The sequence below is a fragment of the Hesperophylax consimilis genome, chromosome 14 (assembly GCF_061612785.1).
Source record: "Hesperophylax consimilis isolate HC1 chromosome 14, BYU_Hcon_1.0, whole genome shotgun sequence".
In the NCBI taxonomy this organism is placed as follows: Eukaryota; Metazoa; Arthropoda; class Insecta; order Trichoptera; family Limnephilidae; genus Hesperophylax; species Hesperophylax consimilis.
The window spans coordinates 20,037,400-21,073,173 of NC_142849.1; the positions used below are offsets into that span (position 1 = coordinate 20,037,400).

At 33.8% G+C, this 1,035,774-nt stretch overlaps 14 protein-coding genes and 2 long non-coding RNA genes across 23 annotated transcripts; 7 read left to right on the forward strand and 9 right to left on the reverse strand.

The window, feature by feature from the left end:
- The first annotated feature begins 2,016 nt into the window (after positions 1-2,016).
- LOC149418028 (trypsin 3A1-like) lies at positions 2,017-18,901 on the forward strand. The gene is made up of 7 exons (XM_089639285.1): positions 2,017-3,038; positions 10,754-10,919; positions 11,544-11,749; positions 11,859-11,947; positions 13,449-13,565; positions 14,384-14,441; positions 18,132-18,901. Exons 1-7 carry the CDS (start codon positions 2,309-2,311, stop codon positions 18,239-18,241), a joined length of 1,476 nt encoding a protein of 491 aa, XP_089495411.1. The 5' UTR covers positions 2,017-2,308; the 3' UTR covers positions 18,242-18,901.
- A 33,485-nt stretch (positions 18,902-52,386) lies between these two features.
- Positions 52,387-64,138, forward strand: LOC149418029 (trypsin-1-like). Its single transcript, XM_089639881.1, has 7 exons — positions 52,387-52,419; positions 52,686-52,830; positions 57,891-58,053; positions 59,054-59,262; positions 59,894-60,054; positions 61,260-61,350; positions 64,017-64,138. Exons 1-7 carry the CDS (start codon positions 52,387-52,389, stop codon positions 64,136-64,138), a joined length of 924 nt encoding a protein of 307 aa, XP_089496007.1.
- Positions 64,139-80,333: 16,195 nt separating this feature from the next.
- On the forward strand, positions 80,334-103,929 carry LOC149418030 (trypsin-1-like). The gene is made up of 8 exons (XM_089639287.1): positions 80,334-80,471; positions 81,175-81,464; positions 90,023-90,158; positions 95,266-95,428; positions 99,355-99,560; positions 101,006-101,211; positions 103,097-103,154; positions 103,419-103,929. Exons 2-8 carry the CDS (start codon positions 81,402-81,404, stop codon positions 103,538-103,540), a joined length of 954 nt encoding a protein of 317 aa, XP_089495413.1. The 5' UTR covers positions 80,334-80,471; positions 81,175-81,401; the 3' UTR covers positions 103,541-103,929.
- Positions 103,930-121,373: 17,444 nt separating this feature from the next.
- LOC149418031 (acyl-CoA Delta-9 desaturase-like) lies at positions 121,374-126,998 on the reverse strand. Its single transcript, XM_089639882.1, has 5 exons — positions 126,891-126,998; positions 125,528-125,733; positions 124,016-124,201; positions 123,173-123,368; positions 121,374-121,448 (listed from the first exon to the last, which is right to left on the reverse strand). The coding sequence occupies exons 1-5, from the start codon at positions 126,912-126,914 to the stop codon at positions 121,374-121,376; spliced, it is 687 nt and encodes a 228-aa protein (XP_089496008.1). The 5' UTR covers positions 126,915-126,998.
- A 6,698-nt stretch (positions 126,999-133,696) lies between these two features.
- LOC149418032 (uncharacterized) lies at positions 133,697-154,889 on the reverse strand. 2 transcript variants are annotated; one of them, XM_089639621.1, is made up of 6 exons: positions 153,779-154,889; positions 144,181-144,493; positions 142,658-142,786; positions 142,275-142,403; positions 138,415-138,548; positions 133,697-136,976 (listed from the first exon to the last, which is right to left on the reverse strand). In XM_089639621.1, exons 1-6 carry the CDS (start codon positions 154,661-154,663, stop codon positions 136,830-136,832), a joined length of 1,737 nt encoding a protein of 578 aa, XP_089495747.1. In that variant the 5' UTR covers positions 154,664-154,889; the 3' UTR covers positions 133,697-136,829. The 2 variants fall into 2 exon arrangements, with proteins under 2 accessions (XP_089495747.1, XP_089495748.1); XM_089639622.1 differs by lacking the exon at positions 142,658-142,786.
- An 11,273-nt stretch (positions 154,890-166,162) lies between these two features.
- On the reverse strand, positions 166,163-381,783 carry LOC149418033 (soluble guanylate cyclase 89Da-like). Its single transcript, XM_089639623.1, has 16 exons — positions 381,560-381,783; positions 232,851-232,928; positions 217,928-218,049; positions 203,335-203,528; positions 203,099-203,232; positions 196,974-197,111; positions 196,251-196,355; positions 187,812-187,923; positions 185,080-185,191; positions 184,663-184,770; positions 184,381-184,549; positions 175,755-175,907; positions 172,132-172,285; positions 168,742-168,851; positions 167,433-167,519; positions 166,163-166,293 (listed from the first exon to the last, which is right to left on the reverse strand). The coding sequence occupies exons 1-16, from the start codon at positions 381,599-381,601 to the stop codon at positions 166,186-166,188; spliced, it is 1,926 nt and encodes a 641-aa protein (XP_089495749.1). The 5' UTR covers positions 381,602-381,783; the 3' UTR covers positions 166,163-166,185.
- Positions 270,225-284,131, forward strand: LOC149418034 (cytochrome P450 6j1-like). The gene is made up of 9 exons (XM_089639288.1): positions 270,225-270,441; positions 270,888-271,017; positions 271,186-271,398; positions 272,530-272,711; positions 272,789-272,925; positions 273,197-273,291; positions 273,956-274,082; positions 274,800-275,057; positions 283,626-284,131. The coding sequence occupies exons 1-9, from the start codon at positions 270,254-270,256 to the stop codon at positions 283,793-283,795; spliced, it is 1,500 nt and encodes a 499-aa protein (XP_089495414.1). The 5' UTR covers positions 270,225-270,253; the 3' UTR covers positions 283,796-284,131.
- Positions 381,784-401,465: 19,682 nt separating the features above from the next.
- On the forward strand, positions 401,466-547,285 carry LOC149418035 (uncharacterized). The gene is made up of 3 exons (XR_016303122.1): positions 401,466-401,664; positions 464,210-464,261; positions 546,704-547,285. It is a non-coding gene; the product is annotated as an uncharacterized LOC149418035 (long non-coding RNA).
- A 7-nt stretch (positions 547,286-547,292) lies between these two features.
- LOC149418036 (E3 ubiquitin-protein ligase RNF19A-like) lies at positions 547,293-672,345 on the forward strand. Its single transcript, XM_089639291.1, has 11 exons — positions 547,293-547,932; positions 566,762-566,892; positions 577,547-577,727; positions 579,024-579,138; positions 590,519-590,715; positions 592,869-593,010; positions 593,156-593,390; positions 668,771-668,954; positions 669,447-669,591; positions 670,088-670,220; positions 670,325-672,345. Exons 1-11 carry the CDS (start codon positions 547,785-547,787, stop codon positions 671,225-671,227), a joined length of 2,514 nt encoding a protein of 837 aa, XP_089495417.1. The 5' UTR covers positions 547,293-547,784; the 3' UTR covers positions 671,228-672,345.
- On the reverse strand, positions 597,086-618,559 carry LOC149418037 (uncharacterized). 2 transcript variants are annotated; one of them, XM_089639290.1, is made up of 7 exons: positions 618,429-618,559; positions 603,935-604,542; positions 603,240-603,390; positions 601,911-602,114; positions 600,954-601,140; positions 600,201-600,396; positions 597,086-599,881 (listed from the first exon to the last, which is right to left on the reverse strand). In XM_089639290.1, exons 2-7 carry the CDS (start codon positions 604,159-604,161, stop codon positions 599,551-599,553), a joined length of 1,296 nt encoding a protein of 431 aa, XP_089495416.1. In that variant the 5' UTR covers positions 604,162-604,542; positions 618,429-618,559; the 3' UTR covers positions 597,086-599,550. The 2 variants fall into 2 exon arrangements, with proteins under 2 accessions (XP_089495416.1, XP_089495415.1); XM_089639289.1 differs by having other exon boundaries at positions 603,935-604,284; positions 618,429-618,553.
- Positions 672,346-675,947: 3,602 nt separating the features above from the next.
- Positions 675,948-704,454, forward strand: Tsp26A (Tetraspanin 26A). 4 transcript variants are annotated; one of them, XM_089639294.1, is made up of 9 exons: positions 675,948-676,198; positions 679,547-679,667; positions 680,493-680,566; positions 689,080-689,154; positions 689,253-689,351; positions 691,944-692,117; positions 692,625-692,735; positions 697,536-697,652; positions 700,654-704,454. In XM_089639294.1, exons 1-9 carry the CDS (start codon positions 676,076-676,078, stop codon positions 700,720-700,722), a joined length of 963 nt encoding a protein of 320 aa, XP_089495420.1. In that variant the 5' UTR covers positions 675,948-676,075; the 3' UTR covers positions 700,723-704,454. The 4 variants fall into 4 exon arrangements, with proteins under 4 accessions (XP_089495420.1, XP_089495421.1, XP_089495419.1 ...); XM_089639295.1 differs by lacking the exon at positions 697,536-697,652 and having other exon boundaries at positions 700,654-704,453; XM_089639293.1 differs by lacking the exon at positions 692,625-692,735 and having other exon boundaries at positions 700,654-704,452.
- A 5,437-nt stretch (positions 704,455-709,891) lies between these two features.
- LOC149418039 (transmembrane protein 135-like) lies at positions 709,892-774,700 on the reverse strand. 2 transcript variants are annotated; one of them, XM_089639624.1, is made up of 9 exons: positions 774,071-774,700; positions 738,732-738,862; positions 732,524-732,650; positions 730,987-731,138; positions 723,481-723,604; positions 712,940-713,092; positions 711,749-711,889; positions 711,171-711,337; positions 709,892-710,133 (listed from the first exon to the last, which is right to left on the reverse strand). In XM_089639624.1, exons 1-9 carry the CDS (start codon positions 774,227-774,229, stop codon positions 710,082-710,084), a joined length of 1,206 nt encoding a protein of 401 aa, XP_089495750.1. In that variant the 5' UTR covers positions 774,230-774,700; the 3' UTR covers positions 709,892-710,081. The 2 variants fall into 2 exon arrangements, with proteins under 2 accessions (XP_089495750.1, XP_089495751.1); XM_089639625.1 differs by lacking the exon at positions 712,940-713,092.
- A 1,860-nt stretch (positions 774,701-776,560) lies between these two features.
- Positions 776,561-795,788, reverse strand: Hsc70-2 (Heat shock protein 70 cognate 2). Its single transcript, XM_089639626.1, has 7 exons — positions 795,376-795,788; positions 780,234-780,473; positions 779,344-780,086; positions 779,081-779,249; positions 778,891-778,992; positions 778,291-778,518; positions 776,561-777,643 (listed from the first exon to the last, which is right to left on the reverse strand). The coding sequence occupies exons 1-7, from the start codon at positions 795,550-795,552 to the stop codon at positions 777,407-777,409; spliced, it is 1,896 nt and encodes a 631-aa protein (XP_089495752.1). The 5' UTR covers positions 795,553-795,788; the 3' UTR covers positions 776,561-777,406.
- A 3,329-nt stretch (positions 795,789-799,117) lies between these two features.
- On the reverse strand, positions 799,118-799,577 carry LOC149418041 (small lysine-rich protein 1). Its single transcript, XM_089639296.1, has one exon. It carries the CDS (start codon positions 799,455-799,457, stop codon positions 799,209-799,211), a length of 249 nt encoding a protein of 82 aa, XP_089495422.1. The 5' UTR covers positions 799,458-799,577; the 3' UTR covers positions 799,118-799,208.
- A 1,937-nt stretch (positions 799,578-801,514) lies between these two features.
- LOC149418042 (putative 2-oxoadipate dehydrogenase complex component E1 homolog) lies at positions 801,515-831,355 on the reverse strand. The gene is made up of 20 exons (XM_089639627.1): positions 831,059-831,355; positions 823,411-823,534; positions 821,888-822,056; positions 821,006-821,225; positions 820,340-820,501; positions 815,693-815,766; positions 814,913-815,026; positions 813,914-814,027; positions 813,149-813,256; positions 810,447-810,604; positions 808,976-809,111; positions 808,751-808,882; positions 808,520-808,622; positions 807,858-808,015; positions 806,723-806,879; positions 805,463-805,665; positions 804,846-804,966; positions 804,208-804,396; positions 803,571-803,656; positions 801,515-802,959 (listed from the first exon to the last, which is right to left on the reverse strand). Exons 1-20 carry the CDS (start codon positions 831,240-831,242, stop codon positions 802,852-802,854), a joined length of 2,820 nt encoding a protein of 939 aa, XP_089495753.1. The 5' UTR covers positions 831,243-831,355; the 3' UTR covers positions 801,515-802,851.
- Positions 831,356-833,632: 2,277 nt separating this feature from the next.
- On the reverse strand, positions 833,633-835,173 carry LOC149418043 (uncharacterized). 2 transcript variants are annotated; one of them, XR_016303124.1, is made up of 4 exons: positions 834,498-835,173; positions 834,311-834,398; positions 834,137-834,234; positions 833,633-833,788 (listed from the first exon to the last, which is right to left on the reverse strand). It is a non-coding gene; the product is annotated as an uncharacterized LOC149418043 (long non-coding RNA). The 2 variants fall into 2 exon arrangements; XR_016303123.1 differs by having other exon boundaries at positions 833,633-834,234.
- Between the last annotated feature and the right edge of the window lie 200,601 nt (positions 835,174-1,035,774).

Genomic DNA, 1,035,774 nt, shown 5'->3' on the forward strand with positions numbered 1-1,035,774 from the left:
ACGTATATCATTATGCTCTGAACTTTGCAAAATTATTAATAAATTTGCACTCGCAGGTGACCCAAAAAACTTAATAATATAATAACCCTTCTCAATATACTTTCGCTTTTATCTCCCTGTTCAACGTGTTTTATAAGACAAGAGACCGGGCATAACAGGTAATATTTGGCCCGTGAGAAAGGGCCCATTAGCGGAAACGGAACCACCATTTATAAATTATCCACGAACAATAAAAAATATTATAATACGTGATTCAGCTAGCTAAAATTTTTCAGACAGGTAAACGAAACAGCTGTTAAAATATTGGAAAGGAAATGACAGTCGAAAGACTATTGTGAATATTTTATTTATTCAGAGACAACAAGCGTTTCGAGGATTTTGTTGTATTCGTTGGAAAAGAAGACTTTGAAGGTTGTTCAACTAAATTTAAATTTATACTATAAGCTTTGACACTAAATTTTCCTTAATTGTTCGCATTTTTGTTAGTAATGTGTGATTCTATGCTATGTTTACATGCGTATTAACTGGCGTATAAACTGGCGTCCCTAGGGGGGTAAAATCGACTCTTGCGTAACAAGTATGGCAGGATGGGACGACGCTCTTGCATATGACGACGGTTCATTTGGCCAGCTTCGTGGCGAGTCTTTCCGCCCGGGAGCCAAAACTCTGTGCGGTATATTTGCATCTATTCTCACTAAAATTGACAATGGATCTGTTCTAAACGATGATGAATTTTTAATGTATTATATAATTCTTTGTGTTATTTTAATAATAATAAAATAATTCTTTGCGATCAAAATTTGATGACTTGTTTGCTTTAGTTTTCACTTCCTTCAGTAAAAATCAATTTCGATGTTTCAAATCTGCCAGAAGCCCATTTTTCTTATGAACGCAAGAGACCTGAGGAAAATAATTTCCCTGAGGGCGTATGTCATTTTTGGGGATAATCTTTGGAGGTTCTGGAAAATAAGGAGAGGAAGTTCTAGGATGGAAAATTATGAGGGGTAGGTAGGAATCCGGGGGTCAGTGTGTCCAGGAGTGACGGACGTACGCACCCATTCCTTTTATAAATATTTTTTGTGAGTATTTGACACTATCGCCCTTACTAATAAACGTGTTAAAAAATTTTATAACTGATACTCAATCATTTATGTATGGTAAACCATTGTTTATCGGTTGTGTAAAATTGAATGAAAATTTCTTATTAAGGTCCTAAATATTTATTCTACTGGCTCTAGTCGGTTGGGAGCAGTTGGGACTCTATAATATATAGAGCTAAAAGCCCTGGTGACCGAAGTCTGTTTAACGCATGTTTAAATATAAATAAATAAGTTAAAAGTCCCATTGACAAAAGTTGGTAGTTAACGCATGTTTAAAAAAACACACAGCTAAAAGCCACGGAGACAAAAGTTGGTTTTGCGCATGTTTAAATATAAATAAATACAGTTAACTAAAAGCCTCGGTGACAAAAGTTGGTTTAGCGCATGTTTAAATATAAAGAAATACAGCTAAAAGTCCCATTGACAAACGTTTGTTTAACGCATGTTTAAAAAAAAATTAATACAGCTAAAAGCCACGGTGACAAAAGTTGGTTTTGCGCATGTTTAAATATAAATAAATACAGCTAACTAAAAGCCACGGTGACAAAAGTTGGTTTGGCACATGTTTAAATATCAATAAAAACAGCTAAAAGCCCTGGTGACAAAAGTTGGTTTAACGTATGTAATGCAATTGTGTAAATTTGTGCAATAAAATACGTGAATTGAAAAATGGAACGAACATTCATCACTTCTCAAAAATAATTACATTATTTATATAACCGAAAACCTCGTGCATTCATTGTGTTCAAGTTTCTCTTTCTCTCAAACTGTGGGCCCGCGGGGTGCGCGAGAACGGGACGGAAGCTACAGATGCGGTCTCGTTGCATCAGCCCCCCCCGCTCGAGATCGTCCTCTGCTTTATCTGTTGTCACATATAAAAAAGCTTTTCTTTATTGCGCCAACACTATTCAACCACTTGTCGATTGTCGTCGGCTGCGTCGTGTGTTGCCAAGCGATTCAGTTGACAGTCATCACAAGTGACGGGAAAAGCTTAGTACCAAAGTCGAAATAACTACCCCAAATTGAATAATATAGAAAAGGTGCAGCAAATAAAATTTTGTAAGATAATTGTGGGAATATTTTAAAGGAATCCAATTTTAAATAAGAAGTCCAGGAAACTATAAAGATTCGGAAGAATTCATCACGTTACCAAATATAATTTAAATTAGTTCGTTTTGACAGTGGAAGGATTTACAACAGTTTCCAGTATGGGACAACTTAAATCTGGCCGTGGAAATGCAATTCGAAAAATGTCAAATGTTGACCAACCTTACAAAGTTGAGGGTTTTGACGATATTTTCTATGCAAATAGTCAAAATTCGTACGATTCTGATAAAACCCCCATCAAACGTGCTAAAAATATTGTGAGTGGTGTCGAAATCGGTATCTTCTATAAGGTAGAATCAAAAAGTTTAAGCGAAAAATTAAGTGAGCAAAATTGTGTTGCTATCGAAAGTGATATCTTAAAAATAGTAAGTACTGATGATCCATCTTATCCAAGGATTGAAGACCATTCAGGAACAGCTGCAGAAAAGAACACACAGAGAGTCTGTGATGAAATATTTGGAAACCTTAAAGAAGACCAGACACACTTCAAAGCAAACCGGAACACACCAGCATGCAACGCTGGAAATAAATATCATGGTAGAATGCCAAGGTCACAAACCCAGCGTGAGCTAACAAACGCTCCAAATGTTTACCAAAACAAACATGACTCACACCGCTCCAACGAAAGCGAAAATGAAGTCAAAAGCAACGGAGAGAGAAGTAACAGGAAAAACGGTACCTCGTATTTGAACGACTTCTTTTGGGGAAGGTCAAACTTAAGCACGTTTTTAATGATTTGTGTTTGTCTGGTGTCCAGTTTGAGGGTTGTTTCCGCAGCACCCTCGTTCTTCGATGAATATGGAAGGTCACACCTCAGCCCTCTCAATTGTGGTGAGTTATAATTTGAATAGTATGAATTTAATTTTGCTGTTCTAGAGGAAAAACTGATATCTTTATAAGGTTTTCTTATTTAAATGGCAAAATATTAAAAAACCATAATTTAAAAAGCTGTCGATGTGGAAGGGGGTATATTTTTACTCCATCGATTGATATATATATAAACATGAGTTATTTAATTTCTTAAAGAAAGTTAAAAAAAAATCCTTAGTCCTGGTTTTGGATTAACGAAAATTAATTGATAATATAAATAAGCTTTTAGTTATGCTAAAACACTACGGAACGTCTCTCCAAGGGGAAGGCCGAAGGTCGCAAATGTCATTGAAGATAAACCAGAGTTATATCCTCTATCTCAGCTGTGTTTCTATATCCTGGCATTTGGCAATTTTAATAGCAAGGATGAGTTCAAGTTCACCAAGGTGACATTTTTAATGCCATGCTAAAAGTGTGTCAATATCCAACGGCAAATAATACAATATTTATCTAATTTTTAAATGTCAATGTCACATGGCTGCCAAAAACTATAATAACACCTTTATAATTGCGATGAGAAATGACAAGGCGATTTGCCGTTTTTAATACGTTTAGATAACATTTCAATGTTAGTTTTACAAATATTAGCGCAACTCATTATCAATGAAGAAAATTTCATGGTCGTTTTCATATTGCCTATTATTGGTAGCTAACGGATTTCTGAGAAACTGGCAACATTTTCAAAGTATTTCTTTAATGATTCATGCACACATTGATTTGTGCCATCATTTCATGGTTATTGAGTTCAACTTATTTTGAAAGACGTGACTTGCCATTGAAAGGTTTCCGTAACACTAAGAAATATTCATAATTTATAATTTGTACCTATGTGTTTACTAGTAAGCTAATTATTTTTTTTTAAATCTTATCTTACATTGATTAGGTACATATTTTTAAATCCAGCTATTTGAATTTTGTTTTTGTTTTCGTGAACAAAGGAGTGCAAATCTTGGAGCTGAAATCGGCAGATAGACTCGTTGTCGATGATAATGCATTCTATCACTGTGCACACACAGTGGCAATCACGCGTACACACGCGTACATATTCCTATTTCTCTGAAACTGGATGACATTACAGTTAAAATATGAAATAAATTATTTGTCAGTCAATCCAGTTGATAGGGAAGGAATGGTTCAACCCTCAATGAAACCAATTTTTTGTTTTTAAAAATTTAAAAAGACATTTTAAAAGTTCAAAGCAGTTTAGAAGCCAGTCTCTTGAAAGTAAGGTAAAATAAGTAATCTCCAGTCAAACTAAAAAACAATAATAAAATCATTTAAATTGTCTACTAGCCGGTTCAAGAGATGGCGCAACTAGGTTGAAAATTGATGTATTAAGGTAAAAACTTTTTTTTACTGGTTATTTTTATAATAGTGCTTTGATTTAATACGTATAATTATTCTTCGCTGGTTATATGTATACATCACGCATCTTTAAAATGTAATATTACGATATTAGTGCAAATAAGGCAGTAATTGGTTTAACCGACTTGCAAATAAATATGGTGCACTCTGATATTTTGGAGAAATTAAGATATTTAAAAGGGAGATGATTTCAATCCGGAAAATATAACCTTATATACCTTTGTTCTTTATTATAATCTTGTCTTATATAAATTTACATATTCCATATTCTTCCTGTTTAGGACTTTTGAATTTTACTGCATTACATAATTATTCTCATTTAAAAATCCAACAAACCTCCCAAAAACAAAGCTCTCCAAAAAACATGCTTTTTTAGAGAGCTTTTAAACTTTGAAATCTCCATTTCCATAAAATTAGCAAAATATTAACTTTTTAATTAAAGTCGTTAAGTAACTTTCTTTACTTAAAATCTTTTCTTCAAGATAAAAATAAATAATTGGAAATTAAAATTTATGTCACATATTGTTTGGTTGTCCTTCTCTAAACAAATAGTCTAATCTAATCTCTTCCATCATGCTTTATCTAAAATTACCTACCCACCATTCATCATCAGATCTCATCTCTTCTAAGTCTGAATTCAACTCCAATCTTTCATATTATAAGGATGAAATTTGCCCATTAAAATATATTATTAATACATAAATAAAACTAAAACACATTTGCAGGTTGAAAACCAGAAACATAAAAATTCCTTCCTGAAATCTTACCCTTTAAATATATTTTTATTTTTAAGATATTCTAACAATGTTTAGTGTTATTTAGACAATATCGTCTCAACATCCATAACATGGTCTCACTACTTTTGCAAAACATCCTTAAAAGGCGAAGCTTAATGATAAATCACTATTTTGATTCATCTTTATAACGAATTGGTGTACATTGTGAATACCGAAAATATGCTTTAAATAAATTAAAGGTTTTCCTATCGTTTCGCTTGAGTAGAATACAATTAAAAAATAAATAACTCGATAAAAAATATAAATGTAAGCTACTTAAAAAATGTATTTTCAAATAAACGCGTAATGGAAACAACTTTTAAAAATACAGTATTATAGCTAAGATTATCTGTGACAGTTTCACTTGATTTACTTATTTGTTTTCTTATACAATTATTTACAAAATAAATAAAAAAACACTTTTATGCTTGAAATCGAACGTTTCTAGACTTTGTTTTTCAAGCGATTTTAATTCCCATTACCTACAATATAAGGTTTACCAAGAATATACAAATTCTTGGCTTGTAGCTTCCTCTTGAAGTTTATATTAAACAAGGTCGGCAAGAAACTTTTTTTTTTCGTATTATTCACTCTGATAAAGCCAAATCCACACCAACAACGTAATTAAGAATATTATAGATTTTCTCGGCCAAAAATATTAAGCATGATTAATTTTTTCCTGCTTTTTCAGCCAACGTCTTGCATCTGCTCTGATTATGGGCACAGTAACGCTGTCCAAAACGTTGGACAAAGAAACAGGAAGCGCAGGAAAGCATAATAACGCAAAAAATAATTAGATAACACTCAAATTGTTATTTTCTTAGTTTAAGAAATCGAAGGCACCATTAAAACACATTTATTAGAAAAAAACCAATCGATAATAATGAAGTAAGTGTCCTTTATGGATATTATTTCTACCTTGAAAATCACATTCTGCAATAAAAATGCATGTAATGAAAAACATAAATAAACACTTCATCAAAGTAAATACTAAATGCTGTCACCGTTATTATTTGAATACATAGCTATTAGCTAGTATTTAGGTGCATTCGTTAACCTTGTAATACATCCCGATAGTTATGAACTCGATTCGTGAGTGATTTAAATCCGCCGAACAAAACTTAGCCTATATTGCCATTGTTTCAGTACTTGCTGTCTTGAATAAGAACGTAGTACGCCAGTCGCTAGTACAATGCGGGTTTAACCTTCAGGGCGCGTGAGGGTCACCGATACCCATCGTTCGGCGGTCGGGTAATTGCATAACTAACACTCATTAGGCACACGTTATTTCGTTTGATATGGATAATCAATCACTTCAAGAGTAGGTAGGTACTTGGTTTTTTATGCATACCATAATAATGTTACTGTAGAAGCTCGAAATTTGTAAATCCTTTGCTGAAATGGAGAAGTTTACAAATATTTTTTAATCCGCCTATACCTAACCAAATCTAAGGTCAATGTTAATATAGGAACTAATCTGTTTAAGAGACGGGTAGAAAATGGAGAAATAATCATTTTAGTGTATGCCTGCAGTGGATTTATGATGAAACTCCAGGAATACACTTTACTGTGTTTCAGGCTGAAGAGAAAGCTATTCTAGGAGAATAAAATTAAATTCATCGGGTACAGTAACAAAAATTTAAATATGTTATGATAGTCAAGTAGTCTTAAGTAAGGTATGAACATCCAACAGACAGTGAAATAATAACCCTCATATGAGTAGCCACGAGGTTAAGATATCGAGGGTAATGCGCAGGCTGATGGGCTAGTAAGGATGATAGTACAAATTGCAGGACATGAACAAGATGTAGTGGTGGGCAGTCTGTCACACCAAGTTATCTGTGAGAAGAATTGGAAAAACGCTAAGGCAGCTGATTGGACAATTAAAGGGACACTCTCACATCAGGAGATACATGCAGTTTTTGGGAGTGGAAAGCACCAATTGCGGTAGGAATCTTGAAGAGGACAAGAACACAGATTCTCCTTTGGCACAAATGCACCACTTTGATAGAAAGACTGCTTTGAATCTTGGCGAGTCACGTTGAGGAACCAGAAAAGATTTGCAAACATCCAATGACAATTCTCGTAAACTTTATTAGAGGGATTAGACTACTAATCTGTTAACGGAAACTTGTGAAATACCAAAATGTGCGTAACACTCAAGAATGCTTAAGAATGACATTTATGCAGACTGTCTACATATTATAAACAAATCATTTGTGATTCTTTTTATGCGGTTACTGTTACCAAGTTCGTCTGACTATTTACATAACATTTCAATGCCAACACGTTTAAGTAGGTTATTAGGGCTCAAGATAAAATAAATTAATAAGTTGAATCCGAAAATATTATAATCATTAGAATCCATAATATTTTTTTTTGGCATTTATAACTTAAAGAAATTTAATATTAATTCTGATTTCCAAAGAACAAGCATTTATTTATTGCTCATTATACCTTGTAACTGTAATGTTGACACACCGCCTCACATCCTAAAATATGATGCAAGGATACCTAATTTTATATAAGTTCCCGGTAATTCTGTCTTAAACTCGCATCCCTCAAATTAAGCATGTCTTTTTAAATGAAAGGAAGGCAAGGAAGTTTTGGGAAGGTAATGGGAATGAGGGTTGTGTAGGATTCTATGGATCAGCTTGTCCAGGGGTGATGGACATATGGACATATCCCTCCCAATGTGGTACAATGCGATGGGTCGAGAGACGAGGAGAAGTTAAATGGTCTCCCAAAACCAGCCTCTCTGGTGGGCAGGAGCATCCTGAACATACCTCACCCGCTGAACCCGGGCAGTCACCAAAACCTAGCAAACCACTTGGGGTGTCCTGTGGCAGAGGTGTCGGTTATCCAATAAATGGTTACCGGGGCGGCGGTACACAAAACCTGCCTCCCAAATTGAGATTTACACGCATGATACATGATGCTATCATTCTCAAAGAAAATAATTGAATATCTTATTATAATACATACGCCGAGAACACGAATTTCATTACTCCCTTCTCTCTCCACATGTCACACTAATAAGTTACTTTGTAGGTTAATATGGCTTTTTAATGAATTAAATGATTTTATAACGGACTTCCACTTTTGTAATGACACTCCTTTTTGTAATGACATGTTTTACCTTATGACTCGCATCTTCAGACTAGTACAATCTTTATATTCTGGGTGTCCGGGGGTAAAGTCCGGGAAAAACTACACTAAAACTCCTGTAGGTGATGGTAGAAGTAAAAAAGATAAATATCATTTTTTCGAAATGACAATATAACGAGGAGTTAATATTATGATTAGTGCACGACCGAATAATCTCCACGGTAGATTTCCCAGTTATTTTTAAATCTATTATTTTATATATATATTTCCTATTAACGCGTGTTAAATGATCCAATTAAATACTTTGCAGATTGATTTGATTTGTAAATACTTAAAAAGTAGCAGATATTTTTAAAAGCACCGAAAGGACTAACAGAGAAGTATTTCACAATTTTTTTTTAAAATAGTTAGTAGTTAACATTTTGTTTCCTATAGAATGATTGTAATTTTAGTTATCATATTGTTAGTATGTTTACACTGTATAATTGTTTTTGCTGTGGTAAAAAAGTTTTGTTCTGTATTTAAATGTAATCGTACAGTAAAATACATATTTCCAAAATCTCACAAAAGTCCCAACTTTTCCCAACCGTCTGGAGCCAGTGAAACTATGGCATCCTAAATTGGGGTATGTTGTGGGACTGAGGGGAGTTACTGGGGAGGGGATGGAGATGGGGAAGACGAAGGTGGGGAAGTACCTAGCTATTCAGTAATAAAATTTACTTTTGCAGGCCGGGATTTGAACCCGCAACCTCCAGCTTGCTAGTCAAGAGCCTTACTCCTCGACCACGGAGGCCGTCGAAATCATTGCCTTTCAAAACAAACATCGTTATTTTAGAGACGATCGGAACTTAGTATTTACTACTACTTATGAAAGTTCACGATATCTGTCAGAAATTTTAACAAAAGAAATCCATATTTCAAACACAGAATTATTAATTAATAAAATTATTTTGGTATCAACTTTATCGAGTGTCTGAAAAGTTCCCTCAGTCAGTTACAATTTTGAAAATCAAAGCAAATTCCAGTTCTAGAGGTCATTGAACCAGAGTTGAACATAACACAGAGACACACACCACCAAAATTATTATTTTAAATAGTTGCACAGTTAAATTTATCCACTTCATATTAATTTAAATTGTTCCGCTTGGTAACAAAATATGCCGAAATTAAATAAGGGATCGTCTGTTTAGTAGTTCATAAACAATTCCTCAGCGTTTCTGTGACAAAGTATGTATCAGCAGTAACACACGTAATGAAAATCAAATAATATTATGCTAAGGTATTCATTTTTTGGGAACATGGTTATATGATGGTTAATGTCATAAAAAAGCTACCTGTATGACTCGTAACTAAGAAGTGTTCTGCTAAGGTAGAAGAGGTATTATAAAATTATTATGTACTTAAGTTTGCACTTCACAATGCATTACAGATAAGGACGCCATTATGTGTCGTAAATTAAATATGAACTAATTTAGCTAAGTGCTTGTGATGTCATCATTGTTTCTGCCCAAGACATGATTTTGCGAACTGAATTTCTTTTTTCATTTTTCAGTTTTTTTTTCAGTTTTTTCAGTTTAGTGTTAGTGTAGGTAGTTCATAATAACATTATGTTAGTAAATTTAATTAAAATTAATTAGTAAGTTTCCATTTTAATGCTTTCATGAAAACGGAAAAAGAGCAGACCCTTGAAAAGTCAAAATATCTCACTTTTCTTGTCATCATAAGAAATTTAAAGAAAATAAATAAATTATATATGGCATTAACAGAAATCGCTGGTCTGAATTCTTGAGACAATCAGATAAAGTTTTGAAAAAGATGCTCTAATTCAAAACAAATCCGACTTCATTGAACCAGAGCTAAAATTACTCACAGACAGACTCACAACCGAAACGATTATGTTTGATGATGATAAACTTTCTTTCTTTTGACCGGTCGGTGGCCGAGTTGACATCGCGCTTGGGTCCCACTCAGACGTAGTGTGTTTAATTCCTCGGCTGGCTAAGTCCTCCATCACAACTCAAGCAACATTTTCAGCTTACTGTGGTGGTAGTAGGAGATTTTCAAATATTGTCAGGTTATTCGTAACCCGGGAATGTTTGTCTTTCGTTTTAAAAAAAAAATTTTTTCGATGTCATTATTAATTTAAAGAAACAAAAAATATGTAAAAAAATCGGTTCATGGAGTTTAATAAAGAAATGTGTGACTTAACAAATATGGGCAAGGAATTTAGTTCAATCAAAATCACTTGTTGATTTACACAATTGTGACATAATTTATTTTGGATAGCAAATTGTTGTCAAAATTATCATACTAGTGAAAATAATTGCAATCATCCAGTTTTGTGTTAAATGTGTTGGGTGGGAATATCGTGGGTTTTCTCGTCACTTTAGAGAAGCGAGAGCCTTATTAGTTTATTGTTTTTTTCAGGCTGCACCGGGAGCGGGTCCAAGCGCGCCCGCGTCGTGGGCGGCTCCGAGCTGGAGGAGGGTTCAGCGCCCTGGCTGGCGGCCATCACCAAGGGGGGCCGAGCTCACTGTGGGGCCACGTTGGTCACTGTCAACCATCTGCTGTCAGCCGCGCACTGCATTGACGGGTCCGTATACTACTATTATACGTCCTATCTTTACTCGACTTCAATCCGTAACTACTGGTGCACAGCCATCTCCGATCAATAGTCCTCGAATTTCTACCTGTCGTCCGCCTCTTTAATATAGATCAATGCTACATAAAACGTAACAAACAAGCAAGATGACCGCACCAACCTGACAAACTACCATCCCTTAGCGATCACATCAGTTCTATTGAAGGTGATGAAACGTGTGACCAACGACAAAATGCTCAAATACCTCCAAAATTATTAAGGACAGAACCGAGGACTTGTCAACAAACTGCCGTATAATGTCTTATGGACTTCCCGCATACTTATGTACGTGGATTGTCGACATTTTGACGGAGAAGTCCATTAAAAGTGCTGACTGTTTCACTTCTTCCTTAAATCCAAAAATGCAGGCGTCCCACAGGGATCGGTTCAATGCCCAAGTTTGTTTTTTTTTGTGCAGACACGACCCTTTGTTGCGTGCAACAATAGATTGTTTACCAGGTACACTCTTTCCTTTCCTCAAAAAGACCTCATACAACATCCCCAAAGATGGTAACATAACATACAAATCATGTCAACTAGCTCAAAGTAAATTCATTATATGTTTTGCTTGTTCAGGGTTCACTTGAGCGATCTCCGTGGCTGGTTGGGAGTGCACGCCCTCTCCGACGCGCAGGGAAGTGGGAAAGGGAGGAAGTTTCGCTCTGCCTACCCACACCCGCAGTTCCAATTGAATGGATTCCACAACGACATAGCCATCCTGGAGTTCCAGTATTCCGTGCAGTTCACCACAACTATCAAACCTGCCTGTATTCCTGCGAGAGGTACAAACATACTATATACATCAATTGTAAATTTCTGTGGAGTTGCAATACAATTAAGAAAGTTAGTACCTATATTTTTCAATTTATGATATTGTTTTTATACTTTAAGCTGATGAAGAGTACGCCAGCCGCACCGCTGTCGTGGCTGGATGGGGCAAGACTGGCGAACACGACCCTCCTTCAGATATCCCCCGACAGGTGGGTATCGACGTTAACTCTTGATATGCCAAGATGCCAAACAAAACATCTGTAACCAAGTGGGTCTTCCGACGACCCCATGATTTTTCTGTCTCATGTGCTTTTAAACATTTTTGAATACGTAAAATACTAAAATGGTGTGTCAAGTATTTAAGCTAATATAAGGAGGATATTAATTTTGGGTACTACCTACTCCCCCACTTGGCTGCGGGATAGTTAACGTGCTAGATACTCTCTGTATCACCCTGGTCAAAGAACATCATTCAGAATCGAAACGTTGCTGAAAATACCTTTAGTCGTTTTTGGTGACCAGATCTGAAGAGCGAGGTATATCCCAACCTTCCTCTTCTTATCTCCTTCCCTTTCCCACTCGCTTCAACCTCACAATGTACCCAGACTGGTATTTTCCGAAAAGTCCGGAGAGACTTTGATTATATAGCAATATTCACATATATAATGAGAGGCGTATAGGAATTTCAAAGAAATGATTGCAATGTCATGATTATTATCTCTTCATATGAAGCGGTTACTTTGTGATGTGACATTATTGTTTAATGATTATTATCGATTGTTAATGACGGTCACTGCCACTCACGGGAAACCGCAAGATTATTCAATGTCATAATTTTGTGTGTAATATTTTGAATGTCAAATTGGTGAAGGTTGATAGATGTATTTGTGGTATAATGAAGAACCTCGCTACACCCGCAGAGGTAAGTGAACGCAGTTCACCGGTTCGGGGTTGTAGAGTTTGTCACCTTCGACCTTATCCGCGTTACAATACATTATACATATATTTGGTATTAATTAGTTTTACATCTACCAAACTCGGACCATTAGTTATGGGCGTTTTACACGAAGATTTTTTTTATACCGATCCTCATATGGAAACTATATTGGGACCCATATGAAAAAAACTTTACTTTACACGAGCATTTTTTTCATACTTACTATTTTAAATAGATAGTTGCCATTAGAGAAATAATCATATTTTGAGACGGTACTATTTCATCGAAAAAATGGCAACACATTGAACATAAGCGTAGATCACATGGAAGCATCCGTCATTTGCGTTTAATAATAATAATATTTAGCTGAATTTATAGCGCCATTCTCGTGAAACATCACGTCAAGGGCCTTAGCTCTTGACAAAAATATCTGCGGAGTTCGCTATACCGAGCAATACACGTCCACAATCAGAAATAAATACATGTTTTTTAAAGATAAATAACGAAATAAATGTGTAATTGTTTCATGTAATATTGTTATGAACAACAATTAAAGACGACAGATGTCAAATGATATCAGCCATCTTAAACTGAAATTAAAATTCATCCTTCTTTCTTCCCGAATCCATATGAAAAGATGACCCATATGTAAGCAAAACGCCCATTAGTAAGCAGTTGTACAATAGCTGGTCTATGTATATCACAACAAGTAAGAAAAGTACAAACGATGCTATGAAAACCACAGAATTAAATGAATTTACCTCCTTGTTTAGGCCCTGGTGCAAGTGTGGGCCAAGTCCAAGTGTAAGAGTGCAGGCTACCCGGCCAAGAAAGTATCCGGGGATGTGCTGTGCGCCGGACTGCCTAAGGGAGGAGTAGACGCTTGTCAGGTATGGAAAACAACCCCCTAAAATAATCAACTCAATAAACGCCACCAAACAAGATTTTACAGACATCGACATTATGATTATGTGGTAAAGAGTTTCTATGATAATACACATGGAATAAAGTAAAAAAGTAAAAAAAATTGAGGATAAAAAAATTAAGCAAACATAACCTAGCAAAAACTCACCTCACCTAACCCATTTCACTATCGTGTTTTGTTTTGTCACTGTTCTGTTTTATTTGGATACCGAGATAGGTTTCAAATAAAATAGTCATAAACACAAAATGTTTTTATATACACGGTGTCCGGAAACTCGTAATAAAAGAGGGAAACTGGTGAATCCATATCACTTTCAGAGTCAATTTTTTGGTAGGTATAACATTTTTAATTTGAGCTCTCATTTTTGAGTAAATTGAGTTGTTGCTGGAATTTTTTGGGTCAAGTTAAAAAAAACGGTGACCAAATGGTTTTATTTGCAAAAAAAAGGAAAAAAAATTGTTGTTCAGATCGGAAAAAATAAGTTCATAAGGAATCCTTAGTAATGTAGGTTCACAAGTTTTCCGCTTTAAATTCGAGTTTCTGGACAACGTGCATAACTATTACAGGACGATTGACTTGTGATATGCGAGCGAAATGAAATTACTATAAAAGAGTGTGACCCATTGTTCAATGTCTCTTCTACATAATCTGTTACTCGACATAATACGTTGCATTAATTACAGTTTATTAACTATTCCAATCGGCATTATAATGAATGTTAGACATCAAACGGACATTGCAAACTGTGGACAACGAACTTATCTTTTCTTATGTGTTTTCCAGGGTGATAGCGGAGGACCACTAGTTATGGAGGGAGCCAACGGAGCAACAGAGATTATAGGTAGGTACTATCCTGAATACATGGAAACATATCTTATAATTGCTAGTATAACATTCAAGATCTAATTCAGTTTGTTTTTTTACTGAACGGAACATTGCTGTAGCCATAATCCTTGGTAGGTTTATTTATTTAATATCAACGGTGAAATATACCATAAACAATGATAACATGTCACAGTTAAAATCGTAGAAATATTTTTAAAAAAGAATTACAAATATATGTGGCATTTGAATGTGAAATGACATTAGAGAGTAAGTAGGGGAGACCTAGGAGAGTTGTGACAGAGGAGAGTTGTGACAATGACGATTTCTCCCCACCTATAATAGTTAGCGAAATGGCAACAACGCTCGTTTGTCGCTCTAGAGAAGCGCTACTTCACTCAGTACACGCCGGTGGCGCACGAGAAGCGGTCGCGTAGTTACGACGTCTGCGTATAAAAAAAAGCGAAAAGTAAGTTTTTATTCAAAATTTTGATTGTATTTATAGCATGTCTTATTACATGTGCGTTGTTGTGTTATCTTTTCTTAAGTTGTATGGTTATTTAAGTCTCAAAGCGTTACATTGATATTTTGTGTTTGCATCGTGTTTAGAAAATATGAATCATTATTCGGACCAAGTCGGAATTTTGAGCACCTAGGAGAGTTGTGACAGCATGTCACAACTCTCCTATTTGACTTTATTTTTCTGCTGGGTTATTTCGACACTTTTTAATTAATTCGCGATGTCTGTATATGTGTTTGTGCATACTTTTTTGTTACAGAATGCCTAATAACTACACACGAAAGACTGATAGTGTCGAAATATACGAACTTGCCTTTGAAGAGGTTACGTTAAGAGGTAAAAGTCTAAGAGATGCCGCGTCCTCTTACAATCTAAACTACATGTCTTTATCAAGATATATTAAGAAGAAAGTTGATTATCAAGCAAACCCAGTTGGCGAGGCTCCATCTATGGGTTATACCAGTCCGACGATATTTACACAAGAGGAGGAGAATATATTAAGCAACTATTTGCTAACATGTGCAATTTATGACATCCCATCTATAAAAAAGTCTGCATTTGATGTAGCAATCACTGCAAGGAATATCAGTGCTGGTTTTGCTGCAACTGGAACATGGCCGGTTAACACAAACATATTTGGAGAAGCCGATTTCCTGCCAAGTCAAGTCACTGATCGTCCCAACCCAGAACTAGAGCAATCCATTTCAGAAATTTTGGACAATCCAGCAGAAAGAACCATAACTCCAAATCTCAACACTGGCACAGATGATAACGTTGAAGCAAGATCCATTACTCCAGGTGCATCTATAGATCAGACCATGCCATCTAGCAATTCATCAGTTGTTAACAATAATGCCAATGAACCTGTTGCCTCCACGTCTATAGCCCATACCCTAGTTCTGAATAATAATGCCATTGAACCTATTACATCCACGTCTACAGTCTATGGCACAATTGTGAACAATAATGCTCATGAATCTGTTGCCTCCACTTCTTCAGCACATAGCCCAGTCCTGAACAATGATGCTAATGAACCTGTTGCCTCCGCGTTTACAGTCCATAGTCCTCTTGCCACTGTTTCTAATGTGTTCTCGCCAGAATTAGTTAGGCCGTTGCCAAAAGCTCCGCAACGAAAAAACTGCCAACCAAACAGACGCAAAGTCAAATCTGCTGTGCTACTGACACACCTAATAAGGATGAAATAGCTGCTATAGAAGCCAAAAGGAAGTCGAAGAATGTGAAAAAGCGTGTCTTAAGCGACGATAAGGAGAATCCTAAAAAAGCCATGAAGACTAATAAGAAGAAGAGAACAGGTGATGACGAAAGAATGCCGAAGAAAATAATTGTGTTTGCTTGGTTTGCCTTGAAGCCTATGCAAACAGCAGATCGAATGAGGAGTGGGTGCAATGCCTAGAATGCAAAGGCTGGTCACACGTAGATTGTACTGGAGGCGAGCTGCAATACATTTGCCATAATTGTCTATCAGTTTAAATTAAGATTTTTGACTGTTTATAATATGATTGATCTCAAAGCCATGCCATAATTACTTATAAGATATAATTACTTGTTATGGGAATGCCATGTGTTGTTTTTGTTGGTACTGAATGTACTAAAATATGATTACATTACTTTTTGCAAAAAAAAAACATTTTTTATTTATTTATAATATGTGTAATGGTATTTTTTATAACTTAAATAGTCTAAATACAAAGCTGTCACAACTTACCTCGGTACCTGTCACAACTTACCTCGGTGATAGGGGAGTTGTGACAGAGGGAGTAGTTTTTCTTTTTGTTGATTTTCTCGGAAACTGTAATACTTTTATTAATTTTGATAATTGTTTTGGAAAGGGAAGGGATGGTGCTACATTAATTCACAAAGGTCATAACTGTGGAACGTTTATTGAGCGAGATATATCCCTTAAATTGAATATTGTCACAACTCTCCTAGGTCTCCCCTAAACAAGAGATACAAGTACATAAGTTTCTATAGTGCAAATAAGGTAGAATTAGATTTAATTAATATTGATTGAAAAGATTTGATAGCATAGCCCTCTTGTACCTACCTTGCGTGCAGTTAAATAGATCTTTTAATGTCAGATATTTTTAAGCAATTTTCAGCAAAATAAGCCCGGAAAGTAATTTACAGGTATTTTAAAGAGACAAAAGAGTTAAAAATAATTTTTAGGAAACCGAGGCATGAAATAAACAAAAGAAGTTTTTCGAATTGAACGCTGCAACGTACCCATTATCTTTGTTTATGAATCTTTATTTAGATGTACGCAAATTTTTTCATACATCTAGTAGAAAATATAAAAAATACAAAAAATAACAATTACATTTTAAGAGAAAAAGATAAATACACAAAATTATATTATATAAGATATCTAGGTGACTAAAATAATATTGGTGAGTATGTTCAATAATCAAAAATAATTTTTTACATATAAAGCACATGTCCTACGAAAAGTGCTAAGGCTTGGGGCTTTCTTTATGACATTTGGTAGGTTATTATAAAGTTTTTGCCCTTTATAAAACGCGCTGTTTTGTGTGCATGAAAGTTTAGTTTTGGGAAGCCTAAAATCTCTGCGTCTTCTCGTAGGATAATTGTGAACATTTTCATGGTACATAACATTTCTTTGCAGATAATTTGGGAGCATATTATTTTGAAGCTTATACATTATTGTTAACGTATTTAACGTAGTTAACGTAGTATGTTGTTTGGTTGTCATCATATTTAAATTTTGTAACATAATTTTAACTCTAGTAAAAATGTTGCATTTTAAAATCATCTTCATCCCCCTATTTTTTGGAGTTTATTATTTTGGGCTTCGTTACATAAGAATAAATATCTTTGGGTATTTGCGGGGTCAGAGGGGACTGCGAGCGGGTGTTCTAAACTCTATCGGTATGCACGAATACATTAAAATATGTCTGAAATGTAAAATACCAAAAAGAGGCATTTTTGTAAGACGCGGCGATATTATTTTTTATAAAATGTTGTAAAAATATTATGCCATTAAAAGTTTTCATAACAACTTTCTGATCAAACCGCAAGGACTATCAATCAATGCAAAATGAATGCGTTTGGTATGTAGGTTGCTTACTCTAGATCTAGATCAATGGCTTAATCTGAAGCCATTGATTACCTCATTGTTTGCATGAATTTATAAACCTTATTTATTTGTAGGGGTAGTATCCTGGGGCCGAGGGTGCGCCAGGCCAAACCTGCCCGGCATCTACACCAGAGTGGCCAGCTACCTGCCCTTCCTTCACAGTATTCTGGCTTCCTCCTGTTGACGCCACGAGGAGAAGGAGAAGAAGACACATCTTCACAGACAACCATCCTTACTAGACTATGTCGGTCTACTTTTAGGGACAGATGATTACCAGTATTACTGATTATGATAATACTAATCATTTCGTGCAATATCCGAGTTTGTGAAGGAAATGGAGACGTCCGAGGTCTGGTTGAAAATATTGTAATTCAAATTTCCTCATTTAGTCGAATGAGAATTGGACAGTGACAGACGCACCTTTTTGAAGTTCATGTTATAGACTTCTTTACTTAATTTACTGTCTATATTCTAAATGTGGGAACTATAAATCACATATTTTTTTGATTGTTCCTCTCTAAACAAACACCACGTATTCGATCAAGCCCCATTTAAAATTCCTCCATTCAACATCTCTCCAATCTAAACTCAACTCAAATCTTCAATATTATAATAATGAATTATGCCTATTTAAATATTATTAATATACCGGGGGTAAAGTGATCTAACTTTGAGGGGGGGTGATTCTACGTGATAGTTTGAGTAAAAAGGATAAAAAATTTTTTTCAAAAATCCAAGTTTTCCAAGGTAGTTTTTACTTTAAGAAGTTAATTTTTTTTTGTATGTGAAAATAAATATTCTTCCATGGAAAAATATTTTTGTTTGGGGAAAAAACATTGGAATTTAGAATTTTTTTTTTCTTTTTTACTTTTATCATGTAGAATCACCTCCAGAAGTTAGCGCACTTTACCCCCAGAAACCCTGTATAAATTCGCTTTCTCAATAATTTGAAATGGAGGCCTAGAACACCCTGGAAGGGAGAAAGCTAGATACATCAAAAAAGGTTACACTTACATTCTGATAGATCAGATGGTTTACATTTTTCCGTGTGAAGTAAATGTTTTGTAATGTGTCATTACAATTTTTGTTTAAGGCGATGCCATACGTAGTAATGCAAAATCATGTGTTTTTGGTTTGAAAATTTAGTGGACTAGAAATGTTTCAGATGCGTAATAGATATGGCCTAGAAATGTTTCAGATAAAATTAAATACTGCGAGTAGAATACATCTTGATCTTTGAAATGATCAAGTATTTTTTATATAATCCTTTTTATAAGCCCAGAAAAAAATAATGTATAAGGCCTATGAAAACTGCTTTAAAGTTCAAAATCTCCTACTTGCGAACCCATTTTCGGTTATGATTTTATTGTATAATGTGGCAAATTAAGTTATTTATAAAATTATCGGAAAAAAATTAAATATTTATGCCTGAAAATCCACAAAATAAAATAAAAGGCACTTTTTGGCCATGTTTTTTTCTTGCATAAATCAAAACAGGCGGATGGTGTTAAGCGGGAATTTAAACCTTATCGCCATCTACGTAAGGGTTGTTATTGATAGCGGCTCAATTTAAAATATTACACGACGTAGTGCATCACCTTGAAAATTACTCAGAAAGTACGGTGGTAAAGCTGGTTGCGAACGATGGTCAACAACACGTTATAAAAGTGGTAGTAACTGAGAACGTAATTGTTTTTATTTGTATTTCTTTTATCTAATTAGAGAATGGGGAAGTTACCAACTTGTTAAAAAAATATTTATTTTGCAATAAGCATCTTGTGTAATAAGTTATGGTATTTTTTGTACAGTAATATTATAATTATGTGTTTTGTCATAAATTTTCAAACCAAAAACACATAATTATATTGTTTTTGTACAATAATAATATAATTATGTGATTTGTCATTAAATTTTCAAACCAAAAACACATAATTATATTATTTTATTATTTATATTTTTATATTTATTTTTTTATTATTAATATAATTATGTGATTTGTCATTAAATTTTCAAACCAAAAACACATAATTATATTATTTTTGTACAATAATAATATAATTATGTGTTTTGTCATTAAATTTTCAAACAAAAAACACATAATTATATTATTTTTGTACAATAATAATATAATTATGTGTTTTGTACAATAATAATATAATTATGTGTTTTGTACAATAATAATATAATTATGTGTTTTGTCATTAAATTTTGATGTTTTATGTTTATACGTTTGCCAATATGTTTGCCAGTAGACTTTGCATAGAGCAAAGTACTAGTCACTTAGTAAATAGGTAGATTTAGTTAATATTATAATATGTAATTATGTAGTAAAGGAAATAAATTATGCTTTGTAGGAAACTTAAGACGTATTATTATTTTTTAACACTCCGAAAAATGTATGAGAATGAGTTTGTTTCCTATTTTCAATGAAAATGTATTATATTTATTTGAGTTGGCAGTAAAAATTGATTTGCTTTATCTCCAAAAATGGAGACGCTATGAGCTTTCAAAGTGAGCATTGTTTAAATGACCGCTCAAAATCCCAGTGACGTCACGAGACACAATTCTCTTTTCAAATACCAGTCGTTTTATGTACCATGACGTCACACGCATTCTCCTAGTTATCAACATTTTGACGGATTAGATTTCCGGTACTATTCGGTATATTCAAAAAATTCTAAAAGTTCTGTTCTCTGTGTGCTCTTATTAATTATGATACATTTGTAAACAACGTGAAATTTCTTGTAGGACACACACCCTTATTGAATATTGCGTGGCTAAGAAGTTGAGAATGTTAAATATGGTTTCCAGCTCGTCTAGTAAAATTTAACCACTCTTAATATGTTTGTAACGAATGCTGAGAAACTGTGGGGATCATTTGTTTTTACTACCCTAACCAACTGAGGTGATTATAATTTTATATTATTATTATTATTTAATGGATAAAGAAAAATTGAGAAAGAAATTTCTTCAAATGTTTTTTCGTGTACATATCTATAAGCTAATCCTTTTGTGCTGTATATATATTTTTTTGTATTGAACAATAAAGGTTTTTGTCATTTAATTTTGAATTTCGTTCGTCCGCCTGATAAGACAAGCATTTTTTTTTTCATTTTATCAATTTTTCTGAAAGATAAAAATCAACAGCATTTAGGTAGAACGTTATTTTAATTGTTTTTAATTTTTAAGGTTTTTTTTACCTTGGATCTAAACAGGAGGGCCTGAGGAAAATAATTTCCCCCAAAGCCTATGTGATCTTTGGTGACACTGTATGGAGGGTTTTTTCATTGAATTAAATTTTGAGAAGGAAAATGGTATGAGAGGTGATGGGCTTTTGAATACATGAGATGGTCGAGATAGTCAGTCCGACTGGGGTCGTTCTGTTTACAGTTTTATTAGATTCTTACGCGCCGGTTTAGGGTTCGTAACAATATGCCGACATTAAAACTTTTGAATTTAAAGCAGCTTTGACAATATCTACGCCGTTGTAATAAGTAAAAATTTTGATCAAATTTTATAAATTTCTCAGAATTATGATGTGCAAAAATTTCTCGTATTTTCATAAGGATAATGCTAAATCGGAAGATTCTAAAAAAATATTTTTTTTGATTACTACACGACTAAATGAAAACATGGGTTCGGTTAGTTTTTCATTTATTCATGGGTTCACGATTTCTAAAATTTCCCAACACCAAAAACTGAATTGTTGGAACGTTTCATTTTTTATTAATGAATTTTTGTTACATACATACATTTATTTATAGAACGAAACAAATTAAGAGAAAGAAACAAAACAAACATAGTATAATAACTACCACAACACGGGCATTAGCCTAGTATAGTAGTTAAAAAAATGTCTAAAAATATAACATGTAAACATTTATTAAATAATAAAAAAATAAAAAATAGTATGAAGAGGAAGAAATTAACAATAAAATAAATAAATATAGTTAGCAAATAAAAAGAAAATGTTGATGAACCAAAAAATCCCACATAGGCAACGCTAGTGTGTGGGTATACCTATCCTATAACTTTGAATTGTTTACATTATTATAATATTATATGTACAAACATATTATGCATCTGGGTTTTAGTTTTCATTGATAAACTAATTCTTATGAGACAAGGTTTTTATGCATAGTACAAAGGATAACTAATTATTGTAAACAATCATTATTAAAATGCAATACGCATATAAATTGAAAAACCTCCCGTGAAAATATAAATGTCGCCGACGGGAATTTAACCAAAACCTCGTGGTTTCTGGAGGCTTTTGATTGAATACGCAGCCTTCTGATTGCCAGTCAGCTGCTTCGTTCTGGTTTTAATTCAATACACATCATACATTATATTTCTATAAATCTTATAGAATTACAATACAAAAAACCAGTACCTAATATTAATGATTAAGAATTTTGAATTAAAACATAATAATATACAAGTTTCGCAAAAGTAACGAACTACCTGGATTAATGAAATTTTATGTACCTACCTACGAATTCTGTTAGAAATATATTAATTTTACAAATATTGAAGTTTTTTTCGATATAAGATACTGCGACTAAAAAAACTAAGTTTATTAATATATTATATGTATTTTTTTCCTTCTTTTCATCTTATTCCTTTTTAATTCAATAGTTTATTATGTTTTTTTATAATCAAATATAAACACACGGTCACACTTCATGTTTACTACGTTATATTATAATGAATTGGCTGGAATTAGCTTAGTAGGTGCCTAATTTGTAGAAGCATTAATGTAATAATATTGTTCTCTCAAAATATAATCTTTGTGGTATTTTGAAAAACTATTAACCTCAACACAGGCTTGTCTTGGTGAGGTTAAAAATTCTGACGCAAACAATGATACCATACATTGTATCATTGTTTCTTTATAAAGAAACAATACAAAATTTCAGAATATATGCAGGGGTAATAATACAATACATTAAAGGTTTGAGTAGTAAAAATACAGGTAGCTTTATTCGTATTAAATTGGTAAGCAGGTTGACTAAGTCGTGTTTCTACTGTTAATACATAGATGGCACTAAACACAGAGTGAAAATATTGTAAATTTCTTACTATAACATTGTATTACAAGAATGTTATATTATTTCATTATGATAATTAAAAAAAGTTTCATTATTTTCATACTGTCCTAGAAGTTATTCAAATAACTACAAATTATTCATATCTAATTATTCTAACCTGAAATCAATGTACATACCCATGTTTCCCTGGGCGATCCGTTTCCTAGACTATATTTCACAATAAAAAAATAAAAATAAAGGAGATACAGTATCAAAAATCCAAGCTAAGCAGGAAGGCGTCTAGCTCATTGTGATATACATTTATTAAGAAATACAAATAAAGTAGACAGAGTCCCACAAATTCAAGCTACGCAGGAGGGCGTCCAGCTAATTACGATATATACAGGTTTTCCAATAAGAGGTGTTATTTTGAATAGCCCGCTATTTCGGTATATGTTACTTTTGAAGCTATCATTTTTTAACATTTGACAAGTAATTAAGAAATTACGCCATTAATAAAAATGGAACGATACACGCTTCAACAACGCATTGAAATTATTAAAATTTACTTGAGTGAATCAAATGCAAATCATCTTGAATGATGAGACCCATTTCCACCTCGGTGGCTTCGTCAACAAGTAAAATTGTCGCAACTGGGGCTCGGAAAACCCAAAAGTTATTGTTGAAAAGCCTCTCTATCCTCAACGTGTGACTGTTTGGTGCGGTTTATGGTCCGGCAGAGTCATTGGACCTTACTTTAACGAAAATGAGGCTGGATCAACAGTTACGGTGAATGGATTGCGCTATCGAGAGATGATTAATGATTTTTTATGGCCAAAATTGGATGGTATTGATCTGGACAACGTTTACTTTCAACAAGACGGCGCTACGTGCCACACAAGCAACGAAACCATTGATCTTTTACGATTGAATATCAAAATAACACCTCTTATTGGAAAATCCTGTATATTTATAAAAAAAATAGAAATAAAGTACATACAATCCCACAAATTTAAGCAACCCAGGAGGGCGTCCAGCTCATTGCCATGTATATTTATTTACATTCTTTCATTATCTGTACCGAAGAATCTAATCTTTTTTTTTAAATTAGTTCCACACAGGAGACCCCGAGGAAACAAATCCCTCAGGACCTATGTCATCTTTGGGGATGCTGTTTAGAGGGTCTTTTTTATGGAGAGGTTGGTAGAAATCTTGGGATCAATGTATCCAGTAGTGACAGACGTGTGAATCAGACCAGCTGGAGAGGTCCAAAGGTCTCCTTCAACCAGTCTCTCCCTATCTGACCCGCATAGTAGGCGAACGCATCCGCCACCAAGACCTAGACAAACCTCACCTCATGAACCTGGACACCCCTGCTAAGTCACTAAACGTAGCGAACCATTTGAGGTGACCATGGCAGAGGTCATCCAATAAATGGTTCCCGAGGCAGCGGTACCCATACCCGCCCCCCAAATTTGATAAGGTTTCTATTAATCACTATGATTACGTTAAAATGTATGAGTGATTTTTTATTCAAGGAATAGAAAACGACTCATTTCTGTACAAAAAAGCAATAGCATTGTATTATGTGTGCCGGATTATACGAAACTTTTTAGAAAGCGTAAATTATATAATCAAATTTGAGAATGCCGAAATCTTGTACAGTGCCCTTGGCTTTGGCCAGCTAATTTCTTGTCCGGGAGAACGTCTAAAACTGTATTAATAATATTATGGAAATTAATAATAACGTTCAACAACATATAATATTGGTTTCACTATTTGGTTCTACCCGGCTTTCAACACTCTTGTTACCCTAATTACAAATGAATTATTGAATTAGTCAAGGCGGTATAAAATGGTGACCGGATAAATCATCACAATGATAATTCATCACATCTTTAAAAAGTCATATAAATTCATGGAAAGTGATGAAACAAAAACTTTATTAACTGAGTTAAGTAGATTAGGTTAGGTTAGGTTAGGTTAGATTAAAAAAAAATCATCGTTTCTAATGACTTTATATCACTTTTAAAAGTGTGTTGAATTGTCACTGTGTTGAGTTATCGTAGAACCGTATAAAATATATAAATATACTATAGGTAGGTATTTGTTCCATCATCGTCACCATCACGTTCTTTCCCCATCACTTGGCGTGATTCTAGTTATATTTTTAGCTTGATTGTGATGTCCTGTCTTCCTCTGACTGTTTTGCATATTTTTTTTTTAAATATTTTTTATATTTTTATTGTTTACAGATTAAGTATCCTGTAACAAAAGTTTGAGATTTATTAATTATTTTGTTAAACTTTATTGATTTACCCTAGGGTAAAGGTAATGTAAAAAAGAGTTTGCTGCATACACTGAGTTAGGGGTCCCCTCATTTAGCCCCTTATGAAAGCAAAAAACATACAGGATTAAATCACAAACGTAAAGAATGTTTCTGTAATATGATTTGCGGATCGTGTCCTTAGGGTAAAGATGGAACTGCATCATAGACATATGAATATTAGTAGACCTGCCCTAAGTGATTAAAAGCGTATTATCCCCACTCCCCATACCGGTTCCATTGGAGCCGGCTGGGCTCGCGTATGGCCTCAAGTGAAATTTGAAAACGTGACGTCATCATTCTTGTGCGAACTATGGTCGAGGCATCATCGGTTCATTTTACGAAATAACACGGCAAAATGTTGACTTGTGATATGAAAACTTGTAAAAATAGATGTGAAAAAGAGAATAAACCCAATTGTCGTATTACATTCCATAAGTAAGCATTATTTTAAGCTTATTCACACCGTATTATATGGATCAGTTTTAGAAACATATACTATCACATCACAATGTAGCGATTCTCAAGTGTGCTCATCGTTGTGTACTGGGGTAAGTAAATTATGAAACATTTGTAAAAGTGTCTTAACTAAATACTCTGAAACTAACTACGACTCTGCAAACAGAAGAAATTTACTTTGCCGAATTTGGACTTCGCAAATTAGTTCATAACGTGGCGAGTAATTTGCGCTCCCATGTAAAAATGTCTATTCATTCAAAAGCAGATTTTACTTTTAAGAACTAAATGGTGATATTATAATGCGAGATGCCTATTTACTGTCAGATTGATTTATTGACGAATCACAGTCAGCTTAACCCCCTTCGTTCTTCAACAGTTGATTTTACCCCTCGCCATTATCTTCTCGTCTATTAATTCCTATGTCTGTGAACTGCATGAACCGTGTTGTCGTAAACAACCGTCATTTTGTGCGAACTGCGAAAAGACAGTAGAGAATGTAAACTACTTACACCTGAATAAAGCAATTACAATTTGCACAAAACATACAGCAGGAAGATAATGTCTGAGCAAGCTTTAAATGGAATACATGATTTTAGCAATATGTCATAAGTTTTTGATTACATTGCAAACATGTTGATGGTAAGGCTGTATACAAAAATAGTAATTGATGAACGCCTTAGATGGGACCTACATATCAAAGTTATCACGAAAAAACTTACAAAACTTATATATTTCTTTAAAAATCTAAGAAATGTGGTAAATAAAAATGACATGAATAATATTACCATTCGTTATTTCGGCTACTAATATTACCATTCGTTATTTCGGCTACTGGCATTATACCTAGCTCTCTCATTAAAAATTTAGGCGTATTAGATCTATCAAAAAATTTATATATAAAGATGCAAAAGTCGGTCATTTTGAATACATGTAGGATAACGAAAGATTTTTTAAATATTTATGTTGAGGGATCAGTAGGATTTATAGGCCCTGTTAGAAGTACTACCGAGCCGAACCCTCTGATATGAAAATATCAGGAGACGGTGAATTTTTTTTTCCCATTTGATCTCTGGTGAGTTGACGTGTTGTTGTTCTTGTATTGTTTTGTATTTATTTTGCTTATATAATGCACTTACATAATGTTGATTGACTAGATGATCATTTGTGGAAAAGTGAGTGGAAGGGTTAAGTTTTTCCTTTGGGGAAGATTTAACCCGGACAACTAAATCGGAAGTTTAAAAATAAATCTATTACGCTACGCTGGAATTGTCGGATGGGGATTTGCTGTATCTAAGTACCTATATACATAACCTGAACACAATTGAAAAAGGAATCATAAAGACCACACTGAAAGTACCCATTAGAACGCCTTCGATTGAAATTTTCAATAGTTTTGATGTACTAAATGTACGACGAATATATGCTAAAAATATATAATTGAAACTATTCAAAAATACCGCGTATTCATCAAACAAAGTGAAATCATAATGGCATTAAAAATATTCTAGGTCATAAAACTACATTCGGATAAAGAAATTATATTTATTTTGCGACAAAACTCCACAACATCCTTCCCCCGATATAAAACGAATAGAAAATTTAAATGATTACAAATCAAGAATAAAAATCTCGCTGAAAGAGATTTATGAAAAAACTCATAAAAACTAATAAAACAGAAATGAATAATTTTAGTTCGCCTCAGCACAGGTCACCCTAGTGAGGAGGACTAAGAAATACAATTTACTATACATATATTTAATATCATATTTTGTATGTACAAAATTTAAATAGTCGCTATATTAAGTAAAAATTATATTAATCTTCACAATGTTTCAATCCAAGGTAACAAATTTTGTGCATAATGCGTATTTTAAGGAACCAAATGTTCCAGTTATGCGTTGTGTATGAATTATTATTTTTCTTCAAACTAACTAGCAAAGTGTATGTAATATTTTATGATCTCCAAGTCAAGTCAAGTAACCATTTTTTTTTCCATATTACGAAAGGAACGCTTCCATCTTAGATGGTTTGGGACTTAGACGGGACAGACGAAGAATAAAGTGTCAAACGGAAAAAAATGAGGATTGCTAGAATCGATTCAAATTTTTGGCAATCCAGTAAAAAACGGGATTGTAGGCCGTATATATCTAAGATGGAAGCGTTCCTTTCATAATAATCACACCTTGGCCTTTGCTTAATTTTCTGCTGGGCCTCTGTGCTAGATGCATGGAGGTTATAAAACGCATTATGTAAATTTGTATGTAAATCACAAGCACTTGACTGAGAATTGACGACGAAGTTCATTGTCACTGTCTGGGAGGATAATTTACATTCTTAATATTATAAAACCTCACACAAATAGTCGTGAGTTCATAATCCTTAATCTTTAGGATAATGATATGTTTAATATAGATAAGACGTTCAATTAAAAAGTGTTTCAAAATAATATATATAGGTTTGATATATTTTGGTATTAAATTTAACAGCTATTTGGATTATTTGTCTACGATCATATTTAGTAAATACATGAAAAGTTAATATATTAGAATAGATGCTATCTGTAATATAGGGTTTTAATAAGAACTTTGAATTGATGTATCTATTTATAAGAAGTATAGTGTATGTGGTGGTCGGGTGGTGTGTTTGATTTTTATACAAATTTACAGTTTTATTCCGAGATTAATGAAATTTTGTCTAATTTCTGACTACTCTGTATTAAAGGCTTGGAATCGTTGGGGACTTCAGCCATCGGAAAATTAAATTTAATGACGAATATATTTGGAATCCAACAAGAAATAAACGATTTTGTAATGTATTATTTCTGTTTTGAAACAATTAACAATGAACTACCAAATTATTTCATCAAATGAATTTATACTAGAAACAATTTAAACAGAACGAATCTGTCAAAAATGTAAAATAAGTCTGATAAACAGAATTTTTTAATATTTTGATGTCTGATAACAAGTTATTTGAAGAAATTACACAGACATAAATTTCACGGTTCCATGATAACTCAACACAGTGACAATTCAACACACTTTTAAAAAGTGATATGAAGTCATTAGAAACGATGAATTTTTTTTTAACTTAACCTACATAACCCAGTTAATCAAGTTTTTGTTTCATCACTTTCCATGACTTTATATAACTTTTTAAAGATGCGATGAATTATTACTGTGACGATTTATCCGGTTACCAAATTTCACATACCCTACCAAAATTACATAAGGACTAAATTAAACATGGAGAATATCACACTATACATTGGTGCAATTTAAATGTGCAATTCACTCCATTTGTAATTTAATCCATATGCAATTCCTCCCGCGTGTAATTACAATGGATGTAATTTAAATACGTGTAATTGTCTGCACGTGTGATTACATTTATGTAAAATTCCTCTCGCGTGTATTAAATATGTGTGATTTTTCCACGTGCAATTTCATTCATGTGCAATTCGGCCCGTGTGTAATTTCAAAAAGTGAAATATTGGTAGGTATGTGAAATTTATACCTGTGTAATTTTGTTCGGACACCCTGAAAAAGAATTCGTATAATATGGCTGAATGTGGGAAAAATGAATGCATTTGTACAATTATTTATGATTACATACTGTTAAACAAATACAATAGATGAAGAAAATGTAAAATAATATGTGTAATAATTAGAATAAAATGACTTGTTTAACACCACTTTATTGTGTATATTTTCAGTATACGAAACCAACCGGTTTCGGTTCACCTGGACCTTCATCAGGGTTATATAAAAACATATTGAAAAAGAATGTTGATTTATAACTCTGAAGAAAGTTCAGGGTGAACCGAAAACGGTTGGTTTTATATATTGAAAACATTTACAATAAAGTGGTGTTAAAGACAAAGTAATTTTATTCTAACTATTATAATTATGTATATACCCACAAAGTGTTTGCTACATGTAAAAATTTAATAATATGTTTATCTGTGTCTATTTGTATGATCTGTAATGTTTGAAGCAAAGCAATAAATATTTATTTAATTACGTGTTGACCGGTTAGTAACTGAGTAGACAAATGTGTCAAATGTGTTCAATTCCTATGATATGCAAATCCTCCATTATTGTACAAGCATAGTTAATAAATAGGTATGAAAGGTAGTTCTCGTCCTCTTTTGCCTGTGACAATTCCCCGATTAAATACCACAAGATACCAACCAAAGTGTTCTCACTTCATACCCACATTGGCATACATCCAAAGGTATCACAACTATCTTATAATAATGGAGTTTTAAAGATATTGTCAGATTATTCGTTACCAGGGAATGTCTCTTCTCTTAAAAAATGTAGAAAAGGTAATAATTGTTGAAGGGTTTTATAACCAACACCCCTGCCATAGGTCACCCCAAGTGGTTCGTTACGTTTGATGAAGCAGGGGTGACCGGGTTCATGTGGTGAGGTTTGTCTAGGTCGGGTCTGCTCGAGAGAGACTGGTTGAGGGAGACCTTTTGACCACTCCAGCTGGTCTCTCTCGACCCATCGTCTTGCACCGCACCGGGAAGGATGGATTCATACGTCTGTCACTGCTAGACATATTGACCCCCAGATTCCTAACCATCTCTCAAAAGACAATTCGCACAGCATCCCCGAAGATGACATAGACCCTGAGGAATTTTTTTTCTCTGTCTCTTATATGGGGTTAATGTAAAAAAACATTATTTGAATTCCGTTAAACTTCTACCTGACCCTGCCAACCGGAACAGCTTATCTATTTGTCCTGTCCTTTAGTTATAGAAGTGTTTTTCATACATAACTTTCTTTTATAATATAATATTAGGTGCACACATCCGCTTTGCTACTCGCAACTTTAATTCATCCACTATACGAACCAGAGATCGACAAATAATTCATTGTCACCAAATGATTGTCGGTTGACCTATTTTCAATATCTAGATCCAATATTTCAACAAGTAACAAGAATAAATTTTTCCATGTCACTTTTCTATTTTAGAAAAAAATAGTTCTTGAAGCAATAGCCTTAACATTTTGATGAGTGAACATAATTTATTGCTAGTTCATAAAAAAAAACTTTCAACAGGCTTTGACTTTTCCAACTTACTCTACAACTTCCCAATACCTTCCTAACTACTACTCCAGTCTCGTAATGTTTTCCCAATTGCAGAACGTTTTAGTTCTACTGGCTACGGAAAACTAAACGATGGATTGAGGTGCAATTACTACATATTTTATATATTTTTTAATGTGAATGCAGCGCAAGAGTGTTCTGAGCCAATTGGGTTAGGAATATTGAGACTGAAGGGATAGGGAAGGAGATGAGAAAGAGGAATATTGGGTAGTACCTACTTAGCTAATCAGATCTTTCACTAAACACGGCTAAAGCTGTTTAAAGCAATGTTTTGATTCTGATTTGTGGTTTTTCATTAGTGCTATATTCATAGCATCTACTACTCACGGTTTCACCTTAACCAAACTAACTAGGTTTTGAACCTGTAATTTATGGAGATAAAACTATAAAGTTTACCACTTTGCTACCCACTGTCACGAATACCTACTGTCCCTTTACATCGTCTAATGCTATGAATTATGAGTATGATGTGAATTTTATTGGAATGCAGTCCCCAAAATGTGAAATTGTATATTTGTCTTACGAAATAATACTGCTTGGGCCAAAACTATACAATACACTTCAGTGTTCGGATAGAGTGGGGTCACAATTGGGAAATAAGAAGAAGGGGGACTGACCACTTTCATTGGCAATGGGACTGGAAGAAAGGTCTCGCCTCTTACCTCAGTCAGTTCAGTCCGCTCAGTCAGCTGCGGGCCTTCGAACTTGAAGAAAGTGAAACGGCATCTAGTGAAAGTAATCGATACGTCGGAGGTATTGACTCGCAGCTAATAGAGATAACTCATCAGTCAACACATACCAAGAACAGAACTGTTGCAACAAGTAAATCTAAACCAATAAGACGTAAATAAGTTAAAACAATAAGTATCAAAGAAGACACAATAAACAAACAAACAAAAAGAAGACACAAAACTATTGACTAATACAATACCTACTGAAGAAAGAACGAATTCAAAAAATACTGGCCATACTTCAGGAGATAAAACTGAACAGGACAACTGTTTGTAAAAGCGTGTTAAAGATAACGTACCCTTCAATAGCCAAATCATCGAATAGTGATTATATTAGATCAAAGAACAATATTTTCGTATGACCTCAATACGTGAACTTATAAAACGTGACAATTGCTGTGCCATTGAAATTTTTGGTTCAAGAATTTTAGTTAAATTTATATAAAAGTAGATCAAGTCTTTGATGGTTTATATCGAAGGAGATTCGGTGAATTTGTATGACTAGTTTGTGTGCGTGAGAAGTGAAAAATAGTGAGAATTAGGGTGATCAATATGAAGCAGTGGATTTTGTATTTTCTTTCAATTACAGTTTTGGCTAACTGTGTGAATTCTCTGGTGAGTAGTTTCTGTTTTTGTTTTTACTGTTGTTTCAATGGTTCAATTAATATCACATTTTCTCAAGAATTGGCGACTCTTATTATTATCGTTCCAAGTAACAATAATAATAATACTTCGCTAGTAAATACTCTTTTCAAAATGCTCTTATTAGGGAGTGGTATTTTTTCTAAATTGAAAATTATTCATCAACTTTGACTAAATAAAGTACAGGTATCTGCTCACTTTTGTTGTTTAATATTTAAAATAATAAATGTTTTAGTATATTTTTTTTTCATTAAAATATAGATAATTATATCTCCCGTGCTGAGGATTTCATTTACGTATTATTAAAATTTGGTGGCATTAATAATATGAAGTAATTATAAATACACTATATAGAATTTTTTCTTTAGTGCAGTTTAGCGGTTTCGGTATATTTTCTATTTCTGATCTCCCTATGTTTTGCATCCAGCTTTTTATTTGAAATTTTAATGTTATAATAATGTTATAATAATTTTGAGAGATTCATACCAAAGTATAGGAAGCTTTTTTTGTCCAAATTTTGTATTTGTGGTTGCTTGTTGGCTATGTTTTTGACCCTGAAATCTAGTGTTTATAATATACGTGTTGGTTGTTATTTCTTGTATTTGGTATGTAAAGAGTATTGTTTTAGAATAGAGTTGTATAATTGACATGATGATGATATTTGAAGATTTCGGTATATATAGGTGTCCGGGGGTAAAGTCCGCTAACTTAGGGAGGTGATTGTACATAATGATAGAAGTAAAAAAGATAAATACGTTAGAGCGCTTTACCCCCGGTTACCCTGTATATTATATATTTACAACCTTCAAACTAATATCGAGATAACTTAGGTAGTTGTTTTATTTTTAATCACTAGTTTTTGTCATCACTTTTTACTACTTTATATTACTCTCAAGAGCTTGTTGATTTATCACTTTCCTGATTTTTTATGTGTCATTTATTACGGTATGTGATTCCACAAATATGAATAATTTCTGCTTCTCCACACAAGCATTGCTTAAGAGGGATTCTTAGGGCGGGTTGTTTCGGAGAATTTGAACAATTCATCAAATTTCAACGTTCTTTTTCAAGTTCTGTGAAAGATTTTTTTAAGTTCTGTTTTTATTTCAGGTCTGTCAAGTAACTAGCATATGATGATATAATAACAGAACTTGAATAGGACGTTCACGGAGCCCGAAAATGAACGTTGAATTGTTCAAATTTTCCGAAACAACACGTCCTTAGAATTGAATTATGAATGTAATGAATTTCAATAATATATATTTTTACCCGCTTTTTTGTTGTTCAAATACGTTACAAATTTGCTAGCATTTTTGTTATATGCCAAAATTATTCAACAATATTACCAAGGAAACAATTATTATTATAAAAATATATGAGAACATTTTTGTTTATAGCAATATTTACATACTTCCAATGAATAAATATAGAGAATATATGCAAAATATTTGTCTATATACAATATTAAAAAAAAAAAACTAAGCAAACATAATTGCATGTTTATTGTGTTCATAGATGAACATGAATATATCATTGATAGACCTTGTTACTTGGATATGTGTTGTTTACATACGAGTATATAAACTTCCAACAAATATAACAAATACTTACTGACGGACGCAACCATTATTTATTTTATTATCTACACAACCTACTGACATCGTAAGCAAACTTTTTTTCTTCACATTTGTGTTTATAGCTTCTATCCAATGTCAAGAAAACTTGAATACTTTTTAATTTTTGCTATAACTTTCGAACAAACAAATACGCGTTACCTATATTATAGACATATTAACAGTTTTATAGTTTCTCCTACCAAAAACGGATTAATCGTAAGATCGAATGCTGACAAAAGAGAAACATCTCAACGAAGAGGAAAAACACGGTACTGTAAGAACGGCACCCACGAAAAAATACCATATATAAAATAATTTGCATATTTATGCTAATAAAGCTGCTAATAGCTTGGTATTTTCTCTTCTTGATTTGTGCGAGACTTTTTGATCTTTGATACTTAAATCGAGGCAATATGTTTATCACGTATGTCCATAGATTGGGGATAGTATAACATATAACATTTTAAAACTATTCTGAGAAAAAAAATTGTCTTCTGCCTTGGCATATATTGGGGTCACTATCAAGGTTGGTGTTCGTTCAAATGAACAAAGATTATTGCAGACTTTGCGTGAAATATGTGTGAGAAGATATGAAATTACTGGTATGAAAAATACATGTATGAATATGAGTCCCAATTTTCGAAGCCAAAAACAGTAAAAACGCGCTATTTTTCGAGATATTCGCACTTTTACGAAATTTAGCTAAAATCTACACCATTAGTCAGTTTTTTACTGCCACGATCACAAATGTTCATATTTTACAATTCTATTTTCTGTCACGCAATCCTGAATAATGCTGCTATTGATCACAGTCTAAAAATTAAGTAAATATGCTTTAAATTTGTAAAAATTAATTTTTGCCAAAGTCATAAATTTAAAAAAAATATCTAATTTTCACCCTTTTTTCCTGTGAGAAAAATTTACTCCACTGACCTGGCATGTTATTGCAAAATAGCTCAATTTCAAGCAACCTTTCAATTCTGAATAGTGGTCTTACACCTGAGTGATACTGAGAGTATGTTCCACTCTGGAACGTGCCGCAAGTTTACTATATATTATTTTTAATTAATAAATTGTGAAATAACACAAATGTCGCCACTGATTTTTTAATACTATTTGGATAATTTATATAGCGCCGTTTTCGTGAAAAATCACCTCAAGGGTACTTTACCAATTTATTTCTTAAATAGTTAATACTAGAACTACTGACTTAAAACTGGTGACTTACGACTAAGGCCTATAACTACTATATTAATGACATCCAATTGATTCTAGCCCATTTACCATGCGCTCAGTCTCCTATACACTTATCTGACATCGTATTACGCCATCCCATTTGAATTTCATAATAATAACAAATTATTTTACTGAAAATTTAAGGCTCGATTTACCAGAATTTTGACAGAAACACGACCACATCACATTTATTGAGTTCTCCTTATCAAAGACAATACAAATGAACATTATTTAAAAAAGTAATAAAGTGTGTCAGAACGTTTTTAGTTTTTTGATATTTAAACATAAAATGTGTTTCAAAACTAGTTTAGTTAATTACTGTTAATTTACAAAGCAGTTTTTGATGTTTTATTTATGAAAAACAAACATTTTTAAATGAGCACCATTCACTTCTTTACACTCATTTAGTCTGTAACTAAAATGTTCAATCAATCGCTCGAGTATTGATTTTGGAAATGCATTGATTTTGTTGATTCTTTGCTTTAAAATATTCAAGTTTGGTGGTAATGGGTCGAAAACATTACTTTTTAAGTAGTCCCATAAGAAAAAGTCAGCAGGCGTTAAATCTGGACTCCTCGGCGGCTAGATGATGTCTTCTCGGCGAATAATTACTCTTTCAGGGTTTAAATCATGAAGAGATGGTGAGTCATTTGTGGGAAGTGGCTCTATTTTGCTGGAAAATGTGTTGCGGTTACAACCAACTGATTTTGCATTTCTGGAGTAAATAATGTCCGGAAAGAAACCCCTTATTATCAACCTAGCTCTTACCTTGTCATGTTCCAGTCCTCCAACTATCTCTATGCAAAATAATATTAGTTTGGATTAGGTGCACCATTTTAAATATAATTTCAATTTAAAATGTCATACTCCTGTGTTCTTCGACAATATAAAACTATCTTTCGTGTGTTGACCCCTTGCATTTTTGCTTCTGTAACTTTACGAATCTGTATCATAAAATAATGGAGATAGCTCTGAAAGGTAAGAGTACTCTATACTCCCTACTAATAATTGAAAGAGCGTAGCAAAATCCTGTTTTAACTCGGACTATTCGATCGTTTTGCATTTCGTCTTTCTGTAAATTTTCGTATTATGTTCCGATTCCGGTTAAAGATGGTGGCCGTTTTTAATCTGTTGTGTCTATCACGATAAAAAAATCATATTTCTGCTTAACATAATTCACTATTCTGTGGAAAAAAAATGTTTTTTAGAATTGTACCATCTTACCAATAATATAATACAATTCACAAAAAAATCATTTTACAAAAAAAAATTAAGTTGACTGCTTTACATTTCATTTTTTTGTAAATTTGATAATTTTGAAGAATTTTATAATGATGGCGATCGATCGAGGAATCAGTGTGTTTGTTAATTAAGTAGGTATGCATTTAAGTACCTTATTAAAATATCTTATGACTTCAGAGAAAATATTGTGTTTCGTGTCGCTGAAATGTTTTAACTCTTTTTCCGATCCAACCAATAAGGAGGCTAGGATTCAAATTTTACTGGTTTGAATCTTTGCAGTGTTGCTTTGGGGTGAATCGAACCGCCTGCGCCGTAGCGAAAACGTCAGCTAATGACAGTTGACAAAAATACAGTACCGAAAACGACTGATGAAAACAACTGATGAGTCAATTTTATTTTTAGCCGGAGTTATAATTAGTTCAATCTTATACGAGTGCCTGTGAATTTCTCCACCATACGAGCGCTACCAAAAGAACCATATCATCGAACATCATAACCAACTCTTCCGTAAGTCACATTTGCGAATACCTATCTTTTTGGTTCTGCGAACGGAGCGTTAATTTACATAGGCATATACCTGCATAGATTATAACCATTATAATCTAACCCATGCGTCGATAGTCTACGCGATTATCGTACAATTGGTGTTGATTTATTAAATAAGAAGAAAATAAAAAGATACTTTTTTGAACGCCTGGTTTAATGCTCACAGAACTATTCCATAGTTTAAATTGTAAGAAATAATAAAACTCAATGTGAGAGATCTAACCCTGTGCCGTAAAGTTCGTCTTTGGCTATTAGCGCACGCGGAGATTGCCGAGTTCCATACAAGTCAGGCAGTGGCCACTCTCCAATAATTACGATCTCTTCTTATAATAAGTTAAGCAGTATTACAGCTGTCCGAGGGGTCGCGGGAATGCAAGTGTTCGCATTAAGCAAGCAGTACACCGACCACGAGAAAGTTTCGATAACCCATACCAGTTTTGGATGCACTTTCACTCAATTACGCATAAAACTTACAACAAGTTTATCACCACTCCGACACTTATGTAATCAATAGCGTTATAAGAATCCTAATGAATCATTTAAAAATATGATGTAATTAAATATTTGTTAATTTCTAATGGTTCGTGTTGTAAGTTTTCAATGGGAGTGCAGTTATAGAAATTGAAGTTCAGCAAGTTTTCGTAGAAATCTGATCAAAGTTTTCTTTTTTTTTTTTTAAAAAGAAAGACAAACATTCCCGGGTTACGAATAACCTGACAATATTTGAAAATCTCCTACTACCACCACAGAAAGCTGAAAATGTTGCTTGTGTTGTGTTGGAGGACTTAGCCGGCCGAGGAATTGAACACACTACGCCTGAGTGGGACCCGAGCGCGATGTCAACTCGGCCACCGACCGGTTACATACATACATACGTTTACAGACACATTTATTGTGTTATTCAAAATCAATATATATTATAAAAGTAAAGGTACCATGTGGGTGTCGCTAAAAGTCAGAAAATAGTCCCAGTACGATCAAGGGAGTTATATAGTGTGGTAGACCTCTATCCCCCATCCATGAAGATGGTTCCCGTTTTTACCCGAAGGGGGTGCTTTTGAAGATATAAAGGCTGAATGTTTCGCCCTCTAGAAATTTCTATAACAGTCCAGAACATTCGAGAATATTCAAGAGCATTCCACAACATTTCAGAACATCTCTGAACATTCTGTAATATTGTGGAATAGTCTGGAATGTTCGGGAGCATCACAGATCATAATGAACTAACAACGGGATTACAGGCTGTTTCCTGATAAACTTTTAGTAAATTTGTAATCGTGACAATACATTGGTATCTCTAAATAGTATGAAACAAAGTGACGGTCCGCGTTTGTCTGTGTGTGCGCTTAGTTCTTCTAAGCTATGCAACAGAGTTTGATAGGGTTTTCACTATCATTTAGATAATTTCTTCCGGAAGGTTTATATATGTGTGGATATTATATTTATTAAAAGTAGAGAAAAGTAACAACGAGTGTTACAAGTTGCAACAGCTTTTAAAGACTGTCTTTGGTACATTAGATAAAATAAAAGACACAAGTGCAAAAACGAGCGGTCAGTTTGATTAATTCTCCTACTACAGACGGACTACAATCTTTAGAGCACGCGCGTCGCGTGGGAATGCTGTTCTTGTTTTTCCGGTATTTCGATGGAAGATTGATCCCTTCGGCATCGGTGAATGGTCGGCAAACACGCCAAACGCGGGCCGACATTTCTATAAGGTTTCACATTTGAAAAATTATTTGATTGCCTCTGTATTTTCTTCCTCCTACAATAAGGGTATCTTCAAGACCCATATTCACTACTTCATCTCCTCTAAAAATACGCTTCACATGGCATTCCCAAAGATGACCTCTGTGGAGTTTTGTTTTATTTTTTTTTTAAATATTTTTGCTAGAGCAATCTCGATGAGTTACAAAACTCATTGTGGGACGGAAGGAACTTACTATACATAGGTGGGAGTTAATAGGTACAATTTAACTTTGGTATTTTTTATCAAAATTAAAACTTTCACATCAGTACAAAAATAGAAACAAAAACAAAATTATAAATTTCATATACAAAATTAGAAAAAGGGAGGTTAAGTAGAACAAACAAGAAAAAACAAAAAAGGAAACAGACATGGATATACACATAAGTACAAAGCCAAGGTAGGAATTTACAAAAATACTTACCCACTAATCCATTTGTAAAGATAGATTATGCTCGATTACAAATACAAAGAATAGGAAAAGAGAGAGATAGAAACAAGACAAAATACAACACGACAAGCATTACATATTTTTAATTTTTGTATGTTTAAAAAAATATTCTTTTAAAGCATAACTTTCAATTTTTTGTATATGCTGGCTGTTTTTTGAAGTGAAACTTCGAAATGAAATCGTTTTTTGAATTGAAAACCGACTCATGACCGTCACAAAAAACCGTGATCATTTCGCTATAGGAACCTAGCTAATATTATATACCTAGTTTAGGGCACTCTCCAAACTCAGCTTCGCGGTCTAGAGGCAGAGCGCCCGACTATCGTCGTGCAGAACCGAGGTTCGATCCCCGCTTTAACTATTTTTTTTTTCTTTTTGTGATTTTTTTAATTCGAGGAAAAGTGATAAAATGCTCTTGTGCTGCGACTTTGTCAGGCATACATATAAGAAGATATCTACATGATTTGTAATAATGTAGTAAAAAATTACATAAATTTGTTAATTTAACCGAGAGTCTCCCGAAATGTCTAAATCCATTTAGTGAGACTCTAGACCGGCAGGTGTTCACTCGAGTAATTGGCTAGAAACGTAACAAGAAAGTAACGGTCGGTACCTATATGATATTTTGGTCGAAATATAGCTTACAAATCGAGCCGGTAGAGTCGCTCGGTATTTTGATTAATTATTTTTATTTTGAATCATTAAAATTACTAATCAAGGCCGATAACGCGACTAATTACCCTCGCAGACGTGCGTGACAAGTTTTTTTAGTAAAAAACACAGCCGTAAGTGAGTTTTTCAAAATTTAGAAATGTTTTTCAAATTCAGACTCCATACGGGTATGAGACTGTTAAAACACGATAGATCTTTTCCAAAACGGACAAATATTTTGAAAAACATATTTATAATAAAATATTAGGAATCTAGTTAAACGTTCATTTGTTAACAACACGCCTATAAATAAATTTATTATTTTTAAAACTATAATGTACAGCATTCTAAAGAATAATAATATGAAATGAAAAGAGAGAGAGAAGAATACTAAAAGTTTCACTTCCGTCGTGCGTAGGCTTGCCACACACTGTATTTTTTTTATCCATATCGTTATACAAGGGCTTTTGAATACAAATTAATCTTTTGAACACCGTTTTTTTGTGTTAGGCTTGATTGTAATTGTTTAATAAATTACAAATTTGAAACAAAGATCATCTGTCAACAATTTTTCAATAAATTTAAGACCTTTTCACTTTTATAAGACAGGCTGTACAACTAAATTTAATTGTTCGAGAAAGAATTACAATATTTGAAAATGTTTAATCAATTCCATTTGGAATAATGAAAAATTTAAATTAATTTGGGAACATAAACGTGACCACAACGTGCCCACGTTACAATTATGTATCTCTATATATTTCTTCAGCGAAGCAGCTACTTAATTATTTACAATGGGAATGTAAAATACATAGATTTTTTCCAAATTTTAACCTCTTATTTCTATTATTGATATTTACAAATTAATAAGGAACACTTTGCAGGTAGGTCTACCTTCCACCTTTCATGTTTACGAGTATATAAATTTGTAATTTTCAAAAATAACATATGTATTCAAAATACCTCAAAAAGGAGTGAATCGTATTAATTTTTTTATTAATTGAAGTTTTCTGCAAATAGAACAAGCAACCAGATAAGAAAAACAAACAAACGTTTCAGGAACCCTTTCAGCGTTTGACCGCGTTTTTGTCTTTCAAACCATGAAAAGTCATTTTACGCTTTAACTTTTTTATGAGCGATTGTGATAAAAAGTTTAAAGAAATTCGATCATGTTCAAGAACGTATTTAAATTACGAGAAAGTTTCATTGGACTGGGAATTGGTCGTATAACCTTTTTATTTTACAAAAATAAAGCTGCAAGGTTGAAATCGTACTTTCGAAAAGGTGGCGAAATGATTCGCGAAATTTCTGGTTTTTAAATCTTCAGAACATTTCGTTTTTATATTATGTTCAGAATGAAAGGAGTCGGGTGCATCAAAGCCGTGTGAGTAAGTTCTCAGCTGCATTTAATATTTAATCGTTGAAGACAATATTATAAAAATGATTCGGTCGCATCTAGGAATTGAACCCAGGACTCTAACCTTGCCGGGACTTTGCTTTTCCAATCCTAACCCCTTTGGTAATATTTAACTGTATCATATTTCGACTAAAAATTGTCTTTTGATTTGAGGCTACAAACTTAAGGAGTTGGTCATTTTTTTAAAGGTGGTCAAAATTCAAAAGCAGTCATAATTTTTTATAGGGGACAAAAGGTTAATTCATCACTTCTTGGTACCTCGCCTTGAAAGGTATTTCCAAGTTGTTACTGGTAAATCCGCATTAACGAGAATGACTATCACTGATTAAACATTTAACTTTCTACACATTCCACATTCGTCCTGATGATGAAAGCTGCAAGAATGTCCGAAACGATGATTTTAGAAGGAGGAGATGGTGAGACGCAAAACGAAGCAACTTACATACGTCACACCATGTTGTTCGCTACTTTTTTGACTTAACATTGGTGTTCGGGTTTAGGGAGTGAGGTTTGTCTAGTCTTAGCTGCGGATGCTTTTGCCCACCTACTGCGTGGTGGGTCGGATCGGGAGAGATTGTTTGAGTGGGACTTTTAACCTCTCCATCGCCTTGCACCGCAGTAGGAAGGACTAAATCATACGTCCGTCACTCCTACACCCGTTGAGCCCCAGTTATCCTCCACAGGACTTCCTTACCTTCCTTTCCCTAAAAGAACATGGGAACTGAGGGATTTTTTCCTCAGGGCCTCCTGTATGGAGCTATTGTAAAAAAAACTCAAAATCAACAATATTTTCAATATGTTAACCGCGTTAGCATTCCTAGTTCGGAGAATATTATACGACTGATGGAAAGGGGCACGTGTAGGCGATGAATTTTGCGAAATATCAACCTGGCTATTAAGCTCTATTCACAAAACATGATATAAGTCTTATCGATATTATGCCGTGTTGCAATTCTTTCTTCTTTAGCTATCATTACGGCTAGCGTTACAGTGTCCATCATCAGGGCAGATGTGCAGATTTCGTGAAGTGTATGTATGTACGTAGTGGTGATACTATATTATCATCATAAGGTCGGTATTTCAGTACAGTAATTAGTTTTATTTTTTATTGGTGTAGGCATCAAGTAACGGACACCAAGAATTTTTAAGCTTAGCCCCATCGTTTTCATTAATATTAATGGGGTTTTGGTAAATTCTATTGTTTTCGTAGTGACCGGCTCGGCAGTTGCCGATTTGTCCGGATGGTCGAGTTTACACTCTCGAAATTTTTCTAAGATCATTTTAGAGATGGTCCCTTCTGTCGGTCTTCATAAACATTGTCTGAGTACATTATCTACCTTTCTCAAGATGTTTTTGAATGTTGGTCTTATACCATGGCATACAGAGTGTTCATACATCCATACATCCACAAAAATACTAATATCGCTTGTTCGTTCGTTAGTTATTCTTGGGTGAATTATTCCTGCTTGAAATTTTACATATTCAATGAACTCAAATTCTTATCTTTAAAGTCTTTTCTTTAATTTTTTGCTAGATATCATAATTTTTAAAGTTTACTAACGGTGTTAATTCGAAAGGTAAATTTCTGATCGTCAATTTGTCAACAAAATTAAATTACAAAGCACATTGACAAATAATATATAATCTAAAGAAAATATTTTAGATACATTTTCGGCTTCATATATATCCCACAATTTAAAATATCCCATGATTTTTAATGTGTCTGCACCAGTTATTATTTATAAAGCCATTCCTTAAATTTGTGAAGTTACGATGTCATCACATGTCACACTAATGCTGTTCGACTATCATGTAGGATTCCTAACTATATATTAATTATGATGATCTGATATTACTGAAGAGAAAGTCAAGCCAGCAACGTGGAAAGGAAGAAGCGTGAATCACAGCAGTCATTATGTGCAATGATATACATTACATGATGTCCGGAAACTTGTGTTACAAGCGGAAAACTGGCGATTTTTCATCAAATCGGTCGCTAAGGGGTAACCTACTTTAAAATTATTATTTTTCAATGTGAGTACTGCACATTAGTCCCAACTGCTCCTTAAAGTCTGGAGCCAGTGAAACTATGACATTCTCATTGGGGATAGTTGTGAGGCTGAAGGTGGGAAGGAACCTAGCTAGACAGATCTGGTCATCAAAGACCCGTTTCATGTAACGTTTCGATTCTGAATAGTGGTATTTCAAACAGGCTGATATCACTATATATGCCCATTGCCCACACCGGGGTTTGAATCTGCGACTTCTGCGAAAGAATTGTAACCACTCAACTTTGGAGGCCGTGTTATCAGCTGATTATTGTCTTAAAATGCGTCGTATGGCTTTAGCCATTGACCACATCTGAATAGCCATGTATTTTCCCACCTTCATTTCCACCATACCCTTCCCCTCCCCTCTGCCTTAAGACTCTGAACATATCTCAATAATTGGAGATGCCATAATCTCACAGGCTCCAGATGGTTGGGAGCAGTTCGAATTCTTGTGCAGTATTCACATTAAAACAATCGAAATGCTCAGATCGTAAAAATATGTGTTTTTGGCTTATCTACGTGACGCAGATTCACTGATTTCCCGGTTCTACAACTAATTTCCCGACACCGTGTATATGTCACAGATGACAGGTGTAAAACATGTTACATTTTTACATTGATTTGTTTTGAACGATCAATCACACTCATTTAAAAGTAAATGTAATGTTTCTGTAAATGTCTAATTGAGTAAGTAAGTAAATTACGGAAGTATTTACTCCTACTGATCTACATTAAATAGTTTTTAAATTTATTTTACATATTTTATTCCATTATTTGAACCATTTTCATGTATTTGCTGAGATCTCTTCGAAATAATAGTATAATCTAAGACAGGGGTCTCCAAACTACGGCCCGCGGGCCGTATCCGGCCCGCCAGTGTCTTCCATCCGGCCCGCGACATCTTATGACCAGTGTCATCAAGGACCCGCGACAGCTAATGGCTAAGACCTTGCTCAGAAGGGGCGAAAACTCCGCGAATTTTTTCGTGCGAATAAATAAATATGCTCGTTGGCGAGGTACTTGGCACCAATACATTGCGTCCACAAGCATCGCGCGAATATATCGAGAGGATTTTTTTGAAAAATCTTTATTTGATTCGCAATGATAACAAGGTCTGAGAAACGAATATCAAAAATTATCTTCAAAGCTACGTTATCTAAAGCTATATTTTCATCCCTGAAAATTCTATTGTCTACCCCCCCCCCTCCTTAGGACAGAAAATATGGGTGTCTAGAAATTAAAACGGTTTTGGCCCTCTGAACTCACTGGAGTAGTCAATGTGGCCCTCCGGCTGAAATGTTTGGAGACCCCTGATCTAAGGCATTTGGTTAAAATGAAAATGTCCTGAAACCAATTATCAAATATTCTGGTTACGTATTACCAACAATAGTTTTTAAATGGTTTTCTCCACTATATTTTAATGACACCTTAAAAAGGCTTTTATCCAACCTTTACCTGATCTATTATTGACGAAGATATTTGAACGCGGGCTCCCTTTCAGAAAACACTGAACACTATTCAATGTGTCATAATTTTTATGAAGAAAACCTTTTCTGGACAAATCGCATATCCAGTCTTGTCGTAATCGCATATCTAGCCTCCCTCTACCAATGGAGAATGAATCGGTGTTGGTTCAAAGGTAGGTTTTGTAATGGGGTTCTTCAATTTAAATTATACAGTAGCTTTAGGCATTCCATATATCTTCCCAGCAGCACGTAGTGCTACTCCACCCCTTATTTTTTATAAGGCTTCTGGCTTCATTGGTATGATGTAATTGGCATGTCTTTAACTCAATAATTGCCCCTCGGCCCAGTAACTGTTACTTGTTGTCTAATTCACTTCAAATCTCAGAGAAGCTGTGTATACGTATTATTCATATATTGTAAAAATGAACAAAAATATTTTTTTTCCTAATAATCATAGCACTTGACCGGGGGTGGGGGCATAACTATAGTTTGTATCTTTTGGAGTGACAGTTATTAGCCACTCACTTATTACCACTCATTTTAACCTAAAAACGAACAAAAACAATAACAACAGCACTGATAACAAATCATTTACATTTTTTAATTTTAAGGAATCACATATTTCCGAATACTTTATGTGTATATCAAAAATACTTTCCTTAATAAAAAGATAAGAAATGATACCAAACTTAGCATACTTTTCGAGATGACGCTATTAAATACACAAGCAAGTGAGAGACTAGCATCATGTTACATTTTTTTGAAGGATATTATGAGATCGTAAATCTTATTTTCTGGTGTCAAACTTGAAAAGGCCGATTACTGTTTCAGTGCTAATAGCTTATCACTCATCCTACTAACATGATAAAATCTGTCTGAAATTGACCTTAAAGTGAGCTTTGTAAAATTTAGAACACAGGTCGTTAAGGTCGCATACTTTCAAATTTAGAACACAGGTCGCTAAGGTCACATACATTTAAATGACTTCTTATGTCATGTTGTATAATAGACGTTAACGTTATACCAGAGTTCAGCACGCGTTTTCTCTGTTTAGTGAATGCAGGCAAACATTATGAATGAAATAGTAAGTTAAATGGTGCATACATTTTTGTTCTACTACTAGTGGTTTTAATACTAAAACATAACCACGTCATGCAAGATGTAACACTAGAATATGCTCGTAGCAGTTGATTTTTTAAGTGCTCTAAACGTGATGTTAGAAAATAACAACTACACGCATAAAAATATGAACATTAATAAAATTAGATATGGTTTGAAATTTTCGCGGCCAAAAGTATTATAGTGATTTATTTTTGAGGCATTATGCCGTGTTGCCCTACCCCCTTCTTTAGCCAACGTTTCGGACAACATTACAGTGTCCATCATCAGTTAAATATCCACCCTCATTTTCTTTTGGCGACAAATCAATTACAACTGCAACGCGTTGCAGTAGACTATACAAAAAAAATATTTTTTCGAAATTTACTGTTTTTTTTCAATGGAAGAATTTTTTTCCATACATCTTGTATTCATTCTTTTTAACCTGAAAACTAACTTGAAACTGTGATATTTTATGAATTATTATTTTTTTACTTGTAATATTGTGTAGAATAATCTCCCGAAGTTAGTGCACTTACCCCCGGACATCTTGTATTATCGCTTCTACGAAAATCAATTCTGCGTACAACTGTGCACAAAAAAACGTTCCGCATTTTTGCATGGTAGATTATATTTTACAGAACATTACAAAGTTTTTAATTTGCATGTCAGAGAGGTAAATTTTAACTGTTCACGAAGGAACTGTAAAGTAGATTTATTGTATAAACCGTAACGCTGCGGCCGTACGAATCACTGATCTGCGCCCGTTTAGTAAATTAGTGTAAATGTTCCTTTCCCATTCTTGCTCGGTTGGTAAGGTTGATAGGCACTAGGCAAGGAACCAAGTGAACCGTTTAACTAAAATCTCTAAGCATTTGATAATATAACGGAATGTAATACTTTCTTCGAGTTGATAGCCAGTTTAGTTTCCTCTTTTGCAGACCTTGACACGTTTTCTAATCGGCGCGGCGCGTGTCTTTAGATCTGATGCTATATCAATGGCGACTTCACAAATATTTAAAAATAATTAAACCTTTCTATCGTAATAAATTATTGGGTATGCGGTGTTATATTTCCTCTTTCTTTAGCCATCGTTTCTGACAGCATTACAGTGTATATCATCAGGGCAGATGAGTAGATTGTAGTAAAGTGTGTGTGTTTATGTATTTAGAAGTGATAACAGGGCCGGTATTTCACTATATTAAATAGTTAAACTAATGTAATTTTCGGAGATTAGTTTTGGTGTAACCGTCAAGTCAGCCCGTCGCGTCGTCCTACGGGTCGGTAAGCAAGTCGACATGCGAATGCGCAGAAAATTAGTTTCGCTTTAGTAAGGTAACGGCGTGCAGCACAGTTCAGTGTGGAATTTTCTCGCTGAATCTTACAGAATTAGGTTTATGTCGATTGCTTACCGACCCGTGGGACGATGGGCTAAAACTAGCATTTATTATTAGAACAATTTTCATGATTTTAAAATTATTATTAACAAGTTAACTGTGTATTTATCATTTTCGCGTGGATCGAACGATGTATACAGGAATATCATTAAATGGAGGACAATAGCAGAAACTTAACCGTTTTAACTTTAAACTATTATTTCTTTTAAATATGTAAATATTGCACATTCTTTCAGTGCGACCGACCCGCTTTCACAAAATAAATGAAAAGCTTAGAACATTTGATAAAATAATTAGTGAATCGCGCTGTAGTTAAGTTTTATTTCATCTTAAATTAATAAAATTGACTTGTTACCTTTCATTTCTAGTGACTTTTCTTATGACGGGCTATAACACCCTGTATTATAAAGAAGTTGAGTCCATTTTTTAAAATTGTTTTTTATCAATGTTCGCATTCAAACTTAAATACAAGTATTTTTTTTTTAAAGTTTGTTTTCATAGTTAAATTAATTCTCAAAGTTTGAATTTTATTAAACCCACCAAAACGAGCGGAATCCGAGCGGTAAGAGGCGGGGTGTGGATGTGACGTCATTCAAACTGTGAGAACCACGTCGCTTAAACATTTTGTATGGAAAAAAAAATAATTTTTGTATAAGGAATTCCAGTAATTTTTTTTACCAATGTTAACCGTCTATTAGAATTGATGTTATTAAAAAAAAGGAAATTGATTAAGATTTAATAGTTAAATTAATATTTTAAGTTAGATTATTTGCTTCTCCCGCCCGGTACGGTATTGCCGTCGCTATTTGTTGACTTGCCCCGCGCCAATTCAGGACCGCCGCGCAGAAAAATAAAGACCAAAAGTAAAATAACGGTTTACAGCCCAGTTCACTGTGAGACTTTTCTGCGCGGAGGCCTGAAGTGTATCACATGTATAATAATAAAAACTTATAAGCGATGCAATAAACAACATATTATTATAAAGCACTATACGAATACGTATCTTTAGAAATCCATTTCATATAATAATAACAACAAATACCTACATATATTTGACAATAGATGGGAGCTATTTTTTCACATAGATCCTATTGACAAAGGGGTTTCTCCGGGAATGCAGCTGGTTTTCAGCAGTGCCGTATTATATGGTAAACAAAAGATGAAATATTTATAAGCCATCACCACATTATAATATATATTATAATGAGTAGAGAATAATTATCATGTCATGCGAAATCAATAAATATACCTGGTAAATGTCAGATGGGTAGAATACGCAATGATTATATTTATTTTATTCTGTAAAAATGTATTATATTTATCGTAACGTACAAATGAACAAAATTGATAATTTGATAAACTTACTTGGAAGCTTTAACTCCACGACCGGCTGTGATTTGACCCAAATAAACGTTTGGCCTATACACCTCTCTCATCTAAACCGACCATCTCTCATGTAATAGAAAAAGATGCACCATAGACATTGCGGTGACGCGTTCTACGTACAGCCACGATACAATACATGTGACGTCAGAATTCTTTCGACCAATCGTGGAGCGTATTCAGTTTATTGCTATTTATTGCTTTTTCAAGAACGTTTAACTAATTCTAAGAATAATACTATAGAAATATATTTATATATTTAGAATCGATATTTTTTGATCTACATGAACATATTTTTTTTAAGTCAAAATATTTTTCACTCAACTTCCTTATTGTTGATTTATTTTATCTGGAAAATTAACTTTTGAAAGAGATAACGGCTTAAATACAAATAATAAATTGAAGGAAATAATCCTGTTTCCTGTTTGAAAGAACCTAGGTTAATTTTAATTTATTAAAGTCGATTTTAATTTATTAAAATTAACCTAGTATAATAATTTTGTTTTGCTTATGTAATAACTTCATAAGAAAAACCTCTAAATGTAATATTTAATCACTGAAGAAATATTAACGACTCCCAAATGAAATTCTGACTGAATCTTTTTTCTGTATTTTCTGTTTCACATCTTTCGTTTGAGAGTCTTCAATGATTCATAATACTTTGATTACATATAAATTTATTGCGAGATAACTGTGTTTCACGTGTGAATATTTTAAGAGCCAAAAATCAAAGATCAGCAATACGGTAAAACCTTACCTAATTCTAAGCACTGGCAAAGGATAATAACAATTGTATGCTAACTTTTTTGACAAACAGTTTTACACTAAATACTACCAGTAGATTTCGCGATTCTTTTTTCGAAACTCGGATATAAAATCGGAAGAAAAAAAAATTATCTTTGGTATTATATACTATTTTCTACCTTTAGTATATAATACTAAAGGTAATATTAAACAAAAGATAAAAAAAATAATATTCTCTTAGTATAATATACTATTTTCAATACATCTGTTTAAATTTTTCTTTTTTTTTCGGTAATTAAAGAAAGCAAAATTTGAACGTGGAAATTAACCGATTTCCCGACACCCAAAAGAATCTCATTTTGACAATGCAGTCAAATTGACTCTTTGTGGCAATCACGCACACACACACCGACATATACGAATTTCTCTGAAATCGGATAACATTACAGTCGATCCTAACCGATCGGCACTTGGCGAGGTTGGCAGTTCCTGTGTAGGAAAGTTCAATCCTCAGACAAAACTAATTTCGATTTATTTTTAAATTGAAGGAAAAACATTGTTTTTTACAGGTCGATTTTTTGTGAAGATAAGATTTTGTGAAGATTTCATCAAGACTTAGTTGTGTTACAATCGCTCCAGTCCAAAATAACCCCCATTAAACATGAAATTTCATCTCTCGTGCACAATTTCTAACATCATATTTCATAATAGGCACCATTCTAACAATGATGACTTAAGACCCCGCGTACCAAATTTCTACTGACATAATAAATATACGAGTATATCATATGTTTCTAAGCTCTTAAAAAATCCGCAAATAAAAAAAAGAAAATATCTCCAGACTAAAAATAAATGCCGCCAATCGGAATTGAACACGTGCCTTCTGATGTCCGGTGCTCTGAAACCACTGAGCTATGTCGGCTTATTTCCAACACGCCAAATGATTCAATTTTCATGATTATGTACTTATACCTCAATCAACAACTACTGCTTATTATATTTTTCCACCTGTAAACAACTAACTTTATTTTGTAGGAAAGGCTTTGTTAGTGCTAAATTTCTCACTAAATTTATTTTTTACTCACTCACATTTACTCACATTTTTTCTCACATTTATTTTTACTCGGGAGATATTTTCAATTTGTATTGATATTTCATGCGACTAATTATTGATTATTATAATTTGTTATCCTTTATGCTATGCATAAAACCTTGTCTTATAAACATTAGTTTATCATTAAAAAATAAAAATCGTATATTATTTAATTTTTTCGCAACACACGTTTTTACGTCGCTTTATTTTTTAAAAAATTATTACGATACTTCAATCTTTTCAGTAATCTTCTTCTTCTTTTTGAACTCTTATAATGGTAGATGTTTTCGTTAGACGAATGGCACGCGGCAAAATGCGCAACTGAGCGACTTTAGTGACTTTCTCTCTCCTTGCCTCGCCTCTAGTTGCTGGCACTGGTTGAGCGAGAGTGTCACGGTTCAGGTCTTATGATCAGCGGCTGCACGTGACTTTGAACTTGTGCCAGTTGCGTAAGTTTGGTTTCTAAACAAGGTTGGAGAGGTTCTTGCCGGAACATAGTGTAACATTTCATTTCTTTTACTATACGATCGAGACTTTACAAATGTATCACCTTTGCAGTGTGTAAGTTGTAAGTTATGCTGTAAACCATTAAGCTTCGTTCTACGATCTATATTGAACATTTTAAATATCTGTATGTCAACCATTGAGTTACGTAAATAGAGTCTGTATTCTTTGCAAAATCAGTGTAAAATATTGCTCCGTGCGGGAACTAGGAAGCGAGGTTTGGAGGCTTTCGACGTCGTACGAATCTTTCCGACCAGGAACGAACTTGCTAAAGCCCGGAGGATCTGGGTTATTGGCGTGCTAATTTCAGTTTTCCAGTTCGACTTGTACAATATCTCAGCATGCATGTCGGCATTTTGAAGTCATTAACCCTGTAACCGACTGAAGCCCGTGGTAGGTATCTCACTGCGGACAATTAACCGATTTTTGTGGTCCATAATTTTGAACGCCAATGTTAGCTCTATCTATATACCTCAATGGCGTTATTACATTTGAAAAAAATCAATTTTTCAGTAATGAACATAAGGTTTTCAAATAAATTGAAATCTACCCAGATAAAAGGATTTTCCGTCACTCACAAGAAATGTGAAATTAACATAAATATACACGAATTCAAATCAAGATTGAAACCACGTTTATGGCGTGGTCGAGGAGTAAGTCTCTCGATTACGAATTGCGCAAATAATTTGTATTTATTTTATTAATGCTGTTTCATAAATTTTTTGTAAACATAAAAAATAATATGAGAGTTGAAGATATTCTCGGTAAAATATCACCATTCTGATTTTAAACTTTATTTGAAATGCATTTGGCCGTGCTTGTTAACCAGGTCTGAATAGCTAGGTAGGTACTTCCCCATTTTTCTCATTCCATCTCTTCTCCCCCCCACTAGCCACAGCCGCATAACATACCCCTATTAGGGATGCCATAGTCTCACTTGCTCCAGGCAGTTCAGACCAGTTGAGATTCTAGTCAGTATAGTATATACTGTTTGTACAATATTTAAAATAAATTCCGAAATAAAAACGCAACATTTTTCTATACGGAAAGATGTCTTGTATGGAATCTGTACGATCATGTATCACAGGGCTTGCAGATACTTTAATAGTACACAACTGCTGACCCTGTACACATCGCAAGTGCGCCCCGGTGATGAATTTGGCAGCCACCTCTGGTCTGGAGCCCCAAAATACCTAAAAAAATAACTCTTAACTTACTTAACTCTGTTCAGAAACGGGCGGTCCGTTTGATAGATTCCCTTGTTTTAACAAAAGGATTGTAATCTTTATAGCACAAGAGACAGATAGATATGCTGTCCTTGTTCTACGATGCTCCGAGGAACTAGCATAATTGATCCCTTCGGCGCCGGTGCCTGGTCATGAAATACGCCAAATGCGCCCCCAACATACTCGTACGTACATGGTTGAAATTTCACACATGGGAACGGGTCGCTTCTACGACTTGGTCGACTGGAACGATTTGTTGGATAAACATGGATCTCTTCAAGTCTTTTCTCTCCTAAAAAAGACCCACCACACACAGTATCCTCGAAAATGACATAGGCCCTAAGGGAACCTTTTTTCCCCAGGCCCCCTGTGTCGATTTAATGTAAAAAATATAAGTTGATTTATTTATTTGATAATATACTAAAATAATTTTAATATTTGTTTTTTGCAGACCAGCAATGCCATCGACTCCGCAGTCCCGGGCAGCAACAGGACAGAAAGGTTCCTGTTCGACACCCTGTTCGGGCTGGAGGTACCGTCCTTTACCGAGGAGGACGAAGATGATACTGGTACCAGAGTGAAGAACTGCACCTGTGGTGAGTGATACATTTTTTGGAAGAGTATTAAAAAATCCAATATAAAGTTCACTGGGATTTTACTGCGAAAAAATACAAGGAAAAACTTTAACTTAACCAATAATTCCTAAGCATGTGTACATTTACTGCCTTAACTAATCCATCTATTTAAAACCAATGAAAATAGTTACAGAAAATAAATATATTAAATAAGTGAATTTCAATAATTGATAGTTCAATTCAATTCTGTTCAATTCCCTCCATTATTGCAAGAGCAATATTTTCCTTTTAAAATGATTTGAACTAGGAGAAATTCAAGATTTTTTTCGGATTTTTCACCCATACATATACGTTTTTTTTTTAAACACAAAGAACGCTTTTATGAGCATAATATCACAATAATACTCCACCATGCAAGATGGGAATATAGTAGATTGGGAATTAAAAAACACAATAAATAAATTAAATAAATCGAAGCAGAGCCAGCAGGCCCCGAGGAAAATAATTTCTGTCAAGGCCTGTGTCATCCTTGAGGATGCTGTGTGGAGGGTATTTTTAAGGAGATGAAGTTCTAGGATGGAAAAGGGTGTGAGAGTTGGGTAGGAATCTGAGATTAAGTGTGTCCAGACGTGACAGACGATACAATGCGATGGGTCGAGAGAGTCCGGCTGGAAGGGTCTCCAAGCCTCTCCTGATATGGTCCGTCACCAGGACCTGGTCAAACCTCACCCCACAAACCACTCGGGGTGATCTTTGTAAGAGGTGTTGATTATCCAATGAGTGGATCTCGGGCAGCAGTATCCATAAGAGCCACTCTTTAAAAAATGAGACCGAGAAATCCTCATATTAAGGTGTTCAGACTTTTTACCTCAATTTGCATTTTGATCTGTTGGGAAGTAAGAGCTTCATAGATGCACGCACAGATGGCAGTGCATAGAGCTTGCGTGGAATTCCACAGGATGGAGCCACTGGCCAGTAGTCGCCAGGGCTAGTGGGTATGATCTCAGAGAAACTCAATGTTTCAGATTACAATTAGCAAGCTTCTAGTTAGGTCGACTACCTAGTCGCCATTATAATACGTGGAGTATTAATAAATCCCTGATTAATCTAAAAGAACCATTTAATTATAAACTCCTTCCAAGACGAGTTGGAGACCTGTTTGTACGAACACAACAAATAGAAACAATAGAAATTTGTGATTCTGCTGCATGCATTATTTGAAGTACCTTGCTACTTAATAATTAACTGTCAAAAGAGCTGTGGACAGAGTTATCAACAATATCAAATATATTATGCAGTTTGCAGTTTACACGAGCTCCCATGCAATAAGTAATAGATGTATCTGAATGCATTAACCACTTACCACACGATGACAGTAGCCAGTGGCAATGATTACACTTGCATAATTAGTGAAATTGAATTGTCTAACAGTCTCGTGCTGAACTGAATACATCATCGCAACTATTTTCACTTTCAACGAGTTTACCAAGTGCGATTTATGCAACCACTTTATGTTACCACAGATTGCACGTTTTCCGACTTTTCCAATAAACGGTTTATCGGAAATTTAACACTGAATTACTAGTTAACAAGTTAAGTTTTAAAAACGTATGCATGGTGGTAATTTATTGATATTCCCAATCTTCCATTTAGTTTAAAGCGAACAATATACACAAAAACTGTTTTCAATAAGAGAACGCAAGAAAAAAAGGAAAGATAGGATAGAAACTACGATGATGATTTCACCACTAAATGGCGGTATATAAAAGTTGACCCATTATACATAAAACATACTTCACAGAATACCAAAGTCAAAATTATTAGATTATAATTCCTCGGCTCACTAAGAAAGAAGAAAAAGAGCACAGTTATGGCTATCCTACGAAAAGTTCCAACGAGTTTAGGGTTCCGAAGACAAATTTATCGGGAACACAGAACAATATTTTTTACAAAGGTTTTAAATTGTTCAATGAACTCCGTTAAAAGTTGAAAAAGCTAATGTCTTAATGTTGTGAAGTTAAAATTTTAGTGCGTGGAGTGAGTGTATTATAATTGTAGTTTTCGAATAAATATACACTAGATATAAAGTGTTAAAAAATTATAGCTAAACAAAATAAACAAAAAAATATTACATTCACATTCGCCAAATGAGAGTAATTTTATTTTAAATTTAAAACAAAATTAACTGAATTTTTTTTTCTATAGTAAATTATGTACATAATTATTTAGTGGAACAGTAATCATGTAGTTAAATTTGCTAATAAAATTATGTAGAACCCATGCAAAAGGATAGTGTTATGCTAACCTAATTATTGAGGTATGTTATTATAGCCTTCTTTACCTATATTCTGTGCAGTTGAACACATTTGCAATTTCTGCGAAAGTATTGCCTACAACATGCAATATAGGTACAAGCGAGTATCTAAATAACTATATCATGATATTATTGTTGCAATTGAAAAGAAAAGTCAAGTCGAAAACAAGTCTTCTATCTGACAGTTTTAATGATTTAATTCTTTCATTAAGTGGTTGTAATTGATGGTTTCTATTGGTAGACCGAGTTTATAGTTAATATATAATATGTACATATTATTTTGATAAGTATGCTAAACAAAAGTTAACTTTATGATTTAAACAATTTTTATTCTTTTACTTCTCCTCTTTTTTTCTGTCTTTTTTTTTACATAATATATATGATAATTCGTCCAAATTTTGACTGTCCTAATACGGGCATTCCTCCTAGTTGGACATTGAAAACATTTTACAAATGTACAATATGTATGTCTTGTACAAAATAAAAAAATATCTTAGAAATGTATGCTGAATTTTCTCAATGGAATCGACTCGATATTCGACTTGACTTCGAACTAAAGAATTATATAAGATTTTTATTTTTATTTAGTAGTTCACAAATATTATCAATTTAAAATATTTAACAAATATATTTATTATTATAACTAATTGTTTCTCACAACTAATTATTACTAAAATATGAGTTAAATAAAATATAATCTATTAGAGCCTACCTGTATAGTAATGTATCTATGGTGCCTGCATATTTTCTAAATAACTTAACTGGAAAAAAACTTTACATTAATCAAAACATGCATTTTTGTAAAATGTTTAATTATGGTTAAAGCATTAATGGGGAACTTGCATCTTTATTTTAGAAATTTTCTCGTGAATTTTATTGGCACAAAACAATAAATATATAATCACAATATCTGATGTTCACTAGTCTTGAAAGATATTCAGATTTTTGAGCATCTCTTGTAATTGAGGTTTAAGTGACCACATAAGATCAATGATCACATAATAGAAGTTGAAGAAATTGCTTTATGATGATTTTAGAGTGCGGGTCTGCCAACGATTTGATTCCTTTGGAGAACCCGCTCGAGGAAGCGTGTTCTAATAGTACAGGTATATATTTCTGCTTACTAACTTTTCCTTAGACCTATTTGTATAGCAATTAATCACACTTGTCACTTAGCATACATTTTTTACTACTCTATACTTAATATTATATTAAAAATGTCTAGGAAGACCCTACGTATCGGTGACTGAGCTTAAAACTGCAATTACTTGAATTTTAAGACGTTAGAATAGATATCATGTTTTATTTCTTGTCACGCATAATGAAACCCTAAATCTAGTTATTTACTAAATAACGCTTTCTTGAAAATGGAAAAAGCTAGGACCCTTGAAAAATCACAAAATATGTCTTTTCTTGTCTTGACCGTAAAAAATTTAAACAATATAATCATGAAAAATAATTTTTAGGTTAAAAAGAATTGTATGATATGTAGGTAATTTATCGCTCGTCTTCTTTGATACATCATTTCCAATTTTGAAAATTAAAATTAAAATCATTTTCTGTTTAAACACTATATTATAGCAATAGCAAGGCAGGTACTTTATTACTTGGACAATCAGTTCCAATTTTGAAATTGACAATTAAATCCCAAGTAATATTATAAATACGAAAGATCACGACAACCGACCGACGTGATTTTTTGCAAAGGGATAGTTGAAAGAACTGGGAAGTGACACACTACTTTTCATCCAGAAAAAAAATTTCATTCCCTCGAGAAAAATTTTTCTACTTTCATTCTCCCTAATAACATGCGAGCGAAGCCGCGAGTAAAAGCTAGCACAAAATAAATCTTTGTACTGTCATTATTCCTAATACCACGAGAGCGAAGCCGCGGGTAAAAGCTAGCACAAAATAAGTCTTTGTACTGTCATTCTCCCTAACACCACGCGAACAATGCCGCGGGTAAAAGCTAGCACAGAATAAATCTTTGTACTGTCATTCTCCCTAACACCACGCGAGCAAAGCCGCGGGTAAAAGCTAGCACAAAATAAGTCTTTGTACTGTCATTCTCCCTAACACCACGCGAGCAATGCTGCGGGTAAAAGCTAGCACAGAATAAATCTTTGTACTGTCATTCTCCCTAACACCACGCGAGCAAAGCCGCGGGTAAAAGCTAGCACAAAATAAATCTGAATTCATTGAACTATAGATAGATCCACATATGAAATTAGTGTGTTAGGTAGACTTAAATGAATGTAATAAATACTGTTCCTTTTTCATTAAATTTCCATCAACTTGATTTAATAAAAATCAAAATGTGCACTTAATGGGATAACTATGATAGAACACGGCTTAAATCTATTCGGGTTTGTTACAATTTTAAATTCAGTCATCTGTTATTGCATTATATTATTAAATCTAGGATTAAGAATTAGCTTTTGCTATATAATAATTTATTTAATATTATATCCTTGACTATATCTACGCATCTTCTAATGCAATTAATTTATATATTAAACAAGAAAAAACTTACAAATTTATGATCATTGAAAGCACAATAGTGTCTTTAACTAGAAATTTTCGTCCGTTCAATGATAATTTGATATTTGAGTCGAGCACATTATTATTAGTATTGTAGCATTTGCCATAATCATTAGAACATTGTATTATTGTATTATTGTAAATAGCTACTAAAATGTATCTATAAATAATGCACCATGGAGATGATATTCTTCTTTATCCCAAAAACTAACACGTGAAATTTCAGAATGCGGAGTATCTAACCAGGAGAACAGAATTGTGGGAGGGTTGCCGACCGGACCTAACCGTTACCCCTGGGTGGCGAGATTAGTGTACGATGGTCAGTTCCACTGTGGAGCGTCCCTCATCACGTCCAACTACGTTGTGACGGCTGCCCATTGTGTTAGAAGGTACGTTTGATTGATAAATTTCATCACAAAAATAAGCAGACTAATATATCATTAATAAATCTATCCAGAATGTAGTAAACCTTTGAAGACAGAGTACATTCCAGATCTTCCTAGAGTTTTTATTGGCAAGAATCCATCACAACAAAGTGATGGAGGGTCAAAATAAATACTACTGACACCTGTCGGATATCTGTAAACTCTATGATATATATACACTAGAGTCATCTATGTCTCGCAGTTTATACTATCACGGTACGTATTAGAAAAACAAGTTGCGACAAAGATTTGAAGATCGAGAACACTGAGACATAGACCAACTGATGTGTATTCAATGTAAATATTCATCCCATGAACCTTTAAATGAATGATGTACATAAATATTTTTCATATATCTCAGAGTTAGTATCTTAAGTTAGATCACAGAAGCGTGTGCTCTAACTAGTCCTCATTTGCTTCCAGTCCTATGGTCTCCAAATCCTGTTTCAATCTACTTCCACCTAGTAAATCCTCTTTTTTATTAGTCTACATCCGGGCAGCTTCCACAGGTGCACCCACTTTTGATGTTAATATTATTCAATGTAAATCTTAATGTCGATAATACCATCGTCAACAAAACAAATCACTCATTAATTCGAAGAACACACGCAAATATTCATGTTGTGGATGGTTCTTCACAATAAATACTGTCATCATTTAGACTAAAAACTTTTACAATCGGGTTTTACAACTCTTACAACTTGTTTTGTAGGATGGCCTGGAGGCTAACGTCTTCTTTATTATGCTCTCAAAATTTCTCTCCATCTCGAAACTTCACGGTTCCCCGTACCCTTATACCCACTATGGAGGGGTAACCCTGTATACTACCAACATCTGTAGGATAAGTCTATAACCCATAATACCTTTCTACCTACACTAGAGTCTCGAAATATCACAAATTACATGTAAATATTGACGTCGAATTGTCTTATCTAAAATATATCGTCCAAATCATTGATTCCAGGTTAAAGAGGTCCAAGATCCGCGTAATCCTAGGCGACCACGACCAGTTTGTGACCAGCGAGAGCAAAGCCATCATGCGCGCCGTGTCAGTCATCATCCGTCATCGGAACTTTGATGCAGAGTCCTACAACCACGACATTGCGTTGTTGAGACTCCGAAAGCCGGTGGAGTTCTCCAAAATCATCAAGCCAGTCTGCCTACCGAAAGTTGGTAAGATATTCATACGTTTTTTGTATTCTTCTTCGTAACTAACGAACTAACAAACTATCATGCCATTTTAAGCAGCGTTAGGCAGAGAGGAAGGACCGCCAAACCATTCGATCTTGGCACATACTGCTTGCTTCAGTCACATTCATGTCACAAAGTCTCTTACATACCCTTTTGTTGTTTGACATGACTCCTGACATGATCCGACTCAAGTATCTGTTTAACTTGATCGTGTGATATCTTCCTTGGGCGTTTTCGATTTCTTCTACCATTAAATTTCACATCATATAATCTCTTTACACTCCTTTCATCGTTTATCCGCTCTATAATAATTCCAAACCATCTAAGCGTCCTTTTATTCAATCGTACTCATTACGTTAACATCAAAACCTTCAATCGATCCTTTTTTCTTACTTCTACGACTCTTCTAAAAATATTTATTTCGACAGCTTCGGCACTAGATCGCTCTCTCTCGTTAATCATTCAGATTTAGTGACGGTATGTAAGGGTGAGAAGATGTACACTAATTTTAACTGTAATAATTATGTTTTAATGGAAATTAAACAATTTCATGTAGCAATGTGCTTTTATATCAAAAATATAACTGTAAACATCCCTAATGCATTGTTTCCAGGATTGGACCCCGCTGGTAGAGAAGGAGTCGTAGTGGGATGGGGTAGAACCGCCGAGGGAGGGTCGTTACCCGCTATAGTGCAGGAGGTCAACGTGCCTATCCTCACCCTGGGCCAGTGCAGGGCTATGAAGTACAGAGCTTCTAGGATCACCTCCAACATGGTAATTAAAACACTAATATAATTTTATATTTATATTTTTACTGGTTTATACCGTGTAAAAAACCCAATCATTATTAATAGTTGTTTGATCCGGTACTTGACAGCGTACCCAAAACTAAACGCCGAAAACTAAATGAATTTAACTAATTATTACACTGAAATACCAGCCCTGAACACTCAATTTGGGAGGCGGGTTTGGGAACCTTCTATTGATAACACCTATGCCATAGGTTACCCCAAAGATATATAAAGAGATATGCTATGTTGGCCGCCGGACCGTAGGCGGAGTACTACCTAATTAGGGTACTTTGAATGCTATCGGGACGTGTACGCACAGAAATCTGTTCTATGTATTAGTGCGGATACCTTAGCGTAAGCGAAGGTGTGCAGTAGTATTGGTGAACAAAACCGGCGACACTCGGCAAAACAATTCCACTCAGTACGAACTGCTCATAGCACATCTCGTTCTTCTAATATCTTTGGGTTACCCCGATTGGCAGGGGTTCCCTGGTTCATCGGGTAAGGTATTTTCAGGATGCGCCTGCCCACCAGTTGCGTAGCGTGCCAGATCGGGAGAGGCTGGTTTGGGGAGACCCCTTGACCTCTCCAACTGGTCTCTCGACCCATTGCCTCGCACCGCAGTGGAAGGGATATATCTATATTTCCGTCACTCCCGGACACATTCCTACCCAACTTTCATACCTTTTACCTTCCCAGAACGTTCCCTCCTTCATTTCCTTAAAAAAGACCCTCCACATCTCAAAAGATGAACTAGGCCCAGAGGGAAGTTATTTTCCTCAGGGCCTCTGTGTGGGGTTAACCACAATGCACATATCTGCTCTAATGATGATGCGTTAACGCTTTTCCAAACGTTAGCTAAAGAAGGAGGAAGCGTAATACGCAAAGATATTAGAAGAACGAGATATGCTATGTCGGCCGCCGGACCGTAGCCGGAGTACTACCTAATTAGGGTACTTTGAACGGTATCGGGACGTGTACGCACAGCAATCTGTTCTATGTATTAGTGCGGATACCTTAGCGAAGCGTGCAGTAGTATTGGTGAACAAAATCGGCGACACTCGGCAAAACAATTCCACTCAGTACGAACTGCGCATAGCACATCTCGTTCTTCTAATATCTTTGGTAATACGGCATAATGACCCGAAATATTAGATGTCCAATTAATTTTGCTGTATTATTCTGCAGTTATGTGCTGGGAAAGGCAAGACGGATTCCTGTCAGGGAGATAGCGGAGGACCGTTGCTTCTGCAAAATGGGGACCGATTTGAAATAGTTGGTAAGGAAATAAGAGTACAACATATTTACAATACTCCGTCCGTTTGATAGAAAAGACCCTTTTCATAGAAGACTTAATTCAATTCAATTAGTTTATTCCTTTAAAAACATTACAAAATTATAATTAGTATTACATAATAAGTAAACGGTGTATAAACTATACCAGCATCAATAGAGCTTGCCTTTTAAAGGCAGCTTCACCGATGCTAAATATGTCGATATCCGAATTAATTCTGTTCAACAGCAAGACTGCTCTCCCCACCGGCATGACCATTGGCAAGTTGGTCCTGCAGGCCGGGAGATAAAACAGTCTATGCTGTCGGTGACGGAGATAACCATCAGGAACATAGAGACTAATACTCTCCATGATAGTCGGATTTACTAACCATCCACGAATCAGTTGGAAGAAGTGTGATACAATATGCACATCTCTTCTGACCCGTAGATGGTTCATACCGAGCATGCCCAAGAGAAAGTCAGTAGGATAGAGCCACGGGTAGTAGCCATACTCCCTCAGGTAGAGGAATCTCAGAAATTTCTTCTGCACTCTCTCCAACATAAGGGAATACTTCACCTGATGTGGGCTCCAAACCACCGACCCACTCTCAAGCCTACTCCTAACCAACGCAATGTATAGCACTTGGAGAACCCGGGTGTCTCTAAAATTCATCGCAGTGCGTAGGACGAAGCCCAGCATTTTCAGTGAAGCACTACACGTCATTTCGATATGAGTATGAAATGTCAGCCTACTATCAAACATGATGCCAAGATCTTTCATAGTGGAGACACGTTTTAAACTTCGGGCATTCATGGTATACCGGTAAAACCAAGTATGACGTGCCCTTGTGAAAGAAAGAATGAAACATTTAGAAACATTGAATTCGATCCGATTCCGTTTACTCCAGTCAACAATTCTATTAATGTCCGATTGGAGTCGAATGCAGTCTTCTAAAGTTTTAATTTCCAAGAATAGTTTTAGGTCATCAGCAAAAAGAAGTGACCTGGAATGCAGAATATTTTCTGTAATATTGTTAATAAAAATTAGAAAGAGGAGCGGTCCTAAATTAGAGCCCTGTGGAACGCCTGAGAGTACAAGGAATAATTTTGACATGAATATTCCATGAGATACAAATTGCTTTCTTCCAGTAAAATAGCTTGCAAAGAATATGAGAAACCGTAAAGAAAAACCTATAGTTGACAATTTATTCAATAATATGTCATGGTTTACGGTATCAAATGCCTTCGAGAAATCATTATATGAGCAATCTACTTGGTAGCCCTTATCTAAAGATTTGGAAACATAATCTGTGAGTACCAGTAGGTTAGTATCTGTTGATCGACCTTTTCTAAACCCATGCTGTTCCGATATTAAGAAAGGCTCTACTTGAAACAGCACATGTTTATGAATTATCGATTCGAATAACTTAGCCGGGGCGGAAAGTATTGCCACTGGCCTGAAATTTTCGACAGATGTCTTTGATCCACTTTTGAAAATGGGACAAATTTTTGAGAATTTCCAGGAATCAGGAAATACACCAGTATCTAAAGATAGGTTGAATATAAAACTTAGTGGCATTTTTAAAAATTCAACACATCCTTTTAAAAAAAATACTGGAAGAAAGTCTGGCCCAAGTGAATGTGTATGCTTCATGTTATTAATTGAGGATTTAACATCTGATTCGTCTATATGACTTATATCAATGTTTTGGGCTCCCTTCACATTCATCTTGGAAGCAGAAATGGGATTTAGTAATGGAGGCTCATTACTGTACACTGATTGGAAATGAGTTGCAAATGCATTGGCTACATCCGCTCCTCTAACTTCCCGATCACCATGCATCATGATGTCTGTTATACCACCATCTTTGCGCAGTGATTTTACGTAGTCCCAAAATGCCTTGGGATCATGCTTGATATCACTCTCTATTGAGTCGACATACGTTCGGAATGCTATATGAACATTTATTCTAACAACTGCTCTGAGGTTACTGAACATTTCATACTCATTTTGGTCACCAGTAGCTTTCCATTTTTTATGGTGAGCATGTTTTATCTCAATGCTCCTGATGGTATCTCTAGTGAACCACTTCGGATATCTACGTCCACCTCTGTTGGGAGGTTTCCTAGGGAAGCAAGCCTCAAATACATTATAAATACATGAATAAAAATGGTGTAGCGCCTCATTAACGGTATCGAATTTAGAAAGTTCATGCCAATCCAATTGGCTGTTAAAGTTTGACAAAATCACCCCTACCAAAAATCCATCCCCGCAAAGTTAAATTTGAATGAATGAAGTAGGTCGCAAACGGATTGCAATCTTAAGAAGAGGACTCTGTATTTCCACCCTTTACAGTATGGGTCTCATCAATAACCAAGTTCACTCAATTTTCTCCTTAAAAATACAATACTCACAGCATCCCCGAAGATGATATAGTGTGGAGTTAATGTAAAAAAAACTTAATAAAACTGAGGGAAACCTTTGGTCTTTCCTCGAAGGTTTTCTTTGGGAATTCTGTGTGGAGAAAGATGCGGCTTGTTATTGGATTAAATGAGCGTGGAAATTGTCCCCATAAATTTAGGCAAAATGAAACCTTATTTAAATACACTATTTTAATAGAAAGACAGGTAATTTGGTAAAAATTTATTGTTTTAATTAATAATTTTCAGGAATCGTGTCCTGGGGAGTAGGATGTGGCAGGCCAGGCTACCCTGGAGTCTATACCAGGGTGCCCAGATACCTCTCCTGGCTGAGGGGAAACCTGAAGGACACCTGCCTATGCTCACCCTGATCGATCTCTATTAGGAATTAATCTAATTGTCATTAATAAAAAAATAAATAAAAAAGTGTTTTAAACTCAGCGGTACGAGCTTGTCTAACGAATACAGTTATCTAAGTAAACTTACTCACACAAATAACTAAATAATATTGGCGCAGACGGTGGATACTTTTAAAACACTTTTTTTATATTAATAATATTTACACTAATGGCCTGACTGCATAGTTGAGAATGTCGATCTATGTCATTAAATTAATGTTACACAGGCCGATGCCTTGATAGCTCGCAACAAAAGTCACATTGCTTGGTGCAAAACACACAAGGGCGAAAATAACTACAAAGTTCATTAAACTTAGGATTTGTATAAATACTCAGACGTAGAAATTATATAGATATCTTTAAACATATATGACTTATGTTTATAAGTTACAGTCTATAGTCATCTCGAATAAAGTACCTACATGAACGGGGTTCGATGACACAACTTCGAGTAGGTAATAAACGAAATTCTTTGTTTTTTTGTGTATGCGTATACACGTATGACACAAAACCGCGAACCAAACCACGAATTGTAGGAAATGAACAAAGCAACCGCAACCGCGATTACTTCGTTTCTTTCCCGTAGTTAGTTCGTACGTAAATACGCGTTTTGGTTCGTACGTGTATATGCAGCCTTATGCAACTCTGTGTATATGTATATTCTATAGTTGTTGTCATTTGTTTTACTCTAGGTAATGATTAATATTAAGAATTCTCACTTTATTTATTGCAGACCGTATGTTAGTAACTACGTGTATCAAATGATGGGCCACGAATAATACTTTGACCTGTTTTAAAAGGACCAGTGTCAATGTGTTTCGATATATTTTGTATGCGATTTCAAAATTAGGTTGTCTTCAGAATATTAAAGGAACCTTTCAATTTAGATGAAGGATTTTTCGATTTTCGAGAGTCAACGTGACACTAGAAAATCACTTTTCTTGAAATTAAAACTTGGTAAAAAGAGCAAATTCTACACAGACCTTGTAATTTGAAAAATTGACACTGGCCCCTTTCGAATCGAGTCATGGAAGTATCGAAAAATTCAATGATTACAATCAAGCAACTTGAGATGAACATCTCGAAAATTGAAATGATATAAAAAATTTACCAAAAATTTTGAGGATCAAATTGTTTGTCATAACTCATAACCAGAGATGTGCAAAATGGGTACCCAAAACCATTTGAAATGCAAAATGGAAATGGGTCAAAACTTTTCCATTTGAAAATGCATAATGCAAAATGGTTTTTAGAAAAGCATTTCAAATGTAAAATGCAAAATACCTATTTTCAAAATGCATTGAAAATACAAAATGGTTTCTCAGGTCAAACAAGTAAAATAAATATACAAGTTTCAAACAATTTTGTCATTTAATAATGTACATCAATGTAGAACAAACATATTACATGACACTACAGATTATGAAACCACAAAAAATTTGCGCAGGACTATTGTTGCCAACGTAAAAACATAGAAACTGCTATCTAACATTTAATATTACAGCGTCATGGCCCCATGTTCAGTATTTGATTCAGTATTTTTGTAATGGTATCACTCAATTGCCAGGGCTCCTACCAGGGAGCAACTTGACAAATGTAAATTATCTCTCATAGCGAGGTTGAGGACCGACTGATATTTGGGGCTTATGAAAAAAAAATGAGTGGAGATAGTAGGAAGAATGTTGCAAAAAGGCATTTAAAATGGAAAATGCATTGAGAAAAGCATTTAAAATGCAAAATGCAAAATGGTTTTTAGAAAAGCATTTAAAATGCAAAATGGAAAATACCCATTTTGCATTTTGCATTACCATTTGAAATGGATTTATTTGAAATAAAGCACATCTCTGCTCATAACACATGAAAAATTTAAAAATCATTTACACAGACTAAAAAACTGACAGCATGTGGAGTTCTTCATGTTTCCTGATGAAATATTCCGTTCTTTTCATCACGGCATGCTACAATATAAGTATGATAGTATCAATATCAGTATAATATTTGCTTTTGACAGATACTTTGTTACGCACTCTTCCAATTCCTTCGTTATAGGCCCGCAGTCCCATTTTTAACAGAAAACAAATAATTTGACCAGATTTTGAATAAATTAGCAGTATTTCATATCGGTAAGTTTTCTCCGTGTATCATTTTATTCTCGGGACCTCTCGCTATCCGGGTATCTACTCTAACCCATGAGCTATTTTGCCAACCTTCAGATCTGTGATGTTTCTCCATTACACGGTGTTACAGAAGTTCAGAACGTTGTATCTAGTTTTATCCGCTAGATGTCACCTTGTGGCATTTTTAAGTTCAATCACGTTTAGTGCCGCCACCGTAGAATATCTGTTAGGGTACAACAAGTAATTCTAAACATTAAAATTACTTATAGATTTGTACTTCTTCTTTTAAATATTTATCAACAAAATTGTTTTTAATAAATTTTCGTTACATAAAAATAAGATAAGTAGGTATACCAAGCAGAACATAATCATACTTTTAATTTAATCACAAAAAAATATTTACGAGTTTTTCAAATCCAACAGAGCAATTGAGCTGAAATTAGAGGCGCTACCGCGTACTAATAATTTCTCGTCAAAACTTGTTCCACTATTAGAACGCGATAAGCGGTTCGCGTAGACCGGATTCAGTTTTAGTTAGAGCCTTGGGAGAGTTGGAGGTCAGTTGGAGGTAAACAAACGGAACCTATTTTTTCACTCTATGTCTCATCTAAATGAACAGAGCTAAAGTTTTGTTTTGACTCAATTAATTTGTTGTCATTTTCTAATTTTCACAAATTATTGAACATTTAATGAACTTTTTAACGAAGTTAGTAAGTTTGTACAAGAACATGAGATCATTTTTATTTTTATCAGCTTTGTTATATTTAAATTTCTTAAATGTGTTAAAAATGTTTGTCCTATTTATTGAACTATTTATTTTACTTTCCTAATTAGTTATAATAAATAATTATTTATAATGTTTGTTATGATGTGTTTTCAACTAGTTTTTCTACTAGACGACCGTTTTTACAAAGAACATAACACAACAACAAAAAATAGAGTGATATTTATATTTAATATAAATTAAATTATCTGCAATGTGTGATGCCACTAAAAGTTGATAGAATGAATTGTCATCGACAAAGAGTTTCTGCTCGATCCGATGCCGGAAAGTGTGTTAATTTCCACTTTTGAAGATTTGCATTCATTCATTCACGGAAACAATAGTAAAATAAATATTTAAAATTATGAAATTTAAGGATATTCTTATAAGGTGAAATTACATTTGCGAGCCGAGCCTCAAATTATTGGAAAGGAACGAAGCAATAGCAAATAGAGCGAAATGCCGATTGCGGTTTCTTCGATCCTTTCCCATAATTCGAGGCTCGGCTCGCATTTCGGCTTGTACATGTATACGCAGAATTAGGCAGTTTAAAAACTTGGTTCTGTAAAGTTGATTCTACAAAATGTTCATTTTCATGTATATTTATGGAAAATATTCTTTTTTTTAATTTGGTATTTCTTTATTTTTTATTTCATTTTTTTATTTATAATATTATGTACCTAAATTACAAGTAATTTAAAACAAACACCAATTTGTTTTACTCCCATTTAATCCCAAATAGGTCTGCTATACACCACATCTAAATAAAAGCATTTTCTGATGCGCAGTTTCTTTTAAACATTTTAAGGCGATGCACTATGTCGTGTAATATTTTAAATTGAGCCGCTATCAATAACAACCCTTACGTAGATGGCGATAAGGTTTAAATTCCCGCTATTTTGTCTATTTTGATTTATGCAAGAAAAAAACAAATGGCCAAAAAGTGCCTTTTATTTTATTTTGTGGATTTTCAGGCTTAAATATTTAATTTTTTTCCGATCATTTTATAAATAACTTAATTTTCCACACTATACAATAAAATCATAACCGAAAATGGGTTCGCAAGTAGGAGATTTTGAACTTTAAATCAGTTTTCATAGGCCTTATACATTATTTTTTTCTGGGCTTATAAAAAGGATTATATAAAAAATACTCGATCATTTCAAAGATCAAGATGTATTCTACTCGCAGTATTTAATTAAAGCATCTGAAACATTTCTAGGCGACAAAATTTTTAAACCAAAAACACATGATTTTTCATTACTACGTATGGCGGTACCTATTTCATTTAGGTTACAAAATAAGTAAGTACCAAGTATTGGAAAAATGTTACACAGTCGTTTAAAACACTCGTGATAGTATTTACACGTGAACAGAATACTGTTGAAGTAATGTATTTATGTGTGTAGGTATGTAAATTGAATAGCAACATTCTTCAGGGACGAATAGATTGAACAAAACAAAAGGTACGAACCTAACTGTTTTTCTCAGCGAGAATAATATTTTCAGGATATTTCACATAAACGTAACAGAGAGCATTTTTCATAGATACAAAATGTTTATTAAAATTTAAATAACTTAAAAATGTATGTTTTTTTTTTAAAATTATAACAGAATCGAAAACGATAATATCGGTGTGTAACTCGGGTTTAATGATATTTTGAATTTGGAATTGTTTCGGTATTCAAAATTGAAATTGATTGAGGGAACAGTTATATAAGCGATAAAGTAGGTACGACAATTGTTTTATTTTAATTAAAATAATGTATCGATATTTGAAATATGTATTTATTTTGTTTTATGTTCGTCAGAGATGTCGTTATTATTCATGTTTACTGATTGTGTTCATTCGAAAGGTACAATTCTGATCGTTTTTGAAAGGCAAAAATCCAAAAAATATTTTTTTTATGAATAATTTTGTCTTCACAAATCTGCGCCAATAATTTTATAAAACAGAAAAGCTTGATTCAATAGGAAATTCTTATGAATTTACCTTGAAACAAGATTTCAACTGTTTTGTTACCAATTTTTAGGTAACCTTTTGATGCCAATTTTTAAAAGGAATTAACTCGAATTTTAGTCACACATTATTTGTACAAAGTGAACCGGGCTTTTTGTGGACTTCTTAAAAAAAGGCCTGTTTTATACCCAATATAAAGTGGTGCGAAGTTAGTTATGAGGAAGGGCTAACCTCTGGTAGAATATTTTTTTTTTAATATATTTCATGTTCTTGGAGGAAAACAGACCACATAAATAAACGAAAAAAAAACTTTGTAATTTCAATGCTTGTTTTTACAAAGTAGCTTACATTCCAACATTTTGAATACGTAGGTTGGTTAATTATGGGTCCTTCGACCTTTAAAGTATAAAATAAAAATAAATAAACAAGGGATATAAAAACGGCAATAGCTAAGAGACGCTACGTCTTAAATTTTGGCATAAACCAGTTTCCTCGACTATTTTTGCAATAAATTTGAAACAAAATCTCTGAATATATCCAGGTAAATAAATTATCCCGATCGAATTACCATACCATTAGTTAAACTCTAATCTTATATCCAAGCTTATAATTTGCATATCGTTAACGGCTGGTTAAAATTAATCTTCCGTTAAATCAAACCATTTGATAAAGAGTCATTAAGTTGAATCATAACCGAATTAAAGGTTGAGCGGCTATTTATTTAATATACCGGTTTATCGGAGGGGCGATCTGAAAGTTGCGCAGGTGTTTGATGTGCAGGTGACATTAAAAGGAAGACCACACGTCGAAATGAAGACGTTTATGGTTTGAGAGACACGTTTTTGCTGGTTCTTTTTGGACGACCCTCGTAAAAAAAAGCGGAGCGTATGCAACACCATACCGTGACAATAGATATTATATATAATATCCAGGGATGTTGAATCGATGGTCAAAACATTAATAAATAAATTAAATTCTTTAGTTTCACGAGCTTATGTATATACTTATAAAGCGTTATAGCAAAATACAAGAGGGCTGCTGACAGAAATGGGTGAACGCAAGCTGGTAAATCAATTTTTTTATTTATTTATTTCCTAACGGATCAAGTCCAATTAAGAGGAAGCTAAAAGCCGAAAATGTGTTTATTCTTGGTATACCTTATATCGTAGGTAATAGGCATTAAAATCGCTTGACAAACGGAGTCTAGAAACGTTTGATTTCAAGCAAAAAACTGGTTTTTACTTATTTTGTAAATAATTTTATAAGAAAGGAAAAAAGTTAATCAAGTGAAATTGTCACAGATAATCTTAGCTATAAAACGGAATTTTTCAAAGTTGTTTCCTTTATGCGTTCATACATTTCTATTGAAAAAATATTTTTTTAGTAGTTTGCATTTATATTTTTTACCGAGTAATTTATTTTTTTTATTTGTATTCTACTCAAGCGAAGCGATAGGAAAACCTTCAATTTAACTAAAAAAGATTAACTTTAAAGATTAATCAAAATAGTGATTTGGCATTAAGCTTCGCCTTAACACATTACATATTACACGAAGTTAAAACAAGGAGAAATGTTACAATAAAAGATGCTATGACAAAAATAGGACACAAAAACAATAGAGATAATGTCAAGTCAAGACAAGATCAAGGTTTTGATGGAGTTCATGACTTAAGAATTATATAATGTGTCTCTATATGTACTATAAGTATTCTTATCCTAATATGATACTGTGAAATGAAATCAGGCCAGGGGTTCTATAACGATGAAATTGATAACATAACAATTCCGAGGATTTTATGTCGATATCCCGAGCACGGTTGCGCTGTCGCTACCCAAACCGATATTGACCCGAAATTTGAAATCATTATACGATGGCAACACAACGAATTAAGTATCTGTCTACGAATTAACATTACTAAACGTCAAGAGGCTAAGTAAAAATTGAAAATACAAATAAATTAACAATTTAGAATTGAAATGTTAACTTTAATGTAAATTGGCAGTCCTAATAATACATAACAACTTCCGTTTATCCAAGCAGGAACGGAATCATTCGATCGCGTCTTAGATAAATTAAATCAGTCTCGTGAATCTGAATACGATTTCTTTCAATTCTAAGAGCTTCGTTAGTTCATCTACCTTCATTAATAAGCCCGTTATTTTGAATAAAGAACGACATTATTCAAAAAAGTTGTGCATATTGACAGCTCATCTTATACCTTGGAGACCGCGCTAAAAGCAGCGGTTTTTGTCTACCGACTGTCGGAATAATATACTGATCGCTCTGATATAGAGCTTTATCGATCGACCGTGCTAAATGGCCTCCTGTCTAATACGAGGTTGTTATTATTATAATTTTTTAAAATCCCCTACTACCATTACAGTAAGCGGAGAATGTCGCTTATTTCGTGATGGAGATATTATCCAGCCGTAGAAATGAACTCACGACGCCTGGGTGGGAACCAGACGCAATGAAAACTCTGCCATTAACCGGTCGGTTCTGATCCCTATGCGTGATAGTGAGAATAATTCACGAGATGCTTTAATTTCAATAAAGCGCGGAAGATGTGCCGCAGTATGTAAATGGGCATTTTCGCATAATTTTATTATAGCAAAGGTAGTGCGTTTTTACCATGTCAAACAAAGTATGATTTTGAAATTAATTTTAGGAGACTAAAATAGCTTTCATAATATATTTTTTGAAAATATTACGTAGATTTGGACAAGCATTGAAAAAAACTTTTTTTCTATTTCTGGTACAGAATCTGGTAGTTCCATTACATGACCATAGGGTAAAGGAGGGCAAAGTGGAAGGGGCGGGCAAAGTGGAAAGTTCATATAAAACAAAAAATAGCGACTTCCCCCCCCGCTACGCTCACTTACCGCAAGTCACGTGTTGCCCTTATGCCCCTTCAGATATTTAGTATAGCTACGCGACCCAGCGCGGTGCACGTCTATGTTGAGTGATTTGTGCAGATTCCTTACGAAAACATTCAAACTTCAACGGTTGATTTTTCATTGAAAGGTAAGGATTTAGTTACATGCTATTTATTATTATATTGCATATAAGTATAATTCAACGTTATTTTAATACGTCTGTAATATTTTGATACGATTTTTCGAAATATTAATTTTTTTGTTCCTTTCACACCATTTGGGCAAAGTGGAAAGTTGTATGTGAGGGCAAAATGGAAACCTTTCCACTTTGCCCGCGCTCGTGATTTCTTAGAGACATCCAGTTTTACTCTAACGTAACCATTCAATTTTATTTTTTTATTTTCAGATGGTTAATAAATATATCAAGCGAAGCAATCAGGGTTCATGGAGCAAAGAAAACATGAGAAGAGCCATGGAAGAATCGAAGACTACTTCCCTATCTGCTGCATCTAAAAAATATGGCATACCTCTTGGGACGCTGCATCGGCATTTGAAAAGTGGAATATGTACTAAAAAATTAAGAAGATTTCGTACTGTATTTTCCGAAGCTCTAGAAAAGCTAATTTGTGAACATGCCAAAGAACTGGATAGTTGTTTCTATGGGCTAACAAAGGAATCCTTGCAAACTTTAGCCTACCAACTAGCTGTTAAAAATGACGTGGAACATCCATTTCAAAATGAGAAAGCTGGTCGAGCATGGGTTACAGGGTTCATGAAGAGGCATCCTGAACTAGCATACAGAACCCCGGAACCAACATCTATTGCACGTTGTGCAGCTTTTAACCAGTTCCAAGTGAATCATTTTTACGATAATCTGTGGACAATGTTGGCACAATATGATTTCATCAACCGCCCTGACGATATTTACAATATGGACGAAACTGGCGTCAAGACAACTTCTGAAAGACCTCCTCGAATAATATCAATAAAGGGTAAAAAACAGGTAGGAGTCATATCTTCCGCTGAAAAAGGCCAGTTGACTACACTTGTGTGTTGTTGCAGTGCTACAGGAAGATTCATCCCACCATGTTTTATTTTTGGAAAAAGAAAAAGGATGAACGAGCGGTTATTGGATAATGCTCCTAATGGTGCACAGGCATGGTGTTCGGATTCCGGCTGGATCGTCAATGATATATTCAATAAGTGGCTGCAAGTTTTTATTGAAAAGTCAAAACCTTCAAAAGAAAAACCCGTTTTACTTACCATGGATAATCATTCCACCCACCAAAATCTGGAAGGATTAAATATGGCTCGCGAAAAGGGCGTTATAATTGTAACCATACCTCCACACACTAGCCATAAACTCCAACCTCTAGATGTTTCAGTCTACAAACCATTCAAAGTTGCCTTTAAAAGAGCTGTGGACACTTTCCAAAAAAACCACCCTGGAAGACGTATAAACCAATTCGACGTCGCAAAACTTGTTCGATTTGCCTTCGAAAAAAGTGCAACAATAGAAAATGCAGCAGCTGGTTTTAAAAAGTGTGGCATTTTCCCATATGACAGGAATCTTTTCACTGATTTAGATTTCGCTCCTTCTACGGTTCACTACATAGCGGAAAACACTGAGCTGACCACGAACAATGCCACATTGGTTGAAACCGTGACAACATCTACAGTTTCAACGTCTGTAGAACTGGAAAATCAACAGCTCACCGAAACAACTTTGCTGAATTTAGAAACCAACGATGGAATAAGTTTTCAAAATTTATCTTTGGACTTAAACATCACTAGCCCTACGAGTCCAAGCAGAAAAACGTGCGATATACCCCCAGATGAAATAATTGCTGTTTCTCCGAGAGACTTAATTCCAATACCAAAATTTTCTAGACCAGTTAATGAAAAACGTGTCAAACGGCCATGTCAAAAGTCAGAAATTCTAACCAGTTCGCCCTACAAAAATCAATTGGAAGAAAAAATAGCCAACAGGACGAAAATTATCAAGGAAAGAGAGCAGAAATTAGAAATATCAAAGAAAATAAAAATTGAGAAAATGGAAAAGAAAAAGAAAAATTTTAAAAACAAAAAAATTAACAAGAAAGACGAAGAAAAGATTTCTCGAAGAGAACCAGTCAAAGTGAAAATTAATTTTCAACCTCAGCCCGGCACATCGAAACAACAAAATTTGACACTTTGCATGTTTTGCCAAGAAATTTACATTGAGCCTCCAACTGAAGAATGGATTCAATGTAATGTCTGTCAAGAATGGGCACATGAACTGTGTGTCGATATTGACAATGATGGAAAATTTACCTGCTTTAATTGCCAATCCCATTAGAGGAATTATTCTATCGCATTCTACATTTTATTGTTCTATATTATAAGTTTCCACTTTGCCCTTTCCACGTTTCCACTTTGCCCTGCTATGCGGGCAAAGTGGAAAAAAGTGAGGTTTTAAAAACTGGGTCTCCATTACTAAAACTGTTCGTTTTTATTATTATTTTGTTTCAATTACCAAAAATATGTAAGTTCCTTATTTTAATAAAATTTTAAAAACTTTAAAAAACTTACATTTTCTTAATTAATCTGTAAGCTAAAGTTAAGTTTTCCACTTTGCCCCCCCTTCCCCTATATGTTTTTACACGGTTTTTGAAATTATTTTTTGTTAATAACAGAACTAACCCAGCAACAATCTTTTGCATTTTCAAGTGATAAATTGAAGATGTCCACTGAAGTATACAAATTATTACCCTCCATGAAATTCTGGACAATGGAGAGTACGTATTATGGTAGAAAGTCCTCGATTTTTTGCAATGAAAAAAAACCTACTTGTAGTTACGTGGTATAAATGTAAAAGTAACGGAATCGAAAGTATAAAAATGTGTAAGTATAAACTTTGGCGAAAATATCCAAATGTTGAAAACCTTAGATATTATAATATGAAAAGTATCGTTTTCTTCGGCATAAAAGGATAGAATTAACTAAAACCTGGAATCAGAAGACGGCTATTTTTATGGCTGAGGAACTTGAGGGAATTGGAATGTAATATTATGGCAAGAAAAGGAATATAAAGGAATAACGATTTCAATTCCGTCTAGACACACCTCTCACGATGGCATAACCATATTTTACAATATACACACCATATCCAACATTAGCATAGACAACACTCATTTCAAATATGCAAATGCCGTCCATGCAACCTTCTCCTCCAAAGGAAAAAAATACTCAATTTTAACAGCATACCGCTCCCCTTCTTTATCCCCAATTTTGTTTACACAAGAAATCAAAACTTTTATCAACAATAACAGCTCTAATCAATTCGATTTTGCATTTTTTATGGGTGATATTAACATAAATATACAAAACGCTGTATTAAATCCGACCGCAAACGAATATCTAAATGTTCTATACTCCACAGGATACCTATCATATATAAACAACACTACCAGACCTAATCATCCAAACGATACATGTCTTGACCATATATTTCTAAAAACACACAAAAATTTCCAACATAAATCCGCTACATTAAAAATCGACATAACTGACCACTATCCCACCTTTTACGGCCATCATACACCAAATTTATCCATCTCTGTTGAACCGAAAAACAAAGCAATGATTAAAATCAACTATTCAACTTTAAATAACTTACTGAACGAAGAATCGTGGATCGCTGTCCTATCTAATGACAACCCAAATTTGGCTTTAAATACCTTCTATGAAATACTTCAAAATTATATTAAAAAAAGTCAAGAAACAATAGCACCGCCAAAAAGTAAGCACAAACACATAAAACCGTGGATTACGCGCGGACTAATAATCTCAATACAACACAGAAACCAACTTTTTAAGATCTATAAAAATCACGAAAAATATTGCACATCCAAAAACGAAGCACAGAACCACACCAAACGGAACGAATACATTTTATTTAGAAACTACCTAAACTCAATCATAAAAAAACAAAAACAACAATACTACTCTACACAACTACATAATGCTCATAACGACTCCAAAAAAACATGGCACGTCATAAACGAAATCTCAAACAGGAACCAAAAAGTTCATAAAATTCCTCAAAAAATCATTACTGACAATAACACAACCATCGAAGACGCTGAGAGCATTGCAAACAATTTCAATCACTTCTTTACAAACATCGCCTCAACCCTCATAGATGATAATCCCAGTCTTAGCATTCACTCGAATCAAATTCCTCCCGGCCTTTCAGATTCTAATGTCACTACATATGAACTATCTACATTCAACGAAATAACAGAACTTGAAATCTCAAAACAAATTGACAACCTTAAAGAGAAGTCTGCAAATGGCCCAGATAACATTAGCAATACCACAATTAAATCAATTAAAAAGCATATAATCATTCCAATACATCATATTTTCAACAACTGCATCAGGCATAGCATTTACCCCAATGACTTCAAACTCTCTCACATCATTCCAATACATAAATCCGGATCTCAATTCAAAACAGACAACTACAGACCTATAACTTTAACTTCTCAATTATCCAAAATCTTCGAAAAGTGTTTAAAACGACAAATTATGAACTTTCTAGAATCTAATGATATCCTCTCAGCTAATCAATACGGCTTTAGAACCAAACTGTGCACCGATGACGCTATCTTTAGCTTAACCAAAAGCATATACTCTAACCTTGACTCTAACACTAAAACGCTAACCATTTTCTTGGATTTAAAGAAAGCGTTTGACACAGTCAACCACAGAATTTTATTAAAAAAAATCTCTAAAGTCGGTATTAAAAACAAAAGTTTCATGTTATTAAAAAGCTATATATTGAATCGCCAACAACGCACAAAAATAGGAACAAGCTTAAGTACCTATGACTTGACAAAACATGGTATTCCTCAAGGAACTGTCTTAGGGCCACTACTCTTTCTAATCTACATCAATGACCTATGCAATATTGCAATACCAGGTAAAATTCTCTCTTTTGCCGATGATACTGCAATAACAGTACAAGGTAAAACGTGGGAAGAAACAACCAGTAAAGCCAACAAATGTATTGCAACAGTCAAAGATTGGCTTGATAGAAATCTCCTCAGTCTAAATTTGAATAAAACTATCTTTATTCCCTTTTACAATTCCCAAAAGTCATCCCCTAAAAATAATCTTAATCTGAAGTTCCACAACCCTAATTGTAACTTTGCGACATGCTTAAATTGCGAAGACGTGAAATTCGGACAATATATCAAGTATTTAGGAGTTACTATAGACTGCCAACTCAAATGGACTTACCATATAGAAAAGACGGTCAATAAACTGAGATACCTAAGTTACATTTTCAAACGAATGAGCAACATTGTCAATATAAGAACCATGAAACTTGTTTATGACGCGTTAGTGCTTTCATCTATTTCCTATGGAATAATTGCCTGGGGAGGAACTTACAATAATCACGTAAAACCCTTAGAAATCGCTCAGAAATCCATCATTAAAATAATGTACCAAAGGACCAAGACATATCCCACCAACCAGTTATTTCAAGAAACAGAAATCATGGAACTAAGACGGATCTATTGTATTCAATGTCTCAAATTTATATTTACGCGTCCTATCAATTTCACCAAAAACACAAATCGCTCGAGCCAGAGACATACCACATGCGTGTTCACAGTCCCTCACTGCAAAACTAGGCTGGGCCAAAGGCACATCAACTATATTGCCCCAAAATTGTTCAATTCTTTACCCAATTCCATCAACATGTCTCAAAACCTGAACTTATATAAGAAAAATGTTAAAAGTTGGATAAGAAATAATTTCGAAGCGAGTAACTTTTTTCTATAATTTAAGCCATCTGTTTCTAAATAACTAAACTACCACATGTCTTTCTGTAAATTAAAGATTAATTTCTTTAAATCAAAGAAATATATACATGCATCTATGTTTTATGTGTGTGTGTGGGTGTGTGTGTGTGTGCGTGAGTGTGTGTGCGTGTGTCTGTGTGTGCGTGTTTCTGTGTGTGCGTGTGTCTGTTTGTGCGTGTATCTGTGTGTGTATGTGTGTGTGTGTGTGTGTGTGTGTGTGTGTGTGTGTGTATATGTTTGTAAATTTAAAAAAAAAAAAAAAAGAAAAAATAGAAACTTCTCTAAAAAAAAAAAAAAACCAATCACATTGATCTCTATAGATACATTTAACAAGTTTAAAAAAACTATATTTTAAACACCACTGTTTTATCCTTACACTATAATACCCACGCTCAGGCTTCGCCTTTGTGGGATTTTTTTGTTACTCTTTCATTCTATATTACTATGTATGTACCTGAATTGTATATGTATCAAAAATTTTGTTAATAAAAAAAAAAAAAAAAAAAAAAAAAACGGCTCAGTGCCAATCACTCCCATGGGCGGAGTAATCATATGTAATTTTAATCGATACAAAAGTTTCATTCAGCGAAAAAGTTAATTTTCATTACCACACCTAAGATTATGGAGAATGTTATTTCAATCTGAACATGGTGTAGGTATGATTTTGGTACGTGCTCGGCCGGCAGGTACCTGCTTGCAACAGATCCTGCAGGACCTACAAGACTAACAACTGTGCAATGCCTATCCTGCAGGATCATAGCGTAACAGCCTACGCATTGGCTATATAACTATATATCCTACAGCAGCGTTTCATTAGGAAGTACCTGCCCATGAGGGCGGATAGAGGGAACTATAGAAGAACGATTTGACAAGAACCAACCTACTTTGCTTTTCCAGGATATATTGTAATTTCGTCCTTGCGCGTCTTGGCCTCCCCTGGCCGACCGCTGCCACGCGAGAGAGCGGTGACTCCGAGCACTTGACCGCGAAACGACTTCTGCTCACTCTTCAGGCCCGGCGCGGGTCTTTCGCGGACTTATGTATGGCCAACAACAAACTGTCCAACAGTCACGCTCTGCAGCAAGACCTAAAATACCATCAACACCAAATCGAACATTCATTAAAGTCGGACAGTTAATTTAAATATTTTGGTATGTTAAGAGAAATGCATCAAGGAGTGATATGCATGTACATTTTTATTTATTTATGTAATTTGTACATTTATTTATAACAATTACAGGTAATATAGCCTAAGACGTTATAATTGTACCATTTATGCAGTGTATATGTAATGCCAAAAATCTCGCATATGCGCTATAGGACACAAAAAATAAATCTATTTTTTTATCTACTGCATTCAAAAAGCACGTAGCTCTCCCCACAGGTGAGTTCATTAATAAATTAGTGCGGCTTGCTCTACTATATAGAATATTGTGATGACGTTCTCGAGAGTGAGACTCTGGTACAAAAAAAATTAATTGGGCCAGTATCTCATTATTAGATAAGTGACCGTTTATTAGTTGAAAAAAATATTTAAGCAAAGCAATACCTCAACGTGTCTCTAGGGAGTGGTAATTGGTCATGCCTAATATACAAATCGATGGGTAAAGCCAAGGGTAACGTCCATAGGGCCGCGAGGATAAAAACCTTAAAAAAAAATTATGGACTCTTTCAATGCGTAAAGTGTATGTTAATTCATGTGGAGCCCAGATGATCGAGTTTAATTCAAGTACACTTAGGACTAGTGTGTTATATAATAACGTCAGTGTTTTTGTGTTACGAAACGGATATGAGTTTCTAATTACGAAGCCAAGAAGCCTGTATGCTCTGCTTATTTAATCATCGATGTGTTGGTGAAAAGTTAGTTTGCTGTCGTAAATAACTCCTAGATCTTTGATTTGGTTTAGGTGTTGGAGAATAATTTCATTGATTGTATATTCAAATACATGCGGTTTCTTTGATCTTGTATACGAGACGATATTGCACTTGTCATGTACATCTGACAAGTCAAAGATTGTCTGCTTTGTTGAAAATTGGATTGGTTTAAGGACTGTTTAGAAAAAAATGTTGTCCCGATACTACGTATCAAACTTTGTTACACACATTTAACGATCAAGTTTATGAACCAGATTTGTCGATTTTTTACGAAAAGATGTTTGGTTGAGGTTTTTATTTGTACAATCCGTTGTCCAGAGTTGACATTTTAGCTTGTAAAATTCAATGAAAAGTGAAAGCTTTTCTTTGTCTTCTTAAATATCCGTAGCTATAACCACCTTTAACCTATCATAGTTGCGAAACCTTCTTTAGAAACTTGAAATGCAGTATGTTCAGTAATTATTATGAGAGATCACAATAACCCTTATCTGTAAAGTAGGCATCCATGTGTAGTCGGGTTTTGGAAGGGGTCGAAGGACACGAAGGTCGAAAGGCTTGATTTATCTGTTTACGTCTTCTGGGTTCGTTGGATCCGAGCGCCACATCTTCAGGATGGCTGCGCGGCCCTGAACTTGCGATCACCAGAGAGAGGGGGCAAACAGGTAACAGGTATGTGTTCACGTTCAGGGGGGGACAAAGAGGTCTAGCTCCCCGCCCCACCCTCAGCAGTGCGGCACATTCCTCCCGCCGCGGCCAGCCGAGACATTCGCAACCAACCGACACGGTACCGCGCGCGCCGACAACAATAAGCTGGTGCGAAAGTGCAACGGGACTCGCGCCAGGATACGACTTCCCGACTGTCAGTAATTTTTCCCTTCTCTCTGAACGACTCGATTGTTGTTTTTTTGGAATCTGAGCTGGAATCTCGAACGTGCAGAATTCCAATTCTTTTCTCCTTCCCTTCTCATGATTATCTTATCTATCCCGAACATGAAGATTCCAATAATTTTTGACCATATTTCTTTCCTCTCCCAAGCGTATAGATTGTCAACAATGGTTTCCCTGGTCCCTTTTATCGATTGCTATTTGCTTGAAATCGTCACTATACCAAATATGTAGATTATCAAATGTTTTCTCGATAGTAATTTGTTCAATAGCTTTATTTTGGCGGATTTTAACATTTATTTATTGGACTTTCATTTTATTTCTATCACCCTTTTCTGAACATCCTGTTTGTCTTTTGTTTCTCAATCATTTGAATTGTCCATTGTTTCCTACTTCCCCATTTAAACAATTCGATTATGGCTGTCATATTCCTTTTCCTGATTCTTTGATTTCAATTCGCAGGATATATATCTAACTTAGTAACTCGAATGTTAATAATCAATTGCTTTCTTTGTTCTTTTTTGTGGAAAACCCGATCTTTGTTTGTTCTCATTTGTCCTATTCTTAAGAAAAATTGATTGTTTTTTGTTTGCTTTTTAACATCTATTTAACGTGTAGTTTTCATTTTTCTAAATGAGAGTGATATAATTAATTGTTGGTGACTTTTTCTTTTACAGTACACCTACTCGGAATTCTACGCGAATTTCCAAGAATACAGCAATTCATTGCACTCATAGAAAAAGGTGTTAATTTGTGAAAAAAGTGTAGCTACTGATTCGTAGTTGTTATGAACAAACTGTGATAAAAAAGTGTGAAAATAACGAGAAATAGAACACTGTGACAACGGGTGATATCTGTGGATGAAGCTGTTTATTTGTTGATTGTAAACAAAAAATCGATCACGATGATTAGAAGAAGAACTGTTTGGTTCGTGCTGACAGCCGTGCTCCTGCCAGCCTGTTTTGTGGTAAATCATCATTTTTAATGCAATCAACTAATTATTTATTTGACGGTCTCCGTGGTTGAGTGGTTAAGATTCTAGGCTGCGAATCCGGAGGTCGCGAGTTTAGTGGGATAATTTTATTTGATTAATTTATGTTATTTCACAAATTATTGATAAAAAAATATTTGTAGCACGTTCCAGAGTGGTGGATACTTTCAGTATTGCCGAGTATGATGAAAGACCACCATTTAAAATCGAAACATTGCTTTAAATGGTTTCAGTCTTGTTCGGGTATATGGTTTATATTATCTTTATATTGTCTCATTTCATACCCCAATTGGGCATACCATTGTTTTACTGGCTCCAGATGGTTGGGAGTAGTTCGGTCTCTTGTGCGGTACTCGCATATTATTTTTATTTATTATCTTGATTTCAGATGACTAAAAGTATTGAAGAGATTGATTTTTGGGGTACTATACCGTGTTGTACTTTCTTCTCCTTAAGCCGACCTTTCAGACAGCATTGCAGTGTTAAGTGTTCACATCTAGGCAGTTTGAAAGAAAGCTAAAATAAGTTGGGTTTCTTTTTTCACTTCAGAAAGATGCTAATTTAAGTGTATGTTTATGCGCAACAAGTAAAGGCGCATTTTACTTTGGACTAGTCATTATGACTTTGAAAGGGTCAACCTTACAATGATTCGTCAATGTCAAACAAACCACATCAAAACAAGAGTGCGGTAATGACCTGTATGCAAAAATGAAGTTTTACAGAGCTTTTTCAACGTGTTCGAATAATAATAAATATTGATAATTTCTTTTTTCAGCATTGCTTTACTTTGTTTGTTTTTTTTTGGCATTTGATCTGTCTGTAAATGTATTGGTTACGTTCCTGTTTGGTTCCAGAAGGTGGCTGTGGTTATACATATACTTTTAGACCTTTTTACCCCTCTATCTTGGTTCCTACTGTTGTAGGGAGCTGTCAAATCGGAATAATCAATATTATAGTACCCACGTACCAGGCGGTGAAAAATGTTTGGACAAATTGTGTAATAATTCTTTATTTTAATAGTTTCAAAAAATATTTTTTCACAGAGACGTAACATTTGATTTTTGTATCTAAACTTATCTTACCTGTGCAGGCTTTGCAAAATATTCTTTCCGCCCGGCCGCCAAAACTCTGTGCGGTATATTTGCTTATTCTCACTGAAATTGGCAATGATGACGAATTCTTTATTTGATATATATTTTTTACTTTGTGTATATTTTAACTAGCTAACGTGTACCCGGTGTTGCTCTACTTTTTCTACTTTCTATACATATAATATGCACATATAATATATATAAACCTTCCGGAAGAAATTCTCTACATGATAGTGAAAAACATACCAAAACCCGTTGCGTAATTTAGATAGATTAAACGCACAAACAGACAGATACGGATCGCGACTTTGTTTAATACTGCTTAGAGATAATAATAAAAAAGTATCATTAAAAATATAAAGACTTGTTTACTTTCATTTTAACTTCCTTCATTTAAAATTAATTTCGATGTTCTACATCTGCCAGGCGTTCCGTCACGACTATTTTTTCAAAGATATCGATTTGTGGCATAAAAGTTTAATTAAAATGCAATTGGAGGAAATAAATATAAAATTATATTTATTTACTTCTTTGTTTAATTATATTATATGCATACAGATCCTAGAGTAATGGAGCCACATGCGGGTAATAAATAATAAATATGCATTATTAATATGAAGTTACATCTGAGTATTATTTTCTAAAGAGAAATGCGAAATGAACACGGACGTTCCCCGAGCATAGAATAAATGGTGACAAATGTCCCGTTACTCGCTGTTTGCAAGTCATATGCAACTATAATTGATACGGTGTAGTTTCCACATACTTGGCAAATCACGGTAATGTGTTAAAACAAATTTATTTCTTTTGCTACCCGGCTTCGGCCCAATATTTGAATGCTTTGAGGGGAACGGCTGCGAAGCTATTTTCATAGGAAACTTAAATTTGGATTTAAGGTCAAAATACTCTAACAAACTGATGAATAATTTTTTTTAATCCAAAGGTATGGCAAATATCTAGTACGTTTATATGATATTTTGTGTTTTAATTAATAAAATATATGATATTAAATAATTAGAATTTTCATGACTTTAAACAATTATTTGCGAGTTAAAGATAATTATTAAAAATATAATGCGTTTATTACACGAATATTATGTTATATACAATTTAAAAACAAAACATTTTGATGAGTATATTTGAATCACAAAGACCGAATTACGTTGGAACGCAAATATGTTGCATGTAAATTAAAATTTATAACAAAAAACTCCCAGTTCACTATGTTTTAAAGTTTAAAATTTTCATTATATTCGAATAGAAAGCAGGGAAAGATTAATTTTTTTATGATTATATGTAAAGTCATGCAAAATTGAATTCTTAAATGGTTAATATATTAAAATAAAAAAAATTAAATAGCATATTATACGTACAATACATTAAGGAAGACCTATTAAAAAATTCACCGTTCCAGTATTAAAAACACACGTAATGAAGTAGGCGCAAAATTCTGTTATAGAAATATATAACGCGCAAACGGTTTGCACAAACGTTAATTTGCGCAAACTAAATTTGCATAAGTAAGCATGTACGTTAGGACAAAAACTGTATAATGTTTGCACAAATAGTTTGCGCATTCAAGACGCTTCGTGTAGCTGAATCTTAAGAATACTTTCACCAATCAAAACTGAGCAAACGTGTGTGCGTTTTTAGATCCTTTTTATTTTTTGAATTTTTGAATTATTCGTTTCAAAATAAACTGTAATCCAGTGAAAATCGAGCTCAAAATGAAGCGTTTATGAAAGTTAAATAATTGTGCTTTGAGCTTTTTTTAATAGGTTATATTTGTCGGAAACGCCCCAGAAAAGCACAGCACGACCAAGTTCACAACAATAGCGTATAATGTGCAAATAAACGTCAGTTGATTTGTCGGTTCGTGACATCGCCTTGCGTTCAGGCATTCCTTGCAACACACGTGCATACATTTATTTACACCGACGCAATAATATGGGAATGTTAATGTCTTGTAACTTGTAACTGTTGTGTTGAACTGTCATTGTCATTGTAATGTAAAGATAACTGTGTTTCGTATGTAAGAGATCTTCCTTTTGAAATATAAATGCGTAGGAACGCAATGACATTCCTACGCAATTTTACAAGACAATAGAGAATGTAGGTAAGTTTTATTTTATTCATATTAAAATGAAAGCAGAACGTTTGACGGATGAATAGTTATGGAAATAAACACAGATATGATTTGAGATTTCAAGATAATGAACACTGTAAAGCTGTCCGAAAACTAAGAAGGAAGTAGCGCAACACGGCAGAATATCTACTCAAAAAATAAATCACTACAAGAAGTTAAGAGGAAACTACAAGCCAAAAATGTGTATATTCTTGGTATACCTTATATCGTAGGTAATAGGCATTAAAATCACTTGACAAACGGAGTCTAGTAACGTTCGATTTCAAGCAAAAAGCTGGTTTTTATTTATTTTGTAAATAATTTTATAAGAAAGCAAAAAAGTTCATCAAGTGAAACTGTCATAGATAATCTTAGCTATAATACTGTATTTTTAAAAAGTTGATTCCTTTATGCGTCCATACATTTGAATTGAATAAATATTTTTATTTTTTACATTTATATTTTTTATTGAGTAATTTATTTTTTATTTATTATTTATTTTCTACTCAAGCGAAGCGATAGGAAAACCTTCAATTTATCTAAAGCCTATATTTTGGTAATCATAATGTACACTAATTCGGTATAAAGATTATAAAAAAAGTGATTTAGTATTAAGCTTCGCCTTAAGTATGTAAGACTTGCATACCTTTTAGTTTCTATGGTAAATCTATTTGTTGCCTCAAGTAACATGAACCTCAACATTATAATTGAATAAACCGTACAGAACATACTGTGAAAAATCAATGGAAAAGCTACAGGTCCTATTTAAAATATTAAATGTTTGTCTTCATATGAAAAAAAGAAAGATATGAATATAGGATTATAAAAAATATAAAAATTGTTTCTTTAAAATAATGACCTACGTTCATTTGCCGTACTCATCTAAAATCGCAAAAGTGGTAAAAAATAACAAAATATTGTAAGCAATAAAATTAATGGCCTCAAATAGCCATACAAATAAAAAATTAAATTAAATAACAAATAATAATTTGTTATCCTTTTTACTATGCATAAAAAACCTTGTCTACTAAATATTAGTTTATCAATAAAAATCTATATAAATAAAAATGTTAATTTTCGTTTGTTCAAAATCTTAAATCACCGAAAGTTCTTGTCAGATTGCTTTGAAATTTTGTAATATAAAGATGTCACCTGTTTTTCTTGTATGTTCTACTTATCCTCCCTTTTTCTATTTTTGTACTGTTTCGTATATAAAACTTATAATTTTGATATCAAAATACCAATGTAAAATTGGTATTACTCCCACCTATGTCTTGTAAGTTCTTCCTGTCCTACAATGAGTTTTGTAACTCATCGGGATTACAAAAGAAGAAATAGAATAAAAAAATAATAATAACCTTCATATATTATCCATCAGCGATTAAAACACCATCACGTGACAAAATATAGCTGCCTTTTAAAATAAGGTTTTAAGCGATAAAAAGTAGTTTAGAGAATTTTATATCAAAGTTTATTAAACTCTATTTTTAAACAACTTTTTCAAACGTTGTTAACCTTTGGGAAGTTTTTATGCAAAATCCTGGCAAATTCTTTCAGCTTGTGTTTTTTTTATAGATAACCAGTTTATATGTTTTTGAACATCTTGTTCCGATTCTTCTTAGAATATCATATTTTTCCTATAAACTCTTCATTTAAAAAAAAAAACAACATTTAGCTGTTTCTATGAGCCAAAATAATGTGGTGCGATAGGTACTATATTGTATTTATATATACGGGCGCTCCCACCTCAGGCGACACATGTAGCTGTTTGGAGTTAAACGCACAAATAACCCATCATGTCAAAAGTCCAAAAATGTTTATGCGTTACCTGTATATGAGGGAATACACATACTATCCATTCCTGTATCCATCCTTGTTCTTAACAGGAATGCTCGATTTCAATACATTAGAAGCCCGCAGAAAAATATTATTAGGCAAACACTTTTTAAGTTAATCTCTGGTACAATACACAATCCGCTTATGTTGAAAGAGGTTAACTTTTATTTCCCTAACAATTATACTCGAGGGAGATCCCATGCACTTGTATATGCTCCGAAAGCGAGGACTTCTGCCTATCAGAACGCGCCAATAAACAGAGCGACTCAAATGCTTAACGATTCTGCATTAGCCATCGATATTTTCAATGTCACCTACAGACAATTCAGTAACTATCTTTTAACACATGTCACAAAATAGTAAAACTGCCTCTGTAAACTTTTTAATTTGTAATCTTCTTCATGATATATTGGTGTATAACCGTTTTATGGAGAACATGAAAAAATAAATAAATATTTTTTTACTGTCATTGTGGAACAACCATTTCAGTCATCTGTGCAGCAAAATAAAATACCCTGGACGGATCTATTCGAGAAAAATCTGAAGCCACGGGATGAGGGGAAAGATGTCTGAAAAATTCCTTCACTTACTAATTTTTTTAATGACATATCCTATTCCCTGTTCTTTAAAATATCCAAAATAATTCACAAGCCGTTATAATTGCAATAACAATATTTAAACAAATTAAAGAAGTTCATTTTGTACCACTTTGCATACAAATCATTTTAAAAGTTTGTCATACAAGCAATCAAAAGGCTGTCAGGCAATTTCCTCTCACCCTAGATTTAGAATCAATTTCATTAATTCAAAATCATACTACTGCACATATAATAAAAAAAGGAATAAAAACTAGCCTAAAAACCGATTTTCATGTGTCACAAATATGGCGTGAATAAAAGACGTAAAACATTATAATTATTGATGTATATTTTATTCGAAAGAAATATACATTTAAAGTCATCATTTTTGATGACTTTTGCCCGGTGATTGGAATAATAATAATGGTTGAAATTATTTGGATATCGCCGTTTTTCTGAGAAAGTCAAGGGCGCTTAACAACTTATTTTTGCATTTTATTTATTTCTATCACTTCGACTTATAACTTATTACTTGTGGCTTATAACTAAGTTTGTATTTTTGAGGAAAAATGTTAAAAAAAATGTTTTCGACACGAAGTTAGCTAAGTTCAGACGTTTCAGTTTTAGCTGATCAACTTTTATTGAACGAAAAAAATTAAACAAAATCTCGTCCAGACATGTTAATTAAAATCGAATCGATATTGTTAATAAATGTTAATAATATGACATTAGTTAGGTTTTGAAAGAAACAACGTGCTTGGCTAGGCTTACAAAACGAAAGAATTAATTACATATCATAGACAAGTTAAGTTTTTTATAAGTACCTAAATACATGGTATTTTGAACATATTATAATAATCAAGATGGCATAAACTGAAATTATTGGTGCGTGCGTCTTGATAATTTCTGACATTTTTTGGAAGGAACTTGCAAATATGTGTTGAAAAAGCACAAACAACCTCTTGAGTTAGAAAATGAATTCTAAGAAGAATTGAATTAGGTTTATCTATTATTATTTTGAAAGAGAAGGTTATCGACATCATTTACGAATTTCGGAAGAACAATTGATAAGTGGCCGAGTTCCGCTGCATTTTTTTAAATAAATAAGTTTTTATTTCAAATTATTTAATATTGAAAAGAACGAAAAGTCGTTTATATGTATAAAAAATAGGTTACTTTGTTCATAGTTTGGATAATTTAAATAATTTATGCTCATTATTTCACTTCAAAACTTAACTCAGAAATTATAAACAAGAAAAAAATATACGTCTATCTGCCAATTTTTAACTTTGGTTGCGAAAAAGTGTAACTTTAATGGATCTTTTAACATGATCCCCGATATAAATAGTTGTTTTTTGTAGTAATTAAGTTAAAACCATGTGTGTTTTTTTATCTAAAATATGATTCATCTATGAAATCATAATTCCTTTTTGTTGTTTTAATTTTTTTATGTCTACCGGAGTCAATTCCTGCAACAGCCATTTCAAAAATAATATCATATTATGCACTGTTATGAGCATTTTCATTATGAAATATTTCTTGTTTAATATAATTATATCATGTCATCCGACCATTTTAGACATTTTTTCGTGAATATGCCATGATCCCAATAGATACGTTTACTTTAGCCAAGGGAAGCAGGGAACTATGAGTCTCGTCCCACGAGTCGGTAAAGTATCGACAAAAACCGAGTACGGTACTTCCTGTATATCAGCGGTACCAGGTTTCAGTGGGCGCTTGATATTTATTCTCGACACCGCCGACACCACATAACGAACTTTTAATTACCCTTTTTACCAATAACATTTATTTTAGTTTAAAATGATTTTAAAATATACTAAAGAATATATTATTTAGGCACGTTGGTTACTTGGTGACTTGATTCACAATCATTTGTTTTTGTTTAGGCGCCAATCTCATATCAAATTAGACGACAATTTGACGATGGTAAGATGATGAAATTCAGTGTAAGGCGGTAAATGTGAAAAAGAAATCTGCAATACCGACAGTTTTCTAAGCTACAAGTTATCTGACGTGTGCCAAGATCATGCAACATACATGCGCAACATTTCTTGCATCTTTATAGCTCTCGGTTTTTGTCGATTCTTTACCGACCCGTGGGACGACTGCCTTAAAATCGCAGCGAGCTAAAACATGTATTCAACACGTGTCGATTCAGTGTGAAACTCGAACAGTGGCTGAGTTGGCATCGCGTTTGGGTCCCACCCAGGCATGATGAGTTCCGTCACGACATAAGCACCATTTTCCGGTTATTGTGGCGGTAGTAGGAGATTTTTAAATCTTGTCAGGTTATTCGTAATCCGGGAATGTTTGAAAAATTAATTAAAATTTACGACTCATACTTGAACATCAAAAGTAGACGGGTTTTCAACTTTAGTTGTTCAACTAAAAGTTGGATCAACTTTTGTTGAAAGAGGGTTGACACTTGTCAATAAGCTATCAAGTGTCATTCAATAAAGAGTTGATAAACTAAATCTGAAACGTCTGAACGAGTCATCTATTTTATTAGTATTCATTTTTTAAAATCCATGTTGCGTTTTCCGGAGACCCGAAAAATGAAAACTTTGAAATGCACTTTAACTATTAAAATTATCTTTAACAATAAAAAATATTCTGTTATTTAAGTAGAACGTCATTAGCGGTAATAATTAAATAAAAAATGTACTAAAGTTTCTTATTGCGAATTTAGCATTAATATCGTAAAAATGGCGAAATTCGTACTTTCAAAATTACGAATTTCGCGTTATCGCAAATGCGAACTTTTCAGCTCCATATTTATGAAGGATTGTTTTTAATCAGGAGCCTTGAGCAGTGTCATATTTAAAAAAAAACTTATGGGTACCTATTAAACACCAACAAAAAAATTCTATGTATGAATTCCAGGCGCAAGAACTACCAGATCGACTTCCGGAGAATTTCGACAAAGGGGCAGAGAGTAGGGGGCTTCTGAAGACAATCGGAGGCTTCTGGGGCAACAGACCTCCAGCTCACGACTCCCCTCCAGCGGCCTGCAGTTGCGGTAAGATACCAAACCACCCATTCATATCTAGCCAATGAAAATGACAGACACTCGTAGTGACAACCGGAAAACTGGTGAACATCAACAGACAACCCAAAATAACTTATTCGTCGATCGGTGAATTTCAATTTTTTTTAAACTTTTTTTTGGCAACTAAAGGGTAAAAAACACTTTTGGGGCCAAATCTAAGCTTCAAAGCGTTGAAGTTTTAACCTTAAATTAAAAGACACTAAAGGACGGGTTGTTTCAGAGAATTTGAACGATTCTTCAGTTCAAGTTATTTTTAACGTTCTGTGGAAGATCTTTTCGAGTTCTGTTATTATTTCAGTTCTCTCAAGTAACTGGCTTATAATGATATAATAAAAGAACTTGAATAGGACTTTCACAGAACCAGAAATTTGATGAATCGTTCAAATTCTTTGAAACAACCCATTCTAGGCAATTGATATTAACCAACTAGCTACCGAGTTTTTGAAATTTGACCAAAAAAATTCCGGACCCAATTTACTAGAATTATTCTCGAGATTTTTACGGTCAAAAGTACTATCGCGATTTATTTTTGGACTATTTTGATGATCGAAAATATAAAGCTATATGCCACTGTTATTATATGAATTAAAATGTGACCACGCCGATTGTAACGCCACTTACATCGGACAAACGGGGAGGGCATTCTCAACTAGATTCAAAGAACATATACGATGTTATAATAATAAAAACACATCCTCAAAATTCGCAGAACATCTCTTGGTAAATAATCATACCCCACTTAACAACAAGGGTCCTAAACCATTGCATATAGAAAAAAAGGGCATTAGATTAAATTTACTTGAACAATTAGAAATCAATAAACGAACGAATGACCCAAATTTAACACTAATTAATAAAGGACGGAAAATAATTTACTCACCACTTCTCAGTATTTTCACAAAACCCAAGCAGTATAATGCACCCAAATAATTCATGGCAATAAAGTCATTAGTAAATAATTAAGAATTCATTACCATTTACTGAGGGGAAAACATAGATTGGTTTAACCAACAATATATCATGTCATCGGTTTAAACAGTAATAAATCAATGTATGCACCTTCAAAATTTACATTTGAAATAGTATAAATACGTCGTCTCAATGTGGACTAACCACAGTTTGAAAATGGCCTTGTAAGCCGAAACAGCTGTCACAATAATAAAAAAACTAAAACACTAGCAGAACTTAATAATAATATTATCAAATTTAATCTAAATTAAATTTATAAAAAAAAAATATATATATATATTATAAGTAATAATTAGTCGCCTGAAATATCAATACAAATTGAAAATATCTGCCGAGTAATCTTCCCAAGTATCTTCCCGCTGGCGGAATTTATTTTTACTATTATATATTTTCAATTTGTATTGATATTTCAGGCGACTAATTATTTACGACATAATAAGGTAAAAATCAATCACGATATTACCAAGGTAATATAATTTTTCTGATTTACTGCCAAATTCATATATTTTCCCGACCTAAAGTTATAATATTTAGTTTAGAACATTTTTTTCTAACCTAAACATTATGACTTTATTTTATTTCTTCGAGTTGAAATTTGATTGCGAAACTTCACTGGGCGTATGCTACATAAACAATCGCGGTGTGGCCAGGGTAAAATAACAAAATCTGTTCAATTAAAACGTTGCTTGAAATGTCTTCAGCGATGTTTTTTTGACCAGATCTTAATAGCCAGATACTTACTCCAAGCTTCCACTTCTCCATCTCACATTAATTTTCATTCAGCTTCACGTTTTGACCATTTGGAATTCTTTAGCGACATCTGATCTTAGTAGTAGTCGACCTTCATTCAAGGAAAGACACAAACAAAATCATCTAAAAGGGTATTTTCAATGTTTTTCTTACTCCCCAGAAAAAGAAGAAAAAAATTACAATTGAATTTTAATTTTATTATCTTGACGAATAAATTTTCTAAAACGGTTTAAAATGTGCCATTTTCGATTTGCTGCCAAAACGATATGTTCGTTTTTATACGTGAATTAGACGGCGCCAGCGTTGACGTCATGCCTGGCGACATTGGTGACAGCCGTCTTATCAGACATTGGCATTTTCTATGTCATAATGACGTTGTAGCCAGTTGGAACCATTTCTTGAAATCAATAATTATCAATGAAAATATTGCAATTAAATATTTTTAATACGATCACCTTAATCACCTATTCGTTTATGAAAATTGATCGTCGATATATATTTATTGTTCTTTCAAGTCATTATTAAATTTAGTCATTGATTCAAGCAGACTCGACCCAATTCTAAAAAGAGCAATAAAAACTTTCGCAAGAAAGTTACGTCATAAATTGAAAAACATGTAGACCATTCGTGCAAAATTAACCGTACTAAACACTGGACCATGTTATGCATAAGCCATCTAACCCACAAATTTTGCAAGCTGAGATTTGCATTTGAATGTTTGCGCAGTTTAAATAAAATTGTGTCGTTAAAAATGGTGGAGAAAAAATAATTAACAATCATTATTTATTTGCCAACAAGGTTACATTTAAAATGACGCTGTTTCAATGTTTCAGTTGTTTGTTGAATGTTTAAGCGAAGTTATTTTTCTCTTTTTGTTCAAAATCGAACATACTGAATCAATCCAAAATGGAGTTTGTCTATAGTATTTTTTGTACAAATTAATTTCAATGTGAACAATGCTAAAGGCTGTCAACCCATAAGGATGATCTTAGCTGTACTCCAGTCTTATGAGGAACGACTTTCAATACTTTAGTTTACGACCCTGGATAAAAGAAGATAATTTGCTGACTTAATATGTCTACACAAAATTATTCATGACGAGCTTGAAACAACTCATTGTCGGAGCAATATTCTTGTTAATGTTCCTAATAGACGTAATCTAAGGAGTCAGAATATATTTCATCTAGAATTATTTAAGAACAATATTGCATATTTCAATCCAATGTCTCGAATGTGTCGTCTGTACAATTCTATTGAATGTAACTACATAGATATACCTATATGCAAATAGTCTCACTTATTTTAAAAAGCAAATTAGCAATAAATTGTGAATGTTTGTTTGTTTTTTTATTTACTCTATTGTTTCCTATTTTTTTTTGCTTTTGTTTTTTGGATCATATATTGAACTGTATGTTTTGTTTTTGATATCTCTTTTTTTGCCTTTGTTCACGTTTTGCTGTTTTTATTTTTTGTTAATGCATAGTGTATAATGACACTTAAAGTGTGCATGATGTGAACATTTTTAAGTGGACTGTTGACATCTACGCTTTTTGCAGCGCTTATCAATTGACTTTTTCATGTTAATAGTCTTTAAATGTTCCTAAACAATAAATAAATAAAAATCTTAATTTTGAAGTTTTGGGTCGGGTATCTTCCAAACATGAAAATATTACTATTGATGAAGTAGAATTCATCGAAAAGTAAAATTTTAAAAATTGTGGGTTGGATGGTTTTTGCATAACACGTTAGCGATTTAGCTCGAATAAAGACAAATTAGGCCAAGTTCTTTGTGATGTTTTATTGGCACACTTTGAGGATATAAAGTTGTTTATTGAATTCAAACAATAGTAAAGGCTCCGCAGTAAGCTTTCAAAAAGAAGAAGAAGATGGTTTGACGGTTAGATGCGTCAATATGAATGTTAGAGGGAGCACGCTAATATTTAACAAACGATAATATAGTGAAAATGTTTAGTAAAACACAACTCGTTTAAAATAGAGCGAAAGTCTCTCGACAAATGCCTAAGTTGCATTTAAAAATAAACTGTGATTTTTTCATACCTATATGTTAAATCACAGAACAATTGACCGGTCGGTGGCTGAGTTGACATCGCGTTTGGGTCCCATCCAGGCGTAGTGTGTTCAATTCCTCGGCGGGATAAGTCCTCCATCACAACACAAGCAACAGTTTTCTTCTCACTGTGGTGGTAGTAGGAGATTATAAAACACTGTCAGGTTATTCGTAACTTCTTTACGTATTTTTTTATTGAGGGAATTTTATATAATTACCGTTTCGGCTTTACAAAATACATTTTTAAAGAGCTTTAAAATTGTAAGTGTTATATAGAAATATGTTTTATATCGGTAGAAATTCGGAATGCGGCGACTTAATTTGTTGATGCCAATACGTTTTTTGTGTAAATACAGTACGTTCATAAGATTTTCGGAATAATACAGTGACACCAGTGTTTTTTAATGTTATAATAAATAAAAAAACCTTTATAAATACATAGTACGAATAAAGTTGCATTTAAATGTACATAATATAAGAAAGGAGAGAAAAGAGAGTAAAGAAAAATAAGAGAAAGATCATCATTCATGTTCTTCTTTATTATATGGGTAGATACTTTGTCAAAGATCACCATTCAGAATCGAACAGTTGCTCGAAATGACTAGCCGTGTATGGTAACCATATCTAAATAGCCAAATACTTCCTTAACTTCCTGTTTTCCATCTTCTTCCCTTGTCCAACTATCTTCAGCCTTATAACATACCCCTATTGGGGATGCCAAAATCCCACTGACTCTAGACCTAGACGATCGGAAACAGTTGGACTTCTCAGAATCGAGTGACATACTAAAAAAAAATTGGCAAACCACAACAATGTTTTAAAAAACATTATAATATTTTGGGTGTCTTTTTATACCAGACTTTCTCCTTCGATGCCCCAAATAAAGTTTTCAAAAATGACACACTCGTTCGAGGAGAAAACTTACTGATATAAAATATTGTCAATTTATTGTTAATCTCTTCAGATTATTCGTATTCTTATTGAAAACGGGACTACAGGCCCCTAATTGATGAATTGATAGATTTCCTAGTAAAATATCAGTAAAACGTCGGAAAACGTGTTCATAAAAATACTAATATTTACGCACTTCATCGTTACATAATAACAGGATAAGCACAGCTATATGAACACGTGTTTCGATATATTTTGGAAGTACTGATAGTTTATTGGTAAATTTGTAAATGTCACCTTTTAACAGGATTTTAATAAATCAGCAGTCCTATTTTTGTCTGTGTTGGTTTGCCAGTATTTGTTGTACCTTAAATTGAATGAAAGTATATATATTTCCAGTGTGCGGGGAGAGAAATGATCCCGGTCGCGTGGTGGGCGGGCAGACTACCGCCCCTCAGGAGTTCCCCTGGATGGCGCGCCTCTCCTATTTCAAGAAGTTCTACTGCGGGGGAACCCTCATCAGTGATCGTTATGTCCTCACGGCTGCGCATTGCGTCAAAGGGTAAGGCTTTCTGCTCCTTAAATAGGTTCATACCCATCCCCTTAACATATCTTTGAGACGTACTCGCCATACAGCACAAACTGAGAAAATAAATTTAATTTTTTTTACAAATGTCGATTAAATGGTACAATTTATTTTTTAAGGTTTCTATTTTTCAAAACCTGCCACAATCTGACGGGGTAAACATGACGTCATAGGTACTCTGTTTTGTTGGTAAACAGTAAAGTCAATCCAACTCGGGTCGGCATGAAAACAAAAAACCCAATTTAAACATTTCGCTGTCCTAGTTCTTGTATGTTCAATAGACCTTTTTTTTAAAAACTGAGTTATGAATGACAATATGTATATTAGCCTATAGCGCATTAATGAAGTTCAAAAAACCATATTTTTTGGTTTTTAAGTGACATTTTAAGCATTTTTCGAGTGCCTATATCCACTCACGGAATAATGTTTCAGTTCTTATTTGTTCAATATCCTGGATATTGAACATTCAAATACTCAAAGTTATGAATATAATATTTTTTAAATAGTTCATAGATATTTGTTCAACATCTCGCAGAAGGTTGAGGTCTTGAATGTTCAATCTCCACTGTCAACCAATCAGGAGCCGGCAGGTAAAATGTGCGGCCATGTTGATTTTTAGTTGTTTTCTAACAACGAAATTGTTCCACTAAAAACACGTTTAATTGCAAATATATACTGTTATTGAACTAAAAAATGACTTCACCGACTCCAGAATCAATAAACCTTAGAACAGTAGCTCAAATAGAAAGGTAAGTCTTAAAATTATGTCATTTATAGGCTTTTTCACCATATTTTACATGTACTTCTTGAATTTGCTAGGCAAATATACAGAATGCTTCGTTTATTATTTATTATTTATTTATTCAATTATTTATTTACAAACTTAGGACTTTTACCTAAAATGAGTATTAATAAATTATATTAGTGCATTAAAACTTATTTTTATTCAAGAAATACAACAAAAGAGCCAGGAAACGGAAATGTGCAAAAAGTCGACTGTCCTCATAATCTGATTGAAAGACATCTACGACACATATTTTGTCCGTTATCACTGCTGAGATCGCTGATGAAAACGAAGTCCAAATATTTCAATTTTGAATTCATTCAATTAAAAGTTTCTCATTTTTTGTTTTTTTTAGTCACATAAAAAACAGTAAACATATTCTTATGTAGAAACTACAATAAAACCAACTAGGCAAACGACTAACAACAATAAATGTAATGTTAAATAGCGCACACCCATAACCCAAATCGCGGGATATTATAATCTTAGGATTTCAACAGCTAAAAGTATTTAAAAAAATAATATTTTACTCACAATAATCAACATAACTTTAAAAATTACGTTTATCAAATTTAGGTAACGAAACAGTAAAAAAAAACCAAATTGAACTTCAATAATTTTACGCATCACTGGGGATTTTTTTATGGAATACCGCACACCGTCTCAACTGCTCCCAACCATCTGGAGCCAGTGAGACTATGGCATCCTCAATTGAGCTATATTCGTATATTTTGAGGCTGAAGGTAGTGTGGAGGGGAAGGAGATGGAGAAGAGAATGAGAGGAAGGAGGATGAAGAAGAAGAGAGATGGTATATGAGTATCTATTCAGATCTGATCACCAAACACGGCTAAAGCCATTTCATTCTTATGGTGGTCTTTACACCATATCTTTCTTTCTGGAACATGCCGGAAATAGACTATATGTTATTTTAAATGAAGAATTGAAAATAACATAAATGAATCAAATAAAATTTACTTGCGCACGCCGGGATTTGAATCTTAGACCTCCGGATTTCTAGTCAAGAGTACCCCTAGACCACGGAGGCCGTAATACGTACGATGTAAGAATATTTCACATCACGCATGCACCGACAACCGATCAACCGATAGTAGTATATTAGCGGTAGGTACCTTTGTACTTGTACATTGTTTTTAAACTTCCAAAATATTTGATGATTTATATAGAGCAGTTTTTGTGAAAAATCAACTCAAGGACTCTGTTTGTATATTTTAAAGTAATACTTTAAGTCAACTACTAACTAAGATAAAAGTAAAGTATTTGAAATCTGAAAATCAACCGTATATATACAATTTACCACTAATTGGCTAATTGAACAAAAAATACCTCAAACTTATGGGAGCCGAATTGTTCAATCTCCAGACGATATGTTCAATATCCAAAATAATCATTCATCATTTTCAAGCCATGTTCAACGTCCACCTTTAAAGTCATAATATGGGCATATTATAGCTTCAATCTTCGAAAAATTATCTTTAATAATTCCCTGTTACGCTTATGTATTAAACTAAATGACCAAAATCGAGAATTTTTTAGAATTTGCCTGTAAAAACAAAAAAAAAAGTCTCCTGTAAAATTTGCTAAATGGTCTATTGAACATACAAGAACTAAGGCAGCGATTTAGCAAGATTTCTAAAAAACGCCTTTTGAAATAATTTGTATGCTGCGGTAGTGATCCGTGTGCGAGTATACGCATCGCAACTTTTCACAAAATTGTTCGCGGTAGAGGTAGCTGTTTAAGTGCTGTCAGATACCACTGACCAATCACAGGGCGTTTGAGTGTCTCACGGTTTTAATAATTTGTAAATGACGATTTATTAATTCTACGTATGTAGATATACGTGTCAAATCAGCGATTGTTGATCTATATGAATACATGTTTGTAGGCCATAATATATTTCACTCAAGTTCCTTATTAACTGTGCCCTTCACATGTATTTGTATGATATATTCTTACTCTCATAGGTTGAGTCGTTTTTCAGAATTTGAACAATTCATCAAATTTCAAAGTTAATATTCAAGTTCTGTGAGAGTAAAAAAGGCAAATTTTGTGTTTACCCTTTTTACATCATACAAGAATCTCACTGGCCAAAAATTTAATGAATTGTGCAAATTCTGTAAAACAACCCGTTCTAACATCAACATGTTTTTGAATTCACTGTGATTGATTTTGAAGTATCACGTCATTAAGTCAGTACCATCGAACGTCAGCTTGCATATGGCGGCGAATGTTGTTGATACACATTATTCCTGCTGATTTGTTTGTTTCAAATAGTGCAGTTTACTTAGCGACAGAACTGAATGCGTAATTTAGCGGTCGCGAGCCTAGGCGTGTACTCTAGTCTGCCTTGGTAAGTACTCAATGTACCTACCACAAATTAGACATTACAAGGAAACATGTCATGGGTACCCACTGTGAAATATGTAATATGTTTCATAAGTATAACTAATATACTGTTTAGTTTCTATAACATAGATAGATATCCTAACCTGACCTCACAAATCAAAACCCAATCATGTAGGGTAGACCACTATCTACTCTTATTGGATTATATTATATTTAGCAGACACGCGACGAGCCAGTTGCATCAAGTCTCGGATCTGTTTATGGTTTGATCCTCGTCTGTCTGATCTGTTGCTGACGTCTGTTTCCGTTCTTCTCGTTCATTTTTGTGTTTACCCTTTTTACATCGTACAAGAATCTCACTCAGATGATAGATCTAAGGCATCTACAGATATTTGGGTTATGTTGTGAGACGATTGCTATTTGAATTATTGAGGTAATGCAGAAGGTTGTGTTAACATCCCATTGGATAGCGAAACGGTTCCCCCGACCTTATACTGTACTCTACGGGGAATTTTTGTATCTGACACCATAAAGCCACTAACCGAGTTTCGATGCTGAATGCTGGTCTGAAATTTCAATCTAAAATAATAATGTGTTTAAAAGTGATAAATGAATTTTATCACTTTTAAACACATTATTATTTTAGATTGCCTTTAAGGACTGTTTAACCTGTGAACTCCGGGTCTATAGTCAAAACTCTTGCCGATCTCTCAAATTGCACGTTACTTAAAAAAATTCTTGCTCTTTTCTAGATTTATGTGGTTCATGATCCGCGTGACGTTTGGCGAGCACGACCGCTGCAACGAAACAGAGCTGCACGAGGCTCGCTACGTCATCCGCGCCATCGTTCACGACTTCAGCTTCAGCAACTTCGACAACGACATCGCCCTGCTGAGGCTCAACGAGAGGGTGCCCATCAGCGAGAACATACACCCGGTGTGTCTTCCTACCCAACAAGGTTAAACAGATAATAAAACTCCCTCACTGAATTGTATCCACGGAGGGTGTCAAGAAAAGCAATGTCACCATAAAATAGTTGTACTCATATTCGTATAACACTGAGGGTATATATGAAGGCGCTGCAAAATAACCTGCAATATCTTAAGCCTCTCACCATTTCTTAAAACCCATTTAAGTGGAAGGAGAGAGGCTCCTCCAGCTCTTACTCCAATGAAAACGTGAGTGGCAATCAGCTGATGTAAGAGATGCCCATTTCGTACACAACCCCACTAAGAGAGCCTCAGTTCTCCTTATCCCGTAAATTTGATCCTCTGTCTATAGGAGAACGTGCTCTCACTGCCGTTGTGCCCGCATGCTGCACATCTGGGCCTTAAAGCATCAGCGATGTGTAAATGCGGCGCGGTGCAGAACACCGAACACATGGTCAACTAATGCCGACTACATTAATTCCCTGGTGGGATTGATGGGGTCTACAGGGTAACTCCAGAGGTCCTACACTGGCTCGCATACCTAGATGTTCCCCCCTAACCCCAACTAACAGAAGAAGATAGTTGTATGAAAGGAATTAATGGTTTTGGTCTAAAAGCTTGGAAAATGATAATACGGCAGATTTAACAATATTGAAGGTGTGTCTAAAATAAACGAAAAATTAAGTAAAGACATAAAATAATGTAAACGGAATGGTAATTACCCATTCCCATGATATTTAAGAGACTGCATGCGAAAGTACTCCATAAATTTGCTATGAATAGTAAAACTTTCTAGCAATCGGGTAGTATGGAGTATGTTTAAAAAAGAGGGGTGAGGTCAAATTCATGAGGACAAAAGGGTAGGTAACAAGGATAATAAGACTGGTATGGAAATTGTAAAATAACTCAATGGTGTATTAGTCACTAATAAAATAAATTGACTCATAAAAGAAGTAAGATTAGCAATTCACAACAAAGTTCTGATAGAAACCCCTGAAATTTCATTAAAATCCCTGAGCGACGTCGTTTACTGTTTGTATGAACAACTGACAACAAACAACATTAAACTAACTGTCACATTTAAATTGTATTTCATAGTAAGGTTCTGCATAGCGGAGGACCAATACGGAAAAAAAATATTGTTATAGTTCGAGCTACGTAGCACAGATGGATCTAGTTATATTAATTCATAGAGTTTATAGAGTTCTACAAAATATGCCTCTAGTGTATAGGTTAACCATGGAGGGCCATGTTTGGATCCGAAATAGCCTGGCAGTTAGGTTTACATAAAGAGAGATTTTGAAAGCATAAGAGATAAGATCGGCAGGCAGGCCGTCCTACACAATCTTTCCCGATTATAAAGTTTGTAGTCTAAATAAAAACAAATTGTTTTATTGTAAAGAAGGTATTATTTGTTTACAATAAACTATTCACAGTAATAACAGATGCAATAAAACACTTTTTACCTTTCCAGATAGGCTGTACGTTGGCACCATGGGCACCGTGACCGGCTGGGGCACCTTAAAGGAGGACGGCAAGCCCTCGTGCGTGCTGCAGGAGGTGGAGTTGCCCGTCATCAGCAATGAGGCCTGCCGCAACACCAAATACAACGCCAAGATGATCTCCGACAACATGATGTGCGCCGGATACCCGGAGACGGGGATCAAGGATTCCTGCCAGGTAAAACTAATTCAATGACTGAGCAAACTGACCCTTACGGCAATTTTTATTTTTTTTTATTTATTTATTGAATTTTTTTTACATACGTGGATAGTTACATAAAATATTGAAAACTGTATAAAAAATATTGTAATAAATGTACGTAATTAAAAAAAAAATCCCACGAAGGACTGAGTGTATGTATTATAAGTATGTTTATCTTATTTCCATGGTTTAAGTGGAAATACAATATCAAATTTAAATTTAAGTTATTTTAAACGATTACTGTATAGATGCAATACAAGAAACTAGAGCATGAAATATGTAAGAGTTTTAAAATAATTTAAAAAATAAGGTAAATACTAGTTTTTAAGGAAGACATCTTACAAAGTGAATTAGCAGACAAAGCATTTCAAACAATAAAATATATCCGCTGTTTTGTATGTATGTGAAATAATAAAAAAAAATCTGTCTATGGATATAAATTTTACAAGATAGCTTTGCTAAAACTTATAAGAAAAAAATATCTAGTGTTTTTTAGCCAAGATTTGATGTAGTTTTTAAAAGATTGAAGGTTTACACACGTGGCCCTTTTAAAGGTTGTACATAAAGAATTATACATTTTTGGAGCAATAAAACTAATATGCCTTTGGGCCAACCTGGTTTTGCAGTGAGGCACAGCATATTCACAAGCGCCATGTCAGCAGCTAGATAGATCAAATCATCAATAAGTGTTTAGGACACCTAAAAACGGTAAAAATATATAATTATTTACTGTATTGAGTAGTTGGCTCATTGCTGAAGATTGTGAAGCCCACTGCAATTTCCTTGATATACCAGGCTCAACTACTCTTCACGGTCATCTAGGTTCGATTTCTCTGTTTGGCGGTCAGCTAAAGTATCTTAGAATACGTTTTAGGCAGACAGATGATCGCCTATTTTGGATGCCTTGCACTTCCAGAATGAATAGACTGGTACCGATAGCCTAATGATAGATAATGCTGGACCAACAGAAGTTGTAAGCCCCTCTTCCCCTGAGATACGCAATAAACTCATGTTGTGTATTCACTGAACAATATTGTCAAACCACGAGAAATCACGAGACCCGCGTCTGCTTCGCCACCAATTATTGATGAATCCTCGAAAGTCAAAACTATAATGTTTTCATATTAGCTTTCAAACAAACAGATGCCGTAGCTGTCTTTTTTTATCCTTTTCGTTGTTTTGTTCCTTATTAGCTTTCAAACAAACAGATGCCGTAGCTGTCATTTTTTATCCTTTTCGTTGTTTTGTTCCTTATAAAACACACGCATTGTTACAAATTCTGACACAAGTTAGTCACAACTAGGCAAGTAAGGCAGTTCTGCAACAACACCTCACGACTAGTCGCGGGAGACAATTTCGGTAAAGTGTGGCTGTATCGAATATGGCGGTGGTTGCCAAGAGTTTTGAATCAATTATCGGATACTTGTGTATCCATGTGGAAGAAGGGATTTACATTGAAATATCATTTAGTGCCATTTATTGGAAAAAGAGCGGCCATACATTGAATGAACAATTTCCGGCTTCAGATTGATGAGAGCTTCCTGGAATCAGCAACACTACAGATTCTTGAAAGAGGCCTATTTTAAAACTGGAAGCTGCGCCGGACTGATTGTGAAGAAGCATTTACTTCTACATCATACACACACAAATTCGTTTATAGCTGAATGTCAACGTTACAAAAAATAAATCGCGTCATGATAAAATCTTCTGTAACTAGTTTGATATCAATGCTTTCACAATATTTTTAAACATCGTTGCTATTCAATTAGGTTGTGTTGATTTAGAAAAGGATCTTGACGGGATTTTTGTGGTTTCTTAAAGTAGCACACTTTATTTAAAAATAATGTCCTATTTATTTTAGGGAGACAGTGGTGGACCCTTCGCAGCGGAGAGAGAAGATCACAAATACGAAATAATTGGTTAGTATACTATTCTTAACCGTATAGTCAAGATATTTATGTGTCGAGGTGCATTTTGTAACAACACTAATCGAGTGCGCTAATTAAATGATGAAGACGTCAAAGCGTTTATATCACTCTCAAGAATTTCCAACAATTATATCCAGGTTCATGCGTATTTTCTGCTTCAAAAGACGCACACCACGTTGACATGACAATGTGGAGTTAGTATAAAAATAAATTTACAAAGAGTTTTAACAAAAGTATATTTTTTGTAATTTTCAGGTGTGGTGTCTTGGGGAAATGGCTGTGCGCGAAAGGGGTACCCAGGAGTGTATTCCAGAATCACGAGATACCTTCCCTGGATCAAGGAGAATACTCAAGACAGCTGCTTCTGTAACGAATAATACGGATTCTGGAACACTCAACTTTATAGTCTAAATCTATACATCATGATGTTAATCATAAAATATTTTTATAATGAACTTAATTGAAATGAAAGGGAACAGGAAACGGGTGAATAAACTATATTACTTAATTTACATAAAAAAGACGTTGAACCTTTGTAGAGTTTGACTGACTTAAAATAGAAACAATATATTTTTATGCCAGAGTTTGTATTCCCGTAGAACGATACATACTTTTTGAAATGGAACTTTTTCTCGCAAGGATGTTTATGAAAATTACAAAAAACCATTTCCCGAAAGAAAACAAGGAACAAAAGGACGGTACAAGTTTATAATATTTAATTTATTATTTGGATCAAATTTCAATAAAATGCGTATGCAAAAAATGACTAAGCTGTTTCAATTTTATTCACTTTCAGAAATGTCACTTAAGAGCTTCCGAATATCACAGAAGTGAACTAAATCTTGACTTTGACAAAATTAATTGTCTGCCTCCAATATAGTAATGTAATATATGGAGAACTAATTATTAGCATTGCTCTAACAAGAACGGGGGCGCAGTCTGTAAAAGCATATCTGAAGAAAAAGTTTTTCAGTTTCGTATTTTCTCAAAACGCCATCTGTGAGATGAAAGGTAAACAGCTTTCTTCGAAAGCTTTAAAGCTTTGATTTTTGGGGAATATTTTATTTAAATTCACTGTTTCCAGGGTACTTATCAAAATATCTGCAAATACTTTTAATGTTGTCAAATTTGACTATAGTGAAAATTTAACAATGGTAACTTTGATACTGGAAAAAATTAGCATTGATGGACCTAATATTTGAACAGTTAAAAACAGTTATCCAGCCTGCAGGTTGAAGATTTTCCTAGTGATATCCAAACTCCCTCATAGTACCTATACTAGAAGAAGAACATAGGACGATGCCAATATTTTACTAGTTAATATTCTTACGATGGTTACTTTTTCCATGGTCATATACAACAGCATTATTATAGATATTTACATACATTTTATAACTCCAAAAGCTAGGAACTTGGCTGGTATTAGTTTAGAGTGATGATTGTCAATATAAAATAAGATTTTCTATGGCGTTGATACCAGAGACAAAATTAATGTTATGTTCCTGTATTTTAGCGTAATCAGGAAAATAATAAAATGAATTTGGATACGGTGTTTGTAGATTTAAAAATAAATGTATTTTTGATATAGAATATACACAAGTAAAAGTAGATTGTGTATAGATTTGTTTTGCCTGTTACTTAATTAAATTGATTTCGTCGAATATTATTTTGATCATACTTTAATATAAGTAAATCAAAGGATGATGGAACTAACCGGTCTGTGAGTTTTTGGTCCAGTCCAAAGCCGCAGATCTCGTTAAGGCTCCGCTGGTAATCTCCAGGAACCTGTTCTCGAGTTATTGACCTTAAATACATTATTCTTTTATTTCTATTTCGAAATACAAACATATTATATTACGCGAATCTCGAATTTAACACATTCCCGACAAGCTGTTTAGAAAAAAAAACGTATTCGGTTGTAAAAGCAACTAACAGTATTTTATTTCACCAAAATTGGAGAGTTCTCAGAGTTAAGAGGTTGACGAAAAGGCTTACCAAATGGAGTAAAAAGTTACATCATAAAAAATACACTTTTAACCCAAAAACAAGTGAATATTCATCATAATTTGACACCCTATTTTAAACTAAAACGTTACCTGAATGCTTAAGTTTACTTTAGTCAAATAACTAATAATTAACTGATACCAAAAATGATACCGTTTTCTCACAAGTAGTAAATGTTTGTAGTAGTAAAGTAAGTAAGTGTTTGTAGTAGTTTGTAGTAGTAAAATTTGCACCCGAACTTATCCTGAAATGTTATCTATGTTATGACCATTTTGTTACTTTAATCAAATATCTGTTTCCTCGAAAAAAAAGTTAAGTTACCTAAGTTTGCCTACATTTTATTCTTTAATTGATTTGATTACATTAAATTGCACAAATTGGGTTAGTATGAACATTTACTAAATTTCGATTCAGTTTACATTCAAGCATCACTTTATCAGTTATAAATACTTCTTTATTTGCGATGCGGATTTCCTATTTAATACATTCGCTTTTTGGTACCCATTTTAGGGAGACAAATTTTTGAAAACAATATATTTGTTGCCTTACGAAAACAAACGGTTACAATTCTTACATTGTCTTGAAACATGCACCTTGCGCATGTAAACTGAAATTAAAACTATTTCGATATTCATTTGATCACCGACTGGAAATTGATGTATTACCGGATGAAAATTGATAACTAGCATGGCCCTTTCCACGGCTCTTTGAATGAGGGCCATTATCGTCACAACGTTCTTGCCGAGTGTCCATTCAATAATAATAATAATAATAATACTTGGATGACTTGTATTGCGCCGTTTTTGTGCAAAAACACCTCAAGTGACAAACAATATTCTTAGACACTCTACGTAAGTTAAAATTTAATTATTTTCTTCCAGACGTGCCGCAGAACGCACATAAGGAGCATTGATGGGAAGGCCCGAATAAACAATTGATTTCATACACTTGGTTTTGCTCTTTTGATTGCTGATTTTTTTTTATATTTGCTAGTTGTGGCCCAACTGGAGGCAACTGGAAAAATAATACGTACATTTGCAGTTTCTTTGGTTATCTAATTTAAAAAAAAGTTGATCCAAAACTTCGACACGATAATATAATAAGGATCAAAAAATCAAGGAATTGTAATAATTAATTTAATATTTTCTGTAACGCGTTCACAATATACTGACCATATAATTAAAATAAAAAGAAAGGAAGATTATTAAATTTTAAGTATTCTACAAATGCAATCAATATTTGAAACCGTTCTAAAAGTGTTTTCATCACGAATGTCAAATTTTATTAATGACTTGTCGATTAACATCGCGCATGTAAACGCCAGGAGGTGATATATCTACACTGGGTGTTTTGCTTCTGCATATATTATTATAACGTATACCAAAAGGGATCAATACCCTCCGGTCCTCTGACCTCTGTGGACGGGAAATCAGATGCAAATATGCTAAACCTTCCTGGTAAAGTTACATCACGTATGGCGGTAAGGATTCATTGAGAAAAAAATAACATAAATCTCGAATTGAGTCAGGCGATTTCGAGTAGCCAAAACGGCTATTAACCTTATTTTATTGATTATTTGAGTAATATTTTTGAGTGATGATTGAAATACATTATAAAATCTGGAAAAAAGTAATATTAAAATTTAGTGGCAAAAATGTATACCGACGTTTCTTATTTTTTGAAAAAACTCATTTTCAATTATGAAGTGTTCATCCAACGAGCAAAACTGTGAATGACATAATGTTTAATATTAGAAAATCACATACAAAGGTTTAACTAAAACTTATTGTTCAATTCCGTGAAAGAAAAATGCTAACAATAGAGATTTAAAAAAACTGACCTTATAAACAAAACTCATGTAAAAGAGTTAATGATCTCCACGAAAATTTTCAATTTCGGTAAGATTTCGCATAATTTATTTTTTATGAAGTTGTTCTTCAAATCTGTGTTGAATTAGGGAACTTTCAAAATAGTGGTTAAGACCAATAATTAATATAAGATTTGCGGACAAATTGCAGAAAATATCAATGATCCGCAAATAAAAATAAAAAAATTATGTATATAACAGAATGATGATCTGTTACCAAGAAACTTATTTTAGAAACCTCGAAAAGTTCTGCACAGATGAAAAAATTGTGATTACTTACCATCAACCTTTTCTGTATGTTACGGAAATGAGACACCATGAAAACATGAGACACTTGTGATTACTTACCATGAACCTTTTCTGTATGTTACGGAAATGAGACACCATGCATTGACTTCGAGAAAAAAAGATATTTGTTTCTACTTATCTAAGTATCTTGCATAGGCTAAGGGGTTCTTCCGACGAATTGATAAAAATCTAAGCTCTATTACACAAAAACTGAAGAAAACTACAATATCTCGGCTACATCATTAGAAGCGCAATGTACAGGTTCACTTAACTCATAATTCAGTACATTATTATTGGAATCCGATGGCCAGGACTCATGATTTTGAGACTTGACACTTAAGTGACAGGTATTAAAGAAGTTCAAGGGATTTGTTTCAGGATGCAGTCTGCAAGCTGAAAATTGTTTTACTGAAAGTCAATCAATGGGAGAGGGTACAGCGAAAAGAAGAAAACATATGAACACGAGTTTGAAGTGCTTGGAAATAGTTCGAAAAATAAATGAAATTTAAAAAAAAAAAATATGATATGTATTTATAAATATACTGTTGTATGTGGCAGGAGTATATATATTACATTATTGTTTGTGGCAGGGTGAAATTTCACGTATCAATATTACACTCAGAAATACATAGGTATGAATGGAATAACACATTGGCACAATTACGCTTTAACCGTATTACCAATTAGATTCTTACACACCCGTTCAATGTTGGTAAAGCCGGCCTCGAACCTGGTTTAAGTCCGTTTTAACCAAACAAACGCCATGGTAATAATTTTTTTTCTCTGTTCTAACTTTAGGCAACGTATATTAATTACACCACGTTTTTTAGTAAGACTGGGAGTGATTACGGTTACTTAAATTACTCAAGTCAGAAAATGTTTTTAATAGGTTTACATTGTACAGTGTTTAAAGTGTTTGCTAAATATATTCTAAACTAAGGTTAGGTTCGGTTTTTCTGCGTGGGTAATTCCGTAGGTGTAAAACACACAATATGAAATTTCGTCCATGTGTAATTTCGTCCGTGTGTAATGCTGACAGTTATAATTACAAGTATGTGAAATTCACGAATGAATATTCCGGGTAAATTCCTTATTTTCCAAATTATTTATGAAGGGCTTCCTAGTATGCTTTTTGACGTCGTATCAGCAATTTATTGTCAATTTAGGGACGTTCGTATTTTTTAAAATATATATTAAACCATATAGTTGAAGAACCTTATAATATTTTCATCATTAGTTGGGACACCGCCCCGAAATATGCAATTCATTTTAAATTGGCAATCAATAAAAATGCACTTGTATTTTTATTTGCACCAAAAGTCATTGCGAAGGGCAAACCAGTTTTTGGGCAGGACCAGGGACCTGATCATTCCTTCAGTATCCCAACTTCAGTATTCCCTGATCCTTCTAAGAGGAGCCATGGACCGCAGCATCATGAAGAAAGCACTCATCGTCCTTGCAGCACTGCAGATTGTCAATGCAAGTCACATTTATTTATTTTGTATACAACGGATATCTTTTTGATTTATGTACTGTTTTATTTGAAAAAAATATCAATATTCAGATCTTCCTATCTTTGAATAGTGTTATGCATAATACAGTGTTTTTTTAAATTATTTTGAGTTTTTACTCGCGTTAATTTTTTGGTGAACTGTTGTTTGTATTTTATTTCTTTAGGGTGGTAAAAAAGTATTTAAATTTTATTTATAATATATTCATTTAGATTTACACACAGTACAATATGATACAAGATATAATTAAAATATTTTGTGATTATTGATTATTGTACCTTATCAGGTCGAAATTATTGGTTCCTAACTAGGCCCGTTCCAAGGAACCAAAAAATATGTGAAAGTAAGTGTGTGATTTGTCTATGTCTATAATATATATCATTAATTTTTTAATTTGTGATGTTTAATCGTTAAAATCTTATGATAGAGTCGAACTTGAGCTGTTGTGTATGTTTCAATTGTGTATGAGCAATAATTAGAATAATGGAAGATATATAGTGTGTGATTAGTCTATGTCTATTTATTACGTGACGTTTTTTAACATTTTTTCAGATTCTCCTCTGCCCAGTCCAATCAACCATTTAGGTAGTATTGGGCCTATGTATGAAATATTACAAGTTTTTATGTTTAATTCAGGGGGGATTTTGTTGTACAATTTAGGTCCCAAGTATGTGTGTGTCTTTTGATACTTTGCCGTATTGCTCGTTGGGATCATAAGGTCATTTCTGGTGTGGCTTCTTGTGATGTGTTTATGGTCAATTTTATTAATATTGTCTAGATTTTTATGTACATGGATAATAACCTTTTTTATATAGTTTTGACGAACATCAAGTACATTAAATTGTTTAAAGAGCTCATCGCTAGAGAACCTATATGGTTTGCGCATTATGACTTTAATTATTGATTTCTGGGCCTTCATAAGCGGATCTAGAATTGATCTTGCTGATGCTCCCCAGCCAATGCATCTATACATTAAGAGGGGGTAAATAATTTCTTTTTTAATTTGCATCAATATTTGTTAGTTTAGGTAAAGATTTTTTGTTCTTTGAATACTAACTAAGCGAAGCGGGAAATTGATATTATTTATTTGTATCCAAATTTTTCCTTTGAATGAAAAACAAATTTAAGTCAATTTGGTCAAATTAGCTGAATGGCACTTTTTCGGCAAATAAATTTTCTCCTGGGTTCAATTCCTAAATGTGAAAGAATCTTTTTCTGTCTTTGATGTTTCATGTCTTTCGTTTGAGAGTCGTTATAATAGTGTCTTCAATGATTAATAATTAAATTACTGTGTTTTTCTCGCATAATCAAGAATTAACGTTGTTTTTCCAGGGAGATCCAATACACACCCCTCATGTAGTGAATGTGAAGCCGCGCAATGTTGATCCCGTCACCGCTACCAACAACGGGGAAAGCGGAATTAACACTCCGCAGCACGCTCTTATCATCCTGGTGGCTGGACCCTGCAGTAAATATATCACACCTTCGTTCATTATTATTATTATTTTATAACTCAACTAGTAGACCTACCACCACGGCCTCTTATAATAATGTGATCAAGGGCCAAGGCTCTCGACTAGCAATCCGGCGGTCGCGGGTTCAAATCAAATCCCGGCGTGCGTAAGCATATTTTATTGAAAAATAATCAACATTTTCTATTAACTTTCAACTACTTTAATTATTTTAAAATAACCGGCGGTGCCACAAAATAAGTTAGCTGTTTTTGAAGAGAAATATTTTATTTATTTTTGGAATAACTTAATGAGTAAAACCTCAAATTGTAATATTTAATTATTAAATAACATATTAGCGATTCGTAAACGAAAATCTGAAACAGAAAAAGTTACGGTCACATCTAAGACTCGAACCTAGGACCCTTGCCTTGGTAGAGCGGTGCCCCGGCAAGGCAAGGGTCCTGGGTTTGAGTCCTAGATGTGACCATATCTTTTTCTGTTTCAGATTTTCGTTTAGGAATTGCTAATATTGTTTTCAATAATTAAAAATAAATATTTTATTTCGCAATAATTAATTAAAAATAATAATTATATATGGTGTCCGGGATAAAGTGGGCTAACTTCGGGGAGTGATTCGACATGATTTTAGAAGTATAAAAATATTCGGGTAAGTTTTTAGATTTTCACGGCCAAAAGCATTTTTGTTGTTTGTTGTTTTTGGGGTGTTATGCCGTGTTGCGCTAACTCCTTCTTTAGCCGACGTTTCGGACATCGTTGCAGTGTCCATCATCAGGGCAGATCCGGTAGATCCGAAGATGTCCTGATGATGGACACTGATGTTAGCGCAACACGGCATAACACCCCAAAAACAAACAACAAAAATAAAAAAATATTAATCTTTTTCGAAATTCCAATGTTTTGTGGTAGTTTTAAGATTAAAAAAATTGAATTGTTTGAATGGGAAAATAAATATTCTTCAAGAAAAATATTTTTGAGTGGGAAAATAAACATAGGAATTTCGAATTAAGTTATTTATTTTTTTACTTCTACCATCATGTAGAATTAATTACCTTCTAAAGTTATCGCATTTTATCCCCGGACATAGTATAATTGCCGCACTTTCCAGAGTGATCTTTCCCTACCACGATACCGTCAGCCTCACAACATACCCTAATTAGGTATACCATAGTCTCACTGGTTCCAGACGGTTGGAAACAGTTGGGACTTTTTTGCGGTACTCGCAAATAATTTTTTAAAAAAACACACACACAGTTCTTGCTTCGTTCTCATTCACAAATGCTCTTCTATAATGACTCCTGGCATGGTAAAAAAAGTATTTAATTTATAAAATACATGGTATTTGATTGAGATTTACAAGATATTAATACTTTGAATCGCCGTACTAGGCAACAGCCTGTTTCATGGTGACCAATACATTAAAGTAGTTATTTTCAGAGATGTGCAAAATGGGTACCCAAAACCATTTGAAATGCAAAATGGAAATGGGTCAAAACTTTTCCATTTGAAAATGCAAAATGCAAAATGGTTTTTAGAAAAGCATTTCAAATGCAAAATGCAAAATACCTATTTTCAAAATGTATTGAAAATGCAAAATGGTTTCTCAGGTTAAACAATTAAAATAATTATAGATTTTTTTTAACAATTTTGTCATTTAATAATGGACATCAATGTAGAACAAACATATTACATGATGGTAAATCCAAAAACACCACGACTACAGATTATGAAACCACAGAAAATTTGCGCGGGACTAATGTCGCCAACGTAAAAACATAGAAATTGCTATCTAATATATTATGCATAATATTACAGCGTCATGGCTCCATGTTCAGTATTTTTTGTAATGGTATCACTCAATTGCCAGGGCTCCTACCAGGGAGCAACTTGACAAATGTAAATTATCTCTCATAGCGAGGTTGAGGACCGACTAATATTTGGGGCTTATGAAAAAAAAATAAGTGGAGATAGTAGGAAGAATGTTGCAAAAAAGCATTTTAAATGGAAAACGCATTGAGAAAAGCATTTAAAATGCAAAGTGCAAAATGGTTTTTAGAAAAGCATTTAAAATGCAAAATGGAAAATTCCCATTTTGCATTTTGCATTTCCATTTGAAATGGATTTATTTGAAATAAAGCACATCTCTGGTTATTTTGTATAAAGTGTAAACAAATTAAAGATTTTGGACCTTATTAATAAACGTGTTTTAAACCAAACACAACCGATAGCCAACCATTAATGTAGAACAATGGTTGTTTCTCAGCTGCACAAAATCTACAACACGACCATTAGTAAGGGGGTTAAATATTGATTTCTTATTCCATTCACTTTCTTGTCATTATGTTTACCACCTTCCTTTCTCTGACCACCCCCTTAAATGATCAGAGTGGGATGTAGCCTTTAAAATTTAACCGTGCAATTGGAAGCCGCGCTTATAACAAAATATTTTTTCATGTTTATTTTCTGATCAAAATTAATTAATTAAATTTTGACCGTGCAATTGGAAGCCGCGCTTATAACAAAATATTTTTTCATGTTTATTTTCTGATCAAAATTTAATTTGCCTTGGTTTATTGAATATTTATTTTTTCATTAAGAATATGATCATACTTATAAATCCAAACGAAACATGAAACAGAACTGGTAATCGAACCCAGGATCTCTGTCTTACCAGGACAACTACGTTAACCACTCGGCCATTGGGACCTATTTTTTTACGTCATTATTATTGATCTCATATTTTAAATTCAGAATTAACAATTTTATCGTCAACAAATTTTTCCCATATTTTAGACTGCTATTCAAAAAGATTTGAATGATTACAAAGTTCTAAAGAATTTATTTGTAACCTAGATAGTGTCTCGGGAAAACTTATCCGATTTTCTATTTATATAACACACATTTAAAAAGTTATATAAAGTCATGAAAAGTGATAAAACAAAAACTAGGTTAAATTGGTCACATAAAATAAGTTGTTCCGATAAAAAATGAATATTTATTTATTATTTTTCGAAATAACTTTTTATTGAGTAAAACCTCAAATTGTAATATTTAAATATTGAAGACAATATTAGTGATTTTTAAACGAAAATCTGAAACAGAAAAATCAGAAAAGGAAACGGTCACATCTGGGACTCGAACCCAGGACCCTTGTCTTTCCGGGACAATGCTCTACCAACTGCGCTAATGGGACCCTATCCTCCTCGGTCACTTTTAACTGTATCATACTTCGAATAAGAACTACCAACATTGTCTTCATTTTTTCACCGCACATTTTTATTGGCAACTATCTTTATGTATGATCGCAAGATTCAACCCGAACTAAATGCAATCCTAGACAGCGTCTTTTTAGATAAACCTATCTTATTGTTTTTATTTTAATGTGCGACATCTATTGACTTTTCTGCAAGTCTAGAAATGAATTATTATTTTTGGGAATAACTTCGGTAGGGTAGGGTTCGATAGGGTCCCATTAGCGCAGTTGGTAGAGCATTGTCCCGGAAAGACAAGGGTCCTGGGTTCGAGTCCCAGATGTGACCGTTTCCTTTTCTGATTTTTCTGTTTCAGATTTTCGTTTAAAAATCACTTATATTGTCTTCAATATTTGAATATTTATTTATTCATTTGTGACTCATTCGGCAGCCAATAAAAATATGAAAGGCTAATGAATATACATAGTACTACCAAACACAATTTTTTAGTTTTTTTTAGTAGAAGTGTAATAAAATAATAATAAATGGATAAGGTGATTTTTTTCTTTTTAGAGCCAGAGCTGACAGGAGAAGCGAAGAGTGACGGTTTCGCCGCCACGCCTTTAGGTGTTCTGCCCGTCAACCTGGAGCAACTCATATTAAGGAATCAACTCATCAAGGCCCTTAATTATCAACACCCTCAAGACGATTCTGTACTGATTGCCGAGAAGGGGCTCGATCTTTTGAATGGAGGCATGTTAAGCAGTGGCACTCTGGGGTCTGCCTTCGGCGGAGGAGTCACTTCAGAATCTGGAAGCAACTTGTTTCAGAGTGGCTTAATTTCAGGTGGCCTGATGGGAAATGGCATTTTAGGAAACATCGTGAACACTGGAACAGGATCTGCATCAGGATCTGCATCTGGATCTCTATCAGGATCTGTATCAGGTTCTGGAACTGGCATATTGCCTTTGGGTTTTCTTAGTGGTCTGAACCTGGCTAACCTTGGAGCTGGCACTTTGCTAGGTATGTTAAACTTGACCCCTGGTTCAATGAACACAAATCTACTTACCAATATTCTTACTAATTTAGCACCACATAACCTTCTGAATGGACTAAATTTAAACATGTTGAACAAACCTACCTTGACGACTATTTTGAACAATCTCGGACTGGGGAATGGAATACCAATACAGTCTAGTAACACAGGAGGATTGGCAGGCCTTCTGGGTAGCATGGGAATTGGAGGAGGAATTCCAGCAGGACCCGTAGGTGGGCTCGCGGGGGTTCTGGCAAACCTTGGCCTAACAAACACCATTGGAAACACGCCAGTCTTTGGCGTTACCACCTCTGGACTTTTGGGTCTCTTAAATACTATTATTGGTAAAGATACAGTGGCAAGAATGTCTGGACCAACAGACAACTTCAGGAGGTATTACGTTCGGAATGTTGACCAGGAAGCAGAAATAAATGAGATGCCATGGCTTGTGACTATACTTGCGGATGGGATCCCAGTTGCTGATGGAGTCCTCATTTCTGATCAGCACGTATTAACAGCAGCTGACCCACTATTTAAGTAAGTTCTCTTCAGTAACAACTAAATAACACATTATATTATTTCAAAGTTCGTTGGTAAAAATGTAATGCTTTTTTAGGGTTGAGTCTGGTAACTTAGTAATCTTACGGCAAGAGGATCGGTGTTCTGACAAATCCAACGCTCTCAATATGACTGTGAAAGAGATCATCAGAAACCCTTTGTTTGACCTCAGCACCAAAACTCATGATCTGGCTCTTCTCAAACTGTCCAACCGAGTGCTTGTATCTCCCCAACTTCTGCCAATTTGTCTACCGGCATTATGTAAGTAACTATATTCATTTATACACTTTTCAAAAATTAGCTAATACTACGGTAATTCATTACGTTTTTAAAAATTAAAATTAAATGTAGGATATTTGTAATTTATAACTTGCTTCCCATAGACATTCGAAATGATAGACTTGCCCTGACGTAAAATCTGGGTATCATTTCAACGAGCTGGAGGCAAAGCACGTTAGCACATTTTTGACACGAAGGGGATTTGAGAGTGATTTGAATAAACTACGACTAAGTTGACCGCCGATGAGCGCACATTCAAATAACCAGACTGTTCGAAGAATAATAATGTTCACTAAAGTAAGGCAGCGGTTTGCAGCGCAGTCTACTGTGGGACTTTTCTGTGTGATTAATTTTAACCGAACCGCCTGGCGTAGTGACGCCAAAAACGAGTGAGGATGATAAAGTATAACACCTTTGTAAAAGTATCTAACTAAATAGTGTAACAAAATATTCAATATTGGAAGAAGCTTGAACGTTTGCTACCCGATATGGAATTTTTTTTAGTTAAGTATTTTACGCGGGCAGCAATTTGCGCGCTATCGTAAAAAGGACTTATTAATTCGTAAGCAGATTTTAGTTTCGCGGACTAATTATTGATTTTTACCATGCGAGTTGCATATATACTGTCAGATTCATCTATTAACAAATCATGGAAAGGGAAACGGTCAAAAAAACCTTGCCACCCCTCTCCGTGCAGCTTTGTTTGTTCCCCTTTCCTTGATTGGCTTGTCTATTAATTTAAATGTCTGTGTTGCGCCCTCTAAATATACTATTTTAAATTATCAAAGATGGTCGATTACAATAAACACGTTCTAGGTTACTAGTTTTAGGTTTTTTCAACACTATTCAATTTGCAGATCTACCGTAGAATTGTTTCTGGTAAAACTATTTACCTGCTACAGCAGGGAACTAAGTATGTATTTTATCTTGTTTTTAAAAAAATGGAAAAGATTATTAAACAAAACCCTAGTACTTCTAGGCTGACAATTCCATAACGCTTGATTCTCCGATAGTTGATCCCCAAGAAATTTGAACCCCTGGGCATTTGATCCCCCGGATAGTTGATCCCTTTGCTAGATGATCCCCCGGATACTTATTATTTCCCGAAAATTATTATTTCTGCTGTACTTCTTTCTGAATGTCGTATTTTGTTATCTAGCGGTATATCCTCTTTGCATACTCCTTCGGGGACACGGCATTACTGTCAGAAAAATATTTGTTCAACGGATTCCAGTCAAAACGCCTGCAGCAATATTATAAGTACATATATTGACTTTTGTCATACAGCCGTATATCTTCTCTGCATACCATTATCAGGGAGGAACTGTGTACAAGATTGATAATCCTTTGGGGGTAGTATTCTGGGGATCAAATGTCTGGGGTATCAACACTATCAACTGTCAAGGGGATCAAGAGTAAGGTCACCACAGCTGAGAACTACGAAAACCTTTCAAAATTGCAGATACTCCCTACATAACGTACGAGGCCACAGTGGCTTCTCACGACGCAGGACCATCGGACGCCGGACCATCCTGCAAGCCAAGACAAGTCGTCCTCCCCCTGCAGCCTTCCGAGTCCTGCGCCAAATCTATCAAGCCAGCCACTCTGATCACGGAAGACAAGACTTGCATGGGAGTCCAGGGGGCTAAAGAAGTCATGTGCGGGGTAAGATGATCTCTTAATTTAAATTTTTCATGCTAATTTATAGCAATGGCAACGAAGAATTTTGTTGCAGCCAGTAAGACTAACGCTGTAAACACTCAAAAGGTTAACCACTTTGGCGCCCTGAAAAATAGGTATAAAAATAACTTTTGTCGCAGTTATTAAAAGTATAAAAATATTTTTATTTTACACATATACATAGTAGTTTTATGAATAATTTAGAATAATAAAAAAAAAATAATAAAAATAACGGAGATATGAGCCATCAAGTAGGACTCTCTTTTAAAACTCTTGCTGATGATGTACTTATTTTTCTCTGTCAGGCATCGTATGAAAAATAAAAATAAAAATAATTTCTTAATTAGAAAGGTAATAGCTGAAGTGTAGTGCAGGTAATTAAAAGAAATGTAAAAAAGACGGTTTTTGAGTTTAAAAAATTTATAACTAATGAACCTGGCATGTAATCAAAAAAAATCCTACGCAACATCATAGATATTATAAAGAATGTGTGTTGTAAATTTCAACAATTATCGGTTAAGTAGATCTTGAAATATCTTGTACACCAGTTTGAATGAAGTAGTTTCGAATAAAAAGTAAAATAGAAAAAAAACAGTACGGCGCACGTTGTTTCGAAAAGGTGTTTTTGCGGACATAGTCTGTTCATGAGAAAACGGTTTTGCTATTATTTCATAATCCTTATAGATAAATGTAGCATCAAGGACAACGGAACTCGGTTCCTGAAATTAAGGTTAAAGTACTGAAAAAAAATCAGAAACATGGAAATTTTGTTACTTTAATGATGTGTATTATTTATAAAAAACATATATTTCTAAGGTTTTTCATCCTTTTTTATGAAAGTTTGAGATTATTGTCGTACTAAAAAAGCATTTTTCTGAAATTAAGGATAAAATACTGAAAAATTCTCAAACTCTGAAACAATGTAAATTTAATTATTTTTATATATTTTTTTTTAGCAATTATGTTCTGGATGGAGTAGCGTAGGTAAAAATGGATGCATAAAAATAAGGCATAGATACTAAATTGAACGGAAGCATCTCTCTCGGAAACAAAGCTGACTCTACAAAAAATATATTTTTTATTAAACAATTTTTAATGCACTCTCGGGAAAATGATATTATTATATTTGTAGAATTTAATGGAAGAAAAATTGAAGCAAAAAATATATTTTTTAGGTATGAAAGTACCTTTTGTACAAATATAAAAAAAATACAAAACTGCAAGGACTTTTTTAATTATAAATGAAGTATAGTAATGTTAGAGATTTAAGATATTCCTTCTGACAACGGAAGGTTAAAGGGAGAGAAAGGAATATGTCATTAGAATGAGGGAGGACAAACACCTGCAAGTCGTTCCACAGTACATGCAGCAAATTTCAACTGTGTTTGAATGTTGGGCAAGTGTTCGGCGAGTCTTCAACTGCACACGGATTCTGAAATTATCATTAAGCTGGTTCTTTACTTTCTATTGAAATACCCTAGAACAAACACACACATAATTAGAACATTAATATATATATTTTTAAGAATTAGAAACTTTCTGTCGATAAAAAATCTATATTTAATTTACTATGCCTTAGTTCAATCCACTTTACAATACGCTATTATTAGTTGGGGATCCGCGTATAAATGTAACCTTCTTCCAATTGAAATTATACAAAGAATAAAAAAAATCCTTTGACTACCCAACAGAACGCCTGTTTGAAGAATTTCAAGTACCTAAATTTAAAGACCTATATATTAAAAACGCATTAATCCAAATTATAAAAGAAAAAGATAAATATCAATTTTTAAATGAAAACAGAACGCGACTTAGACATGTTTTTCTATGCCCAAAACTAAATACGTCTTTTGCACAACATCATTATACTTACCAGGGAAGAACTTTTTTCAATCGTCTACCAGAAGAAATCAGAAGCATTAATGATAAAACCCGAATACTGCTCTCTGTCAAGAGACACTTTAAAATTATTCTGAAAAAAACTACTGTCACTTAATTAATCTCACAAATATCCTTAGTTTTCCATAACTTCCTTTCTTTTTAAAAATTTAATAAATTAATATATTATCCTTCACTTCATCAAAAAAAATACTACAGCAAACATACATTTGTGTACAATTAATTATATAAGTACTAACTAACAACAACATTTATGTACACTCCCCTTCTATACACAAGCAAATGCTTTCAATGGAAGAGTAGTAAAAAGACCCAAGATGTAAAATGAATTATGTACCATGTAAACATATTATTAAAAATAAAAAATAATTACAAAAAAAAAATATGAAGCTTGCCAGATGGGAATCTCCTAGACGGTTTCCCGGTTTTTGCACAGCAAGGGTCTTGCGATTCTAGTTCCGAAGTGACTACAAGACAGATTTCTCTGGATTGTAAAAAAACCGTTTCAATTTTAATTTCAAACCTTTAATAAATGCTACGCATTAGACATACCTTAATAAAGCTATTAATATTATTTTTGTACCATTATCCCTGCCAATGTCACGAGTCATTGCAAAAAATATTTGAAACAATGCAATTAACTTACTTATTTATACAACAGGCCGCCCCTGGAACCGCGGTCCAGCGCCGCGCTGGAGACGGAACCTTCGAGTTGATCGGCATCATGACCCACTCCAGAGTCTGCGGGACATCCACCAGCACCCTGTTCGTCAGGGTCCACGACCATCTGCCCTGGATCCTCGAAAATATCAAGGACTCCGGAATGTGCATGAAGATCTGATCTGAAGACAAAATTTCTTAATTATTATTAACATTATAAAATAAGAAAAAGTTATACTTGGAACACAGTCCCTGAATTTATTGACTCGTTATTGAAACCTTTTTTTTATAGAGTTTCGAATCATTATTGTCGTTTTCATTGCATCATTTTGAAGTTGTAATGCATCGTGTAGATATATTGCATTATCGGCCATGATGACATGGCCGATAAGGCTTTCCTTCGGTTACTGCCACAAAACAGTGAAAAATTTTTTTTTTACAATTTATGTGCTTTCTGTGCCTTCTTAGGTATCAATTATTTGTGTACGTTTTATAAAAATGTGTTAAAAGCTCAAATAAAAATACTGAAATAATTTTGTTTAATTTATTATGATGATAATATGTACTTACAAGTATGAAGTATATTTTTATCTAATTTTTTTTTAAAGAAAGCAAACATTCCTGTTCACGCATAACCTGACAATATTTTAAAATCTCCCACTAAGCGGAAAATGTTGCTTGTGTTGTGATGGAGGTCTTAGTCAGCCGAGGAATTGAATGCACGACGCTGGGAGGGACCCAGTGGTTCCAACTCAGCCACTGATCGGTTGATATCTTAAGACCACCTTTCATGTGGTTCGAATGAGCTATGTTTAGGGCAAATCTGGACAACAAGGTATTTCCCAAATTCCTAATCCCATCACAAATACAATATCGTGAGAACTTCATTCAGTAAGTTTTTGGTAAAAATAGTGAAAATGTTAACTTCCCTTAGGCCTCCGTATTCAAGGGTGTAAGGTAATCGACAACGAATCCGGAGGTCGCGGTTTCGAATCCTGCCATGGGAGAGTAAATTTTACACTTGATTCATATAAAATAATAAATAATCCAGCGGCACGATCCACAGTGGAAGATTCTCTGAGGATGGATTGTTTCATAGAATATTAACAAATCATTAAATTTGTACGTTCATTTGCGAGTTCTGTGAATGTGCTATTCAAGTTTTGTTATTATATTATCATAGGCCAGCTACTTGACAGGACTGAAATAATAACAGAGCTTGGAAAAAACTTTCACAGAATTTGAAAATAAGCTTTTAAAAATTGAAGAATGTTCAAATTCTCTGAAACAACCCGTCCTTAGTAACGCTCCGGTGAAAGATCACCATTCAAAATCGAAAAAATGACTTTAGCCTTGTTTGGTGACCAGATCTGAATATCCAGTTACTTCCCCGCCTTGCTCTTCCCTTCTCCTTCCATTCCCCACTACATTCAGCCTCACAATATATTCAAATAAGGGTTGACATAGTCTCATTCAGACGGTTAGAAGCAGTTGGGATTCTTGAGCGGTAATCACATAAAAGTTGAAAATAAAAAAAATATTTAACATGAAATATTTTTTAATAAAAATAAAAACGAAAACTTAATGCAACAAAACTTTGTTAAACCATAAATTACAAATAAATAACAAATATGACAAAAAGAGTGATGAAAAAAGTCTTGAAGCTTAAAGTTAATCATATGCCGTCAAAACAACCTGATTCCAGTTTATTGAACTGGAATCAGGTTCAATAACTGGAATAATATAAAATTCATCGAAGATTATTTTATTGTGATGCATTCTTCATCAGTGAGTTAATAAAGTGAGTTCCATCCCCTGTTCTGGCCGCTCGAGAATATACCTGTGAAAAGAAAAACCATTTTAGTTATTTAACCCGATAGATGCTGACAGAATCGTTTATTGACGATTCAGATTTTGATGGCGTGCCCCGTGCGCGACAGTCGCAATTAAGATCCACGACTTCATTACGACTGTCGCACATGAAGCAAGCCATCAAAATCTCATATATGATTGAGATTTATATGACGTGCCCCATGCGCGACAGTCGCAATTAAGATCCACGACTTTAAGGATCTTATTTACGACTGTCGCACATGAAGCAAGCCATCAAAATCTCATATATGATTGAGATTTATATGACGTGCCCAATGCGCGACAGTCGCAATTAAGATCCACGACTTTAAGGATCTTATTTACGACTGTCGCACATGAAGCAAGCCATCAAAATCTCATATATGATTGAGATTTATATGACGTGCCCCATGCGCGACAGTCGCAATTAAGATCCACGACTTTAAGGATCTTATTTACGACTGTCGCACATGAAGCAAGCCATCAAAATCTCATATATGATTGAGATTTATATGACGTGCCCCATACGCGACAGTCGCAATTAAGATCCACGACTTTAAGGACTTATTTACGACTGTCGCGCATGGGGCACGCCATCAAAATCTCATATAAGATTGAGATTTTGATAGCATGCCATGCGCAACTGTCGCAATGATCCACGACTTAAAAGATCTTATTTGCTACATTCGAACCAAATCTTCAAGGTTTTTTTTTGATAAATAAATTAATAGAACTGCACTAAAATCTTCTTCCTTTCTTAAATCCTGTGGTTAAATGGCGGCTTAATATAAGTTGGCATTTTTATATGAAGATTTCTTTTTTTTATTTTATTGTCGTATCTTGCGATAGTGGCAAATAAGATCCACGACTTGAAAGTCAGTTTTTTTTTGACAAATATATTAATAGAACTATAGAACTGCACTAAAATCTTCTGCCTTTCATAAATCATGTGATAAAATGGCGGCTTAATTGAAGTTTGTATTTTTATATGAATATTTTTGTTTTTATATTTCTGTCGTATCTTGTAGTGTGAAATGAAAAAATTTAAAACACAGAAAAAATCTATGGCAAAATTGGACGGCGTCCGTAGTTGGGGGTTTATCGCCCTAGTGAAAGGCCATAATTCTTAATTGATACATTGCTTCAAATTGCTTTAGCCGTGTTTGGTAGTCAGATTTGAATAGCCGCTTCTCCACCTTCATCTTCCCCGTTTCCTTACCCTACCCACTACCTTCAGCCTCACAACAAACCTCAATTGAGGATGTCATAGTCTCACTGGGTCCAGTTAGCAAGGAGCAGTCGGAATTCTTATGCATTTTACACATTAAAACGTAAAAAAACTGGCTCCTCAGATCAGATGAAGTAATTTATAAAACTTTGTATTTTAATGGGAATATATTATTACTTCTAATTTTTGAATTGGAGCGTTTGGAACTTTGCATCTATGCTATGGTATGTTGTGAAACTAAGAGGAGTGAGGATGGGGATGAGATGGAGACGAGCAAGGTTAGGTTAGGTTAGGTTAGTCTGATCTGATCGCAACTGCCTCCTCACTACCTGAACCTCACAATATACCCCAATTGGGGATGCCGTAGTCTCACTAGCTCCAGCTGGGAATTCCCAAAATTTTGCGGTGTTATTGTCCCTTTTGCAGCCGGATAGTTCGGTGATCGTATACAAATAGAATTAAGTATTTATAAATTGAATATGAACCATGTCTTGGCTAGCCTCCTTGAGGTCGTACGCCCAGCCCTGCCTCCGAAACCACCTGATGATGGAGCTGGAGAAGTTAAAGGGGATGCCCAGCTCGGCAGCCTTGTAATCCCATGGGAAGCTGTGATGGTAGTTATGCCAGCCTTCGCCCCATGCGATGAATGACACAAATGTGGATTCCACCGGTCTGATGTTCCTGAAATAACACAGAATAATCACAGAATTTGAACAATTCATCAAATTTAAAAGTTAATTCTGCGAAAGTTCTATTCTATTCCTGCAAAAAAATAAATACACTTAAGTACGTACTTTATCGCTTCACTGGATTATTGAAACAATCTCCTACCTCCAGTATAATATTTTAACAGAAAATATTTATAATTGTCATTTTAGAAAATTAAAAACTGATGAGGCAAGAATTCAAAAGAAAAAAATATTCACGAAAAACATTGGTTACTAAAGAATAAATATTTTTTATGAATACTTTTTCTCGATCATTGTGCAGCAATATTAATGTATCCTTAACATATTCTTTAATATACATAAGATAGTTGCCAATAAATAATGTGTGGTGAAAAAAATGAAGACATTTTTGGTAGTTCTTATTCGAAGTATGATACAGTTAAAAGTGACCGAGGGGGATAGGGTCCCATTAGCTCAGTGGTAGAGCGGTGCCCGGCAAGACAAGGGTCCTGAGTCCTAGATGTGACTGATTTTCGTTTAGAAATCGCTAATATTGTCTTCAATAATTAATTCACAATCTTTCAGCTTCACAAATCCTACTTGTGAATTCTTACAAGTCTGCGCTGGTTCAACCATAAAATACAAGTATTTTGAACTTACTTGTCATAAGCTTTATACCCATAGAAATGAGCCACACTATTGACAGACCAGGTCAAGTTCAGGATGACCACGGTTCTTGCGACGAAAGACACCATCAGCGAGGCCCAGAGGGTCTCGTTCCACAGGATCACAGGAACAATCGTAGGCAGGACTAATGAGAAGATAACATACAGTGTCTTGTAGTACCTGGGAAAAAATATATTAAATTAATTATAATAACTTTTGAAGGTGTATAATGAAGAAGTAGGTATACTAATATATCAAGTTCATATATATCTAAACGAAACATGAAATAGAACAAGACACAGAAAATAAAAACAAGAGATTGACAAATATGACGGAAAATAATCAAGACTCAATAATTAGTGGTTAAGTAAGTTGTCTCGGTAAGATAAAAATCCTGGGTTCGATTCCCATTTGCGACCGTTATTTTTTTTCTGTGTCTTGTTCTGTTTCGTTTAGATTTGTTAGAGTATCTTCTTCTTGATTAAATATATATTTCATTATGAGAGTTGAGATATTGACGGTTTTAGAGTCACGTCTATTACAATTATTTTGTCTCACTAGCTATATCACCGATTATGGAATTTGTATAGGGCTTTCCAGATGGAAAATTAGAAAGTACAGTAATAAATAATTCTAAATTTATTTTTCTCTCTTAGTACAAATGACAGTAAAATCATACTATTAATTGACTCAGTTTTCTGCCTAATAATTGTGTATTTATTCAAAAGTTATCGATTATCAGCAGCTTGCGGCTATTTGAAGAAACTTGGCAGATGCGCGCGTATTTCACTTGGAAATATTTTCACGATATCAGGCGTCCAGAAGCGGAAAGTTCTGGCATTTTGAGTTAATATTTTATCAAAATTTAAATGATTTTGATTTCCACGTTAGGGTGATAAACAAAAATAGGTATATTAAAACTTCTTCACATGTTTGTGTACATATCTTAAAGGAAAATATGTTACTTTAAAACAACCTGTTCCTCCTGTTCAGGGTTGATCAAAGCAAAACGAACTCTAAGCAGAATTCTTGCCTGAACAGACTATGCAATAATTACAATAGCGTATTATCCAAGGTTGATATTTTCAGTTGCGAACTTACCAAATACAAGAAGTCCATAAAATAATATTTCTCTGATGGTTTGTGAATAATGTTTATGTCTCTATTGTTTATATCTCTATTATGATTTGATCTACAACCTCTCTCCATGGCTATAAATGCATTGTTTTTTAAATTCTTCGTTTTATATAATCTTTTGTTTTGTATAAATTTATTTAATTCATATTCCTTTCTCTCAAATTTAATTTATTTATTCCATATTATGCTTTCTCGGTAGAAGTAAAGTCACTAGGAGGAAATCCATAATCGGTTTTATTTTAGCTATATAATACTTATGTAAAAACTGATTAAATGTAAACTTTCGATTTCCAGAAAATTAATAAATAAATAAATAAACATGGAGAAACCCTCTTACACAATCAATAGATGAATGTAAAAAAGTGTTACTTCTTCTGGAGCATGATCAGCGGATCTGCCTCGAGGTCTGACATGTCGATGGTCCTGCCGACCTCCTTCACCAGCGGATGCTTCCTACTCATGAGCCAGCCGATGTGAGAGAAGAAGAAGCCGCGGTTGGCGTTGTGAGGGTCGGCGTCCGTGTCCGAGTAGCGGTGATGCTGGCGGTGGTCGCGCACCCACACCCACAGGCAGTTCTAACCACAGAACAGCAAATACAGAATAAAGTGGTGATAATCCAGTACCTGTACTTATGCACAGGCAATTCTAACCATAAAACAGCAAATACAGAATAACGTGGTGATAGTCCAGTACCCGTACCTACCCACAGGCAGTTCTAACCATACAACAGCAAATACAGAATAAAGTGGTGATAGTCCAGTACCCATACCTACCCCCTAGGCAGTTCTAACAACAAAACAGCAAAAGCAAAAAAAGTGGTGATAGTCTGGTACCCGTACCTGTCTATAGGTAGTTCTACCCACAAAGAGATTATACCAATTCAAACACAGAACAAAGTAGTGATGGTCAAGTACCCTTACATACCCACAGGCAGTTCTAACCACAAAACAGCAAATACAGAACAAAGCGTTGATAGTCCGGTACCCATACCTATCCACAGGCAGTTCTCCAAAATGCATTACTAACAATGAGTTTATTTTCCTTTTACCTTAACTCACAGGAGGCCTTGTGGAGGGTCTTTTTGAGGAGAGGAAGGTGTGAACATGGGTCTTGAAAAAGCAGGTATTGTAAGAGGGAGGAAATAGAGACCGGCAAATTCTTCCACAACCGAGGGGCTGACCTCAAGAACGAGTCGTAGACACGACCCGTTCTCATGTAGTAGATGTCAACCGTATATAAATGTTGGGCGCGCGTTTGGCGTGTTTCCCGACTATACACAGGCACCGAAGCGATCAATGACACTAGTTCCTGGGAAAATCTTCCCTTGAAATACCGATAGAATAAGTATGGCATTCCACCTGACGACTGCGCCATAAATATTGCAATCCAATCATTAAGACAGGGGAATCTATCAAACAGACTGCGCGTTTCTGAACAGAGTCAAGAGTTTTTCAAATATTATTTAAGAGCTCCAGACCAGAGATGACTGGAAAATTCAACAGTGGGGCGATTTGTACAGGGTCAGCAATTGTGTACTATATATTGTCTATTAATGGTAATACTTACCTATTGCCCAACTTGTGGTAGGTACCTGCATACAGAAATATTATTTTCGGTGGTAAAACGCAACAATTATGCTTTTAATTTGGTTCTCCAATAAGTACGCGCCATGAATATGTGGACAGTTAATTTCTAGAAATATTAGAACTTCACAATTATGCGTATTTTAAACAATTAAGCATACCTGACCAGCCATCGTGAAACAAGTGAGCAGGGCGATACTTAAGGGACGTTTGACTTTATAACTACGATGAGTCCAAAGGCGATGGGCACCGAGTGTGACTCCCTCCGATGCAAATGCGACCACTAAAACCGCTGCAAATAATATAATTTCACTGATTAGCAGTTATCGACTGTTGAGCAAGTTGCTGGTTCACATGTCGAAAGAATGGTTGTACATACATTTATTATACTAGTAGATACACATTCATTCAACTTCAAAATTAACCTGTTGTATTTAGTCAAATATGGTTAGCTGCTACCGACGAGAAGCATGCTCATATTGCTCATCTATAAAGGATACGTTATCATATTATCATACAACATGCATATATTGCAACGAAAATGACAAAAGCTGAGTTCCGCTTGCAATTGCATTGGCAGGCCAGACCAAATGCAAATTACATAAAAACCAAAAAATGCTACACACTGTACACACGTAGGTACTTACAACAAAGTTTTTAGGACTCCAATCTGTGGGAGGGGTGGAGAGTGTATATTGGACATGGTCTATATCAGAGTTTCCTAAAGTGGTCTATATGGACTCCCCAGGGGTCGATATCGGCTTGCTGGGAGTCCATGTCAGCGAGAAAAAAATTTGGGGGTCAACGAGATTCAAATGGGGGTACACATTACACATGAGCGGACCCCCATTTACATCAAGTCATCAACATTCAGGAGTTCCGTAAATGACACAATAGACCTAACAAAAATAAGACAGTTTACGTAATGGACTAATAATAGACTGAGAAATTACTTATTGGATATTTGTAATTTTATATTTGGTAAAATATTTTATTGAGGTATATAAATAGTCTATGTTTCTTTTCTTGACAAAATTAACATATTGAAGCAAAACATTGCACATTGGAATTTTCCAAGTTCCCCAACATGTTTTTCAAAAACGTCCAGGGTAATAACGTTTGGTCTACGTTCAACATTTAAATGTACTTCACAGAGACAACTAAGTTTGAGGACATTTTGACTATGGAAATGGAACGTTGAAGAAACGTATATCATATGACAAGACGAAACTGATCGGAATAAGCACTAACAAATAACTGAAGGGGCAGTTCTAGCTACAGAAAGAATTTCCCGTTGCTTGTCCTGCTTCATTTTCATTTGGTGTAATACCTCACAAGGGCGCCCCTGTCTGCACAATGTCAAGACAGAGGAACTGTACCGCCACCCGGTTGTTGGGCAGGCAAGGAAAGGGAATCTTCTTACGATAAAAAGAAATGATTATCACATGGGACGTTAATAGGTTTGGGAAAATTCAATATTCGGTAGGCAGGGGGTCTACGAGAAAAAAACCAAGTGGTCTACGGGGCAAAAAAGTTTGGGAATCTCTGTTCTAGACATACCCATTTAACAGGGGTCTGACAAACTGCATGCCTAGGCGTCTGCAGCTCTTCAGATATCCAATTTAATTTAACTACAATTTCCAATTTTTCTCTCAATCGGCCTTATGAGATGGGGCTGACGAAAGAACTTTGACTTGAACAACATCAATCTTATCAACTCAGCTGTAGAGCTAAATTTAGGTCATCAGCTTCAAAAAATTAACTTCTTACCTCCCTTTTCAGATATTATAAATCTTTCTTTTATATAGAACAATCCACAGAATAAAGAACACAAGATATGAAATGCGGGCATGTTACGTGGACGTACATTTCAAATACAGATCAATCGTGTTTCATCATCAATCATCAATATGAAATTTTCATTTCGATCAAATTTAATAGCGATAAACGATGTCAGACAGTGTTAGAGAGACTTAATTGGCTAGAATGATAATGTATCTACGATTTTTTCCAATCAAATCTACATATAAGCCAATTCTAGTGAATACATTATCTATTCACTCGATTTACCCACTATTGAAAGAATAAAATAACTACTTACTCCAAACTGTGGTTAACAATTTCGCTTCCGTAAAACTTAAATATAATCCGTAAAAACCAGCTAAATGTAGAACCAAAAATCCAATTGCATTCGTCCAGACAATCTTTCTTTTGAAGCTCAAATCCGTTCCGTATTTCGCCACATAGTCGAGATTAAATTTCTTTTCATCTTGTGATCTAGACGCAGCATCTGCGTTATTGTTGTTTTGATCAATTACCACCTTTGAAGCTTTCATTTCGGAGATGAAATCTCTGACAGGAAATGTGGTCTTATCACCATTGTATTTGGGTGCTTGTTCTTTATCCTTAACTCCATCAAAATCGTCATTATTGAACAGAATCATTTTCACTATCTTTACACTACACCTCCCAAATTTGTTAAACGGACAATTGTTTATTGTACTGCTTCGAAAGAAAACATATGATAGAGCTGAAGCAACTTCTGATTTGAGACTGATGATATTTCTGAGCTATAAGCTTTTATATGCCCAGTTAAATATTATTTGGATCATTCTTTAAAGTAAAAATCGTGAAAAACAGTGCCCTTGTTACATGTTCTAGTCTAGCTGCAGTTAGAACATTTGTACTTGTTTCCATTGTCTTTGTGCCACTTATGAAAATAGTCCCGATTGTCTTTTGCTATTATTGGACCCATATTTTAGAGTCATCTATTGTAATATTGCAGCATACGGAAAACAATAAAATTGAAAAACAATGAAATAATCAATGCGCTTGCATTTATCAGATTAATATTCCTGCTCTGCACTATCGGCGATATATTTGATGCACCTTTCTCGGGGCGAGAGAGGTGAATACTACATTTTCAGTCTCGCATAATTTGGGAGGTGAGTATGGGTACAGCCGTCCCGTGAACCATTCATTGGATAACCAACATTTCTACCATAAGTCACCCCAAGGTTCCGTGGGGGGAGGTCTATCCAGGTCTTGGTGGCGGAAGCGTCTGTCCACCAACTGCGTGGCGAGCCAGATGAGGAAGACTGACCCCCAGATTCCCACCAACCCATCATTCCTGATCTGCTGTTGCTAAGATTATTATTGGGTTTCGTACGTCGAAGAGATGCTCACGCTCCGGCTCCTCCTGGGTAGTCTCAATGAGTGTAGAAGAGCCTACTCTACACTCATCTTCCTACTGCTTCGAGCAGGAATTATAAACGAAAGCATCCGCGATCACCCTCAGAGAGAGAAATGAAGAGCATAATAGTTTTACAAATATCATAAGCGTGGGCGCCGCATCCTTATGTGTGATCAAATACTCGTACCTTAGAATCTAGAATAGAGACAATGCCTCAAACTTCTGTCATTTCTCATACATTCTAATGGCAGAATGCTGCACTAGCGCCTTCTTGGTTTTCTTTCATACATTTTAATGGATAGTATGTGAAATATTTCTTTTATTTTACGTTCATAAATACATACGAAACTGCTTTTTTAAAATACATAATTTGAATTATGTGGCACTCATGCGTACACCCGCGTGCATAAACGCATTTTTCTGAATTGGATGACACTACATTTAATAAATATAAATTTACAGTAGTTAATGTACGAAATACATGTCGGTACTATCCTGTTAGAATTTAGCTTAAGTGTTAGGATTGTAAATTCCGGTCCCTGGGGAGGAAGGTTCAATCCTCAGTCAAACCAAAAAAATATTTTTAAATATATGTATTAATAAAATTTTAATATTTATATTATAGTAAAAAAAAAGTTTTTACGGGTTGATTTTTTGTATATTTTTTTAATAAATATTGATCAAAATACAAATTAAAAAGCGCAATACACCACCACCAAGTACTATATAAATTCAATTTATTATTTGCCGCCATTGTCACCAAGGAACATGCTACACAGGTGACTAGTGCCTCTAGCTGCCAGCTTTTGGTAATTACTGCCAATATTTTACTGTAGTTTACGAACTTTTGGTAATTACTGCCAATATTTTACTGGAATTTAGAATTTTTTTGTCTATGCACAGGCCGCCTTGATTCTTCAGTCTCCACGACTGTGTTTTAATTTTTTTTAAATTGATCTCTGACTAAAGTAAATGAGGGTTTTTTATGGATGAGTCAAAAAATTACTAGTAGTAAAGCCGCAGAAGTGGCTGATAAATAAATTTAAAAAATGACGGAGCAGATACAGGGAGGTATTTGATACATGATACAGATACATGTACCAAAAAATAGTAATTTTATGAATTAGGAAATATCAGATTTAGGAAACTAGATTAAAAGAATTTGGCATTCTCAGACTTTAAAAATATGACCATTCGTTATTTCGGCTACTGGCATTATACCTTGCTCTCTCATTAAAAATTTAGTCGTATTAGATCTATCAAAGATTCTATATATAAAAATGCAAAAATCAGTCATTTTAAATACATGTAGGATTACGATTTTTTTAAATATTTATATTGAGGGATCAGTAGGATTTATAGGTCCAGTTAGAAGTTCTACCGAGCCGAACCCTCTGATATGAAAATATCTGGAGTCTGGAGTTTGTATTTATTATGCTTATATAATGCACTAATGTGGATTGACTAGATGATCATTTGTGGAAAAGTGTGTGGAAGGGTTTAGTTTTTCCTGTGGGGAAGATTTAAGACGGACATTAAGTCTTTATATCAATATTTTAATGCCTGACATTTGGCGAATCTTTCCCGGGATTTTTGATAAAAAAAAAACAGAGACGGTTTAAATACTTGTTAATAGCCCATTTCTTTGTAACCCGGTCTCTTTGATAAAGATCACCAGGGTTGTCATTAGATATTCAGCTATGTCTCCTGGTATGCTATGCCTTTCCAGGTATCTTTTTTTTATTTTTTATTATTATTTATTGAGTTAGTTTATACATTTGAATATAAACTAATATAAACAAGATCATATTTCATTTTGTAATTTTACATATTTTTACAATAAATCTAACATTTCTTTTTAAATACATTCATTCTTCCTTCATTCTTCAGACTTTCAGGCATTTCATCATACATTTTTAGTCCTTTGTACATTAGGCAGTTCTGTGATTTTGTTTTTTTCATATGTGGCAATCTAATCCTATTTACATTTCTGGTTTCGTAATTATGAACATCTCTATTAAAAACAATTTCATCCTTAAAATATTTTGGCATTTGGTTGTTCATGATTTTATGTACAAAAATTAACACATTAAACAATAGTCTCTTTTTTATAGAAATCCAATGTAGCTGTTCTCTCATTAATTTGATCTATGCTTGCGTATTTTCCTTTTCCTAGTATACATCTCATAGCTCTATTCTGTATAACATCTAGCTTGTTCAAGTTTCCTTCATTGGCCAAATACAACAAAGTAGAGCAATAATCTAAATGTGGAGCAACTATAGTTTTATAAATCAGCTCTGTAGTGTTTCCATTTAGTTTATTTCTTAATCTTCTAAGAAAATTGACTTTTTTAGATACCTTCTTTAGCACATATTCAAAATTTGCTGCGAAAGTTAGTTTTGAATCTAGTATCACACCCAGGTACTTAATTTCATTTACTTTTTCAATTTTTTCGCCATTAATTGTCAATTTTAACTCTGTGTTATGCGTTTTGTTGCCTATTTCCATATATTTTGTTTTGTTGACATTCAGTTTGTTGACACTCTTCACATGAAATATAGATTAATGTGTCGTCTGCAAATAATCTAATTTTGCAATGTTTTATGGTTTTAATTATATAATTAATGTAAATAATGAATAGAATTGGACCTAATACCGACCCTTGTGGAACACCGAGGTTGTTTTCTATCGGTTCTGATTCTGAGCTTTCCACTTTTGTTACCTGTTTTCTTTCATGGAGATATTCTTTGAAAAGATTTAGAGCTACTTCAGAAAGACCTATATCTTCTAATTTTTCCAAAAGTTTTTTCCTTTCTATCGATTCAAATGCTCTTTTAAAATCTAAGAATGTTGCAATGGTGATTTTTTTATTATCTGTTTCTTTCTTCCATGTATTAATCACAATGTTTATTGCAGCTTAACAAGAGTTATTATTACGGAATCCTGATTGTTCGTCACATAATATATGATGTTTTTCCAAATACTCAACGAGTTGTTTCTTTATTACAATTTCTAGTACCTGTTCGTATTTTGGTAACATATTTATAGGTCTAAATTCTTCACATTTTCTGGTATTAACAACTTTCGGAATCGGGAATCGGAATCTGATTCTAGTTCCCATCAGTGCACCATTGGTGAATTGGCGTATCTAGATCATCTCACATTTCCTACATCTATTAGTGTTTTTACTCCCAACAGATATATGTGTCTCCTGGCAGTGTCCCATTAGTAGACATGTAGCTGTTACGTCACCGCTCCTAGAGTCATCATATCATAACCAGACCGCACCAGTAAAAAAGCTGAATTAACAATCAGACTTACGAAACTTCAATTGAAATATCGGGACCGCGATATTTATTATATAGTTACCCACTGACCCGCATCTCGACCATTCTACCGCAGTCATTGCCGTCTACGTCGGGTATCATCATCGGTCCAGAGCCATCTCCCAACGGCACAATTATACAGACTCACAATAAACGCTGTGACAACAACAACACCATATTTTATTGTCTCACTACCAGATCCCCATAGACATACCAGTTTCCTCACTGTGCACCCTCCATATTGAGTAGTTCCAAGTATGAATGCTACAAATTCTTTTGCGTATCACAGTTATGTTGTTTGGGCAGCGTTCGTCCATTACTTGACTGCCTATATAGATTTAATGGTATCATTTAAAAAAAATATAACCAGAACATAATATCAGGACCATGTGGTGATCCCAGGGCTGTGCACATGCACTAAAATAAAATCATGTGTAATTTTATCATATTTTATTACATGAAAATTATTTAAAATACAAATTCATCTTACAAAGCAGAATGCGATTATACAATAGAAATCACAGATTTATTAAAACTCTTTCAATTGTTTACAATATTTGTGAAAATTATTATTTTAATTCGACCGCAGGTCGGGAAATAAACTCAAGTCCAATGAACAAGCCATTTATAACTTCAAGATACATTACAATTTTAAATATATTATATGTATCATCATTGTAATATGCATAATATCATTTGTAATGTTCAATTTATATGTGCCAGCCAATGCAATGTCATCTTGCAATTTTATCATGTAATACACGGGATTCCCGGTCTATAATGTTTAATTGATAATTAAAGTAGGTATTTAATATTATTCTGGTCAATGGGCATTGTAAGAGAAAGGATTAAAAAAATTCAGTACTACAGTAGACAGGATGGAATTAAGTATTATTAAAAGTTAATTGATACAAATAACAATCATAATTTTAAAAAAAACTAAGAAAAAAAGGTAAATTATTAATTTTAGGAAATTAAAAAAAAAGCTAAATTATCTGTAGATGAAATATCCAGCAAAACGCTAATTTCAAATTTTTAATTGTGTATGTATATAAAAAATGGAAATCAATAAAATAAAAAAATATTGCAAATTTTAATTATAGGGAAATTAAGAAACAAGTTCTGTTCTAATATACATACATACTTTTATATCGCTTATTTGAAAAATTATTTTTGAATAACTTATTGCAATTGAATTTTTAATATACATCTTGCATATTCATCTGTCAGTATTCACAATTGGAAAAGATATTATTACACACAATACATATTATTAATAATAAAGTAGAAGCAAAATTTTGAATTTCGTCCCAATTCCTAAAAGGGTTTATAATTCAAATTTGTACTTCATAATTGATTTCAATATCATTTTACATCAGATGCAAAAGTTTATTGTAATATATCTACATAATTATTATTGGGTAAATAAGAATAACGATTAACATTAATTTCAATATATATACATACATACACCACATTGACAATTTTGTGGGTTTTTAGATTGTTAATTTTTTTCAATATACTTCTACAGAAAATATAAAAATCTTAATAATAAAAAATGTTAATCAAGAAAATTGCAGTTAAAAGTAAATAAATAAAGTTATGTGAATTACTAACCATAATAAACCATATCATGCACTTTTCTTACAAAAGTGTGATAGCTTCACAAAAATAGTAAATACCACACAGTGATTTATTACAAAACATAAGAATAAAAATGCAGAATTCTGTTTTTTTTTTTTTTTTTTTTCGCTCTAATTTGCATCATCACATTATAGAAACGATGCCACAAATTTTTTCCACCTGAAAAATTATTTCGAAAAAATTGTGTTAATTTAACACTTTGTGTCCCGGCCTATTGTTGAGATAGCTTTCCATAATTTGGTACCGGACTAAAAGTGTTAAAATAATAACCACGAAATGCCACATTTTCGTAGCAAAATCCGATAAGTTTTTTATGAACAGACTAGAAACTTAAGTAGTATTAAAACACGCTGAAATATCAATTGCTTTTTAAGATGATGTGAAGACCACAGTATTAAATTAATATCAGAAATTCGCTTGGTTACTCTCTGCCTCTTAACCAGACTAATTTAACACACTGAACTCAAGTGAAGAATTCCACTGCTACGAATTGAGCAACGGTAACTCAATTTTCTCAAATAATCCATAAATGTTCATTTTTTTTAAAGTATTTTGTTATCTGCTACATACTCTGCAGACTCAAAAATCTCCAAAACATTGGCACCTTTGAGGGTTGCGTTTTATATTCTATCCTTTTTGGGTTACAAAATCCATAAAACTAAAAAGTTAACGTCACGACAAAAACAAGTCTTCTGAAGGGCCATGCAGCAAAAATCCAAAGGACCAGGTTTTAAGCTATTAATAGTAATTAGAAATTTACAAATAGACAGAAATAAAAGACCATAAAAAAATAACATTTTAAGGTAATTTATTTTAAAAAAAATGGCAAAAAGAAACTAGAATAGAAAGTTATAGTAGACATACATAACATAAGTTGTGCGTGTGAGTTAAGACTCATTTTAGCTGAAAACTGAGTTAGAATGGATCAATTCGGGCAGGGGCATATTTTTACGTGAAACCTTATGGACACATGCTGAGTGGTGGATTGATTCACACAATACCATAAGATATTCCATAGAGGCGTTCAACACATAAAGAAAATAAGGCGTATCACGCAAACACACGAGTGCCGGACAATATCCCGAAAGCAAATTTCTCAAAAACTAAAATGTCAAAGACGAAATTGGTAAAAGTCATCTCAAATTGGGTGGCAAATTGGTGAGGTTATTTTAATTGTACAGTAAAGTTGTGAAGGTCATTTGCTACTTGGTCGTTCGTGTAAATGTAAAAAACCTTGAGTGAGTGAGTGAGAAATACCGAATGACCGGATTTTGGATAAGGAGAAGTTGGCTTTTGAGATCATGAAAAATCACATGAAATAATAATAAGAATGCACGCCTAAAAAGCTGCGCATCACTTGAATAACTGCAGGTGCATTTTGTTGGGTAGAAATGAGGGGAAAAACTGGGATGTTAGGGGCACAAGTCGATCAGGCAAGCGGATCATTATCAGATGAGCGAGTCCATTTCACATGCGCAGGTCGTTGTTTTGGAGAAGTGAATGGATGGACTGGGAGAATGGGGCATGAGTCAACCAGGCAAGCGATCAACATCAGATGAGCGAGTTCACTTCATATGTGCAGGTCTTTATTTTGAAGAAGTGAAGGGATGGACAGGCGAGACTGGGGCAAAAGTCATTCAGGCAAATGCCCAACATCAGATAAGGTTAGCGCGTTCACTTCAGATGTGCATGTCCTTATTTCGAAGAAGTGAAGGAATGAACTGGGAACTTAGGGACACAAGTCATCCAGGCAAGCAATCAACATCAGATGATGGCAGTCCACTTCAGATGTGCAGGTCCTCGTTTTGAAGAAGTGAATGAATGAACTAGGGAGTTGGGGCACAGGTCAACCAGCCAGGCAGGTAGAATGTCCACTTCACATGTGTAGGTCTTGGTTGTGACTGGTGGCGGACTTGGTTGGGGATCAGTAGACGATGTGGGGCTGATGCGAAGGCGGTGCGGAGCTGACGGCCTCCTCCAGGGTGGAGTCCAGCTTTCGGTAGGCGGGCCCTCCCCCAGGGCATCTTCTGCGCCCCTCGCCACGTCGCCCCTCGAGGAGTAGTCCCAACACCTGCAAAATAAGATACCATTTTTACATAAATATACTCTTAATTAACGAGAGCATGTATAAGACAATGTGTGTGTGTGCGGAAACAGAGTTGTGTGCGGAAGACAATGCGATGGATAGTTAGTTACATAGTTGTACAGTTAGACTGTCTTAAATCATTTTAAAAGGTATGAAAAAATATAACTTCTTATTTGGGAAACTTTGTAATTATGTACATGTACCCAAAATAAGAAAAATTTCCAGCCTCATCAACATAAAGTAACTAGAAACAAAAATTCTCTTGCTGAAAAAAAATTTTACGGTTTACATGTCAAGGCCATCTATTGGACGGCGATAGAATTTTTTTCTACAGTTACTTTATGTTGTTCAATGATGGAGCACTCATTGAATGAGTAAAACCCGCAGTACAGACGCTAGCCCACGAAAAAGATACAATTAGGTACCGTCTAAAATTATCTCCATAAATCCATTAAGCTGCATAACTTAATATTTCCAGTATCCAGAATAAGTTTTTTTTCCGCAAATGGCCGAGACAGAAAACTTTTTCGCATTAATGATTCAATTATACAACCACACAATTCACTATTATCATTTACAGCGTAAGAACACGTTGGCGAAGTTTTGCGTATTCATTTTTATTTATTTAAATGATGATTAAAAAGTAAATCGCAGGTTAATAATATTCAATAAGAATTCGAATTCAGTATTCAAGCTCAAAGCAAACTGTCAAAGCAGGGCGCGCATACAATCCAATGGATAAGTAATAGAGTATACGATTCTGTGCATTATACATATTAGCATTAAAGATGGTTTTTGTACGTTGGATGCTGTCATTAATATCGTATAGTGTTGACGAAGATATTGGCTTGCGGGTCTCAGTGCGCATGCGCGGAAAGATCGTACGTTTTAGGATTTTGAATAAGGTTAACAGATCACTTCCACACCACAATATTATTGCTTGTATACGTGTGTTTTACGCGTATCACAATATTTGAGAATGTATGTGTATTTAAACTCGCCCGCGCTGTTTGTATCGTGTCGTTTGTACATTAGTTTAAGTAGAAACGGGACGATAATATGCACGATGTCTTACAATAATAATATTTGAATGATTTTTTACAGCGCTGTTTTTGTAAATAAAATCACATTGACGTCGCTGTAGAAATATTAAAAAATTTAAATTGCAGTATTGCTGTTTATGGCTCCAAATCTTTTTACTCTAAAATGCAAGGGATGTGGAGCATCCACAGCATGTATGGACGGACCGCGCCTGGTATACACGTTAAAAAGCTCAATACATTTTTTTTTTTTTTACATACCTTAAACATTACATATTTGGGACAGTCGCTTATCTGAGACAAAATTGTTGGGCCTGATGTGTCCCAATTAAGCAGACGCGACTGTACTAGCAATTCAAAGCTATAAAAGTTAGGGGACTTACCTTATTTTTATTGTGGAATAAGATGTATCCCACTATCAGAATGCTGGAGGCAAACAGGAAGTAGGGGAAGAAGTGGGAGTCCTCAGAACCCACAAACTCTCCCTCGGATGTGTAGCCCTGCCCACCAATATGCTCTGGAAAAATTTATACTGTCGTTGATACAATGAATATCGTTAATATTGTACATCATTTGATTGAGTGAGTGATTCAATGGGTATTTATTACTATTACTACATACTCTATTGTAAAATAAATATCATTATACTGAATAACTTTAACGGACAGACTATTATTTTTTATAGGTCCCAGATGGGAACCTTGTGGTACTCCTAGTTTTGCAAAAAAAATAATGCAGGGTTAAAAAATTTATTAAAATGTTATGACATCAATGTATTATAAAGTCATATTACAAAAACACCCACAAAAATAAAAGTTTTAAAGAAGATTAGTACATATTTTAATGATTGTATACATAATGAGTCAGACATGAAGAAAGTTAAAACAAGTTAGAACTTCTTATGGATAGAGAAAGTTGAAAAAATGTACACAAGTGCTAATTTGTGTGAATAGAATTAAGTGCACAGAATGCCACTGGAACAACCAAACCAACGTAAGAATATAAATTAAATAGTTTTATCGTTTATATCGAAGATATATCTTATAATTATAATTTTTAAAATTTTTAGAGAATAAATAATGAGTAGTTGTATTTTAATGAGCCTATGAAATTGTAAATATATTTAAACCAGAAAAAAAAATACTTTTTCAATATATTATTAATAGTTATTTTAGAATCCAAATAAAACATGAGAGCATTTTTAAGTTTCCACCAGTATTAGATTACTAGTAGACGAAATTTTTTTTCATTTCAGAAATTCTGTAACTAACTACCGTAATGTTTACTTCTCACTGCCCAGAATACTAACGGAGGGTTATAATGTGGATTCTTCAGTGAAAATTTCAAATTTCAAATGGCAGTGAAGTTGTATGTAAAAAGGAATTAAAAAACTGTACAATAGTAATATGTATAGTTATTTATAATTTTAAAAACTATTGCCAAGTAAAAGCGACTAAAAGGGTGTAAAAAAATGTTGTCACAGAATCGAACTAATGTAAAATGTGATATTTTTCAATGTTGGTGAAAATTTACACAAAAAAATGTATATTTTCAAATAATGGATTTCCATTTAAGAAACCACCAAATTAATCTTACACATCTAAAATTACATACGAAATCAGACGTTTTTTCTTCTTTGAATATAGAAATGGGATATAGTAAAAACACCTTTCCTTTTGATCTAAATAATTAATCAAAATATATACAGGTTCTACAGTTGTATTTAACTGACTAAATAAAGTAAATTAATAAATTTGCATGTTAAAAATGGTTCCATGATAACTCAACACACCTTTAAAAAGTGATAAAAAGTCATAAAAAGCTATGAAAAAAAAACTCCATAATATAAACCTAACCTATGTAACCTATTTTATTTCCATCACTTTTCATGACTTTTCTATCACTTTTCAATGATGTGTTGAATTGTCACTTTGATGAGTTATCCGGTCATCGTTAAAAATAATTTTAAAATATTCCGTAATTTTTTTTTTTTTTTTTTTGTAATAGATAATTATGAAAAAGACAATCATAATTGTGTGACATGGCAAGAACATAACGTTGGCAAAAATACTCCTGAATTTATACATAATAAATGATTTAGAAAACGATATGAACTTGTGAATTATGAATGAATATCTACACAAATATAAATTCATGTACATCCAACAAATTGAGGTTTAAGAAACAATAACTCGTTTGTGAACTTTCATAGCATTATGGTTGTACATGAAAGTTTTAAATCTTTCTTTTTGTTAATCAATGATAAATCCATAGTATATATATTTTTATATTTTATAATATATTTTTTTAAATTTAAGTTGGCAACCCTAATGTTTAATATTTGTCATCGGTAGTCACTGAAGTTATAAAAAATTAATCGCTAAAGTGTCAGCTACACTACTCGCTTCGACGCTTCGACGAAGTCCTCGACGAAGTTAGCCGAAGTTCGAAGTGCGTGCCCACACTCGTGCAACTTGGCGAGTAACTCAGTCCAGTCCTTTGACTCGGGCGCATTTACCGACAACAATCGGAAGTCGGGCGAAGCGAAGCGAAGTTGCCCGAAGCGAAGTGAAGGTCGTGCCCACACTATCGTATTCGGTCAACTTCGATCAACTTCGCGAGTAGTGTAGCTGGGCTTTAACAGGCGTCTTCTTTAGCGAGAGCATCGATGAGAATCCAGAAACATCAACACTTCATCGCTCTCAATAATTGAACATTATCAGAAACAGTAAGGACCCGTTCCCACTTCCTTTTTCAAATCGGAGGCGGGTCCCGTTTTAAAATTGGATGCCCTATGGCCCTGTTCACACCTCCGTTTTAAAATCGGATGCCCTATGGCCCTGTTCACACCTCCGTTTTAAAATCGGATGCCCTATGGCCCTGTTCACACCTCCGTTTTAAAAACAGATCCGTTTTAAAATCGTATCCTACTCTACGAAAAAAAAAAAATTTCGATTCAACCAAAACATTTTATTTGCTCATTCTTCAGTAGACGATCGTGCACAATAATGATGAAGCTCTTGTTGTCATGTGGTATTTATTAAAAAGAAGGAAATAAGTGAAAAGAAAATTTTGGGTTCACCAAGAAAGATTTTCTGTAGGAAGTTTCCAAGTGTTAATTGGTGAGTTGAGAAGTGATGAACTAAAGTTCTTTGATTATTTTAGAATGTCTATTACTTCCTTTAACCATCTACTGGAATGAGTTTCAGAGAGCTAACATATCGAAATACAAAATTGATAGAGTGCATTTGTCGCGAAGAAAAGCTGTCGATATTTTTAAAGCAAGAAAACAATAACAACTCAAATATTTTTTATTATGTGTTTATTAGACTAATACGCTCTTCCGTGCATTGTGCATCTCATTTAAACTTTAAAAAATAAAAAATATATTTTCAAACAAGTTGATAATTTACCAACATTTTTTCTTGGTTTTTCTTCTAATTTCTCAAAATCCAACATGAATAAACAGCAAACTTCTCGCCAAGCCGATAATTTTAATGAATTATTTTTATACTCTTCTGTCGTTTTATCCCACAGCACAACTCTTTCTTCGACCAATAGGATTAAATTTTCGGGATTTATTTCCTTATCCATTATTATAGTTTTAATTTATTTACTTAACAACAAAATAACCAAATACAACCATGCAGCGTGCCTGCTTCCTTGCGACTGTGAGCGGGCGTGGGGGGGTCGGGGTGTGGCGGGGACTCTGCCGGAATGACTAGGCGGCAAGTGTGAACAGCTCCATACAAAACTATGAGCGAGCGAGTTCCAACACGATTTTAAAACGGACGCGCTGCGCTGGCGATCCATCCGACAAAAAATGCCGGATCCGTTTTAAAATCGTGTCGGACAAGTGTGAACAGCTTCATACACCCACGTGTATGAAGCTGTGTACCGAAGTGGGAATGGGCCCTAATCCGACGTATTATTGCTAAAATTGAGCCAAATAGCTTTAAAATTTGATCAAAAGGGTCAAAGTATGCCAGCACAGTCACGGAGGCCATTTAGCAGAAATAAAATTTCATAATTAATATCAACACATATACTTTATAAATCCATGCTGATGGGCCACCCTCTACCATATTATAATATACATCCATAATCCATAAGATAATGAGCCCTTATCCATGTCAGGTAGACCCATACACCAGTGGGCGGAGAATGATCTACTCTACAAAGTGGCATTACTCTAAAGAGGTGTGAACTACGGTGATTAGCATAAACATGGTGGTAAGAGAACCGATTGTGGGGTTTTCCACCGGGGCTGCTCCTCCCGCTGCTCCCACCGCCGACTCCGCTCCTTCCCCCTCTTCTCCTCTCTCCACATCCCCATTTCCCTTCGGGGGTAGGTAGGGCTCGGAATCGTCACCTTCAAAGGAGAAAAAATCATATATGATCCATCCATATAGGGGCATCCAAAAACAACAGGGAGACAAAATTATCTTGTACCGTTAGCTGCATATTTTAATATTCCGGCCACAGATTTGTAGTTTTCGCCGCTGTCGGCCAAGTGAGGAACTACGCCAGCAGCTCCCGTCTAGGTTGGCAAGGAAAGGTCTACAAAGTCGCATTACTCTAAAGAGGTAACTATGGTGATTAGCATAAACATGGTGGTAAGAGAACCGATTGTGGGGTTGTCCACCGGGGATGCCTCTCCTGCTCCTCTCACCGCCGACTCCGCACCTTCCCTCTCCTCTTCTCTCTCCACTTGCCCATTTCCCTTCACGGGTACGTCGGGGCCGAAATCGTCACCTTCAAAGGAGAAAAAAATCATATTTGATAGGGGCATCCAGAAACAACAAGGATACAAAATTATCATATACCGTCAGCTACATATTTTAATATTCCCACCACAGACTTTTAGTTTTCGCCTCTGTCGGCCAAGCGAAGAACTACTCCAGTGGCAAGGAAAGGACCGATTTGATCTTCTCGTCTCCCACAAGGAGCAGGCATTTCTAATGGCCGGATTCGAATAGAAATACCTAATATAACCTTGATGGATATTGTTATTGTGGTTGTTTAATATGCGTGCAGAGTGAATATGTTAAATGTAATCAAACAGATTATTACGGTGATTAATAATTATTAATACGGTGGTTTTATTAAGCCAAATTTGAAAAAAAATTGTCACTACGGGGTTACTATAATTTTTTTTATTGTTTTATAAAATGCGTCGAAAGATGAAACTTAAATTTTTTTTTTTGTCTCATGATGGAGTGTTGCACACGTTAATCCAGATGATAGACACTGTAACGCTGTCTGAAACTTAAGCCAAAGAAGGAGGAAGCGCATCATGGCATAAAATCAGTAATAAAAATTAGAATTTTTATTTTTGAATTTCATTGACTTTACAAAACACATGTGTTGTGTGATAGCATCAGAGATGTGCAAAATGGGTACCCAAAACCATTTGAAATGCAAAATGGAAATGGGTCAAAATTTTTCCATTTGAAAATGCAAAATGCAAAATGGTTTTTAGAAAAGCATTTCAAATGCAAAATGCAAAATACCTATTTTAAAAATGCATTGAAAATGCAAAATGGTTTCTCAGTTCAAACAATTTTGTCATTTAATAATGGACATCAATGTAGAACAAACATAATACATGTTGGTAAATCCAAAAACACCACGACTACAGATTATGAAACCACAAAAAATTTGCGCGGGACTAATGTTGACATGTTGCCAACGTAAAAACATAGAAACTGCTATTTAATATTACAGCGTCATGGCCCCATGTTCAGTATTTGAATCAGTATTTTTTGTAATGGTATCACTCAATTGCCAGGGCTTGTACCAGGGAGCAACTTGACAAATGTAAATTATCTCTCATAGCGAGGTTGAGGACCGACTGATATTTGGGGCTTATGAAAAAAAGATGAGTGGAGATAGTAGGAAGAATGTTGCAAAAAAGCATTTAAAATGGAAAATGCATTGAGAAAAGCATTTAAAATGCAAAATGGTTTTTAGAAAAGCATTTAAAATGCAAAATGGAAAATACCCATTTTGCATTTTGCATTTCCATTTGAAATGGATTTATTTTAAATAAAGCACATCTCTGGATAGCATGTGTCATATCACAAATCTCTGTTTTCCGGCAAATGTCCAAGTCAAATCAATGTGTTAAGGTGAAAATAGTAACTTACGAATATCATTATCAGGGTTAGCTCTGTCATCCATGGGTGACTCCACATCTTCTTCTTCACTATTATTAGTCTCCACTTTAACTTTGTTCAGGGGTGAGGAAGGCGTCTTTTCAGCCAAAGCCTCCTTCTCGGGAATGGATATCTTTTCAGGAGTTATTTTATTATAATTCTCCTTCATCGGAGGGATTGTTTTTTCGAGGACGCTTTCCTTTACAGCGGGAATTATATTTTCAGGAGAAAGAGTCTTTTTCAGTGATGTTTCTTTTTCGGGAATAACTTCCTTTTCAAGAGTCTTCAGAGGAACCGTAACAACCTAGAAAATAGAAAATTTAGAAAAACAATCAAGTTGTGCATGAAAATATTTAGTGTTGTGGTACTAGGCAAATAGAATTCAGAAAACATTGGACGCCAACTCTTAAATTGTAATTTTAAAACCTTGATCATTTCCAGAAAACAATACATATTAAGAAATCTTTATGAAATATGAAACAGAAAATAAAAAGGTGACGGTCGCAACTGGGAATTGAACCCAGATCCTTTGACCTACCGGGACAACACTCTCCCAATAATCGAGCTACTGAGATCGAGTTATATTCGATATTTTTTAACGATCCCACATTTAAAGAAATACTAGTAATATCTCCAATTTATTAATTCCCATATTCTTAAGGCGTCTATCTTTTACTGGAAAAACGGGGGATCTGTGTTCGATCCCCAATTGCGACCGTTAGTTACTTTTTTGTTGTCTGTTTCATATTTCATAAATTGTTTTTTCTCAATATTCTTCTTCAATGGTTAAATATTACATTGAAGTTATAAGATTCAAAAGTTATTACAATTAATTGAATATTAAAACCTCGACTAACACAGATATGAAGAATGTTTAATAATTATGTTTATCAGTAGCGTGCATTGCATTAAGGTAGGTTGTATACTTTGTACTAGCTCGGGTAAGAGTTGAACATTGAATATTATTTTAAAATGGCCATTATATTATTATCATCTTCCGTTTATTGATGTGGCCAACTGAATAAATGAGCGTACTAGAATAATATTAATTTACAGATCAACTACTAGTTACTACTCGGCTTTACCTGAGATTTGACACTCTTTTTTTTTTAAATACGTGGCTCACTAACGATATGGCGTATTTATGTCAGTTAAATAGAATTTCAGCATGGCTCAACAACAACTTAGCATATTGACCTATTTATGTCAGTTAAATGGATATTAAAGTGTGGCTCAATATCAACATTGCGCATCGTCCTATTTATGTAAGTCAAATGGATACAGTCGAACTTGGTTATAACAATCACGGCAATAGTGAGTTCAGGTCTATAATGCATAATTACAAAACAATACTTTAGTTCAGGCTTATCTTCATATAATTGTTGGCTGTTAAAACAAGGTCGATTCAGTGATATATCGCAGGTTATACCGTGCAAATAAGTTTTTCATCACAATTTTTTTAATACATTAATGACAAAAAAATTATTTTTATTTTTTACATTAGCGCCACACAGGATGTCCTGGGGAAAAAAAATTTCCTCAGGGCCTATGTCATCTTTGGGGATGCTGTGTGGAGGGATTTTTAAGGGAAAGGAAGGAAAGAAAGTTATGGGAAGAAAAAAGGTATCAAAAGGGTGAGTAGGAATCTGGGGGTCATTGTGTCCAGGATTGGCGGACGCATGAATTTATCCCTCCCACTGCGGTGCAAGACAATGGGTAGAGAGAGAGTGCGGCTGGAAAGGTCAAAAGGTCTCCCTCTATCCAAACCGCCACACAGTAGGTGGGAAGACGCGTCCGCCGCCAATACCAAGACAAACCTCACCCCGTGAACTCGGGCACCCATGATAAGTCACCAAACGTAGCGAACGACTTAGGGTGTCCTATGACAGGGATGTTGGTTATCCAATAAACGGTTTCTGGGGCGGCAGTACCAACAGCGGCCACCCAAATTGAAAATGGCATAATGTGGCGGTTAGTTGCCCGGCACACAACGGTGGTTGGCAGGAGTTTCCTATCCCGTTAGGGAAGAATTCATAGGAGGTTGACAGTGAAATTCAAGATTTATTTTTATTACGGTTCTTCAAATTTAGTTCCATTTAGGACCGTAAATGAACCTAAACCATTCTTAGCAAGGAATTTCAAGAATTATCTCAAACATTTTTATTTTTCACTTCAGCCAAGTGGGCCGTATGAAATTGACATGCGGGCCGCAAGAATTGGGCCACGGCTTGTGCAACACTGGTTTGTGACAAGAAAAATTTTACAGCTGAAAACTTTAACAATCCTGTAAGCTAGTTATTTATGACAAGTGAGATTTTACAAGCGATACGATACGCACAAGCTAGTGAAAATAAGATAGACAGTTTTGTGATATTTTTCTTGGAAGCCTTGAACCAGGTGATGATAGTTATAATGCGTTGATTGTTTTGAGGAGGAAATTGAGAAGCATGAATGCGAAGCAATCATTGATTATAAATTTTGTTGATATGTAAGAGGGTATTTTTCTAATATATTATTTCATTTGCGAATATATTGATAATAGAGACAGTTAGGTAGGTGCATACGACTTTTAAAAAACCTATTTGAGATGTAACGAGTAACGGCTATAAGGAGCAAATTTAGTCATGTGGCTCGCCAACAACCCAGCATATCGTCCTATTTATGTCAGTTAAATGGATATTTAAATGTGGGTCGCCAACAACCCAGCATATCGTCCTATTTATGTCAGTTAAATGGATATTTAAATGTGGGTCGCCAACAACCCAGCATATCGTCCTATTTATGTCAGTTAAATGGATATTTAAATATGGCTCACCAACAACATAGCATATTGTCCTATTTATGTCAGTTAAATGGATATTTAAGTGTGGCTCCCCAACAACCCAGCATATCGTCCTACTTATGTCAGTTAAATGGATATTTAAATATGGCTCACCAACAATATAGCATATCATCCTATTTATGTCAGTTAAATGGATATTTAAATGTGGCTTACCAACAAAACAGAATATCATCCTATTTATGTCAGTTAAATGGATATTTAAGTGTGGCTCACCAACAACATGCCGTATTGTCCTATTTATGTCAGTTAAATGAATATTTAAGTGTGGCTCGCCAACAATCCAGTATATCGTCCTATTTATGTCAATTAAGTGGATATTTAAATGTGGCTTACCAACAAAACAGCAATTCATCTTATTTAAGTCAGTTAAATGGATATTTAAGGCTGATTTTAGTGTCACGCCGACCGCACGCGCACCGTCGGCGCTGATGGTCGAGATAAATGAACTTCTAGGAAGCGTTTTTGAATGACGCGTAGCTATCAGCGCGCAAGGTGGTCAGCGCTGATGGCTACGCGGCCGTACGCGTCGCGCGTCGGCGCCGCGTAGCTGTCGGCGCTGACGATCGCACGAGCGCCTCTGCTTTCAGCGAGCGTTCTAGTGTCGAGCGGAGCAGACGTCATCGCGTGTACAGTCATGGCGAATTGCGAAGTGGATACAGGTCGAGTTATCGATGAGGTTCGCCATATAACAAGACAAAGTCTCCAGCAACGGCTTTCTGCTCAATCAATGGATGAACATGGAGTCTTCGTCGTCGCCGGTTTTTATTGTTTTGGGATAGGTAGTACAAAGCAGTAATAACTAATACACTCCGCATTTTGGTCTTCGACTGTACAGTAAGGCGGTCAGTACGATACTGAAACGAGCCACGCTGAGCCTCAGCGCTGACGAACTACGCGCTGATCTATGAGCGCTGACGGTGAGCGTGACACTAAAATCAGCCTAAGTGTGACAACATGGCGTATTGTCCTATTTATGTCAGCTACATGGATAGTTCGTGGCTCAATTATTGGCTTGTGAATGGAAATGACTCATTGGGATGATAATAGTTACGTTAGCTAAGTTACTAATGTCCAGAAAAGAAAATTTTGATTGCACAGAAGGTTGATGACATTAATCTTTTTTTACATCAACTTCGAAATTTTTACAAAACATCAGACTGGATGGTTGTTATATTGCTGATTATCAAACAGGGAGCTTACTCTGTATCTTTCGAAACTTTCCTGCCGTCGGTTTAGCCACGTCACAAACCCTTCTCTTACGGTGTTTAATAATTCCTCGTATTTCGGTGCTGTACACTCGGTAAATATTTATATATTGTAATGTAATATTTATTACTTAATGCATACATAATTGTATTGCGGAGGAATACCTAAAATTGAAACTCTTTGTTTAGATTATTTAGAAAGATATTTTATTAATTAGAGACGATGTTTACTCAATTGACAGCACCGGCAAGGAAAGGTTAAACCCCGAACTTATTGGTTTGTTAACCCGAAAGATACAGAGTAGGCCCCCAGTTGTCAGAAAAGTTGAATACATTCGCTTGGTCTGAGTTAAATTTAACAAAATTTATTGCCAGTATGCAATAATAATATTAGTATTTATTAAGTACGATCCTTCATAAGATATAAAATATGAATAACAAACAAGGGTGCCATGTCATTTTTTTTGACTTACACAAATATCTGAAAAAATACAAAATCAGATTGACGATAATTTATTATGCTATGTATAAATGGGAAATACATAAATCTAACTAAAAAAAAAATCTGTTTGCTTGTTATATTGTCACACTAAAACCATCCAAATGTTAAGTTCGCTTTTTTTATTTTCACAATGAGCTTTGAAATATCCACTTGTGTGTCAAAAAATTAGGCAAGATGCCATGTTGTTTGGCCAGTATTATTAAACCCTCAGGCCTCTGGCATATTCTGTCAAAAGTTCGGAGTATTTCCGCTTTGCAATAAAATCCAAATAAATGAAATATTCTGAAGGTATCCGAAAACTAAAAACTGTTTTTAAAACGTGTCAAAATAAGTTTTCAAATTTTATCATTAGAAATAAACATATAATTTTTGTAACATAAAAATTTTCAACGCAAACATTAAAAAATTTTAATTGGCATTACTGATAATGAAAAAATACAGGTTTTATTAGACAAATGTATTATAAACATTAGCGTAACCTCACTTTTTAGTCGTTTCATATAAAAAATTATTAATAATAAATTTACAAAGTTTCATAAATTTTTCTCAAAATGTGGTCGGAAAAAATGATTTCATAGAGGTGTACATTTTAATTCTTCTGTAGTTAACTTCTAGATTTGAATATAAAGCGTGGTGTTTTCTCTTTCTTACACTGTTTAGATCATATTTCTGACCACGACTGTAAGGAGAGACAACAATTTTCTGTGAGACCATGTGATCTAATGCCAAAAGAGAACAAATTAGCATGAGGGATTTAATTTGTTAAAAAATAACAAAGAATTGAAAGATTTTTGCTAGCGTAAGAATACATTTTTTTACATTGATATTAGAAATATAATATCAAACATTATTTTACATATTAAAACACCTGACATCTAAAGGCTAAAGTATCCAAGGTCAGATAAGTAAATTTGGATAATTAAATAATCATGGATATTAATTAATATCTATATAATCCATGAGAACTTCACAAAAAGACGTGACCTTGATGAATAATAAGTTCTTTTAAGATGAAATTTGTAAGAATTTCCGAGATCAATTTATTAACACACAGTATTTATAATGACAAAATTAGTTAATGAAAAAATATAAACGCTATTACTTTGGCAACGCGAATACGCATATTAAATTGTTGACTGAGCGGAGCTCTTCACTCGACTACTTTGCATTTCATCGGTCTGTAATTTTGTTTGTTACATTCCGATTTCGGTTCAAGATGGCGGCCTTGGTGGAAATTACCTTTCACCCCGCTAGAGTTCGCATGATCATGATTCCTACTACGAGCTGTCAAATCGGAATGATCAATAATACGGTACCTACCGGCCTTAATAAAGTTTGAAAAAAGAATTGACATTGAGATGGTGACTTTTCTTCGGATAAATAATTTTATACCAAATAAAAAAATGTTACATAAAATATTTTTGATTGAATATAATAAAAAAAAACTGACTAGTTCAATTCCTAGATGCAAATGATTCTTTTTATGTTTCACATTATTTGTTTGAGAGTTGTTAATATTATCTTCTATGATTAAATATTACAATTTGCAGATTTAATCAATAAGTTATTCCACTGTAAAAATATTTACGGTTTAAAAATACGCGAGTAGGTTAAGTACCTATTTACAAATCTTATGATTTCAGAGGAAATTTGGGTTTTTGATTTATTGGCCTCATGTTCGTCCTTAACCTTTCCCTTACTATGCTAAAAAAATCCACGGGTTCCGGTGCTGTGTAGTCAATACACATATCAAAATAAGCCATTTAATATTGGAAAAATATGAATATTCATAGCTAATCGCTTATGTTTATTATATTTTATATCAAAAGTGATAATAATTGCAATTTAATTGCTGAAAACATGAAAAAACCATTGGCAGATGCTAAAAAAACGTGCGAGGGGTCCACATCTAACGACGGTCCGCGACCAACTGGCTGGAGGCTAGCAGTGCCAGCACACACACAGCTATGCGGTCATAGGTATCGATGGTCTAAAAAAAAATACAACTGCGGACGTGTGGATTTCTCATGTTCCCGCATATCGAACTAAAGCGGGACATCAATGGCGTGTCATTTCCTCGCACACTCTTCGCGTAGCATTGTCACACGGTTGATTGTATTGGTGTATTTGTTTCCGATTTTTAACAAAAATCTCTGATTTTTAATTGAATTTGAAAACAATGTAAAATTTTATTTTTTAATTCAGTGCATAAATGTATAACGGAGGAATACCTAAAATCTGAACCCAGAATTTATTATATTTATAGAGTTATTAGAAGCAATGCATAGGAAATACACACAACAGATAAGGAAAGGTTAGGTTAGGTTAGGTTAGAAAACAATGTAAAATTTTATTTTTTAATTCAGTGCATAAATGTATAACGGAGGAATACCTAAAATCTGAACCCAGAATTTATTATATTTATAGAGTTATTAGAAGCAATGCGTAGTAAATACACACAACAGATAAGGAAAGGTTAAGCACACTATTAAGAAATCTTTTCTCTCGATATAACTAGCTTTTCTGGGGAAACTACTTATGGTAGATTATATACTATTTTTAGAAATAATTAAACACATTATCTGGTAAGACGATTAATTCACAAAAACATATTTTTGCAAAAAAACAAGTAAGTTATTACAAAAACAGAATCAGCTGGCGCACGACCGAGAAGTTAAGTAAGAGGAAATTAGAAACATACTTTTTTTGGACGCAAGGTCTACTGTTGATAGAACTGCTAGTTGTATTATGAAATTATTCTAATTTCAGAACAAAGTATTTTAATAGCATTGAGGTATACGTATAGATAGAGCTAGGTTTGGCGTTCGAAGTATGAGCCACGCATATCGGATCATTGTCCGATGTAAGATGTCACGGGCAATTGTCGGTTACATGGCACAGGACTCCGGCGATAACTTCAAAATACCGACATGCACAATGATAAACTGTACAAGTCGTACTGGAAAATATAGGGAAAGCAACGGTATAACCTTTAATCGGTAAGTAGGGTTTTACCGTAATCAGTAGTCATAATCATTGTAAATTGACTTATTAATGTTAAAAACTCGTGGAGCATTTGCGTCCGTTGTTGAGTTCGTTCGCGTTCAGAAGGATTCGGGCGAGAATGACAGCCGCCGCACTTCCCTTCCTACTTCCCCCACGGGAACAATATTTCACACTAATATTGCTAGGAATGTAGATAGATACTAATCTATTGTAATAAATTATAATAAGCACATTGGTTCATTCAATGTGTAATATTGTTGATTTTAATTAGATGTGTTAAGACAAACATCTATGGTTATCGTTTACTCTGAGACATAATAATATGACACAATGGTCAATGGTGCCTAAGTTTGTATTAACATATTACAAACCCTGTCTATTTACAGATATGTAGATAGATGTCACGTCAACACTTTTCTACTAGAAAGTTTCACACGCAAAGAAACTTGTAACTTTCCCTCTTTCCACTCTGTGTAATTGATCAGTAGTTAATACATGCTCTGGAGATGGAGTAGTGACATAGAACAAAGTAATTGCTTTTTGCCAAAATACAAATGCGTTTTTTTTTTGTTTTGTCTATGAAATATTAAATGCTCAAATTGTTTAATGTGTGGAAAAAAACTGAAAACTGCCTGGAAGAGTGAAAACTCCAGGCAGCTTTTTGATAACAAAATGTAGGAATTTGAAACAGAACAAATAAATATAAATATTTAAATAGCACCTCGTTTCAACTTAATTACTACAAGAAACAACTATTTACTTCGGAGAAGATGGAAAAATGTGCAATTAAGTTTAATTTCTTTTTTCAATCAAAGTTCAAAATAATTTGACATATTTTGCCACCATTTTTCATCTAATTAATTAGGTGTTGCGTTTGACGAAAGGTTCCGCTTCAATCTAAATAGACAAAAAATATTTAAACAACCGAAACTAGGAACCTAATAACCTATTTTGTGCATGTTTTTCCATCTCCACCGAAGTAGAGAGTTGTTTCTTGTACATAGTAGGTAATTAAGTTGAAACAAAGTGTTTTTTGCATATAAGAAAATGTAAAAAAAACAGGGCCTAAATCACCTTGATTAAATCAGAGATTAAGATAAATATACAGAACATAGGGACAACGTAATACGCACATTTTATTTTCAAAACACACTACTTGAAAATCAACTTTGAAATTTGATGAAACAACCCGTCCTTATTTTTAGTTAAGATAATGATGAGAGTATTTCTAACTAACTAACCATTACGCCATTTCCGCAGGGGTACGCAGAGAACGGACTGCCAAACAACTCGGTCTTGGCACACACTTCTTGCCTCATTCACATTCATACATACTCTTCTATTATTACGACTCTTGACATGGCCCGACTCAAGTATCTGACTCACTTGATCGTACCATATCTTCCTAGGGCGTCCCGACTTATGCTATCATTTGCATTTGCGTCATATATTCTCCTATTTCAGTTTCCGTAAATGGAAAATAATGCATTTTAACAGGGGCTTTGTTAAAGAGACTGATAATTTGACATCTTTTCTTCGTGCCATGTTTTGACGTAATATTATAAAAATATTTTTTTTAGGTTAGTTTCGTTATTTTTTTTTTTAATTAAACTCAAACAAAGAACCCATCTTTGGGTTTAATAAAATAAAAAAAACTCACCTCAAAACTTTAACATCAATAACAATGGTCGCCAGGAGTACAATCGATTTGAATTTTAACAAAATAACTATTACAAATGCATTATTATCTATTTTCAGAAACTGAAATATTTACATTTCCTTATCGCCTAACTACTAAAGAGTGTTTCTTTAAATATAATGTGCATATTAAGCGGGTTCAAGATAAATAAATAAAAATACTTTGTGTACACATTACATCCTAATGAAGGAAATTTTGTTCATAAAATGTTAATTTATCAATATATCAATAAATTGCTTTGAGACCGTGTTCATGTTGAAAGTGTTATGTATTTATCTTATAAAACGGAGCAACCAAGTAATTTTACCTTTATTAAAGAGATATAGATTATTTACCTTTGTTTCCAGGGGCCTCTGAGGAAGGCCACCACCAATTATTGGCGTGCTGTTTGTTTTATCGGGAGCAGAAAAACCTACATTCGTTTTGTATGCATTCTTATCAAGTTCCTTGCTGCTTGTCAGAGAGAAGTCATCACTGCCCCTGTTGGCCTCACCTTCTGGTAAGACAGTTTCCGGCTGTTTGAAGGTTATCGGCAACTTTGAAGCAACCGGAATTATCTGCTGATCTACTGCAGACGGCAGGCCCTGCTTCAAAGACTGCTTGACAATGTCATTCATCTGCTTAAATTTCATTGTGGCATCGTCTTGGTCACTCAGCTTCAACGTAGCCCAAAATATAATCTTACAGAATGAATTCAATTTGCTATCGAAATCTATGCAAGCGTGCGTACACAGGTGTTGTTCAGATATCGACGCTGCAAATACTTTGACGTATCGTTTAGTTTCTTCGTATTCTGACTGGCCAATGTTGGAGTGATCTTGCTTACAGAAATCATCTGCTATCTCCACAGTGTCGAAGTGAGAAGTTATATTTTGAATGTCTTCTTTGGTTTGCGGTAAGTGGCTTTGAAATTTGGCTTGATCAGTTACCAACCTATCACAGATTTTTAGATTCACGTCGTAATATGTCATACATAAGTATGATATGACATTTGACCGTGTTAAATTCTTTGTTAAATCTGGTACAGGGACGTTGCACTGGCCAAGAAAATCAGTCTTATTTGGGTCTATCAACACGGTTTTGCAATTTTTTGTAACAAAGGCTTTCTGGAAAATTTCCAAAACTGTGGGTTGTTGCTCATTCGTCATAGGAAGTTGTAGTGAGGGAATTACGCATTGTGATACAATGACCACGGCAAATAGAAGTGCTTGAAGAGACATTTCTAAGAATGTAGGCCGACACTAGTGATCGAAGGACGGAATATAAATACCTGATGTAAGGATGTTGTTTCTTTATAATATTTGTTTAATTTAATTAAAATCAATCATATTATAAGATAAGTTCATTCCATACAATGTTTTTACTGACACAATAGTTGAATACGTATTAAAACTCGTTCGCTTTAGAAACTGACAGGTACGTTCGGTACGTTGAGGAAACCACATGCCACAGATACCAACAAAGCAACCATAAATAAACCAATCAAGCAACTGAAAACAACAGTGTTTGTGGTTGCCAGTGTTTTCATTTATTTTTTCAACGTAGGAACTTAGTTACGAATTAAAACTGTAGCATTACAGATTGTTTCTATATTTATCATCTTTATTGATTGATCGTATAGATTGTATGTATGAAAAATGCCTCTGCCTACTTACCTTTTCTAATTACATGTTCGATCCCCTATCTCGTAAAATACCCCAAAAAGCCGTTATAATAATAATAACAAAAATAAAATAGTTCATTTTATACAAATTTGCATACAAATAACTTCAAAAGTTTTTAATACAAGATGGCTGTCAGACAATTTCCCCTCAAATCGTAATCGCATTTATGCTCTCTAGGCTTTTTACATTCTTGACTTTATTACATTCGTCACAGCAAATAAGTTATATTATTAATAATACGTCCAACTCCTGTGAAACAGTAGCAATATCAACAGCCGCTAAACGTGCTAGTGTATGATATTCACTTTCACATCCCTTTAAAGGTGGAAACACATTATTAAAACCCGACGCGACCCGATAAAACGCGATGCGTGTTGAGTCGAATCAAATGTATTGTTTTCTATAGACCAGAATCACACTATGAACATCCGACGCGACGCCATGCGCGCACACGCCACCCGATCCAGACGTGCCAGGTCGGTGTGTTGCCCATGGTGGGGGTAAGCACGCCACCCGACGCGGCCTGCGCAGTATGCTAAGGGGGGGCATTTAACTAAGCTTTGGCCATGAAACTCATTTGAAACCGCCACGCCCACCTCAAAATTCTTATAGAAAAGAATAATATGGCTAAAAGCTCAGATCTCATTGGTGAGAACAGAAGGATTGGTTTGATCTCTCGCTCTCTACCATAATGACTCGTGTAACAGAAAGAGATGCCGGAATTATGCCGTTTGACAGTTTTCAAATCATTCAAACAAAATGACAGTGGTTTATTTATACACGCGGGTTGTCATTTGCTGCCGAAATACTATCATTTCCGTCGAAAATATTGCGTGTTAAAGTTGTTCGTGATAAAAATACAATATAAGCCAGTATAGTGTTAGCGAGTTATAAACATATTATATTCAACCTACCTACGTAAGTTCAAGTTTAAAGTGAATTAACAGTTTTAGGTTATTCGTTCGGTTTTTTGAACAATGCTTGATACTTGACATGTGTCTTCCTCCACAACGTATAAATGTTATTTATTATATCGATAAACTTATTCATGTTATTGATTAGTGTTATCCTGTATTATCTTATTGTTTTGGTGAAATTAAAATTTTTTAAACATATGTAACCATGAGTTCATGAGGCTGAAAAATGTCGGAATTTTTCGTCGTACTGTCGGACAATCATGTTTTGGAAATTTTCTTCAGTGTTTTTGCAAATTTCTTGTCATTTTGGGTGTCTTCTTCTCAGATTAACAAGTTTCATCTTAAGGAAATGCACTGTAAAAGTTTATTTTCTTAGTCAGATGAACCTTGCCCTTGGAAAGCATTTCGACATTTTTCTGCTTCAAGGACATTTTTATTTTTATAATAGTTTTTTTGGGCTAGTGAGTGAATAGAGTAGGCTGAGAGCAATAATGTTGTCTATGGTCGCATCTTTTTTTAAATGGCCTTGAGTTTCCTCTACCTTGTCTACTGCTCTGCTCCGCACGGTAGGTACTGCTTGTATATCTGTGGTTAAGTACTGTATAATTCTGTTGGATACAAAAAGCCGGAAGATATCGATCTAGAGAGTGGTATATTTATGGCAGTATGTTTCTAGACAACACTCGACGTCACGCGTCAGTCATTCGAGAACTGTCACAGAGCATAATATATACGGAATTTATGCCAATTTAATGTTATTTTTGCATTTATTTAGCGAAATAAACGACGAACAATTAATTGAGTTGGTAACACGATATCCTGTTCAATATGACATGAGTTTAGCTATATACAAGGATCATACTGTGAGAAATAATGCATGGGAAGAAAGTAACCCGAAAATACATATGAAATCTTTCATTATCTTGAAGTAAGTCTGGATACAGAGTATGATATTCACCACACATACTTCTCTTTTGATTTATTTCATGAACCCAGTAACGCCTAGTTATTCTCTTTTTCTTGAGTCGTTTAAGTATCATATATGTACCCATAATTTGCATCAAATCTTCTTCAAAGTCTTCATCTGACTCGTTATTTATTAAATCCATAGTACAAAACCATTCACTTCCACTGCTGTTAGCTAACTGTATTCAGAAATTGCTAGTATGTCGTGGCGTCGCGTGTTGGTAATGTGCACGGTGCATATCGGGTGTCGAGACGTGGCGTCGCGTCGCGTTTTAAAAATGTGTTTCCTCCTTTAATGTCGGCAAATTGAATTTATCTAGTACTTGCAGGGCCGACCCTATGTATGCAGGCGCAATTGGAGCAGCCCGCTCGAAGCAGTCCGCCGAATTGTTAAGGCGCCAAAACGTTGATAATACCTAATACCTAACACACCGCTCTTGATTTACTTTTCAGAAAAATGGCGCTTCAGAAAAATGCAAATCGTCCGAATGTTATTGATTACAGTGATCCTACCCAGGCGTCTGCTGGTTTTGATAACAGGCGTCGAATTTTTTAAAAGGACAAACTTTTTTATTAAAAGTTTTTAAACTAAGAAATTCCAAGTTCTAACATTTTCTCATCTGTATGTATGCTTAGAGATGGCAAAATTTAGCATTAATTTTCAGATTTTTTAGCATTAACAATTGGAAATTTAGCGTTTTATAGCATTTTGAGGCATAATTTAGCGTTTTGTAGCAAAATAGAAAAAAATGTATTTCGTGAATGTTTTTAGCGCATATTTTAAGTATTTTTGGTAAAATATATGTTTAACCTTCATTTGCAAGTATTTCCATGTGAAAGATTATAAATAATTATTTTTAATATTAAATTAATAAGGAAGGAAACTCTAAGTACGGGTCGAACACAAACACAACAAATGCAGATTGCGATTAACATCAATAGGCGTAATTTATTTCGCACAAATTGTGTAATGTCAAAATGCTATTTTAGCCTACAGTACAAAAATATTAAATATTTACACATAAAATAGTAAAAAAATTATAAAAAATCGTAGGAAAGGCTTCCAAAAATTAAATAAAGTAGGCATAATACTTTTCCCTGCACATTCACATGAAACTACCTTCCTTATGCATTTTTCTCAATTATTCTTTAGTTGTACAGGACTAAATATTACTGTAACAGCTTCTCCAATTTGTATGGTTCTTTGACTTACGAAATACGCTATATTCTCGGAAAGCGTTTAAATTCAGCGTATAGTATAAATTAAAAATATTAAATATTTACACATAAAATAGTAACAAAATTGTAAAAAGAGGTAGGACAAGCTTCCAAAATGAAATAAAGTAGGCATATTTGAAATACAGGTAAATACATGCAACAATGGATGTGGCACTTTACTGATTGAATGATAGCATTGCGCACGTTTCAATAGTGGGCTCCTTCATTCTCGTACGCCTGTCAGTCAATACCCGGTATTTTCGGGAAATTCGCGCCTATTTCGCTAAATAGAATAATTTAGCTGAAATACGGCCAAAATCACGTTTTTCGCGTTAATTCGCGAAATAGAAATCACTGGAAACACTTTCAAATGCCTTGATACGCAAAGAAAACTTATAAATGCCCTATTTTCGAACCATAAATATTTTTTTCGCGTTTTTAGTTAAAACGAAATTTTGCCATCTCTATGTATGCTGTTTGAAAACTTCACGCTTCTTTTTTAAAATAACAGAGGGCACCACTTCCGTCTATAACAATCAAATAAGTTAAGGCTTTGAGATATTAATATTATCAAACATACAGGATGTCCGGGGGTAAAAGATAAATAACTTTTTCAAAATTCCAGTGTTTACATTTTTCCATATAAGAATATTTATTTTCCCATACAAACAATTCAACTTTTTTAGCTAAGACTACCTTAAAACTTTGGAATTTCGGAAAAAGGTTACAAATCTTTTTTACTTGTACTATCATGTGGAATCAACTCCTCGAAGTTAACGCACCTTACCCGCGGATACAATGTATATCTCTAAATAGTATAAAATAATGTGACCTTTTGTGCTTAGTTCTCCTAAATTATGGAGCAGGTTTTCACTATCGTTTAGAGACTTTTCCCCGAATGGTTTATGTATATAATACATGCATATTATCTTTAAAGAAAGTATAGAAAAGTCGACATTTTGTATCAAGTCAAGAAAATATTTTTTCGGTCGCTTGCATTGCTAACGCTGGCTAAACCTTAGAAGATACAACAAAATAATGCACTACCACAGACATAGGAATTAATAGACGAGAAGATAATGGCGAGGGGTAAAATCAACTGTTGAAGAACGAAGGGAGTGAAGCTGACTGTGATTCGTCAATAAATCAATCTGACAGTAAATAGGCATCTCGCATTATAATATCACCATTTACTTCTTAAAAGTAAAATCTGCTTTTGAATGAATAGACATTTTTACATGGGAGCGCAAATTACTCGCCACGTTATGAACAAATTTGCGAAGTCCAAATTCGGCAAAAAAATTCGGTTCTACTTTCAGAGTCGAATATTTCGTTTAAGTATTTAGTTAAGACACTTTTATAAATGTTCATAATTTACTTCCCAGCAACCAACCAGCTTTGTGTTTCGCGTCCAGACGTTTCTCGATGTGATAGTAACAACTGATTCATATTATACGATGTGAATATGCTTAAAATAAAGTAAAATAATGCTTATATACGGAATGTAATACGACAATTGGGTTTATTCTCTTTTTCACATCTATTTTTACAAGTTTTCATAGTACAAGTCAACATTTTGCCGTGTTATTTCGTAAAATGAACCGATGATGCCTCGACCATAGTTCGCACAAGAATGATGACGTCACGTTTTCAAATTTCACTTGAGGCCATACGCGAGCACAGCCGGTTCCAATGGAACCGGTATGGGGAGTGGGGATAATACGCTTTTAATCACTTAGGGCAGGTCTACTAATATTCATATGTCTATGTGCACTACGGAATTGTATATATTTAAAAGGCCTACAGAAAAATTTACTTTGGTATATATCTATCTCCTAAGGATAACGCACAGTAATCATTTTTATCTTTTACATATTATATTATGTGTTATTTGCGACGCTATTTTGACCAATCAAATATTAATTCTTTCCAATAAATATGTTAATTATGTTAATCATTTGATGTATAAAAATTGCCATTTACAACAAATAATTGATTTTGATTTTTAAAGATTTTTTATTGTTTCTCTTCTATAGAAGCTGGCTCTTGTGTTTAGAAGAGTGGTGAGCATCAAGATGAAGAATATTTAGTGTTCGTAATTATGATTTAAGCATTAAAGGAAATATGATTATTAAAAAAAAAAATACAAATTAACAAAAATTAAAATTTAGGTAGATACTTTCATAATTTTGGTATGTTTACATTGAACTTCTCTCTCTCAATTTATATCAATATCTTAGAAGATATCGCAATTTGAAAAATCACTTGCAACAAAACTATTTGCCGTACGCACAAAAGCCGCCGCGGCGAGTAGGTACCTATCTTTGTCGCGATAACAAGTACATCGGAACTCTCCGTGTTGGGTTGTTTATTAACAATATTATTTGGTTTTCAAGGATGAAACAAAAGTAGTTCTTTTAGTATTGTTCTCTTATGAATATTGCGAGTATTAGTTCTTTTGTTATTTGTCCTTTATTTTCCCGATCATAGTTTTGTATTTAAATTATGTCTCGAGAACGTAGTACTTTGAATATAGGTCGTAGTAAAAGGAATGCACAAATGCGTTTGGTACGTCTTAGTGACGAACACGAAGAAGAAAAGGAAATCCGGCTGTCAAATAGCAGAAAAAGTACTTCTTCGCGAAGAGATACATGATCGATAAGCATAGATCTCAAAGAGTCAGAGAATCTTCCGTACAAAGAAATAATCGATTACCAGCAAAAACTCACCTATGGTTAGATGTACAATTTTGTTCTCAGGTGACTTTCGTTAAATCTTACCTGTTGTGACGAGAGGTACAAGTGTTGATGAAATTAATACTCCATTAAAAAGATCTTTTGCGCCCTTGAGGTGATTTTCTCACGAAAACGGCGCCATACAAATAATCCAATCATTATTATTTCCTTTGACCATATTTAAATAAATTGGAACTTAAAACCAACATGAGTGTCTCATTGTCTACACATGAAAACAGGCTTTTTGCAGAGATGTTGCTCAAAATTGGGAATTGGTAGCTACCACAAAACAATGGAAGAATTAATCTCGACAGTTAAAACCTTTGCAGTTGTTCCGTCACATACTAAAGAACAAGTAGAGAAGGTAAATAACTCGATTCTCTCGAAGATTGATGCACCGACGTAAGCATGCTACTCTGTAGACACTACTCGAAATTCAAGGGGCTGTTCATTTTCTTAAGGAATTTCTCAATTCCTCGCAGCCCTCTGGACTCCTCCCAAAAATATTTGTGTTGAAAGTAAGGTGTTCTATTATTTTACTCCAACAAGTCAAAAGGCTCAAACATTCAATGTTGCAGGTTTAGATTTGAGCGTTGAGTGTTTTTTTACATGGAAAATCATATGTAGCCCTTTCGTTTGAAACTTCCAAGCAAAATTTGTTTGTGCTGTTTAATGAAAGAACAGCTGTAAACACTGTACATAAAGACATTCGGCAGCTTCTGGCAGTATAGTCTGATTATAGATAAAAATTGACATTTAAAAAACGTATGTTTACAATAAAATATTAATAAAAAATAAAGCTGATTACGTACAGTATAATTATTTTTTTTAATTATTGCTAAACGCACTTTTTGGAACTATAAACTGTTAATGTCAAAGCACTAAAATGGATCGGATAGTACATGTGTCGCTAGGACTCTTACGATGCTACATTAGTGTATTGCACCCGTGCGAAGCCGGGGCGGGTCGCTAGTAACATATAAAATACGGATTTTTCTTTAGGCCTTAAAACTTTTCTAAAATTATATAAATATAATTTATTCATTGAGTGTATACGTAGACAATTTGAAGATGAAATGTTGTTAAAACGGTAAACAACATTAATGACTGTCCTGAATTGTTAAAAATAATTGATTTGAAAATACCTTCACGGCACACACGTCGGTGCAATCTTTTTGATGAGAAACACTGTAAAATTAATTCTAATCAAAATGTTTGCCCTATAAGACTGTTCAACACTTAACAACTTTCTCTCTGATGTAGATATCTTCAATTGTAACAAAATAAACATTATATCTGTATTAAGAATGTATAAAAAATCCCAATTCATATCCCAACTAAACCAAACTACATCAGATGTAATGTTATATTATGTAATGACTTATATTATAGAGTATCTCATGTTTTAATTAAATATGTAATGTAATGGAATAAACATGTTAATAGTTATAAATATACTGTTTAATTGTTAAAACGTAATATGTTAGTAAAAAGAGGAAATCTGTAAACGGTTTCTCAATTGTAAATGGCATATGTATAATGCTAATTAGTTGATTTCGCTAACATAATATAAATAAATAATTTATTATTAAATATTTTAATGCAAGACAAATGAAACACTTTAATCAAATTATTACCAATAAATAATGCAATTGAAAACATTTATTATTTTTCTCCAAATATAACATCACAATACATATAATAATTTGCATACAAAAATACGACATTGAAAATAAAACTAATTTGATATATTTTATACAATTTATATCTATAGGTATTATAAGGTACTGTATATTTTTTTACATTCATTTTTAAAAATTTGGCCTTAAAATTCTTTTTAGGTTCTATGTGAATTACTGTATGAGATTGCAGGTCGTTTCAGAACCGAGTTATTGAATATGGCAACAAGTCGTAAGAGAATTAGGTACCACAATATATTGCAGGTAACTCCAAAACCCAGTTATTAAACATAGGAACAAGTCATAAGTGAATTACCACAAGACATTGCAGATCGTTCCAGAACCGAGTTATTGAACATATGAACGAGTCGTTAGTGAATTAGGTACTACAAGAGATTGCAGGTCGTTCCAGAACCGAGTTAAATAAACCTAGGAACGAGTCTTAAGTGCATTACCACAGGAGATTGCAGGTCGTTCCAGGGCCTCGATTCTCGAAGAAGTCATTCCACTCGAACCACGAATGGTTCGACCCACTCGTTGTTTGAGTGGAATGACTTTAGACGCTAGGCCTATGTAATTATGTACCTTCGACGATACTCATGAATAAGAATGTCGACCAATGTATGTACTTTCGACGGCGATTGCGAGCGACCTGGATTGGAGAATCGATACCCACAACGGAGTTATGGAATATTAGAAAGGATTAATGACCACCATCCATTGAAAACTAATAATAAATAGAATACCTACGTATTACACCATTAAAGCAACGCAATTACGCAACCAATTCTTTCATTTAAACTCGTGATAAACGAATAATACATATTAATAATGTCAATATTCATTTATAAATATTTTAGAGACTTAACTATTTGATTTCATGATAACATCGACAAAAAATAATACGCAATTAATAGAACGGTTAACACAATTTTAATCCTAGTTAAAAAATAATATGAATCAGAAAAAAGGTAATTATAGGAAAAAAAACTTTAGTGTTCAGTAATCCATCACGTTTCACGCAGGGTTAGGCAGAGAGGACGGCCGCCAAACAACTCGATCTTGGCACATACTCATTGCTTCATTCAAATTTACACATACCCTTCTGTTAACATGTTGACAGGGCTGACTGAAGTATTTGGTTTACTTAATCATGCCATATCATCGTGATGTAGTGAAAAACTTTCAATGGTAAAATTAGAAGTGAAGCATCAATTTAATTAATTAATCAATCGAAAAATTGTGTCAATATGCATAATACAGGGTTTTCCTATAAGAGGTGTTATTTTGAATAGCCCGCTATTTCGGTAGATATTACTTTTGAAACTGTCATTTTTTGACATTTAACAAGTAAAAACTACGCCATTAATGAAAATGGAACGATACACGCTTCAACAACGCATTCAAATTATTAAAATTCACTTGAGTGAATCAAATGCAAATCATCTTGAGTGATGAGGCCCATTTCCACCTCGGTGGCTTCGTCAACAAGCAAAATTGTCGCATCTGGCGATCGGAAAACCCAAGAGTTATTGTTGAAAAGCCTCTCTATCCTCAACGTATGATTGTTTGGTGCGGTTTATGGTCCGGCGGAGTCATTGAACCTTACTTTTTCGTAAATGAGGCTGGAGCAACAGTTACGGTGAATGGATTGCGCTATCGAGAGATGATTAATGATTTTTTATGGCCGGAATTGGATGGTATTGATCTGGACAACGTTTGCTTTCAACAAGACGGCGCTACGTGCCACACAAGCAACGAAACCATTGATCTTTTACGATTGAATATCAAAATAACACCTCTTATTGGTAAATCCTGTATCTTTTTCGCAATAACTGAATACCAATTCTTAAGTACCTACCTACTTACGCAACATTGAAAATTGACACAAATGTTAAGCCCCTAGCACACGTATTGGGCCAACGTTGGCGCCAAAATCCTTAGATGAGTGCACGAAAAACTGACAATAATCGGGTTGGCCAGCCAACGTTGGTCCAACCAGGTCCTGGTACGCATTGGCGCAATGCGTTGGCCCAACGTGTGCTGCAGCATTACAGAATTTTTAAGCCCGCAAGTACCTACTTAAAAGTTTTTAACATTTTTATACATTAGATTGCACATACACTATCATAACTATTTATTTAAAAAAATGAGTTATTTTAGTTTGAATTAAACTATGCATCGACCAAAAACGTTGGTTTGTATATCGATGATTCTAACACACACAGCTTAACATGGCTTAAACTTTTCAAGAGGCCACATTAAGAACTAACAAACCATTTTCTTTTATCAAAGTTTTTACTGCAGCTACTGCAAATTTAATCGTGTCAAGCTGTGTGTGATGACCAAAGATATTAGAAGAACGTGATGACGATTTCTTTTCATTTCTTCTACCAGAAAGGATGCCTGAATAGGAAAGCTAAAGTTCATATCCAAAAAAGTTACACAAACAAAATGTGATGCTGATTCACCAACCACTAGTTTCAGGACACCATGTATATTATGTAATTATCTTTGTTTAGAATAGTAACATCATAAAAAATAACATGTTAGTGTTATCATCATAATATATCATGCAGAATTTTAACACCACCATAATATTATTGGGTATATTATGTAATAGAATAGTATCACAATCATAACATTTAATATAATAAAGTTTTCATATTGTATCACCCACGTAAAGAAATTTATCAACATCATTATATTTCATGTAAAAGAATGATTTCATCACCATAATTTTATAGAATAGTATCATCATCTGTCTTAAAAATAATGTCTCTTTTCCTGGAAACCGAGGTGACAGGAATGGGAGTATAATATAAAATATTATAATACAATATTACAATACATGTATTATAAGACAAATCAAAATACATATATTATAATACAATATTATAGTACAATATTTTAATGCATAAATTATAATTTCATAATACATAATTATATTATTATACAATATTATTATACATATATTATAATGCAATATTATAGTACATATATTATAATACAATATCATAATACTTATATTATATTACAATATTATAATACAATATTATAATACATGTATTATAATACAATATTTTAATACAATATCATAATACATATATTACAGGGTGGGGCAAAATAATTACCCGATGTTCTTTTGCTGTAATTTTTTTTAATAACTTTGGTACTGCTTGTTATTCCGCGTTCTTGCGCAGTAAACCGATGCATGTCTTATTGGTTTGTATTCTGCGTTTGTTTACTCCACAAATTTTAAAACCGAATTGACATTTGGCGCCATTTGCAAAAGTTATAGCGTTTTCTAATAGAGTGATTACTTTTGCTTCACCTGTATAATATAATATCATAATACATATTTTATAATAATTCACTATATTATAATACAATATTATAATAAATATATTATTATGCAATATTATAATACATATATTGAAATACAATTTTAAAATACATGTGTTGTAATACAGTATTGTAATATATCATAATTTAATATTATAATTTTATCAGTATATTTATTTTTTATCTGAAGCTGACCACGGATAAAGGGTAATTTATTTTTAATCTTTTACAGTCAAAACATCCTGTAAACTCTTCAGAAGCTCGTTGTCCACATTATTGTCGTCATTTTTACCATCCAGCCAAAAGGTTTCCATCTCTCCTTTGCCCTGAAATAAAATAAATATTGAAAGCAATTAATAATCAGATATTATTCACAAAACAATAGAGATTTTACAAACAAGTTTTTGCAGAACAAAAGTCTTATGAAACAAAAAGCTATGAAACAAGTGGATTGTCATTCAATTTAAAATCAATTTTCAATATTTTCAGCTGAGTGCATTGCAATAATAGAATCTCTCAAATATATAATCAAAAATAATTTTGAACATTCCCTCGTTCTCTCTGACTCTCTCAGTTCCCTCCAAAAACTTAAATCCAGTCCTCTTCTTCATCCTGATGATCATTTTGTATGCCTTATTCGAGTGATGATAGCATCCATTCAAAGCTCTGGTAAATCTGTAACTCTGATTTGGATTCCTGGACATGTTGGTATCATGGGTAATGATATTGCGGATGCCTTGGCAAAACAAGGAGCGTCCAACCCTGTTGTTACCCTCGTAAACCACATTCCCTTATCTGACATTTTTTCCATCATCAAAGAAAGATCCCGCAATGTTTGGTCAGAGTATTGGCACATTGCTAGTCAATCCAAGGGAGCCTGCTATGCCTCAATACAAAGGACTATACCATCAAAACCGTGGTTTCAGCAATTCCCTCATTTTTCCAAAAAAGAAATTTCTTCACTCATTCGAATGAGGATCGGTCATTGTTCCGTTCCTTCCCATCTTTTTAAAATTCACGTCCTTGACTCCCCAGATTGTACATTCTGTGGTCTAGAAGTGGGAACTTTAGATCACATATTTTTTGGTTGTCCCTCTCTAAACAAATATCCTCTCTTCTATCAAGCCTTAACTAAAATTGCCTCCCCTCCATTCAACATTTCATCTCTTTTAAGTCTGAACTCGAACTTTCATTATAATTTTGAAATTTGCCTATTTAAATAAAATTAATATTTAAATTCACCTTTCAATACACCTTTCTCAATAATTTTAAATGATGGCCAAGAACACCCTTGAAGGGTGAAAGCCAGAAATAATGGAAAAAAAAAAAAGAAAAAAAAAGTGGATTACTGAGAGACTGGATTTTACGCAGGTGTTGGGCAAGAAAAGCATACCAAGAGATTCTTTATCGAGTCCATGGTAAGCGGTAAAACGTAAAGATTTCTGGAATAATAACAATGTTTTACCTTTACAGTAGTAAGGCCTCTTGAACTGACTATAAATTGAGACGGAAGTAAATCGGCAGTCGCGCGTGATATGTGCACTCGCCCCACCTGAAAAAAACATAAGTCAGATTAATTTGTCTTTTTCACAAAACATTAGACATAGGTGGCAATTTATTTATTATTCATGGTCTCCATAAAACGGTTATACACCGATATTACATTAATGAAATAATAAAAATATATAAATAAAAAAAAAAACTAATCTATTTATCTATCTATATAAATTAAAATGTAATTGTTAGTTTGTTCAAAATCTAAAATCTCCGAAAGTCCACCACCACAACATTGCATTCGAATACGCTTTTGTTTTTATATACCTATATTATACAGATTAAAACCGTTTTTTTTTTCAAAACAGCGCCATTTGTTTGACGTAAAAACAACACGCGCTATTGTTTCTCTATATCTGCACAGACACACTGAGCCACAGCAACACATGGTGGGGTACAGCTAGTTAAAAAATAAAATTAAAACATTTATTAAAAATTAAAACTAAAAATAATAAAAAGGTAATTTAAAAACTTCCTTATTTGACGTGTTGTTTTTGCATTTATTATGCTTATATAATGCACTTGCATAATGTGGATGTTAATAGATGATCATTTGTGGAAAAGTGTGTGGAAGGGTTTAGTTTTTCCTGTGGGGAAGATTCACCCGGAATGTAGATATATAATTATGAAAATTAAATGTTCCTATATATCATATTTATAAATTATTACTCTGTTATAAATTATAATCATATTTTGTATAAATAAATTTCAATAAAATAAGTTAACTATAGAGAATTACGAAATAAATTAATATAATAAAATTAAGAATGACAAATGCAAAAAAGAAAAAAACAAAGAAAAAACAAGTAGAGCAATGACAAATCGCAGAAGTATGTATATTGCAGATTTAAAAACACTAAAAATAACAATATCAAATGAACACGCTAGAGGTGACATTATTGTGTTATGTTAGTTGGCACAGCAAAAAAATAGGAGATAGAGCAAAGCAAAAGTATAAAAACGTCATGTGGCAGTTTTATTATTTTGTGACATGCGTCAAAAGATAACTGTTAAGTGTCGTTATCGATCGTTGACGCAGTTCGTGAATCGTTCTGTTGATTGGCGAGTTCTGATACGCAGAAGTCCTCGCTTTCGGAGCATAAAAAAGTATGCATGGGATCTCCCACGAGTATACTAATGTCTTATTGGGCACATATAAGTTAAGTTAGTTTTATAAACATCATATCGACTTTATAACATGATATTTTATGTGTATTTACTTCTCCACTGGATTGCATCCGACTGGCTGTGTTGATGGTGTCTCCAAAGAAGCAGTAACGAGGTACTTTCAAGCCGACCACTCCTGCTACAGCGGGACCACTGTGAACTCCTACAATAGTTAAGAAAAACTGTAGTAAAGCACTCTATAGTATGTTCATTCACAGGACAACCAACGTCGTTGTGAAAAAATGGCCATCACACAAAGAGCATTGCCAAATTCAAATATTATTAACGTTTCAAGCCTCGGAATGAAATTACTAGCCACAAACATCGTATTCCATTATAGCCTCTTAGGGACAGATCTGCCCCCGGGCGTCCATACATTTTTTTTTTCTATAATGCGGAAATATGTGATTTGTTCGCCGTTAGAAAGAGAAATCTGATAATATTATTACTCCAGCGTCTGGACGGTGTAGGCCCTGTGATTGGTCAAATTCAAATTGTGTTTAAATAAGACTTTAAAGATTAAGACACCATTTCATACTGAAATAGAATCGCCACATGTAATACGATATTTCTTAAAAAATATCGTTTCTGCTTATACAATTTTTGGATAATATCGAAGAAAATATGTCTTAGAAAGTTCATAATCCATTGGATTAATTACATTACAGTGAAAATTATCCACAATTACGTGATTACGTTTGACGTTTGACGAAAAAAGCATGCGTTAATTCAATATGGCCGATACCCGAATACGCATCGCGGCTAGGTGGCCGACAGAGCGCCCCTCTGGCGGTGAAGAAACGAATCAAATGACTGGCGCGTATATTTAAATATGCAAAATTACTTGAACATCAAGTGTTTAATAATAAGATTTCTTCTGGAAGTTTAGTTCTACTTTGCAATGGCATTTTTCATTATTATTTATAATTTTTTTTTTTGCTTATTAATTACATCTGATTTTATATTGACATGTTTTCTAATTTCTAAAATTTCTAAATTATTTATTTGCGATGCTTTAATCCTGCGTGAAGTATTTTAAGACCTGAATTTTTATCGAAAGTGTGATTCAAAAGATGATTTGCAAACTCATATTCACTATTTCCATTTAGAACCCTGAGATGTTTTTTAGTTCTGACTTCAAAGTTTCTATTGGTTCTACCTTTGTAAAATAAATTACAATCCAGCCCAATTGAGTTTATAAACTCCTGATTTTTTTGTTTGATTTTCGCAATCTATATTATTAAGAATATATTTATTCATTCTGTTATTAGTGTAAAACGCCGGTTGAATAGTACCAGGAATGTTTATATACATATATAATTTTAGAAGTGTCGTTATCCACAAACAGAATTCTACGCCATTGTTTATTTATATCTTAAGAACTAGGGTAAAAATACCGTTTGAAGATAATATGTTTAATTATTTTATTTAGTATTTCAACTATCAATTTATTAGAATAACCGTTATTAAATGTTATTTGTCTTATGAATATATTGTTTTATGGTTATATGCAAAAAAAAATTTCAGGTCTTAAAATACTTCACACAGGATATAAAGCATCACAAATAAATAATTTCGAAATTTTAGAAATAAGAGAACATGTTTATAAAAGTAGATGTAATTAACAAGAATTTTTTTTTATAAACTCTCTTTTAAATATTTTCCCACTTAACTGGTCTTTCATATTGTAATTCCTAATTCTTATAAACCCAGCCTACTCTTACCCCTCCCCCCTCTTTCCACTTCTTTTTTCCAATTGTAATCTATATTTAATTTTTGACTTCGGTGTATACTTCGTTCATGAAACATGTATTGGTTGTATATAATAAAGTGAAGTTAAAAAAGTTATTTGTTTTTTAATAAAATAAAGTTTAATCGGATAACATTATTTTATCTATTTCCATTGTATATCAATGCATACGTACATAATAAAATGTAAACATTATATTTATTTATTAATTGGACAATTTGCATGGCGCCGCTTTTGTGAGATATCACCTCAGGGGCGCTATATTGTAATAATCTACCTTTATATATAGATTTTTACTCTCCTGATGAAGGTGTATATATAATCTAACTTTAAACTTTATTAGATACAGTAACAGTTTTAGGAAAAGAATTACCACCAGTTGGAGTAAAATTCACACCTTTTAATTAAACCGACTGCTAATCACATTGCACAATTACCCTCCTTTTATCCATAAACACGGGTACAATTAATCAATATGTAATAATGTATTATTTCAGTCAACTTTGTTGTAACTATCTTTAATTGTTGTGACAAACTATACGATATTGATTCAACTTATAGACATTGACGGTTGTAACACATATTTAAGCACTGCAAGTCTCCTATGAGCAAATTATATTAGGTACCATAACAGTTAATATCAGTTGTAGACATGTAGTCAATAATAGTGTTTCATTTGAAATAATCCATCACAAATACGTAAAATTTCATTTATTCAAACAACTGTCATTCTTATTATGCCTAAATTGAGCATGTTATTATTCATTAACTCCTTCCTGTTCCGTGTTTTAACAATATATACTCACCCTCTCTCTGTGAATGACCTAATATCTATCTATTAAATGTAACTGTTGTTAATATCACTTAAACTGGGCGCAGCCCAAGCAAGTGCCGCCCGCAGGGCCTAGCAGCAAAAACCCGCGGAGCGGGTTTTTAACTGCTAGTAATAGATTATTATCTAAGTTTGTCTTAAATATGTATTCTTCTTTCCATATATAAAATTGTTAAAGTATATGAAATTGACGGGATTTTTCCGTTGACAGTTGAAAGTTTTAAAGTATTGTTTTATTTAACATAGGTTTAATTCTAATTCCCTAAATAAACAAAATGTTTTACAAAATTCCGAATTCTCTCAAAACAATCGATATTTGAGTCAAAATGTTTCGGTAAGTTTTTTGTTAACATTTTCATGGATAATATTATTATTATTACATTTCAATGTTTATTTCAAATAAAAAAACTTAATGATACTTTAAGTTGTTTCTTTAATTGTATTATTTATTGTTACAATTACAGTTCTTTAAAAATAAGAAATATATACCTAAGCAGATATAAAAAAATCTCGGATACATTTCAAATTCTATGGGTAACTCAACCTTCGTTTGGGGCTTCATTCTTTTCAAACATATTTTAAATCATGAAGGTTTAAATTGATCAGAAGAATATGATTTTAAATTGAAAAGGCAGCCAAATTCTTAAATCAAGTGGAACCTTTCTGGGCACGTAGAAAAACTGACAGAGATGGCTGTTGCAATTACAATGTCATGTAAAAATGTCCAAGGTCAACATATAATAAGAGATGGTTGAGAACTGCCAACTAGTTGGGAACATCCAAACTGAAAGCATTTGAGGCAGGCTTAACTCCAAAGCAGATGATAAGAAACTTTAGAAGTAATAAGTTAGTCGTACTTACCGATCTTTACTCGAACTTGTAGAGTCTGCGGCCTTTGAAGCGCGCTGGCCCCCTTGAGCATGGCGAGGGCTGCGTCGGCCACATGCTGCGCGTGTCTAGAGGAGGCGTCGGGTGCACCACTTACCGCCATGTACACCTGGCCTACCGTCTCCACCTGGAGAAGTGGAAGAAGAAAGATATAAACGGTGCGGTAATAAATGATACGGTACCCACCAGGGATAACAATGGCGGGTGAACCTGATCAGATGGATTGTGTGGTAGAGGGATGGGTGACAGGCCGGCGCATGCGCATATGCATTTAGGTTATAATGATTGCTTTCGAAAAAGATTCGTGATACGGTCTCTCCTTAGGTTGGGTAAGGTCCCTCCGTGTAGTATGCATTCGCTCCACAATGAACATTTTTTTATTTTTTATTTTTTTTTTATTTATTCACATTTAAACCCGCTAAACTACTTATGTAGTTTGTCAGCAGGGACATAGAGACAACATTTATACATTCATAAGATACAATTTGAACGGTACATAATTACATAAATTGGTTACATTGCAGAAAAGTTTAAATAGCGGCATAAAAGCCTTATATAATAAGCAAGTAAAAATAAATGTATGAACAAATTTTAATGTTTTTAATGTTTGAAGTTTGCCAATTTATTTATTTACTCACCCCCCCCCCCCCCTCTGAAATTTAAACAATATAAATCAAATATACCTACTCCTACATACATGTCCGGAGCAAAAAAAAAACTACACATATTTCAAAATTTATCGACAACCATCTCAATAGAATGTATAAGTAATCGAAATATTCATCACCATTCCAATATAGCTTTCTGGAATATATCAATAACTAGTTTCATTCTGGAATTTTATTCTGGCCAGTAAAAGGCGCAAAGTTTCTAAGAAGAAAAATTCTTATCTGTTCGCTTTAGTATTATCTTACAAGGAATCTGTTGAAATAAACGAGTTATCCGAACAGATTTGCGAAATACAAATGATCTCATGTTTCAGAATAACGAGAAAATCCTTTTCAAGGTTCTCGGTTTTGCCCTTGTCGAATTGTAAATCACGTGTCACTCGCAGTAGACGAAATTGATCAGAATTACAAATAGCCGGTCATTACACACATCAATTTTATATCCTGTCTCCAAAATGGACGCATTACGCAGTTCAATTAATCAGGGATCAGGGAATGAAAAAGAACACCTTATCATCAGATGAATATGAAGGACATGCTGCAGGACTGGTCACTATTTATACCCGTATTGATGTGTAAAATTGTTAAAATCTGGTTACATCTTAAGTTAAGTGAACAGAATTATAATGTCCACTAATGTAGCATAACTGTTAAGATAAGATATTATGTATTGTTGTATTATATATTTAAAATTATTATTGTTATGCGTATTCATATTATATGGCCTGTATTTATGTAGTTAAAAAGCGAAATATTTATCTTTATTGAACTATGTAAAATAAATAAATAAAAAAATTAAAATATTTAGTTTATCATCAATCATCATACATATTAATTCGGTTGTGCTTCTGTCACTCTGAATGACTGTAATCTGGTTCGGAATTCGTTTTGAATTTGAGAGACGAGGAAAAAATTGGAACTGATTGTGTTAAGGTTTCAGACAAGCGATAAAGTACCTACCTATATCATAACATTTTAACAGAAAATTATTTAAGTGTCATTTTTTAAAAAATTTTTAATTTGAAATTTTTAAATTTGAAATTAGAACTGATGTTTTAAGAATTTAGAATATCCCTTGATTTTTCAAACATTGTGCTAGTAATTGAGAAATGTGCCTTGTATTACGTATTTTCAATTTGGGAAGCGGGTTTGGGTACCACCGTCCCGGGAACCATTTATTGGATATCCAACACCTCTGCCATCGATCAGCCCAAGTGGTTCGCAACGTTTGGTGATTTAGCAGGGGTGCCCGGGATCATCGGTGAGGTGTATTCAGGATGCGCCTACCCACCAGCTGCATGGCATGGCAGATCGGAAGAGGCTGCTTTGGCTGTCTCTCGATTCATCGCCTTGACTCGCATTATAAATATATTCATATGTCCGACACTCTTGGACACATTTATCCCTAGGTTCCTATCCAACCCTCATACCCTTTACTTCCTCTCCTTCCTTTACTTAAATAAGACCCTCCACACAACATCCCAAAAGATGACATAGGTGGGGTAAATGTAAAGAAAAAATATGGTTTCACGAATTTTTATTGATTCTCATTCTCATACAAATAACTTATAAAATAATAGCTGCCGTAAGTGAAGTATTTCGCGAAAAATGGAAGAAGTGAAGAAAAGATGACAAATATTAAATGATATTTTATTAAAAACTGATTAATAAAACAACGCTATTTTGTGCAAAAGAGTTAATTTATACAATAGCACTAATGGGTTTTCGCGGAACTGTATCTTTGCTAAGGCAGATTGAATTTAATATTTATTATTAGAACACATATATTATGTGTAATGTAACTGGGAATTTTCGCGATAATAACACAAGACATTTAATAATTTTTATGCTTTTCCAATCCGACTTATTTTAAGATTACCATGAGTCGGAATTTTTTTCAATGCAAAAATTCTGGGACTAACTACCATAATATTTATTTTATTTTATTTTATTGATACATGATTTAGAGTAGGGTCGTTTTTTTGTGATATTTCACACTCCATACTAGGGATGACCCTTTGTTATGGCGTGTGAATTTTACAGTTTGCGGACATATAATCTATACATTACTATAATATAAAAAATAAAAATGATGTATAGCTAGTTTGGGTTACAAGAAGAGGATGGAGAAGTTAGAGAATTATAAGAAGATGAAAAATGTGAGAAATTATTAGTATATCACATCACAGATCACACTAATTAATTATGTACATATTGTACCGCTAAGTTAGGAAATAAGTATATATTTTGTTTTGACTGAAAGGTGATTAAATTGATAGAGTGTAAAATGAATGGGTATTGTAGTTGTAATGTATTCCGTCTGTAAGGATCCATTTCGTAATTTGTTTTGAATGGGGTTGACGGTTTTGTACGTTTTTATATGTACTCCTTATTGCCCAGAATACTAATGAAGGGTAATAATGTGGATTCTTCGGCGGACATCTTTAATTTATCACTCAAAAATATAATTGATTACGCCCAATCAACAACCAAATGATTGTTGATGGGGCGGTTCAGTTATGTACAAAAACTGTACCTACATGAAAAAAAAACTGTAAACATGTAATATAATTGTTTGTAATTTTATAAACTATTCCCACGTAAAACCCGTGGAATATACCTAGTCCCGTTATGGAACCAACGGATTTCTTATCAGAAATGTTTAACGATTTTTTTCAATGTAGGTTTATTTCCAAAAATATATTTCGTAAGCCACAAAATTAATCGTTTAATTTGAAATCTATTTCGAAATCTGACCTTTTTTAATGTGAAATCGCACAAGAGTCCCAATCGTCTTGAGCCAGTGAGACAATGGCATCCCCAATTGAGGTATGTCGTGAAGCTGAAGATAGTGGGGAGGGGAAGGAGACGGGGAAGAGGAAAGTGGGGAAGGGCCGTGTACAGTAAAAATAAATAGGAGACAGTAACCTTATAAACGTTGTAATGGTCCAGTAACTGGTCGAAGCAAGAGAACACGGCGTTGATGATGGATACTGTATCCATGACCTGCTGCCTGGTTCTGGTGCTCGTGGCTCGCAGCTCCTCCAATGCACAGAACATCACGGACACCTCGTCAAAGGACTGCAAATGGTCAAAGGGTTAGTTGAGAAAGTTCGGTAATATTGTTAGTTTATGGCACTAGAGTTAGTTAGCTAGTTTACAATACACATGAATCCACAAAAATATACAAAATATAACAAAAATATACAAAGCTTTAAATGAAATATTTTACAATAAAGGATATTTTAGGGTTCTTGCTTAAAATGCCTTTTGAAATCTTCAAGGCCAATGTTGAAAATGTCAAGAGACCTAGAGGTATCATTTGGCAGCACCATACCTCTTGTCATGCTATGCTGGGCCATAACGTCCGTTCTTCCGTGTGAAACACAGAGCAAGTCGTGGCGTCGACCCTAACGTAGTTGTTCGGTACAAACAGTTTATAGCATTTCAAGAGGTATGGGCTGTCAATGTAAAATAGTTAATGATTTTAAAAGCTGTTACTTGAAGGGTCCCATTTCTCCTAGATTGGAGACTTTCGTAGTGCGTTTCGGAGAGAAAATCTATGTGATGCATAAATCGTGGGTATTCAACATGCATTCTCATATATAGATATCTTAGACTTTTTTTTTGAATCTGTTCTAATAATTCTATGTATTTTTGCTGGTATGGGGCCCAGACAGCAGAAGCGTATTCTAATTTAGATCGTATAACGCAGTTGAACATCGATATCATTGCTTCGGGCTTGGAGAATTGTTTGCTTATTATTATCACAAATCCAAGAAGTTTATAACAAGATGATACTAATCCCAGTATATGATCTGAAAAAGTATGTTTGGGATCAAATGTAACCCTGAGGTCCCTTATGGATTTTACTGATGACAATATTTCATCATTTAGTTTATATTCTTAGGGTTTTTGGAACGCGTGACACATTTTTTTACATTAAAGGAGAGTTTTTCTAAGGTTTCAAGAGAACCTTAATAACTTTTTCAAATGGTGTTCTAGTAATAAACTGCAACTAAATATTAAAAAATGCCAAGTTATGCGGTTCCACAAAATCAAACACCCAATAATGTATAATTATTCATTGTGTAATGTTGACATAATCTCTGTAATCGAAATACTTGACCTAGGCATAGTGTTTGATCAGAAACTCTGCTTTGTATCTCACATAACTTCTATCGCTAACAGGGCTATGAAAATGTTAGGTTTTATAGTAAGCATTTTAAAAATATCAACACATTAAAAATTCTGTTCACATCTCTCGTTAGAAGTATTCTAGAATACAACTCTACAATTTGGTCACCTGTCTTTAATAATCACATTAATACCATTGAAAGAGTCCAACGCAAATTTTTGAGGTGTATTAATTTTAGGCTTGGAATTCCTTTAGAAACAATAGATTTTGATTTCTTATTATATTCATTGAAATTGCTTAAGTTAAGTGATAGAAGAAAAATTTTTGATGTTATATTTTAATACAAAATTATAAATTATCAGTGTTGATTCAATTTCATGTACCTACCATAAGATCAAGGTCCTCTAGTATGTATTATTGTGACAATTATACCACAATCTAAGGATATAACTCAGTTGTAAATAGATTACACATACTTGGGAACTTTTATGCTAAAATCGCAGATACTTTTAATATTCCCCTTGTAAAGTATAAAGCTGCACTAATAACACATTTTAATGCCACTTATTTTAATGAGGTCACTACATAAAAGGCTATTTTCATTGCTTCTTTCTTTACTGTTATTATATTTGTAATTTTTTTTTATTTTTTTTGTTTATTTAGAAAAAAAAAGTTAATATTCACAAGAGATAAAAATATATTACATTTCATATCAGACATCACTTTTTTTTACCCAATTTGTAGAGAAATATTCTCGGGTCAAACTGGGGAGTTAGTCTATGTGCTTATATATATATACAGATAATAATATGTATAGTTACAAAAATGGAAAAAGAATATTTTCAAAAATACTGTAAAATACTACAAAATATTGTACAATAAAAAAATTACATATAATTATAGAAACAGAATATCAACAAAAATCAACGAAAAATCAACAAAAATATAAGCAACAGAATGTATCTGAAAATCATCGATAAAAGTAAGTCAATCTTCTCTGTAAAAATACAACGAAAGTTTTTTTTTAAATTAAAAATAATTTTTCTCACTTTTTATTGTATCCGGTAAATCGTTAAATAACTTTGGGCCTATATATTCATGATGGTGTTGTGCAGCTGTCGTGTTGCTTCTAGGTACATACATGTTCCCAGTTGTTCTAGGTCTTATACTTCGCGTTGAGCACCTTTCAGAATCTTTGAAAACTTTTAGAATAACATTTCTTTGAAATAGTTTTGAAATCGATAGGACCTTAAATTTTTCAATAAGTTCGTTGGTTTGAAAAATTCTTGGTTTTTTAATAATAACTTTGATTATAATTTTTTGTGTTGTTACTATCGAATACAGATTATTCTTATAGATACCTCTCCGTGCGATTATTCCGTACTGCAACACTCACTGTACAAGAGCAAAGTAAACCATTTTAATATTTGAAAGATTTAGGATATTTCTTAATTGTATAAAAATGTAAGTAAGTTTTCTAATTCTTTTTACACAGTTTTCGATATGTTTCTTAAATTTCATGTTACTTTCTATAGTGATCCCTAGATATTTGACATCTGGGGTTTTCTTCAAGATTTTAAAATTATTATCGTTACATTCTCCTCCTTTACACGAACGACTGTGCACTTTCACGCTAATATTGGAATCTGTGACAGGATCATTAAGATAAAAAGGTATAGGTATATGATGTTTTTCCTACATTAAGACTAAGTAAGTTATCATCAAACCATTCCTTTAATATGTTAATGTCAGCATTCGCAGCTATATTCACTTCTGTCCATGTTATTCCTTCGATTATGATGACTGTGTCATCCGCATATGAGATGACACTTCCATTAATGTTTTAACAAAATTTAATTTTTAATTTTTCTCATCAAAATATAATACTTGTGATGGACCAAGGTCCTTCCCGAGGTAGATGATATAAACCATCATAGTAGAGCATGATGGTTTATATCATAAAACACGCAACACGCACAAACACATATATCATTATAAATGCCGATTTACATTCTCCTTTGATATTTTTCTTTTAGTGTTATAATTATATTTTAATTTTTAATCTTTATTTTTTATTTTAAATTTATCTTTATTTTAATGTTGTTTTTCTTTTATTTTCTTTTAATTGTATAAATTCTTAAATTATAAAATGGGGGCCTCAGCACGGGTAAACAACCCAGTGAGGCCAACATTACTAAATTGAAATATGAAATATTGTAAAAAAAATGTATCAACAATAAAAAAAAAAAAAGAGCCATCTATCGGAACAGACACATATGAATTACAGGGAACTGCATGCAAAGGTGGAAGGTTTCCTTTTGGGTTGCGACGAAAGGGTTGGATTGCCCAATCATGATGATCAGAGAAAAGGGGGGTGCGACTTTCTGACAGGACAAAGGAAATTACAGTTAGGGGGCGTGTTTAGGCTTTGATTTATATAGCATCGACCTTGGAAATATTCCCACAAAATGAATAGGTGAACGAACGTAGCTAGATTCAAGGTTGAATCACTTGACATTTTAGGGGTTCAAAACCTTTTTTTGAAGGCGTAGCATCACTCGGACGAAGCGAGATTTGGTGGCAACAGGTCTGTTACTCGAGGTTAAAAGAAGTAAAAGGTTGTCGATTTCTGGTACTCGAAAGTGTTGATTTTGGAAAAAAATTCGAACATGGTTTTGCATCATTTAGACAGTAATAACCGTTATCGAAAGTACTAAATTTTATACGTGGCTTATGGAAGACGAAAACACATTAAAATTAATAGTTAAACGATTAGCTGAGGAATTATGACCAAGTACATACGGGTTTGTTATGAAGGGAACTTGAAACCTCTGATTAATGTGAGGTGAGAGGAGAGACAAAGACAAAAGATAGGCGTGTGGGGGTATCGCCGGAGTTAACACCCAAAATTACAGAGAGGGGTCGTGAAAATCCAGTGATAATTCTTGGAATAAAACTGGCCAAAGAAATAAACAGGTTATCAAATCGAAGCGAACTTGGGCGAGGGACAAAAATAGCTGACATAACGTGTACTGGGGCATATCAACTAGAACGAGTACCGAAAAGGCCTTAGGAGGTTGGAATAATCGGTGAGAGGTGAGATAGTTATACTAAACCACGGAAAAGAAAGGTGAATAAATGTGAAATGTAAGAGACGACCTTACGCAAAGGATTTATCATACGGAGGAATGGGAATGTTTGTCAGAAGTGATCGATTCGGAAGGTAAAGGGAGGGACGGACGTGTACACCATTCAATTCGACAAAAGGCGAGTTGCGAGTTCTATTTTCACACGGAAGAAAGAAGACTGAAGGTAGGCTGTAGGGAATATCCACGAAAACGGGAAGTTAAGAGGAAAATTTTGACTAGTTACGCGTAAGAGGATGTCTTAGCGCACTAAAGGAATCAGAACACACATCACGGACCAAATAGGAACGCGAAAAAATTTAAATTAGAAAAACAGGTCAATTCTGACGGATTAGAAGGCACCTACCAGATGAGGCGAACTTAAGAATTTCACCAGTACGGGCCTGTGTTGTGAAACAGCAAATGCCCGTTTTTTCTGAGAAACGCAGAAGTGAAGACCTGATAAGTTTTAAGTGGCACAGGGGATAGTGGGCAAGAAAGATAGGGCCGTAACGCTTCGATAAAGGTGGGATTGCAATGACAAGCGTAGTTAATTACTGTTATAAAACATCATGCGCGGGCACAAATCGGGATAGTTCGTCACAAGTCGCCGAGGACCTTTAAGGAAGTATACGCGCCGCGCTACGAGGAATTATCACTTTGGTAATTTATTCTGGACTTCTGAAATTTTCTGGTCAAAACATACAGTTCAATTCAGTGTTTGAAGAAATTAGACTCAGTGTCATAGACGTAATTATAAATTCGGGTTGAAAAGTTTAATTGGTTTAAATTCAGTAATTAAAATTAATAAACGTTAAAAATTCCTTCTAGAATAAAATAGAACGCAAGGGTTAAAATCTCTCGTTGGGGCTTCGATGAGACCTCGGACTAAAGTCAAATTATAACTGAAAATCTATATACCTAAGTATCTTGCTACCGCGTGTTGGGCTCGATCGAAGCCGCGTTACAACAAAAAAATTTCAATAACTACTAGGTTAGGGAGGGAGGACCGAAGTACATTCGTTACGGCAAATAACGAGGGTAACACAATCAAAATTAGGGAAATAAGAAAGGGGGATATCTCAGGTGAAGAAAAATATTAGGTATAAATTTAGGGTAAATCTAGTGGTATTCGCGAACACCCCGCCAAAATGGCAACGGTTGTGTGAAACCCAACCTGGATGTTGTTATTTAGCGGATAGGGGCTTGGTAAGTTTTTATTTCCAATTCAATTCAACCAAATTCCCAGATGGACTTGGAACGCGCGATGCTGATATTTGCCGACTGACAGTTACTACTAATCCACTTTAATATGTACATAAAACCAACATGTCAATTTTCAGGATTCCCCGACAGTATCAATATAATTACCCTCAAGCCTTACCCCATTCCCAAATTTACCCCTCGACTAAACTTCATAGTTGGGTAATGTCTGATAGTGTCGCTGCAAATCCGTTTCTCACAAACACGGACTAGACAGAAGGATTTTTTTTCTCACGCTATCACGTGAGAGGGGTTGCCAACGTGGGCGGATCGGACCAACGGAGCGCTGAGGGGGCTACTCCCTCTGACGGGGCCGTGTTGAAAAAGGGGCGCGAAAGTGGAATGGAAATAGTGATGCCAATTGGTAATGAACGGGAACATAGTCAGCAGTTGGGGCGTATAGTCTGAAGGCACTTTGGACATCTGTGAAAATCCACGTGGGAGGGCGACGGCGTGAGATACGTGGGAATAAGTCCGCAGCGCTATCACATTATCCAATGGTGTCGACCGGGAAGCTGATGTAAGCCAACTGGAACGCTCCCTTGGCGGAATTACAGCAGCTTCTTTGAGGTGAACTGTAGGTCTGACGGCACGTGGGAGATTGAGCTTCATCAGGCAAAATCTACACGACACACTTTTCGCGTTAGTATCATGATATGTGATGCAATTACCTTCCCCATCTAGACTCAGTAAAGTAGTTCGTCCGGAGGAAAGGGCGTTGGAGCGATTTCGGAAATGGCGTGATGACTTAATTCGCTTTCTCTTGGACGTGAACGGATCCGATAGGTCAGGGTACCTTTATGAAATGGGTTGCCAGCTATGGGGTATAGTCTAGCCACGTCGGAGTCAGCGTTTGATTTCTGATCACCATCCACCGTTCTCGTATTTGGTCAGCGGAGGAGCCAACGTAATTTGCAAAAAAAAATATATTTCGATCATATAGTTTACCCTTCCTCCCCCCCCCCTCTCGTCCTGTCCCCTGTCGAGTAGCAAAATTAATATATGTTAAAAATAGATGGAGGCGACCCCAGAGCTGAGATACCGAAAGCCGGCGCCCTATGCATGTCAATACTGTACTATACTAATTTGTACAATAACGAAACTATTTCATGTTCTCGGATTTACTAAGGGTCAGGAAGGAAAAGTTGCGAGCGATTACCACTGTATTAGAGTTAGGCGTACTGCAGGGGACAGAAGTAGGCTAAAACACGTGGTCTTATAAGAAAGTTTAAAAAAAATTTCAATGATAAGGGGATCATTCACTCTAATTTAAGCGGACCAGGATTACCACAAATATATGCATTAATAGCCCGTTCATATCTCATATGAATTTCAAAACCAAAAAAAGGGGCATTATTGCGAATTAAATCTTAAGATCTTTGCCGTATGTTCCATACGGGGGTCGAAAGGCTTAGCTAGGGTTTCCTTTTAAGGTAGTCCTTTTAAAGGGCGCCACCAACAGCCTAGGAAAATCGAAGGACAACGACCAGGATGTTACAACATTTTGCAGATCAGACAGGAGAAATAATCATTATTTTACCGTAGGTATAAATGTAGAAGGACGGAAACATTACATACTGCACTATGTGTATGTAAAAAAAAAAAAACTTTGTATGTAAATGGCACTTGTGCCGTAAATTCTAAATAAATAAGTTTATTCTGATCTGCCCATGAAGATATTGCGTCTAAATCAAGTTGTAATTAATTATTACATTTTATAATCAACTGCATGCTTAATACACAAAATATATAGATAAAATACAAAATGAGACAGCATAACTTTTATGTCACCGTGTCAGGCTGGGATATCTCCCAAAAGACGGTTGTTTGCTGTCTGTGAAGAATATCTCCAGAAATTAATTAAAAACATTTTTTTAAATGGTTGACAAAAAAAGATTGTGGTTGGAGTGTCGAGGGGTTATTAAAACTGATTTGAGAAATAGAAATGAAAAAGTAATTGGGAAAATTTGGTTAGTAATTAGTTTGTTTATAAGCTAAACTTATTTCGCATTGTTTTCATATTAACGAATGCATCTACACAAACTTTCAACACAATGAGACGATAAATAAGTTATACTATTTAATTTCAGTTTGGCGTCGTAGGTGTGACATTAATAACAATTTTCAGACAATTTTCCCACAGGTATAAAGTTCAAAAGTGAGGTAATTATGTTTTGAAAGTGGTGAACGAATAAATTTATATCACAATTTAAATATCGTTTTCTCAAATCAGATTCTATTTACAACTAAACTGATTTCTAAAACAGTATAATGGAACAAAATGTTTAGTGCAAATACGAATATTTTTATCGGTTTGTGTTTATCAATTTTATAGCAGAATCCACTTTTTTATTAACTGTTCATAGACGTTCTCGATAACGTTGAGGCATTTTATTTACAATTAATGATAAACTTTGAAAAAAACTTTCATCACTGCATGGGAATAACAGCATGACCTTACCTGACCTTGCTAGATTACCTGCCGTTGACCGAGTTCTATTCAGCCGATTCCCAGCCATGATGTGAAGAATCTCTGGAGAATTATGTTGAGGAACTAACTACACACCCAGCAACAATTCTGGTGAACTTAATTGGGTACGGGCAGGGCTTTTGCGGAAGGAAAAAGTCAAATCACGGGAGATTGCAAAATAGTATTTATTTATGGGAGCTTTGCAGATTTGATCTTTATCAATAATGTTAATGATAGCTTTAATAATAATGACCTGAACAAAATGGATGAACATTTATAGAAGGAAAGAAACTCAGATATACACAAAATTGTTGAGTTAGACTATATGCACTGAGAAGAGCTTGGCTGAGGTCATTATATCTGGACCGTCTAATATTTGAATTACTATGAAAAATAATTAATTATTTTGTCTGATCTTTTATGCAGCTGTTCGTTTTACTTTTTTATCTATTTTCTTTGAGGTTCTTAAAGATTCGTACTCAGGTTAGATGATATTGAGAAATTCGAAGGTAGAAGCGATAATGTATAGGGTTCTATTATACAATAAATTTTACCAACCTCACAGGTACTCAAAGAAGACTGCCCTTTTCTGAGGCGGTCAGCTACACTCCTTGGTATCATGGAGTACAGCAAATCGTCTCCTCTTCTCTTCCACCGATCCAGCAGCTGCAGTGATCTCTCAAGCTCATCAGAACGTTGTTCTGCTCTTTCACACATTAGTTCCAACCTAAAATACATTAAGTAATCATTTTATCAAACACCTTTCCAAGACAAAAAGGTATTTCGAATATGATAATTTTGCACTTTATTGAATGGAAAGACGTCTTGAATTTCACTTGCCTAGAACAATGTTGCCATCCAGCCAATACCAACTCTCTCGATAATCCATGTGAGTTCAAATCATTTAAAAATAGTCCAGTTGTGGGCAGCTCATCCAAATTGTTGATTCTGTGAAAAATGATATTAAAATAACGCTGAAATGCCAATATCCAACACAAAATATCACAACAATATAACATCACCACCAAAAAAGCAACCATCATGGGAACATAAATTAATTTGGGTCTTAAAGTTGAGATAAGAGTTGTTTTTAATGATCACTAAAATTTTAGTAAAGAAGCAAGTATTTCATATCAGATCTCTAGAAGAATTCTAGTTCCTGCTGCACAGTAACTTATATTATGGGCGGGAAAGTAAACAAAAAATAAAAGTATTTTTTACCACCAACCTTATATAAAAAAATATAACATAACTTACAGAGGACTGCATAGGAAGACGAGGGCGTGAATTTCTTTGATGAACAGCATCTGTCCTTTTAGCAAGATGCTGCGGGCTCCTTGACTTCCTCGACGATCAAGCAGTCCAGTACCTTTGGGCAAACAATTCAAAGACATCAAAATAATGATCGCAATCCTTTCCAAAGAACCAATTTAAACTTTTCTCAACCTCTTGTGCGAATGTGTTGACAATATAGCATCCAATGTAGTGGCAAGATACCACACATTTTTAGCGATAGACCCCAGAACTTTTTTGGTTTTCACTTGATTCAAACTTTATGCTCTCTTGTTTTTGTTGTTGTTGTTTACACAGGTACCTACTAATTGTTTTATTCTTACATATTGTTGTACACCGTTATTTAACGATTGGAATTTATTATTTGTTGGTTCTTTGTATTCTTAATGCTAACCCTTTGATGTGTATATCTATCTATATAGTTTTAACATTACCTCTAACTAAACTTTTTAACTTGTCTCTAAAAATTGGTACCTTTCCACAAAAATGGAAAACCAGTTTTCTATTTCCAATCTTTAAGAAAGGAAATAGATCAGACATCTCTAACTATAGACCTATATGTATCCAATCGTCAATCCCTAAACTATTTGAATCTGCTCTGCTTTCTAAACTCTCGCCTGAGATTAACAAAGTTATTTCACATCGTCAACATGGTTTTATGGCAAAAAGATCTACTTTTACAAACTTGATGATCTATCAGGAATACCTATTTAATACAATGCAAAAGCGTCTTCAAACAGACGTAGTGTATACTGACTTTAGTAAGGCATTCGACAAAGTCTCACATAAAATTCTCATACATAAACTTAGTGCCCTTGGAATAACAGGGAATATTTTGAGATGGTTTGAGAGTTATCTGCATAAAAGAAAAATATGTGTTAAACTCAACTCACACTACTCACACCAGTTCGAAGTCTTTACCGGCGTCCCACAGGGGTCTCATTTAGGACCAGTACTATTTTTATTGTTTATCAATGATATAACTACGGTTTTTGATGGAGTCATGATTCTCTTATTTGCAGATGATCTCAAAATTTATAAAACCATTACAAATATTCATGACTGTTACGTACTACAATTTAATCTTGTGAGGCTACAAGAGTGGTGCACCCACAATGAACTATTTCTCAATATTGATAAATGTCAAACGATAACTTTTGCCCGAATCAAAAATCCCATTACGCATCAATATAGCATCAACAACATTTTCCTAAAAAGAGTTGAGAATATTAAGGATCTTGGTATTATTTTTGACAGGCAACTAACATTTGTTCCTCATATAAACGAAATAACCAACAAGGCCATGAAATGTTTGGGTTTTATATTAAGGACAGCGGAAGATTTTAAATTAATAAATTCCTTCAAACTGCTATTCACTGGTTTAGTTAGTAGTAATCTAGAGTATAACTCAACAATCTGGTCTCCATTTTATAAGATTCACCAATTAAAAATTGAAAGAGTGCAACATAAATTTCTGCGATTTATTAATTATAAATTAGGAATTCCAAACGAATATCTTAATTACACTTTCCTCATGAACTTACTAAATTTAACCGATTTATCATTGAGACGCACAGTGTGCGACTTAGTATCTCTTTTCAAAATTTCGAATGGCAGACTGGACGCCATTGATTTGACGAGTCTTATATCGCTCCGTGTACCTACGCGCGACACTCGACAGACTGCTCTATATAATGTTCCCATATCTGCTAACAATTATTTTCAAAACTCACCTATTCAAAGACTTCACATACTCGGTAATAAGTATAGCTCAATTGATGTTTATCATCACCAATCAGTATACAAACTAAAATACAGTATACTAGAATGTTTGTAACAGATTCATAATTTTTTTTCAAACGCATATTTTATTGTTTCATTAACTAAGCTTTGTTTTGTAAAATTCCCAATCGGGCAAAATAAAGGTTGATGATTACAAAGATGGTTTACAACAAACTGTAGTGTTTATCTTTATAATAATAATAACAAACTTACTTGTCTTGTGTGTATTACCTACTTACATTATTGTACTCTTGTAACTACACTATATTTATATAAACTTATCGAACTCATTGTCCAAATTCCAATAACACCGTAACTATATACTTGAATTGTATCTACTTAACTACCTACCTATATCTGTTATATTTTTCTCAAGTTTATGTATTAGTTTAACCTATGTTCTGTAAAATATTCAACCGACGTACTTTGTACAATAAACTTTGCTTGCTTATGTTTATAAAATAATAACACCATAACAATAACCCTACACATTGTTATGTAAGTTCATACTCAATTTATTATGCTATGTAATTAAAATATTGTATAATGCTACTGAACAACAAAACCCATAACATGTATATGTAAAAGCCTTCTAGGCGTTAATAAAATGAAATAAAATAAAATAAAAATAAAATAAATCAAAATGTAAATGTTCGTTTGTTCAAAATCTTCATTTTCGAGCTTTTATTCGATTGCTTTAATACCGTGTGTTTTAATATACCTATATTATATAGATATCAACTGTGACAGGTAAAAACACGTTATTTTAAAAAACAGCGCTATCTGTTGGACTGCAACACAGTAAAGAAACAACAACAGAAAGCAACCCTCCCTATTGTTTCTATATCTGCACATACAGAATGAGCCACAGCAACGCGTGCCGGGGTACAGCTAGTTCTTAATAAAATACTCACTTGGCCTAAAATCGCGAACATTCGGGGGAGCTGGTGAAGGTTCAACGGTGGAAAGGGTTAAAGTACTTCGGACGAGCTCCAACTCGAAGAGCACTGACTGCAAATAGCGAACCTAAAAGAAAACATATTTAGAGATTACCGTCGATCCATCAATGAAGGCAAAAATTGATTAATTGAATTGTATCAGTAGCGATGTTACTAGAATATGCGGGAACGTTTGCCCGTGCAAAATGCATTGTAGCTAGTGTTCAATTTTGCAGGCTACCGACATCTGTAGTCTAGAAATTTGAAGTTACTACGTTTAACCAAAATGGTGTGAGTCCTTGCTTAGAAAATATTGTCAATTTGGTCGGTATAGCAGGTTTCATTTTTACTGCTAGACATCACGATGACAAGTGGTTTATTTACATGTGGTGGTTTTTGAAGTCTTTAAAAAGGCTCGCATTATGTGTTTTTTCGTTCCTTTCTCAACAATAACTCGATAATAAACAAGCTCATAAGTCAGAGCGATCGTAGCAGTGTTATTCGCACAGTTCTTTATAAATATTATACCTGTTTCAATAGTTTGAAATAAATGTAAAGTTGTGTCAAGAAAACCAGTTTTTATTCAAAAAGGATCATCCCCAATTTTTATCATTTGATCCTTCAACCGGATTACGATCAGGAGATTGTATGTAAAAAAAAACAAAGAACCAGCAGCCAAAAGGATACAAAATTGATTGAAACTGGAAATCATTAAGGAAAGTGGACCACATCGCAAATCTGAGATAAGTATTCAGTGCTTTCCTTCCTATCATCCATTTTATGTTTATTCAGGTCTCATGTAATTTAAACGAGATTAATCTTAAATAGAGTCAATATTATAAATAAAATCACTACCCACTTGAAAATAAGAATATAATATTATTGAATAGTATTCTCAAATAGTATTGTCAAGGTTGTCGTGGTATTCTTTCAAACGGGTGTTTGCTAAAATAAAATAATTGTCAACCGATATTAACAAAATATAATTAAAAATGGAAAATATGAAGTCATTAATAAACAAACGCGGCGTAATCAAAGGAAAACTAACCCGATTCGCGGATTCCTTAAATGCATTGTCGGTAAATGAAATTAAATTAAGATATGAGCGGGTGAAATCATTGTTAGATGAATTCGAAGCAGTTCAACAGAAAATTGAAATGTTACCGGATTCAGACGAAATTGAAAATTATAGTCAACGAGAAGCTTTCGAAAACCAATATTTCTCAGTTTTGGCAACGGCCAAAGGTGCGATCGAATCCGTCGATCAAAGTAAGGTGGAAATTAAACTACCCAACCTCCAATTACGGGAATTTCATGGCGATCAGAAAAATTGGGTTAATTTCGTCGAAACCTTCAAGACTTTAGTCCATAACAATAGTACTTTAAGCAACGTACAAAAATTCTTTTATTTGCAATCAACTTTAAAGGGAAACGCATTAAAGATAATTGCTAATCTAGAAATTTCTGAATTAAATTACATTTCCGCCTGGGAATTATTAAATGAACGTTATGCAAATTTAAGAACTACCGTTCATAAACACATCCAAGCTCTATTTTCATTAAAAGACATGAAACAAGAAGAGCCTGTAGCATTGAGGTATCTAATTGATGAAACAAACGTTAGTTTAAAGGCATTACAAAATATCGGGGTCAAGGTAGATCAATGGGATCCATTGGTTATTTATATAATATCAAATAAATTAGACGCAGCTACCCGAAAAAATTGGGAACAATATACATTACAAGACGAATTACCTACGTCAAAGGAATTCTTAAAATGTTTATCTGCTAGAGCCCAAGTATTGGAACTGATGAACGCTTCTGAGAAAAAATTTTCTAGCTTACATAAAACACAACTAGGCAACAATAATTGCAAAAAAGATTCATCAGTATTTTTAGCGGTAAAGGCTAACAACTGCATTTATTGTAACGAGAAAGGTCACCATATTTATTATTGTAAAAAATTTCTAAAATTAAAATTACATGAGAGGATTGATGCTACGAAATCAATCCAAGCTTGTTTTAAATGTTTAAAGGTGGGTCACCAGGCACAGAGTTGCAAGGCAACCTTTTCTTGCAGGCGTTGTGGCAAAGATAATCACAACACCTTGCTACACAATGAGGTACCTCTGCGGGAGGCCTCCAATATGGATGCTGATAACGAGGTTTCAGTATCGAATTTTTCTGCATCGGATAAAGCAGAAAAAATAATATTATTGTCAACTGCCAACATAGGAGTTGTGGGTAGTAACAATAAAATTTTTAAAGCCCGCATTCTGATTGATTCAGGGGCCCAGTCAAATTTTATGAGAGCAGAATTTGCTAATAAATTAAATTTACCATGTGAATTGATAAACAAACCCGTTTCTGGGATCCATAATAACATCACTCACATAAAAAAGAGAATTTCAGTGGAGATGAATTCGCTTCATACTGATTATAAAAGTGAAATATCATGTCTGATTTTACAGGAGATTACAACAAATTTACCACAAGTGACAATGGCGAAAAAAGACTTCAAGTTACCACGAGGATTGGAGCTAGCTGACCCGAACTTCAATATAGCTGCACCCATCGACATCCTGTTGGGCGCGGAGAACTTTTGGGAAATCCTAACCAACGATAGATTGAAACTCGAATCGGGACCAACACTTCAACGTACGCAACTGGGATGGATCATATCAGGACCAATCCACATGTACCCAAAGCAAAGGCCTGTATCAGATTGTTGTAATTTATCTATAAATAAAATAAGTCATCAAATAGAAAAATTTTGGAAATTGGAGGAGATTAATCCCACTAAGATTCTAAATCATGAAGAAAAGGCTTGTGAAGCCAGTTTTGCTAGTACTCATACTAGACAAGACGACGGTAGATACGTAGTAAGTTTACCGCGTCGAACATGCATTGATCAGCTGGGAAGTTCATTGCTCACTGCTGAAAAAAGATTTAAAAATTTAGAAAGAAAATTTGTGTCAAATCCCGAATTGAAGACACAATATATACAATTCATGCGTGAATATGAGGAATTAGGTCATATGGAGGTGTGTGACCAGTCAAAGGGGGATCGTGAATCCTATTTTTTACCTCATCACGCTGTAATAAAAGAATCAAGCACTACTACTAAAGTGAGGGTCGTTTTTGACGGCTCCGCCAAAACTTCAAATGGAATCTCTCTCAATGACGCCTTGATGACAGGACCTGTTATACAAAAGGACTTATACACCCAACTATTGCATTTCAGGAAACATCAAGTAGTACTGACGGCTGACATCGAGAAGATGTACCGCCAGATTAACGTGTGTGAAGCGGACCGTGACCTGCAGAAGATAGTGTGGCGCGAGTCGCCGCAGGAGGTGCTCAAGCATTACCGTCTGAAGACAGTCACATATGGTCTGGGGCCTTCCTCTTTCTTAGCCACTAGAAGTCTACGGCAAATTGGTATGGATAACAATATAAATTTTCCTAGAGCTAGTCAGGTCATAGAAAATGACTTCTATATGGATGACTTGTTAACCGGAGGAGATGACATGGAATCCTGTAGAGAGTTAAAAGAGCAATTAATCAACATCCTTTTGTCTGCGGGGATGACCTTGAGGAAATGGAGGTCCAATGTCTTGGAGTTGTCAGCCGAGTCGGGCCAAGCTAAGATCGCCGAATCAGGCAATTCTGAAAAAATTATTACTGACAATCCAAAGACTGAGAAAATATTAGGATTAATATGGAATAATGAATCTGATTATTTTTCTTATGTAATAATGAAACCATCAAGTCGAACCGAGAGTAAAAGACAGATATTATCTTGCATCGCATCAACCTTCGATCCATTAGGTCTTCTAGGACCGATTATAGTTGTAGCCAAATTGATAATGCAGAAGTTATGGCAGTCTAAAGCAGCGTGGGATGATCCATTGCCTAATGAAATATTAGCACCCTGGAGGTCCTACCTTCAAGAATTAATTCAACTAAATGTGTTGAAAATACCAAGAAAAATTATTTGCAGGCAATCTACATATCTACAACTACACGGTTTTTGCGACTCATCTGAGAAAGCTTACGGAGCCTGCGTTTACATGGTGTCAGTGGACCATGTCGGTAAGCGGCATTCACATTTAATAACGTCCAAATCAAGAGTGGCGCCATTGAAGTGTATTTCCCTGCCCAAGTTGGAGCTTTGTAGTGCTGTGCTACTGGCGAAATTAATTAAAAATGTAAAACAAGCGCTAAATATAGTGGAGATCGACACACATTATTGGTGTGACTCCATGATAACGTTGTGCTGGCTGAAAGGTCAACCTACGAGATGGGCTACTTTCGTTGCAAACCGAGTAGCTGAAATACAAGAACTTAGTGATCCAGATCTATGGAGACATGTATCATCAGCCGACAATGCAGCAGATATACTTTCAAGAGGAACCACTACAGATAAATTGATAAATTCTGCAATATGGTGGAATGGACCAAGTTGGTTGACCGAGGGAGTCAACGCTTGGCCTATATCAAATATTTCGTGTTCAAACCCTCCGGAACTCAAAGGCAAAAATATTCTATTATCCACAGATATTCAAGAATGGGAGATATTTGAAAAATTCTCATCATTTATTAAATTGAAAAGAGTTACTGCGTATGTATTGCGATTTGTCAATAACTGCAGAAGTGTTAAGGGTAAAATTTCAGACAATTTAAGTGTGGCTGAATTGGAATCAGGCTTGAAATGTCTATTGAGATCAGCTCAAATACACGCCTTTCAAAAGGAATTGAAAGAATTAAAAAACCATGGCATCGTCAACAAGAAAAGTAATTTAAAATCTCTTAATCCCTTCTTACATGATGGTCTAATATATGTAGGCGGTAGGTTGAATTTGGCTACACATTTATCTTACCAACAAAAACACCCAATTATCTTGCCGGCTAAACATAAGCTAACTGAATTGATAATACGTCACTACCATTATGTAAACCTACACGCAGGACCTCAAGCTTTGTTAGCTGAAATACGATTAAAATTTTGGCCCATCTTTGGTAAAAATACTATTAAAAGGATATTACATAAATGTATTGTATGTTTTAGATGTCGTCCCCGAACCGGTCATCAAATCATGGGAAATTTGCCACCCGAAAGAATTACGCCGAGTCGTCCTTTCGCTATCACCGGAATAGATTACGCCGGACCAATTCTAATTAAAAGTGGGACGCTGAGGAAGGCTTCCCTCGTAAAATCGTATTTATGTATCTTTATTTGCTTCTCAACCAAGGCTGTTCACTTGGAATTAGTTTCGGATTTATCTAGCAATGCTTTTTTGAACAGTTTAAAAAGGTTTATATCCCGTAGGGGACAACCTGAAAAGATCTTTTCCGACAATGCTAGTAATTTTAAAGGAGCTAGCAGCAAGCTCAAAGAGCTGTACACCAGCTTGAGGGAAAACAACGACAATATTCAAAATTATTTAGTGAACAGAGGTATTGAGTGGAAGTTCATAACCCCTCGAGCCCCTAATCAGGGAGGTTTGTGGGAAGCAGCAGTAAAATCAGCAAAGTTCCATTTGTATAGAATCACTAACAATTCTTCATTAACATTTGAACTCTTGTTTACCTTAATTTGTCAGATTGAGGCCTGTTTGAACTCCCGTCCATTAACTTCCTTATCCGACGACATCCATGATTACCAACCTCTTACCCCAAACCATTTCCTTATAGGCACTGAATCCTGTATCATTCCTGAGAGAGACGTCCGGGCGATACCGGACAACAGACTAACTCAATATCAGAGGATCAGTTCGCTAATTCAATCTTTTTGGTCTAGATGGAAGCAAGATTACCTGATGGAACTACAAAAGAGGACTAAATGGCAGACCAGCACTCAACGGGCACTGCAAAAAGACGATCTGGTGATTTTAAAGGAAGATCATTTACCTCCACCTTTATAGAAAATGGCCCGAATTCTGCATACACACCCTGGAGCGGATGGAGTAATACGAGTTGTTACCCTAAAAACACCTCAAGGAGTCTTTGTGAGGCCCATCACAAAGATATGTCTGATGCCCCTGGATTCAGACACTAAACCTGTAATTGACGTCCCGGACCTTACCAAGGATTGATTATGTACATTACACTATGATGCTTATCTTCTCGACTCCACCTTGGATGGATCAAGCAGAAGACCTGAGAAGAAAGAAGAAAAAAAAAAGGAACAATAATTGTGTTGTGTTCAGTGTGAACTATATTATTTGTGTTATTGAACTATTTAAATATGTAAAAATTAGTATGCAGACGTGTGTAATTTAGTCATTTTTGAATTTTTTTGGTTATTTAATAGGATTAATAATTTTCTAGTTATTTTTAGTTAATTAATAGAGTAATTCAACAGCATTTATACAGTTAAATTTATAAGTTTACCAGTAGGGCATAAAAAAAAGGGGGTTTTATTTTGTTAATTTCTGCTATTTTGAATTATTTTGTTAGTATTTTTGTGGTATATTTAGATTAAGAATTTTTAGTTTATTCTGTTTGTTTTATAGTTTATTTTTAAATAGATTATCATTCAAAAATTTAGTGCAATTTTTGAATCCCGCCCCCTGGCAATATGTTCAATTTTGCAGGCTACCGACATCTGTAGTCTAGAAATTTGAAGTTACTACGTTTAACCAAAATGGTGTGAGTCCTTGCTTAGAAAATATTGTCAATTTGGTCGGTATAGCAGGTTTCATTTTTACTGCTAGACATCACGATGACAAGTGGTTTATTTACATGTGGTGGTTTTTGAAGTCTTTAAAAAGGCTCGCATTATGTGTTTTTTCGTTCCTTTCTCAACAATAACTCGATAATAAACAAGCTCATAAGTCAGAGCGATCGTAGCAGTGTTATTCGCACAGTTCTTTATAAATATTATACCTGTTTCAATAGTTTGAAATAAATGTAAAGTTGTGTCAAGAAAACCAGTTTTTATTCAAAAAGGATCATCCCCAATTTTTATCAGCTAGAACTCTCTATATACGATGCTAGCACTCGGCCTACCTACACGCCTAAAGATTCTCGTACTTCCCGAGACGTACTTGGTCAGTCATCAATTAGCAGTTTCAACGAACTGTACTCGCGTCAGAACAGAAATCTTCTAGTGAGGCGGGTTACTTTCATATTTGTAATATTGATCATGTTATTGCAATAAACGCCCGGGTTGCCGGCAATAAAAAAAAAAAAAAAAACAGTGACCAACCTGCGGGCCTTGCGAACGCTACTGAGCTGTCTACTGAGCGGTCACTTGGCTGACGTCCCCCGCGTCGTACCCCGCCGTTACTCCACGGCCCCGCTACAGGCTACGGACCTATTTACCACACCCGGATTTAAATGGACATTATAGGAGAGACTACGGATTACCATGGACTCTTCGGGATTACATCAGCGCCCTGGCCCCCGATATCATCCCTGGCCTGCGTTCCTCACGCGCCTAGCCCCTGCGACACCTTCGCCGGTCTATGCCTCGGCTCCGCGACATCATTTCCGGCCTGGTTCTCCCGCAGAATTGCCGACCAGGTCCATCATACCTTCGGATACCCTGTTTCACACTGGAGTACCCGGAATTGCCGCGTCATCCTTAGTGCTGAATACATCCACAAGTCCGGTCTCCACCAACTAGTGTATCGACTACTGACTTTAACGCCTCGACCACACGACCGCCGTCATCGCCGCTTACACCTGGTATCATCGTCATCGGTCCGGAATCATCTCACAACTGCGCTACTGACTCACCTCAAATAAACACTGTGACCTCACAACCACATATCTTTCATTGTCTCACTACCAAATCCCCAAACACCTGTGACTTCCAATCAAAATCGTGAATTATTTATTTTGATTGGTCTACGAGTGTCAAGAAGTATTGTCATCCAATTTCTGTAACAAAGGGTTTTAAAATATCTTCCAATACAGTCGTGTCTTTGAGAGTTGCAAAACTGTAGTTGATAGAATGAACTTTGAAAGATGTAAATCGGTTGTTGGGTTGAAAATTTTATACTGTTTTCATGGTCACTTGCCATTTTACGGTTGATGTTCGAAGGAGTTCTCATCGATTTCAAAATAAATAAAAACATTGGTTATTAGGGCTGAATAGAAATGGCCATATCCCAAGTTGTTTCGGGAGTAATGAATAAGAAGTCAGCATTCAAGATTCTGATTGCGATCCAAGAGTACGCTACAATACAATGTAAAGATTTAAAAAAATACCATTTCTAGTAGTTTAATGCCAGATTACTGGCGCCCCTCGAAAGTTTGCCTTTAAAGACATTTCACAACCGGTTCCCAGAAATCCCGTGGAAACCCGTTTAGTAAAAGTACTGTCTACGAATATTAAATGGAATGAATGCGATATATTTGAAGGGTATGGTAAATTTTCTGAAACTACATTATGTGATAACTTACAGTTTCAAAAGTGAATGGTACTCCTTTAGGGCGTCTTACTCGGAAAAGATCGGTAACTTTTGAGCCAAGGAAGGCCTTCCTCCCGCCACCCCACGCTTCAACTACCTGAAATAATAAAACATCTATTTATTAAATATTCTGCATGATTCGTGACTTTGCAGACATTCTTTTAAAATTGCACGCAAAATCATAACAAACGAGAATTATAAACAGAGCAGAGATAAAAATGAGTAGGAGTCGGAATATGGTCATGGTATAAGGGTGGGTTTGCGGGGTTCAAACCCTCCTACCATCGTCATCGGCATTGAGTTGAAAAAATAATTATAGTACTAGTAGATTACATTCTTGGAAAATTCCCCCCCCCCCTAGGATCGAATCCCCACCCCTTAAGGACAAACCACGCTCCATTTGAATTTGAATACTGGAGCTACGCTCTTGGCAAGTATTAACACGAAACAAATGTGAGAAGTATGCCTTTCATGGATTAAGACACCTTTATAACTTTCTTCCTCTTTTTTATGATCAGACCAGTTTCGCTTCATAACAGGCCTCTCTCTTCAGACTGATGATCAAAATTCAAGGGGTGATGATAACAAACGATAACGGTGATGATAACAAACTTTGAATGATAAAATATTTCTAAATTAGTCTTGATATAAAGAGTTTCGATACTGTGTTCGCCATAAAGCGTATGCCCTTCAAGACTAATGAATGTCGGCTTACCTTTTCTCCTGCTGAGAGGACCTCCATGTTCTTGTCCAGGAGAACTCCAAATGGGAAGAGATGAAGGAGCAGTTGAGAAGGTACTTTTGGGAGACCAGCGTCTTCACCACGGGTCTCTCGCTCTCCAGAAGTTCGTACCTTGGATGAATTAAATATATATATATAGAGTATCATTGGAAATTCCTTGAGCACACTGAGATGTCCGTAACAATGAGGTCGTCTCCTATAGCGAAATTCATATTTTTTTTATATATATGTCATATTAATTTTCACGTGTTGAGGACATAACTTTTTGAATTTTTGGAAAATACCGAATAATACGAAAGATATGAGATAAGTCGTCAAAATTTTGATATTTGCGGCCGGCTGAAAAGCTAGTGACATCACGGTAAATGCGCGGTGATACTGCAGCACTGCAATTCGAATTATGAATTGTATTGAATCTTGTCTCTTATGACGTCATGTTTCACCGAAGTTCATTTTGAAAATTCACAACTGTCATTTTCGGAGATATAGTAATTTTACTGTCTCTAACTCTTTTTATATATAATACACTAGTAGACCCCGCAATGTTTCGCTAATGCTAATATCTTTCTCGTACGATTCAGAATCGAATCGTCGCTTAAAATGGCTTTATCATGGCCTCATTGATACTATTGGGGGACCAGATTTTAATAGCCCTGTACCTACTTCTCAACCTTTTTCTTCCTCATCTCCTTACATTCCTCACTCCATTCAGCTTCACAATATACCCCAATTAGGTATGCCATAGTCTCACCGGCTCCGAGGTGGTTGGGACTTTTGTGCGGTTTTCACAAAAACGGTCTTCAAAAAAATTACTGTACCCTCACTTGTACACGGTGACCGGATAAATCATCACAATGATAATTCATCACATCTTTAAAAAGTTATATAAAGTCATGGAAAGTGATGAAATATTTTTTTTTTCTTTATTCATAAAATTATATTTGGATACAGGTTTTTTACATGCTTTTCGACTACCACACTAGACACACGTCCGTATTATGTATTATTTATTAACTGGGTTAAGTAGGTTAGGTTAGGTTAGGTTAAAAAAAAAATTTTTTCATCGTTTCTAATGAAATCACTTTTTAAAAGTGTGTTGAATTGTCACTGTGTTGAGTTATCATGGAACCCTTGTACACTTGTTAATATTATCTTTCCCCAACAATGCAGCTAATCACATTGGCAAAGCGACAGACACATTTAAAAATAAATTTCCGGAAACCCTCTGGAAGGTAGACATCCCTCCATTTGAAAAAAAACACTATTATTTGCAAATTAAGAATTTACAACTTTTCGTTGTACCTATTTACATCACATGTTTTAATACGCGTCTAACTAAAGTGGGGTAAAAATTTGGTTTGACTAAGGATTGTACCTTCCTTCTCAGGGATTGGATTCAACCGCGCTAATAACCTCGCCTAATCTCGGTTGGGTTGGACCGACATTTATTTCGTAAATTAACTGCTGTAATGTCATCCGATTTCAGAGAGGTTCGTATTATGTCCGCGTGTGTGTACATGATTGCCACAAAAAGTTATAGAATGTATTGTCATTGAAAACGAACCTTGCTGAGTATCGGCTTGATTGAAAATCGGGTAGTGGTTTAATTTTTCCTTTTCATTATTTGCATTCATTCATTCCCCAAAACAAAAATTAAATTCAAATAAACGTATTTACAAAGTAATTCTATTTTGTTTGTTCTTTTCGAAAATAATTTATAAATTGAATACTGATATTATATTTACAAACATTTTGGTTTAAAATTGAATCTGGCTTCGGCGTGTTTATTCAAATACAACGAGACAGCCCCATTTCAGAGATAATTTATACACGGTATTCGGAAACTCGTAGAACAACCGGGAAACTAGCGGAAATCTACGTCACATGGAGAACCCAACTTACGTACCGTTTTACTTTTTCCCATTTTTTTCAGCAAATAAAAAGGTTAAAAATTTTCTTGATATTAACCACCTAGCGACTGATTTTTTAAAATTTTAACAAGAAGCATCCAATCCTATTGTTTCCCTAGTAAACCACAATCCCCTATCTGACATTTTTCCATCCCCAAAGATAAATCCCGCAATGTTTGGTAAGAGTATTGGCACATTGCTAGTCAATCCAAGGGAGCCTGCTTTCCCTCGATACAAAGGACTATCCCTTCAAGACCAGTGTTTCAAAAATTCCCCCAATTCTCAAAAAAAAAAACATTTCCTTACTTATTCGAATGAGGATTGGGTATTGCTACGTTCCTCTCACCTTTTTAAAATTCACGTGCTTGACTCCCCAGATTGTACCTTCTGTGGTCTAGAAGCAGGAATTTTAGATCACAATTTTTTTGGTTGTTCCAACTCTAAACAAATATCCTCTCTTCTATCAAGCCTTATCGAAAAATTACTCCCCTCCGTTCAACATCTCATTTCTCAAGTCCGAATTCGAATCCAATCTTCAATTCAAAAACGTTAAGCCACAAAATATAATGCAAATGTGATGTGGATTCACTAGTTTCCCGCTTGTACTCCGAGTTTCCGAATACCATTTACAGTCATTGGAAAATATACAATGGAATACATTATAAACCTTTTATCGTTCCAGTCTAGTAATGGATTCATTTGAATTAATTACGTTATCGGAATGGATAAGCGATATACCTCAATTACTTTGGATTCACCGATTGATTAACCGATTTGGTTTGTACATTTGCTTACATAGCCCACCTTAAATGATTAATGATTCAAAGTATTAAAATAATCTTACGTAATAATAAATCCAAGTTTATTTTATCACTTCTTTGCATTGACTAAATACCATCAATGTTTCTTTGTAAATTTTTTCAACATGTTTACAGTGTGAATAGTGAATAAGAGTCCCAACTGCACGAAATCAGTGAGACTATTACATCCCCAATAATTGGTATGTGGCTGAAGAGATTAGGGATTGGAAGGAGATGCGGTAGAGGAAGGTTGGGAATGTACCTACCTGACTATTTTAATCTGGTCACCAAATATGACTAAGACCATGTAAAGAAGCCAACGTTTCGTTTCTGAAAGCTGTTCTTTCACGGAGGATACTGAGAGTTTATAAGTTCAATCGAATTAGTTTGTATTTTTTCACAATTATTTTTTTTATGTGAATACCGCATAAGAATCTCAACTTCTCCCACCGCCTGAAGCCTGTGAGATTATGGAAATTCCAATTGGGGTATGTTGTAAAGCTGTAGGTAGTGAGGAGGGGAAGGAGATGTGAAAGAGGAAGGTGGGAAAGTACCTGGCTATTCAGAGCTAGTCACAAAACTCGGCCAAAGTCATTTCAAGCAACGTTTCAATTGTGAACACACCCAAAATAATACACTCAAAAAGTGTAAAATACTTTCAGTTCTTCAGGAAAGTGTGGTATTGTTATTTAAATTTATTATTTGTGAAATAACACAAATCAAACAATAAAATTTACTTGCGCACGCCGAGATTTGAACCAGCAACCTCCAGATTGCTGGTCGAGAGTCGAGAACCTTATCCCCTTACCACGAAGGCAATATAATTAAAAGTAGTATACCTATAGTATATTTGCGGCAATGGTATATTTAGAGATAGTGGTATCATTATACATGTTTGGGGTATATTTTTAGCAAACGAGCATTTAAAAACAAAAACTGTGGTGAAAAACGCCATTTAGAATTACAACGTTGTTTGCAATAGCTTTAGCCGTGTTTGGTGACTAGATTTGAACAGCCAGGTACTTCTCAACCATCCTCTCCCCATCTTCTTCCCCTCCCCACTACATTCACCCTCACAACATATCAATCGGGAATGACGGAATCTGGCTCCAAACGGTAAATAAAATAAAAACCCCCAACCTCTGAACGGATGTTGTCATGTATACCAAAAATTATCACTGCTCCTAAAAGTGTAAAAAATTGTTTTTTTTTAAATCCTTTGTAATTGTGGGTTAGCTCAGTTCCAGTCCATATAATGGGGGCTTAGGGGGCTATAAGGGGATGTAAGTGGCCTAATTACAAAAACTGGTGTTTTGAGTTAAGCCCGGTTTCTGTAATGCCTTCTATAATCATATGTATTAGTGATACTAAGCTCTATTTTGTTCATACAGGCGTTTAAGGCCCCTTAGTAAGCGTTCAAAGATGGTTTGAAAGGGAGATATGTAAATACGAATGGTAGAGAGAGCGCGCTTATAAAAAAAACAATAATAATTAAGCGAAAATGGTGAAAATATTTAATATAACACGACTCGTTTGAAATAGATCAAAAATCTCTCGACAAATTTTTTAGTTGCATTTAAAGATACACTGTAGATTTTTTCATGCCTATAACATCAAACAACAGAACAAAATGCGTTTTTAATAATTTTCGGAGCTTTCAAGCGATTTTTTGATATCGACGGAATTTCACATAATTACCATTTCGGCATAAAAATGTATACATACCATCTTAAAAATAACATATATTCTTTTTTAAACTTAAAAACTAAGAAAAAAAGTCAACGTGAAACTTGTTATAAATTGGTAAAAATTGGGTATTCGGGGGCTTATACAGTTGGGCATATCAGTTGGGCGGTTATACAGTCGGGCATATGAGCATTTCAATCCTTATTTGCGTTTATATCAAAACTATGTTTTTTCTAGATAAGCCCCCGTGATCCTTAACTCCCGATAATATATTATGCAAAACTAATTATCAGTTCAAAACATTCTAAAACAGAATAATGGAGGGAAGCGCTTTGCTTTTAATTAACTTTGGCAATTTCAGTATACCCATACTTGTCATGTAAATTGTTGGTCAAATTTGGCTTAATTTTGATGTGTTGGCATGTTTAAAACATTAACATACTTCTCCTCTCCGCGCTAAGCGAAACAGGGCACGCGTTATTACAACTGGATTTGTGCTCACATGACATATTTAAATGTCTTTTAAAACTTGTTTTTTTTTAAAGTTTGAACTGGATTGAATCTTCCTACCCAGGAACTGGAGTCGCTAACGCTAACAACCTCGCCAAATGTCGATCGGGTAGGTCCGGTATTTATTTTGTAAATGAACTGCTGTAATGCTATCCGATTTCAGTGAGATGCGTGTATGTCCGCGTGTGTACGTGATTGCCACCAAAAGTTGATATAATTCATTGTCATTGATAACGAGTCTATCTGCTGAATTACAACTCGATAAGATTTCGGGATGGGGTTAATTCCCGCTTCCAAGTTTTGTATTCATTTAACCCAAAAAAGTTATTTTCACAAATTACAACTCAATTTTTTATATTAAACCTTTAAATAACAGAAGATAATGGTTCTTGTATCTATAAAAATGCACAGATTTTTCCGTAAAGAATTTACAGGTTTACTTTGACAGCACACAATGTAATTTTCATGGTAAGTTATGGGGAAAAATGTCACATCGTTTTACTGCCTTCGGGAGACGAAAGAGCTGTCACGCCTGTCTAGCAGAACTTTTATTTAATTTTTTTTGGCTTTTATTTAATACACTACATTTTAACATGATTTGTAATAAGTTTGAATACGAGAAAAACAAATACTAACTGAAAATAGAAAGACAGAAGATAAAATATACAAAAAACAAAAATAGAAGATATAACAAATATCTAATACTGAAACTCTCTTTACAATTTAGTAGTTAATTCAATTAAAAGAATTTTTAATAAGAAACAGTTAAATAACATACAAATATCTGCAGGTATTAGAATTACTTTAAAATACCTACATCGAACACTTTCTAGGCAAAATTTACTTTAACAACTTTCCATTAATACTAAAAAATATATCGAAATTATTAATTAGATCCAGCTTAGGTTAAAATAAGATCGAAAAATTAAGGCTAACTACTGCTAGTCCTCTATGGATAATATATTCTTATGTTTTCCACGAATTTTTCGTTACTTATTTTACATATTTAATTTATTATTCAATATAAACTTTGATTTCCCGAACATAAATTTATACTCGTATAATGGCAGATGAACTATTATTTCATTTGCTTACATTTCCACTACACTTTTGAAGAAGTTATTATAACACGCGATGATGCCTAAATCATCCCAGCTGATATAATAATGACGTAGGCAGTGTATGTACTTACATATTCTCTGTTGTCAAAATCAAGTCTGTACGTGACTAGCACGTGCTTCGTCTCTGCTGTCGGGAGTTGTTCATCCACCACGTGGATTCCCAAGTCAATCTCATACAGGGTCTTTGCTATTTCTATCAATTGGCCTGGAACATACAAATAAGTTAATTGCCAGAAGCTATGAGTAGAAAACATTTCCAGTAAGTAAACCTTATGATTCATTGTGCCTATTCTTCACCATCCATTACCTTTAAAGTAGCTAGAGAAGCCCTGTCTGGCGCTCCGATAAACCAGCACGGCCCCATCATCGTCCACCTTGGTCAGGTACATAGAGGGGCTCTTCATTCGAGGGTAGGTGAACCTCATGCGCAGGTGGATGTTGTCCACTGACTGCAGGAAGTCGCAGAAATAGCGCCCTGTGGCCTTGATCATCTCATCGTATCTGAAACATATTAGGACTTATCAAAACTATCCATAGAGAGTATAAACTTTTTGAGAGTCGCAACATATCAGGTGTCCCCAAAAGCCAGATGCCCAATCATGTAAATTATTATACTAAAGAAATTGGTAATGGGGGGGGGGAGGTGGGAAGAGTAAGATTGGTGGTTCACATCGGTCATTAAACAAGGATAGAGAGTATCCACCACCCTCAAAACGAGGTGCGTATATTAATTACACTTAATATTAAAAATACAAATTAAACCTGTATAAATAAAGTGGGATTATTTTGATGCGTAGCGTTTGATGTGGCAACACTGACGATTTTCCGTAAAATGGGGAAGCAGGCCAACATCTGATATGCCTTCAGTGCAAGTTTGAACTTGCTAGAGTCCCTTGGTGGTCTATGGAGATTGTTTACGTGAACCGGTTTTTTCTAATAAGTTCCGAAAAATTGGTGTCAACAATTTCGATTTCTACGGTAGAGAAAGTTTTTCGGAACTTACTAGAAAAAACCGATTCACGTAAACAATCGCCATAGACCACCAAGGGACTATAGCAAGTTCAAACTTGCACTGAAGGCGTATCAGATGTTGGCCTGCCTCCTCTTCTCTACGCTATCAAATTTTGTTTCAGACATTCAGACTTGGCACAGTTCAACAAAAACTTTTGCAAAACTATTTGATTATTACAGCATACGAGTAGAGTATATATAATTTGAGATAATTCCTTTGTCGATAACTAATCGGCGGTTTTCAATAGGTAAATCCTATTATTTCTATTAAGGAACATTTGAGAAATACGATCAAACAAAAAACATGTTTTCTTCTGTTTTTACAGTTACATGAATATTCTGAAGCTACATAACTCACGGAGATAGTTGCAGTCATATAATACAGAAAAAAACCAGAAGTGCCTTCACTACAAATTTGAATGGAAACAAATCTGTCACTGAATTAATAATTTTTGGTTCTAGACCATTTAGCACGTGGTTTGTCTCTCTTACACTAACCTGAAATTGTATATCGCCATCTCATTTTTATTTCGTAATGATGGTGAAACACAGTTTTTTATGGAAATATAAGCCCAAAATTGGCAAATATTTGGATCACGAAACACGCTCACGAGGCACGTCTTGTGCATTCTTTACTCTTTGATTGCGGTAATTTAGAGATTACGAACAAAAAGCTTTGGGAAAGAACCCAGCGTTCTAGAGTCCTTGTTGCTTCAGCACACAGATTATCGGTGGAGTAGTTAAAATAATATTTGGTTTAGCGGTCCCTGATAGTTTATTGTGCACTTGGGAGCGGATTTAGTGCTTTTTTGTTTAATTTGTTTAAAGGGAGATAACAGTACAGCTATTTCAAAATCTAGTCTCTGGATAAAGTTAATTAAAGGTTATTGTAAAAGTGAAGTTGAAGTATCACCAAGGTAAATCAAAATAAAATATTTATTTTCCGTAATATAATGTGATTTATTTAATACTTATTTAAATTAAAAAAAGTTGCGAGCTGCTTTGCTAGTATTCTGGGAAAAGAGGAATACATATGGTAGTTAGTCCCAGAAATTCAGCACTGAAATAAATCCTGACTTCTAGTATTACGTTGTGGAATCCGAAAGCTTATCAATTCTAGCAATACCGGACTATCAACTAAATCATTTAGAACTTTATATAGAAATACCAAGTCAGTGAAAATTCTTCTGTCTGACAATTTGAGCGTATTGTGGTTTAACATAATTGCTGGAATACCCATTTTAAAATTTATAAAATGTAAGAATTTATTTTGAATTCTTACAACAGCTTGTACTTGTATATTATAATGTGGGTTCCAGACAGGAGAATTGTACTCAAGTTGACTTATTACATAGGCTAAATATAACAATTTAATACACTTTAAATTGTTAAAATTTCTTGTTGTAAAGTGATGCCTAAGTCTTTGATTTGTCTTTATGTCTCAAGAGCATTGTTATCAATGTTATAATAAAAAATCACTGGATTTTTTATTCGATAAAATCTAACTATTTAACATTTTGAGAAATTTAAGTAAAGCCTATTTTCATTACACCAAATTAATAATTTGTTGATATTGATTTGAAGAATGTTGCAATGGTAAATATTTAGAATAGTTCTCTAAACTATGAGGTCATCAGCAAAAAGTAAGATAGATACATCATGAAATATTTTTCTACGATCATTTATTAACAAGATAAATAAGATTGGGCCAAGGTGTGAACCCTGTGGAACTCCACTTGTTGCATTAATTTTTTCCGACAGGGAGGATTTTATTCTAACAATTTGTTGTCTTCCAGTAAGATAGCTTTCAAACCAGGCTAATATATTGCCACGTATACCAAGCTTTCCTAATTTCCAAATGAAAATTTTATGAGAAACTGTATCAAAGGCTTATAAATATAAACCTATAACTGTATCAATGGCTTATAAAATATAAACCTTCTGAATAAATTCTCTAAATAATAGTGAAAACCCTGTCAAACTCCATTGCATAGTTTAGAAAAACTAAGCGCACAAACAGACAGACGCGGACAGTGACTCTGTTCTATACTATTTTGAGATATCGTAATGTATTGTCGCGATTACGAATTTACTAAAAGTTTATCAGGAAATGGTCTGTAATCCCGTTTTTTAGTTCATTTTGATGTCCCGGCATGTTCCCAAACGTTCCAGACTATTCCCGAACATTCCACAACATTCCAGAATGTTCCGGGATGTTCTGGAATGTTGTGGAAAGCTCTCGAATACTCTCGAATGTTCTGGACTGTTCTAGAAATTTCTAGACGGCGAAACTTTCAGCCCTTTTATCTTCAAATTATAACACACTATATAACTCCCTTGATCGTACCGGGACTCGTTTCTGAGTTCTAGCGGCACGCACTTTGTACACTTACTTTTGCAATATATATATATATTGATTACAATGAATCGTCATGCTTTAATAACTGATTTCGACAAGAATTCAGTTATTTAATCATATATTGATTTATTAAAATAGAAAATAAAACATTTTTTAACTTATTTCCACTTTTTTATTTTACCACTACCGGTTTCATCCTATTATGGACATCTTCAGGCTGGCAATTGAAATTCTTTTGTTACAGAATTTATACAAAATTATTTACACAATGTCAAGGTAGGTACATATTATTGGGTTATTAAATTACAATGGTTCTTTAAGGTTAATATGTCATAAATAAGAAATAATAATATAACAATGGTCAATATAGCAGAATAATCGATAATTTAGGAAATAAAATAATGAATTTTCCTGTATACCACGCAGGACAATCCGGAAGAGAAGAATAAAATAAAATTTAAAAAAAAGTGGAAATAAGTTAAAAAATGTTTTATTTTCTATTTTAATAATATATAATTCCACCAAGTATAACAGTATAATAAATAAAGTCATATATTGATTTATTTTAGTTGATAATCCGTCATAAAAAAAAACACGGAGAACAAAAATACTACATGTAAATGGTCCCTCAACAAGACAAATTCTTTTTTTTTTTACAAAGGACTCCAAATTGATTTTCAGAAACTCTTAAATTATTTCCATTTGCCATCAATATAATATCGTATTTCCCATCAAAATTTCGTCTTTAAAAATCCAATTTCCTTCCACAAATCTTCATCTGTTGTACCTATCAATCGATGAGTTCTTTTCATAAACATATTTGAGGGAGATTTTTGCATCACACCCAACAAATATATTTTCGTATTCAGTCAAGGTGAATAATACTTTTTGTCGTTATACGGAATGGCGTTAACATTATGAAAAGCTTGCTGTACACACAGAGGAAATTAAAAAAAAATATATTTATTCTAATTTAAGGAATAAAAAGACCATGTAATAAAGCACATAAATTATAGGTTATTCAAAACAAGGTACATAATTAAAAAGATGTTTAACATTAACTATACAACATAAACGAGAGGTTGGAGAAAATGGCCGTCATGGACGCCTGGCAAACGCGAAACATAAATTGATTTTTATTGAAAGAAGTGAAAGTGAAAGTAAACAAGTCTTTTTTAAATTTTAAAATAATAATTTTTTTATTAAAAAATCTAACTATTCGTATTACAAATTAAAAATATATAAATTTGTTTTAGACCACTTTAAACTCTACTCTATAGTTTTAATACTCTCCTGACGAAGGAAGGGTGCTTCCGAAACCGGTAGAGTGAAATTAAAATTAAAGTGGTCTAAAACAAATTTATATATTTTTATTGTAAAAATTCATCATTTGGAATAGATCCATGGCCTATTTTAGTAAGAATAGCAGAAAATATAATGCACAGAGTTTTGGCGGCCGGGCAAAAAGAGCTGACGAGCCACAAGGATGGCCGAATGAAGAGTCGTTCTGTGCAAGACCGTCGTCTCGTCTTGCCACGCTTGCTACGCTAGAGTCGGATTAACGCCCCTAGGCGCGCCAAAAGGTATTTCACATTAAATTTTGAAATTTTTTAAGACCTTATTATAAATTTTTTGAGAACTTATTATTTACATCACGTTGATAAAAGAGAAAAGGTGTAAATCATATTATTGTATTTTCCAGGAATGTAATCATGGGAGGGGTTACCCCCCTTAACCCACACACCTTGTATTTTTCCTTGCAAACGACAAATACCTCTCCACTGAGCTCTATAATTCACTTCCTTCAGCAATAGAGAAAACAGATATGCAAATTTATAAAAAAAAAATTAAAATAAAAACTGGCTAAAATATATTAAATAAAATGTCTAAGGAGCTGAAACAAACTAACAGTATTCAAATAAAACTCCGCCTCAGCACAGGAACCTCTTCGTCAAAGTTCGTTATAACTGTTTACTTTTATATATTTTTTTTACATTAGCGTCCAACTTGAGGCATTGATGAAAACTGTTATTACGCAATAAATATTTTTTGTTTTTTTTTTATAGCATATATTTTCCCATTCTCTTTTATCTCTTTAATTCACACCTTAAAAACGTCACATGAACTTGTGTGACTACTTTAATATTTCCCACCAATGGCAACACTGGCTCGCGGGGTGATCCTTCGATCACCACAATTACAGTCGATCATGACGAAGCAAAAAGCATTCCTGGCTTAGCGTTCGCCCCTACTGGTCACACTTACTATTTGCCACCGTTTCCCGCGTATTTTATTTTGTAAAAATAGTTCACACAAATAAAATAGAAATCATCGTATAACTACTCGAGTTTTAATCAACATCTCCCCATATCTACTGAACTCGGATTTAAATAGTATTTGAACAAAATATTTTCCGCCGCAACACAAGAACTCCTAGTGAGGAGGTCTAAGAAAAACAATGAATTATAATATGTATATCCATTATCCTTAAATTTGTAATCAGGTAATAAATTTTTGAAAAATGCGAGAAATCAGCATTTTTCTCAATTTCGCTTGTACCCCTTCAACCCTTAACTTAATCAGCTGTATAAATAATACGGAATTTTACGAGTTTTTTATAGTGTGTGTAAACCAACATTATATTGTATATTTGTGGAATATTTCCCAACGCTTTTTGGAAAATTTATAGTCTCGGACGTGTCTAGTCTAGACGTTCAATGAAACTGTTTGTTTCTCATAGTCATAGTCACTTACAAGTGTGCAAACAACCTTAATGATGGTATTATAACCGGCCTTATAACATTATAAGGATTCAATTGTTATTCTTGGAAATCTAATTAATTGCCCGAGACTAATTTGTTTTGCATACTCTTTTATTTAACCTTACTATATTGATGTTCTGATCTAGGTATGCTATACGTCATCCATAATTTTGCGTAGAAATTTTTTAGTGCGATCCTCATGAGAGTTGAATACCGTAAATTAGTACATTATATACATTTTACGGAATGCGAAACCACGAAATTTTGACGAATATTTTAATTGAAATTTTAATGTTAATTTTAATTGAAATTTTAATTTTAATTTTAATTTTAATTTTAATTTTAATTTTAATTTTAATTTTAATTTTAATTTTAATTTTAATTTTAATTTTAATTTTAATTTTAATTTTAATTTTAATTTTAATTTTAATTTTAATTTTAATTTTAATTTTAATTTTAATTTTAATTTTAATTTTAATTTTAATTTTAATTTTAATTTTAATTTTAATTTTAATTTTAATTTTAATTTTAATTTTAATTTTAATTTTAATTTTAATTTTAATTTTAATTTTAATTTTAATTTTAATTTTAATTTTAATTTTAATTTTAATTTTAATTTTAATTTCAAATTTAATTTTAATTTTAATTTCAATTTTAATTTTCATTTTAATTTTAATTTTTAATTTTTATTATTTTTTATTTTAACTTTTCTTTTTATTTTAACTTTTCTTTTATTTTAATTTTCCACACTGACTTATGATTTTTAAAAGTTTCTATTGAAGCCAAATATGTAGGTACTTTAATTCATTAAACATGTAATTAAATATTTTATTAAACTTTTCAGAATTTAATGATTTGAATGCTTTTACGAATGAAAAAAAAACCCATGAAAGATTTGTATGCGAGTGTGGATACCAGATATATATTTTTCATTACTTAAATGAAGTCAAACAAATGCAATATTTTAGTATTTCTTAGATGAATTTTTCTCTCGTGGTAAATTAATTTACATCGCTCAAGTCAAAAATAATAATATTCAATTATCAGAATCGTCAGAAAAATATAAAGTTAAATTCATTTAACTATTAAAAACTGTTAAATTCTTTTCTATAAAAAAAATGTATCTATTACTTCAAATTTTTTCAATAGTAATTATTAATGATCTTATTAAAAGAAAACACTTTACTATATTGAAGTAAATAGAAGAAACCATGGATTATTTATCGACAATTCAAAGGTATTTGATGCAATTGTTCATAGTAAATTACTGGAAATTCTAGAAGAAATTTTGAAGTTCGGGAAACATAATGCATTAATTTTTATTGATTCAAAATGATAATATCCTTAGTTTTTTTTTAAATACAGGGTATCCCGAGGTAAAGCGCACTAACTTCGGGGGTGATTCTAGATGATTTTAGAAGTAGAAAAATCAATGTTTTAAAATAGTTTTTAGGTTAAAAAGTTGAGTTGTTTGTATGGGAAAATAAATAAACTTTTGTGGAAAAATATTTTAGAATGACAAAAAGAGTTATTTATTTTTTCTACTTCTACCATCATGTAGAATCACCTCCTGAAGTTAGTGCACTTTTTTTTATTTTTTTATTTTTTATTATCAATATAAAGTTTTTTTACAGGTTTTTTTTTTCGAAGTCTGTCTCACTAGGATAAACCTGTGTCGAGACAGACGTATTTGATACATGAATTAATGTTTACATATTTTTTGATACATAAAATATTTCATTACATTAAATGACATTGTGAAAAAGATACAAAATAATAAATAATAATAATAAATGATAAATTTGTTAATCAGCATCTAGTTGGAGTACATACTTATGTAGGGATTTTTATAAAATTTTTGATCATGGATCTGTCTTGGCTGATGATCCAAGACTTGATGTCTGTTTTATATTTCAAAAAAAATTCGTTCAGTCTAATGGCTAGTGGGAGAGCATTATATAGCCTTGTTGCAAAATATCTAAAATTTCTCTGGCCAAAAGTTGTTTTAGCGAAAGGGATTTGTAAGAAATTATGTCCTTTGGTTCTAGTATCACGAGCAGTTTGGATATTGTCAAAAGTAGTTTTGTGTTTGAAGAGGTATGTTAGTATGTTTTTAGCATAAAGTTGCCTAATGTCCATAACACAGATTTTCCTAAAGATTTCATCCGAACTGCTTGTGATTGGTAGTTTGAGGATAATCTTTATTATGAGTTTCTGAGCTTTAGATATTGGATCAATGGCGGCAGCGTTTGCTCCTCCCCATGCTATGATACCATATTCTATTAAAGATTCACAAAGTGCATAGTAGATTGTTTTGAGCTGGCTTAGGTTGAGAAAGTTGCGAGTTTGTCTAAAAAAGTAAATGAATTTTCTAAGTTTGTTTGCTGTAGTGGTTATATGTTGTTTCCACTTTAAATTGCTGTCAAAAATAATACCTAAGTATTTAATTTTAGTTACCTGTTCTAAATAAGGGCAATCACATATTATCGTATTTGTCAGGTTGCAAGCACATATTTTAATTTGATTTTCTGGGTATCTTGAGGAAGGATTAATACTAAATTCAATGTATTTAGTTTTGGTCACATTCATTGTTAGTGTATTATTGTTTAACCATCTTTTAACCACAGTTATGCCCCTGTTAGTTTTTATGTATACATCATTCCAATTGCTTGATTTGAAGAGGAGAATCGTATCATCAGCGAAACTTACAATTTTGGCATATATTTGAAGATTACATAATTCATTTATGTATATTAAGAACAGGGTAGGACCTAAAACACTTCCTTGAGGCACGCCGTAGCTAATTGGTAATTGATTGCTATTGCAGTTGTTGATTTTCACTTTACCCCCAGATACCCAGTATAAAGTACATAGATATAATTTACATAAATAATATGTTGATAAACTGCTATCTTGTAGTTTTTATGTCGTAATATTACTTACAGAGCGTCCCAAATAACAAAAATAAACACGTGATTAATCGACTGCACACGAAATAAGTACTAAACTGACACAGCGGGTTTTGAGAGTCTTGAGTTTGAGAAATTTTGAGTTGAGAAATTATAAAAATAATGTTTTTAAAAATATATTTCACCAGAACCACTTATGGTGACCTATGGCAGAGTTGTTGGTTATACGATAAATGGTTCCCGGTGCGGCGGTACCCGAACCTGCCTTCCAAATTTGTTAATTGTAATTGATTCCTATGACGTGCGAAGTGTGACGTATATCCAATTTATATGATAGGCTATTTATAACATCGCCTTATAGTGAAACCTTCGTGCAATAATCGTTTAACTGTATTTGGCAAAGCATTTAATGGGCAACATCATATTTATTATCGTCTGTTTGCCATTTTTAAATATGCTCGTTGATGTACGTTTTTATTCTAGTCACGCGATTTGCGTTTACTAGTTTTACTACTACGACTAATGAAATATTTGATCACGTAACACGGTATTTTCTATTGTGAAATGTTAGAATAAAGAGAAAAATCATTGAAACTTTGAAACTGGACGCTCGATAACCCGGCAGGCTAATTTGTGTGCTTTTGGGAACAACTCGTACGGCCTCATCGAAATCGTTTTGTCTCCCTTACTTTCATGGTGAGAAATATGATCTAAACGTTGTTAGAAAGAAAAAAACACCATGCTTTATATTCAAAGCTATAAATCAACCACAGAAGTATTAAAATGTACACCTCTATGACACCAAAGATTCTGAACGAAATTTGAAAAAAATTATGAAACTAAATTTCTTACTATTTATTTTTAAACGTCAAAAATATGAGATGAAACAATAACGCTAATATATTTGTCTAAAAAAATTATATGTTTGTATTTAATTTTAGTTACAAAAAAAGAAGGTGACCCATTTTTTATTTATTTTTTATGTTGGCATTCAAAATTTGAATATTTAGAAAATTAAATATTTATTTGTAATAACAAAATTCGAAACGTATTTTATCTCCTTCCAAATTCAGTTTTCGAGTTTTCCATTGGTTTGGATTTTATTAAATTTAAATTTGGACCAACATTAAAAAACATCAAGTTTGACACATCTGGTAAAGAATACGTTAGTTGCATTACTTAAACATGTGTATTTATTTTTTAATTCAGTGGAATCAACGTGAGAATAGTTGTTAAGTTAATAGTAAGATGCAAAAACAGTCGAATTTATCAAGTGATAAAAGGAATATGTGATAGTTAGTTCTAGAATTTCTGTAGTGAAAAAAAATCCCTACTTTTTATGGAATTGGTGTAAAGTCATAAATAAAACGTAAAATAATTGAATTTTTTTTTTTAAACGGCGAAAGTGCCAGCTACTTCGTGGCGGTGATTAATTTTATTTGGCTATAACATCTAGTAATGTGTTAGGAAAATGTACCATTTAAAAAAAAACCGAACACGAGTCCCAACTCCCAACTGCTCCAACCGTCCAGAGCTAGAGACATCCCCAATGGGGTATATAGCATCCCCAATTGAGGTATGTTGTGCGGCGGAAGGTAGTGGGGAGGAGAAAAAGAAGGGGAAGAGGAAGATGGGAGAGTACCAAGCTATTCAGATCTGGTCACCAAACACGGCTAAAGCTATTTCAAGCCATGTTTCCATTCTGAATGGTGGTCTTACACCAGGGCGATACTGAAAGTATCTTCCACTGTGAAACGTGCTACAAGTATACTATAAATTAGTTTGAATAATATCAAATAAAATATGCCTTTGCGCGCTGAGATTTAAGCCCGCGACCTCCTGATTACTAGTCGAGAGCCTTACCCCTACCACGGAGGCCGTTCAACGTATGAAATATTACAGGAAATTTATAAAAAAAAACTCATAAGTACATAATTTTTGGTTGTTGTTGGAATGTATCAAATAATAAATGAGTTACGAAAAGTTGGTACATAAATGAAAACAATCAAAACAAAAAAATGTACAATGTACGAGAATTTTATAATAACACAAATGAAAACATTCTCGTCTAAAAATGAGAATTCCCTTGAACCTAGTTTTACGAATTCAGTACAATTTAACTTTAAAATTCAATATCACAGGGTTTTTCTGACTGGCGACAAAATACTCATAAATATTTGATTTCAACAGATTCCGTAACATTCCTGGCGGGTAGGCAAAACACAGAACTCCGCACGTATCGTTACTTTATTCATGTATATTAAAAATGTATGGTTAGCATTGCTTAGAATTTTTTTTTCTTTTTATACTGGGAAATAGCGTCCGGAGATAACACATTAATTTTTTATTCATTCAGAAATTTTGTTACACCTTGACCTTTATCGGCCTTTTTATTAGCTCAAAAGAAAGTATCAGGCCTGTATAAAACTACTTTAAAGTTCAAAATCTCCTACTTAACCCTTTTTCAGTTGTTGTTCTATTGATATATAGCAAATTAAGTTGTTTAAAAAATTGTCGTAAACATTTAAATGTTTGTGCCTGAACTTTCGCAAATTCTCATGGAAATAAAACACTATTTTTCGTGATGTTTCTTTCTTGAATGAATCAAAACAGTTGGCTGGGAACCATGTCACCATTTACATAGGGAGTGTTATTGCTAGCGGCCCGATTCCAAATGTTACACAACGTTGTGTGCCGCTTTAATTGAAATCGGCCATTACTGCAAAATTTCTCCTTAAATCCGAGGGAGACCCAAAAAGCATAGAGCACGCCTAATTACGGAGGCAGTTTAAATCCCAAAATAACTCCATTTATATAGGGTGCAGCAAAACAGACATCGAGGTTTTGAAGGGCTATTAAAAAAACGGCGCATCTTGCAGAAATGGGATTAATTTTATTTTATTTGGTACATCATGCCGTTTTATGCATTAAGTTCTGAAGATGACATCAGAAAGATGATGGTCCCCAGCAGCGATATGATTACGATTTTGGATGTCTTCGGCCCCATTTTGGTAAATCTCGATGGGTATAGCGGCGATTTCCTCCCGAATTTGATCCTCGAGTTCTTCCAAGGTGTGAGGCCGATGTTTAAAAATATTCTCCTTTAGGTTTTAGTCACCCTTGAGAGATGAGGCGCGCAGATAACATCTGTCGCAGTTTCATCATTGAAACTCGAGCAGTATGGGTCGTAGCACCGTCCTGTTGAAACCAGATATCACCCAGATCTGTTTCCTCTGTTAGTTTTTCCAAGTAAGGTTTTCCGATTCGAACTTTTCATTCATTTTTATTCACATTTATTTTTAGAAGTTCTGTAAATATTTTTTTACTCATTTTTATCCCCGAGTTATCGAAAAACATGTTATTTATTGAAAACCCAATTTTACTTTGTGATAAACAAAATAGAAATTGTCTAAGCTTTGCATCGAAAACAGCTGTTTTGCGCAACGTGCGGATTTCGCTGTTACAACGTGTGGTCTGTTTCTATGATGTTGTTAGCTAACCATCACACCGTTTCTCCGCAGAGGTAGGCAGAGAGGACTCTCCGGCAAATAACTCGGTCTTGGCACACAATCATTGTCTCACTGTCTCATACATTATTCTGACTCTTCACATGGCCCGACTTAAGTATCTGATTCACTTGATCGTGCCATGTCTTCCTCGGGCGTCCCCGACATCTACAATTCGAATTTTCGTCATTATATATCTCTACCTATTGCAAAAATGTATTTAAGTAATCAAATTTTAAGTAATGAATTATGGAATAAGTATAAACCTTCACAACCTGTTATATAATTAATTTATTTTAACATTGTTTTTTTCCTCTTTATATCATTTTTTTTAATGATGAACTAACTTTTATAAGACAAGGTTTTATGCATAGCATAAAGGATAATAAATAATTATAAGCAATAATTAGTCATCCGAAATACTAATACAAATTGAAAATATCTCCCGAGTAAAAATAAATGCCGCCAACGGTAATTGAACCCGTGCCTTCTGATGTCCGGTCAGGTTCTCTGTATCCACTGAGCTATGTCGGCTTATTTCCAGCCCGCCAAATGATTCAATATGTACTAGTACCTCAATCAACAATTACTGCTTATTATATATTTTTTCCACCTGTAAACAATTAACTTTATTTTCGTAGGAAAGGCTTTGTTAGTGCTAAATTTCTCACTAGATGGCGTCTTGACATATGATATCTTCATTTATTGGTGAAATATTTTGACTTTCAAATATTTTTATTTATCATTTCTTTACATTGTATCTTTTTTTTAAGTTAGAATTTTTAACTTCACTAGGACAAGCCTTTATTGAGGTACCACTAAAAAAATATAAATTCCTCAATAAAAAATATAAATGTAAACTACTAAAAAAAATATTATTTCAATAGAAATGTATGAACGCAAAAAAAATACAATATTTATTTATTTATTTATTTATTGGATGATTTTTATAGCGCCGCTTTTGCGAAATATCACCTCAGGGGCGCTGTACAGTTAATGCAGATATTACAAAAAAAATAATATAAATATTACAAATTGAAATTAAGTTAAATAAAATGAAGTACAGAAACAGGTGACACGGAGATGGAGAGTCTGCTGCAAGAATCCTAGGTGGTGAGGAAACTGGACCGGCTGCTGCAGCGAGAGAGTCCACCGCGTCCACCAACAGTGCCAGCACGAGGTTCGTCATCCTTCCAGGTATGTGTCTGCTGCTAATAGAGCGCTGACACAATGTCCTCTCATGGATTCCAGACCTTGGCAGCACCGCTGTGACATTCGACGAAGGTAGAGGATGGAGACTCTGCAGCAAGAATCCCAGGTGGTGAGGAAACTGGACCAGCTACTGCAGCGAAAGAGTGCACCGCGCCACCAACAGTGCCAGCACGAGGTTCGTCATCCGTCCAGGTATGTGTCTGCTGCTAATTAAGCGCTGACACAGTATCCTCACATAGATAACAAACCTTGTGACGCTCGGAAAGTCCATCTCCTTGTACACTTGTTTCTGGTGATTATGTTAGTGGTGCATTGTTCCGAAATAAAAGGCGGCGGACGGAATAATAAATCACCTTGGGCACTTGTTAGGGCTTTCACTGTTTCCAAGAATAACATTGAAAACATCTGGCGTACAACAGTTACCGATTCTCGTCCCAAGTTCAACTTCAACTTCAGCGAATTTAGAATGTTTTTAGCACAATTTTCGATTATTCATTTTTGAAACACTGCACTCTAGTCACATTACTATTAAGTTCTGATTACTAATTGGTAAGTTAATTTAAAATGTTGATTCACTGATTTTTTAAATAACTTCAAAGGGATGTTGCCTCGTTTCCCTTGAAAATACTAAAAAAACACAAAGCGGTTGGAGACGGCATGACGCGTCCAGCTGCCACAAAGGGCGCTACTCAACTCCTATAGCTAAAGTTATAAGTGTGACAGTTTCACTTGATTAACTTTTTTGCTTTCATATAAAATTATTACCAAAACAAATAAAAACCAGTTTTGTGCTTGAAATCAAACGTTTCTAGACTTCATTTGTCAAGCGATTTTAATGCCTATTACCTACAATAAAAGGTATACCAAGAATAAACACATTTTTGGCTTGTAGCTTCCTCTTAAGTTATTGTTTTATTTGTACGTTGCGTGTGCCGAAGCACTATCACTCTATGAATATTGTCGATTATTTGTGATAATATATAAATTAGTTTATATTTATTTCAAATAATTGTAAATTTATATGTTTTATGTGTAAACGCATTGGCTAGGGACATTTTAACTCATTTTCAATAAATATTTTCGCAAAGCATGTTTTATAAATGTCTTATTTGTCTCTCGAAAAAATAAATAAATAAATTACCCAATATTTGTGAAATATCTGACGAAACACCTGCCGAAGAAAGCCATGAAGATGTCTGGTGATGATGCAGTTATCTTGGCCAGGGCGTTTGCCAGTTGGGGCATCAACTCGTCAGGGTATTGCTGAAAGAAACATATGCAATGTTATTGATCTTTGTATTCTCAAGTGACTTAGCCTAAATAAATGCTATCAGTAGGTATCGTACTGATTATCAAAGTCGAAACGTTGCTTGAATTGGCTTCAGCCGTTTTTTGTTGACCAGATCTGAATAAGCAGGCTTTTCACCACCTCCCCTCTTCCATTTCTTTTTCCTTTCTGCTTTCTTCAGCCTCACAACACAGCCCAATTAGGAACATGAGTGAAAAATATTACATATAGCTTAAAAAATATTTGCATTTTCATATAGATAAACAATCGTCGATTCTGAATAGGTAAGTTTTGTAATATACCTTCAATTATATGTAGATTTATTAAATTGTATTAAAAAATACTGAAAGTATGGGAGCTTTAAAAATGACCTGTGATTGGTCGGCGGGTTCGGGCAGAACAGACGGCTTCCGTCGCAATCTAGTGTGGGAATGGCCTTATTTTTCAACTGACAAAATTTTTATGTATTATGTCTCTCCCGATTGCGACTGTTTTCTAAAAAAATACAAAAACGAATAAATAAAAAAGAATGAATGAAATTCCTTAAACGTTCCACTGGATCCAAATATCTGGACGTTTGTAGCAACTGTCAAATAATATAGTCTATCAAAATCCACTCTGTAACGAACTAACCGTTTTTTGACGTTTAAACATCTTATCTTTCATAGAGAATGAGGTACAAAGTATTAAATACGAATTAGATAATTTGTCACCTCGAAATTTCGCAGTCACATAACTACCTAATATCGTACATTATCAAAGTAGCTAATCGTTCCAAGACGGGGTTTTAGGATTAATTTAGAACGGTCTTATTCAGATTAAATTAGAGCAACCCGCCTTGGGTAGTAAGTGGTAAGTACGTTTCGGAGGTACCGTATACATATTCCTACTAACTATGGTGCTCGCCAGCCTTGGCGACCATTCACATGCCCAAAGGCTGCATATTATGTGATATCAGAGCTTCGGATCAACTGTGTAGAAGTCTACTCTATGGTTACGATCAAAAAGGTGGTGACACTCGCGAGATCCTTAGCGCCTTCAACTAAATAACTGGAGAACTGAAAGCTTGCACTCAAAGTCTCCATTTTATACAACACATCATGTGGGTATTTTTATTTTGTGTAATCCATAATAATAGTTTTCTGAGGGCTTGCATTTATAACACCTGCAAACTTACCTAAATTAAGGTATTATGGCAGCGAGGGGTCGCCAGTATGGTAGCGATGTGTGGAGTGTAATTTACGGTACCGTAAATCAGTGTTCAAGGAATTTGGATGATTGAAAGATAAAGGTCGGCGATCTTTGTTGAATTTATTTGCAAGAATGAATTTAAAAGTTATGCGAACGCGGAGACGGTGGTAGTGGAGAGTGGTGGTCTGGTCGAAAGTTGAAACTAGAATGACGGAGAGTTGTCTTCCCGTTCGCGCCTAGCTCTTCCGGGGCTTCAGGCGGCGGAGTAATTATACAAGTGTTATCATATGTGGGATGAGTTAAAGTAGTCCCACAGTATTTTCACACAGTTTTCAAATCGTCACTACTGTAAAAGTTACACCTTATGATTTTTAAATCTTTGATACTGACAGTAATTCGTGGTGGATTTCATTGTGATGATTTAAAACTTTTATCCACTTTTTTAAATTTATGACCGTTACTGGTTTTTACTTATCATGACTATCTTCAGACAGATAGTAATACAGGGTTTTCCAATAAGAGGTGTTATTTTGATATTCAATCGTAAAAGATCAATGGTTTCGTTGTTTGTGAGGCACCTAGCGCCGTTTTGTTGAAAGTAAACGTTGTCCAGATCAATACCATCCAATTCCGGTCATAAAAAATCATTAATAATCTCTCGATAGCGCAATCCATTCACCGTAACTGTTGCTCAAGCCTCATTTTCGAAAAAGTAAGGTCCAATGACTCCGCCAGACCATAAACCGCACCAAACAGTCACACGTTGAGAAAAGAGAGGCTTTTCAACAGTAACTCTTGAGTTTTCCGAGCCCCAGATGCGACAATTTTGCTTGTTGACGAAGCCACCGAGGTGGAAATGGGCCTCATCACTCAAGATGATTTTTTGATGGAATTCTAATAATTAATAATAGTGAATTTTAATAATTTCAATACGTTGTTAAAGCGTGTATCGTTCCATTTGTATTAATGTCGTAGTTTCTACTTGTCAAATGTTAAAAATGACAGCTTCAAATGAAACATCTACCGAAATAGCGGGCTATTCAAAATAACACCTCTTATTAGAAAAACCTGTATTATTGTTAACAATTTTTGAGGTATCAGGGTATCTAGCACGATAGATTGATAAAACCCTATATCAATACGATATTCACGAAGAACAGTTAAAATGGACAACCTTTTTTAAAATTGAAGTAAGTTATGCAAAATAACTGATTGTTAATGTTAATTGAGGAGAACTAACTAAGCTCTTAGATTTGAAATAAATCTTAAACGCGATCCACAGACTTGAATTCATCTAAGATGCGATCAATTGATTCCGTTCCAACTAGGAGAAACAAAAACAAAACAAAAGTTTTTATTTATGACTAAAGACCTCATGAAATAATTAACTTTCTTTTAAGTATCAAAAAGTACATGCGGACTGCCAATGCATACTATGGCTAGTATTTTAATTCGACACTGTCAATTTATTAGTTTTTTTTTAAGTTTTTCTTAGCCGTCCGACGTTTAGGAATGTCTATTCATAGACAGTTACGCCAGAGTTGCCAGCGTAAATCGATTTCTTGTGTATTACATTATCAATATCAGTCTGGCTATTAACAGCGCGACCGTGCTCAGGAAATTGGTATTAAATCATCGGTAGTTAGTTTCATTGTGCTTGATCCCCAGTGGGGGTAATAACCTACAAAATGAACAGTCAGAATATAGTAATACTGATTCAATTAATTTTATAATTTATTAAAAATCCTGTCAAATTATTCAATTTACTGTTAAAAACGGGACTTCAGGCCTTCATCTAATGAATTGACAAAGAGAGGACGGCAGAACACTTGTTCATACAAATATTGATATTGTCGCATTCTGTATGATATTTATTAATAAAAAAACCCGTGTTCTCGATATATTCTGAATGACTAAAACATTTTATTAGGAAAGTAGCATGCTATCACCTTTTCAACTCTCCGTGTACAACTAACCATCGTTTAAAATTGTACCAGTCTGAAAATGACCGTGATAGGCTGACACCGGTAACACTCATAAATTTAAAAAAAAAAATTATAGAAGATGTCATTTGTTTTAAAAAATGACGATACATACTACCTTATTGTTACAAAATTACATTTTAAAAGTCGCCAAAAATAAAATTGCTCCAGGCGCCATTTTTTCATCTTTTTAGAACGATTTCCCCTCTTTTTACGTAACTCAAATCTTCATTATTCGAAAAGCAATTTCCCCACTGATTTCTGGAATTTGAGACACTTGAGTTGGCATCACATAACGCCCGTAAAAAACGTAATGTAAACTAAAATAACAAACATCTGGGTTGATGTGACGTAGGTTTAACACTTCAACTCTCTGCATGCTCCTTGGGGACATAAAAACCACGATAATATGAATATTTTTGAAGGTAAACATTACCTTTTTGGCTTAGACTGGTTTCTGAGAAAATATTTATTCACGAGAAATCGAAATTTTAATGATAATGATGCCGTTGGGAAATATTTTCCGGAAAATATCTCATTTTCTGGGATACAATAATAAAACATAATATATTGCTTACAATTTTGGTCTAACGGTTTCGTGACAATTTGATAGCTTTAATGATACAATAGAAAGGGCTACCCTTAAAAATTTAGGGTGAGAAATTAGTTTGGGTTTGCGGTCGGGTGGAGTTCTATGAACAATGAATTATTATTGTTAAGTACATAGTGTGGAGCTTTGAATAAACAAAAAAAACTGTTTTACGTTGTCTGTGATGTTCGTGAGTTAGTTATTCCTGTGTGAAATCTGGTTGAACGAACTCAAATTTGCTTTGAATTCAGACGAGCGATAAATTATGAATTGTATTTATAATATTCCGTGATAGTTCTGCGCTAGACATCAAACATACTAATTTAGGTTGTTTGTGCGTTAGACGGTTAGTCCTGTGTGAGCGTGAAATCCGGTTTAATGAACTTAATTTTTTTTGAATTTGAGTGTCTTTTTCAAAATTAGAACTGATTGGGTGTAGAATAATTCATAAAGCGACAAATTAGGAGACAAATATATTTATGATTATACAGGTGTCCAAAACGATGATTCTGTCAAGCGTAAGTCCAGAGGTAGAACACCCCTAGAGGCATACAAATCACCCCCATATAATGTTCCGCGATGTTTTGTGATCTTCAAATTATGATTTTTTTCTTCGTATTTTCTTGTGAAACCTTGACTTATAAGATATTATTAATCACAGATACATGAATTATTGAGATTCACTGATTCTTTTTAATAATTAGGTGAACAATATGCTTTAATAATAATAATAATACTTGGATGACTTGTATAGCGCCGTTTTTGTGCAAAATCACCTCAAGGGCGCTGTACAAACTTATAATACATTTCTACAGTGATCTATGTTATTACTTAACTATTTATGGAGAAAATATACAGTACAATACTTAACTGGTAGGTCACTTGAGATTAACACTTAATTAACATTATCTAATTGTTTATTGGCGAAATTTAGATACAGGATTTAGGACTTAATTGAAAAATTGAATATAACTGGACTTTCTCTTAGGAATAGTATATTTAATCTAAGGGTACGACAGTTTAAAAATTTAAGTTTTTAGTTTAGACCTGAATTCTGTTGGACTTGTTATGGATCTTAGTTCCGGAGGGAGTTTATTCCAAGCCTTCGGCCCAGATACTCCGAAAGCGCGATCACCAAACTTAGTATTTGGCTAGCGCATAGGTTCTATCAGTCTGCCTACAGCTGCTGATGTTGCTGATCTAAGCGTTGACTGCCTCAGACCAGTGTTTTCCGGGACGCATAGTTCAGAGATGTAGGGTGGGGCCATTTCATTGATGGATTTAAACACCATCCAGCACAGTTTGTATTGGATTCTTTCAGGGCACTTGAGCCAGTGAAGGTTACGAAGGTGTTCTGAAATGTGCGAATATTTTGAAACCCCGGTTATGAGCCGTTCTGCTGCATTAAACACTGATTGAAGTTTGTCAATTTGATATTTTGGAAGGCTGGCATAAATGCCGTTGCAGTAATCGAGACGTGAGACTACGTAAGAGTTGATAAGTAGTTTTGTTGCTTCTGAAGGAAGGTTTCTTCGCAGACTTGAGTTGTCTTAGGTGAAAAAAACCGGTGCTTACAGTCCTATTGAAATTCAAAACATTTACCATTTTCGATGCCGAATTAAAAAAAAATCCGCCAGGACCTTTTTAAAAGCTTGCTGATTTCATAATCTGCTTCCTCTGTTAATTCATTTGAGCTATCTCAACGGCGTCAAACATAAAATGTACTAAATAATTATAAGCAATAATTAGTCCTCTGAAATACTAATACAAATTGAAAATATCTCCCGAGTAAAAATAAATTGTATAAGTATTTCCATTTATAAATTGTATTAGTGTAAAATTTATAAATGGTTTATTTATAATAATTTTTTAATAAAATTCTTTAATAATATTTTTATAATATTGTTTATATAATAATTGATAAATAATTATTTGCTATCCTTAATGCTATGCATAAAACCTTGTCTTATAATAATTAGTTTTTCATTAAAAAATAATAATATTTGACAAATCAAAAATATTTCACCAATAAATGAAGATATCATATGTCTCGACGCCATCTAGTGAAAAATTTAGCACTAACAAAGCCTTTCCTACAAAAATAAAGTTGGTTGTTTACAGGTGGAAAAAATATAATAATCAGTAATTGTTGATTGAGGTACTAGTACATGTTGAATTATTTAGCGGGTTGGAAATAAGCCGACATAGCTCAGTGGTGATATTTTCTCTAGAGATATTTTCAATTTGTATTAGTATTTCAGAGGACTAATTATTGTTTATAATTATTTATTATCCTTTATGCCATGCATAAAACCTTGTCGTATAATCATTAGTTTATCATTAAAAAATAGTGAAATATACTGTTTTTCTTCTTCTTTAACATCCTAGATACGTTATTAATTCTTGCCTTCAAAATTTATTTAAATTTCACGTTTCCTAAATCTGTCAATAACATGGCAATGAAATATTTTTATTGTACCTGCGTTGTTCGTATATACACGGTGTCCGGAAACTCGTAGTACAAGCGGGAAACTGGAGAATCTACACCACATTGAGAACCCAAAAAAACATAAAGTTTTTTGTTTTGAGCATTTTCACAAAACCAAAAAAAAATATTTTTCGGCTATTTTAGGGTTAAAGTTTTTTCTGGTGTTTAGGGTTGAACAACAGATGTTTTAACCCTGCAGAGCAGAAATATTTTATGATTACACCGGGTTAAATGAAGGGTGATTTCAAAATAATGCTTCAAATCCGAGTTTCTTCATTTGTTTTACTTTCAAATAGTTTTAATTAGTTGGGTACTTTGATCTTCAGTAATAATTTATAAGAATTTGATTAAAAAAAAAAAAATCAACTTCTAACTCGATTTACTCGATAACGAAAGCTCAAATCAAAAAAATATATACTACAAAATCGACTCCAAATGTGATGTAGATTCACCAGTTTCCCGCTTGTACTACGAGTTTCCGGACACCCTGTATATAGTAGAGAAAAGACGAGCAACAGACAGACGCGGATAGTGACTTTGTTTTATACTATTTAGAGATATCAATGTATTGTCACGATTACGAATTTATTAAAAGTTTACCAGGAAACGGCATGTTATTCCGTTTTTAGTTCATTATGATCTGGGATATTCCAAAATGTTCAGGAACGTTCCAAACTATTCGCGAACATTCCACAACATTCCAGAATGTTCATTATGATCTGGGATATTCCGGAATGTTCAGGAACGTTTCAAACTATTTCTGAATATTCCACAACATCCCATAATGTTCCGGGATGTTCCCGAACGTTCCAGACTATTCCCGAACATTCCAGAATTTTCCAGGATGTTGTGGAATGTTGTGGAATGCTTTCGAATGCTCTCGAATGTTCTGGACTGTTCTAGAAATTTAACTGAACGATTATTTATGTTATACTTATTGATTAATTATGGTAAGTAATATTGTTGTTTTCTTTTTTTTGTTTGAAAATTTTTTGTTTGAAAATTTTTTGTTCACAAAATAATTTTATAACTTTTTTAATTTTGTTAGACAGAACTCTAGAATGGAAAGTGGGTCAAATCTCAGATCCGGAAAAAATGGAAGAAAATACTTGGAATTTCACTGTCGCAACAAGTTGGTCAAGAAATTGTAAAAAGGACTAGTAATTAGTAAGCGGGTTTTATTTTCGATGACTGCATACTGCCAGATTCATTTATTGACTAATCACAGAAAGGGTTACTTTAAATTATTATTAATTGTTTTAATTTTAATTATTTAAATGTCCATGGAAAAGAGTATTTCTCAACTCTACACTTCACCATCTCCTTCTCCTATCCTTTCTCAACACCCTACCACGTCACTACCTGGGATGCAGTAGTCAGTTTAAAAAAAAACATTACTCTTGTGTATTTCTAAAGGGAGCTATCAAGAACAACTACAAACGAATTAAAATGAAAGTATTCGTTTTGTTTGTTTAAAAAGCAACATTTCATCTTTCTCTTCCGTACAAAATATAAAGGTATCTGTTTTATCAACACATTCTCATAAATTCTCGTATGAATTTTCACAGGGTTCGTATATTTATTTATCGGTGAAAACCAGCGAAACAATATCACACAGTTCTGAGGGTAAACTTGGCGCGTGCTCCCATCGTTTTGTATGTGAATACGCCCTTATCTCTAGGCCATATCACATCACAAGGGTTAACCCGTTCTTCCGGATCGAGAGGGGAAAACTCGCTGGTAGGTAATATACTTTTAAGACTGCTAATATAAAAGCTATTTACGACAGACAAAACATGAATATCTTATATTCTGGAATTGAAGTAAAAAAACATCTCACCCATGTTTTAGTCAAATTACGTACTTATGTAGTTGCTCTCTTCATCTTCGTCTTCTATTAATATTTCTATTTTTTTATGATTTGCCAGAAATGTTGTTGTTTGATCATAAAAATGTTGAGTTTTATTTACATGCTTATCTGAATTGCACTGTGTACTTCTCTTTTGTGGAATTACTATTGTGTGACACTCATCATTTAGATCGCTGAATACTACAAACATAACCTTGAAAGGGAAATTTAAAAAAAAAACTGCCCTTTATGCGATGACATTTTTTTTCTTCTCGACAGATAAGAAAATAATAATATAAAAAAATAATATACTTCTACGCGCATCAAAGCATTTTTATATAACTCCTTAAAATTGTTAACAGTATGATTGACTCACCTACTTTGTTGTCACTCATCCCTTTCAATATCCCTTCCCGTATACTCAGAAATAATGATTTGTTTTTCCTCAATCAACACTCCAAAGACTTGACTGGTCCGTTAGTAAATAAATAAATATCGCTGGACATACAATCCCATACAGATCTGTCACACCTGACAGATGATGTGTTATAAGTGCGGGCGTGGCGACGAAGGTACACCATGATCTGCTAGCCAGGCGAGGTTACAGATCATTTTATAGAGCGCCGTGACCACGCGGCTGCCATTTGTCAAGGTGACAGATTCCATACAAATAAATGATATTCCGCGGCAGTTCCTCAAATGATCTGAACCGCACTCCGAGGAAGATAAAATAGCGTAGAATGACGCCTCAACATATAATCTGCGTAGGATACTGCCAAACAAGCCTTTATGCATATAGTGTAATCTGTCTTAGGCTTTCAAAACCAAAATCACTAGTTTTTGGTTTGAAAATTTGATTGCTTAGAAATATTACAGATGCTTTAATTAAATACTGCGAGTAAAAAACATCTTGACCTTTGAAATAATCAAGTATTTTTTTATAATTATTTTTTATAAGCTCGGACAAAAACAGAGTTTCAGGCCTATGAAAACTGCTTTAAGGAGCAAAATCTCCAACCTACGAACCCCTTTATAAGCGTAATTTCTCTTTTACAAAAATTTTAGATAGGAGAAAAATACGAAAATTGACAACATGGCATCAGTGCGTAATCGCACCAAAAAAATTAATAAAAAGACACTGCTTTAGAATTTAAACTTTTTAAATATTTTGTTTAGGAAAAGCTCAAAAGTGAACTCGTGTTTTTTCTTCAAACATTTTGAGAAGCACGGATTCTTTCAAAGGAGGAAAATTGTATTTTTCAGCTCAATAAGCACACTGGGAAATATAATTTGAAGTGAACGTAAAATTTCCTGTAACTATCTTATTTCAGATTTAAAAATAATGACTGTTTGGATTATGTCAAAAGGTTGGGTTAAGTTTTTTTTTGCTCAAAAAAACTTTGAATGATACTGATTAAAAGTTTAAAAAAGCTTTGTATCAAAATTAAGTAGGAACTTGCCCCTATAAAGAAGCATTTTCATAGAATTTGGTAGATATGCGTTTCCGAAAAAATGTTTTTCTTCTTTTTTATCTGCTTTTTACAACAAGCTCTTTGTTTTCCAGGGGCGTGCCTACAAATTAGTCGCTTGTCACGTGCACACGCCAAAGGCGTACAGTTACAGCGCAGAACAGTGACAAACTCAGACTAAATAGGTACATAATTTGTAATGTTCGGTAATATGGAGCTACTTTTGAATCGAGGGGTGACTTAGATCATCGTAGATATCTGCATAATAATTCTCGCTACAACTCGGAAATTACTAGTTTCTATAAAATATTTTTTTCGGGTAACGTGAGTACAATGACGCTCCGAAAATAAGTGTCAAATTAGTTAGTTTCAAGTTGTAATGTCGATGTTTAAGATGTTTTTTTAGATATTTTCGGACAGAGAAAAATGTATATTAATTTTATACATTTTTTAATGATTATAATAGTTTCAATTAATTTATATTGTAAATAAAATTGCATACATCGATATTATAACTATACAACTACTTGCTTATTCGAACTCAAATCGTTGTAATAAGCTTATAAAAATGGTAAATAGAAGGCAGCCTACTCCTAAAGATGACATTAATCATATGTTTTTTTTTTACCATGTTATATTTTCTTAGATATGTTTCGATAGTTTAAACATGTGCTAAAATTTTCCGACACAAATATTTTGAAAATTGATAAAAGTCACCCTATTTTACGGCAACCTTTTGATGAAACGTGTAGGGCCATAGAAGAGATTGGCTGATAGAATTGTATTATGGGCGTGTCTGTGTGCCAGAATTAAGCTCAATTTTTACTTACTTAATTCAACATTTTGAATTATTTCTTGAGCAAATATATAAAATATATAGGTCTTATATAACTGACAACATTACTTTTCAATAAAATTGAAATAGATTTCAATTCTAGAGATTTTTTGTTTTGTCGGGTGGCCATACACGGACTTCGCAGTAAAATACAATATTTCGCAGTAAAATATAATAATTTAGTAACAGTAGACTTATAATGTTTTTTAATGATAAACTTATGTTTATAAGAGAAAGTTTTTATGTATAGCACAAAGGATAATAAATTATTATAAGCAATAATTAGTCGACTGTAATATCAATACAAATTGAAAATATCTCCTGAGTAAAAATAAATACCGCCGACGGGAATTGAACCCGCGCCTTCTGATGTCTTCTTCTTACTGAGAGATTATTCTACCTTAGCGGAAATTCGCGGAAAACACCGCATTGTATGTACTGAAGATATTAGCTATCATTTTAGGATATATGGAAAGGAATGAGAGGAAATTCTGGGAAGGAAAAAGGTATGAGAATCTAAGGTTAAAGTGTCCAGGAGTGACGGAGGTATGAATCCATGGTCTCCCTCGACCAGTCTCTCCCGATTTGGCCCGCCACGCAGTAAGTGGGCAAACGCATCCTACGCCAAGACCTAGACAAACCTCACCTCATGAACTGGAGCATCCACTGCTAAGTTACCAAACGTAGCGGAATACTTTGGGTGACCTAGCAGGGGAATTGGTTATCCAAAAATGATTTCTGGGCGGCGGTACCCGTACCCGCCTCCCACCCGTTGTACTACAGCAATGCCATTAAAATTATGAATTGTTTTGAATTTTTTATTTTTGAAAAATAAACAAGGCCATCTTTCTCACTGAAATAGTGTTTTTTTGTAGTTAGAACCTCGCTTTTTTCCTTTTGCCGCGACCCCCCGAGTAAGGATTCGCGACCCACGAAAAACACTGCTCTAGCTCATATTGAATGTGAAAATATTGAAGAATTACCTAAACCTACCACATATGAAAATAAAAATAAATTCACACACAAAATTACAAAATGGATTAAAGAACAAAAAAGACAATATTACCAAAATTTCATAGCATAAAATAAAAATAAAACCTACACGTAACACACAAAACCAATATAAACACACATCACTCACAAACACACAAGATTATTTTCAATGTACTATTTTTTTTTTTATTTTATTTTTTTTTATTTTTTTTTTTTTTTATTATTTAACATTATAAATGATAACAATATGCAGACTTATAAATAATTTGTTCATTATTATTCTATTTCTCCATAAGTTGAGCTCCAGGAGCTCGTGTTTATGGGAGGAGTCTTTACATTTAGTTCTAATGATTTAACAATAATCAAAAACTTTTGAAATAAATACAAACATAATATTAACATAGGTACACAAATTAGAAAATTGTTTTTTTAACACTCCCGTACCGGACGGGGGGAACACACATACACTAACGAGAGTTTTATGCTATATCTAAGTTGTTTTTTACACCACATACTCTATAATTTAGGTATTCCTAAAAAAACTATTTGGTTATCGATCTGCATTTAAAAAAAATATATTGTATTTCTAGTTTCTTAGATATTAAATAGTTTGTACAAAATTCCGGCAAAATTCCTGTCCCCTGCCCCGCACCTCAGCTTCGTAGCATCGGCTAAAATTCCCCCGTCCCCATCCCCACTCTCCGCTCTCCACCGAGAACGATCCAGCGAGCGTAAAAGACGAGCGTATTGGACCGTAAAAGTTGCATTTTATGGAAAGGGCTAACTCCCGGTCGCGTACACTGCACTTCTGGGACTTCCTTTTGCGATGCTAAAATGCTCGCTCGCTGGACTAAGATCGACCTGTCTGGCGTACATCCGGTAAATTTCTCATGTTTAGAAACATTTTTAAAATTAGGTCTGTCTTTGTTTCTCACATGGAAAATAAATCGGTCAGAAAGAGACACATATTTTGTTAACATTTTTAAGTCATTTGAAGGAACTTGAATAAAAACTAAGTACTATATGGTTAAAAAGTCTATCGCAAACTTCTGTTAAATTGTATATTGGGTTTTAGTTGCTAATTCTCTAAATTTTCGTGTTAAATAATTCTCTGTAAAAGCGGACTAGTTTCGCCCTGCTATGGGCATCTTCAGACTGGTAAGCAGTACATTTACACTTATGAAATGGTGTTTATAAATTAATATCTATTTCAGGGTTGTAAAATATTTATTCTGTACTTACAATATTAGAATTTACGTAATCAGTCGGCATGTATTTATTGCAGTTTATTACGGCATATTTACCAATGTTTTAAATTAGATCAGAAAATTCTATCGTTTCAATTAATTTGTGTGAAAACCGCACAAGAGCCGTCCTAGCCAGTGGAATTATGGCATCCCCAATTGGGGTATTTTGTGAGGCTGAAGTTAGTTGGGATAGGGAGGGGGAGGATATGGGAAAGACAAAGGTTGAAGTACATGCATATGCAAATCTAATAACCATAAAGACTTAAGTCATTTAAAGCAACTTTTGGATTCTACATGGTGGTCTTTTACTAGGGCAATACTGAAAGCATCTACCGCCCTGCAACTTGATATTATATATTTTTTCTTTCATAAATATTACAGCATCCGTTGTTGAGGGGTAAGGCTCTAGACTAGTAAACCGGAGGTCGCGGGTTCAAATCCCGGTGTGCGTAAGTAAAATTTAATAGATTACTTTGTGATATTTCACAATTTACTGACCAGAATTCATTTCGAATGTTGCTTGAAATGACTTTGACCTTGTTTGGTGACCAGATCTGAATAGCCAGGTATTTCCCCACCTCCCTCTTTCCCATCTCCTTACCCTCCCCACTACTTTTAGCCTTACAACATAACAGTAGCGGCTCGTGACTTTTGGGTCTACTAATAATTGAAATATTATCACTTAAGTACACCTAAAATTTAGAAGTTTTATTACTCCAACATACCCCATTTGGGAATGTCATAGTCTCACTGGTTCCAGATGATTAGGAGCAGTTGGGACTGTTGTGGTGTTTTCACATAGAAAAATCAAAAACAGGAATATCTGGGGTTACAGTAAAAAATAATTTACTTCACGTTTAAGTTTTAAAAATACCTTATTTTTCACTATTTCCCAAAAATTCGTTTTATCTCGAACCCCTCGACATACAAACGAACCCATTATTTATGGTAAGGCAAACACTACGATTTAACCCTAAATGTAAATATACTATATAAAATAATAAATTAGGAATTATAATCTTCACTTACATCTAAATATTCACATAATGTTCGAAATAACATCCGCACCTAGTTAAGTAGTGCTAGGTTTTTAAAACTTAAAAAATATATATTTATAAATATATCCATCATTTACGGACCACCCTGTGCAACAAACTAGCTACGCTGTAATCGCCAATCGCCAGTCGAGATTCAGAATCGAGGAGTTATGCTCGTTATCGGCCCGCCTTCCCTGTTTTGTATGGAAAAAGGCGCAATATTATCTAAATTCATTAGAATATTAACTACGACTTTATTTATGAAATTATTTTGATAATGACTTCTGAAACACTTTGAATATACTCCCCCCTAATTATTACTAATACAAATTATACAATATTATGCCATTAACATCCTTTAATAAGCAAAACAAATTGGGGTCCCTAGTGACCCCCCTTCGGATCTTATGTGATTTTTTTTTCTCCGGGACGAAAAGGTTAAAGATAATTAAAATAATTCATCTTTTTACAGATTAAGTAAGCGTGAGGAAATTAAGGGTACAATATATCAAGAAAAATTTAGAAAAGTAGTTTTTTTTAAAGACAATCAAATTAATATATATTTTTTACAGATTGAGTAAGTGTAAGAAAATTAGGGGTACAATATATCATTATCCAATTTTAGGGACTTAATTAACTTTTTGAATTGTTCATAATTCACAGTTTCGGTATTATTATTATGTATTTTTGATTTTAAATGTATAATTTTTCTCATTAAATGTATTATGTAATTTATATTTCATATTATAAAATGAAGGCCTCAGCACGGGCAAGCCACCCAGTGAGGCCTACATTACTGGAAAACTTGAATTGTAAAAAATATTGTACCTAATAAAAATAAATAAAATAAATAAATCTCGTGTGACGTTACGAGACGCCATTGCACACGTTTTACAAGAGTTCACTTTGCAATTCATAACTTCGTCAATTTTGGAGATATCTAAAAACTGCTTTTACTGTCATCAATAACTCGTGAAATATAATATATAAACATAAAATAGGAGACAACTTAATTCCAATTGTTTTATAAATATACATTTTTGATTTATTTGTATGGTTAAGTGAATTTTTTTAGTTAATGGTGTAATGGAATTACCTGATGTGTATTGAAGACGGTGTGTCTGCAGCCCACTTCGTCCAGCGCCATTTTCCATATTTCCTCGCCGTACTCGAGCTGGAAAAATAAATAAATAATAAATTACCTGCGTTAAAATTGAACAAATCAGATTAAGACCATTTACGAAATAACTTAAATCTATTTACATACTACAAAAAAATATACAATGCAGTAAAGGTTTTTTAATGAGAATACCGCACAAGAGTCCAACTGCTCCCAACAGTCTGGAGCTAGTAAGACTATAGCTGAAAGTAGTAGGGAGGAGAAGGAGATGGGGAAGAGGAAGGCTGGGAAGTATCTGGCTATTTATTGATCTGGTCGCCAAATACGGCCAAAGCCATTTTAAGCAACATTTCAATTCTGAATGGTGGTCTATCATCAAGGCGATACTGAAAGTATCTGTCACCCTATATTGTTATTGTTAATCATGCTATTTTTTTCAAAATACCTTATCTAAGAACTACCCCAAAAATGTGTACCACTATCTCTAAATCTATTTAGAAATTGAAAAGTTGTTTCTTTGTCTCAAAATTTTGATTTTCAATCAAGATTTTCGTTATTAAATATTTAATCTTCATTTTCGGTTAATCTTCCGGTTGAGTTAAAATTAATAGATGTGGGTAAATGAGATGAAACATCACAGGGGTAATTTATTATAATTAGTTAAATATACAAACGCAGAGATAAATTAATATACAGGCAAACTGTTTTAAAGAGGACATGCTTGAATGAATTTGTACACACCAATAGAATGCCCAAACAAACTCGGTGCATATATAACATATTTAGTTTTTATATAAAAATATATAAATTACAAACAATACAAAACAAAATGAACCTTTGTATATCCAACTGGGAAGGATTCCTGTTTCAGGAGAGCAAAATTGTGTATTTAGTGTATAATATTCTTACAATGGAATGGCGATGCTGTCAAAACAAATTTTAAGAACATTGTTGATTGCATTCGAAGTGACAGGATGGTTTCTTTATCCTTGAAAGAATCGCAAAGATGTAATTCATTACCAGGGTCAATTTGTATAACATTAGTAATTGCATTCAGAACAGATGAATGGTTTCTTTCGGGACATCACAAGTCTGAGATTCTTTCCAGGGAATTTTGGAGAACATTTACAATTGTATAGTTAGAATTTACACATTTATAAATCAGTATAAGACATATAAATCCTAATAATACTACTTATAATATCTTATAATACAACTTTTCCACTGCGACAACTATAACACTATGTATCACTCACCACTAGCGCGATTTCACCGTATTGTCAATAGAAAAAAACTTCGTGATAAAAAATATTGCTTTTTTATTGAAAATGGCTCCAAATTATTCGTATTCCTGTTAAAACGGGGTTTTAGGCCACGAACGAATGAATTTTACATTTGTAAAATTTATTTGTCATGATGTCCGAAAACGTGTTCGTAAAAGTCATAACATTTTTGCATTTCGTCCAGATATATTATTAAGACCAAATATGAGGAAGCAGCTTACAATCCCGCTTTTAACAGGATGACTTATAATTTCTATACATCAGCATTACTCGTTTTACACAGACCTTTTCGATATGTTTAAACTCTTTCCGCCCTACATCAAAACAAACATTATTATCAGTTATGAATATAACTGATATGTTTCTGTATAAAGTTTGTAAAATGTTAAGTGCTGCTTTGGGGAGACCCTTTGACCTTTCCAACTGGTCTTTCTTGGGAGGGATAGATTCGTACGTCCGTAACCCTGGACATACTGATTCCTATCCACCCATCATGCCTTTTTCTTTACCAGAACTTTCTCTCCTTCCTTTCCTTAAAAAAACCATCCACACAGCATCCCCAAAGATGACAAATTATTTTCCTTAGGGCCTCCTTAATGTAAAAAAGTGCACATATATGTACGAACTGTTTATTGTACATATATGTACGAACTGGTACGTTATTTCTGTATAATGCTTGTATTTTCAAAATTCAAAAAAATATTTATTGCACAAAAAGAGTACAAAGGGTATAGCTTGTAGTTTACATCCTATTTCTTCCAGCTAACCCATTATTTTCGACATTATATTTGTAAATGCCCTACGGGCGTTCAATACATGGATAATAATTGTATTTAAAATAACTATTTTTAGTACTTTTAGAAATAACCCGTTTAAATTCTGGATATATTTACACATCATTATGTCCATATTAATATGGTAAAGTTTTTTTTCGTACTCATAGCTTTTTGGGTTAACTGTAAAAATTGGACGAACAAATAAGCTATATCCTTTGCACTAACGTATTTTTTTTATCCTTTCAGTAGACCACTCAACGAGTAAGTGTCTCTTTAAAATGATTTACCTGTACTTTGCTAGACACGTGTTCTTAATATTCACAAGACATAATATATTATGTTCAAAGGAATTTCGGAAATCGATGCTTATTCATGACAACCAATTAAAATCATTCATACATTTTGATAACATTTAATACCTTAACATTAATTATACATAATATCATTAAGACATATTATTCATTTCATATTTTTATATCGGTACATTTTTCTGTTAAATGTGAACTTTCATGGCAAAATTTCTGTCGAAATAAGCTTTTTTGCTTTCTCTTTTCCTACCTATATTATTTATCATACAAAAATATTATAAAGAAAACAAGTCTAATTACGATGTCTAACAGGAGAATTTCAGACCTGATTACACAGTCATTAACAACATAATTGACAGTATTGCCATCGCAGCTACTATTAAATTCCATGTACCGACTAGGAACACAAGACAAAATGCAACATTTTTCTGCAATACATACTGTTTCGTCACGATGTTTGGTCACAGGTGGGTTCCTTCGGCTATCCAGCCAACCACAGATACAGGGTTCAAACCATTGGATACGCGCTCGATTGTACTACGTCAAGATTTGCAATGAGTCATTGAGCGACTTCTGCCTCCTCAACACGTGCGAATACAATACACCCTTAACTGTGTTCTACTTAACATATCGAAAAGTTCCAAGCTCAGTAACGACTGATTATTACGTCAGCCGTAACCGCCGTTAAAACGTAATAAATTGCAACAAGTGATCGCCGCTTGTGTGTGCATTGTTTAGTGTTTTAAAGCGAATTGTAATTTTATATTACTGTTATAAGTTTTATCAGTTTTGCATTACTTCATGCTTTAAAAAAAATTTGTATAATTTTCGATAGCTATATATTATAATATTATATTCTGTACTTCCATATAAAAGCCCAGCTGAACGTAAAATCAAATAAAATAAAATAAAAAAAAAAACAAATTAAAAACAGCCACTTTTAATAAACTTAATTTATACTCGTAACTAAGTCTAAAATACATAAACATTATAGTTTTTTATACATTTATTTTTGAAACCTATTATACACTATACAGTCAACAGTCAGTTACATAGTTTTGAGGTACCCGATACCGTTGTGTGAAATTTATTAAAAATAAATTGAAATAAAGTTTTACTATATTTGTACCTCCTATTTAAACCTATTATGATAGATGTCGGTGTTATTTAAATGATGAATTAATATTAAATTTGACGAGCACATTCACCAAAGAACAACTAAATCCCATAAGATTCATCAGAACATGTAAAGCTTTTGAAAGTCGCTTTCACTCACGAGAAACTTGGAAATGTTGATTTATTCAATTATCAGAGGTCGTCTGGAACGTCTCTCCAATATGAACCCATATAAGGTATCCATGTGTTAAATATACAGAATATAGTTTTTAGTAATAGCACAGTAAATTCACAAGTAAATTTTAGAAATATAATATTAAAATTAATAAAAAGGCTTCTTTGTCATCCATCCTTTGATGTTTCAATAACAGACTGGTCCATAATACTGCAGTTGAAAAGATCACCCGCACAGATCTCCATTACTTTTTTTTTCTTTATTCCTACTCGAGCGATTTTTGGCAATATATGACAAGTTTGCAAAAACGCTTTGAGCGATCGCTCGCCATAATGTGCCAAATCATTAGAACCTAAAAATATGAGAAAAACTGTGAAATCTAGATTGATTTGTCGGCTTAAAATCGCAGTAAGTAGGTTCATATTATGTTTCCATATGAATATTGTGAGGAATGGTATTAATTAAATAATATATATGACACCAATCGCTCGAGTAGATAAGATAATAAGTTATGGTACATAGTTTTTTACATGCCTTTCAACTACAATACCGGGCACATGCTCGTATTACGGCAGTCAAAATATGTTTATGTAACTATTTATAATGTAATACATGTTAATTGTAAATACCCTATTTTATTAAACACAATGTATTGGTATAATGAGGAGATCTATAATAGGTCTATGAGTCAAGCAAACTGCACAAGTATAAACCAACCTAATAATTTAATTAAGTATTTTCCCTGAATTAAAATTAAAAAAACTTAACTTGTTGTAAGAATGTAAATATAGTAGCAGATTAGGAAAGATCATTTTTATAATTAGAATTAAGTAGGAAAAAAATAATAATTCAGCAAATTAACTTGACTTAACTGATACTGGTTTAAATATACGTAAGATAAAAGGTGGGGCAAGAATATTGTCATAATGCGAATGTTCCATAATTTTTGCAAATGGCGTCAAATGTCATTGTGTTTTGACGTTTATGTTGTAGACAGATAGATTATTAGTTGACAATAAGCAATGAAGCATTCTGGGAAGGAAAACGGTATGAGGGGTGGGTAAGATTCTAAGAATCGGTACATGCAGGAGTGACGGACAAATTTATTTATCAACGGACATCGTCCGAATTACAAAATAATAACACGAATACAGTAAAATGAAAAATACAGGAGTAGACAAAGATACATGAAAGCAAAGACATAAGGCAGGTATAATATAAGAAAATAAAGTGACAAGTCGAATCAAGCCGTGGGTCAGGACCACGGGACACTTATAATATTCCGTCACTTGTTTAGCGACCGGCAAAAATCATTCAGAATTATCCCAAAAAAGTTAAGGTTTTGACTTGAGTTGACCAGTCTACACATTCTGGGCAATGGTGAATGATATCCATAATTTGTCGAATGATAGTTGAGGAAGAGCTGTTCATTATTTCTGAGTCTTTGCGAGGGGATATTGAAGGGAATGAGTTGCAGTAGAGTAGGTGAATCAATAATACCATTTATAATTTTGAAGAAGCAAATGAGGTCATTTCTTTCCCGACGGACTTCCAAGGGAGAGAGGTTTAGACAGAGGCGGATTTGCAGTCTTGGCCGCCCTAGGCCCCAGACCATGTAGCCGCCCCTTTCTCAGTACCCATCATATTGACCAGGAGTATCCAAACTTTTATATCGTATATGCCTGACATGTTAGCTGCGTTGTCATAAGATTGCCCTCGGCAGTTTGAAATATCGATTTCCAATTCAATTAAAGTTGAGGTTACAATATTTGTTATTTGTTGTGATTTATGGCCTGTGTTTGGAATGAACATGAGGAAACGTTCTACAGGTGATCCATTAGGCAGGACATATCTGATTACAAAAGTGAGCTGGTCTACGTGAGATATATCCGGCGTCGAGTCGATAATCAGAGAAAAATATTTCGCTGTTAATATTTCCATTACAATTGTCTTCAAAACTTTGTTTCCCATAAGCCGAATGAATTCTTCGCATATTGTTGAAGAGAGATAACTCGTATATCCTGAGCCTGGATTCCCACAGCGTGTAATGTGTTTGGCTAAGAACGGATCGAACTAAGCGATAAGTTCTAATGACATCATATAATTTCCATTGTGAAATGAACCAAATTTCTCGTCGTGTCCTCTGAAAAACAAACCACGTGATGCAAGCGCTTTTACACATGCAACTACTCGTTTCAAAATGTTTCTCCAGTAAAATATTTCTTCATCTAATTGTATTGTTAATGCGTGGTCAATGTGACCTGATGTGTTGCTTCGTTCTTTCATAAGCAGTACAGATAATTTGTGAGTAGGCGAATTCTCATGGGTCGATACTCGGTAATTGGAATTTTTCCAATCATTAAAACCTTCCTTTCTATCAAACTGACTCTCCCCGCCATTAAAAAGAAGACAAGGTCCACAAAAAACATGTCCAGTACTTTCGGAATAAATTAGCCACTTTCGCGGAACTTTTTCGCCATTTAGAAGCTGACGTTCGAATAAATATTCTGACAACTGTCGCACCTTATCTTTGTAAATTCGCAAACTCTTTGAAAAATCATTTTGAATGTTTTGATTAGCTCCGTTCTTACAAATGTAATCACGCGTGAACTCGTCAATTGTCCATTTGGCTGGATCGTCGCTGATTTCGCACAGTTCCTGGTCCGGATAAAGCTGCACTCCTGGTACTAGTGGAACATCTTTGGCTTCTTCCTGTAATCCACTTGCCACATCGATAAAAATATCTGCACTTGAAGACACTAAAGAAACATCAGTTGATATAACACCGCTACCACTTGGAACGTCGCATGTTGGATCAATGACATATGGTTTTCCAAAGAAATCGTCTAATTTCCGCGTTTTTTTAATTACATCCTGTTGTTTATTATCTTTTTCTTTAGCTCGCTTGCGATACTCAGCCCCACTTAACCTTTTCTTTCCATCCATATCTAATTATGCGAAATAACACTTTTTACGTGAAGTATCGTCCACGTCCTGTAAAATATTTTGATTTTTGTTAATATTGCAGTACATACACGTCGCGTCGCGAATACCTTTAAGAAATTAGAAAAACGCTCGTCAACTCGCTGCAATTGCTGTACGCACACTGGCATACTGACAACTGCCGGCACTGACTGCTGTCGCCTGTCGCGAACGGGTGCGTATTCCCAATCCCTACGCGGGTTTGTTCCTCTGGAACGATTTCGGTCGAAAAATGGACAACGGACCACTTTCATTTTTCTGCGATTGATTTCGGTCCAAAAATGGACCACATTTCCTACCATTCGTAAAACATTTATTGTAATTATTTTAAAAAATTTCTTGGCCAGCCGTTTATTTTAACACGGAGCTATTGAAAATTGTCACAAATCCGAACTCCGTAGGCTACTTTAGAACAATGCTAAAAAGAAATAAAAATCCTTTGCCTCTTAATCCTATTCCTACGTTCCTCCACTCCCCCCCTTATTATTGTATTATTTTATAATTTCTGATTTATTTATTTATTATAGCTTTTGTAAGGTTATATAGGTCCATTCCAAATTGGAAAGTATGGCGAGCGATATGCTGAAATACGCCATCCCACGCATATTATAGCTATGTGTGTGAACACGCTATTATGAATAACAATACCTAACGCGGTTTACTAGCACACTAGCGCAACTGAATCACGGTAGGGATTGGAAATACGCGAGCGGGCGAGCGACGGAGCATGATAGGTGTGTTGAGGGCGGCTGCGGGGCGCGCTGTGTGCTGTGTGTGAACACGCTCTTGCATATCGCTATTTCGTACGTACAATATTTAGGAAGTAATTTCTTGTTATCATCTGTGACTTTTTTGTCACGATTGGCCGCCCCTAATATCTGGCCGCCCTAGGCCCGGGCCTACATAGGCCTAAGGGCAAATCCGCCTCTGGGTTTAGAGTTAGTTCAATTTCATCATATGAGTATTTGCCCTTTTCTAATACTAGCCTCCTAGCAATCCCTCTTAAGAACCGATGTTAAACAGATTCAATACGTCGAATGTGGACAACATAAAAAGGAGACCAGATAACACAAGCATATTCAAGATGGGGGCGAACCAAGGAGCAGTAAAGAGTTCTAAGAGTATTTACGTTTTAAGTCCGAAGTGATTCTAGTGATGAAACCAAGTAGTTTGAGGGATTTATTAAATCCCTCTCGCTATATAAAGAGATACCAGTTGGAGATATCAAAGGGTCTCTACAAACCAGCCTCTCCCGATCCGGCACACCACGCAGGTGGTGGGAAAGCGTATCCTGATCACACCTCACCCACTGAACCGGGCATCCCTGCTAAATCACCACTGCTAAATGTAGCCACTTGGGGTGACCTAGGGCAGAAGTGTTGGTTATCCAATACATGGTTCCCGGGGCCATACCCAAACTTGCCTCCCAAATTCTGTAATAATATCCTCCCAAATAATATAATAGTGCTAAAATAATGATTTATTCTAAACATAAAAGAAAATATTTGAGGTAAATATATTGCGGATTAAATATTGGCCTGTTAATATTGTTCTCCTTTCCTCTCTTTGATCCTCTAGAAAAGGATCTTCGAATTAAAGTAATCTTGAACAGCCAATATATTGTAGAAGCTTTTTGTCCATAACGATTGTTCCGAAATGAGAGGATAAACTTTTAGATTGGACTGCTTTGTGGAATTGATTAAATAACTTTTCCGGCCAGAAAACCAGTCCACGACTTACACAAGATACCACGAATGTTTATATTAATTCTATATTATGTTCACTGAGGTGCCATCATTTTCAAAACTAACTACAATTTTAGTAAATGGAAATAACAAAATCTGTGTGGCTGATACGATTCATTCTATTGGTTTAAGGAGATAACTGTCTTAGTTGGTCGATAGGGTTAGTCAAAATAAGCTCTAACTAAAAAAGTTTATTCAACCTTTGGAGCTTGCTGTAGGAGAGATATCAATGGGAGATACAATTAAGGAGATTAGTGTCTTAGTTGGTCGATAGGGTTAGTCAAAATAAGCTCTAAGAAAATGAGTTTATTCAACCTAGCTTGCCGTACTTTTCAAATTACCAAATTATTTAATTATTTTGTTATTTGTCACTTTCTGGCCATAATCAGTATGTTTTTTGAAGTTCTTTGTAAATAATAAAATAAAATAGATCCCAGGAACTCGTAATAAATTGTACAATTATATTATTAAAATAATTTTAATTTAATATTTACATTAGTGTTCTTAACATTATGGATATTAATATAGAGCATAGAACACCTAGAAATGCCTAAAAAGACCATTGCGAAGCGTATATAAATGTAGTACAGCTTTACCAAACAATCTGTGCAGGCGGAGGAACTAGCAGACAAAGGAACCAAGTTTTTTTGCACTGCTACCCCAATTTCTACAGTATTGACGCTCCCGACCGCAGTATCTCAATTGCTGCGTATTATGTAGAAGTATTGATTTCATCTGTAATTTTAAAAATACTACTTCCTAATTGGTAGAATGCTAAGCATCCATTCAATTTCCATCCGATAAATTCCCGATTTCAATCATTAATAAAATAACCCTAAGAGGTTTTACTTTATTTTCCACATTTACTACTATGACTATCTCTAAAAATATTATCACCGAAGATCATTTCAATGTAAAAAATCAAAATAACGAAATTCGTCAATTAAATAATGTAACGTCATAAAACGTTAAATTGTACATTGTTGATATACACTTATATTTTTAATATTCTTAACTCCTTAAATTATTAATAAGGATATTTATATAAATAATGTTCATCTCGATACTCAGCATCTCTTTTAAACACAAGCGTCTGCTTCCATAAAGGAGAAACATCAAAAGAATTCAAAAAAAATTTTGAAAACTAATTTTTATATATCATTATTGTTAGCAAATATTATTATACATTGTAAACTGTTTAATTATTACATAATAAAAAATAAAAATAAATAAATAAATAAATAAAAGCAGATAGAAGTATGTTATGAGCCTGTCTCTGTATTGTGTACTCTAAGTAAGTTCAATTTGTCTTTACGAAAATTTTTCGAAAATCGAATTCCTTTTTTGGTAGATAACAAATAATATCGTTTGCTTGTATGGGTCCCAGGATTCAATAGGTCTTATGCAAATTGGAGACATCCGTTTTCTTTCATCTGTGTATAGATCACACTTCTAGAAATAATCTATTCAGTGATCTACGTCAATATTGCCTGAAGAATGAAGCCTTAAACGGCACCCTCAGCGACGATTGGGAGACGTTGGAGCCTTATTACGAAATATCCATCACCAATCCTTCCACGAAAGGGATGAAGAAAAAAGAAAAAGAAATTGGAATGAAAAAAAAAAAACTAAACAATTGACAGACATCGCACCTCGGTGAACGAGCAATGTATTTTTTTAAATCAGTATCATCAAAGATTGGTGAAATTTTCGCCTTTCGCGCACAAAAAGCACTTTAGCTAAGTACCTTGTTTAGCTTTTGTAGAGCTCTGTTTTGTACGCCTACGCTTATAAACCGAAACACTGTAACTTTATGTCCACTTATGTTTAGAGCTTTAACGCCATTGAGATTATATTTCACAAAAATGATGCCATGAAAGTAAATGCAGTGCTGTAGGTAGCTTTTATCACTCTTTAATTTTACACTTTAATGCTTCCACTCCCCACCCTCCAATATTCACGCTGGTTTAGTGATATCTACATACTTAGTACATAGTTAGTACAAAATGAGTACATAGTTGATTGATTTGCTTAAAATATGTCTTTTTTTTCATTCCACTATCTATTCCCGACACCTTAAGCATAGATGAAAATCTCAATTCTAATTCCGCTGTTTGCTCTAACGCCGCATTCGCTTCTCTGTTTTTCAACAAACCGCAAATACAACCACGTGGATTGTTAACCCCACGAGCATTTTAAGATCATATGACATTTACATTTAATTCAAGTATTTTTATCTTTTTCTATCATGCGGACATATGTATTTTTTCGATATTAGAAAGAGAAATATTTTTTCTTCTCAGTTTGTAACAAATACAGGGTTTCAGGGGGTAAAGTGCGATAATTTCAGGGGCGTGACATGATTTTAGAAGTCAAAAAGATAAATAACTTCCTTTCTAAATTCTGCTGTTTTAAGGTAGTTTTTAGGTAAAAAAAAATTAAATTCTTTTTACGGGAAAATAAATATTCTTCCATGGAAAAATATTTTTGTATGGGAAAATCAACATTGGAATATCGAAAGAAGTTATTTACCTTTCTTACTTCTACAGCAGTCGAAAGGGCAGCATTTGAAGTGTAAATCAATTGTGATTTAAATAGTATTTTCGGGCCTTTCCATCAATGTTCAAGTATTTATCAACTAACCTGCTGTTGGGAGCGGTTTAGTGCATTGTATGGACCAAAAAAAAGGAATTTGATTGCAGCAATTATATATCCGATAAACCCATATTCGATGAATTACTGAGAAAGAAGGTTATTGAAAAATTAGGAAAACGCAGTTACAAAAATGAAAGGAAGACAGATCTAATGCGATTGTGTAATATTACTCAATTTACAAACAGTTTTTATATATTTTTTAAAATTTAACAGATATCACTCACCGCCCCAGGTCCTTATTTGTTAAATTGCCCTAAGGAAAAATAGTATGCAAAACTCTGAAGATGGCCGTGAGAGGCTGAAACTAGTCCGGTTAAAAGTGGAACAAAGTCATAAATTGTTTTCTGAAGGAGACACGGTGGTGTCTGAAATTAGTCATCTTCGCTTTAAGATTAAGGGCAGTGCAACCGTGTAAAAGTTGTTTTACTGTCTTGAAGATGACATAGTTGCAACCGAAACTAATTAGACTTTGGAAATAGGGGCAGAATAACACTCACCAGTGTGATATTTAATACCAAACGTGTTTGATACACGGAAAATGAATATTTGTGCCAAAAGCCATAAAGTAATAATTATATGGTGTATCCATATGTAAATAAACATTTTTTTTTTTTACAAAAATGTTTTCGCATTAAATTATAAATGTCAAAAGAACAATATTATACATTATGTAAAAAACTATAAAACAACATCAGAGAACATGTAAAGAATGCCTCTGAAATTGAATGAAAAAATTTAGTACATTTTATCAAAGAGTTTTTTTTTGTTGATTTTATGCCTTCTGATTTAAGCTAGTAGTCATTAATGTAATCATTGTCAAACCTCAATTTTACAATAATTATTCACAAAAAGAAAATTTTGTGTGTTTTTTTACCAAATCATAACGGAAATCAAAATATTTGAATCAAATATATTTTGTGCCACAATTATCTTACTCATTATTTTATTTAGAAAATGTTCGTATTGCCTAAATATTTGTTTAGAATGTTTTTTTTAAGAATAAAGGCTGTACGGTTGTCTCCATTAATGTACTAAATTCTGTCTTTAAATAATTGGATTCAATGTAAAACTAAAACATGGCTAGAATTTTCTTTAACATTAGAATAAATACCCAAATAAAAATTATCATTAATTAAAAAAAAAAATAATTTATCGAAATTTCACTTTGGGAGATTCTTCCCTTTTCAGAATTAAGAATTTCATGACAGAATGGAGATATTTCAAATATTCCTAATGGGGACGATTTTCCCTTGTAAAATTCCTTTGAAGAAAAGGTATCATAATTAAAAACGTGACGATTTTAACCTGCTAACCTACTTATTTAAATAAATGCTACTTCGAGATAAGATGTGAATTTGGTACGTAGTACGATACTTGTTATAGTATAAAGATCGATCAATTAAATTTTCAGGCTTGCAAAAATATTAATTTGATACAGTAGCTTGCGGGCTGAATAAGGGCAGATGCATCGACTTCAAAGTTTATACTGCTTCAGTTATTTACCTATATAATTTGATTAATAAAATACTAGCTGAAGCACTGTTAAAATGTATTCAATATAACACTTTAACCTGATTTATTTATAACTATCTCAGGGATCGCTAGTTCAGGCCATCTCTCAAGGAACCATCAAAATGAAAACACTTTACAGTTATACCAATATACCATTTATTTGGCAACAAAGTTATTCATATTATTACGAAATTATCTTAAAACTATTGCGTGGAAAAATTGTATGTTGGAAGTTACTGGCTCATTACGTTGCGTTGCGTGGAAAAATTGTATGTTGGAAGTTACTAGTTCATTACGTTTTTTAAAGGTAGTACGTATGTAAATGTTTTAAGGTTGTGAACCGATGTGAAATGTTTGGGTTTCTTCTCTCGTATCATCGCATGGTTAATCCTGCAAAGTTTAGAGTCAATCTGCATTCTGCCTCGCAGCTATGTGTGGGTGATCCCCAGATCGTCTCCGACTCCCACAACTGAAGTCCACGGCTCTCTGAACTGAAGTGATGGGTCCCCGCAACTGAAGTGCCCGTCTCCCGCTCTGTTTCCTTCTTCCCCTTCAGTTTCATCTCCCACCCTCTTATTTCCCCCTCGTCCGTAGTTAATTATTCCTTTTATGGGCACGATTTTTGCGTTAGCGCTTATCCCCTCTTATCCATCGTCGATCACCATATAAGGTGATTCTATATATTGCACTTGAACAAGACATGTTTTACACTAGATGTGGTGGTGAGTCCTCTATGATTTTTAGTCATGGGAATGCTTGATTAATGGAGGATATGGGCAAGTCATAACACTACCCAGGTTTTATTCTGCTTCAAAGGGTGGGAAAAGAGGTTAGGGGAGGTTTCCGAAATGTCATGTACATAGTGACCTTCCTCTAGTTTTGAAAGAATGAAAATTTGATCAATCTTGTAAAAAAACTATAGATTTGAATTTAAAACAAACCATAGATACTTTTCTTTATATATTGCTGTATATACATTTATTGAGGTGTTGTAGTTTTACTAAAATGTACAGATGTGTACAAATAATATTATAAAGTAATACTGTCATTTTGACTATCCTTAAACGAGAAATTTTTAGTCAAACAGTCAAAGTTTATGTATTTTGTAAATTTTCTTACTTCATTAAAAAAATTAAAATATAAATGTGGATTTTTTTAATGAAGAAGCAACTTCCAGAAAATACTGATGTAAAGAGAAAAACTGAGGTTCTCAGGGGGTTAGTATAATGGTGCTGGAAAATGTTTGAGTACCTTTTATTTACCGAGTATTTTTCCTCACAAAACTAGGAAAAAACCTAAATGTAAGAACTAGAATAATCATTTTTATTTTCTTGTTTACATAGATGTCATAAAATTGCCGGCAGTATAATTTACTAGGCTTTGGTCATTAAAGAGAAATTAATTATTTACAAACGAAATTTTAGGTCGGGTTTCAATAAGAATTGGTTTTTAGAACATTGCGCAATAATTCAGAAAATCTCTAATAGTAAAAAATTGTAAAACATATAATTTATTTTTTTAAACTTTATTATGTATCTATTGCCTGAATATCAGTAAAATACACAAACTTAAAAATAAGCTCAAGCTGTATACAAAAAGAGGGAAATTTTTTATTTATAGCTATTTTAATCAAAGCTGTCGGTAATCATCAGCTGAAAAACATGACTGAGATTCTATAAAAAAAAGGCGAAAGCAAAATTTTAATACCTTTTCAAAATCGCCGGAAACAAATGGCGGTTATAATTTTCCCGCATTTTCCGCGGTTTTGTCTTCACCGCCATTGATACTATTTGAGTTTCCATTTACGGTTTTAATTTGTCGCTCGCGAACCAATTATTCACGTTCACTTTTCTTTTGTGATAATTTGGTAAAACTGCTAAAAATATATAGGTGTGAGTTTACTTTTGTATAAAGTTTCTTTGGTCTCACAAGTTTTTATCGTGATGAAAATTATTTTGGTAATAGTTATTTTCGTGATGAAGACCACATCTCTGATATTCGCAAGGAAAGTATTTTCTTGAATAAAATTATTTTGTTTATGAAAATTATTTTTTTACATGTGAATGTTACTTTCGCGATGAATGTTAATGAATTAGTTTTCATATTCGGAATTTTAAATACCTTATTATAAATCTTAATCAATTTCATGTTTCTTAATACCAGTTATTGAATTGTTGATGAAAGTTATTTTTCTGTGAATATTTCTTTACATGTGAATGTTACTTTCGCGATGAAAGTTAATGAATTTATTTTCAAATTCGGAATTTTAAATATTTGAAATTGATTTTTATTCACCTATACCTTACGTTATAAATCTTAAACAATTTCGTGTTCCAAGTTATTGGATTGTTGATGAAAGTTATTTTTCCCAGTTTCCCAGTAATGTTTCCCATACTTTAAATAGTAAAAACCTTTTTCCTTTTAATTTTTAGTGAGTTGTATTGTATTTTTTTACAAGACAAAATAATAAGTCTGAGGACCTAGATTGTTTGCGAAGGAATAACTGGAGTAAGAAATAAATAAAGCTCAGGTTTGTCGAGGTTCACATTCCTTCTGGACCAAGGGCAGGATCCTAATTGGGATAAATGTCTCAAGCGGGGAAAGTTTGCGTAGATCTAAATTAAGGCTGCACGTTCAACTAAGATTTGTGCGACAGACAAAATAATCTGTTAATAAATAAATATAAATATTTTATTTTCATACCGCGATAGAGCCGGTACCTCTTACCAAGTGCATTTTTTTAATTGGTTTAACTTCCATCATTAAAGTACAAATTTTCAATTCCTCCAACTTCCATCATTACAGGTAAAAAATTTTTAATTCCTCCAACTTCCATCATTACAAGTGCAATTTTTTGATTCCTCCAATTTCCATCATTTTTTTTTTTTATCAATATAAAGTTTTTTTACAGGTTTTTTTTTTCGATGTCTGTCTCACTAGGATAAACCTGTGTCGAGAGAGACGTATTTGATAAATGAATTAATGTTTACATATTTTTTGATACATAAAATATTTCATTACATTAAATGACATTGTGAAAAAGATACAAAATAATAAATAATAATAATAAATGATAAATTTGTTAATCAGCATCTGGTTGGAGTACATACTTATGTAGGGATTTTTATAAAATTTTTGATCATGGATCTGTCTTGGCTGATGATCCAAGACTTGATGTCTGTTTTATATGTCAAAAAAAATTCGTTCAGTCTAATGGCTAGTGGGAGAGCATTATATAGCCTTGTTGCAAAATATCTAAAATTTCTCTGGCCAAAAGTTGTTTTAGCGAAAGGGATTTGTAAGAAATTATGTCCTTTGGTTCTAGTATCACGAGCAGTTTGGATATTGTCAAAAGTAGTTTTGTGTGTGAAGAGGTATGTTAGTATGTTTTTGGCATAAAGTTGCCTAATGTCCACAACACAGATTTTCCTAAAGATATCATCCGAACTGCTTGTGATTGGTAGTTTGAGGATAATCTTTATTATAAGTTTCTGAGCTTTAGATATTGGATCAATGGCGGCAGCGTTTGCTCCTCCCCATGCTATGATACCATATTCTATTAAAGATTGACAAAGTGCATAGTAGATTGTTTTGAGCTGGCTTAGGTTGAGAAAGTTGCGAGTTTGTCTAAAAAAGTAAATGAATTTTCTAAGTTTGTTTGCTGTAGTGGTTATATGTTGTTTCCACTTTAAATTGCTGTCAAAAATAATACCTAAGTATTTAATTTTAGTTACCTGTTCTAAATAAAGGCATCATTACAAGTAAAATATTTTAATTCCTCCAACTTCCATCATTACAAGTACAAATTTTTAATTCCTCCAACTTCCATCATTACAAGTACAAATTTTTTATTCCTAGAACTTCCATCATTACAAGTACAAATTTTTTATTCCTCCAACATCCATCTTCACCAGTGCATTTTTTTGTGTAATGATGGAGTACTCATCTAGCAAGGGATTTAAAGTGGGGAACCCTCCGAATTTTTCACTCGGCCACCAATGGGTGATTTCATTGAAATAAACTTTTAAATCGTATAATTTACTGGTATATAGTTAATTCACTTTAAGATCCGGAGTTTTAATTAAATACTTCGGCACGTTAAAGATTACGAGTTACCTTATTATCGTGAGATGATTACAATGAATATCTTGTCTGTTCTGTATGAAGCTCTTAGTTATTCAACTCGAACTGAGCTGCCGGCCTGAATATCGGCTAAGGAGTGGTGTGTTCTTAACGCAAAATTAACCCTTAACTGATTTCGTCATCATATATTTTTGAACCACTCTGTTCTGTATAATATAAACAATGTCAGCGGAGCAGTGTAATATTTCCCTTCGTCAAGTAACGAGGAAAAGCTTTCGCGTTTTAAGAGTTTTTGCAAAAATGAGATGACATTGTTTTTTAATATTGCTGCCAACATGTTACCCATCTCCTTCAGAGTTCAAGACGGGAGAAAATCTTGTGAGAGTATCTTGCGTCAAAATAAAACATGGGTGTCTATCAAAATATCCAGGAATTATTCATTTTTTAATATTCTCAAGAGTTTACATAGGTAAAATGCGAGATTTAAGTGGTGAAAGTATAAAATACTTATTACATAAATGAACGCCAAAAATTATCTGCCTAAACTAAACAATATTTTATTTGTATTTAATAGTATATGCAAAAACAGTATATTTAAAAACTTTTGTAAAACAAATTATTAATTATTGAAGACAATCAATCCTGGGTTCGAGTCCTAGATGTGACCGAATCCTTTTCTGATTTTTCTGTTTCAGATTTTCGTTTAGAAATCGCTAATATTGTCTTCAATAATTAAATATTACAATTTGAGGTTTTACTCAATAAAGTTATTCCAAAAAATAAATAACAAATTATTATTAGCATTCGCTTAGCATTAGCAGTCGCCTGAAATTTCAATAGAAATTGAAAAAAACTCCCGAGTAAAAATAAATGCCGCCAACGGGAATTGAACCCGCACCTTCTGATGTCCGGTCAGGTGCTCTGGACCACTGAGCTACGTCGGCTTATTCCCAACCCGCCAAATAATTCAATATGTACAAGTACTTCAATCGAAAATTACTGCTTATTATATTTTCAACAACCAAATTTATTTATGTAGGAAAGGCTTTGTTAGCGCTGAATTTCCCACTAGATTGCGTCGAGATTAAAGTATATCTACACTTGTTGGTGAAATATTTCGACCAGTTTTTTCTTTTTTAATTATTTTTATGCGTGACAGCTATTTCATCTTTTAATTTCATTGTTTTGCAAAACACGGCAGATTTTTCTAAGAAAACTGTATATTTTGAAAAACACAGTAGCACTTGTTCGTAAATACAATGTTTTTTTAAATTTTAATTGAATTATTAGATTGTTGTTTATAAATATTAAAAAAAAACTAGAATAAAATTGAGTTCTACAAATTAAACTGTTATAAGACAACATAATAAATTGTACACTAACACAGCCAAGACTGTACGTGATAAGAGAAGCATAGACCATGGGGTAAACACATCTTTTTCCCGATAGCCTGAAAACGGAGATTCGAATAAGTAAATTAAATAAGTTAAATAACTTACAATTCAATTCATCAGCAAGATATCAACAAACTATCAAAATTCCAAAACTTAATACAAAGCACACACAAAATACCTATCTCTATCTAGGTATAACATATTTTAACATCCTTCCATTATATCTAAAAAATATTGAAGATATTCAGGAATTTAAAATTAAATTAAAAAATTACCTAAAACTACTATAAAAGTCCATATCTTACTCTTATTATTATTTCCTTCAAATCTTGAAACTGTATTATTGATAAATCTTGCCTATTTCTTACTTATCCCTTTGATTTTGCAAATATATTATTTACTTACTTACATGATTCCATATAATTGAGCTAGGATTCACTCACCAAACATAAGAGCCTCGTCTCTTATAGTGAGGAAAAGCTATTTTTATTTACCTTGATAACACTGTATAATATGTATAATTGTATATTTATTGTAAAAAACATACAAATATTAAATAAAAATAAAAAATATATATATATAAAAAAAAAAAAAATTAAAGAAAAAAAACTGTTCGAACTTAAGATAAGTGAACAGAATTTAATGTAAAGTGATTGTTATGATAAAATGTTGTACATCATTGCTATACTGTGTAAAATTATTATTCTTATGTGTGATTTAAGTGGTAAGTTAGAAAGGGAAATATTAATTTTACTTTAACTATAAATAGCAACAAAAAAAAACTTGATAACAAATTAACTAAGTCAATACTATGAGTGGCGAAAAAACTAAATAAGTATATACGTGTTAAGGCGAAGCTTCATGCTAAATCATTATTTTGATTAATCTTTACAACAAATTGGTGTACATTATGAATACCAAAAAATATGCTTTAGATAAATTGAAGGTTTTCCTATCGTTTTGTTTGAGTAGAATATAAATAAAAAAATAAATTACTAAATAAAAAATATAAATGTAAACTACTAAAAAATATATTTTTTCAATAGTAATGTATGAACGCGTAAAGGAAACAACTTAAAAAATACAGTATTATAGCTAAGATTATCTATGTCAGTTTCACTTGATTAACTTTTTTGCTTTCTTATAAAATTATATACAAAATAAATAAAAAACAGTTTTGTGCTTGAAATCGAATGTTTCTAGACACCGTTTGTCAAGCGATTTTAATGCCTATTACCTACAATATAAGGTATACGAAGAATTTAAACATTTTTGGCTTGCAGCTTCCTCTTAAGAGAGACAACATGCATTTTTTTAAAGTAATAGTCTTGCATAATTCTTACTACGTACAAAAATTGCAGTCCCTTTGGCGTCGTGGAACCTGAGAAAATGACTTTCAAAGTTCGAACACAAAACTTGCATTTATGCCCGTATGGTTGACGATTTGTCCATAAATGCTACTTTATGCAGATTTTGTCGTTGATTCCACTTCAGACCAAAATTCTTGGTAAGATTTTAAAATTTTAGTCGATTTGGCGCCATAGAGCCCAAGAAAACGGTTTAAAAAATCGCCTTGCATTTATACCCGTAATAATGATTTATTATTTAAAATTATAATTTTTGTTACATGTAGCTCGTGGAATCGAGGTAGTCGTTAGCCTCGGTTAGCAACGTCGAACAGTACGAGCACCATACTACCAACGGATGACCGACTTCCATTCTCCCTTTTCAAAATTAGTGCCAGTGAAAAAATGTTAAAATAAATCGTTTAATAAAATAACAGTTTTTTTAATAAAAATATACCAATAAGTTTAGAGGAATGTCGACGATTATATTATATCTATACAAGTGAGGAAGGTAATGCGAGCTGCAATATCTATTTTATGTAAGCTTATTGTATCAGAATTTTGAAATAAACATAGATTAATGTTGGTGTAAGTTTCTGACATCCTTTACAATATGAATTTATGTACAATATTAGAATTTATAACGCTTTAAAGATTTCGTCCTTCCAGGAATAAACGTAAATATTAAACTCAACGCATATTGTTCTATGTTTGTTTCTGTAACGTAATACAATATAATTTCCAAACAATAATCTGTTTAAGTTAAAAACAATCAAAGCGCTGTGTAAGTTGGCGAAGTGGACGAAGCGCTGAGTTTGAGTTGAGTTGAGTTCAGTTGAGTTGGGTTGCAGAAGTTTCTCAGGGCCATCCCCTAGATTGTTGGTCACAGCGAGGTTTGTAATTAACAGTAATTAATAACGTTGATTAGCGACATTCTTAACAAATTGTTTCCTACCCCGAAGCAAAGTGGCCTTTTTTAATTACTACGCAAGTGATCATTTACAGTTATTATGCCAATTTTCTAAAAAAATAGAGATTACGTAGCTAATTCTTAAGTTTATTTATGGTTTAATTCCTAAATTTAAAAGTAGGATATTAATTTATTAATTCGTCAAGAGTTTAAGTTTGTAATATAAAAATTAATGTATCCCAGCTCCATGGCTCATTATTGAAAATACGGTGTGAGGCTGTAACAGAACTCTGATACCACAGAAACAGTCTGCATTTCTCTACACCGTATAAATTTAAATATTCTGTTAATCGGCTAAAAATAAATATGTAAAACTAAGCTATTCATTTTGTTTTTTTTTCTTCTCGGTTGTCTTATACAGCAAAATTTCATATTTTTTACAAATGTCATATTAATTAGAGCATGCTGACGACAGCACTTGTTGAATGTTCGGTCGTTTTAGCCGTCAAAATGTTAATATTTGTGGCCAGACGAAAAGCTTGTGACGTCACGGTACACGCAGGGCGGTACTGCACACTGCCATTCGAATCATGAATTGTACTGGATCGTGTCTCGTGTGATGCCACGAAACGCCATTTTTGCATACGTTTTACTCAAGTTAACTTTGATTGCTCATAACTTCATTTTTTGCAATATAAAACAACTAATTTTAATGTCGTTATTAACATCTTAAAGATTTCTTCTACTTCTGACCTGACTTCAATAGCTAAATGATATGGTGTAAGAAATATATAGCATACAGGTGTAACAGCACGTATCCGAAGGATTTCAACCAGCGATTCCAGAGCTTATAGAAGTGTGGCGTTGAGAGAACAATCCGTAATTGTCTTATTAATAATAAACAGCTCGACCTACTTAGGTACTTGCAAATTACTACCGATACTACCGAGCTAATCGTAAACAACGCGACCTACCTACGACAATACGTTGCGAGCAAGTCTGGCACATTACGCCAACTCGCTAGAAGATTCTAGCCTATCGCCTATGCGTAATTGCAGCGCCACCGAAAGTTCCAGAAAGGCCCAGACTGAGCGAGTGGCTCCGATTTATTTGCGAATTCACCTACCTAGTGTTGCCGTCGGCTGTACAGTATAAATAAGCCCGACGCAGCGAGCAGTCAGTCAGTCATCAATCAGCCGTCAGTTTAAAAGTCTCGCGAGTGATAATCCGCGCACCTTTGCGCGAAGTACAATATTCCCGGCTCCGCCCGGTTTCAACTATGGACTCCATCGGGACATCATCCTAGCGCCTTGGCCACCGTCCCTGGCCAGCGCTACAACGGATTACAGCGCCCTGGTTCCAGCGCCTCTGACCAGTGCTTCATCCACGCACCGTGACCACCACGAGGACACGCAGCATCCTCACTGGTCTACGCGGCTCCCGCTCAACCACCTACAAGGTCCACCGCATCTTCGGCCTTCCCGTCAGCACTGGAGTACTGATTCCCAAGATTGCCAGTGCCTGACAGTCAACGAGTCTGGTCACCAGCGCCCGGCTTCGACTCACTGACCCGCGCTTGACCAGCCATCACAGCCTGCATCCGGAGAATTCAACACCAGTCCTACGTCAACTCTCACACACGGCAAACTGACTCAAAAATAAACACTGTGACCTTCACGACCGACTTTCATTTCGTGCCTCTCATCAGATCCCCAAAGAAGTATAAAATGTAAATGTCATTTTGTAGTCCGATGATTTTTTTTTCAATTAAAAACACTACCACACGCTGCCACAGATCCGCTACACATCACGATGGAGCGCGTGATACGAATGATACTTAGTGTGTCACGTGACCCACTAAGCTGTACTCAGTGGCGAGGTGTGATGAAATTATTTTGTGTTATGTTGTTTTTTGTTTGAAAAAAAATATGACACTGGACAGAAAAATGAGATGTGCGTTCTAATGCTCAGGAATCACTAGTTAAAATCCTCCGGGTACGTGCTATTACACCATGTATAATCAGTTTTTTTCTGTCAATTCTACCAGGCGTATGTCAACTTTGATACATTTACAGGAGCTTGTTTATGGGCCGGAAATTGTCGGTGGTCGTCAAAAGTGACAGCGCTTGTTGTTAAGGACAGTGACCGATGGCAAATGACAAAATTAATTACAGATCGCGGAAATAATTAATATTGTAAGCGTCAAAAAGGTGCTCGACGTTGAAATGCTTTCCGCTAAATAGAGCTTGTTGAAGATGGATGTGCATGGGGCCTTTACAACTCTTCACACCAGATTTCGTTTGTTATGACGTGCTTTGAAAAATTCAAAATTTGAAATTATTTTAACTATGAAGACAACATTTATTTAAAAATATACTGGCATTTAAGTTAGAAGGTGATTTTTTTTTTTTAATTGACTTACTCCTTATTGCACGAAAACTATGACAGCCCCAGTTTGCAAAATGATGTAGGCTAGAGAATGTGTAGGCGTAAATATAAAACAATAAGCGTGTAAAACTAATAAAGTTTTAATGAAGTCAACGGAAGTGAAATCAAGACATTTTGTTAAGTTCATATATTTATATAACATCCACTGTAACGGATGTAACAGTAGTGGATGTAACAGATACTAGACACATCCATCTTGATTAATTTACGCCAAAACGGCAAAATACTGTACAAACCAACTCAAACGATACACAATACTCGTGCCAAAAATAAAGAACTTCTCCAAACTCCTTTTGCTAGAACCACCTTTGGGCAAAGACATTAAAAAAAACACAGCTTGCAAACTATACAATACACTACCAGCCACGATTAGACAAACAGAGTCAATGACCAAATTTAAACATGAAATAAAGAAATGGATAACAAGTATTGGGCGTCCCATTATCGCAAACATCTGTAAACCAAATTACACGTAAACAATAACAACAATTCAAATGCAAAATAAAATATTATAATCAATAATTTTATAAAAGCCCCTTTTGTAACTACGTCCTCCAACTAAATGCATTTATTTTTCAAATACATTTATAATATTTTCGTACCTGTACCTACACTTTCTATTATCTCTCTATTGTCTCCATAGTTTAAAGTGTATACAACTTTGTAATTTGTATTTAGATTTAGTTATGCATGTAAATATGTAAGTATCTGAATACGTCTGTCTCGACACAGGTAGTGAGACAGATGTCGAAAAATACACGTAAAAAACTTTATATTGATAGATAAATAAATAAAAAAATAAAAAATTGAAAAAGCCGATGGGAGAAGGTTAAGTTCGTTCTTTGGAAAAGAATATGGAAAGTTTTGGGGTTTCTTAGTAGACGGTGATTGATATTGATTTTGATTGTGACCAAAGGGAAAGATTCTACATCGTTATTTATAATTTTGAAAATAAATTTGCTGTCATTTTTGTCACGACGTTCATTTAATGTTCCTAATTTTATATACGCGTTATATATAGTCGACTAGCAGCGTGGACAAGCCGGTTCTATATGATAATGCACTAGTTAGTCTCTTTTGAACTGATTGGACCCTTCTTTTGTGAATGTCATATGTTGTTGGGGAAATCTGGCTACACAGATCTGATCTATAGATAGGAGGCACTGAGAAAAATGATCCTGTTGAAAATGTCAATGAAAATTGATAAAATATTAGTCATTCAGAATATATCGAGAACACGTATTATTTTCCTAATAAATATCAATATCTGTAATCAATATCAGTATTTGTAAGAACAAGTATTCCGCTGTCCTCATAAAACACTCGCTTTTAACTGATACTTTTTTAGGAACTCTGTCATTTCATTTGTAAAGGGCCGGCACTCCCGTTTTTAACAGGAAAACGAATAATTTTACCAGATTTTGAAAGGCTATCCGGCAATTATTATACCATCATCTGTTACTACGAGTTCCGTCGGGTGTCCCCACCTTACGTTAATTCGATGGCCACAGTACATTGCTGGCTCAGTCTGTCTTCGCACATTTCCGCATTTGTTTTCCCGAGCTTTGCCTGGGACACAATCTGGACAACTTAACAGAATTAACAAAGAACTTTTTATATGTAATAAAAATACCGAAATGTGCAAGGAATTCTATCTGGGTTTGGTCGGTATTTTTCTAATAAATATACCAATCTAATATGGAATGTTTCCCTCAATTCCTCGTGAAAACAAGAGCAGTATATTTCTGGGAGGGGGGCGCAATGGATCGAGTGTGCCCAGTAATAAAAAATCTGAGTACGTTGAGTATTGGAACACTCAACACATTTTATCGATAAATTGAACGGAAGGGAAACAAGGAAAATAAAACACAAGGAAAGTCGATAAATTGGTCAATGGGTTAAAAGCTACCAATGTAACGTAACATTGTTACATAGTAACACAGCGTGAAGTAACAATGGGGACTATAAAATAGCGTTTAGGGTGAAATTGTCAAACAATACGCGGAGAACCGATAGGAATGTTCAAAAAACTAACCGAAGGTTCCTGAATAATCTAGAAATTGCGTTTTCAGACACGGAGTCCTCTACACGATTAGGCCCACTTCTAAACTTTGTTGGTAAAGGTTTTTATTTATTTTCCATAACTTTTGACAATCATTCTTCAAATTTTATTTCATACATATTTACATATATCATTCCCGCCCCTCATACCTTTTCCTTCCCAAAACTCCCTCTATATCCTTTCCTTAAAAAGATCCTACGTACAGAATCTCCTAAAATGACATGGGCACTGAAGGAAATTATTTTACTCAGGGCCTGTGGTGTTAATTTCTTCGAATGGTTGAAATGGTCAAGTAGAATGGGAGGAGTAATATTTTTTTTAACATATTAATGTTTTTCCTATCTACTCCACACAGGAGACCCTGTGGAAAATTATTTCCTTCAGGGTCTATGTCTTCTTTGGGGATGCTGTGGGGATGGTTTTTTACGAGATTTTGAGAAAGTTCTGGGATTGAAAATGGTATGAAGGGCGAGTAGGAATCTGGGGGGTCAGTGGGTCCAGGACTGACGTACGTATGAATCTATCCCTCCCACTGTGGTGCAAGGCGATGGATCGAGAAAGTCCGGTTGGAGAGGTGAAAGGGTCTTCCTCGATCGGTCTTTTCCAATTCGGCCCGCCACGCAGAAGGTGGGCAGATACATTTGGGCGTTTTGGGGAAAAGGGTTCAACACCTTTAAAAATGTGTTGAAGATTCATTTTGATTATCGTGCTAAAAATATGTAATTTTCATTCATAATTCTAGATTTCAAAAACATTCAGAAACGGTTCCAACTGGCCACAACGTCATTATGACATAGAAAATGCCAATGTCTGGTAAGAAGTCTGTCACCAACGCCGCCCGATGTCTTATTTAGTAGGTACTTATTTCGGTTGTCTGTGATGTTGTTCGTGATATGAAATATTTCTGTGTAATTAGCTCAAATTGGCTTTGAATTCAAGTTTCTCTTTCAAAATTGGAACTCATTATTCAAACAAGCAATGAAGTAGGTACCTAAATATAATCATTATTCTTTAACAACTTTTTCTTTTATCTTATTTTGAAGGTTATACCCTTCAATGTAATAAATCTTTGAAAAATAAGTTAATACTAATACATCTAAATGAAACATGAAATAGAACAAGAGACAGAAAAATATAACGGTTTCAAAAATTGTGACAGGAATATTTCATATCACGAACACCATCACAGACAACTGAAATACGTATGTTTGATGTAGCTAGATAGACGAACGTAGTATTATTATTGTAACACGGAATAGGCTGTGTGAATAGGCATAACCACGTAGTTTCAAAATCTAACAATCGAAGTTGCCTAAACACAAATAAAAGATTTTAAGAAAATACTTTTATAAGGAAGGAAATCACTAGTCTACTAACCACGCCTGGAGCAACCCTTAAAAAAATACGCCAAATTAATTTAGGAACTATTCAGAAATGTTACAAAAACGGTTTCGGGTTCTTTCTTTTACATAGACTTTCACTGCAATTTGACTTTTTTTTCAGATTTGTGGATACCCTTGTTGCTTGTCCACCTTGATGATCGAAACGTTGTTTAAAATAGATTTAACCATGTTTAATAACAAGATCTTAATAGCCACTCCAAATTTTACTTCGCTCTAATTTCCTTTCCCACCTCCTTGACCTAGTAACTGTAGACAGAAAAATGTGTAAAAATGTCTGTATTAATCAAATTTTTACTGTTAAAATTTATTCGAGGATGCCCTCGAAATTAAAAAAGCCCTTCAATCATAAATCAAATATAATCAACAATCAAATCAATTTAACTGATGGTCCAATATTTAATTTATTCCGTTAACCTCTGATAAAACTGTTTCCTCCCTCCCCCCTCCCTTCCTACCCATCCTGTAATCAGTCTACATCCTTTCTCGTTCTATCACTAATAAGGTGTCTGCTCTTTTATTTCTTTCTGTTTCACTCGTGTATTTTATTTCTATCTCTTTCACTCATTGTTTTATTTTCTTCTATATATATATGTGTTTGTATGAAAATAACTTTAGTTGATATAATAAGCCCTGATGAAGCTTGAGCTAAGCGAAACCTGGTTGGCTTTTAATATTAATTTAAAATAAAAGTGGTGTTTTACAAAGTGTATTTTTTCATTTAATATATAATGTCACATCACAAAGTGTTTGCTTCCTTCGATAAAACTCGCATTATTCGTTGACTTTTTTAACTGCACGATATTCTTTATAATACTGCCACGGTAACTTAAAACACAGTGTCTTCCTTGAGATTCTGAAGAAAGACACTTTGTTTTTATGCACTGCAATGTATTGAGTCATTCAAATGTGTATATTAAAACTTTGAGAAAAATGGCTGGTTCATCTTCCTGTGGTTATTTCAGCAGTCTGTTGAGATTGTGAAAAATTCATCACAGCGTATTTTCCGCTCGTTTATTCGCCGCGCGCGGCCTTGTCTGGTTACATTCAAAATACATCGCTGAATAACCGGTTTAACTTACACCAGATACAACAATAAACAACAGTAAACACTGTGATATGCTTCCGCTCAACTTCTGGCGTACTCGGTCGATGATAGTATGGTAATGTGGAGTTTGATACGTGGACAATGTACTTTACAAAGAAAGGCAAAACTTTGAAACCAAACTTTAGAAATACAGCATTCCAATAAAATTACTCGGAAACTTCTAACAATTTATATGGATGAGACCAGAAAATAAAGGGCAAAGGTCTGTTAAATGTTCTCATAATTTATAATTTTTTAATAAAGAGACCCATACAGGGAGGAAACACGTAGACCGGCAGATCGTTTGACAGCCTCTGAGCTCATGAATAATTTCTATTTGCTCACAAATTTTCTTCAAATTGTGTCTGCCGTAGTCCCACCATTCTGATCTAATGGGATTCAAAATGGTAGATATTGATCAGTTTCAGGAAACTCTCTTGAGTTGAAAGTTGGTTTCAAAATCCTATAAATATTAATTAGGACGACTGACAAGACTAGCTTACGTATCTGTATGGTATCCTTAACTGGACGGTTACACCAAAACTAAAAGCCCAAAACAACATTAATTTAGCTATTTAATTAACGCGTGCAACACAGTTTCACTTCTACATACATAAAACTTTACCACGATCTACACGTCTGCCTTAATGGTGGACACCCTAACGCTGTACGAAATGTTGGCTAAAGAACGAAAAAGCGTAATACATTTATTATACGAATACATTTATACAAAACGCGAACCGTACCATGAATTACGGTAAACGAACGAATCAACTGCAAGCGGTTGCTTCGTTTCTTTCCCATATTGAGGTTCAGTTCGGCAGTTCGGCTCGCGGATGTATACGTAGCATAACACGGCATAATTACCAAAAACAATTATCACGGTAATACTTTTGGCCGTGAATATCTCAAATTAAATCTTGAGTTGATTTTGTGTCAAGACGCGACAATACCCTAAAACAAAGCCAGAATCTTATCGGCACTGGCGGAGACATGCGGTCGAATTTGTCCTATCAAATCTCTTAAATAAAGTGGAAATCTTAACGACATAAGTGACGAAGTCGTGTAAAAACAATATTCGGCGCGCGGACTGGCGTAATGGACGGACCTACGTCGACTTTCCCATGTATGCCTTGAAAATCGATCTTTCCGTGGGGTTTATTTGAATTATTTCTGATGAACGTGTAACTAAAATCTCAATTTTTCTGAAGGGATCGCTCGCTTAATCTTAAATATAAATAACTTACCTACATTCGTAAGGATCATTCTAGTAACATTTGAGATTTTATTTATACGTTCATCAGAAATAATTAAATTGTGAGCGTCTAGCAGCCCCTCTCATCGTAGCCTTAATTTAAGTTCTCGATGGCACCGGTCGCACCGAAACAGGATTGCTCTTGGCTGGGATGTCACATTCGTGTACCGTATTATAATGAAGCACATATTTAAGTTTAACCAAATTCTCAGTAAAACATCGACTGTAAATACAATTTTCCCTTACTACATACTTGCTATGTCTTGTGAAAGATGGTGTGGTTTAAATTCGTAGCAGTGCGGTAAATTAAATCACTTTGTCGAATTACTTGAAACCGTATAGAAAGTAGTTTGCCATGTTCCCTTGAGTTGGGTTGGGGACAATAATTTTTCTTTTTTTTAAATCGAATTCGGATTTCACCTTTTTCACGGTATTTGTTAGCCGCGAGTCGCAATCCAGAGTGTAGAAAAGCTGATTTTGTTTTCGTTCAAGGGATTTATAATTTTTTTGAATTACATCAAAGAAAATATAATAAAATATAATAAATATATGAAAAAATATCAAAATATATATTTGGAATAATGTTTTTAGGATGTGAATTATAGCGAACTTGAAAACTGGGTGCATTTTTAATGTGGAAATAATATTATGATATTGTAATAAGTATTTTTTTCACTTGAACGTGCCATGACTTCTTCAGGCGTCCTTGATTTTTTCTGCCATTCATTTACATGTCATACATTCTGCTTTCACCCTTTTCTTCGTTCATTACATACGCCACGTGTTACTTCACATAAGTAATTGATTAATTTGATCGTGCTATGCTTCTTCGGGCGTCTCCGACTTTTTCTACCATTCACTTCTGTATATCGTATTGTCTATCAAAAAGCTAGAGTTAAGGAAAGCCAAAAACGTCAATAGCAAAGTCATCAACAACCAAATAAACCTAAATAAAAGCCCTATACTCAGATTGTTCCCTATTGACAAAGAGCACTCGCCTCTCAATCTCCCACCTATCCCTACCTCTTCCACTGTAGCTCAGACTGTCTACTTACCGTGATATCAACACATGTTAATTTATATTTTAGATGTTTAGTATTATACTGCCCTGATGAAGCTACGGTTATAGCGAAACCCGGTCGGCATTAAGTATTTACCTATAAGTGATGTTTACAAAGTTATTGTTTAATTTTAAATTATAATGTCACATCACAAAGTAACCGCTTCATATGAAGAAAAAAAACTTATATATTATAAGTTGACATTGCGTTTGGGTCCCACCCAGGCGTAGTGTGTTTGATTCCTCAGCTGGCTAAATCTTCCAATCACAGCAAAAGCAACATTTTCCGGTTACTGTGGTGGTAGTAGGAGATTTTAAAATATTGTCAGGTTATTCGTAACCCAGAAATGTTTGTCTATGTTTCATTTTTTTTTAAATTTTATTCGACCACTTATTTCAATCCAATGCGGAGATAATGTGTCTTTCTTGGGCGTTCCCGACTTCTTTCACCATTAAAACTACTTTTTAAAAACTTCTGGCACTAATAAGTACAAACTTATACATTTTCAGCGATATTGGTCCAGTTGTTTTGTAGTCCACATAATTTAACATTAATTTAAATATATTTGCATTCAAATAATTAAGAAGGTAACTTTAATCGTAGAACACAGGATATTTGTCTTGACTATAATAACCGAAAAGATTATCCAAAAAGGATAAAAAACTATGTAATCAATCAATATCAACATACCACACTAAAATATAGTAATTCATAACATTCGTGTGTTCCCGACTTTATGCAGAACGGAACCCCAGTTTAATCCAACGGAAGAACAGAAAAAAATTCTGTCTTTGGCTGGTCTTTAGGTTTTAGCTGGGTCGATCGATGACTATACACGACCCGTGTCGATCTCAACCCACTGGCGAATTGATCGAGTTCAGAGTACCTGCTCTTTGATCGTACACTTTTACGCGTGGGGAAAATGTAATAAATACCTGCCCGTCGTACCTGGCAGCCATTTCTAAAAGTAATCCGATCGCTCATTGGTGGTTCGTGATCGGGTCGATCTTGATCGACCCAGGACTAGTTTTCACTACGATCTGGGGATTTTCGCTAGCAAAAAAGTTTAACAGTTCAGTTTTATTTAAAGAAGGTTGAATTAAAATGTTCTTTCCTTTGTCTTTCTACTATGTACCTGCCTTTCTATCCACCCTTGTTCCATTAGTTCAGAGAATTTGGTATTCTACCTTAACAGATAAAAAAGAAAAAAAATCGTGTGGAAAACCTACATTTTCCATTATGTGGCGGATTCCAGGGGGCGGTGTTACACCTGGTTAACTAAAGAAAGCTCTCGCAGCCACTTAGACAAGACTCAAATCACCACGTTCTTGTAATATTGTAAAGAAAATAATATAATTTAGTATTTTGCAGGCTCTCAGGCTAAAGCAAGTTTCCACTTAGTAGGCATCGTCCGACCGTTACATTAGAGGTAGGTTATTTAGAGAATTTTCCGTAGAGTCAAAAACGATTTCCTCGAAAATGGGTGAAGGAAAATTGTCGCAAAATTTCTGACTCCGAATTTTCTCCTATTTTTGGTTAATGGATACATTTTTATATTCAGATAAGGGGAGATGCTTTAGAGGTAGATTACATATAAAAAATTTGCTATTTTTGAAAATTTATAATAATATTCAGATAGCGTTTTCTCAAAACGAGAGAAATGTAGATTAGTTTATTTTTCCTTATGTTCAAACACCGTAAATTTATTCTCACTATAACTACGTCCCCTATAACCACCCCTACCGATCCTTTTCTCACCAAAAGATGTTATAATGCCAGTAATTAGTACAAATTCAACCGTTCAAAAAGGAAGCCATCCGAATACGCTGTGGAGTTTTAGTGCATATGAAGGAACATGAGGGTTATCCACTACAAGATAATGCCTACTTTAATTTTCTGGTGGCATGCTTCCAGCTGAATCAATTCACTTCTTTCCATTCCTAAATATTCTTCTTCTTTCATCAGTTTGTTACGGAAATCAAACTGACTTCCACGGCCTTGATTAAAGTTTACAAGAGCCATCGAAAAACCATACATGGCCGATATAACATACTCGTTAATTTTAATACTTGGCTAGAGTCCCAACTGCTCCCTACTGTCTGAAGCCAGTGTCAGTGGGACTATAGTATGTCCAATTGAGGTATGTTGCGATCAGAGGCGGCTCTAGGATCCAGGCGTGGCAGGTCATTTTAAAAATGTGTTACTAATCTTTATTTGATATTGTGAAAAATGCTCATACATTATTATCTGTATCAATTTGTATGTCAGCGACTCTAAATACATATGATGTTAACGTAGTAAATTGGAAATAACTACACAATCCATATACTTACGGTAAATATTTGAGTTGAGTTCGAAACGCCCGTCCGCAGTATCCAAGATACTATGTGGGAAGCAATTGAAAAACAACCAATGTTCCACACACGACAAGCGTGTTAAATGAAAAACTGACATATTTTTATGTCACCATCTCTTTAAATCATATAATATTCATCGTCTCCTTCACGGCCATGTCTAAGCGTCCCTAAGCTTTCTTTGGGACCTAATTTGTACTTCCACGAAAGACATAATGCCATCTCGTTTAGAGATGAACATGCCAAAGTTTGGACACTCTTTAAATTGACACAGCAAATAGTGAGGACTTGTGAATGAAAGCTTCTATTAGAGACAACAGATGTCACTGCTCGTCACTTGCCGTCGCCGCTCGCAGCTCTGCTGTTTCGCGGTACATTTGATATAAATTAAGAATAAGACCAGTTGTTTTGATGCACATATTTTGATTTTATTGTTGTCTTATAATTTTAGGGGGTCAAACATTAATTGCCCTAAGGGAAGAACCGCCACTGGTTGCGAGGTGAAAAGGAGCGACGAGGGGAAGGAGATGGAAAAGTGGAAGGTTTTCAAGTAGTTGACTATTAATTTCAATTACTACTGAATTTAATAAGTGAAAAAAGGCATAATCCACAATATAAACAAGGGGACGCAAAATTGATTTGGACGTGATGAAGGAAAAAGTAGGAGGAAATATTACAACAAAACTACACAAAAGAAGTTGGAGATGTCTTAGGAAGACATGGCATGATCCCTTAAAATATTGATATGTTTGGGATGGTTTTTGAAAAGCTCAATAGCACTTGATTGAAACAACGACGAGATTTTAAAATACCTACGAAAATATAATCTTCAAAATTCATACAAAAAAAGTGTTTAGAGCTCACTGTTTTGCTTCGCACAAACAATTTTTCTGGAATACGCCTTTTGATTTTGTCACTCTTTTTAAGTGTGATAAGGGGTATTTGTATAATATTCAATCGCGATAATAGGATCAAAGCAGACTCTCTTCTAGGAGAAGTAATTTCACATCATTTGGTCGCCTTTCTTCCTAAAGTCATTAATCACGGCTCCCTTTGTTTTTTCTGCCCCTCTCAGGGCTTATGGAACATTATAATATGATTAAATCACCTAAATAAGTATATTTTATTATGTAGCCAGGCTTTTAATAATACTTAACGTCTTGGAATAAATCACATTAGATTTATTTATACCAGTAGAATTTTTTTCATTTTCACTAAATAAGTTTAATTCTTTTGGTCTCGTCGAACTTTCTCTTTCTTCTTGAGGGTTTCGGAAAACCTTGTTGTTTCCATTAACAGGGAAAATGTTAAAAGTAACGGTTTTCATTCAAAACTTCAATATAGATTTGTGCCTAAAATACTTGACGAAACTGAAAAATTATGTTTAAATTACCAATTATTGCAAACATCTAGTGCAGATGTTACTTTATTTATTTGTGTTTTATATATATCTATCTATCGTTTCCTAGTAGAATAACCAGGTCGTCAGTCGTTCATTAAGCTATCGGATAGAGTTAGAGGGTACCAATACAACCGGATACCAAGACAAGAATTTGAGTGTACCAATACAACCGGATACTAAGACAAGAATTTGAGTGTACCAATAGAACCAGATACCAATACAAGAGTTAGAGTACATCAACACAATCGGATACCAATACAAGAGTTTTAGAAATCCAATACATCCGGATACCAACACAAGAGTTTGAGTGTACCAATACCAATACAATAGTTTGTGTGTACATATAAAGCCGGATACCAATACAAGAGTTTGAGTACACCAATACAACCGGATATCAATACAAGAGTTTAAGTGTACCAATACAACCAGATACCAAAACAATAGTTTGTGTGTAAAAATTCAGCCGCATACCAATACAAGAGTTTGAGTACACCAATATAACCAGATACCAATACAAGAGATTGAGTGTACCAATACAACCGGATACCAATACAATAGTTTGAGTGTACGAATACAAGAGTTTAAGTGTACCTACATACTATGGATCTAAAATTAGTAGTTATATATAATATTATTATAGTCCCACTGTTTATACATATTAACGCCCAAATTAGAATATTCTCATATAAACGTATTATCTATTGCGTGTGACTTACAGGTCAAGAGTGCGCCAATTATTTACATAATACTTCACAAGATAAATGAATCAATCGTACTTTATATAAATAATGTTTTTTTGTCTTTCCGCATTATTTTAACACTCTTCTATCAGATTATTTTTTCTTAAAGCATTCAAAAAAGTAATAATAATTAATTTGACGTCCTGTCTTATTTTTTCCTCCAAATGCTCATATTATTTCAAATCTCCGTTTCCTTGGCAACTCAGGACCACACAGGATAGTGCCAATTATTTTTATGCCTTATTAAGCGATTTTAATTTTTTTTTAAATTTTTGCGTTAAAATTTTTTATGTTTAATTTCGCTTGTCCGTTCATAAAATCATTTTGAGATACTTCTATACGGCAAATCTATTTGAGATTAAATTTCAAGCGGAAATATTTAGAAGAAATATTATTCTGTCAGGGCCCGAGTGAATCAGTAATGAGGTAATATTGACAGTGTTTTGATAAAACCCTTCATGCCACACTTTTAGGTAATGTTACTTTTCAGTGGTTTCCCAGAGAATAGACTTTATAGAAGTACATCATTATATCGTAATTTTTGCCGATTAAGGCGATGCCATACGTAGTAATGCAAAATCATGTGTTTTTGGTTTGAAAATTTGGTCGCCTAGAAATGTTTCAGATGCTTTAATTAAATACTGCGAGTAGAATACATCTTGACCTTTGAAACAATCGAGTATTTTTTATACAAGTCTTTTTATATGCCTAGAAAAAAATAATGTATAGGCCTATGAAAACTGCTTTAAAGTTCAAAATCTCCTACTTACGAACCCATTTTCGGTTATGATTTTATTGAATAATGTGGCAAATTAAGTTATTTATAAAATGATCTGAAAAAAAATAATATTTATGCCTGAACATCCACAAAATAAAATAAAAGGCACTTTTTGGCCATGATTTTTTTTTGCATAAATCAAAACAGGCGGATGGTGTTAAGCAGGAATTTAAACCTTATCGCCATCTACGTAAGGGTTGTTATTGATAGCGGCTCAATTTAAAATATTACACGACGTAGTGCATCGCCTTTACTAAAAATAATATTTAGGTTATTTCGAAAAAATCGTACATTAAATTATTCAACCCGCTAATCTCTCATAATTATAAATTGAATAAAATTTGAAAAACATATGATTACTGTTTATTTTTATTAATTTTCATACTTACTTGTATTTCAAAAAGAAAACGTTATATCCAATTATCTATTGTACAATCAATATGTGTGTGAATTGTGGGATTGCACTAACCTCCCCTCATCCTGGAATTAAAATTATTATATAAACTTAGAGATTTTTAATTAGTTTTTCGTATTTTTTATTTTTTAATTTTACTGTCTCCTGTAAAATTTTCGTTTTGTGGCTTGAAGGGTTTCACCAAGCCACAGTCGAAATAAGATAGAAAAATTCTTTTTGTAAGACTAGGTACCTATTATCGTTATCACATAGACGAATACATTTATTCTTTCTTTTGTTGAAAAATCATTTGTTTTAGAAATTACACATATGTGGTATTAATTGATTACAAAAAAGTTGTGGTCGTTCGACCTTCTACCCCTACGACTATAGAGTAATGTTTAGGGGTCGTGATCACCTAGAATGGAATATGTCAGGTCATCGTTTTCTCCCCTCGCCTTTATCTACAACTTCCACGCAAACGAACCAATTCAAGGTGATTTCAAACCAAACCAACCATCTCCGCTAGAAAAATTCTGTAAATGGAAAAATTTCGCTGGCTCATCTATAAATTCAACAGCAAAATTGCAAAAAACGGTTTTTATGACGATATCAATGGGTAAATATATTCAATACAAAGAAATACAGTGCAATATGTAGTACAGCAGTATCATTTCGGTTGTGATGTATATTCTTAAATTCAAAAATACATTACCCACTTCATATATTGCAGTACACACTAGTGAATTTATTCCACTGTTCTTAAACTAGTTAGTGGTGTAATGGTTAGTTGCCTTCCAAGGGGTTCAGTTCTCAGCGGTTTTTTATAAATCATTTTTCTTAAATTTTTAGTCCCCTGATTTTTCACGGGTCGAGATATTATATACATTGATATAGATATACAATATTGATATACATTAATCACTGGTAAGATATTATATACATTAATACTCCGAGTTACGTAAGTTATGCGTTCCGTAGACCATTAAGTAACTTTAATTTTACATAAACTGAATTATTGATTAACGTACATATTAAACGAATTACGCATGCATTTAAGTATTTTACGCATACATTTAAGTACCTTTAATTTTACATAAACCGAATTAATGATAAACGTAAATATTAAACTAATTACGCATACATTTAAGTAACTTTAATTTTACATAAACCGAATTATTGATAAACGTAAATATTAAACTAATTACGCATACATTTAAGTAACTTACGCATAAATTAAAGTAACTTTAATTTTACATAAACCGAATAATTGATAAACCTATAACTAATTACGCATACCAAGGGTTAGAATTTACGAAAAGCTCAAAAACAAGCGTGCGCTGTATCAGATGTTTGAAGCAGAATGATTGGGTGAAAAATGTATGTACTGAGCTCTTTTTGATTTTTTTTATAATTTTTGAATTTACGTAATTTACGTGTTACGCAACTCAAACTGTCACTATATTGCATGGGTTCATATTGGTTATAATAGCTCATGTTTATATTTGCCAAGCAAAGGCAGCGTTTCGCCGAAACCGGTTGGTGTCTTATACCTGTACATGGGAGATGCATACTCTCATATTAATCCGTTAAAAGATATTATTCTCATTTTTAATTTTTTTGTATTTTTTATGATGAGATGTGATGACTATAAGATGACTAAATAAAAAAACGATAAAAAATATAAAAAGCAGTATTTTTTGACTGAAGTAGGTAAAAATGGTTCAGAGCGTCTGACCGGACATCAGAAGGCGCGGGTTCAATTCCCGTCGGCGGCATTTATTTTTACTCGGGAGATATTTTCAATTTGTATTGATATTACAGGCGACTAATTATTGCTTATAATAATTTATTATCCTTTGTGCTATGCATAAAAGCCTTGTCTGATAAACATTAGTTTATCATTAAAAAAATGATAATAAAATCGGATAATTTAATATTTTTGATTTTACTATTATCCCGAGTAAAGCCGGTAAGCTAGTTAAAGTCCATACTCACCTACGTGTATTGTGATAAAATACGATACGATAGTAACGCGAATGAAAACAACTTGCTGATTATTAATCATAATAGCGATAGAATGACTGAGTGATTTAGTGACATTTGTTGCGAAATGTTCGTCGAGTGCATGTTCTTGCTTAGTGGCTTGCTTGGTTCCGCGTACCTGTATTTCACATCCAATGACAATTATTGGAAGTCGAAAGGAATCCCGTACATAAAACCTGATTTATTTTTTGGGAATTTCAAAGATGCTTTCTTGGGAAGACGGCACTTTGGGCAGATCTACGCCGATATTTACAAGTCAGTATATGAATGAAATTTATATAAAATGTGTTGATTGTACCGTTAATAAATAGTTTTTGCCATTGGTATATTATGTTTATATATCTTGTAACTTAATATATTTACTGTATAAACATATCAAAAGTGGCGCACGAGTTAAAAATCACAAGCGTTATTGAAAATTTAAAAACTTTTCTTTACATTTAGATATCCGTCGCATTAGCTTATTTTATATTTGATCTCATAAAATTCCTTGAAATGAATATCGCGGATTACTTCGCATTTTTTGAAAAATTAGAATACCTGACAAGTTTGTTTTCAAGTGCTAAAGCTAAAAATTTTACAAATAAGGTTAACTTTCCTTAAAATAAAGAAATCCTTAGAGTAAAGAAATTTCAAAGCCCTTTCTCTTGTTTAATTTTATGTTAAAAAGTTTAATAAACCCATTGTATTTAAAATTACAGTAAGTTCAAAGAAACACCTCTTGTGGGAATATTGAAATGCAAGGTTCCAGTTCTACTAGTAAGAGAGCCAGAATTTGTCAGGACGGTGCTTGTAACAGAATTCAAAAGCTTTATGGATAGTGACTTTACGGTTTGTTTTCCAAATAATTAAATGTTGAGAACAAAATACTTTTTTTGTCTTGCGAGCATTCTGGAGTTCCACGAGGAACCCTCTTGTAGCCTGATTTAAAATTATCTTAAATATGTTAATGTATTTTCGAAACAATTTTCTTTATTCTGATGTGATTTTATTTTACAGGTCAATCTAGATACAGATCCCCTTTGGGCATCCAACCCATTTGCCAATAAGGGTGAATTATGGAAGTCCTTAAGGGCGCGATGGACTCCTCACATGACCCCAGTTAAAGTGAAGCAAGCTTACTCCAGTATGGTGAACAGAGCTAATATTATGGTGGAGCATATTAACAGACTGATCACACGTCACCCTGTTAAAAAGTTTCATGGCAGAGACGTAAGAAATTTGATAAATCGAATATGAAAACATAATAATAATTCAATAATAACCCTACCCTATTATATGATCATACAGAATAATCATGAATGTATGCATATTCTAGAGCCTCTTCTATTTTAACCGTCATACCAGTTTGCACTTTAATATATTGTACTAAATATAGCAGTCTGTCTGTTATTCTACCTGAAATAAAAAACATCAAACATTATATTTTATAAGTAATATTTTTTCTCTGTTAAACGCTTTTAAATTTACTAAATAAAGTTACCAAATAATTATAAGCAATTAGTCGTCTGAAATATCAATACACATTGAAAATATCTCCCATAAATAATGTTACGCTTATGCTAGAAAGATTTTTAGGGTCATAAATGACCGGGCGTCCATATTTTATAAAAGTATTTTATCTTTTTTTCTATCATGCGAAAATACGTATTTTTTGACATTACAAAGAAAAATAATAATTCTTTCCAGTTTGCCTCAAATATTTATACTGGATGCCATTAATAAAATCCTAAAAATAGCCAAAATGTATAATTCATATTTCGCGCCGCTATCGTAACAATCGGTTTAACTTATTTAATATATTTTTTATTACATGAACGAGAAAAAATTGAGGTGACAGTTTTCTGCAAATTGCCCAAACAAAACAAATGTCTTTTCGAAATATTGAGTTCTTTCAATTTTTCTATGTTTGGAGTAGAAAATTAAGTAAAAATGTGGTTAGCGTTTTTGACAACATTTTTCACGTTCGATATTAAAATTATATTATTTAGAAAGTGTAGTGTTTAATTTAAATGGACAAAACGGAAAGATAATTTAATTTGGTTTCTAAAACAGTGCTATGGAAAAATAAAAATAAAATAATATGTTTATAGCGCATTTGAAATACTGAAAATATTGCAAACTGAACAAATGTGTTGAAAGTACTGAAGTACTTATAGTGATGGTACCGATTAAAATTTGGACATTCTTACAGAAGTTTTTTAAATTTTGTTGTATTTAATTTATTTTTAGATAATTTCGTAATATTAGTCTCGGTGTCCACCTAAATAGGTATCAGGAGGTTCGTTCTAAAGTGAAATATTAACATATATCAATATTGTATAACTTTCTGTTTTTTTACAGTTAATTACGTCATTTTTCACGGATTCGATATCTCTGGGGACATTTGGGGTTGAGATAAATTCGTTTGAAAACCCACGAAATCCTTTCAAAGACATTTCAAGCTCTATTTTCGCGACAAACTATTGGAATGGGTTTTTGTCAAAAATCTTTGTCGTCATTCCTTGGCTTGCCAAATACTATAGGTATGTGATAATAATACGAATAATTTATTTTGTACCCAATTGAAACATTTTGATGAAGATCTAATTGTTTTCATTAGATTTGGATCAAGTCAAATTGTGGACATGACACTTAGCGCTGCCAGAGAAATAATACAATGTCAAAAGGAAACTGGGTTACCGCAAAATGACATGTATACAACGTTGACGAATTACAGCATAGCGGATGGTAAAGCAGGTACATTTGAATTCAGCATATTTCTCAAACAAATAAAATGAAATACTAAGGTATCTTAAAATAAGATTATTTTCAATCAATCAAATCACATTCAGCGGCTTTCTAGAAAGAAGCCCGCTAGTTTGACATTGACATGAATCTTTCAATGAATATTTCCTGTCAGGATATTTTGATGTTGACTATCAGCAAAACCTTTCAAAAACGGCAAGAGACCTGTCATAAGAAAATGCTGATTAGAAGTGGTAAATATTGCAACCTTTCTCCTTTGTAGAATTCAGTGAAACAGACTTAGCGGGAAGAATATTTGGTATGCTTTTGGATGGTTCGGAAACTACAAGTGGACCACTATCTTACGGACTATATGAAGTGAGTTGTATTTTTACTTTGGTTCTATTAAGTGTCCTATTAAGGGTTGTCCTTTTAAAAACTTATTTAAATAACATATATATTTTTTGGAACTAAAAACTTATAATAGAGTTAGCGAGAAACTTGTTATAAATCGGTTGAAATTGGGTATGCGGGGGATCAATAATTTATTTGCAATTTGGGAGCGACTCATCGTATCGCAAGGACGCAGTCATTGACATTTTTGAAACCCCATCTGTTGGCTTACGTGTTGTGCACACAGAAAACTTATAACTTCTATTACTTTTGATCATTAAATGGGACAACCCTGTGATAGCGGGTTAAACTGTTCTAGCTATCTTTTTATTAGTTTCAATATGTACCTATATATAAATTTAATTATAAACTTGTTACTTTTGTTTCTCTGTAGATCCGGCAAAAACGAAGAGAAATTATTTAATTTTTTTTTGTTGTTGTATATTTGTATTGATTGTAAATATGTATGTACACTAACAACATTTGTATGCTGGAGAGTCTACATTCGTTTTTATTAAAAAATGAATTCTTGACGTGAACGATGAAGGAGCTAAACAATTAGTTTCCTTAAACCGTCATTGGGAAAGTGGTAGGCTCTTCCAATGATCATAAAATCTATTACATTCACTTAAAATGTTGCTTTGTTTAGATTGCCTGTAATCCAGACGTTCAAACAAGAATGCGAATAGAAATAGACGAGGCTACTGATGTAAACAGTGGTTCGTTAAATTATGACAAAATCACAGAATTACCTTACATGGACATGGTGTTATCAGGTTTGTTGTAAAATCGTACATTTTATCTTTGAAAGTTCTTTAAAGTTAGTACAATAATAAAGTTGAACAAAGTGAATGGAGCATTACAATGAAAAGTTTTATTTGCACTGAAACGATATTATTTATGATTTGCCATTTCACTCAAGCTGTGGCCATTTTAGCGAAGTCTCATCACCCTGAATATACTTTTGTTTAAATGAATATCGCAAAAGAGTTTCAGTCGTAGTTGGAGCCATTAAAATTGTGACACACACCCGATTGAGCAAGTTTAATTGAAATGGTGAGAAATGGGGATTGGGAAGTACCATCTTTAAATATTTTTTGTTGAACATCTACGCCTTTATAAATAACTTTGAATAACGCAGCTAAAAATATTTATTTACCGAAATTAAGTCCTTATTGAAATCAAATTTATAATAATTACACGTAAATTAAATATTAATTAAATGAATTAAGTGGGCTCTACTAAACTAAGTTACTAAATTAAGTCGTTAATGTACTTATAAACATTAATTAAGTTATTTTTCTGGGAAGATTTATTCAATTTACATTGGTGTTTCAGGCTAATAAGTATTAATTTTTGTTTAAAAAAAAGAACGCGATACGTGAAAATTGAGAAGAATCTCAAATTATTAAAAATGCTTGAAAATTTCGTTTTCTTTATAATTATTCTAATTTTAAGTGAATTTTTTTTTCAATTTTCAAAATTAATTTCAGAGACCTTGAGGCTTTATCCCCCTCTGATTCACTTGGCTCGAGTATGCAACAAGTCCACTCTACTGAAAAAAGGAGACTTCGAGTTCAAGGTACCCGTGGGAATGGTTCTGGCTATCCCGACCCTGGGGATCCATACGGACCCCTCGTTCTACCCCGACCCGGAAAAGTTCGACCCGGAACGGTTCGCCCCTGGGAAGGCCGAAACGAGACCGAAGGGGACATTTTTACCTTTTGGCGATGGGCCGAGATCTTGTATAGGTAAAAATAGTTTTTATTTATCTTTTCCCTTATTTTCAAAATTTCTTACACATTAAATTACATACACACAAAACAAATGCAGAAATGACTTCTTCGCCTATCGGATTTCACATCTAATTTGTCCAGCTTACCTATTTACACAGATTTTTTTTGAACGCCCTGGAGTAAATTTATATATTATTTAGAATATTTTTTTGAGAATTTAAAATGAGAAATAAAATAAAAATATGTAAAATGTAATACAAATATTGGTTGTAAAAAAATTGATGTTAACAATAATTTATGAACTAAGTAGAAAATATTTCTTAATAAAAGTTCGGTAAATGGTTGGCGCGTACGGCTTTCGAAGTTTGCTAAGTTTAAATTGTTGTCAAAAACTCGTACATCCATTTGGTTTGAATATTTGTTACCAAAGCTGTGTAAACATTATATTGACACAGTTAGAAGAAGATATACAAATAATATAATGTCTAAAAATAATAATGAGTGTCTAGTCGTTGGTTTTGGTAAATGTACACATTGATTAAATGCAGGAGTTCAGAACAATGAAATCAAGAGTTTAACAATTTTAATAAATGGGTTAAATTAGGTTAATTAAAACAAACTTGATTTTTTTGTATATCTTTATTTAGTTATAAAAAAATTACATTTTTATATTTAGTATTCACCTTTTGACAACTTATTTATATGATATTAAGAACACTTTACAATGCATCTAAAACTTATTCTTTATAGTTTTTATGCAAAACCCACGAAAAGCGCAAGGCTTTTAGCTTCTTTAACATCGGTAGCTCATTAAAAATCTTAAATCTTTTAAAATAGTGATTATTTTGAGTTCCCGACGAATTTGTTTTTAGTAGTCTAAAATCTCCACAGTTTCTCGTAGGGTTGCCATGCATTGCGAAAATTAAATTTACATTCTTCAACATGTATTTCGGGAGCATCTTATTTTTTTAGCTTAAATATAAGTATTGTAAATTATTCGTTGTCTCACACTTAACATTCCTAGTTTTTTCTGCATAATTCAATATTATATATTATTAGTGAATACTTTTGTTGACATAATACCAGGTCCTATCTGACAAAATGTTTCATTTGTTTTGGGAGTTTTGAGTAAATATTCTTTACATTCGAGTACATAGTTTTTTGTTAGAAGTAGCTAAAAGTTTAAATAATAAATGATTACAGAAAAAATCTATTAACTTTTGCAAAATACTATTCTGTACACATTTGATGTTAACAAATCTCGTAGTCGCTGCGCACCGAGGAAGCTAACAACTTACCGCTGTTTGCCGCTGTAGCACCTGTACTCAGTAGTGCGTTTCGTAGGAATTAATTCTTAGATCAAAAAGTTACATAGTCGCTGAATTAATTACGCACGTATGGAAATCATTTCAGATTTGCTCTCGAGCAGAATTAAAATGGACGGGTGAATTTTTTAGCACGGAATTTGAATAGCGCGTTGTATAATTGTGGTAAAATCATTATACAAGTTGGTCTATTTTCTTATCTTTTTTCTGCTGCACTTTACTGAAAAGCGTCACACATGGCATTCAGTATATTAAATAAATAAGTTTTTCCTCTTCATAATTAACTTTTATGCGTCTAGAAAATATATTTTAAAATAATTATTACATATCATTGCTAACTTATTCATTCAAATGAAAGTAGTCATAGGTATTTTAGAATTTACAAAAAATAGCCTAAGATTGTCAGGAGTGCAAATAGTGCACCTTTAAACGTTCTGTAAAACCCTCTTGGGGTCTGGGGAGTATAATATAATACTCTGTCTTAACTTGCTATTTCTCATTTAAATGCAATAACAAAGCCTCACCCTGTATAATCATCCAATGAAAAATGCTAGTAAGCGAACATATTTGAATTTGAGCACGACAAGCCTGAAACTAAAACCCAATTACGAAAGGGTTTTCATGTTCACACATTTTAAAATAAAAATTCAATTGAAAGAACCTGCTTCCTATCACACAGTTCTTCATTTACAAAGAATTTTTTCCCAAAACATTCATACTAGACTTCCAAAAAAGTCTATAGATGTCGCACATTAAAATTAAAATAGATATATTTATGCAATACACTATCTAGATTGCATTTAGTTCTGGAAGAATCTTGACATCATACATAAAGATACCAGCCAATAATGCGTTAAAAAAATGAAGATAATGTTAATAGTTCTTAGTCGAAGTATGATACATTTTAATATGACCGAAGTTAATGGGGTGGGATTAGCTCGGTGGTACAGTAGCGCCCCGATAAGAGTGAGGTTCTGGGTTCAAATCCTAGATGCAAACGTATATTTTTGTTTCAAATTTTCGTTGGCGTATTGCTAATATTGTCTTCAATGATTATTGTTTTAAATTGAAATTACTAGCTGTACCCCGCCACTCGTTGCTGTGGCTCAGTCTATCTGTACAGATTGATAGAGAAACAATAGCGCGTGTTGATTTAACGTCCAACACACAACAATAATAATATTTGGGTTATTTATTTAACACCGTTTTTGTGAAAAATTCAAGGGCGCTGTTTAAAAAAAAAATCATGTTTTTACCTGTCACTATGACATCTATACAGGGTGTATCGGCACTAACCCGACAAACTTTAACCAGCTATTCCTTAGCACATTTGGAGTAAAAAATGTTATGTGCACTTTGCTGTCCGGTAACGTTTTTTTTTAATAAAAAATTAATTAAACATATTTTCACCACATGTCACCACTGTTTTATCCTTTGTCAAAATTTGAAAGCAACATCGCAACTCTCGCGTGTTGCTGCGAACGAAGCCCGTATTACATAATCCAGTACCAGAAAAGAAATATTTTATTTAACAATAATGATTATTCACATTTTTCGTATGCGAATCACTGATTGTCTTCTTGTATTGTACACATCAGTTTTATTTTTGTATCTAAATTGTTTCACCTCTGGAATGCTTTGGTTTCACCTCTTACGCGTTTCACGTATTAAATAGTCTAATTTTGAAACTAAGAAACTAATTAGTAGATTTCCTGAATTTATAATCGAAGTCCAATAATTCTGAGCACTTTTAAAAACAATTTTCCTCACTTAGGTACTTATCAATAATAATAATTGGATTATTTGAACAGCGCCGTTGTTTTTTAAATCACCGTAAGTGCTCTGTCAAAATGTTACTTGCTAGGCTATCCTACAACGTATATTTTTTAATAAATTTAGTTATTTACAACTTCGCGGAATGTGATTTATGAATATTATTGCTTATGTTAAAAGCCTTCCAGAATTACCGGAATATAACGAGCAGCTTGACACACTTAAGTTTATTTCCACTAATTTGAAGGTACAAAGAATGTATAGTTTTAAAAACAATCCCGATGAATCAAAAAACGGTTCATATAAAACTGCTGCGCAACACACTGAGACAAAGGAAAGCACTCACACAAACGTCATGACTGCATTGGATTGACCACCTGCAAATGAATGCTGCCAGATTGCTAATTTATTTAAACAATAATTATTAAATTTTATTTAAAATATCGCAATTTTTTTAAAAAATCGACAATAAATTACAACTATAATTTAAAAAAAATATTCTTAACCCCACGCTTTTTCGTAATTGATTAATTAATTCAGAATTTAAACGTTGCTTGAAATGACTAGCCGTATTTGGTGACCAGATCTGAATATCCAGGTTCAGAATTTAAACGTTGCTTGAAATGACTAGCCGTATTTGGTGACCAGATCTGAATATCCAGGTTTAGAATTTAAACGTTGCTTGAAATGACTAGCCGTATTTGGTGACCAGATCTGAATATCCAGGTTCAGAATTTAAACGTTGCTTGAAATGACTAGCCGTATTTGGTGACCAGATCTGAATATCCAGGTTTAGAATTTAAACGTTGCTTGAAATGACTAGCCGTATTTGGTGACCAGATCTGAATATCCAGGTTCAGAATTTAAACGTTGCTTGAAATGACTAGCCGTATTTGGTGACCAGATCTGAATATCCAGGTTTAGAATTTAAACGTTACTTGAAATGACTAGCCGTATTTGGTGACCAGATCTGAATATCCAGGTTCAGAATTTAAACGTTGCTTGAAATGACTAGCCGTATTTGGTGACCAGATCTGAATATCCAGGTTTAGAATTTAAACGTTGCTTGAAATGACTAGCCGTATTTGGTGACCAGATCTGAATATCCAGGTACTTCCTCACCTTCCACTCCTTCCCTTAGCCATAAAACTTACCCCAATTCAACATAAAAATTGTTTAAATTATCGGATGTAATGAAATGCATAATAATTAGACCCCAAAATACTTAATTATTCAGGGAAATAAACCCCTGAGTCATCAGTTGGAAATACCAACGACATTAAGTGAAATTAACAATGCAATAATCCTATTATTGCATTGTTTAAAATTTCACTTAATTATTAGCATTAGCAAATAATATTGGGATTAGCAAATAATAATTTACGACAATTTACTCGGAAATCAATAAAGCCAGAATAATAAAAAAAGAAAGTTATCACTTACGTCGTCTGTAAGTGGCTTTACCAAAGTTTGATAATGCCGTCAGAAGGTGAAACAGCTGTCACGCGTAATAATAATTACAACTAGCAGAACTTGTTTATAAACACACTGTTTTTATAAATTTTTTAATAAGACTGTTAAAATAAAAAAAATCTCTAAATTGAAATGGAGTTCTACAAACTAAACTTAAAATCAAATAAATTTATTGCGAAGGTTCAAAGTACTGTACTGTAATATTATATTAAATAATTTTTACGTGTTTAATTATTGTTTAAAGTCAGATTAAAGCGATTAAAAAACCCACCTGGCAATTCTTATTCGAGTTTCGTTGTTTTTACGTATTGGCGCGCTTACAAGCATCAGTCGTCTCATTTTTAACCATTAATATTTAGTGTGTAGGAAAGAGAGAAGACGCTTTTCGACACACTTGTCGAAAAACTTGTTGAATGCCGACGGGCATACTCTTCTACAGATTTTATTAAATATTGATATGTAGGTAATATTGATGTGTAAATGAATGACATTGTGAGAATTTTACCAATAAATAATAAATGAAAATGCGGACATGTAGTTTATGTTAATTTTTTTATTGGAGCATTTGTTCGAAGTGACTACCATTATTTTCGATGCAAGCGTGTAGTCTTGTTATATTTTGATTATTTAAGTTTGCAGGATTTGCTTTAATTTCTGCAGCGGCTTCCATCACTCGTTCGAGCAGTTGCTCTCTTGAGGCTATTGGCTTAGCATACACTTTTTCCTTGAGAGCCCCCCACAGGTAGTAATCCAGGGGGGTCAGGTCGGGTGATCTTGGTGGCCAAGCAATGGCCGGACTTCCACGGCCTATCCAACGACCAGGAAACTCGACATCCAAGTAGTTCCGCACGGCAATCGAATAGTGTGGTGGGGCTCCATCGTGCTGGAACCACATTCTCCGTAGTAATTCGAGGTTCACATCTTCCAGAATCTCGCCCAGTTGCACTTGTAAGAACTCCAAATACATCGGTCCATTTAGTCTGGGAGGCAACTCGATTGGACCGAGTATTTGATTTCCCAGGATTCCTGCCCACATGTTGATGGAAAATCTGTCCTGGCTCGACGACTCCCGAACAAGCTTGGGGTTTTGTTCAGCCCAATGGTGCAAGTTGTGCACATTTAGCACTCCTGTTTTAGTGAACTGTGCTTCGTCGGTAAACAATATGTTTTTCATGAAGTCTGCATCTCTTATGACATTATGCAGCATTCTTCTGCAGTACACGACTCTGGAAAAGTGGTCATTCTCCATGAGGCCTTGGCAGCGCCTATAGTGAAAAGGTTTGAGCCCGTGCTTCTTCAGAACTCTCCATACCGCCATGTGTTCCCTGTGTCCTATCATCAGAGCGACCCGACGCACGGACAGCGTGGGGTCTTCGGTAATTAAGTTCAGGATTCTCTCCTCAACTGCCACAGGAACGATGTTGTGTCCTCCGCCGGCGCCTTCAATCCGTCCGATGCCACAGTCACGCAATTGTTGATACATCTGAAACAAAACAACAAATAACAACTGCTTTTATTATTCAGCTCAGTAATAATGTCAAATAAACAATCGCGGGCTTTTTCACTCATTTTATTTTTAAAGAACACTTATTTTAGGCACATATCAGAAAACTTACGTTTTCTCTTCATTTATTTCATTTTTTTATAGTAAAATGTATAACAAAGTGTTTTAAATTATAATTTTCTTAACTAGGTACGGTTGATATCTTGGATTCACAGGGGTGAAATTGAATTCAAGTAATTTAAATAATCCCATGGTGAGAAAGGGAGTGAATTCAATTGCAGTGAATGATGCATTTATTAGAGATTAAAATTAATTAACTTTTTAAAACGCCGTTTAGTGACCACTGAACACAAATCACCTAAAGTACAATTTACATTTTTAAAGTTGGTGGCCCCTTGTTATGTTTTTAATGTTCCCAGTTTAAATTTCAAAAGCGCTTTTTGGCATTATCAATGAATGTAAATAGTTTCAATAAACAATTGATAGGGTACAAACCTGGACAAAGGTAGCATGGTGTGGGACGCGTCTTCCAGGAAACCTCATGCGATACTCCCTTACGGCTGCTCGTGAATTTCCATTGCAAAATCCATAAACAAAAACAATATCTGCTTGCTCGGCAGGTGGATAATTGAGGGGCATATTTCAACAGTAAAAACTTAGATAACAAAACAAAAACGAAACTAGAAACTTGATGACATGCGAACTCCCAAAACAGCACTGACCACTGATACGAGACGGGGTGGCGGGAACCACACGGGACTTGAGACAGAATATGTGTGAAAGAGATGACAGTAGCGCGGCGTTGCCAATTATTTTACCCCTATACTGTGGGCAGTAGCGGAGTGTGGAAATTTTATTTATTTTTTGTTTTTAAAAGAAAAAAAATGTTACCGGACAGCAAAGTGTACATAACATTTTTTACTCCAAATGTGCTAAGGAATAGCTGGTTAAAGTTTGTCGGGTTAGTGCCGATACACCCTGTATAAAAACAGACGCGTATTCGAATGCAAAGTTGTGACAAAATTTGAAAGCAATCGGTGAAGAAATTTCGGAGATTTAAATTTTGAACAAACGAACATTTACATTTTATTTTATTGAATGTGTGAGACTGCACTAACCTCCTCACCTACCGGAATAAACACTTTTATTATTATTTTATTATTATTATTATATCATATTGTTTGGAATAACTCAGAGAAGTTGATAAACATCTGGGGGTATTTCAACAATCGCTTGACAACTTATCTACAGGATAACGTATTTTTTGATTTAAGATTTACGATGTTTTATTTATTAAGTTTGAGTTTACTATTCGGTACTCGAAGCAATGAATAATACTGGCTATATATTCGATATGTAAGCAGAGTTTTCTACCTATTGCGAAAATTTATTTGTTTATTTGGATAAACTCTCAAGAGAATGGTGAATTATCCCAACATTGTAATATTTAATCGTTTAAGAAAATAATAACAACAACACTCAATTTAAAGAGGTGGCAATAGCTCAATTGGAAGAAACGTTTGTTTTGTTTGAGGGAAAATAGTTTGATGGATTTTTGGGTATAGCCATAGACATTAGTCAGATTTGTAACAATATCGCAGGTACTTATCCACTTGAGATTTCAATTTGACTGGGTGCAACCTCAACGCGATTCCTTGACACATCTCAAGCAATGACGCAAATGCAAAGATAGCCAAGTTCGATAGCATCATAAAACATATAAACGTGTCTAAAAACTTCAGCCATGGTCGTCACAAAGACTTGTTTAAGATACCACACGGCCGAATATTCTAGCACAGCATACCGTGGAAAAAGGGATGGTGCTATTGAATGAAATTTCTAAAACAGCGGATATATTTAATTTCGCTTTAAATAACTAATAACTCAACATTATAACATTTAAATCTCAAATAAAAAGCAGGATACTTAATATAGGGAGATCTGAAATAGAAAATATACTGATATCAAACACAGACTAAAACCGATTCTACTAAACTGAACTATACAAAAAAACACTATCTTACTTATTTCAAAATTATTAAAAAATAAATATAAAAATTATACTACATGATATATGTTTATAATTAAATTCATAAGTTAATTTGTTGTAATTTTAATTTCTTATAATTAAATTATAATATGTAAATGAAATCCTCAGCACGGGAGATCCCAGTGAGGATATCATTATCTCTATATGTTACTAAGGAAAGAAGACAATAAATCATTATTATTATATTATATTATAAAACTTTTTGTATACCTGTTTTTTCAAATGTTAAGAGTGTTAAAATAATAAATCTTATTCTGTAAATGGATGATTAATTTGTCGTACAATAAAAAATAAAAATCATCAAAAAAACAGATTACACCGATACCACCGAAGATTCTGTATCATTCACGTTGCTGCTAGTCATCCAAATGGTTGAACATTTTTGCAATAATACGACTTCATGATCATTATAATTAAAGCAAATTTGTCATACCTACATGCTTTTTTTATAATTCCAGGAAAGAAGCTTGCCACTCTCGAATCAAAGGTGTTGTTGGCATACCTAGTGAAAAACTTCATAATTAATCCCGTGGGAGACCGATACGACAGACCTATTCCCATGGACCCAGATATCGTGCTCATGAGGGCTCGAGACGAGTTGTATGTGACATTCCATCCACGACGGTAACGAGCCAATCAATAAAAACTTCATACCTAATCCCGTGGGAGACCGATACGACAGACCTATTCCCATGAACCCGGATATTGTGCTCATTAGGGCTCGAGACGAGTTGTATGTGACATTCCATCCACGACGGTAACTAGCCAATCAATAAAAACTTCATAATTAATACCGTGGGAGACCGATACGACAGACCTATTCCCATGAACCCGGATATTGTGCTCATTAGGGCACGATGCGAGCTGTATGTGACATTCCATCCACGACCGTAACGTGCCAATCAATAAATATTTTTTCATAAATTGTGTATTACTTAAAATAAAAAATAAATCTTCGACAGTGTTTATAATTTCTTTGACTATATTCAGGTAAATCATTTTAAAGATACTCTTGTTCGTGTAGTAGTGTACTGGATCGATTTAAAAAAAAAAAAAAAAAGTTGTTGCTGTTGGGAAGCTGAAGAATGACTAAATAAAAAAAAACACTAAAATAATATTAAAGAATTACCTACTTATATCTGAAAGTGAAAAATTCCACTGACCTCGGGCAGTAGGGATTCTTGTGTGGGGCTCAAAAAAACATTTGCTCGGATTTTTGTCATCTATAATAATATGAAACAACTCTTTTTTAATAACAATGTCATTTCAACCAAGAATTACATATTACTAGCTAGTTAAATATTCAATAACCAGAAAAAATTAATACAATAAACTACTTTTAGTAAAATAATTTTATCACCTAAGGGAGGAGGCCTAATGATAAATCCAAATTTTCGAACAGCTGGATCTCTAACACTATTAGGTCCACAGATACTTTTTTGATCTCAAATTGTAGTAAACATAGTTTACTTAAAAAAAGTATAAAAAGGCTTTAACTAAAAATTTGTCTTTCGGGGTCAAAATTGGCAAAATGTGAAAAAAAATATTTTCAAAAATTCGCGGTTTTTGGATATTTGACAAAGATCCGGAAGTCTGCCAAGGACGAAAACATAGATTTTTTATAAGACCTCCATCATGTAAAATACACCGAAAAATCATTTTTACCCAATTTGATTCGAGATAGGATGTTTAAAATTACGGTAGGTACTATTTGTCTGTTGTTTGTTTTATATAAAATGAGTTTTTTATTGATTTCTCGAAGAGAAAAGCTATAAAATGTAACTCGAAGAGCTTAAGAACTCGAAGAGCTTAAGAATTCAAAGAGTTAAGAACTCGAAGAGCTTAAAGCATTTTTTTCTAAATAGAACAATTTACTTCAGTTACTTAATTCTTGAATTCATTTTGTGTTGTGTTAGATTCATACTGCTTATTTATTTTTTAAGCTAAGTATTTTATTTATTACAAATTAAAATACACCACGCCCATAAACCTCTTTAATTTAAGGGGTCACTGGTACTTAATTCGAACTATATGAATGAACGAAAACATTTTAAGCAAAAACAAAAAGCAATGACAATATTTAAATATTGATTAATCATTACCGAGATGGTTCGATGATTTTACGCATTATAACCAAGACCGAAATACAGAATAATCCACCCAATGTCGTTGCGGAAGAAGTGATATCTCGGATTGATTTATTTTCGAGCAAGATGTGAGTATCTTTTAAAAGCCACTGCACACACGCATTGTATATTTTTTTTAAATTAATTTCACACTGGAGGCTCTGAGGACAAAAATTTCCCTCGGAGGACTACATCATCTCTTGGGTTGCTGTGTGGAGGTTCTTTTTAAGGAAAGGATTGAGAGGAAGTTCTGGGAAAGTGAAAGATATAAGGAGTGGGTAGAAATCTGGGGTTCAGTGTATCCAGGAGTGACGGACGTCTGAATTAATTCCTAGGTTTGAGAAGTCAAATGATCTCCCTCAATCGGCCTCTCCCGATCCGATCCGCAACGCAATTGGTGAGCAGATGCATCCGCTACTAAGACCTATGAATCCGGGCACTCCCTAGTAAATTACCAAACGCAGCGAACCACTTAGGGTAACCTATGGCAGAGGTATTGCTTATTCAATGAATGGTTACCGGGGCGATGTGTACCCATACATGCCTCCTAAATTGAAAGTTAGGAGGCGATGGCATCAAAGCATAAAACTATTTTATCACCAATCGGTGGACACAGCCTGAGGAGAAGAAATTATTATTTCAGTAAATAAATTGCTAATGTAGGGGACCCCAAGGGAAACCTCAGTATTCCGGAAAAGAAAGAATATAATTATCATTTCACAATAAATTATGTAGTTTCGGCGGAAATGCTGGCGACCAAGGAATAAAACGACTTATCCAAGGATTTTTCAGGAAAATAAAAAATTCATTTAGAAAAGGTCGGAAGCATACTCATACATGATAGATGAGAGGTTATTTCGTTAACGATCAGGAAAGGACACACACGGTGGTAATTATTAAACAAGCTTTAGATTTTGGTACGTAATGCCCCGAAAGGATTAATAAGAAATAATTTCACGCGAAGAGCATAAATCCAGTTTAGGCTTTAAAATTAACAAATTAATGTTGCAATTTGAGCTGAATTCAGCAGCCCAAATGATTTTATATTCAGAACGTTAAATTTTATCAACGAAGTTGGGAAAATGGTAAACATTTAAAGTATATTAAATTAATTTGTTTAGTGTAATCAAGGATTTATGGTATGTCGTAAAGTTTTTTAAACTTGTATTTCTTTAGTACAAGTCAAATTTTAGTGATATTTAAAAATGGTTTTTACGGGGCAATAAAAGAAATTGCAGCTTTTATAAATGAAAATGCAATGAAAAAAATGGGTAGGTTTGTTTAATAGAAAGGGTCACCATAAAAAGTTATTTAGACTGTCCATAATAAAGTTACAAATAATAAATTAAAACGAGGGCATCAATTTACCTTTTTTTTATTTTTTATAGTGAATACCTCACAAGAGTCCCAACTGCTCCCGTCTGGAGCCAGTGAGACTATGGCATCCCCGATTGGGGGATGTTGTGAGGCTGAAGGTAAGTGGGGAAGGGAAAGAGGAAGGTGGGGAAGTACCTGGCTATTCAGATCTAGTCACTAAACACGGCTAAAGCCATTTGGAGCAACGTTTCAATTCTGAATGGTGGTCTTACACCAGGGCGATACTGGTAGTATCTTCCACTCTGAACCATATTTCCACCATATTTCATTTAATCAACATTTTTTATTATCTGATATTTTATGCCGCCAACCTAAACTTGACGAAATTTTATTTGGAACATTGTCAAGTTAAAATCGGTTTCTTGTCATAGATGGGTGAAGAGCAAGAACATCTGATTTAATTTCAGAAAGAGGTACATATTAACCTAACATAAATACAAATTCAATTTTTTCAATATCTTTCAAAATCCAGCAAAATTTCGCACTAAAATCCAACTAAAAATCACATCATTTTATTGAAATACGAAGTGAGATTCATGTACGATTGAAATAAAATTCAAAAATAAATATAGTTACAAAAAGTGCCTCTTTAAGTCGCGTATTTAAAGAACTAAGTATAGCCAAAGGAAATCACTGAATTTCAGTGAACCTTCGTTCACAATCGCTTATACGACACACATTCGTTCCGTCATTATTTGGGCGCATTCTTTCGCTAGTATTCCGGCCTAGAAAAGGAGAGTTGAAAGACTTATCAAAATATAAAAATTTGATATTATTATGTTAATGACTGTACAGTTTGGGATTTTTGTAAATGGAAGTGGCGCCATCTATTATTTTTGACCGAACGGCGTGTATCCTTCAGGGTACCGGCAACTTGCGGAACATCAGAGAAGGCTAACAAATGCTCGCTTTCGCCTTCGCTCAACCGTTCGCTTTTGATTGCTAGCATTCTTTCGACTTCGCTCAACCGTTCACTCTTGATTTGCTAGCATTATTTCGCCTTCGCTCAACTGTTGACTTCGATTGCTTACATTCTTTCACCTTTGTTCTTTAGGTGTGTACGCAGCTTTAAATGATGCGATTTTTTTCCTTGCGTCTGCCATTTTAAAAGTGGGACACAATTCTTAAGAGTGATTGATGATCGATGTTTTGCACACTTAGCAAACCCTCAGCAATAATAATTAACATCACTATTATCAGTGCGAAATCACAGAATGTTACTTGTCTTGCCTAGATGAAAATCGAGAAATTTTGCTTATCAAAAATATTATACATTTCAAATAAACAATAAAAATAATCGTCTTGTACAAATTATTTTTAAGCTAATTCTATAAACATCTTATGAATTTCTGGATTTTTGTTGATTGTATGAAAATTGGAAGATATAACGATGTATGTTTGTTTCTTTATTACGCATTATTTCTGCACTAGATTGAGATACCGGGTCGAATTAAAGTTAATATAATGTAGTTTTTTAACAGTTACATTGTGCTATACTACTACTGGGTGAGTGGTAGGAAAATTCAGGGACGCCCGAGGAAGACACGGCACGATCAAGTGAATAAATGTGTGGTAAATTGTGGCGATTGTGATGAACGAAAAAAGGGGTGTAAGGCTAATGTATACTGTAGAATTGAATGGTATAAGAAGTCGTGGGTGCCCGAGGAAGGCATGGCGCGATTAAGAGAACAAATACTTTAAAAAATCTATTCTTAACAATAATATTATTTCCATCTTAAAATTACACCTGGTTTTCAGGTACAATAGAATTCATAACCTAAAAACTTTACCCCCGACCTATCCATAACCCCGAGCAACGAACACGGTACATGTGAGGTATTAATATAATATGATTCGAAAGTATTACAAGAATGTGTAAGAATTTCACAACACGGTGCAATTTGATCAAAATTCCACACCATTATGAGAAAATTAAATACAGAAAATTAAAATACATTCAACAATGTCCATCAGCCTTTGCATTAGACTGCCAGACAAAATGCTTTCATTACAACGTATTGAACCCTTCTGTGGCGCCACAACAAGGGATGAAAACGCCACCCCCCGTAGGAGTAGAACAGTGGGGGCAACCGATGTCCGGACTAATTTAAAACTAAATGCTTCTTTGTTTGACGTCAACCAAGCAATGACTCAAGCTTCTGTATGTTCTTATATTATTAGTTGTGCAAATGTTAAAGCACCCTCGGCATAACGTACTACGCTGATGGGTTAATTTCTATTTTTCCTAATGATTCCAAGGAATAAAAAAGTGATCAACAGGCAACAGGGTAATCATCATTAAATTTAGAAAATTACTCACTAGGGCATTTTATCAAGGGCAATTGATAACGGCTGGGTTTTCTTTTGAAATATCACAATTGAACAAATAGACCCCTGAGGATTTAAGGGGTGGTCCAGAAAAACGCATTAGTAACGCTGTATAGTGTGCGAAGCAAAAATGTCGCTTTTTACTTACTAAGATTACGCGCATTGTCATCGGGTAGTTATGTTTAACGGAACTCGTTTTCGTGTATTAAGATGACTAATGTTTTACGGCATGGGCGTAAAACAATATGTCAATGAACTCTGAAGTCACACATCTTGTTAGGTTTAAAATCACAATGCCTCACCTTTGCAACATCTAGGGGAAAATAATTTAGATAGCACAGAAAATTTTGGTAAAGTTAATAAAAAATGAGAATTGCACCCACACATTCGATTATTTTATATTATTTTTGAAAACAAATAAGGTAAAATAATCTAACATTAGATTGACGAGTTATTACGCAGGTAAAACCAAACTGTTGGACTTTCCACGCGTGAACAAATATTGTATGTGCTACATATAACTCTCTACTTATTTTGGAACACGGAGAGCCGAGGAAAAGCAATTGTATTCAAAATCCCTCCGATGGTTCACAATTTGGCTTTAAGTTGGTTAAGAGTACCTAGAAGTATGGGCGTTTCTATCCTATTCTGTTTGTTACACAATGTACAGCTGGAAATGGCTGGAGGCTCTTAAATTAAACGTCCGTCAGATGCTTTTCCTAGCAGAGAACTTTTAAGACAATAGATGGTTGGTTGCTTACGTTCTTTAAAGGAATCGACACCTAGAGAAATACTAAGGATTAAAAGATTAAGGACACTGTACATTGTGCAAAAGGCTGTCGAAGTAGCAAGGATTACAGTTTATCCGAGTCGGCCTTCGACCTTACATTTATTGTATTATATTGTGCTTGCTTACACTTGAATCTTTGATTGTATGATTGTACTTGCTAGCACGTGAAACTTTGGATGCTGGAGAACGACATAATCCCTTAAAGTGGGACGACCAAAGCAAGTGAAGCTGGCACTCCCAAGTTTTGGGGATTGTAGTGAGTGGAAGCAGATGGAATTATGATAGTAAGGAATAAGGATATATGAACTAGGTTGATTAGACAAGTTCACTTAACAGAATGCCATTTCATACGTACAAAATGTCATACATGGTCCAATAATAACTTTAATGGTTAATTAGCTTGGGCCGAGGTGAGTCTGAAAATAGTAAAATAATTTCACTTCAAATTACACATACCTATTAATAACACACCTAGTAGATAGTTTCAAGAAAAACATTAATGATTACAGAATACTTGAAAAACAACACATAACTGGAACATTTGGTTCCTTGGAACACGTAATCCATCTAGTTAGAAACTAATATTGACATAATACGGACTTTTACACATTTTCAGTTATAAATTTAAGATAAAATAACACATAAAATTTAAAACCACTTTCCCATATCTGAATTTTGTCAAGAAATGAATTTCTTGAAAGTTAACATTCAATCCCGTAAAATATTTTATATTAGGAATTGAACATTTCATATTGGTCGCCAGACACCAGACATTCATTTTCATTAGTTGAGATTCTTAAGGGAAGGGGTAGCAGATGGTCAGTTGGACAATGGAGGGCTTTCAACGGCTCTCTTGGGTTTAAACGTCGCAAGGGTCGGTCGTAGATACTGGACTCTCATCTTTGAATTTTGAAATCAAATCATGATAATTTAACTGAACTTTGAAAAGCGTATTTTAAAATATATTCATAGTTACATAGGAAGAAATCAATCCAGTGGTTTTTGACGACCCTTGTCCTGGCTGGAGTAGAATAATCAGAAAGAAAAAGTAAATTTAATTGTTTTTACAAGTTTTGGTTTATTCAAATATCCAAAAATAGATTAAAATGCCTGCCACCAGACGATAACAGACATTTCTCACCAAGGAATATTCTGGATAAGGAACGTCACTACATAATATTGGAGTTTTACCTAACATTAAAACTCTTATTATGTTGCTTTCATTATCCAGATTATTTCTCATCCCCTGTCTGGTGAGACTACAATTGAATAAAACGGCGTCGCTTCATCGCGAGCGTAGGGATGAATCGCGCGGCAAATGGCGCGAAATTTGAACACTGAAAAAAGTTAAGAGGGGAAGAGAAGCCGAAATCGGGTAGAAACAGAGATGGTATCTCCCACCAAGGAATATTCTGGATAAGGTACGGCACTACATAATATCCATTTAACCGCTTTTTAAAAAGCGACCCTTCATATTTCAGGACGAAGGTTATTATTCTAACTAGCCCTTTTTTACAGTACCTATGTATGCGCGCGACGATGTCGACTACAGTAGGGTATTTGATTATCAGTTCTTAAAAAAACCCGTTTCTGTATGTAAAACTCCCTATATGTGACAATTTACAACTAAAAGTATGTTCCACCTTGCATAGCGGAATCTGCAAACATAATTAATTCTAAAAATAAAGTAATCCATTAACATTCTTTATACCTTAATGCTTACTCTGAACAATATACTGAACAATATACAATACTCTCGTAATAAAAAAATGTGATTCTTCGCGAAGGATCTTTTTTAAACTAAATTGCTATCCTGCTAAAATCAGGATACTCTACAGGACGTGATTCAATTACTCATGAACACATTAAGTATCCTGGACAGGGGAGGTCTGGCATACTTAATGTTCTGTTTTTAGATTAGGTTTCTTTCTAACATTTAACGTCATGGTCATAGACATATTCTAGGTAAAGAAGAAATAAATTAAATTCCAAGTAAATAAATTTCTTTAACTATTTTAATACGTCTGCCATATATTTTTGAATACCGATAAGTATAAGCTAAGCCTAAGCCAATTAATTGACGGTCTCCGTGGGCCAAGAAATCCCGGCGTGCGCAAGTAAATTTATTTTTTTATAAATTTGTATATTGTACAATTTACTCATTTGAAATAAAATATAGTATATTTACGGCACGTTCCAGAATAGAAGATACTGTCAGTATCGCCCTGGCGTAAGGCCACCATGCTGAATTGAAACGATGCTTGAAATGGCTTTGGCCGTGTTTGGTGACGAGATCTGAATAGCCAGGTACTTACCCATCTCTTCCCCCTCCCCATTACGTCCAGCCTCACAACATACCCCAATTGGGGTTGCCATAGTCTCACTGGATCCAGACTGATGGGAGCAATTGGGACTCTTGTGCGGTTTCACGTGAAAATAAAAGTGTCTAGGGAATATTTAGAAAAATGAATAACAAATACTTTTATTTGCGATTCAGGATATTTTTGGACGCTTCCTTATTGTTTATTGATTACCAAAGGGTCCCAATATTATTTTCAGAAATCATTTTAAAAGTCATTGAAGTGGGTGTTGCATTGTTTGTACTTGAAATATTATCCAACTTCGATCTATTTTTAAACTCTGTGTATTTCTCGTGTTACAATTTTTTTTACAAATTATCAAAATGCGAGATTACTTTCAGATATTTATGATGTGAGTGCGTGGGTTGTCATACTTTAATTTAGAAGAACGCAGAATCATATTACGAAAAGCTTAAAATGTAATTATACTGGGTAACTGGCATTTGAAGACGCAATAAAGGAGATATACAAAAAAGGAAAATTTAAACTCTGCGTCAATTGTCAATCCTCAAATTATAACCTCTATCAAACTCTGATATATGTAGGTATATGCGCGCGGGGGCTTAAATTCGCAACGCTTTGTTCACTCGGCTACTTGGATATGTTTTAAAAGTGCCCGTCATAAACAATACTACGATATTTTCGTTCATAAAATACTAAAAGATTTGCGTCTAAATATTTTGAGATGCTGACTCTCGGAAATAAAGAAATCGAAAGCATTTATTTTCCATTCTCTTCATCCACACCGGATACCTACCCCAATTGAGGATAGCATGACAAAAAATTCGCCTGCGGCGCTTTCCCGTGCGCCTGTGCGTATTATAACTAATTTCCATTCCCTTCGCTCTCATCACTTACTCCAGTTGGGGATTCCACAGACTCCGAAGTTATTGAGGAAGTGATACTAATGTGTGACATTCTCATTTTTTTATATCTATATGGGTAATAGACATTTAATTTTAAATTTATGCATTTAATTTTAAATTTATGCATTTAATTTTAAATTTAGGCATTTAATTTTAAATTTATGCATTTAATTTTAAATTTATGCATTTAATTTTAAATTTATGCATTTAATTTTTATTTGACCTTTCCAATGCAAAAGAATATTTTCAGCTGCTTTCAAAGGGGGCCCTTAAACTTAATACGCCCTTCACGGCTTACGACGCGATGGCCCTGTTCGTAACCCCGAGCAACGTTGGGTACACGTCAGCTTTTATGTAAATATTTCTAGTTTATTCTGATTACTTCCTTGTTGCCTCTCCGTAAGCTCTATAAAAAAATAAGCTGTCCCCCCTCCCTAGCTCGGAAGCTGACGATGTATATTCGAGCGTCTTGTAGTTCAAACACAAATTAAACCAACTTAACTTTTTGAGACCTAATGAACATCGAATGTTGAGAAAAGAGTGTCATCAAGCATTTAATAACATGTTTTATCTCTGGCAGAATTAAGTCATGTCTCAAAGGGAAACACTCTTGAGTTTTCATGCCTCCGATGATTTAAGGTTCCTAATTGACTTATCTTCTCAAATCTACGGAATAACAAAACGAGAGGTAATAACTTGTTTGTTTATATTCATTTTCGGGACAGCTGTTTTATTTCTTACTGCTTTATGGCATCTAATGTAAAGCAGTGTACGGATTCGAAATAACCCAAACAAAGATCGATATAAAGAGGATAATAAAATACAATCGAATAAAATGTGGCAGTAAAAGGATTTTATTGTTAGGGAGGCAGCTTTCACATCGCGGTTTTATACTAAACTGTTTTAAATAAGTTTCTGTATATTTCTTACCATTTGAGTGTTATTCTTTCCTCTTCTGATGCTATCGAAGGTTGGCTTTCATCAAGCAAATCTTCCCTGATAGCCTAATCATCTCAGAGGATGTCTACTGGTATCAAGCACATGGGTTTTGAAACTCGGAGGTTCATTCTTTATCACTCAGGGGCGGCTTGCCCTCGGGGTCATCGGGATATTGACTTTTACTTGACTATTATTTATTGAAAATCTAATAAGATAATAATGAATTTATAAGGCTAAATCTAAACTTAATTATAACCTAACAATATTTTAATTTCTCCTACTACCACCATAGTAAGCGAAAAATGATGCCTGAGCAATGGTAGGCATCTTAGCTGGCAGAGAATTGATACCCCGGCGGTTTGTCCTCTGTGGGAATCAGTTGCTTTATACCGCTTGACAGACTAACCGATTATTTTTATTTTTATTTTATGGAACTAAACAGTCTTATATAACAGTCTATTAATTTAATATACAAAGGAGGATAAAAAAGAAACAGACCAAATATAAATGTTCACAGATGGTTGAATTGGTAATATACAACTAAGTATTCAGTGAATGTAGACTAAAATATAAAAGTCAGGACTACTTAAGTATTTTTTTAAATTTATTATAAGATAATATCATTCCTAGTGAGTTTACAAAACTCATTTTGGGAAAGATAACATTAGATTAAAGACAAGACAACATAAATACATTAAAATAAATAAACGCAGAAGTTATTTTGGAGTTTCAAAGAAAGAATGTGTTAGTCATTAATAAAACTGCTGAGGAAATAGCTTTTAAGAGCTTTTGCAAGTGTTTTTTGTTCATTGCCGGAAGTTTTAGATTACTAGGTAATGCGTTATATTGCTTCTGTGCAATGTATTGTAAGGAATTAATTCCAAACCTAGTCGTGTAAGTAGATGAGAAAGTAATTATAAGTGTTGTGTAATATTTTATGCCTAATTGTCATTTGTGCATCACTGTCACACTTTCAAAATTCACATATCTCACTCACTCCCAACGTGAGCGACTGAATTTTAATTTTTATATCCAATTATTTCTCAATGTGCCGATTCGATGGAGAACTTTTATGTTAGTTAGTAATCCATCCTATCCATGATACTTTGAAGATACGCCTACACATCTACAATACAAAAGCTTTATATGTCTTCCATGTTAATGTTAAGTTTAGTATCAAGATTTCCACGCCATACAGACGAAAAGAGAAAACATAAAAAGTTTACGTCTGTATTTGTTACTTGCGTCGTTAACCATATTTACTATTCCTTGAAAATCACTGATTTAATTTTTTCATCAATTTTCACATAATAGAGTTTTTTAAATTCATGATTTTCCTTAAAAGGGACCTGTTCAAGGCGCCTTGGAAGTCGGACGAGTCCTGAAATTTAGCATAAGTGGTTTTTAATGTTGGTACTTCATTCACAAAAAAAGTTGAATAATCGTTGGGAACCGCAGACATAATTTGAACATTATAATAATTTAGGAATTCATTTAAAAAATTGCTTAGTTAATGCACGTTCTCTTTCAACACCTACATCTAGTAGAATAAATCACGCAGAACATAATAACGTTCAAATTTGAAACTCCTAATTCTAAAATTACTCGAAAGAAATAATTTATTTGTAGGAGTCGGCTGACGTCAGTAGCCGACTGGTTACAGAGTCAGGCCCTTCCGATGCGTAGAGAAATAGCAACACGTCGTTTAATAATTTATCAACTGAATTACATGATTTCCTTTTGGGAGGCGGGTATGGGTATCGCCGCCCGGGGAACTATTTATTGTATAACCAACACCTCTGTTATAGGTCACGCCAATTGGTTCGCCATGTAGGTGACTTATAAGGGTTGCCCGGGTTCATGGGTGGGTGAGGTTTGTCTATGGGAGCGGATTCGTCTACCCACCTGCTGCGTGGCATGCCGGATCGAGAGAGACTGGTTGATGGAGGCCTTTTGACCTCACCGGCTGGACTCTCTCTACCCATCGCTTTGCACCGCAGTTGAAGGAATGGATTCATATGTCCGTCACTCCTGGACACAATCACCCCAGATTCCTACCCACCCAACATAGGTACTTTTTTTCTATCGTTCCTTTCCTTAAAAATACCCTTCACACAGCATCCTTCAAGTTGATAGAGGCCCTGAGGGAATTTATTTTCCGAAAGTTAAAAAAAACTAAATTTACGCCATATGTTGACGAGTCTTGCCCATGTTAAACTCCAATAATTTAATTCAATCTCCAACGTCTTCTGTTGAATTCGCTGCACCGTTAGCAGTCTTGGAAAATTCCTCCATTCAGGTGACAGGCAGCCGTTAATCGGTAACTCAGTGTAACCCAAGCATCAGCAGTTTAGTGAAATTGACTGTCTTAAGTTCGGTAAAACTTGCTGTGCGCATGCACTGGTACTTGGTTATTCACCTCTTCATGTTTGAATAGTCGAGAAGGTACTTCCTAAAGCTCTATAAATATATATCTTTTCATCACGCAATATTTCTTAATAGAGGTCATAGAGTTACATACTGTTATCAGGTAGCGGGACCTTCGTGTGATAAATGTATAAAACATAAGTCACTACTTACCCGTGACGTCGTTTCAAGGATGGGAAGGCAGAGCGAATTGACAGCAAAACTCCTTGCTTCAGCACATTATTCCACCGTCTCATACATACTCTTCTATTATTCCGACACACACACGGATCTGCTCGGCGGATCTGGTGAGCAAATCCACCGACGGCAACACATGCGGACATCCGGACGGCCAGCATCTCATATCACAATGATACTAAGTCTAGAGAAATTTCACTTGATTTAAAAAAAAAAAAGGAAAAAAGACAAATTCTATTAAAATTTTCAAATATTGTTTTTGTTGTCGAAATTTTCACGCCAATTTTGGGATTTTTTTTAAATATTCTGAGAAATTCTGGAAACTTCAACTCATACAAACTTATTCTTAAATCAAGAAAACATTTTGATAGCATACCATCACTGAATGTCGTAGACTGCGAATGAGGTCATGCTCGGCGAACCGATCCGTTACGTACATTCACACGCGGATCGGCTCGTGACGGAGAGCGGATCGATCGACCGAGCCGATTTGTCCGTCGCACGAATACACGGGATCAGTGTATGAATTCTGCGCATTTGACATGACACAATTCAAACGTAAAATATTTAAATAAAATAAATTGCAAACGAAATATTTATTGATGACCATGGCTATTATAGCAGAGAAATAACGGATATGACGAGATTAGCATGATCAACAATGGGTACGTGTTTTCAGTTGCGTCCTACTCGAAATAGACCGTACTCTGGCGATCAAATTTTCCAATTTAATTTTTTTAATTCACAATTTTGAAGATTACAAACAAACCAATAGCCTTTTTGGATTTTCCAAAATACTAACCCAGCAAGTTAAAAATCTCGGGATATTATAATTCTAATTTTGAAAACGACAATTTTATTTTATCAATGAATTATTTTTTATAAAGGTCACTTAAATTAAAATCAAATATTAGTTCTAGCGTTCATTGAACCGGAGTAACAGACAGACACAACAAAGACAGACAACCGCAATTAGTACTATTAATAAAAAAATTGAAAAAACCGACACACAATAAAACACTTTCAATTTTTCTCAAAAATCAGAAAAATTCTGAACAAACTAACCATCACGCCGTTTCACTTCTGGGGTAGGCAGAGAGGACGGACCACTAAACAGCTCGGAAGCTTCAGAAAATCAGTGGATGTATATTATGAGTTATTAGTATATTTAAGAATTTATGTTATTGTAAGAAAAACTTTGAGTGTAAGTTACACAAGCATAAATACAAAAAACATACATTCACAAATGCTCTGTGTTACGTGTTACTTAGAACGTGGGAGTTATTGACTCGCTGTAATTGACAAGAGAGAACAATAAATTCATGTTGACTCTAGTTGTGTCGGTCCGCGTGAGCTTGCTTTATGGTCTATAAGTCCAGGAACAGTGTGTCGAGGGAGGAAATTGCATCGTTTTTCACCCGGGCAGTCTTGGTTTCGAGTTGGCGTCTCCAACCTCACACAGCTGGTGAACACATTTGACTTTAAAAATGTACCTTGAGCACGGTGAACACAGTAGGGTATTTTCGCAATATTTTATTTTATTTATTTATTTTGAATGTGGCGTTGTTGACGTCACGCTGACAAACGTCATCGATGACAGCAATCTTACCAGCCAGTAGCGTTACTTACATCATAATTACGTTGTAGCTGGTTAGAACCGTTTAAGAATGTGCGATTTTAAATCGTTTTTAAAATCAATCACCATGAATTAAAATACAGAAATAACAAATTTTTAGTTCGATGATCGGTTTAATTCGATGTTATCAAAAAATTATCTTTAAAAATGAATTGTTTCACAGAATTTGAACAATTTATTTACAACACATCTCACACAACGACTTTTATTAAACTCATTTCGGGAAAGACAACGTTATACAATTAAAGGGAATTATTATTTCATTAGAATATTAGTAGAGAGAGAATTTAAATTTAACAGGGAGTTCAATGAAGAGTGTACACAGATTTTAAGAGTCTATACAAATATAACCCAATTTATTGAAAAATATTTCATTAATACATTAAGAAAGATATACCGAAGTTAGAGAGATCCAAAGAAAGATTGTCACAATATTTTTTTTAATGTGATACCGCATAAAAGTTCCAACCGTCTGGAGCCAGTGAGACTGTGGCATCCCCAATTGGGGTATGTTCTGAGGCTAAATAAAGCGAGGAGGGGAAGGAGATGGAGAAGAGGAAAGTGGGAAAGTTGGTTAATAAAGTTGCGGAGGAAATGTGCTTTAAGAGTTTTCGCGAAAAAAAAATTGTTTCTTGCTGGATGTTTTAGGATTGGCAGTTGTGATGTTATATTTTGGCAGAATCGTAAAAGGAAGTATTTGTGTCTTTGAGTATATGTCTCTAACATGTGTATCCAATGGTAGATGTAATACATTACTTACGGCTCTATTTTTGATAAGTTTTATTTTCTTTATTTGTTTCTTGGTAATGGTGCCCCAGGTACTAATTAGATAACTCAAGTTGGAGTAGATCATAGCATAACGAACTGCAGATTCTGCAGAAGCAGTATTCTTGCAAGAACATACTATGTAATAATTACAATAGCGTATTATCCAAGGTGGATATTTTCAGTTGCAAACTTACCAAATACGAGAGGTCCATAAAAGAATATTATTTCTCTGATGGTTTGTGAATAATTTGTATGTCTCTATTGTTTATATTTCTATTATGATTTGATTTATATCTACAACCTCTCTCCATGGCAATAAATCTATTGATAATTGTTTTGTATTGAAAATTTTTAGTTTTATATAATTATTTTTTGCATAAATTTTTGAATTCATATTCCTTTCTTGCAAATTTAATTTAATTATTCCTTATTATGCTGTCTTAGAGGTAGTCACAAAGAGGAAATCCATAATTGGTTTTATTTTGGCTGTATAATAAAAACTGAAATAAATAAAACTGACGATTTCCCGAAAATTAATAAATAAATAATATGTGGAACACAGTAAAGGTGTGGGGACCACATCTTGAAATCGATAGAGTACATCGGTTTTCGGGGACATTTTGGATTTTAGATAACCAACAGAGGGTAGTTCCACGATAGGCACTTAACATCATACATAATGCAATAATTACAATAGCGTATTATCCAAGGTTGATATTTTCAGTTGCGAACTTACCAAATACAAGAGGTCCATAAAAGAATATTTCTCTGATGGTTTGTGACATTTATGTCTCTATTGTTTATATCTCTATTATGATTTGATTTATATCTACAACCTCTCTCCATGGCTATAAATGTATTGTTTTGTAAATTTTTCGTTTTATATAATCTTTTGTTTTGCATAAATTTTTGAATTCATATTCTTTTCTTACAAATTTAATAAAATTATTCCGTATAATGCTGTCTCAAAGAGAAAATTCATAATTGGTTTTATTTTGGCTATATAATACTAAACAAATTAAAATAAATTTAAACTGTCGACTGGCACTTAACATCGCACATAATTATAAAGTAAATGAATCTCTGAATATGTAGGCAGCTACGTTAGGATATAAATTCATACAAAACATCGTAAATAAAGAACCGGTTGTTTCAGAGAATTTTATTTTATTTTAAAGAAAGTTATTTTTCAAGTTCTGTTTAAGTTCTTTTCAGGTGCGGTTATTATTTCAATTCTGTCAAGTAAGTGGCCTATAGTGATAAAATTACAGAACTGGAATAGAATTTTTACGGAACCCGAAAATGAATGTTGAAATTTGATGAATTGTTCAAATTCTATGAAACAACCCATCCTAAGTATTTTCTTGTCGAAAGTGGTTCTTTCAACATATACTTGTCTTGGTATTAATTTGCAATAATGTTGCAAATTTTGGAAAGTCCTTCATTTTTACTAGCTTTATATGGAATAACCATCATGAAACATTTAGTATTGCAAGTTCCGCCAAAAGTTGCATAGCACCAAATATAACTAATGATTTTACGTAGGTACTGGTTGGCGAGAACTTGCCATGAGATTAGAACAGAAGGTAGAATACAAATGTCAGGGCCGTTAAGGAAGAACACGGTGAAGAAAACAAAGGAGCCACAATTCAATTTGATACAAATTCCTTGTAACAGGTTTACATTGATTTAGAAGGTAGCTTCCCCTTTGTCGGTCTGAACAAAAGTCAAACTTTGTCGGATAAATCAATATGTTTTCAATGGGACAAATACAAAACTACCTACCAACCTACGCTACGAAAAGAGATTTGGTGTCTTTTCAAATGCTAATAAAAACTTTCAATGAAATAAAACAATAATAACTTTTTTTATAACCACGAATTTATTCAATTTATTACAACTGATCAGTTTCGCACAACGCAGGCATCATCTCAGGGTATAAAATTAAACTAAGCCGGTCAGTCGTGCAACATTAAGTAAAACGTAAAACGTAAAAGATTTTTTGTTTAGTGAAGTCCATATTTCCAAATAACAGCCCATAATTGATTTAATTTAGGTTCAAAAATTAATTTTATTACAAAAATAAATATGGGACAAATGTGAAACCCCTTTGATGATTTTGTATAAAGAACAAAAAAAAAGTTATGTTGAAATGAAATATTCATGTATTGGACATGGCAGGTACGAAGTGTATTTGATAAGGACGTCCGCCCCAGGAGCAAGATTTTTTCTTCTTTTTTGTACGTTTTTCTATTTTATTCATTGAAATGTTTCAATAAGTAATTTTTCTTTCTTGATACATATATTTAGGAACAAGTTTTAATTTTTAAACTTATTTTGAAGGTTATATTTCTCAATATAATATATATCATTAAAGAAGAATACAATACTAATAAATCTAAAAGAAACATGAAACAGTACAAGGCACAGATAATTAAAAGATAACGGTCACAACTAGGAATCGAATCCAGGTTCTCTTAAGACGCCGTCGTAAGCGTTCAGAGATGGTTTGAAAGGGAGATATTTAAATACGAATGTTGGAGGGAGCGCGCTAATATTAAAAAACGATAATAATTAAGCGAAAATGGTAAAAATATTTAATAAACCACGACTCGTTTAAAATAGAGTAAAAATATCTTGAAAAATGCTTTAGTTTCATTTAAAGATACACTGTGAATTTTTTCATTTAAAATAACAGGACAACAAGTATTTGTAATAATTTTCGGAGCTTACTTGGCGATTTTTTTCTATCGAAGGAATTTCATATAATTAACCTTGCGGCATAAAAAATGTATGGATATTATCTTAAAAAATAACATTAACTCGCATATATTTTTTTGGGAGAAACGAAAGAAAGAGTTAAAGATAAACTTGTTATAAATCGGTGGAAATTGGGAATGCGGAGGCTTAACCAACTTAAACAATCTTCAATTATTTTCAAATTGGTTAAAACGCCTGGGTTATACGATAAGAGATCCTGGGTTCGATTCCTTGTTGTTACCGTTATTTTTTATAAATTTTTCTGTATCTTGTTCTATTTCATGTTTTGTTAAGAACTATTAGTTTTATCTTCTTATGCAATGATATATATTAAGGTTTACATAGCGTGGTTAATAATAACTGTTAAAAAGGTTGTTTTTGCCACATGAACACTAATTCAGTGGTATTTTTTATACTAAAAGAGCATCATAGCAAATAACGGTAAACCAATTGTTGGTTATTAATACCTAGCTGACATGTACCCGGCCTTGTTCGACTTTTCTCTACTTTTTCTTAGTATATTATGCATGTACTATGTATATAAACCTTCAGGAATAAATTCTCTAAATGAAATTTAAAACCCCATCAAATCCGTTGCGTAGTTTAGAAGAATTAAGCCACAAACAGACAGACGCGAATACCGACATTATTTTATGCTATTTAGAGATAATACGATTCCAAAATTAACTGATGGAACTTCAGAATATCCAAAACCAACTAAATTAGAGATCTTTAACCAAGGCCAAGTACCTAAATATCATTCCCTATGTGAATGGTTAGTACTTTCCAACAATTCTAGAGTCAATGCACATCGCGTGTCAGCCCTTTAATTTCCTTTGTGTCTAATAATACCTCCAATTATGGATCAAGACCTAATTCCTCATAAAAGATGGGGGATGATAAGCGATCATTACCAGCTACCCCCAAACATAATCCTTCAGTAATTAGGGGAGACTTCGTCAACACTTTGAGCGCCAATGGCGGGTTCAAGACACTGGTGACGCCTTAGATTTATGTCGAGACCGGGGCAAGCCTTTCATCCAATTAAATCTAGACGATAATGAGTTCTCTTTAGATGAAATTTCTTTCGACTGGTGTTTCTTGTCCTACCATTTTTCGTGGAATTTCTTGAACTTTAAAACAATGTTTCTTTAAAATGTGATTAAAAACTGTTTTTGTGCTTTGTTCCAAATATTTATTTACGACCAGGATGGTTTTGACTAATCCTTAGCTACGGGCATCTTCAAAATGGTACATTTTTATATTTTAGCCAGGGATGAAAACTCTAGATTCTAGAATCATCAAAATTACGAATTTCGTTTGTGTTTCTGTCTTGCGTAACTCTGGTTCAATAAACCTCGGACAATAGACCTCGGATTTGCTATGAATTTAAGTTTCATTTTCAAATTTGTAACATTTATTTGAAGAATTTAGACAAGCGACAAAGTATCTACCTACAATGTAATATTAAAAATAATGATTTTAACTGTTATTTTCAAAATTGGAACTGATGTCAATAACTATTTTGTATGTAAATGGAGCTTGCCGTTAATTCTAAATTTATTATCGCTTATTTATCACTTGCGGAAAATTTAAAACACGTTTATTAGTAAGTTCAATAGTAATTAATTCTATGGTGTGTTTTGTGGTCTTAATGTCTAGCATCATTTTATAATCAGCCTTACGTTGACTTTGTATTAAAATAGAATCGTGAATACAAAGGTGGGAAATATTTAATAATACTTGTATGTTATTCAAATGAGAACACGTGTTGTATTTGGTATATTACATTCCTTGAATAAAATGAAAACATTATTATTTGATGGATAAGTTAATTAATCTGTTCGTAGTCTAATTATTGCTAATTTTAATTATAATAATTTATTTACATGAAGAAATTTGAACTTGTTATCGCTGTAGGATAAACATGAAAGGATTCGGAAAAGATGTAAGGATAAATTGGATTACTTGTTCATATGGCATGACGAAGGTAATGAGTTTATTCCGCTGAAAAAAGTAATCTAATTATTTAATATTTAGCCTAGTTTAGGCTACATAAGACTCTTATGACGCGGGTTTTTAATTGTTTCTGATTAACGTATTACTAAAATCATCTCAAATGTTTCTAGAGGGATCCCTACGAATGTAAGTTATTTATATTTTAGATTAATAAAAACAGGACCTTACAATTGAAATTGAAACAGTTTTGGATAATACCTTCAATTTTTCCCATCATATACTATCATACCTATTATCCATTTCCTTCCTTAAAAACAGCCTTACCGACATTGGAAAGAAGAAGATGACTTGTTGCATTGTAAATTGTCGCAAGTCAGTATTCGGATTCTTGTCGTGTGGCAAGCAGGTGTAATCGTTGTGTCGTCGCGAATTGGAGTCGTATATTCACATGCTTTGTGCTCTGTTTGCAAATATCAAAATCATATCAAAGATTATCTCATTTTGGAAGAAATTTCACCCTGTGAATAGTGCAAGTTTTTAAGAGCCTTACCGCCGGGATTCATGGGAATTCAAGGTAGGCTGTTTCCATCATTCCACATTTCCGGTGATTTTCAAACCCAATTGAATGTGCTTTGTACTGTCGTATCCTTGTTGATTTGATTTACAGTCCATTTCTATGTAACACGGTACAGAAATATTTCGGTAAAACGGTTTGAAAATTTTACAAAACGTGTTTCAACTATAAAATTAGCGGTGAGCGCCGGATTTTATTTTTCTAGACGATGAATTTTTAACTTCCCGAGGGATCATTTATTAGATACGTGAATATGATTACTTTCACACATTCCTTTTCCTGATTCCCTCCCCCTCCCCATACCCTCCAGCCTCAAAACATACCCCAAGATACAAATAGAAAATCATAATTTTATGGGAAAAACTTCTTAAACTTATCGCACTTCTATTTGCTTACATGGGAAAAAATAATTACAAGTTAACGTTAGCGTCTAGGCTTATTACTTTATGTAAATCGTGAAGATATAGTTGGAATTAAAACATATTTTCTTTTACATAATTCTGGCAGTAATATTAGGATATCTCAAAAAAAAATTTCTTATTAAATCAAATCTTTAACCCCATTACTAATAAACATAATATTTTTTCAATACACATTAAATGATAAAAACTTAAATTGCGTCAGTGAAATTATTGACCTAGGTATATTGTTCGATAGCAAACTAACTTTTGTGTATCATATTAATAACATTATCAATAAGGCTCTTAAGACTCTTGGATTTGTTTTGAGAGTTTCAAAAGACTTCAATAATTTAGACACATTTATCATGTTGTACAAAACCCTTGTTAGATGCCAACTAGAGTATAACTCTACATTATGGTCTCCCTTTTACAATATTCATCCCGATAATATTGAAAAGATTCAACATAAGTTCTTGAAGTATATAAACTATAAATTGCATATTCCTGTAGAAAACATTGATTATAACTACTTACTAGATAAATGTCCCTATTAAAACTTTCTGAAAGAAGAATAAACACAGATTTAATAGTACTACATAAAATACTTCATTACAAAATTGACTGTCCTGAGTTACTCCAATTAATCAGCATCCACATACCCAAAAGATCTTGCCGAAATTTACTACCCTTTTATTTTTACAACACCAGGACACTGTCTTATCAAAATTCCCCAATTCCAAGACTTCACAGTCTCGGAAATAAATACTCTGATCTGGGAGATATATTTCATCTTAAAAATAATCAATATAAATATTGTTTATTTCAATTCTTTTATAGATCGAGACACAAATAGACATCTATAATTTCCGCAATATATATATTTTTATTTTGAGTATCTATTTATGTGAGACTTCTTATCATTTTTACTAATGTATCTTATTTTATTATATGCTTTTGTTGTAACATTTAATATTTTTTCTTTTTTCGTTGTATTATGTTTCCTTTATTGTTTTAATTTTGTAGAATCTATAATAACTGTAATACTCTACCATTAAACTTTGTAGTGTGTAAAAGCCCATTAGGGCGTGTAATAATAATAATAAAAAATAATTAAAAATTTACACAGCTGATAACAATCAATCACTATACATAAACAGGTGTTTTTCAGTCGGATAAAATTATAAGCACGTTTATTAGTGAGGATTATTAAAATATAATTATGAAGGACCAATCGTATATAATACAGCTTTTTATTACAATTAATGTGTTTGTAGTTCGGCTGTTATGATAAAACTTTATCCAATTATTCTAAATAAATCGTTATGGCGCACAACTCGTGCCGTGATATCTATATACAGGGTGTCCGGGGGTAAAGTGCGCTAACTGGGGAGTGATTCTACGTTATTTTTGTAGTAAAAACAGCAATAACATTTTTTTCGAAATTCCAATGTTTCAAGGTAGTTAGGTTAGAAAGCTGAATTGTTTGAATGGGAAAATAAATATTCTTCTATGGAAAAAATATTTTTTCATGGTGTTGGGAAGTAACAGCTTCACAGATACACGCATAGATGGCAGTGCATAGAGCTTGCTTGGAAGTCCGCAAGATGGCAGCTAGTAGCCAGTAGTCGCCAGGACCAGTTAGAATGCTCCCAGACAAACTTCGTGTTTTCAGACCTCATTTAGCCAGCTCCTAGTTAGGTCTACTATCGAGTCACCATTGTAATACGCGAAGTATTAATAAATCCCTGATTTAACACAAATAATCTATTATTTAAAATCTCCTTCTACGACGAGTTGGAGAACTGTTTGTGGAAACACAACTCATGAGAAAATAAACATTGAAATTTCGATAAAAGTTAGTTTTCTTTTTTACTTGTACCATGATGTAAAATCACCTCCCGAAGATAGCTCACTTTACTCCCGAAATCTTGTTTTGATATCGGTATATTAAACAAAATGCAATGTTGCGAAACAATATTTCGATTAAACTCGAATGATTTTAATCGCATATTAAGAAATGTCTCTTCACTACCGCACCGAGAGCTTTCTACCAAAACGATTAAAATATCGATTAAATCGCTAAAGTTTTGCCAAACATCGATAAATTATAAACCGACCCGCTGTTTAATTACAAGCATTCCAAAGGAACTTCCCTATCAGATAATCATTGAATTATTTCCTTTACACCAGACTTGACAACAATAATTAACATTCCAGCACAGTTATTTGATCAAAGAAATTATTTATTAAACCCTTCAGGTCTATGGCATATTGACCGATATATTTCTTAAAGATAATGTCAGAAAGTTGGAGAATTATTTATGTATTTCCGCTTCTCAATAAATGGGATATTTCTGAACGTATCCGAAAACTAAAAACTGTTAAAAAGAGATAACAAAACGCTTTCAACTTTTATTATTAGAAGTAAACATACAGTATGTCCGGGGGAAAAGAGCATTTACTTCGGAGAGCAATTCTTCATGATTTTAAATGTAATTTTTTTTTTGAAATTCCAATGTTTTATAATAGTTTTAAGGTAAAAAAGTTGAATTGTTTGTATGGGAACATAATTATTTTAGTATGGAAATAAAAGTTAGAATTTTGAAAAAAAAAAATTGTTCTTTTTTACTTCTACCATCATGTAAAAACGCCTCCCGAAGTTGGTGCACTTTACCCCGGACACCCTGTATAATTTTTGAAATATAAAATTTTTGATATCAAACCTTAAAAAAAAAATTAATTAGCTCACCTTATCTCACCTTAAAGCTGAACTAAAACTACTGATAACGAAAAACACATATTTTATTAGACAAAATTGTACTATAAACATTGCAGCCACTTCATTTTTTTTGTTATTTCACATGAAAATAATTAATAAATTGTTTTATAAATTTATTTCGAATTGCGGTCGGAACATTGGTTTTCATAGAGGTGTACATTTGAATTATTTTGAGGTTAACTTTATATTTCAGTATAATGCTTGGTGTTTTCTCTTTCTACCGCTGTTGAGTTCATATTTCTATTTATGGCGGTAAAGTAGACAACGATTTTAATAACACCATACGAGCTGTAAAAGCGAACAAATTTATTTTACGGGTAATCGCTTTTTGTTCCCAAAACAAATTAGCCTGCTGAGTTAAGAGGGAAGTCTTCCATTTATCTAGTTGGGGATATTAGTTTTTAACATTATTAGTAAGTACTCACAGGAAAATCATTTTAAAGAGGACACAATTGGATTTATTTGTGCACACCGATAGTATAGAGTTTAAAAAAAGTTATTTGAACACTCGCCCACAGTCCCCTCTTACCCCTCAAATACCTAATGGGGCTGACACACTTGCTTGCGTTATACTCTCATGGCTTGGTCTATTTCAGCATATCGCTCGCCATACATTCTGAATAGCGTGGTCTGTCACCGGCATAAAGCTAATGGGTGCGCGTGCGTAGCGTATAAATTAAGATTCAATTCGACTATATATATAGTCGATATATATATATATATATAGTCGAATTATATAAATATATTTTTCAGCTTCCTAATATAATTAAATTAAATAATTTTTAACTTTCAACCTGAAACTCGGTAAATACCTCTTCTCGATGACGATGCATTCTATTTTGGTGGCACCCAGGTGGGTAAGGTACTTTTTTTGGTTACATGAGTTACGCCGGCGTTAAATTCACTCACCGAATACACTGCCAGAATTACACATGGACGAAATTACATCCGAAGAGAATAACATCTACTTAAATTTCACCCACTAGATTTAGAAAGATTTACAGACACGTCAAAAAAACCTAACCTAACATACACGGAGAAAAATAAGTATTGCTTAAATATTAAAAATCTCTTCAAATTATTGGTAATCCGGTTAAAAACGGGATTGAAGAACGTTGCCTGATAAACTTTTAGTAAATTCGTAGTATATTTCGTATTTATAGTTCGTGCACCTTAATAATATATAATGATGAAATGCGAAAATATTAGATTTTTTATGAACGCGAGTTCCTAGATTGTGGTAATACCTACATTAGTATTTTACTAAAAAATCATTATGAAAACTCTTAATTTATTCGTTAAGTGTCTGCAATCCCGTTTTTAACCGGATTACGACTAATTTGAAGATATTCTTAATAAATTAGTAATTTTCAATTTTAGTCATGTCATAGATTTTTTGACGCATGTAATTTCAGTAGATGTAATATTATGGTAGGTGATATTCACGTCTGGATAAATATTATTTATTATTTATTAACGCCCTATCGGGCTTTTACATAGTAAATTGACAGTATATGTATGTAAGTGTAACACGATAGATGGATAAAATAGCTAAATATAATTTACTCATTAGGTAATTAGAAAATAAATTTATGTAATATACTGATATGTAATATAAAACAAATGTTTAAAAAAAGAAGAAAAATAATGTCTGTTGTATCTATAGAGAAAAAAACTAATTAGTAATGGCAAAATACCAACGCCGTAATTAATATTGAATTTAAATAATAGTACTTGAAATGGTAAAGTAAATCAAAGTATTATATACATATCAAGTATGACCGTACATGCATACAGTAATTAATATGCGTCCAAAAAAATAAATAACAAATATACTATGGAGTATGTGAATTAAACGTTGGAAGGTATAGAGACAAGACTTTTTTAAAGCTAATAAATAATACAAGTTAATAACTAGCAAATAGGTCTGAAATTAGTTGCCTTTTGAAACTCACAAAGTTATTAACACCAAATATATCAATAAGTTAACAGTATTTGTTTGCAAGGTGATGATTTCTTGGAATTGCTGAATACATATCGTCATGTTACCCTATTTTTTACGTGTTTAAATTTGGTCACCTAAAAAATAATCATTGTTCGAAGCAATGCTCTTTTCGAAAAGTTTTTTCCGTTGATCGAAGTAGTTATTATTTGAATTGTTTTGATGTCTTCTGGTTTATCTAGCTATTTTGTTTCACTTCTTCAACGTCAAGAAATCGTTTCTTTAAATCCTGTTCCCCAACTTAAATATAAGCAGTAAACGCCTGGCCATGTAACATGAGGCGACAAATACAAGATTACCCAACTAAGGGTCCGGCGGAAGATTGATGGAAAACGTTAACGTTACTCGGGGACGGCATCGTATCACGTAAATACGTTATCTTTCATGACTAGTACGAGTGCAGTTTCGCGCTAATGGTAGCAATCCTAGTGAAGTTCGCTCTAATGCTAGCAATCCTAGTGCAGTTTCGCGCTAATGCTAGCAATCCTAGTGAAGTTCGCTCTAATGCTAGCAATCCTAGTGCAGTTCCGCGCTAATGCTAGCATCCTAGTGAAGTTCGCTCTAATGCTAGCAATCATACAGGCCACAAAAAGCAGAAGGAGAAATTAAACAGAACTCTTCAACAACAAATTTTCTTCTCGAAGAAATCAATCACTTTGTGGCTTGATGACATACTTCCAAATCTTTCTTTTCCCCATCTCCTTCTCCTCCCCACTACCTTCAGCCTCACAACGTACCCCAATTGGGGATGCCATAGTCTAACTGAATCCAGACAGTTTGGAGCAGTTGGGACTCTCGTGATGTTTTGAAATAAGTATATGCACACATTTATGTATGGGGCTAACCAGTAAAATATATAAAAATCGCTAAAAGATTCTCGTTGATACAAAACCTTGCGTAATAAATAAGAAAAAAATGAAATACATAAAGTTGATTTATTATTATCTAAAATTATTTTCTATTTCAAACTCTCAAAATGTATTAATACCAAATTTATTCTTTCTTCTATCTTTGTAATTTTATGTGGTGACAGTCTGTATGCTGTATACCTACATTGTACACATTAATTTATCTTCATTTTTTTAAGTGAATTCCACATATGAGTCCAAAATGCTCCCAACCGCCTGGAGCCAGTGAGGGTATGAAAGGTAGTTGAAAGGCTGAAGAGAGTGAGGACGGGAAGGAGATGAGGAGAAGGAAGGTGAGGAAATACCTAGCTCTTTATATCTGGTCGTTTGGTCATTTCTATAACTATATACAATATATAAATAAGGGTGTCCCGGTGTTGGTTGGTTTTTTAAATAAATCTACAGTTTTCAAATTTTCAAAATTCAAATTTCCAATCACACTTGACCTTCAAAACAAGAGAAAGGTCACTGTCTACTCAGGATTTCGAAAAACCTCCTCCACCTCCTTTTCTCACTCCTTAAAGCTGCATTTTGATACTACTTGATAAATTTTTGAAGAGATAAAAATAAGAGGAAAATTACTGTCCCCTGTGTAAAGTCCAGGCAAAACCGAGGAATTCAGCAGGTATAAAAGTATTTAAATAAGGTAAATACAAAACAAACGTATGTCAGATCATAGTAGATACATGCTCGACTATACTATGACGGCCGGCATAGTCCAGTGGTAACGCATTGGACTGCCATTCCGAAGGTCGCGGGTTCGAACCCGGCGTGCGCAAATAAATTTTATTTGATTGATTTGTGTTATTTCACAATTAATTAATTAAAATAATATATAGTATATTTGCGGCACGTTCCAGAGTGGAAGATACTACCAGTATCGCCCTGGTGTAAGACCACCATTCAGAATTGAAACGTTGCTCCAAATGGCTTTAGCCGTGTTTAGTGACTAGATCTGAATAGCCAGGTACTTCCCCACCTTCCTCTTTCCCTTCCCCACTTACCTTCAGCCTCACAACATCCCCCAATTGGGGATGCCATAGTCTCACTGGCTCCAGACGGGAGCAGTTGGGACTCTTGTGAGGTATTAACTATAAAAAAAAAATAAAAATAAAAAATGCTCATATTCAGGGTGTTAAGGGAAGATTCCCATTTCTCCAAATAATGTCAGGAATCACTGGTTAAAGTAAGTCAAGTACCTCCTCAAGTACGATTTACTTTAACCAGTGATTCCCATTATTCCCATATACTACTTAAACGTCAAACAGTGAATATGTCAAAATTTTAGCTCCTATAAAAACCCAGAAAACTATGTGTAAAGCGTGATATTAGCGAAATCCGACTTCTAATATCAAATTCGAACATACAATATCAGTTTCATGGATAATTTTGCCTAAAACAGTGCCTAAAAGTGATAAAAAACTAAAATAAACACCACTTCTGGTAATCGCCGTGACACTTCGATATCGTAAAAAAACTAGGTGTTAAATGTGATATCTGTGAAATCCCACGTAAAAATCAAATTTAAATAACAACTATCGTCTAAATACAGTGCGCAAAAGTTTTAAATAACTTAACACAGTTAGATTAGTGCAAATCGCCGTTACGCTGTGTCTTTTTGTCAGATTAAATTGTCAAATCATTGATACCAACAACACCAACGGAAACGAAAGTTACTGTGAAAAAACAATTAAACTTAAACCAAACTTAAATAAAACTATATTAAAAAATAAAAAAAAATAATAATGAAATTATTATCATTTATAACTTTGAAATAATAAAAACTTTAAAAAACAAAAATAAAAGCACTCCAGTGACATCTATTAACACAAACTCAAAGCTAACAACAATAATCATACTTACGCCATCTGTCAATTAATCCTAGTGCCATTCAATAATAATTATTGAGAAACATATTTCTATGGGAGGTGCAGACCGGCAAAGACTATTTTTATTTTAAATTTGAATATTTCACACCAACAAAATGCCTAACGTCGATTCTCCAATGAATGAAGCCAACCCATTTGGGACATCTAGTCTAACGCCAAGATCGCCTAATCAAAGTAAAAGAAGGAATCGTGCCGTACGCACAACATCTGAGGTTGCGTCTGATCCTGAAGATTACACTACAAGCCCGAAAAAATCAGGGGAAATTAGTGATGATTCATTACAATTGGATCCTATATTTACTAACAACAGAAATGCAATGACAACAGTAAGAAAATATCTTAATACAATAAAAACAACGATTATTGAATGTAAAGGAAAGATATCTGTAATACAAAAAGAAACTATTTATGTTGTTATGGAAAACTTATTTGATTTGGTCGGCCATATGAACACGGAAATGTCTGAAATGAGGGGAGAGTTAAAAAATTTACGACCACTGGCCAAGCATATTTGTGAGATCAAAGAATTAATTATTAAAGAAAATAAAGCTGTCACAACTAAAATTGACAAAAACATTGAAGATATTAAAATAAATGCGGAAATAAAATCGTATGCGGAAATAACAAGAAATGACAAAAATAATGTGGAACCACCAAACTGCAAAAAACATGAACCAATAGTCATTGTTAAGCCGAAAGATAAACAACAAAAAATACAGTTACAAAGGATGAAATAAAACAAAATATAGATCCAGTTAATTTCGGTGTCACCGGAATAAGAAATTTTAAACAAGGAGCAGTAATCGTAGAATGCAAAAATACAGCTGCAACAAAGAAGATGGAGGAGCAAATAATCTCAAAGATGGGAGGAAAATATGTCGTGAATACACCTAAACCTAAGAATCCTAAACTAAAAATCATTGGTTTAACAGATAAATTTACTCCGGAAGAAATTGTATCGAAAATTAAAATGCAAAATGATTACCTCGAAACAATTGAATCAAAAATTGAAATAAAATTTATAAAAGAAGTCAAAACGAAACGAGGTGACGTTAACTACATCATTTTCGCGGAAGTTGACGGAAAAACATACCATAGAATGTTACAAGAAGGCAGAGTAAATATTGGATGGGACAGATGTCGAGTATTCGACAACATTTCACTTTTAAAGTGTTACAAGTGCAATGGCTACATGCACAAATCACAAGATTGCAGAAATGAAAAAGCATGCACTCGTTGTTCCGGAATACATGACGACGACAATGAAAACTGTCAAAACGACATCCAATGCATTAACTGCAAGAAAATGAATGATCGACTAAAATTACAACTGCCAACTGACCATTTTGCTTGGAGTGATGAATGTTCTGTGCACATGAGAAAAATTGAAGCGGAAAAAAAGAAAATCGATTTTTTATGTCACTAAAGACCTGGTCTATGGTAAACAGTAACATAAAATTATCTTCGGACAACCAATCAGATAACGAAGAGAGTTTTTACATCCATAACATACAAAGTTCGCCTGCTCACCATGAAGAGTTATCCGCCAGAGCCGGAAAAACCATCAATATAATGCATCAAAATGTACAATGCATTCGAAATAAAATCTTAGAATTAGAAAATATTTTGTGTGAAAAAAATATCGACGTTTTTTGTGCTAGCGAACACTGGTTACAAAAGGGTGAAGCGACATCTATCAATTTTAAGGGCTATAAATTAGGTTCTATTTTTTGTCGAGAGAGCCATATTCATGGAGGTGTCTGCATCTACCTAAACGAAAACATTGCTTTTACAGAACTAGAAAGCGTTAAACAAATAACGAAAGAATTTGTATTTGAATGTGTTGGTATTGAAATCCCAAAGCTTAAAATGATAATTTGTACAGTTTACTATAATGACTCTGATATAAATATTTTTTTTGAACAACTTGAACTATTATTAAACAAAATTTGCAAAAACAACAAAAAACAAATAATACTCTGCGGTGACTTAAATATTGATACAAGCTACAAGAACAAAAACGCAGATTCACTCAAAAACACACTAAAATCTCACAACATACGCTTGATTATTGATAAACCTACTCGTATACAAGGAAATAAAAAAAGTATAATTGATCATATAGGTACAAATATATCAAAAAGCTCTTACACATGGGAAGTCATAGAATTAGCTGTATCAGATCATATGGCACAGTTAATGCACGTAAAAACAGAATATAATATAAACCAAACGTGGTATACAAAAAAACAATTATTTAACACAGAAAACACAAACATTTTTAACAATTACTTATCGTGTATATGTTGGGAACCACTGAAATCCTTTGAATCCATTAATGACAGCTACGAATACTTCATTAATGAAATAAATAGTGGTATGAAGCTTTGTTTCCCCTTTAAACAGTATAAATATCCCCAAAAACGCAAAATAAATTGGGTAACGACTGGTATTAAGATATCTATTAAACAAAAAAGACATCTGTACATGAAACAAAAAAACACAAATGACCTCACAATCATAAACAATTACAAACAATACAAAAAAATTCTCAGTAAAGTAAAACAGGTAGCTAAACGGAATTACAATAGTAAACGAATTCAAAACGCGCAAAATAAAACCAAAACATCGTGGAACATAATAAAAGAGAACTCAGATAATTCTAATTCTAAAAGTAAACCAAAAATCTGTCTTAAAATAAATGATAACCTGGTATCAGAACCAAAAAACATTGCAAATGAATTTAACATTTTCTTTGCACCACCGCCACCACCACAAAACACATCTCTACATCCACAATCTGCCAAAACAGTCAAAAACAAACAGTCGCGATCATTCTTTATAACGCCTGTAAACAGGGAGGAAATTATTAAAATCATCGTAAAACTGAAAAATAAAAGCAGTGTCGGCACTGACAAAATCCCTATAAAAATTATAAAAGCATGTGCAGAAGCGTTAAGTTACCCGTTGGAAATATTAATTAACAAATCTTTTGAATCAGGAACCTTCCCAGAACAATTAAAACAATCTATTATTGTACCTTTGTATAAGAAGGGTCCTAAACAGGAAATCTCAAACTACAGACCGATATCCTTATTACCAAACTTTTCAAAAATATTTGAAAGAGCCATGTACAATCGCATTTATACCTTTCTCGAAAACTTTGAGATAATATGTCCACAACAATTTGGATTCCGTAAAGGCCGTTCAACAACACAGGCAGTTTTCAATTTTTTGAACAAAATTCTAGAAAATATTAATATTAGTAAAAAAACTGTAGGTATCTTTCTCGACCTCTCAAAAGCATTCGACAATGTTGATCATGAGCTTCTTCTAACTAAACTTGAACATGTGGGTATTAGAGGTCTAGCATTAAAATGGTTTGAATCGTACTTAAAAAATCGTCAGCAGAAAGTTCAAATTTCAAATATCAATGAAAAAATGGTCCAGTACATGGTAGAATCTAAATGGAGAACAATAAACAAGGGTGTGCCACAAGGAAGCATTCTTGGGCCTCTCCTCTTCCTTATCTATATAAACGAACTTCCAATAATTGCTGGCACAGAATGTTCAATGTTTGCTGATGACACCGCTCTGTTGTTTGAATGTAATGGAGACGTTGACGAATTTAACAAACAAGTTAACGAGACTTGCCAATTAATTGCAAACTGGCTGTTATCGCAACACCTATCACTCAACACAAACAAAACCCAAATTTTAAAATTTTGTCCAGTGCAAGCTACACCGATAAATATAAATGTAAACATTAATAATAATATTATCGAACCTTCCCAAACCTGTTCACTACTGGGAATGGAATTAGATATAAACATAAACTGGAAAGAACATGTCTCAAAAATTGTAGCAAAAATCAGTAGTTTTTCTTATGTTCTGGGTACCTTAAGAAAAATATTAAACACCGAATCAGTAATAGCCGCATACTATGGTTATGTATACTCAATAATAAAATACGGTATTATTTTTTGGGGAAACTCGGTAAACGCTAAAGATGTTTTCATCATACAAAAGAGATGCATAAGAAAAATTACAAACTCTGATCGTTTAGACTCATGTAGACCTATGTTTAAAAATCTGAAAATACTGACAGTCACAGACATATATATATTGGAGTTATGCATGTTAGTGCGATCATCTACAGACAAGTTCCCACTAAAAAACTCAACACATAAATACGCTACAAGGCTCACAGAAAACTTACTAATACCAAAAGCAAACAAAACAATATTCCAAAAAGGACCATACTACATGGCCATTAAAGTATATAACAACCTTCCACATAACATTAAACAAATACAAGATACACACAAATTCAAAACGTTACTAAACACTTTCCTTGTTAATAAATGTCACTACACGTTGAGTGAATACCTCACGTAAATGAAACACCTATTTTTATTGGTATATATATTTGTATTTTTTTATTTTTTCGTTGGTATATTATTATTTTATGTGTATAAACATTGTAATTAAATAAATGTGGTTAGCTGGAAGAAATGGGGTCTACCCATAAGCTATACCTTTTGTAATTTTAATTTTACAATAAATAATTTTTGATTTGATTTGATTTGATTTGATTTGATTTCTCCAAATAATATCAGGAATCACTGGTTAAAGTAAGTCAAGTACGTCCCTTAACACCCTGTATATTAAAGTTGGTTATTCGAATAATTCTATTTATAAGTTCAAAAGCAAGGGTTACAAAATTTCAAAGCCTAAAGATATTTCGAGGGAAATACACACTCCAATTCACTCTATCAGTTTCCTTTCAAATTTGCAAACAATGGACGAGTTAGTTCACGATGACAGACTGCTCAATATATTATCTATTCGGGATCGTATAGTAAAATCTTAAAGGCGCCTTGAATGGATGTTTTTATATGTCAATAAAATAATAATTCTTTTAGACTTGTCTTCTATTAGTGCTAGTTGAGAATTTCAGTTCAAACTGTAAAAAAATCTGAATGTGGAACCAAAGCGCACACCAAATACTAAATTCGGTGAGCGAGCTTTCGGAGTGTCAGGACTTAACTGGAATAAACTGTCACACGAATGATTAAAGACTCGACAGAATTCAGAGTGAAGCTTCAAATTCATCACTTCAGAAAATCGTAACCATAAATGGTACAGTTGCAACCATGATTTATATAGCGAAGCCAAATACCTGTAATATTAGAACGGGTTGTTTCACAAATCAAATCAACTTTTAAATTTGATTTGATTTGTGAAGTTCTGTGAAGGTTCTATTTAAGTTCTGTAATTATTTCAGTTTTTTTAAACAACTTTTCAGGAATGATATAATAACAGAACTTTAATGGAACTTTCATGGAGCTTTAAAATCAACATTGAAATTTTATGAATTGTTAATTTTTTTTAAACCTCCCATCTTTGTGATTTTGATCTTTTGATTATTTTTATAATTTTTCACAAAAATAATGAAATTATCCAATTGTGATTATTATTTGTCCGTGATCAGTGATAATTTTAATCATGATAATTTCTAGATATTACTAAAAATATATTCCATCGAGAAGCCAGTCGTAAAATATAGTTATATTTTAATTTACTTGACAGCTTGACAATACCTTTATAGGAATGGGCAAAGGAATTATTCTTGTCTTTAATTCCAGTGAAAACAATTGTTTGAAAATTTAATTGAAATACGAGTAACATGAAATACGAGAAATACGGTGAGTACAGTAATCAAGACAATTCGTGCAAAGGGAAAACCAATATTGTCACAACTGAGTGTTTGTAATAGTCGACATTAGTAATGGGGAAGGGAATATAGGATTCATTTTTGCATAAAATGAATTATTTGTATGGAAATAATTACGGTTAACGTAGGTTTAAGACATTTCCCACAGTAGCTGCTCGTGACTTTTAGTGTAGAGAAGTTTGAAACATTCGATGTTACTGATGTTGTTTAGTCCAAAACTGTATATTAAACTTTTTTGTATGAAGAAAAAAATTTTTTGGTTACAACAACATCAATAATGCTATATTTTAATATTACCATTCTAGTACACCCACAAATAACGTCCCGCCACTGTATCTTAAATCTTAGGAGGAACTTTTTTAGCAGTCTTTTTCATTTAAAACTTAACCCCTCAGACTTCTGGCATTTGACCGACATATTTCTACAGACGAGACAATACCCTAAAATAAAGCCAAAATCTAAACGACGTAAGTGAAGCAGTCGTGCACAAAAATATGCGACGCGCAGCCCTGGTGTATTGGACAGACCTGCGGTTGAATTTGCCTTATCAATTCTCTAAAATAAACTTTGCCCGCTAGCAGGCCTAGAAAATCAAGATTTCTGTATTTTAATTATTTTATTAATTAATTATTTCTGATGAACGTATTACTAAAATCTTAAATATTTGTAGAGGGATCCCTAGGGATGTTCGTTTCAAAAAATAAAATCTGGTGCTTACCGCTAATTTTATAGTTGGAAAACTTTATTTTTATTTTAACCGTTCAATATACAATATTTTAATTTAATGGTCCTGTTTTTATTAATCTCAAATATAAATAACTTACATCTGTAGGAATCCCTCTAAAACATTTGAGATTTTAGTAATAAGTTCATCAGAAATAATTCAAATGTGAGCGTCGAGCGAACCCCCGTTATAAGTCTTATGTGGCCTTAGAGGCGCTGTCGGAAGTTGTAACGGATATGTGCTATTTTATTTATTTGTGTTTTAAATGATGATCAATGGAGCACAGAAGAATTAAATTTTGAATGATTTTAGAGGAAATATTTGGCAGTTTTGGTGAGTTAGTAGTAATTAAAAAAAAATCTCTACCTACTGTGATTTATTAAATAATAAAATAAATAAAAATTTAAAAAAGCTTTTTATTGACAAATTTGTGTTGGTAACTAGCTATACCCCGTTGCTGTAATCAGTATGTCTGTACAGTTAAATACAATAATGTTGCTTTTACGTCCAATGGATGGCGATGTTTTAACAGGTTACATCTATATAATATAGGAACATAAAAACACAAGTGTATTTGAATGCAAAGTTGTGTCGAAATTTCAAAGCAATCGATGAAGAACTTTCGGAGATTTAAGATTTTGAAAAAACGAACATTTAAATTTTTGTTTAAAGAAAATAGAGCAAAATTATTATATAAATAATTTTCCCTCACAGATAATTGCCAAAGTTGACTCAAAAATCATGAAATTTTTTATTCCTTAATGGTCTATGATTTATAATTTTATACACAAATAAATTTTTCCTAAAAATATTTTTAATGTGTCTGTATTTTAAATTCGACAGTAGGAAGATAATATAATTTAAAATAGAAAACATCATTAAATTGAGTGATTTTTTGCCACTTTGTTCGAGGAACAAATATTATATGTTACTTAACTTGGTTAAGAACCCTGTCAAGCCATTGTTATCTCGAACGGAGATTTTCACATTTCTCTCTATTATTCCAATATTAGTTAGTCCCACAGACATAGGAATTAATAGACGAGAAGATAATGGCGAGGGGTAAAATCAACTGTTGAAGAACGAAGGGGGTTAAGCTGACTGTGATTCGTCAATAAATCAATCTGACAGTAAATAGGCATCTCGCATTATAATATCACCATTTAGTTCTTAAAAGTGAAATCTGCTTTTGAATGAATAGACATTTTTACATGGGAGCGCAAATTACTCGCCACGTTATGAACAAATTTGCGAAGTCCAAATTCGGCAAAAAAATTCGGTTCTATTTTCAGAGTCGAATATTTCGTTTAAGTATTTAGTTAAGACACTTTTATAAATGTCTCATAATTTACTTACCCCAGTAAACAACGATGAGCACACTTGAGAATCGCTACATTGTGATGTGATAGTATATGTTTCTAATACTGATCCATATAATGCGGTGTGAATAAGCTTAAAATAAATTAAAATAATGCTTACTTATGGAATGTAATACGACAATTGGGTTTATTCTCTTTTTCACATCTATTTTTACAAGTTTTCATATCATAAGTCAACATTTTGCCGTGTTATTTCGTAAAATGAACCGATGATGCCTCGACCATAGTTCGCACAAGAATGATGACGTCACGTTTTCAAATTTCACTTGAGGCCATATGCGAGCCCAGCCGGCTCAATGGAACCGGTATGGGGAATGGGGATAATACGCTTTTAATCACTTAGGGCAGGTCTACTAATATTCATATGTCTATGGTTAGTCCATTGTAGTAACCTTTCTAGACTCTTCTTTACAAAAAGTCCTTAGAACTTGAACATCTTTGTACTCAGCGCGAAAAAATATGGTAGGTACGTTTTACAGTAAAAATGAATACAGTTTTGCTGATGGTCGTGTAATTTCAGAATTGGCCAGCAAGATCGTGTGAATTTAAACCATGTGACTTTTGGATTTTTTGAAGTGACATGTGTAATATGTGTATGCCAATAAACCACAAACAATATTAGTGACCTTGAGGCGGAGATCGAACATGTTATTACAACAACAGAATCACTACAATTATACTACGATGTTGTATTAAATTTAACAAAAGAGCTAGATTTTGAAAGACTATATGTACGATATTTTATTCTAAATATTTTGTACTTTACAACGTTATCAAAATATTATCCCTTCTAGAGTAATATTTTTAATTCAAAAACTAAATCCGGCACTCTTATTGGGACCTATAAGAGAAATATATTAACTATGCGTTCTGTGAAAATTTTAAACTAAATTGTAGCTTGTAACTTTTGGGTGTACTAGAGTGCTAATATTACTAAAATTGAAAACGTCTTCTTTTTTTTGAAAATTGAAAAATGAAAATTTTCAGGAAATCCGTGCAGCGCACGGCCAAAATTTAATTTCCTGAAAATCTCATACAAGAAATCAAATTTTAGAAAAAAAGTATTTTTGGACTAAACAACATCAATAACTTCGAATTTTTCAAACTTAGCACTCTATCACACTCAAAAGTCACGAGCCGCCACTGGATTGTATAATGTTAATCGTAACGTTCGTATAATCTACGCGTGAACTACACTCTAAAATAAAATAGTTTTGTCCATATAAAAAACTCAACTCTTTCAAGAACGGCATACAAACAGAATATTGGATTGAATCACTGATACAATATTGTATTTGTATACCTTTCTTGAAGGAATTGAGTTTTTATACGGGCAAAAAACTATTTATTCATATTCATATTGAGAATGTACGGGCGCAAACAAATAATTCGTCATATTTTAAAGCATATCTAGCAAAAAGTGTATTTTAATTAAACAATTAAATGAACTCCATCTACGAACGCGTAGATTTTAACATACGTTACGTTTAACCTTAACATTAACGCATATCACAATGCGAATTTTATAAATATATTCACTCTTTAAATTATTAAAAATAATAAATAAATATTATTGAACGTAGTTTTATGACCACAGGTGTATGAGCTTTGAGGATTGTTACGTTATTACAAAACAGGAGTCTCAACTACTCGGTGCGCGTATGGCATCCCAATTTTGGGGGATTTTGTGAGGCTGTTTTCATCTGGGGAGAAGGAGGTGGGGGAGAGAAAGGTTGGTGCATACCTCAATCTCAAAGCAATTTAGATCTGGGTAGAACACCAAGATCCCATCAAAGCCAAAACTAAGGAATACCTAAATGAATTCAACTGAAATATTTCTGTTCATATACCCACATAAAGTGTTCTTTCCGGGCAGCGTGATTTCTTAGATGGATCATAATTTTTCTTGATTATTGAACTAGAGATCCGGAGGTCGTAGAATAAAATCCTCGCGTGCGCAATAAATTTTATTATTCACAATTTATTTATTTGAAATAATATATATTACATTTGCGGCGCGTTCAAGAGTAGAAAATACTCTCAGTACTCTCTAGTATAAGATCACTATTCATAATTGAATCGTCGCTTGAATGGCTTAAGCCGTGTTTGGTAACTAGATCTGAATAGCCAGGTACTTTATTACCTTCCTCTTACCATCTCATTCTCCTTCCCACTACCTTTAGCCTCCCAATATACACCAACTGGATGTGTCATGGACTCACTGGCTCCATACGGTTGGGTACAGTTAGGACTTTTGTGGGGTGATCACATAAAAAAGGATATGCATTTGAATTTTTTGATGGGTAGCTATGGCCTTTATTAAAGTAGCGCATTCGCCTAGCGATGAAAGGATCCATGGAAACATCAATGGGAAGCCAACCTGCCGTGTGTCCTTAATTCGTTTCCGATTCATGTTCATTGAGCTGGGACTTCCTATTCGTACTAACGCCCAGCATTGTGTTTGTGTATTAATAAATTCTTGCATTTATTATTTTTACTGTAATAAACTAAACACAAATATATATCACGAACCATTATTTGGTCTGCTAACAGTGTGTCAATGATTTATTAGCAAAGACAACTTTTATCATCATCGTTCAATTTACCATTACCATTCATAATATCAATGCCTTTCTTTCAGGTAGCCATTTTTTCAATATAATATTTAACCTTATTCATAGAGTTACATTCGCTATATTGATCACTGGTGACTGCGAACCTCCATTAGAATACGGCAATAGAAGAAGACTTATTGTATTTATATCTACATACTAAGATATTTTTCTTAGAATCATTGTATAAAAACTTGGCAGGACGATGTATTAAGGTAAGGGAGGTAGAAGAATTCTCGGAAATCATTGACCGAGGAATGAATTGAGTTTGACAGATAAATTAAATAACATGTGCGAGTCAAAACAAGCAATCGCAGAAACGCTAAAAAAAGGTGATATCACTTGAATTGACATAGCCAGAGGTTTTTGTGGTCTCTCAAAAGAAAGGTGTTTCCTTACTGTCAACAAACTTTAGAAAATGAAGAAGCAAAAAAAAACTTGTCAACACAAAAGAGAACATAACGCCCGAATAAATGAAGACACTTATTGACACTGCTCTTCAATTTTCATCCCAAAATGGTTGAAGGAAAAAATATCTTTTGTCACTTCATGAGTATCCTTTTCAGCGGTACAGTGCGAACGATACGAATTTAAAAATGTAATATCGTATAACTTGTGTTCATTTATTGACGATTTGTATGGCAGAGTGGGAGGACGACTGAATATGAGCCAAGAGGTCACGGATTCAAATCTCGTCAAATTTTAGATTTACACGTCGCCCGGAAACTAGTACAAGCGGGAAAATGGTGATTCTACAACATAATTGGAGTCGATTATGATGTTATAAGCTTTCGTTTTCGAGTAAGCCGAGTTCGAAAATTTTCAGATAATTTTTTTTTAAATCAGTCGCTACGTAGTTTATATTAGCTGAATTAACAAAAATTCAATATCCAAAAATTTTATTAGTGGCCGACGAATATTTAAAAACTTAAAATAAAAATTCGTGATACGAAAAAAAAAAAATTTGGGTTCGTTATGTGATGGAAATTTACCTTTTTCCCTTTTGTACTACAATTTTCGGGACACCATGTACATGTAAAAAATGAATATTGCCCAACCTAACGTTGAATTGTAAGACACTGTAAAAAACAACTGAATAAAGAAATTATTTAAAAATATATATCCTGTAATCTATATAATATTTTAAAACTAAAAACATGTGAAACGTTCTGAAAAACTTCACTGGATTCATAAACTTTTATTGAAAAAACTGTTAAACTACGCCTTTTTTTATGGGTCCATCAAAAGGTCGCCAAAAATATTATGTATTGCTTTAATTTTTTATTTTTCCTCTCTATCATGAAAAATTGTAAAAGTGAAGTTAACAAACAAAGCCCTACGTTTTTTTATGTATAAAATACAACAAAATATTTTTCAAATGGAACTAGATCTGAATAGTTAGGTTTCCTTAGCATTTCTTACTGCCACACAATACACCAAGATTACGTGTTATTTTTTTTTTTTCACTTGTATATTTCTTATAAGTCGGGTTTACACATATTTTTTACTTTGTCTCACTAGGGATGTCCTCTGTGTGTTATTTTATTTTAACAATGAGTAAATTTGGCGATAAACTTAATTTCGAATGAGTTGGAAGCAAAATATATGAAAGAATTAAATCACATTGGTATTGATATTGGCAATGGCATATATAAGGGGTGGATTTAGGGGGTTAACCACCCCAGTATTGTGTAGGAGAAAAAAGAGAGAATAGTTTTCGTAGGTTACATTCCGGGAAAACACAAAAATATAATTTGCACTCTTATCAATATGATGTAAATAAATAAAAATGTGGCAAATAGAGTTCCCAAAAACTTTCTAATGAATTCCTTTCTCCCTGCCACACTACCCGCCCACTCTGGTGGAACAATAATGGGATAAAAGAAAAAATTCACGTAATAATATACGATTTATAGTAGCCATCAGAATCATTATCTCCATACTTAGTATTTGGAGATGTCTGACTAATGAGTTTTTTTGAGGTTTTAATATTGTACTAGTATCTGACTAATGAGTTTTTTTGAGGTTTTAATATTGTATTCTACCCCCTGACGACATGCTTGTCGATGTTATGATAACGTGAACAAGGTCCGAGCAATGGGCCTGCCAAATATTTTATTGCCTGCAGATGACACTTGAATACGCCATCTATTTGATGCTTCTAAAGTGTTGGCAAATAGAAATATTGACGAATAAACATCCGTATGAACGTTTTCCGAAATTTATTTGCATGAATCAGTTTGTTTGGTGTGAATATTTGCAGCACATCTAGTTTATTCGTATTCAATAACTGATTTTGACATGTTGTGATCACTTGGATTTTTTGTATGTCAATATTGTACTTTCGTTCGTGATATGAGCGCAACGGTGATTCGACAGTAAATCGCACAACAGTTGGCCCCCCCGACAATTGGCCCATCGACAGTTTAACCCACACACGGTTGACCCCCGGCCATTTGATCCCCCGACATTTGTCCCCCCGACAGTTGGCCAGCTGACAGTTGATCCCCGGGACAGTTGATCCCTCTGCCAGTTGATCTCTCGGACAGCTAATCCCCTGAAAAATTATTTCCTCTGTACGTCTTCATTGGTGAAGTATGCAGAGAGGATAAACGGCCGTATAGCAAAAGTTGATTTGCTTCTATATGCAGTTTGTTTAGGGAAATATGCAAAATCTACTTACAAATACATATATATGAATGTGACAATTTATTAAATATTAACAATTTATAAATATATTATAATATGTCTAAGTCTCGCCGAAGGCGTATGCAGAGAGGATTAAAACAAATTAAATCGATTCTTTAAAAAAAATGACCTATTTAACAACTTTGACAACGGATCAAAAAACAGTTATTTGGAATAATTCCAATTTTCTTCCGACATATAACTTTCTTCCCTCGAACACCTTCAAATTTTGACCTCTTGAAAAAATGTATGTTAATTAAATCTCTATTCAAATTCTAATTCAAATAAAATTATAAAAAATTCATTCAGTTTTGTTTTTTAACATGAATATTGTGATTTTCGCTTTATTTTAAAGAAGTCATGATAAAATATTTTCACAACAGTCGCTTACCCCTATTAATCTGTTTTTTTTTTTAATAGCGCGCTCTCTCTATCATTTGTATTTCAATATTTCCCTTTCAAACCATCTTCAGTAATCTTCTTCTCATTTTTGAACACATAACGGAGCCTTAATGACGCAATTTTCGTTAGTTTAAATTTACAACAATTACGTAGTTACCAGAGATGTGCAAAATGGGTACCCAAAACCATTTGAAATGCAAAATGGAAATGGGTCAAAATATTTCCATTTGAAAATGCAAAATGCAAAATGGTTTTTAGAAAAGCATTGCAAATGCAAAATGCAAAATACCTATTTTCAAAATGCATTGAAAATGCAAAATGGTTTCTCAGGTCAAACAATTTTTTTTTATTGTGAATACCTCACAAGAGTCCCAACTGCTCCCGTCAGGAACCAGTGAGACTATGGCATCCCCAATTGGGGGATGTTGTGAGGCTGAAGGTAAGTGGGGAAGGGAAAGAGGAAGGTGGGGAAGTACCTGGCTATTCAGATCTAGTCACTAAACACGGCTAAAGCCATTTGGAGCAACGTTTCAATTCTGAATGGTGGTCTTACACCAGGGCGATACTGGTAGTATCTTCCACTCTATAAAATAATTATAGAATTTTTAAACAATTTTGTCATTTAATAATGGATATCAATGTAGAACAAACATATTACATGATGGTAAATCCAAAAACACCACGACTACAGATTATGAAACCAAAAAAAATTTGCGCGGGACTAATGTTGCCAACGTAAAAACATAGAAACTTAGCAGTTAATATTACAGCGTCATGGCCCCATGTTCAGTATTTGAATCAGTATTTTTTGTAATGGTATCACTAAATTGCCAGGGCTCCTACCAGGGAGCAACTTGACAAATGTAAATTATCTGTCATATCGAGGTTGAGGACCGACTGATATTTGGGGCTTATGAAAAAAAGATGAGTGGAGATAGTAGGAAGAATGTTACAAAAAAGCATTTAAAATGGAAAATGCATTGAGAAAAGCATTTAAAATGCAAAATGGAAAATACCCATTTTGCATTTTGCATTTCCATTAGAAATGGATTTATTTGAAATAAAGCACATCTCTGGTAGTTACTGATGTCTCAAATTCATTTACACCCTCACCACCGAAAGATTTATTAGTAATGATCTATTTTTTCTGTATTTCCATTAAAATTTTCACTAAAATTAGCCAATTTATAATTTGAGTACCTGTCTATCCGAAAACAAGGCCGTCCCAAAACTCAAAGTACAAACTCGAATAAGTAAAACGTCCAATAAAAAAAAACATTTTACCTTCAGTATTCCATCGTTTTCCTGAGCAAAACGAGTTCATCGTCTTCATTACAACTGGCAAAACTTTTATTGAAGTGAAGTTATTTGCAGAGTAAAGTTTCCCACTTAGAATACCTACGCCTGGAATAGAATGTTCATAATTCAACTAATTCAAAGAATCGTTTTATTTTGATGGAAAATTTTACTGTCTTAGTTATTTTGCGAAAGTATAAAGAGGTGTTATTATTTTTAGCGTTTGTGTAAGTTTGTGAAAGCGTTCTGAATTAATAGTTGTCTAAGAAGTTTTATAAATCTAAACATAACTCTTTTATTATTTATTTTGCAATTTCTATTTTTGTGTGTTTTATGCCAAATAAAAAAATACCTAAACTTTGATATACCATTCAGATCTAGGAGATAATACAGGATTTTCCAATAAGAGGTGTTATTTTGAATAGCCCGCTATTTCAGTAGATGTTACTTTTGAAACTGTCATTTTTTAACATTTGACAAGTAAAAACTACGCCATTAATAAAAATGGAACGATACACGCTTCAACAATGCATTGAAGTTATTAAAATTCACTTGAGTGAATCAAATGCAAATCATCTTGAGTGATGAGGCCCATTTCCACCTCGGTGGCTTCGTCAACAAGCGAAATTGTCGCATCTGGGTCTCGGAAAACCCAAGAATTATTGTTAAAAAGCCTTATTTTTTCAATGTGTGACTGTTTGGTGCGGTTTATGGTCCGGCGGAGTCATTGGACCTTACTTTTTTGAAAATGAGGCTGGAGCAACAGTTACGGTGAATGGATTGCGCTATCGAGAGATGATTAATATTTTTTAGGGCCAAAATTGGATAGTATTAATTTGAGCAACGTTTACTTTCAACAAGACGGCACTACGTGCCACACAAGCAACGAAACCATTGATCTTCTACGGGAAAAGTTTCTTTCAATATATAAATAACACCTCTTATTGGAAAGCCCTGTACATGTATTTTTTTCAGATGGTGATTTATTATATATTTAATAATAATAATAATGTGTAATTTTTTTTTTCTAATGACAAACTAATGTTTATAAGACAAGGTTTTATGCAATAGCATAAAGGATAACAAATATTGCTTATAATTATCTATAATAATGTGTAATAATTAATTTGGATAAAATATGAACACTAGTATTAAAACAAAGTTAAATACCCTTGAACATTTTGCTGGGTCATTTTTGTTAGAAAATCATCATTAATATTAATTATAGTTATTTAGACTATCGCAGAACCGTGACAAATCACGGAGTATTATAATTTCAATTTCGAAAAAGGCAATTATGATAACTTTCTGTTAAAATATTGTATACGCACATATAACTGTACGCTTGTCTGAATAAATATCTTCACATAATGAGTTCAAAATTTAAAAAAGGCAAATTTGTTTTCACCAAACCATATTTCTCTAAGACGGGTTCCTTGGTGGAGAGGTGAGGCTCTGGAAAGTAAATTTGATTTAATGAATTTGTGTTATTTCACAATGCATTCATTTAGAAAAATATACATTGTTTCACGTTCCAGAGTGTAAGATACTCTCACTTGAAATGACTTTAACCGTGTTTGGTGACCAGCTCTGAATAGGGCACTCCCCCCACCTTCCTCTTCCTCATTTACTTCCCCTCCCTACAACCTTCAGGCTCACAACATACCCCACTTGGGGATGCCATAGTTTCACTCGCTCCAGACAGAAGAAGTTCGGACTCTTGTTCAGCATTCACATAAAAAATTAAATAAATAAAAATGGTAATTCACAGATTTTACTCATGAATAACGCACATCACACACAATTGAAATTATAAGTTTCATGATGATTTTAAAATATTATCAATATGTCATCATAAGGCCACTCTAAATATATTTGTTTTAACTATTGTGACGTTTTCCGCTTTTATATAAACCCGACCCAAACCATAAATTTTACAATCAGTAAAATTCATTAATTGGGTATTACGTAAATCTGAGAGTGACAGCGAATACTCTGTGTCACTGACAATTCATTTAATAGAAATTGCGGCAATTTAATTTGATTCCGTGCTAAAAATTTTAAATCATTCTGTCAAACCGGTCATTTTATGATTATGTGCCTCCATTTTAAGACTACAATGCTTTGTGAAGTTTTGAACATTGTTGACGTTTAAATAATTATCTTATCTTTTGCAAATTGTAAAATATATCGTTTTAATTTTCTCTTCTGTTTATTCTCACCAATTTCGAATTATTACCACATTTCTAAAGCTGACAACAAGTCCACAAATTTCCAACTAATTTCAAACCCTTTTCCAACGCGCCACTGCTCTTTTAAATATAATCCACACCTATCAAAATCAAATCCTTTGTTATTCTAGAAAACACTTTCAAAATTGAAAAGGAATACTAAAATATGATAGGCATAATTAATACTAGACCCACTTTCAGTAAAACTGCTCTCAACCGCTTGGAGCTATGGCCTATGGCATCCCCAAATGGGTATGTTGTAAGGCTGAAGGTAGTGGGAAGGGGAGGGAGATGGAGAAGAGGAAGGCAAAAATGTGAGAAGTGCCTTGCTATTCAGATCTGGTCACCTTATACTGATTGTGAATTGATCCAAATTAGTCAAATAAAATACCAACCTTTGGATTGCAAGTCAAGGGTCTTACCCCTCGACCACGGAGGCCGTCAATATATTGTATATGGTGTCTGTTAATATATTGAGTAACTATGTTATATTGAAAAAATAATTGTTAATTGAAGATATTCATCAGTTTCAACGTATCCATAATCATTCTACAAATTAATTGTGTTAATTTAACCGACTTATCTTGCAGAAGAACCATGAGCAATTAGATGCTTTTATAAAATTTGCTGGCTCGATGAATGCACCTAACTTAACAAGGCTAATAATGTTCCGAGTTCCAAATCGTTGCACAATACTACATGAATTTCTCGATTCGTCGAAATATGGATTTTTAAAAAAAAATACTAGAAATTTTTAAAAATAATAATCTTTACAACCATACTAGACTCATGCCCGTATTATGGTAGTAGTACATGAATTATATAAGAACTAACATATTATTATATAAACCATATCAGAAATAAGAATAAGGATTAAACTGATTGAAAAAAGATATTTTAAAGAAAATCAATATATTAAAAGTATGATTAAAATAACACAGGCTAATCATTGTACGTACTCATCTAGAAGTGATGAAGATGTATAACCTATAAATATAATATATTATTTAAAAAGAAGATAATACTAATGCATCCAAACGAAACATGAAACAACACAAAACATAAAAATAAACGGTCTGAATTGGTAACCTTTTTTTATTTTCCTGTGTTTTTCTGTTTCATGTTTAGATTTATTAGTATCATCATCTTCTTCAATGGTATTCTAACATTTTGTTTGACGAATATAATATTAAATCTGTAACCCAATTTTTATATTTATTTTCACACTTTTTTTTACTTTATTCATAATATAAGTTTATGTACAAAGTTTTTTTACATGCTTTTGGACTACCACACTAGGCACATGCCCGTATAAAAATGAATGTTTCTTCATTCATAAATGTCTCATACATACCATTCTGTTAGGTACACGAATCTTTGCGTGATTCACTTGATCGTGCCATGTATCCCCGGGGCTTTTCTGACTTCTACTTTCATCTTGTTGTGCGTAATACATAGTATATTCCCCTGGCATGTGTTCTTCCGCCTTTTCACTTGTATCTTACACGAATTCTCTGAAACATCCAATCTTTATGCTGTCAATTAAATCATTAATATTGTGTTATCAGTGAGGATCTGATAATATTATTACTCCAGCGTCTGGACGGTGTAGGCCCTGTGATTGGTCAAATTCAAATTGTGTTTAAATAAGACTTTAAAGATTAAGACACCATTTCATACTGAAATAGAATCGCCACATGTAATACGATATTTCTTAAAAAATATCGTTTCTGCTTATACAATTTTTGGATAATATCGAAGAAAATATGTCTTAGAAAGTTCATAATCCATTGGATTAATTACATTACAGTGAAAATTATCCACAATTACGTGATTACGTTTGACGTTTGACGAAAAAAGCAAGCGTTAATTCAATATGGCCGATACCCGAATACGCATCGCGGCTAGGTGGCCGACAGAGCGCCCCTCTGGCGGTGAAGAAACGAATCAAATGACTGGCGCGTATATTTAAATATGCAAAATTACTTGAACATCAAGTGTTTAATAATAAGATTTCTTCTGGAAGTTTAGTTCTACTTTGCAATGGCATTTTTCATTATTATTTATAATTTTTTTTTGCTTATTAATTACATCTGATTTTATATTTACATGTTTTCTAATTTCTAAAATTTCTAAATTATTTATTTGCGATGCTTTAATCCTGAGTGAAGTATTTTAAGACCTGAATTTTTATCGAAAGTGTGATTCAAAAGATGATTTGCAAACTCATATTCACTATTTCCATTTAGAACCCTGAGATGTTTTTTAGTTCTGACTTCAAAGTTTCTATTGGTTCTACCTTTGTAAAATAAATTACAATCCAGCCCAATTGAGTTTATAAACTCCTGATTTTTTTGTTTGATTTTCGCAATCTATATTATTAAGAATATATTTATTCATTCTGTTATTAGTGTAAAACGCCGGTTGAATAGTACCAGGAATGTTTATATACATATATAATTTTAGAAGTGTCGTTATCCACAAACAGAATTCTACGCCATTGTTTATTTATATCTTAAGAACTAGGGTAAAAATACCGTTTGAAGATAATATGTTTAATTATTTTATTTAGTATTTCAACTATCAATTTATTAGAATAACCGTTATTAAATGTTATTTGTCTTATGAATATATTGTTTTATGGTTATATGCAAAAAAAAATTTCAGGTCTTAAAATACTTCACACAGGATATAAAGCATCACAAATAAATAATTTCGAAATTTTAGAAATAAGAGAACATGTTTATAAAAGTAGATGTAATTAACAAGAATTTTTTTTTATAAACTCTCTTTTAAATATTTTCCCACTTAACTGGTCTTTCATATTGTAATTCCTAATTCTTATAAACCCAGCCTACTCTTACCCCTCCCCCCTCCTTCCACTTCTTTTTTCCAATTGTAATCTATATTTAATTTTTGACTTCGGTGTATACTTCGTTCATGAAACATGTATTGGTTGTATATAATAAAGTGAAGTTAAAAAAGTTATTTGTTTTTTAATAAAATAAAGTTTAATCGGATAACATTATTTTATCTATTTCCATTGTATATCAATGCATACGTACATAATAAAATGTAAACATTATATTTATTTATTAATTGGACAATTTGCATGGCGCCGCTTTTGTGAGATATCACCTCAGGGGCGCTATATTGTAATAATCTACCTTTATAAATAGATTTTTACTCTCCTGATGAAGGTGTATATATAATCTAACTTTAAACTTTATTAGATACAGTAACAGTTTTAGGAAAAGAATTACCACCAGTTGGAGTAAAATTCACACCTTTTAATTAAACCGACTGCTAATCACATTGCACAATTACCCTCCTTTTATCCATAAACACGGGTACAATTAATCAATATGTAATAATGTATTATTTCAGTCAACTTTGTTGTAACTATCTTTAATTGTTGTGACAAACTATACGATATTGATTCAACTTATAGACATTGACGATTGTAACACATATTTAAGCACTGCAAGTCTCCTATGAGCAAATTATATTAGGTACCATAACAGTTAATATCAGTTGTAGACATGTAGTCAATAATAGTGTTTCATTTGAAATAATCCATCACAAATACGTAAAATTTCATTTATTCAAACAACTGTCATTCTTATTATGCCTAAATTGAGCATGTTATTATTCATTAACTCCTTCCTGTTAACAATATATACTCACCCTCTCTCTGTGAATGACCTAATATCTATCTATTAAATGTAACTGTTGTTAATATCACTTAAACTGGGCGCAGCCCAAGCAAGTGCCGCCCGCAGGGCCTAGCAGCAAAAACCCGCGGAGCGGGTTTTTAACTGCTAGTCTTATATATTATGTCTGCTACCATAATTTTACGTTCTCTATAAATCATGTTAGAAGGATTAATTTTGTACCATGAGGTATTTTTTTGGCGCAAGCTTGAAAGCGATATTTTCGGAAAGTTTTCTCATATCCTGATGTTGTTGTTCTTTCGACTTATATATTAAATTAAGTATTGGGTTTCGAGAACTCTCGCTGATTTATTAACTTTATTGCGAATTGATGTTACAGTCAGAAGTCAAAAATAGTTTTCTTCCAAATACAAGAATCCCAAGTGCTTAGAGCCACTGGGAATGTGGCATCCTCAATAGAAGGGAATGTTATGAGACTGAGGAAAGTTAGGAGGTAGAAAAGTACCTCACCATTTAGATCTAGTGGAGAGGAATAGAATTACCCCACTATTTAGTTCTTGTAACTAAACAAAGTAATACCATTTGATTATTTTTTTGATATTCTTTATTCATAAAGGTAATTTTTTATTTTATATTATTATTTTTTATTTTTTTTATTTGGTACATTATTTTGTTACAATTTATGTTTTCCAGTAATGTAGGCCTCACTGGGTGGCTTGCCCGTGCTGAGGCCTTCATTTTATAATATGAAAATCTTATCTACATATTACATTTAAAGAGAAGATAGTAAATTTGAAAAGAAAATAATAAATTTAAAATTAAAAATAAAAATACATAATAATACATTTAAAATTAAAAAAAATAATACAATGAAAATAATCTTGTGTGTTTGTGAGTGATGTGTGTTTATGTTGGTTTTGTGTGTTACGTGTAGGTTTTATTTTTATTTTATGCTATGACATTTTGGTAATATTGTCTTTTTTGTTGTTTAATCCATTTTGTAATTTTGTGTGTGAATTTATTTTTATTTTCCTCAATTTTAATTTCAATTTTTAGACTGTTGAAAGCTTTTATAGCATGGTATTGGTAGTGTCTTTGTCCAAATGTTGAATTTACTGTTGGAGTTTTAATGTTTTCTTTGTACGCTTGTCTAACTGGTCTGTTAGTGTTATTTTGTGTATGTTGAAATTTATTTTTTTTGTTAAAAATGTAGTTTAGTAGTGTTTTAACGTATAATTGGCGTATATCTAGTACGTCACAGCTGTTGAATATTTGGTCTGTATCGGTCAGTCTATGTTTTTTTAGTATTACCTTTAAGATCGTTTTCTGTGCGGTTTCTATGTAATTGATAGCCGAGTTTGTTGCTCCTCCCCAAGCAATAATTCCATATTCTATTATTGATTGGCAGAGTGCAAAATATATTGTTTTCAATTGTTTTATTTTATATATGTTTCTTATGTTAAGGAAAATGTGGATTGTTTTGAGAAGTTTATTTGTGATATGTTTGATGTGAGGTATCCATCTAAGGTTATGGTCAATTACGATTCCTAGATACTTTATTTGTTCTGTTTTTTCTAGAGGAGGGCAATCGCAGATGTTGGTGTTTAAACATTCGTGTATTTTTATGGTGTTTGTATTGTTTTTTGGCTGTCCCGTGCTATTTATACTGTATGTTGTGAATTTTGTCTTTGATATGTTAAGTGTAAGTATGTTTGAGTCTAGCCATGTTTTCACTTGCGAGATTCCCAAATTCGCTATGTTATATACATTATTCCAATCCTTAGATTTGAAAAGTAAAACTGTGTCATCAGCATAGCTAACTATTTCACCGTCTATTTTCATGCTGCAAAGTTCATTTATGTAAATAGTAAAAAGAACGGGCCCTAGTATGCTTCCTTGTGGAACTCCATATGTAATCGGCAGTGGTTTACTAGTATGGTTGTTAATTTTGACTTGTTGAGTTCTGTTACTCATATAACTTTTAAATAGTTGAAGTTCCTTGCCTTTGATACCCATGTTTTCAAATTTTTTAAAAAGTGAATTGTGGCAGATTGAGTCAAAGGCTTTAGTTAAATCTAGATATATCGCTATGCATTTGTACCCTTGATCTAAGTTGCTATGTATATAATCTACTGTACATGCTAAAGCTTCTTTTGTGCCTATTTTGTCTCTAAATCCATATTGGTTATCCGAGATTAATTTGTTTTCTTCAAGGTATTTTATAATTTGGTTTTTTAATACTCTTTCGAAAATCTTTGATAGCGAGTTTAACAGAGTGATTGGTCTATAGTTAGTTATTTCCATTTTGTCTCCGGATTTATAAATGGGGATAACTAGTCCTTTTTTAAGAGTACTAGGAAAGCAGGAGTGTGTTATACTAAGGTTGATTAAGTGTGTTATAGGTTTCAAAATTTCATTTTTTAATATCTTAATGCAATCCGTTGTTATCTCATCTAATCCAGGAGCAATTCGGTTTTTTAATGTGTTTATTATTTTGTTAATTTCCTCTTCCGAGGTTGTTTTTATTGTAAATCTGTGTTTTGTCGGTTTTTTATTGATATTTGATCTATTTGTTTGTGTTAGTGTGTTTGTGTTATGCAATTTACGGTTCGCTAAAACTTTTCCTATATTTGCAAAGAAGTTATTCACATGATTTGCTATAGTTTCTGTATTTGTATTGACATCTAATTTTTTGGAGTTAATATTTAGATTTTCAATAATATAGAAACAAACAGTACATGATTTACTGAGATGAAACAATATACAGGAATAAGATACTTCATGTTGTGTACCTATGATATGTTTCCTTGTAATGTCTGCTAAGTGATATGTTTATTCCTTAATTACCAGGAGGGCGATTCTCGTTCTACTTAACGACACTAAAATCGTCCTTTCATTCAAATTAACGATTTTTTCGGTTTATTCGTATGAAGCGATTCCGGTTCTCTCGATGACAGATGGAATCCTTAGATTTTCGATTGCGCGCCAAAACTTATAGCCTTCCGCGAAGGGTACCCCTCGACCTGTCTTTCGGCGGCCGAACGCTAGCATTCGCGGAGAATTTGCTTCATTTAAGTGTGACGTTTTGACAATTAGCAATATTTGCGTAGTTTTAACAAGAGAAAACTTAATATTATCGTAAGTATTGACTGTAAACATGATTAGTGGCACAATAATGCTATTAATGTTTGTGGCACAATAATGCTATTAAATTAATTGAATCAGGTAATTGCGATGTTTGTAAAGTACGTTACATGTCGAAAGCCAGATAAGTGATTTAATTTACAATAAACTACACATACCATTGAGGATTTCTACATAAATTATAATAAGTTTCAGATAAAATGGCTGCAGGATGGCTGGCGCTCGAAATTGTGGGTTTTGAAGTTAACCACAACGAAATAAGAATCCCTTTCATTCTTAAATCAACTTGGGTGACAGTTAGCGCCATTCGGCAGCGTTAGTTTGACAGCAAACGTCACTTTAGAAGTGGTGAATCTGTAACAAAGTCATTACTATCCAGCGAGGTAAGTACCATTTCACAAAACGTAAATCTTCGATAAATGGCTTATTTATGTCATTCATAAATAAAATAAGCAGTTATTAAAATGCATTATAATACAAAGTATTTGTTTTTTTAAGTTTTAGTTAGAAACCTTGCGTCACTTAATTATATTTCACCAATTTGTGTTTTCAATAATCTCTTAACAATTTCGTAGATGCTCTTAACCACGCTTCTTTAGGATTTTTTACTAGGTCTCTCCAAAATCGAACTTGTAAGGCTATCAGAAGAACGAGAATCGCTTAATAGTTAAGAAAAAATGTTACAAGCGACGGACAGCTAGCTTTCGCAAACGATAGCAGTCGTTGACGAATGCTATCATTTAGCTTAAGGCTAAAAGAACGAGAATCGCCCTCCAGTGACTTGTGTAGTTTATTGGCGTGTGTGTGACGTGTGTAAAGTATGAGGGTGAGTTTGTATGCACCTTTATTCGAGGACCTTCACAGGCCTTTAGACCCAGAATCCGAGGACTCACACGAATCCGAGGACGTCCTCGGATTCAAAATGCGAAAAACTGAATATGTACCTATAATCTATGCGTTCTGATTGGTCAACTGTCGAAATTTTGGGCCGATCGGAGAGAGTCCTCATTTTCTTGGCGAAAAATATCGTGTTTAATTTGGCTAGTGTTTCATTAGTACGGATGTGTGACCACCAGGGCGGCGCCGCTAATGCTGGAAATCACACACAGACCCTAAACCGAGGACTCTCAAAGTCCTCGGTTTCGTGTTAAAAGGTGCCGATTGCCGGAATGTGAACACCAGGAGGCGCTGCAAGCTCGAGTGTCAAGAAATCTCACCTACGCCCTAAACCGAGGACCCGTCGTTCGAAATTCCTACGTGCATGTGTATATAATAAGTATTGCACTATTAAGATTGTGCCGACAAAGAATTCAGTTTTTGACTGTTGAAACAAAATTCAATATTGCGTTCAGTTCGTATTGTGAACTATGTTCTGTAATACTGTTTAATTCGATGTACGGTATTGTAATATTTGATAAGTAATTAGGACACATGATCAAGTATTTGATTAATCCGCGTCATATATTCTTCTTTCACTCCATTCTTCGTTAATCCGCTCTATGACCCTATTACCTACACCTCACAAAAACGCCTCTGACTGAATTAAGGACAAGGGAAGAATATCGCCACCTGGATGGGTGATGTTATCAAGCTGGTTAAGGAGGAGCTGTAGGAAGGGTTTTATTAATGCGGATCTTGAAGAGTCGGAAAAAATTACCAAACGCAGAGTAACATTGTCATCAAATAAAACATACAAAATCGTTAAAAAAAATTTATGGTTTTTTAGGTAGTCTGACAAAAAAATTAAGACAACAAAGTCGTTTATAATTAAAATTATTGAACCAATATAATAATGATTTAAAACAAATATATGCCAAGAATATTCTTATACATCATTTTAAACACAGAAAATCTCCCAATGAAACTCGGATACATGACACAAGAGCCTCAAAAAGGATATACGAGATGTTCCAAAATTCGACAAGTTTTGGCCAAAGAAACCACATATATCTGGCAACCAAACTCTACAACATCCTTCATCCAAGTTTGAAAAAGATAAAAAAGTTTAAGGAAAAAATCAAAACATGAGTAGAAATTAATACAGACATACTATAGAATGTATTAAAAACATAAACCTGTTCAATAGGAGGCATCATTGCCTCGAAACCCGCACGGGTTTGTAGCGCCATTCTCCTTCCAAACCCGTGTTCAATATGAGGCACGCGTCCTCCTACTGAACACGGGTTTGTAACGCCATTTCTCTTTACAAATCCGTGTTCAGTACGAGGCATGCGTCGTCCAATCGTTTATAATTACCATGCGCATTAATTGAGCACTACGGATCCGTGTTGGTTTCGAAAGATTTTTATTTTTTAACGCCCTAGTGGACTTTTACATGGAATTTTAGTAATTGTAAGAAAACAAGACAAATGGATATAATTAAATTTAGTGCAAATCAGTAAAATATCAATAAGATGATTCAATATATAATACTGCTCTTAGCCTTAAATGATAAATAAAAGAAACTATTTATTTATTAATATAAACGCCATAATAGGCTTTAACATTAAAGTGATACATTGTATTATAAGTATGCAGTGGTACACAGAAGGGAAAAAATATTTTAAGTATTAAGGACAAAATAAGAATGTGAGTACTTAGAAATATTATCGCTGAAATGATACAGTTGTTATTAGAAGTACACTGAGATAATGTTGAAAGAAAATAAAAAAGAACTATGTACTTTTGTTAATTTGATTGATTAATATAAGACATAATATAAAACAAAGTGTGTATGTATGGAAAATCTAGTATTTAGATACAGGAAACAATTATTTAATGTGGGTTACATAAAAAAAGAAAAAATATGAAGTACTCATAAGGTAAAGAATGTTATAATAATATAGAACATTTTATGTAATTCCTTGGGCCTCGACAGTATTTTTTGAGAGGTTTAAAATATTGCCGTTTTGTAATAAAATCCCAATAATAGAATACATATTTCTAAATATATCCGAAAACTAATAACCGTTTTGGAAAGGTTATGAAATGTCCTTTCAAATTTTATAATTCAAAATAAATATTTAATTTTAAAAATATAAGTATTTTGCATGCCAGCATAAGGAAGTTTTAAAAATGACTCATCTTACGATTTTTGTAACTAAAATTACTGATAATGAAAAAAAACGCATTCATATTGTGATAGACTAATGTATTATAAACTATATTGTCATCTCAGTTTTTGTCGTGCCATATAAAAAATAATCAATATAAAATGCTCAAAGTACATAATTATGTTTTCAAATAGCGTTTGGAAACTTGGGATTCGTTTATGTTGGACTTCTTAATTATTTTAAGCGTGATTTTTTCTCTTTTTAACACCGTTAAGATCATATCCTAACCATGAACCATGAAAGTAAGGGAGATACAACGATTTCTATGAGACATGAGATTAAAAATGTGTAAAAAAGGTGACTTGTTTTTAAGTAGAATAGATCAAAATTATTAACATCAAGTATATCTATTCATACATTCGCATGTTTATAATTGAGTATTGAGATTATTATGAACTTTAAAATTATATTTGTTTGAAATGTTTATTCAGGTATTGTTAAATCAAGGCTATCAGTTGTAATAATAATTTTGGATTAAAAATCATAATTTTGGAAAATCATAATTTTGAATAAATTATAACATAAAAAAGTAAGTGTGTGCTCACAATTTATGCGTTATAAACCAATAAAACAGAATAAATAATAATTTTATTTACTCGTCGGGTATATAACATTATAATAGAGATTAAAAAAAATAAAATACGACGAGTTGTACCTATTAAAAACCAAGGATAGAAATAAAACTACATTCAAAGATGTATACGTTATGTGAGGTAATCTACATAACTAGGTACCTATAAATAAAAACATAATAATATATATTTTTTAAATCAATATTTTTCGGCAGGAGGTTCATTATCATCAATATTTAATGCAATTTTGTGAATACGTTTTCTCTTGATCAATTAAGACTTGGCTGGTCATCCTGATTGAATCCTTCCTGTAGCCGCATGATAGACCCTTTCTTTGCGGCGAGCGATCGATATAGGTTGTACATTAATTTTTCGAGATCTTTGCCGGCTATTTTTTTTCCACAATATATATATATATATATATATATATATATATATATATTTTTATAGTAATACCGCACAAGAGTCCCAACTGCTCCCGTCTGGAGCCAGTGAGACTATGGCATCCCCAATTGGGGGATGTTGTGAGGCTGAAGGTAAGTGGGGAAGGGAAAGAGGAAGGTGGGGAAGTACCTGGCTATTCAGATCTAGTCACTAAACACGGCTAAAGCCATTTGGAGCAACGTTTCAATTCTAAATGGTGGTCTTACACCAGGGCGATACTGGTAGTATCTTCCACTCTGGAACGTGCCGCAAATATACTATATATTATTTAAATTAATCAATTGTGAAATAACACAAATTAATCAAATAAAATTTATTTGCGCACGCCGGGTTCGAACCCGCGACCTTCGGATCTGTAGTCAAAAGCGTATACCACTAGACCACGCCGGCATAAATGATAGTAAACTCAAATTAAGCTTTGACAAATCACATCCAAACTTGGTGAGAATTTTTGTATGTTGAGCATTTGAATTCCTTTCCAAGATATTAGTAATTCTTTGCCACTGGGCTTGAATATTTCAGGCTAATAGCAGTATTATATATCAAATCATCGTATTAATATTTAAATAATTTACACAAAATTTATTGCATTCATTTGTCTTGTTTTCTTACAATTACAAAAGCCCACTAGGGCGTTAATAAATAATAAATACCTAATAAAAAATGTTCCTAGATTATGCGTTTTATTGCCCATCCTTAATACATAACAATTTACACATACAAAAAATGTCTCGAAACAAACATGGATCCGTAGTGCTCAATTAATGCGCATGGTAATTATAAACGATTGGACAACGCATGCCTCGTATTGAACACGGATTTGGAAAAAGAAATGGCGTTACAAACCCGTATTCAGTAGGAGGACGCGCGCCTCGTATTGAACACGGGTTTGGAAGGAGAATGGCGTTACAAACCCTTGCGGGTTTCGAGGCAGTACTGCCTCCTATTGAACACGGAAAAGGAAATACGCCACCGGGCGCGCGGGTGGAGGGGTGCATTGCCTGTCGGGTGTCAGCCGTAATGATCTCTGACCAAATTCATATATTTAGATAGGCAATTCAATTTTATTTTGAACCTTTTTTTAAGTTTTGTGCAAATTTATATTTTAAATAAAATATTTAGCAATACGATGAGGCGTATACTTTTGTTGCCTGTTCACCGAACGAGCGAACGTTAGGACGAGCCGCGACGCTTCCAAGATACGTGTAAGAAATTCATTCCACACTATTTCGAGGACCCAAGACCTTCAAAAACTATAGACCACTAAATCGAGGACCTTCCGAGATCCGTGTATTTTACGTATGTGTAATCCTGAATACGTGGACAGGCCTCGGATATGGGAAGTCCTCAGTTACCGGCTGTGTATTCCGGTTTTTTGAGGACCGTTTTCTAGGTGCTTACCGGGTGTATGATGAAACCGAATAGACAGCAACGATCACGATTAACTTGAGTATACGTATAAGTGTAGAATACATGTCTACTTTATATAATATAACAGGACCTCGAATTCGGGTAGCCAGTTGAAGTCCTCGAAATCGGGATTGGACAAACAAGGGTGAGGGTGTGTGTGTGTGTGTGAGGGTGTGTGTGTGAGTGTCTGTATGTATGCACATTGAATACTTTAAATTATTGACATGATGCCACGTTTGAAATTGGGCAGTGAATCCGAAAAAATATCAATTTAGTGAATTGCTTTTAGAATAATGCTTTTTTACATTTTATTTAAAATGGTTTTCGACTACCAAACTAGTCACAGGCCCGTATTATGGTATTCGGCATTTAAGGTACCTTTTCCTTTTCGAGACTTTCAGCATTTTAATTTTTTTGTTAAAGCTAGATGTAAAAGTTTCATTGACTCGGATTTTTTTTAAAAGTCGTAAATTAAAACAAAATCCCGCTCTCATTCAAAACTCACAACAATATTAAAACATTTATATCTCAAATAAAAAGCTAAAAACCTAACGTAGGGATATCAGAAATAGAAAATATACTGACACTAAATACAGACTGAAACCGAAACTACTCAATTGCACTACAAAACATGATGTAATAAATTTATTATTATGTCAGAAAAAAATAATACATAAATTTTTATAGTTATTTCGTATTTTCAAAACTATTAAATTCCAATCATGTGTAAATAAAATCATCAGCACGGGAGATCCCGGTGAGAACATTATTATCTTTATTTGTTACATAGAAAAGAGAGATTCTAGTGAGGACATCAATATCAATATTTGTTACAAAGAAAGGGAAGATCACAGTGAGGGCATCATTATCTATATTTCTTACAAAGAAAAGGAAGATCCTAGTGAGGACATCATTATCTATATTTGTTACAAAGAAAAGGGAGATCCCAGTGAGGATGTCATTATCTATATTTGTTACAAAGAAAAGGGAGACCCCAGTGAGGCCATCATTATCTATATTTGTTATAAAGAAAAGGAAGATCCCAGTGAGGACATCAATATCTATATTTGTTACAAAGAAAAGGAAGATAATAAAACATTTATCATTATTATTGTTTTGTTTGCATTAGAGAATCGCTTGTCATTGATAGTTGGTCAAAAGAGAGGTCCCTACGAACGAACTAACAATTTTTGGTAACCTCAATATCTTTAGTAACAACGACAAACGTTTGTAGAGATGTACATTGTACACTGTACAGCATTTCGTTTCGAAAACATATTTATATTTTCGAGTTTACCAAGCTTGGGTCGATTGGATATTTTATCAGATGTGTTTGGCACTACTAGCTAGTAATAACCGAATTTCCCCAGCCAGCTAAAATAAAAATAAAAAAAACCGAAATTCGTCATTTCTATTCAGGACTTCGAAAAATAAAGCAAACTCGACGCAAAAACGATATTTTTTATGGGCAGGCAATTTGATTTTTCCTGCTTATAGTAGACACGCATTCCACAATACGTCGTTCAAAAAAAGTAAACATACGGTCAAACCGTGGTTAATCTATCACAATATATTTCTCAAATTCTCATTGGAACCGATTTGATAAGTTACCTAGGTTACATAACAATGTACAGAATACTTTACAAGATAAAACGATAAATATCTATTTTTACGATGGGCACGTTTTGACATTTTCTTCTTTAAATTGATGGGTTATGTTTTTGGTATGTTTGGTTCAATGACAACTCAGGACAGTGGAAATTCAACACACTTTTTAAAAGTGATATTGTAAACTTAACCTAACCTAACCAAAATAATATAGCTTTTTATCACTTTTCAAAAGTTTGTTGAATAGCCACTGTTCTGAGTTATACGGTTACAGAATTTCGAAGGACGTTTGACAAATAAAAATAAACTTTAAATCAACCAACTAACTAACCATAACGTCGTTCCCCGCAGGGGTAGGCAGAGAGGACGGACCGCCAAACAACTCGGTCTTGGCACACACTTCTTGTCTCATTCACATTTATACATCGTCTCTTACATACTCTTCTATTATTCTGACTCTCGACATAGCACGACCAAGTGAATCAGATACTTGTTCTGCTACCATTCACATTTGCATCATATATTCTCCTCATACTTCTTCGCATGCCCTAACCATCTAAGCGTCCCTTTCTTGATCTATAATCTATAATTTAATCAATCATATTTTAAAAACAAATTAAATACTTTATTAATATCATTTAAATCACAAAAATTAAGCTCAATTTTTTTGTAAGGTACCTACCGTCATAAAAATTAAAGAATAAAATATTTGATGTCAAGTTACTAATTAACCCCGGAATCAAAATTTTTATTAATTTACGAGTTTTAATTACTTTAAAATCCAGAAAGTTTTCATCCCCCTAAAGAAATGAGATTAATTATTATTAATCAAATATATTTTTTAATTCATTAGTTATTCAAATGCGCACTCGACTCGATTATCGGAGCCATCCCTCAATTCTTCGAGTTCGCCCTTTGTCATCTGAAATAACCAATCAATCCGAATTAATAAAAAAAAATTAATCCATCATTCGTGTTTTATTTCATAACATGTTTTACTGAAACTTCTGAAAAGAATTCTGAGGGAAACCGTGCAAAAAGAAATAAATTTTGAAAATTACACATAATATCAATTCATTTTATTTTAGCGAGTTTTAATGGCAAAATAATGCTACAGTGTTTTATCGAGATCGGCAACACATTATCTGGGAGAGGTTAATACTTACATTGTGTAAGGGATGGTCACTCTATTGTTACCTAAATCTATTAATTTAATTAATTAATTTAACAGATACGTAAGTCAGAAGTGACTAATTAAGGGCGCAATGAATTCAGTGAGCCATACTTTACAATGTGCTTAATTCATAATATTATGTAGTATACATTTAACTAACTAAACTAACTAACCATCACGCCGTTTCCCCGCAGGGGTAGGCAGAGAGGACGGGCCGCCAAACAACTCGGTCTTGGCACACACTCCTTGCCTCATTCACATTCATACATCGTCTCATACATACTCTTCTATTATTCTGACTCTTGACATGGCCCGACTCGAGTATCTGATTCACTTGATCGTGCCATGTCTTCCTCGGGCGTCCATGACTTCTGCTACCATTCACATTTGCATCATATATCCTCCTTACACTCCTATCTTCGCTCATTCGCTCTACATGCCCAAACCATCTAAGCGTCCCTTTCTTAATCTTACTCATTACGCTTACATCAGCCTTGCACTATTTGCGGATCTCCACATTCCTCACGCGATCAAACATGTTTTTACCACACATACGCCTCAGGGATCTCATTTCAACAGCATTTAATCTACTTTCATCCTTTCTTTGCCAGTTCCATGCCTCACTTCCATACATCAAGGTAGGTACCAGCACTCCGTTGTGGACAGCTAACTTCGCTTCTTTGGACAATTTTTTATTAGCGCCAACGGCGTTCAGTCCTCCATTAACGGAATTACCTGCATTTACCCTTCTTTCAATATCTCTGTCAGCCTTCCCATCTCTCGTAAACATACTTCCTAAATACACAAACTCATCCACATGCTCCAAGTATTCCCCATTCGCAATTATATTGCACACTGTTTTCGTACTCTCTCTTTCAAACACCATTACTTTTACATTTATTTACATAAAATCTTCAGGGGTAATTATTTTCTTAATTTATCTCACAGTTTACTACCAATTAGAGCTACGATGATTAGAGCCACGCAACATATTACAAATTTTAAAAATCAGCCCGCGTATTCAGTTTTTTTTTACTATAGTACATATGTTTTTATTAATACATGTGTTTAAAAATGTATAATTTTTGTTCGAATGAGGATACTTCTTGATTCTCTCCAACTGGCTCTTAACTGCTGTGAAATATTAAGATGAATTTTAAAATAAAAAAGTTTGGTTTGACTGAGGATTTTACCTTCCTACCCAGGGAATGACTAAAATAAGTGAAATTCTAATTGGATGGTAGTGAGATTTATTTCGTGTATTCGTCATCCCATTTCAGAGAAATGCGTGTGTTTGCGCGTGAGTGCGCGTGAGGAATGTCAGGAACAAGGTTAATTTCTACTTCCAAGATTCCACTTTCAAATCAAATTCAATCAAGAAAACTAAATCGAAATTCAAATAGAGGTATTTAAAAATACATATTACCGAACACTAACAAAATACATGTTATGAATTATTATTATTATTATTACACGCCCTAATGGGCTTTTACACACTACAAAGTTTAATAGTAGAGTATCACAGTTATTATAAATTCAACAAAATTAAAACAATAAAGGAAACATATTTTATTTATTTTTTATTTATTTTTTATTTATTTAATACATGTTACATTGTTTCGAAATTTACATAAAGTAGATATAATGAATCACCATACTAGGCGGCTGCCTGTTTCATGGTGACCAATTGAGTGTAATTACTTTGTATGAAATATGAAATCTAGTGTAAACATATGAAATAAGTAACTATAGATGAAGCTAAAATTTTGGAAAAATTGTAATAAAAAGTAGAAGATAGAAATTAGAAAGGAGAAATAAGTAAATTAGCATTAGATTGTAAAAATGTACATAATTATATATATAATTTTTAATATGTGTGCATACAAGCACACATGTGTATATAGCAGCAGACATACCTATATACATATAACAACACATGTATACATACAACCATATGACGCATCCTCACGCATATAAACAATATAGTATACACCTCTATCTGAGTACTTGGAATAGGCTACTAACACTATAACAATCGCACATCAAAAAATTCCCGAGCGCTTTCCTGAAACTGTCGTATTTGGCTATTGATTTTATTTCTAACGTTAAATTATTGAATATTTTTGGAGCAAGAAAGTTAAATTGTCTTTGTGCCATTGAGGTTTTTATTGGGGGAATAGTATAATTGGATTTGTTGGAATATCTTGTATTATGGGTCGATTCAAAAATATTTTTTTTCGTATGTTTGAATTTATAGTAGGAGGATATGTTTTTGACGTATAAGGATTTTATGTTGAGTACTTTGAAGTCGTTAAATAAGTCCTTCGTGGGGTGAATATAGTGTACTTTGTAAATAGTCCGCATTATCAATTTTTGAGCTTTAATTAATGGATCTAATATCGTGTTAGAGCATCCTCCCCAGACTACTATACCGTAAGATATAATTGATTGGCATAAAGAAAAGTATACTGTTTTTAGTGTATTTTTATTTAGAATATTTCGTAATGACCTGAAGATATATGCCAGTTTCCGTATACGGTTTGTAACATTTATTACGTGATCTTCCCATCGTAGTTTATTGTCAATTATTACACCCAAATATTTAATGGAATCTACTCGTTCTAGTGGATTGCACAGACAACTAGAGTTATCTCTACAAGAATGTATTTTTAGTGTACGATTGATTGAAGGCTGACTCGGAATATTAAGACTAAACGTTATATATTTCGTTTTAGTAATGTTTAGGGTGAGTAGATTATCATCCAACCACTGTTTAATAATTTGCAATGTTAGATCCGCTCTATGAAATGTTTCTTCCCATGTCTTACTTTTTAGTACTAGGGCAGTGTCATCGGCGAAAGTGATTATATTGCCATCAATAATAGATAGTTTACATAAGTCATTGATATAAATGAGAAAAAGTGTGGGACCGAGTACACTGCCCTGTGGCACACCAAAGTTAATGCTAGTTGAGTGGGATGGTTTATGCGATGGTAGCTTAACACATTGCTTTCTGTCTGTGAGGTACGATTTGAACCAATCAAATGCCTTATTCTTTATTCCGATTTTTTTGAGCTTGGCTAGAAGGATTGGATGAGATACTGTATCAAATGCCTTAGCTAAATCCAGAAATACTGCCAAACATTTATCACCTTTGTCTAAGGCTTGTGTTATATGTGATGTTAGTTATAATACAACGAAAAAAGAAAAAATATTAAATGTTACAACAAAAGCATATAATAACATAAGATACATTAGTAAACATTATAAGAAGTCTCACATAAATAGATATTCAAAATAAAAATAAAAATATATATATTGCGGAAATTATAGATGTCTATTTGTGTCTGGATATATAAAATAATTGAAATAGACAATATTTATATTGATTATTTTTAAACAAAATGAAACAAACACTTAGTTTTAAACCACTTTATTTCGAGTTATATTCGTCGACCGGTTTCGATTGGACTCAATCTTCATCAGGACAATAAACTATAATAATTTAATATATAATTATTATATTTTATTGTCCTGATGAAGATTGAGTCCAATCGAAACCGGTCGACGAATATAACTCGAAATAAAGTGGTTTAAAACTAAGTGTTTGTTTCATTTTGTATAATGTCAAGCCACAAAGTGTTTGCTTTCTTCGATGATTATTTTTAAGATGAAATATATCTCCCAGATCAGAGTATTTATTTAAAATTTTTGAATTATGGGAATAGAACATTATATTTCAAACTGATTAACGATTATGAACAGAAAGGTGATAGAACTGATGTAGCACCAAAGATTTTAGTAAATTATGTGCGGGATAAGTTAGTTTTCATTATTTTAAAGTGTGTATTTTTGTTATTGAAATAATTCACAACTTATTAACTTAGCGATGTATCAAAATGAAGTAAAATTATTTCCGTTAGATTGGTTTAGATTAACTCGTTACTTATAATGCAAAATAACAGTTCTTACCACCATTCGGATATTTTATTTTATCATGTATGCGGTGAATATTCCGCGGGAATTTGCGGGCGGTGAATGTTCCCCAACAAAGAGAAAAAGAAGAAATTAAATAATTTTATCTATTATTATTTGATTTTTTACAGACAGTTAGGATAAGAAAAAAACATTAGAAATGACAAAAAAAGTACATAATCGAATCTTAACATTTTACGGAGGCTAGAAAAAACTTCATTCCAAACTGTAGTAACAGTAGATTAAACCAATCTCTAATAAGAATAGAAGAAAAAATGTTGAAAAAAATACATCATACCTTTTTTATAATACAAATAAAATCTCATGGATTTATCAAATAAATCGTACGAGAGCTATTTCCGACTAGGTACGTTTTCTTTAAAAATAACCTTTTTAACCTTTAGGAGAAATTTCATCATTTTTCATGATTTCATGATCAGAATAATATTTATTTTAAAACTTATAACAAACTCTAAAAGACTGAGTCTTGATCGCATGAAAGAAGTACATGTAGCTTTTCTCAGTAATGTACATATATTTGAAGATTTATGAGAAGCATGTTTGGGTAAAAGTTTTACAAACTTTTCAGAACAAATTACGGCTAAGAATTTCTTGTCGATTTTCGTTGCTGTGTTCTTGGGAGAGAATAAAATCAAAATCTTATTAAGAGCAATAAGTATAGGGGTGTATTTTTCTTTTTTAATAAAATAAACAAATAAATAATTTCCCCTCTCTTTGTAAAGCTCATTTTTACTTATTTCTATGAAAATGATAATAATCTTCTAAGGGAGTTTCGTTGGCATTTTTTATCCGGCCATTAGTTCATGTCGGTCAAACATGGCAAAGATCCCATTTTTCCATTAAAAGAAAATTTATTGTGTGCTTTTTTCGTTTTAAAATGTTTTTACAGGAAATAATGCCATTATAAACCCAAAATAAATTCACTTTATTAGCTAGTTCTGAAAAAACAACGATCTTTTTTATAAAAATGTCAATTTTTTGTAAAAACGTATACACAAGACTTTTACAGGTTTTTTAGTAGATACACAGACGTATAAATAAGATTGTAACAGTAATCACACGCATAATTTTCTCTGTTACTCAGATAAAACAGTTTTTCTTGTAATATTTATTTTTTTGAATAATTTAACACAATAAATTTATTTTAAGACATTATTAAATAATGTAGGAATTGCTGGGTAGGTTACCTGTGCTATGGTAATTGAATGTACGCCGTAAAAATATACATTGTTCTTTGTAATGTTACTATTTTTATTAACATTTAAATAAACGTATGTGTAACTACCGAATGTGAACTAACACAAAATTTTACTGGTACTGATTTATGTTGGTAAAACCTCTGTACATAAACATTAAAGTTCTGCCAGAGCCAGTGGGTCTATGGCATTCCAAAGAGAGTAATTGAAGAGAGTGAAGAGAGTGTTGAAATGATATGAGGTAGTGAAGAGAATGATTTTCGACACTTAATTTCGTATTTTTCCCCACCAGGATTTCAATTGAGTCCCACGCATTGAAGTGAACATAAGCTTTATCCGCGCCTCGAGTCTGTAAGGTGTTTTGTTGAAGAGAGCTTGAGGCTGTTTCTATAAGTAAAAAGTTTAAGTGGTAATCTCCAGAAACCACTATACTCTCGACTGGATTTTTTTCAATTATAAAGAGCCTATTCAGTCTAACAAAGTGTGAAGAAAAATTGAACAACAATGGCAAAACTGAATCCAATCCCATTTATGAAAATATATACTATAATTTTGTTTGATTTAGGTTTTCTTTCTCCCGAAAACTTTATTTAGTGGAAAAAATAAATAGAAGTCTGAATTAAGCCTAGAAATACAAAGCATTGTTCATTTTATTAATTTTAAAAAGAAAGACAAATATTTCCAGGTTACGAATAACCAGACAATATTTGAAAATCTCCTACTATTATCACAGTAAGCGGGAAATGTTGCTTGTGTTATGATGGAGGACTTAGCAAGACTTAGGTGGGACCCAAACTCAATGTCAACCCAGCCACCGAATGGTCACATTGTGTATATCGTCGCATTAATTCGTAGACTGCGTAACTCCAAATTTTTCGAAAATACGTTTTTAATGCCATCTGGTGTTAAAATTAGACCCGCATCGACTAGTAAAACTCGAAAATTTAAAAAAAAATTAACCTTTTAGATAAACACAAATTAGAAAACTGCGTAAAATTATGGTGCCATTTTTACTCGCGAATACTTCGTAACTCCTTAATTCAGTATTGGCCGGTGAGCCGTGCACGCTTGTTGTGTTTTTGACTGAGGAAATTTATTTATGGTGTAATAGTTTTACCGTGAAATTAACTGAGATAAGTTGATTAATCAATTTTGAACATTTTATAACCTTAATTTTAATTGTGAAGTCACGAATGGTGTTTTGTATCTGTAGTCTAAACTGACGTCTTCTGCACCGTGTGACGCTCTGCCGTAGCTCTCTTGTTTTATGTGCCTCTGCGGTTTCGTAAATACCTAATAGGTCCTTGTTCTGTGATTATCTCTTCTTCAAGGTCACCATCTCTGTGCAAGTGGATCTCTTCCTGATGCATATCCGGATCCGGTTCTTCACTGTCCTCTTCAAACAAACCCAAAATATTTACGGTGGAACGTGCGGCAATTCCATCTCGTCTCTCCTCAGACACAGTCCGTTCTCTGTCAGGCATTTTTCGCGGGTCAAGCACATGTCTTGGTATGCCATCTACTTCGATGTTGTTGACTGAAGTAAGTCCTGTCACCCTTCCATGCACGATGTGCATCTCCCATCTACTGGTTTAACCGCAAGAAGATCGCCCACTTAGAGCTCAGTCAATACTTCCCTTGCGCCTTGCAATAATTCACTTGCGCAGAAGGGTGTCTCCACGAGTGTGAAGTGTGAACTATACTAGACAGCGCAATACCTTGATCATCCTGACTTTTTGCAGCCAAAGATTGTACCGAAACACTGCCTGCAGGGGATCGCTTCCACTTCTGGCTGCAGTTCTCTTTATTGTTTGATGATGTCGTTCAACTATACCGTTTCCAGCTGGTCGGTATGCCGCGCAAAATCTTTGACGAACATTCCATCTCTTACACTTATCTGTAACACTGTAGGAACAAAATGCAGTACCATTGTCCATGAGAACTACTTTGGGCGGGCCTCTTTCCCGAAACACTTCTTCCAAATGTCTGATAATCGAAGCTGCAAATCTACTTGGACCGCAATCGATAAATGTGAGTAAACATTTCCTACCGAAATGAGTAACATCAACTGCCAAGCGACTCCAGGTTGTCACAACATTAAGATTACCCGCTTCATGGGATGATGGTGGAGGGTCAATTGTCCTGCATTGTACGCAGGAACGCACGCATCTATCGACGTCCTTTCTTCTCGCCTCGGGATCGACCAGCCGGGCAAGATGAAGCGTTCACTTTACTCCAAAGTGATGCTGAGCATGAAGAGTTTCTACGCTTAAAGCACATGTTTGCTCACCAGTTCCACTTTCAAGTCTCTCCCACCTATTTTCACACTCTGAGGAGTCTCTTTCACAACGTTTCCTGTCATGGCTACTCTTTGCCCGGGTCTCGCAAACCCTAGTAAGTACATCAGTTTTATTTCTACAGGACAACAAGGATGATCGACAATGTCAGATCAAATTCTTCTACAATCTCCTTCATCAACTCCAAGCGTCACTTAACGATCATCTCTGACACGACTACTCCCGGTCAGTGTAGATCTCACCCAGCACAAAACCGTCGCCGAATCTGTAATGATCTCCAGAGTTTGAAGATTTCACTTGAGAGTCAGATTTAATCCCTTAAGGAAGGAAAAGTACCAGCATTTACAAGACTTAAAACAGACATTAGAAAAGGATTACCACTCCTTTAACGATAACCTTCCGCATCATTAAAATGCATCTAAATAGACTGCCTCGACATACACATACATTGTTGTGTTTTATTTTGTAAATGTAAAATTCCTATCTCCCAAATTTTCCGCTAGGTTGTTCATAAAACTGTTCGCAGAAAAGTATGTATCTTTTGTAAAATGCGTATCTCCATTCTCGGTTTTTACGTAAACTTCCTAACTCCGATTTGAAATAGAAAGCCTTAACTTACAAAAATTTAATGATTAAAAATAAATTTCCAAATATATTATATGTTCGAAACATAAATAAAAGAATAAGCCGTCTTTCATTTTTTTTCACTACGAGGTTTTTTGTGCCTCCTGTAAAATTTTACATTTGGGAGTTACGCATTCTACGAATTAATGCGACGATATGTAATCTATATATTATTTAAATAAGTTTATTCCCGTCGTGTTGTTCAAAAAAAATTAATGGAAAATTTATACAGGTTCTCTATATATAATACCAGTAGATCCCCCGCAATGCTTCGTTATTGCTAATCTTTCTCGGACGCCTCCAACTTCTTCCACCATTCACTACTGTATAACACAATGTTACTGTTAAAAAACTACATTACATCGACTTTAATTCTACTCCGTATCTCATTACGGTGCAGAGATATTGCGTTAAGTCTTCCTCGGACGTCCCCGACTTATTCTATCATTTAAACATCTCTAAGCACTCCTGGCACTAATAAGAACAAAGTACAAAATTTTCAGCGATATCGCTCGACTACTTTTTGAGTTTTGCGAGCACAAACATAATCAGGCAAATTTTTTTATACATTAATATTAAGAATCAGTTAATACTCAACCATTTGGAATGCATTTTATAATATACATAAGACAATGTCCTGCTACAGACTGCCTTCTATGTAGGGAAGTAAAAATTTGTGGTTGTGTGCATTTTTGGATGAGAAATCTCGACAACAGCGCCACCTATCGGGTCCCAAATTATTCTATATTTCAGGTCTAAACCAGCCATACACATTCACAAAATTTCATTGAAATCGGTTGGGCGGTTTCGGAGATTAGCGTATACGAACACAGTGACATGTGATTCTTATATATTAAGATTTTTTGTTGTTGTTTTGTATGTGAAACAACACAAGAGTCCCTGTGAGACTATGGCTTCCCTAATTGGGGTATGTTATGAGGCTGAAAGGGTAGTGGGGAGGGAAAGGAAGTGTGGAGGAGCATGGTGGGGAATAACCTGGGTATTCATATCTGGTCACGAAACGGCCAAAGCTAATTCAATTCTGAATGATGGTCTTACACCAGGGCGATACTGAGAGTATCTTCCACTCTGGCACGTGCCGCAAACATACTATATTATTTTATTTTTATTGATAATGCTAATACCTAACAAAAAGTTTTCTTGATTGACACGGAACATTCTAGTGAGGGACTACGTTAAAATATATTCTACTGTTGCCATGTTACATTGTTATTATTAATAGAATAAAATACATCAAAATCCATATTTGAGGACACTACCGGAAAAGTGGTCCAACCCACACTTTATAAAGAATTCATTTATTGATCTAATCTATGTGTATTTGTGATAGGTATATTATAAGATTTTCCACTAAGGAAAAGATAGCCATATTCTTTCGTTTTAGTGGTTTAATTTACGAAAACTTACAAAGACTCATACAAAACATTAGACTCTAACGTCCAGACCCAATAAAAATAGATAAACTTTAGTATCGAAACTGAAAAAACATCACGTTCTCAATCGCATTTATCGCCATCGTGCTCCAATTTTTGAGTTAGACCACTCTTCCACTAATGGCCTCATTTCGCTCTATATTCACCAAATGTAGTCACAGAAAGTTGCGACATTTGGGTCCAAAAACGAAAGAATATCTGACTACAGAAAGACAAGTTTTTGGCGTTTCTGTTCTGAAAAAGAATTTATTGCTCTATTTTGTCTATGCCACACAACCTTTACATACCATATGAGAATAAGAAAATTCAACGAAGAAATAAAGCGTTTAATTTAGTAGGTATCGTGCTGTGCATATCTGGCCTACCCTTCACTTTACCTCTGTGGAAACAAAACTAGTTTCAAAACATTTTCTTCTCACGAGTAATATGTTTGTTGGATGATGAATATATTTATAATAAAGTGTTTTCCTTTGTTCACTGTTCACGGTTCTCCGTTTGACAAAGAAGTGAGACGTTATTTAACTCGAAACGTGGTGATGTGGCTTAAAGAAATGAGACTGAACACAATGACAAATCGAATATTCAAGGAGAACAACTTTCATTTCCTTCCGCCCTTTTCAATACTTCCGCCCTTTCCATTAAATCCTGAGTTTTATACATTCATTATTTACCGTTTTAAAGGGCATACTTCGAACGTTTTCGGAAAAGATTCTATTTATGAGTTATTTTAGGAATAATATTCATTCTTTGATTTCTGGAAAAAAAATAGGTTGCGTAGACACGATGGGAGCCTTAGACCATCAGTAATAAAACGAGCATTTTTAACTCCAACTGTGTATGGCGTGGGACAAACAATGGAATAGAGATGTGAAGAGAAAAGTCGGACTGTATCCTTTACTCGATTTGGTCACTAAATATATCTCAAGCCATTTCAAGCGATATTACGATTATAAATGGCGGTCATATCATATAAGACCACACTGAAGCTATGATGGACTACGGAAATATCGTAAAAAATAAAACATGTTTAATCCTCTGTCAAGATTCGAATCCATGACCTGGGTCCAGAGACAATGAGTTCTCTATTCTGCCATGGAGGTCGTTAAGGCGAAGCTTAATGCTAAATCACTATTTTGATTAATCTTTATAACGAATTGGTGTTGAAATGTAAGAAAGCGTAAAGGAAACAACTTTAAAAAAATACAGTATAATAGCTAAGATTATCTGTGACAGTTTCATTTGATTAAATTTTTTGCTTTCTTACAAAATTATTTACAAAATAAATATAAACCAGTTTTGTGCTTGAAGTCGAACGTTTCTAGACTCAGTTTGTCAAGCGATTTTAATGCCTATTACCTAAAATATACATATTTTTGGCTTGTAGTTTCCTCTTAAGGTGAAGCTTAACGTCCAATCACTATTTTCGATTAATCTTTATTACGGATCTGTTTACATTATGAATACTAAAAATATTACTGCTTGTGTTATTACTGACCTTGGAAGGTCCGCCATTATATATTACGCCCTTTTTATTAGATCAAGATAAATATTGAAGTATACTGTATGCATTGATAGCTCCTAAATAAACCGTGAAACCTCTATCAAATTCCGACCCTTGCTGTCTGCCTGTCACGTGTTATTTGATCTGAAAGTTAATTGGAAATCTACGTCAGAGAATCTACTGAATTTGATCGCCCTTTATTTCCAATTTGCAATCATAAATATGTGAAGGCATTCAACCATATTTGTACTTCCAAGTATAGAGCTATAATTAGAGGCGCTACTGCGTACTAATATCTCCTCGAAACTTGCACGCATATCTGCCATCGGTAGTTTTAGTTAGAGCGTTGGCAGAGTTGGAGGTCAAAACACGGAACCTATTTTTTCGCTTCATGTCTCATCTAAATATAATACATCAATGCCAATAGTATTGGGCTTTAACAAGGTCATGTCAAGGAAGTACCTAACTAACCTAGAATGTAGGCGTATCAGAAAGGAAGGACCGCCAAAGAACTTGGTCTAGGCACACAATCCCTGCTTCATTCACATTCATACATTGTCTCAAACATATCCTTCTGTTATCGTTTGCCTCGTAACATTTGCGCCATATATTCTCCTTAAATAGATCTCACAAGAAATACCGACCAACACAAAAGAAGATGTTTTCAAATTTTTTTTAAAAGTGAAGAAATATTTAATTATTTTAATTCAACAATAATTATTGTTGTTATTTTAAATATTGCAATTTTTTTTATTATTAGGTATTGGATAAATACATTTATACATTTGGAAAATGTTTTCACTTTGTCATTCCCGTTTTAGGACAGGCAAAAGCTTGTATGTTATATTATGTTATGCGATGTTTATATATAGTACATAAGTATGTAAGCATTGTGCATATGTGTACTCTTTTACTAAAATCTCTGAAAGTTCTTCAGCGATTACTTTGAAATTTTGACACAACGTTGAATTCGAATACGCATGTGTTTTTATATACATTGAACCTGCGACGGGTAAAAACATGTTTGTTTTTAAAACAGGATACTCTGTTGGACGTAAAAGCGACACCCGCTATTGTTTTTCTATCTGCGCAGATAGACTGAGCAACAGCCACGGGTGACAGGGTACAGTTAGTATGTTTCAAAAATAAAACTTCTGATGAGTAACTGGTTGCAAAATGGTGTCTCAAAAAATATATGTAAAAAGAATGCAAAATGAGCGAAGAGGATTTTAATAGGATGGGAAGGAATGAGGACTGGAAATTAAAAAAATATACATATTAGAAACTCGAGCTAGTGGAAAACATTATCAAAATCCCGTCTTCGTATGAAGCACACAGATGATGCTGTAAGTAGATTAGGTCAAGTGATTAAATTCAAATAAAGAGATAATTTTAAAAGATAATTACAGAAGAGATTTGTTTAATATTGTGATAGCTTTACTATTCCATTTCTCATGGTTCCATTTGGAATATTGTCATCTCCCTTGTTTCTCTCTTTCATTCAAAGATGAAAGATGAAATCAACTACAAGAAAGATGTAGTAAAATAATTCAAAAACTACATACTAGGCAATGAGATGGCAAGTGTTCAATATTCGCAATCTTAGTTGTCAATGGTGGTTCATCTTATCTTGTTGCCTGTGATAGACATCGTACAGACGTACGAATGTGGATGAGTGCAAGCGAGATGGAATGCTTGTAAGATTTTATAAAAGGCGATGCACGTTAGTTGTGTGCCTCTTTTGTTACAAATAGCTCCTCAATAAATACCAGTACATACTCGTAGATCACCTAAGAGTATTATTGCATAATCGGATCATTTTTCTCGAAAATTGGCCATTGTTAATTAATTACATACCTAAATTGATGTCGTCGAGTGATGAAATTAAAATAATTATGTTGCATCTTATAAATCTAAAAGAACTTTAAAGGTGGTACACGTGTCGTGTACCTATACCAATATTCACAAGAATATAGTAGCAATCAATAAAGGCAAAACCATACATCTCTCCTCTTTTTCCATTTATTCAATGCGATCTAATTATATTCAAAATTTTACATTTACAGTCCATTTAAACACTGTCGTTCAACCGCCATCCGTGCTTATAGGGTAGGTACCCAATACTTAAACTACTTTATTAAAAAGACAGTTAACAAATTATAAATTCATTTCGAAGAATACAAATGAAAAAGGAATTATTATATAATCCGTAAATTTAGGCAGGTTATAAAAATAATAGGCATATTTGCCTACTCGAAGCAAAGCTCGTAGGAAGTATCTTCAAATAGCCTAGCTATTTTTGCCGAAAATAATCGGAATAAACCCGCTTAAATAATATGTTCTTGAATCTATTATGTTGAAAATAGTTGGCGAAATGGGGAATAATAATATAGTTTGTTATCGAAATATTGTTACGTAAGATGGGGAACTTTCGATTTGGGATAACTTTGTTCATCGTGAGATGTACAAATTTTATCAGAAAAATATTTTTTAAACATTATACCTACCTCACTCTTTTATCGTTTCACATAAAAATAAATTATTAAAAATTCATAAAATATCAATTTTTTAAAATTTTTTGTTAAATGTATATTTTAATTCTTCTGTGGTAAACTTCTAGATTTAGATATAAAGTATTGTGGTGTATTGTTTTCTTTCTAACACCGTTTAGTTCATATTTCCAACTATAATATAGTGAGGGAGATATAACGATTTCTATGAGATCATATGAGCAGTTCCGAGAAGCGAACAAATTGACTCTACTGATAATAAATGTTTGTTCGCAAAACCGAACAAATCAACACGTGAAATAAATACGTCAAAAACTTTAAATTGTTTTTATGAAAAATTGTAATTTTGTTTCAAAGTTGAAAATTGACAAAGTGACCCCAATTTACGTTACCGTAATATTATTTGCATTTAAGTTTAGGATAATTTACTCACTGCGTTAATTAACAGGGCGTTGGAGTATAGCGGAGCTGGCAGACGGGAACGAATTAAAATTCTTGCACCGAAGTTATATAGCTGCAAAGTTTTCATGTTATTTCCACGTATTTTCCCATTTTCTAACCCTCTCTAAAACAACACCCCGTACTGAAAGTTTTTCATTTAAGAAAAAGATAAAAATCTAATAAGATTTTCAATATAGAAAACTTTGGAATAACGTACGTCCTGATTTAAAAAAATATATTATTTCCCTTTTTCATAAAACTTACGTTTGGATCAGCAAACAGTTCAAATCCCACGGTTCGAAGGAAGATTTCATTACGTCATATAACGGAATGATAAATTAGTAGATACGTACAAAACTGACCATTCCATATATGTACCTATTTAATGCCAAACAAAGTGCCGGTAGAAGAGTTTGATGTTGGTACGCCAAAAAGTTTCATATTAAATTTATTTATTTTTTAAGCGGATATGGGATGAGAACAATTCAATTCAATAAGCTTGTTCAGTATTGCTTGGGTACCCGCACAGTACATGAAAAGCCTGAAAAAATCTCACTGAAGTATTAACACCATGCCATCATATTCCGCATAAAATAAAAAATACAAACATAATAACATTTTGTCTCCACTCTATCTAACCGGCGAACATACCTTGATCTCATGACTCTGTATAAAATCTGTAACAACGTTATTGACTGTCCCGACTTACTGAAATTGATAAACTTCAAAGTACCACCCAGAGTAACAAGGCTTAACGACTTATTCCACATTAGCAGGACGCGTACAAATGCTGGTGTCAGGGATCCAATCAGAAGAATGTGCGAATCACTTAATCAGAATCAAAACCTCAGGGACTCTGACTTATTTTTTGATACACGCACTACTTTTAGTAGAAAAATAAAGACTGTTTTCCTACAAAGTTCAAAGTAAACAACTTAGACATACTTCGTTTAAATATATTTATATATTTTTTACTTTCTGTTTAACATTGTTTATCTATTTATATATATATATTTTTTTTGTTTTACCCTCTAAATTTTTTCAAAAATAATTTGTAAATTCTTAAGGATATTGCGCATTTCTTTCATATCTCTATTTGTAAAATAATATTCTTATGTATATATTTTTCCCCTATTTATAAGTGAAAATATTTGTAAAAGTTTTCTGCTGTTTAAGTTAATTCGTGAGAAATAGTTTGGATGCAGGTGAATTCTCTAGTTGATGTTTCGTATATATTTTTGTCAATTGATATCTGTATCTGTTTTTTCTCCTTAATAAAAAAAAAAAAAAAAAAAAAAAAAAAAAAAAAAAAAAAAAAAAAAAACATCTGTAAAGTTATATTTCACCACATCTAAGCTGTAATTGGGTTAGTTGATTGAGTATTATTGAGTGAAATTTTGCTCTAGAAATTATAGTTCAATCTTCTCCACCAACAAAAATATAAATCTCCGTCCACACTAAAAAATAATTAACAAAACACCTGTGCATCCAATCCTAGAAAACACTTCCTTGTATACTGGATATATGGAACAAACTTCCACAATACACCATCGATTCTACTAATATAAACAAATTTAAAGCTCGGTTGGATTTTTATTTGGAGAAAGGCAAGGATTAACTTATTTTGAATTTAATACAACACAATTACTGTTAAATTATTATGAAATCAATTGTGAGCGCATAAAAAAAAAAGCGCAATAACTTTGCATGATGATGTCGTCTTTCACCCTGCGTACCGCCAAAAGTCCCGAAAACCCTTCTGGATGGAAGGAGAGAGGCTCCTCCGGATAGACTGTCCATCTCAAGCATGACTCCACTGAGAGACAGCCTGTGTATTCACCGCCTGGTAAACTCTGATCCGCCACCTATAAGATAAGGTCCTTCCACAGTCACTGTGCCCACATGATGCACAGATGGGGCCTTGAGAATCGATTGTGTGAATGGAGAAATGTGCAGACCATTAAACTTATGGTCAATAATGCCAGCTCCATTCTTTCCCCGGCAGAATAAATACGATGTCCACAGGGCATGCCTGAAGTCCTGGCTACGGGCTTGCAGACCCAAAAGTCCCCCTCTGACCACCACCATACAAAACAGGAAGAACCACATATTTTATATGGTTTCATAATATAAAAGAGAAATAGTATCGTGTTGACCTGCCAAACAAGCCAAGTAAAAAATCAATTTATTGAAGTTTGGCTTTGCCGTTGGCGTTGTTTTGAGTGACTGAATCTAAAGTAGCTAGATAAAAAAAACATTAATTGTATTGAACTTTCGATAAGAAATACACAAAAAGAAAATGAAGACAATTTTCTTAATAGAACAACTCGCTATTGATGTGCACATATACAAAACCAAAAGTAAAATTTGTCGAAAAGATGTGAATAGCGGAATGAAGTATAAAGGGAGGCTGATAGAACACCATTATTTTATTAGGTTTTATAATTCACTTATATGTGAGATACAGCATAAAAAACTAGATGGAGCGCATGAAGCTATTATTGGATTAAGCCTAGTCTTAATAAAGTGTTGCAACTTCACGTTATGACGATTGGGTTCCTTCCAAAGCGGTAGAGTTCTCAGTTCTCGCCTACGCGAAAAACACCATAAAATTATTTTTTCAAGAGTTTAAAAATTTCGAGTCCCTCGAGATTTGTTATTCGTTCTTCGAAATCAAAACAGAATATCGCGTTACTCCTTAAAACAGGAAATTTCGTCTTATTTTCTTGGCTAGAGTTTGTTCCTTTGACCAAAAACAAATTACTTAAATTAAAAACTTTCCACCAAAAGAACTTTTGATGACGAAGTTTTGACTCTTAGCGACCAAGGGGAAACTATAAGCACGATTTTTATAATTAATCCAGGGAAATTTTAAACAGTCCTTGTAATTATAATAATGAAGTTTACCTTATGTTTTAATAAGTAAACTCGTGCTTGTCATAGAAGATGTTTATGAAGCCTGTTTCATGAAAGATTAAATAAATGCTTTAGTAAATAACTAACTCACGTTTCTGTATTTTTGATAATGGGTCAAATTGTCGAGGCTTTCGTTTGATAAATATTTTCTTTGAAATATCACCCCAGAGGTTAAGTTACAACCAATCCAAAAACTGTAAAGATTTAACTACGGAAACAGAGGAACCCTAACCCGGATTTTTATTTCCTCTTTGTGATTAAATATGGCAGACGTTAAATTTTCTTGAGTACTGACCCTTATCAAAACCCGCCGACGTTTTATGGCCGGTTTTTCAACCTCGCTCAGTGGATCTGTTTTTAGAGAGGGACAAATTATTACTACGTGACTAACGAAGAAGCAAATATGTCACTTTTAGGGAGATTACGAAAAAGCTCATTTTAGAAGTTTCGTAGCAGTTCAAAATACTTGCAGAGAAGATCATGGTAAGAGCTTTCAAATATTATAAAAATCTAACAAGTCATAAAAAAAAACAATAAAAAAAAATTGATAATGTTAATGATATCAAGTTACATAAATCTTATTGTTTTTTTAATGCTTTATATCTATATGGTATATTTGGAAGAAATAAAAACATCAATTTAATACAAGATAATCCTTGTTGATGTAGCAGAGAAAGTTGCCGCCCTTCCTGGCTTAAAATATTATAAAAATGTTAGTAATTCCTTGAGTTGTTGTCCCGTGCTTTTAGTTTGAAAAATTATTATTATTATTATTATTATTGATTTATTTAGTATCGTCCTATTGGGATTTTATATAATGATTATAAATTGAATTTAAAACAACAGAATAACATAAATAAAGCATTTAATATAATATTTTTTTTAGTTATTTTCACACTAACATTGAAGAAACCTTGAAATTTGTATACGAGTAATAAAAATGATTAAAAATTAAACGAAATTGTGAACACTTAGCATACGTATAGAATACACGTTATTAAATTGACTAAAAGGTGTTGAACTGATTTGGCTTTGAATGTATCAAAATTATAATCTAAAATATCACTGACATCTATGTATTAGTTCATTGACCAGTCTATGTATTCTCTCCGTAACGGAATTGAAGATGAAGTTATTATTATCAAATAACATAATTCCGTCTAGCATGTTTTGGAGGTACATGCAAGAACAACCAATGTATGGCGTCAGGGCAGTCCAATCTTCGATTAACAATTTTTATGCAATAAAAGGAGAATTTTTTTTGGCTCTTCAGATAATTTCGATAAATTGAGTTTACTTTTACATTAAGAAAATGTTTTATTACAACGGTAGTTAAGGGTTAGAAACCAGTCCCACGGAAAAGTTAGCGCATAGTATCTGAGCAAGGTTACTTCGAGCATGCGGTGTTGGGTGACCCAAAAGTTTTATATTCGCTTGCACAAACCTTAAGGGGTGTTACTTCGCTACTTGTGGGCGCCTCGGCAATATCACAAACATTGGGGTAAGGTTCGAATCGATACACGAGAATAGAATTACTCGAATTTTTAACGTTTATCTATTCAAACACAAATTTGTTAACAGACATGTTATAATTAACAAATTTGGTATGAATGCATGTCGTATTCCAAGCAGTTTACACTAAATTAATCTTTTTATATAAAGATGAGTGTCTGTGGTAGATGGGTGGCCGCGTGGCGTGGATTTGATTTTCATACAAATCTACAGTTTTATTCCGAGATTTATGAGGTTTTGCTCAAATGTGTTCATAAACTTTTTAAAAATTCTGTAAAAATCCCTGGCAACGCGGGGATTTCAACTAGTAAAAAAATATTGATAACTAAGGCAGATTCGTGAAAATCAAGAGAATTCTTGACAAATCAATTTTAAAAATAACAGATAAATAAGTTTCTGTTAAAATATTATATTGTAGATAGGTACTTTAACGCTTTGATAATAACACTTAAATTTAAAAACATTGAACCAGAGTTACGCACAGACGACGAAATTTAGTATTTTTGTTACTGCCCGAAAAATGAAATCATTTTGTGAAAAATTACCTCAACAAATTACAAATTTTTAATAGTAATTATAATAATGAAGTTTGCCTTATGTTTTAATAAGTGAACTTGTGCTTGTCATAGAAAATATTTATGAAGCCTGCTTATGAAAGTTTAAATAAACGCTGTAGTAAATAACTAACTCCTTAAATTACGAAGTTCTAGAACAGTTCCATTGTTTAAAATAGCTACAATTTTCTTTGAGTCGAGTTTTATATATTTATTTAAATAATTTAACTACATTTATGTTCAATAAATAATATTGACGAAAGTAGAGAAAACGGTAAAAGCATTTGTATGGAAATCTATTCGGTGGAATTTTCAGCAAAAGGATAATTAATTCAACTTATCTTCAAAATTTTTCATCGGAGTCCCGGCTATAGAATAAGTCCCTTTAGATAAATAATAACTACTTGAGGTTAAGTCTTTTAGATAAGAAGTTCGTAATAATTAACATGTAAATTGGATAAATTTAAAGGGTTTAATGATTTAAATTACACTGTCCCAGGTATAAAATACGGAAATAAAAAGAATTCACGTTAAGCCTCGTTTTCTACCAACAACACAGAGGGCAATATTTTTCCCTGTCCTATGGGAGGGTGACTATTATCAGGGAGATAAACAATCTACTCACTATGTTCATGAGATTTAATGCAGCATTTTCATATACCACGTTATCCTTCAATCTTTCAACGAATTATTAGTTGGATTTTGTGTTTGACGCCATTCCGGATATAACCGAGTAGTAACCCTATCTATTCAGGGTATTTTTAGGATGCTTCTATAGACATTTCAAAGGGTTCTCTATCTTACGTGTCAATGCTCGTTCTAGTGTCCGGGTTTCCATGCTATTGAGAAGAATAGAGAGAACAGGACAACGAATATTTCTGACTCTTATGTATTAAATTGTGTGTCTGTTCCTTTCACATCAAACTTATTATTGCTTGAGGTTTAATATGAGTTTATCAATTTTAATTAACGAAGCATCATTAAAAATCGTTTATTAAACTATATTCGATCCTGAAACATGAAGGGATTGATTTTTTAAATTTTTATATATCGTGACATGAAGGCATGAATTTTAGATGTTCTAGAGTTCTAATATTACAAAAAATAGCATTATTGATGTTGTTATAGTTGAAAATTCGATTTTTGTATACTTTTTCAGGAAATTCGTGCGGCCGAACTGAAATTTCCTGAAAATCTTCCTACAAAATATCGAATTTTATAAAAAAAAATCGTTGTCAGTTAAAGAACATTAATAATGCAATTTTATTTAAATATCAGCACTCCAAAAAACCCAAAAGTCACCAGCCGCCACTACTTGTAGATACATTATTAAGGTTAAGTTGTTACAAAAGAGTACAAAAACCATAAAGTTATAATAGTAGGTAGGTATAAAAAACAATGTAAAGGATATAAGTATGTATTGCATTATTACAAAAAAAATTATACAATGAGTTTAATAAATAACAAGACCACAGAATAAATAAGCAATTAAGTACTGTGTAAATAGTTACACAGTACTTAGTGAGTAGTTTTTATTATAAATATTAATATAAACTGTCATGAAGCAATTTTGTAATTCAACAAATCTATTTTACGCCTGATCACAGAATATAGTTATATTAATACAACGATAAAAATTTCATATGATTTTTTTTTTAAATTTGTTACAAACGATTAACATTGATAACACAATACTTATTTTATGTAGGTAGTGCTATATTATTCCAAATTCCTCCATGCAAATAATCGTAGATACTCGTACATGAAGAAAAAACAGAAAACAAATAGCTAATTTAAACTTGTTTTCTGAAAAACCGTTAAAACTAACAAAAGTCACGACACTCAACAAGTCACGCCACTGTTCTAATACTAAAAATTAAATTATAAACTTTTGCTCTAAACGACCATTTTTCATCTTTATCGGAATATCGATTGCAATAATTAAAGCCATTACACAATATCGTGATATCGTAAAGCACCTTAAGAATACGAATTGAGGCCAAGTGCCGCTATTAATATTAAGGATTGTTACGAATCACGACCTACCTTGTTTTAATTTCGGTATAAATTTACCTCTGCCTTGGCCCTTGAAACCGGCCAAGGAGGGAGGGGGAGGGGGGAGGGTGGCAATTCAACTCAACTCACGTCTCGTAATAAAACACTGACAGATTCTGAATTTGAATTAGTTATTATTTTCAACAGCACCCTTCATAAATATTTCAGGTTTAACTGGAAATAATTGTTTGTACAATCACAGGCGTTACGTTTTTACAGTATTTTATGAGAGAATACGAATATTCTCAATCATATAATTTCCCTTTTGTACGTGAGTACAAAAACATATGTCACTTTTAATTATGACGTGCGAACGTAGTGCAAAAATCTGGTCTTGTTCAATTTGCTAATATTTAATTAATATCATAATTTTATTTATATACTAGCGCAGATCCTTGAAAAATCACGGAATATTATTATTTCAATTTTTAAAAGACAATTAAAATAGTTTTCTGTTAAAATATTATATAACAGTTCGGTACTTTATCGCTTGTCTGAATTTTTTTAAATAAACATTTTCATTTTTTATAATGATCCCAAATATTCAAAGCAAAATCAAGTTCTATATAGAGATCTGGAGATACAGACAAACAACCGAAATCAGTATTTTTAATACATTTCTTATTGAACAATTGTCGAAAAAATATAAGTCAAATAGTATTTAAAATGATTTTACAAAGTTCAATGATGAAATTGACGTTACAAGTGGTAGTGGTATATTGCAGATAGAACAATCTGTGCAAATTTCATGGCACCGAAGTTCACAGTCCATATATATTATTGCTTCATACAAACAAATTTCTGCTACAGTTAAAATAATTCTATTTTTGCATCTAATTAAATTCTTGGTGGAATTCCATCGTAACAATGACACCAATTTTAAACATCAGCCAAACAAACAAACAAACAGCTTGAAGATTGGTGTGATTGTTTGAAACCGGTTTGATAAACAAAAAATAAACTATTGGAACAAAGTCTAAAATTGGTTTCATTATACTCGAGTTAACTTTTTCACTGAAAACATGCTAAGTAAAAAATGGAAGTGAAAAAAGTATATTGAACATAAATAAATAAAATATCAAGTAACAAAAATTAATCAAGTAAAAAGGTTAAGGGAAGCGACACATTATGCTATACGCATCATGACTTGGCCTATGTCAGCATATCGCTCGCCCTACACTATGAATCGGAATTATGGCGAGCGATATGCTAAAATAAGCCAAACCAAGATAATATAGCGCTCTTATAACGTGGTCTGTCACAGGCAAACTGAAGAAGAAATATTATGAATAATTTGAATTACTAAATAAAGCGAAAAATAAAAAGAACTACATAGTTGAATAGAGCTTTATAAACAATATTTGTCTGGAAATTTGAACGGAAATATTTGTATAAGAGAGGATGTTATTATTATTTTACATTTTCCTAGAAATTGACGGGATAAGAATACACAAAGTTAAGTTCCGAGAATAATGTCAGATTGGAACTTACACGTGTTGAAGAATATGGTATATAATATTGAAAGCCAAGTGTAATTAAGTAGATATTATGGCTGGATTTGACGTTGGATTTTTTATGGGAAGCTTAAGATTTCAAATTAAAGATTCGTTACAAAATTTTAATTGTTTTTAAGGTTCTCGGTTTTGTGTAGAAATATTATGTGTTATGATCATTAGCTATCATTATCTCGATTTCATATTAATGTAAAAATGTGAAATTGGTTTTTGCATTTTTTTTTCTTTTTTTATTATTAAATCTAACAAATTAGTTAAATGTAATAAATTCATTCAATTTCAATTTCAGTGCCGGCAACCCGGGCGTTTATTTATTATTAGTTATGTACATACATGATTTTTCTCCTTACCCTCCTCACTAGACAAAGTCTGTTCTGAGGCTGGTAACTAACAATTTCTAATTACATAAGAACAAATAAGTGGTAAAGAAAAAAAAAAAAAGAAATATCTATATTATAGTAAAAATAATAATAATAAAATAAGAGGAAAATCAGAATTTAAAAACAGAGTACAAAAAAGAAAATATATAATTTTAGATATTAAGAATATTACTTATCTCTCTTCTTTCTTTGACATTCAACCAGTTTAAAAATCTTTTGAATACCCAATTCAAATTATTAGATGCGACGTAGGTCTTTGTTTGGGCTACAAACTTATTGAATATATGTGGTGCCAAGTAAGATTCATGTTTTTTTGCAAAATTCGATTTGATATATGGTACTTGTAGTTGATTGTGTGTGTTTGCTCTTGTGTTTTGCGAGTGAGTTATGAAGTGTGGTGATATTTTTATGCAGTTTTTGTAGATGATCTTCTTTATGAATAGTTTATTTATGTCTAATAGGTTATTGTTGATCATTAGCTGTTCTGTCGGATGTAGATAAGGCTTTCTAAACATAATTCTGATTATTGTTTTATGATTAATTTTAAGTGATTTGAGATGAGCCTCTGCTGCTGCTCCCCATACTGAAATACCATACATAAGAATACTTTGACAGAGTGCAAAATATATATTTTTTAGCTGAGGTAGTGACATAATGTTTCGAATTGTTTTGAAGATGTAAGAGAGTTTCCGTATTTTTTTTGTAATTAGGTTGATTTGGAGATCCCATTTTAAGTTATTGTCAACAGTTAAACCGAGATATTTAATATTTTGCGCATAATCAATTTTGTCACAAACACAGCGTGAGTTAGTTAATGAGGTAACTATTGGGTGAATTGAATTGAATCTATTGTGGGTAAGTAACTTCTTCTAAATTCCTACCTAGGCTCTATGCTTATGTGTATATCCCTGTCTGTTTCCTTTTTTGTTTCTTCTTGTTTGTTCTACTCAACCTCCCTTTTTCTATTTGTGTAATGTTTTGTATGGGAAACTTATAATTATGATATTTTTGTACTGTTTCGTATGTGAAACTAATATTTTTGAACAAAATACCAATGTAAAATTGTACCTATTAACTCCCACCTATGTATTGTAAGTTCCTCTCGTCGTACAATGAGTTTTGTAACTCATCGGGATTGCTCTAGCAAAAACTAAAAAAATATATACATATATTTAGATGAGACATTAAGCGAAAAATTACGTGCTACTTTATACCTCCAATAGACCTCCGATGGTCCCCAAGCTCTAAATAAAACTACAGAATCTGATCCGCGGAAGCTTACCGCGTTCTAATAGTGTAGCTACATTAAAAATTCAATGCGGTGTATTTATTATGGGCATTATATTCTATCATTTGATACTTTATTATTTTTCAAACTATTACGAGTGCCTTTTGTAATCGTTTTTCTTCATTCCTGTAAAAATTTACTTTTAAAATGAAGAGCACAATCCGCACGCCGAGTAAAACGACTGAAAAGAATATCAAATTTCTATTTTGTTTATCACAAATAATTTATTTTAAATAAATATATATGTTTGATCCCTCAGTTGATGAAAATGTGTTACAATATGTAAAACAAATAAATAATAAAAAGATTTTTACATAACCCCCATTAATGGATTAAAGTGGATTATAACATTTGACTCTAAAAACAGGATATTAAAAAAATCATTGTTACCACATCAACGATGTTAAAACTCCTTATTTTTTAAAAAGCACTTAAACATTCCTTAACTAAATAAAAACAGTATGTTCACACACAGTAATACAATAATGCGCTGCCGGAAAAACGTCTGCACCAATTGGAAGGTTCAAGATGTTGTGTAAGAGTCACATCAAGCGGGAGAAAACATAGCATATATACATGTAACAATTAATTAGTAATTTGTAACCTTAAATGTAAAAATTACCAAAATAAAATTAGTAAATAAAAAATAAATCTTCAAGAGTTGAGCCGAAAGACTGTAGTTTTTTCATAAAATTTTTTTACGTAAATATGTAGGCACTCACCAGAAAAAAAGTCGTATTAACGGTTAGTAGTCAAGTTACTATGCATCATCGTAGTTGATTTTTTTACGACATCCGCCATTCCATTAACCGAAAACCAATAACCAGCGGTGCAAAATATTATAGAACTCACCTTCAACGGAATCTTGTTTCTATGACAGTTTTACACTTTACGTTTTTCCTACAGATTCCATGCAGGTCATCTTTCCATACAGATTAGGTACGGAAAATAAGCCTCGTTAACTTTGTTTTTTTTTTTAATGCTAACTATAATGAAGGTTACATAAATAAGTCTTATGAAGTAGGCTTTTAAAGTTAAAATATAAAGTTAAAATATATATTTTTTCTATGGTGGTATATATACTTATATTATAGGTAAATGTATTTTAGTGTGGTAAACCGAAATTGCTGTGAAATTTCAAAAAACAATGATGACAAAATAACGAAAGAGATAAATGAAGATAATATAGTTTATAACTTTGATAAATATTTTATTTAAAAAACCACTCAAATAAACACTTAAACGTTCAATGATTCCTGGAAAAAAATATAAGGGAACAATTAAATTAACTTTTAATTGGACACAACCATCAAAATTCTTGGTTGATCGGTACAACAACATATTTTCTAAGTGTAACTAGTATAATAAAACGTTAATATTTTAGCACACCATTGTAAATAGTGGGTAAACCAGCTAGAGTTATTATCAAATTCCTCAAAAATTGCCTGCCGAAAAATACACCAACAAATTTTGATGGGAATAGTACAATATTTATATTATTTACTGCCTTTGAAATTAAATAAATTATTTTTAAATAAATCCAGCAACTAATATCACAAACGTGTTTCAAAAGTTAGTGCATTATCATCTAGTTAGAAAACGACACCACTGGCAAAAGATATAATACGTCATGGATCCACGTGGAAATTAGTGATACAGTGTATAGCGGATATATGTAGAGGCGACTCCAAATGATATGTGTTATAAATATAGTAATTTAACTCTTGAAAGCTGAAGCTAACTTAAAAAGTTTGATTTTCAAAAAAGTACTCCTTACTTTAAAAATTCTTTTTTACTTTTACTCTTGGATGTAAAAATATATTTCAAATCAATATCATGTAATATCACCTCCCGACGTCAGTGCACTTTACCTCAGGACACTGTGTTTGATGGTCAACTTTTTATGGCATAGAATAAACAAAAGAAAAGAAATTGCGATAAAACTATTACTAGATATGGTCAACTTTTGTGTCAACAACAGTAGACCTCGCGTCCAAATAAATATGTTTCAATATTTTTCATATTTAATAAATCAAAACTATAATTTCTTCTGAAATCATAAGATTTCTATGTAGGTACTTAAATACCTAGCTACTAATATAATCCATATATTGTATGTAATACTTTTATAAAAAATAAGGAATTATTCAATTTGTCCGTTGTTAATTTTGTGGCGATACAATTATTATATTCGGCAAAAAATATCTAACACAAACACTATAACAAATACAAAGCACAATTATGTTGGTCTTTACTGGGGTGTACAATCTATGATATTTCGTTCTTAGCTCGCACAGGCTTTGGGCTACCCCTGGCTAGTTACCTCATTCCTTTCTCCACCGAAATATTAATCCAATCTTCGTCAAAATCCCTATTTTTCCCGAGAGACGAAGCTTAACCCATATACGGGGTATCCGGAAACTAGTGTTACAAGCGGAAAACTGGTAAATATACAACATATGGAGAACCACAAACACTTATTTTTTTTCGTTCTGAATATTTAGTTTTTCATTTTAATTTTTATTCATTTGCTGCAGCAACAAAGGGGTTGAAAAAAATTGTGGAGCTATAAAAGACATTAATCAGCTGACATTAACTCCCATAGCGACCGATATATTTTTATAATTTGACCTAAAAGATTCCAAATTCCGAATCGATTTATTCGAAAGCGAAAGCTAAAACTAAAAAAAATATATTCTACAAAATCGTCTTGTGATGTAGATTCAACAGTTTTCCGCTTATGCCACTAGTTTATGGGTATGAAGAAAAATTTCAAAAAGATCAAATAAATTGAAAATTCGGAATAAATTTCCCTCCCCATATGCATTAAAATAGCAAAGTACAATTTTCGCTGAACGGTACATTTTTTTGATATTCTAAAAATGTGGTAATGTGGCTTACTTTCACAGGGCGCTCGTTATTATAAGTGGGATGATTTAGGCATAACTTTCAAACTTTATTAATTAGAACAAAGGGTAGAATTTTTTTCATTCGCTTGTCAAACAGTGGTGCCTATAAATTTCAATGGTGAATACCCATATTTCACTTCTAGAGCCCTAACCAAATTGAATTATTATTATTTGTTTTGTTTAAAATATCTACAGAAAATTTGTCTCTCTAAAATTGTGGCGTAAAGTTTTTGAATACTTTCAGCAAATTTTCTAAGCTAGTTGTTACGCCATCCTGCGAATTGACCATCAATTTATTTTCATATTTCACCTACCACGTAAGGGATCACGGAGAGGATGGACAACTGCATTAATCTATTGTGACCCAGAATCCTTGCGTTTCAAATGACTTTTTAATCAAAAACAGTGCAATTAGTTATCTAAAAAATGTCAATACACTTAATAAAATCGAGCTAGAATAAGTCAGTCATTATTTTGTTTTTAAAACCAAAAGGCATCAGATAGCATTCCACCTGTAATCATAGTTTTGTAAAAGCAGCCAAAATGTTTCAATGCTATTGTGAGCGTTTAACCATACAAATTTCGGTTATATTGTGTGAGAGTAAACGTGATAATCCGTTCCCTAAATTCAAGAGGTAGCCACCAGCGTAAATGTGATCGTCGCGGTACAACTGTAAGAAGGGCGACATTTAATGAACGTATGTTACCATAATACTCGCATTTTCTGAATTCTAGGATGCCTGGAGTAATATCAAATGAATGCAAGCCCGGGCACGGACACCTACCCTATTCCCTATGTGCCGGTATTTCAGTATATAAGGAATGTTACGAGTTAGACTGGGGTGGCAGGAAATCTACCCACCTGACGAACGTAAATATCTCTCAAGCCGAGTTATCAGGGTACCAGAATATCGCCCACATCGAGGACGCGCAATTATAAATTCGACCGAAACTCGAGGAAAGAAACATCTATATTATAATGCACACAAATTATACCTCCAAACAATCAATTCCAATTTAATTGATGGCTACACGGTTGTCGATTGTTTCATTTTTAAATCCATCTATTTGAACTTCACTTTTGTTTTAGGAAATGAATGAATGCAAATTTTGGAAGTTGAAATTAACCCACATACCGACATTCGGATGTCGTTATGAAGTTAAAACACGGCAGATAGACAATCCAGTCTATCAAATTTTGTTGGCAATTACTTACACACGCGCGGACATAAAAGCATTTCTCTAAAATCGGAAGGCAATTGCAGCATATAAATAAAAGTCGATCCTACCCGATCGGCATTTGGTGAGGTAGTTAATCACAAGCACAATCCTAAATCAAACCGAAAAATAGATTTTGTTTCTATATTTTTATGTATTAAAAGACGCTTTAAAGAAGATGTATTATGGAGAAAAAATGACTTACTTTTTACGGGTTGATTTTTAAGTTGTGTATTTTCTATACTACTATAAACTAGCACAGTGGTCGGCAAAGTGCGGCTCCGGAGCCGCATGCGGCTCTTTGGCTCCTTGAGTGCGGCTCTGGCACAAATGCTAAGGTCGCTCTGCTATTTTTAAACTCCTGAAATAATTCCTCTACTGACAAACACCATTTCAAAACAACAATTTTAAGGCTGGCCGCATACATACGTTTTCCGTATTCGATTTCCGAATTCGTTTTCCGTATTCGAAATTCCGTGAGACTAGCGCAAACGTTCGTTTTTCTTCATTCGGAATGTATAAACGTCAGAACCAGTGTTGCCAACAAGGGCGATATATCACCATTTAGGCTACTCAGAGTGAGAATCGGCGCCGAAAAAATCTAAGAGGCGACTGGTCGCCAATTAAGCTACTTCAAAAAAAAACCATTTTAAACATGTCCCGAAATTCTCTAGCCACCCTCCCCCCCCCCCATGAAATTTATTTTTCTGAGGATAAATTTTATATTTTCTTGAAATTCTCTAGCCACCCCCCATGATTTTTTTTTTTTTTCTGGGGACAAATTTTATTTTTTTGAAATTCTTTAGCCACCCCCCCACGAAATTTTTATTTTCACCTAACCTAACAGCAAATTCGGCTACTTTACGCTACCTTATGTATGAGAAACGGCGATATTATCAAGTCAAGACCCGTTGGCAACACTGAATTACTGACAGGAAATTTCCGAACGTTTGCGTCGACACAAACAAAATGTATGCAAGAGCTGCGTTCCACATGACGTCATTAGGTTTTTTCCATTCGGTTTCTCCGAACGCGTCGGCTTGCATTCGGAACGTGCGTAAGGAATTTGTTCCGTTCGGAACTAAAACGAACGTGTGCGGCAGTTAATGTATTTTCTACTGATTCCGTGCATTCGGATGTCCGAATACGGAAAACGAATTCGGGAATCGAATACGGAAAACGTATGTATGCGCCCAGTCTTAAAAATGAGGGAAGCATTTCTCAGCAGGTTTCAGAAGTTTAAAAACCGCAAAGCGACCTTAGCATTCGTCAAAAATCCTCTTATTGACATTGGTAACTTTGAAATACAATTGCAAGATTTAAAAAAACAAGGAAATATGGAGCTCTAAATTTCAACGTCTTTGTATTGATTTGGAAATATTGGACAAGTGTGATCTTAGTTCACAACACAAGTGGTCTGTTTTGAAAGACCTGGAGAAGGGAGACATGACCATTTTCAACGTCTGGAATAGTATTCCTGACTCTTACGATCAGCTGAAAAAACTCGCGTTTGTTGTTTTTTCCCTTTTTGATTCTGCATATTCATGCGAACAATCTTTTTCAAGCATGAACTTTATCAAGAGTAAACTGAGAAGTCGTCTTATCGATGAGAATCTGGAATCATGCTTAAAATTTAAAACAACAACATAAAAACCTGACTTACTGACATTTTCCAAAAAGATGAAAGGACATTGTTCGCATTAAGTGTTTGCCAGTCATTGACATGATTTAAATTTATGTATAGGTACCTTACTTTCATATTATTGTCTATCAACGGATAAATATTTATTAAGTGTGAAATCACATTTTATTCAGTGTACCCGTAATTTAATGAAGGTCTGGAATTATAACAAAGGTTTACTAAATTAAAAAACAGATTTAGCTATCAGAATTTTTTTGAATCGTTGTAATGTACATATTTAGCTCTTTGGCCAATAAGTTTGCCAACCACTGAACTAGCACATAACATTATTTAGCACAATTTTTACATATAGCAATAATTAGTCGCATGAAATATTTATTATTTCCAACACAACAAATAATTATTTGGCGTGTATAAGCCGACATAGCTCAGTGGTCGAGAGCACCTGACCGGACATCAGAAGGTACGGGTTCAATTCCCGTTGGCGGCATTCATTTTTACTCATCAGATACTTTTGATTTGCAACAACATTAATCTGATAATGACAGTGCGATTAATTTCAATAAATTGAAATTATTGTAGGTTTCTATTTTCATCAGTCATCAAGCAATCATTTGTAACCTGCAATGTAGTACTCCATAAATGATTTAGGCGAAATAATAACACTCTCGCACATTCAGCTTATTAGCAATTAATTGAGTCCACAAAGAAGTCGTGCCCGTAAAAGGTCTCCATTACGACATTTTAACGTCTTTAATTAACGATAAAATAATAACGACATTCTTTAATGTGCCATTGTGTTCAATTATATGTCCGGGCGGTGGACATTTTAATACCTCTTACAAAAGTGGTGAGAAAAACAATTTACGTTTTTAATTAATACCAAACACCTGTTTCTCTTTATTAAGATGTGTTTTTCGTAATCTTAAGCGGTAGGTGGTGTTATTCAATTTAAGAAAAATACGGGTTTTCACAGCAAAATCTTTTTGACGTATTTTCGGTACTCTACTAATCTTTTTAATCGTGCTACTAACGCATATAATGGGTTTTTAAATACTTCACTATTCACACTGCAGACAATTTATTTTTTATTTGTGATGATTTTTTCCGGAAATTTTATATTTGGAATAAAGCGTTTGTGTGAGTTTGTTTAAAATAACTGCAGTTTATTCCGAGCTTGACGAAATTTGACCTTCTAAACAAGAGGAAGGTCACTGTCTACATCTGATTTTGAAAAACTCGGCATAAAACCCGGTCAAGAATGCGTTCAAATATGGTTTGAAAAGGAGATATGGAAATACGAATGTTAATTAAGCGAAAATGGTGAAAATATTTAATTAAATACGATTCGTTTGAAATAGACCAAAAATCTCTCGACAAATGCTTTCGTTTTTTTTTAATTTTTATTAAAGCGACTATTTAATTTGACCATTGTAAAAAATATGATATTAAATATATGTATACTAAATTGTATTTCTTGGTCCTTCTCACTAAGGTTACCTGTGCTGAGGCGAACTAAAGTTATTTTTTTATCAATAACTTGCATTTAAAGATTCACAGTGAATTCCTACGAGTTCCTACGAGAGCGGACGTGTTTTAACCGCTCCGGTTTGTTTAATCCTTCCAGAAGGTTTCCCTTGTTAAGAGATCGCTGAAAAATGTTCAGCATCCGTGTTTTATATAGTGCTTACCTTCTTATTTCACGAAATGCGCGTAACTTCTACCGTTTAGCCGGAATTTGCAATTATTATAGCATTTTAAACCGATTAAATTTTGAAAGTGAAGCTAGAACAAAGATTCTCAATGCAGTCGAAGATTTTATACCTGACCCCTCAAGTGTCAAGTGGTATCGGGATTTACGGGACCTCTTCAACCGAGGATATCTACCTAGAAAACAGATAAGCCATATTTTATTTAAAGTTTTTGTTTTTATTTTCTGTTTTTGTTTATGTATTTTGTTACAGATGAAACACATACACTTCACTTTGACTTTGGTTCAAGATTTTGCTTATGATAGCCTGCGATAAGCGAGCCCTAAAGGTCTGAGACAGAGGTGTGAAATCGTCGGATCACGACAAAATAAAGAATTGTAATTATTTTTTGCTGGATTTTATTTAGGTACTGGAGCTAGGAAAGAGTCTAAAAGGGTCGAGAGGATACACTAAGTGGCATGAATGGCTAGGAAGTGACTAGAGAGACTAAAATAGACTAGAATGAGGTGATTTTGCACAGCGGTGCTGCCAAGGTCTGTTATCTATGTGAGGATATTGTGTCAGCGCTTTTTATTAGCAGCAGACAAATGTCAGCGCTATATTAGCAGCAGACACATACCTGAACGGATGACGAACCTCGTGCTGGCACTGTTGGTGGACGCGGTGGCCTCTCTCGCTGCAGCAGCTGGTACAGTTCCTTCGCCACCTAGGATTCTTGCAGCAGAGTCTCCATCTTCTATCTTCGTCGAGCGTCACAGCGGTGTTGCCAAGGTCTGTTATCTATGTGAGGATATTGTGTCAGCGCTCTTTATTGGCAGCAGACACATGTCAGCGCTATATTAGCAGCGGACACATACCTGAACGGATGACGAACCTCGTGCTGGCACAGTTGGTGGACGGGGTAGTCTCTCTCGCTGCAGCAGCTGCTACAGTTCCTTCGTTATCTAGAATTCTTGCAGCAGAGTCTCCATCTTCTGTCTTTGTCGAGCGTCACAGCGGTGCTGCCAAGGTTTGTTATCTATGTGAGGATGTTGTGTCAGCGCTCTTTATTGGCAGCAGACATATGTCAGCGCTATATTGGCGGCAGACACATACCTGAACGGATGACGAACCTCGTGTTGGCACAGTTGGCTTAAATAACAAATGTAGATCCTAGGAAATAAATTGTACAGCGCCCTTGAGGTGATTTTTCACAAAAACGGCGCTCTACAAATTATCCAATTATTATTATTATTATTATTATTAAATAGAAAGACAAACGTGTTTTTAATAATTTTCGGCGATTACTTTGAGATTTTTTTCTATGGAAGGTATGTCATATAATTAATGTTTCGACATAGCAAATGTATGGATATTATCTTCAAAACTACTTTTTTGGAACTTAAAAACTTAACGAAAAATATTTAACGAGACTTCTTGTTATAAATCGGTAGAAATCGGGTATGCGGGGGGCTTAAGCTAGTTTAACTATCAAGCAGAAAAAAGCATTTGAACTTCCAAACATGAGTAAGGTCACTATTTACATTCGTTTTTGAAAAACCACCCGACCCCCTTTTCCTACCCTTAAAGCACAATTTTGATGATTTTTTTCACATTTGACGTTCGAAATGTTAGGAAAATTATTGTTTATTTCTGATCGAAAAATTCTGTCAAAATCCGGGCAACGGGAACTTCAGCTATAATCAAATTTGTAAGCAATACATTTCTTCTAATATCGTATTATCAGCGATCCAGCATAAAGTTAAGCAATGCACTGCAACAATGCATACTTCTTCATGCGAGTCATAAAATTTAATAAGTATAAGGTTACAGTAAACCGACCTATATAATTGGCTGAAACTTCGTCGTAAAGAACATTTATTACTTAAACGCAGTTTTGGGTGTCTTGCCTGCGAGACGATTTTATTTCTTGGCCATATTTGAGTATTAGCTCCGATACAGAATAATAATAGTTTGTTAATTAATAAACGACAAAAAGATTTAAAAATTTACGTTGGGTAAAAAGTTAATTATCAAATAAACAAATATCTATTAAAACGGAACATAATAATAAATGAAAAATTCATAAAAATAGTCATTAATAAAAACATTTTTTCATTATTATCTCGTCAAGTATGAATATCTGTATCGAAGGACCAAAATGTTCCATTTGAAATTTATATAAGCTACTTGCAGTAGTGAAAACTGATATAAAGTCACTAAAAGTACAGATAAAGGCCTAAGTCTAGAAAAGTCATTAAAAAACTAGGTTGAGTTAAGTTACGGCGTAGGAAATTTAAATTGCCATTAAACATTGTACACGAAAAAAAATCTCTTTTGACTTTAGAAAAATTTAAAGACATTTGAGAGATTTAAAGCCCATTTTTTATAAAGGAATTTCCAGTATTTTTTATTTAAAACGCATCATTTGCGCTCTAATTCGTAGCCCTACTCAAAAGTTTAATTTGAAAGTGACGCACCCTAACGGAGATGAACCGTCGCGCCTCGGCTGACAGGAACCTTTAGATGAAATTTGTGATGGCTATTAGCAGTACTATCAACCAGCGTGTCTCTAAGAGCTTCCGGAAACCTTTTGTTGAAAATTTTCAGTTTCTGGAAATCTGTTTTTAAATTTCCACATAAAAAAACGCTTCTCAGCAAAGTGCTTTTGAACCAATGGTAATGGAATATTTTTGAGAAAATATAGAAGCATTAAAAATTCAAATATGAGCTGAGTCTCTGTCTTGAAATCCAGTACAATGAACTCTTAGGACGGGTTGTTTCGGAGAATCTGAACAATTCATCAAATTTCAACGTTAATTTGCGAGTTCTGTGAAAGATATTTTCTAGTTCTGTTATTATTTCAGTTTTGTCAAGCAACTAACCTATAATGATATAATATCAGAACTTGAATAGGACTTTCACAGAACTCACAAATTAACGTTGAAATTTGATGAATTGTTCAAATTCTCCGAAACAACCCGTCCTTAAAGTTTTGCTTTGAATTATTTGAAAAAAAAAATTGCAATTGGTTTCTTGAGAATTCAGAGAAACTAGAAACTACCAAATCGGGTTCCCGCACAATACTACTAGCGTGATAGTAGTGGAAAACGTTTCGACGAAATATAAGTGACTGTCCCGTGATTTTTCACGGGTGCGCGTGTTAAATAAAAGCCTGTTTTTTAATCAATGGGGGATCTGGATAATAAGTACTTACACTTATTTATGTTATTAATCCCGAAACAATTGTGATATAGCCACTTCTAAAGCGCTCTTACGACCACATACTTTTTATTGAACATTTCAAATAGAAAAATTATAAGTTACATTAGGCCAAATAATGTATACATGGATAATGGATATGTGCACAATGATATGTAACAATATTACACGTACAATATACGTTGAGGATAAGCTGCAATACGGGAGAGATTACATTATGGCCCAGTCAACATTAGTTTCTAACCAGGCAGTGCCTGTTCTAAGAAACTAATCATGGCATTCACTTTGTTGTTTGGTATGTAATATCAAATTGTTGTTTGGTATGTAATATCAAATTGTTGTTTGGCATGTAATATCAAGCTTTAAAATATATACATTGTATTAATTTATTTGTATATGTTATATACTAAATGCGAATAGAAAAGAATTAAAAGAGATGATACATTTAGGCACTCATAATAAATTATCAGATGACATTGTTTTAATAATATTTCGGAATCTATCCTGCCTAAATTTAAAAAAAACATTTTGTTATTTTTGGACCGAAGGATGACAAGTTTACACAGCTGTGAAGGAATTGTCGCTGCGTTATTCGTTTGAACAGTAAGGTCACTTATTTTTTTTATTTAGTTATAATAAAATATTTAATTCAATTTTATAACTAATATAAACCCTTTAAAAACTTGTTACATCTATATCTTGATCAAACTGCGTAAGCTCGGTATTGACGGAAAACTTTCAGAATGGTTTGCTAGCTATCTAACTGATAGAGTTTTACTTGTAAAAATCAATTTGTTCATTTCCAATCAATTTATAGCTACCAGTGGTGTACCACAGGGGTCTCATTTAGGCCCAATATTATTTTTACTGTTTATAAATGATATTGTAAATATATTTGATGAAGATATTAATGCGTTACTTTTCGTAGATGATTCCAAATATTTAAAATAATCAAAAGCGCTGAAGATTGTATCTGTCTACAAAATAATTTGGACAGGTTAATTAATTGGTGTTCTCTTAACAAACTTCATCTGAACATAAATAAGTGTAATTCAATAAAATTTTACAGAATAAATCAACCAATCATTCATTCATATAAACTCAATAACTCAATCCTTACCTCTGTCGAAGAAATTAATGACCTGGGGATAACTTTCGACTCTAAATTAAACTTTATATTGCATATAAATAATATTAATAATAAAGGAATGAAAATGCTAGGCTTCATTCTTCGAAATTCCAGAGGTTTCAGGAATATTTCAACATTAAAAATTTTGTATACATCCCTGGTTCGTAGTCAAGTCGAATATAACTCCTCGATCTGGTCCCCCCACTACAAATTACATTCAGATTCAATCGAAAAAAATCAACATAAATTCCTAAGACACATTAATTTTAAACTCGGTATTCCCATTGAAAATATAAATTATAATTACTTGATGAAAAATCTAAATTTATTAAAACTCTCAGATCGAAGAATTATATCCAACTTAATATTTATGTTCAAAATTGTAATTGGTAGTATAGACAGTCCTGATTTAATTAACCTCATTGAATTTCATATACCCACGAGAGCTACTCGTTCTAAAATTTTGTTTAAATGCAACAATATCAGGACTGAGTATTCCAAACACTCGCTTGTACCTAGGTTGCATGAAGTTAGTAATAGATACGCAGATGTGGCAGATCTATTTAACTGCACGCAAGGTAGGTACAAGAGGGCTATGCTATCAAATCTTTTCAATCAATATTAATTTAATCTAATTCTACCTTATTTGCACTATAGAAACTTATGTACTTGTATCTCTTGTTTACTTACTTACTTACTCTCTAATGTCATTTCACAATCAAATGCCACATATATTTGTAATTCTTTTTTAAAAATATTTCTACTATTTTAACTGTGACATGTTATCATTGTTTATGGTATATTTATACCGTTGATATTAAATAAATATCTTATTCTTTATTATGTAGCATTTTACTTTTTTTTACTTCTGCCTTATTGTCTGATGTTTGTGATATACTGATGAATTATACTCAGATAAAAATATGTATAATAATAGTAAATTTTGATTTTAGGAAACCATTTTTTATGGAAATCGCACGACTCCTCCGGAAATCAGTTTTTACCTAGAGACACGGGGAAAGTTTAGTGAGAAAATTAATCAAAATTATTAAAAAAAATAATGACTTACCCTCACGAAGTGTTGAACACTTTCCAGTAGCATTCCGTACATCTTGCGTTTGTTTTAATTCCCACTTATATACACTTAATGTCTTGAGTCCAGTCGTAATGGACGATTCAATTATATTTTATTACACTCGGAACAATAACACTCAATGATCCTTAATTCGCACTTGACGTGTTCACTTATTAATTAAAAAAAACACTACAACAGTTCTGCTTGGAAGTAGAGGTCTATCTGGAAAAATAGAAGGTTATTTACTGCGGAATTCATAGGATCAAGAAACGATATTTTATAATATTATTTTTAAATGAGAGATTACTTTTTAAAGCTTCGTGACACAATCTATGTTTGCAATTGACCTATCTAACTAACCGTCACGCCGTTTCCCCGCAGGGGTAGGTAGAGTGAACGGACCGCCAAACAACTCAGTCTTGGCACACTCCTTGCCTTATTCACATTCATACATACTCTTCTATTATTCTGACTCTTGACATGGCCCGACTGGAGTAATCTGATTACTTGTCTACCATGTCTTTCTGCCGGGTGTCCCCTACTTCTGCTACCATTCGCATTCGCATTATATATTCTCCTTACACTCCTTTTTTCGCGTTCCTTTCTTAATCTTACACATTACGCTTACATCAGCCTTGCAATCTTTACGGATCTCCACATTTCTCACACGATCATACATGGTTTTACCACACATACGAAATGATTATTTGTAGTACCTATTGCTTGAGTTCCCATTTTTTTTAGTTTTAAGTTTTTTTTTATTTTTTCAGTAACAGGTTCTGCTTTCTGAAGGCGTTGGTTCATTAGTGGCAGTATATGGTTTTACCACACATACGACTCAGGGATCTTATTTCAACAGCATTCAGTCTATTTTCATACTTTCTCTGCCAGTTACATGCCTCACTTCCATACATCAGGGTAGGTACCAGTACTTCATTGAGGACTGCTAACTTCGCTTTTTTTGACAATTTTTTGTTAGCGCCAACTGCGTTAAGCCCTCTATTAACGGAGTTACCTGCATTTACTCTTCTTTCAATATTACTGCCAGCCTTCCCATCTCTCGTAAATATACTTCCTAAATACACCAACTCACCAACCTGCTCCAAATATTCCTCATTCACAACTATATTGCACGTAAAGATTTGGTCACAAATTCAAAAGTGACTGCCAATATCCAAAAAATTATTGATTCAGTTTCAATAATTTTCAGGTATTAGTTATAATATTAATTAATATAAATTAGTCTAGTTGTGACGAGAGATATGTTATCCGAAAAAATACCTCAAATATCTCTTACTAACCCCTTGTTTAATTCTACAATTTCAAAAAATTATTAACATTAAAAGAGATTACTGCAACACTGAAAATATTCCCGGAAACTTCAACAAAAATTAGCTTTTGTTTTTGAAAGCCTTGAGAAAAGATTAAAGGTTAAATTATTAAAAAAACAGTTGAAGACAATCCCAAAATTATATAATATTCCATATTCAATCGATACATAAAGTTTATTAAAGCTTTATGTTAGTCGCAAAGTCAGAGATAACAAACCGATGTTTTATAAACAGGAAAAATATTTTTATTTCACTTCTTAAAAAATATATCAAGCTACGAAGTAATTTCTTGAGAAGGAGTACGTAGAATTCGTTTAATAGACGAAAAATCTTGAATGACAAATTATCAAAAAAGAAGGTGGCGTACCTACTCAATTCCTGCGATTATAAAAAACGTGATTATTTCATATCATGAATGGGAGCTGTAAGCTTAGAGGTTGAGATGTTTATCAGTAAATTTTATTGAATACAGTAGAATATCCTCACAATAGCCGAAATAAACATTCAGAATATATATATTATTTATATAAAGAAAATATTTCAGTATTATCTGACAAAGAACAAGTAAAACAGTGAACAGGTTAATTCCTAGAAATGTGATTTGGAAGAAAACGGTTATCACCAATTTGCCTAAGTTCGACTTCTAGGCATGATTTTGACCAATGAATCTGTCTTTCCAAGAAAAGATTTGGATATTAGAATTTTTCTTATCAATTCCATCAGAAGGAAAAATTAGATTCATTTGGGGAACTACAACAAGCAAAAATAATTTTTGGTTTGCTCATTTAAATAATGTGAAAACTTTGTGGTCCATTTAGAATAAAGTTGTAAAGAAAGTGCTTTATATTTTAGTTAATAGACAGATGCTAGAAACAATTAATGATCCGATTACGAAAAGGTTTATTATTTCTTGTTATTAACAAGGTTCTAAGATATCTTATTGTTATTATTTATTCATTGCCAGATGTGATAATTAACGTCTAGGGCCAAGTATAAATACAAAAGGGATTAATTTATATGATAGTCGAAGATGGTGTAAGAGAAGAGAAAATAATTCGTGTCAATGGAACGTAATTTAATGGAATAGGTACGACTAGAGTGCGTTCCTTTAGTGATACTCAAACTAACACTTGTACGAGGCCCTGTCCGTAAATGTATACGTGAGGGTGAGTTTTTGGAGGCGGAATATGATTGGCTATGCGGGTGAATCGGAATCGACAGGAAGGTCGAGAAATAAATAAATATAAATTCAGTTTTTTTTAATACTCGTACTTACCTCTTAACAATCATAATACGCACAAATTATTGAGGTAACACTTCATTTCAACTTAATTACTACAAGAAACAAGGAGAAATTAAAAATGGGTTAAAGTTCCGATTTCCAATTTAATATAAACAAAATTTATTTAACATAGCGTCACCTCTAACGACAAATTCCGCTCATAAAAGTTTTTAGTAAGTGCACGTTTTTCCATCCCCCCGACGTAAATAGTTGTTTCTTGTAGTAATTAAGGCGACAGAAGACTATAATAATGGGGACTCACATTTGAATTAATTCCGACGAATTTTGAACTGATCCCTACGGATGTTAGTTATTTATATTTAAGATTAATACCGTTAAAATATTTTATGTAAAATGGTTTGAAAATTTTATAAAACCGTTTTTCAACCATAAAATTAGGGGTAAGTATCAGATTTTACTTTTGTAGACCATGAATTAGTAACATCCCGAAAGATTCTTCTAGAAATATCTGAGAAGTTAGTAATACGTTCATCAGAAATAATACAAATAAACCCTACGAAAAGATAATTTTTTTAGGCCCGCTAGTGCAAATTGGACCGTAGGTTCGTCCATTACGCGGGGCCGCGCGCCGAATATTATTTTTACGCGACTTCATCACTTATGTCGTTAAGATTCACACTTTATTTTAGAGATTTGCTGTAAATTTGTAGATATTCAACCATAAGTCTGTCCAATACACAGGGCAACGCGTCGCATATTTTCGTACTTAAGTCGTTAAGATTCCGACTTTATTTCAGGGTATTGTCTCGTCTTGTTGAAACGAAGGGTTATTTCAATAATTTGTTGGTACACATTTTTTGTCAGTGGATTTATGGTATCCCCCGTTAGAATGTTGTGAGGTTGAGCTGGGGAGGGGGAGGTGGGTGAGTACGTATCTGGTCACCAAACACGATTAAAGCCTTTTTAAAGGGTCTTAACCGCTCTACCACAGAGGTCATCAATACCAGATGCTGAAGAGTGTCTTTAGATAAATAATGTTAGTTTTTTTCTGTACACATGAATTTATTATTCAACGAAATACGTTTTGGGTGAGATAAATACTAAACACCCTCTGCTGAGGCTGTTGGAAGAAAAAAATAATTGGCAAATATTGGGAACAAAATTTTATTGTTAAACTATTCGGGGAAGTAGAGTTTAAATTCGAAAGACTAATAATTTTTTAAAATTATACTGAGTTTTTTTTGTTTCAATCTATTTTGAAAGAAGAAAATTGTTTAATTTCTGAGTAGGGTTATTCACATCATTTGGGGTGACGCAAAATATAAATGAAATCAATGATTTATTTATTTATCAATAAATGCTCTTTGCCAATCACAAAGTTATTTTCAAAAGGTTTGCTCTTCATTATTACTTCATGATTGATTTTATCTTTCCGAGAATTTATAATAAATTAATATTTCATGTTCCTTGTGACATCAGTTGTAAAAACCCTTTCAAAGATTCGTCAAACCCAATGAACGATTTCTCATTTACATTTCCCGTTTAATTTTATACTTCCTGGAATTATTTGAAAATTTTGTCGATAATTCCTTTTGCAGTGATATTTATGATATTGGCAATGTTTGAAGACTACTTTGATTCTAAGAACAAACAAATAGAGTCGTATAATATGTGTTTTTAAACCTTTGCCATTTTCTATTTGTGAATTGATGAATAATCTTTGTTTAGCAAGATCGATTAAACACATTTGCTCGTTTGTAGAGTTTGGTTCGTAAAGCATTTGAAAAGTGTAACCGGTAACTAATGCCAATATAACGAAAAATGAGGTTGTTCTTATCACTAAAAAAAATAATACAACCATATAGGTAAAATAATAAATTGCTTTGCAAATAACAAAACTATATACATGATGCAATAAAATTGATTTAAAAGTAACACAAAACCATAAAGATAAAGTAATATACTTGCTTTAAAAATAACGCAACTACATGTTATAAAATTGCTTTTAAAATAACACAACTATATAGATAAAGTTAATATATCTTAAAGTTAAAACCAGTAGATATATGTTTTCAAACAACCCTTGTGGATAAAGGGTTAACAATGCACTTAGTACACTATACTAAAATAGTCGTCTGAAGTAGTATATATAATAGTATATACAATAGTAGCCTGCAGATGTGAAACATCAAAATTGATTTTTACTGAAGTGAAACTGAAAGTAAACGCGTCTTTATACTTTTGATAATCAAACAATTATTTTATTATAATTAAAATAACTTTGTTTGAATACCACTTTATTGAATATATATTTATAACCAACCGGTTTCAGTTCAACCCAAACCTTCATCAGTGTTAATAAATACATATTTGAAATATGTTGAAAACATACTGAAACCGGTTGGTTATAAATATATACAATAAACAAGGTACTCAAACAAAGTTATTTTAATCATAATTATGTATACCCACAAAGTGTTTGCTACAAGTCAAAAATTATTTTATTTGTAATAAAAGGTAGACAAAAAAAATAAATTACAAATTTAGAAATCATATTCATTACAATAGATTCGTTGCCAATTTTAGTAAGAATGGAAGCAATTATAGAACACAGAGTTTTGGAGACTTTTTCAGGAGGCTGGCCGAATGAAGTGGAGTTTTGCGCTTGCTACGCAACAGTCGGTTTTACCCCCCTATGCGTGCCAAAATATGTGTCACATAAAAAAATCAATATATTTCACTCTGCGACGGGAATCAAACCAACCACCATTCCGTTTGGTAGTCAAACACTACGAATTATGTTAAGTATCAAAAACGTTATGGATCAATAATAATTTACTGTTTATGAAGAAACACGCCAATACGCGCGCCCCACATTTGTATATATTTCAATATTTTTACATGAGAACGGATCGTTTTTACAACTCGTTGTATTTCGTCTGTAAAATATTTGCCGGCCTCTGTGTTTTCTTCTTCCCACAACAAGGGTCTCTTCCAGACCCGTGTTCATTTCTTATTTTTCTTAAAAAGACCCTCCACACAGGATCCCCAAAAATGACGTAGTTCGTGAAGAAAACTATTTGTATCTGTAGAGTTAATGTAAAAAAATTGTAGGTGTAAGGGTTGAAAGATTGAAACTACATAGCAATTTATTAACAAATCGAAAGGAAACTTTTGGGAAAATTATTTTTACAGCAATTGACATCGGCGGTAGTATATCTAATATTATAAAAGCTTTTATCAAGCTTTATAATTAAATAAGGTGTAACATTAAATGATATTTACTCGATTTGAAGTGGATCGGTAAATAATAGTACGAATCCTGTTAGTGATTTCCCTTGAATTTCTCTCAATCCGAGAAAGTTCTTCGTTTCTCTTGTCATCCGGGGATAAGCAAAAAGCTTGAAACTTATAGCTACTTCGATAATCTCTACACAAATCTAATCTACCGAATCCAAGAGTCCTTAAATACTAGAGAAGGAAAACAAGAAAAACAACTGAATAAATTTAAACGCCATGAAACAACCTCCCTAGAAACCTTCCACTATCCTCTTTACCATTTCCGTTCGACATCCATCATCCCAAACCTTGGGATTGCAATAGAGCTTCAAGTTCCTTCCGGCGTCGGTCGTAGAAATCCTGATATTATTGGTGTACGCAAAAATGTAAAGTTACAAGAATAAAATACAAATTATGTTACTACGCTTTCCCTTCATAAATGTATTCTTTGAACATTGGAAATAATATTTGTATTAGAGAAGAAAAAGAACCAAAGCTGAAATGAAATATGACAGAATCCGATAAGTATTTTATAGAGCCAACGAAATTATGTTCATTTGATAAAGGATTTTCTAGATTCACATTGGAAGTCAGGAGCTTAGTCAAATAAGGTTATATTAAAGTCCAACATTATCATTCTTCTCGTTGAATGAAATAAAAGCATTAGCAAGGAGGTTGAAGCAGTGCCGTGTTTGGGTAGCAAATCGCCCTAGATAAACAAAAATCTCCTCCCCTCCCTTCGCAAATGGCTGTAACAAGTTTCACATCTTATTATCTTATTATAATCTAAAACTGCACAAGTTATACCTTCTTTGCGACTTTTCACGGTAAGTCATGAAATACCTTTCCGAGATGATCTATTGTTTAAATGATACCTACAATGTTCAGCAATAAAAAAAAACCAACCCGTAAAAAATATATATTTTTCTATAAAATATATTTTTTCAATTTTCGACCCAGTTGTGCTATCTATTGGGCAGGCTATTTATTTGGTATGACTGAGGATTAGACCTTCCTCCCCAGGGACTAGAGTGACTCGTACTAATAAGTGCACAAAACCGCGATTGGGTAGGACCGACATGTATTTCGTGGTATCTGCTGTAATGTCACCAAATTTCAGAAAAAAACGTATATATCCGCACGTGTGTACGTGATTGCCACCAAAAGTTCATCGAATGTTCACTGAACAAACGAGTCAGCTCTATCGGATTTCGGGAAGTGGGTTGGTTACCACTTCCAAGATTATTCAAATAGTTTTATTTAAAAAGACTCAAATACACTTTTAAATTGATTTTTTGGCACACGTGTCACATATTGTTTGAGAAATATTAAAGTTTTGAGGATGTAAGCAGAGAAAAGTTCGTCACTATTTATTTGCGACTTGTTATGAAGATGTAGGTACGTCATTGATAAAAATCTACGGACGAATTTTCAACTTGTAAGCAAGTGTAAGTTTGAGCAAAATACAGAAACCAATAGAAATTTGCCGCCCCCTCAAAATTGCCGCCCTTGGCAGCTGCCTAGGTTTTCTTTGCCTAAATACGGAATTGTATAGATGGAATGCTACTCTAAACCAATTTTCCCTTCTGACACCAAGCAGATTGAGTAAATAATTACTGAAAGTACAGGGGAATAAAAGGATTTATTTTAGCCCATTTTCGAGAAATTTAACTAAGGGTGCAAACTTGTGGACTTAAAGTGAAAAGAAAAGAAACTTGTGAAGTTAAAATAAATTGAAATCGCGAGTTACATTGATTGATTTATAAAAAAACATTGTTTGGTTTCACCGTTTTTGTCAAAACTTTATTAAGATTATCAAGTGTTATGTTAACCATGATCAGAGATGTGCTTTATTTCAAATAAATCCATTTCAAATGGAAATGCAAAATGCAAAATGGGTATTTTCCATTTTGCATTTTAAATGCTTTTCTAAAAACCATTTTGCATTTTGCATTTTAAATGCTTTTCTCAATGCATTTTCCATTTTAAATGCTTTTTGCAACATTCTTCCTACTATCTCCACTCATCTGTTTTTCATAAGCCCCAAATATCAGTCGGTCCTCAACCTCGCTATGAGAGATAATTTACATTTGTCAAGTGGCAATTGAGTGATACCATTACAAAAAATACTGATTCAAATACTGAACATGGGGCCATGATGCTGTAATATCAAATGTTAGATAGCAGTTTCTATGTTTTTACGTTGGCAACATTAGTCCCGCGCAAATTTTTTGTGGTTTCATAATCTAGTCGTGGTGTTTTTGGATTTACCATCATGTAATATGTTTGTTCTACATTGATGTCCATTATTAAATGACAAAATTGTTTAAAAATTCTATAATTATTTTGATTGTTTGACCTGAGAAACCATTTTGCATTTTCAATGCATTTTGAAAATAGGTATTTTGCATTTTGCATTTGAAATGCTTTTCTAAGAACCATTTTGCATTTTGCATTTTCAAATGGAAAAGTTTTGACCCATTTCCATTTTGCATTTCAAATGGTTTTGGTTACCCATTTTGCACATCTCTGACCATGACACATTTTACATGTTATGTGTTTCGGTTCATTAGTTACCTAACCGCCTCACTTTTCGGCACAGATTATGGAAACTTTACTTAATTTCAACAAGAAACGACTACTTACATGCACAACATAGGCTATCAGGTTCTTAGTTTGGGTTAATTAAGTAATTTATGCGTATTTAGATTGAAACAAAACTTTCTCAAAAGTCAAATTAATACTAAAAACATCCAAAATGGAGGCAAAGAAATTCTTTTGTGAGGAAATTTTGAAATTTGATTGAAAATGGAGTTTTAATGAATCTTTAACATCTCTCCCGACGTAAATAGTTGTTTCCTATGGTGATTAAGTTAAAACAAAGTGTAATTCCCATAATCTGTTACTCTTAAAAGTGCAACGGTTAAAAGTAAATATTTACCGTTTTCTCTTGTTTTATTTATATTTATTTTAATACATATATTTATAATCGCATTTTAGATGTATTTAATTGATTTATATGTATACAAATCTTAATTTTTTTAATTGTAGTAATTTTTTTAATTTTTTTTAAATGGTTACTGTTAAAAACTTTTAGTGCTCTGTCAAACTATTTTTTACATGATCCAACTACTAATTTTGGATATTTGACTGTGATTGTAACTCTGATTCAATGAACTCAGATTTGTTCTGAATTGAAGCATCATTTTCAAAATTGGAACCGACTTTTCGAGATTTTAGACAAGCGATAAAGTACCTACCTAAAATATAATAATTTAACGGAAAATTATTCAAATTTTCATTTTCACAATTGGAACTGAGGTGTCGAGAATTCAGAATATCCCGTGATTCACAGGTCTGTGCTAGTCAAATTTAGTAAAAATGAAAACTGGTTTCTTAATGCACTTTTGAGATAATCCATGTATCTTTCAATTGTTATTTATTTATCAATGCGTGCAATTAAAAAATATATATATGAAACGGTTTCGAAATTTTGCGAACCTAATAATCTACCTATAGCGAAATGAAAACATATTTACATTTAAGCCCACGTGTGTACATTCTGTCTTCCATCTAAAACACGTTTTTTTTCCTACGACAGCAAGAAGAATAACTCAGACAAATTTTATAAAACAATTTATACCCAAGAGCAAAAATAATTTGAAAAATGATACGAAATATAACTCACTAAGCAAATTTTAAGCATTTTAATCGAATTAAAGAGGTCGGTATCTTTAGTGCGAGCATATAATTAATTCTTTTTTGGGGAAGTAATTTAACAAAATATTAAATTACGTAAATCTATAGTTACTGAATAATGCTTTATCAAAAAAAGAAAATAGCACAGTCCCTAGAAAAATCATGAAATCTGACTTTGTTTTAAGATTCCTAACAAATATATTCAAATGTACCCGCTTCAAATAAGAATAAAATTAAAATAATTTTATGATAAAAAAATATTTTACTATAGATAGGAACTTTATCGCTTCTCTGAATTCTTGACAAATAAGTTCCACTTTTAAATAAGACAATTAAAATCATTTTCTTTTAAAATATTATTATTTCATAGGTAGGTACTTTATGGCTTATATGAATTCTTAACACAATCAGCAGAAATTAACATTTTAGTGGAAAACTTTTTCCAAAGTAAAGTTTTGGGCAAACATAAATTGACGGAATTTTCGAAAACGTGTATTGCAGATTAGAACCTACCTATTTTTTTTAACGAATAAAACCACATCAAGAGCGTACGATTATAAAAACTGAATCAAAACCAATATCACGCGGTAACTTATTTAATCGAGAAATACTTCGCAATTATATTAGACTTGACAGAACAAATTTAAATTGTAGGCAAGCCTCCACTGTAGGGCGGGCTTCACGTTCCGCTGTAGGCGGGATACTGACTACGAACCTCTGATGGTACTGCCAGTGGAGTTCTCCCTCCATACGTAGGCACCAACAAAGTAGGTGTCCAAAAGTGTAAGGCGGAGGAGTTTCGGGATGTTTTAAGGGCGGGAAAGCGGTTTCATCAACGTGGAAATAATGATGCGAGTTGTGTTAATGGAGTTGTTTGTTTTTCTCTGCATTTTAAAGAGGGTGGTTTTTTATACGTATATTATATTATGTAATTACTACTGCCCTATATTCAGTAGTAATTAAGGAGTAGGAGAACGTCGGAAGAATCGGATATTTAGGTCCCATCTCTCAACAATTTAAGACATGGCAACTCTAAACACTCCTGGCACTAATAAGAACATACATTGAAATTTTAAGCAATATCGGTCGACTACTTTTCAAGTTTTGCGAGCGCAAACATATGGAATAAAAGTATGTAATAAAAGGGAAAGAACTGGAATGGTTTAAAAACTACTTAAGCAACAGACAACAAACAACAAAGATAAGAAACAATATATCAAATCCGATTGAAAATAAGCTGGGTGTACCGCAAGGATCTGTATTGGGTCCGATATTGTTTATACTCTACATAAATGATATGGTAAAAATATTAAAACATTGCAAAATAAGACTGTTTGCAGACGACGCACTAATTTATATTGCAGAAGATAATTATGAGAAAGCAATCAAAAAGATAAATAGTGACTTAGAAACATTGTCAAAATGGCTCAAACTAAATAAATTAAAACTAAATGTAAATAAGACAAAATACATGCATATAGGCAGAACAAATACGCATGAGGAACCAAAGGTTTCTATAAATGTGACCTATAGTTTCAAAGTGTGACATCTCCATTTTTACAGTTTTGAGATAATCATGAAAACATATTTAACTATTAATATTGACGATGTTTAACCATTTTTCAACGTATTTCCAATAAACATAGTGAAATATTTAATTTTATGAAGTAAGTTCTTTTGTATAATGCTTATTTTCATTTTTATTTAACTTTTTAGTTTGGATGTGTCACATTTTGAAAATAATGTATGGATTTGTCATACTTTGAAACTCATGATACTGGATTTGTCATACTCTGCAGCCAACTTATGTAGGTCCGCCATTTTTTTGAAGCCATGGGTGTACGTAACAAACTAGCAAAATTATACATATTTTTGTTAAAATAAGTACTTTATTTTCATGAGGTAAACAAAAAATATTCATTATATTTAAAAAAAAAAGTACAAACATCATTCTCGAAAGAGTGTCAGTACAATCACAAGTTTATTATCTTAATTTTCAATAAAAATTTAAAAATAAAAAAATTCCAATGAAAGCAATGACAGTTTTAAAAATACACTATTATTCAAATGATAAACAAGAAATTAAAATAGACTCGTAAATTGGTAATTGATGCTTGTACAAAGGATACGTATTTAATTACAAATCATATTATAAGGTCATTAATTTCCACGATAGGTTCACAATCTTCTTCGCTAACTTCCACATTTTCAATATTCTCGGATTCTCTCTGATTTTCTTCACACCTTTCGATAACATTTTTATAATATTGTAAGCAACCAAGAGCTCTCCAGTTGTTGCCATAATGTTTTTTTAAAAGATAATCAACATCCTTAATTTTAGCCATTTTTACATATGTTCCACAATTTAACTCTTTGGGGTTAATTTGTACTGCAGATAAATTTGTTTTGAAAATTTTCTTTGAAGAACACAAATCTACTCTATAGTGAGCTTCTCCAGCAACTGTTATGACGCCTGATGGTTTTTTGGTTAAAATAAATCTTTTCGAAGGAGCAAATTTAAAATGCCATTTGCCTGGAGGTTTCAAAACCTCCTGAACGGCAGACTTCCAGTCAAAGACTTTCACGTCAGTTCCAAGATTATATACTTTTCCATGTTCCTTAAATATATCGTAATACTCTTTAGGATTGACAATTACTTCTTTCTTCTTTATTTTTTTCTCTATTCCAGCAAAAACTCTGTCAGATGGTAGAAAGGAATGGCCTGGGACGGGAAAAAATATTTCAATTCTTTTTACAACATCACCTCTGTTTTCCAACCACTTCATGCATATTCCTATGAGAACAGAGTTTTTATTTTGTCCTCCGCATCCATCTGCCATTAGTCGAATAGTGTTGATTCCATCAAAATTAATTTTAGAAAGAAGATGGAATAATGAACTTGCGATTTCATTTGATCCTTTTGCGTACTGATCTTCTGTCCAAGCATATATGTGCACGTTAGTGAGTTTAGAATGGGAAGTACCAATAACTGCTGTAAAATTATATGTATATAATTGGCGTGAATAGTAAGCTGCTTGATCGGCAACTTTCGGCAGTGGTTGGTTCTTTTGGCAATCAAAAGAAATTGTTGCCATGCCCTTTTTTTCTTCTTCCAACATTGTAAAGAATGCCTTAGCCCGAATTTTATGCACACGTTTTTCTATTATTAAATTATTTTTCATTGATCCATCTACTTCATACTTAATTTTTTCACCAAGTTCCAAGCATTTGGAGCACTGATCTGTCCGTGGAGTTCCAAAACCAATATTGAACTCAGAATTAAATATTTTTCGGAAATACGAAGCCTTTACGATGCAATCCGATAATGCTTGAGCAATAAACATTTGACTTAATTTGCTGATATTAAGTTCGCAAGATAAATATTGCCGTGATTTTGTTTTGCTACGACAGTAATGAATTTCAAGAGGAATAAGTTTTTTAATAAATTCTATTACAGCATTTTTGCGGTTGGCAAATTTTATGTGATTTCTATCACCTCCCCGTTTCTCAATGGGAGGAGTGCCAGAGTTAAAGTATCTTTTAGTGACGCCAATCACACGCATTTTGTTGATATGTAAAATATCCAAAAATGTGTTTCTGCATACGGGTACCGTAGTCATAGTAGTTGTTTTACGTACATTATAGGTTATTGAAAGAGACTTCTTTTTCCTTTTGTTGCTATCTGTTTCGCTGTTTCCTCTTCTCCTAATTACCGATTTCGGTAAACAATATTTTAGCAAGTAATTGTCCTGATAAATTTTGTTAGACAACAAATAAAATTTCTTGTGAAATTGTTGTATGTCTACCATTGTCAATGACATGCATTGAAATGCCTTTGAATTGTGTTGGCATTTTGGCGCAAACGGCAATGTTGATGTAGAATATCTTGAACAAAAAGAAAGGGGATATTTTAATTTTACATGAAAAATAAATTTATATTTAATAATTATTTATACCCATACATATTTACTAGAGAGGTATCTAAAATACCTACATTTCACTTATTAATCTGAGTTGCCAATGAAATAGTTGATTAAAGTGAAATTGATGTTTCTAGAGACAGGTATAAAATACATAAAAAAATTCGTGTGTGAAAAATAAAATTAACTCTCGCACGCCCTTTGCAAAACTGCATGAACCATGAGTGATCTTGACAGTTGAGAACAAAACTTACCTTTTTTTCACTTCCCTGGATCTTTTCCACTTTTCTGGCTGTTTTTTTCTATTCCTTGCTTTCTCTGGAACAACACGTTCCATTGTTTTTTTATCTTAAAACTTTTTAAAACTTACTAAAATACCGAAAAACTGTCAACCGACACTCACAGCTGGACACACAAGACAGAAATGGCAGTTAAATCCCTCAATCACGTGACAAGATGGCGACTCCCTATTGGTTGAAGTGGATCTGTCATTATTTGATACTAATAAGCGAGGGATATGTCATTTTTTGATAATAACCTCAATTTTTAACTCAAATTATGTATAAATTTGAAAAGATATGTCAGATTCTGTGGCAAAAGCTATAATCAACAATAAAATGGCTACAAAACTGCATCATTATCTCATTTTAGCCAAAAATGGAGATGTCACACTTTGATACTATAGGTCACAAATGGAGAAATCATAAAAAAGTGGAAGAAATTAAATATCTAGGTGTTATTATAGACTCAAAATTGAACTTCTCAAAAAATGCAGACTATACAATTAAAAAAATTGCAAAAAAAATATCATTTCTTGGTAGAATCAGAAACAAAGTAAATAAAGAAACATGCCAGATAATATACAATACAATTATATCACCACACTTATAATTACTGTTCAAGTATTCTTTTTCTCTGCAATAAAGAGAAAATGAAAAAAATGCAAATACTGCAAAATAAAGCAATGCGAATAATACTTAAGCGCAACATATACACACGAATAAGAGACATGTTAAAGGAGCTGAATATTTTGACGGTGAAGCAAACTGTGTATTTGAATGTACTTATTTTTATACATAAAATTAACACAGGGATGATGTCTAAGGAACTGAAAAGAAAAATAAATTACAATAACGAGATACACGGACACGGAACGAGAAATTCTAAGCAAATTAGATTGCCAACAAGAAAAAAAACAAGCACCCAAAAATCTCTGATGTACCAGGCCGTTCAACTCTATAACAAAATCCCGAAGGAAATTGCTGTGATAGAAAATATTAATAAGTTCAAAAATGAATTAAGAAAATATGTCTATCTCAATTATTAATGTTTCTTTTTTGTGACTTTATTGAAATATTTAAAGAGAGATTATGTTTGCCAAAAAATGTACATGTTTATATGTTTATAAAACTATTAGCACACACGAAGATGTGAGCTAACTTAAGATTAATAAAAAAAAAAAATAATAAAAAAACATGAATTTTTATATATTAATACTAGCAGACGTGTACCCGACGTTGCTGTGGGTTATTCTTAGGAGATAGACATATACCACACCGCTATTTGCTGTAGGCCTTTTTACTGTATACAATTCCGCAGTATATTATTTTGAAGTTTCTCATTAGCTTTAGCCAGCGTTAGCAATGTAAGCGCCCGAAAATATGTTTTACGCTTTGATTACAAAACATCGACTACTGTCCAATTTCTATAAAAGGTTAACATATATAATCACGGTCAGTGGTTGAGTGGGCATAGCGCTTGGGTCTCACCCGAGCGTCGCGTGTTCGATTCCTCGGCTGGCTAAGTCCTCCATCACAACACAAGCAACATTTTCGGCTTTCTGTGATGGTTGTAGGAGATTTTCAAACATTGTTGGGTTATTCGTAACCCGGGAATGTTTGTCTTTCTTTAAAAAAAAATAAAATAATAATAATAATAATATGCATGTATTAAACATGTTAACTTTTCGGAAGTTATTCTTTAAACTGATAGTGAAAAATCCGTTGCGTAGTTCAGAAAAACTAAGAGCACAAACATTCAGACCAACGCGGATAGCGACTTTGTTTTTTACTATTTAAAAATTCATTCATAGAGAACATTGTCAGTGTGAGTACAGCTCAGTTAGCAGCAGCTCAGTCCGGGCCGACGCTCCACTAATTCCACATTCAGCACGCTTACTAGTTTCAGTCCAATCCTCAAACAAAGTTACCGTATTGTCTGCGAACGTAATAATTTATCCATTTATTGATAGTTCTCATAACTCATTGGTATAAATTATAAATAGAAGAGGTCCCAGTATGTTTCCTTTTGGTACACCGTTGGCGGCTCAATAACGAAGGTCTTTTTTGGTCAAAGACCTCCTAAAATATGATGCAATAGTATTAATATAAAAAACTACCCGACGTCAGTCGTAAGTTTATTGTGTTATAAATGATAGCGATCTTGAACTTGAAATTATGTTTATCCATTGTTCACGTAATTTGCATGGAATAATTTAAAATGTCAAATTCTGTGGATATCACATCGAAAAAAAATCGCAAAAAATTCATTGAATCATGACAAAGGTATTCAAATATAGTGACAATTTGTTTATGTTACAAGAGAGAAAAATAAAGAGGTTAAAAACAAAAGTTATCCTTTTTATCAGTGCATTTGACAGAGTTTGGAGTTTATACCAATCAGAATTAAAACTTTTAATTGGAAAATATCTTTAAAAGAAAAAAAACATTATTTAGTATGTGTGTATATAAATAATCGTAAATCAAACATAATTGTACTACCGGCTTCAGAATAGGTGGGTACCGGCAAATTAATTATGTACATTGGCTGTTTTATAATATTCATTACGCATTAGCAATATGTATTAACATTTCGTATTATTATTTTCTTTCTTTTATTAGAGAAAGAAAAAAGATTAACATTCCACTTGTGGACCCCTGGAACCGCCTCTGTGGTACACCATAGTTAGTGTCTTGTGATTTATTTATCGTTATGCCATATTTGAGATGCTGACTTCTACCTGTCAAATAATCTCTTAAAACATTCGTAGGATAAACCTACAATCCCTATATTATGTAATCTGTTTAAGAGTAATTTGTGAAAAACTGTATTAACAGCTTTGACTAAGTCTATGAATAGGGCGATGGTCTGGAAAAACCCCTGAAGAAAAATTTTATTGAAAATGTTCGATAAGGGCGTTGCGATATGATGTTTAATGATTTTTTTGTAAATTTATATTAAGGCTTTCAGGACCATTGGAATGTACAGTGTTGAGACTATTTTATTTTAGTGTTGAGATCTATTTTGATTATACTGCAGATGCCAATGAATCTGCAAATTCCTTGGTGTCACTTGATGTTTTCCGCAAGGTTAGATCTAACCGTATTAAAATATTGATTTGTATGGCAAGCAATTGTGCGCAAATCAGTGGTGGCTGTATTTCTAATCTGTAGTTTGTTAATGTTGGTTGATGTGACCTTTCATGAGAGCGATACTGAGAACAGTCACCCACTCTATCAGTGGATGGTGGGTACTCTCAGTATCGCTCGTGTGAAATACCGCCATTTTTCAGAATTGAAACGTAGCTTGATGTGGCTTAAGCCATATTTTTATTAGTTGATATTTCGCACAGTGAATAAGTACTAAGTGACACAAATTATATAAATTTGCAAATACTGATATTACTTTTTTATGCTTCATTTCATGCATTGTGTAATATATTTGATTCGAGGACGAAACTTGACTTCACCATAATGTACCTATTACGAATTCGCAGCTCTTAAATATCTACTTTATATGAATAGTGTCATCATGAAGCTTCCTACTTACCTTAAGATCGAAAGTATACTTTAGGTATACAAAATACCTCTTTATGAAACGTATTACTTGAGGGCAGATTATATATAAGGCATATCTACCGTGTATGTCGAATAACCAAATGTCTTCAAATAATACAATACATATTATATGTTTGGATATATATATTTAAAATAGCACATCAAAGACGTATATAGCTGTGAGGGGGTAGTTTTTAAGGGTGGTTTAAACTAAATGTCTTAAAAATGTGTTTAGAATGTGGCTCAAAGCATGCTTTACATATATATAAATACTGCGATACCAACAACATGAGCTATCAATAAGCTGTGCCTTGGAGGAAATTCACGCATTAATGTATTGTATAATTTAGGAGCCGGTTATGGGTACCACCACTCCGGGAACCATTCGGTAACCACCCTGCCATAAATCACTATAAGTGTTTTGCTAGGTTTGGTGACATATCAGGGGTGCACGGGTTTGTGGGTGAAGTTTGTATGGGTCGGATCGGGAGAGACTGGTTGAGGTAGCCCTTTTGACTTCTCTCCCATCGCCTTGCACCGCACTAGGAGGGGTGGATTCATACGTCCGTCACCCCTGAACACATTGACCCCAGATTCCTACCCACCCCTCATCTCTTTTCCTTCCTCTTACTTCCTCTCCTTCCTTTCAATAAAAAAAACACCCTGAATAGTGGTCTCACACCAGGGCGATACTGAGGGCCTCCTCTGTGGAGCTAATGTAAAAAATGTTTTCACACAATACAGATTTAAAGCGTTATGAAAAAATAAAATGTTTCCAAATCATCAACTGGTCCTCGTCGAGAGGGGGGGATTTGTGATCCCCTTCGGAGCCCTTTAGAGACCAGGCATGGGCGAATATAAGGGGGGAAAGGGTTTAGGGGGTTCAATCCACCCCCCTCGCCCTTAATATTTTCGAAACCCCTTCCCCCATGTGAATGCTATAGCTACGCCACTTTAGAAAGGGCTGGGGTTCAATTTTCTTCAGTTTTGGTAGGTATTTCACAGCCTTCGCTCAAAACGTAATGTTTTGGTAATTTTTAATATCTGTATCTCAGAAATATGAATCAGATATTTCTATTTTTGAGACCGATAATTCGTGGTGGAATTCCATTATAATATATTATAATAAAACAAATAAAAAACAAATTACCAAATATTTAGAAATTCCACAATCTTAAACGACTTAGTAACAAATAAAATTGATTAAAACCCTATAAACTACCCCTCTCCCCCCTCCCCCATATGTTGTGTATATAAACCGTAGACTAAGAATTTTATGTACCAGTCTGAAGATGGCTTTGACGAGCTGAAACCGGTTACGGTCAAAATAAAATTAAGTGGAATAAAGTTTTTTATTTGTTTTATTATAATATATTATGAATCAGATACTTAAGTTGGACCATGTCAAGAGCCAGAATAACAGAAGAGTATGTGTGAGACGATGTTATGAATGTGAATTATGCAAAGTCGAGTGTGTGCCAAAACAGAGTTTGTCGTGCGGTCCGTCCTCTCTGCCTACCCCTGCGGGGAAACGGCTTGATAATTAGTTAGTTAGTTGTGTCTGGGATACTATTTAATCCACAGAGACCGTTCTGATCTGATTGTAAGAAATTTTGTCTACATAAAAAAATGCTTAGTCTGCTTTAAAAATATGCCTTTGCCTCAAAATTAAGTCCCTCCGGTCAAAATCGGCAAAAAGTGATTTTTTTAAGATATCGCGTTTTTGTAATATTTGAGAAAGATTCATCGAGTCTGCTGAGGTCGATTTGTTGATTTTTTTTCTCCATAATGTAGGTTCAACAAAATAATAACTACTTACACACTTACACCATTATTAATTTGATGCACGGTATATTATTTATTTTAATGTACTATATCTAATACTGTGGGCAAATACAAGTATAAAAATAGACAAAAATAAAAATACAAAAGAATATTGTCATACGGACACAAACAATGACACGTCCCTACTGTTTTTGGAGTAAAAATAAATATAGATTTAACGAGGAATACCGTTTCTAGCTCGTTTGCATTAAATAATTGGGATTTATAATAAAATTATTGAATTTAAAACTACAAATTGGCGATCATTTCATGGGTTATTATCGATTGCCATCTAGCGAAAAATCTTAGAAGCTTTTAACGAAAGGTTTTCATAACCGCCTGATTTCGGATACAAAAGATGGCGGTGGTATTTCAGAAACACGTACCGCTCCAACATGGCTCTAACGAACGATGTCGCTTTTCCCTTCGTGAATAGCCAAACCTCCTAAATCACATAAGCCTCCTAAATTGTATGAGGACCTCCAAAAAATGTATTTATATTAATATTTTTAAATTAACTTAAACATTTGGATGTTTGAATTAATAAGAATAAATTGATAAAATATCCCACACAAGTTAGGAGGCTGCTTTGAACGAGTGTCCCGGCCTTGTTATATAGGAGGTTTTGGAATAGCGCCACCTAGCGTATATTTATTGCACAAAAAAATGTACGTTGACGTCTTTAGTACCTAATTCCGCCACGGGTAAAGTTATCATCCATAGAACTGTATTTTGGATCTTGGTGTTGGTCCCACTGTGGCTGTTGTCAGTTTCACGGCAGTGTTTCTCAGCAGCTGTTTGCGAGATGTTTGGGAAAAGCGCTGAACTCCCGGGATTGACATAAGAACAATATAAACGATTGTAGTTTTCAGTAAATGTGTATCGAAACTCGACAGGGTGAAGTTACAACAGTGCTGTGTTTCAGTGATGTCAAATAACCCAATAGGATTTGTGTATGATTTACCATGTGAGTATTATTATGATTCTTTACCATTTTAGGGGCGCAAGGGTCCGCTCCAAATCAATGCAACACGTTACCGCAATTACAATGCTTTTGTTTACCTATTTTCAAAATTAAAAGTCTTCCATATCTTAACCATTCCCTCGTTCCACTGTTTTGTATTTTGTATTTAAATTCAGCATGTTTTTGCGCCCGAATGTCAAATGTAATTAGAACCATTATTTCCTTTCACCGTTACTTGAGCGAGTTACAGAAAAAGATTCAAGGTGTAAAAATACATCAAATTATCTGGTAATAGTCTTGACTACAGTAAATATATGTGTAAAACTAATAAGTACTCAAAAACATTTCAAGTGATTGTTGTCTTAGCTCTGAAGTACGGCTACAAAATATTGTTATATTAGTTTTGACATTTCGCCTTACCTACACCATTCCTTGTGTGTAGATTTTGTCACATCTGTCAGGTATGTAAATATATTTTATTTATATTAACTGCATCTTTATACATATTTACAGCAGTTTTTATTGATGTTTATCAATATCACACACACATACGATGCAATACATTGTATAAACATTAGCAGTGTGATTATACTAATGTCAAAGTTTTACTAATCTAGGACATAGGCGAGTTATTAGATATAATTTCTATTGTTTTAAAATTATTTTTGTCTTATTTGATAACTACCAATCATCGTTTTTTACTAATAATAAGATTTGACTTGTGAATATATTGTTTTGGTTTGATATCACAGTTTAGCAAACCTGTGTGTGTGTGTGTATTGATTGTTGCTTGTAAACAAAGTTTTATTAGATTTAACTTATCTTTATTATTCATTGTATTGTGTATCTATCATTATATTATGTGTGATGATAAGTATAAACATGATCTTGTTATTAAATATTATCAAGTGACTGATTCAGTCTACCATGAATTGAGTCACTTACAGAAACATGTGAAAGAGAAAGTATTTATTGAATCAGTTATCAATTAAGAATGTTATATACATTGCATAGTGTTGTAACACTCCATTGAGCCCAATATGGTACAATTATCACATGTATGGTGCAATTATATCTTAAGATCATTCTATTGAGGTTAACTTTTCAGCGCACAAATAAATTTTTATTTTATCGCTAGTTAGATGTTTCTTATAGTGGTAGAAATTTCTATTTGAAACTTGCAAAACATTAAATTCTATACTGTTATATAATGACTATACAAAATTCAATATAGTATATATTAATATTTTGTAGTGTGAATACCGCAAAACAGTTACTATTACTTGGAAAGGTCTGAAGCCAGTAGGACTAAGGTATCCCAATTTTGAGGTATGTTATGCTGAAGTGATTGGGGAAAGAATGGAAATGGGTGAAATATATCCTGAGAGGCCAAGCCACGATGCGTTTAGCGCATTGTGTTTCCACTCTAAAGGCGTTCAACTATTTTTTTATTTATTTATCATTTTACTCCTGTGAAACAGACCTTTACATGTATAGGTATTATTTGTTTGTTATTATAATAACTGTTCTCTGCAGTCTGTCCTCAAAGAGTTTCACTGATTATTTAGTAGGAATCTTATTCGTTGTTGATGGTTGTCTCAATATTTTCAATAATGTTTTATTATTTTTCTATAATGCTGATAGAGAAAGAAAGAACTTGAAATTGTATGTGAATTACATTATAAAATATTATTATACTTTTTTGAAGCAATATCGTTAATACTATTCATAAGAACAAAAACCTAATAGTGAATTAAACACGTTAATATATTATTTTGCTTTTTTGAGTAATATTGTTAATACTATTCTTATGAAAAAAAACCTATTAGTGAATATTACATGAATTACATGTTAATATATTATTATACTTTTTTTGAGTAATATCACTAATACTATTCTTATGAAGACAAACCTATTTGCGAATAGTATTGTGTGATGTGTTTAATATCCTAAATATTATTCTTATGAAAAAAAAACCAATTAGTGAATATTACATGAATTACATGTTAATATATTATTGTACTTTTTTACCAATATCGCTAATACTATTCTTATGAAGAAAAAGCTATTTGTGAATAGTATTATGTGAATTACATTTTAATATATTATTATAAATTTTTGGAGCAATATCATTAATACTATTCTTATGGAGAAAAACCTATTAGTCAATAATTACATGAATTACACATTAACATTTTATTATACTTTTTTTGAGTAATATTGCTGTTCTTATAAAGTAAAACCTATTTAAAATGTATTTGTGGAACTCAAAGGTGCAATAAAACAACAGAAGTAATAAATTCATTCTCATGGTAACAATATTTTTTACAAAGTATTATTTTTTTAATTGAAATGTAGGTAGATATATATTTTTTTATCATTAGCTCCACACACGAGGCCCCGATGAAAAAAAAATCCCTCAGGGCCTATGTCATTTTGGGGATGCTGTGTGGACGGTCTTTTTGGGGAAAGGAAGGAGGGGAAGTTCTGGGAAAGAGAAAGGTATGAGGTTTGGGTAGGAATCTGGAGTTTAATGTGTCCAGGAGTAACGGACGGTCGAGAGAGTCCGGCAGGAGTGGTCAAAAGGTCTCGCTCAGCCAGTCTCTCCCGATCCGACCCACCACTCAGTAGGTAGGCATACGCATCAAACCTAGACAAACCTCACCCCATGAACCCGTGCTAAGTCACCAAACGTTGCGAACCACTTGGGGTGACCTATGGCAGGGGTGTTGGTCATCCAATAAATGGTTTCCGGGGCGGCGGTATGCATACCCGCCTCCCAAATTGAATTAAATTAAACTAATTTATTTTAATTGCGTCGTTTATGACTCATGAATGATGACAAATTAACATTCGTTATGTTGGAATATTATATTCTTTGTAGCTTTATGACACTGATCTTAATATTTACCTTATATTTAATTGGTTTGCTCAACTTATTGCTTTTACGAATGAAAACTGGGTACTTGACAACTTGTGCGACATGTTTTGTCAATCTTCACAAATTAGACTTGTGTTATTATTTTCACCACGAAGCTTGACAGCAAATAGTAATGAACCTGAAAAGGTTTATAATAACTTTTACTATAATATAAACTTCATATATATATATATTGAGGAATGGTTCAAATTCTATGAAACAACCCGTCCTAAGCTGTTATGTTGGTGTTACTTACAATTTTTATGATATTATTACTTAGCCATATTTTGATAAGACGAGACAATACCCCAAAATAAGGCCAGAATCTTAACGACGTAAGTGAAGCTGCCGTGCACTAAAATATGCGTCGCGCGGCCATGGTGTATTGGGCAGACTTTTGGCTGAGTTTGCCCTATTATATCTCTAAAATTAAGTGGGAATCTAAACGACATAAGTGATGAAGTCGTGTAAAAGCAATATTCAGCGCGCGGCCCGGCGTAATGGACGGGCCTACGGTCGACTTTGCCCTAGCAGGCCTAGAAAATCGGTATTTCTGTGGGGTTTATTTTAATTATTTCTGATGAACGTATTACTAAAATCTCAAATGGATCTAGAGGGATCCCTCGAGAAGTTACAGATTCACCGTCTAGAAAAATAAAATTCAGTGCTCACCGCTAATTTTGTAGTTGAAAAACGTTGTATAAAATTTTCAAATCGTTTTACATAAAATATTTTAATGGAAAGGTCCCGTTTTTATTAATCTTATTTTAGTAATACGTTCATCAGAAATAATTAAAATGTGAGCAAACGTCGAGCAAACCCCAGTTATTAGAGTCTTATGTCGCCTTGGAGTATTTTTAGTTTCATTTGGAAGAGCATTAGGTATATTAGGATTTTTGTAGCATGGAATTCGTGGAATTTAAATTTGAAATGTTAAGTAGATTTGAGGTTACTGTCCTTTTCTCCACGTTTTCTGAAAATATGTATTGTTAAAATGATTTTCGTTTTACCTGGTCAATACACTAAATTATATTGATATAAAAGCATCTAAAATGACTAATTTATGTTTTTATAAATCTTGCATAAATAATATCATCTTTTATTACCCAAAGAATGTATTAATGGTTGACTTTATAACCACCATCCAGAATTGAAACGTTGCTTGATCTCCTTCCTCTCCCTTCTACACCAGCCTCACAACTTAACCCAATATTGGAAATTGCATAGCCTCATACTCTCAATACCATAAATTTAACTCGAAATTTTTATTTGTTGTAGATCCTTTCAGTTTCACCATGGTGAGACGACACCATTAAAACAAAGTTGTTTTTACTATAATACATCTATTTAAAGATACTTTTTTTTGTTTCACTAACGAATGAACCTTCCTACCAATGGACTGGAGTCGACTGCGTTAAGAACTGAGCCAAATCCCCATCGGGTAGGACCGGCATTTATTTCGTATATTAACTGCTGTTATGTCGTCCAATTCCAATATGTTCGCGTATGTATGCGTGATTACCACCAAAAGTTGATAGAATACGACACGAGTCTATCTGCTGAGTGGGAGCTCGATCGGATGTCGGGAAGTAGGTTAATTATCACTATTAATTCAAGAAAACAAAAGTGCAATATATTTAAAAATTGAAGCGTTGCTTGAAAATTGGCCATGTTTGTCAACTAGATCTGAATAGGTACTATTTGACCCTTCTCTTTCCCCTCTCTCATTTACTTCCATCACACAATATTCCCCAATACTTAAGGAACCACATTCCGACATGCTGCGAACAGTGGGACTGCATCATACACAGTTGTTAACATAAAGCAGGCATTAAAATTATTAGCATTCATTGTTTCTCGTGGCAAGTCTTGAATAGTCAAGGAGTGAGTCAGACCAAAGCAAATTGTTAAACGAAAGGAGTGGGTGGCGTTGATACTGTTGATAGTACTGAATTTGCTTAGCAAACCCCGTCGCACAGTGGGCTGAAAATCGCCTTTCATAGACATAGAGACTTGAATTTTCAAGGGTATTTTTTTTGGCTAGAAATGGATTCTGCTGATCATTACTATGCTATAAAATTTCGTACGAAGCAATTGCGTGTACAAATGAAGGAGTTATCATTTTTTTAAGAAAAAATTGTATCGCACTGACATTAAAAATGAGTATGTCGAAAAATTACAAATAAATAGTAGTATATCTGTGTGTAGGGATAGAATGGCCAACCTTATGATTCCAGAGATAGCCTCATTTTTAATGTCAGTGCCATACAATTTTTTCTTTAAAAAATGATGACGCCTTCATTTGTACACGCAATTGCTTCATATGAAATTTTATAGCATAGTAATGATCAGCAGAATCCATTTCTAGCCAAAAAAAATACCCTTGAAAATTCAAGTCTCTATGTCTACGAAAGGCGATTTTCAGCCCACTGTGCGTCGTCCCGCTGACTCGGTAACGGTACGAAATCAACAAAAACCGGAGACCCTGCGCAGAAAAATCCCACAATGCTCTGCTCTGTACACCGTAGTGAACTTTACTTTTATGCTCAGGGTCTCCGGTTTTACCGTTCAGAATCAGAATTATCCTTATTTATTATCAGAATCTCTTATCTTATCTTTCTTTACCTTGCAGTATTTTTTCTTCTTATTATCTTTTCTTATAATTACTTTTCTTTTACCTAATTATACTTTATAAGTGGCGCCACTTTGCACGTTTGTAGCTATCCCATTAATGTATTGGTGTTGGTCAGGTTTATGAACTCTTACTTTTTTTTAACTTTCCATTTTTTTGTTATTTACCTACATACGTACAGGGTGTCACACTGATTAAGAGGAAGCTACAAGCCAAAAATGTGTATATTCTTGGTATACCTTATATGTTAGGAATATGTCTAGAAACATTCGATTTCAAGCACAAAACTGGTTTATATTTATTTTGTAAATAATTTTATAAGAAAGCAAAAAATTCATCAAGTGAAACTGTCACAGATAATCTTAGCTATAATACTGTATTTTTTTAAGTTGTTTCGTTTATGCGTTCATATATTTGTATTGAAAAAATATTTTTTTTAGTAGTTCTCATTTATATTTTTTATTGAGTAATTTATTTTTTTTATTTGTATTCTACTCAAGCAAAAATATAGGAAAACCTTCAATTTATCTAAAGCATATTTTTTGGTATTAATAATGTACACCAATTCGCTATAAAGATCAATCAAAATAGTGATTTAGCATTAAGCTTCGCCTTAAGACTTATTTTACCACTGTAGCCCAAAGCTTGCAAGCTTTTTGTGAGATATACAAACATTTTTTCTGCTTTATAGTTAAATGGATTTAAATACATTCCATAGAAAAATATTGTGAACATTTGATTACAACAGAGCTCTCCGTTTGAGGGGTTTTGCTGCTACGTTCAAACAAATTTACTGGTTCATAGAAATATTGTTTTTAGTAACACATTGACGAACGAAATTGTGGTAGAAACTTTCACATTTATTTTCCCCAATATTTGAATGTGTTCCAATTTTACATTTTTCTTTGTGTAGTCAGGTAGGTGATAAACAAAATCAACGGGGTTGGTTTTGACAGGTGGATTATTGAGTGGTACACACAAAGAGAATGTTTTGGTAGAGAGATGTTGGAATTTGGTTGATATAAGAGAGAAATTATTAATGGTGGAAATTATGTAGGAAGTATAATTTGAGGATAATAAACAGGAAATGAGGAGAATAATACTTGGAATTATGAACGTAAACAAAGCTGTAAACAAAGTTTACTGTGAATTAATGCAAAATATTGTTTTTGATTTGAAAGTTTGATCGCTTTGAAATATTTTACATGATTTAATTTTCAATTAAACGCTGCGAGTAGTACATTTGCCTTTGAAATAATCGAAAAATAAGTATTTTTGTAAGTCCAGAAAAAAATAAGGTATCATGTTTATGAAAACTGCTTTAAAGTGCAAAATTTCCTAATCACGAGCCCATTTTTGGAAATGGTTTTATTATATAATGTGGCAAACTATGTTCTTTAGAAAATGATTGAAAAATATTTTAATATTTGTGCCTTAACTTTACAGAATAGAATATAACATGCTTTTTGGCGACTTTTTTTTTGCAAAGCAGGCGGCTGATTTTAAACGGGAATTTCAACTTTATCGCCATCTGCAGAAGAACTGCGTGATTTCGCCTAATTGCGCTTGTTTTTTACGTCTTATGCCGGTGCATAGCCTTAAATATAAACGAATAATATTTATCCTCTGACACCATTGACGATTTTCTATTTATTTTAGCGGAAATCAACAGATTTATACTGACCCTGAACATTCATGACCGACTCACTTATTTGATTCACTTGATCATGCTACTAACCATAAATCACAAAGCAATAAGTGACTAGACGTCATTTTCCTCACTTTAGCTAAATAGCTAATTTATACTGCTATGTGTATGAATTATTTATAATGTTATGTTAATTTTATTAATGTTTGTCAATCTAACATCGTGTATTATTGCGTAAATAAGCCCCCAAGCTTTAACATAAAGTATATTAAAATAATAATAGTTGAATATGTCTGAAATAAATTAGTAAATTAATTATTTAGTGCGGAAATGTAAACTCACAAAACTAGTCGTCAAATTCGAAAAAATAATAATATATTAGCTTCTTCAACTTTCTTATACTCGTCATTAAAAGTTTTTGCTCAGTTGGTTCTTGTTTCGAAAGAACACACTCGTTCCAAACTAAATGGGCACTAGATTGAGACCTCGGTTAATGAAGTGGAAATCATCACCAAAACACTCAAAATTAAAAAAATAATTATCGACATAATAATGTTCGACAAAGGTTTCACGTCAGATCTGTAAGAAACGCAAGTGAAATTATTTTCTTAAAATGGCTAGAACTATGTTTCATAACCTGATCTTAGTAGCAAGGTTTCCATTTCCCAACCTTCCTCTAGCCTATCTCCGTCTCCTCATTTTCTCCAACCTATTATTACAGGTGATGATGTTCTAAGAAACACGAATTTTAATAATTGCTTGAAATGAAATAAGCTGTGTTTAGTGACCAAATCTGAATATTTAGATTATTTTCCAATCTTCCTCTGCCATATCTCCTCCCTCTACCACATATCCTTTATCTTCCCTATCTCATTCACCTTCCCACTTTTTTCAGCCTTTGGACACAGTCCAACTCGGTGACGGTTTTGAAAGAAATACGAACAAAATTCGTTGCTTAAAATAACATAAGCTGTGTTTAGCGACCAGATCTGAATATCTAGGTACTTCCCAACCTTTCTCTTCCGCGTCATTTTAATTTTGAAGCCTCTTAACCTACCCATTTTTTAGTTCCGCGCGCTTCGAGCAGTTAGAACTCTCATGCGGTAATCACATAAAAAATGCGTTTGCTCCACGTAAATTGCCAGGAAAAATTATCGCCCAGAACACGTAGATTCAGCCATCACATACGTGTACATGCGGCATTGTGCGTGAAAGTTATTTTCAGACAAGATTTCAATTTGAATTGACGACGAATGGCTTGTGTGCTGGCATCACGATATTAAATACTACGTTGAATGTGATCTATAGGTCAAACTTGTGTCAAAAGACCTACAAATATTTAATTAAAAGCGGAGATTGTGTACCTACTGGACTGAATCAATTGTTTTGCAATGACTGCTTTTGTGGCAAAGTGGTAAACTTTTTTTACTTTAGACCCAGAGGTCAGAAGTCAACAGTTCAAATCTTGCCTTCTGAAAAAAATTGGGATATGTTATATATGAGATGGTTCTCTTCATATGTTAAAAATAGAAGTCAAGCTGTTGCTTTAAAAGGTTTCATGTCACAAATTATAATTATTCCCTCAGGGGTACCGCAAGGCTCCCATCTAGGGCCTCTCTTGTTCAGTTTATACATAAACGACATGAACCGTGTTATTAGTAATTCTTGTTTCCTATTTTACGCTGATGACATGAAATTATATACATCTATTAGCTCCATAGATGATTGCGACCAATTACAAGAAGACCTTGGTAAAATTGAGGAATATTGCAAAACAATCAACTATATCTAAACATAGATAAATGTAATGTTATTACTTTTACACGAAAAAAACATTCAATTTATTATACTTACAAACTAAACCATGTACCCCTACAACGAGTAGAAACAATAAGAGATCTTGGAGTAATACTAGATTCTAAAATGTTATTTAGGGATCAAGTTGAAAATATTCTAAAAAAAGCTTATAAGCAATTGGGTTTCATTATTCGCATTACAAAGCCTTTTACAGGGCTGATGTGTTATTTTAAAATAACACAATTAAAATAACACATCTGCCCTGATGATGGACACTGCAATGCTGTCCGAAAAGGCTAACGAAGGAATTTGCGCAACACGGCATAACACCCCAAAAACAAATAACAAAAATACTTTTGGCCGTGAAAATCTTAAATCATATTTGGTTTCAACTGTGTTTTGTGTCCCGATCAGAATATATCAAATCGTTACGGAAGTACTCTGTCTGTCAGGCTGTCTCAGCGATTATCTACTGCTTCGATGGAGATGCTGCTTTTGCTTTGCAAGATGTCAATAAAATCACACTCATGTTTATATTATCATTTTGATGAATGTGTCGATTCGACTGTATATTTATTTTACTTAATTTATTATAAAAGCCCTGGTGGGATTTTGCATGATTTGATATGATTTAGGTACTGCGATGACACAAATACAAGTTTTTTCAAAAAAAAATGATAAATATGATGTTAATCTTACGCTCGTAACGGCAGCCCGCACGGTACTGTCTTCGCGCTCCCGTTACACCGCAACGTAACACTTTCATGACGGTAGAAGAGTTGTTAAATACGCTAAAAAATGAAGTTCAAAAAATACAAACCGTTAAAGACTCGAAAACTAAAACAAATATCGAAAAAATTATTATTGATCTCGACAATGAAGTGAAATCTGAAATATTAAAAATGCAACAACAAATAATTCAACTACAAAACAAACTTATCGAAAAAAACGACCAACTGGTGGGAAACTTTGAAAAAATAATGAAAAGCGCATCAACACCATCCTATGCACAGGTATTATCAACAACCAAAGTCACTCCTCGAGAAGAAGAGAGATTCTCAATCATCATTTCGTCGACCAAAAATAATGCTAAAGCAGAAGAAATTGAAAAGATAATAAAAAAAGAAATAAATTTAAGCAACATAAAGATAGGAATAAATGGTTTGAAAAAAACAAAAGAAGAAAAAATAATAATATCATGCCCAAAAAAGGAATATGCAAATACCTTAACCGCCGAAATAAAAAAACTGAATACCGATTTGGTGGTAAATGAAATTCAAAAGAAAAGACCAAAAATAATAATAAAAGGATTAAAATCCAATCTTACTGAAGACGAAATAGTTTGCGGAATAATTACCCAGAACGAAGGAATTGAAGATGTTTACAAGGAAAGTGAAGACAACAAAATCACACTTATAACGGAGATAAAAAACACAAACATAAACGAAAAGCAGCGCCAGTTCACTAGCTACATCATGGAAACTAGTGGCAAAATGCGAAAAAGTCTCCTTGCACTCGGTAAACTAAATATACAGTTTCAACGAGTAAAAATTGAAGATTGCGATCCACTGACTCAATGTTTTCATTGCTGTATGTTCATGCATACGGCTAAAAGATGCCTACACCGAACCAGCCCTCCAATTTGCCCACACTGCATGGGCGATCACATCCTTTCAAAATGTCCGGGAAGAGAAAAAACAGTACCAGCATGTGTAAACTGCACCAGACAAAATTCTAAATATGGAGAAAAAAACACCACGGACCACGCAGCCAACAGTATTAGGTGCAACTATAGAAACAAAATGCTGAAAATTGCGAGGGATCGCATCGATTACGACTAATGATGCATATTATTAATTACAAGTGTAACGAAAACCTAAATAATATGCACAATATTTCAAAAAAATATTACGAAAAGCCCGCCCGCAAAGTGTTAACACGCAGTGATAATGTACAAGCAAACACATATAATATTATAATTGCAAATGTGAAGTGTATTCCCAGCGCCAACATTATTGTTAATTTTATTACTACCTCAAAATGAACGACTTTATAATAAACGCAATAGATAATTCATATAAAATAGACGAAAGGATTTTTGACACGGTAAATAATACAAACGATTTTATAGATATAAAACCTACAGCCAGCCTAATAATAATACACATGAACGTTAGATCTTTGGAAAAAAATTTCGAAGAATTTCTAATAACTATTAAACAATTAAATAGACTTGACTGTATAATACTATCAGAAACGCATTCATCGAGTGAAATTAATTATAATATACCGGGTTACTCGTACTATGCAACAAAATATAAAATTAACAGAAATAGCGGCGTCGCCATATTTGTATCAAATATTTACGCTGTCACAAGTGTAAATGAAATAATGGTGAATAATGTCAATTTATTAAACTTGGAGATAAATTTTATGAATTATTCATTTAATATCATTGCTATTTATCGGACACACTCTTCTGCTATAACCACATACATAGAAGAATTAAAAAAAATATTACAACATCATAGAAACAAAAAAACAATACTCATCGGAGATATTAACTTAAATATCGCTAATGACTACTCCTCTAACGATAAAGATAACTATTTAAATATGTTAGCAGAATTAAATTACATTTCATGTATAAATTCATACACCAGAAACATTATCGGACAACGACCATCTTGTATCGATCACATATTCACAAACACCAAAGATATACAAAATATATCATCTGCGGTAATTAAAACATCTGTAACGGATCATTTTGCATGTATATTTAAATATGACTACAAACATCAAAACCTCATTACCAACCACAACGGCCGTTAATAATACTGATAAATACAACTATAGTATTAATATAAATTCTCTCACTAAAATATTAAGTAACGAAAAAGAATGGCAAGAAATATATCAATGTAACGATGTAGAAGAATGCTGCAAAATATTTGATAAAAAACTGAGTTTTCACATAAATGCTTGTAGAAATATTAAATCTAACAAAACATCTTCAAAACTAAAGCCAATCAAACCATGGATAACTCACGGATTAATCATCTCAATTAGACACAAAGAAACACTCTACAAACAATATACAAAACAACCGGAAAATATAACATTACAAAAACATTTCAAAGCTTATAAAAAAAAACTTACATATCTAATAAAAAACACAAAGGATGACTACTACAAACAAAAACTTGAATTATCTGGAAATGACAGTAAAAGGATTTGGTCCATCATAAATGAAATTGTCGATAAAAAACATTTAAAAAATAAAACAATCAACAATGTAAATCATAATGATTCAAAAATCTGCTGTAAAGATAAACCTCTAGAAGCCGCAAATGTATTTAACAATTTTTTTGCTAATGTAGGAAAAAACCTCGCTAAAAAAATCCAACAAGGCCTTACCCCAAATGACCCAAATACTACAGTAAATAATGAGCATAAATTTGAATTATTTCAACCAACAACACCAGAAGAAATTGAACAAATTATTACAGGTATGAAAGGAGGTTCTGCCCCTGGTTTTGATGGGGTCACAATACAAACACTGAAATGTATAAAATCACAAGTATCAAAACCATTAACTCATATAATCAATACAAGTTTTCAAAGCGGAGTTTTTCCATCCATGTACAAACAATCTGTAATTATACCAATATTTAAAACCGGCAATCCGGAAGAACCAACCAATTACCGCCCTATTTCTTTACTATCAAACATTGCAAAAATATTTGAAAAAATTGCCAAAAAAAGAATAACTCAGTTCATAAAGATTAATAATATAATTCACGAAAATCAGTTTGGATTCATGGAAAACAAAAGCACAAAAGACGCCATTGCTAAATTATCTAGTACCATACAAGACGCTTTAGACAAATCATTAAAATGTGTTGGTATTTTTGTTGATCTCCAAAAAGCCTTCGACAGCATATCTCATGTCAAACTAATACAAAAATTAAAGATCGTAGGTTTTAATGACACAGCATTAAGTTGGCTAAAAAGTTATCTTCACCAAAGAACACAAGTTGTAAAAATTAATCACGCATCTAGTCTACCACTCACAAGTGATTTTGGGATACCACAAGGTACTGTTTTGGGTCCTTTACTTTTTATCATGTACGTAAATGATATTTTCAAACAAAACCTCAGTGGAACAGTTATATCTTACGCAGATGATACAATTATCATAATTAAGGGTAATGACTGGAAAATTGTAAATGAAAATGCAAATAATGACATCCAAATCCTAAAAAACTGGTTCGATACAAATCTACTTACAATTAACGCAAAAAAACAGTTTATATACCATTCACAATAAATAAATTCAAAACTAACCCCAACATTCATATAATAATACACAACAAAAAATGTAACAAAGATGTTTGTAATGAATCATGTACCATACTAAACCAAACAACTGAAATAAAATACCTCGGTGTAATTGTAGACCAACATATGAAATGGAACAGACACATATGTGAACTTGTTAAACGCATTAGAAAATGTATCTATATATTCATTAGATTAAGAAATGTTCTCAAGATAAACAACCTGAAAAAAGTCTATTACGCACTAGTCCAATCATTACTTCAGTATGGAATCATTGGGTGGGGAGGTGCATATGAAAAATTTTTAAGCTCTGTTAAAGTGGTACAAAAACTAATTATCAAAGTAATTTTGAAAAAAAAACCAACTTTCTCTTCAGCATCATTGTTCAAAATTTTCGAAGTACCAAAATTTGAAGACCTCTATAAAAAAGATGCAATATTACAAATATATAAAGAAACTGTAGTAAAAAAACTTAAATTTAACTCATCCTTAAGGCATAATTTTAACATCCAAATTCCTCTATTTTCAACACAACAAATGCACAATAACTACATTTACAAAGGCATAATATATTTTAATAGTCTTCCCGAAGAAGTGAAAAAAATACCAGATTTTATTTTATTCAAAAAGAAGGTCAAATTTATCTTTAAAAAAAATTAATATCACCTATCAAATGTTATAACTTCAATTCATGTTTCAACCAAAATTAACGTCACAATCCTCTTTTAAGTTTATATTTATTGTACTGTAATAATGTTAATTACTGATATAAACATGAAATAATTGTCAAATAACTCCTACGCCAAGCTCAAGAGCTAGCACTCTTCATTGGAGTAGAAATTCAACAACATATGTTTTACACTATTACTTATTTTTAACTTATTTTATGTACAATGTAACAATGTTATAAGTTAAACAATAAAAAATAAAAAAAAATAAAAAATGATACGTGGCAGGTATAAAGTTTGCATTTAAATTTTTATAATATATATATTTTTTAAATAGATAATTGAGGAAGAAATGCATCAGAATCCAGTTTGCAAAATGCGAATGCCATATACGGAGAAAAATTACCAATATAAAATAAACTGTTAATTTTTTTATATCTAGTCAATAATTTAAAAACGGGTTTGCAAGCCTTTAACGAATAAATTGACAGAGTTCCTAACAAAGTATCAGTTAAGAGCGAATGTTTTATGAGGACAGCGGAACACGTTTTCATACAGATATTGATATTGACATACTGATATTTTCGTTTTCCGTCATGATATTTACGAGGCAAATAAAACGTATTATTGATATATTCTGAATGACTAATATTTAATAGGAAAATTGGCATGCTATTGCTTTTTTATCAGGATCACTTTTCTCCGTGTAAACACGCGACAAGCCACCCTAGTAGCTTGCGGAAGGAGATATTGGAAAAATAACCCTGACACAGAATGGAAAACAATAATAAAATAGTCCATTGCCGATAGCGGCCAGTTTCGCTAGGGTATAAGAAACAATCTAAATAATATTTGAAAAATGGCGAAATTTGTCGGAATAAAATCACCATGCATATCACAGCATTTTGTCTTGAACTTCACAACGCTCTGAGATTTCACCAATTTCAGATTCGGATCAGAAGACCTAAAGAGACTTTCGATTATGCAAATGAATGATACGCCCGTTTTTTATAATTTTATTACTTTGCGGTCTCCTCGCATCTTTATCGTAACTCTAATGATAATTAGTAAACATCTCGGCGAAAGACACTGATTTATTATTTACGGAAACCTATGCAGCCTACTTTTATTGAATCATCAGTTTTTGATACTCGGTTTGTTTGCTTTATGCTTGGGTTCATATTCTTATTCATTTATATCATCTTACTATCTCTCCATCCAGGGACGTGCATTCTAATGCCCATTCCACTGCTTATACATATAATTTATTTTTTACACCATTGTAAGATATCAATCTACGCTTCCAGTTCCAGCTACGAATAGCAGCCCCGCGCACCCTACCATAACGTGTCAAAAGCAGGAACTAAGTATGCAAAATGACGCACATGTCAAATCCAAATGTGGACTGTATTCTGTATAAAAATGTACATACGAGGGTGGTCTGACTCAACGCAAAGATGGCGGTACTCGTCAATAAAAGCTAGTGAATATAGTTGTGCATCTTTTGACAGTTACTCACCAAAGTTTCGGCCATTTTGGACGCGCAGTTTTTATATGACAGTCGTTTGAGTGAGTCGATGTGTGTGTTTTTGTGAAAATGGAAAAATTGAGTATCGAGCTGTTATTTTTTGTTTTTGAAAGGCAATACGCCTACGCAAATCAAAGATGAGTTGGACTCGTGTGTATGGGGACTCTGCACCATCATTTACCACAGTGAAATTTTGGGCAGCTGAATTTAAACGTGGCCGTAGGAGCTTGGGAGACGATGAACGTTCGGGACGTCCAAAATCTGCAACTACTGACGATAACATTGCTAAACTTCACCAAATAGTGTTAGACGACCACCGAATTAAAATGAGAGAGATAGCAGAGGTTAAGTCGTTGGTAAATGTACAGAAAATTGGGACGCGGTTAATACACAATTTTTTATAGAAAAAATGCTTTGTATCAGTTAGATAACAATGAGAAGAAAGTATTTCAGTTTTCACAGCTATTTCGTAAAAAAAACGTATAATGTGTCGTCTCTCCGTTACGCTGTTTTGACATAATAATATTAAAATAGTTTTTTAGGCTAGTTTGAAATTTATCTTTATTTTTTATTAAGCCCAAACTAACAACCTAAGAACCAATTTTAGGATTATATCTTGGTTTAAATAAGAGGAGAAAAAACTAGCCTTAAAACTTTGACATCAATAACAATGGCCGCCAAGTGAACAATTGATTTTAATAATAATAATCGGAATAACTATTAAAATGTATTATTTTCCATTGGACTTCTCATTATTATCTAACCACTACAAAGTGTTTTTAAAATTAAATGCGTGTAATAATTAATAGCGTTCCCTATTTTCAGTATATTTACCGATTCGTTTGTGCAAGCCCGTCGTCCCACGGGTCGGTAAGCAATAGAAATAAAACAATTTTTTTGGTACAAATCACAAATGTAGCAATCAGTGCCGTGTGTTCTTCTATTGAATATCTAGTACAATTTTCCTAATGAAACGACTGTCGTAAATTTGCACAAATGAAGCGGTTAGCGGTTGAATTTTACCTAATATGCACAAATGAAGCGGTTATTTGGATATTAGATGTGACCGTAAACCCAATCAAACATCGGCTAGCCAGCAGCTTAGCCATTTCTAGCGAACATTTACCAATCCAGTTTTTTTATGTCTAAGCAGAATTCTTGCCTGAACAGATTATGCAATAATTACAATAGCGTATTATCCACGTTGATATTTTCAGTTGCGAACTTACCAAATACAAGAGGTCGATAAAATAATATTTCTCTGATGGTTTATGAATAATGTTTATGTCTCTATTGTTTATATCTCTATTATGATTTGATTTATATCTACAACCTCTCTCCTTGGCTATAAACGTACCGTTTTGTAAATTTTTCGTTTTATACATATAATCTTTTGTTTTGTATATTTTTTTAAAATTTATATTCCTTTTAATTTAATTTACTTATTCCATATTATGATGTCTCAGTAGAGGTAAAGTCACAAGGAGGAAATCCATAATTGGTTTTATTTTAGCTATATAATACTTATGTACAAACTGATTAAATATAAACTGTCGATTTCCCGAAAATTAATAAATAAATAAATTCATCTGCTGTTTTTCCGACTACCTACCCTGATTAACAACTCATTGCACGCCACCGTCTCCAAGTTCTTCTAATTAATTATTTAGAAGAACGTCTTCATTATCGGCTCATGTCATTCGTTATCCGTGACTAACTTCTTGGTGGGCACGTTTTCCAAGTTCGCAGTACCTACACATCTCTCTTACTATACACTACACATCGTTCTTACTATACACCACACGATCTATGTAATAATATAATACGTGTAGTGAAATTTTGTTTGTATTATAAATGAATTTCACTATAGGTAACATAAATATAAACTTGTAATTCTGTGAACAGTAGACTTCTCGTAATGTTTTTATTGATTACTTCGCCTTGACCGCTCGCAATAGTCGCAATCGAAATATACCATCTTGACACGATTGACACGGAACACACAAACAAATTTTCAACCTTCGCTACGCTCGCGCTATGTGAATAAGCACATAGCTGAACGGAATCGCTTTTTGTATTGGTAGGTTGAAGTCAATGATAAGAGATTCGTATTATGTACAGATTTCTCCTGAAAATTTTGACACTAACTGACGATTCTAGTGTGTTTCATGTCAATGTTGCCAGTTTTATTCGAGTCTACTATGTGATGTGGATACACCAGCTTCCCGCTTGTACTACGATTTTCCGGACAACGAGTATATAGGGACTTTCATGTGCTAATAACGTTTCCGTTTTATCCTGAGCGTTTCGCTTTCTTCGGTTATGGGCTTATAGATGGATCGGTATAATAACGATGATGGGGCACTTTTTATTATGTTACGACCATACACAGGAGATATATACCGATAGAAGTGTATTATGGGCGTGTCTGTTTGTCTGAATAAGTCTTAATTTTCCCTTACTAGTAAATGGTGAAGTACTAATACGCGTAAACATCATCAAGGACCTTGGGGTGATCTTTGATCCCAAGCTGACATTTTCAAACCACATAGTGCAGCTTACCTCGGCTTGCTCCAAAACTCTTGGTTTTGTAATTAGAACTTGCAAACAATTCAATAACATAGAAGCAATGACCGCCACGTCCAACGGAGTGGTCAGAAGCAAGCTGGAGTACGCTAGTACTGTCTGGATACCTTATCAACTTAAATACATAAATATGATTGAACAAATTCAAAAAAAAATCCTACGGTATGTTTACATGCGATCATACGGAATATATCCGAAATTCATGCATCACGTGGAACTGCTAAAGGAGACAAATTACCAAAGCCTGGAGACCAGGCGTAGTGTCGGACTCATGGTATTTGAATAAAAGTTACTAAAAAACCTTATCGATTGTCCATATCTCCTGTCATGCTGTGGTTTATTCGTTCCTGATAAATACTGTCGAAATCGTAACCACGACCTATTCTGCATACCGCAGGGTTGGACAGATGTCATTGTCCAACATAGCATGACAAGAGGTATGACCTTGCTAAATACCCTACCAGCGGATACAGATGTGCTTAATATCACTATACCATGTTTTAAAAAAATTATTTACATGTATTGTTAGTTATAATAAAATTGTACCATAATTGGACTTACCTGTCTGTCGTACAGTAAATAAAAAAATAAATGAAATCGATCAAACCTTTTCTAATATCGAAATTCTTTCTTAACATGACATATGTTCAGATTATTTCCGCTTTGCAATAAAATCCGAATAAATGGAATATTACTGAACGTACCGAAAACTGTTTTTAAAAGGTGATGAAATACGCTTTCAAATATTATTATTAGAAATAAACATAATTTTTAAATATCAATTTTTTTAATGCAACAAAGTTTTAAAAATGGCTCACCTTACGTTTTTTATAACTAAAATTACTTGTAACGAAAAAAAAAAAATATATGTTTTATTACAAAAATGTAGAGGAAAGGAAGCGTATTTGGAATACTGTTGGTAATTCGGAATACCGTCTTATCTTCGGTTCGGGTGGCGGAATCTATCGGTAATAATTATAACTATTGAAAGTCGAAGCTGTGAGCCTTGATTTTGGCCGGTATAATAGTTCTCCTGTGTCTGCGGATGAATGCTGACGTGTTTTGTGAAGTTGCTCCTATCAAAACTTTTTCGGTGAGTTTTTAATCCAATATAATCACCCCATATTCCAAACTATTTTATAACATTACAAATGAAATCACTTCAGAAAGAGTTATATTTTTATAGTATGGCTTTCGTTTTTGCATTTTTTAATACGTTGACATGTGATATAAGAAAGATCTTTTAGGTTATATGTTGCTAATGCGGAATACGGAATGTGATGCAAAATCGGAATAGTATTCCAAATTATATTCTTTTTTTTTAAGTTCTTTTATTTAATTTTACAGAGATGTCGTCACCAAATTTGTACCAGAAAAGGAAGAAGTGGGATTCGAATGATATGTGTGAAGCCATTAGTGCTGTTCGCAATAAAAAAATGGGATATTTGATGGCAGCTAAACACTTTAAAGTCCCATGTACTACTTTGTTTCGACTCGTATCTGAAAAAGATGCGGACCCTTTGACTTTAACCTCAAAGAAAATTGGCCGAATACTAGTTTTTAGTGCAGAGTTCGAAAAACAATTGATAGACTACGCCCTTGTAATGGAAAAAAAATTCTATGGTCTAACACAAATGGATATCCGACGATTGTCTTATTAAGTGGCTGTTAAAAATAATCATCCAACTCCTTTTAAATCGGGAATTGCTGGCAGATACTGGTTGAAAGGCTTCCTAAATAGACACAAAAATGTGTTATCTATGAGAAAACCTACAGGAACCTCGTTTGCAAGAGCCATCGGTTTTACCAAAGAAAAATTGGACACATTTTACGACATACTAGAAAATGTGTATTCAGAAAAAAACTACCCCGCCGACCGTATATTCAACGTAGATGAATCAGGACTATCTATCGTTCAAAGTAAAATCCCGAAAATCATTGGACGCCGTGGTAAAAAACAAATCGGTGCACTAACTTCGGCTGAACGAGGGTCTCTTATAACTATTGTGGTTTGTATGAGCGCATCAGGCATATATGTGCCTCCAATGATAATTTTCCCCCGCAAAAATATGAATCTACAGCTCATGAAAGGAGCCCCGGCTGGATCTGTTGGAGTATGTCATCCATCTGGGTGGATACAAACTCACCTATTTACCGAATGGTTTTTACATTTCATGGAGAAAACTAAACCAAGCGAGAGCTTTCCGGTTTTGTTAATCTTGGATGGTCATTATAGCCATACAAAAAACTTGGAGATTGTAGATTTGGCTAGAGCGAATCACGTCTCCATAATATCACTCCCTCCTCACTGCACACACAAAATTCAGCCCCTCGACAGGTCATTCATGAGTCCTCTGAAGGCCTATTATAGCGAAGAAATTCATATGTGGCTACGTAATAACGCACGAGCTTTGTCAGTATATGACATAACGGAGTTATTTGGAAATGCTTATCGCAAATGCCAAACCGGAGAGATTGCAGCAAATGGATTCAAAGTTAGTGGAATCTATCCCTTCAACCGGCATATTTTTAGCGATGCTGACTTTCTTGCTGCAGAAATTGAAGAGTCTGAAGTCCAGCATTGTGCAGAAGCGTCAACAACACCCATGATGGAAGTTGAAGCACGTCCATTAGCTTTAATGGAAAGTCCACCCGAAGAACAAAGTCCTTCCTTGGTCGCGATTGAACCCCAGCCGTCGACTTCGCGTGGAAGACCCAATCGCACTATCATTACCCCATTTGATGTTTCCCCGATTCCGCAAACTAGGAAAAAAACATCCAATAGAGGGCGTAAATCAGCGGTTTCAACCGTTATATCAAGTTCTCCATACAAGAAGCAACTAATAGATGAACAGGAAAAGAGGACTGCCAAGAACAAGCCCAAGGGTACAAAAAATTCCAAAAAGAAAAAAACGACAGATATTGCTACTGACTCGGATTCTTCTGCATCGGAAGTAATTGATGACAGTTCCTCTTCTGATATAGTCATCCCTCCTGGAACTAATAAACCAAACGATGAAGACGCAGTGTGCTTTTTCTGCAATGGTCCTTTCAGTCAGGATGTAAGGGGAGAACTTTGGGTCAAGTGCCTAATGTGCAACCTCTGGGTACACAATGAATGTGCCGGATGCGAAACAGAAGAGTATGTATGTGATTATTGCAAATAATTAACAAGACACTATTATATTCTGAAATATTAAAAGTGAATATAATTTGGAAAATACTATTCCGAATTACATGCACTTTTAAAAAAACGCATTTTTTCTCATTCTTTAATTTTTTATTTTTTAAAAGCACTGTAATATTTTTTTTTAATTTCTGTTCTCGTTTCCTAATAAACTATTAGTTTCTTAACATTTAAATCGACTTTTATTCGTAAAAACATTTTTATCTTATTTTCTGCACCCTAAAATGTAAATGGTATTCCGAATATGCTTCCTTTCCTCTATTATGAACGTTTCTGCCACCTCGTTTTTTGGCGTTTTATGTAAAAATAATTTATAAAAGATTAACATAAATGATTATATTTCTTTTTTTTTAATTGCGTTCGGAATCTTTGATTTCGTAGAGGAGTACATTTAAAATTTTCTGTGAACTTTTAGATTTGAATATAAAGCAGGGTTAGTTCTCATTCTAACACCGTTTAGATTGTATTTTTCACCATACGATAAGGGAGACAATGATTTCTATAAGACCTAGAATTGTTTTTAAATTAGCCTGACGGGTTAAACAGATAAACAAGGTTAACTCACCTATTTAGAAACAAATTAACTTAATATTTCAAAAATACTCAAAACACACGAAACGCTCGAATAAATCGAAAAAATTCCTACCGAAGCCCAAGCAAAAACTACATTTGGACAAAGATATTTTGCGCCTAAACTAAACAAGAAACGAAGGTTTTTACTTTAACCATCATGCATGTAGGTTCACCTCCCGAAGTTAGCGGACTCTAAACCCTGTCTATCTAATATTTTGTATGTATGTTTATATTCCTGTTCTGTTTTTGATCAATAAAATCAATTTCATTGTCTGGTGCCGAGGCCAAAGATGATTGTTGGTCGTACTTCTAGAGAAGGTTTGTTCAGTGCGACCATAAATGTCATGTCGCTCAAGGTCCCATTCCCGCAGTATTGAATTTCCGTGCCAAATTAGTTTGATCCTTATAAAAAAGGGAAGTAAGATTTTCTTATTTTTATCATAATAAAATGTATGTGGTATAAAAATCGTCACGGAGTAATAAGTAATATGGATGTGTTGAGTTGTGATTTGTATTATGATATATTGAAAAGTCCGTACCCTACATGAGTTTTAAATGACTGGTTGGTCAGCACTAAAAAATACTCACTTTGTAGTCTGAAATACTATTATTATTATTTTTATTTAATGAGCATTCAGTATTCTGCTGATGAGGTCATAATTGATTTCACAATAAGTTTGACAGTAATTGAGTTGTTTTAAATTTAAGATGAATTTATCCTTTCTTCTCTCCAAATAAGAATCCAATCGAACTTTAAATTGGATTAGGTTTGTAGAATTGATGACATGTTTTGGAAGTTTGTTTGTACTAGGGTTGAAAATGTGTTTCCTGTGAAAAAAGTTCTTAGACTGGGTTTAAGTTCTATAAGAAAAAAAATACTGAAGATAGACCTTCTGTTTTCAAAATGCCCCTATTACAGACATATAGGGATGTATTACATTATATCGTCATTAAACATACAAATTTCAGCTGTCGGTGCGTCGTAATGCGTGAAATTTTTTTAGTTCATTGCATTTTTAATATTCAAAATTGGAACTGATAAGAATAAATCATATCAGACAAAAAAAAAATATTTTTTGTCTTTCTTATTTCTTTTAATTCATTGTTTGATATCCCGTGATTTTTCACTTGTATACGCTAGTATTAAATAACTACCTCAAATTGTAATATATTTTTTTATTTCTCTCTGGAAACTGTAAACGTTTTGCCAACTACCTGTATACAATTTTCAGATAAATCATTATTTGTAGTATTGCTTGAGTTACCATTCTTTAGTTTAATGTTTTTTTCTTTTATTTATTCTGTAACAGGTTCTGCTTTTTGAAGGCATTATCAAACTTTTTCATTTCGTTTGTAGCTTTGTATTTGAGAACGCCTTCAGAAGACGAAACTTCCGTCATGCGGAATAATAATTATACTGCGGAAATCTCTAAATAATATAAACAATGTCGCTATCCGCGTCTGTCTGTTTGTGCGCTTAGTTCTTCTAAACTACGAAACAGATTTTCGTAGGGTTTTGGGTTTTCAATATCATTTAGAGAATTTCTTCTCAAAGGTTTATATATATATGATACCTACATGCATATTATATTTGTAAAAAGTAGGTATTTTGTAATAAAGTCGATTTTTTCTCGGGAGCTTACATTGCTAACGATGGCTAAACATTATGAGATACATCAAAATGATTTACTACGGAATTGTATATACTCAGAAAATATTGCAAACTGAACAAATGTGTTGAAAGTACTGAAGGGTTAAGGCGAAGCTTAATGCCAAATCACTATTTTGATTAATCTTTATGACGAATTGGTGTACAATATCAATACCAAAAAATAAACTTTAGATAAATTGAAGATTTTCATATCGCTTCGCTTGAGTAGAATACAAATAAAATAAAAAAATTACTCACTAAAAATATAAATGTAAACTACTAAAAAAATATTAATTCGATAGAAATGTATGAACGCATAAAGGAAACGAATATTAAAAAATACAATATTATAGCTAAGATTATATCTGTGACAGTTTCACTTGATTAACTTTTTTGCTTTCTTATAAAATTATTTACATTATTTACATGCAACATTTTCGGCTTTCTGTGGTGGTAGTAGGAGATTTTCAAACATTGTTGGGTTATTCGTAACCTGGGAATGTTTGTCTTTCTTTTATAAAAAAAAAAAAAAGAAATTAAAAACCAGTTTTTTGCTTGAAATCGAACGTTTCTAGACTCCGTTTGTCAATCGATTTTAATGCCTATTACCTACGATGTACACATATACATATATCATATACCAAGAATGTACACATTTTTGGCTAATTTTATTTAAGTGGCTTACTACATTTGTATGTAGGTATATCTGGTTGCGGGCAGAATTCTCTCAGTGTTTCCGGAAGGAAGACGTCCAATTAATTAGTATTTGGTCCTTTGTCGAAACTATGGGCCCCTCTAGACCTTCCGAGAAATTAGGATAATATTGGGCAAATCTTTGTGAAATATCACTACATTGCGTAATAAATGATTTATTTTTAGTCATTTCCTTATTGAGCAATGGAGTTTTGAAATATTAATTTAAACGTCAAAAATAAGTCATGTCTCTATGTTGTTTGTGAGGTGTATATTTAAAATAATATTGTTTGTTAGGTGTATATTTAAATAAGGCATATCTCTTTGTTGTTTGTTGGGTGTATATTTAAATAAGTCATGTCTCTATGTTGTTTGTTAGGTGTATATTTAAATAAGGCTCGTCTCTATGTTATTTGTTAGTTGTATATTTAAATATGGTAAATAAGTTTTTTTTATTACTCCGGCTGATAATCCACCACCATCCTAATAGTAAACAAAAAATAACTTAATTCGGTTGTGGGTCTGTATGTGATGATTGTAACTCTGGTTCAATGAACTCGGATTTGTTTTGAATTTTATACAAGCTATACTCTCGTGGCTTTGTCTATTTTAGCAAAACGTTCGCCCACATGAATGGAAAGTTCCCATTGGGAATGTATGGCGAGCGATATGCTGAAAAAGGCCAAAGCACGAGAGTAGAGTAGCCCAAGTGTGACCTGCGAGTGTTCCATTTGCAAGAAAGCGTTATTTACTAAGTAACTTGATTTACTAACATAATATCCCGTGATATTTCACGGGTTTGCGCTAGTTCATATAAAAAATATTATAAAAACACTGCTTTACCGGAAATATTTGCATGTCCGGTTAAAACCGTTAGAAATTATTCAAAACGCGATTCGACAGTGTGAAACGAAATCGACATCAAAGAAAGTGAAATCTTCGTTTCACTTCCTTCTGTTTTTAATAACTATTACGCCGATTCGGCCTAGACCAGCAGCAATCATATCGATTTAAAATAATGAGACGACAGATTCGGTTTCCAAAACATTTAATACTAACGCAGACCCGTGAAAAATACGAATTATTATGTTAGTAAATCGAGTTAATCGGTAAATAACGCTTTCTTGAAAATTGAAAAAGCTCAAACCCTTGAAAAATCACGAAATCTGAATTTACTTGTCAAGATTACCCATAGAAAATTTAAACAAAATAAATACAAATTTCAAAAATTATATGTCAAGTAGGTACTTAACCCATTCATGACGAACTATTTTATTTTTCGAATTTCGCGCAGAAAATTCACAGAGTGGTTGGTTTTAAAAGTAGAATAAGAACGTTTTTTTCGGAATTTGAAAAAATCGTCTCCTCATCCCCCAGGAGCCTCGAGAAGGATGAAGTCCATATGGATCTTTCGGCAAATAACTAGTCAGAAATATCATTTTTTCATCTTTATTGTTCAAAAGTGTAATTTTCAACAACATTATTTAGTGTGATAGCTCTCGAAGCATTTCACGCATAGTCCGACCTTACATGTGATTCAACGGATGCGCTGCTTGCTTTTACAAGATGCACAAGACAGTTTTCCTCCCTTATTAGTCTCAGTTATCGGTATTGGCCCAGGATAATGGGGGACGGAGGTATCATACTGCATCGCCGTTTGACCTATTTTGGTGAGTTTGTCGGGTGCCTTGAAGTATTTCTTGATAGAATACTTCTCGCAGTAATGCTTTGATATTTCTTCACGGAATTCTAACTGCCCCAATTTAAAATTGCCCGTGGCTTTGCGCTTCAGAAGCCAGCAATTCTGAATGGTTACATCAATGGCCCAGGTAAAAATGGACCACCACCATTTCTGTTGGCGAACAGTAATGCGATAACATGCAACGTTTTGGTCCATTCTGTCAGTTCCGCCCATATTCGTGTTATATTGATGAATTGCATATGGCCTCTGTATACTGATCTTTTTTTGCTCCTTCCGTGAGTAACGGCTTGTTAGATCCAATGGATTCTTTCCGTATTTTGTTGAAGCTACAGAACAAACAGCGTTATCAACCCATTGAGTAACGTAGATGGGGGTCTTGCCAAATGAAGTCTGCGCACTTTCAGTATGTCCTCGAGAAAGCACACCTTTGTTGTATTTTGACATTGTTGCCTTCTTCTTGGGGATAGGAGATGAACTGGGAATCCGATTGTCTCGAATTGTACCTGTGCCATTGTATCCATAAAAATGCAAATAGTACAGCAATGGCATACCCGTAAAAAGATTATCAAAGTAGAAGTGATATGGCAATTCGCGCTTTTCCACTGGCAATTGATCGACCAACATAAGTAGTGGTGAAGCATTCAAGCCTACAACACCATACTCCTTTGGAATCCGGGGATTGCTGCCTTGGTAGATCTCAAAATTGATCAAGTAACCGGAGGGTGTATTTAGGCTCCACACTTTATATCCGAATCGAATGGGTTTGCCTTTTATGTATTGCTTACATCCATGGCGGCCATAGTATGGAATCATCGATTCATCATAACTTAAATTTTCTTCTGGGTGGAAGTTTCGCATAAACCGTTCAATAAGCCTATCTGTAAATGGACGTAACTTCCACATCCGGTCTGCACTATTGAACTGATTTGGTGAAGCAAAGTGTATCATTTTGTGTATCTGTTCAAATCTATCACGAGACATGGTGGACGCAATCTGCTTATTGTAGAAAGGGCGAGAGCTGCTCCAGTACAATCGAGTTGATGGAATCGGGCATAATCCCGATGTTATAAGTATACCCATGTACGCTTTGATATCCCCGACAGTTAAAGGTGATACTTTATGACTATTTTCAGGGTCTTGCTTGGTCTGATATTTGTTGGATTCTGTAACGATGAATTCGTACATTTCGTTGTCAAAATTTAGTTCAAATAATTCCACCGGTGATAAAGCAGCTACGTCGGTATAATTTCCTTCGGGAAATATGCTAGAAACAATTGGCGTCACATCGTTAGACTTCCATTGAAACATAGTTTTCGGACCAGGCATACGTTTTGGAATGCGATAAGGTGGTTCAGCGGGATCATTCACTCTGTCTCCAGTACTAACACGGCATCGTTTCAAAGGAGGCTCGAAAGAAGTGCTTGCAGACGCTTGACCGTGTGATGCTGAAGCGTCGAATAAATTTATGTCGAAGTCACTGAAAGTTGAATCCAAACGCTCGTCTCCGAAATGCTCTAGATTAGGGTTCTCTTGATCTGAATCATAATCGGGCGTATCTTGTCCCTTTTTGTGTCGACGGCGATTTACGATTTGGCAATTAGAAAACAATTGCGCTCGAGAAATATTGGCAATTATTCCACCGTCATCTTCATCAGCTGAATCTGCTCCGGACAAATCACTCTCATTTGGCGGCTCCACATACACATCCACATCCACTACCTCATCATCCTCCAAATTCGTATCCGATTGTTCTTCAAGCAGTAACATCACTTCTTCAACAGTCAGACCCCTAAAAAACACGAAAAAACAATGAAATCTGCGAAAAATTACAATTTATGTATAGTGAGATCTGCCGAAAGGTCCATATGGAGCCAAAAATCAAAACCTTCAATTCAAAGTACTCTCTTTGATACAATAAGGATTATTTTTGTAACAATATGTCTATAAATAGTTAGTAAATTTCATTCTTTACGGATCATAAACGGTTTTGGAAAAAAAAAATCAAATCTACACATAAGTTTATTGGATTACTTACTTCACTCGCTTTGACATTTTGAAAAATTTGCACTTTTTTTCAAACTCCGTTTATACACGTCTGTCCACGCCGGCACATGCAAACGAACTGAGCGCCTCTAAGACAAACGTGTTTGTACATGCTTGTAGACTACATAAAACTGAATTTCGCATCGCCATTTTAATATATCGGCATGATGTGACTAATTGAGGTCCAACACTTTTTCGGGGTCCATATGGCACCTTCGTCATGAATGGGTTAATATCTTGTTTGAATAACCTTCGATCGATATTTTGTTGTCATCGCAATTCCTTCTATTTTCTGTTCTGCTTTCAGTTTGAATTAAAAAAAAATGAATAGCAGAATAAAACTACAATTGAATAGCAGCCGTTTTAATTGAATAACATCACTTTCTCTCATTGTCATTATTGATACCCACTCCATGTTTAAATGTAAACCTAGAATTTATAAAAAAAACACTTATTGTATATTTAAGTAGTTGAACTGTATCAGAACTGCGTATATTATTTTGTTATTTTTTAATTTGGTCTTGATTTTTAATGTGGTTATTTTCCTAATACTGTAAAATGTGTATGTATATAATAATTATTATAACGCAAATAAATAATAAAATAAAATAAAACATTCTTCATATTTTGAAAATGTGTAGCGGCAAGCTACTAGAATAATTCACGTTGCGACCTAGAACGTTCGAGACCTTTAGTATTTGCAGCGCGCATCATTTTTGGACCAATTTCTGTTAAAATATTATTTACTGAGTGAAGCTTTTCATTTCACGTGTCTGTTAATTTGTTTGTACGTTCCGTTTCAAGATGGTGGCCGTTTTAATGGTACGGTAAAGATTATTGAAAGGTGAAATCATCGTGTTTATTTGGTCTTTCTTAAAGAAAGTTTGAAAAAAGAAATTTCATTGAGATTGTAGAGTTCCTCATTAAAATAAAAAAGTTACATAAATTATGAGGTTAATAATTACGTAGGTAAGTATTTAATGTACCTACTTACAAATATTGTGATTTCAGTCAAAAAATTGGTTTTGATTTATTAAATAAGAGAATATTATAAACATATATATTTGGATGCGAAGTCCACAAGACTACTATTCTTAAATAGGTAAGTTCTTTATCGCTTGTCTTAATTTACGAACAATCAGTTCCAATTTTGAAAATTACACTTATATTCAAAACAAAACGGGTTCATTGAACTATAGTTACAACCACTCAACAGACGGACCCACAACCGAAATTAGCATGTTTGATAATCTACCTCCATAGTTTCTGATTCAAATTTTCCTTTTTTATTTTGTCAGAAAACCCCTAAAAATATGCAAACAAATTTGAACACCCAGTCCTTATCTTGTTTTATAATCTTGCTTTTATGTTTTTTCTCTCAAGTTACATCAGCAAAGGTACCGAGAATGATTAATGACTTACCTCTGTTTGCGCTCAATGGCTCTCACGGTACATGTTCTCATTTTAATTTTGTTTTATTTTATTTTTTATTATTTCACTTCCGAGAAATGTAAACAGTTCGTAAAATGAGATGAGCTCTCAGAACAGGTGTAAGAAGAGAAGAAAAGAAAATTTTAAAATAAATCCACCTTTTATTTTCTTAAGACTTTAGGTTTTTGAGCAGAGGTTCTCAAAGTGGTCTATATGGACCCCCAGCGGTCGATATCGGCTTGCTGGAGGTCCAAGAGACTCAAATGGGGGTACATACGAGCGGACCCCCATTTACCTCAACTCAATAATTAGGAGTTCCGTAAATTACACAATACACCTAACACAAATAACACAGTTTACGTAATACTAATAATAGACTGAGAAATTACTTATTTTATATTTGTATGTTTATATATCGTAAAGTTGTTTATTGAGGTATATAAATAGAGTATACGTTCCTTTTCTCGTCAGAATTAATATATTGAACCAAAACATTGTACATTGGAAGCCGCGAATTATCCTAGTTTCCCAACTTGTTTTTAAAAAACGTCCAGGGTAATAATGACGTTCAAAATTTAGATGTACTTCACACAGACTTCAAAACTAAATTTGAGGACATTTTGACTGTGGAAATGGAATTTTGAAGAATAGGATATCATAAAATGTGTCAAGAAGAATTGGTCGGAATAAGCGCTAACAAATAACTTAAGGGGCAGTTCTGTAGGGCCAGCTACAGAAAGAAATTCCCGTTGCTTATACTGCTCCATTTTCATTTGGTGTAATACCTCAAAGGTAGCCCCTTCATGCACAATGCAAAAACAGAGGAACTATATCGCCACCCGGTTGTAGGGCAGGCAAAGGGAAGGGAATCTGTTTACGAAAAAAATAAATGATTATCACATGGGACGTTAATAGTTTTAGGAAAATTCAATATTCGGCAAGCAGGGGGTCTACGGAACAAAAAAATTTGGCAAGTGTTCTACGGGTCAAAAAAGTTTGGGAACCTCTGGTTTAGAGCCTCATAGACTTCCAATGTTAGCGCTCAGCGCTGCGATGCTATCTATCTCGCTTCCACTAGCTCATTTCGTATCTCTCCATCCTATATGTGAAATATGGTTTCCGAAGAAGTAGTGATGTTATAATGATAATCGAATTCTCACGGTGATAGATAAGTACTTAGTGAATACGTGGTAAATAGGCATTTTCGCAAAAGTTTGTACATTGCGTTTTTGTCATGTCCCACGAATTTGATTGGCTTTTTCATAGTTACGTGTTGTAGAATATTGGAAAATTATATATTTTTAACGTAAAAAAATACTTTATTTAGTTATTCAAATACAACTGTAGAACCTGTATATATTTTTAATTAATTTTTTTTTTTAATTAAAAGCTAGTGTGTTTTGACCGTCTCCCACTTCTACCTTCTTCCTAGCACTATCCCAACTCATTGCCTAGGTAGGCTGTTGGGGTCGGCTCTTCTCGTTCTCAGGTTATAGCTTCTTCGGTTCTGAGTGTCGCTTTCATCTAGGCCGTTTCTTTGTAGGATTTTGGAGCATTGGGTCATCCAGGAGTTTTTTGGTCTACCTCTGGATGACTGTCTTTGAAGCTCTATAGACATTGCCTGCTTCACTGTGTGGTCTGGTGGTCTCCGTCTTATGTGCCCATACCATCTTAACTGTCGTTCCTCTAGCTTACTGTTTATGTCAGTGACACCCAGGCTACCACGAATGCGTGAGCTTTTAATTTTATCTTTTAATGATACTCCTGCCGTCCATCTAAGCATTCGCATTTCTGCTGATTCGAGTTGCCTAGAGTAGGAGTTGTACATAGTCCAGCATTCGGAGCCATACATTATCGCGGGTCTAACAATAGTCTGGTATGTCTTTCCTTTAAGTTTTATTAGCATTTTCGTGTCGCACAAAATTCCTGTTACGGATCTAAATTTCATCCATCCCACTCCTATCCTATGGTTGACATCCGCTGCACATCCTCCGTCTCTGTGGATGAGTGAGCCCAGATACTTAAATGAGTCACAGTTGGCTAATGTTACTCCATCCAATTGCATCGAAGGAGTTACAGCATTTGGGTCTTCAAATGGTAAATACAAATATTCCGTCTTTTTCCTGCTAATTTTTAGTCCATTATCCTCCAGGATCTTTCTCCACCTTTCCAGGCTATTTTGTAGATCACAATGATTTTCTTCTATCAGTACTACATCATCTGCAAAAAGCATAGTCTTGAGAATACTGTTCATTTCTTGACTCGTTAGGTAATTCATGACCATTATGAATAGCAATGGGCTGAGGACAGATCCTTGGTGTACCCCCACTTTAATTGGAAATGTTGGTGACATCCCTGATGTGCATCTCACTTGTGTTTCTACGTCTGTATACATATCTTGTATGGAGAGCACATATCCTTCTGGTACGTTATGAGATCTCAATGCCGCCCATATCAGGCTTCGGGGTACCCTGTCAAATGCTTTTTCCAAGTCTATAAATACCATGTGTAAATCTTTTTTTGCATCTCGATATTTTTCAACTATGATTCTGACTGTTTGAATAGCATCTATTGTTGATTTCCCCGATACAAAGCCGCATTGATCGTCGTGTATTTTTACAATATTCCTAATTCGTGTGTTTATAATCCTCTCATATATTTTCATGGTGTGAGACATAAGCTTTATCCCTCTATAATTGTCGCACTTCCTAGAGTCTCCCTTATTTTTGTAAAATGGAAGAAGATAGCTTTTCCTAAAGCTTTCTGGCATTGGTTCTCCGGTCAGTACTTTATTATACAGGTTGCAAAGCCATTTATGTCCCACTTCCCCACACTCTTTCCATAATTCGGCTGGAATATTGTCTGGCCCCACTGCTTTCCCCTTTTTCATTTGTGATATGGCTACTTTAACTTCTGTCGGAGTGATTTCTTCAACTGGCCCCAGCACTGGTTTCTCTGACACATGAATTGTTCTTGGAAATTCTTCGTTCAGTAATGTAGAATAATAATCTTTCCATCTTTCACATATTTTGATTTCGTCTGTGATCAACTCACCGTCAGTGTTTTCTATGTATTTGGGTGTTCTAATAGATTTGGCCCTTTCTCTCCTGGGTGCTGCGATTTTGTATATTCTTTGCCGTCTCCCACTTCTACATTCAATAAAATAAAGTCTGATGACGTAATTAATTTTAGGTGTGCAAGATTAATTTGTAGGTTACTTAAATAGCTTACCTTACATAATGTGTATTTGGAAAATATACAGTTTTTACGTAAATTTGAAAAAAAATACGTTTAACATTTCTGGTATAGAATCCGTTAGTTCTATTCCTTGGCCATATTTTATTTAACACCCTTTTTAGGGGCTTTTACATGGGAACAGTTTATAAAATTGTAAACATTTATATTATATACTACTGTATTAAATAAAACATAAAAGTAACGGAATGGAAAGCATAAAAAATGATAAAAAATTTGTACAACCTTTGGCGAAAGTGTCCATATACATAAGTACTTACAGCAATAGTGAATAAGTTTCACAAACATTTCTTAAATTTCTTTTTATTAAGTGTGCCTACTTACTGGAAGAACAACTATGGAGTAAAATTAAGATGTTTATTTTGAATTGTCACTTTCATTACTTTGGTACTGCATTATTTGTTAAATAATGACGAAATACTGTAAACAAGCAAGTTTTTACGGCAATTTCTTGCCGTCATGATTTCCGTGTTTACGGTCAAAATTGTTTTGTATTGCCTATTCTTGTCGACGTATTGTCTTGTCTTGCCGGTGATTATGCTCGCCTGCCGATATTATGGCAATATTGCTGGGCCAGATCTATTTGCCACCTACCGGATAACAAAACTGTCATAATCTCGAACGCGATTAATATTAATGAATCATTTCGCTATTTTGCTTCCAAATCATACGAGTTTGATGAAGTTATTGAGGAGATCATTTTCTAATGAATTTGTCTTATAGGTACATTAAGGCAATCTTAATGGGACACGGCAGTATTGACAAACTAATTGACGGGTTAGACAATTGTTCGGCAATAGACAATAATTGGCAATTTATCTTGCTTAGCAGCACTTTAAACCGTAATTGCCTCGTCTTTCACTTGCAATTCCATTCTAAATTGAGTAATAATAAACAAACAAAAAACAGATAACACTATATACTACTGAATTAAAAACTACTGTCACCCCCCTACGAACTAACAAACAACTGTCATGGCGATATTGTGACTATGGGATGAAAAATTATTAAACGCGCTTAAAATTGATATTTCTTCAATATTTTCATTTGATTTTGATTGTGTAAGTCGTTTTCGTTGTTTTTAAAATAGAGCATCGATTGTTGCATGTAATCCATGCTAAACTCAGCATTTTCAATGTATATATTTTTTTTTCTTCACACTACAATCATTCCATCATATGAGTCTTTCAGCATATTGCCCATTCAGAGGCAACGCAAGATACACCCGCTTTATCCACCTCACCCTTTATTTGATTTGTGAATGAACAATCTTATCACTTATCACGAAAAATAGATACCTACATATAATACAGGCAACCTCACATCATAACACGCCTATGTATTCAAGGCTATTTCTCAGATCAAAGCAATCTGCTAAGAAAACTATCTTTGTTGTTTTAGTTAACTTTAGTTTGCTGGTTCCTAAATAATATATATTGTTTCAAGTAGCTTGCTACAGTTTGCACTTCATTCACAGAATTTTTCTCGACGTTTTCACCATTCTACTCTTAGTTGATTAATTACTTATTTAGAATTAACAGTACAAGTTTCATTTACATATGTACATATAAGATAGTTATTGACAGTCATCGTACAATATAGAAAGATTAAAGAAAATAAATAAGATCATATTAGTAAACAAGACGAAAGAAAAAGAATATTCGTTAGTACAAAGTTAATGAAAGAAATTAAAAAGCAACAACAAACAACCCTATTATGCAGGGGCCTCGTTAAAATGTAGGTAAAGGAGATCTTTGAAACCTTTTTATACTCAACAAGAACCTTCGCAATTTCTTAGTATTTCAAAGTTTTAATATAATTTTATTCTTCTTGTAGATGTTTTCCAAAATTCCTATTTATTTTCACCGGAACTTGAAAGGAAACTCATTATTGAATCAGAATATATTGAACGTTATGTCTTCTGATAAAGATGTGCGTATCTAACTTTGACCAAAAACATATTATGCTGCGTATACATTTGCGAGCAAAACCACGAATAAAGGCAAATGATTTTTTTAATGTTTTATAATAAAAAAATAACGAAACAAACAATGCATACGGCGAGAACAGCCGCTCTTCGAGCTTTAAAATTTTTATAATTTTAATTAACGCTTATGAACCAGGCATCGTAGGCACCTACTCCATAAAATTATAATAACATCTTTAATTATAAAATTAACAAAACAAGTGTAGGTAATAAATAAAATTTAGTCTTCGGTAATTATTTCAATCTCCGTAATAGCAACATAAATGTCTCGAAACGCCGATTGCGTTTTACCGCAAGATGTGTCCAATTTTATAATAGCGAACCTGAGATGTTTTTTTTAATCAAAAATAGTAGTGCAAGTTTTGATCAATATAAGTTTTTTGTTCTTTACAGCCTAGCACTTTTTATCCAGCCAATGAACATAGTATATTTTTTTGCCAGACAACTAGTGTTATTAGAAATGCTGTGTTTGCGTAAGAAATGCGTTCGTAGGTCAATATCATAAATTTGGATTAGACTTTAACACTTGGAGAGGAAAAAATTATCATTGATCGTCCCAGCGACATAACATCGTATAAGAATTATGATAAAGATTTTCCAAAAGGCCACATACAGACATGCAATAAATAGACTTGCCCTAACATTAAATCTTTGTATCATTTCGACTAGCTGGAGGCAAACCACTTGTCCATATTTTTTTCCTAGGAGGGTTCCATGCTTTGAATAAACTACGACATCAGTCGTACAATGACCACCGAAGAGCGCACATTGAAATAACCTGACCACACGTGAAAACGAAAAGGTAAAGGTTTTGCAGCCCCGTCCGTTGTGGGTCTTTTCTACGCAAGATCTGAATGTTCGTTCTTAAACGAATCACCTGGCGTAGCGGCGTTCAAAAATGAGTGAGGCTGCTAAATTTTAACACATTTGTAAAAGTGTCTTAACTAAATAGTGTAACGAAATATTCAATTTAGGAAACAAGCCCGAACCTTTGTTTACATTGTTTATAGTGATATTACAATGCGAGTTGCCTGTATGTAGTTGACTGTCAGATTCATTTATTGACAAATCACAGATTGGGAGACAGTCATGCCGTCTCCACGCGCTCCGCGCAATTTGGTTTGTTCCCCTTTACCTGATTGGCTGTTCTATCAATTTGAATGTCTATGGCCACAAACGATTTGGGAAAATCTCGTATTTTATATAATGTAATAAAAATCGTAGAAAGGCTTAGGTTGTTGTAAAATAGCTGTTAGAATAATATTATTCTAAGATTTCATGAGACCGAATATGAATGATCGCGCACCAGGCGATGTAAAATGATTTCATTTTTTTTGTATTTATAAAGACGTTATTACTTTGTTATTATTTAATGTGCGAAAAAATTATAAGTAAGGCTTTAGTTATTGTATAATAGATGTAATAATGATATTAATCTAATATTTGAATAAATATCCACGTGTCCTACATAATTATATTCATAAGTAAGTAAGTTACGTGTCACGTACGCACTGGGCCTAGCATTACCTCGCCCGTCAAACCTCTAACTGTGCGATAGTTATCTGCTTATTTTTTTACCGATTGCATAACACATCTTGTACCTTCCACATCACGTTTCTCGCGCGGATAGCAGAAGGAGAATTGGGTAAGGCATTGCAAAATCTTGCGCCACGAAACGAAAGTGATTCTGCCTTGTATTTGTGTTGACTAGCCCGCGCTGGTAATTTCTCTAACCCGTTTGGTCTCCTACCTATGCGAACTTTTAGAAATTTTCCGTTTCTCAACGGTTAGGTATTCTTAGATTTATATTTCTCAGGATAGACTGATTGCTTTTAATCTAATCTGCCGATGATATATCCGCTGATAAGATAGTACCTATTTATAAAGCAATTCAACTATTGTACCCTTGCCGGAATTCCGTGTTTATTGAACTTGAATACCCAAGGTTAGAAACGTTTCCTCTTCGTTTGTAGCGTAGAGATATATGTCGTAAATATCATATACCCATTACATACAGGGTTTTCCAATAAGAGATGTTATTTTGATTAGCCCGCTATTTCGGTAGATGTTACTTTTGAAGCTGTCATTTTTTTACATTTGTCAAGTAGAAACTACGCCATTAATAAAAATGGAACGATACACGCTTCAACAACGCATTGAAATTATTAAAATTCACTTGAATGAATCAAATGCAAATCATCTTGAGTGAAGAGGCCCATTTCCACCTCGGTGGCTTCGTCAACAAGCAAAATTGTCGCATCTGGAGCTCGGAAAACCCAAGAGTTATTGTTGAAAAGCCTCTCTATCCTCAACGTGTACCTTACTTTTTCGAAAATGAGGCTGGAGCAACAGTTACGGTGAATGGATTGCGCTATCGAGAGATGATTAATGATTTTTTATGGCCGGAATTGGATGGTATTGATCTGGACAACGTTTACTTTCAACAAGACGGCCCTACGTGCCACACAAGCAACGAAACCATTGATCTTTTACGATTGAATATCAAAATAACACCTCTTATTGGAAAACCCTCTATATTTGTCGTTCTTTTCCTTGATTTTGCAAACCATTCATTCGCATTTACTGTTGTTCTTCATGGTGATATCACATGTATGGTTGGGTTATAGAAGCAGGATTCTGAATCCATATCGCTTTATCTTTACAAACCATGACCAAAATATTTTATTTAGTCTAATGCGGTAAAGTTTTCCATCTCCCATCCAAAACGCGACCTAATGCCAAACTTTTTTAATTAAACCGCTCCTATAAGTGATTCTCTCAGATTTTTCCACTGTAGCATTATATTATTTGCTTTTTATAAAATCTTTTTAGTTCGTACTCGGTAAAGTTGAGTGTCTAAGGTCATCCTCTTTCGCCTGGCAGCATTTTGATGATGCACTGCGAAGTAATGCAAAATCGTTATGTAGTTTGTTTGAGTACTTGATTGCTTAAAAATATTATATAGTTATTGGTTCCATGATACCTCAACACACCTTTAAAAAGTGATATAAATTCATTAGAAACGATGAAAAAAAATTAAACCTAACCTAACCTACTTAACCCAGTTAATAAAGTTTTTGTTTCATCACTTTCCATGACTTTATATAACTTTTTAAAGATGTGATGAATTATCATTTTGATGATTTATCCGGTCACCATAGTTAGTATATATTATATAGTTATTAAATATTATGTAGGTATTAAATATTATATAGTTATTAAATATTATATAGGTATTAAATATTATATAATTATTAAATATTATATTGCGATTAAAAAACTTCCGACCTTTGCTATAATCGAGCTTGAAACATAAAGTATCAGGTATAGGTATTAAAATAGCTTCAAAGTGCAAAATCTTCTGCTTACAAACCCCTTTTCAGATTTTTTTTTGTTTAGTGTGTAGAAATTAATTAATTAAGTTATTTTAGATTTTGTTTTGAGAACATTTTAATGTTTGTGCCTGAACTTCACGAAATCAAAAAATTAAAACATCCATTTCTGCAATGTTTTTTTGCTTAAATCAAAAAAGACGGCAACCACAGACATATGAATATATAGACTAGAAATTAAAGGTGAGGGGTAAAATCAACTGTTGAAGAACGAAGGGGGTAAAGCTGACTGTGATTCGTCAATAAATCAATCTGACAGTATATAGGCATCTCGCATTATAATATCACCATTTAGTTCTTAAAAGTAAAATCTGCTTTTGAATGAATAGACATTTTTACATGGGAGCGCAAATTACTCGCCACGTTATGAACAAATTTGCGAAGTCCAAATTCGGCAAAAAAAAATTTCTTCTATTTTCAGAGTCGAATATTTTGTTTACTATTTAGTTAACACAGTTTAGTTGACACTTTTATAAGTGTTCATAATTTACTTCCCAGTAACAACGATGCGCACACTTGAGAATCGCTACATTCGACCAATGTTGGCTCGATGTGATAGTATATGTTTCTACAACTGATTCATATTATACGACGTGAATAAGCTTAAAATGATGCTTACATATGGAAAGTAATACGACAATTGGGTTTATTCTCTTTTTCACATCTATTTTTACAAGTTTTCAATACACAAGCCACTATTTTGCCGTGTTATTTCATAAAATGCCTCGACCATAGCTCGACGCTAGTTCGAACAAGAATGATGACGTCACATTCTCAAGATTCACGGGAAGCCATACGCGAGCCCAGCCGGCTCCAATGGAACCGGTATGGGGAGTGGGGAATAATACGCTTTTCATCACCTAGGGCAGGTCTACTAATATTCATATGTCTATGACGGCAACCTTATTTATCCCCACTTGCGTAAGGAGTGCGTGATTTCGCTCGATTCCGAATCCGACAAGCCTAGGTGCGCCGCCTTAACAGACGCATCGTAAGCCGTTTATCACAAGCGTGTAATTTATGAACACATTATATTATCAAAGACTTAGAAGCAGTGACATACATTCAGTCTATAATGGAGTGTCTTATAATTTCAATGCACTGGCTTGAAAGTAAAGTACAACGCCTTACTCGACTAGCAAGCTGAAGGTCGCGAGATCAAATTTTTTTAATTTTTTTTTTAAATTTTTAAATTTTTTATTATCAATATAAAGTTTTTTTACAGGTTTTTTTTTCGATGTCTGTCTCACTAGGATAAACCTGTGTCGAGACAGACGTATTTGATACATGAATTAATGTTTACATATTTTTTGATACATAAAATATTTCATTACATTAAATGACATTGTGAAAAGGATACAAAATAATAATAAATGATAAATTTGTTAATCAGCATCTAGTTGGAGTACATACTTATGTAGGGATTTTTATAAAAATTTTGATCATGGATCTATCTTGGCTGATGATCCAAGACTTGATGTCTGTTTTATATTTCAAAAAAAAATCGTTCAGTCTAATGGCTGGTGGGAGAGCATTATATAGCCTTGTTGCAAAATATCTAAAATTTCTCTGGCCAAAAGTTGTTTTAGCGAAAGGGATTTGTAAGAAATTATGTCCTTTGGTTCTAGTATCACGAGCAGATTGGATATTGTCAAAAGTAGTTTTGTGTTTGAAGAGGTATGTTAGTATGTTTTTGGCATAAAGTTGACTAATGTCCATAACACAGATTTTCCTAAAGATTTCATCCGAACTGCTTGTGATTGGCTTGAAATACCGGCGTCTGAATGAAAATTTTATTTGATTAAGGCGATGCCATACGTAGTAATGCAAAATCATGTGTTTTTGTTTCAAAATTTGGTCGCCTAGAAATGAGATGCTTTAATTAAATACTGTAGAATACATCTTGGCCATTGAAATAATCGAGTATTTTTTAGATAAGTCTTTTTATAAGCCCAGAAAAAAATAATGTATAAGGCCTATGAAAACTGCTTTAAAGTTCAAAATCTCCTACTTACGAACCCATTTTCGGTTATTATTTTATTGTATAATGTGGCAAATTAAGTTATTTATTAAATGATCGGAAAAAAAATAAATATTTATTCCTGAACATCCACAAAATAAAATAAAAGGCACTTTTTGGCCATGATTTTTTCTTGCATAAATTAAAACAGGCGGATTAAGCGGAAATTCAAACCTTATCGCCATCTACATAAGGGTTATTATTGATAGCGGCTCAATTTAAAATATTACACGACGTAGTGCATCACCTTAAATAATAATATATACTATATTTGCGGTACGTTCCATTCGTCGAGTGGAAGATATATTCAGAATTAAAACTTTGCTTGAAATGGCTTCAGCTGTTTTTGGTGGCCAGCTTTGAATAGCCACCTTCCTCATCCACATTTCCTTCCCCTCCCCACTACAACATATCCCAATTGGCGATGACTGGGAGCAGTTGGGACTCTGCACGGTAGCAAACAAATAATTGATCTTAAAATTTTAAAGCATAACTTGCAAAAAGTGAATTTTCATAAAATAATTCAACTATCGCCATCTGTGATCGCGTACATTATAATGTACGTAACGTTAACCCTTAATTAAGGGTTAACGTTACGTACATTATAATGTACGCGATCACAGATGGCGATAGTTGAATTATTTTATGAAAATTCACTTTTTGCAAGTTATGCTTTAAAATTTTAAGATCAATTATTTGTTTGCTACCGTGCAGAGTCCCAACTGCTCCCAGTCATCGCCAATTGGGATATGTTGTAGTGGGGAGGGGAAGGAAATGTGGATGAGGAAGGTGGCTATTCAAAGCTGGCCACCAAAAACAGCTGAAGCCATTTCAAGCAAAGTTTTAATTCTGAATATATCTTCCACTCGACGAATGGAACGTACCGCAAATATAGTATATATTATTATTTAAGGTGATGCACTACGTCGTGTAATATTTTAAATTGAGCCGCTATCAATAATAACCCTTATGTAGATGGCGATAAGGTTTGAATTTCCGCTTAATCCGCCTGTTTTAATTTATGCAAGAAAAAATCATGGCCAAAAAGTGCCTTTTATTTTATTTTGTGGATGTTCAGGAATAAATATTTATTTTTTTTCCGATCATTTAATAAATAACTTAATTTGCCACATTATACAATAAAATAATAACCGAAAATGGGTTCGTAAGTAGGAGATTTTGAACTTTAAAGCAGTTTTCATAGGCCTTATACATTATTTTTTTCTGGGCTTATAAAAAGACTTATCTAAAAAATACTCGATTATTTCAATGGCCAAGATGTATTCTACAGTATTTAATTAAAGCATCTCATTTCTAGGCGACCAAATTTTGAAACAAAAACACATGATTTTGCATTACTACGTATGGCATCGCCTTAATCAAATAAAATTTTCATTCAGACGCCGGTATTTCAAGCCAATCACAAGCAGTTCGGATGAAATCTTTAGGAAAATCTGTGTTATGGACATTAGTCAACTTTATGCCAAAAACATACTAACATACCTCTTCAAACACAAAACTACTTTTGACAATATCCAATCTGCTCGTGATACTAGAACCAAAGGACATAATTTCTTACAAATCCCTTTCGCTAAAACAACTTTTGGCCAGAGAAATTTTAGATATTTTGCAACAAGGCTATATAATGCTCTCCCACCAGCCATTAGACTGAACGATTTTTTTTTGAAATATAAAACAGACATCAAGTCTTGGATCATCAGCCAAGATAGATCCATGATCAAAATTTTTATAAAAATCCCTACATAAGTATGTACTCCAACTAGATGCTGATTAACAAATTTATCATTTATTATTATTTTGTATCCTTTTCACAATGTCATTTAATGTAATGAAATATTTTATGTATCAAAAAATATGTAAACATTAATTCATGTATCAAATACGTCTGTCTCGACACAGGTTTATCCTAGTGAGACAGACATCGAAAAAAAAACCTGTAAAAAAACTTTATATTGATAATAAAAAATTTAAAAATTTAAAAAAAAAATTAAAAAAATTTGATCTCGCGACCTTCAGCTTGCTAGTCGAGTAAGGCGTTGTACTTTACTTTCAAGCCAGTGCATTGAAATTATAAGACACTCCATTATAGACTGAATGTATGTCACTGCTTCTAAGTCTTTGATAATATAATGTGTTCATAAATTACACGCTTGTGATAAACGGCTTACGATGCGTCTGTTAAGGCGGCGCACCTAGGCTTGTCGGATTCGGAATCGAGCGAAATCACGCACTCCTTACGCAAGTGGGGATAAATAAGGTTGCCGTCATAGACATATGAATATTAGTAGACCTGCCCTAGGTGATGAAAAGCGTATTATTCCCCACTCCCCATACCGGTTCCATTGGAGCCGGCTGGGCTCGCGTATGGCTTCCCGTGAATCTTGAGAATGTGACGTCATCATTCTTGTTCGAACTAGCGTCGAGCTATGGTCGAGGCATTTTATGAAATAACACGGCAAAATAGTGGCTTGTGTATTGAAAACTTGTAAAAATAGATGTGAAAAAGAGAATAAACCCAATTGTCGTATTACTTTCCATATGTAAGCATCATTTTAAGCTTATTCACGTCGTATAATATGAATCAGTTGTAGAAACATATACTATCACATCGAGCCAACATTGGTCGAATGTAGCGATTCTCAAGTGTGCGCATCGTTGTTACTGGGAAGTAAATTATGAACACTTATAAAAGTGTCAACTAAACTGTGTTAACTAAATAGTAAACAAAATATTCGACTCTGAAAATAGAAGAAATTTTTTTTTGCCGAATTTGGACTTCGCAAATTTGTTCATAACGTGGCGAGTAATTTGCGCTCCCATGTAAAAATGTCTATTCATTCAAAAGCAGATTTTACTTTTAAGAACTAAATGGTGATATTATAATGCGAGATGCCTATATACTGTCAGATTGATTTATTGACGAATCACAGTCAGCTTTACCCCCTTCGTTCTTCAACAGTTGATTTTACCCCTCACCTTTAATTTCTAGTCTATATATTCATATGTCTGTGGTTGCCGTCTTTTTTGATTTAAGCAAAAAAACATTGCAGGACACCGTGTATATACATACTAGTGGGCCAGGGCTGACGTTGTCCTGCCACAGACCGCCTTCTATGTAGGGAAGTTAAAATTTTTAGTTTAATGTATTTTTGGTTGAGAAATCTATCTATCCACCTATCGGGTCCAAAACTATCCTATATTTCAAGCTGGAACCAACCATAAACATTCACAAAATTTAATTTAAATCGGTTAAGTAGTTTCGGAGATTAGCGTGTACGAACACTGTGATACGTGAATTTTATATATTTAGATATATTATTTTTGAAGTCGTCGTGAAACCAGATACAATTTCATAAACTAGATAAAATTGTCTTTCAGACGTTTCTATTTGGAATATGATATTTATATAATAAAATTATAATATCGAACATGAAAATGTTATTAACCCTGCAGGCTAATTTGTTCGGTTTAGCGAACTAACAGCTAGAGTAGTCTATTTGTTCGCTTTTGGGAACAGCTCATAGCGGTCTCATGGAAACCGTTGTATCTCCGTTACTATCAGGTTGAAAAATATGATCTAAACAATAAAATATAAAAGTTATCTATAGAATAATTAAAATGTACACCTAAATGTAACCAAGGTTTTTGTATGAAATGATAAAAAGTGAGATGACTAATATGTTTATTATACTACGACTATTAAAACATGTTTTTTTTTCCAGTTTCTTTAGTTTAGTTTTTATTAGAAAAAACGTAAAGTGAGCCATTTTTAAGACTTTTTTTTATGTTGGCATTAAAAATTGTAATATTTCAAATCATATTTACTTCAAATGATACAATTTGAAAGCCTATTTCATCACCTTTCAAAAACAGTTTTCAGTTTTTGGATACGTTCAACAGAAATGTTCAATTTATTTGGATTTTATTGCAAACTGGGAATTATACAAAAATTCCTCCGCCACTTGACAGCGTCGTTAAGAAACAACAAACAATATGGCAGAGGCCTGAATGAAGGGTTAAAAAAATTACCAAAACAATTTGACTCAAAACTTCCATAATTTTGAGAGAATTCGATATTTAGAAAACACAACCACTTTTTAAGCCGTTTGTAGAATAAAATAATGTCAATTATTTTTTTAACTTTCAAGCCATTAACAGAAAAATCCCGCCAATTCGTAATCATAACACTTTGACAATATTTGTTTTTAATCCATGGAATCAAATATAAATCTAAGGACGGGTTGTTTCGGAGAATTTGAACAATTCATCAAATTTCCACGTTCATTTTCGGGTTCTGTGAAAGACTTATTCAAGTTCTGTTTTTATTTCATTGTAGGCTAGTTGCTTGACAAAACTGAAATAAAAACAGAACTTGAAAAAATGAACGTTGAAATTTGATGAATTTTTCAGATTCTCCGAAACAACCCGTCCTAAGAGATAAACTGAGAAGAATAATGTATTCTCTTTTTAAAGACGAACAAATCACGTAGAACAATATCTCGGACCATGTATGGACGCCCAGGTTCAAATCTGTCCCTAAACAACTCTAAGGCTAGTTATGTAAGGCACTAGAAAATGGCCGAGACAGCCCCACAAACCAAAAATACTAGATACCCTAAACTCATTGATGTATTATTAATTTAATTATTGATTGTTAATTTTGTCTGTGCCTAAGTTACTAGATGGTGTAATATTCTAAACTCTGCACAAATACGTTCAAAAGTGTTAATAATGTTTAGAGATAATTTTAAATAAGTTGTTAGATTTCGTAACAAGAAAGTTTACCTTATTACATAACGATTACGTGTTTAAATAATGAAACGAATTGTTTAAAAAAAAGAAAAGTGGTTAAGCATTTAAGAACGAAAGTACATGGAATAAAATTGTTACACGTGCTGTAAGTAATACAGTACTTGTTAATACATGACATGTTTTAAGCGGTTGATTATAATAAGTTTATCTATAGGCAAGTACCTGATTTGGTTTAATTTTAATATGTTTAAGGTTGCTAATTTAAACTAGGGGTCAGTCCTTTCTGATACGTTGTGTAAACCAAAAAAATACTAATTCGTATTCGAAAGACTTTCCTTTCCAATTTGCATAGAAATAAATCGTCAAACAAAAACACAGTTTGCTTAGGAATAGTGTTATCAGGAATGCTATTTGAAAATTTCGAAACAAGAATATCTCCATAAAAAATTTGATTTTACGCATTGAAATAATATGTATATATCCTTGGAATGGTGTGATTGAACATGCTATATTTTAACATATAAACATTATATATAGGTACTGCTTAGCATACATACTCCGATTTTTAAGTAAAAAGGTGGAGATACATTATCTGTGTCCTAAGTCATCGATATTTGATACGATGAGTTAGTTTGAATCTTACAATTTAAACTTCACTTCAGAGGAATGAATCTTTTTCATTTGATGTACAGTTACCATTGCTGTATTATACTAGATTAGCCCTGTCTAGTTAAATTCATTTAAAAAATAACGCCACGTAGCGTACGTCACAAATATGGAGATGAACTTAACAACCCAACTCTGTTTAAACTCCTTGTACAAGCGTTCAAACTCGTAAGCGAAACCCCGGAGAATTTGTTGTCAGAGGTGTTGTAATATGGACATAATTCAAATTCGAAAATTTGGAACTGGGTTATTTTTGTGATTGAAAAAACGAACTTGCCCAGTAGATATAGCTGAGAAGCAAAATAGCTTACTCTAGACCAACAAAAGGTAAAACGCAATGCACAGTGCCCATTTCGCATTGCGACACAATGCCTTTTCATAAATATGCACGTGAACCAAACCAAAATTGTGTTGGGGTTATTTTTAAATGAATATGCCGTGTCTAGTCTAATTTATTCTATGACAATTACTCACAAAGTTACGTTATGATAGAACGTCCAAACCCTTGTCCTGCCGGAAGGAGCTTCCGGAAGGACAATTCGACGAGTGTGCGTCCTGCCAGCAGTACGCAATTTTTTGCGGTTTTTGTATGAATATAAGAGGCTGTCCTTCTAGCAGTACTCGACTTTTATGCATGTTAAAAATAGGCAGAGGTGACAAACTTTCTGTATTTTATTTAATAAAATTAGATATGGGCGCTTATTAACATAACAGGGTAGAAAATAAACAAGAAAATGAAAAAAAAAACGAAAGTGAAAATTGTATTTATTTTGAGAAAATTAAAAAAAGGTATAATAAAATAAGACATGGGCGCTTATTAATATAACAGGGTAGAAAATAAACAAGAAAATGAAGAAAAAAAAACGTAAGTGAAAATTGTATTTACTTTGAGAAAATTAAAAAAAGGATTATGCTGGAATTCCATTCGCGATATGGTAGGTGAAGCAGTTTCTTCCTGTCTGTGGAGAGCATAAAACACATCGCGGACCACATGTCTTGCAAAAAAAGCTCGCCTTCTGCTGTTTTTTGTTGACTCTGGAGCAAACTATACATTTGCGTTGAACTCTCTTTCTGTCATCTGATTTTGACAGGGCCTCAAGAATGTGTTCTCCGCTGTGAGCGATGTTCTCGTGTGGTGGCGGCTCATTCTCTTGTAGGTTATCATCGTCATTAATAGTTAGAGCTAATACCAGGTTGGTAGTAAACCACCTGTGAGACACCTGATCATGTTCGGAGCGAAAGAAATTATTAAAAACCAAATACGCATTCGTTTCTATAATGCCCAGAACTGAGGCATATATTCTATGTTCCCATTTTTGTGTGCCCCAAGCTTTCTCCAATGCCAATCCATCCTGCCTAATGTGATTGTGAATATCGATAGCCGCAGCCCCGTCAAAATATTGCTGGACTAATTTAGGCCGATCGACTTCTCGGTAAAATAAATTTCCTTCATCGTCCCACCTTCTTTTGCGTGATGGCAGGCCAGGCAGTGTCGTTTCGCAAGTGGCTACAAATGTATGAATCTTTTTGTCTCTCCAGGCACAGGCAGTGAGCTGCACAGAGTCTTTTTCTGCTGTACTCACAACAGATGCCCCCTTATGCGTAGGACACTGAGCTGCCATCTCAGACACAGGATAGAAACTATGTGCTGTCTTTACCAGTCCAATAAAATACAATCCAACTTTGAATAACTCCACAGCTGTTTTGACTGAAGCAAACCAAGAGTCACCAACTATAACTCTGCCAGAACCATACCATGGCTCTGTCAATCTCAAAGTAGTTGCAGTTCCTGCGCCAAATTCTCTTTGCCATTTCTTCGTACTCATTGCTTCTTTGCCCTCATTAATTTCCATTCTGATCATAATGTTTGTGTCACTATCACACGCTGTTTTTACTTCACAACCGACTCCTTTTGGTTTTCTTTTAATCTTCATAACTGCTGGCATTCCGTTTTTGAAGTACGCACCCCTTCCATACCAGGCGAACATGGATTCATCTACAGTTATTTTTGACCCAGGATGGATGGTATCTTTTAGTTTATCATTCACCATCGTTACTAATGTTCTAGTGTTACGCCATTTATCAGAAAAATCAAGGTCTGAGGATTGTGTGAAGCGCAATGCCATGAGAATGATCTCAAATCTTTGGCGGCTCATACCAAATCTTTGTCCAAAATTTGCAGGGGGATATATTCCATCAGAGGTGGTATTCCAATAGGATCGTCGATCTGGAAGTTCTTGAAGAGTCATAGCATATAATATGCCAAAAACAGTTAATAATTCCTTCTCGTTCAACAGTTTTTGTCTTGCTGGAAACGAATAGTTGGTGCAATGGACTATGTAACTAAGCTTCTCTCTCGGAAATATCATGAAAAATGCATCCTTGATACTTCGTGCGGGCCCCAATGGTACTAGCAAGGTAGCTTTGAAATAGCCTTGTTGTCGTTGATCGACACGTATTGCTTCATGAAAAGTCCAGGTAACACCCTTTGCAACTGTTGTATTTCGAGCAGAATTTACGTTGCTTGTACTTGAATTCGGATGTACTGAAATACTTGTCTCGTCATCTTCGCTCGAAGAAGAAGAACCCGATTCAGACGATGCTGAAAAAAAATCCATTATTAGTGATCAACAGACGCAAAGGGGTGTAGGTACTCAATATATTTAAACTTAAAATTATTTTCCAAATAAATATAAGCAATAATTATTAGCCAGAAACACCCATACAAATTGAAAAAATCTTCCGAGAAGAAATAATAACCGCCGACGCGTCGCGACGGTACTCACACCCTCCTGATTTCCGGTCAGGTGATCGATCCATTGAGCTACGCCGGCCTATCTCCTGTCCCGTCAAATTATTCAATATGTATTAGAAATATTTCGTTCAACAACTATTGCTTATTTTATTATTTCACCTAAGAACAACATACTTTATTATAGTAGGGAAGGCAATTTTACTTGCTAAATTCCCCACTAGATAGCGTCGCGACAAATTATGTCTACATTTTATTGGTGAATACTTAGAATTGTCAAATATTATTATTTTTCGTCGTCGGCAGTTATTATATCTTCTCGGAAGATTTTTTCAATTTGTATGGGTGTTTCTGGCTAATAATTATTGCTTATAATAATTTGTAATCCTTTGTGATATGCATAAAAACCTTGTCTTATAAACATTAATAAAGTTTATCAGTTAAAAAATAATAAAAATATTTTTAATACACACACACCCAGGCACAGACACACAGGCAAGCACGCGCCCACACACACAGACACGCAAATACATACGCATACATACCCATACAAGTCAAACTTAGCAAAGTTAATTTATGTTGTGCCTGTCAAAAAAAAATTGTCAATCACGTAAATAATGGAAACGAACAAGCAACCTCCAAGTACTATTTTTTCTATGGGAATATACTAGGCTTACTATAAACGTAAGCCTATGAATAAAATAAGAAAGTTTGTACTTACAATGTTCTTCATTTGTATTTGCTTCCACTAAATTGTCATTTTCGGTTTCAGCAATTAGAACTCCAACGGGCACGGTTGATATTTTTTTGTCAATTTCCCAATATACCCTTGCATAATTGTTTTCTAACTTTTTTACAGTGCCCCAACAATAACTAATGTCGTAATTATCACCAAAATGTTTGCGACTCCATGTGTTTAGGCCATCATTTTCGTCGAAATACGTGGCTTTGACGCGAACGCGGACCCCACGTCTTATACTCGCCGCCATTTTGGCCAGACTGATCGCAGAAATACGATTCAAAAACTCGCTGAATCAGAAAGAGACGCACTATGCAATGCAGTTAACGGCATCCTGCTAGCAGGCCTACAAAGCCGCATATAAACAAAAAACTTACGTCCTACCGGTAGTACGTAAAGTCCTGCTGGCAGGACGCTGGACGTTCTATCAAATGATAGAACGTCCAGCGTCTAAACTTTATTAATGTTTATAAGACAAGGTTTTTATGCATATCACAAAGGATTACAAATTATTATAAGCAATAATTATTAGCCAGAAACACCCATACAAATTGAAAAAATCTTCCGAGAAGATATAATAACTGCCGACGACGAAAAATAATAATATTTGACAATTCTAAGTATTCACCAATAAAATGTAGACATAATTTGTCGCGACGCTATCTAGTGGGGAATTTAGCAAGTAAAATTGCCTTCCCTACTATAATAAAGTATGTTGTTCTTAGGTGAAATAATAAAATAAGCAATAGTTGTTGAACGAAATATTTCTAATACATATTGAATAATTTGACGGGACAGGAGATAGGCCGGCGTAGCTCAATGGATCGATCACCTGACCGGAAATCAGGAGGGTGTGAGTACCGTCGCGACGCGTCGGCGGTTATTATTTCTTCTCGGAAGATTTTTTCAATTTGTATGGGTGTTTCTGGCTAATAATTATTGCTTATATTTATTTGGAAAATAATTTTAAGTTTAAATATATTGAGTACCTACACCCCTTTGCGTCTGTTGATCACTAATAATGGATTTTTTTTCAGCATCGTCTGAATCGGGTTCTTCTTCTTCGAGCGAAGATGACGAGACAAGTATTTCAGTACATCCGAATTCAAGTACAAGCAACGTAAATTCTGCTCGAAATACAACAGTTGCAAAGGGTGTTACCTGGACTTTTCATGAAGCAATACGTGTCGATCAACGACAACAAGGCTATTTCAAAGCTACCTTGCTAGTACCATTGGGGCCCGCACGAAGTATCAAGGATGCATTTTTCATGATATTTCCGAGAGAGAAGCTTAGTTACATAGTCCATTGCACCAACTATTCGTTTCCAGCAAGACAAAAACTGTTGAACGAGAAGGAATTATTAACTGTTTTTGGCATATTATATGCTATGACTCTTCAAGAACTTCCAGATCGACGATCCTATTGGAATACCACCTCTGATGGAATATATCCCCCTGCAAATTTTGGACAAAGATTTGGTATGAGCCGCCAAAGATTTGAGATCATTCTCATGGCATTGCGCTTCACACAATCCTCAGACCTTGATTTTTCTGATAAATGGCGTAACACTAGAACATTAGTAACGATGGTGAATGATAAACTAAAAGATACCATCCATCCTGGGTCAAAAATAACTGTAGATGAATCCATGTTCGCCTGGTATGGAAGGGGTGCGTACTTCAAAAACGGAATGCCAGCAGTTATGAAGATTAAAAGAAAACCAAAAGGAGTCGGTTGTGAAGTAAAAACAGCGTGTGATAGTGACACAAACATTATGATCAGAATGGAAATTAATGAGGGCAAAGAAGCAATGAGTACGAAGAAATGGCAAAGAGAATTTGGCGCAGGAACTGCAACTACTTTGAGATTGACAGAGCCATGGTATGGTTCTGGCAGAGTTATAGTTGGTGACTCTTGGTTTGCTTCAGTCAAAACAGCTGTGGAGTTATTCAAAGTTGGATTGTATTTTATTGGACTGGTAAAGACAGCACATAGTTTCTATCCTGTGTCTGAGATGGCAGCTCAGTGTCCTACGCATAAGGGGGCATCTGTTGTGAGTACAGCAGAAAAAGACTCTGTGCAGCTCACTGCCTGTGCCTGGAGAGACAAAAAGATTCATACATTTGTAGCCACTTGCGAAACGACACTGCCTGGCCTGCCATCACGCAAAAGAAGGTGGGACGATGAAGGAAATTTATTTTACCGAGAAGTCGATCGGCCTAAATTAGTCCAGCAATATTTTGACGGGGCTGCGGCTATCGATATTCACAATCACATTAGGCAGGATGGATTGGCATTGGAGAAAGCTTGGGGCACACAAAAATGGGAACATAGAATATATGCCTCAGTTCTGGGCATTATAGAAACGAATGCGTATTTGGTTTTTAATAATTTCTTTCGCTCCGAACATGATCAGGTGTCTCACAGGTGGTTTACTACCAACCTGGTATTAGCTCTAACTATTAATGACGATGATAACCTACAAGAGAATGAGCCGCCACCACACGAGAACATCGCTCACAGCGGAGAACACATTCTTGAGGCCCTGTCAAAATCAGATGACAGAAAGAGAGTTCAACGCAAATGTATAGTTTGCTCCAGAGTCAACAAAAAACAGCAGAAGGCGAGCTTTTTTTGCAAGACATGTGGTCCGCGATGTGTTTTATGCTCTCCACAGACAGGAAGAAACTGCTTCACCTACCATATCGCGAATGGAATTCCAGCATAATCCTTTTTTTAATTTTCTCAAAGTAAATACAATTTTCACTTACGTTTTTTTTTCTTCATTTTCTTGTTTATTTTCTACCCTGTTATATTAATAAGCGCCCATGTCTTATTTTATTATACCTTTTTTTAATTTTCTCAAAATAAATACAATTTTCACTTTCGTTTTTTTTTTCATTTTCTTGTTTATTTTCTACCCTGTTATGTTAATAAGCGCCCATATCTAATTTTATTAAATAAAATACAGAAAGTTTGTCACCTCTGCCTATTTTTAACATGCATAAAAGTCGAGTACTGCTAGAAGGACAGCCTCTTATATTCATACAAAAACCGCAAAAAATTGCGTACTGCTGGCAGGACGCACACTCGTCGAATTGTCCTTCCGGAAGCTCCTTCCGGCAGGACAAGGGTTTGGACGTTCTATCATAACGTAACTTTGTGAGTAATTGTCATAGAATAAATTAGACTAGACACGGCATATTCATTTAAAAATAACCCCAACACAATTTTGGTTTGGTTCACGTGCATATTTATGAAAAGGCATTGTGTCGCAATGCGAAATGGGCACTGTGCATTGCGTTTTACCTTTTGTTGGTCTAGAGTAAGCTATTTTGCTTCTCAGCTATATCTACTGGGCAAGTTCGTTTTTTCAATCACAAAAATAACCCAGTTCCAAATTTTCGAATTTGAATTATGTCCATATTACAACACCTCTGACAACAAATTCTCCGGGGTTTCGCTTACGAGTTTGAACGCTTGTACAAGGAGTTTAAACAGAGTTGGGTTGTTAAGTTCATCTCCATATTTGTGACGTACGCTACGTGGCGTTATTTTTTAAATGAATTTAACTAGACAGGGCTAATCTAGTATAATACAGCAATGGTAACTGTACATCAAATGAAAAAGATTCATTCCTCTGAAGTGAAGTTTAAATTGTAAGATTCAAACTAACTCATCGTATCAAATATCGATGACTTAGGACACAGATAATGTATCTCCACCTTTTTACTTAAAAATCGGAGTATGTATGCTAAGCAGTACCTATATATAATGTTTATATGTTAAAATATAGCATGTTCAATCACACCATTCCAAGGATATATACATATTATTTCAATGCGTAAAATCAAATTTTTTATGGAGATATTCTTGTTTCGAAATTTTCAAATAGCATTCCTGATAACACTATTCCTAAGCAAACTGTGTTTTTGTTTGACGATTTATTTCTATGCAAATTGGAAAGGAAAGTCTTTCGAATACGAATTAGTATTTTTTTGGTTTACACAACGTATCAGAAAGGACTGACCCCTAGTTTAAATTAGCAACCTTAAACATATTAAAATTAAACCAAATCAGGTACTTGCCTATAGATAAACTTATTATAATCAACCGCTTAAAACATGTCATGTATTAACAAGTACTGTATTACTTACAGCACGTGTAACAATTTTATTCCATGTACTTTCGTTCTTAAATGCTTAACCACTTTTCTTTTTTTTAAACAATTCGTTTCATTATTTAAACACGTAATCGTTATGTAATAAGGTAAACTTTCTTGTTACGAAATCTAACAACTTATTTAAAATTATCTCTAAACATTATTAACACTTTTGAACGTATTTGTGCAGAGTTTAGAATATTACACCATCTAGTAACTTAGGCACAGACAAAATTAACAATCAATAATTAAATTAATAATACATCAATGAGTTTAGGGTATCTAGTATTTTTGGTTTGTGGGGCTGTCTCGGCCATTTTCTAGTGCCTTACATAACTAGCCTTAGAGTTGTTTAGGGACAGATTTGAACCTGGGCGTCCATACATGGTCCGAGATATTGTTCTACGTGATTTGTTCGTCTTTAAAAAGAGAATACATTATTCTTCTCAGTTTATCTCTTAGGACGGGTTGTTTCGGAGAATCTGAAAAATTCATCAAATTTCAACGTTCATTTTTTCAAGTTCTGTTTTTATTTCAGTTTTGTCAAGCAACTAGCCTACAATGAAATAAAAACAGAACTTGAATAAGTCTTTCACAGAACCCGAAAATGAACGTGGAAATTTGATGAATTGTTCAAATTCTCCGAAACAACCCGTCCTTAGATTTATATTTGATTCCATGGATTAAAAACAAATATTGTCAAAGTGTTATGATTACGAATTGGCGGGATTTTTCTGTTAATGGCTTGAAAGTTAAAAAAATAATTGACATTATTTTATTCTACAAACGGCTTAAAAAGTGGTTGTGTTTTCTAAATATCGAATTCTCTCAAAATTATGGAAGTTTTGAGTCAAATTGTTTTGGTAATTTTTTTAACCCTTCATTCAGGCCTCTGCCATATTGTTTGTTGTTTCTTAACGACGCTGTCAAGTGGCGGAGGAATTTTTGTATAATTCCCAGTTTGCAATAAAATCCAAATAAATTGAACATTTCTGTTGAACGTATCCAAAAACTGAAAACTGTTTTTGAAAGGTGATGAAATAGGCTTTCAAATTGTATCATTTGAAGTAAATATGATTTGAAATATTACAATTTTTAATGCCAACATAAAAAAAAGTCTTAAAAATGGCTCACTTTACGTTTTTTCTAATAAAAACTAAACTAAAGAAACTGGAAAAAAAAACATGTTTTAATAGTCGTAGTATAATAAACATATTAGTCATCTCACTTTTTATCATTTCATACAAAAACCTTGGTTACATTTAGGTGTACATTTTAATTATTCTATAGATAACTTTTATATTTTATTGTTTAGATCATATTTTTCAACCTGATAGTAACGGAGATACAACGGTTTCCATGAGACCGCTATGAGCTGTTCCCAAAAGCGAACAAATAGACTACTCTAGCTGTTAGTTCGCTAAACCGAACAAATTAGCCTGCAGGGTTAATAACATTTTCATGTTCGATATTATAATTTTATTATATAAATATCATATTCCAAATAGAAACGTCTGAAAGACAATTTTATCTAGTTTATGAAATTGTATCTGGTTTCACGACGACTTCAAAAATAATATATCTAAATATATAAAATTCACGTATCACAGTGTTCGTACACGCTAATCTCCGAAACTACTTAACCGATTTAAATTAAATTTTGTGAATGTTTATGGTTGGTTCCAGCTTGAAATATAGGATAGTTTTGGACCCGATAGGTGGATAGATAGATTTCTCAACCAAAAATACATTAAACTAAAAATTTTAACTTCCCTACATAGAAGGCGGTCTGTGGCAGGACAACGTCAGCCCTGGCCCACTAGTATGTATATACACGGTGTCCGGAAACTCGTAGTACAAGCGGGAAACTGGAGAATCTACACCACATGGGGAACCCAAAAAAACATATAGTTTTTTGATTTGAGCATTTTCAAAAAAAAAAAAAAAAAACCAAAAAAATATATTTTTCGGCTATTTTAGGGTTAAAGTTTTTTCTGGTGTTTAGGGTTGAATAACAGATGTTTTAACCCTGCAGAGCAGAAATATTTTATGATTACACCGGGTTAAATGAAGGGTGATTTCAAAATAATGCTTCAAATCCGAGTTTCTTCATTTGTTTTACTTTCAAATAGTTTTAATTAGTTGGGTACTTTGATCTTCAGTAATAATTTATAAGAATTTGATTAAAAAAAAAAAAAAAAAAAAATCAACTTCAAACTCGATTTACTCGATAACGAAAGCTCAAATAAAAAAAAAATATACTACAAAATCGACTCCAAATGTGATGTAGATTCACCAGTTTCCCGCTTGTACTACGAGTTTCCGGACACCCTGTATATACAGCACCTTTAAAATTCCCTTAAAATATCTTCCATTTTAAATTCAACGGTAACCGGATAAATCATCACAATGATAATTCATCACATCTTTAAAAAGTTATTTAAAGTCATGGAAAGTGATGAAACAAAAACTTGACTATCTGGGTTATGTATGTTAGTTAAAAAAAATTTTTTTTTTAATCGTTTCTAATGACTTTATATGACTTTTTAAAAGTGTGTTGAATTGTCACTGTGTTGAGTTATCATGGAACCAAATTCAACAGTTGTTTGCACTTGCATGTAAAAATATTTAAAACTTGAAGGGCTAAATTTAAACATTGCTTATATGGATTAAAATATGTAAAGTGTTTAGATTTCTTAATTGATGAGAAGACTTTTAATATGTACTTAGTGCGGACCGCCTTCTCCAGTAGTGCAGTCACGGATATCATTGGTTACCTGTTCATTAATGCACTCACCCACCTGTGATCAAGTCCCACTTCATACATATTTGGTTCACGTATGGTCTGATTTATAAGTACGACTTTAGCTTAGATGTAGAAGGTCTATCTAACAACAAATGTTTTTATGGTTCTGATGAATGAAAACACCTTTTAAATGTTTTTATGGTGCTCGAATAACTTTAAATAGTTATATTTAAAAAAAATGTTTACAGGGGACATTTATTCACATTCGAGTGTTTGCAGGTATAAGGCAATCTAAACTATAAATTAAAGGCGGGTATGGGTACCGCTGCCTCGGAAATTTTTATTGGATAACCAATACCTCTGCCATAGGTCACTGCCGAGTGGTTCGCTTTGTTTGGTGAATTAGCAGGGGTGCCCGGGTTCATGGGAAGAGGTTTGTCCGGGTCTTGGCGGCGGATGCGTCTGCCCACCAACTGCGTGGCGGGCCGGATCGGGAGAGAATGTGTTGAGGGAGACCTTTTGACCTTTCCAGCAGGACTCTCTTTTGGAACATCGCCTTGCAGTGGGATGGATGGATTCATACATCCGTCATTCTTGGATTCACTGACCCCCAGTTCCTACCCACCCATCATCCCTTTTTCATTCCCAGAACTTCCTCTCCTTCTTTTCCTAAAAATACCCTCCACACAGCATGCCCAAAGATGACATACGCCCTGAGGGGAATTGTTTTCTCAGGTCCTCTTGTGTTGAGATATGTATTCTTTGATAGCACTTCTTTCTCTTTGTGATATTTTCAAGAACCTTTTTTTCTTTGAAATATCCATTTAACTGTAAAAATATAAGCAGTTGTTGGCATACTGTTTTTTAATGTTTTTCAATTTTTTTATAAGAAAAAATTGTCTTGATATCTCGAGAGAAGCCGGGTAGGAACTACGCGTCTAAGAAGTATATTATGTATTAGATTATATTTAATTTATTATGGTGTCATTTCTGAATAAATAATACATCAATTTCATAACCTTAGCATTTGTTTTAATATAATTAGTTTTTTTGAATTGCAGATGAGTGCTTATTGAAAAATATTTATTTTTGTATTGTAAAATAACATTCTCAATGCAAGAATATTCCAGAAGGCCGGCGATCTATTATATCCAAGGCTAATGATATTGGATGATATTTAATTACGTATGTAGTAGTCCCAGAGAGAGGTCGTTCGTAACGTTAACGTTCTAGTATCTTTTGTATTTTTCGTTTTCATACAAGACTTGTGAGAAGTAAGAGGATGATCTTCGATCACGTTCGTACGATCTACTATAAATAATAAAAGATACAAAATATTGTTACTGGTGGTTTAGTTATTTTAATTGAATTTTTGCACTTGACCTTTTTGAACTTTTGCATAACGATTATAAATTAAATTGAAAATAACAGTTTAGCATAGGTAAAACATATTTTTAAAATGAATGATTTTAATTCCTGTGTCGGATTGAGCAGCTTAACAATTATGTTCAATCAAATAAGTACATCACATAACACATACACAAATAGATCACATAGAAAGGTGATTCACGAGAGAAACCACGACGTGGGGAATCCAAAATCACCACTCTCAGCCAGTATGGTATTTTTTGCTTTTTTTTTATTTTCTTGAATAGATTCAACGAACTTATAGTTTTTTTTTGTATATTCACCGAGTATATTATAAAGCAACAGAGCTTTATAAGAAAAACTCCCTTGTCCAAAGGATGGTATTCTGGTGTTCACCGGCTGATACATTAAAGAAGAACCAAATCTATTGTTGCGCACTTATTGTGATCTTTGGGCAGTATCAATGTTATTTATTTATTTATGTTATTATCGATTCCATGATATTTCATCAAAATGAAAATTCAACACACCTTTAAAAAGTGGTATGGAGTCGTTAAAAGTGATGAAACAAAAACAAGGTTTAATAGTTTCCTATGTAACCTATTTAACCTAGTTTTTGTTTCATCACTTCTCATGACTTTATATGACTTTTTGTAGGTATGTTGAATTGTCATTTTGATGACATACCCGGTCACCGTTATTATCACTTTAATTGAATCTTGAAATGTTTATACGAGTAATAAATAATAAAAATTTAAAAAAGATATTGTGAATACTTAAGGATTTGCGTAAATTATGATTACTCGTTATTTACATTAATTAAAACGAGCTAAACTAATTTGCCTGTTAATGTGTCACAATTTAAATCGAAAATATCAGCGACATCTATGTGTTTGTATAGTAAATATATTTTTTTAATTTTACTATTCAAATGTAAAAGTTGCTAAAAAGGGCGTTAAAAAGACAAATAATTATATTGTGTAAATTGTTATTCTTGAGAAACGTTTTTTTTTCATTCAAACAGCTGAAAAAACCTAAAAATCGCTAATTCCTGAAATTCGGAAGAAAAGTCACGACACCACAGACATAGGAATTAATAGACGAGAAGATAATGGCGAGAGGTAAAATCAACTGTTGAAGAACGAAGGGGGTTAAGCTGACTGTGATTCGTCAATAAATCAATCTGACAGTAAATAGGCATCTCGCATTATAATATCACCATTTAGTTCTTAAAAGTGAAATCTGCTTTTGAATGAATAGACATTTTTACATGGGAGCGCAAATTACTCGCCACGTTATGAACTAATTTGCGAAGTCCAAATTCGGCAAAGTAAATTTCTTCTGTTTGCAGAGTCGTAGTTAGTTTCAGAGTATTTAGTTAAGACACTTTTACAAATGTTTCATAATTTACTTACCCCAGTAAACAACGATGAGCACACTTGAGAATCGCTACATTGTGATGTGATAGTATATGTTTCTAAAACTGATCCATATAATACGGTGTGAATAAGCTTAAAATAAAGTAAAATAATGCTTACTTATGGAATGTAATACGACAATTGGGTTTATTCTCTTTTTCACATCTATTTTTACAAGTTTTCATATCACGAGTCAACATTTTGCCGTGTTATTTCGTAAAATGAACCGATGATGCCTCGACCATAGTTCGCACAAGAATGATGACGTCACGTTTTCAAATTTCACTTGAGGCCATACGCGAGCCCAGCCGGCTCCAATGGAACCGGTATGGGGAGTGGGGATAATACGCTTTTAATCACTTAGGGCAGGTCTACTAATATTCATATGTCTATGCACGACACGCTATTGCTGCTTAGCAGTAGCACCATTTTAAATGACCGTCAAACCAGAGTTAGTTTAGTACTTTATTCGATTTGGTTGAAGAATTTATTGCAATCCGACTTGCAACATGTGCTTTGATTAATACTGCTCTCAATATGCATGTACAGTTCTTGCAATATTCTCCAACGGCCGCGGCTACGTGCTAAACAGTTAAAGCAATATCGATTCCCAATGGTGGCCTGTTTTACGGTCACCTTGTAGAAACAATCAAATGACGTTTTGACCCAGTCAACTAACCGATGCAGCAACTGGAGCACTTATTAAAAAAATCGCATTATAATAATGCACTAAAAATGCGCATGAATAATTCAGCGCACTCACTTTCTACCCGGTGGTTTAATTTCCACACTGCTGCTAAGGCGTGTGTGATTTATATATTTTTATGCGGCCACTGTTGTGGCGACAAGCTATTGTTTGGGACAGTTTTAGCTCCCGGCGAATGAAAGTGCATTGTTCAAATGTGCATATAGCTACCACTGCACACATTGAGTCAGATGCTTGCGCAAGAGGCAAAAGTTCGAGAATAATAATTTAATCACCATTATTATAACTGCAGATTTTAATTGGGCGTCGTTCTGCCTAATTAAGTCTTGCAACAAAGAAAAGCTTTTGGTCTTCTCATCTCTTTCATATCCAAGACAACATTCCATATAATTACTATTTTTTGCAAAAAGCATTCGGAAAATCGACCCCTTCTCAGAGTGTGCCATATATCTCTATCTATTTATGTGTGATAAAAAATATAAAGAAAAGTGTCCCGGCCGCCGTGACTTAGTTTCTTTATACATCTACCGTTTTATTCCGATTAATGAAATTTTGTCTTACCCGTTTCCCGCCTTCTAAGGCAGAATTATGATATTACTTGATAACATTTTTCACATTTGTTCAAAATAAGAATAAAATGTCTGTCTACATCTGTTTTATAAAAAGTCCCGGGACTGTAACAGTTAATTTGCGTTTACCATAAGCAAATAACATTTGAGAAGTTTGGGTCCGCCAGTTTATGAAGCTCCCATCGTCGGGTATAGGATTCCTTCCAGCCATTCCAATGTTTCCTATTTTGGTCGAAGGCCTGCCATTTTAGCCTTCTGTGTCTTTGTAAATCATCGTTCCATCTTTTATGCGGTCTTTATAATGGACTTTTTTTATTTGGGTTGCACCGTTTTAGTTCACCCATTATTTTTGCAAATCTGCGACGCAGGAATGGTCTCTATGCCATCCATGAATTTGTTGTATGGTGTAGTGTAGTTTATTTACACCTCCAATATTTCTCTCCGTAGCCCGTTTGGCTTCGTCAAGACTTGCACAAAAGTTTTCATATCTTGAGGTTTTGTTATGTAACTTCACTCTACAGAACCACGTTCAATTATAATGCTTGCATTGTGTTATGGGTCAAGTTATGTGGATTTTTTTGTCTCATTTAACCTCACGTGTGATTGATTGAGAGTGTATTGATGCAATTAACTGTTTGTATTGCACAATTTCAAATTACGAGTCACATGCAACTAAAACATTTATTGAACTACCTTCCTTCTGCCACTTAATTCCTTTTCATCAATTGATTATTTGGATCACGTTAACCCTAGATTTTTTTTAATAAGTTTTAAATTTTGTTTTATACTGCTTATTTTGGCATTGGATTTTTTTAATCTGATTAGCAATACCGCACAGAAAATCAAAACAATAAACCAATCTAAAACACGCTCTATCGAGATTCCTGAAAGTAACCCTCCTGCTTCAAGTGAATTATAGTTATACAGGGTGTATCGGCACGTACCTGACAAACTTTAACCAGCTATTCCTTAGCACATTTGGACTAAAAAATGTTATGGGCACTTTGCTGTCCGGTAACATTTTTTTTTAAATAAAAAATTTCTTATTCATATTTTCACCAAATGTCACCAATGTTTTATCCTTTGTCAATGTTTGAAAACCCATCTGGCCATATTTTATTCGAGTTTCGTTGAATAATGTACGAACGTACCTACATTGGCGCGCTTTTACAATCACAACGAAATGGGATGGCACCATTCGTCTCATTTTCAACTATTATTATTTAGTGTGTATGAAAGAGCGAGGACGCTTTTTGACACACTTGCTAATAACAGCTGTTGAACACGAGAAACAATGCCAATGTCAGTGATGGAGTGTGGATTTTTAATATTTTTTTTTTTTAATTGAATAAAAATGTTACCTCACAGCAAAGTGCCCATACCATTTTTTACTCCAAATGTGCTAAGGAATAGCTGTATAAAGTTTTTCGGGCACGTGCCGACACACTCTATATATTTGATACAAATGATTGCTCAGCTATAGATCTAGCATAACGCTGATCTCTTTTTAAATACAACTGATGTAATATGCATTGGAGTGAATATCAATCAGATCGTCATTAAAAATTAAAATTAATTTAACGTCCTCCGTTGTCGATGGGGTACGACTTTTGACGAATCTGAAAGTCGCAGGCTCAAATCCCGGCACATTTTTTTTACTAATCTTTTGTTTCATAACTACGCCTTACTACGCACCAGAATTGGGATGCCATAATCTCACTAACTCCAGCATTTATGAGCAGTTGGGACACTTAATTAAATTGATAAATTATTGTCAAGAATCCTTATAATAAAAGATAATTTATTTCTCGACAGACTGCTTATTCTAAATTCAAACCATATGATTTTAAAATAAACTTTAAATTTAGGTTCTTTCGTGCTTTTTCTATCAAATTAAATTGCTTACCTGATTAAACGTTTTCCAGTGTATTTCACCGGAAAACATTTTACATTTTTTCACACTCAATCCTAGTAGTAATTAATTATCACCGCACGGGTTGGTGTTAATTGCGACACCTACAAAAAAATATATGATCGAGAGTATTAATGTTTTGGTTTATTTTAAATTCCCAGTACTTAGCGTGATGGAAATTGGCTTGTTAACAACAACAAGGACGGGTTGTTTCGGAGAATTTGAACAATTCATCAAATTTCCACGTTCATTTTCAAGTTCTGTGAAAGATTTTTTCAAGTTCTGTTTTTATTTCAGTTTTGTCAAGCAACTAGCCTACAATGATATAATAACAGAACTTGAATAGGACTTTCACAGAACCCGAAAATGAACGTTGAAATTTGATGAATTGTTCAAATTCTCCGACACAACCCGTCCTAAGTGGGTGCACGAATTCTTCAAGGACCTTTGACAAATAATTATTCACCCTGATTTTTAAACAAACACAAATTTCCGAGATTTTCTCACCAATTTAGTTTTGTGCCGTGGCCTGAGTTTTAATATCGTACAATGCTTGCCTGTGTCCTAATGATTGTTTCGTGTAGCGTGGTTTGTTTGCATTAATTCTTAGTACCTAATTATTTTAATTACTTGCTTGCTAATGCTTTTTTTCTTATTTTTGTTCTGTATTTTTGCAGATATTCTTTTCGGACTCTCGGAACTCAGTCAGACAACAACACGGCCCAAAAGGTATGTATCAAATAAAATTCTAATAATACAAAAGATGATAATCCCATTTTTTAGTAGATGATGAGGACTAATAAACAATGGAATGAACTTTTTGATATCTACACGGAGAAAACATACTGATATAAAATATTACTTATCTATTAAAAATCTGGTCGAATTATTCGTATTCCTATTAAAAACGGGACTGCAGGCCTTTAACGAATTAATCGACAAATTTCCTAATAAACATCAGTAAAACACGGATGTCGGAACAAGTGCTTATAACAATTCTAATATTTTCGCATTGCGTCACTATATTAGGATAAGCGCAGCTGCGTGAACACGTGTTCCGATATATTCTTAATGTACCAATATTTTATTAAGAAATGGCTTGCCATCACTGTGTTCTGGCGAACTGTGTTTTGGTTAGAGGGTTTTTAGCGATTTATAAGGTTCAACTTCAAGGTTTGGATAGGGTATTTTCAGCGAAAATTTGGTGTCCCAAGTGGTTGTGCCACCATGGTGGGTGTCGTGGTGTTATAGGGCCCTTTAAGCTTTAACCCTTAACGGTTTTGTGGTATCCCTGTGAGCACACATAGAAAATAATTATTTCCTAGAGGAGCAGTGTGCTTTTTAAAATATCACACATTTATTGAAGTAACTGATACTGCCATCTATTGGCCGCTGCCAAAAACTTCCTTCAAAATTTGAATATCATCGTTTTTATCGACATTTTTGTCATTCATCGAGAGATTTTTTGACAGTCGGATGTTAGAAGAGTTCAGTGCTACAAAAAACCTCTTTTTTGTGCAGATATTAAGGTAATAATCCAATTTTCTATTAAAATACAATGTGCTATTGTGATTATTTTAAGAATTATATCGAAATATGTAAATTACCATTCGTGGTTTGAATTTTTCATGTGTTACTTCAAGTGTACCACAGCTCCACTAGGGAAATCTGCACTGACCGTAAATTAATTTTTTGTGTTACCGCATTTTGCTAGTAAAAGTTATTTTGATGTTCTTCCAGATGGAAAGGCTGAGCGATTTTGAAATAAATGCATATGTCATAGATTTACCGTCAGATCCCGAATCTGAAGTTGAAGATTTGAGTGAAGATGAATTAAATCCAGAAGAAATCTTTAATCCTACAGAAATCGAAGATTTGGATGACGATTTCTGCGAAGATGATAATGCACCTCTGTCGTCATTACTTACGGTTCAAACAAATATACCTGAGAATTATGAATGGGTGAGGAATATTGACAAAATTAAGAACATTGAACCATTTACTGAGGAAACAGGTGTACAAATTTCAAGGCTTGTTGGAAAATCCCCAGTAGAGATATTTTCAAGTCTCTTCACAAATGATTTGTTTGAACACATTGTATATCAAACAAATTTATACGCAGCAGAACAATATGGCACCAACTATACCCCTATTACTACTGAAGAATTAAAGTTGTTCCTAGGTATCAACATTCTAATGGGTATAAAACGATCACCCAGTTATAAAGACTATTGGTCATCGAACGATGCTATGAGAGACAACTTTATAGCAAAGACCATGTCACTAAGGCGATTTAGCTGGCTTTTAGGAAATATTCATCTCAATGATAATACTCGAATGCCAGAAAAAGGAAGTGTTAATTTTGATAAATTATACAAAGTTCGTCCATTTCTAGAAACCTTATCACAATCATATGATGAATGTATGTTACCCACTCAACATCAAGCTATAGATGAGAGTATGATTAAATTTAAAGGAAAAATATCTTTCAAACAATATATGCCAAAAAAACCCATCAAACGTGGTTATAAAATCTGGGTGAGGGCAGACCAAACAGGATATATTTTTGAATTTGAGATATATACAGGAAAAATTGAAAACAAAGTCGAAAAAGATTTAGGAGGTCGAGTAATAAAGCAGTTGACAAAAAAGTTGATCGATAAAAATTACATTGTGTTCTTCGATAATTATTTTTCTTCTGTGCCGCTAATGACAGAGCTAAGCAAATATAATATTCACGCTTGTGGAACTATCAGAGGAGACCGCTTACATTTGCCCATAAAAAAGAAAAATATGCGAATTGAGAAAGAGGGTAATATATATCTGGAAGAAGATAAAAATATGAAAAGAGGTGACTGGGATTATGCAACGAGCGATAACATTTCTGTCACAAAATGGATGGACAAGCGAAGCTGTGTATTGATTTCAAACTTTTTAGATCCTTCAATAATTGGCACTGTGGTGAGAAAAAATAAAGATGGTTCGAATTCGACCATTACATATCCCGAGGTTGTCAAAAAATACAATACCCATATGGGCTATGTGGATAAAGCGGATCAACTCAAGTCTTATTATGAGATCTCTCGGAAGAGTAAGAAGTGGTGGCACCGCATATTCTTTCATTTCCTGGATGTAACTGTTGTTAATTCTTATATTATTCATGGGAAACTACATGACCAAGAAATGGTGCATAAGCAATTCCGATTGACGATTGCAGAAGGTTTGATGGGAACAGGCCAACTTCAACTTCGGAAAAGTCGGCAGTCTGTAGAGTTGATACCCCGGTACAAGCCTTTTGTGCCAAAAGAAAGGCGTTTGGCAAATGCACAACATTTACCAGTAAGAGGAAATGTTCGCAGGTGTGCCAATTGCAGTACCAGAGCAGTTCCACGCAGATCGAAATGGGAATGCTCTACCTGCAAAGTAGGTTTATGCCTATCGGAGCTGCGAAACTGCTTCAACGATTATCATAAAAAATAATTTTCATATATGAAACAGTTTTCTCATTCTTATTTACCATTAATTATTATTTTAAACAATTATTGTTATTTTTCTCAGTTGAAAAAAAAAGTGCTACTGGAGCAGTGGTACTCTGGAATGACCACACCAAGTTTTTTAATAAATCTTTCAAATAATAACTCATATTTTTTTTATTATTTTTCCTCATTTATTAACATCAAAATGAACCTATATATGCAAAAAAAAAATTGGAATTGAAAGAAAAGGTTCAATGTTCCGGTAAGGGTTAAGGCTTATCGCATTTTGATCAAACGCTGCAATGGGCCGAGAATCTGCGTTTATGCAGACCGTTTAATCACGTTTAATAAGGAATCGAAATATCTTTACCATTGGATTTGATCGTCAGTCAAATGTGACGAGGTTTGAAACATCCCATGTAGGTAGGTAATAGTGTGTACACAGTACACACTATTTCACTCAAAGCAATAAAGATATACGATACACGTGTATCCAATTTAACGATGACTAACCCTTGTGATTAGCATGTTTGACTTCTTTTGGCTTCAAAATATGACGTACATCAAATCTAATTTATAAAAACTCCTAAAATTTGTGAAACGTGTGATAAATTTTCTTCAATTTATCGTCATACCTAATTAAAAAAGCAATTTTATCATGTTTTAAAATAAATAATAAATAGATCTGGTATTTTATTGCATTCTAAAATCACATTTTATATATTATAACTACTAGAGGCTTTACTAATAAATTTTGATTTTTTAATTTTACAAAACTGGTAAACAACCGTTTACCATACATAAATGTCACAGTTGTGTAAAATTTAAAACACGTTTATTTGTAATGGGGTAGGTATTTTACATGACATTCTTTCTTGCCGTGCAATTCAACGTTTTAAAATTTATTGCTCATGTTACTTAATATTATGTTTAATTTCAGATTTAAATATGTGTTTTTTTTCGATGTCAATTAATTAAAGACTGAAACTTTTGCTACAAAAAGATATTTAAAAAAAATTGGCCATAACAAATAAGTATAAAATACTGTTTATTTTTTGGAATAACTTAATGAGTAAAACCTCAAATCGTAATATTTAATTATTGAAGACAATATTAGCGATTCCTAAGCGAAAAACTGAAACAGAAAAAGATACGGTCACATCTAGGACTTGAACACAGGACCCTTGCCTTGCCGGGGCACTATTTTTTTGCTTTTGAAACCACGGCTTCTAAAGAAAATTAATTTCCAACCTTATACATTTGAATGTAAATAACGACTAACTATTAAAGGTAAAAACACATTGGGCCCACGTACGCAATGTACGCAACACATCTTACAATCCATTCATTTTCTCTGAAAATAGATGCTTTAGAAACACACATGTCATGCGCACTCCCACACAATCCTACGCTCCCCATGCAACGCCGATCTGCAGTGGTGAAATGCCTTCCATCGAGTTGAGTTGATGAAGGTGGTTTGTTTTAGCGTTTTGCGTTTACTGACATTTACTGTATCTTTCGTTGTTAAAATAGGAGATAAACAATTAATAGATTTAGTAGGAATCCATTGAACATCCTGATTGTTTAGTATTGAAACAGTTTTAGATAATACCTACTATTTTTCCCATCATATACCTACTATCATCCATTTCCTTCCTTAAAAGCAGCCTTACCCACATTTGGAAAGAAGAAGATGATTTTTTGCATTGTAAATTGTCGCAAGTCAATATTCGTTTTCGTGTCGTGTAACAAGAAGGTGTAATCGTCGTGTCCTCGTCGTATATTCACATGCTTTGTGCTCTGTTTGCAAATATCAAAATCATACAAAGATTATCTCGTTGTGGAGGAAATTTCACCCTGTGAACAGTGCAAGATTCGTCGAGAGCCCTACTGCAAGAATTCATGGGAATTCAAGGTAGGCGATTTCCATCATTCCACATTTCTCGTGATTTATCCAACCCAATTGAATGAGATTTACACTGTCGTTTTCTTGTGGATTTGATTTACAGTTCATTTCCGTGTAATAGAACACGTTACACTGATACTACGATTCAAATTTGCTTTGCGTGGGTAGGACAAGTGATTACGTCAGCCTGGGAACGTAGTAATGCATACATTGCGTATGTTTGCGCAGTGTGTGTCTTACCTTAAACGCCACGCTATTTTCCTCAGACGTACAGAGATATCATGTATCGCCATACAACGGTACAACTCTTATTCATTCATTATCAAATTATGAATCATTTTATTTATCTCTTATTAATTAATATCTACATCCTCTCACACGCACTTTACTGTTTTCCTATCTCTTAAAATGACCAGACTCAACTTTTTGGCTTACGTTATCGTCGTACCAAGTACCAAGTCTTTTAGGAAATCTCCCGACCTTATCAACCACCACTTACGCGTTATTTATAATAATATATTCTCCTTGCCTTTTTATTCCGGATGATGGTTCATCTTATTTATTACATCTGTGAAGTAATCGTGTGATGAGTTCGATAGATCGAGTCTATATTAAATAATGCTAGGTGCACATAGGAAAATGAGATATGAATGATTTATTGAAATACTGTTAAAACGTGATTGCAATCCATTTTCTAATATATATTTTTTGCGCATTACAGATTGATGCAATCCTATTAACATGAAATAACAAAAATATACAAAATATAACAAAAATATACAAAGCTTTGAATGAAATATTTTTCAATTTTTTTGTATTTTGGCATTCAAAGAACCAAACTAAATAAAACCCCATATTTCTGCACTTAAAAATTTAGTTTTAAAATAGCTAGTTAATGACACGGACGTGTCGAAACCGGTCGCTAATTAATAAAATTTATACGTAACAAATGTACATTTTGAATAATAAAACTCATTAAAAACAAAAAAGAAATATTTTACAATAACCGATTTTTTAGAGTTCTTGCCCAAAATGACTTTTGAAATCTTCAAGGCCAGCGTTAAAAATGTCAAGAGACTTAGAGGTATCATTCTATGCTATGCTGGGCCATAACGTCCGTTCTTCCGTGTGGAATACAGAGCAAGTCGTGGCGTCGACCCTGACGGTAGTTGTTCGGTACAAACAATTTATAGCATTCCAAGAGGTATAGGCTGTCAATGTAAGTTCATGATTTTAAAAGCTGTTACTTGAAGGGTCCCATTTCTCCTAGATTGGAGACTTTCGTAGTGCGTTTCGGAGAGCAAATCTATGTGATGCATAAATCGTGGGTATTCACCGCGATTGCGTTCTCATACAAAGATATGTTATTTTTTTTTTTTTAATTTGTTCTAATAATTCTATGTATTTTTGCTGGTATGGGGCCTAGACAGCAGAAGCGTATTCTAATTTAGATCGTATAAGGCAGTTGAACATCGATGTCATTGCTTCGGGCTTGGAGAATTATCAGTCCATTCAGAATATATTGTAACACGTGTTCATGCAGCTGCGCTTATCCTGATAAATATGATGACGAAATGCCACAATATTACAATTTGTATGAACACGTGTTCCGACATCCTAATAACATATTTGTGTACCGACGTGTTGTTAGGAAGCCTGTCAAATAATTTGCTATAGGCCTGCAGTTCCGTTTTTAACCGGAATAGGAATAATATTACCAGATTTTTAATAAATTATCAATACTTTAAATCAGCAAGTTTTCTCTGTGTGCCTACAAAAATGTCGCAAGTTACATACATACTTAAGATTATGTCAAAAGTTGCTTATCTTGAGATTGATATCGTTTCATGCACAGGCATTTAATTTCTAATATACACGATGAATGCTATATTGCTAAAACGGTTTCGTCATCAGTGGCCATGGGATTATTATAATATCCCGCTAATTTACCGACAGTTTTATTTGCCACGGATATTTATGTTCTACCAGAAATCTCTCGATGTGTATTTTTAATTTGAGATTAATAATGTATTAATATAACTCTGAAAAAAAAAGTTATTATGAATGAATAATTCTTCATTTCATTTCATTCGGTGAATTCTCAATCAAAAGAGACGCTTTGTATAGGGTCTAGGCTAAACCGCATATACGGGGTGTACCAAAAAATGTATACACATTTTGTGTGATTATAAAATCAGTTTATATTTAGAAGTATGTACAAATTGAAGAAGACAGATGTAGATTTGTTTTATTCAGCGCGAATTTTCAAATTTTTAACCAAACGTTTGTCCAAATATTAGCAATGGAATCGCAAACGTGGCGAATAATTTCATTGGGAATTTCGTTCTTTATCATTTTCCCCCTTCAATTGATCGACTGTTGCCGGTTTTGACAGATAAACCTTATCTTTGACGAGTACCCACAAAAAAAATCCAGCCTCGTGAGGTCTGGAGAGTACGGGGCCATTCGATGGCACCTCTTTGCCCAATCAATCCATCTGTTCGTAATTCACGTTTTTCAAAGTCTATTCTAATATCAGCTATTATTTTAAATTAGTTGTACTTGAAAAAAAATAAAAAGAATACGGTATTGAAGTATGTATACATTTTTTGGGAGATCCTGTATTTCATAATTTCCTAGAATTGTCCAGATGTGTTTCAAGCGTAGGAGACATTGATAGGAAATTGATACATTGCAGTTGAGTGAAGTGTCAGTCATTATTCTATGGCTAGTGATCAGAATATATTGTATTATCATAATGTGTACAATAAATATAACGTTCGCTTCCGATCTGTTTATTTTTACTGTAACGTGTTTTAAAATCTAGTGCTAATTTAATGGTACACGGAGAAAAATGATCATGTTAAAAAGTGATAGCATGCTACTTTACTGATAAAATATTAGTCATTCAGAATATATCGAGAACACACGTTCTTTTCCTAATAAATATCATGATGGAATGCGAATGCGAAATACAACAGTTTAGAAGTTATTGCTACTTTCATTTGAAAGAAAGAACATTAGATTTCGGAGGGCGTGTTTCATATAAAATGAAAAATCGTACACTGTGTACCAAAAATATAACATTTTAATGAATTAAAACAAAATTACATAAAATTTATACGGTGAAAAAAAAATTCCTTCATAACTTACATAAAAAAAATCAATAGAAAAATCTCGGTCGACATTGAATACAAAAACCACTTTTCAAATAATACCACCTGATAAAATAAACTATCGCCTGAACTAGTAGCTAAAATCCAATAAATAAAAAAAATAGCGCGCAACGCCATTTATACCAGCATAATATTAAATAGTATATGAGAACCGCCAATTTTTATTCGTTAGTTAGCGAGAAAAATTATTCTGAAATCTATGTATTTTCAAATGTAGACACGTTATGAAAGTGTTAAAATTAGATCATTGTTTCCGATTTATGATCTGTTTATATTAGTTCTATTTAAAGCATCATTTAAAAAATATAAGATTCCTGTGACACCCCTTTGTAAAGCTTTTCTCATTGTTTCCACTCATGTAATATAATATCTTTAACGTTATATGTATAAGGATGTGGAATTGAAATGTGGAAATCTCGAAACGATATATTGAAATCCTATTTTTTCAAATGTTATTTGGAAAACGAGTCATAAGTAGGTACAAACTCTGTTCTGATAGCCGTCCTAATTATCTCCCAATACCAAACTTTGTACATCCAGAGATGATGGGCTTTTTTAATCTTTTCATGTATTTTGAATGTAAAACATCTTGTATTAGGTCTGTTTATTTTTGAGCCCGTACTTTTTAATGTATTTTCCTGATTTTGTTTTTATGCATTTCTATAGTCCATCATTGAGGATACTTTTTTTAACTTTTTGACACCAACAGTACATAAATGAAATGAGTGATTATAATAATTCATAAAGTCTTATAAGACAATTTTTTTTGTGACATATCTGTAAAGTGATTCTTCATATGTTGTGTCTGTATGTTGCTTCTGTGAAATATTTTGTAAATGTTTTCTTCATACATTGTGTCTGCACATTGGGTTGGGTTGGGTCTAATTTTTCTGTACAAAACTCTTATTTATTTTTTTACTCTTCTATTTCAAAACTACCAATTGGCGATCCCTTAATGAGTTTGATAACTCATGGGAGTGCAACATCGTTTGTTGTATGTTAAAAAAAAAAAAAATTATTACGAACTCCAGAATGCAAGTCGCATCCCGGTAAGGGTTTTTTTTATACACTTGTAATTTCATATTATGATACCTATATGCTTTCTCTATCATTCAGCTCTGATCCAAATCTCTACCCAATAGATTCTTCCCTCTTTGAATTTCTCTAGACTTGAATTAGTAAAATAATCTCGTTCGTTACCGTCTTTAGCTATTTACTCCGACTTAAATTCGCCGTAATTCATGGTAGACCACAATAACAAGGGGACGTACAATAAGAGTACGGAGAATTACTTACTAAACATGGCTTCTTACGAACTAAGTAGGGGGGAGGGTAGCTACTTTTTTATACACACAATCTCATACGTTACTTGCGGTCAATGAACTTTCCTACTATTGTCAGCTACGCTTGTGCCCATAGACATATGAATATAAGTAGCCCTGCCCTAAGTGATTAAAAGCGTATTATTCCCCACTCCCCATACCGGTTCCATTGGAGCCGGCTGTGCTCGCGTATGGCCTCAAGTGAAATTTGAAAACGTGACGTCATCATTCTTGTGCGAACTATGGTCGAGGCATCATCGGTTCAGTTTACGAAATAACACGGCAAAATGTTGACTTGTACTATGAAAACTTGTAAAAATAGATTTGAAAAAGAGAATAAACCCAATTGTCGTATTACATTCCATATATAAGCATTATTTTACTTTATTTTAAGCATATTCACATCGTATAATATAGATCAGTTTTAGAAACATATAATATCACATCGAGAAACGTCTGGACGCGAAACACAAAGCTGGTTGGTTGCTGGGAAGTAAATTATGAACATTTATAAAAGTGTCTTAACTAAATACTTAAACGAAATATTCGACTCTGAAAATAGAACCGAATTTTTTTGCCGAATTTGGACTTCGCAAATTTGTTCATAACGTGGCGAGTAATTTGCGCTCCCATGTAAAAATGTCTATTCATTCAAAAGCAGATTTTACTTTTAAGAAGTAAATGGTGATATTATAATGCGAGATGCCTATTTACTGTCATATTGATTTATTGACGAATCACAGTCAGCCTTACTCCCTTCGTTCTTCAACAGTTGATTTTACCCCTCGCCATTATCTTCTCGTCTATTAATTCCTATGTCTGTGCTTGTGCCTAATGTAATATCATATTATTTTGTATTTTTATCACAATTCACGGATGTTCGTACGATGCAAGTGTTGGCGAACTGGTTATATAATATTTTTTCCATTATTTCTGGCTTTCAACCTTCAAGGGTGTTCTTGGCCATCATTTAAAATTATTGAGAAATGAAAGGTGAATTTAAGTATTAATTTTATTTAAATAGGCAAATTTCAAAATAATAATGAAAATCGGAGTCGAGTTCAGACTTAGAAGAGATCAGATGTTGAATGGAGGGGAGGCAATTTTAGATAAGGTTTGATAGAAGAGAGGATATTTGTTTAGAAAGGGACAACCAAAAAATATGTGATCTAAAGTTCCCACTTCTAGACCACAGACTGTACAATCTGGGGAGTCAACGACGTGAATTTTAAAAAGATGGGAAGGAACGGAACAATGTCCGATCCTCATTCGAATGTGTGAAGAAATTTATTTTTTGGAGAAATGAGGGAATTACTGGAACCACGGTTTTGATGGAATAGTCCTTTGTATTGAGGCATAGCAGGCTCCTTTGGATTGACTAGCAATGTGCCAATACTCCGACCAAACATTGCGGGATCTATCTTTGATGATGAAAAAAATGTCAGATAGGGGAATGTGGTTTACGAGGGTAACAACAGGGTTGGACGCTCCTTGTTTTGCCAAGGCATCTGCAATATCATTACCCATGATACCAACATGTCCAGGAATCCAAATCAGAGTTACAGTTTTACCAGAGCTTTGAATGGAGGCTATCATCTCTCGAATAAGGCATACAAAGTGATCATCAGGATGAAGAAGAGGACTGGATTTAAGTTTTTGGAGGGAACTGAGAGAGTCAGAGAGAACAAGGGAATGTTCAAAATTATTTTTGATTATATATTTGAGAGATTCTATTATTGCAATGCACTCGGCTGAAAATATTGAAAATTGATTTGAAATTGAATGAAATATTCTGTCATTAGAATTATTGTGGTAAACGTTAATACCTATACGACCTAGGAGAGTCGGGAGATTTGGATCCATCAGTAAATAAAAGAGAAAAGTTGGGCCATTTAGATGAAATAATTTCATTGAACATATTATTATTGACAGTTCGGGCCGGGGGATTAGAATGAAATATAATCTTAAAAAGGGGTAAAAATAAAATTTTAATTAACTTGTTGATATGCATTAGCACTCTTTTTTAAGCCTTACAAAAATAAAATATGTATTTTGACGGTTGTTTTTCTCAACCAATAGGGTTTGCAATCCCGCGGGATTCCAGCAAAATTCATAGAGATTTTCATGTGCGGGATTTGCGGGATAGCGAGATTGAAAAAAAAACATCAAAAACATGCTGTTTTAATTTGCACATGGCTAGCGAGTTGCGAAGAGTTGCGTTTCTTAAAATATTTATTACCGTTACGTTTTCATCGCCTTATTATAATATTACTAGTACCAAAGATGATTGATCTCAAATGACTGTGCAGGGTCCTATCAGTGACAATTAGATATTTTTAAAAAATGTCTAAGTCTTCTTAAAATACTTGTGTTACCTTTTAATTATCTTTTTTCATTATTACTAGTATTACACATTATTATAGTATTAAAAAGATAATTGATAAGAAAAGTCCTTTTAAATGACTTACTTTGTTACTCTTTGAATGTATTTTTGATAATATACTAGTATCAAAGATAATTGATACCATATAAAACACATTTTATCATTTTTTAAATAATTCATGTGCATAATGATTATATTCGGACATAGATAACTATGTACCTATTTAAAATACTACAAATAAATAAATTTAATCCATCTTAGTAAAAACCCCTCTTATCTTAATTCTATCCCGCAATCCCGCGGGATTCTAAATAAGTGCGGGATTTGTAAACCCTATTATCCACACAAAGATAGAATAAATAATATACCACATTGAATAATTTTGCTCTTTTGTTTCCTGGTTCGGAAGTAATAATAATATTGCCTTATATAGGACCGTTTTTTGTGAATAACGACCCCAAGAACGCGGTACAAATGTGTTTTTTTCCAAGGTTTTATCCTACTACTATAATAATAAGACAATCTTTTAAAACTATCTGTAACTTAAGGCAAACTGATTGCATCAACCAGTTAGTTCACCAGTCAATAACATAAAACTAAATATAAAATGTATTACCAACGAACTTGATATAATAATATTATACAGGAACATACTTAGGAGAAACATAAAACAATTGTTATTTTCACGTATGAATATGGTATCCATATATTTTAACGTACTAGTTTTTCCTCCCCTTCATGTCTAGAGGGTAATATCGTTTTACAAAAATATATTTTGGTGTAGGTACACGTGATTCTCCAAAAGTTCTCTTACCTTTGCTTGTTTATTTTTTTAAAACGATGAACTACCGTAACCTGCTACCGAACATTGACCGGTGTGTTATTTGTGTCCGACACACATAATGTATTACGGTGAAAAATAGGGTGTTAACATTTTACTATAAAATTCTAATTTTTATTATATCGTATGGTAGTCTTGCAGTTTAATATAATGCATAGTTCATTTACCAACAGTACCTATAGAGACGTTCGTCTATTCTGGAAGTTCATATAGGAGAAATTTACATCGATACTGCACGCCCTTTGATCCAGCCGTTTTCCCGATGTAATCATGCATAAAAACACGGACGAAATAATAAGACGTGCGCCCACTTCAACGTGTCGTGCTGAAGTGATACATTTACACTTAATTTATAAATATGACTAGAAATACATACAGTTTATAATAACTGAATCCGGAAGGTTCTTTATAATAATTTTAATATTGATTTATTTGCTGATTATTATTAGTTAATTATAATTCAGTTTGTAAATGACTTGCTTGCGCAATTCTGTCCATCAGTTTAATTAACTTATTTTTTACTCTTATAACGTATTTATTCACTGTATTCATAAAATAACGGTAGCGTGTTCATTATTCATAGCCTTTTAATAACAGCGTCATCGCCATCATCATGAATGTATCTAGAGTATTTGATTTTTCTCTATTTAAGTAAGTGTGTGATAAGATTAGGTGTAGGCCCCGTCAAAAATATGTCACTTATTGAATACTTACCACGTATTGAATACTTACCGCGTATTGAATACTTACCACGTATTGAATGCTTACCACGTATTGAATGCTTGCCAACATATAGAATACTTACCTCGTATTGAATACTTGCCACGTATTGATACTTAACACTAATGATTATTTATTTATTTATTACACGCCCTAGTGGGCTTTTCTTAAAAAAAAAACAATCATTTTGTATCAGAGTAAACACTTAAAAATTATTACAATAAAGAAAAATGTAAACATAATGGCAAAAATGAATCCTCACGCATATAATTGAATTTAAAAGATTCAACAAAACAAAATAGTAGAAGCGGAGAAGTTATATGGGTACATAGGTCTATTTGTGTCTAGAAGAATGAAAGTGATAGAATATATAAAATTTATACTGATTAGTTTTCAAATGAAATATATCACCCAGATCAGAATATTTGTTTCCGAGATTGTGAAGTCTCGAAATCGGAGAATTTTGCTAAGCTAGTGTCCTGGTGTTATTGAAGTAAAAAGGTAAGAAATGTTGGCTTGATTAACTGATTACTGATTGAATATAATCCACGCAGCCTTTCAATCTTGGAAAAACATGTCCTAGGGCTGTTCAGAAAGTAACCTCCGTTTTACTTTAAATTGAAAACGTGCATAGATACTATTATTTTATTACGCGCCTCTTAAAACAAGAGCTTTGCTCTATTTTTCAACAAAGTCGCCATTTAAATTCAAATTCACCATTTTTAAATTTTTAAAGTCCTTGTGCCTTCAACATTTTGAAGATCTTCATCGTCATCATATTGCTTTTCCCCAAGACACACTTTTTCATGTGAAAATCACCTCCCGTCCCACCTACATCTCGTACTTGGCTCCATATGATTTCCATCTCCTAGAAAATTTATATTATGGCGGTTTGTCATCATTTTCAATAGTTTTCCGGGTATTATTGATCAAGGCTCGTTTGGAACTGAACATAAATAGAAAATCCATTCAAATCTCATGTCATATTTATTATTATTTGGGTACCGCCGCTCCGGCAACCATTTATTGGATAACCAACACCTCTGCTATAGGTCACCCCAAGTGGTAAGCTATATTTGGTGATTTAGCAGGGGTGACCGGGTTCACCGGGTGAGGTGTGTTCAGGTTGCGCCTGCCCACCACAGGTGCGTGGCCTGGCACATCGGGAGAGGCTGGTTTGGAAGACACTTTGACCTTTACAACTGGTCTCTCGACGATATATCTCTGGAGGGATATATTCAAATGTCCGTAACTCTTGGCCATACAGATCCCTAGATAATAACCCGATCCTCATACCTTTTCCCTACTCAGAACTTATCTATCTACTTAATTATTTAACCTATCCTTCTTTTCTTTAAAAAATACCTTCCAAAAGAAGACACAGGCCCTAAGGGAAATTATTTTCCTCAGGGCCTCCTGTATGGGGTAAAAATAAATAATAAAATGTCGCAGGAACTCACAGTTGAAGAGTTGCTGTTTCAGATATATCACATACACAGATTTGGTGCTATGGTTAAGATCTAACACCCAGATATAATAGGCCTAACAATAACTCACAGAGAAAATCCAATATGCCTCTTATTTATTTTGACTAAATCTTGCCAATGTAATATGAGGAGTATGTATTTTCATTGAACGTTACAAACGCTCCAATTTCTAAATTTTCTCATCCATCATCCAGATGGTCTTGTTCAGATATGTTCATCTGCGCTAACACTTTTGCAAATCATTCATCAATTTGTCGGAGAAGAAGCTTCTTGCCGCTGTCATTAACTTGCCTGTTTATGGTACATCAAACGTCGCACTGAAGAAAGTTGTTTGGGATGCTGCTTTGTGTGTGTATCCATTGTGCGGATTGTTGGGTGAGTCAACAACTGTGTTTTCTGCGAACAGATCTCTTAATACACCTAAAGACTTTAACCTATTTGCGGATTGATTATTATTGGTAATTAGTTTGGCAGCTCTTTAGGCTTATTATGACATGGTGCTAATTGTGAAAAGGTATGTTATTTTTAGTAATTTATTTATTTCACGTGATCGTATTGTACAGGGTGCAGCAAAAATAGACAGTGCAGTTTTGGAGGGCCGGTACATCTCTTGTGGTGGGGTCGCATTGTGTCGGGAGGGTCGTGCCGTTTTCAGTCGGTACCATGGTTTGGTCAGGATAACACCGGGGCTTCGCTGTCCGCTCGTTTCTTGAAAATATTCGTTCTTTCGTCGCCACCCAGCGGGTCTTCTGGCTACGGATAGGACTGTAGCCAGAAGACCCGCTAGGTGGCGACGAAAGAACGAATATTTTCAAGAAACGAGCGGACGGCGAAGCCCAGGTGTTATCCTGACCAAACCATGGTACCGACTAAAAACGGCACGACCCTCCCGAGGAAGGGAAAAAAAAAGGAAAAAAAACCTGAAGGAAAATGTTTTTAAACATCGGCCCCACACCTTGGAAGAACTCAATGATCGCATTCGGGAGGAAATGCCAATATGCGGCCGAAAACTTCAGGAATCGCCTTCATCAAATGTATCGCTTCTGGGGACCATAATCTTTCTGGTGTCGTCTTCAGGACTTATAAAACGGCATGATGTACCGAATAAAATTATATAAACCTTTTTTTCTTATTGTATTTGAGGATTTTGCTATACTTGTTATATCCAAATCTTTTCTGAATTTCGTTAGTCTGTTACTACAGCTCAATGATCTTAGATTTCTTGGGGTTTATCTTGTTTGAATATTATTACAGTTCATTGAGCATTGGCTTCAGGTGTTCGTAGTTCTCACCAATGTTCATATTTTTATCATTTTTACAGCGTTTTGTTCACGCATTCGCGTCATATTTTCTAGGTAACTTATTTTTAATTTTATTTGTTGTTTATTTTATTCATTTTTAAGTTTTAATAAGTTTTTTTCTTTAAAGCGGAGACGGTTTACACGTAGTTCCCGTGAGCACTTAGGCCATAGGCCCATTGTGCTATCTCCCATTTTACCTCAATCCTTTAACAACAACCCAGTCCCTTTAATAAAGTTCACCAGGGTTGTCATTGGGTATGTGGCTATGTCTTCTGGTTCTACTGTTTCTACTGTATGTCTCCCCAGGTATCTGAGCCTAGTTCCCACCAGGGCAGGACATTGGCACCATAGGTGAATTGGAGTCTCTTCATCCTTCACATTTCCTGCATCTATTGGTGTTTTCCACTCCCAACAGTTGCATGTGTCTCCTGAGATGGCAGTGTCCCGTTAGTAGTCCTACCAGTTCCCTCAGCGAGTTTATGTCCATATCGAGTAATTTCTTGTAATAAGATATAAATATAAAATAGTATATATTTATAATAAGATACAAATATACACTATTTTCCTAGCCCCTCTCTCTGGGAGATCCTGTGCTGAGGAGAACTAGGTTTGGAATAGAGGATTTTCAGTCATTTATATGATTAAACTTCAAGGTTGGGTATGATTACTTCAGTAAATACTTCTATGATGATTTTATTTAAATACAAGTCAGTTATTTTTCTGATAATTCATTAAGCTGAGATTTGCTGGCCTTAGTTATTAATTGATTTAAGGTGTTGAAAAAAATTCTTTGTTCGAAGGTAGTATTACATTTTTAGCTCTTTGCTTTGTCTGTTTTTGGGATGATGAACCAGAATATTTTTAACGTAGTTTTTTTGTATACTTAATGATTAATAATTAACTTATGAAGATAATTTAAAGATTTAACTACTGTGTACTCTGTTTACTATTCTCTGTTTAACATAATGGCGAACAATTGTTTTATTGAGACGTTTAAACATAAGCATATACACCAGACGATGTTTCACGCAATAAAAACGTTTTTTTGATGAGACCACGTTTCACGCAATAAACCGTTTTTTTAATCTAACGGTGATTGGAACCTGTTTGAGTAAGGTCGGGTTATTAGAAACGCCGTTGTTTAGTTACGAAGCCATTCGTCAAAGTTTGGGCCCACGCTTCTGGCGAAATGTAATAATAGCCTTTGCAAGTTTAACGGCGTCTCTGAGCCCTAACCTAAACTCGCACGAAAGGAAGATAAAAGCCGCTAGAATAGGTGTGGTAGGCACTAAATATTTTTTTTAAGACGAGACAATACCCTAAAATAAAGCCAAAATCTTGAGTGAAGCAGCCGTTCACAAAAATATACGAAGCGCGACCTTGTATTGGACAGACCAGTTGTTGATTTTTCCCTATCAAATCTCTAAAATAAATTGGGAATCCTAACGACATAGGTGATACAGTTGTGTAAAAACAATATTAGGCGCGCGGCCCGACATAATGTAGAGACCTACGGTCGACCTTGCCCTAGCAGGCCTAGAAAACCGGTATTTCCGTGGGGTTGATTTTAATTATTTCTGATGAACGTATTACTAAAATCTCAAATGTTTCTAGAGGGATTCCTCGGGGAGTTACTAATTCGTCGTGTAGAGCAATAAAATTTGGTGCTTACCGCTAATTTCATAGTTGAAAAACGTTTTATTTTCAAACAGTTTTACATATAATATTTTAATGGTAAGGTCCTGTTTTTCTTAATCTTAAATATAAATTCTTACATCCGCAGGGATACCTCACTTTGTGGTTCGTTATATTTATGAAATAAAACAATAATCACTATATTTACAGGGTGTTAAGGGACGTACCTGACTCAAACCACGGATTCCTGACATTATTTAGAGTAAAAAATGCAAATAAATCTCTTTCTCCTTTGACATTAACTCAAAACATACAAATTAATAGTTACAGACAGTTGGGGTCGGGGTGAGAACTCGGCTGAGTAACCATAATAATATTTGGATGATTTGTATAGCGCCATTTTTGTGCAAAATCACCGTGTGATACAAAATGTTCTTTTTGAAAAATAAACTCATAAGTCAAGTTTCGCTTCACACAAACTTATATACTTTATTTATTAGTTTGATTTTGTACCGTGACATTGCTCGTGTTAAGCGAAACAGGTCGGTCATAATAAATTTAATAAATTCGTGGTTATATGCATAGTCTACTATATTCAGCTCGCAGCATTATTCCCGCATTGATGTATCTATGGAGTTAAATTAAAAACGACATAGAAAACGAATAAAACAGAAATGAATAACTTTAGTCCACCTCAACAGAGGTCACCCTGATAAGGAGGACTAAGAAATACAATTTACTTTACATATATTCACTATCATATTTTTTTATGTACAATGTTTAAATAGTCGCTAAAATAAAAATAATAAAATAAAAAATAGTTTAGAACAGAGGTTCCCAAAGTGGTCTATATGGACTCCCAGGGGTCGATATCGGCTTGCTGGGGGTCTGTGTCAGCGAGAAAAAAATTTGGGGGTCCACGATATTCATATGGGGGTACACACGAGCGGACCCCCATTTACCTCAAGTTCACATTTAGGAGTTCCGTAAATGACACAATAAACCTAACACAAATATAATAGATTGAGAAATTACTTATTTTATTTTTGTATTTTTACATTTCGTAAAGTTGTTAATTGAGGTATATAAATAGAGTCTACGTTCCTTTTCTCGTCAGAATTAATATATTCAATCAAAACATTGCACATTGGAAACCTCGAATTTTCCTAGTTCCCCAACTTGTTTTTGAAAAACGTCCAGGGTAATAATAACGTTCAAAATTTAAATGCACTTCACGCAGACTTCAAAACTAAGTTTGAGGACATTTTGACTATGGAAATGGAACGTTGAAGAATCGGATATCATGTGACAAGAAGAACTGACTGGAATAAGCACTGACAAAGAACTTAAGGGGCAGTTCTGTAGTGCCAGCTACAGAAAGAAATTCCCGTTGCTTATCCTGCTTCATTTTCATTTGGTGTAATATCTCACAAAGGCGCCCATGTCTGCACAGTGTAACGACAGAGGAACTATACCGCCACGCGGTTGTTGAACAGGCAATGGAAGGGAAATTATTTACGAAAAAAATAAATGATTATCACTTGGGACGTTAATAGTTTTAGGAAAATTCAATATTCGGCAGGCAGGGTGTCTACGGAAAAAAAAATTTTTGCAAGTTGTCTACGGGGCAAAAAAGTTTGGGAACCACTGGTTTAGAACAGTATTTTCTTCCGACGAAAAACGCTTAAGAGTTTGTCCCATGTTTTCAATTATTTAATAAGAAACACAGTTTTGTAACTTTAAAACTCGTATAAAGCCGGTAGTGATTACTAGTTTAACTATTTATGGAACGCTCTTCAAAACTTTGGAATTCTCTCGAAATTTCTAGAAGAAACAACAATATCCGAATAACCCTAAAATTTCCATCAACACGCTAGTTGAGAGTTAAGTTACTTAGCCGGATCCTTATTCGGTTATGACTTCCTCACCATCAATCCGCTCCGAGCCGCAACCTGTACTATAATAATAGCAATTCAGTTCCTGTTATTATTTATTTATTATTAGCTAACGGTTACCCGGCGTTGCTCGACTTTTCTCTACTTTCAATAAATATAATATCCATGTATTGTATATATAAATATAATATCCATGTATTGTATATATAAATCTTCCGGAATAAATTCTCTAAATGATAATGATAGTGGAAACCCTATCAAACTCCGTTGCATAGTTTAGAATAACCAAGCGCACAAACAGACAGTCGCGGATAGTCACTTTGTTTTACACTATTTAGAGATATCAATGTTTTGTCACGATTACGAATTTACTAAAAGTTTATCAGGAAACGGCCGGGATAATAATAATAATATGGGACAATTTTTATAGCGTCGCTTTTGTGAGTTATCACCTCAGGGGCGCTTTGCTTTACAGTTGATGCAGGTTATAAAAAATATAAATATTACCAAAATAAAGTGAAGTTAAGTAAAGTAAAATGAAGAACAGGAACAGGTGACATGAAGATAGAAGATGGAGACTCTGCAGCAAGAATCCTAGGTGGTGAAGAAACTGGACCAGCTGCTGCAGCGAGAGAGTCCACCAACAGTGCCAACACGAGGTTCGTTATCCATCCATGAACATTCTAGACTATTCCCGAACATTACACAACATTCCAGAATGTTCCGGGATGTTCTGGAATCATGTGGAACGCTCTCGAATGTTTTGGACTGTTACTATAAATTTCTAGAGGGTGATACTCCCAGCCATACCTTCTTGGTGAATGGGGGATAGAGGGCTACCACACCATATTACTCCCTTGATCGTACCGGGACTCGTTTCTGAGTTTTAGCGGCACGCACATTGTACACTTACTTTTCTAATAAATATTGATTACCTTACTCGCAATTACTTTAGGTACGATTTCATCTGAAAATTTAATTTGACGCAGATCATTATAAAATAAAATAAAACTCAACCCACTAGGTGGCTGGACCACTGCTTGGTGACAAAAAATATCTTCAAGCAGATTCTAGACATGAAAATATATTACGACGTGGACTGGACAGACCATAGGCCTCTCGAACTTACCATACAAACGGAAGGAATACCAACTACCGAAATATATACATGTATGAAAACTGACCGAGCAACTTGGAATCCAAAGAATGAACGTGACATTCAGAGTTATAATATAACCTCAGAAGTTTTTCTACAAAATATTCAACAAGATTTTATATCGAATGAGAGAATTGGCAACCCTGCAATTGCGAACATCGAGGCACTATATACCCACATAGTGGACGCACTACGACACGCTGCGATTGAAGCATTTGACAATCGTAAACAAAGATCACAACGGCATAAACAAATATGTGGTTGGAATGACTTCGTCGCGCAAAAATACGCAGAATCGAGACGCGCTATGATGATCTGGATTGAAAATGGTAGGCCCCATGAGGGCTCCATCGCGGTGGAAAGAAAGTTAAAGCGTGCAGCGTTCAAACTAGCATTGAAAAAATGTCAAAACGACTCCGAACAAATTCAAATGGACAAAATAGCTGGAGCTTTACATAGCCGTGACTTTAAACAGTTTTGGAATAAGACAAACAAACACTGCAACATACGATGTAAAATTCCGTGCAATATAAATGGAGAAACGAACACTAAAGCTATTGCTAACATTTTCGCAGAACACTTCGCCACCTCTTCTCCGACCTCTCCAATCCCCGCAAGCGAACCACCACTGAGTCGTTTAACAAATGAAGACAGCGGCTTATTGATCACAGCAGACATGGTCATTACCGCCCTGAGACAAATGAAAACTGGGAAATCAGCGGGTCATGACGGACTGAGTACCGAACACATCAAACACGCTGGAGGACCGATTTTTCTACTGCTGGCGAGTTTATTTACCGACATCTTGAAGAACGGATACTTACCAACTAATATGACAAGAACTATTATAACACCTGTTCTCAAATCTAAATCATTGGACTCTACCTCTCAAGACAGCTATATACCTATCTCAATTGCCACTACCATCGCACGATTATTCGAACGTCTATTATTAAACAGTATCGGACCCAGTCTGGAAACCCATGACAACCAAATGGGATTCAAAAAGCAAACTGCTACCGATACTGCTATTTTTACGGTAAAAAGAACCCTGGAATACTACAGGAATAAAAAGACTACCTCATATGCATGTTTCTTAGACCTGAGCAAGGCCTTCGACAGGGTTTCCCACCCTCTGCTATGGGCTAAACTCAGAGAAAGAGGCATATCATCGGAGGTCATACATATCCTCGACTCGTGGCACAGACAGCAGGAAAACTTAGTAAGATGGAGGGATGATTTTTCCGAACCTTTCCTCCTAAAGAGTGGCGTCAGACAGGGAGGATGCATGTCACCGATATTGTTCAATCTGTACATGGACGAACTCACCGAAAGGCTAAACAATGCAGGAGTAGGCTGCCACATCGGAGGACAGTGTCTGAATAACGTCAGTTATGCGGACGATATGGTCCTGATGGCACCATCTATAAGGGGACTGCGCATTCTTCTGAAAATCTGTGAAGAGTATGCTGAAGAAACAAATATGTTATATAACCCTGCTAAAACGGCACTATTGGTCATAAGACATGGGCAAGGCCCGAAAAATATTCCTCCAGCTACCTTGAACGGTGTGAACTTGAAGGTGACCGAAGGAACTAAATACCTTGGGCACATAATCACCAGTAATCTGATGGACGATGATGATATTGATAGACAAAGGAGAGCTCTCAGCGTTAAAGCAAACATGCTCAGCAGAAGATTTCGCCTTTGTAGTACCGCAGTAAAAAGGACGCTCTTCCTTTCCTTCTGCGCAACGTTGTACACGTGCGAACTATGGGCAAACTACAAAAAGAGTAGTATAGAAAGACTACGGGTCCAGTACAACAACGCCTTCCGCACAATGTTTTGTCTCCCCAGATACTGCAGCGCTTCCCGTATGTTCACGGAGGGGCGAGTTCCCGGATATGCAGCCCTTATTAGATCCAGGGTGGCAGGAATGAGGGAAAGGATAAGAAGCTCTGGAAATATCCTCACTATGGAAGCCCGCCTCACTCCATCCTCCAGCATTGACGCACACTGGAGAAAAATACTAGCTCCTAATATAGTCACGGCTCCCTAAAGGCTTCAACTTTCTATTATTCTATTATTTTATCATTTTATTCTATTTTATTCTCAATTTATTCTGTTTTCTTTTCTTTGGTTTTCTGTTCTATCTTTTTGTTTTTGATTATATATTTTATTGTATCTCTATATGGAATGTGTGGGACTGCACTAACCTCCCCACATACCGGAATAAACACTTTATTATTATTATTATTATTATTATAAAAAAACGAATTTTTCTATATTAATACATCTATTTTTATTAATCGATGTTAAAAAAAATGTTTGTTTGAAGACTGAACCTTCCTCCCCAGGGACTGGCTTTTGACTGCTGTGAAGTTTTAAAATTTCGTATAAACTTGTTTTAAAAAAATTGTTTTTTCTGAGAATTGGACCTTCCTCCCCGGTTCAAAAATAATTTCTTAAAAAGTTGCAATTTTTTTTCCCGGGCAGTGCCTGGAACGGATCGATATTTTATATTTTACCAATTTCGCTAAACCAGATTCAATTTATTCCCAACTTCCCAGTAAAACTCATCAAGCTCTGGAACATGAAAAGGATGATGTTATATATTATGTAATTGATATAGAAATTCCTAGAATCACCCTCCACGAATAAGCAAACTATTTACATTGAGCCCACAGACATACAGAAACGTTGACGGTTAAATGGGCTCAACCAAAGATATTAGAAGAACCTTTGGGCTCAACCAACTTTACTCAAGCAACTATTATCGTAGCTAGCAGCTGAAAGCGATAACTGACCACTATGCCCTCGCAGGTGGATTTTTCCGTTGGAACTGTCTATTTCGTTATTAAATACACAGTCGAAACATGATAAATGTATCGTAAACATTATGCATATATGTACATGAAATGAAGAATGGTCTTAATTATTATTTTAGCCTGATTAAGAATGGTCTCTTTTAAAGTTGCGTGTATTATTTCCGTACTTGACAATAAGATTTCTGCAATTCACAAATGCAAACCACAAAACTTGTCTTATGTTGAATTATTTTTGGGGTATTATGCTTTGTTGCGCTACCTCCTTATTTAGCCAACGTTTCGTACAGAAGTAGGAGAAAATAAATTAAAAAGGGGGTATAGCAACCATCATATCCCAATAATAAAGCACCCTAATACTTTTGGCCGTGAAAATCTCAGATCATATTCCACTAAACTTGTCGATTAGCACAGTATTAAGTCCGTAGATGATGCAGCGACACCCGGTGTTGATATTAATGCTACATGATAAGATAGCGGATACATTGTGTCACATTGTTAGAAGTGCTGAATAGATGATTCAACAGACCTTCAAATATAAATGTCTTATGCAGATTTGAATTTAAACCAATGTCGCCAATGATTATTACCATTCGACTATTATGTGGAGACAGCCAATCAACATAGCATACTCCATACTCCATGACATCGTATGTTGAATATCATTAGATTTGAAATTGTAATTTGTACAGAAAAACAGAATTTCTGGATTTGAATTTAAGCAAAGAGTGGTGAGACTTTTGGATCACGAAACACGCTCACGTGGCAATTCTTGTGTTTTATTCAATGGTTAGATGCAAGTCGCTACCAACTCACGTTCACGCCATTCCTAACAACTTTGTTTTTATACTAATTTCTTGCGTCATTCGTATATTTACACTGTTACAAAAATACTCTTTTGTTATATCGACTGTTGACATAACTCGACTGAAGTATTTGATTAATTTAACTGTGCCATAATTCCTGGGGTGTTCCTGACTTCTTCCATCCTCTGATTGTCATAATGAGGGCTACATGTGCACGTGTTCTACCCACACCAGATGTTCGAATTGTTGCTCAACAAGTTGCTCCTCCAAAATGACCCAAATTCTATTGAAATTAGCATTTATTTTGTATTTTCTCTTCGTTCGGGGCTTTTATTACGAAGAAAACAAAATTATTGTAAATATTATTTTTTAATATGGTTGTATATCAAGAAATGCCCAGAATCCCCGCATTTATCACACAAAATGGTTCTCCCCGCAAAATATCCAATTCTTGAAATATCTTCGAAATTCCTTGCAATTCTCCACGAATTGGCAACTTTGGTCATAATATATGTTCACCTGACACGCCTTTATCCGGCAATTTGTTTACTTTTTGTTCAAACCATCTAAGCGTCTCTAGTAAAATGGTTTTACCAGATACTTCGCTGGGATATCATTTCTAGTGACTGCTGAAAATTAAAAATACTAATTTCGGTGGCGTGTCTCTGTATTTATTTGTAACTCAGTTTCAATGAACTCTAGAACTAGGATTTGCTTTGATTTTTGAAATTGAAACCGATTGTGGGAACGATTCAGACAAGCGATAAAGTAGGTACCAATATGTCTTGTAACGTATATTTTTGACAGATGTTATAATTTATTTCATTCGAAATGTACATTTCTTATCGTCTCTAAAATTGCCGATGTTTGTTATTAAAAGGCAATGATCCCTACGAGATTTTTTATTAATACTTTCAACTTCATTAATCCTACAATTATAATATCCCATATTTTTCTCTGCGCTAGTTGTTAGTGATAATTGTCTTTTTTGTGATGTGAGATTCTCAACGTTTAAGGGCCATCGTGTAATTTGTTTTTCTGCGTTCTTATGCCTACATGAAAACAAATCAACGGTAAGGGGTGTTTGTGTTTGCCCGCGTGACGTTTAGCGAAATAATAGGCTTTCGATGGTTCGACAGGGGTGTTACTGTATCCTTAGTGTTGCCTAAACACCATCTTACTTTATGATTACGATTATGGAACATAATTTAGCATTGATGTAGATAAAAGTATAAAAAGCAGTTCTAGTAAAAAAAAAGTCTTTTTATGTGTAGATTTATTTTTAAATCACCTTGCATATTACTGTAAAAATATGCAGATAATAGCCATGTTAACGCGCGTTATATGATAGTGGCTTTGGCTCTAGCATTTACGTACATGTTATTATAAATTAATTCTTATTCTTCTGTCACATTTCTCTAAGTTTTCCATTTCTGCTTTCTTTGTATCATAGACAGACGCTTGCTAATCTTCACGGTCATCTATGCAAATTACCATCTTGTTGCTGATTTCTTATTTGCCATCTTCTTTCTACTAAACCGCTGTTGCTTCATGGTTAAATCCGTACCTTATTTGCCATTGTGTACGGTGCACAATGCACACCGTGGAAAAAGTCCCCCGCAGTCTGCCCCCTAGGAGAAAGTGACTCGCCAGGTTGGTCAACCTTTATAGCAGAGATTCCCAAACTTTTTTGTCCATTTTCCCACTTTTTCCCGATTTTTTTTCCGTATACTGCCTGCCGAATATTATATTTTCCTAAACCTTTTAACATCAAATGCGCTTTTCATTTTTTGCGTAAGAAGATTAGCTACTCACTAAAACCCATTTCCACGAGGTTAAAATATGGAAAAGCTATCAAAAACTTTCTTGCAGGAGTCTGTTTTTCCTCCTTCATAAAATCCGGGCCTCTTCAATAAATCCTTTCCTAAGGCTTAGCCCACACTTCGATCAAACGCAGTGGTTTTGGAACAGCTGAAAAGGCATACAAACACGCGCTGGCGGTTTTACTTAATTCTGTTTTGATTGATTTTTGTGTCAATTTCAACTTCATTTAGGCAGTCGTCCAAAGAAGTTTTGGATTTTTTTGTGATATTATTAATTTGCCTAAATAATAAATTCTTAAGAATATTTAAAAATATTTTTTTACCCAAATAAATGTTATTGATAAAACTGATAATTAGAAGTTCGTTATGTGATATCAGCGGTGTTGCGATAAATTTCGAGCGCCCGATGAAACCTGGCACCGCTAGCTGTACACGTGATGTAAAATTAAATTAGGTTTTGGCATTTTCCAGACATCTTCCCCCTCACCTTAAAATCGTTCTCCAATTGCTCCGTCCAGAGCTCTTTAGGTCCATGGTTAGCAGGTTTGCGTGGGCTCCCGTCGTACCGCACCCGGTTTTTGCCTGCCGAACTTACGGGAAAGGTATAGGTAACTTACGGAAAATGGCGTGGAACGTCGCTTGCAGTTGCTTCGTTCATTTTCTGTATTTCGTGGCTCGGTTCGCAAATGTATACGTATTATAAAACATCTTAAAAGTCTTTTTATGTAAATTTTGACCAACATCAAAAAATCACGTTTAACATTTCTGATAATATGCCGAATCTGTTACTTCCAATCCGAAACTATATTGGTGGAACGTAAATGTAACTAACTAACTACCTAACCATTACTCCGTTTATCCGCAGGGGTAGGCAGATAGGACGGACCGCCAAATAACTCGGTCTTGGCACATAATCCTCATTCACGTTCATAAATACTCTTCTGTTATTCCGACTCAGTCCCCGAATTATTCTACCATTCGCATTCGCGTCATATCCTCCACCCTCCTTTCTTCGTTCATTTGCTCCACATGCCCTAACTATATATGCATCCCTTTCTTAATCTTATATCAGTCTTGCATTCTTTGCGAATCTCCACATTTCTCACACGACTGTGCATGGTTTTACTACACAATGTAAATGTAACGGAATGATGCATAAAAATATGTTCAAACATGGGCGAAAAAATGCCCAAAAAGATTTTTTAGCTTTTGGAAAAAGGCAATATCTAGATTTGGTAGTTAGAAAAGTTTATTTCAATCTTATCTTTCTGATTTATATATTTGTTTGCTGTTTCTTGTTTAAAAGCTTCATTACAAACTTACTTTGTTATGTTCTTTTATTTATACTAGGTACTGTGTGTTGGTACCTAGCATGGTGTTACTTACACCTTTCCTTTTGATCTCCTTTATGAAATTATTGTTGCCCACCGACCCAACTCCTACCTCTCCTATGCCGACTTAGTTGAACTTTAGTTGAGCTGAAAAAATCGTCCTGTCAACAACGTTCGATTACGGAGCCCCCTTTATCGACCATGTCGAAACTTAAAGCCATCGTGAGCTCGCGCATTGTGGTGAAATTTGTGATTTGTGTATGAACCAGCGCAAAAGATAGAAAACCGTGGAAGAATAGAAAAAGGTAAGTCGGCATATCCGAATTTTCCGCTCCTATCAATTCCGCGGTGCGACGGTGCTTTTCCGTCGCCAACACTGTTTTACTGTGTTAATTAGATTGTTTTTACATAATACATTAATGGTAAATATCGTTAATTTTTACGTTTTGAACGTTGTGATATATTTTTTCAAACGTACCTAATGAACATTTTTTGAAAATAAATAAACGTTTCATTAATTTTTTAATATTAAACTTAATTGTTTTAACAATATTGGAGTTGCTGAAATAATTATAAATTATTTAGTGGTTTTAGTGCAGTTGTGTTATTTCTGTTTTTATTCGGTGTTAGTGTGCTTTCTATTTCAGATCTTCCTATTTTTGTATCCAGCTTTTTATTTGAGTTTTAAGGCGATGCACTGCGTCGTGCAATATTTTAAATTGAGCCGCTATCAATAACAACCCTTACGTAGATGGCGATAAGGTTTAAATTCCCGGTTAACACCATCCGCCTGTTTTGATTTATGCAAGAAAAAAACATGACCAAAAAGTGCCTTTTATTTTATTTTGTGGATGTTCAGGCATAAATATTAAATTTTTTTTTCGATCATTTTATAGATAACTTAATTTGCCACATAATACAATAAAATCATAACCGAAAATGGGTTCGTAAGTAGAAGATTTTGAACTTTAAAGCAGTTTTCATAGGCCTTATACATTATTTTTTCGGGGCTTATAAAAAGACCTATGTTTAAAATACTCGATTATTTCAAAGGCCAAGATGTATTCTACTCGCAGTATTTAATTAAAGCATCTGAAACATTTCTAGGCGACCAACTTTTCAAACCAAAAACACATGATCTTGCATTACTACGTATGGCATCGCCTTAAATGTTTTTTTTTTATTGTTGTGGATTTTGAAAGAGTTTAGTACCGTAGGAGATTTGTCGAAATGTTTTTTTGTATTAGTAGTTGCTTGTTTGATATTATGTTTTTGACCCTGACATCTAGTGTTTCTAATACGCGCGTTTGTTATTTCTTGTATTTGTATTTATGAATGTAAATGAGTATTGTTTTAGTATAGAGTTGTTTAATTGACATGATGTTAAGATTGCTGAAGATTTCGTCAGTGCTAGTTATTACAGGGACATTGTATAATTTTCACGATGGCTCTTTGAATTCTAATGAGTGAATTATTTATAATTTTTTTAATTTCCACTGCTCCATACGACAATACCGTATTCTATATTCCAATAGAGTTTGGCGGAGAGCCATGACTTTTACAGCTGTAATATCACCGGAGACATGGGTAAAAGACAGCATTTTCGTCGTACTTACATTGTTTCCGTTTATTAATAAGGCAATCTTACTATTATTTCTCCTTATACTCTCCTTGTACCATTAGAATTACTTGCATGTACAACTTATTTGTATGACATTTAGGCACACTTTACACGACATCTAAATCTTATTCTTGATAGCATTTAGGCATAATCCATGAAAAGCTTCAAGGCTTTTAACTTCTTCAACATCCGTCGGTAGTTCATTGAATTCATCTTGAATTCTTTAAAATTGAGACCTTCGCACAAAAGTGGTCCCTTTAGTTTAATGTGGACCATATTTTCTTATTGATTATTGTATTTTGTATTTCTGCCAGAAATTCTGAGAACTTTCCGAAATCATCACTGTTTGCGTTGTCGATATTTCGGTTTGGCATGTTGTAAAATATGTATAAATATTTACTTGTTCTTTCCACCGTTTTCAATATTTCATTTTATTCTCAGATCACCTCGAATCTCTATCGTCAACAATAATTATAATTGTAAATAAACGCACATAGCGTTGGCATTAATTAGTTTCTCCCATAGAATTTTGTTTACAATCTCAAATGAATTATTTCAAAATAATGGACGTTTCTGCTTGGTTAGCTATGATAGTTTTGATTCTCAGAATATTCTTCTTGGATTATGGAGATTTACCCTCAATACATCCTGCGTAATCAAATCTAACAACATTCAATGAATACCAGATTTCCAGGGACGAAGCGATCTGATAACTTCTATTATAACTGTTGAACCCAGAGGCGGCTCTGGGGTTCCGGAAGTCGAAGGTCAATCGAAAAAACCGAATAAGAAGTAATATTGGTAATCCGCGGGAAAATTATAAAAACGCCAATATATGTTTTTTTTTGTTATTTGTTTTTATCCTAAAGAAGGAGTTAGCGCAACACGGCATAACACCCCAAAAACAAATAACAAAAATACTTGTGGCCGTGAAAATCTTAAATCATATTCGCCAATATATGTAATTAATTTTCCGGTACTCACCTATTCTGAAGCCGGTAGCACAATATTGTTTTTATTTAACTTTATTTGTCTTTTCACTAATTACTAACCCATATTACTTAAACGTACATTTTATTAATCAATGTTTTTAACATCGATTGCGGAGTTCCCTATAGTTAAAAAAAAACTACAAAATTTTATGTACAAAGATAAAAGCGTTGGATAGGTAGTATAGGAGTGATGTGACTGATGTTGTCGATTCTAATGACCAATTATTAATTATTAATTAAGGCGATGCATAACGTCGTGTAATATTTTAAATTGAGCCGCTATCAATAACAACCCTTACGTAGATGGCGATAAGGTTTAAATTCCCGCTTAACACCATCCGCCTGTTTTGATTTATGCAAGAAAAAAACATGGCCAAAAAGTGCCCTTTATTTTATTTTGTGGATGTTCAGGCATAAATATTCATTTTTTTGCAATCATTTTATAAATAAATTAATTTGCCACATTATACAATAAAATCATAACCGAAAATGGGTTCGTAAGTAGGAGATTTTGAACTTTAAAGCAGTTTTCATAGGCCTTATACATTATTTTTTTCTGGGCTTATAAAAAGACTTATCTAAAAAATACTCGATTGTTTCAAAGGCCAAGATGTATTCTACTCGCAGTATTTAACTAAAGCATCTGAAACATTTCTAGGCGACCAAATTTTCAAACCAAAAACACATGATTTTGCATTACTACGTATGGCATCGCCTTAAACAAATAAACAGAATTTCATTTCAGTATTACAGAAACAAATAAAAGTTTTGTTTCCTACTAGAAAAAAGTAATAATAATATTCTGTAAAATATCCGTTGCTTCTTGCCCTGCTCTCTGTCATTTAATAATACTTTTAGAACAGAAAATGGTCATTCGTCTATCACTCGATAAGAATATCTGGAGCAGTGGAACAGAAGTGATCAACGAAAAGAGACCAAGTCGTCTTTATTTATTGTTGACATTTATAATACAAACATGTCATTAATCTGAAAATAGTTGTAATTCGATACTTTTGCTCAATACTTAAACATATCATTAATCTGAAAATAGTTGTTATTCGATGCTTTTGCTCAATAGTTAAATAATCTGGATCGATGAAGCAGTCTAAATTTTCTGTGCTCCGCCTAACGCTTTCAGCACTCTGCAAAGACATCCAGTCCACAGATATTATGAAAATGTTCCTTCGTGTAAGAAAGATACATATTTTATTCTTACTTTTTTAAGGCATACGTCATACTCCGTCTTACAGACTTTATTTACTATATGACTCTGCTCCACCGATGTTTGCTTCAACTCCGTTTTAAAACCCGCTTAAGAAACACGTATGCCTCTTGTTTGTTGGTGCGTTTGAAACGCCATCAAATTTGATATCTCAACAGTTTCCCAATTTCTTCACGTACACATAACAAATATTATTTTATTTTTGGAATAACTTAACGACTAAAACCTCAAATTGTAATATTTAATCATTGAAGACAGTATTAATGACTCTCAAACGAAAATTTTAAACAGAAAAATCAGAAAAAATAAGGTCGCATTTTAAAATTGAACCCATGGACAATTTAATTGAGGTCCTGAGTTCAATTGTTAGATGGGACCTATCTTTTTCCGATTCTTATGTTTCAAATTTTCCATTGGTAGTCGCTAATATTGTCTTCAATGATCAAATATTATTATTTGGAATCATCATTTATTGTACCAAATCATCGTCAATTTTATTACACATTTAGTTAATTACGCCTTGATCATGTTGAAATTTAAATGGTATGTATGACCAACGTAATTGTAATTTGTTACAAATGACTCAATAGTGTTTATAAAAATATCCATTGAGTAACAGTTGCGATTTATTTATCGTTAGCGAAACGCTCGTTGGGTTTTTCAACCAAGGTAAGCTGGATAAATCTTCATTATGATTATATTATATCTTCATGGGCAACGTTTTACTACTTGTGCATTTCTTGTATGTTTACAACCTCGTCCACAAAGAAGTAGAATGTTCGGCGCCTAGACAAGCCTGGCAGTTCGAGCTCGGCCATTCACACCTGACGTTTTTTTGCGCGCTGTCAGCTGTCAGTTTGACATTTACACTGTTATATTATGATACTTTATCACGAATTTTCGAATAGAGGAAGTTTTGGATTATAAAATTTCCTATTCGTTTTATTTCACAATTCAACATTTTTTTGAAATGTCAACCATTCATTGATTAAATTTTAATGATAGTCATTTACGTTGAAATCAGTGGAAACTCTGTATTTAACTGTAAAGCTTTTAGAAACACTTTTTTTTATAAATACCGTTTTTGAAAAATCTTGCAAATTCACACGCGGGGTGAATTACCACCCCGCGTGTGAATTTGTATTTTTAAATCTACTACATTTATGAATATTAAAATATATAAAATTACGAGAACATGGTTTACTAATCATTTCCCGCTGTAGCGCAATATAGATTGATTCCTGTTTATGTTTTTCTATGCACAGGTACACGGGCGTTCGTCTTTATTTTATAAGTGTGCAAAAATGGTTTGAAAACCTTGGGTCGTGTAAGGGTACGTATACATTTGCGAATCGAAACGCGAACCTTACCACGAATTACGGGAAAGGAACGAATCAACTGCAAGCGGCGTTTCGCGCCATTTGCGGTTGCTTCGTTTCTTTCGCATAAGTTGAGGTTCAGTTCGGAAGTTCGGCTCACGGATGTATACGTAGCATAACGTAAACTCAAATCGATAAAATATACCTATTATGTTTTACTATTAGTCACAATCCGGAATATACTACTAAACGGATTGACGTCATCACGACATGGAAGGCAAAAAGCGTTTTATGTCGCGAATGTCTTGTCCAAACATTTTTATAAATGGTTTATCTTTAGCTATAATAAGAAAAAGCTATTAACCCCCTTTTTTACAGATCTTAGTACTTACAGATATTTTCACAAAGCTAATTATTTTTTAAGGCCGTATGCAAGTACCCGCTGTGTGAATCGATCTAATGCCAATATAAGTTCGGTCATCGAACTTATGATTAATTTTAATACACCCGGTTATGTGTGACTAATCATAAAGGAAGTGCTCTATCTTTTTTATTCTTGTGATTCACCAGAATACAGCATTACCTTATCTCCAACTTTGCAATATCGCCCATACTGCACTTCTCCAATATAAGAATGTTACTCTGGATGGTGATGAATTGATACTGCACTATGTAAATATATATACTCCAATAAGAGCTTCTCTCTGGATAGGTAGGAATTTGATATTGCACTGCTCCAATAATAGCTTCACTTTGGATAGTGGTGAATTGATATTTCACTGCTCCAATAATAGCTTCACTCTGGATAGTGATGAATTGATATTGCGCTCCCCCAATAAGAGCTTCACTCTGGATAGGTATGAATTTGATATTGCACTGCTCCAATAATAGCTTCACTCTGGATAGTGATGAATTGATTTTGCACTCCTCCAATAATAGCTTCACTCTGGATAGTGATTCACTCCCGCAATAAGAGCTTCACTATGGATAGGTATGAATTTGATATTTCACTGCTCCAAAAATAGCTTCACTTTGGATAGTGGTGAATTGATATTGCACTGCTCCAATAATAGCTTCTCTCTGGATAGTGATGAATTGATATTGCACTCCCCCAATAAGAGCTTCACTATGGATAGGTATAAATTTGATATTTCACTGCTCCAATAATAGCTTCTCTCTGGATAGTGATGAATTGATATTGCACTGCTCCAATAATATCTTCTCTCTGGATAGTGATGAATTGATATTGCACTTCTCCAATAATAGCTTCACTCTGGATAGTGATGATTTGATATTGCACTGCTCCAATAATAGCTTCTCTCTGGATAGTGATAAATTGATATTGCACTCCCCCAATAAGAGCTTCACTCTGGATAGATATGAATTTGATATTGCACTGCCCCAATAAAAGCTTCACTCTGGATAGTGATGAATTGATTTTGCACTCCTCCAATAATAGCTTCACTCTGGATAGTGATAAATTCATATTACACTCCTGCAATAAGAGCTTCACTCTGGATAGTGATGAATTGATATTGCGCTCTCCCGATAAGAGCTTCATTATGGATAGGTATGAATTTGATATTTCACTGCTCCAATAATAGCTTCACTTTGGATAGTGGCGAATTGATATTGCACTGCTCCAATAATAGCTTCTCTCTGGATAGTGATGAATTGATATTGCACTTCTCCAATAATAGCTTCACTCTGGATACTGATGAATTGATATTGCACTTCTCCAATAATAGCTTCACTCTGGATAGTGATGAATTGATATTGCACTTCCCCAATAAGAGCTTCACTCTGGATAGGTATGAATTTGATATTGCACTACTCCAATAATAGCTTCACTCTGGATACTGATGAATTGATATTGCACTTCTCCAATAATAGCTTCACTCTGGAAAGTGATAAATTGATATTGCACTGATCCAATAATAGCTTCACTCTGGATACTGATGAATTGATATTGCACTGATCCAATAATAGCTTCACTCTGGATAGTGATAAATTGATATTACACTCCCGCAATAAGAGCTTCACTCTGGATAGGTATGAATTTGTTATTGCACTCCTCCAATAATAGCTTCACTCTGGATAGTGATGAATTGATATTGCACTGCTCCAATAATAAATAGCTTCACTCTGGATAGTGATGAAATGATACTGCTCTCCTCCAGTAAGAGCTTCACTCGGAATTGTTATGAATTGATACCGCACTCCTCCCAAATCGAATTATCTATTTCGTTTTTTTTTATATCAAATCAGATATATAGAAGGAATACAAAAATTAGGTATATCGATATTCGACGTGAACAATATGGTAACTGTTAGTATCTTGTATTAAAATATAATAATAATAATAATATTTGGATGACTTGTATAGTGCCGTTTTTGTGCTAAATCACCTCAAGGGCGCTGTGAATCAAGGTAATATATTTTCCCTTTTCACTCAGAGACGTGATATGCCAACATATTATAATTCTAATGGTTTCTGTGTATTAATTCTTCCCGCGCGCTTTGTCACCAACTACCATCCAATTTTCATTCCATTATTTCATCATTCCATTCCAATATGGACTCATTTGTGCACTCAATTTGCAAAAAATCAACGCTGCAGGCTCTGACCACGCGCTCCTACGCTTTATGAAGCTGACACATTACGCTACACGCATCATGGCTTGGCCTATTTCAGCATATCGCTCGCACATACACTTCCAAGCGGAATGTATGGCGAGCGATATGATGAAATAGACAAAACCACATGTTGGTTGCCAGATGTCTCGCCCCTGTCAGTGGGTACCTAGATAGTTATTTTACTGACGAGTTCCTATTATATATTATACGCTACTGGAGGATTTTGTTTACACAGTATGTCATCATTAAACTTGACTGCCAAATTGAGTTTTTTTAAGACTTTTCTCAGAACCATTCTCGTGTTGCGAGTGGATAATAAATTAATAACTGACTTCTTCGGTCCAGGGCGAGTGGATAATAAATTAATAACTGACTTCTTCGGTCCAGGGTGATGGCTGATGACATTGACCACCACCCACGGGTGACATCGGTGGAGATTAAAGATTTCTTGAACATTTCACAAAATAATATAATTTGATAATTTATATACCGCCGTTTTTGTTAAATCATCTTAAGGTCTCTGTACATATTTGACTTTCTGGGCTCTGTCTTGTCGCGCACAAAGAGATAAAGAAAACATATTTACCTGGCAGGTCACTTCATTTACGATTTCGCACGCAGAGGACACACCATTAAAAACCTTTCACATTTCATGATTTTTTTTTTTTTTTCTTAGGTTTGTCAACAGTGATTCATATCAAAGCTCTCGAAATACAATTACATTAATTAAACTTGGTTGATACAATCACTAATTACAGACAAACACAACATTGATGAACACAACACTTTAAGTAAAGAATAATGTACATGTATGCACCTACATGCATACATGTATACACACATACATACACTTACATATACATTTCATAACAGCAACAGTAATTATTTTTTAGATCAACACGATAGGTAGCTTTAAGTCTTGTTTACGTTTGATTTGAAGGTGGCCAATGATGACATTGACAAATCAATGGGATTTTACAGTTTTACAGTTGTTGCTAGTTTATCCTTCTTTTCTATTGATATTACGTGGATATTTATTTGAAGATTTGTGGAAAAAGAAGAATTAAGTTGGATTTAGGTAAAATTCTTGAATACAAACGAATTATTGAAATAACACTTAGGACGAGTTGTTTCGGAGAATTTGAACAATTCATCAAATTTCAACGTTCATTTTCGGGTTCTGTGAAAGGCCTATTCAAGTTCTGTTATTATATTATTATAGGCTAGTTGCTTGAGATAACTAAAATAAAAACAATACTTGAAAAAAACCGTAAACATAACTAGAAAATGAACGTTGAAATTTGATTACTTATTCAAATTCTCCGAAATAATTATGGGTTATTTCGGATTACTACAAGAAACAACTATTTACATCGGGGGAGATGGAATAAAGAAAGTGTTACTTCAAAAACTTAAACTAGCAGATAACCCGGTACCCCGGCTTAAAAACTTCAATAGTTCTATTTTAAAATAACAGATGACGCCACTTCTGTTAACAACAGTCAAAACCGTACGGATATTAAGATAATAATTCTATCAGATGTATCAGTGGGTCATGGGCCACAAGGATCTTAATGTCCAGAGGCGTCGGCTCTTATACTCCGAACTGAGGAAAAGGTGAAGACATAGGTTGGAAAGAACCTCGATGTCCTGGTTTGTTCACCTATTCATGGCTATGGCAATTTCCAGTTTTAATTTCTGGTTTTCATCACGACAATGCTAAAAGTATTAAATACATCTTACGCAATTAAAATTTTAAGAATAACTTTGTATGTATTTGCAATCAATACTTCACGTTGTCAACTCGATCCTTTGCCACTCTGTAACTGATCTCGAATGTTTGTTAAAAAAATAAGATTTTTTCTTTTCTATTTGCGTTCACAGGATAACCTTACCATCTGCTTAGGTATTGCACAACTCTGTAGAATCGTATTTGAGTGTAATTTAAAGCACCTGAAGGTGATATTTCTTGTGTTATTTATTCTTTGGATGAAATGTATTCGTCGTGAGAAGTTGATTTTCCTTATATCGTCTGAATCTTTACCCGGTTGGTCATTTTGTATTTGCTCTAGCTAAGGCGATAACCCTGGATTTGTAAATTGGGGTCAGTGAGAAATCGCAGTACCTATACATGATCATCGCAATTTGTTTCTTTTTTTTAAATATTTATTTGTCTAAGTAAGTATTACGTGTAAATATGCAAATGTTGTACATTACAGCTGCACTTATAAATGTAAATATATATATTTTGACTCTTGGAAAGCTGCAAAACGCATTTTGATTCCTTTCTTTGTAGAAAAATGTGCCGAAATTCAGTAATTCAAGATCAGCTGCACTATTTATTGATATTTTTGACGTAGAACAGGCTTTGTTTGTGTCCACGCTTCATCAGGACCAAAATATCGCCCTTCAAATTGCGAAACTGTTTTTTATTTATATATCTACTAGCTGACTTGTAACCGGCGTTGCTCGGGATTATGAATGGTTTGGAGTAAAGTTTTCCTGAAATATGAGTCTATTTTTAAGGTGGAAATAAGGTAAAAACATAGACATATGAATATTAGTAGACCTGCCCTAAGTGATTAAAAGCGTATTATTCCCCATACCGGTTCCATTGGAGCCGGCTGGGCTCGCGTATGGCTTCCCGTGAATCTTGAGAATGTGACGTCATCATTCTTGTTCGAACTAGCGTCGAGCTATGGTCGAGGCATTTTATGAAATAACACGGCAAAATAGTGGCTTGTGCTATGAAAACTTGTAAAAATAGATGTGAAAAAGAGAATAAACCCAATTGTCGTATTACATTCCATATGTAAGCATCATTTTAAGCTTATTCACGTCGTATAATATGAATCAGTTGTAGAAACATATACTATCACATCGAGCCAACATTGGTCGAATGTAGCGATTCTCAAGTGTGCGCATCGTTGTTACTGGGAAGTAAATTATGTACACTTATAAAAGTGTCTTAACTAAATACGTAAACAAAATATTCGACTCTGAAAATGTAAGAAATTTTTTTTTGCCGAATTTGGACTTCGCAAATTTGTTCATAACGTGGCGAGTAATTTGCGCTCCCATGTAAAAATGTCTATTCATTCAAAAGCAGATTTTACTTTTAAGAACCAAATGGTGATATTATAATGCGAGATGCCTATATACTGTCAGATTGATTTATTGACGAATCACAGTCAGCTTTACCCCCTTCGTTCTTCAACAGTTGATTTTACCCCTCACCTTTAATTTCTAGTCTATATATATTCATATGTCTGTGGGTAAAAGGGTCTCCCGTTCTGGCACGCCACGATCTGACATGGGTAGGCGCATCCCGAACACACCTTATCCGATGAGCCCGAGCACCCCTGCTTAGTCACCTAACGTAGCGAACAAATTAGTATGACTTATGGCAGAGGTGTTGGTTATATAATAAATGGTTCCCGGGGCGGCGGTTCCCTAACCCGCCTCCTAAATCTTACTTGATCGTGCCCCGTCTTCATCGGGCGTCCCGACTTCCACCATTAACTACTGTATACCACACCGTTACTTTAGAAAATCTACATTACATCAAGTTTAATTCGACTCCATATCTCATTCCCGTGGATCAATAATAATTATAATATTTGGATGATTTTATAACACCGTTTTTGTGCAAAATCACCTCAAGGGTTCTGTACAAATACATAATACATTTCTGCAAATGTACATATGTTATTATTCTTATTTATTTACATTTTGTACAGGCAGATAGTACCTACACAGTACCATACTTACCTGGTAGGTCACTTGAGATTAACACTGTTTATCGTTTATTGGAGAGATTTAGATACGGTTCGCACGCACAGGACATAATTGGACATTCCTGTATTTATTTTATTAAATGTATTTATGTTCTTTAATCAGCGTGTTTAGGAAAGGAAAAGCAAATTTTATGCTGGGCAACACTACAGTACAAGGTTTTGATCAGAATTCATCTTCCTAAACGTGATTCGCCCCCCGGTATAAGACAGATTTCGAATAATTTAAATCCAATAAGAAAAGTTTGATTATAGGCAATAAAATAATGCTAGTCTTAGGTAGGTATATTTAATTTAAGGGTATGTATGAGAGCTTAAAGAAGTAAATTTTTAGTTTAGAGGTGAATTCTGGTGGACTTACTTCCGGGGGGAGTTTATTCCAAGCCTTCGGTCCTGATGCTCCGAAAGCGCGATCACCAAACTTAGTATTTGGCTTGCGCTCAGGTTCCATCAGTCTGCCTTTTTTTTAAATATTAACTCCACACAGGAGGCCCTGAAGAAAATAATTTCCCTCAGGGCCTATGTCATCTTTGGGGATGCTGTGTGGAGGGTCTTTTTGTGGAGAGGAAGGAGTGAACATGGGTCTTGAAGAGTCCCATGTTGTAGGAGGGAGGAAACACAGAGGCCGGCACTTCGTTCCACAGCCGAGCTGTTGAACTTAAGAACGAATCGTAGAAGCGACCCGTTCTCATGTGACAAGTGTCAAGTGTGTACAAATGTTGGGCGCGTGTTTGGCGTGTATCCCGACTACGCACCGGTGCCGAAGGGATCAATGACGCTAGTTCCTCAGAGCATCTTCCATTGTAATACCGATGCCTATAGCTGATCTAAGAGTTGACTGCCTCAGACCAGTGTTTTCCGGGACGCATAGTAAATTCCTTCATCCCGCCGTCTTATTCTACAATTTAAACTGCTCTAAAGACTCCTGACACTAAAAAGAACGAACTTTGAAATTTTCAGCGAAATGGGCCGGTACATTTGAGTTTACAGGAGACAAACAAAGAAACATAAATTTTTAAATTAATATTTAGATATAGAGTTTTTATGCCATGACATGAAACACTAAATTGTTCTGTTAACTAAGATTGTATCCATAGAACAGAAGGTTGGTTACCATGGTTTTAGATGGTATATCTTGACAAATGGTAATTACACAAAACATGGCGTAAAACAAATATTAAATCAGCTTTTATTTTTACTTTTTTCAATAAAAGATTTTTTATGTCCACCTTGTCCCATCTGACTTTATCCCAGGGTCAACAACGCACTACAAGCGCCATCTGCCCTTCAATGTGCTGTGTTAAGTCAATAATGATCTTAAAAAATACATAATAATAAATAAGCAACGTTATTATGTGTTAACTAGTTATTGTATTAAGATTTACTTCATTGTGCAGCAGTGTCAAGGCAAAAGTTATTACAATTTTCTAAGGTCGAAATATTTTTTACTGTCAGGTTGTTCTTTATTTTATTTATTGAACCTGGGACGGTTGTGTTATGTTTCACGGTTAATTGGTTGATATTATTATTTAATGAAATGATATTTTCATTTTGTTTTTCCTTGGGAATCATAAAGGTTCGTCTCGCTAGCTTAGTTTTGGTCTATTTGGGATGTTTTATCAATTTTTCTGAGAAATAGCAAAACTATTGAAGTATGTTCGGTTTATTGTTATATAAGTAACTAATAGTTATATTTGACTAATATATCAAATGCAACCTCACCCCTTTTATAAAACTAGATTATTAGCTTTAAACTATGTTTATATTATTTTAACTACTTGAGCGACAAGCTACCGAAATGTGGGTAGCACCGCTAATCCTTGAGCGATAGTTACCCAAATTTGGGTATGTAATACAAATGCTTTTATAATTAATATATTATATACTAAAGAACTGGGATATGCGGCTTTTTATAATAAACAAATGCTTGTTAGTGTCTATCTGGTGGCTATCATTTTAGAATGAATAATTCTCTTATGTGCCGTTAAATGATGTCTATCCGGTGGCCATCATTTTAAAATGAATAATTCTCTATAAAACCAAAGAAGGCCAAACTTTTTTTATTAGGTATATCTATTTCACGATTGTAATACACAAATTTCAAAATTAAAATGTACTCTTTTTCCGCAAGTACCTAATCTTCAATATATCGCTTCACCTATTCCCTGAAGTACACTCCCTGCCATCCAATGTTGATTGCAATAGAACGTTTTATCGTTTTGTCTTGGATCTTTTAAGTATCAGCATTCAATAGTTAATATTTTAATATCGTTTAACGCGTGTTAAGTTTAACTGTCTAGGGAAGTTATTAAAATAATTTTCCTTGTTCTTTGGCATTATTTTGCTAACGTCAAATTATTACTATAAAAATGTTTTTACCGTAAACATGATTTGATCTCAATAACAACAATGTATGTACCTTTGTTTTGTGGCAAATAATGATAATATATTGTATTTCTGACGATATTTAAAGGTCACCGCTATGGAATATGTAACGTCGCATGTCGGAGACTCATAAACATATTGAAATTAAATCATTTGCTGTGTAATGTACATTGATATGTGCCTATTTCAGAATTAATCGAAAAACAATCACTTAAATGCGGAATTCGTTAAATCGATGAAATTCATACATCCATTTAAAATGAATTATATTTTTTATACGAAATAATATTCATAGAGTACCGCAATTATTTAAAAATATTGAAGCAATACAATCTAGTTCACCTGTCTAGCCTATTTTAAAATCTACGTACACTCTTCATTGAACTCCCTTAATTCGTATTCTTATGTAAAAAATAATTTCCATAACTCTAAATACCTAGTATAAAATAAAGCAGCGATCCGCGTCTGTCTAATAAGGTTTTAACTATCATTTAGAGAATTTCTTCCGGATATACAGGGTTTTCCAATAAGAGGTGTTATTTTGATATTCAATCGTAAAAGATCAATGGTTTCGTTTCTTGTGTGGCACATAGCGCCGTCTTGTTGAAAGTAAACGTTGTCCAGATCAATACCATCCAATTCCGGCCATAAAAAAATCATTAATCATCTCTCAATAGCGCAATCCATTCACCGTAACTGTTGCTCCAGCCTCATTTTCGAAAAAGTAAGGCCCAATGACTCCGCCGGACCATGAACCGCACTAAACAGTGACACGTTGAGGATAGAGAGGCTTTTCAACAATAACTCTTGGGTTTTCCGAGCACCAGATGCGACAATTTTGCTTGTTGACGAAGCCACCGAGGTGGAAATGGGCCTCATCACTCAAGATGATTTGCATTTGATTCACTCAAGTGAATTTTAATAATTTCAATGCGTTGTTGAAGTAACATCTACCGAAATAGCGGGCTATTCAAAATAACACCTCTTATTGGAAAACCCTGTATATATATATTTATATTATATTTATAGAAAATAGAGAAAAGTCGATGTTTTGTAATCGAGTCGTAAATAAAATATTTTCGGGCGCTTACATTGCTAACGCTGGCTAAACATTATGAGATATACCAACATAATGTAGAACGGAATTGTATGTCTTAAAAAGGCCTACAGAAAAGTTTGCGAAGGTATATGTCTATCTCCTAAAAATAACCCCCCAGAAACACCCGGTATACGTCAGCTAGTTTTTGTGTGATGTTGTCTTTACCGAAATGAGTTTTATTAAACGCATTGGGAGTAATGTACTTATATTAAATATTATTGCTACTGTTTTGTAATGTTTTATCACTTAAAAATAATAAAAAAATATTTTTTTTTGTAACTTTCGATAATATCCGAGTGCTCAAGTGTATTCAAACGTGTCCTCTTTAAAATGGCCCTTAGATTATAAATTATTGTTTTTATAATTTTATAATTATTATTGTCTTAGTATTTTTTTTGTGCTTTACAGATTGATTCAATCCTATTACAATACACATGAAATATACAAAACTTTAAATGAAACATTTTACAATAACTGATATTTTAGAGTTCTTGCCTAAAATGACTTTTGAAATCTTTAAGACCAATGTCGAAAATGTCAATAGACCTAGAGGTATCATTTAGCAGCACCATACCTCATGTCATGCTATGCTGGGCCATAACGTCCGTTGTTCCGTGTGGAATACAGAGCAAGTCGTGGCGTCGACCCTGACGGTAGTTGTTCGGTGCAAACAATTTATAGCATTCCAAGAGGTATGGGCTGTCAATGTAAGTTCATGATTTTAAAAGCTGTTACTTGAAGGGTCCCATTTCTCCTAGATTGGAAACTTTCGTAGTGCGTTTCGGAGAGCAAATCTATGTGATGCATAAATCGTGGGTATTCACCATGCGTTCTCATATTAAGATATCTTAGGGCGAGTTGTTTCGGAAAAAATCACGTGTGAGAAAGTCATCACAACGTCAATCCACTCAATTTTCCTGCAATAATTGCCCGATTCGGCGGGGAACACTGGAACGGATTATTCAAATATAACGGAAGCTTTTTCGGAGTTGAAACAACCCAATTTGTATTTGAATAAAATCGACGTGAAGATTTTCTTACATTTGAATAGAACTCGGGAATCTGAATAATTGTTCAGCTTTTCCGAAACAACTCGCCTTTAGAAACTTTTTTTGAATTTGTTCTAATAATTCATGTATTTTTGCTGGTATGGGGCCTAGACAGCAGAAGCGTATTCTAATTTAGATCGTATAACGCAGTTGAACATCGATATCATTGCTTGGGGCTTGGAGAATTGTTTGCTTATTCTTATCACAAATCCAAGAAGTTTATAACAAGATGATACTAATCCCAGTATATGATCTGAAAAAGTAAGTTTCGGATCAAATGTAACCCCGAGATTTTTACTGATGACAATATTTCATCATTTAGTATATAATCAAATTTGATCGCGTTTTTGGAACGCGTATACGTCATAGTGAAACATTTTTTTTACATTAAAGGAAAGTTTATACTTATCTGCCCATGAAGATATTGCGTCTAAATCAAGTTGTAATTAAATGATAGTATAATTTGTTAAGTTTAACAGCACCGCATTAGAGCTGTCGCAGGTATATTATTATGTTTTGCAAACAACAGAATCATTATCAATACTATTTATAATACTAGTTAACTAAATATTTATAATTATACTCTCGAATCATATTAGAATTTAATGCATGACAAAAGGAACGCATAAACATTGTTTATAAACGTACTAAAGCGAATGGATGAAGAAAGGAATGTCATAACATTATGAAATATAAATATAATGGAATAAGTGAGGGACATCCATAGACATTGATAGACTTGCCCTAGCATGAAATCTGTATATCATTTCGACGAGCTGGAGGCAAACCACGTGACCATGTATTTTGCCACCAGTTCGAAAATGCTTTGACTAAATCATCATCCAACGACATCGGTTGGATGTTGACCGCCGAAGAGCGCACGTTGAAATAACTAGACCGTGCGTAGAAAAGTAGTAAAGTCCACTAAAGTAAAGCAAAGGTTTGCAGGGCAGTACATTGTGGGACTTTTCTGTGCAGGATTTGAATCTGGAACCTCCTGGGGTAGCAACCAATCAGCACTAAAAAATGAGTGAGGTGGGTAAAACACGTGTAAAAAGTGTAACAAAATATTTAATTTTGGAAATAAACTCGAACTTTTGTTTACCCGATTTGGGATTTGTAGGCTTTTTACGCAGCTAGCAATTTGAGCTCTATTGTAAAAAGGAGTGAGCACATTTTATTTTCGAAGACTTAATAGTGAAATTACAATGTGAGTAGCCTGTATACTGTTAAGTTCATTTATTGGCTTATAAAAGAAAGGATACAGTCACGCCGCCTCCCGCGCTCCTCGCAACTCGGTTTATTCTCCTTTCCCAGATTGAATTTCAATGTCTATAGACTCTATAGGGACATCCCAAGAAGATCTGACACGAGCAAAACGACTTGTTGGGTTGTATTGTGGGGTGTTTTTTTTTATAAATACAAATTAATCAAGGTATTTTTCTTTCTTAAGTCGGGTCACCAGCGACCGAATGCTTTCAAAACAATAGACAAAAACTAAACATTGGGTCCCCGACCCACAGCGTTTTTTGGTATCCATCGGCCACGGCCCTGCCCTAATGTTTCATGATTGCTCAAATATTTAGACCAATGTTTGTGGTAATATTGCTGCTGGAGACCCAAGCAGCAAATATATGAAATGTACTCCTATTGCAAAAATAGTTCTATATCTAAATCATTTCCAAATATTTTATATTGTCGGTAGGTAGATACTTTATCCGTTTTTTTTTAATTCTTCACATAATGGGTTCCAATTTTGAAAATGACACGTTCAAAGCGAATTTGAATTTATTGAAGCAGATTTTACGTAGGACTAACGCTAATCACAAGACAACCGAAATTACTGCAAAATTGACGTAATAATCCCAGAGATAGTTTGTAAGTGACGTCATACTTCTAGTATATTTTGTCTTTTTCTTTTTCACCCAAACGTGTGAGAAGGAAAAGGCCAATCGTCGAAGACGTGCGTACGAGCTCTCTCTTAGAGTCCTTTATTAGATTACGCACTAAAAACCCGATGATGATATTATGAAACAGCAAATTAATCATAATATGGCAGTATTAGGTACTGGGAAGTGGAACTCCCTATATTCATTACTGCATATTGATGATGCAATTTAAGTATCTACGTAGGGGAGGGGGGGGGCATAGTAGGGTACTTAACGTTTAAACATCCCTAAAAACTAAAATAATGTGATTAAATTAAAAATTTTAACTTAGAATCATAGCTTAATTTATTGCGAATGCCTATGGATATATTTACGTTGATAACGTAATTAATCTAAGAGATGTAAACAATTAAATGAAAATAGGCATTTGACCCGCTATGCCCCGTGCATAGGGGTAAAGTGGGGTCTTCTATGGGGCATTGTGGGGTGGTCATAATAAGGAACGAAACACAACTTCAAAACGAAATAATTTTATTTCTTAGCAACATAACGACAGTTTAAAAAAATAAAAATAACAACAACACTTTAGAATAACAAATTCAGTACAAAAACTTCTTTTCATTATTATTTTTGTAGGTTAAGGAAATCAGAGATCACGTAAAAACCTTTAGCACGTTTCTTTAATCTTTTATAAAACTTAAACATTAAAAAAAGGAAAAACAGAAGTATGGTACAATTAAGTAATGAATTACGGTTAGTTATAAACATCTCCTTTAAAACTTCAATCAAGATAACAAAATGCACAATGGACATACATGAGTAGCCTCTTCATCTTTTTTATCCTCTCCAGCACAAGAGTAGTGTTCCCATTTTGAACATTTTAGGCAACGTATCCATCCCTCGGTTGACTCTGACCACAAGTAACCACAATAGATGCATTCAGTATCTTCAGCACCAGCATATTCTTCTGCAGAGCTTTTGATGCCTTTCCTTGTGACAACCTTTCTCTTTTTCGGTTTGATGGATTTCAATTTTAAATCTTTAGCTACCCTCTTTTTCTGTTCTTTTAGTTTTGCGGCCTTTTTTACGACTAGAAGCTCGTTTTTGTACGGTGATTCTGTGATGATTGCTGTTTTCCCTCGTTGTTTACTAAGTCTTTTGCATGTTCTGTTCTCCTTAGGCACTGGCATTATTTGTTCTGGAGTTGTTGCAAAACTCGAGGGCCTATCGATCATCCAAGAACAACCAGGTTGTGGAGAAGGTTGCACAGGTGGGGTTTGAATATTCCTTTTCTGTTGTGGTATTTGCGATGGTGGTGTCTTGTTACCGGTCAAAATTTCTAGGAGTGGTTGTCTGGGTGGCGTCTTGGCACCAGGGTCACCTTCTGGGGTTTCTTGTCTCATTGAAGTGTTGTCTCTCTGCGAAATGGCTTCGTTAACTAAAGGCACCTCAGCAGGCTCAGGATTGTCTGTAGTGTCCGCGGGTGCAAAATCTGCGTCAGTAAAAACATCCTTGTTTACAGGCCTTATACCTGTAGCTCTGAATGCATTAATAGCAGTCGTCATTGTTGCTGCAGATACAAAAGCTTTTCCGAATAGTCCAGCTTATAGTCACAGACCATGAATGCTGTTCAGTCTTCCTCTTGTATGTGCGCACCATGTTGGCTAAAAACGTAAAAAATAAATGTATTACAACTTAGAAATCTTTAAAACGGGGCAAAGTGGGGCACTATTCTAAAATCAAAAAAGGGGCATAGTGGGGTGCCCCACTTTGCCCCAGGCGCCATACCCCACTATGCCCCACCGGCTCGTTCAAAACTAAACACAAACTTATGACATCTTACCTTTGATTCAATGACCTTGTGCTTGTTGATTAAGAAATCCGGAAGGGAACTGATTAATAATAAACTAAAACACACCACAGTACACAAGTACGTTTTAGAAAGAATTGCTGTTCAATTTCACTATTTTTTTTAAGAAAAACACTGGTTTTGATATTTTTGATTACATCACACAGACGCGTACCGAAATGACGTGGCTCGCGTATGGAGGTCACGCGTCGACCGAAGACCAATCAAAGCGAGCCCTCTGACAGTTTGCACAGCGTTCGTTTCGAGCTGCATGAGGCTCGCCCCACTATGCCCCGTGGCCCCACTATGCCCCCCCCTCCCCTACTGCTATATACGTATTTTTTTCATTGTCCATAACAGCGTGCAGTTAATCCAGCTTGACTGCTAGAAAATGGAAATTTTGTCACAGTTTTCTTGACAACTATTGTGCTTGTCATCGATAAGGTACTACCGGAATGTAGCAACTTTCTGTTTTATGTTAATATGAACAATATAAAAAAGAAATTTATATTAATTACTAGCGCAAACCCATGAAAAATCACGGGATAGTCTTAGAGGGATAGTCTTCCACTATCATCACGCGAGTAGCAGTGCGCGGGGACCAGATTCGGTAGTTTCCGGTCGTTCGGCGTTTAGAGCGTTAACTAATTAGAGGTGAAAAAGTGGAATCAATTCTTTCGCTTCGTATCACATCTAAACATTATACTGTAACGTATTATAATGTCGCATACAGTGTACTTTAGTATAGTATATGTAGAGTATGATAATCCCTTTCAAAAGGATTGTGGGGATTCATGAATAAGAAAATTACTCACTTACTCTCAAACAATACAACTTGGGTATTTAATTAATACACATAAATATATATACATATATAAGTAACAAAATAGGAACCTATGTGCTACGCCACAATCTTATCTCGAAACAATGTTACCAATCAAGAAAACTTAAACGAAAAAAATAATGATTTCGAGTCGAACAACAAACTTCATTAGCTTCACAATTTATGTTAGGTTAGGTGCCAAGTCTTTAGTTATGTTTGTTCTGAGTAAATATTTTTACTGATTACTCAAGTCGTTGAAGTATGTCATCTTGGTTAGGTCATCGCTTTTTAGCTGAGAAGAGGTTTTAGAGAGCGTCGTGTTTAATTATTCGGTGGCTGAACACGTGAGAAAAAGTGTCTGTTGAACCGAATATCCTGGGGTCAGAAATCTAGTGGTTAATCATAGTTCGATTAAGGTCCTGTAAAGAGTTCACAGACAACAAAGGAAAAAGCTTTTTAAAAACTCACCTTTTGAGAGGGTGTTGAACTCTAGAAAATAAAGCGTTTCTAGAAAATAGTTTTTACTGAACGCTCTCAATATAATTAGTCGTGTAAAGTTCAAGATTTGTTGTCTATTTACAGTGACAAATAATGGATTCTGAATATGATAACAAAACTGACCCATTGTAATCAATTCGGTCAGTGTTAAAGGAAGGTGTGTCCACATTTGTTAGTGTATTAATATCGGTGGCAGGAGGGCGAATCGATATTTTTTTCATCATAATTTTAAAAATAGATTGGTTTTGACACTTTGCTGAAAATATCCTAGGGCTGCACAGTGCACATAGTACCAATATTAGCAACTGGCGCAGACCCGTGAAAACCCCGAATATTGTGATTATCGTAGGATTTGTGTAGCTGAAGGCATTTATAAAAAAATATTTGCCTCATCATCCAAAGACAAACGAAAACCTTTCTAAAACAAATATTGTCAATTTTAGAGACGATTAAAAATGTATTATCGCTTGTCTGGATTGTTCCCACTACTAGTTCCAATTTTGAAAATTGCGCTTAAATTCAAAGCAAATCCAAGTTCTAGATTTCATTGAACTGGAGTTACAGACAGAATCACAACAGAAATAATAACCGAACAATGCAGTTACAACACAATATAATTTAAGTGAGGAAACAATTATTACAACATTTCGATGCACCGTCACTGCAGATTATACAAATGTATAAGGTTATCGGATTCAATTACCGATTATGTATTTACGATTAGTTAAAAAAAAATACAAGCTCCAGTCTCTGATTACATCAATAAGCCAGAATCAATTCCTGTTACAACATCCGGACAGAGAATTCATTTATATGTAGTAGAATGTTGGCGTAATACTTATTTCCTTTGATTCCTAATATCTTTACTCTACTTTATGTGAAGAAATTTATGCCTTTATTGATTGACGATAGGAAGTTCATAACTACAACTTTTTTGTGTGAAACATCTTTTGGCGCGCCTAGGGGGTTAAAACCGACTCTTGCGTTGCAAGACGGGACGACGCTTCATTCGGTCCCCTCGTGACTCTTCGGCTCTTTCCGCCGGCTGCCAAAACGCTGTGGTATATTTTCTCCTATTCTCACTAAAAATGCCAATGGATATAATCGTGACTCTTCGGCTCTTTCCGCCGGCTGCCAAAACTCTGTGGTATATTTTCACCTAATCTCACTAAAAATGCCAATGGATATACCTATTCTAAATTAATTTTTAAATTGTAATATTCTTCTTTGTATTTATTTAATAATAATAATAACATAATTGCTTTATTATCAAGAATATAAAGACTTGTTTACTTTCATTTTCACTTCCTTCAATTTCGATGTTTCACATCTGCCAAGCGTCTCGTGACCGCTTTTTTAAACGCAAGACAAAAACGAATTGAATTAATTTTATGATTGATCTCAAAAAATTTAAACTATAATTTATTTATAATCCAAATTATATGAATATTGACATTACTTTTTTTTCTGTAGATTACAACAGTCATTATTTTTCTTTTTATTTTAAACATTGGTTTTATAATACATATCAGTATATTATATTTATTTATTTTTTATTTACGTTCCGAGTAAATTATTTTCCTGTTTTCAGTCTTACTGGTTTGCAAGAAACTTGAATAATTATATGCATATACGAATGTACAATGTACTGTACATACTTACTTTATATTTTGCTTTATTTACAATATTAGGTGTTATTATTTGGATTTGGTGTTAATCTTAGTATTAGCATTTGTTTTTTTTTGTATACAGGGTGTATCGGCACTAACCCGACAAACTTTAACCAGCTATTCCTTAGCACATTTGGAGTAAAAAATGTTATGGGCACTTTGCTGTCCGGTAGCATTTTTTTTCAATTAAAAACAAAAAAATAAAAAATTTCCACACTACATCACTGTCATTGGCATTGCTTTTCGTGTTCAACAGCTGTTATAAGCAAGTATGTCGAAAAGCGTCTTCGCTCTTTCGCACACACTAAATAATAATAGTTAAAAATGAGACGAATGGTGCCGTGCCATTTCGTTGTGATTGTAAAAGTGCGCCAATATAGGTACACACGTGCATTATTCAACGGAATAAGAATAAAATATTGCCAGATGGGTTTTCAAACTTTGACAAAGGATAAAACAGTGGTGACATGTAGTGAAAATATGAATAATAATTTTTTTATTAAAAAAAAACGTTACAGGACAGCAAAGTGCACATAAGATTTTTTACTCCAAATATGCTAAGGAATAGCTGGTTAAAGTTTGTCGGGTACGTGCCGATACACCCTGTATAGTTATGTTATTATCCATGTATTATGTTACACTTACAAACATAAATTGTCAATTTCCTCTATAAATGCCCGATAGGGCGTTAATGAATAATAAATAATTTAAAAAAATAACGGTGAAAGTTAAAATAGTGACGCAGAACACAAGTTAAAAATAGAAGTCAAGCTGTTGCCCTCAAACGTTACATGTCACAGATAATTAGCATTCCCTCGGGGTTACCTCAAGGTTCCCATTTAGGGCTCATGCTCTTTACTGTGTACTTTAATGACATCAAACATATCATCAGTCATCCCGATTTTATTGTTTACTTTGACGATATGAAAATATAGAAATGCATATGCTCGGTAAATGATTGTAAAAAAATACAAGAAGATATTAATAAAATTAATGAATATTGCATAAAAATCTATTATTTCTAAACATAAATAAAAAAATCATTCTTACCACCTGAACCACATTCTTCTTACGTACCTACGTGTTGAACAAATCGGAGACCTCGGAGTATTACTTGACTCTAAATAGCTATTTAAAGATCGTGTTGATCATGACATCTTAGATAAAGCCTACAGACAAATGGGCTTCATTCTACACATCACAAAACCACAATACCATTCAATAAACCTTTTACACTTGATTTGCACACTTTTAAACCATATTGCATACGTAAGATCTCATCTCGAATTTGCATCTGTCGTCTGGAATCCCCAATACCAAACTTATATTTACCAAATTGAATTTATTTTAAAAATAAATTTGAAATATCAGTCGTATCGCTTTGAAAATCATCAGTGTAACCCTATTATCCTTTACAAACGAAGAAAAAAAATTGACGTACTATACCAGCTCTATTAGAAAAAAATGCATTTCGTTGGCCTGAACGCAATACCAGATCGAATACCTTATTTTACATAGAACAATTCAAATAAAAATACTCCCAAATCTCTTTACTCGGACGTATCTGCAAAACTTACAATACCCTAAGAGATATTGATATTTTTCACTTTACCCTAAAAATATTTTTTTAAATTAACCTACTATATACCTAAATCAAAACGACTATTTTGTATTGTTCGTCTATTCTTTTCATTATTTTTTTTACTAATAACTTTAAATATCCACTTTCTTCCTAACCTGTAACCATAAAGCTAATGCTGCAAATGGAATTTTACTGGTTTATTTTATATTCAAATTAAATGTAAATTTAATATACATGTATGTTTCCTAAATAAACTCAAATAAAAATGAGTACCGCACAAGAGTCCCAACTGCTTCCAACCGTCTGGAGCCAGTGTGATCACTCTACTTAAAACATTAAAGGTAATAATAATTGCATTTTTTAATTTTGATACATGAATCCGCACAAGAGTACCCAACTGCTTCCAGTTAGACTATGGCATCTTGTGGCATATGGGTATGTTGTGAGGCTGAAGGTAGTGGTGAGGGGAAGGAGATGGGAAGAGGAAGGCGAGGAAGTACCTGGCTATTCAGTTGTAGTCTCCAAACACGACCAAAGCCATTTCAAGCAAAGTTTCAATTATGAATGATGGTCTTACACCAGGGCGATACTGAGAGTATCTTCTTTATGTTTTATCAAACAATTATGTGGCCCAAGTAGGTACACAACTATTATCATAAATAGGTTGGAATCAAATATCTGGAAGGTATATGCAATGCGTTTGTTTTCATTATTTCGTGGTAGATTTGAAATGCGTAGTAGAAAAAAATAATTTCAACTAGGAAACGAATTACATTTTGCAACGGACTTTTGCATGGTCTGACGGAAAACACAATTTTGTCGCTCAATCAGAATATTGGGAAATATCGCAACTAGCATTATTGTTATGTCGGTCATTGTTCTATCGGGAAATTCAATGAAACATTGCTAGACAAAACGAAACGATTCTCGATACGACCAGCCGTACACTTCCCTACCCACCGAAGCGTCAAAATTGATTGACAAAGCAAAATAAAAGTAGCCTTTTTCTGTTATTGCCTTGTGACTGGGACAACTTCCGTGGAACTTGTTATTTTATATTTCGTGGAATATTTGATTTCATTCGTTTTCTCCTAATAAAATTTTGCGAATTCTTGTTTGTATGTTGAACGTTGTGGGTAATCGAGCGAGAATTTTATAATTAAATTATGTGTCTTTTAGTAGATCAAAGAGAGACGATGTGATTGTTTGAGGGTGGATGGAAAAGGCTAAAGATAATATTTTTATAATAAATTATAAAGGAATCGGAGAAACCTTTGTTGTCTAGTTTCGCTGACAAGATGGTTCCCTCGGGCAATAACCATTCTTTTGACAACTAATTTTCTTCTTCGTTTGGCTGAGCAGAGTTGGTAGAGGTCAAAGTGGTATGCTTAGACTATTTTGAAGTCGACGGCATAGGTAATCTGGTAAATGGGATATTCTTCTACGGTGTGTTCTGTTGTCTGAATTATTCCACACTAATCCATCTAATGTAATTGATTCGCTACAAAGATGTTTTGTATTGATTTTTCCTATCAAGACTGATATTTATAATGATAAATTCTTTTATATATATATTTTTGCGCTTCGCGGGAATCTCACTCCCGATGCCAAATATTTGGACCACTACGCTACGGAGTCCATCAATGCGAAGCCTCAACGTATGAATTATTACAGACTTTATATACTTGTATTCTTCAAATATTTTGAGATATTATTCAACCTTGTATGCGACCATGGTTCTGAAGTATAAAATTGTAGTCAGGTGATGTTTTTACGATGACCTTAGTAAGTTCGTTTTTGTAATTTTTGCGCGTTTGGCATATGAAGCCAACACGCGGTAGTTCCAATACAAAATCGATATTATGTAACAAAACGACAAGTAAACACACGATTGGTAATCGCTTCGGAAAAATCTCAATGTTTTTTATTAGATTTGACAGTACCTACCCACAAATTGGAGTGGAGACAGGCAATGACGTTACAATATATATCTAACGTCATTGGAGGCAGGGTTTTATCATAATATTATTGTAATGGCGTAACGTATTATTGTTATGCAGCAACCATCCCAAACTATTGTTCGGAATGATTGTACTATTTTTTTTTTGGAACTTCAATCACGTGGGAAAAAAACTGACACCGTTCTGCGAATGTTCGCCGATTTCTATTTTTTGTTGTTGGCATCGCATTGTCATTATCGGGGCTTCCCAGTAGAGGTGGGCAAAATTGATTGAATTAATTCCATGAATTAATTCAATCTTGTAACACAATCGATCTTATTCTCATTTTCAAAAGGAATTGAATCTTAATTCGTTATCGTTGGCATTTTTTTCTAAACATTTTACAATTAAATTATTTCATGATAATAAGGTAATAATTAATAATGATGTGCACTTTAAATGATTTAAATATTATAGTGTTTCATAGAAATCTAATTAAATATTATTACGGTACTATGGCGGCGCGCCGCGAAGTTTATATGTACTGTGCCCTGTCGCACTAAATCGCGTATCTAGTATCCCGCGTCCCGCGCCGTAATCCAAAAGACTCTTTTCATCGAGTCCCCAGTCAAGGAATTAACGAATTTATTCCGTTTTCAGTTGTGACGTCACGCGTCGTGACACAAATCCTATGTCCCATGTACCGAGTCTGTCCGGACAAGCGGTCAATCTCAGGGAATAAGTGAAACAGGACAGAGACAGTGACACTCGAGACAGAGTTCCCAATTCCCTATTCGTAATCGAGTCCCTTTCCTTACTAGTTACAGGTCCGTCCGCACCGTCTGCAAGAACGCAATTCATTAATGTCGCAGATAGACACAACACACTTACTAGTCAGAAGTTCCTAATTCATTGCGCTATGTCAGCTGTCAATCGGTTCGTCGTTAGTTCCCGCGTGGCTAAACCTTCGATTTAGTACCTAGTCAGGTGAAAACTTTCTACTTCGGAATCTGAATTCTAGTAAAAAAGCGAAAGTATCTCCTGTATTCTTCTCCTTTCCACATGCGAAAATAATGCAATAAGCTTAGAAACAAAACGATATTTACGTTATTGTTCTTATAAGTATGTTTTTTATGTACCTGCCTACTTGTAGACGTAAAACGAGATCGGTTGACTGTCGAATTATGGGTGATGATAACAAGTAATTTGTTTTGATTTCTGTATTTTTGTACTGAATTGTATGCCACTCAATTTCAGACGTTCAATCAGTTTTTATTTGGCGCATGGATTTAAAATTACCATTGAGGTAAGTACCTGCAAACATTAAAATAAATAAATATAATATATATGTGGTTGAAGCTTATTCCAGGTGAACCGATCGGTTAAACAAAAGTGGGATAGTAATAATATAGTTCTTATAATTGCTTTAAGAACGTATCTCATTGCCCCTAAAATAATATATTTTTTATGTAAAGGTTATACTACGTACCTACTTTTTGTAGTAAATATATAGATAGTTTTACGAAGAAAGATAATAATAATTTTTATTCTGGGATTCAGTTTGCCAGCAAAAATTTTCTATGCAAAAAAAGAAAAATCGAGTGGAACTTTTTATTTTTGGTATCGTTTAATGATGTTTTACCTTCGTTTTTTATAGGAAAAAGCAACATATTGAATAGCCAAGATGTATTCCAGAAAAAGGATCGAACTTTGGTGTTACTTTTCTGAAGTAGATGGAGGGATGCATTGCTCCACAATTTAGAAATGGGAGTTAAAATATAAACATCCGACTATTCCTCTCCAGGTCCAGCGCCCTGCGCCTTCCGTTTCCTTTGCGGCACCCATTTTAACGATTTTATTAGTGACTTGTAAAATTACTTTTAATTTTTGTTTGTAAAATAACATATTTATTAAAAAGTTTGTAACATGTTTATTTTGTGGAACGACATATCTTTTTTTACTTAAGTTACTCCAAAGCTCTCCTCGCTTTGAGAACTCTGTGCTATAAAGTGTAAAGCTTACAAATACAGGTTTTCTAAGTAAAGTTATAAATGTACTTCTGCAATGTACACAATAAATCCCTATATTTGATATTTTTTGTGTGTTTATTTTAAATGTTTTTTTCAAAACGAACACATTTATGTGAATGCGAAAAAATGGTTCATTATTGTTTTCTTTAAGTTTCCTAAATGTGAGCAATCTAGGTACAAAACCAAAATGAAGTGTCGAATGAAGGAATTAAATGAATGAATTTAATGAATTAGTTCACTTGACCAGGTGAATAAGACTGAATTGATTCATTATTGTGAATGAATCTGCCCATGTCTACTTCCCAGTAATTTATATTCCCAATCATGTATTTATAATTGTTTTACGTATTTTGATTTGGAGTTTTTTTATCGTATTTTAAAGATTCCAAAACGCCAAGTTATAAACATAAAAACCATTGAATTAAATCATTTGTAATCTTAACTTTTTATTTCTGTGTTTATACAACTACGTCAATTTAATGTTGTTTTATTGCATTTGGTTTACCTTATCTTTTGACTCATTTATATGATTACGGTTCCAAGACAAATCTAAAACATTTTTGAAAAGTTATATTTGTCTAGTCATGAAAAGTGATGAGTAAAAAATAACTAGTCTAAGACCTAATCTAACTTCCTAGTTTTTTTTATTTCCAGAGTTGAAGATACTCTCAGTATCGCCCTGGTGTAAGACTACCATTCGGAATTGAAACGTTGCTTGGCCGTGTTTGGCGACCAGATCAGGTACTTCCCCACCTTCCTCTCCCTCTTCTCCTTCTCCTCCCCACAACCTTCAGCCTCATAACGTTCCCCAATTGGGGATGCCATAGTCTCACTGACTCCAAACGGTTGGGAGCAGTTGGCACTCTTGTGCGGTTTCACATAATTTTTTATTATTTTTAAATTTCGTTTATGAATTTGCACAATTATTCAAAATTGTTCTAATTTGTCCGGTTACCGTTAAAACAATTGCACCACTATTGTGAAATTCTCTTTTCGACGGAAATACAATACAATCCTATTCATTATTGTTTTAATGTATACAACATGGTTTTTTTCGGTTCCATGATAACTCAACCCAGTGGTAATTCAACACACTTTTAAAAAGTGATAAAAAGTCATTAGAAACGATGAAAAAAATATTTTTTTTAACCTAACCTAACCTAAACTAACCTACATAACCCAGTTAAAAAAAAATTGTTTCATCACTTTCCATGACTTTATATAACTTTTTAAAGATGTGATGAATTATCATTGTCATGATTTATCCGGTTACTGTTTTTTTCATATCGTTCCGTTTCCGTGCCCCATTCATTTAATTTGTGACAAAATCAGGGAAATAAATATAAAAATCCTAGCAGCACAAATTTGTATTAAAATCCGAAACAAAAAATGTCGGGTTTGTTTACGATAATTTTCCGTTTGATGCGTCGTCAACCCCTAGGGACATTCATTAAGTCAGGACTAACCCTTTGCCCAAGGAAAATTGAAAAATACTTAATAATCAGTCTCAACTCTTGTAATCGTGTCATTTCAATTTAGGAGGCCAGCCCGTTGTAAATACGTCCTAACAACGAAACTTTCATGTATTCTTCTTGCGGAAACAATTCGTAACATAATAATTGGATAATTTGTATTGCGCCACAGACATAGGAATTAATAGACGAGAAGATAATGGCGAGGGGTAAAATCAACTGTTGAAGAACGAAGGGGGTAAGGCTGACTGTGATTCGTCAATAAATCAATCTGACAGTAAATAGGCATCTCGCATTATAATATCACCATTTAGTTCTTAAAAGTAAAATCTGCTTTTGAATGAATAGACATTTTTACATGGGAGCGCAAATTACTCGCCACGTTATGAACAAATTTGCGAAGTCCAAATTGGGCAAAGTAAGGCAGCTTCTATTTTCAGAGTCGTAGTTAGTTTCAGAGTATTTAGTTAAGACACTTTTACAAATGTTTCATAATTTACTTACCTCAGTAAACAACGATGAGCACACTTGAGAATCGCTACATTGTGATGTGATAGTATATGTTTCTAAAACTGATCCATATAATACGGTGTGAATAAGCTTAAAATAAAGTAAAATAATGCTTACTTATGGAATGTAATACGACAATTGGGTTTATTCTCTTTTTCACATCTATTTTTACAAGTTTTCATATCACAAGTCAACATTTTGCAGTGTTATTTCGTAAAATGAACCGATGATGCCTCGACCATAGTTCGCACAAGAATGATGACGTCACGTTTTCAAATTTCACTTGAGGCCATACGCGAGCACAGCCGGCTCCAATGGAACCGGTATGGGGAGTGGGGATAATACGCTTTTAATCACTTAGGGCAGGTCTACTAATATTCATATGTCTATGTATTGCGCCGTTTTTGTGAAACAACTAAACAAACGATAGACCTACTATATATATGACCGTTGTGCTTGACAACTGATAATTTCATCAAAAGCTAAAACGGGCCGTGCATTGGCGTTTAACGGAGACCGTTCAAAAAATTAAAAATTGTCGATTTGATGGTAATAAATCGTAGTGGAGTTTGAAACACTCCAGCCTAAGAAAAAGTCTTTAGTTTTGTAGGTTAATATTTTACGTCTTATATTTCTGTGCGTCAAAATCAAGCTGAATTTCGATTCAGTAGAATAAAGATGAACTCTAGGGTAAACTAGTCCCAGCAAGAGCTCGAACGGATGTTTTTTACATTCGTTCTTTTCCGTCTAACGCGTCTTATTTAAAAACGAAAAAGACTTAAGATAGAAGATGCTAGAACGATGACGTCACATAAGATCTCTCGCTGGGACTAGTATATCGACATTCAACAATCCACACCTACTCCAACAGTGTTCAGTTCGCGAGAGGCGTGCCTTGAATGCGAACGAACTTAGGTCAACAATTATTTACGTGTGTGTGGTATACTATGCCATACCGACATCGGTGAATTCTTCACGAATATCTTGGAGGTTATTTTACACGAAGCACGTGGTGACTTGCGGCGTGCGACGTTTCCTGATTTAATTCGGTGCTTGTATTTTTATAATCAGCGATATTTCTATCGGCTGTTTACGAGGTTTTATAAAATGCGCATATTTACACTTCATTTTGTTTACATAGCAATTAGTTCAGCTGTTTTGGTGGTTATTAGTTTCACTCTATCACTGTGAGAGATGGGCTCTCGTGATGATCTCTGATCTCTGCTGCCACCATAGAAATTCATTAATTTGTATGTCTATGACTGCCACATTACACAGTTTAAGGCTGGAAATAGTGCCACGCGTACCGTCGGTCGACCGACGACGTTGCACTGACGAGCTTGACCGATTGTCATCAAACGCAGCGTGTAGCGAATCGCGTTGCGCTACACCTCTTCATTCATTCACCTACATATTACCGCATGCGACCGACTTACGCGCGCACTATTTTCAGCCTTACATGCACTTTTTTTGTGATAGTTTTAAAATACTGTTATTATAGCGTATTCTTCCAGCTTATTGAACCTTGGATCATCTGTTTGTTCAACGTTTTAATTGTCTCCCAAGCTTATAAGGCATGAAACAAATAATTACAGCCATCATTGTCGATAATCAACTGAGGGTTTCACGGTGTTTCTCCCACACGAATGTATTTCTTACATTAATTCATATTCCTTACTTCTGCTACCTCTGCTCATAGGAGAAACAATTCCCTTTAGAACCGTAAAATTAGTTTTGTGTTTATCAGACAGTAAATTTATAGCCAGGAATATGGAAATTCCTTTCTTTGAACATAAGTTTCACTTTTAATATTGGCGTGAAAAAGAGCGAAAGTAAATTGAAATGAAAAGTTAAAATGATATAAATTTCGATTAAAAAATTTATCTATGTTTTTCGAGTCGATAATAATGTGGATACTGGCAAAAAACGTTAATTCTAAAATCGCTGTTTTGTGAAAACAATCAATTAAGTTTTTTACCGACTTCAATTGTTTTTGTCAAATTCAATTGCGGTTTGTGTTGATAGTAAAAAAATAATATAATGATGTGTTCACTTGAGAATATCTTTTTCTTTTTGTCTGTTTGATTTTTTTTTTATTACGAATAGACGGTTTTTAAGTTTATTTCCAAAATGATAGATGGCAAGTATTATATTTTGTTCTGGCAAAACACACTAAGTGCTTTGTGTCCGTTAGGTATTTGTTTCAAATTGACGGCAGATACAAGTGCATATCCATAGACATTGTGTGCAAATCAATTTAACGTTTTTTTCAATACAATAAAGTATTCGTTTTCGACGTTATTTATTTTTAAAAATATGTGTTTTTTACGCAGCCAACAGTTTGCGTGCCATAAAATTAATACTTTCAAAAAAAGTATATATCTATAATTTAAATTTAATACGACTTCCTATTTTCTGATAGTTTACAGAGCGGGAATAACTTTATAACGCTGCATTATTAAGTCAAAATGTCAAATTTCCGACTTATATACTACGAATATTGAATAGTTCTGATTTATTAAGAATCTCTTCAAATTAATCGTAATAAGGTTAAAAACCGGATTGCAGGCCTTTAACAAATGCATTGATGGTTTCCTAATAAACTTTTAGAAATATTTGATTGTATTATCACGATGTCGGAACGCATTTTGTTATTGTATGTTGTTTAGATTCACGTTCCGATATTTTATAAATTGACTAAAAGTTTTTCAGGAAACAGCCTGCAATCCCGTTTTTTAACCGCATTACCAGTAGATTGAAGAGGTTTTAAATAAATTAGCAATACGCATTTTTCTCCGTGCACCCACGATATGTAACGCCTGATTTTCAAAGGCTGTTGTTAGAAGAAAGACAACCTTTTTAGATTGTTTAGGAGACTGCGTATTGGTTAATCTGGTCAGTCAGTTAGTTATTTTTAAAAGTTTTATTAAAATTTTAATGAAAAATCCTTTTTAAGATGTCCGTCTTATCTTTGCACGTATTGACCAGCTTCGAATTACATCTATAAAAAAAAATAATTCATGTTGCGAACTTTTCTTTATTTGTCTTGTTGATTTAGCACGTGTTTTTATCGACGTAACGTAGTTATATTCTAATGGAAAACCCGTGTTTACATTGATTAAGATAATTCTCGAAAGCGTGATTGTTTTGTAATTATTATCTAAATGTGTTCTTGTTGTGTATTCAATTTAATGAAAAACCCAACGGATATTTACTACGATTACCTCGGAAAGTTAATACATAATTTATTATCTTTATTTTATTTAGAAACCTCTGTAGTGTTTTTACTGTTGAATTTGTGAAATCAATATTACCTTATTTATCTTTGCAGTTTATTTATTTCCGGAAAAATCTATGTAGTTTTTTTCCAGTGCTTATTAAAATCACGTTTTTATCCAATAAATCACTTCATTGCGAAAGAATCGTGAGCTGATCAATGATGACCGATATTACATTGTTTCGAGGAAATTTCTTGGCAACATTTTTGAATAGGGTTGCTACAGAACAAGATCACTTAGAAAAACAAAATCTATGTTTTAGATTTTTTAAGGATATATTTGTGGATTTGTACAAATAACGCGCTTTGCAAAAACTGATATGGGTAAAGCATAATGTTAATCTTTGAAGTTATGAGCAAAATGAATACCAATATTTCATTTTCTCTATCGATCCGAACATAGGTTCTCTCTTCGATGAAATGATGCAAGAACCCTTCAAATACACCCTTTGACCGGTCGGTGACTGATTTGACAAATGTTTCGGGTTGTCACCCAAGCGTCTTGCGTTTAATTCCTCTGCTGACTTAGTCCTCAATCATTGCACAAGCAAAATCTTCCTCTTTCAATGATGGAAGTGGGAGATTTTCAATTTTATTTTATTAGGTTTTGAATATTTATCTTAAAAACTTCTTTGACGGCCCCCGCTCGAGAGGCAGAGCTGTCATCCGGCCGCGGGATAAATCCCGGCGTGTGCAAGTATTTTTTCTTTGATAAATTTATTACGTAATTTATTCATATATATATCTCTAAATAGTATAAAACAAAGTCAGTATCCGCCCCTGTCTGTTTGTGCGCTTAGTTCTTCTAAACTACGCAACGGATTTTGATAGGGTTTCCACTATCATTTAGAGAATTTCTTTCGGATGGTTTCTAAATATAATACATGCATATTATATTTATAGAAAGTAAAGGATCGTCGATCTTTTGTAATCAAGTCGTAAAAATAATAATTTCTGGCGCTTACGTTGCTAACGCTGGCTAAACCTTATGAGATGCATCAAAATAATGTACTACGGAATTGTATGTCTTAAAAAACCCTATAGAAAAGTCTTCGATGGTATATGTACACTTCAGCTAGTATATATTATTCATACTATCCATGTTGTAATTGTTAGTATGGTTACCCTATGCTTGTGTCTGATAAGCCAGCACAGGTACCTTGTACTTTAGTTAACGGAAGAATATTATTGTTGCCAACTTACTTACTAATGCTTCTTTTGTTGACATTTTGTTTTTATTTTTTCATACATTTGTTACTAAAATTTTGTTTTATTTTTGTCTACCGGTCTCGAAACGTCCGTGTCATAAACTTTTCTTTTTTGGTTTAAATTTAATTTAATGTTGTTATTATTTTAAATTTACATATATGTATTTTTTTAAATGGTATTATTGTAAAGCTGCACATCTTGATACAGGAATGCCCTAGTGAGATGTGCAGAGCATGCTTTTTATGTAAAAACTGTGTTTTGAATGAAATAAATAAATATAGTTTATTTTCAATATATGTATACTTTAGTTTATCGCCCTGGTATAAGACCACTATTCAATATAGAAACGTTGCGTGAAATGACTTTAGCCATGTTTGGTGACCCGTTACTTCTCCACCTTCATCTTCCTCATCTCCTTACCCTCCCCACTACCTTCAGCCTCACAACATGCCCCAATTAGGGATGCCATACTCTCACTGGCTCCAGATTGTTGGGAGCAATTGGGACTCTTGTGCGGTATTCCCATTAAAAAACAAACAAAGATACACACTAAACAAATAATCTCGCTTTCAGCCGATTGTTTTTTGTAAAATAACTACCTACTTTAAAAAACACTTTGAAGTTTTAGATTCTGCCCAAATTAAAATGAATTTCCTTAATTTTTTAGGCTTAACATTCTATTAGTATTAGTTTGGCATTGAGGCGCGCTAATAAATATTCCCGCTGACCGTTTTTTGATTGAAGTGATTTTCATCGCATTGTGTGTGCGTTTGGTTGTTTGGTGCGCCATTACGCTGTAGGTACTTGGTTAATAAATTATATTTGCATCTGTTATTTGAATCGGGTACAGTTTGACCTTGCTTCCTTCTGACGCCACTAATATGGCACAACTCTTCTCTTCCAAGTGGTATAAGTCATAACCGGAATCATAGACAGAGACTGCACATGAACCGTCTTATTCGTAATCGCTAACTAACTATAGACAGAGATTGCACATGAACCGTCTTATTCGTAATCGCTAACTAACTATAGACAGAGATTGCACATGAACCGTCTTATTCGTAATCGCTAACTAACTATAGACAGAGATTGCACATGAACCGTCTTATTCGTAATCGCTAACTAACTATAGACAGAGATTGCACATGAACCGTCTTATTCGTAATCGCTAACTAACTATAGACAGAGATTGCACATGAACCGTCTTATTCGTAATCGCTAACTAACTATAGACAGAGATTGCACATGAACCGTCTTATTCGTAATCGCTAACTAACTATAGACAGAGATTGCACATGAACCGTCTTATTCGTAATCGCTAACTAACTAACCATCACGCGGTTTCCCCGTAGGGTCAGTCAGAGAGGACGGACCGTCAAACAACTCGGTCTTGGCACACACTCCTTACCTCATTCACATTCATACATCGTCTCATACATACGCTTCTATTATTCTGAATCTTGACATGGCCTGACTGATTATCTGAGTATCTGAATTACTTGATCGTGCCATTTCTTATTCGGGCGTCCCCTACTTTTTCTACCATTTACATTTGCGTCATTTATTCTCCTTACACTCCTTTCTTTGTTCATTCGGACTACATGTCCAAAACATCTAAGCGCACCTTTCTTGATCTTACTCATTTTTCTTATATCATTGCGCTTAATCGCGGTGTACATATTATACGAGCTTATAAGGTCGGGATAACGATAAAAACGTTACTCATAATCACTGCGGATGCGTATACCTGGTGTAGATTTGTATCGGCTGGTCCCTTAGTATAGCTCAGGCAGTATGACGAATGCCCTAATTTATTTACTTAATAAAACTTTAAAAATATACACATACACATTTACCGCACTATCGGAGGGATATTTTAAATCGAAATATCGGTTAACCTTAGCAAATACGGAACGCACAATCGAATTGGTTGGATTTTGATGCAAATAAAAACAAACCGGTTCAATGACATTACAAAGGTCTCAGCACGGGTAAGCCACCCAGTGAGGCCAGCATTACTGGATAGCTATGAAATGTAAAAAATGTTGTACCAAAATAAAAAATAAAATTTCATGTGAAGAAACGTGAAATTAGCAGCAAAACTCGAAATGTGAAAATGACCGTGTTTTTAAGGTTTGGAACAAAGTGATGCCAGTCTAAAAAGCAGTAACAACGTTGCAGCGGCGTATTAGGTCTCTTTGTGAATGTGAATATTTTCATAACATTTGCCACTAAAGCCGTTGTTAAGCTGATTCCCTCAACTATACATTTATCAAGACCGTTTAAGGCCCCGTAGTAAGCGTTCAAAGACGGGTTGAAAGGGAGATATGTAAATACGAATATTAGAAGGAGCGCACTAATATTTAAAAGAAAAGATAACAATTAAGCGAAAATTGTGAAAATATTTAATAAAACACGACTCGTTTGAAATAGACCAAAAATCTCTCGACAAGTGCTTTAGTTGCATTTAAAGATCCACTGTGAATCTTTTCATTCATATAACATATTAAGGGCGGCTTGCACCAACTATCGCAAATTTAATCTTAAATTTTATTTAACTAAACGAATTCATCCTAAATACATTTAACTGAAATGCGTTTAGTTCCTGCACCACGCAGTTGGGTGGCGATTTTAGTTAAACGTCATTAACGCGTCGGTAAAACAGTTACCGCGTGGTTACCGCCATTCGCGTAAATAAAACAGCTACGATGTTTCATTTTACTTGAAGTGTCAAAATATTTTGTGATTGTGTGTGTGGTTTAGTAGTGTGTTCATTTATTTTATGAAGAAAAAGTTAAAACAAATAGACATAATGATGAAATAAGACAAAAAGAGCTTCTGTTGTTGGAATTAAAAATAAAACAATTATCCGAGTAATTTTGTTTTTTATTTCTTTTACATATTATATTGTTTGTTTATTATAAGAATGCTGTAGGTATGATTAGAAGTTTACAACCTTGCAAAGTACTCCTCGATAAGGAGTGTTAGCTCCAAGTTACGAGCACCTCGCTGAAGTTTTTATTGGTGTTGAATTTTAACTCAGGTTCAATTTCTTGCACTAATAATGATGTCGTTTCTTTACTGAGACGAAATATTCTTTGAAACTTCTTGGTACTGAGTGTTTCAAATAAATTTGTTCTTGTGTTTACTTCTCTGACTATAAACGGTCTACTTATATATATACCTAAGTATAATTTATTTATAATTTTATAATTTCTCCATCATCGTGAGAAAACAAATCCCAAATGTTCATTGTGAATACAAATTAAAATGAGATAGATTTTAACCACAATCAGAAATCGAAGGGATAAACTAAAAAAAATTGACATTACTGCTTTATGAGTAGGTAGGGCTAAACACGTTTAACTCGGTTAAACAGTCCATTTTGGGTATTTAACTTTGACAGTTCTTTAAACGCATTTAACGAATTAAACTTTGTAGTGCAAGACGCCAAGTCGACTTAAATCAAATAATGTGTTTAAAATGAGATTTAAACCAAATTTAACTTATGGTGCAAGCCACCCTAAATAAGAACAAAACATGTTTTTAATAATTTTCGGAGGTTACCTACTTTCGATTTTTTTTTTCTATCGAGGGAATTTCATACAATTAACGTTTCGACATACCAAAATGTTTAAATATTATCTTCAAAAATAACTTCTTTTTTCGAACTTAATAACTTCGAGTAAAAGAGAAACTTGTTAAAAATCGGTAGAAATTGGGAATGCTAGGGCCTAAGTCCTACCGTCAGATTCCCACCCAAACATCGCGACTTCTTCTGATAGCCAAGTCCTCCATCATTGTACAAGCAACATTTAGTGGTTATAACAGTACAGTAGTGAGTGCTGCAGGATGCCACACTGGCCGCAGAGTGGAAAATCGAAATACCTATCAGGAAAACGGTATCTTTCCGTTCTATTTTTTTAGGTATTTGTATTAAGGTCGCTTGTCGCTTAAACATGTAGTTTTTGTTTTAAAGCTTCAATGTTTCTAAAAATATTTTTATCTCATCTATTTTATTTCTCGAATCTTGAAAGACAGTAATAATTTCGAAAATTAAAAAATATATAAATATATTTTATTCGTTTAAAATGAATTTACCTGTTTCGCACGATCAAGTTTAAAATATTTGAAAACTTAAGATTTCCACGTAATTTTGATGTATAGCTTCTTTGCGATTAATCTTATTTTGCAGCACGATTATTTCTGATATGATTTAAGAGTCTCACGGTCAAACGTGTTTTGCTGTTTGACTTTTGGTGTATTGAATCGTGTTGTGCCTCCCCCCCTCTTAATCCAACGTTTCGAACGGCCTTGCCGTGTCCATCATCAAGGAAGATGTGTAGAGTAAAGGAAAAATATGTAGGTTAATTAGGGTTGTAGTTGTATCGTTTCAATTTGTCTTCACTACTGCCTGGTCACTTGTAAAAACCTTCGAGACCCCGATGGTTCGAAGAGTGAGATATACGTAAGTATTATTACTATTCATATTCGTCCGAACTTTTATTCAAACAATTTAAGGTCAGAAAATTAAGTGCATTATACTTCTACCATGCAACATTACAAATTTATAAAAACTATATTCAAAATAAAATTGCACCCTTTAAAAATAACAGAAATCTTAGACAAACGTCAATACTTCCTACTCCTAAATGTAAAAAAACAATAGGACAGTTCAACCATGAATATCTCGGAGTTAAATTTTTTAACTCATTACCAGAAAAAATTAGAAACATGAATGCAAATATAAACGAATTCAAAAGCCACCTTAAAAAGTATTCCGAACAGTTGAACTGAATCGTACCAAATATAAACAAATATAACAACACCCCCATACACACAAGCCCTGCTTATTTATGGGGGTACATCGAATACTTATATTATGTAATTAATAACCTACTATATTGTGTAATTATATTATGTATTTGTTGTATTATGTAATTCGTGTATCTTTTTTTTACTAATAAAAAAAAACTAAAAAAAAAAAAAAAAAAAAAAAAAAATTAATCATTTGTCTATTGACTGGGTGATTATAGCTCTATTAAAGTTCTCTAACTATTATAAAATACTATACTTCTATACAAATAAACTTTACTTTTTGTACACTCTCCGAAGCTGCCTTGTTGGTGCTCTGAAACCACTGAGCTATGTCGGCTTATTTCCAACCCGCCAAATGATTCAATATGTACTAGTACCTCAATAAAAAATTACTGCTTATTATATTTTTTCCACCTGTAAACAACCGACTTTATTTTTGTAGGAAAATCTACACTTGATCGGACATCAGAAGGCATGGGTTCAATTCCCGTTAGCGGCATTTATTTTTACTCGGGAGATATTTTCAATTTGTATTGATATTTCAGGCGACTTATTATTGCTTATATTTATTTGTTATCCTTTGTGCTATGCATAAAACCTTGTCTGATAAACATTAGTTTATCATTAAATAATATTAATGTTTTTGCATTTGAGAAGTTTTAAAATTGGTGTAATAAATGGTTTTCCATTTCTCATAGTATGTAGTATTCTTTATTTTCTTTCATATTTAAAAAATAGAAACTTGCATAAATATATCTTCGATATTTGGTACTGGAAACAGTTTAAGAGTGATTTTGTTACATACTGTTGCGCCCTTCAGGACTTCATTTTTATGATGATTCTTTGTGAAACTTTTACCGAGTTGAGATTGATTTTGTAAGATTCTCCCCAACCTATAATTCCGTAAAAAAACAGAGTCAACAAGGGCATAGTAGAGTCACGTGGGGTAACCGTGCGCAATTTTTACATTGGGATTTTTGTATTAAAAAGCTTTAGGTATTTTACTCATTTTTTTGTTTATTAATATGATCGATTATTAAGGCATCTCAAACAACCATAAAAACCTTATATGGTTTATAAATCAAACCGTTATATAAAAAAGTTTACATGTATGTCGATTGCGTACACTTACCCCGTGTGCGGGGTAAGTATACGCATACCGTAGGGTAAGTGTTCGCACCGAAAGAGTTACTCCCCATTGCAATCACCATACTTAAATTGCCCCTTATGTCTGTGCAATTCTCATGCCACCATGCTTTACACACAATACATTCTATCCAATATTTTGTTGGTTGATCTCGATATTTCTCCTTGCATAGTTGGCAAAAATAGTCCTTAGAAGCCTGTTTTTGTGCGCTCTTTAAAAAGTTATGAACGCTGGAATCTCCCGCCTTACGCTTTGTGGTGATTCTTTGTGGTGTGACTTTCTTGAAAAGAGGTGGTCGTCCGATTTCCATGGTTTTAAATATTGGTTTTCGGACAATTTTTGTATCTGCATCTGTCTGCTTCTGCTGAAGTTTCTTTTTATAGGGACTTGAGATAATTATTTCAGACTTGCAAGCATTTTTCAGTTTGCGTAAAACCGCCGAACTTTAACAACGTTAAACCCAATAGCTCTCGCAATACTTGTGAGAGTAGTCTGTCTTAAAGCTAAAACAGGGTTACGTTTTAGAAATCCATACACGCAATCCTTGCCAGCCGTTTTTGTAATGTTGTCAAATCTGTTCTCGATCTTGTTGATTTCAGCATACTCGTAAACAATTTTTCTCATTGTCTGCATAGTCAGACCGTAGAACATTTCGTCAGTTTTTTTACAATAATCAACGATTCCGGCCTGAAAATAAATGAATAATTATTAGATCAATAGTTTCACAAAAAAATGACATCTGCACGATAAATTGAGTATATATTTATCTAAAAATCTACCGCTTTATCTGGTATAAATGTCGGACGATATCTCCCCATTGAAGTTGCTATTCATTTTAGTTTTAGGTGTTTACGCAGAGTGGCTTCACAGATCCCAACAATATCTGCAGCAGCCCACTGACTCTTCCCCTCTTTCATAAGCCTTTTTGCAGTTTCTTTTTGCTCTTGAGTGAAAACTGACCTCTCCGGGTACTTTCTTACGTACACACGTGACATATTTCACTGTAAAAAAATAACGAGAGTTGAAATATTATGCTATAAAATCAATTTTATCTATCGGGGTAAGTGTTCGCACTCGTCCAACTGCGAACGCTTACCCCAGCACACTTACCCCATCACACCGAAATTCAATAAACTTTAAAAATCAGATTAGTGGTTATCTTTATTAGAATTATCACTTTGCACCCGTCTAACTAACAATATTTCACTAAAAATTATAATAGACCACGTCTCTCTGACACAGCTGGTTACACAATAGCACACATCGGTAACAGAGATGAAAAATTTAAGAAAAGCACGAAAAAAAGTAATTTACCTACCAGTTTTTATTGACAAATCAACATCCACTGTACACATGTCCTGCTTCGGCGCGTTCCAGAAGGCTACTGAATTAAGTAACGCGCGGGCGCTTAACAGGCACAATCTTGTCGGAAACATCACTGCGAACACTTACACTCCGCGTACGGTTACCCCATGTGACTCTACACATTTTTTTAATATTTCTACTAAATATATATACATTTTCTTATTCTCTTCACTTGCTCTAACCACATGTCACGCATTTTTTTTATTACTGTATTTTGCGTTTATCACAAGTCTTCCTAGCAACCTTAGCACTAATCGCCATTCGCATTCGATAATGTGTTTTGGTAGTTTGGCATCATATCTCAAGGCGCTCGTATTGTAATTTTTTCAAATTACTGCATTCAAATAACGGGCAATTTTCTAGCGTCCAGCCGACAAACTACTGCCCCATGGTCGGCTAAATAATATAAACAAATATTTTTCATGAACTTATATGTTTGATTTTATATACTTATCTTACTATCGGTAAGTAATTTATCGCTTAGTTGCGCAGGACGCACAGACAACCGAAACTACAGGGTTTTCCAATAAGAGGTGTTATTTTGATATTCAATCGTAAAAGATCGATGGTTTCGATGCTTGTGTGGCACGTAGCGCCGTCTTGTTGAAAGTAAACGTTGTCCAGATCAATACCATCCTATTCCGGCCATAAAAAATCATTAATTATCTCTCGATAGCGCAATCCATTCACCGTAACTGTTGCTCCAGCCTCATTTTAGAAAAAGTAAGTTCCAATGACTCCGCCGGACCATAAACCGCACCAAACAGTCACAGGTTGAGGATAGAGAGGCTTTCCAACAATAACTCTTGGGTTTTCCGAGCCCCAGATGCGACAATTTTGCTTGTTGACGAATCCACCGAGGTGGAAATGGGCCTCATCACTCAAGATGATTTGCATTTGATTCACTCAAGTAAATTTTAATAATTTCAATGCGTTGTTGAAGCGTGTATCGTTCCATTTTTATTAATGGCGTAGTTTCGTAGCGACAGTTTCAAAAGTAACATCTACCGAAATAGCGGGCTATTCAAAATAACACCTCTTATTGGAAAACCCTGTAGTATTTGTGATGATAATACTATGTGGCTGTCTTCACTTTCTTTGCTGTGTACCTCTTGCATTCTGGTAATGGAAAATAATTTTACTGTTGTTTCCGACGAATGGGGACTATTCAGGAGGATTGGCGTTTAAAAAAGGAATGTGCTACGAAAAACACCGTTTGCATTAAATTTGGTCTTTGACCTTTTTCCGATTCCTGAACAAAAGATTTTGATTAGTTCAATTTAAAGTTAAACCGAATATGAATTGTAATTTGCAGCCCGCATTTTCCCTCCAAATTGATAAAATTTTGAACGGTGATAGTTTATCAAGGTTGTCTCTAATTTACTTTACATAGTTTTACTATTATTTCCTGAATAGTGTAATTGTGATAAACCAAAGTGTTTTTGATAGTAGTCAGTTAGAAGTATCTATGTAGAAAAAACATTAAAATCCGATCAGCATTTTAGTGATCAAGGTCAATAGTTTCTACGTGTTGTATAAATCTGAGTAGGTATGTTACTCGAAATATGATGAATTATGACCATTAGAATATGTACGTTTAGGGGCCTAGGCTATATCATTTCTACTAACCGTTTTATTAATATTTGCAGTCCCCAAGATGATTACTGCATTGTAACTAACTAACCATCACGTCGTTTCCAGCAGCGGTAGACAGAGAGGATAGATACAACTCTGTATCGTTACTAGAGATGTTCCGACTAGTCGGCGACTAGTCGGTAAAGCCGACTATCCGGCCACTATTGTAGTCGGCGATTAGTCGGCGACTAATCGGCAAAGAGCGCCGACTATCCGGCTTCTTACGTTGTATGTATTTCTCAATAATATGAATGCGGGGGAACTACATGAAATAAAAACCTTGATTATATATATTTTCTTTTTATAATCAGTCTTATACATTAAAAAATGTAAAGCGATCTTTCCTTTGATAATCACTTTTTAAAATTACTTGCTTGTAAAGAAAACATAATTATGACATTTATTGAACAAAATTAGTATCTATCCTAATAAACATAAAAAACAACATAATATCTTCTTATCTTCAATGAACATTTATAAGTATTTCTTATTATTAAAATAAAAAGTAGATTTTTTCAATTAACAAACTCAGTTATATGTATTAAATCAAGATTGTATGTACAAGATGCACAGTAATATATGTATATATTATATATATATATATATATATATATATATATATATATATATATATCCAAAAATTCTAAACATGAACTGTTTGATAAAAACAAAAAAAAATGAAAAAAACATATTTCTTAAAACCATACCTACATAATCTAATCAAATCAAAGTCACAATTGTGACAACCAAAAATATCATAATCTCCTTATATTTTTTATAACTTATATTTTTTAATTAAGGGTAAATTATGATGTAAGGAGACTAAAGCTTCTGCCTTTCTGGTAGCAATCGATTTCTTTTTGTTTCATATATGTTTCCGGCCTCTGAGAACAGCTTCTCACTGTAAACAGAACTTGCGGGACAGCAGAGGTACACTTTGGCCATGCGCGACATTTCAGGGTACCTAGAACTATCCCCGAAACCGTAGTCGGCTTAGCCGACTAGTCGGTCTTATTACAACCGACTAATCGGCTAGTCGGCTAGTCGGCGAAAGTCATAATCGGCACATCTCTAATCGTTACATACTTCTTGCTTCATTTATTGGTAGAATATCATATCGGAAATATTGACAAATATTGTTACAGTATGTGGGTTTAATGCAAAATTGTAGTTAAGTGAAACATAAAATTTATAGAAATAATCTTTTAACACTTATTTATTTATTTGAGGAACATAAACAGTCTTAGTAAAACAATATGCATATGACGATAAAAAACAGACCAATTATTAATGTTCACTGATAGATATTCAGAAACATAAAACTAACCTGTAAAATAGAATATTTAATAAAAATAGAAAAAAAAAACAGAATAAAGCAGCAAATAAGAAAAATAATAATACCACAGACATAGGAATTAATAGACGAGAAGATAATGGCGAGGGGTAAAATCAACTGTTGAAGAACGAAGGGAGTAAGGCTGACTGTGATTCGTCAATAAATCAATCTGACAGTAAATAGGCATCTCGCATTATAATATCACCATTTACTTCTTAAAAGTAAAATCTGCTTTTGAATGAATAGACATTTTTACATGGGAGCGCAAATTACTCGCCACGTTATGAACAAATTTGCGAAGTCCAAATTCGGCAAAAAATTAGGTTCCCTTTTCAGAGTCGAATATTTCGTTTAAGTATTTAGTTAAGACACTTTTATAAATGTTCATAATTTACTTCCCAGCAACCAACCAGCTTTGTGTTTCGCGTCCAGACGTTTCTCGATGTGATAGTATATGTTTCTAAAACTGATCTATATTATACGATGTGAATATGCTTAAAATAAAGTAAAATAATGCTTATATATGGAATGTAATACGACAATTGGGTTTATTCTCTTTTTCAAATCTATTTTTACAAGTTTTCATAGTACAAGTCAACATTTTGCCGTGTTATTTCGTAAAATGAACCGATGATGCCTCGACCATAGTTCGCACAAGAATGATGACGTCACGTTTTCAAATATCACTTGTAGTCCAGTCAGTGGGGAGTTTTACCTTGCAAAAGGTTAGGTAGTAGCGATTTTGATATATGTTGTTAAGATTGGGACTCTAAGGAAAAAAAAAAGTTTTCGACCTTGGGAGGGTCGAGCTCGACCCGCCATCTTGGATTGAAGGTGCCAAAATTTGTTTTTTTCAAAATAATTGTGAAGTGGTCGTTTTTACAACCAAATTGTTCAAGGCAAACTTAAAGACAACTAAATTACCTACAATTTTTGTAGAAAAGTTTTTTTTTGTAAGTCTAATAGGTAACGAGTTACAGTGGCGGAAATGTGAATATTTTTCTAAAAAATGATGAAATTCCCAACTTTGTAATTTTTTCGGGTTATTCATTACATAATTATAATAATTTTGTTAACTCATTTCCACACCACCATGAGGTAGAGAACATGGCGCATTTTTTATTGTTGTATCGCCAGTAGGTCTACTCCACAGATATACCAGCGATGGTAGATTTCGAAATTATGTTACATTACTATGAATTATGTTACTATAAATTATGTTACTTAATAACAGTCTTCGTCATCAATGTCATCATCTAACGCATTGCCTGTGATACTGAGATTCTGGGCTTCCATTGACAAAATCTCTTCTTCTTCGTCCTCGACATCGATGTGAACCTCTGGCGAATTTCGGCATGTTTGACCATTACAGCACCCACATACAATAGAACACTTCAATCCAGCTTTCCTGCAGCTACATGCAACGCCGCATCCTTTTTTACAATTGCATGAAATAAATTTTAATAAAGTCTCGGGTGCTGGTTTCTTTGTCATTCTTACTGGAACAAGCCCGTTGGTGTCACGTTTCCAGCCCCAGTTTTCTGGATTTTTTTGGATTCCATACCATTTTCGGACTTGATGGTACGTTCTAAATGCATGGTACCGTGCAGCGTCGTTCGTTGGTGGCAAAGAGGCAAGATTGAATTTGCTTTTTGTTGTCGACTTTGCGAAACGTTTGTAGCGGACTTCTTCCAAGGTTTCCTTATCCATGTCACCCCCGTACAAAGCAACAAGAAAGCGTTTTCTTGCAACTGCTATGTCTTCTGGTGTTGCATCATGTTGTTTGAAGATTCCTATCATGGCATTGAGTCTTGTGTCGTTTTGCACAAGCGAACAAAATTTTGTTTTTCCTTGGTTGAAGAAGGACGATGTTGTATCATAGCCGCTAAAGGCATGGAGAAACAGAATATTCTCATCCGCCTCTTTGTATTTCACACTATTCGCGGAATAGTCTTTCAAAAGTTTTGCCTCTCCCGGGTTTGCGAAGATATATACTACTTTTGGGTGGTGCTAATGCTGTCAGCAGAAGTAGGAGATCAACGTCTTCGCCAATAATGAAAACAGCGTCATATGATGAACACAAGAAAATTGCAGTATTGACAATCAACTCATCAGCATCTTCTTCAGCCTGCTTAACTGTAAAATCATCCTGTATAAATTGCTTTGTAGGCATCGAAATCAGACGGACTATGTTATTTTCATTGGCTAAAAATCGTTCTTGTGAAACTTGAACTGGCATTGTTTCGTTGAAAAGAACATCTGCAGACATGTGCTTCTTCAATCGGCGAAGTCTTTCTGCGGTTATCGTATTTTTTTCACCATCATCAAGCGCATATCCATCGAAAACAATGACTGCATGTGATCCATAGTGATTTCTTACATAGTGAACGTACTTCTCGCAAATTGACCCAAAATAATCATTCCGATTCCATACAACTTTATGTAAAAGATATCCTCCATCCACAACATTAATTTTGCTACCTTCAAGTTGCACGCCCTCTGGAAGTTGTTCGAAAACATTATAAAATGATGATTTCGTACCTTTGCGCATTCCTTCTTCAGTGAAAAGCGACAAAGGAAATGGGGCGAGTTCGAATTTAAGGAAATCCTTCAATTCTTCGTCGGATTTCTTCACAATACACATTCTCTGGAACAACATTAGCGGGTTGATGGAAATAGTTGTTTCGCCGACCTTGATGCTGCTGTTGACTGCTACTAATGGAATAACTTTGTCCTTACGTTTAAATTTTATATATTCAAAAATTTCAGACGTGGTAACCATGTTCGATATCCTCTCGGTACCTATTTCTCTGGATAAATGTCAATAAATCTTTTCATCCCCGACAATTCCAGTACTGATAGAAAGAAGTGAATTGATTTCGGGGAAGGGACAATGCTGAGAAAACCAATCCAACAGCTTTTTCAAGTCTTGATCGTATCGAGTGATACGGGGAGTGACCGAGCATCCAGGCAACGTCCTGTAACCAGGACTCAATTAGTGTTGCCAAGTCAGCTGTAGACTAGGATCCCACTATAACAAATCAACGTCATCGAGCACACGGATGATGCTATATAAGTATATTGTAACGTAGAAATACGTTAAAATGATATTGTGTAATATGTTTGTACAAAATCCATCAAGAAAACTGGAGTTTTACAATTTTTTGTCAAAATTTTCTTCTTTCAACCGCTGTAACTCGTTACCTATTAGACTTACAAAAAAAAACTTTCCACAAAAAATGTAGGTAATTTAGTTGTCTTTAAGTTTGCCTTTAACAAATTGGTTGTAAAATCAACCACTTCATAATTATTTTGAAAAAACCAAATTTTGGCACCTTCAATCCAAGATGGCGGATCGAGCTCGACCCCCCCCAAGGTCGAAAACTTTTTTTTTTCTTTAGAGTCCCAATCTTAACAACATATGTGAAAATCGCTACTACCTAACCTTTTGCAAGGTGGAGCCCTTTTTTATCCCCCACTGACTGGACTATTGAGGCCATACGCAAGCACATCCGGCTCCAATGGAACCGGTATGGGGAGTGGGGATAATACGCTTTTAATCACTTAGGGCAGGTCTACTAATATTCATATGTCTATGAATAATACGAATGTAAATTCAACAAACAATAAACCTATAATATGCCTACAATAAACAGCAATAAAATAAATGTGATTATAACTATACTTAAATAGACTTGGGTTGGAACGGGAAAGGGGAGGAGAGGGATAAGGAAAAGTTGCCACGCAAGTAATATTAAAATATTAGGTACAATCAATTTAACAGTCATGAATATGAGTTAGAATGTGATACAATGAAATTCTGTAGTGATAGTAACTAGCAGTGAAAATGACACTTAACTAAATAATTCAGCCATAGTTTTAATTATGTTACAAAAGTACTTTGATTTGTTGTTTTTATTAGACATTTGTTTCATAACATGTTTTAAACCTGTAAACATTGTTGTGATATTATAACATTATGTCTGTGTAACAAGTTAATAAAAAACGTCAGAGAATGCCGTTGAAGAGTCATTGACTCATTAGGCTTCCTATACTGAGTGCACATTTAAAAATACAAATTTACTACACCAGAAATCTGGATCTCTTCAAGACATGTTAACCATTAGTTCGCATTCCGCATAATCTGCTCCGAGTAACAATAATAATAGTGATTACGAGCTGTTAATCGCCCCCTGCCAGTGTTTTCAAACAAAAATTATTTCGCTGAACTAAACTGCTGGTGACTAAACCGTTCTGGTGTATTCAATTACCTACAGTAAGTACCTAATGCTGCTAAATTTCTCAATTTGTGTCACAGACCCCAAGCGCCTCAAATTTGACCATTATGTGGGCGTTATACTTTATACACCGTGTTTCGCGGTCATACTGCGAAACTTAAGGCGATGCACTACGTCGTGTAATATTTTAAATCAAGCCGCTATCAATAATACCCCTTACGTAGATGGCGATAAGGTTTAAATTCCCGCTTAACTCCATCCGCTTGTTTTGATTTACGCAAGAAAAAAACATGGCCAAAAAGTGCCTTTTATTTTATTTTGTGGATCAGGATCAGGCATAAATATTTTATTTTTTTCTGATCATTTTATAAATAACTCAATTTGTCACATTATACAATAAAATCATAACCGAAAATGGGTTCGTAAGTAGGAGATTTTGAACTTTAAAGCAGTTTTCACAGGCCTTACACATATTATTGTTTTCTGGGCTTATAAAAAGATTTATCTAAAAAATGCTCGATTATTTCAAAGGCCAAGATGTATTTTACTCGCAGTATTTAATTAAAGCATCTGAAACATTTTTAGGCGACCAAATTTTCAAACCAAAAACACATGATTTCGCAGTACTACGTAGTGCATCGCCTTAATGCAAAATCACTATTTTCAATTAATCTTTATAAAGAATTGGTTTACATTATTAATACCAAAAAATATGCTGTAGATAATTTGAAACTTTTCCTTTCGTTTCCTTTGAGTAGAATTCAAATAAAAAATATTTATTCAATATAAAATATAAACGTAAACTTCTAAAAAATGTATTTATCCAATAGAAATGTTTTAAGGCATAAATAAAACGACTTAAATACATTATAATATTATGGCTAAAGATTATCTGTGACAGTTTCCCTTGCCTAACTTTATTGCTTTCTTATAAAAAGTTTTACAAAATAAATAAAAACCACTTTTGCTATTGAAATCGAGCGTTTCTTGACTTCGTTTGCTAAGCGATTTTAGTGCCTATTACCTATATTCGTGGCGATACAAGGCATACCAATAATATACACATTTTTGGCTTGTAGCTTACTCTCCAGCATCCTCAAGACGATATAGGAAATTATTTCCTTCAGGGCCTCCTGTGTGTTATTATTAAGAAATAAATTACATAAAAATGAATGAAAGTCAAACTTTACATCACTTATATTTAAAAAAATCTAAATTTTTCGAGAAGAATGTTCTCTTCGTCAGAATGAGTCGTATACTAAAGTAAAGGAGGGGAAACACCCAAATCAGCAGAAGAATAATTGATGAAGTGGTAGGAAGGGGGAAGTTGAAAAGGGCGGGGAGTTAATAAGGACATGGCTGTTAGAAGGGGAAAATGGTTTGGTAAAGTATTTTCATAGACTCATACTGATGAGTTGATTTTTTTTTAATAATATTCATTACATTATATGCAAGGAAGCTTTTGACTGTCCAACTAGGAAGGTTTCCCGTTTTAGGACAGTCAAATTAACAGCTTTCAAATTATCCTAGAGGAATAGAGAACATAAGTATGTAAAAGCGAAGATACAACGAGGCGTTCGTGATAAATAATTATCAGATTACATTTTTTAGTAATATTTCAAAATCATTCCTGCCTAGATCTAATAACCATTTTGTTATTTTTGGACCGAATGATGACAATTCACACAGTTTCATCTGCGAGGGGATTTTGTTATATATTTTAGGACCGAGATATGGGAATAGTTTTTGATAAGCCATTCTTCTTGAAATATGTAGATTTCGTATGTAATAAAGTGATGTAAATAAACTATGTTATTATTTGAGTTTAATTAATTAATTATGTCATTACAGAGTTAAACCAATGATTAAAATAACTATTGTTCTTCGTAAAAAACTGTTTTTAAAACGATTTGTTTACTGTCATTTCACTCTAATCTCCAATCTATTATTGTATCATGTATCCTTTGGCCACAAAGATTGCTGAGTTTGTTTGAAAATTAATTGTTTCATCTTCAGGGTTGCTTTGTACCATAATTTTGATTTTTCACCATGGTTTGTGATGTTCATATCGTAGTATAATAATTTACGGTGAGTTAATCGGACATTACTGGCCATAATATAAACAACAGATAAACAAGGCAAAATACGTAAATTTGTTTACTAAACAAAACACGGCTTGACTGACCACTAAATGTCGGCGAAGGGCAATATCTCAAACAGACTGTCATCATTATTTGAAACAACGGAAAATGTCATTTTAGTTGCCTTGGAATTAACCCAAATATGGAGAAAAATAACAGAACTAGAAAAATAACATTCTCTCTGGAGAAGCACTCTGGTTTTGTTCACATTTACTCCATACTATGGTATCATTAAGTCTGCTGTGTGGATGTCTTTTTAAGTAAAGGAAGGGGAGGAAGTTCTGGGAAGGAAAAGGTTTGAGGGGTGGGTAGGAATCTGGTGGTCACTGGTCAGTGTGTTCTGGAGTGACATATGAATCCATCCCTCCCACTGTGGTGCAAGGCGTTGGATCGAGAGAGTCCGGATGGATAGGTCAAAGGGCGGTATAAGCCTCTCCCGATCCGGCCCGTCACGCGGTTGGTGGGCGGATGCATTCTGTTACCATTGATAATTGACTGCATAATTGGGATTTCTATAGTTTAAAAGCCCATAAGACAGAAAATGCATGGGGTCGTCGGAAGACCACTTGGTTACAGACGTTTTGTTTGGCATCTTGGCCTGTAAAGAGTTAATAAGTTTGCCAAATAATATGTTGAACAAAAAACAGTTTTCCAATTTAAGTACAAATAATTCATGAAATCAGTTAGTTTTCAACAGTTAAATAACTATGCAGAAAAGGTATCCTCTCTTTCAAATTAGCAGTGTTTGAGAGCATAATTATTAAATCGCTTTCTGGTTTGTCAGAACTATATACATAAGTAGCTTTGTTTGTCAGATAAATCATAAATTTCAGAGTAATATGTTTTCTTAAAGCAGTACATCATACTTTAAAATATTCTGTAAACATGATAAAAAATATCAGTCGTCCACATATTCGTGATTCACCACGTATTGTTCTCTTTATTTTTACAAAATAATGACGCTAATAAAAAAACATCACAATATAATATACCTCACGTTTCTTTCCGATTAGGAATTCCAGACAATTTTTTTATTATGAATGTTCACCTTCTAACTTAAATACCAGTGTTAAAAAAATATGTCGATTTCATAGTCGTAATCAGTTAAAATAATTTTAAAATTTTGTATTTTTTCAAAACCTGCCAAAACGATAGAAATCTGACGGGAGAGTACGCGTGACGTCACACGTACCTCGGTTTCGTCGGTTAACAAACAGTAAGGTCGATCCCACACGGGTCCGTATGAAAACAGAAAAAATCCGATCTAAATAGTTAGCTGGTTGAAAGGTTTCTAAAAACACTAATTCTTTTGAAATAGTTTGTTAACCGCTTTAGTGACCCCTATGCGAGTATACGCAGGGCAACTTTGTCCACATTCCTAATTGCCGGCCAGCCTGTGAGGTAGCGGCTTAAGTGCTGTCAGAACCCGCCGACCAATCACAGGGCGTTTGAGTCTCTCTTTTTTAATGACGATTTATTAATTCTACTCGTAATTATATATGTTCAAACCATAGACATATGAATATTAGTAGACCTGCCCTAAGTGATTAAAAGCGTATTATCCCCACTCCCCATACCGGTTCCATTGGAACCGGCTGTGCTGGCGTATGGCCTCAAGTGAAATTTGAAAACGTGACGTCATCATTCTTGTGCGAACTATGGTCGAGGCATCATCGGTTCATTTTACGAAATAACACGGCAAAATGTTGACTTGTACTATGAAAACTTGTAAAAATAGATGTGAAAAAGAGAATAAACCCAATTGTCGTATTACATTCCATATACAGGGTGTCCGGAAACTCGTAGTACAAGCGGGAAACTGGTGAATCTACATCACATTTGGAGTCGATTTTGTATTATATTTTTTTTTTTATTTGAGCTTTCGTTATCGAGTAAATCGAGTTTGAAGTTGATTTATTTATTTATTTTTTTTTTTAAATCAAATTCTTATAAATTATTACTGAAGATCAAAGTACCCAACTAATTAAAACTATTTGAAAGTAAAACAAATGAAGAAACTCGGATTTGAAGCATTATTTTGAAATCACCCTTCATTTAACCCGGTGTAATCATAAAATATTTCTGCTCTGCAGGGTTAAAACATCTGTTATTCAACCCTAAACACCAGAAAAAACTTTAACCCTAAAATAGCCGAAAAAAATTTTTTTTTGGTTTTTTTTTTTTTTTGAAAATGCTCAAATCAAAAAACTTTATGTTTTTTTGGGTTCCCCATGTGGTGTAGATTCTCCAGTTTCCCGCTTGTACTACGAGTTTCCGGACACCGTGTATAAGCATTATTTTACTTTATTTTAAGCATATTCACATCATACAATATGGATCAGTTGTAGAAACATGTCTTGACGCGAAACACAAAGCTGGTTGGTTGCTGGGAAGTAAATTATGAACATTTATAAAAGTGTCTTAACTTAATACTTAAACGAAATATTCGACTCTGAAAATACAACCGAATTTTTTTGCCAAATTTGGACTTCGCAAATTTGTTCATAACGTGGCGAGTAATTTGCGCTCCCATGTAAAAATGTATATTCATTCAAAAGCAGATTTTACTTTTAAGAAGTAAATGGTGATATTATAATGCGAGATGCCTATTTACTGTCAGATTGATTTATTGACGAATCACAGTCAGCCTTACGCCCTTCGTTCTTCAACAGTTGATTTTACCCCTCGCTATTATCTTCTCGTCTATTAATTCCTATGTCTGTGGTTCAAACTTATATTTTCAGAATCAGGGTTTATTGTTTTTCATGGATACACGTTTTTAAGTCAATATATTTTTCACTCGAGTTTCTTATTGAATACTAGCTGTACCTCGCTACGCGTTGCTGTGGCTCTGTAAGTCTGTGCAGATAGAGAAACCGAGACAGTACAACAAATGGTGCTGTTTTAAAAAATGTTTTTACCTGTTACAGGTGACATCTATATAATATAGGTATTAAAACATACACGTATTCGCATACAACCTCGTGTGTAAATTTCAGAGCACTCGGTGAAGAGCTTTAGGAGATTTAAGATTTTGGACAAACGAATATTTTTATTATTATGGATTTCACTAACGAATCAACCTCTTTAAATATAATACAACTTAAATATTCCGAATCAGCATTTGTTGATCTACATGAATACACAATTTCAAGCCATAATATTTTCCACTCGAGTTCCTTATTGCATTTTTCACTCGAGAATATATTTCACAAACGAATCAACCTCATTGAAAGTGTTTAAAACATTTCAAAATCGCCTAAAGCTACTTTTGAGTTACACATTTTTTATTCTTATTTGCTGCCAATATTCAGTTATTCATTCAGCTGTATTAACTCTTTGTGATGCATCTTTCACAATCAACCTCATTGCATTATTTAAGAAATTTAATGAATATAGTTTGACGTGATAATTGTTTCTCTTATATTGTTCCTATTTCATTTTTTATTCTGTCAAGTGTTACTTACTATCTATTCATGCAGTCTATTATTTTCATTCATATGAACAAATGACTAATTTGTTTGGTTTTTATTATTTTCAGATCTCGCAGCTTGTCACTCCTACTTCCATCAATCAACTGCCGGTAGAAGACACAGTCAACTATAAATAATAAAAATAAAATAAAAACAACACGCAATCACAAGTAATCCGTGTGCCAAAATTGTGTTGCCAATTGATAAACAATTCAACGCAATTTTACCTAATATGATATTTACTAAAGCGACTGAACCATTAAAATGAATTGTGTATTTAAAAAAAAAAGAATACATTAGTTTGACTAATTGATGCATTATAACTGCATCGCGATTGATGACTAAAATTTCCAATTAGCATTTCAATTTGCATTTATTTTGTGTTCTTAAATTATTTAAAATTCGTTTGAATCTTGTGATGATATAAAAGTATGTATTAAAACATATTTTGGTCATTTGAATTATATCTTTCATTAAAAAAATAATTGTTCATATGTGGAATCTGATTTGATTGATTGAAAAGTGTTTAGTGAGTAAATGTGAAAGTGTTAAAGTGTACACAAAAGAAGCCCTTTATCTTGTTCAACAACCATACGAATCTTAGTCATTACTATATTAATAAACGTGCTTAATCTTTTGATAACTTAAGCCAATCGTGTTAGACGTGTAAAAACTTTTGTATCTAATTAAATAACTGTTATATTCTAATATTGATTAATAGACCATGTTAAAAGTATCCTATCGCAAGAATAAAGCTTTGGGACAACATTATATTGTAATCATAATCTAGCTAGTGGGTCACAACTGTAATAAATAATAAATTTGTTAACAAAAAAACTTGCTCCGAAGTTCTAACGGTTCGTGAAAACTAGTCTTTTCGACTGGACGTAAAAGGACCGGCTTGTACCAACATACATACACACTTATCACGCCGAAAGACAATAATAACTGGTAAAGAATAAAGCGCAATCCGACAGATTGTAATTTGAAGCGGTTTCGAAACAGAATAAAATACAGCTTCACAGAATGTGCTGAAATTACAAAAACGAAAGCGTCAAAGTTTAGCAGATTACCAGGATTGCAGCAGTTGGTTGGAGGTTCATTTTGGAGCATCCCATGTATCAGTAGAAGGCTCTCGGCTCTAGCAGGATGGGGGCTCGTAAGCCCGAGGGAGCCCTGAGCGGGCTCAGCTGCGGGGGCGGAAGCTCCGGCAGTGGAGGGGGGAGGCTGTCCCTCAGAAGACTGTTGCTGCACTCGCCCCTCTTGGGAAGACGGCTGAGATCTGCTGCCCATAGAGGTAATGATAATTTTATTTTTTCATCATTATAAGCTACTACCAAGCTTCACCATTCTCATATCCTTTCCGTTCCCACTATCTAAAGCACAACTTCCGTAATTGGTAATTTCATAATCTCACAACCTCCGGGCAAAACTATAGTCCTGGCGCTGAGTGGGGCATCTTATCACCTTACTTTGCACAATTTTTTTAATAAGTTCTTCTTCAGAAAGTCATATCCGTAAATGATAACGAATTTAAATCCCTTATTTCACTCCTAGGAGTGAACGGATTAAGTTGTTTTTAAAGTCTGTAATATAACATTTTGTTGTTGCCACGTATCCCTACTATTGAACCTTTCTACGTCTCGTGACACCTTCGGCATATGGCGCGTATACACTTGTGAGCCGAACCACAAACCATGGGAAAGGAATGAACCAACCGCAAACGGCGGTTCGCCAAGGTTAGGTATTGTTATTTTTGTAGTACACATTTTTTACTGTTGTATATTCTCTAGCTTTGTGAACCGCCCTTGAATTGATATTTTAAAAACAAATTGCAATAAAATTAGCACAGTATTATCGTTGGAAATGGTGTGTATTGTGCATCTATTTAGTTCAGATTTAATCTTGATAAGTTCATTGACACCGTGGGAGAACTGGGCAAACTAGTGTGCACTAGTTTGCAACATTTAATTCTAAATATAGGAAAGCAGTCAAACAATTTCCTTCTAGTTCTTAGTTCTGCTATCTTGGTGCTTGGTGATGCTGGACATTTATCTAAGTAGGATAAGGTTGACCTCAGATTGAAATCGCTGTGTTGGAACAACAATTTGACCGCAAGATGGCTGGGTGAAGTTACATTGCTCTCCGCAAACAACTGTAACTAATCATAATCTTCATTGTCTTAAGTTTGACGACCCTGCTCGAATAGTAATGGGATGCTGTTGTAACGAATGATGTAATTTTATTTTATTATTTCGAGTTTTACGGAATTTCTTATGATGAATCGAAATGGATTCAACAATCCAAAAATCGAAATTGTACACGGCACAGAGTTATAGGATTGTATTGCGCAATAAAGTAATGTAGGTTAGAATTGTAAACCAAGGGTAGTTATTTTATGTCGTGCTTTAGATTTTTTAAATTGACTATTAGAAAGTATCGCCTTACATCAAAGTCTCTCGAGAAACAAAAATTATATATTTTTAAATTGTTTCCTTCAATCGGTACATGCAAAGTATATGCTTTCGAATTATTTTGGAGAAGTGGCGAAATGGCTAGTTAGTAGTTAATAACAATTTGTATTACGCTGGTGAATTTTTGGGTGTATATAATATATATACATATAAATGTGTATATAGTTTGGGTATAAGATAACCCCATAGCCATGTGCCCCTGTTGTATATTACGATTATATGTATAGTTTGGGTATAAGATAACCCCAAAGTCACGTGCCCCTGTTATATATTACGATTGTATATTAAGTTTGGGTATTAGATAACCCCAAAGTCACGTGCCCCTGTTATATATTACGATTGATATTTAATTTATTAATAATAATAATGAGAATTTATTCCAGAATGTATGCAGGGGTAGTGCAATGCAATACATTCCATATAATATACATAGTAATACGGTGACCGGATAAATCATCAAAATGATAATTCATCACATTTTTAAAAAGTTATACAAAGTCATGGAAAGTGATAAAACAAAAACTTTTTTAAATGCGGTTAGATTAGGTTAAAAAAAACTTCATCGTTTTTAATGACTTTATATCACTTTTTAAATGTGTGTTGAATAATCACTGTGTTGAGTTATCATGGTACCAGTAATACATAGGTGATTCCGACAGGTACAAAAAACCGGAATTTAATTGAAAAAAGATAAAATATAAACACAAAAATGAGTGTAAACAGCCGTTTATGGAGGATATTTGCACAACTCCCGTCTCCAGAGGGCCATCAGAGGGGACTCCATCCAGGCAACCATGGCAGTGATGGTTTTGTTACTTGATTGGCGTAGTCTGCGCCATAAGCTTCCCATGTGATGGCGGAGAAGCGCTCTAAAAGAGTGTACTCGTCCCTCCAGGAACATTTTCGTGGCGCTGCAATATCTCGGTAGGCGGAATAGTTGGCGATAAGCATTATTGTAAGCTACTTTTAGCTTATGCCATTGGGATGCAGTGTAATCCACCCACAGTTCTGACGTGTACAACGAAGTGCAAAATGCGTTGAAAAGTATCTTTAATTTAAGTAATATATAATCACTTAAAACTTTATGCAAAGAAAAGTTTTGACTAGTAGGAAGAAGCCAGTTATTAATAATTGCACAGTTGATTTCACGTGCATCCATTATCAGTATCACAAATCACAACTATCAAAACAGCGAAGGTTGCAGCTGAATTGCTTTACAAAATGTAGAATAATTATTTTTAATCCAAACAAAAAGTTGGAGCTTTTTATCTTATGAACCGGGTGTTTCCACCTGCACCGCTATCGTCGCGGTTTGGACCCGATAAATCCGTATTTTAATTGTTTTTATAATGTGATGAAATTGAAGCCAGCATTACTCATTTCTATTCAAATCTGTTTCTCTGTGAATTAAGGTTAATCCCAGTCTAATTTCGACAAGAAATTATTGAACATTGACCTCTAGTTCCGTAAGCGAAAGACAAGATCTGATTCATTCAAGGAGTCAGTTTTGACGAATGATTCTTAATAATAAATCTAGTTTTTTACCTGTCAAAAATCACAGGTTTTAGGTAACTCGACTTGTCAAGAAAACACAGAGAAATTTTCTTAATCCAATTTTAAAAATGTATTCGTGCGTACAAGGCAATGTTATATTGTTTGATTGTTTAAAATACTTACTTTTGAGTGGATTTATTTTTTTGGTTGAGAGGTCCACGACTAAGGGTTATAAAAAATGAAAATTTATTAGATGAATTGTTCAAATTCTGTGAAACAACCTGTTTTGCTATAGGTTTTTTTCATTTAGGCATCCGAAGAATTTTGTTCTCCCTATTTTTAATCTGTAATTGAACTCCCAATGAGACAGCCCACCAAATTTCACTGTTCGTAAGGTGGGGATGATTGTCTTTCTTAATAAATGTAAATTGATCTTGTTTACAAAAACTTATGTAAACTAGTTCGATTTTCTCATTTTAATTGGTTTACAAAAGTGTGGAAATACACGTGGCAAAAGCATAACAGCAAAACTTCCTTTACACGTGCTGTTGTTTTAGTTGTAATCACGATACCGAGAATTTCAGAGAAGATGCATTTTTCTTTCATCCCATGAGGTTTAACTTCTGATTTGAAAATATATTTTCATTTAAACTCCTGTTATTGTGGATCATTTAAAACCGTAGAACATGTATTAAATCTGATATTGATAATAATTCAACATAATACGACAACGTTGCGTAATATAATTGTGAACGTTAAATCCTTGAAGCAAAGTCGATGAGTCTGTGTACTTAGAAAGTATGTTCGCTCACTAGTCCCTAATAGCAAGTTTTTTATATTTATTTTACGCCAGAGTTGTTCCTAGCTGCAGCGTGTAGGACGGAGGGTATTGATTGCCAAGATGATACCCAAGAATACCTATGTTAGTGCACTAGAAGATTAGGTATATGCTTTTAACCATGTTTGTCCTTTCACAATTATTGATAAGATCCGAAATTAATGCTAGGTCAGTGTAAGCATAATGAAAAAGGTTTATAGATAAGTCGTTTAGATCAGTAATTCCCAAATTTTATTTTTTTATTTATTTATTTATTAACGCCGATTATAGCGGCTTTTACAAAAGAATAACAATTGTTTTACATATGAATACAGAATATACATAGATAAAAAAATATAAATATAAAATACATAAAAGAGAACAATAGAAATAGTAGTATCAACATAAAAAAGTACAATGAGTAGGTTATTATAAATAAAGTGGTCTATATCCATGTCAATGACAAAAAATTGGGGGTGCATGATATCTAAATGGGAGTCCGCGAGAGCCCTTCAAGTGACACATTTTGTGGTTTTATGTAAAAATACAATACTCATAAACACAAATATGCTGGTGAAAATCTCGAAATGTTGAAATTATCTGGCGAAAATTTTGTGGGAATTAATCATTACGAATTTACTTAGCCCTCGACCCAAAACAGAAAAAAAGTCGGCACGTGGTCTACGCGACAAACAAGTTTGGGTACCTCTGATTTAGATGATTTGGATATGTGCACGTGAATGGAAAAAATCGGGAAGGCCTCGTGAGAATCAAATAAGTTCGTGTGGTCTTGTCTGAAGTCCTAATAATAAAATACTATTTATGACACGAATGTTAATGATTTAATTGAATCGTGTGTCAAGTCAGTGTGTGAATTTTCATTCTGTCGCCTGGTTAGTTTGTTATTATAATGATTAACGACTGTTGAGTGCGTTTGTGTAAAGTTTTCTCCGGAGCGCAGAAAATCGCGGAGATATGTCGAAACAACCGTCACGGTCACCGCCAAGAGATTGTACGTAATGGTGTCCTTTCTACGCAGAGAGAACGCTTCCCAGAACAAGACCTGAATGACGGGAAAATGCCACTGAAGAGATGACAGGATAGGTGTGTTGTGGGCTTTTGCCCGGAATAAGCGCAAATGTTCCTTACTTCCTGTGAAATTGGTCAAACATTTTTTCATGTATCAACTTTATTACATTTAAATCCACTCCGCCAACGATAAAACAAAATAATTTATAAATATGTACATTGCGTAGAGGCAATAACGCCAATTCCTGACACAGATGCTATTGGTATATCCTACCATAGATTTAGTTCAAATTATACAAGTCTGAAAATGCCAGTCATAAGGCGAAACCGGCCCGGTCATTAATAAAACATGGAAGGGTTTTTAATCCATGAAAAAGTCACATTAAAATGTAATTCCACCATGAATTAAAGGTTTAAAAAAATCACTATTTTTTGCTATGATACATCTATTTTTATCAATATATGTATTTAAAAATATTTTCATTTTTTCGTTTTGATTGAGGATTGAATCTTCCTCCCCAGGGACTGATTAAAATGAGTGAACCGCGTTACCACTTAATTGGATAGTACCGAGATTTATTTAGTATACCAACTAGTAAATTAATGTCATCCAATTTCAGAGAAATGCGTGTGTGCCACCAATAGAACGCATTGTCATCTACAACGAGTCTATCCGCCGAGTTTCAGCTCGATCGCATTTCGGGAAGTTGGTCGATTTCCACTAATTCTTTTTTTCATACGTAGGCGAGTTTTTTCATATGATGTAAGATTTATCCGAGACAATTTTTGAATATTTATATTGCTCTTTGTCTACGCGAGTAAGTATAATAAAACTCAGAAATTATTGTTGCTCAAATTGTAAGTAACGCATAAATACAAGAATTTTAACTAATATTGATGTACGATAAAGTCAAAATACGGAATTTGTGAAACTGGGTGAAGCATTAAATGCGTTTTGTTGAGTTTTTGACTGGTAACCGGGCAACTCAGGACAGTGGCAATTGACACACTTCATACTCTTGGAAAGTGATGCTAAATATGTTACGTTACGCTAGATTTACATGAGAGTTTTTTTCAATCACTTTTAATTACTATTGCACTTTTCAAATGTGTGTTGAGTTGCCGTGGAACCTTTAAATACAAATCGAAATAAACATTCCATGTAATATGGTTAAAACAATGACAGACGGCACGTCAAATAATGTCCGCCATCTTAAAATTGTTACTAAAATAGAAGTATGGGAACTCGAAGAAAATACATCATCGTGTAAAAAGCCCTGTCAACATTGGTTTCCATTAAAATCTACATGCAAGGCATTTCTAGTGTATATTTACTATTCAGTGCATAATACCTGCTCTGACGTAACCGGAGACTTGCGTGGAATTGAAAACATTATAATGCAAAATCGTGCTACAAAATTGACTACTTATAGTAGTACCTGTACAATTGTTATTATGTCAGAAAATACACGCTTTTCTCTTTTTATATATTTATATGTATTTTTTATCACGTGTCGTTTTATCATGTCGGCACAATGAGAAAAATGTCATTCGATGGAAATTTTCATGTAATTTTATTAGGTACTCGCTGAAGTTCCCGGCGTTGCCCTAGCTTTATTCTGCATTTAGGTAGTTTGATTTTCCAAAAAAAAAAGTATGTTCATTTATTAAAATCATGGACAAAACGTGTAATGTTGGTAATATCTACGCTTACGACCACGAATTATTTGCTAAGCTCGACATTACCAAGCCGAGCTTAAAGGCAAGTGGTGTACCGGGCCATAATAGCGGACATCCTAGCAATCTGGTTAACGGCGATTAATCTGAATGATATCTGTCAACGCGGTGTCATAGTTAAATCATTAATAATTAACGACGTCATTACGCATGATTCAGATTCACCTTCATTACAATAACAAACAATCATCTATTATTGTTGATACTAGTAGCAACAACTTCTACCTACTGCTTATTATGGTACATCGCTAATGATCATTATATTATGTTATCGCAGATATCAGTAGCCTTGTCGGCTATTATTGTCATTTCAAGTCATTGTCGATATAAATTATACAAATTGTTTCTCCTAGTTATTACGGGCGTTTTATGAACAATATAACAAACACTTGGAGCAGGTAGATCTTTATGTGTTTACGAGATGTGGAAGAAAAGGGCCTCGATTCTCGACGAAGTTAATCCACTCGAAGAACGAGTGGTTCGACACAGTCGTTGTTCGCGTGGAATAACTTTTGACGTGTGGCGTATGTAAGAATATGCTCAAGAATAAGAATGTCAACCAATGTATGAACTTTCGACGGCGATTGCGAGCAGCCTGGATTGGAGAATCGATACCCTGATAGGGATATTGAAAGAAAGGTAAATGCAGGAAATTCAATTAATGGAGAATGGAGGACAGAACGCGGTTAGCGCTAACAAAAATTGTCCAATGAGGCGAACCTAGCAGTCAACAATTGAGTGCTGATATCAATCCTGATGTGTAGTGTGAAGCATAGAACTGACAGAGGAAGAATTAAAGTAGACTGAATGTTTTAGAAATGACATCCTTAAGGCGAATGTGTTCTAAAACTATGTGTAATACAAAAATAAGTATTTCTAATTTGAATCTATTTCAATTATTGGTGATCCTTTGAAACGGGATTGCACGGCTTCAACGAATGAATTAACAGGTTTCCTGATAAACTTTTAGTAAATTTCAAATATGTAATCGAACTTCGTGATAATACTGATAATGATAATATGTTTGAAATTTACTGAAAGTTTATCAGGAAACCTTTAAATCATTCGTTAAAGGCGTGCCACTCCGTTTTTAAGCGGATTGCCAATAATTTGAAGAGATACTTAATTAATTAGCAATACTCATTTTTCTCCCTGCATTTGAAAATTTGAAGATCTGCAAACAATGCAAAGCGGATGTATGCGTAATGAGTAAGATTACTTACTAAGGACTGGTTGGTTTGCAAGGCTGATGTATACATAATTAGTAAGGATAACTTACAGGGCTGGTTGTTTTGCAAGACTGATGTATGCATAATTAGTAAGGATAACTTACAGGACTGGATGTTTCACAGGATTTGTACCATTCATCAAATTTCAATGTGAAAATTCAAGTTCTGTGAAAGAAGTTCTATTAAAGCTATGTTATTAATCCATTATGCGCCAGTTGTTTCATATATAGTTATGGGACTTTCCACAGAACGATTATTAACTTTTTATTAATGAATTGTTCAAATTCTGTGTATTAAACCATCCTAAAAGAAGCTACAACTACTTACGTTTGGTATGGCTAGTTTTAAACTCAAAATATATCATTGAATCGACCTCTACGTCAATCGCTTGCCAGAGTCCCTTCTCGTTGGGAGTATAAAAGCTCCCAGCGTCGTTTTCTAGGTACCTCGAAAAAGTGTCGACAATGTCCATTAAAACCATGGTAGTTTTCATTGGGTATAAAAGACGTAGAGTAGTTTATTTATCTCAATATTAAAAATGAGACTGAAAGCTGTAGAAGAATGCAAGGCTGACCTAAGCGTAATGAGTAAGAATAAAAAATAGACGCTTAGATGGTTTTGGCATGTACAGCGAATGAACGAAGTAAGGAGTGTAATGGGAATATATTAGACAAATGTGAATAGTAGATGTCGTAGACGCCCGAGGGAGACATGGCACGATCAAGTGTGCCAGATATTAGAGTATGGCATTGTTAAGTGTTATAATAAAAGAAGAATTTGTGTAATTTGTGTATGAATGTGGAGGAAGGAGTGTGTGCCAAGATCGAGTTGTTTGGCGGGGAAACGGCGTGACGGTTCGTTAGATAGTTAAATATTAAAAGGGCTTTAGGATTATTCTTATCAACCAATCTAAATTTTCCTGCATAAAATACAGGTTTAATGAATTATTTATTTTATGGTTTTAGTTGCTTAAGTTGTACCTGGACAGTTGAGTCTCTTAATGTTATGGTTATCACATAAAACAGAAATGACTGTTGAAAACTGGTTTTTATCAAACCGCGTTGTAGAATTTTATTATAATATAATGAACCAGGCTGGTTTGTTTACCTGTCTGTTTTCTTAGGTAATTGTTAACTGTAATTAAGTATTCATTTCCATTTGATGTTGTGAAATTTGATACCATTTCGCCCACTTGTCTGATTCATAATTATTTAAATATGTACCTATTTATCATCTGCATCTATTACAGTTCCCATATCAATGAATTTGTAATATTGACACAGTAGAGGACGAGTACCGAAGAGAGACCATGACGTTTAGTGACCGATCAAAGTTTTTAATATGTACCTACTTATCATCTGCATGTATTACAGTTGCCATATCAATGCATTTGTAATATTGACACAGTAGAGGACGAGTATCGTAGAGAGACCATGACGATTAGTGATCGTTCGAAATTTAGGTTTCAGTTTCGGTCAACAAAAGAGTTACGGTCGCGGTTTCGGTTTTCAGCCAAAAATTAGCCGAAACTTGCGTTCGTGTATTGTGTCGGATTACGTTCGGCGTTACTCAGGCCCGTGTGGTATGATGCCTCTAGAATAACGGAGAAAAATGAGTATTGGTGATTTATTAAAAATCTTTTCTAATTATTCGTAATCCGGTTAAAAACTGGATTTCAGGCTGTTTACTGGTAAACTTTTAGTAAAATAAACGTGTTCACGCACCTGCATTTCGTGAGTCTATATCTACAGAACCTAAAAAACTCATTTTTCTATCTGATTATTATTTTTTTTTTACTTTTTTCAGTTTTCTTTTAAAAAAAATGAAGGCTGATCTACGCCACGACGCTTTTTAACACATTAAACAGCTGATATTTACTACCTAGCGAAAGATTTACTCGAAAACGAAAGCTCAAATCAAAAAAGTTCTTCTACAAAATCGATACCAAATGTGATTTAGATGTAGATTCATCATTTTCCCGCTTGTACCTACTAAGAATTTTCGGACATCATGCATTAAGTGCAGCTTTGATTTTTTTCGAGATATCCAAAGCTTGCTGACTCTTTATGATGTAGTAAAACTAAGAGAACATCTGTTTGCGGTTCGCGGTTTGCGGTTTGCGGTCACTTGTCTGAGGTTGTTATCCATTCCTCCGCTCGTCGAGTTACACATTTCTAAATAAGGAATTCTTTGGAATACTATCGTAAATTACGTAATTCTACTCGATTTCGCAACTCCGTAAATGAATAGGTGATTTACATCAGACTACCCGGTTTATTCACATCAAATATGGTGGATATTAGATACAAAAATATCATTTCGTAATCGTAGTTTGGAGAGTGGGTCGGCTATTTGACATTTCTTTACAAGAGCTAATAATGTAGCGATGAGTTGTTCATTAACCCATTACCTCCATGACGATGTCTATAGGCATCAAAAAAATAGATGAAAAGTATGATTTTTTTTCACTGTGAATAAAGCTAAATCCCACCAAGTTGTTATGTAGCATTTACAGATTGGTATGTTAGCTTTCAATAATTAACATAATTTAATAAATTTTATTAATTATTCTATTTTTAATATTTTTTTTACTAAAGCCCTGAAAATAGACCCATTTTGAAAAAAAAAAAAAATTTAAAACGGAAAAAAATAAAACATGTGTGAATCACATATTGTTATCAAAAGATGAAATAGTCGACAACACTGTTTCAACATAGTATTATATGCATAAGATGACCGCTGGATGTCACTGAAATCAGGTGATGCCTGCGCGCAACGTTTGGAGGTTAGCTGTGAAAGTGTTTTCATATGTTTTTGGTTAGCTTGCCTTCAAATAATACGGTTTTGTTATGTTTTATGGGTGATTTTTATTAAAAATAATAGTTAGTCTGCAGTTTTCGGATATTTTTAAACAGAGAATGTTGATGAACAGACGGACGAAGAGCTGATTGACGATGATTTGATGGCATATCACGACTTGACTGGAATCAGCCTTCGACATCCTCTGGTGCGAGTCGTAATACCTTGCGAATATCTGTTTCAAATGCACCACCAGCCTAAAAATTAAAACTACAGTAAACTGTTGCGTTCCTGAACCACTGAATGTGGTGCATAAAGATATGTACGAAAAACTGAAGTCTTATAATGCCTTTCAAGTGTTTTCATTATTCTTTGATGACGAAGTGATTCAGTTTATTCTTGAGAGGATGATCAAATACGCTCGATTTAAAACCAATACCGAATTCCAGTAAGATATATACGAATTGAAGCGTTTTCTTGGTTTCTGTGTTGACCGGCTACAATACATTGCCATCTATCACAGATTATTATTCGTCTGACCCGACCTTGGGTGTAAGCGTCATCAAAAAAGGAACCAACGTCCACATTTCGAGCTTATAAAGCGCTATATACATTTTTGCAATAACAACAATCTAGATATAACCCCCAGAATGGCTAAAGTATGAAAATGACTAATGTTCCATCTTTATTTGTATTTGAAACATTTGTTTTTGCACACAAACTTTCCATAGATGAGCAAATGGTGCCATATTTCGGTCGACATTATTGCAAGATGTACCTACATTAAGAATAAGCCAATCAAAGTTGGCTACGAAATTTGGTGTCTTGCTTCCTCCGAAGGCTACCTGTTTCCAAACAATGCCATATTCCTGAGCATCTGATACATATGACCCCGTATTAGGTCAAAGATTATCCTTCGTACTGTCTATGATGGAATATATAGAGTTCCCCGCACGCCATGAGTTATTTATGGACAGTTTCTTCACATCTCACCATTTGATGTGTATCCTGAAAAATAAGAGAATGTGCGCAACTGGCACATGTAAGCCAGTTCGCTTCCCTAACCTTGAAGCTTCAGGCAAATTGAGGACAAGAAAGTAATTGCCTAAAAGTAACATTTTCTTCGATATTTCCCTTGCGCATAGCGAACATTTACCTAGCAGGTGAATTTGATGCGGTGGTAGACGTAGAAAGCCAAATCCTCGTATGCCGTTGGTTAGGACAACCGTGAAGTAACAGTGGCCACGAACTATGATCGAATGGAGCCAGTAAGTCAAGTGCAGAGTTGGCAGAAATTAAAGAAAGACAAAAAAGGCAAAGTTTTGAAGGAAGCATGCAAAAAATCGGTTGCCCAGCGTGCCAACACGAAATTATAATTTTGGAATGGGTGGGGTAGACCTCCATGATAATGGTATACAAAATTATCGGGTCAATATTCGGTCAAAGAAGTGATACTGGCCTTTATTTGCATCTTGCCTGAGGAACACTCTTTTAAATGGATGGAAGTTGCTATGCTTCTTTAGGAAGTACGAGCATGATATGGGAAACCAGATGACTAGGCGACAGAGAAAACCTTCCCAGAAGGCACTCCGTGTGGAAGTTACCCGTACTCTTTTATTGTCTTTTCCAAATCAGGTCAATGCCGAATTCGGAGATTCTCGTGTGAAGGAAGAAGGCCATGACGCAGAAGATGGGAATCGTGTGCGTCGAATGCAAGAATTTCATTTGACATATCGTGGTGAATCTCGAATTCGTTGTGCTCTATGTAAAAAAAATCCAGCAGTCTATCGATGCCGGGCCTGCAACCGCGCCCTTCATTTTGACTGCTTCGAACGGTATCACTTAGAAAATAATTTGGTTAGATGTGGTTAGTTTTCCTCATTCTAGAAGGTTTTTTCTAATATTGATTTTTTTATTATTTTGCGTATTTTCCATTAATAAATTATATTTTCATTGAATTATAAATAATGGCAATTATATATTTTAAATTATCAATATAAATCATACAGTTTACTGCATTTTACCCATACTTGACGTAAATTTTGCTTAGGGGGGTTACCTCCAAGCGTTGCTTTTAGGCATCAATTTTCTAGACGCTCCGGTGAGAGGGAGGGCGGGCGGAAAATTCTAAAACTGATTTTGGGCTCTCCTTTAAGTCTATACTATCGGGTTATAATGATGATTCAAGTTTATAAAAATAAAAATAAAATCATGGAGGTAATGGGTTAACGAGCCGCACATTTGAGCTAGTTCTATTTGATGAGCCTAGGGAATGCAATCCCGGTATACCGGGATCCCGAAATACCGAGATCCCGCAGACATTTTGCGGGACTAATCTCGGTCGAAAATTTTGCGGGATCCCGCTGGACTGGCGGGATTACAGAGAATTACCTTCAATTCACTTACAATGCGCTAATGACTATTGTGCCAACCAGCGTGGAAGCTGAACGAGCTTTTTTAGCCGCTGGCTACCTTGTGTCCAATATCAGAAGCCGTTTATCAGATGACACAATTAATACTTTAACTTTTTTACGAAGCTATTTCCAAAATAATGTTTAATTAAACTTATGATGCTCATTGTACAAGAATATTGTTTATCGTGTGAACGTTATTATTCAAATTTAAGTTTCAGTTCAGTTTCAGTTTCAGTGCCGGCAATCAGGGCGTTTATTTTATTTTCATTTGTGTACATAGATTTCTTTTACCCACCTCACTAGACAAAGTCTGTTCCGAGGCGGGTATGTTATGTAAATATATGCCTTATCTTATTCTTTGCCAATTTATGACTGAAACTTTACCTATGTCTAACTAAAGGTATACATATTAATAAATCATTTAAAATGTCCCAAAGAACTTGTTTTATTATAGGTATAAATTTAAAAGTCTAAAAACAAGGTTGGTAGATCGAGGTATCAGGTCTCAAGTCCACTCTGCTGGATCCCGCAAATACCTGGATTGACATTTTCTTGCGGGATTGCATTCCCTAGATGAGCCGTTTTCGTACTGCCGACTCCCGATAAACCGTACCATGGCTCAATTAAACGGTTACCCTTTTTATCAGGAGATATTTTAGAAAAATAACAAAAGTATTAATTTTTAACAATTGAAGACAATATTAGCAATTCCTAAACGAAAATTTGAAACAGAAAAATCAGAAAAAGATACGGTCACATCTAGGACTCGAACCCAGGACCCTTGCCTTGCCGGGGCACTGCTCTACCAACTGAGATAATGGAACCCTATCTCCTTCGGTCATATTTAACTGTATCATACTTCGAATAATGAACTACCTGCTGGTAGAGCGGTGCCTCGGCAAAGCAAGGGTCCTGGGTTCGAGTCGTAGATGTGACCGTATCTTTTTCTGATTTTTCTGTTTCAAATATTCGTTTAGGAATTGCTAATATTGTCTTCAATAATTAAATACTACAATTTGAGGTTTTACTCACTAAGTTATTCCAAAAAACAAGTATTAATTGTTATTACATATTCGGAGACGTTAACGGCATCTGACAGTCCGACATCTGGACTTGGACATATGTACCTGCACCTAAATAGTAACTACCTACCTAGCAACTTATTTTTCTCGTGGTACGAGACGGCGTACCGGTACTAAGAGTCGTATGATCATACACTCGGAGCCGTATCGGGGTAGCCGTAGTGGGGGAGCCGTACGGAGAAACCGCATCGGGCGAGCACTGTATTCTCATTGCTCATACGCTCTGAGCTCGCAGCTCCCGTTCAATTGAACCGTCGTTCAATTGAGTCTACTCTTTGAGCAGTACGATTTTTTTTCTTCATTTGAATAAAGACAAACATTACCGGAATACGAATAACCTTAAAATATTTGAAAATTTCCTACTACCACCACAATAAGCGGAAAATGTTGCTTGTGTTGTGATGGAGGACTTAGCCAGCCGAGGAACTGAACACTACGCCTGGTTGGCACCCAAACGCGATGCCAACTCGACCACTGATCGGTATTGAGCTGGTAACGTTGCTCCCACTCTTAATAACATGAGTCATGACATGACCCATAGCTACAATACTGTGTCTAGCTTCTGCCTGTACAAACTTCCTCTTAGATATGCTTGAATTTCACACCGTGCAGCTCAGAAGGTATGGGTAATATGGGTGTTGGTCTTCTGCCAACTATTTGTTTTCTGAACTTTTGTTAGTTTTGAAGACTGTTGTCTCAATTTTCCATGTGACTTTCTAAGACAGCTTTAACATTTCATATTTTAAACTTCCTACCCGACGATCTAAAAATATTTAATGACAGTGAGGGGGTTTAACTGATAAATCCTTCTGATGAAAGAAGAAAATATTATAATTAACTTAACAACAAAAATCTTAAATCTCCGAAAGTTCTTCACCGATTGCTTTGAAATTTTGACACAACTTTGCATTCGATCACGCGTCTGTTTTTATATACACAGACATAGGAATTAATAGACGAGAAGATAATGGCGAGGGGTAAAATCAACTGTTGAAGAACGAAGGGAGTAAGGCTGACTGTGATTCGTCAATAAATCAATCTGACAGTAAATAGGCATCTCGCATTATAATATCACCATTTACTTCTTAAAAGTAAAACCTGCTTTTTAATGAATAGACATTTTTACATGGGAGCGCAAATTACTCGCCACGTTATGAACAAATTTGCGAAGTCCAAATTCGGCAAAAAAATTCGGTTCTATTTTCAGAGTCGAATATTTCGTTTAAGTATTTAGTTAAGACACTTTTATAAATGTTCATAATTTACTTCCCAGCAACCAACCAGCTTTGTGTTTCGCGTCCAGACGTTTCTCGATGTGATAGTAACAACTGATTCATATTATATGATGTGAATATGCTTAAAATAAAGTAAAATAATGCATTTAATAATGCAATTATATATGGAATGTAATACGACAATTGGGTTTATTCTCTTTTTCACATCTATTTTTACAAGTTTTCATGGTACAAGTCAACATTTTACCGTGTTATTTCGTAAAATGAACCGATGATGCCTCGACCATAGTTCGCACAAGAATGATGACGTCACGTTTTCAAATTTCACTTGAGGCCATACGCGAGCACAGCCGGCTCCAATGGAACCGGTATGGGGAGTGGGGATAATACGCTTTTAATCACTTAGGGCAGGTCTACTAATATTCATATGTCTATGTGTTAAACAGTTTTGCATGTTGGACGTAAAACCAACACGAGCTATTGTTTCTCTATTTCATTATTATCGTTTGTTCGTTTTGTCATACCAGAACATTGGCGTTTTCGATGTTATAAATGACGTGGTAGCCAGTTGGAACCGTTTCGGAATCTGGGGTATTAGATTGTTTTGAAATCAATAATTATGAATGATAATGTTAAAAATTTTAGCACGATAATCATAATCAGAAAAATGAACTTTAAAAACCTCTGCACATATTTTACGGTATATTCATAGTTTGTGAAAATACCCCGTTGGGGTATGTCATGAGGCTGAAGGAAGTTGGGAAGAGAAGGTTAGAAAGTACCTGACTATTCAGATCAGGTCTTTCTTACGAGTGCAAGTTTTATCATCTCTTTAGTTCCATAGACAACATTTAGAAGACACAGGTAACTGTAGAAACACAGTATTTCTATTGTAATGTACTGGGTTCGCACGGCAAGTAAGGTATAAATAACATCCTGTGTCCGATTGATAGGCGTCTCGTTGTCTGCCAATACGGTTTAATTATTTATGGCTTCATGCAATTCAGTTCCGATTCACGCGAGTGTGACTGTTCTTATACTGTGTAGGAGTATTCGCGACTGAGCTGTATATATATTTTTTCTCCATATTTTCAATTAGTTTTAAATTATAAATTAACCTTCCTACTTATATTTTACGTCATTGATCAATGATCATTAAATACAGGCTAATATAATGGCACTAAAAGAAGTCATTATTCTTTCATTAGTATTTGTTGAGAAGAGTCGAAGATATTTTAATTGATTTCAGCGGACCACCTTAAATGAATATTTTTTTTCTTTTTGGGACAACTTCGTAGTTGCCAAAATACGCACCATACCGGTTTATACCTACATCCTTGATAATTTATGGAGGTTTTTTAATGACCTTTGTTTTGACGACACACATATTATTATATTTTTCGAAAAAAAAAATCAACAAATAGATCAATATGTTAATTTCCTAAAATCTTGATAGTAATTTCATTAACGTAAATGACGCATCGTAGCACATCAGCATTTTGGATATATTATTATGAATTTTATAGTTTGGAATGCACAATTAGACTTCACCCAGACGACACCAAGTTTGTGTGAGATGGTGCATATGTATACAATACTGACAGTGATTTCCTCGCGAAATCTTACTGAGAAACAGCCTCCTTGGTCTTTTTTTAAGCCTGCACAAGAGTCCCGGCCAGACTCCCCGGAGCTAGTGGGACTATGGCGTCCCCAATTAATAGAGTATGATATGAGACTGAAGGGAGTTTGAGTTGAGGAACAGGAAGGTTGGAAGGAGGAATATCAACAACATCGGAGTATTTGTTTCCTAGCTGTTGAATCCGTCGCATAGGAGTGTAATATCGGGACGCTGATGTAGAATTGGTACAATAATATGGTAGGGACTGTCTTGTAACTGACCTGCTTGGAGTATGAAAAGAGGTTACTTAGGTTTTATTGAATTAATGATTTTATTCAAACAGGTTAATTCGGAAATGCCCATTTTAAAATTTACATATCTTAAAAATTTATTTTGGATTCTTTAAATCACATGCGAATGAACCTCATAATTTGGGGATCAAACCGTGGAATTGTATTCTATGACTCCTTACTAGTGACATATATAAAGGGGACCCCTTTTTCGCCCTCTTGAAGTGTGTTAATATTGTAATTTGATGAGACAAAATATGACAACATGAGTACATGAGTAACCTCGATAATATAGAAACATAACAACAACAAAAAGGTTTATTGCTGCTCGCGATCCGCTGCCGGGCATTCTGCATTGTGATATTATGCTATACATATTTCCGTAATGCTCTATCATCTATCGCCGAGGGCCGTTGTAATTGTTCGATATTAAGCTGCGTTTACACCAAAGTCTTCCACTAAGTTTTCCACAAGTTTCGGCAATTTATTGCTTTTTCTACAAAATACAGCAACTTTTTCTGTCTTCCACTTGTGGAGAGACAAATCTTCCACTAAATTTTGGTTTCCCGCGGAGTGTCGGTAAAGATCAAAGAAAGTTGACAACTAAAAGTGGAAGATTTGTTGCTGCCCGCTTTGCGCTAGCAACTTGTAGGAAACTAGTGGAGAACTGTTCCCCCTCCACGCAAACTTACAAACTTCAATAACAAACAGTGAAATGCTTGATTTTGAGATTTTAAACAAATAACCGAGACTTGTGTACGAATCACCAGTAGCCAAAAAACGTAATGTAACTGCTAGCTTTTCTTGAACAGGTACTGCTTTCCTGTAGTTTGTGTCACGTTTCTTGATTTAATGTCCGATCATAGAAATCAAATACTCAAAGTCACTACTGATCATTCTCAGAAAGTTTTTGACACTCCCGTCGCACATCAGCTCACCACTCAATGGATCGACGACATCTTCTCGGAGATCAGCTACACTACTGCCTTTCGCGCCAATTCTTTGGCAACAAGTTTTCCATTTGTTGTTCTAAATTTGAGAAGAGCAACTTTTAGTTGTCAACTTTGGTGTAAACGCGGCTTTATACGACAATTTTCGCTAACTTAAGATTTATTTCCTTCATTAGTAATTCAGGTCATTATATGCAGTGATGTCATACGATTTCCTTAACGACTGGTTTTTAACAAATTCAGCGTACTGTAGTTGCAAAATTCATTTACGTTAGATTGATTATATTATGTGAAGCATTTGTAATTTAATTTGTCATAATTGCGGGGTCATTTCTACCTGCCCTTCCGTTATTCTATTCAGGTTAATTGTCAATCAACCTTTTTACAAAGTTCCATTAGATGTGCATTATCAGTAAATTGCAGTGGCGGCTTATGACTTTTTGTGTGCTAAGATTGCAATGTACAACGTTACTCATTATTTATATATTTGTGTAGTCGAATAGAAATTATGTATTTTTAAATCTGTTACGGTGCTCCAAACACCTGGTAGTGATATTATTCATGAAAAAGCCTTTTCCGAACAAAAATAATTTGTTTTTCTTCTGTTGTATAAACTTTATACCAAAGGCCCAAAACTTTAAATTAAATCGTTGTAATAGAATTGCATTATGAATATTCAACATTTTAAAGTTTGAATAGGGAATATGCCAGTATTTAAGACCAGTTGGTTTATAACCGCCTCTTTGCGGTTCCAGTGGTTTTCCTCGATCCAGAAAATAACACCAAATTCTTCGTATTGCAACGTATTTTTGTTCCTCCCTAAACCGAGGTTAATAAAGCGTGTGTGAATAAATAAATAATTATGTAAACAACTGAATTTAAAACAGAAGAAGAACTCAGCCAATGTCAGGATGTTATTGATAGCCACGAAAGCACCATTAATATATTTTTTTTCCAGTGGTGGAGGGCAAGCCCCCGAAGCGGGCCCCCGTGCCGGCATCTTCGCCCGCTCCCACAGGGCCCCTCGTGAGGACCATTCACCTGAAGGGGGGCGGCGACACCGAGGGGGCGCTTTCTGAAGAAGACGAGGTAAACATCTCTTACATTATTATGAAGAATGATTGAGGAATTTGGATTGGTTGGGTTGGATGTCTTGGACTGATCTGAATCACAGTTTCGCAGTTTTTTTCTGTCTGCAACTAGATTGTCCTGATTGATAGTCAATCTTCGATAGGACTTGGCACAAGGATGTTATTTCACCAATCCATCTATAGAGATGTTATGAGTTTCTCTGATAGATCAAAGGGGGAAATAGCATTGTACTGGAAACTCACGCTAGTGAGATTTGACTTTAAATAACCGGCTTCCTCTTGAGGGTGGTACCCTGGATAAGAATTTGCAAATGCAACACAGACTTCACGAAAGTCGTCGGACAACTTTACTAACAGGACCAGTCGCTGCCCTATTTATTGGGCCAAAAGTGTAATGTCTGCAAGTGGTAATAGGGTTAATTATTCTTACATCTAAACAGCGTGAGAGAGCCTGATGTTCCAAAAATTAATTAAGTCCCACGGTTTTATAATAATTATAATGACTTGGCATTTATATAGCGCAATTTTGTGTCTATAACAAACTTAAAAACGGTAATTTAGTATTAGTGGTCATGTTCTTAAAATTATTCCCACAGTGTGCCTTACCCAATACAGATCTAATATTATAACACTAAAAATACTGTTTATACAAAACAAGAATATTAAAACTAAAAACCATGAGGAAGTTTGTGGTCAGAAATGAGAATCTTCTAAGCAGGTACAAGGAGGCAACCGAAACCAAACAATTACCGGAAGAATATGGCTTATTATAAAATATCGAAAAGAAGTTAAGATTTATGAATTGTAAGATATTTTAATAATTCTTAAAAATAAATTTTTAATTCTTTTGTTTAAATTCAGCCAAATTATGGAGATTAGTAAGAGCTGAGGTAAGTCTATTGCAGAGGAGCGGGCCTAATACTTTGACCTAGAATGTTCGAATAGACGATTACTAACATCTAGATCTGTTGTGCCAATAAGTCAACTATGCTTAAAAGCTACATGACGAATGTACGGTGATAAGGATAAAACAGAGGCACTACTTAGCTTCCGTAAACCACTGTCATAATACAAGACATGCAAAAAAAAACCCAACAGTTCCGCCCACCACTTCCTCATCTTTAGCACAGAGACAATTCTCATACTTAGGCCCTAAACTGCTCAATCTCATACCTGATGCATGGAAGGCAAAGAGTACTAATATTCTGCGTATGCAGGTAAACAATTGGCTTCTGGTCTTGGGGAGAGTTGAATGCGAGAATATGCTAAAAAACAGTAATTAAATTGTAAATTTTGTTTTTCTTTACATTCTTCTTTACATTTTAACTTATATTGGTATTATATTAGCATTACAGGAACTGTATTTTTACATAAAGAAAGTTCGAAAATTGTTCAATTCTTCGTGATATTTTTCCTTAAAGGAAAAGTTCCTTCTTTACTTTCATTTTTTATTTTTTGTTATTTTTCATTTCCTTGTTTTATATATTAATATTTCTTTAGTTTATTATATCAGCTAAACAATAGTAAAAAAAAAATGAATATACATTTGTATTAAAACTAATACTAAAAATAATGTTGCATAAAGATATGACCTACCCCTCCTTGCAATTATTCGAAGAGGCTAAATTGTTAGAGATAAGAAAAATTTACTGTACACAATGTTTAAAATATATATTTGCTCGAAATTTTCTTTTTATAAAAAATGAAAATCGGTCTAGTAATAGGGTAAATAATGTATTTAAAGTTCCACTGTGCAAAACAAGGCTTGCGCAAAGACATGCTTATTTTATTACACCAAAAATTTATAATGCACTCTATACCAATACAGAAATCAAATGTGAAAATATATCATCCTACAGGAAACATAAAAATGTAATAAAGTCTTGGATAAATACCATAGATATTAATATTTACCTGCTGTAACATCTGATCTTAATCTCTATTAACTTTTAACAAATCTTTATTAACTTTTATTTTTCATATTTAATCCCGTAAATACAGTAAATAATGATTTTACTATAAATATTTTCATTCTTTTCTTTTCAATTTTCTACAAAGATAAAATATGTATATTTAGAGTAATTTTAACTGAACTGCCTTAAAGAAACACAAGTATACCCACGAACTGGCGATGCCTATGTGGGATTTTTTTGCTATCATACATTTATGCATATTATTATTTTTATGTATATGCTGTTTATGAACTCGTGTGTGTGTACGTGTATTGTGTGTGTATGTTATGTATGGTGTGTAATACACTATACAGGGTGTATCGGCACTAACCCGACAAACTTTAACCAGCTATTCCTTAGCACATTTGGAGTAAAAAATGTTATGTACACTTTGCTGTCCGGTAACATTTTTTTTCTTTTAAAAACAAAAAATAAATAAAATTTCCACACTCCGCTACTGCCCACAGTATAGGGGTAAAATAATTGGCAACGCCGCGCTACTGTCATCTCTTTCACACATATTCTGTCTCAAGTCCCGTGTGGTTCCCGCCACCCCGTCTCGTATCAGTGGTCAGTGCTGTTTTGGGAGTTCGCATGTCATCAAGTTTCTAGTTTCGTTTTTGTTTTGTTATCTAAGTTTTTACTGTTGAAATATGCCCCTCAATTATCCACCTGCCGAGCAAGCAGATATTGTTTTTGTTTATGGATTTTGCAATGGAAATTCACGAGCAGCCGTAAGGGAGTATCGCATGAGGTTTCCTGGAAGACGCGTCCCACACCATGCTACCTTTGTCCAGGTTTGTACCCTATCAATTGTTTATTGAAACTATTTACATTCATTGATAATGCCAAAAAGCGCTTTTGAAATTTAAACTGGGAACATTAAAAACATAACAAGGGGCCACCAACTTTAAAAATGTAAATTGTACTTTAGGTGATTTGTGTTCAGTGGTCACTAAACGGCGTTTTAAAAAGTTAATTAATTTTAATCTCTAATAAATGCATCATTCACTGCAATTGAATTCACTCCCTTTCTCACCATGGGATTATTTAAATTACTTGAATTCAATTTCACCCCTGTGAATCCAAGATATCAACCGTACCTAGTTAAGAAAATTATAATTTAAAACACTTTGTTATACATTTTACTATAAAAAAATGAAATAAATGAAGAGAAAACGTAAGTTTTCTGATATGTGCCTAAAATAAGTGTTCTTTAAAAATAAAATGAGTGAAAAAGCCCGCGATTGTTTATTTGACATTATTACTGAGCTGAATAATAAAAGCAGTTGTTATTTGTTGTTTTGTTTCAGATGTATCAACAATTGCGTGACTGTGGCATCGGACGGATTGAAGGCGCCGGCGGAGGACACAACATCGTTCCTGTGGCAGTTGAGGAGAGAATCCTGAACTTAATTACCGAAGACCCCACGCTGTCCGTGCGTCGGGTCGCTCTGATGATAGGACACAGGGAACACATGGCGGTATGGAGAGTTCTGAAGAAGCACGGGCTCAAACCTTTTCACTATAGGCGCTGCCAAGGCCTCATGGAGAATGACCACTTTTCCAGAGTCGTGTACTGCAGAAGAATGCTGCATAATGTCATAAGAGATGCAGACTTCATGAAAAACATATTGTTTACCGACGAAGCACAGTTCACTAAAACAGGAGTGCTAAATGTGCACAACTTGCACCATTGGGCTGAACAAAACCCCAAGCTTGTTCGGGAGTCGTCGAGCCAGGACAGATTTTCCATCAACATGTGGGCAGGAATCCTGGGAAATCAAATACTCGGTCCAATCGAGTTGCCTCCCAGACTAAATGGACCGATGTATTTGGAGTTCTTACAAGTGCAACTGGGCGAGATTCTGGAAGATGTGAACCTCGAATTACTACGGAGAATGTGGTTCCAGCACGATGGAGCCCCACCACACTATTCGATTGCCGTGCGGAACTACTTGGATGTCGAGTTTCCTGGTCGTTGGATAGGCCGTGGAAGTCCGGCCATTGCTTGGCCACCAAGATCACCCGACCTGACCCCCCTGGATTACTACCTGTGGGGGGCTCTCAAGGAAAAAGTGTATGCTAAGCCAATAGCCTCAAGAGAGCAACTGCTCGAACGAGTGATGGAAGCCGCTGCAGAAATTAAAGCAAATCCTGCAAACTTAAATAATCAAAATATAACAAGACTACACGCTTGCATCGAAAATAATGGTAGTCACTTCGAACAAATGCTCCAATAAAAAAATTAACATAAACTACATGTCCGCATTTTCATTTATTATTTATTGGTAAAATTCTCACAATGTCATTCATTTACACATCAATATTACCTACATATCAATATTTAATAAAATCTGTAGAAGAGTATGCCCGTCGGCATTCAACAAGTTTTTCGACAAGTGTGTCGAAAAGCGTCTTCTCTCTTTCCTACACACTAAATATTAATGGTTAAAAATGAGACGACTGATGCTTGTAAGCGCGCCAATACGTAAAAACAACGAAACTCGAATAAGAATTGCCAGGTGGGTTTTTTAATCGCTTTAATCTGACTTTAAACAATAATTAAACACGTAAAAATTATTTAATATAATATTACAGTACAGTACTTTGAACCTTCGCAATAAATTTATTTGATTTTAAGTTTAGTTTGTAGAACTCCATTTCAATTTAGAGATTTTTTTTATTTTAACAGTCTTATTAAAAAATTTATAAAAACAGTGTGTTTATAAACAAGTTCTGCTAGTTGTAATTATTATTACGCGTGACAGCTGTTTCACCTTCTGACGGCATTATCAAACTTTGGTAAAGCCACTTACAGACGACGTAAGTGATAACTTTCTTTTTTTATTATTCTGGCTTTATTGATTTCCGAGTAAATTGTCGTAAATTATTATTTGCTAATCCCAATATTATTTGCTAATGCTAATAATTAAGTGAAATTTTAAACAATGCAATAATAGGATTATTGCATTGTTAATTTCACTTAATGTCGTTGGTATTTCCAACTGATGACTCAGGGGTTTATTTCCCTGAATAATTAAGTATTTTGGGGTCTAATTATTATGCATTTCATTACATCCGATAATTTAAACAATTTTTATGTTGAATTGGGGTAAGTTTTATGGCTAAGGGAAGGAGTGGAAGGTGAGGAAGTACCTGGATATTCAGATCTGGTCACCAAATACGGCTAGTCATTTCAAGCAACGTTTAAATTCTAAACCTGGATATTCAGATCTGGTCACCAAATACGGCTAGTCATTTCAAGCAACGTTTAAATTCTGAACCTGGATATTCAGATCTGGTCACCAAATACGGCTAGTCATTTCAAGTAACGTTTAAATTCTAAACCTGGATATTCAGATCTGGTCACCAAATACGGCTAGTCATTTCAAGCAACGTTTAAATTCTGAACCTGGATATTCAGATCTGGTCACCAAATACGGCTAGTCATTTCAAGCAACGTTTAAATTCTAAACCTGGATATTCAGATCTGGTCACCAAATACGGCTAGTCATTTCAAGCAACGTTTAAATTCTGAACCTGGATATTCAGATCTGGTCACCAAATACGGCTAGTCATTTCAAGCAACGTTTAAATTCTAAACCTGGATATTCAGATCTGGTCACCAAATACGGCTAGTCATTTCAAGCAACGTTTAAATTCTGAACCTGGATATTCAGATCTGGTCACCAAATACGGCTAGTCATTTCAAGCAACGTTTAAATTCTGAATTAATTAATCAATTACGAAAAAGCGTGGGGTTAAGAATATTTTTTTTAAATTATAGTTGTAATTTATTGTCGATTTTTTAAAAAAATTGCGATATTTTAAATAAAATTTAATAATTATTGTTTAAATAAATTAGCAATCTGGCAGCATTCATTTGCAGGTGGTCAATCCAATGCAGTCATGACGTTTGTGTGAGTGCTTTCCTTTGTCTCAGTGTGTTGCGCAGCAGTTTTATATGAACCGTTTTTTGATTCATCGGGATTGTTTTTAAAACTATACATTCTTTGTACCTTCAAATTAGTGGAAATAAACTTAAGTGTGTCAAGCTGCTCGTTATATTCCGGTAATTCTGGAAGGCTTTTAACATAAGCAATAATATTCATAAATCACATTCCGCGAAGTTGTAAATAACTAAATTTATTAAAAAATATACGTTGTAGGATAGCCTAGCAAGTAACATTTTGACAGAGCACTTACGGTGATTTAAAAAACAACGGCGCTGTTCAAATAATCCAATTATTATTATTGATAAGTACCTAAGTGAGGAAAATTGTTTTTAAAAGTGCTCAGAATTATTGGACTTCGATTATAAATTCAGGAAATCTACTAATTAGTTTCTTAGTTTCAAAATTAGACTATTTAATACGTGAAACGCGTAAGAGGTGAAACCAAAGCATTCCAGAGGTGAAACAATTTAGATACAAAAATAAAACTGATGTGTACAATACAAGAAGACAATCAGTGATTCGCATACGAAAAATGTGAATAATCATTATTGTTAAATAAAATATTTCTTTTCTGGTACTGGATTATGTAATACGGGCTTCGTTCGCAGCAACACGCGAGAGTTGCGATGTTGCTTTCAAATTTTGACAAAGGATAAAACAGTGGTGACATGTGGTGAAAATATGTTTAATTAATTTTTTATTAAAAAAAAACGTTACCGGACAGCAAAGTGCACATAACATTTTTTACTCCAAATGTGCTAAGGAATAGCTGGTTAAAGTTTGTCGGGTTAGTGCCGATACACCCTGTATATGTATACATATGTGCATGTGTACATATACTTTTCTGTAATTCGCATTGTTTCTTTCTTTTTTTAATATGTATGTAAAAAACATAATTTGTATTTTAAAACCATGTATGTAACAAAAAAAAAAAATAAAAAAAAAAAAATAAAAAAATTACTTTACCAACAGAATTTCTTCAATTCAGTTTCATTTTCAAATTCATTTTCTTGTTTTTATCTATTAATTCAGCATATGTTATGTTAATTCAGTTATTATGTCAGCTAAACAATAGTAAAATATGTCGTGATATAACTGGAAGTATTCTAGAATATGAATATACATATGTATTTTTTTTAACAACAGAATAGTCAACACTATAATGTACCATAATTTACATGTAAAAACATTATCATATTGGAATGTCCTAAAACGGGCAATCGCCTAGTTGGACATTTTAAGTTCATTAATTGTATTATGTAATATTTACAAACAAACAATAAATAAATAAATAAATAAATAAAGGACCTTATCAAAGATGAGTTGTCTTAGACATATTTATGTAAGAACAGATAAACGTAAATTTCCTTATATATAAATGAATTACTTTGTTTATAGCACTTTTAATCATGTTTCAAAGTCAATGGCTTCTTCTTTAGGATAATAAAAATTAACGAATTTAAAAATAGATAAGTATAGACAAATAAGTGCTTATTCACAAAAATATCATAATGTAAGATGATTAATTAGTTATGATTATTATAAAAATAAATTAAATTATCATAAAACAGTTCATTATTATATTTGTATAAATCGAAAACTTTTATAATTTAACGTAAAAGAATCAAGGAGTAACTAAGGTGTATATATAACAAAAATAAAACAAAATTAAAAACTTTATCAACATATATATCAATGCGAAAATAAATTTAAGAGATGGTTATTTAAAAAAAATATTTGTTTGTTAATAATATTTAATTCACTATTAACACTTTCTAATTTCTAAAATTTCAAAGTTATCTAATTGTAAACCTATTGTATTTGTAGGGTAAATTTTTAAAACTTTAATTATATAAAAAAAGAATTATTTGTTTCCAAAATATGGTTGGTAAATTCAGAATAATTATTACCTATGTAAAAGTTCTAGAAGTCTTACCTATATAAAAGTTCTAGAAGTCTTACCTATAAAAAAGCTAAATCATTAAAAGTTAATTTAATAAACTCCTGATTTGCTTAAAATATCATCCTTATCCTTGTTATTCAAAATATATTTTTTTAAATTTGTTATTTAAAAAAAAGGTGGTTATATAGTCTTCGAGATGTTTTTAATTATTAAATTTGTAGTACGATTATTTAAAAATTCTATTTTTCTCCACTTTTTAGAATTATCAACAATGTATGGATAAACATAAAATTATTAATAAGATCTAATAATTTTTTATTGATCTAATTATTATCTAAATTTAATAGGTACTATACATGTTATTGATTGCAATTTGTTTAATGATATTTAATTCTGTGTTAAAATTATTTAAAGATAAGGTTACTAATCTATTAAGCATAGTAAGAAATGCTGATAATTTTTGAGCAAATGGATGGTTCGATGTTTTATGTATAACAATATCTGTATATGAGTCATTACGAAAAATATTAAATTCAAATTTATTGTTGATATTAGAAATATTCAAATCCAAAAAAGTTATGCTACTATTTTCTCCAATTTCTAATGTCAATTTATTTTTTTGTGTATTTTATTAATGAATTTAGGAAAAATTTATACCAGTACTTTACAAAAAATGTCATCAATGTATCTTTTCCAAAAATAAACAATAATGCATAAACATAATGACTATCAAAAATCTTATCTTCTAAATTATTTAAAAATATATCTGCTACTAAAGGACTAGTACTAGAACCCATTGCCAAACCATATTATTGTTTATAAGTCATATTATCAAATTGAAAATAATATACATATGTACTTATTTGTCTTTACTTATCTATTTTTAATTCGTTCATTTTGATTATTTTATGAGACGATGTATGAATATTTATTACATTTATTATATAAGTACATTTTTGTTTGTTTGTTACAATATAAGATAAAATATTTCAGGACCCCTCTTCCATAGAAGCATTAGCTTGTGGCTGGAAGAGGAGTGTACATTGTTTTATTGCAATAAGTAAGTAATTAAAAATTAAATGATTTTAAACTTATTTAAATGAAGTGAGTTATTTTTCATGAAGTGAGTTATTCTAAAGATTAATTCAATTGGAAACATTTTTATTTTTTGTGAGTTTGTCTTTAAAATATTTTTTTACAGTGTTTATTATTTTGATGTTATCATTAATGTTTCTAATTTCTTCAGGTAGTCGATTGAAAAAAATTCTTGCCCGGTAAGTGTAATAATTTTGTGCAAAGGAAGTGTTTAATTTTGGGCATGGAAAAATATATTTAAGTCTAGTACGGTTTTCAGTTAGAAATTGATACTTGTCTTTTTCTTTTATGATTTGAATTAGTGCATATTCTAAAGATGAGGCCATTGGCTTTGAAAAATGTAGATTATTATTAATTAAAAGTGGTGTAAACAAAGTAATTCATTTATATATAATCAAAATGACACCACAAAGTAATTTTAACTATTTAAAAGGAAATAAATTTCCTTACTTATTTCGTTCAGTTTAGGTATGTATAATTTTCTGCTATCCGATTCAAGCAAACATGGAAGATAATGCAGGAAGTACAGGGTTTTCCAATAAGAGGTGTTATTTTGATATTCAATCGTAAAAGATCAATGATTTCGTTGCTTGTGTGGCACGTAGCGCCGTCTTGTTAAAAGTAAACGTTGTCCAGATCAATACCATCCAATTCCGGCCATAAAAAATCATTAATCATCTCTCGATAGCAAAATCCATTCACCGTAACTGTTGCTCCAGCCTCATTTTCGAAAAAGTAAGGTCCAATGACTCCGCCGGACCATAAACCGCACCAAACAGTCACACATTGAGGATAAAGAGGCTTTTCAAGAATAGCCCCAGATGCGACAATTTTGCTTGTTGACGAAGCCACCGAGGTGGAAATGGGCCTAATCACTCAAGATGATTTGCATTTGATTCACTCAAGTGAATTTTAATAATTTCAATGCGTTGTTGAAGCGTGTATCGTTCCATTTTTATTAATGGCGTAGTTTCTACTTGTCAAATGTCAAAAAATGACCGCTTCAAAAGTAACATCTACCGAAATAGCGGGCTATTCAAAATGACACCTCTTATTGGAAAACCCTGTAGATTTGTCCGACAAAACAGTGCTAGAAAATAATTTAGTATGCTTGTCGCCAAGTTCACGAATAAGATGTCACTAGATTTTGAAGATTCGATTGACTCCCTTTCTTAAATTGCGGTGACCATCCATATTACCCTTTTGAAAAGGGGTATTTCACTCCATACATCCACTTAATTCTGTCATCACTGTTTTGATCTGAATGAAAGAACAATGGATACCAGTTTTCCATAATATGCTTGCTTGACTTGATCAGATCAGAAGAGTCCAATATCGAAATTTATTGTCCAAGTCCATTTCCCAAATCCACTGCTGAAATTCCTTACCGAAGTCCATTCAATGTTCAATTTGTGACAATGAATGGACTTCGCTAACAATGCCCAACGGATTTTGAAGTGAAACGTGTCATGTCAGTGCCATCGAGCAACGGCAGTTTTCAAAATGCGGCAACTGTTATTGATACTTGTTGCTACTGCTGATTTATGTGTTGTTTGACCGCAATCATATTAAATAAACATAGTTATTAGACTATTTTAAACAATGAAGTTTAGATCCTTAGCAACAGCACTGACATCGTAATTTTTGCAGTTTCGCGCCCAAGCCTGTCGGCCTTGACAATTTGCTAAATGACATTTATTATAAAGAAATCTATTTTCAATAATCATTTGAATAACTTTTCAGGACGAACTAATGGAGTGTCCCCTCTGCCTCGGCACGTTCGAGTGCACCAGCTTTCCTCGCCTGTGCACGTGTCACCATCGCTCTTGTGGCCAGTGTCTGCGCCGTTACCTCTCCATAGAGATACAGGAGTCCCGAATAGCCATAGCATGCGCCGAGTGCTCGGAGCCCATGCACCCCAATGGTATGTGTATCTTTGCGTCATTGCAGTTACAAGAGATCCAACATTATTTTGATTGCATTTACATGGAAGCTTTAAAGAGATCTTTCTGGAGCTAGCGCAACTATGCATCTTTGTTTGGGTAATGTTTGAGGCGGAAGGAAATGGGGAAGATAGAGGATGGGAAGTTCCTGCCTTTTTCTATCTGATGGGGACGGAATAGCACCGTCGCAACGCGGAATAATAGGATTGGAAAAGTTCGGAATGCCGACTTACCCTTTTCTATTCTTCCACGGTTTTCAATCCTTCTTTGCGCTGGTTCACAACAATTCACAAATTTTACCATGCGCGAGCTCACGATGGCTTTGATTTTCGACACGGTCGATAAAGGGGGGCTCCGTAATCAAACGATGTTGACAGGACGAATATTTTAACTCAACTAACGTCGGCATAGGAGAGGAGAGGAGTTGGGTAGATAGGCCACAATAATTTTACAAAGGATATAAAGGTAGGTAGCACGATGCTAGGTGCCAACACTATCTGTTAACTAAGCATAACTAAAGCTATTTCAAGTATCGTTTCTATTCTAAACCGGGAATATGAAGAGTATATTTTAACTTGGAAGCAGATGGATCAATATGGAATTAAAATCCTTCATATGCCAACCATCTTTTTGAACCCACTAATAAAACTAAACAAATTTCATGTATTTTTTTCTACGACAAAATTGTGATTGGTTAAAATCCCTAAACCTCTACAACACTGGCCGTTTCATCGCAATCTATCTTATCACATTACATGTTTTGACATGATATATGTTTTAGTACTTCATAAATGCTGATCAGCCGCTGATGTATACCATATAAGAAAAATCTATCTACGTGTACGGGATATCCACCGATGTATCGCATATGCAACATCCATAGGGATGTACGGGATAGCTGCCGATGTATCACATATGCGACACCTATGTACATGTACGGGATAGCCGCCAATGTATCACATATGCAACATCCATGTTCTGTACAGGATAGCCGCCGATGTATCACTTATGCAACGTACATGTATGGGATAGCCGCCGATGTATCACTTATATGACATCCTCGTAGATCAGATTGAAGAAACTTCGCTTATAATTATTATTAATTTTAATTTATACTCGTGCTATACTTTATATCTACATCATGTACAAGCTTTGCAATTGCAACTAATTAAAAAATAAAATAAAAATTTCATTTGGCTAATTGAAAATCCATGCTTGTAGAATAATGTGTTTCTTTATTTTGGCTGTTAGTTTATTATCACTTAAATCACTTCCAGATATCAAACGCATCTTGGACAATCCTGCACTGTACGAGAAGTATGAAGACTTCATGGTTCGGAGGGTCCTGGCTTCCGATCCGGATACCCGCTGGTGTCCTGCGCCGGATTGCAAGTGAGTCTTCACTCTCCTATCATTTCAATTTTGTACATCATTCATTATTTCAAATTTTGTAACAATAATAAATGGCACACGCAGCGTCATAATGTCATGTTATTTAATATGTAAACCATCACCTATAACCCTTCTTTAACCTTTAAGCCTTCGACACAGTAAGCAATGACATACTTCTCAAGAAACTTGAGAAAATTGTTTTAGTTGGTCCTGCTCTTAATCTATTCAAATCATTTAAAAATTATATTATAAAAATTCTAACTTAAAAAAAAAGATACAATGTAAAGAAACGATAAATAAATAAATATCTTAGTAACAGAAAGAAATTCATATCCCCAAACCAATTTTTTTTTGGGTATCTTAGTTTTTTTTTACATCACATATTCTATAATTTAGGTAATCCTGGAAAAATTCTTTGGTAATCGATTGGAATTTAAAATAAATTATCCCTTTACTATTTGAAGAAATTAAATAATATCTATCCAATTCCGAAAAATTACTCTCCCCTCCCCCCAGATCCACATTACTCTTTATATAAATTAAAAAATCCTCACCCCAAATAAGCCACTAGTGCGGACGATGTAAAAAGTGCCCTTTTACTGAAAAGGGCTACAGCATGGGTGGCAAACCTTTTCAGCTGCTGGGCTAGATTTTAGAAATGAGATATCCTACCCAGCCATACTAGAGGTGAGTCATACTAGCCCGTCTTGATATTTGGAACAACTGGTACAAGTATGAATAAATTCTTTATCCAAATACCTGTTCCCTAGTATTTCGCACTGGTAGTTACTTTTACAAGTAATGGTATGCCGAAAGGAATTATTGTATGGGGTATTGCTCACTCGGTGTTGGATTCACAAAAAGCGCAATACTTGCAAGACGCGCAATACTGATAGTTGAATCAATGTACTGAGATATTTCCATTTACGAGATATGATGCGAACTACGAACGTTGGAATGTTTTTTTGGTGGTTTTATGTACACTAAAAGAAAAAAATGTGTGCATATGCTCCGCGGGCCACAAGTAGACACCCAACGGGTAACCCTTGGGCTACAGTAATATGTATTAGAATCATTATTTACTTTGTAGTATCTCTTCTACCATTTGCATTACTTGATTATTGACTGCTGGGCGAAGATAGGCATTGTCTGGTTAAAATGATAGGTACAAAAAAAAACTTATAAAAGAGTGTTACTGGAAAGGGCAAAAAGAGTATTAACCCATTGGTCACAAACCATGACTCACACTTGGGTGTGCATCTCTAGTATGACTCACACTCAGGTGTGCATCTCTAGTATGATTCACACTCGGGTGTGCATCTCTAGTACTTATCCACAAACCCCGACACAGCTCGGGCCGGAGTCGGTCGGCCTAAAAACGAAAAACTAACAAGCCAATGCCGTCTTTGACGAAATTTTAAATGCCAAATGCTTTGTAGATAATGAAGCATTCATTTTGTAGGATCGATGATAATTTTTTTCTTAAGTTTTTCCCTCATATTTACGTTCGAAGTTTTGTAAGCAGCCGGCCACAATTTCTTTAAAATGGCGAGTGGCTCAAGCAAAAAATCCGTGCTGGGCGGCTCACATTAGCCCAATTGCAAATTTTATTGGCTGAATCGGATGATGACTGTATTATTGATAATTTAGTGTCATCATATCCTGAGTCCGAGGGTGAGGAATCTACAAATGACTAAGTTGAAGATTTCAATATGTCGATGAGCGAATCGACTCCTGTTAGTTACTCCTTCTAAATGCCGCAGGATGTCGATTCCCGACCAATGGGTTTGGAATTAGTCTCCAATGTGAGACTTAAGGGATGTCAGGGGGGCCACTTCCCGACATTTATTCCTCCAGGCCCTGGAAGGAAGAAATTCCCATCGCGACAATACCGAGCAAGGAATAAAACGCACTGGGAATGCAAAAATTGAAAAGTGGCCCTTCACATCTCTTATTGCTTTGAGGACTATCATACACAGTTAAATTTTTTAGCCATGAGTATGTGGCGTCGAGGAAAATCTAGATTAACTAATTAATAATAAACCGCTCGACCTACTTAGTACCTACTCCCGAATTATGTACTTGCAGTCGAAATCACATTGTAAACAAAGCAATCTACTTACTACAAGCACCTACTTGTCTACCAGGTGACAATACGTCACAGGCCGTCTTTCACATTACGAGAACTCGCCAGAAGGTTCGAGTCTACCGCCTAGGCATAATTGCCCCGCCGTCGAAACTTCGTGAAACACACAGACTGTGCGAGTGCCAAGGATTTAGTTGCCATCCATCTACCTACTGTTGCCGTCGGCCGTGTAGTGTAAATATGCCCGACGCAGCGAGTCAGTCAGTCAGTCATCAATCTGCCGCCAACGATTTACTAATCTCACGAGTGACGGTCGGTGCGCCCCCGCGATGGACAAGATACCCGGCTTCGCCCGTACCATCATGGACTCTATCAGGACATCATCTTAGCGCCTTGTCCAGATCGCCGTCCCTGGCAAGCGCTACTCGGATTACAAGCGCCCTGGTTCCAGTGTCTCTGACCAGCGCTTCTTCCACGCCACCATGACCACCACGAGGACACGCAGCATCCTCACTGGTCTACGCCGCTCCCGTTCAACTGCCTATAAGGTCCGCCGCACCTTCGGCCTCCGTCAGCACTGGAGTATTGATTCCCCAGATCGCCAGTGCCTGACAGTCATCGAGTCCCGGTCACCAGCGCCCGGCGTCGACTCATTGACCCGCGGCTGACCAGCACATCATCGCAGCAACCGGAATATTCTACATCTGTCCTACATCATCTCCTCGTCACGGCAAATGACTCAATAAACACAGTGACCTTCACCACACGCCTTTCATTTCGTGCCTCACCACCTGATCCCCAAAAGTATATAAATGTAAAAAAAAAATTATCCATGTTAGATTTCTTTACATTATGTTTTTTATTTATATTTTTGTTAATTTTGAAAATTATTTTATTTACCTAAATACAATATATAAGCAAATTTAAGGAAATTAATTCATTTAAACATATGGTTTAAAATTACTTTAGATTTAGACACCAATGCAGATTTGCAATTTTTGGTACAAAATTAATTCAGTAGTGGGGGCCAATTTTTTAGCTTAATAATTATGTGGCTAATGGGTTAAGAGACACGATCGCTCTGCGAAACATGGGGGCCCTATTGACCCCCCTTCATGTGATTTTTACCTTTCGGTTCGACTATCAAAATGATGATACTCTACATTTTAGTTTTTTTACATTTAAACGGTCCCTATAAAACACTGATTCTCGGCACGTTTCAGCTTTTAAACAAATTATTATAAGCTTACGAGCATAACGGTCACGATGCTATGCTTGTCAGCTGATCACAATTTGATCAAGAGCTGAAATGAGTCAGTAATTAACGTTTAACCTTTTCAGACCTTAATTAATTGGCACTGGTGGTACAACATATTTGATGCTTGATAACAATTACAATTGGTAGGGTTTTTGGAAAAAAAAATTTTTATTCAATAGTTTAGAAGTTATTGCTAATTTCATTTGAAAGACTTAATGGTCTCAGACGGTGTGTTTCATATAAACAACAAATCTTACACTGTGTATAAAAAATATAACATTATATTCACTTATATAAAAATTGTACATTGAATAAATACCCCCAAAACTTACTTTTTAAAAGGGTTGAACACAAAAATCACATTTAAAATATGAAAATGGCTTCCACCCAAACTTATTAGCCAAAATCATATTGAAGAAAAAAGCAAAGCCAGTTATTTCAGCAATAGAAAAAATAAAACTGCCAATTTTTATTTGCTCTGGCTAGAGAGGAAAAAATTATAAAATCTATGTATTTTTAAATATACACACGGACCGACAGGGTTAAGTAAGTCAAAAATTCAAAATGGCACTGATTGTCAATTTGATGGTCATAAAATGGAGTTTGAAACACCCTAAGCCAAGTTCTGTTATTTTTTACCAAAGGAAGTATAACGAAAACACTCCATATAATTATATGTAATAAATTATGTGTTATGTCTATTTTCAGTTCTGTATCAGTTCTATCCAGTTGTACATTTGTATCTAGAGATAAGTGACTTGTTATTGATTTGTTATCAGTTGTCATTGGCAAATATTACATATAAATAGCGGAAAGTGAATTTACTATATGGAGTCTGTTATCAAAATTCGCCTTTTATCTTATCAACTTATCTTTTGAAAACTGTTGATAAACAAATTTTATTCACATTTCACTTCATTGATATAAATGGAGCATTCTTGCATTTTAAGATAGACATAATGGGGGGGGGGGGGGGGCACAGGTGAATGACTACAAATTCTTTTGACTTTGTAAATCATTCAAATTGATTTTGATAATTATAGATAGGTCTACTAATTCATTTGAATAAATTTTAATGTTTCAAATTCCAATTCATTGGAAATGATTTTTAATATTTGTCCTATAGGTCGTGCAATTAGATTTGACCCGAAAAATGCATACTTAGAATTGTTGTGTGTATGGTGCATATTATATCATTGGTATTCTTAAAAAAACAGTTGAGAAAAACGTATTTAAAGTCTTGTAAGTGAGGGATTCTTAAAAAAACAGTTGAGAAAAACGTATTTAAAGTCTTGTAAGTGAGGGATTCTTAAAAAAACAGTTGAGAAAAACGTATTTAAAGTCTTGTAAGTGAGGGATTCTTAAAAAAACAGTTGAGAAAAACGTATTTAAAGTCTTATAAGTGAGGGATTCTTAAAAAAACAGTTGAGAAAAACGTATTTAAAGTCTTGTAAGTGAGGGATTCTTAAAAAAAACAGTTGAGAAAAACGTATTTAAAGTCTTGTAAGCGAGGGATTCTTAAAAAAACAGTTGAGAAAAACGTATTTAAAGTCTTGTAAGTGAGGGATTCTTAAAAAAAACAGTTGAGAAAAACGTATTTAAAGTCTTGTAAGTGAGGGATTCTTAAAAAAACAGTTAGGTCCAAATTTGAAGTTTTGAGAAAAAAATCTTGTAAGTGAGGGATAAATCAGGATATAATCAAAAACATGCATTGTAACCTTTATTTGTACAGAAAATTTTAACCAAAAACGCTTACAATACAAAAAATAAACACAACGGTCTTACTTAAAACGTGGTGAAAATTTTATTCAATTGATACACAACCGTGTATGTGAAAACCTAATAATTGAAACGTAAAATAGAAGCTGACATGAAATAGTTCATGAAAAGATATATGTATACATTGCTTATCCAGTCAAAAGGGGTTGTTTATCTGTTGTGTAAACTTGAAATAATAATATTTTCTCATTGAATTTCGGAATTTTTCCAAGGTATTTTAAATGTTCTGTATTTTGAAGATGTAGTTTTTATATACCTATATTATATAGATGTCACCTGTGACAGGTAAAATATTATTTTTTAGTAAATTGTATTTTTATAAATAAAAAATATTATTTAAAATTTTGGTTCCATGATAACTCAACACAGTGACAATTCAACATACTTTTAAAAAGTGATATAAAGTCATTAGAAACAATGAAAATTTTTTTTTAACCTAACCTAACCTACTTAGCCCAGTTAATAAAGTTTTAGTTTCATCACTTTCCATGACTTTATATAACTTTTTAAAGATGTGATGAATTATCATTGTGATGATTTATCCGGTCACCAAAATTTGCAATGCGAACATGAACTTTAAATTTTTTTACCATACGTTTTTTGTATTTTATTAAACAAATGTATTACTTATATTATCTCTTTTTCGTAATTTCATATAAAACTAATGAATAAAAAATTCACAAAGTTTAATAACTTTTTTTTCTAATTGCGTTCCGTGCCTTTGGTTTCATAAAGGTGCTCATTTTAATTATTCTGTGGGTAACTTCTAGATTTGAAAATAAAGTGTGGTGTTTTCTCTTTCTAATACTGTTTAGATCATATTTCTCACCATGGCAGTAAGGGAGATACAATGATTTCCATGAGACCAGTTGAGTTGTTTTTTTGTTAAAAAAAAATCAATAATAATGAAACATGCTGTATGTATGCTATGCATTTGAGTGAGTTCTGTGTTCATTTAATGAAATGTGAATGCTTAAAAGTGTTTACATTTTTATAATTAAATCTCAAATTATTATCTTATTGTCACTACCTCAAATTGAGTATTAGTATTTCTTTGAATGCAAAATGATGTCATTTTCTTTACTGGAAACCAAAGATTACTGTTATTATTTCAATTTAATAAGAATTACACACATTATATTTCATTAGAATAGAAGAAGACATTTTGAAACAGTGAAAATCAGCAAACAGAATTAAATCTAATGTTATGAACCAACATTATTTTTTTATCAAGCTAGAGGTTGCGGGTTTGAATCCCGGCGTGCGCAATAAATTTTATTTGATTAATTTGTGTTATTCCACAAATGACTCATTTTAAATAATATATGGTATAGTTGCGGCACGTTCTAGCGTGGAAGATAATCTCAGTATCGCCCTGGTGTAAGACCACCATTCAGAATTGAAACGTTGCTTGATATGGTTTTAGCCGTGTTTGGTGACCAGATCTGAATAACCAGGTAATTTTAAACCTTTCCTTCCCCACTATCCTCACCTCACAACATACCCCAATGGGTATGCCTTAGTCTTACTGGCTGCAGACCCACTTCAACACCAAGATCCATTTCACAAAATTCAATAATATTTATTGTCAGCTTGTAATTATATAATACATACTTTTATTTTGAATTCATTTGACTTATATCCACTCGAGCGATTGCGTTAATGATTGAAAAGCGAGTCCATCGTTTGTGATTTCTGAGTGCAGAGATTTGGAAATTTCCCGCCGAAATTAAAATAAATCATAACTCCACCAAATTTTAATATTGAGACCATAGACATATGAATATTAGTAGACCTGCCCTAAGTGATTAAAAGCGTATTATTCCCCACTCCCCATACCGGTTCCATTGGAGCCGGCTGGGCTCGCGTATGGCCTCAAGTGAATTTAGAAAACGTGACATCATCATTCTTGTGCGAACTATGGTCGAGGCATCATCGGTTCATTTTACGAAATAACACGGCAAAATGGTGGCTTGTGGTATGAAAACTTGTAAAAATAGATGTGAAAAAGAGAATAAATCCAATTGTCGTATTACATTCCATATATAAGCATTATTTTACTTTATTTTAAGCATATTCACATCGTATAATATGGATCAGTTGTAGAAACATATACTATCACATCAAGATACGTCTGGACGCGAAACACAAAGCTGGTTGGTTGCTGGGAAGTAAATTATGAACATTTATAAAAGTGTCTTAACTAAATACGTAAACGAAATATTCGACTCTGAAAATAGAAGAAATTTATTTTGCCGAATTTGGACTTCGCAAATTTGTTCATAACGTGGCGAGTAATTTGCGCTCCCATGTAAAAATGTCTATTCATTCAAAAGCAGATTTTACTTTTAAGAACTAAATGGTGATATTATAATGCAAGATGCCTATATACTGTCAGATTGATTTATTGACGAATCACAGTCAGCTTTACCCCCTTCGTTCTTCAACAGTTGATTTTACCCCTCATCTTTAATTTCTAGTCTATATATTCATATGTCTGTGATTGAGACATACAAAGTAATTATAGGGCTATATAGCTAAGGAATCCACATATTTTACCGCTTATCCCATATTTCTTAGATATACACGGTGTCCGGAAACTCGTAGTACAAGCGGGAAACTGGAGAATCTACACCACATGGGGAACCCAAAAAAACATAAAGTTTTTTGATTTGAGCATTTTCAAAAAAAAAAAAAAAAACCAAAAAAAAATATCTTTCGGCTATTTTAGGGTTAAAGTTTTTTCTGGTGTTTAGGGTTGAATAACAGATGTTTTAACCCTGCAGAGCAGAAATATTTTATGATTACACCGGGTTAAATGAAGGGTGATTTCAAAATAATGCTTCAAATCCAAGTTTCTTCATTTGTTTTACTTTCAAATAGTTTTAATTAGTTGGGTACTTTGATCTTCAGTAATAATTTATAAGAATTTGATTAAAAAAAAAAAAAAAAAATCAACTTCAAACTCGATTTACTCGATAACGAAAGCTCAAATAAAAAAAAAATATACTACAAAATCGACTCCAAATGTGATGTAGATTCACCAGTTTCCCGCTTGTACTACGAGTTTCCGGACACCCTGTATAAAACAGTTATTAAAAAATAGTTAACTTTATAATCAAGCAAATTCGGCGTGTTAGTTTCTTTGAAATTGCAGCACGAGGTACTTATTCGGGTCAACATTAGATATTTTCTATTTATGAATGTTGTCTATAGCCTACTTGATAACCACAGATGCAAATATCTATTAGAAGACCTAATTTTTAATCATTAACAGCTATTCAAATGCTTTGTATGAAAAAATATTTTATAGAATTTGTGTTCGCTAACTTTCAAAATTGAATGCACTTAACTAGAATATTTACTACATTTCCACAAAGAACTGGTATTTTATTAGAAAGATACATTCACTGTCTACAATTATCAATAATAATCTCAATTATTGCTTTATTTAGTTTAACACAGTCTTTGTGTGTTACACAGACTGCCTGAATGCTGTAGAAGTGAGATACGTGAGGCGTATGTATGGTAAAAGCATGTATGATCGTGTGAGAAATGTGGAGTGGAAAGAGTGCAAGGCTGATTGATGTAAGCGTAATGAGTAAGATTAAGAAAGAGACGCTTAGATGGTTTGGGCATGTAGAGGGAAGAAATGAGTGTAAGGAGAATATATATGACGCAAATGTGAATGGTAGCAGAAGTCAGGGACACCAGAGGAAGACATGGTACTATCAAGTGAATCAGATACTTTAGTCGGGCCATGTCAAGAGTTAGAATAATAGAAGAGTACATATGAGACGATGTATGAATGTGAATGAGGCAAGGAGTGTGTGCCAAGACCGAGTTGTTTGGCGGTCCGTCCTGTCTGCCTACCTCTGTGAGGAAACAGCATGATGGTTAGTTAGCCTATTTCACAATGTAAAAGACACTTTACAGAGAAGACAATTCACACTGTGTTTAGAATGTTTTCACATGAATTGAAAACACTTTACATAGATTCAAATCAATTCGAGAACAAACTTTTGTTAACTTGAGAATAAACAATATTGAAATTTAGACGCATATAAAATCAGTAACAGGATCTCAATTTGAGCTTTCTACTGCCGCAAACTGTAAATTGCGAGAAGGTTTGAAAAAAAAAGTTTTACGAAAGGTAGATAAATTTAGCACATTATGGCAAGCTATCGCTCAAGACATTTTGCAAACTTGCCATAATATGCCAAATATCGCTTGAATGGATATATGTGTTTTATTAAGCGTTTACCCACGCCTTTATATATGTCTGCTGCAGTGTTAGCTTGAAAAGGCGAAACTATTGTGGAATATTATGGGTCATAAGCATTTTGTTAAAAGCACGATGATAATGATGATGACGCATGTACATTTATTCTGACTTTGGTGGCCACAAACTTTAAAAAAAGGTTTTACGGTGGTACCATGGCATACGTAATGTATAAATGGGAAGGGAAAAAGACAGGAAAATAGCTACCCTGGAAAGTACCTGGCCATTCGGATATAATAACCATTCTAAAGAGGAAAAAAATTGCAAAATTGTTACTTGCAATAAATTACACAATTTCGGCATCGGCCAAGAAAAAAATCCTGGTAATTTTGATGATAAACAACATGTAGTAAAATTCACTAATATGGAACACCAATATTCCACTGACATGAAAACAGCCATAATTAATCAATCCATCACTTTTCATAATTTATGGAGGCTTTTATGTGAGTTTATTGTTATGCAAAACCTATTGGATATGGTAAATCAATGCCATAGTTTGAAAGCAAAGCATGGCATTACTTTTCATAACAATGGAAAACAATGTAGAAAAAACATGGTCAATTCGTCTGGATTTATGGGTCTGGCTGTCATCTATCTTATTGGCTGAAGAAGAACTAGTGAACTCAAACTAAAGTAATTTAATATCTATGTAGGTTCTCCCTTTTGACCACCTTTGAAAATGAACCCTCTTTCTGTCCATCTGTCAGAGACGCCTGTAGTGCATGAACAAATGAAAATAAAGCCACATCACAAGAAAAATCACCATCACCAGTTGGTGAGCTGGTAATTTTTGTGCAAATTATATTTAGTTTCCCCAGAATATCTAGTTATATTTATAGAAATGATTTTTTTATAGTATCCTTAATCTTTCCTTATCTGTGGTGTGTATTTACTACACATTGCTTCTAATAACTTTAATAACTCTATAAATAACTTTAATATAAATATAATAAATTCTGGGTTCAGATTTTAAGTATTCCTCCATTATACATTTATGCACTGAATTAAAAAATAATATTTTACATAGTTTTCAAATTCAATTAAAAATCAGAGATTTTTGTCAAAAATCGGGAACAAATACACCAATACAATCAACCGTGTGATACTAATACGCGAGAATGTGCGAGGAAATGACACGCTATTGATGGCCCGCTTTAATTCGTTATGCGGGGGAACATGAGACATCCACACGTCTGCATTTGTATTTTGATTTAGACCATCGATACCGACGACCGCACAGCTGTGTTTGTGCCAGCCGCCGGCCGCTAGCCACTCTAGTCAGTCGGCCGCAAACCATCGCTAGATGTGGACCCCTCGCACGTTTCTTTAGCATCTGCCGATGGTTTTTTCATGTTTTTAGCAATTAAATTATAATTATCATTACTTTTGATATAAAATATAATAAACATAATCGATAAGCTATTAATATTCATATTTTTCCGATATTAAATCGCTTATTTTGAGAAGTGTATTGACTACACTAGATTTTTTTAGCACAGTAAGGGAAAGGTTAAGGATACGTTGTTGGCTTACTAGAGGTTAAAGAGTTGTTAAATAATGTATACATATCTATTGTTTTAGAAATTTCATTCAAACACCATTCCTCTTGTCATGCAATGCTCTTCCCATCAAGGTGCAATATTGACAATATAGATGAATCAGTGTCTCTTCATTCTCTTCACATTTCCTACATCTATTTCTAGATAAAATGCAGAGTAGGCTTGCCCTTTATATGCCCTACCGAAATACCATAATTCTAAATCGAAACGTTGCTCGAAATGGCAGCATACATGTTTGGTGACCTGATTTGAATATCCAGGTGCTTTCCAGTCTTCGTCTTCCCCATATCCTTCTCTTTGCCAGTACCTTCAGTCTCACAACCCAATTGAAGATTGATGCCATTAGTCCCACTGATACAGAACACTTGGATTCTTGAATGTCTCTTACAACATGTATTATGTTGTTGTTACAGTTTTGCGGTGGTGGCTCACGGCTGCGCCTCCTGTCCCGAGTTGTGGTGCCGGGCCCCCGGTTGCGGGCGGGCCTTCTGCTATCACTGCAAGGCCGCCTGGCACCCCGACCAGACGTGCGACGCGGCCCGACGCATGAGGGCACCGCCCCCGCAGCCCCCTGCAGCGCCACAGACGCACCAGGACAGTCACCATACTGGTGAGATACTTCACTTAACTCTTGATACCGCTGCACCACCTGAATAAATTGGCAGTGTAATCAAACAACATCACATTCAAACCGACAGTAAATACCTTTCTGTTTTTGGTGATAAATACAGACCATCGTCTTTTGAATCTCTATGATAGTTTTGTGTTATGTTCCAACAGATCCAACGCATCAAACAATATACTAGGAAGGTTTGGGGTTGGATTATACCGAATATAATTTAGATTTGTTTTTTGTAAATTATAAAGAAAATATACAAATTAATAGTATGTTATGTAACATTCTTAATCAACTAATTGAATTACCAAGTTAGTAAAGAAATATTCTTCGTTCTAACTGGTAAGCTAGTATATTTACTAATGCTTGAAAATAATAACGCACAATAATAACATAATAAGTAAACTATTATTTATAGTGATTTTTTTTGGGATATTAAGTTACTTTTATTACAACACTACAATACTTTTTATTACAACAGGTATATCATTTTAATAGCTTTGAGCCTAAGTATTCGTAATGGTGTTTGCAGCTGTCGTATATATCGCTCTATTGTTTTGAGTTACGTAGGTACTACCTTAGATAGTAAGTAGGTACATATTTATGAAAAGTATCCATATTTTATTCTAAGTATGACAAACTACCATTCACCAGAAACGCATAGATGTTTTGCTTTCTTAAAATCTATTTTTTAATTTAATCAACGGCCACGTATCGATTCTGGCACAAATCCACCTGTTTGTAACAGAGCACTTGCACTTTGCACTCAGGGATATAGCTATAACTTGTCAGATTGTCAAGTGAGTCATTCAAATCTGTATCGGAATTCACCCATGGCGAGAGTGACCCGCTATCTGAATACGGTGGATGACAAATTCGACATATTCTAAAACCTGCAGTGAGGGCCCGTTCCCACTTCCGTTTTCAAATCGGAGGCGGGTCCCGTTTTAAAAACGGATGGCCAATGGCCCTGTTCACACTTCGGTTTAAAAACGGACCATACTCTACGAAAAAAAATTGTGCGCAATGGACGACGATGAAGCTCTTGTTGTCATGTGGTACTTATTAAAAAGAAGGAAAAAAGTAAAAAGAAAATTTTGGGTACACCCAATCATAGCCGAATGATTTTCTGTAGGAATTTTCCAAGTGTTAATTGGTGAGTTGAGAAGTGATGAACTAAAGTTCTTTAATTATTTTAGAATAATAATGATTGAATTATTTATATAGCGCCGTTTTCACCGTGAGAAAATCACCTCAAGGGCGCTTAATGGCTTAAGAGAATCACTTCCTTTAACCATCTACATCTAACAATGAGTTTCAGAGAGCTTAACATATCAAAATACAAAATTGAGAGAGTGCATTTGTCCTGAAGAAATGCTATCGATATTTTAAAGTAAGAAAACAATAACAACTCAAATATTTTTTATTATGTGTTTTTTAAACTAATACGCTCTTCCGTGCATCGTGCATCTCATTTATGCTTTAAAATTTAACTTTAAAAAATTAAAATATAAATTTTGATATACAAAAGTTGTGTACACCAAGTGTTTTATTTTTATTTAGTTAAAAATAAAATATTACTATACTCTTTCTTCGACCAGTGGTATTAATTTTCTGGATTTATTTCCTTATCCATTATTGTAGTTTTGATTTATTTACTTAACCAAATACAAGCACGCAGCGTGCCTGCTTCCTTGCGACTGGGAGCGGGCGGGGAGGGGTTGGGGTGTGGCAGGAACTCTGCCGGAACGACTAGACGACAAGTGTGAACAGCTCCATACAACACTATGAACGAGCGTGTTCCGACACGATTTGAAAACGGACGCGCTGCGCTGGCGATCCATCTGACAAAAAATTTCGGATCCGTTTTCAAATCGTGTCGGACAAGTGTGAACAGCTCCATACATCCACTACAGCCACTAGGGCATCCGTTTTTAAAACAGGACCAGCCTCCGTTTTTAAAACGGAAGTGGGAACAGGCCCTGAGTTTACAAGATTTTTGGCGATGTATACTAAATGTATCAACAGTTCTTTCTCAACCATTTACGTTATATAACCTATAATGTTGTAATATTATGTACAATAATAAAACACCTTTAAAAGAACACCCAGCAATACAATAACCAACATTTATTTTTGTGTTGCAGGCTTGGTGAAACCCTGTCCCCGCTGCTCTGTGCTGATAGTCAAGATTGAGGATGGCTCCTGCAACCACATGGTCTGCTGCGTCTGCGGCTCCGAGTTCTGCTGGCTGTGTATGAAGGAAATCTCCGACCTGCATTATCTCAGGTGACCAGACACTCATTGGAATAAAACATTGGCTATATTTTTCTTTCAGAAACACAGTTTATTACAGAAAAAAAAGATATGGTTTCTTACCCAGAGATCTTTTGTTTACTCCGTGTTTTCTAACGTTTTCATTATAATTCCCCAGCCCCTCGGGCTGCACCTTCTGGGGTAAGGCGCCATGGTCGCGCAAGAAGAAGTTGCTCTGGCAGCTGGGCACACTGGCGGGTGCGCCGCTGGGCATCGCGCTTCTGGCCGGCGTGGCCGCACCCGCGCTGCTGTTGGGCCTGCCCGTTTGGGCGGGTCGTCGCGCACGTGCTCGCTGCCGCCGCCTGCCCGCCGCCAAGAGGAGAGCCATCGTCACGGCCGCTGTCGCTGCTGCAGTAAGTCATTATTTAAGTTTTAATTGTTAATTTTCATTTATCCCTCTCGCACCGAAGGTGGTAATCCACTTCCGCCAAATGAGGGTTTTGTGCGAGTTATTTGTTACATCACTTACTCTATAATTTAGGTAATCCTAGAAATACTATTCGGTATACAATCAATGTGAGTTATGCTCGATTTCATACTTAATGATTGACTGCTGGGTGAAAATGGGCGATGTCAGGTTAAAACGGTAGGCAGTAACTAATAACTGAGTGTTACTGGGAAGGTCGAAAGGAATTTTAAGAGATTCAATCGCTCCACAACATATGGGGGACCCTGGTGACCCCCTTTAAGTTGTAGGTGATTTTTTACCTTTTTATGGGTGATGATGTGCATTTGCGTGAGGTTCAGTCTTTTAACTGATGTATTCAGATGTCGCTTATGTGATCCATGAAGATATAACACACATACATTGTATCAAAAAATGCCACGTGATGTTGTTTCAAAGCACAAAATAAAACTATTCCTGTGGTAAAACCTGTTTTCTTGAAATATGTTTTATTTTGTTTGTTCTTAAATTTAATGCTTTTTAAAATGAACTTGTTTTTAGTGCATATTTTAGATATTTTTATTGCGTAACAAACGTGTTTTATCATGTTTAGTGAATATAATCTGATTTATAATAATACAGACAAAAAATGGTTGGTACTGTCTATGCACATTCTGGCTTTTATACGCTTCATAGTTTTTCAGTTTTTCTAAGGAATTAGTAATAAATTTTGCGTTGCTTTTACACAATGTTTAAATTGTATCAATAGTGTTGAAACTACTATGCGGTATTTTGGTGAAATCAACACAGAATCAAACTTCAAATAGTCTGGACTTATTGTTGCAAATTCGGACATAAGTGGCCAAATACGCCAAACACCTTACAACATCTATAAAACATTGTATGTAGTACCAAAAACAAAAGTGAAACACTCCAGTGGTTATGCTTATTATTAAATTGAATACGTGAACTACATAAGTATTTAATCCTTGATTTTCTTTCGTTTATGCTTACCTTATTCACCTCACCTGAATTTCATTATTTTTTTTTATTAAAAATCACCCCCTGTTCTATTTTTGGTTACCTCAATAATTTTCCCAGACCTATTGGAGAACTGAACCATTATTTTGTACTGCCATCTATGAATAAAATTCAAAAACATTTTCCACCCTTGTTAGGAAACTGGGGTAGGAAAATTACATTATACAAAGTGTTTCTCAATTTTTCATCATTTTTATTATTTCTTTACAATAACACACTGCTGTAAAATAGAATTACTTCAGTTATCCAGTAAATCTTTTGGAACTAATTAGGTACATATTTAATTTTCTCTCCGAGTAGTTTAAAGTTTTCTCTCATTTCCTAGATTGGTAACATTGTTGCATTTTCTCCATTTCAAATCCTTGACAGGTTACAATAATAATTATTAATTTAGAACAAACATTTGTTTTTATCTTATTTTTTATTAGGGTTTATTCATAGATTATAATAATATATGATTATGTATTAGCCATGAATAATATGAAACATGCAACTTAAAAAAATAATTTACGTAATATTTTCCTTGAACACAATTTTTGTACAATTATTATAAAATTGTACATATATTATTATATGGTAAAGCAATTTACATTATTATTGTTTTTAATAAACCTGCTTAGAGTGTTCGGCTAAAAACTTATTTTGTACTTGAGGATATCTGTAATCTATTTATGAATTCTTTTTTTATTATTGTGTTATCGACCACCTTTAACCTTCCCGCACCGGATGGGGGTAATACATGTACCCCAAACGAAATGTGTATGATATCAAATTTATTTTTTTTACATCACAAACTCTTAATTTTAAAAAACTATTCAGTAATCGATGTACACTTAAAAAAACAATTCATATTACTATTTAAGATATTAAATAATATTTATCTAATTCTGACGACATTACTCTCCTCTCCCTGACTGTTAGCAAGCCCATTTTGGGTAGCTAATTGGGGATATTTTTATGAATTTAAATTAAATTTATTTTGAACCTCCCGCAATCAGCTATGTAATATGTTTAGTCTACTATCTAATACCAAAAGATGTCACTAATGTTCCTCTCATATAATATTCCAGATACTGTTTTGTAACATGTAATCTATGTGTAGACTCTTTAATCTGTTTACATGTTAACTGCATTTTTTCAGTGTCTATGACTGTAAACATTTCCAGAAATTTCTGGTTACTAACGGACAGCATTCACACCATTATGAATTTTACGATTAAAAAAAAATTATTTAACTAAAAATTTTGGATAAATGGAGAAATTGTTGGAAGATACTTATTCTTCTTCAATGGCGCTACAGCCCATTTCGAGCCTTGGCCTCCTTTAACATGAGCCTCCACCGCCCTCTGTCCTCGGCCGTCGTCTTCCAATCTGCAACATGGAGTAGTCCTCTGGCATCTTTCCTGACATCGTCCTCCCATCTCAGCCTAGGTCTGCCCGCCTTTTGTTTGCCTCCCGGGTGTCCTGTTAGAACCTTCTTTGGTACACGTGTGCTTGGCATTCGGTGCACATGTCCGGCCCATCTTAGTCTTTGGAGCCGTAAATGAGTAGAGAGTCTGGGAGCTTGGTAGATGTCATATAGCTCCTTATTGTGCTCCTTATTCTCCATGCCTCTCCCTCTCGCACCGCTCCTAAGATTCTTCGAATTACCTTTCTTTCGAAGGTGTCCAGCTGTTCCGCAGACTTTGCTGTCAGTGTTCCCGCCTCACATCCATAGGCCAAGACCGTTCTAATAATTGTTGGAAGATACATTGGTTATAAACCATCGTAAGTAGTTTATAATGTTTCCATATTAATATTCGGAGGTATGAATTTTGAATCCCAAGCCCAACACGCCTTGAAGTGTCTGTCGCTACCGCCAGTGGCGGCTCGAGCACTTCTTCGACGGTGGAGACTGACATTTTTTTACATATAGTGTACTGAAATCTTACTACCAGGAGAACATAATGTAAAAATTTTCAAACAAAAACGTTCATGGAAAAGTCATGCCTGAACACAAAATAAATTAAAATTTATAGAGGTATGTACCAATTTATAACATAGTATAATAAAAATAATGCAATATCTTGCAAGATAATCATCAAAATTAATTTGAAGGCCCGCAATTCCCGCCCAAAACTATGTGACTTTCTTGAAATAAACAAGCAGTTCAGTGTTATTTGTGGCACGAGGGGATTTCATCAACTGTCCCCACGGTATTTGAAATCACATACAAGTACGCGTGCGCAGATTCGAGGATTGCTTTACGATTGAGAAAGAAACCAAAGAATGTACCCAAATGCCCGAAGGGAAATCTCAGTTTTACCCTTATTGCGCGCAATGTTCTGCGCATTGAGAAATGCATCAAAGGACTCGATTCGCGTGGTTGGTCACTATTCGCTAAATTAGTAAGCTTTGAGATGTGGAGCAGAGCGGACACCTGTCGCTTAAAAATGGTACGGAACAAATTTTTGTATTATTTTTCTGCAAATGTTAATTGCTTTTATGTTTATAGAATTAAATCATTTTGGTGTAGATAAAGCATCGAATGTTTTATATTTTAGCAGGTTCCGGGAATATCTGGAGGAGTCTCCCAATTGTCCTCGTGTGGAGAGCTGCCACTGGCTATTGCTATCGCTCGAGTGATTATTATCTAATTATATCGATACTAAATAGAGTGATTAAACTTTGAATGGCAGTCTTTCACCAGAATGAAACGTTATATAAGATTTCTACAAACTTATGATGGTTTCTTTGGAGTTTTGAGTTATGTTGCTCATCATCCTCCTTTTTGAGCGTTCGTTTCGAACTGCCACGATGTTTTCATCATAAATGTCAAATTAGAGGACGGATAAGCCATGCACAGCTAGCTCTAGACCCTAAAGCCACACTATTTAATTAATATATACTGTTTTGTTTGAGGTTTTTAATATTTTGTATTGACAATAAATCATCGTTTTATATTTGCTTATCCCATTTACCGACAATATTTTAAATTAATTATTTTTAAAAGTTAACTTCATGAATCGGGACATCAATATGAAGAAGAAGTTTGGTGACTCGTAACAATTAAGTCTCACCATATTGTGTATAATACAAAATCGCTTACACTTATATACGCAGTCTTCAAATGCTCGGATACAATGAAATTGTTTAAATATTATGTACATAATATTTCTATTTTTCATACTGACAATTCATGGTGGAATTCTATTTTAACAAATTATCAAAACAATTTGAAATTTTATTATTTTTATTTATGACTATTACCTTCGGTTACAGACTGGCCTGTCTGAAGATAACCGTGAAAGACTGAAACCTGTAACAGACATAAATTTAAAAGTTTTTTTAATTATTTAAAATCATTTTTTACCTGTTGTATTACAATGTTAGTAAATAAACGTACAAAATAATATTATGTATTACTTTATGGAATTCGGTGTGTTCTCAAACATCTTTGGAAAATATTAGTTTTATAAATTAATTTACATCTAATTGATAAAGGTAATAATAATCAAGGGCATTTATTGCTAACTCAAAAGATTTATTACATACATGGGTAGATACATAAAACCTAAACAAATCAATCATGACTGTAAATATGTTCTAATAGAGGAAATAACATAAAATAGTATGTGAACGCATTTCTCGAAAATGTAGACCAGGGGTGCTGAAACGGTCGATCGCGATCTACCGGTCGATCGCGAGTGCTTTTTGAGTCGATCTCGAGAAAAATTTCCCATTTTTCATGTCTTCTTTTTTTATTATTTATTTGTAGTTTGTAGAATTCAAAATATCGCAATCGACTAACTGACGAACATATGTCATCGTGCTTGCGATTAGCACTCGGTAATTACGTACCATCGAATGAAAAGTATGCTGAGGACATGCAGTGCCACGCTTCAACATCCAAAGTCATTATTTAGTTAAGTTTAGAAACTAGAACTCGTTTGTTTTTTGTAAGAACCAATAAACTTGCAATTTTGAATAAATATAAGTTTTTTCATGGACTTTTTAGTGCAGACCTCCACCTACCTTGACTAAAAAAAATGCATATTGCGAACTAATTTCTGTCGTTCCTCCAAATTCTATGTGGATTCGTGGCCATGCAATTATGCAACGTCCCTATATATATATATACTTATACCTGCGCCACGATACACCCTACCTATATAGACGACAATCCTGCATCACACATACTTGCAGCCTCTCAGAGTCGATCGATCGGTATCTAATAATATTGAGGTAGATCGCCAGCAGTTCAAGTTTGAGCACCCCTGATGTAGACTATATAGATATTCAAATAAATTGTAACAGAAATATTTTTCTAGGCAGTATCAGAAATCAGTTAATATATAATAGAATCATACCACCCCACTTCAATTACTGTACCAGTATTTTTTTTTCTCTGCAATGGAGAGAAAATGAATAAATGCAAATACATACTGCAAAATAAAGCAATGAGAATAATACTCCAACCCAATATATACACACAGATAAAAGACATGATAATGGAGCTAAATTTTATGACAGTGAAGCAAAGTATATATATGAATGTATTTATTTTTATGCATAAGATTAACATAGGGATGATGTCTAAGGAAATTAAAAGAAAAATAAATTACAATTCGAGATACACAGACACGAAACGAGAAATGCAAAGCAAATTGATTGCCCACGAGGAAAAAATCACGCACCCAGATATCTCTGATGTACCAAGCCATCCAACTTTACAACCAAATCCAAATGATATTACTGACATTGAAAATATGATTCATTTTAAAAACGAATGAAGAAAGTATGTCTGCCTCAAATATTGATGTTTTTATTGTGATTTAATATGTTTAAATTTTAAATATTTAAAGATATATTATGTTTGCCAAATAATGTTAATTTTTATATTTATGTTTCTAAAATTATTAGCACACACGACGATGTGAGCTAACTTAAGATTAATAAATATATAAATAATTGCCCACTAAATCCTTCTCATTTTTCTTTCTATCATGAGAGGTTAGCATTAGACAATATATCACGGCTATTCTAAAATTCTGCGCAGTCACATAATAATAATAATAATAATTGGTATAGTACGTATAATAACATATTTAAGCCAGCTGTTCCTCGATGAACTCATCGGATAATAATCCCTGGTCTTTAGCGTCTTGCAAAGCTTCCTCGAGTCGTTTCTCCGCCTTCTCGTCTCCGAGTGCCACGTCCACGGATCCCAAGCACAGCAGCAGGGCCAGGAGGCTGGAGCGCCGGTACTCCTTTCTCAGCATGGGCTTGGTCCAGCCCAGCTCGGCGATGTCCTCGCCCAGCAGCCTGCAGGCGCTGGACACTCGCGAAAAGTAATGATCCAGAAGGGAGAACTCGTGCTTTCGTCGGATGTCGCCGCTCACTGAGGACACGAGGAGCAGGGCTAGGTCATTTGTCGGCCTGAAAATTACAAAATTAAATTGAGCACCGCTGCAATACTAATGAAAATACAATTTTAATATTCACCATTTTTGAAAAGAATATGAAGGAAACAGCATCTCTATTACTTATTGACATTTTGTTGAAGATTTCAAAACTCCATAATCTCATGATAGAAATAAAAATATTTGTGTTGAACTTAAAAATTAAGACAGTTGGTGTTCAAGTTTCATGACACCAAAGCTCACAATTTGAGTGTTTTTGTGCGTTACTCAAAACTCATTCAAAATACCATTTGTACTTGCTACAAACATAAAAAATATGAAATGTCCATATTAACCTGCTGAGTGTGACCATCTGCCAGTCCAGAATGCAGCAGTCGTGTTCCCCATTGCGTTCCCTAAACATGAGGTTGTTGCACCAGAAATCGGTGTGCGTTATGACGGCCATGGGGGGCGCTGGCCGCAGCAGGGCCTCTATCAGTCGCCGGGTCTTGGGCCTCAGGGCTTCCAGGGAGGCTTGGACACTCGCTAGACCTGCAAATTGGAAAACATACATATTAAATGAGTTGTTTAATGATTCATGATCTTTTGTTCCATTTAAATCATCTGAAAATGATTCACTGATTGAAATGATAGAAGAAGTAGTTCATAAACAATGATTTCTGTGATTTTTTTGGATGTAACCTCATAAACATAAATTTAAGTTAAATAATTATTTATAAACTTATTTAATTTAATAATGTTATTTAAGTCATTGAATGAAATGTATATTATAATGCAGTTATTAACTAAATTAACTTCTGTCGGTCATCACAAGAGATTTGGACACATCCTCCACCTTCTATCTCATGGCAACTGGTGTCGACTAAATTTTGCAAATATTGTTAGATTTCTAAAAGAAATTAGTCGTTTGTAAGTATTTATCATAAGCAAATTATTTTTTTTGATAATATATATTCCAGAAGGCTGCTCTACTTTCCTACGAGTTCTCCTATAAATTGATTAATGTCAAAATCCTTTCGCATTCCTTTCTATTCTTGGTAGAAAGTAAGTCTTCTGTCATTATTGATTGATTACCTAAAAGGACTCACCTGGTCTTTCCTGTAAAAATCTGGCTAGTTGGGGAAGTCCCCTTTCCAGCAGCTGCTGGTAGCTATCAGAGGCCCTTTCACTCTGGAAGAGGAAAGGGTAACGGGAAGCCAATGGTGTGGTGGATCTGGCACTATACACCAAGGATAGGGCGTGAACTCTGGCGACGGCATCCATTGCTGCCTCAGCCTACAAACAATAAAGAATAGTCAATAGATTGATCTGTATTCTTTTTTTATGGCCCTGCTAGCTGTGGTTGTAATAATTGGGAATAATTGCTCATTGTAAATAATAAGTGACGCTGTATTTTTAGATCTAAAGCTGGGACAGCTAATTGAAGTCTTAATCTAGCTCTGAAAGTAGACATTCATTAGTCAAAACGAGGATCAATTAATATTTATTAAAGTTAATTGGGACGATTCTTTGTCATTTATCAAATGATAGTAACTCATATAGGAAAGTTTTATGTTTTAACACCACTCGGTGTTAAATCTATCACCAAATATAACATCTTCATAAAACTCTTTATATCTCGTTTTCTATTATAGTTAGAAATGTAACATAAACAGATTTAGAAAGAGAAAACACCACTCTTTGAATTTAAAAGTTCACCTCCTCAAGGTTTCCCATTTATTTTAATAAAAAAAATAAAAATGTAAATTAAAAAAAGTGACAATACTAAGTTTACAAAGTTAAATTCATATAAAGTGGCAAATAGAGTTTACAAAAAAAAAACATGTGAAAAAGATTAAAAGCTCATTGATCTTATGAGTTTTTTATCCGCTTAAATAATATTTTTGAATACGTTCAAAAAGAGCGAATCTATTTGAAATTCAATATGAAGCGGAAATATTTGATGACGTCATTTTTTTTATCTAGACCCGAGGGGTTCTTCTATTGTTATTATCAGCAGATGAAGTGAAAAACCTAATCTTACGAACAAAATTTAAGTCTTTTACCTGTTTGAGTGTCAGCCCATCCGAGAAGCTGGCTGTCCTGTAGCCCATTGGTCTGATATCATCTAAGATTAGGGCGCTCTCGGGTTTTTCATTGCTCTCGTTGTCTTCCCCCCTTCCATAGTGTGCGTGGTAGCATTTTGGCACTGGTAATACTACTGGTTCCTCTTTCACTGCGCACTGGACTCCATTGAGATCTGGAACAACCTGAAAATAAAGGTATCATATAATATAAAACATTGAACATCCCCCTACAATCTATTGCACCGAAAAGACTTATTTGAACCACGTACATAAATACAATTATTTCATTTTTAATTCGGGGATTAGTAGAGATCCTTGCGGTACTCCTTTTTTATCCATATTTCATTGGTCAAGTGGAATATATTTTTTTTAAGTTTCTATAATACGTTTCTTTTTAGATTCGAACCTGAAAGTTCGTAATATAGCGACCTTGGAGGTGGACGAATATAATTTTTTTTTTTTTTTTTTTTTTTTACTTTATTTATTTTCATTGATAGCATCTTATCTTGTACTACTAGGTATTTATTTGAATCCGGGTCGTTGTCCTGCAACAAAATTACTAACGTTTTTGTATCGCCTCTAAAAATAACTAAGGCTTTAATATTATGATTGCTGCAATTTGCGGTTTCAACAGGTGTTTAAATTACAGGAAAGACCTGAATAACTAAACTTCACTATCATGAATTCAAATGCTTCATGCTTACACTCCGTACAAAATATAATTATGTAACCTCGCGGTGTTCATTACCGAGTTTGACAGTTTCGTTTGTAAACTCTAATGAATGAGTCATGGCATTGCATTAAATTTCCTACAGCATGCGACATTTCATGTCTGCCGTAAATGTTATTCAATTATGTCTTAGATTCAGATATAATAATGTCGACTTTTACTCCCTCACACGTATCATTATGCGTGTAATTTCGTACGACACGACCAAAACATCATAAAAATAAAACAATTTTGCACAAAAAATTCTCTCGCTTCGTAATTTTTAAATTCTAATGCTGCCTTCTTTAAATCCGATCGATTTAGAACCCTTACGCATGTAGATTTTGTCTTTACATTACACGATTACTCCTTTTACTCGTAGATTCTGTATTTTATTTTTATGAAACGTTATCGTGTAAGATCTCAGTATCCTAATGTACTCTGCTGAAGATTACATTTGATATGCGTAATGACTCAAACCATTTCCTTGCGGTAAACCGCTTCGTAATTGAATTACAAAATTCAAGATCATTCATTGTTGGTTCGTGTTCCATTGAAGACCTACTGAACAGAACATAATATTGTTGCGAATTACGTACCTCGGTGTAGAATTTGATCTCCCTAAGGTCGAACTGCGCCTCGGCTACGAAATAGCGGCTGAAGGGGTCCCGGGGCGGCAGCTTCACAACTAGCCTTAGGGATCTGATGACTCCATCGTCATTTCCGCTGCCTTCGGGCCCCAGAGAATACCTGGGAAATTTACATTTTACAGTCATGATTGATGGCTTTGCTTAGTGTTTTTATGCTTATTTTGGTACTTCTATTTGTCTCTATGCGTCCAATCTTCTCGAACTTCATTTTTTAAAATTGATCGCAATTCATCCCTTTTCATCGTTTATACATTATCTTAAAGCTAAATACGTTTTCTTCTCCTTGACATTATCTTAAAGCTAAATACGTTTTCTTCTCCTTGTTGTCACAATACAAACCGAATTATACCTATTTCGATTGTCCTTAGATATTTAAGAATATAACTTTATTCTTCTTTCTGCGAACTTCGACCAGGTTCGTTTCAAGGTATCATCTCCAAATCTCCAACTGCTCGGGTTCTATTGAAGTAGCTGATTCAAGTGCCGGTGAACACGTTGTAGTTTCAATCTCCTAAAAACTGGACTCATTGCACCTGCCCTACAATAATAGTCCAGATCGTTCAGGAAGTCTGAGCCACGAATTAATAGGCTCTATAAAGGATTCTAATACAATTAGTTGAGTTTTGCAAAGTCAATAATCTTACCTAACGCTGACAGCCAGGATATCACTCAGCGCAGCTTGTCCAGCTCCGCAGCCAGGTCTAACGTCCGTCTGCCTCAGTCTGACCTCCCTCACGGAGTGGTACTGCGCCAGGGCTTCTGCGAGCCATTGCTCCCCGATGGGGCACTCACCCTCGACCTCGGGCCCCGTGGGGCTCGACCCTGAACTGGCCGAAGACCCGGAGGAGTTACTTCCCTCGCTGTCTGACATCCTGGTATCTCGAATCGGCCGGACGGAGCCAAGATCTGATGATGCACACCTCACAACCTCATCGCTGTACCTCACTATCAATTCACTTTAACACATAATTTTTCATTGAATTCAATTCAAAATCTGCAAATTATTAATTGTTACTTTGAACAACGGCGAACTTTAAAAATTACAAGAATGCAAAGGAATGATTCTAGACGGGTTTTCTTAACAAGAACTACCGAAGTATTCGCGAATTTTTTTGGCAACGGCAGTCCTAAAGTTGATTTGTCAACAAATAAAGCTTTGCACCTACACTTTTGAAAGTTATTTGTTCAGTTTGGCTGTCTTCCAGTTTCGCTTTGTATTTGTCAATGTTCCAATCGATTTGACGCCGCAAATCTGTCCATATCCCCAAACTTATATATTTTTTACAACTTTACAAATCGAATTTCATTTAAACCAGTAGTTAGTTACCACTCGATTTAGCCCTTGATTCAACCCAATTTTGAAGAACGTGGTATCATATTATATTTTTGTCGGTTGAATTAATATTATAAAGATTAAAATCTCATCATGGAAGCTTTTATCTTCATAATATTATAAAGATTAAAGGCTCATCAGCACGTATTTACTGAAGTTCTGCTTTATAGTTTTGAAATCGTTTGACAGCGACCACAATTGTGAAAGCGACTTTTCGCAGAATATTCAGGCTCCCCTCCCTCTAGCCCCAACAGCTGACTGGGAGGCCTCCCCCGTCTCCCTCAGGGGCTGGTTGCATCCCAGACGGGTAGGCGGCCACCCCTTCAGCCCATAGGTCGGTATCGGGGATACAACAACCCCGTGTCTGATACCCGAGTCTACACCCGACCGAAATAATGGCCGTTGTCAATTAGCCGAGAATTATACATTTTGGTGTATATTAGTCCCTTTTTCGGTGTTTTAAACATACTTTTTCGTTGGCGTAGATATACATTTTTGCGTTAAATTTATCCTTGTTTTGTGAAACAAAATTATCAGCAAAATGTAAACCTAGTTATCCATAATCCATACCCTGACCTCAAAATAATGGTTGTTGTCAATTAGCCGGGATTTTTCGGTGTTTTAACCGTCCTATTTCCGTTGATTGTGCTAATTTTAAAGGCAATCATTTTAGGCAATCTGATTAAAAGATACCCTTGTTTTGTGAACGAAGAGTGTTCGCCTAAATCTAATCACGGTAATAATAGACTATTGTCAATTAGCTGATTTTTTTTTACTTCGACAATTTTCTGTATGTTATCCCCCTGTAAAGGTTTTTTACCGTACTTTTTTGTTGTTGTTTGAGCTTATATAAGCTTTTACAATTTTAGTTTAAAAGTAACCTTCTTTTGTAATTGAGAAGTAGGTATCGGCCTAAGCAAAAAATAAATCCTAGTCAAAATAGACTGTTTGTTATTTATACCCCTCAGATGATGTTTGTCGTTAATTGGCTATGTTTTGACATTTTGCTTTTTCGTTTATATTCTTTACATTTCCGAAGAAGACTTACGAAGAAGAGAGGAAGGTTAAGAAACCATTTTTAAAAACATATTTTTGAATTTCAATTTTCTTTTCGGTAATGAATGAATGCAAATATTGGACGCTGAATTAAACCCACTTCCCGAGATCCGAACGAGCTGAAACTCGACAGATAGACTCGTTGTCGATGACAATGCATTCATTTTATCAACTTAGGTGGCAATCAAGCATACATGCGAGGACATGTACGCATTTTTCTGAAATTGTAGGTCGTTACAGTAGTTAATATACGAAATAAATGTCGGTTCTACTCAATCGGGATTTGGCTCAGTTGTTAGCGCGGTTGACTTCAGTCCCTGGGGAGGGAGGTGCAGGCCCCCAGTCAAAACAAAAAAGATGTATTTTTAATAAACATAGAATTTGGGTTAGGCTGGTTTAGGTACCGCTGCCCGGGAACCATTTATTGGATAACCAATACCGATAACCAATAGGTCACCCCAAGTGGTTCGCTACGTTTGGTGGTTTAGCAGGGGTGCCCGGATTCATCGGGTGAGGTGTGTTCAGGTTGCGCCTGCCCATGTCAGATCGTGGCGTGGCATGCCGAATAGGGAGAGGATGGTTTGGGGAGACCATTCGACCTCTCCAACTAGTCTCTCTTAACCCATCGCCTTGCGCCGCAGCAGGAGGGAAAGATCATTCGTCCGTCACTCCTGTACATCCTGGATACCCTGATTCCTAGATTCCTACACACCCCTCATACCTTCCCAGAACTTATTCTCCTTCCTCTCCTTATAAAGAACCTCCTCACAACATCCTCAAATATGACATGAGGGAAATTATTTTTTTGTGTGGGCTTAATGTTAAAAAAGATTTATTATGGTAAAAAAAATGTTTTTTACTGGTTGATTTTTTGTTGTTTGAGCTTTACTTTTACTGCATGTAACATTTTAAGCGAACTTCGTAAAATATATCGTTATTTCGTGAAGCTGAAAGTTTAGCCCATACAATCTTGAATCAATAAATATAGTAAAAAAATCTGTTATCCATTTATTACATTATTTGTTGATTCCGAATTTTGTGGGAATGTTTTACTTGTATTAAGCTTAAATTTTATTTTATTGGAAAGATTTATGTATTTGTAGACCTTATTGCTCTGCATTAATCTTATCAAAGATTGTACCCAAAACACTGTAGGAATCTATATTATTTATAATATATGGTATGTAAAAATCTATATTATTTATAATAACCGGTATCTACTGCCTTTTAAGCTCAAAGCCTGAGAATTTACCTAAAAAATATTAACATATTGTTATTCGTTTCGTTCTCATTATTGCACTGAAATCCGTAAATATTTGGTTTGGTTTACTCGTGTGATGTTTTAAAAACTCAATACTCCCAAAATTATTCATGTTTTTTTGTTTGTTCGTTATCTAACTGTCCAAGTAGCCTGGTAATCTAATTCATTTCAATTTGATTGTATCTTTATAAAGGCTCGGCCTTTTATCCTGTAATTTAGACTGAGTCAGCAAAAAAATGGTCTGGCAAAAAAATAAAACAATGCCATTAGAATTTCTGGTAATTTCCCGTCAAATAGAATACGTGCTGGAGATATTTACGTTTCTTTACGTAGTTTGTACATTTGTTTGTATCAATATTTCGACCAATGAGAGAAAAATAAATAACTCCACAAAAATAAACACTGCGAAATATATTTTTTTCGTGTACGTCTTACCGAGCCACCAAGACCGACCACATTTTAGGCTTTGGCGAGCGACCGAATTTGAAGTGTCAAGTGGTTAAGTCAGTGCCATCGAGCAACAGGAAAAATGCAAATGGCGGCGATTGTTGATTCTCTACGGCTACTGATTGGTGTGTCGTTTTATTGTCGCTAGCATATATTAAATAAACAGAATGACTATTTTAAACGGCGTAGTTTACTTAGCGACAGCACTGACTTTGTAATTTCGTTGGCCTTGGAGCCTTAGTTGACAGAACTGGCGATTTAGTTCTAGAAACAAAATGTAAAAAAATATATGTGAGAGGATTTTGATTTTGATGATGGCTTGTCGTCCAACAAAAAAAAATTGTCCTACTGGTGTTGTGTTAAGGCAAAAATAAACACGTGGCCCTAAAGCTCTCAATTACCTCGTACAATGCTCGGGAAAATGTGAATAGCAGTACCTTTATCTACATAACCATCAATTTGAATATCTTTATGGCAACATCGCATCCCATTTGGTGTTGTCAACCGGTGAGGGTTTTTATTAAGTCACCCCACCCTATTTCAGACAAAAAACATTTTCCACAAAAGTTTGTTCAAAACAACAGTTGTCAGGTGTCGTGTATTCGTTATTTCAAAGTTATTTAAGGGGAAGCTACAAGCCAAAAATGTTTATATTCTTGGTATACCTTATATTGTAGGTAATAGGCATTAAAATCGCTTGACAAACGGAGTCTAGAAACGTTCAATTTCAAGCACAAAACTGTTTTTTATTTATTTTGTAAATAATTTTTATACTTAGCTATAATACTAAATATTTTTAATTTGTTTCCTTTACGCGTTCATACATTTCTATTAAAAAATATTTTTTTTGGTAGTTTACATTTATATTTTTTGTTGAGTAATGTATTATTTTATTTGTATCCTACTTAAGCGAAAAGATAGGAAAACCTTCAATGTATCTAAATCGTATTTTTTGGTATTCATAATGAACACCAATTATTACACCGGTTATAAAGATTAATCAAAATAGTGATTTAGCATTAAGCTTCATCTTAAATCAATTTTTAGATGATAAGTCTGGGCTGGAGTCCCACAATATTTGATAAACCTACTTGATTCTGTGCAAAGGGGGGTGGAGAGCCTGATTGACAACGCGTTGTTAAAGTACCAACGCACAGACGCAATGTAGGCATGCTGAAACTCTTCTGCTGGTATTTTAATGGAGCCTGCTCTAAGGAGCTAGCAGCTTGATCCCCGGTGAACCGGTGCACGTGCGTGAAACTCACATAAAAATACGCACTTAAGTACCCTAAGACGATATTACTAATGTTTTTAATATGTTCTTTTCGTTAATTACAATACAGCCCTACCTTAACCCGCCTCAAAACGCTGCCCAATCGGGTGGCGACATAATTCACCTTTACACTGTACCGACAAGGGCGCTCTTGTTAGATGTCACCTAAAATAATACATACTAACGTATGTTACCTTAATACGAATATGCATGTTTTTTGTGAATGCTTTTTTTTAAATTAATGTAAAATAAATTAATAGAGTGCCAACGGTAAAATACATAAGTGAATTATCATTTTGTTTTCTAAAACTTTTGGTTGGGCTACCTATATCGGTTCTAGATTGGTTTTCTTTTGTCAATTTTATATTAAGACGTTTTTCATTTTCCTACTCACCTTCGTAGATGTGTATTTTCTCTTCCTACCCTTAAATCCAAATCTTCCCTTAAGCAAACTTATATAACGCCTCTCGGTTCAAAATCACCATCCGTCTTCGGAATCCGCCAAAAGGCATGATAAATTCAAACAACAAAAAAACCTTACGTGGAATATGTCCTTACGGGGAAACTCGGAACGTAATGTGCATTTAGCTGAGAAGGGGAGGGTGGGGCGGTTGGTGGGTGAAAAGCTCCCTCGTAAAAAGCAAGAAAGCGCTGAAAGTACGTATTGTTCTCTCCCACTTGCACGCTCATATTGCGAAATGACGCGGAAGAAAGAGACGGGAAAGCCTTTCGCTGGAGGCTCGACAGAGCGGAAAAAGCGCAAATAAAGGGCGCGAGAGACTTTTATTTGAAGTGGCGCTTAGATAAGTAGTGAAGCTTAGATATTGCGCTTAGATTGTGCGCTTAGAGCACGAGGTTTGATTCTAGTTACTAGTTTTTAGATACGGTCTTATCTCGCTGCGCTCTAGAATTTAGTATTTACGTGAGGTTTTACAGCGCTTATCTTTAGGGCTTAGTAAAAATATTAGCATTTCTACGATGCTTTGCTCTGGGAATAAGTTTTTATATACTGATCTTCGTCGCCTAGTTTTGGGAAGTTTTTCTGCAAAATTTGTTCGTAACTTACACAAAACTTTAGTTTTTAGATTTGCGGTTTTAACATAATAGTATTCTTGTAATACTTAGTTTTTCTTGTAACCCTTAGTTCTTGGATCAAGTTATTTTAGTGACATTGCATTACAATTACATATATGGGGTGGATGATTAAATCACAATGAAACATTTAATAAAAATCTACTATGCAGTTATTTAGTACCTATGGCGGCTATAAATAGTATTATTTATTTAATGCTGCAATTTGCGCGAAGCCACCGGAGGCCACAGTGATCCGATGTAAACAACATCTTGGGGGTGAATTTACACCTCATTAGACGCGCGCAGGTAAACCCTATTATTATCCGAGCGTTTTCCCTGGTGCAGTCCGTACTCCGCTTGCAGCCGGCAACAATACAGCTCTGGAGGGCTGGGACTATATAATATGCCGCACAGACTCTACGATCTCTCGCTCTACAGTGTGCCTTCAGGTCTACAGGGTGCGCGCCACATGTGACGTAACGCCTGCAATGCAGCTTCCCCGTAGCGCGATGCTTTCATCCCTTCTCCTCGCCTCTCCTGTGCTCCTGTGACCAGCCAGGTAGTTTTGTTGGCGCGGTGACTACCCTTATTGGGGTAACACTTACAGGGTGTTCTAGGAGTCGAAACGAGGAGGCCAAAAAATGACCTGTTTGTTATTGACCGTCACATAATAGTAGTATCCGTTAGGAGAAGTAAAAAGGGTCCCTTAGTATAACTTACTAACAAACGATTTACTTGAACCCATTTTATCATCAATTAAGACAATTAAGTTAAAGCAGAACATTGGATTACCAATTTCGTAATTACCTACCTGTTTTATTTCATGTTATCAATGTATTCTCTAGAATTAATTAAACATACTAATTTCGGTTGTCGGTGCATGGTTGCGTGCGTGAAGTGATGTGAAATATTCTTGCGTAGTGGGTAAAATTATTACGGTTCAACTAACTTTATTTTTTTTTAAAATTGGAACTGATAAGTAGAAAATCATCAGACAAGACATAAAATAGGTACGGAAATTATTTTATTATTAATAAGTTTTTAAATATTTTTTGTATAGTTTATATTCACAAATCCTACAATTATAATATCCCGTGTTTTTCAGAGGTCTGTGCTAGTCCATTAACCATTAGTAAGCTAACAGAACCACGCGGACGCCACTTGTATATAATTTTGTATGTTCTATCATTAATTGTGCCAGCGAGAACTTTAATTAAAAACATTAAATCTTTAGATCTACCTAATCATCCCCTAGATTGTATTATTACGTCTTCCATTGTATTTCAGCCAGATCCTATGCATATATTGCATAAAGAAGGAGAGGGCGCAAAGTAATTACGTATTCCATCATGTCCTTATTCAATAATTTATTACAATTTGTGTTAATTTGCTGTGTTATGTATTCTGAATTTATGAGTCTATAAATCTATTCCTTTAAAGAGGTACTTCATAACTCCGGGTAATGAACGGTAGTAGGATGAATATTTTACCCCTAACCTCTATATCAGAAACACACAATGTGTTAGTTTGCGATATTATTGTCCGTTTGTAACTGCGAGAAATCTGGAATAATTCTACTTTTCTTTATTTCTAACCCTGGCAACTCCGGGCAGCGCATGTTTGCAGGGTATTCAGGCCTTTAACGAATGAATTGAGAGATTTCCTAGCAACGTATTAGTAAAACGCGAATGTGACCGGTCGGTGGCCGAGTTGACATCGTGCTTGGGTCCCACCCAGGCGTAGTGTGTTCAATTCCTCGACTGGCTAAGTCCTCCATCACAACACAAGCAACATTTTCTGCTTACTGTGGTGGTAGTCGGAGATTTTAAAATATTGTCAGGTTATTCGGAACCCGATAATGTTTGTATTTCTTTTTTTTTAAATAAATAAAAAGTGCGGAACACGTGTTCATAAAAATACTAATATTGACGCATTTATCATTATATTCTGAATGGACTAATATTTAATCAGGAAAGGATTTTCATCACGTTTTTAACAGGATCTCAATAAATCAGCCATACTCATTTTTCTTCGTGCAATGCCTCTACCCTGTATAATTTATATCAGTTTTCCATACATAGCAGTGCGGTCGGTGTACGCTTTTCCACGGTGACGAAGTTAACTCCTCGAGGAAAACAAAATGCACGTCGTTTGTATGATGTACGGCGTCGTTCCAGGCGGGGTGGGAACGTTGTTTACTTGCGGACTTAATGTGATTGGACCTTAAATCAATCCGAAGCCACGTATAATATTTTAGCGGGTACAACTTGTAAATAATTGTTTTATTCGCTAGTTACATTTTTCTCCCATATTTAGCAACTCTTAGCATTTCACCATAATCTAGGCTACGCGTAACATGGGACTCTGAACGCTATCTAAAATCTTATATTTCTGTAATTATATTTCAATTCAAATGTTATAATTATTTAGTGAATAGATCTTTCGGAGTTCGTATTTCTGATTTTATAATATCTCTGTACTTACAATGTAATTAGACTACTATTTTTGGTTGTCTTTGCTTCCTGCATAATTCTGGTTCAATGTACGAATTTGCTTTGAATTTACATATCTTTTTTTCAAAATTGGAATCGAAGAATTCAGACAAGCGACAAAGTACCTACACGTATTATAATCTTTTAGCAGAAAATTATTTTTAATGTCTTTTTCGAAATTGGAATTCTTTTATAAAGAATTCAGATTATTCCTTGATAATCGTGATAATTTTTACGGGTGTGCAAACATACTTAAGGATTCAGACAAACGTAATAAAGTAGGTACCTAACTATAATATAGTATTTTAAATATCTTCTTTAATTTTAATTTTCTTTTTCAAAATTGGATTATACCTAATATCCTGTGATTTTTCGCTAATATTTTCCAATCACATTGTTGTTTGCTACCTTCCTTAGTTCACTCTTTCAACAGTACGAGATAACTTTTGTATAATAACGTGCTTTAGGAAAGGATTTGTGTAAAAAATACCCATTTGCTAACACTATTTGTAAGAAAAAATGCTTGGGATCTGATTTAGGAGACCAGATATTGCATTAAGGGTCATATTTTATTTTTAAGGCAATTTTACGCTGAATTTATGGTTTATCTCCTCGAGAAATTGAGAATATATAGCCTTATTTTTATGTTGATAAAGCTAGATAATATTGAAGGTGAAAAGACAGAAGCGTATATTAAATAAATAAAGAAAATATCCCGATGTGGATTAACAAATCTACAATTTTTTTTCCGAGATTGATGAAATTTTGCACACTTCAAACCTCCAAAAACAGGAGGAAGATCACTGTCCACATTAAATTTCGAAAAACCACTCGCACCCCCTTTTTCGGCTCTTTAAAACAGAATTTTGATATTGAATGAAATTTTGCAAACATGGAGTACAAAATAAGTTCGAAAACTGTTCGAAAGGCTCGGACAACTCCGGGGACTTCATCTAGTAATTCATATAACTTATTTTTTTTAAATTATTTAATGTCTGTATTAATTTCAGTATATTCAACCCCGGATTCAATTAAATATTTTCTAAACTTGTGTATTTTCTTACGTTGACAGTTTTGCGAGATTTATATTTGTGTACATTTTCGTTGATCTATATCTCACTTTATACAATGATAATATCTCCACTGTCTACTTGTTGAGTTTTGGCAAAAGCAAATTTATACATACGAGTATTATTTCTATTCTCCGCACCATAAAATAATATTGCGCCATTATTTCATACATAGTGTTTACAGAAGTTTCTGTGCGCTGAAATCCCCTCACATGGCGTCCGCTGAATACTGAAAGAATTTAATCATGCAAAAAAAGTGTGTTTACCAACTAGATTTATTAGGACTGCTAGGCGCGGCAATAAATCAGATGTAAACAAATATTATTACTGAAAAGCGTAGCCCCGTGTAGACCATTTAACTCTATGTTGAAGCCAACCAACATTTATTGCAAATGTTATCATATCTATCGCTACGGTTGTTTTCAAAATCGCTTGGATCAAATCTTAGTGGAGATAGAAAAGGTTATAGATATCTTTTTCAACGTAATACTAGAAGTCAGGATTTATTTCAGTGCAGAAATTATGGGACTAACTACCATTTGTATTTCTCTTTGCCCAGATTACTAATGGAAGGAAACAATTATAACAAGTCAGTGGACATCTTCAATTTATCTTATATAACATGTTTGTTAATGAAGCAATTCAGTTGTGTACAATAAAACTAAATAAATACAGTAAATTTCTTAATATTTTTAAAAATTAATAAATAAATAAAATTAAAAAAATATATATAACCTATGCTTTGGAAGCACGGTTCTGTCCGAATGTGTTGATCTCAGATGAAGTTATTTTTGGGGTACTATGCCCCGTTACGCTTCCTTCTTTAGCCAACGTTTCGGACAGCATTATAATGTCCATCATCAGGGCAGATGTTTCTGTAATACTACGTATCATCCCAAAAATAAATCACTAAAATACTTTTGGCCGTGAAAATATCAAATCATATCTCAGATTAAGTTTTTTATTCACGGTTTATTTATATTATTCGCGATGTTACTTATTTTCTAAAAAAATATTATCATTATAAATCTATGGTGTCTTGTGAAAAGGCTGTAAATATAATGGATAAAATAATGTAATTGATTTCGCATGTTCGTCGAGTTTTATATATGAAAGGATATACGGGACAAATTTACGGCCAGTCGTTTATTCGGAAGGCTTTACGATCGTGCTAACCAGATATTTGAAGTTTGTAGTATCAGGGTATACAAGGGGATTATGTTGAACCCGTCTTACGTTACTATTTCTTCAAAGTTTATCACACTGAACAATCGATAAGCAATCACCGCTATTGTCACTAACCAGACTTCAAGTTTAACGCTTAGAATGCCGGGGGTTAAATACCAATCGCCCGCCGTACACCAGCTGACAATAATAATATAATAGGTTTTTGTAAATTGTAACGTCTTACCGTATGTTTTGTTCTTATGTGTTTAAACATTTATATATATTTTTTTATCTATCTATCCCATGTAGATTCCCCAGGGATAGTTACTTACAGAGAAATGTTCTAAAGTTATGAAAAAATATAATGTACTTACATATTATAATAACTAGACAATCGAAAATATCCTTGAGATTTATTATATTTCCCAGCGAAATAAGCGTTCTTCACAATACAAATAGGTCATGTGAGGCTTTCCTGTTAATAAATACAGTACTGATTTTGTGAGTAATTATTATTTGACATTGAACTTTTTCACAGTTAAAATAAACATATTTTCAAGTGACGAAACGACAGGTTAGAATAATATTTAGATACATTATTTTATTGCCAATCGAATAAAAAAATAATTGTATGCTAGGAGCATTTTTTACGGTTCAAAATACCATAAAATCGAGGCGAGTGCGGTGAGCTACTAGAAAATCCACGGTGGATGTCTTGGCTACTTAAAAACATAAAGTTTTGATAGCTACATACTTAACTGTTCACGAAACATGTTATTAGTTATTATTTATTATTACTGAGGTGCGGTCTGACGAGCTTTCGACCAAAAATTCATTATCTCCTCATAAAAACTGTGCAAAGCACACATAAAAGCACATCATATTTCGTTAACATGGTGGAAAAGTTTTAACCAAAGACGACGGCATTAAAAGGTGTGTCGATTTGTAGACTTGAAGTTTTATATTGTGTATGTACACATTTGGTTTAACGTTGCACAAATACGTTTCGCTACAGCATTGTGTAAATTGTAGACCGTTTTAATTGATAACGACTGTTTACATTCGCCCGCATATGAATACTAAATAAATACCATTACAGAATCAGTAATAGCTACTAATTTCAAACAAATTGTACCCTTATCATATCTATAATTACCCACTATCAAGTTAATCCAGTCCAATATTTACATTAGAAATCGGGGAAAAAAGTGCCAGAAAGAGTGTGCGAAAATTACGTCGTAAAAGCTTTTTTTCGCATGGGCTTAAATTGATTCCCCATTTCCCAATGATTGACCATTTGGGTCAATCCTCTTGATTGGGATTTTTAATGGAAAGCCAATTTATTTAAATCGAGTGAATATCAAAGTAATTGCGGATGCGATAGGGTTTTTGGCAAATTCGAAAAATTGAAACCTGTTTGTTTATCAAAAGTTTCGTTCTGTTGAAAAATGCTTGTATTCAAATTTAGGACAATTACCGGTTATATTATGTAACAGAATGCTTACCTGTATTACCTAAGTGTATGAGACAAAACATTTATATTATTAGTGTCATATTCAACTTCTTTGAACGCTTTTCTAATTATGACTCTTATTCGTATATATGGTGTCCAGTTTATATTGTAAGTAGTTTTTTTTGTTCATCCTAAGGTCCCTAAAACATTAGGTATGATTTGAATGTTAAAGAAAATACGAAGAGTGAGATTTAGAAAGGGGGGCGATATGATTTCAGCACGTCCATCAGATTCGCAATAAGTGAGATTTAGAGAGGAGGCGATATGATTTCAGCACGTCCATCAGATTCGCGAAGAAATTAATTTCAGTAGTACACGTCCAATTTGAATTCATATTTATTCATATTATTGGCTCTACTTCGAAAACGTACAATGATTTTTCTTCCCGAAATATTAAACTTCCAATCTCAGAATTGCGTTTTGATATCGTCCCTTTTGCCTGAATAGGGACGATACAACATCGAGGGGGATGGAAGAAAGAGTCGGGGATGACCCAAGTTTATATATCGAGAGATTTTAAGCCTTGATGCATCTTCTGTCGAAAGTTTAATTCTAATTTTGGAATAATGATTGGGGTTCTATTCTCCCTGCCTAACAATCTGATTGATATTATCCTATTTAGTACGTACAAAATTTATATTCACATTGTTAGATATACACGGTGTCCGGATACTCGTAGTAAAAACTGGTGAATCTACGTCACAGAAAACCCAAAAAAAAAAAAAAATTTGTCACATTATTTTTTAAGTTGATTTTGTCGTTTTTTTTTCGGCAGCTAAAGGGTAAAAAAATATAAACCAAAGCTTAAAAAAAGTTATACCACAAAATCGACTCTAATGATTGTGGTGTAGATTGTAGATTGACCAGTTTCCGAACACCGTACAGAAAAACTAGCATTATTTTATTGACCCTACTCTTGATAGTCATGTCAGAATAAATAACACGTATTGCCTTTAATTGAAGCATTGTACCACGCCGAGTGTATCATACATCACACATAACTAGTGTCAAGTGATCTGACGAACCTTCGTGATTGCATGGCCAGACGTTATACGGTCCTATACGGTCTCCCTACTACAGTCTGCAGTCCCTACTAGGGTAGGCAGATGGTGCACGGCCGATGAGTGGACGCGGGCTGCATTAATCACAAGAAGGTTACGCCCACAGAAGTATCTAGTGAATCATGTATATTTTAAAAAAATGCATCGTGTGCTTGATTCATAAATGCGTTGTAATGATACGAATATTTTTGGAGCTTCGAACGAATTCCATTTTTCAATATGCAATGCGAAATCAATATTACATCTAATTATTAGGGTAACTTGGCGACATAGCTCCAGGGGCGTGCCTGAAATTTCAGTTGTTTTTTTGTGTTATTTTACCCAAATGTCATTTTCGTTGAACGTTTCTACGTCTCTTGGCACAAAAACCTTTGACTGTGCAGAAACGAGCGATCCGTCTGACTTACGGATTTCAATCTTTAGAACACAGGCGTTAGGAATGCTGTCCTTGTTCTACTGGTATTTCAGTGAAAGTTGCTCCGAAGAACTACCGTCATTGATCCTTTCAGCACCGGTTTAAAGTCGAAAAACACACCAAACGCTCGCCGAAATTTGTCACGTGAGAACGGTCATATCATATCCAAGTTACTCGTTCTTGAGTTCAACAGCTCGCCTGTGGAATTTTTTTCCGGCCTCTGTGTTTCCACCCTCCTAAACAATGGTTCTTTAAGGCCCATATGCACTCGTTCATCTCCTCAAAGAGATCATCCACACAGCATCCCCAAAGATTACATTGACCCTGAGGGAAATTTTTTTCCTCGGAACCTTCTGTTTGGAGTTATTGTTAAAAAAATTATAATAATACAATTAATAAAACTTTGCCCATGGATGTTTAAATGCGTAATTTTTATTTTACATTTAATAATTAATCACTCAATTAATAGTTACAGTACGCCACTGCTTTACTCTCACCCAGTGTGTTTGTTTATTATGGTATTATTTACGATATTTCCTGCTATAGCTGTTGTGTATACAGTAAACGGAAGCAGATACGACGACGGGGTGGCAAAAATTAATTTCTTTCCCGGTGTTACAAATACTTTTACTTTTCTGAAGTATCAAATATATACAAATCGGATCAAATTAGATTCCGCAATAACTTAATTAATTAATACAATGTATATTTTGATTTAATTCTAAAGCATTGTGGTTTGGAATGTGTGACTTATTCTTATCGTACTTCGGAATAATCTCCTATGAGCAATGACGATAAACACATCCCCAGACCGCCCCCTCGCCTCCCCACGTTCGTGAGATAATATCTCTTTCCGAAACTAACACCAATCAGCCCCAAACACGTGCTCGGAATACTATCACTATTTCAAAATCCCATCAATGTTTCTCAAAACCATTTCAAATAAAATATCATTTCTCCGAAATATCTGACTCACTTATCAGCGTTGCAACTGCACTTTTCACTGCGTTGAATATCGCGAAAATTGTATGCAATTTTATTTAATCTCGTTGCGAGCGAATTACAACATCGCTTTGCCTCGGCTCGACCGTCCCTTCGGAGGTTCGCGAACGACTGCCGCCTTGTAACTTAGTACGGGTTTAACCAACCACCCCACGTTATGCAGAGATGCTTGCAAAATAACGCCACCCCATAAAAGGGGCTTTATTCAATAAAAGTATGGAATATGTTGTGTGTTTTAAAAGGTGATACCTTTTGGTGTGGGAGAGATGCATTTGTTTCAAGCGTACCGTCATTTTTCTTTGTGTTTTGGTTTTGATTGTGTCTTTTTGCGCGGTGTCTCCACTTAGCTGGTAGCTTTTCCGGAGTGCGCTTTCCAGGTCGCGCCAATGGGTGTCCGCGGGATGTAATATGGAAATGATGCGCGCGCAGTGGTGTCTCCGCGTGAAGGGGTAGTGAAACGGGGCCCACGGCCGCTCTGTGCCCCACTCGCTTTTGGCAGCGGTCCAACTGGCACAATAATAATTACTGATACGGAGATCCAGTCTTTAACGTAGTTTAAACCTTATAAAATGTGCATTTGCAATTCACTGCTCTTAGTAAGGGAAATGGCGTGCCGTGCTAAGGTTTTGTTAGTAAATTTAAAAAGTTTGGTTCTGTCTTATTTTTGATTTACCTAAAGCTAGGGCTCACCGTTGGGTGTTTTTAAGGAGACGTACGAAGAACGTTCGTAATTCGAAAAAAAAAAATAGATAATGTATTTTTAAATGGAAATATAATTTCTGGAAAATGGCCAAAGAGTGCGCGCCACTGGATTACAATGGATATAACGCTACATTATTTTTAGTAGCGAGTAGTCCATCTCATCCCTAGTTAATCCATCAACGACGTTTGTAGCGCCAACCACGTGACGCGCACTTCAGACTGTCAACAACTACTACTCCCTCTGTCTGATTTTTCCTTGCATCATCAATTCTGCACCAGGGCATAATTTATTATGTAATACGAGGCCACTAGCGAAAGAGTGGTCTAACCAACACTGTCAAAAAATCGAATTATTGTTCTAATCTACATCAATTTTTCAGTACTACAGGGTTTTCCAATAAGAGGTGTTATTTTGAATAGCCCGCTATTTCGGTAGATGTTACTTTTGAAGCTGTCATTTTTTGACATTTGACAAGTAGAAACTACGCCATTAATAAAAATGGAACGATACACGCTTCAACAACGCATTGAAATTATTAAAATTCACTTGAGTGAATCAAATGCAAATCATCTTGAGTGATGAGGCCCATTTCCACTTCGGTGGCTTCGTCAACAAGCAAAATTGTCGCATCTAGGGCTCGGAAAACCCAAGAGTTATTGTTGAAAAGCCTCTCTATCCTCAACGTGTGACTGTTTGGTGCGGTTTATGATCCGGCAGTCATTGGAGTCATTGGACCTTACTTTTTCGAAAATGAGGCTGGAGCAACAGTTACGGTGAATGGATTGCGCTATCGAGAGATGATTAATGATTTTTTTATGGCCGGAATTGGATGGTATTGATCTGGACAACGTTTACTTTCAACAAGACGGCGCTACGTGCCACACAAGCAACGAAACCATTGATCTTTTACGATTGAATATCAAAATAACACCCGTTATTGGAAAACCCTGTATAAGGAGATAAAGATGGCGCCATGAACACTGATCTTGCAATAGCGGTCTAACCATCAAAAACACTCTTAATTTTGGTGCATATTTTCAAAATACTATTATTCTAAAGTTATCCACCAAATAAAGAAGGTTGTTTGAAACGAACAAAATAAGGCCTTTAAGCTTTGTTGTTTCTGTGAACATAACAAAACTTAACTTATTAAAACTCTACAATGAAAGATATAAATTTGTTGTTTTATTTATTGTTATTAAGTTTAATTTGTAGAACTCCATTTTATTTTTTTATTTTTTATATATACAATAATATTATTATTGGGTTTATAAAAACAGTTTATTTTTAAACAAGTTCTGCTGTACAGCAGAACTTGTTTAAAAATAAACTGTTTTTATAAACCCAATAATAATATTATTGTATATATAAAAAAAAAAAAAAAAAAAAAAAAAAGATATAAATTTGTTTTAGACCACTTTAATTTTAATTGTACTCTACCTAACTAGCGTTAGTATATTGAATAACCAAATTAATTTATCGTTTAGTCCCATTCTAGATATATTTCCAGTAAATCGCTCTGATATTGGCGGAATTCCTGCAATTACCCGTCCCCCTTTGTTAACCTCCCACTCAAACACCTAAATTACATTTTTTGTGTATATATCTGTCAATATTTTGTATCATAGGTTAGTTTTAATATTCTCCTGGCGAAGGAAGGGTGCTTCCGAAACCGGTAGAGTGCAATTAAAATTAAAGTGGTCTAAAACAAATTTATATCTTTTATTGTAAATTATGACGAGCCACAAAGTAAATGCTTATTACAAATATGTATTAAAACTCTTCTTATCGCATGCGAAACCCTGAAAACTATCTCTCCATGAACATTAAAACTATGTATCCATGCACCTATGCTTGCATGAACGTAAGCTATGTATCCATGAACATTAAAACTGTATCCATGAACCTATGCTTGCATGAACATAAGCTATGTCTCCATCAACATTAAAGCTATGTATCCATGCACCTATGCTTGCATGAACGTAAGCTATGTATCCATGAACATTAAAACGATGTTTCCACGAACCTTAATTTGTCTCCATGAACCGTAAACCTAGTAAAGCTTCATAAGAAAATTCACAATTTTATTTGTAGCCCGTACATATTTATTTCAGATGTCCGTTAAGAGTCACTTGATCTCCGGACACATTTTATATTCCTAAAAGTTGTCTTGGAAATGTATTTATAAGAAAAAGCTCTGGTACATTTATTAGATTATGCTTAGACATTCATTGGCTGAATACGAACCTCACTAAATTCATAACATTCTTTAAAATCAACATTCGACGAATATTTTAATTTTTTTATTATCAAAATTCTTTCTTTTTTTTCCTGTTCTGCTTTCAGTTTGAATTGAAAAAAAAATCAATTTGAATAGCAGAATAACAGCAATTTTAATTGAATAACATCACTTTCCCAAATTGTCATTATTGAAACAATTTTTTTTTCTGAAAATTACTTATTTAATCTTAGAGTTTTCAATAACCGTTTCATTTTTCTGTAGAAACCCGCTTAAGGCAATGCCATACCTAGTAATGCAAAATCATGTGTTTTTGGTTTGAAAATTTGGTCGCCTAGAAATGTTTCAGATGCTTTTATTAAATACTGCGAGTAGAACACATCTTGGCTTTTGAAATAATCGAGTATTTTTTTAGATAAGTCTTTTTATAAGCCCAGAAAGAAATAATGTATAAGGCCTATGAAAACTGCTTTAAAGTTCAAAATCTCCTACTTACGAACCCATTTTCGGTTATGATTTTATTGTATAATGTGGCAAATTAAGTTATTTATAAAATGATCGAAAAAAAAACAAAATAAAATAAAAGGTACTTTTTGGCCATGTTTTTTTCTTGCATAAATCAAAACAGGCGGATGGTGTTAAGCGGGAATTTAAAACTTATCGCCATCTACGTAAGGGGTGTTATTGATAGCGGCTCGATTTAAAATATTACACGACGTAGTGCATCGCCTTAAAAACAGTTTTCTTAGGGATTATTATTAGCAGTAGGAATGGTTATCCTCATTCATAAGTGAATAAATTATTCGGCCTCTAAACTTTTATAGCGTGAGGCCTTGTTCAGATACAGAGTAAAAAATACTTGGCTTCTGTTGTGTCGCAATGAACCATATATGCGACTTTTTAGTGGCTGTCATTGACAAGAAAAAGACTCTCGGGTGTTCTCTAATCCAATCTGAATGCGGCTTAAAGTTAGCGCTCGGCAATTCGCATGGAGAGCTAAAAGCTTTCGGGCAAAGCAGGCAGCCATCTTGCTTTTATCACTCTATACATTAAACGTTTTTTCACGGGCGAATGCAAACGAAGATAAGTAAAGTTGTACTAAATTTGAAAACTAGCTCCTAGAGTTTTGTTTGCTATCTAGTCATAAATCGCTGGACAGAATAGTACCCAGTCATTTTCCATACATGTAGTCAGGATAGGTACTTAAATACTCTTCTTGCGAATGGGTCTTAATTTAATATCTTATGAAGATTTGAACATTAAGCTTACGTTTCATTTCAACACTGTGATTTTTTTTATTAAACTACAGACACGTTTCCCCAAGATGTGTTGTTTGTTAGATACAGACTGTCAGAAATTGTATATTTAATAAGCTTGCGGTAAAACAACACACAAATCAGCACTAGTATCGACAACAATCGCCGCCATTTGCAAACTGTCGTTGATCAATGGCACTAGCTTGATCACGTGACACTTGATTTCATTTCATGACTTCTTTAAATCTGTATAGATATCCTAGGTTTATCTCGCCTACTTCCCGTACAGTTTGTGAAGCATGTGTAAGAACAATTGTTAGTATTTAACCATAGAGTTATACAATTAGAGGCGCTATTGCCTACTAATATCTCGGTGAAACGTATTCCACTAGCGAAAATCGGTGCGCACAGCGCGTAGACCGGATTTTGTGGTTTCCGGTCGTTCGGTGTTAGAGCGTTGGAGGTCAAATTAGACGTACAAAAGTAGAACATATTTTTTCGCTTCATGTCTCATCTAAATATAATACATCGAATTATTTAACCTTCCTGACGGGAAAAAAATATAGCACAATTCATCAAAAGTACTTTCAGTGAGGAATCCGCCGTCAAGCGACCAAACACTAGACGTCCGAATTTTATGGTGGACAATTTTACAGTGTACCTGTTTTTACTACCCGAATTTTCCGAAAATATCTTCATTCTTATTCATATTGAACAATTGAAAAATATAAAAGATAAAATAATATACTAGCGCAGACCTGTGAAAAATCAGGGTATAGTCTGAATTCTCTAAAAATCAGTTGAATACTTTTGAAAATGGCAATTAAAATATTTTTTGTTAAAATATTATGATACAGGTAGGTGCTTTATCGCTTGTCTGAATTCTTCAAACAAACACTTTTGAAAATTATACTTATGTTCAAAGCAAATCCGCGTTCTAGAATTCATCAGACCAAGTCAAGCAGGTCAGATAGGCAACTGATATTAGAAATTTTGTGTCTTGTCTTATTTAAAAAAAAAGGTTAAATAATTACTCCTAATTAGCTCCATGGTTCATGATGGAAACGTCTTCGCTGGCTGAGAATAGCGAAAATTCATTACCTGATAATGTTTTAAAATTATAAGAGTGAACCTGATATCATTTATTTATTCTTTGCTTTTCAATGAAAAAATTTTCAAATAAAACTACTTTATATAACAAAATATAAAATCACTACTGGGTACTTGTTGTTCGAAAGAGTGTTCAATCCGATATGAGGAGATATTATTTAAGGTAGTTAGCATTTCTTGGTTGATAAATTATTCAGGTTGGTGACTAATCGGTTTTCAATGCTCTACAATTAAATTCGTTCTCGGAGGTTATTGCCAGGAATTTCGGGATAAAATCTGTATTGCACGGGGGTTGAACTTGCAACTTCTTCATAAACAGCTGGCTCAGAGCCAAGGACCACTCTTCCACGGAGTTCCACAAGACCCTTAGGGGGGTCCGCTGACATTAGCATATTTCCCTCTACAGTCCCGAACGTACGTCACCATAAACTTGTGTAATTACGCGTCCCCTTTTTTTTAAATTAGCTGCTTCATAAAACTTTTGTAACTTCCAAAAAAATTCAAAGAAATGGTTTAACCAGTTTTCTCCTTTTATTTTTTTTTTTTTTTGTTATTTGTTTTTGGGGTATTATGCCGTTAGCGCAAGACGGCATAATACCCCAAAAACAAATAACAAAAATACTTTTGGCCGTGAAAATCTTAAATCATATAGTTTTCTCCTTCTACATTTTTAAAACACAGTTCATCATCTGAGAATATTATTTTAGGAGTTTAAAAAAAAAGTGCATTTCGGTGTGCGGTCGACTGGTACTTTTAGTCCTAGTTGTTTCGCAGAAATTCACGTGTGACAAAGGCATCAACTGGCCATTCGGCGCCATTTTGGGTTTTTTTACATTTGAAAGGTCCCCGATTGAAAGTGCTTTTCAGCTTTCTATCAAATTGTAATACGCTGAAAAGCTTAACAACGTGAAGGTGTCCTCTTCTGCTGATCAAAATTTGTTCAAAAGCTAAACGGATTTAGAATCGGCGGGACATTTCAGCCGTCAAATCAAAATGGACATTTGATGACAATGTAATTATATACATTTGAATTTCGGTGAAACAACTTGTCCTTAAAGAATTTACATTATAGCGTGCTGTTAACCAGAATATTATTTACACCGTAGCGCGCTGTCAACCACAATATTATTTACACCGTATCGTGCTGTCAACCAGAATATTATTTACACCGTAACGTGCTGTCAACCAGAATATTATTTACACCGTAACGTGCTGTCAACCAGAATATTATTTAAACCGTAGCGTGCTGTCAACCAGAATATTTTTTACACCTCAGCGGTTAATCAAAACAATATTTATATTTATTGCACACCCGATACTTTACTCTATAATGGTTGGTAAACATTTGCGAACCGAAAAGCGAACCGTACCACGAATTACGGGATAGGAACGAAGCAACTGTAAACATTTTATTTTATTTTTACTATTGCGTTTCGCGCCATTTGCTTAGTTCCTTTCCCATAAGTTGAGGTTCAGTTCAGTAGTTAAGCTCGCGTATGTATACGTAACATAACGTGCAATCTACCGTCATATTTGCACTGTAGCGTGAGGTTAACAATAAGGTGTACGGTTAACCCAAACATCAGTAAATTTCCACAGTATTACACGGATTTAAAAATTATAAAAAAATATATTTATATATAAATATATATAAAATCGCACTTTTTCTTTATAGAGCAGTCAAATTAGTTTCCGCGAGCTGGTGTAGTGTATTAATTAGCCTCTGTGTAATATGTGGAAATAATAATAATTATAATTGCTTTTCGCTGTAACAAGAGGGGTATAAATGATGTAACCGGAAACTAACTCTAGCGGGAGACAAATGAACCTATCATGAAAAAATTATATGAAATGAAACTTGCTTTGTGTATTTTTGTTGTTGTTTTAAAACTTTAAATATGGGTTTACATTCGGGGGCGTCGCCAATGTAAATATTTTTTAATTCCGTTCGTATGATTTCTTTAGCCTCCAGCAAAGTCAAATATTTAAAACTGTACTTAGCCTTACTACCCAGTTTTTCCAAAAGTTTTTCTAAAAACGTTTTTTTCCGATTTTTTAATCAAATATATGTTAATTTTAATGTTCGAAAACTCCATAGGTAATGGAGCTATTAAATCAAAACAAGGATGGTTGGCATGTCATGTATTTTTTGTAATTTTGGTGTTAAATTTGATATTTTAAAGATCCATAGTTATTTGATAAAACTTTGTTATTTCAGAAAGGATATGATTTTCAAATTTCATACATCCGAAGCTTTTTTGAGTTTTGCTGCTTATGAAAACAGATTTCTTGTTATTATAATATTTCACGGCAATTTTATAATTAAAACCATAGAATTTTTTAGAGTTCTTAGAAGTAACTAATAATCTCGAATCATTCGAATTATGAAAACAAAATCAACTTATAAGGAATTTATTATTTCAAATTAATGTTTATATAATTCTAAACAAACGAAGATATGTAATAAAGTAAATCTTTAAAAAATTGCTACCTTTTCAGAGTGTTTTCCTACGCCGCGGAGTTCTATATGTTTGGTCCTTTCAAAATGTTTACTTTACAAAATTATATTTTGAAAGGCTTCATTCCATGTTTTTTTCTCTTGAAAACATCACAATAACATTATGTTAACATGCCAATTTGTGGCAAAATTCAACCCTCTGTGAGTGTTGACATTTGAATATTTCATTTTCGTGAAACGGCAAGCAACATAGTTTGACATTTGTAAAACGTGGAATTTGAATACCTCTGTAGTATGTTGATTAATATTTTAATTTTTGCATTCATGGGGAAGGGGGAAGGTAGGGAAATATCTAGCTATTCAGATCTAGATACTAGTTACTAAACATTACAAATCCATTTCTAAATTTTCGATTCTAATGCCCGGATGCCTGATTTTCCGTCACATTCGACAAACTCCAGCACCATTAAGTTTTTAACTGTGCGTTTTTGTCAAATTTAATAGGGTTGTGTGATAAGCCGCTGTGCTGTCTAGCATTACTTTCATCGACATTTAACCAAACGCTGACGGGCTGAGAACCGGCGGAAGGGAGACCGGTCAGATATAAAAAAAAATGATTTGAAGATTCGTCAAATGAGTGACGAGGGTTCGAACAACTAGGTCTTAACTATGACAAATTAGTACAAATAAATAATTTAGAAATACCAGGGCGATACTAAAATTATCTTTCATCACGAAAGGTGTAAATTTGTATCGTTTGTGCGAAGAACCTTATGGTACTTTAATAGTGGAAGATTTTCTCAACATCCCTATGGAAACATACAACAGTTCACGATCGAAACGTTCTTCAATTGGACTTAAGAATGAAATTAAAATGAATTCATAAACTGCTCGTTCATAGATTGCGCTAATTTTAGGATAAAACACCTTTTGCAAGTTGGGCTTTAAAATATTAAGATGCATTGTTATTTTTTTATTTTTTATATATACAATAATATTATTATTGGGTTTATAAAAACAGTTTATTTTTAAACAAGTTCTGCTGTGTAATTATTATTACGCGTGACAGCTGTTTCGCCCTCTGAAGGCATTATCAAACTGTGGGTAGCCCACTTACAGACGATACATTTATATTATTTCTAGGTAGGTATTTTAATTTCATTTACTGATTTCTTAATTGATTTCTAAGTAAAATATTAAAAATTATTAATGGTTATTACCCCAGCAAAGTTTCCCCAATTAGTGTAATGTTTAAATTTGACTGAATGTCTTTATGTTAGTTATTCCCAAACGATGACTCATAGGGTCATAATATACTTAATTACTAATTAATGAACAAACAAATATAATTCGTTCACCCCTACTAGATATCTTCAAACCTGATGCAAATATGAGTGCACTATGAAGTACTTAATTATGCTATTAAAATAACCCTATGAGTCATCGTTTGGGAATAACTAACATAAAGACATTCAGTCAAATTTAAACATTACACTAATTGGGGAAACTTTGCTGGGGTAATAACCATTAATAATTTTTAATATTTTACTTAGAAATCAATTAAGAAATCAGTAAATGAAATTAAAATACCTACCTAGAAATAATATAAATGTATCGTCTGTAAGTGGGCTACCCACAGTTTGATAATGCCTTCAGAGGGCGAAACAGCTGTCACGCGTAATAATAATTACACAGCAGAACTTGTTTAAAAATAAACTGTTTTTATAAACCCAATAATAATATTATTGTATATATAAAAAATAAAAAAATAAAATGGAGTTCTACAAATTAAACTTAATAACAATAAAAAAAAAAAAAAAAAAAAAAAAAAAAAAAAAAAAAAAAATGCATTGTTACTTTGCACAATACGAATGTGAATAAATGGTTTTGTACATATTAAAAAAAAAACTTTTTAATAGCATCGATATCATTAAGCAACTTTACTTTGCCTACGTACGAAGTCATTTGGAGTTGGCATCAGTTGTTTGGTCTCCATTTAACAAAATCCACAGAAACAAAATCGAAGCAATTCAAAACAAATTCCTAAAATATCTTTGTTACAAGTCATTTGTAATATTTAATAATTATGCAGAGCCGGCTTCATACTTTAAAATTGATTCACTGAGTGTACGGAGGCATCATAATGATGCACTATTCCTGTATAAAGTAGTTAACAATAATATTCAATGCCCAGAGTTGCTAAACAAGATTCCATTCAATGTACCTGCGCGTTAAACACGCTCTTGTGTCCTGTTTAGGGATGATCAAAGCAAAACGAACTCTAATCAGAATTCTTGCCTGAACAGACTATGCAATAATTACAATAGCGTATTATCTAAGGTTGATATTTTCAGTTGCGAACTTACCAAATACAAGAGGTCCATAAAAGAATATTTCTCTGATGGTTTGTGAATAATGTTTATGTCTCTATTGTTTATACATATATCTATTATGATTTGATTTATATCTACAACCTCTCTAAATGGCTATAAATGTATTGTTTTGTGAATTTTTCGTTTTATATAATCTTTGTTTTGTAAATTTTTTTTAATTCATATTCCTTTCTCACAAATTTAAATAACTTATTCCATATTATGCTGTCTCAGTTAAAGTCACAAGGATGAAATCCATAATTGGTTTTATTTTACTATATAATACTTATGTACAAACTGATTAAATGTAAACTGTCGATTTCCCGAAATGAATAAATAAATAAAAATTAAATTCTTTCGAGAAAGGCATACAAATAAAATATTGTATCGGTAATTCAATCCAAGTCTCACAACCAATATTGATTAAGGTTTTGTTTTTACCTTTCCAGGTTTTGAACTCTTGTCCTCTGAGCACATTTGCACGTGGAAATCCCCTTACCGAGTTCACTTAAACCTTACCGAGTTAAATATTGCTTTTTAAATTAGTTATTCGGATTGTATTAAATTCGAAGACATCCGATGCTTTTCGCATTAAAAATAATAATGACTTATTCCAACAAAAGCATGCGCCTTGAATATTTGATACGAAGTAAATTGCTTATACTTTTTTTAATATTGAAATGGCATCCGTGGGAAATTCTGACAAACAGTTTTTTCACAAAACGATTTGTAAAAGTGATACGTCCTATGGCACAAAAACGTGAACAAAATAAGGGCCGGGATTGTACTTCATCAATAACATTTTGACAGACCCAAGTGACAAAGGAGTGGAAAGAGGTCACCTCGTTTTATTCATAGACCGTAGTCCTGGTTTAGTATGCTGTATTTTTTCTACGCCCAATTATTTACAGAGGTGACTACTGTATTTTCTAGTGTCTTAAAATGCGAATGATTCGGGTTACGCAAGGACGAATACAGGCGACAATGAACGCGACGAATTTTGAAGTGTCACGTGATCAAGTCAGTGCCATCGAGCAACGACAGTTTACAAATGGCCGATATTGTTGTTGATACTTAGTCTTACTGCTAATTTGTTTGTTGTTTTACCGCAAGTAGGTATATTAAAAAAACAGAGTCATTAGACTATTTTAATCAGTGAATTTTTCTTAGCACTGACGTTCGTTTGTGACGTTTTCTCATGAGGTATTTGACTTGACTAATACAGGAACTGTCATAAAGAAAAAAAGCCTATTTCGTTAATAAGTGTGAAATTGTATAGTGTTCGTTGCATTTTTATGTGATACATCTTTTGGCGCGCCTAGGGGGGGTAAAACCGGCAGTGGCAAGACGGGACGACGCTCTTCTATGAAACGACGCTTTATTCGGCCAGCCTTTTGACTTGTAGGCTCTTTCCGCCCGGCCGCTAAAACTCTGTGCGGTGTATTTTTTTTCTATTCTCATTAAAATTGACTGGATCTTATTATTCTAAATGATGATGAATTTTTTATTTGTAATATATTTTTATGTAAGTATTAAAAAATAACTAAAGAATTGTTTTGTTTTCAAAAATATAACTTTTTGCTTACTTTCATTTTCACTTCCTTCAATAAATCAATTTCGATGTTTTGAATCTGCCACGCATCCCGTGACATCTGTATTGTTTTTTAATAATTTATTTGTTAAATTAGGGGATAATAGCATTCAATAATGGAGTTCTAATTTCTGATATCAACACCGATGTATGGCAGCGAAGCAAAACACTTGTAGATGTAATAAGGTGAACTGAATGCATTATATATGAGTTTCTTAAGGCGTATGTGTTAAAATGTGTATTATTGAAGTAAGATGAATTTTACGAAAAAAAATAAATTATTTAGATTAAATTAAATTAACGGAAAAAGTTATTAATCGAGTTTTTTCAATTTGGGAGCGGGTATGGGTACCGCCGCCCTGGGAACCATTTATTGGATAACAAACACTTCTGCCATAGATCGCCCCAAGTGGTTTGCTACCACTACCACCAACTGCGTGGCCAGCCAGACTTCGTAACTTTCGTAAAATATTCACGTGCGTGATTATGAAAAGTTTTCTGGTATTTTTAATACACAGACTGGTGTAAATGAGAAAAAAAGTGTGTTTAAATTTGATTCCTTCATTCCATCATTTTATTCGTGTAGGATGTTATACATATGTACAGCATGTAACATATAGTTTTTTTTAAATGTTCTGTTCTACATTGAAACAACTTTTCAGTCCAGGGAGAATGGGCAACTGTCATGTTGCATAATGCATTGAATAATAATGGCCCACTGTGGACGACAATGCGGCAGTAGTTCAGTGGAAGCACAGTGGAACAGTTATGCAGTGCACAGGATACAGTTCAGTGATGGCAGACAGATGGATAACAGGCCAATGAATATGTCAGTGGGGAATGTTTGCAATCATGCTTCCGTCAGGCTGAATACTGAATAGAAAATGACCAACTTTTGCCAAGAATAAAGCTATGAGTTTTATGTTTTGTTAAATTATTCATCTCCGCTGTGTCCACGAAGAACGGATTCAGGCAATGAAAATCGTTTGTTTTTTTAACGTTTTAGTTTGATACTTTGCGTGTTACACGCCCAACGCAATTTTTTATGCGAGTTTGTCACAGGTTATAAATTCAGAGTGGCAGAAATCCGGTCTACATTGCTGGGTAAACCATCCTTACTGTTTCCACTCTATTCAGCCTTACAACGTACCCCAATTGGAGATGCCATAGTCCCTCTGTATCCAGGACTCTAATAATTAGTGTTATAAATAAACGATTTTTCACTGTTGACACACAAACTCATCAAAGGGCTAAAAAAACGTGCGATTTAAAAAAAAATATTAATGTATTTACATTTGTTGTCATAATAGATAAATTATATAAAATTCATAGATTGAAGTGGAGAGATCGTAATGATTAAATTCCATTCGCTTAATCCATATATTTTTGACAAAATCATGAGTGAGAAACAGAATCAATGTGAAATTTCCCTTTAAAATAATATGTCCACTCTTCTATTAACGTAAAATGGGGTGACTGATCGATTTTCAACTTTGAAACTAAAAAACTTTTTTTATAAAAATATTTGTGTTGAAAATGTTTCGTCATATTTATTGCACATACATATACTATCGTAGAATATATTTTATATGTTTATGGGGAGTCAAAATAAAATATAAAATACGTTAATCAAAGTCACCTTTCGTAGTGGGACGACGATACCGTTTTTTATAAGCTTACTAGTGGATCCCCCGAAATGCTTCGCTTTTGCTAATGTCTTTCTTGGGCGCCTCTGACTTCTTCCACCATTCACTACTGTATACCACAATGTTACTGCTAAAACAACTACATTACATCGATCTTAATTCGTCTCATTATCTCATTATGGTGCAATATTTTGATTTAAACATCTCTAAAGACTCCTGGTACTAATAATAACAAACATACTACTTTTTGTAGTTTTGAGTTTCGCGAGCACAAACATGCGCAGGCTAAATAGAAACCAGTTAGAATTTAATTCAACCATTTGAAATGCATTTTATTATATAAGACGTTGTTCTGCCACACACCTCCTTCTATGTAGGGAAGTAAAAATTTGTGGTTGCATGTATTTTTGAATGAAATTATGAAAAAAAAAAACAAAAAACATTTGTTCAAAAATCAAAAAAAATATATCTCGACAACAGCGCCACCTATCGGGTCCAGAACCATCCTATATTTCATGCTGGTACCGACCATACACATAAAAAAAAATCATCGAATTCGGTTGGAAGGTTTCGGAGATTAGCGTGTACGAACACGCATGCGAGTTGGAATATTCAAGACTATGACACAAAACTATTATTATCCTTTAGGAATTTATAAAATGTGTTAACATTACTTTTTCTCTGTCTGAAAATATCTAATATGAAAACAACTTCACAATTTAACCGAATATAACTGGGTAGGAACCAACTAACTTGACACTTATTTCCGAAGCGTAGAAAAATTATTAGCGAGAATTGTGCAGATCAATCAGCGATGATCAAAGTCGCCCCATATTACGATAACTTATTTATTTGGGCCTAGAAAAACATTCCCTCAACAATAAATTCAGCGGTCTCTTTTACCCGAGCTATTTTCGTAAGAACTTTGACGAGACAGGATCGGGTCGATTACCACATTCTAAACACGCGGGCAAATCTCTTCCATCCTCCCAGACCTTCCTCTCTTCTTCTCCGCCAGTCTTCGTCTATATTCCTTTGTGCCCTAACAAAACTAATAATGGTAATGGCCGCGAAAATTGTTCAAATACAATATGGCGTGCCATGTTGACAACTTTTCCAGGAAAACGGGAATGCGAAGGCTTCATTGTGTGTATTGTACTATATTCTTTACTTTACCGCCATACGTCCCATGAATAAATATTCCGTAGAAGTGTGATCTATAAATATCTAGTCCAAACAAAATCATGTGATCAAATATTCCCACTTGACATTCAATTTCAAGTAGATGTTTTTGAACGTATTCCAAAATGAAAAATTGTTTTTGAAAGCATATGTATGTTTCACTTTCAGATTTTAATATTACAAAGCGAGATATATGTATCCAATTAAAAATATTATTAATTATTGTAAAAATCGATTACTGCAACGGCATTTATGCCAGCCTACCAAAATATCAAATTGACAAAATCAGTGTTTAATGCAGCTGCACGGCTCATAACCGGGGTCACTAAATATTCGCACATTTCAGAATACCTTCGTAACCTTCACTGGCTCAAGTGCCCTGAAAGAATCCAGTACAAATTGTGCTGGATGGTGTTTAAATCCATCAATGAAATGGCCCCACCCTACATTTCTGAACTATGCGTCCCGGAGAACACTGGTCTGAGGCAGTCAACTCATAGATCAGCAACATCATCAGCTGTAGGCAGACTGATGAAACCTAAGCGCAAACCAAATACTAAATTTGGTGATCGCGCTTTCGGAGCATCTGGGCCGAAGGTTTGGAATAAACTCCCTCCGGAACTAAGATCCATAACAAGTCCAACAGAATTCAGTTCTAAACTAAAAACTCACCTTTTTAAGCTTTCATACCCTTAAATTAAGTATACCATTCCTGAGAGAAAGTCCAATTATATCCAATTTTCCAATTATGTCCTAAATCCTGTATATAAATTTCGCTAATAAACAATTAGTTAATGTTAATTGAGTCTTAATCTCAAGTGACCTACCAGGTAAGTATGGTAATATATCGTCGCTGTGAAATCAAACCGGCATATCTGCAAAATGCTTGTTTTTCACCAGAGCGCTTTAAAGATTTCGCATATGATATTTTCCTTTTTACGTCCGTTTGGTTCACCTCAATGCCACCTTATGAATGAATAAAATTTAGACGAATACTGCTTATTGAAGTAGTAGTTGCAAATAAATCGAAAATTGCTTAAATTAAGAGTAAAATGCAGATATGCCAGTATGGCTTTAAAATCAGTGTAATATTTGCATTTGTGTCACAGTGGCTTCTTCTTTTGGAACCTGTTTAAGGTATAAAAAAAGACAATGTTGTCAATGAAAAAATAATTTATTGCTTCACAATTTTTTTTATAAACAATTAACATAATACTGCTCTTTCCTTTGCTGGTAACTTCAAAGTTTCCCAATCGTTTATGGAAATCTGAATTGACGGTATTATCCCGGCGGTAACTAACTTTAGGATACCATTTTTCTTCTTCTCATCAATAGTCTCTTGGAATAAGCGTGCATCAGAACAGGATTCACGCTCCCATTGCCCCGTTTATTCCTTTTCTTCGCCTCCTCCCAGGCATGTGATCCGTAGGAGGTTTTGAAGTAAAAGTTGCCGTCGTAAATGAGACAAACATCACACTGATCTTTCTTCAGTGTGAAAGTTTGTATGACTTGAAAAAACCTCTGTACTGGTAGTAGCTGATTCCTGCAAGGTTTGACTCCTTTATTTCTGTTATATTAGATAATCTCTGTGATCGGCGATAGATTTTCCACCATCGATATACTCCCGAGAACTTTGAGATCTGTAGTAATGACTAGGAACACTTGCGTTTACAGTTGTGGCAAGGAGGCTTCATGCTTCGTTGGTTCACTCTTCTACGGGTTTTAGACTCGTATTCCTCACCGCAGTTTCGCATCTTTCAGTTTGCTAAAGTTTTTTTTTTAAATTTGCCTATTATAATTTATTTTTTTAACCGGGAGAAATTTTACCCGGGTCAGACATTTTGGCATATATGCCGGTTTGTTTTAGTTGAGGCTGCTATAAACGCTTTTGTTAAGTGCAAACCGGATTATCTGCCAATAAGTCATACAATAAGTCATATTTGGTAGTAATAAAAATGTACTATTGTGAGATAATCCAGTTTTACTTACATGATGGACGCATTTCCCCCTTGAAAGTTTTGAAGCAACTGGCGTATTGCGGAATAGGTCTGTCTTCTGCTAAAAAAAATGGCGATTCACGCGTAAATGCATACCGGCCCAACGCCATCTGACAGATTTTTATTCAACTATACGACATGCCGGTTCGACATAAAAATAGAAGGGAAAAAAAGAAATTTTTTGACACCAATAACTCAAAATCTCCATTTTTGCATATATGCCGGTTTGATTTCACAGCGACGATATATTCTCTCCATACATAGTTAGTAGATCATTGTAGAAGTGTATTATATATTTTTACAGCGCCCTTGAGGTGATTTTGCACAAAAACGGCGCTATATAAATCATCCAAATATTATTATTATTATTGAAAATTAGCGATGTTTAAACGAAAAATCCCCTTAAAAGTCCCTTTTAGCTCAGTTGGTAGAGCAGCGCCCTGACAAGGCGAAGGTCCTGGGTTCAAATCCTAGATGCGAACGTATATTTTTATGATTTTTCTGGTTTTTTAGTTTGAAAATCTCTAATTTTATCTTCAATAACTAAATATTACAATTTGAGGTTTTACTCATTATTGTTATTCCAAAAATAAAATAAATAATAAACAATTATTTTACGCAAACATACATAATCATTATTTACCACATTAAAATAATATGAAGTATATTTGCGGCACGTTCCAGAATGGAAGATACTCTTAGTATCGCCCTGGTGTAAGACTACCGTTCGGAATTGAAATGTTACTTGAAATGGCTCTGGCCGTGTTTGGTGATTAGATGTGAATAGCCAGGTACTTCCCCACTTTCCTCCTCCTCATCTCTTTCTCCTCCCCACACCAGCAGCCCCACAACACACCCCCATTGGCGATGCCCTAGTCTCACCGACTCTAGACTCTTGAGCAGTTGGGACTCTTGTACGGTATTCACATAAAAACACTTGGTGTTAAAAATGTACGAACCATTATCAAAGTTCACCACTTTACAGGCTCCTGCCTAGCATCTAGCGGTCAGAGGTAAAACTAGGGCTAACAGATAAAACAGATGTTTTGCCTTATCAATTGGCTTTCTTTGACAGTGTTTGTTTACAATTAGCTTGTCAATGTGTTTTACTTGGTTAGATTATAAAAAGCCTCGCCGACTGGATTCCTTCTTCTTCTCTCCTATAAAATAGTAACAAGCAGTCATTATGGTCTACAGACCATTAGTAAAAGTGTTTTGTCCGGGTCGGGAATAATTTAACTCTTTGTAACATTAAATAAAGTAAAAATGCAGTTTTGTGCAGTAAAAACAAAAAAAAACATGCGTCTGTTATTGAAGACTTCATCAAGCCCAAACAAATCTTAACACTCGGTGACCCGATTGTTTAAAAGATAATGAAATTTATTATGTGTTCAAGAAAGAAAATCGCTTTTTGAAAATGTTTGATCAATTTCACATAAAGTAAGGTAAAATTGAGTGCACACGAACACGCCCACATAATTTTTTTAGCGGTTTATCTCTTCAGTGTTTACAGCCATAAATGTAATAGCTCCGTTTTAACCTCTCCTTCATTTTCATAAACGTCTCGTGTATCAGAGAGAGAGGTCACGGCTTCGTTAATAGTGGAAGGAGTATATTATATCTTTGGTGATTTTGCTTCAGTAAATACTGCGTAAATTGATACCACATTTTGGCAATTATATGGAAATTCATTATCGTGTATCATGTTCATTGGTGTAACGGGATTTCCTCCCTGTTCATTGATACACGATAGAATAAGGACGATTTTGAATAGATAAACAATAGACCCAATAATTATTGTCGTTTGGAAAGTTTACGGATACTAGAATAATATTCGTAAACTAATAACTTTACGGTTCTTTTATTCCTAAGTTTTGGAATACTAATACCCATCCTTTGACATAAAAATGGGTTCCAAAAGAGAAAACCAAAAAATTATATTTCCACAAATAGGCAAAATTTTTGGGGTATACCTTGTGGTGATCTGCCGTGCCGATCACTCAGATAATTTGTAAATAATATACGTTTGGATACTCCATACTATTTGGTTTATTTAGGTTGATTTAGTATTTATACAAATGGATAGTAGTGAGGTGTTATTGAAAAGAGAGGACGAGTTACAACAGACACGCCTTTTTATACGTCTCGGTCATGCTGTCTCACTCAGATATGCCTGTCTCTTTCATACCGACAGACATACGTTCACCACATACCTTTTTGTTATTTTTAATGCACAAACAATTGTTTTTATTTAAATATATATTTACAGTTTAACATGCTTAAATATAAAAAAAAAACATTAAAATAATGATGGATCCCATTCGAAGCAAAACAGCTAATTTTACTATCATTATATTTACAGTATTTGTTGCTGGAATAAGGTAGGCGACACGTTATGCTATACGCATCATGGCTTGATCTATTTCAGCATATCGCCCGCCATACATTACCAATGGGAATGTATAGCGAGCGATACTCTTAAATAGGCCAAGCCACGAAAATATAGCGTGGTTTGTCACAGACTTAAAAGTTGCAACCTAGCATAAAAAATAGACGTCATGAGGAATATCCTTCACAAGCGATACGCAAAATACCGGGCGATTTTTATCGACAAAATGAAGAGATATAAATTTTTTTGTTCATGTTTCTCAGGAGGAACTGTGATATTGAAAGGGTTAAAAGGAATTCAACACATCATTCAAATGATTTTTATCATTTGACTTGATTTTTTTGTTTAAAAAAAGAATGAGTTTGTCATAAATATTGGCTTTTCTCTAAAATAATTATAATAATCCAAAAATTAAAATTGTGAAGTGGCACTTTGTGAGTAGGTACTTTACGACGCTGGAAAATTATTTGAAATTTTGAAGAGCCTATTAATTTGTTAGTTTTTGCAATCTGTGAATTTTTATGTGTAAATAATTTTAACGCCATCCGCTCAAGACTTCATTTATGATTATGTCTGCATCCCAAAGAGTTTAGTTACAACTGACCGACTTTTTACTGGCACATTTTTAACAATTTCTAGTATCCCCCACTATGGTTGGTGTCATGATGTTTAGTTTTTTCTTAAATATTTGGTCGCTACAAGTCAATTGCTACCAATTCTCATCAGTCAACTCTTGTGAAAGGAACCAAAGCGCGCACCACACACAAAGTTCGGTTAGCGTGCTTTCAGAGGACCTAAGCTTTTGTTAGGACCTAATACCTGAAATAAACTGCCACGCGACCACGAAGGTTGATTAAAGACTCGACAGGATTTGGAGCGACGCTTAAAACTCATATCTTCAGTAAAATCATACCCATAAATGGTACAGTTGCAAACCTAATTTACATAGCTAAGCTAGCCGACTAATCTCCATCTCTATTATACCAAGTTAAAGGTGCTATCCGCGTCTGTTTGTGCGCTTATTTTCTCTAAACCGCAACTGATATTGATAGGGTTTTCACTATCATTTAGAGAATTTATTTATTTATATAAAACATGCATATTATATTTATAGAAATTAGAGAAAAGTCAAGTACACGTCAGCTAGTCTCTACCTAAAGACATTTACAAAATATGCTTCATATAGCAGTGCGAAAATGCGTCGATCTACTTCTACAGTCGTACGAAACGCCTGAAAATTTTCACTGTCCCCGATATTGTTCATAACTAAATATGTATTTATAAAAAAATATTCACAATTATTTGAAGGTAAGTATGTTTATGTATCGACATAATAAGATAATTCCTAGCATGTCATATTTGTACAGCGCCCTTTGAGGTGATTTTTCACGAAAATGGCGCTGTACAAATTAGTATTTGTGGGGCTCGTAGCACTTACCTTTATAGTGACACCTACCATTTAAAAATTCAATTTTCATAATATATCTACAGTTTTTACACAACCCAGATTAAAATAATTGTAAACTAATATTTCTGAGAACAACAGACTTCGCGTAATGTTGATTACTCCATGTTGGCAGCTCATAACAGGCGCAATGCTCACGCGTTCTGGCGGAATAAAAAGGTACTGTCAAACACGGCTACCATCTTGACAGGATTGACCGGACATGGAACACACACATAAATGTACAAGGCAAACTAAATGCCAAGTGGTGGAGTCAAAGAAGGAAGAACTTCGCCACGCTCAGCCAAATCATATTACCCAACCTAACATCTGCTTTCCCGACGGCTGAAAAATTATACGAGTTTATAAAATGAAAATATAATATTACCTCACATTGAAAATTCTATTTGCGTAAGTTTTATGATTAAATTCATACGCCATACTTAATCCCCGGTTCTCCCTTGGCGGCGAAACTTTCGCCTGGTTTCTGTCATTACATCTTCTCAGGATTCCTTTCAATCGCAGATTCCGGGCTCTTGTTACCGCCCGCTTATGAATGCCTGAGGCAGGGGTCGCCAAACTTATCATACCAAAGTAAAACAAATATGTGAACATCTAATTTTTTTCTGAATTCATAAATTTTTAATAACCCCTCGGGTCTCGACAATAATATCATATTAATTTCAAATAGATGTACGAAATATTATTTTTGAAAGCAGCAAATTTTGATTTCACAATCTGCAATTGAAAATATTCAAATTTTGATCGCAAACAGAGCTGAAGTTTTAAAAATCACTTGCCGATGTTTTTTCTTGTAAACCTTATTTACCATTTTATGCCATATCGAAAATACATTTAATTAGTCAAACGTTTTAAAGATTGTTGTCACTTCACTTTTTTTCGTTGTTTTTTAGAAAATTTGGCAAACCCTGACCGAGTGTACTATTTGGCGTTTTTCTGTTTTATAAAATGTTTATTTTTAATTATACGGAAGCGCCTATTTACAGTTTAGTGTTCTCTCTTTATTAATCTCTTTACATTATATGTCTGACCATAATAAAAAATGAGATAGGACGAGTTTTATGAGAACGTGTCATTTGATGACAGAATAGGTGATGTCAACTTTTAATCAAATCGTTTGAAAATTATCTGGTACCAATTTTTTTTTTTATATTATGTATAAACGATGACCATTTAATTCAGTTTTATCACTAAGCACTTTTTATCTCAAGATTTAACCACGTAGGTAGATATGTAAATAAAAGCTTTTGTATATTTATTTTAGTTTAATCAAAATTATAATCGATGATTATAGAATCAACGTCCAAAATCTCTTCCGAAATGCATTATTATCATTGAAGAATGAATATTATTTAACGCTTTGTTCTCATTTCTGTTAGAGATTATGATGAAATATCGCACAATTTTGACACTCGAAATTCTTGATTTCTGTAAAGTAATCGTTTAAAAGTGAGAAACTATAACAAAAATACTATTTTAAGATTGCTGTCTTTGCTTTTTATGACCTACAACTCTCGTTAAGGTGGAATTTAACTTTTTAATTTTGAATTATTATTTATCGAAAATGATTTATTGGATTGCTCGCATGAATATAAAGATACATTATATTACATACAACTGTGGTAAAAAACTTTACCAAATTAACGCTTTGTTTGCCGACCCCTGCCCTAGGCTCAGAATGGATCAATTTCCTACTCTTACATTACTTTCTATTCATAAATCCATAATACATTTCCCTGAATAAAATATTTGGCTACTTTATCTAATGTATTATTGAATGATATAATATAATAGACCCATGTTGCTTACTCTCGAATAAAAATATCTCGTAACTCTAGCAACATATTATTGTCGTGAAGTAATACTAAAACGAGGCATGTGTACTATAATGACCGTGCTTTGTAAATGGAATCTACAAAACATGATATACTTCGGGACAATGAGTATTTTATATTTCAAGTGCATCTAGTAACGGTCAAAATGGAAGACAGCTACTGAAATGTGAACTCGCCTTTTATACCCTCCCTTCGCGTCGTACATTCATCAGAGATTTACGTTCACTATCATTCCATAATCTTCGACCTACGTTCATTACATGTACCCACATGTACATGTTTTTCCACAAGACTACCCCGTTTTTTGCTTCATATTTCCGAAATCATAGACAATTTGTTTTGATAAGGGTTGAAAAGGTCTCTCTAATTCGTCGTTTTTTCCGGAGTTCCTCAGAGGCCTGTCCTTGGACCGCTTCTATTTCTGATATTCATTAGCGATATTGGTTCAATCATTATTCATTCGCACTATTTACTTTTTGAAGACGACTTGAAATTATATCGTTAATTAAAATCCTTCTTGACTGCGTTCTTCTTCAACGTGATATCGACCGTGTCTCAAACAGAGCCCAAATAAACAACCTAACCTTCAGTACACCTAAGTGCGATGTCGTCTCGTATACAAGATCAAAGAATCCGTATTTTTTATTATGAAATTATTTTCCAACGCTTAAAACAAATCAGGTTCTTGGGGTTATTTATGACAATAAACTAACTTTTCACCAACACATCAACGATTTAGTTAGCAGACTAAACAAACTAAAGTAAATTTTGTGCATTACGGACACGTAGAGGTATTGCTCTGATTAAATATTTGTATCTTCTAATAAACGGTTACATATCTAACAATGAGATTCTGGCTCAAATAAATTTTGTTGTGCCAGAGTCTCACTCTCGATGACGTCGCCATAACCGCCTTTATTTAAGAGCGAGCCACACCAATTTGTTCTTGAACTCACCTGTGGGGAGAGCCACGTACCTACTTCCTAAATGTAGTTGATGAAAAGATCGATATGTTGTTCATATCCTACAACGCACTTACAAGGTTTTTGGCACTGCAAATACATTGTATAAACGGTACAATTATAACGACCTAGACCCCAATCTGTAATGTTGTAAAAAAATTACAAATTGAGTTAAGTGAATCACGAAACTCACTCTAAATAAATTACAGAAGAAGTATATTTAAGTTTTATATATATATATATCAAATAGGTTCAGAAAACATACTTACCTTGCAGGATACTTCAGACAAACAAACTTGTATTAGATAGTTTAAGTTTGGAGAAGATACGACTTTGCACGCAGAGGACACTATGTATATCAAACAAGTTCAGAAAACATACTTACCTTGCAGGACACTTCAGACAAACAAATTTGTATTAGATAGTTTAAGTTTGGAGAAGATACGACTTTGCATGCAGAGGACACTATATATATATCAAACAAGTTCAGAAAACATACTTACCTTGCAGGAAACTTCAGACAAACAAACTTGTATCAGATAGTTTAAGTTTGGAGAAGATACGACTTTGCATGCAGAGGACACTATATATATATCAAACAAGTTCAGAAAACATACTTACCTTGCAGGAAACTTCAGACAAACAAACTTGTATTAGATAGTTTAAGTTTGGAGAAGATACGACTTTGCACGCAGAGGACACTATATGTATATATATATAGTGTCCTCTGCATATATCAAACAAGTTCAGGAAACATACTTACCTTGCAGGACACTTCAGACAAACAAACTTGTATTAGATAGTTTAAGTTTGGAGAATAAACGACTTTACACGCAGAGGACACTATATATATCAAACAAGTTCAGAAAACACTTACCTTGCACTTCAGACAATCAAACTTGTATTAGACAGTTTAAGTTTGGAGAAGATACGAGGACACTTTATTAAAAACACTGGACATTGCTGATTTTACCGTTGCTATTTTATCCTCCGTTACTATTGATATTACATTTATTAGAAGATTAGTGGCAAAATTCGAGTTGACATTTATTTTTAATATTGACATTTTTATTATTCAATTTTAGGAATATTGTAATAGAAAGTATTTAAAAATTATGAAAAAAGCATAATTTACCATTCACAAGCTGTTTTTCGTAGAGTTCAAAAATTTTAAGAGAAAAATTTTGTTTGTTCTAACTTCATCATGAGTCCAGTGATAATTCTTAAATCATACGGCAGTTTTTTCGAGGCTTTAGGTCCCGACACTCGGAAAGCACGCTCACCGAACTTAGTATCTGTTGTTTGATAATATGTACAATTTAACTTTTTACTATAGGCTTTAACATCAATTGTACCTACTTCCTAAAACATTTTCAATACAAAACATACACGAATAATTGCTAGTTTCTTACATCCAAGTGAGGTGTTTAACAACCCCCCTGGGTTAAGGGTGCAATCCCCCGCCTAGCAACGCAACACGGGGCTAAATTGGGCGCTTGGAAACCGCTTTCTGTTTATAATATTCATGAAATGGCTGCCGTTACGCGAACTCTTGACCCTGACGTGTCGGGCGGGCACTTTACAAACACATTACGTACAAATTCAAACGTGTAATTCGTGATATGTTCATTTTTAAGGGATGAATGTGTGTGGGTCGTTTTATGTGTGTTTTACGTTGTAAGTATCAGCCACACGTGTGGTCCATTTCAACATAATTAAAACGGTACCTCGCAGATTATTATTATGCCACCGCGGTTGCGAAACATGATATTATGCTTTACCGCTTTTATGTTAATTTTTCTGACCGTTTCACAAATTTTTTTAAATGTGAACTCTACAAAAAGTCTCAACTGCCCAGAGCTAATAAGACTCTGGCCCGGTATATCAGTCATTATCCTCGCTAAGTGCGACATTTCTCGTTTAAAATTCAAGTTAATTCGGCCGCTTAGGCCTTGGTAAGCCGCAGAATGTTTCCCCTTCAGACACCGAGGCGCTAGCAGTATCAAATGTCAAAGATGATGTTTACATGATTAATTATGTACTTCCATCTCACCGACATATACGAAAATTCCATAATTTATTTTATCAGTATGGACTATTATATTCATCGAGTGATGAGGGATATTGATGTTATTAATTGATAATCAATCTAAAATACACACACAGGTATTATAAGATGGCTTTTTCAACGTGACGGCAGTGTTTCAGCGGTTTAATCGTCATATTTTCATGATTAGTTTATTGACTCCAGCAAACAAATACTATTTAAAATTCAATCAGCACATGCTGCTTGAAGTGGGGAACTTTATCTAAAAGTAAACTCGCAAATTAATCCCTCCTAAAACATTTGACATTTTGGAAGCTTGAGATCTCCCGATTAGAGAGCATAGATGTACCACTCACGTAGACAGTGATTTGGTTTAACGTAGAAAAATTAAGATAATTCCTCTTTTAAAATCAAAGACAACACATGTAATATTACTAATATCTAAACTTCCGATTTGTATACATATTATGTTCCAAGCCGCGCTAAGCTCGACATTCCAACCAAGCCTAGGTTTAAATCGACCGATATACCGAGCCTATGTATCTCCAAATCGGGGTATATTGTGAGACTGAAGGAGGATGGGATAGGAAAGAGATGGGAAAGGGGAAAGGAGGGGAAGTACCTGGCTCTTCAGATCTTATCAATAAATACGGCTGGATCCATTTTAAGTAGCGTTTCGATTCTGAATGTATTTCTTTCACCAAGGCGATACTGATAGTACCCACATTTTTTTAAATTTATTTTTTATTTACTTGAAGGTAGGTATAAGAACTTCATGAGAGATATAAAACTCATTTTGCGACAAGTTGTTCAATAATACGAGGGTGATCTGAAAAGTTTCCGACCTCAACGCAAAGATGGCGGTACTCGTAAATAAAAGCTAGTGAATATAGCTGTGCATCTTTTGACAGTTACTCACCAAAGTTTCGACCATTTTGGACGGGCAGTTTTTAGATGACAGTCGTTTGAGTGAGTCGATGTGTGTGTTTTTGTGAAAATGGTAAATTGAGTATCGAGCTGTTATTAAATTTTTACGCTAATCCAAGATGAGTTGGACTCGTGTGTATGGGGGCTCTGCACCATCATTTACCACAATGAAATTTTGGGCAGCTGAATTTAAACGTGGCCGTATGAGCTTGGGAGACGATGAACGTTCGGGACGTCCAAAAACTGCAACTACTGACGATAACATTGCTAAACTTCACCAAATAGTGTTAGACGACCGCCGAATTAAAGTGAGAGAGATAGCAGAGGTAATGAAAATGTCCAAAAAACGTGTCTGTCATATATTAAATCAAGATTAAAGCTGCTGCCACACGCAAAGCTCACATCAAAAGTTAATGTACAGCGCATCATCTTTTCTACCGACACACGACGCTATCAAATATTTCTTCCTATGGTAGGAGAGGGGGTCAGTTGAATTCGAGAGCGGCCGAGGAACATAATCTCATCTGTCAAAGTGACAACTTTACTTACTGACAGCTTGAGCGCGTTTTCGAAATGGATGATACTTGTCGCCTATTGCTGGATCTGTTGGACAGCTCATCCTCAGATGATGATGCCGCCAACTATATAATTATAAATGCTATTTATAAACTTTTTAGATTTTAAACAATCTGCGCGTAAATAGCGCATTTTCACATAACCTGACATAACCTCTCCGTCGAATCAGGAAATTCGCAGTTCGCACGCCGATCGACGAAAGCGACATATAATAAATTATTGTAAAATAAGCTCACGTCGATTTCCAAAAATGTCGAAAGCAAAGGCGGCAAGGACCAACACCAGGGCAGGGAACGAGAAGAGAGCACGAGAGCTGACGAGAGCAAACCAGATTACCCAGGAAAACAATTGAAAACAATCAACAAACGAACAAACTAGAAGCTTCTCTATGTAGGTATCAGGCCGTCCAACTTTATCAAAAAACCGAATGATATTACCATATAAACATACTGAGTTAAAAATATGATTAATTTTGAAAGGGCGAAAATTTGTTTACTTCAAATTCAAATATTGATTATATTTATATTTTAAATATATGTGAAGTATGTTTGCCAAATAAAGTTTTTTTTTATGTTTCTAAATTTACTAGCACACATGACGATATGAGCTAACATAATAAATAAGAAATGCATTATTAGGCTGCTTATGTCATGGCTGTCAAAGGGAACACGGAACTTAGTTGGTAGCTCCGTAATCAAAATGACCCCCTCTCCTTTTTACGGCGGAGAGGGGGACGCATAACTTTTCAAATATCGCGTCGGGAGAGGTTACGTAAAATAAATTCGGTTAGCGAAGTTCAGAACCACACTTATAGCGCGTTATCTTTTTACGTGTGTCGGGTCTGTATGGGATTGTATGGCGAGCGCTATTGTGCTTTATATTATCTGTTGATGTGAGCTTTGCGTGTGGCAGCACCATTAGACATGAGAAAACTGTCCGCGCGTTGGGTGCCGCGTTTGCTCACGTTAGACCAAAAACGTGTTCGAATGAACATTTCCAACACTCTGTTGGCGCAATTTAGGCGCAATAAATCCTAGTTTTGGCGCCGATTAATTACTGTAGATGAAACTTGGATACACAATTATAGGCCCAAAACAAAAATACAGTCAAAACAGTGGACTGCAAAGGGGGAACCGGCTCCGAAAAAAATTAAAAACTGTTTTCTCGGCTGGGAAAGTGATGGCGACTGTTTTTTGGGATAGTCATGGAGTAGATTCAACGATTGTGTAAAAAAATACACTTCATTAAACTTAATATAACCCATCGATGATCTGTATGTACTAGTATATTTTCCTCGTGAATTACATACTTTAAAAACCCAATTATTTACTATGCCCGGAGTGGTCTTGTGGAAATTAATTATCAAAATATAAATTTAAGTAGATTATTTAATAGTAAAAAAATATTAGTACATTTTAATCAGTCGTTACAACTTTGTTCGTATTTCTTTTAAACATTTTTTTTTAAATTACCTGCCAACATTCTATTTTTTTACATGATTATAGATTTCTGGTATTTTAATTCTTGATATGGGAGAGATATTTCAAATTGTCTTGTAAATTTTTTTTTCGATCTGATAATGTTGAAATTAGTTATCATAGAAGATTCGATTAATAAATTCGTAGAATACTAAAAATCTAACGTAAAAAAGATACAGTGTAAAGAAACAATTAATCAAAAATACTAATTTAGGTTCTGCGTCTGTCTGTAACTGCGAATTTAAGTTTTATTTTCAAAATTGGATTTGATTGTAATGAAGAGAAAAATCGAATAAGTACTTACTAAATATTTTAATTGTCTTTTTCAAAATTTGGAATTATAATATGCCGTGATTTTTCACGGGTCTGCCTAAGTAATTAATAATCACGATGACCAATCTTGCTGTGTTGAACCAATACGTGTCTGAAAATACTTCAATATTAACATAATAATTTTTCGACGGTAATTATTATCAATAAAAGTACATACCTATTACGTATATATTTTAAGCTTTTAACTTTTGAGTGTGCCCTTAACTTAAAGTTTGCTGAGACTTTTTATTCTGAAACCAAATGTTTGCTTTAATAAATACAACAAGTACATACTTATACTCTCTTGAACTAGAAACACGAGTTGAGAATTCCTTTGTTAAACTTTGCTTTTATTCTCCTGTAAAGTTTACTTTTTGTACGTTTACTCAATCCTAGGTCTTGTAAGGTCTCACCACAGCCTTGAAAAAATAAAAAACCGCAAAGAAATTATAAACCAATCTTCTTTTGAAGGGCACTGTTTATGATTCAATAATATTTACTTCATACTGAATAGATTTTCGGATTGAAAATTCTCCTGTAGAACGACATAAAAAAATAACATCCTCAAAAAAGCAATCCTTCAAAGCTACAGAAATCTCCCGTCGATATTTTCAAAAAGTTCACCTCGATTTACTTTGTTACCCAGGTATTGAAAATCCCACCCCCGTCCTTATTCTCATCTCGCATTTTGCAGTGTTTTTTTAACGTTCCATCCAGAATACTGGCTGGAAACAAAGGAGTAATGTATAAAAGTTGCGTGATGAATGGGAACACGGCGCGTGTGAATAAGGCCCAACGCTGGAGTTTTACTTTGCGGGATAACTTATAGGGTACTGCGTTGGGACTAAAATTCGCCCAGGGCTTCCCAACTTTGGGATTCCAAATTAATGACCCTTACCGGCGCCACACAGTGGGCTGAAAATCGCCTTTCATCGACATAGAGACTTGAATTTTCAAGGGTATTTTTTTTGGCTAGAAATGGATTCTGCTGATCATTACTATGCTATAAAATAATTTATTATTTCTTAGACTGTTTTGGTTTATAGTGTCAATAAAATATTGTAAACTAGACAAAGCATACATAACATAATCATCAACATAAAAAAGTTTTTTTTCAACTTAGAGGATTTAAAAAAAAAAAACGCAAGTTGGGCCACAATACGAAGTATGTCAAAAAAAATACAAATAAATAGTAGTATATCTGTGTGTAAGGATATAATGGCCAACCTTATGATTCCAGAGATAGCCTCATTTTTAATGTCAGTGCCATACAAATTTTTCCTAAAAAATGATAACTCCTTCATTTGTACACGCAATTGCTTCATACGAAATTTTATAGCATAATAATGATCAGCAGAATCCATTTCTAGCCAAAAAAAGACCCTTGAAAATTCAAGTCTCTATATCCATGAAAGGCGATTTTCAGCCCACTGTGCGGCATAAGAGTTCCCGATAATGTATTACCCGTTTAGGTGCTATTTAAGGAAAAGTTAATGGAATATTTGTTTGTTCTTTCAATATGGTGATCTGTGATCAATGATCTGTAAACGATCTATATGCTTTCTCCTTTCACATTAAGAGAGACTGATAGACAATGTGAGTTCATATTTTAGAGTAAATGAATTTATTCAGTGGCGTACAGCTACATCTCTCCTACTTTCCATAAAATAACATTTTCAAGCCAAAATGCCCAACCGGACTGAATAATTTATTTCGTATTTTTTAATGATAAACTAATGTTTAAGACAAGGTTTTATGCATAGCATAAAGGATAACAAATTTATTTCTTTATAAAAATGTATAGCAAATATCTAGAGTACGGATGCGGGTTTTTTTTGTCAAATTTATTTAAAGAATTATTTTTTTTTGTGAAATTAGAGGCATCTTTTGTAGTTTTTAATAGCATAGATACATTTAATAATTTAAAACATCGATAAATTAAATAGCTCATACCCGCAGTAGATATTTTCTGTACCTTTTGATTTAAACAAATATTTAGTTCGGTTTAATATTTTGGCCTTAAATCCTAAATTACGTTTTGTATTAAATGGTATTATTTTTAACCCGAAAAATCTTGTTAATGCAAAAATTGACCTTTTCACGGGTGTCTGGTTATGAAGTACCTAACTAGTTAATCCCATGATAACGCTGCGTGTTTACAGTACTTTCGTGGTTATGGTTTATTAAAATAATAGTTCCCCTAACATAATAACACTAATTACATAATTTCCACGACACATTACTCATATCTGCAAATCAATCTTAATTCTCTCTACAACCCCGCTGCTTTTCTACCGTTTTTCATTCCATTAATCCATCTGTTAAAAATATTTTTGCTTACTTACACTTGAAAAAGTGATCACGATAATAATCTCTAAATAATATTAAAAAAACAGTCTCTATCCGCGTCTGTCTATTTGTGCGCTAAGTTTTTCCAAACTACGCAGCTAATTTTGATAGGGTTTTCACTCTAATTTTGAGAATTTCTTCAGGAAGGTTTATGTATATAATATATGCATATTATATTTGTAGAAAGTAGAGAAAAGTCAATGTTTTGTAATCAAGTCGTAAAAAACGATAGCGTTTTTTTTCTTCTTTTTGTTGTGTTGAATTGTGGTGCAATGTGTCTTATACTCCTCCTCCGCCTCCGTTGTCGATGGGGTAAGGCTCTCGACTAGCACTCCGAAGGTGGCGGGTTCAAATCCCAACGTGCGCAAGTAAAATTTATTTGATGAATTTGGGTTATTTCACAATTAATTAATTAAAAATAATATATAGTTTACTTGCGCCTCGTTCCAGAGTGGAAGATACTATCAGTATCGCTCTGGTGTAAGACCACCATTCAGAATTATTGAAACGTTGCTTGAAATGGGTTGGCCGTTTTTGATGACTAGATCAGAACAGTCTGGTACTCCCTACCTCCATCTTCCCTATCTACTTCCCCTCCCTACTACAATCAAGCTCCAGATAGATTCACCTTAAAAAAGAATTGTTAAAAAACACCCCTTCACAATAATAGATGGTTGTTAAATATTTAAAAGACATTTATTAATAAGGCCATAATTTTTTGTATATTTTGTTTAGCTTTAATTTTTTTATATTTTATATCTATTCTAAAACTGCTATAATAATATTCTTTTACCTGTTTACTAAATTCGGACTTCACAACATTGAGCCATAACCCATGAAAATGCAAGATCTTTAGTTTCTAATATATTTAAAGTTTGAAAGTAAAATTTTGAGGCGCATCTTCGGACCGGTTCTAGAAAATGGATTTTGGCGCAGACGTTATAACAATGAGCTCTATACTCTGTTTAAGGAGCTAAACGTCACAAAGTTCATAAAACTGGGAAGACTTCGGTGGCTAGGTCATGTGGAGAGAATGACCGAGCATCAAGAACCAAAGTCCCTGCTGAGCTCAAGACCGATAGGGAGAAGGAGCCTGGGAAGGCCAAGGTTAAGATGGAGCGACAACGTCCTCAAAGATTTGTCTGCCTTGGAGCTTCGAAACTGGAGAGATTTGGCGCGGGACCGAGATGAGTGGAGGAAGACTCTTGAGGAGGCCAAAACCCACCAGGGGTTGTAGAGCCAAAAGTGATGATGATGATGATAGATATTTAAAGTTACCTACATTAATTTATTTTCTTACATATTAATCAGTACGAGTATTTAGTATGCTTCGATTAAAACGGAAATTAAAATAATTTGGAAATTGATCAATAATAATGTTCGCAACTATCGTGCTGTACATTGAAAAATAAATCAAATTACGTAACTGGTTACAATGTGGAAAATTCGTTCAATATTCATGTGCTAGTCCCCGGGGCCCTGGTCTCCACGCAAAGCAGCTGTTATGCCACTGGTTACGCCAGTTTTCCAACAATTCCTACACATTTACATCCCCCGTAATATATTTTCTATTTTCAATAGATGATAATATATTCGTTGCGCGATATCGTGCCATGTACCGTCCTGGGAAATTCGCCTAATGGATTCCTGCTAAGCAAATTAGTTGGGAAAGCGTATATTTCGTTATTAGACCTCTATTTCCAACCCATCGGGCAACAGGTTCAGTAATTGCATGGTTTCTTTGTGAACACGGCTCAATGTAGTTGGCATTTGTGATGTAATCTAAAACTACCCTTTCAAGCCATTTTCTCCAATCAAAAACTGAGCGTATGCGTTGCTCAGTAAAAAACTCCCTTAGCGGAAAATTTTGCGACGAATTATTTTCAATTCCACATCACCGTCGTTTTTTCAGAAATCATATTTAAAATAAAACGATCCAACCATGCTAAGATGCTCACAACAAAAATGATTTCCCCTCTTCAAAGTTGAAAACTCATTCCAACGATATCGTTATTATGTCCTTGTTCTACCGGTACTTCAATGGAAGATGCTCTGAGGAACTAGCGTTATTAATCCCTTTGTCACCGGTACACAATCGAGAATCACCAACGCGCGAGCCCACAGTTGGCTTTTGTCATATGAGAACACGTGGTTTATGACTCGTTCTTAAGTTCAGCGGCTCGGCGGTGGAATGATTTGCCAGCCTGTGTGTTTCCTTCCTCCTACAACATGGGTCTCTCCAAGACAGAGTTTATCTCCTTCCTTTCCTCAAAAAGACCGCCCACACAGCATCCCGAAGATAACATAGGCTCTGAGGGAAATTATTTTCTTCAGGGCCTCCTTCTCCTGTGTTGAGTTAATGTTAAAAAAACATCTTCGAAAAGAAATTGATTATCCGTTCAAGAAGGAATTTCGATGTTTGAGAAGGTTTGATCAATTTCACCAGAAGTAAGATAAAGTTGACCTTACTTCGGGCAGACAAACAGCTAAACAGCTAAACTCAAACTTATATCGGTTTATCTCGTCAGTGTTTTCACCAAATTTAAATACCCTATTAATTTAAGAAAAAATAAAAAATTATTAATATTTTGTAAAAAAAAAATAACAATATTCAGAATGCAAATGCATATTTTCTTCGCTGGCATCAATACCTAAGACGAACCATTTTAACTGAAAACTTTTCAAAATATTTACGCTGACATTGTAAAGGAGACATTTCCTTTTGAGACTTCTCCAACATAATTATTCGTTCTGCCAAAAAAATGCTTCACTTTTTTTATGTGACACCGTAGCGTTGTGAGGCGGTTTAAGGTAGAGGCTGTAAGAAGGGATTTATTATTGTGGGTCTTGAAGAGGCCCGGATCATATGAAGGTGAAAAAACAGATGCCGGTAGCTAGTTCCACATACGAGCCGTCTTACAAAAAACAAGTCTGCCCTCATGTTTCCAACATCAACTGTGAACGAGTGTTTCGCTCTAGTACATCGTGTTTCACGCACGTGGGGATCAATGCTGCTTAATTTTTAGAGCATGCTCCATTAAAATACCTTTAGAACTCACTCAGCATGCCCAAATTGCGTCTGTGCATTAGAGATGGCAATCGGTCTGTTAAAATGGATTGTCAATCCAACGGACCGCCCTCTTTTGCACAGAACAAGTAGGTTTATCAAGTATTGTGGGGCTCCAGCCCAGAGGTGGCATCTAAATTCAATTGTTAGGCGTACTTAGATTTGTATATGGTTTGCAGGTCACTATTCAAGAATCTGCGATCCCTATTCAAGACGCCCATTTTTAGGAAGCCAGATTTACTCGGGCTTCTATAGAGCCCCGATACTTGAGCCTGTCTGATACACTTACCACAAGCATTTCAATGAATTCTTTAATGGGGAGAGTTACTTATCATAAATTGTTTTTTTTTAATATGGTTTTTTACGTCCTTTTCTTCCTCCGGGAGTAACTAAAGTTACTAGGTGGGTAACTGGCTTTGCCCGAGCTTAAACATTCGGTTAAAATATGTTTTTTCATATTAATCCGTTGGTGTGGAACCTGATGTATTGTCTTTTTCTTGTATACTTTAACAGATATTTAAGAGCTCGATTTTTCATGATAAATTTGACGTTTACCTAGAAATTCGCGACGGAATTTTTTTTTATGATGATAACAAATTTTCAAACGTTTTTAGGGATACATACTTACACTGTAATAGATACCTAAAATATATTTTCATAAATTTTTAGTGATACATAATAGATACCTAATAATATTTTCATATATTTTTAGTTATACGTAGTAGATACTAGATACCTAATAATATTTTCATTTATTTTTAGTTATACATAGTAGATACCTAATAATATTCTAGCCTGTATTATTGTTTTTATCTCTTTCTGTTTCCACGATCAAAGTTTTTTTTCCTATTCGTCATTATTATCACATCGAGTGCCACCTGAATTTGACATCTGAAAATCAAAGTTGAATTAATTTTGTCCCGCAATATTACCGTAACTTTACCAGTATAACATACTAATGTTCAACTGTCATTCTCAGGACAAAGTCAATTACTCAAACTTGCGATTTTAATTATTCACCACTATTTTAAGTGTTTGGTTCTGCAATGTGGTTTTGACTGTAGGTTGAATTTATGTGGCATTTTTAGTTTAAATTGGGACCGTTTTAGTTATTCTGTTACTCATATACAAAGGTCACACTCGTCATTTTAGACATAAGGAAAACTCTTTTTTATTATATTTTGTAACTCTTTCATATGCCCATGCGGCCTTTTCATTGGGTACATATGGTTACAATATTTCACTCATAGGTGAGTAATGATTATATACAATGGTTTCATATGATTTACTTCTGGGTAAAATTAGAACAAATATATATAATAATCTAAACATTTTCATAAATATTATTTTGATATTACTTATTTATTATTTACTATTTTATTATAATTTTTGATATTCCAGGTAAGATTGTTAGTTTTGCAGACGATACTGCTTTAATATTTGAGGGTAAAACCTGGAGAGATGCTTTTAACAAATGTGACTTAACTTAGGATTAAGAGCAGTAAAGAGTTGGCTGAATAATAACATCTTAACTTTGAATACAATAAAAACTAAATACGTGACATTTAGGACGGGTTGTTTCGGAGAATCTGAACAATTCATCAAATTTCAACGTTCATTTTCAAGTTCTGTGAAAGATTTTTTCAAGTTCTGTTTTTGTTTCAGTTTTGTCAAGCAACTAGCCTACAATGATATAAAAACAGAACTTGACTAAGTCTTTCACAGAACCCGAAAATGAGCGTTGAAATTTGATGAATTGTTCAGATTCTTCGAAACAACCCGTCCTTAGTATATCATCAAAAAGTCAGCCTTCTGACACTGATAATCTAATTATACATAATTGTCTGCTAAATTGTAATTGCCACCCCTTGGAAAGTGTAGATTGTATCATGTATCTAGGTATAAAGATTGATAATGTTTTAAAATGGAATGACCATATCGATATGTTAACAAAGAATATCAGGAGACTTACATTTATTTTTAAAGAATTTCGACACATATTGGACAAAGAGAAATTAAAAACTGTCTATTTTGCCTTAGTCCAATCTCGATTTTCTTATAACATAGTATGCTGGGGATCATGTCTAAAGTCCAATGTTGAACCACTAAATATTACTCAAAAATTGATCCTTAAAGTGATGTACAAAAAAAAATCTGTTATCCATCCAACCTACTTTATATGGAATGTAATGTTGTGTATAAAACAGCTATATATCACTCAAATACTTTGTCGATTTTTTATCAATATTAAATTTGCTGAAACAACAAATGCGGACAACTAGAATTAGCTCTACATTGAACTTTGTGGCGGTACATACTAAAACTTCTTTTGGTCAAAGAAATTATTTATATTAGGCACCACTTATGTTTAATATTCTTCCAAATCATATTAAGTCTACCAATTCCTTAGTTAAATTTAAAAAGTCGATTAAGGTTTTTGTATTGACAGACGATTGTCTTAATATTTTTCATCCTTGGCCTTTCTTAAATAATAAGATTTTATATAAGTCCTATTTGCTAAAACTGAATGTCACCCTATCTGTCTTTATTATCTACTTTGCTTCTTATTTTGAATAATGATTAGTTATGGTTCAAATATTGTTACAATATATACTGTCAAATTACCCATCTGGTAACACATCAAATACTTTTTCTTTAATTTTTAAATATTTTGTGTTTGTATGTAGAATTACTTTATGTTTGTGATTACTCTTATTGTTGCTTCACTCAAATGTAAATTGTTAACTTCGATACAGGCTTAGTCCTAGTGAAGTTGATTTTTATGTGAAAAAAAAGTGTTTTATGTATAGTGAGACGCAATAAATAAATAAATAGATCTGAAAGATTTATTTATGTATTCTTTAAACATCGAATTTGTTATTTTAAAAATGTCACTAAATAAACGAGGAAATGGCGAGTTCGCTATGTAATTTGTTTGTGAACAGTGACAGTAGTTGAGCAGGAGATATTTTTGATAGGGTGGTAAACAATATATATTTTGTTAAGAAAAATATGTAACAATCATTGGGCTAGTTATATTATATATCACTTTTATCTTCTCTTGTCATTGTATTTGTGTTATGAATGATACGTCATTTCATAGAGTTTTTGTAATATTATGTATTGTGTACCCTTTAAGTGACTTTTTGCAATAATGATTTGTGTATTTGAATTAGTTTTTTGTAATTTGGTGTAATACAACTCTACGGTCTTTAAAAGTATAATAAGCTTATATAGCTGATAAACCTACATTGCACGATAAGTGTTCAAAAATATAATCTTTTTTAGATTGGCTTATTTAGCTATATCAGTATATTCCTTGTGCCGTAATGCTACGTATATACACGCAAGCCGAACTGCCGAGCCTAACCTCAACTTATGGGAAATGAACGAAGCAACTGCAAATGACGCGAAACGCCGGCCGCTTGCTTCGTTCCTTTCCCGTGTGGCTCGGTTCGCAAATGTATACGTACTATTAGGGTAACAGGGCAATTCGTAGTAACTCGTATAGTGGCAATTCAACACACTCTTGAAATCAAAGAAAAGTCTCACTCTTGAAAACCACCCGTGACATGTAAAAACATGTTTTTACAAACAGCGCCATCTGTTGGACGTAAAAGAAGCACGCGCTATTGTTTCTCTATCTGCACATAGAGACTGAGCCAAAGCAACTCGTGGCGGGATACAGCTAGTTAAAAGTAGATGTATTATAGTTAAAAACTTTGTTATTGAAGATAAAATTAGCGATTTTTAAACGATGATTTGAACGAAAAATCAGAAAAAGATACGATCGTATGTATGGTTACTGGAACCCAGCACCTCGGCTTAGCCATAAAAAATAGGTTAAAATAGGTTTGCAACTGCGCTAAATTATTACAATTTTACTCAATAAGTTATTCAAAAAATTACGGGTTAATTTTTTCTACAGTTAAAATATACTGCGAGTGTTTATTTCGTGTCTAGTCTTGTTCTACCATGGAACAATTTTCAATTGCGAATTGCACCCTAAGAGAAAGAGAAAGAGAAAGTTAATTTTTTCTACAGTTAAAATATACTGCGAGTGTTTATTTCATGTCTTGCAGTCTTGTTCTACCATGGAACGATTTTCAATTGCGAATTGCACCTTATTGTGATTTAATTAACTCGTAAAACGTCTGCGACGGTCATTTTCCAAGCAATTACTCTGTGCTACGACGCATTTCCTAACTTCAGTATTAACTCCGAGCTTTCATTCTGTGTTCTTTTAATATCTCGAATAATCCCGGAAGATGTTGTATGGTAGTGGTTGAAATAAAATTCATGAGATTGGCTTTGCGGCACAGAAATTAAACCACTTGTTGTATAATCGAAAGCTTCATCAAAATGGTAAAAATGTAGTTTAGTTAGTGTAAAAATTTCAAACATCCATATCTATATTGTGCTTTAAAAGCACAAAATTTCTTTCATATTTACACGGTGTCCGGAAATTAGTGGTACAAGCGGGCAACTGGGGAATTAACATCACAAAAAAAGTCAAAAAAAATTAATCAGAGCGTTTTCATTTTTATACATTTTTCATTTCTTTTCCGTAACTGAAGTTTACACCTTTGGAGCCGGCTCTACGCTTTGACGCATTTTAAAAGACAACAGCTAATTGTAACTCCCTAGCGACTGACTTTGTTCAATTTTTACTATAAAAAAAGTCGCGCCACAAAATCAATTTAAAATTTACACAGCTCTCAACACATGATTTCCTGGCGAGTCAGGCATGTGATATTTAAATAAACACGAATAAATAAATAAAATAGAGTTTTTGCTTAGGAGTTGAGGTCTCATCTAGTTCGGTCTCGACCAGCACGTCTAGCAGAGCCGAGACCCGACCGGATATCAGACATCGCTCTAGATTTGCATCCCGGTCCAGACGTGTCCGGAATCTCCCGATGCTCTCGGCGCGGGCGGCGGCCATCGATCGCGGGAGGCTGCGCGCGCTGTGGGGGGAATATGGTGGGTTGTGGGGGGACTCGGGGGAGAGGGGATCTCCTCCGCACCCCCACCAGGGGGATGCAAGGCGCCAGCGATGCGCCGCCGGGTGCAGTATACATAGGTCAATGAATTGTTGAACATTTCAAACAAGCTCTTCTCCTGAATCTACGCAAAGCAAATTATATAGACTTGAGTTCACTTGGTACACAATTTCTACAAGCATACGCAGAAGATGCGGGATAAGTTGTCAGACATCGTGGTACCAATTATTAAATCGATTAGATTAATTAATTTATTTATTGTTTGAAACATCTACAGAGCGTTAACAATTATTACATTTATATTATTTGCGTGGGAATGTGCACAAATATTAACACCCCAATTAAAAATGTTCACAGCATGCGTAAATAAGGTTTAGTTGATATTAGGCGGAGATGCTAGTAGTGAAAGAAAAAAAACATAAATAATAATGATTAAAAAGAAATATAAAACATGAATATTAAATATGAAATATAAAATATAGTAAATGTACAGAGAAAGGATAAGGAAGAAAAGTAAAGAAAATAATAAAGCAATTATATCTCTTAACTGTTATCCATAACATATCATGGTAGAAGATTGTTAATTTGTGTTTTAAAATATGCGAAACTGTTTGCGAATATATATATAAGGTCGCATTCAACTGTATTGTACAGACGACACATTCGAGACAGTGGATTGAAATATACAATATTGTTATTAAATATTTCAATATGGAATATATTTTGGCTCAAAATAAAAATGTCTATTAGGAACTTTAATATGAATATTGCTCAGACAATTAGTGGTAAGAAGTTTATCATGAATTCATGTTTTGCATAGTTAGTTGTCGTTAAAACTATCTTCATCTCGCTTTCATCACCATATAGATTTTTAAATATCTCTTCAATTATCAAAAATATATCACATTTTTTCCCATTTGTTTGCAATTGATCAATATTTCCATAGTCGTCGCTACGACTTGTTCAAGATACCACACGGTTGAACAGATGTTCTAGCACAGTATAGCATGACAAGAGGTATGGGCTATTGAATGATATTTCTAAATCTCCGAGTATAATAATGATAATCGTTAGGTAATTTACAGCTCCCTTGAGGTGATTTTGCACAAAAACGGCGCTATGCAAATCATCCAAATATAATTATTATTATAATTTGCATAGCATCGTACAATTTATTATGAGTTCCTAGGCCTTATCTAACTTTATTTTATACGAACAGATGCAAAAAAAAAATCTTACCTGACAGGTCACTTCAGATAAACATACTTAAAAAAAAAGTTTACCACTTTGCAAAAACACTTACAAAAACAATTACACGGGTCTAACGATCACACACACGCACCCATTTCTCCCCTACACTTGGAAACAAATTCACCTCAAAAATCGGCATATTTAATTAAAGTTGACCAGTATTAAATTACTTGTACAATGTATTATGTTAATTTCTTAATTTTTGTTGTTGTTATTTAAACATTTCAAAAAACTCCTGTTGTCACTGTATTACGCATTAAATCTTGTAAAATATATATCATGAAAAATAAAATATTTTTAAAATTTGCTATGTTACCCTCCATTACTATTGATTTTACATGTATAGTTTAATGGCAAAAGTAGAGCTGATATTTATGTTTAAAGACTGAAGAACCTTAGAAGCTTACAAATTCTTAGTTGTTTACATTTTTTACACATTGTTATTTACAATGTCGCGGTCTGTGAAGGTGAAATGTTTCCAACTTTATCGATATGACTGTCTTGAAAGGTGAGTTTAAGTTTAGGGTATATTTAATTACTCTGTAAATAATATTTTGTTTAATTATTTTACCACTGTTAATAATGTCATAATAAGAAATCTATTGGGATACAAAGATTAGCAGTTCAATTATTTATTTTATGTCTCGATTAGAGCAATTATATTTATCAAAGTAAACAAAAGTGGTTTCGTAGCGATTGTACGATAATGCAATCTTTCGCAACTTTCTAGTGGCTGACCGGGTAGACGGATTAAACATAAATCTATGCCGCTTCCACATCCATCAGTCAAACGTAATATAAGTTGATAATAATATATGACTTGTGCAGTGTTGAAATTCTCGCTCTATATCTCTAGAATGTGGGTCCCATTAATCTCCAGTCTTCCCTCCCTCACTTAACTCCGTGTTGTCCAAGTGACAGAAGTCCTTCTGATTTCGTCCTTCGGGAGTCGGACGGGGAAGAGTGTAATATCACAGTTTTGTCAGAGACCCGCAATATTGAAGTCCCTCCTCTTCGCCCCCTATTACTTGATATTAATACATTTATTCAGCGCAATCTGGTGATATTTCACCCCAAGTGAGCTACTTACACTCTGATGCTATATGTTTGCCTAGATTTTTTTTTATTCGGGGACCTCTAAACATATTTTAAATCAGAAGATAATATTAATAACTCCAAACGAAACGGAGAAAATAAAAAAGGTAAACGTCGCAACTGGGGATTGAACCCAAAACAGTCTTACTCGGACAACGCTCTAACCACTACCCTTTTTATTTATATATATATATTTTTTTTTTTTTAAAGAAAGACAAATATTCCCGGGTTACGAATAACCTGACAATATTTGAAAATCTCCTACTACCACCACAGTAAGCTGAAAATGTTGCTTGTGTTGTGATGGAGGACTTAGCCAGCCGAGGAATTGAACACACTACGCCTGAGTGGGACCCAAGCGCGATGTCAACTCGACCACCGACCGGTCGAAGGTGGCCGAGATACCCGATTATTTTCGGAAATTTCTGTCGATCTCATTTTAAATAATATTTAATATATCTAATATTCTCAAATAATTCCTATATCTTTTGGCTGCTATCTTTGCAAGATTACAAAGTTCTGCCCGCATATACTATATTTCTACCAAATTAGACATCAATAAAAATTCGGGAATAATAATATTTGCAAGCAATAAATTTAGTATTGTTAACATAATAGAACATCCAATACACTTAGTAAACTGCATCGAAGTACATTTCAAACTCGGCAAATCAATATACCATCTAATAGCTATCTATAGAACGCATGGCTCGAATATTATTACATTTATTAATGACCTCAAATACATATTATTAAAATTAAAAAATAAACTTTGCTTCGTCGTAGGAGATTTTAACGTTAATATTAATGAAAAAATAGAAAATAATAACAAAAATGAATACATCAATTGTATGACTGAACAAAATTTTATATCTTGCATAAATAAAAATACTAGGGAAATAAAAGAACATACTCCATCTTGTTTAGACCACATTTGGACAAATGTAAACATTAAAGATCTTCACAAAATAAAATCAATTGTTTGGAAAACTAACATAACTGATCATCACTCATGCTTACTTCTGTATAATAATAATATTAAACATAAAAAACATAATTTAATAACCAAAAAATCAACAATAGATATGACTATTCTCTCTGAAAAATTAAAAAAGGAGGGTTGGAATAATGTTTTAAACAGTGATGATACTGAAATTTGTTCGACTAACTTCGAAAATATTATGTCACAACACATTAAAAATTCTACAACTGAGATAACAACACACATAAAATCAAAATTAAGATGTTTAAAGCCTTGGATTACCAAAGGGCTTATTATATCTATCAGAAATAAAGAAAAACTTTACAAAATAACTTTAAAAAATCCCCAAGATGAAAAAGCATATATTTTCTATAAAAAATATAAAAATAAATTAACATCTTATATTAAAAAAAGTAAGGAAGAGTATTTTAAAAATAAAATATTATCTTCAGAAAATAACCATAAACAAATGTGGAAAACTGTTAATTTCGCCATAGAAAATACAAAAAAAACACAAAACATTAAGTACATTGAACATGATAAAAAAATTATAGATGCCAATATACAGCCTAAACAATGTGCAAACATACTTAATTCCTTCTTTGCAAATGTTGGGAAAAATCTTGCGAAAAATATCCATAAGCCTTCAAACCAAGAAAACCATAAAAATAAAAATATACAGAAACATAATATACTTTCAATGTTTGAAACAACAACAGAATGTGAAATCTCGAAAATAATAGAAAATATGAAAGGAGGTTCGTCTCCCGGTTTTGATTCTATTACGACACACATGTTAAAAACTATGAAACCTCACATAATAAAACCTATCACTCATTTAATAAACTTAAGTTTAACAAATGGAATTTTTCCAATGAACTACAAAACCACAATAATCTCACCTATTTACAAATCTGGAGATCCACATCAAGCAACGAACTATCGCCCAATATGTCTAATTTCTAATATAGGAAAGATCTTTGAAAAAATAGTAAAAAAACAATTGGTAAATTTTCTAGATAATAATAAAATATTACACAAAAACCAGTTTGGCTTTATAAAATCACTCAGCACACAAGATGCTATTGCTAACGTAACTTCATACATTCACGAATCATTAGATAAAGGTAAAAAATGTGCGGGTATATTTATTGACCTTAGAAAGGCATTCGATAGCATATCCCATGAGATGCTATTAAAAAAATTGAATAATATCGGCATAAAAGGCAACGTGATTAAATGGATCACCGACTACTTAAAAAACCGTCCTCAAGTGGTAAAAATCAATCGTGTTAAAAGTGATCAAGAGATTACAAGCTTTGGAATCCCCCAAGGTACAGTGCTTGGACCAATTCTATTTACTATATATGTAAACGATATTTTTTTTCAACCTTTACATGGTCAAATCACGTCATACGCCGATGATACAGTATTAATAATAAGTGATAAGACTTGGGAAAAAGTAGAATTAAAGGCCACAGAAGACATCAACACGCTCAAGAATTTTTTCGACACTAATTTACTGTCACTTAATAATGAAAAGACATTTGTAATTCCATTTGCAATCCATACAAATGATACTCCTAAAAATTTTAACATTGTCATACATAATAATACTAAAATTCACAGCCAAAACTATTGCAAATCAAACTGTACAGTACTAAAAACAACAAATGAAATTAAATATCTAGGAGTAATTATTGATAAAAATCTGAAATGGAAGGAACAAATATGTCAAGTAGTAAAAAAAACTAGAAAATTAATATATATATTTTTAAGAATTAGAAACTTTCTGTCGATAAAAAATCTATATTTAATTTACTATGCCTTAGTTCAATCCACTTTACAATACGCTATTATTAGTTGGGGATCCGCGTATAAATGTAACCTTCTTCCAATTGAAATTATACAAAGAACAATTATTAAAATTATATTAAAAAAATCCTTTGACTACCAAACAGAACGCCTGTTTGAAGAATTTCAAGTACCTACATTTAAAGACCTATATATTAAAAACTCATTAATCCAAATTATAAAAGAAAAAGATAAATATCAATTTTTAAATGAAAACAGAACGCGACTTAGACATGTTTTTCTATGCCCAAAACTAAATACGTCTTTTGCACAACATCATTATACTTACCAGGGAAGAACTTTTTTCAATCGTCTACCAGAAGAAATCAGAAGCATTAATGATAAAACCCAAATACTGCTCTCTGTCAAGAGACACTTTAAAAATATTCTGAAAAAAAAACCACTGTCACTTAATTAATCTCACAAATATCCTTAGTTTTCCATAACTTTATTTCTTTATTAAAATTTATTATATTAATATATTATCCTTCACTACTATAAAAAAAAATACTACAGCAAACATACATTTATGTACAATGAATTATCTAAGTACTAACTAACAACAACATTTATGTACACTCCCCTTCCATACACAAGCAAATGCTTTCAATGGAAGAGTAGTAAAAAAACCCAAGATGTAAAATGAATTATGTACCATGTAAACTTATTATTAAAAATAAAAAATAATGCCAAAAAAAAAATATATATATATATATATTTGTAACCTAGATAATTTCGTTGTCCTGGATTCGATCCCCAATTTCGACAGTTATTTTTTTTTTAATTTTCTGTATCTTGTTCTTTTTCACGTTTCATTTAGATTTATGAATATTTTCTTCTTTATTGATTAAATATTTTATTGATCGGTATGACCTTCAAAAGTTATTCCAATAAATTGAATGTATTAATGCTTTAAATACGAATTATGTATATTTTGAGATACTATTCAATTTGATAACGTATAAGAATCAAAAGCATGTTTAAGTTTATAAATCCAAGATAAAGAGATACTGAAGTTTAACTACAGTTAATAATGTAGGCGGGTTCTTTGCAATATTCTTACAAAAGTAAGAGAAGAAATGGTTTTTCTTTCCTATAAATATACAAATTAATGGAAATTGAACAAAGGACAAGATACAAACAACGAAAAAACGAGAGTTTTAAATTATAAAAAATGTGTACTTTTGACTAGGCAGCAAGGACATTACGCAAAACAACAATGCGAAAATCACAGGCTTTAAAATTTGGCTAGTTTTATCAAAATAGATTTTTTATAAATTATTTTGTTTAAAACCGTTTAGGTACCTAAATGATAACATAACAATAATGTGACATAATATCAAATTCTATAATGTTGTAGTTTATTAAACTTAAAACATGGATATAATTAAGTAAAATTATTTAAACAAATTGATCTCGCAACCTACGAATTCAAAATGTCTACTCGAACACCACTGATACCATCATAATATTAAATCACGTATTCGTATTAAACCACTTTACTGCCAACATTAAATCGAAGGCACAGTAATCGTAACAAACAACCAACCAAAATCATTAATTGTTTTTCTTTTTAAGGAACTTCTAGTAAGATACATAATGATAATGTAACTAACTTAACCAATCAATCTGTTTTTACCCGGGGCTTTTCTCTCTCTGTTAGTCTTTTTTCTTCTTTCCCAATGTTTCGGACAGCCTCCCAGTTTATGTAACGACCCCGAAGTTCGACAAATTAGAATTGACGGGTATAATTCGCGAAGATTTTTTGTAAATTGTATGTTTTTTCTGGCCTATTCGACATTCGGGATTTTCTCGTGTCGGGAATTCGGGTGACGAGATTTAGCTAATTTCGCCGGCGTGAGCTTTCTGGGATTTTGCGTGACGAGATTTAAACCGTGGGGATTAGAGCACTTTATATTTTTAAGTACGATTATTGAGTTTTGATAGATTTTCGAGAGTCTTTAGAAATTGTTGGTGTTGATGTTCGAACTGTAGTGTTTTTAATGTATTGTGATGTGAACTCTCGCGGGACTGTTGAAGTGAAATAATTCTTGGTATTTTGGGTTTTGAGTTTGTATTTCACGGGATTTTAGATTGTTATGATTGATTCGATGGAAATTTTTGGGTGTTGTGTTTTTACTTTGGGAAATTTCTTGATATTAAAAGCATTGAATATTTTTATGGTTAAAATAATAATCGTTTCAATTACATACTATTTAAAGTTATTTCACCCCAAGTAGGTTCTTTTCTTACTTAAAATTACACCAACATCAGTATGGGTACCATAACATTAAAAAGCAACCTAAAATTACGATAATGATAATACCATATACATACTTATATTTATTAAGATTTTAATTCAATGTTAAACATACTACAGATTGAAGAAAGATTCGTGTATAATACAGTTTTTTTAAACTAGTGGAATATGTCAAAAGTTATTGAAATCCTTTATATATTATTTGACTGCATATCTAATTATATTTCTACTAATTTATCTTAATTTTTTTCAACAAATAACCCTACAAAACCATAATTCACCTTCAACTTCACACATTTAGAAAACTAACCGCCTACCGCCATTGTAGTAAATTTTGAAATAAAATTTAAGTCTGCGTTCTGCTTCGCTGAATCCTGAAAACTGGTATCATTTATCACGTCGTTTTTGAAATATTTTTTTGTATTTTCTCTCAAGTCGCGGTGCGGTATTACATCCGCCCTGAGTGCTTTCATAATTTCTAGTAAAAGCCCTCTTAGAAGGATGTGTTTTCCCTCTTGATGATCCTCGTTGATGGGCTGTCGATAAGCAGGTACTCTTGCTAATATCACGGAATTTGCTGACATTAAGTTTATCTTCCGGGAATTGTGCAAGCATGTGACAACTATCTTGCGTATTTCACGTTATAATATAATTTCTAATATACTTTTCATTATAATGCAGCGCCCTTTGGTGATTTTTCACAAAAATGGCGCTTTATAAATTATCCAACTATTATTATTATTAATACTAGCCATTTTTGTGGAAATCGTCTCGAGCGTGCTTATAAACATAATTATCATGATTTCTACAGCGCTATTTTTGCTGACGAATATATATTTTTATTAAATTTCTGTGGTTTATTTAGAATAATTTAACCTTATTCCGGAGTTTTAGATTCTCTCAGCATCACAAGAGTCCCAACTGCTCTCAAACTCCCAACTGTCTGTAGTCATTGAGCAAGTAGCATTCCCAATTTGGGTATGTTGTGAGACTGAAGGTAGTGGGGAGGGAAAAGATATGGCGAAGATTAAGGTGAGACATTACCTGGCTGTTTATATTCTGAATTGTGGTCTTCACCGGGGCGATACTGAAAGTATCTACCATTCAGGATTTGATACACTGACTCGGAACAAAAAGTGTCCTCCTCGGGCGTCCCCGATTTTTTTTTATTTCATCGCGAATTGAGTTAGTTGTACTCATAACCTGGCGACGCACTTTTCGAAAAGGACAAAATATATTTTTTTAAAGTACATTATTCATTCACGCCACCGACTCCATTTGTCTTGTCTTCAGAAGGGGAGGGCGGGATTCCCGAACAGCAGTTTCTCCATTCTCTCTTCAATTTCACATTCCGTATTCCTGCAGCTCCTTCTACTTCCCCTCCCCTAATAATATTTAGTGTGGGCGATGTTATTGATGAAAGTAGGACTGTAGGATATACCTAAGGCTGACTGGGCGAAAGGCTCGACTGGCTTTGTTCTCTTTATTTCGTCGCGACCTACGTTAAGTGCCTACTTTATTATCTGAAACTTATTGTTAGATACTTTTAAAGAGAGAAACTTCTCAGTTCTGTCAATAATAAATTATTATTGTCTTGAAATATTGAAGATTATTGTTGAAGAATACATTGTATTTTCAAAAAATCGGTTTTCTAAAACTATTGAACGATTATTTCTGGCGTCATGAAAGTTACATTATTTCTGGCGCCATGAAAGTTTCATTATTTCTGGCTTCATGAAAGTTACATTATTTCTGGCATGTTGAAATTTACATTATTTTTGGCGTCATCAAAGTTACATTATTTCTGGCGTGTTGAATTTTACATTATTTCTGGCGTGTTGAATTTTATATTATTTCTGGCGCCATGAAAGTTACATTATTTCTGGCATCATGAAAGTTACATTATTTCTGGCGTCAAGAAATTTACATTATTTCTGGCGTCATGAAAGTTGTATTATTTCTGGCGTAATGAAAATCAAAAAAATTCTGGCGTCATGAAAGTTACATTATTTCTGGCTTCATGAGGGTTTCCTTATTTCTGGCGTCATGAAAATTACATCATTAATGCTCGCAGCCATTCTGTCATAAGCTGTGGAGCTTTGATATGTTTTTTACACTATAAAAAATAGGACAAACGCCGCCCATATTTTTAGTCAAAAAATTTTTGCAGTTTAGTTTATGACTAAATTTCGATACTTGGCATAAAGTAGGCATCAACATTTTTTGACTGAATTCAAATGTTAATAATAACATAATAGTAATATGCTGCAAAGTATTTAGTGAGTATAGATTTGAATATGTAACACAAAAATCAATATGCAATATGCAAATCTGCGTTTTTTTCCATTTTCCTCCGAGTTCTCAGGATCTTTAATTGAATTTTATGTTTCGTAATATTTTTTTTACACTTTTTATTATTTGGTCGCTGATGTGGAAGACAGCTAAACTAAATCTCTTTTCATAATTTTACCTTATTTGTTCACTGGCGTGGAAGACAGCTAAACTAAATCTCTTTTCATAATTTTACCTTATTTGTTCACTGGTGTGGAAGACAGCTAAACTAAATCTCTTTTCATAATTTTACCTTATTTGTTCACTGGTGTGGAAGACAGCTAAACTAAATCTCTTTTCATAATTTTACCTTATTTGTTCACTGGTGTGGAAGACAGCTAAACTAAATCTCTTTTCATAATTTTACCTTATTTGTTCACTGGTGTGGAAGACAGCTAAACTAAATCTCTTTTCATAATTTTACCTTATTTGTTCACTGGCGTGGAAGACAGCTAAACTAAATCTCTTTTCATAATTTTACCTTATTTGTTCACTGGTGTGGAAGACAGCTAAACTAAATCTCTTTTCATAATTTTACCTTATTTGTTCACTGGCGTGGAAGACAGCTAAACTAAATCTCTTTTCATAATTTTACCTTATTTGTTCACTGGCGTGGAAGACAGCTAAACTAAATCTCTTTTCATAATTTTACCTTATTTGTTCACTGGCGTGGAAGACAGCTAAACTAAATCTCTTTTCATAATTTTACCTTATTTGTTCACTGGTGTGGAAGACAGCTAAACTAAATCTCTTTTCATAATTTTACCTTATTTGTTCACTGGCGTGGAAGACAGCTAAACTAAATCTCTTTTCATAATTTTACCTTATTTGTTCACTGGCGTGGAAGACAGCTAAACTAAATCTCTTTTCATAATTTTACCTTATTTGTTCACTGGTGTGGAAGACAGCTAAACTAAATCTCTTTTCATAATTTTACCTTATTTGTTCACTGGTGTGGAAGACAGCTAAACTAAATCTCTTTTCATAATTTTACCTTATTTGTTCACTGGTGTGGAAGACAGCTAAACTAAATCTCTTTTCATAATTTTACCTTATTTGTTCACTGGCGTGGAAGACAGCTAAACTAAATCTTTTTAAATAATTTTACTTTATTTGGTGGCTTTTGTGGAAGACCGCTAAATTAAATCTTTTTACGCTTTGCCATTACTCGTATGCGTTATTCGTGTATAAAATAATAACTTAGTTTATTTTATAATTTTTCTTCAATGTTTTGTTTTGTCACTGTTCTATTTTGCCACGGACTCATTATCATAAGAGCCGGCCCTATGCGGGCGCAATTGGAACAGTCCGCTCTGGCGCCGATTTGTTACATAAATGTGCTGATAATATATAACAGTCCTTACAACACATCGCCCTTGAGATTATTTATCCCAAGAACGGCGCTACACAAACATACAAATCACCCGAATATTATTGATTACATTAAAAAACTACCTAAGCGTCCACTAGTTTTGACATATTGCCGTTTGGCTTGAGGACGGCCCTGATCATATTATTATATGATATGGCCATATCAAATAACAATGAAGTAATATTTACTTTTTTTCTTCTTCTGTAGATCATCGCCGCCCCAGCTGTGGCGGGTCTGGCCGTGGGTATCGGAGTGCCCATCCTTCTGTTCTACGTGTACGGGGTGGTGCCCGTGTCACTGTGCCGCTCCGGGGGCTGCGGAGTGTCCACCAGCCCCCGTGGCGGGGTGCGCTTCGACTTCGATGAGGATGAACTGCCCTCCAGGGCTAATGGTGAGCATTCAATACCACAATTCTTTTTGTGTCTACAAGACATACTATTCACCTAATTAGAAAAAAAATCAATCATGTATCTCAATAATTCATGTCTCGAACCAATAATCTCTTGTAAGGTCAAGTATTCACAAAAAATACGAAAAATTAATCGAAAACTACAAAAAATCGCTGAAGATACATGGGGGGTGATTTGGGTACCCCTAGGGGTGCTCTACCTCTGGACTTTCGCTTGACACACTTTTTTGGGACATCCTGTGTGTTGGTATGATTTGAGATTTTCACGGCCAAAAGTATTATAGTGATTTGTTTTTGGGATATTATGCCATGTTGAGCTATCTCCTTCTTTAGCCAACGTTTCGGACAGCATTGTAGTGTCCATCATCTGGGCAGATGTGTAATCCAGATCAGGTTCTGTGTGTTTATTATTTATTTTTTCTTCGGGTGAAAGTTTCCTAACATGTTACGATCATCTACCTCATTTCTTTCCAGATACAGGCAGTCCCGACGGCCTGGGCGCCAGTTCCGGAGGGGCCAGTGGGCTGGGCGGGGGCGCAGGCTCCCCGGGGGGCAGCGGGGGCGCCAGGCGTTCTCCCATCCCTCTGCCGCTGCACGAGAGACTCAATGCGCATCATAGGTTAGTATTCGCCATTACTTCCTATTCAATATTGCTGATTATCTGAGAAAGTAGCTTCACCCATTGAAATAAAAACCACAAATGATTTGAATAAACAGTTTTCCACTGCACGTACCATGGTTTGGTGAGGTCCAGAAGCGTTATAACACTATGCCAATCTGTAAAATCATCAAAGCTCGCTGTATGTTAGACGCAGCACTTATGACTTTGAAACCTACGTTGCTGTTATAAGTACAGTTCCGGTGAGTTGTTAGGGGTTGCAGCCTGCAGTTTGAAGATTTCTCTGATTTCTAGACAACCTCCGATGAGAGAGTGAATCCATCAGAAGAAGAAAACATGTATTTTTCACAAATTATAGTCTGATCAATCAGAGAATTCTGTAACTAAATATTCCATGTTTGTAAAATTTTTTCTCATTATCAACCGTTTATCACCTAGCAATGTCTTATTTTAAGTAATGAATGTGGAAACGTAATCGGATATTTTCATTCCCCAGGCTGGAAGTGACTGCTGACGTTGTGTCTGCATTGAGGCTCAGTCTATCGTCCGAAGCAGCCAGCTTGTCAGAGCCAATTCCTCCCGATGATGCTTCCACCAGAGCTCTTGCCGGGTCACTCCGTGACTATAAAGTAAGCTATTTATTCTAACGAAACAAATTATTTAATTACAACTCAGAGCTCTTTATTTTTATTGTCTTCATATATTTTAATGTTTAAAATATTTTTTGTTTCAGCAAAACCAGTCAGAGACTGTGTCATATTCAGCTTCAGCCGTAGGAGAAGACGGAGCATCGGAGCGCGTCCGGTTCGATGACAATGTCTCCATCATAGGCCCCTCCAGCAATGCCGACTTCTTGCCAGACACTCTTGGAGACAAGCATAGCATCTGCAGCTCCCGCTCCTTCCGGAGCTTCGGCAAAAGCTCCATCACCGAGGAACTGTCCGAAAGCTTGGATAAAGCCAGCATCGGAAGTGGTGCCCGAAACGTCATATTTGAAGAGAACTTAGATGATGCAGAAGACAGTCACGAATCGCCCAACTCGCACAGGAGCAACAGCCAATCTTCCCTGCCAGGAGCTAGACGTCCTCTTTCCAAAATCACTTTGAAATCTGCCCATAAACAGTACACCTCTTTTGAAGAGGACGTGGTCAGCAAGACTCCGCCTGAAATTGCCAAATATCTCGAGAGGACCGATAAAGTTATAAATCTAAGAACCAAACAGAATAAGTTAGTTTTGCTCCCTGATAAAGTTGTGGTTTCATCCAGCTATACTGACGGAAGTGTTCAATGCACCACACCTACATCGGCGGAACCAGGATTGGTTGAATCACCCGAATCACCGTTAACTCCCGTCAATGAAGTAGAAGTCAACAAGCCTCTGGCCGGAACCTTCCATACTTCTCCCGACAGAGATGTGGAAACTGGCTGTGAGATTCCCAAGCGTCCTCTATCAAAGGTGGCCATGCTGAGGAACATATTCTTCCATGGAAGTCTGGTGTTGGACGGAGAGGCCGAGCAGCTGGAAGACAACCTGCTGAAACCCATCAACAGAGAGACCTTCAGTCGAGCTCCTGCCAAGGAAGAAGACAATAATGAAACAATCACAATCGTGATGGATTCCCCCACGAAGCTGTAGTGTGTGGAAGTCCCAAAGTCGCATGTTTGCGTTCAGGCATTCGTTGATAACCCAAACAACGAAGTCCCCTTAAATTACTTAATCTGATAACAGACTGAATTCTTTGTAAGAGAAAAATGAACTTGAGATTTTATATAATTTTTATATTCGACCTTCTTTTGGCGGTGTTCACTCGGCATTCTATGTAAAATAAAACTTGTCCGCATTCATCCTCCTTACTCTAATATGAATATTGTTACAACTGTACAGTGGAATCATTATAAAGAGTTTCTTGCTTGACTAATGCTGTACTATATCACAGGACTGCTGCGGAAGAGGAGTCTTTGGGCAGGTGTTCCAAACTGTTTTGAACCACTATCGGTGTGCATAAATAAATACATTCAAAGATGCATTCCTTAAAATGATTTGCCTGTACTGTATGTCTAAGAATTGTTTATATTTGCAGCAATTTTGTATGTATTTCATATTTGTGTCTAAATGTTTAATCTTCCGACTGTCTTAACCAGTAATATTATTAGAAAAACAGTATGTACCATTATTATTATTTGTAATTTTCTTTTCTGCAAGTTTAGATGACCTTCATTGAAGCAAAATTTGTATGTCTTTTTAGATAACTAATCCTAATTATAATGGAATGTTTCACTGTCATTAATAGTTGTTCGATTTGTGTTATTTTGTGTCCTCCTTATTTTGCCAAATGGATGTGCTCATTATATTATGATAATAATGTTTGTAAAAAATTGATTTAAAATTACTTGCACCAATAAATGTGCAAGGAGGTATTATAATTTGCATTTTAATTGGTAATATTTTATCAGTTGATAAATAGTATTATGAATATGTGGATGTTTTGTAAAATAATATTAAATCGTATAATGTATCGGTGTATCATATTATCAAATGCGACACCGTTTGGAAACGGGCTGGATGTTTTAAAGGAGCACGAATTAGCCTTCTTGATTCAGTGCATATGTGATAATGATTACTACTCTGTATTATGCTTAACAAATTTTGTAACTTTTTTAATGGGTCTATTTATTTAAGGATTGAGATCATCCAATAATCACATTGTATTATAATGAGATTTGTTTGCAAATTATGGTAACAATATGTATCTAGCTGTTAAATAAATGTATTCAAATCAATTTACTTTTTTCACTTTTTAGCTATAGCAGAACCTTGTGATTTCAAAATTTCAAGAAAAAAAATTCTCTGAAAATCGAGTCCTTCGACCGCCACTTCAAATTCAGATAGGTATTAGAAGTAATATTCTTATGTAAATCAAATTTTAGTAACCAATTACCATAGCTGCCGACCCATCAAATTCAGATATTTAAAGTAAATTTGTAAAACTCGCATACCTAAATCAAATGTTCGTAAAAATACAACATATTCCACAATAAATTGAAAAATCGCAGCCTAACCAGCGCGGGTGGTCTGTCAGATTCAGATTTACAAAATATTTAAAAGAATTAGGACGATGTATAACCACGTAAAACGATATTTTAGCCGTTGCTGTCTCGTCAGATTCAAATTTATTAACATTTATGTTTTTTTTTGCAAACATCGAATTTTTTTAAATTACATGAAATGAATATCTAATTATGAATTAACACATTTCGAATAAAAAAATGCATTTTTCGGGAAAAAATATTTTTGGTACTTTTTTGGCAAATATTTCGAAATAGAGCATTTTTTAATATCGGGGTTTGAATCAACGGTTTCTACTATATATTCAAGCTACTACAAGACCTATAAAATGGTTTTATCATGCTGCTTTATCATATGTATATTTTGTACCTACATACATAAATGTGGTCATATTGTATCGTATGGAAGAATGTAAATGAAGTAGGGGTGATTCACATTGAGTAGGTAAATTCATCATTTTGTCCTTGTTTGTTCTCACAAGTACACAATATTTACAAGGGCAAGATGTATACTTTCACTCCTCTTCCTTGCAAAGTGAATATTATAACCAAGGGGCGACTTCAGGGCCAGCCCTGAACCAAACGGCCCCCGGTGCTAACCTCAAAAAACCTCAAGGCGCTGTATTAGGTGTTAGGTATTATCAGCACCCTGGCTCCTTGGGCCCTTGGCAAGTTGGCGCGTGGAGCAGACTTCTCCGATTGTGCCTTCCCATGGCTGGCCCTCCGGCAACTTTGTATACTATCAAAACCACAGGCAACTCGACTAGCAATCTATGAGCTGGCAACACGGTATCGCACAGACGTACTTTTACACACATTTCACCACTATCAATTACACATCTGCCCTGATGATGGACACTGTAACGTTGTCCGAAACGTTGGATAAAGAAGGACTTAGCGCAACACGGCATAACATCCCAAAAACAAATAACTGAAAAATCTTCATACAAAAAATTTTAATTAGAGAAAAAAATGTACAGCTACAACAACATCAACTGTCGTCGTTCCCAATCCTACTGATCAACTGTTGAGCCGAAATTTTGGCTCAACCGTCCTCAAATGCTCTTCCCAACGATCTTCATCAAGCTAGAGGAACCAAACAACTGGATTAAGTTTAAAATTATTACTGGATTTTTAGTTATAAAAAGTGTCAACAGAGTGAAAAAATGACAGACAAATGTCGAACATCATTTGGTTCACGCACTATTTTTCATATTGCGTGTTGCCAATTTTACTATCATTTTTAGTATCGAATTGATATGGACAGCGAAGATGAAGATATTAATGATAATATTTATGATAGATGTAGCGAAATGGGCGAACGTAATCCACGATAATAATGAGTTACACAGGTGGCGACCGACAAATATTGAATGACAATGATTTCATTAGCCCTTTTCGATTGTCAAAAATGCCGTTTCGAATGCCGGATGATGTTGTAAATTCCACAATATTCATTTTCTCATTCTGCGTTAAGTTCTTGCTACTTTTTGGTTTGTATTTTGTCCATGTTGCTTAGTTTCATGTTGACACACGGAGGAGAAACGTCAATCGTCAAATTTGTACTCACAAATAAACCACTCTCCTAATTCCCACTCTCCAATCTCCATTTTACTAATGTACTTTCGCACTCTCACTGCTTTAGTAAAAGTCAAGCAATGGCTTTATTTTTAAAATATTTACATGCGTGTGTTAAATAATATAAAATGTCCGTTTACATATAACAGTACCTAAAACAAATTATGTGTATTAATAATAAGTAGAGTATTATCTCGTCAATATTAATTTGACATTGAAAGTTTTTACTTTGATGTCATTTTATAGTCTGTGAACGTGGGCTTAAGATTATCAACAATACAGATGTTTGGAAACAGGCGAATCAAGCGTTACTGAATAAACCACTTGATCGGAGCCTCAGATTGATTTGAATCGACTGATCGAAAAGATGGTAACAACGGCCGCAAGTGATACCAATTACCTTTTAATATTAATTATACCTCCAAATTCTGACGTTTCCCATTCATTCTAATGGTAAAATGCTACACTAGCGCCTCCTAGTGGCATGAGTTGTGCGCCTTGGTTTTCTCTAATACATTTTAATGGATTTTATGCGAAATTATAATCTTTTTTTTACGTTTCTGGCTTTCATCTTTCATGGGTGTTCTAGGCCATCATTTCAAATGGTTTTCATATGGAGAGATGGAAAGTGAATTTATACATTAATTTTGTTTAAATTGGCAAATTTTACATAAGTAAATTACAGAAATCGAAAAAATTAGATAACCCACATTCGGTCTTACTGCTTTTTTTGCTCATTAAAATATTAAAGCGGCTATTAACTTTCTCAGATAATTTAAAAAGGTAATAAAATACTTATATAATTGAGAGAAATTTTACAATGAGATTTCTATATATTTAATAATATAATGTATACAATATAAATCAAATGTATTTATTACATATCAATCAATATATTTAATATATTCGATAATTCAAAACACATACAAATTCTGTTTTTCCACCTCCTTCAAGACCAGCATTAATAAATCCTTTCCTACAGCCCCTACTTCTACCCGCCTCACAACGCTGCCCAACCGGGTGGCGACATTATATTATATTTTCATGGTGTAATCTTGTTTTACATAATCAAGAACATTTTATTTGTTAGAATTCAACGAAATCATTTCACCAGCTATAACCGGAAAAACCACTTTGGAGTATTTTTGTTCTTTGTTCGTAAACTGAACCACGGAACCTACTTTTTGGAATATTTTAAATCAATATTGACCAAAATACAAATTAGAAAGCGCAAAACACCGCCGCCACCAAGTACTAAATAAATTCAATTTGCCGCCATTGAAAGGAATGTCCAAGACAATATGCAACACTAGATTCCTCTAGCGGCTAGAGTTTTCGATGTTGCTACTATTTCAATGAAGTGAGACGGTTTATTAATACTAAAGGGCATAAATAAACCACTCACTTGTAGGGTGTTTGGTGATATTACGGGAATAAGAAGGTCTCGAAATGCTAAAAATCTACAATAATAATTTTGGAACATAAAAAATATTGTCCAAAAATTAATTCTCCCTCCTGCAGGTACTTCTGAAGTATGGTAGCACTGCACCATTAGTAAATACTTAAAAACTATCATACAAAAATAACCTCTATAAAGTTTACGATAAAGGCTATTATGGTTACATAGTATCATAACAGTTGGTTAGGTTGTAACGTATGTTTTACTAAAAAATAGGTGACAGTGAAAAGCGAATGACAGATATTTACAAGATGGCTTCCTTTGTTCTGGCAATGGGAGCCAGGTGATATAGATTTATAAACTATTTGACTACAAGTCAAATATAGTCGTCTGTATAGTGTACATATTTTCAGTATGATAATTTGTAATTAAGCAGCATTAATGGAAGTGCACAAGAGAATACACGAAAGCAAAATGCCCAGCATCCGTAAATACAGACGTGACACAAGTGAAGTCAGCTGTTGCTTGAAATATGTTATATTCAGCTTCAATGTCTTATTTTGGGTAATTATGTATAATTTTTACGATTTCTCAATCTATTTTGCAATCAAATATGTCCTCACACAATATTTTCTCAGACGTTTTCCCTTCGCAATCACCGCCTTTGTTTTGCCAGTAAATGTCATCGGATAAACAAATGGACACATTTGCTTATTTCCCTTTCTATTGGCAAATGTTACAAAATATTCTTAAATGTATTCTGTTTTACTATAATTTGACAAGTTATATTGCAATTCGAACCTTCTGCTGCATTTAATTAAAAATATCTTATTTTTTCCTTACGTTTGTCGTATTTATGTCAAACCTAACCCTTCCATACGACATATTTTGCACGATTACTCACAAAGAAATCAATGTTTTACGCATATCTCAGTAACGCAATATCCATTATTAAATTGTGACCTAATATCTGTCTGCAAACACCTTGATAGTAATTTAGACCTTGTATTTTTTGTAAGTATTTCCTGATTTCGAATATATGGCGAAGAAGCAACAATCTCTTATTATTGTTTATTTATACACATTTCATTCACAATGAAGTGAATAATAAATATTTACAATCAAGTTTATTTGACCCACGGACATTAAACCACTCTCTCCACTGTAGAATTTATATGTTGCATTTATTCGAATTCACAATAAATCTGTATAATGTTTAAACACATTTCTTTTGCCTTCTGATAGGGAATGAGTCATCTTATCCTAAAATACACCCATGCTTTTTATTTTTATATATTTGGCCATATATATTTTGGGTAAACTTCGGTTTATGGGCGAAATTCCTAAAAAATAAAACTAGTTATTTTTATACTAACTTTGGGCCGGGGAATCCGAATCTGGAAGAATTAGGTTGCGGCAAGCAATATTAACTGAATTACACGACTTCGAAAGTCGTGTAATTCAGTTAATATTGCTTGCCGCAACCTAATTCTTCCAGATTCGGATTCCCCGGCCCAAAGTTAGTATAAAGATAACAAGTTTTATTGTCAGAAAGCGTTCAAAATGGCCAGTTAAATTGTTTGTGCGTCGAAATTTTAAAGTCGTGTAATTCAGTTAATATTGCTTGCCGCAACCTAATTCTTCCAGATTCGGATTCCCCGGCCCAAAGTTAGTATAAAAATAACTACACAAATTAAAGAATAACTTTGTTTTAAACCACTTTATTACATTTATAGACGTCTATATAAACGTCTTCATTTATAGACGTATTTATAAACGTCTATAAATGTAATAAAGTGGTTTAAAACAAAGTTATTCTTTAATTTGTGTAATAATGTCAAGCCACAAAGTGTTTGCTTCCTTCGATAATTTAAAAATAACTAGTTTTATTTTTTAGGAATTTCGCCCATAAACCGAATTTTTTCCTATATTTTTTGTAGTCTGTGCAATATTTCTGTAAACATTTTGACATTATATTGAGATTGAATATTATTCCCCCTATGTTTTGTTTGACCTCTAACCAAAACTAATAGCAGTAAAACCCTCATATTGCAAATGATGTAAATAGCATTATGGTTTTTTTCATAATCCCTAAAGTTTATGTTTAGACTTATGGAATTCAATACTTTGTTTGTGTGAAAGCACTATAAAACGATACATGATTATGTAGAAAGCTTGGTTCTGTAAAATGCTTAGTAAATTTATCTAACCTTTAAGACTTTATGGTTAATTTTTAGCCATGTTAAGCACCCTTTAAGTGATATTTTACAAAAATAGCACTTTTAAAGTTAGCCAAGTACCTATTATGATTATTATATTTACGAGGTTCCCAAATGAGAAGTTTTGAGGTTACTTAATAAATATAAATCAGTCTTCTTACTTATATAGCAAATTAATTTTTGACAAGCACATTGAAAACATTATTTCAATATCATACAGAATGCTAGGTTTCTTATTAAGAATATGCAAAGTTTTCAAAAGTGCTAAGACTCTGAAAATTTTGTTTTGTTCATTGGTCAGAAGTCCACTGGAGTATGCTTCCACAATATGGAATCCTCAATATAAGGTATACATAGATTTAGTAGAAAGTATACAGAATAAATTTTCGAAACATTTACTCAAGAAATACAACAAAACTACAAATAATATGTTAACTTTACAAAAAAGACGCACATTGTCAGACTTGTTGTTTCTACATAATCTGCTAAATAATAAAATAGATAGTCCCGAATTGCTATCCGTCATTGGTTTAAGTGTTCCAACGAGGCGTACCAGGCACACTACACTTTTTCATATCGAAGCCAACAATACCAATGCAGCAAATAACTCAGTAATTACTTGCGCAATCAAAACATACACCCATTACAAAAAATTACTGCATTTAGACATCTTTCATGATTCCTTTCTAATATACAAAACTAACTTATCAAATTTCTTAGTATGACATATTTCAAAAATATTTTCACATCATTTTTCAAAACTTCTATGTATTAACAGTCAATTACAATTCGTGAGCTTATTATAATTCTTGTTTTCAATTAATTTATTATTATCTATCCACACACTTCTTTCCTTTTATAACAATCTCAGGCGAAATTACGTAATGATATTTTATGGACATACGTAATAGGTACTACAACTATGTAATAACTAAAAATATCTAACTGTATCTTATAAGTACTGTGTATGTCTTAACAAATAAATAAATAAATAAAATCTTAAAACTGTAATAAAATAGTATGCTAATAATTTCGAACTCACAAATAAAGGCTTCATAAGAGAATTTCTTTGGATTTTGATTCCTGGACATGTTGGCATCGTGGGTAACAATATTGCGGATTTCTTGGCAAAAATAAACCACATTCCCATCCACAATCCCCATTTTCTACATCCTCAAAGATAGATCCTGCAATGTGTGGGCACATAGTTAGTCAATCACCTTTTTTAAATTCACGTGCTTGACCCCCCGGGTTGTACTTTCTGTGGTCTAAAAGTGAGAACCTTAAATCAATAATTTTTTGGTTGTTCCTCTCTAAACAAATATCCTCTCTTCTTTCAAGCCTTATCTAAATTTGCCTCCCCTTCATTCAATATCTCATCTATTCTAAGCCCGAAGTCGACTCCATTCTTCCATATAATTATGAAATTTGCACATTTGAATAAAATTAATATGTATATAAATTCACCTCCCCTCTTTCAATAATTTGAAATGATGACTTAGTGAAGATTAAGTGAAGATTTCTTCTGGTCCATTGAAAATCGTGAGTTTCATTTTTAAGGTATCAATGGTAGAAGACATTCATGATTTTATAATGAATCCTCTGCAATCGATTTGCTTATCACAATGGTATTACGTTATACTTTTACCTAAATTAATTATAAACAAATACAATTGAATATGTATTATTCCAGTTGCTGGGTTTGTGTATTCTGGCCGTGGGGGTGTGGGCTTGGAGTGAAAAGGACACTTTCAACAACCTCTCGCGGCTCACCAACATAGCGCTGGACCCCGCCTTTATCCTCATATGTGTCGGTGAGTCTGTCTTCTCTATCGCTCACATATAATTTTTTTCTGCTGAAAAGCCTAACCTAGAGCCTAAAAGGCTAAGCCTAAACCTAACTAGACCCTTCACACAGCATCCCCAAAGATGACAGTGAAAAAATATAGAGCTAATTTAAAAAATAAATTAAAATTGCTTTTTTTTTCTTTTTTGAAATTATTTTCATCTTCGGGGGGTGAGGTTCTTTTTTGATGAAAAGAAAGAGTGCATTTGGTCCTTAAAGAGACGCTTGTTGTGAGGAAGGAAATAGGCCGGCAAATTGTTCTACAGCCGAGCTGTTGAACTCAAGAACAAGTCGTAGAAGCGACCCGTTCTCATGTCTACCATGTACAAATGTTGGGCGCGCATTTGGCGTGTTTCCCGATTGTGCACCGGTGCCGACGGGATCAATGACACCAGTTCCTTCGAAATATTGATACTACAAGGATAACATTCTAACCTGAAGCCTGTGGTCTAAAGATTGAAATCCGTTTGTCAAGATACGGGAATCTATCAAGTGGGCCACCCGTTTCTGCGCAGAGCCAGTGGACAATGTTGAGTTTTTCTTTGGGACTGTAATTTGGGTTCCATGATAGAAAATTCTTTGGAAATAAAGAGTAGTGTAGGAGTCCTACATACCTTTTGTTGTTGATATGACGTAGCGTCAATGAAGCAAGTTCAATGCGATTAGAACAATGGTGCTTTGATTGGGTATTGTGTTGCTAGTTGGAGATCAAGATTTTGGACTACAGAGAATAAACCTATAGTAATCTGCTGAATTCGTATTTATGAATCTAACTTGATTATGATGATTGCAGGCACCATGACATTCATCATCGGATTCACTGGCTGCGTTGGAGCCCTTAGAGAAAACACTTTCCTGTTAGCATTGGTAAGAATTCATAATATTTTGTTCAATTACAATACAATTATTAATCATACATGCAATACAAAATGTTGATGCATATTATTATTATGGTCACCGGTGACCACAGTCAATTTTCTTGATTTTCATGGAAAATTTTGGTAAAAAAAAATAAGGAATACGTTTTGATGGTCGCCGATGCCAACTGAGTATTTTTTTTTTTCAAATTTAAAATGGTTATTTTTCTTCATTTCCACAATGGCGTTCAACGTGTTAAGAAGTTCCCACTTATGAAGTTGACACAAGTTTTCACGCAACAAGAGCATGTTATAGACCCAGCCGAAATTCTCAATTCTCAAATTATTTTTTTTCATTAGCTGGCGGTAATAGTTCATTCCTGACCTTATTAATACTAACATTAAACATGAGTTACAACCGCGTATACGTAAACTGTCGTTCACCATCCCGATTCGGAAATATTTAAGTAAAACAACCAACTAGTAAAAAAGTGTGACTTGTTTAGTAATTTGGGATGACATTTTTTACAAATGGTTCAATATTGATTTGCCATTGTAAAATTACATTATATTTGAACGCCTTGATCTATTTCGGCGAGGTGTACCGGTGTGGTGGAAGGGACACGGTGTTCAGAATAACTCAAAGTTCACTGGTTAATCTATCTCACGTGTGGTGTCGATATTGAGGTGGTTTTTTTTTTACATTTCATTTTCAAGTAAATCGAGTCCTAATTGGTATTCACTTATTTTTTTTTTTTTGTTAAATCAATATCGGTAGTTGTTCGTTTCGGGGTTAATTTCCGCTCTATATTTCTTTTAAACTTTATTTTATAGAACTCTACATTCTACAGGGGTCTGAAAACTCGTAACACAAGCGGGAAACTGGTCAAACGTTTGTCCTTTTCGACGTTTTAAAAAAACTTTTTTCTTCTTTTTAAAAGACATATTTGACCTAAAGAATTCCAACTTCGGGCTAAACTTACTCGAAAAAAAAAGCTCTTGTTTCCGCTTATAATATGAGTTTCCAGCGATATTCTTGTTCATTTTAAAAAAAGTTTTTTCGTCTGTTTCCCAAACACCATGTACACTTAATTAACTGATTTGAAAATATTAAGATTTTAAATGAGGCAATTTACTTCACATACATATGTATACATACACAAATGTATACATTATGTATACACAATTATAATTATTTTTCGTTTCTGTGTTTCTCAAACGTTAAAAACACACATGCAAAAAATAAAAATAGAATGATTAAAAAGTTCTGTAAAAAAAACAATTAGGTACGTAGGTATTTAATGTTAAATGTTATAAGATTCCGAATGTTACACACTGACGCATAGGTAAAGACAAGGAATTCTCTCACCCACCCTTTCAAATATGCACCGAAAATGCTCTCGGCCTAACAAACGTGAAGTTCCTTAGCACTATTTCGCAACCGCCGCGTCTACTTGATGAATGATGCACTTCAAAAGTAATTTTTAATATAACTAACTATCTGATTCTGCCATTTTAGATATTAAAAAGATTTAAGTGAATTGGATGCTTCTTTTTGACCGATTTATAATACATTTTGACGTAATTTTTCAAAGATACAGATGATTAAACACGGAGCGTATAGATTCACTTCTAGCACCGAGGGCTTCTCATTCGGAATGATAAACCTTAAAATGTTTAGGCATTTGGTGCCAAATGAAGTATTTATTTGATTATTTATAACAACAGATATCATGACGATAAAAAAATACGATAATTCCACAGATGTGTATTAGCTAAATATTTTAAATAAAAAATATTGTCTGAAATGCATCAGTATATTAGTATCAGTATTTTATTTTTTATAGTTGAATGTCTACATAAACTCAGCAGAGCGAAAAACAATAGTCCATTATGTACTTGGTAATAAAAAATATCAAGTCTGGGAATGGTATACGAAAGGTAGTTTTAGATGTGTTTGATAGGTGTTTTCCATCAAATCACACCATTTTGCTTATCATATACCGTTAAGAAGTTTTCTTTTATGGTCCTTTGGAAATTCTATGCAAAGAACTGCGAAAAACACGATTTTTTTCTACTGTTTTAGAGCTAAAACTGCTTCACGCGTAAGAGGTTTTAGAAATCTGGTGGTAAAACCAACACAAACTAAATATAGTGCTGCAAAATATCTAAAATGAACTCTTTTTCCCAAAGTCTATAATTGAAAGAAGTCGCTTCATAGATTACGCGCAATCATGGTACCTGAGATTATAAACAGACCCGTTTTAGGCTGTAACTCCTATCTACAATAACAAAGTGACTATGAAATTATGGGATCAATATGCAAGCGTCTTTAAGGTTGTCTTTAGTATAACTTTTCATGTATTTTTCGGCAATGTGAGCTAGTTCTACATTCGCGTGCATTACATGGAGGCGGCCTTTTTTTACTGAACATAGAGTGATGCATAAACCGCGGCCCAATTCTTGCAGCCCGTATGTTAATTTCGGTTCCATGATATTTCATCAAAATTAAAATTCAACACATCTTTAAAAAGTTATTAAAAGTGATAGAATAGGTTACATAGGTAACTATTAAACCTAGTTTTTGCTTCATGCTATCATGACTTTTATATCACTTTTTGGAGGTGTGTTGAATTGTCATTTGGATGACATACCCGGTCACCGTTAATTTCATACGGCCCACTTTGCTATTGACAAAAATAAAAATGTTTGGGGTAATTCATGAAAACTCTGGATGAGAACATTTTTTAATAGAGTTTTAGATAATTTACGCTGCATCTACTAAATGGTATCAAATTTGAAGAACCGGTTTCGATAATACCTAATTCAACAAATCAACAAAAACCTTAAATGTTGAATTTCGCTATCAACCCTCTCCCCCTCCCTCTCAACGAAAACAAAAAAAAACCCTCTTGTGGGTCGCGGCCTGCTTGAAAAAGAGGAAAAGTGGCCCATTTGCTGAAAAAGTTGTGCATCACTGTCATAAATTTACCCAGTGCAGGGATGTAGGTAATTGTACCTTCGTTAACATATTTATTGGTTTTTAAAACAAAATTGACAATGAGTTGTAATACAAAAGATGACATAAAAAGTTAACAAATTTGCAAAGCTTAAATTTCGCATGACTTTCGCAGATTTTACAACAATTTTACATTGTGCCTGATGTATAACAATGTTTCACATAGCCAACAATCTTGCACAGGTTTTTTTTTTTTTTTTTTTTTTTTTTTTTTTTTTTTTTTTTAATATTTACTCCACACAGGAGGCCCTGAAGAAAATAATTTCCCTCAGGGCCTATGTCATCTTTGGGGATGCTGTGTGGAGGGTCTTTTTGTGGAGAGGAAGGAGTGAACATGGGTCTTGAAGAGTCCCATGTTGTAGGAGGGAGGAAACACAGAGGCCGGCAGTTCGTTCCACAGCCGAGCTGTTGAACTTAAGAACGAATCATAGAAGCGACCCGTTCTCATGTGACAAGTGTTAGCTAGTTCCTCAGAGCATCTTCCATTGTAATACCGATAGAACAAGGACAGCATACCTACCTGACGCCTGTGCTCTAAAGATTGCAGTCCGTTTGTTAAGATTGGGGAATCTATCAAACGGACCGCCCGTTTCTGCACAGAGTCAAGGGTTTTTTTCAGGTATTTTGGGGCTCCAGACCAGAGATGGCTGCCAAATTCGACAGTAGGGCGCACTTGCGATTTGTACAGGGTGAGCAGTTGTGTACTATTAAAGTATCTGCGGGCCCTGTACAGTACGCCCAGCTTCTGAGAGGCCAACTTTACTCTAGCTTCGATGGAGCCCCCGTACCTGAGCTGGTCACTTATAGTTACACCAAGCATATCAATGGAAGGCCTGTTCGGAAGATTGCTTCCGTTGAAGGAGACTAGATTATCATTTGGATCCCTTTTAGACGTAATCAGACAGGATTGGGTCTTTGAAACATTAAATTCGACGAGATTATTTTTACCCCAGGAGGAAATACTCTCGAGATAACCGTCCATTCTCTGCTTCAAAGCCCTCCGAGCCGTTGGAGTTTGTGTGCCCTTTGGGGGCTTGTCAAACAAAAAGCTATCATGAACTGTACTGTCATCCGCGTAACAATGAATCGGTGCACATGTCAAAAGGTCATTGATGTGCAACAAAAACAAAGTCGGAGACAGAACCGATCCCTGTGGGACGCCAGCATTTATGGAGTGCGAGGAAGAGGTGAAACCGTCAGCAACCGCCTGAATCGACCTATCCCTTAAAAAGTCAGCAATCCACGTACACAGGGATGCGGGAAGTCCGTAAGAATGCAATTTGTTGACAAGTCCTCGGTGCCAGACCCGGTCAAAGGCCTTGGATATGTCTAGTGCGACCGTTTGGGTCTCACCGTGACGTTCCAGGCACCGCCCCCAAACATGCGTCACATACGCGAGAAGATCACCGCACGAGCGGTTCCGCCGGAGTCCGTATTGACGGTCGTTGATAATTTTGTTCTTCTCGAGGTATGTGAGCAGTTTGTCGTTGATCACACGTTCCATCACTTTGGACAGAACTGATGTGATCGCTATGGGGCGGTAGTTGGCCGGGTTGGAGCGGTCACCTTTCTTGGGAATAGGGTGAATTACCGCTTTTTTCCAACCAGAGGGCACAGTGCCACACTTCAGGGACATTTTGAAGAGCTTTGTCAAAACTGGAACTATTTCCGCAGCACACCTCTGCAATACCAGGGCAGGTATTCCATCAGGTCCACTAGCTTTGTTAACATCGAGCCCCCGTATGACGTGGAGTACATCCCGATGCCGGATCCTCAGCTTTTTCATATAGAAGCCGCAGTGAGGAACCGACGGCGGAACAGCACCCCCGTCGTCGAGGGTCGAGTTTTCCGCAAACATTTTCCCTAAAAGGTTTGCCTTTTCGGTGGCGGTGTTTGCTAGTGAGCCGTCAGGTCTGGTAAGAGGAGGCAAACTGGGTTTGCAAAAATTTCGACCTATTGAGCCCGCAAGCGACCAGAATGCTCTGCTGCCATGCGGGCAGGCAGCCAGCTTTTTGCTGATCTGCAGGTCGTGTTCGAATTTTGACCTATTGATGATTCTCTTGCATTCCTTTGCCGATTTGTTGTATGCTGATCTGCTTTCGGGCGTTCGAGATGTGTTGTAGGCTCGGTAAGCCGCGTTTTTTCGTCGAACTGCTTCGGAGCATTGTCGACTGAACCACGGCTTTGAGCCCACACCAGTTTCTTTAGTAGTCGATTATATGAAGCCATCCATCGCCGAATTGATGACTTCACCAATCTCCTGGGCACATCTTGAAGGGTCCGAAGTCCGAAAACAAACAGCTGACCACGGAAAAGCATTGAAATGGGCCCGCATATCGAACCAATCTGCTGACCTATAGTGCCACACTTTTCTCCTCAGACTCTCATTGGTTGGTCTGAGGCTAACGGGGATTGATGTCGTCACTAGGCAGTGGTCAGATGATCCCAGAGGCGCTGTGACGTCAATCTTATAACCGTGTGGCACAGTAGTTAAGAATAGGTCTAACAGATTGGAGCGGTGAGTCTGGACATCCGGAACCCTTGTAGGCTCCTGAACCAATTGCTCTAATCCGTAGCAAATGGCAAAGGATTCCGCCTGTCGGCCAGCCGAGTCCGTTGGGCCTGAGAACTTCAACCATGGTTCGTTATGAACGTTGAAGTCCCCCAGAACAACAAACTCGGCCGAAGGGTAGCGGGGCAAGAGATCATCAATAGTATCGCTCAAATGTTTGAAGAGCTCGGAAGTGTCTGATTCGCTATGGTTCGGTGAGCGGTATAGACATGCGTAGAATCTTGCCGTACTGGCAAGATTGACGCGCACCCACATTACGTCGAATCTGGAGTTTTCCAGACTCAATAGTCGCACACAGTTGACGTCAGCTCGACTATAGAGGCAGACTCCTCCTTTCAGTCGGAATTTGCTTGCGAGGGTAAAGCCCGGGCAGTCCAGATAGGAGGAGTCTGGCGGCTCGGCTATCTGAGTTTCGGATAGGAAAAGAAGGTTGGGACGTTGGGACAAAAGATGGTGATGGACGGAATTTAAATTTGTGTGCAGGCCGCGAATGTTGGCAAAATTTACCAACAGTTTTGGCCCGCACCGGGGACGCCTGCTACTCGCCGCTGTAAAGATGTTATGTTTGTTTTTATGTATATTCATGATTTTAATTTTTTTTTTTTTGTTTTTTTTTGTTTTTAAGGGTATGAAGTGAAAGGAAGGTCTGGAATGGAAAGGTGTGAGGGGTGGGTAGGAATATGGGGTTCAGGCTGTCCAGGAGTGATGAGCGTTTGGTTCCAGCCCACCCACTGCGGTGCTAGGCGATAGGCTGGGAGAGTCCGGCTGGAGAGGGCATCCAATGCGCCCCAAACGCTGCTGCTGGGTCCCCTCCGGTCACGAACCGGCACAACAGCAGTGGCGGGGTTTTTACACTCGCTGATGGGGCAGCCCACCCTTAGTCGTGAGCCTGAGGGTCGGGCCCCTGTACTATCGAGCGGCCCGGACAGCGGTAACCGGTTGTAAAGGGTCTCCCTCAACCAGCATCTCCCAACCGGCCCGCCACGCAGAAGGTGGGCCGACGCGCCCGCCACCAAGACCTGGGCAAACCTTAACCCATGAACCCGGGCACCCCTGCTAAGTCACCAAACGTAGCGAACCACTTGGGGTGACCTGTGGCAGAGGTGTTGGTCATCCAATAAATGGTTCCCAGGGCGGCGGTACCCATTCCCGCCTACCAAATTGAAAATTTTTTATGGCACAGGTAGTGCCATAAAAATATCAATCCAAAAATATGAAACGAGATAGGAAATTCCCGCCGTTGTGCGCTAGGCAGCCAACCATTATGCATTATTGCGCCCCTTTGTTTGTTACTACTTCGAGAATAATTCATAATTATTCGTTTTTTTTTTTCAGACCCAACAACCTATTCATGTATTCAGAAATTGTGTTAGCAAAATTATTTGCACGGTATATCAGTGAATCGACCTTTTTATAACAGCCAACAATTATATGAAGATAAACCTGTACTAAAATGTAGTTTTGTAATTGCTCATTATAGCCGTGAACTTGCTAATGCCGTGATCATTTTAGCCAAGTTCGACTCTAGTTCCAATTTTGACAAATAAATGATTTTCTGTTTATTACATTTGACTAATTTAGGTATTTTATCACTTGTCTGAATTCTTCACAAATCATTTACAATAACCTCCCTTCCGAATTGCGCTGTATTACGAACCAACAGGAACAAATAAATAAAATCAAACTTTTTTTCCAAAAAAACTTATAGTAAAAAAATATATATATATATATACATATTGTAATATATAGTTTACACATAACATAATATTATAACATAGAATCTAAGTAAGAATCGTGGCTCCCTTAACAGGCATAAGAGCTCCTCTTTTCAGATAAGGTATACATGACCAATTATGAACCTAAATATTATATTTTGCAAAATATGTATGTATTAATGTAACCCATATGATCTATATTAAAATAATTAAAAAAAAAATTTTAAAAAAAAAAGTTTGAAAATGACACTTAAATTCTAAGCAAATTTGAGTTTATTGAACCCAGTTATGCATAGCCCAGTTATACAACCAAAATTTATATTTTTGAAGCTTCAAGGCCTTTGCATTTCTTTTTGTTTGTTTTTACGTGACACCTCACCCCTGTCTGTAGAGTGTAAAGGTAGGGGAACTATGGCGCCAACTGGTTGAGCAGCGTTGTGAGGCGGGTTAAGGTAGGGGCTGTAGGAAAGGCTTTACTAATGCGGGTCTTGAAGAGGCTCGGATTATATAAAGGAGGAAAGGGTTCCATGATATTTCATCAAAATGACAACTAAACACACCTTTAAAAAGTGATATAAAGTCATTAAAAGTGATGAAACAAAAACTAGGTTAAATAGTTACCTATGTAACCTATTTAACCTAGTTTTTGTTTCATCACTTTTCATGACTTTATGTCACTTTTCATGACTTTATGTCACTTTTTATAGGTGTGTTGAACGGTCATTTTGATGAGAAACCTGTTCACCGGAGGAAAGATAGATGCTTGAAGCTCGTTCCGCATACGAGCCGTCTTACACAAAAACGTGAAGCCAACATCAACTGTGATCAGGTGTTCCGCTCGGGTACGTCGAGTTTGACGCACATGCAATGGTGCACTGGGGATCAATAGCGCAGGCTCCATTAAAATATCTGTAGAACAGTCTCAGCATGCCCACAATGCATCTGTGCATTAGAGATTCCAATCGGTCTGTTAACAATGGATTGTCAATCAGACTGATCACTCTCCTTTGCACAGAATCAAATAGGTTTATCATGTATTGTGGGGCTCCAGCCCAGAGGTGGCTCCCAAATTCAATTTTTGGGCATACTTGAGATTTGTATAGGGTTAACAGCTAATTACTGAAACTGCTAGCCTTATACATACAAAACAAGACTGTGTACTGTTGTGTATGTTCCATTTGTATGCTTCTGCAAAATTAATTTTGTTTTATTTTCAGTACGCAATATTCCTAGCCCTGCTTCTCCTTTCCGAGATGACAGCGGGAATATTGGGTTTCGTTTTCAAAGACTGGGTTAGTACCATCAGTAATATTATGTGATTTTTGTATATTTTTTGTAAAATTATTATCAACTGTACAAGCTAATTTATTATTATCATATGACTTTGCAGATAAAGCAGCAAGCGACGAATGGCTTCCAAGCTTTCATCACACATTACCGGGAAGATCCGGATCAGCAGAATCTCATTGATTGGATCCAGGAGGATTGGGTAACGACAATAATTATACAAAATAATATCTCATTAGAGAAATCTTTAGCATAAAGTACAATAAAATCTCGATCGATCTTTCCTTGAATAATTATTTTTTCGCATGCGTCGTTTATTTCTTCCAGTGCCGAATTGATTTTATTAAAAACCTGCAAAAATAGATTGCATCGATAGATCCTCTATGCATCGTTTTACGCACAGACATAGGAATTAATAGACGAAAAGATAATGGCGAGGGGTAAAATCAACTGTTGAAGAACGAAGGGAGTAAGGCTGACTGTGATTCGTCAATAAATCAATCTGACAGTAAATAGGCATCTCGCATTATAATATCACCATTTACTACTTAAAAGTAAAATCTGCTTTTGAATGAATAGACATTTTTACATGGGAGCGCAAATTACTCGCCACGTTATGAACAAATTTGCGAAGCCAAATTCGGCAAAAAAATTCGGTTCTATTTTCAGAGTCGAATATTTCGTTTAAGTATTTAGTTAAGACACTTTTATAAATGTTCATAATTTACTTCCCAGCAACCAACCAGCTTCGTGTTTCGCGTCCAGACGTTTCTCGATGTGATAGTGACAACTGATTCATATTATACGATGTGAATATGCTTAAAATAAAGTAAAATAATGCTTATATATGGAATGTAATACGACAATTGGGTTTATTCTCTTTTTCACATCTATTTTTACAAGTTTTCATACCACAAGCCACCATTTTGCCGTGTTATTTCGTAAAATGAACCGATGATGCCTCGACCATAGTTCGCACAAGAATGATGACGTCACGTTTTCAAATTTCACTTGAGGCCATACGCGAGCACAGCCGGCTCCAATGGAACCGGTATGGGGAGTGGGGATAATACGCTTTTAATCACTTAGGGCAGGTCTACTAATATTCATATGTCTATGGTTTTACGGCATTAACGGTCTTACTAAAAAACATGGTGAAAATTTTCTTCAATTGATAAACAATTGTGTATGTGAAAACCTTTCTAATTGATACGTAAAATAGAAACTTACACAAAATGGTTCATGGAAAGGTACATAAGATATATACATTACTTATCCAATCAAAGAGGGTTGTTTATCTGTTGTATACACTTCAAATAATAATAATTTCTCATTGAATTTTGGAAATTTTACAAGTTATTTTAAATGTTCAATATTTTTTATTTCTAAAAAGTATGTTCACCATTTATTCTTTTAAAATACATAACATCTGTAAAAAAATTATAATATTGTCACAAAAATACTAGCATAAGAACAAAATAGTGAAAAATAATGTTTTTTAGTATTTCTACACTCAATGCAGAGAACTAGCTCTTGAGTTTGGTGTTGGAGTAAAAAGTAATATCATAAAGTGTATGATAGTACAGGATGTGATAACATTATTAAATATAAATATGGTTCGAAATTAATTTACTTTACATTTTGTTAATGATGTACATGTGTTAGGTTTTTATTATATATTTCTTCATTTTGAAGATGTCGCAAAAACAAATATGTACCATTTTAGAAACTAGATAGAACTACCTTTTAGATTTTACTTTAATTTTTATGTAAAAAAAATGTTTTTGCGTTTTTAGGTTTTATTTAATAGAATAGATACAAATACGTATTTCAAAATTTACTTTGATGAAAATGAAGTGAATTTATATAGTTTTTCTACTTGTAGGTCACAGGTGACAAACTGTCTGTGCTGTTATTGCCTAACATGCTTCAATAAAGTACATTTTAATGCATTTTAGGTGTTTATTTTATTAAATTTTCCATTCGATTATATATCTTCTGTCATCAATGTTGCTTTAGAACTTCAAAGATTTAATTTTTATGTATCAAAAATTCTCTCACAATTGTTTTTTTTTTGTTCCTTTTTATTTCGCTTTGCAGTTTTAATTTAAAAGTACTTGTATGAGAATTTGCTATACTATGCCATATTTTACTATACTATAATAATTTACAATACTATACTCGTATTTTAATATGCGAGTAAAGTGATTTTTACATGAAAGAGTTTCACAGATATAACAATATTTATTGTTGCCATCAAGAAAACTTAAGGTCAAGCTGCAGGTATGTAGAGAAGGGCCGTGTCGGACATTATGAATAGCAGTTTGTACGGAGCGCGCGGCCGACAGCGCAAAACGGCAAGTCAAAGTGAGGTATGTCGCGTCAGCCACCGGTGGCTGTCACGGCGTGATTGTAATGACTCAGTGTCGGCCACAGGTGGCTGACATGGCGGTTAACGTGTTACTATTTAAAAAGTGCAACATTTTATTTTAAAACGTGAAAAAGTTGGAAAAATAGCTTTTCACTAATATTTTTTATTTTTTTATCAAAAAGTCGAAATTTCAGAGAAATCAAAATTCGAATAACACAGTTTTATTGAAGGAGTTTAAATCCAACCTGTTTCTTTAAAAGTTATCCAGAAATGCAAAGTGCCTTATTGAAGCCACAGTTCCCCGAACCTATCAAAAAAAGGGCATGTCCATCAGATCAGTTTCTTCAGCATTGACTTACTAGAATATCAATAAGTTTGGATTACTCTAGTCTTCATATTGTCATGATCTTCTTTTCCTTCCAGTTGCAGTGCTGCGGCATCGAGGGCCCCCGTGACTGGGATCGCAATGCCTACTTCAACTGCTCCTCACAGTCCGTGGGGTCGCGCGAGGCATGCGGGGTCCCCTTCTCCTGTTGCCGGCGCCGCGAGCCCGTGCGCAACAAGCAGTGTGGCTACGACGTACGCAGGCCCACCTTTGTAAGTCTCACCTAATCTACCTTACTTAAACTAACCCCTTTAGCACGCAGACCCTACCTAATCTACCCACAAGTTCAAGTGCCAGCCTTCCTTCCTTTGAGAGGGCAAACTTCCCTTAATTTTGCCTCAGGTTACTAACTCAACTTCAATTATCTGTGATATGAGATAAAATGTTTGGGCTCTTGAATTATTATCAACTTATATTTATAATTTTAAAGAATGGCCCAGCTTTTTGTCTTTCGATACTTTCTTTTGTAGACAAATTTTGAAAATAGGAACGGATCATTAAAATGATGCATCAGTTTCCTTTGAAATTCAAATTAAATTGATATGTCGTAACCTTTTGCTCCTGACGATGTATTAAGTATTAGGATGTACTAACCAAGGATAATAGGCCGAATCAATATCTACAACAGCCTCTCGAACATCCATCTACAATGTTTATGAATAATATTTGTTAAAATAACAGGCCGTTATTGAAATAATGTATGTATTTACTTACCCCAGCCGGCCGACAGGAATATCTACGAGCGAGGATGTCTAAGGGCAGGTTCAGAGTGGCTAGAGACCAACATGCTCAACGTCGCCGTGGTGGCCATGTCTCTAGTCGTCCTCAAGGTGACGTCAAACATGCGTTGAATGCTATAGGCAAACCACTGATAGCTCCGTTGTAACATCTCACTCCTTCTCTCAAACTAACCTGTACCATAAGAAAGAGATGTTGTGATAACTCCATTGTAACCTCTCCCTCTTTGTCAATAATGAGCCATGTAACAGAAAGAGTGGTCACAACGGAGCTCTCAGTGGCAGAACCATAGTGCCGCCCAATTTTCGCATGAGCCGAATGTTATGTATTCACCATGATCACAGAGTACAGACATTGTACGAGGGATGTCTGATGGCCAATGAATCTAGGGTGGTAAAATTGAACAGATTTATATTGAAATCGGTTGACTTTTAGTAATCTAGGTTCATTTTCCATCAGACACCCCTTGTATCTCCACTTTTGGCGTAAATTAGTTTTGAGAAAATGTTTCAGACTGTTCTAAAAAGAACCTTAATATTTATGTGTAAAAATAAGGCATGACAAATAGGGTGTCATTTTTTGTAATTTTTTTTTAACTAGGAGATAGCTGATATCTCTAAAGTTGCTTTTTGCAAAGAAAATAAGAAGCGCATATAATTTTTTAAATTATCCTTAGCTAGCTTAAACGACTTGATTGATCAATTAAAGAAATGGTGTTTTAGAAAAATTTTACTAAGCTTTTATATTTATTTACATTTTATCTATAAATAATGTAGTAATAATATTTTAATGTAATCATTCCCTGACAGCACTAATTACATTTAAGCACTAATTTGTTAATTGCAGATTTCTTTTTAATTAGTTCTAATGAAATACATTAACTTGAAGTTCTATACGTGTTTTAAACCAAAGATTTCTTTTAATTAGTTCTAATGAAATACATTAACTTGAAGTTCTATACATGTTTTAAACCAAAGTATAGTTTTTAAAACGCAAATATACGTAAGAGCTTTAAAAAATTGTTTGGATAATATTTCTGTTTAGGGGCCGTTCAAGTATTATTTAAGCACTGTAGGGGGGCAGGGGGGTCTTTGCTTTGCTTATTTTTGATGACATGGGGGGGTGGGGGGTCGAGATAGTGATTACGTCAGCACTGCTCAGCAGTAGTTATTTTTTTTTTACACATTGGCAACCCAAACATTGTCGATGTTTGAAAACCGAATACATATTCGGGGATTCCCACAAATAATTAATACGTTTAGGTACTCGCTTAAAAAACAGAACACATTAACAGAAAAATGCATATAGGTACCAATTTTTACGTAAGCATGGGAGGGGGGGGGGGGGTTAAGAGCTTTGCTTACTTTTGGTGACAAGGGGGAAGAGGGGGTAAATAATTGTAATAAATCTGCTTACGTAATACTTGAACGGCCCCTTATTGTTACGGGACTTTCAGCTAGCTAAGGATATTTAGATATTTAAAAAAATAATTTGAATGCCATTCTTATTTTCCTTCCAAGTTACATCTTATGAGATAGATATCAGGCATCTTTTAATTAAAAAAAATGACAAACTTGACACACCCTATTGTCTAAAGCCGCATACAGATATTAGCAACACAACATGCAATTTAGCATAGGTTAACACTGTGGTAATTTGTTGCAACCTTTGTTGCATTGCATGTTGTGTTATTAATATCTGTACGCAGTTTTATGGAGTGGTCAAAAATAAGTTATTTTTTTATCTGCTATATCACGGATAACATGCCTCTAGTTCATACACATAAGTAAAATGAAAATATATATTACGTAATCAGTATATAACTGAAGTTGGCACATCACCTTCGAAATACAACTACTGTTAGTAATTTTAAAAAAAAATTGTGAAACTTAATATGGTCGAACCGCTATGGTGCTTTTAAACTGCTGTATCTTTGAAAATAATGCGTAATACTAATATATTCAAATGATTTTTTGTTTTACATAGTTCTCACCACTAGCAATGGGTCATGACTCATTTTGTCGAGAGTGGGAATCATGGTACCACCACAATATTTTCATATGACTCAAAAGAGTCACTCAATTGAATGACGGCACATCTTAGGAGGTGTGAGCGGAGCCTATATACGACTCCTGGTATACTGCACTGATCCACGACATATGAGCTACTAGGCTAGTATGTGTCCATACGTCAGATGCCTTTCACGTATCTAAGTAACGACAATATGGATTAACTTTAATAGTACAATTTTTCCAAAATTAGAGGCCCCAAGGGCACTTATTTCATGTTCTTTGTACCGTAACTTGAAATAATATAATATATTAAATAATATGAATGATGTCTCAGAAGATTGTTCTTTATTTTTAAGACAAAATAATAGTTTATATCAACTTGAAATATACATGCAATGATGATTTTAAAATAAACTTAATTAAAAAAATAGTAATTCAAAAAATGATTGAGGAGCTGGATGCAATAACAACTTATCATGAAAATTATTGAGGAACTGGATGCAATAACACTTATCATGAAAATGATTGAGGAACTGGATGCAATAACACTTATCATGAAAATGATTGAGGAACTGGATGCAATAACACTTATCATGAAAATGATTGAGGAGCTGGATGCAATAACAACTTATCATGAAAATTATTGAGGAACTAGATGCAATAACACTTATCATGAAAATGATTGAGGAACTGGATGCAATAACAACTTATCATGAAAATTATTGAGGAACTGGATGCAATAACACAAAGATATTAGAAGAACGAGATGTGCTATGAGCAGTTCATACTATGTGGAATTGTTTTGCCCAGTGTCGCCGGTTTTGTTCACCAATACTACTGCACACCTTCGCTTACGCTAAGGTATCCGCACTAATACATAGAACAGATTTCTGTGCGTACACGTCCCGATAGTATTCAAAGTACCCTAATTAGGTAGTACTCCGCCTACGGTCCGGCGGCCAACATAGCATATCTCGTTCTTCTAATATCTTTGCAATAACACTTATCATGAAAATGATTGAGGAACTAGATGCAATAACACTTATCATGAAAATGATTGAGGAGCTGGATGCAATAACAACTTATCATGAAAATTATTGAGGAACTGGATGCAATAACACTTATCATGAAAATGATTGAGGAGCTGGATGCAATAACAACTTATCATGAAAATTATTGAGGAACTGGATGCAATAACACTTATCATGAAAATGATTGAGGAACTGGATGCAATAACACTTATCATGAAAATGATTGAGGAACTGGATGTAATAACACTTATCATGAAAATGATTGAGGAGCTGGATGCAATAACAACGTATCATGAAAATTATTGAGGAACTGGATGCAATAACAACTTATGAAAATTGTAGTTTTGAGTAAAAGGCGTTCAAAGTTTTTTGAAATGCCTAGTACTCACTTGTAACTAATGTTCAACTATTGGGATCTTTAAAAAAGAGTCGGCACAATTGTGCAGATTATCGAATACCAGTGCCTTTCCCGCCATGACCAGCGTAAATGGTAGAACCACCCTTAATAATAGTAATAATAATATTTGGATGATTTGTACAGCGCCGTTTTTCTGCAAAATCATCTCAAGGGCTCTGTACAAATATACAGGTTGTCCGGAAACTCGTAGTACAAGCGGGAAACTGGTGAATCTACATCACATTTGGAGTCGATTTTGTAGTATTTTTTTTTTTTATTTGAGCTTTCGTTATCGAGTAAATCGAGTTTGAAGTTGATTTTTTTTTTTTTTTTTTTTTTTTTTTTAATCAAATTCTTATAAATTATTACTGAAGATCAAAGTACCCAACTAATTAAAACTATTTGAAAGTAAAACAAATGAAGAAACTCTGATTTGAAGCATTATTTTGAAATCACCCTTCATTTAACCAGGTGTAATCATAAAATATTTCTGCTCTGCAGGGTTAAAACATCGGTTATTCAACCCTAAACACCAGAAAAAACTTTAACCCTAAAATAGCCGAAAAATATTTTTTTTTGGTTTTTTTTTTTTTTTTTGAAAATGCTCAAATCAAAAAACTTTATGTTTTTTTGGGTTCCCCATATGGTGTAGATTCTCCAGTTTCCCGCTTGTACTACGAGTTTCCGGACACCGTGTATAATAAATTTCTAAAATGATCACTAACTATATAAGGAGATAATATACAGTACCATATATACCTGTTAGGAACGTAAGTGTGTTAAGTTCGTTGCCCGACCGAAAAATTTAAGTTTATGTATTATGTATTTAGTTGCTTACAGCTACTTATTTAGGCCATTTTGTGCTGATTCGACCCTATAACAGTTAGACACATTTTTTTAAATGACAGCTACAAGTTGAATTTCACTATTTTTACAAACTTCGAAGGTGATGCGCCAACCTTAGATATATACCGACTATTACATTTTTATTTAACTTATATTTTGTACCTACTAGAGGCAAGTGTTCCTTGGTATAACAAATTTAAAAAAAAAACACTATTTCAGCCCATCCTAATGTCTAAATTACACTATTCTGAGGATATTTAAATATATAATAACAATTATTAATGGAGGTATGAGGGGTGTCTGGTGGAAATGAGTTTAGACTTATAAAAGTCAACAGATTTCAAAATAATTTTGTTGAATTTTACTAACCTAGGCACATTTTCCATTAGACACCCATCGGAGATACAATATCTGAACTCTAAGCCATCGAATTTTATACTTTATTAATGTTAGTTAAATAGATTTTGTTGCAGTCAGCACTTATTTTGTTTTATTTTTAGCTTCACGTCGCTTGCAGCTTCAATAGAAACTATTTTAATTTTGTGTTGTGTATTTTCCATGTTTTTGTTGTTGTTATGATTTCCTATTATTTCTCTATACCCTCAGCAATACGACGTGGCCAAGACTATATACGAGAAGGGCTGCATAGAAGCTGCAGAAGAATGGTTTGATCGTAACTTGTTACTAGTGGCCTCGGGAGCTGTTTGTGCTGGCTTTGCTCAGGTATACAAAAACCCCCATCAAACTTATTTAACAACAAAAGATCGTTGCTAACTAACACTTTAATTTTCTGGGGATCTATTTTCCTCAATAAACAAAGTTACAAATGCCTATCTAGTGTGAAACTGTCCTAAACGACAAGCAATACATTTTCCAGGAGAATATTTTTCTGATATCGTTCACCTAAAAGTGTAACTAGAGGGAGAGGTTACAAGTACTTAATTTTTTTTTTGTAAATACTGCACAAGAGTCTTAACTGCTCCCAACCTCGTCTGGAGCTAGTGAGACTATGGCTATATATAATTGGGATGTTGTGAGGCTGATTGTGGTAGAGAGGAGAAGGAGATGGGGAAGTATCTGGCTATTCAAATCTGGTCAACAAACACGGCTAAAACCATTTCAAGCAAAGTTTCAATTCTGAATGGTGGTCTTACACCAGGGCGATACTGATAGTATCTTCCACTCTGGAACGTGCCACAAATGTACTATAGATTATTTTAAATTGTGAAATAACACAAATTAGTCAGATAATATTAGTATTTAACAAAAAGTAGCATTTGGGACTGCTCACTGGTTTAGGTTGATCACGGAAACCAAGAAATTCTTTAGTGTAACACTGTCCTTACCGATATTGTGACATTTGGAATTGCTTTACACGCCTAATTTCAACAATAACTTTAAAATAAACTAAATAGGTGTGTATAATTGAGCGAGAACCGAAGACAATTTTTCAAGTAAAACTGAACCAAATACCTACATAGGATACACAAAAAACACTATGTTGAAATATACAATATTTATGTGAATGTAAAATTTTTATGCTCTTAGCACAGTTTTACGCTCACAATATTACTGGGTTGGTCGTTTAGAACTAATTAGCATCGTCAATTTAACCTGAAAATATATATTTTTTGTAAATATTTCGAGTGTAGGGAAAGTTTGATACAATCGTACTGAACCCGAAAAAAAATCGTTTATGACAGTTTTACATTAGATAGACGAAATGACAGCAAAGAAAGGTGTTTAGCAGTGGCGTGCATTGTCTACGATCAAAGGTAGGCTATGTGTAGTTTTTCAAGTTAGAGTATGCATTCTGCATGGAATTTTTAAAAATGACCATTTTATTTTTACAAAAAATGTTAATTTGTCATGATGGAGAAAAAATTTATCAATGTGCACAGAACGATTGTGACAAAAAATATTCATTAATTTGTTGAAAAAATACATCAGGGTATTCACAGCTTTTCGGCCTTTATTGGCTGCTCGCGACTGCTGTTTAGTACCTAATGGTATAACAAGATGAATGTTTAGCTTTGACATTGTTTTCACTTGCCCAGACATATATCCAGGGCTCATAAGAGTATTTACAAACAAAATATGTACATATTATAATAATGATTGAGATGGCTTGAAATTTATATTGCAACATAATGCCATACTATGATCAGTGGCGGCTCGTGACTTTTGGGTGTACTAGAGTGCTAATATTATAAAAAATGGCATTTCTGATGTTGTTATAGCTGAAAACGATTTTTAATTTTTTTTTCAAAAAACGATTTTTTGTATGAAGATTTTCAGGAAATTTCAGTATAGCCGTGCGCCGCACGGAATTCCTGAAAATTTTCATACAAAAAATGAATTTAAAAAAAAAAATTAAAAATCGTTTTCAGCTACAACACCATCAATTAAGCCATTTTTTGTAATATTAGCACTCTAGTAACCCAAAAGTCACGAGCCGCCACTGACTATGATATATTATGTGATGATAGATTCGCTAATATGTACAGTTTTTTTTGTTTAGTTATATGGAATATGAAATACAATAATTTTTTTTTCACCCTTATTTTATTTTTTGCTTCAATTTCTAAGACTTCCTTTACACTCGTAAGTAAAATTTACGACTTACCTAAGTTATTCAACTTATGTCAATTAATGCTCACGGAAGTTCAACTTATGTAAATGCCCACAGCGACCGTTACATATGTTAGTTTTTCTGCAGTAAAATGGGTTCCTGCCAACAACGATTTGCTACTATCAAATTTACGCAATTGTGTCAATGAAGACGAAAGGACCCAAATAAAGTGTCGGAATAGAAGTTGACTTGAGAGAAACAATTCTCCATGCGCTTTTGTTCCGTTAACGGCTGAACTCATGTTATAAACAGAAACATTGAGATTAGAAAGGATTGGACCGATAATTGAAAATCAATGAAATCATCTGAAAAATAAATGATATCATTTCGGTTTATGGAATCAGAAATTATTTTTTCTGTTTCCATTTATTTCTGTGGGTAATACTTATTGGAGTTTATCTAGTGTTATTTTTTCGAGTTTTTAGGGAGATAATAACGTATTTATCCACCTAACCTAATCAGATTTTAGTTTAATTATAAAAATACTAGTTTTTATTGGAAAAAAATCCTATATAATATAATCTCAAACTTACCAAACTGAACTCGTAAGCTGTGGGTTCGCGTGGGCGCAATTATATCTGTCAAAAACTTAAGCCTCTTATGACTTCTGTAACTTGCTATAAATTACAGTATCATTTGCATTGGGAATTTTGCCATAATCACTTATGTAAGCGACTTATGGGAAAAACGTACATGTGTAAAAGCAGCCCAAGAGCTTTATATGCATGTTCATTTAAATTATCCATGTTTACTTTGTATATTACTTCAGATGAATGTTCAAGTAGTTAGACTAATCTTTCTTTATTATTATGTGTATATTTATTGCATGATTCTTTTTCAACATTGTTTTTCAATATTTACATTTGCCTTCCAAAAAATATAAAAAGCTCAAATCAATCAACGATAATAAAATATGTAATTTACTAGCTTGAATTTTTTTATCTCTAGTTTTCCCAAATAAAATATTTTGTTTTATAAAATATTTATTTATGAATTTAAAAATAATATTCTCACTACATAATACACAAATGTTTTAACTTTCAGATGATGGATGATGTGAGTGGTGTTATAATCCTCTTTTAAATATTGCAGGTGCTGGGGATATGCTTTGCGCAGAACCTGCGTGCTGACATTTTTGCCCAAAAGGCCAAGTGGCACTGACAGTTGCCCGCTCCTGCGGCCGTGTGAGGCGCGCACCCCCACCCCACCCACCCCCCCTCCATCTTTATACACGTCGACTTCACCACGGTCGTCAGGGTGTTGTGCTGCCAGGATCTTGGCATCGTCACCATTTCGCACGAACCCATACTTCCTACTCAGAAATACAACCATTACAGCGTAGATGAACACAAATATAGTCACTACTCTGTGGAGGATGATAAGAAATACGACCAGTGCACAGAAGAGAGCCAGAAATACAACCTCGATACTATGGATGATCAGAAATACAATCAAAACCCTGTGCATGACCAGAAATACTACCGGTATACTGCACAGGACCAGAAATATAACGGACGCACTGTAGAAGATCAGAACTTTAAGCGGTACTTTGTTGGAAATCAGAGCGAACAGTATACTCCACAGGACCAAAAGTACCAACAATTTACTACACATGACCAGAAGTACACTCAGTTTTCTACACAAGATCAGGAATACAACCAGCATCCTATGCAAGATCAGAAATGCAACCAGTATTCTGTGCAAGATCAGAAGTACAACCAATATTCGGCGCAAGATCATAAATACAACCAGTATTCTGCGGAAGATCAGAAATTCAAATGGTATACGGCACAAGACCAGAAATGCAACCTGTTTGCTGCAGAATACCATAAATTCAACCAGTATTCAGCACCAGATCAGAAACACAACCAGTATTCTGCACAAGATCTGACATACAAGGAGTATACTACACAAACCCAGAAATTCAACCAATTTACTGCGCCAGACCTGAAGTACAATGAATGCAATCTAGATAAGCAATACACAGCTGAAGATCAGAAATACAATCATTTCAGAGTAGAAGATGATTTCTACGATGGCTTCTGTTTAGAAGGCTTTACAGTAAGACGCTTACCATCCCTTGTACAAAGCGACATCTCCTTCTCTTGTGCGCGGGAATCTTACACAGAGATCGCAATAAACAATTTCTCCATATTTCATTGGTTTTCAGTGTGTGCACAGTCGTCAAATAGTGTTAAAGAAAGTGACAGCTTTAACTCACAACACAACCACAACCGGAGGAAGACTAACTGTGTTCTAGACAGAGTACTGCGCTTGATTAGACATAAGCAGGAAGGCCGGATAAAGACATTAACACTCAAACAAGAACGACAACATTTGAAGAGCGTGACTGCCAAAAATAAGAAAGTCAATCTTTCAATACCTGAACAAAATACGTCTGTATTGCCAAAGGAACAGAGAACTTGTATTCCCGCTCCCTGCGGTTTTGGGGGCTCTTTGGACCGACACAGGACCAGGAGAAGAATCTGCATTTGTCCAGCGTCAAATAAAAAACAAAAAAAATTGGCTGCGTTCTTGCGGAAAGAGTTTCCACATGATCAAGGTCCGCTCAATGTTTGATGTTATTAATGAGTATCAGACCTAAAGACTGTGAATTTGCTGAATGCATACGAATTGAAATAATGTGACTTTGGCATGCTGTAAAAGGTCACCAAATCGATTAAAGAAATAATTTGACTAAAACGTCTTGAACTCCCAGCATCTTTAAAAATACAGTTACAGATTTCATATCCATTGATATGAAAGAACCTTAGTTTTCTAATTTAAGAATCACATCTTAAAATTTGATGTGTCAGGAGTATGTGTGTTGTAAAGTGGTCCATGAAATCATCGTAATTGTTGTATTTTACGGTATAAAGAAGATTATATTGTATTGAATGTTGACGTGGTGATAAATAGAAGTGGGGGTGGCAACGTATATCGGGTGAGTGCGGGCCGCGGGAGCTGTTCCTCAGCGAAGGAAACAAACAAAACTCTTTACATTATAAGGATCTTTTTTACACGTAATCATTATTCTAACGTATCTCATTAGGCTACTACTCCGGCAACTGTTTACTGCCAAATAACTGTAGTTAATGTCTCCAATTAATAATGAATGTAATTAATGTTACATGTCTTATGTTGTAAACTGTCTCTCCAATGTGAGGAATGTTTTCCAAATTACAGAAACAATGTATTTTTAATCAATAAATTGTTTATTTATATACGTAATGATATTACCCAATTTGTATTAAATTTTACCTTTTTAAAAACTGGCAGTAGATTTATAGAAATGGCAGCTTTTTTTCTACGTAATCAAGCATTCTTTTTCTTTATTTAATAAGGTCTGATTATCAAAGATATGTTTATTTTTACTTTGAGATTTACCAAACGAGATCTTTTTATTCTTTTATGATTAAGATTATTATTATCTGAGATTTTTCATTGTCGATCAATTTATGATTAATGCTTTTTTTTTTTTCAAACGCGTATCAATATGATGAAAATACATTCCATTTGTGACTGCCGTCTCGTACTGAAGATTATGAGATGGAAATTTTTCATGAAATTTCATGATTCCTTTGTCAATTTTATTTGCTGTTGAAATTTTTAATCCATTAAAAAATTCATTTAATTATTGATTTAAGATTCAATTTCATACTTTCCTTATTTGTAAGCTTATCTACTAAATATTATTAATTATTATTGTGAATATTCTTTTTACATTATTCCTAATAATTATATATACAAAATAGATTTGCGATAATGATTTGTTTTACTATTTGATTTTGGATTAATCTTTTATGTATTAGAACAATACATCATTATTTAAAAAGAACAATACATCACCGTGTATATGAAAATTGTTTTAAATCTGTCCACTTGTTTGTAAATATAATCCATAATCATGAAATATAAAAGTTTTCCCAAATAGTCTGTAATTTGTCCAGTTTAGATTTGAAAATATTCATTGTAGTAATTAAGGTTCCAGATTCATTAATTATCTTCATATTATAAATACGTAATATCGACTGTGAAAAGAGAGAAAGCAATAAATTACATTACAGCATTTTACATGCGATAAAAAACTCACACGTTTTAATTCTAGGTTTAATCCGGTCAGTGGTTGAGTGGGCATAGCGCTTGGGTCTCACCCGAGCGTCGCGTGTTCGATTCCTCGGCTGGCTAAGTCCTCCATCACAACACAAGCAACATTTTCGGCTTTCTGTGGTGGTAGTAGGAGATTTTCAAACATTGTTGGGTTATTCGTAACCCGGGAATGTTTGTCTTTCTTTTAAAAAAAAAAAAAAAAAAAAAAAAAAAAAATCATTCAAGTTTATCACAGAGAAAACTGGACAGTTAAAAATTTTACGAATGCACTCATAATTTGAATCTCGAAGGAAGTATGTAATGTGCGTGATGTATGTAATACGCAGAAACATAGTCGAAACACTGTAATATGTAATTATTTTCGTCTTTTCACAGTCTATATGCCATTTGATTCGCCATCAATCCTATCAAATTATTATTGTAAATAGCTAAAGGTTTAAACACAGTTGACTATGAACAAGAAATACAGAAATATTTAATACTATTTTATCCGTTGCAACAGAATAATACATTTTTATTACCTAGATGCTTCCTTGTTTCCTTGGTATATTATGAATTACATATAAAAAATAATTAAATATTATTATATTAATTTGGTTGCTATTAAGTACAGTACATTACGCACAACATCTCTATATATTCCAGTCAGAATTGTTTCATTACTACGTAATACAATATATTATTAATTTGTTAAATGATAATTAATGTACTGCATGCATGTGTTACTTTTCTACAAATGAGCTATTATTATTATTATTATTGTTTTATGAAATAATTTGACTTATTCTGCTTACTGCTCAAAAATAATAATTGTACTATGATTTTATATTATTAATTAATGTCGTTTACTAACAACAAAGTGTACTCTGTAAGTATTAATGTGTGTATTATTAACATAAAACTGATCTCTTAACAGAATCAAATAAAATATTTCTTTATTATTATTGTCTTTCATTTCTATGGAATATTATAGGTTGATCAACGAGAGTTGAGCTGAGTGAATGGTAGTATGACCGTACAGGTACGGCGAGACAAAAATAGTTCGTAAGGAGTACGACCGTACCCTAAAAGATACGATAGCGCCTAAAATGAATTAATTATTGAATTTCTTCCTGAGAACCGAAAGTTACTGCCATCTAGGGACAATTTGTCACAACTTGCAAAAGTTTTTAGCGATTTAGTTATGTTACCAACTATTCAGAATTAAAATATTCCGAACGTCACCGTCTGGCAGTTGGTACTAAACAACATTTTTATTGCCAGCGACGTCTTGTGTGAAGTGAAATTTGTTGTTTTTGTTTGTTTTTACACTGAATAACTTAATCATCTTGCATTAAAAATTACCTCACATGTTTGGAAGTGAATATTTATTACATATATTGTACCGATAGTGTTTGTTTTCAGTTTGAATACAGTTTGAACAAAATTCAATAGTGTTAATCTTAGTGCTGTGAACTATTTGAAATATTATTCGTTGTACTGTTATTATCATTGAAATTTTATTATTTTAGGTTATTCATAATTTGGACAGTGTTTTACTGTGATTTGACTTTGTGTTTCCTATTGATAACTTGTTCAATTTATATATTTTACGTTTATTTTATTTTTATAAAAAATGGTTAACCCTTTAACTCTTTGCACGCGGCCGTATCAACTGTTGTTACAGCAAAAAGTCCATACTCACACGCGGCTGTATCAACAGTTGATACGGAATCTTTGATGGCCGATATTCCAGCGCTCTTTCGTCATAAATGTATTTCTTGCTCACTTGGACATTCGTAGAACTATCACGATGCTGACATCTACAAGAATTTCTCAAAAATAAAATTGTATTTCATAAAAAAGATCGATAATCAAGTGCGCCTCTTCCCGCCTTTTAGTCCTTTAGTTTACATTTTTGTCAACGGATGGCGTTAGTACTAGTATGTCATTCATAACTAAAAATCGCACCTCCGGTGCTAAACTGTCACTTATGCAAGTTTTATCAAAATTGATCTGAGTATGAGAAAAAATAACTAATGTACCTCTTTACTTGGTGCGTCATCGTCGCTTTTGTAGTGCGTATAATGTCCGCGTGAGGGCAGTTATGTCGTTATGGTTTTGGTGCAAATCTAACCTCCACTGGGAGAAACAACGTTTGATTGGTTAGTTGCGCGCGGCACCCCGCACGAATAGCAGTCTCCTGGAGCTACAACGCCACTAAGGTAATTGTGACAATTCATTTTTATGATTTTGGAGCAATAACAACACTTAAGTTGGTTGTGACATGAAATAATAAAGATACTTGTGTACGTAGTGACATTGTTTCCCCAATCCTTATGTTTTATGGTATAAAGTTTTTGTTCGATTAACAATTGTGACAATGTTCCTGATTCGTGGGGCGAAGAAGACTGGTAAACCATTTGTGGTAAAAGAAATGAATTACGATGATTTCTTTGATTTGAAGTCACTTGAGGAAAACATGAAGTTCAATATAGTAAAAAATTTAAACGGAGATGTTATCAAAACTGGTGATATTAAATGCATTAAATTCACAAAGAATTGTGAAAATTACCAATATCGAACAACTTACAAAACTGAAAACTGGGAGGAAGCAAAAGCTATAATTCAACCAAGAGGAAAAAATTTACGCGGAAGTAGAGGCAACGCCCAAAGAATAGATGACATTCCCTTCAAGCAAGCATACACTTCAAAAATACCAATTACAGAACGCAAAAAGTGTGATTTATTGCAATTAGTGGAGGCAAATATCATACCAAGATACTATGAAAGTTTCTATAATGATCTCATTTAATTTTTTGTACTTCTAACATTCTATAAAGTCACATTTCCACTTGCAGGGAAAACAAGTTTATTGAAACCACAGCGTTAAACACTCCCTGATTTTCCTGGGAATGTGACAATAAATTTAAGGTTTTTGTTTTTATAAGAGTACCCAATTAGTACAAAATTAATGCTAATTAAAATAATAATAATAAGTAAAAGAAATTGTATTTGTTTGATACTGTTGTTAATTGCGTAATTATAGTATTTAAATAGCTAACATATGTGACCAATGACTGATTTAATATGAAACGTCGCTGAAAACCGTTCGTAAAATGGTAAGAAGACTGAATTTAAAAAGTCTGATTAATAGTAAAGTTCTATATGTAGAATTAAGAAAGTTTGTTATACTGCTTTAATATTTTAATTAATAAAACTTTAGAAAAGTATGATATCGTGTTTTGATTGTTATGACATAATTGCCTGGTAAATTGTTTTCTAGTGCCATAATGTCACTTCTGGGAGGGTTGTAAATTTAAAATGTTTATATTTTTTTATTTCAATGTTGTGAGACGTTTTCTTTTACTTTGATTTGAAGTTTAAAGTTGTAGTTTAAATAATTACCAGTTCATTTTTTAGACAAGAAGAACTAGACATTATAATAGGATGTCGAATTTTCAAACGCTTCTCCTGAAAAATTACATTATTTGCATAAGTGACAGTTTAGCACCGGAGGTGCGAAATGATAAGTGATCATGGTGTCCCACTTGTGTCTATCAACGCAGTGGCCTAAGTCCACACACGCCGAGTAAATGGCGGGACCACATTCAAAAGATACGGTACATCTTTGTACGAAATTTTATGTTTTTGTTTTTATAAACATCTAAGAGTGTTGACACACGAGGATTTGTTTTCATATTGTGGAGAATAATCTATTCTGTCTATATAGTCCAATAAATCATGCCAGAATGCTATAATTTGACATTTAATTGGGTGCATAGGTATTTGAAAATATGTACCGCGTACGGGTATAGATAAATCGGAACAAATTAACACGTTCAAAAGGTTAAATGAACAAGACATTGCTGATATTTTAATCGAAAGTGAAAATGAAGATAAGAGAATACTCCATATATGCTCAGGAATCGCTGGTTAAAATTTGTCGGGTACGTGCCGATACACCATGTATATTTGATTTTTTTTGTTTTCTTTTTAATTTTTGTCTGCTAATGCTTTTCTTCTTTCCATAGTATTTTTTTTTTATTATCAATATAAAGTTTTTTTACAAGTTTTTTTGATACCATGAGCGATGGTAGTGATGACACCATTGCAAAACCCTTCATGATGAAATGACTAACTGTATATGACTTGCTTTTAAATTTAAATTAGTTTGATCTGAGATGTTAATCAACTTTTCCTTTATTTCCTTTTAGCATACATATTATTATGAGGAGCATTCACAGCAGGCTGGAACTGAACATTAATTGTCCTGTACCGTCTACAACCCTTTTTGGGTGTGAAATACGAGGGTGGTCTGAAAAGTTTGCGACCTAACAATGAACAGGAATTTTGTTCTTGTTTTTATTTATTTTTCTAAATAGCCCATCTCTCTAACCCGTCCAAATAGTATTTGGGTTTTTTATATGAAAAATAATTGTTCACAAAGGTGATTGCTTCCTCATTTGACAAAAATCTCTGTCCTCCGAGCGTAGTTTTTAAATTAGGGAACAAAAAGAAGGCGCTTGGGGCTAGATCTGGTGAGTAAGGCGGATGGTCAAGCAGTTTAAACCGTAATTCGTGGATTTTTGCCAAGGCAACTGCTGATGTGTGAGACGGCACGTTGTCTTGGTGAAACAGGATTATCTTTTTCCGCAATTTCTGCCTTCAGCTTGTCAAGTAATGATGCGTAGTATGCTCCTGCAATAGTTTTTCCTTTTTGAAGATAATCAATTAAGATAACTCCATGACTATCCCAAAAAACAGTGGCCATCACTTTCCCAGCCGAGAAAACAGTTTTTGTTTTTTTTGGAGCCAGTTCCCCCTTTGCAGTCCACTGTTTTGACTGTATTTTTGTTTCAGGCGTATGATGGTGTATCCAAGTTTCATCTACAGTAATTAATCGGCGCCAAGACTCGGATTTATTGTGCCTAAACTGCGCCAACATAGCGTTGGAAATGTTCATTCAAACAGGTTTTTGGTCTAACGTGAGCAAACGCGGCATCCAATGCGCGGACAGCTTTCTCATGTCTAAATCTTGATTTAATATGCGACAGTCATGTTCTTTGGAAATTTTCATAACCTCTGCTATCTCTCTCACTTTGATTTGGCAGTCGTCTAACACTATTTGGTGAAGTTTAGCAATGGTATCGTCAGTAGTTTTTGGACATCACGAACGTTCATCGTCTCCCAAGCTCTTACGGCCACATTTAAATTCAGCTGCCCAAAATTTCAAGGTAAATGATGGTGCAGAGTCCCCATACACAGAGTACAACTCTTCTTTGCGTAGGCGTATTGCCTTTCAAAAACAAAAATTTAATAACAGCTCGATACTCAATGTTTACCATTTTCACAAAAACCCACATCGACTCACTCAAACAACTGTCAACTAAAAACTGTGCGTCCAAAATGCCTGAAACTTTGGTGAGTAACTGTCAAAAGCTGCACAGCTACATTCACTAGCTTTTATTGACGAGTACCGCCATCTTTGCGTTGAGGTTGGAAACTTTTCAGACCACCCTCGTAGACCTCGTCCCTGCCTAATCAGACGCCTTCCACACCGGACAAGTGTTCACACAGAGTTGACTGCGCCTCCCCCACCGCCATGTGCGGGCTTGAGGAATGGCCGAGCGAGATCGGCAACCTTCCGCCCACCCTCCGAATACATGACGCTCACATAGTCCTTAGGGTCTTCGGGCACCCCCCCCAACCTTCCCACATACTTTTTCTTCAGGGCATAATCAGCTAATCTGGCAGAGAGCGTGGTAGTCGATCTTGGTGTACGGACAGACACATTCACATGCACATTCTCGATGGGACTGCCAGTGGATGGGTGGAATACTCTCCGGTAAAATTAATATATGTTCGAATTGGTAGATTTCAAATGTAGATTCCTACAATGAAAACATGATTGCATGTAATGTGTTTTCTTTTTCATTTTGAACCTTATTTTTCTTATCTTTACAGATGGCCTAGTCTTTAAGCAGCTGTTTCGTCCATTATTATCTTATTTTATTTTATTTTAACAATACATATACCTGTATATATCTTAATACATACTGTTAATTGTGTTTTTGTGTATTAGAGTCCTTGTGAGAGCACTGAAGGAGTAACCATCTGTTACTTATACCAAGGCGGGTAAGCGGTGGATAACCTCCAGTGTTCAAATTGTGCAAAACAACCCGTCCAAGTATGTAAAGTGTCAAATAATTTAAGTCCAACTGATTTTTTCAATGTTTTATTTGTGAAATTGTATAAAATATATAAATATGCCTATGAGGTAAAATAAAATATGAATACTGAATCAATAAAAAAAGTATTCGTTTAATATTAAAAACAATATTCCCATACATTTATGAGATAACAAATTATATTACAAAATGGTGCATTATTTTATCTTGTCATATTATTATGTATCAGTTTGAATAAAGTCACGAGAACTTCAGTAGTCGCTGTAGAAAGGCGTTGTAGATAGAGTCCACTCTGAAAAAGGAAAAATATGTGTTCATTAATAAATAAGGACAAACTGAAATTAAAACAGACTTGCTAGGCTAGGACCCATATATATATATATATACAGGGTGTATCGGCAAGTACCCGACAAACTTTAACCAGCTATTCCTCAGCACATTTGGAGTAAAAAATGTTATGGGCGCTTTGCTGTCCGGTAACATTTTTTTCCATTAAAAACAAAAAATAAATAAAATAATCCACACTCCGTCACTGTCATTTGCATTGTCTCTCAAGTTAAACAGCTGTTATTAGCAAGTGTGTCAAAAAGTGTCCTCGCTCTTTCGTACACACTAAATAATAATAGTTAAAAATGAGACGAATGGTGCCGTGCCATTTCGTTGTGATTGTAAAAGCGCGCCAACGTAGGTACGTATGTACATTATTCAACGAAACTCGAACAAAATATTGCCAGATGGGTTTGCAAACTTTGACAAAGGATAAAACATTGGTGACATGTGGTGAAAATATGAATAATAATTTTTTTATTAAAAAAAAATGTTAACGGACAGCAAAGTGCCCATAACATTTTTTAATTCAAATGTGCTAAGGAATAGCTGGTTAAAGTTTGTCGGGTACGTGTCGATACACCCTGTATATATGGGGCTTAATAATATCTGCGGTAAAAAGGCAATATGGTAAATCCCGCTTTGTTTTTTCACCTAAAAGGTGACTAAATAATTGTTTTTCAACCCTGACAAAAATCTGACGAAAATTTTTACTCTCTTATGTTTGGATTTTGTTTTTATCAATGAATTTCTTCTTTACATTTAATTTAATTTTTGAAATATTTTATTTTATGCTCTATTATGAAAAAGAACTTTAGTAAATAATTAATATTACGCTAAGGTGTGGTTAATTAATTCCCACATTTAGTTAGATGGTTTTATATTGATTAGTCTGCACTGGCGTATTCTATTGTTCGTGTATATATTATAGCTCTAGATACAGTGGGTACATAGCTTTTGCTTGTAGTCTCCTTCATACTAGTTATTTGGTTGAATACTTACTTGCCACTGGTGACAGTGTTTAGCAGGTTGGTGATGTAGCGCGGGCACAATTCGGGGTGCATGACTCGTGCATGGAACAGCAGCCCCTGGCACAGTGCGTACACCAGCTCAGGCAGCGGCCACTTCTCCGGTAGGATCTTGTACTCGTACATCCGGCTGCAGAGGATCTGCAATAAACATTTCAGAGTTGGCGGGATGGTGGGATGCTGAGGTCATTCAGCCAGTCAACGACATCGGGAGTCGTCACTTTACTTAGCACAAACTCTTCTACAATGTGTTCTGTAGTGCGTACTTGTCCAAATTCACACAATTCGAAATCATTAAAGCCCCATTTGTGCATCACATGCTCACATCTGGGCGATGTTGACGTTAACGATGTTGGTGGCACCTTTGTGCTTGGCAATTTACTTTGGTTCATGGCCCATCTCTCTTGTTTCAAACATTTAATGATATTGATATAGCGCAAATTCACAGGGTGGAACATGCAGAGGGCATGACTTCAGGAATATAGGAGATCAATAAAGGCTCTCTTTTAACAACTGGCCACCCTGTGTATATTACAATTTATTATGACTCACATGTAATATTGAGGTGATGGAGGCCAGTGCGAAGGAAGTGTTGGGTTTGAACCAGAAGGCAGTCCCCGCCAGGAAGCCCGCAGGGATGGCGTATTTGGCAGAGTCCTTTTTATTGTGGCGACACAAGATGCATGTTACCAGCTGGAAAAAGGAAAAAAATGTTTCATTTGACAATTGAAGTTTTATTATTTATGCAACAGCAATCATCTAATGATATTTATGTTTATGAGAAAGAATTTTACACAACCAGAAAAGGCAAAAAATAACAGATTGCAAGCGTTCCAGATAAGATTCAGTTTTCTAAGGAAGCTTGGTTTTAAATGGGATTGAATTGTATTGGATTATACAGGCCATTGGCAGATGAACCCGATGATATTCATCATGGTGGGCTAACATTATGAATATACACGGTACTCCGTCACTAATCCACCACCTCAAAAACCAGGCAAGTGTCCATTTAACCAAAGCGGCGGATTATAGTGCATTCATACAAAATATGTTCAAAAATAAAACAAACAAATATCAATACCGCTAAGCGTCCCTGAGGTGATAACTCACAAAAGCGGCGCTATAAAAATTGACCAATATTATAATTATTATTATTATTATCGATCTTCTGTAAATTTTTTTTTTTTGTGTATGATGCCTTATGTTTACGCTTGCGAGAGGATTCCATTTCATAAACTTGTTTTTTAAAAAAAAGTTGTAGAACGAAACGAACAGAAGAACATGCAACGGTTGTTAAGAAGACCAACAGAAATGTCCTAAAACAACAATAATTTTATTGAAGCATTGGGTTGAAGAGAGGCATTATCACTGAAATTGCATTCTAAGATAAAACTGTTAATTATTAACCTTGGTTACTGGTAAAATGGTCAGCAGGAGCAAGCAAGACGGTGGTATGTAAGATAACGCAATCTGTCAGTGTACAAAGCTTGGCGCGAGTCTAGGCACGCGGCGGTCCACTGGAATTGACATACGAATACCAGCCAATTATAGATCATGATTTTGTGCTATCAACTAGTATAGATAATGGTGGATTATAATAGCACTTGTCGGTTAGTCGAGCAGCGGATTACTGTAATTAAAAGTGCAGCTTCATGATTAATGCTAAAAACTGTAGACATTTTTGGAATGCTTGGTGTCCACAGCTAGATGGTTGATGAAGAAAAATAAATAAGTTGGTGTTACCCTGTAAATCCCAATATATCCCCCAAAGAACAAGCCCAGGTTAAATTGCTTGGCTTTGATTGACTTCAGCGCCTTTACTGGAGTGGCCAACCTCGGTACTATGGTCCTCAGCATGGACATAGCGCAACCAAGCCCAAACATAGATACTGTTCCCTGGAAACAATTATAACAAAAAATACAATCATTAGTCACATCAATACATACAAACATAATCTGAAGCAACGTGTTGCGGCATAAATACATACAAAACATAATTTGAAGCAGCGTGTTGCCGCATAAATAACCATGCATTTCATTTTGATTTGTTAGAAAAATATTAATTTTTTCTTATCAGTGGTTGGCTATCATCGGGGAGATTTTCACCCTTTAGGCAGTTAAATGTCACCATTTGAAGGGACCCGTATATACAATAAGGAAGTTGAGTGAAAAATTATTTTGACTTATAAAAAATATGTTCATGTAGATCAAAAAATATCGATTCTAAATATATAAATATATTTCTATATTATTATTCTTAGAATTAGTTAAACGTTCTTGAAAAAGCATTCAATAGCAATAGACTGTATACGCTCCACGATTGGACGAAAGAATTCTGACGTCACATGTGTCGTGACTTGTACGTACAACGGATCACCTATGGTGCTTCTCTTTCTATTACATGAGAGATGGTCGGTTTAGATGAGAGAGGTGTATAGGCTAAACGTTTATTTGGGTTTGTCAAATATATGTACGTATTTGTTGTTATTATTATATGAAATGGATTTCTAAAGATACATATTCGTATAGTGCTTTATAATAATATGTTGTTTATTGCATAACTTAGAAGTTTTTATTATTATACATGTCACATAACATGTGATACACTTCAGGCCGCCGGCCGCCCAGAAAAGTCTCACAGTGAACTGGGCTGTAAACCGTCATTTTACTTTTGGTCTTTACTTTTCTGCGCGGTGGTCCTGAATTCGCGCGGGGCACGTCAACAAATAGCGACGGCAATACCGTACAAGTACCGTACCGGGCGGGAAAAGCAAATATTCTAACTTAAAATATTAATTTAACTATGAAATCTTAGTCAATTTTCTTTTTTTTTTAATAACATCAATTCTAATAGACGGTTAACAATTGGTAAAAAAATTACTGGAATTCCTTGTTGAAGAATTAAAATTTTTTCCATACAAAATGCTTAAGCGACGTGGTTTTCACAGTTCGAATGACGTCACACCCACACCCCGCCTCTTACCGCTCGGATTCTGCTCGTTTTGGCGGGCTTAATAAAATTTAAACTTTGAGAATTAATTTAATTATGAAAACAAACTTTAAAAAAAAAAAAAAAAATACCAGTATTTAAGTTTGAATGCGAACATTGATAAAAAAAAAATAAAAAAATGGACTCAACTTCCTTATTACCGAGGAATATCCAGCCCAAGGATTCTACTTCCAAATAAAGAAGAAAGGCGAGATTGACAGAACGGCATCTGTCTTGCATATACAAGCTGACCTCCTTCTTACACAAAATAGCCCATAACCTAAACATGATGAGCGGAGATTCCTTGGACGGTTCTCCTGACTCTGTTCTGAGGTATTTGCGTGGGCGAGAGAGAGCTCCGTGGGAATTAAAGACTTGTCCAGTATAAGTCTGGACGTTTATCACATATATGTGATCCATGAAGTCGCACTAAAATACTTGCACTGTATTAAAACATGCTGCTCTGGATAGATTGGGTTGAAATGGCCAGATTTGTAAAGATTAAAGTTCTGAGTGCATTATTGCAAACATTGAAAGCACGTTGTGTGTTGTGATGGAGGAATTATTTGTAGCCATGGACACAAAACGACCTTCACATTTTTTAATAAACTGGCCGAAACCAGTGTGACTATGACACCCCACAATGGGGTATGTTGTGTGATTGAAAGGAGTGATGGAAGCAAATAGATGAGGAAGAGGAAGGTAAGGAAGTCCCTGGCTATTCAGATCTGGTCAGTAAACACAGCTAAAACCATTTTGAACAATGTTTCGATTCTGAATGGTGATCTTTCACCGGGGCGTTACTGAAGAATAACTACCACTCAGAAATGTGCTGCAAATCAAAACGTTGCTTGAAATGGCACTAGACGTGTTTGATGACCAGATCGCTTTAGCCAGGTATTTCCCAACCATGCTTTTCCGCTCCCCACTTTCTTCAGCCTCACAATATACGCCAAATGGGAATGCTGTCATAACCACATGGGCTTTGGGTAGTTGGGACTCTTGAGCAGTGATCATATAAAAATAAAAATTATTCGTTTTTCTATGAATGTATCCGTGGCTACAAAAAATTCCGTCATCGTAGCACGGTGGCGTTTACGCAAATGTTAAAAATGTTGCAGTAATAATGTGTATTTGTTGTAGAAAATTAATAGTGTTTATATTATTTAAACACAATGGCAGTGATAAATCACAGACCACAATAATTATTTTTATATTTCTTTGTGCGTTTTATGTTATTGTTTTTGCGTGATTCTTATCTGTTAAGTGACGCACTTTCTTGAAATTTGATTGGAAAAAGGAAACAAGAGATTGTCCACAGATGAGATGAGCGTTTCCCCATATGGGTAGTTAAAAAGAATAGACTCATCGATTTGATTTGATCCACTTGTTTGCCATTGTTATCTTCCTCGGGCATCCCCAATTTTTCTGCCATTAACTTCAGTGTCATATATTTTGCTGGCGCTCTTTTCTACATTCATCCGCTCTATAATATGTTCCATAGAATAGGAAATAACACTAGAAATTCTTCCAGTACAGATTTGAATGGAAATCAATGTCGCCGCTGACTTTAATGCCTTTTGGTTGTAGTCCATTCAGCACGTGCTCTGCCTCTCTTATACTTGTCTGACATTGTATATCGCTATCCCATTTCAATTTCATAACGATGGTGAAACACAGTTCGGCATATGAAATTTAAGCAATGAATGAGTTTACTTTTGGATCACAAATCATGCCCACATGGATTTTCTTTGACATGTCCAAAACATCGAAACTTCCCTTTCTTAAACTTGTTCATCAGCCTTTTATACTTTTCGGATATCCACATTTGTAACAAAGTTTTACCACACATATGCCTCAAGGATCTCATTTCTAAAGTATTTAGTCTACTTTCTTCCTTCCTCTGCCAGTTTCATGCCTCTTTGCCATACATCAGGGTTGGTATCAGTATTCCACTGCGGACTGCTTAAAAACTTGATATATTAACTAACTAGCTGACATGTACTCGGCGTTGCTCAGAGACTTCTCTCTACTTTCTATAAATATAATATGCGTGTATTATGCATATAAACCTTTCGGAAGAAATTCTCTAAATGATGGTGTAAACCAGAGGTTCCCAAAGTGGTCTATATAGACCTCCAGGTGTCGTTATCGGCTTGCTAAGGGGCTATGTCAGCAAGAAAAAAATTTGGGGGTCCACGAGATTCAAATGGGGGTGCATACGAGCGGACCCCCATTTACCTTAAGTCAACATTTAGGAGTTCCATAGATGACACAATACACCTAACACAGTTGATATTTCGTAAAGTTGTTTATTGAGGTATATAAATAAAATTATACATTCCTTTTCTCGTCAGTGTTAATATATTGAAGCAAAACATTGCACATCGGAAGCCGCGAATTTTCCTAGATTCCTAACTTGTTTTTGAAAAACGTCGAGGGTAATAATGACGTTCAACATTTAAATGTACTTCACACAGACTTCAAAACTAAGTTTGAGGACATTTTGACTGTGGAAGTGGAATGTTGAAGAATCGGATATCATATGACAAGAAGAACTGATCGGAATAAGCGCTAACAAAGAACTTAAGGGGCAGTTCTGTAGGGCCAGCTACAGAAAGAAATTCCCGTTGCTTATCCTGCTCCATTTTCATTTAGTGTAATACCTCACAAGGGCGCCCCTGTCTGCACAATGTAAAGACAGAGGAACTATACCGCCACCCGGTTCTGGATAGGCAAGGGAAGTGAATCTTCTTACGAAAAAGAGAAATGATCACATGGGACGTTAATAGTTTTAGGAAAATTCAATATTCGGCAGGCAGGGGTTCTACGGAAAAAAATATATTTGGCAAGTGGTCTACGGGGCAAAAAAGTTTGGAAACCTCTGGTGTAAACCCTATTAAAATCCGTTGCGTAGGTTAGAAGAACTAAGTGCACAAACAGACAGACGCGAATAGCGACTTTGTATTATATTATTTAGAGATATGTATATCATAATAAAGGTTTGCTAATTATTACAAACATGCCTTACAACCAACTGTTCATGTTTATTTTTATAAATATCAAGTTACTACACGTTGCTCTGTAACTACTTTCATAGTGTCGTAAGTACTTATCTTGTAAAATGTATTTATGTATACTGTGAGAACTTGTATTACCTTCGCATAAATTCTGTAATAAACAATAAACACTGTTAATCTCGAGTGACTTATCAGGTAAGTATGGTACTGTATATTATCTGCCTGTGAAAAATATAAATAAATAATAATAACGTATGTACATTCCAGCATCACATTCAATAATGGAATGCACTGTTCATAGAGTTTTGTATTAGTGATTGACCAACTGTTGGATACAATCTGTTAACCATAAATTGATAATAGTTTGACTAGTCTATAGTTAGTGATAAGATAGATCATTGTAGAAATTATTATATATTTGCATAGCGCCTTTGAGGTAATTTCGCACTAAAACGGCGCTATACAAATCATCCAACTATTATTATTACTATTATTACTAGGCAGCCCGGGGCGACTCAAAGTATTTATTCACAATTTCTGAAATTTTGTGCAGAAAACTAAACATGAGTTGACTATTTGAGAGAATGGCTTGAAAAAAAACCTATATAAAATAGTACAAACTTATGTTTGTACTATTAAAATAAATGCCATTTTATGAAAATATAATAAATAATATATGTAACCTGCCACCCATTGATATTAGTCAGTCTATCTGTGCAGATAGATACAATAGCGCATGTTGCTTTGACATCCAACAGATTTGTTTTTTTTAAAATCATTTTTGTCCAACAGATGGCGTTGTTTTTTAAAAAATCATGTTTTTATACCTGTCACAGGTGACGAGAAGCGTATTCGAATGTAACTTTGTGTCAAAAAGTGTTTTTAGTATTAGGAGTTTATTTTTATTTTAAGGAATGGCAACCTTAAAAAAAGGAATTATTGGAGGGAAATTATTTTGAATGAGAAAAAGTTAGAGATGGTGGCCTAGGCTAGGTTGTGTTGTTGAGAAATTATTTAATTTGAGGATAAACAAAATGGATGGAAAATTTACCAGAAAATTCATATTATAATCAAAGAATTCGAAAAATACTGTAGGTAAATGTGTGCTCAAATAAAGCAGTTTTTGACAGCATAGCCCCACATCAATATCATTATCTTTTAATATTATCATGTAAACAGAGTGCTTTTTATAAGCAACTAAACTGTTATCAAAAACAGGTATACTCGTACATATCGACTGATATAAAATAATAACTGATTTTGACAGCTGTAAGTAGAAAACTGATTGATTTTGTAATAATCAACAGGCTTATAAAATTTCATTATGTATACATACAACATATTGTGATTTACTGAAAAGTCTATATTACATTGTATACATACAACATATTGTTGTTTACTGAAAAGCCTATATTACATTTTATTCTGCAGGGAAAATCCTCAAACTATACTTAACACATTATTTCAGAACATATCATTTATACCTTATTGAAGAAGAAGATAATACTAATAAATGTAAACGAAACATGAAACAGAACAAGACACAGAAAGATAAAAAGATAACGGTCACAACTAGGAATTGAACCCAGGATCTCTTGTCTTACCGGTCTTGGGACAGTCAAAATAAGTTAACAATAAATAGATATTCCTGAATATTTATAGTTAAGGCGATGCCATACGTAGTAATGCAAAATCGTGTGTTTTAGGTTTGAAAATTTGGTCGTTTAGAAATGTTTCAGATGCTTTAATTAAATACTGCGAGTAGAATACATCTTGGCCTTTGAAATAATCGAGTATTTTTTAGATAAGTCTTTTTATAAGCCCAGAAAAAAATAATGTATAAGGCCTATGAAAACTGCTTAGTTCAAAATCTTCTACTTACGAACCCATTTTCGGTTTTGATTTTATTGTATAATGTGGCAAATTAAGTCATATATTTATGCCTGTACATCTACAAAATAAAATAAAAGGCACTTTTTGGCCATGTTTTTTTCTTGCGTAAATCAAAACAGGCGCACGGTGTTAAGCGGGAATTTAAACCTTATCGCCATCTACGTAAGGGTTGTTATTGATAGCGGCTCATTTTAAAGTATTACACGACGTAGTGCATCGCCTTAAGTTCATTTAAAAAAAAAATAATTGTAAGTAAAGTATGTAAAAAGTGTAAGGCGATGCACTTCGGCGTGTAACATTTGCTATTGAGCGAAATCACACACTCCTAACGCAAATGGCAATAAGGTTGAAATTCACACTGAACACCAGCCGCTTGTATTGATATATGCAAAAAAAAAAACGTCGCCAAAATACATGTATTATTTTATTTGGTGAATTTTGAGCATAAATATTAAAATGTTTTCCGATAATAAAATAACTTAATTTTCCACATATATAATAACTGAAAAAGGCTTCATAAGAAGGAGATTTCGCAATTATTATAGGCATGACACTTTAATTTTTTTAGGCTTGTAAAAAGATTTATCCAAAAAATGGTTTATTATTTATTTATTTATTTAGAATTTACGGCACAAGTGCCATTTACATAAAAAGTTTTTATTTTATTTTTTTACATACACATAGTGCAGTATTAAATTTTGATGAGAAAAAATAAAGAATTAAATTTAGTTAAAAAATAACAAATAAAATAACAGTAAAGAAAGAAGCAATAACATAAGCCTGTTATGTAGTGACCTCATTAAAATAAGTGGCGTTAAAATGTGTTATTAGTGCAGCTTTATACTTTACAAGGGGAATATTAAGAGTATCTGCGTTTTTAGCATAACAGTTCCCAAGTGTGAGCAGTCTATTTATAACTGAGTTATATCCTGAGACTGTGGTATAATTGTCACAATAATACATACTAGAGGACCTTTATCTAATGGTAGGTACATGAAATTGAATCAACATTAATATGTCAGGGCTATCCAACTGATAATTTATAATTTTGTATAAAAATATAAGATCAAAAATTTTTCTTCTATCACTTAACTTAAGCAATTTCAATGAATGTAATAAGAAATCATAATCTATTGTTTCTAAAGAATTCCAAGCCTAAAATTAATACACTTCAAAATTTGCGTTGGACTCTTTCAATGGTATTAATGTGATTATTAAAGACAGGTGACCAAATTGTAGAGTTGTATTCTAGAATACTTCTACGAGAGATGTGAACAGAATTTTTAAGAATGTGTTGATATTTTTAAAATCCTTGGAAATTCTTACTATAAAACCTAACATTTTCATAGCCCTGTTAGCGATGGAAGTTATGTGAGATACAAAGCAGAGTTTCTGATCAAACATTATGACTAGGTCAAGTATTTCGATTACAGAGATTAAGTCAACATTACACAATGAATAATTATGCATTATTGGGTGTTTGCTTTTGTGGAACCTCATAACTTGGCATTTGTTAATATTTAGTTGCAGTTTATTACTAGAACACCATTTGAAAAAGTTGTTATAGCAATGGCCGAGATGTGTTCTACCCGCAGAATTTAATTAAGGCATTTATAATATTTCGAAGCGTCCAAATTTTCAAACCATGATTACATGTATGAGTTTGCAGTGGTACCGGACTTGTGATCCATCAATGGACAAGCAAAACTTTCCATAGTAGAAGGAATTAAAATATTGTCAGGTTATTCATAACCCGGGAATGTTTGTCTTTCTTTAAAAACGGAAGGAAAATCTTATCAAGTGAAAGTACTCATCGTCATTTTACTGAACAAAAAATTGAAATGATCAAATCCACAGGTTTATGTTGTGCAAAAGATGCCAATCAGCTGTTTTGATGAAAATTGGTAAATAAATGTGTTTTCTGTGAATAAGCTCAAATAAAAATTATTTTGTAGCATTAAATAAAAGGCACATTACTTTTGGCGTGCATAATTTCGATTGTTTGCATTAAGCACAGGTAATTAAATAACATGTCAAACATAATCCTTTTATCGGCATTGTTATCAGAATTTATTACATAACAGAGCCAATAATGTACACACATACATAATATTAAAACAGATATTAAATTAATATCCACCGCAAAAAAACAGCACACAATAACCCCCACAACTAGAAATAATCGGGTCATATGAATAATATAACGACTGAGCCTTTGTTCCTTGTGTATAAGAAATATGTATATAGATTTCAGAATTTAACATTTTAACTATTTTATGAAAATACACTTTTGCAAGCTATGCTTTGACCGTTTGAGTGCCAAAAAAATTCATACAGTTGCTTGTAAATTGCCAGCAAAAAAACATTATTTTTTATGAAACTATGTATATATTTTTTTAAAACCCCATAAATTCTTTGAATTTTCAAGGATTTCGATGATTTTTTCGGTGTTTTATTAAAGAATATTGGTTTAGAATCACGCGGAGGAGGATCCTGAAGTCCAGGCGTTTCGAAAAAAATGAGAATTTTACGTACCGACGTACGCGCGAATCAGGACACGACTGACGCAATCGATGGAAAACGACGATCGGCAATCTTCGTTAAAACACGAATCGACGATTGGCACTCAAACGGTTAAAATATGAATACAAAATTATTTGTTTGCACCCATACATACGAAATATGAATATATACATATGCCCGTATAAAAAACTCAATTCTTTCAAGACAGGCATACAAATAATGTCTAGTCCAGTCAGGAACAAGGTTTTGATGAAGTTCACAACTTCTGCCACATCAATACAAAATATTACATCGGTAATGATGACAAAAATAATTACATAAAGTATTAATAAATAATAAAGGACATGTGGATTTTTCGACATGGAATTCGAATGACGAGCTGTTTTTTCTTATTTTTCTTAATTTCTTATCTTTTTATAAGAGTTTACTGCAAAAACTTAATTTAGAGAAAACCGTCATTGTGGGGGATAAAAGTTGCTATTTTCGCCAGTCGAGCGATGGCGTATTTACAAAAAAAAAAATGCCTTCAGCGATGGAGGGTTACGGGCATTTGGTTTTGAATTCACCCATGCTCATTCAAAATGTTATGCCTCCGAATATTAATACGAAAACTTATCAATTGCTTTCTGTAATTTAAAATCAACAAATCCACCCATATTTGTAAGTTTTATTAAAAAAATAATAAAAAATAAATTGTCAAAAACCGTCTACCTAAATTTAAGCAACAATGACTCAAGGCCAAGAGCAATGAAATCTAAATATGGGTAGGCATTGTTGTAAATCGTGATCTCATAGATACCCGTGTTAGAATGATTGACAACCCTTAACCACTCGGAACATTAGAACGTCAAAAGACGTAAATATGATAATAGCGGTCAAGACATTAGTACGTCTTTTCACATAAACGCGCGAGATTTTACAAAAATCGATTTATTTCCATCACTAGTATACGGATTGCCATGATTTAAAAAACAGAGTATCGATAATGAATAACGCTACGCGTCTGCATTCAAGAATATCTATGGAATTTCGAGGTGCATTATCTAAGTCGATTGGACTTGTCATCTTGTTCGTTCATAATTTATTGCGTTTTTAAATAATTTATTAAAAATATTTTAGTTTGGACGGTTAATATTTTGAGGTGACTAATAGTTTTTAATTATATTTCTTCAATATATAAAGTGTTATTTTTTTATGATACTCAGAAAATAGTACATTTTTCACAGCTTTGAAATAATGGTCAGCGATTTTTACATATTTTTGACGTTTTCAGAAAATGTATATTTAGAAACGCAAATATTTACGTATAACAAAACAATACGATAGTGAATTTCATAATCTTTCCAAAACATTTTTTAGAATGAGGCTACGTTTCCCAAAACGTGAGTTATGAAGCTTTTAACAAAACTCGTGAATAACACAAAAATTTTCGCGTTTTGACAGTTCGCAAAGGAACACAAAGTAAATAAAAGTCCTTTTCTGAGAGGTTAAGGCTAATTTGTTCGCTTTTTGGAACAACTCATACGGTCTCATAGAAATCGTTGTATCTCCCTTACTGTAGTGGTGAGAAATATGATCTAAAGGGTGTTAGAAAGAGAAAACACCACACTTTATATTCAAATATACATCACAAGAAGAACTTAACCACAGAAGAATTAAAATGTGCACCTTTATGAAACCAAGGGTTCCAAAAACAATTTGGAAAAAATTATAAAACTTGTGAATTTTTTATTAATTATTTTTATATAAGCGAGGTGACATTAACGTTAGTAATACATTTGTTTAATAACATGCGTGTGTTTTTATACAGTAATATAAGTTACAAAGAGGCCCGAGGAATTAATAAGATATAATATTACCTTTAAAATATAATCCCTGCAATTGCACGAGTGAGGGCAATATGTGGAGTCAGTATTTGAATCATTTCCTATGTACCCGGTATTTGGTGCAGGCTGCATTTTCACAGTAGGTGGTGTAAAGAACCTGCAAAGAAATACAACATACTCAAATTATAACTAAACAAATGTAACAGCCGTGCGACTGATCTCTAGTATGAAAGGGACGGCATGAGAGGGTGAGAAGAAAGGATTGTGAAAGAGGGTGAACGATTTTCCAATGCCTCTTCTTTATCACTTGTTAGTCGAGATAAAACATTATGAAATTTATAGTCTATTGACTATTATTCCAAAATCCCACTTCATTGTATAAAGATATATTAACCCTAGATAACTAATCGCTCTACTCGGCGAAATTCGAAATCACCTACTTCCCCCGCTCCCCGACCTTGACTCTTTCATTACCTTCCTAATTTGAGCAAACAGTGCAGCACGTGACGCGATTGCGGCCACACGCATGCTAAGACGTGCCCTATAACCATCTCGTCGTCCGATGAAAGTTTAGTTATAACAACAATTTTATTGTTAAGTTACGTACATTCATATATTCTTATACTTATTGTTAAAGTTGGCGAATCTTCTACAATAGAAGCTCCGGTTCCATCTACGTCAAACATGCTTAAAATTTGCTACCTGTGTCCATCCAAGGCTCGGAGGAAGACCAAACACCGTTGCACCAGATGTAGAAAGGCTATTTGTGGTCCACATAATGTTGACATGTGTGGTCACTGTGTAGACTGATATTTTGATATTAATTTGTACTTAAGGCGAAGCTTAATGCCAAATCACTATTTTGATTAATCTTTATAACGAATTGGTGTACATTATGAATACCAAAATATATGCTTTAGATAAATTGAAGGTTTTCTTATCGTTTCGCTTGAGTAAAATACAAATAAAAAAATAAATTACTCAATAAAAAATATAAATGTAAACTACTAAAAAATATTTTTTTTCAATAGAAATGTATGAACGCATAAAGGCAACAACTTAAAAAAAATACAGTATTATAGCTAAGATTATCTGTGACAGTTTCACTTGATTAACTTTTTTGCTTTCGTATAAAATTATTTACAAAATAAATAAAAACCAGTTTTGTGCTTAAAATCGAATGTTTCTAGACTCCTATGATTTAAGTTTTTCACGGCCAAAAGTATTTTTGTTATTTGTTTTTGGAGTGTTATGCCGTGTTGCGTTAACTCCTTCTTTAGCCAACGTTTCGGACAGCATTGCAGTGTCCATCATGGCTAAAGATGTTGGCTAAAGAAGGAGTTAGCGCAACACCCCAAAAACAAATAACAAAAATTTCGAGACTCCGTTTGTCAAGCAATTTTAGTGCCTATTACCTACGATATAAGGTATACCAAGAATATACACATTTTTGGCTTGTAGCTTCCTCTTAATTTGTTCATTATAAACCTTACTTTTGTGCCATGTAACAAGTTCCTATCTTAATTAAATATTTTTGATTTATTTCTAGTGTTTTATTGCGTAGTCCACTCGACGAAAGTGTAGTTACAATGAAACAATGAAAACAGTTTAGTTATCTAGCAGATAAGATAGTTATAAGCAGATAAGAGCACCTCTTACGGGTTCGGTTGGGTGAGAACCCCAAAGAAAGGAAACATTTTAGAAGGAGAACATTAACTCCAAATTTTTCTCAAATTTGGATAGACCAAGAAATTAATGGGATTCATAGACACTTGACTATAGATCAGAAACTTATGGGTTAGTGAGTCACATATTATTAAATATTCTAATTTCGGTTGTCGGTGCATGGGTGCGTGATTTAAAATTGAATTCCTGCGTAAAGCAAAAAAATATTCAACTTCAATGACCTTTTAACTTCTTGAACGCCAATGAAAAAATTTCACCGTGCGCACAGCTGGCGCCAGCTGATTCTATTCTCGTAATAAATTGCTAAAAAACCTATGTTTTTATAAATTTTACTGACTACCAGATAATGGATTATGGGTCTTCGATAGTTATAAGTATCAGAGTGATTATAAATACTAAACAAAACACCTGCCATTGTCCCAATTGCAGTTTGAATTGCACTATCGACCGCTTGGCCGCTAACAGTTCCACCCTCAGATAATATTTATTTACATTATCAGGCAGATAATGATATTGCGAGTTTTTTAGTTGTAGGCAGGGGGCCAATTGACCAACTGTCCCATCTAACGAAAAAATCTTTATACAAAAAAATCACACTAAAAAGTCAAGACCCGCCCCTGAATACAAGAAATAGTAACAATTAGTGTCAGCATTTAATACTATGACAAAATTATTTGCATGTCATTTTTGCCACATGGCTGAAATTTCAAAAGAACTTTGCATCATGATTTCGTACAATAACATTTGAAAGGTCAAATGTATTATAAATTAAATTATATTGTATTAAATTAAACATATTTTAATCTCATATTTATAGAACTGTTTGGTAAAGATAAGATTCATAAATACCCACTTTAATCTAAATACACACAATGTATAGTAAAAATAAATACTCAACAGATGAAGATCACTATCATCATCATTGGTTATTATTTGATTGATGAAGGTCTCACACAGCTACATCTACACTTTTGGCAGTGGGAGATTATATGTAATAAGACGTTATAACATGTGTTTGTCATAAAAATGACTTGAAATGAAAAAATGAATGCTTAAAAAAATATTTGGCCTCATGTGAAAATTCTCGATTTTAAACATGAATAATATATTTTTTTAATATAATATGGCATTATGAATCTAAACATTGGTATTGTTATCTATATAAATAAAAGGCAATGTTCATATGTGTGTGCCCTACAGACTCAAAAACTACTGGACTAATTTTGCTGAAAATTTCTAAGTTTTTTCTTATTGGTGCTAGAAGTGTTTAGAGAGGGGTTTGAATAGTAGAAGAAGTCGGGGACGCTAGAGGAAGACTTAACGCATTATCTCGGCACTGGAATGAGATACTGAGTCGAATAAAAGTCAATGTAATGTAGTTTTTTCAACAGTAACATTGTGGTATACAGTAGTGAATAGTAGAAAAAGTCGGGGACGTCAGAGGAAGACTTTTTAACTGCTTATATTATCTCTGCACTGGTATGAGATATGGAGTTGAATTAAAATCGATATAATGTAAAAATAATTGTGACCAAATTGCCTCCAAATATTTGATGAAAGATCACAAAGAAAATGTAAATAATGATTTTGTTAATTATTTCTCTGATAGTGTTTGCAATATGTTACATAAATGTAATTACAGGACAACTGGGTTTTTGAACCAGAGGAGACGCCTCAAAGTATGTACCTACCAAGGGCCAAAATTGCTGATATAGAAAGCATTGTAAGACAACTTAAAAACTCTTCACCTGGAATTGATAATATCAAAATGAGCGATATTAAAAAACACATATCTACCTTAGGTCCAATTATAACCCATTTTGTTAATAGAATCTTATTTGAGGCAAAAATTCCAGATGACTTAAAATGTAGTATCATCCGACCCATTTATAAAGGCGGTGATCACACTGTATTGGGTAATTATAGACCGATTAGTATTTTGCCATCGCTCGAAAAAATTCTTGAAAAATACATTCAGCTGAAATTGATTAAATATTTAGAAGATTTTTCTATTATTGATACAAATCAATACGGCTTCCAGAAAAAAAAGGGCACTGAAATGCTAATTCAGAAGTTTGCCAGCCTAATAAATAATGAATTAAATAGTAAAAATCATGTATTAGTCTTATTTATAGATTATTCTAAGGCATTTGACACTATTAATCATAAAAAATTATTGAAAATATTAGAAATCATAGGAATAAGAGGGAAACTTCTAAAACTCTTTGAAAATTACTTAAACAACCGATGCATGAAAATAAAACTTTTGAACACCTTAAGTAAACAAAGGAAAATATAAGCAGGCGTTCCTCAAGGTTCCATATTAGGCCCAATTTTATATATTATTTATGTGTCTTTTATTAAGTACATTTTTAAACATGTAAAACACTTTGTATATGCGGACGATACTGCATTGGTGATTTCTCGCAGTGATTTGCTATTATGTATTGAACTATTACAAAAAGATTACATTGAACTTTTGAAATGGTCTCACGACTCTGGTTTAATTATAAATGCCAAAAAAACTAAATTGATACATATTATATCACCTAATGCTAAGGCAAATATTATTACACCTGAAATAAAGACACACACTTCAAATTGCTTACATGTTGGTATTCCTGCAATATGTACATGTGAAAATATTGAACTGGTCACAGAGTATGTATATTTAGGTATTATTATTGATTGTTTTTTCAAATGGGACTTACAAATAAATAAAGTCTGTGAACGTCTGAGATCTATTGTTAATAGATTATATCAATTAAAATTCTATGTTCCAATACGTACACTTAGAATAATTTATTTACATATCACTAGCTGAATCTATTAATTATAAGGTATGGAATCACAGCTTGGGGACTTTCATGTAAAACAAATATAAACCATGTTCAATCAGTTCAAAATTCACTAGTTAAATTATTAGCTCATAAAAGTTTATACGAACAAAGGCGTAATGTTCCATACCTTTATCAGAATCTTAAAATTTTCTCAGTAAGATCAATTCCGTGGTATAAAATTATATTTCAGCATATGAATAGCCCTATATACATAAATAGACTGGACCACACTTACAATACTCGTTTTACGTTAAATGAAGGACTAATTGTACCCAAGCATTTAAACAAATATGGACAAAGAACACTGGACTACATGATACCTAGTTGCTTAAATATGTTACCTGCTGAAATAAAAAAATGTACAAATGTAAAAACAAATATTATGTTGAAAAATTGGCTTGCTGAAAGAAATAGTTTGTATTAGAGTCTAATACAAACTATTGGTAGATACTATCACTGTTGCGTATATGTTTTTATATTTTTAAAACAAATTGTTATTTTTTATTGTTATCACTGTTGTCATTAAGTAAAATAAGTTTTATCTTTTTTTAATATTTTTTATCCGAAAAGTTGCCATCGACAAACTACTGAAAAGTAGTTTATTGGAACTTTTCTGTTTTTTTCTGTATTTTATTTTATTATTTACTGTAATAATAATAATAATAATAATAATAATAATAATAATAATAATAATAATAAAATAATAATAATAATATATTGTCTTGCTTTCTTTAAATAAAAAAAAAATAAAAAAAAATTAAAAAATGTAGTTTTTAACAATAACAAAATGGTGTATAGTAGTGAATAGTATAAAAAGTTGAATTTAAGTCGATATAATGTAGTTTTTTAACAATAACAAAACGGTATATAGTGAATAGTATAAAAAGTCAAATTAAAGTTGATATAATGTAGTATTTTAACGATAACAAAATGGTAGTGAATAGAATAAAAAGTCGATATAATGTAGTTTTTTAACAATAACAAAATGGTGTATAGTAGTTAATAGAATAAAAAGTCGAATTAAAGTCGATATAATGAAGTTTTTTAACAATAACAAAATGGTGTATAGTGGTGAATAGTATAAAAATTCAAAGACAACCAATGAATCAAATACCTACTTAAATGTGGTAAAATGTGGGGTATGTGATGAATGTAGAAATAGGTGTTAGGAGAATCTGTGACGTGGATGTGAATGGTAGTAGAAGTTAAGGATGCCCGAAGAAGACATGGCATGATCAAGTGAAAAAAAAGACTAAACTTTCCAATTCTATATAATTATATTATTTCCACCTTAAAAATGCACCCCTCATGTACATAGAATTAACAACCTCAAAACTACTCTAAACCATTCACAACCCTGGGTAACTTCGGGTAACGTCAGCTAGTCTTGTAAGTATTTTAATTTATTTATATATTACAAATTTAACTCTTTTATAAATACGGTGACCGGATAAATCATCACAATGATAATTCATCACATCTTTAAAAGTTATATTAACCGGTCAGCAACGTAAGCAGATATACACGATAAAATAACGATAGCAGTCAAGTACAATAAGCGTGTTTACACGTCAACGCGTGTGTTTCCACAAAAATCGTCATAACTCCGTTATTCTTCTAGTGACATCCCTAAAACAAAAAGTAGAATATTCGTATTGAATGAAGCTTCACATCTCTATTCAAAGTTATCCATAGAAACCCGTAAAAAGACCTACTCAGTGGAAGCAAATTTTACCCGCCAAATCGTAAAACGACGCCAAGAAAGCCGTTTGACGTGCCGACCCGCCTCGCAAGTTTAATTATTTTTTTAAAAATATATTTTGTATGAAATGGTCAAAAAGTGAAGTGACAGAATTGTTTATTGTACATTTGTACGATGAAATAAGTGTTTTTTTTTTACATTATCCGTGATTTTAGTATCGTTTTTACATAAAACATTACAGGTGAGTCATTTTTACAATTTTTTCATGTTTCCATTCTAAATTTAAATATTTACAAATGTTAATATTTATTTATGATACAACAATTTGAAAGCCTATTTTGTAACCTTTCTAAAACAGTTTTTACTATTCGGCTCCGTTCAGTAATGTTTCATTTATAGAGCTTTGATTGTGAGGCGGTAATAACACAACGTTTTCGTGAAATTGACATTTCGGTAAAGACATCTTAGCTTCAAGTTCGCGAAAAGTCGGAGGGGTTAAGTCATGGAAAGTGATGAAACAAAAACTTTATTAACTGGGTTAAGTAGGTTAGGTTAAGTTAAACATTTATTTTTCATCGTTTTTAATGACTTTATATAACTTTTTAAAAGTGTGTTGAATTGTCACTGTGTTGAGTTATCATGGAACCTATAAATACATATCTGTACTTAAAATTTCGGAGTGTTAAATCGATTTTGAAAAAAAAGCACTACGCTACAGAAAAAAAAATATGCCGAAACTTATGAAACCTATGTATTTAATTTAAGTGTTTCGGGTGATTTTCCAGAATCATCCATTTATAATAATTTTCATTATTTGAGTACCGCAAAAGAGTCCCAACTGCTCCCAACCGTCGGGAGCCAGAGAGACTGTGGCATCCCTAATTGCAGTGCGTTGTGTAGCTGAAGGTAGTAGGGAGGGGAAGCAGATAGGGGGAGAGGAAGGTAGAGAAGTTCTGAAGAAATTCTGGCTGCAGAGTCTCCATCTTCTATCTTCGTGTCACCTGTTCCTTTACTTCGTTTTACTTAACTTAACTTCACTCTATTTTTGTAATATTTATATTTTCTGTAATACCTGCATCAACTGTAAAGCGCCCCTGAGGTGATATATCATAAAAGCGGCGCTATACAAATTATCCAATAATAAATAAATAAAAGTAGCAGGCTGTTCAGATCAAGAGGCCAAACACGGTTATAGTCATAAATATTTCAGAGAATGCCGGGATTTGAATCCGCAACCACTGGCTTGCTAGTCGAGAGTCTTACCCCTCCACCATGGGTAAAATAATAGGGTTTTGTAAAGGAGATATTTACCACAAAAGTGACAGTCTGTTTCCCTTCTCCATTTCTTGTCTCATGAGATAGAAGAGATAAGAACTACCGGCCATGAAAAGAAGTGTTTCTTTCAGTGGAGTCCTCTTCAGTAATCCTTTGTGCTCTAATGTCCTTACCCAGTACTCTAAAACCTGAAACAAATTTCAATAAATGTAAGAAAAAGAACAAAAAAGGTAGATAAATTACAATAAGGAATTGAGTGAAAAATATTATGGCTTAAAAAACACAATTCATATACTTAATTATTATTCATAGAATGAATAAGTCGTCATTTAGAACCGTAACAGACCTAAACGCCCCGCGATTGGTCGGCAGGTTCTGACAGGTCTTAAACCACTACCTCATGGGTCGGTCGGCATTAGAATGCAGACAATTTTGTGCCAAGTTGCGCTGTGTAGACTCGCACACGGGCTACCACTGCGATACACAAAATATTTCAAAAGAATTCATGTTTTTTTGGAAATCTTGTTAAATATTTAAATTGGGATTTGTTGATTTCATACCGACCGGAGTGGGATTACCGAGAAACCGACAAAACCGAGGTACTTATAACATCAAGCTTACCCCATCAAATTTAGATCATTTTGGTGGGCTTAAATTATTTTAACTATGAAATCGACATTTGTAAAAAATATATTTGTACTGGTATTTATGTTAGAAGGTGATTTTTCATAATTTTTTTTTTATATTGACGGAAATCCTATTAGGCTCCCAAAGACTTTCCCCGACTTTTCAGAAATAAAATCAAAAGAATGATATAATGAATGATTTTTAAATTCCATGTTTTTGCATGAAAAACAAATAAAAACAATTGTAAATAATCATTATTTTCATAAGTCGCGTTGGTGAACTATCGCTTTGACGAGTCTTTTTGCAAAAAAGTTGTAATTTTAGAATAAAAAATTTAAAGTTATGGACGAAAATTCAATAAAAGTTAACCCCAAGGGCGCTTAATTTATTTAACCTATAACTTATCACTTATTACAACTAATAACTTACAGCTTAGATTTATGACTAGTCACTTATAACTAAGTACTGAGACTTATAACTAGTGACTTACATATAAGGCCATTCGTACACGGAGATACTTACAAGCGACTCGAGTTTTGTGCGTGTAACATACGCACTGTTCGTGAGTATCTGCCATACTATTTTGCTAGTGTTCGTACACGACGCGGCGCATTGAATACGGGCTTGACGTCAGTTGCACGCTACTGACAGTGCTGGTAGCACACTACGCGAGTTACTTTCTCATCTACTACTCGATTAACAGAAATGATGTCCGAACATGAATTGTTAAATTTGTTCAGGAGATGGGAAAATACCCATGTTTATATGACTATAATTTACTGGAATATGTTAGAAAGGATTTAGCGGAGAAAGCGAGGATTGAGGTTGAAAAAAAAGCCCATTTGACATCATTCTCATGCAGTTTATTGATGGCGACGAATGTCCTAGAATGAACGTCTATTTCAGTAGGTATAGATTAAAAAAGAAATCAAAGAGAGTTACTTACTAAATTAAAGAATGTATCTACGACTAGATATCTTCTGTGGGGAGGTTCACAGAAGATGCCCGCTCCTCCCAGGAAACATGGCAGGAACACAGTTGTATAGTAGTGAAATTTACTGAACATCAATTTCCTGAAAACAAACATACAATCAAATTAATACAAAATTTATTTATATAAATATATTTATTATAATTTAAATCACATATGTATATGTATAATACGTTGGGCACAAAAGGTACTATGGTACTAAACTCCACAACCAAATCCCACTCCCATTCAAAACTCAGAAAAATAACATAACATCTAAATCTCAAATAAAACGCTGGATACAAAACAAAGAGAGGTCAGAAATAGAAAATATACTGATACCAAATACAGACTGAACACAAAACCATTCAACTGCATTAAAAACCACCATGTAATATATTTATAATTATTTCAGAAAAAAACATAGCATAATATGTTACATTGTATCCACACTGCAAAATTTTAATAATATGTAAATAAAATCCTCAGCACGGGAGATCCCAGTGAAGATAAAATTATCTATATTTGTAACAAAAAAAGGAAAATAATAAAACATTTATTATCATTATAGTATACTGTGCTACGTAGCCGAAATCGTCACCACGACTTGTTCAAGATACCACACAACGTAACAGATGTTCTAGCACAGCATAGCACGACAAGAGGAATATATTTAATTAATTTTAATATCTTGACAATATGGGGAAAATAATATTTTCAAAAATTCGCTGCGGTATTGAAATTATAATGAATGCCTTACAAAACAAAAAAAAATCATGCAAGAGGTTAATTTAATTTAAAAAAATGTTACACCGCAAAAGAGCGCATGTTAAGACAGGGGAACTGTATTTCCACTCGGTTGGGCAGCGTTGTGAGGGGATATAAGGTAGGAGCTGTAAACAATGAATTTAATAATACGGGTCTTGAAGAGGCCCTTATGTATGAAAGAGGAAAAACAGGCAGCACGTTATTAGTCACTATTATAGTTTTTGAAGGATAAATAATGTTGATTAACAATTACGAAATAGAAGTAGTAATTGATTCCCCATGAGCAAAAAATGCATGACACAGTATTATCATTAATAAATTGTTTATATCTATTTAGCATGTTATGTTAGTATAATGTTGAGCTTTACTTAACAATGAACACGAACCTGTTCTAAATTACAACAATGCAAATAGTGCAACAAGATTGCAACCAAGGTAATGTGCAGTAATGATTAATGAATAGAATGAAAACGCACCCGGGAACAATGCGGCGATATACATTTTTTATTGTGGTGATAGGTACTTAATTAAATTCGTCATTTTAACAAAAATAACTCGAAATTTGCCATATGCGTTTTTCATATTTTTTCAGGAGATTTAATGGTACGTATTGTTAAATTAACAAGTAATATTATACAATAAAAATATTTATTTCCGTTACGTGGATTTGGCAAGCTTGAATAGCCATAATATAGAACGCAGCGTGAGTGGTTTATTTATGAACGCAGCTAACTTCATGTCGAAATCATCGCGTAGGTATTGTCATCATATTTCGATTTGGTAAAAAAAACGTAGTTAGGTCCGCCTTTTTTGCTCCAAACTACCAAAAAGTCACTTAGTAGCAAAATTTCAGCTTTTTGCCGTTTTTCTTTGTTCTTCCCAGAAAATAATGTGAATTTCGCCTAAAAATAATTTCAGGTCCCCGGTAATTTATTAATGACAAACATATGACAACAAATTGAATAGTAATTTTGGATATGCTACCAAAGCAAACTAACTAATCATAACGCTAGAAATGGCATTGGCCATGTTTGGTGACCAGATCTGAACAACATAGGAATTTCCCAATCATCATCCCCCTCATTCCCCCTTCCCCTCCCCACTCTATCCTCCCAACATACCCTAATTAGGGATGCCATTGTCCCACCGGCTTCGGGCAGTTGGGACTCTTATGCGTTGTATCTACTTATAAAAATAAAAATAAGGCCGGATTTTAATGTGGGATTTTCCGCTAACCGGTCAACTGCTCTAAACTCTAAAACAACCGAGCTATACAGCATATATTTAAAAAAATGATATACACATATCGATACTAATTTTGTATTTTAAGATATTATTTTTTCTTTTCGCTAGTACAAAATTGTATATTTAACTAAAGCTTCTGACAGGATTTCAATCTTAACACTTTTTTCCTTTTATAAAATAATATGTTCTATAATTAAACAATGTAATATGAAATTATGATATGAACTAAATTTGTCAATTTGACTGGCCCAAAACAGGATCCATTCGTAGTTGGCTAGTCAAAGTTTCCGCATATGTTTTATTGTATAATTTTATGTGAAATATATTTATTTTATTTTATTTATTTATTAGCACACTTTTATTTTTATTATACTTTTATAGTGACGTATTGCCCATCTCACTAGGTGTGGAACGCCTGTGTTGAGATGGCAATTTACATAGTGGTTGATAATAACATAAAATCAGTATTTTTTGTTTTTTTTTCTTTAAATTATACAATTCAAGAATGAATGTAGACAGTGGAAACGAAGCAATAATAATTTTTAGTAATTAATTAAAAAAGTTTCTGTTTGACCAAAAGGGGTATTATACATATATACACAGTAGACACAATTTTTAGTATGTTATGAAATAGTTCAATGTATATTTTTATTGGAGGTAATCAATGATTTTATTTTTAAACAAAGTTTTGATTTGTGTATTTCTAATGTCAATAGGTAGGGAATTGAATAGCTTAATAGCATTGTATTTGAACCTTTTATGTCCATAAGAAGTTTGACAAACTGGGATGTTAACAGATTTTACATGTGAATATCTCAAGGCTCTAGTGCTTATTCGTTCTTCATACATATGGGTATTTTTAAATTGATGAAGCAGGATATTTTTTGAATATAATTTTTTCAGGTTTGGAACATTAAGGACGGGTTGTTTCGGAGAATTTGAACAATTCATCAAATTTCAACGTTCATTTACGGGTTCTGTGAAAGTCCTATTCAAGTTCTTTTATTATATGATTATAGGCTAGTTGCTTGACGAAACTGAAATAATAACAGAACTTGAAAAAATCTTTCACAGAACTTGAAAAATAACTTTGAAATTTGAAGAATTGTTCAAATTCTCCGAAACAACCCGTCCTTAGTGTCTTAAAAATAAAATCAGTATTTGTTCTTAATGGGACTTTTAGAATAACCTTCAGGATTATTTTTTGAATCTTTGCTAATGGCTCCAGGCAAGTATGTGTGGCACTACGCCAACTGACAATACCATATTCAAGAGATGATTGAACAAGAGCACAGTAAACTTGTTTCAGTTGTTTTTTATTTAAAATATCCCGAACATTTTTAAAGAAATAGATGAGTTTCCTCAGTTTTGTCGTTAGGTTTGCAACATGTACATTCCATTTAAGAAGATCGTCTATTTGAATACCAAGATATTTAATAGTATCAACTCTACTTATAGAAGGACAAGTACATGGGGTTATTACGGGGTTGCAGCTGTGCACTTTGAGGCTTTGTTGCGACGGTATGAGCTTATTTGATATTCGAAATGTTAAATAATTTGTTTTGTCTGTATTCAAGGTTAGTATGTGAGCATCAAGCCAATTTTTAACAATACGAATGCCATTTTCTGCTATAATGGCCTAGTCTCTAATAGATTTTTATATTTATATACATATATATTTTTTCATATTTCCGACTTTATGTCCGGGTTAAATCTTCCCCACAGGAAAAATTAAACCCTTCCATACACTTTTCCACAAATGATCATCTAGTCAATCCACATTATGCAAGTGCATTATATAAGCATAATAAATACAAAACAATACAAGAACAACACGTCAAATCACCAGAGATCAAATTGGAAAATAATTCACCGACTCCAGATATTTTCATATCAGAGGGTTCGGCTCGGTAGAACTTCTAATTGGACCTACAAATCCTACTGATCCCTCAATAGAAATATTTAAAAAAATCTTTTGTAATCCTACATGTATTATTATTATGTTGATTGTGATTTTAATTTACAATTTTCTAACTTCCCAATAATTGATTTTGAGTTGCATATTCTAAATTACATTAGAATCTCATTTTTTCGTTCTTCGTCAACCTTTTGGGATCAAATTTGGCCATAGCCTTTTCTTAAAAACCTATTTTATTCAGTTTTCAAATACTTAACAGATCTTGGTTCTCTTTAAGCCATTAGCACATCTCATTTGTAGGCGACGTCTGTTTCTCTACCCCAACCAAGGGCACCATCGTATGATGCTTGAATTTTACTTATCACCTGTTAGCCTTGCCCACTACAATCCCACTCGAGTTTGCTGATTGCATAGAGCTACAATTAGAGGCGCTACTATCTTGTCGAAACTTGTTCCACTATTAGAACGCGATAAGCGGTGCGCATAGACCGAATTCGGTAATATTAGTTAGAGCGTTGGTAGAGTTGGAGGCCAGTTGGATGTAAAAAATCGGAACCTATTTTTTCGCTTCATTTATCATCTAAATATAATACATCAATGGCTGATTGTGACAATAATGTCAGCTATCTTTGATAGTAAAATACAATAGACCAATATCACATTTGTTTGTCCCATCGTAAACTTTACGAACCTATTATAACGGCAAAGTTCAGATCCTATTATTTTCCTATATTGAACAAAGGCTTCAACTCGCCTGAAACGGCTTTTGTTAGTCTCATCTCTCATTCTCTGAAAATCCATCAATATAATGGTATTTCACCTCGCATATAAAGGCCTAGTCTCTAATGACCTTGACATCCTTGGTGGAAAGAGAGAATTATGGCGTTCAAAACCAGACAAAGTGCATAAATTATGAAAATTGCTCAAATGCCCAATTTCGATGTTACCAATGTGACTGAGCGATATTTTCGCTTAGTGGTACAATTTTACAATTTAAGGGGAACGGCTGCACGGCTCTTTTCGTACAAAACTTAAGGCGAAGCTTAATGCTAAATCACTATTTTGATTAATGTTTGTAACGAATTTGTGTACATTATGAATACCAAAAAATATGCTTTAGATAAATTGAAGGTTTTCCTATCGTTTCGCTTGAGTAGAATTCAAATAAAAAAATAAATTACCCAATAAAAAATATAAATGTAAACTAACAAAAAATTTTTTTTTTCAATAGAAATGTATGAACGCGTAAATAAAAAAAACTTTAAAAAATACAGTATTACAGCTAAGATTATCTGTAACAGTTTCACTTGATCAACTTTTTTGCTTTCTTACAAAATTATTTACAAAATAAATAAAAACCAGTATTCTGCTTGAAATCGAACGTTTCTAGACTCCGTCAAGCGATTTTAATGCCTATTACCTACAATATAAAGTATACTAATAATATACACATTTTTAGCTTGTAGCTTCCTCTTAAAGTTGGATTTGAGGCAAAATACCCAATCAAACCGATTTTTTTTAAATCCAAAGTATAACAAACTAGCTGACGTATACCGGGTGTTGTCTTTAGGAGATAGACATATACCTTCGCGGACTTTCCTGTAGGCCTTTTTAAGATATACATGTCCATTGTCCGTAGAACATTATTTTGATGTAATAAGGTTTAGCCAGCGTTAGCAATGTAAGCGCACGAAATTATATTTTAATTACAAAACAACGATTTTTATCTACTTTCTGTATATATAATATGCATGAATTATATTTACAAACCTTCCGGAAGAAATTCTCTAAATGATAGTGAAAACCATATAAAATTCCGTTGCTAGTTTAGAAGAACTAAGCGCACAATAAGACAGACGCGGAAAGCGACTTTATTTTATACTATTTAGAGATTTAACAAGCCATAAAAATTACAATAATGTCCCTATCGAATTGCGCTGTATAATCGACAATCAGAAAAAAAATTAAACAATAAAAAAAAACTTAGGTACATTTTAATTTATGTACCAATCAAAGAAAGAATCGTGGCTTCCTTATCAAGCAAGTATTTTCTGATAAGGACTATTTTCATAATCAAGAATGCCCTTAAATGTAATATTTTGTAAAATATATGTGTAAAATGAATTCGTATTTATATTATAATAAAAAATAATGAAACTAATTTCTGCGGTGAATTTTTAGATTAACAAAATCATTTTCAGTTAAACTAATAAATCTAAAAATGCATAAAAGTTTAACTGATAAACTTCTTACCTTAATATACAGTTAAATGTGACGAAGGATGTTCCCACAAGGAAGCCAAAGGCTCCGGACATCATGTAGGACTTGCCCTGCTTGGCAAGGTATTTCTTATTTATCTTCTTTCCTTTTAATATTATTTGTATCTGGAACAAACACAAAAACCATATTTACTTTGGTTCAATATCGTATATCTAGTGTAAAACTGTCATAAACGGCATTTTTGTTTCTTCATATTTGGGGTCAGTAGAATCGTTTCAATCTTTCCTTATACTCAAAATATTGGATTTTTAATTTTTTTTTCGTTAAATTGACAATGTAAATTAATTCTAAACGGCAAACCAAGAAATATTGTAAGATAATATATTATATTTATGCTATGCACGTAGCACAGTTTTACATTCAGTTCCAAAAATAGAAGACATCTACAAAAAAGACTCAATATTACAAATATTTTTATGTGAAACCGCACAAGAGTCCCGACTGTTCCCAACCGTCTGAAGCCAGTGGGAATACGGCATCCCCAATTGGGGTATGTTGTGAGGCTGAAGGTAGTGGGAGGGGAATGAGATGAGGAAGAGTAAGGTGGGGAAGTACCTGGCTATTCAGATCTGGTCACCAAACACGATTTGAGCCTTTCAAGCGACGTTTCAATCCTGAATGCTGGTTTTACACCAGGGCGATACTGAGATTATCTTCCACTCTGGAACGTGCCGCAAATACACTATATGTTATTTTTGATTAATAATTTGTGAAATAACACAAATTAATCCAAAAAAATACTTGCGCTCGCCGGGATCCGAACCCGCGACCTCCAGCTTGCTAGTTGAGAGCCTTACCCCTCGACCACGGGGGTCGTCGAAAATATTCAAAGATAACACATGAAAAAAAAAATTCATTAAGACGTAAATATAATATCAAAACTCATGTATTTTCTGCACAAAAATTAAATACATTTACAAGTAGATAAAGCATTTTAATGGTCTTCCTGTAGAAAAAAAATTTATTATATTTAGGAAAAAAACAATCCTTATACATATTTTTTTAATTATTTGTACACTACTTTGTTAGGCCATCATTTATTTTTGTAACAATATTATTATTATTATTTTAAAACAGCTGACGTGTACCCGGAGTTGATGGGGGTTAATCCTTAGGAGATACACACATACCATCGCAGACTTTTCTGTAGGCCTTTTTAAGATTGGATTGAAAGCCCCATGGGGTGGTTCAACTAACCCCACCTATGAGGCAAGTTGAACCATTTCTCCTTCTGCGTGAAAATTAAAATATCTTGCATAGGGTCAACGTATTATATTATTTCACGAATAAAATTATATAGCCAAGTAATGAAACTATCTTAATAAATTGAAAAAAAAACAAAAAATATCTATAAGAGTTTCGAGTCTGGGGTCAAATTAGCAAAATCATGTTCAACTAGCCCCGCCTTACCCTATTCAATTAATAAATAATTTTAGTTCACAAAAATTCAAATGTGTAATAGTTTGTTAAATAATAATCTTAGTTCGTGGGCTTGGGATCACAGGGGTCAAGCATCACTTCAAAACTGGTGTTTTGAGTTAAGGTTGGTTTCGGTAAGCTCGATTTCATAATCATACAGGGTTTTCCAATAAGAGGTGTTATTTTGATATTCAATCGAAAAAAAACATTGGTTTCGTTGCTTGTGTGGCACGTAGCGCCGTCTTGTTGAAAGTAAACGTTGTCCAGATCAATACCATCCAATTCCGTCCATAAAAAATCATTAATCATCTAATCCATTCACCGTAACTTGCTCCAGCCTCATTTTCGAAAAAGTAAGGTCCAATGACTCCGCCGGACCATAAACCGCACCAAACAGTCACACGAGGAGAGAGAGGCTTTTCAACAATAACTCTTGGATTTTCCGAGCCCCAGATGCGACAATTTTGCTTGTTGACGAAGCCACCGAGGTGGAAATGGGCCTCATCACTCAAGATGATTTGCGTTTGATTCACTCAAGTGAATTTTAATAATTTCAATGCGTTGTTGAAGCTTGTATCGTTCCATTTTTATTAATGGCGTAGTTTCTACTACTTGTCAAATGTCAAAAAATGACAGCTTCAAAAGTAACATCTACCGAAATAGTGGGCTATTCAAAATAACACCTCTTATTGGAAAACCCTGTATTTATTAGTGACACGAAGCTCTGTCTTGTACAGCCGTTTACGAGATACAGTTGAGTATATCAGTAAGGCGGTGACCGGATAACTCATCAAAATGACAATTCAACACACTTATAAAAAGTGTTATAAAGTCATTAAAAGTGATGAAACAAAAATTAGGTTAAATATGTTACATGTGTAACATCACTTTTCATAACTTTATAACACTTTTTATAGGTGTGTTGAATTGTCATTTTGACGAGTTATCATGGAACCCGGTTGAGCATATGAGCATTGCAATCTTTATTTGCGTTTATCTCAAAATTATATTTTTGTAGATAGGCCTCTGTGTTCCTAAACCCCCAAGTTGTAAGTTAAAATTAAAACATAATTCAATGTTAATTTATTACTATCACGTCATAATTCTCAATACGCATCATCATGACCTTGTTAAAAAGAGTATTTGAACTTGAGAAATCATGAATTAAATAAACGTTGTTCAAAGTTCACAGTATTCGCAGTTAAATCTGAACTTTTTTTCATATTTACCAAGTGGCCTTCCAATGTGTATGATATTTACACAATAATCGTTACCTAAAAAAAAATTAATTATATAGTATTTCAACGTCTTTATGCAGGCGATGTGACGCAATATAGTATATTACAAAAAATGAAGAATTTACATACGCCAACTTAGTCACCAGCGATATCGAAATATTGAGTAGGTGGCTGAAATATGCAATCGTAAAAAGTGACGGTTCCATCCTAATTCAACACAGTGACTATTCAACACATCTTTAAAAAGTGATATAAAGTCATTAAAAACGATGAAAAAAAAAATTAACCTAACCTACTTAACCCAGTTAATAATTTTTTTGTTTCATCACTTTCCATGACTTTATATAACTTTTTAAAGATGTGACGAATTATCATTTTGATGATTTATCCGGTCACTAAAGCGACGATCTATTTGTCTGTGGCGGGCGGGCGGGGGTGTTAGTTAGATTTTAAACAAATCTATAGTTTCATTCTTAGATTAATAAAGTTTTGCACACTTGACCTTCAAAACAAGAGTAACTTCAATTTGAGAGGCGGGTATGGGTACCGCCGCCCCGGGAACCATTTATTGCCCGACTCTCATACTTAGCACCTTCCCAGAATTTCCTATCCTTTCTTTCCTTAAAAAAGACCCTCCACATAGCACATCCCAAAATATGGCATAAGCCATATCTTGCCACCTTTTTCATCCAATCCCAGAAAACACTTCATCGCAAATAGAGTAGCAGTAGATGCATTAAACAAACTTTCACAGCACGTCATCGATTCTACTAGTGTGAGTGGTTTATTTATGCTACTAGTATAAACCAATTTCAAGCCCGATTGGATTCTTATTTTGAGAGAAGAAATGATTAACTTATTTTAGATTTAAAACAATTCAATTACTGTAAAACTTATTTTGATATCATACAGGGTGTATCGGCAAGTACCCGACAAACTTTAACCAGCTATTCCTTAGCACATTTGGAGTAAAAAATGTTATGAGCGCTTTGCTGTCCGGTAATATTTTTTTTCCATTAAAAACAAAAAATAAATAAAAAATCCACACTCCGTCACTGTCATTGGAATTGTTTCTCGTGACAACAGCTGCTATTAGCAAGTGTGTCAAAAAGTGTCGTACACACTAAATAATAATAGTTAAAAATGAGACGAATGGTGCCGTGCCATTTCGTTGTGATTGAAAAAGCGCGCCAACGTAGGTACGTACGTACATTATTCAACGAACCTCGAACAAAATATTGCCAAACGGGGTTTCAAACTTTGACAAAGGATAAAACATTGGTGACATGTGGTGAAAAAATTAATAATAATTTTTTTATTAAAAAAAATATTACCAGACAGCAAAGTGCACATAACATTTTTTACTCCAAATGTGCCAAGGAATAGCTGGTTAAAGTTTGTCGGGTACGTGCCGATACACCCTGTATATATTATGAGCGCATCAGCAGAATGCTGACTGCTCATTAAATAATATTGATGTATCATAGTGAATATTTGACGTCAGAATAAATCTCATAATGTCCATGATGTGAAAATGGTTTGTCAAATAAATACAATTTAATTCAATTTTCCATTATTGCTGTGCTTTGACATGATGAAGAATATCGTTACCCGAGCGATTAAATTGTAGCGATATCCCAACAATTCAAGTACGTTTAAAATATTTTTTAATCGAAAACTTAAAAATAGTTTTGGAGTGGTTTTCACGATTGGTTTCCACCAACAATATTAGGTATAAATTCGAATATCATAGACATGGAAAAAGATACTCCAGAAAAAAACATAAAATTGACTAACGAATTCAAATTAAAGTAAGAATGCTTGCCACGACAGGTTTACTGTCGTTAGAATCAATGCGTTTTTATTGCGTGAATCAATTAGAGGTACTTCGAGAAAATTCATACAGAATTGACCACTGATTACGAAGTTCAAACGTCAATGTTAAAATACGTCTTGCTTTTGTGAGCCACCTTTATAACTCGGTATAATTTTTTTTTTTAAACATACAACAAACGATGTTGCACTCCCATGAGTTATCAAACTCATTAAGGGATCGCCAATTGGTAGTTTTGAAATAGAAGAGTAAAAAAATTAAAAAAAGAGTTTTGTACAGAAAAATTAGACCCAACCCAACCCAATGTGCAGACAATGTAAGAAGAAAACATTTCACAGAAGCAACATACAGACACAACATATGAAGAATCACTTTACAGATATGTCACAAAAAAAATTGTCTTATAAGACTTTATGAATTATTATAATCACTCATTTGATTTATGTACTGTTGGTGTCAAAAAGTTAAAAAAGTATCCTCAATGATGGACTATAGAAATGCATAAAAACAAAATCAGGAAAATACATTAAAAATTACGGGCACAAAAATAAACAGACCTAATACAAGATGTTTTACATTCAAAATACATGAAAAGATTAAAAAAGCCCATCATCTCTGGATGTACAAAGTTTGGTATTTGGAGATAATTAGGACGGCTATCAGAACAGAGTTTGTACCTACTTATGACTCGTTTTACAAATAACATTTGAAAAAATAGGATTTCAATATATCGTTTCGAGATTTGTTAGAGGCATATCTGTCTTAATCCTTCAGGCAATTTGTTATATTTACTCCTTTTTCATTAAATACATTTTTTTGAATTTCAATTTCGTTTTCTTGAATGAAAATGTATGAATGAAATAGAATCTTGTAAGTGGTAATTAACCCACTTCCCAATATCCGATCGAGCTGAAACACGGCAGATAGACTCGTTGTCGGTGACAGTGCATTTTGTAAGCTTTTGGTGGCAATCGCGCATGTGTAAATATTCGCATTTGGTCTGAAATTGGACCACATTACAGCAGTTAATAGAAGAAATAAATGTCGGGCCTACCTAATTGGGATTTGGATCAGTTGTTAGCGCGGTTGACTCTAGTCCATGGGAAGGAAAGTTTAATTCTCAGTCAACCCAAAAAAAAGGTAAAAAACATAATAATAGTTCACAGGAGTTAAGAGCCAGTCCCTGGGGGGAAGGTTCAATGCTGAGTCAAATAAAAAAATGTACGTACTTATATGTTTTTTAATATACATGGATTATAGTAAAAAAATGTATTTTTCGTGTTGATTTTTTGGAAAAATTTTTTTTGACGAATGGAATGTTTATTTGCATCAACCAATGAATTTTCGGTTAATAATATATTTTTACAAATATATCGAAAATGTTAACGATAAAATGAAAAAAAAAACAACACATTGGCAGAAAAAAAAATACTTAAAAAATAACATAGTGAGTAGGTATGAAACTTCAAAAAAAAATAGATCTATGTACCTATATGTAAAAAAATAAAATAAAAACTTTGTATGTAAATGGCACTTGTGCCGTAAATTCTAAATAAATAAATAAGTAAAAAAAAGGGATTTTTTCTGGTATACGTATGAAGTGCATAGATCACTGTAGAAATGTATTATAAGTTTGTACAGCGCCCTTGAGGCGATTTTGCACAAAAACGGCGCTATACTTATTATTATTATTATGGAAAAAATTCGGTTTATGGGCGAAATTCCTAAAAAATAAAACTAGTTATTTTTATACTAACTTTGGGCCGGGGAATCCGAATCTGGAAGAATTAGGTTGCGGCAAGCAATATTAACTAAATTACACGACTTTAAAATTTCGACGCACAAACAATTTAACTGGCCATTTTGAACGCTTTCTGACAATAAAACTAGTTATCTTTATACATCTTTATACTAACTTTGGGCCGGGGAATCCGAATCCGAAAGAATTAGGTTGGGGCAAGCAATATAAACTGAAATACACGACTTAAAAATTTTCGATGCAGAACAAAATACAATACCCCATTTTCGACACGTTGACAATAAAATCCATAGAAAAATAACCTTGTGTATTTCTATTGAATCGTTTTGGTATCGCACAATGTTTTCATCGGCAGTGAAAAAATATCAGGCTCAATACGTGGCTAGGTTAAGTTAACGTCAGTAGAAGGTAAATAAGATTCGTACCTGCTATAAGTATCTGTGTTGAAATTTTTCACCAATTAATTAAATACAGTAGGTACTGGAACGATGTTCGATTCTTACTATGAATTTCGTCTACTTAAATCATTTAATTGTAAAAATAATTTGTTCAAATTTCAGCGATTACTTTTTGATTTTCAACCGATATATGTACACATCAAAATCAGATATCTCTCTCCCATTTGTCCATAGGTGTATATTTATCATCAAAAATACTAATTTCGGTTGTGGGTCTGTCTGTGATCGCAACTCAGGTTCAACGAACTCTGATTTGTTTTGAATCTAATCGTCATTAGTACTTACCTATAATACATTATTTTAACAATTAAGTTATTTTAATTATCATTTTCAAAATTGGAACTGATGTGTCGAGAATTCAGACATGTGAAAAAGTGCCTGCCTATAAAAAAAATTTTTTTGGTTATGTATTTGAAATGTGTATTTCTTTTGTTTCAATTTCTTAGTATTAAAGGTATAGTCCGATTTCGTGAATTTTCAAGGATCTGCGCATTTTAGCTAACATGCCATTAACAATTCAACAAATATAATATAGTTATCAATTATTTTATAAGCAATAATTATTAGCCTGAAACACTCATCAACATTGAAAAATCTCCTGATAAAAGATACATGACGCCAACGGGACTTGAACCCGTGTCCTTTTGTGATTTTTTAATGTGTTGCTTATAAAATAATTGTTACCCTTTGTGCTATGCATAAAAAATCTTGTCTTAAACATGAGTTTACCAAAAAATAATAATTAATATAATATAGTTATTTTTTACGGGTCTCCGCTAGTATTGTTATAATATTATTTTGGTTACAATACAAGTGATACCGTTTTGTTCAGAGTGTGTACGCAGGTTTGTCTAGAGCGGTAAAATTCGATTCACTTGTCAAAAATGTCACGTATTTTTTTGTGAAACCAGTAAAATCTCTGACGCTACTACAGGAAGCGGAAGTAATTTAAGATCCCAGAAAACTTTTCTTTTGAATAATGTTAAATCAATAAAACAACAGAACTTAAATTATATGCCATGACGTCTTACTTATCGAACTGGTGTGATTTTTTCTCACTCTTTGTTGATCAAACACCTCAAGGGTAAAGGTCTCCAAAAAAAAATTACCCACGTCATAGATACTGAGGATAATGTTGCGTGATGATGTGCTACAATATTGTACTACTTTTTATATGATATGTCTATCCATTTGTTTTAAAAAAAAATAATAAATAATGTTTTGAATATAAAATTTTAAATCAAATATAATAGTATATTAAAGTATAAGTGGATAAACAGGTCTTTAAAACACGCGCGATTTTTCGAGCACGACGGCGTAGCCGAGTGCTCGAAATAAAGCAAGTGTTTTAAAGACCAGTTATCCACGAATACTTTACGCTATTTTTTTTTATTGGTACACTTTGATAACATAAATATTGATATTATTATTAAAAAATTGGAAATAAGAACTATTAATGAATTCGTGATGTGACATCACAATATCTTGTTGTCATGGAAATGAAAAACACAAACATTAATTTGCAATCTGTCACATGAGTATTTCTCAAAATAAATGTACGTAACGAAAATGTAGTTACGAAATAGTGTTACGAAATAGTCATAAGACGTAACTAAATAGTAAACATAAGGCTTGTTTACACAATGGCAAATTTTATTTTACTTTTTTTATTATTTATTCAATTTAATTAGTTGTCGTCTTTTTTAAATGTAAGTAATTATCCTTTACTTTTTTATTTATTGTACATACTACAAACATACATAAACTCACGACCCAAATATTTGTATTTTGTTATACCAAAGGGGTTTAAAAAAAAACAAGGGAGTATAAATAAATGTTTTTTAATCAAATTATCAGCTCCCAAATTGAAGTACCTAACACAATATTCAACAAATCTTAAGAAATTAAAGAACAGGCACTGTTTAAACTATTAAAAATTTAATAACATACAATTATTTAGTTTGAATCACTATCCATTAGCGTTTTATAAATTTCTTCCTCATCTTTATAATAATTGAAATCTTTCCGAGACACATTTGGTCAGTTTTTCAGTCTTTGGTTTATCACTCCGCTTTGGCGCATGAATATAGTCATTTAGTGATAGAGATTTAGAGATAAGGCCCTTACAAACCACTTTCTTTTTTGTATGTATATTTTCCAGTTTTTCGTTTTTAAGATAGTCACTCCACATGGTTTATCTTTGATTTTGTTAGAATCTTCATTTTCACTATTCATATTTTCAATATCAGTGTTATTTTCTATGGCATTATTATTTCCTATTATAACATCTCCGATTTATTATATAATCCAGTTTCGATGGGAATAGCATCATTATTAGTCTTAGTTTGTTTATGCAATAATATTTTCAGAATATTCACTTGCCTTTTCATCCGATTACAGCACTGTCTTAAATTCTTATTTCGACTTTTTAATCGAGTATTTTCTTCAGTCAGCTTTTGTAGTCTTTCCTTTAGGATTTTTTTATTATTTTTTCTACGTTCAAATGTATTATTGTATTGTGTCGTAGGATTAGCCTTTTTCTTTCTTTCAGCTCTTTTATCATTGGCTTGTCTCCACTTTGCCCGTAGCTCTTCTTTTTCTTCTTCTGTAAGAATTTCTTTTTTTATTTTTGATATTTTCTATAACTTTTGTTAAATGCTTAATTCGGATTTCCTCATATTTATTTGTATTTTCCTTTTTCAGTCTTTCTCTGTAAGCGTTTTGCTTTTTGGCATTGGTTTTTGGGGGCATTCCTAAAAAAAAATTATGCTGTAGTTATGGTTTTATCAGAGTAAATAAAAATAAATTTATATTTAAATAAGCTTTTATAAAAAACTTAAGGCACTTATAAATATTGTATAAAGCGCCTGTAGAACGGATAGTGTGTATGAGTGCCTCAAGCTTATTTAAAATAAAACCAGTATTGGACGGCTCAGCTTGATCTTCAAGTACTTGTCATTATGTATAATGCCATATAATCGCGATGATAAAACATACAAGTCCGACGACACCTGCTCTGCCATTGACCATCAGGAATTTCCAGCGCATCCTATGTATTACAACCTACCTACTTTCCAGCGCCATCAACAGATCTGCTCTATGGTATAATAAATTTTATTTTTTTCCTATTATATCTAAATACATATGTATATTTGTGCATTGTGCATAATATATTACATTATTACTAAACTTACATAAGACTTTCATAAAAATGCTAGACACACTTACAATATACTTACTTTTCTTGATCACGTTGTAACTGTGTACACTCAGCTTTACATTGAACTTTTTCGTTACGTTACGAAATTCATAACAAACGTTACGAAATTGTAATAAGAATTTATGTTATAAAAAGTCAATGGTTTGATAAAATTTAAAAGTGTTAATATGTAAGCTTAGCAATGTTCGTACCGCACATGTTACAAAAAGATGAGTAGAAAAAGACTTACCGTTTTGTGAAAAAAGGCTAAAATATTTTCTGTTACGAAATAGTGGTCCCACTAAAGAAACACGTTATTACTGATTTTAACAATTAATGTTATGGCGGAGAAGTCAGACCAACAATTAATCAGAAAGAGGCTAGTGTTGCCCATGTTAAATTTTACAAATGGGTTAAAAAATTACGGTGGAAGTACTAATAAAACGTAACTAAAGAGTAGTTACTAAAAAGTAAATGGTGATGTCTCACTTTGTTTTTTGGGCATAAATTATTAATTTATTATGAAACCCCATAGAAAATTACCCTTTTACAGAAACTACATTTAATTAAGACCCTAAAACTTACAAAAAATCACATATTATAACGTTATTATCGCATTTTATGAAGTATAAACAAATGAGGTGGGTAGGGTGGCAATTTTATTTTGTATGGAAGGTAAAAATCGATATTTTTTAAAAAATTAAAATATTTGCGAATTAATACGATTGTAATGTTTATTTTTCGATATTTTAAAGCCTAATATTTATTCTACAAAATGGTGCATATTTTTTTTGTATGATTAATTAAAAACATGTGAAATTTTTGAACTGTTTGTAGGCACACTTTATTTTTCCAAAATGTACACTTTTTTTGAGAAATACTCACATAAGATTAATAGTTGGATTTATAGTTAAAAGTTGACATTTAGACTTCACATTTTGTTGATTTGTTGATGTTGCCATGGTAACTTTAAAAAACGCGCGTTCCATAAAGTGCGATTTAAACACGCTAGAGCGTACTTTAAATGAGTAAAAAAGGGCACCAATAAAAAAAAGTTTTAAAAATGGATCTCTTTACGTTTTTTAGTTTAAAAACTGAATTGAAATTTCTGATAACGAAAAAAAAAGCAATGTATTAGACTAATGTATTATAAACATTACTGCCACTTCACTTTTTTGTCGTTTGATATAAAAATAATTAGTAAAAAAATTACAAGGTTTCAATTTTTTTCTCAAATTTCTGTTGGAACTTTTGGTTTCATAAAGGTGTACAGTGTGTACACTATAATTATTCTATGGTTAATTTCTATATTTTAATATAAAGCTTGGTATTTTTTTCATTCTAATGCCGTTTAGTTCATATTTCTAACTATGACGGTGAGGGAGACAACGATTTCTATGAGGCCATTAGAGCTGTTCCAGATGCGATCAAATTGACCCTATGGATAATAGAATGTGTGTTCAAAACACCGAACCAAATAGTCCGAAGAGTTAACAATATTGCATTTTACAGGACTGAGTAAATCAGTTTATTTTTTTTACATTAGCTCCACACAGAAGGCCTTGAGGAAAATAACTTCCCTCGGGGCTTATGTCATCTTAAGGTCCGCTGTGAGGACGGTCTCGAAGAAGAGGAAGTTCTGGGAAGGAAAAGGGTATGAATGGTGGGTAGGAATCTGGGGGTCAGTGTGTCCAGGAGTGACGGATTTATGGATCCATCCCTCCTGTAGCGGTACAAGGCGAAATTGGGCCATATTCTTTAACCCTTAAATGCATACTGTTGCAAAACTGCAACATACCGTTCAAATCACATTTAACTCTTTGGTGTATACTTAATGCATGCCGTTTTAGAATTATTAAGTTCACGGAAATATATTTTATCGAGTGGCATCACCTTTTTTTGCTTTCGCGAATGTCAAATGTCACTTTTTCGTTAACAAAGTGAAGATTCTCGAAAATTGGTTGGAGGTTAGAATTACAGTTTGGTTTTGCTGTTATTATTTTGATTTTCTTAGGTAAGTAGATACAATAATACAATACTTATATGTAATAACTAGTATTTTTCCGGTACACTTATTAGTTTTGAGAATTTTTTTTAGGTTTTTTATTTTTTTTTCATTACGTAAATTGTTCATATTATTTTTTATTAAATACATGGTGTTTTAAATCTGCAACAATTTTTTTTTATCAAATATCATTAAAAAATTACAAAAAAAAATAAATTCTTTATATTTTTCCTTGCATGTAAATATCTACAAAATATTTTTTTTTCCAGAAAAAATAATAAATCATGCATTTAAGGGTTAAACTATTTTCAAATTTTCATAATAGCAGGTAAAAAAAATAAATCTATTAAACAACGATCCGGTGACAACAATTATGAATGGTCGTGGAAATTCAACAAGTTTATAATACCTATACATTATTATGAAATTAAATGAAGAAAAAAAAACATTAAAGATGGTTCATAAAGCATAGGTCACATGGGATCACGAATATTATTCACAATTAATAAATTATTTAATAAAAATAAATTATTGTTATTAAGGATAAAAGTAACGTACGTTATAATCTACGCGTTAATAGGTGGCGTTAATTTAATTATTTTACGAAAATACACATTTTGCAAGTTATAATAATTCGTCTTAAAATTTTAAAGCATAAATTGCAAAACGGTATTGTAATAATTTTTTTTAATTACAACCAAAGAGCAGATTGTGAATTATTTTTATTTTTACCCTTAAGGCGATGGCAAATTTGGAATCGGGCCGCTAACAATAATTGTGTCGATGGAGATAAGGTTTAAACTCCCATTTATCACCAGCCACCTGTCTTAATTTAGTCAGAAAAAAACCTGGCAAAAAAGTGTGCTTCATATTATTTGGCGAAGTTGAGGCACTAAAAAAAATTTGTATTCAAATGTTTTACGATCGTTTTATAAAAAAACTTAATTTACCACAAGCGAAAATGGGTTGGTAAGTAAGAGATTTTGAAATTTAAAGCAGTTATTATAGGTGTGATACATTATTTTTTCTGGGCTTATAAAATTACTTTATTTATTTATTTTATATTATAGAGACAAACAGTACATGATTTACAGAGATGAAACAATATACAGGAATAAGATACTTCATGTTGGGTACCTATGATATGTTTCCTTGTAATGTCTGCTAAGTGGTATGTTTATTCCTTAATTACCAGGTGACGTGTGTAGTATATAGGTGTGTGTATGTGACGTATGTAATGTATGTGTGAGTGTTTGTGTGCGTGTGTGTCTGTATGTATGCGCATTGAACAGTTTAAATTATTGACATGATTCCACGTTTGAATTTGGGCAGTGAATCCGAAAAAATGTCAATGTTAGAGTTAAGACAAATATTATTTAGAATATGAAGAGCTCGGTTAATTGGCGAATTAGATGCTACATTTGTTTTATAGTTAAGCGTGTGGAATAGCACTGTATGTCGTAGGTATACGTCTCAAAGGTATGTTAAAGTTAATAAGGACAGAAGTACGGTACAGTCAATGTCATTGTTTAAAATATACTCAATTATTTTAAAGGCCAAGAAGTTTTCTACTGGAAGTATTTAATGAAAGCATCTAAAATATTTCTAAATTTTTAAACCAAAAACATTTCTTCGCCTTATAAGGTACGACAAATAATTAAGTTTTGTGGTTGGACAAGAGTTTTTAAGACAGACTTATTCATGGGAGATAATAAAAGCATTGAAGCAAAGGTATTACAGGAAATTTCGTAAGATCAATTTGATTTTTATAAATAAAATCTCAAAGTTTTTTGTTGCCTTTGCCTTTTGTTTCTGTATTCTTCGTAACTAATCATACTAATAAGGCGAGATATTTAAATAATTGTGTCATTATAAATCGTAGTCTTTTGATTTTAAATATGATGTGTTTATTTCTATTGAATGGAGTTCATTGAATCGCTAAATTAATTAAGAGATCGTCTTGATGTCGTTATCAAATTTTTAAAAAAGACAGTTATGTTGCCAGGAAAAGGCACGGACCTCTAAGTTGGAGATGAGCAAAGAAGACGTAAGCACCAAACAGATCAGAGCGGGATTAAATTATGCGACGGAATACTGACGGGCCAAAGTGGAAAGCGCTGACCCAAAACAGGTAGTAAATGTATACATATTACCAAGGTACCTACCTAATTAAGTAGACACGATGGGTATATTCCATGTATCAGTGGAGAATGAAAAAAAAGTTTAAACAAATTAGTAAAAACTCGTTCGAATGAATTAGTAGAAATGTTTTAAATTATTAGAATTAAAATAAAATTTGTAATTACTTTATAAAAAATATTTGACCGGTCAGTGGCTGAGTTGGCACCGCGTTCGGGTCCCACCCAGGCGTAGTGTGTTCAATTCCTCGGCTGGCTAAGTCCTCCATCACAGCACAAGCAACATTTTCCGCTTACTGTGGTGGTAGTAAGAGATTTAAAACATTGTCAGGTTATTCGTAACCTGGGAATGTTCGTCTTTTTTATTGTATTTATCATTAGAAATGTATGAACGCATTTAAGAAAAAAACTTTAAAAAAAATACAATTTTACGGTTAAGATTATCTTTTGACCTTGATTAACTATAACATTATTTTTAAAATATATAAAAACCAGTTTTACACTAAAATCTACGATTTCCCGACGCTGTTTGCCAAGCGATTTTAATGCCTATTACATATCTTCGTGGTGATATAAAGCACACTAAGAATGTACAATTTTTTGTCTTGTGCATTCAACAACTCTTAATGAAAATAATATGAAAGAGATAAAGACACCAAATAAAAAGTAAAAGTCACTCCAATCCTATATACTCTAGTCTTACCGGGAATGGCGTCTCTACCAATTGAGCTATTACCACCGAATTACGTTCCACTATTTTTATCAATCTCTTACTTCAATTTTCGAATTACCAACACCATCTTCAATCATTATATTACATATTTTGGCAACCTTCTTTTTGGTGTCATTGCAAAGTTCAAAACAAGTATTTTAAAAACTAGATGGTGTCTTCGATAAACCTATCTTTTGACTTTCTTACTGTCCAGAATGAATATTCAATTTATTAGGATTTATCATTGAATGACAATATTAGCGACCCTCAAACGAAAGTTTGAAACAGAAAAATATTCGGTTACACCTAGAAAGCTTGAAAGGCATCTAGAAAGGTCATAAAAATGGTCCTAGATGCGACCGAAACTTTTTCTTAATTTGTCTGTTTTAAATATTCGTTTGACAGTCGCTAATATACAACAAGCTTTAATAAGTTAATCCTAATACGTTGATGAAGTTAGATCGATCGTTTCGTCTACGATGTCTCCTCTATATTGATAAAACTTTGCTTTTACAAATGACTATTGGAGGAACAAGGTTAGGCAAAATAAGAAGCAAAACGAGATACAAATAGCTCGTTAAATTATCAACAGATAATAAAAATAAAACCGATTAAACTCTACGCATTGCCTTTGTCAGATAACGAGATCATTAATTATCTATTTTCGTGAAACGAGAAAAATTATCTGCCAGATTCAGTCCAAAATAATTAAAAGTATTTTGATAACATCTTATAATTATTACATGCGAACGTTTTTCCCCATTTTTCTCAAAATTAATTGATTTCAACTGATCAAAAAAGTGATCGATATTGCATAATTTCAAGATTTATAACTAAACCTATCAATTTATTAAAAAGTTATTTAATAATAAAAAATACACAAATAAGAAAAGCATAAAAAAAAATATATTTGAGGACCCCAGTAACCAAGGTAAACAACAATATTTGACATTCATTTGAAAAAAACAAAAATATATTTTTATGTTGATAACGTTTTTCTGGAATATAATATATCATAGATTCGTAATGTTGAAAGGTAGTTGAATTAGAAATTATAGATTTGTTATGTCGAAAGGTAGTTTGATTAGAATATTTAATTTGGTCACATTGAAAATTATTTATTGATTTGGTTACTGGAATGTAGTAGTAAAGATACAATCATCTCCAAGTTGTTTTGCAAAATGACAACGATGTCATTTGCAACCAACGTAGATGAACAGGGGATTATTATGTCATCTGTACAGATGAACATGGATAGTCTAAGACCCCAAAAAACAAAAGCAGGTATTCCTAGACAGCGTATGAAATGGACGAACGATGTCAATATGTTCATTGTTCGTTCATATTTTTATGTAACCAAAGTAGAAACAGATATGTTGTTATATAGGAAAAAATTACATTTACTTTTCTCACAAAATTATCCGATTGCCCAAGTAAGCGAACAAAGATTAGCAGACCAAAAGCGAGCTATTTTCAAAAATAATTTAATTTCTGTAGTCACATTAGAACAGATTAAAAGAGAAGTAGCAGATAGATTGCAAAGGGGAAATAATTTAGAACAAATTAACACAAGTAACAATGTCATATCAGATGCATTGAATGTAGATAGTTTGGATAATATTCTAGTCGAAATGTCCAATGATATTACAGTAGATTCAAATAACTTAGCCGTTATTTATAATCTTAGGGAAATCAACATTGCAAATTTAAACTTTGTTGATGAAAATGTAGTAGAATTAGCTAACTTACTTCATAATAATATAAACAGATATATAGATGTAGAGCCAACAGTTAGACCAAAATTACCGAAATTGCATACGTCAAAGAAATTATCTAAATTAATTTTTGAATTAAATAACATAATTTTACCAAAAATCATATTTGACGAAATTAGTTTTTTAGATCTTCATACAATAGTATACGCTAGTGCGATTACTGTTTGTAATAAGTTAGGAATTAAATTATCATCCTCTGACGATAGATCATATAGTTATAGTAAACCAGAATGGCAGATCAGATTAGAAAATGATGTAGTATTTTTAAGAAGTAACATAGCTAGAGTAATAGAATATAAAAATGGAAATAGAAGTAGGAAAATTTTGAGACATGTAGATGAAATTGGTAGAAAATTTGGTTATAACATTGATAGTCATAATAATGAAAATATAATCAATGATTTATTGGATTTATTAAAACAAAAATTAGGCGTAAAAGCTAGTAGATTAAAAAGATATAATTATACGTATAATAAAAAAATAATAATAGATTATTTCAGAAAAATGAAAAAATATTTTATTCCAAACTTGACGATAAACAAAATATTATTTCGAATAATAATATTCCGTTACCATCTGAATCAGATATGCGCGATTTTTGGACTAAAATTTGGAGTAAAGATATAAAACATAACGAGTCAACTCCATGGATAGAAAATGAAGAACTCAATTTTTCAGGTATTGAACAAATGAGTTTTTCTAATATATCGGTTGAATTGTTAACCAAAATTATTAAAAATACTCATAATTGGAAAGCCACGGGTTGCGATTGGATACATAATTTTTGGTACAAACGTCTGACTACTTTACATCCTCTTTTGGCAAAAAATCTTTCAAAATTTGTCAGTCAACCTCAAAATTTTCCAAATTTTCTAACTAAGGGTATTACTTATATGTTACCCAAAAGCGAAAATATTAATAATCCTTCTCAGTACAGACCCATTACATGTTTACCGACAATATACAAAATTTTAACCTCTTGTTTAACAGATTTAATATATACTCATTTAGATGAAAAAAATATTTTATCTGAACAACAAAAAGGTTGTCGCAGAAAACATATGGGATGTAAAGAACAATTAGTTATCGATTCTGTAATTCTAAAACAGATTCAAACTCGAAAACGTAATTTACATACTTGCTATATAGACTACCAAAAGGCTTTCGATAGTGTCCCGCACTCGTGGCTGATCAAAGTATTAAAAATATATAAAATTAACCCCATTATTATTAGCTTTTTGGAAAATATTATGTCCTTTTGGAATACCAATTTACTTATCAATTTAAAAGGTAAGAAAATAGTAATACCGGGCATTTCAATTAAAAGAGGGATTTTTCAAGGAGACTCATTGAGTCCTCTTTGGTTTTGCTTAGCATTGAATCCTCTATCTAAAATGTTAATTAAAAGCAAGTTTGGAATAAAAGTTAAGGGTAATACAAGGGAGAGTAGTACAATTTCGCATTTATTATTTATGGATGATATAAAATTATTTTCGAATTCTGAACAAAATTTAGAGAAAATGATCGAGGTAGTTAAAAACTTTTCAGATGATATCAAAATGACATTTGGTTTAGATAAATGTAGAACGATCCATATAGAGAAAGGCAAAATTGTAGATGGGGACGAGAGTATATTTAGAAATTTCCAAATTACTAGTATGAAAAGGGATGAGGTTTATAAGTATTTAGGATACCCACAATCAAATAGATTAGACCATAGTAGTATTAAAAATGATATTAGGATTAAATTTCAAACTAGGATAAGGAAAATTTTAAAATGCAATCTATCTGCTAAAAATTTAGTAAAAGCAATAAATACTTGGGCAATACCTCTATTAACGTACTCATTTGGCATAATTAAATGGTCTAATACAGATTTAGATAACTTAGAAAGATTAATTAGAACTACGCTAACAAAGTTTAATTGCCATCATCCAAATTCAGCTATAGAACGAGTTAATTTACCTAGAAATTTAGGAGGTAGAGGTATAGTCAAAATAACTTCTTTGAAACATAATCAGGTAGAAATGCTAAGAACTTTTTTCCATAGGAAAGCTCATAGCTCAGAAATGCACAAAATAATTTGCAAGGCAGATAGAAATATTACACCTTTAAATTTATACGATGAGAATGCCAACATTTTTATAAATCCCAACCAGGAATTATTAGATTCCTTGTCAAATAAAATTTTACACGCAAAACACTTCAATTATCTCAACCAAACGTATGTTGACAAAATTAAGTCAAACAAATGGTTGAGTATTGGAGAGTTGAGCGCAGAAATAGAAGGATTTATGCTTGCAATTCAGGATGGAGTCATTAATACTAAAAATTATAGAAAGCATATAATCAAAGATACAAATCAAATTGATGATTTGTGTAGAAAATGTTTGGCTTTTCCGGAAACTATAGAACATATTATATCGGGATGTTCTATATTAGCACCGTCCGAGTATACATTTAGGCACAATCAAGTTTTAAAAATAATTCACCAAAATTTGGTAATTAAACATAACTTGATTGACTGCCGTAATGTAGTACCATATTATGAATACGAACCAAATTCATTTTTAGAAAACGAATTTTATAAAATATATTATGATAAAACTATACTAACAGACCGAGCGATTAGTCATAATAGACCCGATATAGTTTTACATGACAAAATTAAAAAAATAACTTATATCATTGATGTTGCTATTCCAAATTCCTGTAATATTCAAAAATCTGTTAGTGAAAAAATAAGAAAATACACAGATTTAGGAAATGAAATAAAAAGAATTTGGCATTCTCAGACTATAAAAATATTACCATTCGTTATTTCGGCTACTGGCATTATACCTAGCTCTCTAATTAAAAATTTAGGCGTATTAGATCTATCAAAAAATTTATATATAAAGATGCAAAAGTCGGTCATTTTGAATACATGTAGGATAACAAAAGATTTTTTAAATATTTATGTTGAGGGATCAGTAGGATTTATAGGCCCTGTTAGAAGTTCTACCGAGCCGAACCCTCTGATATGAAAATATCTGGAGACGGTGAATTTTTTTTTTTTTTTTTTCCCATTTGATATCTGGTGATTTGACGTGTTGTTGTTCTTGTATTGTTTTGTATTTATTTTACTTATATAATGCACTTACATAGTGTTGATTGACTAGCTGATCATTTGTGGAAAAGTGAGTGGAAGGGTTAAGTTTTTCCTTTGGGGAAGACTTAACCCGGACAACTAAATCGGAAGTTTAAAAAAAAAAAAAAAAATAATAATATACCTGTATTTACCTTTTACCCATTCTTATTTGTTATTTACTTCTGCATATTTAGCTTATTCATTTTGTTACTATTTTTGTTGTTATTATGTATTTAAACATCCATGTATGTAAATTCTTGGGCACCATGCCTGTTTTATGTACTTAAATAAAAAATAAATAAATAAAATAAATATTCCAAACTGTTTAAAATCTTAAGATTATTGGAAAAGTCAGATATTAATAGCAATAATAACTACTGATCCTTTATTTACCGCAAGTGCGCCACTATTAAAATGGGCAGCCACCTCTGGCCTGAAGCCCCAAAATACTTGAAAAAAACCTTGACCCTATGCAGAAACGGGCGGTCCCTTTGATAGATTCCCCTATCTTAACGGGTTGCAATTTTTAGAGCACAGGCGTCAGGTGGGAGTGCTTTCGTTGTTCTACCGGTATTTTAATGGAAGGTGCTCCGAGGAACTAGCCTCGTTGATCCCCTCGGCACCGCGCGCCCAACATTTGTACACGGTTGACATTTATCACATAAGAACGGGTAAATTTTACGACCCGTTCTTGAGCTCAATAGCTAGGCTGTACTACGTTTTGCCGGCCTCACACAAATCTGTACAAAGAAAATTCAAATGCTTTCGAATGAAATACTTTCAAATAATGTTTCATAACAATTAAATTTGTGAAATAACTAAGCGAATAATCGATAATAAAACGATTTTTTTCATGAATGAGAATAGAAATAATCGAACGATTTGTTTGGATATGATAATTGGATGACGCCGCGAGATAATTTCCATGTCAACATTTTAAAATATTCGTCAAGCGATTATTTCGAAAGATCCTCGGATCATTACGGCTTAGAATTATTAAAATGTTGAAGTTTTTCACTTTACTTTGATTGTGAGCAAAGTATTAAAAAAACGATAGTATCGTAGAATATTTGAACATCTTTAAAATATTCTGGATTTTATTTACAGGAATTGAAATTTCAAGTGATTTTAGTTTATTTTTCGATAGCTCGATTGTGTCTCGGTTTGACGCATTTCAAGCAGCTTTAACAAAAATTTAAATTTAAATTTAACAAAAAAAATTTAATCTTCGAGCTAGATTAAATAGAATCGATAGCTCAAAGCAAAAAACCTGCCATAAAATCAACTCAAAATGTGATTATAGTATCCAGTTTCTCGCTTGTATCTACTACTAGTTTCCGGACACCGTGTACCTATATAAAATTGTATTATGATATATATATATGTATACATATTTTATAATTAATAAACATACTCGGTGATTACTCTCAGTTTATTAAGTTTACAAAGAAAATAAAAATGTTTCATTAAAGTATTAATTTAAAAGTACATCCATTGAAAAAATAACCCCTTTGGCACTTTTATGCCTAATCTCAAATAAAACTGCTTTAATACCCCTGAAAAGAGCAAAAATTCCGTGGATAAAATTACATATGAATTTCGTGGTAAAGTCGACGTCCTGGAGCTTAACGGGAGGATGGAAGGCGGCGGAATTCGATTAGAAGTGGCGTTATGAAATTATTTACAAATTCACCCACGATTCGTCAGGATTCTAAAGTTATTGCACTTAAAAACTGACACAGGCGACATTACAACAATTTAGGAAATTAATATCACCGATTTTGAAAATATTCCTAGTCCTTAAGTTCCAAAGCTTAGTGCTAAATCACTATTTTGATTCATCTTTATAACGAATTGCTGAACATTATGAATACCAAAATATATGCATTACATAAATTGAAGGTTTTCCTATCGTTTCGCTTGAGTAGAATACAAATAAAAAATAAAATACTCAATAAAAAATATAAATGTAAACTATCAAAAAATTTATTTTGTTAATAGAAATTGTATGAACGCGTAAAGGCAACAACTTTAAAAAAATACAGTATTATAGCTAAGATTATCTGCGACAGTTTCGCCTGATTAACTTTTTTGCTTTCTTATAAAATTATTTACAAAATAAATAAAAAAAACAGTTTTTTTGCTTGAAATCGAACGTTTCTAGACTTCGTTTGTCAAGCGATTTTAATGCCTTTTACCTACAATATAAGGTATACCAATAATATACAAATTTCTGGCTTGTAACTTCCTCTTAACCAAAGGTATACTAGATACCAATTGGAGGTTTTGTAAGTGTGCATCAAGTCGCAACTCACAGTTAATGTGTTTGCATATCTCCATACTCATAGTTACAATTGCAGTAATTTCCCCATTTGAAAGTTTTATCAATTTGTTGTCGGGCTCAGCCACAGTAAACATCGGAACCTATCAAAAGGTAATTTGGGAAGCTAAACGGATACTACATGTCGATATGTTGTAACGTAATAAAATGTAATCTACGGCTGCGGTTTAAGAAGAAGCTACAAGCAAAAATGTGTTTATTCTTGATATACCTTATATCGTAGGTAATAGGCATTAAAATCGCTAGACAAACGGAGTCTAGAAACGTTCGATTTAAAGCAAATAACTGGTTGTTATTTATTTTGTAAATAATTTTATAACGAAGCAAAAAAGTTATTCAAGTGAAACTGTCACAAATAATCTTAGCTATAATACAGTATTTTTAAAAAGTTGTTTCCTTTATGCGTTCATTCATTTCTATTGAAAAAATATTTTTTTTTGTAGTTTGCATTTATATTTTTTATTGAGTAATATATATATTTATTAGTATTTTACTCAAGCGAGGCGATAGGAAAACCTTCAATTTATCCAAATCATATTTTTATATTCATAATGTACACCAATTCGTTATAAAGATTAATCAAAATAGTGATTTGGCACTATGCTTCGCCTTAAGGCGTAGTCAACTACTTTCACAGCAGGGAAAAATATTTTAGGTGATAAAACTATGTTTATAAAGCAGATATTAATTCCTTCTTGTTTTAAACACCACAACATAAGTTTAAAATATGCCATTTGGGTATGTCCGATGCAGAATGAAACTAGTTCCGCCACAAATAATAAAATAAATGGGCATAGTAAACTTTTATACCTAAGTAACTAAATTAAGTATCGAGTCCTAATATGACGATGTAATTCCGATACGACTCTTTTTTTATGGATGTCATACCTATCTACACATTGTTTGATTTTTACAAAGTAATTTAAGTCCTTGCAATAATAAAATATATAATTAATGCTAGCTGTACCCCGCCACGTCTTGCTGTGGCTCAGTCAGTCTGTGTAGACGGAAAAACAATAGCGCGTGTTGATTTTACCTCCAACAGACGGCGTAGTTTTTTTCTCTTCGAGAAATCATGTTTTAACAAGTCACAGGTGACATTTATATAATATAAATATATGAAAACACATGCAACGTTGTGTAAATTCAAAGCAATAATTGAAGAACTTTCGGAGTTTTAAGATTTTGAACAAACGAACATTTTTATCTATTTAGAAGATAGAAGAACGCTTAGGTCCCCACATTAGAGGTAGTCAAAGGTTCATGTTGGTATGTTTTTTGTAGATAATGTTATTTAACTTTAAGACCTGGAAAGATTTGTATGTTTTTTTGTGGATAACGTTTTTTGACTTTAAGCTCTAGAATTATTTGGATGTTTTTTGTAGATGACGTTGTTTGACTTTAAGCTCTAGAATTATTTGGATGTTTTTTGTAGAAGACGTTGTTTGACATTAAGCTCTAGAATTATTTGGATGTTTTTTTTTTTTTTTTTTTTAATTTTTTTTTATTAATATCAATAGCAAAATTTGTACATTATGTAGGTTTAAAGTATAATATAAGTATATTTTTTGTAGATGACGTTTGCAGATGACGTTGTTTGACTTTAAGCCCTCGACTTAATATATTATATTATTATTTCATTGATTTTACCAATGTGATTTGTTTTTTTTTTTAATTTGATGGGCAGGTACCTATTACTTTTGCATTATAAATTATTGTAGAATGATAATTAGTCACAAAAAATAAAAATAATGTTACCGCATAATTAAATTGTTCTGGGTACGCGCAAACTGAGATTGGAACAAAAAATTTGGCTAGTCATACGCTATTTTTATAAGGTTTTAGAACTTCTTCTTTAGCATTGAATAATAATAAAATTGTCTGCTAAAACAAAAGCTTTGAGTGAAGACAACGAAAAATTTTAGTGGATTTCCTGAATTTTTTTCTTTATAAAAATTACCCTTTCTAGAAAAGTCTATATGTATAAAAAAATAATTCGACAGTAAAAATATAAGTTATTGATAAAAAAAATATATCGTCGGTCTAGCGCTAGAAGGCCTTAAGTGACATTTTTGAAAACCACGAGGACAAGAATACGTCTATATGCTTTTGGCTTAAGAACAACTGCTTTGGGGGAAGAAGTCTTCAATTGTATAAAATGTGATTTTATTAAAACAGAAATCATCAGGTTACTTAATGACTTTATATTTTCATTAAATGTTACTTAATGACTTTATATTTTCATTGAATGTTACTTAATGACTTTATATTTTCATTGAATGTTACTTAATGACTTTATATTTTCATTGAATGTTACTTAATGACTTTATATTTTCATTGAATGTTACTTAATGACTTTATATTTTCATTGAATTTTATTTGATTGTTACTTAATGACTTTTTATTTTCATTTAATGTTACTTAATGATTAACTGAACTACACAGTCGATATATTCATGTTCCTTTTTCAGACGGTATTCCACATCAAAAGACAGCAGAGGTAGATTAGGGAGGCACCTACCAACGTAGCTAAATTATGAAGGCGTGAACACACCGGTATCGATTTGGTGCACTGCAGCTGACAGTGCAGGTCTTTTTCGCACGTTCCAACCAACCAAACAACAAACCACCGCAACCTCTGCACTGCCGACTTACAACACGGTTAACTTTTCAGTCGGCCAAAGGAGGAACCATTGATAATAGAACATATCTCTATGCGAGAGAGTATGGCTGCTGCGCGTAACTCAATCCTACCGACTCTCTTTTGGGCATGCTTGGATGAACCATCTACGGGTAAGAAATCAGAAGGAATGTACACATTGCAACACATTTCTTCAGACTGATTCGAGGATGGTTTGGAAGCTCGGCTATTGTGGAGAGCATTCATTTCTATGTTAACGATGGCTATCTCCATCGCCGATACCATAGTCTGTTATGTTAAATTACAAAATACACGAATTTACGAATATATATAGAATCCATGGTTTAATTATCGAATGGGGCAGACACTAAAGACTGACTGAAACCGAAACCATTCAAATGCATTATAAAAAACAATGTAATGTATTTACAATTAAATCAGAAAAAAAAACACTATTAATAATTATTATTCACTAGCTGACGTGAACCCGGCGTAGCTCGACTTTTCTCTAATTTCTGTACATATAATATGCATGTATTATACAGGGTGTATCGGCACGTACCCGACAAACTTTAACCAGCTATTCCTTGGCACATTTGGAGTAAAAAATGTTATGGGCACTTTGCTGTCCGGTAACATTTTTTTTTAATAAAAAAATTATCATTCATATTTTCACTACATGTCACCACTGTTCTATCCTTTGTCACAGTTTGAAAACTCATATGGCAATATTTTATTCGAGTTTCGTTGAATAATATACGTACGTTAATATACATTGGCGCGCTTTTACAATCACAACGAAATGGCATGGCACCATTCGTCTCATTTTTAACTATTATTATTTAGTGTGTATGTATTTTAATAAAAAAATTATCATTCATATTTTCACTACATGTCACCACTGTTCTATCCTTTGTCACAGTTTGAAAACTCATATGGCAATATTTTATTCGAGTTTCGTTGAATAATATACGTACGTTAATATACATTGGCGCGCTTTTACAATCACAACGAAATGGCATGGCACCATTCGTCTCATTTTTAACTATTATTATTTAGTGTGTATGTATTTTAATAAAAAAATTATCATTCATATTTTCACTACATGTCACCACTGTTCTATCCTTTGTCACAGTTTGAAAACTCATATGGCAATATTTTATTCGAGTTTCGTTGAATAATATACGTACGTTAATATACATTGGCGCGCTTTTACAATCACAACGAAATGGCATGGCACCACTCGTCTCATTTTTAACTATTATTATTTAGTGTGTATGAAAGAGCGAACATGCTTTTTGACACACTTGCTAATAACAGCTGTTGAACACGAGAAACAATGCCAATGACAGTGACGGAGTGTGGATTTTTTTATAATTTTTTGTTTTTAGTTGAAAAAAAATGTTACAGCACAGCAAAGTGCCCATAACATTTTTTACTCCAAATGTGCTAAGGAAAAGCTGGTTAAAGTTTGTCGGGTACGTGCCGATACACCCTATACATAAACCTTCCGGAAGAAATTCTCAAAATGATAGTGAAAAATTTATTAAAATCCGTTGCGTAGTTCAGAAGAACGAAGCGCACAAACTGACAGACGTGGATAGAGACTTTATTTTGTACAATTTAGAGATACTACTAAATTTTAATAATAATATGTATATGAAATCCTCAGCACGGGAGATCACTGAGAGGATATCATTATCTCTATTTTATGACAAAAAATAAAGATAGTAAAATATTTATTATTACTGTTAATTTTTTTTTAGCAATATATTTTTTGTACTTCTGCATATAAGTTGATTTAAAGTAACCTATCCTAAAATAAAAATAACATTAATTTACGAGTAAGTCAAAAATTAGGAAGGGGCAGCTGCAGGTGTTGGCGAAATTCCTATAATACTGTCATAATATGTATAAACCTACCTAATCGTATTATATTTGGTTTCCGCGTAAACTTAGATAGTGTATTTATTGCTATGACTAAATAATGCTAAGTTAGTCACAACTATGTTTGTCGGGACGCGTTTTGTCACCAGTAAATAATAATAAGTAGCAGCACTTTGTCGCATCGTCTCTCAAAGATCCACCCTGACAAACATCACAAAATAGAGTTGGGCAACAATTGACAACACAACTGGAATGGCGCCCAAATGCCATATCTATATAAATAAAAAAAATATATGCTCGTTTGTTTAAAATCTTAAATATGCGAAAGTTTTTTACCGAATGCTTTGAAATTTTGATATAACGTTGCATTCGTATATGCGTGTTTTTTTATGTACCTATATTATATCGATGTTAGGGGCCGTTCAAGTATTATGTAAGCACTATAGGGGGGCAGGGGGGTCTTTGCTTTGCTTATTTTTGATGACATGGGGGGGGGGGTGGGGGGTCGAGATTCGAGATAGTGATTACGTCAGCACTGCTCAGCAGTAGTTATTTTTTTTTACACATTGGCAACCCACACATTGTCTATGTTTGAAAACCGAATACATATTCGGGGATTCCCACAAATAATTAATAAGTTTAGGTATTCGCTTAGAAGCGAATGGGGGAATTACCGCGCGCTACTCACTTGTCAAAATTTCTTCCATCAATCTATTGTTTCGTTTCAGTACGATTGACGATTTGACGTGTTGTAAGCAAATCAAAGCAAGTTAATATTTGTGTTACCGTTGATCCTCTTTCGCTTATGAATCAATAAAAAAAACAGAATACATTAACAGAAAAATGCACATAGGTACCAATTTTTACGTAAGCATGGGAGGGGGGGGGGGGGGGGTAAATGCTTTGCTTACTTTTGTGACAAGGGGGAAGAGGGGGTAAATAATTGTAATAAATCTGCTTACGTAATACTTGAACGGCCCCTTACCTGTGACAGGTAAAAACATGCTTTTTTTGAAAACCATCGTAATATGTTGCACAAACATGCGTTTTTGATAAAACATCGCCATCTGTTGGACGTAAAAGCTACATACGCTATTGTTTTTCTATCTGCACAGACAGACTACACAGCAACGCGTGGCGGGATACAGCTAGTAAAATAATAAACTTTATCAATAAAACGCAGTTTGGTCAAAAATTAATAATTAGTTGCGCGTTTTCTGGAGGTCCACCCTGAAGAAATTCACTGAACATAAAATCCCTAGAAGTGTGATGTACAGCGATTTGTACACAAGATATTTCGACTACCGGGTCTTAAAACGGCCCAATGAAAATGATAATTTTATCGAGAAAAAAATGATAAACTATGGGAAAAGTGAGATTACTTCGGACACACAACTCGAAACATATTTATGTATATCCGTTTATTATCTTCAATGACCTAAGTTTATCAAAATATAGGGTTGGGCTATGATTTCTGAAACTGCCTGAAACTGGAACGGCGCCTAAATGCTACTCGTTTAATCTGATTAAAAAACGCCTTATCACTATATTGTATGTATTTATATATTGCTAACCACTGACATAAAAATCAGAGAAATTAAGATAGAATTAAGACCTACTTGCAAATGCATTGATCGATGGCTATTTTATGGGTTCTTATCATCGAAGCCAAAACACTAATTCTATAACAAATATATTTTTATTTTTATTTTTTAATGATAAACTAATGTTTATAAGACAAGGTTTTTTATGAATAGCCCAAAGATAACATATTATTATAAGCAATAATTAGTCGCTTGAAATATCCATACAAATTGAAAATATCTCCCGAGTGAAAATAAATGCCGCAGACGGGAATTGAACCCACGCCTTCTGATAACCGGTCAGGTGCTCTGAGACCACTGAGCTACGTAGGCTTATTTCCAACACGCCAAATAATTCAATGTACTAGAACTTCAATCAAAAATTACTGCTTATTATTTTTTTTATTTCAATATATTATTAGTTAAATTGATTTTATTTTAAATCGATCGACTAGTAAAATTATTATTTAAAAAAAAAATTACCAGTGAAAACAATTTCAATAACCGAAATACTGATTTTTAACGTCGGAACAACGATTGGTGCTTAAGGCGATGCACTACGTCGTGTAATATTTTGAATCGAGCCGCTATCAATAATACACCTTACGTAGATGGCGATAAGGCTTGAATTCCCGCTTCACACCATCCACCAGTTTTGATTTATGCAAAAAAAATATATTTAAATGTTTTTTGATCTTTTTATAAATAACTTAATTTGCCACATTATACAATAAAATCCTAACCGAAAATGGGTTCGTAAGTAGGAGACTTTAAAGCAGTTTTCATAGGCCTATACATTATTTTTTTCTGGGCTTATAAAAAGACTTATCTAAAAATACTCGATTATTTCAAAGGCCAGGATGTATTCTACTCGCAGTATTTAATTAAAGCATCTGAAACATTTCTAGGCGACCAAATTTTCATACCAAAAACACATGATTTTAAATTACTACGTATGGCATCGCCTTAACACTGAGTTTTTCTAAATCAGACGTAGAGAGTAATTTTCCTCTTATTTTGAAAGTACATACCTAAAAATTCATCAAAACAAATCAAAATTCTGCTTTAATGGGTGAAAATGGGGTGGGGTAGTGTTAGTGGGGTAATCTCGCGTAGACAGAGACATTACTCCTATTTTGATAGGTAAGTGTGCAAAATTTCATCAATCTCGGAATAAAACTGTAGATCTGTTTAAGAAATGAACCCACACCGGGACACTGCTATTTATAGATTATTTAAAAAAAAAATAACAGCAAAACTATCAGAATGTCCATAATCGGAAGATTTAGAAATTGTTCGATTATTTAGAAAATTAACTTTCGACGTTTCCACGAAAACGCCCTTTTTTATATAATAATTAGGTACAATTTCATACCACCATTTAGGTACCATTTCAGCGCCCTTGAGGTGATTTCTCACGAAAACGGCGCTATATAAATTAGCCAAATATTAATTGAAAATATCGGTAGCATCCAAGCGATTAATTAGAAACATAATTATCATTGAAACGCATCGATTATAAATACATATCCATCACAACTATCGACATTTGCCCCAGAGATTCAATGTACAAAATCATCCATATTCTACAAACTTGTAGCTTGTGTGTTTTATCGCATACTCAATACAAAAAAGCACACCAAATTTTTTTTTACTGACAAATAAATCACAATCCAAGTTCCACAATTCAAATTAAATGTATACAGTAATAAAGCTTCTCCTTTCAACAGTGGCGGTTCGTGGTCTTTTTAACAGGGGGTTCAGAAATTCAAGAGAAGATAAACATATCTAATTAAAATTTACTTACTGTTGTCCTTCGTCAAATAGTCGAATACGGCAGCAGTCACACAACTTAAATAAAGTTAGTGGGAGGGGTACCTACATATTATTGTTTTTAAATCACTTTACACTAGACACAATTATTAGATAATGAGAAAAGTTTTATAGGAATTAAATTGTTTAATGTTTTTATAGCACTCAATGTATGTTGCTAATTATTATTGTTTTTTCGAGAAGAATAATTTCGTAGAATATATAATAGATATTTTAAAACATAAAAAAAAACAAATAAAGGTGGCACGAAATAAATTTACTAAGTCTACTTCAATAGGTAGTAGATTTGCAAATGCCATAAGCAAACGGTTGGAGAAATGCAGAAACAAGAAAACAAAAATATGTACAAAAATGACTACAAAGTTAAATACCATAATATAACATAAAAAATAACACTTGCTTCCCTATGGTTCAAAGGTCAAACGTCGGCCCGTCGTCCGCGAAGTTCTCGGGTTTCTTCGGTTACATTCGTCAATGTTCGGAGGTCACGTGATATCACAACGCGTGTTCGGCGCACACAATTTGTCTTAGTTTTGCAAAGAAAGACCAAATTTTGTATATGTCACCGTCATAGGGTCTGTACCGGCTAAAATTATTTTGTATGAAGAGTTTGGCGCGGATTTCAACTGGCACAAACTTGGAATATGTATCGTATTTTTCGGTGGCGCGGGTTTTGAAGGCGAAATTTTAATAGCGTGCTATCTATAATGTGCTTATATTATTATAAAACAAGTTTGTTTTATTTTCTCATCTTTTTAATGGGGGTTCGCCGCACAAACGCACTTTAGAGAAAACCGCCACTGCCTTTCAACCAGATAATATGAGATTAATTATATATTATTTGTTTCTACTCTTTTGGTACGAGAATAACTGGTATAACAGACACAGGAAAACAATGATTATATTTTTCAGCGAAACTATCCCTTTTCCCCCTAGCGACTGCCATTTTTATTAATATAGGTCGTGCTCATAAATAAATCACCCACTAGATCTTCGGGTTTTTTGTATAAAACAAATTGGTCTTAAAAAACCATAGATGTGCCAATATATAGACAGTACAATTCTCATTCGGAGCCTACTTATTATACAATACACCAATGAAAAACTCTGAAAGTTTATTCCATAGACATGTTTTTTATTGGTGGATGTAGTTAGGCAATCATATGACGTCACAATATTTCGGTTCGAATTTTCGAACGGAGTTATACCCCCCCGGTCGTGCTCAAGGTTCGTAGTAAACGAATTTTTTTTTTACTTTCTTACAGGTAGGCTTATTAAACTTACTTCAATCATTTAGGTAGGTACCATAACATAGCACTTACAAAATATAAGATGATTACAAATACCCTGAAATGCGCCGCAGTCCGGCCCTGACCGAGACGAAGCTTTACATCTGTATCTGGCACTAATTTAATATAAGTCACATTAATTGTAAAAAATTACCGATTTGTAGTTTTGACGCCAGTTAAAAAAGTATTTTTGTTTGTTCATCATTTGTCTAGGTGGGCAGCTGTCGCCCCCCCCCCAGTCGACGCCCATGGAATAGGTTTGCCTAAGACCTATACACCATACGACAATTTTTCTATTTTATCATAAACTTTGTAATTTTTTTTATCTGTCTGGAATACCTATTTTTAGCTCGCAAATTAATGTCCATCACGAGCTATGGAGCTTTGAAAAATTCAATACGGTGCAATCGTTAAATCGCTACTGAAAGATTTAATTTGTTGCCAATGGCGACGATGACAAAACAAACAAACGCCGTCTGAACATATTTGTATGAATTTTGGAATAGTTTCACAACTCTCGCCGCGACTAAAGTCTCTTGTCTTCGGGCGCCCTAAGTTAACATTGTTTTTCCATTCAAACAACTTTTAGGTAGTGATTGTGTTGCCCAACAACCATCAAAACTTTAATATTTTTATCCCTGTTGCAGATTAAAAGCCACATTTTGCTTAAATTGTACAGGTAGGTTTTTTTCAAGTGCAAAATACACAAATGCTAATATCAGAACAAATAATTATAGTATTTTGTTCTGATATTAGCATTTTCGTCGACCCCGTAGGAAAAAGAAGAACCTTTATTCTAAGGTCGATCCATTATTCTGAAATATGTGTAGGTACCTACTTGAAAATGAATAAAAGTATTAGTAATTATTAATATACAAAAAATGTCATATTTTTTATGGATACTTACGCAAATCGATTGTGTACGTATTGTCGAGTTCACACGAATCGATTTTTTTGCAAAAACAGTATAAAACCAATACCCTGCAAAAGCGATAAAGATGTAGAGAAAATGACAAAAAAATAGGTAATAACATAAATATATGAGGTTACATGTGGACAAAATAGGTTACACCTAGGAACACACAGATAAAGGTTATATAATACTTCGTGCTTTTCGTTGTAGGACATGTAGAAAATATCCACATTTCCAGCGAGTCTAATTAACCTACAAAGTCTTTCCACGGGCACCGCATTGGTAAGTTAGTTCTCCACCCGGAGAGAATCAGAAGCCTATGTTGGCGGCCTCGCGTGAAATTATCCGATTGTTAAAATCCTGTAACTTTTAACTGTATTGAATTTCAAATCTGAAAACTATTTCGTTGATTCCAAACGATTAATAATTCGCAATAACATTTGATTATTAACACATTTTGAAAATTGAGAATAATAATGATAAATGGTTAAAATGTATAGTAGCATCGCTTTTGTGAAAGGTCACCTCAAATAGCACTTTTATTTAAAAAATCTTATTTTTTATTCAATTATATTAACGACTAGTTCAAAGGTTAAGAGAACAAAGAAAAATATATTGTACATATAAGTGCAAGCCGCTGAATAAGTCGTTTAGCAAATAATTATACATACATAATTATTATTCCTAGTAAGAATAAGTACCTAACTACTTCAGCACCGACAGCAACTGCTATGATCATAAATTAATTAATAATATTATAGAACTCTTGCAGTGTTGCAAGATAAATAAAATTCTAAAATTCATACCTCTGAGGCAGAAACCAGTTTAGTGTTATTAAATTTAATTTGTTGTGGTCCCGTAATGAAAACAGGTTTTAGATTGTTTGTAAACAAATAAATAATGTCTACCTTTATGATTTGGCGGAATACTGTACACAAATCACACGAATATCGACTTTTTTTAAACAGGTCGCGCAAAATTAGGGTAGGCACCTACTTTATTTGTAAATTTTCTTAAATATTTAAATGTGTTCTATTATTTAAACGTAAGAGATAAATTGAAAGAAGTAATCAAATGAGAGGGAAATAAATTTAGGAGGGAAAAAGTAGGGTTAGAACTATAAAAAGATCATTTTAGTTTAATTTATACAATAAATTACTGCGCATAAAATGACAAACAAGTGTAATCTGAGTAAAATGATAATTGACAGGATAAGAGAATTTGTATCTGAAATTAATATGTTAATCAATTAACTTCGGAGTTTTTGGGTGTAAGTTATTAATTCCAGTAAAGGATCACCATTTCAACCAGAGCAATATCAATCAAATATTTTTTGGACTTATGCAAGTGTAATGTTTAAGTTTATCACACGTAATGTAATATCACATTATATGTGTAAATGTAATTAATTCTTACATAATAATTAATAAAGTGTACAGCATGATTCATTTATCAGATTAAGACAGGTATTATGCAGATAGCTCCAAATCGGTTGATAGATAGTAAAATTTTGAAAGTTTGTTTAGAGGAGCAAAGTTCAAGGGATCACATTAAGGACAGCTATATAAAGCCTTATTTAATTAGAATAGATTTATTGATAGGCAGATACGCATAAAACAACATAGATGGATACAAACATATTACATTGAGGGAAGTTTTGTGTTTATTCGAAAAAACATTCAAACGCATGATATGTATGACTTGTAAGTAAAGCATTAGTGCGTCAAAGTTGAACCAAAACTATGGATATACTGTATAAATCTTTCTGATATAAACAGCAAGGATTATGCACTGAAACACAAGTGTGTGGAGTTCTATCCTATCTGTCTATCTATAAAGCAAGTATCTGTTAAATTCTATTAATAAAACACTCATTGCACATTGTTGTATTATTATTTAGATGAGACACAACATGAAAAAATTGGTTCCACTTAGTTCGAGGTAAAGTACACCCAATGCTCTAACAGCGAAAGACCGGCAAACAACGGAAACCAACGAACCTGCTCCTCATGCAGTGATCTCGCGTACTTAAAGTGAAACTCACTTCAAAGAGATATTGCAGAAACGCCTCTAATTGTATAACTATGATTATGTACAGTATAAATAATCATTTTCCAGTTATAACTTTAAAACAGCGTAAGGTTAGCAACTGTCAATTAAGTACCTAGTTGGCTAAGAATGAATAAAATTGTGCATAATAATTGTAACAACCGATGTTTGACTTTCTCTCCGTGCATTGTCTAAAAAATTTAATTTGCAAATTTATCAAGGTGAATTTTCTGACCCAATGCTCTAACAGCGAAAGACCGGCAAACAACGGAAACCAACGAACCTGCTCCTCATGCAGTGATCTCGCGTACTTAAAGTGAAACTCCCTTCAAAGAGATATTATATTGCAGTAGCGCCTCTATTGTATAACTCTATGATTATGTACAGTATAAATAATCATTTTCCAGTTATAACTTAAAAACAGCGTAAGGTTAGCAACTGTCAATTAAGTACCTAGTTGGCTATACATTATCTACATTGTCTAAAAAATTTAATTTGCTAATTAATCAAGGTGAATTTTCTGATCATGTATTAACCAAAGGTCTGGGGCAATTACAATTCAATATGCAAGTGTTTGCTGACATTGAAATGGAGTTAATTAATACTATAATATTATTCTGAATAGGAAATTCATTGTGCGAAGTTCTTAGGTTACAGAAAACAATGCAGGAGCCATCAAACTAATGGACAAGTTTTAAAAGAGGTATGTAGGTGCACATACATGTATGAATTAAAAGTAAAATATTATAAAATGTTTCTTTAAATGGCTTTGGCCATATTTGGTTGCCAGATCTGAAAACCGAATATAACGTTTCCCCAGCTCCTTCCCCACAATATACCCCAATTGGGGATCCCATTGTCCCACTGATTGAGAGTTGGGAGCAGTTGAGACTCTTTAGAGGTATAAAGATAAAATAATTAAATAACCTCACATAGGAACCTACTTAATAAGTGCCAATTTAGCATGACTGACTTCAATAACTGGTAACATTATTAGAACATTGGCAGACCTAGAAATTAATTGAAACAATAACCAGGGTTACAATGCAGTCAATTGGATCACATAAAATAAAGACGCAGAAACATTCAATCGTTATTTAATAACCTACCACATAAAGAACAGCGTAAAACTTGTAGCTTCCTTTGATAGAATTCCACAGCATTGAACAGGTCCCGTCAACGCATCCGTTGGTCCAGGGATGAATGAGATCACAGCATTCCATCCCCACTGTCGCCTTATCGAATAAAAATTTACTGGCTTCAACCATCTTGAGATGATTTTATACTCTCCCTTTAGAAATGCACTAATTTCCGTAGCAATTCTAGTCCGTTATTTGTCACTGATTACTGCATAAACTCGGGCCACCTTTGCACGGCATTACTCGATATAAAACAGTTAAATTTGCAAACCAAAATGACTATTTTTCTCACAAAATTATTAAATGAATAATATTAATTGGTTTAATAACTCGGTTATAAACCAAACAATCTTATTCTTATCACGACAAAGCTATAAACACTGTGTTACTATGTACTCTATCACAAAACAATCAAGGCGCGAGCAGTTTATTTAATCACAGATTTCCTTCTGAAAGGAAACTTATAGTAATTTATGTAGTCTTATAGTTTGAAATCGTTTTTGTAAACAGAAACTTTACGATCGTAGAAATTTGTATAATTTATCAGGTCTGCGCGACCAGTACACCGGAACACAACAGAAGTTTTCCGATTTCTGTCAAATGAGTTGTCAAACGAGGAATTTATGGTTAGGTGTTGCCATACTTCTGTTCTGTACTCAAAGAAAAATAGCGAGATTTTATTGTGTTTTGTACTCGCAGTTCTTGCTGATAACCTACTATTTTCTTTTTTAAACTCCTTTCCTCGACATATTTGTTCATGTTGCCCGTATATGTTGAGTGCCCAAAAATCACGTTATTGTTATGTTGTTAAATATTCTAGATTTTGTCGCAAGCCGAGCAAATTACCTTCTTCAAATTAAATACCCTGTAATACGTCCAACACCAGTGAAATAGTGGTAATATCAAGCCGCTAGAGGCGCTAGTGCAGCATGTTGACTTTGACATTCTTTTCAATGGCGGCAAATTGAATTTATTTAGTACACGTTTGTGATGTTTTGCGCTTTCTAATTTGTATTTTGATAAATATTGATAAAAATATGAATAATATTGTCCCAAAAAGTAGATCTATGTGAGCAGTTTTCAAGTTGTTTTCAGGATGCCAAAAAACGTTGGTGAAATATAATGTTCTTTAAAAAAAAGTAAGTGGATTATCCCACATCCTGTTTTCATAAATAATAAATGTTGATGTTCATTCAAAATACATTTTCGTAATTATTGATTATATATTATTGATACATAATAAATGTATAATATATTTCTACGTATACATGTTAATATAAAATTGTTTTTTTTTTTTTAAATTTCAAACAATTATATGTATTTTATTATCCAAACCATCAAATACGATTCAATAGATGCTTTAATATGTTTTTATGTGTGAGCAAAAAAAAGCACGAAAGGTTGGATCGGGTGTAGGTTACCTACCTAATTTAATTTTTTTAGATTTACATATATATTTTCATTTATATTTAAAATAATAATTTCATATTTCACGCACAATGCGCACAACTCATGCCGCTAGGAGGCGCTAGGAAAGTTGCCATCAGAATATATGGGAAAAGTTAGAAGTTGGAGGTATTATCAATATTGGTATTTGGCAAAATATAATAAATACCCACCTAATAGTTTGATAGGTACGAGGGATTATTTGCATGATTTGAATGGTCCAGAGATTGGTGCGTTTTTTCTTCAGGAAAAGGTGTTTGCATTTTTATATTCCTCATTATTTTATCATTTTATCCTTATGTTTTTTTTCTTAAAATTTATAGTCAATCGAATTTACATGTTGCCTTCTTTGTCGGTGCTGTCGACTGATCATGTCAATTTCAATTGACCGCAACATACTAAACACAGGGTTCATATTTTAGGTGTTCCTTAGCAACACATTTATGTATTAGTTAATATAATTATAATTATGCTACAATGTTTTACCTTGTTGACCAACCCACCTACACAATAAAGACAAAAATCTAAAACCTATTTCCAAAATAACACAAAAATAAGTACATATTTTGGCCAGAAAAACCATTATTACAATATATAGTTTTGTGATACGGAATATTTGGTTTTATGGCAAAAAGATGTACCTATTTACTTAATTTTCGTATGTTTTGGAAGTAGATTTGAGGTTTTAATTCTTGTAGTGTAGATATGTGTTGGTCAGTAAGGTAAATAATTTTTTCACTTTCATGCTTGATCGACGAATGTTGGGTAAAGATATTTTGAGCATAATCAGGATAAATTTATCATTGTAATACATATTACCTAAACGCGAAACCCTAGCCGTAGAAGTTCCTGGAACCAAAATTTCCATCCAATAACGCCTACTCCATTTAAATTTAAATACACTAAATACTAACAGACACATTCATTCTTTCCACAGTACATACAAATAAATAAAACATTAAAAATTGTTCGTTTTCATAATTTTATTATTTAAAAGTAAAATCCTTATTTCATAAAATACAATCAAAACACATTATTTCCACACTGAAGCGGTTAGTAAAGAAAAATAAATAAAATTTTCTAAACACCCCAAAAATCAGAATCTTAAAAAATTAAGTAACATAATACATAATGCATTTCTATTTCGCTATTTTTATTTAAAAAAAGTTTATCTGGTTATTTGATAATGGTGCAGTAATCAATCCTTCCTTAGGTTATTGTTTTTAACAATATTTAATTGATTCAAATTGAGAAACAAAATGCTTCTGCCACAATAATTTACAAATAATTTTCCAAAAAAATTATGTGAAGCATTGATATAATTACAGCATTAAAATACTTTGAACTTATATCTACAGATGGCAGTGCTGGGCAAACTTTATTCAATCAAGCAAAATTATAACTTTGATTCTACATGTATAAAAATACTTGAAAAGATATGTAGCAAAATGAAGTGCTAGCACAAATGAGTGGTTTGGTCGCAGACAATGTCTACATTCTGGAGCACAGTGTAAACAAAGGTTTCAATCAGTTGCCAACAATATTGTCATGAAGAAGAAAGATAAAAAATACAAAATCAGCAACCTTTAACACAATGCAGGCAAGCAGGTACATTATCTTACATGACAGATAGTCTTATTGAAAGAACAGAAAATTGTGGGTTTAGGTACCTATATACAATTTTGATATTTTATTAAAACCAGGAATCATGAGATAATTATCTCATTTACCGACATTCTGATCAATATACCTCCACGCCTGATTGGGCTCAAATACTTTCAGGTAAGAATGGCAGAGTGTAACTAAAATCCGCAAGCTATAAACTATTAATAATAACAATTGAACTATTCGAGGTTCTGTTTAGTCTACTTCCTCCACGGTAGGTCCTCCAGGGCCACCTTTCCCTCCGGCGGCCCCCCCATGGAGCTTCATCATGGCGGGCTGACAGGCGCCCTGGATCTCCTTCAGCTTGTGTTCATATTCCTCCTTTTCGGCCAGGTTGTTGGCTTCTAGCCAGGCGAGTCCTGCGGTGCAAGTGGAAAGGACTTGGGACTTTTCCTGGTCGGTCAGCTTGCCGGCTGCGGCTCCGTCCACTGCCTGGAGACAGAAAAGGTTTTAATTTTCATGATTTATTGGTGACAGTGATCAATACGAAAGGTCTGCTAATAATGAGGAGAGTGCTATTGAAGATAATCAAGTTGAAAGAGAAAGGAAACAAGAGTTGATTGACTAGATTGTTAGAAAATCATTATAAAAAATATCTTCTCTGCCCTACAGTCTAATAGTGGGCTAGAAAGGGGAGTTTGTGTAATAATGTAATGTAAGAATATTGGATAGGTACAGGCAGTGTATTTTTGTAAAAAATGTGCCATAAATCAAATAAAGCTTTAAAACAAAACCACAATTATTCATTCTCCCTTACTAACAAACATATTTTAAGTTTCACACATGTTTTAAAATATTTTATCAATTGTGTAAAATTTAAAACCCGTTTATTAGTAATGTCAAGTATTTAAGTAACTATGTTAGAATTTCAAAACTATTTCTAGTTTAATAAAATAATTCTCGTCCGGCTAATCTTCTCGATTCTGAGAAAACTTGTGTTTCCATTCGCTTGAAGAATGTGAATATTCTTTTTATAGTTACGTCAAAAATTCAACATTTTTTCAGTATTTTATGTCATTTTGAAAATGTGTCTATGTCTGAAATGTCATACACCACAAAAACACTGGGCAAAGGAATACCTGTTTAGCACTGAAGATGTAAGCCTCCAGTTGGTTTCTGCTGGTGACCCTGTCTTTCTGTTTCTCGTCCTCCTGCTTGTACTTCTCAGCCTCGGCCAACATGCGGTCAATGTCCTCCCGGGACAGGCGGCCCTTGTCGTTGGTGATGGTGATGCGCTCTGACCTTCCGGTGCTGTTGTCCTTGGCCGACACATTGAGGATGCCGTTGGCATCTAGGTCGAAGGTCACCTAGAATCAAAAGAAATTAACCAATATCCAACACATTCATTACTTTTACATCATCCTTTTATCGATATTATATGTACGTACATGAATATTGTCGAAGTTTGACATGACCAAGTTTATCTCTTTCAGCAAAGATGCATATGAATTTGCAAAAAACAACCTCGTCGGTGATGTTTTAGAGAATTTTTTCCTAAAAACATTTTTCACTGTACTGGCAGGGTGTTACAGTCAGGTATCCCTGTAGTAAATAATTTCGTTTGATTTTATAAAGCCATGATATAACGGGCTGAAGACCTAGAACCGACCTTCAATATGCAACCAGTGAACTCTAACACACAGGAGAATTAGAAAGAATGAATAGTTTTGAATATTTACTTCAATTTTGGGTACACCTCTTGGCGCAGGCGGGATCTGGGTAAGGTTGAAGGTTCCGAGAAGATTATTGTCCTTCGTCATGGCTCTTTCTCCTTCAAAGACCTGGTGAAACAGAAACCATTAATATACTGTCCAACTGATTACTGCGATAGGTAATAAATGAACAGCTGATGATATTGGTGATATTTACCTGGATTGTGACGGCGGGTTGGTTGTCAGAGTAGGTGGTGAACGTCTGCTGCTGCTTGGTGGGGATTCTGGAGTTCCTCTCAACCAGTTTAGTCATCACTCCTCCGGCAGTCTCAATGCCGAGGGACAATGGCGCAACATCGACAAGAAGGACATCTTGAATTTGGGAGCTAGAAATTCAAATTAATCGAATTTATTTTTAAGATACCGAACATGGATCATTCAACGAAGTCGTTGTATTCATTTATTTAAAATTTTCTGTACCTGGTGTCTCCGCTGAGGATAGCTCCTTGAACAGCTGCTCCGTATGCCACAGCCTCATCAGGGTTGATGGAGAGATTCAGAGCCTTTCCACCGAAGAAGTCTTGCAGCATCTTCTGCACCTTTGGGATCCTGGTGGAGCCTCCAACCAGAACTACCTCATTGATTGCCTTCTTGTCTAGCTTTGCGTCGTTCAGAGCCCTCTCTACGGGGATGAGGGTTGATCGGAACATGTCCATGCACATCTCTTCAAACCTGGCCCTGCTGATCTTGGAATAGAAGTCAATGCCTTCGTGAAGGGCGTCGATTTCCAGACTAGCTTCAGTGCTGGACGATAAGGTCCTCTTCGCTCTTTCGCAAGCTGTCCTCAGGCGACGCAACGCTCTGGCATTTCCCTTGATGTCTTTCTTGTGCTTGCGCAAGAACTCTTCAGTGAAGTGTGTAAGGAGACGGTTATCAAAATCTTCTCCCCCCAAGTGAGTATCTCCGGCTGTGGACTTGACCTCGAACAAAGATCCATCGCCGATGCCCAGGATAGAAACGTCGAAGGTTCCGCCTCCCAGATCGAAGATTAGAATGTTCTGGTCTCCCTTGAGGTTCTTGTCAAGTCCGTAAGCCAGGGCCGCGGCTGTGGGCTCGTTGATGATACGAAGGACGTTCAGTCCCGCGATGGCTCCAGCGTCCTTGGTGGCTTGGCGCTGGGAGTCGTTGAAGTAGGCTGGGACTGTAATTACGGCATCGGTTACCTGCACAAAGTTTAAACACGAATTACGCACAATGAACTTAATTGGTATTTGGGGGTAAGTACATTTTGATCACTCTGTTTCTCCAGAGGATTTTAGGAAGAGATCTCTGATTGGTTGATTTAGGTGGAAATGGCTGCAAGATGTTACCTTTCCGCCAAGATAGGTCTCCGCCACCTCGCGCATCTTGGTGAGCACCATGGAGCTGATCTCCTCTGGCGCGAAGGTCTTGCGCTCGCCCTTGTACTCCACCTGGATCTTGGGCTTGCCGCCATCACTGACTACGCCGAAGGGCCAGTGCTTCATATCTTCCTGGATCTTGGGGTCATCGAACTTACGTCCGATCAGCCGCTTGGCGTCGAACACCGTATTACGGGGGTTCATCGCCACCTGGAAACCAAAAATATATATTTTTTGACCTTATGAGTACAATGATACAAATTAATAGTATAATCAGCTTCTCCACGATGATATTAAATTAATATTGAAGCAATAACAAGAAAATAAAACCAGGTAAATGTGAGAGTCGGATACGGGTATCGCCGCCCCGGGAACCATATATTTGATAACCAACACCTAAGTGGTTCGAATGTTTGGTGACTTATCAGGCGTTCCCGGGTTCATTGGGGTAAGGTTTGTCCAGGTCTTGGCAGCGGATGTGACTGCCCATCAACTGCACGTTGGGCCTGATCGGAAGAGGCCGGTCCATTTGAACTCTCTAGCCGGACTCATCTTCTCTTCACTTGACCCATCATCGCCTTGCACCGAAGTGGGAAGAATGGATTTATACGCCCGACACTCCTGGACACACGGAACCCCTAGATTCCTACCCCTCATCCCCTTTTCATTCTCAGAACTTTCTCCCTTTCCTTTCCTTAAAAATACCCTGCACACAGCATCCTCAAAGATGACACAGGCCTTAAGGGAAATATTTTTTTTCGCAGGGTCTCCTGTGTGGAGATGATTTTTTAGAAATCTTCCGCTCTTGGTAGGTCTACCCTTATCAGTTATCGATTAGAGCACCAACCTTCACGCAGGACCGGCGATTTTTGCGATTTCGTAAGTGCATTCTATTTTTTTTTTAATTAATACCGTACGGTATTCAATCCAATGCGATTTCGTAAGTACATTCTATTTTTTTAAATTAATACCATACGGTATTCAATCCAATGCAGCTGTGTTGTACGCGTGTTGGATTTTTTGTGTATTTACATTTTATTTATCAAATTTATTAAAAAATCTTATTACATAGTTCATGGCCAAGTTAATTGTTCACACGAGGACTGGTCCAGAAATGTTAGATTCCCACGCACAAATCTCCACAATATGACTACAAATATAGAGAACACTCCCGCCGCTGACGATATCACAGTGAGTCACAGCATTAAATTAGGACTATAAGTAAAACTGTTATAGAACTTTAATTTGTGTAGTACGATGTGGGTGGAGATTGTATGGATGGCCGATTCAAAACAATTCCTTATGTCAGTCGAAGACCGAAAATAATATCGTGTAATTGAACGACGGCGGTGCTTTTCAAGTTACCTTTGAATTGTAATTTTAGTTTTATATTTGAGTTTATACCAGAAATTCGTACATAAATTGGTTCATGAACTATTAAATGGCAATGGGAAAATGTGTTGCTAAAGGTTTAGTTCACATTATTTGGACTTGGGTAATTTTGGATTCGAGGGAAGTGGACCTGCCGTTCTCAGCGGAAGAACAAACTTCAAAAAAGAAGAAGAATATAATCAGCGTAACAAGGGGTCAATGTTGTAGCTGTACCAACATACCTACGACGATTTTTGTAAGGTCTCTCAAATTTTGCAGCACTAAGATTCGCAATGCTCAAATTATGAAATTGATAACTTTATACTACAATGGAATATTTTTTACCAACCCATTTAAAATTTTAAAAATGTTTACATAATTTTGTACGCGATGGCAGTCGAACCTGCAACCTTTTCTTTACCAGATTCACTGTGATCACGTCAACACGGAGGCCATTCATGTAATAATATGTAATGTTTTGCATTTTTATGCACAAATATAAATTCTTATGATTGATAGGTTACCCAGTACATTATCTGTGTTTAAGTCAATTTAATTAGGTACTGCTTTTAAAACATGCCAATTATTAGCACGGTCGATGTATAAATCTCCCCATTTGTTTCAACCATAAAAAAAGTAAGTACCTATATCTATACATCAAACTAACGACTTTGCGTTCTTGGCATGAAAATTTAGAATGACATAATAATTATTATGATATCTTTAATTGTCCAGAAATACAATGATCACTGTAATGAAAGAACCTCACAGATATCACTGTCTACAGGATCTATGTGTCTACAAACGATTTAATTCAGTCTCGTGGAATTTAATTTTCTTTTCTCGTTCACCATAATTTTGAGTATTCCGACATCAGTTTTCACATTTCAGTTTTGCTTAGATCTCCAGAGTGGCCTCCTCTGAGTTGAGCGCTGGAATAAATCACTGCTGGTTTCTGAGGCTATTTTGGTGTTCGTATTGGGAACATATACCAGGCCCGGATTTACTATGGAAATGAGATGCCCCATTTTCATTCAGGCCACGAAGAACAGTACACGCGGTGAAGGTGCCCAGGCACAAAAAGCTGATTTCTCAATATCTATCAACTGAGAAAGTTACTATCAATTTAAGGACGCAGAAGTAAAAAAATCAAAAGATTTTGAATATCCCAGTGCAGTACCTACCTAACCTTTCTAATGCCCGTTTTGATATTTTTGTCGGTATAACTGCCACTAATTGGGATCGAGAAATGTTTTCCCCATATTATCTAGAATTAAAAAAATATCGAATAACTTTGGCATAGATCAATCAACATCTATTATGTCAATTTTCTTACTAAATTTGATGTTTATTTTATAATATATATTTTTTTCCAAACACAGCGTATAAGACGAATTGAGAAAGAATGGAGATGAAAGAAAATAACGGTAGTTACCTACATACAAACTAACTACACCTGAATAAAGCAATGACAAATTGCACAAAAAAGAAGAAAAAGATAACAAAACAAATCTCAGATATTATTTCAAATCATCGGAAAGGTAATTATTTCATATAAAGATTTTGATGGAATACCTACATGGTTTTTAAGCAATATCATAAGTTTTTTAATTTTATTTTTAGATGTAGGTACACATACTTGTATAGTTATTACAGCTTTGTTGGGTAATTCTTATGTGCAACATCTGTTTCAACCTTCGACGGGACTAACAAACTGTGGCTTGTAGACGCAAATTTTGATAGATACGTAAGCATTACTTTGTAAATATACCCGATTTAAGTACAAACTTATTTTTTTATGTAAAAAATAAGTTTGTACTTATTATGTCCTTCATGAATTAGCCCAGGGCCAGAGTAATAATGTAAATCCGGTCCTGCCACCAGAACACCAACTACATCCAATATTATATCTTCTGACATCAGAAGCAGCCAGCAGGAGGGACGTTGGCCAAACTCTTCCGCTGCCATGTTCTATGTACCACGGCATCCGTGGTACATAGAACCGCAAGAATTCGCGTGGGTCGAGTCGCGGTAAAAATATTATGTTTCGTTCTACTGTAGGTATACGGCCGAGCAAAAATAATCTGAGTTGTGATTCTGTTTCCACCTAAGAAATTAAAAGTATTTTCAGCAGATTTATCGATTTCATAACCGAGAAATAAAAATGTATTCAGTAACGATTTCAGATTTTCAAGACAGGTTTTAATCAGATATACGAGAATGTAGGTACCCACATTTCATTGAGAGCGAAAACTCGTGTACCTAAACGAGACGCGAGATTGTAAAAAACCGATGTAGTAATATAATATTTGCTGAATTCTTTGGATCAGAAATCTGCAAAGCGTAGATAAAACAAGTGTTAAATGTGTTATCTGTGTTAACAAGTGTTATCTATGGCTTCGGACAATGTGACTGACTCAATGTATCTTGACTGTTAATTTAATGCATATTTGATCGATGAACCTTATATACAACCAATATTTCGAAGTATTGAGATATCGATACAGTTATTTTTCACGAGTTGCTGTTCAAAATGGTCAAAATTGCTTAAATCGTTTATCGATTACATTCCCGACAGTCTGAGTGAGAGATGCCATCACAGCATTGCAGACTACCCTTCCATATACGGTCCAGCAGTGACCATGTGTTCCAACTTTGAAAGCAGGCCGCTAAATCAGTGGTTCTACTTTCCACATCGAATTTGCCACGAGCTACCACAGTATCGTGCCCCATACAAGGCAATGTTACGCCTCTGGTGCCTTGTATGGAAGGAGATCGATTATAATGTTACGTGATTCACAATGAGATGTAATCTGTACCCGAGGAACGCTGTCATTGGATTAGTGATGAAGGTGTTAGATCAATAACCAGATGGCGTTTGGTTCATTTTTATTGGCGATACATTTTTGCGATGTTATTAAGGGTTTCAATTTCATGCTCAGTATGATTCATGCACCAGGAAAAAAACATGATGAATAAACACTACATGTGTGGGGCTATCAACATTGTCATCTCTTTCATATCCCGATACGACTCCTATTGGAGATTAGCCCACATCATAAACACCTAAACTCTTGACTGCACTCTGCATCACGAAATAGAGAATTTGTATCGAAACATTTGGACCACTCTCGTAGTACACTGGTTTCTAAAAAAAATCCTTCGATGCATTCCGTACCCAACATTAAAGATATTACTTGCAGATGAAAATTTGTTTATGGATACATTTTAACTACTAGGTAAGATAACAATTTTATTAAAAAAAATTCCGTACACCCATGTTCCAGTTGTGTTTTTTTTATATTGACAGTCATTTCCAGTTTTTGAATACCTTTTCATAACCTTCATTTTTATTACTCGGCCCTCACAGGAATTTGGTTCATTCTTTATCGCTTTGGTAATTGTTTGTGCTTTTACTCCTACTGAAACATCCATAAAATTATATTTAATATGCATATTGTGAAACTTTATGCTAGAAGTTATTCATTATGATAAGCTTATTTAAATCTACGTAGTAGTATTCTAGATAACTGGGTAGCCATGTAGAATATTATTTTTTTGTGCAATATTTTTAGTCTTGTCTAAAACATACCATTCTTTAACAGTGGGTGTTGTCTTTGGTGCTCGCAGCCCATACAGACACTTACTAAGCCAAGCCTTTTTATTGTCGTCAGTCGCGACACAAACTAGAAATAAACTAGAAACTGGCAGTTAAAATAATTAGAGCGTGAACTCGTAATGTCATTTGTGAAATGGGAGAGCTGGAAACAAACTCGGAAAATTATCCTGTATTTCTCTGAGATGAAGTATCACACAATTTCTCAGGATGTACATAAATAAGCTCTGTCAAACATTTGTAGAATGAATCAGAAGAAAATACTACCTTTCTCTATGCCTGTAATTTAAAATCAGACATGCATTCTGCATAATGTTGGTTGCAATTTAAATTACGAGTACAAATCTGTGCGACCAAAACGACCAAAAGTTCTACCTCGAGTTTTTCCAGGGCCACCATTTAGTAAATGTCGATGTAAAATCACCAGATAGCAGTTCAAACAATGACGACAGTATACAGTAGGTATAGAGTAAGAACATTCCGTTATCCATATTACATAGATCCAATGTGTACCTACATTCTGGTTTACCGCAGGGTTTTATTACAATCTTATCACTTATATACTAAATTCATTTATTAAATTTATTTGCTTTATAAGAATGGATTTCATATTATCACAGGAAAATGAACTTTTCACGGAAATATTATGAAACGAGTCTAGACTTTGACATACACATTACGAGACCGCGATTGTTTCTGAGGTGATGAATAACACGATGCTACAACTTGCCAACTGTCGATTTGGACAATGACAAGCCCAATCAACAAAATTTGGAGGTAGAAATATGTACATTCTGGAGATTAATTAAGGTGCCGGTACGGAATCATCAACAAAGGTTGGAAGCTCTTGAAAATACATTTCAAAACCGTGTATCTAAATTCACTCTGAAAGCGATAATGTGCCAGAAATGTGGCTATAGAAAAATTTGGTGATACTATGAATATCACGAATAGATACCTAAATTACCAGGCACAGATAAACCTGTGCTAAGGAAACCGAAGTCAGGAGTGCTCAAGATTTCTTCACAGACGCACTATAAATAAATAATGTGTCGAAATTGATCTCAAAAGTAAGAAAATATGAGAAATACGGATTTAAAGAGGATTACTGAAATTACTAGGATCAGAAAGGGTCAACAGGTGGAAAGAGAATTCAACAAACAATGATATAACTACCAAGCAAGTTAAGTTTGGCTGCATAATTTGATTTAACAATTCCAAATTGATCTAGAAAGGAAAGTGGAAGTTCAAAGAAGTATAGAGCGTAGGAGAATTTCTGGCGTAATACCATTTTTGTCAGTGGTCACAAGATATTCAAGGTACTCGTACGTAGAGACCATGAGTTCATGTGGGCTGAGAAGTTCGGCTGGCTGGTAGCTAGTATTCTCATTAGATGTCTAGGCCCCCCGTAGAAAAATAAGTAAATACGTTGATTATAAAGCTAATGGTTTGCTGAAATTAATACTAAAAAAACATACAGAACTCCCGTATGTTTGATGTCCAAATAATGTAGGTCACCAAATAGTATGTCTGATGACATATTTATTCAGAAACGTCTTTGGATTTAAAATATATATATATTCAAGGAAATGGTGCATAAAATGTTATATTAAGTAAAGATGTGCTATAAATACTGACAAGATTTTATTGATTATTGTAGAATAACATACTTTACATCAGCCACAGGAATTTGTATCAAATTTCGTGGATTTTAAAAGCTTTTACTTTGAAGATAAAAATAAATGCTTTCCTCCGCCCTATTTCAATGACTTCTCCGAGAAAAATTACCATTTAGGATGTATAATAGAATATATATTACATATTACGTGTATGTCACAACACTTTCTTTAAAATTTTACTTCCCGGAGACAGTGGAAATGTGGCATATTTTTTAGTGTTATTAAGGAATTGGGAAAAGGAAGATAAAGATTCTGACTATGGAGATTGATAGCTAAGATCATGTCAATCAATATATCATTTCTGAATGACGGTCTCTTCCCGGTGTAGGCATAGTTTTCACAAATAAAAAAATATCTAATACCATGAACTTCTCTGGATTTTGAATCCGAGAGCCCTAGACAATACAAAATCCCATTATTCCGCTAAAGGGCTCGTCGCATTTATTACTAATTTTGTTTCTTGATTAGTTTCTTCCTTCGCCAATAGATGAATAATGTCTAAGGGTATTCGTGAGTAGGTATTTTATACTATCTTCAAGCACGCGATGATGAATTGTGGTAGAAATTTGGACGGAACACTTGTAAGCAGAGGCGGATTTGCCCTTAGGCCTATATAGGCCCGGGCCTAGGGCGGCCAGATATTAGGGGAGGCCAATCGTGACAAAAAAGTCACAGATGATAACAATAAATTACTTCCTAAGTACCTAAATATTCTACGTACGAAATAGCGATATACGTACGAATGGCAGGAAAATTAAAACGGTTTTGACCCTAGGAACTTACTGAAAAGTTTGGATACTCTTTGTCAATATGATGGGTACTGAGAAAGGGGCGGCTACATGGTCTGGGGCCTAGGGCGGCCAAGACTGCAAATCCGCCTCTGCTTGTAAGTTCGAAGTATTGTGAAATCGATATTGAATATCAATAAATTAACCAGCTAAAGTTAATTGCGTGCAAGATGTTAGTAATATCTCAGGCTGTAAAAAGGAGAAATTCGCATAACCCGTGATCCCACCCCTTCATCATTCTACTCCTCCTTTCATTTTGTTGGCAACAACTGCGCCAATGTAATAAAACTATGACTTGAAAATTATTCATTCGGGGCCATGAAATGATTTTTTGTACTATTGGATTTATTTTAATAGCTCTATTACCTATGTATGAACTACGAACCATTGCATAAATGAAAAGTGTTTAATATGAATTGCTCATTTATTTGGGAAAATGTTTGCCCATTTGCCCAAAACAGTTTTAGGAAAGCTTGTCAAAAAAGTGATCATTCATTGTCAAGAATAAAGAGGTAAAGTAAACATATAGGTTGTGGCGGTACTATAAATATAAGAAACGGGAAAACCCCTTTCGAACATTCCCTATCTGTAGAACATGGTTTCGTAAGGAATGTACATTTGAATGCAATGGAAAATGGAACAGGATTTAAAAATAATTGTTATGAGTGAAAAACAGTGATTCTATCGTTCTAGGATTGCAATTCTAAATAATTACTTATCTCGAATTAAACACTGCTCATATGCATAGCTCCGTGGGTTCAGGTCTGATAGCTGCATTTTCCAGATGTCCGGTAGACGGCGATGTTTACAGAAACATGCGATATAAAAAGACGAGAAACGAATAAGTACTTACCACATTCCTGTTTAAATCAATCCGTTGCATAGTTTGGAAGAGTTGTTTTCTTTATTTCGACTCCAGACAGTTAAGTAAGCCGACAGATGATATGGGTCGACGAGTTTCAAAATACATACAAATTTTAAAAAATCCAGCAAATTAATTATTAAACCAAAAAGTTTTGTTTGACATAAACGAGATGGGAAAGAAAGTCTTTCAGAAGATTTTTAAAATTCGAGAAAACATCACTTTTGGAAAACGTCCAGAAAAATAGATATTTTCAAAAATAGAAATGATTTCATTCAATTTCAAACCAAAAGTTTTTAAATGTTTACAAACAAACTAAAAATGATGTATACACTTTTGTAAAAATTACACGAATAAATCTTCTTATGCAACTAATGTGTATCGTTTTGGTACATTGTTTATGGTTCTTTTGTAAAATTCCATGTTAATGTTAATGTCAATATTTATATTTTAAAATGCAATGACATCCATTGCATTTTATAATAAATAACATTGTCCAATGTCCGATGCAACAAAGTTTGACAATGCCTTCAAAATGCGTCGCCACAAATCCGGCATTTGTAACAATATGACTATCTGAAAAAAATTATATCTATTTGCATGTTCCACTAAAAACTCTCGAACGGCGAGTTATCCTGATATTTCTAGGTCAAAGGAAACACTAGATTGTGTAGGTACAACGTTAGTTCGAACAAGAGCTATATGGAGTCTTGAAATATTAATTCTTTTATTAAAAAAAGACAGTACACCATACAATTTTCTCCACATTTTTCAACAGAAAAATAGAGTTCCATTTTTTTAAGCAAGGGCGAATTCGGCTAGTAACTACTAGTATCATAAAACGCATATTCTTATGAATCATTTGTCCACAAATCATATCAATATTAGGTACATTTTAACAATATTAATATTATCAACAGTTCAACCAAGGTGTACCTAAACGCACAGATGCGGCCCAATACACCCATTGCATTGTAATCGAAATAGACGAAATGGTTTCCAATCAAACAACGTCACGGATAATTGCCCGCAAAAGTGCACAAATCAAAACCGCATGCGCGTATGCACAAAAATATACATTTATATGTATATTATGGTTCTTTGATAACTCAACACAGTGACAATTCAACACACTTAAAAAGTGATATGAAGTCATTAGAAACGATGATTTTTTTTTAACCTAACCTAACCTAACCTACTTAACCCAGTTAATAAAGTTTTTGTTTCATCACTTTCCATGACTTTATATACCTAACGTGATGAAAGATGTGATTAATTATCATTGTGATGATTTATCCGGCCACCGTATATTATAGTTTCATTTATTTACCATTTCAGATCCTATATTAATTACGGTTCCATGATAACTCAACACACCTTTAAAAAGTGATATAAAGTCATTAGAAACGATGAAAAAAAAATTAAACCTAACCTAACCTAAACTACATAACCCAGTTAATATTTTTTTGTTTCATCACTTTCCATGACTTTATATAACTTTTTAAAGATGTGATGAATTATCATTGTGATGATTTATCCGGTCACCATTAATTACAGCATTGGTATTTTGCCATTACCTACTTATTAATTATTTTTTTTCTATAGATGCAACTGTTATTATTTTTCAACTTTTTAAATACATCTCTTTTATATTATTAGTATATACCTACCTTACGAGTAAATTATATTTTTCCTGTTTTCCTGTTTTCAGTTTGACTGGTTTGCAACAAACATGAATAATTGTATACGAGTATACAATGTACATACTTACTTAATATTTGAAGCTTTGTTTTATTTAAAATATCAGGTGTTGATTTGAAGTTAATTATAGTGTTATTATTTGATTTGAAAATATATTTTTACCACTTAATCATAAAACATCAACTTTTCTCTACTTTTATAAATATAATGTATATGTATCATATTTTTTAAATGATAGTAAAAACCATATCAAAATCCGTTGCGTAGTTTAGAAGAACTAAGCGCACACACAGACAGACGCGGATAGCGACTTTATTTTATACTATTTAGAGATTAGAGATGCTACTATCCATGTATCCTGTTTACATACAGAAATTGTCAATTTTCCTTGTAAAAGCCCGATAGGGCGTTAGTGAATAATAAATAAATAGGTACCATATAAAGATACCATCTCAATAGAAGATCAAGCATGTCGAATAATAGAAATACGTTTTAATTGAAAAACGATCGATTTGCGGAATATTCGAAATATGAGAAAATCCGTCTTCCCGTTCCAGTTTAATCCAAGCTATGTATGACAATTGCATTAACAAGTAGGTACCAAATTGTGTATGAGAATTGAATTTGCTAGTAGCTACCGAATTATGTGTGAGAATTGAATTTATAAGTAGATACAAAATTATGTATGAGAATTGCATTTACAAGTAGGTAACAAATTATGTATGAGAATTGCATTTACTAGTAGGTAGGTACCAAATTATGTATTAGAATTGTATTTACAAGTAGGTACCGAATTATGTATGAGAATTGCATTTACAAGTAGGTACCTAATTATGTATGAGAATTGCATTTACTAGTAGCTACCAAATTATGTATGAGAATTGCATTTTCAAGTAGGTATCAAATTATGTATGAGAATTGCATTTACAAGTAGGTAACAAATTATGTATGAGAATTGCATTTACTAGTAGGTAGGCACCAAATTATGTATGAGAATATTATTTACAAGTAGGTACCAAATTATGTATGAGAATTGCATTAACAAGTAGGTACCAAATTATGCATGAGAATTGCATTTACAAGTAGGTACCAAATTATGTATGAGAATTGCATTTTCAAGTAGGTACCAAATTAATTGCGATTTGACTGACACCTAAAATAATATGTGAGCACCGACAGTTCGGCAGCAATATTTAGCGGTTTATAGATTCCGCAAAAAAAGGTTTAATTTTCTGTTGCCACGCAGAAACCATAATCTAGCAGCATAATATGAGCACCGGTATGTTAAGGTTAAGGTCATTAATATCCGTTCGCCGCTCATTTAATTTCTTAAAATATTAACTCAACACGGAAGTTGATATAAAATATTTCCCTCAGAGCCTATGCCTTTGGAAATGCAGTGTGGGGGGTTTTTTGATGAAAGGAAGTAGTGAGCCTGATGGATCTTGAATAAAACTTATGAAAGAGTCACAGACACATCTCATGTTTCTACGACTTTAAAGTTCAACGGATATAACTTGTAATGTGTATTCCCAGGCAGAGTCATACGGCATTCCAATGGAACGTATGTCATATATTGCTTGGTACAATATGGTAAAGGGACCTTTACAATAGGAAATACTATATCAAAAAAGTATTTATTTGAATAGATCTAAATCCAAGATAATAGATAACCATCCAAGTATTACCACCAATATAATGGTAATATTTTCCAAAAGCCTATTTCGAAAAAAATAATAATTGCAATATGCTAACAACTGCCAAATACCAGAAATCGGGTTTTTCCTGCTTGTTTCAAGATACAGCATGTTTCCACTAACGGACTACGTGATGCTTTTACGACGACGATCGTAAAGTGCCGTATTTTATTTAATAAGATCATTAAAATGAAAACCGATGACTGCATAGTGCATGCTTTCAGGCAATGCTCGCCGTCAAGGGCAATCGCAATGATAGATCTGATGGAACATCTCCCTCTTCCTCATAACTTGTCCGATAAGAGGAAGTATATAGCATAAGTCAGAACTTATTCAACGACGTAGAAGTTCTGCTTTTTTCAGGAGAATATTAAATAATATTTTTAAAAATCCAAAATTAGCGACTGTCCAATTCTACAGTCAAACATCGACATAAGCAATCGGAGAGTTCCTCAACTACAGGGTTTTCCAATAAGAGGTATTATTTTGATATTCAATCGTAAAAGATCAATGATTTCGTTGCTTGTGTGGCACGTAGCGCCATCTTGTTGAAATTAAACGTTTTCCAAATCAATATCATTCAATTCCGGCCATTAAAAAAAATTAATCATCTCTCGATAGAGCAATCCATTCACTGTAACTGTTGCTCCAGCCTCATTTTCGAAAAAGTAAGGTCCAATGACTCCGCCGGACCATAAACCGCACCGAACAGTCACACGTTGAGGATAAAGAGGCTTTTTAACAATAATTCTTGGGTTTTCCAAACCCCAGATGCGACAATTTTGCTTGTTGACGAAGCCACCGAGGTGGAAATGGGCCTCATCACTCAAGATGATTTGTATTTGATTCACTCAAGTGAATTTTAATAATTTCAATGCGATGTTGAAGCGTGTATCGTTCCATTTTTATTAATGGCGTAGATTCTACTAGTAAAATGTAAAAAAATGACAGCTTCAAAAGTAACATCTACCGATATAGCGGGCTATTCAAAATAACACCTCTTATTGGAAAATCCTGTACTTGCTGATAAATGTAAGACGCTAATGCTACGTATAAACAGGTTTCCTTTCCAGTAATTCATGTCTCGACTTGCAGAAAATTTGTCCTGTTTATACGCACCATAAGGCAGTCCGCAGATGAGAGACTTTAGTTGCGGCAACTATTCGTCGCAGTCGGCATCTTCAAATTGAGTGGGCACACGAGAGATTTTAGTTGTGGCAACTATTTTGTAATTCAAATACAAAACAATAAAATATCACTTATATATAGATAGTAAGTTGAATTCGGAAAAGTCTACGAAGACTTTAGACCAGCCACGACTAAAGTCTCTCGTGTGGGCACCTCCATGGCAACTCCATACACCGTAATGGATTTTTATGCCCGCAACTAAGGTTTATCGTCTGCGCGGGCTCAAACTTTATGTCGAAACAAGACCCCGTTATCGTTTGACCAAGCTACAGAAAACTAAATCTTGGTGAAAGTCAACGAAATTAGGGATCTCGGAGTTATGTTTAACATACAATTAAATTTTGTAAACCACATACAACAAATAACTAACACAGATACGAAAACATTGGAATAAAAGACATCGATTCGTTGGAAGTTTATTTGTCATAATTTGTCGCAGCTTATTTGAATACAATTCAAACGTGTGTTTCTATAACCATACTAACTTATACCCATACTAACTTCTATCTAAGAAATATTGAACGGGTGCAGAGCAAACATAAACGTTTTACCGAACTACGTTCAATACATTACAGGTCCATGTACCCAACTATATAATATATTCTTACTAAATACTAAATACTAAAATGAACACCGTACAGGGTATAGAAGAAAAATTACTCACTCTGAACTAGACTTGTGAACTTCTGCGCCTAATCAACTCGTCAAAATGTATATATACTTCTGCAAAAATTATTCAGGCACTAACTACCACATACATGCATATATTTCTCGACATATTTAATCTAAGTTTAAATGTAAAAAGTAGAACTCTTTTTCTTTCTTTTTATCATGCACTATTTTATTCATTATGTGTAATTATATTCTAAGATACTCTCAGTATCGCCTTGGTGTAAGACCACCATTCAGAATTGAAACATTACTTGAAATGGCTTTAGTTTGGTGACCAGATTTGAATGGCTAGGTACTTCCCAATATCCTTTTCCCCTCCCCAAGATATGAATAACCAGGTACTACTCCACCTTCCTCATCCCCATCTCCTTTCCCTCCCCCCAAACACCCCAATAGGGGATGCCATAGTCTCACTGGCTCCATAAATTTGGAAGCAGTTGGCACTCTTGTGTGGAATACACATAAAAAAATGCATTTGCACACTTTGTATTATGTATATTTTTTACGAGATCTGAAACATAAAAACTTTAAATAAACCTATTTTGTATCGTGTTAATTTTTTGTATCTACAATATATTTAGTACACGTAAAAATCATATAAAAAGCCCAAAAATGCTAATTAATAAATAAATAAATTGTGCTAGTTGTGAGGGGGAGCAAGAAAAAGTTTGAGAACCTGCCAATTCAAATCCGCTCACGCAAACACATCTAAACCCATTTTCCGTCAGTACAGGCAGCGAGGCAGCGAGGCAGCGTGCATTATCATTTGTGGTTACTGCTTCTACGAATGTTGCATTATACTCATTGAAATACCTACATTGTTATATCGATGCATATATTCTGTACGTTCGCTCAGTAAGTGGTATTGCAATGTTGCATCATTACGGTAAATAAACAAAAGATAAAATAATCAATCATTGTTTGTACAGTAAATTATTCAAACAAATGCCGGCGTTTTTTTACTTAGGTACATATTAACGCGTTCACTTTCGTTTGCTTGCGTTCTTATGTATTATTATTTTGGTGGAATTATCGCATCCCCAATTTGGGAAGAGTTCCGAGGCTGTAGAAAGTGGATATAGGAAGAACATGGAGAGAGGATGTTTGGGAAGAATTTGAATATTCAGATTTGGTCACTAAACAAAGCTAAAACAATTACAAGCAAAGTTTCGGCACTGAGAATATCTTAATCTTATGCTCCGTATACATTTGCGAGCCGAAACGCGATCCGAACCTCGAATTATGGGAAAGGAACAAAGCAACAGCAAGCGGCGATTCGTGCCATCTGCTGTTGCTTCTTTTCTTTGACATAATTTGAGGCTCGACTCGCGTTTCGGCTCGCAAATGTATTCGCGCCATTACACCCCTGGAACGAAGGGCTAGGTGAAGTATTAGTTCCTTCAATATTTTCATTTATTTAATTCTGTGTGTAAACAAACTATTACATTTTGTTGACATTTCCAAGAAGAGCGCACCTCTATCTAATGTACATTTATTCATTTTAATGGAGACGTAAGCAAAAAATAATTGAGAATTACCTGATTTTTGGCTGCATCTCCAATGAGCCTCTCGGTATCCGTAAAAGCGACATAGCTGGGCGTAGTTCTATTTCCCTGATCATTGGCAATGATCTCCACCTTTCCATGTTGCCACACTCCGACACAGGAATAAGTGGTGCCAAGATCAATTCCAACGGCTGGAATTTTCTTTGCCATCTTACTGCTATTTATTTAAAAATTACAAGGAAAAGCCACGAAATTACAATAAAAATGACACTTCTATATTTTTTATCGAACTTCTGTTATTCCGAAATAGAAAATTTTGCGGATTTCAAAAATTTATTCCAAATAGGAGCGTGTGCACTCTGTAAAGTTAAAGTAGGTACTGAAAACTGGAATTTAAAAATAATTTAGTAAGTAAGAAAAGCTTCTGAACAAGTCGCGCTCTGTCGGCCAACGGAAAACGACTGAAGCGCAAGGCTTGTAAAATTTACCTCGTATGCGCGCCGGTCGAAGCTTTAAATGTGGGCGGATGACTTATTCCCATGTAGATTGTTTAGAATGGTTTGAAACTTTCTAGAATGCTTATTAGAAGCTGCCTTTTGGAGAACGGAAACGCAGCGTGGAAGTTTTGGGAGTGTTTGGATATCGTTGCACACTGATTTTCATTAAAAATAGATGAATGATTAATAATAATATGTAGGTGAAGCGTAGAGTTGGGAAAATGCGTGGGAATGTCTTACGGCAATTAAACAGTTCATGTTCGCTAATATTTGAAGCATTAAGATCGATTTATTACGCCAATGTTTAGGTACCGTTTGTTAAATAACTTTTTTACACTGGGCTGCTGGGAATTTTTCATGTTTACAGTTTATGTTACTTTTAAGGATAATACGTAATGTTTTTTTATAGGTTTCAAGTCTCTGCGAATACTAAGTGACTTTTTATTGCATATTCAGATTACGTGAGGCAACTGCATAATACGTTCGTAACTAGTAACTGGTATTTGCGAGCAGTGATGATTTTTGTCATTTTCCATAAAAAAAAATTTACAGATGTTGTTTTCATTTCCGCACACATATTTTTTAATCGCCTTCTTACACTTTTTTGGAAGAAAATAAACGAAAACGCTTTTCTTTCAGATGGTGGGATTCTATTCATTTTCTCACGAAAAGATGTACAGCATAAAAATAAACTCCTAATTGATTTCCACTCATCTGTGAAATAACGAGAAAGCAACTATGTTTGTACGACAGTACCCATAGAATATTTTATTTTGTGTTTGAAGTGAAGATTTGTGTTTCTGCTAATGAATAATATAATTGATAAATATGTACCTTTTTCCAGGTTAGGTTCTGGATTTGTTAAAAGGTCACAACTTTTTGGAAAACAGTAATAAGAGGTTAAAAAAGTTATCAATATTAAGACGTGATAATTTTCTCATATTTCAATCAGCTAAATCAATTACATTAAACACTTATCATTTAAGCAGCACCTACAAAAACTTAAAGAAAAAATAATCCCACTGTATTTGGTAGAATAGTCCATCTTCTACCAACACACGAAAGAGGTGATTATACTTTAGTTTAATCCAGTCCCATCTTAATTATTTAATTGCAATATGAGGAAACACATACATTACGCATTTAAACGACCTACAAATAATACAGAATAGAGTCCTAAAAAACTTTTCAATTATAACCCAGATAACCGCACCAAAAATTATACCATGAAACAAAATTACTAAAAAACTCAGAAAACTAAATATGCTTATCAATCTACCAAATATAAAATTGATTTATACACACGAACATTACACAAGACAACATAATAAACTATACACACATTCAGAAAAAAGAAAGAAAAGAAAAGACAGAAAGCGGTAAAAGAAACATTGGCCACGAGAATGTACACAATATATACAATCTCCTTCCCAATAGCCATCAGTAAATATAATGAATACATTTAAGAAAAAACTAAAAGAAAAAGAGCTAAATTAAAATGTACTTATGTAAGTTAGGTATGAAAAAATTATATTTTGATTTTTATTGTAGTGTGCACATGGTGTGTACTTTTAAGTTAAGAAAGTGAAATGTGTATATTTCTTCTAACTTAAAATACAAAAAAATATATAATAAAAAAAATCTTGCAGACAGAGTTCGGTGGCGGATTCAGACGGCGATCTATTTTTAATACCTGTATCATTACTCAACATTCTCGTCTCGAAATACATGTCTGTATCGCCGGTGTTTCGGATGTTCATAATATTGCTGCTTACTAAAATATTATATTCTTACCAATCAGTCTAGAAAAGCACCTGCTGTATTTGTTGCAAGTGTGGTCACGACGTTATTTTGGATTATATAAACATTTTGTCAAGGGAATCACAATAAATCAATTCGTTTCTAAATATACAAGGTGTCCGGGGGTAAAGTGCGCTAACTTCGGGAGATGATTTTACAAAGATGGTAAAAGTAAAAATGATAAATAAATTTTTAGAAATTAAAATATTTTTTTTCTAAAAAAATATGATTCCACCAAAGAATATTTATTTTCTCACTCAAACAATTAACTTTTTTACCTAAAAACTACAATATCTGTTGGAATTGAAAAAAAATTTCTATCTTTTTTACTTGTACGAAGTTAGGTCACTTTACACCCAGACACCCTGTATGATTGATCCAAGATTTTTTAAAAGGCAAGAGTTTCACATGTCTGGAACAGTGGAATTAGGGAATGGTGCCTAGTTAGAAGGGAAAGAGAAGGAGATAGCAAGATGGTACCTGGCTATTCAGGAGATTCAACAAATGCAGTTCTCCGGTAAAGAAGCAACTTTTCCAAACATATTGTATGAGCTTCTACACTAGCGAGCTATGGACGACATACACACAAGGCGTCATGAACACACTCCGAGTACAGTACAACCACGCATACAGAGCCCTATTTGGCCTCCCCTGGCGATGCAGCGTCTCACAGATGTTCACCGAAGGAAGGGTGCATGGGTTCGCTGCTTTGATGCGCCACAGAATAGCTTGGACGAGTCAGCGTTACCAGAGATCGGACAACACTCTTGTCCAGGCCGTTGCCCAGTGGCAGGGAGCGCCTCTACACCAGAGATGGAAAATTTCACTCAAGCCACCATAAAGTCCTAATGTGCTCATCAATGTATTCATTTTTTATTATTTTTATTTATTTCTTTATTGATTTTCTTTTTATGTATGTATTAACTTAAATGTAAACTTTTATGGTAGGCAGATCATTGCACACACCGCTCTGTCCAGCTGAAATAAACATTACTATATAGGTATATACTATATTCAGAGCTGGTTGCTAAACATGATATTGCCATTTCAAGAAACATATAGATAGGCCACTATTTGTTGTATTTGCCACTCTGTATATGAAGGTGCAAATTACTGCAAAAATATAAATTAAATTTGAAACCAACATTGGTACATTTTTATTTTTTTTATTTTCGGTCAATGAGTTTCTAACCTAAAATTTCTAAATTCATAGTCGAGGACCTTACCGCTCTGCTGGAGATCTTCGTAATTCAATTGAAATATAATTCGAGAAATATATGGGAAACCTTTATTTCGATTATGATAGTTTTTTTAGGAGGGGACTATTATTTCCAAAGAAAAAAGACAATTACGATTTACATTATATTTCTGAAGCCACACATTTCATGCTATTTCTAGTTAAACCTATGAAAATCATTTTTTCTACCGAAAAGATAACAAAATAGGTATTTGTTATATTAACTAATTTTCATCTAAATCTTTCGAATTTTCCTACGGTAAATCCAACGATTTCTGATATTTTTAATTTAAATTAATTGACATGAAAGTAGCAAAAGGTTGGCAAAATGGTTACTTCTTTCCCTTCTTCTTCTTCTTTTGCGCATCTGGCCACGGAAATCCTCTGATCTTCAACAAATCTTGGATGTTATGGCAGACGTAATAAGCGTTGTCCATCGCGGCTTCAGTAAAAATGTCGACATTGCACCTGTTTTTCGATTTCCCGCTTCTCTTGGGTTTTCCCGCCGCTTTCTTAGCCTTTTTCTTGTCGCCGCCGCCATTTGCAATCGAGTTCTTCTTTTTCTTGCCCTTTCCCGCCATTTTCACGAAGAACTGTCAATAATTTAACGGAGTAGATTGTTTCGGATATTATGCTAAATTTGAGACTTGTGTTTTCTAATGAGAAAAATAATAATATGACTTCTGTAAGCATGACAACGAGTAAACAAACTTTCTGTAACCATATAATCGCTTTGACTACGGATTAAACTATTGATCTAATTTTGTGCCTGTCACGAAACTGCACTGAATAATATGCAAAGTTGCAAATTTTGAGTGTATTGTATATCAACGCATAACTGTTTGACTGATTACAAATGGTACATAAGTAACTATATGTATCTACCTACGTATTACGGTTGTCGAAGTACCTACCCAGTTTATAATTAATTAGGTAGGGAAACTGGGTACGATTGAAACATTTTAGCGTTTATCGTCCATAGATCCGGGATTAGTTATTATATTCAATTCAATTAGGAATTATATTCAATAAAAGACCGTTCATCTGTCTTTTAATGGGCAATTTTGTTTGAGATCGCTGCATTGTATTTTATATGTAAAATTAAATTGAAAAAAAAAAGTTTCAACCATCCCCATGCCGGGGTCGGTTGAAACCGTGCTTGGGATCGATTGAAACACATGCAAATAATGCAAAAATACAAGTTTTATTAATCATCTAATAACGTTTTACACCTCGTAATAACATATGTTGCCCTTAAATTAGCCCTTCAGCTAGGTATAAAATAGGTTATGAAAAAGCTAAAAACTATTATTTCTATAGAAATCAATATTCTAACAAAAAATAATTAAGTGCTTACGAAATCAATCGGAATTACAAATGTGGTATACATAACTAAGACATTGTGTGCATTGTATCCATTTTTCCCTTGGTCTGCTTTCTGAAAATTCTGACATACAAACAAGACAGTAGCACTCCTCTCATTGACTTCCTTTGGCGTACCCTTGACATCTAAGAATCAAGCGAATTAAATAAATAAACTGTTTCAACCGAACCACAAAACATGTTTCAACTGTCCCCAAACCCCCTTCTAGGTATAAAACTGTTCACAGTAAGAATGATAATAAATTTGAATAAAAACTAATCAAACTTTCATATTCTACAAACTTCAATTAAAACGATACAAAACTCTTAATACTCTAAAAACACTAAACTTTGATCAAAACCACAATAATAGCAAAAGTGTAGGAACAAAAACACTTACTTTTTCGTCAAAAAACTCCTATACACAAGCACAGCGGGCGAAGAGCGATGCATTACTAGAATTCGTGTTTCGACTTGTCGCCCACTTCGTTTTCCCCTTGTACCCCTCACCTCATCACAAACGGTTCGCGAGATATTCGCTTTGATTCAACCGTACCCAGTCTACCCTACTATTAAATAGGTACTTAGTTACTTCCCGGTTTCGCCAGAGTTTGAACACTCCGTTCCCATAAAAACACGATGTTTATGTCTATTTCAAAATATGTTTTTCCTATTATTCAACATTTGAAAAATATTAAAATTTTACAGATAAGTGGATATTTTTAAACTCCATAGCGTATAATGAAATTACGTGAAATTAGCGGCATAGAAATTCTGAAAAGAAACATCTTTGCAAGATTCATGATGCTAGAGCTTATATTTTAAGATTTTTTGCAGCTTCAGATGTCACCCAAACATTTTATTGCTTCATAGGAAAAGATTAGAACAGTCAATAAATACTCATTTATTTAATGGTATAACGACAAGCTCTTTAACCCCAGGATGCCTGGAACTTTCAAGATACAAACAATTAGGGGCGGCCCTGAGCCAAATGGCGCCTGGGCGCTATGTTGGGTGTATCATGAGATGTTTATCAGGACCTCCGCTACTTGACTTCCTGGTGCCTAGGCAAGTCGACGCTCGGAGCGGTCTGCTCCAATTGCTCCAGCAAAGGGCCGGACCTGCACTCAATACGTCCTGATTTGTATTACATATTGTAATACTTTCTTACATTAAAAATGCAATATGTTTTTTTCATAGTTGAGGGGTTTTCAATAAAACATCTGATTGAATGATTAAAAAAATTGTATTTTTTCAAAATTATATAAAACGTGGTTAATTTTAATTTACAAAAAATATTACCGCAACAAATTAACATGCAGGTATTCAATAAATAATAAAAAAAATATACTCTCTGGGGTATTTTACAAATATTGTGATGAAGAAGAAATCTATGTACAACTTATAATAAAATTAATTATATACATACATTTCTAAAAAAAACAAAGGAAAAATTAAATTAAGCCAATTAGTTACAAGAACATAAAACAAAGTGTATACATATTCAACAATGTTTAAAACTGTACCAATTTTAGAAAAGGTAATCAACTAAATAATTGAAAGGATAATTTTAATTTAAATCTTTTTTTGTAAAACTCTGCATAGTGCCCGGGCAAAGCCGGGAACATCAGCTAGTAAATAGTAATTGTGACTTACTAATTAAAAAATAAAAGCATTTTCTTTAATAATAAAATATTTTACAAACAGAGATAGCCAGCTAGCTCTAATATTCAGTTATCTATAAACAATTGATTCATGCTGACTATAATATCTTGTAATCCTATCAAAACTGAGCTCGTCATCCCGTAATGTAACGGTAAGGAATGTAATGTAAGGAGTTGACAAAAACCGAAGACCCTGCACAGATAGGTAAAGTTCACTACAGTTTGCTGCCCAGCCATTGTGGGACTTTTTAGTGCAAAGTCTCCGGCTTTTGCCGGTTCTTTGCCGTTACCGACCCAGTAGGATGACGGCCTGTGGAGAGATGTCACCCTCTTCCCTCGTGGGACTTTTAGGGAAGAAGGAGTGCATAGGAGAGATGAGGCCACCAACGTGAACTCTTCCCTTGTGGGGCCTTCAGGGAACCAAAGGGGAGTGGAGAGATGAGGATCTCTACCCTTGTGGGGCCTTCAGGGAACCAAGGGGGATTGGAGAGGAGAGACAAGACCTGGGAAGACACATTGTGGAACAGGAAGACATAGTCACATATCCAATGACAACCCTGGTGAACTTTATAAAAGAGACCGGGTGACAGTTAAAGGACTGAGGTAAAATGGGAGGTAGCACAATGAGCCTATGGCCTAAGTGCTCACGGGAACTACATGTAAACCTCTCCGCTCCATAAATAAATTAATTAAAATGACAACCTTTCGTTCATTATTAGAGGTAGGTATAATGCTATTCTACAATAGCTAATAAAAAAACCGTTGAGTTTTTGTGGGAATATTTTACAAATTTATATATATAAATATATATATTTTTTTATCTTGTTGTATAGGTAGTCCACAAAATGTTGACAGTAATGTGGTAATACAGGTGTAGCATCTTACTTATGTAAGACATTAAAACCACATTGTTGTGTCAAGATCCTGATTACTGATATTGATGATGTTTTTATAGAATCTTGAATGGGGCCTCGATGACTTCTTGGGCCTCCTCTCTGTGCCAACTTGATACTCCGACAGCAGGACAAGCAGCTACTTCTCTGCCACAGTAAACCAACTGAAATGTTAAAATTACACACATTAGATAACTGTTAAAACGAGCACCAAATTATTTTTCATTACCAAATTGCTTCATGATAATTAAAGTAATCAGAAACCTAAATATTATTTAAATACATAAAATTATTTCTGGGACAATAATTTACCATTGGAACATTGAAATCACTTAAGAAATAGCTACCTAAATATGGGTAGTACTGCTAATGACCTTGTGCGATAGCCACCCAAATTTAGGTAAGCGATTTTTGTGAAATAAAATGAATTTATTATTTTTTCTTAAAAACAAAAAATGTATGATGGTCGGAAAAATCTAGATAAATTCATTGAATTTAAACCACAGTAAGCAGTTTATATGTATTAATATTTAGTGGTAAGATTTCTCTAATAAGTCTAAAATCTGAAACCTCTTTTCTTTTATACCAGAACACGATCATTAACTTATTTAAGGTTAGGTTAGATTAATATTAAATTGTATAAACAGTATAACATTAGTTTTTAAGAAGTTCCAATAATGGATACATTACATTGTTTGGTCAGAGCTCATATTTCGCTGCTAGAATTTGATTTCTAGTGGCAATATCTTTATATGGAATGTGTTTGATAATTTACCTTTCTCCCGGCAAGATTTTCAAATCTAGGCTTTACGAAAGACCAGGCTCCCATGTTCCTTGGTTCTTCTTGACTCCAAATAAAGGCTGTGAACAAAGAAAATATAGATTAACCTCTTAATAATAATAATGACATAGCATTTATATAGCGCATTTTAGTGTCATTTCACTTCAATGCCAGCTTATCCTTAAGGATACCTTAAAGATTATTTCTCTGAATAAAACTAGCTGGGGAAACTATATATGGTATATAATATTATTATTTTTTATTAATATGTAAACACATTATCTGGTAAGAAGGTTCAATTACAAAAACATCATTTTGCATGAAAATAGAATCATGGCGAAAATTTTGCAGCGGCTCACCAAGAGTTAATGATCGTCCACTGAAACAATAAATTGTAGACTGCTTCAATTTAATTGATTTTCTTCTAAACAAAAACCTACACACAATAGTTTTCGATATTCATTGGGAAATATGAAAATGTTATGTGCAGCAGAATATTCAATTTATAAACTTCAAGGATAAGCTGAAATAAGTATTACAACTTTATTATTGATGGAGCCAAGAAAAAATGCCGATTAATTTCCGTTCTGTTCCGTTCACAAAAGTAGAGGATTTAATAAATTCTGCTTACTTTTAGCATTCTTGTATTTCTCCAGCTCTGCCTGCAAGTGAACCAGTGGAAAGGGGCAGAGAGACTCCAGCCGAAGGATGGCCACGTCCCTGATCTGTTTGTTCCTTCTCTCCTGGTCTAGCCCATAGTAGTGCTTCCCGCTTGTGATAATGACCTTTTTGACTCTGGGGGCTTCAGCAAGTTCATCACCTGAGAAAGACAACAATACAAATTATAAATTAATGACACAAAATTGATAGTTATTGCAGAATTAGAAAAAAAGCCTTCAAAAGAATTTTTTTCAACAAGGTTTTAGGTTCCACCAATTTGACTCTGTGCAGAATCGGACGGTACGTTTAATAAATTCACCTTAACGGATTAAAGTCTTTGGAGCACAGATGTGCGATGGAAACGCTGTCCCTGTTCTGCTGGTATTTCAATAGAAGGGGCTCCGAGGAAATAGTGTCGTTGATCCCTTCACCAACAGTGCACATACTTCAACATTTGTGCGTGGTTGGAATTTGCCACACGAGAACAGGTCGTTTCTGTGACTCATTTCTGTATTCAACAGCCGAGAATGATTTCTGTCCTCTGTATTTTCTCATTTCTACAAGATTGGTATCTTGTACCAACTTCAAAAGGGAGAGAGGTGAACTTACCCATAACTGGAATGAAGTGAGTTCCAGGTCCCATGTCCTTTAATGAAGAGGCAGCCTCAGACATTCGAAGAAGGGTTTTCGGAGAAATGATCACCAATGGTTTGCGATAATTACGCATTATCTGTAAAAATATTTTTTTTGCATAATTAGATATTATAGATTAGGACAAACGAAGGTATAATAATATAATATATACACAATGTCCGAAAACTCATAGTACAAGTTGGAAACTGGTAAATCTACATCACATTTGGAGCAAACTTTGTGGTGTAACATTTTTTTAAGTTTGAATTTTTTAGGTCAAATTTGAAAAACAAGGGGTTTTATATCAGAGGTTTAAAATTAGTCTAAGCGTAGACCCAGATACAAAAGTTTATTTAAACCTTAAGTTGCTGAAAAAAATTTAAAAGAGTTTTTTTTTTCAATAATCGAAATGCTCAGATTGAAAAAAAGGTGTTTTGTGTTTCTTATGTGATGTTGATCCACCAGTTTCCCGCTTCTACTACTAGTTTCCGGACATTTTTTAGAAATATAACTAGGGATATCTGAACAAACGAGATTAGTTACTAAACTAAACTTCATATAGTCAGGTCCTGCATAAAGCAGTGCTGTTTTACCTGTCGTCGCAGTAAATGGAAGTACTGGCTAGGCTTCGTCACATTGACCACCTGCATGTTGATGTCCTCCCCATCGGGCTGGTCCTCCTTGCTGTCCGTCAGCTGCAGGAAGCGCTCCATACGGCTTGAGGAGTGTTCTGCGCCAGCCCCGTCGTAGCCGTGCGGGAGCAGCATCACCAGACCATTGCTCTTCATCCATTTGGCTATGAGAAAAATAAAAAATATTGAAATTAAAAGGAGTCAAAATAGTAAATTGTCTCAGCCAAAGTTTAGTTGATTTTACATATTATTACACAGTACATGGAGTCAGGAAACTGGTGGTACAAACGGGACACTGGTGAATCTGCACCAAATTTGGAGTTTGATTTTGTGGTATAACTTTTTGAATTGAGTTTTCGTTTTCGAGCAAATCTAGTTCAAAGTTGGAATTTTTAAAGGCAAATAGAAAAAAAAATCAGTTGCTACGGGGTTACTATTTAAATTGCGTCAAAACATACAACAAAAGTTTCTTTAAGGTTAAATGGTTGGTACATTATAATCTACGCGTTCGCAGATAATGTCAATTAAATTATTTTACTACACGCCATAACACAGGGGCATTCCTAGCATGGCGGGTGAAATAACACAAAAAATGCATCTGCTGTAAAAGTTTTTTTGAAATGAATAAAAAAAAACAAAATGCTTTAAAATGGTAAGTCTGATTATTTGTTTGCGCCTGTACATACGCAATATCAATATGAATAAATAGTTCTGTCAATATAAAAACTCAATTATTTTAAGAAAGGTGTACAAATACAATATTGTATTGGTGATTCAATCCAAATTCAATTAAAAATGCGTATAGTACGAACGTTATGTTTACCTTTAATCCTTTATATGGAAAAAAAAAACAAAAAACCAAATGCTCAGGTCGAAACAAAAAGTAAAAAAATGTTTTGTCTATTGATCTAGATCCACCAGTTTTCTGCTTGCGCTATTTAATATTGCTTAGGTGAAATATGGTGTATATTATTACTAGCGCCCTTGAGGTGATTTTTCACAAAATGGCGCTTTACAAATTATCCATTCATTATTATTATTATTATTATAAGTGTGTATTACTCAAGACTCCTGGAAACTTATTTGATATTATTATATAACAAGCAGTGGCAGTTATGATATCATTTTTATTTGTGTACAGCTATAGATACTTTAATGGTGTTCTTATGAGAACATAAGCATTCAATTCGCTCCAATAATGTAAAGGTTGTGGGTACTTACTTTCGCCAGAAGAAATATATGTGTCAATAACGATCTGCGCGCCATTAAAGAAATCACCAAACTGCGACTCCCAGATAATCAGGTTATTGGGATGGTCCGCTGCCATTCCGTACTCGAATCCTAACACTGCTTCTTCAGAAAGAATACTGTTGGCCACCTGGAAGAAAGAAAGATATAAGATATTTAGATGGGTTGGACACTAACACGACTAGCAGTCAAACAGATTGAGTTGGATTCTCACGACGGATACCAACTGTGATCTGAGCTAGAAGACATAGATGGTTTATAGATGGATCATAGAGGTTATGGACTTATCCGACAGATGTCGGTAGTATACAGAGTTACCCCTTCATGATGGGTATCGAGGTATAGGGAACCGTAAGGTTTCGAGAAGCGGAGAGATTTTGGTAGCATAATACAGAGGACGTTAGCCTCCTCTGTCCTACACATAATTCATTTGGTAAAATTTTTACACTTTGAAATGTATTCTAAATGCACACCTAAATGAGCATTCGTTTTGGGATGGAGATCTCGATAATGGCCATTTCTAGGGTTAAATCTCTAAACAATGTCTTGAAGCACACAACCATAACCTTAGTTTAGAAATTAAAAAAATATATATGTTTCTGTTATTGACAAGTTGTGACTTTTTAACACAATACAAAAGTAAAAAAGCATAAAATCAAGTTAAAAATCGTTTATGAGTCAGTATATTTAAGTTGACAGTTATTGAATTTGGCCTGATCTTTATGAATACTTGGCATAGGGTTGCAAAATATATATTATTGTTAAATATACATCCTGATACTGTCATCGATGCCCCAACAAAACCTAAAATATCCTGACAAAACCTAAAATATCCCGATAAAACCTATAGTCCCAATTTAAATCTGCACAATGCAACAACAATATTTACTAACGAATATTATCCACGGCTGTGCTGACCACAAGTTAGTAGACACACGCGCCAGGGAGAAGACCCTGGGGCTGGGGTGAGGAGTGATGGCTGACCGACGGCATGCGGTGACTCAGTTTGTGTGGCAAGTTTTTAATGTTTTTTATGTACCCTATCCTGATCAGACCCTAGCCACTTATGGCAACCCTAATTGGCAGGTATTTTTAGAATGTTACTAACCTCCAAAAACGCCTTTTGTTCCGGCACAATGTCATTTAATGGAATGTAGATGTCGTTAGATTCCTGATCCACCAGCATGATGTGTCTGTTGGAGAAAGTTCCTCTTCCCACATCCTCCCCGCTTAGACGCACATTGTGTCCAGCTAGAAGGAGCGTGCCTAGAAGGAAAAATGTCATAATTAAAATGAATGGAATAGCAAAATAACCTTCCAAGTCTTTTCAGGGCAAGACTATTAACCCCTTGCAAGTAGACGATATAGCAGTTGGGTTGGGAGCGACCGTGCCCCGTACGCGGCTGTTACAATTGTAATAAAAATGTTGCATACATGGGCATCAAGCATCGAATATGTTAGCGGTTAGTAGCCGAGTAATCCAAAGCGTCACATTCCCACCGAAACAACATTTTCTGCTTATACTTAATTTATTTAAATTTAAATACTGAAGGTGCTATTAGATTTTAGAGAGAAATTGGATATCGGAATTTCAAACGTTTGAACTATGGAAATAATTTTTATTTGGCAGTATTTACAAGGCCTGGAAAAAATTAATATCAAAAATATTAATCAACTCCACGTGAATTTGACTTGTTTATAAACAAGTGTTATGAAGATGTAAGCTACCCCATTATTTTTAAACGGTTGGAATAAATATTTTTTTTTTACCAATCGCCATAGCTTCCGCGGTTGACCAGTCAATGCTATTACCTTCTGCAATCTTATTCATGCGGGAGGTAATGTGTGATTTTTTAATATGTCCGTGGATAGCCTATAAAAAAACATTAATGAGTTATTATATTAATGATGTTCAAGATTTTTTTCTTAGTTTGCCAAATATTTTTAAATGCTGAATTATATAAAGAAACAAATCCGAAATTTCATATAAAAAATTCTTACAAAGTCTGAAGGGTACTGCACAGACTTAGTTCCAACAAGAACTAATTCTTCAATCCTAGCTCCTGTGTCCCAGGTTTCTATGGCGCTTGGAGCTTGTGTTATATTTTCCCATTGCTCTTGGTAATATGGTTTCTGAAAGTCAAATTGGAACCGAATTAGAAAATACTATTATAATAATATGACAGGTAGGGTAAGTAAAAAGGCAATACAAAAAGTGATTCTTACGTCCGGCTCAAATTTATCTAAGGTTTTCAGTTCTCCTGCCAGCCATTCTGTGTGTTGTGTCACAACTTGGTCAGCATCATCCTTCTTCCAAACACCTTCTTCTATCAGCTTCTCCGAGTACAGGTCGGGAACAGACCTGAGAATAAAAATGATTCATTGATTTCGTATTCTCCTTTCGCTTAGTGATAGGGGAGTCAGAGGGGAACATAAAAGTCTGCAAGTCAGTCTAGGGCGTCAGGGGTTACCCTGTGGGCCTTTTCAATCCTGCCGGGAATGAATAGGGCGGGCATTCTTTCACCACACGTTCGGTGGTTTGCACCGCATTCACACATCGTCGACTCTTAAGGCCCCACCTTTGAATCCTGTGGGAGCACCTTAACCTATTGACGGAGAATAAGGAGGATATGAAAACCCAGGCTGCCTTTCAATGTGTTGTATACGAGATGGGTATTTTTCACAGCAGCAGATTGCTAGTCAAGTTTATTGGATCGTTATCTCTTTCCATCCAGATGGATCCATCGAATCACAAATATGAATGAGACAATCTATATGTAGTAACAACAATTTCTCTGGTGTTGCCGAATTCGTGTGCAATAAATTTTTTTATCACTTGATTTCAACTAATGGAAACAACTATTAATGTCGGGGGAGATGTAAACATGCACAAAATCGGTTTTTAGGTTCTTAGTTTAGGTTACTTTAATAATTTATGCTATTTCTTAACCTTCAAACTAAACCTTGATTGAAAAAAAAAAGAACTTTAGTGCATCTTTAACCATCTCCCCTGACATAAGTAGTTGTTTCTTGTATTAATTAAGTTAAACTAAGTGCTAGTTTTCAATTTTTTGCTTTTAAGGTGATGTATTACGTCGTGTAATATTTTAAATTGAGCCGCTATCAATAACAACCCTTACATAGATGGCGATAAGGTTTAAATTCCCGCTTAACACCATCCGCCTGTTTTGATTTATGCAAGAAAAAAACATGGCCAAAAAGTGCCTTTTCTTTTATTTTGTGGATGTTCAGGCATAAATATTCAATTTTTTTTCGATCATTTTATAAATAACTTAATTTTCCACATTATACAATAAAATCATAACCGAAAATGGATTCGTAAGTAGGAGATTTTGAACTTTAAAGCAGTTTTCATAGGCCTTTACAATATTTTTTTCTAGGCTTATAAAAAGACTTATCTAAAAAATACTCGATTATTTCAAAGGCCAAGATGTATTCTACTCGCAGTATTTAATTAAAGCATCTGAAACATTTATAGGCGACCAAATTTTCAAACCAAAAACACATGATTTTGCATTATTACTTATAGCATCACCTTAAGTGCGAGGTGGAAATCAACAACTTTCTCTTTTTAATAAATCCCTCAAGACTCTCCCTCTCATTTGTTTTCCAGAACAAATCGTTGGTGGTTGGTATTCATAGTCAATGCATTTGTTGTTTTTAAAATATAACTTACCTTCTATCGTTGACTATCTTGTACAGGAGAGGATTAGTGAAGGTGGGATCGTCCACTTCATTGTGGCCCCACCGTCTGAAGCAGTTGAGGTCAATGAAGATATCTTTCCTAAATTTTCTTTGGTACTCAAAGGCTATCCTAGTGGCTTTTGCAATAAGCTGGAATCAAAAGCAAATGATAATTTTAACGGATCATTTTTTAAAATAAACATCTTACATATCACAAGAGCGCACCCGTCTGTACAGTATAAAGACAGGGGAACTATATTGCCACCCGGTTGGAAAAAGCCTTGTGAGGAGGGTTAAAGTCGGGGCTGTAGAAAGGGCTTTATTAATGCGGCACTCGAAGAGGTCTGGATTATATTAAAGAGGAAAAACAGATGCGGGTAATCAAAGCAAACATCAACTGTGAATGTGTTAGTACGAGAGCCCACGACCAAAATTTTTGTCTCATAGCAATACGGCCAAAACCGCATCAAATCGATAGATACGATTATCCTGAACTCGAAAATACCAATATCAGACATTTTCCGCGTAGCGTTTGATCTGACCGAATTTTCAAAATTGTCAAAGAATTTTACCGAACTGCATCATAGCAATATGTCTGATTTGCAGACTGTAGTTGAATGATAGTTCTGAGATACCGGAAACATATTTTTCAGACGTTAGTGGTGTAGCGCAAACCCGTAAAATCACTTAAAAAAATTAAAAATGAGACAAAAAAAATGTCTCATAGCAATACGTCTGAAAATCTTTTTTATTAGTAAATTTTGGTTATTTGATGCGAACAAAACAATTTTCAGACGGAAATGTGAACGCATTAAATTTTGAGACCGTTTTGAAAATGTTAACAAATTTTACCGATCGGTATCATAGCAATATGTCTGAAAATTGTTGGACATGATAAAATAAGTTGTCCACATGTGCAAAAAATTTATATCAGACAAATTAAGTGTATCACCTTCTCTATCAGACAACTTTTCGATTCTCAGATATCATTTAAAAATCGTATTGAGGCATCTTGAATTTTCTGTTACAAACCAATGAATACGTTGCGACCCTGAATTTATTAGATGATAATTAACAAAGAATTTACCCGAAACCGTAACATTGAAGTTGAAGGACTGAAATAAATCGCACAAAAGGAAACTGGGATGAAGTTGAAAAAAAACGGTTTATTCAAAGTTACAAAATATTCTCGTCGGCCAGGCGACTCCGAAACGTTATTTTCGTTTTTGAAAGTATATGCTACACTTAAAGTGTCTGAAAATAGGTTTTTGGTAATCATGGCAGCAATACGAAAAGTTGAAAAAAAAAATTATCCGTATTGCTATGATACAGGTCGGCTAAATTTGTTGACATTTTCAAAAATGCGCTCAGGCTATATGCTACGCGCAAAATGTCTGAAAACAAACTTTTTCGTAATACAATTATAAAATCTATGTACATTTTCACTATCAGACGTATTGCTATAATACCGATTGTCTTTTTTTTTGACACAGCAGAAATGGCCTCCCACGCAGTTGCTACACTTTCGACCGTTACTACACACCTAGTCGGGTTCAGAATCATACAATCTAACGATTTTATAGGGTTTTTGCCGTATTGCTATGAGACATGGTTTTGGTCGTGGGCTCTCGTACTATGTGTTCCGCTCGTGTTCGTTGTTTTTTGTGAATGTGTGTACCAGTACACAGGGGTTCAAGGCTGCTATCTTATTCGAGAAGGCTCAATTGAAATACCTATTGAACAGACTTAGCATGCCTAAATTGCGCCTGTGCATAGGAGATGCGAATCGCTCTGTTAGGAGTAGGCTTGAGAGTGGGTCGGTGGTTTGGAGCCCACATCAGGTGAAGTATTCCCTCATGTTGGAGAGAGTGCAGAAGAAATTTCTGAGATTCCTCTACCTGAGGGAGTATGGCTACTACCCGTGGCTCTATTCTACTGACTTTCTCTTGGGCATGCTCGGTATGAACCATCTACGGGTCAGAAGAGATGTGCATATTGTATCACACTTCTTCAAACTGATTCGTGGATGGTTAGTAAATCCGACTATCATGGAGAGTATTAGTCTCTATGTTCCTGATGGTTATCTCCGTCACCGACAGCATAGACTGTTTTATCTCCCGGCCTGCAGGACTAACTTGCCAATGGTCATGCCGGTGGGGAGAGCAGTCTTGCTGTTGAACAGAATTAATTCGGATATCGACATATTTAGCATCGGTGAAGCTGCCTTTAAAAGGCAAGCTCTATTGATGCTGGTATAGTTTATACACCGCTAACTATTATGTAATACCATTTTACAAATATACTTAAAAACGAAATAAAATGTAATTTTGTAATGTTTTTAAAGGAATAAACAAATTGAATTGAATTGAATTGAAAAACTGTTAACAACGGATTGTCAATCAGACGGACCTCTCTCCTTTGCACAGAATCAAGTAGGTTTTGTCAAGTATATTTAGTTCTAGCTCATTCCAAGTATTTCAATGGAGTTATACAACATAGGAGGTAATAATGGTATGGGCTCTAACTGTTCTCCCTGTTATAGCTTGATTTGGTTAGTTATTAGAAACAAGGTTCAGTTTGTGTGGGTTACTCCGGGTTAGGTTAGGTTAGAGTGTGCAAGATGTATAATGTTTGGACATTTGGTACTGAGAAATATACATAAATTGAGCGAGTTTAAATGGGTCCTTAACTTACCTCTGGGTGGTCGGCATTTACATGTATAACTGGCGCATTTATACTCTTTGCGAGGTCGGAGCAATATCTGCTGGACCGACCTCTCTCTCCAGGAGTTGTGAAGCCAATCTGGAAAAATTATTTAGTCACAACTTGGAAACATACAAAGATTTTCAATGACTGCGCTACGATAAAATATAAAAAAAAAACTTTTATGAAAAAATGACTTAAGAATGCCAAAATTCCCATAGGAAATCTCAACAAAACCTTATTATTTTTAAATATGAATAACATTTAAATTTAACATTCTGCGAGGAAATCTGAAGATTTTTATACTAAATGTCTTAATTGTTATTACTTTAACCATAAACAATATTCGTCAGCACCTGGGAACACTTTTAAGGACGGGTTGTTTCGGAGAATTTGAATAATTCTTCAAATTTCAAAGTTAATTTTCAAGTTCGGGGAAAGATTTTTTCAAGTTCTGTTACTATTTCAGTTCTGTCAAGCAAGTAGCCTATAATGATAGGTATTATAACAGAACTTGAATAGGACTTTTACAGAACCTGAAAATGAGCATTAAAATTTGACGAATTGTTCAAATTATCCGAAACAACCCGTCCTTAATGTATCGAGCTTGAATAAATTCAAAAATATATAACTATGTATGTCCCCAATTAATTTGATTTAAATTTAGAATTGCAATAAAATTTCAATTTTGTACTATTCATTTTCCTGCTATTTTAAGTTCAGCCCCACTTTTTTTATGTTATCAGAAATACATACCTGGTTATTGATAATAACATGTATCGATCCTCCAACATCAAAGTTAGGAGTTTGTGCCATCATCAGGCATTCCTGGTTTATTCCTTGACCAGCAAACGCAGCATCTCCGTGCAACTGTAAAATAAAACATTGCATACTTTAATAGGAAGTTAATTCATTACAACCACACAAAAAAATATACACATTAAACGTATTATGCCAAAACGATTATGAAAAGGTTATTGTATTAGACATGTGTTTCATTTAATATCTATCCATATATCTTTATTTATATAAATGAAAATGTAAATGTTCGTTTGGTCAAAATCTTAAAATTCCAAAAGTTCTTCACTGATTGCTTTGAAATTTTGGCACAATGTTGCATTAGAATACACATGTATTTTTATGTACATTTATTATATAGATGTAACCTGTGACAGGTAAACACATGTTTTTTTTTTAAAAACAGCCTTTTTTTGGACGTAAAAGCAAAACGCGCTGCTGTTTCTCTATCTACACAGACAGATCGAGCCACAGCAACGCGTGGAGGGGTACAGCTAGTCTAAAATAATCTAAAAACACTCTTACATATTTAAATATTCACATCAGGTAAAGAAGATGGTTTTTATGCAAAAACAGGCATAAAACGCAAACTCCCCATGTACGCTATTAAAATCCCGAAGTGTTTAAATAAGAGTCACGATAGGTTACTTACAACCAATACAAGAAGATAGAAGTTTCAACACCTCCAAAAGACAATATTATAATGTTAATATGTATGTACTAGTATTTTTCTCTTTATTTCTGTTATTCTCATTGTAAAACTTTTATCTCACCTATCTTTTTTTCTTTTAATTGAACTTTTTGTATAATGTTGATTAATTTCCTTAATTCCTTATTTTATAAAGTTATTTTTACTGTACGCTTTGCCAATATGGATAACATTGCATTGCATAACCCCTGCATGTGGTCCGGAATAAAAATATGATTTCTATAATTAAAAATACTTTGATAACATACCTGGACGTTCAAGACTTTATCCCCGAGTCTTGAATTCGGATCATTTGAATAGTCTCCTTCTTGCAACACTTGTTGCTTTGAGCGTGTTTTTCCCATTGACACCGGATTCACCACCTGAAAAAGTAAGAAGTTAGTTCTTTATGTTACATAATGTTTCAACCTGTTACTTATGTATGTTTACTGTTGCTGTCTTTTCAATACAGACACAAGGTGGGGATTCTGTGCTTGTTCTAAAGATATTTCAATGAAAGGTGCTCAGAAGTATTAGCGTGATTGATCACTTGGGTACTAGTGCACAGCCGGAAGATACATAAAATGCATGCAGAACATTCGAACATGGCTCACATTTTCCTCTTTAGATGGATCGTTTTTAAATTAATTCTTGTGCTTGTTGGATAATTTGCAGTTTTCTCCTTCCTACAACATGGATCTCTTTAAGACCCAGGTTTAATAACGCATTTATTTCTTTAAAAATACCCTCTTCACAGCATACATATAGATAAATTATATGGACTTGAATTCCTTTGAGTTAAAAAAGTATGATAGATACTCTGGGAATCGTCGTTCAAAATCTTAAAAGTACTGGTTTTAGTCGTATTTAGTGACCACATCTGAATTGCTAGTTACTTCCGAATGATCCTCTTTCCCATCTCCTACCACCCTCCACTCTCTTCACCCTGACAATATACCCTAAATTGAGGATGACACATTCAAACATGCTAGGTGCAGTTATGAGCCTTACGTCGATTTCTTATAAAAAATTGAATTGCAGTATCTCACCTCAAGATGTGATGGATTATTCAGCATCGAAATAGTGAAGCTGTTCCCGTCGATCTCTACCTTTTCCGAAACACCTGAAAAAAAACAATTATTGTTAGTATGTAATGTCCAGAGATGTGCAAAATGGGTACCCAAAACCATTTGAAATGCAAAATGGAAATGGGTCTAAACTTTTCCATTTGAAAATGCAAAATGCAAAATGGTTTTTAGAAAAGCATTTCAAATGCAAAATGCAAAATACATATTTTCAAAATGCATTGAAAACGCAAAATGGTTTCTCAGGTCAAACAATTAAAAAAATAATAGAATAAATTAAATAATTTTGTCATTTAATAATGGACATCAATGTAGAACAAACATTATACATGATGGTAAATCCAAAAACACCACGACTACAGATTATGAAACCACAAATAATTTGCGCGGGACTAATGTTGCCAACGTAAAAACATAGAAACTATATCTAACATTTAATATTACAGCGTCATGGCCCCATGTTCAGTATTTGAATCAGTATTTTTTGTAATGGTTTCACTCAATTGCTAGGGCTCCTACCAGGGAGCAACTTGACAGATGGAAATTATCTCTCATAGCGAGGTTGAGGACCGACTGATATTTGGGGCTTATGAAAAAAAGATGAGTAGAGATAGTAGGAAGAATGTTGCAAAAAGCATTTAAAATGGAAAATGCATTGAGAAAAGCATTTAACCTTTTGAACGCGTTAATTTGCTCCGTTTTATCTATACCCGTACGCGGTACATATTTTCAAATACCTATGCACGCAATTAAATGTCAAATTATAGCATTCTGGCATTATTTATTGGACTATATAGACAGAACAGATTATTCTCCACAATATGAAAACAAATCCTCGTGTGTCAACACTCTTAGATGTTTATAAAAACAAAAACATAAAATTTCATACAAAGACGTACCGTATCTTTTGAATGTGGTCCCGCCATTCACTCGCCGTGTGTGTAATTAGGCCACTGCGTTGATAGACATAAGTGGGACACCATGATCACTTATCATTTTTAGTTCTGAAAACTTTTTCTCAAACTCTTTTCTAAACTCAACACTTAAAAATAACACATAAATTTTATATCACTTAATAAATATTGTTTTTTAAGCACTTTAGAGGAATCTCTGTCTGTCACATTTTTTTGGAACTATGGTAAACTTTAAAACAGGGTTCGATACATAAAGACACACCACATTCTTTACATACGTATCTCGTTAACTGCATTTTTTTATTTTTCAATCGGCATACACGACATCGTCTACGCGGTTTTTTTATTTTGCCAGTTGATGGAATCAATTCGGCCATATGCTTTGCGGCATATTTAGGCAAAACCCGAAACGGGTTGAGGTGGGCTGATGTATTAGGCTCTGGTATTTGAGAAATCTCTGGTTTATATTTCTCAACTAGTTGCATAATAACCGCCAATTGAAAATCTGCTAGAGATTTTTTTATACCTGTCACTTGGGTGTACAAAATAAATGAATTCAATAAATATAGGTCAAGTATGTGAAAAAATACTTTTTTATACCATTTTATGGTCTTCCTCATACAGGATAAACTGTTCAGCATCATGTCGCTTTTGTCAACAGCTCCCATAGATTTATTGTAATCAATGACACAGGCGGGCTTGCGAATGGGTTGTTTAGTTTGATGATTTATTTTACTGGTTTCCTTAAATGAGTTATCGTGCAAGGTAGTTAGCATGTGTACATCCCTTTTATCACACCATTTTAATGCTAAAAGGGGACCGCGGCTTTTTGACTCAATTTCGCCTTTTTTCAGTTTAATAAATTTTGGCATTTCCTTCCGGTTCTTTTTTACCGTCCCACAGGCATTTGTTTTTTTCGAATGCAAAAAATTGAATAAATTTGGACTTGAGTACCAATTGTCACACCATAAATTGTGCCCTTTGCCAAAATAATCAGTTAGGAGTGTAGTAACAACAGCGCCGGTCATTCCCAAGTTTTGTTCATCTGTAATTTCCGTGCCTTCTCCGCAGTAAATTATGAAATCTAGAATGTATCCAGTTTTCACATCACACAAAACAAACATTTTGATTCCAAAGCGATGTCGTTTTGATGGAATATATTGCTTAAAAATTAGCCTACCCTTGAAAACAATGATACTTTCATCTATACATAGGTCTTCATAAGGTATCACAGACTCCTTAAATAGTGTTCGGGTGTGATTTAAAATTAACCTTATTTTATAAAGACGATCTATAGGAAGCGAATTTGAGTCACAGAAATGTAAATTTTGCAACAACAATTGATATCGATCTCTACTCATGATCTGGCCAAAAATAGGGGAACTTAGAAATATATTTGTACTCCAATACTCTTCAATAGTCAAATGTTCGTTTCTTGTCATAAGCATGGTTATTGCAAAAAATAGATACATTTCTTCAATACTTGTGTCCTTCCACTTATGAATTCGTGACTTCGCACCAAATTCCTTTGAAATGAGAAGAAAAGTATGGTAGTCGTTTGTTTCTCGAACTATTTCATTCATAATCGAGCAATTTAAAAAATGTTCAAAAAAATCACTTTCTGTTGAATTTTCGTTAAATTGTACAGAAACGCCGGATTGAAAATCATCAAATTCGTGCACTATTGGAATATGAGGTCCAGACACCCAGGAGTGTAGCACTTCTTCACTTACAGACTCATTCGCTTGAGTTTCTGTATCTGAAAGTTCCGAAGGTTCAAATTCATCTTCGGACATTTCATAATCAGAATCCAAAACGTTCAATATATTTTCAATTTCATCATCTTCCAAACTATGGGCCATTTTTTATCCGAAAAATCAAATGAATTAAAAAACTAAAAACTTGTGAACGTTTCCTAATAAATTTTGAAATAGTATATAAAACACGAAAATAACACGCACTTTAGTAATATATAACTAATACATATATATAACAAAATATATTTAAATTAATAAAGTATATAGTAAAGTCAATAACTCACTTTTGTAACACAGTAAAATGTTAAAAAATACGCGCAATCGGCACAATATGGTCACTCGTGGATACAGTAAAATTGAATTTGCTAGACGAAACACAAGAAATCAAAAAAAAAAATGATTTCTGAAGTGAACAAATTAATTTGAATTTTTCGTAATAATTCAATATTACAGCAGAACACAGAATGTTATCGGCGCAGATTCCACAGATCAACTCGGCGCGCGCAAGCGCAGATAACATACTAGTACTAACGCCATCCGTTGACAAAATTGTGAACTAAAGCACTCAAAGGCGCGAAGAGGCGCACTTGATTATGGATCTTTTTTTATGAAATACAATTTTATTTTTGAGAAATACTTGTAGATGTCAGCATCGTGATAGTTCTACGAATGTCCAAGCGAGCAAGAAATACATTTATGACGAAAGAGCGCTGGAATATCGGCCGTCAAAGTTTCCGTATCAACTGTTGATACGGCCGCGTGTGAGTATAGACTTTTTGCCGTAACAACAGTTGATACGGCCGCGTGCAAAAGATTAAAATGCAAAATGCAAAATGGTTTTTAGAAAAGCATTTAAAATGCAAAATGGAAAATACCCATTTTGCATTTTGCATTTCCATTTGAAATAGATTTATTTGAAATAAAGCACATCTCTGGTAATGTCAACATCAATAAATACAAGCGAATATCTCAGAATAACTCAAATGATATCAGGGCTTCAGTTCGAATGAAACCAAAAACGACGGGTAGTCAGCAACAGTAATCAGATCCTGCACATATCAATGTCAAAACTTCAAGACTACCAAATTTGTTTAAAATTCTAAAATACTTTCTTAACCGACTTGACCCAGCACGCAACAGATTACACCCGATTAATATACTAACCAGATCATTCGTCACCTAGACAAGGTGTAGATACAATGCAATACAGTTTTATTGCTAAACAAGATTCCATTCAATGTACCTGCGCGTTCAACACGCTCTTGTGTCCTGTTCAGGGTTGATCAAAGCAAAACGAACTCTAAGCAGAATTCTTGCCTGATCAGATTATGCAATAATTACAATAGCGTATTATCCAAGGTTGATATTTTCAGTTGCAAACTTACCAAATACACAATGTCCATAAAAGAATATTTCTCTGATGGTTTGTGAATAATGTTTATGTCTCTATTGTTTATATATCTGTATATCATATTATGATTTGAATTATATCTACGACCTCTATCCATGGCTATAAATGTATTTTTTTGTAAATTTTTCGTTTTATGTAATCTTGTTTTGTATAATTTTTTTAATTCATATTCCTGTCTCACAAATTTAAATAACTCATTCCCTATTATGCTGTCTCAGTAGAGGTAAAGTCACAAGGAGGAAATCCATAATTGGTTTTATTTTAGCTATATAATACTTATGTACAAACTGATTAAATGTAAACTGTCGATTTCCCGAAAATGAATAAATAAATAAATAACAAAGGAACTTTTTCAGAGAAATAAGCAGAAACCATTCTTGGTAAAAATATTCAATGGTGATGTCTAACAGAATATGAATGAGCTGCCTACATAAGTCTTTTCTTCTTATAGTCACAGTAACCGCGCAATACATATTCGGATGTCAAGTCTCTGAATCTATAAGTAGAATAATTAGTGACTGTTACTTACTATAGTGATTCGGAATATCCGCCATCACTTTAGTAGATCGGGAGAACTCGGGGAGGCCTCGGTATTTCATGAAGATCTTGTTTGGTGGACAGCCCAGCAGTCCAGTCAACAAGTTCAATTTTCCACGATGGGGCATGCCCAAAATCACTTTTTCAAGGGTGTCTGGAATACAAAAATAATTTATGGCTTAAGTATTATGTAGTAACATGGTTATATGGACTCTCTGGGGGTAGGAAAGTATCGATAGACAGATATTAAACAGCTATGTATTTGTTGTTTGAATCCCATGTCGCATTCGATATTGTTTTCAAATAGGCTATAAATGCCATTTTGATTTTTTTGACATTATCCACTTCAAATACTGTTCCCTGTTTACCCCGATTCTTGACACATTATTATTATTACATTAAATCCTAATAAATTGATCGTTTTGAAAGATGGTCACGATTCAACGGGTCAAAGATGGAAAGTTTTCGAGGCATTGTATTATCGGAATGGGTTTTAGGATACGGTATACTTTTAGCCAACCTTTCTCACATGCGAGCGAATAAGACTACAATAAATAAAAATTTCATTGCATAAACAATTTTAGGGAAGTGTTATTATATGTTGAAGAAATTGATAGTGGCAACAGAAAGAAAAATTATTATTTTAATAGATATTTACCATTGCAAGAAAGTTTAAACAGTTCGGTGAAGAAGGCCATCATGCCTTCGGCACCTTCTCCACCGTATCGCTTGACGGAGGGGAACTTCAGGGCCAGGAAGTGGTCCCAGGCCTGCGACTTCAGGAGCTCGGTGGCTATCACCACCTTCTCCACAGGAGTCAACTCCTCGTTGGCAGCTCCCTCCACGCGCTGCGCAAACCATTCTCTCTCCTCCTCGGACTGAAAAATACAACAATTACTCGTTGAAGATGGTCATTATGGGTTCATATTTCTATTCTTTAATTTTTACTGTTGTTTCTATGTATTTTCTCAAATATTATATCCTTTAGCGTACATAATCTAAAACGTAACTGTAATTTTGTTTAAAAAAAAATGAACTATCTTTATGAACAATCTGTAGTTATTGTGAAAACTATATGGCCAAAATGGGTGAAAGCCAAAAAAAATTATGGATCGATAGATAGTTATTAGGTCGACAGTCATTACAGGCTTACTCTATTCACTTCACTCACACCACATACTTATCCCAAAGGGATGCCATGGAAAAAATTAGGTTTACGGGTTTCAAAGTGGGCTCTTTCATGGCTTAAGACAGCCCTGTTTACAATCCTGCGCAACACAGGGTGTATTTAAGCTTTTATGTAAACATTTATAGTTTATTCTGACTACTTCATTGTTCCTTCCTTGTAAGCTCTATAAAAATTTTAAGCTTCCCCCCCTATAACTTGGAAGCTGGCGATGCCCCTGGGTTGGACGATAGTTGTGCCTTTAGAAATCAGGCCAATTAAGACCCAACAAAATAAAAGTTATGTACTTAAAGACAGTAGATGGAGAGGATACGAAATAGTTTAGTAGATAATATTTGGTATTATGATCCTTACTTCAAGGTAAGTGAATTCGGATGAAAGAAATTCACAATATAGATTCTGCAACATCGCTACTGCTTCCGTTAAAGTACCCCATCTTTGGGGCACATTGAGAATTCCTCTGAAGTCCAATTGATCTGATGATGAAAGGCCGAATCGTTCAGGATTCAGTTCCCGTAATTGTCTGAAAAGGGAAGATAAATATTAAATTATTATTGAACAAACATGTTATCAAGGGCTGCCTCGGTCATCAAGATAAATAAGTTGGAAAATGTGGGTGATTCTATATGGGGTGAGATTTTTAGAAAATAGTGTTCAAATTTAAATGTAGCTGGGTAGTAACTAATAGCAAAAAATAAAACGACGCATTGTGACATAAATCTAGCAGCATAACAACATAATATATTGACCTTATTAATGTCAACAAAGATCATGTGATAGATAAAGTTTAAAATAACTGTTATCGCATTATGAAGAGTAAAGTTACGCTGATAAGATGATTTTTTCAGTTTATAACATCAGATGGAAAAAACGAAAACAGCAAAAAAAAGTATTTGTTAGAATATTCCAAACACTCGCTTGTACTTAGGTTGCATGAAGTTAGTAATAAATACGCAGATGTGGCAGATCTATTTAACTGCACGCAAGGTAGGTACAAGAGGGCTATGCTATCAAATCTTTTCAACCAATATTAATTTAATCTAATTCTACCTTATTTGCACTATAGAAACTTATGTACTTGTATCTCTTGTTTACTTACTTACTTACTCTCTAATGTCATTTCACAATCAAATGCCACATATATTTGTAATTCTTTTTTTAAAATATTTCTACGATTTTAACTGTGACATGTTATCATTGTTTATGGTATATTTATACCGTTGATATTAAATAAATAAAATGGAGAGTTGTGAAGATTTGGCTGTTGGAGATTGGTTAACAACATGGTGGCTAAACTCTTGACTCTGCAGTCTGGAATATAACAACATGGTGAACTGAACTCTTGACTCCGCAGTCTGGAATATAACAACATGGTGAACTGAACTCTTGACTCTGCAGTCTGGAATATAACAACATGGTGAACTGAACTCTTGACTCTGCAGTCTGGAATATAACATCAATGGGGCATACGGGCATGAGCCTAGCATGGTGGTCAAAAATTCTCATTGACTGTAATGAACAATGCATTGAATATAGATTTTTTTATTATTTTTAAATGTGACCTAAACTATTGAGTCTGCAGTCTGGAATATAACAACATGGTGACCTGAACTTTTGATTCTGCAGTCCGACATAGAGACATTATGCCATGCCCCAAAAAGCTTTGCAAATTCCTCAGTCTTTTCTTGAAGTAGATAAGTATTTGAATATTAAATTGATGATTCATTAGACTTTGATTCGATCTTAGGTCATTTCAAAGATGCGTTCACCTTCTGACCTTCATTCAGCTATCGAAATAACTTTTGATAAGAAAAACATGATTACAAAGTAATTAAATTGAATTAATTATTGTTGCGTAAAGTAAAATATTGTCTTACGTATAATTTTTTCTCAAGTCAACAGGATTTGTTCTAGCAGTTTTGTGTCCCAATTCTCTATAAGCAGTTACCAGTCTATAGAAGTTGCTTTGGCTATTTCTTGACTTCAATACTTCTTCAGGAACTGAAAACATAAAATAAACACTATTATTATGCTGAAACTAAAATATTTAATGTTTAATCAGATGGGTGCATAGAAAATAATTACTTCTTGATGAATTTGGTTTATTTACAAACTTTTTTAGGCAGTGTGGGTAGTTTCTACAGGGCACAGAATTTTATCCCCTACATACAGAAAAACTTAAAACAGATTTTTTTCGATTTCCCTAATTTCCAGAGCAAAGGTTTGCAGTCGGAGTTTTTGAAGTTGAAAAGCATATTTGTTTTACAAACAACCAAAATCAACAATTTCTGACTTTTTAATACAAATACCTCCCCATTAAGAGAAAGTAAAGGGTACGTACTGAGGTAATCTAAAATCTAATCACATGTCACCATGTTCGTTTGTGAATGTGTATGGTTGGTTCCAGCTTGAAATATTGGATTGTTTTGGACCCGATAGGTGCTGTTGTCGAGATTTAATTTTTTCAAAATCATAATTTTATTTTTTTTCCGATTTCTCATCCAAAAATACATACAACCACAAATATTAACTTCCCTACATAGAAGGCGGTCTGTGGCAGGACAACGTCCTATATTATAAAATGCATTCCAAATGGTTGAATTAAATTCTAACTGGTTTCTAATCATATACACAGATATAGGAATATTCATATGTCTATGATCATATATAAAAAAAGTCCTCACAAAACTCGAAAATTAATCGATCGATATCGAGATACGGAGATACGAGATACGGAGTCGAATCAAAGTGAATGTAATGTAATTTTTTGACAGTAATATTGTGGTATAAATTATTGAATGATAGAAAAAGTCGGAGGCGCCCGAGAAAGACAGTAATATCGAAGCATTGCGTGGTATCCCCTAGTTTGCCATAAAAATGGCAACCAAAAACTTTTTACTATCAATTTATAGAATTCGGCAAAATTCAGGTTCATGTTATTTATAGCAGTGGCGTAGAGAAATGACTAACTCTTACGACCCCGGGCAAACCCGATAACCATAACTGGGCAGTTCAATAATTCAACTTATTAACACACACCATGAAAAATTACGTAATAGTATGCCCACTTGCACTGTTCGGTCTTCGCGTAAATAAACTATCGCGGTCTTTGTAGCGTTGTATCAGCGACTTTGTTATAGGTACTTGTTCGATGGATTGTAGGTATTTCGTGAGGGTTTAGGATCACAGGGGACCATCTACAAAAACATAGTTTTGAGATAAACGCAAATAAATAATGCTCATATGCCCAAACAACTGATATGCCCAACTATGTCTGTATAGTATAGTATGTACGAGATAGAGCTTAGTGTCACCAATACATATGATTATGGCATTACCGAAACCAAGCTTACCTCTTTTTTGTTGCTAGGCCACTGTGATTCTAAGCCCCCGAATTGTATACCATAAGTGAGACAGCTGCCGCATGCTTTTACTCCTATGGCAACAGTGTGTTAACATCTTAAGGTCTCTGTCTTCATGTAAATATGTGAAAGTAATCAGAAGTAGTTAAATTATTGCGAAACGAATATTCAATGTGTACCTTCACTACACGTGCAAGGAGCAAGTACCATCAATAGTACCTACATATTCAACTCCAGCAGGGGGCCGCACGGTGGCTTAAATTTGAGCGCTGGCGCGACATTGACCCCAGGTCGGCATGTTCCCGAAATGAATTTTTTTTTTACCAATGTGTTCTCAAATTAATTAATCACTGACATTAAAAAAACCATTGAAACCAACATCCGAAGCTTACTCACTCGGTAATTACGCGCAGAAATGAGATGTTCGGGCGCGCAACTATGCTGCTGTATCTAGGCGAGTTTGAAGGCGTGCGAAATCAGGTTGTTTGTGTACTTATTTTACAAAAAAAGTATTTTTAAAAGAGATATTCTTTAAGATACGTGCTTTATTTAAGTAACTGAAAAAATTTTTTTTTTCATAAATTATAACTGTTGCCTTGGTTCAAAGTTTACCTTTTTTTTCCAATTTTTTGCCTTTAATGGAGTAGGAATAAAAATCTTCACGAATCTTCACGCTAATTTTAATAGGATATTATTGCTGTGTCTTTTTTGTACACGAAAAAACAAAATCACCACCAACTTAAGCCAGCCACTCCAGGAATTGCATTTTTAATCTCTTACTCTTATCTTTAACTCCTATATGTGAAAAAAAGATCAACTTAATGTAATATTTTGTTCTGCGTACGAGCAAAAATAAAATTTGAAAGTAATTAACCACTAAAAATATTGCTGTTATTTACATCCAGAACGTAATTACGTTGGTTTATTTATATATTTGCATTTAGTTGCAGAAAAAAAATATAAAAGAGGGAATTTCCCTCTTATTATTATTCTTTAGTTGTATTTGAAGGTGTGCCGAGTTTAGTTCTTAATCTGTTTATCGTTGATTGAAAGTGAAAACTTAACCATGGATAATGTTCTTCAAGGTAAGTTATTTTTTTTATTTTATTTTTATTTTTTTATTATTTTAATATAGATCATAGTTACATTAATACATACATTTTTTTTGCAAAATATAATATTTAGGTACATAATTGGTCATGTATACCTTATCAGAAAAGAGGAGCTCTTGTGCCTGATAAGGGAGCCACGATTCTTACTTCAGTGATTCAATGTTATGTGTAAAATATAAATATAATATATCCATATATTTTTTTAATATAAGTTTTTTTTGAAAAAAAGTTTGATTTTATTGATTTGTTCTTGTTGGTTCGTAATACAGCGCAATTCGGAAGGGAGATTATTGTAGTTTTTTATGGCTTGGTAAATATAATGGTTTTGCATTTGAGTTGTTTTAAAGATTGGCGTAATAAATTGATTTCCATTTCTCATCAGTTTGTAAAATTCTTGATATTCTGTGTTATTTTTTTCTTTACACATTTTTATAATTGAAGTTTGCTTAAATATATCATCAATATTTGGTACTGGAAACATTTTAAAAAGCAATTTTGTTGGGAAAGTAGAGTTTTTTTTAAGTATTACCTTTATAATAATTTTTTGCGAGACTTTTACTGAGTTAAGATTGTTTTTATAAGATCCTCCCCAACCTATGATTCCGTAAATAAGCAGAGAGTGGACAAGAGCATAATATAATTTTTTTAGTATTTTCACATTTAAAATATTTCTTAACCTAACAAATATATATATATATTTCCTTATTCTCTTTACTAACTCCGTAATATGGCTTTTCCATTTCAAATTTTCATCGATGATCACACCAAGATATTTAATTTCAGAAGAAGAGTTGATTACAGTAGAAATAGGATTAAGTAGTTTACAGTTGACATTGTCACAATTTTCATCATGGATTATGATATTTACTTTGTGTTTAGGTATTTTTTGTAGTGAAAATAATACATATGTTGTTTTTTTGGCATTAAGTGTATATTATTGTTAATATTTAAATACTTGCTCAAAGTTATAAAGCCATATTTTTAATGCAGTTTATATTTCATCTAAACAGTTTACCCAAATAATTATAAACATAGGGTTACTACTAGAAATCACATTTTGTATTTATGTTAAATTATGTAATAAATATTTAGTTTTCAGTATATAATTTATCTGTTTTTTCGAAGAATTATAATCCATAAAATTATTTAGTTTTCACTGTATTTTTACTATCTGTTTTATAAAGAATTATAATCTATAAAATAATTATTTAAAAATGTTATTATTTGTTTTTTTAAAGAGTTATAATGTACAAAATTGTTCACTGTATTTTTATTATCTGTTTTCTTAAAGAATTATAATCTATAAAATACAAACTTAGCGCCCAAGTTACACGCTAATTTTTATAAAAGCATTAAAATCATTATCAACATTTCAAGTAATAAGAATTAACAAAAAATAAGTGGTATTTCTTATTAATACTTAAAAAAAACATCAATGATGCCAAATGGTCGAAGCCGAGAGCGATGTCGCGCCAAATCATCAAAATTGCCCACTGTGGGCCGGCGTAAAATAATATACCTACTTTCGTTTACACGCAAGCCGTATGAGATGGAAGATTCTTTTGAAAGATTTTGTCTTGTTAATTTTATTTATTGTTAAGTTAAATAAGTTAGTTATAACGATAATTTCCGCTCAAGATTTGAATTCATTCATTCTTTCCCGTAAACAAAAGTGAAATTCAAATAGATTTAATTAAAACAATACAAATAATGTTGCCTTCAGAATTTGATATTTTTCGTAATAAATTTACACAATATCGTAGCCACACCATAATTACATCAATGAGCCACACAGTTAAAACTGAACAACAAAGCATACAGGAGAGTGATTGGATAATATTAATATGGTAGCCACACAGTTAAAACTGAACAACAAAGCATACAGGAGAGTGATTGGATAATATTAATATGGTAGCCACACAGTTAAAACTGAACAACAAAGCATACAGGAGAGTGATTGGATATTATTAATATTATATCAGTGTAAACAGAAAATTTTCAAATAAGATCAACGCTTATTATAAGGTCGACACTTGAAACTTGAAAGAAAATTCTCAAGTGTGAACCTCCTCTCAACAGAATTATAAATTTTTTGGTTAGAAATCTTGAAGTTCAATAAAAGTTGAACAACAAAAATTGAAACGTCTGAACCGTTATTATTGACGTAATTTTTTTAATGTTTGCATAGGTATTATTTTACCGTGGGTCTGTTGCTAAGCCACTGATAGTATGTAAAATACAACAGGCAACTTCAATTTCGTTATTTTTAAATGATAAACTAATGTTTATAAAGACAATGTTTTTTATGCATGGCACACAGAGGATAAAAAAATATTATAAGCAGTAATTACTCGCCTGAAATATCTATACAAATTAAAAATATCTCAAGAATAAAAATAAATTAGACAAAATAACGAATTTTAAGGTTACGAATTCCGCTTCACGGTAAATATGGAATGTTTACTTTGAATTAATACTTGAATTTAGTTATATTATTACTAAAAGTTACTATAAATGTTGGGGAACCTTTAATAACGCCTGCTCGCGTCCCCTTTAGAGTTATATACCAGTTTTCAAGTAGTTTGTGGGCTACGCTAGGTTTGTATAGACTGGTTTGTGATTTAATTCTAATACGATATTATGAATATAATCCAACTCTTGATATGAACATAGTCGCCGTCGCCGACATATCGCGTAAGTGACTTAATAAACGAAATTAAAATTAAAAGTGCGTATTTTTCCGTCTCCCCCGACATAATAAATCATGTTTTGAATTAATAAAGCTAAATCCATTTGTTTGAAAATGAAATATTGCGTATTAAGAGTGAAGCGGAATAAGAGAAAAATAAAACAGAAAACCAAAGAAAAAATAAAGAAATTAAAACGATTCGGAAATTAAGTGAAAAATGAAGAACATATTATTACAGTCAATCTGGTTTAGAAAATTGAAATGCGCTCTTTGATTTGGCCAATTTATATAATACACAATATGCAGGATGTTAGTAATAAGAAGTTAGTTATTCTGCACTGTAGTAACAGACAAACACTATTTTCGTCAGTTGTCCTTTGGGAAGAGATACATTTAACATTGAAAACATTATACAGGGTGCAGCAAAACAGACGGTGCAGTTTTGAAGGGCCGGTGGTCCTTCAAATGCCATACGTAGTAATGCAAAATCATGTGTTTTTGGTTTGAAAATTTGGTCTCCTAGAAATGTTTCAGATGCTTTAATTACATACTGCGAGTAGAATACATCTTGGCCTTTGAAAGAATTGAGTATTTTTTAGATAAGTCTTTTTATAAGCCCAGAAAAAAATAATGTATAAGGCCTATGAAAACTGCTTCAAGTTCAAAATCTCCTACTTTTTCGGTTATGATTTTATTGTATAATGTGGCAAATTAAATTATTTATAAAATGATCGAAAATTTTTTTAATATTTATGCCTGAACATCCACAAAATAAAATAAAAGGCACTTTTTGGCAATGTTTTTTTCTTGCATAAATCAAAACAGGCGGATGGTGTTAAGCGGGAATTTAAACCTTATCGCCATCTACGTAAGGTTTATTATTGACAGCGGCTCAATTTAAAATATTGCACGACGTAGTGCATCGCCTTAATTAAGCAGACTAAAAATATATATTCCAGGTGTACCAACGATAATACCTGGTTCTTTTTTCATTTAAATTATTATTCTCAAACTAAAAGTGTAGGTACAAATTTAAAATTACTCGATATGTTATTTTGATTGCACAACAATATTTTTCTATGCAATTATCTCGTTGATAGAGTGCAACGAAGCAGTGTAAATTCATTTTATCAGAGAAAATAACGTTCACCAAAACAAATTTATTTTATAGCTAGATTGAAGTCCATTACCAAACCTGACACTGTCATCGCAAAGGTCAAGATAGTCAACTTTGTAGTAGCCACAATATAGTTTCATTACAACGCGGAAATAAAAGAAACTAAAAATATTCGGTTTATCGAACATAACATTACCTAATTGAGATCATTACCATAATAAATTATATATTTATTACATAACTAGGTAGCCACTTATCTGGTGCTGCTAAAACATATGAGTAAACAAATTTAGAAATGTTTCACAATGTTACCATTTGACCTCTAGTGTTGTGAATTTTTAAGTTAAGGAAATTAATTTCAGTTCGAAATATTATTTCAATCCCGATTATGATTGAAATTGCAACTGAAAACAACAATTACTGAAGAGCGATTGATATTTAAAGCCCTAGAAGCCGTAAAGGAAAAAGGGCGTAAGCGACAATTTTAACAAAAAATGTTAGTTATCCAGTTTGATTAGATGAAAATTCTAATCAAAACTGAATGTTTAGCTAATTTTTCATTATAATGTCGCTTACGTCCTTTTATCTCAAATGTAATTGATATTGGGTAAGAAATTTTTAAATTTGACAATATCGAAACGTTTTTGTTGCGTTTATTTTGTGTTACACAGGTTAAGTAGGTCATAATTAGAGACAAAAAAAGAAAAGCAAAGGACAGTTGATCGTGTTACGTGTTACAGATGGAAGTGGAGCATCTAAAACACCTATATTTGCTGGCAGATGAAAATACTTCAACAAAAACTTTATCTACAGTCGAATACGACAGAGAAAGTCTTTCCGATGAAATTATTGTCGCGTTGTCCACATTCGAAACTTTATTTGATTGATATACTGTTTCGAAAACCAATTTTTTAAATACTGGACATCACTTCTGGGTGGGTACCTATTGCCCAGCTGCGCAAAAACGCACCAAATTTGAACCGACAAATCTTAAACACCAACGCAAAATCAATTTAATTCGAAATTCAAATTTAATTGTGTTCATGAATGCACGTCCCTAATTAAACACACGCCCTACACTCCCACATAACGTGCACTAAAAACTTTCGGCCATTTACCGTGATACATTAATACAATAGTAGAAAACACAATAATTTTTCATGGATTCTCTGAAATTACTACAATTCACTGATGTTTTTAATTAATGACTACGATTATAATAATAAAATATAGTATAATAATTACCGCTATATTCTAGTGCACTTCTGTTTCTGGGTCTGTGCCCATAGACCCCGTTATCACTGTGGTAGTAAGTTCTACCCACATTAAATTGTCCAAAAATTGTGTTTAGCCTAACCGCGGCGGCGTTGTTGTTAAAGCAACTAACGCACGACACCGCGGCCGAGGATATTGTCACTTTAAAATGCATTATAAAAATGCCGACCTATCTATTGAGTTTTCATAAAAGATCGGGCGGCATTTTTAATTCTACAGAAATAATAAGGAATACAGTATCACAAAAGAAGTGTTCTTGTCCCGTGTTCGACGACAACTGCGGACTGTTGGATATTGGGTCTTGTTTTGTGGGATATGCGTGTGATCAGTGGCGTAACCAATTTTTTGCTGGGGATTTGTAACAACAAAAAAACTTTATAAATTTGTGGATTGTACAAAAATTGTAATGCGTTGTAGGTAACTCGTTTATTATACAAATTGTGAAAAGTATACATGGTAGGCTAAAATGTACTAAGATCTTGACAGCAGAGTGGAAATCTATTCGTTTGAAGCCGTGAAAACTATTGAATCGTGAGCTCTGGCGTCATGAAAATTGACTAGCTATTTCGTGCATTATGTTGTTCCATTATATTACAGAACAAACGAGATAAGAAAAAATAAGACAATTTTTTAAATTAATAAGTTTTTCTTTTATACTTTAAATAATATTATTATTCAATTTACAAAAAAACAGCTTATGTATAAACAAGTTCTGGTGTGCAGTTTTTATTACGCGTGACAGCTGTTTCGCCTTCTAAGGGCATTATCAATCAGAAGGCCAAACAGCGGTCATGCGTTATAATAATTACACAGTAAAACTTGCTTATAAAGAAACTGTATTTTTGAAACATAATTTAAAAAAAAAAATAAACTGGACGGTAAAATAATACATGTATTAAACAGTGGCGGCCAGCTAATATGTGCTCCCGAGCGCCGAACAACCAACAAGATTTCCGACATGGCTAATCACAATACGAAACTCGGTTCGGTTATAATATCTCATTCAAAAGGTACCTACTTATTAAGCGCGCTTAACTTGCAGACCGACTTTGACTTGTGCCTATGTTCGTAGCAGTTCGTTTTCGATTGCGATCCAAAATTTAACTGCTTTGTCGCATATTGTGTGGAACAGTCGAAAGCGTGGGTCCATACCATTACATACTATTCTTTGCAAATAATACCATATCAAGAACGGCGTTCGGAGTTTTACCACCACATCAGAAGGAACGGTTTATTCAGTAGAAAGTTAAACTAAAACGCGTATGTTTGATATTATTGTCGATATCGTTGTTTCAATTTACCATCTGCTATTTTTCAGCGAATGTTACGCTTCTTCGATACAAGCATACAGGATAAAACTTGTCATTAAGAGCGTTGTTTTCGCGGACGAAATTTCGACTCCCGCAAAAATAATTATTGTCCTGTGTCCCTCTCTAACGGAGCGTGCAGCGGGGAACGGAGAGGGAGTACCTGGCTTTTAGTACGGCTGACGTTGCAAGCGATCAAAAAAAGTTAGATAATATGAGATTAAATAAAAAAGAAATTAAGTTCAATGCTTGAATATTTGCACGAAGTCGGTGAAATGTCCCTTTCGTTTAGTTCATTCCATTAGCAGCACAGACATACAAGGGCTTCCGACATATTCTTTAATAGTATTGGTATATGCGCATGTACACGTTAGGCACTGACAATATCACGCATAAAAGGCCAGTAAAAGAGAAATGCTTTTTTTCTTTTGTGCGTGAATATATTTGCATCTAAACGGGGAATCACCCTTTTGTTTAGTTCATTTAAATTAGCAGATACGTGTATTATTGTAGGAGATACGGAAATTGTACACGTGCATCGTACATGTGGCCACAGACGAAATTATAATAATAGTAATAATAGGTGTATAAGTTTATAAATTAGATAAGTACAACAATATTAATTAACAGCAGTAAATAATATATGAACAGTAAGTAATATAATTGTAGAGAATAGAAATATACACTTACTTAAAATTTGTGTAAGTGCACCGGTAAAGGCCTTACCTTTGACATAATCTTTTATTTTTTAATTTTTACATTACCTTTGAAATTTTTGTGAATCACATTTTTTTTATTTTATCTGGAAGAAAGTTATAAAGTCGTGTCGCTGTGTATATAATTCCGAACACGCACTGACTTTATCACTGGGATTTTGGTCGAGATTATTTTTAAGTGTTGTGTAAGAAGAATATTATGTGAACAACAAAATTAAGTAATATAACTATAAATAAAAATAACCATAAAAATAGCAGCACAATAACAGCAAGAATAATAGCAACAAGCATATTTTATTCAAAAATGTTCAATGAATCGGTATAATTATTTCCGTCCATTCTAGGCAGTGAGGAATACATTTATGGTAGTTAGTCCCAGATTTTTTATACTGATAAAAATCCTATTTTATAATCTACACAATACATGTGCACAAGGTGAAAAATAAAAAAAGTCGGACAGGTAGTAGTTGTATAGTAAGAACAGACTCCAATATAAATAAGCAAATAAATAATAACATAAATAAAATTTAATTAAAAATTTAATTTCATAAAATTTGTCAGTCAACCACAAAATTTTCCAAATTTTCTAACTAAAGGCATTACTTATATGTTATATAATGTCGGGTGATACGTCTGACATTTTCTGCGACGATATTTCGGGTTCAATCACATCGGTACTAAAAGAAAAAAAATCAGGCATCAAACCGTGAAAACAAAAGACCGCATATTATACTGTCAAGGTATGATCAATATGTGTAGTGATTATACTTACAAATTCGACAAAATAGTACAAGCAATTATAGGCAAAAATGGAGGACGGTTTTTATTCTTAAATTTAATCACTTTTAATTAAAGATCGTCGGTGTAATATTGAATTGTACCAATGTGTAAAAACACTGTCATCAAAACTAAAAGCTGAACGGCAATAAAATGAAACTCTCACTACTAACCAAAAGATGGTATCTTGATGTTATTGTGTACATTCTCGAGAGTTTGTTCTTGTGAAAATAAAATTATTTGCTTACCGTTTGCTCAAAATCCCACAATTCACATCGATGTTTTAGCATCGAAAAAATCCTTGTTGGCAAATTTAGCCTGACAATCTTTAACATCATTTACGGAACTGAAAACAACAAAAAAACATTATTTTTTACCGTAAAAAATAAATACTTATAATAAATATTGCATTTAATTTTCACCTGTTCCGAGTTCTTTCTGTCTTTTTGACATTGCACTTCCTCTTTTTCCGGTGCATACTGGGTGGCTTACCACGTATCCACTTTCGACCTAAAACACAAATAACATTTTATAAAAATCAATAACGTAAGTACCCTAATTCATAACCTAATTATCATTGTTAAAAATGCTCAAATAATGATTACTTACCCATGTTGAATGAAATAAATTATTTGGGGATGCTTCGGTTAAAAACTGTGGAGTTTAAAAATAATATTATTCGTAAACAAAGTAACAAATTCGTCAATTATATGTCCGCGCGGGCTGACTGCGAATGTCACATATACATACACTAGCAATAATAATAAAAAAATGAAGGACGATTGACGTAGGTATGTATGCATGTATTTGTTAGGCAGGCGATCTCTCCGGGGCCCCTGCCCCCCGGCCCGTGCTTCACCTACTCTAGCCAGCCCGACTCAAGAAAGTGCGAATGAGACAATAACAAAAAAGCTAGTTAAATATACGTTGAATTTGTGGCCACCAAATTCGGCTTTTGAAGCAAATAAAACTTTTTTCAGTGAAGATTCAAATTTTATTGTATAGTTCATTATATGCCTGAGACGGGATATGTGAGATTTTTTCAAAAAATATCTTTCATTTGGTCACAAAAAATTGCCAAAGATACCTCGTAAAATCATGTAAAATCGTCATCTTCTGGGGCCTATATTCTATAATTTAAGGCAAAAATCGAAAATCTGATCCATATGCGTACTTTATATTTACCATGTCTTTTAACTAAAAAAAAAAAAAACAGTTTACTCTAGTATTTTAGCCGTAAATCCAAATTAAAATTTTGTATGAAACAGGCACCGCAGCCGTTCCTCTTAAGAGATGAGTGATGGTCAGATTACTTATTATCAGTTCAGTCAGTACTCGCCGTTGCCAGGCATTGTCTCTTGAATTTAAAACTTTTCTTACTCTGAGAAAGTTTTGAAGTTTAATTGCAGGTTATATCGATCTTGTATATCAATTATTAATAAGGCATATCAATTGCATGTTATACTAATTTATGATTACTTTTGTGTTTGTTCAACGTATAAATTAAGAATGAGTTTGAATGTGGAATACATTAAGAATAATAGGTCGAGTTTTGAAAACAAAGTGATAATAAAAAATGCCGGTCCACCTAAAACCTGAACTCATAATAAAATAAGAGTGCAAATCTGGATAGAAGAAGTTTACTCGATCATTTAACAAAACAATGTATAACAAAGCTTGTAGCTCTGTGCATGTGATCAATTGAATAGTTTATTTTGTTTTACGTGTTTAATTTACGATGTTGATTCAGTTTGGACAATCAGCGGTGTTACTGATGTAACTCACCTTTCTGAAAAAATCAAAAAACATAATTCTTATCATTTACATTTACAAAAAGTTTTGAGCTTAAAGGTTTTAGGAAAAGTTGACATCAGAATGCAATTGGATTCAGGCTACCGTGCCTAAGGTAAACACCATAATGAGCTATTTAATAAAAATCGATACAGGTCAAATTTTCCAGAACATGATTTCAATGTGACGCTTAAAACGTATGACTTCCTAAATAAAGTTCAGTACCTAAAAGGTAAACTCTGTGCAATTTACGCCCGCGACGATTTTTCAAAAGCTAACGGCGCTTTATCAATTTTACAACTTTTTTATAGTACTTGTTTATTAGAAGACTTTCCCGAAACTGTGAAATTACTAAAACTTTTGTGCACCATTCGTGACCTTTGGAATGACCTCAGTTGAAAGCTAAAGATGTTTCTCAACGTTAAAAAGAATAAAATCTTTTAACACGTTGAGCCAGGACAGACTGAACGCACTATCAGTGTTAAGCATTGATAGAGGTCTTTGCTAAACAAAATGAACAGAGAATAGAACTTCTTTATAAATAGGTATGTACCCTTATTTAATTTATTTTATGACTTAATGTTGTAATCCGGTGAACCCCCACATATTTTGACCACCGGCCGCCACTGGTATTAAATACATAATCAAATTGCAAGACAACCTTATACCGATTTATGGCATTTACAAAAAAAATAGATTGCCCAGTTAAAACACACAGAAAAAATTACGTAGGGGAGGAGGGGGGGATCTGACCCTGACCCTGCACCACGGATGCGCCACTGCGCGTGGCCTACGTGCCTAAAAGATAAAGTTGGACGCGTGAGCTATGCAAGTGTTGGTTCGTTGTTGGGTACGGCAGTAGGTGCAGGGCCGGCCTTACTTTTTGTACTTCTGGAAGCTTCGTAACGTCAGTGCATCATAGCATCAATGTTGCGAATAAACAGGAGAAAAAAATGGCGAGCATAATCGCAACACAACCCAATCGGGAATTATGGGAAAGGGACAAAGCAACCGCATGGTTCTGCTCGCGCATTTTTCTCTTTTTCTTTTCTAAGATATTTTGCGATATTTTTCCCGATGTGACGGCATTGCTGTCAAAAAATAGCGCAATCTTTACTTACCGTACAAAAATCGTAATAAAGTATTTAAAATACAAAGTTACCAAAAAAATCAGCCGTTGAAATAAATTGATGTCATCAAATATGATTTAAGATTTTCACGGCCAAAAGTATTTTTGATATTTGTTTTTGGGGTGTTATGCCGTGTGGCGCTAACTCCTTATTTAGCCAACGTTTCGGACAACGTTGAACAAAACAAATAACAAAAAAAAATGATGTAACGATCTGAAAAATTGAAATATTAATTTTAATTTATTTCATAATTTATTCTCGTCTGATAACTATTTAAACAATGCAAAATTACAGTAATTAAGTAAGTTATTTCTTGAAATTATGCATCCTTCTGGTGATATTTCCTTATTTATTTATTTATGTGATACATAATAAATATTGTCGATAAATTCGGTCCTGCTCATTGATACCTACTAATGGCTCCTATATATGTTTGTAAACCGGCGAATCTAAAACTGTGGTACGCGACGACAAAAAAAAACTTTCTTTCGGAACTATAATACTAATAGTAAAACATTTTCACGAATATAATAATATTATTTGATACTTATTTAAAACTTAGAATCAGAGCCAAAGGGATAAATATCCTATATAGCATATACTTTGCTATGTTGATGACGAATGCTGATGGTGAATACAACAATAAGAATGTTGCGATCATTATCGTTCCTATTTTCTTAACACATATATAACTTCTAGATACTAAATGCGATCTATCAATGTTAATTCATATCTACCCAGATGCAGTTTTGTTACCTTACGTACTGCGAACAAGGCTCCGCCATTAGAACCAAATCGTTTTTTGAAAAAATCAAAATTATGCCCTTAGATATCATTAGGTGCATTAAATTTAATACTATTTGATAGTTAATTACTTTGACAGTCGTCACTACCACAACTCATATCAAGTATTAAATTTTGTTGGAGTGATAATTGGAGTGATACCTCAAAATAAATCAATGGAAAATTAGATACCCGTGACTCTGTCCCACCGAGGTTTAAGCTATGCGCTTAATGTTATAATATATTTGCGCTACGAAAATGTGTCCAAAGAAGCAAAGCTGGCGGTCCACAATGGTGTGCTGGTACCTATCCTGATTTTTTTTTTTTTAAGAAAGAAAAACATTCCCGGGTTACGAATAACCTGACAATATTTTAAAATCTCCTACTACCACCACAGTAAGCTGAAAATGTTGCTTGTGTTGTGATGGAGTACTTAGCCAGCCGAGGAATTGAACACAATACGCCTGAGTGGGACCCAAGCGCGATGTCAACTCGGCCACCGACCGGTCACGGCAGTGAGGCATTTACCGGTCAGAGGAAGGGAGAAAGTAGATTGATGTAGAATTGAGATCACTCAGGCGTGTGTGGTGAAACCATATGACGCAAATGTGAATTGTAAAAGTCACACGGAGAAAAAAAGAGTATCGCTTTTTTAAAATGAAAATACTGTTAAATATGACTGCATGACCATTTAACAATAAATTATATTAGTCATTCAGAATATATCTGAATACGTGTACACGCAGGGGGCTTTGTCCGAATAAATATAATGGACGAGATGCAAAAATATTGTAATTTTTAAGAACACGTGTTCCGACTTCCGATATTCGATATTCATGCTTTACAGAGAGTTAGTTATGAAATTTCTCAAAACATTCGTTTTAGGCCTCCAGTCCCATTTTAAACAGGAAAACGGATAAGACCAGATTTTTAATAAATTAAAAATATTTCATATCAGCAAGTTTTCTCCATATCAGGAAGATATGGCTCGATCAAGTAAACCAAATACTTGTGTTGGGTCATGTCAAGAGACAGAATAATAGAATCCCAATGAATCAAGGAGTGTACACAGGGATGTGTTACGGTTTATCCTCTCTAACATCCTTCCCGGGAATAGTGGTATAATAGGTTAATTAGTTGTGGTAATATATCTATCAGAAGATTTAAAAAAATTATATTTGTGTTTCAGGCAAATAATTATTGCTTATAATAATTTAATAAAAATGTGTTTAGAGTTTTTCACAGAAAAAATTAAATAATATTTTTGCAGTTTTTATGATTGTTTACGATAAATTGCCTACTATGTACACAATTTATGCTCTTGGTGTTGGTTCCGCGACGTTCAAACCTTTTATAATAAAAGCACAAAATGCGACAATTCGAAATTTCTCGATGCCCACAGTTTGAGATTTCCACTATTCAGTGGACGAGTCTGGATTGAACCAATGAAGAAATGGAATGGAAACATGTTTACACGTCTGATGCATGCGCGGACCGCGGCTCTTGAACTCCCAAACTACCAAACTCAAACTCCCGATACAATCATCGTATTCATATTATTCTTTGTATTCAAATAGTCTTCATCTATAGGAATAGACAATACGGCGAACACTGTTGGTAGGTACCTACCTATAATGAAATGGGAACTAGTAGTGTTGCATCGTTTCGTCAGCATTTCTGTGGCTACATTTTTAAAAATATTCGATTACTCTCTGACGGTAGGTACCTCCCTATCCTGAAATGGGAACCAGTAGTGTTGCATCGTTTCGTCAGCATTTCTGTGGCTACATTTTTAAAAATATTCGATTACTCTCTGACGGCAGGTACCTCCCTATCCTGAAATGGGAACCAGTAGTGTTGCATCGTTTCGTTAGCATTTCTGTGGCTACATTTTTTTAAAATATTCGATTACTCTCTGACGAAACCCTTTTTCGACAATCAGACGAGAACAAGAAAACAGTAAAGAGTCTTTATAGATGTTAAGTGAGTGGTTTATTTATTGATGTTAGACTAGAAACAAACTTCGGACAAGCCATAAACATCAAATTACATTCCAACCGAGGCGTCCATAAATTATAATATTTGGATAATTTATATAGTGCCGTTTTCGTGAAAATTAACCTTTATGTGAGTATTTTTTTATATAATGCGTAGATATGTGATTTTTTCTTCGTTGGAAAGATAAGTAAATATTTTTCTCAGTTTGTTTCAAATACATGGATAAAATCCAAAAAATTGCCAACAAAGTGTGTGATTACCAATTGGCGGAATTTTTTCATTTTTTATTGCATAAACGGCATAAAAAAATATTGTTTTCTTACTTATTATCTACACAAAAGTAATATGTTTTCTAAATATAATTTTTTTTTAATTATTGACGTTTCGAGTAAAAATGTCCCGTTAAATTTATTTTGTAAAATTTTTTATGTTTGACGTGGTTTAAAAGAATATCAATGTTTATTTCAAAAACAAACTTTTTAGAGAAAATTTTATCTAGTTTTCAAAATGGTATTTTTTTCGATAACGATACTAAATATGTAGCAAATTTTAGATGTTTCGGGAAATTCCGTGAAATTTTAACATGTTGTTGGGACTTGTAGGTAAAAATATTTTATAACCTGAAGGGTTAAATTTTATTTCTGTCTGAATGTAAAATTACATTTTCTCGATAGGAAACATCAATAAATATTAATAACACAATATTCCCAAAAAATCTTAATTTTAGGTCACCGAACATATTTTCTCTATTGCAAGATCCAGAGTTCTAGAAGTTTATTGGGCGATTTACACGACGCTTTTTTAAACCAGTTTTCATAAGGACCGTTTACACGACGCTTTTTTAAACCAGTTTTCATAAGGACCGTAATTTAGAAAAAAAAGGACGTGCTCTATTTTTGTGCCGATTTTCGTACAGTTTAAGATGCGGGACATTATTTGACTTCTGTCGTCCGTTATTGTTTTATGTAACTATATTATGTGGGAATTTCGTTTTTTATTTAAAATTTTGACAAATATATTACTATAAGTGTTTATATCTATCCGATCTTTGAATTTTTGATGATGTGTTGGCGGCAACGGCAAGGGAAATGGCACATGCTTTCAAGTAATCTATAGGCCAGTACCCACGCTCGTTCATGCCCGATGGATTTACGCTCATTCGAATATGTCTCGATGCGAGAAAGATTTAAGTTCGTAATTCTTGCTCGATGTTTGACAGAAATGTACGATTTGACTGGGCATCTTGGTGGTATATCTGTGATGTCTTATGTCGAGCGTGTGGACGCAACGACGAGTATGGTTCCAAGTCGAGCATAGATACACGTATGTACAATGTACATAGCGTTGGCAAGGTGTTGCCATTTTATGAAGATTTAGTATCTCCAAAAATATTATTTTTTCTCCAATGTCCACTATCTGTAATGATTGTTTAAAGCAAAGATTTTGTCAAATGGGTCCCGGTATAGCATCCATATGGGGATCTGGAGGAGGCCCACCACTTCCCCGCCCTGTTTTAGGTACTGATTCCATATGGGGATCGGTATAAAACACACCGTGTAAAAAACCCACTACAAATAATGTTTCTGACACGAGTGTGATGACTATCACGTACGCGGATGAGCGAGCCGCAGAATTGTTTGAAACGAGATAAAAAAAAATACAAAAAGTGGGTGTGTCAAGCCTACGCAAGACAGAAGTGAAACTTCTTTTGTTAAACCGTATGAACCACAATCAATTACGTATTTCACTCGTATTACACTCACGACGCAGTATACTAACCAAGCAGCTGATGCTTGGCGTGGCGCAGTTCGCTGGTGTCTGAGAGAGAGGAAAGAAGAGAAGAGAGAGAACGTTCGTGAGCGGCTCCCCCACCTCAACAAGCGCATATGGTGAGAGAGGGACAGTGAACGGTGAGCGGTGGTGGGGGTACCCGCATTTTCGTGTCGATCCTGACTCGGCTTTACTCCGTCCCCGAATTACGCGCCTAAAGAAGTTTCACTTCAATAACAGATAACCATTAGTCGGGGTTTTGACCAGATATTATGTATAGGCAGACGGCAGACACCCCAGCCATCCGGCATCCTATTGCACCCTTGTCTTTTCCTCCCTTCCTCTACCATCATAGCATAATAACAGCCTTACCGACTGCGATGCAGTACCTACCTAGATCCTTTTTTTTTGTTTGTTTCTTTGTTGTTGGTGGTGTTTTGTAGCCTGCGGATTATTCAACTCTACCCAATGTGCTTTGGTTTTGGCGTACGTGCCTAATGTGGGCATAATAATAGGTAATAATAATAATTATGGTAGTTTTGTGTCATTTTACTTCAACTGCGCTTTACAACTTAATAACAAATTAAATACTCGTAATTTATTTTATCATTAAACTGATGATATTCACAAGTTGAAGGCCGCGGGACAAATGACAACATCTCATACCACCATGAAGTCATTAATAATGACTTGATGGTGGTATGAATAAATTAATTAGTCAATCATTTGTGAATAAATCACAAATCTGTGCTCTTCAGAGCCAGGGTAAAAATATCGTTACCCTACCCGTAGTAATAGTAATGTGACATTATGCTGCGGGTCAAGGGATGGCCTGTACGAAGGGAATTATTAATGCGGGTCTTGGAGAGGCACTGATTAAATGAAGCGAGTCTAATCAATGACTAGTTATCAAAAAGTGTTTTGTCCTCCGTGTTTCTTGCAGGTCTTTCAAAAATCGATTTGAAATAAAATAAAAATCAATTATGTGGGACGACTATCTGTCGACGACGATACGTCAAATAATGGCCGCCATCTTAAACTGGACGAAAAAAAACACCGTGTAAAAGATCCATTACAACCAATTGTATTTTTATTTCCTCTTGAAACACGGGTCTGATCAAGAACCAGGTTCACTTTTTACTCCTTCCTTCCCTAGAAACTTTCAAAATCACCTCAATTTTATGTACTTTGTACAGTACTACTTATTTTTGTCAACTTGACACACTTAACTAACAATAAGTCTCACGTATTCGCATTACAATTTCACACAAACGTGCTTTGTGCACTTGGATTGAACAGGCCTGCAATGCATGTGTAATAAAAAACACTCATTGGCATTTTGATTTTTATTACTAAAAACAGTGACCTCGATATTGACACGTAGGTAGTACGCTGAACTACTTATCTAGTAATGAAATATAATTAATACGGTTGAACTGCTACGAAAGTTGTTACGAAATAATCAAAATATGTTGTTTACTATCATTTCTGTATGAAAATTTGCTTATATATTTATAATGTACCTGATGACGGGATTCTTTTCAAAAGTGCAGTAATAAATAAAAGTAATTTTTTTTTTGCAACTGTAGAAAGACGCTAATTTGATTTACGTTGCGTTAGAGTGAGACGACAATAGATGAGCCTTTATATAGAGTAGCGTGATCTCATTAAGTTTCGTTCTAAACTAGACCATCATTCAGGTCCGCCATACTAGAGGTTCCTGAAACGGTGTAGTTAATTAACCAACTAACTGTTATGTCTGCGTTACTATGCAGATTTCGGTGTTGTCAACTCTTTGTAAAAAGTAAAAGGTTCTTTATTATAATTGTGTTTATTTACGTTACAATTAATAGGATTGGATTTAGCTACACTATTCATTACCCGAGGGTTGGTAATTCTCTAGTTCGAGAAGCTTGTTCCCTGTCAATATCATCTCACAAGTACCTGTAACACTCTAGCGACATCTGACGGATTCTGGAGTAAGCTTTATGACTAGCGCCATCTATCGATTAAATACTCAACCTTACGCTACACGCTAAACAACCCGATATCGGCACACACTCCTTGCCGCATTCACATTCAGAAATCGTCTCACTCTTACTCTTCTGTAATTCTGACTCTTGACATGGCCCGACTCAAGTTTTTGGATTACTTGATCGTGCCATGTCTTTCTCGGACTTCCCTACTTCTTCTAAAGAACAACAGAAGTGTTATCCAAGTTACCTTTCACACAAAACAATGTTTTCGCAGCCGTTTGGTTCTGAAGTCAGAACCCCGCTGCCTACAATATTTCGTTAATTTATTTGTGGTATTTTAAATAGGTACATAGTTATCTGTCCTAATAAAATCCCTACACATGAATTATAAATTTTTTTTTACAATAAATCAATCACACATTTAAAATTTTTTTTTTATGTTTTTTAATAATTTTATTTCTTACTGTAATTCGCCAAATATCTCCGGAGTTTTTGAAGAGAGTCTTATTTCGTTTCATAAAGGAAAGGGAGGAGGGCAAGTTCTGGGAAGGTATAAGGTATGAGGGTTGGGTAGGAATCTTGGGATCAGTGTGTCCAGGAGTGACGGACATCTGAATATATCCCTCCCACTGAAGCGCAAGGCGATGGGTCGAGAGACCAGTTGAAGAAGTCAAAGGGTCACCCCAAACCATCCTCTCCCGATCTGGCACGTCACGCAGCTGGTGGGTAGGCGCATCCTGAACACACCTCACCCGATAAACCGGGCACCCCTACTAAATCACCAAACGTATCGAACCACTAGGTGTGACCTATAGCAGAGGTGTTGGCAGCGGTAACCAAATCCGCCTACCAAATTGAATATGTGTGAAGTGCAGGTATTCAATTTCGTTAAAAAATATAATTAATGTATGGTCATTAATTATTTGGTAGATTATAATTAAAAGTTATTTAACTCAATATTTCATTGAATTTCATGCATCTATTTTTCTTCAGTGTAATTCTTATAGCGCATTTTGTGGTATTGATATTAAAATACTTGCATCTTTTAAGTTCATTGAACTTTAAACCAATTAGAGTAAGAAGGAACGAGGTATGGAGGTGGTTAAAGATAAAGATCTAGGTTTTGTTGGAAGTACCTACCTGTCTACTGAGAACTGGTTACTAATTACAGCTGAAATCATTTTAAGAAGTTTCTATTCTGAACAGACCAGTGAGAGATCGTCATGAGAGTAGGGGAGACCGGGACAATTATACGACGGGTCAGTAGTACCAAAGCCAATAACTCTTTAACTATAATCATTAAGTTTATGATGCGTTGTCATGCGAAGGCCCTGACACTTGCGGACATGATACTAGTAGCCCGCGGGACACGGTGGAAACCCGACTTTTGCAATTGAAGAATTGAATTTGTTTAGTATTTTTTCGATTGCATTGATATTACAATTACGGTTCTCTGTTTGTACCAGTTTTACTATCCACACATTCATTTGGATAAATGAGTTTATATTAGGACGTGTATTGGAGTAGAGAATAACTAAGTTTGGCGTTTAAATTTTAAATGACAGATCGGGAATAGTTGTACTGACTTATCGGGGATGATTTCATCGGTAAAATTGACCCCGTGCTACAACTAACCCGAGTTTTTTTTAAAGTTTATACCACAATACAGCTACCAAGTCGTATAAGCTGAAGTGCATGTCCATTAGTGACACTTTCAATGTCCTATTCATTGTTAGATGTACTTTTTGTCTCTCTTTTAAAAACTATTTTTCTCATTTCCTTGAGATTAGAACAAGCTTAAATATTAATATGTATTTGTTTTGTCATTTTATTATTATTAAAATAGTTAAGTTTCGTGTTAACACTTCATCTGACTATTCTATAAGAGTTTTCTTGAGATCAGATAAATTGTGGATTATGGTATAATAATATCTTTAAAATTTTGAAAAGTAATTTTGGAAACAGAAGTATTAAAACATTAATATTTATATAAGGGTCCTGGATTCGAGTACTAGATGTAACCGTATCTTTTTCAGAATTTTCCGTTTCAGATTTTCGTTTAGGAATATTTAATATTGTCTTCAATAGTTAAAAATATTACTGTTTTTCCTCTTTTAATTAACATTCCGCTACTGGTACAGCAACTGTTTTCTTCTGATCTGTTTACTTATTTTTTCTATAAGATTTGGAAAAATAATAATTAAAGAATTTGGTAGACAACTTAATTATCTACCGGTGAGTGAGAGTACATTTTTAATTAACCTTATAACTGAGATGTAGAAAATGGTAACGATAGTCAAATTGGTACAACGGTCCCCGGTCTCCCCTACTACAAATATAATACATTGGTCACCTACTATGTACATAATGAAAATGCAATGTATTAATAAATATTAAACTCTTTATACTTTGCTAGGTTTTAAGCCCGAACCTCTAGGTTCAGAGTTTCAGAGACCCAGTGAATGACGTCGTTATCCGCAGGGTTGGCAGGAACGCTACGCAACTCTCTCTTGGCATACACTCTATGCATAATTCACATTCATACATCGTATCTAACGTGCCTAAACTTATCTTATTCCGACTTTCGACCCAATTTTTTTTTGATATTATTATTAGCTGAAGTCGCCGGCGTTGCCCGGGCTTTAGATAGAGTTTTTCGGAATCAGATTTGGACAGTGATTTTCCTCTTATTTTGAACGTCAGGTGTGCGAATGTTTATCTATTGTATCAAAATTCTGCTCCAAGGGGTGAGAGAAGGGGATAGGGGGTGGGTTTCAAAATTTCATGTAAACAGTGACCTCCCTCTTGTTTCGAAGGTCAAGCGTGCAAAATTTCATCAATCTCGAAATGAAAATGTAGATTAATACACGGCATAGACATATGAATATTAGTAGACCTGCCCTAAATGACTAAAGGCGTATTATTCCCCACTCCCCATACCGGTTCCATTGGAGCCGGCTGGGCTCGCGTATGGCTTCCCGTGAATCTTGAGAATGTGACGTTATCATTCTTGCTCGAACTAGCGTCGAGCTATGGTCGAGGCATTTTATGAAATAACACGGCAAAATGTGGCTTGTGCTATGAAAACTTGTAAAAATAGATGTGAAAAAGAGAATAAACCCAATTGTCGTATTACATTCCACATGTAAGCATCATTTTAAGCTTATTCACATCGTATAATATGAATCAGTTGTAGAAACATATAATATCATATCGAGATACATCTGGTCGAATGTGGCGATTCTCAAGTGTGCGCATCGTTGTTACTGGGAAGTAAATTATGAACACTTATAAAAGTGTCTTAACTAAATACTTACAAAATATTCGACTCTGAAAATAAAAGAATTTTTTTTTGTCGAATTGCCGAACTTCGCAAATTTGTTCATAACGTGGCGAGTAATTTGCGCACCCATGTAAAAATGTCTATTCATTCAAAAGCAGATTTTACTTTTAAGAACTTAAAAATGGTGATATTATAATGCGAGATGCCTATATACTGTCAGATTGATTTATTGACCAATCACAGTCAGCTTTACCCCCTTCGTTCTTCAACAGTTGATTTTACCCCTCACCTTTAATTTCTAGTCTATATATTCATCTGTGATACACGGAGAAAAATGAGTTATGACGATCCAGTAAAAAATCTGTTTAAAAGGTGTAGCAGTCCATTTCCTAATAAACTATTAGTACTTTCATAATATATCGGAACAATTGTTCGCGCGGCTGCGTTATTCTGGTAATATTACAATTTTTATGAACACGTGTTCCGACATTGCCAAAACATATTCATGTGTTTTACTGATAGTTTATTAGGAAATCTGTCAATTCATTTGTTAAAGGTCTGCAATATCCGTTTTTAATAGGAATACGAATAATTTAAATATATATTTGTAATAAATCAGCAATATTTTATTTCAGAAAGTTTTCTCTTTCATATCAAATCCATGCCGCCACAGATTCTCTTTTTATATAAAGAGATTTGTCTGACTCACTTGTTTGTTTCATTTTATTCTGGGGCGTTCCCGACTCTTTCCATTCGCTTCAGTGTCATATATTTTCCTTTCTGGGTCTTTCTGGCGACTTCTTAATCGATCTTGCGCGTTATTTACTCTTTCCCGAGACATCAATTGAAACAGAATTACAAGAGTAAGGATGAAGGACAAAAGTCTAATACTAGTCACAGAATGGTATAAATAACAACTAAAATATTGTTTTATGGAAGAAGAAGATAATACTAATAAACCTAAATGAAACACGAAACAGAACAAGACACAGAAAAAAAATAATGGTTACAACTGGGAATTGAACCCAGGATCTCTTGTCTTACTGGACAGGCGTCTTAAACCACTCGACCACGGGGAGCTGTTTAATAAGCGTCATATTTGTCGATATCATATCTGAAATTCACAATTAACAATATCATCTGCCACCAATTTTTCCCATATTTTTGGCATCTACCCTTTTAATGGAAACAAAGTTTCTACTGACATTGGTTTGTAACCTAGATAGTGTCTCGGATAAACCTATTCGATTTTTATTTATATGAGATACCTTGACTTTTAAAAAACTGAGAAAGGTTATACCCATCGATGTAATATATCATAGAAGAAGAAGATAATTCTAATAAACCTAAACGACACATGAAACAGAACAAGACACAGAAAAATAAAAAGATAACCGTCACAACTAGGAATTGAATCCAGGATCTCTTGTTTTACCGGGACAGGCGTCTTAAACCACTTGACCATTAGGACCTATTTATTAAGCAATATTATTTATTTGATCCAACTTTTTGATAAACACACTTCAATATTGTGTAAATGTTGTGTTTGGTATCCATTATTATACCAACATTTTATTGAATAATATTCACAGCATTTGTGCATTTTTATCTAGTCTGATAATAACGCCGCTATATGCGGGATCATCAATTACCAGACCTCGCTGTAAAATGGTAATAAATTATCATTCATATTTGGCAAGTACCGTAGCATGTAATGCATAGAAGCATTGTGCAAGGGGTTTGTTAAAATAGAAAATATTTTTTCATTTAACTAAAATGAACGAATTACTTACTTAGGTTACCTACTCTTAATTTATAAATATTTCTATTTGAATTTAATTTTTGTTTTCGGTATTAAATGAATGCAAATACGACATCTCTGAAGTCGGACGACATTACAGCAATTAATATACGAAATAAATGTCGCTCGTACCCCACCGGCATTTAACGAGGATGATAAAGTTGTCATCTCCTGTTCCTGGGTAGGAAGGTTGTTTTTTACCGCTTGATTTTAATGCGATGCACTACGTAGTAATACAAAATAATCGAGTAATTTTAAGATAAGTCTTTTTATAAGCCTAGAAAAAAATATTGTAAAGGCCTATGAAAACTGCTTTAAAATGTCAAAATTTCCTACTTACGAAACCATTTTCAGTTATGGTATTATTGTATAATGTGGCAAATTAAGTTATTTATAAAATGATCGGAAAACGTTTAAATATTTATGCCTGAACATCCACAAAATAAAATAAAATGCACTTTTTGGCCACGTTTTTTTCTTGCCTAAATCAAAACAGCTGGTTGGTGTTAAGCGGGAATTTAAGCCTTATCGCCATCTACGTAAGGAGTGTTATTGATGGCGGCTCGATTCAAAATATTACACGACGTAGTGCATCGCCTAGAGTTCGCTCATAAATACAATTGGCTGCAAACCGATTTGAATAAGTTCAATTATTGTTAAACCATGTATGTGTTTCATTTAATCTTATAATGGAAAATCTGTATACAATTACTTTGTAGGAATTTGTTTTTATTAAACCTCTTTTGGTCCGATCAGATTAGTGTTTTCTAAGAATTTAATATCTCTCTCTCTCTATATATATATATATATGGTATAAAATAAAGTCGCGTCTGTCTGTGGGCTTAGTTTTTCTAAATACGCAACTTACTTTGATGCGGCTAACACTATCATAAAAAGAAGTTCTTCCGAAAGGTTTATGTATAAAATACATGCATATTATATTTATAGAAAGTAGAGAAAAATCGATCTTTTATAATCGAATCGTAAAAAAATATATTCCAGGGCTTACATTGCTAATGCTGGCTAAACCTTATGAGATACACCTAAATACAGTACCACGGAATTGTATATCTTAAAAAGGCCTACAGAAAAATGCATGTTGGTATATGTCTATCTCCTAAAGATAACCCCAGCTAGTCAGCTAGTAATATATAAAATTTCAACCTGCGTATGTTTGTGCTCGCAAAACTCTAAAAGGTGAAGTAGTAAAATTCAAAGTTTGTTCTTATTAGTGCCAGTATATTGCATATATTGTTCATGTATTGTAATTGTCTTCAATCTGTACTTTTTTATATTATATGTGTAAAGAAAAATATAATTTTCTTTAATTCAAGGCAATGCCGAGCTTGTCTCGTCATTGTGGCTGTGTGTGTCGTGTACTGTCACTGGCTGGACTTGTCTCGTCATTGTGGCTGTGTTTGTCGTGTACTGTCACTGGCTGGATGTGTGCCACAGTACCTACACAGTCGACTCGATATTTCGTAATCTATGGTTTAAGACATAGTAAAAATAATCTATGGGTTGTGACAAGGCAGATTGATGGGAATAATTTCAATAATTGGTAATTGCTATCGTGATTGTGATTAAGGAATTGACATAACAATTAATAACATTAAATGTCGTTTCTTTCCTTACAGGTAATGTTTTGTTACTGAATGCTTTTCGTTTTGTAAATCTTGTGAGATTAACAAAATAAACCTCTTCTTTCCTTACAGAGAAACTCAATTTTGTTTTAATTGACTGTGTCGTTCAAATCACAAGGAAAATATCATTATATAGGAAATCATTTTATGTGGTGATATAAATATTAATACATTAGATTTGAACAGTATAAAAACTCAAAAATACCTCTCACTTTTGGCTTTTCACGGCTTAAAGCCTATTATAATTTCACCTACAAGAGTTTCGTCTACTGCTTCAAGTTGCATCGATCACATTATGGTAAAATCTAAATTTGAACCACAGGGAGCTGTCTTCACTACTGACATAACAGATCATGATGCGGTATTGCTGAGATTTATGAGCTTTAGACAAAAGAAAATAGCAAAGGAAAATGAAAAAATCAAAACCGTCATAAATAACATTCTTTTGAAGGCTAAATTAAAAGAAGAATCATGGCAGTCAGTCCTGTCATCGCAAGATGTTAATTCAGCTACTGAAAACTTCGTAAAATGTTTAAAAATGCACGTGGAAAGTTGCTCGTCGGTACAAAGTGTAAAACATAACATCAAATACTTAAAACCTTGGATAAATGATGGAATTATCAAATGCCTTAGAACCCGCGACAAACTGCACAACAAATGTCGAGGAGAGGTTAATAATATTCAACTGCTGGCTTATTATAAGAGATACAGAAACTGGTGTACAAAAATTATAAAATATACAAAGCAAACGTATTACAGAAGGAAACTGGATAAAGTCAACGGTAATAACAAGCAACAGTGGAAGATTATAAAGGAAGCCATAAATATTCAAAAGGAGCAAGTGTCCATAAAAAAATTAGTAATCAATAACAAAACTATCTCATTAGAGGAGGATCCACATATAATTACCAACCATGTTAATAACTTCTTCAGTGATATTGGTCCTACATACGCTAAAAACCTGTGCAGTGCTAATAAAACCAACGAAATGTATCTTGTTAACAATTTTAAACCTGGTACTCAAGTTACAGGAGATAGTTTTGAATTTAAAACTACTAACATTTTTGAAGTTACTAAAGTTATAAATGAATTAAAAATGTCTTTTTCCTGTGGTATCGATGGCTTAAGTATAATGGTGTATAAACAGCATGTTTATGAGTTAGCTGGTCCTATAACTCATATTGTTAATCTTAGTTTTAAGAATGGCATATTTCCTTCCCATTGTAAAAATGCCAAGATTATACCTCTTTTCAAAGGTGGAGATCACGAAAATGTTAATAATTACAGACCAATATCTTTGCTCAATACTCTCTCAAAAATAATAGAAAGACTGGCTAAGTCAAGATTAGTATCATTTTTAGAAAAATACAAAATACTCTCCGACAGCCAATTTGGTTTCAGAGAGAACAGAAGTACGAGTGATGCTATATTAAAGGTATTGACCAAAGTTATAAACGCACTGGACTATGGCAACAAAGCTATAGCGGTATTTTTAGACTTATCAAAGGCCTTCGATACGGTTTCCCACGAGTTGCTTCTTAAGAAATTATTATCTTTAGGCATTGATAATACAGCTATGGGTTGGTTCAGATCTTACCTTAGTGATAGAACACAGCAAGTAGAAATAAATAAAATGTTAAGCGATAGTAAATCTATCTCATTTGGAGTACCACAAGGTAGTGTACTCGGGCCAATATTATTTCTTATTTATATAAACGATTTATGCAGTCTAAAAATTCCAGGTAACATTGTTAGTTTTGCAGATGACACTGCCTTAATATTTGAGGGTAAAAATTGGAGTGAAACTTTTGAAAAATGTGATACAGGTTTAGGAATAGTTAATAATTATCTGAGTAATAATATTTTAACTTTAAATACACAAAAAACCAAATACATCAATTTTAGCATTTCTTATAAAAGTCAGCCATCTACCTCTCATAATTTGATTATTCACAATTGTGTGCAAACGTGTAACTGCAACCCCTTGGAAAGTGTAGACAGCCTCAAATACCTGGGGGTAAAAATTGATAAATTTTTGAGGTGGAATGATCATGTCGAAATGTTAGTAAATAAAGTTAGGAGACTTATCTATATTTTTAAAGATCTCAGACATGTACTAGACAAGGAAAAATTAAAAACAGTGTATTTTGCTATAATTCAGTGCCTACTTTCATATAATATAGTGTGCTGGGGTTCCTGCCTGAAGACTGTAATAGAACCACTTAATATTGCCCAAAAACTGATTCTCAAAGTTATGTATAAGAAAAAATTTACATATCCTACACAGTTACTTTATAAGGAATGTAATATCATGAATTTAAAACAACTATTTATCCTACAAACGTTATGCAGATTTTTTAACAATATTAGTTCTGCTAAAAGAACGCAACAAATTCGTACTACAAGAATTGGCTCTGGTCTGAACTTTATGGCAATTCACCCTAAATCCTCATTTGGGCAGAGACATTATTTGTACCAGGCTCCACTTTTATTTAATAGCCTTCCAGATCACATTAAATCGTCAAATTCCTTGTGTACATTTAAAAAGAATGTTAAATTATTTCTGCCATCCGAGGATTTCCAACATATTCTTTCATCTTTGTCCTTTTAAATTGTGGCATAATATTTTGAATAAGTTAATTTTTTCATCCTTTTCTTTTTTTAATGTAAATGTTTTTTTCTCTCTTTCTTTCTTCTCTGTTTAAAAAAAAATAATAATAGTTTGTTACATTTTTATTGCAATTAAATATCATGGTCACCCTACATGTTTACAGCATTATATTGTAATGAATAGGCTGATAGGTACCATGTAGGTATCCAATTCGCAGAAACGTCAATGTAACAATATTGTTATCTTAATATTTGAATTATTTTTTTTTTAATATTTGTACTATTTTAAATCTCTTATAATCTTTGTACTATTTTTTTAATATTTTGTAAAATTATTAACCTCAACACAGGCTTGTCCTAGTGAGGTTAAAAATTATAACTTAAAAAAAAAGATACAATGTAAAGAAACGATAAATAAATAAATAAATAAATATGTATATTGTCATTGCTAATCATTTATATGTGGTCTCTTTTCACTGCCATCTCTGTTTCTTATTCGTGTAAATTATATTAATGAACTGTTGAAATGAAATGAAATGAAATAGTTAATGGACTATTTGTCCGTAAATAAATAAATTACGAAATGGGTATGCCATGTCATATTTTTATTAAAGTGTAATTAGCATAGTTATTAATATTTGTAATTAGTAATTAACTTTAAAAGTATTTTGGTAAATCATCCGTACTTATTTTTCCCGCTGTAGGTTAATTAACTGCCTCGCAGGAAATGTGGATATTTTCCACGTGTCCTACAACGATTTTAAGGAGTTATTATATTAAAACACAAATAACTTTGTTTACATCACTTTTATATGTACAACCTCTACATGTTTCATGAACGAAGTTCACCTCATCGGGAATACTTACTTCGTTCATATAATATAATAAATAATGCCATCACAAAGTGATAAGCTTTCCGAAGATATTTTCTTCGATAAATTTAAGGATTTAAGTATTATTTAGTATTATCTATCATATTATTTTCATTATTATAGTATTATTTATTATACAGGGTTTTCCAATAAGAGGTGCTATTTTGATATTCAATGGTAAAAGATCAATGGTTTCGTTGCTTGTGTGGCATGTAGCGCCGTCTTGTTGAAAGTAAACGTTGTCCAGATCAATACCATCCAATTCCGGCCATAAATAATCATTAATCATCTCTCGATAGCGCAATCCATTCACCGTAACTGTTGCTCCAGCCTCATTTTCGAAAAAGTAAGGTCCAATGACTCCACCGGACCATAAACCGCACCAAACAGTCACACGTTGAGGAATAGAGAGGCTTTTCAACAATAAATCTTGGGTTTTCCGAGCCCCAGATGCGACAATTTTGCTTGTTGACCTCGGTGGAGGTGGAAATGGGCCTCATCACTCAAGATGATTTGCATTTGATTCACTCAAGTGAATTTTAATGCTTTGTTGAAGCGTGTATATTGAAGCGTGTATTCCATTTTTATTAATGGCGTAGTTTTTACTTGTCAAATGTCAAAAAATGACAGCTTCAAAAGTAACATCTACTGAAATAGCGGGCTATTCAAAAAAACACCTCTTATTGGAAAACCCTGTACTATTAGTAGTATTATCTATGTGTGTGTATGTTAATTATGCCTTTTTTGAAATTTGTTTTATTGCTTTTGGAAGGTGTTGGTTTGAATACCTACTGTATTACCAAAAAAATAAAACAATATTATCATCGGAACTGCGGATTTGTTTTTTAACCTTCCGAGTTTGATGATGATTGTTAAAAAACAATTATTATGAATTCTAAATATGCACAGATAGTATATTACAACATTGAAAATGAATAAGTAGACAAAAGGCGTTCTACGGAAGATATAAACTGAGCTGTTGGTAGATCGGTAGAGTAAGATCTAAAATACGATTTGAAATTATTGTAAACAAGAGAATAATGATTGATGTCTTATGACCTTTATTAACACAGTTAATGGAGAGTGTAAGTTAGAGTGTCCCAAAATACCCTCTAATTTTCAACGCATACCCTCTAATTTTGTTTCAATAATGACAAAACACTTATAAATAAAATTTTGTTTACTTGGGACCACTGCAACCCGTGCCTACTTGCATCGAAACTTTTTAGTATTGTACAGACGCCCGCGAGCAAACGTGTTAATGAGCTTGTATTAACTTACTTTTTTGTTAGTAAACGAATATAACTCATTCAGGCAAGATATCGTTAGATTTACGCACTTCTAAAAAGAGTAAAGGACTCGTAAAACACCAAATATCGGGTTCTAAACTGCCATCTAATGGACAAGTTCTTGAAGTTTTGTTCTAAAATATCCGGGAAGTGAATTTAACTGTCAATCAAAGTGCTAATCTCACTATTCGCGAGTGTGTTATCTATTGGAAAAAGGCGCGTATACCAACTAAATTTTTACCTTCTTGTGTGAAATAACTATGTAAACTATATCAAGTTTGGAGGGACTTGCAAAACTGACAGATAAAGAGGAGAGAAGGCGCCTTTCAGGAAGAAAAGCGGCGTACTATTTTTTTATCTGCGCCAACTCCTTCAACATCGTCTTACAAACCGTTACAAAACGACTCATCTTCTGATTCTAACGAAAACACAAATTTAGAAGATTTTCCAAAACCGCTACAGAAAACTCAAACAACACGAAAACAGTAGACTGGAATCTGGAAGATAAAGTGCAAATTCTGTGTTGTGAAACTACAGCTTCAAATACAGGTCGCTTCAATGGTGCTAGTGTGCTTCTTGAACAAAAACTTAATAGAGAAATATTTATTTTTGCTTGCCGCCATCATGTGTATGAGTTGGTATTAAAAGCTGTGTTTGAAGTAAAAATCAGTCAAGTGACTACAAGCCCTGACATCCCACTCTTCAAAAAGTTTCGAGATAACTGGAAAAATGTTGATCCCGATAAAATTCAGTGCTACGGAGAAAATCTCACATTGCACCTAACCGCTTCCGAAATCGATGATTTGCTTGACCGTACTGCACTGACAACAAAAATACTTGGAGATGACTATCGATATTTGTCACGCCATGGCTACAATGTATTTTAGCACTTAAAGCAACTTACCAGGACTTGTGCTTTTTGAAATCCATGAAGGCTTACGAAAAAATTGATGAAAAAATCTCAATGGCAGCTTTACAGAAGTTCAGTAAGCATTTATGGTATTTGACCGATGAAATATCTATTTTATCGCTGTTTGACGACGCTGTGGATCAAACAACTAAAATAAAAATACTCTAAAATATCAAAAAAAAAAAATTTATCAACCAATGACAAACGTTAAATCCCATAGAAGGAAGATATTGATGGTAAATTGTATGGTAACTTTAATAAGCAGTTACGTTTATGTTTTGTATTGGGTTTTAGCTCATATCATAATTGATTCAATTTTGTTTCAGAAAAAATATTTACGACTTCATTTCATTCAAAAGCAAGTCTTTGTTTGATCGTCTGAAAATAGATGCCAGTTTTCTCAACGAATGCCTACGATGTGGTCAAATAATGCTTTGTATCAAGAAGCCGGAAAGAAGGTGTTGTCGCTGAGGGTAGTGAATTATACAGCTGAAAGAGCTGTTAAGTTAATGCTAGATTTTCAAGGCATAATCACGGTCGAAGAGGAACAAAAAACAATTTTTGTTACGATACGTTCAGGAACACCGGAAGATTTATTCTGACTGTAAAAAACAAACTTTGAAGAGAAAATTTAATCAATTAACCATTTTTAAATATAAAATACTACATAATTGAACATTTGTGCATTTTTAAATTTCATTTTTCCGACGAAAATGAAAGTTTAAAATCCTTCCATATTAACTCTGTACAAATTTTTGTACCATATGTTTGGCATCAAGTCGGCACGGGTTGCCGTTGTTTAATCAACATAATATTTATTACATAAGTTATTGGGATCAAATGGAATAAAATAAGACGGTATGCATATTTAAATTCATGAAAAAAAAATTCTTCCTTATGTCCTGGGACACCCTGTAAGTGTAATATCAGATAAGATTCATAAGAGTGCAAAAGATTCTTGATTGGTAAGTTAATTGGAGTGTCGTGGAAACATTAATTTGTGAAAAACGGTTTCATAATAATCAATGACGAGAGACCAGATGAATGCCTTGAATAACACTTAACTTGATTCTGATAAATCCCATCTGCGGCTGAGATAATATATTATTAAGGAATAAACCAAAACCAAAAAATCTAATCATACTTTCGGCTTCATCTCCAAAACTCAATTTATTCCGGTAAATACTTTCTAATTTAGCTAACTTATTAATAGATGTTGCATTTTTTACTCACATTTGTTGGCTTGTTTAGATAAACCCACATTAAAAAAAAAACCATAAACTAAAACAAATATAGTGTTTGCATGTATAATTACGCACTCATTCCCTGGATGCAGGTGTGTAAGATTTAGGGCTTTCATAATTAACTATCGCTTCGGTTCCAACGATTTCACTGCTTTGAATTCCTGGTCGTGACTCGTGACACTGCGCGCACAACATAAAATAAAGAATAACACAAGAAGTGCGTATTTCGTGATCCAAATATACGCAAAATTTAGGTCTATATTACTATACAAAACTGTGTTTCACCTGATTACTAAATTCAAATGGGATGGCTATATACAATGGCTGGGATGGCAATGGGATGGCTTAATAGTCTAGAACAGTTGCACGTTTTTTTCCCTCCAATTTTATATGGTAGAAACTTCTAGTTTTCTTCTTTTTTCTATGGCGCACATCGATAATAGCCAGAGAATAGTGTGTGTTAATTGAATGGGTTGCCAAAATAAAGCCTTAGTCACAATACACTATATTATGCGCGCATAAATTTGGCTTGACATGTACGTATTATATGTTGGGGTGACACACTACGCTATAATATTTCTAAGGAGAAGGGGTCAGATCAACTGGGGAACTGCCGCGGAATATCATTTCTTTGCATGGGATCTGTCACCTTGACAGATGGCAGCCGCGCAATTAGGACGCTCCGTAAATTGTTCTGACCCCTTCTCCTACCGTAGGTATGAGAGAGGGTTGCATAATTTTCAAATATAGCCTGGCTAGCAGATCACACCGCCATCGTCGCCACGCCCACACTTATAGCAATTCATGTTTTTAGGTGTGACAGGTCTGTATGGAATTCTATGGCGAACAATATGGAGTTACATAAAACGCTTTGAACTTATAGCGTAATCTGTCACCCCCTTAATAATATTATTTGGATAATTTATATGGCGCCGGCCGTGTATGTGAAAAATAACCTCAAGGGCGCTATACAAATACAAATATATAATATGATTCTACAATGATCTATCTTATTACTAACTGTAAACTAGACAAACTAAAATCAACTTATGGCTAAGTAAATTATGAAAAGCTAAACAAACCTAATCAAAATATTATTTTTAGTGAACAGGTAAAATCTTGTTATGAAGTTGAAGGGTTGCTGTAAGTACGAGTATAAATTTACAATTTATGTTTAACAATAGTGTTTTTTTTACAATCTTAAGTTCTTGGTAGTCATTCTAAACCTTAATTTTTCAACGTACAAAACAAGATTTATTGTTTATGTCTATTGTTCATTACTTTTATCCGTAACATTTTTGCATCGCAGGTGTACTGTACACATGAACCTATCTACAATATTCATCTTACATACGTTCAAGTATAATTAAGCTGAATCTAAAAACCATGTACATTAAAAGCCCTGGACAGAGCATTAGTGCGATATTTTAAGAGCGACATTGAAGCCAAATCGTGGGTGAGGGGAAATTGCCTGGCAGCCATCTTGTATGACAAACTTTTCAAAGGTTTGTGTAAAGTGGTATATAATTAACTATTTTAATTTTATGTTTGTATTGTTGGTGCAATTATAACGGCTTATAACCTTTTTTTGGGTATTTGATAAGACAGGGAATGAGTTATGTCATTAAATAATTAGCTGGGTTTTGGATTTTTTCGTGCATCTTCCCCCTCACACCGCGGCTTCAATTTTTTCGAATAGTTCCGTCCCGGATGTATTAGGTACATGACTGTATAGTCCATTTAAACATTTTTACTATCCCTTCCAGTAAATTCTGATGGCATAAAAGGTAGGGCTTATGGAATTCGGGCTTACGTGCCTATCGTCTTGTAGATACTAGTTTTTTGTGGAGAAGGGTCAACTAAATAAACCCCGCTTTTGTTCTGAGGGATAGAATGTTTGACAGAAAAGTCCATATTAAAAATATTTAAATTGCTTGTTAATACGACTTTGTTTGAGCTTAATGACATGGTTTGAAGATAATCGTATCCACTTCTGGGCTTTTAAATTTTATACAACCTACAAATAGGCTTTAAAATTTACATAACTTGAGACTTGCATTGTCTGAAATTTTTAAATAATTAAAAGTATTTCTTAAATATCTCAAAATATCAAATTTTCAGATTTCTTTGAATAAAAATCCATTGAACTTTTTATTATAACATTGATACCAAGTCTTGAGACATTGACACAAATTAAAGAATTTAGGCTACATTTTTCAATCAAATCTTTATTTTGTTGAACACAACGGAAATCTCTAATAATGGGTTACAAATATTACTATTTATAACTAGGTTAACTAGAAATTTTAACAATATTGTTTAATTTACCTTTTAAAGCTACTTTTATTATAATTATTAGACTGTTGTATTTTGTCTTTGTTAGAAGTCAACTATAGTATTATTCTCCCACCTATAACTAACATTATAATATTCATTTACAAGATATTTAAATAATACAACACTCAATGAACAATTAACAATGAACTGCAGCATGAATTGATTATGCTTAAATTGTCCGACAGAAGAATTTTCACTGACTTGGTATTTCTATATAAAATTATAAGTGATGCATTTGATAGCTCAGAATTGCTTGCATTATTAAGTATTTGGATTCGACTGCGTAATACAAGAAGTCGGGATTTATATCAGTGCAAACATTCTGGGACTAACTACCATATGCATTCCTCATTGGCTAGAATACTTATGGAGGGAAATAATTTTACCAAGTCAGTGAACATCTTCAACGTATCACTTGAAATACAAAAATAATAAATGCTGTATAATTAATTTTGACAATTTATTAAATGTACTCGCAAAAGCCCCTAAAACGGGCGTTAATAGATAAATTATTATAGGGAACGGTATTTTTTATTGTTTCTTTACATTGTACCATTTTTTAAATTTGATTTTATAACCTCACTAGGACAAGCCCTTGATGAGGTTAATAATTTTATAAAATAATAAAATAACACATAATAGTATATTGAAAGAACAATATTGTTAGAATGAATGTTTCTACAAATACTACACTGAAGGAACCCATTCCAGCTGATTCATTATAACGTAATATAGTAAACATGTAGGATGACCATGTGTTAATATTTGATTGGAAAAAAAATTAAACTATTAAATTAAAAAGGAACAAGATGAAAATAAGAAAAAAAATATTACGCTGTTAATTTTTAAAGGACAAGAATGTTACAAAATAGACATTTACAATAGATTATACCATTAATTAAAAAATGATAATCTACACATTTGCACACAATTGTGAATAATCAAGTTATGAGAGGTAGAACTCTGACTTTTACAAGAAATGCTAAAAGTGATGTATTTGTTTTTTTGTGTATTTAATGTTAGAATACTAGTATTTAGATAACTATTAACCGTATTAACTACTCTTAAACCTGCATCACATTTTTTTTTTTTTTTTTTTTTTTTTTTTTTTTTTAAAGTTCGAATTACATAATATAACAGTTACATAATATAATTACACAATATATTAGGTTATTAATTACATAATATAAGTATTCGATGTACCCCCATAAATAAGCAGGGCTTGTGTGTATGGGGGTGAAATGGGGGTGTACATATATCAGAAGTTTCACCCCAAATATTACCCTCAAATATTAAGGCAGTATCATCTGCAAAAATAACAATGTTACCTGGAATACTTAGACTGTATAAATCGTTTATAATCAAAAATAATATTGGCCCAAGCATACTACCTTGTGGGACTCCAAAAGAGATATTTTTACAATTGCTTAACATTTTATTTATTGCTACTTGCTGAGTTCTATCACCAAGGTAAGATTTGAACCAATCCGTTTCTGTATTAGTAATGCCTAAAGATAATATTTTTTTAAGGAGCTGTTCATGTGAAACAGTATCAAAGGCCTTTGATAAGTCCAAAAATACCGTTATAGCCATAGTCCAGCGCATTTCTTACTTCATATAAGTCAATACCTTTAATACATCATCACTTATTGTCATATACATCCTTTATTCTCTTTGAAACCGAATTGATTATGGTACAATTAATGTACCTTGTGCTTGTTGCGTTTTAGACTTCGATTCCAAAACTTCGAAATGCAGCTTAGGTACTGGTTTGAAACCTGTAGGAAGGTTTTACATGCTCGTACCTTGTGGAACCACTTTGTGGCAGAGATGTCTAGAATCAATTCCACGAGTGGCCTTGAGAGAAGGTAACATAAATATACCTACAATGTAGAAGATCTCTTTTATGAAAAACTGCAACTGACTAAATCCAGCTATTAGTCAACACCATTAATCTTCTTGCGCTAATTCTCAACAATAACTAATATTGGGTTATTCAAGTAAGGTCCTGTGTAGGACCTTTTATCTACATAATGATCGAATTGTTTCTAACTCGCTAGGAATAACTAATCACACTCATTTCGGCTTTATGTGATGTGCGTTATTCCTGTGCGAAATAATTAACGTTCCATAAAATCAAATTTGAATTTAAGGGGGTATTTCACTATCTCTGATTATGTTCTGACTAAGCACTAATCCGCGGATTAGTCGTTTTTTCGTTTTTACTATATCTGAATAACGCTAACGCTCGGGTTAAAGTTCGATTTGACTAATCAGTGCTCGAACCTCACGTTAGGCGCTATTCCTCGAATCAAAGATGGATAAGTGTTATTTTTAAAATTAGCGATGAAGTAGGTAGGTACCTACCTATAGTATAATGTTTTAATTTTACTTATTTAATTGTCTTTTTCAAAATTGGAATTATAATATCCTTTTCACAGGTCACAGGTCTGCGCTAGTCACCCCTAATTTGTAAGCAACTTACCGCACTTAATCGAATGCCACAATTAATTTTAAATCTATATAAATAAAAATGTTAATGCACAAAATAATTTGCAAGGCAGATATAAATATTACACCTTTAAATTTATACGATGATAATGCCAACATTTTTATAAATCCCAACCAGGAATTATTAGATTCCTGGTCAAATAAAATTTTACACGCAAAACACTTCAATTATCTCAACCAAACGTATGTTGACAAAATTTTGTAAAACAAATGGTTGAGTATTGGAGAGTTGGGCGCAGAAATAGAAGGATTTATGCTTGCCATTCAGGATAGAGTCATTAATACTAAAAATTATAGAAAGCATATAATCAAAGATACAAATCAAATTGGTGATTTGTGTAGAAAATGTTTGGATTTTCCGGAAACTATAGAACATATTATATCGGGATGTTCTATATTAGCACCGTCCGAGTATACATTTAGGCACAATCAAGTTTTAAAAATAATTCACCAAAATTTGGTAATTAAACATAACTTGATTGACTGCCGTAATGTAGTACCATATTATGAATACGAACCAAATTCATTTTTAGAAAACGAATTTTATAAAATATATTATGATAAAACTATACTAACAGACCGAGCGATTAGTCATAATAAACCCGATATAGTTTTACATGACAAAATTAAAAAAATAACTTATATCATTGATGTCGCTATTCCAAATTCCTGTAATATTCAAAAATCTGTTAGTGAAAAAATAAGAAAATACACAGATTTAGGAAATGAAATAAAAAGAATTTGGCATTCTCAGACTATAAAAATATTACCATTCGTTATTTCGGCTACTGGCATTATACCTAGCTCTCTCATTAAAAATTTAGGCGTATTAGATCTATCAAAAAAATTATATATAAAGATGCAAAAGTCGGTCATTTTGAATACCTACATGTAGAATAACAAAAGATTTTTTAAATATTTATGTTGAGGGATCAGTAGGATTTATAGGCCCTGTTAGAAGTTCTACCGAGCCGAACCCTCTGATATGAAAATATCTGGAGTCGGTGAATTATTTTCCCATTTGATCTCTGGTGAGTTGACGTGTTTTTCTTGTATTGTTTTGTATTTATTTTGCTTATATAATGCACTTACATAATTTTGATTGACTAGATGATCATTTGTGGAAAAGTGAGTGGAAGGGTTAAGTTTTTCCTTTGTGGAAGATTTAACCCGGACAACTAAATCGGAAGTTAAAAAAAATAAAAGTTAGTTCTAAATCTAAAATCTCCGAAAATTTTGACACAACCTTGCATTCAAATAAGGGTGTGTTTTTATATACCTATATTATATAGATGTAACCTGAGGCAGGTAAAACATGTTTTTTTTTTTAAACAGCGTGATCCGGTGGAACTAAAAGCGATATTGTTTTTCTATCTGCACAGACAGACTGAGCCACAGCAACGCGGGGGAGGGGTACAGCTAGTATGCAAATAAAAAGCGTCAAAAATTCCGCAAGATTTATTATTATCATTTTATAGGATGCACGGATAATTTTTCCTCAGTGGCAACACTTTTCTAAAATGGCGGGATTGCACGCGCGGGAAAGGCAGCGAGAATACGGCTATCACTCCCCGATAATTCCCCATTCATATATTCATGAAGTGTCTTGGGAAGTGTGCACCTGCGTCCAAACGAACCAACGGGGAAAGAGCTAAAGAAGACGAGGAAAGAAACAACACATTTTGTGTTGATGAGTAATGGCTAGCACGTGTTAGATTTTTGATGTAGAAATTATTTCAAATGCTTTTTATTACTTGCAACACTAGCCACTGTTGGCGATCTTATTATTATTGGCTGCTCTCGTATCGGGTGTATATTTTTCCCCTTTCTAGTTTTTGGTCTTGCTTTCTGTTGTTTCTTTAGTTTCTTGAGACTTTATTTACTTTATGAGAAGTTTATTTTCACATTAGCGCAGACCCGTGAAAAATCACGGGATATTGTGTTGGTAAATCTAGTTAAATAGTAAATAACTTTTTTCCTGTAAATATAAAAAGCGCACACCCTTGAAAAATCACAAACTATGACTTTAATTGTCAAAACGCATTTCAAATATAGAATTAATATAATTTTCTTGTAAAAAATATTACATTATACAAGGATCACCCAGAAAGTAAGGTTATAACATTTATGTAAGATCGAAAAATGCTTGTGTTTAATTGAAATTCACAGTAATAAATACTTCCCAAATATATACAACTATTTTTTAACGTAATCGCCGTCGAAATCATCGGGGCGCCAGCTTTTGTATGCCAGTATCATTGACCGCCCACAGCTCTTTCAGCCACTTCTTTTACCCTCCCCGACCTGCTGATCGTTGGAAAAACATTTCCCACGCAGAAATTCCTTTAGTTTATTGAAAAGGTAGTCCAAAGGCACTAAGTCGGGTGAATATCACATCCAAACGTTGTCATTAGTTCCTGTGAAACTGTGGCCTGGCGTCGTCACCCAGGAGACTGACTCTCCTGGTCAGCATTCCCCTTCATTAATGATACGCCTTTTAGGCATAAGATGAGGCATGTTGATGTTATTAATTGATAATCAATCTAAAATAGACAAACAGTCTAGTAAGATAAGAAAGATTTTTTTCGTCACAATTTCATAAACAGTTCATAGGCTACAGCAAAAAAAGACTATTTTAAATTTAATTAGCACCATGCCGATTGAAGTGGATAGCTATATAAAAAATCAACTCGTAATTCAAACCCGCCTAAAACATTTTTAAAACTCTCGATCTCCCAATGACAGTAGAGAGCACAGATAAATCACTCACGGAGACAATAATTTTTTTTTTTTTTTTTTTTTTAAAGAAAGACAAACATTCCCGGGTTACGAATAACCCAACAATGTTTGAAAATCTCCTACTACCATCACAGAAAGCCGAAAATGTTGCTTGTGTTGTGATGGAGGACTTAGCCAGCCGAGGAATTTGGTTTTATATAGAATAATAAAGCACATTCCACTATTAAAATCATAGATAATCCGTGTAATATTACTGATATCTAGGCTTCCGACCTGTATACGGTTTATGTTTTATGTTCCAAGCCGCGCTAAGCTCGACATTCCAACCAAGCTTAGCTTTAAATCAACCGATATACCGGGCCTTAGAGGTTCACTCAGTCGCATCTTCTCCATAAAAAAATTCTCCTTCTCAGAAAGCAGAAACATACTATCATTTCGCTGTCCAGAAACATTTCAATTTTTTCTAATTGCCGCCTCAAACACTCCAAAGGTTCGACAAATATTATTTGCAGACTTTCTTTTCATCCCTGGTGTGAATTTTCCACAGCTAGGAATATTAAGATGAAGGTCTATGGAAGCGCCACGCCGCGCGAATATTTAGAAACAGTATTAGCCCGCGAAACATACCTGATAGAATACATAACCTATAACACATAATATTTTAGATTGTAAAATTACATAGATATAGATAACGTAAATACACTTCTCATAATATTGCAGTTTCTTGCACCTCTGAAGAGAAATATATAAAAAAATGAAAGTGTAATTGTGTAGATTTAACCTAGAATATTTCGTAATTTCCTAGCATGATTTATTTTATTTTCAATCATCGAAGACAATATAAGCGATTCTTAAACGACAATTTGAAACGGAAAAAAATCCTTTGTGGTTATCCATTATATTTGTGGTTATCCATTATATTTAAATGAAACAATATTACTTTGTTTCATTTAAGGCGATGCCATACGTAGTAATGCAAAATCATGTGTTTTTGGTTTAAAAATTTGGTGGTCTAGAAATGTTTCAGATGCTTTAATTAAATACTGCGAGTAGAATACATCTTGGCCTTTAAAATAAACGAGTATTCTTTAGATAAGTCTTTTTATAAGCCCAGAAAAAAATAATGTAAATGCCAATGAAAACAGCTTTAAAGTTCAAAATATCCAACTTACGAACCCATTTTCGGCTATAATTTTATTGTATAATGTGGCAAATTAAGTTATTTATAAAATGATCGAACAAAAATTAAATATTTATGCCTAAACATCCACAAATTTTTTTATTTTTTATTTTTAATTTTTAATTTTTTTATTTTATTGAATAAATAGTTAATACATATCAACAAACAAGTCGTGCTAAGCCAATTGAATTGGCTTGTCAACAGGTGCTAAATAAAATAAAAGGAACTTTTTCGCCATGTTTTTTTCTTGCATAAATCAAAACAGGCGGATTAGTGGGAATTTAAAACTTATCGCCATCTACGTAAGGGTTGTTATTGATAGCGGCTCAATTTAAAATATTCCACGACGTAGTGCATTGTCTTAAGAACAAAATACGGTCGCATATAGGATATGCACCCAGGACCCTCGCCTTGTCCTAGAGGCGACGGTATATTTTTCTGATTTTTCAGAATAATTAAATAATACAGTTTGGGGTTTGATTCATTAAGTTATTACAAATTTTTTTTTTTTTTTTTCATTTCCAGTTCCAGCCCATTTTTCTCAGTTTATCATGTTCTAGACTACTATAAGAGCAATCTTCATTCTTCAGCCTGCAGTTAAAAATTACCCTGCAATTCAAATAGTATAATTCTTCCATGCAGATAAAAAAAACTGTTTTTGGATATAGAGCAACGATTTTTCATGTAAACAGCGAACATTGCCACTGGCACCTACTTTGATTGCAATTAGGAAAATAATAAGTCATCATTGTTTTTTTTTTTAACATTATTTCTGGCTTTCACCCTTCAAGGGTGTTCTTGGCCATCATTTAAAATTATTGAGAAATTAAAGGTGAATTTAAATATTAATTTTATTTAAATGGGCAAATTTCAAAATTATAATGAAAATTGGAGTCGAGTTCAGACTTAGAAGAGATGAGATGTTGAATGGAGGGGAGGCAATTTTAGATAAGGCTTGATAGAAGAGAGGATATTTGTTTAGAGAGGGACAACCAAAAAATATGTGATCTAAAGTTCCCACTTCTAGACCACAGAATGTACAATCTGAGGAGTCAACGAAGTGAATTTTAAAAAGATGGGAAGGAACGGAACAATGTCCGATCCTCATTCGAATGAGTGAAGAAATTTCTTTTTTGGAAAAATGAGGGAATTGCTGAAACCACGGTTTTGATGGAATAGTCCTTTGTATTGAGGCATAGCAGGCTCCCTTGGATTGACTAGCAATGTGCCAATACTCCAACCAAACATTGCGGGATCTATCTTTGATGATGGAAAAAATGTCAGATAGGGGAATGTGGTTTACGAGGGTAACAACAGGGCTGGACGCTCCTTGTTTTGCCAAGGCATCCGCAATATCATTACCCATGATACCAACATGTCCAGGAATCCAAATCAGAGTTACAGTTTTACCAGAGCTTTGAATGGAGGCTATCATCTCTCGAATAAGGCATACAAAGTGATCATCAGGATGAAGAAGAGGACTGGATTTAAGTTTTTGGAGGGAACTGAGAGAGTCAGAGAGAACGAGGGAATGTTCGAAATTATTTTTGATTATATATTTGAGAGATTCTATTATTGCAATGCACTCGGCTGAAAATATTGAAAATTGATTTGAAATTGAATGAAATATTCTGTCATTAGAATTATTGTGGTAAACGTTAATACCTATACCACAGTTAGGAGAGTCGGGAGATTTGGATCCATCAGTAAATAAAAGAGAAATGTTGGGCCATTTAGATGAAATAATGTCATTGAAAATATTATTTAATTCGGCCCCGCCCGCCCTACCTGCGGACAATATCCCGACACCATCGAAAATTCCGGAGGTTGTCGAAATATTTCACAACGGTGAAGATAAACCTGAAGAAACGGAAAAACCGAAGAAAAACAGAAAACCGAGAAAGAGGAAAGTGGTGCCTGCTGCGCAACATCAAGAAGAACCAAACCGTCCTTCTCTCGACCCGGAAGACCAAGGAGACTGGAAAACACAAGCCCGCAAACCTCGGACACGCACGCGACCAATAACGGGTACTAGGAAAGACACCTCTTTACGCGCCGTCGAACGTAAATTCCACATTCACGCTTGGCGTTTTAGCCCGAACACCGAAATCGCGCATATAAATACCTTTCTTAGGTCTATAGAAGCAAACATAGATTTTGACATTGACAAATTGAATGCGAAAGGGAACTACAGTTCCTTTAAAATTGGCGTTCCTCAAGACAAAGAAGACACATTCTTAAACGCAGCAAATTGGCCGGCAGGAATTTCAATTTCAAAATATAAATTCCTAGGAAAAAGCGTGCCGACTTAATGGCGATACTAGAATTAAAATATCAAAATGTTCGTGGCCTAAACACGAAAATAGATGAATTTTCAAGAAACGTTATCTCACAAAATTCAGAAGTAATTGCTTTGACAGAAACATGGTTGCAAACCTCTGTTTTTGACAAGGAACTGTTTACCGATCAGTATACAGTACATCGGCGGGATTGAGACGGGCAACGAGGGGGAGGGGTACTTCTTGCTGTCCGCAAACCACTTGCATCGATGCTCGATGCGCTTAAAGGAACTAGAAACAGACGGCGAGCATCTATGGGTAAAGGTAGTTAAATCTAACTTTACCGTAGTCATATGTGTTACGTATTTTTATTGCTCAGACGATACTGAAATTAGACGTAACTTCTATGAGCATCTAGATACTAAATCCAATTTATTATTGAATAAAAATATTATTATACTGGGTGATTTTAACCAACATAATAAACCTGAGGACGTGTTAAACGACTTTAAATATTTTTGTGGTTCAAATGGATTAACTCAGCACAGTGAAGTATTAAACAGTTATGACAATATCCTGGACCTCGTCCTAAGTAACTTGTCCCTGTGTGAAGTGACTAGAAGCGAAGAGCCGCTAGTCAAGGAAGACCATCATCATCCAACACTGGCCGTCGCGGCGCGTCTAACGCGAGCCGCACCATCACATAGCAACGGCCACAAACATCACCGCGCCCGCGCCCGCCCCGCCTCGTCTACACACAATATCAACTGCTACTCGCAATATAACTTTAAACGTGCTAATATAGAACTGTGTCAAAACATTCTGTCACATTTTGACTGGAAATTTCTTAAAAGTATACATTCTGTTGATGTTGCGGTAGAGTATTTTTATAATGTTTTAACAAGTGTTTTTGATTTATGTGTTCCAATTAAGAAGTCAATAAATGTGAGTGCAACCTACCCGGTATGGTTCACAAAATCAATTATTGACAAAATAAAAATCAAGGAAGCGCATCGCAGAAAATATAGAGTACACAAAAAGCAATCAGACTACTTATTGTTTTCTGCGATGCGATCCGAGCTCAAAAAAGATATTGTCATAACTAAACGACAATATTTAAACAGAATTCAGGACGGGATTAAAGACAATGTCAAATGCTTCTGGGATTTTATAAAATCACAGAAAGCTAACTCCAGGTCACATAACGGCCTGAATAGTGGAGACAATTTTATAACGGACTCAGAATCTATCTGTCAGAAATTTGCAGACTACTTTCAATCTGTGTATGATAGTGAAACCCCTAATCTTAGTACAGATTTTACGCGAACAGAGGTCCCATGGAACGTAGGTAACATTTCCCTAAGATTAACGAGCCCGACAGAGGTAGAAGCTTATATCCGTAAACTGAAGACTGACAAGGCTACAGGGCCGGATGGAATCCCTTCCAGTACTATCATTAGCATAGCGCCAATGATAAGTGAAGCTCTTTGTCATATATTTAATACCAGTATTTTGACTTCTACTTTCCCCCAGATATGGAAACTGACCCGAGTCAGTCCCATTTTCAAGGCTGGTGACAAGACAGACGTCAAAAACTACAGACCGGTAGCCGTATTATCAGTGCTACCAAAACTATTTGAAAAAATGATTTGTGACAAATTAAGTCTCCAGATTATGCCATTCATTGGAGAAAATCAACACGGTTTCCTTCCAAAGAAATCAACAGTCACAAATCTGCTTACTTTCTCGAGATTGGTAGCCACCGGTTTAGACTTAAGGCACCAAACAGATGTAGTTTACACCGACTTTGCCAAAGCATTTGACCGTGTTAACCATGATATCTTACTGAGGAAAATGTTTAAACTAGGCTTCGACCTACGAACACTAAAGTTTTTCTAATCATATTTGAAATCCAGAAAACAATTTGTTTCGGTAAATGGACATAATTCAAAAAAATTCTCAGCGAAATCTGGAATTCCTCAAGGGTCTAACCTCGGACCGCTGTTGTTTCTAATACTAATAAATGACATCCAAAACTATGTTAAGAATAGTAAATGTCTACTGTTTGCAGATGACCTTAAAATTCTAATGGAAATAAGCTCCCAACAAGACTGTCTTAAAATGCAAGCTGATCTGGATGCACTATCTGAATGGTCGTTGATAAACAAATTAGATTTCAATACAAAAAAATGTGTCACTATGTCTTACACTCGCTCTTTAAACACTATACTTTACGATTATAAGATAAAGGGCGAAACACTATCACGTGTAAATTCTGTAAAGGATCTCGGTGTCGTCTTTGATCCCGAACTGAAATTCTCTGGCCATATATCGCAGCTCACTCAGTCTTGCTACAAACTTCTTGGATTCGTCATAAGGACATGCAAGCAGTTCAATAACCAAGATGCTATGTTAGCATTGTTCGATGGCATACTGAGAAGCAAGCTGGAGTATGCGAGCGATGTTTGGGCACCGTACCACCAGAAGTACATAGAGCAAATCCAGAAGAAATTCCTCAGGTATGTCTATATGCGGACGCATGGAACCTATCCCAGGTTCATGCACCATATCGACTTACTTGAGGAAACCAATTCTGTGAGTCTGGAAACTAGGCGGAAAGCAAGCCTAGCCACTATATCTTTCAAAATTTGGAACAATTTTATTGATAGCCCATTCCTCTTGGGATGCTATGATTTATATGTACCAGACCACTACAGCCGAAGTCGATACCATGACTTATTTAGAGTACCAAAAGGCAAAACCGACGTCCTGGCAAAGTATAGCATGACGAGGGGAGTGGTGCTGTTGAACGAACTAGCAAAGAATTTGGATGTAAATGACTGTTCTTTAAACGACCTAAAACAATTATTGAAGAGTCACTTACCCAAATGCTGATATGATGTAAAATTATACTGTTTGTAAAATTGTATTGAATTGTTTGTAAAATTGTATTGAATTTGTTTTAAATTATACTGTTTGTAAAATTGTACTGAAACTGGAACGAATGTTCTGTTGTACAATAATAAAAAAAAAAAAAAAAAAAAAAATTATTGACAATTCGGGCCGGGAGATTGGAATGACTTTTAAGGATTCCAATCCCTTCAAATATTGTTGGGGATAGGGTGAAGTGACTATATTTTAATTTGTATAAGGGAAGTAGATCATTTTGGATGATGTGAAGCTCTGAGAGAGACTTAAAATTTTTACAGATGTCAGGAAGAGGTTTAGTTGAAGCTCTGATTGTAGATGAATGGGTTGAGTCAATGAACAACGAGACGCTGGGGATAACCTGATGACATTTAGAATTTAAACATTTAAGAACAAATTTGTCAGCAAATAGTTGACGCCTTAAATAAAGAGGAGGATCAGAACATTCTACTTGAAGGGAATTGATGGGTGACGATTGCATCGCTCCAGTTATAATTCGCAAAGATTTAGATTGAATTTTGTCTAATTTATCAAGTACATTTTTTGAGGCAGTACTAAAAAGTGGGCAGGCATAATCGAGATGACTTCGAATAAGTGCGTTGTAAAGCAACTTAATGCAAGTAGGGTGAGCTCCCCACCAAACGCCAGATAATGATCTGATGATATTTAAATTTTTTTCGCATTTAGTAACAAAATTATTAATATGGGAAGACCATTTAAGTTTCCTATCAAATGTTACTCCCAAAAATTTTACTTCAGAAGCGTTGTGGATTGGAGAATTTTTAAATAAAATTTGAACGGGGGGTTTTTTATGGCGGTTTGAGAAGGTGACACACTGAGTCTTTTGGATTGAAAGTTCAAAACCATTTAAGGTGAGCCATGTGCAAAGGGCATTCATGGCTTCGTTAAGATATTTGACGGCGAGAGGGATGATTTTGGATGATAAGAAGAAAGCTATGTCATCTGCGAACTCAATAACTTTTACTTGTGGGGGAATAGTGACATGCATATCATATGTGTATATATTATACAGTAAGGGGGACAATACATCGCCTTGTGGTAAACCCTTCCAAACAGACCTACTTTGAGGAGAAATATCTGGAAGTTCAATGAAAATTTTTCTATCTAGAAATAGATTAATAATAGATTGGACAAACATGGGGGGAAGGCCAAGGCCTAGAAGTTTTTTTTTCAGGATTGGGATGGAAACATGGTCAAAGGCGCCTTCTATATCTATAAAGACGGCAAGACAAACTTCCTGTTTGGAAATTGATAAATTAATATCAGTGCTGATGATGGCAAGGTTATCTTGAGTGGATTTTTTTCCTAAATCCAAATTGAGATGGAGAGAAAAGCTGTTTACTCTCGACAAAAAATTCTAATCGGTTTTTAATTAATTTTTCATAAAGTTTACTGAGGGTGGATGAAAGAGCGATTGGCCTGTAGTTGGATCCAGAATTTGGTGATTTGTTTGTTTTTAAAATAGGGATGATTATTTGACAACTCCAGTCATCAGGCATTATACCAGTCTGGAAGATTTTGTTTAAGATGCTTAAGAAGTGGTTTAGAACATTATCATTACTATTTTTGATTATGCTGTAAGGTATACCATCTCTGCCTGGAGATGAGTCCTTGACTATTGATAAACAATTTTTTAGCTCAATTAAGGTGAATGGAGAGTCTAGCCAATGATTAGACATAGGAGTATTATAGATAGGCGTTATTTCATCTAAGTTAGGTACAGAAGGGGGGGCAATTTTGTCCAAAATTCATCGATCCATTTAGAATGAGACGCTCGAGGAGATAATGAACTGAAGGAGGATCGAAATCTTCGGATCATAGACCAAACTTCCGAAATTGGAGTGTTCGGAGATACTGAACTGCAGAAGTTGTACCACCCAGATATTTTTTTTGACCTCAATACCCTTTTGGCATTGGATTCAGCGTTTTTGTATATAAGATAGTTCTCCATAGTCATATTGTAACGATAGGAAAGAGATTTAGCTTTCCGAATTCTTACTACTTTGGAACATTCCTCATCCCACCAGGGAGTTGGAGGGAGTTTTTTTAAAAGAGATTTAGTTTTAGGGGGAGGATTTGATTTATTTATTGCAGTTATGAGCATTGATTTGAAGTTATTATAATCATCTTTGACGGAAAATATATTGGTGTCGGGTAAATTTAGTAGGAACTTGTCCATATGAGAGTTAAATTCATCCCATTTGGTGTGTTTCGTTTTAATCTTTGTCGAAATATGAGACTTGTCCGATTGGAAAGAAGTTTGATAAGTAATGGTGATCGGGAAATGATCACTGGAGCAAGGGTCGGGGGACACCACCCACGAGGAGAGAGAAGCAAAACTAGTAGAACATATCGAGAGATCCACTGCGCTGGGGTTTGTGCTGGGGCGTGAGATCCTAGAAGGAGATCCGTCATTCAAAAGGAAAAGGTTGGATTGATCTAGGAAATCCATCACACTTCGACCATCTCGGTCTGAGAAAGCAGAACCCCAGACGGGGGAATGGGCATTAAAATCGCCTAATATAAAGAAAGGAGGGCTTAGTTGACTTACAATTTGCAACCAAATTTGTTTATTGAAGTGGGCTGTTGGGGGAAGATAGACTGAAATAAAGGATGTGTCCTTTATTTTAGCTGCAACCATTTGGAAGTCAGCATTGGGGGGTTTGATATTATTTATTGGGGAAAATGATATGGATTTCTTAATAAAAAGGGCAGCACCGCCGCCCGAACCTTCCGGGCGGTCGTCGCGGAGACAGGAATACCCTCCCACATTAAAGTGGGTGGATGGAGTAAACCAAGTCTCCGAGATAGCAGCCAAAGAAATAAAGTTGGAATTTAATAGGTTAAGGAGATCAGATTTGTTAGAAATAGCACTTCGGCTATTCCACTGAAGTATTTTGAAATCTTGAAGAGTCATTTTGAATAAATGATTTTAATGTGGGAATAATAGTAGCAGCGTTGGACGGTAGATTAGTTTGAGAAGAAATAAGGTCAATTAGAAAAATAATGAGAGTTTGGATAAATGAAGAATTGTCTTGGGAGAGTTTTTCAGAAAGTTTTAGAGAGTTCATTGAGGACGGATTATAATTATTTGCACACCCATTTGTGGCATTTGAAAGAGGTGAACCATTGGGATTTAAGAGCAGTGAGTTGTGTTGTTGCTGATCGTATCCAGGAGCCGGTTTAGAGATAGCGTTTTTGTATGTGAATTTAGTTGAACGAGAAGAAGTTGTTGTAGAAGAGGGAAGAGGGTTGGATGAGGAGTTGCCGGATAAAACCTCAGCAAATGATTTTTTGACAGGCGGGAATAGTTTAGAAGCCTGCAGAAAAGACAAGTTCTGAGAGGCCATAGAAATTTTAATATTTTTTTGGCGAGATTGTTCTGGGCAAGAAGTGTTGATAGCTGTATGTGAGCCTGAGCAGTTAAAACATTTGGGTGAGGAGGAAGAAGGACATTGGTCAGCTGCGTGGTTTTCTCCACATTTAAAACATCTGGGTTGAGATCTGCATGCAGCTTTGGTATGACCAAAACGGCAGCAATTGAAACATTGAGTGGTGGGATAAGTATACATTTCAACTGGTAATGAGTTGAAGAATAAATATATATGGGAGGGAAGAGATTGACCTTCAAAGGTGATAACTACAGATTGGGAGGGCTTCCAGGAAATTATACCCTCAGAGGAGTCCTTGTAATTTAGCCTCCTGGCTTTTATGGGATTGCCAATGTGTTGGGGGGTTGAAAGTGAAGACAGAATTTCTTCGATGGACAGATCGGTCGAGATACCTCTGACCAGGCCCATGCGAGTGACATTGAAAGTAGGGATATATGCCTTGAACTTTGAATTAGATGAAATGAAGATATTTTTGATGAAACTGTTGGCATCTGACCCTGAGAGGAATTCGACGGAGATTCGGAAGCGACCCTCGGCTTTTACACCTCCAGGCTTGATTAAAAGGTTCTTGCTATTTGATAGGAATTTGCCAAATTCAAGAGGGTGGATGGTTTTTCCTTGCTCAGTTTTTTGGGCGTATACTATGAATGGGCCACGGGAATGATGAGAATAAAAGTTTGTTGGAGGAAGTTGAGAAAGTGCTGGTGGGGACTGTGAAGTCGAAGGAGAGTCAAGTTTTATTGGGGAAGAAGGAGTAAATTTCCTTTTTTTGGTAGAAGTCAAAATGACAGAATCACTGTCAGAAGTTTCTCCATTTTCCCCGTCTGGAGGGTCTGGAGAGGGATCTGGGGGCTTTGTAGGGGGTCCAGGAGGGAAATCTTCCTCCATTATTCACAACAGTAAACAACTACAATAATAGTATAGAAAATGACAGAAGTAAAAAAAGTTTATAAATATCTGGAAATCAGCAGCGAAAAGTGACTCCTGGAAGATCAGGAGGGAGAAGAAACCTCAAGGCACAACACACTACACTTTTTTTTTGCCAGAAAACAAAAAAGAATGCTAAAAAATTAATTTTAGATAGAGCAAAACAAAACAACTGATGACAGCCAAATGTTATTGTTGCAATCCGTTATCATTGTTAAAAGATTGAAATTTTAAATATAAAGCCGTCCATACACCGTCAAGTTTAGCTGAGCGGAAGACTTGCGCAAGTATATTTTATTGGTATACCACACGCCTTCAAGTACGCTTGTGCCATGTCGCTGTGTCAGTTATGGCGAACAACAGACGAAGACGGTTATGCTGTGCGGTGCCATAAATTTTATTAATTTTGTCCACTGACTGAAAACGGAAATTTTTTACGCCACTTGCGCAAGATGATCAAACTTCTGCAATATTCGTCCTACATACGATCAAGTATACTTAAGCTGAGTCTTGCGCAAGTATAATTGAAGGTGAACTGTTAACTATTAAAACCATGGACCTCAGAAGCTCTGGACAGAGCATTAGTGCCATTTTGTATGAGCGGCATTGAAGCCAAATCTAGGGTGAGGGGAAATTGCTTAGCAGCCGTCTTGTATGACAAATTTTTGAATTAATTTGTAACTACGGAAAATGGTTCATAACGAAATTTTATTATTTTATTTTTGTGTTGTTAATGTAGTTTTAACGTGTTATGATGTTTTTTGGGGTATTTGATGAGACTGGGAATGGGATACGTCATTAAATTAAAGGAGGAAATTATTAAATGAAATTATTTAAGGAGGTTTTGGCATTTTCCATACATCGTCCCCCTCACGCCGCAGCTTCAATTTTTTCTCGAATCGCTTCGTCCAGGACTTTTAAGGTCTATGTTGAACACCTTCTCATATCTCATCAAAAGTCATAAAAAAAATTGAGGAGGTCAAAAATTTTGTTCCGTAAACTAGTGTGCATGCTAAACTAATCTTTATCCTGTTCTGGGTTAGTTCAAATACAACATTCAGCCAAGACGAATACAATTTTGTGATTAATGATTAACAAATGCGACGGAACTTAAACAAAATACATTATAAGTTGTTACAATCGTAAAAAATCACTTAAATTCAATCCTGCAAAGCCATTGATATTATCAGTGCCTAAAAATGTCATATTCACGATGTCAAACTACAGCTATACCTTAAAAACAGTATAGTAAGTTAATAATAAGTACATAATAATTATTCCTGATATTTAACAGGTAGTATGGAATTTCAGTGGTTTGTGTAATAATACCACTATAATATAAACATGGAAATGTGACATAAATGTTATCTAAAAATATTTAGTGCAGTGATAAGCAATGCGCGGCCGATGAACAATTTTTTGTAAAAACATTAGACGGTTTCTCTTCTGTTTTGTAAAAAGGCTTAGCGGAAAACATGATCTAATTATTACTATTCTTATTATTGATAATATATGTTAATATTTGATTTTCAAAAGGTAGGTATAGTTCTAAATTATATTTCTGAACATATATAAATAAAATAAAAGAGTTTTATCGAATTTCTATGATAAAATAAACGTTTTAAAAATCTTTCTTACAAAATACAAAAGGGTTTCGTACCAAAATTTTATTAAATCTGTCTATTTTGAATGAGCAGCCCAAAATTGCATGTACATTTTAAAGGGTTCTAATATTTAAGAATGATGAAATGGACAGAATTTATTGGTTTAGTCAAGGAGAGAAAAAAATTCGCCTACGAAGCTTTGTTTCTTCGTTCTACTAATTAATTAAAAAATTACGGTTTTAGAAAATATAACGAGGTTTGCAACACCATCGAGTGCAAAGTTAACCACGTTAAACTGTATGTACTTTACCCACTGCAGGCCACTAATAATGTGCATAAATTAGCCTTCCTGTTAAAAAGGTTGCTCGTCACTGATCTAGTGGAAATGTTGGATGATGGTTACGGTTACATGGTGTTTATTTGAATTTTAATGAAAATACCAGCATATTATTGTATCTAGGTAATATGTTCCACGCTTTTCGATTCTAGTTATTAAGGAATACATGTGGGCATAGGTGGGCTTGTTGTGACAATGAAATATGTCTCTATTTCTAGTTCTGAATACAGGTATACAAAACGTTATGAGTTCGAGGATTTTCGGGAAATCCGTCAACGAGTGTAAAATTTTGATGGTAGGTTTTTTTTTATTTGAATACCGCACAAGAATATCAACTACTCCCAACCATCTCGAGCCAGTGAGACTATGGTATTCCCAATTGTGGTATGTTGGGCGGCTGAAGGTAGGGAGGATGGAAGAAGATGAAGAAGAGGTAGATGGGAAAGTACTTGGCTAGTGAGATCTGGCCACCAAACACGGCCAAAGCCATTTCAAGCAACGTTTCAATTCAAAATAGTGGCTATACACCAGAGCGATACTGAAAGTATCTTCCACTCTGGAACGTGCCGCAAATATGCTATTTATTATTTTTAATGAGTAATCTGTGAAATATCACAAAGTAATCAAATAAAATTTACTTGCGCACCCCGGGATTTTAAACCCACAACCTCCAGCTTGCTAGTCGAGAGCCTTACTCCTCGATCACGGAGGCCGTTAAATTGTTTTTTTTTTTTAATGTGAATACTTTTTCATCAAGAATGAATAATTCAATATTGTTTACTTTCATTATGATAATAAAATAATAGGTAGGTATGACAAATACAGACAGTTACTGTCTAGAGTAGTCTAGACTGGTAGAGTATTACGAGGAAAAAGGAAAAAGAATATGACAACGTATTTGTAGTTATGCGCTGGAAGCAGAGCGGCTTTCCAGGAAAAAATAATTATTTTCTTAATTAACTATTTAATTTATATTTTAGAAAAATCTAGCTTAAATTATTTTTGGCTTGTCATAGGTAATTGTATTACAAACACATCCTTCGTTTTTGGCCACTTTACTTTTACACAATGGTTTACCGATTTTACCTAGATTGAACAATTTTAACAAATATTGGCTATGCTCAATCGTTTTTAAATTGAACATAACAAAAATTGGATATGCTCAATCGTTTCTAGATTGAATATAACAAATATTCATTTTGCGTAATTGAGAAACGTTTTTGTGAAGTATCTATATCAAAAAGCAAGTTCAATTTTAGTTCAGTTCAAAATTTACATACATCGAATTTACTTACATGGGATAGGATTAAACAAAAAATAAACAGTTTTTAAATATTACGATATCAGATTTGTGGAATAAACCGTCAAGAATGAATACAAATAAAAGAAACAGACGATCCAATTTGCACAGTAACGTAAACATAAAATATGTAAGTATACCTATCGACTAAAAGCTCTTACCCTAGCTAACTCTAAAATAAGGGTTTCAACAAATTTGGACCGTTACGTTTTTGTTTTATTGTATATTTGAATTTAAAAAGCTTTTATGACAACTCCTTCACGGAACGAGTTTATTCTTGATTCAATTAACTTATTGTAAAATAAGTTAAATTCATAGACATCAAAATTGATAGACTTGCCCTCACATGAATTCTGGGTATCATTTTGACGAGCTGGAAGCAAACCACGTGACCATACTTTTGGCACCAGGAGGGTTAGATAACGCTTTGAATAAATTACGACAACAGGCGCACATCGACCGCCGAAGAGCGCACATTGAAATATCCAGACCCTGCGCAGAAAAGTAAACTTCCCTAAAGTAAGGCAAATTTTTGTGGGACTTTTCTACGCAGGATATAAATGTTTGTTTTTAAACGAACCGCTTACCGTAGCGACATTAAAAATGAGTGAGGTGGGTAACTTTGTAAAGGTGTCTAACTAAATAATGAAACGAAATTTTCATTTTTGGTAATTTTGTATACCCGATTTGGGATTTTTTTTACGTACCTTGCACTTATACGCCATTATAAAAGGACTCGCAATTCGTAAGCTGATTTTATTATCGAGGACAGAATAGTGATATTACAATGCGAGTTGCCTGTACACTATTAGATTCCCTTACTGAAAAATCAGAGAAACGCAGACGCGCCCCCGCGCTCCGTGCAACTTTGTTTGTTCCCATTTCCCTAGTTGGCTGGTGTATCAATTTGAATGCCTACGGTTAAAATAAATAGATCTCAAACGTAAATTTAAACAGTAAAATCAGAGTAAGATACGGTCGCATATAGGAATTGAATCCAGGACCTTAGCCTTGCCGGTGGGTTGCTCTACCACTTAGCAAATCCGATCCTATTTTCCTACGGTCGTATTTAATTGATTCATCCTTCGACTAAGAACTACCAACATTACTACAACTGCTAATTAGTTCATTAGCGAAGAGCAGAGCCCCGACAAGGCTAAGGTCCTGGGTTCAATTTCAAGTTGCGACAGTATCCTTTTCTGATTACATTTTTCGTTTGAGAATCGCTAAAATTGTCTTCAATAATTAAATATTACAATTTGTTATTTTACTCATTACGTTATTCAAAAAATAAAATAAATATTATTGCATTAACAAACTATATTTGTGCTGCGCTGCCTTAAAAAAACAATATTTAATGTTTTTCTTACATAGTTGGTCAATGATTGATTTCGAAATACATTATTTATTTTAATGGCGCCTTACGTTGTATCACTGTTTCTAGTTACATATTTATATTTGATAACAATTCTTCCTAAATATTTGTATTATCAACGCTATCGTAGTTGTTATCGTCTTTTTTGTTGACAGTCGACGAAAGTTGTCGGTGATATTGTTGACAGATACTAAAACTAAACTGATAGTTCTGACATTTATGTTTATTTTGAAATGTTTTTGACACATTACATCAAAGTTCTTGCCTACGAATTCGAAGAAAATGTTTATTGTTCTAACTGAAAGATAAGAATGCAAGCAGAGTATTTAGACTATTTCAGAACAAAGAGAAGTGCGTAAAATAAAATGTAAAATGTATGACAAAAGAAAAACATATTTTGGGTTGAAATTTGTTCAATTTGAATGTTTTGAACAAGAAGTGGAATAAAAGCTTCACGAATTCATTAATACTCAGATTCAAAATTCAAAATTCATAAAAAACACATTTATTGTACAAGTATTAGTAGAGGGGCAAGCCTCTCGACTAGCAAGCCAGAAGTCCCGGGTTCGAAACCGGTGTGCGCAAGTAAATTTCATTTGATAAATTTTTGTTATTTAACAATTTATTAGTTAAAAATAATATATAGTATATTTGCTGCACGTTCCAGAATGGAAGATACTCTCGGTATCTCCCTGGTATAAGACCACCATTCAGAATTGAAACGTTGTTTGCAATGGTTTTGGTCGTGTATTGTGACCATATCTATATAGCCAGATTAGCCAAACTCCTCTTCCCCATATTCTTCCCATCTTCATTACGTTTAGCCTCACAACATACCCCAATTGGGGATGTCGTAGCCTCACTGGTTCCAGGTGGTTCGGAGCACTTAGGATTCACATAAAAGTACAAAGTATCACATTTCTCACAGCTAACCCAATTCACGAGAAGTATAAGTGCATAAAATTTCTACGTATTATAAATTTTAAATTAAATATCCCTGTCGAAGACTTAAAATACAATTTCTTATTAAATACTCTAAAAATACATACATTAGAAGATAGACGTAAAATAAACGATTTAACGTTCTTATTCAAAATACTTAACTCTAAATTCGACTGTTGTGAACTCCTGCAACTTATAAACATACATACACCCACAGTAACAACACGACAAAATACAATATTCTACAGCAGCACACATAAGCGTAACTACATTGCCCACTCTCCGATACAACGACTTCACACCATGGGAAATCATTACTTGGGTGATGTTGACATATTCAATACCAACTTGGCAAGTTTTGTGGATCATTTAAAACATTTATTTCAACAATACTCCTAAACACATCATGTAAACCGACAAATAGCTGTAATTTTCTGTTTTTGTTTCTTGTGTTTGTATGACTTGTTGCATAGCCTATATCAAATGTAATTTTATTCTTATGTTTGAAAGTATTTGTCAAATTAAAATTATACTACTAACCATGTAAAAGCCCTCTGGGCGTTAAATAAATAAATAAATAAATAAATATAATAATATTGTAGTGTTAATATACAAATAGAAAGCGAGGTAATTAATTAATGTAAAGTATTCATAAAATGTAGTGACATTTGTTTAAATTGAATGTTTTAGTGATAATTTAAATAGGAGTATATTGTGTATTCGTTTAATGTTACTTGGAAGGTTGTTTTACACGTTAATATCCATGTAGTACGGTCCTTTTAGAAATATTCTTTTGTTGGCTTTTAGTATGCGTGTTTATGTTTTGATGTATTAGTGGGAACTTATCTGAGGCAAGGTACGAGTACCGGTATAATTGACCTGTAGGCATAATATCTGTGATAGTTTTTAAATTTCAGTTTTTTAAAAAGGGTCTACATTAATCCAGATAACCCGAATTTGTGATTTTTAAATGTTTTTTGGATAATAAAAACGTCTTTGGCGTTTATTGAATTTCTCCAAAGAACTATTCCATACTTAATCATTGAATAAACATTTCCATAATATGCAGGTTACTGAATTGATATCATGATTTTTCTATGTGTGCCTAGAACAAAATAGAGCGTTTACTGAATTGAAATCATATTTTTAAGTGTACCTACGACAAATGAGATGTTACTGAATTGAAATCATTATATTTCTAAGTGTGCCTAAAACCAAAGAGAGGTTACTGAATTGAAATCATGATATTTCTAAGTGTGCCTACGACAAATGAGAGGTTACTGAATTGAAATCATGATATTTCTAAGTGTGCCTACAACAAAAGAGACACTACTTATTTTTGATAAATTATATTTGAAGTTTATATTCCAAACCAGATAGATTAACATGTAGAATAAAACACATAGCTAAAGCCATATAAAGAAATGTTTCGAGTACTTATAGTTAATGGTGTTTTATATAAGCGCGATGCTGAGAGTATATTCAACTCCTGAACGATGCGTATATTATACATGGTGTTCGGAAACTAGCGTGAAACTGGTGAATGTACATAGTCGATTTTGTAGTGTAAATTTTTTTTTTGAGTTTTCATTTTGAGTAGTAATTGAGACCGAAGTAGGATTTTTATTATCAGCTATTTATTGTATTTTAAAATACATCGAAGCATAGATCTACAGTAGCTTAGTCATTAGGTGAAAATGAAGAAAAGTTATTTTCAAAAATAAAATTTAATAAAAAAAAAATCTTTATACAATTATCGGCTAAACTGACAAAACAGTTTGTCATTTCTTCATGCATGGGATGTAAATTTGTAGATTCCGCTTTTACCACTAGTTTTCGGACACCATGTATAATATTTACTGTGTCTAGGATGTGGTTAAATAATAATAACCGAAATATAGTACCTACCTACTTAAATTCAAAAATTCAAACAAAGTTACAGTCAAAACATAACCAACAACACTGTCAGACAAGTATTTTTTTTACCATTGTGCTTCTGGGTGACATTTCATTTCTATCCACGGTTGAAATGTACCTAACAGTAACTGTTAATGAAAAATCATTACTCTGAAGCTATAAATTAAGAATCCGGAATTTTTAATGGGACATAATTCACCACGGGACAGATTCTACATTTTTAAAGTCTGGATTAAAGCAGTTTATGTACTGCGTATCAGATCAGTTCTGTGAGAAAACTTTAATTAAGGTACACAAATTATTTAATAGCAGGAAACTTGATCAAGATTTGAATCTGAACTCAAAATCGGAGTGTTCTTTTGTTTAAATTATCTGCCAATGTTTAACACATCTTTTTTGAATTTTTGCAAATCTTTTTTGAATCCAGTATCTTTATGGATTGGGGATGAAAAAAACGTGTTCAATTTCGGTACTGATTTTCGTACTGTTCAAGATCGCGGACATAATTTTACATCTGTCGTGGAAATGTTGGGTATTTATTTCGATTTATATTTAAAACCTTGATAAATAGACTTTAACCGGTGTTTATTACTGATTGTGAATGTGTATTAGGTACTTCTCGGAATTTGTGATTTACACGTCTATATATTTAGATGATTGGTCGACGGCAAAGGCGGCTTTGGCAATATCTATCGTGTAAATGTAATGAAAAGATTTTTCACATGGGTTCCGATATAGTTTCCATGTGGGGTTCGGTATGATAAAATAATGGTGTAAAAATCACATTATTTTTTCAGCAGAGCAATACTGAGAGTAGGTATCTACCACATTGTACAAAGTAGGTATCGTAGATTGCCAATAGATATTGCTTTTTAAAGTCATTTTAAGTACTGTTGAATCTCCAGTTTTCCTAATACTTTTATGAAATAAAACTCCGGCTCAACAAAATACTTGGAATTTTAATGCGACAGATTGACAATGAGCTCTGATATCTTGTTCAGCAGCCGGTGGGAAAAATGTGAACCCAATCTTGAGGTACTCACCTTATTCATTATACACTTGGTCTCTACAATATACTCGACAGCTACCGCTATCCCCGGGTAACCTAATAGACCAACATCAAGTTCCAATTTGGGAGGTGGATTTGGGTACCGCTGCCCGGGGAAGCATTTATTGGATAACCAACACTACTGCCGTAGGTAACCCCAGGTTCCCTACGTTTGATGATTTAGTAGGAGTGCCCATGTTTATCGGGTGAGATGTGTTAAGGATGCATTTGCCCACCAGCAGTGGCGTGTCAAATTGGGAGAGGCTGGTTAGGGGTGATCCTTTGTCTTCTCCAACTTTGTCACTCTCGACCCATCGCCTTGCATCGTAGTGCAAGGGATATATTCATATGTCCGTCACTCCTGGATTCAATGATCCCTAGATTCCTATCCACCCCTCATACATTTTTCCTTCCCAGAACTTCTTCTCCTTCATTTCCTTTAAAAAAACCTTCACAAAGCATCCCCGAAGATGACATAGGCCCTATGGAGATTATTTTCCTTAAGGTATCCTGTGCGGGGTCAATTTAAAAAAATCTTTTCTAATTAAAGGAAAATGGAATACGTCGCAAATGCCTATAATATAGAACTCCAGTTGTAAAGAAACTTAAAAACAAACTGATGTTACATACTTGCTCCTATAGTTTTATTTTCCACGAGTTCAACTAATGCAATAAATAATTTACCGCCTGATATCTAAAACAAACTTAACAGTCCTTGTCCTTTGTCATGTATCTCATTCATCAACCATCCCACAAGGATCTTATTTATCATACAATTTGACATGAACTTAAAATTGAAAAGATGTTTAACCTTTATGGTAAACCGTATACAGCACACCTACTAGAAACTGTCACATGTCATGTCTAAATAATAACAATGATGTTTGTTATTCAAAAATTCTATGACGTCACATCACTTGCGCCTAGTGCCCCTTTCCTAAACCTATTCATAATGCTCGGCTGTGCGTTCAATTGACGTGGAGCAGACTTTCAGCGGACGGGTGTCAAATAAAACAAAACAAATCATTTTATTATTTGGACATTTAAACTAGCTTCAAGGCCGCGCAAATTTACTTTCTCAAGTAGTAATAGATAGAGAGTAGGTATTCTGGTATCATGGAATTTTTCTTCTTTATTTCATGATATCAATTTAATGAAATAGTATAACTACTTCAAATGTCTATCGAAATTTAATTATCACATCAATGTCAAAAGTATATTATTGAATTCGAATTTGAAAAAAAAATTGTATTTTTGTAAAATTAACAATTTGTCTTAAGGCGAAGCTTAATGCAAAATCACTATTATGATTAATCTTTATAACGAATTGGTGTACCTACATTATGAATACCAAAAATATGCTTTAGATAAATTGAAGGTTTTCCTATCGTTTCGCTTGAGTATAATACAAATAAAAAATTAAATTACTCAATGAAAAATATAAATGTAAACTACTAAAAAATATATTTTTTCAATAGGAATGTTTGAACGCATAAAGGAAACAACTTTAAAAAATACAGTATTATAGCTAAGATTATTTGTGACAGTTTCACTTGATTAACTTTTTTTGCTTTCTTATAAAATTGTTTACAAAATAAATAAAAAACAGTTTTGTGCTTAAAATCCAACGTTTCTAGACTCCGTTTGTCAAAATGCCTATTACCTACAATATAAGGTATAACAAGAATGTACACATTTTTGGTTACGTCTTAACGGACGGAATACAAACGTTGATTTAAAGAAGTACGACAAGTGTTAATGCCGTATTTGTTTACTAGTATTAATTAATATTTAGTATTTAGCATATTGTCACAGTCAGGAAAGTCTCCATACTCTTTGGTATCACGTCTCACGAATTCCTTTTAACGCCATCTCGGCTGTACGCGAACATTGTTTTTCCTCTCTCTTCTGCAACATGATCTCTACCAGAACCAGCAACATGATCTCTTCCAGAACCAGCGACATTCCTCAAAATATCATTCTCTCAAAGACGCCCGCACAGCATCAAGGGGTCTTAGAAGTTTGAATGGAATTAAACATAACAAAAGACAACACAACATTATTTAAATTAATTTTATAGGGCATAGACCGTGTTACGAACTGGGGTTTGCGGACTCTACGATTGGAGCCAGTGCCGGCTTTTTTCAGCGTCAGTAGATAGAATCATGGGACTCTAATTATTCAGCTCAGGTTTGGGTCGGCAGGTTATGCCTTTACACGGGGAACATTCAACAATTCAGGACTCCACTTCCTTGTCAAATGAAACACCTATGGGAATGATTAATGAGTGTATTTACAGTCAAGAGGTACATAGAATAACACAAAATGGGGACACAATATACATCCTAAATTATTCCTGGCTGATTGAATTGAATAAATCTCTTTCTCATATTGGCAGACGTGTTTAACAGACATTAAAAGAAGGCACATAATAGGGCAAAGGTTTGGTGTACGCTTACATGAGTTGTCCTGAGGAATGCAGGAGTTGCGAGGTGTTACTTCCAGACATTGTAAAGTGGAAACCAAGGTTGTAATCGTCTACACGCGCAAAACGGGCGCGTGCTAGACTATGGTGATGTTGCGGAATCGGGGGCCGGCGCTCAGCGTCCGAGACCGGTTTTGGAGTTGTAAACCGCACGTGTGGTCGAGCCCAGAGCTAGAATTTCAGTGTCATGGCGGGCGGCCACTAAAACTGTTGGGGTTTTGGCGTTGGTGCCCAGTAAGATGCGCGCCGTTCTCCACCGCCTAGTTTTGCGTTGAATTTAGTTTTAGTCCAGTCAAGTTAAACATGAAAAGGGGGATGTGCTTGCAAAAGGTCCAGTCATTCTGAATTTTTTATATGTCGTTAGGACCTAAACCAGTATTAAAAAAAAAATTCCAACTTCGAAAGTGCTGTGCGAGCGGCGGTGGACCTAAAAAACCAAGAAATTTTCGGATTTCTTTCAGTTTTTGCTCAATATCTCAGTAAAGGAAGGGTCTGACCGGTATAATTGTCAAACATACTTTTAGAGTAGACTAAATTTGCTATAATTTGAGACCAAATCAAGCCATACACAGCCATTAGTTTTCAAGATACAGTTCTTCAAAAATAGGCAATTTTTTCCAAAAAGTGAATTTTTTTCGAAATGGTCACTTATTTTGTAAAATAATTTCTAAAATACACATCCTACGTCAAATATTATAGGAAATAAAGTTGTTGTAAATTTAATTAACTTTCATTTGAAACTAATTAATATCGGTAGACTTAACGGTTCTCTCAAAAATAGCAGATAACCAAAAACAGTCATAAGTGGATTTTGGGTGAAATGCAAATAAACTGTTCTCACGTCTTTTTATGGTTTTATTTATCAAACAGATTTTTGATGAAAAAAAGAAAAGATATTACATCTATCGGGAATTAAGTCATCTTCAAACATTGTTTTATATTCCTACATACCAAAATGCTTGTACAAACATCATGGTAACTACTATAAGGACAAATTACATGTACACAAAAAATAAAACTAATATAAAGCATGTAGGTATTGTGTCTTGGTTGCCAAATCATATCTTTCTTTTTATCTTAGCTGGGAGAGGCGCCCAGTCTATAGTCGGGTCATCTTCATTGTCCGAGCATTTCAGCTCCACATCCGGGACGTTAATGCAAAATTTGCCACCGCATGACTGACGGAGGACTGAGCAGTGGAGCCCAGCCTTTTTACACGAGCAGCTCCCAGAGCATCCTTTATTGCATTTACACGAAATTTTTCGCAAAAGGGCAGGAGGTGCGGGATCCATCGTGGTGGGGATGGGGGTGAGTCCTTGATAAGACAGCTACCACCCCCATTCAGTGGGATTCAAGTTGACTCCCCGCCACTTCTGCACTTGGAGGTAGCACCTTGCTGCATGGTGGCCTGCAGCATCTTCCGTCGGTGGCAAACGGGCGAGGTTTATGTTTGTTGAAGTGACAAACGTCTTATACCCCAGGAAATCCAAAGTATCCCTCGCGATGTCACCCCCATATAGAGCCACGAAGCACTTGATGCCTGCTTCACTCACGGCTTGTGGGGTAGAGTCTGGCCGAAGGAAGACCTCCACTTGCTCAGCAAGTGGTTCACTCTTGCTCAGAAGTGTTCTGATTTTGGTCTTTCCTTGGCCAAACGGTGCTGAGGTGGTAGAGCACCCGGCAAACGCGTGGGTAAATAGTACCGTTCCTGGTAATTGTCGGGAGTTCTGGTTGTTGTAGGAGGTCGTAGAATAGTGACAGCAACCAGCTTCACCCTTCGTGCTCTTCTGAAGATAGACGTTTGTCTCTTCAGCGCCTAAACCATTGAGAAGAACGAGCAAGTCGACGTCTTCTCCCACTATGACGACCCGATCGGCATCTGCTCTTTTTGACAACGCCATCATGACGATCTCTCGATCAGCATCTTCTTCGGCAACAGCCAATTCTACTCCCTCCTTCTGAAAGGCGTCACAAAGAAGAGTTATAAGGCGTCTCTTATTGTTTTCATTGCCCAATACATGCTCTTGAGCAATTTGAATTACTGTGGATTCATCGAAAGTCAATTCGTAGCTGGAATGAGCTGCGTAGCGCCAGAGTCGTTCCGCTGTTTTGGTGTTTTCTTTTGGTAGCATCTTCAGGGTAGCCGTCAAAAACGATGGAGACGTTCTTCCCAAAGTGGTTTCGGACGTAGGTGGTATAACGCGCCAAAAGTGCTCGAACCGTACTCTTCCGCTGCCACACGACCTTGTGCAAGAGGTAGCTAACATCCAAAATGACGTGAGTGCTGGCATCTATCGGCGTGTGGCTGGAAAGAGGAGTGAAGGCAGAGTACAGAGTAGATTTTGTGCCCTTGCGCATCCCTTGTTCATTGAACAGAGACATTGGGAAAGGGGCCAACTCATACTTGAAGTCATCCTGTAAATCCTGTTCAGATTTATTTGCAATACACACTCGCTGAAAAATTGTGAGCGCATCCACAGCCACTCTTCTGTTTTTGTCCGGCAGTTTAACGGTTGAGGTGATCGATGCCAGCGTGGTAACTTTATTTTTCCGTTTTATTACTACCTTGTCGTACATTTTCCCCACAATTTTCATTACTCCTTCCGTTCCAACTCTCTGGGCTGTGTGGCAATTAATTTCAGGACCTGCCAGTAAACCACTACTGATAGAAATTAAACTGTCAGTGTTGGGAAATGAAGGGTGGAGAGCAAACCAGTTTTTTAGTTTTTCCACATCACTATTATCTCGGATGATTCGAGAAGGTCTCATGTCTACATGCTGCTCTCCAGTATGACATGATAAGCTGCAAAAACTTTCCAGTTCTTCACAAATGTTCAACATAAACACCATTCCTGTTGTCCACCTTGCCAGAACATTTTCGGAGATTCCTCTTCCTTGGGTCAACCCACCGTAGGTTTTCATGGATCGCATCAGCTTCTGCTCAATTGTTAGGTCTGACCACAACCCAGACCAAAACTTCTCAGACCGGCGAATGGTGAAGGATTCTTTTAGTGAACATGTCGTATTCACTTTTATCCATCCGATCTTATAGAGCCATCATATCCTGAAGGTAGAGGTGCGCGCTCTTAGCATACAAAAAATGTCCAGCTGCGTGGAAAAAAGGAAGCATCTTTTGGACAGTGTACAAATGAAGGTTCCAATCACCAGCACGCTCTGCCTGGATGAATAGTTTTATCAAAGTGGTCATACGAAAGTATTGGACCCACAACTGTGATGATGGACCATTCGCTTTAATTTTCTCCAAGGCACTTTTAAATTTTGCCTTTAGTATTTGGTAGGTATCAATTTCTTCTGCTGATATAGTGAGAGACCTTTCAGTGTCTCGCAGCAATTTTTCAGTCTCGTCTCGCTCCTCAGAAGTTATGTCTGTTGCGTGTCGTATCTTGTGATTGTCCTGTTTTATTAAACTTCAGTCAAGCCTAAACTCTTTCACTTTTTCATTTTATAATCTCGATGTGTAGAGCCTTTTACATTATCTTTTTCTGTCTGTGCCACCTTTTAGGTTAAATCTTTTTGTCTATGGCACGTCATAGTGTAATGGGATTGGGACACGGTCAAGCGGCTTGATCGCAAGCACGTAGTTTTTTTGTCTATTGTTGTCTATTGTTGTCTATTATTGTCTATGCTTAGCGGCTTGACAGCCCGCATCAAGCCTCTCCGTCAAGCATGGCCACGCCTTCCTGTGATTTCGTGGTGGTCTATGTATATGTACTTCTATGCCTTCCCGTCATTTCGTGACTCGCGGCAAAATGGAATCTGTCAAAGACAAAGCGTTCTTGGCTCTTACGTTAGCTTTATGTTTGAATAAAATAATAAAAAGAAACGAATTTGGTGTCAAGAATGGTACAAGTTAAGGTACCGCTTTACCCATGAGCATTTGCAAAGTGTATTACAGGCTACAGCTATTTTTTGTATGAATATCTTGTGCGGTATTCATACAAAAAATATGTTTTCTCCATTGAAAATTCAGAAAATTATTTATTCTACAGTTTGATTATTAATGACCTTGAAAACCGCTGTCATAATTATTAAAAAATACTAAAATACTTCCAGAATTTTTAAATTAGATGGATTTCTACAAATTGAACACAAAAACAATAACTAAGTACCTATTTTATAACAATTATATATTATTAACAATTTTATAAGATATAAATTGAATAAATTGTTATAAAATAGGTACTTAGTTATTGTTTTTGTGTTCAATTTGTAGAAATCCATCTAATTTAAAAATTCTGGAAGTATTTTAGTATTTTTTAATAATTATGACAGCGGTTTTCAAGGTCATTAATAATCAAACTGTAGAATAAATAATTTTCTGAATTTTCAATGGAGAAAACATATTTTTTGTATGAATACCGCACAAGATATTCATACAAAAAATAGCTGTAGCCTGTAATACACTTTGCAAATGCTCATGGGTAAAGCGGTACCTTAACTTGTACCATTCTTGACACCAAATTCGTTTCTTTTTATTATTTTATTCAAACATAAAGCTAACGTAAGAGCCAAGAACGCTTTGTCTTTGACAGATTCCATTTTGCCGCGAGTCACGAAATGACAGGAAGGCATAGAAGTACATATACATAGACCACCACGAAATCACAGGAAGGCGTGGCCATGCTTGACGGAGAGGCTTGATGCGGGCTGTCAAGCCGCTAAGCATAGACAATAATAGACAACAATAGACAACAATAGACAAAAAAACTACGTGCTTGCGATCAAGCCGCTTGACCGTGTCCCAGTCCCTTAATATTGTCATTAATTTCGCATCTATAATATCTTGTGTCTGTATTCACGTCAAATATTAGTGTTTTGTTTTATATAGTTTGTTGTGATCGAGATCTTTTGTTTTATTCTTATTAGCATTCAATTTTACATTACCAGTATCATCCAACTCTCGTTTCTCTCTCTCGGTTTAATGTCTACCCTCTTCTGTGTTACATATTAAACATATCAACAAAAACACAAGTGTTTTTAATGAGAAGCGAACCTCCATCTATCTCAACGGCAAGCCAATCCTTGTCGTGATACGAAAGAAGTCTACACAAGCCGATCAGCCTTACAAACTGACTGGAGGCTTTTGGACTCCACACTAGGAATTGCATTTCACCCAAAACCCACTAATGACTGTTTTTGGTTATCTGCCATTTTTGAGAGAACCGTTTAGTCTACATATATCAATTTAGTCTCAAATAAAAGCTTATTAAATTGACAACAACTTTATTTCCTATAATATTTGACGTAGGATGCGTATTTTATAAATTATTTTACTGAGATATTGAGCAAAAACTGAAAAAAATCCGAAAATTTCCTGGTTTTTTAGGTCCACCGCCGCTCGCACAGCACTTTCGAAGTTGCAATTTTTTTTTTAATACTGGTTTAGGTCCTAACAACATATAAAAAATTCAGAATGACTGGACCTTTTGCAAGCACGGATGTACATCTTGACTGGACTATTTCGGGGGGTTTTTAAAATGTGTTTAAGAGATCTGTTTCGTGACAACGGTCACAGCCTAAGTAAAACTCAACAATTTGTATATGGTCATACTCGTGGATATTGTGTCCCTATAAAAATATGTGAGTAATATGTGTGTAATGTAAATGGAAAAGACGGTAATTACTGTAAAATGTTTTGTACACTTCTGTTCAGTGCACAAAAAGTATGCATTTATTTATCGTTGTGACGTTATGTCCTACAAATCAAATGAAAAAATAAATTTGCTTTTAAACGAAGAAAATTTATTGATATGAAATATTGTTAATTCATTAAAAATCTGATAAAATTATTCGTTTTCCTGTTAAAACGGACCTAGAGGCCTATAACGAATGATTTGAATATTTTAACAAAATATCGGTAAAGCATGAATATATTATGAGGAAGTATGAACACGTATTTGACCGGTCGGTGGCTGAGTTGACATCCCACCCAGGCGTAGTGTGTTCAATTCTTCGGCTGGCTAAGTCCTCCATCACAACACAAGCAACATTTTCGGTTTTCTGTGGTGGTAGTAGGAGATTTAAAAACATGGTCAGGTTTTCCGTAACCCAGGAATGTTTGTCTTTCTTTAAAAAAAGGGTGTTCTAACAAATAAATATATATATTTTCGCATTTGTCCATTATATTAATTTGGACAAGCCACCTGTGTGAACAGGTATGCAGATATATTCTAAATGATGGTAACATCATTTTCCGTATACTTACTACTAACCCCAAATTAAGTTTCAAACTACGTTTTGAAAAATAAATAGTTTTTATAGATATTTTTCATGTGTTCCAACGGCATACGAGAAACGCCCGTGTTCATCACATCGCATAACATTTTTAATCCTTTTTGACGCCGTCGTAATTCAAAGGTCTTGGCGGTGCTTGGCGGTCGTGATGTAGGTCCCGCGCCGTGGGCCCTAAAGCACCCCCACACCCACCCCCCCGGGCCGGGTGGGCCGGCCGTGTGGTCTACGGGAAGGGCAGAGCGGGTGGCTAAATTAAAATGGCGTCATGTTTGAAAAGGGAGATATTTATTTCGCGCGCCCGGCCCAACAAAGCGTTAATGCCCAGATAAATAATTTCATTGCGCTGGCCCCGGCGATTATGGCGCAAAAAATAACGTGAGGTGGAATTGTTTATAAGAGAATGGGTAATTTGATTTGAAATAATAAGGCTTCCTGGTAAGTGGGACCTACAGGGGACAGGCTTCCCAAACAAACGGTGTTTTCATATTTTTTTGGGTTTGTTGCAAAATATGGGATACTTTGAAACTGGAATTCACGAGCTATACGAAATTTGCGTTATATAACAATCTTGTTGCGTTTGAACAATCCTCGGTCTTTCATTTAGTAACATTTATTTGACCATATACCTACCATCGAATATACTCGTAGATACTAGAAATGCCGTCCATGTAGGTTTGAATGGAAACGAATGTCGTTACGTAAATTATAATTCTAGTCCATTTAGCACGCGCCTTGTCTCTCTTACACAAGTCTGAAATCGTACATCGCCGTCCCATTTGATGGAATAGAAAATTACATAATGATGATGAAACACAGTATCTATTGTATTTAAAATTTAAGTAAAGATTGGTCCACATTGCATTTCTTGTTATCTTCTTGATTCTATGCCTTTCACTGTGTGTAGTGCTTACAATACAAAAAAATATTACAACTGGATTCAAATATAAACTGGAATTGGTATTTATAAAAAAAATTGTTTCAAACCAAAAAAAATCAGTAGCTTCTCTTTTGTTCTAGGCACACTTGAAAAATCATGAACATAAACCCAGTAATCTCTGCACTTTGTAGACACGTGTATTCAATGATTAAATACGAATTAGCTTTTCGGGGAAATTCAGTCAATTTTCTTTATAATTTAATTTTATATTTTTGCTAACTAAAACTAACTAACTAAACATCACGAAGTTTATATTATACTGACTCTTGACATGGCCCGACTCGAGTATCAGATTCACTTGATCGTGCTGTCTTCATCGGGCGTCCTTGACTTCTGCTACCATTCGCATTCGCATAATATATTCTCCTTACACTCCTTTCTTAGCTCATTCGCTCCACTTGCCCAAATCATCTAAGCTTCCCATTTTATTCTAACCCCATTACGCTTACATCAGCCTTGCACGCTTTGCTAATCTCCACATTTCTCACACGATCATACATAGTTTTACCACACATACGCCTCAGTAATCTCATTTCATCAGCATTCAGTCTACTTTCATCATTTTTGCTAACAAATTAATTATAAGAGAGATGATCAGACATTTATCTTTCGACTGAGCACGTTAATAAACTTGAAAAATCACGATATCTAAAATATCGAAAATGCACATAAAGGAATAAAAATTTAAAAAATATAATAAATTATTATGCAATGACAACCGAAATGAGTATTTTGCAAAAATCAGAATTTCAATCACTTACAGACAAACCTACGAAGGATATTACAATGTTTGATGATTTTAGGCTTTCCAAAATATTACCTAACAGCTTTCGATATTTGACGTATACTGGCTATAGTTATATAAAAACTAGTTTTTTTATAATTTCCTCATCTTTCTATATATTATATTAAAATGAATATTTGAGGTTCGATTCTAAGTTATGGCTTCCCCTTAAGGACAAGAGAAATGTTTTTTTTTTTTTAAATTAGTTAAAGGAATATCTACTGAAATTACTGCAATTTTTAAAATTATATACGAGCAGGTGCTAAGCTAAGGGAACCAAAAACGATTAGAGAGAACTCCTGTACAGCACGTAGAAAAACGCCGCAAACATACTTAGTGATACTTACATGCCGTGGAGCAACAAGTGCTATATATTATACAAATTGCTTATGAAAGGAGAAGTGGATGGCTAAAAAGGTGCAGGCCTTGGCAACATTTTTCAAGAAATGTGTTTTCAGTCACCCTTTTTACAATTTTTTGTTTCGATGATAGGTAGGTATGTAGGTAAGAACTACAATTTCCTTAAATAATAATACTATGTTGTACTAACATCAATCTTGTAATTATAGTTATTTGTTTGTTTCTTCAAAAATTTTTACAATCACTTTTTATTTTTTATTATTATTTTTTTTTATTTTTTTTTATTTTTTATTTTTATGTGACACCTCACAAGAGCGTCCCTGCCTGTGCAGTGTACAGACAGGGGAACTATGTCACCACCCGGTTGGGCGGCGTTGTGAGGCGGAATAAGGTAGGGGCTGTAGGAAGGGATTTGTTAATACGGGCCTTGAAGAGGCTCGGATTATAGGAGGGAGGAAAAACAGATGCCGGTAGCTCGTTCCACATACGAGCCGACTTACACAAAAACGAGTCGTAAAAACGGCCCGTTCTAATGAAGCCAACGTCAACCGTGAACGGGTGTTCAGCTCGTGTACGTCGAGTTTCGCGCGCGTGCACCGGTGCATCAGGAATGAATGCTGCTAGCTCCTTGGAGCAGGCTCCATTGAAATACCCGTAGAACAGACATAGCATGCCTACATTGCGTCTATGCATTAGAGAAGGCAATCGGTCTGTTAACAACGGATTGTCAATCAGACGGATCGCTCTCCTTTGCACAGATTCAAGCAGGTTTATTAAGTATTTTGGGGCACCAGCCCAAAGGTGGCTCCCAAATTCAATAGTTGGGCGGACTTAAGAGTTGTCCAGGGTCAGCAGCTGGTCACTGTTGAAGAATCTCCTAGCCCTGTACAAGACGCCCAACTTCTTGGAGGCCTGATTTACTCGGGCTTCAATGGATCCCCGATACTTGAGCCGGTCTGATATATGTAGTAACTCCAAGCATTTCAATGGAGTCTTTATTGGGGAGAGTGCTCCCATCAAATTGCACCAGACAGTCATTGATCTCCATCTTTGCTGAAATCAGACACGATCACTACACAATCACTACACAGATATTAATATAAAAGTAACCTATTAAATTTTCAGGTAACTTCAGTAAAGAAAAACCCACTCCGATTTAAATAATCGTCTGAGTTTATTTACAAAAGAATAATTTACATGTTGACTTGCACTTTTTTAATCACTTCCCAGTTAAAGGACGGCTCGGATCCCTGCTGGTTATGAAAGATCTGTATTGTTCCGAATACGAAATAGATAGAAGTGATTTTTAAGAAAACTGATTGTATTTATAAAAATGGTTCAAATTAACACATTAACAAAGCACAGAGAGAATTCTGTGTATACAGGTAACCCCTGAAGAAACATCCTACCTTATCAACAGAGAATCTGCTTTATCACTTAATCAGTAAGACAGCAGGGTTCAGTCAAGCTTCAAACCTAATATCTTAAGATTTACAACATAGAGGGCAATAGTAGTCACATTTTAAGCGTAATTGCGTTTTTAATAGTCACCATTTTCAAATTAAGTGGTAAGGTTGAAAAAATTAAACAATATTAGTTTGTTCATTCACACACGCAATTCTGTATTTAATTGTTGTGATTTTATACATTTTAGCTTTTGGGTTGTACTTTGCCAATTTTAATTTAAATGTAGCTATTACTTTGTGGTTGTTCCGAGATCGGTTGGATTTGATATACAAATATAATAGTTCAAACAAATTAATATGGTTGACTTTTTTAATGGTGCATAACCTCGTAGATAATAGCTACATTCAACGTTAAGGTTTTGGTCTAGCCTTGTTACTGGAATATACTCGATTAGAAAATTAATAGTTATCTACCCATTTTAACTCGTTTAAAGTTAGGTATGTTATCTGTTGTACAAAATAAGTTCTTATCAGGCCCAAAGAAATAAACTCCCGCTACAACTGAAACTCCAAAAACCGGAGCGAAACTCAAAACTGATAGTTTTAGAAGATCGTTTCCACAAGTTGAAAATTAAATTTAATGAAACCCTTATTTTAAAGATGGTTGTACCTAAATATTATATTTTACAAATAAGTTATTTTGTATTGCATACATTTGAATATTTTATATTTTTACAAATATGTTATTTTGTATTGTGTACATTTGGATCCTTTACATTTTACAAATATATTATTTTGATTGTTTAAATTTGGAAATTTTATATTTTACAAATATGTTATTGTGTATTTTATAAATTCGGATATTTTATATTTTACAAATATGTTATTTTGTATTGTATACATTTGGATCTTTTTCCTGCATATCTTCACGATATATGGGAATACTAATTTTAGTTTATTATTTTATAACTACGCGATTAATTTATATATTTAACAGATACTTGGTATATTCAAGTTATTTTTTTTTCTTAAAGCTCTGTAAAAACTTTGAAAATTCACACATAACATATTATCATCATTCATCAGCGGACATGTGTACAAGGTGGAGTTTAGAGTCCAGAGTTGATGATACTCTCAGTATCGCCCTAGCGATAGGCCACCATACATAATCAAAACGTTGCTTGAACTGGCTTTAGCCGTGTTTGGTGACCATATCTGAGCAGTCAAATAATTCCCCACCTTCACCTTTCCTTCTCCTACTTTGAGGATGCCAATACATTTTCCCACTGGCTTCACTGGAATCAGCCAACACCTACTCTTGTGCGTAAGCAAAATGAAGGAAAACGATCAGAAAAATGATCAACAACGAATGAAGAATTATTATCCACCGAAGAAGCAAAATAATTCGTGAACTGCTTATTCATAGATGGCGCTGATTTAAATATTTTAGGAAAAAAACACTTTTTTTATGTTATGCTTTAAAATAAAATTGTTTGTTTGCGCATATATATACGTAATATGAACATGTTTATATAGTTTTGTCCGTATAAAAAAACTCAGTTCTTTTAAGAGAACATATTCATACAGATACAATAATATAATATCGGTGATGCAATTCAATATTGTATTCATACAAATTTTATTCTAGAATTCAGTAACAAAATTATCCATTCAAATTCATATTTATCCAAACAAAATATAATTTCGCAAAACGGTTTTTTCCAAAATAATTTAATTAGCGCCATCTATAAACGAGGAGTTCATGAATAATTTCAAGTTTGCTCTTAAAAATCATCCATTATTTTAGATATCAAAATTGAAACCTTGAATATTCTGTTGTTAAAAGAATTTGAGAATGTTAGATTGTTCAAGAATGTACATTACCTAAGTGTTTGCAAATTTGAAAGATAAAATGTGAACCTTCGTGAAGCATTTGACGTTATCTATTCCATGTTCTCAGATAACTCCCCGCGAGCTCCACTTATCCTAATGACAATATTTGAAAGAAACAATATTTATGACATCTTTGAGGCAAAATAACACGCTCGTGTGATATCATGTATTAAAGTCAACAAAAAAACTAAGTGAACTTGACGAAAATTTTACATACAGCTGATATCTTATTATTTACTACTTTGTTTTAAATTACAAATTTCATGACAACGGCTTACCCATGATATTTTTAAATGTATACCAAATTATTTGTTCGCAAATTTCGCTTTTCTGTTATATTGACGTACTATCGATAAAAAAAACATTTCTTCAGAAAATTTGCAGGAATCAGTTCTGTTTTAAACCATTTTTTGCTCATAATTTTGTGAAAATAATTAGTAACATTAAATGGGTTTGAAAAATAAGTAGTATTAAATTAATTCTTTTAACGATGACTTCTGTCAACGGCCGGCAATTAATATCCTAGGCTTTAATCAAGAGGTGAACCAATTCCATCTTAAAGCGATGCCATTCGTAGTAATGCAAAATCATGTGTTTTTGGTTTGAAAATTTGGTCGCCTAGAAATGTTTCAGATGCTTTAATTAAATACTGCGAGTAGAATACATCTTGGCCTTTGAAATAATCGAGTATTTTTTAGATAAATCTTTTTATAAGCCCAGAAAAAAAATAATGTATAAGGCCTATGAAAACTGCTTTAAAGTTCAAAATCTCCTACTTACAAACCCATTTTCGGTTATAATTTTATTGTATAATGTGGCAAATTAAGTTATTAATAAAATGATCGAAAAAAAATATTTATGCCTAAACATCCACAAAATAACATAAAAGGCACTTTTTGGCCATGTTTTTTTCTTGCATAAATCAAAACAGGCGGATGGTGTTAAGCGGGAGTTTAAACCTTATCTCCATCTTCGTAAGGGTTGTTATTGATAGCGGCTCAATTTAAAATATTACACGACGTAGTGCATCGCCTTAACGGGTTAGTAGAAAACGTTACTCATAATCACGCGCATGCGTACTGCGTATAACATTAGACAGTATTAAAAGCTTACAGAATTTTATATTGCAATACCCCCTGTTGTAAATTGTAGGGTCCTTTTAAATTAAACACTGTTATTTGAGAACAATCTGAATCACTTTATTCACATGTACACCATGAATAGATAATTTTTACATGTAAAATACACTAGATAGAGGCCGGTTCCTGTGGTTCTTTATGAAAGGTGAAACCTTTGATTGTTTTGGAGCAAGAGAGCGTTTTTAGACGAACCTACTCTTTTATTTGAAAAAGTGTTTACCCAAAATGACACCTTCAAATTTCTTCAGGCGCAATACAGGACACTGTTCTTACCGACGCGACGCGACCAGCAAGTAACTAGCAGAGGCGAGAACCTTTCATCATATGAGCTAAACTTCACAGGTGGCAGTAATGGTATAGAATTAATCCAATATACTGCGATAAAAACAATTCACCCCCAGGTATGGAAACGTATTACTATCGTAGCAAGACGAAGATCACGAACTTTGTTAACAATCTGATTGATTTGACAAATATCGATCGGTTGCGCAATTCTTCTTATTCTGAGCGCCTCTAGCCTCTAAAGATAAGTTTTTAAACCAGCCAGTCAAGTTCTGCAGTGTAGGTAACAGATGCCAGCATTCATTTTTCAAAATATTTTCAAAATCGGAACTGATTGCTTGAAGAATTCAGACAAGCGATAGTGTACTTACCTATAATATAGTATTTTTAAAAGAAAATTATTATTATTTTTTTTCAAAATTGGAACTGATTTCTTGAGAATAAAGACCATCTCGTGATTTTGACGTGTCTTCGCTTGGTAAGTATATATATATAAAACATTGTGAATTTTGTGAAAATGTACACTATGCTTACTGTGAATTGGAAATGTAAAAAACGTAAAAAAACAGTTATTTCCATTTGCAGTACTATCGGAGGATTATTTTAAATTGTGATATCGATTTACCAAAGCAAATACGGAACGCATAATTGAATTGGCCGAATTTCGATGCAAATCAAAAGAGACCGGGCCAATGACATCGCAAATATCATCTGAGGAAACGCGAAGTTAGCAAGTAAACGCAAAATGGGAAAATGACCGGTTGGAAAATATTTATATATTGAAATGATTTCATGCAATACATAAATGTCTTGCGGAGGAACAATTAAAATATGAACTATATTGAATACTGAGATATTTTAGTAATTAGATACGATGTTCATACAGTTGGCAGCAACTGCAAAAAAGGTTAAACCACTAACTTACTCGTTTTTTTAACCCGAAAGATGCACACGAGGCCCCAGGTTTATTATGAAGATCATAAAATTATTTCTCAATTGACCGATATATTTCACTATGTACGTAAGCCCGCCTGTAAGTGTTTTTTTGCAATAATACAAAAAAAAAATACTTTGAAAAATGTTTTTTTTTTTTAAATCACTTCTCACATTCACATTCTCAATTTGGAAAAAAGTGCCAATCTTTGGAAACACCTAAAATATTATTTCACCATATCCGTCATAACAAACGTGTTACGAATTTTGCGTCAATTAAATATATAGGCGTAATCATAAATTCTTGAACCTACAGTATTATATTTTTTTAAATTTAGCAGTTGTCAAATAATATTATTTTTAAAGTGTTGTACAGAATTTCTTATTATTCTGTGTTCCTATTAAATGTATTTTCTATTTTAATAAGGCTTGCTTGACAATCTGTTCATGTTTGTCACATAACATTTTTATTTATTTTTCAAGAAAAAGTATTTTTACCATAGACATCCAAATTGATAGAATAGCTTGTCAGCGAAAGGGGAACAAGACAAAATGCGATTAGCGTGCAGGGGTGAACATCTCCCTTAATGTAATTTTTCAATAATGAATCTGACAGTATACAGGCAGCTCGCATTTTAATATCACTATTTAGTTCGCGAAAATAAAATATGTTCACGAATAACTAATCCTTTTTACAATGGTGCATAAATTACTACAAATCCCAATCGGATAAATAAATGAACGGGCTTGTTGAGAAAATTTAATATTTTGTTACACTATTTAATTAGACAAGTAAATTTTATTTGATTAATTTGTATATAATTTCACGATAATTTATTAATTTAAATAATAAATAATATATTTATTGCACGTTCAGGACTGGAAGATACTCTCAGTTTCGCCCTGGTTTTGAGACCACCATTCAGAATTGAAATGTTACTTGAAATGGCTTCACCAATGTTTGGTGGTTTAATAGCTAAGTTCTTTCCCATCTCCTCCTCCTTCCCACTATAAGGAGAAAAATGATCCTGTTAAAAAAGTGACAGCATGCCAATTTCCGGATAAAATATTGGTCATTTAGAATACATCGAAAACAAGTGTTCTTTTCCTAATATATGTAATGACGGAATACGACAATATCAGTATGTCAATATCAATATCAGTATTTGTATGAACACGTGTTCCACCGTCCTAATAAAAAATTGCTTTTGAATGATACTTTGTTAGGAATTCATTCGTTACTGTCCTGCAGTTCCATTTTTAACAGTTATATCAGTTATTTTTCTCCGTGTACCTTCAGACTCACAACGTACCCCAATTGTAGTGTCACTTATTCCAGATGGTTCAGAGCAGTTGAGACTCTTGTACTACAAAAAATAAAGTTAAAAAGAACATTTTTTTCACATGAAAACACAGCCACTCAAGAGACCTCCATTGGGTAAATAATGCCTTTGTCTAGCAATAAATACATAAATACGTACAAATTTTTTTGAAGACACGTAATGTATCAATAATGAATTTATCTTCAGATATTTTCTAGGAAATACTTTTTAGTAAATTGTGCACGATAATAATTCAAACATATATTATAAATATTGTGTGGAGTAAATTGAAAACCCCAATCTGTCGGATCCACAGTAATTTTTCATGAGAATGAGAACCAAAACGCATTTCGTAGTAGGGGTAGCGAAGATACTGAAACTTTATTTATAATCCGTTATTTGTAATCTGCTCTAAAAAACTACAGCATATTTTTGTTTCAAAAAATTCAATAAGTGCTTCAATCAGGTCTTAAGCAATAATTCTCCTATCGAGGGTTGGCTATCATCAGAATAATCTACACGCTGCAGCCCAGAATAAAACAGCGGAACTTCACTTCTACTTCACTCTAATCTGCTATGTGGAATTCAAAGCCAAGGAAGGTCATCAAACATAATGACAATAAGTTTAAAAAAAAATACTCGTAGGTACATTACAAACTTATGTAAGTTTAATACATTTTTTATTTAATTCATTACAGATTACCTACCATGGTAAGTATGGTACTGTATATTATCTGCCTTTACAAAATATAAATAGATTAGAATAAAAACATATGTTCATTTGTAGAAATGTATTTATTATATATTTGTACAGCGCCCTTGAGGTGATTTTATACAAAAACAGCGCTATATAAATCATCCAAAGATTATAATTATTACTATAACATTGCCTAATTTTATTGTAAAAGTATTACCATTGATATATTTAGTATGTGTTGCCAAAAATCTACAGTAAACTCACGGTAGGTTTTAAAGAATAGTTCGAATAATCTGTCATTTACTGTATTCAGATAGCGGATCGCTCTCCTCATTGGTGAATTCAGATACAGATTTGAAGGACTCACTAGAAATACAACAAGTCGTGGTAACTTCTCCGAGTGTGATAATCTCACTGTTCGATAAGTAGCCGTTGATTAAATTTAAAAAAAAATATATTTAATCACGGACGATTTTCAAACAAAGATATGAAACAGAAAAGACAGAAAAACACAGTTCCTCTTCCTTGCCGGGGAAGTGCCTTATTTTTCTTAATGATTCAATATTACAATTTGAAATTTTACCCATTAAGTTATTCCACTATAACATTAGCAAAAAATATTTTATCATAGCAAAATATATAAGCTTTTCTAATGAGTGGTAGTTAGTCATACATACGTGGTGAAATTGATATACATAAATATGGATACGCTCCATGAAAGCGCAGAAAGAAAAAAAAACAGTTGTTTTTTTCGTGAATTCTTTCATTGTTTAGCTGCTTACCTACTTGAATTTTGTCACACTTCAGAAAATGTGTTGTTGTGTACCTTCAGTTCATATAACTCCATAGTGACCACCCGGGACACAAGTTCCTTGAAAAATAGCACCGCACCGATTTACCAATCTTTACTGGTCGGCGCAATTATCGCTTTTTCTCAAAAACGATTCAAAGCCAAATTACACCACATTCATTCCTTTCCTGTTTTTATCATATCCTATCCTGTACTAACAATTCCCTTTCCTGCGATGCCTACAGTCCGTATAGAGCACCTACCATGAATGCGCGAGAAAAATGTCTCATTCGCAAGGATCAATTATAAATAAATAATTTTAACACCCAGACTGGCATACCTTTTGTATAAACAAAATTATTTTTTTTAAATTTTATTTTATTTATTTATTTTTATTTTATTACAAGATAATACATTACAAAATGATAACAAAGTAATAATGTATTATTCCCAATGAGTTTATAAAACTCATTTCGGGAAAGACAACATTAGAAAGTACAAGGCAAATAAATAAAATACATTAAAATAAATAAACGCAGATGTTATTATGGAGTACCAGAGAAAGATTGTGTTAGTCATTAATGAAACTGCTTAGGAAATATCTTTTAAGAGCTTTTGTCAATGTTTTTTTGTTAGTTGCCGTTTTTTTGTTAACTACCTATAATTACTCCTGTAGGCGTTAGTATATTTAAGGCGAAGCTTAATGCCAAAGCACTATTTTGATTAATCTTTATAAAGAATTGGTGTACATGAATGTTATGAATACAAAAAAATATGCCTTAGATAAATTGAAAGTTTTTCTTTCGCTTCGTTTGAGTAGAATACAAATAAATATATAAATTACTCAATAAAAAATATAAAAGAAAAACAACTAAAAATAATATTTTTTTCAATAGAAATGTATAAAGGAAACAACAGTATTATAGCTAAGATTATCTGTGACAGTTTCACTTGATTAACTTTCTTGCTTACTTATAAAATTATTTACAAAATAAATGATAACCAGTTTTTTGCTTGAAATCGAACGTTTCTAGAATCCTTTTGTCAAGCGATTTTAATATCTATTACCTACAATATAAGGTGTACAAAAAATATACACATTTTTGGCTTGTAGCTTCCTCTTAAGCATCGCGATTTTTAATTAAGTGCTGTTCTTAGCAACTGTTGCTGTAAATTATAAGATTGGCGGTACTTACCTCTTCGATATTTTGCTGGGAACACAGAAAACTATAATATACAGTAAAAAAACATAAAATATGATAGACTGGAAAATCAGAAATTACAAAGAAGAAATTCACACAAAACCCCGCGTCTCACGCGTCAAAAGATATGGAGTGTTCAGTGTTCATTACATTAATATCGCTACCGTTTTGAGAAAGGCTCTCGTTCTTCAGTAATTAAAACAAAATGGGAAGTTTTGTGCCTAAACGTTGTTAATAGGAAAGCTTCCAGAAAAATTCGAGAAAAGCCTACAGTTGTAAGAGGAGCGTTTTCACGACGAGAAATATCTACAAAAGCTTTATTTTACGTGAGACAGTTTTAAGTGAAGGATCATTCAGGGTAAATATTTTATTATAATCTTCAAATTCAGATTAAATTAACTGTTAGGCATGATGGATAGTAAAAAAAACTCTATTCACTTCTGAAAAGCCATCCGTATATAAAAAGAAGTTGAGAATTGCGAATTTTGAAAAAAAATAATATCCAAGTATTTGAAAAAAAAACATTTTTTTCCCAAAATGAAATATAAATGCATCACAGTTTTACAGTAAAATGATTGTTTTTAATAAAAACAGATGTTTATGTTTGCTTTATCTATTAATGCATTGATTCCACCAAAAAAATTTACAAATTCTTAAATACAATTTTGAAATATAATACGTCCATGTAAAAAAATGTAAAAGTAATTCTTTGGCAAAAAAATTGTTAGGTTATCTTATTTTTATGTATATATAACTCAGACTGCTAATTAGAAATTTTATTCAATATAAAAAAAAAAAGAAATAAGAAAATAATTACTCTTTTACATTATATACCTACCTAGGTATTTCAAATTGTGTGTACATATGTAGGAATATCGATGTTTCACTTTGTGAAAATTTATAATTTTCTGTTACACATTCAGATGAAGAAATATTTTGATTTTTGAAAATGTGAATACATCGTAGAAGACACCTATTTAGAGAGTAAGAATAAAATTAAATAAACAGTGTCGGGTAAACTTGTGTTCAAAATAATCATTTTCTTATTTTATTGTATTCTTGGAGCCAACTAGACTGGCTTCCCAAATTTCTATTAAGACTATGAGTGAGGTACGTAAGATAAACCTTCTATTTAGGTCTGGTTACAAAAATAATTTACTATTTTTTACTTTCCTATAATCATTATCATTGATTTGGAGGATTTTGGCAGATTCTCTATTTTTCATCTCAATTATTTGTACCTATATTTTGTAAACTCGGATATTTTTTTATATTTTTTTTATATAACCTATATTTATCATATAAGATATAAGATCTGTATAATTAAAAAAATAAATAAATAAATAAAGACATACATTATTATCTGTAAAAGCCCTATGGGCGTTTAAATAAGTAAATAAATAAATAAAATAAATAAATAAATAATTTTATTACAATTATTGTTTTATTTTATTTTTATGGGAATACCGCACAAAAGTGCTCCTAACCGCCTGGAGCCAGTGAGACTATGGCATCCCCAATTGGGATACGTAGTGAGGATGAAAGTAGTATGGAGGGGGAGAAGATAGGGAAAAGTAAGGTGAGGAAGAACACGGCTAAAACTATTTCAAGCAATGTTTCAATTCTGAATGGAGGTCTTATACCAAGGCAATACTGAGAGTATCTTCCACAAGTCTACTATATTATTTCATTTGAAAGGAATGAATTGTGAATTAACATAAAGATCGAATACAATTTACTTGCGCACGCCGCGATTTGAGCCCGTGACCTTCAGATTGCTAGTCGAGAGCCTTATCCACTCGACCGCTGTCTATTAATATGTCATGAAAATCTTATGATCAATAGCCATTTCGTTTCAAGTATTAGTTCGGAATTGGTTTCTAATCCGAGTGATACTGAGATTATTTTCCACTCCGTAGAAACTAATAAAAAGTTATTTTTTAAATGTATAAATGCGATATTTTATGAAGATGTGCATCATGTATTTATTTTAATAAATATATATATCCTTAGTAATAAAAAAACGCTACCAACCGTTAAATGGTATCTCATAATCAATAAAAGAAATGTGTTTTCAAATTTTCATATTGTCGATTTCATATGTCGACCATTTTTACGCCTATATAGAAGTAAACATAGCTATATGTGTTTTTTAAACCTAATACATGTTTAAAATTAAAATAATCCAAATAATAAATTTTAAATTATTATTCAAATACTAAAATCTTAAACGAAATTTTATCCAGTTTCTAAAATCTTATCTTATTTAATCTTCAAAAGGAAGAAATTCTTTGGAAACGACACCTTCGAAAGGAACAAAAATACTGCGAAAACATTCCGAAATTTAAAATTTGTTAAATTTCAAATTATTTGAAGTTTGTTCAACAGATAAACCACCTTCTTTGCATGTTTAAACAAATATATCTTTTTTACAAGGCTGATAATATGTAATATTATCTCCTCATTTGGAGACTAGGAGATCCTGTGGTCAGGCGAACTGTTTTCGATAGAGAGTTTTCAGCGACTTCTGTAGTTCCACTTCAAGGTAAGAAATTCTAAAAAAATAAACCTTTTTTTCGTTTATTGAAATATAATTCTTACATTTTCATAAAAAAAGAGATTTACATTATTAGAAGTTACGATAAGTAATTACAAACGAATAGGTTATATAAAAATAAAATACAGTGTGTGGCAAGCCTACGCACGACGGAAGTGAAACTTTTAGTATTCTTCTCTCTCTCTTTTCATTTCATATTATTATTATTCAGAATGCTGTACATTATAGTTTTAAAAAGCATAAATTTATTTATAGGCGTGTTGTTAACAAATGAACGTTTACCTAGATTCCTAATATTGACATATTTATAAGTAGCATGTGATAAAAAAAATTAAAAGTTATAAAAATATGGGATTCGAACCCGGGTCCTGCATAACGAGTGTCGAACACTCTGCCTCTAGACCACGAGGAGAGGTATCTCGCTCGACGAGAACCGCGTATACAACGTGTACTCCTATCACATAACGTCTCGTTAACGCTTTATATAGGGTCAAATCGAAGATATATCGGCAGTGTGAAGTCATATCTGTTGTTTTTCAAAATATTTCCGTATATTTGTCCGTTTTGGAAAAGATCTATCGTGTTTTAACAGTCTCATACCCCTATGGAGTCTGAATTTGAAACAAATTTCTAAATTTTGAAAAACTCACTTATGGCTGTGTTTTTTACTAAAAAAACTTGTCACGCCCGTCTGCGAGGGTAATTAGTCGTGTTATCGGCCTTGATTAGTAATTTTAATGATTCAAAATAAAAATAATTAATCAAAATACCGAGCGACTCTACCGGCTCGATTTGTAAGCTATATTTCGATCAAAATATCATATAGTCAAAATATCTAAAAGTCGCAGCACGAGAGCATTTTATCACTTTTCCTCGTATTAAAAAAATCACAAAAAGAAAAAAAAATAGTTAAAGCGGGGATCGAACCTCGGTTCTTCACGACGAGAGTCGGGCGCTCTGCCTCTAGACCGCGAAGCTGAGTTTGGAGAGTGACCTAAACTAGGTATATAATATTAGCTAGGCTCCTATAGCGAAATGATCACGGTTTTTCGTGACGGTCGTGAGTCGGTTTTACTCCGGTCCTCGAAAATGCATAACGCGCGTAAAGAAGTTTGACTTCAATAAATAAAATAATATAAAATAAAAGTGCAAGACATGTTATCAATGCAAAAAAAGAACAAGTCCTAAGCTATAAATTTAATTAACACCTCCCTAATTAAGAATAAATCGTGTTTAGGGAGGGAGTGTCGTTTTAACATTAATTCATTTTGGGAATACTACCATCCATATAAACTTTGAAATTATGAACGCTAGATATTGCAAAAATAAATAAAATATTTTACAGAAAAAAAAAAAAAAAAAAATTTTAAATTCCCCTGGATATGTTTACCAATATTTTTAAGGCGACGCACTACGTCGTGTAATATTTTAAATTGAGCCGCTATCAATAACAACCCTTACGTAGGTGGCGATAAGGTTTCAATTCCCGCTTAACACCATCCGCCTGTTTTGATTAATGCAAGAAAAAAACATTGCCAAAAATTGCCTTTTATTTTATTTAGTGGATGTTCAAGCATAAATATTTTTTTTTTTTCGATAATTTTATAAATAACTTAATTTGCCATATACAATAAAATCATAACCGAAAATGGGTTCGTAAGTAGAAGATTTTGAACTTTAAAGCAGTTTTCATAGGCCCTTACATTATTTTTTTCTGGGCTTATAAAAAGACTAAAAAAAATACTCGATTATTTCAAAGGCCAAGATGTATTCTACTCGCAGTATTTAATTAAAGCATCTGAAACATTTCTAGCCGACCAAATTTTCAAACCAAAAACCCATGATTTTGCATTACTACGTATGGCATCGCCTTAAGACTGATTTTTCAATATAATTATATACCAAACAACCAAATTAGTCTGAGGTAAGTGTATTTTAAGTTTATTTTTAAAATTTTCATAACTTGTTTCTGCTGGTATTTCTTTAGGGAGTTTGTTAAAATATTTCATGGCTGAATATGTGTAATGGTGTTGTGCCGTTGTTGTATTGTATTGAGTTTAGGAATTATTATTTGTCCCAAACTTCTATGATGATGTTTTTAAAATACTGATAAGTTATTTTTCTGAGGTTTCTGAGTTAATTATTACTTCATAATTCGTTATTCCTTAAGCCTTGTGTTGCTGGATTTAATTTAGATGTTAATTGGGTATGATTTAATATATTAATAACCTGAAAACCATTTAATTATTGTACACATCCCTGGTTATAAGTCAAGTAGAATATAATTCATTTGGCCTCCTTATTTTAACTGTCATTGCTCAAAAATCTAAAAAATTTATAATAATTTTTTTCGTTTTATTAATTTCAAAATTGGTATTCCTATAAATTTAATCAATTATGTACATTTATGAAGTAAACTCAATTTATCTAAGTTATCAGAAAGGTGAGAAATATTTGATCTCCTTTTATAAAATTATTAATTCAATGTTTGACTGCCCTGACGTCATAACATAACATAACATTAACATTAACTATAATATAGCCCAGCCTATAAAATAATGGGCAATGAGTTTATGGATGTCGCTGATATTTTCGTTCTAAATCTAGACATATAGAAATCCAAATTAGTTCAGTATTTTTTAGATCAAGTAAATAACGAGTAGGTAAACATAATTTAGGCATAATATGCTCATCACAATATCTTTTAAATTTGATTTTGAAAGTTTTCAATTTCAAGTAAGTGTGATAATAAACTGTAAGAAAGTGTTTAATTTTTTAAAAAACCTTTTTTTATTTATGTTATAGGTACTGTTGTTTTAAATTTATTTTGTGTACTTTATGTAAAAGCCCAGTAGAGCTTTGATAAATAAATACATGATTTATTTGACTGATTTAAGATTTTCATGGCCAAAAGTATTAAAGTGATTATTTTTTAAAATTATTTTTCCCTGTTCCGCTTGTTCCGCATTTAATTTGTTTGATAAGGTTTGTTTTATAACTGCAGAGCAAATGGAGCTTTTTTGACCAAAATTTGGATCTAAAACCAATGGCCTCGCCACTTTACCACGGAGGGCGTCAAATATTAATCAATTAGGGTAATTTCCCATTAAGGCATTTTATTAAAAATCAATTCACTCTTTTGGTTTTGTTGTATGTTGGTTTCGACCCATACGAATTTATTTATCTAACAGAGCGATTGAAAAAATATAGATAAGTCTACTTCGCAAAGTGAATAGATGGATTTTTTACGAGTCCTGCTTTGGCTTGTTACTGGCCCTGAGATTTGAACCCTGACCTCCGTACCCGGAGCCAGCGAACCCGCCTCGCATCACCCCCAAGCGGGTCTCACAAAAACACACGGCCTTAGAGGGCCAGAGGGGCTAGGGGGGGCATAGAGGCAGCGAAGAGGGCGGGGCGAGGGCGGGAGTGTTGGTTAACTTGTTTCCCAGTCGGGCCATCCCAAATAACGGGAACAATAGACCTCGAACCTGAATAACGACAGAGATAAAGCGAATACCTTCGTCCCGAGCCTTGTGGTTACTTTTTACCACGACTTCTTCTGTTTTTGGCATGGATCGGTTGAAACTCCTAGAAAGGAGGCACGAAATTAAATATTGATTTAAAACATTTTTTTACTACTTGGGCACAGACAATGATTTTTTTACTAAAGAAATAACGACATTACATATGACATCGTATTTACATTGGGATATTACATATTAAGAGATTTGAATTCTACTCTTCCATAGAAGCGTTAGCTTGTGTGTGGAAAACGAGTGCACAGTACATTATTCTAGTTATTTATAAGTATAAGTAATTGATGATCATAGGTATTACGTGTTGTTGTAAGTATATTACAGCGAGGAAGTAAAAAATAGTCATATTATGTATTTGATGGATGTGATTTAAGTGTGATTATTTAAAGTAGATAAGACAAATACTTTATACAGAAAATTGGTGATATGTGTTATTTTCAAGAGTAATTCATGTGGAAAGAGTTTTTTTGTTGATATGCTTGTCTTTAAAATATTTTTTCACAGTGTTCAATGTTTGGATTTTGTCATTAATGCGTCCAATTTCTTCCGGTAATCGATTGAAGAAAGCTCTTCCTTGGTAAGTATAATAATTTTGGTAAAATGATGTATGTAATTTTTGAGCATAGAAAAATATATTTAAGTCGAGTTCGGTTTTCCTATGAATCTGATTTACTGTTCTAGAAAGAATTTAGATCGTTCAAGTTTGACCGTTTTCAGCAAGTTGACCTTACAGCATTATTATATAAATATATCAAGGAGATGCGCCAAACTGTTGAGAACTCCGCATCTCTCTGGTGGACCTTTTAGAATCGAAATATTCCTTGAAATGACTGTAGCCGCGCTTAGTAACCATATCTGAACTGAAAAGTAGTTCCTTACCTATCTTTCCGCATCTTTTTCACTTCCTCACTCTATTCAGCTTCACAACATGTCCCGATTGAGAACATACTCGTAAATATCAGACGCGTTATCCATTCGGGATCTTTCGGCAGTGTTTGGACGCTTCGTAAATGCCCGGTGCCTCGTGACGATACGTCAGCTATTTACCACTTTCTTATTCAGTATTGTTTTAAATTTTAAAGGTCGTGCAATGTTCTTAACCGTAAAAGTAATTAAAAAATATACTTGTTTATTAAGATTGAATGCCTCTTTTAATATAAATAGAAGATAATACTAGTTATTATTTTTATTAAAAAATTTCGAACCAAAGCGTAAGTCGAACCACGAATTATTAGAAATGAATGAAGCAACCGCAAGCGGCGATTCGCGGTCTGCTGTCAATCGACGAAAATAAGATTTTGAACATTAAAATAATTCTGACTTAGCGAGCGGTTAACAGCTGACGTATGGTCACAAGGCTTCGTGCTTTTACGGAGATCCCGAGCGCTGCCGAAATGTCCCGAATGGATAACGCGTCTGGTATTTACGAGTATACGATTGATGATGCCATGGCCCCAATGACTTTTTTTTGAGCATTTAGGAATTTTGTATGGTAATAAAAAACTTTTATTACCTGATTCCCTAACTTGTTGAAACTAAACACCAATTTAACAATCTAATATTTAAAATCCGCCAACTGTGATGAGAACACTCTAAAGTGCCACCGTTCTATGGTTCTTGGCGTTGTCACGCTACCCCTTTACCCCATCCCTTAGCCGCGTTGGGGATGGAATCACTTAGGGAGAAAATATAATTCCCGTTTTATTCCCGGGCAGCGGGTACCTCCCCACAACTGATTGTCGAAATATTACAGCCTTTTACGTCATTTTAACGGTGGCAGTTGGAATGTTTGCGCCGGAACAGAGTATGAAATAAATCCACGTGGTTTTCGTCGAGTATTACAAACCCCATTGGGTTTTATTTGGAATTTAACACATTTTGTTTTTTACCAATTTTATTTGTATTTCTGTTGAATTTTTCAGGTTGAAAGGAATTTACAATATTATATTTTTTTTACACTTTGATTTAAAAACTAGTAGTAAATAATTGTAACAGATTTTAAGATAGATCAAGATAAGTGTATCACAATGCATCTATTTTCAGCTTGTATAGTATAGTAAATTGTATAATAAATTCTATCATGAACTATAAGAAATTTGTGATTACAAAGGGTAATAGACAAATCAAAACAATGACAATTCAATAAATGATCTTTCAACTTTCATGATCTTAAATAAAGGTGTGTTACACCTCGATTTAAGAACATGAAAAGCAATGAAAAAAACTAGGTTATGTAGGTTAGGTTTATAGGTTTTAAATAACTTTTATCACTTTTTAAAGGTGTATTGAATTGTAATATTTCTTCACCATTATTTTTCTACACAATTAAATTAGTAAATGCGGTTCCATTAAAACTCAACACACCTTTAAAAATGATATAAAGTCATTAAAAGCGATGAAAACTAGTTAACCTATGAACCTAGAACTACTTCACCTATCCTGGTTTTTGTTTCATTACTTTTCATGAACATAAACTACTTCACCAATTTAACCTGGTTTTTGTTTCATCACTTTTCTTGACATTTTATTAGTTTTTAAAGTTGTGTTGAATTGTCATTTTGAAGAGTTATCCAGCCACCGGTAGATGCACATACAGGACACGTTTCACTTATACAACTCTTTAAAATCTTTAAATTTAAGAAAGTGTCTAATACATACACCAACAATAATATTGCTCTAACTGTTTATCATCTGAAATTTCTGTTCATCTTAATACTAAGTTTGATATTTAAAAATAATAGTTGTCTGTCTGTCTAGATTTATAAAACTGTGGCCATATTATGAAATATCAGAAACAGTATTTTAAGCAAACGATAACCTTAAAATAGTACAGATTTATCACAGAAATACTAAATGTTCCAAGTGGAATAAAAAACAAAGGCCCAGAGGAGAACGGGATAAGTACGTATTCCACCTTTGAACGGTGAGTAAAAACGAACTAGTAAAGCCACGGAGAAGTTTCTCCCTACTTCTACTCCCCCATTCCCCGAATACACCCCTGTCTCCTTTGACGGTTGATTGTTGCACTCCATTAGAGCGACTAATGGAAATAAAACGACTCATTTTTATTTCGATTCCAACTACACCCCTTCCATTTGCAGGGGACAATTTTATTTTGAAACATCGATGTATTTTGTAGATTGATTTTTGGGACATTGTTAGGAAAAAACATCGGACGTGCGAGAGGAATAAATAAAAAAATGAAATTTCAAAATTGAAACTCACGGTTTCTTCAGTGTATCAAATTTAGAAAAAAACAACAAAATTAATATGTGAGTGATAACGCTAACTGTTTAAACAGATTACGATAAAGAATATTTTTATACATTTTCCGACCTTATGTCCGGGTTAAATCTTCCCCATAGGAAACACTAAACCCTTCCACACACTTTTCCACAAATGATCATCTAGTCAATCCACATTATGCAAGTGCATTATATAAGCCTAATAAATACAAAACAATACATGAACAACACGTCAACTCACCAGAGATCAAATGGGAAAATAATTCACCGACTCCACATATTTTTATATCAGAGTGTTCGGCTCGGTAAAACATCTAACTGAACTTCTATTTAAAATGACTGATTTTTGCATTTTAACATATAAATTCTTTGACACATCTAATACGCCTAAATTTTCAATGAGAGAGCTAAGTATAATGCCAAATAACAAATGGTAATATTTTTATAGTCTGAGAATGCCAATTTCTTTTAATCACATTATATATTTTATAATATTAGAGTTGGCTTATTATTTTATTTTTGTAATAATTTGCAAATCTTGGTAATTCATAAATTTATTCGGTACTCTATTACATTAAATTCTGTCCAGGATATTTTCAGGATGCACCTATATATCCACACTCGAACGGATTCTATATTTCGATGCTTGGTTTTGGGTCCAGGTTAGGATTAAATTTTAAAAAATATATATATTGACAGAGCGTAGCAAAGTCTTGTTTTGACTGGCCCACTTGCAAATTGTCTGTCCGTAAATTTGTTTGTGTGTTCCGTGTCGGCTTAATCTCGTTGCCGTGCTAGAACATTTTTATGCTACTAGAGCGCACTTGCATTGCGAGAGCTACGAGCCGTCAAGTCGGAATGATCGAAATTCAGCGAATTATACTTTCACAGAACTACTAGTATTATAATCATAGGCATAGTTTAACGATTGGCTGCGATTTTTTAAAATTTAGACATAATGTATTACCATCGATGTTTCAAATCATTGATGTTTCAAATCATCGATGTTTTCGCTGCTTCCCTACCCGTCACAATATGCCAAGCGTGACGCATTCTCAGATGGGTTTTCTGTGTTTCCTCCCTCCCTACACCGAGAGTAGGCCTAACACTATATTATATTATGGGATAATATAAATGTATTACTGTAATATAATACACCCCGTAAATATATGTAGTTCAACGCTGGCGGCGGGCGATTATGGGAAGTGGCAGAATTTATGAGCAAGTGCGTAATAATTCACCTATTGTTTATGCGTTTCGCTACAGAGCTGAAAACCGAGGATATATAATAAAATTCAATTGGTACATAATATTGTCGGCATCTGTGGTTGAGGGGTAAGGCTTTCGTCTATGATTGCGGAGGTCGCGGGTTCCAAACCGGTATGCGCAAGTAAACTTAATTTGATGAATATGAGTTGCTTCTTAATAAATTAAAAAAAAACCACAGAATAAAGAATAACAAAAGAAGTGACTTGTGGGCGTATTTTGTGATTCAAATATTTTCCCAATCGCGGAATAAATTTCCATAAAAAACTGGGTTTATGACATTCAAATGGGATGATGTAAGTGATATTGGCGCTGGGCTAAATTGTACATATGTTTAATTTAAAATTTATATGGAAGGGACTTCTAGTGTTATTCTATTGTTACCAATAATATATACCTACCCACTATTATATTTACATCCATTCCTGAGTGAAAGATAATCTCATCGGTATCGCCCTGGTGAAACACCACCATTTAGAATTGAAACATTGCTTAAAATGGCTTTATGTATATGTGGTGACCAGTCAGTTTGCTTTTCCACCTTCCTTTTCCCCATCTTCTTCCCTTCTCCAATAAAACATAAGTCTATTGGGGATGACAAAGTCACACTGACTTTCAGTTGGGAGCAGTTTGAACTCTTTATTTAGAATGACATTAAATACATGTTTTTTGACAATCATAGTATAATATATAAATAAGAAATAAATATATGTTCTAAGATATATAAATAAGCAAAACAAAATAAAAAATGTATACATTAGTACAAAGTTAATGAAAGCAGCGAAGAAGAAACAAAAACGTAGACGAACAAAGCTGTTATGCAGCGACCTTGTTAAAATATGAAATGCTAAAGTGTTTAATTAGTACTGCTTTGTACTTAGTACTTGTACGAAATAGGCATATTAAAAACATTAGCAACACAAGCGTAACAATTACCAACGGTGTGTAATCTATTTAAAACAAAATTGTAGCCTGATTCATTTATTCGGGAAATCGACAGTTTACATTTAATCAGTTTGTACATAAGTATCAAATAGCTAAAATAAAACCAATTATGGATATCCTCCTTGTGACTTTACATGTACTGAGACAGTTTAATATGGAATAAGTAAATTAAATTTGTGAGAAAGGAAAATAAATTATTATTTTTTTGATAAATTAATGTTTTAAAGACAAGATTTTATTTATGCATAGCACAAAGGATGTTGTCCCGTTGGCGTCATGTATTTTTTATCAGGAGATTTTTTCAATGTGGATGAGTGTTTCAGGCGAACAATTATTGCTTATAAAAAAAAAAGAAAATAAATTATATAAAACTTAAAATTTACAAAAAAAATACATTTATAGCCATGGAGAGAGGTTGTAGATATAAATCAAATCATAACAGAGATATAAACATTATTCACAAACCATCAGAGAAATATTTTTTTATGTACCTCTTGTATTTGGTAAGTTCGCAACTGAAAATATCAACCTTGGATAATACGCTATTGTAATTATTGTGTTGTCTGTTCAGGCAAGAATTCTGCCTAGAGTACGTTTTGCTTTGATCAACCCTGAACAGGACACAATGTAGATATAATTGTCACAATAATACAGACGGAACCTTGACCTAATGATAGGAACATGAAAGTGAATCAAAATTAATATATCAGGGATGTTTAACTGATAAATAATTAACAATTTTACATAAAGATTAAAAAAAAGCAGTCAGTTCAACTTTAACAATTTCAATAGCTGCATGCTATTGGGAAATTGAACAGTTATAAATGTCGAAGATTATGAATTTATTTATTTATTTCACATATACGGCACAACATGTGCCATTCACATACCAATTTACAGAGAATAGTACAGCAACATAAGGAATGCAACAATATAAAGATATTTAATATTTAAGAACAATGGATAGTAAAGAATATTTACACACATTTTCAGAAATATTTTCAGACTTTTTCTCTTTTTATAATTGTAATGGGCGTGGTACGACTTAAAAAATTAAACGGACATCATAAAATTCCAGATAATATCTAGATTCAAGAAGTCCGTACTTGTCAAGAAACCAAAAGCAAGTCAGGCAATATAAAAACAGGCAGTATTCATAATGCGGGTTTGACCTTTCTCGTTTGTATGATTTAATGGAATTCTGAAAAATTCCGTCTGCAAGTCGAGAGGGGGGTACACGCAGGGGCTGTACGAAGCAGAAGAACAAAAAATTGAATATCCGAAAAGCCTTCCTGATGGAAATGAATTCATGATGGGCATTTGAAAAATGTACTTACAGTCGACAGTTCTACCGTTAGGGATCGGAAACTTTTTGCGGTGCAGTTTGCAGGTAGATTTTGTTTATGAGATTATCTTACAAGACCCTAACTGCCCAGAGCCAGTTGTACTATGGCATCCTGATTTTGGTTTTGCTGAAAGACTGAAGGGATTGGGGAAAGGTAGAAGATGGGCAAGAGGAAGGTTTGGAAGTAACTGGCTTTAAAAATCTGGTCAATAAACACGGCCAATACCATTTCAAGCAATATTTCGATTCCAGAAGGTGGTCTTTTACCGGGGCAGTACTGAGAGTATGTACAATCCTGCGCGCTGGATATATAATATACTAGCTGAAATCCCAGTGTTGCCCGGGATTTGCACAGAGTTTGAAGAGTGTTTACACATAGAGTGTTTTCCTAATATTTTTAACGTAAAAAGTGTAAAATTTCATCAAATCACGCGCCACAGACATCCTTCTCTTGTATATTTGTGTATGATAAATAACACCTAGATTAATGAGATGTATTTGCACTGCACTTTGAACCGTCTTTAAACGCCAAACTGTGGTTAAACTATTGTGCTTGAATAGATTTTATTGGTTGCATTAATATCACGAAATGTTCATTATAAACTGTAGCTGTAGTCGTCACCACTTGTTCAAGATACCACACGGCAGAACGGATGTTTTAGCACAACATAGCATTACAGGAAGAATGTTGCTATTTGACAGCTCTAAGTGAGTTTTTTTTAATGCGAACTCTGGCGGTATAAATATGTATTATCCAACACGGCCACCATCTGGAACCGCACACGGAACCTAAAAAAAATATATAGACAGATGAAATGCCAAACGGTTAAAACAGAACTTTTTAATAATATTAAAATAATTGAAAAAAGTTTTTATACATACGATTTTTTGAATTGATTAAAAGATTACATGCCTGAACGTTTAACGAATATTGAAAATTCACCTATGTATTGGTAAGCTCAACAGAACACAACTAGGTGGTTGGCTATAACGTATTTTGGATTCCCAATGAATATAAATCAGGAACAGTCTTATCTCGTTATTACATCCTGAAACCCTTTGAATATTTGCAATTGTCCCTATGTTAATTCGTGCAGTTCACTTGGTAATTCACACAGTTCCTGAATTCACTGTCTAACGGTTGGCCACCCCGCAAGAAGTTCAAATTTAACCTCGAACGGCGGCGGTTCAAATTTACATTCTTTGAATTATTCAGCGCGAATTAGTAATCCCGTTTTTACTCGCCTTTTCTGCTCTGATAGGACTCTCCACCTCTCCAGTCAGTTACTCGAGGGTTTCCAATTTCCCCGCAAATAAACCAGAATATATCTAGTTTTTCTGATGAATAATGACGGACATCAAAGTAGATTTGAAAAATTGGGCAGTCAATAAACGTTACCGTGAATTTATATTGAAAATACTTAGAAAATCCTTTTTATTGGATTCTAATATTTTTTTACGAATCATTTATTATTTTATTTTATTTTTATGTGTCGCAACTGCTCGCAGCCGCTTGGAGACAGCGATACTATGGTATCCCCAATCGGGGTATGTTTTGAGGGTAAAGGTAGAGGGGAGGGAAAGGGGACAAGGAATGGATAGTTGGGGAAGTACCAAGCTACTCAGATCTGGTTACCAGATATGCCATTTCAAGCTGGTTTCAATTCTGAATGATTATGGCGATACTGAGTGTGTCTTCTACTCTAAAACATGCTGAAAAATATACTATAACTAGCTGACGTGAACCCGGCGTTGCTAGCTATGAGATAGACAATATGGACATGTACCATCACCGACTTTCCACAGGCCTTTTTAAGATATATAATTCCGTAGTACATTATTTTGTTGTATCTTCTAAAGTTAGAAAATATATTTCTCACTGCTTGTTACAAAACATCTACTTTTCCCTACTTTCTATAAAAATAATGTGCATATATTATGTATTGAAAACATTCGGAAGAAATTTTCTAAATTATAGTGAAAACCCTATCAAAATTCGTTGCGTAGTTTAGAAGAACTAAGCGCACAGACAGACCCGGATAGCGACACTTTTTTATACTATTTAGAGATATATTTTTAAAAGATCTCATTGTTAAAAAACACAAAATTTATTAAATAAATTTTATTAATTTTTTCTTATTATGATAAACTAATGTTTTTATGCATAGCTCAAAGGATAAGCAATTATTATAAGCAATAATTTTTCACCTGAAATACCCATACTATAAATATCTCCCTAATAATATTTGACTAGTCAAAATATTTCACCAACAAACGTAGTTATAATATGTATGTAATACCCGTACAAATTAAAAAAATCTCCCTTTAAAGAATAATTGCCGCCGACGGGAATTGAACCCACAGCCTTCTCTTGACCGGCAGTGGAATTTCTTACTGAATGGGCTGTGTTGAATACTTATAACATTGTATCCATTTCAGAACAAGTAGTAACTCCAGAAAAGATCTATAAGTACCATTTATAAATCCTGGATTAATGGCTTCTTGAAAACTTTGAAACTTTCAAATTATTTCACGTTTTTTCATCTTTTTATGGGGTGAATAAAATTTAAGCAACCACCATGATTTTGATTATTTTTGAGATATTTTTCCATGTTGCGTTTTCTCCTGTTTTTACCAATACAAAACACCCAAAACCACATTCATTATTATACTGAAATACCGGCCCTAAGAGGATTAACGCGCACAACATGGCATCACTTACACATACATAAACACAAACTTCTCATATGCTGGACACTGTAAAGCTACGTATACATTCGCGAGCCGAACTGCCGAACTGAACCTCAACTTATGAGAAAACTTACGAAGCAACCACAAATGGCGCGAAACGCCGATTGCAGTTGATTCGTTCCTTTCCCTTGGTACGGTTCGCATTTCAGTTCGCAAATGTATACGTACCCTAAAGCTGTCCAAAACGTTGACTAAAAAAGGGGAAAGCGCAACACAGTATAATAACCCTAATATATGACGAAAATCTATATTAGCCAGTAGGTATTGAACTAACAAAAAACTTTTATTTCCCAGTCGTCGCGGGTTCATTCTCCGTCATTGCATAATAAGCAGTTTTAACGATAATGTGTTCGATTATTGTAACAAAACGGTTTCCAAAAAAAAGAGTACAGATTTGCTGCTTCAAAAATTTGCCAACATGATAAATAATGAATTAAACTGTAAAAAACATACATAAGTCTAATTTATAGATTACTCAAAAGCCTTTGATACTATTGGTAAAATTATACTATTTACTATTGGTGATCATGGTAAATTACTTAAAATTCTAGAAATTATAAGAATAAGGGAAAAATTACTAGAACTTTTTGAAAACAACCGATTAATGAAATTAAAACTCTTAAAACCTTTAAGCAAAAAAAAAAAAGTTTTTTGCTGGCGTTCCTCAAGGTTCCATATTAGGTCCAATTCTACATATTATATATGTATCGTTTATTAAATACATTTTTAGACATGTAAATCACTTTGTTATATGTAGTAGATATTGCTGTAGTGATTTCTAGTTCTAGTTCTGATATTCCTTTTGAAAAAGACTACATTGAACTCTTAAAATGGTCTCATGACTCTGGCTTAATCATAAATGCCAAAAAAACTAAATTGTTACACATAAGATCCCCTAATGTTAAGGTATATATTACACCAGAAATAAAGATCCATACCTCAGATTGTTTACACGATGGTATTCCTGCAATGTGTACATGTAAAAAAAATATGGAACTAGTTAAAGAATATGTTTATTTAGGTGTCAATATTGATTGCTTTTTCAAGTGGAATATAATAAACATAGTTTGTGCACGACTAAGATTAATTGTAAGCAGATTGTATAAATTGAAATTTTTTGTTTCAATCTCCACACTTTCAATAATTTATTTATCTCTTGCTTAAGGTATGGAATAACAGCTTAGGGATTTTCCTGTAAAATTAATATCGACCATGTTCAATCCGTGCGAAATTCATTGGTTAAATTATTAACTGAAAATAAATTATACAAAGAAAAGCATAATATTCCAATACTTCTATCAGAGTCTTAAAATTCTTTCAGTGAGATAAATTCTGTGGTACAAAATTATATTTCAGCACATAAATAACCTTTTAAATATAAACAGACTAGAACACAATCATAATACTCGTTTTAATTTTAATGAAGGACTTATTGTACCTAAGCATAAATGTGGACAAAGAACGTTAAACTATATGATTCCCATTTGTTTTAATATGTTACCTGCTGAAATTAAAAACTGTGCCCAAAACAAACAATTGGTGAACTTGGCTTACTGAAGAATTAATTTGTATTAGCTTACAATGATAAATTATTCTAAAGAGTTTTAAAATTGTCATATATCTTTTCATAATTTTCTTTTGCTATATTTCTGTAAATTTTTTGTTTTATATAATTGTAAAAGTGTAACCGTAAACTCACTATAATAAGATTTATAATGTACAGAACCCGTTAGACAAACTGCTTAAAAGTAGTTTATCGGAACTTTTTTGTTTTATATTTGTGAAGTATGTGAAAAAGTAGTAAAAAAAATAAAAAAAACCTATTGATAAATAAATAAAGAAAATAATTTTTAACTTATAATAATTTTTTATCCACGCAGCCTTAAAGACAAAAAGCATATAAAACACTTCTAGCATATTATTATTATATTATATTCTATATTGGGTTTGTACAGATGTTATCACTTACGTTAGAACAATGCCGTTATAAAAAAACTCTCTTAACACACAAATACAAAACAAATTGAATAAAAATACAAAACTATAAAATTATATATAAAAGCTCCCTCGAACAACAAATTATACAAAAGAGAGACACATAAAGACACAAGTAATCTATCTATATATATATCTCGATGAATGTTTTTTCATTTGTACCCTATGGTCTCAAAAACTACTGAATCGATTTCACTGAAAATTTCACAGTTTGTTCTTATTAGTGCAAGGAAAATTTAAGATAAAATTATTATAGAAATTGGGGACCACACGCATTATCTGTCCACTGCAAAGATATAAGAAGAACGGGATATGTTATGTTGGCCGCCGGACCGTAAGCGGAGTACTACCTAATTAGGGTACTTTGAATACTATCGGTACGTGTACGCACAGAAATCTGTTCTATGTATTAGTGCGGATACCTTAGCGCAAGCGAAGGTGTGCAGTAGTATTGGTGAACAAAACCGGCGACACTGGGCAAAACAATTCCACACAGTATGAACTGCTCATAGCACATCTCGTTCTTCTAATATCTTTGGTCCACTGCAATGAGATACAAGGTCGAATAAAAGTCGATATAATTTAATTTTTTTAATAATAACAATGTGGTACACATTAGTAAATGGTACACAGAGTCGAAGACATGGCACTGTTAAATGAATCAAAAACTTAAGTATGGTAAAATGTGGCGTATGCATACGCCACATTCATTGCAAACATCACATGTGATGAAGAATGAAGGGGTAAAACCTTGGGATGGGTTGTTTTACAGAATTTGAGCAATTCGTCAAATTTCAACGTTCATTTTCGGGTTCTGTTAATGTCTTATCAAGTTCTTTTATTATGTCAATATAGTCCAGTTACTTGACAGAACTGAAATAATATTAGAACTTTCACAGAACTTGAAAATTAACGTTGAAATTTGAAGAATTGTTAAATTTTTTGAAACAACCCGTCCTTTAAGTAAGCTCTTTCAATTGTTAAGATAATATTATTGCAACCTTAAAAATGCACCCAGTTTTCAGGTGATCTAGAATTAACAACGTCAAAACTTTAATCCAAAACATTCACATCCTCGAGTAATGCAGGGTACAGGTTAGCTAGTACATAATATAACTAGCTTATCATATTTTTTTATCTTAATATAATAAATGATCGAAAATGTCTACTTCAGCACACTCTATTTTATTAAACATTAAATTATAGTTAAAATTAGTGTTAAGTTCACTATCTAAACTATAAGGACATGATCCCAAACCATGAAATGGAAACTACCCTAGATCTCAGTTAAAAGAAAGACATTTAAAGATGAAATAAAATACCAAAACAGTTGAAGAAGAAATCATTTGGAAGTTCATTTAGCCCTGAATTGCTTGCGACAAAGGGCAGAACGACTCATTTCTCATCTGTAAAGTGTTTCCAATTAAAGACTTACATATTTTATCGGTAGGAACAGACTGTCGCTTAACGGCAGGAAAGCAGGACTTCGTTAGGCGTTAGGGTGGCACTAGGCGGTAGCTACTTGCTGTCTGGAACACTTATTCTGAACTTTAACGCAAACGCCAAAATTGACACGGTAAAGGATTATATCCACAATATCGGTTATTAACCTTGGTCACTCCTCAACACCAAAGTTGAAATAATAAATGTTTTTTTTTATCAATAATATCGGAAATTAATCTTCACTCGACGGCCTTCGTTGTCGAGGGGTAAGGCTCTCGATTAGCAATCCGAAGATCGCGGGTTCCGATCCCGGCGTGCGCAAGCATTTTTTTACAATTTATTCATTTATTTGCGGCACACTCCAGATTGGAAGATGCCCTCAGTATGACCATGGTGTAAAGCCACCATTTATTTTTAATATCAATGGTATAAAATATACCATTTACAATAAATTATAAACAGTGACATCAGAAAATATACAATTAACAGAAACTATAGATGGATATAAAAAACTACAATAATCTCTCTTCCAAATTTTTTCCAAAAAAACTTATATTAAAAAAAATATATGTATATATATATATTTATATAATATTTATATTTTACACATAATATAATATTATAACATTGAATCTAAGTAAAAATCGTGGATCCCTTATCAGGCACAAGAGCTCCTCTTTTCTGATAAGGTATACATGACCAATTATGTACCCAAATATTATATTTTGCAAAATATGTATGTATTAATGTAACTATGATCTAAATTAAAATAATAAAAAAATAGTAAAAAAAAATATATATATATAAAAAGTTAGAGATACAAGTACATGCAAAACTTATAGGTAGACTAGGTTAGATTAGTATTGACTAATTTAGTATTGAAACGTTGCTTGAAATGGCCTTGGCCATGTTTGGAGACCAGATCTGAATATCCGTGTACTTTCCCACTTTACTCTTCCCATCTCCTTCCCCTCCTTAAATTACTTTCATCCTCACAACATACCCCAATGGAGGATGTATTAGTCTCACTGGCTCCAGATAGTTTGCAGCAGCTAGGACTCTTAAGCGGTAAATAAAAACTTGCTACCGCGACCGTATCCATGACATTTGAGAACCTTGATCTCTGGCACGAACGCCAACATTTATACAAATTAGTTTTATCAACAATATTGGAAATTAGTCGACACTTGCTAGCGCGACAGCCAATCGCCAAAGACATGTAATAGTTAACATAGGATAGTTTTGTTTGTCCAATAAATATTAACATAATTTTAGCAAATAAGGAGATCTGAAAATAATGCGAATGAAAATACAAAGAGAAAGAATGTTAACAAAACTGGAGCCGCCTATCAAGACAGAGTTTTATTCGTAAAACTTTTTCTAAACACAGTTTTTTTTAAAGTTCATGTTGTTAAGGGTGACCGGATAAATCATCAAAATGATAATACATCACATCTTTAAAAAGTTATATAAAGTCATGGAAGGTGATGAAACAAAAACATTATTAACTAGGTTAAGTGGGTTAGGTTAAAAAAAAATTTTTTCACCGTTTTAAATGACTTTATCTCACTTTATAAAAGTGTGTTGAATAGTCACTGTGTTGAGTTAGCATGGAACCGTTGTAAAGTTAGAGTTCTCCACAGTAGACATTTCTGTAATGCCAGTTCTTGACGACGTATTGCCCTACTTTGACGGTGAGTTCATTTGGCTACCGATATTATGACTATATTGCCCGCCAAATCTCGCTCTGTTTACGTATTTGTTTATGGTTTTTAAATAGATACATAGTTACCTATAACCTAATACAATTCTATTCACATATGTACATCTTTGTTCACCACCACACCAGTACCAAAACTGTCATAATTCCGCCGACATTAATTTTCATAAATTCAGTGATATTTTATTATGTATTTTTTGTGGAGTTATTGTAGATCGTTTTTTGTGTTGTGTATGATTTGTCGGATATATATTGACAATCTAGACTAGAAATTATAATATGGACTCCCAACACCTTATCCTGCAATACTATTAACGGCTAGTTAAGTCCCCGCGTTCAAAGATGGTTTGAAATGGAGATATGTTAACAAGTAAGTTAGAGTGAGCGCGCTAATATTGAAAAACGATAACAATGAAGCGAATATATTTAATAAAACACGACTCGTTACAAATAGAGTAAAAATCTATCGATAAATGCTCTAGTTGCATTTAAAGATACACTGTGAAATTTTTCTTGTCTATAACATATTAAATAACAGAACAAAACGTTTTTATAATAATTTTCGGAGCTTACTTTGCCATTTTTTTCCATCGAGGGAATTTCAAAGAATTAACGTTTCAGTATAAAAAATGTATAGATATTGTCATATGATAAAGAGAAACGTTATTATTTTTTTGGTAAACTAATGCTTAAGACAAGATTTTTTATGCAAAGCACAAAGGGTAACAATTATTTTACAAGCAATAATTATTAGCCTGAAACACTCATCCACATTGAAAAATCTCCTGATAAAAGATACATGTCCCGTTGGCGTCATGTATCTTTTATCAGGAGATTTTTCAATGTGGATGAGTGTTTCAGGCTAATAATTATTGCTTGTAAAATAAAGAGAAACGTGTTATAAATCAGTAGAAATTGGGAATGCGGGGGCTTAAGACAACAATTGTTCGGCAAATATTTGGCAAAATTGTTCGGCATGAAAATACTGTGCTTTGCGTACGTCTTTCAACTCTGGAATCACGGATAAATATCACACATTGAAAGGATTGAGAAAGTGCATAATAATTGTCTACGATACCTTGATTTTCGGGATTATCGTCCTCATATGAGAAATGAGTAGTCAAAAACGTTTTACAGAATTTTGTCACTGGAAAGTCGTAGATATTCCGCAAAAGTTTTACACAAAAATGCCGACTATATGATAGAATACCTTGAACTACTTTACAGAATTGAAGTAAAAGTTCCCATTAGAGAAACCAGAGAAAACCACAATTAAACACCCGTCAATTTAACACTACTTACCTAAAAACCATGTTCATTCACCACGCTCAACCTATTTAACACAGCACCTCATATTTTCAAACATTAAATCTAAAAATAACATTCACACAATACATATTAGTCTACAGAGACTATTATTTATTCCCTTCCCCATACCCATAGGCTAATGTAACTCTTTTATCGTATATATATCAGTGAAAACCTTTTATTGAATGAATAATAACACATATTTTACTGTCCAATATTATAACTGTTGTTTTTAAAAAAAAAAAATTACCTTGCTGGTTTACCAGCACCTTTAAGGAGAAATAGCGTGATGATATGCTAAGTTATTGCTTGCTTAGCTAAAGACTTGTTTGTAAAGCTTTTGTTAAAGCAGAATTCAGAATAAGCTCGACGTATTCATTATTTAGATTGAAATTTTCCATGAAATTTAGTCGATACTCAACTTTGACTACCTTTTACGTCCATTAATAATTTAGAAATATTAATCAAGCCATAAAACCTGGACGTTATTATTCAGGCGCTTGCAAGCGGAATGATTCAAATAACTAAAAACAAAAATTATTATTTTTTTGTTATTTCTTATCTATCTTTCACTCTGAAATGTGCCGCAAATATAACATATATGATTTTAAATTAGTAAATTGTGAAATAACATAAATAAATCCAAAGATATTAGAAGAACGAGATATGCTATGTTGGCCGCCGGACCGTAGCCGGAGTACTACCTAATTAGGGTACTTTGAACGGTATCGGGACGTGTACGCACAGAAATCTGTTCTATGTATTAGTGCGGATACCTTAGCGCAAGCGAAGGTGTGCAGTAGTATTGGTGAACAAAACCGGCGACACTCGGCAAAACAATTCCACTCAGTACGAACTGCGCATAGCACATCTCGTTCTTCTAATATCTTTGAATAAATCAATTAAAATTTACCTGCGCACGTCAGATTTTGAACCAACGAGAACCTTACCCCCTGACCACGGAGGCTAACAATCGAAATATGAAAGAAAAGTTTTTTATTTTAAATTTAATTAAAATCAAATTTAAAAATATAATTATTAAGTTCTTAATAATTATTTTATTAAATTTCATTTTAATTAAATTTAAAAAAAAATCGAGTTCTACTAATTAAACACAAAAACAATAAATAATGAAAAAAATGTGTTTGTATTTGAGTAGTAAAAAAAAGATGGTGATTTGAGTCACCTTTTGGAATGGGGCAACATTGATGTGCCATTTTTTATAAGCTTATTACAATGATACGCCAATCCCAAAAAGTACCTAGTTATATACTGGAGTGGGACGACTTTACTGATTAGTTCGGTTCGTCTAAGATTACGAGTTAGTTTATTATGGTGAGATATTTACAATGAATATCTTGCAGGACTTACGCCAACATAAATAAATTCAAAAAAATAATCAAAATAAATTCTGTAGAATCTTACATCTTCGAATCCACAAGTGGGGTTCCCCGAGGATTTCACCTTGGACCAATTGTGTATTTAAAGATGTACAAGTTCTGCTCTTCGCTGATGATTTGAAAATATATAAAATGATACGTAGTATAGAGGATTGCCTTATTTCACAATCTAATTTGGATAAATTGTATCATTGGTGTGTGATCAACTCATCATTTCTTAATATTCAAAAGTGCCAAGTTATTCGTTTTCGTAAAATCCAAAGTCTTGTTACTTATGAATACTCTTTAAATAATGTACTATTGACATCAGTCGCTCAGATCAGGGACTTAGGTGTTATATTTGATGAAAAGTTAACATTCACTCTGCATGTAAATGATATAACAAAGAGAGCTATAAAAATGCTTGGTTTCATATGCAGAACGGCAAGAGATTTCAAGTCACTTGAATTTTTGAAAACATTGTACACTTCTTTAGTAAGAAGCCAGGTAGAATATAATTCGCTTATTTGGTCCCCATTGTATAAAACGCATTCTGAAAATATTGAAAGGGTGCAACACAAATTTCAAAGATTTATTAACTTTAAACTGAATATTCCAATTCAAAATATTAACTCTGTTCTTTTGGTGAAACAACTTAACTTAATAACGCTGTCAGATAGGCGGATCATCTCTGACCTTGTACTTTTAAATACAATTATTAATAATTGCATTGACAACCCTGAAATTTTCGCCGAAATAAAATTTTACGTACCGACTAGAAAAACGAGGCAAAGTGCTACATTTTTCTGTGACAATTTTAAAACGAACTATGAAGTTCGTACACCTATAAATAGACTACATCATTTTGGCAATAAATTTGGGAATATTGTAGACATTTTTAAAGATTCCGTATTAATTACAAAACGAAATCTTTTCAATCATTTTACTGAGATGAATGAATTCACACCTCCGTAGTGAATACACTTTTGTTTTTATATTTATATGTTCCTTAATACATATTTAGCTTTCCGTAATCCACGCAATTAATTTGAATTTACCTTAATTTAATCAAGAATCATTATTTATTGTAAACTTTGTAACACAACTGTATTACTTGTAACTACTTTTGTAAAAGCCCATTAGGGCGTAAAAAAATAAATATAAATAAAAAATAATAAAAAAAAAAAATTCCACATAATTACATCATGAAAAAAAAATTTTGGACACAAACAAAGATAAAGTTGTTAAAATCGCTCATCGATGTTTTTTAATCGTGTAAACTGTAATTACTTCTTTAAACAAAACTGAAAAATATATTTAATTACCCAAAGGTATTATGAAATTTACCATCACTTCACTTTTTTCGTTAAATAAAAAAATATTTTTTATTATAAATTTACAAACCTTGATAAATATTTTTCAAATACTAAACGTTGTATTTAAGAATTATTTTTAAAATTTTCCGAAGCGATTATGATATATTTTTTAATACAAAACAGAAGCGTGGTATTTTTTCTTTTAAAACCCGCAATACAAAGTGAGAGCATAACATAAGACCGTGTCGGGCTATGATATATACCTGCCAAAAAGACTCTACAGTTGTTTGTGAAGAAAATTGCCCAAACGGTTAATGAATTCATGAAAAAGGTCCACATTTAGCTTAAATTGGTAAATTCAGAAATCTTTCATAAGGTTTACTCTCAAACAAGGACAAACAATGATAAGTAATAGCAACATCAATTACGAATACGAAACATTTTATATTAAGTTAATCAAAAAAAGTGCATTTGTTCCCTTTAAGCTCCTAACGCCTGAGTTTCAAGATGTCGGCAAGTCTTACTTTAGAAATATACGAAGGAGAGGTCAGCTGTCCCGGAAGGGGAGGTTGTATTGTTTCGACAGCTGAAAATTAATTCCACAAACAAACAATGACTTCCATTTCAACAATTGAAGCTAAAAAACTCCAAGCTAAACAGCCTAAAAATATTTCTATTCATACTTACATCTTACTCGTGCATAACACGTATCAATTTATAAAAACTCTCTGCAAAACCCTCCAAATAATTTATAATAAATGCAAGAAACAGAAATGCTCTCACGTATAGCATTTATATGCGTGTTTTCCTTCTGCTTTAACCCAAATATCCTTCCTAGAGCGATGAACATAATAAGAACGGATTACACAAGTGTGAACATGTGAAAAAAATAAATGAAACATCTAATCAGGTACCTACCTAATGTTTGTACCCAATGTGTGTATACAAGCAGTGGCTGCTCGTGTTTCGCAAGATGTTTTTCAATATTACATACAAAAGCCAGCAATTTTACAATTGCCAACAAAATAAACTATTTCTAAATGTTTAAAAATGTCATCATGAAGGTCGCGGGTTTGAACCCGGCGTGCGCAAATAAATTTTATTTGATTAAATTGTGTTATTTCACAATTAATTAATTAAAATAATATATAGTATATTTGCGGCACGTTCCAGAGTGGAAGATACTACCAGTATCGCCCTGGTGTAAGACCACCATTCAGAATTGAAACGTTGCTCCAAATGGCTTTAGCCGTGTTTAGTGACAAGATCTGAATAGCCAGGTACTTCCCCACCTTCCTCTTTCCCTTCCCCACTTACCTTCAGCCTCACAACATCCCCCAATTGGGGATGCCATAGTCTCACTGGCTCCAGACGGGAGCAGTTGGGACTCTTGTGAGGTATTCACTATAAAAAAAAAATATAAAAAAAAATCACATTGTCTTTTCGAGAAATAAAAATAAAATATTATTTAATTATTCTTTAAACAACAACAACATTGCAACAGTCTCAGATATTCGTGATCTCGGAATAACCCTTGATAGTAAACTACAATATAACCTTCATATCAAATCACAAATAAAGCTGCTAAAATGTTAGGCTTCATCATAAGAAACACAACATTTTTTAATAGCATCGATATCATTAAGCAACTCTACTTTACCTATGTACGAAGTCATTTGGAGTTTGCATCAGTTGTTTGATCTCCATTTTACAAAATCCACATAAACAAAATCGAAGCAATTCAAAACAAATTCCTAAAATATCTTTGTTACAAGTCATTTGTAAGATTTAATAATTATGCATCAGCAGCTTCATACTTTAAAATTGATTCACTGAATGTACGGAGGCATCATAAGGATGCACTATTCCTGTATAAAGTAGTAAACAATAATATTCAATGCCCAGAGTGGCTAAACAAGATTCCATTCAATGTACCTGCGCGTTCAACACGCTCTTGTGTCCTGTTCAAGGTTGATCAAAACAAAACGAACTCTAAGCAGAATTCTTGCCTGAACAGACTATGCAATAATTACAATAGCGTATTATCCAAGGTTGATATTTTCAGTTGCGAACTTAGCAAATACAAGAGGTCCATAAAAGAATATTTCTCTGATGGTTTATGAATAATGTTTATGTCTCTATTGTTTATATCTCTATTTTGATTTGATTTATATCTACAACCTCTCTCCATGGCTATAAATATATTGTTTTGTAAATTATTCGTTTTATATAATCTTTTGTTTTGTACAATTTATTTAATTCATACTCCTTTCTCAAAAACTTAAATAAGTTATTCCATATTATTCTGTCTCAGTAAAAGTCACAAGGAGGAAATCCATAATTGGTTTTATTTTACTATATAATACTTATGTACAAACTGATTAAATATAAACTGTCGATTTCCCGAAAATGAATAAATAAATAATATCCCGTAAAAAGATATGACGTGATATGATAAAATTCAATATGTTTATTTAATTTACTATTTAAATACGCTTTTAGATTAGGTACATTAAAATGTTAAAATTTTTTACATAAGGGTTATGAACGATGGAGGCAAAACATATTTTCATACATCACGATAAAAAAAAATATCAGAAATAATATAGGTATATATTGATATTTTTTTGTTGTTGTTTAAGTGTGTTTTAAACATCGAATTTGTTACATTAAAATGTCGATATCATTGGTATATTCATTTGCTAAACTATGTAGGTGAGGAATTGGCGAGTTTGCGACATAATTTGTTTGTGAATGGTGACTTTGAAATAGGTCATTATGCATTAGTGTGTTGAGTAGGCACTCTTAAATTAACTAGACTCAGAAGTTTCCAACAATCAAGCTTCGAATTTACAAATTTGAAAAAAAATATAGATTTCTTATCCTATGCCGATCCCCAGGTGTATAGATTTTTAACGTATTTAATAAATAAAGTGCAGTTATTTTGATCTAAGGAGATATTTAAGTAAATTAGTAAATCATAAAAACTTTCACTGAATTTTTTTAGCATAATAAATTTGAATTTTATGCTGAGGTGACCAAATAACGGAATTATACTCTAATTGGCTAAGAGCTAATGAGACATATACAAATTTTAGGACAGGAAGTGATTTAAAGTTTTTAATGGTTCTCAGCAAAAATCCTAATTTTGTGATTTATGTTGTGTACAAATTCTTGTACTTCATCAAATTTAGCACTGAGGTCACTAATTTACTTAATATTTCTAGTTGTGTATGGTCTATCGCATAATTGAAATGTAATGAAGATTTCTTTCGACAGAAAGTTATTGATTACGTTTGTTGATATTTATAAATAGATTGTGAGTTATATACCAATTATACATTTCATTTAAAATTGGTCGAAGCTTTCGGCAATCATAAACATGGGTATTTTTTTATAACGAGTATAAACAAAGAGTATAAATTTAGCACTATTGAAGCAGGGTTTCAGGTCGTTAATTAAGAGGAATAAGAGTTCAGGACCTAAACGGCTACCTTGCGGTAAGCCGCTAGAGGCGTAGAAATAATTGGAGAATATTATACGACGATATTATACTGTAACCAACTAACAAAAATTATAAATTTTTATCGCTGACTAGAGTTTGACAAAATGCTGAAAATTTATCTGCGACCATTTAAGACTAAATTCAAATTGGCGGTAATCGTTGATTTTATGGTCATCAAAAATGAGAAGTTTGGAATTCCTACCTTAGTCAAAATATTTTTGCAACCTCAATTGTTACATAAATTCTTCCCAATAATAATTTTTTTTTTTTAAATTCTCAAATTATATTTTCGGTTACTTCAGTCAGAGGCTTAAACAGGCTGGATCGAGGGATTTTTTCTTCAGTTTTTGCACAATATTAAAAAACACATCACCAGCCGTCACTGGAGAATTTTTTGCTCCAACCATAATAGGCAAGCATTCCTTTTGTTCTGTTTATATATCTCTTCGTTAAATCTTTGCTCCAGGCGCCATTTTGTTTTTCACTTTCCCGCCCAAATAGAAGGACCCCGATTGAAATAAGTTTCAATCCAAAATTGCCTGCGGCACTTGTGGCAGAGTTGGTATTGGGTATATAGCTGGGAAGTGGAACCTATATGTACAGACACATATTTATACGAATTTTTATATAGCAGACGTCCAACGTAGGCGGTTCGATTTTGAAATAATAATAGACGCCCAGAGTGGATTTTTGAAAGTGAAAGTTTGATTTTGAAACAGAAATGACAAAAGTTTTATTTCTCAGCGATATGTTCGAATTTGAATCATATCTATTTGTACGTAAAGTTTTGATGAAAAAAGAGCCACCACTCAAAGAAACTTGGAAAGAGCCATGTTATAGTTATCCCTGTACGAAAAGTAAAGAAGAATGAATTGTTTACGAGTTAGCAAGTCTTTAATAACCTAAAAACTTATTTTACATAGCTCTGGTTAGAAATCAAGTAGAAAATAATTAAAACATCTTAACACTCATCCGGATCTCCACACATTTGATAAGAAATAAACTCAATTTTTCGAAATTATCTGATGATGCGATAAAAATTTAATCTCCTTTTATGACATAAAATTGTTAATTCAAGATTTGACTGCTCTGATGCTATAAATTTGTTGTCATTACATGTACCTCAGAAGCATACTAGATGGAGTAATATATATTATTTCATGACAAAAACGTCGTATTCCATTCTGTTGTGGAGAGGCTATGACTCATGGGTAATGAATGAATTGATGTCTTCATATTTGACACTGATATTTTTGTTTTAAATTTTGACACATTTAAAGGCAAACTAGTTCAATAATTCAGTTTGGAGACTTAGCAGGGGTGCTCGGGTTTATTGGAGCCGGACTCTCTCTCGACCTTTTTTTATTTTTAAAATCTTTTTTTTTTAAATTTATGATATGAAGTTTTTTATTAAATTAAATTTATAGTTGTAATGCAAAAGATCAATTGGGCGGCAGTAAATTTATAAAAGAAAAAAATAATTGAATTCCGATGTCCTTTTATCTCAATTTTATTAGTCTTTTATCTTTTAACATTTGAATATTTCAGAAGATAATTATCGTGACATTTGAATATTTCAGAAGCTTATTATTATCTCTTCAATTGAATATTTTAGAAGCAAATTATCTTGTCATTTGAATATTTCAGAAACTAATTATCGTGTCATTTGAATATTTCAGAAGCCAATTATCTTGTAATTTGAATATTTCAGAAGCTAATTACCATGTCTTTTGAATTTTTCATATGATAATTATCGTGTCATTTGAATAATTCAGAAGCTAATTATCATGTCATTTGAATAATTCAGAAGCTTATTATCGTGTCATTTGAATAGTTCAGATCTAATTATCTTATAATTTGAATAATTAAGAAGCTAATTGTCTTTTAATTTGAATATTTCAGAAGCTAATTATCGTGTCATTTGAATATTTCAGAAGCTTATTATCGTGTCATTTGAATATTTCAGAAGCTTATTATCGTGTCATTTGAATAGTTCAGATGCTAATTATCTTATAATTTGAATAATTCAGAAGCTAATTGTCTTTTAATTTGAATATTTCAGAAGCTAATTACATTTAAATGCCTCGATAACGTTGTGTGAGTTCAATAACTCGATTTCTTGATAATAACTTAAAATATTTTGAACAAAAAATATTTATATCTTGGTTTTATCTTAGTCATTGACCCGGTCATTTATAGAATTTGTTATTTCTTGTTTGCGTGTAAATACGGCGATCAACTGCTATAGTCGTAAATAGTTAAGTACTTTTTCTTAATGTAAAGAATTATTACTGAAATAACTTATTTGTTACCTGGAAATCCTTTGAAATTATGACCTTGTTTCGAATTTTTACCGACATATTACAATGTACTTCCCTTGAACACTTCAAGTTCTAATAATCTCTCCTATTTGACCCCTTCGGCCCCTGTGCATAGTCGTATGCACTTAACTCTTACTAACTCTTAACTGTATCATATAAGTAATTATATGATACAGTTAAGATAAAGTTAACCACAGTGTTCCTTTTGTCGCTTACACCTATTAATTATATAATACAGTTAAGATACAGTTAACCACAGTGTTCTTTTTGTCGCTTACACCTATTAATTTTATGATACAGTTAACCACAGTGTTCTTTTTGTCGCTTAAACCTATTAATTTTATGATACAGTTAACCACAGTGTTCCTTTTGTCGCTTAAACCTATTAATTTTATGATAAAGTTAACCACAGTGTTCCTTTTGTCGCTTAAACCTATTAATTTTATGATACAGTTAACCACAGTGTTCATTTTGTCGCTGACACTTAATTATTATAATAATTGTTTTTTTATCGGCATCCTAATCTTCAATAATTTTCTACTTATTTTAAACGCTTATAACGGAGAGTTGACAGCTTAAGCTGAACATTGATATCTTGTTAATTTGATAGGACATAATACATCAATACAAAACTATGACGTTGATAATATTAAATATTCCCTGGTTGAGATCCCTTTAAAACAATAGGCAGATAAAAGCACATGTGTAAGACGCTAACCCTCACTTGACGTCGCTTAATTCCACTGCCTGTAGTGCTCAGATCTCGCGGTTTTAGTGGGGTATTCCAGACCCCGCGCTGTTATGGCCAAAGTTGTGCCTTTTATTATAATAGCATAATGGGAACAGCTTTTCTAATACCCCGTTACGCGGAATACGGCCTCGGAGCTCGAATACGATGAAAGGGAATAAATGGCATTTTTATACCCCGACGGTCGTTTGCGGGTTAGACAACACGGGTTTGCTTCTAAACTATTTAAAATTATGAAGCGATTTTATTTTCTTTCAGAGGAACGAGCCCGTTGTAAGGCGATTTGTAAATTTTGTAGAAAAAATCTTTATGCATTGTGCTTCTACGATTAAAAAAGCTTTTACGGGGCATTAGGATTTAAATAATAAGTAGCTAAATCACGGGATAGTATAATTGTACGATTCGTGAAGCTGAACGTATTTAAAAAAATATATTTGTTTTGGTCTAAAATGATCAGAAATGAACGTTTCGAAATAATACCGATATAAATTTAAAAATAAATAAATTATTACATATGTCAAAAATTTTAACAAAAGAAAAACATATTTAAAATAGAAAATTACTAATTAATACAATCGTTTTCATACGTACATTATCGCTTGTCTGAATCGTTCCCTTTTGTTTTCCCGGTTCCAAATTTGAAAATTCAAGCAAATCCCAGTTATATAGTTACGCAATTCAAATGAGTTACTCAGAGAAACATCACCAATATTATTATTTTTAATAAAAAGTTGTTTTAAAAATTGTACAAATATATTTAATACAATAAATTAATAAAATAAAGATTTAATATTCAGTGAGTCGGAAAAACGACCGGCTTTCTCTTGAAAACGAAAAATGTTAATGCTCGTGCAAATTGTCAGGAAAGGGCTTCGGCTTTTCTCCGCTTTGCATTCTTATTTTTATTTTTATGTGAGAACCGCACAAGAATCCTCTTCGATCCCAAACTTCTAGAGCCAGTGAGACTATAGCATCCGCAATTGGGGTATGTTATGAGGATTAAGGTAGTGGGGAGGGGAAGGAAATAGCGAAGAGGGAGGTGGGGAAGTATCTGGTAGTTCTGGTCAGCAAATAAGACTAAAGCCATTTCAAAAGGATTGGTATCAAAGGGATCGAAAACGATGGTTCTTCAGAAAACCTCCTTTCAAATACTGACCGAATAGACACAGCATTCCGACATGACAAAAAAAAAAAAAAAAAAAAAAATGACGGCTGTGTTATTAAGATTGAAATCCGTCGAAAGAGATTGCAGATTTAAAAAAAACATAAATAAGATCTCCGTGATCTGAAATGATTGACAGACTCAACAATGGAGTAATTTTCTGGTGTATCATCTCGTCTCCATCACATATTCTTATAAGACTAAAGAATTGAAGATTCTTCATTCTCGTTTATAATCGTAATTCTAATTAAATATCTTTTTAATAACATAGTATTATATAGAATTTATCGAATGCCACGAAAGTATTTTATTCTGCTTTTGTTAGTTATACATTTTCAGTGATTACATATTTGTAAAATAATATATTTTGACCCTTTTATCGAAAGTGTGGCCCGGCCAGGCCATTTTGATTTTTAAAGTGAATATCTTATTTTTACATAGATTTTTTTGGCAAGCGGTAGCAATATACCATACAACTCAGCGAGTTGCTACAAACTTACTTTTACCGATGAGTTTGCGTTAAGTTGGTAGAATTAAATTAAAAATTAAACCAAAAACTTCAAGGATTGTACCACGTGGCCTAGACCGGCCATCACGTATATTACTATAGTCAAGGCGTATCTGCAATTCGTTCGTGTTTGTCCCGTTATTTAGACTGGGATTTTACAGACGATATCACTTACGTGAGAACAATCCAGTTATAGAAACTCATTTTATTTATTTATTAGACAATTTGTATAGCACCACTTTAGTGAGATTTCACCTCAGGGGCGCTTTACAGTCAATGCAGGTATTACAAAAAATTAAATATTACAAAAATAAAGTGAAGTTAAGTTAAGTAAAATAAAGTACAGGAACAGGTGACATAAAGATAAAAGATGGAGACTCTGCAGCAAGAATCCTAGGTGGTGAAGAATCTGGACCAGATGCTGCAGCGAGAGTGTCCATCGCATCCACCAACAGTGCCAGCACGAGGTTCGTCATCCTACCGGGTATAATATCCTCACATAGATAAGAGACCTTGGCAGGAACGTTGTGACGTTTACCTGACTTACCTGACCCTACGGCAAGAATTATGTCTGATATCATACGAAATAGTCCGGTTTCAGTTGAGTGGAACTTTCTGTACGCAGACCGACGCTTTGCGAATAATTTATTTTTATTTGTGCGGCAGCAATTTTCTCCAGGTTTTGAAATGAATGGTAAGTTTGAAACGGGTCGATAATTACCTAAGTTATCGGCGTCTTTGATTAGGAACATTTATTTCAAAATTGCTTAGAAATAACGCATTATCAAAATGTAACTTATCTCTTATATTGTAAACATGAAGGTAATTTACACAATGCTATGAATTTAATCTTAATTTAATGAAAATAGTAATTTATCTAATGTTATGATTTTATTGTTATGTATTTGTATTATAATGACTACTTGATATGAACTAAACCTGTCAATTTGACGGTCCTGAAACGGGAAAGTTTCCCAGTTGGAGGGTTAAAAGCTTCATTATTTTGTAATTGTATTTTTTAGTATCGAATAAATAAATAAATAAATAAATAAAGATGACCGTGAATTATTTTATGTAAAGTTGCCTTCTAATTTTAAATGTGTTAATCTTGAAGCATGAAAGACGTACGTTGTATGATCTAAGATGGTTATGAAGACGAAGTTAAAAAGATAATAGCCTTAGCATTTTTTCAACAGATTCTACAATATTTATAGTAATGTGGATTCCAAATAGTGTTTCCATATTCAAGTTTACTTCTAATTAAGGCACCTGTAAAGCGTTAACATCGATAGAGGTTCTTTGAAAGGTTGACATATTCTGCTAATAAATCCAACCATTTTAATTGAATTGCACTTAATGTCATTAATGTGTACATCAAATATGAATTTAGAATCAAGAGTGATTCCTAGATCTTTTATATACACAAATACAACATATTGACACGTTCATACACATTATTTGCACACCTGCATTTATGTGAAACTAGTTAGATAGCCCACACCCCTTATATGGTCTGGCTAGGCCACATTGATCATCCACAGGGTTAAAAGTACATACACAGTTCTTGCATTGAATTAGTCGAACGCCTTGGAGCTATTTTATTCTGCTTTGGTTGATTACAAATTGTCTGTATTTAGGTTTTTGTTTTATATTTGTATTTTTGTTTGTAAAGTTTTTATGTAAAATAGTATTATAAAACATTAAATATAGTTATTGCTTTGAATTTAAAAAAAACAAACGCTCAAACGCTTTAAGAAAATGTCGAAAAAACTAAAAATACTTTCAGTGAATATTTTAGAAAAGTTGTTTAATTTTAAATCATTAATGAAAAAAACTACATCATAGCTTTTCCTGAAATCAAGTGACGGGTTTGTTTTTGTGTCCATGGTAACATTATTCTTCTCCAACATCACTTTCTTTCGCCAAATCAAAGTTCTTTGAAAATATGAAATATTAAAGTTTTTAAAGTATTTTTTAGCCATTTTAGTATCTTGTCACACATTTTTGTATCGAAATATTTTCTTACATTATTGTGCTAAGCTATAAAAAAACTATTTTTAATGAATACAACAAACAAAAATAAAATTAACGTGACCTGGCAACATTTGTTGAAGAAAATGGCTATATTCACATTTAATGACGTTTCTCGAGGCAAGCAGGTATAAAACATTTAACCTACCCTTCTCGTGTTTCGTGCATCTCACTAGGAGTTCAAAGAACAGAAGGCAGTAATATAACAAGTTTAATAACATCCTCACTGCATATTGCGCATTACAGCAATTCTACAAAGGTAGCAGTGACTTGCAGTGTCCTTTTAACGACTTTGACCTAGGAATTTGACCATCTTGATGGTGCTCTAATTTTTTTGGGTAAAAGTCCTTTTTTGACAAGTGAAAGGTCTTTTTGAATATACGCCTTTAAATAAGGGTTTAGTTTCAGACAATCGTGAAATCGGATTACAGCACGGAACTAGAAGGTATGGCATGTCTATCATATTTAATGTTTCCCGTAACTCAAAACTATCCGAATATACTTAGGTATTAATACGGGTTGGTGGAATAAATTAATAAATAATGTTTTATATTTTATGCATTTTTTCTATTTTATACAATACACTGGATTGGCATTGCTACTTGCTCATTGTTTCTTGAAGTGATATTTTTCGATAGAAGCACTTTTCCCAACAAGCCTTCCATTAACAAATTCGTTGTAATCTAAAGTGACCGGCTTAGGCCTGAGGTTCTATTCAGGGCCGACTCTGAGCCAAACGGCGCATGGCGCGAGCAATATTTTGACGCCCCTTATCAAAACCCTAGTAGACGTCTAGGTAGGTGATTAGTGTAATCACTAATATGCGGATGATTTGTATTTAGAACCATTTATAAGAAAATTTTAAAAAGGGCGATGTGTTAGGACTGTAAGTTCTAAGTGTTTGCCAGCGCCTTGGCAATTTGGCGCCCGTAGCGGACTGATCCAAATTGGCCGGCCCTAGTTATATTCATGCCCAGGCTGGGAGTATATTAATTCCCTTAAGCATATAAATTTAATTCATTAAAAACACATTATAAATATTTTTATATTAATTGTGTACAAGGTTAAGGAGCCAGCATATAATATAATATTACCTACAAGACTGTTCAAATCAAAAGTGCGCCGAGCCGTTGAATGGTCACGAAGCCCGTAGACCTTAGATATTTGATTATTTTAAGGGAATTCACCTAGGCGTGTTTTGATCGGTAAAAAGTCGATAATCTAGCCGATTGAGAAATTAAAACAGATCATAGATTATGATATGTGGAACCTTCCGATCCAAATCGGGCAAATCACACAGATGGCGATAAGTCGGTAATAAGTCCGTAATAAGTCGGTAATAAGACGGTAGGTAGTAAGTCAGTAAAAAGTCGATAACCTAGCCAATTCAGAAATTTCCACAGATCATAAAATATGATATGTGGAACCATCGATCGGAATCAAGCAAATCGCGCAGACGGCGGTAAGGTCTAGCCAGTTTTGATTTTTGCAAAAACAAAAAAAAAATCGCCAAGACGCATGTTTTATTTAATTTTGTGAAGTTAAGGCTTAAAAAATTAAGAAATATTTTCCTATTAATCTAAATAATTTTACTTGCCACATTACACAACAAAATCATTTCTTACAAAGGGTTCAGGGTCAGAGATTTTTAACTTCAAATTATTTTTTATACTCATGATATGTAATTTTTTCTAGGCTTATAAAAAACGGTAGATTGTAACAAAGGCCAAGATGTTTTCTACTCGCATTAGAGTATCTGTAATATTTCTAGCCGATCAAATTTATTATCCAAAAACACGTGATTGTACGAAACTTTGTCTGGCATCCTACGAATAGCATTTTCAAAGATGATATAGGTGATCAGATTTGCAACAAAAATTTACATTAAAAATCAGTAAAAAGAGGTTCAAAACGTTTGTTTTTCACCTTGAGAACAAATAATAATCTCCCAGTTCCTAGACATCCTGTATTCCCTTTGAATCTATCCCCCAGTAAAAGAAGAGATCTGGGTAACATGAGAAGCAGTGAAACTAAAATTGCATTGCGTTTCCAGTTCCCAGCAGTCAACAGCCAGCATTTCCAGCAAACCCAAGAACTTTCGAGCTTCGAGCGGAGTCTACACGAGAATGGGAACAATCGCGATAAAGGTGATTCCGAGTGCAGGAATTTTCTTTTGTGCGAGTGCAATATTACAGAAGCGTTGACTCCCGCTGATTCTGATTTTTTTAAACTCATTTTATTTGAATCTGAAAGAATAATAAGTAGTGGGTTGCGTATTCTATCAACTTCCATTGAGATATGCATTGAGATGTTGCGCATCCTACTTCTTTAATCAAAGTTTCAGACAGCGTTACAGTGATCACCATCAGGGCAGATGAGTAGATTGTGGTGAAGAGTGATTTTTGTATGTATAAGTTATTCCGGGTTGCGCGCGCTAACTCTCCTAAGTTTCAGTTGGTATTATAATTAGTGGTTACATCAAAACTAATCGCCAAAAACCACACTTTTTTCTGTAACCATTATACTGAAATACCGGCCCTTAGAGGGTTGGTGTCCCTAAAACTGTATCGCTTTTACATACAGGGGTGAATTGCCAAGATGCCCAGGCGCTGACAATTATTTTTCATAAAAAAACACGGAAAACACAAATCATCCAAATATAATTAATTGATCACAGTGATCTCCTATATATGTAAGCGTCTACTGGTTTTATTGATCACAGTGAACTCCCATATATGTAGGCGTCTACTGGTTTTATTGATCACAGTGAACTCCTATATATGTAGCCGTCTACTGGTTTTATTGATCACAGTGAACTCCTATATATGTAGCCGTCTACTGGTTTTATTGATCACAGTGAACTCCTATATATGTAGGCGTCTACTGGTTTTATTTATCACAGTGAACTCCTATATATGTAGCCGTCTACTGGTTTTATTGATCACAGTGAACTCCTATATATGTAGCCGTCTACTGGTTTTATTGATTACAGTGAACTCCTATATATGTAGGCGTCTACTGGTTTTATTGATCACAGTGAACTCCTATATATGTAGCCGTCTACTGGTTTTATTGATCACAGTGAACTCCTATATATGTAGCCGTCTACTGGTTTTATTGATCACAGTGAACTCCTATATATGTAGGCGTCTACTGGTTTGGAAAAAGGGCACCAACATTTTACCCATTTGGATCAGGGCCGGCCCTGAACACTCACTTTTCTGTAATCACATATTGAAATTTTAATAACCTAAGCACGGATCAAAAATATATGTCCTATCGAGTTGCTCGTTTAATTCTGATTCTATTATGAAAACATTGCAATTAAGGATTACGCTGTAAGCTTACGACAAAGCCTTAAATAATGGCAAAACACGTTTATATATTAATGTTCCTAAAAATCCCAGTCAGTGTGGTTATTAATTAGGGTACGTTGAGGATGAAAGCAGTGGAAGAAGAAGGATAAAACTACCTTTATACCACTATTCAGAATTGGTCGTTAAACAGCTTTTCGATTTTACACGGAAAAAAAAGTGTACGGCTTTTTATTATCAAGACACTGTTAAAAATGTGACTGCTTGACCATGTCCTGATAAAATATTAGTCATTCAGAAAATATTTTAACACATGTTCAATAATATAATGGACGAGATGCGAAAATCTTATTATTTTGAAGAACACGTGTTCTGTATTGTAACGGTTTTAAAACATCAAGCCCAAATTCCGTTACTAATACAGGGTGTATCGGCACTAACCCTACAAACTTTAACCAGCTATTCCTTAGCACATTTGGAGTAAAAAATGTTATGGGCACTTTGCTGTCCGGTAGCATTTTTTTTCAATTAAAAACAAAAAAATTAAAAATTTCCACACTACATCACTGTCATTGGCATTGCTTTTCGTGTTCAACAGTTGTCATAAGCAAGTATGTCGAAAAGCGTATTCGCTCTTTCGCACACACTAAATAATAATAGTTAAAAATGAGATGAATGGTGCCGTGCCATTTCGTTGTGATTGTAAAAGTGCGCCAATATAGGTACACACGTGTATTATTCAACGGAATTCGAATAAAATATTGCCAGATGGGTTTTCAAACTTTGACAAAGGATAAAACAGCGGTGAAATGTGGTGAAAATATGAATAGTAAATTTTTTATTAAAAAAAAACGTTACCGGACAGCAAAGTGCACATAAGATTTTTTACTCCAAATATGCTAAGGAATAGCTGGTTAAAGTTTGTCGGGTACGTGCCGATACACCCTGTATAGATTCGAAGATCTAGGCAATCGTATCAATGCATATCAACAGAACTAGGTGGACAGTTGCGTTTGGCTCGCTACTTGCTGAGCGGCACGGAATACGTTACGGACACGAAGCTACCGGGGTGAATCATGACGACCCAACGTATCTCGAATATTATATTTATAATCATCATAATTTTTGCTTAATCATGAAGCATATCAAAACATACTCGGGATTTATTGATTTTTGTTTGTTTGTTTGGAAATTTGTAGAATCATTCGTTATCGGTCTCCTGTCCCATTTTTAACAGGAAAACGAATAATTTGAATAGATTTTTAATTAATTAACAATATTTACACTATTATTATAATTGTAAATCTGTATGCATCGAAACAGAAATTCTCTAGAGAGATGAGCGGCTTACGATTTTATTGTAATATCTATATTATTTTTTTAATAAAAATATTTTTTTTTATTATTATTATTTTAATAAAAAAATAATAATCTAGAGTGAAACATCACACGAACTAATTATTTATTTTGTTACCGCAATTATCCGCAAGAAGGTTTCTTTGCACTGATTATTTAAATTGTCTCAAATGAATCTGAGCTCACAACCCACAATTACAATGAGCTATAAAAAATATCTGAAAGTTGAATTCTCGTTAATGAGATAATTTAACTACAAGATTTAGCAATTGAAAAGCAATTAAAGATATGCTGACGTGCTTTTGGTCTGGAAAAACTCTGTTTTACGGTGATGGAGCTGAAATTATAAAGAACCTTCATTTTAATTCAAATGCCCGCACTATGGCAATAAAGGACCTTTAATGAACTATCCGCCTCATAAAGAACGGAGGAATTTTGTCGAAATTAAAATTTAAGGGTCGATTGTTAGGTCCACAACACAAAAGCCGGCAAGAATTTTCTAATTGTCGCGATGGAGGTATAATGTATATTATTTGTTTTAAGCATTTAGTTTATGTTGAAGTTTTTAAACAGTTTGTCAGTAGATTAATCAACATCATTATTTGCATGCCTACCGTAAAGTATATAGTTTCATTTCTTTTTTTTTCAACATATTAAACCTTCCTGGGTAATGCCTACGCATCACTGAAATTCCCCAGAAATGTGACATGGTTACTTAAGACCTTTTAACTCATAGCCCCAGACAGGCACATGCAATAATTGATTAACTGTTTGTTGTTGGAAAAATGATTGATTGATTGAAAAATGATAATATATATATATAATAATATATATATATCATTTTTCAATCATTTCAATTATATATATATAATCATTTCAATTATAAATATATATATATTTTCACTATGGTTTAGGAGATAGTATTAATGTAGGTAGTTGTAATAAATTATAAAGTAGGAATAAAATACCTACCTACATAAATACGTTAATACAAATTGATTCAATTGATATTAAAGAAACAATGAGATTGTGATGAAAAATACAATAGAAATACTCATGAAAACAACTTTGACAATGTTTGATTAATTTCACCCGAAATAAGATACATTTGACCTTACTTTATGGACACAGACACGCCAACAACAAAACTCTTCAGTGGGAGGTGATATCAAATATGGTATTATATAGACAGGTAAGATAGGTAGACATATTCATGTATTCTATTAGCATTTAAAGGTAGAAAATCATGACAAATTTTAAAGTTGAATCAAATATTGATAAATATACAAAGGTATCTAGGTGAATTGTTACCCGTCGATTAGCGATGAGTCGTTCATGAGCGAGCCGCACAATTGATCTAGCTCTTTTTGATGCGCCGTTTTCGTTCAACTCCCGATTAACCGTACCACGGCTGATCACTCTTTTTTTTCTCAGTGCCAAAAGTATTGATTGTTATTACATATTTAGAGACGTAAATGGCATCTAACAGTCTGACATCTGGACTTGGATATTTGTATCTAACTACCTAGTATCTTCTCGTGTTACGAAGAGGCGCACCGGTACTGAAAGACGTATGATCATTTATCAGCTGGGAATTGGTAGCGATATCGGGGACATATAGCGGTGGCGGGGGAGCCGTACCGGGGTAGTGGTAGTAATTCTCATCCGCTCATACGCTCTGAGTTCGCGGCTCCCGTTCAATTGAGTCGAATCTTTGAGCCGTACGATAATATTGAGCTGGTACCGTGGCTCCCGCTCTTAAAAAAATGAGTCATGACACATCGCTACTGTCGATGTCGTGCAAGAATAAATTATAAAGCCAAAGTTTGTTCCAAAACAGATTTTCACCAAAACGACAAAACTATTTTAAAACCAAAAAGAGCCATAATGAAAACAAAGAACTTCCATAATAACCGCAAGCTTTGGACAACTTTTAAAGCTTCATTGTAAACGCGATCAAAATTGTGCACTGAACGAAATATTAAATATAGGAATTTCTCGTTGCAGAGCCGCTAATGATATTTTTAAAAGATTTAAGTACATTCTAAAAATACCAACATTGCTTTGATATTAAGATTTGAAAAAAAAAAACTTTTTAAAAGCCGAAAATTAACTCGCATAAAATCAGGTGTATATGAAGCCATTCTTAATCTAAAAGGTGTTTGAAATGGCTTCTTTGTGTTTAATGACCAGATCTGAGTAGCTAGGTACATTTCAAACATCTCCTTCCACTGCCTTCAACCTTACACAAAACCCCAATTGAAGATTCCATAGCCCCACTGCCTGTGACTTTTAGAGACTTTTAATATTTACTTTTAAACCTAGAATTTTTTAAATTAAAAACCGTCGTGTTTCGTCATTATTTTTTTCTGTTACCTTAATGATTAAGTTGTCTAACCCCTATTTAGGTATGTTGTAAAGCTGATGTATTGGGGATAGCAAGAGGGAGAAGGTGAAGTCGAGGAAGGTTGTAAAGTACGTGACGATTCAGATCTGGTCTCTAAACATTATAAGGCCATTTAAATTCTGAACGTTGGTGTACGGGACGTGTTTGCCTGCACAAGAAAAAACTGTAAAATATAAGCACCGGCACACATTTACCTTTGTCCTGTGTAATGATTCAAATAAAGCACTTGAGGTATTTCATTTGAACCATTACAGAGTTATTTAAAATATCATAAAAATGCAGGGAATATCGACTATTGTAATATGTTTGCCTCAATGAATGCGTCTTGAGAAAGACGATATATTCGAAATTTGTAATTTGCTTTTGAAAAGAACGCCTTAATAAAGGCGGTTGTTTTTATTGCGGATAAAACTCCTTGTATTCGTCCAAGGTCAGTCAATAACGGCTCTGTGACATCGGCGCCAGTGAGCAGGCCGCACGCTGGCGGGAAGGCGGTCGGGAGCCGGCTGGCAGGCGGGCTGGTAGGCGGGCTGGCTCAGTCGGCAACGTTCAGTCCCCTCGATCCATGGAATATCGACTCTTGTATGTTTGCATAAATGAATGCGTCTTGAGAAAGACGATATATTCGACATTTGTAATTTGCATATTGAAAAGAACGCTTTTATAAAAGCGGTTGGTTTTTATTGCGGGTGCAACTTCTTGTATCCCTCCAGGCTCAGTCGGTAACGGCTCTGCGGGGCGCTGGCTGGTTCAGTAGGCAATGGCAGATCCCCTCTCCGAGGCTGGCTGTTGGGAAGGCTCAGTGAAGCCCGAGGCAGAGGCGCCGCGACGTCGGGGCGTCGTTGGCTTGTCGGTGAGCAGCGAGCTCAGCAGCAGGCAGTTGCAGTAGACAGCGGAAGTGGAGCGGGGGGGGGAACCGAGTTGAAATCAAACACAGCGTGTTGGTCTCAGGTAGCGAAGCGGGTCAGGCAGAGCGGACAGCGGTAGATGTTGCTCGGTCCAGGGCTTATGGCGGAATGGTGAAGGGACCGGTTTTTGCGGCGCCTTTATAAGATTCTATAGGACCGCGCCTCCGACCCTTGATTGTATTATGAAATTCCCGTAACGAGCTTGCTTTTTTCTTGCTATGAAGCTCGCCACGTTTGTAGGATTAAATCTGTTTATCTCAGAAATATAGGAATATTTTATAATATTAGACCTTATCTGCCTCTGTCGCCTTGCCAAAACCACATCGTCGCAATATTGTTTATTTAATTATAATAAGACATATTCTACAAGATAAGTGGTCAAACCTCTGTAACATTTTCAGAGTTTCGCTGATTACATAATTATCTTACGTGTAACATATTTTATTTCTATTCGAGCTTATTTAATTAACATATAAGTATCTTTGTATATAATTATTTAGTTAACATTGTTTCCTATTATTACAGGAAGGGCTTGCAAATTTGTATTTTTTTACAAATCTCTTGGATACACGTGGGCCGCTCAAGCAGGTTTTGTGCTTAGCCAATCAGCGGCTGCCTAGCCAGAGTAAGATGGTTGCTTGAGTTGAAGCGAGACAACTGCCTTTTAGGTCCGAGCGATAAAATTTACCGTTAAACGGCAGGGCAGGTTTTTAAACATGAGTTACCTATATGTAAGGCAGGTTTATCAACATTAGTTTTATGGAAGGTTTTACATAGTTTTCGACAGTGGTAAATATGATGGCATTTTGTTGTGTTTTTTATAATTGATGTACATTTTATATTGATGATGCTGATGACGTTCGATACAGTTGGTATTACACTAGGACGATAATTGGAGTAGGTATCTAGTATCTAACACTGCAACTTATATAAGAAAGTTCTCTTAAAATGTGGTATATCTCATCCTGACCTTTGAGATCACTGGAGGCCGAAAAAGGTTAAATTAACGTTAAAAACGGTACGAAACACGGTATAAATACAAATTTTTATCTACGTTCTGAGCGTTACGATGAGTTCCAACATAAGCCAGATGATCTTTGAAAGTTCCAAACAGGTTCCAAGGGATCCGTTCATAGTTCAATTTTATTATGATTTTTTTTTAAATTAATGGGTACCAAATGAACGAATATTTGTATTTGGAAAAGAAATGTTATTTTAACACTTTATTATTTCACTACATTTTTCACAAGCTTTTCAAAGCCTTCTTTCTTCACCAAATCACTTTAAAACTTAGCATAATTTTGTTACATCACACCAGGGATACAGAAACACATTCGATAGAGAGATACGGTGTAAATCGTTCCGGTAGGGTTCTTCCAGGCGCGAATAAAAGCAACCCTTCTCAAGCGGCCAGGCTGCTATAAAGAGACACGCGGTTGGCCGCGACGGGAAGAGATGCTCATTCGTCCGGGGGAAATGCTAAACCATTTGTACGGGCGGGTTGCTGAACAGTTTTGGCAGGACTAATTAACTACTTTATTACTTTTAAAATGATTATTTATCATAGAATAATGATGCTTTGGTAAATTACTCTAATTTCACGAAATTGCGACAAGTTTGCGTGAGGTTATCTTAATTTATAATAGTGGGTTTGATCTACATTAGCGCAATTTTAGAGAAACATTTTGAAACACTGCCTAGTATTTTTTAACCAATACGTACTTTGCTTCTTACACCGTTATATATAGAACATAATAATGAGGCGTTAAAATAAAGATAAATATTCCGATGCACCCAAATAAAATTCCTTATCTTTAATCAGATTTTTGGGAAAAAATGATAAAGTAGCAAATTTATACAGCATTTTGTACAAGAGTATAAATAGAAAATATGCTGCAGGCTGCGCCAATATTATTTGGTAACTTAGTGTGAGAGGTGGGTAACATGATTTCAGAACAGTTATTTAATAATTCCACTCTATTGTAGATGATTGATTGATACACAGATTTATAGAATACTATTATTGCGGACTAACATCTAACATGGATGATGCTCTGGTACAGAAAGAGGCTGAGTGATATCGTCGCCTCACTCTACAACTACGTGATATAACTTAGCATCTTTCTAACCCCACAGTAAATTTTTTTTTTTATTTAACTTTTTTTATTTAAAAATATATTTCCTTTATATAAAAACATAAATAAGTTATACTAAAAAAACTAATTACAATAAAAATGTTTTCTTTTTAACGTAACTACCCAATTCAATGAAGAAAAACGTTTCTCGTGTTTGAGTTGGGGTGTAGTGCCATTACAATATAAATAGGGTACAGAAAAGAAAAAAGTTTTTATTTTTAAAGTAAGAAATAAACAAAATGTATATAGCATGATAACAAAAGTATAGATAATGAAAATTAACTAAAATAGCAGTTACTAAATTAGATACACAGTAAATGTAAATAAATTTAAGAAAATATATGTTTACATTCAAAATTTATAATAATATGTATATTCTATTCTTCACTAAGCCAGCCAAGTAAGTAGATTATTATAATACTGCTTAAAATACATCAATATTAACGATTTGTTTAAATCAACTGCTTTTACCCTTCAATGGGCAATGGAGGGTTAAAATAAATCACGAAATCATGTATTTCATGATGTATTTTCTGATAAGTTTAAATTTTATTTGTATAATATATTGTATATTTTTTAATATTATATACTCTGATCTAAATGGAAAAAGTGAATCTGAGTTTGATCATCTTTTGAATAATGATCACCCTTAATAAAAATTCAGGTCCTAAAATACTTCACACAGGATATAAAGCATCGCAAATAAATAATTTAGAAATTTTAGAAACAAGAAAACATGTCCATATAAAAACAGATATAATTAATACGCAAAAAAAAATATAAACCCTCTTTTAAATATTTTCCCACTCAACTGGTCTTTCCCGTCTAACGATATTGTAATTCTTAATTCTGATAAACCCCGCCCACTCTAACCCCTCCCCTCTCCTTCCACTTCTTCTTTCCAATTGTAATCTATATTTAATTTTTTACTTCGGAGTATACTTACTCCTGATGAGGTGAACTTCGTTCATGAAACATGTAGTGGTTGTATATAATAAAGTGATTTAAACAAAGTTATTTGTGTTTTAATGAAATAAAATTTAATAAGATTACATTATTTTTTCTATTTCCGTTGTATATCAATGCATATGTACGCAATAAAATGTAAACATTATATTTATTTATTTATTGGACAATTTGTATAGCGCTGTTTTTGTGAGATATCACCTCAGGGGCGATATATTGTAATAATCTATTTACAATTTATACTCACCCTCTCTCTGTGAATGACCTAATATGTACCTATTAAATGTAACTGTTGTTAGTATCACTTAAACTGGGCGAATCCCAACCAAGTGCCGCAGAAAGGCCTAGCAGGAAAAAACCCGCGGAGCGGGTTTTTAATATATATTTAATGCATAAATTAAACCCACATAATCGATGCAACTTTTAATTCATGCATATGCAAAGTATAGTTGTGTGATATGATAATGTTGTGTATTTCTTGTTTTTGATCCAGGTATTTTAACTGCCTTGCTTATTATCCGATAGTGTTACATTTATGCTGTCCCTTACTAAAGTTCTCACTAAAGAGATTATTGATTTTCTTACAATTATATATTTTTTTCTTTTTGTCATTTCTTGAACCATAAAAAATAAGTGATTATTCTAACAACAAATGATAGGTACGCTACTTAAGTCACCTGCTATTTGATAATTACGGTTATTTATCGGTTTGTACAGATTTGCATCAATAGAAAATAATTTATTATATTTAATTAATACGTCATTTTAACTTTTTATTTTCTTTTACTTTTGTATTTTTATATTTTCTTATATGTGTCAATCTTCCACATTCTGATCGTGACGCGAATCAAGGTGGACGAGTGGTTGACAAGTATCGCTATTCTGGCCGAACAGTATACTGCGATAATTTTTTTATGTGGCTCGACGTGAAAAAGAACCAATAAGAACTCTAGTGGAAAAGGACTTGCCATCCTTGGTACTGTTATTGGTACTGGTACTAGTACTGTGCGCGCTAGGATTTTTGTCCTGATATATGAACATATACATACTATGTGCACACCCGGCTTTATATAAAAGTAGTTTATTATCCCACACCTCTTGGTCTGGTCTAGGAAACATTGCCCATCCAAAGGGGTAAAAGTAAATTGCCCATCGGAGGGTTTGTATACTTGCCCAGCAACGATTTAATTTGACCTATCAGGACATTTCGTTCTCAGAAGATTTTAGAAATGCTCTGAAATACGGATTTGGGTCGTGAACACGTGCAGACTATATTATGTTATATTTTTGGAAAATTTGCAAACCTTATAGTCTAGAGAATACTCGTAGACAATATGCATAAGAATATGAAAAACATATTTCCATTTTTTTGTTAAATATTCTAAGTATTTTTTCTCAAATAAACAAGTTTCTAATTCACAACAGTAAGAAAAATCATTTTAGTCTTAAAAGCTCACTTTTGATGTAAAAAAGTTAATGTCAAAATTAAAAAAAATTTCATGTCAAAAATTTCTAGGGTTTAAAGGGCGGTGAGCGCAAGTTAAATTTATTTTAATTTATCTCTGTTTTTTCCACAATTTACTCATTCAAAAAATAATTAGTATATTTGCGGCACGTTCCAGAGTGGAAGATACTCTCAGTATCGCAATAGTATAAGACCAACATTCAGAATTGAAAGGTTTCTTGAAATGGCTTTGGCCGTGTTTCGTGACCAGATCTTAATAGTCACGTACTTCCCTACTAGCCTCTTCCCTATCTCTTTTCCCTCACCACCACCTTCACCCTCACAACATACCCAAATTGGGGATGCTTTCGTCTCAGCAAAAAATGAAGCAATATATGCAGATTGGCACCACAAGAACACTGAAATAAATACATTGGAATCTGGGTTTTTTTACCCTACGCTAGTGCTGGTGTTTCAAAGCTAGACGCGAGTGCTACCGGATTAAGAAAATGAATAAGTGAGTAATTTCTTTTATTAATTAAAAAAAAATCACGCATCAAAAAGTAAATAATTTAACAAATCACTTCAACATTCCTTAGAAAAAAAATCTCATTACAAAGAAATCGCATACATATTGGGCAGCTAGTTGTTTTTATAAAATACTTGCTCTTAAATTTGTTTATTTAAAGAATTATTGAATAGTGTGCTGGTCGTATTTTTAAATTAGGTAGAAAATATCAAAGTAAGCACCTACTGGAAAATTGAAATGTTTTCTACCTTATAAGTTTTTTCCACGCAGGTAACTATTATGTGTTTTTCTAATAATTCGTCAACAACATTACACGTGTAAAGTGATGAATTTTCATCATATTCTTTTCGTTTCGATCTCATTTGAGTTGAAGAAAGGGCTGCCGTTGCCTGAAATGCTTGTATCGTTGAGTCATTTTATTCTCAAGTGATATAATATGATAGTCAACGTTTTGAAACACAGGGTAATCGTAAAGTTAATCTCAGTTAATATTATCTAACCCATATTAAAACGTTGTTAGGACTGAAAGGTTAGTATCATATTTATTAATTATTAAAATAAAAAAAATATACGTCAACTCACCAGAGAATTAGGAAAATAATTCACCGACTCCAGATATTTTTATATCAGAGGGTTCGGCTCGGTAAAACTCCTAACAGGGCCTATAAATCCTACTGATCCCTCAACATAAATATTTAAAAAATCTTTCGTTATTCTACATGTATTTAAAATGACTGATTTTTGCATTTTTATATATAAATTTTTTGATAGATCTAATACGCCTAAATTTTAATGAGAGAGTTAGGTATAATGCCAGTAGCCGAAATAACAAATGGTAATATTTTTATTGTCTGAGAATGCCAAATTCTTTTTATCTCATTTCCTAAATCTGTGTATTTTCTTTTTTTTTTTATTAACAGATTTTTGAATATTACAGGAATTTGGAATAGCGAAATCAATGATATAAGTTATTTTTTTAAATTTGTCATGTAAAACTATATCGGGTCTATTATGACTAATCGTTCGGTCTGTTAATATAGTTTTATCATAATATATTTTATAAAATTCGTTTTCTAAAAATGAATTTGGTTCATATTATTATTATTAATTAGCATATTAACCTCAAAAAATTAATAACCTTTATTATATATTTTTTCATTAAAGCGTCAGACGCAATGATGTGTTTTGTAGAAAATGATCCAATTAAATGAATTCATTATAGTTTATGGCCGAAATAAAACGCATTTGAATTCGTTAATTTCAAATTTCCACATTTGATTAAACTAAAATATGTTTATGGAATATTACCGTTGATAGTATATTTATCGAATAATTATGTAAGAAAAACATTTTGCGGTCATGGTGCAAAAATCTATTAAATATTTTTAATTCTTGCGAAAATTTTATTAAAAATATCAGAAAACTTATCAGAAAATGATCACACACCTACTCTAAAATTTAGAAAATCTTAGAAAAACTATTCGGTGATTAATCAGCATAATTTTTATTTATCCCCACATTATTTTTTTAAGGTGTTTAATAATATTTATTCAATTCCGACAAAATAACACTTCGGTTTGTTCGACGCTCAGATTAAAAGAAAAATATGTATATTTTACGTATTTCTACAATAATTTTTTTTCTAGAGGCATCCCTGCGGATGTAAGTATGATCATTAAAATGTTTTATGCTAAACGGTTTGAAAAATTTATAAAACGTTTTCAACTACAAAATAAGCTGTCAGCACCACAACAAGACAGACATGAAAGCGACGTGATACACGGGACCCAGTGACCTCCTTCGGGTGACGATTTTTACCTTAAGGTACGCAAAGGTTAAAAATTGATTAGAATAGAATAGAGAAACTACAAAGAGTAATATATTTTAAAAAACTTGATGACAAAGTTTACTTATGATGTTGTGTTCATAGTATGTTTGGTAAGTGTTGTGTTCCCGCAAAAAGTTCTCCAACTCGTCGTGGAAGGAGATTTTAGAGAATAAGTTCTTTATATTAAATCAGGAATTTATTTAATACTTATATACCGCTAATAAAATAGTGACTTCGATGGTCAACCTATCTAGAAGCTAGCTAAATGAAATCTGCAAACACCATGTTTGTCTGGAAGCAGCCTAATTGGCCCTAGCGACTACTGACTACTAGCTGCCATCTTGCGGACTTCCAAGCAAGCTCTTTGCACTGCCCTCTATGAGTGCATTTGTGAAGTTAGTAAGGGCATAAATAAAAATTGGCAAAATATCAATTGTGTTCTTTATTAACACCTTGTTCTATACGTGTTATAAGGAGGGAAGAATATGACATGGGAAATATAAGAGATTCATCAGAATAGAATCTCACGAGTTACTTTGCGAATTTATTTCTCAATATGCGTTGTGTTTTCCGCCCTGACGTTTTGATGTGAAATATTGTAGCAAACTTTGATGAGATGAACAATCGTTTGTCTAAAGCAAGTTAGGTAGGTAATGTGTACTGATAATAATTGAGAGAGTAACCATTTGTTCAACTTGTCACGAAGAATGAGAGTAAGTCAGCCTAATTAAAAGTTGACTGTGAATGCATACAAACATTTCTTTATTCCCAGAAAAGTTAGTAGGTACATGTTTCCAATTTTGGTTTGAATAACCAGTTTTTTTGGTTGCGTTCAACCATATACCATTTCTACATTTAATGAAAAAAAGTCTGATTTAGTAATTTATTTTGAGTGTGTAATGTTAACTTAATTTTCTTAAATAGCGTAAATAGTATATTTTTGGGAAATATATAGTTTTTACGTAAATTTCAACCAACATTGAAAAAAACACGTTTAACATTTCTGGTATATTTTTTAACGCACCTTTTAAGGGTTTTTAAATAGGAATAGTTTATAAAATTTAAAAAGAAACAATTGTGTTAAAATTATACTGTTTTTATTTTTTTCGTACTTAACTAGTTCAGTTAAAAAAAATCCCCATAAAAGCCCCAGGAAAAATCATTAGTTTTATTAAGTCGTAAATTGAAAATGCTCATTGAAGAATCTACATATAAAACTTCAATCCAATTCTGGGTAATAACAAGTACATGTTATGGTAGTTAGTCCAAGAATGTCTGCACTGAAAATTTCCCGACTCCTAGTAGTCTGGTATTTGTTGAAACATAAAAATCGTTACGTCATGGATAGTTAAAAAGTTATAAAAACGTGTACAAACTTTAGAAAAAATGCCCTCTAATATTTAAAAGCAGGCATTCTTGTGAGTTGGCGTAAATAAAAACAATGTTTTGCGATAAGTTATTCATATTATCAACACTCGTTATCTCTTCCATATAGAAAACATAAATGTGGTTGCATTAGGCTTGCGTGAAAGCTTCCGTCTAGCAAGCGCCTAACGTCAGCTCCCGCTGGTGGGAGATTAGCGCCCGTAATGTTTCAGGAGGCACCGGGCCCAGGAGATGGTCGGCGGACCGAGTGGCATGGGCGTCCCGATGCCTCTCGGCTCGGGCGCCGGCGTCGATAAATCCGACGTCCAAGTTTTGAGCAGAATAGACTCACTGACAGCTCGTTTTTAATGGAGGCGAGGAATACAGCTTTTAAACTCGGCTATAATATTTCAATATTGACTGCAAGGGCTGGCGGTGCTGGGAAAATACGGACTATGTAATATAGTAAAACTCTCAATCACCAGATACACATATGAATACAATATATTCTTTGTATAATATACCAGTTAGTAAAATAAATGTTTAAAAAGTAATCACCCGGTTAAGTAGTTTAGTTCATTTGCGAGATAAAAATATATCCAGATCAAAAGAGGCTGGTTTAGGCAGACCCTTTGACCTCTCCAACTGGTATCTCGACCTCGCCTTACGCCGCAGTGGGAGGGATACATTTATATGTCCATGACTACTGGACTCATTGATCTTATTCCTAGCCAACCCTAATACCCTTTTCCTTTCAAGAACTTCATCTCCTTCCTTTCCTTAAGACCAGACAATACCCTAAAATAAACTAAGAATCTTAACGGCGTAAGTGAAGCAGCCGTGCACAAAAATATTCGATGCTTGGCCCTGTGCATTGGACAGACCTACAATTGAATTTTCCCTATCAAATCTCTGATATATCCTAGGCGCAATGGATGGACCTACGGTCGATTTTGCCTTAGCAGGCCTAGAAAATCGATCTTTCCGTGGGGTTTATTTGAATTATTTCTGATGAACTTGTTACTTAAATCACAAATATTTCTAAAAGGATTCCACGGGAACTTACTAATTCATTATATAAAAAAATAAAATCTGTTGCTAACCGCTAATTTTATAGTTGGCAAACGTTTTATAAAATTTTCAAACCGTTTCACATACAATATTTTGAAGTTAAGGGCCTGTTTTTATTAATCTTAAAGATAAATAACTTACATCCATAGTGATCCCTCTAGAAACATTTGAGATGTGAGTAATGCTTTCACCAGAAATAATTAAAATGTGAGCGTCGAGCAAACCTCAGTTATTAGAATCTTATATCGCCCTAAAAAAGACACTCCACACACCATCCCAAAGATAACATAGGCTCTGAGGGAAATTAGGTCTCCTGTGCGGGATGTTAAAAAAAATCCTTTGAAAATGATATTTTTAATATAACCAATTGAATTAAAATTGAAAATTGTTTTTTTGTAGTGTACACCATTAAACCGAAAATTCTTATTGATATTAGGTATATAATTGTGATATCGTCAAATCAAATTGTTGAGAAAACAAACTTATTATTATGATAATTTTTCGAGCTTTATAATGAACAATTTGAGTTCTTAAGATTTTTCCAATATGCGGTCTTATTTTATATCAAAAATATAATATTTTGAATTTGTATTGAAAAAAAATTTCTTTTACTTTTGAAGGTCATATCCATCAATTTAATATGTCATTGAAAAATAAGAGAATTTAAAAAAATCATGAAATAGAACAAGAAGAACACAGAAAATAAAAATATAACAGTCACAACTAAAAAATTAAACCAGGATCTCTGTCTTACGTCTTTAGCCACTCAATCATTAGGATTTAATTATTTAACGATCTCATATTTCAAATTCAGGAATTATAATTACGAAATTATAATATCTAAAATATAACCTTTAAAAACTAAAGAAAAGTTATTTAAATAAAAATATAATATTTATTTAGACATTCAGAAACAATTCAAAAGTATCCCATATAAATAACACAAAAAAACATACAGAAAAATAAATGTCCCTGTAAGATAGAAGTCCTTGGTTCGATTCCTAATACTATTACCCTTCTATAGTCTTGTTATTTTTCATGTTTTGCTTAGATTTTCCAATATTATCTCTTCTATTAAATGATATGTTATGTTTTCTTTAAAACAACTGTCTTTGAGTTTTAACGGTGCCTTCTTTAGGGCAGCGTAGCAGCTTTTTTGTGACGTCACAACACGAAGTTTATTACATGGAAGTGATAAGAATGTGCATCTGACAGTTCAATTTAGATCCGTTCTTTGCCCTGTACACTAAAGTAAATGTATATTTTTAACTCAAATAATGTGGCGTTTGTTAAAATATTTTGTTTGAAATATTAAAATAATTTACAACATAAAAATATAATTAAAACAAATATAATGAATGACCAGTATAAAACGGATTTTAGAAAAGATTATACATATATTTTCAATTTATTAAAATATTCACAGTTATCTGAAAAAATGCTATTTTATAATTGAAATTATAACATAACATAACAAATTCGATTAACTCAAGCAACTATGAAGTTAAGGACATAATGGGTATTATTTGTATAGATTGAACGTTGTAAGAATTTTAAATACTCTGCTTGAAATATTGTCATTATAGAGTAGAAAATTTCCTCTTTCATCTTCAACAGCTTATGTCTGGAAAATGTCATCTTAAAATGTTGTCATTTTTAGCTGTTCATTTTATTGAGCCATCCATCAACGCACAGTGCTGCGAACTCATTTAAGGATAGAGATAAAAATTAAAAAATAAATCGTGCAAATAGTATTACTAATTAGAATTCCTACAAGTATTATGAGTTTATGAAATATTCCATAGAAATAATCACAGGTTACGACGAACAAGTTCTTTACACATGATGCATTTGCTAAATAAAAAAAGTGTAACCCAGTTGTTTCGCAAAGCTTAGAGTGCATCACTAATCAGTAGTAATTATTTATCTTTAAAATTTAGAAATTTATGCAAACAGATCCAAATAATTCATTTGAAAGGTTCTACGACAACGGCATTATAATGAATGCAAAAACACTAAATATATGCTGATACATTCACCATACGCAAGTTGTCAGAATAACGAAATGTATATAAAAAGTAATACGTACGATTTTTGGAATTAAAAAAAACCTATATTTACATTGTAAATAATCTAATGTAGAAAACGTATACCAAAACACTTACCTTGGTCTTACAATAGATGTCAACTTTAACTGGTCAAACCACATTGAAAATAAACTTATGTAATAGATTAAGAACCACCTTAGAGAAATTTTATCGCGTTGAAAATTTTGCTATCAAAAATATATTATATAGTTTGTATAATGCATTTGCGGAATCAACTATATGATACGCAGTAAATACGTATGGTTTAACATACAAAACGTAATTAAATAGAATTGAACAAATACAACTCCGTTTCTTAAAATTGAAATCATCCAAAAAAGTCCGATTATAAGTTATACAGTCGGAAATTATAAAAAAACGTTTTCACTATGTAAATTGCAATGAAAAGTCTAGTAGATTACCAATTAACGCTGGATGAATTCTGGAACAAAAAATTCCAAAAAACAAGTGAACCACAACAACCCTACTAGACGTAGAGAAGCACAAATCGAAAAAAGAGGTAAAAAAAACCTGAAATGTTTATCGCGTTATCTGAAGACAATAAAAAGAGACCTCTGTTTAAAAATCAAATAAAAGTCCGGTCATTCTACCTACGTGGAATAAGAAGAAAAATACCTTAATTTATTTAAAAAACAAATAGGTACATTGGTTTATAAACCATACCGTAATAAAATTCTTACAATAATATACCTACATATTTTAATGATATGTTTTGTAATATTAAGTTTGGTATTTTAATCTAAGCAAATAAATATGAAATTTCTTACAAACTAAGCTGATTATTCAGTTTCTAAATACAATATTGTATATAAAACAACGGAATGAATAATTAAAATATAAATGATATATCTTAAATCATATATATATATATATATTTGTTTTTGGGGTGTTATGCCGTGTTGCGCTAACTCCTTCTTTAGCCAACGTTTCGGACAGCATTGCAGTATCCATCATCAGGGCAGATGTGTTGGCCTCCACAAAAACACCCCAAACACCCCAAAAACAAATAACAAAAATACTTTTGGCCATGAAAATCTTAAATCATATATACATATAGTTTTTGTTGTTGTGGTATATATATATATATAGTTTTTGTTTTGAGTATCAAGGCTACTAACAATGTAGGTGTGGATTATATTTTTGCAACATATTTTTTGATATAATTTTTGTGGCTTACGTTAATTTTTTTTTACATATTTTGCACTGCCTACCCAATTAATATAACGTTTTAACACATTTTACGTCAAGTAGGTTTGTTATAATAATAAACTTTAAAATACTGCCAATATAATCGCACAAACATTATTTGTTTCTTTATTTTAACACCGGTTTTAGAAGTACCCCACCTTTATCAAAACTAACATATGATACCGAACACTAGTAGCCCTATTATAAACAAATTTTCAGTAAATCCTTTAATTACCCCTACCCCTTGGCTCACCTCCAAATCCAATACCAAAATATTTATGATGGTAAATGTCTCAGTTTAAAAAAAACTATTTTTTACATATATATAATGCAATTTGTTTGATTTCGACGATATTGAGACAGTTAAAACGAGGCTCTTGCCCGTATTTTGTATATTCGTTCTTTTAGTTTTAATTTTCTCCTAATGAAGGAATGGAGCATTGGCATTCTGAAATCGGTAGAGAGATTTTATCATTAAGTGGTCTATGAAAATGTTTGTTTTTATATTATCATCATATCAAGCCACAAGCGCTTTTCATAAATACGTTAAAGTAATGATTTGAAAACTAAAAAAAAACTAATCATAGAGTGCTAGCCTGCTGAAGAGAATCGCAGCACTGTGCATAAGGGGGGATGATTGCCACCCTCAAAATTAGTTTCGTGTACGTTTTAAAAGGCCGGTCTCAGTCATATGGCACACATGGTGCCAACAGCCGACAGTGCATCCGGCAGGCTCTAGAAGGCTCTATCAGACTCTCCCCCCGCCGTAACAGGTGGGGGCACTTCCGCCAGGGGATGGTTTGTCTCCTACGCCCTTCCTGCCCCAGCGGAAACGCCGCCAACTAACTGCCGTCACGTTTGATTGATGAATCGCTCTCCCTTCGGCGGTTTCTTGTAGGGGGAATACAATTTGATAGCGATTTTGTTACTGATACTTCGAGATAAAAATGCTTCGTGAATTAAACGCGGATACGAAGTGTTTACCCAATCGATAAGACAAAATTTTTAAATACCGACAAACAAAACTTATTAAGTAAACTTTTAATGTGAAAACAGCGAAATAATCCCAACTGCTTCTTACCACCAGGAGCCAGTGAGACTATAGCATCCCTAATTGGGGCACGTTTTAGAGGTGGAAGAAGTGGAGAGAGAAAGGAGATGGGTGAGAAGAAGGAGGGGAAATACCTAGATAGAAATTGAACCTGCAACGCCTGTTTTAATCCAACGCATTTGCTAACTCAGCCACTAACCAGTTAAAAGAGTGTAGAGGAAAACCTCTAAAAAGGATAAAATTGAAGTTAAAAAATGAACATATACTAATATGAATTTCGACAAAATTAAGAGCATTATATGGGATGAAATCTACGTAAATAAATGATTATATTAATATTTCACATCGTATTATTTTCTCGTCCTAAAATATTGGTCACAGCAGCCATAACTGTTGGCAAAGTGCACTAATTCTCTCATTAAATGTTAACATTAAGTTATAATTAAGTTTTGCCGACACGTCTAACTGAAATTTGCGGAGCTTTCTGCGCAATGACGTGGAAGTTTTGTTTGTAGCGGGTTTCCGCGAATAGACTGAAATAATATTTTGCTGGATGTCACTCAAGAATATTAAAATTGATTATGAAAAGCTAGTCAATCAAATTAACAACGGTTTGACAGAAATCCCTTACACATTTTAGAAGTTTTTTTGGAGGGAATTGACCTGATTCTGCCGGATCAAAAACGTTGTTTCTTTGTACACGCGTGATAGTTTTGAGATTTTGTATAAATAGCTTACAAGTTTTTGAGTAAACCTACACGATAGTATAAATCAATTCTAATATAAATCTAATATTTTAAAGAATCTTTGTACTTCTCAGAATGAAAAGGGTCTACCGTGTTTATAATTTATTATGAATTGATTGAATCTCGATGATCCATTTTGAATTATAGTTCGTTCAACAAGTTGTTTTCTTGGTTTGTCGTGAAATTCTTGTATGCATTGAAAGAATTGCACCAGTTTAAAATAAATTAGCGACTGATATAAAGTACTTAAATAGTATTTTACAAACATCTTAAGAATCATAATTTAAAAAAAAAACATACAGAGGACTTGAACCCCGATCCAGGTCACGCCCCTAATTACACCACGTCACTTCTTTTCCAACTTAAAAGTATAGAAAACATACTTTCCGTGTCTTCTGGACTTGATCTCCGATCTAGGTGACTCCCCCAATTACACCACGTCACTTTTTTTCAAACCTATAAGTTTTGTCATTTTAAAAAGTGATTTTTCATGAATTCCAACCCCATAAACATACTTTTAAAACGAGAATACCTTAAACGTAAATCTCCATGAACATAATTTACAAAGCTTTCAATAGGTTTAACACAACATAAAATTAACAAAGCGTAAAAGTCCAACACTTCAAAGATAAAAAAAATACATGAATAAAATGAAGATAAAATCCAGTGTTTGAGATATTTATATTCGTTCCAGTGAATCCAGGAATGTATGAACAACGTTACTCATGCGTTCCTTTTTGCGACCCAAATATGTAAATTCCGCTGCAATATGTGCAATTTACACTGCGTCTGGGACTAATTGAAAACGTAGGAATGATTTATTTCCCCGGAAAGGATTTAATTATAATTTTTACGACAGCACAGACATTTCAACAATGCACAAAAAGTATGAAAAATAAATAATATAGATTTAAAAGATAATCTGTACTCTGCTTTGAATATTGAATTAAATCTAATCTCAACCAGTGGTTTATTATAATCGTACTGCCATAAAATGAATTTCCTGAATGTTAACATTCAACCTCGTAAGATCTTTTTGAATGTTAACTTTCAGGAAATAAATTTTATGACAGTAGGGTAGGGCGGGGCTAGTTGAACATGATTTTGCTAATTTGACCCCAGACTCGAAACTCTTATAGATATTGTTGTTTTTTCAATTTATTAAGATAGCTTCATTATCTGGCTTTATAATGTTATTCGTGAAATTATATAATACGTTGATCTTATGGAAGATATTTTAATTTTCACGCAGAAGGAGAAATGGTTCAACTTGCCTCATAGGTGGGGTTAGTTGAACCACTCCACGGGGCTTGTTGAACAATATAGTGTCAAATATGTATTATCATTCACACGCATGGTTTTATAAAACAAATTGAGTTATTTAAGCAAATTTATTGAAATAATGTAAAAATACAGAATTAGGAAACGATTATTTTATTTAAAAAACGAGTATAATAAAACAGGAATGTTTTCTTAGAATTATTTAATCGATAAAATCGTAAAATAAATATTGTAATAGTTCCAAATGTGCACTTTCGGCGTGCCCAGAGCAAGAACAGAACAGAACCAGAGCAGAACCCACTCTTCTCCTGGAAAGCTCTCAGAATAAATCTCTTCACAAATTAGGCAAGCATATTCTTCCCAATTGTCGGATGATGAGTCTGACAATGAGAAGACTTTTTTCGTAATTGCCTTGTTTTTTGCCTTATGTGTTCCTGTCTTGTGCTTCTTAAATTGTTCTTATGCAAGAAAATCCTTTCAGGAGTGTCTGTTAAAATAGCTGCTCTTCTTTTCTTCCTCGCTGTTTTCTAGGCCCTGACTTTGGAAATGGTCTAACGTCTCGGGTGAAAAGTAAACGCCACTTCTAGGTGTAGATGCTACAGTGTTGTTGTTGATATTGGGAGAAACATTATCTTTTCCTGTTGTCGGTATAACGTGTACGCATCTAGAAAGTTGAAAAAAATCGGTATTATTGATGTGTTGACGAGTGAAATAAATACACTACGTATAAAATTACAGTAAGGAATCTGAATGGGGCAAGTTGAACCAAATGGTTCAATTAGCCCCACTCATGTTTTATTACAAATTTCATTGGATAACTCATATACCACTAAATGTATTACAATTTTACAATTGACAAGATAAAGTAAAGTAAACACCAATTTTCAAATTGACTTACCTTGACTTGGTACCTTTTTCCTTGGTATCTATTTTCAAAAAAGCAGTCGATCGTCTTTTTTTACTTTTGGAGCAAAAATCGCACAAAATCCCCGTACACACGCTACGGATGCCATGTGCCAACTGAATGCTTGGTGGCTTGGTCCCCACACTTCTAGCTTGCTAGAACATGTTCAGCATTCTTCGTAAGTCTTTCGGCTCCGAAGATATTGGCGTGGCCCAACAAGCCCCTTGGTTCAACTAGCCCCGCCCAACCCTACGTCAATTTCCTGAAAGTTAACATTCAACATCGTAAGATCTTTTTCGCCAGGTAATAATATTTAATAATAATATTCATATTATTTATTCCAGGACGTGGAGAGGTAAGTGCAATCCCACGTGTCCCGTATAAGTTCATTAATAAGTAATTTTTTACTTTTTTCGTATTATTCATTTTGTTTCGGCAGCATTTGCAATTAGATCCTGCGTGCGAGCAGAAACGACCCTGCGCACGAGCAGATCCGATCCTGCGCGCGAGCAGATCCGATCCTGCGTACGAGCAGACTGCTTATTTGCTGGACAAAAAATAATAAATCCGGAAAATAATGTTCAATGGTTAAGAATCTTAAGGGAGGGGGTGGCGGGTGGTCAGTTCGGCTCTCGGAGCTCTTCTAAAGCTATCTTTAGTTTTATACGTCGTATGGATCAGTAATAGATACAGGATACTCTCGTGGCTTTGAATGTTGAATATAACTTATTTAAGTGTATTTTAAAACTAGAATCAAAGTTACAAAAGGAGAAATCAACATATTTTAAAACTAGAATCAAAGTTACAGAAGGAGAAATCAATCTAGTGACTGTGCGTGCTAGTTAAAAGATAACACTCACTCACTTACACACTAACTTTAAATTTCAATAATTTGCGTTGAGTTTTAGACACCTGTTTATAACGTACAAACTTAATGTTGTTAGATACACGTCTTGCCCTTGGTATTAAGAAAACAAATATATATTTATTTTGTACACAATGCTTATTCAAATGTAAGCATTATATTAATGAAAGGGTAATAGACCACAGAAACTATAAGTTCATTGCAAAACTTAGATGGTTTGAATATTCAAACATTTTGGCAAACGTCCGAGTGACATTGAAATAGGTGTTTCATTTTGATGACCGGTAGTGTTTCGGGTAATTCCTGGCAGCCATCTTTACAGGAAACCGGAAGTCACACCTTTGACGGAGAAACAACCTCAAAAGTTGTCAGGTAGGCTCTTCAACTGTTCGGTTTACCTGAACTGAAAGGAGATGGAAACGCGCTGTTCATTATTTAGTCAAATATTTCATGATCTTTAGTGAAATTTGTGGTTTGTGTTTCAAGAATCGGTCATTGCTAGTATTGTGTATGTATTCTTGATATAATAATTCTTTATTGACTACAAAACACTTTCACCCTTCTTTCTTCCACAACGTCTGCCACGTCAATACAAAATATTTTTTGCATAATGACTGGCGAAAATCATTGATAAAGGATTACAACAAAAAATTGAAGGCGATGTCACTCATGTGAGTTAACAAGTCTTGCCATTCTGGACATTGGTGAATGGTATCCATAATTTGTGGAGTGTTGATTGAGGAAAACCAAATAATTATTTCTAAGTCTACGGGAATGGATATTGGAGGGATATATAAAATAAATAAGGGATAAGGGTAAGATAAGAGTATAAAAAACTTTGAAGAAATATACGCATAGAAGAGAAATGGTATTTTATAATTGAATTTTTGCTCTCGTCGACATGCAAAACCGACGTGGAAAACTTAATATGTAAAAGTCACGACAAGCCTCTGCTAGGAAAAGTTATTGACGATTGAATATACGTAAAGTAACTACCTCAATTACCATTTGTAAAAAGCTCAGTATTGTATGCAGCCTTTTGATTTTGACCGCTGAAATGACTGTTGAATCGTTAGTCATAATTTGATTGCAATTTGTATGGCGGCGAGGACAGGGCGGGGATTGTGCAGGGGCGGCTGCACGCGACACGTGATCTGCAAAAACAAACGACCGCCCAAAACCGCAAAAGCACAAAAGCGCAATATGGCGCCCTTTTGCAATCGTTTATTTTAAATTTCATCTTTTTGACGAATTTTGTTTTTGATGACGCAAATAATTTAATATTTTGATATGCAATAATGAAATGCGCTGTTGCGATATTTCGTAATTTATAATAGTATATACTAAATTAATGTATTTACAACTTTGTAATATTGTTCGAATGTTGATGTGTGGCCTACACCTTACTATTTGCAGTTGAAGGAAGAAATATCGTGCGAACAAAAGGTGAGCAATACTTTAAGATATTTCTATTTGCATGTAAAGTTCTTGCAATGGTATTTTACTTAGGCGGTCGTCCCACGGGTCGGTAAACAATCGAAAAAAACGAGGGCTGTCTACCGAGAGCTCACCGACCGGTATATTTGTTTTGTGACCTACAAACTGAGCAAACGGATCGGGATGAGTGGGAGGGATGCTATGTTCTTCCCTATTATATGTTAATATTAATCGAGACTGTCGATATTACAAAACGAACTATTAATTATAATTTTTACCAACAAAATTTATTTAAGTTAAAAATGATTTCTAAATATTCTTAAAAAATCATTGTTTAGGAACATTAATAATATCATCGAAAAATCAACAACCTCGTCATTACTTAGTGACTGATTTGATTCGCAGTCGTTTGTTATTGTATACCTTTATGTTTGCGTGCCATTCGCATCTTCTATAAGTCATCTGTCATTATTGCAGAAATACAAACAACATGGACATCAATTTCCAATTATAATAGAGATTTCGAACAGACATCAATCTGAATTTAATATTATATTACCTGATGCGAGTCTTAATTTAATTCTAATATTAAAATGAAATTATTCAGAAAAAACTTACCGATTTGCAATACTGTAAATTTATTAAAAATCTGATTAAATTGTTCGTTTTCGTGTTAAAAACGGGAGTGGAGGCATATAACGAATGAATTGACAAATTTCATAAGAAACTATCAGTCGGTAAGCCGGTATACGTGTTCTTAAAAATGATGATATTTTCCAATCTCGTCCATTCAGATATATTCTGAATGACTAATATTTTATTAGAAAATGATCATGGAGTCACATTTTTAAAAGTATCTTGATAAAAAATCTGAACTCATTTTTTTCCGTGTAGCATAAAGACGGTAAAAGAATTCTACAATACCAATAGCTACGAAATTTACAGTTTACTGAGCTACACGCTACCCGCATACATAAATTCACCACGCAACATTTCCCGCGTCCTTACTGCACTCGGTTTTTATCGATTCTTTACCGACCCGTGGGACGACCTAACTTAGCCTTTCACAAATATTTTAATTGTTCTGCAAAGTATGCAATTATAAAGTGTGACAGCTGTTTCGCCTGCTAAATGCGTTGTTAAGCTGTGGTGAAGCCATGAACAGTGGATCGTATTATATATAGTTTACAGATATTAAGAATTAATGAAAAAAAAGTCGTTATTAACATTTTTAATAAATTGCCCTATAATGCTATTATTGATTTCTTTTCCGTAAAGCTTCGAAATTGTAGTTGCATTTATCTTGTTTCTAATGCAAAAAGAACTGTTTTAACTGTTGGTGTAACTTTGAGACATTATTGTTTGATATTGGACAAAGTTAAATAACAAACTCCCACCCAGTTTAATACAAAATCAATCAACTGATAACTGCATTTAGACAAGCAAATCATGAGTTAAGGAATTGTCAGAAAAATAACTGACTAGCATAATATCGACAAATACGTTACTGAAAATACCCTACACAAACCTTGAAGTGGAATAATAGTCACTGAAAATCCTTTTTACCAAAAACCTCGTTTGCCTTAGCACAGGATCTATTAGGTTATTTTGTAATTAATTATTAGATAATCTTATCCACTAGAGCGATTCTTGATATATTATGCCAAGTTTGCAATTTTAGCTTCAGAAAAAGTAATAATAAATTAATATTTCCATAAATAATAAATAATTAATATTTACATAAATAATAAATAAGAAATAATTCCCTTCAGGACCAATGTCATCTTTGAGGATACTGTGTGAAGGGTCTTCTGTGGAAAGGTAGGGACTCGAGTATCTGATTTGCATTTGCATCATATATCTTCCTTACCCTCCTTTCTTCGCTCATTTGCTCTACATGCCCAAACCATCTCAGCGTCCCTATCTTAATCTTACTCATTACGCTTACATCAGCCTTGCACTCTTTGCGGATCTCCACATTCCTCACATGTTCATACATGGTTTTACCACACATACGCCTCAGGGATCTCTTTTCAACAGCATTTAATCAATTTTCATCCTTTCTTTGCCAATTCCATGTCCCACTTCCATATATCAGGGTAGGTAGATATTTGGACAATTTTTTGTTAGCGCTAACTGCGTTCAGTCCTCCATTAATGGGGTTACCTGCATTTACCCTTCTTTCAATATCAGCATTCCCATCTCTCGTAAACATACTTCCTAAATACACAAACTCATCCACCTCCTTCAAGTATTCCTCATTCTCAACTATATTGCAGACTGTTTTCGTACTCTTTCTTTCAAACACCATTACTTTAGACTTATTTACATTCATCATTACCTCATTCTTCATGCATACTTCGTCCAACCTAGACACGAGAGACTGCAGATTATTCATACTATTAGCAATCAGCACCGCATCATCAGCATTCAACAGACAACATACTTTCAGATTACTCAAATTTGTGCCCAATCCCACCTCTTTCAATTCTTGCATACAATTATCCATGTATAGATTGAATAACCACGGTAACATTACGCAGCCTTTTTTGTGTTCACCCTAACACATGCACTTTTGTTAATGGCACACGTTGTGCCGTTTGTATTTAAATAAATATTTATTTTGCACATAATTTTATCTTCTTAAAATTATATAATACATATTACCATTATTTTTTTAAACAATTTATTTTTAAAATATATATGTATTTTTAATGTGAATCCCGTTCAAGAGTCCCAACTGCACCCAACGGTGTGGAGCCAGTGAGACTATGGAATCCCCAATTGGGGTATATTGTTAGACTGAAGGTAGTAAGGAGGGATAGAAGATGGGAAGAGGAAGGTAGAGTAGTATCTGGTTATTCATATCTTGTCTCAAAACAGGGCTAAAGCCATTTCAAGCAACGTTTTAATTCTGAATGGTGGCCTTACACTAGGGCGATACTGAGAGTATCTTCTAGTTTGGAATGAGTACAAAGGAAAAGCTATTAAAAAATATGTGCACTCTCTTTTACGAGGTATAAGAGATTTTATAAATCACGTCTCTATTACACGATATATAGTCCATTTTACAATAGCATCCTTTTTTTACGTTACAAAACTATAAATCAATACGCAAATATTATAAAAGTTTTTTTTCCATATTATTCACTTTAAACAGATGGAAGCCTCAGTTGGAAAAGTTTTAAGTGGCGATTTTCCGTCTCCTTTTAACCCGCAGTGGTTTGAGGGATGTCGGAGCGGGACGGAGATAGGCCAGGGGCGTATCGTGGAACTTTTTCAATCTTGCCATTAGCGGCTCCTCAACAATGCACTGCGTTCTCTAGTGGCTCTAAAACTTTAGGAAACTTAAAAATATATAATTATTAACTATAGCAATTGTACAAAAACTTTTTAATTTATTTCCATTTTGAAAACGAGGTTTTTGTTGGGTGAGGTTTTGTAATTTGATTAAATTCATTACATGAGCAATTTCTATATTACCCACAGTAATAACATTAGAAAGATTTTTGATACAGAATTATACGACAACCTTTGCTCAAAAACACACACTATTTTACAGCATTTTACGCATACATTAAACTACTACTACAGACCACAGAAATAACTAATATATTTTATTCCATTAACAAAAACCTAAATGATTTACTAATGTGAAAATGTCACAAGGAAATTGAAGATCTTATGAAATAGAACTTGCGTTGCTTATAGTACTGCCTTACATTATCAATTTATTTTATTTTATTTATTATCTAATTGTTCTCATTTTAATCTTCTTTTCCACATTCCATACTTTATTAATTCCTCCTCTTCACATATTTATCTAAATTTAACACTTCTTTAATCTGTCAATAATATTGCAATGAAATATTTTTATCGTATGTAAATCTGTCAGTGAGTAGGTATCAAATTGAATAGAAAATTAATTATGGTACCAATTTTGTTTTTTTTATAGCATGAAAAATATCAAAATTGCAAAAAAATATCATGTCTTGGTAGAATCAGAAACAAAGTAAATAAAGAAACATGCCAGATAATTATATCACCACACTTTAATTACTGTTCAAGTATTCTTTTTCTCTGTAATAAAGAGAAAATGAAAAAAATGCAAATACTGCAAAATAAAGCAATGCGAATAATACTTAAGCGCAACATATACACACGGATAAGAGACATGTTAAAGGAGCTGAATATTTTGACGGTGAAGCAAACTGTGTATTTGAATGTACTTATTTTTATACATAAAATTAACTTAGGGATGATGTCTAAGGAACTGAAAAGAAAAATAAATTACAATAACGAGATACACGGACACGGGACGAGAAATTCTAAGCAAATTAGATTGCCAACAAGAAAAAAAACAAGCACCCAAAAATCTCTGATGTACCAGGCCGTTCAACTCTATAACAAAATCCCGAAGGAAATTGCTGTGATAGAAAATATTAATAAGTTCAAAAATGAATTAAAAAAATATGTCAATTATTAATGTTTCTTTTTTTTGACTTTATTGAAATATTTAAAGAAAGATTATGTTTGCCAAACAATGTACATGTTTATATGTTTATAAAACTATTAGCACACACGAAGATGTGAGCTAACTTAAGATTAATAAATAAATAAATGAAAATGTTAAAATTTTATTTCAATAAACTCCGATTTATCGGTATTGAACTGAAAACACCATCATAGTGTCATTAACTCTCTAACCATTACTCGTTTCTACGCAGAAGTAGGCTAATGACCAATCGGCAACGTGAATCATGCAATGAGGATGTCCAAACACATTTTTCTAATACACCGAATCTGGTAATAACAGTTTTTCAAGTATTTGATTAACTTCATCGTGCAGTTTCAATTAGAAGCGTTCCCGACTTCTCCGTCCAACACATTTGACAGCGGTCAAATGTCATGCTCATAAAATTTACATACCATCAAGTGCGTCTTTTTTTCAAAATATTGCCAAATATAAGGATACTAAAATCGAATTGTTTTCAGATATCCTTTTTCTTAAAACAAAGCCTCATGGTTCTCATTTATACTATGTTTAATCAACTTCCGTCTTGCCCATTGAATGTCTCTCTGGCCTACACCAGGAGGTCCAGAATAGTGTAATCGATAACTTTACAATATCAGATATTTAGTATCGATGATTTTACACTGGGAAATAGCATGGTCGTTCTGTTGATAGCTAGACCGATATTGATTATGAAATAAAAAATAAATGCAACACTGTAGGTATTGTATATAAAATGAAATTCCAAAACGTCAAATAGCTACGTAAAAATATTAATACATTGATTATGGTTAATTGAAATACAAACCTAAATAAAACACTAAAACACTTTTTAAGTGAACTGCTTTCGTTTCTCGAAGCCCGAACCAATGTAGCGTCATTGGGCCCGAACGGATTCAATCCGCCGCGTATACAACTTCTTTCAATTCCATAAGCTTCGTTAGTTAAATTCCGTTCCTAAGCCAGTACTTTGGAATAACCAACGACACTTTTCATAAATATGTGTATATTGACAGTTAACCGAGGCTTGTCGGATAATATGGAGGCCGAGCTAAAATTTGTGTATCGGCCGTCGGAACGTTTCTCATCAATTTGTTTACCGTGCTCGCAAATATCGCTATCTGACCATAGATGACGAATATAGTCATAAGGTTGTATCGACCGACCGTGATGGACCACCAGATGACGACTGATGTATAGCAGTGAGGCATGGAACTGGCAGAGGAAGGTTGAAAGTAGGCAGAATGCTGTAGAATTTAAATCCCTGAGGCGTATGTGTGGTAAAACAAAGTAGGGTCGAGAATATAGACGCAAATGTGAATGGTAGCAAAAGTCGGGGACGCCCGAGAATGACATTCACGATCAAGTGAATCACATACTTGAGTCGGGGCATTTCCAGATTCAGAAAAATAGATGAGTATGTAAGAGACGATATATGAATGTGAATGAGGCAAGGTGTGTGTGCCAAGACCAATTTGTTTGGCGGTCCGTTTTCTCTGCCTACCCCTAACCGGTGTAATATTAGTTGAACAGGTTCTAAGAATAGTAAATCCTTTTTAAGTACCTTTAGTAATCATATTTGTTACTCCACCAACAAATTCAGAAAAATATATTGTAGAATTATGAAAGCTTTGAAAGCTTTGCTTCTCGCTAGTTTGTCTGATATCAAGTGTTTTCAAACTTTGAATTATTTTCTTAAGAACTGTTTTTAAATGAATTATCTGATCCATTTTAATAAGAAACTTTAAAACTTTTCAAATAAATTGTATCAAGAACGTAGGTTTTCTTATTCTGTTACACATTTTTTCTTTTAATTTGGCTGTAACTTGGCAGTGATTTGATAAAATAACCAATTTAAGTCAGACATAATAAGTACGAACTATTTTTATACAACTACAAGCTTAGAAATTAATTTAAACATAAATATGCTGTTTATTGTAAACACAAATTTTTGAAATTTATATTTTGAATTTCACGTCCAGTTGGGCTTCTACGTGCTTATTTTTTAACACACAGAACATCTACATAACATCAAAAAAACCAAATAATCTACTATGCAATATAGAAAAAAATAGTTGATTAGTTCTGTAGTTCAATAAATATAATTAATAAGTCGAAGCAGAGTTAGGAAGTTTGTCAAATTGGATTTGTTGTTCTGCTTGCCGATATAAATTCTACTAATATAAATTAAAATTAACTTCAAGGCTAATATGATAATGTACATGTAAAAATAGTACATAAAAATTTCTTAATTAGAAAAACAAGCTGCGGAAACTGACAGTTATAATAATAAAAATAATTATTATTACTATTTAATTTTGTTAAAAACGCGGCATCAAACCGAAAAAAAGGAAAGTTGAGTGGTTACGATCCGGAGGTCGCAGGTTTTAATACCGGATTAATTATTTGTGTTTTGTCATAATTCAATAAAAAAATGAAATAGCGAATCATATATATTATTCAATACCTATAACTCTGAGACTATATTTCAATATCCCACTGGTGAAGGTCCATCATTTGGAATCGAAAAGTTGCTTGAACTGGCTTTAGCCGTGTTTGGTGACAAGGTCTGAACAGATAGTCACTGCCTCATCTTCCTCTTTGACATCTCATTCCCCTCCAGACTATCTCAGCTTTACAACACACCACAATTGGGGATGCTTTAGTCTCACTGACACCAGATTGTAGGGAGTTGTTGGGACTAAATTAATAAGAGCAAGAGTCTTTATTTCACATTGAAAATTTTTTGTCATAATAATTATCTTTTATATTTTACTACTTCCATTAATTTTAAGTACGTTGGTCTTTTCATGATACACATTTACCAATGTATTCTTACCAATGGTGCATTTACTAGATAAAATTACCCTTACGGTAGTCATTTAGAGTTCAGATCGATATAATAAATGTATGAAATAATAGCAAAAGTTACAAATTTTTGCCATTACCCAAAAAGATAAGTAAATGGCTAAGGATATAAAAGTTAATTTGTCCATTGTAACAACATTGTAAAACAAGTATTACGAAGAAAATATCGTTCTACAAATGAATGTAATATACACAAACATGATAGCAGAATACAGAACTTAACATAAAGATGTAAAATATAGAAAGTATTAAATAATTTTATGAGGAACTTAGATAGTATTCATAAAATTAGTTTGGCGTTTACAGTAAGAGAATGACAGTAGATGTGCTGTAATTACTTATCAACCCTCAATATTGTTTACGAACGTGTTTAATTTGTTTTAAATTGTACAGTTTAATATTAAATCCTGTCAATGTGTTTGTGTTACATGACTTAGATAATATTAATAATGTGGCTGTAAGTTAGTTTGTTTGTACTGTGTAAACAAAACCGTTGGAGAAATTTGATGTTTATCTTAGAAAATGTACAATGTGTGTATGTACCGTGCACACATGGTAGTTCGTAGGTTAACCGTTGAATTCTATACTCTGCATTGTACCACAATGTAAGTATAATGTATTTATATTTTAATATTGGCTTTAACGTAAAATATTATCACAACAGTTTTATACACAGAAGTAACTCTGACATACCAATCAGTAGCTTGTTACCCACCTGTGGGGTATATTTTTCCCTAATATGACGAAGATTTGTAATGAAAATTTTATTTGTTTAATATTTTTGTTTCTATTTTGCTTTATTCGTAATACTTTACTCGTTTACTCCGATGTTGTTGATATATTTAGTAAATAAATTTCTTTATATAAGCATACCTATTTGAAGTTTTTTTCATCAAGTAGGGGAATATTTTGATAAAGCTACAGTGGGTTGCCATATTAATAGGGACACCTATGGAAAATGTGTTTTTCACACTTTGTGTTCATAAAACAAAGATGTTTATAATTTAAGGTGCGGTTATTATTATTTTTTAACAAGGACATTGAATTTTGAAAATTATATGCACCGTATTTGTCCTTAATCTGCGATTATTTTATTTTTTTTATTACTTTTAAATATTATCGAACAAAAAGTTAATATTTCGTAATTTCGCCTTTAGCCGCAATAACAGTTTGTACACGCCGTGGTATACTATCAATGCACAATTTTGCGGTAATCTTTAGTTCAGGAGAATGACGCCACACCCGGATGAGGGTTTCGATGAGCTGCTGCTTCGTTGTGACCACCTCCTTGGCAATCTCCCTCTTGGTGAGCTCCTACAGGTTTTCAAAAGGGTTCATGTTAGGGGAATTCCCCGGCAAAGGTAAAACCGGCACATTTTTTTTCAGTCAGGAGTGCAGTGACAGTCCTGGCTTTATGACAGGGTGCGGAGTTGTGCATATAAACGTATTCCTGGCCACCAGGGAACCATTCTCCGACTTGAGGCAGTAATCGATTTTCCAGTATTTGTCTGTACTGATCCTGCCTCATAGTCCCTTGCACGATGTGGAGGCGCCCAATCCCTTTGGAAGAGATGACTGACCACACCATGATACTGGTAGGGTGTTTGATTGTCTCTACAAGGCAGTCCGGATGAAATTTCTCTCCTTGGCGTCGTCGGACGAACGATGATTTATCCAACAAAATTTGGAATATGGACTCGTCAGAGAAGCACACCTAAAAAAAGGCCATAATCAAACTAATGGAATTTTGATAACCACAAAATTGTTAATTACCATATTCCAGTTCTCTATAGTCATGTTTTGGTGTGCGTTGGCCCATTCCAGTAGTTTTTTCCTCATATCTACTGTGAGGCGAGGTTTTTTAGCTGGCCGATGACCAATGAGGTTCTCCTCAGCCAATCTCCTCTGGAATCTCCTTTGGGAGACTTTGATATCATCTTTGTTAATTATCAAGGTCAGACGAGCCACATTCTTTTTGCGGTTTTGGAGACAGACGTCTTTGATTTTGCGGTCAGTACGAGGTGTAGTGATTCGTTTTCTGCCACATTTCCCATTGTGATTCAATTCAAGGGGTAGGTTTTGATTGATTTTCTAATTTATCCTGTTAATCACAGACTTTAAAATACCTGAAATGATTGCTATTTCCCTTTGGGAATGTTGAGTGTTTAACAATAGTGTCTTCACTTCCGCACATTTTCTTGGGGACGTGTCTGAAGACCTAGCCATACTGAAAAAACAGAACATTGGACTCAATATGGAAAAAACTATTCACTGAAATAAGATATGAAAAAAAAATTACAAAATTAATGGATAATTAATAATTACTTACATTTTTGTACAGCTAAACTGTTAAAACTCTTAAATATAATTATTATGTATATTTATTTACAAGAACTTCAATAACGAATTTTCACAAAAATGCTGGCCACATGGAAAAAACCTTAAATTTTCGAGGGATGTGGCACTTTGCGAGTGTTGCCACTTCTTAAAAGTATCAGTGGTGATACCAGCAACAAAAATAACGAAGGAATGGCCATCATATCCAAGTTATTTAGAAGTAGAGACAACTTAAACATAAAAATCAGGAAATATTGGAACTGTCCCTATTAATATGGCAACCCACTGTATTTAAATTGACAGTATTACAGTACGTTAACAGTATTTTGTCGGCTGAAACAAAAAATTATTTTGGATGTTTTATATTTATATTTTGTACCTACATACTGTGTGGATCAAATTCAACAATATTTTTTTTATATATGTGTTTTAAACAGTCATTTTCTGCACTATTTACGAGTATAATTTCTTAAATATTGTTATATATGTATTTAAAAGCCTAAATAAATACACAAATACACGAGTAAATTTCATGGCACAAAGGTTACACAAAATTGTTCATTTATGGCCATTTTTAGTCGAGTACACTGTACAGTACGTACCTACGCGTTATCAGTAAAAATATGTTTAAAGATTAAAGGAGGCCCTTGACAGCCTCCGTGGTCAAGAGGTAAGGCTCTCGACTAACAAGCCAAAGATCGCGGATTCAATTGCCGGCGTGCGAAAGTAAATTTTGTTAGTTTATATTGTGTTATTTCACTATTTAAATAATATATAGTATGCTTGCGGCACGTTCCAGAGTGGAAAATACTCATTATCACCCTGATGTAACACCACAATTCAGAACTGAAACGTTGCTTGAAGTGGCTTTAGTTGTGTTTGGTGACAATATCTGCATAGCCAGGTATTCCCCCACTTTTTAATTCCCATCTCCTCCTCTCTACTACCTTAAGCCTCATAACATACACCAATTGCGGATGCCATAGTCTAACTGGCTTCAGACGGCTGGGAGCTGTTGAGACTCTTGCGGTATTCACATAAAATAAGCCCACTTTTCAGCTATTTTCCACCACTTGCACAAAGATTTTAAAGTCAAATTCGGAATATTATTATGCATTCTCATATAAATCTCCTTCTTCGTAACACTCATTCACATTTCAAACGATATTCCTTGGCTTCGATTCTCGACGAAGTCATTCCACTCGTACAACTTTTTTTTATAAATGATTTTAAATTGAATGAATGAGTCTTTAAGAGTTGTAGGGGAGGAAATGAAAAAGCTAGCTAATTGTTCCATAATATTCTTAAATTATTTTTACTGACCCCTTTGACAAACGTTTGAAGTTGGTTCCCAAAATTTTTACACGAATACTAGAATTGGACCTCGATTCTCGGTCGAACCACTCGAAGAACGAGTGATTCGACTCACTCGTTGTTCGAGTCGAATGACTTTTGAAGTTTGGCGTATATAAGTGTGTACCTTGGACAAGACTCAAGAATGTCGACCAATCCATGTAGCGTAGTTTCGACGGCGATTGCAAGCGGCCTGGATCGGAGAATCGATACCTTGGTATGATTCTTGTTATGGTGCCAGTAAAACGACAGTGATGTAAGGTCGCAAAAGAAAATAACATTTAAAAAACTACTTTACAAACAGCAATTATTTGCAACCTCTATATACCCGTTTTATAATCTCAACCTATAGTTTTCGAGAAGATGACTTTTGGGAACAAGGCTCGGTCAACTCGAAACACACATTGGCAAACCAGGAGACAGCAAAATGTAAACTGTATCTAAGGAACCGGACTACTATTATCCGAAATTACTGAAAATTATATGTTTAAAGGTATTATATACAAATATGAATTGTGATTTATCTGTTGATGCATCGTTAATCGATAAAAATATCCCCCGACCACTCCATGTTACATCCTATTCTTATATTGTAGAATTGGACCTCGATTCTCGGTCGAACCACTCGAAGAACGAGTAATTCAACTGACTTGTTGTTCGAGTCGAATGACTTTTGATGTTTGGCGTATATAAGTGTGTAACTTGGACAAGACTCAAGAATGTCGACCAATCCATGTAGCGTAGTTTCGACGGCGATTGCAAGCGACCTGGATCGGAGAATCGATACCTTGGTATGATTCTTGTTATGGTGCCAGTAAAACGACAGTGATGTAAGGTCGCAAAAGAAAATAACATTTAAAAAACTACTTTACAAACAGCAATTATTTGCAACCTCTATATACCCGTTTTATAATCTCAACCTATAGTTTTCGAGAAGATGACTTTTGGGAACAAGGCTCGGTCAACTCGAAACACACATTGGCAAACCAGGAGACAGCAAAATGTAAACTGTATCTAAGGAACCGGACTACTATTATCCGAAATTACTGAAAATTATATGTTTAAAGGTATTATATACAAATATGAATTGTGATTTATCTGTTGATGCATCGTTAATCGATAAAAATATCCCCCGACCACTCCATGTTACATCCTATTCTTATATTGTAGAATTGGACCTCGATTCTCGGTCGAACCACTCGAAGAACGAGTAATTCAACTGACTTGTTGTTCGAGTCGAATGACTTTTGATGTTTGGCGTATATAAGTGTGTAACTTGGACAAGACTCAAGAATGTCGACCAATCCATGTAGCGTAGTTTCGACGGCGATTGCAAGCGACCTGGATCGGAGAATCGATACCTTGGTATGATTCTTGTTATGGTGCCAGTAAAACGACAGTGATGTAAGGTCGCAAAAGAAAATAACATTTAAAAAACTACTTTACAAACAGCAATTATTTGCAACCTCTATATACCCGTTTTATAATCTCAACCTATAGTTTTCGAGAAGATGACTTTTGGGAACAAGGCTCGGTCAACTCGAAACAAACATTGGCAAACCAGGAGACAGCAAAATGTAAACTGTATCTAAGGAACCGGACTACTATTATCCGAAATTACTGAAAATTATATGTTTAAAGGTATTATATACAAATATGAATTGTGATTTATCTGTTGATGCATCGTTAATCGATAAAAATATCCCCAGACCACTCCATGTTACATCCTATTCTTATATTGTGCATTACAGATATAGTTGTTAATTGCGTTGGGTAAAGAAACATGAAAATGCACTTGGGTCTGCCCCACGGGGCGCCACTGCTGCGGACAAAAATGCTATTTGAATATTATATTTCTGAGCGGAAACTATTTTAAGACGATAAAAATAATATTTTTGTTCGCCATTTTATATGTACACGACTGTGCAATTAGCGCAATTAAAAAGGTTTGTAAATGTACCAATTCTAGGAATATTTTCACATAATACGACGGTAAAAATGTATAAATTTATTATTATAAATTTATAGACGGCCGGCATAGTCCAGTGGTAACGCATTGGACTGCCATTCCGAAGGTCGTGGGTTCGAACCCGGCGTGCGCAAATAAATTTTATTTGATTAATTTGTGTTATTTCACAATTAATTGATTAAAATAATATATAGTATATTTGCGGCACGTTCCAGAGTGGAAGATACTACCAGTATCGCCCTGGTGTAAGACCACCATTCAGAATTGAAACGTTGCTCCAAATGGCTTTAGCCGTGTTTGGTGACTAGATCTGAATAGCCAGGTACTTCCCCACCTTCCTCTTTCCCTTCCCCACTTACCTTCAGCCTCACAACATCCCCCAATTGGGGATGCCATAGTCTCACTGGCTCCAGACTGGAGCAGTTGAGACTCTTGTGAGGTATTCACTATAAAAAAAAAATAAATTAATTCATCATATATTTATTATGTAGTTATAATTGTTCACCGCGGGGAAAGTTCACCGCCAAGAACATAACTAACATAACCTAACCCGAGCTAATCTAACATTACATAACCTAACCTAACTAAGAAATAATAGAAAATGATTTTCACTGCGCTGAATTTTCCGCGGTGAACTGTGGGCCAAAAGTAAAAGATAATATTAAGCGTTAAAATCGACTTGTACCATTAAAATCTTAATCTAGAAATGTAGCTTATTTCTTGTCAAATTGGTATTTTTTAATATGAATTAACATTTTACTTATCAAAATCAACAGATTTATATTTTACTTTTATTAGATGATAATCCAGTTCACTACTCCAGGTCAAATATCTTGCAAGTTTTCATGAATTCTAATAAAACGGATCTTATTTGGGCAGTTTATATTAAGTAAACACCAATGTGGGAGTAATGCGAACACCCCTCTTTCACCCTGAGTTTAAATAATATCCAATGGTCTGCGTAAATTATTAAAGTGCCAACTTAAATTAATTTTACAACAATTATGAAATCTGTAAAAAATTCCAAAGAAATTTTAAATCGTGTATTTTATTTAGTCATGGTTTTAACCAAAGATATTAGAAGAACGAGATGTGCTATGAGCAGTTCATACTGTGTGGAATTGTTTTGCCCAGTGTCGCCGGTTTTGTTCACCAATACTACTGCACATCTTCGCTTACGCTAACGTATCCGCACTAATACATAGAACAGATTTCTGTGCGTACACGTTCCGATACCGTTCAAAGTACCCTAATTAGGTAGTACTCCGGCTACGGTCCGGCGGCCAACATAGCATATCTCGTTCTTCTAATATCTTTGGTTTTAACACTCTGCCGTAAGTCTATCCGCTCACGGGGCAACTGAAACTATACTGAACTGGTTGGCAACTGCCGGTTGCAAACTGGTTGTCGATCTTCTCTCACGGCGCAACTAAATTTTACGATTTCATCCATTACCTAAGCTTGTGTAACTATAGAATGAAGAACACTTCAACTGCAAGTGACATAATCAGAAAACCTATAGTAACATACGGGAATTTTCAACCTCCTAAATAATTTTACTGTTTTCCTGCTCGGATATATCGTAATCTGATAATAATTATGCAAAGACAAATCAGAAATTTCTTGAAAACTGACATATCTATGGGCAACTGAAACGCGACTGAAAGGCGATTTGCGAGTGACTGGTTGTGTCGCCGTTGAAAACTGGTTGCGCCGTGTGCGGACCGCCATTGAAATATACAGGATAGCAACTTGAGTTGCCAACTGGTTTTTTCAGTTGCTCCATGAGCGGATGGACTTAGAGGGAGAGAGAGACAGAGGGAATTTCAAAGTTAAAAAATAGTAAATTACTTAATCCAATATTGTTTCCTTTCCATTACCAAGCGGAAACGTCCTCCATGTTATTTCTTGGCCTTTCCTGTCGTCCTTTCTACCTTCTCTATTATTTATTTTCTTCTACTTTAAATTCTAGAAACTGATTTAATAACAAAATTAGTATGCACTCTTCGAGATATGAAGTTCATTCCTACATTTCTATTGTAACTTGAGAGATTGAGGTAGAACATTATTTAAAGAATTTTTCAACACACATACATTTATTATAGTGGTAAAAAAAATAGAATAAATTGCTGTAAATCTCTAAACATTTTTTATACTTTGAATAAATAAACTATACTTTTATTTAAAACCACATTTACGATCACATGAGTTGATATTTATACTGCCAAAGAAGGAAGAACACGGCATAATAACCCAAAAAATCACCATAACACATTTATCATGTTACACGCTCATTCAGGGATTACTTTTTCACTTGTTCAGGGATGACTTTAATTTTTCATAAAATAAATAATAAAAAAAAATTCTGAGTAGGTAGACATTTAGCACATCCACCACCGAGCTATTTCGGTCGCCCAACTATATAATTTTTGTTTCTCAACGTCACTTACTCCAGTTGGGGACGCAATTGTTCCGCAGGCCAATTCTCCGAGGTTATAGAGGAATTGGGACTGATATTTGCAATTCTCTTCCAAGTCCTTTTTATAAATAATAAAATAAATTTAAACTTTCAGTGTTTTTATGATCTTCCAAATGCCATCCAATACTAAGAATTAAAAACATTTATTTGTAAATTTTAAATGCTCATATATCTTCAAATCACGATTAGGTTGTATATTTTATATGTAATAAAATTATAGATAAAAACTGTGGTTTGTGGTATTTCTGTAAGTTTACGGCTTTCAAAAGGGGCCCTCAAACTAGTATGCCCATGGTACCCTTCACGGCTTAGGACGGTCCTGTTCATAACCCTGAGCTACGCTGTGAACACGTCAGCTTGTGTGTTAATACTCGTATTTCTACCTTTTGCTCTATAAAATGTTGAAGTTGCCCTTCGTTTTGGAAGCTGGCTACTCCCCTGCTAACACCATTGTAACACCAACAGTTTTCTTAATTTATTTTATTGGGCAAATATGAATGTCAATATTTTAAATATTATATTTTTATTTATTATCTTTTTTTCAAGCTTTGATTAGGATACTTGCCAAAAATATTGTTTAGCTACTTGTTTCGGACATACTGCTCCGGGCTCGGCCACGGCCTCCCTATATTAAATTAATTCTATGTATTTTAAATGTCTGTAGACTGGAAATGTATCAAATAATAAGAAAACAAATAAAACGTTGGAGCTGGGTTGGAGGAAAACAGACAGAGAATTCATGAAATGTGAAATTAAAGATGAAATGAAAGACAAGACATGAAAAACTGACCGGCGGTACGCCGTCATTACATTCCCCGCGGGCACGATTTTGAGAATCGTGCCTAAACACAGAGGGGCCGTAGAAACGTTCGACTACGGCCCGAGGCGATCGGCCTTGCGCCTTCGTGACAAAATGACCAGCGGTACGCCGTCATTACATTCCACACGGGCACGATTCTGAGAATCGTGCCTAAACAAAAGAAGGCAGTGGTAGCGTTCAACCATATCCCGAAACGACCGGCCGTTCGCCGGTAAAATGACCGCCGCGCCGGTACGCCGTCATCGCGTTGCACACGGTTCTTGATTCCGAGAATCGTGCCTGAACGCCGGGTCAGTGGTAGCGTTCGACCACTGCCCGCGCCTTATAAAACAGGCACAAGGCTCTCTCTGCTCTGCCCTCTACCTCGCTCCGACTTCTACCCCTGCTCAACTTCTTTTGCTTCTGACCCTCGCCTCATCCTGTACCACGGACTTCCCTACCTCTTCGGACCAGACCCAGAATCAGCAACAAGGACAAGCGATAAGCGATCGGACCAGCTCTACAGCGGCTACAGAGAAAGCTCGTTCTCCTCCCCCACGTCACTGAAGAACCAAGATCTTCCGCCTCCACGGATCGGGACCTCCGGTACTTTACAGTCTTGTGTATCTCACCCCGTCTGATAAACTGGAAATGTTTAAGAAAAGACAGAAGACCTTTGGAAAATGTAGACATTTTTGGTGCATATATCTGCAAAATATTCTTGAACCATAATTTTGATAACAAGTTTTTTGATAACTGGGTAATAATTTGGTTTATATCCGAGTTCCATTAAATTCCTCGCATTATCGGTATTTTGGATCATTTTCCTAAACTTCGGGTTAACTTTAACCGCTTGATAAATGCATGGTGAAAGTACGCCTTAAACTGACAGTTACGGTTAATCTAAAATTCGACTACTCCTAAGTTGGTTAACGTGTAGTGAAGGCTGGTAGTCGATAGTTGGTTGGAGCCACAGAACTTTGAAACTCAAAGGGTGGTTTTATGAAATAATAATATTGGAAAAACAGTGTTTAAATATGGAATCTTAGAAAGAAAAGCCATTTTTTTTATTTTATCTTTCCATTATTGCAAACTTTTTACACACCCTTATGCCGTCAGTTTTCAACCCGTTATATCTGAGCTTAGCTGCACGAACACTCATAGGTATATCATGAATTTGCTTAATATTTACATAATTCAATTTTTTTTTGTTGGAAAAAAAAAATTACATCTACTACAGTGGCCTTAGCTAAATAGTCGTATTTTTTTAATGCTTATGTAGATAATTATGCAAATGACAACAGAATAAATAAATCATATAGAATATTTAAAAAAAATTAAGTATCTACCTATATAACATTTTTGTTTAGAATTTGCTGAGTCAGCAACAGTCAGCCAGCTGCCGCCTTTGCAATCTTGACAAGTAAAAATTAACAACACGTCTGTTTGGCGAAGAGTCCATTTATAATTATTCTTTCGGTTAGTATTCAGTGCGTGTTTATAAAGAGAAGGTTTTGGTGGAGAAAGGACAATGTTTTCCTATTACCTTTCTTTGATTTCCATTATTCCGTGTCCACTACCCTTATATAATGTATATAGTATCTTGGTAGTGCCCAGCGCCGAGGGTAGGCAACTATGCGACCTGAATTAAAACGTACCCCGAAGCCAAATACCTGTGCAGCTTTGCGACTTTGGATAGAATGGTTCGGTTGGCATTCCTGGACGGACGTTTTAAAACTATTTAGCAAACTTACCCCCGGTGGGGTGGGTAGCATTCTGGACTTTTGGAGACTCTACGGAAATAATATCAATAACTGGAAGTTACATTTCAAATAAGAGGAAATTAATACAATTGTACGCAATGTTACTTCTCATATTTGAGATGAGATTAAACCAATAAATATAATTAACGGTACATATCAGAGCAGCACACACAGTAACACGCTTGTTAATTTTGAGCATGATCAATTCGAATCATGTTCAATAATTTGAAAATCAACCCGTAAAATCAAAGTTTTTTTTACTGTAATCATTTATTTTCAATTTTTACCTAGTTGCGCAGCCTCTTGGGCCGGCTAGCAGAAAATTTCAAAGAGATCTTGTGTGGCTGAGAACTGAATTTCAATTTCGACCTAGTTGCGCAACTTCTTGGGCCGGCTGGCAGACAACTTCAAATATTTTTTGTTGGACTGAGAAATGAACCTTCCTATCCAAGGACTGGAGTCAACCGCGCTAAGAAGTACGCTGAATCCCATTTGGGAAGGACCTACATTTATTTCGTGTACTAACTGCTGTAATGTCATCAATTTTTTTATAAATACGTATATTTCAAGGTGATTTCTTCATTCATTTTAATTGAGGATATTAATGTGTTGTTCATAGGATTTTCCTTATTATTAACATTGAGTGTTGGAAATTCATTTTTAAAGACCGTTGAGAAGTAATAAGCGAACAAGTCTGTAACTTCTTTGCTGTCGTGTGCCGTCGTCGAATGATAGGTCATATTTTCTGGTATAGTGGGAGATTTTCTTTGCGTCTTGACATAATTCCATATTTTTTTACAATATTTTGAATATACGATTCCAATCTTTAACTGAATGCAATCATGTCACTGCCCCACCATAACACACTCCAGAAATATAAAATATCTCGGCGTTGAAATCGATGAAAATCTTCGATGGGACACTCACATAAATAGCATTACAAAGAAACTAACAAAGCTCATGTACTACTTTAGAAACGTACGCAATATATGAAATAAAAATGATCTATATAAAGTCTACTATGCTCTTTGCCAATCACGCTTAGAATATGGGATCATTGGATGGGGATCTGCCTCAAACTTTCACATGAAAGAGCTCGTTAAAACACAAAAAGTAATAATACAAATAATTCTGAAAGTACCCATAAGGACTCCATCAAAAGAAATTTTTAAAACATTTTACGATCAGCATTATAAAACTGTACTCAAAAAATGCACTACTCAATTTTAATGAAAAATATGAACACCTTGCTGAACAACACACCTACACTACAAGAACGAAATCCTCAAATCTACTAAACATTCCAAAATTAAATACATCTTTCTGCCAGAAGAACCACTATTTCCATGCTATAAAATTATATAATGCCCTTCCTATTGAAATTAAAAACACCAAGGATAGAGAAAAGTTTAGAAAGGACATCAAATTATGGCTAACTAAACATGAAGATGAGGAAATCATAAAATTTATGAAGTAACCCCAACGCAACCTACAGACAACAAACATAAATACTTTTTGCTTAATATATTTTATATTTTGTGGGTACCAACAAATTAGAAGATGAAGAAATCATGATCAACAAAAATACAACAAACTACAGTCCTCCTAGGAACCTAGTGAGGAGGACTGAGAACAAACTACATCACTTTATATCTTTTTTTACTTAATATTGTATCATTTTTATATTACATTATATTGCCGATGAATAAAAAAAATCGAGCAATGTGGGCCCTATGAGTATGACTAAAGATTTTCTTTGGTCTTTCGCGAAGTTTTTTGAAAGATTGGTAATCTAGAGGATTCTTATTTGAATTTATTTTTATTTTTCTTTAGTTATGTTAATAAGCCGCCAAATACCATGTTGGGAATTTGGTTGATTTGGTTACTTTCTTTGGAACCAGATCATCTCTCAGGGAATCAATAATACCATAAAAATGATCTACCGCAGCATCTACGTCCTGTGCATCAACGACAGAGGACCAATCACTGTTTCTGAGAACATCAACTTAACTTTATTGAACATTTTGACTATCTGTAGTTTTAGGATGGCAGCAGGGAGAGGAATATTTAGTTCAACTATAATAGATTTACGATGTGCATCTACGATTACTAATGGCAAGTCAGCCGCGGAGACGATGACTGTAGTGTTAAGCACGAGATCTAAAATTCGTCCGTGAGTATTATAAATTTCGTTATACTGTATTAAATTGGAAAATCAAAGGCAGCTAAGGAGGGTAGACGCACAGAGGATACTACGTGGCTGATACGTAGAGTTCCAGCTCACATTTGACATATTATTATCGCATATTACTAGAAAATTTCATTTGGAAATTCAGTAGTCAAGTCAGATATGGCAGTTGTATGACTATTGATAATAGAGAAACGCTGTGCATTAGACAACTTAGGACTAACTTCTGTTAAGTAAGAGCAACAAATATGAATATTTGAAACGCGATGTTTTGAATGTCTTAGTAATAGTGAGATCCATATATCCTCGGCTTCTGATGTCCATGACTTTTGAGATCGAACTTTAAAGTCTTTTTTTGTACCTGTAACAACGCCACTCTCTTTAGTTTTACCCGTTCGATTAGTATCTCTGTCATTTCTATATACGTTATACCGGCAATCAAACACCTCATCATCGGATATGCTGTCAACTAAAACTACTGTAATCACGTCTCGATAATTAATATTATGTCGAATTTGTTGATCAGGACGTTTTGATAGAATTCTTTCGCCTTGGATCGGAGGCTACGTGCGCTTTGATAAAAAATTATGATGGTGTTATGCATCATGTAAGAGAGAAACTACTATCTAATTTTGATTCCAAGTAAGTAGAATAATATGTAAAAAAATCCATATTATTATGTTTACGCAGCAGCCAGGGGTGAGCATGGTTTTCGATTTGCGCAGATGTGAATGTATTATGTTGTAGTGTATTGATTAAGTTGAGTAGTGTGTGTGTATAGAATTAGAGTTGAGTACAACAGTGGTATAAGTTGAAAGCAAAATTTAAGTAAAATCAAATTAAAATTAAGTTTAGAAAAAATCATTGAGTCAAGTTGTTCAATACGGTTTGGCCAGAGACGAGGATAGCAGGAGAGGTAGCAGGTTCTTATATAAATTTTTGAGTTTCGTACCCATAAATAATAATATTTGTTTATATTTTTAAATGCTTTAGCTGATTCTTGATTAGTATCAATTTGTTTTTTCTGGTGAGGTGATCGTTTATAAAAAATTTACCCCCTGCAACACCTACGGTCTTGCAGTCGACCCCATTCTTCATTTTAATGGCCGCAAGCAGTTCGTCCTTCTTCCTTTTGGAGATGAATTTAGCCACCACGTTTCGAGGGCGGGCGTCACGGGGAACTGCTGCTATTTCGTCTTCAGAATGTTGGCGAGGTTTGGTTCGAATAATGAATTCAATGTCCTCTTCTTTAATGATTTGTCCAACGTTAGATGCGATATTGATTAGACTGTCTGCTAGGTTTTCATCCTTATTTTCGGGGAGACCGAAGATTTCAATGTTATTGACGAGCAGCTGCTGTTTTCTTTCGTTGTTTGTTTTGTACAGATAAGTTAAGAGTTTTTTAATTAGATTACTTCGGCTTCAAGTTTATCCATTTTTTTAGCCTTTCTTCTAAAACCAAAATTTTGTTCGTGCAGTCTTCGATTGTGCTATTATTATGAACGATTGTCTGTTCAAAGGAAGCTAGTTTTGAATGCATTGAGTGCAGCTGGGAAGAGAGTTTCTTGATTTCGCTAAGAAGAATTGAAGAGTCGACGGAGTTGAGATTGCTGGAGAGCGGTGATTGTTCTGTTTTGCATTTAGCGCACGTCCATGACTCCTTGTTCTCCTCCGACACCTTTTTAAAATTTGCAGACGTAATTTTGGCACAGCTGAGATGCATTTGGTTTTTACAACTTATATACCTCACACAATCAGACGATTGTACTGCCTTGTTAAATTGGTTGCAGGTAAAACTCATAGTGGGTAAATTGATGGCAACAATATTATCACTGTGATGTTTATTTACTTCAAAATCGAAGAAAGTCTATCTTTGTGCGTGAAATTGCTGAATCACGAAGAAGAAAAAAACAAATAATAAGTTTTACTAATGCTAGCCCTTGATATGGGGTCCATGAAATAATAAAGGTATTTACTACAAGATTTGGGCTTCGCTGGACGCTTGGACTCCAATCGAGCATCCTTGACGTCGGTTTGGCGCCACTGGTAACGTACTACTGAACATCGTTATTTGCAACATATATTATTTAATATAATCTTATAAAAGTGAGCGATAATAATAACATTTGGAGGATTTGCATAGAACATTTTTTTTGTGAAAGTTACCTCAAGGGCGCTGTACAAATATTACATGCTAGGATTTAACTTATTATGTACAAACAAATACGAAATTCAGAAATATATTTATTTTTTTACTAAAGATAAACTTGTGTTTACAAGACAAGGTTTTTATGCAAAGTATAAAGGATAAAAAAATATTGTAAGCAATAATTATATAAATAATTATAAAACATAATTTAAATTGAAATAATCTTCCGAGAAAAAATAAATTCCACCGACGGGAATTGAAATCGCACCTTCTGATTGCCGGTCAGGTGCACGGAACCACTGTGCTAAGCCGATGTTTTCAATTTATATTTGTGTTTCTGGCTAATAATTATTATTATGTTATCGTCTATCTACGAAAGAATCATGGAAATTTATTCACTATTTTAATGGTATACCAATTTATTCACCTTTCTAAAATGCTTATAATGAGTCTGTTAGATGGTATACCAATTTATTCACCTTTCTAATATGCATATTGTGATTCTGTTAGATGGTATACCAATTTATTCAGCTTTCTAATATGCCTATTGTGAGTGTATTAGATGGTATATTCAATAAGATTTATTCAATAAGATATTTTTTCCTATGTTATCGTCTGTCTACGAAAGAATCTTGGAAATTTATTCACCTTTTAAATGGTATACCAATTTATTCACCTTTCTAATATGCATATTGTGAGTTTGTTAGATAGTATACCAATTTATTCACCTTTCTATCATGCATATTGTGGGTTTGTTAGATGGTATACCAATTTATTCACCTTTTTAATATGCGTATTGTGAGTGTGTTAGATGGTATACCAATTTTTTCACCTTTCTTATATGCATTTTGTAAGTATGTTAGATGGTTTACCAATTCATTCACCTTTCTAATATGCATTTTTATTAATTAATTATTTTCAGGGTGTTAGATTGTATACCAATTTATCAACAAAAAATCTTCCTCATATTCACTTATCCAAATGTTATAAGATGAAGATAAAAAAAAATTTCCATTCGACCTTACATCATTCGAAACCTTAATTTTATAATTTATTTTTACCATGGAATCGTCATAGTTAGTACTAAAATATAACACCACATTGTAACATTATTTCTATAACTGTCTATTATGAACATCTGTATAAAAAGAGAAAAAAAATCTATATACTTATGTAAGTCCATTTGAGCAAAAATTCGAGAAATACCACTTTACCCGAGAGCCACGGATATTTCTCTAAATAATTTTACGAAGTTAAAAACCGATCGCTTGATTGCTTAATACAAGTTTAAAATCGTACCATTAATGAATGTGATTTTCTGAAAATTTCATATTAAAGTTTAGCTTCGCTCAGAAATGTGCACATTTTATCATGAATAGTGAATAACCTTTTTATTATATATCCATATTTTTTTGAAAACACAATGTAAACATTTGAACGGTCACCGTATTATTTTAGCTATCACGGTCCAGATAGAAAATTGTCTCGATTCGTCTCTGTCTCACAAATCAATCACGTATGGTCACCCCGTCCTCTGGGGCACAGAGGAGCGGTGGCGGTCACAAAGTTAAAATGGCAACATTGTCCCGTAATGTTTTATTTTACCAACATTTATCGACATTCACTAACATTTGCCAACATATATACAAAGGGTGCAATACTGCCGAAGACATACATACATCTATTGAATCGATCACAAAAGCGAGGGTCGGTAAATAAACTATAAAAATAAATTATTAAAATGCAAAGCCGTTAGTGAAATCATTTTTTAATTGTGTGAGGCTTTTTTATGAGTAATGCCATACTGCCGCGGTAAGTAAAAACACAGTTCATCCTTGAGAGTCTCAAGGGATACACTGTGTTTTTACTTACCGCGGCAGTATAATACTCACCGGCTATCATGTGAAATGGTAGAATATTTTGTTTGTTAGATACCCTTAGTATTGCCCTTGCAAAAGACCACCATTCAGAATATATTTAATTGAAATGGCTGTAGTCATTTTTTGGCGACCAGATCTGAATAGCTAGGATCATTTCCATACCATTCTTTTTCTCATCTCCTTCCCTTCCTCGCTCCTTCTAGCTTCACAAAATAACACGATTGGGGATGCAAGAATCTCACTGGAGAGTCGGAAACAGTACGGAAGAGTCTTGCGCGATATTCACGTAAAACAGTTCATATTTTTTTAAGAGCACATACTTCATTGAACAAGAAAAAAAGATATTGCTTACAGAGTAAAAAAATAACTAGTCAAATGATATAGTCGTGGAGGTTCGGCAAAAGTGGATGCATTTGAAGATTTACTATACTCAAAGCCTGATGTCAAAAAAAAAAATTATTTGTATTTTCAAAAGCTGAGAAAAAACAATACTAATGTATAGGGAGCATTTGTTAAATATTAAATGACGTAATAATCACTAACTAGATGGCAGCACTTCTGTTTGTAGCTGTAAGTGGAGTAAGTGCGTACGGCAGACGTTAGCGTAATAATATTATAGATAACCTACATTTTTGGGTACGCTGGCGAGACTTGGTTAGCACAACGCCATAGGAAGGGGGGTTAATTTATGTGTGAAATAGTATACCTATGCCTTCTACAGTATAACTCTTTTGGTACCAATACTACGGCATCGAAAGCTTAGGCGTATTGATTAACATGCTTCACTGGGAAATCGAAAAGTCCGTAATCGAACTTTTTTTAACTCGAGTTAATTGATTCATTGTTTTAAACCGTTTACACGAATGCGTGAATATATTATTTATTTTTTACAATTTTTTTTGAGCTGTTATATTAGGATTGAAAAAAAACATTTTCCTTAAATTTCATTTGTTGAGCTTCAGAGGGAAATTTTCGAGATTGAGTTTTCGAAAAATTGAGGGTAGAAAATGTTGAAAATAAAATTAAAAGCAGATAAATAAGTCTAGTACGAATCTTTCACCAATATCATCTCATTGGCAGTAAGTTGGGTTAAAAAGTGGAGGTTTCAAACCTCACACATCTCAAATAAAACATATTATTTTTAATAGAAACAAATTTCACAAATTATTCAACATACCGGGTGCGTGAATCGAAATTTTATTTTTGCGTACTGCGTCATTTTATTCTTGTACAATGATGTTCTAATTTTCGTAGGCGGAGAGGACGGACCACAAACAACTCAGTCTACAACACATTCCTTGCTTAATTCACATTCATACAATAGCTCATACATACTCTTCTGTTATTCCGACTCTTGACGTGGCCCTATACAGTATGGTTTACTTGAACCATCTAAGCGTCTCTTTCATAATTTTTTCTTATCATATCAGCGTTTGTTTATGAAAATAGTCCATTCAATTAGCCATACCGTGCTATACGGCTTAATACCACGAGTCTCTATCTTCTTCCAACATTACAATAGCATTCAACGTTGCTGATCTGAGAGTTGATTATCTTTTTACCAGTGTATTGAAGGCTTGAGTATTTTAGCACTTGTGGTGCAACATGAACCAGTTTTTCACTGACCAGTGCATCCTTAGTGAAGGTAGATCACATTATCGGTCATTTGGCCGAGTTGATAGCGTTGTTGCTCTAACGCTCTAGTGGCCCCAGGTTCGATCCCGTGCGCCGTGAAATTGGGGATGGTATAATCTCGCGAGGCATCTGCTCCAAAAGGGATGAGAGATAAACAGTGGGGGTGGAACGAGGGGGGTTAAGCAGATTGAAATTGATTGTTATGTTACAGCGTTCGGAGTATTAAGCAATTTATAATATGTGAGATGTATAATATACTGAAATAAACTGGACTAATATGAAATACCAAAATTACGAGATAATCTTCAAGGTGCTGTTGTGTACTAATATTTTGTCTAAGCGTGTTCCATTTTTATCACGCAAGTAGCTGTACGCAGGCACTGGATTCGGTAGTTTCCGATCGTTCGGCGTCAGTACTTTGGGTGCCTTGGAGGTCAAATTGAATTAATAGGCTGTATAAAAGTAGCAGCAATTTATTCGCTTCGTGTTTAATTTAAATAATATAATGCATCAATGGGGATAGTTTGAATTCTCGAAAAATCACTTTACACTTTCATTTAAAAATTAAATGTTAAAAAAATACATTCCTGTATTTCTATCAACTGGAAATATTTGATTTCCTTCCATCCAGAGTAGAAGATCTGTCGCCCTGGTGTAAGAACACCATTCAGAATTGAAACGTTGCTTGAAATGGCTTTGGTCGTGTTCGGTGACCAGATCTGAATAGCCAGGTACTTCCCCTCTACCCGACCTTACCTTCGGCCTCAGAACTTACCTCAATTGGGGATGCCTTAGTCTCACTGGCTACACACTATTATGAGCAGTTACGGTATCAAATTAAAAAAAAAACAATGTGCGCTAAATTTAACTTGAGCAATGATAGATACTGGTGGGAACTCAACGCTTTTCTCCTCTCGACTACTAAGCGCCTTATTTCTCATTAACGTATTGGAATTAATATAAGTATTGTATCTGTTTCCATTTGCTAAAACATAAACAAAAAAAAGCTTTCAACAGGAAGAATAGCTTTAATTTAGATACATAACTACGTTTTTCATTTTACCAGGCGCTTCAATTGATGAAATACGTTTTAAAATAAGTTTATTTTTACACTGAGTGCCGCTCCTATAGGTTCAAAATCCACATCCCTTACATTAAAAAAAAAAAAAAACAGTGTCCATAAAAAAACATCGTTTTCCGTATTTTTAATGTTTTTTTTTGGTCAAATGGGTTTATTCTGCCGGATTTGGGATAATAGGTAAAAAGGGTCGGAGATTATTACGGAATTAACGAGAAGCGAATTGGGAGCGATAATGAAGTTTTCAAGTGTATCTCTTGGTCCGTGCATGATAAGGGTACATTTTTGTCAGTTTTCAGACGTTTTCCTGTCAAAATGACGGTTTTGTGCTGTAAATGCGCTGTTGCGTATTCGTTTTCACAACGTATCTGTTTCGTGTCTATAACCCGTAGGATGAAGGTTCTTGTGTACTGTACATAAGCCGGATAATGTGTAACGAACATCTTGATAAACAAATCAGTCATTTATGACGGGATGGAAATGAAGATGGAATTAAATGTTTGAAAAGATGAAGGATTACTGATATTTTCATAGTAGGATCATACTCACGTGCGTGTACTTTTTTTCTACCTCAGTTCTTCTACTTTCTTCTCCTTAATTTTAACTCTAATTACATTGTATTCACATTTGTTTGAGAACCTAGGACTTCGCTATTTCACACCCCCGGTGCTAGGCCTGACGATGTGAATTTGGGAAATGAGGCAGCGAGCTGTGGGTGGATTCCATAACTAAAAGAACTGGACCGTTTAGACTCGCAAAAGAGGAACCTGAGGATTGATTTCGGAGACAACCTGAAGCTGACAGAACGCGATTCAAGTTGTGCTGATGGTATCGCAGCGCCACCTCCATAACTTGCGAATCAACACAAATTCAGGAATGAATGAATTACACCCTCTCTCTTGCCTATTTTATAGTTACAAATATTTTAGTTGCATTCTACTACTTCAAAAAAATTAAATTTGCATATTGTTTTGTTTGAGAACAAGTCATTTTTTTTTATTTATAAATTCACTGCCAACAATCTCTTTGAATAAGATTATCATGCTCGACATTTTACAGAACAAAATTACTTGGGACATTCGAGGATTGCTAAGAATTCAAAGGAAATAGCCAATAACTTGATATTTAAAATCTGTTTATAGCAATGGCAATATTTTTGAATTCCTTATTCGTGGAACATTATAACAAAAATGCATGAGTATCTTCATATGGATGCACCACAGTACTTGAGTTTATAATCCTAGAGTTTCGGTAAGGTACGTGACATCTTCAAGGCTGTATGGAAACTTAAAACAGCAGATGCGGCGACTTAAAATTAGGAACCTACCAACTAAAAATAGTATTTACTTTTAATGTACAATTTTAAATCACATTATGAGGGAGGTTAGGGAGACAAAAGAAAACAATTTTTTTATAATATTCATTACATTATATGCAAGGAAGCTTTTGACAGTCAAATGAACAGGTTTCAAATTATATTCCTAGAGGAATACAGGATTTAAGAATGGAGAAAATAAGTACGTAAAAGCGAAGATATAACTAGGCGAATCAAGCAGAAGTTAACAATTTCATACATTAACACGTTACAGACACGTTATCAATATAAATGTTATAAATTTAACTCAAAAACGATGGCTTAAATTTAAAAAAAAATATACATTTAAGACAGAACGACAAAATAATTTAATCATTGAAGAATAAGATAATACTAGTTTAAACGAAATGTTAAACAGAACAAGTCCCAGAAAATTTAAATGTAACTCGCAACTGGGAATCGAACCCAGGATCACTCGGCCTATTTTTATGTCATTTTTGTCGATCTCATATTTCAAATTCAGAATTAACAATGTTATCTTCAACAAATATCTCCAAAACTTTTTTGGCTGCTTTCTTTTTGTTTTAGCAAATTATGTAATCTAGAAGGTGTCTCGAATAAATAATTCCAATTTTTATTTTTGTGGGACACCTATTGACCTTTTCTACAAGTCTAAAATGAATATTCAATTTTATTGGAATAATTTTTTCAATAACTTTGAAGGTTATATAACCATCAATTTATTAAACCGTTGGAGAAGAAGATGATACTAATAAATCTAAACAAATTATGAAACAGTACAAGACGCAGAAAAAAATGTCAGGTTGGCAACAGAGATTGAAATTGAAAAAAAAAAGTTACATATTCAAAATAGTCGTAGGTATGTACTTTACTACTCCCATAATAAATATACTATTTTCGTGGTATACACCTTGTAAGTCCTACCATGAAATGCGTTACATAATGACTATCTGGTTATAAGTTTGTATTTTTCACCGTTCAGGTAACAGTTATGCAATCCAACATTTCAAATTACCTTCTCTTTTGGATTTAATCAATTCGCAGTGTGCATATTTACCTGTGATTCCTCAGCCGAAATGGCCCCAAAAGGAACCAAAAGACTGCACCTAATATTGACACCATTTGCAAAAGAACCCAAGGAAGCCGGTACCTTATTGACACTGCCCAGTGCCTAGTGTCCAGTATCCAGTTCCCAGTCAACTGGATCCAATAAGACGTCGGTGCCGCGACGCTTCTACTTTAAGATCCCGTGAAATGTTTAACGGGCGTTGCATCTCAAACATTTGCACGTAGAAGGTTTATTGCAAAGGAGATAATAAACTTTCTAATCAAGTCTGCATTTCAAATATTCAAGTGCATTTTTTCGACTGAAATGAGAATTCCGGGCAAATGCTATGGTTGATTATTAGACATATAAGAGGAAAAAAATGTTATCAGGAGAAAAAACCGTTTATGTTAATTTATACTTTTGCTAAAAACTAGGAAAATAATCTGTTATAGTGGGTGACCGGATAAATCATCACATCTTTAAAAAGTTATATAAAGTCATGGAAAGTGATGAAACAAAAACTTTATTAACTGGGTTAATTAGGTTAGGTTAGGTTAGGTTTAATTTTTTTCATCGTTTCTAATGACTTTATATCTCTTTTTAAAAGTGTGTTGAATTGTCACTGTGTTGAGTTACCATGGAACCGTTATGGTGGAAAAGGTTACAAAATAACTCAAACTGTTGAGTATTCAACACACCTTTAAAAAGTGATATAAAGCCATGAAAAGTGATTAGACAAAACTATATGTTGTTATGTATTTTTTAAAGACTTTATGTCTCTTTTTAAAGGTGTGTTGAATTGTCATTCTGTTTAGTGATAATTGAACTGTAATCTGCTTCTCCAAGTCCATTCCTCTTCGTATACTTGTATGCTTTATGTTCTCAACTATTCGCTGCGCATATTCGTAAACACCCGACACGTTATCCATTCGGTGTATTTCGGCAGCGTTTGGTAAATGCCCGACGTCTCATGACGCCACAGGTACTTACCCACCAAATGAGCAATGTTTGTTGGTTTTTTTTATTTTTTTTTATTTGGTACAATATTTTTTTACATTTCAAAGTTTTCCAGTAATGTTGGCCTCACTGGGTGGCTTGCCCGTGCTGAGGCCTTCATTTTATAATATGAAAATATAATCTAAATACAATGTACAATATAAGATAAAATAATACATTTAATATATAATCTTGTGTGTTTGTGAGTGATGTGTGTTTATATTGGTTTTGTGTGTACGTGAAGTTTTATTTTTATTTTATGCTATGAAATTTTGGTAATATTGTCTTTTTTGTTCTTTAATCCATTTTGTAATTTTGTGTGTGAATTTATTTTTATTTTCCTCAATTTTAATTTCAATTTTTAGACTGTTGAAAGCTTTTATAGCATGGTATTGGTAGTGTCTTTGTCCAAAGCTTGAATTTATTGTCGGAGTTTTTATGTTTTCTTTAAACGCTTGTCTAACTGGTCTGTTAGTGTTATTTTGTGTACGTTGAAATATATTTTTTTTGTCAAAAATGCAGTTTAGTAGTGTTTTAACTTATAATTGGCGTATATCTAGTACGTCACAGCTGTTGAATATTTGGTCTGTATCAGCCAGTCTATGTTTTTTTAGTATTACATTTAAGACCGTTTTCTGTGCGGTTTCTATGCAATTGATAGCCGAGTTTGTTGCTCCTCCCCAAGCAATAATTCCATATTCTATTATTGATTGGCAGAGTGCAAAATATATTGTTTTCAATTGTTTTATTTTATATATGTTTAGGAAAATGTATATTGTTTTGAGAAGTTTATTTGTGATTTGTTTGATGTGAGGTATCCATCTAAGGTTATGGTCAATTACGATTCCTAGATACTTTATTTGTTCTGTTTTTTCTAGAGGAGGGCAATCGCAGATGTTGGTGTTTAAACATTCGTGTATTTTTATGGTGTTTGTGTTGTTTTTTGGCTGTCCCGTGCTATTTATACTGTATGTTGTGAATTTTGTCTTTGATATGTGAAGTGTAAGTATGTTTGAGTCTAGCCATGTTTTCACTTGCGAGATTACCAAATTCGCTTTGTTATATACATTATTCCAATCCTTAGATTTGAAGAGTAAAACTGTGTCGTCAGCATAGCTAACTATTTTACCGTCTATTTTCATGCTGCAAAGTTCATTTATGTAAATAGTAAAAAGAATGGGCCCTAGTATACTTCCTTGTGGAACTCCATATGTAATCGGCAGTGATTTACTAGTATGGTTGTTAATTTTGACTTGTTGTGTTCTGTTACTCATATAACTTTTTAATAGTTGGAGTTCCTTGCCTTTGATACCCATGTATTCTAATTTAAAAAAAAAAAAAATTTGGCAGATTGAGTCAAAGGCTTTAGCTAAATCTAGATATATATCGCTATGCATTTGTACCCTTTATCTAAGTTGCTATGTATATAATCTATTGTACATGCCAAAGCTTCTTTTGTGCCTATTTTTTCTCTAAATCCATTATTTATTTATTTATTTATTAGATGATTTTTATAGAGCCGCTTTTGCGAAATATCACCTCAGGGGCGCTGTACAGTTAATGCAGATATTACAAAAAAAATATAAATATTACAAATTGAAATTGAAATTATGTTAAATAAAATGAAGTACTGAAACGGGTGACACGGAGATGGAGAATCTGCTGCAAGAATCCTAGGTGGTGAAGAAACTGGACCAGCTGCTGCAGCGAGAGAGTCCACCGCGTCCACCAACAGTGCCAGCACGAGGTTCGTCATCCTTTCAGGTATGTGTCTGCTGCTAACAGAGCGCTGACACAATGTCCTCTCATGGATTCCAGACCTTGGCAGCACCGCTGTGACATTCGACGAAGGTAGAGGATGGAGACTCTGCAGCAAGAATCCCAGGTGGTAAGGAAACTGGACCAGCTACTGCAGCGAAAGAGTGCACCGCGCCACCAACAGTGCCAGCACGAGGTTCGTCATCCGTCCAGGTATGTGTCTGCTGCTAATTAAGCGCTGTCACAGTATCCTCACATAGATAACAAACCTTGGCAGCACCGCTGTGACGTTCGGAAAGTCCATCTCCTTGTACACTTGTTTCTGGTGATTATGTTAGTGGTGCATTGTTCCGAAATAAAAGGCTGCGGACGGGATAATAAATCACCTTGGGCACTTTTTAGGGCTTTCAGAGTTTCCAAGAATAACATTGAAAACATCTGGCGTACCTACAGTTACCGATTCTCGTCCCAAGTTCAACTTCAGCAAATTTAGAATATTTTTAGCACAATTTTCGATTATTTATTTTTGAAACACTGCACTCTAGTCACATTACTATTAAGTTCTGATTACTAATTGGTACGTTAATTTAAAATGTTGATTCACTGATTTTTAAAATAACTTCAAAGGGATGTTGCCTCGTTTCCCTTGAAAATACTGAAAAAACACAAAGCAGTTGGAGACGGCATGACGCGTCCAGCTGCCACAAAGGGCGCTAGTAATTAGCCATAAGTATCCATATTGGTTATCCGAGATTAATTTGTTTTCTTCTAGGTATTTTATAATTTGGTTTTTTAATACTCTTTCGAAAATCTTTGAAAGCGAGTTTAACAGAGTGATTGGTCTATAGTTAGTTATTTCCATTTTGTCTCCGGATTTATAAATGGGGATCACTAGTCCTTTTTTAAGAGTACTAGGAAAGCAGGAGTGTGTTATACTAAGGTTGATTAAGTGTGTTATAGGTTTTAAATTTTAATTTTTCAATATCTGCAATCCGTTATCTCATCTAATCCAGGAGATATATATATATAAAATTATATATAATATATTATATATAATCTTTATATCTAATCAAAAACTTCTATGGTCTACAAATACGTATACAAGTGCAAATAAGTTATCCTGCTATTATTTATAATATCTATTCCGAAAGTGAGTGATTTGTGTGGAAAGGTGCTCGAAACTGTGAGTTAGATTACAAAAAATCGATTTAATATCCGTAATCCCGGATAACTAAAGTGATTACAAAAAAAATTGAGAATAAATCTTATAAAACTGTCACTCCATAGTTATCCATAGATAAAAACAAAACTTCTAACTGTCATCACCGGTATTGTACCTCTACTTCAATATCTAAAACCGGGGCAGGTTGTTACATTTAACAGTAAATAATGGCTAACACTAGAGGAAAGGGTGCTAACATTGAACCTGAAGAAAAATTCAGCATAGAAAAAATTACACTGATTTTCGAAAAAAAACTAGATGCTATAAAAAAAGAAATTATTTCAAAAATTGAAAAGCAACAACAGGACACCCAAAAAAGCATGGAGTTTATGAGCAGTCAATACGATGATTTGATTAAAAAACTAGAGTTAACAATCCTACAAAACAAAAAAATTGAAAATGAATTTATAAACCTGAAAAAAGAGCATCAGGAGAAAAATACTATAATTAAACAATTAGAAATAAAAATTTCAGATATGGAGTACAAAACCCGCTCTAATTATATTGAAATAGCTGGCATTCCACAAAAAAATGGGGAACAGCAAATTGAAGTGGTTAAAAAAGTGGCAGCGGCGGCAGGAGTGGACCTAAAATACGGCGAAATTATAGAGGTAAAAAGGATACCTGATAGGCGAATCAATGCACCACCTAAAATACTAGTGCAATTTTCAGATAAATTGACCAGAGACAAGCTTATTGCAAATAGAAAAAACATCAATTATGCTGCGATCAAAGATATTTCAACTGAAACAATATACATAGCTGAAGAACTGAGCCCTTACCATAAGGAACTTCTTTGGAAAACCAAACAAGTCTCAAAAGAAAAAAACTATGCATACGTCTGGCACAAAGAGGGAAAAATAATGGCAAGAAGAAATGCAAACGAAAAAATAATTTACGTTAAACATATAGACGATTTGAAAAACATCATATAAATAAAATGGCTCAAAATAACAAATATTACAAAAATTAAAAATGGCTGACACTACATTAACCACGGAACCTAATGCAAAAAGAGCAAACTTACCTAACCTATCAACAATGAACAAAAATTTTAACATACTGCATCAAAATATTAGAAGCATAAACAAAAACTTTGACGAGCTACAAATATTAATTAAAAGTTTAAATTTAACCTGGGACATAATTATACTTACTGAATGTTGGTTAACTGATAAACACTACCCTCTACAAATTGATAAATATGTCTCTTACTCCACACTAATGAATAATACAAAGAGTGATGGTGTTATTGCATACATTAAAGAAGACACTGAAGTTGAAGTCAAAGAGATCAATATTAATAACGCAAACTGTCTAAGGATATCAATTGGTAAGGATATAACAGTTCTCGCAATATATAGATCACCTTCTACAAAAAATCTGGAGCCATTCTTAAACTCCTTACATTTTGAGCTTAACTTACTCAAAAATACTAAGAATGTTTTTATTATCGGAGATATAAATATTGATATCCTGGAGAATGGAAATCCAAAAAAATATGATTACATACATACACTAGCTCACCATGGTTTTAAAAGCCTGGTTGATGAACCTACACGAGTATGGAATGAAAGCAAATCATGCATTGATCATATTTTTAGTAAAACTGATAAATTAACTCAAATCATTATTTACCCTTCTACACTGACTGATCACTACACAATACTTCTATCTATTGATAATAAAAATACATCTATAAATCAAAAAAAGAAATCTGTCATAGCAAAGTCTGAAACAAATTGGGAAAACGTTAAAATCGAGCTACAAATTGCTGACTGGTCAAACCTTCTTGGCAATGATGATACTGATGCTGCTTGGAATTATTTTATTGACTTTACTCAGAACATTATTCTATTAAACACCATAACGACAGAAAAAAAGATATCTCATAAAAATATTCAAATTAAACCCTGGATTAGTCAGAACATTATCAACTCAATCAGGAAAAGAGACGAACTCCACAGAAAAGTAAGAAACCACCCCTATGATATCCATTTACATCGCTTCTACAAAAGATATCGTAACATTTGTAAAAATGTAATCCGTTATGCTAAAGAAGCATTCTATAAAAAGAAAATCGAGGAATGTAATAATGATTCCCGGAAATTCTGGCAGATTATAAACGAAATTACAAACGCTAAAGCCTCGCACAATGTTAAAAACATTAAAGAATTAAACATTGACAGGATACCAACATCTTTTGCAGAACATCCAGAAAAAATTCTCAACTTTGCAAACAACTATTTTTGCAATATAGGCTCGAACTTAGCGAATAAAATCAAACAATCTTCATCTACTGCCGATAAAACAGTGTGGAATGAAAATGTCAATCAAGAAAACTCCCTTAACATAGTCAAGATAACAAGTGAAGATATAAGAAATACCATAGCCTCCCTAAACACAAATACCTCATCGGGAAATGAACTGATATCAAACAGAGCAATTAAATATCTACTAAATGAGCTAATCTACCCACTGACGTACCTTGTAAATCTTTCAATAAGAAAAGGCTTTTTTCCCACACGTCTTAAAGTTGCTACGATTATTCCAATATACAAAAGCGGTCCCAAAAATGATATATCTAACTATCGACCAATTAGTCTATTACCTACACTATCGAAAATATTGGAAAAAGTAATAAAAAAACAAATGGTTAAATTTTTGGATGAAAATAAAATATTATCAACGACGCAATACGGTTTTAGGGAAAACCTGGGTACTGGTGATGCTATAGCTAAAGTAACAAATACAATTATAAAAAAACTGGATGAAGGTAAAAAATGCTTGGCAGTTTTTATTGACCTTCAAAAAGCTTTTGATACAATTGAACATGAAATACTATTTTATAAATTAAAAAAAAAATGGAATAACACAAACAACTCTAAATCTAATTAAAAGTTACTTAACTGGAAGAGAGCAGTATGTACAAATTGGTAATAAAAGTAGCAAAACTCTATCAATCAAGTACGGTGTCCCTCAAGGAAGCGTATTGGGTCCAATACTATTTCTCATTTATATTAATGACCTTATGAGTCTTCCCATTGAAGGAGACATAATGAGCTTTGCAGATGACACTGTCATTATATTCTATGAACAAAATTGGACAAGCACACATAAAAAAGCGGAGCAAGGTCTGACTGTACTCCAAAACTGGTTAAAAGCAAACTCCCTTACATTAAATGTGAGTAAAACTAAATATCTAACTTTCTCTAAAACCAACAGAGGTCAACCAACGAATGAGCATACACTCAAATTACATGAATGTCTAAATAAATATCCGCAATGTTCTTGCCCGCATATAGTCCAAACTAAAACAATTAAATATCTTGGGATCGTAATTGACGACAAACTTCATTGGGATGCACACATCGAAGGAACCTCAAAAAAGCTAACAAAACTCATCTATTTCTTCAAAAAATTACGAAATATCTTGTCAACTACAGATCTAAAGAAAGTATATTATGCGCTATGCCACTCTCTACTGGAATATGGAATAATAGGATGGGGCTCAGCATCATCAAACCATATTAAACTACTAAAGAAAACTCAAAATTGGATCATAAAGACCATATTAAAGCTCCCCGTAAGGACGCCAACTACTGATATTTTTAATCTGTTTGATGTTCCAAGTTTACAAAAAATCTATGCTAAAAATATTCTAGTTTATCAATTAAAAAATAAACCAGAGGCAAACCCCTCTCACGATCATAAAACGAGAGCCAAGCAAACAGACATGCTAAATATTCCTAAATGTAATTCTACCTTTGGACAAAGAAACTCTGAATTTTTAGCAATTAAATTATATAATAAACTCCCTCTCAACATCAAACAAAGGAAAACGAAAAATAACTACATTAAGGACATCAAATTTTGGCTTAAGGAAATATCGGAAGAAGAACTAACTAATATATTTAAAACATCATCTTAGTTGCTGAAAACGTATACTAACATATATAGTCCCCCTCAGCACAGGATCTCCTAGTGAGGAGGACTTCAATGATCTGTTTTAATTTTATATATATATTTTATTTCATGTGCCATACAAAAATGTACTTAATTATTTTAAAAAGTAACTAAATAAATAAAAAAAAAATGCTACTTTTACATGGGAAAGGAACGAAGCTGCAGCAAGCGGAGTTTCGCAAAGGCGTTAAAAATTAAATATAAAAATGAACAAATTGTGAAACAACAAATAAAATTAAGGCATAATCCTACACAAAGTTATGTAGGAGGTAGGTGATCAGCAACTAATTTTCAAGGCAAAAAAAATCTTTTAACCATTTGTGTAGTAGTAGTGTTTGTATTCGAACAAGATTTTTATTGCTTTTAGATCGGGGGAGAGTTAATCTTTTCCCAAGTCAACAGGAAGTTCCTCCGTCTGATCGGAAATTATGAACGGTTCATCAAATCTTTGTGTGGCGTTATCAATTAATTGGCCTGCAACTTGTGCTTCCTCCAAGTGGAAACAGTAATGACTGGCGGATGGAGGGAGCGGAGTAAGTGAAGCATGAGAGAGTGATGATCGTTATTGTGTATTGTGTGTGGGATTGATTTTGTGCGGCCCGTCTGTGCGGTTAACCCATTTTTCGATGCCCTCAGTTAAACCAAAAATAATACGGAGCTTTTTTATTTTAAATATGGATTTTACCCTTTAAACGTGAGCTACGATGAAGTGTCCTAGAAAATTAGGTCGTACTGTGTTCAGCCGAGAAACGGTTGTCTGGATTTGTTCAGTTACTGTCGGTGTCAGAGTCAGACTATGGTCGTGGCTCCGTTCTTCGTTGAAACATTGACCGGCTTTCTATCACTGTGCCTCTGTTAGCCTCTCTGAGGTGTGGATAAATGACAACCTGTCGATTACATAGAGCGTATTTATTGACTTAATACAATAAACTGTATTACATGAAATGAAATAACGCCACGTATTCTATATACGCATTGTCCCACTCTTCAGCTGATTGCACTCTAGCGAACACCGTAAAGATTGAATCAGTAAAAAAAAAAATTATTTAAGGCGAAGCACTACGTAGTAATTTAAAATCATGTGTTTTTGGTTTGAAAATTTGGTCGCCGAGAAATGTTTCAGATGCTTTAATTAAATACTGCGAGTAGAATACATCCTGGCCTTTGAAATAATCGAGTATTTTTTAGATAAGTCTTTTTATAAGCCCAGAAAAAAATAATGTATAGGCCTAAACTGCTTTAAAGTTCGAAATCTCCCACTTACGAACCCATTTTGGGTTATGGTTTTTTTGTATAATGTGGAAAATTAAGTTATTTATCAAATGATCGAAAAAAATTTAAATATTTGTGCCTGAACATCCACAAAATAAAATAAAAGGCAATTTTTGGCCTTGTTTTTTTCTTGCATAAATCAAAACAGGTTGATGGTGTGAAGCGGGAATTTATGCCTTATCGCCATCTACGTAAGGTGTGTTATTGATAACGGCTCGATTCAAAATATTACACGACGTAGTGCATCGCCTTAATGTTCCATCGTCCTCTGTTGAATTTTTATTTAAATCAATACTAAATTTTCCTTTAAAAATATACAATTAGTGGGCAGGTAATTAAATACCTACCCATTTAATTATAAAACCATGAATATTTTAAAATTTCAAAAAATATATCATACAATTTGTACAAAGAAATATCACTACCTATATTAATGACAATAATTCTTTTTCAGACTTTCTTGAGGCAGGTAATATTGATTATTTAGACAGCACGCAAACAATCGGTTCACAAATAAATGAAATGCCAGAAGGTAGAGTGAAAACAGGACTTCGCTACGCTCAGTCATTTTTAAAATAAACCTTGCCTTTATTTTTCCTCTTCTTTCTTGAGTCAAAAGCTAGTGGTTAATACAAAGTACAAGGTTATTTGAAACGTTAACGTGGAGTTAACTCCAGAATGCAGAAAAAGAGCAATACAACAAAAGTAGAACAATTTTACTGTTTTTAGCCATGAAATGATTAAATCATATATTATTCGACAAGCAAGATCAATGACTCCACACTGCATCACGTTGCGCGTTTGTTGGAGCAATAACACTCGCAGCTTATGAAACAATAATTAGAGAGAAACTTTATTAATCATCCCTCTCGCCAATGAAGAAATACATTTTATTAGTCCCGGTACCGCGCGGGCAAAAGTTTGCGTACTTTTATAGTTCAAATCGCCCGGGCGAGTGTGCTTTTGCGCGCCTTACTGTACTCGTACTTCGGAAGATTGTTCCACCGTGGAGGGCTTTGGTATTTCATTCCTGTCATTAAGAAACGGACTCAGTTTCATTTCATAGAAAATCTTCACATGTGCATTTTTAACTCTAAATAGCTAACGTTCGTCAACATGACGACCATCTAATCTATGGCTTACGATGGATTGTTTCAGAGAATTCGAACAATTCATTAAATTTCAAAGTTGATTTTCAAGTACTGTAAAGGTTCTATTCAAGTTCTGTTATTATTTCAGTTTTGTGAAACAATTGACCGATAGTGATATAATAACAGAACTTGAATAGAACCTTCACAGAGCTTGAAAATCAGCATCGAAATTGTTTAAATTCTTCGAGACAACTCGTCCTAAGAGTTAAAATAATCTATCACTAATTTCAGTCGAAAATGAGTTAAGTATTGAAATGTACCAGAGATAGCCTATGTTATTATATATCCAAATCTATCGTCTCAAAGGTATAAATATATTCATATATATATCATATGTTAAACATATTCATATGTTAATCCTTCAGCCAATGTTTTTATGAGCAAAGATATTGAGGTCATTTATTAATCGTAATAATTTTTGTTTTAATAGTTTTATATCTTACCACTGACATATCTTATCATAACATTCTGTATTTGTAAACGAAAATATGAATGTTAGTCGTATTTTTCTATTTAAAGCTGTAGGTGTAAGTCATATTATAACTATAGTATTAATGTTATGCTAAATGAAAGTCCAAGCCAAATATTCAATTTACGTACATCAGATACAGAAACTTTAGTATGGAATTACAAAATTTAATGTCTTAAGGTTTACAAATGTTCATACTCAGTTTTCTAAATATTAGATTTTGTGAAGACAATATATAATATATTAACTCTAAGCCGTCCAAATCTCACTATCTTCTTTGAATATTTTTACCGAGAGTATAGCCGTCATTTGTCAATTTTTGTGTTTATGGAAAACCAGATTTTTTTAAATAAAATATAAGTAATTCAACTATCATCGTTGATTTATATCTTCTTTTCTTCACGATATCAATGAAAAAAGCATCTGAAAGGTGAAATTTACCCAAAAAATAATGTTTAGATATATCATTCAGTATTTAAAACTAATATTTAAAATTTTACTTGATAAAATAATAAAGAACTAATTAAAATAGGTCATCAAAATATGTTCGTCAAAAAGTCGAATGGTTAGCTTATTGCCAATAAAAATGTTAGTTTTCTAGGGTTAGCGAAAGAAAAATAGGTTAATAACTTGACAATATTTGAAGTATTACTATTAAAATCATTATTAGGTACACGAAAATTGTTACTTGTGCAAAGATGGAGGACTGAGTTGGCAGAAGACTGAATCTGCAAGCTTGTTTGAAAATATTCACTGAAATCCTTAAATATTGTACCAAATATTTTTTACTCCACTTTTAAACACAGCAACAATCTTACTGGGAATTATGCGATTGTTAACAATCATTAGAACTGTTCTGCCATACATACCCGTATACTTTCCAAAAGTTTATTTTTAGTTCTAGTTGATTTTAACATCACGCTTCAAACCTGACGGGTTTGTGAAGGGTCTGTTTATGACCGGTCAGTGGCTGAGTTGACATCGCTTCTAGGCGTCCAGGCTTCCAAGCGTTCAATTCGTCGGCTGGCTAAGTTCTCCATCACGACACAAGCAATATTTTCAGCTTACTGTGATAAATGATCAAATATTGTCAGGCTTGCAAGACGGTACAATTAAAAAAAACATCCGTTCCAGAAAAAAATTAAGCTAGCAAGGAAATTGTAATTGTCATTTTACCCTTGATAGGTCGGCATTCCATGGGATTATTAAATAAATTAACAAATGACAGCAAGACACTAAAACAATATATTATTTTTTTGCTGTGACAATGAGCTGTATCGGTGTTCTCGTAAGCAGGACTATATTAGGGGGTTCCATTTAAATACGGGGGCGATAAATAATTCAGAATAAAACGGAAGGTTATAATAAGTACACAATATTTTGTTTAAGTTTCGTCGCAGCTGCGGAAGTTGATCGGGTTGTGCCGGGCCAAGTTTTTAGCCAGCTTTTTTAAAAGCGTGCATTTTTTATCGCTTTCTGAATACAATTAAGTATTTTGAGAAACGACAGGCGGAGGTAATATTGTAATAATTTTTTTGTGGAGATTAACTGAATTGATGTGAAAAATCTGAAATGTATAGGTAATACGTTTATTTGTTGTGTGACTGTTTTCACAGGAACTCTTTAAAATTGGTACATAAATGATTTATTTTATTCTCCACACAAGAGGCCACAAAGAAAATAATTCCTCTCCGTGCCTATGTCATCTTTGGGGATGCCGTGTAAAGGGTGTTTTGGGAAAGAAAGGAGAGGTAGTTTTGGGAAGAAAAAAAGCGTGATTGGTGAGTAGGAGTCTGGGGGTTGGTGGGTCAAGATGATGTTAACAAGTGACTCTCTGCTGGAGAGGTCGAAAGGTCTCTCAGCCCTGCTTCTATCAGTCTATCTGCCATAGGTGTAGGTTATCCAATAAATGGTTGTCGAGGCAGCGGTCCCATACCCGCATCTCAAATTGAATATTTTTTTTCATATATTATAATTATGGCCCCATTTTCTCAACGCAATAATAAAACATCACCTTTATTTTGCAAACTTATTTAACAGCCATTGATGCCTATGGAACTAATTTTTAAATTTAAGATTTTTTTAAGTACACATTTGCATTAATCTGCCTTAAAAATAATATTTCATTCGAACAGTTAAACAAAAGCCAAAAAAAAAATAGTTCAATGTTATGTGACGTTTACAGAAGTGTAGACAATGCGACACACCTATAGCTAAAAATATCCATTTAATGTTATTTGAAGTTTATAGAAGTGTAGACTACGCGACACACCTATAGCTTAAAATATCCATTAAATGTTATTTGACGTTTATAGAAGTGTAGACCACGCGACACACCTATAGCTAAATATATCCATTAAATGTTATGTGGCGTTAACAGAAGTGTAGACCACGCGATACACCTATAGCTAAAAATATCCATTAAATGTTATGTGACGTTTACAGAAGTGTAGACCACGCGATACACCTATAGCTAAAAATATAGGAACTCAATATCATTAAACAAATTGCAACCAATAATGGATATAACACCAATTTAATTGAAAACATTCTTAATAAAAAAATATAAGAATAAATTTCTTAAATCATACATCTATCCTGTACAAAAGGACGAGAAAAAGAATAAATGGAGGAAAATTATGTATTTTAATAATAAAATTTCCAATTCCTTAACAAAAAATGTACCGAATGAAATTTTTCCTGTATTTTATGCAAATAATAAACTTAAAAATTACATAGTAAATAATAAAGACAGAGATTCAAAAATGAAAAAATCTGGAATTTATAAATTGAAGTGTAATGATTGTGGTTTCTTTTATATAGGAAAAACTTCGAGAAACTTTGAAATAAGGATTAAAGAACATATGAAATCTTTAAATAATAACAGTTTCTCGGAGTTTGCCAACCATTTGTTGGAAACTAGTCATACTTTTAACTTCAATACTGGAATAGAATTAATACATTGTAATGTCAGTGGCATCCAGTTAGATAAACTAGAAATTTTAGAGATTAGAAAGAGTGTGAATGCAAAATTGAATATTATTAACAATCAAAAATTATTTTTAAATGACCCAATATTAAACCTATTCCCTTTGTAAATTGTTCCATATTGCCTCCCTTTCCCCTATCCGTTTTAACTTTTCATTGTTGTCATTGTTTTTGTCTATTATTTTTTAATGACACCATTGTCTATGTCTATTATTTATCTATTGACACCATTGTTTATGTCTATTATTTATAATTAGTTTTATTAAAAACCCTGAAGAAGTGAGCGTTGCTCATGAAACATGTTGGTAATAAACAATAAAAGTGGTTAAAACAAAGTATTTTATTAATTTTTAATTAAAATGGTGCCACAAAATAAGTTTGCTGAGTTAGAAGAAGTAAAAATATTCATTAAATGTTATTTGACGTTTATAGAAGTGTAGACCACGCTATACACCTATAGCTAAAAATATCCATTAAATGTTATGTGACGTTTACAGAAGTGTAGACCACGCGACACACCTAGATCTAAAAACATACTCGTACATTAAATATTATGTGATGTTTACAGAAGTGTAGATCACGATACACACTTACAGCCAAGAACAATTAAATTTAGGTAAAATATTCTGCCATAAATGATAAGGACAGATACAAGTCCACATCCATAAACACACTATAAAGCAAATCGATTTAACGGTTTTTCCAATAAAAAAAAATTCGTGCTCGAATTAACATAAAGTTATTTTTTAAATTAGATGTTTTTTTTAATTTAACACATCTTTGTGTGTTGTTTCAGTTTATGGAGTATAAATAACGCAAGGCGACACAAGACTCCGATATTTATATATTTCTGATGAACGCATTACTAAAAACTCAAATGTTTTCAGATGGATCACTATGATTGTAAGTTATTTACAAAATAAAATTAATAAAAACAGGACCATAAAATTAAAATTATTTATGTAAAACGGTATGGTGATAATCTGGCTTGTAAATAGCACAGACCATCAAGGAATATTTTAAAAAATTAAAAAAAAATGGATTGATCAATGAATTAACTTTGCAGGAGAAGACAACTTATAACCAGCCACCAAATACATATAGACAGAAAGACTCACCAGAGAATCCCACTTGCAATGAGTTTTGTTCCTTGATCTTGAATTTTGCGGCAGACGGCAACTCAGCACAAAATATATTTGAGTTCGCACTAGGAGATTATAATATCAACCAGCTCTCAAGAGAGTAGAATTATTAATGATGGTGAATCATCACATTGTAATAATAAGCACTGCACATTATTGTGACAAACAAATATTTCAATCATTTTTGTCTTAAATAGACCTCTTTTGACAAATGATACAAATCGGATGAATCCAACTGATCAATGCAAAAGGTGTCGGTAATCCGTTATCATTCACCTGCAGAGCAAAATCCATCCAAAATTGACCAGATGTGTCTCTTTTGTCCATTATATATATTAAAAATTAATTAATTCATATATGTATTTTAAAAATTAATTCACACTAATTTTAAATTTTAAATCGACTGCTTCTCCACGGTTTGATAATTTTTTAAAACATTTATCAACTCTAAAATTATTGGTACACACCAGATTTTATTTTTCTATATGATGAATTGATAACTTCCCGAGGGATCCCTTTAGAAACATTTGAGAATTTAGTAATACGTTAATAAGAAATAATTACAATAAACCCCGAGGAAAGATAGCTTTTATTGGCCTGCCAGGGCACAGTCGACTTTATGTCCGTCCATTACGACGGGCCACGGGCCGAATATTATTTTACACGTCATCATAATTTACGTCGTTAAGATTTCCATTTTATTTTAGAAATTTAACTGCTGGTCGCGCGTCGCATATTTTTGTGCACGACTGCTTCTAGATTCTTGTTTTATTTTAGGGTACTGTCTCGTCTTAAGTAAAATTTCATACTTAACGTTTTTTACCTGTATGCTCACGTGTTAAAAAGAGGTTTATAAGCTTCAATTCGTGACAAATTATGTTATTCTTAATTACCAATGTTATTAATTAAATATTATTTATCGAAACAAACATGGCATGAAACACGTAGCGCACGGTCCCAATGTTAAAGTTTCGGATCGCGATAATAATAATATTGCATTCCAAACCTTTGGATTCCAGATGCCATTCGAACTTAGCATTCTATTATATTTCAGTTTATACCTTCATTACCTAGTCTATTCAGATAGTTGGTTATGCGTGGATTTTGAATTAACTAGGTGAACATCTGGCAACTGGCGATGGATTGCAATCGGATGCATTGAAATAATTTATGATCACGAATTGCTGAAGACGTAATGTTAATTTGAAATCTGGCATTTTGGCTCGTCCATGACAGAAATGAAATAATTTAGCTATAAACCAATAGCAGTCATAAAGTCTGGTGGGTTGGCTACTTTCAACTACAGAAAGGATGCGTGATATGAACGCGTAATAATACGACTCAACAATACACCAAAAATACATTTCAAATGACATTTAATTGTGTATGAAATAGTCAATTGTAAAATATAAAAACGATTACACTTTAAAAAAATTACGTATTTGTAAGCAGATCAAATTTTAATACGAGGATGAAGTTGTACATGATTCTGGTTACTTTCTTGATGGGAACAAATTTAATACCAAGTCAAACATTTTATTTATCAATCTAGAGCATATTTGGCAGGCAGCTTGGCTTTGTGTTTTATACAAATCTATAGTTTTATTCGGAGATTGACGAATTTTGCACACTTGACCATCAAAACAGGAGAAAGGTCATGAAAAATCATCAAAAATCACCCCTTCCCCATTTTACACCGCTTAAAGCAGAATTTTCATACTACCAGATAAAATTTTGCGCACTTGACGTTCGAAATAAGAGGAAAACTAATGTCTACATCTGATTTAAAAAAATTCGGTTTAAAGACCGGGCAACGCAGGGGACTTAGTATTACAATATTTTTTATTGTTACAGAAATAGCCTACATGGCTCTTGAAAGTACGAGTCTACATTTTTAACTTTATCCTTTGACAGCTGCTCATTTATAAAGTTCACCGGGGTTGTCAATGTTGTCATTAGGAAGCCGGTCATATGTATATTCTGCTTACATATTTAAATATTTACGAGTATAGTCTCACATATAGTATCACATTGCTTGCGAATCAATTTTTGTGGACTGCAATCAATATTTTCTCATAACCGTTCAAATTGAAACAACTATTTGAGAAGCTGGATAACATTTAGTTTTAATTGGAAACTGACTTACCCCCGGTCCTTTGAAACACGTCTTATGAGGGCACATATAAAGTTTTCTGGTTTTCTTTGCAGACTCGATATTAAATACATTTTGAAGGTCATTTAACGTCTACACTGCTCAGCTGGTATTAATTTAGTGATTAGGTAGAGATAAAATGTTTCAATTGTTATTCGGGTAGGTAATCCAAATTATCAGAAAGGAATAGGTAATTGGATAAGGCAATGCAGGAGAGGGGATGAAGGGTCATATGTAAGTGGGATATGCATAGTTACTTCAAAAGATTGTAAGCAGTTAATATTAATAATAATATGTATATTGGCTATCATTTACCAAGCAAAGGTTTGAGTTATGGCTGACTTGAATTGCAGTAAAATTATTGTAATCAATACTAACATCCTGAAAAGTTTTCCTTTTTAACACCATTGATCAAACTGCACTCTACCGGTAGAACCTAGTGTGTGAAGTCTTCTTGTTACATTCAGAGAGTGCATGCCTTGAAGGTGCACGCATAATTATTACGACATAATAGAATAGGTTACATTTCAATTTTTTTTTTCGATTTTATGTCCGAGTTAAATCTTCCCCATAGGAAAAACTAAACCCTTCCACACACTTTTCCACAAATGTCATCTAGTCAATCCACATTATGCAAGTGCATTATATAAGCATAATAAATACAAAACAAAACAATAACAACATGTCAACTCACCAGAGATCAAATGGGAAAATAATTCACCGACTCCAGATATTCTCATATCAGAAAGTTCGGCTCGGTAGAATTTCTAACTGGACCTATAAATCCTACTGATCCATCAATATAAATATTTAAAAAATCTTTCGTAATCCTTCATGTATTTAAAAATACTGATTTTTGCATTTTTATATATAAATTCTTTGACAGATCTAATACGCCTAAATTGTGAATGAGAGAGCTAGCTATAATGCCTGTAGCCGAAATAACAAAAAGTAATATTTTTATAGTCTGAGAATGCCAAAATCTTTTTATCTCATTTCCTAAATCTGTGTTTTTTATTATTTTTTCAGAAATAGTTTTTCGAATATTAAAGGAATTTGGAATAGCGACATCGATGATATAAGTTATTTTTTTTAAATTTTGTCATGTGAAAGTATATCGGGTCTATTATGACTAATTATTACTATTCTTCTTGGTATTATTATCATTATTCATTCGATATGTATTTATTAATTTACTAACGGACCATGTACAATTACAACACATTACATATTACACGAAGTTGGTTCAAGGAGAAATGTTGCAATATAGGATAATTAAAAAAATACAGCTGTGACAAAATTGGGAACAAAAACAATAAAGTTTTTGATGGAGTTCACAACTTCTGCCACATCAACACAAAATATTAGTTACGTAAAACTGACAAAAATCATTAAGACTTACACCAAAAAGTCCTGACTTGAGTTGACTAGTCTGGCCATTCTGGACATTAGTGAATGATTATTCATAATTTTTAGAGTGATGATTGAGGAAAAGTAATTCATTATTTCTGAGTCTACAGGAAGAAATGGGTTGCAATAAGTTAAGTGAATCCATCAAACTGTTAAAAGTTTTTAAAAAGCAGATTATTAATCAATGATAACAATTTCGTAGCGACTTATAACTGGACAAATAAAATCATTCCTCAATCGATTTGGGTCGTCTTTTGAAACTGAAGTCCATTCTATTGAGTTATGAATCAATGGGTTACTGTTATACTGTGAAATTATGTCGTATCTTAGGTAGGAAATGAATATTCGAAGCCTTTCAATTTGAAAGCTCGAGTAATTACAATATTTAGGGCCGGTTTGTCGTGCAAATTTGTCGTTGCAGGGTGGAGATATTTTTGAATTCCGATTGTGGGGTCTATGGCAACTTTGTGCATGGATTATACCAATACGGGGTTATTGAAATTTGGTATTTTAGTTTATAATACGCTTTCAATTACATACTTAGTATCAAATATTATTTCCACGACCCGATTTATTATAAAGAATAGTGTGAAATCCCAAATAGGAATGCCGTAGTATCACAGGCTGCGGACAGTTTGAACTCTTGTACCCCACAATCAAATTTAAAATAAACGCTTAACAAATATTGTGATAAAAGTGATGGATTACATTACAGTTATTTTTGTAAAATTACATTGAAACACTTGATTCAATTGTCGGTGATGTTGTGCGTGATGTAAAATATTCCTGTGTGATTAATTCGAATTGACTTTGAAATTTTAAAAATGTGAACTGATGATTGTGTGAATTCATACAAGCGATAAAGTAGGTGGGTACCTATTTTCATACCTACAGTCAGATAACTATTTATCAATAATTCTTCGTATCAAAATTTGTAATTCTTTTGTTAAAATTTTTGACAGATCAATTTTCAAGCTAACGGTGATCGCTGCAAAAGTAAATTTCTGACAGCTTTCTTAATTTATCAAAAAAATATATTGTTATTGGTATTTTTGAAAATTTATTCAAAAATGCATAAAAAAATTGAAACTTTTAATTTTGTACAATTCATAATATTACAATGCCACCACGAATCAACAGTTTCGATAATAGAAATTATCATGTTTTTTCCATATATAAGTTCTTTAATAACAAACCAAATACTTCCATGAATTTCTACTTACTTAGCCGATGAGAGTCCAATTCCAATCAAAAATATTTTATCCACCTTTTTCCATTTCAACTTCAACCGTTAAAACTTTAGCTTTTACTGAAATTCATTTTATTCAGCATTATTATCCTTAAATACTGCAAGTACCATAGTTCACTTACAAACTCCTGTATTCAACTTCTTACCCCGAGAAGGCTTTCTTTCTTCTTTTAGTCCAATCTGTTACTGTTAGTGCCGCGAAACCGCACCAGCTGCGACTTCCGCCGGAAATGTAAGAGGGGCAGGAACAGGAAGAGTCCGGAATAAGAAATGGATAAGTTTCCGGTGTTCTGTTATTAAGATGGAGCGTGGAAATTAAGATTCTGTTTCCGCACAATAATCGCTGCATATTATTTATTAAACTGGGATTTATATTCCCGGAGAAGTTGAATTGTAAAAAGGTGGATAAAATATTTTTGATTGGAACTGGACTCTCATCGACTAAGTAATTAAAAATTCATGTTCCTTTCGTTGAACCAAGGAGTCAGTCAAAATATAGCTTATATTATTATAATTCTTTTTTAATACAGATTTTAAAAACTTTACAGAAAATTTCATCTGTAGTTGTCGCACGACTCTGTTCAATGTCACGTGGTAGTCATAAAGCATAGCATAGCATGACAAGAGGAATGGTGCTTTGGGTCTTTTCAATACCAATGTTCACTTTTCCCTATCCTCAAAAATACCCACCATGCAGCATACCCAAAAATAACATGTTCCGCCAGGGAAATTATTTTCCTAAGAGCCTATATCATCTTATAAAACGTCATAACAATGTTAAAAAAATTACAAAATTTCTATAATAGTAGATATATTTGATAAATCGGTGGCTGAGTTGACATCGGGTTTGGGTCCCACCCAGGCGTAGTGAGTTCAATTCCTCAGCCAGCTAAGTCCTCAAGCAACATTTTCTGCTTACTGTGGTAGTAGTAGGATTTTCAGATATTGTCATGTTATTCGTAACACGGGAATATTTGTCATTCTTTAACCCTTGAGACGTTGTTGATTTGCACGAATCGAACCTTCTACAAGCTTCCATCTTTTCAAAGACAATAACAAGCACTATTTCGTTCTCTTTCTGACATAAAAGAAATAATTAATTTTTAGATGAGAGGAAGAGAGATATATGCATTTTAATAATGTGCGGTCGTTCTGGGACAAATATGGTCTTAGGAGAGTATAATGCGCGCACGGCATTTGGGACTGTTTGGGTCTTAGAAGGTCCCAAGGGTTAAACAAAAACAAAAAAATATCACAACTTTTCTGTATGTCTTTTCGAATGTTGTGAAAAATTGTAATTTAATTGCAGGTTTCATCTCTTGTAAAATAATATATATTATAAAATGGGTAAATATACAGAAGCTAGGGATATGGTTAATACGCACTTTTAATAAGAAAAACCAAGGCGTGTCAGTTAGATAACAATGAAAAGTAAGCATTTCAGTTCTAGAAAATGGAAAATAATGCATTTTAGTTAGCTTATTCGTTAAAAAATCGGAAAATTTCACGTTATTTTTTTCACGCCATGTTTTGACATAATAATTTTTAATTGATTGTTTTAATGTGTTTTTATTAATTTATTTATGTTTCGGTATATGTAATTCAAACTAACAACCTAAGAACCTTTTGTAGGGTCATAGATTCATATTTCGGTTAAATAAGAGAAGAAAAGAAAGAAAAGAAAAAAACTAACCTTAAAACTTTGACATCAACAAAAATGGCCGCCAAGTAAAAATCGGTTTTAATTTGAACGAATTAACTATTAAAATGCATTATTTTTCATTTCTAGAAACTGAAATTCTTGCTTCTCGTTATTATCTACATAACTACTACATGATATATTTTACATATAATTTGCGTATTAAGCGTGTCCCCATTTTCTGTATATTTACCAAAAATGTACCTAGTAGAGTCCTACTTAGAAGACAGTTGTTTTGTTTTGGGTATGAAGAGGTTTCATGTAAATCTTGTTTTTCTTCCAATTTATCTGGATAGAATATCATCAAATTAGGCATAACTTCATCATGTCCACGTCAGTGACAGATAATCTATTTATATTTGTCCGGAGAGAATATCATTGTATTAGGCATAAATTCATCATGTTCTTATCAGTGACAGATAATCTATTTATATTAATCTGGAGAGAATATTATCGTATTAGGTATAATTTCATTATGTCATGGTCAGTGACAGATAATCTACTTATTTATCTCAAGAGAATACCATCGAACCATGCATACTTCATTATGTCCGCGTCAATGACAGATAATCTACTTACCTGGAGAGAATACCATCGTATTAGGCATATCTTATATTATGTCCGCGTCAGTGACAGATAATTTATTTATATTTATCTGGAGAGAATACCATCGTATTAGGCCTAACTTCACTATGTCCGTGTCAATGACAGATAATCTACTTATACAGGGTTTTCCAATAAGAGGTGTTATTTTGATATTCAATTGTAAAACATCAATGGTTTCGTTGCTTGTGTGGCACGTAGCGCCGTTTTGTTGAAATTAAACATTGTCCAGATCAATACAATCAAATTCCGGCCATAAAAAATCATTATCATCTCTCAATAGCGATCCATTCACCGTAACTGTTGCTCCAGCCTCATTTTCGAAAAAGTAAGATCCAAAGACTCCGCCGAACCATATACCGCACCAAACAGTCACATTTTGAGGACAGATAGGCTTTTCAACAATAACTCTTGGGTTTTCCGAGCCCCAGATGCGACAATTTTGCTTGTTGACGAAGCCACCGAGGTGGAAATGGGCCTCAAGATGATTTGCATTTGATTCACTCAAGTAAATTTAATAATTTCAATACGTTGTTGAAGCGTGTATCGTTCCATTTTTATTAATGGCGTAGTTTCTACTTGTCAAATGTCGAAAAATGACAGCTTCAAAAGTAACATCTACCAAAATAACGGGCTATTTAAACTAACACCTCTTATTGGAAAACCCTGTATATATCTGGATAGAATACCATCGTAGTAAGCATAACTTCATTATGTCACGTCAGTATCTGATAATCTACTTGTATTCAAAGATTTTAATGTAACATTTTTAAAATTTAAATGTAGTCGATTGCGTGAAAACGTAAATGGTATAACATTGGAAATTCCATCAGGGTCATTAAAATTCGTTTGTATATAAATAAAATATTGATATTACACAATTATTATTCCTATATGGAATGTGTGGGACTGCACTAACCTCCCCACATACCGGAATAAACATTAATATTATTATTATTATCTACACCTTTTTTATTTCGTATAGCACAAAAAACCTTCGTGGATACTTTTTAAATACATACATCCGGATGATTCTGTAGGCATTGTATTGGACACTGCTGGGATATGAAAATAATGACATTTAAAAAATCAATTAAAACACCAGGCGTTGATAATAATCACCAATAATCATTTCTTGTTTGTAGTGCGACAGGCGTTGACGCTACATAACATCCAGTGGCGCATATACCAAATTCTCAGCTCCGCGATTCTTTTTAAGGCAGTCCCCACTCTCACTCAACGAATGTGAATAAATATATTTCATCAAACAATAATAAGTTTATACTTTGAAAATTTTTAAATTAAATTTTGTTATGTATAAATCAGTAATGAAGTTAACATTAAAACATATTCTGATATCGTAAGTTTTTTGGAATTCAAGTAGATAAATGAATAAATTCACAACCGCAAAGAAAAGCTCAGTTTCCCATCAACAATCATCTTAATAATTAGATTCTTATTCGCCGATTCAACTTGATATGGTAAAGTCAGCCTTAAGCCAGTTAGATATAAGGTCGTTTTAACCATACAAAGCAGTGGTAATGTGCTAAGTTTATCGTTGTTTAGACAGCTAGCACCGCAGAAGAGATACATTTCTCATTGCTGTATAAATACAAAGCAATGCTCTAGACCCTACTTATCTTTCACAGTGTTCAAATTTTTGATAAATTTTACGCTTTGACGTGGGCTGATCTGAGGCTATCCTCGTGGCGACTTCTCATTCTCCAAGCATTTGATACGCCACTGTTACTTCCATCCGGTAAACTTTGACCATTTATTTAGCCTCGGCCAGCGGTAATTGGTGGTCAACAATTTCCTCAGGTTTCATCGCCGTGGCGTATATAAACATTGGATAGGCTTCACCGCTCCAGGGATGGCTAATTTGCAATCAGGAATAAATCAATTGCCAGCGTAATGGGCCAGCTTTTGGTTTTGACTTACAAAAGGAATATTATCAAATTATAATATGAATTATTCAGTAAATGGGACCACTTATTTTCAAATTTACAGCAATTCTATCAGCTTTCAAAGGATATTCAAAAATAATTTTTGGCTTTGTGTTTTTTTGTTAGGGTTTGTTTTTCTATGTTTTTTAGTTTAATATTTAAACTGAAAATACTTCGCAGTCTTGTTATCATAGTACACTATTGCTTCATTATCATTATTTTGATTCTGTTGCTATCTTCTATTGAACATTATTACCTTACCAACATCTTCAGTCAATCAGTATAAATAGTCTGCTGTCAGTTAAATCATCACTTTTTAAAATGCAGCCTGGTCATAGATTGAATATACAAATTAGACAAGCGTAAAAAAACATAAAAACTCCAATGGTAAACACATGATTTCAAGACACCACAATACCAGGCAATAAAAACATTCAACCATCTTTCACTCAACACAATAATTGAGTAAACAAAAACATTTCGGATACAAATTTAAAAGGTGGATTTAAAGAACATAATGGAAAAATTACAACAGAAAATTTATACCGTAAAATAGTAAAACATAATATATACGTACTACACAATACCATTACAATACACAATTCTTTAATGCAAGCATACTCAGAGAAAAATGATCCCGTTAAAAAGTGATAAATTGCCAATTTCCTGATAAAATATTAGTCCTTCAGAATATATCGAAAACATGTATTAATTTCCTATTAAATATCATGACGGAATGCGACATTATCTGTATGTGAACGTCTAACTGATACTTTGTTAGGAACTCTGTCGATTCATTCGTTAAAGGCCTACAGTCCCGTCTTTAACAAGAAATCCAATGATTCGACCAGATTTTAAATAAATAACAGTAAGTTTGCTCCGTGTACCTCATAATATTTTTAATTACCGCCTTTATATTTGTTTTTCTTTTAAATTTCATCTCAGTTTTATTTTATTTCATTTTAATTTATTATTTCATGCTAATTTTCTATAGAATTATATTAAATTGTAAAATGAAGGCCTTAGCACGGGTAAACAGTAAACATCCAGCGAGAACCACATTATCAAATAACGTTTTAAAATATGTAAAGTTAAAATATCAAATTAAAAAAAAGGAAACACGTGCATGAAGAACGTATTTAATCATCCTCAAAAAAAAAAAAAAAATCATTCATAAAGAAAATAATAAAAAATCTTAACGAAACATGAAACAGAACAAGACACAGAAAATAAAAAGGAAACGGTCGCAACTGGGATAGTTTAGATTCGTTTACTTATTTAATGATTAACGTTGATGGGTATAATCTTCAAAAGTTATTCCAACAAGAAAATGATGTTTTATTTTTTTAATTATAAACTAATGTTTTTAAGACAAGGTTTTATTTACAGCATAAAGAATAACAAATAATTATAATCAATAAATTAGTCTCCCGAAATATCAATACAAATTGAAAATATCTCCCTAGTGATATTGAATATTTAATAAATGATATTTCGGGAGACTAATTATTGCTTATAATTATTTGTTGCTTTGCATAAAACCTTGCCTTGTAAACATTAGTTAATCATTAAAAAAATAATAATATTTGACAAGTCAAAATATTTCACCAACAAATGTAGATATAATATGTCTCGACGCCATCACTGACAAAGCCTTTCCTACGAATATAAAGTGGGTTGTTTACAGGTGAAAAAATATAATAAGCAGTAATTGTTGATTGAAGTACTAGTACGCATTGAATTATTTGGAGTGTTGGAAATAAGCCGACATAGCTCAGTGGTTCAGAGCACCTGACCGGACATCAGAAGGTAGAGGTTCAATTCCAGTTGGCGTCAGTTATTTTATTGCTAGCATACTGAAAGGTTTTTACAGTTTAATTTAAAATTGACGATCTCCAGAATTTCGAAGAATCTATTTTCTTAGTAATAACACCAATATGATATAAGCAAATAGTTTTAAGTTTTTTAAAAAGAAAAACAGCTATAATGTTTTTACGAAGATTTTAGCAAGAAACGTTCACATTCGAGAAAAAAACGGACTCGATTTAAGGTTTACTATGCAGATTGAAAAATGCTTAAAAATGATGTCCACCGAATTTATACTCGTTCATAAAATTCTCATTTACAATTTATTAACCTTTATATACCGGTCATCGCAAAAACGGCGTGAAATGAAACCCTTTCACCTATATCATGACGCGCTAAAAAGTAGAAAGAGATAACAGACAGCATGATGTGACGGTCATCCTTGTCAAACACTGTCCAGCCTCATCGGTCCAGAGACGAATCAATCATCTGTTCTTGTGTTGGCCCGACAGATGAATTGAAACGGTCCACATACAAGTTTGACGCGTGGCATGTAAGGCCATCTATTGACGAAACTGATTAATGAACTGGCCGTAATGTTGTGCAGCTAAATGAAATACACGATGGTCATTTACTTTTAAAAGATCGGGTTAGGTTCTTGGCGAAGCGTGTTAAAAAAATGTATGAACGAGTTGGCCAACCGATTAAATCGGGGTGTTTTGTAATTTGGATAATTATCTAATGGTGAATGTAAATAAGTCAAAAGTAAGGGTATTTGGATGATATGTCATGTATTGCACTTAGAAGTCTTTGGTTATAAAAATATGGTATCACTTGTAAGTCACTAGTTGTAATATCAGTCTCAGTAAATATTTGCTAGCTATAAGTCTTAAGCGCAGAATTCACACACGGATTTGCTTGGGAGAGTTTGCCGAGACATCCGGAAAATTGTCGAGCATCTCATACAGTGATGTTTTGTCTAGGGAAAACAATTTTTTATCCCAAAATAGTGAAATTTTTAAATTTTGGTTTTGTAGTCAAAATTCTCAAGTCAATCTTGGGAAATTTTAAAGTGAAAACTAAAACGAAACCACCCCCCTCCCAAGGATGCGAAAATATTCAGGGGTTTTTAATGAAATGTAGGGGCAAAAATGAATCAATTACAACACACAAGTCACTAGTAAAAAATAATCTTAGTTGAAAGACACTAGTAATAAATAATAAGTCTAAATGATAAGTCGTAGGTTAGATAAATTATTTTAAAACCTGCTGTATGGCAGTAAATTACCCGCGTACCCTGTGGAAATAGAGTTTTTGATGAGTGGGTATAAAGTTAGAAGTTATTGAAAAAACCCTACCCAAAACCAAATTTGTACCACGAAAGTCGCAGAATCAATATCCAAAACCTAGTCCCCGTCACACAGAATCCCCTAGTGACAAGTACTAAGAAAATAATCTACATATCTTTTATATTTATATAGCATTTCTTCTTCTTCTGAAAATGTTAAAAATATATTATAATAATTAAATAAAAAAGAGGATTCTCGCGTTGTTCAAGTGGCGAGATAATTCAATCGTCGAGTTTCGAGATACTTGCGTATACCTGTAGAATAATCCTTTTTAGATTTGTGGGTATAAAGATTATTCTGTCGTTGCTAGAGTGACGAATAATTTGATTTTACTTTAAGTAGTCACCAAGACACTTCAATCGTCGAGTTTCAGATACTTGCGTATACCTGTAGAAGGCGGGTTTTTTGATGGGTGGATTTAAAGAAGATCTCTAAAGTAAATTAACACTATTATTATTCATCCCTTTTATTAAAATTTCTCAACGCCTGCAATTAATGTTTGTTAATAGTGGTGCCATACTCGCGCTGCAAATTAGAGACGGACGAGCGGTTTCGCGTCAAAATGGTGCTATGTTTTAATTGGCGCTCGGTCAGCGAAAAGTAGCGCGACGCCATCGGCTGTCAATGGATGACCAACTTGGTGGCGCGCGCTGCACGCTGCACATAATGCCCGAATTAGCGACGTCACTTATTTGTATATCGACCGACGTGGTAGGGTATTGATTAACGATTTATCTTTTATAAATGTGTGTTAAATAATGTCGTGCGAAGGGTGCAATCGACATTTGACACGAATATTTATCGCCCGACTCATTTCAGTTTTACCAAAATTACCTCTTGAAAATATAAAAAAAAAATACCCACATGTCCCTACATAAAAATCTTTCTGGCAAAATCGTATTTATTTAATCCTGATTGTGGTCGAGGGGTAAGAATCTCGACTAATAATCCGAAGGTCGCAAGTAAATTTTATTTGATTAATTTGTGTTATTTCATAATTTACTAATGTAAAATAATATGTTGTATATTTGCGGCACGTTCCATATTGGAAGATATTATAAGTATCGCTCTTGTGAAAGACCACCATTCATAAATGAGACGTTGCTTGAAATGGCTTTGGCCGTATTTGGTGATCAGATCTAAATAGCCAGGTAATTACCCCTTCCTCTTACCCATCTTCTTCCCCTCTCTATTTTATTCAGCCTAACAACATACCCCAATTGGAGATGCCGTAGTTTCACTGGCTTCAGATGCTTGGGAGCAGTTGGGACTCTTGTGCGGCTTCAAATAAAAAAAACATGGCTTTTAAAAAATTGCACTCTCTGGAGTGAATTAACGTCGATTTTATTTGTTCTTTTATTTCTATACCATTTTTTTTTGTTTTACATAACTTTAGTTTAATAATTTAAGCTCCTGTTTTTATTTTTTACTAGCGGATCAAGTCCAATTTCAACACATTAAATGTTACAAGAAGTTAATACAACGAGAAATGTTACAGTAAAGGAAAATTAAAGAATTCTGCGACAAAAATAGGGCACAAAACAATAAAGATAATGCCAAGTCAAGTCAGGCACAAGGTTATGATGGAGTTCACGTCTTCTGCTACATTGGTACAAAACATTAGAAACATGTTCCACAGAATTTGAACAATTCATCAAATTTCCTTCTAGCCTTAACCTCCAAGCAATTTCCCTTAAGAAGCGGTACTGTACGAATTCGATATGATTAATGTGAACATCATAGAGTGGAGACCAAATAATCCAGGTATATTCTAGGTTAGGGCAAACCAACGTCCAGTAATGAGTTTTTAGAGTCATTATATTATTGAAGTCAAAGGAAATTCTATTGATGAAGCCAATTTGTTAACGAAACGACAGCTTGTAATCTAAATTACCACCAAGGTCCTTAATAGACTGCACAGTAGATAAGCAAAGATCATTTACTTTATAATAAAAATAATTGGTTTCATCGCTCGATAAAATTTCATAGTTTTTCATTTATCAGCATTTAGTTCCAAGCATTTGATTTTACACCAATCATTAATCAAACCAGAGGTGTACATCAATATAAATAAATTCAAAGTTATTTATTTTAAGTCTTTGTTTCCTTTCTCTCGAGTAAGAATTAAAGATGGATAATAATGGATTTCTTACACCGATGACATGTAGTTCGGCCATAAGGATTGAGTGGTTAACTTTATCAATGGCTTTAGAAAAGTTAGTGTAAAGAACATCTACCTGAGAGTTGTCTTCAAGAACTTTTACAGTGGTATTAGTAAAGCCCATTAGTAGTGATAGATTTAGCAGATCTAAATCCATGCTGTTCCTCAGTCAGAACATTTTTTAAAACAGGAGTGATTTTCTGTGTATCGATAGACTTTAAAGATTCGGAAATATGAGATATAATCGGTCTGTAGTTTCAAACGTTTGACTTGTTTCCAGATTTGAAAATAGGTCTCAACTTAGAAATTTTCCAAAAATCAGATAATATATCGGACGAAAGAGATAAGTTATATAATATTCAAATAGGTTTAGATAAAAGGTATTTACATTCTTTCAGTAAAATCTCGAAAATACCTTCAGGTCAAATACATTTCTTACTAGATAAATTCTTAAAGGATTGGAAAACATCTGCATAAGAGATTTGGCAATCATTCAAATTAATAGATCTGCATAGTTAAGCGGATAAATCGAGGTATCAAAAGAATAGACAGACGAAAAGTGTTTAGCAAAAAGGTTAGAAATGTCCAGACCGTTGGTAGCACGAGTTTCATTATAAAACAGACTTGTAGGGAGATCGTTATCAGCTCGCTTTTGGGGAATAAATTACCAAAATTGTTTGGGTTTGAGATATAACTTCGTCTCGGTAACTTCAATATAGGATTTATATCAGTTGGCTGATTCAATTTTAGACAATTCACAAGTTGGGAAAGTGGCCAGTCACATTAAATTGCCAATGGATTTACTTTTTTTTTCAAATATCAATTGTATTAGTTTAACGCTGAACCATTTATAAAACTTTGGTTTGGAGGAAATTCCCTTGCGAACAAATAATTCCATGGGATGGGATAAACATTAATTGAATTTAAATACAGCTTCGTTCAAATTGATATTCAAAAAGAGAGATTTCCAGTCGTACTGTGTAAGATGTTTGTTCATGCTAGTATGGTCAATTGGTCAACATCATAAAATTTGTAGTGATAAGATATGTTTGTTTTTAAACTGCTAACCCTGAATAAGTTAGTAATGCTTATATACAAGGTGCTTACGAATGGCTCGAACCACTCGTTGTTCGAGTGGAATTATTTAAGTTAAGAAAGTGAAATGTAAAATTTCTTTTAACTTAATAAATAAATAATAAAAAACATTTTTTGACGTTTGGCATTTCTTTTAACTTAATAAATAATTAAAAAAATATATTTTTGACGTTTGGCAAATTTGAAGTTTGGTTTTTATTGTATGTATGATATATACCTTCAACGAGACTCAGGAATAGGAATTGCAAACAGCGGAAGATATTTACATTATAACAATTCACCTGTAATTGGTTCTAGTGTTGACTATGATTACTGCTTTCTGTGTGTTTCTTTAGTACTAAAAAATATTGTTTGCTGTCAGCAATATTTTGGTGGATTTAATTCTTCAAACATAAAGCACTCACTTTTTTAAGGAACGAGGAATATCAAACTACCAGGACCTACCACAAAACAATTCGAAACACAAAATCAACCGCGGAAATCATAATGCTACATAAAACCGAAAAGAATTCAGGCTCATTTATTTATTCATACAATATTTTGATTCGAAAATTTAGCATAAATCGGTTATCGAAAATATTCAACTACCCCCTTATTTTAAATATTGTTTCGGGATCCAAAGCGGACGGGAGATAAATGGCATACAACATATTCCAGCATCGGCGGAGTATTTTTATGGCTTGGTGCGTGTTGGTTGGACCATAAATTGAAATTATTGGGAAAATTTCCTCGCCATGAAAAATAAAGACCGCTTTTTAAAATGACACGGACCCATTATTGACAGAAGAGCGGCATAAACATTAAATTTCCAGAATCTGATGCCGATTTTAGATCTGGATTTTAATTTTGATTCATTTTATTGCATTGAATTCTTCGAAAAAATGTATATTTTAACACATACGTGATAGCAGAAACAACATTAGAAACATTTTTCGTGTTTATATGGAGTAAAGTATAACATTTCATGATGTAGACATTCTTAGCAATAACCTTCGGAAATATCGAACCGAAGTAAGGTGACAAGTGTATGATTATAAATGAATGCAAAAGTACAGAAAGTACGAGAACATCTCATATACTTACCCTACCTTTCTCTTCCTCTCCCCTTAGTTTTAAGACACAATAAAACTCATCTATCAACGGAACTTTAGAATCTATTTTTTTTGTATTAACCTTAAGTAAGTATATTTAAATAAAGTGGCTTGAGGTAAAGTGCACCAACTTCGGGAGGTGATTTTAAATTTTACAAGTATAAAACACAATTTTTTTTTTTCTTAATTCCATCGTTTTAAGGCAGTTTTCTGGTAAAGAAGAAAGGAAAAATATTTTCGTATTGAAAAAAAAACAATGGAATTTCTAAAAAAAGTTGCCAACCTTTTATACTTTTAACATCATGTAAAATCACCTCGTGAAGTTTGGGCACCTTACCCCGGATATATGTATGTACTATTGGGCCCGGCCACACCTTGTCCTGCCATAGACCGCTTTCTATCTAGTGAAGTTAAAATTTGTGGTTGTATGGATTTTTGGATAAGAAATCGTATTTTTTTTCTTTCTTTATATTAAATTTTTTTTTTACACCTATTGGGTCAAAATCTATCCTATATTTCAAGCTGGAACCAACCATACACATTTACAAAATTTCTATGAAATTGGTTGGGCGGTTTCGGAGATTAGCGTGTATATATATAAGATTGATGTAAATATATACGTGTTGTTGCACCAAATAAGGTGCACACATTTTTTTCTCAAAACATAAAATACATAGATTTCGTAGGAGAGTTTTTAAAGTATGTAATACGTTCACAATTGTATGAAAGATCGAAATGCAAAAAATGACACAAAAATCTTAGTCTGATATTAATCTTATTGATGGTTTTAAGCGACTGATGAATGAATTGTGTTTAAGAAGAAACTTACTTTTATTCAGAACATCAAAGTTCAGTTAAAAAAAATTGGTTCGAGTTTTAGAAATAAATTTGAGTATTATTTATCATAACTCATTTCAGAATAAACTCTTATAAAATAAAAAATACGTTTTCTATTTTTTGTGTAAAACTTGTCTCAATTTGGTAGTGAAAAATCAACAAAGATGCGTAAGGCAGTAAACACACATAATAATTGACAGGGCGTAAAATAATAAATGCTTGGAAAACAAATATTATTCAAAATGAAGCCACCCGACTCCAATGAAAATTATATTCTTAAAACTAGTTTTAGGTTCTTTTAAATAATATATTAGGTGAGAGCTTGGGAGTGGATTTAATAAAGATTTTGCAGAACCCAAAATAAATATAAAAATATGAAAACATTTTAACAATATCGGGCATCCACTTTGCAAATTCAAATTTAAAATTGCAAACAGAAATAATCCTTAATTAGGATTAAAACTAGAAATAATTGATGAAAACGTGTTTCTCTGAAGCCTAGCAAATGTTATTTTTATATTTTAATTCGTTCTCTTTAATCCTCAAAAGAAATAATGGATTTCACCAACTCACGTAAGTAGAATTTCGTCAAAAGCGTTCAAAAGACCTTAACATGGTTGGTATTCAACCAAATCACCAAAAGGTTGCAAGGTATATAGCATACAGGATTACCAGTGAAATCGATAACTTTACAATATTGGATCGATAGGCGTAACAACCGATGATTCTATACCGATTTTCAGAGCACGGTCGCGCTGTTGATATCCAGACCAATTTTGATAATGTAAAACGCAACCAACACTGGCAAATCCGTCTACGAATTTGCATTCCTAACCGTCAAACGGCAACGTAAAAATTTGAAATACTAATAAATTGACAATTTTGAATTGAAATTTTAACTTTAATTTACACTGACAGTCCGCATGTACTTTTTGACAATAACATGGGAGTCAATTATTTAATGAGGTCTTTAGTCGTAACTGACAACTTTTCTTTCTCAAAACTGGAACGGAATCAATTGATAGCATCTAAGATGAAGTAATTAAGCCTATGAATCGTGTGTATGATTTCTTTCAATTCTAATAGCTTAGGTCGTTCACCTCCATTCACTAATAATCGAGTAATTTTGCATAACGAACGACATTATCCAAAAAGTTGTGCATATTGACAGTTTATTCAACACCCTGAAAGTCAAGCTAAAAGCAGCGGCTTTTGTCTACCGACTGTCGGAATCATATTCTTACCGTGCTCGCAAATATCGCCAACTGATGATAGATGATCGATTTCGTCAATATTGTTTTGAAATAATAAGGTTTTATTGGTCGTTCGTTCTACACTTCCTGAATTCCATAAAAAAATCACATTTGTTGTTTTATTTATTTATTCATGTTGTCCATAAAATAGTAACCCACCAATATAAAACTGATAATATTACAAACTTACACACGTATAAGTATAAACGGTCATGGGGGCCGTTTTACTGTTTTGTGACGTACGTCAAGAGATAATCAGTGACGTTAAAAAAGTCAATAGTCAATGTACAATCATTAAACAGTTTAGCCACTATGCTGATGGGTAGAAGTACAGTTAATCTCCTTAATTATAAGTGGTTTCAATATAGTTCCAGAGATTAGTTCAAAATAAGTTTTTTTCATCCATTACTATTTTACTACATCCATCGCATTTACGTTACTATTTAGAAATTTATTGAATAGTGGAACAATAGAGATGTTTTTTTTTTATGGAAATTGTCAAAGATTTGCTTTTTTTCTACATAAAAATTGCTTTGTGAGCACCAGTTTTTTAACACATCTGTATTAGATTGAAAAACTTTTTTAAGAGGTATGTTTTTTTTTATATAGTTTAATATCCTCGGCAAATACCAAAACATTGACATTAACATCTAAGTATAGTTTTTATCAATGAATCGTATTAGGAAAGTGCCTACATAATTAACATTTATCTTAAAAATAAATAATTAAAGTAATCATATCAGGTTTTTTTGCAATCACGTTGTGACTTTAAAATGGTATTCATGCAAAAATAGAAAGTTCTCTTAGCAGTGCGAGCAGAAACACGATTTCTGCAGACATACTCAGAATTCTTCTAATAATATGCAGACTCCACATAATATTTTCTTCGTGTTTTTAATTTGAATTCTCGACGGTCTCGTATTCAAATTACTAAAAAGATCCAGTGACTCGTACGCAGCTTTTCGTGACTAGGCATGTTGAATTCAAATTACATATTTTTATAGAAGATTATTCGGAAAATATGAAAGCCTTAAAACGAAGGCAGCTCTTATTTTATATCGTTGGAATCTCTTTTTCACTATAAAATAATAATATGTTATCAAAGGCGCAAAATCTCTCAAACGGTGAGTTCTCTTGTCACGAAAGTTAGGTTTTTCTGTCTCTTGCAACGTTTTTCAGTAATGTATTACTTTTCAATCCTCAACTCGGGCGAAAAACTAATTAAACAAAACATTTTTTTTCGTCTTCGTGTTATGTTATGGTGGCAGGGTGGCCGGTGGCAGGCGGCTAGTCTTTCATTTTTATACTTTATTTCATCTTTTAAAAGAAAGACAAACATTCCCTTATCTTATCTTCTATCAATCTCTCTTATTATTCCTTTATATCTCTATAAATATATAATTAAGAGTATACGTGGCGGGCGGCAGGGTGGCATGGTGGCCGGTGGCAGGCGGCTAGTCTTTCATTTTTATACTTTATTTCATCTTTTAAAAGAAAGACAAACATTCCCGGGTTACGAATAATCTGAAAATATTTGAAAAATTCCTAGTGCCACTACAGTAAGTGAAAAATATTGCTTGTGTCGGTATGAAGGACTTAGCTCGTCAAGGAATTAAACGTACTCTTTATTGCGAAATTTAGCACACTTGACTTTAGTAACAAAACAAGTTGTTGTTTACATCTGATTTCGAAAAACTCTACGTAAATCCCAGCAACACCTGGGACTTTAGCTAGTTTTATGTAAATATGATTCCACACAAGATCCCAACGGCCTTGAATACAAGAGTTTCCTGTTGTATTGGAGTCCATTTAAGACATTGAACTTCAAACATTCGCTAAATACGAGGATATCAAATAACACCGCGATGCTTCTTTAAAAAGCTGTGTGATTCCGTTTTTCTAGAAATCTTTTAACTGGCTTTTTCATTCACTTTGCAACGCTTCTATTATTGCATAACTCTACAATTTTTAATATTTTTGCAATATAAAACGAGGAGTGAAAAAGGCGACTGGCCAGCGTTTTGCTCTTTTCGAGAAGACGTCATATACGCCCACAGATGAATTATCTTTCTCAAACTATTTTCCTTTTCAGTGGTCTTACTTTTTTTTCCTTTGTGCAGCTCAGTAACAAAGAAAAAATAACTTTGTTTCTTGACTGGGTATTTTCGCTTTTCTTACTTCTTGAGCCAACATTTCGGGCAGCCTCGCAATGTCCATAATCAGGGAAAATGATATGATGGGAAAGTTAGCTCAATAAGGAAGAGCAATAACAAAGTGACTCAATACCTCAAATTAATCTTTTTTTAAATTACTGTATACTGTAACACTTCCGATTTTTTGTATTTTTAAAAACGATTCTGCAATTTACTTATTCTTGGAAACCTCGTTTGGTTGGTGAAACCCGTAGTTTGATAGAAAAAATCTTTTCGCACCCAAAATATAAAAATCGGCGGCCCAAACGCAAAAGATTTTACGAATTTAAATAGGGAGGTACTTTATTTAATTTGAATACGAAAAAGATGATAGAAAAAATGGCTTAGGTCTTAACCGGCTTGAATTTTTTTCCACCTCAGGATTTCTCTTGCGACATTAATTCAAAATTTTTCGATCTTAACGAGTTTAAAAATGCAAAAATTAATGTTTCTTGCACGTTTTTCTGGTTATTCGAAAGTAATTATTCAATTAATGCTTTTTGCCTGTTTACATAATGATTAAAGAAACACCATAGCAATTTTCTATGGACTGTTTTAATCCTTTAATCGATTTAAATCGTCATTTCTGTTAAATTCCTTGGAGAGTTCTGACTAATTCTCCCGAAAATATCTCCTCTCCTGCCAATATCCTTGCATCGTTTCAGTTACTTATGATAAGATATGGTGACCGTCAACACTTTTATGCAGTTTGCATTACGAATCATTGTGGTCTCCTCTCTTTATGTTGGGGCTTAGATTTTTTATGTGAGTACAGCACAAGTGTCCCAAATGCTACAAACCTTCTAGAGTCAGTAAGGCTATGGCATCCCCAATCCTCAAGGTGAGGCTTAAGGTAATGAGGAAGGGAAGGAGATAATTTAGAGAATGGTGGGAAATACTCAGATCTGATAACAAACACTGCTTGTTTGAGTTAATTATCCGTTCCTTTTGTGTGGAGAGCATTTTTTTCCGAGAACAGATTTTTCGAGATGGGTATGCGAACCATTTTTTGGAAAACAAATACCTCTGTCACAGCTCACTTCATGTGGTTCACTACGCATCTTAGCAGCGGTGCCTGGGTTCATGGGGGGTGAGATTTTACCAGGTCGTGGCCGCGCATTCCTCTGCTCTGAAACTGCGTGTCAGGCCGGATTAGGAGAGGCTGGTTGAGGCAGACTTTTCACTTCTCTACCCGGACTCTCTCGATCCATCGCTTTGCGCCTCAGTGTGATGGATGGATTCCCCTTTCCTTCCCATAACCTTCTTATTTAATTTCTTCTAAAAACCCAGCTTCCCAAAGATGATTTAGACAGTGAGGGAAAATATTTTTATGGAATTAATTTACTAACGCCGTTTTCGTGGGAAAATTACCTCAAGACAAGGGCGCGAACTGTCGGGAGAATTTCATTTAATTTTTCTTTGATTACGTTTCCCGTATCTGTGGCGTTCATTTCTTTTCCGGAACAGTATTGGTTTGTTTGTCAGGAAGAATATTTGATAAGTATTAAAAATGAATGATTCCAACGTTTCGTAAATAGTTCTTTCGTTTGCTCAAGGGAAATATTTATTACAGTGATCGTCTGTACTGCGCTGAAAATACCATAAACATGTTTGTAGAAGTTTTATGGGGAATGCTTGTGGAGTTTACGTGATTGGTTTTTGAGAATATATGACGCGTAGGAGATTAGAAAAAGAAAACGAGGACATCTTAAGAAGATGTCATACATCCAAGTGAACCAAGTACCAAAGTCAGGTCATTTCAAGTCTGAAATTACTAAATAATAATTAATAATTAAGAATTCTATGTGTGAAAACGATTTGTGAATTTGACGAAAATAAAAAGTCTTGGGAAACCATGTTCCATGCAATTCCATCTTCGATCTCTGCCAACGGGATAGTTACTTGGTTTTTATTGTTGAATTTTGGAAACTCATAGTAAATGATATGATATTCATAGTAAAAAATATCGTTTTAGTGAAGCGGTTAGGAGAGTTTCTATTTTTCTTACGTCATTCTGGACAGATTATTTTGCTATCTAAATAAATGAAAGGGAATTTTTTTTTTTATATGAAACTGCATAAAAGTCCCAACTGCTCCACCCGTCTGGAACCAGTGAGACTATGGCATCCCCAATTGGAGTATGTTGTGAGGCTGAACATAGTGGGGAGGGGAAGGAGATTGGGAAAGAGGAAGGTAAGGAAGTAGAAGAAGTACCTGGCTGTTCAGATCTGGTCACCGAACACGGTTAAAGCCATTTCAAGCAACATTTAAATCAGAATGGTGGTCTTACACCAGGGCGTGTGCTAACCGCTTGTGCAATTTTCGGCATATTATGCCGAGTTTTCATAAACGTTTTGAGCGATCGCTTGTTCCAAATTTATAAAACCAAAAAATATGGAATAAACGATGAAATCTAGGTAGTTTCATATGTTCCAATATTAATATATTGTGGAATGGTTTTAATTCAATAACACGGTAAACGTGTATATCGACACCAATCGCTCAAGTGGTTCAGGAACGTAGTTGACTTACTTTAATTAGTGATTCCTGACAAGATTTGAAGTAAAATATGTATATTTAAATATGGTTTCTGATGACATCTTTGACTTTTTTTTCAACTAAGAACAGTTAGGACAACTAGGGAGGTGTTTTGCGGTTACTCATGCGAGCAGGCTCCATTGAGAAATCTATAGAACAGACTCAGCTTTCCTACATTGCATCTATAAATAGACTTAAACAAAAAATATTTTTCTCTAAGGCGATGCACTACGTAGTGTAATATTTTAAATTGAGCCGTTATCAATAACAACCCTTACGTAGATGGCGATAAGGTTAAAATTCCCGCTTAACACCATCCGACTGTTTTGATTTAAGCAAAAAAAAAACATGGCCAAAAAGTGCCTTTTATTTTATTTTGTGGATGTTCAGGCATAAATATATATTTTTTTGATTATTTTATAAATAACTTAATTTTCCACACTATACAATAAAATTATAACCGAAAATGGGTTTTGAGGTAGGAGATTTTGAATTTTAAAGCAGTTTTCATAGGTCTTATACATTATTTTTTCTGGGCTTCGCAGATGCTTTAATTAAATACTCGCAGTATTTAATTAAAGCATCTGAAACATTTCTAGGTGACCAAATTTTCAAACCAAAAACACATGATTTTGCATTACTACGTATAGCATCGCCTTAATAATTTCCCTTCCATTATTTGACGGCCTCCATGGTCGAAGGGTAAGGCTCTAAGTAAACTGAAGGTTACGGGTTCAAATCCCGGCGTGCGCAGTAAATTTAATTTGATTAATTAGTGTTTTTCCACAAATTACGCCTTTGCAATAATATATATATAAGGTGTCAGGGAGGTACTTAACTTTATTTTATAAGTGATTCCTGAAATCATTTGGAGTAAAAAAGGTTAAAGGGTTTTACAACATTTTAAATAATTTTCTTCCACACGTCGTCGGTGGCAGCGCGGAATTGATTTAATCTGTCTACCTAGAGAGTCTATCTACTCTGTCTAAATAAGAGAGTCTATTGCAGTGTCGATTTGTTTTAATACGGTCTACCTAGATATTCATATAAATAAGAGAGTCGATGGCAGTGTCAATTTGATTTAATCTGTCTACCTAGAGAGTCTATCTACTCTGTCTAGATTAGAGAGTCTATTGCAGTGTCGATTTGTTTTAATACGTCTACCTAGATATTCCTATAAATAAGAGAGACGGTGGCAGTGTCAATTTGTTTTAATCTGTATACTTAGATATTCATTTATAAGAGAGTCGGTAGCAGTGTCAATTTGTTTTAATCTATCTACCTAGATATTCATATAAATAAAAGAGTCGGTGGCAGTGTCGATTTGTTTTAAAATGTCTACCTATATGTTCATATAAATAAAAGAGTCGGTAACAGTGTAAAATTGTTTTTTTTAATACAAATCCACAGTTTTATTTTAGAATAACAAAAAGCATAAAACGATAAAAAATGTAAAATCTTATTTATGCGTATAAATAAAAAAATATTATAATATTTAAAAAAATATAAATATATCGTGTTTTTATTCAGACCGTTGATGACATAAAACAAATTGTTTTTAAAATCGCCCTAATACAAGAGTGGGTTGGTTTAAAAGGGATCCAGCGGCGCTCGGCTGAGGTGTGTTCGACTGATGGATTTTTGATACCACGAATGGGCAGTTTTTATCCAGGGCTGAATTTGCGGTGTTAATGAACCATCGATCAGCCTGGAGTTTTAAATGTCCGGACTAAAGGGTTA

Excerpts from the sequence above, each read along its gene's own strand:
- LOC149418041 (XM_089639296.1), bottom strand. The coding sequence starts at position 799,457 with ATGGCGGGAAAGGGCAAGAAAAAGAAGAACTCGATTGCAAATGGCGGC.
- LOC149418031 (XM_089639882.1), bottom strand. The coding sequence starts at position 126,914 with ATGGCTGGTCAGGTATGCTTAATT. Across the intron at positions 125,734-126,890 it reads CTGGTCAGGTATGCTTAATT|AACTGCCTGTGGGTGTGGGT; the intron begins GTTTAAAATACG and ends TTCTGTGGTTAG. Across the intron at positions 124,202-125,527 it reads CTGATCATGCTCCAGAAGAA|GTACTACAAGACACTGTATG; the intron begins GTAACACTTTTT and ends ATTTTTTCCCAG.
- LOC149418028 (XM_089639285.1), top strand. The coding sequence starts at position 2,309 with ATGGGACAACTTAAATCTGGCCGTGGAAATGCAATTCGAAAAATGTCA. Across the intron at positions 11,750-11,858 it reads TGCCTGTATTCCTGCGAGAG|CTGATGAAGAGTACGCCAGC; the intron begins GTACAAACATAC and ends TTATACTTTAAG. Across the intron at positions 13,566-14,383 it reads GAGGAGTAGACGCTTGTCAG|GGTGATAGCGGAGGACCACT; the intron begins GTATGGAAAACA and ends TGTGTTTTCCAG.
- LOC149418034 (XM_089639288.1), top strand. The coding sequence starts at position 270,254 with ATGTTCGTCGAGTGCATGTTCTTGCTTAGTGGCTTGCTTGGTTCCGCG. Across the intron at positions 270,442-270,887 it reads ATCTACGCCGATATTTACAA|TAAGTTCAAAGAAACACCTC; the intron begins GTCAGTATATGA and ends TTAAAATTACAG. Across the intron at positions 272,712-272,788 it reads TGGCTTGCCAAATACTATAG|ATTTGGATCAAGTCAAATTG; the intron begins GTATGTGATAAT and ends TGTTTTCATTAG.
- Tsp26A (XM_089639292.1), top strand. The coding sequence starts at position 700,993 with ATGGATGATCAGAAATACAATCAAAACCCTGTGCATGACCAGAAATAC.
- LOC149418042 (XM_089639627.1), bottom strand. The coding sequence starts at position 831,242 with ATGCATTTTAAAGTGACAATATCCTCGGCCGCGGTGTCGTGCGTTAGT. Across the intron at positions 815,027-815,692 it reads ATAATCCATCACATCTTGAG|GTGGTGAATCCGGTGTCAAT; the intron begins GTGAGATACTGC and ends TTACTTTTTCAG. Across the intron at positions 813,257-813,913 it reads ATGTTATTATCAATAACCAG|ATTGGCTTCACAACTCCTGG; the intron begins GTATGTATTTCT and ends TAATTTTTCCAG.
- LOC149418036 (XM_089639291.1), top strand. The coding sequence starts at position 547,785 with ATGGGGGCTCGTAAGCCCGAGGGAGCCCTGAGCGGGCTCAGCTGCGGG. Across the intron at positions 577,728-579,023 it reads GGAGCCCATGCACCCCAATG|ATATCAAACGCATCTTGGAC; the intron begins GTATGTGTATCT and ends AATCACTTCCAG. Across the intron at positions 590,716-592,868 it reads CCAGGACAGTCACCATACTG|GCTTGGTGAAACCCTGTCCC; the intron begins GTGAGATACTTC and ends TTTGTGTTGCAG.
- LOC149418029 (XM_089639881.1), top strand. The coding sequence starts at position 52,387 with ATGAAATACGCCAAATGCGCCCCCAACATACTC. Across the intron at positions 52,420-52,685 it reads AATGCGCCCCCAACATACTC|ACCAGCAATGCCATCGACTC; the intron begins GTACGTACATGG and ends TGTTTTTTGCAG. Across the intron at positions 61,351-64,016 it reads GGACCGATTTGAAATAGTTG|GAATCGTGTCCTGGGGAGTA; the intron begins GTAAGGAAATAA and ends AATAATTTTCAG.
- Hsc70-2 (XM_089639626.1), bottom strand. The coding sequence starts at position 795,552 with ATGGCAAAGAAAATTCCAGCCGTTGGAATTGATCTTGGCACCACTTAT. Across the intron at positions 780,087-780,233 it reads AGACCTATCTTGGCGGAAAG|GTAACCGATGCCGTAATTAC; the intron begins GTAACATCTTGC and ends AACTTTGTGCAG. Across the intron at positions 778,519-778,890 it reads GAGGTGTACCCAAAATTGAA|GTGACCTTCGACCTAGATGC; the intron begins GTAAATATTCAA and ends TTTTGATTCTAG.
- LOC149418033 (XM_089639623.1), bottom strand. The coding sequence starts at position 381,601 with ATGTACGGAATGCTACTGGAAAGTGTTCAACACTTCGTGAGG. Across the intron at positions 232,929-381,559 it reads GTGTTCAACACTTCGTGAGG|CTCGAGTACGGCGAGGAAAT; the intron begins GTAAGTCATTAT and ends TTATTTTTCCAG. Across the intron at positions 167,520-168,741 it reads GGATGCAATCCAGTGGAGAA|GTGGGGCGAGTGCACATATC; the intron begins GTAAATACACAT and ends TGTTTTTTTCAG.
- LOC149418037 (XM_089639290.1), bottom strand. The coding sequence starts at position 604,161 with ATGTCAGACAGCGAGGGAAGTAACTCCTCCGGGTCTTCGGCCAGTTCA. Across the intron at positions 602,115-603,239 it reads AGATCAAATTCTACACCGAG|GTTGTTCCAGATCTCAATGG; the intron begins GTACGTAATTCG and ends CTTTATTTTCAG. Across the intron at positions 600,397-600,953 it reads ATTTTTACAGGAAAGACCAG|GTCTAGCGAGTGTCCAAGCC; the intron begins GTGAGTCCTTTT and ends TCCAATTTGCAG.
- LOC149418032 (XM_089639621.1), bottom strand. The coding sequence starts at position 154,663 with ATGTCTCTTCAAGCACTTCTATTTGCCGTGGTCATTGTATCACAATGC. Across the intron at positions 142,787-144,180 it reads TAACCCTGATAATGATATTC|GTGACGATTTCGGCCCCGAC; the intron begins GTAAGTTACTAT and ends TCTCCTTTGAAG. Across the intron at positions 136,977-138,414 it reads TATTCCACAATAAAAATAAG|GTGTTGGGACTACTCCTCGA; the intron begins GTAAGTCCCCTA and ends CTTATTTTGCAG.
- LOC149418039 (XM_089639624.1), bottom strand. The coding sequence starts at position 774,229 with ATGGTTGAAGCCAGTAAATTTTTATTCGATAAGGCGACAGTGGGGATG. Across the intron at positions 711,890-712,939 it reads GATATATTGGGATTTACAGG|CTGGTAACATGCATCTTGTG; the intron begins GTAACACCAACT and ends TCCTTTTTCCAG. Across the intron at positions 711,338-711,748 it reads CCATCACCTCAATATTACAT|ATCCTCTGCAGCCGGATGTA; the intron begins GTGAGTCATAAT and ends TGTTTATTGCAG.
- LOC149418030 (XM_089639287.1), top strand. The coding sequence starts at position 81,402 with ATGATTAGAAGAAGAACTGTTTGGTTCGTGCTGACAGCCGTGCTCCTG. Across the intron at positions 90,159-95,265 it reads TCCAGCGGCCTGCAGTTGCG|TGTGCGGGGAGAGAAATGAT; the intron begins GTAAGATACCAA and ends ATATATTTCCAG. Across the intron at positions 101,212-103,096 it reads GGATCAAGGATTCCTGCCAG|GGAGACAGTGGTGGACCCTT; the intron begins GTAAAACTAATT and ends TATTTATTTTAG.